The 1,143,542-nt window shown below is 46.5% G+C and overlaps 26 protein-coding genes, 1 long non-coding RNA gene and 2 pseudogenes across 56 annotated transcripts in view; 16 read left to right on the top strand and 13 right to left on the bottom strand.

The window, feature by feature from the left end:
* Positions 1 to 36,070: 36,070 nt before the first annotated feature.
* On the bottom strand, positions 36,071 to 37,101 carry LOC116502593 (annotated as a pseudogene).
* Positions 37,102 to 56,775: 19,674 nt separating this feature from the next.
* LOC116503339 (zinc finger protein 665-like) lies at positions 56,776 to 68,089 on the top strand. 2 transcript variants are annotated; one of them, XM_032209698.1, is made up of 6 exons: positions 56,776 to 56,990; positions 58,724 to 59,030; positions 60,133 to 60,238; positions 61,260 to 61,342; positions 62,115 to 62,241; positions 65,158 to 68,089. In XM_032209698.1, the coding sequence occupies exons 2-6, from the start codon at positions 58,737 to 58,739 to the stop codon at positions 67,341 to 67,343; spliced, it is 2,796 nt and encodes a 931-aa protein (XP_032065589.1). In that variant the 5' UTR covers positions 56,776 to 56,990; positions 58,724 to 58,736; the 3' UTR covers positions 67,344 to 68,089. The 2 variants fall into 2 exon arrangements, with proteins under 2 accessions (XP_032065589.1, XP_032065588.1); XM_032209697.1 differs by having other exon boundaries at positions 56,776 to 57,011.
* A 4,146-nt stretch (positions 68,090 to 72,235) lies between these two features.
* Positions 72,236 to 84,871, bottom strand: LOC116503365 (zinc finger protein 436-like). Of its 2 annotated transcripts, XM_032209735.1 has the most exons (7): positions 84,799 to 84,848; positions 82,351 to 82,411; positions 81,603 to 82,204; positions 78,495 to 78,618; positions 78,131 to 78,213; positions 77,094 to 77,220; positions 72,236 to 74,751 (listed from the first exon to the last, which is right to left on the bottom strand). In XM_032209735.1, exons 3-7 carry the CDS (start codon positions 81,987 to 81,989, stop codon positions 73,388 to 73,390), a joined length of 2,085 nt encoding a protein of 694 aa, XP_032065626.1. In that variant the 5' UTR covers positions 81,990 to 82,204; positions 82,351 to 82,411; positions 84,799 to 84,848; the 3' UTR covers positions 72,236 to 73,387. The 2 variants fall into 2 exon arrangements, with proteins under 2 accessions (XP_032065626.1, XP_032065625.1); XM_032209734.1 differs by lacking the exon at positions 82,351 to 82,411 and having other exon boundaries at positions 84,799 to 84,871.
* Positions 84,872 to 94,378: 9,507 nt separating this feature from the next.
* On the top strand, positions 94,379 to 96,892 carry LOC116503371 (gastrula zinc finger protein XlCGF57.1-like). Its single transcript, XM_032209745.1, has one exon. The coding sequence runs from the start codon at positions 94,480 to 94,482 to the stop codon at positions 96,226 to 96,228; it is 1,749 nt and encodes a 582-aa protein (XP_032065636.1). The 5' UTR covers positions 94,379 to 94,479; the 3' UTR covers positions 96,229 to 96,892.
* Positions 96,893 to 112,387: 15,495 nt separating this feature from the next.
* LOC116503426 (zinc finger protein 572-like) lies at positions 112,388 to 114,731 on the top strand. The gene has a single exon (XM_032209832.1). The coding sequence runs from the start codon at positions 113,617 to 113,619 to the stop codon at positions 114,289 to 114,291; it is 675 nt and encodes a 224-aa protein (XP_032065723.1). The 5' UTR covers positions 112,388 to 113,616; the 3' UTR covers positions 114,292 to 114,731.
* Positions 114,732 to 116,443: 1,712 nt separating this feature from the next.
* On the top strand, positions 116,444 to 123,922 carry LOC116503364 (zinc finger protein 883-like). The gene is made up of 4 exons (XM_032209733.1): positions 116,444 to 116,555; positions 118,407 to 118,550; positions 119,829 to 119,955; positions 121,687 to 123,922. The coding sequence occupies exons 2-4, from the start codon at positions 118,407 to 118,409 to the stop codon at positions 123,528 to 123,530; spliced, it is 2,115 nt and encodes a 704-aa protein (XP_032065624.1). The 5' UTR covers positions 116,444 to 116,555; the 3' UTR covers positions 123,531 to 123,922.
* Positions 123,923 to 126,743: 2,821 nt separating this feature from the next.
* Positions 126,744 to 133,900, top strand: LOC116503354 (zinc finger protein 345-like). The gene is made up of 4 exons (XM_032209721.1): positions 126,744 to 127,144; positions 127,910 to 128,053; positions 129,483 to 129,609; positions 131,683 to 133,900. The coding sequence occupies exons 1-4, from the start codon at positions 127,058 to 127,060 to the stop codon at positions 133,596 to 133,598; spliced, it is 2,274 nt and encodes a 757-aa protein (XP_032065612.1). The 5' UTR covers positions 126,744 to 127,057; the 3' UTR covers positions 133,599 to 133,900.
* Positions 133,901 to 137,558: 3,658 nt separating this feature from the next.
* On the top strand, positions 137,559 to 152,659 carry LOC116503357 (zinc finger protein 345-like). 2 transcript variants are annotated; one of them, XR_004254691.1, is made up of 6 exons: positions 137,559 to 137,628; positions 138,848 to 138,971; positions 139,369 to 139,433; positions 141,665 to 141,791; positions 147,540 to 150,074; positions 152,171 to 152,659. XR_004254691.1 is itself a non-coding variant. In XM_032209724.1 (5 exons), the coding sequence occupies exons 2-5, from the start codon at positions 138,863 to 138,865 to the stop codon at positions 149,483 to 149,485; spliced, it is 2,247 nt and encodes a 748-aa protein (XP_032065615.1). In that variant the 5' UTR covers positions 137,559 to 137,628; positions 138,848 to 138,862; the 3' UTR covers positions 149,486 to 150,251. The 2 variants fall into 2 exon arrangements, 1 of the variants encoding a protein (XP_032065615.1); XM_032209724.1 differs by lacking the exon at positions 152,171 to 152,659 and having other exon boundaries at positions 147,540 to 150,251.
* Positions 152,660 to 155,331: 2,672 nt separating this feature from the next.
* Positions 155,332 to 204,303, top strand: LOC116502592. The gene is made up of 21 exons (XM_032208469.1): positions 155,332 to 155,908; positions 156,371 to 156,488; positions 158,009 to 158,076; positions 159,770 to 159,896; positions 160,531 to 161,970; positions 166,996 to 168,713; positions 170,330 to 170,407; positions 170,789 to 170,915; positions 173,132 to 173,871; positions 175,111 to 175,326; positions 175,480 to 175,744; positions 175,894 to 176,109; positions 184,390 to 184,577; positions 185,296 to 185,410; positions 185,572 to 185,639; positions 186,965 to 187,091; positions 187,932 to 189,612; positions 195,772 to 195,898; positions 198,277 to 198,403; positions 199,962 to 200,572; positions 200,808 to 204,303. Exons 2-21 carry the CDS (start codon positions 156,380 to 156,382, stop codon positions 202,212 to 202,214), a joined length of 9,555 nt encoding a protein of 3,184 aa, XP_032064360.1. The 5' UTR covers positions 155,332 to 155,908; positions 156,371 to 156,379; the 3' UTR covers positions 202,215 to 204,303.
* Positions 164,210 to 178,180, top strand: LOC116503335 (general transcription factor II-I repeat domain-containing protein 2A-like). 2 transcript variants are annotated; one of them, XR_004254689.1, is made up of 6 exons: positions 164,210 to 164,701; positions 166,710 to 168,713; positions 170,330 to 170,407; positions 170,789 to 170,915; positions 173,132 to 176,472; positions 176,512 to 178,180. XR_004254689.1 is itself a non-coding variant. In XM_032209689.1 (5 exons), the coding sequence occupies exons 2-5, from the start codon at positions 166,914 to 166,916 to the stop codon at positions 174,067 to 174,069; spliced, it is 2,943 nt and encodes a 980-aa protein (XP_032065580.1). In that variant the 5' UTR covers positions 164,210 to 164,701; positions 166,710 to 166,913; the 3' UTR covers positions 174,070 to 178,180. The 2 variants fall into 2 exon arrangements, 1 of the variants encoding a protein (XP_032065580.1); XM_032209689.1 differs by having other exon boundaries at positions 173,132 to 178,180.
* Positions 204,304 to 253,930: 49,627 nt separating the features above from the next.
* On the bottom strand, positions 253,931 to 265,903 carry LOC116503368 (zinc finger protein 436-like). Of its 2 annotated transcripts, none has more exons than XM_032209737.1 (6): positions 265,797 to 265,903; positions 263,555 to 264,141; positions 260,738 to 260,864; positions 260,466 to 260,548; positions 258,156 to 258,282; positions 253,931 to 256,438 (listed from the first exon to the last, which is right to left on the bottom strand). In XM_032209737.1, the coding sequence occupies exons 2-6, from the start codon at positions 263,966 to 263,968 to the stop codon at positions 255,258 to 255,260; spliced, it is 1,932 nt and encodes a 643-aa protein (XP_032065628.1). In that variant the 5' UTR covers positions 263,969 to 264,141; positions 265,797 to 265,903; the 3' UTR covers positions 253,931 to 255,257. The 2 variants fall into 2 exon arrangements, with proteins under 2 accessions (XP_032065628.1, XP_032065630.1); XM_032209739.1 differs by lacking the exon at positions 265,797 to 265,903 and adding an exon at positions 264,240 to 264,303.
* Positions 265,904 to 267,806: 1,903 nt separating this feature from the next.
* On the bottom strand, positions 267,807 to 275,114 carry LOC116503422 (gastrula zinc finger protein XlCGF7.1-like). Of its 3 annotated transcripts, none has more exons than XM_032209828.1 (4): positions 274,878 to 275,114; positions 272,400 to 272,452; positions 270,336 to 270,443; positions 267,807 to 269,087 (listed from the first exon to the last, which is right to left on the bottom strand). In XM_032209828.1, exons 3-4 carry the CDS (start codon positions 270,367 to 270,369, stop codon positions 268,336 to 268,338), a joined length of 786 nt encoding a protein of 261 aa, XP_032065719.1. In that variant the 5' UTR covers positions 270,370 to 270,443; positions 272,400 to 272,452; positions 274,878 to 275,114; the 3' UTR covers positions 267,807 to 268,335. The 3 variants fall into 3 exon arrangements, with proteins under 3 accessions (XP_032065719.1, XP_032065718.1, XP_032065720.1); XM_032209827.1 differs by lacking the exon at positions 274,878 to 275,114 and adding an exon at positions 272,938 to 273,024; XM_032209829.1 differs by lacking the exon at positions 274,878 to 275,114 and adding an exon at positions 272,865 to 272,910.
* LOC116503378 (zinc finger and SCAN domain-containing protein 32-like) lies at positions 273,124 to 296,518 on the top strand. Of its 2 annotated transcripts, none has more exons than XM_032209758.1 (6): positions 273,124 to 273,189; positions 289,570 to 290,167; positions 290,554 to 290,671; positions 293,661 to 293,743; positions 293,876 to 294,002; positions 294,864 to 296,518. In XM_032209758.1, the coding sequence occupies exons 2-6, from the start codon at positions 289,727 to 289,729 to the stop codon at positions 295,442 to 295,444; spliced, it is 1,350 nt and encodes a 449-aa protein (XP_032065649.1). In that variant the 5' UTR covers positions 273,124 to 273,189; positions 289,570 to 289,726; the 3' UTR covers positions 295,445 to 296,518. The 2 variants fall into 2 exon arrangements, with proteins under 2 accessions (XP_032065649.1, XP_032065648.1); XM_032209757.1 differs by lacking the exon at positions 273,124 to 273,189 and adding an exon at positions 275,189 to 275,290.
* A 2,819-nt stretch (positions 296,519 to 299,337) lies between these two features.
* Positions 299,338 to 316,711, bottom strand: LOC116503407 (annotated as a pseudogene).
* Positions 316,712 to 322,354: 5,643 nt separating this feature from the next.
* LOC116503420 (major histocompatibility complex class I-related gene protein-like) lies at positions 322,355 to 787,981 on the top strand. The gene is made up of 11 exons (XM_032209823.1): positions 322,355 to 322,568; positions 327,574 to 327,846; positions 329,059 to 329,327; positions 331,347 to 331,628; positions 691,640 to 691,921; positions 743,071 to 743,169; positions 743,781 to 743,813; positions 785,429 to 785,461; positions 786,457 to 786,490; positions 786,748 to 786,787; positions 787,221 to 787,981. Exons 3-9 carry the CDS (start codon positions 329,264 to 329,266, stop codon positions 786,474 to 786,476), a joined length of 813 nt encoding a protein of 270 aa, XP_032065714.1. The 5' UTR covers positions 322,355 to 322,568; positions 327,574 to 327,846; positions 329,059 to 329,263; the 3' UTR covers positions 786,477 to 786,490; positions 786,748 to 786,787; positions 787,221 to 787,981.
* On the top strand, positions 354,657 to 858,732 carry LOC116503386 (H-2 class I histocompatibility antigen, Q9 alpha chain-like). Of its 8 annotated transcripts, none has more exons than XM_032209771.1 (9): positions 354,659 to 354,796; positions 369,948 to 370,223; positions 371,236 to 371,511; positions 373,225 to 373,506; positions 384,571 to 384,669; positions 385,390 to 385,422; positions 392,642 to 392,673; positions 394,212 to 394,251; positions 394,955 to 395,150. In XM_032209771.1, the coding sequence occupies exons 1-9, from the start codon at positions 354,736 to 354,738 to the stop codon at positions 394,975 to 394,977; spliced, it is 1,122 nt and encodes a 373-aa protein (XP_032065662.1). In that variant the 5' UTR covers positions 354,659 to 354,735; the 3' UTR covers positions 394,978 to 395,150. The 8 variants fall into 8 exon arrangements, with proteins under 8 accessions (XP_032065663.1, XP_032065664.1, XP_032065665.1 ...); XM_032209780.1 differs by lacking the exons at positions 354,659 to 354,796; positions 369,948 to 370,223; positions 371,236 to 371,511; ... (4 more) ...; positions 394,212 to 394,251; positions 394,955 to 395,150 and adding exons at positions 682,543 to 682,694; positions 778,580 to 778,858; positions 781,793 to 782,068; ... (4 more) ...; positions 857,118 to 857,151; positions 857,813 to 858,732; XM_032209772.1 differs by lacking the exons at positions 384,571 to 384,669; positions 385,390 to 385,422; positions 392,642 to 392,673; positions 394,212 to 394,251; positions 394,955 to 395,150 and adding exons at positions 692,586 to 692,684; positions 693,215 to 693,247; positions 744,520 to 744,552; positions 857,118 to 857,151 and having other exon boundaries at positions 354,657 to 354,796.
* LOC116503414 (major histocompatibility complex class I-related gene protein-like) lies at positions 413,884 to 426,319 on the bottom strand. Its single transcript, XM_032209817.1, has 6 exons — positions 426,209 to 426,319; positions 424,228 to 424,503; positions 417,194 to 417,388; positions 416,397 to 416,684; positions 415,810 to 415,899; positions 413,884 to 414,325 (listed from the first exon to the last, which is right to left on the bottom strand). Exons 1-6 carry the CDS (start codon positions 426,276 to 426,278, stop codon positions 414,276 to 414,278), a joined length of 969 nt encoding a protein of 322 aa, XP_032065708.1. The 5' UTR covers positions 426,279 to 426,319; the 3' UTR covers positions 413,884 to 414,275.
* LOC116503409 (H-2 class I histocompatibility antigen, Q9 alpha chain-like) lies at positions 433,744 to 539,609 on the top strand. 3 transcript variants are annotated; one of them, XM_032209810.1, is made up of 8 exons: positions 433,744 to 433,868; positions 529,257 to 529,532; positions 529,883 to 530,158; positions 532,902 to 533,183; positions 533,443 to 533,532; positions 534,419 to 534,451; positions 538,031 to 538,064; positions 539,291 to 539,609. In XM_032209810.1, the coding sequence occupies exons 1-7, from the start codon at positions 433,799 to 433,801 to the stop codon at positions 538,048 to 538,050; spliced, it is 1,047 nt and encodes a 348-aa protein (XP_032065701.1). In that variant the 5' UTR covers positions 433,744 to 433,798; the 3' UTR covers positions 538,051 to 538,064; positions 539,291 to 539,609. The 3 variants fall into 3 exon arrangements, with proteins under 3 accessions (XP_032065701.1, XP_032065702.1, XP_032065700.1); XM_032209809.1 differs by lacking the exon at positions 433,744 to 433,868 and adding an exon at positions 524,537 to 524,680; XM_032209811.1 differs by lacking the exons at positions 529,257 to 529,532; positions 529,883 to 530,158; positions 532,902 to 533,183; ... (2 more) ...; positions 538,031 to 538,064; positions 539,291 to 539,609 and adding exons at positions 435,507 to 435,782; positions 440,937 to 441,131; positions 441,642 to 441,923; positions 442,421 to 443,145.
* LOC116503411 (H-2 class I histocompatibility antigen, Q9 alpha chain-like) lies at positions 554,304 to 619,430 on the bottom strand. The gene is made up of 6 exons (XM_032209812.1): positions 619,276 to 619,430; positions 561,331 to 561,609; positions 559,287 to 559,562; positions 557,798 to 558,079; positions 554,862 to 554,960; positions 554,304 to 554,359 (listed from the first exon to the last, which is right to left on the bottom strand). Exons 1-6 carry the CDS (start codon positions 619,343 to 619,345, stop codon positions 554,319 to 554,321), a joined length of 1,047 nt encoding a protein of 348 aa, XP_032065703.1. The 5' UTR covers positions 619,346 to 619,430; the 3' UTR covers positions 554,304 to 554,318.
* Positions 568,835 to 1,125,551, bottom strand: LOC116503374 (major histocompatibility complex class I-related gene protein-like). Of its 4 annotated transcripts, XM_032209748.1 has the most exons (11): positions 1,125,418 to 1,125,550; positions 1,124,507 to 1,124,785; positions 1,123,646 to 1,123,921; positions 643,698 to 643,979; positions 608,058 to 608,339; positions 575,585 to 575,866; positions 573,200 to 573,289; positions 572,355 to 572,390; positions 571,619 to 571,651; positions 569,755 to 569,788; positions 568,835 to 569,127 (listed from the first exon to the last, which is right to left on the bottom strand). In XM_032209748.1, the coding sequence occupies exons 1-10, from the start codon at positions 1,125,488 to 1,125,490 to the stop codon at positions 569,769 to 569,771; spliced, it is 1,653 nt and encodes a 550-aa protein (XP_032065639.1). In that variant the 5' UTR covers positions 1,125,491 to 1,125,550; the 3' UTR covers positions 568,835 to 569,127; positions 569,755 to 569,768. The 4 variants fall into 4 exon arrangements, with proteins under 4 accessions (XP_032065639.1, XP_032065640.1, XP_032065642.1 ...); XM_032209749.1 differs by lacking the exons at positions 568,835 to 569,127; positions 569,755 to 569,788; positions 571,619 to 571,651; ... (1 more) ...; positions 573,200 to 573,289; positions 575,585 to 575,866 and adding exons at positions 602,854 to 603,227; positions 604,138 to 604,171; positions 605,033 to 605,065; positions 605,755 to 605,787; positions 606,292 to 606,390 and having other exon boundaries at positions 1,125,418 to 1,125,551; XM_032209751.1 differs by lacking the exons at positions 568,835 to 569,127; positions 569,755 to 569,788; positions 571,619 to 571,651; ... (3 more) ...; positions 608,058 to 608,339; positions 643,698 to 643,979 and adding exons at positions 1,114,187 to 1,114,561; positions 1,115,671 to 1,115,704; positions 1,118,257 to 1,118,280; ... (2 more) ...; positions 1,122,133 to 1,122,243; positions 1,123,001 to 1,123,282 and having other exon boundaries at positions 1,125,418 to 1,125,541.
* On the bottom strand, positions 668,907 to 678,264 carry LOC116503416 (H-2 class I histocompatibility antigen, Q9 alpha chain-like). Its single transcript, XM_032209818.1, has 4 exons — positions 678,024 to 678,264; positions 674,882 to 675,154; positions 672,186 to 672,461; positions 668,907 to 669,899 (listed from the first exon to the last, which is right to left on the bottom strand). Exons 1-4 carry the CDS (start codon positions 678,091 to 678,093, stop codon positions 669,556 to 669,558), a joined length of 963 nt encoding a protein of 320 aa, XP_032065709.1. The 5' UTR covers positions 678,094 to 678,264; the 3' UTR covers positions 668,907 to 669,555.
* LOC116503447 (antigen peptide transporter 2-like) lies at positions 747,149 to 766,235 on the bottom strand. Its single transcript, XM_032209857.1, has 12 exons — positions 766,158 to 766,235; positions 764,604 to 765,101; positions 763,604 to 763,718; positions 761,047 to 761,177; positions 760,314 to 760,519; positions 758,815 to 759,012; positions 756,205 to 756,333; positions 755,200 to 755,388; positions 754,219 to 754,392; positions 750,423 to 750,582; positions 749,127 to 749,263; positions 747,149 to 747,752 (listed from the first exon to the last, which is right to left on the bottom strand). The coding sequence occupies exons 1-12, from the start codon at positions 766,186 to 766,188 to the stop codon at positions 747,531 to 747,533; spliced, it is 2,190 nt and encodes a 729-aa protein (XP_032065748.1). The 5' UTR covers positions 766,189 to 766,235; the 3' UTR covers positions 747,149 to 747,530.
* Positions 793,960 to 804,765, bottom strand: LOC116503817 (antigen peptide transporter 2-like; the record flags this gene model as incomplete). Its single annotated transcript, XM_032210458.1, has 9 exons — positions 793,960 to 793,971; positions 794,217 to 794,353; positions 795,514 to 795,673; positions 797,757 to 797,930; positions 798,779 to 798,967; positions 799,785 to 799,913; positions 802,392 to 802,589; positions 803,892 to 804,097; positions 804,624 to 804,765. Coding segments are annotated over 9 exons (1,347 nt in total), but the record flags the coding sequence as incomplete, so codon positions are not given.
* On the top strand, positions 810,625 to 886,897 carry LOC116503392 (H-2 class I histocompatibility antigen, Q9 alpha chain-like). Of its 5 annotated transcripts, none has more exons than XM_032209787.1 (9): positions 810,625 to 810,754; positions 845,903 to 846,181; positions 852,625 to 852,900; positions 882,242 to 882,523; positions 883,202 to 883,300; positions 883,825 to 883,857; positions 884,558 to 884,590; positions 885,780 to 885,813; positions 886,072 to 886,897. In XM_032209787.1, exons 1-8 carry the CDS (start codon positions 810,685 to 810,687, stop codon positions 885,797 to 885,799), a joined length of 1,092 nt encoding a protein of 363 aa, XP_032065678.1. In that variant the 5' UTR covers positions 810,625 to 810,684; the 3' UTR covers positions 885,800 to 885,813; positions 886,072 to 886,897. The 5 variants fall into 5 exon arrangements, with proteins under 5 accessions (XP_032065678.1, XP_032065681.1, XP_032065680.1 ...); XM_032209788.1 differs by lacking the exon at positions 810,625 to 810,754 and adding an exon at positions 842,318 to 842,458; XM_032209786.1 differs by lacking the exons at positions 810,625 to 810,754; positions 845,903 to 846,181; positions 852,625 to 852,900 and adding exons at positions 872,298 to 872,394; positions 876,590 to 876,868; positions 881,116 to 881,391.
* On the bottom strand, positions 864,444 to 867,383 carry LOC116503463. The gene is made up of 3 exons (XR_004254706.1): positions 867,300 to 867,383; positions 865,770 to 866,266; positions 864,444 to 864,500 (listed from the first exon to the last, which is right to left on the bottom strand). It is a non-coding gene; the product is annotated as an uncharacterized LOC116503463 (long non-coding RNA).
* LOC116503395 (H-2 class I histocompatibility antigen, Q9 alpha chain-like) lies at positions 919,144 to 1,051,575 on the top strand. 3 transcript variants are annotated; one of them, XM_032209795.1, is made up of 9 exons: positions 919,144 to 919,313; positions 924,354 to 924,632; positions 927,563 to 927,838; positions 928,693 to 928,974; positions 929,663 to 929,755; positions 930,268 to 930,300; positions 938,134 to 938,166; positions 1,051,245 to 1,051,278; positions 1,051,537 to 1,051,575. In XM_032209795.1, exons 1-8 carry the CDS (start codon positions 919,244 to 919,246, stop codon positions 1,051,262 to 1,051,264), a joined length of 1,086 nt encoding a protein of 361 aa, XP_032065686.1. In that variant the 5' UTR covers positions 919,144 to 919,243; the 3' UTR covers positions 1,051,265 to 1,051,278; positions 1,051,537 to 1,051,575. The 3 variants fall into 3 exon arrangements, with proteins under 3 accessions (XP_032065686.1, XP_032065687.1, XP_032065685.1); XM_032209794.1 differs by lacking the exons at positions 938,134 to 938,166; positions 1,051,245 to 1,051,278; positions 1,051,537 to 1,051,575 and adding exons at positions 931,022 to 931,054; positions 932,036 to 932,069; positions 932,327 to 932,717 and having other exon boundaries at positions 919,151 to 919,313; XM_032209796.1 differs by lacking the exons at positions 938,134 to 938,166; positions 1,051,245 to 1,051,278; positions 1,051,537 to 1,051,575 and having other exon boundaries at positions 919,146 to 919,313; positions 930,205 to 930,273.
* On the top strand, positions 944,814 to 960,787 carry LOC116503394 (H-2 class I histocompatibility antigen, Q9 alpha chain-like). Of its 2 annotated transcripts, none has more exons than XM_032209793.1 (9): positions 944,814 to 944,910; positions 951,450 to 951,728; positions 954,625 to 954,900; positions 955,758 to 956,039; positions 956,732 to 956,830; positions 957,359 to 957,391; positions 958,110 to 958,142; positions 959,708 to 959,741; positions 960,749 to 960,787. In XM_032209793.1, exons 1-8 carry the CDS (start codon positions 944,841 to 944,843, stop codon positions 959,725 to 959,727), a joined length of 1,092 nt encoding a protein of 363 aa, XP_032065684.1. In that variant the 5' UTR covers positions 944,814 to 944,840; the 3' UTR covers positions 959,728 to 959,741; positions 960,749 to 960,787. The 2 variants fall into 2 exon arrangements, with proteins under 2 accessions (XP_032065684.1, XP_032065683.1); XM_032209792.1 differs by lacking the exon at positions 944,814 to 944,910 and adding an exon at positions 948,886 to 949,053.
* Positions 973,471 to 1,091,918, top strand: LOC116503377 (BOLA class I histocompatibility antigen, alpha chain BL3-7-like). Of its 3 annotated transcripts, XM_032209754.1 has the most exons (10): positions 973,490 to 973,615; positions 977,992 to 978,267; positions 981,182 to 981,457; positions 982,313 to 982,594; positions 1,047,376 to 1,047,657; positions 1,048,322 to 1,048,420; positions 1,085,491 to 1,085,523; positions 1,086,227 to 1,086,259; positions 1,090,818 to 1,090,851; positions 1,091,110 to 1,091,918. In XM_032209754.1, the coding sequence occupies exons 1-9, from the start codon at positions 973,546 to 973,548 to the stop codon at positions 1,090,835 to 1,090,837; spliced, it is 1,371 nt and encodes a 456-aa protein (XP_032065645.1). In that variant the 5' UTR covers positions 973,490 to 973,545; the 3' UTR covers positions 1,090,838 to 1,090,851; positions 1,091,110 to 1,091,918. The 3 variants fall into 3 exon arrangements, with proteins under 3 accessions (XP_032065647.1, XP_032065645.1, XP_032065646.1); XM_032209756.1 differs by lacking the exons at positions 1,047,376 to 1,047,657; positions 1,048,322 to 1,048,420; positions 1,085,491 to 1,085,523; ... (1 more) ...; positions 1,090,818 to 1,090,851; positions 1,091,110 to 1,091,918 and adding exons at positions 983,271 to 983,366; positions 983,891 to 983,923; positions 984,622 to 984,654; positions 985,844 to 985,877; positions 986,137 to 987,028 and having other exon boundaries at positions 973,471 to 973,615; XM_032209755.1 differs by lacking the exons at positions 973,490 to 973,615; positions 977,992 to 978,267; positions 981,182 to 981,457; ... (1 more) ...; positions 1,047,376 to 1,047,657; positions 1,048,322 to 1,048,420 and adding exons at positions 1,075,079 to 1,075,216; positions 1,079,586 to 1,079,864; positions 1,082,773 to 1,083,048; positions 1,083,901 to 1,084,182; positions 1,084,874 to 1,084,966.
* A 14,013-nt stretch (positions 1,125,552 to 1,139,564) lies between the features above and the next one.
* Positions 1,139,565 to 1,143,542, bottom strand: part of LOC116502591 (proteasome subunit beta type-9-like) — a 15,915-nt gene continuing 11,937 nt past the window's right edge. The window contains exon 5 of the mRNA XM_032208468.1: positions 1,139,565 to 1,139,759. Coding sequence (XP_032064359.1) covers positions 1,139,632 to 1,139,759 — 128 coding nt within the window. The 3' untranslated portion in view covers positions 1,139,565 to 1,139,631. The remainder of the gene's footprint in view (positions 1,139,760 to 1,143,542) is intronic.

Here is a 1,143,542-nt window from a genome sequence, read left to right as displayed (position 1 = left end):
GAACAGGACAACTAGAAAAGTGGTGTTCGGCAGCCTGGAAAAACAGAGAACCCTGGATTTCAAGCTTATGGTCAATCCAAAGGGTGTGGCACAGATCAATAAATTGAACAAGGTGCAGAAAATCTTGATTTTGGTCATTCTGAATCTCTTACCAACAAGATTGCTTTCCTGGGAGAGAGAGGGGTTTTGAATGTCAACATTAGACTGTGTAAAGAAGTGTAAAGTGTAAAGAAAAGAAGAATTAGGGGTGACATGATAGCAGTATACCAGTATTTAAGGGGCTGCCACAAAGAAGAGGGGGTCAAATTATTGTCCAAAGCACCAGAGGGCAGGACAAGAAGTAATGGTTGGAAACTGATCAAAGAAAGAAGCAACCTGGAATTAAGGAGAAACTTCCTAACAGCAAGGACAATTAACCATTGGGACAGCTTGCCTTCAAAAATCATGGGTGCTACATCACTGGAGGTTTTTAAGAAGAGACAGGAGAGTCCCTTGTCTGAGATGGTATAGATTCTCCTGATTGAGCAGGGGGCTGGACTAGAAGTCCTCCAAGCAGGGGTAGGATTGAAAAGTTTTAGTAATTGGTTTTCTGCCCGGTTGCTGATTGGGCGTGGCCATGGGGGCATGGCCTACTCGGCCTCCTGCACCACAGCAGGGGGGTGTTTTCACCCTCCCCAGGCTCCAGAGGCTTCCCTCAAGCATCCAGGATGGTAAAAACAGCCTCCCCCAGGTTCTGGAGGCCCACTAGCGGCCACAAACTGGCCCATTTCCAGACTTCCAGGATTTCCAGGAGGCCCATTTTTTGCCCACCCCAGGCTCCAGAGGCTTTCCTTGAGCCTCTGGAAGGGCAAAACTGCCTCTCCTGGGCTCCGGAGGCCCTCCAGAGGTCTTCCAGAGGCTGGAAACAGGGCTGTTTCTGGACCCCCCCCCCCCCCCAGAACTTCAGGAAGGCCCATTTTTGCCCTCCCAGAGCTTCCGCACAGGCCTTGCACTTACCTGGCATGATGAATTGGCTGTGTGGAGACTCCTGGGAGGGGAGGGGTGGGCAGGGCCAGCCTTCCAACTACCAGTTCGGCAAACCAGATGCAAAATCAGCATCTGGTTTGCCCAAACCAGTCCGAACCGGCTGAATCCCACCCTTGCCTCCAAGGTCCCTTTCCAGCTCTGTTCTGTTCTGTTCTATTCCTCTAAGAAAGCCAACAAATTATTTGGTTAGATATGAAGCTGTCCATGAGAAATAAATCCTTAACTATCTAAGGAAATTATTCACTAAATCTTCTATGAAGTACATTTGAGCCAGATTAGGTTTGAGTCCATTTCTTCAAAGGAAAAGCGAATGCATTAAGCTTTACCTTGAGCTATTTAAAATGTTAATGTAGAACCTCAACTACAAGTGGAAGTGTACAAAAAAAATTAGAAAAAAAAAGAAAGCAAGATTGTTGAATTCTTTATGCAGATTTCAAATTTAGCAAAGCTAAGCTTTGAACTGGAGATCACAAAGCTCTTTCTCTTTTCCCTGTTTCTGGAAATTAAAACATAAACCATTTTCTGGATTGGTCTTCCTCCCTCTGTCCAGCCTCTGCCTCCTTCCAGGTGTGTGGAAAACTGCTCTCCTGGATTCATGAAGGTGGCTCAGGAAGGGAGGCCCATCTGCTGCTATGACTGTCTTCCCTGTGCAGAAGGAACCATCTCCACCATGGAAGGTGGGTGGCAGAAAAGAGGCAAACTTCTGGGAAGACCACATACCTCAACAGTTTGCATAAGAGTATTTTGATGGTCTTTTTAGCAACTCGTATCTTGCTAGCATATAGCATTCCTCCCCCCTCCCCTCCGGACATCATAAGAAATTCCTTAGTCAAACGCGTGTCATCGGGGCAGCATCATGTGACGTATCGGAACTTTTTTTCTCTTTGCTAAATTGGGCATGGCCAATGCGGGATACATCTGGCCGGTGGCCCATGAATTTGACAGCCCTTCCTTAGAGGATAAACTGGGAGCAGAATATTAAAAGATACCAGAGCAACGACAGCTTAGCATTACCAGAGAGATGTCCTTTCTTATCTTTCATCTTCACCGCAGCCCATAATAACATGGATTATTGCCTGAAAGTGAGGGAGGAGGTATGATGAACTAGGGCTGTTGAAATAAGCTGTGCTAAGTGGTCCTTCACTTGAAAGTCATTCCATTCTAAGCAATGTCTACGGAGATTCTCAGTCATCCAGGTCATGGATGTCACAAAGGTGCTTTTTCAAGGGGCAACTGGACTTTCTGGTAAGTCCAGAAAGTCCGGCTGCCTCTTGGAAAAAGTACCTTTGGGGACATTCTAAGCAATGTTTCCCCTCTGATTAATTTACCTCAGTATGACAGAAATCCCATCCTTTTCCCAAGTCCTGAGGAGATGCCTGGCATGAATCTGTCCTGTTTCAAGGTTCAAACCAGTGGGGGGATTCAGCCAGTTGGCACCCATTCGGGAGAACTGGTTCTTAACTTTCTAAGCAGTTCGGAGAACCGGTTGTTGGAAGAAATCTCATTTTGTCTGTCCGTTCCCCCCCACTTTACAGAGCTAATCCTATAAAGAAGGCAGGAAGGAAACATTCTGGTGTTGTTTCTAGCCTAATCTTTATTGCCCTGCTTACAGAAACTGCCTCTCCGGTTAACCCTTAGTACATTGTAACAGCTAAGGTGAAGCGCCCATCGACCTGAGTGATGTTGAGTTGGCCACGCCCACCCAGTCACATGACCACTGATCCCCACCTACCCAGCTGGTCATCAGGGCAGAGAACCGGTTGTTAAATTATTTGAATCCCACCACTGGTTCAAACCCACACACTTGCTAGGTGAGAATGGCAACATACTTAAGGCTAAGTAGATAAAGAAGCAGACAATGAAGAGTCTCCTAAAAAGATATCTTGCCTGGGGAGTTTCAGTGCAGAAGAATAGTCAAAAATCAAGTCTGAGACTCAGAAGGCTGGGCCAGGTTTATCAGCCAATTCCCAAGGTCAGAGTTGTAGCAATACCACTTAGACTTATATAGAGGTGGGCTGCACTCATCTTAACAACCGGTTTGCTGGTTGCAAGCACATGCGCATGTTTTGCTCACATGCACCTCTTCAGGGCTGAAACGGAGCGTCAAACATGCAGCTAATCAACTCAGGCAGCTCCAGTGAGTAAAGCAGGTGCAGCGCAGAACTCAGCTGGGCAGCTTGGAATGAGCCAGAAAGTTAGTTATAAATGGGAAGGATAGTTCAGGAACAGGTGAACGGACCCAGCCAGTGATCTATCAGTTCACCTGAACCGGTCTGACCAGGCAGCAGCCCACCACTGGACTTATATACTGCTTCATAGTGCCTTATAGCCCTCTCTAAGCAGTTTACAGCAAAGGATGTCTAACTCACAGCATCACGGCAGCATCACATGACGTATTGGGAGTTATTTTCCCCTTCACCAAAATGGGTGTGGGCATGGCCAGCTTGTCATGCATACAGCCCACAGGCCAGGACTTTGACAGCCCTGCTTTACAAAGTCAGCATATTGCCACCAGAAATCTATGTCCGGGATGGCGAACCTCTGGCATGTGTGCCACAGGCGGCACGCGGAGCCGTATTTGCTGGCACGTGAGCCATCAACTCCAGCATGCATGTGCATACCAGCCATCTGATTTTTGGCTTTCCGGAGGGCCGGGGGTGGCCGTGTTCTCCTTTCCCAGGTTTTAGGAAAGCCTCCGGTGTCTGGGGAGGGAGAAATCTCCCACTACCACATGGGGGGGCTGCACATGCGCAGTTGGGCAGGGCACATTGAATTGTGGGTGTGAGTACGCACATGTGTAATAGCCCACAGACCCACAATTTTGGCATGCCTTTGCAAAAAGGTTTGCCATCACTGATCTAGGTCCTCATTGCACTTGGTAAGATGGAAGGCTGAGTCCGCCTTAAGCCCATCAGAATCAAACTCCAGACTGTGAGTTTGCAATACTGCATTCTAAGCAATGTGACACCAGGGCTCAGTTATTGGGTCTTTTTTATCCAAACATCATTCACAGGAATGGTGCAGCAGAGCAGGAGATCAAAGAGTTATTTCCAAATGAGAAAAGTGAGTTAAGCCTGACTCTTAAATCAGGCTACAGCCACTTTCTTCCATTAAGATAGCTACTCCTCTATTTGACAAGGAGCCATACCAAGCATCTTTGCTCTGTTCTCCACTCTACTCTTCCAATTGAGGGCTTGACAGCTGTACCTCATCATCTGTCTACTCCCCCTCTTGCGATGCTGCCTGTGTTGGATGAGCCTCAGGTGATTGTCTGCTGAGGCTTACATGCCACTAGTTCAGCTTCTTCAGAATCAGAATGAGAGTCTATACACTGGGACATAACGGAGCCATTCTTTCTGAACTGCTCACTATCTTCCAGGTGTAGCAATGAACACCTGTAATTCTTGGGAGGGATCTCCAATAATATGAGTAACATCTGGCTCTTCTATTTTTTTCTCTTGGGTCACTTGCTCTACCCATGTGTGGTGAAAGGCTGAAAATTGTTTTGACTGGGTTCATTAGTGGTACAGTGCAATTTTGATTCATTCTTGCTGTTCACTTACGGATGGGGTGAGTGGGAAAAGCATTAACCTCTGGAGCATTTTTTTCATCCATCTTCAAAAGGTATGTCCTGGGCCATGGGCCATTTGGAAATGGGCTGCGGAGGCAGCAGGCAAATGAGCACACATGAAGTTCCATTTGTGCAAAGAGGCAAGCATGCTCATCCATTGCTTACCTGGAACCATCCTCTCTCTCCCCATCCTCACAATCAGCAAAGCCAGGAAGTTTGCAAACCATTGCCCTAAGGCAAGGATTGGCAACTTGCAGCTCTGGAGCCGCATGTGGTTCTTTCATCCCTCTGCTACAGCTCCCTGTTGCTGGCCGATGCCACAATTTTGAGAGGAGCTTCTTGTTGGCAGGGAGGAGCACAGCGCATCAGGAGGAGTCTCTATGGCAAGGGCAAGTTTTCCCTTGGCTTCCCAATTGATAGGGCTTCCGGTTAGGACAGGAAGAGGAAAAAGGATGCCATGCTAGGAGGAGACTCTATGGTGGGAGAACCAGAATTCTGGTCGGTTCCAGAATTGAACAGGGTTTGGACCTTTGTGGCTCTTTGAGTGTTTAAGGTTGCCCATCCCTGTTTCTTGATGTCCAAGCATGGATGAAAGGGGCAAAAAAGCAAAGGAAGCTAACAAAAATGATAATCAGAGACGAGACAAAAAAAAATGTATCTCCAGAACTAAATCTGGAAATGCATTTTTTTAAAATGGCTTCCGCAGCATCTTGTCTATGCATGAGAAACAAGTAGCAGGTTTCATCAGAAAAATAGATGCCCTTTCAGAACAAATAAACCTGGAAGGGACCACAGAAGCCATGAATCCTATTCATTTGCTCATTTCAGAAAGCCAAATTAAGCTCCATCAACAGCTGGCAGCTCAGAAAACACTTGAAGAAAATTATGTTATCTCCAGACAAAAGAATAAATTTAAGGGTAAATATTACTCTTACTCTTTTTCAGATGCAGAAAAATGCAGCAAATGTCCAGCAGACGAATATCCAAACAACAACCAAGATCACTGTATCCCCAAGACTAAAACCTTTCTATCCTATCACGAAAAATTGGGGATCATATTAACTTCCTTTGCTTTGCTCCTCTCTTTAGTCACATGCCTTGTCTTGAGAATCTTCATTAAATTCCAAGAAACTCCCATAGTCAAAGCCAACAATCGGGATCTGTCTTATATCCTTCTTGTTTGTCTCCTGCTTTCCTTATTCACCTCCTTCTTGTTCATTGGCCAGCCAAGCAGAGTCACCTGCCTTCTTCGACAAACAGCATTCAGCATCATTTTCTCTGCTGCCATTTCTTCAGTCTTGGCCAAAACCATCACAGTGGTGTTGGCCTTCTGGGCCACAAAACCAGGGAATAATGTGCAGAGATGGCTGGGAAGGAGCTTTGCCAACTCCATCATCCTTTCTTGCTCTGGTCTCCAAATTATTCTTTGCTGCATCTGGTTGGGAGCTTTCACTCCCTTCCCTGAGTCTGACATGCACTCACTATCTGGGGAAATTATTCTACAGTGCAATGAAGGCTCCGTTGCCATGTTCTACAGTGCCCTTGGCTACATGGGCTTCCTGGCTGCCATCTGCTTCACAGTGGCTTTCCTGGCCAGGAATCTGCCTGGAGCCTTCAATGAAGCCAAGTTGATCACTTTCAGCATGCTGGTCTTCTGCAGTGTCTGGGTGTCCTTTGTGCCCACCTACCTGAGCACCAAAGGGAAGTACATGGTGGCTGTGCAGGTCTTTTCCATCTTGGCCTCCAGTGCAGGACTTCTGGGCTGCATCTTCATGCCCAAGTGTTTCATTATTTTCCTAAGACCAGATCTGAATACAAAGGAACATGTGATGTCAAAATAAACAGATTTTCAAAATTATGTTAATATAACTTTATAATAAAGTAAAATTAGGTTTTATATGTTGTGTTTTTTCCATCTGGTCTACTTATTAAAGCTGAGAGTATCATAGTCAACAGATAAGGGAACTCTCATGATTAAAGATACCCATATCCAGTTTCAGACAAGGTTATATTATTGCCTTTGCCTAACAAGGTTTCAGATGCAGATCTGGCATTAAGCATTGGCATCTTAAGATCTCCAGCAATTCAGTCACCTGGATCACGGAATAGAAGGCTGGGTCACCATTAGATTTAGAGGGATGGCTTGCCCTATAATATTCCACCAGATGCTCACACTTTACATTCTTTGGGCAAATACCAAAGTAATGAAACTTCCCTTGATCAATCCCCTCTGGTTTTCTGCCAACATACAGCTTTCATATCTCCAACTAATCCTATCATCCAAGTCCACTATTGGAACACAGCCAAAGGACTCTTAGGTAGTAGGTTGTTGGGAAAATAAGAGAAGAGAGGAGTATTAGGTAGGTTTGCCTCATAAAGGTGGGATAGGTAAAGATAATGGTGTCCTTGCAGATTTTACTCCACTTGAAGTTGCCGGCTATAATGAGTAGCGTTCACCTCATGGCCATTGAGCCAGCATTGTCCAAAGACATTTCCTTAGCCATGTGGCCAGCATAATGTCATGGAGCACTATTACCTTCCCAACAAAGTGGTACTTATTTATCTACTCACATGTGTATGCTTTCAAGCTGCTAGGTTGGCAGGGCTGAGGCAAGGACAGGAGTTCACCCCATCATGTGGTGCTCATGTCTCAAACCTGGGTTGCCAGGTTTTCCAGCCAACAAGTTCAGCATCTTAAGCACTGAGCCACCGCCAAAAGATGGGATAAAAACTTAATAAATAGATAGATACATATATTGATAGCGTTTTCCAAGACTGTCCTTCTGTTTGGGAAATGAAAACTCTGGGTGGGATGTTTACAATTGTAATTATTAGAACTGGCTCATCCTTTAATCTTCCAGATTTGCTTTCCCATTCCATTTTCTCTTGAAAGGAAAAATGGGTCTTTTTCATGGGTCTATGACAATTTGCCATGAAGAACTTGCCATGGCCAATTTGCTGTGGCCATCTCGCCATGGAACAACTCGCTGCAGGACCAGAGTTACACTAATATCAAAGAAATGGTGGAATCGAATCATTAAAGAAAGGACGCCAAAGGAGGACCAGAATGAAATGTGAATGACAAAAATTAAAATATTTTTTAATTTATTTTAAATAATTAAATTGAATTGTTAAATTGTCCTGTAGCAAGTTGTCCTACAGCGAATTGTCCCGCAGCGAGTTGGCCATGGTGAGTTGGCTGTGGCCAGTTGTCCCATTTTGCTTTTTCAATGCTTTTTTTTTGGAATTAAAGAACTTCAGGAAAAAAATACGGAATGGAATGCTGAACTTTTGAAAATATTTCTTGGCAGGCTATAGAAGCTTTCAATCGCATCATACCCATGTGAGAAGCACAGAGGCAAGTCCTGGTTGAAAGGATTAGCCAGTGACATCACCGTTGCCATGGGAACTACCAGTTCTGGATTCCTTTCATGTCCCAGGAGGACTGGAGAGAAGAATGGTTGTTCGATCCTGCCCCACGGCAGCACGTGGGTCTTGAACATGGGCTTCTTAACTTCCAACTCAGCATCCTAACCAGGCAAGCCAGCATGCTCGCTTGAATGCCTTCAATTATTACATTCCTTATCCTGATTATCAAGTTGGAGGGATCACCCTTGCTGAGCAAAATGTCAGCAAAAGGAGAAATTTCTCTCAAACTTTATTTCCCTGCTGGAATATCCCATGATTTCAATCCTCAGAAGAGATTCTCTCAGTTTCATTTTCTGGGACCCAATGTGGTTGAGCACAAAAGGGAGGTCCACAGAACCAAGGTGGCGCAGTGGTTAAATGCAGCACTGCAGGCTGACTGCTAGATCAGCAGTTCAGCGGTTCAAATCTCACCGGCTCAGGGTTGACTCAGCCTTCCATCCTTCCGAGGTGGGTAAAATGAGGACCCGGATTGTTGTTGGGGGCAATATGCTGACTCTGTAAACCGCTTAGAGAGGGCTGAAAGCCCTATGAAGCGGTATATAAGTCTACTGTTATTGCTATTGCCATGGTTGACACGCAGGTCTTCTCCATCTTGCTCTTTATTGATGGTCTTTTAGGCTACATACCAAAGTGCTACACATAAAACTTGATCTGATTGCTCAGGGTATTCAGTTGTATATCTCCAACCTGGACTGTACCAGTGTGCTTAGTGGTACCTACTCAATGCATGCAGACTATGAGGGACTGGGTGGTGATGGTAGGTTGCATCTCAGCCCTAAGTGGAACTGAATGTCTCTGGGTTTTGGTAACCTGGTTCCAAAGCTGTTCCATCAATAACTCTAGATAGAGTAGTACTTCCCCAGACCAAAATGATATACAAACTGGGGGTCCTTCTGGACTCAGGATTCCTACTTCTAGGAGAACTTTTGCACAAATCCAACTGGTGGTGACCTGGAGCCCAGGTTTCTTATGTGTTAGTTACCTCCCTGTCTGGATTATTGGAATGAACTCTACTAACTAACTCTTCTAACTCCATTAACTTCGATATCTTTGTTAGGTAAGCTCCCCGTTGGGAGAGTGAGTGCGTTCAGAGAAGCGTTGTGAGAGTGGTGTTGGAGAACACACAAACCAGCATACAGAGACACTGCAGTTTAAATAGGCTTTTACTTTCATGGAAATAGAGGTATCAGAGTCCATCAAACAATCCAAGTCATACACAGTTAAGACAGTCAGTCATCAACATCTTTCAGTTAAGGGATAATCCAAATAACATAGTCCATAATCATACAAACAGTCCGGTACTCAAAGTTTGCTAGCGGTTGCAAAACGTACAATAGCTCACACTGATCACTATACGACACTTCTAACAGCAGCTTCCAAACACTCAGATCAGATCAGCATCTAATGATGATTCTGGCTCCCTCTTATGGCAAATTGAGGAAACAGCAACCAATCACATTTACAGCATGATTTAAAGATACAGGTATAGCATTGCTACATGATTTATATATTGCCAACCCAACCGTTAGATTATATCCCTAACAATCTTCTTTGCCTACTTATTGGTATTTAATTTCTGCTTTAACCATTTTTCTTTATTCTTTTTTTTCCTATTACTTAATAGCCAAAGTCCAACACAAATACAAACTAAATATATCCGGATCCATGTTGCACACATTCTAGAGCCGAGGTGGCGCAGTGGTTAGGGTGCAGTACTGCAGGCCACTTCAGCTGACTGTTATCTGCAGTTCAGCGGTTCAAATCTCACCGACTCAAGGTTGACTCAGCCTTCCATCTTTCCGAGGTGGGTGAAATGAGGACCCAGACTGTGTGGGCAATATGCTGACTCTGTAGACCGCTTAGAGAGGGCTGAAAGCCCTATGAAGCAGTATATAAGTCTAACTGCTATTGCTATTGCTATTCTAACACTCTCTCTTAACACTGGTTTGTAAAAAAAAAGCATTTTTGTAGATAGGTTTGGAGGCGAGCTTTCCTGTCCAGTTCAGTGGCTCACCTCCACAATTGGAACACATCTGCAACTTCTCTCCTTATTGTCATTATTCAAATTACAGTGATTTAATTGTTGACGTGTTGCTTATTGTCTTGAGACTCTTCTGTAAGCTTTCAGAAGGTTTGACGGAAAACATAGCATGCTTTCACCTTGCTTTCACACAAAAGCCTTGTTGGCTGCTGCCATGGCATTGGAAACCCATGCATAAATGAGTCTGGGGAGAGGAGGTTTTTAGGGCAGGCAGGGAGCTTTTGTCCCCTCTCCACTTCAGAAATGAAGCCTTGGTTGGATTCAATCTGAAATAAGAAAGCTTTCTTTGACCTCGTCTTCTCACTTTTTACTCAACCCACACACCCGTTTGGAGCACAAGTCATGTCGCTGCTTCTGCTGCTTCTATTGGCCCAGGGAGTTTGGGGGCTGCTTAAAGCCAAGTGCCCCCTGACGCTGCAGAAGGATGAGGTGGACCCAAAGAATCATTACAGGCCAGGAGACCTTTCCATTGATGGCATCCTCTCTGCAACTCAGGCTACGTTTGAAAGGTTAACTTTCAAAAACTCTCCAGTGACTCCAGTATCCAGGTAAGTTAACCTCCCTTCCTACGTTCCTTCAAACGTAGCCTGCATTACAGCTCCTCTTTCTCTGACATATTTCAACAATACCAGCTGGCATTATGCCGTTTCACCTTTGGGGCTTTAACTCAGACCCTGCAGCCTGATAAGCATCTTTTGAAATTCTCAAGTGTTATCATCAAACAAGGATCTTCGGCTTTTCTTGATTTTTAAGAACAAACAGTCATTTTCCTTGACAACCACAGAGCAGAGCTGGACTATGGAGAGAGAGGAGAGGCTGCTCCCTCCCTTTCCCCATAAACAGGTCAACATGGACACAGAAATACAGGAATGCTGTATTTTTTCCCCCTACATGAAAATGCGATAGCTTTCCCCTTCTGTTTCTGATTCTTACATTCATTGATAATCCCAGGTCAGCATTTATTATTTTATTGAGTTTCCATGTCTGTGATTTCCATGTTCAACGGATGCCAAATATCCCAATCTTGTAATGATTGAAATGTAAATTAAGTATCTAATCAAAGACTTTTCACAGTGGGCATATCAACGTGTGTAGGAATCAATAATTTATGGGCTTTGTTAAGAGTTGTGGCTCTCTGTTCTCTATGTTGGTTTTTGTCTGAGTGTGTACTTAACAATGCTGTATCTAATATGTAAAAATAGGTCAATCAACAATATTAAATACTGAGGAACATAACTATAGAGAAAAAGAGAACATTTAACGTCGATCTGGAATCTTAGACCAACTGCAAGAATACTAACGATCTCAAAAAGAAGCCAAAACTAATAATAAATAGATTCCTTCAGACTTAAGTAGCACTGAATATCTTAAAAAGAAATATAAATTGAAAAAATCCTTGAATTTCATTAAAATATGTGAGATATCTGGGTAGATCTCTTAGCCTTCTTGGGATAGGTAAAATAGTCCATGCAAATATGTCACCAAATGCTCAAAACCTGCTCAGCTGTCAGGCACATAGTGATTTGAAATATACACACACACACACACACACACACACACACACACACACACACACACACACACACACACATATATATATATATATATATATATATATATATATATATATATATATATATATATATATATATATATGATTTTTACAACCCCTGGTAAGCCCCAATTATGGGAGGAAGCTAACTGCTTCCATCATCTGTCAATCGGCTCGTCACAAGAGTCCATCATGACAGAAACCCAACATTTTTACTGTTGCCTTTGTTATATTTGTGTTTTTTTTATTTGTGCTGATAAATAAATAAAGGGAGACTAGATGGAAGCAGTTAGCTTCCTCCCATAATTGGAGCTTACCAGGGGTTGTAAAAATCTAATAGATACCTTTCACCCTGGCTTCATTGATAACGGATAAGAGCCTGTGGCCTAATGGCTAAGAAGTCTGTCTAGTATGTAATATAGCCCAGGTTCAAATCCCAGTAAGGGTATGGCTAGCTGATGAGAGCTAAATAGCTTGAAATAGATCTATACTAGTCTCCCTTTATTTATTTATCAGCACAAATAAAAAACAATATATATATATATATATATATATATATATATATATATATATATATATGTGTGTGTGTGTGTGTGTGTGTGTGTGTGTGTGTGTGTGTGTGTGTATGTGTGTGTGTGTGTGTGTATATATATATATATATATATATATATATATATATATATATATATATATATATTATAAAACATTTTTTCAGGATTGCTCTAACCCATTCAGAAGAATTCTTGAAATTCTTGTATTTTTGTAAAAAGAGATTCAGTAAAGTATTTTTATTGTATATTTAATACATTATTATTCCAGGGTACTATTGACACAATATTGGAAAATGCTATCCTTCCTTTTTGCTATCCAGGACATCAACCAGAATCCCCACTTCTTGCCCAACATCACTCTGGGTTACAATGTCTATGAAAATTATTTCAGTGCAGGGAAGACTTCAGATGCTTTGCTGGACCTGCTTTCAGAGGGGGAGGCCAACGTTCCCAACTACAGTTGTGGGAGGCAGAGAAACACAGTGGCTGTTTTGGAAGGGGCTGAAACCGGCTTCTCCATCCAGATATCATCCATGTTGAGGCCCTACAAAATCCCACAAGTGAGTCTTTGCTGGGATGAGACATTTTAATTGTGCAGCTTTCAATCAGAGGTCCTTCTGGGACAGAATTGGTATCCTTCATTTTGGCTTTCATGGGTCTCAGGTAAAATACCACTTGTCAATCATCCCAACTTGGTCAGTTGGGAAAGAAACACTCTCAGATCCATTGTTAGTGAAAATACACTTTACTAATCCAAGCGGTTACAGGAGAAGCAAAGCTGGATCTGGGATTTTCACGCGCAAAGCATATGGTTAACTTTTCCCTTACTCCAACCTTCCCCGCTCCTGGTTATCAATGAGTGTCAGATTAGGTGCTAACAAATTGTTCATGTAACAGTTTTCACAGGCTGGATGGTTTTGTATTCCACAGTGTGACCTTGGAACTCATAGGATGGCATGATGCATAGTTTTCTTTCCTCTCATGCTAACTCTGCTGTTCTGACTCAACTCCCCAAACATGACCAACCCTCTGAAGTTAACTCAAAGATTCTTTTAATAGGAGCACCAGCAGCCCTGGCAAAAAGGTTTCTCTCTCACAGCAGGATGACAAGTCCAGCCAGCCAGATGATGAATAGTTGTCTGCCACATCTATTCATCTCTGCCCCCTGCCTTTGATCCCCAGAGCTAGGGTGCAGCTTCACTAGCAAGGGTGGCTCTTCCATCCCAAGGGCTGCCCCACAGATTTCCACTGCTCTCCTCTCCTCTGCCTTCTGTGCATCCACACATCAGGCACTGGACCCAGCGGTTCTTGCTCTTCCTCATCAGCCACCATTTCTCCTCCTCCTCCCCATTGAGTATGGCAGTCTGATAGCAGGCAGTGCATGAGGTAGCAGGATGGCAGACCTGACACCACTTTTCCTTCTTTTTCAGATTAGTTACAATTTTGTTTCGCAGATTCTGAAAGTCAAAGCTAAGTTTCCTTTCTTCTACCCAATGCTTCCCGCTGAAGGGTTCCAGTATTCAGGAATGGTCAAACTCCTCCTCCATTTCAGGTGGACTTTGGTTGGTCTGATTGCTCCAGACAGTGACCAGGGGCAGAAATTCATGACAACGTTGACCCCCCCTGCTTATACAGAATGGCATTTGTCCAGTTATATCACAACGATTCTTAACCACCACTCGTAAGATCATCATAGAATTGCCTCCATATCGCAATTGGAGGCAAGTGAACGTCTTTCTTTATGCTGCAGAACTTGATTCAATCAATGCAGTCTGGCTGTGAGAAAACATACCCCTGATTCTTTAAGGAAACAATTCAATGGTCTTCTATGAAGGGAGGTATATTTGAGCCAAGTTAGGTTTGAGTTCATTTAGCCAAAGGGAAAAAAAATCATAAAAGTTTACCTTGAGCAATTGAATATATAAATGTAGAACCAAAACAAAAATGGAAGAAAAATGATAGGATAGGATAGGATAGGATAGGATAGAATAGAATAGGACAGGACAGGACAGAATAGAATAACAGAGTTGGAAGGGACCTTGGAGATCTTCTAGTCCAACCCCCTGCCTAGGCAGGAAACCCTACACCACTTCAGACAAATGGTTATCCAACCTCTTCTTTAAAAACTTTCAGTGTTGGAGCATCCACATCTTCTGGAGGCAAGCTGTTCCACTTATTAATTGTTTTAACTGTCAGGAAATTTCTCCTTAGTTCTAAGTTGCTTCTCTCCTTGATTAGTTTCCACCCATTGCTTCTTGTTCTGCCCTCAGGTGCCTTGGAGAATAGTTTGACTCCCTCTTCTTTGTGGCAACCCCTGAGATATGGGAACACTGCTATCATCAGGAAGGGAGGGAGGGGGAGGGAATATACAACCAAATGGATTGTTGAGCTCTTTATAGAGGCTTCCATTTTAACAAAGTTAAGCGAACTGAGGACAACCAAACCCTCTAGAAATTAAATCATAAATCACTTACTGAATGGTCTTCCTCCTTTTGCTCAGTCCCTGCCTCCATCCAGGTGTGTGGAAAGCTGCCATCCCGGATTCATGAAGGTGGCTCAGGAAGAAAAGCCCATCTGCTGCTATGACTGTCTTTTCTGTGCAGAAGGAACCATCTCCAGCATTGAAGGTGGGTGGCACCAAAGGAAAGGGGCAAACTTTCTTTTCTGGGAAGACCACCTACCCCCACACACACACACTTTTTCCATGAGGGCATGTTGACAGTCTTTTTAGCCATTCGTATCTTTCATTTTCATCACACTTTTCTATTTTCAAATTGTTATTCGCCGCATTTCCCTTAAAAGTGGGAAGCTCCCGGTCATAATGTCATGGGGGAAGGAGGTGAGTGAAAAGCAGAAAATCAGGAGTTTGTGCTGGAGCTTCCTGTCTTAGTGGAAAGAAGTGTTAGAAAAAGGAAAGCTTGAAAGCCGAACTCTTCAACCCACTCCAAACTCAACTTAAGGTCCGCCTCCGTCTTATTTTTCTCGGGCCATGCCAAAAGAAGTGTTTTCTGCCATTTCTGCTCAAACGTGTTGTCCTAAGCGGCCCTTCAAAGGCACATGGTGGCTCTGTGGTTAAGACGCTGAGCTTGCCGATCAGTTCAGCAGTTCGAATCCCTAGTGCCACGTAAAGGAGTGAGTGTAAGACAGAGCATTTGTTGGCTGAGATTTGGAATTGCCAATTGTTTGGCCATTCTGACACATAGTCAAGGTCTTTCTGAAGAGTAGTGGCATTGTTGGTGGTGTTGAATAGTTTTACATCCTCAGCGAAGAAAATGCAGTTGCTTGTAATATGATCGCAAAGGTCATTTATATAAAGTAAAATTCATGTAAAATTTCTGATCAGTCTTTAAAATCAAAGGGATGATCAAAGGGAAGTGATTCTTCCTTTGATGTCTATGTATGAGCAAGAGAGGGAAAGAACCAGGGGAAACTACATATAAGGACAATGGCAGATCAATCAGTAAATGTACATCACCAGAACTAAAAGTGGAAATGCCCTTTCAAAAGAATCAGACTTGGAAGAGACCATTGAGCACATGAGTCCACTCCTTTGCGTGTCAGGAAGTCAAATTAAGCTTCATCAACAGCTGGCAGCCAGCCAATTTGAACAGAGGGTGTTAGCATTTAACAAAATAAGGAGCTTTAAGGGAAATGTTACTCTTGCTCTTTTCAGATGCAGAACAATGCAGCTATTGTCCAGCAGATCAACATCCAAACAAGAATCAAGATCACTGTATCCCGAAGATTAAGACTTTCCTATCCTATCAAGAAAAATTAGGGGTCACCTTGACTTCCATTGCCTTGCTCCTCTCTTTGATCACATGTTTTGTCTTGGGAACCTTCATTAAATTCCAAAAAACTCCCATAGTCAAAGCCAACAATCGTGACCTCTCTTACATCCTTCTTCTTTGTCTCCTGTTTTCCTTCTTCACCTCCTTCTTGTTCATTGGCCAGCCAAGGAAAGTCACCTGCCTTCTTCGACAAACAGCACTCAGCATCATCTTCTCAGCTGCCATTTCTTCAGTATTGGCCAAAACAGTCACAGTGGTGCTGGCCTTCTGGGCCACAAAACCAGGGAATAATGTCCAGAGATTGCTGGGAAAGAGTTTGGCCAACTCCATTGTCCTTTCATGCTCTGGTTTCCAAGTTGTTTTCTGTAGCATCTGGTTGAGCATTTTCCCCCCCTTTCCTGACTCTGATATGTACTCGCAATCTGGAGAGATCATTCTACAGTGCAATGAAGGCTCTGTCACCATGTTTTATGGGGCTCTTGGTTACATGGGATTCCTGGCCACCATCTGCTTCACAGTGGCTTTTCTGGCCAGGAAGCTTCCTGGATCCTTCAACGAAGCCAAGTTGATCACCTTCAGCATGCTGGTCTTCTGCAGTGTCTGGGTGTCTTTTGTGCCCACCTATCTGAGCACCAAAGGGAAGTATATGGTGGCTGTGCAGGTCTTCTCTATCTTGTCCTCCAATGCAGGACTTCTGGGCTGCATCTTCATTCCCAAATGTTTCATTATTTTCCTAAGACCAGATCTGAATACAAAAGAACATGTGATGTCAAAATAACATAGAAATATGAATTTTGGTAAATACCTTCCAAAATTTCAGTTAATAATTTTGACAAGCAAGCTTTGATATTTTAATCTCCCATTTATTTTTTTTAAAAACCCTCCAGTAAATTGTTTTTTTTTAGTCATGGTAGAAAAGAACAATTTTTTTAAAAAATAATTTCACATTTTCTCATTCCAGTCAAGTCCATAGAAAATTATGTAACTGTGTATGAATGCTTGTTATGGCCTCGGAGACAGATTCCAAGACATACGGTAATATTGCATATTACCTAGAACTTTTCCTGTAGATTCAGCAGATAATATATCAAGCGCTGATGCCCTTTAAGATCCTTCCCAGGTGAGCATTAATTCCACTTTACCCAACATGAAAGCCTAGAAAGAGGGATGAATCCCCCAGCTTCAGAGTCCTTTGCCCCATCAAAGTATCTCATAAGTGAGTGGCAAGATTCCAGTCCAGAGTACTCTCTACCTGCAACTGAATCAGGATGCGATCGCATTTTGGCTCCATGGTGGTAGAAATCCTTTCCAACTTCAGATTGTAACAATAGCACTTAGATTTATATACCGCTTCACAGTGCTTTAAAGCCCTCTCTAAGCGGTTTATAGAGTCAACATATTGGCCCCAACAATCTGGGTCCTCATTTTACCAACCTTGGAAGGACAGAAGGCTGATTCAACCTTGAGTTGGTGAGAATCGAACTGTCGAACTGTCAGCAGAGTTAGCCTGCAATACTGCATTCTAACCACTGTGCTATCTTGGTTCTTGGTGACATCTCCTCTAAGATAAAGAGGAGATCTAATATATGATTACCTTGCCAAAGAAGACACAGATTCCTGCTCCTTATCAGATGTCATGGAGGTTTAAAATCCCCAGAACAAACAAGTTACAGCAGTCTGAGAATGGGTCCAACTGGGTAGCTGGGACTCTGTTTGTCCCCACAAGCCCACACTAACATGTTACAGAATTACAGAACCACAGAGTTGAAAGGGACCTGGGAAGTCTTCTAGCCAACACCCTGCTCAAGACTCTATACAAGTGTCCCCAATCTCTGGCCTGCAACCCACTACCAGGCTACAGGCTGATCACCACCAGGTCGTATGAGTGGCCAGCCGATGCACACGCCTCCACTTGCATCCACAGCTCCACTCACTGCGAGTCGTCACACGCACACAGCCCCACTCGCACGTCACCACAAACATCACAGGCACTTGCATACACACATGCGATGCACACTTGCCCCTCCCACAAAATCATCCCCTCTTTCCCCCTTCCCCCTGCTCTGGGCCACCAACCTGGAAAGATTGGGAAACTCTGCTCTATACCAAACCAGACAAATGGTTGTCGAATCTCTTTTTAAAATATCCTCCAGTGATGGACCACCCACAACTTCTGGAGGCAAGTCATCCCGATGATTAATTGTTCTCACTATCAGAAAATTCCTCCTCAATTCTATGTTGGTTCTCTCTTTAATAATCTTCCATCAGTTTCTTCTTATTCTACGCTCAGATATTTTAAATTGGTTTCCCCACTCTTTCTCTCTATGGAGGCCCCTCAAATATTGGAAGACTTGCAACATGTCACCCTAGTCCTTCTCTTTGTTCGAGCAGACATACCTAGTTCCGCAACTCTCTGTTTTAGCTTCCTGGTCTGTCCAAGATCTTTCTGGATCTTAAGCCTGTATTCTAAAGTGTTGGTGTCAGTGTTCCAAGTATCATGAAGAATTAAATCAGAGTCCAAGACAAAACGATCCTTAAAGTTCCAATTAAATAAATCAGACATCTTAGCACATCTGTGGAATCCCAATTCTAAAGAACTTCCTGGGATTCCACCCAGTTAAAAATTCATGATCTTGTCCCCACACCCACAAATCCATCACATGGTCCAATTGTCTTCTTCCACACTGGCATCTCCACCCAACTGCTTCCGGTCAGGTGCAAAGGTGCAGAGACAAAAGATGACCTTGGTCTTCTAGAAAAGAATGACAACAACACATTCCACAATCCTACTCCTTTCTATTCCCCCCTCCCAACTACTACACTAATGAAACAGCATAATGAAATAAGAGAGAGTGTGGCAGGCCAAAGATCCTAAAAGGAATATAATTGCAGGCCTGACAGTCTGCATGCACGGACATGCAAATGTGCCCATGCGCAGAAATGCACGCATGTGAAGCAGAGACCTGAAGACCAACTGGTGGGCAGGAGGCAGGGCACCCTAACACCAGCAGCGTGGCAAGAGGTGAGATCTTTTTCTTTCGTGAGCTTCTGTTTTGTCGTTTACAGGGAACAGAAGCTCACGAAAGATACACCACGGAGATCCGAGCTGGGGCGACTGCTTGCGTGCCAGCATGCGTGCCATGGGTTCGCCCTCGCAGCCCTATACAGTTTCAAACAAATGGTTGTACAGTCCGTTCTTCAAAACTTCCAGTTACGACTTCTGGAGGCAACTTCTGTTCCACTGGTTAATTGTTTCCCCTGTTAGGAAGCTTCTCCTTAACTCCGGATTGCTTCTCTCCTTGATTAGTTTCCTTCCATCCATCCATTGCCTTGCCTTCTGGGGTTTTGAGAAATTGACCCCCCCCCTTTTTTTTTGTGGCAGCCCCTCAAATATTGAAACGCTGCCAGATTCATTAACTGTCCACTAGCTGCTTTGGTACAAACATTAATCCCATCCTTCTTGGGTGACCCTTCAGCCAGTTTCATCCGTTCAGAACTAAACAGCCTCCAAGGATAGTTTCTTGCACAGCATCTCTGACTTGTTTCAGGTTGGAAATATAGATACTGATGGTTTTTCACTCCAGAGTGATCAACATATTAAATATCAAGTTTGGGACAATTGACTTCCTTACCAACAATCTTCACATCCTTCCCATAAAGCCCAGTGCTTCAGTGGGCCGGGGGGAGGGGAGCTATATACACCAGCCTTGAAGGAAGTGATGGTTTACTGTCCCAAACAACTATCCCAAGGCAATTGACTAATTGCTGGACCCAACATGCCACACATCCCAGCCCCATGAAAAAGCCAAGGCGGGCATGGATTAAATCCAGTGGTGGAATTCAAAATATACGTATTACCGGTTCTATGGGCGTGGCATGCTTGGGCATGGCTTGGTGGGTGTGGCAGGGGAAGGTTCCTACAAAATCCCCATTCCCTCACAATCAGCTGGGACTCGGGAGGCAGAGAATAGATGGGGGTGGGGCCAGCCAGAGGTGGTATTTACCGGTTCTCCGAACTATTCAAAATTTCCGCTACCGGTTCTCCAGAACTGGTCAGAACCTGCTGAATACCACCTCTGATTACATCCTCAAGGGTGGTAGTCATATTGTAGAGCACTCTGAATGGCACTGCGAGAGCTTGCTAGAATTTCCCAGAAAGAAAGAAAAATGACCTAGTCACTGGGTGCCCAATGGGGAGCTGGGAAAATCTGTTCAAAGGCAGAGAAAAAAGTTCTCCCAACGAACTTTAAGGCATGTGATGTGGTAAATGTATTCAACCAATCAAAACTTTATACATCTGGATAGTAATTAAAGTTCTTAATATGTTGCCGCCCACTTTTGTGTGATTATGGGCTAACTCTGTTCAATGCCCTGGCTGCTTCATCAGAGTCCTATCAGCTGAAAAGAATAACACAATAACAGAGTTGGAATAACAAGAGTTCCCAACATCCAAACCTACTCTCTTCTCTGTTTCATTTAGTTTAAAAAGGAGTAGAAATAAATGTCCATCCTCTTTTCAGAGACTACACTTTTATATGATATCGTCTATGAGGGTTCTTTGATTTAGAGTAAAAATAGTAAAATCATTAGTTTTATTTCCACGTTCTATAGGCCAGAGGCCCCCAAAATTTTGGGTACTAGGGACCGGATCAGTGGTGGGATTCAAATAATTTAACAACCGGTTCTCTGTCCTAATGACCATCTGGGTAGGTGGGGCTCGGTGATCATGTGACTGGGTGGGCATGGCCAACTCAGCGTCACTCAGGTCGATGGGCGCTTCGTCTTAGCTGTGACAATGTACTAAGGGTTAACCAGAGAGGCAGTTTCTGTAAGCAAGGCAATAAAGATTAGGCTGGAAAAAACACCAGAATGTTTCCTTCCTGCCTTCCTTATAGGATTAGCCCTGTAAAGTGGGAAAAAAACCAAAATGAGATTTCTTCCAACAACCGGTTCTCCGAACTGCTTAGAAAGTTAACAACCGGTTCTCCTGACTAGGTGCAAACTGGCTGAATCCCATCACTGGACTGGTTCCATGGACAGAGTTCTTTCCGCAGACCGGGAAGGGAGGGGAGTGTGGTTTTGTGCACTGCCTGCATCCCACGCCTGGGCAGTCAGTAAACTGGTGCTGGTCCATGGCCCAGGGATTGAGAGGGTTTCTCCTTATGTGGATGTATATTTGAAGTAAGATTGCTTTCAGCAAATGCCTAAACCACATGAATTTTTATAGTTTTTCTCCTCTGCAGAAGGTGTTATGGGAAATAGGACATGTTCTTTTTGGCAAAACTATATTCCTCGTGGGGATTCTTTTATTAGACATAAAGAAACCAGAAGCAAGGAAGCATTTTGCACATTCCTTGCATTTGTAGATTACTCATGATTAATCAAAAAGGGACTCAGTGGCTAAGACACTGACCTTGTGTCAGCTTCTGCTTGGCTGTCGCTTCAGCTGCCATGAAACGGGGAGGGAGGGCCTGGTATTTGGGAGAGGTTACTCATTGTGCTGGAGGAAGGTTCTGGAGTTCACCGACTGATCGGACTACGCATGCGTGGGTGTTTCCCGCCAGGACTAACGGCACCAACATTCCATCTTCATGATGCCTTTTGAAGTTATCTCACACCTGACACTTGGAAGACTTATGATTGGACTGGGACTATGATGCCAACGGGTGGGGAATGGGCTATTCTATATATCAATCGCTTTCGCTCCTAATTATTCAGACTTCGCTACGCTTTGCCTTTAATCATTCTTAATTAGTAAAAGTACACTTGATTTCCACACATGGAGTCTCGTGGTCTTTCTTTCCTAATTAATTAATGGAGAGGAGCTGACAGTTAGCTGTCTCATCAACACCCTACCAGGAGAATACAACCTTCCGTGGGGGGTGAAAACTACAAGAAGACGAAACAGAGAAAATGTCTTCGCAAGCCAGCGATGGAGAAATGGAAAAAGAACCCACTGATTTATTATTACCCGAGGAGTTGGCTCAGCTGGAAATAACGAGCCCTGCGAGGGCCTCCCCCCCTGTTGGTCCTTGTCGGTGGGACAAAGAAGATAGTGCGAACTGGGATGCGGCCGTTACCAGAAGGAAACATCAGGAAAGGCCGTTTGAAGCGGGGGGCGAATGAAGACCCCAGGAAAGAGGTCAACCTGATTACTTGGAACAGAGGTACTCTGGGCAAAGATTCGGGGAGGGAGAAGAGGCCGAGAGGGGGTGGGAGCAAGAAAACCCACGGGCAGCTTCACCCCCCCCCCCAGCCAGGGGTGCTGCCAGGCCAGGGGCCCCACCCCCCAGAAGATGCAGAATGGCTAAGGTCCCCCCCTTAACTGTAAAGTATGATGGAAATCCTAAGAAGCTGGGGTTTTTCATCATGCAAGTGTATAACTACATGGAAATTTATGGGCCCGATTTTGAATCAGATGCCATGAGAGTGCGCATGATTTTGCTTGCTTTGGAGGACGAGGCCGCTGACTGGTGGTTAGGATTACATCAGACCAATTCCCCCCTCCTGAGGAATTTTAATGCGTTTATGGAAGTGTTCAAGAGACGATTTGAGGACCCTCTGACTGAGAAACGGGGCAAACTGAAATTTATGACCCTCATGCAGGGAGACAGGCCAGTGACCCAGTACATTCAGGAGTTTCAACACCTTTGTAATTATATGAGAGGATGGAGTGAAGAAGCCTTTTTGGATAAATTTGCTTTGGGCTTGGATGAAGATATTTATCAACAATGTGTTAATCGCCACCTTCCCAAACGCCTCACAATTTGGTTTGAAAATGCAGCTGACATTGAACTGGATTTAATTAGACTCCGATGTGCAAAGGAGGAGAGGGAGAAGCAAAGGGAGAAAGCAGCGAGATCTTCCCCCCCACACCACAAAACACCTTTCGAAGTGAGAAGCGAAGGGAGGGGAGGCCCCTCTGGAAAAGCCAAACCGTTTACCTGCTTTCGTTGTGGGAAGGGAGGCCATCGTGCGCCAGAATGCCGCGCTAAGCTACCCACGACCGCCCCAACCCCTGGCAAGCAGGAGGGGAGATCCAGCAAGGCCCAGGACAAGAAGAAAAAGCTGCGTTCGCTGTGGATTCCACCCCCCACCCCCCCCCGCAATTCAGCCAGGCCCTGGAGGGAGAAGCTGACGTCTCCACCAGCTCCTCTGATGACTCCAATGACGACACCTCGCCTCGCTGGGTGAGTTCAAACAAAGGCCCTATGCTAATCCCAATAGAGTTGAGAGTTCCGCCCGATGGGGGGTCAGAAAGCCTTCCCGCCCTCCTTGACTCAGGCTGTTCCCGCTCAATGATCAATCCTGCTATGGTGGAGAAACTGGGCCTCAAATTGAGGACTTTGAAAACCCCTATTGTTTTTTGCCAGATAGATGGGTCCATAGCAGGGGGGGGGTGTCCCGCCCATTTCTTTACTGAACCCCTGGAGATGAAAATGGGCTCCCACACCGAACTAATCTCTTTTATTGTGGCTCCTGGAATGGACAGGCCACTCATTTTGGGCCTCCCTTGGCTTCGAAAATGGAACCCTCACATAAATTGGAGGGAAGGTTGGTTACGCATTCACACGAAAACACCTCCGGAAGGGGAGGGCGTTTCTTCAGAGCCTGTTAGCTGCAGTTCTGATTTGGCCGCCAGAGGGCAGGAGAGGATTGAAGGAGAGGAAAAAATTCCGAAAGTGTATTGGGACCTGAGAGGAGTTTTTAGTGAGAAATCTTCAGATAAACTTCCGCCCCACAGGCCCACTGATTGCTCAATCGACATTTTACCCAGGGTGAAGCTCCCTAAGCCCCAAATATATTCCATGTCACCTAGGGAGATGGAAGAGATGAGAAAATTCATCGATAAAAATTTGGAACGGGGGTTCATTGAGCCTGCACGCCCTAAAGTCGCTGCTCCTGTGTTGTTCCGTGAAAAGAAAGATGGCTCCCTGAGACTGTGTGTTAATTTTAAAAATCTTAATGGCATCTCAGCCCAAAATCTCTACCTGCTGCCATTGATGAAGGACATGTTGGCCCAATTGGGAAAGGGCCGCATTTTCACTAAACTGGACCTCAGGGAAGCATACTATAGGGTCCGTATAAAGGAAGGAGATGAATGGAAAACTGCATTCAACTGCCCTCTTGGTTGTTTCCAGTTCCAGGTGATGCCTTTTGGCCTGCAGGGGGCGCCTGTAGTTTTCATGCAATTAATTAATGAGATCTTGCATGACCATCTTTACAAAGGCGTTATTGTATATTTAGACGATATCCTTATCTATACTCATACATATGACGAACACGTCGCTCTTGTGCGCACTGTTTTGAAAAAACTCAGGGCTGCTGAACTTTATGCCAAATTGTCCAAGTGTGAATTTCACCAGGCTAAGATTGACTACCTAGGGTATCGCATCTCTCCCGCCGACATTGAGATGGACCCTGGAAAGGTGAAGGCGGTCACTGAGTGGGAAGCGCCCCGAACTCGCAGACAGTTGCAAAAATTTTTGGGTTTTGCTAACTTCTACCGTCAGTTCATTCCTTCTTTTGCCAAAATTGCGCTTCCTATCACAAATTTGCTGAAGTCCGAAGGTGGGCCTAAACCTAAGCCTAGTAAGCCACTGGATTGGACCATGGAATGCCAAGCTGCTTTCGAAAAACTGAAACGCCTTTTTGCTGCGGAACCGGTCCTGAAGCATCCTGACATGGACAAGCCTTTCGTCGTCCAAGCTGATGCCAGTGACGTCGCCGTTGGGGCCGGCTTACTGCAAGCCAATGACCAAGGTAACTTACAACCTTGCACTTACACCTCCCGCAAGCTCACAGACACTGAGAGACGTCGGGCCGTTTGGGAGAAGGAGGCGTTTGCAGTGTGATGGGCCCTAACCACATGGCGCCATTTTCTGGAAGGCGCTAAACACCCTTTTGAGGTGTGGACTGACCACAAGAATTTGGAGGCTTTGAGGACACCGCGCCGTCTATCCCCTAAACAGATGCGGTGGGCCCAACATTTCAACTGTTTCAATTTCACACTCAAGTACATCCCTGGGGGGGGGGGGGGAATTTCATGGCGGACGCTTTGTCCAGACTCCCTCAATACAACTGCTCTAAACTGAGCATTGTTCAGCCTGTTGTTCCCACTTCCAGCCTGGCAGCTCCGGTGGTCACTCGCCAGCAAGCACGCTCGAAAATGGAGGTGCCTCAAGATTTTCTCTCTGACCTCAAACGCGCCCTTCCCCAGGATGACTGGTTCCAGAAACATCTGGATGAGCGCACGATGAGGGACGATTTACCGTGGATCGGAGCCAAGCTTTATGTCCCCGCCTCTCTTCGTCTCGTCGTCCTCCAACGAGCTCACGATTCCAAATTGGCGGGTCACTTTGGTTTCGTCAAGACTTTACATCTAGTGAAGAGGCAATTCTGGTGGCCCTCTTTGAAAAAAGACATTGAACTGTATGTTGCCAGTTGCCCGGTTTGTGCTGTCGCTAAAAGGCCACCTGGAAAACCACAAGGGCTGCTCCAGTCTGTGGCACGACCTGTTGCCCCTTGGAAGGAAATTTCGGTGGATTTCCTTGTCGAGCTTCCCGAGAGCCAAGGGCACACTGTCATTTGGGTCGTTACGGACTTATTTTCCAAACAAGTTCATTTTATACTTTGCCACAAAATTCCTTCTGCTAAGGCTCTCGCTAAACTCTTCATTTCCCACGTTTACCGTTTGCATGGAATGCCTGATCGCATTATTTCTGATAGAGGTGTCCAATTCACCTCAACTTTCTGGAAGGAGTTTCTTAAGTGCATTGGCTCCGCCCAGGGCCTTAGCTCCACCCACCATCCTCAGACTAATGGGGCCTGTGAAAGACCAATTCTGTTTTGGAACAATATTTACGTTGTTTCATCAATTATCAGCAGGATGATTGGGTTGACTTGCTACCGCACGCTGAGGTGGCCTACAACAATTCTGTTCATACCAGCACTGGTTTTACCCCTTTCCAGGTTGTTTTTGGTCAGGACTTTGTTCCTATTCCTGAGTTGCCTCGTGACCCTCTGCAAGTTTCTTCCGTCGCTGACTGGAGTGAATGTCTGAGCCGTGTTTGGCCTTTAACTCTTGCTACTTTGGATGCTGCACATCGCGCTCATAAGAAACAGGCGGATAAGAAGCGTGCGAAACCTTATCATACAGAGAGGGTGACTTGGTCTATTTGTCCACAAAGTTCCTTCAGACCACACAAAAAATCCAAAAAATTGGGACCTAAGTATGTTGGTCCTTTCCCCATCATCAAGATCATCAATCCTGGGACTTCCTGGGAGGAGCTTACTGGTGGAAGCAGCAAAAAATCAGCTGCCTCCGAATTCCTGGCTACGTACCTGATTAGAGGATCTTCCATCTGACGTCTTATCAGGTTTTCTTATCCTTCAGGCAAGAGGGAAAGAAGAAACTGTTTTGCTGGCAAATGCTCTTTGAATTTTGCAGCTTTTGTGCTTGCAAGGAAAGGGGGGCTAGCCCAAGGCAGAACGAGTGTCCGTGCTGGGAACTTCAAACTGCCTTGTGCAGGACAAAGTAGGGTCCCTCCCACTCTGCTCTAAGTTTTGTTTGATTTAATCTTATCACGAGCTGAATCCGTTTACTGCGAGGACAATAATTGCTTATCAACATTTAGCTTCTTCTCTTTTTCTCCTCCGAAAAATTATTTACTCAGAGGCTTTTAAAATGGCGCCGAGCAGGCTGGTTTCTTCTCCGGTAATAAACGAACACTTTTTGCTAATTCTCACAAGACTTCAAAGAATTCAAAACAAAAGAGATAGCTTATCATATGTTTTGGTTTCACAATAGAAGAATTTTACTCCTTCATTAACTTTGCTTATTTGGAAGTTAAATGGTGATGAATCTGTTGAACAGTCTTGTTACAATGTTTACTCACTGAAACTTTTGCCAAGCCTTAAACTTCAAAATAAAAGCCTCTTTACTTAAAGCTGCATATTTAGGCAATAGAGTTTTATTAACTGCAGGCAGACAAATTTTGAAATGGCCTCAAAACCAAATATTAACTTGAAGTCGTCACCCTCTACTTCCAGGGGCACATCCTCAGTGCCTGGTACAAAGCTGCAGCCTCCGCATTCCTACGCCCCTGCTGGGGATGTGTTAACGAAAGAATTTTTTCTGAGTAATCTAAGCGAGGCTCTTAATGCACAGACATTAAAATGGAAGATAAATTTAGAGATAATAGAGAGGAGAGAAAAGAGGAAATAAAAGAATGAAAGAAGAAAATTAAAAGTGAAATTAAAAGTGAAATAAAAGGACTTAAACAGGAGTTGTATGAGAAATTTGAGGCTAAGGTTGATAAAATTAGAGACGACATGCTGAGTCTTGTAACTGTATTAACAGAACATATTTCTGGAGTGGAAGATACTCTAGAGGTTCTTATGATGCCAATGCGAACTTGACATTGAAAACAGAGGTGGTGGAACAAAAAGTGGAAAATGCTGAAAAAGAAATTATTATGATACAGTACCGACAAATGGAGTTCGCATTAAGAGTAAGGGGGCTGCGTGAGGAGAAACAGGAGAACCTGAAACAGATCCTATCGGAAGCTTTTGACCGCCTGATGGGAAGACCAGGGACCAACCAAGGCTGGCAAATTGACAAAGCTTACCCGCGTTAACTCCTGGCTGGCAAAGCAGAAGCAGCTTCCTCGAGACATCGTTATATATTTACTACAAGAGAGTTCAGAAATATGGTACTGCAAGCGTCTTATAACACTAAGCTTCAAATTGGCGGTCAAGACCTGGCTGTTTTGAAAGAGATACCACCTCAAATGTTAAGAGCCAGAAGAGACTACCTTTTTTGGTCGAAGAACTCAGAAATCGTCAGATACAGTATAGATGGGATGCACCATTGGCATCATATTTACATTTGATAAGCAAAGGTACCCGCCTCAACTCTGTATGGAAAGCCCGAGATTTTATTATAATATATTGAAGGCCGGACACCCTGCACCATCTGGACCTAGAGAAAGACCACAAGAAGGACAGGATAGACAGCAAACTACACAACCACCAGACAAGATGGAGCATCTCTCTTCTCTAGAAGTGCAAGGTGCTATGGAACCAAGACCTAGCCGCATGACTACTAGACGTATGGAGAAACAAGCTAAGAGGCAACAGCATCACAATCATCGGCCATCGATCAAGGAACTACAACAACAAATCTGGAAGCAGTGGGAGGAGCTAGACCTAAGGTTAAACAGGCCGTGCAGGAAGCTCTAAAAATGCTTCAACCAACCAAAGATGACAACTAAGATTTTAACATGGAATGTCAACGGACTGAACTCTCCACAGAAGAGGAAGAAAATATTTCATTATCTTAAACAGTTTAAGAACGATGTAATTTGTTTGCAAGAAACTCATATCAAGTCAACTGATCAAAAATATTTGATCAACTCAAAACTTGGTCAACATTTTGCAGCTTCTGCTATGGAAAAGAAGAATGGTATAGTTGTATACTTAAGAAAAGATATGAAAGCTGAATTAATAGAAGCAGATCCCTTCGGAAGATATATTGCTTTAGACTAATCTTAGAAGGGAAAAAGACATTACTTTTGGGAATTTATGCTCCCAATCAACAGCAAGATAGATTCTATAGAAATCTTCATGCTAAATTAGTACAGTGGGACTATAGTTCCTGTATACTATTGGGTGACTGGAATGGAGTGATAGACACTAAGAGAGATAAGAAGATTTCCCGCCTAAATACCAAGATGCGAGCAAAGTTACCCAAATCTTTCTTTGACATTATGGATGATTTTGAATTGAGAGATATCTGGCGAGAAAGAAATGCAGAGGAATATGACTTCACTTTCTTCTCGGACAGGCATCAATCCCTTTCAAGATTGATTTTATTCTAACCACTAATGATTTGCTTTCTAGGGTCAAGAAAACAAAGATTGCAGCTAGAGTCCCTTTCGGACCATAACCCAGTTTGGATGGAGTTGGGAAGGGTAGTGCAGGCAAGAAGGTTTTGGAGACTGAATGAAAATTTATTTAGATATGAAAACTATATTAATGATTGTAAAAAATTACTATCTGAATATTTTGTTTTGAATATGAATAAGGGTACATCTATGGAATTTGTATGGGATGCAAGCAAAGCGTATATTAGAGGAGTTTGATGATATAAATAAACACATAGAAATAAGCAAGGGTTAAAACGAACAGAACTGGAAGAGGAATTAAGAGAAAAGAGCTGGAGTTAACAAGGAAACCAGACGATACAAAGGTTAAGGAAGCTATTAACATATTAAATCTCAATTTGACATGTTGATCTCTGACCAGGTAGCTACTAATTTATTATATGCAAAACACAATACTTTTTGTAATGCAAACAAACCTGGCAGATGGTTAGCTTATCAGATTAGGAAAAAAAGGAAAACTCGAAATATATCTAAACTGATTTACAGAGGGAAGGAGGTGTTCCAACAGGAAGAGATTCAAAAGGCTTTCTGGAATTTTTACAGAACTGTATAAAGGGGATAAAATTAATGGTTTAGACATAGACAAATATTTAGACAAGGAGAAAATACCTTCAGTTAGAGAAGAACACAGGCAAAAATTGAATCAACCAATAACCTCGGGGGAAATCCTGCAGGTAATTAAGCAATTAAAGCCAGGGAAAGCACCAGGTACAGATGGCTTGACAGCGGTTTACTACAAAAACTTACAGTTAGAAATGGTAGAACCTCTTAGAGAATTATTTAATATGATTCAAACGGAAGGTAAAGTCCCTCCATCTTGGAAGACAGCGTTTATATCTTTGATACCCAAAGAAGATCAAGATACTACTCAACCCAAAAATTATAGACCCATTTCATTACTGAATGTAGATTATAAATTTTTACTAAAATATTAGCAAATAGGTTAATGTTGGTCATTCAACAATTGATACATACGACCAAACAGGTTTTTACAAGGGAGACAGATGAAAAGTAATGTCAGATTAATTATTAATGCATTAGAATATTTGGGAAAGAACAACCAGATCCCTGCTGCGTTTATATTTTTGGATGCTGAGAAGGGCCTTTGATCGAGTTAACTGGCAATTTCTGCTGAAGATATTGCAAAAAATGCAGATAGGAGATAATTTTTACAGTCAATTAAAGCATATATACCAAAGCAAACAGCACAAATCATAGTCAATGGAAGTTTAACAGACTCTTTCAAATTGGAAAAGGTACAAGACAGGGTTGTCCTTTGTCCCCATTATTGTTATTATAACTTTGGAAGTATTGTTGAATAAAATACGGGGCTGGATGGTTTAAAAGGGATCAAGATTAGGCAGCAAGAATATAGAGTCCGCGCTTTTGCGGATGATTTGGTCATAATATTGGAACAACCGCAGGAATCCAGTATGGTTTAATGAATACGATTAATCATATGGTCAAGTGTCTGGCTTTAAAAATAAACTTAGGAAAAACCAAAATATTAGCTATAAATATGAATATTAAACAAAAGGAAGAATTAGGAGTGATGCTAGGATGTGAGGTAGTTAAAAAAGTCAAATATCTTGGAGTTAACATTTTAACTTCAAATGGGAAATTATATAAGCATAATTATGAACCACTTTGGCATAGCATACAGACAGGAGATGAAAAAATGGGAGAAATTGCACTTATCGTTGCTGGGCAGGATAGCGGCAGTGAAAATGAACATTTTACCAAAATTTTTATTTCTTTTCCAAATGTTACCTATACTTAAAAAAGATGCGAACCTTTTAGAATGGCAGAAGGGTATCAACAATTTGTGTGGGCAGGAAAGAAGCCAAGGGTAAAGATGAAAATAATGCAAGATGTACGCGAGAGAGGAGGATTGAAACTACCTAATTTAAAACTATATTATGATGCAGTGGCATTATCTGTAATTAGTGATTGGATTCATTTAACCAATGATAGAATATTGAACATGGAGGGACACGATCTGGTATTTGGTTGGCATGCTTACACTGTTATTCAACAAAAAATTGGATAGAACTTTAAAAGTCATATTTTGAGAAATGCTTTATTGCGGGTTTGGAAGAAATACCAATATAAATTAAATGACAAGATACCCATGTGGGCAATTCCTAGACATGCAATTGAAATAGAATACAGCACAAAAACAGGACAGATTACTTACAGACAGCTTCTTACCTCGGAAAGGGGGGTATTACAATTAAAATCTTTAGAGGTATTAAAAGAGGAGAAGGTAGTTTCAAACATGGTTCCAGTATGGGCAATTACAGGCTAGGTGGAAAATAGATCAAAAAATGGCTTTATTCAAGTTGAGGATAATCTGTTTAAACAAATAAGAGATCAAAGCTTAATGCATATAAAGAGGATATATAATGTATTATACAGATGGATTCGGAAACAGAATTAGTTAAAGATTGTATGATAAAATGGGCTCAAAATATTGAGGAACCAATAATGTTGGATACATGGGAAAGAATTTGGGTAAGAAATGTGAAATTTACACAAGCTCAAAATCTGAGAGAAAATTTTTACAAGATGTTTTATAGATGGCATTTAGATCCTAAAAAGTTGGCTTCTATGTATCCGAATGTACAGCCTAAATGTTGGAGGTGTGGTTCTCTCGATGCTACATATTATCATATATGGTGGACCTGCCAAAAGGTTAAGGCATTTTGGATAAAAATATGGTGGGTCATGCAAAATGTTTTTAAAAAAAGGATAAAGTTTATTCCTCAGTTATTTTTATTAGGTATATGTACTTGATTTTACAGTGGTAGAGACCAATTTGATTCTGCACCTGATAACTGCAGCAAGACTGTTGGTGGCGCAATATTGGAAGAAGGAAGACTTGCCTACAATCCAAGAATGGACATTGAAAGTAACAAACTTAGCTGAAATGGCTAAAATATCGGCATATCTCAAAGATCATTCAAATGAGAGATATAAACGAGACTGGAAAAAAATGGATTGACTATATACAAAATAAATACGGGACTAAGAAATTCCAGTTAGCCTATGCTTAAGATCAGAAATGATTTAAACTGTTAAAAGTTAGTTCAATAAGAAGAAGCTACGTTCAATCTAGAATGTCATTAATTTCTTTATTTCTTTTTTCTCAATAGATTTTAGACTGTGTTAGTTAAAAATCCATACCGTGTACGGGTTCTGGGAAGTCGGGGGGGGGAAGGAGGAGGGGGGATGGGGGGGGTGGAGGGAGGGAGGGGTATACACAAAAAAAAAAATTGTATTTCAATGTCTTAATGATTGACAAATGATGACATATTTGTGTTTGTTTTTTTTTTAAAGAAAAATAAAAAAGTTCTCTTATATGAATAACAAAAAAAAAAAAAAACAAAAAAAAAAGATCATCAATCCTGTTTCCGTTCGTTTGCAGCTGCCTAAGCATCTCACCTGTGTTCATCCCGTGTTCCACGTTAACCTCATTAAGCCTGTTCGTGTTTCAACTTTACGTCCGCCTGATGATCCTCCACCTGCTCCCTTGTTAATTGATGGTGAACGACACTTTGAAGTTCGTGAAATACTGGACTCCCGCAGGCGGCGTAATCACGTTCAATACTTAGTGGCTTGGAAACATTTTCCCCCCTCTCATACGGAATGGGTTGACAAGTCTCATACGGAATGGGTTGACAAGTTCGTGCCCCCCGACTACTTCGGAAGTTTTATGCTGCTTATCCTGACAAACTTTAATTTTCTCCTCCCCCCGTCTCTTTTCTGTTTTTGTTGTTTGTCTGTTGTTTGTGCTTTCTCGTTTCCAGGCCTGATCGCCTTTTTCTGGGGGACGGCCAGATGTCAGCTTCTGCTTGGCTGTCGCTTCAGCTGCCATGAAACGGGGAGGGAGGGCCTGGTATTTGGGAGGGGTTACTCATTGTGCTGGAGGAAGGTTCTGGAGTTCACCGACTGATCGGACTACGCATGCGTGGGTGTTTCCCGCCAGGACTAACGGCACCAACATTCCATCTTCGTGATGCCTTTTGAAGTTATCTCACACCTGACACTTGGAGACTTATGATTGGACTGGGACTATGATGCCAAGGGGTGGGGAATGGGCTATTCTATATCAATCGCTTTCGCGTCTAATTATTCAGACTTCGCTACGCTTTGCCTTTAATCATTCTTAATTAGTAAAAGTACACTTGATTTCCACACATGGAGTCTCGTGGTCTTTCTTTCCTAATTAATTAATGGAGAGGAGCTGACACCTTGTCAATCAGAAAGACCAGCAGTTGGCAGTTCGAATCCCCTATTGCCGCATAATGGAATGAGCTCCCGTTACTTGTCCTAGCTTCTGCAACCTAGCAGTTTGAAAGCACTTGAAAAATGCAAGTAGAAAAATAGAAACCACCTTTGGTGGGAACCATGCACCTTCGACATTTAGCCATGCTGGCCACATGACCACGGAGACGTCTTTGGGCAGCGTGGCTCTTTGGCTTTAAAGTGGAGATGAGCACTGCCCACTGGAGTCAGGAATGACTAGCATGCATGTGTGAGGGGAACCTTTACCTTTACCATGGTCAATCCTTTTATAGGGATTAAGTCGTGTCTGGAAGTCATAAAAATCCGCATCCTGTAGATGATGATGATGATGATGATGATGATGATGATGATGATGATTATTATTATTATTATATTATTATTATTATACAATTGTATCACAGCGGCCAGTTGTTTCGCCAGATTTGGCATGGTTACTAGTCGGGCCCCACCCAGGGGCCTAGGACGTCGTAACGTATTATGCATGCAGATCCAAGCAGTGCGGCTTTTTGCATTTGACTGATGGTAATTTTGTCAATTTTTAACTGTTTTAAATGTAATTCCAGTGCTTTTGGAATAGCACCAGTGTGCCGATTACCACTGGAATTACCACTGCTGGTTTGTGCCATAGTCATTGAATTTCAATTTTCAAGTCCTGGTATTTTGCGATTTTTTCATGTTCTTCTCGGCGACCCTGCTATCACCTGGTATTGCGATGTCTATGATTGTGACCTTATGTTTCTCAACCAGTGTGATGTCTGGTGTATTATGGGCCAGTATTTTGTCTGTTTGTATACGAAAATCCCACAAGATCTTGATCATCTGATTTTCGGTGACTTTTTCAGGCCTATGTTCCCACCAGTTTGTTGCTGTTTAATATTATAATTTTTGCACAAATTCCAATGGATCATTTGTTCTACTGAATTGTGCCGCAATTTATAATCAGTCTGCGTGATTATTATTATTATTATTATACAATTGTATCACAGCGGCCAGTTGTTTCGCCGGATTTGGCATTGGTTACTAGTCGGGCCCCACCCAGGGGCCTAGGACGTCGTAACGTATTATGCATGCAGATCCAAGCAGTGCGGCTTTTTGCATTTGACTGATGGTAATTTTGTCAATTTTTAACTGTTTTAAATGTAATTCCAGTGCTTTTGGAATAGCACCAGTGTGCCGATTACCACTGGAATTACCACTGCTGGTTTGTGCCATAGTCATTGAATTTCAATTTTCAAGTCCTGGTATTTTGCGATTTTTTCATGTTCCTTCTCGGCGACCCTGCTATCACCTGGTATTGCGATGTCTATGATTGTGACCTTATTTTTCTCAACCAGTGTGATGTCTGGTGTATTATGGGCCAGTATTTTGTCTGTTTGTATACGAAAATCCCACAAGATCTTGATCATCTGATTTTCGGTGACTTTTTCAGGCCTATGTTCCCACCAGTTTGTTGCTGTTTTAATATATAATTTTGCACAAATTCCAATGGATCATTTGTTCTACTGAATTGTGCCGCAATTTATAATCAGTCTGCGTGATTATTATTATTATTATTATACAATTGTATCACAGCGGCCAGTTGTTTCGCCGGATTTGGCATTGGTTACTAGTCGGGCCCCACCCAGGGGCCTAGGACGTCGTAACGTATTTTCTTAATATCCGTGCAGATCCAAGCAGTGTGGCTTTTGCATTTGACTGATGGTGATTTTGTCAATTTTTAACTGTTTTAAATGTAATTCCAGTGCTTTTGGAATAGCACCCAGTGTGCCAATTACCACTGGAATTATCACTGCTGGTTTGTGCCATAGTCGTTGAATTTGATTTTTAAGTCCTATTATTATTATTATTATTATTATTATTATTATTATTATTATTATGTTAATCTTTGGTGAGATTCACAGAGATATAAGCTGTTCCAAGTAGGGTGGTTTTTTGTAGAATCAGAATGTTCAAGTCCGATAAATTTAGAAATTATTATTATTTCAATTATTTATAGAACCACATTTTACAAAAACAAATGGAAACATTAACAAAAGTTGAAAACATAAGAGAGCAGAGCACACCACAATACAGGCTGCCCTCAACTTAGTCATTTGCTTAGGTCACCATTCGAAGTTCTACAAGGGCACTGAAAAAAGTGATTTATGACCATTGCAGCATCTCCATGGTCTCCCGATCAAAATCCAGACACTTAGCAACTGTCTCATATTTATGACAGTTGCAGTGTTTCAGGGTCAGGTGATCTCATTTTGTGGCCTGACAAGCAAATCAATGGGGAAGCCAGATTCACTTAACAACTGTGTTACTAACTTAACAACTGTGGTGATTCACTTCACAACTGCAGCCAAAAAAAGAGTGCAAATGATGCAAAAGTCACTTAACAAATGTCTCGTTGAGCAACTGATATCTGGGGCTCAACTGTGATCTTAAGTCGACGACTATTGTTGTTTTTTAAAATGATTTATAAAGCCACCCAATTTGCAAACAGCGATTCCAAGTGGCTCAAAACCAACAATAAAATGCACAATACAGCAGACCTGAGGCCAACAATATATCGCAGTTCTAAATCCCAGAGCCAAGGTGGCGCAGTGGTTAGTGTGCAGTACTGCAGGCTACTTCTGCCGTCTGCTGGCTGACTGCAATTTGGCAGTTCAAATCTCACGGGCTCAGCATTGATTCAGCCTTCCATCCTTCCAAGGTGGGTAAAATGAGGATCCAGATTGACTCTGTAAAACACTTAGAGACAGCTGTAAAAGTCTGTGAAGCGGTATATAAGTCTAAGTGCTCTTCTATTGCTATATTCAATATATTTATATATTTTTCCCCCTGGTATGGGTCCTTTTATGAGATGTAAGTTGGCTGCTCTGTTGAAACTCTTCCCGCATTCCCAGCATTTATAGGGTTTCTCCCCTGTGTGGATCCTTTTGTGGGACGTAAGCTCACTACTCAACCTGAAGATCTTCCCACACTCTGCACATCGATAGGGTTTCTCTCCCGTGTGGAGCCTTTTGTGGGAAGTGAGGTGACTGCTCTGGCTGAAGATCTTCCCACACTCCGTGCATCGATAAGGTTTCTCCCCCGTATGGCCCCTTTATGCGAAGTCAGGGAACTGCTGTTGCTGAAGCTCTTTTCGCACACGTACATTTGTAGGGTTTCTCTCCCGTGTGCAGCCTTTTGTGGGAAGTAAGATGGCTGTTCTGGCTGAAGCTCTTCCCCGCAGTCCGTGCATTGATAGGGTTTCTCTCCCGTGTGGAGCCTTTTGTGGGAAGTCAGGTGGCTGCTCTGGCTGAAGCTTTTCCCGCAGTCTGGGCATTGATAGGGTTTCTCCCCAGTGTGGAGCCTTTTATGTGATATGAGAAAGCTGTTCTTGCCAAAGCTCTTCCCGCAGTCAGTGCACTGATAGGGTTTCTCTGAGGAATGGCTCCTTTTATGAGAACACAGAGCACTGCAGTCGCTGAAACGCTTCCCACACTCCGGGCATGTGTAGGGCTTTTCCCCTGTGTGGATCCTTTTGTGGTAGATAAGGGAACTGCTCCTGCTGAAGCTCTTTCCGCACTCCGGGCATTTGTAGGGTTTCTCCCCCGTGTGGATCCTAATATGAGACGTAAGATCGCTGGTCCACCTGAAACTCTTTCCACATTCCATGCATTTATACGGTTTCTCCCCTGAGTGAATCCTGCCGTGGAAAGTAAGCAAACTCCTCATTCTGAAGCTCATTCCACACAGCTTACAGGTGTACGTGTTTTTCCTGGCGTGGGTCCTTTTGTGAGAAGCAAGTTGGCTGTTGGTGTGGAAACTGTTGTCGCACTCCAAGCATTTGTGCTGTTTCTCTTCAGGGTGGCTCTTTTGATGATCAGTCAAGAATCGCTTTTCACTGAAGCTCTTTCCACACTCCACACCGGGTATGTTTTTCCTGCAGGGTGGAACCTTTCGAGGGAAGGAAGATCTCCCAAGTCCTTTCTGGGTTGCCTGTGTTTACATGGTTTTTCTCCAGTGTGGAATTTGCTGACCTAAAAGAAGGAAAGATTGGTTAAAATAGGTTCCATGTTTTCTGCATTCATACCAGCTACCCCTGGCTGCAATGCCTTAGGGAAAGGGTCTCCAAATCTGGTGACTTTTAAAACTTGTGGACTTTTAACTTCCAGAATTCCTCAGCCAACACAGCTAAGGAATTCTGGGAGTTGAAGTCCACACAGTCTTAAAAGTTGCAACGTTTGGAGACCCCTGCCACGGAGGTAGTACTTCCACTTACAATCACTTGTTTAGTGACCATTCATAGTTGCAGAGGTACTAAAAAAAGTTGCTTATGATCGGTCTTCGTATTTATGACTGTTGCATCATTCCCACAGTCATGTGATCAAAATTCAGCACTAGGCAGCTAGCATGTATTTAAGATGGTTGTAGCATCCCAGTGTTGTAGTCCTGTCAGCCACCGGTCCCTCCAGCAGCCGAATCAGATGAGGAGAAGAGGCGTGGGAGTCAGGGGTCAGCATCAACGCAACCTGAGGGCTCCGAGGGGGAAGAAGGAATGTGGCTGCTAGAAAGAGAAACAGAGGTGGGACCTGAGCCAGCCATCAGCCTTCAGATGGTGAGTCAACAGCCCCATGGTCTGGAGGTGGATGATGAGGAAGAGAAGGAACAGCTGGGTCCAGTACCAGACACGCTGTTGTGGCCTAGCAGGAGCCGTTGGAGCTACCACCAGACTCCAACAGCGAGGGGCCCTATGAGTCCGCTCTGGAGGATGTGGAGGACCCTGGACAGGGTTCCAACTCCGAGCAGGGCGCAGAGAGGCTGGTTGGCCACCAGGAGGTGCCCTGAGCCTTGGACCAGTGGGGAGGAGACAAGGGAGTGTGATCCTGACATCATGCATTGGAGCAGTGGGGAGGAGCCAAGGGAATTGTTCCTGGATGCCCAGCAACGGAGAGTTAATAGGCGTAAGGAACAGTTACGCAGTTACAGGAGATAATTGCACTCAGCTGGTGGTAATTTGGCTCCTCTCAAGACTATAAAAGGAATGATTGTGCACACGCCCTTTGCAGGAGTCAATGTATTCACTAGAGCTGGAGAACTCTTGTGGCTAGCTTGGCAGACTGGATTGCTGCCAAGGTTAGTATGTGCTGGATTGCTTATAAAGTCTGGGCTGTGCTGGATTGCTGCCACGGTCCTGTCTCTGTGTTAATAAATCCTTGAAGTATCTTTGGCTTGGCGTGCCTTGGTGTAGGACGAGGGGGGGGGTCAGAACACACGCGGATGCACAGAAGCAGAGGAGAGGAGAGCAGAGGAAAGCTACGGGCCAGGGCTTGGGACAGAAGAGCCACTGCCATTAGCAAAGTCCCACCCTCGCCCTGGGGATAAAAGGCAGGGGGCAGAGATGAATAGATGTGGCAGACAACTATTCATCTCCCCGCTGGACAGATTTGTTAGCCTGCACTGAAAGAAACTTTTTTTGCCAGGACTGCTGGCACTCCTTATAAAGGAATGCTTGATTTAAATACTGAGGATTGACATGTTTGGGGAGCTGGGTCAGAACAGCTGGGACGATGTGATTGCCAATTGCAACCTTCCAGCTGGCTTCCAACAAGCAGAATCAATGGAGAAACTGGGTTATGCTCAACAACCGCATGGTTCACTTAACAACTGATTCACTTAGGAATGGAAATCCAGCTCCAAGTGTGTTCTTTAGTCAAGGATTACCTGTTCAGGGGGAGCAAATCCAATTTACCTTTCAGTACTTTTTACATATGTAGCAGTTGTCCTTTTTCATCCTTTCCCAGTCCCCTTTGGTCAGGAAAAGTTCCTGGACTCCAGCACATCCAGAACTCAAGTATTTCTCCTCGCCAGGCTTCGAGTGGCTTTCCTGGTGTGTTTGAGACCTCCGCTGAACCCCAAATATCTCTTTTCTCAATTGACAATGGATTGCTGGTGATGTCACCATATCGGATTCTTGGCGGTTCTCATTTTCCTTCACATCTCCTGCTTTAGATAGAAAGAATAAAAACTGAACCTGAGCTGGTGTACAGTTATGTGCTACTACAGGTTGTAAGTCACGTTCCCCAGGGCCTTATAACTGTGAGCCATTGTTAGATGAATGGTCCTAAAATGAGGGTGACCTGCACAGCTTTACATCATACCTTCCATGATCTGCCAGAAGGCTACAGAACAAATCTGTACATTTCTACCCCCAAATAGGGACCCATTTCATGCCCCCAGGGGCCTATGGTGGCCCCAGTTAAGAATAAAAAAGGGGGTGATTGTGTTGATGCTACATATTACCATATATGGTGGTAAAAGCATTTTGGATAAAAAATGGTGGATTATGCAAAATGTTCTTTAAAAAAGGATAAAGTTTATCCCTCAGTTATTCTTGTTAGATATAATTACTGATTGTACTGTTATAGAGACTAACTTGATTTTGTATTTAATAACGGCAGCAAGACTGTTGGTGGCGCAATACTGGAAGAAGGAAGATTTGCCTACTATTCAAGAATGGACATTAAAAGTAACAAACCTAGCAGAGATGGCTAAAATATCAGCATATCTCAAGGATCACTCAGATGAGAGATATAAACTGGAGTGGAGAAGATGGATTGACTATATTCAAAATAAATATGGGACTGAGAAATTCCACATAGTTTATGACTGAAGAAACAATGATATAATCTGTTTAGAGTTAGCCTAGCAAAGAGGAGTTAAAGCTCAAATGAAAGATGATACTAACTTTCTTTAAGTTTATTTTAGAATATCTTTGTTAAAGATTTATACCCTGTATTGGTTCTGGGAAGTCGGGGGGGGGGGGGAGAAGGTTGGGAGGGGGATTCAGGGGGGAGGGCAGGGTGGGAGGTAAACATTTGTAAAAGTTTTTTTCTAAAATTTTCAATAAAAAAGAAAAAGAAAAAAAAGGAAACACTCAAGGAAGAGGAACAAAAATATTTTTTCTCTGGCCAAAGGTTTGACAAAAAAAGACTTTAAATCTCAGTGAAGTATACAAAATGAAGAGTTAAACGTAACTAAACCAGATGGATTTTAATAAAGTCCAGACTCAATCTGGGATATAATTCCTTTTAAAAAAATGATCAAATCTCAGAGGTGTGATCAAAAGAAAAAAATCATTATTTCTAAAAAAAGGAAATTATTTATTTAAAGGACATATTTATAACATTTCATGGAACAGAAGGATATTGTCAGGGAATTGTGCAGCAGCTGTCCAGATGAAGTGAGAGACGCTGACACGAATTTGTAGTTTATATAAATAAATATATCGTACATCTATATTTTACAGCAAACAAGATAGGAAACAGTAGCACCCTGAGGTAAATCACAGAGCAAACAGGGGGGGAGGGAAACTCCCCCTCCACATCCATAGCAACCAACCATAGTGCAGATTGTCTCACCAGCTGAATTTTATTTATTGAATTGAATTTATTGAATTTATTTATTGAATTGGAAGCTTCGGCATGAAAAGCTTCTGCCAGGTATCCCAAATGCATTTTTCAAAAGGTAGCTGGATTTTCTTGCTGTTTTTGTTTCTCTTGAAAACACTTCTCTTCTCATCCCAGAAGCTTCTTCAGTTCAGAACTGAAGAAGCTTCTTGGATAAGAAGCGAAATATTTTCATGAAAAAACACCAAGAAAGTTCAGTTGTCTTTTGAAAAGCACCTTTGGGATAACCATGACTGTTGTGGCCCAGCAGGAGCCATTGGAGCTGCCACCAGACTCCGACAGCGAGGGGCCCTATGAGTCGGCCCTGGAGGATGTGGAGGACCCTGGACAGGGTTTTCTACTCCGAGCAGGGCGCAGAGAGGCTGGTTGGCCACCAGGAGGCGCCTGAGCCTTAGACCAGTGGGGAGGAGACAAGGGAGGATGCTCCAGACCAGCAGTGAGTTGTTCCTAGATGCACACCATCGAAGAGCTACTTGGCGGTCAAGAAACAATTATGCAATTACAGGAGGTAATTGTGCTCAGCTGGTGGTCATTAGGCTCCTCTCCACACTATAAAAAAGACTTCTTGTGACACAGCCCCTCTGCAACGCATTGACTAAAGAGAAAGTAACTTGACAGGCTGAATTGCTGCCAAGGTTTGTCGGACTTGCTGCCAAGGTCCTTATCTGTTTGTTTGCTTGGCTTTCAACCACCGAGATTCTGGTCTTGCTATTAAAGGACATTCTAAGTAAGCTTGTCTCGGCTTTCGTTACGGGACGGAGGAGGGGGTCAGAACACATGACCATCATCCAGATTGAGAATCTCCATAGACAACTGGCAGCTACCGTATTTCCCCGGAAATAAGGCAGGGTCTTATTTTATTTTGACCCCCTAAATAAGCACTTGGCCTTATTTTCGGGGAGACCTTATTATTTTTGAGGTGCAGGAGACAGCGAGCGTGGTCACCTCATAGCTGCTATTTTCAGGGAGGTCTTATTTTTGGGGAAACATGGTATTTGAATCCATAGTTAAGAAGGGCCCTTACCCAGAGTGTTCACATTTCTGGAATTCTCCATCATAACTTCACGGTGCAAGTCTTTTTGGGTGGAGTCCAGCAGCGCCCATTCCTCCTCGGTGAAATCGATAGCCACCTCCTTCAAGGACATGGGACTGAAGGCGGGACCCTGGAATCAACATACATTAGCAGACAGACTCCAAACCACATTTAGAGGGTGCAGTGGAATAAACGAGAAATCATGACAAAAGGAGATGAGGTGGGCTATACAATGTGCTAATATGATAAAGGTAAAGATCTCCCCTGTCCAATCATGTTCAACTCTAGAGAGCAGTTTTAATCTCTGTTTCTTAGCGGAGGGAGTCAGCATTGTCCAAAGACATTTTCCATGGTCATTGGTCAGCATGACTCTATATGCCAAGCCACCCAGAACGCTGTTACCTTCCCACCAACATGGGTACCTATTGATCTCCTCGCATTTGCATGTTTCGAACTGCTAGGCGGGTAGGACCTGAGCAAGTAACAGGAGCTCATCATCACATGTCGCCTTGAACCGGGCGGTCAGCTTTTCATCTGACAAGCTCAGCATCTATAACTACTGAGCCATCATACCCCCCCCACACACACTAATAGAATATGGAACCAGTAATAGTAACGCACGTCATACAAGATGTATACAACTTTTCTTTGTTCAAATTTCTTTCTCTACAATTTGCAGAAAAAGAAATGTTACAAAAAGGCTAGGTGTTTGGCCCCCCTCCATCTGGTAATGAACGCAGACACAGGCTTAGCCGTTTGCCACTCTTTATCACCGCAATTAATAATCCTATTGGCTGAAAGCCAGACATGACTCACTGGAAGAAGTTGGTAGCAACCCAGACTCCAAAAGACACGGGACACAAGGCAGACCAGACGAGTTCTCCAGATTAGTACAAACCGGTTGTGTCCTGCAAAAGGACTCCTCCCAAAGTCTCTTCTTATATACTCTCTTGGGAGGGGCCAAGCCAGAGCCACCTGGACTTGTTTATCTCTTATGAGTCTTGTCTCCGTAACTGCTGCCTCCGTTTCTCCACCCTCCGTTGCCTGGAGTCAGGGACAAACTCCCTTTGATCTTCCCCACTGCTCCATGCCTCAGGCGCCTCCTGGTGGCCAACCAGCCTCTCTAGTCCCTGCTCTGAGTCAGAACCCTGCCCAGGGTCTCCACATCTTCATAGCAGACTCATAGGGGTACTCGCTATCGGAGTCCATCGGCAGCTCCAACGGCTCCTGCTGGGCCACAACAGCTATGGGTTTATTCTTTTCCTAAATCAGCAACTGTTTGTTCCTAATAAAGCATAGAAGAAACTGATGCAGTCTTGTGTGTAAGGCAGCTTCCATAGTTGAAGTCCACACAACTTGAAGTTCCCAAGATTGAGAAATACTGCTTTATACAGTAGCAAAGAAAATGGCAAAGACAGATTCATGGTTAGCAGCTTGACCTGAAAGAGGCTTTATTTATCTTAAAATGTATGTTGGCGTTCTGGGGCCAACGTGAGGGTGAGCTCTCCTGAACCCCATTTTTCATCATGGTGTAAAGGAGTACAATAGCAGTAGACTTATATACCGCTTCATAGGCCTTTCAGGCCTCTCTAAGCGGTTTACAGAGAGTCAGCATATTGCCCCCAACAATCTGGGTCCTCATTTTACACCCCTCGGAAGGATGGAAGGCTGAGTCAACCCTGAGCCGGTGGATATTTGAACCGCTGACCTGCTGATCTAGCAGTAGCCTGCAGTGCTGCATTTAACCACTGCGCCACCTTGGCTCAAGGTGGCTTGCATGGTTAGGACACTGGGTGGAGGTGTTGTGGTCGAGTCAGATGAGTCAGAGGAGATTGGGGAAGGGGTGCCTAGGTTAGGGTTAGGTTAGTGTTGTGGCCCAGGCAGGAGCCATTGGAGCTGCCACCAGACTCCGACAGCGAGGGCCCTATGAGTCCACTCTGGAGGATGTGGAGGACCCTGGACAGAGTTCCGACTCCGAGTAGGGCACAGAAAGGCTGGTTGGCCACCAGGAGGCACCTGAGCCTTGACCAGTGGGGAGGAGACAAGGGAGTGTGATCGTGACGTCATGCATTGGAGCAGTGGGGAGAGCCAAGGGAGTTGTTCTGGATGCCTGGCAATGAAGAGCTAATAGGCATAAATAACAGTTACAGGGATAATTGAACTCAGCTGGTGGTAATTAGGCTCCTCTCAAGACTATAAAAGAAATGACTTTCCACAAGCTCGTCACAGGAATCAACGTATTCAATAGAGCTGGAGAACTCTCATGGCTAACTCGGCAGGCTGTATTGCTGCCAAGGGTCCTGTCTGTTGTTAATAAATCCTTGCAGTATCTTTGTCTCAGCGTGCTTTGGTGTAGGCGAGGGCGGGTTAGAACAGGTTAGTAAACATCAGTGCCTGTGGAAGGCTCTGTGGACAGGAGGTCTCAGAGCCAGATGCAGAGTAGGGCCCAACTACTCACAATCAGGTGGAAGACAGCTGTTTTCTGGGCCTGAGCTGAATGGGGGGGCATCTGGGGTCTGTCCCAAATGCGCATTGAGCTAAGAAGTGCAGAGAGGAGAGCCATCTATCCAGAAAAAAGAAGGGCAACAACAAGAAGCCCCTCCCTGTCTGGATACTAAGGAGGAGGGGTATGAGAGGCATGGTTGTCAGAGACAGAAGAGTTCCCTCCGGCGGATTCCTTGCCAGGATTCCTTGCCACTACCAAGGTTGGCCAGGACTGTTTGTTGTCGGGATTGAAATGCTAATTGAGGCTCCCTGCGAGGAACCGGAGGCAGCTTGTGAATCACCTAAGGATGTATGGCCCTGGAGGTTTCTCTGTGAATGTATCCCTGCCTTTCTAAATAAAAAGGGTTTCTCCTCATGAGTAGGTTGTTGAGTGGTGCTTGTGAAGGCTGGATCCAGAGGTTAGTAAGCCTGCGTTTGAAACCCAAGGCTGCCTAGGGACAGGGTTGATCTCCTGTCGTTTGACCCAGCTCCAGCCAGGGACCTGAAAGGAGCCCCCAACTGGGCATCCTCAGGCAATGGTGATGTCATGGTCCCACTGAGTCATACTTAAAAACAATTCCTGAAATGGGATTATGTCAGAATATTCATGAACTGGCAGTGGCATGGTAACAAAGTCAGCCAATGAGGCTTATTGGAAACAGAAACTTAAGTAAGAAGTCTGAGCAGGGCTTAGCTGTATTAAGCTCTGAACTCTGAAGTGAAGCCAATCTCTCTTCTGGCTGTGTTTTGCCCTGTAACTACTATCACGTTGGAGAATCCACTCTTGGTATTGTATATATGACTTCATGTGTTGCTATGTATGTAAAGAGAAGTTAATGAATCCTGCTGAATCAGTTATCTGTGTGTGCTTTCTGGATTTTAATTTTCTGCAACAAACGGACAGATTATTATACCCTGTTTTTATAAACCCTATCCCCCACAAATCATCTCGGCACATATCATTTCTTGATATTTCCCTACCTCAACTGCAGAACAGCTGCTGTCTCTGCTCCACCGTCAAAAGAAGATGTTTCAAGAGGTACAAATGAGGACATATTTTCTCCTGTGAGGGAGGCAAAGGAGGTACAGGGAGACTTCAAACATATTGCTGGGGATACAGCAACTTGTCCAGAGTCAGATTCGTACTGCAAACGCAGCTCCTGAAGATGAGAGCTGAGATTTGCCTGGGGAAAAGGATATCATGTCTTACCTAATAAGATATCTGGAGGTGGAGCTCCCAGGAAACCCTCCTTGGCTTTGGATGCTCTCCATCTACCTCAATAGATGTTTCCTGCATGGAAAATATCAAAGAGAAGGATTAGCCTATAGCACATAGGAACAAATTTGGACCGTGATGGCGCTAGGCATGAGCGCGCACACCTCCCACTAGCCAATTGGTCATTGGTTCTCTGTCGCGCATGTGCGGGGTGGGGGGGGCTGCGTGTGCGTTGCATTTTGCGGGTTGAGGGGGGCACATGTCCTTTCGGCACTTAGTCCAGAAAAGGTTAGCCATCACTGAATTAGGATGATAGCACATAGGAACAAACCCATTCTTGTCTTCTACTACAAAAATCCATCCTGTAATCTAGAAAATCCCATAATCTAGAAAGAGCGCAGAGTGCAACAGATTAGGGCCCACACGAAGAACGGTTCCAGGAAATGGGTCTGGCTAGTCTAGAGAGAGAAAGGATCAGGGGTGACATGATAGTAGCGTTCCAGTATTTGAGGGGCTGACACAAAGAAGATTCTATTCTCCAAAGCACCTGAAGGCAGAAGAAGCAGCAACGGACGGAAATTAATCACATTTCCTGACAGAACAATTAATCAGTGGAACGACTTGCCTCCAGAAGGTGTCAGTGCTCCATCATTTTTAAGTCGCTTTTTTTTTTTAAAGCTGTTTAAGAAGAGCCTGGCCTGTAGGGGAATTAAAGTATAAGTGAAGGTACAATGCTAAAGTTAGTTAGTTTATTTTAGTGTATGATTGTTAAATGTTTATACCCTGTATTTTGCTCTGGGAGGTTGGGGGGGGAGGGGATTTGGGGTTGGGGGGGAGGGAGGGAAGGGAAAGGGTATACAATTGTAAAATCTATAAAACTCTTTAATAAAAAGAAGAAGAAGAAGAAGAGGAGGAAGAGGAGGAGGAGGAGGAGGAGGAGGAGGAGGAGGAGGAGGAGGAGCCTGGGCTGCCACTTGTCAGAAATAAGTATAGGGTTTTCTGTCTAAGCAGGGGGTTGGACTAGAAGATCTCCAAGGTCCCTTTCAACTCCGTTATTCTGTTGAATGGAGGTAGAATAAGTTTTTCAATTCCCGTCTCTTCTGGGAAAAGATAGTAAGGTCTGGTCATGTGAGAAACAAAAAAAAAAAGAATTAGGTTCTGACATAGAAACAGTTAAGAAATCCATATAGGTAATTCTCAACTTAAAACCATAAAGCAGGGCTGGGCTGCTGGGGCTCTGCAGAGGTTTGGGAGAACCTCTCACTAAGATTCTGTGCAGTTCGGAGTACCCCCAAATCCCACTCCTGGCTGGCCCCACCCGCCCCACCCCTCCCAGGAGTCCCCACACGGCCCATTTTGAATGCAGGTAAGTGCAGGGTGTGTGCAGAGGCTCAGGGAGAGTGAAAAATGGGCCTACTGAAGGTTCAGAGGTCCTCCAGAGCCTGGGGAGGCTGTTTTCGCCCTCCCGGAGACTCGAGGAAAGCCACCAGAGCCCGGGAAGGGCAAAAACACCCCCCTCCCCTCACCATGGTGCAGGAGGTTGGCTAGGCCACGCCCACCATGGCCACGCCCACCCAGCAACCTGGCAGAGAACCCCTTGCTAAAGTTTTTGAAGCCCACCCCTGCAATTAAGCGCAGAATTTCCATTGCAAAGCCAGAGAGTTGTTATCTAAGTTTTGCCCCTTTTTATGACCTTACTTATCAGTTATTAAGTGAATCCCTGCAGTTGTTCAATTAGCAACACAGCTGTTAATTGAATCTAGCTTCCCCATTGACTTTGCTTGACTGGAGGTCACAAAGGCGATCGACTTGACCCCGGCACACTGCAACTGTCATAAATACATGGCGGTTGCCAAGCATCCGAATTTTGATTATGCAATTATGGTAGGTGACCAGACGTCCCGCTTTTGGCGGGACACCCCGCTTTTTAATGCATTTTCCTGCGTCCTGCACGCTTTTTTAAAAAGCACGCTTTTTTGGCGCTCGCAGCTCCCGCCCATCAGCTGCTAGCTTGCTGGGCTGGCTCATCGTTCTGTTCTATCTGCTACCTACAAATTTAAGCCAGCCCAGCCCTGCCGCTCACTGATTTAATTGGCCAGGACTCCAGCCAATCAGTGAGCTGGCTGGGATGGAAAATTTTCCATCCCAACCAGCTCACTGATTGGCTGGACTCCTTAGCCTGAGGACGCCTGCGCGAGTCTCCATTTTCCTTCGTCTTTTGGGGTTGCAGCTGCGCTTGTAGGAGAGGGTGGGGGCAGCGGCAGCCGCCCGCACAGAACTTCCTCTTGCTTCCGGGGCTCCCGCCGCCCGGCAGAAGCCCCTGAAGCGCGGTGGAATAGCAATAGCAATAGCAGTAGACTTATATACCGCTTCATAGGGCTTTCAGCCCTCTCTAAGCGGTTTACAGAGAGTCATCATATTGCCCCCAACAATCCGGGTCCTCATTTTACCCACCTCGGAAGGATGGAAGGCTGAGTCAACCCTGAGCCGGTGAGATTTGAACCGCTGAACTGCTGATCTAGCAGTAGCCTGCAGTGCTGCATTTAACCACTGCGCCACCTCGGCTCTTGGAAGTTCTGTGCTGGCGGCTGCCGCTGGCCCCACCTCTCCTCCTGCCTTTTCGTGAATGGGATCGCCGCCTCCGAGAGCGTGGGGGCAGCGGCAGCCGCCCGCAGAGAACTTCCTCTCGCTCCGGGGCTCCCGCCGCCCGGCAGAAGCCCCTGAAGCCCGTGGAAGTTCTGTGCGGGCGGCTGCCGCTGCCCCCACGCTCTCGTTCGTGCAGAGAATTAGCCTCGGCTGCTGAAGGGATCGGGCCGCCACTTTAACTTTCTCCTCCTCCTCCTCCCCTTCCGCCCTCAGCAAGAGAAACGGCAGCCCGCCCGGGGAACGGACACTTTGGCAGGGCTTGCACAGCGCTGTGGAAGCCCTGTCAAAACGCACGTTCCCGCCTCAGCTGCTGAAGGGATCGGGCCGCCACTTTAACTTTCTCCTCCTCCTCCTCCCCTTCTGCCCTCAGCAAGAGAAACGGCAGCCCGCCCGGGGAACGGACACTTTGGCAGGGCTTCCACAGCGCTGTGGAAGCCCTGTCAAAATGCACGTTTCCCGCCTCGGCTGCTGAAGGGATCGGGCCGCCACTTTAACTTTCTCCTCCTCCTCCTCCCCTTCCGCCCTCAGCAAGAGAAACGGCAGCCCGCCCGGGGAACGGACACTTTGGCAGGGCTTCCACAGCGCTGTGGAAGCCCTGTCAAAACGCACGTTTCCCGCCTCGGCTGCTGAAGGGATCGGGCCGCCACTTTAACTTTCTCCTCCTCCTCCTCCCCTTCCGCCCTCAGCAAGAGAAACGGCAGCCCGCCCGGGGAACGGACACTTTGGCAGGGCTTGCACAGCACTGTGGAAGCCCTGTCAAAACGCACGTTTCCCGCCTCAGCTGCTGAAGGGATCGGGCCGCCACTTTAACTTTCTCCTCCTCCTCCTCCCCTTCCGCCCTCAGCAAGAGAAACGGCAGCCCGCCCGGGGAACGGACACTTTGGCAGGGCTTCCACAGCGCTGTGGAAGCCCTGTCAAAACGCACGTTTCCCGCCTCGGCTGCTGAAGGGATCGGGCCGCCACTTTAACTTTCTCCTCCTCCTCCTCCCCTTCCGCCCTCAGCAAGAGAAACGGCAGCCGGGCTTCCGCCACGCCCCCGCGCCGCCGCTTTTTCTTCTTCCCCGGCCTTCCCAGTTAGCTTGCTTGAAGCTCCGAGGAGGCGGGAGGAGGGTCGCAGGAGTGGAAGTGGGGGGAGGTCTTCCCGGCCGGGAACAACTGAGAGGCTGCCGGCCCCTTTCGCAGGAAAGTTAACTTTTCTTGGCGAAATCCTGCCCCCCCCACCCCGTGTGGTTGAGTGGTCAGCTGTCCTCTTCCCGTAAGCCACCCGGAGTTACCTGTGTGTGAGGTGGGCTGCCCTATGCATTTGCGTGTGTGCGCTGGAGAGAGAGTGAAAAAGAGTGGGAGAAATAATTATATTAATTAGATAAATCAGTCTTTCTCCACCTTGGAGACTTGAAAGTGTGTGGACTTCAACTCCCAGAAAGGGAGTTGGGAGAAAGGGAGAAAGGAGGAGAGAATGAAAGGAAGATGGAAAGAAGAAAGAGGTAAGGAGAGGAGGATGGAAAGGAGAGAAAGAGGGGGAGAGAGGATAGAAAGGGGAAGAGGAAGAGCAGGAGTAAGAGAAAGGTAAGGGAAGAAGGAAGGGAAAGGAGAGCAGGAAGGAAGAAAGTAGAGAAGGGAGGAAGGGAGAAAAGAAAGGGAAAATAAGGTGGTGTTATAACAGGAGGAAGGGATGGTAAACAAAGCAACCCAAACTGTATATTATAACCTATTAAATGAAATAATAAATGTATAAGAATGACTAAATGTTAAAACACTTGTAACCAAATGACATGCTATATGTGATGATGGGTTTTTTTCTTTTTGTTTGTTTTGTTTTATTGTTGTGGGTATGTGTCGTCTATGTAACAAAAAAAATAAAAAAGTTGATAGGCAAGAGGAAGGAGGAAGGAAGGAAAAAAGAAAAAGAGGGAGAGAGGAAAGAAGAAAAGATGGAACTAGAAAGGAAAGAAGGGAGGGAGGGAGGAAAGGGGAAGACAGGGAAAGAGCAGAAAGACAGAGAAGGTGAAGGTAGATAGGCAGAAGGAAGGAAGAGGAAGAATAGGAAAGGAGGGAAGGAGGAAGGAACAGAAGAGCCAAGGTGGCGCAGTGGTTAAATGCAGCACTGCAGGCTACTGCTAGATCAGCAGGTCAGCGGTTCAAATCTCACCGGCTCAGGGTTGACTCAGCCTTCCATCCTTCCGAGGTGGGTAAAATGAGGACCCAGATTGTTGGGGGCAATATGCTGACTCTCTGTAAACCGCTTAGAGAGGCCTGAAAGGCCTATGAAGCGGTATATAAGTCTACTGCTACTGCTATTGAACAGAAGCGAAGAAATGGAAAGAGCAGAAAGACAGAGAAGGTAGATAGGCAAAAGAAATGAAGCTGAAAGAATGGAAGGAGGAAGGAAGAGAAAAAAGGAGGAAGGGAGTGAGTGAGGAAAGAAGAGAGGATGGAAGGAGAAAGGAAGGAAGGAAGAGAGGGAAAGAGCAGAAGACAGATAAGGTGAAGGTAGATAAGCAAGAGGAATGAAGGAAGAAGTGAGGAGTCTCGAGGAGGGGGAAAACATTTAGTGACCAAAGTTACAATGGCATTGAAAAAAGTGACTGATGACCATTTTTCACACTTAGCGACCATTGCAGCATCCTCATGGTCACGTGATCAAAATTTTGTTTGGCAACAGATTCGTATTTATGCTGGTTTCAGTGTCCTGGGGTGACCTTTTGACAAAAAAAAAATTTTTTAATCAAGCCCCCCCCCCCCCCTTCCCGGTCAAGGGCGTCCCTCTTTTCCAATCTGAAAATCTGGTCACCTTAAATTATGAGGAGGGTGCAACAGTCAGTCGTAAGTGTGAAAAGGGGTCCTAAGTCACTTCTTTCAGTGTTATTGCAACCTTGAATAGAACACCTGACCCAGGCTTCCTTAGAAAGCAAGAAGCAAAGTCTTGGTCCCTGCAAAACCCCTTTTATTTACACGACTGAAATTCAGTCACATTCACTTTCATTCACAGTCAGCGAGGCTTAGTAAACAGTCTTTCAGAGGAATGTTTCTCCACACGCACCTTATCTCGTTTGGAGAGCTGCCAGATAACTAGTTTCCAAACGCAGGGCAAGGCACATTTGGCACAGAGTCTCTTAAAGTCACACACAGAACTTTCCACTCTTGAACCGACCAAATAAACGAATTGTTTCCTGCAAAAGCCCACTCCCTGTTCTCTCCTCTTTTGTTTCCTATGGGAGAAGCCAATCACCTCCAAGGTGTGGCTTTACTCCCAAGCCGACCCTGATTTCTTATTCTTGTCTTCTGGCAGACTGGGAACAGGCTCCAGCTGTTCTTCTGCCTCACTGCTGTCTAACTCCCTCTCTGCTTCCAACGCAGAGCCCTCGTCTGAGCTTTCCTCAGCCCCCCCAGGACCAGCCCATGTTCCTCCACAACCTCCTTGCTGGCCGCTGGCGGGCCACAACAGCACCAAGGACCCCTCATTTCAACCCCAAGGTACAAATATTCTCCGTTACTGGATTTAAATATTCTCACCTGCTCGGGTTTGTCTTCCACCTGGCTCAGAAGGAAGCCTTCTGCCAAGGCCACCGCCTGGGAACAGGTCTCTGCTCCACATTCCCTGATCCACCTCTCCATCTCTGGGGGCAGGACGGCCAGGAACTGCTCCAGGACCACCAAATCCAGCATCTTAGCTTTCGTGTTCTGGTCTGGCTTCAGCCATTGCTGGCAAAGCTGGTGGAGTCGGCTGCAGCTGTCTCGGGGGCCCTTGGCCTCCTGATAGAGGAATCTCCTGAAAAGCTGGCGCCGTTCAGTTGAAGCGGATGTGTCTTCTTCCGGATCCTCCTGCCCAGTTCTTTCACCTGCTTCCGTGTGGGTCTCAACCTGAGCTGCGCGAAGGCATTTCCCTGCTCCCGTGCCTCCTTGGCCTTTTGCATCCATCTCCTCTCTGAGTTATTGCACAGTGGAAACCATTTCTAAGAGAACTCTCGGACCTCCAAAGCAGCTTTGCCTGAAAGAACCAGATCTGGAGAAAAACTGGAAGTATTACCATCACATTCCATCTCTAATAAAATGACATTTTATTTACCTCCTTCTGCCAAGACAGACCTCACCCTACCTCTATCCAGGTTTCCCAAACATAGCTGCAAGGTTTGGCCAGATAGGTGGCCAGAATACAGAATAACAGAATTGGAAGGGACCTTGGAGGTCTTCTAGTCCAGCCCCCTGCTCAGGCAGGAACAACTACACCTTTTCAGATAAACGATTGTCCAATCTCTTCTTTAAAACTTCCCATGTTGGAGCATTCACAACTTCTGGAGGTAAGTTGTTCCACTGATTAATTGTTCTAACGGTCAGGAAATTTCTCCTTAGTTCTAGGTTGCTTCTCTCCTTGATTAGTTCCCATCCATTGTTACTTGCCCTTCAGGTGCTTAGGAAAATAGGCTGATCCCCTTTTCTTTGTTCTTCTAGAAGAGGAACAAAGATGATTAGGGGGCTGGAGGCTAAAACATATGAAAAACGGTTGCAGGAACTGGGCATGTCTAGTTTAATGAAAAGAAGGAGCAGGGGAGACATGATAGCAGCGTTCCAATATCTCAGGGGTTGCCACAAAGAAGAGGGAGTCGAGCTATTCTCCAAGGCACCTGAGGGCAGAACAAGAAGCAATGGATGGAAACTAATCAAGGAGAGAAGCAACCTAGAACTAAGGAGAAATTTCAATCAGTGGAACAGCTTGCCTCCAGAAGTTGTGAATGCTGCAACACTTTTTAAGAAGAGGTTGGATAACCATTGTCTGAAATGGTATAGGGTTTCCTGCCTAGGCAGGGGGTTGGACTAGAAGACCTCCAGGGTCCCTTCCAACTCTGCTATTGTATTGTATTATTGTATTGTATTGTAGTAGCCCCTCAAATACTGTAATACTGTTATCATGTTATCCTTAATCCTTCTTTTCACTAGACTAGACCTACCCAATTCCAGCAACTGTTCTTTGTATGTTTTAGCTTCTAGTCTCCTAATCATCTTTGTTTAGGGGCTGGAGGCAAACAGGATCTAGATTCCATCACCTTAGGGTAGGATGCCACAGAAGTATTTTTCAACTCTCCAAAATCACCCAGATTCCCCCTCCTAAGGCTTTCGTGCTCACCTCTGGCAGGTTTTCCAGCGGGGAAATGTCTCTCTCTACTCTCCAGAATCCCCCAAGACAGGAAACTTTCCCAGATCAGCCCTGGTTTTCCCAGGAATGCAGGCATGAGATCTTTCTTGCAAGCAAGGGGAGAATAACGTGATGCCACTGTCTCCTACTTTAGGAGGGTCTGCATACATATATGCCCATCACTCTAACCCCGCCTTCTGGATAAGCAGCATTGCAGCGTGCTGCCTCTGTTGTTATTGTTATTGGTAGCAGCCATACTTTTGCTCTTTATGAGAAGCAATTTATCTCTAGACTCTTCTACCATCTATGTAAGGGTTAAAGAAAGAGGTTGTGTTATTTCCTAGAGTGGCAAGATTCTGGGCAAGGAGCTAAAGAGTTGCCATAACTGATCCAATGATGTTCTTTTTTGAGGCTGGAAGCCGCTAGGTGCAGAAGGCGCCACCTGGTGGCTGTTTCCTGAAGGATTTGAATATTCTGAGCAAAAATATATCTAGAATCAGAAGAGCATAGGGCTGGAAGGGACCTCAGAGGTCTTCTAGTCCAACCCCTGCCCAGAACAGGAGGCCTTATTGCATCAGGAACAAATGGCTGTCCAGTGATGGAGCATCCACAACTCCGGGAACCAAGCTGTTTCATTGATCAAGTGTTTTCACTGCCCAGGAAATTTCTCCTTACTTCCAGATTGGATCTCTCTTTAACGAGCTTCCAGCCATTGCTTCATATCCTGCCCTCCGGTGCTTTGGAGAGTAAGTTTCTAGACTTGAAACCAAGCAAACAAAAGTAAGAAGGAAAAGATCTTTAAGCAAGTCGCCTATTTCAAATGCTTTGATTGTTGGTTAGATGCCATCGAGTTGTTGTGGATTCTTAGCAGCCCACATAGATTTTCTCCATGTCATATCAAGGGAGGGAGGGAGGGAGGGAGGGGGAGGAGCACGCAAAAGGGACTCCACAGTTCAATCCTGAACTACAAATATTCTCTTCTATGGAAGGGTGGATGGCAAGATGATAGAAAGATAAGGGATAGATAGATAGATAGATAGATAGATAGATAGATAGATAGATAGATAGATAGATAGACAGACAGACAGACAGACAGACAGACAGACAGACAGACAGACAGACAGACAGACAGACATGATAGAGATGATAGAGAGATGGAGAGAGAGATGATAGATGGAGATAGATAGATAGATAGACAGACAGACAGACAGACAGACAGGATAGAGCAGACAGGATAGAATGAGAGATGACAGAGATGATAGAGAGAGAGATAATAGAGAGATGGAGAGAGAGATGATAGATGGAGATAGATAGAGAGAGAGAGAGAGAGAGAGAGAGAGAGAGAGAGAGAGAGATGATAGATGATAAATAATAGGCAGGCAGGCAGGCAGGCAGATGATAGGTAGAAGAGACAGACAGACAGACAGACACTTCAGTATATAATCAACTCAAATTTGTCCTCTCATCACGGAAAGGAAAAATATTGGGAATAGGCGAAAGTTTGCTATCTCTGCAGACAATGCTTGAGTTAAGCCAAAAGTAACAATATTTTATCTAAGAATAGTTGGCAGAACACAATGCTGACCAGGGTTCCCATTCCTTTTTCTTCACACACACACACACCCTTTTTCTTCCTCCTAGTAAAGCACATCTCTTCCTCAGAAACTTTTTCCCCTGTAAATCTGGTGCTTCCCTAATAACTGTTATCCACTCTGAAAACCATAATTAGTTTCTTAGTGGCCTCTGGCACGGCCTGCTGCTACTCCCTGGAATTCTGCTCCCTGAAATGTGTAACATCCCTGCCTTGACTGTGATAAATTAACAATTGGCATGCAGTTCACAGCCCCAAGTGCTATTCAAAGCCTCTCAATGTGAATTCCCTCCGGGCGTGTCTATTGACTTCCTTGTATTCTCTGCCTCCCCAAGGAATGTAAATACAAACTTTAATTTCCTTCCCTGTTAATCTTTCAAAGGGGATGTGGAGTTGGGGGGGGGGAGTCTATAAGATTTACCCCTTGAATTGATTTCCTTGGGAGTCCAATTCTGGAGATCATTCTCCACACTTAAGGGAGTTGCGATAGATGGGAGGAAGGACACCCACCCACCCCGGCGCCATGAGGCAATAAATGACCTTAAAAGTTTATTGCTGTCCTGGAATCTCGCTTGGAGTTCTTGTTCATTGAAATCTACTTTAAGCATCAACACGCAAATCGGCAGCAACACTTAAAGTGAATTACTGAATTACAGAATAACTGAGTTGGAAGGGACCTTGGAGGTCTTCTAGTGCAACCAGATGCTTAAGCTGGAGACCCTATACCAAGGGTGTCAAACACAGGTCATCAGATGACATTTCCCCTTCCTAAAACAGGAGGGAGGTGCATGGCCAGCCCATGACACATCCAGCCCACGGGCAGTGAGTTTCACACCCCTGCCTTATGCCATTTCAGACAAATGGCTGTCCAATCTCTTCTTTTCCATGTTTCCAAGTGATGAGGCACCTCGTGGAGACAAGTTGTTCCATTGATTAATGGTTCTAATTGTCAGGTAATTTCTGCTTAGTTCTAAGTTGCTTCCCTCCTTCATTAGTTTCCCTCCATTGTTCCTTGTCTGGCCTTTGGAAAATAGGCTGTCCCCCCTCTTCTCTGTGACAGCCCCTCAAATATTGGAACACTGCTATCACGTCACCCTAATCCTTCTCTAGAATGGAATAGAATAGGGATGGGGATAGGACAGAATAGAATAAAGAGTTGGATGGTACGTTAGAGGTCTTCTTGTCCAACCTCCTGCTCCTGCAGGCACTGCAACGTTTCTGATCAATGGTTATCCAATATCTTCTTTAAAACTTCCAGTGTTGGGGGCAACTTCTTGCCTCCAACTTCTGGAGGCAAGTTGTTCCACTGGTTAATTGTTCTGTCAGGAAATTGCTCCCTAGTTCTAGATTGCTTCTCTCCTTGATTAGTTTCCACCCATTGCTTCTTGCTCTGCCCTCAGTTGCTTTGGAGAATAGCTTGACTCCCTCTTCTTTGGGGCAGCCCCTGAGATATCAGAACCCTGCTATCATGTCTCCCCTAGTCCTTCTCTTCACTAGACTAGCCATGCTCCATTTGTTGTGACCCAGTTGTAAGAATCTCTCTCACCCATTTCTACTCCCACCCCCCATCCCAGGCATGGCTTCTCCCTCTTGCAATGGCTCTCCCGCCTCCCCTCTCCCCAAAAAAGGAAGGTCCCAGCCATGGAGGAGCATCACAGATATGTAGGGTCAAAAAAGTCTTGATGGCTCTTCCACCTCCTCCTCATCATCATCATCATGATGCAATGGCGTGACCGGCAGCCTCTGCCTTCTTCGCCATAACTCCGAGCCCTCCCTCAATCGTTAAGCGGATCCCGCTTTCTTTCTTTTGCAAGGGCGACTCCTCCCGGAGGTTTCCCTCGCGCTCTCCTCCTTCGGGCGGCCCAAGAGCAGCGGCGGGAGTGGAGGCGCCAGGAGGAACTTCCCACGGGCTCAGCATTCCGCCGAGGGGACTCCCCCCGCCCCTTCCCCACGCCGCTGCAGACCTGGAAAGAGTTAAAAGTATGGAGAAGGAATTCCTAGAGCGGAAGGAAAGAAGCTCCTCCCGCAATCAGGGTGTCTTTCGGGTCGGGGCGGCCGCTCCGGCTGCTGTCGCCGCCTTAGTGCTTCTCCGGGGACCCGGCGGGCGTCCGATCTTGGCGGAGATCGACTCAGGGATCCCCGGGAGAAGCACAGGGAGGCACCCTGGGATGATTCTCCGCCTTCGGAGCTACTCCAGCCACCGCCTCCGGGGGTTGGATTAGAAGACCTCCAAGGTCCCTTCCAGCTCTGTTTTGGTTGGTTGGTTGGTTGGTGGGTGGGTGGGTGGGTGGGTGGGTTGGTTGATGGTAGGTAGGTTGGTAGGTAGATAGTTTGGTGAGTGGGTTGATAATTTGGTGGGTGGGTGGGTTGATTGATTGATGGGTCGGTTGGAGGGTTATTGATTGATTGATTTATTGATAGGTTGGTTGGCGGGTTGATTGATTGATGGGTTGATTGATTGATTGATTGATTAATGAGTTGGTTGACTGGCTGATGGGTTGGTGGGTGGGTGGGTTGGTTGGTTGATGGTAGGTAGGTTGGTAGGTAGATAGTTTGGTGAGTGGGTTGATAATTTGGTGGGTGGGTGGGTTGATTGATTGATGGGTCGGTTGGAGGGTTATTGATTGATTGATTGATTGATTGATAGGTTGGTTGGCGGGTTGATTGATTGATGGGTTGATTGATTGATTGATTGATTGATTAATGAGTTGGTTGACTGGCTGATGGGTTGGTGGGTGGGTGGGTTGGTTGGTTGATGGGTTGGTTGGAGGGTTGGTTGGTTGATTAATGGGTTGGTTGACTGGCTGATGGGTTGGTTGGTTGATGGCTTGGTTGATTGATTGATTGATTGATTGGGGCACTCAGGTTCCCCAGCTTTTCCTCCCAGTACTTCTCCAAGTGCTGATGGAGCTCTGCAGGACTGGACTATTTTGTGCCTCTCAAGGATAAACACGTGTTAGCTTTTGTACGTAAAAAGGATGCTGAGTGCAAGCATGCAAGGCCTTCTCCAGATCACCATGGATGCACCCCCTGCAACCACGGTTTGAGTCCATTACATACAGGTAGTCCTCAACTTATGACCGCCATCGCGCCCGAAATTTCTATTGTTACATGAGATATTTGTTAAGCGAGCTTTGCCCCCTTTTTACAACCCTTTCTTGCCACTATTCTTTAGTGAATCACCGTAGTTGATAAGTGAGTAACCTGGTTGTTAAATGAATCTGATTTCCCCGTTGACTTCAGTTATCAGGAGGTCTCAGAAGGGGATCTTGGGATACAGCAACGGTCATAAGTAGGAACCAGTTGCCAACATTCTAAATTTTGATCACATGATCATGGAGATGCTACAAAGGTTGTTAACTGTGAAAATTGGCCACAAGTCTCTTTTTCCAATGCCATCATAACTTTGAACGGTCACTGAATGAATTGTTGTAAGTCGAGGACTATCTGTATGCCCTGCAAATAACAAAGGGGGCCAAAGTGGAGAGCGAGGGGAACTTTTACCTTTGCAGTATATTTCAGAGTATAAAATGCATGGGAGTATAAATTGGGAATTTGGGGGGGGGAAGGGGCATGTGTAGCCTTTAGGAGGCTTGTAGAGTGCTCCTGGGAGCTTGAGAGGAGTGAGCAAAAAATGGCCCATTTTTGTGAAAAAAGGGCATGCATAGCCTTTAGAAGGCTTATAGAATGCTCCTGGGGCGGGGGGGGCAAAAAAGAGCAAAAAACCACCATTTTTCACTCATTTTTGCCCTCCCCAGCCCCCAGAAGCACTTTGAAAGCCTCCTAAAGGCTATGCACAGCCATTTTTGCAAAGGGGGCAGGGTTTCTGGAGGCCAAAAATGCTATATTCAGTGTATAAGAGGCACCCAGATTTTCACCCTCTTTTTTGAGGGAAAAAGGTGTATACTCTGAAAAATTCTGTAGTTTGTCCAGAGTGGGAATTAATCCCTGGTGGTTTTCTCCGAAGCTTCCTTGAAGAAATGCCCATCATGGAGCAACAGAACTTAGCAGACTGTCAAGTAGGACATCTCAACACCATTCAGGTTGGAAGCAGCAGGGAATTCTCAGAAAGTGGAGTTCAGAAGTGCCCAGGTAGGCTCAGCGCAGAGCTACAGCAACACTTCCAAGAGCGCTTCCTTCAACGTTTTTGCAACCAGATCTGCGCTCTGGATCTTCAGGAACAGAACCTGGATCAATGCACCAAGAAGCCAATCCAAGACGTGGAGATCCCGGAGCCATCCCTAGTAGGCTTTCCATCACAGCTGCAGAGTTGGGTGAGTGAACGTGGCCGGGAGATCAGGGAAACATTTCAATCTAGGCATCCCACACAATAGCAATAGCAATAGCAGTTAGACTTATATACCGCTTCATAGGGCTTTCAGCCCTCTCTAAGCGGTTTACAGAGTCAGCATATTGCCCCCAACAATCCGGGTCCTCATTTCACCCACCTCGGAAGGATGGAAGGCTGAGTCAACCCTGAGCCGGTGAGATTTGAACAGCCGAACTGCAGAACTGCAGTCAGCTGAAGTAGCCTGCAGTGCTGCATTTAACCACTGCGCCACCTTGGCTCGTACAGATAGTCCTCAACGACCACAATTGAGCCCAAAACCTATGTTGCTAAGTGAGAAATTTGTTAACTGAGTTTTACCCCATTTTACAACTTTTCTTGTCACATTTGTTAATTGAACCACTGCAGTTGTTAAATCAGTAACGGTTGTTAAGTGAATCCTGTCTCCCCATGGACTTTCCTTGTCAAGTGGTCGGAAAAAGGGATCACATGACCCCGGCCATCTATCATCTATCAATCTTATCTATCTACTTATCATCTGTCTGTCTCTCTATCTATTATCTATCAATCTCTGTATCATCTATCTATCTGTCTATCTATCTATCTATATCTATCTATCTATCTATCTATCTATCTATCTATCTATCCATTTATCATTTATCAATCTTCTATCTGCTTATCATCTGTCTATATCTATCTATCATCTATCAATCTATATAATCTATCTGTATCTATCTACTTATCTGTCTATATCTATCATCTATCTATATCTACTTATCTGTCTATATCTATCTGTCTATCTATCTATCATCTATCAATCTATATCATCAATCTTTATCTATCTACTTATCTGCCTATATCTTTCTATCCATTTATCATCTATCAATTATCTATCCATTTATCATCTATTATCTATCTATCTTACCTATCTACTGGTACCTATCATCCATCTATCCTATCCATCTGCCTCTCATCTCTATAATTCATATGTCTATCTATCAAATTTAAATGGCTGCCAATCAAACAAGAAGCGTCTCCATATCATTAATTTGCTAATTTTTTATTCACAACTTTCTTTCTTTTTTAAGGAAAATGATGGATTTACTGACCCAGAGTTTTGTGGAGCATATGAAGATTCAAAGGATGATAGGCTGAAGTTCTTGCAGGAAGTAAAAGGAACCACTGTTTCATTAAGTAAGGAACTATAAGGCATATTTAAATAGGGTTTTAATGAAGCGGGAAAGACTCCAGTCTCCAGTGTTATTAACATAAACCGGGGTGCTTAACACCTCCAACATTTTATACATGAGACTCAGCCCTGTCACTCATGGCTCAATGGCAGTGGTGGGTTTCAAAAAATGTTAGAACCTCTTCTGTAGGTGTGGCCTGCTTTGTGGGAGTGGCTTGCCGGCCATGTGACTGGGTGGGAGTGGCTTGCCAGTCATATGATGGGGTGGACGTGGCCAACTTGCAAAATGTGGTGAAACTCACTTAACAACGCTCTTGCTTAGCAACCAAAATGTTGGCTCAGAAACTCTGGCATTTGAAGCACGCAAGTCTTAAATCTGTCAAGTTACAAGACTCTTGCACCCCTAATCCTTTAGAGAAAAAATACCCCAGGGGTGTTCAAACTTGACAGCTTTAAGACTTGTGGACTTCAAGTCCCAGAATTCCTCCTCTCGCTCTTCATCTTGATGATGTGCGGACGGGCGGGGGGAGGGAGCTGGAACCGGTTCTAAACGGCACTGTAGATTTGTGGAACCTCTTCTATAGAAGAGGCAGGAACTGACAGGAACCCACCCTTGCTCAATGGGGAAAGAGGAGCTTAGGAGGCAGATACAGATAGTCTTCGACTTATGGCCACAGTTGAGCCCCAATTTTTTGTTTACTAAGCAAGATATTTGTTAAGCGAGTTTTGCTACGACACTTCAAGCATCATAAATATGAACCCTTTGCCTAGTATCCAAATTGCGATCCCATGACCATGGGGATGCTTCAGCAGTCGTGAGAAAAAGTCATCGCTCACTTTTGTCAATGCCGCACTAACTTCAAACGGTCACTAAATGAATTGTTAAGAGCTACCTGTAGTTATTTCTTTTTTTAAAAAAAATTGGTATAAATGAGGAAATAAATGGGCTTTTGCTCCAGCCTGCTAGGAAACGAGCATTGTCTGAAGTGAATGTTCATGATCTTGACTCCACCCTTCCTCCCACAGGAGATGGAGTCATTTGGGAAAAACAGTTTCAGCCTCCTGAGATTAAAGATGGAGGGGAAATGACTGCTGTGCATTGGGATCAGGTAAGGCAAGGGTCCCAAACCTGTGGGCCATGGCATAATTGCTACCAGGCCGCATGAGTGTCTGGCCGGTGTGCGTGCATTTGCACACGAATTGCCCCATTTGTGCACATACAGCTGTGAGCACCTATAGTACCATTTTAGACAAAGGGTTGTGCAATCTCTTCTTAAAAACTTCCATTGTTGGAGCATTCACAACTTCTGGAGGCAAGCTGTTCCACTGATTAATTGTTCTAACCGTCAGGAAATTTCTCCTCAGTTCTAATTTGCTTCTCTCCTTGATTAGTTTCCATCAGTTGCTTCTTGTTCTACCCTCAGGTGCCTTGGAGAATAGTTTGACTCCCTCTTCTTTGTGGCAACCCCTGAGATATTGGAACACTGCTATCATGTCTCCCCTAGTCCTTCTTTTCATTAAACTAAACATACCCAGTTCCTGCAATCGTTCTTCATATGTTTTAGTCTCCAGTCCCCTAATCCTCTTTCTCTTTGCTTTTGCCAAAACGTAGTGCTACCAAACCTCTGACGGTAATATAAATGCAATAAATAAATAAAATTGGTCACTCTGGGTAAGAGTCTGCTTCGTATGCAGAGAAACCTCTTAAGTCAGTGGCCTCCAACCTTTTGGACCCCAAGGGCTGGTTCCGTGGAGAGAGATTTTTCCATATGCCCAGTTTCTGGCATGCTACGGACTGGTGCCGGTCCATGGACTGGGGGGGTCGGGGATCCCTGTTCTAAGTGATCTGTGAGCAAGGAAGATTTTTCTCTCTTTTGTTAGAGGCTGTTCACCTTGGAGGATGTGACTGTGCATTTCACCCAGGAAGAATGGGCACTGCTGGATCCTGCCCAGAAAGCTTTGCATAGAGAAATCATAGAGGAGATCAAAGGGATTTTGGCATCTCTTGGTAAGGCTCTTTCTTTCCTAGGAATCAATTCAGTGTTTCTGAGGCAGAAACAGTAGCTGAAGATGCATTCCCCAACCCCAATATCATCCTTAGGTAGTGTTCTGACCTAAACTTCCCCAGCAGCACCAAGCCGAGTCCTCGTCCTGATAAACCCCTTTTATTTAATTTGCAGTAAATTCCTCTCCAGCAAAATCCCGGCCCCACAGTCTCAAGAGAGTTTACAATTACCGACCTTTATCAGGCTTGGAGAGTAGCCAGACCGATATTTTTCAGACACTACAATACTTGGCAAGAATGCAGGAATGAACTAATTGTCTCCTGCAATTAGTTCATTCCTGTATTCCACTCCCCTTTTGCTCCTCTTTTATTCCCTATGGGAGGGGCCATTCACCATCCACCTGGGGCTTTACTCCCAAGTCAACCCTTGTTCCTTAGCTGTTCCCTTCATCTGGCAACTGTGTATGTGCACACTGGGAACAGGCTCCAGCTGTTCGTCTGCCTCACTGATGTCTGACTCTGAAGGCAGCTGATAAATGTTAGACTAGCCCCATCTCTGCCGCCGACACAGAGCCCTTGTCAGAGCCTTCCCCAGACTCCAGGACTGGCCCATGTCCCTCCCCAAACACCTCACTCTCTGAATCCACTGCCAAACAGTAGCCTTCCACTGTTTTCACCCTCACCTTTTAGCAATAGACTTATAGACCACTTCACAGTGCTCTACAGCCCTCTCTAAGCGGTTTGCAGAGTCAGCCTCTTGCCCCCAACAATCTGGGTCCTCATTTCACCACCCTTGGAAGGATGGTAGGCTGAGGCAACCTTGAGCCAGTCACAATCGTACTCCTGACAGTGAGCAGAGTTAGCCTGCAATTCCACTTCCTAGCCACTGTGCCACCATGGCTCTTTTTCATTGTGTGTACCAAAATGTTTTTAGAAATAATAACAAGAAGGAAGATTTGCCTACTATTCAAGAATGGATATTAAAAGTAACAAACTTAGCAGAGATGGATAAAATATCAGCATATCTTAAGGATCACTCAGATGAGCAATATAAAATGGACTAGAGAAGATGGATTGATTACATTCAAAATAAATACAGGACTAAGAAATTCCAGATAGTTTATGACTAGAAAAGCGAGGAATGAGATAATCTGTTTAGAGCTAGCCTAACAAAAGAGGAGTTAAAGCACAAATGAAAGATGATACTAACTTTTTTTTAGTTTATCGTAGAATATGCTTGTTAAAGATTTATACCCTGTATTTGCTCTGGGAAGCCGGGGGGGGGGAGGATGGGGGGGGGTTTGGGCGGGGCGGGCGGGGAAGGGGAAGTAAATATTTGTAAAAGCTTTTTTTTAAAAAATTTCAATAAAAAAAGAAAAGAAATAATATCACACATCCAGGTCAGTTTGGAAAAGTGATAGCTCAGGGATGTTCTCTATCAAGTCCCCAACCTGTGGGCCGTGGCCTATTCGCAACCGGGCCGCCTGAGTGGCCGGCTGAAGCATTTCAGGGGCTCATTATCCCACTCGCATGAGCGTCACAGGTGCTTAGGACTCCACTCACATGGGCCTCACATGCATCTGTCCCTCCCACCAAACGTTCCCCCATGACTCATCCCCTCCTCCAGGCCACTAATCCGGAAAGGTTCTATATTGACCAAGCGGTTGGATTAGATGTCTTCTAATGTTGCTTCCAATTCTCTTATTCTATCTGCACTCCTAAGGCATTTATATAGGTAATCCTTGAGTTATGGCCCAAATCAGCCCAGAATTCCCATCGCTAAGTGAAGTGGTCATTGAGTGATTTCCACCTGATTTTATGATCTTTTTAACCACAATTGTTAAGTGAAGCTGGCTTCTAACATTGCTTGTTGGAAGCTGGCTGGGAAGGACACGTGACCCTGGCATGCAGCAACTGTATGTCATAAAGTACATATTCGTTGCCAAACACTTGAATTTTGATCATGTGACTGCAGGGATGCTGCAATGAGCCTAAGTGACAGGACTACTGTACCTCTGTGAGCATTTCCTATTGTTCTAGTTTAGGTGTTAGACATCCAGGTGTCCCATCTCCCTCTGGCCAATACAGTGGAAGAAGGGTGAATTTTGCAGATGCTGCTTACAATCAACATTACCTTGCAGTTAAAAATGGAGCAATTTGGTGCACTTGAGTCAAACGTCAAAAGCCAGGGTGGCATAGTGGTTAGAATGTAGTATTGCAGGCTAATTCTGCCAACTGCCAGCAGTTTGATCCTGGCTGGCTCAAGGTTGACTCAGTCCCCCATCCTTCTGCGATCGGTAAAATGAGGACCCAGATTGTTGGGGGAAAGCGGCTGACTCTATAAACCGCCTAGAGAGGGCTGTAAAGTACTGTGAAGCGGTAGTTAAGTCTAAGTTCTAATGCTTCACATCGCATCTTGCCAGCCTGACATTTGCAACAGGGGGAGAAGAAAGATTGGAACATGGAGGGTTAAGGACAGAGGGGATTAGGAGTGAGGCTGTGCTGGCCCAATCCAACACAAGGTCAAAAAAAATGCACAGATGGAGAAGGTGTAAACACAGGGCCCATCTCCTAAACAACCTGAGAAGTTCTAATTGGACATTGACAGAGTAGCCAAGAAAAAGAGGAACTTAATTACATCTTTTTCACACTGCCAATAGATTTTCCCTTTGTACATCTGTAATCACGTTGTGCCTCATAAAGTATACGCTACTTTAATAATGAGCCAGGAGTCTTTTTTTTTTTTTTTTTTTTTGCTAACTAACTTAAGTGGGATGGATGACAATTGCTATTTGTGCAGAAGTGTTTTAAGTTCCTCTTATTACTGCAGTTTTTTACATAAAATAGTGATTTTTTGTGTGGGGGGGGGAGTTTACAAATTTAGACCCAATTACCCATTTTTGCTCTTCATCTCTTAAGGTGATGAATGGAGAATCAGGGATAAAAGCAAACCAAATACAAACCAAAGATTTCGCCTAGAAGGGAAGCCGTACAGATGCTCGGAATGTGGAAAGGCCTTCGCGACGAAGACGAATCTTACCACGCACAAAACAACCCACACGGCTGACCGCCTGCATAAATGCCTGGAGTGCGGAAAGTGTTTCACCCAAAGCGCACAACTGAGCAGGCATCAAAACACTCACACGGGGGGGAAACCGTACAAATGCCTGGATTGTGGGAAAAGCTTCGTTTGGAAGGCAAATTTAGAGAGGCACCAGAGGACCCACACAGGGGAAAAGCCCTTTAAATGCTTGGAATGCGGAAAAAGGTTTGTGGAGAGTTCGGCCCTGATTACGCACCAAATGATTCATATGGAGGAGAAACCGTACAAGTGTTTGGAGTGCGGGAAGTGCTTCTCGTCGAATACGCACCTAAGCGTACATCAGAGAACGCACACAGGGGAGAAACCGTACACGTGTTTAGAGTGCGGAAGGAGCTTCAGCGAGAGCAGCAATCTCGCTTCCCATCGCAGGACGCATAGTAGGGAGAAAACCTCCAAATGTTTGGAATGCGAAAAGTGTTTCAGTTCAGAAAGACACCTCAGGGTCCATCAAAGAACCCATACAGGTGATAAACCCTACAAATGTTCAAAATGTGGAAAGAGTTTCCGCATGAGCAGTAACCTCGCCTCCCACCAGAGAATTCACACCGGTGAGAAACCCTACCGATGCGCAGAGTGCAGCAAATGTTTTACTCGCAGTTCTGATCTTGTCAAACACCGACAAATTCACACAGGGGAGAAGTCGCATGAATGCCCCACGTGCGAAAAACTTTTCACTTGCCGTTCAGATCTCCTGAAACACAAAAAAATTCACACCGGTGAGAAGCCTCATAAGTGCTCCGAATGCGGGATAGGCTTCGCTCGCAGCTCGGACCTGATCAAGCATAAAAAAATCCACACGGGAGAGAAGCCCCATAAGTGTCTGGAATGCGGGAAGGGCTTCATCACGAGGACCAAACTGAGCCTGCACAAGCGAAACCACACAGGAGAGAGGCCGTTTCCATGCCCGGAGTGTGGCAAGTCTTTTATTCAAGTTGCCCAGCTGAACCGGCATCAAAAAACTCATACCGGAGAGAGGCCATATAAATGTTTGGAATGCGGCCAAAGCTTCACGCAGAGTTATTCTCTTACTACCCATCAGATCACGCACACAGGGGAGAAACCGTACAAATGCTCGGCGTGTGAAAAGTGCTTTAGTTCGAGCACGCACTTACGGAGGCACGAAAGGACACACACAGGAGAAAAGCCGCATCAGTGCTCGGACTGTGGAAAGTGCTACAGTGAGCGGGCCGAACTAAGCCGACATCAGAGATTGCACAGCGAGAAGAAGCCGTATCAATGTCTGGAATGTGGGAAAAGCTTCACGCAGAGTTCTTCTCTGATTACCCATCAGACCACGCACATGGGAGAGAAGCCGTATAAGTGTCTGGAATGCATGAAGTGTTTCAGTTCAAACACACACTTGCGCAGACACCAACGGACCCATACGGGGGAGAGGCCCTACAAATGCACAGAATGCGGAAAGTGCTTCACTTCCAACGCGCACCTCTGTCGCCACGAGCGAACCCACACCAGGGAGAGACCGTTCAAATGCCCAAAGTGTGGGAAGAGTTTCAATGTCAGCAGCAACCTCGCCTCTCACCAGAGGATTCATACCAATGAGAGACGCTACAAATGCGCAGAGTGTGGGAAAGGCTTCCTTCGCAGCTCTCACCTAATCATACACGAGAGGATTCACCGGGGAGAGAAGCCGTATAAGTGCACGGAGTGCGGGAAGTGCTTCATTACGAAGATCAACCTCAGCACCCATGAAAAAAATCACACGGGGGAGAAATCATACAAATGCCTGGAGTGCGGGAAGTGTTTCAATTGGAACGCACACCTCAGTACCCACCGGAGAACCCACACGGGGGAGAGACCTTACACGTGCTCTGTGTGCGGGAAAAGTTTCAGCGTGAGCAGCTCACTCGTGACCCATCAGAGAATTCACACCGGAGAGAAGCCGTACAAGTGCTTGGAATGTAGCAAGTGCTTCAGTTCAAACACACACCTTCGCAGGCATGAAAGAACACACCTCAAAGAGAGGCTGGCCAGTGCATGCTGATAAGTGGGATGAGAGGATAATGTTCAGGAACCACTAAATTCTTACCAGGAATATAGAAAAGGCTCAACTCTCCAATTGCTGTTTTAAAACTGCATGTGCTGGTACTGCATAAAAAAGATCAAGTCTCTTTCAAATTAAGCTCAAAACTGTGGTTTTCCCTGCAGTAAGGTATGGCTGTGAGAGCTGGAGAATTGACACTTTTGAATTGGGGTGTCGGAGAAGACACTTGGACTGCAAGGAGATCAAATGGGTCAATCTTGAAGGAAATCAACCCTGACTGTTCTTTGGAAGGACAGCTACTGAAGCTGAAGCTCAAATACTTTGGCTGCTAAATGAGAAGAGAGGACTTTCAAATGAGAAGAGTGGAAAGGTGACATTAGGAAAGACTGAAGGCCAAAGGAGAAAAGAAGAGCAGAAGATGAGATCGTTTGATAGTGTCAAAGGGAAAGAAATCAAAGAACTCAGTGCTATAACGTTTTAGCAGATTGTGGAATGATGATACAATACCTTTGTTTCATGCCTTTGACAATGAACCACACAATGTTATGATTTGCAAGCTCGTTCAGCATCGCCTGGATAACAGACTTCATAAGCTAGGTTGAAAATGATCTTGTATCATGTTCATCAACCTTCAAGATAGGCATCCTTCATAATATATTAGTAAATCATTTGATGTGACTGTAAAACAGGAAATTCTAACTGTAGACTATTGCTAGAATGGTTTATAAACTGTGAATGGCATATTAGCTCTACTGTTGTGCATTATTTCAGCCCTATTTTAAGTATATTGTCCAGTTGTTGGAAATGCATTTTAAACAGTGGATATAACAGAACAGAATAACAGAGTTGGAAAGGACCTTGGAGGTCTTCTAGTTCAACTAGCCCAAATACGAGAGGTCCTCTGGTGTTCTCTGAACTTGGTTTTTTTCTTGCAGAAGTTTCATTATCCAAACAAGGTAACATCATCAGTGCAATAATCCTCATATAATGTGGATACATAACATCACATTCAGAGGTGGAGAATAAAGTTCACCAGGAGAACTGGACATGTGGTTCCCTTAAGAAAGAAAGCAAAAGGAACTTGGTGTGCTCACTCTTCAGAAGTTGGGTAGATGTGATGGCCCTCTTTAGATACTTGAAAAGAGATTATTTAAGGATAGGATTTGTTGTCCATGGAACAGGTAGCCTTCAGTAGTTATGGGAGTTCCACAGAGGTGAAATCCAGAGGTGAAATCAGAGGTTCTGACAGGTTCTGGAGAACTGTTAGCAGAAATTTTGAGTAGTCAGAGAACTGGTAGTGGAAATTTTGAGTAGTTCAGAGAACCAGCAAATGCCACCTCTGGCTGTCCCCAGAGTGGGGTGGGAATGGAGATTTTGCAGAATCGCTCCCCCACCCGGCCCATTAAGCCATGCCTGCCAAGCCACGCCCACAGAACCGGTAGTAAAAAAAAATTGAATTCCACCACTGGAGTTCCATCACTGGAGGTTTTTAAGAAGAAATTAGGCAGCCATTTGTTTGGAATGGTAGAGGGTCTCCTGTTGAGCAAAGGGTTGAACTAGAAAATCTCCAAGGTGTCAGATTTCCAAAAGATGCCCTAATTGATTCATGAGCCTTGAGCCAAGTTTCAAAAGAAAACCAGTCTTTTATTAGGAACATCATTTTGTCAATACCAAATGCAATCAGTCTAAGCCTCATATGAATTATGATTGAAATTTACCCCCGTTCCTTCCCTTCCCTCAGTCTGTGTCATAAATCACATTCTCCAACGAGATGCCCCCTCACAAGCCTGCTGTAGTAATCTGACTCTAGCCGAAGGTATACGTGGAATGCGCTCCCCCCCCCCCCTTTCCTCACTATGGCAACTTTGAGTTGACACAAGGTCCCTTCCAACTCTTGTTAGTTTGTTATCACAAACATGAAATGATTTTTCTCAGTATTGCTTATACCTGGGATGGCGAACCTATGGTACGCATGCCCAAAGTGGCATGCAGAGCCATGTCACCTGGCACGTGCACCGTCACCCTTTCCTCTTCTGGGCTTCTGGCACTGTGTGCACAGTGATCAGCTGGCCTTCATGCATGCAGCAGTGCCGGAAACTGGAAGAGCTGGTCTTCCATTTTCCGGCGTGAATGTGCGTGCCAGCCACCTGATCGTCACATGCACATGTGCGCCAGTAACCGGAAGACTAGCTGGCCACTGCATATGCATGCCCCAGAAACTGGAAGTTCATTTTACACCCCGTGGGCTATATGTGGCCTTTTCACTATCCCTGGCTAGCTTGTGGCAGGTGTGAGTGTGAGAGAGGGGGAGGGAGGGAGGGAGGGAGGGAAGGAGAAAGAATGGCCTTCCACAACACTGCTAGTTGCTCATGTGACCCTACGGGAAGAAATATCCATCTGGTTCAGTTCCAAGCGAGGAGAAAGACACTGGAAACACGGAGGCTGATTGGAAATATGGTTTAATGACGAAGCAGAACCACCAAGTGCATGGTTCTCTGGTGCAGCTCAACACACGGAGTTGAAAGTGGGCGGCTTTTATACCTTCTCTGGGCTTTGTATTTGAGCTTCCTGTTCCTGTGCAAGAACATGTATTCTATTGGGTGTCGTAGTGGTTATGTAGGGGTTATAGCTGGCTCTATTGTCTGAGCTCCCAGGTATGGTGGAAGTTTGCTGGGGATGATACAGTGACGGCGCCTGTGTTCTGAAAGGGTATCCCTAATTCCTATTGTGGCTTAATGGCTTTTCCCTGTATTGGATCTTGGGTGATGGCTGCTTCTAATCCTACCATTTTGCTTTACAGTTTCAAAATATCCTGTCTTGAATGGATTACCAAATCTGCATTTCTAAAAAGCTGGCCTTAGCATCTCCTGAGGCTCTTAAGAAAGACTTGGAGGTTGCTCTCTGTCTCCAAGAGCATGTTTCTCCATTTCTCCTTTAGGGAAATATAATATTTTGCCTTTTTAATATTTCCCAAAATATTTCGTTCTTCCCTCAACCTCTTGGTAAAACTAATTGCACTCCCTTTTAAAATGTTACATGGACTTTAACACTTCCACTGTGGGGTATTATTATACTGTTCTGACCACGTAAGAACTTAAAAATTGGTTTATTTCAACATAATACACCTCCTCTCAGCATTTGTATATCAAATTAGCTGATAACACAGTGTTGCCCACGTATTTATTTATAGGGGGAAAATGTCCAGGCCAAACGTAATTTCTAATGTTGGATTTTCTCCCTTACCAGGGGGAGCCCCCTTGTGGAGTACTGTGAAGCCGTTACCATGGCAACTCCACTGCACTATACAGTAGAAGCCATTTTACGCAGTACAGCAGAAGCCATTTTAAGGCACAACAGGCTGTATCTTAACAGAACACACACCTCGAGGGGTGTTAGGGGTGTCTTACCCCCACAATATTTTTTTCCAGAGAGTAAGTCATCTGTGTACCAAGTTTTGTTGAAATTGCTCGAAGCGTTCCAGAGTTATGCTGGAACATATATACACACAGAGCCGTTTTTAGATGGATGGATGGATGGATGGATGGATGATAGATAGATAGATAGATAGATAGATAGATAGATAGATAGATAGATAGATAGATAGATAGAAGCAATTGACACCCCTTCTTGACTAAAAAACTCAGCATAAAGTTTAATAGAGGCCTTGAAATGATTTTTGTATTCAGTTAATTATTTTACACTAATAATGTTTTAAGGATCCATATTCGGGACTTGACCAAGCTGCTCAAGAAGGCTAGCAAAGAAAAAAGATCATTTAAAAAGGAAACATTAAAGCTCCTCTCACTGAGCATTCATGGCCCCAAAATAATGAAACCGGAAATCTCCAAGGAAGAATCACCTATTTCCAGTTTTGTTCCAGAGTGGCTCTAATTTCAACAGACAACTTTTAGGTTCCAGAGATGGCATCTCACTTTCAAGATGAATAGATATTGATTCATAGATTTTAGTCTAGTTCTGGCGGCGGGAGGGGGAGACAGTGGTACCATATTCACCTGAATGGCCGACAGCCTCCCATCAAGACTTTCCTGTCTCCGTTATGAGATTTTTCAGTACATTTCTCGCCTATTTAAAAGCTAAATTACTAGGGATAAATCTATATATATATAAAAGCCAAATATCAACCACTCATCGCAAAATATCCAGGACCGTAAAGCCTACAAACTTGAAATTTGACACATATGTTCCTCTTGGCTTCTAAGTGCTCGCTAAGAAAGGATTTTTCAAAATGACCATACTGGTCATCGGGCTACGTGCATAGCTGGCCGGTGCAAGCACATGCGCCTGCAGGTATGGCCCCACTCGTACGAGCATTGTGGCAAACACCGCGGGAGCTCGTAGCCCCACTTACATGAGCATTGTGGCAAGTGCTCCTAGCCGGCCTCGCAACCCCACTCACAAGCATCATCGCAGGTAGTCTCCCCATTTGCATAACTGTCGTTGTGGGTGCTCATGGCCCCACTCATGCACAAGCATCATTGCAGGCACTTGTGGCCCCATTCGTACAAGAGTTATTACGGGCACATGCAGTCCATTCATGTGAGCGTCACCATGAGTATGGTGGATACCAGTAGTGGGATTCAAATAATTTAACAACCGGTTCTCTGTCCTAATGACCATCTGGGTAGGTGGGGCTCGGTGATCATGTGACTGGGTGGGCGTGGCCAACTCAAGGTCACTCACATCGATGGGCGCTCCGCCTTAGCTGTTGCAATGTAATAAGGGTTAACCGGAGAGGGAGTTTCTGTAAGCAGGTCAATAAAGATTAAGCTAGAAACAACACCAGAATGTTTCCTTCCTGCCTTCCTTGCAGGATTAGCCCTGCAAAGTGGAACAAAACAAAAGGAGATTTCTTCCAACAAGCGGTTCTCTGAACTACTTAGAAAGTTACCAACCGGTTCTCCCGAATAGGTGCGAACTGGCTGAATCCCACCACTGGTGGATACTTACAGCCCCACTCATGCACTCGTCAGGGGCGCTTACAGCTCCACTCACACAAGTGTCATTGCTGGCACATGCAGCCTCACTCGCCCAGGCACTCGTAGCCCATTCACACGAGTGTTGCCACGAGCTTCATGGGTACTCATGGCCCCACTCACACAAGCATCATCGCATGCATTTGTCGCCCCATTTGCACAAGCAGCATTGCGGGCACACACAGCCCTACTCACACAGTGAAGCCCATTTGCATGGGCATCGCCACTAGCATGGCAGGTACTTGTAGTCCCACTTCTGCAAGCATCGTTGGGGACGCTCACAGCCCCACTCTCACAAGCATCATCGCTAACGCTTGTGGTGCCACTCGCATAAACATCAGCACGGGTGCCCACACCCCCCACTTGCACAAGCGTCATTGTGGGTGCTTGCAGCCCTACTCACATGGGCATTCCCAGCCCCACTCGCACAAGCTACAGGTGTTTGCCTCTCTCTCCCACAAATCATCCCACTCTGGGCTGCCAACCTGGAAAATTTGGGGAACTCCGCTGTAAACCTTGGTGAGTACTATACAGGCAGTTGCCAAGCTCCTAAATTTTGACCACGTGACAGGGGGACCCTTCAGGGTCACTAAGCCTGAGGACTGATAAATCACTGTTTTTAGTGCCATCGCAACTTTGAGTGGTCAGTAAACGAATAATTGTAAGCCGAGGACTGCCTGGATTTGAGTGTATTGTACTCTACTTTTTTTCCTTCTACTGTTAGTGTATTTTGAGGAACCTTCACTGGCCAAATGGATAAGAACAAAGAGCAATTCACATGATCCATTATCCAAAACAGAAAAGTAAGCTGATTTTGTTATTTTACATTTAAACTGGCATTCTACCATGTTTCTCCGAATATACGGCCTACCCCAAAAACAAGCCCTAGCCCGGTTTTCCCGCCTGCACCTAATATAAGCCCTACACCCCCCTAAATAAACCCATGTTAAGCCCTGCCCACCCTGTGGTTGTACCAGGTGGGCTGAGGTGCAAGCGTAAAAATTAAGCTGGGGAGGGAGGGTGGAGCTGCCCCACCCACCCTGTATCCTGTCATCTGTTCACTGAGAAATGGAGTGCAGAACACTCCAAATTTCCTTCTGGATTAGATTTGTGCTGCAAATGGCTCTGGAAAGAACCATCATCCTGTGAAATGGGAGGACAATCTGAATTTAGGGAAGGCAGCCCCCAACCGCTGCTGCGAGGATCCTCACTCCAATACGCCGAGTGGATCCTTTGATGTGAATTAAGGTTCCTTTTCTCGCTAAAGCTCTTCCCACATGCCACGCATTTGTACGGCTTCTCCCCGGTGTGCGTGAGGTGGTGGCGCAGAAGATGGGCTTTTTTACGGAAGTTCTCCCCACACTCGGAACATTTGAATGGCTTTTCCCCCGTGTGGATCCTCTGATGGGTGACAAGATTTGTACTCGTGCAGAAACTCTTCCCGCACTCAGCACACGCGTAGGGCTTCTCGCCCGTGTGAATCCGGCGGTGCGAAGTCAGGCTGGTGCTGGTGCTAAAACTTTTACCACAGTCTGTACACATGTAGGGTTTTTCCCCCGTGTGGGTTCTTTGATGGAAAATAAGGCTGGCGTTTTGGGCAAAACTCTGCCCGCAGTCCAAGCAGGTGAACGGCTTCTCTCCCGTGTGAGTTCTCTGATGGGCCATTAGAGTCGAGCTGTGGCTAAAGCTCCTCCCGCACTCCAGGCACCGGAAGGGTTTCTCCCCGGTGTGAGTTCGTTGGTGCAACGTCAGGTTTGTGTTCTGGCTGAAACTCTTCCCGCATTCTGAACATTTGTACGGTCTCTCCCCCGTGTGGACTCTCAGGTGGGACGTCAGTTGCGACCGATGGCTGAAACTTTTCCCGCACTCCCCGCACGCGTAGGGCTTCTCGCCCGTGTGGATTCGCTGGTGGCGGACCAGTGTGGTCTTCTGGCAGAAACTCTTTCCGCATTCCAGGCAAGTGTACGGCTTCTCCCCAGTGTGAATGCGCTGGTGGGTGATGAGGGCCGCACTCTGACAGAAGCTCTTCCCACATTCCAGGCAGGCGTAGGGCTTCTCCCCCGTGTGAATCCTCTCGTGCCTTATCAGGCCTTTCCTCTGGGAAAAGCATTTCCCACAGTCGGGACACTTAAAGGGTTTCTCCTCTTTGTGGGTTTTCAAATGTGCTTTGAGGCTCAACTTGCAGCTGAAGCTTTCCCCGCATGCCAGGCCCTGGCTGCTCCTTTTCCTGTTGCATTTGGTTTCTAGAACTGGGAATTTACAGGTGGCAGCATCCCGAAAAACAGGGGATGGAGTCGTCCTTTTTTTTTTCTCTTCCACCTTCCGGCTCTGCTTTCCCTCTTCCTTATCCACAGCCTTCTCTAAAAACAGTCCATTGACTTCTTCCTCTGTTTTGGCCTTCCGGTTGTCCCCGGCTGGAACAAAGAGAGAAAGGTGTTAAAAAGGGATGGAGTGTCATCATGCAACCACAAACTCCACCTTCACATTTGGATAATCCTGGCAGATGAAGTCCACACATCAAAATCAGAATCAAAATCACATGATGCATCAGTACCACTTTATAAAGTAAGACACCCCCCCACACCTGGAATACAACATCCAGTTTTGGTCACCACATTACAAAAAAGATGTTGAGACTTTGGGAAAAGTGCAAAGAAAAGCAGCAGAGATGATTAAGGGCCTGGAGACTAAAACATATGAAGAACAGTTGCAGGATTTGGGTTTGGCCAGTCTAGAGAAAAGAAAGACTAGGTGGGTGATAGCAGTATTCCAGTATTTGAGGGGCTGCCACAAAGAAGAGGGGGGTCAATTTATTTTCCAGAGCACCAGAAGGCAGGGCAAGAAACAATGAAGGGAAACTAATCAAGGAGACAGATAATCTAGAACTAAGGAAAAACTTCCCAACAATGAGGACGATTAACCAATAGAACAGCTTGCCTCCAGAAGTTTTGGGTGCTTTTATCACTGGAGGTTTTTAAGAAGAGACCGAACAGTCGCTTGTCTGAAATGATATAGGACCTCCTGCTTCAGCCAGGGGGCTGGACTAGAAGACCTCCAAGGCCCCTTTCAGTTCTATTCTGATTCATCTTAAAAGTTGACAAACAATGAGAAACAATGCTCAAGCTAGAGAGCCAAGGTGGCGCAGTGGTTAGAGTGCAGCACTGCAGGCTACTTCAGCTGACTGCAGTTCTGCAGTTCGGCTGTTCAAATCTCACCGGCTCAGGGTTGACTCAGCCTCCCATCCTTCCGAGGTGGGTAAAATGAGGACCTGGATTGTTGGGGACAATATGCTGACTCTGTAAACCGCTTAGAGAGGGCTGAAAGCCCTATGAAGTGGTATATAAGTCTAACTGCTATGCTATGAAGAATATGCAGTTTTAAAGTGTTGGGGACTGGTTTCACATGCTTCCTAGCGTAATTCCAGATATTATATCTGGGGGGGGGGGTGTCTGTGGGATCTGGCCACTTTTGTTGGAATGAGGAATGCAGCAGCCTGACGTTACACGAGCAAGTGATATCATTCATATAAAGGGATGAGTTTGCAATGATCAATGTTTTGATCAACCTGACTCTCTTACAAAACCAGCCACCCATCATCTCCCTCCATCCACAGATGCTGCTGGATGTTGGGATCTCTGGTGAAAAAAAATCCTAAGAATAGAACAAGTCCTTCGTGATCAAGGTAACTCCCCTGCCAGGTAAGTAGTGGATTGGCAAAGAATTTGGAACACAAATTATAAGCTAACACGATCAGCAGCACTTAAAAAAAATATATACAAAATGTTTTATCGTTGGCACTTATCACCAACAAGATTGGCTAAAATGTACCCAAACATGAAGCCGACCTGCTGGAAGTGTAAAAAAGTACAAGGGACCTATTATCACATATGGTGGACCTGCCCAGAAACACAAAAATATTGCACAAAAATTTGGAAATGGATGCAAGAAATTACAGGAGAACAGATAAAATACAAACCCGAAATCTTTCTACTGGGAATAATCAAAGGGAAATATACAAAGAAAATTAAGTACATATTAACGCATCTGCTAACTACAGCTAGAATAGCATTTGCCCAATGCTGGAAACAAAATAATACCCTCTCGGACGAATTAGTGATAAAAAAAACTTTGGATTGTGCAGAGATGGACAAATTAACACTGAAATTAAAAGATAAAGATAAAGAAGAGTCAGAATATTATGAAATTTGGAACAATTGGTACAAATGGCTGCAAAACAAGAATAACATTAATTAAGCCAAAAAACTATATATAAATATATATAGAACTGTGTATAAAGGTGTGTAAATATAGAAGCGAAATATTATATACATGTATAGGTATGATGACATAACAATGTTGATGTAATGACTGTAAGGTGTTGTAGAAGGGAAAAAATAATTTTTAAAATCTGCAAAAAAAAAAGAATAGAACAAGTCCTGAAAAAAGAAGTAGGCCTTGCAAGAGCTGAGGTGGCACAGTGGTTAGAGTGCTGTACTGCAGCCACTTCAGCTGACTGTTATCTGCAGTTCGGCGGTTCAAATCTCACCGTCTCAGGGTTGACTCAGCCTTCCATCCTTCCGAGGTGGGTAAAATGAGGACCCAGACTGTGGGGGCGATATGCTGACTCTGTAAACCGCTTAGAGAGGGCTGAAAGCCCTATGAAGCGGTATATAAGTCTAACTGCTATTGCTATTGCTATTGCTATTTTGGCCTCATCCATTTGCTCCATCAAGGGCCCCCAAGAAACACAACTTACCCAGGAAAGCCAAATTTCCACAGTTCTCCTCCATCACTTCCACGTGGAGGGCTCGTTGGTCTGGATCCAGCAAGGCCCACTCCTCATCCGTGAAGTAGACGGCCACATCTTCAAAAGTCACCAGATCCTGAAGGACCAAAGGGAAGGACGTGAATTCTTTTAAAACCTATTTTCAAAGCAGGAGGATAACGAGTCCATGGAGGTTCCCAATCATCCAGGCCCTCGTGGTCCCAAAGGTGCTTTTTCAAGAAGCCACTGGACTTTCTGGTTTTTCTTTGAAGACATTTCACTTCTCACCCAAGACTGAAAACTTTGACTGGATGGTGAGGAATGGAGGGATCAATACTCCTAGCAGACAGTTGGGTCATTTGCATTCTTTGAGAGAGTCATTGAGGCCACCTGGAGGTTTATCTCTGTCCTCAGGGTCACCCAAGTAGTGCAAATGGGTGTGGAGCCTTCTTGGAACTGATGAAAGGACTGTGTGGTAGACAGTGGTAGTATTCAGCCGGTTCAGACCGGTTCAGATGAACTGGTAGTGGTGACCTGCAGGTGGACCTGCCCACCCGCCCGCCCCGGCACTATGCCGTTCTATTTTCCCCACATTTTCTAAGCCGCATGCATGCGTGCAAGCCACACGGGTGAGCAAAGCACGTGCGCAGAAGGCCACATGCAAACGTGGAAGGCACACATGCACGCGCACACATTTTCGGTACGCGGCAAACCAGTGGTAAAATTATGGGAAACCCACCTCTGATTGTAGATCATCTATCTCCAGTCTACAACACAGTACAGTTCCGACAAGGCTCCACCCCCATTTGTGCTGCTAAGGCGACCCTAACGACACAGATAAACCTCCAGGTGGCCTCAACGACTCTCTCAAAGAATGCAAATGACCGACTGCCTGCAGTTTTCAAGCACCCAAACCCAGATGAGCCTCTTGTAATCCGGACTGGTCAATAGTAACTGGTCCCATTAAACTATGGAGAGGGTGGAGACTTCAAAGCCCTTTCTTATCTATTCAAGAGTCCTTCTCATACCTGAGGTGGTTCTTCATGAGCTGTTTCTATTCCATTTCCATACGGGGGCCACCACGACTGGATCGCAGGTGTCATCCCTTCACCTGTGAGGGGACACGAAAGAGATTTATCTTGGCTTTTTTTTTCCTTCAATTTTTTTTGTTTTTAATATGGATTTTGATCTATTTGTTGGATTATTGTACACTGCCTCGAAAGGTTTATAAATACAGTTAATGAAAAATAAGCCATTCAAACTTTTGCCTCTGGTGAAACAAGGCAACTGTAAAAGGCTGCAAATTATCCCCCCCCCAAAAAAAATCTTCCCAGATTTCAAACAGAGGTGAGAAAGGGATATGAAGGAGAAATCTGTCAAGGAAGGCCTTACCTTGACAAGAAGCAACCTGCTCAGGCTCCTCCTCCTCCACAATCCACCTGAAAAATGTTCTGGGTCTGATGCTCGAAGGAGTTTTCTCCATCTCATTGGCCAAGTCTGGGAAATTCTCCTGACCCTGGAAAAGAAGAGTAGAAGGTTCCCAGGTGAGAAAGGGACCATAAGGGATCACGGTGCTTTTCCAAAGATTGTGGTTGTTTGCTCCTTGCAACTACAGAGAGCCTTCAGCTTACAACCATTGAAAGTTACAACAGCACCAAAACAGCAAGAGCAATAGCACTTATGTACCGCTGCATAGTTCTTTTACAGGCCTAAGCGGTTTACAGAGTCAGCCTCTTGCCCCCAACAATCTGGGTCCTCATTTTAGCCATCTTGGAAGGATGGAAGGCTGAGTCAACTTTGAGCCGGTCAGGATTGAACTACCGGACTGCAGCTAGCAGTCAGCTGAAGTAGCCTGCAGTACTGTATTCTAACCACTGCGCCACCTCATAAAAAGTGATTTATGTATATTTTCCCACACTTACAGCCATTGCAGCATCTCCATGATCACATGATCGAAATTCAGATGCTTGGCAATTGGTTCATATTTACGGCAGTTGCAATGTCTTGCAGAAATTGCCAATTGGGAATGTTTGGTAAGCTCCCCTTTGGGAGAGAGAGTAAATTCAGAGAAGCGTTGTGAGAGTTGTGTTGGAGAACACACAAACCATCATACAGAGACACTGCAGTTTAAATAGGCTTTTACTTTTGTGGAACTAGAGGTATCAGAGTCCATCAAACAGTCCAAGTCATACATGGATAAGACAGTCAGTCATCAACGTCTTTCAGTTAAGGGATAATCTGAATAACATAGTCCAGTATCATATAATCCGTTCAGAACTCAAAGTTTGTACTTGCTTGCAAAACTTACAATAGCTCACGGCACTCAGATCAGATCAGCCCAGCATCTAACGAACAGAGAGAGAGCTAACAGTCATTCTGGCTCCCTCTTATGGCCGATTGAGGAAAACAGCAACCAATCACATTTTACAGTATGATTTAAAGAAACAGGTACAACATTGTTACATGATTTATATATTGCCAACCCAACCATTAGATTTATATTCCTAGCAGGGAAGCCAGATTCACTTAACAACGGTGTTACTAACAATTGCAGTGATTCCCTTAACATGGCAAGAGAGATCAAAGAACAAGGGATCAAGGGACAAAACTCCCTTAGCAAACGTTTCACTCACCCGAGTACATTTTGGGCTCAATTGTGATCGTAACTGGATGACTACCTGCAATGGATCACCACGTTTTTCTCAGGATTGTGGCTACTTGCTCCTTGCAACTACAGATAATCTTCGACTTACCACCGTTTGTTTAGTGACCGTACAAAGTTACAACAGCACTGAAAAAGGGATTCGTGGCCAGTTTTCACACTTATGACCATTTCAACATCTGCATTATCACATGATCAAAATTCAGCTGCTTGGCCACCCTGACTCATATTTATGACAATTGCAGTCTCCCGGGGTCATGTGATCCCTTTTTGCAACCTGCTGATAAGCAAAATCAGTGGCGAAGCCAGAGTCACTTAACAACTGTTCTGACTCCCCTCGTTCCCACACCAACAAACTCTCTGAGTCAAAGATAAGTTACGGCATTTAATTAACAGACAGACAGGTCCTTGGCAGCAAACCGACACAGATAAGCTTGGGCAGCAATCCAGCACAGATAAGCCATGGCAGCAATCCAGCCTGCCAAGCTCACGATCATGTTCTCCAACATTAGTTCCTGCATTGACTTCTGCAAAAGGGGCGTGTGCACAAGCATTCCTTTTATAGTCTGGAGAGGAGCCTCATTACCACCAGCTGAGTGCAATTACCTCCTGTAATTGTGTAATTGTTCCTTATGCCTATTAGCTCTCTGGTGCCGGGCATCTAGGAACAACTCCCTTGGCTCTTCCCCACTGCTGACGTCCGCATCACACTCCCTTGTCTCCTCCCACTGGTCCAAGGCTCAGGCGCCTCCTGGTGGCCAACCAGCCTCTCTGCGCCCTGCTCGGAGTCGGAACCCTGTCCAGGGTCCTCCACATCCTCCAGAGCCGACTCATAGGGCCCCTCGCTGTCGGAGTCTGGTGGCAGCTCCAACGGCTCCTGCTGGGCCACAACAACAACCATAGTACCAACTTCACAATTGCAGTGATGTACACTCAGAAATGGAAGGACACTTTGATCCCCACAATGGGCAAATGGCTGCAAAGGTTGATGGAGTTAGCAGAGGTGGCTAAATCGAATAATTTGATTAAAGAAAAAAAGCACACTTATTTTTGTTTCTACCTGGAAACCGTTTCTGGACTTCATGGTAGAAAAAAAAATGAAACTTTGATTTGGGGCTTTACCAATTAGATAGATATGGTGTCATGGAAATGGCTAGTGTAAAGTACTATGTAAGACTAAAAAAATGTGGTTTGATGTTATTACCCTAAGGGAGTTAGAAGGCAATGCCTTTTCTTTCTTCTTTCCCCTTCTTCTCCACACTTTTTATTTAGAATGGAATGGAATGGAATGGAATGGAATGGAATGGAATAGAATAGAATAGAATAGAATAGAATAGAATAGAATACCATTGGGAGGGACCTTGGAGATCTTCCAGTCCAACCCAGTGCTTAGGCAGGAAACCCTTCAGACAAATGATTATCCAACATCTTCTTTAAAACTTCCAGTGTTGGAACATCTACAACTTCTGGAGGCAAGTTGTTCCATTGATTAATTGATTAATTTCTCCTCAGTTCTAAGTTGCTTCTCTCCTTGATTAGTTTTCACTCATTGCTTCTTGTCCTGCTTTGGAGAATAGCTGGACTCCCTCTTCTTTGTGGCAACCCCTGAGATATCGGAATACTACTATCATGTCTCCCATATAATTTTATTAATTTACTAATTATAACAATTTTATTAATTAATTTATTATTATTAAAAACAATTGCAGTGATTCACTGTGGCTAGAGAGGTTGGAAAAAGTTGGAAAACTCACTTAACAGCTGTCTTGCTTAGCGACGGAAATCCTGAGCTCACACTGTGGTCATAAATCGAGGAATATCTGGACCAGGATACTCACCTGCTGCTCTTCCTTTTCTTCAGCCTTACTCAGCAGGAATCCTTCGGCCAGGGCCACCGCCTGAGAACTGGTTTCCGGCCCACATTCTCGAAGCCAGCTCTCCATCTCTGGAGGAAGGACAGCGAGGAACTGCTCCAGGATCACCAAATCCAGAATCTGATTCTTTGTACGATGCTCAGGTTGGAGCCACAGGAAGCAAAGATCACGGAGCTGGTTGAACACCTCTCGGGGTCCACAGATCTCTGGGTAGCGGAAGTGCCGGAAGTGAAGGCATCGGGCATCCCCCATGTGGATGGTCTCTCCTGGCATCATCTTAGCAGTCCCCAGCTCCACCTGGAGAGCATCAGAGCTCCTTCCTGCTTCTGGTCCAGCCAGATTTTGCTCCATTTTTGAATTGTTCCAGGGTAGATCCCATCAGGAGCAGGGGGGCGGGTGCAAATCTCTGAAACTTCTTCTTAAAGGAAACAGGGTCCGAAGCTATAAAAAGCCAGGGTGTAGCACATTCTCAAAGCGGTAAAGGATCTGGTAAGCAATGCCAGCTGATAACTGTGGCATCTTCTGGTGGAGAAGCGTTAGACCTCAAACGTTAGAGATGATCACACCTATAACAATAGAGAACAAAGCCATAAGCCTACTTTCCACAACTTGGGGCTTCCCAGATGTGCTGAACTGCAAATCTCAGAATACCTAGGAAGATGGAAAGGGAATGGGACAACTTACCACAGGGAACTTGTTGTAGCCTACTCACCATGGCCAACTAGATAAATCGCTGGATAAGTTGCCACGGCCAACTTGCCACAGGGTAACTCCTAGGGACAATTTAACAATTCTATTTAATTATTTAAAATAAATAAAACAATTATTTTACTGTTTGCCATTCATGGTTCATTCTGTCCCTCCTTACAGATCCTTTCTTTCATGATTCTATTCCTTTGTTATGATATGTAGTAACTCTTGTCCCACAGCGAGCTGTGGTGTGGTGAGATGGCCATGGCCAGTTGTTCTGCAACGAATTGGCCGTGGCAAGTTGGTGGTGGCAAGTTGGCCGTTGCGAATTGTCATAGACCCAATGGAAATACTTCCCATCTGGAGGGGTATCAGCCTGGAGAAGGCTGAATTAATTTGATTGAGAAGCACTCAATTCAGAGCCCTTGTCTATATATCTATATATCTATATCTATATATCTATATATCTATATATCTATATATCTATATATCTATATATCTATATATCTATATATCTATATATCTATATATCTATATATCTATATATCTATATCTATCTATATATATATACATACATACATACACACACACACACATACACACACACAGACACAAATACAATACAATATGATACAATACAATAGCAGAGTTGGAAGGGACCTTGGCGGTCTTCTAGTCCAACCCCCTGCCTAGGTAGGAAACCCTATACCGTTATCAGCTGAGCCAGGGAAATAGGTATGTATCAGCTGATAAAGGAGGAGAACCTTGTGGCTTAGTGGTTAACACATCTGCCTAATATGTAATACAGCCCAGGTTCGAATCCCAGTAAGGGTATGGCTAGCTGATGAGAGCTAAATAGCTTGAAATAGATCTATACTAGTCTCCCTTTATTTATTTATCAGCACAAATACAACACAAATGTAACAAAGGCAACAGTAAAAATATTGGGTTTCTGTCTGGATGGTCTCTTGTGACGAGCCGATAGACAGAGAAAGGAAGCAGTAGGCTTCTTCCCATATTTGGGCATACCAGGGGTTGTGACACTAAATACATACATACACACACACACACACACACACACACACATTTTTCTTTTTTTTAGGCATTCCAAGTGTTCTACAGGCAGTCCTCGATTTACAACATTTCCTTTAGTGGCCATTCAAAGTTGCAACGGCACTGAAAAAAGTGACTTTGTGATCATTTTCCCACACTTACGACCGTTGCGGCATTCCCCCGGGTCACATGATCAAAATTCAGATGCTTGGCAACTGATTTATATTTATGACGGTTGCGTCCCAAGGTGGCAGCACACTTGCTAAAGATAACATGTCAGGCCCCTCCAGCAGCCGAAACAGAGCAGGGGGAGGAGGAGGAGGTGTGGGAGTCAGGGTCAGCATCAGGGCAACCTGAGAGCTCCGAGGGGGAAGAGGGAATGAAGCTGTCACAGAGAGAGAGACAGAGGTGGAGCCTGGCCTGTCCATCAGCCCTCAGATGGAGAGTCAACAGCCCCCCTGGTCTGGAGGTCGCTGATGAGGAAGAGGAGGAACAACTGGTTCCAGTGCCTGATGCACGGATGTGCAGACAGCAGAGGAGAGGAGAGCAGTGGAAATCCATGGGCCGATCCTGGGGAAGGAAGAGCCACCGCTGCTAGCGAAGCCCCACCCGAGCTCTGGGGATGAAAGGCAGGGGGCGGAGATGAATAGATGTGGCAGACATCTAGAGAGCCGAGGTGGCGCAGTGGTTAAATGCAGCACTGCAGGCTACTTCAGCTGACTGCAGTTCTGCAGTTCGGCTGTTCAAATCTCACCGGCTCAGGGTTGACTCAGCCTTCCATCCTTCCGAGGTGGGTAAAATGAGGACCCGGATTGTTGTTGGGGGCAATATGCTGACTCTGTAAACCGCTTAGAGAGGGCTGAAAGCCCTATGAAGTGGTATATAAGTCTAACTGCTATTGCTATTGCTATTGCAGACAACTATTTAGCTTCCCGCCAGCTGGACTTGTTAGCCTGAGAGAGAAACTTTTGACCAGGGCTGCCGGCACTCCAAATAAAGGAATCTTTTGAGTTCCCTGCAGAGGGCTTGTTGTGTTTGGGAAACTGGGTCAGAGCATAACGTATGAAAAGACCAAGTCGGATTGTTCATTGTCTGCACCCCCAGATGCTTAACACCGTGGGCCACCTGCACAGGAAGGGACTCCAGCTTGAGTTAAACTTCCCTCCTCCATGGATTGCATTTCATTTTAAAAGGTGGTGGGTGGGCGGTGGGCTCGAGACCAAGAGCACCAGATGTCTGGGAGAGGGTGGTCTTTTGGACCTCTTTGAATCCTCCAACGGTTCCCTCCTCCCTCCCTCCCCCTTGGGTCTCCATCCCTCCGCAGGTGTGGGCTCTCCATAGCTGGCCCTCTCCCTACTGCCTTCACCAGGCACTGCCATCCCAGGCAGCCTCCCTCCCCTCCCAGGGAGGAACTCACCAGGCATCCCAAGACAAAGACCCCTTTGCTGGGGGGAGGTAAGAAGGAGGGGCAAGACAGGACACAGGACAGGATACAGCTGTTTTCCCTTTCTCTTTCCTTCCTCTTGGCCTTTCTAGCCATCTCGCCTCTCTTGCTTTAACCCCTAAGAGGCGAGAAGGGGCAACATAGCAGCTCAGGCTGGATCTTACGCCCACCCCTTCCTGCTGGCCCTCTGTACTTTATTTAACTAAGTAAAAACAAGTTAAGATTTTAATTTACTTCTTTGCATTCTTATCAACGGTCGGCCTCCCCAAAAGACCCTGTCCAGATACGCTCCATGTATCCCTTCCTTGGGGAGGAGACTTTCTGATTTTGTATCAGGGAACAACACTGTGGAAGTGTGTAGTGAAAGAAATGCTGGGGGAAACGGGGAGATCCCGCACCACCCAAAGCGTGCTGCTGTGTTACTGATGGGAGAACCATCTAATGTAGTGTGTCTCAGCCTCCGCCACTTTAAGACGTGTAGACTTCATCTCCCAGAATTCCCAGCTGAATTCTCAGCTGGAATTCTGGGAGATGAAGTCCACACAAAGTGGCCGAGGTTGGGAAAGACTAATCTAGTTTGCAAAGACATATTGGAGTAAGATTCATATTCTCACAGTGAATGTAAAGATAAAACCAGAAACCTTGCTTACAAATTGAGCCCATTTATGTTGCTAAGTGAGACATTTGTTAAGTGAATTTTGTTGCATTTTACAACTTTTCTCGCCACCTTTGTTAAGTGAATCACTGCAGTTCTTAAATTAGTCAAATGGCTGTTAAGTGAATCTGGTTGACTTTGCTTGTCAGAAGGTCACAAAAGGGGATCACATGACCCAGAACGCTGCAGCCGTCATAAATGTGAGTCGGTTGCCAAGCATGTGGATGTAAATCATGTAAGTGGTCATAAGTGTGAAAAAGGTCACTTTTTTCAGTGCCATCATAACTTTGGTCATTAAATGAACTGTTATAAGGACTACCTGTACTTCAGAAGCGAAGGCCCTATCAGAAGAATAATTTCGGGTCCCAACCCAAACTGACGTTATGTAGGAATAAATAAAAATTAAATCCAGACAGCTGTGAGGAAAGGAGAATGATTTATTCCCAAAAGCCAAGAAATTTGCCTTATGGGGGCAGCTGCAGAGAAAATGGGGTACATAGGTATTGTTTTATAAGGGGAGCTTGTCCTGGGTGTGGACATGTCTAGGTCCTGATTTTAGGGTGACCCTGGAGGCGTGTGGGCATTTGTATGTGTTGACCCCAGAGAAGGAGTTGATTAAATGAAGTGATATGGACTGAGACTCTTCAGTTGAATCCTGTTATGTTGACATTGCATTTTGTGTGTCTGCTTGTGTGTGTTTACCCGTTTTTACCGTTTGAAATAAGTGTTTAATTAATTCTTCTGCTTGAGTAAGTTTAAAGGATGTCAGAGGCTGTAAATCAGTAACTTTACGGAGACCTGATTTGGATCAGTTAACACATCATTCCCTTTACAATATTTCTAACACAGTTGTAATGTTTATAGCTTCTTCCCACAGGTCCCAGAAGGGCTGGTTCATCTCAAAGACACCTATTATCTCCCATTACATGAGAGAACCCCACTGAAATCAATTTGGCTTACATTTTATGATTATATTACTTAGTTGTTTATATGCACAATGAGAGCGTATGCACTGGAGGCAAATTCCTTGTGAGTGTCCGATCAGATTTGACCAATAAAGAATTCTATTGCTATTCTATTCTCAATTTATTCTATTCTATTATTCTATTCTTTATATTATTCTCTTCTCTCTTCTCTTCTCTTCTTAATCCTATCCTATCCTATCCTATCCTGTCCCATCCTATCAGAGGTGGGTTCCTACTAGTTCGCACCAGTTCGGTAGAACCGGTTCGTCAAATCTACCGAATCGGTTAGAAGAGGTTCCACCAGAAAGCAGGTCACACCTACAGAAGAGGTTCCAAAAAATTTTGAAACCCACCACTGACACACACACACACACACACACAGAAAGAGAAAGAAAGGAAGAAAGAAATGAAGAAAAAAAGAAAAAAAGAAAAAGTGAGAGAGAGATGAAAGAAAAAAGGAAAAAGGGACAGAGAGACAAAAGGAAGGAAAGAGAGAGAGAGAGAGAGAGAGAGAGAGAGAGAGAAAGAAAGAAAGAAAGAAAGAAAGAAAGAAAGAAAGAAAGAAAGAAAGAAAGAAAGAAAGAAAGAAAGAACATGGCCAGCAAGCCACTCCCACAAAAGAGGCCACACCCACAGAGTAGGTTCGAAAATTTTTTGAAACCCACCACTGCATCCTATCCATCAGATCTTGCCAATTGCTAGACTGCATTGTACAATACGTAAAATCAGTCCTTACCCTTTTTCAGGCGGGAAATGCAGCAGAGACGTCCCAAGGGTGCTTTTTCAAGAGTGGACCGGACTTTCTGGTTTTTTCTTTGAAGACGTTTCTTTTCTCATCCAAGAAGCTTCTTCAACTCTGAAGAGTTGAAAGTCCAAACGCCTCTTGAAAAAGTACTTTATTTATTTTATAAAATATGAATTAGATAACAGATATAAGTCTAGACATGATGATGAATACATGAAATGGGTATGAATAAAAGGGAAGATCGGGACAGGGGCGGAAGGCACGCTGGTGCGCTTATGCACGCCCCCTTTACGGACCTCTTGGGAATGTGGTGAGGTTGACAGTAGAGAGTCTAAGGTTAAAGTTTTGGGGGTTTAGGGAAGAAACCACTTTTGAGACAACCATGACCTGGGTGACTGAGAATCTGCAGAGACACGCGGCAGAGATGGAAAAAGAGCACAACCTAACCGGCCACCCGGTTCCCAAGCTCCCGAATTTTCAGGCTACGGAATTTTCTTCATTGTTTTGTTTGGGGTAGAAAGTTTCTGCTTGGGCTCAAGAGCCAAATCACTGCTCTTCAACCTTACATGCGCCCACCTCATCCAAACTGATCCCATTTTTTTCCTCCATTTCTCTCTCCCCCCCCTCTTCCTCCCCCTCTCTCTTTCTCTCTCCCTCTTTTTCTCTCTCCCTCTCCTCTCTTTTTCTCTCTCTCCCTTCCTCCCTCTCCTCCTCTCTTCCTCTCTCTCTTTCTCTCTCTCCCTCCCTCTTTCTCTTTCTCCCTCTCTCAATCCCTCTCTCCCTTCCTCTTTCTCTCTCCCTCACTTTCTCTCTCTCTCTCCTCTTCCTCCCTCTCTTTCTCTCTCCCTCTTTTTCTCTCTCCCTCTCCTCTCTTTTTCTCTTTTTCCCTCTTTCTCTCTCCCTTTTTCTCTCTCTCCCTTCCTCCCTCTCCCTCTCTTCCTCTCTCTCTCTCTCCCTCCCTCTTTCTCCCTCCCTCTTTCTCTCTCTCTCTTTCTCTCTCCCTCTCTTTATCACTCCCTCTTTTTCTCTTTCCCTCTCCTCTCTTTTTCTCTCTCTCCCTCTTTCTCTCTCCCTTTTTCTCTCTTCCTCCCTCTCCCTCTCTTTCTTCCTCCTCTCCCCACCCACCCACCCCCCGTGACAGAAAAGAACAGAGTTGCTAGCTTTCCTCCAAGGGTTAAAGAGAGTGAACAAAACAGTCCTAGAAAGGCATTAGGGGGGCAATGGGGGGGGGAAACAGGTGAAAACCCATTTCCGGCTGAATCCTCCTTCTTCCCTTCCCCCCCCCAATACTCCCCCCCCCACCTCTTCCTGGCTTTGCTTTTCTATGGAAGCTGAGCCTTTCTGGCGAGATTAGCATTCAGGAGCGCAGCTGTCCCCGTAGCTGGTAAGTTCGGCTTGGCTGTAGTAGGGAAGGCAGGAGGGAGCTTGCAATGCACAAAAGCCCAGCCAGCCCAGAGAAGGCTGAGAAATGAAAAGGCAGAGAGAGGCAGGGAAGAGTCCACGCCCACTCTTCTCCCCCCCCCCCCCCGCTGCACGCCTTTTGCAATAAATCCATCCCAGGCTCCTCCTCCTTTATTGCAAAAGTCACTGTGGTTTTGTTTTGAGAAGGGATTTTCCTTGTCATCAAATGCTCAAAGATGCAGGCTGCACCTTTAAAAGTGTGTGAAGCCACACAGACACACACACCAAGAATGAAATGTTTTGGGAACTATTAAAAATAAAAGGCCAAATATTATATTTCCCTAAAGGAGAAATGGAAAAGCATGTTTTTTAGAGGTGGAAAGCAGCCCCCAAGTCTTTAGCAATAGCCCACAGCAGGTGCCAGCGCTTAAGGCGATAAAGAGCTAATTGAAAGAGGAAGCCAGCTATCTAGATGGCTCCATTCATAAGCAAAGCAAATACTGCGGGCAGAAATCCATTCAAGGCGGGCTATTTTGAAAAGCCTTGCTGCCAGGTTTGACAGCTAACGAAAGCAGAATGGCAGGATTTATCACAGCAGCCCCCTCGCCCAAGATCCAGCACATGAAGAAAGCCATTAGCCACGATGGGAATTGCCCAACATCCTTTCAGAACACAAGCCCCTTCGTTGCACAACTCCTCCCACCAAGCAGCATTTCAGGACCTGTATAAAAATCCTGCCACTCATCTACTGTATCTAATTGGTCAGCTGCCCCAGAACCCCAAGCCCAGGTGGTTCTGTTCACCAATAAACAGAATCTTTCTGTTGGAAGAAATGTCCTTCTGGGTTCAGTTCCAGATGAGGAGAAAGACACTGGAAATAGGGTGGCTGTTTGGAAAGATGGTTTTTTAATGGTGGACAGGATCACATGTTTCAGGATCTTGAAGAAAAAGTGCAGAGATGCTGAAAGTCCCTGGGTTTTATGCCCTCTCTGGGCTTTTGAATTTGAGCTTGTATTCTGATTGGTTGTCAGACTCCCATGGGGCCATGGAGGGGCAACTCAGTAGACTGTCCTGAGTCCCAGGTTTGGTTGAGCCTTGCTGGGTGATGATATAATGAAAGGGCTTTGGGATTCCTATTATGTCTCTGCCTGAAGTGGGGAGAACTTTGTTATGTAGAATAGACTGGCTAAGGCCTTAATGGCTCATTGACAGAAGGGGGGGCAGGGAGCTGCTGTGTCTTTAAAACATGTTTCTCCTTTTCTCATCCAAGGAAATATAATATTCTGCCTTTTTAATATTTCCTAAAATATTTCATTTTCCTAGAGGAGAGGGCTGGGTGCTAACTTCCTACATTTCCAGTTGGCCTCCATGTTATTTCCAGTGTCTTTCTCCCAGATTGGAACTGAACCAGAGGGATATTTCTTCCAACAAAAGGAAGAAGGGATTTGCTTCTCTCAGAGTCGGCCCCAAATCTTACTTTCAAGATTTCAAGCAACTCAGCTCGTAAACTCATTTACATTAGAAGGAGTCAGGTCTGCCTAAATTTATTTGAAAGCCTCGGTCTGAAGCGGGAGGAAAGAGGCTTTTAGTGGTTGCTGACAATATGGGCATGTAGCTTCGTTCAAAAGGCCAAACAGGGTTGGCTCTGGTTAGGACTCTGAGAGGAGATCATCACCAAGAAATTTCACATCTGTAAGATGAACTAGGAAGTCCAAAAACATCTGGGAAGAAAGACAAGGGCAAAATCCTATATGTTGTTGCGAACATAACTGTGTTGGTAGAAAAAATCCAGTCCTGTCCCAATCCAGGACCGGGGGGGGGGGGGGGGAGCTGGAAATAAAATGGAGGCTGGCTACAAGGACAGAAGGTCTCTCTTTATTTGGCTTTCTGGAAACGTCAGTGACAGCAACATGTTCCTGCGGTGGCTGACAAAATGGCTGAGTGAATGGGTGGGTTTTGATAGGGGTTCTGGGGTTTGGTGATTGAGATGCTCCAGGGGGTTGTGCAATTTAGTGAGCCTTGTAACTTTTGCTATTCTAATCATGGTGGGTAAATCCTATGACGTCCTAAAGGTCATGCCCTGTCCTTAGAATTTGGGTGGGAGGAATCTAAATTCGTAACCCCGTCAGCTCCAGCCTGGGGAAGCTCTGGCTGAAGGCATTTTGGATTTCTGTAAATGAATACTGAATGGAATTCTCCAGTTTTCTCAATAGATATAAAAGTATCTCATTCATAAAACGTAACCATTGGATGGACTACCTGGAGGGTTTTGCGGGTACTGGAGAGATGTGAATGATTTGATCCTAGGAAAGCCTTCTTTCTGGGGTGTGTGTATGTGTGTGTGTGTGTGTGTGTGTGTACTTCCTACAACTGCATGTGCATTGATTCGATATCTATTCACCTTCTGGGTATATATGCATTCAAGATATACTATATTGCCAAAAGAATTCACTCACCCATCCAAATAATCAGAATCATGTGTTCCAATCACTTCCATGGCCACACGTGTATAAAATCAAGTACCTAGGCATGCAGACTGTTTTTACAAACATTTGTGAAAGAATGGGTCGCTCTCAGGAGCTCAGTGAATTCCAGCGTGGAACTGTGATAGGATGCCACCTGTGCAACAAATCCAGTTGTGAAATTTCCTCGCCCCTAAATATCCCACAGTCAACTGTCAAATGTATTATAAGAACGTGGAAGTGTTTGGGAATGACAGCAACTCAGCCACGAAGTGGTAGGCCACGTAAACTCGTCCAACATCAGTGTGTGACCTCACAAATGCGCTTCTGGAACAATGGTCAAAAATCCCCATCAACACACTCCCGAACCTTGTGGACAGCCTTCCCAGAAGAGTTGAAGCTGTTATAGCTGCAAAGGGTGGACCGAAGTCATATTGAACCCTATGGATTAGGAATGGGATGTCACTTACAGTAAGTTCATAGGCGAGTAAAGGCAGGGGAGCGAATTCTTTTGGCAATATAGTGTATATTGAAGTTAAGCTCAACTGGCTTTTAATGGAAGAGGTGTCATCACAAAAATCTTAATTCCTTAGGACTGAATGGATAAATGCTTGCCAACATGATCCATCTTGTATTAAATAACTGTAAGTTTCCTAAGGATAAGCCTGAAGATATATTGTACAAAGTTAGCACCCACCCCTCTCCTAGAAGAATGAAATATTTTGAGAAATATTAAAAAAGGCAGAATATTATATTTCCCTAAAGGAGAAACATGCTCTTGGAAAGCAGCCCCCACCTTTCTTAATAGCCCCAGTAGGACTGGGCCAGCCTATCTAGAAGACAAAAGGCCTTCAGCTCCAGGGTGATGGGAATAAGAGACATGACCCTTTAGGACATAATAGGACCATTTAACAGGAGACACAGAGCTCACTGCATTACAATCTCCTAAAAACATTGCATCACCCAGAAAAGCTTCAACCAAACCTGTCAGCTCAGACAAACATGACCCCACAGAAGTCTGACAAGAACCAATAGAGTACATGTTCTTGCACAGGAACAGGAAGTTCAAGTGCAAAGCCCAAGAGAAGCTATTAAAAAACCCTCATTCTCAACTCCATGTGTCCAGCTACACCAGGACCATATGGTTGGTGGTTCTGTTCACCATTAAACCCTCTTTCCAACCAGCTTCCATGTTTCCAGTGTCTTTCTCCTCGCTTCGAAGCTGAACCAGGTGGATATTTCTTCCAACAATATATATATTTATACTCTCTCTTGTTTCTTTTCAGACTTGGCAGATATATTGCTTAGTGAGTGATCTCTTCCTCCCAGGTGCCCAATTCATTTTCTGTCTGTTCTTTCCAAACCTTACAGGAGCATGGAAGCTTCTGCCGTGGACCCATTCCAAAAAGAAGGCCTCTTATCACAGGAAAGTCCTGTCGCTTCAGCTGGAAGGACCTACAATAGTATCCTCTTCCAGAATGTGGCGGAGGAACGTAAGCATTGCAAGCAGGAGAGAAAAGATGTGCTAGTATAAGCAGGAGAGAGAAAAAAGGCTAGAAATGCCAGAGGAACAAGAAAAAAAATACAAGAAGAACATGCTGGATCAGACCCTTAGTTTATCTAGTCTGGCAATCTATTCTCACAACCAATTGCACAAGGAAGCCTACTGGCATCCCAGCATATGGCCTTCAGAGGGCGTCACTCTGTCATCACAACTAAGAGTCATTGATCTCCATGGCTTCCGTAAATTGGCTCACCTCTTATTTGAAGCCGGCCAATCGGACAGCCGGCAACACGTTTTGTGGTAGCAAAATTGAATTGTTGAATTCAAAGTTGGATTCAAAGTCAAAGTATGTTGCAGACTTCCTGTTGTCTGTCCTGTTTTTTTCAAGATTTAAATTCATTGGGTGACCTCTGGTATTTTGGGAAGGAGAAAATGTTCGCCTTTTTTACAGGGGATACACGCTGTGTGGACACCATGAACTGAGAGATTATCTAATATATCTCTCCCCCCTTCTCTATCTATTTCATCTATCTATCCATCAATCTATCCATCTATCTGCCTCCATCCATCCATCCTTCCATCCATCCATTCAGCCATCCATATCTCTCTCATCTAATAGATAATTAGATAGGATAGATGATTAGAGAGAGATATAGATGAATGGATGGATGGATGGATGGATGGACAGATAGATGATAGCCGAAGATATAGTCATGCGCCCATTCAATCTTAGCCGAAAATCATATAATAGCGACTGGCTGCACCACCTGACAACCCTAGCCCAGGACCGAAAACAATGGCGCCAAATTTCCATGGAAGTCGCCTATACCCACGATGGGTGAAGAGGCGTCAAGTACAAGTACATCTATCCATCCATCCATCCATTCATCCATATCTCTCTAATCATCTATCCATCTATCCATCCATCCATGTATCATCTATCTGCCTCTATCCATCTATCCATCAATTCATCCATCTCTCTCTCTAATCATCTATCCATATATCCATTCTTCCATCCATCCATTCATTCATCCATCTCTCTCATCGAATCATTTATCTATCCATCTATCCATCCATCCATCTCTCTCTAATCATCTAGCCATCTATCCATCCATCCATCCATCATCCACCTATCATCTCTGTCCGTCCATCCATCCATCCATCCATCCATCCATCCATCCATCCATCCATCTATATCCATCTATCTATCTATCCATCTAATTTGTATTTACTTATTGGTATCCTGCTTTTATTATTTTTACAAATAAATCAAGGCGGCAACTACGTCCAACACAACTGCCTCCTATTTTCCCCACAACAACAACCCTGTGGGACGGAGTAGCCTGGGAGAAAGTGACTGGCCCAAAGTCACCCAGCTGGCTGTCATGGCTAAGGAGGGGCTTGAACTCAAATTCTCCTGCTTTCTAGCCTGATGCCTAAGTCACAAAACCAAACTGGCTGTCAAAACTAGCTTTATAGTCTTACATTTCCTTGTGTAGCCCCTTATACCTTTCAAATGGTTGAACCAACTTCACCTCCAGGAATCGGGGCCTTTGTCGAATACTGAGTTTTTTATAGAGAAAGTTTCCTAATTATTTGAGAGTGGACACTTTCAAAGAAGCTAGTGAGGACAGACGTTGGGATGGAGTTCTTGCCAAGCAAACGTTAACTCATGTCTAGCATTAATGAATTGGACAGCAGATTGTTCCTTTAAATATATTTTTTCCAGACGGTGTGTTATCTGGTTTAAGTAGCTGACTGTACTCATTCCTCAACTGGACTTTGACTTACATCAGATGTTTCTCTTCATTTCAGATGAGCAGGTGTGGATCAGAAGAAATGATGGAGAAGTGTCACAATCTGTGCTGGAGAACAGTTACGCATGCCAAGATGTAGAAGACACTTTTGGAAATTCAGGGGCCATGAAGGAAAACGGAAACCTGACTGGTGAAAGGAATGAAACTTTCGCTAATTTGGACATTGGTTCCCATGAAATTTCAGTCCACCCAGACCTCCCAAAAGATGGAAAAAACCACGAGGCTTCTTCCTACGTAGAAAGTTGGGATGAAACGTCAGATAGGAACATGCATTGGAAAACCCACCCAGGAGAGAAGCCGTTTCAATGTCTTGAATGTGGGAAGAGTTTTGGTAGGAACTCCGAACTGATTAGGCACAAAAGGCTTCATGCAGGAGAGAAACCCTACGAATGCCCCGAGTGCGGAAAGAGCTTCAGCCAAAGCAGAAACCTCACTTCCCATCAAAGGAGCCACACGGGAGAGAAGCCTTACAAATGCTTGGAGTGCGGGAAGTGTTTCAGTAACAGCGGCATTCTCACTTCCCACCAGAGGAGCCACACCGGAGAGAAACCCTATCAATGTTCAGAGTGCGGGAAGTGCTTCAGCCAAAGCGGCATTCTCATGGCGCACCAAGCCATGCACACAGGACAAAAGCCCTTCCCATGCCTGGAGTGCGGGAAGAGGTTCCGCCAGCTCATACACCTTACCTCCCATGAGAGAATCCACACGGGAGAAAAACCCTTCCGGTGTACGGAGTGCGGGAAGAGTTTCCGTCAACATATACACCTGACTTCTCACCAGAGAACCCACACGGGAGAGAAACCCTTCCGGTGCCAAGAGTGCGGGAAGACCTTCAGCCAGAGTTCACACCTGATTCGGCACGAAAGGACCCACACAGGAGAGAAGCCATTTAAATGCCTCTTGTGCGCAAAGAACTTCAGTCACAGCTCTGAACTGGTTCGACACGAAAGAACCCACACAGGGGAGAAACCCTTTAAATGTCCCGAGTGCGAGAAAAGCTTCAGTCGCAGCTCTGAACTCATTCGACATAAAAGAATCCACACCGGGGAGAAACCCTATAAATGCTTGGAATGCGACAAGAGCTTCGTCGACAGCACGAACCTTATTAGGCACCAGATAAGCCACACGGGGGAGAAACCGTACAAGTGTCCAGAGTGTGGGAAATGCTTCAGTCAGAGCAGAAGCCTTATGGCACATCGACGGATTCACACAGGCGAGAAGCCCTTTAAGTGCCAGGAGTGTGGGAAATGCTTTAGTCAGAGTGGGATCCTTGCCGCACACCAAGGCATGCACACGGGACAGAAACCCTTTAAATGTGTGGAGTGTGGAAAGAGGTTTCGTCAGCACATCCACCTGACCTCCCACCGAAGAATTCACACGGGTGAGAAGCCGTTTAAATGCCCGGATTGTGGAAGGAGCTTCCGTCAGCACATACACCTCACCTCTCACAAAAGGATTCACACCGGGGAGAAACCTTTCCAGTGCCAGGAGTGTGGCAAGAGCTTCAGTCACAACTCCATCCTTATTTCTCATGTGAGAACCCACACCGGAGACAAACCTTACAAATGCTTGGAGTGTGGAAAGAGCTTCACCTGGAGCAACCTCCTGATTAGACACGAACGAACTCACACGGGGGAGAAACCTTTTAAATGCCCAGAGTGTGGCAAGGGCTTTAGTGAGAGATCACTTCTTAGTAAGCACCAGCGGCGTCACACCAGGGAAAAACCCTTCAAATGTTTGGAGTGTGGAAAGAACTTTTTCTCTAGCACGCTTCTTATTCGACATCAGAGGACTCACACAGGGGGGAAACTACTGAATACTTGGAGTGTGGAAAACCCATCAGGAATTGTTTGAGACGACAAGAATTTGAAGAGGAGAAAATTATTAGTCGTGATCAGAATGGGACAAAAGTTGTCATGCCCTTTGTCCAGCAATTATTTACCAAAAATTTGCAGAGTAAGGCACCATAATTATTCTTTTTGTGGAATAAGAGTTTTTGTCTTAGCACAGTATCTCATCAGGAAATCCCAAGAGGCAAATGTGAAGCGGAAGTGCACAAAGCAAGGCAGGATAGCTATATATTTCTCAGAAACTAAACCATCATAAATCTATCATTTTTGTCTAGGTCCTCTTGACTTCCTTGAGAAGAGTGAAATTGAAGAAACTCACTAATTTAACATTTATGATTCCAGTATGTTTCTTAGTCACTTCAGCTAAGATTCTGTAGGTCAGTATTTCTCAAACTTTAAAATGCCTGGAGTCCAACTCCCAGAATTAGAATTAGGGGTGGTTGGAGTCCAGACATCCTATAGTTGTTAGAGTGAACATGTATGATTGAAAACTTTTCTGCACTACGTCTTCTTGTACGAAAGTCACTCCTTGCCATTTCTGTTTATTTTCCTGTTTTTAAATTTCATTTGGGATCATAATAGGCCAGAGGCTCCCAACCTTTTGGGCACCAGGGACTGGTTCCGTGCAGAAGGTTTTTCTGCGGACCAGAGGAGTCATGGTTTTGTGTGCTGCCTGCATCTCATGGATGGGGCTTCATTTGTTTGCGCAGACCGATTTCTGGCATGCTGCAGGGGCCATTCCATGGAGCAGGAGTTGGGGATCCCTTATATTAGGCAGTACTCAAAGGCCTAGTTGATGTTCATGTCCTAAAATGGGGAAAAAATGTTCATTTGTCAAAGCAAAAGGACCACTACATTTAATGTAAGCCAAACATAGGAGATGACTTACATTGTGTTGGAAGAAATGTCCTTCTGGGTTCGGCTCCAAGTGGGGAAAAAGACACTGGAGACATGGAGGCTGCTTGGAAAGATGGTTTTAATGGTGGACAGGACCACATGGCTGGTGGAGAAGAGAAGGGAAGGGGGGAAAAGGGAAGAAGAGAAGCTGAGTCCCTGGTTTTATGCCCTCTCTGGCCTTTGATCTTGAGCTTGTATTATGATCTTGAGTTTGTATTCTGGTTGTCAGACTCCCTTGGGCCATGCAGGGACAACTCTCTAGGCTGCGTTTTGAATCCAGGTTTGGTTGAGTTCTCAGATGTCATGTGGGGAGTTGGGTAAAGGGCCGATATTATCATGCCTTAATCCCATCACTCTGGAGCTGAAGGGGAGAACTCTTTATTATGTAAAGTGGACTAGCTCAGGCTTTAATGGCTCATTGACAAAGGGGGATGGGGAGGAAGCTGCAGGCAGCTATTCTGTCTTTTAAAACATGTTTCTTCCTTTTCACATCCAGAGAAATATTCTGCCTTTTCAATATTTCCTAGGATATTTCATTTTTCTGGGAGAGGGCTGGGTGATAACTTCCTACAGTTGCATGCTTAAGTGTTGTGAAGGCTGCTCATAAACTAAGTAAGGCTTAAATATAGGTTTGTGTGTGAGAGAGAGAGGGGTTATACCAGTGGAGAAGTCATGAGAACATCTGTCATAATGACAACAAATATATATATTAAAAAGGAGGAAACTATTGTCATGGGAGCACCAGTGAGAAACTTAGAGACAGCCATTTTTGGTCTTTTTCCCAAGAATGTGTCTCCATCCATTTGACATTACTGCCACCTTGTGGCCGCATTGCATAATAGCTCCAGGCATCCTTAATATTGCTCATCTGTCATTAACATGTGAAATTGTTTGAACTAAGGCAAGAAAATGCTGCCATGTTGACAAGTGGTCCTCGACTTACAACACTTCACTTAGCGACCGTATGAAATTGCAACAGCACTTTTAAAAAGTGACTGTTTTTTCACACTTATCACCATTGCAGCAGCCACATGGTCATATGATCTAAGCTTGACTCATATTTATGACAGTTGCAGTGTCCTGGGTTCATGTGATCCCCTTCTGCAACTTTCTGACAAGCCAAGTCAATGGGGAAGACAGATTCACTTAACAAAAGTCTTACTAACTGAACAATGGTGGTGATTCACTTAACAACGGTGGCACAAAAGGTTGTAAAACGGGACGAAACTCACCAAATGTTTCACTTAGCTTAACTGGTCATTCACTTAACAACTGTGGCAAGAAAAGGTTGTTGAAATGGGTGAGTGATTGCTGTATTTGCTGCCTTGCTTAATGACAAAAATGTTGGACTCGAGGTCGTAAGTCGTGGACAGCCTATTTTGTGCTTTTCATTGTAGCCAGATAGGAAACTTCATTTCAAAAAGCAACATTTGTGGGGGGGAGGGGGGGGTGGACAAAGCTGTAAAAATTCTCCTGGTCACCGAAACGTGCCTAGATAAGTCAGCAGCTGTATTTGAGTAGTGATATGTCTCTGAATTTTATCTTTAACAGAATACCACAGTTGGAAGGGACCTTGGAGGTCTTCTAGTCCAACCCCCTGCTCAAGCAGGAAATGCTATAACATTTCAGGCAAATGGTTATCCAATCTCTTCTCAAAAACCTCCAGGGTTGGAGCAATCACAGCCTGGAAAGGAGAGGAGAAATTGATAGTTTTTTGTACATTCAGAAAAACTCCTGCTGTCCTATATCCAGGCAGTCCTCGACATATGACCACAATGGAGCCCCAAATTTCTGTTGTTAAGAGAGACATTTGTTAAATGAGTTTTGCCCCATTTTATGACTTTTCTCCCCACAGTTAAGTGAATCACTGACAGCAGTTGATAAGTTACTAATCTGATTGTTAAGTAAATCTGGCTTCCCCCTTGACTTCACTTGTCAGAAGATCCTCAAAGGTCATGAATATGAACCAGTTGCCAAGCATTTGAATTTTGATCACGTGATCGTGGGGATGCGGTAAAGGTCGTAACTCTGAAAAACAGTCATAAGTCACTCTTTTCAGTGCCATGATAACGTTGAATCACTATTGAACGATCACAATTGAGCGATCACTAAATGAACTGTTGTAAGTTGTGGATTACCGGTACATTTGGGGCAAAACTAAATCTTGTTCAAGTTGAACTCAGTTCTTGGGGACTTCATATGATTATGTGATATCAACTTGGCGTGGATTCTTAGCAACAATATAGATTTCTTCCACAATCGTATTATTCTACACCTGATCTTTCAAGTTTTTCATGGTTGCACCTGTCTCCACTATAATAAGCTGAGTCCATCCCTCTTGGTGCTTTGTCATTCTCTTCCTTTCCACTTTTCCCAGCCTCAAAGCCTTCCTCAAAAAGGTGTCCAAAGTAGGATAATTTAACCCTGGTTGTTGTGTCTTGAGTGAGAACTTTGGCTTGATCTGTTCAACGATCCATTGTTTTCTTTTCCTGGCTGTCCATGGTGTTTTCAGAGTCTCCCTTCAGCACTACAGCAACAATACTCTTTCTCTCTCGCTTTTTCAAAGTTGAACTTTTGCTATCACAAAGGTATTACAGGGAGTACTATTAGTTACCTTATTTTGATCATTGTAGGTATGGAGACATCACAACACCTGATGACTTCATAAGATAAGTCCATATTGTTTGCTCAGTGGATTATAAATGAGGGGGTCTGACCTGATTAACCAAAGCCAGCTAGATATCATCCCTCATAAACTTCTCCAGCTGTGTCTCATTTTAGGACAATCCAAATAAACACAGGATAATATGGACATCTGCAAAGACCATCCAGGTTCCTTCCAGTCATGCCAAGATTCTCTGAGCATGATAATCATAAGTCAGAATTTTCAACTTAGATGGATTGGACATAATTCCCAGGAGTTGATTTTGATTCCCTTTCTTATCTTATCTTGGATTACACACCCATCACTTGTTTCCTGTTCTACCCTAAATCAACGATACCCCTGAACAATTTCACAATTAAAGGGGACTAAACGAATTTTGGCCTGATGGTTACCTCAGAAAAGTTCAAATTTTTCAGTGAAGGAAACCAAGCCGATTTGATTTGATTTAATGAGTATATTGAGTTGTCCTTCGGAAGGCCATGAGTTTGCCAAAAGAAGGCCAAATCTCTTCTGGCATCCCCACACTTTTGTGACACTGTCAGGCCTGCCACCGATCAATCCCTATCAAAGAAAACTCTTGACTCCATAGATTCAGAGAAAAGGTACTTTTTTTCTGGGAAAGAATTGAATGCAGCAAAATTCAGGCAAGCTCTGAAGCAAAATGTGTGTGAAGAAACACTCCTAATAGCCAGGCAACCAGAGTTCAATCATCGGCCAGGAAGATGTTTTGGAAACATGTCTGGTCCAGGTGCATCACTCCTTCACCCAAGCCGATCCCAATACAGTTGGCCTTGAAGATGTTAAACAACCCAAACTGCCCTCTCTGAATCCCGGCCTCCTCATCAATTCTCAGAAATTCCATTTCCACTTCCTGCCTTCTCCCCCTCCCAAATTCCCATTGCTCCTCCTCCATCATTCCCATAGCACCTAGCAAGCTTGAAAGAAAGCGAAGATGCAGGCTGACGGATACCCTCTGACAGATGCCAGCCCCTTGAGGTAGACCAGGGCTGGAAATCCATACCACAAACAATAAATAATAGGTAAGGTCAAAATAGGAAATTAGGTAGTCCTTTACTTGCAGTCGTCCATGTAATGATCAACCCCACTGAAAAAAAGGGACTTACAATCTGTTCTTGCATTTCAGGCCATGGCAGTGGCTCCATGGTTGTTGTGGCCCAGCAGGAGCCATTGGAGCTGCAAACAGACTCCGATAGTGAGGGACCCTATGAGTCGGCTCTGGAAGATATGGAGGACCCTGGACAGGGTTCAGACTCCGAGCAGGGACAAGAGAGGCTGGTTGGCCCCCAGGAGGCGCCTGAGGCATGGAGCAGCGGTGAAAGCCAAAGGGAGTTGTCCCTGACGTCAGGCCCTGTAGCAGTGGGGAGGAGCTAAGGGAGTTGGTCCCGGACGCCAGGCAAAGACGGGCAGATAAGCGCCGACAGCAACTACAGAGATATAGAAGATAATTGGGGCCAGGTGGTTGTGATTAAGCTCCTCCCAAGAGAGTACATAAGAAGAGACTTTGGGAGGAGGCTGTTTGCAGGACTCAACTATTATACTAAAGCTGGAGAAGCTCTGGTGTGTATTTCTTATCTATGGAAGTCTGGGTTGTGCCAAAGTCTTGTCAGTGTGTTAATTTACTGTAATAAATTGTCTAGCAGGAATCTTGTGTTGGCATAACTCACCGTACGGAGGGGGGGTCAGAACAATGGTCAGGCAGGTGTTTGGCAACTGACGTGTCTGTAGACAGTTGCAGCAATCTTAAGTCACATGACTGCCATTTGTAGCCTTCCCAGAGGACTTCCAACAGGTGATGTCAATGGGAGAAACTGGATTTGCTTATTGACCATTGCAAAAAAAGGTTGTAAAAATGAGTGAAACTTAAGGGCTGCTTCACTTAGTGCAGAGGTCCCGATCCCAATTTTGGTCCTAAATCAAGGACTACCTACAACTGCATTCAAAGTCCACACCTTGAATTGTTAGAGGTAATATTCACCATCGCTGTAGTGGCGCAGTGGTTAGAATGCAGCATTGCAGGCTAACTCAGTCCAGTGTCAGCAGTTCGATCCTGCATTCTAACCACTGCGCCACCATGTCAATGATGTTATATGACAGCCTGTTGCCCCCAATATGTATTCGAAGGACGGAAGGCTGAGTCAACCTTGAGCTGGTGATGATTGAACTCCTTTTCATTCAACAATGTCTGGCCAAATGCAGAGGAGGAAAAGTCTGTTGGGAGTTTACTCCTAGTGTTGGGTAAGCAATATATATCTATATACAACAACAAATGGTCGCTGTTGCTTTAAATGAGTGAATGTACTTAACAGTTGTAATTAACTTTACTATAAGAATGACTCAAGAGAGCTCTCTCTTCTCTCTCTGCTTGTCCTATGCTTGATGACTTGATGACTGGAATGAGAACTGTGACTGTCAGCTATTGTTTGTTCTTTGAATTGTGTTTGGACTAATATCTACTATCACTGCTTGTGAAGCAATTATCAGTAGTAAAGCTACTAGCAGTGTCTGAAACTCTATTCGTGTGTTTCTACTAGCAACATTCTTTCTCTCTAGCTGTACATTCCGCTACGCTACTGTCTGTCTCCCAACGGAGATACCCCTAACAGAGTCAATTTTGAGTTCCCTGGCTGGGATGTATTTGTGCAGGTCTTTTTGGCCGCAGTACAGAATGGTTCCCCATTGGTTTCTTTTGGGGTGGGTGGGGAGATGGACGGATGGATGGATGGATTTGCAGTCTAGTCTGAAATCCTATTCCTGTAATCTCCTATTGGGGCTTAATTTGTTTTTTCTTGTTAAATATAGGGCTAAATATAGTATATCCATGGTGGTGCAGTGGTTAGAGCGAAGTATTGCAGGCTAACTCTGCCCACTGCCAGCAGTTCAATCCTGACCGGCTCAAGGTTGACTCAGCCTTCCATCCTTCCAAGGTTGGTAAAATTGGACCCAGATTGTTGGGGGCAATAGGCTGACTCTGTAAACTGCTTAGAAAGGGCTGTAAGTGCTCTTGTGCCTCCACCATGCCAACTTTATCCCAACTTTGTTGGCCTTTAAAAAGTCCCTGAGGGCATGGCTGTGAAGAGCCTGCGTGGTGATTGCATTGCTTGTGAAGTCCGGAGGGCATTCTTCTGTGCTTTTATGTTTGCGATTTATTGCTCGAATTATTTTTATTGATATATGTTTGAAGGGCTTTTTGTTGTTGTTTTTAACCTGTAAGCTGCTCAGACTCACACTAGTGAGATGGGTGGCTATAAAAATGTAAATAAATAAAGCAAGCATGTGCCAGAACGTAACAAAGTTTGGTGCCATAGATGCCTTTCATGTTTCTGACTTCCATACTGATGTGGGCACTTGAAGCTTTACATATTCCTGCCTTAATAAAACTTAAGTCTTTGATGTAGAAAGTAAAGAAAGAATAGTCTTGTTCTACTAACATAGGAGAAAAAGATGCTAGTGATAATTAATTTAAACGTAATCATATGAGGCGAGGGTTTTTTTGGATGCAGAACTTATACTTGGACTTTCCAATGCATTTAAGACAACATGGAACAAGTTATATGTTCACCTAGAGTAGGGGTGTCAGACTCGATTTCATTGAGGGCCGCATCAGGGCCGTGGTTGACCTCGGAGTGGGTGGGGTAGGCGTGGCCAGCTTGATGTCACTCCTGTTGGAGGTGCCTGTGGCGGCCCAAATGCTCGGCTAGCAAAAACAGACTCCTCATCACTGTTTTCAACTGGGATGGCCTCCTGCAACCCTTTGCCAGTGAAAACGGAGCTTGGGAGGGCTGCATGTAGCCCTCCCAAGCTCCATTTTCGCTGGCAGAGACACCGCAGGGCGGTCCTTCGCTGTTTCAGGGGTGGCTCCGTGGGCCAGATCTAAGCACCCCACGGGCCATATCCGGCCCGCGGGCCTTGAGTTTGATACCCCTGACCTAGATAATTCTGCATATTTAACCTAAGCAAGAGGTAAAACTACCCCTGAAAAAATACAGTATGCTTGATTCGATTAAAAGGTAAAAGTAAAGGTTCCCCTCACACATATGTGCTAGTCGTTCCCAACTCTAGGGGGTGGTGCTCATCCCCATTTCAAAGCCGAAGAGCCAATTCTGTCCGAAGACATTTTGTGGCCATGTGGCCGGCATGACTAAATGCCGAAGGCGCAGAGAACGCTGTTACCTTCCCACCAAAGGTGGTTCCTATTTTCCTACTTGCATGTTTTACATGCTTTCGAACTGCTAGGTTGGCAGAAGCTGGGACAAGTAACAGGAGCTCATTCCATTATGCGGCGCTAGGGATTCGAACTGCCGACCTTTCTGATCAACAGGCTAAGTGTCTTAGCCACTGAGTCATCGCGTCGCTTATCAAGGTCAGGTCTGAGTGATCACATGATTTTCTCCATGATAATCTGTCACTAAACTGGTCCTTCGGCTCTTCTACAGGCCATAATTTCAATTTCCTTCTACCTTTTTCCAGCATTAGAGCCTTTTCCATTCTGATGGAAATGAAATCCAAGAGAGAATGGGGAGGAAAGACATGTCCAAGGGACTAAATATCTTGGTACAAAAGCCCTTCTCTCTCCTTCCTCTTTTTTGTTGAAAACCACTTTTGCCCTTATCTGATCTTCTGCTCACTAGGGAATTCTGGGAGTTGAAGTCTGCATGTTGTAAATTGTCAGGGTAGAAAATTAATTTGAATACCAAGGGCATGGTATCAGTAATATCAGTCTCCACGTAGTCTTCTCTCTGACATCAAGAATTATATATAAAACAAAATACACACACACACACACACACACAATATCTGCAGAATTTTAGTTGAGGCAGTCCTCTTATTTTTGATAAACAGGAGGAATCCTGTGAAAGTCCTCAACTTACAACCTGTTGTGGCCTGCCAGCAGAGCTGGCAGCAGATTTGGACAGTGAGGAGGTTGGGGAGGAAGATGGACCAGTCATGGAATCTGGGGAGGGCTTTGATGAGGGCTCTGTTTCGGAGGCAGAGAGGAGGCCAGAGCCATCTGACAGTTATCAGCTGCCTTCAGAGTCAGACATCAGTGAGGCAGACGAACAGCTGGAGGCTATTCACAGTGTGCTCATACGCAGAGTTGCCAGACGAAGGGAACAGCTAAAGAACAGGGGTCGACTTGGGAGTAAGGCCACAGGTGGATGATGAATGGCCCCTCCCAGAGGAAATAAAAGAGGAGCTAAAGAGGAGTGGAGTTTGCAGGAGACAATTAGTTTGCTTAATTGGTTTGTGATTCTCTGAGATGCTTTGCCAAGTTTTGCAGATATCGGCCTGGCAGCTCTCCAAGCCAGATAAGGTCTGTGACTGTAAACCCTCCCTTGAAAGACTTTGCTGGATGTGAATGAGCAGAAGTCACAGGAAATTAATAAAAGGGTTTCTTTGTTCGGGACCAGGAGTTTGCTTCATGCTCTCGGGAAGCCTAGGTCAGAACACAACCACAATTGATCCCAAAATTTCCATTGCTAACTACACAAGACAGTTGTTAACTGAGTTTTGCCCGCTTTTACGGCTTTCTGGCCACCACCGTTAAGTGGATCCCTGAGAGTTGTTAAGTTAGTAACATGGTTATTAAGTGAATCAGGCTTTCCCATGGACTTGCTTCACAGAATGTTGCAAAAGTGATCCCAGGACCCCAGGGCACTGCAACCAACATAAATACATGCTGATTGCCAGGAGCCTGAATTCTGATCATGTGATTGATGAAAGAAATGTCCTTCTGGGTTTGGCTCCAAGTGGGGAAGAAGACACTGGAGACATGGAGGCTGCTTGGAAAGATGGTTTATTGTTGGACAGGGCCACATGGCTTGAGCCCAGAACAGAAAAGGTGATCACATGCTTCAATGTTGGTGGAGAAGAAAAGAAGGGCTGAGGGAGGGGCTTGCTAGGCTTTTTATAACCTGTTCAGTCCCACCTCTCTGTTTCCTGTTCCTGTGTAAGAAATGTATTCTGATTGGTTATCAGACTCCCATAGGGCCATGCAGGGGCAACTCTCTGGGCTGTGTTTTGAATCCAGGTTTAGTTGAGTTCTCAGATGCCATGGTCAGTTGAGTAAAGAGTCAATATTATCATGCCTTTACTCCCATCCCCCCTGGGGCTGCAGTGGAGAAGTCTTTATTATGTAAAAGGGACTAGCCTGGCCTTCTCAATGGCCTATTGACAAAGTGGGGATGGGCAGGAAGCTACAGGCAACTATTCTGTCTTTTAAAACATGTTTCTTTCTTTTCACTTCCAGAGAAATATTCTGCCTTTTCAATATTTCCTAGGATATTTCATTTTTCTGGGAGAGGGCTGGGTGATAACTTCCCACATGATCATGTGGGGATGCTGCAATGGTTATAAGTGTGAAAAAACAGTCATAAGTTACTTTTTCTCAATGTTGTCACTTTGAATGGTCATAAATGAATGGGCGTAAATCCGGGACTACCTGTAATATATATACGTGATACGACCTTTGGACGAGCAAAGTCAATGGGGAAGCAGATTCACTTAACAACCAGGCAACTGACTTCTCTCCTCTTCTTCTTGACTATTCTGTTCTATTCTGTTGTGTTCTACTCAACTCTACTCAACTCCTATTCCTGGCCTATGATCCCCTTTTGCGACCACTTGACAAGCAAAGTCAATGGGGAAGCCAGATTCCCTTAACAACCTCATCACTAGTTTAACAACTGCAGGGATTCCCTTAACAACTCTGGCAAGAAAGGTTGCAAAATGGGGCAAATCTCCCTTCACATCTGTCAAGCAACAGAAACGTGGGGCTCAATTATGGTCGTAAGCCGAGGACGACCAGCAGGAGCCTCCAGCCTCAAAAGAGGTGCAAAATTAAAGGGTCCGCTTAGGGCCGGCCTCTCTAGGAAGAAGCGCAACTCCGAGGTTCGCGGAGGAGACGGCGGGGAGCGGGGCAAGGGGGAGCGAGCGGCGGTTGCGCTTTCCTAGAGCGCCTCCGCAAGGAAGAGGTATTTTCTGATTCTCTCCCGGGAAAGCTGGGAAGGTGGTGGTGAGTGGATGATTCCTCCCCCGCCCCGCAAAAAAAGGTGGGGGGAGCCCAGCGCAGGCTGCCTGGTTCAACTCCCCGCTTTCTTCGCCTGGGAATCTCGACTGGATCTCCGATGTGTCTGCCGCGATCCATGGAGCTTCGTAAGCGGGAGGTAAGAGGGAGCTTTGGCTAGCATCCCATCCTCTCTTGGCCGTTTCTATGCTGGGACCTGGGGAAAGAAGCCAAGGCTGGCCACGGGTTTGTGTAACGCTTCCGTGGGAAAGACTTGGTGGGGATAGCAGGAAAAACAGCCGTGGGAACGGTGAGATAAACTGAACAATGAAGAGTTGGAAGGGACCATCGAGGTCTTCTAGTCCAACCCCCTACTTGGAAACCTACTGCTCTGGAAACCCCACCATTCCAAGCAATTGGTTGCCCAGTCTCTTCTTAAAAGCTTCCATTGTGGTAGCATTCGCAACTGATTAATCCTCAATTTACAACGGTTCACAAGCTGTGGTGGCGCAGTGGTTAAAGTACTGCAGGGCTAACTTGCTGCTCACTGCCGGGAGTTCGATTCTGACCGGCTCAAGGTTGTCTCAGTCTTCTGAGGTCGGTGAAAAGGAGGACTCAGATTGCTTGGGGAAATAGGCTGGTTTTGTAAACCGATTAGAGAAGGCTGTAAAAGCACCGTGAAGTGGTATATAAGTCTAAGGGCTTTTGCTATTGTTGTTTAGCAACCGTTCAAAGTTACAAAGGCATTGGGGAAAAGGTGACATGACCATTTTTCACTCTTAACGGCCATTGCAGCATCTCCATGACCATGTGGTTTGCATTCAAATGCTTTGACAACTGGTTCACATCAATGACGGTTGCAGTGTCCCAGGATCAAGTGAACCATATTTTGCAAACTTCTGTCAAGCTAAGTCAACGGGGAAGCCGGATTCACTTAACAACCTGTTACTAATTTAATAACTGCGGTGATTCACTTAACAAATGTGGCAAAAAAAGTCATAATGTGGGGCAAAACTCAGCGAATGTCTCACTTAGCAACATAAATTTTGGGCTCACTTGTGGTCGTAAGTTGAGGACTACCTGTATTCCAAAGAAGAAGGGGAATCCCAGAGGAATTAATGGGCATCTTCGACGAGGGATATAGGATGGCCCAGCTTTGGGGCCAGAGAAGAATCCCCGCTTTGAAATATTCATTTTACCTTTTGTATTTTCTGTGATTCTGGCTATTATTTCAGATGCAGGAGCCCTTGGTGAAGGCAGTCTTGGTAAGTCCTGAAGTCAGAGAAAGTCTCTCCCATCCATCTATGGATCAGCTATTGGAAAATCCTGATCAAAATCCTCTTTGCAGTGGATCAGCAACTGCTCAGGTGGGATGGTTTAATCAGAAACATTTGGGAGTCTGCTTTCATCATGAGATTCAGGATTGAATGGCTGATGTTGCTTTCAAGATGGTTAGTTAAGAGCAAGGTATCAAGAAATCAAATAGAATGTAGACGAATATACCGTAGAACAACAGAGTTGGAAGGGACCTTGGAGGTCTTCTAGTCCAACCCCCTGCTCAGGTAGGAAATCCTATACCATTTCAGACAAACTGTCATCCATTCCCTTCTTTAAAACTTCCAGCGTTGGATCATTCACAACTTCCGGAGGCAAGTCGTTCCACTGATTAATGTCCACTGTTAGGAAAAATTTCCTAAGTTGCTTCTCTCTCTCATCAGTTTCCATCCATCCAATTCATAAATGGAATCAGTTGAGTATTTATGTTTCTTCTGCCTGAAATAGATTACAGTCCTGTATTTAAAATGAATGTCAGGTCCCAAAACAAAGAATGACACAGGATGATTCTTCCAAGCTGACTTCTTTATTGTGTTTTCTCACCTAATAAAGTCTTGCTAAACTAACAAACCTGGCTCAAAAACAGCCAGCAGTGTGTGGCAGCAGCCAAAGAAAGCTAATACAATCATGGGTTGTATAAACAGAGGCATAGAATGAAAATCAGGTGAAGCTACAGTATTAGTACCGCTTTATAAAGCTTTAGTAAGGCCGCACCTGGAATACTGCATCCAGTTTTGGTCATGTTGTGGCCCAGCAGGAGCCGTTGGAGCTGCCGATGGACTCCTGATAGCGAGGACCCCTATGAGTCTGCTATGGAAGATGTGGAGGACCCTGGGCAGGGTTCAGACTCAGAGCAGGGACCAGAGAGGCTGGTTTGGCAACCAGTAGGCGCCTGAGGCATGGAGCAGGGGTGAAGATCAAAGGGAGTTTGTCCTTGACACCAGACAACGGAGGGCGGAGAAATGGAGGCAGCAGTTATAGGAGCCGAGGTGGCGCAGTGGTTAGGGTGCAGTACTGCAGCCACTTCAGCTGACTGTTGGCTGCAGTTCGGCGGTTCAAATCTCACCGGCTCAAGGTTGACTCAGCCTTCCATCCTTCCGAGGTGGGTAAAATGAGGACCCAGACTGTGGGGGCAATATGCTGACTCTGTAAACCACTTAGAGAGGGCTGAAAGCCCTATGAAGCGGTATATAAGTCTAACTGCTATTGCTAGACAGACTCATAAGAGATAATCAAGCCCAGGTGGTTGTGGCTTGGCCCCTCCCAAGAGAGTATATAAGAAGAGACTTTGGGAGGAGTCCTTTTGCAGGACACAACAGTTCGTAGTAATCTGGAGAACTCCTTGTCTGGTCTGCCTTGTGTTCCCGTGTCTATTAGGGTCTGGGTTGCTGCCAACTTCTTGCCAGTGAGTAGTTATGTCTGGGCTTTCAGCCAACAGGATTATAATTGCTGTGAATAAAGAGTGGCAAACAGCTAAGCCTGTGTCTGCATTCATTACCGGACGGAGGGGGCCCAGAACAGGTCACCACATTACAAAAAAGATGTTGAGACTTTGGAAAAAGTGCAAAGAAGAACAGCTGGAGACTATATGAAGAACGGTTGGGTTTGGCTAGTCTAGAGAATAGAAAGAGTATGGGGACATGATAGCAGTCTTCCAGTATTTGAGAGGAAGGGGTCAATTTATTTTCCAAAGCACCAGAAGGCAAGGCAAGAAACAATGGATGGAAACTAATCAAGGGGAGAAGCAACCTGGAATTGAGAAACTTCCTAACAGAGAGGAAAATTAACCAGTGGAAGAGCTTGCAGTCAGAAGTTGTGGGCGTTTCATCACCAGAGCCTTTTAAGAAGAGACTGAATAGTCACTATTCTGAAATGATGTAGGATCTCCTGCTTGAGCAGGGGGCGGGACTAGAAGACCTCCAAGGTCCCTTCCAGCTCTGTTCTGATTCTAAGCACTGTTATCTGCATCTAGAAGTATTAGGGAGGGGCTGTTTTCACCCTCTTCCTCTCACATAAAATAACTGGACCGATTTGTCTCTCTCGTTCCTCTGGAATGTTCCCACTCCCTCCTGGAAATCCATCCCACCTACATTCCATCCCAATGAACACCTTGCCACCTTAGGGATGTGCAAAGAGGGGAATCACTTCTTTTGTTTATTCACTTCCATTAATATATTAGTAAGGATTCACAACCGATCAAAACAAAGAAGTGAAATCATGGCAAGAAGAATCACCTTAGATTTAAATTGTGAACGGATTTAATAATAATAATAATATATGAGATTTGAAATCTTGGCAGAGGCAACCATAAAACCTGATCATAGATCAGATTTTTTTTTTAAAGGAGTTTTTTCCTTCTTGCAAAATTTGACTTTTAGAATATTGTAAATCTGGGAGAGAACTTTCTGGGAAATCTGGGAACTTTCTGTTAAGGAATATTTCCTTTAACTTTCAGGGTTCAATAACCTTTGAGGAGGTGGCTGGGTATTTCACGGAGGAGGAGTGGGCGCTGCTGGATCCCAGCCAGAGAGCTTTATACAAAGAGATCATGCTGAAGAATTTTAGGAATGTGGCCGATCTGAGTAAGGACCAGTTTTGCTCTGGATTCAATTGTGGAAAATCTATTGCCATCAGTGCTCAAAAGCACCTTCTAGAGCTAGAAGAAGGACATTCTGCCTTTGTTCTTGTTTTGTTTTTTTCCTAACATCAAAGTAAATACAGTAAATGCAAAAGTTGGCAGATGCTTCACGGGATCTTTTCTCAATTGAGCTTTCGTTGTGATTTGATTGAAGAGCAGATAACCTGAACAATTTTAGGTGGAGACGAAACTGCCCTGAATCTCTCTGGCATCTGTGTCTGTGGAGATTTCTCAGTCATCCAGTTCATGGTTGCCCCAAAGGGGCTTTTTTCTTTATAAAGAGGCAGCTGGACATTCCTGTTTTTCTTAAGACGTTTTGCTTATCATCCAAGAAGCTTCCTCAGCTCTGACCGGATCTGCAGGGGAATGGAAGGATTCATAAATGCATGGCACAACAAAGGAGTACAAACCCAGATGTACAGTACATCTGTATTTAAAAGGCTACTCTTTTGAAGATAGCAAAGTCCACATTTTGGAGACTTATAATTGTTGCGGTATCCTTATGGTCACGTGGTTAAAATTTGGGTGCTTGGCAACTGGCCTGTATTTATGACGGTTGCAGTGTCCCGGGGTTAGGTGATCACTTTTTTTGCGACCTTCTGACAAGCGAGGGCAAAGGGGAAGTCAGATTCACTTAGCAACCATGTTATTAACTTAACTGCAATGATTGACTAAGCAACCGTGGCAAGGAAGGTTGTAAAAATGAGGCAAAAACTCACATAACAAGGGGTTTTGTTTAGCAACAGAAATTTTGGGCTCAATTGTGGGGTCAAATTCTATACCCCTCAGAGAGGGTTCGCAACTTGGGAGTCCTCCTGGATCCACAGCTATCGTTTGACCACCACTTGACGGCTGTGACCAGGGGGGCATTCGCCCAGGTTCGCCTGGTGCGCCAGTTGCGACCCTACCTGAATCGGGAGGCTCTCACAACAGTCACTCGGGCCCTTGTGACCTCTAGGCTGGAATACTGCAATGTGCTCTACATGGGGCTGCCCTTGAAGAGCATCCGGCGACTTCAGCTAGTACAGAACGCGGCCGCGCGAGTGATTGTGGGTGCACCTCGGTTCACCCACATAACACCTATCCTCCGCGAGCTGCGCTGGCTACCTGTCGATCTCCGGATGCGCTTCAAGGTGTTATTAGTCACCCATAAAGCCCTGCATGGTAGTGGATCTGGATACTTGAGAGACCGCCTTCTGCCAATCACCTCCCTGCGACCAATTAGATCTCATAGACTAGGCCTCCTCCGTATTCCATCGGCCAGCCAGTGCCAGCTGGCAACTACAAGGAGGAGGGCCTTCTCAGTAGTAGCCCCGACCCTTTGGAACGAGCTCCCCGTGGAGATTCGTACCCTCTCCACCGTCCAGGCCTTCCGCACAGCCCTTAAGAACTGGCTAGCCCGTCAGGCCTGGGGACAAGGATAACCGCCCCTCCCGAATGATGAATGTATGTTGCTTATTATTTTATTATATGTCTCTATGTCAATGTTTGTATTCCCCCTCCCTGATTTTATGTGAGCCGCCCTGAGTCCCCTCAGGGAAAAGGGCGGCCTACAAATATTAATAAAATCAAAAAATCAAATCAAAATCAAATTCAAGATCTAGCTGTAGTGGCCTTACCTGATTTTTCTACCTGAGCTGTGGCAAGGTAATCTGGTTTTTCACTTTCTTCCGTCTTTGTCGGACCATTTCCTGGTAGATTTATCACCTTTCTCCGGCATCACCTCCAGCCACCGAGATCCTAGATTTTTTTTAGATCTGTCTGCTCCAGGAAAGTGGTGGATCCCAAGGAGTTCTAGAAGATGTTTGGCCCTGCTGCTTGGCCTGTCTGAGTCCCAGTGGCTAACTGGGATGGGAGAGCAGTTGGGTTTTGCCCCTGAGTGCCCTCTTTACTGTATTGTCATTGCACCTCGTACAATGAAATTAAATGCCATCTTCAGTGTACATCATACTTAAGAAAACTATAAAAATAAAACAAAAACACACATTCCCCTCCCCACTGCTCTTGGCGTTTCAGGCAAAAAAGAAAAGAAAAGACAGAAATTCCTCTTGAAATTAAAGTGGGGAAGAGTTAAAAGAATATAAATGTCTCAGCCAGAACTGTAAATAAAGTAAATGTTTCTTTTCTTACGCACACGAACAGGAAATCAGTAAAAATTTCCATATACAGATACTAACATCTGCAGTACTTTTCATTCATGAACAATTATTGAGATTAATTTTCTTTTCTTTTTCAGGAGAACAGCGAGAACCGTAGGATAGCACTATTACAAATGATCATGTCCGAAGAAAGGATGTTTGAACATCAAGACGCACTTCAAAAGGGTATGAAAAGTTGCATAAGAAACGGAGGGAAGAGGTCTTCTTATCCTAGTGGGGTCTGTGGCCTCCAAACCCAGGAAGTTCACCAAGGAGAAGAAAAGGGAGAATATTTCAGATGTGGCAAAGGAGACAAAGAAAACTGTGATTTCATTCAATATTGTACAACCCAGACCGAAGAGAAACAATATGAATATCAAGAGGATGGGCAAAGTATTAGCTCTGCCTCCTACCTTGCCTTACATCGCCCATCATACACCAAAGAGATACCATGTGCATTTATAAATTGTGAGGGAAATTTCCGTTTCAGCAGACGCCTAATTTCCCACAAAGAAGGGAAGCCATACGATCGTGGAGTGGATTTCAATGTGAAACAGTTACTTACTTTCCCCCCAAAAAATCCCCCAAGGGAGAAGAAACCTTATAAGTGTCTGAGGTATGAAAAGACGTTCACTCAAGAGAAGTAACCTTGTCGTACATGAACCCACACAGGGGAGAAACTATATGTGTGCCCTATGTGTGGAAGAGGATTTGGTCAGAGTGGTCACCTTAAAACACACCAACGATCCCACATGGGGGAGAAACCGTATACGTGCAGGGAATGTGGGAAGAGCTTCAGTTGCAGCAATTCTTTTATTTGCCATAAAAGAATTCACACGTGGGAGAAGCTGTATAAATGCTTAGAATGCAGAAAGGACTTTAATTGTAGCAGTCGCCTTGCATCTCATAAAAGGAAACACACCGGAAAGAAGCCATATAAATGCACAGAATGTGGAAAGAAGTTTTCCTATAAGGACGGCCTGATGAGACACCAACGCACCCACACTGGGGAGAAGCCATATGCATCCCTGATGTGTGGAAAGACATTTAGTGGACGAGCTGAGCACAGAAGCCACGAAAGGATCCACACGGGGGAGAAACCCTACGGGTGTGTCGAATGTGGGAACAGCTTCCGGAAGTACAGTAATTTCACTCGGCACAAAATGGTCCACACAGGAGAAAAACCGTACAAATGCCCAGAGTGCGGAAAAAGCTTCACTCAGAACGCGAACCTTATCAAACACAAAAGAATCCATGTGGGAGAAAAACCATATAAATGTGCCAACAATGGGAAAAACCAGTCAAATCGTCTTTCACAACACAAATCCACAACCACAGAGAAACCAAAACTCGGAAGCTTTTCTCTCTAATGTTTTCTTCTAAAAATGGGACCCTTGTGTGGGAAAACTATAGAAATATGGGGTCTGTGCAGAAATATTCAATTGGAAGAATAGACTAAAGGAAATCACATTGACCAACCTTAAAAATGCCCTGAGTGAGAAAAGATTCAAATGGCCCTTTGGATTTAGGCCCTTATTTCCCATAAAAGATTTTATTTTGGGAGGAACACCTCAAGTACGTACAAACTCTTGACTATCAGGACTGGCCCTAAAGACACTTAAACATGACTTGCCCATCACCCCAGGACAGATCTCTATGGCGTTTCTTTCATGAGTTTCTGTTTCCCTGCAAACGACAAAACAGAAGTTTATGAAAGAAAAAGATCTTATCTCTTGCCGTGCTGCAGATGTTGGGATGCCCAAACATCAGCATACCTACACCTGTGAAAATCTATGAAAACAAGTTTGTGTTTGTGTGTTTTCGTAGATTTTCATGGGTGTAGGTACGCTGGTCTTGTTATATTCGGGTCTTTTCCCATGTAAGATTGAGATTGTCTTGGCAACGTTGCCAATCTTGGCAACGTTGCCAATCTTGGCAATGGGAAAATACCATGAATGAAGGTCTAACATGAAGAAGGCTAACAGAGATTATCAATGAACAGATTAACAGAGTTGGAATCAACATGCTATTTTCTGGGGCTGTTATCTTTTTTTTAAAGTGTAGATGGTTTTCCTTCTTTTTGGTATCCTGAATCTCCTAGCATAAGTGAGATGCTTCTATCTATCTATAACTCATTAAACGATAGGGTTTATTTGCCATCCCGTCCATTTGGTCAAAGCCACGCCGTAAGTTTGTGATACCGGTGGCTCTTGCCCAGTTGTGGTTTGATATGCCTTGTCTAGTTTTGGGGGCTCTTCTTCTCTTTTGCCCCTCTTGCTTAACAAATGTTTCACTTAGCCGTAGGAACGTTGGCCTCCCTTGTGGTCGTAAGTTGAGGACTAGCTGTACTGGGGATCCTGACTTTTAAAAGATCTGTAAGGAGCCCAAAGACTCAAATGCAGGTAGTCCTCGACCAACAGCAGTTCACTTAATGACCATTCACTGAATGTGACTTACGACCATTTTTCAAAGTTACAACCTCCCCCGTGATCAAAATGAAAGATGCTTGGCAACTGCTTCATACTTAAGACCGTTGCTGCATCCCAAGGTCATGTGGTCCCCTCTTACAACCTCCCGACGAGCAAAGTCAATGGGGAGCCAGATTCACTTAACAACCGTGGTACTAATTTTATCAACTGCAATGATTCGCTTAATTGTGGTGTGAAAGGTAGCAAAACGGGTCGCAAAGAAACATCTGACTTGGCCGAGGGAATGTTGGGCTCCATTATGGTCATAAGTCGAGGACTAGCCGAGGTGGCACAGTGGCTAGACCGCAGTACTACAGGCTACTTCAGCTAACTGCTAGCTGCAGTTCGGCAGTTCGAACCCCACCAGGCTCAAGGTTGACTCAGCCTTCTGTCCTTCCCAGGTGGGTAAAACGAGGACCCAGATTGTTGGGGGGCGATAGGCTGACTCTGTAAAACTGCTTAGAGAGGGCTGTGAAAGCACTGTGAAGTGGTATATACCGTAAGTCTTAAGTGCTACCGCTATTGCTGGCTGTACTGGGGGGGGGGGGGGAATAGCAGTTAGACTTATATACCGCTTCATAGGGCTTTCAGCCCTCTCTAAGCAATTTACAGAGTCAGCCTATCGCCCCCACAGTCTGGGTCCTCATTTTACCCACCTCGGAAGGATGGAAGGTTGAGTCGACCCTGAGCCGGTGAGATTTGAACCGCCGAACTGCAGATAACAGTCAGCTGAAATGGCTGCAGTACTGCACTCTAACCACTGCGCCACCTTGGCTCCCCTCCTCTTTCCAAAGACCAGAAAGGAGCCCGCAGAATCAAAAACCCAGCATGAGCAGGAGTGAGACGGAGCATGCGCAAGAGGGATCTTTGACAAGCAGGGGGCTCCTGCGGGAAAGGAGGTGGGGGGGGGAAGGGGGAGCCTTCGAGGACATGTTTAAAGGGGAGGATCAAGAGGGGGGAGAGAGAGGCCGGAGGAGCCGTGCCTCTCTAGGAAGGAGTTCTCTCTCACCCGTAGCACCAGCCTCCCGGAGGAGTGCAGGGGGGGGGAGGCGTTTCCCCGTGAGCGGATTCCCGGGAATCGGTAGCACCTGCATTTCTCCGGATCGCTGGGAAGCGCGATCTCGCTTTTCCCGGGGGAGGAGGAGGAGGAGGAGGAGGCGGGGAAGGTGAATCTGCAGCGGAGCGGCTGGGCGTCCGGAGTCTGGCCGGGCAGGGGAGGAGAGGAGCGGGCTAGAGGCGCGGCGGGGCATCCCGATGGAAGGAGGAGGAGGAGGAGAAGGAGGTCGGCAACAGCGCCGTTGAGCCCCAGGAGAAGGAGGAGCGCCGGGCCGGAGTCAGAGCCTCCCCGAGGAGCCTTCCGTTGCTTTGGGCTGCCGGGCGTCGGCGGGGCCCCGGGCGCTCTGCAGCAGCTTCGCCCCCAGCTCGCTGAAGCCCCGAGAGGAGGAGGAGGAGGAAGAGCAGCCGAGCTCCCGGGGATGAAGGAGGAGCGGGGGTGGGGGGTTCCGGAGCGGATCCTGGCCGGGCTGCCCCCGGAGATGGGTGGGTGGGTGGGTGGCTGCAGGAGGGCCGGGCGGAGAGCTGCTCCCGGGTGGCGGCGGCCCTGGCCGGGGTCTCCCCGTTCAGCTCTCCTCCGGCCCAGGAGGGGAGGCAGGTGAGGGGGATATTCCCTCCCGGGATGATCTCCTCGTGGCGTGGTTTCCTTTAACTTGTCCTCCACCTCAAATGCAGGTGGCAGGTAGCAATAGAAGAGACTTTGTTTTCCCTTCCCTTTCAGTCCCAGAGTCCTGTTTCCCCATCCAGTTTATTCCACAGGAAGAATAGAAGTAGAAGTAGAATTCTTTATTAGCCAAGTGTGATATGACACACAACGAATTTGTCTTTGATGCATAACCTCTCAGTGTGCATCAGTGGTAGTCAACCTGGTCCCTACCACCCACTAGTGGGCGTTCCAGCTTTCATGGTGGGCGGTAGGGGTTTGCTGTAACTCTGCTTTATAAATTTTATAAAGTAAAGTTACTTCCCTACTTTATAAATCACCATTATTGTGGAACCGGTGGGCGGTTAGAAAATTTTTACTGCTAACAGAGATACAAAAGTGGACGGTAGGTATAAAAAGGTTGACTATCCCTGGTGTACATAAAAGATACATTCATCAAGAATCATAAGGTACAGTACTTATAGTACTTGTCACGGGGTACAAATAAGCAATCAGGAAACAGTAACAATATCAATCGTAAGGATACCAGCAATAAAGTTATCATCCTGCAGTCATACGTGGGAGGAGATGGGTGATAGGAACGATGAGAAGACTAATAGGGAATTTCCCATCTCCAACTATAGATAAAACCCCGTCCAGCTTTGGATATCCAAATGCAAGTTGTAACTCGGGCTTCCTGCTAAGCTCTCCTCCAGTCCAGGAGGGGAAGCAGGTATCCCCTCCTGGGAGGAAGATCCAGTTCCCTTGCCCAGCTCAAAGGCAGGTCCTATCAATAGAAGACGCTCTGGTTTCCCGCCAGTTGCAGTCCCAGAATTCCCTCTTTCCCCATCCAGATTATAGGTAGCCCTCGACTTAACAACAGTTCCTTTAGTGACCATTCAAAGTGACAACGGCAGTGGGGAAAAAGTGACTTCGACTATTTTTCACACTTAATAACCATTGTGGCATCACATGATTTTCAGTCCCAGAGTGATGTTTTTCCCCCATCCAGATTATTCCACAACATGGAGAAATATCCTAAGGGAATTTGCATCTCTAACTATGAATATAAGGTGTGACTCAGCCTTCCGTCCTTCCGAGTTCAGCAAAATGAGGACTCAGATTGTGGCGGCAATATAGCGACTCTGTAAACAGCTTAGAGAGGGCTGTAAAGCACTGTGAAGCGGTATATAAGCCTTAAGTGCTATTGCTATATAACATGCTCCAGTTGGGGTGGGGGAGAGAGAGAAGAATCCCCTTCATCCTATGTTCAGTTGTTTTAATCTAATTATTTTTCTGTGATCCCGGCTGTTGATTTCAGATGCAGGAGCTTCTGAAGCAATCAGTCTTGGTAACTCCTGAAGGAAGAGAAGCTCTCTCTCATCCCTCCTCTATGAAGCAGCTCTGGGGAAGCATCTCTGAGGAGGATCAAAATCCTCGTTGTCATGGATCAGCAACAGCTCAGGTGGGGAACCTAACAGGGAAACATTTCGGGATCTGGTTCTGTCATGAAACTCAATGCAGATCATGATAAGGAGGTCAAGTGTTGAGATCAGGATTCATTGGCATGGTTTCCAAGTTCACTGTTTCCAAGTTCACTGTTGAAGCGCAACATATTAGAAGCTGAATATATTTATAGAATCACTTGCATGTTTGTGGGGGTTTTGTGCCTTAAAACAAATGCCTCGCAATGTTAGGCATGTGCAAGAAGAGGAATCACTACACAGATGACTTACTCTCTGGAAAAAAATACTCAGGGGGGAGAGTGGTAAGACACCCCTCGGGGTGTGTGTTCTGTATACGGCATGTTGTGTCTTAAAACGGCTTCTACTGTACTGCCTTAAAATGGCTTCAACTGTACAGCATGTCAGGCCTGCAGCCGGTTCCTTTTAGGATCTTTGGCCTGCCACACTCTGTCTTATTTTACGATGCTGTTTCATTAGTGGGGAATTGGGAGGAGGAATAGTAAGGAGTAGAATGTGTTGTTGTCAAAATAAAAAATTCCTTTTTAGAAACCAAGGTCATCTTTTGTCTCTGTACCTCTGAACCTGACCGGAACTGGATGGGTGGAACTGTCAACATGGCAGTGGAAGATTGGACCATGTGACGGACTTGTGGGTCCGTGGTGGGGAGGGGGGAAGATCATGAAATTTCAACTGGGTGGGAAACCCAGGAAGCTTTCAGATTCAGGTTTTCCACAGATGGGCCAACATGCCTCTCTTAATAAATTGGAACTTTGAGGAATACTTTGCCTTGGACTCTGATTTAATTTTGGAAGATATTTGGAGCGCTGTGGAGTTGCCATGGTAACGGCTTCACAGTACTCCATAAGGGAGCTCCCTGTGGTATGGGGGAAAATCCAACATTAGAAATTGTGGAGACGTTCATGGAAGGAGGCTTGGAGAAATAAATACCGGGTAGCGCCGGGTTATCAGCTAGTTATTAATATATTAGTTGGGATTACTCACAAAACAACCAAAGACATCTATTTATAGCAAGAGAACAGCATTAACGTTAAATTCCAAATTATTGGAATTTAAATTCCAATTGGAATTTGGAATATAAATTCCAAATTAAGTGGCACATATGAAATATGAAATCTTTGGAAAGGCAGCCATAAAACCTAGTATCATGTCCGAAAGAAGAGCTTTTCTCTCTTGCAAAACTCATTTTTAGGATGTTGGAAAGTCTGGGAGAGAACATTTTGGAGTCTCTATTAAAGAATGTTTCATTTGACTTTCAGGATTCAGTGTCCTTCGAGGAGGTGGCTGTGTATTTCACGGAGGATGAGTGGGCGCTGCTGGATCCCAGCCAGAGAGCCTTACATGGGGAAGTCATGCTGGAGAATTTTAGGAGTGTGGCCGCTCTGGGTAAGGCTCCACTTTGCTCTGGGTTCAAATAATGGTGGAAATTGTTGCCGTGAGATGGCACCTTTCAGCCAGAAGAAGGGCATTCTGGGCCTTTTTATTTCTAAGATGAAAATAAATGTACGTAGAAGTTGATACTAGAGATACTTTATTGCACAGTTCCCTCAACCTTACCGGATTGGCAACCTGGAATTGGGGGCGGGGGTGGGGGGGTAAGAGAGGATGGGATGATTTTGTGGGAGGGGCAAGCACATGTGTTTCTCTGTTTGCATGCATGAGCGCATACGATGTTTGCATCAACATGAGCATGAGTGGGGCATCCGCAACAAGGCTCACACAAGTGGGGCTATGAGTGTCCATGAGGACACTTGCACGAGTGGATCCAGGACAAGGTTCATACAAGTGGGTCGTCTTCTCATGCAGGCCAGTGGCGATTAGCCCGCGGTCCAGTAGTGGGCCACAGACCACAGTTTAGAGACCCCTGCTTTATGGGGCCTTTATTATTTGAGTGTTTGAGGAAGTTCTTTAGTGAAGAGTGTAGTTTCTCTCTGATCTGATTGTAGAGCAGGTAACCTACCGTATTTCCCCGAAAATAAGACAGGGTCTTGTTTTCTTTTTACCCACAAAAGAGTTGTACGCTCTATGGTTGAACGCTCTGCTGGCAGCTGGCCCACAACCATAGAGCGTATGCCCAGAGCGGCCACTGCTGGAAGACTCAGTTTGGAAGCTGCTGGAAAAGCCATGCTGGGATGGCGGTGGTGGCAGTGGCAGTGGAGGTGCCCTGGCTCTGCAGGGAGAGCTGGGTCAGGGCATTGTGAGGCTGGGAGGTGCGTGAGCGAGAGTTGAACAGCTGCTCGCGCAACCCCCCTCTCCATCCATGCAGAGCCCCATTCACTGGCATTTTGAAGGCGCCAAGCCGCGGGAGCCACGTGGCGGTGAACAGGCACTCCCGTGGCTTGGCGATACCCGTAGGTCAGTGAATGGCGCTGTGAATGGCTTGGCACCTTCGGGATACTGCTAGGCTGGTGAGCGGCACTCTGCCTGGCCGGAGGTGGGTGTGGGGGTTGTCCAGGGGACTTATTTGCAGGGGAGGGCTTATATTTTTGCCCACTAGAAAAATGTGGCATGGCCTTATTATCAGGCCATGTCGTATTTTCGGGGAAACACGGTGAACAGCTTCAGGAGAGGAAGGTACTGAGCCAAATGTCCCTGACATCTGTTCTTTACAGCCCTCCAATTTCTTAGGTTGTCTGAAAATCGATGAGAATTTTTCATATTGGCAGTTAAGTCAGAGGGCCTTTCTTTTGGTTCTGAGTAAATCATTTTTAAACTTCCCGCAAGGTTGAAAATAAGTGGGGGGGGGTTCCCCCCTTTGAGTGCTTCAGCCCAAGATAGTTGCATAGACTGCTGTTAGAGAAGCCTGATACGATTTCAAGAATGTAAGTAGCGGTGAATCCAGTTCGTACTACAAACCATTACACAGCAACTACACAAGCAATTGAAATTCATATTTCTGCAGTGATACTGCCTGCATTGGCAGTTTAGCATCTTCTCAGCATTCACATGGCTTTTAAAGGAAATCATAAATTTATAGTGTTCTAGGAATACATAGACGAGACCAGCAAAATTTTGTTTATGCGAGAAACAATGCTTGCAGCGCTTTTTGTTCATGAACAATTTATAAGACTTGTTTTTTTCTTTTTCTTTTTGTGGCTTTTGCTTTCTTCAAATCAGCTTATGGACAAGAGCACGAGAACTACAGGGAGCAAATGATCAAGTCTGAAGTAGACATGCTTGTTGGTCAAGAACCATCCCAAAGGATTAAGAAAATCTGTAAAGTGAGCGGAGGGGAGGAATCTCCGGCATCCAATGACGTCCTCTCTCTCCCAACCCAGGAAGTTCACCAAGGAGAAGAAAAGGGAATATATCTCAGATGTGGCAAAGGAGACGAAGAGAACTCTGGTTTCACTAAATATTATGCAACCCAGACTGAAGAAGAACAATATGAATATCAAGAGGATGGGCAAAGTATCAGCTCTACCTCCTACCTTGCCCTACCTCGCCCATCGTACAGCCAAGAGACACCATATGCAGTTATAAATTATGGGGAGAATTTCACTTTCAGCGGCCATATAATTTCCCATAAAGAGGAGAAACCATATGAGTGTGGAGTGGATTTCAGTAGGAAACAATTACTTATTTTACCCCCAAAAATTTCCCCGAGGGAGAAACCATATGAATGTCTGAGGTGTGAAAAGACATTTGCTCAGAGAGGAAACTTGATCATACATGAACGGACACACACAGGGGAGAAGCCATACGTATGCCTGGTATGTGGGCGAAGATTCAGTCAAAGCGGTCACCTTACGAGACACCAGCGATCCCACACGGGGGAGAAACCGTACACGTGCTTGCAGTGTGGAAGGCAGTTCAGTGGACGTTCGAATCTGGTGAAGCACATGAGCCACACAGAGGAGAAACCATACATATGTACGGAGTGTGGAAAGAGCTTCCGGGACAACAGTGTCCTGCTGTGCCACATGAGGATCCACACAGGAGAAAAGCCATTCAAATGCCTGGAGTGCGGGAAGAACTTCAGGCGAAACTGTCACCTTGTGGAACACAAGAGGATCCATACAGGAGAGAAACCCTACCGGTGCTTGGAGTGTGGGAAGAGTTTCAGTCAGAAAAGCAACCTTTTGCAACATAAACGAATTCACACTGGGGAGAAACCCTACACGTGCCCGGAATGTGGAAAGAGTTTCAATCAGAGCAGTCAATTTATTTGCCATAAAAGGATTCACACAGGAGAAAAACCGTACCGGTGCGTTATATGTGGGAAACGGTTCGGTCACAATGGTAGCCTTTTGCAGCATAAGAAAATTCACACGGGAGAAAATCCCTATAAATGTGCGGAGTGTGGGAAATGCTTCAATCAGAACTATAAACTTTTGCAACACCAACGGATTCACACAGGGGAGAAGCCATACCAGTGCAAGGAGTGTGGAAGGAGTTTCAGTTGCAGCAGTGACTTTATTTGTCATAAAAGGATTCACACAGGAGAGAAACCATATACCTGCCTGGAGTGTGGAAAGGGTTTTAATAAAAGCAGTCGGCTTACATCACATCGAAGAAAACACACAGGAGAGAAGCCATATAAATGCACAGAGTGCGGAAAGAGGTTTTCCTATAGGGATTGCCTCACAAGACACCAACGAACCCACACTGGGGAGAAACCATATATATGCTTGATATGCGGAAAGAAATTCGGTGGACATTCAGGTCTCAGAATCCACGTCAGAATCCACACGGGGGAGAAACCCTACAGGTGCACGGACTGTGGAAAGAGCTTCTGTAAATACAGTAATTTCCTTTGCCATAAAAGGATCCACACAGGAGAAAAACCGTATAAGTGCACAGAATGCGGAAAGAGCTTCACACAGAACGCGAACCTTGTCAAGCACAAAAGAATCCACACGGGAGAGAAGCCTTACAAATGCGCAGATTGCGGGAAAAGCTTCAACCAGACCAATCACCTTTCACAACACGAAAGAATCCACATACGAGAAAAACCGTAAGACCCAAGCTTTCCTTCTAAACCTTTTCCCATGAAAAAAGGACCATGGGGGGTGGGGGGGGGATAATATAAATATGTGTACCGTGGAAAAATGTTCAATCAGAGGAGTAACATGATCAGGCCTAAAAGAAACCATGTGTGAGAATAAAAATGCCCACTCTGAGAAAAGATTCAAATCTCCCTTTGAATTTAGACCCTTATTTTTCCATAAGAGATCTTATTTTGGGAGAAACACCTCGCATATGTACAAACTCCAGGACTGACCCTAAACCCACAGCAATACGAGTTTGGATGTGCTGCACGGATTAAAAATGTTGTGATAATAGTGTGAAACTGACGGATACACAAATATCTCAATGGACTCCAACCTTAATAAAGGCTAATACCAACTTCCTCATCTCCACAAGCTTATTTTAGACAATTATTCAAAAATTTGACTAGAGTTGTCTCTTAATTTAATTATTGAAGAATCTATATGGAATGAGGTTTTTTTTTCCCCCTTTCTCTTGGAACATGCGACTTTCTAGGGATGTATCTTTTGTAAAAGTATAGATAATTTTTCCTCTTTTTTTCTTATCAATCTCTAGGCGTAAATAAGATATTTCTATCCATAACTCATGAAATGACGAAGTTTGTTTGCCATCGTTTCCCATCTGGTCAAAGCCCGAGACTGAAAGAAGTGTATTTCTATTTATTAGTTTGTCAAACATGTACAAGATAGCAGGTATAAATATAAACATGGACAGGAACGAAAGAAATGAATACAAGTAAATGGGGACAGTAGGGATGCTGGTGCGCTTATGCATGCCCCTTTTACGGACCTCTTAGGAATGGGGTGATAATAAATAACTCCTTATTTGGGGAAAAAGCTTTAGTTCTTTTGGAAGTACACCCATTTGTACCTTTTTTTTTTCTTTTTTGCAGTGGTCCTTAAGTGAGTCGACACTTTGCTATGGTTTAGTTTTACTGAAAAGTAGAAGTTGCTTTCTGGCAAAAACGTAAAATGCAGTCACATGACTACAACATGCTGCAAACAGCGATAAATGTGGGTTGGCTGCCGAGCACCCAATGTGATCATGTGACTGGGGGTATATTTGTCTGTTGGAACAGGAGTATAAGTATCCCCAGGGACATCCATCATAGGTTCAAACCAGTGGTGGGTTTTCAAAAATTTTTGAACCTATTCTGTGGGTGTGGCATCCTTTGTGGGAGTGGCTTGCTGGCCATGTGACCTGGTGGGAGTGGCTTGCCGCCCATGTGTTCTCTCTCTCTCTCTCTCTCTCTCTCTCTCTCTCTCTCCCCCTCTCCTTCCTTTTGTGTCTGTCCCTTTTTCCTTTTTTTATTTCATCTCTCACTTTTTCTTTCTTTTTTCTTTTTTATTTATTTCTTCCTTTCTTTCTCTTTTTCTTTCTCTCTCTGTGTGAGTCTGTGTGTGTATTTGTGTGTGTGTGTGTGTCAGTGGTGGATTTCAAAAAATTTTGGAACCTCTTCTATAGGTGTGGCCTGTTTTCCGGGTCCACTGGTGAAACCTCTTCTAACCAGTTCGGTAGATTTGACGAACCGGTTCCACCGAATAGGTGCGAACTGGTAGGAACCCACCTCTGATTCAAACGGTTGCTATGTGATCAGTTCTAAGATGAGAACAAAATTAATAAGATTTTGTTTAGTAAGAAGGAAATCCAAAGAAATAGCCCATCTCCACTATGGATTCCTAAGATTGGGAGGTGCCTTGGAGGTTTCCTAGTGGGATCCCAGCACGGGATAGGAATCCTTTGGCAGGCCAGACAAATTCCTGTCCAATTGTGGATCCCAAACCTCCAATGAGGGAGCCCCCATCACAGCTTAAGAATACAGATAGTCCTCGACTTACGACCACAATGGAGCCCATAAGTGATGAGTTTTGCCCCATTTCATAAACTTTCTTCCCACAGCTGTTAAGTGAATCACCGCAGATGATAAGTGAGTGTCCCAGTTGTTCAGTGAATCTGGCTTCCCACTTGACTTCATACAATACAATACAATAGCAGAGTTGGAAGGGACCTTGGAGGTCTTCTAGTCCAACCCCCTGCTTAGGCAGGAAACCCTATACCATTTCAGACAAATGGCTATCCAACATCTTAAAGACTTCCAGTGTTGGGGCATTCACAACTTCTGGAGGCAAGTTGTTCTACTGATTAATTGTTCTCACTTTCAGGAAATTTCTCCTCAGTTCTAAGTTGCTTCTCTCCTTGATTAGTTTCCACCCATTGCTTCTTGTTCTACCCTCAGGTGCCTTGGAGAATAGTTTGACTCCCTCTTCTTTGTGGCAACCCCTGAGATATTGGAAGACTGCTATCATGTCTCCCCTAGTCCTTCTTTCTGTTAAACTAGACATACCCAGTTCCTGCAACCGTTCTTCATATGTTTTACTCTCCAGTCCTCCAATCCTCTTTGTTACTCTTCTCTGCACTCTTTCCAGAGTCTCCACATCTTTTCTTCATCGTGGCGACCAAAACTGAACTTTGCTTGTCAGAAAGTCGCAAAAGGGATCCTGGGACACCACAACAGCCATCAGTATGAACAGGTTGCCAAACATCCAAATTTTAATCACGGGGGGGGGTGGGGGGGGGGTGTAACTGGAAAAGGGTCATCAATCACATTTTGCAGTGCCGTTGTAACTTTGAACGGCCACTAAACAAAACTTGTAAGTCAGAGGAGGGAAATTAGACAGCATGACAACAGCTCCCTCCTTGGAGCACAACTGGAATCCAGTTTTGAAGAAGAGACTGGACAGCTACCTCTCTGAAAGGTTCCCCTGCTTGTGGTGGTGGGGGGGGGGAGGGATTGGGGTGGACTAGAACTGTGGTCTCCAATCTTGGCAACTTTAAGACTTGTGGACTTCAACTCCCAGAGTTCCTCAGCCAGCAAAGCTGGCTGAGGAACTCTGGGAGTTGAAGTCCACAGGTCTTAAAGTTGCCAAGATTGGAGACCACTGGACTAGAAGACCTCCAAGCTCTAGTCCTATGCTGATCCCCTCCCCAGAGGCTGCTTGAGCTTCTTCCAAAGCCGCAGAAATCACACACACACACACACAGCTCATTAGCTTCCTCCCTTGGGAGTGGGACGGAGCATGCGCGAGAGAGCTTTGACAGCCGTCGCCTTGTGCAGGAAAGGGGGAGGGAGGGAGGGAGGGAGGGGGCGGCCTCCGGGGACATTTCAAAGGAGGGCAGGAGAGGGAGGGTCGACGCTCTAGGAAGGACTCTCTCGCCCCTAGTCCCAGGTTTCCCTTAGGCGGAGACCCGGAGTGAATGGCAGCTGCGCTTTCCCCGAATCCAGAACGGGACGAAGCGAGATCCCGCTTTTCTCGGGTAGGAAGGCGGGGAGGGGAATCGGCAGCGAAGCCGAGGCCGAGAGCTTCCGCTGCTTTACGCTGCCGGGCGTCGGCGGGGCCCCGGGCGCTCTGCAGCCGCCTGCAGGAGCTTCGCCCCCGGCTGGCTCGAGAGGAGGAGGAGGATCCCCGAGCGGGTCCTAGCCGGGCTGCCCCCGGAGATGGCGGAGAGCTGCTCCCGGGCTGCGGCGGTCCTGGCCGGAGGCTTCCCGCTCAGCCCTCCTCGTGCCCAGGAACGGAGGCTGCAGGTAAGCTGATCCCTACCCCCCCCCTCGGAGGATCTCCTCGTGGCGTGGTTTCCTTTAACTAGTGGTCCGCTTCAAATGCAGGTGGGCAGGTAGCAATAGAAGAGACATTGGTTTCCCTCCCCTTTCAGTCCCAGAGTCCTGTTTCCCCGTCCAGTTTATCCCACAGCAAGAAGGGAATTCCCATCCCCAACTCTGGTTATAATACAGCCCAGCTTTGGAGACCCAAATGCAAGTTGTAACGATAGAAGAATCACAGAACAGAGTTGGAAGGGACCTTGGAGGTCATCTAGTCCAAACCCCTGTTCAACCATCAGACCCTTACAGAAATACCTTAAAATCAAGAAGAGAGGGAGGGGGGGGAGTTTGATTTAAAAGCAAACTTCAAAATCCAGCTTTCAAGTTTCCCTCCACTTTCAGTCCGAGAGTCCTGTTTCCCAGTCTAGATATTCCACAGGAGAAAGAAGGGAATCCCAAGGGAATTCACATCTCCAACTATGGATATAACCCCGTCCAGTTTTGAAGACACAAATGCAGGCATTAACCATGGAAGAGACTTTGGTTTCCCTCCGCTTTCAAACCCAATGTGCTATTTCCCCTTTCAGATTATTCTCCAGGTGGAATAACCCCAAAGAATCCCATGGGCAGTTTGCATCTCCACCCAGGGATATAAAGTGATCCAGCTTTGGAGGCAGAAAAGGATCCTCTTCTTCCAATGCTCAATTGTTTTAACTTTTGTTCTTCTGTGATTCCGGCTGTTAATTTCAGATGCAGGATCCCTTGAAGCAGATGGTCTTGGTACCTCCCGAAGGAAGAGAAACTCTCTCCCGTCCTTCTATGGAGCAGTTATTGGGAAGGAATAACTCTGAGGAGAATGAAAATCCTCTTTGTGGTAGATCAGTGACCACTCAGGTAGGGAAATTTCATCAGAGCTGGGAAACGTTTGGGGATCTGTTTTTTCATGAGACTGAATGCAGATTGTAATCAAGTAATGTGATCAAGATTTAGCGGCTTGGTCCTGTGTTCAAGTTGCTTGTTGACATGCAACATTTGGAGAAATCGAACTCATTTATGGGATCAATTGAGTATTTAAGGTTCTTATGAATGCAGGTTACGCAACAGGTTACAGTATTGTACCTAAGAGGAATGTTATTTTATTTTTATTATGTTTATATATCGCACTTAGACATACAAACACCCATATCAGTGAGCGACTCTATGCTATGGTTTCTCATCTTAGGGATGTGCAAGAAGAGGAATTGGGTCCTTTGTTTATTCACCTTTATAAACACATTAGTAGGTGTACTTAAACCCATCAAAATAATCGAAGAAGTAAAATTATTGCAAAAGGAGATAAAAACACACGTGCTTAGTAGACCTTTTAAGTCTTTCTTAGTAGACCTTTTAAGTCTTTCTTAGTAGACCTTTTAAGTCTTTCTTTGAGATGAATTTTGCCAGGAATTAATTCCAACCAGGCAGGTAGAACAGAACAGAACAGAATAGTTGGAAGAGACCTTGTAGGTCATCTAGTCCAACCCCCCCTGCACAAGCAGGAGACCCTACACCATTTCTGACAAGTGGATGTCCAGTCTCTTCTTCTAGTGATGAAGCTCCCATAACCTCTGTACCATTGGTTGATTTTTGTCACTGTCAGAAAATTTCTCCTTATTTCTAGGTTGAATCTCTCCTTGATCAGTTTCCATCCATTATTCCTTGTTTGGCCTACAGGTGCTTTGAAAAATGGGTTGACCGCCTCCTCTCTGTGGCAGCCCCTCAAATATTGAAAGATGCTATCATGTCTCCCCTGGTCCTTCTCTTCACTAGAATAACCGTGCTCAGATCTTGCAACCGTTCGTCATATGTTTTAGCCTCGAAACCCCTAATCATCTTTATTGCTCTTCTCTGCACTTTTTCTAGAATCTCAACATCTTTTTTATAGTGTGGTGATCAAACTGGATGTAGTATTCTAGGAGTGGTCTTACTAAGCCTTTATAGAATAGTATTAGTATCTCATGTGATCTTGACTGAATCCCTCTGTTAATTTAGGATTGCATTGGCTTTTTGGGAGTTACATTTTCCCTCAAATTTAGGGTTCCATTTTGATCTAAAGAAAATCTCTCTGGGATGGCTATGTTGTTACCTCAACATGCATATTTTAATTCCATCCTTGTGCACTTGTGAACACTTCCAAAGTGAATCTTTAGAAAAGCTACTATAATACTACCACTGGTAGTATGTCATGTCAGAAGAGGAGCATTTTCTCTCTTGCAAAACTCAAATTGGAAATCTGGAAGGAAACTTCCTGGGACTTCTGCTGAGGAACATATCCTTTGACTTTCAGAGCTCGGTAACCTTTGAGGAGGTGGCTGTGTATTTCACGGAGGAGGAGTGGGCGCTGCTGGATCCCAGCCAGAGAGCCTTGCACGAGGAAGTCATGCTGGAAAATTCTAGGAATGTAGCCGCTCTGGGTAAGGACCTGTTTTGCTCTGGATTCTGGTATTTGTGGGAAATCTTTGGTTGCCATGAATGCTCAGAAAGCAACTTCCAGTTAGGAGAAGGACATTCTGGGACTTTTCTAAGACCAAAACAAATATATAAATATATTTGATACTGTAGATACTGCATAGGATTCTTTTTCATCTAAATGTTTGAGGATATTCTTTAAGTGAAGATGTTTGGTTTGATTCAAGAGGAAACACTCTAAAACCATTCAGGAAAGGAAGATACTGCTCTGAATGTCTCTGACATTTGTTGCTTACAAACACCCACTTTTCTAGGTTGCTTAAGAACCAGTGACAGTTCTCATACTAGCATGTTTAGTCAAAAGGCCCTGATTTGACCCTGAGTAAATCATTTGTAAACCCCATGTAAAGCTGAGAACAACTGGCATTATTTTCCTTCAGTGCTTGCACTACTGCCGGTTCGCTTGTAGGCATGCCATACACGCATGCACAGTGCAATACAAATTGCTCTGTGCACGTGCAGAAGCAAAAAACAAGATGTTTGGGGGCGTGGCAGGCCTGGGTCGCTGCTGGTTCCACTACCTCTTCGGCCGAACTGATCCGAACTGGTAGGAACCCATCACTCGGGGGGGGGGGGGGGGTGTGCACATGTGTGCAAATCCACAAAATGCAATGCGAGCGCTCCCTGAACATGTGCCCTGCTCCCCATGCATGTGTGGCTGTGTCCCAGTCATGTGCCCCGTGCATGCGCAGCAGAGACCTGAAGTCCAGCTTGCCAGCAGGAGGCACACACACACGCGCAGTGGAATTAGGGCAGGGCGGCAGCTGACGTGCCCGCAGAGAGGGCTTTGCGTGCCACTTTATTGGTTCAGCAAGAACTATAACTAAATGAAAGTTTGGTTTCTTCTAGCCAGATGAAACCAGCAGAATCTTCGATATGCAATATTAAAGGTCATTCTTGCTTAACTGACTCCCTGCTTAGTCACCATTTGAAGTTACAGTGGACTTCCTCAGAGCTAATTATGACCTGTTTTTCTAGTTTCCTTTTAAACCGTTTTCTATTAGTTAATAATATAGCATACAAAGAAAATGCAAAGTAAATAGTAGGGGAAATAGGGAAAGGGAAAAGGGAGGGAAAGAAAAGGGGGAAAAGGAAAAAAAAGGCATGGACTTCCAACTCCCTTTGGTGCAGAAGAATAAGGCACTTACATCAAACCTCAACTTTTTATTTTTACAAAATAGCTTAATGTCCATTTCTATAGCAACAAATCTAACTCATCGGTAAAACCCAGAATCAAAGTTTTCATTTTTTTTCAAGCACAAAGTCCAGAAACAATTTCCAGGTAGAAATAAAAGTATATATTTATTTTTCTTTGATCAAAGCAGTCGATCCAGCCATCTCTGCTAACTCTTAATTTTTGCAGCTATGCATCCATTGTGGGGATCAAGGTGCCCTTCCATTTCTGTGCTTAGAGTAATCTTGCTGCCTTCAACATATATAACATCAGACCTCCGAATTTGTTTTCCAGATCTTTTTCCGTTAAACTAAAAAGAAAAGTCTCTGGTTTTCTCTTTATATTCACTTTAAGAATTTTCTGTATTAAGATATGTATCCTACGCCAATATTTCTTTGCTTTATCATACATCTACCGTAAAGAATAAATGAACTGTTTCTGAATTTCTGATCTATGTCCACCCACCTCCATGGCTGCCAACTCCTAACCTGCAGGTCACTTGATAGCATTTTGGGCCCTTGGCAACAAGCTTGTATTTACAGCTATCTGCAACATCCCACACAGTCACATGACTAGAACATTTGGTATTTTTTGCTGGTTTCGGGTGTTTACTTCTGATTCCTGGGCAGGAATGTCCATAGGAGCAAACCAATTTGATTAACAATTGCCACATTTGTTTAACAAATGCTGCAAAGCACATCACGTGGTAATCCGTTTAATGACCACCACAAGCTATGATATTTATTCCGGACTCAATTAGAGTCGTAAGTCAAGGAACGGGTGCACTGTTTTTCTGTCATGTATGCAATGATTAACTTTTTATTTCTCATTTTCTTTGAATCAGCTTGTGGGCTGGAGCATGAGTACTACAAGGAGCCCAGCATAATCGTATTCCGAATGATCAAATCTGAAGAAGGCACGGTTGTTGGTCAAGAACCATCACAAGGGAGTAAGAAAAGCTGTAAAGTGAATGGAGGGAAGGAATCCTCTGGATACAGTAAAGGCCTTTATCTCCCAGCCCAGGAAGTTCACCAAGGAGAAGAAAAGGGAAAATATCTCAGATGCGGCAAAGGAGACGAAGAGAACTCTGGTTTCACTAAATATTATGCAACCCAGACTGAAGAAGAACAATATGAATATCAAGAGGATGGGCAAAGTATCAGCTCTACCTCCTACCTTGCTTTACATCGCCCATCGTACATCCAAGAGACACCATACGCGTTTATAAATTCTGGGAAAAATTTTAATTTCAGCAATCATATAGTTTCCCATAAAGAGGGGAAATCATACGGACGTGGAATGGATTTCAGTAAGAAACGATTGCTGCTTTTACCTCCCCAAATTCCTCCAAAGGAGAAACCCTACAAATGTCTTCAGTGTGAAAAGACATTCACTCAGAGAGGTAACCTTACTATACATGAAAGGATCCACACGGGGGAGAAACCCTATCAGTGCCTGGATTGTGGAAAGACTTTTGCTGAGAGAACCAACCTTGTCACCCACAAAAGGATCCATACGGGGGAGAAGCCATACATATGCCTGCTGTGCGGGAAAAGTTTCAATCAGAGCGGTCACCTTACGAGACATCAACGAACCCACACAGGGGAGAAACCATACACCTGCCTGCAGTGTGGGAAGAAGTTCAGTGGACGTTCCAGCCTTCTGAAGCATGAAAGAAGACACACGGAGGAGAAACCGTATCTATGTACAGAGTGTGGGAAGAGCTTCCACGACATCGGTGTCCTTGATTACCACAAAAAGATCCACACAGGAGAAAAACCATACAAATGTATAGAGTGTGGAAAGAGCTTCAGGCAAGACTCTCACCTTGCGAAACACCGAAGAATTCACAGCGGGGAGAAACCCTACCAGTGCTTGGAGTGTGGAAAGACTTTCCATCTGAAAAGTAGCCTCTTACAACATAAAACCATTCACACGGGGGAAAGGCCCTACCAGTGCTTGGAATGTGGGAAAGGCTTCAGTCAGAATAGCACTCTTTTCCAACACAAAGCCATTCATACAGGAGAGAAACCATACGCATGCCTGGAGTGCGGAAAGAGCTTCAGTCAGAACTATAAACTCCTACAGCACAAAAGGATTCATACGGGGGAGAAGCCGTACAAGTGCGAGCAATGCGGGAAGTGTTTCAGTTGCAGCAGTGACTTTAGTTGCCATAAAAAGATTCATACGGGGGAGAAACCATATAAATGTCTGGAATGCGGAAAGGGTTTTAATAAAAGGAGTTGCCTTACATCTCATAAAAGAAAACACACGGGAGAGAAGCCGTATCAATGCACAGACTGTGGAAAGAGATTTTCTTATAAATTTGTCCTCAGATACCATCAACAAATCCATACTGGAGAGAAACCGTATAAATGCTTGAAGTGTGAAAAGGCTTTTAGTAGATGTTCAAATCTTAAAATCCATCTAAGAATCCATACAGGGGAGAAACCATATAACTGTCCGGAGTGCGGAAAGAGCTTCCGTAAGGACAGTGACTTTATTCGTCACAAAAGGATCCACACTGGAGAAAAACCGTACAAATGCTTGGAGTGCGGAAAGAGCTTCACTCAGAATGCAAATCTTATCAAACACAAAAGAATACACACGGGAGAGAAACCCTACAAATGTGTGGCATGTGAAAAAAGCTTCAGCCAGAAAAATCACCTTTCTCAACACGAACAGACCCACAAAAAAGAAAAATCACAACTTGGGAGCTTTATTCCAACTGTTTTCTCTTCCAAAAGGAAAAAAACTTAGAAATATGTGGTCTGTGGTAAAATGTTCAGTTGGAAGAGTAGCCCTATCTGGCCTAAAGGAATCCATGTGGGAGAACCATAAAAATGCAGAGAGTTTCAGGGAGAGATTGAGAAAGAATTTCGCCCTTATTTTCCAGAAAAAGCTTTCTGCTGGGAGGAATGTCTGGATGGTGGAGAAACCTTTCAGGACCATCACTGAAGTAGAATTGGCAAAGAAAAGATGTTAAATCAGAGGTCTCCAACCTCTTGTGAATTTCAACTCCCAGAATTCCTCAGTCAGCCATGCTGACGGGGGAATTCTGGGAGTTGAACTCCACAAGTCTTAAAATGGACGAGGTTGGAGATCCCTGTTTGAAAAGAAATGCTTGAAAAAGGAGAAAAGATTGAAAGAGGCCCAAATGGGAATCCTGTCTCAGGAATGTTCAGGCTGAATAATCAAAAGTTGGCAAGAGATATTCAGAAAAGGGGCTAATTAAAAAAAAGATCTATCGGAAAACCCGTTGCTCTCTAGATTTGGCCAAAAGAAGGAAAAAATCAGAAACACTTTTTAGTTTATGATTGTATTGAGCAGTTCCTGGTATGCAGAGGTCCTTGGTGCTCTCTGAGCTTGGTTGTTTCGTTGCACGTGTTTCATTACGAAATTGCACTGATGATACTTACCTAGTATGGTAATGAAATGTCTACAAGAAATAAACAAGCTGTAAATATTCTATTGCTTCATAGTATTTTATCTCTTTTGCCACTCAATTTTTGATATGTAACTCAAGACCTAAATGTTTAAATTCATTTATTTCTTCATTTTTGGTTGTACATACAAAGAAAAAAAATGTCCATATGAATAAAGGTATAAAAATATAAAACAGTGAAAAAGAGGGACAAATTTCAATATAAGTGGTGAAATACAGAAGGATAGCCGAGAAGTCTTCAATTACCAGCAGTTTCTGTATCAAATGTCCAATTTATTCTATACATTATTAATAAGTTACAGCAACACTATAGAGATCTCCAGTTTCTAGTTAAGGTGTCTCTGAAAGTATTGTGGATTATCACAATGTGCAAATCATGGGAAATGTTTACTTAAGGGACTATGACATTATAAAACTAACTGCTCTGAGAGTTTAAGGGAAGGTGGTAGGGGTGATACCCCTCTGGTAGCCCTGGGATAGAGTGGGAGGGGCAGAGGAGGTTCCAGGCATCCCCATCAGACTGAGGTTTTAAAGCCCCTTTGATCCCCACCCAAGGTGCTAAATTAAGCTTGATAGCACTGTTGCTTTGATGCAGATTGGAGCTGAACGCAAGAGAATAACCTTGTCACACAAGTATCAAACACACAAGGTGAAATGTGCAACTAACTCCTTTTTCCATTGGGTGCCAGGGTGGGTTCCTGCCAGTTCTAACCTCTTCTATAGAAGAGGTTCCAAAAATCTACAGTGCCATCTAGAACCGGTTCCAGCTCCCTCCCCACTGCCCGTCTGCACATCATCAAGATGAAGAGCAAGAGAAGGAATTCTGGGAGTTGAAGTCCACAAGTCTTAAAGCTGTCAAGTTTGAATACCCCTGGGATTTGTTTCCTAGAGGGTTAGGGGTGCTAGGGTCTTGTAACCTGACAGCTTTAAGACTTGCACACTTCACTCCCAGAGTTCCTGAGCCAACATGACTGGAGGAGGAATTCTGGGAGTTGAAGTCCACAAGTCTTAAAGTTGTCAAGTTTGAACACCCCTGGGTTTTTTTCTCTAAAGGATTAGGGGTGCAAGGGTCTTGTAACTTGACAGCTTTAAGACTTGTGTGCTTCAAATGCCAGAGTTTCTGAGCCAACATTTTGGTTGCTAAGCAAGGGTGTTGTTAAGTGAGTTTCAGCACATTTTACAAGTTGCCCACACCCACCCAGTCACATGGCCGGCAAGCCACTCCCACCCAGTCACATGGCTGGCAAGCCACTCCCACAACCCTGGCCGCACCTACAGAAGAGGTTCTAAAAAAATTTGAAACCCACCATTTATTGGGTGTAACTCAGTTTGGGGCAATGGATCAGTGGTTAGAATGCCGATACTGCAGGCTACTTCTGCTGACTGCAATTTGGCAGTTCGACTCTCATCAGGTTAAAAGTTAACTCAGCTTTCCATCCTTCCGAGATCAATAAAATGAGGACCCAGATTGTTGGGGGCAATAGGCTGACTCTGTAAAACCGCTTAGAGAGGGCTGTGAAGCAGTATATACGTCTATTGCTATAACAGCGATTGCTATTTCTTAGCAGGGGCATAATAAGATAGTCATAAGCAAGAATTTCTCCATCATGGAATCCTAAAGTTCGGAGCATCCTTGATCTTCTAGTCTAGAGGCCCCGAAACTTTTGAGCACCAGGGACCAGTTCCATGAAGAGAGGTTTTTCAGTGGATCGGAGGGGACGTGGTTTTCCATGTTGCCTGCATCCCATGGATGAGCCATTGCTTTTTTGTATGGCCCGGTTTCTCGTATGCTGCAGCCCGATGCCGGTCCATGGATCAGACTGGGTTGGTCCGATCGCAAGACAAAATCCTCAGTGAGTCTAGAAGAATCCACTTCTAACCTTAGATTCACCTTCAAGGATTCCAGTCTCCAGTGAGAGAGCCCTGCAATGACTTTAAGAACACAGGTAGCCCTACGACCCATGACGACAGTTGAGCCCAGAATTGATGTTGCTAAGTAAGACATTTGTTGTTTTGCCCCATTATGTGACCTTTCTCGCCACGTTTGTTGAGTGAAACCACTGTAGTTGTTAAAATTAGTAACCCGGTGGTTAAGCAAATCCGGCTTTCCTGTTGACCCCGGGACACTGCAACGGTCATCAATATGAACCAGTTGGCAAGCATCCAGATGTAAATCAGGTGACCAAGGGGATGCCACAACGGTCGTTACGTGTGAAAAAGGGTCAGCAGTCACTTCTTCCAGTGCTGGTATAACTTCGAACAATCTCTAAGTGAGCTGTTGTAAGTCGAGGACTACCTGTAGCGAGGAGGAGGGTTATTTGAGAGCCAGACAATAGTTCCCATTCCACTCCCAGCGATTCCTTCTCAAATCTGCGTGGCATCCATCTGCTCTTCAAACCTCCAGCACCCTGTAGCGCAGTGTTTCTTAACCTTGGCGACTTTAAGTCCTGTGGACTTCGACTCCCAGAATTCCCCAGCCAGCTTCCTCCCTTCCGAATGTAACGCATCATGCGCGATAGGGATTGCAGGCAGTCCTCGACTTACGACCACAGCTGAACCCAAAAAAATTCTGTTGCCAAGTGAGGCATTTGTCAAATAAGTTTTACTTTACCATTTTAACAACTTCCTTCGCCACCGTCGTTAAGTGAATCAGCACACTTGTTAAATTAGTAACCTGGTTGTTCAATGAGTCCGGCTTCCCCTGCGGATTTTTCATTTGCCGGAAGGTCACAAAAAGAGAACCCCATGACCTCGGGACACTGACTGCAGCAACCATCATAAATATGAGTCAGTGGCCAAGTGCCTGTGCTTCGATCATGTGCGGTTGTAAGTGTGAACAGTGGCCCTAAGTCACTTTTTTCAGGGCCATTGTGACTTTGAATGGTCCCTGAAGGAACCGTTGGAAGTCAAGGACTATCTATATTGCCAGCAGTAGCCACCCACAAGAAAAAAAAAAGGCACAGAGGGATGGAAGGTGGCTCACTGGCTAAGACACTGAGCTTGTTGATCAGAAAGGCCGGCAGTTCGGCGGTTCGAATCCCTTGTGTAGGTCTCCTGCGTGAGCAGGGGGTTGGACTAGGTGATCTCTAAGACCCCTTCCAACTTTGTTACTGTTTCCATTTAAAGGAGTTGGGAACTAAGCCGCTCTAGGAGGAGGCTCTCGTTTGCCTTCCCGGGGGAGGGAGGGGGCGTTGCGCTGCTGCGGGGAGGGGGGGGAGAGTGGGGTTTGCGTTCCGTTTTTCCAAACCTTTTGGTGTTTTTTCCCCCACGCTTTTCCCGGGAAGGAGGCGGCTGCGGGGAAGGGAAATCTGGAGCGGAGCGGCTGGGCGTCCGGAGGCTGTTCGGGTAGGAGAAAGGAGGAGCAGCGGGGCATCCCTATGGCCTTGCGGAGGAGGAGGAAGAGGAGGTCGGGAGCATCGCCGCTGAGCTAGAGGAGGAGGAGGAGGAGGAGGAGGAGGGTCGGGCCGGAGCCAGGCGGGGGAGGGTCCCCAAGGAACCGCAGCGCTCAGAGCCTGAGCTCTTCCGCCGCTTCGGGCTCCCGGGCGGTCTGCAGCCGCCCGCCCCGGCTGGCAGAAGCCCCGAGAGGAGTAGGAGGAGCGGGGGTGGAGGAGAAGCGGGGGATCCCGGAGAGGCTCCTGGCCAGGTTGCCCCCGGAGAAGGGCGGGACGGAGAGCTTCCCGCTCAGCTCTCCTCGGGCGCAGGAGGAGAGGCAGATGAGGGGGTATTCCCTCCCGGGAGGATCTCCTCGTGGTGTGGTTTCCTTTAACTAGTCGTCCACCTCAAAAGCAGGTTGGATTCCCTTCCCTTTCAGTCCCAGAGTCCCGTTTCCAGGTCCAGATTATTCCACAGGGGAAAGAAGGGAATTCCCATCTCCAACTATGGATATAACCTCGTCCAGCTTTGGAGACCCAAATGCAAGTTGTAAATCAGGCTTCCTGCTCAGCTCTCCTCGGGGCCCAGGAGTGGCAGGTGAGGGGATATCCCCTCCGGGAGGCAGAGCCAGTTCCGCAAAGGCAGGTCCTGCCAATAGAAGATGCCTTGGTTTGCCCTCCAATTTCAGTCCCAGGGTTGTCTTTGCTCGTCCAAATTAGAGGTGGTCCTCGACTTACAACAATTCATTTAGTGACCATTGGAAATTACAACAGAAAGCGAGGGTCTCTTCCCTCCTGGGAAGAAGATCCAGTTCCCTTGCCCTGCTCAAAAGGCAATAGACAATGCTCCGGTTTCCCTCCACTTTCAGCCCCAGAATCCTGGTTCCCCATCCAGATTATTCCACGGGAGGAAGAAGGAATCCCGAGAGAATTTGAATCTCCATCTATGGATATAACACGGTCCAATTTTGGAGACACAAATGCAAGTTGTAACAATAGAAGTGACTTTGGTTTCCCCTTGTTTCCAGTCTCGGAATTCTGTTTTCCCCTCCCCTTCCTCCAGGAGGAAGAAGGAATCCCAGGCAAATCTCCATCAAGGGATATTGTCCAGTTTTGGAAGCAGAGAAGAATCTCCTTGTTGCAATGTTTTAATTGTTTTAACTGCCATTCATTGATTCTGGCTTTATTTTAAGTTGCAGGGCCAGCCGATGAAGATGGCCACGATACCTCCTGAAGGCGGAGAAGATCTTTCTGGTCTCTCTCTGGAGCAGCTGTTGGGTTTCTCGGAGGAGAATCCAACTCGGGTCTCGTTGCCAGGTATGGGAAAATTGCTTCCGCAGGCAGTGAACCTGGAGTCATTTCATTCTTGTGTCTTTTCTACACATCATTCCGGCTTTAATTTATAGCGTGTTCCAATAACTGACTCAGCCAGCTTCCAAATATTCCCAAAAAGGAGCTGCGTTGGTGTGCAGTGGTTAAGATGGAGTATTGTGGGCTAACTCTGCACCACTTCCAGGAATTCGATCCTGATTGGCTCAAGGTTGACTCAGCCTTCCATCCTTCCGAGGTTAGTAAAAATGAGGACCCAGATTGTTGGGGGCAATAGGCTGACTCTCTAAACTGCTCAAACAGTGCTGTACAGCACTGTGAAGTGGTATATAAGTCTTAAGTGCTATTGCTATTCTTCATACATCTCTCTTTATCTTGATCACAGGGAACCCAAGGTTGAGGATGGAAACCAGTGAAACATCTACATGTGGTGGAGCTGCAACAGCTCAGGTGTGGAGCCTCACTAGGGCAGGAAAATCGGGAGGGAGGGGGCATTTGTGCCGTCCACACAAAGATTATTGAGGTCAGGTGGTTAAAATCAAAATTTAGCTTGATTCTTCTTTCAGGATGACTGATTAAGCACAACCTACTCAAGAGTTAGTCCTCCAAGGTAAACCAAATTTAAAACTAAAGCTATAGAAGGTAATGCTACTTTCTCTGCAGGGTTATAGTAACAGAATCTTGTAAGTCTGAGTAAACCTGCCTCCTTCCTCACTTTATCTTGGTGAGAACTTGATAGTGGGACACTTGAGAAATGTTCTCAAATTACATTTCTGTCCCAGACTCGTATTTCTGTGGTAGGATCATTGTCCTGGCAGGAATGTTTCCTCCTTACATTCATATTGAGATATTGAGTTCATTTAAAGAATCAGTTCCTTTATTTAAGGAATCAAGTTTCTTGAACCTGCAGTGGATTACATTAATTTATTTAAAATAAATCCTTTGTACCCAGAGGTATGTGTCAAAGAATGAATTAGCTAGCAAAAAATGAAAGCACCGAGTTGTTTTAAATTTGTCAACTTTATAGAAAGTTAGCACCCCACTCCTCTCCTAGAAGAGTGGAATATTTTAGGAAATATTAAAAAGGCAGAATATTGTATTTCCCCTAAAAGATAAATAGAAATATGAAGGGAGACAGAGCCTCAGATCCCTCCCGCCTCCCCCACTAACCCTAACCCAAGCAGATACTGAGCTGGGGCAGCTTTAGAAATGCAGATTTGGCAATCCATTACTGCCGGCAGCAAGATCTGGCTCTGAATAAAGGTAGGATTAGCCTTCAGCCACAATAGGAATTGCACAAAAAGTCCCTTCATTGCATCAGCCCAAGGTTCAACCAAACCTGACTCAGACAAACATGATCACACTTGGCCCCATGGGAGTCTGACAGCAACCAATAGAGTACATGCTCTTGCCACAGGAACAGGAAGCTCAAGAGCAAGGTCCAAAAGGGTATAAACAACCCTCACTCTCCACTCCATGTATTCAGCTGTACCAGGACCATGTGCTTGATGATTCTGCTCCACTAAACTATCTTTCCAATCAGCCTCCATGTTTCCAGAGTCTTTCTCCTCGCTTCGAAGCTGAACCAGGTGGATATACCGTATTTTTCAGAGTATAAGACGCACCCTTTTTCTCAAAAAAGAGGCTGAAATCTGGGTGTGTCTTATACACTGAATACAGCATTTTTGTGTCCCGAAACCCCCCCTCCTTCACCAAAATGGCCGTGTACAGCCTTATGGAGGCTTTCAGAGAGCTCCTGGGGGCTGGGGAGGGCAGGAATGAGCAAAAAATGGACTGTTCTGGGGAGGTTTTTTCCCCCTTTGGAAAGCTCTTTAACTGATTGGTGAGAATTATATTGATCAAGTGCTGTGCCAGCAGAAACAAAATCTTAGGTGCTGCAGATTGTCAGCGATTTCCTTCTACAGCACATGGATACATACACCTGGAAACATCTACTTACCCACCTACTCTCTCTCCCTACCTATCTACTGTATTTCTCTCTCTTTCTCTCTCTCTATCCCTCTACCTACTTACCTACCTACACACACTCTCTCCCTACCTACCTACTATATTTCTCTCCCTCTCTTTCTCTCTCTCTCTATATATATATCCCTTTACCTACCTATCTAACTACTCTCTCTCTCTCTCCCTCCCTACCTACTGTATTTCTCTTTCTCTCCCTCTATCTATCTATCTACCTACCTATTTGCCTCTTCAAAACCTTGGTGCGTCTTAAACTCCGGTGCACCTTATACTCAGAAAAATACGGTACTTCTTCCAACAACCTCCATTAAAACATTAATAGGCCATCTCACAACCAGTTAAACAAATCAGTTACATTGTGGCGCATATTGAAGCAGATCCAGTTAAAAGTTCTTATATATGTGAGGTGTGGAATTTTTTTACATCAAAATGGTTTCTTGTTTGAAAAAAAATGGAAAGTTTGACACAAAAGGAGATGCGACAAGCTGGATTATCTGAGATGAATTGCGGAAGGAAGAAATTCTAACCAGACAGGTAGCTAGCTGGTCAGAGAGACAGGTATTAAACCTAGCAGTTCATAGTGTCAGAAAAGGAGCATTTTCTCTCTTGTGCAGCTCATTTTTTTAGGATATTGGAAATGTTGAAGGGAGGTTTCTGGCACTTCCGCTGAGGAAACTTATATATCTTTTGAACTCCAGGGCTTGGTAACCTTTGAGGAGGTGGCTGTGTATTTCACAGAGGACGAGTGGGAGCTGCTGGATCCCAGCCAGAGAGCTTTATATGGAGAAGTCATGCTGGAGAATTCTAGGAATGTGGCTGCTCTGGGTAAGAATCCATTTTGCTCTGGACTCACTTAATTGTGGAAAGTCTTTTTATCATCCAAACTCTAACAAAGCATGTTCAAGGTTGAGGGAGAAATTCTGTCTTCATTTTGTTATTTTATTGTGATTCCAGAGTAAATACATGGAAAAATTGGTCGATACTTCCCAGAATCCTTTCTCAACTGAGCTTTTATTCCCCTCTTGTTTCAAGGTTGGAAGGGATCTTGAGGTTCTTCTAATTCACCTCTGCCCAGTTCTCAACCATTCAAGGGACACCAGACTAAGAAACAAAGGTCACACAGGCTAAAACTGGTTTTTTTTAGTATAGTAAGAGAATCCTGAAGGAACATGGTGACTCAGTGGCTAAGACGCTGAGCTTGTCGATCAGAAAGGTCGGCAGGTCGAATCCCCAGTGCTGCGTAATGGAGTGAGCTCCCGTTACTTGTCCCAGCTTCTGCCAACCTAGCAGTTCAAAGGCATGTAAAAATGCAAGTAGAAAAATAGGGACCACCTTTGGTGGGAAAGTAACAGTGTTCTGTGTGCCTTCGGCATTTAGTCATGCCAGCCACATGACCACGGAGACGTCTTTGGACAGCGCTGGCTCTTCAGCTTTGAAATGGAGATGAGCACACCGCCCCTAGAGTCGGGAACAACTAGCACATATGTGCAAGGGGAACCTTTACTTTAAGAGAATACTGCAAGTCTAAATTTACTTCCCTGTCCCCCTCCCTCCTTTCTGAGAATAGTGAAGGCCTTGTCTGAGAGGTTTTCTCATATTACAGTTCTGTTTGGACTCCCTGAATGGCTCTTTCGCTTGTCTTTCAAGGTCATTTCTTCTGCCCATTACATCACCTCCCTCATCTATCTCAGTCCTCCCTTCCATGTACCCAGAGAAATCTGAGTCTGGATCAGCGGTAGGTTTCAAAAATTTTAAGAACGTCTTCTGTAGGTGTGGCCTGCTTTGTGGGAGTGGCTTGCTAGCCATGTGACCGAGTTGGAGTGGCTTGGCAGTCATGTGACTGGGTGGGCATGGCCAACTTGTAAAATTAACACCAACGCTCTTGCTTAGCAACCAAAATGTTGGCTCAGAAACTCTGGCATTTGAAGTATGCAAGTCTTAAAGCTGTCAAGTTACAAGACCCTTGCACCCCTAACCCTTTAGGAAAAAAACCCCAGGAGTGTTCAAACTTGACTTAAGACTTGTGGACTTCAACTCCCAGAATTCCTCCTCTCGCTCTTCATCTTGATGATGTACGGACGGGCAGAGGGAGCTGGAACCGGTTCTAAACGGCACTGTAGATTTATGGAACCTCTTCTATAGAAGAGGTTAGAACTGGCAGGAACCCACCCCTGGTCTGAACCATAGGAATGAAGTGCTCCATTTTGCATGCCCTGAGTATCAGAGGCCGTCACACAGCGTGGATTTGATTTAAATCAACTCAGTTTAAATCATAATTTTTAAAGTGCAACTGTCATCTCTGTCCCGCAGCGGCTCCTCCTCTGACCTGCTATTGATTCACCGACAGTCCCATTCACTTTAATGGGACGGCTGGTGATGCGGCAGTGATACAAGGTGAGGGATGTGGCAGGCAGCAGCTGAGTGGATGCCCAGTAACAGGCACTGCCATGATGAATCTGAAATGACAGGAGGTCTTTAAATGTAAGGACTCATTCCTGCTGGTAGTTAGAATCTTTAATATTATTATTTGCAAACAAAATAAAGGATTCCTATTTAGCTTGCAGAGCTTGGATTCATTGAATGAGTTTCCCAAAAATGTAAATATTGCAGAATATACAGCCTCATGCTACATAACCAAGCTCCATTTCATGCTGAATGAACTACCGTAAATTATTAATGTATCTGAAGTAGAAAACTATCTTTAGATAGATTTTTATCCCAAAAACATTTCATTAAAATAAATTTGATAAAAATAAAAATAAACCTAATTTAAATTTAAAAATCTGATTTAAATTTTAAAAACCTGATTTATTTATTTTTTTTAAAAATCATCAATTTTTATTCAGCCTGCCATCTCTAGAAACCAAAGTGGGATCTTCTACCACTCTAGAAAGGGAATAATGGACCAGACTAGGAAATTAAAGTAATCATGCATAACAATATTACTCTTATTATAAAATTATGGTAACCAAATCTAGCAAGCCTGAATGCATTACTTCCTCCCTTCCTCTTTGTGATAACTAGTAGGAAGGTATTTTTCTGAGACAATTTTCCCTTGTGGAAAAACAGTAGAAATATGTAGTCTGTGGAACAACATTCAGTTGGAAGAGTTGCCTTATCAGGTCCAAAGGAATCCATGTGGGAGAACCACAAAAATGCACAGGGAAGAGATTCAGAAAGGATTCCGCCCTTATTTTCCAGAAAGAGCCTTCTTTTGGGAGATACGTCTGGAGGGTGGAGAAATCTTCAGGACCATCACTGGAATAAAATTGGCAAAGAAAATGTGTTAAATCAGGGGTCTCTGGCCACTTTAAAACTTGTGGGCTTCAACTCCCAGAATTCTTCAATTAGCCATGCTGGCTGGGGAATTTGGGGAGTTGAAGTCCACAAGCTTTAAAACTTGCCAAGGAGACCCCTGTTTGAAAATGAATATTTGAAAGAGGAGAAAAGGTTGAAAGAGATTCCTCAAATAGGAATCCTGTCAAAATAGCATGGAGTTACAGTGATGGTCTCAGGAATGTTCAGGCCAAATAAACTAAAGTTGGCAAGAGATATATAGAAAAGGGGCTTTCTTTCAAGATAATTTCTATTGCCCATTACATCATTCCCCCATCTGACTCAGTCCTCCCTTCCGTGTATTCCTTCCTTCCTTTCTCTTTGCGATAACAAGGAAGGTATTTTTCTGAGACAATTTTCTCAGCTTACAGTTCTGCCCTGAAGCCAGGTTTCTTTTATCTAACTGTTGTCTTGGTGATAAACCTTGTTCCTCAAGGTCATCCCTTTCACATGTTCTTATCCTTGCTGGAAATATTCCATTTCAGTTGGTAGTTCATTGTATTTTCAGAGATTTCTTGATGTTTGTGGGAAAACTTTACTGTGGAACAGGACAGGATAGGGATGTATTAGGCGTCCTTTTTCCTATTACTTGAAGTGCCCTCATGAATTTTAGTCAGCGTGTGACTAAACAGTGGAGGCTATTCTTGAAACTGCATTTGCCAGGATAAATACCAAGTTGAAGAGGTTACACCCACAGAAAGTAACGTGGGCTCAGCTCAGGAGTGAAATAATAGAAACTACTTGTAACTCAGGTTTTAGATTTTTGGCAGTTGTTTTCTCTCCAAACTTGTTTTGATCTAGTTTCTGAACGTTTCGCTACCAGTCTAGGTAACATCATCAGCAGGATTTTCTTGTCCTTTCTCCTTTGTTTATAAATGTCTTGTGTGCCAGTTTGATCAGTTGGCTGTGTGATTGGTTGTTCGTTTGGAGCTATATTTAAATTCTGACAGCTGATTGGTTCTCTTGTTGATTGGTCATTCAAATGGTCTGGTTTCTTACTATTCATATATAGGCTCAGGAGTTCATAGCCACCATGACAGCCACGGGTCCATCCAGGTCATCCGGAGCCCAAAACTTAATAGTGGTCATATGCCTGACCTGATTTAGAACTTAGAATAACTTTATTGTCACTATGAATGTACACTAATCGGCATACATTAAAATGAAATTTCATTGCATACAGCTCTCAAAGGGACACCTCCTTCAATATATACTACATAAACATAACTAAATACATACATATATGCATGCATGCATGTATATATACCTACATATATTATCTGACACAAAAGCAGTCTAGTTCGGATGTCTACCTGTTCATGGCAAGAAAAATGAATCATGTGAGTTTACTAAATGGGTGGCATAGGGAATTACAGAATCTAGTAGTCCTGCTAGAAATACTTCGACACCTCCCAGAGGGGAGCAACAGAAACTGACCGTAAAGTGGGTCTGTGGGATCTCTAATAATGCTTTGAGGTCTAAGTACATAGTACTTATAAGCAGTATCCCAAATAATGGGAAGTGAGCTTCCTATAATCTCGGTTGTCCTTACCAGTCTCTGTATGGACTTTCTATCTGAGTCACTGCTGCCACCAAACCAAATAGTGATGCAGTTTGTTAAAATGCTCACAAAGTGGCCAGAAAGATGTGCTCTCCTCATCCGACACACGAAACGCAGATGCTGATTTGTTTGATATTTTTTATGGCTGAGAAGGGGCAAAGTGATCTGATTGGAGGGGAGATTTCAGTGTAAGTGGTAAGACTACCCTTTGCCACTCTGCCTTGCTGGCCCTGAGGTTTTCCATGTAATTTGAAGGCAAGTCTGACCTTCTTGCGAGGCCACAGAAGCTTTCTGAAGCTCTGCTAGAACAGTCCACATTGTTTGGAGAACGATGTGAGTGCCCACAGGAAGAAAGCCCGCTGCGTTCAGCAGCTGCCTCGCATAAGGCCAGGCCAGATGTGCCTTGTCCTTAGCAGGAGGAAGACGGTGAAGGGCAGCAGTGCCAGCAAAACCGGAAGGATGAAGGTAGGGCAGGATGGTAAAGTGAGCAGAGTGTAGGCCAGCCAAGTGGCAGAGCAAGAGGAGTGTGAAGTGGCAATGGTGAAGTGGCAGTGTTTTGTGCTAAGTTGGCTGTCTAGCTAGTCTAGAGAAAAGAAGGCCTAGGGAAGACATGATAGCAGCATTCCAGTATTTGAGAGGCTGCTACAAAGAGGAGTGGGTCAATTTATTTTCCAAAGGACAAAAGGAGAAAGAAACAGCGGTTGGAAACTAATCAAGGAGAGAAGCAACCTGGAATTAAGGAGAAACTTCCTAACAGTGAGGATAATTCTTGCCTTCAGATGTTGTAGGGGCTTCGTCACTGGAGGTTTTTAAGAAAAAATTGGACAGTCACCTGTCTGAAATGGTATAGGGCAGGGGTGTCAAACTGGTTTTCTTCGAGGGGCAAATCAGCATTGTAACTCTCCTCCGTGGGCTGGCTTGGGGGAAAGGGAGATGGGACGGATGCCTCTTACAGCAGCCTGCTGACCAGAACGGGGCACAGGGGGTCTGCGCGCACCTTCCCCATGCCCCATTTTTTGCCTGGACATCCTCCTGCAGCATCCTGCCAGCCAAAACATGCGGGCCCCCTGAGCCCCGTTTTCACCGCCAGAGTGCTGCAGAAGGCCAAAAACGGGGCATGCTTGCTGCGTGCAGGACCTCCTACACCCCGTTTTGGCTGCCAGAGGCACTGTGGGCTGGTCCTTTGCTATTTCTAGGCTGGTCCCGCGGGCCAGATTTAAGAACCCCACAAGCCGCATGTGGCCCATGGGCCTTGAGTTTGACACCCCTGATATAGGTTCTCCTGCTTGAGCAGCAAGTTGGACTAGAAGACCTCCAAAGTCCCTTCCAGCTCTATTCTGATTGAGACGGGTGGAGATAAGCGGATGTGGACAGTTGATGCATCTTTGCAATTGTAAGTTTGGGTAGACTGCCAAATGTCCACTTTTGCTCATGTGATCAAAGATGCGTTGCAACAGCTGTAACTTTGGAAACTGGGGAGGGGGGTAACTACCATTTGTTCAATGCCATTGTGACTTTGAATAGTGGCTCGACAAATGGTCGTAACTTGAGGACTACCTGTATATAAGTGAATCATACAAAGAGCAAAATCTTAGATATGCGGAAATCACAGAGGCACCATTTTCTATGATGAAAGTAACAATTAATTTCTTTTTTCTTTTCTTTTTTCAAATTAGCTTATCAGCAGGAACATGAGAATAAGAAGCCCAGCATGGTAGTATTCCAAATGATGAAGTCTGAGGAAAGCCTGCTTGAAAATCAAGAACCATCACAAAGGAGTAAAAAAGGTTGCATAATGAATGAAGGAAAGGAATTTGCTCCTGGTCACAGTGAAATCCATGACCTCGCAATCCAGCAAGTTCCCCAACGAAAAGAAGGAAAATATCTCAGATATGTCAAAAAAGACAGAAAGAAATCTGATTTCAGTAAACATTGCCCAATGCAGAATAAAAAGGAAGAATATGAATATGAAAAGAATGGGCAAATTATCAATCCTAGTCCCTCTCTTGCTTTACATAACCCATCATATATCAAAGAGACATCATATACATTTATAAATTGTGGGGGAATTTTCAGTTTGAACAGTCGTCTTATTTCCCATAAAAATGAGGAACCACGTGAGTTTGGAAAGGAATGTAATCAGAAACGATTGCATGTTTTACCCCCCAAAAATCCCTTAAGAGAGAAACCCTATAAGTGTCCGCAGTGTGAAAAGACTTTCACCCAGAAAGGTAAACTTACCATACATGAAAGGATCCACACGGGGGAGAAAACCTACAAATGTCTGGAGTGTGAAAAGATTTTCACCGAGAGGCGTAAGCTTATCATACATGAAAGGATCCACACGGGGGAGAAACCGTATATATGCCTGGTGTGTGGAAGAAAATTCAATCAGAGCGGCCAACTTACAAGACATCAACGAACCCACACAGGGGAGAAGCCGTATATGTGCCTGCAGTGTGGAAAGAAATTCAGTGGCAGTTCAAACCTTATGATACATATAAGGAGACACACGGAGGAGAAACCATATAGATGCTTGGAGTGTGGAAAAAGCTTCCGTGACAACAGCGTCCTTGTTTGCCATAAAAGGATCCACACCGGGGAAAAACCATACAAATGCATGGAGTGTGGAAAGAGCTTCAGTCAAAACAGTAGCCTCTTCCGACATAAAAGAATTCACACAGGCGAGAAGCCGTATCAATGCCTGGAGTGCGGAAAGAGCTTCCGTCAGAAAAGCAGCCTTTTGCAACATAGAAGGATGCACACCGGGGAGAAACCCTATACGTGCCCGGAATGTGGAAAGAGTTTCAATCAGAGCAGTCATTTTATTTGCCATAAAAGGGTTCACACGGGAGAAAAACCATACAAATGCATGGAGTGTGGAAAAGATTTCAGCCAGAATGGTAGCCTTTTGCAACATAAAAGAATTCACACAGGAGACAATCCATTCAAATGCACCGAGTGTGGAAAAGGCTTCAGTAAGAACTATAAACTCTTGCAGCACAAAAGGATTCACACGGGGGAGAAACCGTACACATGCAAGGAATGTGGGAAGAGCTTCAGTTGCAGCAGTTATTTTATTTGCCATAAAAGAATTCACACGGGGGAGAAACCATATAAATGTCTGGAGTGTGGAAAAGGTTTTAATAAAAGCAGCCGTCTTACATCTCATAAAAGAAAGCACACAGGAGAGAAGCCATATCAATGCACAGAGTGCGGGAAGAGGTTTTCCTATAATTTTATCCTCCAATACCATCAACGAACGCATACCGGGGAAAAACCATATAGTTGCCTGATTTGTGGAAAGAAGTTCAGTGGACGTTCAAACCTTAGAATCCACATAAGAATCCACACAGGAGAAAAACCACATAAGTGTATGGAGTGCGGAAAGAGCTTCCGTAAGGACAGTAACTTTATTTGCCACAAAAGGATCCACACAGGAGAAAAACCGTACAAATGCATGGAGTGCGGAAAGAGCTTCACTCAGAATGCAAACCTTATCAAACACAAAAGAATTCACACAGGAGAGAAACCCTACAAATGTGTGGCATGTGAAAAAAGCTTCAGCCAGAAAAATCACCTTTCTCAACACATACAGACCCACAAAAGAGAAAAATCATAATTCGGGAGCTTTCATTCCAAATGTTTATTTTTCCTTTCATAAAGAACCTAGTGGAAAGAATAGAAATGTGCGTACCGTACAGCAATGTTCAGTTGGAGAGTAGCCTTATCAGACCTAAAGGAATCCATGTGGGAGAACTATAAAAATACCCAAAGTGTGGGGAAAGACGCAAAAGGGCCATTGTTTCCCATAAAAGGCTTTATTTTGTGAGAATTGCTGGAACTTTCAATACCAGCCCTGGCTTTTTAAGAGAAATTACAGGCGCAAACTCACATAAAGACAAATGTGCATTCAAGTAAGTTAGATGGAATTTAAATGTGCAGTGAGTTGATTCATTTAGGAGAAAACGTAAGAACGTGGCCAAGAATTTTTTTTTTACAAAGATCTACAATTGTAGATTCCAAAGTGGCTCCATTCACGAGAGAAACTAAATGAACATGGAAAGGGTAATGATGGATGAAACTTCTTCAAGGTGGCCTTGAGAAAAGGCCGCTTCCTTTCCATTACTTGAAAATGAATCGGAGTTGTTGCCAACATTTTTTCCCCCAGATGTCTTTGCGTGGCCACCTCAGGGCCCTTCAGTTGTGAGGTAAGTGCACCTGTGGGTAAACATTGGGGGAAATAGATCTGTTTCCCGCAACCACCCCTTCACTATAACCCAGTCTCTGTCTTCCAGGCCATCCCTCTGGGTAACGCTAAAGTCTTCCTCTGGTTCTCTCTAGAACTCTCTTCCATGGCCATCCCTTGTACTTCTAGGGCCGTGATGGTGAACTATGGCATGTGTGTGGTCACACACGCCCTCACCCCAGCTCAGCTCCACCGTGCATGCACGAGCACCTCTTGCTGGCCAGCTATTTTTGGGTCTCTGCCATGCAGGCAGGAGGGGGTGGCCTGTATGCATGCAAGGGGGTAGAGGGTGTAGCACCCGTAACCCCGTTTTTGCTCCCAGGAGGCTGCAGGCCTACTAGGCCCAAAATGGAGCACGGCGGCGGGGGGGATGGCAGTTCCCCCACAGTCTGTTTTTGCTCCTATGAGGCTGGAGAGAGGCCTACTAGGCCCAAAATGGGGCACGGGAGGTATGGCAAGTGTCGTCGTCCGTCCGTCCATCCCCCCGTGGCCCATTTTTGCTCCCAGGAGGCTGCAGGGAGGCCTACTAGGCACAAAATGGGGGGCAGGGGGAATTGCCAAGGTGGCGCAGTGGTTAAATGCAGCACTGCAGGCTACTGCTAGATCAGCAGGTCAGCGGTTCAAATCTCACCGGCTCAGGGTTGACTCAGCCTTCCATCCTTCCGAGGTGGGTAAAATGAGGACCCAGATTGTTGGGGGCAATATGCTGACTCTCTGTAAACCGCTTAGAGAGGCCTGAAAGGCCTATGAAGCGGTATATAAGTCTACTGCTATTGCTATATTGCTATTGCTATTGCGCACATATTCAAATGGGGATACGGGGGGGCATGCACGCATTGCATTATGGGTTTTAAACACTTTTGGCACACGACAAAAAGGTTAGCCATCACTGTTCTAGGGTTTCTCTCAACTGTTCTAGTGGCTCCTCTGTTCCTGGGATTCTGCAGTCTCCTGGGAGACCACTGGGCTTCCCTGGTTTGCCTTTCCCTCATGGCCTCCTTTCTTCCTGGAGACCAACTGCAGTGTGCTCAGTGCACATCGCTTGGCACTTTCAGGGTTACCAGACTTCTCCAAGGTCTCCTTTTCCCCTTTCTCCTGGGCAGTGGTGGGATTCAAATAATTGAACAACCAGTTCTCTGCCCTGATGACCAGATGGGTAGGCGGGGCTCAGTGGTCATGTGACTGTGTGGGCGCGGTCAACTCAGCGTCACTCACGTCGATGGGCGCTTCGCCTTAGCTGTTACAATGTAATAAGGGTTAACCGGAGAGGCAGTTTCTGTAAGCAGGGCAATAAAGATTAAGCTAGAAACAACACCAGAATGTTTCCTTCCTGCCTTCCTTACAGGATTAGCCCTTGTAAAATGGGAAAAACCAAAATGAGATTTCTTCCAACAACCGGTTCTCTGAACTACTTAGAAAGTTACCAACCGGTTCTCCCGAATAGGTGCGAACTGGCTGAATCCCACCACCGCTCCTGGGTCTCCACAGCTTCCTGGATGATATCTTGACTTGTTTTGACCCTTTTCCACCTCCCATAGTACTCCAGGGTGGGGGGAGTAAATCCGATCCTGCCACTTCTTCTGTCCTCCTGGAGCCACTTCTGACGTCTGCACTGTAGACTTCTCTCCCTATTTTTTTCTACTGACGGCTTTGTTTGGAGGGTTTTTTTTCTCTATTGGATGAATATCTTTGCCTCTCTTGTCAGCTTGGTCCTCCCCAAGGATCATAGCAAGTAGACAGTCATGCAAACCTCTCCCCCTCCCCCCTGAATGAATAGATTGACCTTCACCATGTGTGCCTGGCCCAGCTGATGCCTTATAATCAGCGAGGAGTGAATTTTATGTTTCCGATCTGTTCACCCAACAAGCAAAGCCACAACATGAGTAGCATTTGAATTTGATCCACGTAAAAAGAGGGAAGGATTGATTGCGCCCTTGTGGATCTCATTTTGACACACCCACAGACACCATTTTGACAGATACTGGAGCTGAATTTGAATCCATACCTTATGTTCTCAGCAGTATTACTTGATCTTTTTAATTATATCTTTTCTTCCAGCCTGCACCAGTGATGTTCCAGGTGATCCAGATTCTGGTGGTCCAGCTGACCTTCTGATCTCTGTCTGGGTTGGTAACCGCTGCTACTTGTTGAGGCTTAAATGTATATTCACAAAAAGTGTTCTATAAAAAAAAGCGTATTGATAAAGAAAATATGTGGAACGCAACAACCGAAAGGAGGAGAAAAGATTGAAAGAGCCTCCAAGGGGAATGCTGTCATAGAAGCAGGAAGTCAAGAGCATGAGGTTGCAATGATGGTGTTGGGGTTGTTTAGGAAATGTGTAAAGAATGAACCTGGAAAAGTTGAAACCACAAAGTGAAGAGGGAGCAGAGGCTGAACTAAATGAACTGAACCATGCCAAGAAGGGCCAGTTTAAATCTAATGCTTATGAGAAACCCTGTTCAAAGCATGAGATCATCCAAACCAATTTGGTGGCCATTCAGAGAAGACCCTGGTGACTCGGGTTCCACCACAAATCCACGAAGCCCTTATCCGCAGAGACATAAGCGCGAAGACTAATTCGCGCCGTTCTAAGCGCTAAGGAAAAACGTGACCCTACCGCGATGACATAATCGCGGAGGGCAAATTCGCGCATTCCCAAGCACTCAGTACCCTAAACTTAACCCTAAAACAAACCCCTAAACCTAATTCTAACCCTTACCTTAATTGAAGTCGGCTTTCTGCCGCGGCGCCGTTTTAAAGCGCCCTTCTGTTGCCGCGGCGGTGATGACGCGCGGTGATGACGTCGCGGCTTTAGCGCCGCGATTTTATCGCCGCGATTTTGACGAGCGCGGTTTTGTCGTGCCACGGTCGACTCTGTGCTTGTCCATATTTTATTAACAACTGCACCACCGTGGCTCAATAAAGTCAGATAGGTGACTGGGTCAGTCATTCTCGGCCTAACCCACCTCACAGGGTTGTTGGGAGGAAAATAGGAGGAGGAAGGTGTGTAGGATATGTTCACTGCCTTCAGCTGTTTCTAAAAAATAAAGGCAGGATACAGATTAAATAAATAAATCTCCCCTGCACATGATATCCTATGTAGATTTCTTTGTCACAGGGTTTTTTTTAAAAAATCCATGGCATTGTATCGATGAGCCTCCAATTTTGTTGGCATCCCGGACAAAGGTTTTTACAGCTATCCTTTGAGATCCATTGGATGCCTAAGGGCACCTTCTGTGAGGGTTTTTTTTTTGTGTGTCCCCAAGATGCTAAAATTAAAGTTTGATTTCACAATTGCTTTGAGCTGGTTTCCAGATTATTACAGAAGCAGTTTGGGGATAAGTGCAAGAAGATGATATTTTAACAACAAAAAAAGCCTAAAAAGTGAAATGTACAATTAACCCCTTTTTCGTTGATGTGGAGCACAAAACTTCATACCCCAAAGAAATATGTATCTCATCTCCAAAGGTTGGGAGGGATTTGGGGGGGGGGGTGTATTCCAGTCCGATCTCTGAACAGGACAGGAATCCCCCAGTCACCCAGACGAATTCCAGTACAATCCTGATTCAGAACCTCTAGTGAGGTAGCCCTGCCACAGCTTAAGAATATATAGGTAGTCCTTGACCTGTGACCACAACTGAGCCCAAAATTTCCACTGTTAAGGGAGACATTTCTTAAGTGAATTTTGCCCCCATTTTACGAGCTCTCCCACTGCAGTCGTTAAGTGAATCACTGCAGTTTTTAAGTGAATAATCTGGCTGTTAAGTGAATCTGGCTTCCCCACTGACTGCTTGTCAGAAAGTCGAGAAAGGATAAAATAACCTTTATTGTCATTTATTACTGTGAGTACACTGACCCCATATTAAAAATGAAATTCTTGCCCACTCTCAAAAGAAAATATATATATCTACTCATACATACATAACACACATATACACATGCAACAGATTAACTAGCTAGCTAGCTAGCTAGCTAGATGATGGATGGATGGATGGATGGATGGATGGATGGATGGATGGATGGATGGACGGACGGACGGATGATAGACCGATTGATAGATAAGACAGACAGACAGACAGATTGATAAAACAGGTAGATGGATGATAGAGTGATAGATGATAGGTAGATGGATGATAGATTGATAGGTGACAGGTAGATGGATGATAGACAGATTGATAGATGATAGGTAGATGGATGATGGATGGATGGACGGATGAGAGATTGATAGATAAGACAAACAGACAAATTGATAAGACAGGTAGATGGATGATAGATTGATAGATGATAGGTAGATGGATGATGGATTGATGGGTGGAGGGACAGGTGATAGTCAGATTGATAGATGATCGGTAGATGGATGATAGGTTGATAGCAATAGCAGTAGACTTATATACCGCTTCATAGGGCTTTCAGCCCACTCTAAGCGGTTTACAGAGAGTCAGCATATTGCCCCCAACAATCTGGGTCCTCATTTTACCCACCTCGGAAGGATGGAAGGCTGAGTCAACCCTGAGCCGATGAGATTTGAACCGCTGAACTGCTGATCTAGCAGTAGCCTGCAGTGCTGCATTTAACCACTGCGCCACCTCGGCTCTGATAGATGATAGGTGGATGATTGATTGATAGATAGATGACAGATAAGGATAGATAGATGGACAGGCACATATATACATACATATAAATAGTACATCGCTGCCCATTTTGACAGTGGTCATTAACATGAACCAGTTGCGAAGCATCCAAAATTTGGTCATGTGACCATGTGCAACAGTCATGAGTCTGGGAAAAAAAGTCATTAGGCTCCCTTTCCCAGTGCCACTGCAACTTCAATCGGCCACTAAACGAACTGCTGCAAGTCGAGGACTGCCTGTACAAAAAGCGGGGAGGGGAGGCGCGAGTTCAATACACAACATCTGCTCCCCACCCCGGTGCCTGGCGCCCCTCCCGAGGCTCTTTTCCCTCTGGGTCGGAGAACACAAGACCAGCTTCCGTCAGCAGTTTCCTCCTGTCGGAAAGGGGGCGGGGAGGGGTGGTCGTCGGGGACCTTATAAAGGAGGAAGGGGGGAGGCAGGAGGGGAGGGAGGGAGGCTGTCGGAGCCTCGTCTCTGTAGGAAGAAGCCGCCTCGCTCGCTCTCTCGCCTCGGGTCCCAGGAAGCGGAGAGGGGGCCGGGACGTTCCGGTGAGAGCGGATTCCCGGGAAATCGGTTACAGCTGCCGGATCGTTGACCGCTAGGAAGCGCGATCTCGCTTTTCCCGGGGGAGGAGAGGCGGCTGCAGGGAAGGGGAATCGGCAGCGGAGCGGCTGAGTGTCTGGAGGCTGGCCGGGCAGGAGAGGAGGGGAGCGGGCTAGAGGCGTGGCGGGGACAACCCGCTGGCCTTGCGTAGTAGGAGGTCGGGAGCAGCGCCGCTGAGCCCGGCGGGGAGGAGGAGGAGGAGGAGGCCGGGGCCGGAGCCAGGCGTGGAAGAGAGCCTCCCCGAGGAGCCGCCGGGCTCAGAGGCCGAGCGCTTCCGCCGCTTTGGGCTCCCGGGGGTCGGCGGGGCCCCGGGCGCTCTGCAGCCGCTTGCAGTAGCGAAGCCCCTGGAGAAGGAGGAAGAAGAGCAGCCGAGCTCCCGGGGATGGAGGAAGGAGGGGGGATCCCGGAGCGGTTCCTAGCCGGACTGTCTCGGGAGATGGTGGGCTGACTGCTGCGGGAGGGCCGGGCGGAGAGCTGCCCCCACTTGGCGGCTGCCCTGGTCGGAGGCTTCTCGCTCAGCCCTCCTCGGGCCCAGGAACGAACGGAGGCAGATCGGCGGCAGGTGAGGGGAATCTCTCCTCCCGGGATGATCTCCCCGTGGCGTGGTTTCCTTTAACTAGTTGCCCACCTCAACTGCAGGTGATTAGCAATAGAAGAGACTTTGGTTTCCCTGCCCTTTCAGGCCCAGAGTTCTCTTTCTCCATCCAGTTTATTCCTTGGGAAGAAAGGAAATCCCAAGGGAATTCCCATCTTCAACTATGGATATAACCATCTTTGGAGGCACAAACACAAGTCGCAACAATAGAAGAGGCTTTGGTTTCTCTCCCTTTTCAGTCCCACTTTTCTCTTTTCCCCCAGCCCAGATTATCCCAGAGGAGGAAGAGGGAATCCCAAGGGAATTCACATCTCCAACTATGGATGTAAAACATGGTCCAGCTCTGGAGGCCCAAAAGAACCCCCTTGTTCCAATGTTAAATTCTTTTTAACTTTCGTTCTTCTTTAACCCTGGCTATGTTTTTGGCAGGGCAAGCTGATGAAGATGGCCACAGTGTCTCCTGAAGGCGGAGAAGTTCTCTCTGGTCTTTCTATGGAGCAGGTGATGGGCTTCTCTGAGGAGCATCCAACTCAGGTCTTGTTGCCTGGTAAGTGGAAACTTGCTTCTGCAGGGCGTGAATCTTTTAAGTCATTTCATTCTTGTGTTTCTTTACATGTAGCTTAAAGTTTAACACATATTATGTTTCCCCCCTCCCCCCCTCCCCCTAGATCCCCACCTCCCTTCCCTCCCCCCCCCTACTTCCCAGAGCCCATACATGGTATAACTTTTTGACAATCACAGTCTAAAATATCTCTACATTGATCTCAGCTTCTTACTGTTACCCAAGTTTTAAACAGTTTTAAGTTCTTACTGATGCTAAGCATAAGCTATCTGGAGTTTCTTAATCCCATGTTTACTTTGTGTGTAATCAATCCATTTTTTCCAGTCTCGCTTATATCTCTCGTTTGAATGTTCTTTGAGATATGCTGAAATTTTTGCCATTTCGGCTAAGTTTATAACTTTCAAAGTCCATTCTTGAATTGTAGGCAAGTCTTTCTTCTTCAATATTGCGCCACCAAGAGTCTTGCTGCCGTTATTAAGTACAGAACCAAATTAATCTCATTCTTGTGTTTCTTCTATACATCATTCTGCCTTTAATTTACACTGCTTCCCACCTGTGGCTGTGGTTTCTGTTATCCCGATGTGTGCATCTTGTTCCATCTTTGATGACGGGGGGGGGGGGAAACTTTAGCCCCCTCAGAGAGGGACCGCAATCTGGGAGTCTTCCTGGATACACGGCTTAGTTTAGAAGAACACCTGACGGCCGTGACCAGGGGGGGCCTTTTACCAGGTTCGTCTGGTACGTCAGTTGCGCCTCTTTCTGGATCGGGATGCTCTGTCCACAGTCACTCATGCCCTCATACCTTCTCGCCTGGACGACTGCAACGCTCTCTACATGGGGCTGCCCTTGAAGAGCATCCGAAGGCTTCAGCTGGTCCAGAATGTGGCTGTGCGGGTTATCATGGGGGTACCTAGGTGCTCCCATGTTACACCCCTTTTAGGCGGCCTGCACTGATTGCCGGTTGTCTTCCGGGTATGATTCAAGGTACTAATTATGACCTTTAAAGCGCTCCATGGCTTAGGCCCAGGGTACCACCTATTGCCGCCAGTTGCCTCCCACCGCCCAGTGCGATCCCACAGAATTGGCCTCCTCAGGGTGCCGTCGGCCAGACAGTGTCGGCTAGCGACCCCCAGGGGGAGAGCCTTCTCTCTGGGAGTGCCTTCCCTCTTGAATGAGCTTCCCCCCGGAGCTTCGCATAATCCCCGACCTCCAGTCCTTCCGACGCGCCCTAAAAAGTTGGCTTTTCCAGCAAGCCGGCCTGGCCTGAACAGAATAAAATAAATGATTAATTTAATTGTTAATTTTAATCTAATTTTTAAAATTGTATTGTTAATATTAATTGGGTCTGTTTTTGGATACTTTATTTAATGTCCCTTTTAATTTTTGTAATATGTGTTTTCTTAGTCCTTGGGCGAAGGGTGGCATATAAATCCAATAAACCTAACCTAACCTAACCCAACTTCCAAATATTCTTTATCCGTCTTCTTTTATCTTGATTATTACAGGGAACTCAAAGTTGTGGATGGAAACGGCTGCAACATCTCCTCTGTCTGGTGGAGCCGCAACATTTCAGGTAAGGAGCCTTCATGAGAACAGGAGGTCCTTTAGGGCAGGGGTCACCAACCTTTCGGACCTCAGAGACCACTTTAAAATTCATGATTTTAAATCCTGTGGACCATTAATATGATTTTTTTTAAAAAGGTAAACAGTATTTAGTGAGGTATTAAAAAGTTTGTATCGTGAGACTCTACACAAAGCTTATTAAGGAGGCCAAATGTCAAAATTTTGCTTGATTCTGCTTTCAAGATGATGGTTTAAGCTACAGAAGACGCAGCCCTCCAAGGCAGACCAAATTTTAAACCAAAGATACAGAAGGTATAATACCACTTTCTTTGTAAGTAAAACTAATTCTTAAATTAGTTTTAACAGAGCCTTGCAAGTCTGAGTGCACCTACCCCCCCCTCTCCCTTTTTCTTGCAATCATTTGAGCTTTTAAGTTTCTTGTACCTGTAATGGTGTTGGAAGAAATATCCATCTGGTTCAGTTCCACGCCGGGAGAAAGACACTGGAAACATGGCAGCTAATTGGAATGAGGGTTTAATGGTGAAGCAGACCCACCAAGCACATGGTTCTGGACAGCTGACCACATGGAGTTGGGAGTGACAGGTTTTTATACCTTCTCTTGGGCTTTGCATTTGAACTTCCTGTGCAAGAACATGTATTCTGTTGGCTGTTGTCAGACTCCCATGGTGCCATGTTCAAATCATAGGAGTTTGTCTGAGCTAAGCTTGGTTGAAGTTTGGCTGACACAATGAAGGGGCTTGTTGGGCGATTCCTCTGGTGGCTGAGGGCTAATCCTACCTTTGTTTAGACCTTACTGCAGGGAATTTTTGCCTATGAATAGAGCTAGCTATCTCTTTATCTCTTAAGTGCTGAATTTACACTTAAGAGATCGGCTGAGGGCCATCAAGAAAGGTCGGGGCTGCATTCTGTCTCCAAGAGCATGTTTCTCTTATTTCTCATCCGGGGAAATATAACATTCTGCCTTTTTAATATTTCTCAAAATATTTCATCCTTCTAGGAGAGGGGTGGATGCTAACTTTCCACAATGGGTTACATTAATTTTTTTAAGATAAATCCTTTGCTATCCAAAGTATGTGGAAAACCCCAGCAATCGGCTTGCAAGAAATAAAGACAGTTTGGTCTAGTGGTTAAGGCACCGGCTAGAAAGCAGGAGATGGTGAGTTCTTGTCCTGCTTTAACCACGCACAGCAGCTGGGTGGCTTTGCACCAGTGACACTAAGTCCATTAACTTCATAGGGTTGTTGTGGAGATCGATAGAAAGAGGAAGGTGTGTTGTAAAACAATAAAGGCAGGTTACAAGTAAATAAAAGCCAGGAATTAGTTTTAACATTACATTTTATAGAAGTATTAGTATGACAACTCGGAAAAAAATGTTAAAAAACCACAGCAATTAAATTATGGCATATGTCCACGGAGATACCATTAAAAGCTATATATGTGCAATTTGCAGTTATTTCATCAAAATGATAGCTTGTGCAAAGAAAAAAAAAACGAATTGTGGTAGGAAGAGGTTCTAACCAGACAGGTGGATTGTGGAGAGGTAGCTTATAAAAACCTTGTAGTACATTATGTCAGAAAAGAAGCATTTTCTGCCTTATCAAACTCAATTTTAGGATATTGGAAATTTGGGAGAGCACTTCCTGGGACTTTTTCTTTTGAGGAACGTTTACTTTGATCTTCAGGGCTCGGTAACCTTTGAGGAGGTGGCTGTGTATTTCACGGAGGAGGAGTGGGCGCTGCTGGATCCCAGCCAGAGAGCCTTGCACGAGGAAGTCATGCTGGAGAATTCTAGGAACGTAGCCGCTCTGGGTAAGGACCTGTTTTGCTCTGGATTCAGGTATTTGTGGAAAGACTTGGGTTGCCATAAGTGCTCAGAAAGACATTCTGGGGCTTTTTCTCTCAAAGACTAAACGTAAATGGAGTGGTGACCTTGATGGTATCCAGGCTCCCACGTTCCTGAATAGCGATAAGGTTTGAAAGAAGTAAAGCAGTTCAGTCTTGATACCAATAATGATTGATGGCACACCAGCTGGGTAGAACTGTGGCTGGTAACCAACTTTATTCTGAATCTAACCTTTATCATAGGATTTAGAAGAACTTCTAAGCCACCTCTGCCCAGTTCTTATCCTTGGCAGGAAAATTCAATTTCTGTTTATATTTCTACCGGGAGATTCTCAAAGTTTTATTTTATGTTTAGGGGGATGTTCAGAGACAGATGTGGGTCATAATACCTGAAAAAGTTGCAACTTTGGGAGATAAATATCATTAATCAAGCACCACTGTTAAGTTTCAGTGGTGGCTGAACGAATAATTGCAACTTGGGGGACTACCTATATATAAGAAAAACACACAAAGAACGCAGTCCAGGAAATGTGCAGAAATAACAGGTGAACCATTTTTCTGTGATGAAAATAACGAACTTTGTTTTCTTTTTTCAAACAAGTTTATGGGCAGGCGCATAACCAGGAGCCAAGCCTAGGGCAAGGGATCCAGTCTGAAAACGGGATGGTTGGAAATCGGGGAGCAGCTTCGAAGAGTGTGAAGAGCTGTCTAAGAAATGGAAGGAAGAAATCTCCTTCTAGTCACAATGAAGTCCTCGGCCTCCCAACCCAGCCACTTCAGCAACGGGAAGAAGTTGGAAAACATTTCGGGTATGGCAAAATAGACAAAGCAAAATCTGTTTTCGGTAAATATTATACGAACCGAATTGAAGAGGAACAGCATGAACATCAAGAGTATGGGCAAAATATCAATCTTAGCTCCTCTCTTGTTTTACATCACCCACCATACATCTCAGAGACACCATATGCATTTATCGATTGTGCGGAAAAACTCACTTTGAACAGTCATTTTAGGCCCCATAAAGAGAAGGACCCATATGAGTGTGAAAAGAGTGCCAGCCAGAAGCAGTTGCTTATTTTACCCCCAGAAAATCCCCCCTTGGAAAAACGATATAAATGTCCGGAATGCGGAAAGACCTTCACTCACAAATGTAAACTTACTATCCATCAACGGACCCACACAGGGGAGAAACCGTATACGTGTCTGGTATGTGGAAGACAATTCAGTCAGACTGGTCACCTTACCAGACATCAACGAACCCACACAGGGGAAAAACCATATTCGTGCCTGCAATGTGGAAGGAAGTATAGTGGAAGTTCCAGCCTTATCAAGCATGTAAGGACCCACACGGGGGAGAAACCATATAAATGTACAGAGTGCGATAAGAGCTTCAATCAGAGCAGTCACTATATCCGCCATAAAATGATCCATACAGGTGAAAAACCTTATAAGTGCCTGGAGTGCGGGAAGAGCTTCGGGCGTAACTTTAGCCTTATGCAACATAAAAGGACTCACACCGGGGAGAAACCGTACCAATGCTTGGTATGTGGAAAGAGTTTCAGTGGATCCTCGGATCTCATGTACCACAAGAGGATTCATACAGGGGAGAGACCGTATAAATGCCCGGAGTGCGGAAAGCGATTCAGTAGGAGAAGTCGCCTTACAGCTCACAAAAGAAAACACACAGGGCAGAAACCGTACATATGCCTGGTGTGCGGAAGGAGATTCAGTCAGAGTGGCCACCTAACAAGTCATAAAAGAACCCACACCGGGGAGAAACCATTCGCGTGCTTGAAATGCGGAAGGAAGTTTAGTAGAAGATCAAGCCTTGTAATCCACGTGAGAATCCACACAGGGGAGAGCCCATATAAATGTACAGAATGCGGGAAGGGCTTCCGTCAGAGAACTACCTACATTTACCATCGAAGGATCCACACCGGAGAAAAACCCTTCAAATGCCTGGAGTGTGGGAAGAACTTCAGGCGAAACTGTCACCTTAAGAAGCATAAACGGATGCACACTGGGAAGAAATTGTACCAGCGCTAGGACTGCGAAAAGAACGCCCACTTTCACTCAAATGTGGCTTATCATAGAAGCACAGATAGTCCTCAACTTATTTGGTGACCTTTCAAAGATACGACAACACTGAAAAAAGAGATCCATATATGAAATACTGAAGTGGTGATGACTGGAGTGACATTCAGTGGGAAATGCCGTCTCATTGCACCTAAATAAACCCAGATGGAAGAACCATAAAAATGTGGGAATGGGTTAAAACACGGCACTGCCTTTGTTTCCCTATGAGCGTAAATGAACTTTTGGTACCAGTATTCTCCCCCCCCTCCCCCAAGAAAATACATACATATCTGAATTTGATTGATCTTCAGGAAAGCTAAACCTCCAGACTGAAGAGCTGATCCATGCGGGAGAGATAATATATCAAGACATGAAGCAAAGCCACTATTTAAGAGGACATGTCTTCTTAAATAGTAGAAAAGTTCCACTTGGGAGAGAAACTCTATAAAAAAGTGGAACATGGAAAGAGTTGGTGTTTTTAATTTCATAAGTCTTCATCAACAAATTATGAGCCACTCTCCACATTGTTAGGCCAATCTTGAATATTTTTCTTGATGTAATCTGGGGCTGTTGTATGAGAGGCTGATGAGGATTATATGGTTGGGCAGGGTTCAAATCCCATGAAAACAGACTGATGCCGATGGGAATGTTTAGCCTTGTAAAAAAAGCAAATAAGAAAGATTTGATATCTCTTGAAGCATTTAATGCGATATCCCATAGATGAAAGGTTTGTCCTGCAGTGCAGAATAAATATAGTAGAATCAGGTTTAATGTTACAAAAATATTATGATAGTGATGAAATTCTCAAACACTCAATAACTACCTCTGCTGACCCTCCTCCCTTAATAAATACAGGAAAATCCTTCCCCCTCTCAACAAATCCCCATTTGATGCAACTTTGTACAAATTTACTACGGTGCTTGTCCTTTAATTTCACAATAAAATATTGGAATTTTCTAAAGACTGTGGATAGTACTTGCTTAGCAACTCTTTGAATTTACGATTCAAAAGATAAATATGAACCAGTTGTAGACTTGGAATGGCAGCACACCCCAATCGGAAGACTTTGGAGATCTAGTCCAAACCCCTGCTCAAACAGGAGACCCTGTACCATTTTATACCATTTGAAAGCCTCCAGTGATGAAGCCCCTCAACATCTGAATTAGTTGAATTAACTCTGATTAATTGTTCTCAATGTTAGGAAGTTTCTCCTTAATTCCAGACTGCTTATGTTCTTGATTAGTTGCTATCTGTTATTTCTTGGAACAGAACTTTTCAAAGTTTCTGGCAAAAAAAACACCCATAGAACCCATAGACGTTTTTAAACGACTGCGGCATATGCTTCACAACTGCTGCAAAAAAGGTGATAAAATCAGGTCGCTCAGGTGGGTACCTCAATTTGTGACTGTTACGACATACAATTCCAGCCTCCATTATAGTTATAAATTGAGGACTATCTCTACTTTCTTGTGCTGCTGAAATTGTAAAGAAACTTTCCTCTCTTTTTATTTCACATTTTCAGATAAGAGGCCAGTTGCTTCAAATTAATATTGTTTACTCCTCAAGATACAAAGGTGGGACATGAAATTTGAAAAAAATGTCCCTTAGGAACTTGCACACACAGAGTGAAAAGGGAACACACAGAATTTAGGAAACTGAATTGGATCAGGAAAGGGAAATTCAAATCCTGGATTAGTTGAAGTGCCATTCGTAGAATGAGCACCATCCAAAAACAATACCCTGGCCGTGTTATTCAGAAAGGATCCTGCTGACTGTTCTTCCTAACTCATCAAATAGTGTTTGTTTGCCATCGTTTCCCATCTGGTCAAAGCCATGCTGTCACAGGCTTATGCACCAGAAATGAATTCCTTGTCTGTCCAATCACACTTGGCCAACAGATTAACTGAGTTGGAAGGGACCTTGTAGGTCATCTAGTCCAACCCCCTCCCCAGAGAGGAGACCCTACCTACACATTTCTGACAGATGGCAGTCCAGTCTCGAAAGCTTCCAGTGATGAAGCTCCCACAATGTCCGAAGGCAACTTGTTGATTGCTCTCACTGTCAGAAAATTCCTCCTTATTTCCAGGTTGAATCTCCTTGTTCAGTTTCCATCCATTGTTCCCTGTCTGCCCTTCGGGTGCTTTGGAATATTCCTGTTCTGTTCTTGTTCTTCCTCCTGTTCCTGTTTCTTATTTCATTCCATATTTTCTATTCTGTTCCGTTCCATTCCACCCTACTCCACTCCACTCTACTAAGAATACCAAGTGGGGGGGAGTTGCTCCCTAGGCGGATTTGGAATTCTCACCCAATCAGCTGAGGCTCCTCCCACCTTAAGGCTGCTCGGGATCTTCTCCAATCCGCGGAGCCAAATCCACCGGCGGGCTTTGCAAAACTGGGGACCCGGGCGGAGGCACGTGGCGGGAGTCTTCGCTAGCCGTTCCGTCCCGCAGGAAAGACACGGGGTGGCTGGCAGCCCGGGGAGGTCGCGAAGGGGACTCGCTCCCTTTTGAAGCAAGAAGCCGCTCTCGCCTTCCCAGAGGCTGGAGTGGCGCTGAAGTCGGAGCGGAGAGCAGGGAACGGATTGCAGCTGAGCTCCCCCCCGCCCCCCCCGCCGATCCAGACCACGAGGAAGCACGATCTCGCTTACCCGGGAAGCGAAGCGTCCGGAGGCGGTCGGGCAGGAGAGCAGCCACGGGGTAAGCACAATGGGCCTTGCGGAAGAGATCGGGAGCAGCGCCGGGCCCTCCTGCCGCTGAGCCCGAGGAGGAGGGCGGAGAGGAGGGCTGCCCTCGGGCGGCGGAGGCTTCCAGCTCAGTCCCAGGCTCCTCTTTCCCCGCCCCGATTACTCCACGGGAGGAAGAGAGAATCCCAAGGGAATTTGCATCTCCAACTGTGACTGCAACACAGCCCATCTTTGGAGACGCAAATGCAAGTGGTGAGAGGCTGATGGGAAGGAAAATGTTAATGATGAACAGAAACAACTGCAGTTGTGGGTCAGCTGAACCATTAGCTAGAGGAGTGCCAGGATTTTTATAGAGATCCTCAAAGGCTGTGGGGTGCGGGGGGAGGTTGTGCACTGTGTGAAATGCCCTTAAGAAATTGTGCAATGTAGTGAATTCTGTGTCTTCTGCTAAATAGTAGTGGGTTAATCCTACACGGTCATATCCTATTTTGAGAATTTGGGTGGAGGAGAATGTAAACGTTTGATCCCATCACTGGAGGTGAAAGGTCTTTTGTTTCTGCATCTTTCTTAATGGGTGCAAAATATCTGTTGTGGGCTGTTAAGAAATGATTTCCCTTGGTTACTTTGGTTAACCAAAGTTACTAATTACTATCAAACTTAAAGTATTCACTACAATGTAAATATAATGGTGATATGAACAATTAATATTACAAGTGTTAGTACGGCTGTTCTTACATTATTAAAACTGATAGGAAGGCAATGGAGAATGGAGAAGTACAAAGGCTAAACATGAATGTCGATACAGAAGGCTTTATAATTACTTTATATTGTTGTCTTGTTTTTCTTTACCTTTTTGTTGTGTTTTTCTGTTTTTAAAGGTAAAAATGTTTAATAAAAACTATTTATTTTTTTAAAAAGAAAAGGTTTCCCTCCATTTTCAGTCCTAGAATTCTCTTTCCCCACCCAGATGATTCCACAGGAGGAAGAGGGAATCCTTAGGGAATTTTGCATCCCCAACTATGGATATAACATGGTCCACCTTTGGAGACAGGCATTCAAATTGTAACAATAGAAGATATTTTAGTTTCCCTCCCCTTTCAGTCATATAGTTCTCTTTCCTTGCCCAGATTATTCCACATGGAAGTCTTTGCATTGCCTGCAAAGCTAAATTTTGGGTGGATATTTCAGGGATTTTGAGCTATATTTCTGGGCTTCTTGGAGGCAGGAGAATTGTTGGGGAAAAATGGCTTCCTGATTTCCTATTTGGGAAAGATGGGTGGGTCTTGATTCCCCCCCCCTTTTTTTACAATCAGAGGCCATAAGACAGCCCTGAAAATATCAGAATCTGATCAGAAATGGGGGTAGCTTAACTAGAGAGGTTGAGTAGCCCTTGTGGCTGCTAGACCAGCTTGGAAGAAAAATCCATCTGGTTCAGTTGCAAGCTGGGAGAAAGGCACTGGAAATAAAATAGCTGATTGGAAATCCATTTATTGGAATCCATTTATTGATAAAGCACAACCGCCAACCACACGTGATTCTCGTATGGCTTACAAAATGGAATTGAGAGTGGGTGGGCTTTATACCTTCTGGATTCCTAAGGGGTCTTATGGCTGGTGCTCTAGGCAAAAGGGGAAAGGCAAATCCTAGGTGTCTGTCTGAGCTAATTTTGTCAACCTTTGGTTTGTTGCCTCACTGAGTTTGTGTCTTGACCCAGTCTTTCTGAATGGATTACCAAATCTGCCTTTCTAAAAGCTGGCCTCCTCACTTCCTGCCTTGGGCAGGGAAACGGAGGCTTAAAAATCCCTTAAGATTTTTCCTATTTCTCATTCAAGAGAAATATTCTATCCTACCTTTTTAATATTTCCCAAAATATTAAATTTTTCTAAGGGAGGGGGCTTCCCACAAGAGTGATGGTAGATTGGTGATTCTCCCCTCTCCATCCATCCATGATCTCTCCTGTATAAAACATATAATTTCAATTGTATCAAAGAGAGCTGTAGTCACTTGCTTTCTCTCCATAGATGCTGCGACGTTGTTAACCCTGCTCAAAACATCTGGACTCTCAGCATCCTACTGATCCTCCAGAATGGACACCTAGAGCGCTCACAACTGCTCGCTTCACGCAGCACCTGGGGCTTTGAGCTTCCTGTACAGTCTCATACTCCACATATACAACATCTGTGTGAAGAAGACGATAACTAACCCCCCCCCACACACACACAAAAATGGCCGAACTCAGAGTGGACATTGAAAACAGCTGCTTTCAAAAGAGATGGGAGGCAGAGTATCTGTTTGTTGATATTGAAGGTACGGCCGTGTGCCTTGTTTGCAGAGATATTATGGCTGTATTTGAAGAATATAATATGAGATGGCACTATGAGACCAAACATCATGACAGGTACAAAAACATGAGCATACAGCAAAAGATAAAGACGGTGGAAGAGTTGAGAAAGAACCTGATGTCGTTCATAAAAGCAAAGACACAGCGTGAAGCTGCTGTGAAAGCTACTTTTATAGTGGCAGAAGAGATCGCTAAAGCGGCCTGGCCATTTACAGAAGGCGAGTTTTTGAAGCGCTGCATGGTTAAAGTGTGCGAAGTCTTGTGTCCCGACCAAAAGGGAGCATTTTTGAACTTAAGCCTGAGCAGAAATACTATTGCTGGTCGGATAGGTGAGCTTGCTACAGTTTTACAAGGACAATTGGTTGAAAAGGGAAAAGATTTCATTGCGTATTCCCTTGCTGTGGATGAGAGCAGTGACATCTCTGACGTGGCACAGCTGACAATCTTCATCCGTGGAGTGGACCCAAGTTTATGCGTTACAGAGGAATTTTTGGATATGAAATCAATGCATGGCACTACCACAGGAAAAGACATATTTGAAGCAGTGTCTAAATGTGTAAACGACATGAAGCTGCCCTGGGACAAACTTACGGGACTGACAACAAATGGGACACCTTCGATGCGCGGGGAAGAGAGTGGATTAGTGGGAAGGGTGCGAGAGAAGATGAAGAGCGAGAATTGCACAGGTGAGCTGACGGCATATCACTGCATCATACACCAGGAAACACTGTGCGGCAACATTCTGAAGATGGAACATATAATGGGCACTGTAACACAGACAATTAACTTTATAAGAGCCAATGGTTTAAATCATCATCAATTTAAGTCTTTCCTTGAGGAAATGCATTCTGAACTTGGTGATCTGCCCTATCACGCAGCGGCGCGGGGGATAAGTCAAGAAAAAGTGCTCAGTAGGTTTTTTGAGTTGCGCCTGGACATTTGTCAGTTTGTTGAAAGTAAAGGAAAAGACTCCACGGTACTGCGGGATGAAAAGTGGCTGTGCGAATTAGCCTTCCTGTGCGATGTTACGAAACATCTCGCGGCACTAAAGCTTCAGCTTCAGGGACGGGACTTTGCGATCACGGACATGTATGATGCAGTGAAAAGCTTTCAGGTAAAGCTGCAACTCTGGGAAGCTCAGATGCAGCACGGAAACTTGAGTGACTTTCCCTGTTGCCAAACAATCATCAGCCAAGTCTCCACCGCTGTGTTCTCACATGCTCAGTTTGCGGATCAACTGAGCACGCTTCACATGGAGTTTGCGCGCCGCTTTGTTGAGTTTGAAGCGCAGACATTCGATTTCGGACTGCTCAGTAATCCATTTTCAGTCGACGTGAAGGAGGCACCCGCAGACATCCAGATGGAGCTGATGGAACTCCAGTGTAGCGACACACTTAAGGCAAAGTATGATTCTGTAGGGTCCGCGCAATTCGCCAGGTTCATCCCTGAAACGATGCCCCAACTCCGCCTGCGAGCTGCTCGAATGCTCTGCATGTTTGGTAACACACACCTGTGTGAGAAAGTTTTCTCTGTGATCAGGGCGAACAAAAGAGCCCACAGGAGTCTTCTCACTGATGCACACCTCCGCTCTATCCTGAGAGTTTCCACAGCTCAAAACCTAACGCTGAACATGGATGAACTTGTAGCCAGGAAAAGGTGCCAAACATCCAGGTCAGAAAAAAAGGTGAGAGAGGGAGAACAACAAAGTTTGGGTTTTTTTTTTCCTTTGTTTTAAATTTGTTTTTGCAGATTTGTTTGAACTAATTATTTGTTCATATTTGAAATGTTAATATTGTTTGGCCCAGGTCTTAGACATAATGCACTCCTGAACTAACGTGATGCAATAGTCTTGCATGCCATTGGCCCCGGAGTCCTTCGGGCGTGGGCGGCATACAAGACCAATAAATTTTGAGGGCAACCATAATGCTAATGTGGCAAAGGTTTGCAGGAAGTAGTTTCCTCCAAGTCCAATTTCTGCCTTGAAAGATCTCTGGATAGGAGGAGGGGGTGGCAGGTTAAGGGAAGGCTGCTCCAACAAGCCAGCATCCTTACCACACACAATTGGAAACAGGGATTCCCTTTCGATAAGGGCCAGCCTTGCTTGTGCAGAACTGGGGCGAGTTGTTCCCCTGCCTCCTCCTCTTGCTCTCCAGAGAGCTGTCAAGGCAGAAGTTGGATTCGGAGGAAACACACACACACAATTCCAAGTTTGGAGACTTGTCCACATCTGAGCTAGCAAACTGCTAGGGTTTTGGGGAGAAGGCCCTCTCCTTCCTCTGTAGATAAAAGTCTCAAAACGTGGAATACAGTGTGTGCCTGTGCGCATGTGATGACCCGGGGCACGACATGAAAGCAACACAGCCAGAGAACAGGACTAACTCCCCTTGATTGCTCCAACTTTCCCCCAAATGTCCCCATGTTTACTACAAGTCCTGCAGCAAAGCTCTCACAAACACCTTCAGCCTCTGGCTGTGAGTAGTCCAGTAAGCCAAGTTAGCCAAGCAGTAACCAGAGCAAGACGTTCAGCAAAGCAGATAAACCTGGCAAGTCCCACAAGGCACAGCACAGTAATCTTGGCAAGTGCACACGAGGCTCCACAGATTCAACGCTTGTTCCCAACAAATGCCCCTCCCACCGGCACCGCCTTACATCTCAGTCCCCAGGTGTGCCTTGTGAAGGGGGGGCAGGGCACTCCCCTCCCTCATAGCTGTCTCAGTCTGCGTTGTTCTCGCCTTCTCTTTTCTCTTCGTGCTCTAGGATCAGGAGGGGGTGGTCCTTGCTCTTTGCCTGAGCTCTGCCTCTCCTGCTCCTCCCCGTCTGCAAGCCTTTCCAATTCAGAAAAGCTAGGCATGGACCGACTCTGCTCCTCCACAGTTTCCTCCAAGGCCAACAGAGCCGCCCTCTCCATATTTGTCAGCTCTTATTCCAGCTCATCTCCCCCCCCCCACACACACACACGCAGATTCAGACTCTGACAAGGGCAGGACAATGCAATTAGCTGCCAGCAGTTTGAGGAAGGGGGATTGTTGGGCACCAAGTTGTCCCCACATTGAATTAACCAGTGCCACTTGCTCCATCCCAACCCAAACCGTCTTGAGTCAGCCGCGCCCAGTGAGGGGTGAGTCATCATAGTCTTACATACAACTGGTCCTTTGAGGGCAATTATAATGTGGCCCTCAATTAAATTGAGTTTGACATTCCTGAACTAAGCTGTAACATAGTCCAGCTTTACAGACACCATCATTCTTTTGTTTAATTCCTTTGACATGTCTTTCATCCTGGATATATTTTGAATGGCAGGGCCAGCCGATGAAGATGGCCAGGGTACCCCCTGACCGTGGAGAAGCTCTATCTGATCTCTCTGCCACAACATCTCAGGTAAGGAGCCTTATCAGAGCAGAAAATCCTTAAAGTCTAAAACATTAGTCTGACTTGTTCAAGTGGATTCAGTGAAAAGTGATATATGTGAGGAATGGACTTATTACATCAAAATGGTAGCTTCTGCACAAAAAAAATAAACAACTTCACACAGAAAGAGATGGGCCAAAATGGCGTCCCTCTTCAAAGTCTTTCACCGAAATGAATTTTTTTTTAACCAAGCAGGTAGTTTGTCAGTGAGGCAGCCATGAAGCCGAGTCGTACATTGTGTCAGAAAAGGAGCATTTTCTGTCTTACAAAAACTTACTCTTAGGAAATTGGAAATGCAGAAGAGAACATTCTGGGGTATCTTGGCTGAGTAACATTTCCTTTGACTTTCAGGGCTCTGTATCCTTTGAGGACGTGGTTGTGTATTTCTCGGAGGAAGAGTGGGCTCTGCTGGATTCCAGCCAAAGAGCCTTACACAGAGAAGTCATGCTGGAGAACTCCAGGAATCTGGCTGCTGTGGGTAAGGACCGGTTTTGTGTCACCATTCTACAGAAAGATCTGTTGTCTTTTGTTGCCATAAGTTGCTCATAAAGCAGCTTCTACCGAGAAAGACGTTCTGGGATTTCTTTCTGTTTTTCTTAAGACCAGAGTAAGTGGAGAAGATGGCAGATATTTACAAGAGCTTTTCTCATCTGAGCTTTTCAGGATGTTCTTTAGCCAAAACAACAGTTTCTCTTTAGTCTGATTGTAACCTGGGGTTACTATTCTGTTAATCAAAGCAATCAGTAAGTAATAAATTACGTGACCATGACTTCAGTTAGGAGTTTACTTCAGCTTTCCTTTGCTTTACAGCTGGGTAAACCCAAAGGGGAAAGCTTTGTGGAAGTGTGACGTGAGGAAGTTGAGTAACAGAGTAAATCTCACCATTCGTGCTTCGGAACGCTCGCCCTAATGCTTTGATAATTTGCAAGAGAATTGTTTGTTTCCATATTCATTGGAGACAGGAATTACAAGCTGAGACACAAAGGGGAATATACACTGGAAGAATGCAGGCTGTTCACCTAGAGGAGGCAAAAAATGCCTTGACGGTGACATTAGAGTCTTATGTTAGGCAGCAGCTGCAATCCAGCCTCTAATCAACAATTCTGGTCTATTTTGTTTTCTGCTAAAGACCCAAACTCATTTAATTTCATCATCTAATATTCTATATTATTTTTTTGGTCTTGCAGAAATACCACCAAATCCCGCAGCTTATAAGCTTCCTTCTTAATATTTATATCTTATTTTCTCATCTTGCCTGTCACGTGACATTTCATGGTGTTTTTTTATAGAGCTGGGGTGGGTGTGGCCTGGGCCACACAGGCCGCCAGTTTGACACCCCTGAGTTAAAGTTATGAAACGTTTTCTTTAATTTTCTCATTTTCAGTTATTACAATATTGCCTTCATGAATTTTTTTCAAATCGTTCTCTCTTCCCTTTCCTTTCTTAGGCTACATGCCAACCAGCTTCCTGGTTTATTGGCAACAATTCCGGCCTATTTTGTTAACTTGACATTGGTAGCGATGCCCTGCTCTGTGCGGAAAAGCAGCTAAGGAAGAAATAGCTTGTTTAGGCAATCTCTCCACCCTGTGAGGAAGGGGAGAGAAACAAACATGTACTGACTGATTTCATTGGGGGACACACGACAGAGCGAAATGCTGTGACTGTCATGAATGTGGGGATTAGTCAACTTTTTCATCATATCTAAACGGTCACTGTCTGGGGCAGTTATTACTAAACAAGGAATGCCTGTAGTTCTGCTGTTAGGCAAGATGGGCAGCATAACCAAAGAGGTTCAGGAGGTGGAAGGTCGAGGCCATCAGCTGATGGAGGATGGAAGGTTGGGGCTTAAGGGCTGTACTGGGAATGGATGAGACTTTTATTTGGTTTGATGGGAGTGGGGATGGCTGTCTGGAGCAGGGAGGCCAATTCAGGTCTCATAGGGCTAGGCAAAGAGATGACAGGGTTTAACCCTGCTCATGTCTAAAAGACGGGGATACAAACAGGTACAGCCTCCATTTTGTTTGTTACGTTTATTTCCTCCTCAGGAAATAAAGGCAGGGAAGGATCGGCTGCCGAGTGCAGCGTTGATAAGAGACAACATGTCCCCTCTGACAAGGAACAGCTGCCTCCCCTGTCTGATCACCTAGGCCGCAGAGAGAGGGGCAGAGGGAAGCTTAGCCTTACCAGGGAAACTCTTTATTTTAGTTTTTACTTTCAACCAGGAGATTCCGTTATGTTTGAGGATGATGTTCACCTTAGCAAAGATAGATTCATGATTATAAGATGTCATTTCAAATGCCTTCAGGAATTGAGGCTAGGTGTGTCAGAATATATTGTAGGGCCCTCTTGAAACTACATTTGCAGTGATAAACATCACAATTGCTTCATACATTTTGTTCTTGATATCTCTTGTACTTGATTATTCACACTTCAAATGACAAAACAAGGTGTGCCCCCCCCCCCAGAGGTCTTTCACAGGAGGAAGAGAGATTCCCAGGAGGTGGGGAACTAGACATACCTCATAAAAATAAGTGGGGAACTATTCAAAACATAATGTTTGAGGCAGAACTAAAAATGATATGAAAGTCTCAGGCATTTAAAGAGGAACTCAGACAATCTTATAAATGCAAAAATGTGGCATTTTTACATGACGAATGTAATGATTTTTTTTCTCTTTGTTTTTCGTCGAACCAGGTTACGGGCAGGAGCATAAAGACTACCAGGGGCCCAGCTTAGCGCTATTCGAGTCTGTAGAAAAGATGTTTGGAATTCAGGGGATACTTCAAAAGAGAGCGAAAAGTTTCCTAAAGAATCGAAGGAAGAAATCTTCTCCCTCTGATCGCAATGAAGTCGTTGGCCTCCCAACTCCGCAACTTCAGCAACCAGTAGGAAGTGAAAAATATTTTGGTGGTGACAAGACAGAGAGCGCTAAAATTGTTTTCATTCAATATTGTACAAACCAGACTGAAGAGGAACAATATGAACGTCAAGAGTATGGGCAAAATATCAATCTTAGCTCCTCTCTTGTGTTACATCACCCGTCATATATCCAAGAGACACCATATGCACTTATAAATTGTGTAGAAAAATTCACTTTAAACAGTCATCTTATGTCCGATGGAGAGAATAACCCATATGAGTGTGGAAAGGGTTTCAGCCAGAAACAGTTGCTTATTTTACCCCCAGAAAATCCCCCCATGGAAAAACCATACAAATGTCCGGAGTGCGGAAAGACCTTTCCTCACAGATGTAGGCTTACTGTCCATGAATGGATTCACTCGGGGGAGAAGCCATATATGTGCCAGGTCTGTGGGAAAAGATTCAGGCAGACTGGTCACCTTTCGAGACATCGACGGACCCACACTGGGGAGAAACCATATACGTGCCTTCACTGCGGAAGGAAGTTCAGTGAAAGTTCAGACCTTACCAAACATGTAAGGAGCCACACAGGGGAGAGACCGTATAAATGTTTGGAGTGTGGAAAGAGTTTCAAATGCAGCAGTCATTTTATTTGCCATAAAAGGAGCCACACAGGGGAGAAACCATTTGAATGCTCAGAGTGTGGAAAGAGCTTTAGTCGACACAATCACCTTTCACTACATAAGACAATCCACAGGGGAGAACAATCATAGCTTGGGAGCTTTCATCCACAAGTGCTTTCTAAACACACCAGAAATGCGTTGACTTTCCAGTAACATTCAGTTCCAAAGGGTGTTTCATCAGATCAAAATGAATCCACATTAGAGAACCATCAAAATGCCTGAAGTGTGGAAATTGTTTAAAATGTGTCACTGTCCTTATTTCCCATAGGAAAGCCTATGACCATGAACAAACCTTTGGTGCCAATATTGGTCATTCCCTCCCACCCACCCACCCACCCCCAAGAAAATGCATATATGAGTTTGGATGAACTTCATGGATGCGGACTGAAAAAGCTGATCCATGCAGGAATGGTAGTACATCAAGAAATAGAACAAAGCAACTATTTTAAGAGGACATGTCTTCTTAAATAACATAAAAGTTCCATTCAGGGACTGTATAAAAGAGTGGAACATGAAGAGGATTGGTGGCTTTTTTGCTTAATGTCTTCGCCAACAAATTATGAGTCCCTTTCCACATTTTTAGCCAGTCTTGAATTATTTTTTTTTAATCTAATCAAGGACTTGTATTGGAGGCTGACAAGGATTTATATGGTTGCTGAGGTTTCAAGTTCCATGAAAACAGACTGAGGCTGATTGGTATGTTTAATCTTGCAAAGAAAGTAACCAAGAAGTTTATAACATCCCCGTAGAAGCATTTGACGCGGTGTCCCAGAGGAGAAAGGAAAGGTTTGTCCTACCATGCAGAATAAACACAGCAGAATTAGGTTTAATGTTACACAAATTATGATAGTGATGAAACTAAGTGTTGTGGGTAGTATTTGCTTAGCAACCCTTTGAATTTCCAATGGACTCTTCCCCCCAAATATAATTATTAACCAGTTCTGGACTTGGAATGGCGGCACACACCAATCAGAATGAAACTGGGAGAGAGCTTGGAGGTCAGTCCAGTCTCAAGCAGGAGATCCTATACAATTTCAGACAAGTGACTGTCCAGTCCCATCTTGAAAAATTCCAGTGATGGAGCACCCACAACTTCTAAAGGCAAACTGAGCAATTTGTCTGTGGGTGCAGGACATTCGCCTAAAACAAAGACTGCTGGTTCGCTCTGAGGTGACCTTGCAAGCAGCCATGGACGAAGCCAGAGCAGCAGAGATGTCTGATAGATCCACTGCTGAGATCCAGCAGAGCCAGCAGTTCTCCTCTCCAACCCCCAAAACCTTTCTAATTGATGACCTCATTCCACTTGACAAAACCTTCGCAGATGACGACCAAGTGGACCGCCTGAAGGCATAACCATCTAAGCGGCCAACTGCTCTGGCCAAAGCCTCTCCCGGCAACTGCCTGGGCTGTGGCGGAGCCCACCCCCCGCACGGCTTGCCCATTCATGTCTGCAGCCTGCCACCGCTGCAACAAAAAAGGACCCTTGGCCCATGTCTGCAGGGCCAATCTGCCCTCCGACTGGCCTTCACGCTCCGAGAGGACTGCTTCAACATCGACTGCCCAGCTGTTTCCGTGAGCAGCAACTTGTCCCACGTGGAGGATGGCCGGAAGATACATATCTCCCTACACATCAAAGGGGCCCTGTGCACCACAGAGGTGGACTCTGGTTCTTCAAAGTTCATTCTTTCATGGGACACTCTCACTCACCTGATTCTGACCATCACCAGAGCCCACCTGAAAGAACCAACCACAGTCTTGCGTGACTGTCAGGGACGCTCAATCCCTACCTTAGGCTGCCTCTCTGTATTGGTGGACTACGCCAATTTCCATAGTCACCTACCGGTGATCGTGGTAACCAAACCCCTGCCTGCTCTCCTTGGGCTGGATTGGTTCCCCTTCTCGGTCTCTCCCTAGTGGGCATCCGTGCCAACTACCCTGCCGCTGCCTCCATCGAAGATGTCATTCAGGAGTTTGCAGATGTCTTTGATGGCTCTTTGGGTAAATACAGGGGATCCCCTATTAGTTTAAATATAGACCCACAAATAGACCCCATTTGCCTGAAGGCTCACAGGGTGCCGTTTGCCTTGAGACCGAAAGTTGATGCGGAGCTGGATAAGCTCCTGGCGCAAGGTATCCTGGAGCCTGTCAACCATTCTAAATGGGAGACTCCTATAGCCATTCCCATTAAGGCTGACGGGTCCATCAGGATTTGCACTGACTATAAGTCAACCATCAATAAAGGTCTCCAGGACCCGCCAGCTAGAGCTCTCAACCCAGGTCGGGTGCCTACTCTGGGGAGACAGGGTGGTGGTTCCCCACACTTTGAGAACCCAGGTGCTAGACCGCGTTCACTTGGGCCATCCCAGCATAGATCGCATGAAGGCCCTCGCCTGCAGCTATGTCTGGTGGCCCAAGATGGATGATGTCGTCACGTCATGGGTGGCTAATTGCCACCCCTGCCAGGAGTCCTGGCCAGTGCCTCCTGCCACACCAGTCCACGAATGGGAACTGCCCAGAGGACCTTGGTCCAAGGTCCACTTGGCTTACACAGATCCATTCCATGGCTAGAACTTCCTGGTGGTAGTGGATGCTTACTCTAAATGGGTAGAACTACTACTTATGCCATCCACCAGCACCGAGGCCACTATAAGAGGGTCGTGGCGCATTTTCACCACCTACGGTTTGCCAGATACCTTGGTATCTGACAATGGGCCCCAATTTACAGCTGCAGGGTTCCAGGGGTTCCTAGCTGGCCTGGGGATTCACCATGCCCTCGTGGCTCCGTACCACCCCTCCGGGCCATCCGCTCGGCCAAGGAAGCACTGAGGCGTATGGGCCAGGGAGGGTGGCCTGACAAGGTGGCAGCCTACCTCTTTGGGCAACATTCCATTCCGTGCCCCACCACTAATAAAAGCCCCGCGGAGCTGCTGATGGGCCAGCGCCTGCAAACAATCCTGGACAAGCTGTACCCCCAATACAGTGACGTATGGCCCAAAAGCCTAGGGACTCCCACACGCCAGTTCCTGGAGGATGACCCTATCTTTGCCAAGAACTTTGCAGGGGAACCTAGGCAGGTGCCAGCCATTGTCACACACTTAATGGGGCCCTGTCCCTATAGGGTTGTCTTGCAAGACGGGCGAGAATGGTGGCGCCACATCGTCCAATTGAGGCGCCGTCTTCCAACTGAGGCCTTCCCCCAGTCAGGCCTCTCCTATAAAGACCTGCAGCCAGCCACCGCCTTCTAGCAGCTCACTGGGACTCCGCCTCAATCCGCCTCGCTACCGCTGCAGGACTTACCTGAGGAGCCGGGCCTGCCTCCGTGGTTGGAACAGCGTGACTTCACCCGGAGCTCCTCCCCGCAGATTATGCATGCGCAGCTACTGTGCATGCACCCACTTGGCGGGGGGGGGGGAGAAGTGTAAAGTCCTTGACTTGCGACCGGCTGCAATTCCTCGACTTACAACTGACAGCCCGGCAACCAAAGGCTCGTGCCTATTGGTTAAGATGTGCCTGTCTGGAAGCGAGCTTTTTACAATGTTCCTATTCGTTGCTCTGCTTGACCGCTCCAATATAAATAGGAGTCAAGCAGAGCAAGGTGCTGAAGTTGTTACTGTTAGGGGTATCTCCGTTGGGAGATAGAAAGTAGTGCAGCGGAATGTACAGCTAGAGAAAAAGAATATTGCTAGTAGAAACATGAATAGAGTTTCAGATACTGCTAATAGCTTTAGTACTGATAATTGCTTCACAAGCAGTGATAGTAGATATTAGTCCAAACACAATTCAAAGAACAAACAATAGCTGACAGTCGCAGTTCTCATTCCAGTTATCAAGTCATCTAGCATAGCACAAGCAGAGAGAGTGAGCTCTTTTGACTCCTTCTTATAGTAAAGTTAATTACACCTGATAAGTACATCCACTCCTTTAAAGCAACAACCATTTGTTGTTGTATAAAGATATATATTGCCTACCCAACACTAGGAGTATACTCCCAACAGTTACCTTGCTGTTTTCTAGTTGATCTGTTCAAATAAAGTGGTTGTCAGTACCTCAACGAGTCCGACGCCTCTTTCTCCGTCCAGAATTCAATACATCCGTTGTTTCTTGTCTTTTGGTACGTTGGAAAATAAGACATGACTGCATTTCAGGCCCTGGGTAACTGCCTCACCTTTACAGCTGGTTATGTCATTCTATGTTCACATGATATAATTTATGGCTTTTTTTTTGCTGGAAATCAGACTTTTAAAGTTTGTAAATAAATTCTCCCCCCCCCCTTTTTATTTCACATTTCTCATTAGAGGTCGATTGCTTCAAATTGGTGGTGTTTACTTCTCAGGATATTTAAAGGTAGAGCGTGGAATATGGGGAGAAAATGAATCTTAGAATAGAATAGAATATACTTTATTTGTATGCCGCCCTTTTCCCTGAGGGGACTCAGGGCGGCTCACAATTCAGGGGGAGGGAAGGACAAAACAAGTTACACACATGAAGACAATACATCGTTAAAAGCGCAACAATCATACTATTCGGGTGGGCTTGAAGTCTTTAGCCCCAGGCCTGTCAGGACAGCCAGGTTTTAAGGGCTATGCGGAAGGTCCGGAGCGTGGTGAGGGTACGAATCTCCACGGGGAGTTTGTTCCATAGGGTCGGAGCAACCACCGAGAAGGCTCTCCTCCGGATAGTTGCCAGTCGGCATTGACCGGCTGATGGAATTTGGAGGAGGCCTAATCTATGGGATCTTATTGGCCTAGTGGAGGTAATTGGCAGTAGGCGGTCTCTCAAGTACCCAGATCCAATACCATGGAGGGCTTTATAGGTGACAACTAGCACCTTAGGAACTTGCCCACACACAAAGTGACAAGGGAAAACGCTGAAGTTGAGAAACTGAATTGAATCGGGAAAGGCAAATTCAAATTCTGGATTACGTGAAGCGCCATTCATAGAATGACATCATCCAAAATAATGCCATGACTGTTAATCAGAAAGGATCCTGTTGTCTGTTACTCATCAAATGATGGGTTTGTTGGCCATAATTTCCCACCCAGTCAAAGCCATGCCGTCACAGGCTTAGATTGCTGGCTGCTGCCCAGCTGAAGTTGGACATTCCTTGGTCTGGTTTGGGGGTTTCCTATGAGCCAAGGTGGCGCAGTGGTTAAATGCAGCACTGCAGGCTACTGCTAGATCAGCAGGTCAGCGGTTCAAATCTCACCGGCTCAGGGTTGACTCAGCCTTCCATCCTTCCGAGGTGGGTAAAATGAGGACCCAGATTGTTGGGGGCAATATGCTGACTCTCTGTAAACCGCTTAGAGAGGCCTGAAAGGCCTATGAAGCAGTATATAAGTCTACTGCTATTGCTATATGTTCAACTGTATATGATCTTGAAATGTTGGGAACTGGGATGCCGTTGGCACTTACTAGATGGAGGCTGCTTCCCAGGACAAGGCAGCAGCATTTCTTTTTTATTATTATTATTAAAAGTTTTAATGAGTTTTACAATTATATACCTTTCCCCTTCCCTCCCTCCCCACATCCCTTCCCCCCCAACCTCCCAGAGCAAATACAGGGTATAAACATTTAGCAACCATATACTAAAATAAACTAACTTTAGCGTCATCCCTCGCTTGTACCTCCCCTTTTGTAAACCTAGCTTTAAACAAGTTGTATCATTCCTTACTCACTCACTCATAAACTATCTGGAGTTTCTTAGTCCCATATTTATTCTGAATATAATCAATCCATCTTCTCCATTCCAGCTTGTATTTCTCATCTGAATGATCCTTGAGATATGCTGATATTTTAGCCATCTCTGCTAAATTTGTTACTTTTAACGTCCATTCTTGAATAGTAGGCAATTCTTCCTTCTTCCAGTACTGCGCCACCAACAGTTTTGCTGTCAAGACAGCAACATTTCTTGATGCAAGCAGGATCTTCCTGACTGAGGGAGCAAAGGTTCCCTAATTTGGAGGAAAAGCTTTAGTTCTGTGGGAGTAGAAGCTACTGGGGTGCGGGGCAGGATTTGAAATCCCTGTGTCTGATTGTGTAGATTTCCCCGTTAAAGATGCTTTTTTGTCTATAACTACATTAAGCAGTGATAAAGTAGAGATGGCTGTCTACGAGGTCTTGAATAACCAGCCGACCAAGTATCACACGGCTCTCTAAATACAGGGCAACGGATAAACAAGAGAGGCCTAACAGGACATATTGAGACTGGTTTCCAGCGAGGCCTAAAAACCACAGCTGTATTCATTGACCTTACTGCAACTTACAATACCGTGAAGTGGGGTCTTGTCTCCACCCCTCAGTGTGACTGTGGTGCTCCTCGACAAAATATCCACTACATTGTGTCCGAATGTCCATCAAGAGCTTACACCGGCCCAATGTCTGATTTTTTTTCAACATAGACCACCCTTTCCTTGAACGGCTGGGTGGACTGGGCCTTCACATTTGAACTACTAGAAGTCCATGTATTTGCCATACGCTAAATAACTAAATAAATTCTATGCACTTTTATAGCAATTCAATTTTTCAGTTCAGAATAGAGCTTGAAGTGACCTTTGAGGCCTAGTCCAATCCGTTCCTCAAACAGGAGGCTCTACACTAGTGATGGCAAACCTTTTTGGGCTCCCATGCCAAAAGCGGGGTGAGCACAGGGGGGGGGTCATGCGTGAGCATGCCACACCCGTGCTACGCGCGCAAAAAAACACCCTGGTGCAAACAACCCCCCCCCCCCTGCTTTTGGCACAGTTTTTTCGCCCTCCCCAGACTCCAGAGATTTCTAGGAGGCTGGGTAGGGCCAAAACAGCCTCACTCACCACCCACCCGTACACTTTCTGGGGGCCTCAGGAGCTTCCCTGAAGGCTCCGGAGAGTGAAAAACAGACAAATTGAAATTGAAATTTAATAAATTTGTATGCCGTCCAATCCCGTAGGACTCTGAGTGGCTTACAGAGACAAGATAAAAAGTTAAAAATTAGAAATAAAAAGATACAGTTTTTAAAAATAACACACCATCCATTCTGTCTAGATGGGGCTGGACATTGTTCAACAGCCCCGGGCCTGCCGGAACAGCAAGAACACCTACGACAGGAATTTGTAGGCTTTTAACCCTTGCTTAACTCTGCTCAAGTGATCATAAAACACCTAAAGTCAGACTAGATGAGGGACGTCATTCTCCTGCCTCCTAGAGGGCACTTTTTTAGAGGCTTTTTTAAACAGTTAAGCAGAGTCATCCACTGTGACTCTGGCAGCAACTAGCTCAGCCTGACCTCAGCAGCTCTTGCCTTTTTCCTTTTACATTTTTTTTCTTTTCCTGATGACAATGGTGAGGCTCTGTCTCCCCTGACTGCACATCCCTGAATACAGATATGTAGCATTTGTAGCAATATTATACAGATGTCACATCCAATTTCTAGATTAGACAGGTGAAAATATATTGGATTAGGTCACTGGAAGACCAGGAAAAAGCTTCCATGTGGGCCAATGACATCACACAACCTTTGTCTCGGCATTTAAGGGAAAGTGGGCTGCAATGCGATACGGTGGGAGAGGCAGAAGAGGGTGAGGCTTTCTGGAGTTCCACATTGGAGGGTGGTTTTTACGCTGGCCTTCGATCCCATGGCTGCCGAAAGGCACATTCTGTGGCTTCTGCTGGTCCCCTTTCTCCAGCATATTCGAACCAAATTTTGATTTCACGGTTGCTTTCAAGGCCTTCCCACTATTGTCGATATCAGCGCATATATAATTGGTTGTTTATGGGAACGCTTTGGAGCTGAGTGCAAGAGAAAAACCTTTTCATGTGCAGCTAACTCCGTTTCTTACTGGATGCTACTCAATTTGGAACGTGCCCTTGAAGGGGCGCAGAGCAAGATACAGGCAGTCCTTAACATACGGCCACAATGGAGCCCAACATTGATGTTGTGAAGTGAAAAACTTTCCTAAGTGAACTTGTCCCATTTTATGACTTTCCTTGCCACATTTGTTACGTGGGTCACTGCAGCTGTTCAACCAGTAAAACAGTTGTTAAATGAATCCAGCGTCAAAAGGTTGCAAAACAACTCCTGAACCCTGCAACCATCACAAATGTGAGTCCATTGACAAGCATCTGAAGATAAATCACGCGACCATTGGAATGCTGCAATGGTCGTAGGAGTAAAAGACATGTCACTATTTTCAGTGCTGTTGTAACTTCGAACGGTCACTAAATGAACTGTTGTAAGCCGAGGACTATCTGTATTCAGCACGTGGGGCAGGGAACTCTCTGCATCAAAGAAGTATTTACAAACTTTTAAAAATCTGATTTCCAGCAAAAAAAAAGCCATAAATTATATCATGTGAACATAGAATGGCATAACCAGCGGTAAAGTCTTGATTATCAGGGGGAAAATGTTATGATACAGGATATAGTTAAATAAAGGAGGGATAAGGATAACAACGTATATATAGATATGGGTACAACATAAGGAAACTGGATGTAAATTGTAAACAGTGATTTGAAAAGGAGTATTAGAAAAAGTTTGTTATTAAATATTATGGATGTTTAGCTAGAGCAGGACATAAGGATTTAGTGTTATTGGAGGATTTTAGAAATATTAAATGAAATGCCAGTTTGTGGTTATGTATTAAATCTTGGTATATTTTATGATGAAGGACATTTAAACAATTATAGTCAAATGAAAATGGAGATATGATGATGGTAACATGTATAAATATATCTGAGTTAAAATACTTGAGTTAATATGAATTATGTTTGAGGACTGTGGAAGAGATGCACGAAAGTCTTTTGTAACCAACTGATACACTTTCTACAGTATGTAAAGAAGGATGTGTTGTGTTTGTTTTGAAAATAAAAAATAAAAAAAATTATTTAAAAAAAAAGAAGTAGCCCATGTCCATCATGGATGTGGAGATCTTCTAGTCCAATCCCTCTGATTCTCAGCCCAAGTAAATTCCCGACCAACTTTCGATTCAGACCCTCCAGGAAGGGATCCTTTCCATGGCTTAAGAATGCTGGTAGTCCTTAAGTTACAACCACAATTGAGCTAAAAAATTATGTTGCTAGGTGAAACATTTGTAAAGTGAATTTTGCCCTATTCTACTACCTTTTTGCAATAGTTGTCAAGCAAATCACTGCATTTGTTCTTAAGATGGATGTTACGTAAATCTGGCTTCCCCAGTGACTTTGCTTGTCAGAAGGTCGCAAAAGGCAATCACATGATCTTGGGATACCGCAGCCATCATAAATATGAACCTGTTACGTACCAAGCATCTGAATTTTAATTATGTTACCATGGGGATGCTGCAACCGTTGTAACTGTGAAAAACATAAGTGGCATAAGTCACTTTTTCCCCATGCCGTTGTAACTTTAATGGTCACGAAATAAACTGTTGTAAATTGAGAACTACCTATATATACCAAGCAGTGGTGGTGGGTTGTGGAGAGAGTTGCTCCCTGCCCTGATTGAAATTCTCTCCGAATCATTTAAGATCTACAATTGCTCTCCTAGGCTGCTTGGGATCTTTCCTCAATCAGAATGCATTTCAGAATAGAATAGAGCTGGAAGGGACCTTTGAGGTCTTCTAGTCCAGCCCTGTTGCTCAAGCAGGAGAATCCTTGGAGAGACCTAACAAAGGCAGGAATACCAGATTCTAGCAGGTTTAACAGAGTCTGTTACTGCTTTGTCCCCTGGGGCCTAGGCCATCCGTAAACTTGTATATGTATATATCCGAACTAGATTGTTTTGTTTCTCTGTGTCACATAACATAAGTGGGTGTATATACTCATTCATTCATTTCTTGTCATGTTTCTATTATAGTGCATCTTTGAAGTGGTGACCCTTTGAGAGCTGTATGCAATGAAATTTCATTGTAATGTATGCCAATGAGTGTACATATGTTTTTTTTAATTTATTTATTTATTTATTGCCACTTAGGGTACATTGGAGGTGGTGACCCTTTGAGAGCTGTATGCAAGGAAATTTCATTGCAATGTACGCCGATTAATGTACATAATTTTGTACATTAAATCAATAAAATAGATTGATGATTAATTGTCATGTTCATATGGCTTATCTTGGAGGTGGTGACCCTTGGAGAGCTGAAATGTAACGAATTTTTTTTTCAATGTGTGCCGATTAACGTGCATTCAAAGTGACAATAAAGTTATTCTATTCTATTCAAAGCCAAAGCCAACCGGGGGCTGACAACTTCAGACGTTTGGGCTGAAGTACGAGGCGGGACTCTTCGCTAGCCAGTGCCGTCCCGGAGGAAAAAGACGGAGTGGTTGGCCGCCGGGGAGGTTGCAAAGGAGCCTCGCTCCACTTCCAAAGGGAGACGCAAAGGAGCTCTCGCCTCCTCTTCCCAGAGGCCGAGGAGGCGTTGCGCTGAAGTCGGAGCGGAGGGCGGAGGTGAATTGCAGCTAGGCTTCCCCTTATCCAGACTCCGAGGAAGCGCGATCTCGCTTACGCGGGAAGGAGGCGGACAAGTGCATCCGGAGGATCGCGGAGGGCTGAGCGCAACGGAGCAGCTGAGCGGCCGGGCAAGAGAGGAGAAGAGCGGGCTAGAGGCGCAGCTGGGCAGCCCGATGGCCTGGCGGAGGAGAAGGAGGTCGGGAGCAGCGCCGCTGAGCCCGAGGAGGAGGGCGGGGAGGAGGGGAAGGCCCGGGCCGGAGCCAGGCGTAGCGGAGAGTCTCCCGCGGATTCAGCGGCCGAGCGCTTCCGCCGCTTGGGCTGCCGGGCGTTGGCGGGGCCCCGGGCGGTCTGTAGCCCCGAGGAGGAGCGGGAGATCCCGAAGCGGCTCCTGGCCGGGCTGCCCCCGCAAATAGAGGGCTGGCTGCTGCGGGAGGTGCGGGCGGAGAGCTGGCGGTCCTAGCCGAAGGCTCCCTGCTCAGCCAGGCCGAGGAGCGGAGGCGGCGGCAGGTGAAGGGGATCCCCTCCCGGGAGGAAGATCCAGTTCCCTTGCCCGGCTCAGATGCGGGTTGTTGCCCTGGAAGAGACTTTATTTTTCCCTCCACTTCCAGCCCCAGAATTCTGGTTCCCCACCCAGGATAGAATGGAATAGAATCACAAGAGTTGGAAGGGACCTTGGAGGTCTTCTAGTCCAACCCCCTGCTCAGGCAGGAATCCCTACTACACCACTACAGACAAGTGGTTATGCAACATCTTGTTAAAAACTTCCAGTGTTGGAGTATTCAGGGGGGAAAAGTAATCCCAAGGGAATGTGCATCTCCAACTATGGATCTAACATGGTCCAGCTTTGGAGACACCATCCTTAATTGTTTTAAGATTTCTTCTTTTTTTCATCCTGGCTATATTTTAAATGGCAGAGCCAGCCGATGAAGATGGCGACGGGACACCCTGATGGTGGAGAAGCTCTGTCTGGCCGCTCTGTGGAGCGACTGGGCTTTTCAGAGGAGGATCCAGCTCAGGACTTGTTGCCATGTAAGTGAAAGGTTACTTCTGCAGGCCCCTGAAACCTGGAGTCGTTTCATTCTTGTGCTTCTCCTACAAATACTTCTGCCTTTAATTCATAGCACTTCCCGATAGCTGACTCCCCCAGCTTCCAAATATTTTTGCTCCATCTCCTTTTATCTTGATCATAGGGAACCCAAGGTTGTCATTGGAAACCGCTGAAACTTCTCCTCTGTCTGGTGGAGCTGCAACAGCTCAGGTAAAGAGCTTTATCAGAGCAGAAAGTCCTATAGATGATTAGTTTGTGTCATGAGAGTCTAAAAGGTAAAGGTTCCCCTCGCACATAGGTGCTAGTCGTTCCCGACTCTAGGGGGCAGTGCTCATCTCTGTTTCAAAAGCCAGTGTTGACCAAAAACGTCTCCGTGGTCATGTGGCTGGCATGACTAAATGCCGAAGGTGCACGAAACGCTGTTACCTTCCCACCAAAGGTGGTCCCCATTTTTCTACTTGCATTTTTATATGCTTTCGAACTGCTAGGTTGGCAGAAGCTGGGACAAGTAAGAGAGTCTACACAAAGCTTATTGAGGAGATCAAGTGTCAAGATCGAAATTTAGCTGGTTCCGCTTTCAAGATGGTTGTTTAAGCACAAGCTACAGAAGCTCTCCAAGGGAGGCCAAAATTGAATCCAACAACATGGGAGGTTCTTTGTAGGATTATGGTAACAGAGTTTTGCAAATCTGAGTGCATCTGCCCCCCCCCCCCCTTGTTTGTCTTGATGAGAACTAGGGACAGTCACCCCTGAGACATTTTCTCAAATTAAATTTCTGTCCCAGATTCAGATTACTTTTGTATGACCCATTGCCTTGCTAGGTGCTTTTCCTATCTTCCTTATTGGTTTGCCCCATTATAGCCACACTGAGATACTGGATTCATTTATGGAATCAGTTGGGGTTTTAAGTTTCTTGTACCTTTCAGTGGGTTACATTAATTTATTTAAAATGCCTCCTTTGCTATCTGAAGTGTGTGCAAAACCAAGAATTGGCTAGCAGAAAATGAAAAGCGGGAGTCAATTTTAATTCATTAAGTTTCATTAAAAGATTAGTAGGCCAATTCAGGACTAGTTAAAGAAATCAGAGCAGCTAAATTATGGAAGATAACCAAGCAGAACCAGTGAAAAGCATAAAAGGAAAAACAGTTCAAGATGCTTGGGAAAACACACACACACACACATTCTTGTTGAAGTCAGTTCTCTTAAAGTCTAAAACATTAGTCTGATTTGTTCAAGTGAATTCAGTGAAAAGTGATATATGTGAGGAATGGAGTTATTACATCAAAATGGTAGCTTCTGCACACAAAAAAAAGATTCACACAGAAAGAGATGGGCCAAAATAGCGTGCTTCTTCAAAGTCTTTCACTGATTCTAATAGGTGAATTGTTGGGAGAGGCAGCCATGAAACCGAGTCGTACATTGTGTCAGAAAAGGAGCATTTTCTGTCTTACGAAAACTTACTTTTAGGAAATTGGAAATGCAGAAGAGAACATTCTTAGATGTCTGGGGTGAGTAAGATTTCCTTTGACTTTCAGGGCTCTGTATCCTTTGAGGATGTGGCTGTGTATTTCACGGAGGAGGAGTGGGCTCTGCTGGATTCTAGCCAAAGATCCTTACACAGAGAAGTCATGCTGGAGAATTCCAGGAATCTGGCTGCTGTGGGTAAGGACCCGTTTTGCTCTGATATTCAGGCATTGGCGGAAGTCTTTTGTTGCCATAAGTGCTCAGAAAGCAGCTTCTACCTAGAAAAAGGATGTTCTGGGATTCCTTTTTGTTTTTCTAAGACCAGAGTAAGTGGAGAAGATAGTAGACACTTTATAAGGATCCTTTCCCATCTGGGTTTTTGAGGAAGTTCTTTAGCCAAGTTGACGGTTTCTCTTTAGTCTGATTCCAGAGCAGATAACCAAAACAGCTTTAGGTGAGGAAGACCCTGCCTTGAATATCTGTTCCCTATAACTGTACCGTTTCTTAGGTTGCCTCAGTGGCAGTTTCTGTCAGAGTTTCTTGCAGAAAAATCAAATCCGGAAAGCACACGCAGATAACTGATTCAGCTGGATTCATTAACTTCTTTATATACATAACAACAGATGAATAAATGTACAATACCAATAGTAGATTCTTCCAACGTGGTAGAAGTTACAAGCAGAACACAAGCAGGAGAGATCAGTTTCTTTTCAGAGTTCAGAGCAGACAGAGTCTTAGGTTTTGTTTCAGTTTCAATTCTCAGCACAGACTCAGTTCTGTTTCAGCTCCCATTGGCTGACTTAGTTACTATGCTTATTCATTGGCTGACCTTGTTACCACGTCTCTCCCAGTCATGAATATTCTAACAGTTTCTCATACCATTTGTTTGGACAAAAGGGTCCTCCCTTTATCTCTGAGTTGAAGATGTGTAAGTTCCCTGTAGAGATCAGAACAAGCAAAAATAACAGTTGCTGGAATTTTTCTGTAATGAACATAATGATTAATTATTTTTCCTTTTTTTTTTTTTTGTCAAATCAGGTTATGGGCAGGAGCATAAGAACTACCAGGAGCCCAGCTTAATGCTATTCCCGTCAGAAGAAATGATGCTTGGAATTCAGGGAGTACTTCAAAGGAGTGTGAAAAGTTTTCTAAAGAATGGAAGGAAGAAATCTTCTCCCTCTGGTCACAGTGAAGTCCTCGGCCTCCCCACTCAGCAACTTCATCAACGAGCAAGTGAAAAATATTTTGGCGGTGACAAGATAGACAGAGGGAAAATTGTTTTTAGTAAATATTGTACAAACCAGATTGAAGAGGAACAATATGAACATCCAGAATATGTGCAAAGTATCAGCTCTTCTCTTGTTTTACATCACCCATCATACATCCAAGAGACACCATATGCACTTATAAATTGTGTAGAAAAATTCACTTTAAACAGTCATCTTATGTCCGATGGAGAGGATAACCCATATGAGTGTGGAAAGGGTTTCAGCCAGAAACAGTTGCTTATTTTACCCCCAGAAAATCCCCCCATGGAAAAACGATACAAATGTCTGGAGTGCGGAAAGACCTTCACTCACAGATGTAAACTTACTGTCCATGAACGGACCCACACAGGGGAGAAACCATATACATGCCAGGTCTGTGGGAAAAGATTCAGTCAAACTGGTCACCTTACCAGACATCAACGAACCCACACTGGGGAGAAACCATATACGTGTCTTCACTGTGGAAGAAAGTTCAGTGGAAGTTCAAACCTTATCAAACATGTAAGGGGCCACACAGGGGAGAGACCGTATAAATGTACAGACTGTGATAAGAGCTTCAGTCGGAAAACTACCTTTATTTATCATAAAAGGATCCATACAGGAGAAAAACCGTACACATGCCTGGAGTGCGGGAAGAGCTTCGGACGGAATAGTAGCCTTATGCAACATAAAAGGACTCACACCGGGGAGAAACCGTACCAATGCTTGGTATGTGGAAAGAGTTTCAGTGGATCCTCGGATCTCATGTACCACAAGAGGATTCATACAGGGGAGACACCGTATAAATGCCCAGAGTGCGGAAAGCGATTCAGTAGGAGAAGTCGCCTTACAGCTCACAAAAGAAAGCACACAGGGCAGAAACCGTACATATGCCTGGTGTGCGGAAGGAGATTCAGTCAGAGTGGCCACCTAACAAGACATAAAAGAACCCACACTGGGGAGAAACCATACGTGTGCATGAAATGTGGAAGAAACTTCAGTGGACGGTCCAGCCTTGTGATACATGTAAGAATCCACACAGGGGAGAAACCATATAAATGTACAGAATGTGGAAGGTGTTTCCGTCAGAGAACTACCTACATTTACCATCGAAGAATCCATACGGGAGAAAAACCCTACAAATGCCTAGAGTGTGGGAAGAACTTCAGGCGAAACTGTCACCTTACGAAACATAAACGGATGCACACCGGCGAGAAACCCTATAAGTGTTTGGAGTGTGGAAAGAACTTCAGTGTTCGCTCAGATCTGAACTGTCATAGGAGGATTCATACAGGGGAGAGGCCATATAAGTGTTTGGCATGTGGAAAGAGTTTCAAATGCAGCGGTCATTTTATTTCCCATAAAAGGGTTCACACGGGGGAAAAACCATTCAAGTGCTCAGAGTGCGGAAAGAGCTTCAGTCAAAAAAATCACCTTTTACAACATAACGGAATCCACACAAGAGAGAAACCGTAGCTTGGGAGCTTCCATCACAAGGGAAGGCCCACGTGTGAAACACACCAGAAATAAATTGACTTTGCAGTCACATTCAGTTCAAAACGTCTCATCAGATCAAAATGAATCCATATTGGAGAACTGTAAAAATGGTGTGCATATGTGGCACTGCCCTTATTTCCCATAGGAAAGTCTATGAATATAGGTAAACTTTTGGTGATAGTACTGATCATTTCCCCCCCCCAAAAGAAAATATATGTGTGAGTTTGGATGAACTTCATGGATGGGAAACCTGCAGACTGTAGGAAGAGCTGATCCATACAGGAGTGATAGTACATCAAGAAATGGAACAAAGCAACTATTTTAAAAGAACGTGTGTTCTTAAATACCATAAAAGTTTCACTCAGGAAAAAAACTATAAAAGAGTGGAATGTGGATAGGGTTGGTGTTTTTTGTGGTTTTTTTGGCTTGTCTTCACCAACATATCAGCCACATTGTTAGATCAATTTTGAATATTTTTCCTGATATGATCAAGGACTGTTATATCAGAGGCTGACAAGGATTATATTAGATCAGGTTAAGTCCCATGAAAACAGACTGAGGATGATGGGAATGTTTAGCCTTGTAAAACAACAACAGCCAAGAGAAATATAATATCCCCGTGGAAGCATTTAATGTAGTGCCCTATAGAAGAAAGGAAAGGTTTATCCCGCAATGCAGAATAAACATGGCAGAATCAGATTTAATGTTAAAAACTACTATGATAGTGGTAAAACTGTTAAACACACAATAGCTACCTCTGTTAACACCAACCTCATAATAAAAAAAAAACCAGGATTACATCTTCTCCTCTCCAAGAATCCATGCATTATGCAACTTTGCAAAAAGTTTACTACAGTGCAATGGTGGGATTCAAATTTTTTTACTACCGGTTCTCTGAGTGTGGCTTGGAGGCGTGGCATGGTATGGTGGGTGTGGCTTGGTGGGCATGGCAGGGGGAGGTTACTGCAAAATCCTCATTCCCTCCGATCAGCTGGGACTTGGGAGGCAGAGAATAGATGAAGGCGGGGGCAGTCAAAATTTCCACTACCAGTTCTCTAGAACAATGCAAGTTGTTCCCCTGCTGTACCTCTGCTACAGTGCTTCTCCTTTAATTTCAGAATAAAATATTTGAGGGATTTTTCCCCCCATTTTCCATTTGTAGCTTTAGTTAGAGATCGGTTCCTTCAAATTAGAAGCTTCTTCAGCTCTGACTGAATAGTGGGGAATGGAAGGATTTATAGTCCTTGCAGCCAGCTGGTCCTTTGCATTCTTTCAGAGAGTCATTGAGGTCACTTGGAGGCTTTATCTGTGTCCTCAGAGTCCCCTGAGTGGTGCAAATGGGTGTGAAGCCTTTTGCAGGATGTTTTCTGTCCAGTGTCCCTTCCCTGTTGAACACAGAGACAGGCTGTTGGCCATGAGTCTGTGTTGTCTGCATCTCAAACTGAAGTGCAAATATTTCAAATGAAGTGCAAATGAAGCAGTTTTTTTGGATGAGAACTGAAATGTCTTGAAAGAAAACAAGAAAGTCCAGTTGCCTCTTGAAAAAGCACCTTTGTGATGAAATGATTGAATCTTAGAAACATGAACTCCCAGTGCAGAGGGAGCACAGGTAATTTAATAAACCAAATTGCACCAGGAAGGGCCACTTAGTTCAATGCACGATGCCTGTTCTGACCGAGGCTTTCCAAGAACATGAAGCCAATTCCTGGTCCTGCAAAATCTCCTTTTATTAATTGACTCTGAATTCTGCTCATTCACATCCAGCAAAGTCTTTCAAGGGAGGATTTACAGTCATAGACCTTATCTGACTTGGAGAGCTGCCAGGCTGATGCCTGCAAAACTTGGCAAGGAGTCTCGGAGAGTCATAAGTCAATTAAGCGAACTAATTGTCTCCTGCAAACTCCACTCCCTTTTAGCTCCTCTTTTATTTCCTCTGGGAGGGGCCTGTGGCCTTACTCCCAAGTCGACCCCTGTTCTTTAACTGTTCCCTTCATCTGGCAATCCTGCGCATGCGCACACTGGGAACAGGCTCCAGCTTTTTTAAAAAAAAAGTTTGATCTGGAATAGCAGCAAAATTGCAGACCAAATTCAGCATCTGAACCTGGGGAAGTACAAGATAAGAGTCTCCATGACTAGAACACTACATGCTGCTGTGGATTTGCCTCTTTGTGTTTACCAACTGTAAAGTGATGGATACCAAAGATCGGGGTCTTGCTTTGCTTGTAATAAAAAAGAAAATGGGAAGATTTTAGATGATGACTGATGCACGAGTCTCCTTGGAATAATTAGAAATGTATAGAATACAAAATAACAGTTGAAAGGGACCTTGGAGGTCTTCTAGTCCAACCCCCTGCTCAGGCAGGAAACCCAAACACATTTTGGTTAAGCTTGTGGATTGGACAGATTTGGAGTGTGTTGTTTCATCTCCAACCATGCTCTGATTTACAATTTCTGCAGAGAAGACGACTTGTAAACCCCGCTTTTTTTTTCTTTGTAGACCTTAGAGCAACTTTGCTTTAACCCCCCAAATTCTTCTCTACTCAGAAGGCTATTATTCATTTCTCGACTTCAGGATAAATAAAGAAATAAAGAGTGAAGAAAGCTGCTACTACTTATCTCTAAACTTTATGATAAAGAAAGTGCAGAGAAGAGCAACAAAGATGATTAGGGGCCTGGATGGCTAAAGCATATGAAGAATGCTTGCAAGAACTGGGCATGGCTAGTCTAGTGAAGAGAAGGACCAGAGGTGACATCATAGCAGTCTTCCAATATTTGAGGGGTTGCCACAGAGGGGAGGGGGAGAACCTACTGCATTTTCTAAAGCACCAGAAGGCCAGGCAAGAAACAGTGGATGGAAACTGATCCAGGAGGGAAGCAACTTAGAACTATGTAGAAATTTCCTGACAGTGAGAACAATCAACCCATGGCGCGGCTTCCATCCAGAGGTTGGGGATGCTTCATCACTGGAGGCTTTCAAGAAGAGACTGGACAACCACATGTCAGAAATGGTACCAGATCTCCTACTTGAGAAGGGGGTTGGACTAGATGACCACCAAGGTCCCTTCCAACTCTGTTACTGTGTTCTTAGTGTGGTGGTGGTTGTGAAGAGAAAGTTGTGAATCAGAAGTGGGTGACGAGAAGAAGACATAATGTCTGAACGTTTTTGGGTTTTTTTGCATCTTTCTTCTAGAAGTGAAAGGAAGCCTCAACTGGTTATTGTCAGAAATGGTACAGGATCTCCTGCCTGAGCAAGGGGGGGTGGACTAGATGACCTCCAAGGTCCCTTCCACCTCTGTTAGGGACACTGGGCGAGCCCTGCGGATCCCCTCTCAAAACCGGTTGGGAAGATCCTCTCTTCCAACTCCCCCAGGAAATCTCAGCGCCAATCCAGCCAAGGAATTCTGCAACGCACCGCCCATCTTGCAGTTTCCACCCCGCCCCACCAACCTTCGGACGGAGCATGCGCCGCAGAGCTTTGCGAGCGCTCGGCTACGGCAGGAGAAAGAGGCGGGGGGGGGAGAGGGGGCGGCGACGGCCCTTTAAAAAAAGTGGGGGGAGCGAGGAGGAACGGGAGGCTGCCGGGAACGATGCCTCTCTAGGAAGAAGCGCTCTCTCGCCCCGCATTCCGAGACCTCCCCATTCCCCCCCCCCACCCTCGGAGGTGATTTATGGCTAATAGAAGAGCCGGGAGCGAGTTGCCCGGATCGGGGTCGTGGGGAAGCGCGAACCCGCGTCGTCCGAAAGGCTTCCTTTCCCGGGAAGCCTGGGAAAGAGGTGGGGTGGGGGTGTCCCCCAAAAAGGGGTGGGTGGGAAGCCCACCGCAGACAGAGAGAGCCCCCCCCCACACACACACCTGGCCGGTTCAGCCCTGCTGTGTCTCCCACGGAGATCCCCCCCGCGGGTGGCGCGATCCTGGGAGCTTTTTAAAGCGCCTTCCCCGCTGGCCAGCCGTGGGATTGATTTAAGAATACCGAGGAGCCAAAGATGAGGCAACGTATTGTCTTGGTTTGCATTTGGGTTATGGTCCTGTTGGAGGGGACGCGGGGGAGACTTAGGTGGGTGGCCCGGGAACCCGATCGTGGGAAATTGGCAAGGAGGACTTTCCGAAGTTGTAATGTAAGCAATAGCAATAGCAAAGCAATAGCAATAGCACTTAGACTTATATACCGCTTCATAGGGCTTTTACAGCCCTCTCTTAGCGGTTTACAGAGTCAGCCTATCTCCCCCAACGATCTGGGTCCTCGTGGGTCCTCGTTTTGCCGCCTCGGAAGGATGGAAGGTTGAGTCAACCATGAGCCTGGGGAGGTTCAAACTGCCAAACTGCCGGCAGTCAGCAGATTAACAGAGTTGGAAGGGACCTTGTAGGTCATCTAGTCCAACCCCCTGCCCAAGCAGGCTACTCTACCTACACCATTACAGCAGAAGTAGCCTGTATGACGTGCTCTCCATCGCTGGAGGTTTTTAAAGAAAAGATTGGATAGCCACCTGTCTGAAAGGATAGATGTTCTCCTGCTTGAACAGGGGGTTGGTCTAAATCAGGGGTCACCAACCTTTCGGACCTCAGGGACCACTAAATTCATAATTTTAAATCCCGCGCACCACTAATATGGCCACTTTTTAAAGATAAATAGTATTCAGTGCGATATAAAAATGCAAATAATTTTTCAGTAGGCCACCAAAATTTTCTCGCGGACCACAATTGGTGACCACTGGTCTAGATGATCTCCAAGGTTCCTTTTGGCTCTGTAGTCCATTGGATTGATTGGCTCCGCCTTTGCTTTAAACTGTTCTTCCAGTGTCTTAGAAGGGGAGGTGCAAAAAAAACAAAGAAATGAGAAGCTTTCTTTGCTCTTTTGAGTGTCTGGCTTGTCCACAGGAAAGCGGTTCAGAGGCTCCTGGTTTACATGCAGCTGAGAAGGAGAGGAGCGGAATAGACACCGCTGTGAGGAAGCCGTCAAGATGGACATGTAGAAGTCAGGCGGAGGGTGGAGAGGAGCTCCAGACCTTCCTGCAACTGAGGCCGAGGAGGGCAGGGAGGGCTGGAGCCAGGCGGGAGACCATCCCTGAGGAGCCCCTCGGCTCAGAGGTCGAGAGTTTCCGCTGCTTTTGCTACCTGGAGTCCGTGGGGAAGTTTGCAGTCACCTGCAGCAGCTTTGCCATTGGTTGCCAAAGCCCGAGAAGAGCAGCGGAGCTCAGGTGGTGATCCTAGAGCAGTTCCTGGCCGTGCTGCCCTGGAGATGGCGGGCTAGTTAAGGGAGTGCGGGATGGAGCGCTGTTCCCAGGCGGTGGCCCTGGCCGAAGGCTTCCTGCTCAGCCAGGTGGAGGAGCGGCGACAACAAGTGAGAGACTCGATCCTCCTGGGAGGATCCCCTTGAGATGTAGTTGTTCCCCACAAAAAAAACCCCTTTATTAATTTACTGTGAATTCTGCTCATTCACATCCAGCAAAGTCTTTCAAGGGAGGATTTACAGTCACAGACCTTATCTGGCTTGGAGAGCTGCCGCCGATATCTGTAAAACTTGGCAAGGAGTCTCGGAGAGTCACAAACCAATTAAGCGAACTAATTGTCTCCTCCTTTCGCTCCTCTTTTATTTCCTCTGGGAGGGGCCATTTATCATCCACTGTGGCCTTACCCCCAAGTCGACCCCTGTTCTTTTAACTGTTCCCTTCATCTGGCAATTCTGTGCATGCGCACACTGGGAACAGGCTCCAGCTGTTCGTCTGCCTCACTAATGTCTGACTCTGAAGGCAGCTGATAACTGGCTCTGGCCCCCTCTCTGCCTCCAACACAGAGTCCTCATCAGAACCTTCCACAGACTCCAGGACTGGCCCATGTTCCTCCCCAACCTCCTCACTGCCCGAATCTGCTCCTAGCTTCGCTCCACAACAATATTGTCCTTTCACTGACTTGTCTGCCTCAAATGCACTTTGTAGTACTAGAAGAGACTATGGTTTCCCTCCATTTCATCTCCAGTTTGACGTTTCCCCATCCAGATTATTCCACAGGAGGGAGGATTTGCATCTTTACCTATGGATATAAAATAATCCATCTTTGAAGGCATAGAAAACTTCTCTTGTTCCAATCTTCAGTTGTTTTAACTGTTGTCCTCCTGTGATTCTGGCTGTTATTTCAGATGCAGGAGCCCTTCACGAAGGCAGTTTTGGTACCACCTGAAGGAAGAGAAGGTCTTTCCGGTCCCTCGATGGAGCAGCTGTCGGGAAGGATCCTGGAGGAGGATCCAATTTGGGTCACGTTGCCACGTAAGTGAAGCTTGGTTCTTGAGGGCATGGAAGGCTTGAAGTGCTTTCATTCATGTGCTGTTTTTACACACACGTTTTGGGCTGGGGTTAGTTTATAGTGCTTCCCTTTTACCTCAATCGCAGGGAGCAGAAGGCTGTTGATGGAAGTGACTGAAACATCTCTGCATGGTGAGGCAGCCACAGCTCAGGTAGGAGAGCTTCCTTAAAGCACAGAAATCTTTGGGGGGAAATGGGGATGTCTGGTTTGATCATGGGACAATGCCGTGCCTGTTAAAGAGATTACGTGTTGAGGTCAGGAGTTGGCTCACTCTCACTTTCAAATGATTATTTAAGCACAACCCCACAAATCAATATTATTTATTCATGTAAACAGCTGAATATTTAAATTTGTTTAAATTCAAATTTCTGCATTGGTTTAAAATAAATCCCTTGCAGCCTAAGGCAGATGCAAGGAGAAGAACCAGCTAGCGTTTGTGAAAGCAAAGAGTCATTTTGATTTATTTACTTTTATTAAACCATTGGTAAGACTACTCAAAGGGGATGCGGTGGCTCAGTGTCTCTCTGAATAAATTGGAAGTTTGAGGAAAGCTTTGCCTTGGACTCGGATTTAATTTTGGATGATATTTGGAACGCTGACAGACGTGGTGGCTCAGTGGCTAAGGCGCTGTGCTTGTCAATCAGAAAGGTCTGCAGTTTGATGGTTCGAATCCCTAACACCACGTAACAGAGTGAGCTCCCGTTACTCGTCCCAGCTTCTGCCAACCTAGCAGTTCAAAAGCATGTAAAAATGCAAGTAGAAAAATAGGGACCACCTTTGATGGGAAGGTAACAGTGTTCCGTGTCCATTGGCATTTAGTCATGCTGGCTACATGATGTCTTCGGACAGTGCTGGCTCTTCGGCTTTGAAACGGGGATGAGCACCGCCCCCTAGAGTTGGGAACGACTAGCACCTATGTGCAAGGGGAACCTTTACCTTTAAGACTACTCAATGTGTTAATAAACAAAGCAAATTACAACACTGAGAATTGATTAGCATTAAATAAATTACATAAACACATCGGATTAAAAGATGTTTATATGAGGTTTGCATTTGTGCAAGAGGATTGCTCCTGAAGAAGATAATATCTTTGGGGTATAAAAAAGAAATGAAAGGTTTCCAAGTGAAGCATGTTGGACACTTAGTCCTGAAGACGATTTGCTCCAGGAAGAAATTCCAACCCTGTAAATGGGTCACGGTGCCTTTCCTTCCTCGTGCATCTCTATGATTCCACGTTCAACCAAGGAAAGGCTTTCAAAGATGGCTGCATTGTTCAACTCCAACCTAGAGATTCCAGTTCCACCTTTGTGCGCTTGTGAATATTTCAGAGTGGTAGTGAATCTTTCAAGAGGCACCTGCCAGTTAGGTTAACAGTAACCGAGTTGGAAGGGACCAACTCTAGTCCAACCCCCTATGACAGTGATGGGCAACCTTTTTGGCGTGGTGTGTCAAAAATCGGCAAAAAATCGAGCATAACTCGCGTTGTGTGTCACTTCGACAAAAACATAATTTTGCACAATTTATAGTTTAAACTACAAAAAAGTATAATTGCAATATATAATTGTATTTAATAAACCAAAAACAAATTATTTAACATACCTGCTTAGTAACTTCTTTGTTCATCAGTCGATTTCGTATGTTGCCCTTGATATTATTGAACTTGTTTGGGGTGCCGTGAACCAGGGCTGTGGAGTCGGCTGCTTCCAGCCACGTCCTCATCTACATGCCGCTCCAGCCTGCCCCTGCTATGAATATTCCTAGTGACGCGAGGGCGAAGAATATGAATATTCATAGCGGGGGCGGGCCGGAGCGGCATGTTGATGAGGACGTGGAGCTGGAAGCAGCAGACTCCACAGCCCTGCCGTGAACTGAGATAAGTGTGGTGCGGTCATAACCGACAGTCCCAGGAGTAGACTCTCTGTGCCGGCCTGACTGGAGAGAGGCGCGCACTGTTCCCGCGCTCCTCTCCTGCGGGTCCTCCCTCGCCGCGCTGATGACGTGTGTGCGCACGGCACGCACGCCTTACCAGCAGCCCCTGCGCTCAGAAAGGGGCGGCGGCGATACAGTAAGTGAGTGTGGGCGGGGGAGATCACACGTCCCGCCCCCCCGTGCAGGAGCCGAGGATGAATCGCATGAAATCCTGTGCGTGTCACCCCAAATGGCTACGCGTGTCAGCACTGACACGCGTGTCATAGGTTCGCCATCACTGCCCTATGACAACTGATTAGGTCAAAAAAAGAGCATTTTCTCTTTTGCAAAACTTTTTGCTATTTAAGATATATGAAATCTGGGACAGAACTTCCTGGGACTTCTGCTGAGGAACGTATCCTTTGAATTCCAGGATTCGGTGTCCTTTGAGGAGGTGGCTGTGTATTTCACGGAGGAGGAGTGGGCGCTGCTGGATCCCAGCCAGAGAGCCTTGCACGAGGAAGTCATGCTGGAGAATTTTAGGAATGTGGCCGCTCTGGGTAAGGCCTTGCTTTGTTTGGGCTTAGTTAATTGTCGTAAGTGCAAAGAAAAGAGCACTTAGCTAGAATAAGCACAGAAAGAAAGTGTCCTGTATCTCTCTGACTTCTGTTCTTCATAACCACCCAGTTTCCTAGGTTGCCTAATAACCAGTGGCAGTTCTCATACTAGCTGTTTGGTCAAAAGGCCCACCTTTGGCTCTGAGTAAATCATGTGTAAACTCCCTATAGGGCTGAGAACTCTCGGCAGCTTTTTAAAAACCGCTGTTTGGAAATCTGGAAAGATTTCAAGAAGCCACACAAGTTTAATTTTAGTGCTGGACTAGGCAGATGGCACACAACTTCTGCATAAGCAAAACTCGCATTTTAACATTCTTGCATTGATACCATATTTATTGGCAGTTTAGCATCTTCTGAACATTCTCACACATTTAAAGTGTCTTTTCATCAGTTTATCACTTTTCCAGTCAATCTTCCTCCTGGTCCTCTTACTCGATGGAGTGGCAAACTATGAGGAGGAGGAGATCCCCAAAAGTGCTTTTTCAAGAGGAAACTGGGTTTCTGTTTTGTTTTGTTTTTTTAAAGACATTTCTCATCAAAGAAGCTTCTTCAGCTTTGTCTGGATGGTGAGGAATGGAAGGATTTATATTTCTTGCAGACAGCTGGTCATTTGCATTGTTTTAGAGAGTCATTAAGGCCACCTGGAGGTTTATCTGTGTCCTCCTCGGAAAACAGGCCATTTCCAGCCTCCACAGGGTGTTGTGGAGCCGTTTTTGCCCTTCCTAGGCTCCTAGAAAGCCCCTGGAGCATGAGAAGGGCGAAAAACGGGTTCCACCACAAAACCGCGGACGACAAAATCGCGGTCAACGAAAGCGCGCATTTGACGTCATCACAGTGCGACGAAAACATCGCGCTGTGATCGAAAAATGTAAAAATAAAGCGAAAACCTTACCCTAACCCCCCCCAACCTAACCCTAAACCTAACCCTAAACCTAACCCTTAACCTAAGCCTAAATCTAACTCTAAACCTAACCCTTAACCTAACGCTAAACCTAACGCTAACCTTTAACGTAACGCTAAACGTAACCCTAACGCTTTAAACCTAACCCTAACCCTTAACCTAACCCTAACCCTAACCCTAAACCTAACCCTTACCTTTATGTGAATCGGCTTGCTTTAATTTTATTTTTATTTCAATTTTTAATTTTTTTCGTCGCGCTGTGATGACGTCATATGCGCGCTTTCGTCGATCGGGCTTTTGTGGACCGCGGTTTTGACGGGTCATGGAAAAACGGACTTACTGGGCCCACCGGAATTTTCTGGCCTCCGCAGGGCCTCGGGGGGAGGGGTGTTTTTGCCCTCCCCAGGTTCCAAGAAAGCTCTGCGTGCATGTGCAGGGCAGCAGGGGGGGCATTAAATTATGGGGGTGGGCGTGCATGCTTTTGGCACCCAAGGCAAAAAAGGTTCGTCATCGCTATCTTAGATAATCCAAAATAACAGATCCAGCATTTTTTTTTTCTATTGGAAACTTAGTGACTAAGTTTTTCTTTCCTTTTCAAAGGTTATGACCAGAAACAAAATAATTATAAGGAGACCAGGGTAACCCTATTACACATGATCAAGTCTGAAGAAGCCACGCTTGGAAACCAAGAGGCATCACAAAGGAGTAAGAAAACCTGCATATGGAAGGGAGGGAAGAATTCACCTTCTTCTGAATATAATGCAGTCTATGATTTCCCAACCCAGCCAGTTCAACAACGAGAAGATAAAGGAATATATAATAGATGTGGTGAGAGAGGCGACAAGAAATTTGATTTCCGTAAATACCAGACTGAAGAGGAACAAAACACATATCAAGAGGGTGGGAAGAGTATCAATCATATCTCTTCCATTAATTTACATTACCAATCACATCTCAAGGACACACCATGTGCATTTATAAATTGTGAGGAAAGTGTCAATTTAAGCAGTCATCGTATTTCTGATAATAATGAAAAACAGCGTGAGTACGAAGAGGGCTCCAATAAGAAACAGTTGCTTATTTTACCCGCAGAAACTCCACCAAAGGAAAAAACATACAAATGTTCACAGTGCGGAAAGGCCTTCACACAGAGATGTAAACTTACCATACACGAAAGAATCCACACAGGGGAAAAACCATATGTGTGCCTGGTCTGTGGCGCAGTGGTTAAATGCAGCACTGCAGGCTACTGCTAGATCAGCAGGTCAGCGGTTCAAATCTCACCGGCTCAGGGTTGACTCAGCCTTCCATCCTTCCGAGGTGGGTAAAATGAGGACCCAGATTGTTGGGGGCAATATGCTGACTCTCTGTAAACCGCTTAGAGAGGCCTGAAAGGCCTATGAAGCGGTATATAAGTCTACTGCTATTGCTAAAAAAAAAAAAAAGACCTTCACACAGAGATGTAAACTAATCATACACGAAAGGATCCATACAGGGGAGAAACCATATATATGCCAGGTGTGTGGAAGACGATTCAATCAGAGTGGCCACCTAACAAGACATAAAAGAACCCACACTGGGGAGAAACCGTATACGTGCCTGAAGTGTGGAAGGAAGTTCAGTGAAAGTTCAAGCCTTGTGATGCACGTGAGAAGCCACACGGGAGAGAAACCATATATATGTACAGAATGTGGAAAGAGCTTCCGTCAAAACAGCGTCTTTGTTTGCCATAAAAGGATCCACACTGGAGAAAAACCATACAAATGCACAGAGTGCGGAAAGAACTTCAGTCAGAACAGTAGCCTTTTGAAACATAAAAGAATTCATACAGGGGAAAAACCGTACCAATGCCTGGACTGTGGAAAGAGATTCAGTGTACGCTCAGATCTTACATATCATAGAAAAATGCACACAGAAGAGAAATCATTTAAGTGTTTGGAATGTGGAAAGAGCTTCAATTGCAACCGTTACTTTATTCGCCACAAAAAGATCCACACAGGAGAAAAACCATACAAGTGCTTGGAGTGCGGAAAGAGTTTCAGTCAGAACAGTCACCTGGTCAAACATAAAAGGATTCACACAGGGGAAAAACCCTATCAATGCCTGGAGTGTGGAAAAAGCTTCACTGCAGCCTTACATCTTACATATCACAGAAGAATGCACACAGGGGAAAAACCTTACAAGTGTTTGGAATGTGGAAAGAGTTTCAATTGCAGCAGTTATTTTATTTGCCATAAAAGGATCCACACAGGGGAGAAACCATATAAATGCCTGGAATGCGGGAAGCAATTCAATAGGAACAGTCATCTTGCTTATCATAAAAGGATGCATACAGGAGAGAAACCATATAAGTGCACAGACTGTGGAAAGAGCTTTTCATATAAAAATGGCCTTAGGTACCATCAAAGAATCCATACTGGAGAGAAACCATATGCCTGCTTGAAGTGTGGAAAGAAGTTCAGTGCAAGTGCAAACCTTATGATGCATATAAGAATCCACACTGGGGAGAAACCGTATAAATGCACTGAGTGTGGGAAGAGCTTCCGTCAGAACAGCGTCTTTATTTGCCATAAAAGGATCCACACAGGAGAAAAACCGTACAAATGCATGGAGTGCGGCAAGAACTTCCGTCAGAACAGTAATCTTATCATACATAAAATAATTCACACGGGAGAGAAACCATATGAATGTGCAGAATGTGGAAAGCACTTCAGTCACAAAAGTCACCTCATGAGACATAAAAAAATCCACACAGGAGAGAAACCCTGTAAGTGCACAGATTGTGGAAAGAGTTTTAGCCGAAATAGTCACCTCGCGAAACACAAAAGAATCCACACAAGAGAAAAACAATAACTTGGGAGCTTTCATCACACGTATTTTCTTTTTATAAAGGGAAAAATAGCAATATGTTGACTGTAAAGTTCAGTAGCCTTGTCAGACTTAAAGGAATCCACATGGCAGAACCATAAAAACGCCTGAAGTGTGGAAATAAATTTAAAAGAATGTTGCACTTATTTCTCATAAGAGGTTGTATTGTGGGAAGGATGCCTGGAGTAAATGGAATTACCAGGACCGGCCTTTTATCCCCTTAAAAAAAAATACAGGAGAAAACATGTACAGTAAATGGTACATTTAGTTGAGCTACATGGACTTAAAAGTGCAGCGATGTGTGGGAAGGCCATATCCATTTGGTATAAAAAGTATACCTAGGAATGGGTCAAAAAGACTTTTAATAAGGCCTATCATCTTACATCCTAGAAACATTCCACTCGGGAGAGAAACTCTAAATGAGCGGAATGTGGAAAGGATAGTGACAGTTGGACCTGTAAAGTGGCCCTGACAAAGAACAACTTCATATTGTTCCTCAAAAAAGAATCCTAATCATTGCCAACTAATATTTCTGATTGGTTAATCCCCCGTGAGACGCCATTTTTCTTTGAATGTGATGCACGCAAGACATGAATGGTTTGGATCATGACGTGGATATCATTTTGATCCCCTGAAGAGATATCTGATTAAAATCCTGGATCTGAGCTTCACTTCTTATAAGAAGTGAACCATTTGGTTCTTTTCATTATTATTACCAAACCAGTAATTATGACATTTTGTAATTATTATTTTTCTTCCAACTTGTGTTAATGTATTAATTAATTAACACAAGTGTTAATGTTCTAAGTGGCCCCAAGTTAGGCTTTCTAGCTTAGTTCCTGAAATAGGCCTCGGTAACTGCTGTCATTTGTTGGAACAAAATAAATCCTAAATATATATCCAAAACATTTTCTCTGATAATGTGAAAGAAGTGAAAAGATTGAAAGGACGCCAAAGAGGAATGCCTGAAGGAGGAATTATTGCTATTTATTATTATTATATATACCAGAATGTGAAATCATAGCCACCACTTCTTTTAACTAGGATTGGTCTTCATATTCTTATGGTTTGTCCACAGTCACCCAGTTTAGACTGGATTTGGCATTATCATATTTTTGTCTCACTTTTTTTTTTACATTTGGACACCTTTATCTTCATTCGTTATACCCAAATCTCTCTTGTTTTTCCCAAATCCTATGGAGTGGCATGGGCCAGGCTGAGAGTGAGTGATTGGCAAAAGTCACCCAAAATGTTTAGGTTGAAAATGAAATGAAAAGGTTCGCAAGGGATATTAAAAAAAAGACTTATAAAAGAAATAAAGCTATCAGTATACCAAATGTTCTATGGATTTGGCCAAAAAAGGGGGGGGAATGAACTGAATTTTTATTTTGCTTCATTTGTTGTGATCAAGGAAGTATGAATCCCTCTCCCCATTGTGAGAATGCATTGCGAGTATTTACCACCATTTAAGAGATTCAGACTGGAATTAAATTGGGGCAGAGTGGAGTTCATCAGAGAGTTCAAGTTAAGTGCCGGGAAAATAGACTGAAGCATGCTTAGCGTTGTTTAAAAAAAGGCCACCAACAGGGATATCATATCCCTGTCGAAGCATTTGATGAGATGCCCTTTAGAAGAAAGAAAAAGTTTGTCCTGGATTGTTCTATAGTGCTGAATAAGTAGTTGAATTTTACAAAAATGTCATGATGATGATAATGGTAAAACTGTCAAATACTCTTAAGACTTTGAATAAGAAGGTATCTCGTGGGTCATCTAGTCCAACCTCCTGCTCAAGCAAGAGGCCCTACACCCGTGACAGTAAACCTATGGCACGCATGCCACAGGTGGCACGTGGAGCCCTCTCTGCGGGCATGTGAGCGGTTGACAATTTCAGATCCACCACATATGTACGCGCCCTCCTGCCAGCCAGCTGATTTTCATGTCTCTACTGTGCACGCAGGAGATGTGTATGCATGCGGGGAGGATCATGGGGGGATTGCAGTGCGCCTCCCCCTACACTCTGTTTTTGGTGCCAGGAGGCTTCAGGGAGGACCTCTGGAACCCAGGGAGAGGCTGTTTTTGCCCTCCCGGAAGTTTCGGAAGTCCAGAAATGGGCCTGTTTCCGGACTCTGGAGGGCCTCCAGAGCCCGGGAGAAGCCGTTTTTGCCCTCCTGGAGGCTCGATTAAAGCCTCCTGAGCCTGGGGAGGGCAAAAACACACAATTTTGGCACACAAGAAAAAGCCTCACTCCCTATACCATTTCTGACAGATGGCAGTCCAATCTCTTGTGTAAAGCCTCTAGTGATGAAGCCACCACAACTTTTGAAGGCAAGCTGTTGATTGTTCTCACTGTCAGAAAATTTCTCCTAATTTCTAGATTAAATCTCTCCTTGATCAGTTTCCATCCATTGTTCCTTGTCTGGCCGCCGGGTGCTTTGGAAAATAGGTTGTCCTCCTCCTCTCTCTGACAGCTCCTAAAGTATGGGAGCAGTGCTATCATGTCACCCCTGGTTCTTCTCTTCACTAGACTAGCCATGCCCAGTTTCTGTAACCTTTTTATATGTTTTAGCTTGGGGAGTGAGGTGGAGGAGGGCAAAAACGGATTTGACATCACCCCTCAGCCTGATGTTTTCTCATGTGTAAAGTTGTCTGTTGGAGATTCTTGTTATTTCCTGTGTATTAAGCATTTTCTTGTATTTATCTTCATTGCCAATGATTTCTTGACTTGTAAGTACTTCCACTTCAAAAATAAATGTATCATTATTTGTATATTACCATGATTTCAAAGAATTTTTTGATACAAATATATATTTAAAACAATACAGGAAAATGTAGTAAAAAGGTAGGGGGGGACAATATGTTAAAAAGGGTGGATAACTAAGTTTGAATAACCATTTCTTATTTGAAACACAAAGGCCACTCTTTTGAAAACAGCAAGGTCCACATTTTAGACAGAGAGGACCACTGGTCTGAAAGAGGGGTTAAAGAAGCCGTCTATGTCAAAATTGAACATCCCTCTCTCAGCAGAGGGAGAGGGATACAACCAGTGGTGGATTTCAAAAATTGTTTGAACCTACTCTGTGGGTGTGGCCTCCTTTGTGGGAGTGGCTTGCCGCCCATGTGACCGGATTGGAGCGGCTTGCCACCCATGTGACCGGATATGAAGATGCCAAAGACACTTGTCAGAACCACCTTAAATTACCTCACACACAGCACTGGCATGCATAAGAATATGATGTAAACTTGTTTTTTAAAAGGCATCTTTGGTTTGCGTTAAAACAACTTCAACACACGCACTGTTCTGATTGCACCACAAACGCAGTAGTCATCCTTACCTTTCACAGAGGCACTGAGTTTTATAAATATGAGCATGATAGTGTAGAATAATCATATCCAAGGACCAGTGGTGGGTTTCAAAAAAAATTTGGAACCTCTTCTGTAGGTGTGGCCTGCTTTCCGGGTCCACTGGTGGAACCTCTTCTAACTGGTTTGGTAGATTTGACGAACCGGTTCTACCGAATAGGTGTGAACTGGTAGGAACCCACCTCTGGATACAATACATCTATCTTCAATCTACAACACAGTTCTTTCAACAGTTCCAAGAAGGTTCCACACTCATTTAAAGCATTCAGGTGATCCTGACTACACAGATAAACCTCCAGGTGGCCTCGACAACTCTCTAAAAGAATGCAAATGACCAGCTATCTGCAAGGAGTATCAATCATTTCACTTCCCACCACCCAGTTAGAGTGAAGAATCATCTTGGATGAGAAGCAAAACGTCTTCAAAGAAAAACAAGAAAGCCTCTTGGAAAAAAAGCAGCTTTGGGACAAGTGACAGATAGCCCTTTCCTCCCGAAAGCTCAGAAAAGATTGATTTCACATAACCTGCCAAGGCAAAGCTATTCAATTGAACCTTCTGTTTAGATTCATATGATATGGACAGTAAAAATGACTCCGTCACATAATTGGTTCCCCTGGGGTGATAGACTTCTTATTACCTGTATCATTTTATTGCAAAAAGGTAGCAGTGAAGGTGTCAGACCCATAGCTGAGAATGAGCCGAGGTGGCGCAGTGGGTAGAGTGCAGTACTGCAAGCCACTTCAGCTGACTGCTAGCTGCAGTTTGGCGGTTCAAATCTCACCGGCTCAAGGTTGACTCAGCCTTCCATCCTTCCGAGGTGGGTAAAATGAGGACCCGGATTGCTGTTGGGGGCAATATGCTGACTCTGTAAACCGCTTAGAGAGGGCTGAAAGCCCTATGAAGTGGTATATAAGTCTAACTGCTATTGCTAATACAGCCTTGTTTCTTTTGTTTCCTGCCTGCATCTTCTGTCACCTGCTTTTATTTATTCATTTGTTTCTATCCTGTTTTTATTCTTTGAGCAACAATAGTGAACTCAAAAACCATCCAAATGGATTTCCTGGGGACTGGGAAGGGGCTGGTCACTCCCGAAGGAAGGAAATGGGAAGGAAGGGGAACCCCGACCTGGTAGAGACTGACCAGTTCAGCTCCAGTTTGACTTCATTTGCAGAACGCCTTTCTTTGGTTTTTCCGGACAGAGGCTGGGCCTGGCATTGCATTTTTAGAAAGAACAATTCCTCTCTGTGGCAGAGACCAAATGAACTAGGAATGATCAGCCTTGTCCCAAGCTCTCCAGAGGAAATGGGAGCCTGCAAGCTGGTGACTTAATGGGGGAAAGAGAAAAAGAGAAGGAGGTTGGATCCTATCTGAAGAGCTAACTATTTATTTTATTTATTTATTTAGTCAGGGGTTGTGGCCCGGCAGGAGCTGTTAGAGCTGTCGCCAGACTCCGACAGCAAGGGGTCTTCTGAGTCGGTCTTGGAGGAGATGGAGGACCCTGGACAGGATGTCAACTCCAAGCAGGGCGAGGAGAGACTGGTTGGCCACCAGGTGGCGGCAGAGCATTGGATGAAAGGGAATGTTCATGAAAGCATTTGGGAGTTGTATCAGGATGCATGCAGGTCTACTCAGCGTAAAGGACAAAGGAGTTAACTACAGGAGGTGATTGCGAACAGCTGAGGCTGATCAGGATCTCCTGCTGATAAAAGAGACTGATGGTGCCACGCCCTGGTGGCAGAAGTCAACCTTCCGTTCCTGTTCTAGTGATTGTTCTTGTTCGCGTTCACACATCGAGAGAAGCTAACTTGGATAAGTGGCTTGCAGTGTTTTGTGAGTTATAGGACTTTTGCCAGAGCTATTATCTTTGTTTATTTGGGCTTGCAGCCAACAAGAGCTTGGACTGATTAAAAGAAACCTTTTGAGTTACGTGGCTTTTGGCTTTCATTCCTGGACAGAGAAGGGGGGGTCAGAACAGTCAAGCATGTACTAGATAACATATAAGTATAAGCATGATTTTGAATACATGAAATGGATATGAATAAAAGGGAACATTAGGACAGGGACGGTAGGCATGTTGATGCATTTATGCACATCCCCTTTACGGGCCTCTTAGGAATGGGGTGAGGTCTACAGTGGACAGTTGAAGGTTGAAGCTGTGGGGGTTTGTGGATGTAACAATGGAGTCAGGTAGAGCATTCCAGGCATTGACCAATCTGTTGCTGAAGTCATATTTTCTGCAATTGAGTTTGGAAGAGTTTACCTTGAGTTTGTATCTACTGTGTGCTCATGTATTGTGGTTGAAGTAGTTGTTAACAGGTAGGACATTGTAGCAGATAATTTTATGTACTATGCTCCAGGGACCAGTCACTAGAGGCAAGGGAGGCAGAGCCTCCCCAGTCTCCTGAGAGAAAGGAAAGAGTTTTAAATATATTTTTTTAATGAATTAAAGCCAGGATAGTTGCTACCAGATTTCAAGTCACAGTGGCTTGGTGTCTGCTCTCAGTGTTAACTAGGAGGAGGCCAGAGAACTTGGGGCCTCTTTTGCTTAAGGAATTTTTTGCTTTTTAAAAGTTAAGGAGGAGTTAAAAAGCAAAAAATTTAATATGCAAAAGAGGCACTGATTCTCCCGCTTCCTGATCTGGGAGCAGCGAATCATGTCTTGCACTTGAGCGACTGCGCAAGTGCAAGGTTGATTCTGGAGAGGTTTTTCTTTCACCAGCCGCCATTTCTTCTGCAGCCAGCACAGCACTGAGCGGGGAGGACGAGGAGGAGGAGAAGAGCGGTGAGCTCTTGTGGCTGGCTGGGGAGGGACTCACCGCTCTTCTCCCAGCCAGCCAGCCACTCACCCCCACCCGACATGTTCCCTGCCTGGCCGGCCGGCCGGCACAAAGACTCACTGCTCTTCTCCTCTCAGCCAGCCACCCCCACCCGACCTGCTCCCTGCCTGGCCGGCCAGCCGGCACAAAGACTCACCGCTCTTCTCCTCCCAGCCAGCCAGCCACCCGACCTGCTCCCAAGAATGTCAGCAGGGACGGAGGAGGTGGGGGGGCGAGGCGGCAGAGCGCGGCAGCAGCGAGAAGCAACACCCCCGCCGCTATGTCCAACAGGCGTCTCGCGTTTATGTCCATCATAAACGAGAGACGCCTGTCGGACACAGCGGCGGGGACGTTGCTTCTCGCCGCTGCTGCGCTCTTGCCTCACCAACGGTATCCCTCACCGCACGTCACTGCTATACTCAGGTCAGACCGAAGGCGGCATAATTCTAAGTTGTCTAAGCCTTAGTTGTCTAAGAGCCAAGGTGGCGCAGTGGTTAAATGCAGCACTGCAGGCTACTGCTAGATCAGCAGGTCAGCGGTTCAAATCTCACCGGCTCAGGGTTGACTCAGCCTTCCATCCTTCCGAGGTGGGTAAAATGAGGACCCAGATTGTTGGGGGCAATATGCTGACTCTCTGTAAACCGCTTAGAGAGGCCTGAAAGGCCTATGAAGCGGTATATAAGTCTACTGCTATTGCTATTATATTGCTATTGCCCAAAATTTCGAGCCTGGTGGTATAAGGTATTCTGTTGCGAGCAGAGAAGCGGTGGACTCTTCTCATAAAATATCTCTGGGCTCGCTCGATTGTATTAATGTCCGATATATAGTGTGGGTTCCAGACAGATGAGCTGTATTCAAGAATTGGTCTAGTAAATGTTTTGTCCGCTCTGGTTAGCAGTAGATTCAGAATTTACTTATTTACCTTATGGCAGGTAACCCCCACCTACAGAGGTCATGCAATCAAACTGATACACAACACTAATAAAACTCATGCAAATACAAATATGAATTTAAATAAAACATCACCAAATACACACACACACACACACACACATACTGTATATATACACCAATTCAATATATGAGACAAAATATTAAGATAAAACCATTATAACGTCATTATAACATGCTTCCATATAATCGCAATAGGATGGATATTATAATTCAATATCAAAGGAAGCTAACGATGTAAGTGTTTCTGGTGTGGCTGCCATGAGATTTTCCCAGGTGCCTTGAAATTTTCTAAGGGGACATTCTTGTACTATATTCTCTCTATACTATATATGTACACCGAGAGCATATGCAACAAAGACAAATTTATTGTGTGCCCAATCACACTTGGCCAATAAAGAATTCTATTCTGTTCTCTATTGTTTGTTGTGATGACCTAAAGGCTCTCTGCCCTTCCCCACTTAAAACTTTGCCTTAGTTCTGGCAAGGGAGGCCCTGATTCTATTCAGATGACTCCATATTTAGATTCAGTTAGCTTGATTTTTCTCCTATCGCATCAAAATGAATTTTATTAGACTATCCAAAAAGGAAAAAGGTCATTGAACAAGGTGATCTACTTCAGATTACAGTTGCTTGAAAATCTATTTCTTTTTTCAACAACTTAAGTCAATAGATATGGAGAATAAAATAACTTACCTAAAGACAAGTCAGACATATACAGTATCTTCATGAAATTCTCCATTTATGGATGATCACTGTATTGCAGAGAAAAATAATTTATCCTTTTTCAAAGTACAATGACATTCACTGTGAAAATGGACTGGAAAGACCAACAAGAGTAGGAGCAAGCAATGCACTTGCCGTTGTTCTGACCGTTAAGATCAGTGGCTGAAGACCGAAAGGAGCATCAAAGCTCAGCTGGTGGGCCTGGTGATCTTGCAGCTCTTCCTGACTGTCCAGATCCCAAAGTCGGTGAACTGGGTGAGGGAGCAGAGACCAGGTGGTGACCCTGGCTGAAGGCTCCTACTGAGCCAGATAGAGGAGCAAAGGGAGCAAGTGAGAGACTCAAATTCTAGAAGGATCCCCTCAGGAGGGATCTCTTTCCATAACCGCCTTGCCCAGTTTAAATGCAGGTTGCAACAATTGAAAAGAACTTTGTTTCCTCCATTTTCGGTCCCATAGTTCTATTTCCTCATCCAGATCTTTCCTCAGGAGGAAGGGGAATCCCATGTATCCCCCCAAAAAATTCCACGAGCTTTACCATTGGTAAAGATAATGGTTCTAGTAATCTTGGAGTGATTCCTGGTCACCTTGTCTGTAGAGCTGGAGAGTTGGGTCAGGCAACATGGGGCAAAAACCAGTTTCCTGGTGGTGTCAGGAGCTGCTTTTTGGTTCCATCAGGAATTTTCTTTCAATTCTAGCCTGACGCTGACCTGTTTGAAGGGGTCCCCCATTGAAGCACTAAGCAGAGCTAAAATGTCCTGTGAGGAGGAAAAAAGAGGGGGGGGTGTAAAAATAAACACAGTAGCAGAGCAAAAATGGCACATATGACCCAAAAAGCGGAATTCAACCACACAGAAAAGAAAGAGAAACGACAGATAGTTTCAAAAGGAGCAGGGAATATGAAGTAAAGCAGCCACATCTAATGCTGCCAGCGAAGGTAGCCCAATACTTGAAAGAACATGCTTGACGGATGACAACAAAATCTTTGTCTAGATAATTAAGGCCAATGGTCCTAGTGGAGTACCTGAGTTCCTCTGAGAAAACTTTACTAAGGGTAAAATATATATGTTTTTTAATTTGTGCTGATAAATAAATAAAGGGAGACTAGTATAGATCTATTTCAAGCTATTTAGCTCTCATCAGCTAGCCATACCAGAGCTAAATAGCTTGAAATAGATCTATACTAGTCTCCCTTTATTTATTTATCAGCACAAATTAAAAAACACAAATATAACAAAGGCAACAGTAAAAATATTGGGTTTCTGTCGTGATGGACTCTTGTGACGAGCCGATTGACAGATGATGGAAGCAGTTAGCTTCCTCCCATAATTGGGGCTTACCAGGGGTTGTGACTATATATATATATATATATATATATATATATATATATATATATATATATATATATATATATATATATATATATATATTAGACTATATATATATATATATATATGACTATATATATATATATATATATATATATATATATATATATGACTAGATATATATGACTAGATATATATATATATATTAGATTTTTACAACCCCTGGTAAGCCCCAATTATGGGAGGAAGCTAACTGCTTCCATCATCTGTCAATCGGCTCGTCACAAGAGTCCATCACGACAGAAACCCAATATTTTTACTGTTGCCTTTGTTATATTTGTGTTTTTTTATTTGTGCTGATAAATAAATAAAGGGAGACTAGTATAGATCTATTTCAAGCTATTTAGCTCTCATCAGCTAGCTCATCATTTAGCTCTCATCAGCTAGCTCATCATTTAGCTCTCATCAGCTAGCCTCTCATCAGTTCAAATCCCAGTAAGGGTGTGGCTAGCTGATGAGAGCTAAATAGCTTGAAATAGATCTATACTAGTCTCCTTTTATTTATTTATCAGCACAAATAAAAAAACATACATACATACATACATACATACATACATACATACATACATACATATATATATATATATATGTTATATTTATGCTGATAAATAAATAAAGGGAGACTAGTATAGATCTATTTCAAGCTATTTAGCTCTCATCAGCTAGCCATACCCAAGTTTTTGGGAATCGAACCTGTGCTCTATTGCCTCCCAGGCAGGGAGTTAACCATTTGAGCTACAGAGAACGACTCCTTTATCAGCCAGCCAGGGTGGGAGGTATATACTTAAAGTCACAACCCCTGGTATGCCCAAGTATGGGAGGAAGGTCACACTTCCACTCTCTGTCATTAGGCTCGTCACAAGAGTCCATCCAGACAGAAACCCAATATTTTTTACTGTTGCCTTTTATATATATATATATATATATAAAATATATAAATATGGGAGGACGTTCACTGCTTCCATTCTCTGTCCATCGGCTCATCATAAGAGACCATCCAGACAGAAACCCAATATTTTTACTGTTGCATTTGTTACATTTGTGTTGTATTTGTGCTGAATAAAATAAAAAAATAAAAAAATAAAATAAATTTATTTATTTATCAGCACAAATACAACGTGTGTGTGTGTGTGTGTGTGTGTGTGTGTGTGTGAGAATCAGGTTGGACAAATTGACGTTCAAAAGAGAAAGTCGCTGAGCTTGTCGAACAGAAAGGTCGGCAGTTCAGCAGTTCGAATCCCTAGTGCCGCGTAACGAGATGAGCTCCCATTACTTGTCCCAGCTTCTGCCAACCTAGCAGTTCGAAAACACATCAAAATGCAAGTAGAAAAATAGGAACCCCCTTTGGTGGGCAGGTAGCAGCGTTCTGTGCACTTTCGGCGTTTAGTTATGCCGGCCACATGACTATGGAGACGTTTTCAGACAGCGCTGGCTCTGGCTTTGAAGCAGAGATGAGCACCGCCCCCTAGAGTCGAGAACGACTAGCACATATGTGTGAGAGGAACCTTTACCTTTACATATGTCAAGTCTCAGGATAGCAATTAACAATCATCTTTAGCTATTGGATGGCAGCCCATTGACCTTCTTCCTCCCCTTTGGGTTGCTCTGAATGTCCATCTCTCCTCAAGACTTCTCTTCAGCTCTTTTAAGATCCAGGGCATTCAGACTGGTCTTTGTGCCTGGCTAATTTAGCTTCAGTTTTGTCCACTTCACATACCACCAAGAGCCTAATAATAATATGAAGCATTACCAAGAGGAATATTCCTTTTTTAATTTCTTTCTTGATTGAATTAGCTTCATTTAGTTGCTATCTCTCCTCCTTCTCCTTTTTGAAGGTGGCCAGTTCCCTGCCCTCGGAACAGACTCGCTTCTTGGCTGTTGAGCATTTTCTGAGGTAATTTGTTCCAGAATGTTCGTCCTCTCAACTGTTTTTTCTACCCACATACTTGATTCCTTTCAGTAATTGTGTTTCTTTTCCTCAGGAGCTTCATTCTGGCTTTTGGGGAGGGGGTCCCAGTGTCCCCTCAGATGGGGGTGCTTCAGGTCTCAGCTGAGGGGGTGAAGGGCACATGACATGGGCTTTGTAACTTGATAACTAACATAGTTCCTCTGCATTATATTTTGATTTATTTTCTCTCTTTTAAAATGATGTTGGAGTGTATTAGCTTTGAACATTCCTAAACTGATAAACAGGCTGGAGACTGGCTCCAGATAAGAAAAAAGTTTGTTAGTACAAATTGGGGATCTGTTTTATATCTTTCATGAACTCCAAACAACCTTTTCCTCCTACCAATTTACGCCCCTTCTGACTCAGACCTCATTTTAATGAACATGTGTCATTCGATGGGATGCAAATAGGTAACATGTTTGACTACCGTAACTGACGCTGTCAGCATTCCATCTACCCGAATGGGACAGGCTAGAGGTCTTCTGCGTATGCCTAGTTGCTTTACAATCGACATGCTGATTAAGCATCAAGTGCAGCCCGTGTCCAACCAACTTTTCTCTTGCATTTTCTTGGTTGTGTTAACTATAAAAAGGAATATAACGTGGGGCTCGGGGCTCTCCTTTTTCATAGGGAGATGAACAAAATGTGTGTGCATCTCCCTATGCATGTTTGAAGTAGTATGACTTGTTCGTTCTCTCTCTCTCCCTCCCTCCCTCCCTTCCTCCCTCTCTTCCTTTTTTTTGCACCAATGAGTTTGTGAGCATTTACACAAACATGTTTTCCTCCAACGGTGCACCTGCGCATCCAACCATATTCCCACTTCATATTGGGAAAAGAATGATTTTTCTTTCCCCTATAATTATCGCGATCAGACCACTTATTTTATTCTTGCCGAAAACCCAGGGGCTTTTGCATTCATTTGTTTAGCCTCCTTTCCAGAATGGCCTTGGGTTTCAAGCCAGTTTAAAAATACCAGAATGGAGCACAAGGGAATATCTTGAAGTTAGCTCGAAAACCTTGGCAGAAGCTTCCATTTCCTCCCAGTCCCTGGGAGTTTGTGAGAAGAGTTTAAGACAGGGACGCCTGTCTGTATGAATGTGTGTGAAGTAAGCTTGCTCTCCATTTAACATTTCCAGTTGGACTGAAACCTTGTCCTGCTTCTCAAGGTAGTGTGTTTTGGGCTGGGGGGGATTGCTTGCTCCTTGGTGTAGTGTTCAGCAGAGTTTTACATGTCACTACAAGCTTTAGCAAATAATCTTTTAATTTCCTGGGTCAGATTAAAGGCTATTTTGAGACTAGTACTACAATACCCATATTGTACTTATTATTTTGGAACCCAAATCTTTGTCTCCAGTATAATAAAGTTGTCTTTCAACCTTGGCAACTTTAACTCAACCCCCAGAATTTTCCTGCCAATACTGGAATTCCATTCTATTTAGTCTTGAAGACAAAACATAAATTTATAATGTTTTAGATTTTAATCTCTTGTGTTTTGTCTCCAAAATGTGATGCAAACGTGCCATATGATAAATAATAAACCTCAGTAGTAGGAAACCTTTTGGCTCCCTGCTTTGTCATCTTTTGCTCTTCTTCCCCTGAGCCTTCAGCTTCCACGGCCAAAAACAAAAAGAGATAAGAGCAAAATGCAAAATTATCAGGGATTGAAAATATTTTCCATGTCGGAGCCAAACAGAACAAGAGCCTCATGATAAATGTTCTCTAGAAATAACCCAGATGGGGATTGCTGGGAGCAGAGTTTTAGATCTTTTGGTTTAGTTCCATTTTTATTTCCTTTCCAAGAAACTTCAAGATTCTTTGCAGAATGAGAATAGGCTGATCATTTTATTAATTCATAATATATCAAGAATTCATATATGACAAGCTTTTTCTCACTACAGAGGAAATTAAGTAGAAATAGTCCCAGAACAGAGTAATATACCAGCAGTGCAAACTTCAACCATTTAAGTTAAAGCTGCCATGAGATTGAATTGTTACCCAATTCTGTTTTTTTTTTAATGCAACACTTCAAATTTGTCTCTGTTCTCTATCAGGGGGCAGTGTGCAGATTAAATGATGTGAAGCTCACAGTATTAAAGTTATTAGATTGAATGCTAAAGAATTGCTTTTAAAAGCACCATAAAGGTATTAATAGAATAACAGCGTAGAACAGCAGAATAATGGAGCTGGAAGGGACCTTGGAGGTCTTTTGCTCCAGCAAAAACCCCTATACCATTTCAAACATGTGGTCCTATTCAGTCCATTTCAAACATACAACTGATTCATATTAATTATTTGATTGCTGATTTCTGCCCCAACTTTTCGCTGGAGTTTAAGGTGGTGTTGATAGCAGGGCTTCCCATTATTTTCTATTTAATGGCAGCTTTGCAGAGTAGGCTGAAAAATCGTGACTGGCTCACAGTCATTGGGTGAATTTCAGTTATGATAAGAAGAGCCAACAGTGGGAGAATTTCAGTTTAGTTTGTTCCAGTACATGAAACGTTTATCCTTACATCCAGATCAGGGGTGAAATCCACTTACCTTTTCTACCAGTTCGGTAGCAATGTGAGCGTGCACCTCCACACATGCGCAGGACCTTCTGTGTGTATACAGAGCATCAAAATGACACCCGGGTAGGTGGGCAGAGCCTGCTACTGAGTGCAACCTGCAAAGGTAAGTGAACAGCAAGAAGGTGGAGGGAATCTGCTGTGCCATGCGATTTAGATTAGCTAAAAAGCTGGAGATCCTGCTTTCTAGCTAATATAAATCGTGCAGCACAGCTGATCGTTGGAAAAACTGGTTCATCTAAACCGGTAGCATATTTTTTTTTAAACTACCTATTCGGGCAAAGCAGTAGCATTTTTACTACTGGTTCGGGCGAATCGGTCTGAACCAGTAGCATTTCACCCCTGATCCAGATCAGAACAAGCACAGACACCACTCGATTCCGTGAAGTAACAACAATAACAACAATAATAATACAACTTTGCTTATTATTAATGATCAGCAAGGACAAAAAGTGGGGAAATTCAGCTGGGAAAATAGCAATAGCAATAGCAGTTAGACTTATATACCGCTTCGTAGGGCTTTCAGCCCTCTCTAAGCGGTTTACAGAGAGTCAGCATATCGCCCCCAACAATCTGGGTCCTCATTTTACCCACCTCGGAAGGATGGAAGGCTGAGTCAACCCTGAGCCGGTGAGATTTGAACCGCCGAACTGCAGTTAGCAGTCAGCTGAAGTGGCTGCAGTACTGCACTCTAACCACTGCGCCACCTCGGCTCTTAGAAAATGGGATAAAAGGTAAGCAAAAAAAAAAAAAACAGTGAGGGAGAGAGTAACATGAACAAAAAGCAAGAATTTATATTGCAGTATCTGTAAGATAACATAATGTCCCCCAGAATTTTCCAGCTGAAGGATTCTGGAAGTTGAAGTCCATACATCTTAAAATTGCCATGGTTGAGAAACACTGAAGGAATATAACAAAACTCAAAAAATAATAGTTATGAGTAAAATAAGAATGGTGAAATCCAAATGAAATACAATAGAAGGGCAATAATATAAGGTGGGTGGTATCGATTGATAATTGCTATTAGAAAGAACAGGAAGCTCCTATTTGTATTGTATTGTGTAAATGTGGTGTATGTCTAAGTTTTGTGTGTGTGTATTTTACATGTTTGTTAATAAAAAAAAATTTTTTAAAAAAAGAGAAACACTGGTCTGTATTTATGAGTGTATAAATATCTTAAAAGACACCAGACTTTTTAGAGCTGCTGGAAACTATCCATATGTGGAATTAGCATTGGAAAGAGAGCAATCTTTGATTATTCCAGTTTTCCTTTCACAGCCCACCCCTGAGGGTTTCAAGGAATTGCTGGAAGTAAATTCACCTTCCTTCCTATTTAGGGGCAGAGCTGTATTTATCTTCCCTCTCTCATCACAGCTTGGCTGTCCTGCTAAGAATGAATTTGCATGCGGGTTCTCCAGTCCTAATCCAGCCCTTTAGCCATTACATTACACCAGGTCTCTCCAGTGTATTATTAAAGATAAAGAAAACTTTTGAGTTTGGCTTGAATCCAGGTGACCATATGGACCTCTCAAGGTTTTTTTTTGTGTGTGACAATACTACAGGAGTGATTTCCATTTAAACCTTTAACAGATTAACAGAGTTGGAAGGGACCTTCTAAGTCATCTATTCCCCCCCAAGGAAAGAGACCCTACACCATTTCTGACAAATAGCAGTCCAATCTCTTCTTGAAAGCCTCCAGTGACGAAGCTCCCACAACTTCTGAAAGCAGCTTCTGTTCCATGGGTTGATTGTTCTCACTGTCGAAAAAAAATTCTCCTTATTTCCAGGTCGAATCTTTCCTTGATCAGTTTCCATCCATTCTTCCTTGTCTGGCCTTCAGGTGGCTTGGAAAATAGCTTGACCCCCTTCCTCTCTCTGATGCTCACTTTTCTTCCTGTAATTGAAGTCCACACATCTTAAAGAGGTCAAGGTTGAAACACACTCTTCTAGAATGATGTTTTTGATTTCCTAGCCAAATCTACTACCAGGGAGTTTCTGATGATTTTCCATCTATGTATTCCTACAACTCTAGCACTAAAAGGGACAAGGGAATCCCATCGTATTCATTGCCACATACAGGATTATCTTTACCAGATTTCCATTTTTTTGGAAGTCTCTCTTGGAAGACTTTGATTGAATGACAAACTACCCTATCACGTGACAGCCTGTTCCGTCGGCTAAGTCAAACATTTGGCTTCTTCAGAATCAATCAAAGTTAACGAAGCATTGCTGCCTTGCTGTGACTGTTTACTGCAAATAACCCACAACCCAAACATGTTCTTCATTCTTGAAATGTCTTCCTTCTTGTGAAGAATTGGTGGGCTCCCATCTGGGGCAGCGAAGGCAAGGCAGTGACAACGGTGGGAAAGGAGGTGACTTTATGCCACCATGGTCCCTCTCTCCTTCCTCTTCCTCCTCCTGCTTTGGCTGCTGCCCACAGCATCCTACAGAGCCCTGAGGGCAAAATGCCCATTGAATCTAGTCCAAGATGGACACAAGGCTGTGAATTACTACAGACCTGGAAGCTACATCATAAGCGGCATCGTCTCTCCAAAAATTGGTTTCTTTGAGCCATTTGTCTTCTCCAAGCCTTCTCAATTGAAGCTTTATAGGTAATGTTGCACCTGTGGAACGGTTGCACCAAGAGTAACTGCTTTTGTGTAACTGTGCATGAAAATATTTGCTGGGATGGGTGGGGGAATAGAGCTGAAGGAATAGAGAATAGAATAGAGTTTAAAGTTTAAAGTTTAATAACATTTGTATGCCGCCCAAAGAGTGGAGGGAAATTCTCAGGTTTACTTCATTCATTGAGGAAAGTGTATTCCATATTCACCCAACATCCAAATTTTAATTTTATTTATTTATAAAATTCATTGGCCACCATCTTACCTCAGATCAATGGTGAGATTCACTTGCCTTCCCTACTGGTTCGCAAAAGGGCGCGTACAAGCAAAACAAGCATGCCCCCTGTCTGCACATGCGCAGTGCTCATGCATTACGTAGGGACAGGTGGGCGAAGCCTCCTGCAGCTGCTCTTACCAGTTCTCCTGAACCAGAGAGAACGGCCACAAATGTGTGGTAACTATCACTTAACTGTGGTAAATTTGTGGTTCCTGCCTCTGATGTCTCATTATTTTAATGTCTGTATTGTTTTTTCTAATGTAGCAATTGGAGAGGCCTTGTTAATCCACATCTCAGTTGATACGTTAGCTAGAATTTTCCAGTGTTAGACAATTAGGCTAAAAATGAGTCTTCCCCTACAAAACTTCCCGTGGCCACTTCTTTTATTAAGGGAATCTGATCTTTTTCCAGATCTTTTCCTGAGGAAGCCTGAAAGCTAAATGCTGTTGCTTTAAGGAACTAATTCATTTGATTGGTGCGCTGTCAAATCGGTCTTGACTCTTAACAACCACCTAGATAGATTTTCTCCAAAGATCCTATCCTTCAAGGTTGAGAAACATTGCTCTAGATTAGAGCACAGAAAAAAGCTGTGAATTTTGCTAGGACTGGTGTGAATTTTATTAGGATTGAATTACACTCTGATCATCTACCTATACCTATATTTTTGTGCAGTGAGTCACAAATGAGATTTTGGCATGTGCTGTCCTTCTGGTTTGCCATTCAGGAGATCAGTCAGAATTCTGAGTTCTCACCAAATATCACCCTGGGCTACAATCTCTACGAGAACTACTCTGATAAAAGAATCACTTCTGATGCTGTGATAGATCTTCTCGCTGGTGAGAAAAGCAGTATCCCCAACTTCAGCTGTGGGAAACCAAATCCTCTGCTTGCTGTTTTGGAACGGGCTGACTCTGAAATCTCCAACCAAATCGCCACTCTTCTGGGCATCTACAAAGTCCCACAGGTAGAAATTGGAATACTGTCAGGCTTGCCCCAGCTTGGGCATTTAGGAAAGAAAGACCCTCGACTCCATTTATAGCTTTTACTAAAGGTATAGCTTTACTAAAGCCAAGTGGTTACAGAATAAGCAAAGCTGGATCTGAATATTCCTGCTCAAACCTGCCTTTCCCCCATTCCCTGGACCCTCACCCTTTGACCAGTTCACGAATGTCCATTAAGAGATTACAGGGTCATAAAAAGGGAGTAGAGGAATCAAATTAATAAATAAATACACTATAATAGAAGTTACAGATTGAAATAAGAACAAATGGAGAGCAATGTTAAACAATAATCTTTTTTTAAATGTACACATAAAATTTGAATCTTTTTTTGTGTTTTCTTTGGGGTTTTTGTTTAGGTTAGTTATGGACTGGCTCCTTCTCTTCATAGTGACAAATCTCAATTCCCCTTTTTTTACCGCATGGTTCCGAAAGAAGAAACCCAGTACGAAGGGATTGTCCGACTGCTCCTGCATTTCGGATGGACATGGATTGGCTTGTTTGCTCCCGATAGTGCCAATGGAGAAAGGTTCACTAGGACATTGACCTCCATGCTGATCCAGAATGATGTTTGTGTTGCTTTCTCAAGACGCTATTCCCGCATGATTTCCTACACAAGGACATTCCACAGTGTACCAACCACCCTGTGGAAGCAGGTCAACGTATTTCTATGTTATGCAGACACAGACTTTGCTTTCGGTCCAATTATCCGTTTCCATCAAATCTTCAACAGCAACTTCGATTCAAAAGTGGGAAAAGTCTGGGTCACGACAGTTGTGTGGGACATCAAGTTGATCTTGGCTTATTCACCTTTTTTATTCCAGGACATCCAAGGTTCCTTCTCCTTAGACAGGTCAAGCACAAGGGCAACGTTAGACTCTCATGAGCCCCGTTCCTTCTTCCTGGAAACATTTTGGAAAGAAGCATTCTCCTGTTCCTACTCCAAGCTGGATCTCTCGGTGAAAGGTTGGAGAAGATGTAAGGAGAATGGGAATGTGGAGACCTTACCTCCCCAGGAGCTGGAGAGAGTCCTGTCCCAAGACAGATACACCATTTACAACACTATTAAAATTGTGATACGGAGTTTACAGATTGCCCTTCTGTCCAGATCCAGGAGGAACCCAGGGTCAAGTGAAAATAGGTTGGACGCTTCCAGGTTGCAACCATGGCAGGTATTCTCCTCAAGTTGTCTCCCTCCAAAGAAGCTCACTTTACAAAGAGTTCTTCTGACTTGCTTATCCTTCCTAGAATGTGCGGGTAGTCCTCGGCTTACAACCATAATGGAACCTGCCAATTACACTTGTAATTCTGGTTGGTCGTAAAGCAGTTCACCCATGTGATTTTGCAACCAACCATTAAGTGAATGTTGCTGTCTTAAAGTGAGTTCATTGTTCACTATGGGACACTTTTGCCAAAAAATGGAAGAAAATGTTGGTTTTCCGCAAAAGCAGACATGGAAATTTAGCAGAGGGCTAAAAAAGTGGGCCAGTTGGCAAGCATCTGACATGGTCATGTGACCATAGGGAGGGGGACAGCTATGGCTCTTTGAATCCAGGACATAAGTACCCCCAGGGCAGTCCGTCATAACTTTCAATAGTTGCTGAGTGACTGATCTTAAATCGAGGGCTTCCTCTACATAATTTTTATGAAAAATGACGTCATTTCATTGTGACGATTTGACTGTGTTCACACAGCTGGCTAAATTCCAACAGCTAAAAACCAAACAACAGTAATTCCACAATATACTAAGCATGTAGCTTAGGGCAACAGCCCCCAACCAAGGGTGGGCTGTTGGGGGTTCGCACAGGTTCGGGCAAACTGCCCAGTTTGATGAACCCCCAAATGCCACTCCTAGCTGGCTCTGCCCACCCCTCCCCTCCCCTCCCAGGAGTCTTCATGTGGCCCGTTCATCCTGCTAGATAAGTGCAGGGCCTGAACGGAGGCTCAGAGAAGGGGGGAAATGGGGGAAGCCTTTTCTGGTCTCTGGGGGGCCTCCGGAGCCCGGGGGAAACATTTTTCGCCCTCCCAGAGGCCCGAGGAAAGCCTCCAGAGCCTGGGAGGTTGAAAAACATCCACCCCTGCCGTGGTGCAGGAAGCCTACTAGGCCATGCCCACCATGGCCATGCCCACCCAGCAACAGGGCAGCGAACTCTTTGCTGCAATTTTTGAAGCCCACCCCTTCCCCCAACCTTTTGGGCACCAGGGACTAGTTCCTGTGGCACGCATACCATAGGTTCACCATCCCGGGGCTAGACTAATGAAGCTTTTTTTCTACGGATTCCCAAGTCAGTCTGGTGAGATTCCTGTAAAACAGGTGATCAACAATAAGGAATCTGCTTTGGCCCATTCACAGAGTTGTTCCAGTTCCTTGCGTCTGACAGTTTCTTCTTATTGCTGTATGACGCCCAGAGTCAGTTCATGTAAATCTCTTAAATAAATTAGCAATAGACTTACAACATCATTTGACTCCAGAGGTGGGTTGCTACCGGTTCACACCGGTTCAGGTGAATCGATAGTGGTATGTTGGCCTTGGTCGCTCGAACCTGCAGCGATCCAGGCTGGCCATGCCCCTGAACCGATTCCCCGTTCGGCAATCCCGTTGCCGGCATGGGTTTAACTCATTTTTTCATGTTCTGGCGCATGTGCAAAGCACGCACAAAGCAAACCGGCAGCAACACCAGCAGCAACCCATCCCTGGTTGACTCTACTTGTCAGAAGCCGATTGTGAAGCTCGCAAATGGTGACCACATTGGTGATCATGAGACACTCTGATGGTTGTCAATGCAGCTGGTTGTGAAGCACAGTCAAAGATGCTGCAACACTCGTTAAGTGCAAGGACTACTTATAAAGGTTTTAGTTTTAATACTATTGAAACTACTAATGGTTGCTAAACAGGGCAACCATTAAGCGAGGTTTACCTCTAATTCAGCAAGCAAGTGCTGCATGAACCAGCCTTCTGGAGATCTGTGATCTCCAAAAAATCCCTCTCCCTTTGTTTTATAATAGGACATGAATCTCCTCTTGTCTTCTCCACCTTTCCAGCTTCACTATTTCTTAAGAGTGATCCAGTTTTCAAATGATTCCTCAAGCGGGCTCTACATGGACAAGGATGGCGAATTGACGGCCAATTTTGACATTATGAACTGGGTGCAGTTTCCCAATGGGACTCATGGCAGAGTGAAAATTGGGAGCATAGAGAAGGCAGCGGATGCCGGACTCAAGTTCACGATCCACCCTGAGGCTATTTTATGGCCCTTGCAGTTTAATAAGGTAGAGAGCAACAAAGAGGATTAGGGGACTGGAGGCTAAAACATAAGAAAAATGGTTGCAGGAACTGGGTATGGCTGATGAAAAGAAGGACTAGGGGAGATGTTGTGGCCAAGCAGGAGCCGTTGGAGCTGCAAACAGACTCCGATAGCGAGGGACCCTATGAGTTGGTTCTGGAAGATGTGGAGGACCCTGGACAGGGTTCAGACTCCGAGCAGGGATCAGAGAGGCTGGTTGGCCACCCGGAGGCGCCTGAGGCATGGAGCAGCAGTGAAAGCCAAAGGGGAGTTGTCCGTGCCGTCAGGCCCTGGAGCAGTGGGGAGGAGCTAAGGGTCCCGGACGACAGGCAAAGACAGGCAGATAAGCGCCGACAGCAACTACGGAGATATAGAAGATAATTGGGGCTAGGTGGTTGTGAATAGGCTCCTCCCAAGAGAGTATATAAGAAGAGACTTTGGGAGGAGGCTTTTTGCAGGACTCAACTATTATACTAAAGCTGGAGAAGCTCTTGGGTGTATTTCTTATCTGTGGAATCCTGGGTTGCTGCCAAAGTCTTGTCGGTGTGTTAATTTACTGAGAATAAATTGTCTAGGAGTAATCTTGTGTCGGAGTGACTCACTGTACGGAGGGGGGTCAGAACAGGGAGACATGGTGGCAGGCTTCCAATATCTCAGGGCTGCCACAAATAAGAGGGAGTCAAGCTATTCTCCAAAGCACCTGAGGGCAGGACAAGAAGCAATGGGTGGAAACTAATCAAGGAGAGAAACAACTTAGAACTAAGGAGAAATTTCCTAACAGTGAGAACAATTAATCAGTGAAAAGACTTGCCTTGTTCCTTAAGATGCTGCAATAGTTGTAAGCGTGAAAATGGTTGTAAGTCACTTTTTTCAATGCCATAGTTGTGGTGCAGTGGTTAGAAGGCAGTACTGCAGGCTACTTCTGCTGACTGCCAGCTGCCAGCAGTTCGGCAATTCGATTCTCACCGGCTGAAGGTTGACTCAGCCTTTCATCCTTCCGAGGTTGGTGAAATGAGGATTCAGATTGTTGGGGGTAATAGGCTGACTGTGTAAACTGCTTGTGAAGTTTCCAAGAGTTGGCCTAATTAATTTACGAGCCTCCAGACAAAGTTAAAAAAAAAACATTCATTTATTAAGACTAACATCTTGGCATGGACTTCTGTGGAGCCAAAACTAAATCCCACTTAACGTCATCTGAATTTTACCCCTGTGTCCCCTCCCCTCTGCCTGAAGTCATCAATCACATTCTCCAACAAGACGTTACGGCAGGGTTCTGGATATGCGCATTCACATCCCATTTACAGAAATATGAGATTTTTTACTCTGGCCAAAAGTATGCATGGCATTCTCTCCCCCACCTTCTCAAGTTGATAGTAGTCATGGAAACGCTTTAGACGTTGACATCACGTAGAGAAGGCTGTAAAGCGGTGTACAAGTTTAATTGCTATTGCTATTGTAACTTGGAATGGTCAGTAAATAAATGGTTGTAAGTCAAGGACTACCTATGTCATACAGGAGGCTTTGCCATTGCCTTCTTCCAGAAGTCCAGGTGGTCCCCCAAAAGAGTGCCTAACCCAGTTTAGCTTTGGAGATTATGCAAGGTTTCCATTGTTGTACCACCTATTGACGCCAATTGTGAGATAACAACCTCAGGTCCTTCCAACCCAGTTATTGGCACGCTGACTGGAAAGCTTAGGAGTCGCAGTCCTGCATCTGGAAAACACCAGTTTTGAGAAGGCTGAAAGAAGCTCAGAGCTGCCAGCTAGAATTCCATTCCGTAGACCAAGATTTCATTTAATGTTTTCTTCTGGATGTCTCTTGTCTCTTTTATTAGATCACACCTTATTCCAGGTGCACCAAAAGCTGTAGGATTGGCTACGCCAAGGCAGCTCGAAAGGGGCAGCCTATCTGCTGCTATGATTGTGCTCCCTGCCCAGGAGGGACCATTTCTACTCAGGAAGGTAGGTAGCTCTGATACACAGCTCCTTCCTTTGAGAGAAAGGACAAGAATGCCCTTAGATAGTCTCTAAATAAGTCTGTTACTCAGCCTTGGTAACAAAGGTAGTATTCAACAGGTTCTGATCAGTTCTGGAGAACTGGTAGCGGAAATTTTGAGTAGTTCAGAAAACCAGTAAATACTACCTCTGACTGGCCCCGCCCCCAGCTATTCTCTGCCTCCCAAGTCCCAGCTGATCGGGAGGAAATGGAGCTTTTACAGTATCCTTCCCCTGGAGTGGGGAGGGAATGGAGATTTTGCAGTATCCTTCCCCTGGAGTGGGGTGGGAATGGAGATTTTGCAGTATCCTTCCCCCAGGAGTGGGGAGGGAATGGAGATTTTACAGTATACTTCCCCTGGAGTGGGGAGGGAATGGAGATTTTACAGTATACTTCCCCTGGAGTGGGGTAGGAATGGAGATTTACAGTATACTTCCCCTGGAGTGGGGAGGGAATGGAGATTTTTACAGTATCCTTCCCCTGGAGTGGGGAGGGAATGGGGATTTTGCAGTATCCTTCCCCCAGGAGTGGGGAGGGAATGGAGATTTTTGCAGTATCCTTCCCCAGGAGTGGGGAGGGAATGGAGATTTGCAGTATCCTTCCCCTGGAGTAGGGAGGGAATGGGATTTTGCAGTATCCTTCCCCTGGAGTGGGGAGGGAATGGAGATTTTGCAGTATCCTTCCCCCAGGAGTGGGGAGGGAATGGAGATTTTACAGTATCCTTCTCCTGCCACGCCCACCAAGCCACGCCCACAGAATTGGTGTAAAAAAAATTGAATTCCACCACTGCTTGGTAACCTTTATGATGCATGGACTTAGCTCCCAGAATTCCTCAGCATACTGGCTGGAGAATTCTGGAAGTTGATGTCCACACATCTTCAAATTGCCAAGATTGAGAAACACTGTTGGAGAAACTTCTCATTTTTTTCCAAACGTTGAGTTTTTTCAGGATAGTATCAGATTTTTGGACTTATAGTTCTCCTTAGAGTGAAGGAAAAAAGCACATCATTTTCAGAAGTTTAATTCCACCCAGATGGTAATGACACTCTGTCATGATGTACTCCAGCTGCTACTTGGAGTGTTTTTTCCCCAAAATACAACTAAATCATTCATAGCATCAATTGACAGGTTAAAAGTGAAGATAAATAACAATGAGAGATTCCTTATCAAAGTTGGTGAGTTTAGTCTGTATACCTATAAGTATTCTGAATACAGTGGTACCTCTGTACTTGATTGCTTCAAAACTCCTCAAATTTGGTTCTAAATGCATTTTGATGCAAAAATGTTATCTTGGTACTCATTTGTTTGGTACTCATTACATTGTGATGGGAAAAGTGGGACAACCACAGAGAACAGGCAGGAAGTTGGCCATGCTGGGAAGGTCTCTGCAAAAGGGGGATGGCCACAGAAGGTGGACAGGAAGTCGGCCATGCTGGGAAGGTCACTGACATAGGAAAATGGACAGACAGATAGTCCTTCCTAGCTGAAACAAAGGGTCATGTGGTTAACTCACTTAGTTTGTTTGGTACCTGTTGTTCTGAGTACTCATCATGGCTTCCTGAACCAATTAACGATGAGTGCCAAAATATTCCTAAAATAGTTTGCACCTCCCTATTTCCAGAATGTTTCTTCAAGTTTCCATTCTGACCTGGTGATCTTCTATCAAAGGAACAATGGGGACTAATCCTGGTTAGCTTTTCTGAGCTGAACTAAAGTTAGCCAAGGTGGCGCAGTGGTTAAATGCAGCACTGCAGGCTACTGCTAGATCAGCAGTTCAGCGGTTCAAATCTCACCGGCTCAGGGTTGACTCAGCCTTCCATCCTTCCGAGGTGGGTAAAATGAGGACCCAGATTGTTGGGGGCAATATGCTGACTCTCTGTAAACCGCTTAGAGAGGGCTGAAAGCCCTATGAAGCGGTATATAAGTCTACTGCTATTGCTATTGCTATTACCCAGATGCTGTGACAATTAAAGCAAATGTTATTGCAGATCTTAGTGGGCTACCGCGCAACCCTGAAATTGATCTCTTTTTTCCTCTTTAGATGCAGATCTTTGCATCCTGTGTGGGGACTATCAGTATCCAAACAATGCTCAAGATCACTGTGTACCCAAGATTATATCTTTTCTCTCTTACGATGAAAATTTAGGGATTATCCTTGCTTCCTTTGCATTGTTCTTGTCCTTAGCCACAGGGTTAGTGTTGTTAATTTTTATTAAATTCCTAGAAACTCCCATTGTCAAAGCCAACAATCGGGACCTCTCTTATGTCCTCCTTGTCTCTCTTCTGCTTTCCTTCTTGTCCTCCTTCCTCTTCATTGGCAAACCGAGCAAAGCCACCTGTCTCCTCCGACAAACAGCCTTCAGCATCATCTTCTCAATTGCTGTCTCTTCTGTCTTGGCCAAAACAATCATGGTGGTGCTGGCTTTCCTGGCCACAAAGCCAGGGAACCAGGTAAGAAGATGGCTGGGGAAGACTTTGAGCAATACCATTGTCCTTTCTTGCTCCGTTGTCCAAGTTGTTCTCTGTGCAATTTGGCTGGGCTCTTCGCCCCCCTTTCCTGACTCTGATATGAACTCTCAACCTGGAGAAATCATCCTGCAATGTAACGAAGGCTCTCTTGTCATGTTTTATGGTGCTCTCGGCTACATGAGCTTCCTGGCTGCCATCTGCTTTTTGGTGGCTTTCCTAGCTAGGAAGCTGCCTGGGACTTTCAATGAAGCCAAGTTGATCACCTTCAGCATGCTGGTCTTCTGCAGTGTTTGGGTTTCCTTCATACCCACCTACTTAAGCACCAAAGGGAAATACATGGTGGCCGTGCAGATCTTTTCCATCTTGGCCTCCAGTGCTGGGTTGCTGGCCTGCATTTTTCTTCCTAAATGCTACATTATTGTACTGAGGCCTGGTTTAAATACAAAAGAACAACTTATGATAAAAACGAGCCACCCTGTGTAATCCTTAGTAGCAGGCATATGTCAGAATCTGGTCTAGCAATGCAATTTCTCTTTAAGTAGAAAGCACTTTAATAGAAGCAACCTAGAATGAAGGAGAAATTTCCTGACAGTTGGAACAATTAATCAGTGGAAGGCAGTGGTGGGATTCAGCCAGTTCGCACCTATTCAGGAGAACGGATTGTTAACTTTCTAAGCAGTTTGGAGAACTAGTTGTTGGAAGAAATCTCCTTTTGTTTTTTCCCACTTTACAGGGCTAATCCCTGTAGGAAGGCGGGAAGGAAACAGTCTGGTGTTGTTTCTAGCCTAATCTTTATTGCCCTGCTTATAGAAACTGCCTCTCCAGTTAACCCTTGTTACATTGTAATAGCTCGACCTGAGTGATGTTAAGTTGGCCATGCCAACCCAATCACATGACCACTGAACCCCATCTACCCAGATGGCTATTAAGGCAGAGAACCGGTTGTTAAATTATTTTAATCCCACCATTGGTGGAAGGCCTTGCCTCCAGAAGTTGTGAATGCTCCAACACTGGATGTTTTTAAGAAGAGATTGGACAACCGTTTGTCTGAAGTGGTGTAGAGATCCATGCATGAGCAGGGGGTTGGACTAGAAGCTCTCCAAGGCCCCTTCCAATTCTGCTTTTCTGTTATAAGTTCCAGCAAAGAGACTTCCTTGAGTAGTAAAGAGAGGCCATGGGGAAGTATTGATTTTGATCCTGTAGAAAGGTACCACCCACCCAGAATAATGAAATATTTTAGGAAATATTAAAAAGACAGAATATTATATTTCCCTGGTTGAGAAATTGAGAAACATGCTCTTGGAGACAGAAACTCAGAACCTCAACTCCCTGCAGCTCCCCCATCCAAGCAAATACTGAGCTGGGGCAGCTTTAGAAATGCAGATTTGGCAATCCATTACTGCCTGCAGCAAGGTCTGGCTCTGAACAAAGGCAGGGCAAAGCCACTTAGCCACAACAGGAATTGCCTTTCATTGCATCACCCAGCAAGCTTCAATCAAGCCTGGGACGCGGATAGCCTACAAAGTTAACTGTGATCCTACAGCAACCAATAGAATACTTGCTTTTGCCACAGGAACAGGAAGCTCAAGGGCAAGGCCCAAGAGAAGGTATAAATAACCCTCACTCTCCACTCCATGTGGTCAGCTGCCCAGGACCTCAAATCCATGTGGTCCTGTTCACCAATAAACCATCTTTCCAATCACCCTCCATATTTCCAGTGTCTTTCTCCCTACTTGGAACTGAACCAGATGGATATTTCTTCCTACAATCCATAGAGTGCTAAAATTATTAAGGATCATGTTAGCAGAAGCACTAAGCTTTTTAATACATGATATTTGATAATTGATAAGGTACTTGTAATTTGTCTCACATGTAATCTAAATAACTAAACTATCTTCCCCTCCCTATTTCCCCTTTCTCCCCACCTCCTCTTGTTTGTTCCAATTTAAATCCTCTTATTTGTCTGGCCAGTCTATGCATCTGATGAAGTGAGCTGCAGCTCACAAATGCCTTTGAATAAAATGTGATATTTGGAAAAAGTCTACCAGATTCCTGATTTTTAGCCAGAACTGTCTTCCAATTTCCAGCAAAATCACATCCATAGGGAACCATTGCGTCTGCTTAACAACCATGGCAATAAAAATTGTAAAATCAGGTTGGTCATGTGACTGACCTACTTTATGATCCTCGTGAGTTACGACCAGTAGCAATAGCACATAGACATATACTGCTTCACAGTGCTTACAACCCTCTCTAAGCGGTTTACAGAGTCAGCACATTACCCCCAACAATCTGGGTCCTCATTTGACTGACCTTGGAAGGATGGAAGGCTGAGTCAACCTTGAGCCCATGAGAATCGAACTGCCGAACTGCCGGCAATTGGCAGTCAGCATAATTAGCCTGCAATACTGCATTCTAACCATTGCACTCATACAGTACCTGTAAACACTGATTCCAACAAAAACCTTGCAAATCATCGTCCCATGTCTGTAGGATGCTGCAAATGGATGTAAATGTGGACTAGTTGTCAAGTGCCCTTGTGCTGCCCCAGCAGTATATAGCTAGTGTAGGAATTAAGAACTGTCTCCTTTAAGAAACTACCTCATGGGAAATGCAGGCAGAGACTGCCTTATGGGAAATGTAGTTCCATGACATGTGATAACATCTCTGTTTATGATTGGCCACTGGGGCATCTTGCCCACATGCAAAGTTTATAGCCGGGCAGTTCAATTGCTTTTGTGAACCGGAATAGTAGCATTCTACATCTCCACTCAGCATGGGGATAAAATCATCATCTTTTTACACTACGTGATGGGACAGATCATGGAAAGTCAGAAGAATCTTAACACTGAACTGTAAGTTTTGCTATTAAGGATGCCTGATAATAAACATGGTCTGAAAGAGATTCCTAAGCGTGGAGTTAACTGGCTGCCCGAGCAGAACCTCACAGCCCTAATTGCAAACATGTGGTCTTGGGGCGGGGGGGGGGCATGTTGAATCTCGGTTGCAGAGCCCTGGTGGTGCAGTGGTTTGAATGCAGTATTGCAGGCTGACTCTGTTCACAGTCTGGAGTTTGATCCTGATGGGCTCAAGGCTGACTCAGCCTTCCATCTTTCCGAGGTCAGTAACATGAGGACCCAGTTTGATGGGGGCATTAGGCTGACATTACAAATTGCTGTAAAGAAAACACTGCAGAGCGGTATATGAGACTATTGCTATTGCTATGTATACAGCCCTGGTGTTGGGCCCAAACAACCAGAATGACTCCAAGGTCCCACAGGTGTTTTCTCAGGAGGCAACCGGACTTTCTGGTTTTTTGTTTGACGATGCTTTGCTTTTCATCCAAGAAGCTTCTTCAGCTCTGACTGGATGGGAATGGAAGGGTTTATACTCCTTGCAGACAGCTGGCCATTTGCATTTTTTTAGAGAGTCATTAAGGCCATCTGGAGGTTTATCTGTGTCATCAGGGTCACCTGAGTATTGCAAATGGGTGTGGAGCCTTCTTGGAACTGTCGAAAGGATTGTGTTGTAGACTGGACATAGATGATGTGTCTCTCCACAATTTGGGTCAGGGACGGAGCTTTGGAATGTCAGACCAGACATCAATAACTTACTATCTCGTGGGAACCAAGGTCATCCTACCAGCTACTGGCCAGAGGCTGGAAGAGGTTGCCAAGGAGATTCCAGAATACCTATTTGGATAGCATGACCTGTCACAAGGAAGGAGGGAGCTGTCTATTCTTTAATTATACTGAAAGCGTGGAGAAATAGCCAGAGCTGGTTTTGCATTTCAAACGTGCTGAAATTATGTACTCAATAAAGGAATTTTTGAGAAGGCAGAAAGCCTATGAGTTGCTGGATTGGTTGCGTTCATTACTTGGAGCCTTGGCAGACTAGTTATAAAAGATGGTGCTTGAAAAATCTGAATTGATATGAGACCTGAATTGATATTGGTCTGTAATAACTCTCAGTTCTATTCTTCTTTATGCCACTTAATGAACATGACTCATTTGTTTCATACGACAACTCATTCTTTTTATTATGGAAAACTAGCATGTATAAGAAGCATTGTGTACATTTTAGAAATGTAAAATGCGCACAGACATAAACACACAAATTACATCCCAAGAACAATTACTTACATCTGATCTAAGCACAAATGGGTGGGATGAAGATGGTGAGATGCTGATTGATAATATGATCAATTATTAAATATGAATGGCAGATTTTAGATAACACTCTTGAAGTAATCTTGTGTAAGGATCACTTTTCTATTTTATTTTTATCATTAAATGCTCCTTTGTATTCAGATCAGGCCTTAGTACAATAATGTAACACTTGGGAAAGAAGATGCAACCCAGTAGCCCAGCACTGGAAGCCAAGATAGAGAAGACCTGCACGGCTACCATGTATTTCCCCTTGGTGCTCAGGTAGGTAGGCACGAAGGACACCCAAACACTGCAGAAGACCAGCATGCTGAAGGTGATCAACTTGGCTTCATTGAAGGATCCTGGCAGCTTCCTGGCCAGGAAAGCCACCACAAAGCAAATGGCAGCCAGGAAGCCCATGTAGCCGAGAGCACCATAGAACATGGCAAGAGATCCTTCATTGCACAGCAGGAGGATTTCTCCTGGCTGAGAGTTCTTATCAGAGTCCAGAAATGGGGGGTGTAGCCCTAACCAAGAGGAGCATAGAACAATTTGGACACTAGAACAGAGAAGAATGAGACTGTTGGTGAAGCTCTTTCCCAGCCATCTCCTTACCCGATTCCCTGGCTTTGTGGCCAGGAAGGCCATCACCACTGTGATTGTTTTGGCCAAGACAGAAGAGACAGCTATTGAGAAGATGATGCTGAAGGCTGTTTGTCGGAGGAGGCAGGTGGCTTTGCTTGGCTGGCCAATGAAGAGGAAGCAGGACAAGAAGGACAGCAGGAGGGAGACGAGGAGGATATAGGAGAGATCCCGGTTGTTGGCTTTGACGATGGGGGTTTCTAGGAATTTAATGAAGATTCCCAACACAAAGCCTGTCATTAAGGATAAGAGGAGGGAAAAAGAAGCTAAGATGATCCCCAAATGTCCTTGATAACTCAGAAAATTTATAACTTTAGGGATACATTGATCTCGGTCTTCATTCGGGTACTCATCTTCTGGACATTTGGTGCATTCCTCTGCATCTGAAAAGAGGAAAAACAATATCTTACAACTTATTCTTTTAAATTCACTCATGATTGAGGGTGAAGATTCATTCTCCAAGCTTGTGGGTTGGTTTCTGAACGTTTCATTACCTGGCTAGTAACATCTTCAGTGGAGTTTAAGGGAACCTAATCATTCATGAAAGGGACGCAGTGGCTCAGTGGCTAAGATGCTGAGCTTGTCGATCAGAAGATCGGCAGTTCAGCGGTTGAAATCCCTAGAACTGCATAACAGAGTGAGCTCCCAGCTTCTGCCAACCTAGCAGTTCGAAAGCATGTAAAAATGCAAGTAGAAAAATCTTTGGTGCGAAGATAACAGCGTTCCATGCACCTTCAGCATTTAGTCATGCCGGCCACATGACCATGGAAACGTCTTCGGACAGCGCTGGCTCTTCAGCTTTAAAACGGAGATGAGCACCACCTCCTAGAGCCGGGAATGACTTTACCTTTAATCACTCATGATTGTTTGAGGTGGCGCAGTGGTTAGGGTGCTGTACTGCAGGCCACTTCAGCTGACTGTGATCTGCAGTTCAGCAGTTCAAATCTCACCGGCTCAAGGTCGACTCAGCCTTCCATCCTTCCGAGGTGGGTGAAATGAGGACCCGGACTGCGGGGGCAAGTTGCTGACTCAATTTGCTAAAAAATTTGTAAACCGCTTAGAGAGGGCTGAAAGCCCTATGAAGCGGTATATAAGTCTAATAAGTTTGGGGTAAAGATTATTTTCAAGAACCAGAAAATGCATAACTGATATCCTGCATGTTTCTGGGTAAGGAGAACTGTGGGAGTCAGTAGTATGGATGAAGACTGGAAAACTTTGAATCTCACAGTTACTTTTTCTCATTGTTTGCCGTGTTTGAATTAAGGTGATTATTTTTCCTATTTATTCCAACACTGTAGACAAGTAACCTCAAACTTGCTATCCTTAGGTTTTTCCCATGCATTTTTATTTTTATGGTTGCTTTTACAATTTTTTTTTATTTTGGTCATTAAACAAATCATATTTTTAAGTGTATCCATTCTTCTGAATGGGCATTTTTTTGCTGGAAATTGGCAAAAAATGATGCAAAATGTGATCATGGGACCAGAGGATCCTTCAGCTGATTATAAATGTGAGTCTGTTGCAGAGGTGGGTTCCTACCAGTTCGCACCTATTCGGTAGAACCGGTTCGTCAAATCTACCGAACCGGTTAGAAGAGGTTCCACCAGTGGACCCGGAAAGCAGGCCACACCTACAGAAGAGGTTCCAAACCCACCACTGCCACACACACATACACACACACACAGAGAGAGAGACAGACAGACAGACTGACACAGAGAGAGAGAGAAAGAGAAAGAAAGGAAGAAAGGAAGAAAGAAAGAAAGAAAAAAGAAAGAAAAAGAGTGAGAGAGAGATGAAAGAAAAAAAGAAAAAAGGGACAGAGAGAAAAAAGGACACAGAGAGAGAGAGAGAGAGAGAGAGAGAGAGAGAGAGAGAAACACATGGCCGGCAAGCCACTCCCACCAGGTCACATGGCCAGCAAGCCACTCCCACAGAGTAGGTTCCAAAAATTTTTGAAACCCACCACTGGTCTGTTGCCAAATGCCTAAAATGCAGTCGTGTGACTGATGGGCAACACAATGTTTTATAATGGCTGAAGTGTTTTACAGGCCATAAAACACCATTTCCAAGATTGTAAGAACTTAACAGTCATTAAAGAATGTCTTCCAGTACTTTCTCACTGAAAACTGTCTGTTTTTCCCTAAAGTCTCTTTCTTACCTTCTTGAGTAGACATAGTCCCCTCTGCACAAGGAACACAATCGTAGCAACAAATAGGTTCGCTTTCACGGGCCACCTTGATGGATCCAGGCTGGCAATTTTCCACACACTGGGATGGAGGGAAAGTCTACACAGAGAAAGAGAAAAGATCAAGGAAATGGAACCAGGACTCAATTCTCTATAGGACTTAGACTTAACACTTAGAATAACTTTATTGTCACTTTAGATATACACTAATCGTCATACATTACAATGACATTTAATTGCATACAGCTCCCAAAGGGTCACCACTTCCAATGTACACTGAATAAACATCACCTTCTTTTAATGACCCCATAATCCCTTGCGGGGTGAGTCTGGGCAACTAAATGAAGCTGAGCATTTACTGGCCGGATGCCCTTCCTGTCACCAATGCAGAGTTGTTGTTTTTTTTCAGCAGATATATTCTCATTGTTCCTAGAGAGAAAAATATCTGCCTCTACCTAAGATTGAACTCACCACCTCCTGATTATGAGGCGAGGGCTCCACCTCTAGGCCACTACGCCATGACAAAATAAATAAATGAATATGCATATACCCACATATATTATATGACACAGAAAAACAACATGAGTCTAGTTTGGATGTTTACATGTACATGGCGAGAAAAATGAATCCTGCAAGTTTACCAGAAAAATGGCCTAGGGCAGGGGTCTCCAACCTTGGCAACTTTACGACTTGTGGACTTCAACTCCCAGAATTCCTCAGCCAGCGCATGCACTGGCTGAGGAATTCTGGGAGCTGAAGTCCACAAGTCGTAAAGTTGCCAAAATTGGAGACCCCTGGCCTAGGGGACAAAGCTGTTACAGAATCTGGTAGTCCTAATAGGAAAAAAAGATTCAAAAGTGGAGAGAATCAAAAAGCCTCTCTTGCACCAGGCTAAGATATATGAAAAGATGGGAAGTAAATAAAAGCAAACAAGTAAATAAATGGAAGTAAACAAACAAACAGTAAAATGTGAAACCGGATTTTGTAAGCGGTCCAGTTGCACTTTCCTTCTGTGTTTTACATCTCCCGCCCAAGCCCTTTTCTTCTACATGAGTGCTTCTCGTCATAGTTTTTGAGGTTTTTAACTCTCTCAGAGGAAAAACTGTTCTTGTCTCTGGCATGATGCTATGGAAAATGAAGAAATGGTTTTTGCTCTTTGGCCAGCAGCTTGAGAGATAGGCATAGGATAGGCTTAAGTCATCCTTATGTAGGAGATGACCAGGTTGAAGTCAACAGGAGGGGAGTCAAATGCGTCATCAGTCATGAGTCCCTTTGCACTCATAAGAGATGTAAATCCAGCCCACCTTGAATTCCTTTCTATTCTTAATTCACGCTAATTTCCCTTTATTTATTTATTTATTTATTTATTTTATTTTATTAAATATATTTATATGCCGCCCAATCCCAAAGGACTCCGGGCGGCTTACAAAAAATAAGAAGAAAAAACACATAACAATAAAAGAAACAGTTTAAAAACAGCAACACCCTCATACATTCATTCTAATCGGGGCTGGACCTCAACAGTGAGGTCAACAGCCCCAGGCCTGCCGGAACAGCCAAGTTTTTACAGCTTTCCTTAAGGCCATGAGAGTGGGTTTGGTCTGGATCTCCGGTGGTAGCTGGTTCCAGAGAGTCGGAGCAGCCACAGAGAAGGCTCTCCTCCGAGGGCCCACCAGCCAACACTGTTTGGCTGACGGCATCTGAAGGAAGCCCAATCTGTGGGATCTTACTGGCTGCTGGGAGGTACGTGGCATCAGGCGGTCTCGAAGGTACTCTGGCCCTAAGCCATGTAGGGCTTTAAAGGTGATAACCAACACCTTGAATTGAGTCCAGAGACCAATTGGTAGCCAGTGCAGCTCACGAAGGAGAGGTGTAACGTGGGTGTACCTTGGCACACCCAATATTACACGCGCGGCCGCATTCTGAACTAACTGCAGTCTCTGAACGCTTTTCAAGGGTAGCCCCATGTAGAGCGCATTGCAATAATCCAGCCTCAAGGTGACAAGGGTGTGAGTGACCATTTGAAGGGCCTCCCGATCCAAATAGGGCCGCAATTGGTGCACCAGATGAACTTGGGCAAAGGACCCTCTGGTCACAGCCGACAGATGATGTTCCAGTTTCAGCTGCAAATCCAGGAGGACTCCCAAATTGCGAGCCCTCTCTGAGGGGCGTAAACTTTCTCCCCCAAGAGTTAAGGATGGACTGTCCAAGTAGTCCTTCAGGGGCAACATCCAAAGCCACTCAGTCTTATCGGGATTGAGCACAACCCTTGCCTGTTAGTAGTTCAGATTCTTGTAGAGACCTTAAGCCTACAATGAATATAGACATTTGAACTGCCAGGATCTCTTAATTTCCCTGGAGCTTGACACTTAGCTTTATTTATTTAGCTGTTTGATCATTTGAATCAGTGGTGGGTTTCAAAAAAATTTCGAACCTACTCTGTGGGTGTGGCCTCCTTTGTGGGAGTGGCTTGCTGGCCATGTGTTTTCTTTCTTTCTTTCTTTCTTTCTTTCTTTCTTTCTTTCTTTCTTTCTTTCTTTCTCTTCCATTTGTCTCTCTGTCCCTTTTTCCTTTTTTTTCATCTCTCACTTTTTCTTTTTTTCTTTATTTCTTTCTTCCTTTCTCTTTCTCTCTCTGTGAGTCTGTGTGTGTGTGTGTGTGTGTGTGTGTGTGTGTGTGTGTTTCAAAAAATTTTGAAACCTCTTCTGTAGGTGTGGCCTGCTTTCCGGGTCCATTGGTGGAACCTCTTCTAACCGGTTAGATTTGACGAACCAGTTCTACCGAACTGGTGTGAACTGGTAGGAACCCACCTCTGATTTGAATGTACTAGCCACTCAGCTCCAATGGACTCTTACAGTATTCTGACAGTATCCAAGGGCAGCTTAAAGTGTGTATATAACCTGTTAGGCTTTGCCACTCCACCTATTTCTTTGAAAGGATGTCAGATAAATGTTTATGGGGATTCTCAGTCATCCAGGTCATAATTGTCCCAAAGGTGATTTTCAAGAGGCAACTGGACTTCTTTATTTTTCTTAGAGAACTGACATGGACCGGAAGAGAAGCAAGGAACATAGGATCACTAAATGGGGATTATGTGGACAACACTAATTCAGTAATAGGGAGGGGGAAGTATCTCATGTGGCATTATTTCCTCTTGTTGGACCTGAGAAGCAGAGCTAAGAAAAATGCCCTCTATCTTATTGAAAAGAATCCACTTATTTGACCCTGACTAATATTGACAACCCCTTCATAGATCACTGCCTTGTCGTGGCAAAGGGGCTTATGTAGCTCAATGAAGCTATGAGCTATTCCATGCAGGGCAACCCAAGACGGACAGGTCAAAGCAGAGAGCTCTGACAAAACGTGGTCCATTGGAGAAGGAAGTGGCTACCCACTCCAGTATATTTGTCATGAAAACCCTATGGATGGTACCAAAAGGCAAAAAGATATGACCCTGGAAGATGAGCCCCTCAGGTGTGAAGGTGTCCAGGATGACAGAGAATGAAGTGGCTGGATGGAGTCACTGAATGGAGTCCAGGGGATGGTAGAGGACAGGAAGGCCTGGAAGAACCTTGTCCATGGAGTCATGATTGATCAGATATGACTTCACGACTAACAACAGCAAATATTGAAAACAATTGCTTGGAAGATCTACCGATATTCTTCAAAAACCAGCAGACAGTGAAATGAAGCAATTAAATGTCCCTACCTTGTTAAGCCAATTCAAATCCTCAATACCATCCTGGTTAATAACAAATTTGAAGTTTTCAGCTCCTTGGCTTTCCAGCGTTGCAAAGTTCACCCTGGTCATTGTCTCGTTGGAGAGGACGACCCAATTTATGATGTCAAAGTCAGCTGTTACGACTCCCGTCTCATCCAAACGTACCCCTTTCATGGAAGAATTGTGGAGCCCGGAGCTCTGAAGGAGAGGGTGAAGCTAGAGTGGAAGAGAAAACTGCAGCCTGTAGAAAACACGAAGTAACATTTCTTATCTCAGCCGCCCATTTCGTAAACGCATCTTTTACAGTCCAGGGATTATTCTAGACCTCTGCTAGACATATTGATCTATTTAATGTGACCCTTCAAAGTCACAACAGCACTGGAAAAAAAGTGACTTATGACCATTTTTCACACTTACAATTCACAATTGCAGCATTCCTCATGGTCACGTGCTCAAAATCCAGATGATTGGCAACTGCTTCATATTTATGACGGTTGCAGAGTCCCATGGTCATGCAACCTTCTGACCAGCAAAGTCAATGGGGGAGCCAGATTCGCTTAGCAACCATGTTGCTAATTCAACAAATGCAATGATTTACTTAACAACGGTGGCAAGAAAAGTTGTAAACGGGGACAAACTAACTTTGCAAATTTTTCATTTAGCAACATAGATGTTGTGCTCAGTTTCATTAAACTAGGAAGGAATCGGAGAATGGATTCCCAGGCACAGGAGGGAAAATACCTGCCATGGTTCCAACGTTGGAGCACCTCTTCTCCTCCCATGCTTCGCTTCCATCCTTTTGGATCTGGACGAACAGGCAGCATCTAAAGAACGGGCAACAGCCCAGATGGTATCGTGAATGTAGAACCTGTCTAGAGATAAGATCGCTTCGATCTCCTCTTCGGGCAGAGTGTCCAGTCGCTCTTTCTCCGTGCATCTCCTCCATTCTTTCACAGACGGAGCCCGTCTTGCATCATTGCAATCAAACGACCGACTCGCAAATTGCTCAATAGCAGAATAAGGGACCTGAAAGTCAAATTTCATCCTGTCGTGCGACTGGATGAGGAAAGAGAAGAGCCCGTGGAAGTACTGGAAGGAGAGTTGGTTATTGTTCAGGGGCAATGAGACATCCCACAAGGCTGTGATGATCATGACTTTGCCTACCACAGGCTGGGTCAAGCTCTCAGCTGTCTTGTGAATCAGATACAATCCTTGGAGGAAGGAGCTCATCTCAGCACAGTAAACAAAGACATTGACTTGTCGCCATCTCTGGAACAGAGCGGCCTTGATGATCATAGAGCTGGCTTCCTCGGAAAAGCTTTGCGCTATAACAACACAAATGCCATTCTTGAGAAGCATTGGGCTCAAAGTCTTCATGGCTCTCTCACCGGTGTCGGTATCTGGGGCAAGGAGCCCCACCAAAGTCCACCCGAGGTGCAGTAGCAGTTTGACAATCCCTGGATAGTGAGCGCCTTCTTTCGGGACCATGTGGTAGAAAAAGGGGAAGAGTGTTTTATCACTGAAAACTTGTGAAACAAAAGTATAACTGATCTGAAACAGAAAGGAAGAAGTTTCAGCAAGTGGAATGCCAATAGGATAGGATAGGATAGGATAGGATAGGATAGGATGGGATGGGATGGGATGGGATGGGATGGGATGGGATGGGATGGGATGGGATGGGATGGAATGGAATGGAATGGAATGGAATGGAATGGAACAGAATGGAATACAGGAATGGAACAGAAGAGAACAGAAGAGAACAGAAGAGAACAGAAGAGAATACAGGAATGGAACAGAACGGATCGGAATAAAATATAATTCTTTATTGGCAAAGTGTGATTGAACACACAAGGAATTTATCTCTGGTGCATAAATTCTCAAAGTGCACACATCAAACAACAAAGTGCTAGGTCGTATATCATAAATGATAGTTATAATCCTTAATCATAAGATACAACTAGGGAGCCTTTCACTGAGGTGGTGCCATCCTTAATAGAAAAAGAAAATAATAATAAATGGTCAGCTCTATCAAAGAGGATCCTTTAGAGAAGCTCATGGATATTCTGTTGAATGTTCATTTTGCAAGGCGCCAACATAGGCTTCTGATCTAGACTGGGAAGTTAATGCATCAATATACATTTTGACCATGTCAAAGCCCTATCACAATGGAAAGAAAGGAGAAAGAAGTCCAAAGAGATCAGAGTCCCAGAAAGCCCTACCTGTGGGATTTTGTAGGTGCCCAGCATGGTTGAAATCTGGATGGAGATGTCAGAGTTGGCCCCTTCAAGGAGAGCCAGGAGGTTTCTTGATTTACCACATCTATAATTTGGAACATTGGTCCGACCAGTCGAAAGTTGGTCCAATAAAGCATCAGATGTTATGATCTTGTTGAAATAGTTGTCATGGATGTTGTAGCCCAGGGTGATGTTAGGTAAAACCTTGGGATCCCGGTTGATCTCCCGAATGGCAAAGTAGAAGGAGAGGATGTTCCAATGTTCTGTAGGTCCTTTCCTGCAGATGTATGTGAATCACATGACTTCAGTAACAGCTGTAATTTCCCAAAGCTCCCCTGCCTCTTCTTCTGCCAATGATATTGGATCACTGCTATCATGTCTCCCCTAGTCCTTCTTTTCATTAAACTAGACATACCCAGTTCCTGCAACCTGCCCTCATCATCTTGGTTGCTCTTCTCTGCACTCTTTCTAGAGTCTCCACATCTTTTCTACATTGTGGCGACCAAAACTGAATGCAGTATTCCAAGTGTGCCTTTCCAAGGCCTTATAAAGTGGTATTCACACTTAAGTAATGAGATTTATGTTTTGAGATCTGCTGAAAGGTCCTTTACAAGAGTGATCAGACATTTTTGCAGTAGTGCTAGAGAAATTGAGACCAAAACCGAGGAACTGATATTTCAAGCAATCAAACAGACTATCTTAAAACAAATGTTTAAGTGCGAGAGAGAGATTCCAGAACTCTTATTTTGGCACCTTACTTTAAAAATTCAAAAGCAGCTTGAGAGCTTTAGAAATCAGCTAAGTGGAATTAGCCACAGGGCGACTTACAAGAAGAATTTAACCGAGGGAGTTGTGCGGAAACTGTGCTGTAGGAACCAAGCTTTGGTTGCGGAGATCAGCCCACCGATGAGATAGTCTCCTGGCCTGTAGTGATTCGATATCTCTACTTCATCTCTCCCCAAAGTTAAGGGACATTTGGCTGGAAGCATGCCGGAGATTTTACCGGGCAGCAGCAGCAGCAGTAGAAGCAAAAGGATCATTTTTGGTCTGTCCGGTTTGGCTTTCTGCATTCTGAAAGTTTTAATCGGATGGCTAGAAGGAGGGTGAGAACGAGAACGAGACACAGGCTCTTTTGCAAGGCTTCAAGCTTCAGTGGTGTAGAAAGTCAGCACCCGCCTCTCAGAAGAATGTTGAGCAGTTGTCAGATGAGCAGGAAGATGTGGAAACTCTAGAAAGAGTGCAGAGAAGAGCAACAAAGATGATTAGGGGATTGGAGGCTAAAACATATGAAGAACGGTTGCAGGAACTGGGTATGTCTAGTTTAATGAAAAGAAGGACTAGGGGAGATATGATAGCAGTGTTCCAATATCTCAGGGGCTGCCACAAAGAAGAGGGAGACATACTATTCTCCAAAGCACCTGAGGGTAGGACAAGAAGCAATGGGTGGAAACTAATCAAGGAGAGAAGCAACCGAGGAGAAATTTCCTGGCAAGTTAGAACAATTAATCAGTGGAACAACTTGCCTCCAGAAGTTGTGAATGCTCCAACAATGGACGTTTTTAAGAAAATGTTGGATAACCATTTGCCTGAAGTGATGTAGGGTTTTCTGCCTAAGCAAGGGGTTGGACTAGAAGACCTTCAAGGTCCCTTCCAACTCTGTTCTATTCTATTCTATTCTATTCTAAAAGAATGAAATATTGGGGGAATATTAAAACAGGCAAAATATTATATTTCCCCAAAGGGAGAAATGGAAAAACATGCTCTTAAAGCCAGAAAGCAGACTCAGTCTTTCTTAATAGCCCCCAGGCAGAAACTGAAGAGGCCAGCTTTTAGAAATTTGGTCATCCTTTCAAGACAGGATATTTTGAAACTCCCTGCAGCGAAGTCTGAACAAAGATAGAATGGTAGGATTAGAAAGCAGCCCCTCACCCAAAGATCCCACACAGGAGGAAAGCAATTAGCCACAATAGGAACTGCCCAACACCCTTTCAAAACACAAGCCCCCTCATTGCGCACCCCCCCCAGAACAGTTCAAACTTCAAAGTAGCAGAAACCTATAAAGATCCATCCACTCATTCAACCCTTTGGTCAGCTGCCCCAGAATCACCAACCCTTGGGGTTCTGTTCATCATTAAACCTTCTTTCCAATCAGCCTTTTCAGCCTCTATTTCTCTCCAGCGTTTTTTCCCCAGCTTGGAACGGAACCAGATGGATTTTTCTTCCAACAATGGCTTTTCCAAATTCAGACAGAGCCCAGATGAGGCATTGCATCTAAAAGGGACGAGAATACATTGGCCAGCATAGTCCCTGGCCTCTTGTTAGCCTTATCCCAAGTCCTTTGTTGCGTTGGGGACATTTATTTACCCGGCATTTCTGATGCAAAATAGTGTTGCTCTTGAATCTGATGTTTATGTCAATGGCAATCTTTGGAATCTCTGGAGAATGAGTGAGGAAAATAACAGGCAAATGACCATGGTGTTGATAATAATAGGGAGAAGTATCTCCTCTGTGATCTCCCGAACTCTTGCTGTAGTTTCAGGCACAGAGATGTAATCGGAGAAATTTAGTATCCAAAAATTACTGGACCCTTTTCCGCCAGTTTTCCGACTGGATTATGGGACAGAAACTGCATTGATTGTGCATGTATTTAGGAAGCCCCCCTCTTAAAGAATGAAATATTTTGGGGGATATTAAAAGAGGCAGAATATTATATTCCCCCAAAGAAGAAATGGAGAAACACATTCTGAAAGGCAGAAAGCAGCCCCAGTCTTTCTTAATAGCCTCCAGCAGATGCCTGAAGTCTTTAGAGATGGATATTTTGTGCCTGGGCCAATCTATTCACAAACAAAACATCTTCAGCTCCAGCTGATGGGATTAAGAAGGACAGGACATGAATTAGGACATAATAGGATTGACTCGCCACCATTAGAATAACAAAAGACACAAGACTCACTACATTGCGCAATCCCCTAGCACAGACTTGATCTGGTCCATGATAGTCTCAAAGTTGTCCAGTGAGGCTGTCCCAGAGATGGCAAGGGACTGGCCTGTGCTGCCCCAGTTCTGGCCCACCCCGGCCATGCCCACTCAGATAGCCACAGCGACCAGGCCATGCCCATCCCGGCCCCCCAAGGGCAAACAAAATCCTTTATACAGTCCGCAATGGAATCGAGTTGGATACCCATACCCTAGCAACATCTCAAAACCCTATAAAAATCCATGTACTCATCATATAAGAGCCGAGGTGGGGCAGTGGTTAGGGTGCAGTACTGCAGGCCACTTCAGCTGACTGCTATCTGCAGTTCAGTGGTTCAAATCTCACCGGCTCAAGGTTGACTCAGCCTTCCATCCTTCCGAGGTGGGTGAAATGAGGACCCAGACTGTGGGGGCAATATGCTGCCTCTCTCTCTTAGAGAGAGCTGAAAGCCCTATGAAGCGGTATATAAGTCTAACTGCTATTGCTATTGCTAAACCAATTTATCAGCTGCCCCAGAACCACATGCTGTGGTTGGTTCTGCTCATCGATAAACAAGAGTCCTTCTGTCAGCGTTCCAAGTATCATGTAGAATTAAATCAGAGTCCAAGGCAAAACGATCCTTAAAGTTCCAATTTAATAAAGCAGACATCTTAGCACATCTCTGTTAATCCCAATTCTGGAAATGACATCAGAATTCCACCCAGTTAAAAGTTCATGATCTTGTCCCCACACCCACAATCCATCACATGGTCCAATCTTCTTCAACGCTGGCGGCTTCACCCAGCTGCTTCCGGTCAGGTGTAAAAGTGCGGAGACAAAAGATGACCTTGGCTTCTAGTAAAGAATGAAAACAATGCATTCCACAATCCTACTCCTGTCTATTCCCCCCTCCCATCAACTATACTAATGAAACAGCATAATGAGATAAGAGAAAGTGTGGCAGGCCAAAATTCTAAAAGGAATATAATTCCAGGCCTGACACCTTCTTTCCAATCAGCCTCCATTTTATTTCCAGTGACTTTCTCCCGGCTACAAACCGGACCGGATTGTTTTCTTCCAACATGTAAATGAGAGTGGCGCGAGTGTGATGGGTCATATTTGCTCTCCTTGACCTCTCTGTGGCTTTCGATACTATCGACCGTGGTATTCTTTGGAGCCACCTATGAGATTTGGGGCTAGGTGGTGTAGTATTATGCTGGTTCGGTTCCTTTTTCCAAGGCTGGTTCCAATTGGTGCTGATAGGGAGCTACTCCTTTATGTCAGAGGTCACATGGACTGGCACTGGGCTGCAACATATGAGAAACTGGGCCACACAAACAAGTGAAGCCCCATCTGTGGGATGCAGGCAGCACACTAGGGCCCCCAAATGTTACAAATCTAACAACTGCGGTGAATCACTTAACAACTATGTCCAAGAAAAGTTGTAAAATGGGGCAAAATTCACTTAACACGTGGCTCACTGAGCCACCACCAAAATTTTGGGCTCAACTGTGGACGTAAGTCGAGTAGTAACTGTACATCCCCAGACTGTGGAAAAGAGCTTCGCTCAGAGGAATACTTTTATGCAACGTCAAATAATTCCTTCCCGGAGAGAAACCACATGAATGCACACAGTGTGGGAAAAGTCTCAGTGCAAGGAGTAGTTTTATTTCCCACAAAAGGATCCACACAGGAGAGAAACCGTATAAATGTGTGGAATGTGGAAAGGGTTTCTGTCAGAGAGGAAATACATATTTAAAAGGCTCCCATGCTTCTCTTGTAGTGTAGGAAATTAGCATCCACCCCTCTCCTAGAAAAATGAAATATTTTAGGAAATATTAAAAAGGCAGAATACTTTCCCTAAAAAGGGAGGCAGAAACTCACTCTCCGCTCCTCCTCCCTTGTTAATGGGCCATTAAGGCCTGGGCCAGTCTATTCTACATAACAAAGATCTATCTCCTTCAGGCAGAGCCATTTAATTTCCCTTCATTGCATCACCCAGCAAGGGTTAACCAAGCATAGGACTCAAAACAAAACCTACAAAGTTATCCCTGCATGGCTCAATGGGAGTCTGACAACCAATCAGAATACAAGGTCAAATTCAAAAGCCCAGAGAGGGTATAAAATTCAGGCACACTTTTTTTTGTCCAGGATCTCAAGCCATGTGAACCTGTTCAACAATAAACCTTTCCAACCAACCTCCATGAATCCAGTGTTTTTTCCCCCACTTGGAACTGAACCCAGATAGATATTTCTTCCAACAGTAGTACTAGTTTTACACAACGTATCAGGCTTCACACCAGAGAGAAACCATATAAATGCCTGGAATGTGGAAAATGTTTCATTTCAAGCATTTATCTAATGCACTGTAAATGGATCCATGCAGTAGAGAAACGTCATAGATGCTTGCTGTGTGGAAAAAGCTGCTTTAGCAGCAGGAACCTTCTGAAGCATGAAATACAGTAATTCACACACTATAAAAAAAGATGCTGAGACTCTAGAAAAAGTGCAAAGCAACCAAAATGATTAGGGGGCTGGAGGCTAAAACATATGAAGAATGGTTGCTGGAATTGGGTATGTCTGGTTTAATGAAATAAAGGACCAGGGGTGACATGATAGCAGTGTTCCAATATTTGAGGAGCTGCCACAGAGAAGAAGGGGTCAAGCTATTTTCCAAAGCACCCGAAGGCCAGACAAGGAATAATGGATGGAAACTGATCAAGGAGAGATTTAACCTGGAAATAAGGAGAAATTTTCTGACAGTGAGAACAATCAACCAATAGAACAGCTTGCCATTAGAAGTTGTGGGAGCTTCATCACTGGAAGCTTTCAAGAAGAGACTGGATTGTCGTCTGTCAGAAATGGTGTAGGATCTCTTGCGTGAGTGGTGGGTTGGCGTGGGGATGTGTGCTATTCTCAGAAGCTGGCAAACCACTGCTGAAGAATGCAACATCAGCACAATGATCCTTCCTTAATAAGTGTGAAGCCTGAGGAATGCAACTCAGCACAATAATCATTAACCTAATCCTTCCTTAACAAATGTAAGACAACATCTGGCACATAGGCACATTCCATTGCTTACAACAACATCTGGTTGTCTATTAACCTTCTCAAACATAGCTGGACTTTGTCTAGCTAATCCAATCAGTACAAGGGTACTTTGATGAATGAATTAGTTTCTACCAGGTAAACTGTTTTTATGACAATAAAAGGAGAGCTCTCACAAGCTGTTGAGAGTGCCTTCACAACCTTCTTCCTGCCTGCGGGTCTTTTCTTCATCGCCACAACAGGTTGGACTAGATGACCTGCAAGATCCCTTTCAAATCTGTTAATCTGTTTAAAATGAATGTGCGGGTCGTTAGGTGGAGCATGAGGTCCTTCCTGGGTGAGAGAGGCCATTGAAGGCCTGCCTGCCCTGGCCCTCCCAATGTCAGGCCTGCAGCCATCTTTTCTTTTGGGTCTTTGGCCTGCCACACTTTCTATTATCCTGCTATGCATTTTCTATTGTGGGAAATTGGGAAGCGGAATTGTAAGGAGTCACATACTATGTAATCACAACAAAATTCTTTCTAGAAAGCTGTTGTGGTCCAGCAGGAGCCGTTGGAGCTGCTATCACACTCTGACAGCGAGGGGCCCTCTGAGTTGGCTCTGGAGGATGTGGAGGACCCTGGACAGGGTTCCGACTCTGAGCAGGGCGCAGAGAGGCTGGTTGGCCACTAGGAGGCACCTGAGCCTTGGACCAGTGGGGAGGAGACAAGGGAGAGTGAGCCAGAAGCCAGTAGTGAGTTGTTCCTGGATGCACGCCATTGAAGAGCTAATAGGTGTCAGGAACAGTTGCGTAAGTACAGGAGGTGATTGCACTCAGCTGGTGATCATTAGGCTCCTCTCCAGACTATAAAAAGCTACTTGTGCACACGCCCCTCTGTGCAGAAGTCAACACAGAATCGAATGTTGGAGAACTTTGTATGAGCTTGGCAGACTGGATTGCTGCCAAGCCTTATCTGTGTTTATTGCTACCCAAGCTTGTCTGTGCTAGGTTGCTGCCAAGGACCTGTTTGTCTGTTAATTAAATGCCATAATTTATCTCTGGCTCGGAGTGTGCTTTGGTGTGGAACGATGGGGGGTCAGAACAGAAAGCCAAGGTCATCCTTTGTCTTTGCACCTCTGCACCTGATCGGAATTGGATGGGTGAAACTGCCAGCACGGCAGTGGGAGATTGGACCATGTGATGGACTGGTGGGTGTGGGGACAAGATCTTGAACTTTCAACTGGGTGGGGAAAACCAGGAAGCTTTTAGATTCAGGTTTTCCCAGATGTGCCAACATGGCTCTCTTAATAAATTGGAACTTTGAACAATACTTTGCCTTGGACTCTGATTTACTTTTGGATGCTATTTGGAACCGTGACACCCAAGGCTTGAGATGTCCCATGCTCCACTTCCTGTGCCTGGGATCCCAACAGACTTTTTCCCCACTTCCACCAGATCTTCCCAAGCCTTAAGTCCTGATTCTCACCCTACCTGGCAAACACCCTTCTCATCATTTATCTTCTGAAGAGCTCAGAGGCCTTTCAGAGCACAGGAATGACTTCATTCTTTAATAGAGGCCTAAAACAACAGGAAACCAAATAACTTCTATTTTTAAACTGTTTATTTTTGTAGTTGTTTGTTTTGTCTCTCTCTTTTCTTTTATATGCACAAACAGTAAGTAACAATTCAATGAATATCTTAGTCACAATATAAAGACAAAAACCTTTGTTGTTTAACAAAGAGTTGGGTGTATTTTCCAGTAGTTTATTAATGCCACATTTAGCTTTGGATGTAAAATTTACACAACTTTAGGCTTATCAACACTGTCATCTCCGAAATCATAGTTAATACTTATCTTTTAAGGTTTAAGTTATCCAAAAAATTAGTGTTAATAATCTCTAGTCAATAATGTATAAATACCACTGTAGCCAAATAATATAATGTACTACTTGTATTTATAATACAATAAAACATTTTAAAGAGAATTTAGAAATCATTGACTTAATCAATTACAGCAGACTATTCTCTAGTTATTTGCAAAAGGTCTTGTAATTTATGACCCTCTTAAAAGCATTTTGTTTGTTTCAAATCGTTCTTAACTTTCTTGTCTCTGACATTTTAATCTCCATTTTTCCTGGCGATTAAAAAAAAACCCAATTAAGATCTTTTGTTTGAAATTCTGGATTTTCTTCCTGCATTTTACAATGTCTTATTATCATTTCTCAGTGATTTAAGTGTGTTCAGTTTGTACTTTATTATTTTTAGTAAGTTGGATGTATTCTGATAACCCTTCAGCTGTCATTACCCCCATTCTTGAATTCTTCAACTTTCACCTGTACACCTGATGCTTATAACTCAATCTTTTACAATTTCCATCTAAAAATATCCTGGATGAAAGGACATTTCCCCAGCTTCCGATTTCTACTATATGGTCAAATGACTTTAATGTACTCCATAAGCTGGTGTCCAGCTGTAAAGTTTGCATTTATATTGCCATGGGCCTTGCAAAGAGCAGGCTGAATAAATGGAGCCAAAGGCCAGGAGTGAATAAAGAGGGAAATTAAAAGACAAGCTTCCCTAGTGAGAAAAGTCAAAAGGAAAGCAGACAACAGCTGAGGCAGCTGAAAAAAGATTTATTTCCTTCCCTCAGAACTGTATGGAAGAAAAATTCTCCAAACCGTTTCAGTCAGTTGGAGCCAAGATTCAAAAGAAGAGAAGAATCAAGAATCCCAGCCAAGGACAAACAAGTAAAAAAAAGTTCAAAAATATATATCAAGATTTGGACAGGAGTGAAATAGAAAATAAATTTAAAAGGATATATATATATATATGGTGGACGTGGCAGAGGAAGGATACTGAAAATCTCCATTCCCTTCCTTTTCTGGGCCCCCTCCGTCCGGTAATGAACGCAGACACGGACTTAGCTGTTTGCCACTCTTTATTCACAGCAATTATAATCCTGTTGGCTGAAAGCCCAGACACGACTCAATGGCAAGAAGTTGGCAGAAACCCAGATTCCAACAGACATGGGACACAGGGCAGACCAGACAAGGAGTTCTCCAGATTATTACGAACGGTTGTGTCCTGCAAAAGGACTCCTCCCAAAGTCTCTTCTTATATACTCTCTTGGGAGGGGCCAAGCCACAACCACCTGGGCTTGATTATCTCTTATGAGTCTGTCTCCGTAACTGCTGCCTACGTTTCTCTGCCCTTCGTTGCCTGGCGTCAGGGACAAACTCCCTTTGATCTTCCCCACTGCTCCATGCCTCAGGCGTCTCCTGGTGGCCAACCAGCCTTTCTGGTCCCTGCTCTGAATCTGAACCCTGCCCAGGGTCCTCCACATTTTCCATAGCAGACTCATAGGGTTCCTCTCTATCGGAGTCCATCGCCAGCTCCAACAGTTCCTGCTGGGCCACAACACCTCCCCACGCCAGGAAAAGGTTACTGCAAAATCCTCATTTCCTCCCGATCAGCTGGGACTCGGGAGGCAGAGAATAGATGGGATCAGGACCAGCCAGAGGTTGTATTTACTGGTTCTCCGAACTACTCAAAATTTCTGCTACCGGTTCTCCAGAACTGGTCTGAACCTGCTCAGAGAAATAGAGGTGTCAGCAATAAACAAATATATCAAAGATACAGAATAGCAAGATGTAAGATTATAGTGAAACTATAAGATTGTTATGTAACAAAATAAATAAATAAATAAATAAACAAATAAATAAATAAATATGAGGACAAAGAGAAAGAACTCCGAGGAGTGATGAAAGAGTAATTGATGGGCATGCTGGAGATTGAATAGCGAGAGGTAGATGTAGAGACAGACAAAATATTTAGATTAAATAAGAGTGATATAAGGAGATGCAAGATCCCAAGGGAGGAGTATAGGAGATTGGTCAAAGAATCAATAAGAGTTGAAATACTAAAACAGGCAAAAGATGGTGGATACATATAGAATACTATTTAATATAAGATTTGCTTGATTAAGAGTTAGACAATAGAAGTAGAAATTAGAAATGGGTAAAATATTACTAGGTATATTGCTATATAATATATTATAATTAACATGTAGATGCAAATGTTAGGAGCTGAAAGACTATTATCAGATATACCTGAATAGTACTATTATTATCATTAGTATTGAGCATAAAGTAAATATTATTATTATTAAGATTGTTAGAGACCCCACACACCCCATTGATGGTGTTTCTGTCGCTCCCCTCTGGGAGGAGGTTTCAAAGTTTTTTCTAGAAGGAATACCACATTCTGCTTTGTTCCTTATGCCATCCTTCTGGTAAACTCACAAGCTTCGTTTTTCTCGCCATGTACACTCGCCAACACTACTGTGTTGTTTCTCTGTATCATATATGTGGGTATATGCATAATTCTGTCTGTATCTGTATTTATTTATTTATCTTGTCATGGTTATGTAGAATATATTAGAGGGGGAGACCCTCTGAGAGCTTTATGCAACAAAATTTCATTTTAATGTATGCCGATTAGTGTACATTCAAAGTGACAATAGTTATTCTGTCTAAAACTGGACTTTAAAGAATGTACTGTAAACAAACTTGTAGAAAATAGTTAATATAGATGAATTTCTGAAGACAATTAGAGTTTACGGTTCCTTTTTATTTGCAAACTTTCCTTTTGAAAAACAAAACTTTCCCCTAGCCATCAAAGGGAGATACAAAAACCCAACACACTGTCCAGGTTTCCATAGTTTAGTCTCTATAGAATCAGTCAATCCGATTGTTGGTGGTACAGAAAACCCGACTGGTGGAAGCCTTGGGATTGTCTCAAACTCAATGTGACCCATAAGCGGTAGGAATGTAAAAGGGGAAAAGAACTGGCCATTAGAAGGAGTCAGGTTCACATATTTTAGGTCTCCTATCCTACTCTGCAAGCACTTCCCAGCATATTGATTTCAGAAACGAGACCACGAATCAGAGTATATACTAGGCAAGTAAAGAGGGAAGTGACTCTCTTACTGCTGGGGATGCCAAGGGCACTGTTTATTTTGTGAATGCAGCTGTTCAGTCTTAACCTAATATTAAGACAGAAGGAAGGCTGGAACAGTTAGAAAATCCATTAGATCCTGATTCTTGGGCTCATACCATTACAGAAATGCAAACACAACATTAGCAAGAAAGGGTGTGGTTAAGATAAGTGGATTTGCAGGGAGGCTGGGTGGAAGGATCAGTTGGGATAAGAAATGTCAGGCCTGCAGTGCTTCCCTTAAGAATCTTTGGCCTGCCACACTCTCATTAGGGGTGGGGGGGAATAGCAAGGGGTAGAATGTGTTGTTTTCAAAATAAGAAATTCCTTTCTAAAAGCTCAAGGTTATTCTTTGTCTCTGCATCTTGGCATCTGACCGGAACCAGCTGGGTGGAGTCCTAGTGAGGAAGAAGAGGATTGGACCATGTGATGGATTTGTGGGTGTGGGGACAAGAACTTGAACTTTAAACTGGGTGGAATCCCAGGAAGTTTCAGAATTGGGATTCCATAGCTCGATGCCAACACGTCTGTTTTATTAAATTGGAACTTTAAGGATAACTCTGCCTTGGACTCTGATCTAATTCTGCTTGATATTTGGAACGCTGACAGGAAAAGCATGAGAGGATTGCTGGATCTTTCTTTGAGGAACATGGGCAGTTAAGAAATACAAAATATTTATTTATTAAATTTATTGACCGCCCATCTTATCACAAGGTAAATATCAATAAATAAGGGCCGAGAGTGTTCTCTTTCTTTTCAATGGCTATTGAACAGTTTGGAAGCGGAGCCAGACCCTAAGATACAAAAGTAGGTTACTACATCTTTTAAACACCTGAGGATGGGTGTCAGTGGTGGGATTCATTTTTTTTTAACTACCGGTTCTGTGGGTGTGGCTTTGTGGGCACGGCAGTTGAAGGATACTGCAAAATCCCCATTTCCTCCCCACTCCTGAGGGAAGGTTATTGCAAAATCCCCCATTCCCTTCCCACCCCACTAACCTGCTTTCCAGCTCTGTTCTCCTGTTCAGGGCAACAAAAGAAGATCAGCTAGGAGGCTGTGAGGTAGCAGGGGCGTGGCCAGCCTATTTGCCCGTTCTACAAACTACTCAAAATTTCTGCTACCGGTTCTCCAGAACCTGTCAGAATTGGCTGAATACCACCTCCCATGGGTGGCCTGGGTGAAGTTTTCTTACTATTGTTATTATGAGCCCTGGTGGCGCAGTGGTTAGAATGCAGTACTACAAGCTACTTCTGAGGACTGCCAACTGAATTCAGTTTGGCAGTTCGATCCTGACCAGCTCAAGATTGACTCAGCCTTCCATCTCTCCGAGGTCAGTAAAATGAGGATCCAGATTGTTGGGGGGCAATACGCTTACTTTGTAAACCACTGAGAGAGGACTGTAAAGCACTGTGAAGTGGTATATAAGTCTATGTGCTATTGCTATTACGTTAAAAATATGATACTACCATGTTTCCCCGAAAATAAAACAGGGTCTTATTTTCTTTTGACCCCCCCAAAATAAGCACTTGGCCTTATTTTTGGGGAAGTCTTATTATTTTTGAGGTGCAGGAGGCGGCGAGTGTGGTCACCTCATGGCTGTTGCTGTGTTGCAATATTTTCAGGAAAGGCTTATTTTCAAGGGAGGGCTTATTTTAGCGCATGCGCTCAAAAGCCCGATTGGACTTATTATCCGGGGAGTTCTTATTTCTGGGGAAACAGAATATACCAATGTGATATAATCTCGCATACCAACAAAGGTTTCAACGTGTTACAGTAGCTAATGTCAGCCTCTGTTTCGCTACTTGCTTTCGGCTGCCAATGAAACGGGGAGGGGCGGGGCTGGTATTTGGGAATGGAAGTTTTAAGTACAGGAGAGATTGTGAAAAGGGAGTTTTGTTCTCACCATCTACTGCGCATGCTGGAGATAGTGATTGGGGCCGCCAAGGCCAACTGTCCTGCATACCAACCTGATGATGCTTTTTGAAGATGGAACTCACGTGACACCTAAGGGATTTGCAAATTGGACTAAGGATGGGGTTACCAGGGGGAGGGGGTTGGGTTGAGGAGCCGAGGTGGTGCAGTGGTTAGGGTGCAGTACTGCAGGCCACTTCAGCTGACTGCTATCTGCAGTTCAGCGGTTCAAATCTCACCGGCTCAAGGTTGACTCAGCCTTCCAACCTTCCGAGGTGGGTGAAATGAGGACCCAGACTGTTGGGGGCGATATGCTGACTCTGTAAACCGCTTAGAGAGAGCTGAAAGCCCTATGAAGCGGTATATAAGTCTAACTGCTATTGCTACTGCTACTGATACCTATGATTACGCGCGCTGTTGCCTCAGATCTTGCTTTGCTTAACTGCTATCCCTTCATAACCAGTAAAAGTACTCTTAATTCTGCGAATTTGAGTTAAGTGGTTTCTTTCTTGGTTGCTGAGGGAGGCTGGCTTGACATCTACGGTACCAGGGAAGAGGTATGGGAATTATGAGCAAGATTGGCTGATTTGGATAGAAAATGATTATGCCCAAAAGGTAAGATTAAAATTAGGATGAAATAATAGAAGTAACACTAGGGCAATTATTAAATGTACTTCAGTTTAGGGGCAAGAACCCCCCTCCCCCGGAAACTGGTCAAAGGGCTGTGGAATTAGCAGCTACCCGGCTGCAATAAAGGGATGCCGCAACCGTCGTAAATTTTGATCACATGACTGTGGGGATGCTGCAATGGTCATAAGTGCGAGGACCAATCATAAGCCTTTTTTCCCCAATGCTATCATAACTGAACAATCTCTAAATAGTTGTAAGCTGTCATGCCCCCATCGGAGCCTGAATCTGCGGGGGAAGACAAGCTGGAACTGGACTGAAATCGAGGGGGCGGCTTTGTTGGCTTTGGAGAATGGGGAGAGCAGGCCCAGTCAGGCCAGACCCTTTCAGAATTAGGACAGCTTGAAGGCAAGGAGGAATGGGGGCAGGATGACCAAGAGACGCTAAGCAGTGAGCAATGAGAGGCAGAGCTCAGAGGATCAGAAACTTCCCCTCCTGATAGTTGAGCACGGAGAGTGGAGAGAAGGCGAGAATAGCGCAGACTAACTTGCCTACTCAGGAGGAGAGTGCCCCGCCCCTCTTCACAAAGCACACCTGGGGACTGAGGCTTAAGGAAACGCTGTGGGGAGAGGCATTTGTTGGGAACAAACGCTAAATTCATGGAGTGCTGAGTGCTGATGTTTGAACTTTCCTGAATTCCTTGCAATCTTTGTGGGTTTTTGGATCCTTGCCTTGCTCCTTTGATTCCTGGACTTGCCCTGCTGGATTTCTTGCTTTGCAGTTGTGGTGCTCACAGCATTGGGCTGGACTATTTGCAGCCAGAGGCTGCTTGGAGTGTGTGAGTGGTGTGTCATCACTTCTGCTCTGGGACTTGCCAGAAACATGGGAGCGTATGGGGTCATTTGGAGCAATAAAGTGGCCATTTGAACGGCCAGCTGCCTGTGTTATTTCTGTGCCCTGCCCATAAGTCCTTTTCCCTCACTCCAAGGCATTTATAATTACACTGATTATGTCATGTGCTCTAACATCACTCTACACATCACATATTCTCCCTTGACCTTTCATTTGATGCAAAATTCACTCCTGCACTTCAAGGATCCAGATGGCTTCTCTCTGGTTGATTTTTTTGTTTCATACATTTACTACCGGAATAAACTTGTACGCGCACACCATGCATTTGGCGTCTATCCTGTGTGGATCCTTTTGTGCATCATATATTGGCCACTCTGACAGAAGCTCTTTCCACATTCCAGACATTGATACGGCTTCTCCCCTGTGTGGATTCTTTTGTGGGCCATTAGGCTGCTGTTTTGACTGAAACTCTTTCCACAGTCTGGGCACTCAAAAGGTTTCTCCCCAGTGTGGATCCTCTCGTGGCGAGTAAGAGCACTGTTGTGACTAAAGCTTTTTCCACACTCCAGACAGCGATACGGCTTCTCCCCCGTGTGGATTCTTTTGTGTGTCATTAGGCTGCTGTTTTGACTGAAACTCTTTCCACAGTCCGGGCACTCAAAAGGTTTCTCCCCGGTGTGGGTCCTTTCATGACGAGTAAGGGCACTGTTGTGACTAAAGCTCTTTCCACATTCCAGACAATGGTATGGCTTCTCCCCCGTGTGGATTCTTTTGTGGGTCATTAGGCTGCTGTTCTGGTTGAAACTCTTGCCGCAGTCCGTGCATTTAAAGGGCTTCTCCCCTGTGTGGATCCTTTCATGATTCGCAAGGTGCCCCGTCATGCTGAAGCCCTTTCCACACTCCGTACATTTAAACGGTTTCTCCCCTGTGTGGATTCTTTCGTGGATCCGAAGTTTGCCTCCATGACAGAAGCCCTTTCCACAGTCCGTGCACTTGAAAGGCTTCTCCCCGGTGTGGGTCCTTTCGTGACGAGAAAGAGCACTGTTGTGACTGAAGCTCTTGCCGCAGTCCATGCACTTGAAGGGCTTCTCCCCCGTGTGGATTCTTTCGTGGTTGATAAGGTGACCTCTCACCGTGAAGCCCTTTCCACACTCGGCACACTTAAACGGTGTCTCCCCAGTGTGGATTCTTTCGTGGATCCTGAACTGAGCTCTCTGCCAGAAGCTCTTACCACAGTCCATGCATACGTACGGCTTCTGCCCGCTGTGGATTCCTTCATGCTTCATGAGGTCGCTGCTCTCACCGATGCCCTCTCTGCACTTTTCACTCAGGGTATCGGGTGCTTCCATGCCTCCCAATGGGCAGGAATTCTGCTTTCCATTTACATCACAGGTTTTTTCACTACTGTTTGTTTCCCCTTTATTTCCAAACGTCTCTTCCTCAGCTTCATTTTGGGCTGTTTGCAACCGTGCTGCGTTCTCCTCCTTATAATTTTCTGATTCCTGTTCACAGGCTGTTTTAGAAAGCAAAGAAAAAGAGCAGAAATAGAATTAGGTTTACCACAAAAATAGACTATATACGCACAGAGAAGAAGGAACTATCCTGAAACCGTAAAATGTTACAGTTTCAGATGCTGAGGGCCAACATTTTTTCTTCATAATGCACAGCTTAGGCAAGAGGTGGAGCCTCGCAATCAGTAGGCTGGGAGCTCAATCCTACTGTGTTTCCCCGAAAATACGACCTGTCCTGAAACTAATGCCTTGCCACATTTTTCGCATGGGCAAAAATATAAGCCCACTCCTGAAAATAAGCCCCCTGCTCACCGACCTAGCGGTATTCCTTGTTTAAAAAGGTTTTATTTCTTTTAAAAAAACACAAATATTTCATCATTCGTCAATCATTAAAACATTGAAGTACAATTTTTTTTGTATGCCCCTCCCTCCCTCCACCCCCCCAACCCCCCTCCTCCTTCCCCCCCGCCGACTTCCCAGAACCCGTACACGGTATGGATTTTTAACTAACACAGTCTAAAATCTATTGAGAAAAAAGAAATAAAGAAATTAATGACATTCTACATTGACCTTAGCTTCTTCTTACTGAACTAACTTTAAACAGTTTAAATCATTTCTGATCTTAAGCATAGGCTAACTGGAATTTCTTGGTCCCGTATTTATTTTGTATATAGTCAATCCATTTTTTCCAGTCTCGTTTATATCTCTCATTTGAGTGATCTTTAAGATATGCCGATATTTTAGCCATCTCGGCTAAGTTTGTGACTTTCAATGTCCATTCTTGGATTGTAGGCAAGTCTTCCTTCTTCCAGTATTGCGCCACCAACAGTCTTGCTGCAGTTATTAGGTGCAGAATCAAGTTAGTCTCTACCACTGTAAAGTCAGTACATATACCTAGCGGTATACCGAAGGCGCCAAGCCGCAGGAGCCGGGGTGGGGGGAAAGTTGCTCACGTTGCTTGGCACCTTCGGGATACCGCTAGGTTAGGGAGTGGCGTTCTGCCTGGCCGGAGACAGGAGTTGCCGGGCGGCTGCTCTCTTGCGAGCGGGCTCCCGAAAAGCCGGGCATAGCCTCAGGGGTGAAGCAGCCATAAGGTGACCACGCTCATGAGCAGTCGCTCAGCAAACCCCCTCTCCAGCCGGGCAGAGCGCCATTCACTGGCCTAGGGGGTATCCCTTAGATGCCAAGGCACGTGGCGCTCTGCCCACTCCCCAGCTCCCGTGGCTTGGCACATTTGGGATACCCCCTAGGTCAGTGCATAGAGCTCTATGGTTGTGGGCCAGCTGCTGGACAGAGAGTCTTCTGGAAGAGAGTCTTCCAGCAGCCGGCCCACAACCATAGAGCACACTCCTAGAGCGGCTGCTGCTGGAAGACTCGGCAGCCGAGTTTTGGAGTTTGGAAGCCGGAGAAGAAGTTATGCTCGGAGCGCGTAGGAGGGAACAGGCGCTCACGCAACCCCTCTCTCCAGCCGGGCAGAGCTCCATGCATGCACCTGCCCTCCCACAAAACCGTCCCCTCTTCACTCCCTCCCCTCATGCCAGGCCGCCAACCCGGAAGGATTGGGAAACTAGATTGAGGTGACAAATGTCACATAAAGAAGGAAAATAAACAGATAAGCAGACTGTCTTCTACTATCTGGAAGATGTCCTCCGAATACTTCTGACCACAAAGGTTATTCCGCAAATGAATCCAACCCAGAGCAAAGAAATGGTCACGTACACAGAGCGGTCACGTGTTGAGAATTTTCCAGCATGACTTCTCTGTGCAAAGCTTTTTGGTTGGAATCCAGAATCTCCCACTCCTCCTCCACAAAATACACAGCCACTTCCTCAAAGGACACCGAGGCCTGGAAGCAGAAGGAAACGTTCTTTTAAGAGAAGCCCCAGGAAGGATTTCTTGAAAGTTCTGTTCCTCGTTTTGACACATTCTAAAAAAGCAAATTTTCTTAAAGATAAGAGCAGAACCAACCTAGAACAAGGAGAAATTTCCTGACAGTGAGAACAATTAATCAGTGGAACAACTTGCTTCCAGAAGTTGTAAATGCTCCAACACTGGAAGCTTTTAAGAAGAGATTGGACAACCATTTGTCTGAAATGGTATAGGGCTTCCTGCTTGAGCAGGGGGTTGAACTAGAAGACCTCCAAGGTTTCTCCCAAATTTGTTATTCGGTTGTTCTGTTATATTACTGATTTTTTTAAAAATCTGCCTCTCAAATGTTGACATTGGTGCTCAATGTGCACAAAAACTGGAATTCTTAATCCAGGCTGAAATACCACAATGAAACAACTTTGACCAAACCCTCCCTTGGCCCAGAATGCTATAACCAAAATGCTCACAGGAATACAACTGTCCCATCACCGGTTCACCGACAAATGTGTGACAGACATATGCGCGGCGACAAAACCGTGACGGACAAATGAGCGCCGTCAAAATCGCCAATTGATTTTCGACAACAGTGCGCCGACAAATGCACGATGACAAAATCGTGTCATCAACAAACTATAGACAGCCCAGTGAGTGTGCTGGGCCTTTAACATAGTGGGACGCGTATACGTACGTTACAACGTATGTTATAATGCAGTCAGCACACACCAGTTGAATAATACGTTTTAGTTATACTGAAGCCATGGGTATTATTAAGTCACAGAAAGGAAAACAACAACTGCTGTATGAAGGATTTCGATATCGATGCATGATCTTACGGACTATCTGCGTGCCATGTCATAATATTGACATCTAAATTAATTCAAATTATTTAGTGACATAATAAATTTTTACTGCTGAGTTTTTAAATGGCGTGTGGTCACATTGAACTAATTAGCTAATCAAACAGTAACAGTAATTCGCAGATCAAATTTGCTAATCAAACAGTGACAGTATTTTTTTGGATTTTATTGTGCTTGTCATCGTGCTTTTGTCGTCGCGATTTTATCGTCGCGAATTTGTTGTTGCGATTTTGATTTTGATTTTAATCGGTGCTATTTTGTCGGCGCGCATATGTCTATTGCGCATTTGTCGGGTCACACCATCAGCACCTCTAAAGTTTATGGCTGACATTTCCTCCTGGCACAACTTGGGAGACAAATTTATGTGAATACCTAAATGGCTTGACTGATATCAATTTGCCTGACAAATATAATTTCTTGTTCAAATCCTTCCCAAATCTCTGATCACAGAAGACATTTAACATTGTTTAAAGGATTTTAACGTGGCAAATTTTCACCGTAGAATACTAACTGTTAGGCTGATCTGCTCACGTATACGATTAAAGCTATCATTCTAATTCCCTGATATAACTGGGTTTGATCTATACAACAGAAAACAAATGCATTTAGAACAATAAGCTATAAGTAATAGTAATAAGGTGGGGGATGAGGTCGGTAGTTCGGCTGTTCGAATCCCTAGCGCCGCATAACGGAGTGAGCTCCCTTAACTTGTCCTAGTTTCTGCAAACATAGCACTTCGAAAAGATGTAAAAAATGCAAGTAGAAAAATAGGAACCACCTTTGATGGGAAGGTAACAGTGTTCCGTGCGCCTTCGGCATTTAGTCATGCCGGCCACATGACCACAGAGACGTCTTCGGACAGTGCTGGCTCTTTGGCTTTGAAATGGAGATGAGCACTGCCCCCTAGAGTCGGGAATGACTAGCACATATGTGCGAGGGGAACCTTTACCTTTTTAACAGTAATAAGAACTGCTTCCTTGCTTTTTTGCTATTTTTATAGCTGACAAGAAACAAAAAAACATTTTATTATGGATTATGGAGATTCTCATGGTTGTCCCAAAGGTGATTTTTCAAAAGGCAACTGGACTTTCTTTGCTTTTAATTGAACATGTTTGGCTTCTCATCCAAGAAGCTTCTTCAGTCCAGCTGCCTTCATTTCAGTAAATAAACTGTTCATCAAGTAAATAAATTTTGATTTGCATTACCTTCCCTTGCTAAAGAACAACTGTTCTAAATTCCATGGCAAGGACTTGGGACTTCCCCCCACCCCAAATCTCTTCCGCTGTGAAAAATCATCCCCTACCTGAGATGGAGACCCAAACTCTGTTTCTGCTTCATCACAAATGGGAGGTGTTTCAGGGATTACCACCGACGCCTTTCCGTTCCCTACGAGCAAGAAAAAGGTGTTGGAAATGAATATTTGAAAGCTAAATATCTTCTGGGGAGCTTTATCATCCTAACAAATTCTTGCCTGCTGACAAAATATTTGATTGGAAAAAAAAATTCATTGAAATGTATTTCAATGAGAGGAGCCATAGCTCTGTTGCTTCTACTGGATAAAATACCTTCACTTACATCGGGAGGTGACTTGAGTTGGATCCTCCTTGGAGATCTTCTCAAACAGCTGCTCCCAAGAAGAAGTGGACAAATCTTCCCTTTCTTTGTGTTGTGCTGAGACCATCTCCGCCAATGCTTCTGGCACCTGAATCACCAGCCAGAAAAGGGGGGAAAGGGGAATGGAGGAGATGGGATGAGGACACACAAGGTGGATGGAATTATTTTCATCCACTCCTAACTTTGTAGCCTCCCCCTGTCTATCCTTGGGGTGGAATTGGGTGTGGGTATCAAGAGCCGAGGTGGCGCAGTGGTTAGGGTGCAGTACTGCAGGCCACTTCAGCTGTTATCTGCAGTTCAGTGGTTCTAATCTCACCGGCTCAAGGTTGACTCAGCCTTCCATCCTTCCGAGGTGGGTAAAATGAGGAGCCGGATTGTTGTTGGGGGCGATATGCTGACTCTGTAAACCGCTTAGAGAGGGCTGAAAGCCCTATGAAGCGGTATATAATAGCAATAGCAATAGCAGTAGACTTATATACCGCTTCATAGGGCTTTCAGCCCTCTCTAAGCGGTTTACAGAGAGTCAGCATATTGCCCCCAACAATCTGGGTCCTCATTTTACCCACCTCGGAAGGATGGAAGGCTGAGTCAACCCTGAGCCGGTGAGATTTGAACCGCTGAACTGCTGATCTAGCAGTAGCCTGCAGTGCTGCATTTAACCACTGCGCCACCTTGGCTCTTAAGTCTAACTGCTATTGCTATTGCTATTCCCCTTGTTCCTGTAGAATCAGCATGGAATCCTAGCATTGGGAGGCATCTTGGAGGTCTTTTAGTCCAATCCTCAAACATCCCAGATCAACATGAAGAACAGGAATTGCAGGAATTAGATATGGCTAATCTAGAGAAAAGGTCTAAGGGGTGTCATGATAGCAGGATTCCAGTATTTGAGAGGCTGCCAAAAAGAGGAGGAGGAGGTCAATTTATTCTACAAAGCACCAGAGGGCAGGATAAGAAACAATGGATGGAAACTAACCAAGGAGAGAAGCAACCAATGAAGTAGAAACATCCTAGCGGTGAGAACAATAAACCGGTGGAACAGCTTTGCCTTCAGAAGTTCTGGGGGCTTCATCACTGGAGATTTTTTGAGCAAAGACTGGATGGGCACCTGTATGCTTGAGCAGGGGGCTGGACTAGAAGACCTCCAAGGTCCCTTCAGCTCTGTTCTGATTGATGGATTGAAATGACTTGAAAACCTCAGTATACGAGCACGCACCACTCCAGAGGACAGGCTGCTCCACTGCTAAAAAACTCGCGCAGTGAGGAAATTCCTCCTTTATTTTGACTTTGCATCTCCCGTTGTAAAGATAGATATGAAGTATTCCTTGTCCTACAGAGAATCAATCTATACCCTCATCCCTTTGACAGCCCCTAAATGTTGGAGGACTACTGCCTTGGTTCTCCACCTCCTTCCCTTCTTTAGATGAAACGTGCCCTGTTCTCTAGCTCCTCTTTCTAGGATTTAAACTCCAGCCCCCTCAACCTTTGTTGTTCTTCTCTGCCCGTTTCCAGTTTCTCAGCATTCCTCTTGCATGGTGTCAATCAAAGCTGGACCCAGTGCAAGTATTCCAGCTGTGGTCCGACGGCTACAATTATTTCTGGTATTCTCAGCATGGAACCTTCACTGATGCAGTCTAAGACTGCATTGGCTTTTTTTTGGCGGCTGTGGCACATTGCTGGCTCCTACTTAATTGGTGAACTACCAGGACACTAATATCTTTCTCCCAACTACTCCCGCTGGGCCTGTTCCTATAACTGTGCATCTGTGTTTTTTTTCCCTTCCTAAGTGCTAAAACTAAACCATTTGCTTGACATAATGAAACAGTGAAGCATTTCCTAAAACAAGGATGTCTTGTTCTTACTCCATGACAGGGGTGTCAAACTCGATTTCATTGATGGCCACATCAGTGTTGTGTTTGACCTCGCAGGGTGGACGTGGTCCGTGTGGGCGTGGCCAGCTCGATGTCACTCATGCTGGAGATGCTTGTGGTGCCTTGACCGCTCTCCCAGTGAAAACAGAGCTCGGGAGGGCTGTGTGCAGCCTTCCTGAGCTCCGTTTTTGCTGGCAGAGACACCGCGGACCGGTCCTTCATTGTTTCCAGGGCGGCCCTGCAGGCCAGATCTAAGCACCCCATGGGACAGATCTGGCCCGCAGGCCTTGAGTTTGTCATCCCTGCTCCATGCCAGGATGAAACCTCTTGTTCTGACCCAGGCTTCCTGAGAGCATGAAGCGAACTCCTGGTCCCGACAAAAAAACTCTTTTATTAATTGACTGTGAATTCTGCTCGTTCACATCCAGCAAAGTCTTTCAAGGGAGGATTTACAGTCACAGATCTTATCTGGCTTGGAGAGCTGCCAGGCCATATCTGCAAAAGTTGTCAAGGAGTCTCGAAGAGTCATGAATCAATTAAGTGAACTAACTGTCTCCTGCAAACTCCACTCCCCTTTCGCTCCTCTTTTATTTCCTCTGGGAGGAGCCATTCATTGTCTGGCCTTACTTCCGAGTCAACCCCTGTTCTTTAGCTGTTCCCTTCATCTGGCAACTCTGCGCATGCGCACACTGGGAACAGGCTCCAGTTGTTCGTCTCCCTCACTGATGTCTGACTCTGCAACAGCTGAGAACTGCCAGATGGCCCTGGCCCTCTCTCTGCCTCCAACACAGATCCCTCATCAGAGCCTTCCCCAGACTCCAGGACTCGCCCATGTTCCTCCCCAACCTCCTCACTGTCCGAATCTGCTGCCAGCTCCACTGGCTGCTGGCAGGCCACAAAAACCTCTCACCTGCTTCTCTACTAGCCCCTCATCCGTTGCTTGACTCAGGAGGAAACCTTCGGCCAGGGCCACCGCCTGGGAACAAGTCTTCGCTCCACATTCCCTCACCCAGCTCTCCATTTCTGGGGGCAGGACAGCCAGGAACTCCTCCAGCACCACCATGTCCACCATCTGAGCTTTGGTGCTACTTTCTGGCTTCAGCCACTGGTGGCAAAGCTGGTGGAGTTGGCTGCAAACCTCTCTGGGCCCCTTGGCCTTTTGATAGCAGAAATTCCTGAAGAACAAGCGATGGACGTCGGAACTGACGGTTTCCTCATGCAGGATCTTCTGCCTGGTGTTTTTCCATGACACGTTACTAGTCCCATCCTCAAAGGCAGCGGGGCCTTTTGTGCCTCCCAGTCCTGCTGGCCTTTCGATGTCCATTTTATCTTTCTAACTCTGGTGTAGTTTCCAACAGAGTGAATTTTTTCCCCCGCTATCTCTACAAAGTCGCTTTCGCTCTTAAGATGTTGAATTGCATGAAGAGGCTGCGGATGGATCTCACAAAGACAGTCATTTATCTCCAAAAGCAAATCTGATACACGAAGGAAGATGGTCTAAGGAAAAAAGAGAAAAATAATCATAAGTACAGTGGATGACGGTCCCGTCCAGACGGTTTTAGTCCCTTTGGTCCACTTGATTATATAATAAATACCTTTGCAGAGCCAAAGTCTGTGTGCCTGCGGCTTTTTTTTCTCTCCTGGTATGGGAGACAAAAACATGAAGAACAGGAATTGGACATGGCTAGTCTAGAGAAAAGGGACACAGTGGCTCAGTGGCTAAGATGCTAAGCTTGTCAATCAAAAGGTAGGCAGTTCAGCTGTTCGAATCCCTAGCACCGCATAACGAAGTGAGCTCCCTTTACTTATCCCAGTTTCTGCCAACCTAGCAGTTCGAAAGCATGTAAAAAATGCAAGTAGAAAAATAGGAACCACCTTTGGTGGGAAGGTAACAGCATTCCATGTGCCTTCGGCATTTAGTCATGCCAGCCACATGACCACGGAGACATCTTCGGACAATGCTGGCTGTTTGGCTTTGTAAAGGAAATAAGCATCACCCTCTAGAGTCGGGAATGACCAGCACATATGTGCAAGGGGAACCTTTACCTTTGTCTAGAGAAAAGAAAGACTAGGGGTGACATGATAGCAATAGTATTTGAAGGGCTGCCACAACAAAGAAGAGGTCAACTTATTTTCCAAAGCACCCGAAGGCAAAACTGGGAATAATGGATGGAAACTGATTAAGGAGATATTTAACTTAGAAATAAGGATAATTATTCTGATGGTGAGGACAATTAGCTAGTGGAACGGCTTGCCTCCAGAAGTTGTGGGTGCTTTTATCACTGGAGGCCTTCAAGAAGAAACTAGACAGCCACTTATTAGACATGATATATAGGGTCTCCTGCTTGAGCAGGAGGTTGGACTAGATGACCTACAAGGCCCCTTCCAACTCTGTTATTCAAAGACAGTTTGACAGTTTCAACATTATCATAACATTTTTGACAAATTCAACTACTTATTTTGCAACGTGGAGACAATCCAGGACAAAACCTTTTCTCTCTTCTATGGGGGATCATCAAATGCTTCAACAGGGATATTATATCCCTCTTGATTGCCTTCCCCCTCCCCAAGACTAAACATTCTTACCTGCTCCAGTCTGTTTTCATGGCACTTAACTCGAACTCTCTGATGAACCCCAGTGGGCTCCAATCTAATTCCAGTCCGAATCTTTTAAATGGGGGGGGGGGGAATACTTGATGTTGCCTCGGGGGGTTGGACTAGATGACCTCCAAGTCCCCTTCCAACTCTGTTATTCTGCGTTCTAACCCCCATCAGACCTGTTCCCTTGAGGTGGGAGGCTGAGCCTGCGACCCTCCAGGGATTTTATGCACCAGCAGCAGCATCCGAGGTCAGGAAACGGGCTACGTGGGGAGCAGGGAGGTCCGGGGGGTGTGGGCAGCTAGCAAGAGTTAGGATCGTGGCAGGCGCTGAGCCTCGGGCGGGGCAGGGGAGGCAATCCTCCAGGCGCCCCCCACCCCTTCCCCTTTCCCACGCACCCCACTTCTATATTCTGCTGGAGAGCAGAAGGGAGACTTTCCCCCCATCATTCCTCAAGCTCCTTCTCAGTTTTCCCAGAAAATGCATTGGTTGTTTGCTTGCTTTTTTTGCTTTCCACGATGCTTTCGCGCGTGAAAGGAGCGGCTGCAACTCACACTCTCCCGTCTCCGATCCTGGGAGAAACTCCCACGCCTGCCTTGGCTCCAAGAAGCTGGGAAGAAAGGCGAACGAGCCCTCCTTCCTAGAGAGGCGAGACGCTCTAGGCGATTACCTCTTACCTAAAGAGAAAGACCCCCGGTTGCAACGAGAGGCAGGGCCCTCCGGCGCATGCGTTGCTCGTTTCAGAAGCCAGAGGCTGCCAAGATCAAACAGGGCTAGATCGCCCTGTGTTAGGGGTGCCTTATAGAGCCTTTACACCTGCTGCTTTGGAGCCACAGATACAAAAAGTTGTGGTCCCCTTTTGTGGCTCTTAACGTTGTTTTCATCTTTTTCCTTTACTGGAAGAAAGCAAACACTTGCAACAGGGAAGAGACTGGAGATTTTAAACATCCTTTTCAAAACTAGACTGTGATGTTGCTCTGTGTCACATAATATACAGGGGTGTATGCATCCTTTTGCATTTATCCATTTATCTAGTCATGTTCATATAGTGTATATTGGAGTTGTTCACCCTTTGAGAGCTGTATGCAACAAAGGAGAATCCATGTACAGAGCGCTGTGGCACCTGCTCTGGGTGTCCTTGAGGTGGGGAGCAATGTCTCACGGGGACCTAAAAAACTTGGGAGCCCATTCCTCTCCCTCCTTGCATTCCACTGCACCAACGCCCTTTTCTTTGCCAAGCCACAAGGGAAGATTATAGGTGAGCAATTGGCTGTCGGTCTTGATAGCCAGCTCTATGAAATCTCCACACCAGCCAACTCACACTCCTTGGTTCTCCAAGTCAGCAACTGCCTGGAATGGCATAGGGTTTCCTGACTGAGCAGGGGGTTGAACTAGAAGACCTCCAAGGTCTGTTCTGTTGCTCTGTTCTATTCTACTTACTCTATTCTTATTCTACTCCACTATATTTCTACTCTATTTTTATTCTACTCCACTATATTTCTACTCTATTTTTATTCTACTCCACTATATTTCTACTCTATTTTTATTCTACTCCACTATATTTCTACTCTATTTTTATTCTACTCCACTCTATTCTCTAAAACCCAGCTGATGTTAACATTTGAAATCGGACTCTGGTGTTTCTGTTCCCACAATTCAACCCGCCTTCCCTGGACGAATGCCTGGTTTGATTCTAGCAAAGAGAGCTTATCCTTTTCTCTCCAGCCCGGCTTCTTAAAAATGAGTCTGTTTCTCTACCCGTTGTCAAATCTTGTTTTTATTGCCTTGTTCCATCATCTCTGCACATCGGCTTCATTGGCCAAAGACAAAGAATCGCCTTCTTTCCCAAAGTTAGCAAGGTGGGTGATTTCACTAATGCCTCCTCTAAAAAAATAAACAAGACACACCCTGCAAACCTTCTTGAGGCCAAGGCAACAGTTCATTATAGGTATTCAACTTACAACCACAACAGAGTCCAAAGTTTCTGATGCTAATCAAGGCAGTTGCTAATAGTTTCACTTCATTTAATGACCTTTTTTTTTGGCCAGTTAGCGAACGGCTGTAGTTGTTACATGAATTGTGAGGCCATTAAGCGAAGTTGGCTTCCCTCATTGACTTTGCATATCAGAAACTGGCGGGGAAGATTTAAAAAAATGATGATAGCATGACCCGTGTGTGTGTGTGTGTGTGTGTATGTGTGTAACCATCATGAATACATGCCAGTGGCCAGGTGCTCAGATGTTGATCACATGACCATGGGGATGCAAGTGGTGTGAAAACCGGTCGTAAGTTCCTTCTTTCAGTGCCGTTGTAACTGTCAATGGACACTGAACAGATGGCTGTAAGTTGAAGACCGCGTGCACAATTGTCCTCCTCCAGCTGCCAATCTCTTTGGCAGCGGTCATTCCACTTTCAAAATAACTTGGGTCGGCTTTCGACAGTTGTTTCTAACTTTATTTTATATTTCACAGTTATTTCAAGACCGGAGGAAAAAAAACAACACTGCCTAAGCGGTTGAATTTGGATCACGTGACCTGGTCGCAATGGCCGTAAATGTGAAAAACGGTCCTGTCACTTTTTTTCCAGGACTTCGAGTGGTCACTAAATGAACTGTTGTAAGTTGAGGACTACCTGTAGGAGCCCTTCGACGGAAAGGCCATTTGCCACTCGCACCCAAAGCCTTCTCAAAGATTTCATCCAAAGATTTCAAGTCGCGCCCTGGGGGGGGGGAAGGGGGGTGTTTTGGTTTCCCGTACCAGGTTATCCCATACAAGGTTACAAGGTGTCTCTCTCTGTTCCTTCGGAGGGCTTCCCCCTTCTCAGAGCAGGTGTCACACCCCAAAACGGAGGTGGGTGGTGGGACGAACGTCCCGAAGGCCATTGGACTGGCGAGCATCGGAGGCTGCAAGCAATGCCGACAAACAGCCGATTCTGACTAACTGCAAGCCGGCTGACGATCAGCTGATCATCGTCCGGAGTGTAGTTAGTCGGAATCAGCTGTTCGGCTTAATAAACCATTGGGAATCCAGAGCGAGTCGCGTCCTGATTTTGGTTTCGATCTGGAGCTTGGACCTTTGAGAGCAGGCCTCAAAACTAGACCAAGTTGATCACTCGACTTTCACAATCAAGGCATTTATAGGGTTGGTCCCCCGTGGAGCGATTTCGGTAGGCAGGAAGGTTATCGCTGACCACGAAGCTTTTCCCGCATTCCGCGCAGATGTAGGCCTGCTCCCCTGGGTGATCCCGCTGGTGCCTATCAAGGCTGCCCTTGCGACTGTAGCTCCTCCCACAGTTCATGCACTTGAAGGGTTTCTCCCCCGTGTGGGTTCTCTGATGTGTAGTCAGGATCGACTTCAGGCTGAAATATTTGCCGCATTCCAGGCACTGATAGGGCTTCTCCCCTGTGTGGGTCCTCTTGTGCCTCTTGAGGCTCCCGCTCCGATTGAAGTGTATCCCGCACTCGGTACATTTGTACGGTTTCTCCCCCGTGTGGGTTCTTTGATGCGCGGTCAGAGTCCCGCTGTCGCTGAAGCTCTTTCCGCACTCGGTACATCGATACGGCTTCTCCCCCGTGTGGGTCACCCGGTGCCGGTTGAAGTCGGATTTATATTTGCATATCTTCCCGCACACGGGACACTGGATCCTCCACTTCCCTTGGTGACCCTCCTGCGGGACCAGGAGATCGTGGATGTCGGCATCCTGAAAGGTGGAAGGTTTCTTCTTGTTCGTTGATGATTTGGGAGGCTCTTTTGGATTTAGGAAGGTCTCCTTTCCTGCTTCAGGGCTGGTTGTTTCTGATGACTCCATAGAGCATTCTTCGTAACTTTCAGTGTCCTGCCAATCACCTGGGGAAAGGGAAGGGAAAAGAGAAGATAATAGGGAACGGAAGGGAACAGAAAAAATGAAGGGAAGGGAAAAGAGAAGAAAAGACAAGAAATGAAGGGAAGGATACAGAAGAGGAGTAGGGAAGAGAAGAGAAAAAATGAAGGAAAGGGAAGAGAAAAAATGAAGGGAAGGATAGAGAAGAAAAGAGAGAAAAAATGAAGGGAAGGCAAGTGTAGAGAGGAGGGGAAGGGAAGGGAAGAGAAGAGAAAAAATGAAGGGAAGGGAAGGGAAGGGAAGAGAAAAAAGGGAAGGGAAGGTAGAGAGAAAATGAAGGGAAGGGAATTGAGGGGAAAGGGAGGGAGGGCAGGGCAGAGGGGGAGGGGAGGGGAGAAAGAAAGGAGAGAGAGAGAGAGGGAGAGAGACAGAGAGAGAGAAAGTTAAAAGTTTATCTTTAACATTCCCTCCCACTCTCAGCGAAAATCTAGGTTATCTCCCAACTTAATTTCAACATGTTTGCAGTCTATTCCGCATTTCACTGTACAGGTAGTCCTTAACTTACCAGAGTTTATTTAGTGACTGTTCCAAGTTACAAACGGCACTGAAAAAACAGGACTTTTGACCGTTTTTCACACTTACGACTGTTGCAAGCATCCCCATGGTCCCACGATCAGAATTCAGATGCTTTGGCAACTGGCTCATATTTATGACAGTTGCATTGTCCTGGGGAGATGTGATCTGCTTTTGTGACCTTCTGACAAGACAAGTCAATGGGAGGAATCCAGATTCCCTTAACAACCATGTGACCAACTTAACAAACGTAATGATTCCCTTATTAATCATGGCAAGAAAATTTGTAAAATGGGGTAAAGCTCACTGAACAAATGTTTCACTTAGCAACACAAATTTTGGGCTCAATTGTGGTCGTTACTCAAGGGCTACTTGTATTGGAAGTTTTAAACTGGAAGCAATCAGTCCAGATTTGGGGCATTTTTATCCCTTTTTTTCATCTAATTGTCGATATCAGGGTTCCTCAATCTTGGCAACTTTTAAGATACTCGAACTTAACTTCCAGAATTGCCAGATACTGGTTGACCGCCTGCTGACTGGAAAATTCTGACAGTTCCCCATGCTGGCTGGGGAATTCTGGGAGTTGAAGTCCACACATCTTAAAGTCATCAAAGTGGAGAAAGACTGCTCTCTATGCCGCACATGGACAAGCAGGAGTTCATCACTTCAGCTTCCAACAATTGTGCAAGAAGCATCCTTACCCACAGAAGTGACAGTTTCATTGCTCTCCAACATGACTTCCTTCCATTGGGCCCTCTGGCTTTGATTTTGGAGAACAACCAACTTCTTCAGCCTCTAAGATCACCAGCCTCTAAAAAGAGAGGAAACATCAGTTATCTCCTCTATATTACCGTATTGGTCCAGGACACCCCTCTGACTCAGCCAATCTTAGAATTTTTCTAGGCAGGTGGATGCATTTCCAAGCAAGTCTCTATACTTCTTTTTTTGAATTTTATTTTATTTTAATTGAACAAAAACACAGAAAAAGAATCATCCTTCATTACATCTTGTAGAAAGCGTGTTGATTGGTTACAGATAACTTTCGTGCATTTCTTCCAGTCGTTACTTATAGTTCATATTAGATTATACACTTTAAGTCAAAAATCTTTGTATATCTTACTATCAATGTACCACACTTCTCATTTGACTACAATTATTTGAACATGCTTTTACCTCAAATCATTCATACTTAAAAGACACAACCACATAATGGCATTCATTAGCTATTTCAAAAAAATCCTCCAATAACATTACACCTTTATAGCATCTTTTAAGTAAAAGTCGATTAATAAAGTTTCTAAACCTTCCCCCCCCCCCTTTAATACTTCTCTACTTCAATCACTAGACCTACCAAACATTTTTATATAAGGGCTGATAGCTTTCCATTTAACTTCCCAGCTTTCCATTTTTTAAATTAACAGGATGTTCATAACATCAAATTGAGGTGTCTGTGCAGCTTCTAAGTCATCCAGGTTGCAGCGAAACATCTTCAATGAAAAACCAGAAAGTCCTGTTGCCTCTTGAAAAAGCATCTTTGGGACAACCACGACCTGGATGACTGAGAAGCTCCACAGACGCCTCAATTTGATGTTATGAATAAACAAATTGATTACTGGGAACAAACAAATTACTTGATTACTTGTTTACTGGGACAAACAAATTGATTACTGGGAATCAAAGGAAAAGTCTCTAATCAAGATATCTACTGACATCACGATATCCATCATCTGTGGATATCATCCATGGACAACATTTTGTATAGTTATGAATTCTGCAGCATCCCCATGTTCACAAGATTTACATTCAGATGCTTGACAACTGACTCACATTTATGATGGTTTGCAGTGCTCCGGGGTAATGTGATCACCTTTTGCGACCTTCTGACAAGCAAAGTCAATGGGGAAGCCAGATTCACTTAACAACCATGTTACTAATTGTCAGTGTATAAGAACTTATAAACTGGAATAGCCATAACAACAGGTCAGCCAATGGGAACTGTTTGGTGACTGAGACACAGGATTTGTTTTGAGCCATGTGAGATGACTTGGAACCTGGGTGTGGCTTAGCTTAACTGTTCTATGTATATAAGAGATCGTTTGTACTTGCACGATTCTGGTTCTGGTTTCCTTGCTTTTTGTCCTTGTCACATCTTCTCTCTACCATGTTGCAAGAGCTGCATGGGTATTGTATACTTGCATCATGCTTTATATTATTGTATATAAATAAGTTTCTTCTATAAAGGAATCCAGCTGAATTATGAGTGCTAGCTGGATTGCTACAAACTCCCAACAACTGCATTACTAATTTAACAACTGCAGTCATTCATTTACATGGCAAGAAAGGTGGTAAAATGGGGCAAAACTCATTTAACAAATTTCTCACATAGCAACCTAAATTTTGGGCTCAATTGTGATCGTAAGGTGATGACTACCTGTACTTGGGAGGGAAATTTTAAATGTTACTGAAGGTTAGGAAAATAACACATCCTAACAGTAAGAGCAATTCTTTGATGGACCCCATTAGCTAGTTTGTCAACTTTAGCAACTTGAAACTATGTGGATTTCAACTCTCAGAATTCCCCAGCCAGTCTAAATGTCCATTTTTAGCTTCAATTGTCTTATTTAATTTCTAAAAGGGTTGAGAGGCTCTCCTTTGCTATTCTCAAGGAAAATGGAGACACCTACATATTGGTTGAGCTTTAATCTGGATTTCTACCTTACACAGGCCCCAACTTTACCTTGCAGGGATAAAATTGTTATTGTTACCTTTGCATGGAGGCCTTTCTTCAAAACTGCAAGATCAATAAAATGTGAGGGTCCTATAGGAAGAAAAAAAAATCAGTTATTCTAAAATAAATTATTCTGAAACATGCCTATAGAGTTCTCTCGCTCCTTGTTCACTCTGAAGTGAAATAGGAAACAATACTATAAATGCTGCCACAAGCGGGCTCAACTGTGGTCGTAAATCGAGGACTGCCTATATGCATGAGTATACACGTGCATGCATATACGTGAGCATATACATTCGCACGTGCGTGCACACACACATTAAGATAATAGAATTAATCTTTTAATCTTCTGATTTAATCTTCCGATTTACTCTGCTGATCGCCCCAATTTGCAACTGCATGCGTTGCCTAATAGCAGAAGAAGCTGGGGGAGGGGGGAGAGACCCTTCTGTTTACATCCCCGACCCCCCAAAACAGATTTCGCTTCCAGCCCCAACCTGACCTCACTTGCCGAATGGATCCATTCATTGTTTTCGTCTTTCCCCAATTTTATCCCCCCCCCCCGCGCCACCTACCCTTCCGTCCCGCTAGGCCTCTTTCCCCCCCCCCCACCGGCCCTTTTTTCCAGCAACACCAAAACATGTGTGCGGGTTCTTCTCTTCCCCGCTATGCCCATTTCCTGCCTCTCTAGGAATCCGCGCGCTCCTATCTTTTAAATCGTTACGACTGTTCTCCATCGCCGCCCTCCGTTGTGTTCTCCAGCTGCAGATTCGTTCTTTCTGCGCTCTCTTTGCCATCTGGGCTGATCAGGATAGTAGCGATCAAAGGTCTGGAGGTTTTTGTTTCCCTTTTTAAATTATTTAACGGAATAACAGAGTGGGAAGGGGCCTTGGAGGTCTTCTAGTCCAACCCCCCTGCTTGCTCATGCATGAAACCCCTATGCAGGTAGTGCTCGAGTTACCACCCCAATTTTGAGCCCAAAATGTTATGTTGCTAAGTGAAATGTAGGTTTAAGTGAGGTTTGCCCCGTTTTACGACTTTTTTCACCACGGTTGTGAAAGTGAAGCATTGCATTTTGTGAAGTAACACGGTTGTTAAGTGAACCTGGCTTCCCCCATCGACTTCTGATGATCAGAAGGTCGCAAAAGGGGATTGCGGGACCCCTCCAGGACGCTGTGACCATCTTAAAACATGAGTCATTTGACAAGCATTTGAATTTGGATCTCACGGCCGCCGGGATGCTGCAACCATCATAAATATAGATTTTGATCTTGTGGCAGTGAGGATGCCGCAGCGGTTGTTCAGTATGAAAAACGATCGCAAGTCGCTTTTTCAGTGCCATCTGATGAAAGAAATGTCCTTCTGGGTTCGGCTCCAAGTGGGGAAAAAGACACTGGAGACACGGAGGCGGCTTGGAAAGATGGTTTATTGGTGGACAGGGCCACATGGCTTGAGCCCTGAACAGAAAAGGTGAGGAGAAGGGAGGCCTGAGATACTGAGTCCCTGGTTTTATGCCCTCTCTGGCCTTTGATCTTGTATTCTGATTGGTTGTCAGACTCCCATGGGGCCATGCAGGGACAACACTCTAGGCTGTGTTTTGAATCCAGGTTTGACTGAGTTCTCAGATGCCATGTGGTCAGTTGGGTAAAGGGCCAATATTATCATGCTTTAATCCCATCCCCCTGCAGCTGAAGTGGAGGTCTTTATTATGTAAAGTGGACTAGATTGGCCTTCTTAATGGGCCATTGACGAAGTGGGTGGGCAGGAAGCTACAGGCAGCTATTCTGTCTTTTAAAACATGTTTCTTTCTTTCCACATCCAGAGAAATATTCTGCCTTTTCAATATTTCCTAGGATATGTCATTTTTCTGGGAGAGGGCTGGGTGATAACTTCCTAGACATGATAACTTGGAACGGTCAGTAAAAGAACTGTTGTCAGACAAATGGTTATCCATTTCACTCTTCTGCGGTCAGAAGGGACAAAATAGAAATGGTAAAAGTTTTGCAAAGACTTCAAGTCTTCCAATGCTTGCAAAGGTAACAGAGTACCAGGTAGTCCTCAACTTATGACAGTTGGAAGAAATGTCCTTCTGGGTTCAGTTCCAAGTGGGGATAAAGACACTGGAGACATTAGTTGCTTCGGTTTCCATCCTTTGTTTTTTTTTTTGATAAAATATAAATGCATTTATAACAGCAGTAAAAAAAAAACCAAGTTGCTTCTTGATTTTTTTTGTTTATTTTTAATTCCTGTCTGTCTGTCTAATCTATCTATCTATCATCTATCTATCTATCTATCTATCTATCTATCTATCTATCTATCTATCTATCTATCATCTATCTACCTACCTACCTACCTACCTACCTACCTACCTATCTAATCTATCTAATATATTAATAAATATATTAAACATATTTCTTTTTTTACTTTAAATTTGATTTTTACTTTGCCAAAACTTTGTTTGTCGCTTGATTGACAGGGACCCCAAAAGCGAGCAGCAGATTTGCGCAAATCTCACCTTGTCGCTTTGCAAATGCCGTACGACGCCCTTAACCCTTCGCCTTCGCCACGAAAAGGACGGCGAAGCTCTTTCCTGTCCGTTGCACGGAAAGAAAAGACCAAAAAAAAAAAAAGCTCCTTGTTCCCCCCCCGCCCCCCCAAAAAAGCAGCCCGACGTGGGCTGCTTGCGGACCAGGATGATGGGAACTGCAGTCTTTTTTGCCCGCTGGCCAAAAGCCTCGCTTGCTGGAGAGCGCGGCGCCAGGGTCCAAGCGAGAGAGTTTCGCTTCCTAGAGAGGCCCTTCCCCCCCCTCCCGTTTGAGGCGGAAATGGGAATGGGGTTCAGTCATTTCCGGGCCCCGCTTTCGCTGGAGGAAAGAGACCGTTCGCGTTGGGCACGTGCGGCGTCGTTGGGGGCTCCCCCGCGGGACGGTAGGTGGACGAGGGGGGGGCGGGATGGCTCTGGAGGGAAGCCGGGCTCGCGGAGGGTGGGGGCGAAGGATCGGTGCAGGCTGGGGGGGGGGGGAGGAAGACCAACCGCCGCGAGCCCTACTTGGGGTAGTATCACCAAGTGGTTATGGAGCCAGAATCTCTCTTTCTTCTTCTTCTTCCTGGCGTTCAGCATCTCCTCCTGTGGCTGGGCTCTGCATTCCGCTGGCCCAAGAGAATAAGAGTAGGGATATAGAATAGAAAATAGAACAGAGATAGGAATAGAGATAAGGATAGGATAGAATTAAATTCAATTTAATACTTTATTGGCCGTTTGCCACCAAAGCCTGTTTTTCCTTCTCCACTATATTTACAAAGACATGCTCATTTATGTTTTAATTAATAATCTGATTAATATGTGTGTGTGTGTGTATAGATAATATCTATATATATATATATTTAAAGTCACAGCTAGCTGATGAGAGCTAAATAGCTTGAAATAGATCTATACTAGTCTCCCTTTATTTATTTATCAGCATAAATATAACAATATCTATATATGTATATACAGTGTGTACACACAAACATCATATGTATATGTATGTGCGTATATGTATGTTTGAGAGTGGACATCAAAATTTCATTTTTCAATGTGTGCCAGTGTGATTACAGGAAAAAAAAGTGACAATAAAGACTACCTTATCTTATTTGAAACATTAGACTGCAAAACACTCAAAACACTCTGATTTTGCAGCAATCCAACCAGCACACAAGTAAATAATTTTTGGGGTTCATTTATAGAAGAAACTTCTTTATATACAAGAATAGAATAGATAGAATAGATTCCTTATTGGCCAAGTATGATTGGACACAAGGAATTTGTCTTTGGTGCATATGCGCTCAGTGTACATAAAAAGACAAGATACATTCCTCACGAATCATAAGGTGCAACACTTGATGATAGTCGTAGGGTGCAAATAAGCAATCAGGAAACAATAGGAATAGGAAGAGAATATATAAAATAGAATAGCGTTAGGATAGAGATAGAATAGAATGGGATGGAATAGAATATAGAATAGAAAATAGGACAGGGATAGAATAAAATAGAGATGGGATGGAATAGAATTCTTTTATTTGCCAAGGGTGATCCGATGCACAAGGAATTTGTCTCCAGTGCACAAGCTCATAGCGTACATCTAAACAGCAAGGCATTGGTCATAAATCATAGTTACAGTCATTAATTGTAAGTTACAAACAATTACAACAATAATCTACCGGATCTAAGGCCTCTGTTTTGAATGCTGCAAAACGAAGGGAAGCGGCTGGAGGAAAAAAAGGTTTTTTGCTGCTCCTCTACTTCACCCCCATTTGAAGGGAGCTTTTCTCTTTAGCGATCCGCTTTTGCTTTGAGTTTATTTTGCAGTGTAATGTTTCAGATGAACATGTGTTTTGTAAATGTGGTGGAGATGAGAAGGAAAAACAGGTTTTGATGGCAATCGGGGTGTTTCAGAGGCCTGTACAAATACATTTAACAAATAAATACACATGTCTTTCCTTCAGCTAGGCCAGAAAACTCTCCAGCATTTCTCTTTTAGCTTTGGCTTTTGAATTTGTTTGGCAGTTTAGTGTTTCAAATCGGATAAGATAACCTATATTGTCACTTTTTCTGTGAGCAGGTTGGCACACATTGAAAAATGAAATTCTGATGCCCGTTTATACACACACACACACACATACAAACATATATCAGAAAAAACACACACACACACACACATATTTATTCGTAGATTTTCACGGATAGAGGTATGCAGGTCTTGGCGGATTTGGGTCTTTCCCCGTGTAAGATTGACAGTATCTTGGCGACGTTTCAATGAGGTCACACTCTTCATCTTCAGCTGGTGCCTTTGGCTTCGTGCTTGTGCGAGCAAAGCATGATCAGAGCTGCTGTTTTTCTATAAATGTAGGGGGGTGGGGGTGGAATGTTGGCTTTGTTGCTTTAAACGGATTGGTTGGCTGTGTTGTCACATCTTGATTGGTTGATGGAATTGATGTTTGGTGATGGTGATTGGTGATGGTGTTGTTCTGGGTCCTGTGTTGGTTTTTGTGGCTGGGACTTGTTTATTGACTATGGCTAGTTTCCAGATGTCTGGTAAGTGGGAGGTATCATCATGTTTTTGCTGGCAGAGGGTTACAGGAGGCTGTCGGAGCTGAACACGGTTGTGAGATTTGATAGCTTATTAGTAACCTTGACTATCAATAAGTGTTGTATATTATTATTCTTTTTTAAAATATTTTTTTAATTTAAAACAAATACATCGTCCTTCTTTACATGCTATAGAAAGTGTATCAGTTAATTACCAAAAACACTTTTGTGCATCTCTTCCACAGCCAACAAACATAGTTCATATTAACTTAAGCATTTTAACGCAAATATTTGTACATGTCACCATCATTATATCTCCATTTTCATTTGACTGTAATTGTTTAAATGTCTTTCATCATAAAATATACCAAAGTTAAATACATAACCACATACTGGCCTTTCAATTACTATTTCTAAAATCCTCCCCTAACACTAAATCCTTATGTCCTGCTCTAGCTAAACATCCATAATATTTAATAATATCTAATCCTCCCTTCCAAATCACTATTTAAAGTTTACATCCAATTTCCTTATGTTATACCCATATCTATATATGCATTGTTATTCTTATCCCTCCTTTATTTGACTGTATCATAACATTTTCCCACTAATAATCAAAACTTTAATTGTATCTAACTTAGTTCTATTATTGTTATTATTATTATTATTATGTGGTTAATCTTTGGTGAGAATCACAGCCTTTGGAGATGATTGGTAGCTCAACAGCTCGAATCCTAACCAAGGACCTAGGAACTGTTAAGGTAACGTCGGAGGATATTCTCTAAAACCTCTGAACCTGATGTACCCAGTGGTTTTTGCTGTATTCAAATCCAAACTTTTGGCACAATTTCCAGTGAATGATCTTAGCAACGCAGTCGTGGCGTTGTAGGTAGTCAGTTTGTGAACTTCTGCTGCCCCCACTGATCAAGTGGTCGACTGTCTCGTCTTTCTCATTACAGAGGCAACATTTGCTGTTGGTGGTAACATGTTGGATTTTTGCCTTCATGCAGTTTGTGGCTAAGGCTTGTTCTTGAGCTGCCAAAATAAAGCCTTCTGTTTCTTTTTTCAGTGCTCCTGATCTTAACCAGTTCCAAGTTAGCTTTTGGTCAGCTTTGTCTTCAATACTTTTCAAGTATTGGCTATGCATAGCTTTGTTTTTCTAATTTTCAGCTCGCTTCTCAATTACTTCTTTCTTATACTCAGCTTTTGACTTAGTTGTCTTTAAAAGGCCTCCTTTATTTACTTCCTTAATCATTGGTTCTTCACTTTTCTGGATGTAATCATTCAAGCTGTGTTTTTCTTCTTCCATAGTCTGTTTTACTTGTAGGAGTCCTCGACCACCTTCTGCTCTTGGTAGATATAATCGGTCAACATCACTTTTAGGGTGCAAAGCATGATTCATTGTCATAAGCTTCCTTGTTTTTCTGTCCAAATTGTCCAACTCCATCTGGGTCCAGTCAATTATTCCTGCAGAATATCGAATCACAAGTATAGCCAAGGTATTTATGGCTTTTATGATGTTTTCTCCACTCAATTTGGACTTTAATATCGTGCGAATTTGTCGAATGTACTTTGCTGAAGTTAATTCCTTGATTTTATTGTGCATTAAGTCAGAGGCCTCTAAAATCCCCAAGTACTTGTAGCCTTCTTCTGGTTTTACTGCCTTTATCATTTCTTCATTCTCAAGTTCTATTCCATCATCTTCTATGACCTTGCCTGCTTTGGTTGCCATTGTTGCACATTTGTCAATTCCAAACTGCATACCAATGTCTTGGCTAAATTCTTTTGTGCTTTCAATTAATAAATTCAGTTCAGCTTTTGTTTTACCAAACAGCTTCAAATCATCCATGTACACCAAGTGTGAAATTTTCAGTCCTTTCTTTGCAAGTTCATATCCATAGTTCATCATCTTCAAAATGATTGTCAGTGGTAGCATTGAGAGTATAAAAAGTAGGGGTGAAAGGGAATCGCCCTGGAAAATGCCTCGTTTAATTTCAACTTCACCCAGTACTTCTTCATTAGCTATAAGCTTCGTTTTCCAGAGGTTCATTGAAGTTTCCATGAATTTTTGTATGTTGCTGCTGATGCCAAAGATTTTCAGGCATTTCTTGACCCAGCTATGGGGAACTGAATCAAATGCTTTCTTGTAGTCTATCCAAGCCATGAAAAGCTTGGTTCGTCTTTTCTTTGAATTCTTTAGGATTAGTTTGTCAATCAGCAGTTGGTCCTTTGTTCCTCTTGAATTTTTGCAGCATCCTTTCTGTTCTACAGGAAGCAAGTTATTTCTTTCCAAGTATCCATAAATTTGGTTTGCAATGATACCAGTAAGGAGCTTGTATGTTGTTGGCAAACAGGTGATTGGCCTATAGTTTCCAGGATCCTTTCCTTTTTCTTTATCTTTTTGGATCAAAAATGTCCTTCCAATTGTCATCCATTCATCATTTTCAGGTGTTTTTAAGATCTGGTTCATTTGGGCTGCCAATCTTTTGTGTATACTTGTAAGTGCCTTTAACCAGGAGCCATGTAACTCATCTGGTCCAGGTGCACTCCAGTTCTTCACTTTTCTTGACTGTCTTTGCACCATTTCTTTTATTTTCACAGCTTCCATTTTATGCACTTTAATAGAATCCTCAATCTGTTTTTGATCCATTTTGCATTTCTGTTGTGCTTCTTGTTGGTTTCCCACAAATTCTTCCAGAATTTCAGAGCTTTCTCTTTATCAGGCTTTTAATTTGTTATTACTCCATCTCCACTTTCTAAGCTTTTATAAAACTGGTGCTGATTTGCTCTGAACTGTGAGTTTTCCTTGAATTGAATTACTCGGTTTTCATATCTTTTAATCTTTTCAGCAACAACCCTCTGCGTCAGCTCTTCAATTACTATCGCAATCTCTTTATTCTCCAAATCGTATCTTGCTTCCAGGCTGCTTTTGACCTGCTTGTTCTTTAGCTGACCTTGCCTTAGGTTCTTCAAGTTGCTCAAGTCTCCACGAAGGTTTTTGATCTTCAATTCCAACCGAATTTTCCACTTAGGCTTCCTCTTCTTGCCTCTTTGGTTCTTTTGTATTTTCAAACCGAATTCTTTGGTGGTTATGAAGGCTGCTGAATACATCAGCTGGTTTGTTTCAGCTAATGTAGTAGTTTAAATGGTTTGCACGGCCTCATTGACCTTTTTTAGTACCTTTCTCAATTCTTTCCGGTTCACTTGGTTCAGCTTTGGCAAATGTATTCTTTCAACATCTTCCATTTGATGCTTTATTTTCTCAGCTAATTGAGCAATATCTGTTGGTGTTTGTTCTTCAGTGCTTCCTTGTTCTTTATCTTCATCCATTTCAGCATCCTCTTCCTCCCTTTCTTCCTCAGTTTGCTTTTGAATCTGCAAATCATTCTTGATGTTACTCTTCTTTGTTGGTATACTCAGACCATTAGTTGCTTTCTCTTCGATTCCTATTAATTCTGCTGTAGTGAAAAAATTGTGGTTTAGAATTAAACGCCGTTGGTCCATTAGCCTTTGTTCACTGATATCACACTCCATGTGGTTCACCTTCCAAATCTGATACATTTGTTTGTTTTCTTCCCTAGTCCAGATTTTTCGCTTTTTCACTTTTTCTTCCAGTAGCTTGTCAGCTCCACGCCCTGGTTGCCTAGAAGAGGGAGCTGAGCCCTGTAGCTCATTTTGCGCAGAATGCCCAGGAGCTATATAATTCAACGGAACCCTTGTTAATCCAGGTGACGGTTCAGCCGGCATAAATTTCATTTTTTTTTCCGTATTCACCATGGTTGAATGGGTTGTGGAGCAAATTTTGTCTGGCCCTTCTCCTAAGACTGGTCTGATATGATTGTACCTGTTCAGCATACCCCTTAGGATCATTAGAGCGTGCAAGCCTCTCCAACACAACAAGGTAAAGCTCCTCGGAGGGGTTATTATTGTTGTTGTTATTATTATTATTAACCTTTATATATAATCCAAACGATTGCTAGTCTTCCTTACATGGGTACCATTCCATATTCATATCCAATTATAGTCATCATAACACTACATATTGTATACATTAGTAACATTATCATGTATTTATTTAAGCTATATCTATTATCAATAAATTTCACTAGGTTTAACTAGTTTTAAATTATATTCTTCCATCTATCAACCTGTCTTTCCAATAACAAAACAATTTCATATCTTCTGCCATTTATGGTACCAATCCTCTAATCATCTTCTTGATCAGCTTTGTATGGACTTCCCTTAGCAACTCCTTGCTTGTAAAATCTCTCATATAATCTTGATGTCCTATTTCTGTTTCCGTATTCAGCTTGTCTTTGATTGTCAGCAGTGTTATCAATACTTTTGCTAGTAGAATTTCTTTCTTTGAGTCTATAGATTCTTTAATTTTTTCTTCTGCTGCCCTCGAGTAGATTTCCTCTCCATTTACTTCCTCTTTCATTATTTCATTTTCAGGAACAAACCAATTACCATCAATATCAGGAGGTTTAATCTCTTTATATTCATTTTCCACTTCAGTTTTTTGAGTTTCAATCACCCCATCTTGCATTTCATAAACATCCTCATTTTTTAAATCATATTTTATTGTTATGTGCTCTAAGTATTCCAGTTTTTCATCTATTTTTTCATACATATATTTGATAATTTCTGTATTTCTGAAAGTATCTTTTGCAAGCTTGAGAACTCTTTTTTCTTTTGAAGTTGTGCCATTCTAACAAATACAGCTGCTCTAGGTGGGAAGGTTGATAAGATTAAAGCATAGGTTCACAAAGGATATTGTTGCGACTTCAAAGGGCCATCTGTGTGCTTTCCCCTCTCCCCTCAGTGCCAAGACATAAACAATCTGTGAAAGAGCAAAAACCTCCCAGGCTTCTGAGCAGCAGTAATGCTGTTAAAAAGTTTCCTTTTTTTTTTTTTTTTTTTTTTTTTTTTGGTTTTTCAAGTTAGAAAAAGGAGTCCAGTCTTTAAATGAATTAGAAAAATACTTACAGCAATGAAAGAGGAAAACTTTAGCTTATAGATTACAGAGAATCATAAAAAGAAGGTAGAAGAAGAAAACTTAATCCATCCGTTTCAAAAAGCTTGCATAAATTCCATCCATGAGGATAGCATTTAAAAAGTAAGATAACCACTGTCCAAAACCATTCCAAATTTAATTCCGCCCCTTGACTCTTCTATTCAATTTAAATTAATTTTAAAGGTTTTATAGGCAGTCTCTTTTTTAAAACAGTAAAAATTCCTCACCAGCTAGAAACACTTCGCTTTCCGTATCCTTCCGTTTTGGAGCCGCCCCAACTTCGTCAGCCTTGCCTGGATTTTTTGCCGCCAGCTTGAAAAACTTCTCTTGCTTCTTTCAGGGATTTTGCGATATCCCCGAGATCAGCAAGAAGTATTCTTCCTGTTCACCGTCTTTTTGGGACGGTTTAGGTCCATTTGGACCACCCAGTGATAAAAGTATTGGCTGCGGTCTCAGAGCATCGAGGCTGCCCGACCATATCGTCACGATGTTGGCTCCTCCGTCTCGTACCTTATGATTCTTGATGAATAATTTTTTCTTTATGTACACTGAAATCATATGCATCAAAGACAAATTCCTTGTATGTCCAACTATTCTGTTCTGTTCTATTCTTGTATATAAAGAAGTTTCTTCTATAAATGAATCCTGTGAATTGTTTACTTGTGTGCTGGTTGGATCGCTGCAAAATCTGACCGTTTTGAGTGTTTTGCAGTCTAGTGTTTCAAATAAGATAAGGTAGTCTTTATTGCCACTTTTTTTTCTGTGATCACATTGGCACACATTGAAAAAATGAAATTCTGATGTCTGCTCTCAAACATATATATGCGCATAAATATAAATATGATGTCTGTTTTGTGGGAAGTTCATCCAGCCCTCTTCCAGAAAAATGAAATATCCTAGGAAATATTGAAAAGGCAGAATATTTCTCTGGATGTGAAAAGAAAGAAACATGTTTCAAAAGACAGAATAACTGCCTGTAGCTTCCTGCCCACCCCCACTTTTGTCAATGGGCCATTAAGAAGGCCAAGCTGGTCCACTTTACATAATAAAGGCTTCTCCACTGCAGCTGCAGGGGGGATGGGATTAAAAGCATGATAATATTGGACCTTTATTCAACTGACCACATGGCATCTGAGAACTCAACCATACCTGGATTCAAAACGCAGCCCAGAGAGTTGCCCCTGAATGGCCCCATGGGAGTCTTACAACCAATCAGAATACATTTCTTACACAGGAACAGGAAACAGAGAGGTGGGACTGAACAGGTTATAAAAAGCCTAGCAAGCCCCTCCCTCGGCCCTTCTCTTCTTCTCCACCAATATTGAAGCATGTGATCACCTTTTCTGTTCAGGGCTCAAGCCATGTGGCCCTGTCCAACAATAAACCATCTTTCCAAGCAGCCTCCATGCCTCCAGTGTCTTTTTCCCCACTTGGAGCTGAACCCAGAAGGACATTTCTTTCATTAGTGTGTATACACACACCATATATGTATGTATATATGTATATACATATAGAGAGAGACACACATCTATATATGGACACACACAGACACATATATATTAATCACAGATGTTTAATGATTAATTAAAACAAGTGAATATGTGTTTGTAAAAATAGAGGAGATGAAAAGGAAAAACAGGTTTTGCTGGCAAACAGAATATTATATTACAGAGGCCCATACAAATAAATTTAACAAATAAATGCACATGTCTTTCCTTTGGTTAGGCCAGAAAACTTCCCAGCATTTCTCTTTAGGGATCTGCCTTGGCTTTTGCCTGTGCGTAAGAAATCAGGAGCTGGCATAGCCATAACAACAAGTCAGCCAATGGGAACTGCCTGGTGAGTAAGAAACAGGATTGTTGCCAGCCACAGGAGACAGCTCGGAGCCTGGGCGGGGCTTAGCTTAAGTGGTCTGTATGTAAGAGTTAGTTTATCCTTGGATTATAGATTCTCTTCTTCTGGATTCTGAGTTCTGGTTGTGTTGGTTCTGGGTTCTGCTGCATGGTTATTGTATACATGCATCATGCTTTATATTATTGTATATAGAGTAGTTTCTTCTATAAATGAGTGCTGTGAATTATTTACTTGTGTGCTGGTTGGATGACTGCAAAATTGGACAATTTTGAGTGTTTAGCAGTCTAGTGTTTCAAATAAGATAGGATAACCTTCATTGTCACTTTTTTTTCTGTGATCACACTGGCACACATTGAAAAATCAAATTCTGATGGCCGCTCTCAAACATATATGCACATACATATACTTATACATATGATATATACGTGTGTGTGTGTGTGTGTGTACACAACAGTATATACATATATATAGCCATATCTATAGACACACACACATATATTAATTGCAAATGATTAATTAAAACACAAATGGGCATGTGTTTGTAAATATGGCAGAGATGAGAAGGAAAAACAGGTTTTGATGGCAATCGGGGTGTTTCAGAGGCCTGTACAAATACATTTCATAAATAAATACCTTTCCTTCAGCTAGGGCAGAACACTTCCCAGCATTTCTCTTTAGGGATCTGCCTTGGTTTTGAGAATGTTTGGCAGTTTAGTGTTTCAAATAGGCTAAGATAACCTTTATTGTCACTTTTTCTGTGAGCAGGCTGGCACATATTGAAAAATGAAATTCTGATGCCCACTCTCAAAAGAAAGTGTATATGTGTGTGTGTGTACATACATACATACATACATACATACATACATGCATGCATGCATATATATATGTATTTAGTGTATATACATATATATATGTATTTAGTGTATATACATATATATATGTATTTAGTGTATATATATATATACATATATATATACATACACACATACATACACATATATGCACATACATACACACACAGACATTAATCACAGATGATTAATGATTAATTAAACCACAAATAAGCGGAGATGGAGAAGAAAAAACAGGGCCAATGAGCTGCTGCAGGAGAAGCTGCAGTGCTGGGTTCAGCATGTTAACAATGAAGCCCTCCCAGACTTAGAAGGGACATTTGCATAACTATTAGATGCAGCCTGTGAAGGGAAGAGCCTGGAGGAATCTGCCCTTTGTCCTTTCCCTGCATAGCGGAGATTCCAAGCTTCTTTGTCCCTTTGCTCCCTGGAAAAAGAGCCCCTCCTTCCTCTGGGCTGCAATCCACCACATGGAGCCTATGCGAGCAAGGGTTTGGCATGGAGGGAGGCTTGTGACTCACTGTTCATTTAGTGACCAAAGTTACAACAGCACTGGAGAAAGACTTTTCACACTTAGGAGCTTTGCTGCATCCCCCTGCTCAGATAATTTATAGTTGCAGGGTCCCTGGGTCATGTGATCCCCTTCTCTGTCCTTCTGACAAGCAAAATCAATAGGGAAACCAGATTCATTAACCGTGTTACTAAATGTACACCTGCAGTGATTCGCCTAACAAATGCAGCAAGAAAAATTGTAAAGTCTGCGTAAAACTCACTTAACAAATGTCTCACTTAGTGACATACATTTTTGGCTAAATTGTCATAAGTTGAGGACTGCCTGCATGGGATTCCTTCCCTGATTTTATCCACGTGACAGCCCAGTGAGGTGGGTCAGAGAGATGGCAATAAACCAGCTTGAAGGTGGCAAAAGAGATCCATGGTCTAATGGGGACTTCAGCTAGCAATTTCCTAATCCAACACTTAAATTATAGCAACTGATTTTCACGTGTGCTTATGATGACTAGCTAAATTTTATATGAAACTGGCAGAGCAAGATCTTACCAACAAATGTGAATAAAAAACTACCATATTTTTAGGTGAATAAGACACACCGAAGTATAAGATGCACCAAGATTTTGAAGACGTAAATAAAAAAAAAACAGTTTTTGCACTCTGCAGAATTCCCAAACCCTCTGCACACCTCATTTTTGTTGAAAAATGAGGCATGCAGAGAGTTTGAGGCATGCAAAGTGTTCCTAGGGGCTGGGGTGTGCGTGGCAAAACCGATCAAAAAATGGGCCATTTTTTTTTTGCAAAAAAACAGGGCATGCATAGACTTTGGGAGGCTTGTAGAGTGCTGGGGGGGGACGACGAGCAAAAAACAGTCCATTTTTGGCTTGTTTTTACCCTCTCCAGCCCCCAGGAGCACTTTTTGTGAAGGGGGTGGGGTTTCAGGAGGCCAGAAATGCTGTATTCAGTGTATAAGACAAACCATTTTCACCATCTTTTTATGGGGGAAAAGGTCCGTCTTATACTCTGAAAAATACAGTAGGTAAAAAAACCTATCACCAAATGTGAATTTGAAGATTGCAGAAGGTGTGGCTTGATGAGTGGCAAAATAATTGGGAACTGTCCCAAAGGTGCTTTTTCAAAAGGCAACTAGCCTTCGTTTCACTTCTCATTCAAGAAGCTTCTTCATGCATCTTGGATGAGAAGTGAAATGCCTTCAAGGATAAACAAAATCAGAATAGAGTTGGAAGAGATCTTGGAGGTCATCTAGTCCAGTTCCCTGCTTGAGCAGGAGATCCTATACGATGGCGAACCTTTTTTGGCTCCTGTGCCAAAAGCGGGGGGGAGCACAGGAGGATCATGCACGTGTGTGCCACACCCATAATGCTATGCGCATAACACACGCCCATGTGCATGAGCGCGGGACCAGCACCCACCCCCTCCTTTTGGCGTGTTTTTTTCGCCCTCTCCAAGCGCCAGAGGCTTTCTAGGAACCTGGGGAGGGCAGAAAAATAGCCTCCTCCTCCCCCTCGGATGCCCTCCAGAGGCCTCAGGAGCTTCCCTGAAGCCTCCGGAGGGCGAAAAATGGACCTATGGGGAAACTGGAAGTTTGGGAATGGTGACTTCTGGTTTGTCTGTAGGGCCGATTTTCAACCTCCAAAGCCTTCAGGAGGCGTCCCTGAAGGCTCCAGAGGGCGAAAAACGGAAGTTGGAAGTTCAGGAATGGTGACTTCTGGTTTGTCCGTAATGGTGATTTTCGCCCTCCCTGGCCTTCAAGAGGCTTCCCTGAAGGCTCCAGAGGGCGAAAAAAAGTTCCTACGAGCAAACCAGAAGTCCATTCCTGAATTTCCAGTTTGCCTGTAGGGCCTGTTTTTCGCACTCTGGAGGCTTCAAGGAAGCCTCCGGAGGGTGAAAAACGGCCTCAAAAGAAGGCCGAAGTCAGCTGGCCAGCGCACGCCTTGCGTGCCCTTAAAAATGGCTTTGCGTGCCACAGGTTCGCCATCAAGGTCCTATACTATTTTAGAGAAGTGACTATCCAGTCTTCTGTTAAAAACCTCCAGTGATGGAGCCTCCACAATGTCTGAAGGCAAAGCTGTTCCACTGGTTAATTTTCCGAACTATTAGGAAGTTTCTCCTTAATTCCAGGTTGCTTCTCTCTTCGATTAGTTTCCATCCCTTGTTTCTTGTCCTGCTCTCTGGTGCTTTGGAAAATGAATTGAGGACCTCCTCTTTGTGGCAGCCTCTCAAATATTGAAATACTGCTATGTGAGAGTGATTTAATAGCTGAGCAGCTGCTTAATGCTGTAATACTGAAATGATGCAATGATGAGGAATGAGTCAGCAGGGTTATTTGACTGTGACCACTTAAAGAGGCTGTATTATAAGAGATGTATCTCCCTCTTCATGTATTCTTCCCTGCTGTAACTGCTGATTGATTGTTTGACCTTTGCCTAGTACGTGTATGTATATTCTTTTGTAGAGATAAACCACTATTTATTATACTGTTATTGCTCCTGGATTGTCTCAAGTAGTCACACTGTGCTCACTCTGACATGCTATCATGTCCCCCTGATCCTACTTTTCTGTAGACTAGCCAAAACCAAATCCTGTAACCGTTCTTCATATGATTTTTGTCTCCAGGCCTTTGATCATCTTAGTTCCTCTTCTTTGCATTTTTTCCAAAGTCTTAACATCTTTTTTGTAATGTAACTAAAACTGAATGCAGTGTTTCAGATGTGTATAGTGTGTGTGTGTGTGTGTGTGTGTGTGTGTGTGTGTGTGTATCTGTACTTCACATGATTTTGATTCTATGCCTCTGATAAATATAACCAAGGACTGTATTCGTCCAGTTGCCTTTCAAAAAAGCACCTTTGGGACAGCCGAACAGAGGAAAAAGTAGAGATTAACAGAGTTGGAAGGGACCTTGCAGGTCATCTAATCCAACCCCCCACCCAGCAGACCCACTCTTCTTGAAAGCTTCCAGTGATGAAGCTCCCACAACTTCTGTTCCATGGGTTGATTGTTCTCACTGTCAGAAAATTTCTCCTTATTTCCAGGTTAAATCTCTCCTTGATCAGTTCCCATCCATTATTCCTTGCCTGGACTTCAGGTGCTTTGGAAAATAACTTGACCCCCTCCTCTCTGGGGCAGCCCCTCAAATATTGGAACACTGCTATCATGTCTCCCCTGGTCCTTCTCTTCATTAGGCTAGCCATGCCCAATTTCTGCAACCATTCATTGTATGTTTTAGCCTCCAGTCCCCTAATCACCTTGGTTACTTTTCTCTGCACGTTTTCTACAGATTCAACATATTTTTATAGTGTGGTGACCAAAATCGGATGAAGTACTCTAGGTGTGGTCTTACTAAGGTTTTATAGAGTGGTATTAGTACCTCCCTTCATCTTGATTGTAGCCTCCTGTTAATGCAACATAGGATTGCATTGATTTTTGGGGGTAGTGCCACACACTATTGGCTCATATTTAATTGGTTGTGCAGTAAGACTGCAAGATCCCTCTCACAGTTACTGCCATTAAGCCTGGTTTCACCCAGTATATAGGAGTACTTTTGGTTTTTCTTGCCTAAGTGTAAGAAAAGTGTTTGTTTTTCTCTACATTGAATTTCATTTTGTTAGATAGGGCCTGTGACCTGGATGACTGAGACTATCCATAGCCAGTTGGGGGCCGATTACTGCTTCTGTTGTGAAGAGTGTGGCATTGTTTGTCTCTGGTTATTTTATTGTTTTTATTTGGGGAATCTGGAACCTGTAGCTCTCATTTATTCGTTCATTCAAATGTGACTATCAGCCAAGCAAAGTACGTGAGCTGCGCTTTATACAAGAGAAATTGTTTATTACCTGTTGTATTGTCTGCCTCTGATCTCTCTCATTCTCCACTGTCTCCTTATTTTCAGAGAGATACTAACATCGGTTTATGGCTGCCTTGTAATTTAATCCTTGACTTCCTGAGTGGTGCCATCACTCCGACTTCCACCCCCCAAACAAAGAGACCAACTTACTTTCAGTTCAATTATAGTCATTCAGACATTGCCGGAAGAAAGCCATTGAGCCATGTTTCGAATCTTTTTGGAGACGGTGCTGACCCAAGGATCGAAGGAGGAAGCTGTGGATGCGGTGGGGGGCCTCGAGATCCCCGAGGCTCGCAGCCCTGGGGAACCCTGGGAAAAAAATCTCAACAAAATCCCGAGGGAAGAGAAAGGTAACTCCTACGTCCAGCGCCAACACTTCAGGCAGTTCCGCTACCGGAAGTGCGCCGGACCCCGAGGGGTTTACAGCCAGCTTCATGATCTGTGTTGCCAATGGCTGAAGCCAGGAGAGCATACGAAAGCGGAGATCCTGGATCTGGTGATCTTAGAACAGTTCTTGACTATCCTGCCTCCCGACATGAAGAGCTGGATCAGAGAATGTGGAGCTGAGACCTGTTCCCAGGCGGTGGCCCTGGCCGAAGGCTTCCTCCTGAGCCAAGTAGAGGACAGGAAGCCGAAAATGCAGGTGAGGGCAGCCTTTTGGTGATATTTTCAAGGTCCATGAAGTGATTTGAGTCACATTCCAGCTCGAGAAGGCTTCACGTTACATCTCAGGCATGTGGCTCATTGGAGGATCTTGATCAGCATTCATGTAGAGGAGATCTGGAGAACCTCTGGATGCTGTTGCCAAAGAGCTATGCTGGGGAGGAATACAGGCTATACACCCTGCCCTCCCGTCGATCACTTAAAACTTTTCTTCCTGCTTGTTCCAAGGGGATGAGAATACACGGTTCTCCCCAAACCTCTTCCAGCTGTACAGTTTTTGGGAGGGTGGGGGGGAGACCCTTAAAAGCGAGGTCTTATCTGCTCTCCTGTTCCCACCTTGTATGGATCTCTGGTACTGCTTTGCAGGGCCTGTTTGTGGATGCTTCTAACGATTTCCCCAAAATTAAGAAGGAGGCTCCCTCAGACGCAGGACAGAGGCAGTTCTTCAAGCAGATCTTAGAGAATGAAGATGCCGTATTGCAGGGTAAGAACTCAAGAGATAGATAGATAGATTGTCGTGGTCTTTCATCTCTCTGGGCCGAGAGATAGCTTCTGGATTATCAGACTGGGATAGCCCTGGTGAATTTCAGATGTTTGGTTAAAAAAAAAAAAAGTTTAAAAGATGCAGAACCTTGAGGGGGGTCCCTGGTGCTCTTTGAGCTTGGTTATTTTCTTGCAGACGTTTAAAAAAATTAGAACAACAGAGTGGGAAGGGACCTTGGAGGTCTTCAAGTCCAACCCCCTGCTTACGCAGGAAACCCTACACAACTACAGACAAATGGTTGTCCAACATCTTCTTAAAAACCTTGAGTGTTGGGGCATTTGCAACCTCTGAAGGAAGCTGTTCCAATGATTAATTGTTCTCACTGTCAGGCCATTTTTCCTTAGTTCCAGGTTGCTTCTTTCTTTGTTTAGTTTCCATCTATTGCTTCTTGTCCTGCCCCCTCAGGTGCTTTGGAGAATAGCTTGACTCCCTCTTCTTTGTGGCAGCCCCTGAGATATTAGAAGACTGCTATCATGTCACTCCTAATTCTTCTTTTCATTAAACTAGACATACCCAATTCCTGCAACTCTTCTTTATATGTTTTAGTCTCCAGCCCCCAATCATCTTTATTGCTCTTCACTAAATAAATAAATAAATAAATAACATCAGTGCTAGGACTTGGCTATTAGTGCTAGGATTAACACTGATGATGTTTCCTAATTAGGGTAATGAAATGTCTGCAAGAAAATAACCAACCTCAGAGAGCACTAAGGAGTCCTCATTTCAACCCTGAGCTTACAAATATTCTTCTTTATTAAATGGCAGAGCCTTTTAAACTCATAGGTCTGTTCTTCTCCACCTTGGCGACTTTTAAGATTATGTGGACTTAAAGTGAGACATAGCAGGCTGGGGAATCCTGGGAGTTAAAGTGCTCTTAAAGTTGCCAGAGAGGTGCCGTCATAACTAATGATCAAGGATGTCTGCAAAGGGGAAGGAGTCAAACAATTCAAGATGGTGGCCAAGATCGCACAAGGAAACCCGTAACCTCCTTTTTATGTGTGCAAAATTGAGGCAAACCAGCCTTTGGAAGGGTGGGAGTGTGTTAGCAAGATAGAAACATTGAAGGAAGGTGCGCTCCTTGAGGCAACCTTGAAGTCCTCAGTTCTCATCACAATTGCTATGGCAATACAACTGGTGCATTTCTTTCCGTGAAGACAACAATTCTTCCCTGAGTATAGCAACAGTAGAAAGAAAATAGAACATAGAGCAATAAGAGTTGGAAGAGAGGAGAGTGTAGAGTAGGCAGGACAGGACATTGGAGGTCTTCTAGGCAATCCCCTGCTGAAGCAGGAGGTCCTATATTTCTTCAGACAAATGGGTGTCCAGTCTCTTTTTGAAAGCTTCCAGTGGCCGAGCACCCACAACTTCTGGAGGCAGGTGGTTCCACCGATTACAGTATTTTTCAGAGTATAAGACCCCACCCCCAAAAGTAGATGGACATTCGGGTGTGTCTTATACACCGAATGTAGCCCCGCCCACCCTCCGGCCTCTGCCTCCCAGCAATTTGCCTCCTTACAGCAAACAGCCTGTTTCAGCTTCAGCACAGCCTAATTAGCACAAGCAGCTGATTGTAGGTTGTATTGGCCTCCTGACCATCAGCTGTTTCAGGCTGCAGGGATTGCCTATTGCCGCCTCCGCGTCCCATTTTTGGCCTCTGCGCACCCTGTTTTCCGCCCATTCCGATCCCCGCTGGAAAATGGGACACGCAGAGGCCGAAATAGGCTATGGCACCCTTGCAGCCTGAAATAGCTGATCGGGAAGCTGATCCAACTGAAAATCAGCTGTTTGTGCAAATCAGTCTGTGCTGAAACAGACGGGCTGTTTGCTGCAAGGAGGCAAATTGCCGGGAGGCAGAGGCATGTTTTTTTTTTTCTTGTTTTCCTCCCCAAAAGCTAGGTGTGTTTTATACTTTGGAGCGTCTTATACTCCGAAAAATGTGGTAATTGTGCTAACCGTCAGGAAATTTCTCCTTAGTTCTAGGTTGCTTCTCCCTTTGAAAGGCGAGGAAGTAACTTGAGGTTTGCTCATTATTCATGCTTACATCATTTATTACCTATATACATATGTATAGCTGTATCATTTTCTTCTCCTTTCCGGAAATGTATCAATACGATTGCCTCCTTTTGTCTGAAGGGACCCTTCCCGCCATTTTCTGAAGGGATTTCCTTCAGGCTGCACTGAAGATATACTCACCGCAGTGAGCCTTGATTGTGGAAACCATCTTGAGATGTTTGATATCTCCCTGTGCAGAAGCCCCTGCTAGTCACATCTCTATGATAAAAGACATTTCTCCTTAGCAAGTTTTACAGTTAATTGTAAAAAAAAAAAAATGCACACCTATTTTGTTCAGTAGAAATAAGGCACGGGTAGTGCTTGACTTAACAACGGTTCGTTTAGTGGCCGTTCAAAGTTACCACGGCACTGAAAATAGTGACGATCATTGGTCACATTTACATTTGGATGCTCAACAGCGGATTCACGTTTATGACAGTTGCAGGCTCTTCGGAGTCATGTGATCCCCTTTTGTGACCTTCTGACAAGCAGGGGGGAAACCCGATTCACTTAACAACCGGGTGACTAACTTAGCAACTGCATCGATTCACTTAGCAAACATGGGGAGAAAAGTTGTAAAACGGGGCAAAACTCACTTAACAAATTTCTCACTTAGCAACCTAAATGTTGTGGTCGTAAATTGAGAGAGATACCACCTGTATCTGGAAGCTGTAAAGGAAATACAATTTATGCGCCGATTCTGGCAGTAAAATCGGACTTTTCAGTCCAGGTATAAATTTCCCAATTGCTTAAAATGTGAATCCAACCTCTTAAGCTGTGTGACTCCAAGAAAAACGAAAGGCTTTGTAGTCCCAATTGGCCTTATTCGTGTTCAGATGAAACAACCGCTTCCCACTACATTTTTGTCCATTTACAGGCAATGAGAAATCTTTGATGAGGCCTCCGAATATGTCTACTCTTGTTTCTAGAGTGGGATCTGCTTCAGCTGAGTCAGCTATGGTAAGAATAAAGGGGTCGGGGGGACCAAAATGCGAAAGCCACTGCACATTTTCCTGGGTGGGCATTGACCCTTTCCTCCCTCCCTCCCTTTTCTTTTCCTTCTCCTCCCTCTTTTCCTTTTTTCTTCTCCAGGTTCCGCTGTCTTTTGAGGACGTGGCTGTGTATTTCACTGAAGAAGAGTGTCCTTTGTTGAATGCAAGCCAGGTGGCCCTGCAGCTGGAGGTTATGGTGGAGAACTACCAAAACCTGACCTTTATAGGTGAGTCCCCCATGTGGTGCCCCAACAGGTGAGCCCATAAGGTGCTTTTTTCAAGGCCGTTGTAACTTTGAACGGTCACTAAATGAATTGTTGAAAAGCTTGATCCCTCTTCTTTGCAGCAACCCCTGAGATATTGGAACACTGCTATCTTGTCACTTCTCGTCCTTCTCTTCATTAAACTGGACATACCCAATTCCAGCAATTGTTATTTGTTGTCGCCTCCAGTCCCCTAATCACCTTTGTTGCTCTTCTCTGCACTCTTTCTTGAGTTTTCACATCTTTTTTACATCGTGGCGACCAAAACGGAATGCCGTATTCCAAGTGTTACCAAGGCATTATAAAGTGGAATTAACACTTCACGTGAGCTTGATTCCATCCCTCTGTTTATGCAGCCTAGAACTGTTTTGGCTCTTCTGGCACTGCAGCACACAGCTGGCTCATTTTTAAATGGTTGTCCACTAGGCCTCCAAGATCCCTTTCACAGTTACTACTATCCGAAAATAAGACCCCAACTGGAAAATAAGCCCTAGCATGATTTTTCCAGGATGCTCATAATATAAGCCCTACCCAAAAAAAATCGGCCCCAGTTAAGATTGTCAGTGAGACAGATGCATTTAGTACCATATTTTCCCCCCAAAATAAGACCTAACTGGAACATATGCTTCTTTTGGAGCAAAAATTAATAAGACCAAGTCTAATTTTCAGAGAAACATGGTATTGAGTAAGGGTCCACCTATGCTATACCTGTGCATTTGGTTTTTCTTGCCTAAATGTAGTATCTTACCTATCTCTCACCAAAAGCTCTTTTTTTTTCATTTGATCCCCCCCCCCATATTTTCTCTTGGTTTTCTCTTATTCTAGGGAGGGAGGCGTGGAATGAGGCTGAGGATGAATCACAAAGAGTGTCCTTAAAAAGATCCAGATCCATCCAGGAGGGACTACAGAGCGAGGGAACGGAGGAGCGGGTCAAGGTCATGAGATGGGACGAATTCTCTCTTTCGGAACGTCATCCTATCCAAGGTGCAACGGGGGCCCCGCCAAGATATCCGGGAAACAACGCACCTTTGGCGCCCGCAAGCGGGAACTTTTGCAAAACAATCCAAGCAAAATCGAGCACGAGAAGCATCTCGGATTCTAAGACAGTGGATTCTCCTGAAACGCCCGCCCAAGGGCAGTTGGCTCAGAAACCCAGAATGAATACATGTCCCATCTGTGGGAAAAGCTTCGCTTATAGGTCTCTCCTGCACGAACACGAACGAATCCATGCCAAGGAGAAGCCCTTTAAATGCAACGAATGCGGCATCAGCTTCAGTCAAATGGCAACCCTGACCTCTCACAAACGCATCCACACGGGGGAGAAACCCTATCAATGCATGGCATGCGGAAAGAGTTTTAGCCATAGCATCACTCTCCATTCTCATCGAAGGAGCCACAAAATTTAAACGTGCCGAAGCGGCAAAGGCCGCCATATTCAAAATCCAAAGCCTTCCCAAACAGCAAAATTTTGTGCAGGGCAGAAACTGATGGTTATATTCATCGTGGAAAGTACCTCAAGCTTTAGGTACAAACTTTTACAAATCTCTATAAATAGCCTCCTTTTTTTGGCAGCTGCCTGAAATATTGATTTGGATTCTTCTTTTTCCCTGCCCCAACATTATTTTTCCGAAGTTCTATTTAGCTAGTTTTATGGAGTTGAGAAAGAGAGAGATGGGATTTATTTAATGATTAATCATAAATGCTTTTATATCTGTTTTTTTCCTTACTACTGTAAGCCACCCAGAGAAAATTCGAGGTGGTGAGATGGGCAGCATCTACATTTAGACACTAACTGAAAGAATAAATAAATAAACTAGAATCCCAGCTAGTGAATTCATTTCAATGTATGTTTATGGAAATTCTCAGTCCTCCAGATCATGGTTATCCCAAAGGTGCTTTTTCAAGAGGCAACTGGACTTTCTGGTTTTTTTTGAAAAAGCACCTCTCAGATATTCAGTATGTATAGGGCAACAGCCAGTTTGGTGTTGTAGTTTTAAGACAACAGGGAAGCCAAGTTTCTATAGATGTAGGAGAAGATTAGACATAAACAACATATGAGCATACAAGAGAGCAAACACAAATCAAGACACTAAAACAGTGGTTCCCAATGTTGGGCCCATGCCCCAGAGGGGTAATTTGAACCTTGTTTAAACCAAGTTAATAGCCGCGTGAGTAGCGTTCACTTTTTTTTAAAAAAAATTATTTTAGAATAAACAGAGAAAACAACAAACACCACAAAAATATCTTCCATTACAAATTATAAAGAGTGTGTTAATGGGTTACAAAGAGCTTCCGTGCATCCCTTCCACAGTCATCACCTACAATTCATATCGTTATATGTTTTAAATCAAATATATTTACATATATTATCATCATCATATCTCAGTGTTATATGACTATGGTTGTTTTTACGTCCCTTTATATAAAATATTCCAAAATTTAAAGCAAAACCACATGATGGCATTCTCAATATCATCTTTATGACACTTTCTAAATAAAAAAATAGTTGGTTACAAAAGGTTTTCATGCATCTCTTCCACAGTCATCAAGCATAATTCATATTAACTCAAATATTTTAACTCAAATATTTATACGTTACTCTTATACCTCCATTTATGTTTGACCATAATTATTTAAACGTCCATCATAAAATATACCAAAATTTAATACATAACTACAAACTGGCATTTCATTTAATATTTCTAAAATCCTCCAATGACACTGAATCCTTATGTCCTGTTCTAGCTAAACATCCATAAGCATCTGAGTTTTGATCATGTGACCACCGGGATGCCACAATGGTCATGTGGGAAAATGGTCATAAGCCACCATTTTCAATGCAGTTGTAACTTTTGAACGATTGAAAGTTGAGGTCTGCCAGTATATCGCCCCATAGGGCTTTACAGCCCTCTGAACGATTAACAATGTCAACACATTGCCCCCAACAATCTGGGTCCCCATTTTACCCACCTGGGAAGAATGGAGGAAGGCTGAGTCAATTTTGAGCCGGACAAGACTGAACTCCGGGGCCACGGGTGGAGTTAACCTGCAATACTGCCCTTTGACCACTGCTCCTCCAGAGAAATCCTTTGTGCGTTTGGAGGGTGGAAAGGGTTTCAGGAGACATCAAATAATTCACAGAGGGGAGAAACCACATAAATGGACCGTATGTTGGAAGAGCTTCAGCTGGAGCTGAATCCGTTTCGGGATTCCAAAAATCCAAACAGGAGGGAAACCACACTTCACGAAGCAGTTAAGAAACAGTGGCCTAAAAGTCTACGGAGATTCTCAGTCCTCCAGGTCATGGTTGTCCCAAAGGTGCTTTTTGTGGTTTTTCTTTGAAGACGTTTCACTTCTCAACCAAGAAGCTTCTTCAGCTCTGACTGGATGGTGGGGAAGGGAAGGATTCCATCCAGCCAGAGTTGAAGAAGCTTCTTGGACGAGAAGCGAAACATCTTCAAAGGAAAAACCTGACCACTCCAGTTGCCTCTTAAAAAAGCACCTTTTGGGACGGTAGCCTAAAGTATGGATGGCCCTTCAGTTCCATCCCCAAACCTTGTGTCCCCATGAGAAGCTTCACACCAGGGAGAAACCATACAAATGGTTCAATTGTACCATAAGATTTTTGGGGGGTAAAATTAAGTTATGAGACACCACATTGTGGGGGGGGGGGGAACCATATATGATTTGACTGTGGAACGAGCTTCCCTGTCAAGGCAGATTCCACCTTACATTGGAGAACCCCCATGGGTGAGGAGCCTCATAAATATCCCGAGTGTAGCAAGACAGTCCTCGACTTACGACCACAATTGAGCCCACCATTTCTGTTGTGAAGCGAGAAGTTTGTTAAGTGAGTTTAGCCCCACGTTCGGCCTTTCTTGCTCCCGTTGTTAAGTGAGTCGCTGCAATTGGTAGGTTATCAGCCTGGCTTCCCCATGGATTTTGGTTGCCAGGTGGTCAGAAAAGTTGATTTGCATGTAGGTGGTTATTGGACGTTCACTTCCTTCTATCCGGGACATGGCAATTAAACGCTGCTTGATCAGGGCCTCCAGTATTGAATGGACAATACTGGAGCACATCCTCTCTATGGCTGGTTTTGTTACCTTCTGGGCGGGGGCTTCGTGGTCTCTGGATTCTGAAAGAGCTTCGTACCGCATGGTATCAATCTTGTTCACTCTCAAAGACTTTTGTCCGCTATGTATTCAAAATGGAAGGTGATTAATATTTGTTTATATACTACAGTTGTCTCTCTCTCTCTCTGTGTATTCAAGTATTGCAGGCTCAATTGGCAAAAGAAAATTCAAGACCTTACTGGTTGGGAAAATGTGGAAAAGGCCTTCATCCTGCAGTAGATAGACAATGGCTAAGATGATGATGATATAAATATATATAAACATCATTTTAGCCAGTCTATCTACTGCAGGATGAAGGCCTCTTCTGCACACCATATGTATGTATGTATATGTACTGTAGGAAGTTATCACCCAGCCCTCTCCCAGAAAAATGAAATATCCTAGGAAATATTGAAAAAGCAGAATATTTCTCTGGATGTGAAAAGGAAGAAATATGTTTCAAAAAGACATAGTAACTCTCTCGGCAGCTTCCTGTCCCCACCCACTTTGTCCATGAGCCGTTAAAGTCTAAGCCAGTCCCTTTACATAATAAAGAGTTCTCCCCTTCAGCTCCAGGGGGATGGAATCAAGGCATGCTAGTATAAGCCTTTTACCCAACTGACCACATGGCATCTGAGAATTCAACCAAACCTGGACTCAGCCTAGAGAGTTGACCCTGCATGGCCCCATGTGAGTCTAACAACCAATCAGAATACATTTCTTACACATGAACAGGAAACAGATAGGTGAGGCCGAAGAGATTATAAAAAGCCCTGCAAGGCCCTCCTCGACCCTTTTTCTTCTTCACCCAACACTTGGAAACATGTGATCACCTTTTTCTCCAGGACCTCAAGCCATGCAGTCCTGTCCACCATTAAAACATTAAACCATCTTTCTAAGCAGCCTCCATGCCTCCAATCTCTTTTCCCCCACTTGGGAGACGAACCCAGAAGGACATTTCTTCCAACAGTATATACACACATATGCACACGTATATGTGTGTACAATTGTTAAGGAGGTAGTAGCCTGGCTGCGCAATCGATCTAATGTTCCCTTTTTCTATAGCATGAAAATCCATAAATGATCATCTAGAAAAATGTAGTGTTTGAAAGCTACACTTGGTATATTATTTGTCAAATTTTAGACGATCAAATATACGGTCAAGTTTAATTTAAAAAAAAAAGAAATCTATTAACTACTTTAATGGCATAAATCTCAGAACACACACTTCTTTTTTTTAAGAAACATTTTTTTCCCAAGATTCTATCATACATTATACCAGGGGTGTCAAACTGCATTGAATTATGGGGCGGATTATGATGTATCACAACTTTTTTTCCTTTGGGGAGCCGGGGTGGGCGTGGCCTTTGAGTGACATATCTGGCCTGTGGGCCTCCCGTTTGACAGGCCTGCATTATAGATACTATCTATTATACAACTAATAGAAAAAAATAAAGAGGTGGGAAAAAATCTGACCTTTCAATCCGAGCAGGTATAATGAAGGTTAATAACTTAATCCTTAAAATAATAGCAGCAACTTTTCATCCTCACTCCATTCTCCACGAACCCTTCTCTAAAACCTGTCAATCAGCAGGAGCCCATTAAAGGTCATCAGAAATAACAACATGGTTGCTACAAGCTCTGTAACAGAGCTACTACAAGCTATAGAAGGCAGTTTGGCCTAGTGGTGAAGGCACCAAGCTAGAAAGCGACTGTGAGTTCAAGTCCTGCCTCAGCCACGAAAGCCAGCTGGGTGACTTGGGCTAGTTGCTCCCTCTCAGCCCAGATCACCTCACAGGGTTGTTGTCGTTGTGGGGAAAATAGGAGGAGGAAGGTGTGTTAGATATCTTCCATACCTTTGGTTGATGCCAATAAATAAAAAATAAAATATCAACCAATTTGAATCCTTTTGATTCCACAATTATAAACACATAAGATTTTCTTTCTTCTTCTATTCCTCAATGAAAATAACAATGGTTCAAAGATAAAAGCAATCATTAAAGACCCAAAATATATCCTGGTTCCTGGATGCTGGAAGGCCCTGAATGGCTCCTCCTGAGAGTCCGGCCTAATTCAGAAGGGAGGCCGATCACCTCTCCTCTCTCCTGCTGGGACTGTCCACTCCTCTCTTCTCTCCTCCTGCTGGGACTGTCCACTCCTCTCTCCTCCTGCTGGGACTGTCCACTCCTCTCTCTTCATGCTGGGACCGTCCACTCCTTTCCTCTCTCCTCCTGCTGGGAGGGTCCACTGGTGCTGCCAAGAGAAGGGAGAAAGCAGGCGGGGTCAGTCTGGGAGGGAGCCAAGAGGAGGAATCCCACCGTCCAGCAAAGCTGAGCCCAGGGAAGGAGCAGGAGGAACAGCCTCAAAAGGGGGATCAGCTGGGTGGGATCTCCAGAGTCACTGGAGGGGAGGGGCAGAGATGGCAGAGGCTCCTGAGGTGGGTGAGAATCTGCCCCTAACAAGTTATATAACACCTATCAATGGCCCCCCCTCAGATACACAAACCCAACTCAAGTCCATGTTGGCCCCAGAGACAAGTGGAAATGGATCCTTATGTCCTCCAGAGTCCAGTCTTCCCTTCAGCATCCGGAGGGAGGGATTCCCAGATGGGATGAAGGAGGGGAGAGAAGCCCCCTCTCCATGCATGACTGGCAGGACCCTCAAGAAGCCCCTCCTCTGCCCCTTCCCTCCCCTCGCACTGAAGATACTCTGATCTCCTCCTTGCAGGTCTCTGAGGCTCCTGATCCAGGACAGTCAGATCCCGAGAGGGGCCTGGCCACAGTCTGGGCTTTCTGGGTAAGAGTTTGGGGGCAGGCAGACCCCTCCCCAGAACACCAATGCCTCTCCCCCCAATTCCTTCCCTTGCAATGTTTGAGAGGAGCAGGAGAGAGGAGAGGGATTTCCCAAACCATGTTCCCCATCCACTGATCATTTATTATTATTTGTATTTATTTCATCAAGCACACCTTAGATAACAGATATAAGTATAAACATGATGATGAATGCATGAAATGGACAGGAATCAAAGGGAATATTGGGACTGGGATGGTAGGGAGGTTGTTGGGCTTCTGCAGGCCCCTTACAGACCTCTGAGGAATGGGGTGAGGTTGCCGGCAGACAGTCTTAAGGTGAAAGTTTTGTGGCTTTGGGGGAGAAACCGCAGAGTCAGGGAGAGCATTCCAGGCATTGGCCCCTCTGGTGCTGGAGTCGTATTTTCTGCAACCGAGTTTGGAGAGGTTTCCCTTCAGTTTGTATCTATTGTGAGCTCCTGTATTGTTGTGCTTGAATCTGAAGGAGTCATTGACAGGTAGGACGTTGTAGCAGATGATTCTATGTACTACTCTTAGGTCGGAGATTTGACCTCAAAGGCCTCCCCTCCCTTCCTCCCTCTCCCCCCATGCAGCCCCCAGAGGGGGAAACTCACCTGGGAGGGGGCTGCTAAATGACCCTGTTGCTTCCTGCATTGGAGAGAAAGACACAGAGTGAGTCTCTGCCTTGTCTGGATCCTCTGAGGAGGACAAATCTCTCTCTTCTCCCTTCAACCTCTGCAGCTTCAGGATCTTCTCAGAGAACGTCTGTCTATCTATCTATCTATCTATCTATCTATCTATCTATCTATCTATCTATCTATCATCTATCTATCTATCATCTATCTATCTATCTATCTATCTATCTATCATCTATATATCTATCAATTATCTATCATCTATCTATCTATCTATCTATCTATCTATCTATCTATCTATCTATCTATCTATCTATCTATCTATCATCATCAATCTTCCCCAGCCTGGTTCTTAGCATGAAGAGGAAGACATACATACACACACCCCTCTCAAATAATGGAGCCTCTGGCCCTGCTCTGTTGGAAATTGCGTGTAAAGAGGGCAAATCACTCACTTGGTGCTGCATTGTAGTTGGTTTGACGTCTCTCTGGAAAGACAAAAAATAGTGAAAGTTCAAAAGAATCCACCAAAGATCATCCAAACTCTCCCTCTGTAGGAGGAAGGCCCGCAGGAGATATTTCACAGACACTTTGTCCCATCGATAAAGACAGAAAGATCTTCAAAATACAAATGCATCTCCTGATTTGCCCCAAGAGAGACCTGCTGCCTCCGAGATGGATGGAGGGGAATTGGGGGAAGCAGAAGGAGCAGCTGGGAGGGGAGGGAGGTTTCCATGGAAATCCTTCTCTGCTGCTCTCTGACCAAAGCCTTTGAAAGGGACAAAGGAACTGGGATGCCTCTTCCCAACTCAGAAGGAGACAGGACAGGCCGAATCTCAGACTCAGCTGAATAGAAACTGGAGTCCCAGCAAGAGGCAGAGATCTCAGATGCTCCCCAAGAGGGCTGGGAAAACAGGACAGAAGGAAGCCCAGAAGAAGCTCCCCAAAGGGAGAGACTGGGGGGGGGGATCTCCTCATCTTCCTTCCATCACCCCCCTCCCCCAAAAAGATACTTACTGAAGAATACCAGGATCCCAGCAATCGCACACGCCAGGACAAGGGCAGCCACAACGCAGCCGATGATGAGCCCCAGGTTGGATTTTGAATTGGTTGGCTCTGAATTGGGAGAAAGAGCAGATCATTGAAGGAGAACCCCAAACAATCTTCCCAACCAGGGAAGAGACCTAAAGAAGTGAAAGCTGGAAATACCCCAAATTAAAATCTCCATGGGCTCATTTTTGGGTCCTTCTCAAGGTAACATGAAGGCGCCTTGCTATCCGTTGTTAGAGGACATGTCCTCAGGATGCTGCCTTCTTCTCACACCAGCCCAGCATGAAGGCAACTGAATTCATCTTTGGCTTTTCCACTCAAAAACAGCCCTTTGCCACCTTCTGACTCACAGCAGCTTCCAAAATAAAAACTTCAAAAACACAATAATGTAAACAAAATTTTTTGACAAAATATTTTTGTTCTTTTTATTGGTTGCTCCAATAAGTCATGACTCTGAGTGGAATTGGGCAGCTCTGCATGCTTTTTACTTCAGTTTGAGTGTTTGCATTTTATTATTTGAAGTAAAATAGTTCATATCACCTAGCCTTTTTTTTAAAGTACAGCCTTTCATTTTCTTTGTCCAGTCCAGAAATAGCATAAAAATGGCAGAAATAGAATAAGGGAATAACAGAGTTGGAAGGGACCTTGGAGGTCTTCCAGTCCAACCCTCTGCTCAAGCAGGAGGCCCTATACCATTCCAGACAAGTGGCTCTCCAGTCTCTTCTTAAAGGCCTCCAGTGATGGAGCACCCAGAACTTCTGAAGGAAAGCCATCCCACAGATTAATTCTTCTCCCTGTCAGGAAATTTCTCCTCAGTTCTAGGTCTGGACTCCCTCTTTTTTGTGGCAACCCCTGAGAGATTGGAACGTATCATGTCACCCCCAGTCCTTCTTCTCATTAAAGTAGAAATGCCCAGTTCCTGCAACTGCTCTTCATATGTTTTAACCTCCAGGCTCCCAATCATCTTTGTTGCTTTTCTCTGCACTCTTTCCAGAGTCTCAGCATCTTTTCTATATCGTGGCCACAAAACTGGATGAAGAATTCCAAGTATGGTCTTACCAAGGCATTATAAATTGGGATTGCTTGGGGAGGGGAGGGGAGCAGTTTTGAGGAGGGAACTTTAAATTTAAATTTCTCTTGCACAAAATTCAGGATTCCCATTGAATAGCAACCTTGCCACTTGTGAATGGATGCTTGCTATGAACAACAACAAAAACCAAAGGAATATTTTGGTTGAGACAACTATTACATTTGAATATTTCTTGTATTGTGATGACAGTCATCAATCAAAGATTTTGCAACTTTGGAAGTCCAGTGTAAAAATACGTGAAGGACACTTCTGAGCATATGCAGAGTTCTTTGAGAAAAGGCTTTTTCCCTTGGGGTTTATGCTGAGCCTCAGGAATTCATGTATCATAAAATAATCTGCAACTTCTTTCTTAGAGCAGCAACCCAGAGTGACCTTTTGACTTTTAAAGCAGGAAAACAAAGTGAGTCTCTGATGGGGAAAAACTCAGACTCGGGAGCCTCTTTTCTGACTCCGGATGCCTCAGTCCAGCCTCTCTCGGCCTTTCCTGAAGGCAGCTGCACTTCATCCATTTTAGTCCGAATCTCCCTTCAGAAAAGGGGCTCCCAGACTCCTCCTGATTCTGGTTCTTTCTAGGGATTGGAAACAAAAGGAAATCTGTTTCTGGGGCTCAGCGTCATTTCTGCTCTTCTGCTGGAGAAAAGAAACAGGGAAGGCCTAAGAGAGGATCTGAGGGAATTTCATCATGATAGACCAAGTATTGGGATGGGATTCTGTCCTTTCCATCACCCAAAGTCAGTTCTACGGTCTGGTCCCTGCAGCTTCTCCAGCCTCAAACACTGGAAGGACCACTGGATGAAAGCTCAGCCATGACCACATCTGGAGACAACTGGGGTCATATTTCTCTCCCACCACCCTCCAGCCTGCCAGAGAGCCCAGCCTTCCCCTCCCTGCAGCCTCTCACCCTTCAGCTCCAAGTCCAGAGGCTTCTGCAGGCCGTCGTGCTCCACGTGGCACCGATAGCGGCTCCTCTCTTTGGGGTCGATCCGGATGCTGAGCCAGTAGTGGTAGGTCCCATCCGCAGTGGGGGCTACAGACCCATGGAAGGTCTCTTCCAGCCATACCTCCCCATCCCTCCTCCAGGAGGCATCGATCTCCCTGGGGTAGAAGCCATCCACACGGCAGATGTGCGTCTCCATCCCATCCTCCACCTCCGTCCGGCTGCTCACGGTCACCATTGGGGTCTCTGCAGAAACGGCACCCCCAGAATTAACTCTGAGCCCCTCCAGAGCCTGGAAGGTGGGTGGGAAACTTGGAGGGGCAGGAAAATCTCCCACCACTTAGTTTTAACCCAAAGATTTACATTCCACACTTGCAGCCTCTCCGAGAGTTTTAGGAAATTATCCAGATCTGGAAAAGGCTCAACCAGAAGAACTCCTGATTTTGAGTCCTTCCCAGGGACTCAGCCTGAAAAACCTCCGGAAGCAAATTGAGGCTCCAAGGAAATTCCTCTCTGGCTGCTTTGAACTCTGAGTGATCTTTGGCTGCTCCCTTCAGGGGAGGGAAAGTGGAGATGGTCTTTTAAGGTCCCTTTCAAGACAACAACAACACAGAAGATTCTCCCTACTTTTTGCCTCCTCTTCTGCTCCCCTGAATCTGAGGCTGCTCCAGGCCTCTTTCCAAGGGACACAACCCCAATTTTAAGAGGAAGAGAGATCAAAGGGAATCTCACAGGGATCTATTGGGAAAAGAGATTTTGTCTCTCAAAGAGGGGGGGGGCAAAGAGAGACTGATGCCAATGGGAGAGGGTCCTCCCCAGGCAGGGAGGGGCTGTGGGAAATCATCAGTGTGTGTGGGGGGTGGGGTGGATAGACCATTGGTTTACCTGAAGGGTCCTTTCCTGTACACCGCTTGGAGAGTCCAAGCAATGGGTTAATTCAGACTGGTTGCCCTGGGACTGAGGAAACTTTTTCCTTGGCCACGCCTCCTGGTGTTGCTAATCCCCAGAATTTTGAGATGGTCTGGAGCCATGAAGATTGGGAGCGTGAAGCGTAAGAGAATGGTAAGTTCAAGTTGACACGACGGTCATGAATCCCTGGACGGTTCAGCCAGGGTGGGTTGGACTCTCCCGCGGTGCACAGAAAAGGACCCTTCAGGTAAACCAATGGTCTTTTTCCTGTGCACCGCTTGGAGAGTCCAAGCAATGGGATATACCCAAGTTATGTGCCATCTGGGCGGGCAGGAAGACAGTCCCGGGAATTGGTCATGGGAACAACCGTCTGGAGAACCCTCCTGCCGAAAGAAGCCACAGCCGAGCCATACACGTCCAATTTATAGTTCTTGACAAAGGGCGATGGCGAAGACCAAGTGGCCGCCCCGCAGATGTCGTCAATTGAGGCCTGGGTGGCCCAGGCACAGAGGTGGCCGTGCTTCTCGTACAGTGAATGGCAATGTGTCGAGGCACCGCCCTGGACTGGTTCTCGTAGGCAGCGGCGATGCACGCTCTCAGCCATCTGCCTACTGTGGAAGATGAGAACTTTTTGCCCAAGGAGCCAGGCTGGAACGACACGAAGACTTGCAGAGTCTGCAGTGTGGCTGATGTAGACTTGCAGGGCCCATCTGACGTCCAACTTGTGCCAGGTGCACTTCCAAGGGTGAGAGGGACGCTGACAAAAGTTAGGCAGTATGATTTCCTGCGCCCTGTGGAACCAAGTATTAACTTTTGGAATGAATGCTGGATCTAGCCGCAAAACAACCCTGTCAGGGTGAATAATATACAGATCCTGTCAGATGGACAGGGCTGCCAGCTCTGAAATGCATCTCGCAGACATTATAGCAATGAGAAAGGTCATTTTCAAGGTAAGATAGCAAAGAGAGGAGGTACGAATAGGTTCAAAGGATGGTGAAGTGAGAGCCTGTAAGACCACTGACAGCTGTCAGGTGGGATAACGGTGGACCATTGGAGGACGTAAGTTGGAAGCGCCCTTGAGGAAACAGCGAACCCTGGGAATCCTGTTGAGGGGCAGATTGGGATCACCGGACCAAATGGTGGACATTTGCCACCTGATGACGGAGAGTATTCGGGGCGAGGCCCTTTTTGAGTCCTCCTTGGAGAAAGTCTAAGACACGGGACACAGGAGCAATGACAGGGTCAAGCTGCAAGTTGTCACACCACTTGGCAAAGGTAGCCCAGGAAGTCATAGATTCTGGTCGTCGAAGGGCGTCTAGAAGCCTGAATGGTACGTACCACCTCCTCCGATAGGCCCTCACTTCTCAGGAGGTCCCCTTCAAGTGCCAGACAGCCAGCTGGAGCCACTGGGGTTTTGAATGGACGATGGCCCCCGGCTGAGGAAGACCTGATCCGGAGGGATCTTCCATGGAGGGGACACCGACAGGCTGACAAGGTCGGCAAACCACAACATCTGGGGCCAATGAGGAGCCACGAGGACCACCTCTGCCCTTTCTGCGATGACATTGCTGATTACTTCTGGAAGAAGCGGGAGAGGAGGGAAGGCGTATAGCAGGCCCTGGGGCCAGCTGCACTGGAGAGCATCCGTCCCCTCCAATCCCAGTGAGTGGAAGTGGGAGAAGAACCGCTGGAGTTGCATGTTATCCCTGGTGGCAAAGAGGTTGACTACTGGGGTGCCAAACCTGAGAGACAGCTGGCGGAACAGAGCCAGGTCCAATTGCCACTCTGCAGAGTCTATGGTGGTCCTAATGTGGCCGGCGACGGAGTACCCCACCACCACGCCTACTGCCTGGCCTCCAAATGAATCAGCGACGACGAAGAAAACACCAAGAATTGCAAGGAAAATAATAAATCTCTGAAGGTAGTAGGGAAGGAAGGTAATAAATTGAACGAAAAAGTAGTTTAGAGTGGAGAGTCCAAGCCTAGGGAATAATTTAGCTGGAGCTCACACAAAACAATCCTGAACGGGCAGACTGAGGAAAAATTCTGGGGATTAGCAACACCAGGAGGCGTGGCCAAGGAAAACGTTTCCTCAGTCCCAGGGCAACCAGACTGAATTAACCCGTTGCTTGGACTCTCCAAGCGGTGCACAGGAAAATCTCCCATCTCATCCAGATGATCTTGGAGGGATGAAGGATCACAGGGGGGAAGTTCTGGTCTACATGCAAGAGGTGCTGGAAGAGGAGGAGGGGGATTCCCACCAGGGCAAACAGGCTAAAGACCAGGGACCCAAAGGGGCTGAATGTGTACAAGAGATCCAGCCATAAAGGAGGAAAGTCCAGCCTGGATCCAGATGCTCACCTGTCCTCAGCAGCGTCTCATTCCCATACGACAGGTGCTTCTCCAGCCACTCAATGCAGATTTCCTCCAGGTAGGCCTTCTTTCCCTGATTCAATCCTGGAAGAGCGTCCCATTTCCTCTGGGCGATCTGGGCCTGGGGGTCGGGAGCCACCCAGGTGAGGGTCTTTTTGTCGAAGGTGATGAAGGTCCTCCCTTCGTAACCATACTGATAAAATCCTCTTTTGCTCCCGTCTCTCTGGAGCTCACAGCCATACATCAGCTGCCATGTGTGAAGGCCTGAAAAACAGAAAGGAAGATGGTTTGGGGAGTCCTGAAGATATACAGAGACCCCATCCCTGCAGTGACCTTGACACAGGTACTGACACCCCCATTTCCTCCCAAGCATTCAAGGGAAAGAAGTCCCCATCAGTAATTGCCCTTTTCCCTTCCCTCGATCAGCATTTCCCCCCCAGGATGGAGCCCCTGAAGCTCCCCAGGAAAAGGGAATCTGGGAAAGCCAGCAGAGGATCCCGAGGGAGATGGAGAAAAGAAGGAGTCGCAAAGAAACGGAAGGACGGAGACCCTTCCATCTTTCCTTCTGCCATTTCTCTGCAGGGGGAACTCTTGGGGGGAAAGGAAGAGATCCCAGAGAGGGAAAAGTTGCCTGAACCTGCAGCTGCAAAGAGGGAATGAGAATCTTGTGCCTCAAAGAGGATCTGCTTGATCTGGAAAAAGCTTGCAGGGATCCCTGTGACCATAAATCATGCTCTGTGTTCACAAATAGCACCAAGTCACAAGGGCTGGTTCCCTCTTTGGGCTAACCAGAAACAAACCATGGTTTAGTGCAATGTGGGAATGAAGTCTTGAAGGGCCCGAAAGGAATATTTCCCTCAGCAACAGCAGCAAGTGGCCCAGTCTGATCTGGAGACCCAAAGGGTTATTGACCTTTGAAATGAAGTTTGAAGGCCCTGGAGAAGATATTTCCAGTTCAAGTGAAGAGATTCTTGGATTTAAAAGAAAACCAAAAGGAAAAACCTGAATTGTTCCTACTCCTGTGTGGGCTTGAGAGGGAGGAAGGACACCAGGAACCCTCGAATCTAAGGGAAAACCACCTGGAAGTAGAGTTGAACTAAACTGACCAGTCCTCTCCTTTCCTCTCCACACCCAGGAATGACAGGTGAGGAGATCCTTTCTCTGCATCTTCTGCTCAGCCAGAGAACTTCCCTTTGGAGGAAGAGGAAGATCCTTGGGAGATCCAGTCTAATCCTTCCCTTGAGAGGAGATTCCCTGATCTCCCCATGGAAAAAATAGTTCTGGATTTCTGTCCAAGAAGAATCTCCTGCCATTCACAGGAAAGCACTAAATATTTGGCTGCAGTTTTCAACTTCTAAGAACAAATTCTGTCATTTCAGAAGCATCAAAAGCTAAGACAGAAATTGTCTTCTTTCCCTTGAAGATGAAATGTGTTCTTATCTCAGGTTTGGCACAGAATTGAATATTTGTGCAGCAAAAAGAAAGCACAGGGATCACATTGAAAAGGCAAGTTTCGTTTTTGATGTTTAGTGTAAGAACACTATTAATGCATCTCTACAGGTCTACGCATGAAACAATTCTGGCCCATCTCTGAGCCTGGATGTTCAGGGGGTTTCCTGACATCTGAAAAATAGTTCAAGGGATCGTCCAGGGTCAAAAACTTAACAAAGGAGGCTTTAGAGAGGATAAAATATATTTATGTTTATAACTGCTGTGAAGTTATAAACTTTCCTCTCTCTCTCTTCCTTATGTTACTTTCTATTAGTTTTTATCTTTTTGTTGAAATGTTTTAGTAAAAATCAGATAGGAAATTTAAAAGGCTGACAGGACGTCAGGGATCATTAAAATGGTATTGAAAACATAGGAGAGGCAAATGTCACACAGCCTCTACATGAATCAAGGTGTCAGCGTTCCAAGTATCATGTAGAATTAAATCAGAGTCCAAGGCAAAACGATCCTTAAAGTTCCAATTTAATAAAGCAGACGTCTTGGCACATCTGTGTTAATCCCAATTCTGGAAATTACATCAGAATTCCACCCAGTTAAAAGTTCATGATCTTGTCCCCACACACACAATCCATCACATGGTCCAATCTTCTTCTTCCATGCTCGCATCCACACCCAGCTGCTTCCGGTCAGGTGTAAAAGTGCGGAGACAAAAGATGACCTTGACTTCTAATAAAGAATGAAAACAATACATTCCACAATCCTACTCCTGTCTATTCCCCCCTCCCATCAATTATACTAATGAAACAGCATAATGAAATAAGAGAAAGTGTGGCAGGCCAAAATTCTAAAAGGAATGTAATTGCAGGCCTGACACAAGGCAGAGCAACCACATCTGGAGTATTGGGAGCAGTTGTGATCCAAAGGCCTCCGAAAGGAGAGGAGGGAGCCGGGGAAGGTCCAGAGGAGGCGACCCAGGCGATGGGAGGGGGGAAGCAGCCTCCCTTGGAGGGACGGTTGGGACCTTGGGGGCTCTTTAGCCTGGAAAGGAGGCTCCCCTCCCCTCCGGCCGCTCTCCTTCCTCCTTCCTCCACCAGGGGGAGCCCTCTGGGCCCAGCTCTGATCCCCTGGGAGGCCAGCAGGGGGCCTGGAGGGATCTGGGGGGGATCCTGGGGGATCAGGGGCAGGACTGGAAGAGCTCTTGGGAGGAAAAGAGTGGAAATGGGGGATGTTTGTGGAGAAGGTTTTCCTCAGCCAAAAGGATCCTTTAGCTACAGACACATTTCCTTCCATCCCTTTTCCTAAATGAGGTTCCTTGGAGGCGAATCTTCTCCCCCCAAAGGTGGCAGAAGAAGGGGGGGCTATGCTGAAGAAAGAGCCCCCCCCATCCAGGGCAGCCCCTCCAAGAGGGCAGGGCAGGAGTTCAGCCTGAGGGACCAAGGAGGGGAAGCCAGGAAGGCTCTGAGGGACTCAGGAAGGGCCCCAAATGGAGGCTTCTTCCTCTCCTCTCTTTCCCCCTCAAGACCATCGGGAGGATCCTGGACCTCTGATCCCCCCTCCAAGAGCCCCCACCCCATTTGGGCCTCCCGGCCTCTCCTTCCAACTGGAGGATGAAGAGAAGCTCCTGGCGTTTGGGCCCCCCTCATTGCCCCCAAAAAGGGGGAGAAGGAAAGGGATCTAGTCTCCCCAGGTGGATCTGCACCAGATCCCTCATTTCTCTGGGGTGGAAACAGACAGAAGGAGGAGGATCTGCTTCCCCCAGGATCTCCTTAGGACCCACCTGCCTTCTTTTTTGGGGGGGGGAGAGGCCTGTGATTCCCTTCCTCCCCCACAGCAGGAGATCCACCCAGGACCCTCCAACTGTCATGGAGGGAGGGGAGATTTCGGTCTCTTTTAACCTCAGTTTATATCAACATCCAGAAAGAGAAATTGAGAAATTTAAACATGATTCCATTAACTGCAATTGGCAGAAATCGTCAGCAATGGAGACAGGGACAATCTTATATTGATTAAAGAAAAGAATAAACATATATAAAAAAAGACTTATTAAAAGGTGTGGAAGGAGCCTTTCCCTTTGAAGGGACCCTCCTTTCTCCCCCCTCTGGTTCCTGGGGAGGGGATTATGGGGCTGGAGGAGCCACCAGACCCATCACTCACCTTCACTCTGATTGTAGCGACTCCTCAGGTTCTCCAGGCTTACTCTGAACCACTCCTCGTTGACACGTTCTCTCTGGGTGTTTCTGTCCCAGTACTGGGGATCCTCCTTCCCCACCTTCTCCATCCAGGAGGCTCAAGGCTGCATCTTCCGGCTGTGGCTGTCGTAGTGAACAAAGACCTGATCGTCCACGTACCCCAGAGTGACAAAGTGGGGCTGCTCCCCCTGACTGGGGTCCGAGATGGAGGTGTACAAATACTTCATGGAGTGGGAGGAGGCGCCTGGAAGGGAGCCAGAAGAGAAGAGTTAGGGGGCTTCAGTCAAGGACCCGGATCCCATGGAGGCTCCCATCTGAGGCTCTGCGGAGGAAGAAGGGAGAGGAGGAAGAAGAAGAGAGCTGGGGGGAGGAGGAGGAAGGGGGGAAAGGAAGGGGGAGATGGGGGAGAGGAGGAAGGAGGGGGAATGAGCGACTGAGAGGGAAAGAAGAAGCTTCTGGGGGGCCTGAAGGGTTGGAGGGCAGGGAAGGTGGGGGGTGAGCGAGGAGGGGAAGGTCTGGTCCCCCAAACTTCACCTGCCCCAATTGTGTCCTCCCCTCTTCCAACAAGGCCTCCCTCAAACCCCCTTCTGGATTGCTCAGTCTCTGCCCCAAGGAGGCTGCAGTGGCCCCGCAGGTAAAAGAGGGGATTCCACCCCCAGAAGCTCAAAAGCAGCAGGTAACCTCACCTGGTCACCCCAACTGTCCATTGACATCACTGGGGGCCAAAGTGGCTGGTTAAAAGCTGCAGATGTTATAAAATGGGGGAGGGGGAATCCGGGTGAGACCAGAGGCCAATGTGAACCCTCACCCTAACCTCAATATGGGGAGGCAAAGAGGGCAGAGAAAGGAGCAGCAATGAAGCCACGAAGCCTCCCAAATTTTCCTCCTGTCCCTCTCCCACCGCCCTGGACAATCCCCCTCCCCTCCCAGAGTTCAGCCATCTGAGCAGGAATCGGCCTTGAACCCAGGACTCCGAGGGGCTCCCCCTCCTTCCACAGGGAATCTCACTGGGATTATCCCCAGATTTCTTCATCTCAGCCACCCAGTTAGGGCCCCGGAACCATCATCCACGGAGGCTTTTTCTCTGAATCTCCCCCTTCCCTTTCCCCAGAAGCTGCTCTGACCCTCGTCCTCCTCTGGGGCTCATCCTGCACTTTGTCAGCCCAAAGAAAGGCAGAAATGCCCCTCAGCCTCCTCGGGAGGGGATTGGGATCCTGCTCTCCAACCCTTCACAGGATCAGAGACTCTCAACGCAAAGGCCTAAATCAGAGTTTCTCAGCCATTTGGACTTCAATTCCCAGAATTCCCCTCATTCCCAGAAATCCATGGGCCTCTCCAACCTGCCCCCACCCCCCTGTCCCCACTGAGGCTGCTTGAGTTCCTGCTGAGACCAACCATGGAGGGGTGGGAGGGGGGCTCAGCTGGGAAGAGACTCTAAGGCTGCCCAGTGAACAGAAAAACAACAACTTCTAACCAGGTTACAAGAATAAAAAGAAAATAAAGTGAATAAAATGCAGCTGGGAAATCTGTTAAACTGGAAAATCCCCAAGGCCCCTTTTTGGTCTCCATTCTGAAAGCTCTTCAGATGAGAAATTCTTTCACCAAAGATTTGAAAGATCATTTTCAGGATCCATCATGGGACATATTTGGGCAGAACCTGGGTCTCCATGGAAAAGGGCAGGACCTCCAAAGGTAGTCCTAGCAGGGAGGTGACACGGGGCTGGATCCAGGCGATAGTTACTGCCTCCCTTCAGGAGGGGTTCTTTCCCCCCCGCTCTTAAAGGCGGCAGTGGTGAGATCCCTCCTGAAGAAGCCGTCTTTGGATCCAGCCATTCTAAATAACTATCATCCAGTCTCCAACCTCCCTTTTGTTGGGAAGGTTGTTGAGAAAGTGGTGGCCTCTCAGCTCCGGCGGTCCTTGGACAAAACCGATTATCTAGACTCCCTTCAGTCTGGATTCAGGTCTGGCTACAGCACGGAAACTGCTTTGGTTGCACTGACCGATGATCTCTGGAGAGCCAGCGACGGGGGTCATGCCTCCGTCCTAGTGCTCCTTGACCTCTCAGCGGCCTTCGATACCATCGACCATGGTATCCTTCTGCGACGGTTGCGAGAGGTGGGGGTGGGAGGCACCGTCCTTCGGTGGTTCTCCTCCTACCTCTCGGACAGGTCGCAGTCGGTGTTAGTTGGAGGGCAGAGGTCGACCCCTAGGCCCCTTAAGTATGGGGTGCCGCAGGGTTCAGTCCTGTCCCCTCTCCTGTTTAACATCTACATGAAGCCGCTGAGTGAGATCATTCGGCGGCACGGGATAAAATATCACCAGTACGCGGATGATACACAGCTGTATCTGTCCGCCCCGTGCCAACTCAGTGAAGCGGTTGACGTGATGTGTCAGTGCCTGGGGGCTGTTAGGTCTGGATGGGGTAAACAAAGCTTGCACTCAATCCAGACAAGACCGAGTGGCTTGTGTTTTTCCCTCCCAACAATTGGCCATGTATTCCATCTCTCAGGCTGGGGGGGTGAAATTATACGCCCCTCAGACAGGGTTCGCAATCTGGGAGTCCTCCTGGACCCACAGCTGACTTTAGAACATCATCTTTGTCGGCTGTGGACCAGGGGGGCATTGCCCAGGTTCGCCTGGTGCACCAATTGCGTTCCTACCTGAACCGGGAGGCTCTTGCAATGCGCTCTACATGGGGCAGCCCTTGAAGAGCATTTGGAGATTCCAGCTTGTCCAGAATGCAGCCGCGCGAGCGATTATGGGTGCACCTCGGTACACCCACGTTACACCTATCCTCCGGGATGCTGCACTGGTTGCCTATTGGTCTCCGGATACGCTTCAAGGTGCTAGTCGTCACTTATAAAGCCCCTTCATGGTATTGGACCTGGGTACTTGAGAGACCGCCTGCTGCCAATTACCTCCCAAAGGCCCATTAATCCCACAGACTAGGCCTCCTCCGAATTCCATCTGCTGGCCAATGCCGATTGTCGACCACCCGGAGGAGGGCCTTCTCTGTGGCTGCTCCGGCCCTCTGGAACGATCTCCCCGTGGAGATTCGGACCCTCGCCACCCTTCAGGCTTCCGCAAAGCCGTCAAAACCTGGCTGTTCCAACAGGCCTGGGGCTGATGAGTTCCCATCCCCACTCGAATTTGTGTGGCTGTTGACTGCTTTTAAATTGTTTCTGTTTTTTTGTTTCTCTGTTGTTATTTTTTTTGTCTGTGTTATTCCCTTCCCCTTCGGTTGTTAGCCGCCCTGAGTCCTCAGGGGAAATAGGGCGGCATACAAGTGCAATAAACCTTTTAAACCTTTGACTTATGACCACCATTGAGCCCACATTTTTGTGCCTAAGTGAGACATTTTAAGTGGTTTTGCTCCATTTTACAAATTTTCTTGCCACAGTTGTTAAATGAATTGTTTGCAGTTGTTAAATTAATAACCTGGTTGTTAAGTGAATCTGGCTTCTCCATTAACTTTGTTTGTCGGAACATGGCAAAAGGGGGTCACGTGATATGGGGAGACTGCAACCGTCATAAATACGAATCCTTTGCCAGCATCCAAATCTCAGATGTGAGGATGAGGACGCTAAAATGGTCATAAGTGCGAAAATTGGCATACTATCATTATTTTCAATGACATTGCAACTTTGAATAGTCACTAAGTGAACTGTTTTAAGTAGAGGACTGCCTGTTAGTCCCACTGCCCAATTCTTCCAGTATGGCCTCCCAGTCCTTCCCAGTCCAAGGCAAAGGCCTGGGCCTCCCCCTTCCTGCTTCTCCCCACAATCCCGGAGGCTTCTCGGAGCTTTTGGGGAATGGGAGCCCCAGATCCACTTCCTGCTCTGGGGAGATTTCAGGATCCAAAGGGATCGGAGCTTTTCTCCAACAGAAGGAGGGGGGAATCGGACTCTCCGTGATCCAGAACCCTTGTTTCTTTCCCTTGTGGGGCTGAGCAGTGAGGAAGCTGAAGTCTGCCTGAGAGGAGAAACGTCTGAATGGAACTCGGGTTGGACATCTTCACAGTCAAGAAACCCTTCATGTCAGTTTGGGCCTGTCTGTCTCCAAGCAAACCCTTCATTTCCATGCTCCCCATCCAGAGATTCTTCTCTTCTTCTGCCTCCACCCAGCCTCTTTAATCCTTAAATTAGCTGTTAGCTTTTCTTTCTGTCTTTTGAAAAGCGTCTGCCCTGATAGTTTCTCTGAGCAATCAACCCAGGAACACCCCAAGGCCCCTTCCTGATTACTAAGGAATAATAACATCATAATACTAGATTTCATCTATTTTAATTCTGCAAATTGTCCCACATTATGGGCTTCTGGAATGGAAGAAGGAACACCCAAGGAGACAAATGATCCCTGCTTGTCCCAGAAAATAAAATTTGGAGGATCTTGGGGTTTGGGATGCAGTGGGAGGGTGAGGATCCAGGAGAAAGTGAAAAGGAAGGAAGGAGAATCCTGAGGAAGGATATTCCAGGAGCCTTTCTCTCTCCGGACTCTTAGCCTGCTGCATTCACACAGCAGCCTTATCCCCATCGCTCCTTTTGCACCAGCCTCCGGCCTCTGCCAATGCTGGGAACCCAGAAACAAGCCGGGTCCTCCCAGCACCAGAAGCCCCAAAGAGCCAGAGATCATCGGCAGAGGCAGGGAAGAGGACCCAGGCAGAGGGGTTGGGCGAAGGCAGCCAGGAAGTTGAGAACTGACCTGATCACCTGCAAACGCCGCTTTCCGACAATCTCCACTTTGGGGGAGGGAAGGAACTGAGCTTCGGGGCGCCCAAGTAGACTTGAGTGACATCTAGAGGGTCCACCCTTGTCCTGTTCCCAGAGGGGATCTCCTGGAGGGGGGGCAACTTTGGAGCCTAATCCCAAAGTGGCCAGAGGGGGAGGGGGAGCGGACTAGAAGGAGGACCGAATCAGGAGTTTCCTTCTGGGAATAAACTTTTGGGGGGGAGGAGAGAGAGAGAGATTCCCTGCCTGATAAAATGGGAGACCCACCCCCCCAAGGCCCTCAAAGGGACCCACCGAAGCATCTCCCTCGTAGAGCGACCGCCACCAACGCCAGGAGCAGCCAGGGCGCAGAGCGGAGAGACATCCTGGCCTCGATCCTCCACCTTCGATCTGCTCTCCGGAAGTCTCAAGCAAACCAAGAGGGGCTCCGGGGGTCAACAACTCAACAATCCAGAGCCGGCTGGCGATTGGGCGAACTCAACCAGTAGGAAAAAAAGCTTACCTCTGTCGTCATTGTTGCCAGGCAGACATCCAGGCGCAACTGGCGAGAGAGGCCTGGAGGGGAAAGTGAAAGTTCCACCGGGAAATCCCCTTCCAGGAATTCCACTTCTTGGGGGGAGGGGCGGAACTGCGAGGCTGGGAAAAGCAGGAGGTTTATCTGATCCTGGGGGGAGGGGCGCAGGCGAGGAGGAGGGGAGACCCGTCTCGGTGCCCCTCCCAGCCGGGGATCAGGGGGGAGCTGCCCAAGAAGTCAAGGGAGTCTTGGGCTGCATCAACAGAGGGAGAACATCAAGATTAGAAGTCATAATGTCAGTTTATTGTGCACAAACGTGGCTCCCCTTGGAATGCTGGGTACATCTCTGGTGACCACAATACAAAAAAGACACCGAGACCTTAGAAACCGCAGAGAAGAGCAACAAAAGTTCATAAAGGATCTGGAGGCCAAATCTTATATGGTGAAGAGGGTTCCACCACAAAACCGCGTTCGACTAAAGGGCGCTCGACGAAACCGCGTAGCTGACATCATCACAGCGCGACAACTGCGCGGAGAAAAAAGCACGCTGTAAACGTTAAACCTAAAATTAACCCCCTAAACCTAAACCTAACCCCCCCTAAACCTAATCCTAAACCTAACCCTTAACCTAACCCTAAACCTAACCCTTAACCTAACGCTAAACCTAACCCTAACTCTTAACCTAACCCTAAACATAACCCTAACTCTAACCTAACCCTAAACCTAACCCTAACTCTTAACCTAACCCTAAACCTAACCCTAAACCTAACCCTTACCTTAACTTGAATTGGCTTGCTTTCAAAGCGCTATTTAAAGCGCCCTTCTTTCTCCGTGCTCGCTGTTGTCACCCTGTTGATGATGTCAGTGACGCGGTTTAATCGGGCGCGCTTTAGTCGAGCGCGGTTTTGTCGTGCCATGGGTGAAGAGACTGAAGGAGGGAGGGATTTCTAGGCTCTGGCAGAGAAGAATCCGGAGGGGATGACACACACATGAGAACTGCCTTATAGAATTTGGGGGGCTGCCACATAGAAGAGGGGATTGTCTCCTTCTTCAAAGCGAGGGGGAGGGGAGACCCCTCAGAGCGCCTCCTCGCAGCCATGGATCAGGGGGAGCCGCCAAAAAAGCCAGAGCAGTCCTGGAGCTGCATCAATGGAGGGAGAACATCAAGATCAGGGGAAACGATAAACACCGCTGTATCCTGCACTAAGCGAGGCCACATTTGAGATCCTGGGTTAATTCTGCTTCGCCTGGATACCAAAAAAGATGCAGAGGCCCTAGAAAGGGTGCAGAGAAGATCCAGGAAGGTGATAAAGGGGCTGGAGAATAAACCCTATGACAAATGGTTGAGGGACCTAAGTGTGTCCAATTTATCCAAGGGAAGGATTGGGGGGTGGGGGGACATGAGAACAGCCTCCCAGGGTTTGAAGAGCTGACATAGAGAAGAGAGGATTGGTTTATTCTTCAAGCCCCAGAGGGCAGGACAAGAAACAAAAGCTTGGAGCTGCTTAAAGAGAGATCCAATTTTAGGAGAACTTTTCTGATATTGAGAATAATTACTCGGGGAAATAGTTGGCCTCCTGGAGTTGTGGGTGGTTCACCGACAAAAGGGCGCCCGACAAAACCGCAGTGACAAAACCGCGAGTTCTAAACCGCGCCGACGAATGAGCGCTGAAGCACGCCGACAACAGCGCGCCGACAGAAGCACACTCGAAACCTAACCCTAACCCTTACCTTAACTTAAATCACGCTGTTGTCGGCGCGTTGATGACATCACGGTTTTTGCATCGCGGTTTTGTTGGCACGCTTTTGTCGTGCGCGCATTTGTCGGGTCACGGTTGTGGGTCACTGGAGGTTTTCCAAAATGGAAAAGACAGCCATTTTGACTGGGATGGAGCAAGCTCTCCTGCTCTGAGCTGAGGGCTGGACTAGAAAACCTCCGATATCCCTTCCAGCCTGATGAATCTATGTTCCAGGTGAAGAACCCCAAGTTACCTTCGCTCTGGAATCGGGATGAAAAGCTTTTGTTGCATTTTCAAAGTGAAGACCCGTTTTTCTAGGGGAGAAGGTCAGAGGTATTAAATGCAGCACATAAAATGCCTTATTTCCTTTTATTCTGATGAAAGAAATGTCCTTCTGGGTTCGGCTCCAAGTGGGGGAAAAAGACACTGGAGACATGGAGGCTGCTTGGAAAGATGGTTTAATGGAGGACACGACCACATGGCTTGAGTCCTGAACAGAAGTGACCACATGCTTCAATGTTGGTGGAGAAGAGAAGGGAAGCTGAGTCCCTGGTTTTATCCCCCTCTGGCCTTTGATCTTGAGCTTGTGTTCTTATGGGTTGTCAGACTCCCATGGGGCCATGCAGGGGCAACTCTCTAGGCTGCGTTTTGAATCCAGATTTGGTTGGGTTCTCAGATGCCATGTGGGGAGTTGGGTAAAGGGCCAATATTATCATGCCTGAATCCCATCCCCCTGGAGCTGAAGGGGAGAACTCTTTATTATGTAAAGTAGACTAGCTTGGCCTTCTTAATGGCCCATTGACAAAGTAGGAATGGGCAGGAAGCTACAGGGACCTATTCTGTCTTTTAAAACATGTGTCTTCCTTTTCACATTCAGAGAAATAGTCTGCCTTTTCAACATTTCCTAGGATATTTCATTTTTCTAGGAGAGGGCTGGGTGATAACTTCCTACAATTCTCTGGTGAAGACATGAATCTTTAGGAAGCTTCAAACTCTTCAGTTTACCTTAAAAAAACCCAAAGATGGCTGCTCTCTCCTTTGGCGGTTCTTCTGGGGAATCCTGGGAATAAAATAATCTCTCTTCCGGTTATAATCCTTGTTATTACGATGGCCAAATGTAGCCAATAATGAATTGATGCTCCTGTTTTTACACTTCCCATGATGTGCCAAGAATGAGTAAGATGCAATGATTTCTTGAAGGCTTGAACCACCTCCTGCTCTCGTCTGAAGTCAGAAGGCTTCCTCTGAGCATGTGTAGAGTAGAAATTAGCTGGTCCTGGGGTGGAGGGAAAAAGAAGGACCTCCTGCCTTCCTCCCATGGATTTGCACTTATACAGATGAAGAAGGCTGAGGCCATTAGGGGGACCTTCCAGCTGCTTTTGAGTCTCTGGAAACTGCCCATCTGCAGGATGAGCCTCACTTTCAGATCCTCTCTTTTCCCTCTGGATTCACAGCAGGCGAAATCTTTGTCTGTTTTCAAGAGTCTGGTTTGTTTAAGGACTGGCTCAGTTACATCCGCTGTGTGAATCTGGCCTTTGTGGGTCAGGAGAATCCCTGGCAAATGAGAGGCTGGTTCCTGAGCCAGGATTTTGGAAAGGAGACAAACAGGAGACGGACTGAAGCCGCTCAGGACAGCCTTTGCCTGTGGAAATCAGAGAAGGGGAGGGAGCTGCCCTGCCCAAGCATTCTGGGGCCTCTTTCTCAGGCACAGCCCCCCACACACACATGCCTCATCTGGGGAGGACCCTGGTTGACCCAGATATGCACCCCCTGCCTCTCCAGACTCCTTCCTTAGGGCTGCCCAGAGTTTATTGATATGTTAGTCAAATGTATATAACCCTCCCGGGTGGACTACTCCAATGCGCTCTACATGGGGCTGCCCTAGAAGAGCATCTGGAAGGTTTCAGCTAGGACAAAATAGGTGATGTGGGCAGTTATTATGCACCACAAGAATGACACACCTTAAATCTCTGCTCCACAAGATGCATTGATTGCCAGTTTGCTTCTGGGTCCAATTCAGGCCCCTGTTTTTGACCTTTGGATCCCTTCGTGGAATGAGACCCCCCTCTTCCAATCACATCCGTCCACCCCACCAGCTCTAGCAGAAGAGGAATGTTGTGGGTCTTGGTTGTTAAGAAGTCACATGTAGTGGGATCCGGGAGACAGGCCTTTTCTGATGTGATTGTCATCCTTGATATTCTTCAGAAGTCTTTGAAAATAATGGTTATGTGAATAGGCTTGGAGATCTCAAGGAACTGGGGAACTAGCAACAGGACTGCATTGCTGATCACATCAAATCTTTCCTTCCTGTTGATTAATAATAAAATGATTTGTTAAAAATTGCACAAAAAAATAAAATATTGGAGTGAGAAACATTCATGGTTTTATACACAAGATTCTCAAAAGGAATATAAAAATTAAGTCAGAGAGGTTTTTTTTAGAAGTAATAGGCAAAGAACTTGAAAAAATAGCTCTCTTTTAACAATGATAACTTTTTAAAAACAGAGATAACTTCATTGTTTTCCACATCAACAGCAGTGAGAATGGCCAGATTAAGTGCTTTAATCAAAGACAAGAATACATCCAGTTTTGTTTCTAGTTGGAAACCGCTTCTGGACTTCGTTCTCGAGATAGAAAAACATGATACCTTCACTTTGGATTTTGTTGATTAGAAAAAGTTGTTATAGAAATGGCTAACACTTATTAAGTTTGCAAAAGGCAAAGGTTGAGGCTGTAATGTTATTATTTTTATTCAATTTTTTTTTTTTTAAATACACATTATTCCTTGGGAGATGACAAAAAAAAAGAACTGGCATTGCTTTCCTAGCCAAGAAGGGAATATGATCTCCCACCCCACGTATATCTTTTTAGCTAAGAAGGTACCAAGTGCTTCCATTCTCCTTCCACCTTCCAAAGACCCTCTCTGAGTCACAAGGGACGTGGTTGATTTTAAGATTACGTTTTTCTTTTTTCCGAATTTTCACTTTGGAGGCAACGTAAATAAAGAACAATGGGAATGCGATGGGACTTGAGATGCTGAATTCCTTTCTCCTTCCTTGAGCCAACAAACTGCTGAAGTTGCACAAGGCTTTTACGAAACCGCTGAAAACAGGCTGCAAATGCATGTGTGACTTTGTGACACTCCCGGAGGCATTGAGGGACTGGCGCTCCGTCAACTTCAAGTGGGGGGGGAGAGAGATCTTAAAAGGGCATCTGGAAGAAGAGATTGGGCTGCCATTTGTCAGAAATAGTGTAGGGTCTCCTGCTTGAAGGGGGGTTGGAATAGATTACCTATACGATACATACGTATGTATAGCATATGTATATGGGTACATATTTATTTTGAAAGTGGGCATCAGACTTTCATTTTTTGTAATGTCTGCCAGTGTGTTCACAGAAAAAAAAGTGACGACAAAGGTTATCTTGTTTTCAAGTTGTAGCCACTGACAGCCTTCAGACAAAAGCTTCACTTGAAAGGAGGGGCTCCTGCAGCCCTGAGCTGCAAATATTCCCCCCTTTGTGATAATCTTCCCTTGGTTACTAAATTTATCCCTCTTTCCGCCCGACAAAATACAACGAGTCTCAACTCAGCCAACGCTAAACCATAAAGGAAGTTTGATGTTAAACCACATTAGTAGCTGTGCCAACCCCTCCCCCCCCCCCGCCACGCAGTTTTCCCCTTCCGGACTCCTGCATGCCACACCTCTGCAGCGTTAACACGCCTCCCCGTAGATCCGCCCCTCGTTATGGCGTCACGCTCGACACGAACTCCCAGCGTTCCAAGCGTTGACTCGTTAACAATTCACAACTCGAAGGCATTTTCCCGCGTTCCAAGCCGGCCGGGGGAATCCCGGATTCCTAACCCTGAGCGCATGCGCAGCGGGGAGCGTTTCGTTGCAAGCCGCTGCGCGGCGGGACCGTCGAGGCGATGCAGCCCCGTTGGGGACTCCTCTGGCTTCTGGGGTTCGGCGCTTCCTGTCTTCTGGCGGGCAGCCGCGGTGAGTACCGTGGCGTAGTTGGAGGGAGTCCACTAGCTGAAACTCGGGTCAGGAGAGGGTGGGTAGGTGAATCACAAGGTCGCCAGGATGCGTGGGGAGGGGGAGCGCAACCTGCGATCGGATCCCCGTTCTTGCCTTTTTTTTGCCCTCCAACCCCCCCCCCCCCCAAGAAATCCCTGAACACGAGACTGGAGTAGAGGAGTAGAGAGTAGAATGTAGAGAGTAAAGGAATAGGAGAATAGAGAGTAGAGTAGAGAGTAAGACAGTAGAGGAGTAGGAGAGTAGGAGAGTAGAATAGAGAGTAAAGAAGAGGAGTATGAGAGTAGAGGAGGAGAAAAGAGAGTAGCAGGTAGAGAGTAGAGTAAAGGAGTAGGAGAAAGCAGAGTGTAGATAATAAGAGTAAAGGAGGAGTAGGAGAATAGAGAGAAGAATAGAGTATAGAGTAGAGGAGTAGGAGAATAGAGAGAAGAAGAATAGAGTATAGAGTAGGAGAGTAGGAGAATAGGTTTCCACCACAAAACCGCGCTCGACCTAAAGCTGCGCTCGACGAAACCACGTACCTGACATCATCACAGCGCGACGAACAAAGCACGCTGTGAGCGGTAAAGCTAAAATTAACGCGTAAACCTAAACCTAACCCCCCCCCGAAACCTAACCCTAAACCTAACCCTTAACCTAACGTTAAACCTAACCCTAACCCTTAACCTAACCCTAAACGTAACCCTTACCTTAACGTGAATCGGCTTGCTTTAAAAGCGCTTTTTAAAGCACCCTTTTTTCTCTGTGGTCGTATTTGTCGCGCTGCTGCTGATGTCAGGTACGCGCTTTAATCAGGCGCGCTTTAGTGGACCGCGGTTTTGTCGTGCCACGGGAGAATAGAGTAGAGAGTAAAGAAGAGGAGTATGAGAGTAGAGGAGGAGAAGAGAGAGAGTAGCAGGTAGAGAGTAGAGTAAAGGAGTAGGAGAGAGCAGAGTGTAGATAATAAAGAGTAAAGAGAGGAGTAGGAGAAGAGAGAGTAAAGAAAAGGAGTATGAGAGTAGAGGAGGAGAAGAGAGAGAATAGCAGGTAGAGAGTAGAGTAAATGAGTAGGAGAGAGCAGAGTGTAGATAAAGAGTAAAGAGAGGAGTAGGAGAATAGAGAGTAGGAGAGTAGAGTGTAGAGTAGAGGAATAGGAAAGTAGGAGTGTGTAGAATGTAGACTAGAAGAGTACAGGACCGTGGAGGTCTTCTAGTCCAACCCCCTGCTCAAGCAGGAGACCCTCGACCATTTCAGACAAGGGCTGTCCAGTCTCTGCTCTGAAACCTCCAGTGATGAAGTGTCCACTGTTTGCTTGGATGGGATGACTGAATTCCTGAAATAATTATTGTACCAATAAAGGAGAATTACAGGTAGCTCAGGGTTGAAATGAGGGTCCTTTTCATGTGGACGTTTCATGACCCACACTACTAACATAGTCAGTGTTAGTGCTAGCACTGATATCCGAATCCTAGCACTGAGGATGTTACCTCGTCTGGCTCACGATGTTACCTCGTCTTGCTCTCAATCCTGACAAGACCGAGTGGCTTGTGTTTTTTCCTCCCCAAAATTGGCCATGTTCTCCAACTCTCAGGCTGGGGGGTGAAATTATACGCCCCTCAGACAGATTTCGCAATTTGGGAGTCCTCCTGGATCCACAGCTGACTTTAGATCACCATTTGTCAGCTGTGACCAGGGGGGCATTGCCCAGGTTCGCCTGGTGCACCAATTGCGTCCCTACCTGAACCGGGAGGCTCTCACAACAGTCCTGAGCCCTTGTGACCTCAAGACTGGACTACTGCAATGCGCTCCACATGGGGCAGCCCTTGAAGAGTGTTCAGAGACTTTAGCTGGTCCAGAATGCAGCCCCGAGAGCGATCGTGGGTGCGCCTCGTTACACCAACGTTACACCTATCCTCCGCGAGCTGCACTGGTTGCCTATTGGTCTTCGGATACGCTTCAAGGTGCTAGTCGTCACTTATAAAGCCCTACATGGTATTGGACCTGGGTCCTTGAGAGATTGCCTCCTGCCGATTACCTCCCAAAGACCCATTAGATCCCACGGATTAGGCCTCCTCCGAATTCCATCTGCCGGCCAATGCCGGCTGGCAACCACCCAGAGGAGGGCCTTCTCTGTGGCTGCTCCGGCCCTTTGGAACGATTTCCCCGTGGAGATTCGGACCCTCGCCACCCTCCAGGCTTTCCGTAAAGCCGTTAAGACCTGGCTGTTCCAGCAGGCCTGGGATTGCTGAGTTCCATCCCCTACTTGAATTGGTGTGCGTTGTTGAGACCTTTTAAATTGTTTTGTATTGTTGTTTGTTCTGTTGCCTTCCCATTTTGTATTGTTCCCGCTCCCCTTCCCTTGGTTTTGTTAGCCGCTCTGAGTCCCTCGGGAATAGGGTGGCATAGAAGTCGAATAAAACCTCTAAACCTCTAAAACCTCATGAAACGTCTGCAAGAAACGAGGAAAGCTCAGAGAGCACCAAAGACCCTCATGTCAACCCTGAGCTGCTATATAGTATGAATATAAATAGAGCAAATCTCACTCCTCACCAGCACTGATGACGTACCTTAGTTGGGTAATGAAACATCTGCAAGAAAACAAGGGAGTTCACAGTGCACAAAGGACCCCTTAATAATTAATGGTGAAATTTAAGGCCATTGAAAATGCCCTGTTGATTTTCCCAACGGTTTATTTCCAATCACGATGTCTCTTATTCTTAACTGTTGTGTAATCATTTATTCAATTCTTCAGATGTGTTTTTAAAATATTTTTTTAAAGAAAAGAGTGGACAAGAAGGGAGATTGCTATTATGGGAAGTTTGTCCATGCAAGGGGGAATGTCTTTTTGCAGCCTTTCTAAATAATGTAAAGGAACAGAGCTAAGCAAGCCATTGCTCAACCTATTGCCTAGTTTCACTCGTTAAACTCTTTTATTGCTTTTAAATCGCGATTATAAAAATCCCAAATAAAAATGCATATATGGTGAAGGGGGAAAAAGCATAAAACAAAGAGTGCTTTTAAGAACTGAAGATCGCATGCCAACATTTCCTGGTTAATTTCCTCAGCCACTTCTTCTCCACCCCTGCTTGCCCAATTCTGTTTGAGTAAATTGTTTTTTTTGAACAGTTTTGCATTTCTTCTGCCAAGGTAACGACCTTGAAGATTCTTGAGTGTCTCAAGAGGCCCATTTCCTCCCACTTCCCTTCCTCCAGTTCAAAGCTGTGCCAGCAGCTAGCACAGCTGGCAGCAGAGTCGGACAGTGAGGAGGTTGGGAGGAATATGGCCAGTCCTCGGGTGGTTGAGGAAAGCTCAGACGAGGGTTCGGCTGTAGCTTTCAGAAATCCATCACGGCAGGCTGTGTCCAAAATGTGGTTCCACCACAAAACCGCGTTCGACTAAAGGGCACTCGATGAAAACCGCGTAGCTGACGTCATCACAGCGCGACAACAGCGCGGAGAGAAGAAAGCACCCTGTAAACGCTAAACCTAAAATTAACCCCTAAACCTAACCCCCCTAACCTCATCCTAAACCTAACCCTAATCCTAAACCTAACCCTAAACCTAACCCTGAACCTAACCTAACCCTTAACCTAACCCTAACCCTAAACCCCCAAGGTGGCGCAGTGGTTATAATGCAGCACTGCAGGCTACTGCTAGATCAGCAGGTCAGCGGTTCAAATCTCACCGGCTCAGGGTTGACTCAGCCTTCCATCCTTCCGAGGTGGGGTTAAAATGAGGACCCAGATTGTTGGGGGGCAATATGCTGACTCTCTGTAAACCGCTTAGAGAGGCCTGGAAGGCCTATGAAGCGGTATATAAGTCTACTGCTATTGCTATTGCTAACCCTAACCCTAACCCTTAACCTAACCCTAAACCTAACCCTTACCTTAACTTGAATCGGCTTGCTTTCAAGCGCTATTTAAAGTGCCCTTCTTTCTCCGCGCTCGCTGTTGTCGCCCTGTTGATGACGTCAGCGACGCTGGTTTAATCGGGCGCGCTTTAGTTGAGCGCGGGTTTTGTCATGCCACGCCAAAATGTCTGTTTGCCTTACACAGAGTTTATTTGGCCTTTTAATACAGTTTCATCAAGTAGACAGAGCACAGAAGGCTCTGAATCCAGAAGGCCATCCCAGCCAAGGTTGAATCTCACATAACTCCCTGATACAGCCTGTCTACAATACAATAGCAGACTTGGAAGGGACCTTGGAGGTCTTCTAGTCCAGCCCCCTGCCTAGGCAGGAAACCCTATACCGTTTCAGAACAATGGCTATCTAACATCTTCTTAAAGACTTGCAGTGTTGGGGCATTCACATAGATCATAGTTAAGAGATAAACGGTACTGAGACCATGGCAGTTTGCTGCTCATGTCTTTGCGTAACTTTCCTTCTCATTCCTACATTCGGCGTCGGAGGCAGAGGGGGAGTTCGACAGCCGTGAGGCCAAAGAACAGCTGGAGCTTGTTCCCAATGTGCACATGTGCAGAGCTGCCAGACAACAAGAACAATTAAGAAAGGAGGGTTCGACTAAGAGTTAAGCCACAGCTTGGAGGTGATTGGCCCCTCCTGTAGGAAACAAGAGGACTGGGTGAACGGGGAGGAGGCTTTTGCAGGAAACAATTTGTTCATTCGGTCGGTTCCAAGAATGGAAAGTTCTGTTTGTGACTATAGGAGACTCTGTACCAAGTTTTGCTTTGCCCTGTGTTTGGAAACTAGTTACCATGCTCCAAATGAGATACGTTGCAAGTGGATAAACATTCCTTTGAAAGACTGTTACTAAGCCTTGCTGACTGTGAATGAAAGGAATTCACAGGCGTGTAATAAAAGAGGTTTTGTCGGGACCAAGACTTTGCTTCTTGCTTTCTAAGGAAGCCTGGGTCAGAACCAGCAGGCTGACAGCCGAAAAAATGTTCAACATCTGATGGCAGCTCTGACAGTCCATTATCTCAGTTTGCAAGTCCCCCTAATTCCGCACTGCTCTTGTTTCTCCCAGGCTCCTCCCCCCGCCGCATCCGTGTGAGCTACTCTTCTGCGACCGAGGATTATCCGGGACTGCCGCTATTCTCTGCCGAGGGTACGTGGATGATCAGCTCATCGCTCGCTACGAAAGCACACTCAGAGGTTGCATCTGGGGCAGACTGGATAAATATGCTGGAGAAGGAAGAACCCAAATACTACAACAGGTGCACCAATGTTTTGAAAAAAGACCAGGGAGACTTTCAGGAGAATGTGCAGATGCTCCAGAGACGCTACAACCAAAGTGGAGGTGACCGTGTAGCAGGGAGAGGGAAGTGGATGCTATCCTGCCAATGGAAGGCGATGGAGGGGAACGGTCCATTTTTTTTTACGGATCTTCCAGCCCTTCCTCATGAATTGGATTCGATTGATCACAATAAGCTGATTGCCGAAGCCCCTTCCTTCCTTCCTTCCTTCCTTCCTTCCTTCCTTCCTTCCTTCCTTCACTTTCCTACCCTTCCCTTTTTCCTTCCTTCCTTCCTTCCTTCTTTCCTTCCTTTCTTCTTCTTTCTTCCATTCCTTCCTTCCTTCTCTCCTTCCTTTCCCCCCTGCCCCCTTCCTGGTTGGTGTTCCTTGCCTCCTCCCTCCCCATTTCACTACCTTATGTGGCTGTAAGAAAACTGGAAAAATTGGGGAGCAGGGGGTAGGATTTGAATTATTTAAAAGTGATCTCAGGAAAGGCAACTTTGCTCCAGTCCCAGGAAATTTGGGCCTCCAGGTAATCCTATTATCAGTCCTGAAGCCATTTTTTAAGTTGGAGCCATTTAGGGGCATCTTCAGGGCGCCACAGCAAGGCCAGATGGAGCTGTGGGAACGTGAGGGGGGAGCGATAGAGATAGCTGGGGGGGGATATGTAGCCAAACAACATTCTTTCCCAGGGGAGCCAAGGACATCTGACAGGTGTTGGAGAGGCGTGGACCAAGCCAGCCAGGATGGTGGCTGCGACCTGGTTGGACCATGTGATGGGCGTGTGAACTAAGGGGAAACTCTGGTCCTTCAGAGTCGGGTTTTCCCCAGTTGTGCCACTATGCCCTGTTAAAAAATCTATGCTTCTGCCTCGGAGTTTTGATTCCATTGGCTATGTTAACTGGAACTCTGACACCTCTCTTAATTAAGGAATCTTGGACTCTAAATAATATAGAAAATATTTGTTAGCTCGGTTTTTAGAGGTTGGCAATGGTTTGTTCTCCAAGCTTGTTTTGAATCTTGGACTCTGCCCGAGGAATTTCCCAGCCTCGTTTTATTGTGCGTCCCTTCATAGTGAGGCTGAGATCTTGTCTTACAGATCCCAAAATTCTGACTTGACCTTGGCTGGTCTCCAAGATTTCTTCCTGTAATCCTGGTCTTCCGTGCTTTCTTGTCTCGGCATTCACAGAATCTGGAGCCTCCCACAGGGAGCGGCTTTCCCCGATCTCCCGAGATGAGAGCTTTTCCTCCTTAACTCTGGGGCTGCTTCTTTCAGGGTATCACATCGTCCAGATGATTATCTTCGTAAGGTAGAGGAAGACGGGAAAAGGAGCGGACACTGGCAGTACGGCTACGACGGACGGGATTTCCTTTACTACAACATGGACACCTCCACCTGGATCGCAGCCGACATGGAAGCCCAGGAAATCAAGCGGAAATGGTGAGCGCGAAACCGCATCAAGCAGCGCTTCACGGCCTACATGGAGAGCACCTGCATGGAGTGGCTGCAGAAGACTGACCGCTACGGATTGAAGTTGAGGAAAGGTACGGAGAAAAAGGCAGGGAGAAAAGTGTGTGGGAGCTGCATCTGCTACTCCACACATAGTGTTACATTAATGATGATTTAATAGCTGACCAACTGCTGTAAGGTGAGATGATGAAATGAGAATGAGTGAGCAAGATTACTGCCACTTTAAGAAGCTGTCTATATAAGGGAGGTCTATGTGAGGACGGCTCTCTCTCTCCATTGTAGTTCTCTGTGTATGCTTCCATGTTATAGTTGAAGATTGATTGATTGCCTGGTTTTGCCTAGTGTGTGTGTATGTATGCGTGTATACACACACACACACACAAAAGGGAAGCATACTGCTTCCTTTTTGCCTTTCAGTCCCACTCCAGGAGCTTTCCAGGTAGACAAACCATTTTGTATTGCATTTTTGCTGATAAATAAATGAAGGGAGACTAGTATAGATGTATTATCTAGTATGCAGTGGAGTACACAAGGTTCTGTTTTGGGCCCAGTACTCTTCCTTATCTTCATCAATGATTTGGATGAGGGAATAAATGGGAAACTCATCAAATTTGCAGATGACACCAAGATGGCAGAAATAGCCAACACTCCAGAAGACAGGCTTAAGATACAGAAAGATCTGGACAAACTTGAACATTGGGCACTATCTAATAAAATGAAATTCAATGTGAAAAGAGTCAGGTTCTACATTTAGGCAAGAAAAACGAAATGCACAGGTACAGTATAGGTGGTACCTTGCTCAATAGTAGTAACTGTGAGAGGGATCTTGGAGTCCTAGTGGACAACCATTTAAATATGAGGCAGCCGTGTGCAGCAGCTGCCAAAAAAGCCAACACAGTTCTAGGCTGCATAAACAGAGGGATAGAATCAAGATCATGTGAAGTGTTAATACCACTTGGTAAGGCCACACTTAGAATACTGCATTCAGTTATGGTCACCATGATGTAGAAAAGATGTGGAGACTCTAGAAAGAGTGCAGAGAAGAGCAACAAAGATGATTAGGGGACTGGAGTTTAAAACATATGAAGAATGGTTGCAGGAACTGGGTATGTCTAGTTTAATAGAAAGAAGGACTAGGGGAGACATGATAACAGTGTTCCAATATCTCAGGGGTTGCCACAAAGAAGAGGGAGTCAAACTATTTTCCAAGGCACCTGAGAGTAGAACAAGAAGCAATGGGTGAAAACTAATCAAGGAGAGAAGCAACTTAGAACTGAGGAGAAATTTCCTGACAGTTTGAACAATTAATCAGTGGAACAGCTTGCCTCCAGAAGTTGTGAATGCCCCAACACTGGAAGTCTTTAAAAAGATGTTGGATAGCCATTTGCCTGAAATGGTATAGGATTTCCTGCCTAGGCAGGGGTTGGACTAGAAGACCTCCAAGGTCCCTTCCAACTCTGCTATTGTATTGTATTATTTCAAGCTATTTAGCTCTCATCAGCTAGCCATACCCTTGCTGGGATTCAAACTGGGTTGTTTTTACATATTCAGCGGTTGTATTAACTTCAGCCACAAGCTCTCCTCTTTTATCAGCTGAGCCAGGGGAATGATTAAGTGTTTTTTCTTTTGTCAAAGCACCTGGTATGCCCAAATATGCTCTACCCAGAGACAAAAGTGTCGACTGCAATCTCAGAGCATTGAGATCGCATGTCATTTGCTTTTCTGGCTGAAAGAAACTCTTCAAAGCAACGGGTCTATTTGGTGACTTCTAGTTCTGGTTGCATGTGTGATAGCAACAGCGCTTAGACTTATATACCACTTTACTGTGCTTTACAGCCCCCTCTGAGCGGTTTTCAGAGTCAGCCTATTGCCCCGCACAATCTGGATCCTTACCCACCTTGGAAGGATGGAAGGCTGAGCCAACCTAGAGCCTGGCGGGATTTGAACTGTCAAATTGCAGTCAGCCGGCAGTCAGCAGACGTAGCCTGTAGTACTGCTCTCTAACCACTGCACCACTGCGGCTCATGATGCACAAGTCATGATGATTTCTGGGGAGGCTCAGTTTTGATCATAACCCCCTTCCCCCCCCCCAGAGCCTCCTGTGGTGACGATGAGCAGCAGGACGGAGGTGGAGGATGGGATGGAAACCCACATCTGTGAAGGTTATGGCTTCTACCCCAGGGAGATCGATGCCTCCTGGAGGAGGGATGGGGAGGTCTGGCTGGAAGAGACCTTCCATACGTCTGTGGCCCCCAACGCGGATGGGACCTACCACTACTGGATGAGCATCCAGATCGACCCCAAAGAGAGGAGCCGCTATCGGTGCCACGTGGAGCACGACGGCCTGCAGGAGCCTCTGGACTTGGAGCTGAAGGGTGAGAGGCTGCAGGGAGGGAAAGGCTGGGCTGTTTTGCCGACAGGAAGATTGTGGGGAAGAAATTGTGTCCAGATATTACTTATTTTACCATTGTTTCCTTTTATGGATTGTGGATGTTCATTGAAAAGTCCATGCAACTTGCATGGAATTATTATGTGTATTGTCTATATATGTATCGTGTATACTATTGTCTATTGTGTAGTGGGCTTCAGCAGATCAGCATAGCTGCAACAGCATTTATTGGCTCAAAAATGGAACTGAGGAACTGCAGGCAAATGCCTGTGATTGATATGCTAGGCCCACAGGGCCTTAACCAATCATAGAACTAGAAAAAGCCCACCCAAATATAAATCTTCTACATTTCCCTCCAAAACAGTTGAGGTCATCTAGGAGTTAGTTTCACTTTAGCACAGTTAACAGGGCCATCTAAAGGTGGAATGTGGTGGCTCAGTGGCTAAGACGCTGAGCTTGTCGATCAGAAAGGTCGGCAGTTCAAATCCCGTGTAATGGAGTGAGCTCCCCTTACTTGTCCCAGCTTCTGCCAACCTAACAATTCAAAAGCATGTAAAAATGCAAGCAGAAAAAAATAGGAACCACCTTTGATGAGAAGGTAACAGCGTTCCATGCGCCTTTGGCATGGTCACGTCAGTTGCTACGTGAAAAATTGTTAACTGAGGTTTACCCCATTCTATGACTTTCCTTGCCTCAGTTGTTAAGTGAATCACTGCGATTGTTAAACTAGTAACATAGTATTGGGTGAACCTGGCTTCCCTATTGACTTTGCTTGGCAGAAGGTTGCAAAAGGTGATCACATGAAACAACCCCCCCTCCTCCCAGGTCATAAGTATGAAACAGTTACCAAGCGTCTGAATTTTGATCACATGACCATGGGGAATGCTCTAATGGTTGTAACTGTGAGAAATGGTCATAAGTTACTTTTTTCAATGATGTAACTTTCAACAGTCACTAAATGAACTGTTGTAAAACTCTCCCTCCCCTCCCGCCCCTCCCTCTCTCTGATGCAGACAACAGCTAGTGTTAGATCTACCTGACACTTGAAGGGGGAGTTCTCCCCCTTTTTTGCACACCAAATTTTATTTCTTCATTTTTATTGTTAGTGTTGGATGTTTCTATTTTTATTTTTCTGTTTTGTATTTTATTCCTCTCAATACATGAAAATAAGTACGTTAAAACCCAGAAAGATTTTGCTTGCTGCCCTTCTGCAAACTCAATCTTTCCAATGGTAGAAAGGCTTGTTCAGCCTTCAGAAAGTTGCCATTCCTTTATCAAGCACAATCAAGATTGTGCTTGATAAGAATTATGCCGGGTATGGGACCTGGGAAGTCAAAAGGGGGTTAGGGAGGGGGGTCTACCGGGGGGAGGGTGGAGGGTGGAAATACAGTTTCAATTTTTAGAACAATAAGAATGGACTTGTATACTGTTGCTCTCTTTTCTTTTTTTTTCTTTTTCTCTTTCATTTTCTCCTTTTTTATTTTTCTTAATTTTAGTGCAAATATAAACTGAATAGATAATGAATTGTAGAGATACACCAAAGTGAGGAGTGGAGGGAAAGAAGAGGGAGAAGTAAAGAGGGAGTGAGAGAGGACTGTAAGGAGGGTGAGATGGAGGGAAGGGGAGATGTTTGAGGGGGAAGGGAAGTAGAAGAGGGGAATGTTGGAGGGGAGAAATGGAAAGTTGGAGGGGGAGAAGAAAGGGTGTATGGGGGATCGAAGTGTTATGTTGGTTTCAATGGTGGAAGATTTACTGATTCTTTTTTTTTTATGCACAGTATATAAGTGATTGTATAAATGAAAATGAAAATGAAATAAAACAGTTTTAAAGACAGAAAGTTGCCATTCGAGTGTATTGACCAGGTTGTCAAACTTAAGTAGCCCAGGGGCAGGATCCAGCTCGCAGGGTGCTTAGATCTGGCCTGTGGGGCCACCCTGGAAACAGTGAAGGATCGGCCCGCAGTGCCTCTACAGCGAAAACGGAGCATGGGAGGGTTCCGTGTGGCCCTCCCGAGCTCATTTTCACTGGAAGAGGGTTTGCAGGAGGTCGTCGCAGCTGAAAACGGCGCTCAGGAGCCTGTTTTCGCTGGCAGAGTGCTTGGGCCACCACAGCCACCCCTGAGACCACTGATGTCAAGTTGGCCACACCCACCTTGGCCACGCCCCCCCAAAAGTCAAACTCAACCTTGATGTGGCCTTCAATGAAATGAGTTTGACACCCCTGGTATAGACTGTAGAATATGTGGAATAAATTTTTGACCTCTCCTAGACGTAAAGACCTCTGACGTTTCTTGGCAAATATCTTATTTTTCTCATTGTTTGAGAACTTTTTGCCCAATAAGCAGATAATTTGTGGTTCCCGTTGAGTGATTTCCTCTTTTTCTCAATCCAGTTCCAGGATCCAAGTCCAACCTGTGGCTGATCATCGGCAGTGTTGTGGGTGGCCTCGTGGCATGTGGAGTTGCTGGGATCTTATTATATCTCAGTAAGTATCCCTTTTCCGGGTGATTGAAATAAGATGGGCGATTTCCTCCTCTGCGTCTTCTGTTGGAGAGCTAGTTAACTTGTTTGCTTACCTGCTGCTTGTATATTTGTCCCTTTATTCATTTATTTCTTTTCACAAATAAGGCAGTAAACATATCCAGCACACCTTCCTCCTATTTTTTCCCCCTATAATGGTAACCTTGTGAGGTGGGTTGGGCTAAGAGAAAGTGACTGGCCCAAAGCCACCTAGCCGACTTTCACGGCCCAAGGCAGGAGTTAAACTCATGTATAGTCTTCTGCTTTCTACTCTGGTGCCTAACCACTGGACCAAAAGGCCTCCTCCTCTTCTTCTTCCTCTTTCCTCCCTTTTTCCTTCTCCTGCTTCCTCTTCTTCCTCTCCTCTTCCTCCTTCCTCCTTCTCTTTCTCCTCTTCTCTCCTTCTCCTCTTCCCTCTCCTTCTTCTCCTTCCTCCTCCTTTGACTTCCCTCCTCCTCTCCTCTTCTCTCCTCCTCTTCTCCTCCTCCTTCCTCCTCCTTTTCTTCTTTCTTTTTCTTCTTCTCCCCCCCTTCCCTGTTTTCCCAGCCCTTCTGGGGAGCACCTGAGATCTCAGCCTCTTGCTGAACTCCAGCCTCAATCCAGTTGAGTCTGAGGTCGGACAGTCCTTTCTTCTTCTGAGTTGGGAAGAGGCATCACAGATCTGCCTCTTTCAAAGGCTTTGGTCAAAGAGAAGGGCTTCAATGAAAACGTTCCTACTCTCCCAGTTGCTGCTGCCTGCTGCTTTCCATCCAGGGGAAGGGTCCATGATCATTGATAGTCAGAGTTCCATTTGTATCAAAGCAAATATCCTGGGTTTCTTTCATGCTGAGCAATGAGTGCTTGGATGATATTGGAGTAGGCCTGTTTCCATGCGTTGAGTGAGATTGACATGCTTTAGTTCCTGGTGGGTCAGCAATGTCTTTCGGTTGGATCCAAGAAGTGTGCTATCTCTGTTGCTGCTCCTCAACACACACACACACAAGATTTCAGTTCCCAAACCTGTCTTCCCTTTGGAGGGTATCAAACCCCTATGGGATTCAGTGGCTAAGACACTGAGCTTGTCAATCAGAAGTTCGGCGGTTCGAATCCCTAGTGCCACGTAACGTAGTGAGCTCCCGTTTACGTGTCCCAGCTTCTGCCAACCCAGCAATTCAAAAGCACGTAAAAATGCAGGTAGAAAAATAGGAACCACCTTTGGTGAGAAGGTAACAGTTTCCGTTGCGCCTTCGTCATTTAGTCATGCCAGCCACGTGACCAGGGAGATTTCTTCGGACAGCACTGGTTCTGCGGCTTTGAAACGGAGATGAGCACCGCCCCTAGAGTCGGGAATGACTAGCACATATGTGCGAGGAGAACTTTTGCCCTAACACCTATATTTCCCCCAGGCCTTGGGAAGCTCTTTTCAGGCACCAGCTGTTGTGATTTTTTTTTTTATGAGATTTTATTAATATTTGTAGGCCACCCTTTTCCCTGAGGGGACTCAGGGCGGCTCACATAAAATCGGGGAAGGGGAAATACAGACATTAAGATAAGACATATAATAAAATATTAAACAACATACATTCATCATTCGGGAGGGGAACTATCCTTGTCCCCAGGCCTGAGGGAGAGCCAGTTCTTCAAGGCTGTGCGGAAGGCCTGGACGGTGGCGAGGGTGCGAATCTCTACGGGGGAGCTCGTTCCAAAGGGTCGGGGCTACTACTGAGAAGGCCTCCTCCTTGTAGTTGCCAGCCGACACTGGCTGGCCGATGGTATACGGAGGAGGCCTAATCTATGTGATCTTATTGGTCGCAGGGATGTAATTGGCAGAGAAGGCGGTCTCTCAAGTATCCAGATCCACTGCCATGTAGGGCTTTATGGGTGACTAATAGCACCTTGAAGCGCATCCGGAGATCGACAGGTAGCCAGCGCAGCTCGCGGAGGATAGGTGTTATGCGGGTGAACCGAGGTGCACCAACAATCACTCGCGCGGGCCCGCATTCTGTACTAGCTGAAGTCGCCGGGATGCTCTTCAAGGGCAGCCCATGTAGAGCACGTTGCAGTATTCAGCCTAGAGGTCACAAGGGCCCGGGTGACTGTTGTGAGAGCCTCCCGATTCAGGTAGGGTCGCAACTGGCGCACCAGGCGAACCTGGGCGAATGCCCCCTGGTCACAGCCATTAAATGGTGGTCAAACGATAAGCTGTGAGTCCAGGAGGACTCCCAAGTTGCGAACCCTCTCTGAGGGGTGTAGAATTTGACCCCCCAGCCTGATGATGGAATATGGTCGAATCTTGGGAGGGAAACACAACAGCCACTCGGTCTTTTCTGGGTTGAGCACGAGCTTGTTAACCCTCATCCAGTCCATAACAGCTTCGAGGCCGCGGTTCATCCCGTCTGCCGCTTCATTGAGTTGGCACGGGGCGGACAGATACAGTTGAGTATCGTCCGCATATTGATGGTATCTAATCCGTGCCTGCGAATGATCTCACCCAGTGGTTTCATGTAGATGTTGAATAGTAGGGGGGATAAGACCGAGCCCTGAGGCACCCATAAGTTAGGGGCCTAGGGGACGATCTCTGCCCCCCACTAACACCGACTGCGGACCTGTCCGAGAGGTAGGAGGAGAACCACCGCAACACGGCGCCTCCCACTCCCACTCCCGCAGTCGTCGCAGAAGGATACCATGGTCGATTGGTATCGAAAGCCGCTGAGAGGTCGAGGAGAACCAGGATGGAGGAATGTCCTCCATCTCTGGCCCTCCAGCGATCATCGGTCAATGCGACCAAAGCGGTTTCTGTGCTGTAACCGGGTCTGAAGCCTGATGGAAGGGGTCTAGATAGTTTGCTTCATCCAAGGACAGCTGGAGCTGGAAGGCCACCACCTTCTCAAAACCTTCCCCAGAAAGGGGAGGTTGGAGATGGACGATAATTATTAAGGATAGCTGGATCCAAGATGGCTCTTCAGGGAGGGGTCTCACCACCGCCGCTTTCAGTGCGGGCGGGGAAGTTCCCCTCCAGAAGTGAGGCGGTGACAACCGCCTGGATCCAGCCTCGTGTCACCTCACTGCAGTTAATAACTAACCCATGAGGGACACGGATCCAGTACACAGGTGGAGGTCACTACAGCCCTCATGGCCTTGTCCACATCCCGTTGTGATATGCCAACTTTTGAAATGGGGTCCAAGACAAATTGCTGTGGCCAAATTGCCATGGCCCACTTTAGAGTTTAGGACAAGATTAGAGTAAAATCGAAGAACTGGATAGGAATTAGAATCATTAAAGAAAGGGTGCCATGGGAGGGACAAAATGAAAGGCGAATGACAAAAACTAAAACAATTTTTAAATTATTGAAGTACTGTTTTTTCAGAGTATAAGACGCACCCTTTTTCCCTCAAAAAAGGAGTGAAAATCTGGGGTGTCTTATACACTTGAGGTGGCATGCTGAACCAAAGTAGGCCTCAAGCCTGAACCAACGAGGGTGTTTCATGATATTAAGCTTTTAACTGTTCATATATAGAAACGGCAAAGGTTTTGCTTTTAGGAAGTCTGCACGTGAAATCTGCTGAACCAAAGCCTCTATTTAATCAATCTGCTGGCTTGGCTGTAAATCTGTTTGGTAGACACATTGTCAGTTCCTCAAATACGAGCTACGCTGCTCAAATAAACCTGCGCAAATAAACTATTCCTTCCCTGAAGAGCTGGCTTGCGTGTCCTGTTTTTTCTACAACACACTGAATACAGTATTTTTGGCCTGCCGAAATCCCACCCCCTTCACCAAAATGGCCGTGCATAGCCTTAGGAGGCTTTAGAGTGTTCCTGGGGGGTGGGGAGGGCAGAAATCAGCGAAAACGGGGAGTTTTCTGCTCGATTTTAGCCCCCCCCAGCCCCCAGGAGCACTCTATAGCCTCCTAAAGGCTATGCATGCTCTTTTTTGGTGGGTGGGGGGAACCGACCCGTTTTCACGAAAAACGCGTCGTTTTTGGGATGTCTGCAGAGTACAATTTTTTTTTTTTTTTGCTCTTCAAAACCTTGGTGTGTCTATATCCCGGTGCGTTCTTATACTCCGAAAAATACGGTAATGAAATTGGATAGTTGAATTGTCCTGCAGCGAGTTTCCCGTGGTGAATTGACTGTGGCAAGATGATCGTAGTGAGTTGTCCCATTCCGTTCAAAGTGAGCTCATGAAGCTTTTGCCTTCTTGTCATTGATGTGGTTTTCTCCTAACAAGGGCTTCCTCCCTCTTCTTGTCTCCCTTTATTCAACCTAGAATTCAAGAAAGGACAAGGATGAGCAAGGAGGGAACCTAATCGTGAGTAGAATTATTACCAAATGTTTGATTTCTATGTTTTGCATCTGAGAATCAATCAGGCTGCTGACTTGAGAGCAAACACTAGCAAAGCTGTCAGGTAGGGTGGGGGGACAGTCCAGACTCAAAACTTTCTCAGAGCGACATAAAATGGGCTGCTTGGAGCCCCTCAGGTAGATTTGTTTGTTTATTAGATTTTTATAAGTATCTGTATAAGTAACATCTCCAACAAACCTTCCTCCTATTTTCTCCCACACAACAACCCCGTTGAGATGGATTGGACTGGCCCCAGCAAGCATTTGTGCCTAAGGCAGGACTAGAACTCACCGTCTCCTGGTTTCCAGCCTTCACTACTCGACCAAGCTGGCTATAGATTGGAGCCCCTGCAACCAGCTGCTCTGCAGTGACTATTTGGCTCCAGTTCTTCCTTTTAAACTAAGGGTGGATGAAGTTATGGATTTGAAGGGCTCCTTTTGGCAGCCTGATGAGAAGCGACAGATGAGGGTGATGTTGGCCACAGTTCCTTTTCTGGTATCCTGTGAATTGCAATCAATCAATTTTGGGGCACGGAATCACAGAATTTGGTTCCTGGTGACCTTAGAGTCAAAGTATTTAAGTATTTAATAAATTTATATGCCGCCCAATCCCGAAGGACTTCGGGTGGCTCCTCGATCTCCTTAGCTTGGTTGAAGCTCTCCAAGAGATTCCAGCCATCTCTGCCTTCTCCTCATCTTTTTTTTCTTTTATAGATGAACATGTACCTGTGACCAGTTGCTGAGCAATCGTCTGAAAGTACAGTGACCTCCTCAGAGGTACTTAACAATCGGCTTCCAAATGCGATGGCTAGATTTAAACCAGAACTTTCCTATTAGGAATAATGAAAGAAAAATACAGTAAGGAGTGACATATTTAATGCCGCATGTGTTAACCGCAACCAGATTGGCATAGGCACAAAATTGGAAAAGAGAGATGTCCCCACCGAAGAAGAGGTAATAAAGAAAATTTTGATCTGTGCAGAAATGGTAGACTGACACTAGAAATAAAAAAAATAAGAGACGAGACAGAATATTATGAACTTTGGAACAAAATGTATCAATGGCAGGAATGAGGAAAAGGAGTCGGAACAGAACATTTTGAGGACTGTAAAACTGGAAGTGGATAATAGATAGATAATATATATAAAGGAGGATAGGGGATGTGTTAATAAGATTAATGTAACTACTGTATTTTTTGGAGTATAAGACACACCTTTTTCCCCTCAAAAAAGAGGGTGAAAATCTGGGTGCGTCTTATGCACTGAATACAGCATTTTTTGCCTCCTGAAATCTCGCCCCCATGAGCAAAATGGCCATGCAGAGCCTTTAAGAGGCTTATGGAGTGTTCCTGTGGGCTGGGGAGGGCAAAAATGAGCAAAAAAACAAGCCAATTTTTGTCCCTCCCCAGCCACCAAGAGCACTCTATAAGCCTCCTAAAGGCTATGCATGCCTTTTTTTGACAAAAAATTGGGTCATTTTTTGCTTGTTTTTGGGGAGCCCCCACTCCCCAAGAGCACTCTATAAGCCTCCTAAAGGCTATTCATGCCCCCCCTTTTTTTTTGGAAAAAAAAAGGGGCCCGTTTTCGCGAGGTCTGCAGAGTGCAATTTTTTTTTAAAAAAATTGCCTCTTCAAAATCTTGGTGCATTTTATACTCCAGTCCATCTTATATTCCGAAAAATACGGTATGCATGATAAGCAGAAATTGTATTTGTTGTGTTAAAATATGTATGGAAATGACAAAGCCAGAAAGGCTGCTCTATGTTCAATGTTTTTAATGTTTATTCAATTAAAAAAACTTTTTGAAAAAATGCTGACAGCTGCCCACCTCCCTCACCTCTCATAGCATTTATGGCTGTTTGCAGCTGCCTGCAGTCACCGCGTTTTACGATGTTTTTGTGAAAACCAGCATTTCCTTGCAGTTTTCAGCCAAACCAGCACATAGTGAACAATTTGACTGCTGCAAAAAGTAAAATCAGGAGTTCAGTCAACACGGGTGACTTGTTTTTACGAGCATTATGACAATGGACAGTCTCAATTATGGCCATAAGTTGAAAACCTCCCTCTTCCTCCCTCCCCTTTATAAAGGCAAAACACCTTTTTAAAGGGTTCTCGGTGCTCTCTCAGCTACCTGTCAGCACACCACACTCCTTACTGGCACTGATGACGTTACCTAGTCAGGTAATGAAACGTCCTGCAAAAACACAAGCAAGCTCAGAGAACACCAAGGATTCCTTATTTTACCCTGAGCTGCAAATATTCTTATTGGTGCATTTTATTTTATTTCACCACCTAAATGAAACCCGTGTAAGTTTTGAGCTGGGGGACAACTGATCCCGAGAAGGAAGCCAGGTCCATCCAAGTTAGTCAGAGTCCCACTCCAGCTTAAAGTCGCAGCGGCTTGACTTTTGACTGACCAAGATGGACCTCGGCCTCCTGGGTTGTCCACCTCCAGGAACAAAACTAGATGGGGTTTTTTGTCATTGTAGCTCTGTCACTTTGATGTGCTTTGCAGCATTGAATTGACCTTCGCTTGTCCTGTGTTTTCTCCGCAGTCTGAAGCGAGATGGGAGCACAGGAAACGTTCCCACGCGGCTCTTGGTTCATGTCAAGATGATGACTTCCTGGCTGTGGAGGAGTTGTTCGGAGTCCAATCGAATTGACGAAATGTTTGCAAATGTATTCAGATGTTTCTAAGCTTTTTAACCGCTGGGATATTTAGCAAGTAGCAAAAGTTACGCCGAGTTCAAACACAGTGTGGTAAACAAAACAAGGCTAACAAATCAAGGGGGCTGTGTTCACGCAGCTGCTGCATCAAAAGAAATAAATATATAGTTTAAGATGAAGGGCTGCTTGATACAGCAAAGACTAAGATGAACAGCCAAGTTGGTTAATGCACAATTCAAGCTTAACTTAGCAATCTCTGTGAAGTGAGTCTTAAGGTTTCAGACAAGACAAAGCGGTGACAACGGAAGGAAAGTTAGCAGAAGCTTCTGGGCTGGGATATAAATCCAGTCTGGTTACCTCCAAGTCTTGCCTTTAAAACAGTGTTTTTCCGTCTTGGAATTTTAAGATGTGGGACTTCATCTCCCAGAATTCCCCTTCCCCATGGCGTTTATGGCTGCTTGCAGCTTCCTGCAGCCCCGGGACCACATTTTAAGAGGTTTGCAAGATCCCATCTGGGTCGGCCACGTTCACATCTGGCTGATCTATTCGGACTGCAATTGAATTGATGAAATGCTTGAAAATGTATTTGGATTGACTGTAAGCTTTTTAACTGCTTGGAGGTTTAGCAATAGCAAACCTAGGCTGAGTTCAGCACAGTGTGGTTGTGTTGGTTGTGAGGTTAACAAACTGGGTCGGTTGTGGTCATGTCGATGTTGACTTCTTGGCTGGCTCAGGAATTCTGGGAATTGAAGTCCACAATTCGTAGCAATAGCACTTAGACTTATATACCGTTCCACAGTGCTTTACAGCCCCCTCTAAGCGGTTTACAAAGTCAGCCTGTTGCCCCCAACAATCTCGGTCCTCATTTTACCCACCTCGGCAGGATGAAAGGCTGAGTCAACTGGTGAGATTTGAATTGCCAAATTGCAGGCAGCTGGCAGTCCGCAGATGTAGCCTGCAGTACTGCACTCTTAACCACTGCGCCACCGTGGCTCCTCATAAAAGAGCCAATGTCCCCCACCCTTGTTTTAGAGGACGAAGGGGTCATATTGACCATCGATTGCAGGGTTCCTCTGGAGCCTCTTTCTTGCCGCTTCTCCATTGTCCGTCCTCCGGGGCTTCCGATTGTGTGGGGCCAGGAGGGGCACTGCTGAAATATTGGAAAAATATTACGGGCACAGTCCCCAAAATTCAGGCACAGACCTTTCAAAGAAAGGCACTGATAACTGACAAGATTCCTAAGAATATTAATAAATACCTGCTAATGGAAATGTGATCTCTTTTGCACTGCACCCTAGCAATACGCTGGGTTCTTTCCTGTCTTTTCTCTTTAATTTACCTTCTAGTTCAGGGGTCACCAACCTTTCGGACCTCAGGGACCACTAAATTCATAATTTTAAATCCCGTGGACCACTAATATGAGTTAGTGACGGGATGGGGTCCTTCAGGCACTTAGCTTGGCCGCCTGTTAGCTGTCCATTGCAGCTAGGAATCTCAAATATGGCCAAGAATGAATGTTTGTCTTGCAGCCAGCCCGGGCGCTAGATCTGTCTCTCGAGGAGCCCGGCTGAAGTTTTGTGAACCGCTCACTGAAGCGCCTGGACTCCCAGGGAGGGAGGGAGGGACTTGAGCTATTAAACAGGCAGCCAAGCTAAGTGCCTGAAGGACCCCATCCTGTCAGCGAGCGGGAGTAACTGCTTCGGCAGGCCATATCCAGCCCAGGGGCTGTAGTTTAAGGATCCCTGATTTAGTGCAATATAAAAAATGCAGAAATGCAAAAAAAAATTCTAAAGGCCACCAATGGTCCATGGACCACCAGTTGTTGACCACTGTTCTAGTTTATCCTTACCTCCCCAAATACCAAACTATTATTGATTGCTTCTTCATTCTCCCCCCCCCCGCCCCCCACATCCCACCCCGTTGGCCCAGCCCCATTTCCTCCCAGCTGCTCTCCAACTCTCTTTGGTTGATAGTATTATTCATTATTAAATGTGAACAATGCCAAGCTACTCTAGTACAGGTACTCCTCGAGTTACGACCACAGTTGAGCCCAAAATTTCTGTTCCTAAGCGAGGCAGTTCAGTGAATGTTGCCTCATTTTAACCATCTTTCTTGCCACGATCATTAAGAGAAGCACTGCAGTTAAGTTAGTAGCATGGTTGTTAAGTGAATCGGTCTTCCCCCGTTGGCTTTACTGGTCAGAAGGTTGCAAACGGGGATCACGTGACCCCGGGACACTGCAACAGTCGTAAATATGAGCCAGTTGCCAGGCATCCAAATTTTGATCATGTGACCACGGGGATGGTGCAACGGTCGTAATTATGAAAAACGGTCAGAAGTCCCTTTTTCAGGTGTTGTAACTAGGAATAGTCACTAAACAAATGATTGTAAGTAAAGGACTACCTGATTTTGGAGCCCCAAAGACTAATAAGCTCAGGACTGTCTCAGCATTAAAATATGTTGGAAAAATAAATCTCTGGCCTTTTTCACTCAATGGAAGGAAAATTGGACTTGTTCACTATGAGCAGACTGCCTGCCCATAGATCAGAGGTCTTCAAACTTGGCAACTTTAAGACTTGTGGACTTCAACCCCCAGAATTCTCCAGCCAGCTATTGAAGTCCACAAGTTTTAAAGTTGTCGTGTTTGGGGAGCCCTGCTATAGATATATATGCAGCCTATAGTTTGTATGGATAAGTGCAATGAAATATGGGACTCACTTATACAGAATGCAAAAAATAGTTATATAAACATGTCGGGAATATATTTTGTCTTGAATAATTTTGCACTATAAAATGTAATTACGGAATTATATAACTTTGCCTTTGCAAGTATATGTAGAATAACATGTGACATAATTTTTTTGTTGCAGCTCTTCTTATTTACATTTTTTCTTTCCCTTCAGCAATGTATCTACCGCTGTTGATATTATTTTTGTCTTTTGTTTATTTTTATAAAAATACAAAGTGCGCACTGCCAACCTGCTCCGGCATATTAGTGTCACCTGGATGCAATCTCTGTTTTAAGATGTAGCTTAACTCGGAGCTGCCCCACTTTCAGAATGTCTTCCCCGATTAAGAAACCTTATGCCCAGCATGGTGGTTGTGAAAATAAAATGAAGGGAAATTTAAGAAAAAGCCATATATATATATACAGAAACCCAAGGCAACAGTAAAAAATATTGGGTTTCTGTCTGGATGGTCTCTTGTGACGAGCCGAATGACAGAGAATGGAAGTAGTGAACTTCCTCCCATATTTGGGCATACCGGGGGTTGTGACTCTAATTATATAACTTTCACCCTGGCCTCGCTCAGTGGTTAACACATCTGCCTAAGAGGCAACACAGCACAGGCTCGATTCTCAGTAAGGGTATGGCTAGCTGATGAGAGCTAAAGAGCTTGAAATAGATCTATACTAGTCTCCCTTTATTTATTTATCAGCACAAATATAACTAACATACATACATACATACATACATACATACATACATACATATATACATATATACACACACACACACACACCAAATCTTGGCTCCTTCCCAAGCCTCATGACTGTTGTGAGTTGTTTCTCAAAGGCTCTGCGGCTGCTGCTTCGTGAGCCATTAAAGATCCTGTAGCATAGAATAGAATAGAACAGAATAGAATAGAACATACCTTCTCTAAGGTGTGGCTTTTCCTTGCATGTCTCTCTCCTATGTGTTTGGAATACATGCATGCATACTTCTCATCCAAGAAGCTTCTTCAGCTCTGACTGGACGGTGAGGAATGGAATTTGAAGCGAAACGCCTTCAAAGGAAAAAAGCCCAGTTGCCTCCTAAAAATGCACCTTTGGGACAAACATCACCTGGATGACCGAGAATCTCTGTTGCCTCCAGAAGTTGTAAACACTCCAACAGTGGAAGTTTTAAGAAAACACTTGGCAAACATTTGTCTGAAATGGTACAGGGTTTCCTGCCTGAGCAAGGACTTGGACTTGAAGACCTCCAAGCCCCCTTCCAACTGTTCTGATCTAATCTCTTTTTTACGCTGTTAGAAACACAAGTTAAAATCCCCCATTCCTGCCTCCTAATTGAGGTTTGTGTATTCTTTATCTGCCTGGCAAAGGTTTTATGCCTCCCAATTAGCCTTATCTCCTCCTTGGGCGTTTCTTTGTTCTCCCACTCACCCCCCCACCCCCCCTGGTGCTGCAGGGATGGAGACATAGATCAAAGGTGTAAATTAGGTCTGCAGTGTAAATTGTAAGAACCAGGAGGCAGGAGAGAACCAGAATGGCAGGAGAGAAACAGGAAGAAATTGATTGATATGGGTTCAGATCAATGGCAGGAACATTCATTTGACAAACACCAGATACTTTATATCTGCCCTAATGCAGCATATGTTTGTTACAGGACGTTAGTTACAGGAAATGCAAATATAAAGGCATAATGTAGCACATTCTTGTTACAAACACAAAGGCATAATATATCATTTATACGTTACAGGAAACAAATGTTTATAGAATAACAAGTTTCTACTGATTCTAGTATTCCTGTATATTATATTCTGGTATTATTTATTATATCCTTCAGATACAAGGATCTCCCCACCCCCTTCCTCTCCTTTGGCACTAATACACAGGCCTTTTCTCTTTTCTCTTTTTCCTCTCCCGGAACAATTCAGACAATAAACAAATATAGGGAGGAGGTGAGATTTTGGGTTTCTCTTTCTGCAGGGGAAGAAGGCAGCCCTGATCCCTTCAACCTCATTAAAAAGCATCAATCTTCCTAGCTGTCCCTTTAATTGGGGAAAAGCCAGTTTTCATGGCGTCACCGTTATATAACAACAGTTACAGGAAACAGAAAGCTTTCTGAGAAATGGAAACCTAACGAAGAAATGCTTCTCTCTCTCTAGACACCAGAGGGCGCTTCTGCTTCTGAAGCCCAACGGGAGGTGAAGTTTGCAACTCCTAACAGATTAACAGAAGGGACCTTGCTGATCATCTAGTCCAACCTCCCCCCAATCCCGGCCACCCAAGCAGGACACGCTACACCATTTCTGACCAATGGCAGTCTAATCTCTTCCTGAAAGCCCCCGGAAAGCTCCTCCAGAATTAATTCTAATTAATGGCTTCTTGCAGTGAGACGAAAAAAGCTTCTTGGATGAGAATGAGAAGTGAAACGTTTTCAAAGACCAACCGGAAAGTCCAGTTGCCTCTTGAAAAAGCACCTTTGGGGACAACCACGACCTAGATGACTCCCCATAGACTCTGAGTTTGCTTATTCCCTTGCAGATGTCTCATTACCCAAATTAGATAACATCATCATCAGTGCTAGGAAGGAGCACGGCTGCTGTCAGTTTATACTCTGGTGGCTTGCCCTGGGAGTGATGGTGGAGATTCCTTGGTTGGGCTGTTTACTGTTGGCTTTTGGGGAGTTTCTTGATTGAGGCGTTGCTTAATTATTCAACCTGGGTCTGATGCTGGAGTTAATCTATGCTGATCTGGGTGCTGGTGGGGAGGTATTTGAGTCATTTCTCAAGCTGCCAGTCCCTTTTCTGCACAGTAATATGCTTATATTCTGACACATTCCAAAGAGAGTTTCTCTTTAGTTAAGGATTCTCAGAAAACGTAGAGCAGTGTTTCTCAACCTTGGCAACTTGAAGATGTCTGGACTTCAACTCCCAGAATTCCCCAGCTGGCTGGCTGGGGAATTCTGGGACTTGAAGTCCAGACATCTTCAAGTTGCCAAGGTTGAGAAACACTGACGTAGAGGCTTTGTCTGCCAAGGAAGTTCCTGATAGGGAATGAGGTTGTGGAAGGAATTGGATGAATGGGTAAGGGGGGGGATGGTATTTTGTAAAGGGGGTTGATTGGAATAAATTGTGTTGGGAGGTGGGGATCTTTGCTGCCCTTGCTCAGAGTGAAGAATAAAGAAATGACTGCAACTTGACTCAGAACTAGCTGGGTAAAGAATAAATTGTTCTAACATAGCTTCACTGGGAGAATTCTCTTGAGAGTGTGATGTACAGAAAAGGTGGGGTTACAACCATGCGCTTGTAGGAAGCCCTCCCCCCCCTCCTAGAAGAATGAAATATTTTGAGGAATATTAAAAGGGCAAGAGACTATATTTTCCCAAAGGGAGAAATGGAGGAACATGATTTTAGAGGCAGGAAGCATCCCCTCCCCTCAGTCTTTCTTAATAGCCCACAGCAGATGACAACACTTAAGAGATAAAGAGCTTTTTGAAAGAAGAAGTCAGCTATCTAGATGGTGTAAGAAGATAAAACCAGTCCAGGTCCAAGGCGGGAATAAAATGGAGGCTGCTTAAGAGAGAAGGTTTCTTCATGAGCAGAACCAACAACAGCGTGCAGGTCTGGGACAAAAGGGCTGAGTGAATGGATGGATCTTTATAGGGTTCTGATTGAGATGCTCCAGGGGGTTGTGCAATGCAGTGAGCCTTGTGCCTTTTGCTATCCTAATGCTGCTGGGTAAATCCTATTACCGTATTTTTCAGAGTATAAGACGCACCATTTTCCCTCAAAAAGAGGCTGAAAATCTGGGTGCGTCTTATACATTGAATACAGCAATTTTTTGCCTCCTGAAACCCCCCCCCCCTTCACCAAAATGGCCGTGCATAGGCTTTAGGAGGCGTTCAGAGTGTTCCTGGGGGTTGGGAGGGTAGAAATGAGTGAAAGATCAGCCGTTTTTTGCTCAATTTTGCTTTTCCAGCCCCCAGGAGCATTCTACAAGCCGCCTAAAGGCTATTCATGGCCTTTTTTTGGGGGGGGGGAAAACGGGCCCGTTTTTGGGAGGTCTGCAGAGTGCAAAAACTTTTTTTTAAAAATTTTCCTCTTCAAAATCTTGGTGCGTCTTATACTTTGAAAAATATGGTATGTCCTAAAGGTCATATCCTATCCAGGGGTGGGTTGCTGCCAGTTTTACTACTGGTTTGCAACCCGTGCACGCCCCAGACATGCGCTGTGCATGAGTGTGTTTGTGCTGCACGCTTGCGCTGTTCAATGTAAATTGTTCTTTGCACATGCACAACAATTTAGAGTGAATGCACGCACAATCACTAAAAACCAAAATGGTGGCAGCCCAGCAGTGGCGAGGGAACTGGTTCGGAGGGCGTGGCAGGCCTGGGTTGCTGCTGGTTCTGCAACCCAGGCCTGAATTCCACTTTGGGCCGAACCGGGAGCAACCCACCTCTGGTCCTGTCCTTAGAATGTGGGTGGGGGAATATAAATTCGTAATCCAGCCTTATAGGGGAGCTGCGGCTTGAAGGCATTTTGTTAGTGAATAGATTGGCCCAAGTTTTCTTCACAGCTACAAAATACCCATCTCTAAAGACCTGAGGCTTCTACTTGAGGCTGTTGGGTCTGCTTTCTACCTTTAAGAGCATGTTTCTCTATTTGTTCTTTGGGGAAATATTCTATCCTGCTATAGATAGGATAGATAGAGAGATAGAGACATAAGAGACTTTCATAGGGCTTTCAGCCCTCTCTAAGCGGTTTACAGAGTCAGCACATTGCCCCCAACAACAATCCGGGTCCTCATTTTACCCACCTCGGAAGGATGGAAGGCTGAGTCAACCCTGAGCCGGTGAGATTTGAACAGCTAAACTGCAGAACTGCAGTCAGCTGAAGTAGCCTGCAGTGCTGCATTTAACCACTGCACCACCTCGGCTCTAGATATAGCGATAGATAGATAGATAGGTAGGTAGGTAGGTAGGTAGGTAGGTAGGTAGGTAGGTAGGTAGGTAGGTAGATAGATAGATAGATAGATAGATAGATAGATAGATAGATATAGCGATAGATAGATAGATAGATAGATAGATAGATAGATAGATGATAGATAGATAGATAGATAGATAGATAGATAGATAGATAGATAGATAGATAGATAGATAGATTAGATAGATAGATAGATAGAATAAAAATATTTTAATCTGGCTGGGAGGATTTTCATATGTTGGGTTTTCCCCTGGGTTGCGCTCCCTCCTCTCAGAAACGGCTGCCGAGAAACGAAAGCCGAGTCAGCACAGGTGTAACAGCTGAACTCTTTCTGGGAGGCCGGACCGAAAGGCGAAACCCGAAGTGCCATCATCACACCCTCTGAAGTGACTTGCTGGTGGCCCTTCTGTCCTGCGAATTTTATTAGCTTTTATGGATTTGTTGTTTTTAATTTAAGTGGTGTATAATGCCACCCAGAGTCCCCCTTATGGGCGGCTATATAAACATGAGTAAGTTTAGGAATTATTTTCTGAAACAAGTAAATATTTATTTAGAAAAAGGAGAGATTCGGGGTCCTGGGGGCTCTTGTTTCCTTGCAGACGTTTCATTACCCAACTAGCCTGGAAACTTATAATAATATTGATTATTTATATCACCATATATTTGCATTCCCTATTTTCTATTTTGGCTTCTGTTTTCTAGCCACTTATTAGTTTTATTCCGTATTTTGTAAAAATCCGATTCTTCTTTTTCTTTTAGTTCTATTGTCATTTTGTCCATCTCTGCACATTAAAGTACTTTTCTAATTATTGTTTCCTTTGTGGGTGTATTGATTTTTTTTTTTTTACAGTTTTGTGCGAAAGCAATCCAGGCTGCAGTGAGTATGTGTATGATTATGAATTGAGATTGTTTGTCCATTTTTTTTTTGTCTAATAGTTCTAATGAGAATGCTTCTGGTTACAGTTCTATTTTTCGCTCTGTAATTTCTTCCAACCATTTCCGAATTTTGCACCAGTATTTCCTTGTGATGGGGCACGTCCACCACATATGATAGAATGTTCCACACTTGTGGCTACATCTCCAATATTTGGGGGATAAATTTGGGTATATTTTGGCCAATCTCGCTGGAGGCACCTCTTTTCTATTCTTTGCATAGTCTGTAGATGTTGTTCAAATCTTATGTGTCTAGTGATGGCTGATATGTCAGAGACTGCCAGGATTCTAGAAATTCCCTGGCATTTTTGGACTTGGCCTGGTCTAGGATGGTCACACTTTCCTAATTGAAACTATGGTTATATCTGTCTTATGTGCTGTGAAATTAAAGAATTTTCCTTGTGTCTTCTGATTGCCAGCTGGTGTTCATGGAAGAGATTGGACAGCCATTTTGGGAGGGGGGGCTTTTTCTAGGGTTTCCTGCTAGAGCAGGGGGTTGGATTAGAAGACCTCCAAAGTCCCTTCCAACTCTGACTTCCTATATTCTATGTCTTTCTGCCTGTCCGTCTGTCTGTCTTATATCTGATAATCGTAGGGAATGCACAGCAACATTTAGAGAAACAAATATGAAGGAGGAAAAGCAATCAGACTATAATTAGCCCCGCAATAGTCAAAAATCACATGTCAAAATAATTGTTCTGCAATTTTGGGAACTCACCCTTCTTAATAGCAAGCAGGTGTTCTAAGTTCTTTGGCAATATGGTTTCATCCCCTTTTTTACAAAAGGACCTGGCTACCTAGCAGCACTTAGATTCTCTTCACCCATCTCAAAAAGCTAAGCAGGATGTCAGGCAGGGTGGGAGGCCAACAGGAGAAATCGGGATGCAGTCTAAACTGAGAAATATTTAAACACTCAGAAGAAGGGAAGCCAATTCTTGAGAGACCGCGTGCTGCCAATTACCTCCAATCTCCAATAGACCGATTAGATCCCCCAGATTAGGCCTCCTCCGAATTCCATCCACTGGCCAATGCCGACTGGCGACCACCCGGAGAAGGGCCTTCTCTGTGGCTGCTCCGGCCCTCTGGAACGAGCTCCCCGTGGAGATTCGGACCCTCACCACCCTCCAGGCTTTCCGCAAAGCCCTTAAAACCTGGCTTTTCCTACAGGCCTGGGGCTGATGAGTTCCTGTCCCCGCTTGAATGGTGTGCCTGTTGAGTTGTTTTTAAAATTGTGGTATTGTTTGTCTATGTCTATTTTTCCCCTATTTGTATCCCCTATCCCCCCCCCTTGACTTGGGTTGTGAGCCGCCCTGAGTCCCTTCTGGGAAAAGGGCAGCATAGAAATATAATAAATTCAATTAAATTCAAATTCAATTCTATATGCTGAAAATGAAATTCCCTGGGTTATCAGAAATTGAGTCAGCATGATTAAGAGGAAATGATTAAGATTCCAAAACTTCTTTCTATTTCTGTTCTTATTCATCTTCTACATATTTCTCTCTCTCTTTCATCTCTCCCTCCCTGTCTCTTTCTCTCCCTCATCTATCTATCTATCTATCTATCTATCTATCTATCTATCTATCTATCTATCTATCTATCTATCTATCTATCTATCTATCTATCTATCGGTTAGATATTTACTCTTAACTACAATGGTTTCCACCAAGGTCCTCTGTTCTGGCGGGACCAGAGGTTTAATCCTATTGGTTGAAGGGTCTGACAGCGCCCTATAAAAGGGCTGCTGTCAGACTCAATCTTCCCTGGATTTTTCCTCACTTGTTGTACTTAATAAAGAGCTGTTGTTGTCTATATCTATCATCTATCTATCTATCTATCTATCTATCTATCTATCTATCTATCTATCTATCTATCTATCTATCTATATCTTATCTATCTTTCTATCTATCATCGATTTATCTATCTATCATCTATATTTATCTCTATCGATCAATCTAGCTATCTAGATATCATCCATAAAAACCATGAAACAATAATATATTTTTATGCTTTTTATAAGCTTTTCTGATATTTCATAACTCTGGGTGGAATTGGGCTTTCCCCTCCTTATGCTTGAATGTTTGCATTTTATTCTTTTATCTCAAAGGGTCGCTATCATTTATCCTGTTTTTAAAAGTAGGTCCTAGGGTTTCCTGCTTAGACCAGAAGACCTCCAAGATCCTTTCCAATCCGGCCATTCTGTATTCTCTTATCAGGCACGAAATCCTCTTAACTTCGCTACCAGTTCGGAACAACACCTGGACATAAGTCACTTTTTTCAGTGATGGTGTAACTTCAAGCAGTCACTAAGTGAAGTGTTATAAGTCGAGGACTACCTGTATTCTATTCTATTCTATAAATATCGTAATTAACACCTATTTCCTGACAGTGAGAACAATTAATCAGTGGAACAACTTGCCTCCAGAAGTTGTGAAGGCTCCAACACTGGAGGTTTTTTAGAAGAGGTTGTCTGAAATGATATAGAAGAGTGATTGCTAATCTTTTTTTCGTCATGTGTGGAAAGCGCGCACACATAATGTAATGCATGTGCAACCTACCCAGCATGTGCGCACAACCCCCCCCATGTGCACCCCACCCCCACACATGTGCATGCAACTCCTTTGCAACCCCCCTGCACATGCACCTCTCCCCCCCTTGTCCATTTTTGGCTTCTAGATTGGTGCAGGAGGCTTTCCAGGCGCAAAATGGAGTGCAGGGTGACAAAATCCAATGCGAGCGCCCCCCTGCGCATGCACCCCACCCCCCGTGCGTGCACACTTGTGCATATACAACAGAGACCCAAAGACGAGCTGGGAGGCGGATGCGCAGTGGAGCTGGGCTGGGATGACGGCTGGCATGCCTGCAGAACAAGCCCTGCATGCCACCTGTGGCATAGGTTCGCCATCAGGTGTATAGAGTTTCCTGCCTGGGCAGGAGGTTGGACTAGAAGACCTCCAAGGTCCCTTCCAACTCTGTTATTCTGCATATTATTGGTATGTGCAAAGGCGGAAGTATAATAAACCATCTGGGGAAGCAAAAGTCAAAAGTATACATGACATGAGCCAAAGCAGAAATGCAAGTAACCTCAGAGAACATCCCGGGGGGGGGGGGGAGAAGAGAAGGGTTGAGGACAATGACCCACTTCACACATCCAAAAAAGGATGGACTGTAACAAAAAGCTGTCAACACCTAGAGCAGAGGTGTCAAACTGGTGGCCCGCGGGCCGGATGCATTCCGTGCCGCACCCACCCCAGGTCTGGGAAAGGGGGAAACATTATGGCAATGTGACGCCACGAGTTTGACACCCGTGACCTAGAGCAGTGGTCTCCAACCTTGGCAATTTTAAGACCTGTGGACTTCAACTCCCAGAGTTCCTCAGCCAGCAAATTCTATTTCTATTCTATTCTACTGATTCCTATTTATGACGGTTGCAGTGTCTCGGTGTCCGCCCATCCCCCTTTGCGACCTTCTGACAAGCCAAGTCAATGGGGAAGCCGGACTTGACTTAACACCCAGGTCACCCACTCATCCCCTGCAGTGATTCACTTTCAACAACTGGGGCAAGAAAGTAAAATGAGGGCAAACTCATTTAAACAAATTGTCTCACTTAACCACAGAGATTTTGGGTTTTTCCCCTGTTGGAAGAAACGTTCATCTGGGTTCAGTTCCAAGTGGGCAGACAGACAACTGGAAACACGGAGGCTGCTTGGAAAGATGGTTTTTAATGATGGACAGGAGGACCACATGGTTTGAGGTGTGGGGGAGGGAGGGAAGGGATGCTGAGAGTGCTCTGTTTTTATGCCCTCTCTGGGCTTTTGAATTTGAGCTTGGATTCTGATTGGTTGTCAGACTCCCCTGGGGCCATTCAGGGCAGTGGCGGGATTCTTTTTTTTTTTTACTACAGTTCTGTGGGCGTGGCTTGGTGGGCATGGCAGGGAAAGGATACTGTAAAATCTCCATTCCCTCCCCATCAATTGGGAGGGGGGGAAACAGAGAATGGATGGTGACGGAGGGGGGGGGCTGTCAGAGGTATTTATTTACCAGTTCTCCCAGCTACTCAAAATTTCCACTACAGAACCGGCTGAACACCTCCTCTGATGCAGGGGCAACACTGTATGCTGTCCTGTATCCCAGGCTTGGTTGAGCCTTGCTGGGTGATGGAATCTTCCCAGTTGACCCGTGGTGAGATGGGTGGAGGGCTAATCCTCTCCTGTCCTAAGGGCCATGTCTTAATCCCATTGTTGCAGAAAATGAGACAAGACCAGCTCTTTGTCAGAGGGAGAGGTTTATTTGCGCAAAGCAAAAATCTGAACCCCGAATGGCAGGTATTTACAGTCTTTTATACTCTTAGACAACTTATTGATCGTCCCAAAGTACCTGGCCTCCCTGTGTCACGTAGACCCCTTTCCTGTGTCATGTAGACCTCGTACACAATCTCCCAAAACAGAGACATGACATTCATTACTCATTTACCTCCCCACAGGGGGTATTGGTACAAATATCCTGCTTCATTTCTTTTAGTTAGGGGAAGCAAACAGAGCAACTAATCTTAAGGGTAATCATTCCTTTTTCCCATTCCACAGGGTGAAGAAACTTTAAGACCCAAATAATCTGTCTAGTTATTAAATTCTCTTTTACCATCACCCGTGGAGCTGAAAGCCGGCGGGGCAGGGAGCTGCTTTGTCTTTAAAAACAAGCTGCTCCTTTTCTCATCCAGGGAAACAGAATATTCTGCCTTTTTAAATATTCCCCAGGATATTCCATTCTTCTCGGAGGGCGGTGGGGCGTTTTTCTCAATTTGGTTTCGTTTCTCTCACTCTCTGTTTTCATGCTCGGGGCGGAGCAACTTTTCTGCTTTAAAACGTCCGCCCTTCCTTGGCTACCAGTCTCTTCCCTCTCTGTATCAAGAGTCTTCAGAGCCGAGGAGAAATCCACGCGTGGGAACGCGATGAAGTTTGCCCGGGCGCTCCTGGAAGTCCTGACGTTCCTCCTGCTGGGGATCCCCTCCGGTAAGCCCTTTTTGGGGCGCGCCGGGTTTTTAACAGACCGTGTTTTTTTGCTGGCCGGGATTTATTCAGGCAATCTCCCCCTCCCTCCCCCGTTATTGAGCGACCGTGTGAATGCAGGCAAAGAACCCGTGGAGAAACTCTGCTTGGAGAGCTTCCTTGAAGGAGAAGCGCGCGGGATTGTCTTCCTTGGATCCGAGCTTGCTGTTCTTATATATCCCATTATCCCCAGCGCTGGATCCTGGAATATATCATTTTATTTGCCTCGTAAGATGTTGATCTTGTTCGCTTATTACAGATCCGCCTGGCTCCTAATCCGGCACCGCCTGTTTATAATAATAAATAGATCCAGGAGGAAGCTGGAACAGCTGGTCTTGTGGCATTGTGTGCTTAGCTAGGCGAGGCTCTGGGGGGGGGGGAAATGGGGGGGAGGAGAAAGAGAAATTAACCCCGTCCAGGGTAGAATCAGGGTAAAAATCCCCCTTTGCTTTCCGATGATTTCTCAGGCACTTCCCTGTGGTTTTCTACGGTTTTCTTCAGAAACGGGTGTTGTTGTTTTTTGCTTTCCTAATTTCATTTCCGAGAAAGCCACGGTGATCTAGTTCAAGGATCTCCAAATTTAGCAACTTGAAATTTAGCAACTTTTAAGACTTGTGGACTGCCTTCAACTCCCCGAATTAGTTTAAGCCAGCCTGGGAGTTGAAGTCCACAAGTCTTAAAAAGTTTTATCATGTTTGGAGACAGACGTCCGGTGGTGGGAGGAAAGCCACGTGTCCTAATTTAGCTTCGGAGGGTGTCAGTGTGATTGAGTAGCAGTTAGCAATAGCAGTTCGACTTATATACCGCTTCATAGGGCTTTCAGCCCTCTCTAAGCGGTTTACAGAGTCAGCATATCGCCCCCAACAACAATCCGGGTCCTCAGTCCTCAGTCCTCAGTCAATCCTAGTGCGGGGTGTGTGTGTTTCTGTGTCCAAATTTGGCGACTTTTTAAAGACATGTGGACTTCAACTCCCCGAATTAGTTTAAGCCAGCCTGGGAGTTGAAGTCCACAAGTCTTAAAAAGTTGATCATGTTTGGAGACAGACGTCCGGTGGTGGGAGGAAAGCCACGTGTCCTAATTTAGCTTTGGAGGGTGTCAGTGTGATTGAGTAGCAGTTAGCAATAGCAGTTCGACTTATATACCGCTTCATAGGGCTTTCAGCCCTCTCTAAGCGGTTTACAGAGTCAGCATATCGCCCCCAACAACAATCCGGGTCCTCAGTCCTCAGTCAATCCTAGTGCGGGGTGTGTGTGTGTTTCTGTGTCCAAATTTGGCGACTTTTTTAAGACATGTGGACTTCAACTCCCCAAATTAGTTTAAGCCAGCCTGGGAGTTGAAGTCCACAAGTCTTAAAAAGTTGATCATGTTTGGAGACAGACCTCCGGTGGTGGGAGGAAAGCCACGTGTCCTAATTTAGCTTTGGAGGGTGTCAGTGTGATTGAGTAGCAGTTAGCAATAGCAGTTCGACTTATATACTGCTTCATAGGGCTTTCAGCCCTCTCTAAGCAGTTTACAGAGTCAGCATATCGCCCCCAACAACAATCCGGGTCCTCAGTCCTCAGTCAATCCAAGTGCGATGTCTGTGTGTTTCTGTGTCCAAATTTGGCGACTTTTTTAAGACATGTGGACTTCAACTCCCAGAATTCCTAAGCCAGCCATGGCTGGCTTAGGAATTCTGGGAGTTGAAGTCCACAAGTCTTAAAAAGTTGCCAAATTTGGAGACTGAACCCCATAGTTAAGGCACCAGACTAGAAGTTGGGAAGCTGGCAGGAGTTTGCTTGGATGACTTTGGGGGCAAACTGCCTTTTCCCACCCTTAGGAAGGAGGAGGCAATCATGGCAACTGGGCTTCTCTTTTCCCTTTTGGCTTGGAAACGCTTTTCCAAGTAAGCTTCGTCGGTGAAAAGAAAAGGGACGCTGTTTTGAGGACCACGGTGTTCACATTTTGGGCAGGGAAGGTTTGAGAGAGGAGTGAAGGAATCCTCTGTTTACCCCCCCAAGTGGAAAGCTTTTCCCTCAATAGAAATGGGGAGGCTTCAGCAGGTTCCACCGAGAGGATTATTAAGTGCTGGAACGAGACTAATATGCCCCCCCCAAATTCAATGAGCCCCCCCCCTGCACATGGGCCCCGCCTCCTGTGTTTGCACGCATGACACCCCAGCACATGCATGCATAAACCCCGCATGCTCCTGCCCCCCCCACGCATGCACGTGTGATGCCCCCAATTGTGGCCCCCTCATGCCACGGGGGGGGGGGGCACTGCTTTGCCAAAAATCCATGAGGTCAGTGTTTTGACCCCTGTGTCAATAGCTGCAGTTATTAAGAGAATCACATGGTGGTTAAGTAAGTGAATCCTCCTTTTCCCCTTCATGGGCACCCTTTGAGCTCCATGGGCCCCGGAACAATGTACCAGCTGCACCCCCGTCTCCTCAGGCCTGAGCTTCAGACATGAGCTGCTTCCCCATTTTTTTATGGGCTGTCCCCAGGAAGATTAAGACCACTTCAAGGGGTTCACCAGGAAAGCAACCCTGGGGACACAGATAAACCTCCAAGGCCTTCAACGACCCTCTCAAACAGGGTTTCTCAACCTTGGCGACTTTTAAGTCCTGTGGACTTCAACTCCCAGAATCCCCCAGCCTGGCTGGGGAATTCTGGGAGTTGAAGTCCACAGGACGTAAAGTCGCCAAGGTTGAGAAACACTGCTCTAAAAGGATGCAAGTGTTCCAGCTGTTTGCATGAAATATCAATCCTTCCATTCCCCACCATCCTGTCGGAGCGGAAGAAGCTTCTTGGATGAGAAGCGAAACATCTTCAAAAGAAAAAAACCCAAGAAAGTCCAGTTGCCTCCTGAAAAATTTGCTCCTTTGGGACAGGAAAGCTACACTTAATAAGGGGAAGGATTTTAGGATTTGGAACATTCCCAATGTTATCTGATTCTCTGCCTACTCATCTAATGAGACTTTCCACCCTTAGTGCACATATATGGAAGCCCATTCCCCACAGAGGACATATATGGAGTCCACCCTACCAGCCTCGTCAGACGGAAAAAACTACTTGGATAAGCAGCAAACATTTGTAATCAAGGGGAAATGAAACGTTGAGTCAGTTGCCACAACTCAACTTCCTGACGACTTTGGCTGGATGACAGAGAATCTTCACCAACATATATTATGAAACGGTTGTAACTGAATAGCAGAGTTGGAAGGGACCTTGGAGGTCTTCTAGTCCAACCTTCTGCTCAGGCAGGAAACCTTATATCGCTTCAGACAATTTCTGTCCAATCTTTTCTTAAATGCCTCAAGAGTGGCGAAGCGCCCACAAGCGGTTAATTTTCCTAGCTGTCAGGAAATTTCTCCTTAGTTCTAGGTTGCTTCTCTCCTTGATTAGTTTCCATCCGTTGCTTCCTGTCCTGCCTTCGGTTGCTGCTGGATTGCTTCAAGGCTAATTGGTTGGTTGGTTGATTTTGCGTGATCAAATTTGTGGCCGACTCTTAGCAACCACAAAAATGCTGTGTTCAGTGTATAAGACGCACTCAGAATTTCAGCCACTTTTTTGAGGGAAAAAGGTGCGTCTTATACTCCGAAAATACAGTATATACTGTACTTTCAGAGTATTTTCATGGAATTATTTATTCGATTTATTGCCTTTTTCATTGCATTTTCTTTTAATAATAAGCAGTCATAGTCAATAAGCAATCATAGCCGCAGGGGCATGAATTAAAAATTTGTAGCTACGGGTAGTCCTTGACATACAACGATTTGCTTAGTGACCGTTCAAATTTACAACGGCACTGAAAAAAGTGACTTATGGCTATTTTTCACACTTAACAACCACTGTGTCATCTCCATGGTCACTTGATCAAAAGGTAGAGGCTTGGCAATTGACTCATACTTATAATGGTCCTGGGATCATGTGATCCCCTTTTGTGATCTTCTAACAAGTAAAGTCAACGGGGAAGCCAGTTTTATTTAAAAACTGCATTATTAACAACTGAAGTGATTCACTTAATGGCAGTGGCAAGAAAGGTCATAAAATGGGGCTAAACTCACTTAACAAATGCCTCATTTAGCAACAAAAATCTTGGGCGAAATAAGCCAAGGAACTACCTTTAATAGCTTTGATCATTTGAGCCTTGTCATTTGTGACTGAGATCCAAAGGTTTGGTGACATCTTAAATATCAAATAATAATATTGCATATGTTTTTGTGGCCAATTTTTCAGTTCACCGTAGCCATAGAGCAGAAAGGGATGGTTTGGGGTTGATGGTAAAAGAAAATAGCAATAGCACTTAGACTTAAATATTGCTTACAGCGCTTTCTAAGTCAGGGGTCTCAAACTCATGTTGTCATGTCATTGTCAGGTGACTGTAACACAACTTTTCCCCCCTTTGCTGAATTGTGTGTGCGCGTGTGAGACCATGACCAGCATGTGATGCATCCATCCCGTGGGCTGAGATTTTGACATCCCTGCTTTAAGTGGTTTACAGAGTCAGCCTCTTGCCCCCAACAATCTGGGCCCTCCTTTTACCCACCTCGGAAGGATGGAAGGCTGAGTCAACCTTGAGCTGGTCAGGATTGAACTCCTGGAAGTCGGCAGAATTAAACTGCATTCTAATGACAGGGCTACCACAGGGTGAGATGAGAGAATGTCTTTTGAAAGTAAATCGTTAAGACAAGTGTTGGTTTGGGATGCAGATATTTCTGGATTGATGAGCTGTTTTGAGGTGAATCAACATTTTGAATCATTAGGAAGAAAATAGTATTGTGAATTGAGTTAGCATTCATTCGTTTGTTTGTTTATTTCTCTTTCCCTCCCTCCCTCCCTCCCTCCCTCTCTCTATTTTTCACATGTCCTTTCAGATATGAGCCAGATGTTAATCACTTTTGATACTTCTCCCCTCCCCTCTGCAATTTCTTATCTGGCTTTATCTTGTGACCTTGTCCACGTGTCTTCAAGTTGTCATTTGAGAAACAAAGTTTTAGAAGATCCTGGATGTTGAAATCTCCCTGTATCTCCAGTACATGTACTGTATCTCCAGTACATTTCTCCCCTCCTGCTTTGATTTGCTTTGACGCAGCTCAGTTCAAGGAGAGAAGCAACTTAGAACTAAGGAGAAATTTCCTGACAGTTAGAACAATTAATCAGTGGAACAACTTGCCTCCAGAAGTTGTGAATGCTCCAACACTGGAAGTTTTTAAGAAGAGATTGGATTCGTCTGAAGTGGTATAGGGTTTCCTGCCTAAGCAGGGGGTTGGACTAGAAGACCTCCAAGGTCCCGTCCAACTCTGTTATTCAAGTTAGTACTGGTGTCTGCCAGTATTCGTTAACATACTACTGAAATTCTCAGTTCTCTTGAAATTGATCCTTGTCTGAAATTTGAATCTAGATTTGCAATTCTGGAGGGGAGAGAAAATCAACAATTCTACACTCTGCTTAGTGTGTAGAATTAACAGTACTCATTTTGGTGCTGCCACCTTGTGGAAGGAAAGAGGACGTCTGTAGTTTTGGTGTCACAGTTAAGAATTGTGTATTGAAAACACAAAATGGGCTGCAACTACCCTATTTTTCAGAGCATAAGAGCGCACCAGAGTATAAGACGCACCAAGGTTTTGAAGAGGCTTTTTTTTTTTAAAAAAAAGTAGGTAGGTAGATAGAGTGATAGAGAGGGACAGAAAGAAAGAGAAATACAGTAGGTAGGTAGGTAGATAAAGGGATAGAGAGAGAAATAGAGAGAGAAATACAGTAGGTAGATAGGGAGAGAGTGAGTAGGTAGGTAGGTAGGTAAATAAAGGGATATATATATAGAGAAATACATTAGGTATGGAGAGAGAGTGTGTATATGTATGTAGGTAGGTAGGTAGAGGGAGAGAGAAATAGAGAGAGAAATACAGTAGATAGGTAGGGAGAGAGAGAGAGAATAGGTAGGTAGGTAGGTAGATGTTTCCAGGTGTATTTATCCATGTGCTGGAGAAGGAAATCGCTGACAAACCTTAAGACATTGTTCCTGCAGGCACAGCACTTGATCAATGTAATTCTCATTTTTTTTTCAAATAAAAGGCATGAATAGCCTTGGGGGGGGGGGTGTTGCAGAGTGCTGGGGGGGGGACGTAAAAAAAATATGCATGCATAGCCTTAAGGAGGCTTATAGAGTGCTGCTGGGAGCTGAGGGGCAAAAAACAGTGCATTTTTTGCTCATTTCTGCCCTCCCAGCCCCCAGGAGCTCTCTGAAAGCCTCCATAAGGGTATGTGCGGCCAATTTGGTGAAGGGCGCGGGGCTTTGGGAGGCAAAAAATGCTGTATTCAATGTATAAGACGCACCCAGATTTTCAGCCTCTTTTTTGAGGAAAAAAGGTGCACGTCTTATACTCTGAAAAATACGGTACGTAGAAAATTGTCCCATACCACTTCCTCAAGGCTCAACTCATTCTTTCCCCCAAAAGGGACATTCTGGGGTTTTTTCTTAACATGGTACAGAACATTAGACACAAAGGCTGCATTTGTTTTTCCCGCATAAAGTTATTTTATTGTACAACATTAAACTTTAGGATAAATGGTTGTGTGAATTGGGTATGTCTAGTCCAGTGGTGGGTTTCAAATTTTTTTAGAACCTCTTCTATAGGTGTAGCCTGCTTTGCGGGAGTGGCTTACCGGCCATGTGACCGGGTGGGAGTGGCTTGCCAGCCACGTGACTGGGTGGGCGTGGCCAACTTGTAAAATGTGGTGAAACTCACTTAACAACGCTCTTGCTTAGCAACCAAAATGTTGGCTCAGGAACTCTGGCATTGAAGTGTGCAAGTCTTAAACCTCTCAAGTTACAAGACCCTTGCACCCCTAACCCTTTAGAAAAAAAAACCCCAGGGGTATTCAAACTTGACAGCTTTAAGACTTGTGGACTTCAACTCCCAGAATTCCTTCTCTCACTCTTCATCTTGATGATGTGCGGACGGGCGGGGGGAGGGAGCTGGAACCGGTTCAATTTGTGGAACCCCTTCTATAGAAGAGGTTAGAACTGGCAGGAACCCCCCCCCCCCGGTGCAGTCTAATGAAGAGCAGGACTAACATGATAGCAGTTTTCTGACATCTGTGGGACTGTCACCGGGGAAGAGGGGATCAACCTTGTAGAAACTCAGCACTTACTCACTGTCCTGGAGAACGAAATATTTTGAAGAATATTAAAAAAGGTAGAAGGTTGAATATTGTATTTCCCCAAAGAAGTGTAGGAAGTTAGCACCCACCTCTCTCCTAGAAAAAATGAAATATCCTGCGAAATATTGAAAAGGCAGAATATTATATTTCCCTGGATCAGAAAGGAAGAAACATATTTTTAGGCAGGAAACAGACTCACTCTTGATAGCCCGCACCTTTTTCCAGAGTGGGAGGAGGGAATGGTCACACGTGGGTTTTATCACAGCCTGATTGGTCCAAGACTGAGAGGAAATCTATAAATACCGGTGCCTGTCCATTGCTAGCCCAGATTCTCTCTCAGTCTGGTCCAAGTTCTGTAGAGTAGTTTGTTAGGATTCTACTTGTTTTCTCCTTTTGGTGAGTTCTATGCAATCTGATTCCTATTTGGCTAATTGGGCACTTTAAATCCTTTTAAATTCTAAATTGATCTGCTGTGGCCCCAAGGGACAGATCTCTGCCTCGGGCGGCTGGGGGAGGGCCCAGTGGGGCACTAGTCTCCCCCCCGCAGGCCAGGAGCCTTCGCCTGTCCCCGGGTACGGGGGTGCGGCTCCTTTAAGCTGCTTAGAAGCAGCCGTTTTTGCAGCAGAAAAGTTACAAGTGACTTCGGAGCCTCGAGGAGCGAGCGGCCCGCCTTACAGCTGATTGCTCCGTAGGGGGCCTCGCTGCAGGCTCCTTTGTTTGTGTTGCCTGGGGACAAAAGAGCAGGGGTGAGGAGAGCGTGTGTGTGTGCCGTGTGACTCTCCCTGCTAATTTTAAAGTAACGCCGGCTAGAAAAGCCTGGCTGGGCTGCTGGTGATTATTTCCAGCCCTTTTCTCCCGCGCACGGAGTTCCGGCGGCCATTTTGGAGGCTGCCACGTGCGTGAGGCCTGGCCTTTATCGACGGGCCTAGTGCGGCCTAGTGAGAGGCCTTGAGCCTAGGTCTCCCCACAGGCTTCAGGCCCCGGTCTCAAGTGGGACTTTGGAGGCCGATTCCTGCTCCTTTTCGTCAGGCACGTGAGTGGGGCATGGACGAGGGAGTGGAGATTCCCCAGGGGCAGGGGGCAGGCCCTACTGGGAGTGAGGAGGCCTTGGATCAGGAGGTGGGGAGGGGGGCTCCCCCTCAGAGATCCCTTTCTTCAAGGCGCCCCTCCAGTTCTGTCTCCAGGGATGAGGCAGCTCGCCATAGGGTGCTGGGAAGGACCTTTGCCAGGGCAGAAAGGCAGGCCCAGTCCTCCAAGCCTTTATCTAGGGACAGATCCAGGTCCCCTCTTAGGCCCATTTCAGAGAGGTCCCCCCTTAGGGGTTTTAGCCCGGCTTCTTCAGGCAGCTCCCCTGGTAGGTCGCGGGCCTTCTCCAGGAGGGGGCGTTCTCCATCCCCCATAGATGATCCTCTGGAGGGCACGTCCAGAGGCCCCTGTTCCCCCCAAAGGTTGGCCCCCCAGGGCCCGGCTTCCACTTATGGGGATGTGGAGGATCTGGATAATCTCCCTGAAGGGATTAAAAGGCTTATTTCTGCAGCCATCACTCGGGGCATTGCCCAGCGGGACAAAGGCTCCCTTTACTCTAGGCATGGGGGGCTGAACAGGGCTCAGTGTCGGGCTTCCTCCCCTTCCATGATCAGTGAGACTTCCTTCCTGGGTGGGGGGGAGTTACCCCAGGAGATGGGATTCTCAGATGATGAGAATACCACGGTTTCGGAGGAGCCTTCTTCCAAGGTCCTATTTGTGCCCGCCTTGTTTAAAGTTCTTTTGGATAAGGCGAGGCACACCACCAAGGTCGGAACTGGGGATCCCTCTGTGCCCCCCCCCCAAGGGATCCTGACATGGTCATGTTCTCTGCCACGGCCACCAACAAGGAAGAGATCCCTGCCCCTCCCTTGTTCCTTGAGGTTCTGACCGACCAGTGGGCTAAACCTTCCAATTTCTCTTCTCCAGGTAGTACCGACCGTCGGCATTATAACGTGGAGCAAACCTTTGCTCAGGCCATTCAGCTCCCGACGGTTGACACCCCTGTGGCCGCATTGGTGTCCTCCTCCCCGGTGGTGTCGGGCGATGCGGCAGATAAGATGAAGCCGGAGGATAAGCGCGCAGAGCTTACTTTGCGGAAGAACTTCAACGCCACAGCGTGGGCCATTAAGGTGGCGGCCTCAGCTTCATACTTTAATCGTGCCATGGTCATGTGGCTCAAGAAGCTGCAGGCACGCATTCCCATACAGGAGGACCGGATCCATCAGGATCTGGTCAAGATTCTGGCAGCGTGTCAGTTCTCAGCGGACGCGACCTTGGATACGGTCAAGTTTACATTACATTTTTACATTTTTTACATTTTTTACATTTTATTAAGATTTATAGGCCGCCCTTCTCCCTGAGGGGACTCAGGGCGGCTTACAATCACAGGGAAAGGGGTGCAATACCAAAAGACAAACAGTGAGTGAGCAAAATAAAATAATAAAACACAACTTGCATTCAACAGTCAACACTCGGGCGGGTAAATTAAAAACCTATCCCCAGGCCTGCTGGGAGAGCCAGGTCTTAAGGGCCGTGCGGAAGGTCTGGATGGTGGTGAGGGTACGAATCTCGACGGGGAGATCGTTCCACAGGGTCGGAGCTGCAACAGAAAAGGCTCTCCTCCGTGTAGTCGCCAGTCGACATTGACTGGCAGATGGAATCCGGAGGAGGCTCAGTCTGTGCGATCTAATCGGTCGAAGGGAGGTAATCGGCAGAAGGCGGTCTCTCAAGTTTGCTTCTAGCGCCCTGGCCACCTCGGTCACCTCCCGTAGGCTCCTGTGGTTACGCCATTGGCAAATGGACAACAAAGCGAAATGGGATTTGGTGGCTGCCCCCTTCAAGGGCCCGATCTCTTTGGGGAGGCCCTTACTCGCATCCTAGTGGAGGATAAGGACAAAAAGAAGGTCCTCCCCTCCACGGCTAAGAAGGCCGAGAACAAGTCACGTCCTTTCCGTAGGCAACGGTATAGGGCCCCTAGCTTCGGCTATAACCAGCGCTTCTCTTCTTTCTCTTCTGACAGGCAGTTCTTGGGGCAGCCCTTCCAGGACAGGAGCCGATTCCAGGGCCAGGCTCGGCGGCCCTTTCGTGGGGGAGGCGGCCGTCCCTTCCGCAGGGGGAAGTGACTCGAACCCGAGTCATCCCATCGGCGGCCGCCTCGCTCTTTATGTGGACCGGTGGGACGACATCACGTCGGATGCCTGGGTCCGAGCCACGGTTCGTTACGGGCTCAGGTTAGAATTTCTCTCCACTCCTCCAAATCTCTTTCGGTCGTTCCCTCCATCCCGGAGTCGAGAGCGCCGCCGCCCACCTCCTCGAAATCCAAGCGGTGGAGGCGGTTCCCGCAGGGGAACGGGGCCTGGGCCACTACTCAAATCTCTTCGTGGTCCCGAAGAGCACAGGGGGTTGGAGAGCAATTCTAGACCTCAAGCGCCTGAACAGGTTTCTGGTCTACAGGCGGTTCAAAATGTCATCGCTCAAGTCCATCCTTCAGGGCATCAGAAAAGGCGATTTCCTGGCCTCCGTGGATCTCACGGAGGCCTATCTTCACATTCCCATCCTGCCCGCTCATCGCTGGTTCTTGAGGTTCTCCCACGGGTCCCACCATTACTAGTACAGGGCTCTTCCCTTCGGCCTGGCCTCGGCCCCGCGGACCTTCACAAAGGTCCTGGCTGCTCTGGCGGCCCATCTGAGATCAGTCCCGGTCCGCCTCCAATGTTATTTAGACGATGTCTTGCTTCAGGCGGGCTCCCTGTCTCAGGCCGTTTCAGATCTTCGGCTTACCATTCGGAGCCTCCAGGCCCTGGGGTTCTCGGTAAACTTCGAAAAGAGCCATCTCACTCCTTCCACTCGCATTCTGCATCTGGGGACAGTCATAGATTCCAAGTTGGGGGAGGTGCGTCTGTCTCAGGAGAGGTAGGTAAGCCTTCGTCGGCTGGCGGAGAGCATTCGCACAAAGAGCTCCGTTTCCATCCTCTCTCTGTCGCAGTTATTGGGCAAGATGGTCTCTTGCATAGGGATTGTCCCATGGGCCAGGCTCCATCTTCGGCCCCTTCAATGGGAGCTTATCCCCTATCAGAGGGGACGAATGAGCAATTCCCTTCAGACTCTCCGCATCTCGGCGGGAGTCCGTGCATCCCTGGCGTGGTGGCTCTCCCCGGCCATCCGGCGGGGGTGTTTGTTCTGGGAGCCGAGCAGGGTGACCGTCACCACGGACGCGAGTCTGTTCGGGTGGGGGGCCCTGGTGGGCTCTCGGATGGCTCAGGGCAGATGGACGGCCTCGGACCTCCGTCACAACATCAATTGGCTGGAACTGAAGGCCGCACGTCTGGCACTGAGTCACTTTCGCTCCTCGGTGGAAGGGAGTCATGTTCTCCTCCTGACGGACAATGTGGCCACCAAGGCGCACATCAATCGTCAGGGCGGGACCCACTCGAGAGCCCTCTGGCTGGAGGCTCTGCGATTGGGGTCATGGGCGGAGAAACACCTGCAGTCTCTGGTGGCGGAGCACATCTCGGGACTCTCCAACGTCCAGGCGGACTGGCTCAGTCGTGCAACTCTGGACAACGGCGAGTGGCAACTCCACCCGTCGCTGTTCCGGGAGATCTGTCGTCGGTTCGGGTCCCCCCGGGTGGACCTGTTTGCGTCTCCCGAGAACACACAACTCCCGCGTTTCTTCTCCCGTTTCCAATCCAGCTCGGCGGAGGGCACAGATGCCCTCAGGAGCCGGTGGCCCCCGGGCCTTCTTTATGCCTTTCCCCCCATTCCGCTCATCCCGGGGACCGTCAGGAAGGTGGTGACGGAAAGGGCCTTGGTCATTCTGGTGGCCCCATTTTGGCCCAGGAGACCCTGGTTTGCGGACCTGGTTCAGCTGTCGGTGACTTCCCCGTGGAGGATTCCGCAAGGGGAGGTGGTCTTACGGCAGGGGGCCCTGATTCACCCAGAGCCTCAGTGGCTTCAGCTGACCGTTTGGCTCTTGAACGGTGGCTTCTAAGGGGGGCTCATCTGTCTTCCGGGGTCATTCGCACCATCGAGGCGGCCCGTCGTCCCTCAACGACCCGCATTTATAACTCCACCTGGGCAGCGTTCGTCCGCTGGTGCTCCCCCAAGGGCATCTCTCCCGACAGAGCCACCATTCCCAACGTCTTGGATTTCCTTCAGAAGGGCCTGGAGGACGGGCTCTCGCAAAACACCTTGCGACGCCAAGTGGCGGCTCTGTCCTCGGTCTTGGGGGGGGCGGGGTCTTCTTCTCTTTCCCAGTCTCCTCTGGTCAAGCTGTTCCTCAAGGGGGCGGCAAATCTCAGGCCTCCCCCCGTTCATAGATTCCCCACGTGGGATCTTCCGCTTGTCCTCAAGGTCTTGACGGGAGCTCCGTTTGAACCTCTCCGCTCTGTGCACTTGCGCTTCTTATCACTGAAGGTGGTCTTCCTGGTGGCCATCACTTCCGCCCGGCGTATATCCGAGCTGGGCGCCCTGTCTTGTAAGGACGACCTCTGTCATTTTCACCAGGACAGAGTGGTCCTTCGCCTTGACCCGGCATTCGTCCCCAAAGTAAATACCCCCTTTCACAGGGCTCAGGAGATCGTCCTGCCCGACTTCTGCCCGAGTCCGTCCACTGACAGGGAGCGTCTTTGGCATCGTCTGGATGTCCGCCGTGCCTTGCGGATCTACCTCCGGCGGACCAAGGATTTCCGCAAGTCGGAGGCCTTGTTCGTCTCCTTCCTGCCTGGAGCTCTGGGTTCGAGGGTGTCCTCGGCTACCATCGGCCGTTGGCTGCATCAGACCATCTCAGAGGCCTACGTGGCCTCAGGGCGGCCGGTTCCGTCGGGCATCATGGCGCACTCTACCAGGAGCGCGGCGACCTCGGCAGCGTGGGCCACGAGGGCCCCGTTTGAAGACATCTGCCGGGCGGCTACCTGGGCCACTCCAACCTCGTTCATCCGACATTATCGTCTGGATGCTTTTGCATCTGCGGACGCGTCTTTCGGTCGTAGGGTACTACAGGGGGTGGCAGCGGAGGCTCCCCTTGGGCCCTAGAGTTTCTGTTCTCCCTCCCTGGGACCTTAGCTTGGGTATGTCCCACGTGTGACCATTCCCTCCTCCCACTCTGGAAAAAGGACGTTGGTCTTACCTGAACGTCTATTTTCTGATGGGAGGAGGGAATGGTCACAACCCGCCCTGAGTTCTGTCTGTTGGGGCCAAGGGGAGGGCCCGGGGGGTGTTTCCCGGGGTTGTTGTGTTGTTGTTTCTTGTTTTTCAGTTGTACCGTTCATGTTCGAGAATCTGGGCTAGCAATGGACAGGCACCGGTATTTATAGATTTCCTCTCAGTCTTGGACCAATCAGGCTGTGATAAAACCCACGTGTGACCATTCCCTCCTCCCATCAGAAAATAGACGTTCAGGTAAGACCAACGTCCTTTCTCAACGGGCCTTTAGGGGCCCTGAGCTACTTTACTCTACATAACAAAGATGGGATTAACCTTCTACAGAAACTCACCACATGGCACCTGGGAACTCAACCAATCTTGCAGTCAAAACACAGCCTAGAGAGTTGTCCCTACATGGCCCCATGGGAGTCTGACAACCAATCAGAATACATTTCTTACACAGGAACAGGAAACAGAGAGATGGGGCTGAACAGAGAGTATAAAAAACCCAGCAAGCCCCTTCTTTTCTCTCTCTTCTTCTTCACCCAACATCTGGAAGCATGTGACCCCCCCCTTTTCTGTTCAGGACCTCCAGCTGTGTGGTCCTGTCCATCTCTCCAAGCAGCCTCCTTGTCTCCGGTGTCTTTGGAGTGAACCCAGAAGGACATTTCTTCCAACGGGAGAAATGGAGCTTCCTGCATAGTAAAACAGCCACCAACAAATGCAAGAAGTCTTTAGAAATGGGTATTTGTGCCCATTAAGAAACCTGGACCAATCTATTGATAAACCAAACATTTTCAGCCCCAGGGTGATGGGATTAAGAAGGACAGGACATGACGTTTTAGGACATAATAAGATTAACCCACCACCATTTAGGAAAAGAGACAAACCTCTTCATTGCACAATCCCCAGAACAGTTCAGAACAGCACTTCAAAGTCACAGAAACCTAAAAAGAGTCATCCATTCATTCAACCATTTGGTCAGCTGTCCCAGAACCACAAGTTGTTCATCCATAAACAGAATCTTTCTTTCCAACCAGCCGCATTCGAAGCACGGAGATGATGGCCCTCTGGTTTGAAGGGCACTGGGTGAAGATTGGAGGAATGGGTCAGGTCCACCATTGGATTCTGGTGTCCTGCCATTGTGCTGGGAGGGGGAGGGGGTATGCTTGGGATTTTTCCACTTCTGCTGTGTGCCTGGGAATTAGGGAAGGGGACAGTCTTTGGAGACAGAGGACTCCTTCCCAGCAGGTTTTTGTCAGGTTCCAAGGTTGTCGCCCCCCTGAGTGTGAACCCTTATCAGCCTTCTCAAAACATCTTCTCAGCAGCATATTGGCTGATGGTGGGGGGTGTTGTTGGGATTGGGAAACTGAAATAATTGCTTTTGCTTTGCGTGGGAACTTCAGATTCCGCCTGACTTTACTGCAGCCACTTTATCTCAGTAAAAGTCCGAGGTGGCGCAATGGTTAGGGTGCAGTATTGCAGGCCACTTCAGCTGACTGCTATCTGCAGTTCAGCGGTTCTAATCTCACCGGCTCAAGGTTGACTCAGCCTTCCATCCTTCCGAGGTGGGTGAAATGAGGACCCAGACTGTGGGGGTGATATGCTGACTCTGTAAACCACTTAGAGAGGGCTGAAAGCCCTATGAAGCGGTATATAAGTCTAACTGCTATTGCTATTGCTATTGATTCAACCCAAAAGTTTTGTTTTTCCTGAGAGGGCTGACGGGGGGTAGGCCTGACAGAATGCCCAGAACTGAAGATCCCCTGTTTTTTCATCTTCCCTCCTTCTCTGTTAGGCTCTTGCAAGCACACTCTGCTCTATAAGTACATGTTGGTATCCGAACCTGGTGAGGGGCTGTCCCAGTTCATCACGGTGGGCTATCTGGATGACCAGATCATCACTCACTATGACAGCCAGAATAAGAAGAAGGTGCCAAGGGTTGACTGGATGAGGCAGGTGGAGAAGGAGGATGCCAACTATTGGAAGGAGGGAAGCTTTATCTTGAATAAAACCCAGCAGGTGTTGCAAGAGGATCTGAGGCAAGTTCAAAACCGCTACAAGCAGAATGGAGGTGAGCGAAAGCAGAATTGACCCCTGTGGCCTCTGGGGTGTGGCGGTTGATAGATGGTGTATGAAGAAATAATCCATCTGTAAGACCTGTATTCATCATTCTCAAGGTTTTTCTCCTTCAACCAATTGGATTAGAACCGGGAGGGGGGGGGGGACGGACAACTGTGGCACCTTTACAACTTGTGGACTTCAACTCCCAGAAATCTGGCTGGCTCATTGAAGTCCACAGGTCATAAAGAGGGCATAGGTGCCCACCATGCATTAGAACAGGGCATGCATTTGGCACTGAGTGCTGAAAAGGGAGCATGCACACACGCCCGTCAGAACTGCAACCCGGATGAGGAGCTGCTTAGGGGGCATGCACACGTCAAGAAATGAATTCCAGTTTCTGGCATGTATGCATGCATGTGTGATGATCAGCTGGCTGGTCACATGTGCACGCTGGAAACTGGAAGTTCAGCTTTTGGGTTTCCAGCACTGTTGCATGCACAAAGGCCATGCGTGCCAGAAACCTGGAAGAGGGATGGGCAATGTGTGCCAGGCAACATGACTCTGCGTGTCACTTTGGCATCATGGCATTAGAAGAAGGAAGTGAATAGCGTTCCTCCTCTTTTTAATCTCTTGCCTATTGGAGGCATGTGGGGTATTGTGGGGGGGAAGAATGAGGGAAGCCCCCCACCCAATAAAGAAAGGGAGATGCTGGTCTGCAGTCCTGGTTGCACGAGCTTAAATGGACTCCGGAGGATGGTAGAGGATAGGAAGGCCTGGAGGAGCGTTGCCCATGGGGTCGCGATGAGTCGGACACGACTTCGCAACTAACAACAACAAATCCGATTTCAGGGGATGGAAAGTCTTGAGTATCAATAACCATTAAGCAGTGGAGTAGCTTAACTTCCTGCTGCAGTTACCTTTGGTGGGATGAAAGGGAGGTGAGCCTCTTTTGTGGGGGTTTCTGCGGAGGGGGACCCTCGGGGCTCCTCCTCACCCCTTTCTGCGATTTGTTTTTTCTTCAGGGTTTCACACATGGCAGCTGATGTATGGCTGTGCACTCCAGCGAGACGAGAGCAAAAGAGGGTTTATGCAGTATGGCTACGACGGGAGGACCTTCATCAGCTTCGACAAGGAGACCCTCACCTGGGTGGCTCCCGTCCCCCAGGCCAAGATCACCCAGAGGAGTTGGGATGCTAATGTGCAGTGGTCCCAGAGGAATAAGGAGTACCTGGAGGAGGAGTGCATTAAGTGGCTGGAAAACTACCTGTCCTACGGGCAGGAGACGCTGCTGAGGACAGGTGCGTCCCCTGAGGGGGGAGGAGAAATACAGTGCTGGATTTATATTGCATGAGATGAGGTCCTAAGCTACTGTTTCGTAACCATGGCAATCTGAAGATGTCTGGACTTCAACTCCCAGCGTTGCTGGTTGGGGAATTCTGGGAGTTGAAGTCCACATGACTCTCAACTGGCCAAGGGTAGTCCCAACATCCGGGCCACAGCCTTCTACTGAGCTGTGGCCCTGTTTGGAACTGGGTCGCGGGAGTGGTGGGCGAGCATGCAACACGCAGCTCCAGTTGTGTGAGCAGCGGACGCTCGGACTTGTGTGTGGAGCCCCAATTGCGCAGGCGGCTAGCACTTGTGCTCACGGGCGAAGCTCCATTTGCACAAACGGTGGACTTGAACATCCATTGCTCTTGCAAATGGAGCTAGGCACATGCCTGCCACTCACACAGAAGTATTCCCTCTCCCCCTCCCACTGGGCTGCCATGCCAGAAAGGTTGGGGACCTCCTCCTCCTCCTCCTCCTCCTATTATTATTATTATTATTATTATTATTATTATTATTATTATTACGCTGTATCCGCCATCAGACGTTGGCAATCATGTTGGCGATCCTATTTTTATCAACAGCTGCACGAAAAAGTCCCCTAGATTTTGTAGCCATGATGTTTTTCTTCTGCCTGGACCTCGTTTGTCTTCAGTCTTTCCCGGGTGGATTTAGTGAAGTATGCCGTATTTTTCCAGGTGTCGCACCACATGTCCAAAATATTCTAACTTTGGCTTTTTAATGGTTTTGATTATTTCCCTTGGCTTTCCCAGGCGGCTTATCACCTCCTCGTTTCTGATTTTGTCAACCCAGTAACAGCTGTCTGTTACTGGGTTGTTAGACCACTGCTCTAAGTAATATATAGCTCGTAGGTCCATTGTTGAAGGGAGGCGGTGGCTCAGTGGCTAAAACACTGAGCTTGTCAACCAGAAAGGTCGGCAGTTCGAATCCCTAGCGCCATGTAACGGAGTGAGCTCCTGTTACTTGTCCCAGCTTCTGCCAACCTAGCAGTTTGAAACCATGTAAATTTAAAAAATGCAAGTAGAAAAATAGGAACCACCTTTGGTGGGAAGGTTAACAGCGTTCCGTGCGCCTTCGGTGTTTAGTCATGCCGACCACATGACCACGGAGACGTCCTCAGACAGCGCTAGCTCTTGGAGCACAGGGAGGCAATTTTCGCCCTCCTGGAGGCTTGAGGAAAGCCTCCAGAGCCTGGGAGGGTGAAAAACGAGCCTCCCAGAAGTTCCGGAAGTCCACAAATGGTTCGGTTTCCAGCTTCCGGATCCGGTGGGGGGAGGCCATTTTTGCCCTCCCTGAGGCTTGAGGAAAGCCTTCAGAACCTGGGGAGGGTGAAAATTCCCTCTGCTGTGATGCAGGAGGCGGAGTAGGCCACACACCCCATGGCCATGCCCACCCAGCAACCGGGCAGAGAACCAGTTGCCCAAATTTTTTTCAATCCCACCTCTGGGTACCACTGTGTAATATTTCAGTTCCAAAGGTGAAGAGATGCCTTGAGTGGGGTGGGGTGGCAAATATTTCAAGCAGCTCTGGGTTTTTCTTCTTTGCTAAAATTGTGTACATTTTCTAGGCAGTCCTGGAAAAAGACACAAATCAAAGACGAGTTTACTTATTCTGTCAGCTGGTGTGGAAATTCAGTGTTAATTCTGTGGGTGCCTTTTTTGCAGAGACCCCAGTGGTGACAATGAGCAGCAGGATGGAGTCTGAGGATGGGATGGAGACGCACGTCTGCAAAATCCATGGCTTCTACCCCAGGGAGATCGATGCCTCCTGGACGAGGGATGGGGAAGTCTGGCTGGAAGAGACCTTCTGTGGGTCTGTGGCCCCCAACGCGGATGGGACCTACCACTACTGGCTCAGCATCCGGATCGACCCCAAAGAGAGGGGCCGCTATCGGTGCCACGTGGAGCACGACAGCCTGCAGGAGCCTCTGGATGTGGCTCTAAAGGGTGAGAGGCTTATTTGTGGCCACCCCGAGGCTCGATTGGATCAGCAGCAACTGGCTGGGGCCATCTTGGGAGGCGGCACCAAGTGACCAGGGTGCTCAGGATGGATGCAGGAGTGGTACGTCCAGCAGATCATCACCAGAGAAGAGACCCGCCAGAAATTAGGGGAGAAGAGCCAGCTCAGGAAATGGGGGCTATAAAGAGAGGAGGTGTGTGGCATGAAAAGGAAGAACAAAGGAAAAGAAGAAGAGTAAAGAAAGGGGGGAAGCAGCATGAAGGGGAAAAGAGACAGTGGAGACGTAGGCAAAAATACATTGGAGGAGGAGGAGGAGGTGTGGATAGCAAGTAGAGAGGAGGAAGCAGAGGTGGTATTCAGCCAGTTCTGATAGGTTCTGGAGAACCAGTAGCGGAAATTTTGAGGAGTTTGGAGAACCGGCAAATTGACTGGCCCCTCCCCTGCCGCCTCCCAGTGATCTTTTGTTGCCCTGAACAGGAGAACAGAACTGGAAAGCAGGTTAATGGGGTGGGAAGGGAATGGGGATTTTGAAGTAACCTTCCCCTGCCACACCCACAAAGCCATGCCCACAAAACCACACCACACCCACAAAGCCATGCCCACAGAACCGGTAGTAAAAAAAAATTGAATCCCACCACTGGGAGGAAGTGTTTGTCAGTTTGCCCTGTCACCACCCTGCCTCCTGATCCCTGATTGGTGGTTCTGTATGGGAGGTGATGGGGCCAGAGAGAGGGAGAACAAGAATGAAGTTGATCAGAGGGCGGGACCGAAGCCGTGACGAGACGACGTGCGATCTCAAAGCTCTGAGATCGCAGTCGACACTTTTATTGTTGGGTGGGTCCCAACGGACCTAAATCATCCCAAAGAGATGGTGAATAGGAAGATTACATCTTGCTGATCTCGGGGATATCGCAAAATCTCCGAGAGAGCAAGGAAAAGTCTTCGAGCTGGTAATAAAAATTCCAGTCTTTTGTCAAGACTGACAAAGTCAGGGCAGCCTAAGAACGGAACGATGTGGAAAGAGAAAGTGTTTCCAGCTGGTGAGAAACTTTTATTGTTTTAAGAAAAACGGACTGTAATGGTTCTGGACAGTGGTTATCTTACTTTTTAAATGTTATTTACATGAATTGAATCTAAGCAAAACTTTTTCAAATGGATGGATTAAGCTTTCTTCTTCTAACATTTCTTGGTGACTGTCTGCAAACTACAGATTGATTGTTTTGACTACGACATTGCAAGCTTTTGTTGCCTAGCTGTTTGGCTTAAGATCTGATAAGATTTTACAGCTGTCCTTTTGAAGTTTGTTTTCGCTTACAGAGAGCTTGTGAGTGTGTGTTTTAATCTTCCTGACCTTCTAAGAAAAAATATAACTGCGTATGGACATGGTGTCCGCAGGGTCTTTGAATCTCTGAGGAGTATTATTAGCACTGTAGAGATTGTTGGATACAGAGGAAAGAATTGAGAGAAAATTAGATTATTTGGTGCATTTAACAACAAAATATGATGGGCTTCGGGGGGAGGAGCCTGCCGCCGTCGGGAGCTCACCGAAGCTCCTCTCAGGGTTCTGGTCTGTATATCTTATAAGATCTATAGATATCTCCCCTTTCTGGCAGAAAGGGGCAGGGAGAAGGTCAGTCGTTAGGATCTCTTTGTAATTCATAGCTTTTTTTTTTGCTGTGAATGGAGAAGAGGTTCAACATTAGCTGAGCTTTTACTCCAGCCAGTTCTCCGCAGCTGCCTTTTTTGCAGCCCTAGGCAGATTGCCCCCCCCCCCCCAGGACAAAGCTAAGCTATTTAAAAATTAATCCGGGCGGGGACCATTCCTGAGGAATTTCTTCTATTACTATCTAAAATACCAGCTTCAACTTTGCAAAAGGCTCCCTTTTCTAGCTGCGTCACAAGATGGCGATCTTATAGCTTTTGTGTTTGATGTGACGTACTTAGTTAGCCCTACTCTCCTGAAGGCTTCTCCGTATAACTGTTAAAAGATTAACTGAGGGGAGCAGAGACTTTGATTCTTGGCTTGCTTGATTGCTTGTCTTTTATTTTTATTCTGGAATGGCTCCCAAATCTAAGCAGAAGCGCTTCCTTAATAACATATCTCAAAAAACTGCTATGAAGCCGCTACCCTTGCCTCCTACGTCCTCCACTGGAGATTTGGTAACACAAGAATTTCTTCTCAAAACGCTTAATAATTTCAGACAGGAAATTAATCAACTGATATCGGATTTATATGATCAATTTGATGCTAAAATTGCTCAAGCAAAGGAGGATATGATCGGAGTAATGACAGTCATGACAGATTATATTGCTGAAACGGAGGATAAATTGGAACTTTTGGAAGAAACTAACTTTAATTTGACATCCAAAATTCAAACGTTACAACAGGAAATTGAAAATGCTCAAAAACAACTTGTCATGATAAATTATAATAAGACTGCCTTCGCAATAAGAGTTAGAGGACTGCGTGAAAACGAACAGGAGAATTTGAAACAGATCTTCTTTGAGGCTCTTAGCCGCTCGGTGGGAAGTCCGGGACTTAACTTTGATTGGCAGATTCAAAAAATTTACCGCCAGAATTCGTGGGTAGCAAAACAGCGACAGCTTCCGAGGGACATAATTATATACTTTACCACAAGGGAATCCAGAAATGTGATAATGCAGAGGCTTTACAACAAGAGGTTGAGAATTGATGGACAGGACTTGATTGTTTTTAAAGAGATACCATCTCAAATATTAAGAGCAAGGAGAGATTACATTTTCTTAACTGAAGAACTCAGAAATTCTCAGATTCCATACAAATGGGAAGTCCCAGCTGGCATTACAGTTACATTTGGCAACCAAAAATACCGCATTAATTCTGTCTGTGAAGCCCGAGAATTTTATTACAAGACCCTGAAGGCGGGACTTCCTGACTCATCCGGACCTGGAGAGAGACAAGGAGAAGGAGAAGACAAGCAGCGAGACACGTGGCTACAAGGCGGAGGGTGTTGCTTTCCTCTTCCGGAAGGGCAGAAGAGTAAAGAATAAAGACTTAGCGATGTTCTTAAAACTTTATGATTTCTGCCTGGGATAAAATGGAAAAGTTGTATATCGATGATGAGACATGGAGACTGAAAGAAGCGTTGCTGATTGTGGACACATATTGTATATAAGATTTGTTTGAACTCTAACTCAAATTGCGCATGAATTATTTTCCTAGGCGAGGAGAGCGGAGATCGCGATCTTTTTGAGTTGTGGTCTGGGACGAACGGAGTTGGGAGGCGCGTGGGAGAGGGAAGGGTAGCGAAAGCTTAACTAGACTACTTGGGGCTAGAATGCAAGCTGATGTTTGTATGAGTTGCTATTTCAATATAAGGTTAAGAAAGATTAGTCAGAGAGTCTCCAGGAAGGTGGAGTAAATATGTGAGGAGCAATGGACGCGGATAAAATATATATGTGGATATGGATAAAGGCAGGGCGGAAGGTAAAAAAATTTACATGTGGATGTGGGTAAGGATAGAAAGGGAGGTGTTGGAAATGAAAAATGAAAGAAGTACTTGAGTTTAATGGTTTTATAGAAAGGTTTGGATATTCGGATAAAAAAGAGATAAATTAAAGGTCTGAATAGATAGATAAAGCAATGAGACTTTTAGTTGGGGAATCCTAATTGATTAACTTACCTGGCTCTAATACAGTTTGAAACCCTGCAAGTAGTAAAATAACCGAAATTTGGAATGAGCTACATTGTTTAAGATTTACAGATGATGGGAAGCTGTGTTAATGTAGTGGGTTTATTGATCTTTCTTGTTTTTCTTTTTTTTTTGTGTGTGTGTGTGTGTTTTTTTCTTTTCTATTTTTTACTATTCCCTTTTTTTTGTTTTTCTTTTATTTTTTTTAACTTTAAAGTTAGCTGGCTTTATTATACTCAAGTGCTTGTTAAAGAACTATACCGGGTATGGGACCTGGGAAGCCGTAAGGGGGTTAGGGAGGGGGGATTATAGGGGGGAGGGGGGAGGGGGGAATTACAGTTTCAATTCTTAGAACAATAAGAATTCACTTGTATACTGCGGCTCGTTTTCCTTTTTGTTTCTTTTTCTCTTTTATTTTCTAAAAAATAAACTGAATAGATTAATTGTAGGGATACACCAAAGTGAGGAGAAGAGGGAAAGAAGAGGGAGAAGTAAAGAGGGAGCGAGAGGGGAATGTAAGGAGGGTGAGATGGAGGGAGGGGGAGATGTCTGAGGGGGAAGGGAAGTAGAAGAGGGGAATGCTGGAGGGGAGAAATGAAAGTTGGAGGGGGAGAAGAAAGGGTGTATGGGGGATTGAAGTATTTTTTTCCTTTTTTTTTGTTTTTTGTTACGCACAGTATATAAGTGATTGTATAAAATGAAAATGAAAATGAAATAAATAAAATGTATAATACTAAAATATGATGAAAAAACAGGATGTTTTTCAAATACAAAATAAGAAGATTGAAATTCAAAAAACTGAAATGGAAGACGAATATAAAGAGACTGAGCCTGTTGATATTCATGGTGGTTTATTTCTGAGGGAGGAAGGACTGGAATATTGGAAGAGGAATTAAATGGAGAGAAAATTTATTTCAAAGGACAGGACATAGAAGAAGAAGAAGAAGAAGAAAACATTAAAGAATTTATGGACTATGAAATACTACTTGCAAAATATTTGATATTACTGCTGATAATTAAATATAAGCTGAACAAGGAAACAAAAAGAGGGTGTCAAGATTACATGAGAGATATTACAAGCAAGGAGCTGCTAAGAGGAGTCCATATAGATTTGATCAAGAGGATGTTTGGAGGACTGGATCCACAAATGGCAGAAGACATAAGATTGTTTTGCTATTGGAGAGATACAGGTTGATAGATGGAAGAGTATAATTTAAAACTAGCTAAACTTAGTTAAATTTAGTGACAATAGGTATAAATAAAAAATGATAATTATAGTAATATATAGTAATGTATACAATGTTGAGCTGTTATGATAAGCAATAATTGGATATGAATATTGAATATTACCCGTGAATGGAAGGTTAGAAATACTTTTGTACTATAAAGGTTATTAATAACAATAACAATAAAAGGAACAAAATTAGACACAGCTAAGTTTTAATTATTAGGGGGGAAATGTTATAATATAGGTTATAGTCAAATAAAGAAAGGATAATGATAATAAATTATATACATGCTATGAGTACAATATGAGGGAATTGGATATAAATGGTAAACAGGGATTTGGAAAGAAGGATTAGAAAATTTTGGTATTAAATATTATGGATGTTTAGCTAGAATAGGATATGAGGATTTAATGTTAATGGAGGATTTTATAACTAAGTAAATGAAATGCCAGTATGTGGTTATGTATTAAATCTTGGTATATTTTATGATGAAGGATGTTTAAATAATCATAGTCAAATAAAAGTGGAGGTATGATGATGGTAATGTAATAAATATCCGAGTTAAAAAATTAGAATTAATATGAATTATATTTGATGACAGTGGAAGAGATGCACGAAAGCCTTTTGTAACCAACTGATACACTTTCTACAGTATGTAAAGAAGGAGGATTTGTATGTTTGTTTTGAAAATAAAAATATATTTAAAAAAAGAATGAAGTTGAGAGAGAGAGAGAGACAGAGAGAGAGACAGAGAGAGAGCACAAAGCTGAACAAGAGAGAAGAAGCGAAGCCAACCCAGAGAGAAAGGGTGAGAGGAGCCAGCAACCATAATTGTCACCAGATGCACTAGGAGGCTACAGAGGAGAGCCAATCCATGCGAGAGAGTGATCCAGTGACCAGACACTCCAGGAGGCTGCAGAGGAGAGCCGATCCATGCGAGAGAGTGATCCAGTGACCAGACAACCCAGGAGGCTGCAGAGGAGAGCCGATCCATGCGAGAGAGTGATCCAGTGACCAGACACCCCAGGAGGCTGCAGAGGAGAGCCAATCCAGGCGAGAGAGTGATCCAGTGACCAGACACCCCAGGAGGCTGGAGAGCCGATCCAGGCGAGAAAACGGGCCAGTGACCAAAGGGTGCACCAGACACACCGGAAGGAAGCAGAGGCAAGTTGACATGCCGAAGGACAGTGGAGATGAACTGAGCTGGGCAAGTGGAAGTGCCTGGGTGAGCGATCAGAGCCAGAGACCCTGGGACATTCTATCAGTGACTGAGAGCATAAAAGCAATAAGTTACTTGGGAGAAAGGGACAGAAGGAGTGGGACTTTTGCGGCCTTTTGAGGGGTGGTGCTACAAAGGGGGGTGGGGTTGTCCGGAATCTCCTTCTAGCCTTTCTCCATGTGGTATGTGTGTGTGATCCCATCCAGGGACATGAGCCAAGTGAGCAAAAAGCAATGGACTCCACCGCCATCACTATGTGGTGTGAGGAACAGAATAGTGAGATAGAGACAAGTGTAGCAATCAACATCTCTGGGGATACTTGGCCAGAAGAGTGAATTCTACAGGCAGTGAGGGTCCATGTCCCAGATCCACTGGTAAGATCCTACCAGTTTAACAACTGGTTCAGTGATTGCGTGCTTTGTACGCATGTGCTCCGCCTGCGCCTAGCACGAGCTCTGCGTACATGCACAGTTTTAACAAAACTTACCTTCCACATTACTTCTGGGGAGTAACACAGCTGAGGCACAGCAATCCGCTCTGCCGCGCAAATCAATTGAGAGGATGTAGGTAAGTAAAGTGCAGGGGCGGGCAAGTGGGCTCTCCTGATTGTCGGAGCGAACCGGTTCGCTCCTGAGCTGATTGTCGGAGCTACCAGTCCGGCTGAATCCTACCCCATCCCAGATCAGAAGTAGACATGAAGACAAACTGGGGCTCTTCCCACTCTTTTATGTTATTGGAGTGGAAAAGAAGGCTCCCCGAGTGCTTTGGGGTGTGTGTGACAGCCTTCAATTGATTAAGGACATCAGGGCAAGGGTGTTACACCTGACCCCACAGGTCACACATTTAGCGAAGGCATTGTTACCCAAGAGGAGACACCTACTTTGGTTACCATAAGGGCAGCAAGGACATGGTCTGCCCAGGCTGGTAACCACTGGGCGGAGTCTGGGTACAATAAACTTCATGCTTTTTCGGGGATACAACCAATCCCAGAGGGGGAAGAAGAGTACAAAGCCTGGATGGAACAGGTGAGGAATGGGATGTATCAGACACCCAAACGAAGCAGCAAAAGAGCATGAAGGGTCCCACTTGCCGAAACCATTAGAAGCTTAACACGGCCGAAGGCAATTCACAGTGCATGATTCTACCTCTGTTTACTACAGGATGAGTTCCCAGATCCCAGAAGAGAGAATGTTGAGGTGGAGATAATCCCAGAGGTGATCTCCATGAAGGCCTTGCAGCAGTCTTAAGTCCATCTTGGTTGGAATCCAGAATGATCCTGACTTCCCTGTGAGGTTGAAGGACCAAACATTGTTGAGACAATAGCAATAGCAGTAGACTTATATACCGCTTCATAGGCCTTTCAGGCCTCTCTAAGCGGTTTACAGAGAGTCAGCATATTGCCCCCAACAATCTGGGTCCTCATTTTACCCACCTCGGAAGGATGGAAGGCTGAGTCAACCCTGAGCCGGTGAGATTTGAACCGCTGACCTGCTGATCTAGCAGTAGCCTGCAGTGCTGCATTTAACCACTGCGCCACCTTGGCTCTGGCAACCCCTGTCGTACCGCCTGATACAGGGGGAAAGACTTGAGGGTGAGGTTTCAATAGATTGGCTCTGCCTGAAGAACACACAGTTTGCCCCATAGTGGCTGGAGAGGCCTGGAGGCCAACTTTAGAGGCGGCGACACCTGTTCTCAAAGGATGAATTTGACATGGAGTGTGCTAGGAGCACTCAACATCTAATCCATCTAAGGAAGATAAGCCATTCTGAGTGAGGTCTTGGAAGATTCCATTAAGTCATTTAGATGACCTCAGAGGGCATCTAGCGGAGTTGAAGAGGACCAGGGTCCTCTGAGAATCTTGGAGCCTCTATGCCTCTCCCATAGTAGTAGTCTAGAAGAAGAATGGGTGGTCTGAGAATGTGCATAGGTTATCGTGCCCTCAATCAGAGGGCCATTCCGGATCAGTACACGAGGGGTACCCAACCTGTGTGCCATGGTCCACTACTGGGTGGTGGCTTATTCCCCAGTCAGCCATGAGGGGCTGGCTAATGTGCATGTGTGTGCACAACCCCACTGTCAGGCATTCTTGGCTTCACTCAGGGAAGCATCATGAATGCTCGGGGCCTCACTTGCCCAAGCGTCAAAGGCACTCTCGACCTCCCTCGCATGAGGAGCACAGGCACTCTTGACCCACTCGCACAAGCGTCGTGGGCACTTGAGGCCTCACTCACACAAGCATTGCAGTCACTCTCGACCCACTCATGAGAGCATTGAGGGTTCTTGGGGCCTCATTCGCCTGAGCATTGCTAGCGCTCTTGGCCCCACTTATGCAAGCAACGTGTACTCTCATGCACACATGCAGGTGTACACATACCCATCCCTCCCACAAAACCATTCCCTCTTTCCCCTCTTTCCCAACTACGGGCCCCCAGCCCAGAAAGCTTGGGGAACTCTGAAGTATACCACCCCCTGGATTGAAGACATTGCTTATCAGGGACAAAGTGGTTTAGTGTGCTGGATCTGAGAAGTGGTTACCACCAGATTCCCATGCATCCAGATGATCAAGAGAAAACTGCTTTCATCTGCCTCTTGGGGTTCTATGAATTCAATCAGATGCCTCAAGGGTTTTCAGCAGCTTTTCAGCAATTTATGGAAGGCCAGTAGAAGACATGAATCTGATAGAGGTGCTGGTGTACTTAGACGATATCGTGTTTGGTGAGACTCTTGAACAACATGAGAACACAGAGAAGGTTCTGACTACCTCCATGAAGAAGGGTTGAAACTGTCTCTAGAGAAATGCCAGTTTTACTGACCATCTGCCACATACCTCAGCCACGTCTCTGCAGAAGGGATATCAACCGACCCGACAAAGTTTGAGGCCATCACTTCCTGGCCCAGACCCCAAAATGTGACTGAACTGTGATCATTTCTAGGGTTCTGCTCAAACTATCAGAGGTTTGTTGAAGGTTTGGGAAGACAGCCCATCCTCTCCATGATCTGTTGAAGAATGAGGAAGAAGTGGATGTGTCTGACAGTTTGGGTCAACTCCACCAGGATAAGGGGCCCAGGTAGTCCTGGGAGTCAATTCAAGCAGAGTGGGCAAAGCAGTGTGAACAGGCCTTCAATAAACTTGGGAGACTGACCAATGCCCATGTCTTGACCTACACAGTCCCAAGTGTCTTGATAAGCTACATGTCAATGCTAGCTGGGACGGCCTTGAAAGGGGTAGCCACCTTGTCTGGATTCCGTTTCAGCCTAAAGCAGGGGTTCCCATTCTATGGGCCATGACCCACTACCAGGCCACGAGGTAACCGCCAGCAGGCCGCATAAGTGGCTGGCTGGTGCACGTGCCTCTGTGCGCACGCACAGCCCGACATGCATGAGTGTGGCTGTGGGTACTCATGGCCCCACTCAAGCCTCGTCTCAGGTGCTCATGGCCCCACTTGCAGTAGCTTGATTGCGGGTGCTTGTGGCCTCACTCATGCGAGCGTCGCTGTGAACATCACAGGCGCGCCTACATGCACCTGCACGTACCCCTCCCACAAAATCATTCCCTCCCTCTCCTTGCTCTGGGCCACCAAACTGGAAAGGTTGGGGAACTCTGGCTAAAGTACCGGCATTAAATAAGACATTCACGGACCCCATTGGTAAAAAATATTATAGGATTCATGTCTTGTATGTACAGATCATTGGTGAACTGTATCTCACACATCGGGGGAACCAAAGAAATTTGGGCAGGGGGGAGTGTATAGCAGGGGTAGTGAGGAGAGCAGCACCCAGTATCAATCTTTTATTGATAGTCATCACCATGATACTAAAAATGTTTATGCGGATGTTTCAGGTACCATAAAATATCCCTTTGGTGTCTTTACTAAGTATCAATTCACAAGCTCCGTGACTGCTATTCAATGGGAATCCTGAGTTTTGTGAAAAAGAAATTTGAAGTTCCCCTCCTCAACCGGGTGTTCATGAGACCAAAAATGCCCGTATTTGGTCTATAAGATGCACTTAAATTTTCACCCACTTTCAAGGGGGGGGGGGGGAAACAGTGCGTCTTGTTCTCCAAAAAATACGGTATTTATTTGCATCCTGCCTTTATTACTTTTACAAGTAATAAATGCAGGATGCAAATAAATATCCAACACACCTTCATCCTCCTATTTTCCCACATAACAACAACTCTGAGGTAGATTGGGATGAGAGAGAGAGAGACAGAGAGAGAGACAGGGAGACCAACAGAGAGACAGAGAGAGAGAGGGAGAGATTGGTCCAAGGTCACCAGCTGCCTTTTATAGCTAAAGCCGGACTACAATTCACCGCCTCCTGCTTTGTAGCCTGGTTTCATCACTTTTAGACCCAACTGGCTCCAATTTTTACAAGAGGCAAACAAAATAAAACTGTATACCTGCTTTTTTTAAAAAAAAGAATAAACGGTAAACGAGATTAAAAAATAAAATGCAAACATTCAAACGTAAGGAAAAATGCCCAATTCCACCCAGAGTTATATCGGAACAGCTTATAAAAAGCAAACATTTATTGTTCCATGGTTTTTATAGATGATATATGGATATATGGATAGACAGACGAACCATCGATAGAGATAATAACATGATTGTGTTGTTGAAGTTTTTGTTTCTATAAATGCTGAGAGTCACAAGACTGCAAATTGCTGTTTTTGAGCTAAACAACTAAAGAGGTATATCAGCTGCCTTCATGCTGAGCTGGTGTGAGAAGAAGGCAGTATCATGAGGACATGTCTTTTAAACGGTTAGCAAGGCGTCTTCATGCTACAGTTAGAAGGATATGAAGATGAGACCCCTAGACTTATTAATATTGGGGATTTCCAGTCCTTGGGCTGCCTTAAGTCTCTCCCTTATTTGGGATGGTTGTTTGGGGTTCTCCTTCAATGATCTGCTCTTTCTCCCAATTCAGAACCAACCAATTCATTATCCAACCTGGGGGTCATCATCGGCTGTGTTGTGGCTGCCCTTGTCCTGGTGTGTGTGATTGCTGGGATCCTGGTATTCTTCAGTAAGTATCTTTTTCTGGGTGATTGAAGGAAGATGGGGAGTTTCCTCTCAAATCTAGCCCTTTGGGGGGCTTTTTCCTGGCTTCCTTCTGTTTTCTTGCCTTCAGAAGTTGTGGGTGCTCCAACACTGGAGAAGCAACTGGACAACCATTTGTCTAAAATGGTATATAGGGTCTCCTGCTTGAGCAGGGTGTTGTTATCCCCAGCCGTCTTTGGGCTCCAGTCTCTGCTGAGTTTGAGGTTCTGACAGTCCTGTCTTCTTCTGAGCTATGAGGAAGCATCACACTTCTGTCTTACTCAGAAGCTTTAGTCACAGGGCAGCAGATACAGATTTCAATGAAAATTGGGTGCTTTCGCTTCCCCCATTTCTCCTCCATCTTGGAGGCAGCAGATCGCTCTCGATGTTTGTAATTGTAATCAGATGTTTATAGTCTGTAGATCAGGGGTGTCAAACTCGCGCCCCATGTGCCGGATGCGTCATGCTCTGGCCACACTCACTCCGGTTTAGCGAAGGGGAAAGACGTGATACATCACGTGACGAACAATGTGACAATGCAAATTTGACACCCCTGCTGTAGTTTTTCCTGTGTCTGCTTATCGCTAGGAGAGGTTGTGACTCAACAACTGTGAAGACCTCTCTTGGGGATTTTCCCCCTACAGAGGGAGAGACTGGATGATCTCTGACGGATTCTTTTTTTCACTGATTTTTTTTTTCCTTGCAGAGAAATGTGAAGGTGGCTACAAAGCAGCAAAAAGTGAGTGGTTTGTTTCCGCTTGACATGTTGACTCCCACTCAGAGTAGGGATCAGAGGCTCCATGAGTTGAGAAGTGTGTATGTGTTCCTGTGACTCCAAATGCCATGAGCAACTCATGACGCTGCAGAGGACCGAGAAGTAAGCTGAGGAGGATGGGCCGGGCTGTTCTTGTGAGCGGAGGAACAGCTGATATGAGAAACTCTCGAAAGAGTGAGAAGAGTGAGAAGACCTGGCTGAGTGGAAGATCCCTCCGATTGAGAAGTTGCTCTGTTTTCCAAGTAGGCAGAAATGAAGGCTTGGCCATAACATGATCAGGAAGCTCCGTAAAAGTACTGATCAAAAAGAGGCATTTTGAGAGAGCTTTGGTGGTTACCAGCTGGATCTCCTCTTGGTCTCCCACCAAAAAGGCTCTCTAAGCACGAACTGATTGGAAAAAAGTAACGTTGGATCCATCTGCATTGTCAAGGAATTGCTTAGCACCTGTCCAGGTGAAGTCACTATCACAAATTTGTATTTTTTTAATATGAATAAATATATATTTTTTATTCAAATTTACAGCCGCCTTTGCCATCACCCAGAAAGAAAAACGCAAGATAGTCAGGGACACAGGAATATCGGGAGGCAAATTAAAACAGCCTACAGAAGACGGAGAAGAAAAAAGGGAGGGAAAAAAGGGAAACGCCCCCTTTATACTTACGGGAGCCAATCCTAGCGTAGATTGCCTCATGTATGAGTCAGCACTTTCTTTTTTCAAAGAATTTTTATTTTTTTATTCTCTTACATACCATTTAAGTATACATACACATAATTAGTATTCTTCTTTACATTTATAATTCTTATACATTTATTATTTCATTTAATAAGTTATAATGTAGAATTTGGGTTGCTTTATTTACCATCCCTTCCTCCTTTTGTAACACCTCCTAACACCTTTTCTCCCTCCCTCCCTTCTCTACTTTCTTCCTTCTCCCTTCTTCCCTTCCCTTTCTCCTACTCCTGCTCTTCCTCTTCCCCTCCCTACCCTCTCTCCTTCTCTTTCTCCCCCTTCCTCTTTCTTCTTTCCCCCGTCTTCCTTTCTTTCTCTCCGCCTCTCGCCCTTTCTTTTTCTATTATTGTTGGTGTATATTTCAAAACTCAGTTTATGTTTCCTTGGGATGGTATTTCCGTCAGCCCAAATATAATTTAGTGTTCTGACCCCCCTCGTTCCACACCAAAGCACACTCCAAGCCAAAGATAAGTTACGGCATTTAATTAACAGACAGACAGGTCCTTGGCAGCAAACCGGCACAGACAAGCTTGGGCAGCAATCCAGCACAGATAAGCCGTGGCAACAATCCAGCCTGCCAAACTCACAATCATGTTCTCCAACATTAGTTCCTGCGTTGACTTCTGCAAAAGGGGCGTGTGCACAAGCAGTCCTTTTTATAGTCTGGAGAGGAGCCTAATGACCACCAGCTGAGTGCAATTACCTCCTGTACTTGCATAACTGTTCCTGACACCTATTAGCTATTCGGTGCCGGGCATCCAGGAACAACTCACTGCTGGTGTCCGGATCACTCTTCCTTGTCTCCTCCCCACTGGTCCAAGGCTCAGGCGCCTCCTGGTGGCGAACCAGCCTCTCTGCGCCCTGCTCGGAGTTGGAACCCTGTCCAGGGTCCTCCAGAGCCGACTCATAGGGCCCCTCGCTGTCGGAGTCTGGTGGCAGCTTCAACGGCTCCTGCTGGGCCACAACAATTTAGTATCATTTCTTATTCCCTTACCTTCACTAGTCTACCCTAGGTATGTTTTCCCCCCCTTTATATCTCGTTCTTGAATATATACTTATATGTTTAATATTTTCTGTTTTCCCCTTCTTCCCCCCCCCCCTTTCCATTTAATAGGAGTCAGCACTTTCTAACCACTACAACTGTGTGTTCTGGCCTATTGTACATTTTCCTCTCTCACCTACTAAATCCAATATCATAGCACCCCTCCAATTTATAGCTGGACAGCATTTAAACCAAGTTGTTTTATTAAGAATCTTGTGTTTTTGTATACTTAAATGGGTTTGTCATGAGGTCAACTAAATTATTTTCTGATGGACAATAAACCAGGTCAATTGTATTTTCTTTCACTGCTTCTCTGGCATTACAATATTTTGTGTCAACGTGCTTGCTTCTGGTTCTCTCTTGCCATTTGTATACATGTTGTGTTATCTTCAAACACCGGCACAGCTCCTTTCACTTCAATATCCAAACCCTTTAACAATTACATATACCATGCTATATCTGAACACAATTCTGATAATGTCATGGATTCTGCTTGAGCTGTGGAAATGGCAACTGAAGTCTGTTTTCTGCATTTCCAACCGGTTAGTTGGCGTTCCAACCAAACCAGAGGTGGTATTCAGCAGGTTCTGGAGAATTAGTAGCAGAAATTTTGAGTAGTTCGGAGAATCGGTAAATACTACCTCTGACTGGCCCCGCTCCCCATCTATTCCCTGCCTCCCAAGTCCCAGCTGATCAGGAGGAAATGGGGATTTTACAGTAACTTTCCCCAGGAGTGGGGAGGGAATGGAGATTGTACAGTATCCTTCCCCCGCCATTTCACCAAGTCATGCCACGCCCACCAAGCCATGCCCACAGAACCGGTAGTAAAAAAATGGAATCCCACCACTGAACCAAACATTGCAAACATTACAACAAATCCTGACGTTGACTGTCTATCTTGTACATCATTGTCTACAATACATTTCCAGTTCCAGTTCACTTGTAAATGTCATCCCAAATCCATGGTTCACTTTAAATTAGTTTTGTGGATTGGCGTGGGAGGGAGAGGATGGTTCCACACATGGAGCGGGCTGCATTTGTGTGAGCAGCAAGCACGCACAACAGTGCTCACCCATTGCTTACACGTATGGCTCGCATGCCACTTCAGCCCGGTTCCAAAAGATTGAAGTCCTGGTAGTGGGCCATGGGCCAGGGGTTGGGACTCCCACTTTTCATAACATACTATTATTTTAATTCCTAACCACTGTTGTATAGGTTTTAATCATTTAAGAGTCAGAGTGGTTAGAATGCACTACTGCAAGCTATTTCTTTTTTTTTCTTTTTTTCCCCTTCTACAACACCTTACAGTCATTACATCAACATTGTTAGGTCGAGAGAAGGCGGGGCTTAGCAGTGAGAAGACAGAGTCTCAGGCTATTCCTGAAATTCCTCTATTCCAAAGGATTTTTTGGTCGGGTTCTTTGGACCCTAGCTGTCCCGGAGACGACAGTGAAGGTGAGGAGAGACCCAGGACCTCAGAGACATTCGCAAAGTCTCTGGGGGGGGGGTATTAACTCCTCGTGCCAATTCCTTTTTGGATTAGCTGCATGCTAACTGAAACTGCAGGTTGCCCCTAAGAATGGTAGAAGCGATGTCATCTGGTAAGCTGATTTTATTATTCAAGAGAGACTGTCCGCACTAAAAGCTTAAGCTAATTGAAACCAAAAAATAGAAGAATCTAGCGGCGAATTGGTCTTTTTTTTAATGGATTTATGGCTGGTGGCTACTTTATTTCTTAAACGCTTCAAGGAACGCTTCGGCACCCCTCCTCACTGACTCTTTTTAAGTGGATCGTAAAGTCAACTTTCTACTAATTAGCCCTTCACGATCTGACATTTTTATTACCTGGCTGTGTTTACGATCAGATAAGATTGCACAGTTTCCAGCGTGTCTTTACTTGCAATTTTTAACTGCGACACATCATGGCGTCTGAAAATACTTCTAAGGTCTCATTCAAGATGCTTTTTTCCGCATGTCGAGAGCTTTTTGACTCTTTTCAGAGATTGGAAAGAAAATTGGATCATCTGATTTTAAAATATGAAGGAAAAACTGAGATCGCTGAATGTTTGAATGTTCCTGAAATACAAATGGAAAATTTGAGAAATGGCATCTGGTCTATCTCAGAGGAAGAAAGGAGGGGGGGAGCTATAAAGAAGATTCATTTAAAGAGACAGAGTGTAGGAGAAATGGAAACTCTACCCTGGAGAATTAAAGTCAATTTGAAAAGTTTTACAAGCCCGGGACAACATTATTATTTCATCACTGACATTCAGAGCCAAAAGGTGCGAAGATATCTTCGTCTGGACTTGCTTATAAAAACATTTGGTAAACTTATTCAGCGAATGGCAATTGGCTGTTGGAGAGACACAGGCTGACAGATGGAAGAATATAACTTAAAATTAGCTAAATCTGATTACTTTAATTTGTAATAGATATAGCTGAATAATAATTGATATTGATGGTAATGTATATAATGTGGAATTGGTTAATAGATTGAAGAATACAATTGAAATCTAGCTAACCTAATTGCTCCTTTTGTAACAGATATAGCTGAATAATAATTGATATTGATAGTAATGTATATAATGTGGAGTCGACATGATAAATAACAATTGGATATGAGAAAACACTTTTGGATTATCCATAAAGAGTATTAATTATAATAATTATCACTATTATAAAAACTAAATAAAATACATACAATCAAATGTTAATCAATACTGGGAAAATCTTATGATATATGATACAACTAAATATTATGGATGCTCAGCTAAAATAGGATATGAGGATTTGATGTAAATAGAGGACTTTATAAGTAAGTAAATGAAATGTCAGCATGTGTTATGGATTAATTCTTTGGCATAGCTAAGGATGAAGGATGTTTAAATAACTATAGGTAATTAAAACTGGAGATATAATGATGCTAATTTGGTAAACATTTGAGTTAAGATATTTGAATTAATATGAGTTAATGGAAGAGAAGCACCAAAGCATGTTGTAACCAGTTGATATACTTCTTGTTTATAATAGATACCTGTGTTTTGTTCTTTTTTCCTGCCTTGTCCTTTGTCGTTTTTGTCTTTTTTTTCTGTTCTATTTTTTTTTTTACCTTTTCTTTTTGATTTTTTCTTTTCCCACTGGTGTGGGCAGGTATTGTTCAAGATTATTACTTGTATTAATATTTTTAAATAATAATTACAGTCAAATGAAAATGGATATATAATAATGCTTAAGTTAATATGAGTTATGTTTGTTGACCGTGGAGGATTTGTAACCGATTGATACATTTTCTACAAATGTAAAGAAAGATGCTGTACTTGTTTCAATTAAAATTAAAAAAACATTTATTATAAAAAAAAAAACATTGTTAGGTCATCATACCTGTACATGTATATAATATTTTGCTTCTATATTTACACACCTTTATATACAGTTCTATATATATTTATATATAGTTTTTTGGCTTAATTAATTTTATTCTTGTTTTGCAGCCATTTGTACCAATTATTCCAAATTTCATAATATTCCGACTCTTCTTTATCTTTTAATTTCAGTGTTTGTCCATCTCTGCACAATCCAAAGTTTTTTTATCACTAATTCGTCCGAGAGGGTATTATTTTGTTTCCAGCATTGGGCAAATGCTATTCTAGCTGTAGTTAGCAGATGCGTTAATATGTATTTAATTTTCTTTGTATATTTCTCTTTGATTATTCCTAGTAGAAAGATTTCAGGTTTGTATTTTATCTGTTCTCCTGTAATCTCTTGCACCCATTTCCAAATTTTTGTCCAATATTTTTGTGTTTCCGGGCAGGTCCACCATATGTGATAATAGGTCCCTTGTACTTTTTAACACTTCCAGCCGGTCGGCTTCATGTTTGGGTACATTTTAGCCAATCTTGTTGGTGATAAATGCCAACGATAAAACATTTTGTATATAAGTGCTGCTGATCGTGTTAGTTTATAATTTGTGTTCAAAATTCTTTCCCAATCCACTAGATCTATGTTGTAACCAAAGTTTTTGGCCCACGCTATCATGCAACCTTTAACGTTTTCTTCTTCTAATGTTACTTCTAATAAAGTAGAAGTTATAAATGTATAAATCTTTCGCCTTTTTACTGCAAGCTATTTCTGCTGCCTGCTAGCTGCCTGCAGTTTGACAGTTCGATTCTGACTGACTCAAGGTTGACTCAGCCTTCCCTCCTTCCAAGTTGGTATAATGAGGACCCAGATTTTGGGGGGCAAGAGGCTGACTCTAACCCGCTTAGAGAGGTCTGTAAAGCACTGTGAAGTGGTATATAAGTCTAAGGGCTATCACTATTGATGTGTAGTGGCTTGAAATACTGACTGAATTGGCAATATCTGCCCTTGACCATTGTGGTAGTAAAGCAGACTTCCTAGGACCGCTTGATATAATTCCTGATTACAGGCTGTACTATTTTTGATGGTTTGAAAATCTGGTACAGCATAATAGGAGTTTGCATGCTCCATATTAAACTTTTTAAAAAAAAACAAATGTTCTGTTTTCTTTTGACTTGGAGAACATACCCTCCTTCTTGTAGTTTTTTTTATTTCTACTCCTAAATCGTTCTTTATTTCTCCTAGACACTTTAACTGAAAATCCTTTTCAAGCTATTTTGCAAAGGAGTAAATTTGTGATTGTTCTTTTGTTATGTACCCAGATAGTATTAATTAATTGAATGCATCTTTAGATGACTTGTGAAACAACTTTCTTAAAGACTTCCAGTGTTGGGGCACTCACAACTTCTGGAGGCAGGTTGTTCCACTGATTAATTGTTCTCACTGTCAGGAAATTTCTCCTTAATTCTAGGTTGCTTCTCTCCTCGATTAGTTTCCATCCGTTGCTTCTTGTCCTGCCCTCAGGTGCTTTGGAGAATAGCTTGACTCCCTCTTCTTTGTGGCAGCCCCTCAGATATTACGACACTGCTATCATGTCACCCCAGTATTTCATTTCATTAAGCTAGACATACCCAATTCCAGCAACCCTTCTTTATATGTGTTCACTTCCAATCTTCTAATCATCTTTGTTGCTCTTCTTTGCACTTTTTCTAGAGTCTCAACAGCTGTAACAAATATCATCCACAAATGTTAACAATGCAGGTCTTTTGCCTTCTCAGTTTTGGATCAGCTTAACTGCTTCTGAAACCTATTTTTTTCCCCAAGTCTGCATCTAAACATTGGTTCTAATTTCAAACTGTCACTAAATGAACTGTTACAGGTCGAGGATTACGTGTATACATATTAAGGGTTATTTCCAGTGTCTCTTAGCTAAAGCAGCTTGAGTCAATTCTTTTGAATGTATTGGTGGGTGTCTCTGTCTCTCTGTGTGTCTCTCTGTATGTGTCTCTAAATTAATTAAATTAACTCCCAGTTTTTTTTCCTTTTTTTTCTAGCAAGTGACAAAGGAGCCAACAATTGGAGCTGGGTAAGTCAGTGGGAGTTGCTCCTGAATAAACAAGAGCTATTCTGTTTCTTAGCAAGAACTTTTGGCAGGCGGGGAAGGGGGAAGATTGAAAAGAGAGGCCCTCCTCTGTTTTTAAAGAGTGTCCTAAAACATCCTCCATGTGTTCCTTCTATGAGTGGTTCTAGTGAAACCAGGATTTATTCTGGCAGGACTGGGACTAAGTGTTTATAAATCTATTGAGATTGAGTCTTAAATTAGTACGGTCACTCCTCACATTTTTCCACCCAATATAATTAAGCGATTACGTTGATTGGAAACTTGTGCCCCCCCCCTCCCCGTTTACTCGTAGGACAATTGTTCATGAAGGATTAACTTTAAACTTTATTAACATCAGGATTGGGACTTAGTGGCTAAGATGCTGCGCTTGCCAATCAGAAAGGTCGGTAGTTCGGCGGTTCGAATCCCTAGCGCTGCATAATGGAGTGAGCTCCCGTTACTTGTCCCAGCTTCTGCCAACATAGCAGTTTGAAAACACATAAAAAGTGCAAGTAGAAAAATAGAAAGCACCTTTGATGGAAAGGTAACAGTGTTCCATGCACCTTTGGCATTTAGTCATGCCGGCCATATGACCACGGAGATGTCTTCGGACAATGCTGGCTCTTCAACTTTGAAACGGAGTGTCAGCGTTTAAAATACCATGTAAAATTAAATCAGAGTCGAAGCCAAAACTATGCTTAAAGTTCCAATTTAATAAAGCAGGCATGAGCACCGCCCCCTGGAGTCGGGGACAAGTAGCACATATGTGTGAGGGAAACTTTTACCTTTACCTCCCCTGTTTACTTGGAGGATAATAAATGAAGGATTAACTTTAATTTACATCAGCATATGAATAGTAGGCGAAAAGGTTCCTCATTGAAAAGGAAATAGGGAAATTACTGTTTTTGGTTTTGTTTTGCTTATCCCTAGGGGTTACCAAAGTGGGGGGTGGAAAGTTGGTTCTCTGTGCTTGTGGGTTTCGTTACCGGGCTAGGTAACATCTTCAGCGGAGTTTAGGGTGGATGTCAGTATCTGTGTTTTTCTGTTAGCAAAGTCTCCATTTTCCCTTCCATTCTGACAATTCTGTTCTCACTTTTTTTCTTTTTCTTCCTTTTGCTCTGTATAAAAAAATCAACTTTATTCTCCCCTCCCCTCCTTTCCTTGATTTCTAAGAAAGTTACAGAGTTACTGTCATTGCACTGGTTTGTTCCTGCAGAGGAGAAAGGGAAACTCTCCCTGTTGGATTTCCAACCTCCTTCCCAACCGTCGAGGGAAGGCGGCCCTAGAGATTACATGGCATTTGCTTTGGAGCAAGGAGCCCTTTAGCTCTGGAATGGGAAATAAGGAAACCACCTTATAATGCCACGAGCCCTAACCGTTAAGAGACCTGTTTTGGTCACATGGCCTGGTCTCCTTTAAGAGATCCATGAAGCTGCAGAGGTTTAATGGTGAAGAGAAAGAGATCCTCCTCAGAGGATCCAGACAAGGCAGAGACTCACTCTGTGTCTTTTTCTCCAATGCAGGGAAGAACCAGGCCATTTAGCAGCTTCGGCCTCCTCACAGGTGAGTAGCCCCAGTGAGGGCTGTATGCGGGGGAGAGGGAGGAGGGGAGGGCTTTGAGGTCCAAGGACCAACTGATGGTGAAGATACTTTGGGGGAACCCTCTTCTCCTATTCATCTCAAACATTGCAAGGTAAGGAATTTGGGGGAGATTCAGAGGGGCTCCGGGGAGGGGTCTGCCTGCCCCCAACCTCTTATTCTGCAAGGCCCCCCAGGATCTGACTGGATAAGGAGGCTCAGAGACCTGCAAAGAGGAGATCAGAGCGTCCCCAGTGTAAGGGGGAGGGAAGGGGAAGATGAAGAACTTCTTGAGGGTCCTACAACCATGGGCTTCTCTCCCCTCCTTGATCCCATCTGGGAATCCCTCTCTCCAGATATTGAAGGAAAAGCTGGACTCTCTGGAGGCCGTGAATCCATTTGCACTTTGTCTCTGGGGGCAACAGGGAGTAGAATTGGATTTGTGTACTTCAGGGAATACATCCATATGAGTTAGACAGATTCCCACCCACCTCAGGAGCCAGTCCCAGCCCTGCCCCTCTCTCTTGTGTTTTGGAAAATCCCACCCAGCTGATCCCTCTCTTGAAGCTGCTGTTTCTATTCCTTCTCTGGGCTGATTTTTGCTGATCCCTCAGCCTGGACAGTGTGATTCCTCCTCGTGGCTCCCTCCCAGACTGACCCTGCCTGTTTTTTTTCCTCCTCTTTGCAGCACCAGTGGACCATCCAGCGTAAGGAGAAAGGAAGGGACTCTTCCCTCAAGATGGCATGTTGAATGGTCAGGAATTCTTTATCTCCTTGCCACCAAGCTGGTGATTTCGTCGCTTTCGTCCTGGTTTTTTTTTTTTAAAGAAAATTTTATTTCCCATATATACATTCACAATTATATGATCTCATAACTGTTATTAATACTATGTATTTGTAACAATTTTTCTTCCCTACAGTTGACAATATAATTGAAATTGCTTTCTTACCATCCCATAAACCCATCTTATTTTACAACAATCCTATTTCTTCTTCCTTCCTTCCCTGCTTTCTTCCCTCCTTTCTTCTCTCCTCTCCTTCCTTCCCTCCTTCCTTCCCTCCTTTCTTCTCTCCTTCTCTCCTTCCTTCCCTCCTTCCTTCCCCCCTTTCTTCCCTTTCTTCTCTCCTTCCTTCCTTCCTCCTCTCCTTTCCCTTCTCTCCTTCCCCTTCCTCTCCTCTACCCTTCCCCTCTTCTTCCCTTTCCTCCCCTCTCTCCTACTCTTACATTTCCTCAAATTCTTCCTCTGCTTTTCCCTCTCTCCTATTCCTCTCCTTTCTCCTCTCCTTCCTATCTTTCCTTCTACTCCTCCCTCCATCCTCTCTATCCGTTGTTGTGTTTACATATTTTCCTCTTCAGGGGGTGACCTGATTCTTTTTTTTTTCTAATTGAAAGTTATAAAAAAAAGGCAAGAGGCTCCTGGTTTTATGAATGAGAGGCTAGGAAAGATTAGGGTGATCAGACGTACCGATTTCAGCGTGACAAGCACGCTTTATAGCAATTTTTCCCACGTCCCTCCGCCTTTTAAAAAAGTCCCGATTTTCTGGCTTCATGTTGAAAGCCCAGTGGATTTGCTTAAGAAATCCTAACCTGGGCAAGACAAAAGACACCCTGTCTAATCCCCCTCTCTCTCTGTCTCAGTACTTTCAGAACAAAAGGGTTTTTCCTGATCAAAACTATAATTGTTTCTGCATGACACCCTTAATCACAAATAGCCAACTACACTTCATTCTAAATAGTTTTCTTTCTTTTATTGTATGTGATTACTCAAGTCCAAAAACTGAGTTAATTGGATAAACTCAGCTCCACAATTTACTAAATATACAGTTACAGGAATTTCATGTATAGTATGCTGTCTCTTAGGGTTTATTGAACATAGGAGAATAATATGAGAGGGATTTGATGTAAAATAAGCCATTTTAATGAATTCAAAATCAACGCAGCGGACAAGACATGGGAGTGAACATAATACGCACTTTAACAATATATTTTTTTCTTTTAGCCATCAAATACTGCAGCAAGTGTGTCAGTAACAATAGCAAGACAGGCATAGGATTTTCCAGCCAGGTTAATTTTACTTTTTTATGTAAAAGTATTTAATTTTATCTGTATTAGAAACTTATGAAGGCTGTGCAACATTTTGAGGTGATATAGAGTATGTAAAGGCATGAATACAGTCACAACTATAATTCGTTCCATAACTTTGGTCGCAAACTGATTTGGTCATGAATCAAACCTAATTTTGGAAATTTGGCGCTTACAAAAAAAATGGTGCAGAAGGGGAAATCAGCAGTTGGGGGGGGAGAGAATGTGAATATTTTGGTCAGAAGCGTTCGTGACCAGAGGTTCTACTGTATAACATCTTTACTTAAGACTTAAGATTCACTTAAGATATAACATCTTCACTTAAGATTCACTTAAGAACTGTGGCAAGAAAGGTGGTATAGTGACCAAAGTTACAATGGCATTGAAAAAAGTGACTGATGACCATTTTTCACAGCGACCATTTTCACACTTATCAGCTAAGCCAGGGAAATAGGTATGTATTATGTCACAATCCCTGGTATGCCCAAATATGGGAGGAATCATTGCCGCCCCACTTCTTCTGCGGCTGCTTGCCACCACTCACGCACAGTGGCCCCTCTGCAGGGGCCTCTGCAGCCGAGAAACGAGCTCTGACGGCACCTCCGATGGTGAAACAGAGATCAGGGGCGCTGTATGCATCAATCCAGAGCTCATTTCTCGGCTGTAGAGGCCTTTCCTGAAGGCCTCTGAGGGTGAAATGGAGACCAGGGGGCACTGTGTGTGTCAATCCAGAGCTCTTTTATTAGCTGCAGAGGCCTTTACTGAAGGCCTCTGGCAGCAAAGCAGAGGCCGGGGGGTGGGGAGCGCGTGCAAGCAGCTGCAGAAGAAGTGGGCCAGCAAGGCAAGGCAGGTATTGGGGTGTGCAAAGCCTGGCTGCAACTGTCCAAAGATAATCAGTTCCACCCCACCATCCCCACCCTAGCTTGATTTTTACCCATGTGCCTCGCCCCCCCCCCGGTGCAACCAGGTGCAATAGAGTGCGCGGGATCTTAACTAGGGCTTATTTTTGGGGAAATATGGTAGGTCCTTTTAGTATCATAACATTCTAAGGCATCAGTTCACAATATTAAACCCTGAATGCCCCAGCCCAGCCCCCAGCCTTCCCCTTAGACCATGTAAACAGGTTCTCTTTGTTCTGAGAACCATCTGGTCTCTTGTGCACACCTGTTGATATGACCTTGAAAAGTTTTCAGTTTCTGGATTGTGCAGAGATGGACAAATTAACACTGAAATTAAAAGATAAAGAAGAGTAAGAATATTGTGAAATTTGGAACGATTGGTACAAATGGCTGCAAAACAAGAATAAAGTTAATTAAGCCAAAAAACAATATATATATATATATATATATATATATATATATATATATATATATATATATATATATATATATATATATATATATATATATATATATATATATATATATGTTATATTTATGCTGATAAATAAATAAAGGGAGACTAGTATAGATCTATTTCAAGCTATTTAGCTCTCATCAGCTAGCCATACCCAGGTTTTTGGGAATCGAACCTTTCAATAGCTTGAAATAGATCTATACTAGTCTCCCTTTATTTATTTATCAGCATAAATATAACAAATGTAACAAAAAAGGCAACAGTAAAAAATATTGGGTTTCTGTCTGGATGGACTCTTGTGACGAGCCTAATGACAGAGAGTGGAAGTGTGACCTTCCTCCCACACTTGGGCATACCAGGGGTTGTGACTTTAAATATATATATATATATATATATATATATATATATATATATATATATATATATATATATATATATATATATATATATATATATATATATATATATATATATATCTATACTGTATATACTCGAGTATAAGCCTAGTTTTTCAGCCCACTTTTTGGGCTGAAAAAAGCCGCCTCGGCTTATACTTGAGTCAGTGAAAAATTTGCCCGAAATGGAGGAGAAAAAGGGGCAGGGCCATGCCGCTGGGTGACACTCGTGAATGGCCCAGTGCCCCTGTGAGTTTCCCCTCCCTCTGTGTCAGTTTGCCGCGCAGCGCGCACCGCACCATCCCCCCTCCTCACGTTCTAATGTAATTCAGGGCTGTCTTACGATTCCCCTTCCTCCCCCTCCTGCCGCTCTGCAACGATGTCCCACCTCCTCCTTGTTATGGCAAGCAGCCACATAGCAATGTCCCACCTCCTCTGGTACTGTGATCCAATGATAGGAATCACTGTGCTGTGTGTCATAGGAGGCGGGACATCGCTCCCGCGGCTGCACGGGACATCATCATCACAGCGGGACATCAGCATCATGAGGTGAGTGAAGTATTTCATTGAATACACCGCTAGTTTACTGTTTTTCTTTGAAATAAATATTCAAAAACATTATTGGTATCTATTTTTATTTTTGAAATTTACCGGTAGCTGCTGCATTTCCCACCCTAGGCTTATACTTGAGTCAATAACTTTTCCAGTTTTTTGTGGTAAAATTAGGTGCCTCGGCTTATATTCGGGTCGGCCTATACTCGAGTATATACGGTATATATATATATATATATATATATATATATATATATATATATATATATATATATATATATATATATATATATATATATATAGGTTCGAATCCCAGTAAGGGTATGGCTAGCCGATGAGAGCTAAATAGCTTGAAATAGATCTATACTAGTCTCCCTTTATTTATTTATCAGCACAAATAAAAAAACACACATATATAAAAATATATATAGAAATGTTTATAAAGTGTGTAAATATAGACGTGAAATATTATTGACCTGTAAAGATATGGTGACATAACAATGTTGATGTAATGACTGTAAGGTGTTGTAGAAGGGAAAAAATAATAATAAAAATCTGCTAGAAAAAGAAAAGTTTTCAGTGTCTTGCAAGTTCCCATTGAACAGCAGAGGTTTCATTTCTCCCAATTAACCCATTCATAGTCAACATCTCCCACTTCCCTTACTGTAATGACCAGTTGAAATGGAGAGGCACGGAGCTGCCTATGTTTCACTCTTGACATGCTGCCCCCTCAAAAGAAGAACGGACCTGGAAAGGTAAAAAATAAACACACACACACACACACACACACAGATCAACAATGGCAAGCAATTACAAATGGGTTTGGGTGTTTTAACAATGGTTCTGTGGCAAAAACATAGGGAGTTCTGTGCCTCTTCATTTCAACTTCTCACCCGCATTACTACTATGGTCTGTTTCCTATTTACAGTACATTTGTTACCCGATTAGCAAAAACTTCATCTATTTCTTCTGCTTGGTTGGATGGCTTGTAGTATACACCTATGGCAATGTCATTCTTTTTCCCTTTTATATTGACCCACATGGCTTCTAGGAGGCTTTCATTCTTGATTTTGTGCATTTCTATAGAGATGTATATAATGCAACTTCACCTCCTCTCCTCTAGGTCTGTTGCTTTTGAACCATTTTTATCATGGGTGTCAAACTCACAGCTCATAGGCCACATGTGTCACGTGCTGGCCATGCGCACCCTTGGTTTAACAAAGGGAGGAAATGTCTTGATACATCATGTGACGATGGTGTAAGTTTGACACCCGTGGTTTATATCTTTCTATCAGTCCATTCCAGTCATGAGTTTCATCCCACCAAGTTTTGGTAATGGCAACTACATCATACTCCTACTTTGAATTTTAACTTTGCTGTTGTTTAACTTGTTAACAATTCCTTCTTTGATATATGTAATGTACAATAGATCAATTAGGTTTGCAAACACATATACAAGCTTATAAATATCAGACCTGCTTTGCAAGGGAAGAATCTAGTATTCAACTAGGGGTTATATTAAGTTTTGCAATCGAGGCGAATATCTGTAATTCAGGTGTAAGATGAGGATGAAGGTTCGTTCTCTGAGCTTGTGGGTTGGTTTCTGAACATTCCATTACCAGACTAGGTAACATCTGCAGTGGAGTTTAGGGGGTGTCAGTGTTCTTCTGTTTGCAAGTGTCAACCAGATCTCCAGCATGGGGTTCGAATTTGCAGCATGCTTACTATTGGCTGCCATAGTAACAGGGAGGGTGGGGCATGGCATTTGGATTGGGGAAGTGGGTTGGTGAGGTGAAGTCCCATGTGAACTGAAAGAGAAGTTTGTTGTGCCACTGGGAGAAGGGGTGGAGCTTCCCAGCATTACCAGTCACGGGGAATGGAGTTCTCTGTTCCTGTGGTGGCCTCCCCCTGTTTTTGGGCTCCTAAAGGAGCCAAAGCCATCTTGTAGGGGCAGCGAAGCTAAGGAGGGGCGCTGTGAGTGGTCGCAGGAGAGATTGGAACTCACCTGCTGAGCCCTGGGGCTTTTTCTCTCTATGCCATGAAAAGGAGAAGAGGCAGCCTCACAAAGCCGGGACAGCAGATGACTATCTAAGCCCAGTGGAGGAGCGGACTTTGGTGAACAATGTGTGAACTGGGTGAGAAGACCTCTTTCTATTCAAATTTTAATCCCAAAGAAATTTGGAGGAGCTTTTGACTTAGAGCTACTTGTTAAAGTGATTAAGCGATTAAAAGAAGGTTTAAAGGGAGAGGAAACAATTTATTCTTTAAAAATACAGTAAACTGTACTCTCAAAGTGAGAAGTGATATTGAGAAGGCATTTTAAAATGCTAGAACTATGGATTCAAAAAAAATAACACTGCTTTTTCACTTGAATTATAATTTGAAATAATCATAATTAAAATCAGACATCTCAATAACAACATCGTGAAGTAGAGAGTGCCATCTGCTGAAGAGAGGAAAAATATACAAATCTGAGAATAACCATTTAAAGGACTGTGAAAATACTTATTGGATTACATTCAACTACCCTAAGATTACTGGAGATGTGAATATTTAAATAAGATCTTCAATTAAAAGACCCATGAATGTTACATGATTGAAACCACAAAAGTGATTTGAGGAAGTTTGGATAACCTTCTGATCTATTTAAATGGATTTGACTGAATATTTATGAGATATAAAGAATTGTGATTTGTATAAGCTCAGCTTTGAATAAATGGTTCCTGAACTTTTGGCTAAAAGTGGGATCTACTAAAATAAAGTATACAACTTAAGGCGGAAATGTGTGGAATTTTAAGCGAGATGGAGCTGATGTTCCGAAGCACCAAGGATTTTATGCAAAAACAACACAAGGCGATAGAACAAAAACTGGAAAATATTATATGCTAAAAAAAATTCAGGCGCTCAGGCATGAAAATGTGGCGCTCGAACACTATACTTTTCCGCACACACTGAAAAAAAATTAGAGGAAACATTGATCATGAGTGCTAACCTTTTTTTTAAAAATTATAATTGAGGAACAGAGGAGGAAATCTTATGTGTTTATAACTGTGGAATAAAAAGATTTAAATTGGGTTTATAGATACTATATTACTACTGTCTATATTATTGTGTAATGCATAAAAGTAAATCTGATAATTTTTTATACTGCATTGTGAGATTTTTGTCATTAAAGTTGTCATTAAAGTTGTCATTAAAGTCTGTTTAGGATAACCCGCTCCCTATTAAATAAAAGGGAAGCGGGGGAACCCTTGCAGGGCAGAGCTGAGGATTATGCCCAATTCTTAGCGGACAAAATTGCTCGGTTTCGGTCGGACTTGGACTCCATCCCCGCAGTTCCAGCCGAGGCACAAGAGGATCAAGTAGAACATCTCTGGGTTGAGTTTCAGGATGTTACCCCCGGGGATGTGGACAAGGCCATGAGGGCTGTAAGTGCCTCCACCTGCGTACTGGACCCGTGTCCCTCATGGCTGGTTGCTAACAGCAGTGAGGTGACACGAGGCTGGATCCAGGCGGTTGTTACCGCCTCTCTTCGGGAGGGGAACTTCCCCGCCGCACTGAAAGCGGCGGTGGTGAGACCCCTCCTAAAGAAGCCATCTCTGGATCCAGCTGTTCTTAATAACTATCGCCCAGTCTCCAACCTTCCCTTCCTTGGGAAGGTTGTTGAGAAGGTGGTGGCCTTCCAGCTCCAACGGTCCTTGGAGGAAGCAAACTATCTCGACCCCTTCCAGTCAGGCTTCAGACCCGGTTACAGCACAGAAACCGCTTTGGTCGCATTGACCGATGATCTCTGGAGAGCCAGAGATGGAGGACATTCCTCCATCCTGGTCCTCCTTGACCTCTCAGCGGCTTTCGATACCATCGACCATGGTATCCTTCTGCGACGACTGCGGGAGGTGGGAGTGGGAGGCACCGTGTTGCGGTGGTTCTCCTCCTACCTCTCGGACAGGTCGCAGTCGGTGTTGGTGGGGGGGCAGAGATCGTCCCCTAGGCCCCTAACATATGGGGTGCCTCAGGGCTCGGTCTTATCCCCCTTACTATTCAACATCTACATGAAACCGCTGGGAGAGATCATCCGTAGGCACGGGATCAGATACCATCAATATGCGGACGATACCCAGTTGTATCTGTCCGCCCCGTGCCAACTCAATGAAGCGGCAGACGTGATGAACCGAGGCCTTGAGGCCGTTATGGACTGGATGAGGGTTAACAAGCTTGTGCTCAACCCAGAAAAGACCGAGTGGCTGTTGTGTTTTCCTCCCAAAGATTCGACCAATATTCCATCACTCAGGCTGGGGGGTCAAATTTTACACCCCTCAGAGAGGGTTCGCAACTTGGGAGTCCTCCTGGATCCACAGCTATCGTTTGACCACCACCTGACGGCTGTGACCAGGGGGGCATTCGCCCAGGTTCGCCTGGTACGCCAGTTGCGACCCTACCTGAATCGGGAGGCACTCACAACAGTCACTCGGGCCCTTGTGACCTCTAGGCTGGAATACTGCAATGTGCTCTACATGGGGCTGCCCTTGAGGAGCATCCGGCGACTTCAGCTAGTACAGAACGCGGCCGCGCGAGTGATTGTGGGTGCACCTCGGTTCACCCACATAACACCTATCCTCCGCGAGCTGCGTTGGCTACCTGTCGATCTCCGGATGCGCTTCAAGGTGCTATTAGTCACCCATAAAGCCCTGCATGGTAGTGGATCTGGATACTTGAGAGACCGCCTTCTGCCAATTACCTCCCTGCGACCAATTAGATCTCACAGGTTGGGCCTCCTCCGTATTCCATCGGCCAGCCAGTGCCGGCTGGCAACCACAAGGAGGAGGGCCTTCTCAGTAGTAGCCCCGACCCTTTGGAACGAACTCCCCGTGGAGATTCGTACCCTCGCCACCGTCCAGGCCTTCCGCACAGCCCTTAAGAACTGGCTAGCCCGTCAGGCCTGGGGACAAGGATAGCCGCCCCTCCCGAATGATGAATGTATGTTGCTTATTACTTTTATTATATGTGTCTTTGTCATTGTCTTGTATTCCCCCTCCCTGATTTTATGTGAGCCGCCCTGAGTCCCCTCAGGGAAAAGGGCGGCCTACAAATATTAATAAAATCTATAAAATCTATAAATCTAAAGTAGTTAACGTATTTTAATTAAAAAAATATGAATTGCACAGTTAGTTGACTATATATTTGATCATCCAGGTTTGACCATTATACTGAGTGCAGCATTCAATTAATTCTGCCCCCACCCAAATATCTTTTATCCAGATTGCCATCAGTGGATTTTCATGATGTAGAAAAATGGAACATGAGATAGATTGCACCGCAAGGCTTCTTCTCCCATGATCATTGTATATTTAATTTTACATGTTCTAACAGCAGCCAGGATTGTATACGCACAATACTGGAAAAACCCAGAAACCCCTACAGATGATAATATAATAAAAAAAAAATATTCTGGAATGTGGTGGTCTCTCATGAAGAATAAGACACTCAGGCAAGATGTCTCGGGATGAGAGTGTTCAGAACAGACTCTGAAGCCCCCTTTTAGTCTTATTACACTCATTAGCATACAATGTTATCACTGAGGGCCAGAATTGCCTATGGCCAGTTATTTTTAGGATTCATTCATCCTGTTTTCCACATTCCCATGCGCTTTCATTGTTTCGTGTACACTATGGGACATCCTGTGGGAGCATTTCTCTGTAATTATTCCCACATCTCCTCCTTTTTAATATTATCAACGGAGACTTCCTCTAAGTTCAGATGGGCCTCGGTTTCCATGGCCAGAGCGTCCGCCCTATTAGAGGGAAGGAGGGTTTTGACACTTGTAGCAGGGATGGGAGGCATTGGATACAACAACAGAGTAACACCAGCAATACAATGATGGTTATTACCACAGGGATCAATGATCTCAACCAGGAGCCATCAGGTAGCCAGGACCACAAAGCCCCCCATAAGTCGATGGTACCAGAGCCATCACTATGCAGGGGGTTGTTACGTACCAAGGACTCCATTTTTTCCACTGTGGCAGAAATATTAGGTTGATTATCATGAATGTACATGCAACAATGTGAATGAATCAAAGCACAAACACCACCTTTTGCAGCCAAAATAATATCCAAAGCAAAACGATTCTGCAATGTTACACTACGTATTTCCCCCAGTTCTTGATTAATTAATTTTAGAGCAGTAATAGTTTCATTAAACATAACAACAGTCCAATTATTTAACAAATGCAAATCTCTATAATTCATTGCAACACCTAGTGGAGGGAGAACACCTCTAGAAAATTGAGTCCAGGATGATCCTCCCAACGTCAGGGGGGATTCGGAGAAGGTGTCTCGTTTATTTCGAATTCTTCCACTAGGTAATTCTTTCATAGCATATATAGCCGGGGCCAACAATCCCAACGTACATACGCCTTGCCAATTTCTTGGAGTCTGTCGGTAAGCCCTTCTACCACATATGAGCCACATATTAGGTATATCATAAGTTCCTTTTTTCGAGGAGTTGGCAAACTGTACCATGATCTGCATTTGACTCCAAGCCCAGTATTTATTGACTCCATCTGGCGCTGTTGTATTAATGGCATCACAACAAGTAGACAATCCATTCCACGGAATCAGAGTCTTACAATTAGTGTAGTTGCCAAGATATGTTGCATTCCTCCATTGGCCTGTGGTGGAAAAACAGTAATGAGCAGATTCCTGCACACGGGTGGCTACAGCATATGTGATGTCGAGCAAACTTTGCGTTCTAGGTCAGGTAGCTTGTTTCCATCCTGTTTCATTAAAGGGAATAGCGTGTAACACCATGCCACCTTTGCTATCAGCCGGGATATGTAAGCAAATCCAACAATTAGTTAAATTAAAAAGGTGTGAAACCTTCTTCAAGTCCTGTAAATAAGAATTGGGACCCCAAGCCCCCAAGTCATGTGTACTACACCAAGGGAACATCAGCAGGCACCATGTAAGGCCGAACACAGCGAGCAGGTGTCCAGATAATTTCACCATGGTCTTCAACTGCGGCGTAACCACGTCCCCAAGTAATGAGGGAGGTAGGACCTTTCCAGGACGGGTCCAGCAGACATTGGTAGTACACTTGTGGATGTGGAGTGTCTGCGGGAGAAGCAGAAAAATGCCTGCTGGTGGCCGTGAGACCTGGGGTGCCAGTAACATTAAGAAAGTTGAGAGTGTAAAGAGTAAGATTTAAAACATTTTGTATTCCAGGTAAGCCGGGGTTATTTTCCCCTTTATTTTTGGAGTGTGCAGCAAGAGCAGTTTTCAAAGTTTGATTAGCTCGTTCCACAATGGCTTGACCAGTGGAGTTATAAGGAATACCAAATTTATGGATAATGGACCAGCGATGGCAAAGCGCCGCAAAGGCGGAACTAGTGTAAGCCGGGCCATTATCAGTTTTCAACTCTGTTGGGTTACCCAAAATACAGAAAGTCTGAATGCAATGATTAATAACATGTTTGGTGGCCTCACCCCGTTGGGGGGTGGCCATAATAAAGCCTGAATGGGTGTCAATGGAAACATGTAAATATTTCCAAGGGGCAAATGGCAAATATTGAGTCACGTCCATTTGCCACAATTGACAACTTTGTATCCCCCGAGGGTTGACACCTTGGGGAACTGCATCTGCTTGAAGGCTACAGGTAGGATATTGTTGAATAATAGCTGATGCCTCCTGAGCTGAAAGAGAAAATTGTTTCATAAGAGCTTTTTTATTCTGATGAAAATATGCATGACTATCCCATGGAGTAATCGGGGAAAGGACTAAAATGGAGGAGGCTGCAGAAGCAGCTCCATCCGCCCGGGCATTGCCCTCTTGAAGCATGCCCGGAAAAGGCAAGTGGCTACGAATATGGGCGGGGAAGAAGGGACAAATGCGACATTGCAAAAGGAGTTGAAGAGTAAGAAAAAGACTTAAGAGAGAGTCATCCAAAGAGGGAGAAACATAGAAATTAGGCAAAGAAATAAGAACACAATACACCTAAAGGCTATCCAAAATCAAATTAAAGGGTAAATGGGGAAAAGTCTGAAAAGCCAAAATCGTAGCTGCAAGTTCAGCACGTTGAGCAGAGGATTGAGGTGGGGTGATTTTTGTGTGCCAGGATCCATCCTGTTGCCACACACAAGAACCATATGTTTTTCCCCCATCCACAAAAAGTGTCAACGTATCCGAGAGAGGGGAGGTTACCAAGGAAGTAGACAGGGAAAGAGGAACGTTGAGGAAAAGTTGAAAACGGGGATCAGAAGGTAAATGACAAGACACAAAACCCGACCAATCGGCCAAGGAAAGTTGTAAGACATCAGATGTGGCCAAGAGGGGTTCCCAAACAGTAAGAGAAATGGGGACATACAAACCAGCAAGATCAAAACCAATAAGGCATTTAGTTCGAAAGCGAGCCTTATTTATTAAAAGAGCCATTAAATGAGGCTGGGAACTGATTGACTTACGTGGGATATGTAAATTTACAACGTAAATTTTTTTGTCATGGCATTGTATAAGCGCCCCAGTGCGTAACGGAGGAGTAGCAAAGATTGCCAATGAGAGAGGGTGATCTGGTAGAGCTCAATCCACCCAACGGGTGGTCATTGCCTCATTTATTAAACTAAACACTTGCTCCTGGGATGGAGTAAGAATTACAATAGAAAAGGGGCCTAAAGGTCCCTTTCATGCCATAAATAATGGGGCTAATTGCGTGGTGGTAAGAGCCAAAAAGAGTCTTACAAAATTTATGGTGCCTAAAATTTGCTGCAAGGCAACCAAAGTCAAAGGTGAGGGTATTTTGATGGAGGGAACTACCGGAGATGAGTACGAGGCCAAAACCTTATGGCCTAAGTAGGAAAAAGGTTCATGGGTCTGAATCTTGTCTGGGGCTACTTGAAGACCAAACGTGGCCAATAATGTAACAAGCTCTGATAGCACAAGTTGTACTGTACCCTTTGGTCCAGGAGCCACAACCAAAATGTCATCCATATAATGGTAAACCAAAAAAGTAGGATGAGATTTACGGAAAGGTTGTAATGCAAAATCCACAAAAGCCTGACACATAGTAGGGCTATTAAGCATTCCCTTTTGTACTCGGACTCAAACACCACATACTGGGTTCCATTAAGCAACATCCGAGCCAAATCTTTCCAATCCTGCGGTAGCAGTTGATAGGAACCCGCTAGAGAATTAAGAAGTCCTCTGGAATAGTGACTGGTAATTCCATAATCCTTTACTGCAGTTTTTAATTCTTTAATCATTACCAGAGGCACGGGTTCCCAGTCAAAAACAATACCTGCTTGTGTATTTTGGTATGTGACTGGAAACAACTCAGTATCCTGCAAATCGGAGGGGTCTAAACCTCCTTCTTTTATTGCTTTTTGATAAGCTCCTCTAATAATTCCTGGTTGTTGGGCTTGGCCAGAGGGGCTGTCAGCAGTAGTCTGACAGCACGTGGGTTGGGAAAGACTCTCAGGAGCCGTGGTTGGCAAACCCGTAAGTCTGGAGCAGGAGTTGTTTACATAACAGACGTTGCTTGATAAGGAGGTGGATTCAACAACGGCTGAAGAGGGGATTCAGCATGTGTCTGAATCAATGTATAGGCAATTCTCCACAGACAAAGAACATCTGGGGGAGCCCTCGGAACTTGGTGGAGGACTGCGCCAATTTTCCTCCATGTCTCAGCTTTTAAGGAACCATGTTCCGGATAAGATGGACAGTTAGCCCAAATATAGGCAAGCAATTTTACAGCCTCTGATTTAGAGAGAGGCTTGGTAATTTTTTGGTCTTGGGTGCTTAAATATTTCTTCCTGACTAACTGCCTAAGCTCTTCAACATGAACATTCTGAGCTGCAGACATTCCACCCCCCATACTTACGAATTAGAGTCAGTCGCCAGCGACGTCGTTGGGTACACCGAGCCTATTCCAGGCGGTAAGCAGAGGGTTAGCAGGGACGTATCCGTCGGCACAGGATCACGTGGGGGTCACCACATGTGGTGGTCTCTCATGAGGAATAAGACACTCAGGCAAGATGTCCCGGGATGAGAGCATTCAGAACAGACTCTGAAGCCCCCTTTTATTCTTATTACACTCATTAGTATACAATGTTATCACTGAGGGCCAGAATTGCCTATGGCCAGTTATTTTTAGGATTCATTCATCCTGTTTTCCACATTCCCAGGCACTTTCATTGTTTCGTGTACACTATGGGACATCCTGTGGGAACATTTCTCTGGAATGTGCAGAAATAGATGTTAACTGTTCTGAACCCCCTCGTCCTACACCAAAGCACGCCGAGACAAAAATACTTCAAGGATTTATTAACACACAGACTAACCATGGCAGCAATCCAGCCTGCAAGCTAGCCATGAGAGTTCTCCAGCTCTAGTGAATACGTTCCTGCAACGAGTGTCTGCACAATCATTCCTTTTATAGTCTTGAGAGGAGTTTAATTACCACCAGCTGAGTGCAATTATCTGCTGTAACTGCGTAACTGTTCCTTTCGTCTATTAGCTCTCCGTTGCCGGGCATCCAGGACCAACTCCCTTGTCTCCTCCCCACTGCTCCAATGCATGATGTCAGGATCACACTCCCTTGTCTCCTCCTCACTGGTCCAAGGCTCAGGCGCCTCCTGGTGGCCAACCAGCCTCTCTGCGTCCTGCTCGGAGTCGGAACCCTGTCCAGGGTCCTCCACATCCTCCAGAGCCGACTCATAGGGCCCCTCGCTGGTGGCAGCTCCAACGGCTCCTGCTGGGCCACAACAGTTAACCTTAAAAATAAAAGAAAAAGAAGATTCAGAATATTTTGAAACATGGGAACTTTTCTACAGAGGTTAGGGAAGCCAAATAGGTTGGCCTAACCCTCCCCTCTCTCCCTCCCCACTCTCCCTCCTTTTCTCTCTCCCTCCCCCCTCCCTCCCTCTCTCTCATTCCCCCTTTCCGCCTTCTCTCTCATTATCAGAATGTCATTAGAGAAAATGAGAGAGTTTACAACCTCCGTGGGACTTTCGAGCCTGACCAAGGACTTCCTTCCTGGCTGGTGGAAGAGAGAGAGGAGGTTTAGCCAGGGCAGAGGCCGAGGGGGGACTGTCCAGCACAGGACGGAGGATTGACCCTCTGGGGCTCCCCGATGTACCACAATTGTATAAGTTGTAAATTGGGGGCTACCTGCCTGTTTTATCCATGGAAAGGCTTCAGCCAATGTGACCTAGCTGGCCTACCTTGGAGGGTGGTTGTGAGAGGAATGGAATTTAATCCAGGATTCTTAGCTTGCAGAGAGACAGACCTACTGCTTAACCGGCATCAGAGGAAAGACATGAATAAACATGACACTGAAATCTTTTAAGAAAATAAACATGCTCAGGAGCAATGGTGGGATTTATCCATTATTTTTATTTGGTTTGCTGACCCGGTAGTAACAAGGTGTGGTTGACCCCGCCCACCCCTCCCTTCCCAGGAGTCTCCACGCGGCCAGTTTTGGGTGTGAGATAACTGCAGGCCCCGCGCAGAGGCTCAGGTGTGTGTGTGGAGCGGGTACAACGATGAAAAACGAGCCTACTGGAAGTTCAGAAACATTTCCAGCCTCCTGAAGGCCTCAGGGCAGTCTGTTTTTACCCTCCTGGAGACTTGAGGAAAGCCTCCGGAGCCTGGGGAGGGCAAACACACATGCACACACACAGAAACCCCCAATGATCTTCGCTCTGGAGGAAAACGCCCAAAGGCAATTGGGGGACCTTCAAGGCGAAGACGATGCCAAACGCAGAACAATGCATTAATTCCCTCTTTCCCTTTATTCTCCAGCGAAGGCCTGAATCTTCAGGAAGCTTCAAAGCTCTTCAGTTTTCCTGCAATTAACTAAGATTGGCTCTTCTGGGGAATCCTTGGACTAAAAATAATAAATTCCTCTTCAAGTTGTGATCGTTGTTATTATTGTGCTGCTCCAGCAGTATATAGCTAGTGTAGGAATTAAGAACTCTCTCCTTCAAGAAACTACCTCATGGGAAAAGCAGGCAATAGCAATAGCAATAGCAATAGCAGTGGACTTATATACCGCTTCATAGGCCTTTCAGGCCTCTCTAAGCGGTTTACAGAGAGTCAGCATATTGCCCCCAACAATCTGGGTCCTCATTTTACCCACCTCGGAAGGATGGAAGGCTGAGTCAACCCTGAGCCGGTGAGATTTGAACCGCTGACCTGCTGATCTAGCAGTAGCCTGCAGTGCTGCATTTAACCACTGCGCCACCTTGGCTCCAGAGACTGCCTTATGGGAAATGTAGTTCCATGACATGTGATCACATCTCTGTTTCTGATTGGCCACCGGGGCATCATGCCCACTTGCAAAGTTTATAGCTGGGCAGTTTAATTGCCTTTGTGAACTGGAATAGTAGCATTCTACATCTTCCCACAGCATGGGGATAAAATCATCATCTTTTTACACTACATGATGAGACAGATCATTTAAAGTCAGTAGTATCTTAACACTGAGTTGTAAGTTTTGCTATTAAGAATGCCTGATAATAAACTTGATCTGAAAGAGATTCCAAAGCATGGAGTTAACTGCTTGCCCCAGCAAGCCTACAATGCTTGAGGCAGAACAATTATGATGGCCAAATGATAAAGAATTGGTGATGGTGCTTTTACATTTCCCGTGATTAGCAAAGTAGGAGGCAATGCCTTTTTTTTTTCAGGGCTTGAACCATCTCCTGTGGTGATCAGCCTTCCACTGAGCATGTACAGAGTGAGAATAAGGCCATGCCTGTGAGGAAGGAAGAAGAGAGACCTTCTGCCTCCTTTCATGGCTCTGTATTTCTAATTGTTAGCTTGGGTAATGGATAGGCACACACAGCTTTAACTATAACAACAGCTCTTTATTAAGTACAACAAGTGAGAACCATTCAGTGAAGGTTGAGTCTGACAGCAGCCCTTTTATAGGGAGCTGTCAGACCCTTCGACCAATAGGATTAAACCTCTGTTCCAGCGGGACCTTGGTGGAAACCACTGTAGTTAGAACAAGTATCTAACACTAGTGATGAAGTGGCCATTAGAAGGACTTTCCAATTGCTGATGATCTCTGGAACTTGTCCATATTTAGGGTGAGCTTCACCTTCAGATCCTCTCTTTTCTGTCTGGGTTTACAGCAAGCATAAAACCTTGTCTGTTTTCAGAGCCCTTAAGTTTAAGATGCAGCATCTTGCGGAAACAAGAGATTGACATGCAAAGTACTGGATGGACATGCATGGACACCGAAACACATGGACACAATCCATGTTTGGCAGGACATCTCCTGAGCAGGGGTGGGATTATAAAATTTTAGCAACCGGTTCTCTGCCTGGTTGCTGGGTGGGTGCGACCATGGGGGTGTGGTCTAGGTTTCTGCACTGTCCCTCTGTGTTTGTGTGTGTGTGTGTGTGCGTGCGTGTGTGTTTGCCCTCCCCAGGCTCTGGAGGCTTTCCTCAAGTCTCCAGGAGGGTAAAACGGACTCAGCTGAGGCCTTCAGGAGGCTGGAAATGTTTCTGAACTTCCAGTAGGCTCGTTTTTCATCGTCGTACCCGCTCCACACACACACCTGAGCCTCTGCGTGGGGCCTGCAGTTATCTCACACCCAAAACTGGCCGCGTGGAGACTTCTGGGAAGGGAGGTGTGGGCGGGGTCAACCACATCTTGTTACTACCGGGTCAGCAAACCAAATAAAAATAATGGATAAATCCCACCATTGCTCCTGAGCATGTTTATTTTCTTAAAAGATTTCAGTGTCATGTTTATTCATGTCTCTCCTCTGATGCCGGTTAAGCAGTAGGTCTGTCTCTCTGCAAGCTAAGAATCCTGGATTAAATTCCATTCCTCTCACAACCACCCTCCAAGGTAGGCCAGCTAGGTCACATTGGCTGAAGCCTTTCCATGGATAAAACAGGCAGGTAGCCCCCAATTTACAACTTATACAATTGTGGTACATCGGGGAGCCCCAGAGGGTCAATCCTCCGTCCTGTGCTGGAGAGTCTCCCCTCGGCCTCTGCCCTGGCTAAACCTCCTCTCTCTCTTCCACCAGCCAGGAAGGAAGTCCTTGGTCAGGCTCGAAAGTCCCACGGAGGTTGTAAGCTCTCTCATTTTCTCTAATGACATGCTGATAATGAGAGAGAAGGAGGAAAGGGGGAATGAGAGAGAGGGAGGGAGGGGGGGAGGGAGAGAGAGAAGGAGGGAGAGTGGGGAGGGAGAGAGGGGAGGGTTAGGCCAACCTATTTGGCTTCCCTAACCTCTGTAGAAAAGTTCCCATGTTACAAAATATTCTGAATCTTCTTTTTCTTTTATTTTTAAGGTTAACTGTTGTGGTCCAGCAGGAGCCGTTGGAGCTGCCACCAGACTCCCACAGCGAGGGGCCCTATGAGTCGGCTCTGGAGGATGTGGAGGACCCTGGACAGGGTTCCGACTCCGAGCAGGGCGCAGAGAGGCTGATTGGCCACCAGGAGGCGCCTGAGCCTTGGACCAGTGGGGAGGAGACAAGGGAGTTGGTCCTGGATGCCCGGCAACAGAGAGAGCTAATAGGCAAAAGGAACAGTTACGCAGTTACAGCAGATCTTGTGGCTAGCTTGGCAGGCTGGATTGCTGCCAAGGTTAGTCTGTGTGTTAATAAATCCTCTTTGTCTCAGCGTGCTTTGTTGTAGGACGAGGGGGGGGGTCAGGACAGTTAACCTATCCATTTCTGCACATTTCATAATTTTTTTTGGATTATATTATCATCTGTAGTATTGTGCGTATACAATCCTGGCTGCTGTTAGAATATGTGAAATTAAATATACAACGATCATGGGAGAAGAAGCCTTGTGGTGCAATCTATCTCATGTTCCATTTTTCTACATCGTGAAAATCCACTAATGGCAATTTGGATAAAAGATTATTTTTTTGTTGGGGGGGGGGGCAGAATTGTTTGAATGCTGCACTCAGTATAATGGTCAAACTTGGATGATTAAATATATAGTCAACTAGGTACAAATGGCCATAGGTTCGCCATCCCGAGGACCCGGATTGTTGGGGGTAATATGCTGACTCTTTAAACCGCTTAGAGAGGGCTGAAAGCCCTATGAAGCAGTATATAAGTCTAACTGCTATTGCTATTGCTATCCCGGATATAGATGGTACGTGGATCAATAGTAGTAACTATGAAGCTGGGAAGCTCCTGAAGCCTCTGGAGGGTCTCTGGGGGAAGCTATTTTCGCCCTCCTCAGGCTCCTAGAAAGCCTCTCGAGCCTGGGGAGGGTGAAAAAAGTGTGCCAAAAGCAGGGGGAGTACTGTTAATGCACACATGCATTGGGGGGTGTCATGGGTGCATGCCCGCTGGGGTTGCACGCATAGCGTTATGAGTGTGGGCACGCCCGTGCATGGCCCCTCAGTGCTCCCCCTGTTTTTGGCACATGATCCAAAAAACATTAGCCATCACTGACCTATATTATACCTGTGCATTTGGTTTTTCTTGCCTAAATGTAGAACCTTACATTTTTCACCATTGGATTTCATTTTGTTAGATGGCCCCTAATGTTCAAGTCTGGCAAGGTCCTCTTGTATCTTAAGTCTATCTTCTCCCCCTTTTCATTCCTCCATCTGCCAAGCATTCCTAGAAGTTGCAAAAATGGTCTTCTTCATACAGAAGCAGCTCCCTGCAGCTTTCCCCAGCAAGAACTGCGATTTCCTGGAAAAGAAAGAAAAGAAAATGGAGATGTCAGTCTCTTAGCTGGATGGAAAGAGATGAAGAAACTCTTTCTGACTCTAGATTCCTCTTTCCTTCCTTCACCTACAAACTAAAACACACAAACACACCCAAAGCGTTTGAACCAAACAATGTCCTAAGAGGCATAGAAATGAATTCTTAACATTGAGAGACCTCCACAAAGAGAAATGGTCCAACAATTCTTCAGTCAGAAGCACAGCCAGTGTGAGGATACAGATGGTTGCAAAGTCTCTTTTCCCAGTCAATTCATTTTTGGAGAGCCTTGTGGTGGGAGACCAAGAGGAGATCCAGCAAAGCTCCTTTTCTCTCAAAATGCCTCCTTTCGATAACTACCTTTACGGAGCTTCCTGACCATGTTATGTCCAAGCCTTTCCCATCCGCATTCTTTGAAAGCAGAGCAGCTTCTCAGACAGAAGGATCCTCCAGACAGCTGAGTCGCCTCCCCGTTTTGAAAATTCCTTGAATCAGACGTTTCTCCTTGGGGGGTCTCCATTCCCTAGAACAGCTTGGCTGTAATGTAAAGGGAGCCCACCTTTCTCAGCTTAGTTCTTGGGAGGAAGACAGAGATAGCACAACTCTGCAGCTTCAGGAGCTGCTTTTGTGTTTGGACGGACACACACGAATGCACCTGATGCTACCTCTGATCCCAGCTGGAGCTAACAGGTAAAGATCACAAATCATCCACCTGCTAATGAGGCAGGAGGAAGAAGATGAGTCAAAATATAAGTACGTCCCCTGGGTATAGCAGCCCCCAGACTCTATATTCTAAATCAGTAATATGTACTTAATATGCACTTTGATTAACTTTGATTTCTTACTTCCTCAAAGTTGTTACAAATCTTACTGGAACAGTGTGGCAAGATGCTGTAAAGGAAGGGCACAGGAAGCCAAGCATGGGTGTAAGACAGAACAAGGGTGAAACTCCAAAAACAGCTTAAGAAACTAGGATTAAGAACTTCACTTTTTGTATTTTTTCCTATGATCTTCTCTTTCTGTAAGATTCCAAAATGTACTTTTCTGTTTTAGTAAAATGTTTACGTCTTGTGTGGGAAGAAGAGAAACGCCTTAAAACAACTTAGTTTGAAGTATGGTATAAAAATCAATGTCGGTGGATCCCGGGGAGTTCAGATTTTGGTGTGTGAACCCGCTGAACTCGATGCATCAATAAACCTGTTTCTCTTGTACCTTCGTGGTCTCACGTCCCGTTTTTATTGAACATTGTGGCGAAAGCCTCAACCTGCTGCAACAATACTGCCTGGCAGAGTTAAAGCTGAGTCAAGACTGAGGTGCCCCAAAGAGGCCAGGTGTAAGATGCTCCCCAAAAGGGCTGTGAAAACGCAGGAGAAGGAAGCCCAGAAGAAGCTCCCTAAAGGGAGATATTTGGGAGGATTTCTCTATCTTCTTTCAATCAAACCCCCCCCCCCAACAACAAAAAGGATACTTACTCAAGAACATCAAAGTCCCAACAATCACACACACCATGACAAGACCAGCCACAACGCAGCCGATGATGAGGCCCAGGTTGGATTCTGGGACTGAATTGGGAAAAAAGAGCAGATCATTGAAGGAGAACCCCAAACAACCATCCCAATAAAAAGATTTAATTCAGCCAAAGGAACAGAAATTCCTCAAATTAAAAAGTCTAAGGAGCTCCTCTTCGTGTCCCTCTAACTGTAGCATGAAGACGCCCCACTAGCAATTCTTTCAATAGGACCCTGATCATAAAACAACATGTGCGCTTCTTTCTTAGAGCAGCAATTTGTTATTTATAGGGACAGAGGCTAAGAGAGGATCTAAGGGGATTTCATCAGGATTGGTCAGCAGTTGTGATGGGATTTGTTGCTTCCTTTACATCACCGGAATCCAATTCTATGGACTGTTGCCTGCAGGTCCACCAACCTCATACATGGGGAAAACTCAAGTTCTAAATCAATTAGAACTCAACATCTGGATACAGCTGGGGTCAGATTTCTCCCCCACCACCCTCCACCCTCCCAAAGAGCCCAGCCTTTCCCTCCCTGTAGCCTCTCACCCGCCAGGCCCAGGGCCAGGGCCAGAGGCTCCTGCAGGCCGTCATGCTCCACATAGCACTCATAGCATCCCCTCTCTTTGGGGTCGATCCGGATGCTGAGCCAGTAGTGGTAGGTTCCATCCGCATTGGGGGCCACAGACCCATGGAGGGTGTTCTTCAGCCAGATGTCCTCGTTCCTTCTCCAGGAGGCATTGATTTCCCTGGGGTAGAAGCCATATATCTGGCAGATGTGCATCTCCATCCCATCCTCCACCTCCGTCCTGCTGTTCACTGTCACCACTGGGGTCTCTGCAGAAAAGGCATCCCCGGAATTAACTTTGAGCACTTCCAGAGCCTGACGGGCAGAAAAATCTCCCACTTCTTGATTTTAACTCAGGTATTTAACACTCTATAAGTGCAGTGTCTCCAAGAGTTTTAGGAAATGCTCAAATGTTTGACAAAAATGGAAAGAATGCCCAAGAAACAGTGGCGGATTTATCAATTTATCACATTGACATATCCCATATGGAATTGTCCAGTAGCGAGTTATCCCACAGCAAATATCCCCAATTGGTCCCATTGTCTCATTGAGGGCTGTGAAGAGGACACTCCTAAATGCTTTTGCTGCCTGATACACATAGACACCCGCCAGGCAGAGGCTGCATTTCCTGGTCCATTGAATGGCTTCCTGTGTCCTGGAGACCTGCTGGAGGGGGAGGGCTAGAATTCCCTCCAGGTATCCAGGCAGCAGATCCGGGACTCAAAGGGGCAGAATCAGATCAGAAAGGAGGAAAGTCCAGCCTAGATCAGATACTCACCTGTCCTCATCAGCGTCTCATTCCTATAAAACAGGCACTTCTCTAGCAACTCAATGCAGACTTCCCTCTTGGGATGATCAGACCCGCTGAAGGTGTATTCAGTTTTCAAATTATAAGCCACCTTTAAGTAAAACTCTCTTTCGCTCCCATTTCCTCGGAGTTCACAGCTTACGATGCCCTGTGCCGTATGAAGATCTGAAAGGGGGACAGGATTACGTAGATTTGAGGACTCCTCCGAAGAGACAGACATCTCCCTTCTTGCAGGGATTTTGATTCAGGAGGGAGTCAGCAAGAAAAGGGACAAATAACAACTGTAAAATAACATTTTCCCCCATGAAGCTACTCAGTCCCTTTGGATGAGACATTGAGTTTCCCTATTCACCCTAAAAAAAAAACCATCACAATTTGAAGGTCTCCAGATATCCCCCACTCCCATTTCCTCCCTCTTCTCCCTCCCCCAGTGGCTCCTTCTGGGCCAAAGGAGAAGAACCAGCGCTGTCTTTGTCTTGGATCCACAGAGCCTCAAATCCTCTTTCTAGAGGCTCAGTGCAGAGACAAATGGCCAGTGGGTTGAGGGGAAGAGGCGACCCCCTAACCCCGTTTCGAACCCTCAAGAGAGGCTCCTTAGAAGCAAACATATTTGCTTGCAATGTTCCCCAAAATAAGGTTGTTTGAAAGTGAGTCTTTGCCCCCAGAGATGCAGAGGGGTTGGGGGGAGTCCCACCAGGAGAGCAAAGCCTGATTTGAAGTCACAGCACCTCTGGCTGTTCAAGAAGGGGTCCAATTGGTTGCCTTCTTTCTTTTATGTCCCTCCCCCACCCAGGATAGAATTGATGCATTGAGTTGACCTGTGCCCATTCAAGAGTCCCCAGCATGACCTCCCTGACCTCCCTGACCTCTTCTTCCAACACGAGATGAAGGGGCTCCTGGTCTTTGGGCCACACTTAACAGATTACTGGAGTTTGAAGGGACCTTGTGGGTCAGCTAGTCCACCCCCTGGCCAAGCAGGAGACCCTACACCATTTCTTACATATGGCAGCCCGGTCTCTTCTTCAAAGCTTCCAGTGATGAAGCTTCCACAGCTTCTGAAGGCAAACAGTTCCATGGGTTCATTGTTCTCACGGTCAGAAAATGTATCCTTATTTCCAGGTTGAATATCTTCTTATTCAGTTTCCATCCATTATTCCTTGTCTGGCCTTCAGGCGCTTTGGAAAATAGCTTGACCCCTTCCTCTTTGGGCAGCTCCTCAAATAGGTTAATATTATGGACAAAATCTCATATCTTATGAGGACATGCTCTGAAGTTAAGAGATCTTTTATAGCTGAGAAGGCAGATACTTCTTTATGACCCCAAGTCCAGTCTGCCTTTTTGTCCAGTAAACAGTGAAGCGGCTCAGCTACTGTCACCTTCCATGGCAGAAAAATACTATAAAAGTTTAACAGGCCTAAGAATGCCTGGAGTTCTGTTTTATTGGTTGGAGTGGATGCTTCCTTTATTGCCTTTATCTTACTGTTGGTGGGGTGGATGCCAGATTTGTCAATTAGGTAACCCAAGAATTCAACTTTGGGTACGGCTATTTGGCACTTCCCTTTTTTTACTTTAACTCCCGCCTCCTGGAAATGACTCAGGACTGTTCGTAATCGGCAGATTAATTGTTCTCTGTTGCTTGCTGCCACAAGGACATCATCAAAATAATGCAGTACCCCTAGGATGCCCTGATGGAGGTGCTCCATTAAGCTTTGGAAATGTCCTGGCACCACGCTCACCCCAAATTGCAGTCTCCGGCATTTAAATGCCACTTTATGCATTACAATTGTCTGTGCCTCTCCAGTGGCATTATCCACAGGCAACTGCTGATATGCTTGTGCAAGATCAAGTTAGGCGAACATTTTTCGTTTGCCAGAGAATGCAACAGGTGGGGTACCACTGGCATTGGATATGCACTCTATTGCAATGCCTTATTTATTGTACATTAGTAGTCAGCGCAGAGGCGAATTGAGCCATCTGGCTTGATTGGTGTGACAATTGATGTCTCCCACCTCGCATGATCAATTGACTCCAAAACCCTTTGGGCAATTAGTTTGTCTAAATGCTCATCCATTTTGGTCTGGAGAGCAAAAAGGAGTCTTCGCACCTTTAATCTGACAAGGGCAATTTTAGGGTCTAGGTTGAAAGACATTGGGATCCCCTTATGCTTGCCACATCAAAGATATTGCTGAATTCGGCTAGTACGATGTCATCCTCTTGGACGACGTTATTCCCAGATCTAAGGCGTCGAACCATCCTACTCTAATCAGGCTGGGAAGGTCCTTGTCTGCTATGGTCAGTTATAATGGCCCTTCAAAGTGTTTAAACTTAACCTTGAAACACCCATCTCCTAGCACTGGAATGCGATTCCCTTGGTAATATTTTTAAAGTGTCTTTTGCAGCTTAAATTGCTGTCTATTGTATCCTGGAACTGCTTTTTTGATATTTTTCCAGGATACCATTGACAGGTACGACCCACTGTCCAGTTCCATGTCAAATTGGGTGCCTTTGATGTTCATTGTGATGTGGAATTTCTTTGATCTGTATACATCAGAATGCCCTACTATTGTTTGGTGGACCTCCCTGGTTTCCAGAGATCGTTCTTCTCTCCGTTTGTATTTTGAAAATGGTGCCCTCCGGGAACCTGTCTGTAAACCATGTGACGGTGTCTAGGAAATAGGGTGTCAGCATCACTTCATTCAGTAATCAGGAAAGACCCAAGAACGCAAATTGATCCAGCAAAGCCTCTTCCGACCACCCCCTCATATAAGCTGACAACTCTTGAAATTCCTGGACATAATCTGGCACAGATTTGCTTCCCTGCTTCAGAGCCATAAATTTCAGGCGCCCGCGTTTCTCGGTCAATAGGTCATCAAACCTCCTCCTCATGGCTGCCATAAAGTCATTAAAATTCCTCAGGAGTGGGGAATTGCATTTGTGTAGGCCGACCATCCATTCGGCTGCTTTCTTCTCTAAGGACATCAACACCATCCTCACTTTCATTTCATCTGTCTCTAAATCAGATCCATAGATTTCCATATAATTCCAGACCTGAATTATAAAAAGTCCAAGAGTTTTAGGGTCTCCATCATATTTTACAGTTAAGGGAGGGACTTTTGCCATTCGGCGTCGCCTGCCCCCCCCCCCCCGCTCTTTGAGCGACTCTAGCTGGAGGGGGGAGGCTGGTTCTGGGTTTTCTTGCGCACAACCCTCTCGGCTCCTTCACCCTCCCTTAAGCTATGCATCGAGTACCTTTGCTCAATTTCCTCAGTCGGCTCCCTTTCCACTGCTCTCTCATGGCTTCTGCGTTCAGTCCATGCTTCTTCGAGAAGTCTCATGGCATGGAAGAGTTTGTAATCCTCTTCCCCAGAGTCACCCCAATCAGTTGATTTTTTCTTTGGTCTCCTTCTCGTGACTCCAGCATCCAATTCCTCAGGCTCCTCTTTTTGTCCCACACCCCAAGTCCATCTGGGATGAACGGCAGGCTCTTCCACTCTTAGTTCGGCCAGTCTTTCGGTTAAAGATGGTCCCGCCGTTGCCCCCTCCTCTTCCTCCTGGTCACTTACATGCAAAGACATTTCTTTTCTTCTTGTGAGGGCACCCCCTCGGTATGTTTTAGCTCCGGGATGGGTTAATTTGATTTGAAATCAAGTGTACTTTTACTAATTATAAATGAACAGTTGCAAAGCTAAGCTGAGTCTGGTTAATTAGGCGCAAAAGCGAATAATATAATGTATAATTCATTCCCCTCCCTTTGGCATCCCCGTGCACAGTCCAATCATATTTCCCCCAAATGTCAGGTGTGAGATAACTTCGAAAGGCATCTCCAGGATGGAATGCTGGACCATTGGCCTTGGCGGGAAACACCCCTCCTCTACATGCGCAGTAAGGTGGTCAGTTCAGCATCTAGAAACTTCCTCCAGCACATCAATAATTCCCCTCCCAAATACCATGCCCCCCCTCCCCGTTTCCATGGCAGCCGAAGCAGCAGCAAAGCAGAGGCTGACATAGGATGTCTCTGGTGGTGGTAGACTAGCTGGCTTGCTCGGCATGCTTCAGCTACATGTCCTTTTCGCTCGCAGCGATGGCAGATGGTATCTTTAAATTTACAAGCTGCTCTTGGGTGGTTCCCTTCACACCCAGGACAATGCGAAGGTTTGTGCCCCGCATCTTTCCATTCAGACTTTGTTCAGTGGACGGCCTCATCCTCTTTAGTCCTCTCATTGTTCTCGGTGCTCCCTTGATATTTGGCCAATGCTACCCTCGAGGAACGGACACTGCCTGACTTTCTGATGGTGGCAGTGGATCTATCTGAGGTTTCAGCTTCCCGGGGAAGGCACAGGAAAAAAAAAAGCAAGCAGAAACATAACTCTTACTGGGGCGAAAAAATCAGAGATCAGAGAAGGCACAGACAACAGAAAGCAGCATATTTCAAAGGCAGCAAACAATGTCCTGCTGTGAGAGCCAAGCCACGCCTCTGTGCTGTCCAACTTACCAAGGGGGAGCTTCTGCTGGGCCATCTCCCCCCACTGCAGGGCTGTTGTGCTTGTCCCTTGGCAGAAGAACTTGCCGTTCTCTCCCACCCCTCTTTTTTGGCAGCAACAGCAAATGTACCAGGCAGAATGCTTTTGCCATGGAAAAGCAAGTGCAGAGGTACTTTGCTGCTGCACAAAGGCTCTGGCCATGCCGCTACCACGACAGCATGGCAGGGAGCCACAACAGAAGGCCCAAAGAGCTGCATGTGGCTCTGGAGCTGCAGGTTGCTGACCTCTGGTATAGCGTCTCCTGCTTGAGCAGGGGGTTGCACTAGAAGATCTCAAAGGTCCAGTGACATGCGGTGACGGTTACCGTTGGTGAGGCAAGACCGCAGCAGTGGCGAGAAGCAACGTCCCCGGCACTGTGTCCGACAGGCGTCTCGCATTTATGGCGGACATAAACGCGAGACGCCTGTCGGACCCAGTGGCGGGGGTGTTGCCTCTCGCCGCCGTCGCGCTCCACTGCCTTGCGCCCCGCCTCCTCCGATGAACAATCCTGCTGCCTCGGCCTGCAGCCAGCCCACCCACCCCTTGCCCGACCTGCTCCCTGGGTGTCCCGGCTCCATCTGAGATGCTTCTCGCCACCGTCGCGCTCCACCGCCTTGCCCCCACCTCCTCCGACAAACAATCCTGATGCCCCGGCCTGCAGCCAGCCCAGCACTGAGCCTGGACTCACCGCTCTTCTCCTCCTCCTCCTCCTCCTCCTCGTCCCCGCTCGGTGCTGGCCTGGCTGCAGGCCGGGGCATCAGGATTGTTTGTCGGAGGAGGCAGGGGCAAGGCGGTGGAACGCGACGGTGGCGAGAAGCATCTCAGATGGAGTCGGGACACCCGGAAGTCAAGCCGGCACTTCGGCATGCCTTTAAGTGCCGGCTTGTCTTCCGGGTGTCCTGGCTCCATCTGAGATGCTTCTTGCCACCGTCGCGTTCCACCGGCTTGCCCCCCCCCCCACCTCCTCATACGGACAGTCACAATCCTGCAGCCAGCCCGCCCGACCTGCTCCCTGCCTGGACTCACCGCTCTCCTCCTCCCCGCTCGGTGCTGGGCTTTAAAGGGGTCTCCCCTCCCCAGCCAGCCAGCCCACCCAGCCAATTCCTCCCCCACCACCACTGTGTCCAACAGGTCAGGTGTCTCGCATTTATGGCGGACATAAATGCGAGACGCCTGGCCTGTTGAAACACAGCGGCAAGAACGTCCCTGCCGCTTCCGTGCTCCGCCGCCTTGCCCCTGTGCCTCCTCCAACCCCACCACTGTGAAGAAAGAAAAAAAACACACACACACAAACCTCACAATAAAAAATTAATTTTTTTATTAAATTACAAATTACAAATTAAATTACAATAAATTTGAACCCCCCCCCCTCCGTCTGATCCACCTTTTCCAGCTGTGGAAACTCTCTCAACTCTCCTCTTGTCTGGCCAACGTAAGCGTGCTCAACGTAAGCTCCTAAGGCATGATTCGCTGCTCCCCGATCAGGAGGCGGGAGAATCAGTGCCTCTTTTGCATATGAAAGTGTTCACTTGTTAACTCCGCCTTAACTTTTAAAAGGCGAACAATTCCTTAGGCAAAAGAGGCTCCGAGTTCTCTGCCCTCCTCCCATAGTTAACACTGAGAGCAGACACCAAGCCACTGTGACTTTGAATCTGGTAGCAACTACCCTGGCTTTAATTATTTAAAAAAAAATTATTTAAAATTCTTCCTTTCCCTCAGGAGACTGGTGAGGCCCCACCTCCCCTGCCTCTAGTGACTGCACGTCCCTGCAAAGGTCCCTTCTAGCTCTATTCTGATTGATTGATTGATTGATGGATTGATTACTTACCTCTGAAATAAGGGGGTGACAGAAATGCTTCTTCTTAGATGGGAACTCTGGTGGGGATATGGAGTCCCCAGGAGGATCAAGGTAAATTTGATCCCTCAATTCACTGGTGTGGAAACAGAAAGAAAGACCTTCCACCAGGAGCCTCTTAGGAACCACTGTGGGGAAACCTGTCATTCCTTTCCTCCCTCACAGCAGGATGTCCACCCACCAAGGACCTTTAGGCAAATTGGGCGCAGCCAATGGTGGGAGCCTAAATGTCACATTCTGTCCACCAAGGCCAAGCTCACTCTCTTTCCTCCTCTTTAGTTCATTTTATATCACTCCTGTGCTATACTGTTTAATTTTTTAATTTTAACATGTATATGTCTATCTATCTCTAGCTCTCTATCTTTATATGTATCTCTATCTCTATTTCTATATATATGTATGACATTTTGATTGCCCATTCCACCTTTAACAATGATAACATCCACATAAAACTTTGGTTATGAGGCAAGGATAAAATAATTATTTTTAAAACAATAAACATAGTTTCAAAATTATATTTTAAAAAGGTTAGGAAACAGCTTTTAATCTGGGAGAGACCCACTTTCTTACCCTCTCCTGCTATTGGCGGAGAATATGGGGCAGGAAGAGCCACCGGACCCGTCACTCACCTTCGTTCTTATTGAAGGGAGACCCTGATTTCTCCTTCTGTCTTCTGAACTCATCATCTTCGGTACGTGCTATATCAGTCAGAGCCTGCCAGCATTGGGGAATATCCTTCCCTGATTTCTCCATCCAGGAGACTCGTGGCTGAATCTTCCTGCTGTTGCTGTCATAGTGAGCAAAGAGCTCACCGTCCAAATAGCCCAGAACAACAAAGTGGGACAGCCTCTGACTGGGCTCCGAGACACCGAAGTAGACAACTTTGAGGGAATGTGAGGAGGAGCCTAAAAAAGAGGGAGAAAGTTAGGGGGATTCTGCTAGGACTCCTCTGATGATACGGGGCAGAGATGACCCCATTATTACATCTGGAAGGAAGAGGAAAAGACGATGGGGGGAGGGAGAGGAGAAAGAGAAAGAGGAGAAAGAAAAAGAGGATGGGGTGAGGGAGAGGAGAAAGGGGGAAATGAAGGAAGAGATAATGGAAGAGAAAGAGGAGGGAGAGGGTGGAAAGAAGGAGGGAGAGGCAAAAAAGCAGCTTCTGGAAGGGTTAGAAGGTTGGAGGGCAGAGATGTTTGGGATGAGAGAGGAAGGGAAGAGAAAGCAAGATCAAAGGGAGAACAGGAACCCCAGAACCTACCTGCCCCCATCCCCCAATAGTGCCCTTCCCTCTTCAAGCAAGGCCTCATACGGACTGCCCAAGCAGGCTGTAGTCACCCACGGGGAGAAGGGGTGTGTGGGGTCCACCTCCAGAAGCAGCAGGAAACCCCACCTGGAAACCCAGCTTCAAAGGGTGTGGGGATAAAACGAACTCCTTGCCTCACAGAGGGCCAACGTGGCTTGTTAATAAGGAAAGATTTGAGGAAAGATTTTATAAAACAGGGGAGGGAAAGGGATCCAGGAGGGACTGAAGGCCATGGAGCCCTTGGGGGAAACACAAACCGATTGTCTGGAAGATGTTAGGATTTAAAGGGGGAGTGAAGGGACCAATAATAAAGACACATGGGCCCCTCTGGATCTTCTTCCTCTCTCTCTCTCTCTTTCTCTCTCTCGCTCTCTCTCTCTCACACACACACAGACACACAATCTGGGTAATTCCTCCTTCAGGCATCTGAGCAGGAATTGGCTTTGAAGCCAGGATTCAGTGGGGCTCCCCCTCATTCCGCAGAGAATTTCACTGCTGATTATCCTGATTGCTTCAATTCAACCACCCACTTTGGACACCTCATGCTGTCATTCAGACATACTTGCAACGCACCAGATTCAAACTCTTCACTTTTCACAGCTGATTCTCAAAAAATTGTCCTCCGCCAGTGCTGAGCCTGCTCTCTTTTCAGTGGCACTATGGAAATCACCCTCCACACACACACAGTCACAAATCCCACGAGATGAAAAGAGCCACGAAGGTCATCTAAGCTACCCTCTACTCAGGATAGGAACTGAAATGAAAGCCTTTTTCTACCCCTCAGTATGTGTCTAGCCACTGCTTGACCCTCTCCAGCAAAGTTAGGGAGCCCCCCCAAAAAACTCTCTGGGCAAGTGGTTGCCCTATTCAGCTGCTCTTACTAAAACATTCAACCAGAATCTGGATCTCTTTCACTGAAATGCTTCACTTTATGAATGACATGTTTTGTTTTGTTTTCTAATCCAATTCAAAAGAAAGTTGGTTAAGGCCAAAGATCAACAAATAATAACAATATCACTGAGAAAAGGAGATAATAGGATGAAAAAAGGCAACATATGAAACCCATCATTGTAGAATCAAGTCTATTCCAGAAACTCTTATCTAAGTCTTTACCCTGGGAATCGATGATCACGTGCAGATTCGCCCTGATCACTGTCCTCCTGAGGAGGATGAGGGACATTAATCATGCTCACAAGGCTGGGATCCTCTCTGGGATCCTTCTCCCCTTGGCCTGAGGAGATATCGCAAACCAGATTCCCACCAGCAGGAAAAGGGCTTGAGCCCCTTACGTCTTGAAAGGGACTCACCGAGGCACATCTGGGGCAGAGCGACCACCTCCAACACCAGGAGCCACAACGCTGCAGAGCGCAGAGCCATCCTCTGTCCCAAAGCCTCCTCCTGCGCTGCGCTCTCCTGAAAAGTCCCAGGCAAAGAAAGAGCCGCTCGGGGCAATAATCGCAATAATCCAATGCGAGCAGCCGATTGCCGAGCTCAACCAATAGAGAAAAATCATTCCCATGACGTCTATAGTTGCTAGGCAGAAAACCGGGCAAAACTGAGAAAAGCTAGAAAAGGGAAGCGAAAGTTTCGTAAGAATCAACGCCTCGTTCCAGGAATTCTCCGTCGTGGGGGGAGGGGCAGATCTGCGGAGATCAAGACAGCGGGAAAGTTATGTGGGCGGAGGGGGGGGGCGTCCCTTTCAGACCCCACACAGACCCTCGTGTGATCAGGTGGAGAGGTCTACTCTGCCAAGCAGTATTGTTGCAGCAGGTTGAGGCTTTGGCCACAATGCTCAATAAAAAGGGGGCGTGAGACCACGAAGGTACAAGAGAAACAGGTTTATTGATGCATCGAGTTCAGCGTGTTCACACACCAAAATCTGAACTCCCCGGGATCCACCCAGGACATTGATTTTTTTTTGTTCACATAGAAAATTTTTTATTTTCCATTTTCATATAATCACATGTATACTATTACATAGTCAATATCATGTTGTATTATTAAGAAATTACATCAATTCATCTTGCCATCAACTACCAAAAAAAAATTCCAGTTATTGGCTCTTCTGCTCTCCATACACCATATTTATACCTTATCCGACATTTTCTTCCCCCTCTCTCCTCCCCCTCTCTACTTCCTTTCTTCCCTCCATCATCCTTTTCTACTCTACTTCGGCTTCCTTTCTCCTTCTCCTCTCTCCCCTTAACACTCCTCCTTATACACCTCATCTTCCCCCCCTCACCCTCTCTCCTGTCTCTCTCTTCCTATCTTTCTTCTCTCCTCTGCTTCCCACTCTTCCTCTAATTCACTTGGTGTATTTCAGCTTCTGAGCAAACTCCCTTTTGTGTTGATGGTATTTATAATTCCATTTCAATATACATAAAAAAGAAAAAAATAGCAGTATACATGTACAATCATTACCTTAAAATCCAACACCCCTCCTCCAACCTAGTATACTCCCCTCCCTCCCCCCTTCCCCCAACCCCCCCAACCGTCCCCCCTGACTTCCCAGAACCAATACAAGGTATAAATCTTTAACAAAAACAGTTTAAAATATACTTAAAGAGAAAGTAGAAAATTAATAACGTCTTAAAATTGAGCTTAGCTCCTCCTTGTTAGGCTAACTATAAACAATTTGTATCATTCCTGATCTTAATCATAAGCTATCTGAAATTTCCTAGACCCATATTTATTTTGAATATAGTAAATCCATTTTTTCCAGTCTCGTTTATATCTCTCGTTTGAATAGTCCTTGAGATATGCAGATATTTTAGCCATCTCTGCTAAGTTTGTGGCTTTCTTGGATGTCCATTCTTGGATAGTAGGCAAATCTTCCTTCTTCCAGTATTGCGCCACCAACAATCTAGCTGCAGTTATCAAGTGCAAAATCAAGTTAATCTCTACAGCTGTACAGTCAGTAATTATACCTAACAAAAATAGCTGGGGGGTTAACTTTATCCTTTTTTAAGAACATTTTGCATAATCCACCATATGTTTATCCAGAATGCCTTAATCTTTTTGCAAGTCCACCATATATGAAAATATGTAGCGTCGAGAGAATCACATCTCCAGCATTTAGGTTGTAAATTCAAATACATAGAAGCCATTTTTCGGGGATCTAGGTGCCATCTATAAAACATCTTATAAAAATTTTCTCTCAAGTTTTGGGCCTGTGTATCCAACATTATTGGTTCTTCAACATTTTGAGCCCATTTAATCATACAGTCTTTAACTAGCTCTGTTTCTGAGTCAATTTCTATTAATACATTATATCATCTTTTTATATGCATTGGACTTTGATCTCTAATTTGTTTAAGTAAATTATCCTTGACTTGCATAAAGCCAATTTTTTTATCTATTTTCCATCTAGCCTGTAACTGCCCATATTGAAACCATGTTTGAATTACCTTTTCCTTTTTTAATACATCCAAAGATTTCAGTTGTGGTACGCCTCTTTCTGCAGTAAGAAGCTGCCTGTAAGTAATTATATCCTGTTTTTGTACTATGTTCATATTTTCTATTGCATGTCTAGGGATAACCCACATAGGTAACTTATCATTTAGTTTATATTGATATTTTTTCCAAACCCGCAGTAAAGCATTCCTTAAAATATGACTTTTAAAATTCTTATCCACCTTTTTGTTGTATAGCAAATAAGCATGCCAACCATATACCAAATCATACCCTTCAATATTAAGTATTCTATCATCTGTTAAGTTGATCCAGTCACTAATTATAGATAGAACTACTGCATCATAATATAGTTTTAAATTGGGTAATTTCAAGCCTCCTCTTTCACACACATCCTTCATTATTTTAAGTTTTACTCTCGGCTTCTTACCTACCCATACAAATTTATTAATACCCTTCTGCCATTCTAACAAATTTGCATCATTTTTAAGTATTGGTAACGTTTGAAAAAGAAATAAAAATTTAGGTAGAATATTCATTTTCACTGCTGCTATTCTTCCCAGCAGAGATAACTATAATTTCTCCCATTTTTTCATCTCTGTCTGTATACTATACAATAGTGGTTCATAATTGTGCTTATATAACTTCCCGTTTGAGGTTGAAATATAAACTCCTAAGTACTTGACCTTTTTAACTATTTCACATCCTGTCATTCCTTCTAGTTCTTCCCTTTGTTTAGTATTCATATTTATAGCTAATATCTTTGTTTTCCCTAAGTTTATTTTAAATCCTGACACTTGACCATATTGATTAATCATATTCATTAAGACCTTACCAGATTCCTGTGGTTGGGTTAATGTTTTAACCAAGTCATCCGCAAAGGCCCGTACTCTGTATTCTTGCTGCCTAATCCTGATTCCATGTAGGTCCCCTGAACCCTGTATTTTATTCAACAATAATTCTAAAGTTATAATAAACAATAGTGGGCATAAGGGACACCCCTGTCTTGTGCCTCTCTCGATTTTAAATGAATCTGTTAAGCTTCCATTAACTATGATTTGGGCTGTTTGTTCCTGATATATTGCTTTGATTGATTGTAAGAAGTGCTCCCCATTTGTATTTTTTGCAGTGTTTTCAGCAGGAATTGTCAATTCACTCGATCAAAGGCTTTTTCAGCATCTAAAAATATAAGTGCCGCAGGGATTTGGTTGTTCTTCCCCAGGTATTCTAATGTATTAAGGATTAATCTTACGTTAGTTCTCATATGTCTCCCTTGAATAAAACCTGTTTGATAATTATGAATCAATTGTTGAATAACCAACATTAACCTATTCGCTACTATTTTAGTAAAGATTTTATAATCTATATTAAGTAATGATATGGGTCTATAATTTTTTGGATGAGTAGGATTTTGATCTTCTTTGGGTATCAAAGATATAAAGGGTGTCTTCCAAGATGGGGGTACCTTCCCTTCCACTTGGATCTTATTAAATAATTCCTGAAGCGGTTCTACCATTTCTAACTGCATCCAGGACATTGATTTTTATATGATACTTCAAACTAAGTTGATTTAAGGCGTTTCTCTCAGGGGTTCCCATACAAGATGTAAACATTTTACTAAAACCGGGAAGTACATTTTGTAATCTTATAGAAAGAGAAGTACATAGGAAAAAATACAAAAAGTGAAGTTCTTATTCCTAGATTTCTTAAGCTGTTTTTGGAGTTTCACCCTTGTTCTGTCTTACACCCATGTTTGGCTTCCTGTGCCCTTCCTTTACAGCATCTTGCCACACTGTTCCAGTAAGATTTGTAACAACTTTGAGGAAGTAAGCAATCAAAGTTAATCAAAGTGCATATTAAGTACATATTACTGATTTAGAATATAGAGTCTGGGGGCTGCTATACCCAGGGGACATACTTATATTTTGGCTCATCTTCTTCCTCCTGCCTCATTAGCAGGTGGATGATCTGTGATCTTTACATGTTAGCTCCAATTCAGAGTTGGGATCAGAGGTCAACCAGCCTCTCTGCACCCTGCTCGGAGTCGGAACCCTGTCCAGGGTCCTCCACATCAGTGGTCCCCAACCTTTTTATCGCCGCGGACCAGTCAGACGAGCCTCCCTCGGCCTTCCGGACCGGCGGGTGGGAAGGCGGCCATCCTGGGCGCCCGTTCCGCAGGGCGGGGGGGGGGCTTCCTTCACACCAAGGCCGACAGCCCACGAGGCCGCCCCGCCTCCTCCTCCTTGGCCGTCGGGGGAAGGGAGGGGGAACCGACCCCGCGATCCGCTCGCTCGGGCAGCCCTTTTTCCTCACTGCAGTTTGGCGGGGGAAAAAGATGGCCCTGTGTCCTACTTCGGGCGGGCGGGCGGCTGGCGCGGCGGAGGCCGGCTGCTTCCGAGGGGGTGGGCCTCCGCGCCGCGCTCCATGAAGGGAAGAGGGGGAGAAGGCGGGCTGCGGCCGAAGGGCCCCCGAGAGCCCCGCCGGCCTGACACACAAAAAGCGCTGCAGCGGAGGGGAGGGGCGGGAGGCAGGTGACACTCCAGGAGGGGGGGCAGAGCTGCGCCGCGAGTCTTACGTAAAGCCCCCCCTCCCCGCCTCGGCGGAGGAAAACATCTCCCACCTGGGTGGGGCTGCGTGCGAAGCGCCTCTCGGAACGGCAAAGCTCCCCAAGTTCCCCCGAAACGGCCGCGCTGCGCCCCTCCCCCCCGCAACCTTAGTTTCTCCTTGGGAGGAAAATGCAGCGCCGCCGCCCCCTCCTGCCCCCCCCTCGTCATTCCACGGGGCAGGCGGGCCGGGTGAGTCCGCGGACAAAGTTTCGCCTCCCAGGCAGCCTCCGCCAGCAGCATCCCAAGTTCGGGCCGAGGCCGAGGCCGCCGCCACCGCCCCTTCCCTCACGGGGCGAGCAGAGCAAGAGGGCGGGGGGGGGAGATCGGGCCTCCCCTCGCCCCCCCAGCCCCGCACATCTGGGGCGGCGGGGGGGGGCAGAGAAAGGGCGCGTTCATGAGGACTACAAAGTTGCAAATATGGCCCCCGGCCGCTGCAGCGATCATGGCCCCCGGCCGCTGCGCGGCCCGGTGCCAGGTACTCCACGGCCCGGCACCGGTCCGCGGACCGGGGGTTGGGGACCACTGCTCCACATCCTCCAGAGTCGACTCATAGGGCCACTCGCTGTCGGAGTCTGGCGGCAGTTCCAACGGCTCCTGCTGGGCCACAACCTTAAAAATAAAAGAAAAAGAAGATTCAGAATATTTTGTAACATGGGAACTTTTCTACAGAGGTTAGGGAAGCCAAATAGGTTAGCCTAACCCTCCCCTCTCTCCCTCCCCACTCTCCCTCCTTCTCTCTCTCCCTCCCTCTCTCTCATTCCCCCTTTCCTCCTTCTCTCTCGTTATCAGCATGTCATTAGAGAAAATGAGAGAGCTTACAACCTCCGTGGGACTTTTGAGCCTGACCAAGGACTTCCTTCCTGGCTGGTGGAAGAGAGAGAGGAGGTTTAGCCAGGGCAGAGGCCGAGGGGAGACTCTCCAGCACAGGATGGAGGATTGACCCTCTGGGGCTCCCCGATGTACCACAATTGTACAAGTTGTAAATTGGGGGCTACCAGCCTGTTTTATCCATGGAAAGGCTTCAGCCAATGAGACCTAGCTGGCCTACCTTGGAGGGTGGTTGTGAGAGGTTGTAAGAGGAATCCAGGATTCTTAGCTTGCAGAGAGACAGACCTACCGGCATCAGAGGAGAGACATGACACTGAAATCTTTTAAGAAAATAAACATGCTCAGGAGCAATGGTGGGATTCATCCAGTTAATTTTAATTTGGTTTGCTGACCCGGTAGTAACAAGGTGTGGCTGACCCCGCCCACCCCTCCTTTTCCAGGAGTCTCCACGCGGCCAGTTTTGGATGTGATGTAAGTGCAGGTCCTGCGCAAAGGTTTGGGTGTGTGTGGAGTGTGTGGAGCGGGTACAACGATGAAAAACGAGCCTACCCAGAAACATTTCCAGCCTCCTGAAGGCCTCAGCGGAGTCCGTTTTACCCTCTTGGAGACTTGAGGAAAGCCTCCGGAGCCTGGGGAGGGCAAACACACACGCACACACACATACACACACACATAGACAGTGCAGAAACCTAGACCACGCCCCCATGGTCACACCCACCCAGCAACCAGACAGAGGATTCCCCAGAAGAGCCACCAAAACCAACCTTAGTTAATTGCAGGAAGTCTGAAGAGCTTTGAAGCTTCCTAAAGATTCAGGCCTTAGCTGGAGAATAAAGGGAAAGAAGGAATTAATGCATTGTTCTGCCACCTGCTGACCAAAGGAAAATATGCAAGTCTGGGAATGCTTATATGAAGGATTGTGAAATTATTTACTGGATTATATCTAATCACCCTATGGCCAAAAGTTATTTAAAGGGACTCCTGAATGTTATGCTAGAAGGTTGAATATGTAAAGGGGACGTAAAGAGGCTTTTGATAACCTCTGGGACTATTTAAATGGAACTGATTGTTTACCTATGGGATATAAACAACTGTGATTACTGTACTCCTTGAAGGGCAAGTTTAGGACTGAATAAATCAGTGGAGAATTCTAGGAGTTGAAGTCCACAAGTCTTAAAGTTCCCAAGTTTGGTCACCTCTGGAATAAATGATTCTTGGACTACTGGACAAAAGTTGGATTTTAAAAAACAAAATAAGATGCTCTATCAGGAAGGAATGAGTGGAACTTTGAAGGAGATGGTGTTGCTTTTTCAAAACGGAAAGGACATCATGGAAAAAGGAGTTAAGGAGATTATGGAAAATACTATGTAAGGGATGATGAGCAAAGACCAAGACGCTCAGGAAAGGGAGGAGCTAACAGAAGAAATGGAGGAAAAGATGGAACTGATTCTTTTTAGTCCAAGGATTCCCCAGAAGAGCCGCCAAAACCAACCTTAGTTAATTGCAGGAAAACTGAAGAGTTTTGAAGCTTCCTGAAGATTCAGGCCTTCGCTGGAGAATAAAGGGGAAGAGGGAATTAATGCATTGTTCTGCGTTTGGCATCGTCTTCGCCTTGAAGGTCCCCCAATTGCCTTTGGGCGTTTTCCTCCAGAGCGAAGATCATTGGGGGTTTCTGACCTCTCCACCTGATCACACAGCTGCGAGGGTCTGTGTGGGGTCTGAAAGGGACTCCCCCCTTCCGCCCACATAACTTTCCCGCTGTCTTGATCCCCGCAGATCTGCTCCTCCCCCCACGACGGAGAATTCCTGGAATGAGGCGTTGGTTCTTACGAAACTTTCGCTTCCCTTTTCTAGCTTTTCTCAGAGGTTTTGCCCGGTTGTCTGCCTAGCAACCAGAGACATCATGGGAACGGGTTTTTTCTCTATTGGTTGAGCTCGGCCAATCGTATTCTCGCTTTGGATTATTGCGCTGTTGGTCGCCCGGAGCGGCTCTTTCTTTTGCCTGGGACTTTTCAGGAGAGCGCAGCGCAGGAGGAGGCTTTGGGACAGAGGATGGCTCTGCGCTCTGCAACCCTGTGGTTCCTGGTGTTGGAGGTGGTCGCTCTGCCCCAGATGTGCCTCGGTGAGTCCCTTTCAAGACGTAAGGGGCTCAAGCCCTTTTCCTGCTGGTGGGAATCTGGTTTGCGAATTGCGATATCTCCTCAGGCCAAGGGGAGAAGGATCCAGAGAGGATCCCAGCCTCGTAAGCATGATTGATGTCCCTCATCCTCCTCAGGAGGACAGTGATCAGGGCTAATCAATTCTGCACGTGATCATCGATTCCCAGGGTAAAGACTTAGATCAGAGTTTCTGGAATAGACTTGATTCTTCAATGGTGGGTTTCATATGTTGCCTTTTTTCATCCTATTATCTCCTTTTCTCAGTGATATTGTTATCATTTGTTGATCTTTGGCCTTAACCAACTTTCTTTTCAATTGGGTTAGAAAACAAAACAAAACATGTCATTCATAAAGTGAAACATTTCATTGAAAGAGATCCAGATTCTGGTTGAATGTTTTAGAAAGAGCAGCTGAATAGGGCAACCACTTGCCCAGAGAGTTTTTTGGGGGGGCTCCCTAACTTTGCTGGAGAGGGTCAAGCAGTGGCTAGACACATACTGAGGGGTAGAAAAAGGCTTTCATTTCAGTTCCTATTCTGAGTAGAGGGTAGCCTAGATGACCTTTGTGGCTCTTTTCATCTCGTGGGATTTGTGACTGTGTGTGTGGAGGGTGATTTCCATAGTCCCACTGAAAGGAGAGCAGGCTCAGCACTGGAGGAGGACAATTTTTTGAGAATCAGCTGTGAAAAGTGAAGAGTTTGAATCTGGTGCGTTGCAAGTATGTCTGAATGACAGCATGAGGTGTCCAAAGTGGGTGGTTGAATTGAAGCAATCAGGATAATCAGCAGTGAAATTCTCTGTGGAATGAGGGGGAGCCCCACTGAATCCTGGCTTCAAAGCCAATTCCTGCTCAGATGCCTGAACTCTGGGATGGGAGGGTGAATTACCCAAATTGCGTGTGTCGTGCGTGCGTGTGTGTGAGAGAGGAAGAAGATCCAGAGGGGCCCATGTGTCTTTATTGTTGCTCCCTTCACTCCCCTTTTGAATCCCCGCATCTTCCAGACAATCGGTTTGTGTTTCCCCCAAGGGCTCCATGGCCTTCAGTCCCTCCTGGATCCCCCTTTCCCTCCCCTGTTTTATAAGATCTTTCCTCAAATCTTTCCTTATTAACAAGCCACGTTGGCCCTCAGTGAGGCAAGGAGTTTGTTATATTTCCCCTCCCCTGAAGCTGGGCTACCAGGTGGGGTTTCCTGCTGCTTCTGGAGGTGGACCCCACACACCCCTTCTCCTCGTGGGTGACTACAGCCTTCTTGGGCAGTCCATATGAGGCCTTGCTTGAAGAGGGAAGGGCACAATTGGGGGATGGGGGCAGATAGGTTCTGGGGTTCCTGTTCTCCCTTTGATCTTCCCTTCCTCTCTCATCCCAAACATCTCTGCCCTCTAACCTTCTAACCCTTCCAGAAGCTGCTTTTTTGCCTCTCCCTCCTTCTTTCCACCCTCTCCCTCCTCTTTCTCTTCCATTATCACTTCCTTCATTTCCCCCTTTCTCCTCTCCCTCCCCCCATCTCCCCCGGTCTTTTCCTCTTCCTTCCAGATGTACTCTGCCCGGTATCATCAGAGGAGTCCTAGCAGAATCCCCCTAACTTTCTCCCTCTTTTTTAGGCTCCTCCTCACATTCCGTCAAGGTTGCCTTCTTCGCTGTCTGGGAGCCCAGTCAGAGGCTCTCCCACGTGGTTGTTCTGGGCTATTTGGACGATGAGCTCTTTGCTCGCTATGACAGCAACAGCAAGAAGATTCAGCCACGAGTCTCCTGGATGGAGAAATCAAGGAAGGATATTCCCCAATATTGGCAGGCTCTGACTGATGCAGCACGTAGCCAAGATGATGAGTTCAGAAGACGCATGGAGAATTCAGGACCTCCCTACAATAAGAACAGAGGTAAGTGATGGGTCTGGTGGCTCTTCCTGCCCCATATTCTCTGCCAATAGCAGGAGAGGGGAAGAAAGTGGGTCTCTCCCAGATTAAAAGCTGTTTCCTAACCTTTTTAAAATATTATTTTGAAACTATGTTTATTGTTTTTTAAAAAATATTATTTTATCCTTGCCTCATAACCAAAGTTTTATGTGGATGTTATCATTCTTAAAGGTGGAATAGGCAAGATAGATAGATAGATAGATAGATAGATAGATAGATAGATAGATAGATAGATATAGATATAGATATAGATATAGATATAGATATAGATATAGATATAGATATAGATATAGATATAGATGATATAGATATATAGATATATAGATATATAGATATATAGATATATAGATATATAGATATAGATATAGATATATAGATATAGATATAGATATAGATATAGATATAGATATAGATATAGATATAGATATAGATATAGATAGATAGATATAGATATAGATATAGATAGATAGATAGATAGATGAGATAGAGATAGAGATAGAGATAGAGATAGAGATAGAGATAGAGATAGAGATAGAGATAGAGATAGAGATAGAGATAGAGATAGATAGATAGATAGATAGATAGATAGATAGATAGATAAAGAGATGTATAGAGATAGAGAGCTAGAGATAGATAGACATATACATGTTAATGTTAAAAAATTAAACAGTATAGCACAGGAGTGATATAAAATGAACTAAAGAGGAGGAAAGAGAGTGAGCTTGGCCTTGGTGGACAGAATGTGACGTTTAGGCTCCCACCATTGGCTGCGCCCAATTTGCCTAAAGGTCCTTGGTGGGTGGACATCCTGCTGTGAGGGAGGAAAGGAATGACAGGTCCCCCCCCCCCCGGTGGTTCCTAAGAGGCTCCTGGTGGAAGGTCTTTCTTTCTGTTTCCACACCAGAGAATTGAGGGATCAAATTTACCTTGATCCTCCTGGGGACTCCAGATCCCCACCAGAGTTCCCATCTAAGAAGAAGCATTTCTGTCACCCCCTTATTTGAGAGGTAAGTAATCAATCAATCAATCAATCAGAATGGAGCTGGAAGGGACCTTTGAGATCTTCTAGTGCAACCCCCTGCTCAAGCAGGAGACGCTATACCAGAGGTCAGCAACCTGCGGCTCCAGAGCCACATGCAGCTCTTTGGGCCTTCTGCTGTGGCTCCCTGCCATGCTGTCGTGGTAGTGGCATGGCCACAGCCTTAGTGCAGCAGCAAAGTGCCTCTGCACTTGCTTTTCCATGGCAACAGCATTCTGCCTGGTACATTTGTTGCTGTTGCTGCCAGCAAAGAGGGCTGGGAGAGAACGGCAAGTTCTCCTGCCAAGGGACAAGCACAACAGCCCTGCAGGTGGGGAGATGGCATAGCAGAAGCTCCCCCTTGGTTGGGGGACAGCAGAGAGACATGGCTTGGCTCTCACAGCAGGACATTGTTCGCTGCCTTTGAAATATGCTGCTTTCTGTTGTCTGTGATCTCAGTTTTTTCGCCCCAGTAAGAGTTATGTTTCTGCTTGCTTTTGTTTCCTGTGCCTTCCCTGGGCAGCTGAAACCTCAGATAGGTCCACTGCCACCATCAGAAAGTCAGGCAGTGTCCGTTCCTCGAGGGTAGTATTGGCCAGATATCAAGGGAGCACAGAGAACAATGAGAGCACTAAAGAGGATGAGGCCGTCCACTGAACAAAGTCTGAATGGAAAGATGCGGGGCACAAACCTTCGCGTTGTGCCGGGTGTGAAGGGAACTACCCAAGAGCAGCTAGTAAATTTAAAGATACCAACTGCCGTCACTGTGAGCGAAAAGGACATATAGCTGAAGCATGCCAAGCAAGCCACCCTGTATCTTAGACACCGTCACATGGTTTACAGACAGGTTCCCGAAGGGCACCATTTTCAAAATACAAACGGAGAGAAGACCGATCTCTGGAAACCAGGGAGGTCCACCAAACAATAGTAGGGCATTCTGATGTATACAGATCAAAGAAATTCCACATCACAATGAACATCAAAAGCACCCAATTTGACATGGAACTGGACAGTGGGTCGTACCTGTCAATGGTATCCTGGAAAAATATCAAAAAAGCGGTTCCGGGACACAATAGACAGCAATTTAAGCTGCAAAAGACACTTTTAAAATATTACCAAGGGAATCGCATTCCAGTGCTAGGAGATGGGTGTTTCAAGGTTAAGTTTAAACACTTTGAAGGGCCATTATAACTGACCATAGCAGACAAGGACCTTCCCAGCCTGATTAGAGTAGGATGGTTCGACGCCTTAGATCTGGGAATAACGTCGTCCAAGAGGATGACATCGTACTAGCCGAATTCAGCAATATCTTTGATGTGGCAAGTATAAGGGGATCCCAATGTCTTTCAACCTAGACCCTAAAATTGCCCTTGTCAGATTAAAGGTGCGAAGAGTCCTTTTTGCTCTCCAGACCAAAATGGATGAGCATTTAGACAAACTAATTGCCCAAAGGGTTTTGGAGTCAATTGATCATGCGAGGTGGGAGACATCAATTGTCACACCAATCAAGCCAGATGGCTCAATTCGCCTCTGCGCTGACTACTAATGTACAATAAATAAGGCATTGCAATAGAGTGCATATCCAATGCCAGTGGTACCACACCTGTTGCATTCTCTGGCAAACGAAAAATGTTCGCCTAACTTGATCTTGCACAAAGCATATCAGCAGTTGCCTGTGGATAATGCCACTGGAGAGGCACAGACAATTGTAATGCATAAAGTGGCATTTAAATGCCGGAGACTGCAATTTGGGGTGAGCGTGGTGCCAGGACATTTCCAAAGCTTAATGGAGCACCTCCATCAGGGCATCCCAGGGGTAGTGCATTATTTTGATGATGTCCTTGTGGCAGCAAGCAACAGAGAACAATTAATCTGCCGATTACAAACAGTCCTGAGTCATTTCCAGGAGGCGGGAGTTAAAGTAAAAAAGGGAAGTGCCAAATAGCCGTACCCAAAGTTGAATTCTTGGGTTACCTAATTGACAAATCTGGCATCCACCCCACCAACAGTAAGATAAAGGCAATAAAGGAAGCATCCACTCCAACCAATAAAACAGAACTCCAGGCATTCTTAGGCCTGTTAAACTTTTATAGTATTTTTCTGCCATGGAAGGTGACAGTAGCTGAGCCGCTTCACTGTTTACTGGACAAAAAGGCAGACTGGACTTGGGGTCATAAAGAAGTATCTGCCTTCTCAGCTATAAAAGATCTCTTAACTTCAGAGCATGTCCTCATACCATATGAGATTTTGTCCATAATATTAACCTATTTGAGGAGCTGCCCAAAGAGGAAGGGGTCAAGCTATTTTCCAAAGCGCCTGAAGGCCAGACAAGGAATAATGGATGGAAACTGAATAAGAAGATATTCAACCTGGAAATAAGGATACATTTTCTGACCATGAGAACAATGAACCCATGGAACTGTTTGCCTTCAGAAGTTGTGGAAGCTTCATCACTGGAAGCTTTGAAGAAGAGACTGGGCTGCCATATGTAAGAAATGGTGTAGGGTCTCCTGCTTGGCCAGGGGGTGGACTAGCTGACCCACAAGGTCCCTTCAAACTCCGGTAATCTGTTAAGTGTGGCCCAAAGACCAGGAGCCTCTTCATCTCCTGTTGGAAGAAGAGGTCAGGGAGGTCAGGGAGGTCATGCTGGGGACTCTTGAATGGGCACAGGTCAACTCAATGCATCAATTATATCCTGGGTGGGGGAGGGACATAAAAGAAAGAAGGCAACCAATTGGAACCCTTCCTGAACAGCCAGAGGTGCTGTGGCTTCAAATCAGGCTTTGCTCTCTTGGTGGGGGTCCCTTAAGGAGGGAACCCCCTCTGCATCTCTGGGGGCAAAGTCTCACTTTCAAAGAACCTTATTTTGGGGATCATTGCAAGCAAATATCTTTGCTTCTTTTTTTTTTTTTTTACAAATATTTATTTTATTTCTTTTAAAAAACACAAATATTTCATCATTCGTCAATCATTAAAACATTGAAGTACAATTTTTTTTGTATGCCCCTCCCTCCCTCCCTCCCTCCACCCCCCCAACCCCCCTCCTCCTTCCCCCCCCCCGACTTCCCAGAACCCGTACGCGGTATGGATTTTTAACTAACACAGTCTAAAATCTATTGAGAAAAAAGAAATAAAGAAATTAATGACATTCTACATTGACCTTAGCTTCTTCTTACTGAACTAACTTTTAACAGTTTAAATCATTTCTGATCTTAAGCATAGGCTAACTGGAATTTCTTGGTCCCGTATTTATTTTGTATATAGTCAATCCATTTTTTCCAGTCTCGTTTATATCTCTCATTTGAGTGATCTTTAAGATATGCCGATATTTTAGCCATCTCGGCTAAGTTTGTGACTTTCAATGTCCATTCTTGGATTGTAGGCAAGTCTTCCTTCTTCCAGTATTGCGCCACCAACAGTCTTGCTGCCGTTATTAGGTGCAGAATCAAGTTAGTCTCTACCACTGTAAAGTCAGTACATATACCTAGTAAAAATAACTGAGGAATAAACTTTATCCTTCTTTTAAAAATATTTTGCATAACCCACCATATTTTTATCCAGAATGCCTTAACCTTTTGGCAGGTCCACCATATATGATAATATGTAGCATCGAGAGAACCACACCCCCAACATTTAGGCTGCTCCTCCCAGGAAGTCGCAAATATCTTTGCTTCTAAGGAGCCTCTCTTGAGGGTTTGAAATGGAGTTTGGGGATCGCCTCTTCCCCTCAACCCACTGGCCATTTGTCTCTGCACTGAGCCTCTAGAAAGACGATTTGAGGCTCTGTGGATCCAAGACAAAAACAGCGCTGGTTCTTCTCCTTTGGCCCAGAAGGAGCCACTGGGGGAGGGAGAAGAGGGAGGAAACGGGAGTGGGAGATATCTGGAGACCTTCAAAGTGTGATGGTTTTTTTTAGGGTGAATAGGGAAACTCAATGTCTCATCCAAAGGGACTGAGTAGCTTCATGGGGGAAAATGTTATTTTACAATTGTTATTTGTCCCTTTTCTTGCTGACTCCCTCCTGAATCAAAATCCCTGCAAGAAGGGAGATGTCTGTCTCTTCGGAGGATTCCTCAAATCTAATCCTGTCCCCCTTTCAGATCTTCATACGGAACAGCTCATCGCAGGCTGTGAACTCTGGGGAAATGGGAGCGAAAGAGAGATTTACATAAAGACGGCTCCTAATTTGAAAGGTGCATACACCTTCCGTGCGCCTGTTCATCCCAAGATGGAAGTCTGCATTGAGTTGCTAGAGAAGTGCCTGTTTTATAGGAATGAGACGCTGATGAGGACAGGTGAGTATCTGATCTAGGCTGGACTTTCCTCCTTCCTGATCTGATTCTGCCCCTTTGAGTCCTGGATCTGCTGCCTGGATACTTGGGTGGGAATTCTTCCCCTCCCCCTCCAGCAGGTTTCCCGGACACAGGAAGCAATTCAATGGACCAGGAAATGCAGCCTCTGCCTAGCGGGTGTCTGTGTGTATCAGGCAGCAAAAGCACTTAGGAGTGTCCTCTTCACAGCCCTCAATGAGGCAATGGGACCAATTGGGGATATTTGCTGTGGGAAAACTCGCTACTGGACAATTCCATATGGGATATGTCAATGTGATAAATTTATAAATCCGCCACTGTTTCTTGGGCATTCTTTCCATTTTTGTCAAACATTTGAGCATTTCCTAAAATTCTTGGAGGCACTGCACTTATAGAGGGTTAAATACTTGAGTTAAAATCAAGAAGTGGGAGATTTTTCTGCCCGTCAGGCTCTGGAGGGGCTCAAAGTTAATTCCGGGGATGCCTTTTCTGCAGAGACCCCAGTGGTGACAGTGAACAGCAGGACGGAGGTGGAGGATGGGATGGAGATGCACATCTGCCAGATATACGGCTTCTACCCCAGGGAAATCAATGCCTCCTGGAGACGGAATGAGGACATCTGGCTGAAGAACACCCTCCATGGGTCTGTGGCCCCCAATGCGGATGGGACCTACCACTACTGGCTCAGCATCCGGATCAACCCCAAAGAGAGGGGATGCTATGAGTGCTATGTGGAGCATGATGGCCTGCAGGAGCCTCTGGCCCTGGCCCTGGCGGGTGAGAGGCTACAGGGAGGGAAAGGCTGGGCTCTTTGGGAGGGTGGAGGTTGGTGGGGGAGAAATCTGACCCCAGCTGTATCCAGATGTTGAGTTCTAAATGATTTAGAACTTGAGTTTTCCCCATGTATGAGGTTGGTGGACCTTCAGGCAACAGTTCATAGAATTGGATTGTGGTGATGTAAAGGAAGCAACAAATCCCATCACAACTGCTGACCAATCCTGATGAAATCCCCTTAGATCCTCTCTTAGCCTCTGTCCCTATAAATAACAAATTGCTGCTCTAAGAAAGAAGCATACACATTGTTTTATGATCAGGGTCCTATTGAAAGAATTGCTAGTGGGGCGTCTTTATGCTACAGTTAGAGGGACACGAAGAGGAGCTCCTTAGACTTTTTAGTTTGAGGAATTTCTGTTCCTTTGGCTGAATTAAATCTTTTTATTGGGATGGTTGTTTGGGGTTCTCCTTCAATGATCTGTTCTTTTTTCCCAATTCAGTCCCAGAATCCAACCTGGGCCTCATCATCGGCTGCGTTGTGGCTGGTCTTGTCATGGTCTGTGTGATTGTTGGGACTTTGATGTTCTTGAGTAAGTATCCTTTTGGGGGGGTTGATTGAAAGAAGATAGAGAAATCCTCCCAAATCTCTCGCTTTAGGGAGCTTCTTCTGGGCTTCCTTCTCCTGCGTTTTCACAGCCCTTTTGGGGAGCATCTTACACCTGGCCTCTTTGGGGCACCTCAGTCTTGACTCAGCTTTAACTCTGCCAGGCAGTATTGTTGCAGCAGGTTGAGGCTTTGGCCACAATGCTCAATAAAAACGGGATGTGAGACCACGAAGGTGCAAGAGAAACAGGTTTATTGATGCATCGAGTTCAGCGGGTTCACACACCAAAATCTGAACTCCCCGGGATCCACCCAGGACATTGATTTTTATACCATACTTCAAACTAAGTTGTTTTAAGGCGTTTCTCTTCTTCCCACACAAGACGTAAACATTTTACTAAAACAGAAAAGTACATTTTGGAATCTTACAGAAAGAGAAGCACATAGGAAAAAATACAAAAAGTGAAGATCTTATTCCTAGATTTCTTAAGCTGTTTTTGGAGTTTCACCCTTGTTCTGTCTTACACCCATGCTTGGCTTCCTGTGCCCTTCCTTTACAGCATCTTGCCACACTGTTCCAGTAAGATTTGTAACAACTTTGAGGAAGTAAGAAATCAAAGTTAATCAAAGTGCATATTGTGTACATGTTACTGATTTAGAATATAGAGTCTGGGGGCTGCTATACCCAGGGGACGTACTTATCTTTTGACTCGTCTTCTTCCTCCTGCCTCATGATCAGGTGGATGATTTGTGATCTTTACCTGTTAGCTCCAGCTGGGATCAGAGGTAGCATCAGGTGCATTTGTGTGTGTCCGTCCAAACACAAAAGCAGCTCCTGAAGCTGCAGAGTTGTGCTATCTCTGTCTTCCTCCCAAGAACTAAGCTGAGAAAGGTGGGCTCCCTTTACATTACAGCCAAGCTGTTCTAGGGAATGGAGACCCCCCAAGGAGAAACGTCTGATTCAAGGAATTTTCAAAACGGTGAGGCGACTCAGCTGTCTGGAGGATCCTTCTGTCTGAGAAGCTGCTCTGCTTTCAAAGAATGCGGATGGGAAAGGCTTGGACATAACATGGTCAGGAAGCTCCGTAAAGGTAGTTATCAAAAGGAGGCATTTTGAGAGAAAAGGAGCTTTGCTGGATCTCATCTTGGTCTCCCACCACAAGGCTCTCCAAATATGAACTGATTGGGAAAACTTTGCAACCATCTGTATTTTCACACTGGCTGTGCTTCTGACTGAAGAATTGTTGGACTATTTCTCTTTGTGGAGGTCTCTCAATGTTAAGAATTCATTTCTATGGCTCTTGGGACATTGTTTGGTTCAAACGCTTTGGGTGTGTTTGTGTGTTTTAGTTTGTAGGTGAAGGAAGGAAAGAGGAATCTAGAGTCAGAAAGAGTTTCTTCATCTCTTTCCATCCAGTTAAGAGACTGACATCTCCATTTTCTTTTCTTTCTTTTCCAGGAAATCGCAGTTCTTGCTGGCATAAGCTGCAGGGAGCTGCTTCTGTATGAAGAAGACCATTTTTGCATCTTCTAGGAATGCTTGGCAGATGGAAGAATGAAAAAGGGGAGAAGATAGACTTAAGATACAAGAGGACCTTGCCAGACTTGAACATTAGGGGCCATCTAACAAAATGAAATTCAATGGTGAAAAATGTAAGGTTCTACATTTAGGCAAGAAAAACCAAATGCACAGGTATAATATAGGTCAGTGATGGCTAATGTTTTTTGGATCATGTGCCAAAAACAGGGGGAGCACCGAGGGGCCATGCACGGGCGTGCCCACACTCATAACGCTATGCGTGCAACCCCAGCGGGCATGCACACATGACACCCCCCCAATGCATGTGTGCATTAACAGCACTCCCCAGCTTTTGGCACACTTTTTTCACCCTCCCCAGGCTCGAGAGGCTTTCTAGGAGCCTGAGGAAGGTGAAAACAGCTTTCCCCAGAGACCCTCCAGAGGCTTCAGGAGCTTCCCAGCTTCATAGTTACTACTATTGATCCAGGTACCACCTATATCCGGGATGGCGAACCTATGGCACGTGTGCCACAGATGGCATGTGGAGCCATTTGTACCTGGAGCACAAAAAAACGGCCCTATGGGCAACCCGGAAGTTTGGGAACTGTGACTTCCAGTTTGCCTGTAGGGCCACTTTTCACCCTCTGGAGCTTTCAGGAGCCTTTCCAGAAGGCTCCGGTGGGCGAAAAACGTCCCTACGAGTAAACTGGAAGTCCGTTCCTGAACTTTCCGTTTGCCCGTAGGGCCAGTTTTTCACGCTCCGGAGGCTACAAGGCTCTGGAGGGCGAAAAATGGCCTTAATAAAGGCGAAAGTCAGCTGGCCAGGGCACGCATGCACACTGGAGCTGACAGGGAAATGCCTCGCATGCCCCAACAAATGGCTCTGTGTGCCACCAGTGGCACACATGCCATAGGTTCTCCATCCGTTGTCTAATGGTCATGATGCTTGCAACTCTCTTGTATTCATGATCAGTTGCCAATTGCACCCCCCCCCTCGTATGATCACCATATGCAAACGTATCTGCTGGCTTCCCCCTAGAATCAATGGGGAACCAGGCAGAAAATGTTGCAAGCTGCTGCGACCTGCCAAGAGGACTCCCTCTCATCTCCTGGGAACTGATTGAAAGAACTGCCTGCGGAGGAGGGTTGAAATCCTTCAGATCTGTAACTCCATTCCTGCAGCCTGCTGGGGGATTTCCCTTCCATGCATGGAGGGAAGCTGAGCTGATGTGTCAACTTTTTCACTCTACCCACTCAATGAACTGGGAGATTACTTAAGGACTGCATTTGGAAGTGCCAGGATTTTAGTCATTAAACAAAGCAGGCACATGAGCATCTCACAATGACTGCTTCACTCAATGACGGACATTCTAGTCCGAATTGTGGTCAAGGACTATCTTTAAACCCATTAAGAATATTTCAATTGATATCGTCACCCCTTTTATGATAGTTCACTACATAGATTAATATCTTAAATATGAAAGGGGTAAATATGTGGTGTTTTTTTTTTTTTTTTACTATTTACTGATAGGACAAGTTATTTTACATCAGCATCTAAATAGTAAAGGATTGGAGAAATGGGCCCACATTAAAAAGCGGCATTGGTAAAACTGCTGTTTCTTTTTTGCTTCTCTTGACTAAAGTCTCCTTTTCCTTCAAGTTTTCATACTTTTGTTCCCTTCTTATTCCTCCTTTTTGTTCCTTTGCACAAAATCAACTGTTTGTACAAACTATAAAAGGAAATGTAAGTTTTTCTATTGGGCTTCCTCTCTACTTTCATAGAGAGACGGCTGTTTATTAAAGTGTAATAAATTGCCTTTCAAATGATCTTCTGACTCAGTGGCTTATGCGAGAGAATGTACCAAGGCAGAATCTACAAGCAAATTATGGCCCTCAGTCTGTCTATGAAAAATTGTTGGAGGGAGTTAAAAGAAGACGACAAAATTCCCATGAAATTTCACATTTCCTCTCCTCTGAAAATGGGGGAGGGGGAGGGGGCTAGGTCCTCTAGTTTTGCAAGTAATAATAATGTATATTTATGTGCTGCTGTACTCAGGGACTCAGATGGCTGGGAAAATTAAGATCCTAGCAAGGTGTTTCTCAGCCTTGGCAACTTAATGATGAGAAATTCAGAACTTCAGCATAATAGAGTTGGAAGGGACCATGGAGGTCTTCTAGTCCAACCCCCTGCTCAAGCAGGAGACCTTATACCAGTGATGGGCAACCTTTTTGGCGTGGTGTGTCAAAAATCGGCAAAAAATCGAGGATAACTCGCGTTGTGTGTCACTTCGACAAAAACATAATTTTGCGCAATTTATAGTTTAAACTACAAAAATGTATAATTGCAATATATAATTGTATTTAATAAACCAAAAACAAATTATTTAACCTACCTGCTTAGTAACTTCTTTGTTCATCAGTCGATTTCGTATGTTGCCCTTGATATTATTGAACTTGTTTGGGGTGCCGTGAACCAGGGCTGTGGAGTCGGCTGCTTCCAGCTCCACGTCCTCATCAACATGCCGCTCCAGCCCACCCCTGCTATGAATATTCCTAGTGACACGAGGGCGAAGAATATGAATATTCATAGCGGGGGCGGGCCGGAGCGGCATGTTGATGAGGGCACTATTCCCGCGCTCCTCTCCTGCGGGTCCTCCCTCACACTGCACGCACGCCTTACCAGCAGCCCCTGCGCTCAGAAAGGGGCGGCGGTGATACAGTAAGTGAGTGTGGGCGGGGGAGATCACACGTCCCACACACCCCCTGTTCCTCCAGCACAGATTCTTTCATCCTCGGCGGCCGTGCAGGAGCCGAGGATGAATCGCATGAAATCCTGTGCGTGTCACCCCAAATGGCTACGCGTGTCAGCACTGACACGCGTGTCATAGGTTCGCCATCACTGCCTTATACCATTCCGGAAAAGTGACCATCCAGTCTTTTCTTTTAAAAATTTATTTTAAAATGTTAATTTTGAAAAGGCTGAAAATAACAAAAAGAGTTTTTATGCTCTCACATGAAAACATTCCACAAATTGCCCGCCAAGAGATTGTCAGGAAATTGTACAGCTGGTGTCTAAATGGAGTCAGAGATGCTGACATAAATTTGTTGATTTGTATAAATATATATATTACAACTATATACACAGCAAACAAGACAGGCAAGCAACAGCATCGTCAGGTAAATCAACACAGCAGGAACCTCATGAGGTAAATCAAAGAGACCCCTCCCCCACTACTCAAGAGGAAAAAAGGCGGGAAACGAGGCACCTCCCCCTTTACACTCACAGCAACCAATCACAGCTTAGATTGCCTCATGCAGTGCCCAGCTTGCTTCAACCAACTGCCTACAACTGTGTGTTCTTACTCATTGCCCAACCCTTCACTGCTCCAGCTATTAAATAAAATATAGTAACTGAGACATTTTTTTAACATTTTAATTATGTCTCAGCTGAACGTGAAACCCTCCAAGCGCACTGGACTTCAATTCCCATCATCCCCTGTTAGCAGGACCTCTGGCCTATCCTCCACATCTGGAGGCTGCTCCTTGCAGATAATTGGCCTCTTGGGAAAACGCTCAGACTGCAGAGAAAGCAGCTCTGAGACAGGGAGGGGAATTTGACCCTTTTGGGAGTGAGATGCTCCTTTTAGGGGATATCAGGCAGGAGAAAGAAGTGCTTTGGTCTCCACAGGCAGCAGTAGGCATTGCAGTACAATCCAGATGGGGCCCCTGGCCAGAAGCTCTTGCAAATTGCCCCCTTTTATCCAGACAAAAGAAGTTATTGCAACTGCCTTTTGATGCTTTTAGACCCTCGCTAATAAACATGTTGTCCCCCCATCCTGGACTTCTGTTTGAAGATGGGCACCTGGGAGGGTCTGGGGCAAAGGTTTCATAACCTGACCTCTCCTCCCCTCCCCTAGGAAACACCCCAGTTTGGGAGAGTATTCAGAAAATCTCTCCAGTCTCAGAAAAGATAAACAAACTTGGAAAAAGGAGGGGGCTGAATTGGGGACAACCCCCCCCCCCCCCACACACACACACAACTAGTTCCCATTTTGGAGACCAGTACAGCTTCTGGCCAGAGTCTTCTCCCCCTTGATCCTTCCCCAAGAAGCTGCTCTTCCAATCCAGAATGTTTTCAAGTCCTCCCTTTGCTTTTCGTTGGGTGGGGGATAGGAGTTGCTTTTTTCAGCTGAAAACAAACACTTTCACTTCATTTTTGGAAATCACCCGATTTAGTTCTTTTTTGTTATTTGTCAACAATAGCTGCCCATATCACAAGTTACTCTGAGCAACATGCAGCAAAGCTAAAAACTTTTAAATGTTTTTAGAAAGATGATATGTTAGGCAAAGAGATGTTGATAATAATTCCACCTTAACAATTCACCAGTCTCCCTGGGGTCCCCATGCCTGATGGCAGGAAAAGGTTTGGAGGGAAATCTTAAACTGACATGGCAGAAAGCTAACCGAGATTATAAAATCTCTAACTGGGAGGTGGGGATTAGTCAACCCACTATAAAAAAAGATGTTGAGAGACTAGAAAGAGTGCAGAGAAGAGCAACAAAGATTAATAGGGGACTGGAGGCTAAAACATATGAAGAACCGCTTTAGGAACGGGGCATAGCTACTCTAATGAAGGGAAGACATAGTATCAGTGTTCAAATATATGAGGGGCTGCCAAAGAGAGGAGGGAGACAACCTATTTTTCCAAAGCACCCAAAGGCCAGATCAAGGAGAGATTCAACCTAGAAATAAGGAGAAATTTTATGATAGTGAGAACAATCAATCCATGGACCGGCTTGCCTTTGGACGTTGTGGGTGCTTCATCAGTGGAAGCTTTCAAGAGACTGGACAACCATCTGTCAGAAATGGTCGGGTCTCCTGCTTGAGCAGGGGGGTTGGACTAGATGACCTACAAGGTCCCTTCCAACTCTGTTATTCTGTTCTGTTCGGATTAAAAATAAGGCATCCTTTTTACCTGTGTCAAAAACACCCTCCCCTATGTCCCTGGTTTTAGGAAATTAAATGTATCAATTCCCAAACAAAGGGTATGTTTGTGCAAACAGGAACTCCAGTGTTTCAAATACATTGGGAGTTTTGAAACAGTTGAAATAGCTTTTCTATCAGTGCCTGATATTCAGTTGAACGGACCTCAAAGGTGAAACCTAAGGTGAAGAATCCTTGGGAGAGACAAAGGATCTGGCTCTTGGCCTCCCCAAAGCACCACACTTGTGCAGAGGTCGTCAGTTGGGGCGTGGCTGCCTTGGAGGAACTTCCAGGCAAATTATTACTTACCTGTTTTGTCCAGCGGAAGGCTTCAGTCACTATCAACCAACTGGCCTACTTTACAGGACTGTTGTGAGAGGAATGTATTGACCCTCTGGAATTGGAACTTAACCAAAGGCTCTTAGCTTGCGGAAGGACAGCCCTGGTTCTTACCAGCAACCACCACATCTGACAAGAACACCATAATAAACATGATACTGAAGTCTTTAAAATGTAAAGATGCTCAGCAGATGCCCTGGCAAATATGGATGGTGTCCATGTGTTTTCATGTCCATACTTGTCCATCCAGTACTTCGTGTGTGAATCTCTTGTTTGCACAAGATGCTGCACTTTAACCAGGCTCTGAAAAGAGACAAAGTTACTCCTGCTGTGAACCCAGAAAGAAATTAGATAATCTGAAGTGAGGCTCACCCTACAAACAGACACTTTCCAGAGATCACCAGCAATTGGAGGGTTCCCCTAATGGCCCAAGCCCTCTTCATCAGGAGAAATACAGGGATGAAGGGCGGCGAAGGTCCCTCTTCTTCTCCACAGGCACGGCCTTATGTTCACTCTGTGCATGCTCAGTGGAAGGCTGATCACAGCAAGCGATGGTTCAAGCCCTGAAAAAAACATTGCTTCTTACTCATACTTTGCTCATCATGGGAAATGTAAAAGCTCCATTATCCCTTCTTTATTGACTAAATTTGACCATCATAATAAGAACGATCCAAAGAGGAATGTATTATTTTCAGTCCAAGGATTCCCCAGAAGAGCCACAAAGCCAACTTAGTTTATTGCAGGAAAACTGAAGAGCTTTGAAGCTTCCTGAAGATTCAGACCTTCGCTGGAGAATAAAGGGAAAGGGGGAATTAATGCATTGTCTGCGGTTGGCATCCCAGACCTTTTCCCATAGAAAAAGGCGTCTTCGCCTTGAAGGTCCCCCAAGTGCCTTTGGGCGTTTTCCTCCAGAGCGAAGATCATTGAGGGTTTCTGATCTCAACCTGATCAAAGGCTGCGAGGGACTGTATGAAGTCTGAAAGGGACGCCACCCCCACTTGCGCCCAGATAACTCTCACGCTGTTTTGCCGCCCGCAGATCTGTCCCTTCCCCCACGACCAAGAATTCTTGGAATGAGACGTTGCGTGCGTGACTCGGTTGAAATTTTCGCTTCCCCTTTTCCAGTTTTTCTCACAAGTTTTGCCCGGTTGTGTGCCTAGCAACCAGAGACGTAGTGGGAACGGTTCCCCCCGCCCTTACTGGTTGAGCTTGGCCAATCGCCGGCTCTCTCTGGTTTTTTGCGCTATTTTTCCTGCGATTTTAGGAGAGTGCGGCGCAGGTGGAGGATTGCGGACAGGATGGCTCTGCGCTCTGCGCCCTTTTTGCTCCTGGTGGTGGAGGTGGTCGCTCTGCAGCACATGTGCCTCGGTGAGTCCCTTCCAAGATGTAAGCGGTTCAACCCCTTTTTCTACTGGTGGGAATCCACCCAGGGAATCTCTGTCTGTCTGGCTGGCTGGCTCAATGTCTCTTTGTATGTATGTCTGTCGCCCTCTCTGCTCCCATTCTCTCTCACACTCCCCATGACCTCGAGCCTTTCTAGGAGCAGGACAAGATGGCCCCTCCAGATGTCAGTCAAGTTTACCTCCGCAATTCTGTCTGTCCCAAAGTGGAGGTTGTGGGATGGCAACGCTTGGACATGACCATGTCCACTCACAAACTCCGTGGCTGCTTTTGCATACCCTTTGAATCGCATTTTCCGCCTTTGTTGCTCTTTCTGGCTTCTGGTGCTGGGGGAAAAACCCCACTATTTCTTCCATCAGTTCCGTGTATTAGTAGACGTGGAGATTGGTGCACTTGTGTGATCGGATTAAGATTGTGAATGCAACAGGATAAGAGTCTTATAGGGAAGCACACCTTTAATTATCTTGATAAAGAATTGCCTCTCTTGATTGTCATTTTGTCCTCAACCCTCAGCTCCTCAGGGCTTCTGGCACAGGCAAGGATTTTTCTCCCAAGAAGCTCCTTCTTCTATCCCAGAAACCCCCAATGTAGGGCAGCTTGCAGAATTAACTTTTTTATAATTTTGCTTATTAATGTATGATTGCTTTAAGTTGTAAACAAAAGTTGTAAATGGAGATCATGTCGTATATTTAGCATGATTTCATATTCTTTTTAGTTGCTGCTTGCCAAGAGAAGGTTCTTCCAAAGGTATTTCAGTGCTCAATTAACAATTACAAGATTTTTTTTTTAAAAAAACCAACAAGTTCTGTCCATGAGTTCCACAGGAGGAAATGTTGTCTGCAATGTAAAACCAGTTGAATTTAATTTCTCAAACCTTGTGCTGTAAGAAGTAGCAGCAACATCAGCAGCCTAGAATTGCTTTCACTTCTTTGGTTTTTATCTTTTTCTGTGAAGATAGTCCTCGATTTACAACCATTCATTAAGTGACCGTTCAAAGTTACAACCGCACTGAAAAAAATGACTTAGGAACATTTTTCACACTTGCGACCATTGCAGCAGCCCCATGATCATATGATCAAAATTCAGATGTTTGACAACCGACTGATATTTATGATGGTTGCAATGTCTTGGGGTCATGTGATCCGCTTTTATAACCTTCTGACAAGCAAGTCAATGGGGAAGCCAGATTCATTTAACAACCTGGTTAGTAACTTAACAACTGCAGTGATTCACTTAACAACTGTGTCAAGAAAGGTTGTAAAATGGGGCAAACTCACTTAAGAATGGTCTCACTTAGCAATAGAAATTTTGGGCTCAATTGTGGTCATAAATCGAGGACCACATGTATCATCTCCACTTATATGTTATGTCACCAATGATCCATATCTGGAAAATATTCATATTTCTCAAACATATTTTAAGCCAATTCAAAAAAATGAAAATAATGTGTATCTAGTGAAGAGAACATTCGAACAGCCAGTAAGTGGGGCAAAGCAGGAGCAGATCACTGATAGATTTTGAGGGTTTAGTCCCTCACTGATCTCATTCCAAGGCTCAGCCCTACATATAGCTGTATATCTAGACACTGCGCAATTGCATTTGGTACATCATTTATGTAAAATAAAGTTTTTCTTCTTGTCCTGCCTGTTCTTATCACCAGGCTGTTGACTACTGCAATTTGCTCTACTTGGGGCTGTCCTTGAAGACTGGAAGTATCAGAGCTGGTTTATCAGGCATTGGCCTGGATAGTTTTGAATGAATCTAGGTTTGCTTGTGTGTAACATCATTAGGGACAGAACTTTTCTGGCTGCTTGCCAGCTTCTGGATATGATCCAAAGTGATGGTTGTCTCTTTGAATGTCCCACATGGCTCAAGGCCTGGAGATCTCCTCAGATTGAGTCTGTCCACTTTGTGACATCTAACAGAGATGGGTAGGCTCACTGTTGAAGCTTTCTCAGAGCCCCTCAGAGAACAGATGTCACACAGATATTGGAGTCAGCCCCAAGGGAGGTCTTTGGGATACCCAAAAATCTCACTGCCCAAACGGTGCTACATTATACCCATCCGGCAGTTGGGTTGGGTGTTTCCATTTTATTACAGATTCTTCATAATAAAGCAACATATAAACAATGTAATGAATAAAAAAAATACATGTTTTACCATCTTGCCAACAGCTATACTTTTTGTTCTTTTTAATTTCAGAAAAGTTAACAAAGAATCTTTTTGCACTTTAAAGAGGCGACCGGCATTTTACAAACAGTTCTGGGGGTGACGCCATGAAAATAGTCTAGATAATTTAAAAAGAAAGATATTTGGGTACCTGACAGAAAAAAAATGTTTTTTTTAAAAAAGCAAAGGTTCAATTTGCCAAAATCAAATCTTCTCTCCCCCACCTTTTTTTTCCTGGTTGATGATGAGCACACCTGGATCTCCTGGCCAACTTGCCACATTAATCCAGCTGCACATCAGCACCAGGCCAGTCCGTTCTCGATCCCAATCTGGGTCTCTTCAGTTGAACTGCAAACGCAGCACTAAAGGAGGGCCAGACTTTCCTTCTTGGAACTCTCTTCCTGTGGAACTTCCTGTGCCTGCAAAGGTTTTTTTGGTCCCGTCTTCACTGGTGTTCAGGATCCTCGGTATGCCTCTCCTTGTTCCCAGCAGCCTCAGGCCCATTTACTGAGTGAACTTAACTTATCTGTAGTGACCACAGGAACTGAGCAGGAGGCGGGGAGAACCCAGGGGTTTCTGGGGGTGAGGAGGAATTCTGGGAATTGAAGTCCAAGTGGTTGAGACTGAGAAGCTCTTATCTAGTATTTTACACTGAGAGTTGCTGATTATATGGTGAGTCCTGATCTTTGTTCCTGCAAGTTGGCTGAGGAGTATTTTGACTGTTCTTTGTTCTTACAAGGCTGGGAACCTCTTTGGGATCTGGCCCACTGGCTTGACGAGACATCACAAACCAGGATTGATACTGTATATAGATTGTCAACTGGAGATGAATTACTCAGCACAATTATGGTGTTTGCCAGATGCCATAAAAATATCCCAGGATCCAGAATAAAGTTCACCTTATACAATTTTCATGTTTTAATTCCTGGGAGATTGGTCCCCAGTAGAAGCTGCCTAATTTTGTCTCTCTGCATCCCTTCCAGACTACTACTCCTATACCCTCCAGTATTTACACATCGTTATCATAGACCCCAGCCAGGGACAGCCCCACTATGTATGTCTGGGTTATGTGAATGATCAACTGTTCAGTTACTATGACAGCAACATCAAGAAAGTGCAGCCTCGAGTCTCCTGGTTGGAGAAGTTGGGGAAGGACGATCCCCAATACTGGCAGATTCAGACCCAGATATCACGTGACAAAGAGGTGAGGTGGAGATCAGATCTGCAGCACTACAATGAGGAGCAAGGTGAGAAATGTATTGGTTACTTCCTCCTGCCCCATGTGCCACCCCCACTAGCAGAAGAGGGGAGAAATTGGGTCCCTCCCAGGGCTGTTTCCTAATTTTTTTAAAAAGGTTATTTTAAAAATATGTTTATTGCTTCAAAAACTATTATAATTTTATAATAACTATCCACATTGACACCCAACAGCACCAGTTTGATTGAGAGAAAAATCTCGTAAGGGATATGATGAGGGTTAAATAAAGGTTTCCCTGTCCAAGCATATCTGCCTCTAGGCCACAGTGCTCATCTCCGTTTTTTAGCCAAGGGAGCCAGCATTGTCCAAAGACCATTCCCATGGTCATGTGGCCAGTATAGCTATACACCAAAGCACAAAGATATTGTTACCTTCTCTCCAAAATAGTGCCTATTTATCTACTCGCATTTACATGTTTTCAAACTGCTATGTGGGCTGGAACTAAGGCAAGGAATGGGAGTTCATCCCATTGCGCAGCACTCGGGTCTCGAACCAGGAGTGTCAACTTTCCAGCTGACTTTAACTGCTGAGCCATCACACCCCTATGATCAGAGTAGGGGAAGGAGGAGTGGGACTTTTCCTGAGAAAAAAAACTTCTGAGTGGCCTCTCTTGTGGGGGGCTTTCCATGGTATTTGAGTTCTCCTCACCCACCTTCCAGCCTTTGACTCCATGTTGAGCTTCCAGATGCAAATCTGAAGCAAGGTGGCACTGCCTGTTCTTCCTTTGCTAAGAAAAAGCCTTTGTGGAGGAAGAAGATGGAGGAAAACCTGGGAGGGAAGCAGTGTGATTTTGGAATTTGGGAGAGGGATGGTTCAAGGCTTCATCCAAAGAGACCTGAGGACTTCATGGGAAAAACATAATTTTTTCATTTTTCCAGTTACTTCACCATTTTCTCGCTGGCTTCCTTCTGAATCAAAGTTCTTGCAGAGACAGAGATGTCTGTCTGTCCCGAGGACTTCCCAAACCATAATACTGTCCTTTCAGGTGTTGATATGACTCAGATCGTGGAAGACTATGCTCTCCAAGGAATTGAGAGGAAAAGAAAGAGTTGGCTTTGGGAGTATAATAGGAATTTCATAGGTCGTAGCTGTTTATGCAATGAGGAATGGCTTGGCTGGCTGGAGAAGTACCTATCCTATGGGAATGATACATTGTTAAGAACAGGTGAGCATCTGGATCCAGGCTGGACTTTCTGACCTGATTTCCTGTCTGTGATTGGTCCCTTTGGGTCCCTGGTTGGTTGCTGCCACCATTACTGCTGGTTCAGTGTGCGCAAAAAATTTGCTGAGTTAATGGAAAAAAAAAATTGCTTGATGAGTGTCTCTGAGAATACCATTTAACTACTTAAGTTGTCTATGGAGATTCTTAAGCACTTAAGAGTGTCCTATTCACAACCCACGATGAGTCAACAGGCTATTTAGGGTTCTTCAGCGAAACCAATTCCACTCCCCTTGAAGGAAAGGAGCTAAGACCAGAGTTCATAGAAGCCTAAGCAGAATTTCCTTGGATCAACAATTTGCTGTGGGGATTTTTCAGACTGGGTCCCTGAGATGGACTCAAAATCAGGAGTTCTTGAGGTTGAGTATTTTGCAGATTTGGAGCATTTCTTAAAACTCCTGGAGTTGCTGCAGGTTTGGAGTGGGAAATAGTGGGAGATTTTCCTGCCGCTCCAAGTTTCTTATCCATTTTTCAGGGTCTGGAGGGTCTCAGGATTAATTCTGGGTATGCTATTTCTGCAGAACCCCCTGTGGTGACAGTGAGCAGCAGGATGGAGGTGGAGGATGGGATGGAGATGCACGTCTGCCGCCTGGATGGCTTCTACCCCAGGAAGATCGATGTTTCCTGGAGGAGGGATGGGCAGGTCTGGGTGGAGGACACGCTCTATGGGTCTGTGGCCCCCAACGCGGATGGGACCTACCACTACTGGCTCAGCATCCGGATCGACCCCAAAGAGAGGAGCCGCTATCAGTGCCATGTGAAGCACAAGACTTGGCAGGAGCCTCTGGACGTGGCCCTGACAGGTGAGCCATTGCACCGAGGGAAAGCGTGGGCTTTTTTTTTTCAGCTGGAGTATTGTGGGAGAGAATTTTGAACCCATATGTGTCCAGATGTGAGCCTACTTGAACTTTAATCTATCAATTTTTCCATGTTTGAGATTGGGCGATCTTCAGGGAACAATCCATAGAATTAGCTTCAAGTGATGCAAAGAATCCCATCCCAAGAGTTGGTTGATCCTGATGAAACATACTTACCGGTAGACTGTCTCTTAGCCTACGTCTATGTTTACTCCAGTAAAAGAGCAGCAGTTATGCTGAGCACTCAAATTTTCTCTTGCTTAGAATTCCCAAAGTACAGAAATCAGAAAGTATCTGATTGCCACACTTTATTAAAATTTGTGAACCGCAGCTTACTTCATGAAAATGATTACCAGTCTGATATTTTTTACCAGCAGAGACTAACAGGGCTTTCCTCCTGTAAAGAACACATGCTAATGTGTATTACCGCTCTAAGAAAGAAGGCTACACATAATTTCATGATCAGGAAGTTATTGTAGTTCCCGAGGCTCAGCATAAAGCCACAGGAAAAATGCCCTGGATTGGACAACTTTGCATATGCCCGTAACTTCCCCGGACATTTTTTCCCAGTGGACTACAAAACCTGCAAAATATCAGTCTTTCATTGATGATAGCATAATAATTTCATATAACATTTTCCATTTTCATTTAGTGATATCTCAGGCATATTCCTTTGGTTTTTTTTTTAAACCAAGCATCCTTTCACAAGGATCATGGCTTTGTTCAATTAAAGTCCTGAGTTTTGTGCAAGAGAAATTTAAGGTTCCCTACCCCCACCCCACCCCGAAACACTCACATCCACAAATCCATTTCAGTCATTTGAGGGACCCTCCATGAGTTGGATATCATCCTTCTAAATACACAAAATACTATTTTTTTTCATTTCTGCACTGTCAACAATTCCCAATCCTCTTCCAGAACTAGGAGGAGGGGTTGACATAGAGAACCCCTATACACTCTCCCCAATTTCTACAGTAAAACACCTGGTTTTATATTTTTCATTTGTTATTGATCAGAAAGATCAATAACAAATTATCAAGTGATCTCTAGTAGATGACAGAATCATCTGAATGTTTCATGTGACTAATTTTTTTTATGGCAAATGAGGCATTTTGTCTAATAAAAGTTCCATCCGGAGATTTGAAAGAAAACAGTGACCAGAAAGAATCGGAATCTCAAATCAGATACTAAAGGAACAGTGACAGGCCCATCTGGCTGAATACTTTAATGGATACTCAAAGAGGTGGTTATAGACTAGGTGACGCCTTAGGTTCCTTCCTTCTGGGGTATGATTCTATATGCAAAATTCTTCATCTAGGAGACAAAGATTAAAAAGTGGGTGGAGGATTCTTGGCTTGCTAAAAACAAATTGTAATAGAGATTGATTGAAGACTGCCTACGAGGCAGAAGCATGAAGTACTTTCAAAGAAGATATGTCCAATTTTAGGCTAAATCAGGTAAAAAATGATGTGTAATTTTCTTCTGCTCTGATCAGAGCCTGCATCAAGAAGCAAATCCAGTTCTGGGCAACCCCCATTTGTAATGGCAAAATCAGGGTCTGCCTTTCTACTTACGTAAAAGTATGAGACGATACCCTTGTTCTCCAGAAACAGAAAGGTTTATTATTGAATGCATTCAAGAGATCAGTAGATTTGCACCTAACTGATCTGACTTAGGTACATTTTGACAGAGGTTTTATACCTTTGAAGTGGTTATTACAAATCATATAGACGTCATATAGGCGTGCACTAATACAGGTCATAACTTCTCACCTAAGTCAGCACAAAGTTATTTCGGGTAGAATTACAAATATTTAAGGAAAATTACAATACCGGATTCCCAAACCACAATAGGGAAGTAAAGTGAAACTAAAAGAGAAGTGAATCTTGGTTACTCATGCAGAAAAAGGAAAATGTCAGAACGCCACCCAGATATATTGCTAAAAATATGGTTAACCTATAGCTTGTTTACAAGGTGAACTTTGCCTTTCCATGAGCTGTGCCTCTTATGACTAAGATACTGTGGTTAAGTTTCCCCTACTTGCGAAAAGCTGGCTTCCTGTGTTTCAAGCAGAAAGAAGTATGTTCCTTGTTCTTGTTCTTTAGGTGAAAGAGCATAAGCAAAGTTTTGATTTTTGAGTTTTAGAATTAGACAAGTAGCCTGATTAAGTATTTTAGGGGTTCAATGGTGGACCCCATGCTGTTTCATTCCCCCCTGATGAAACTTCACCCAATCCTAAGATTATTGTGGAGTTTCATAAGTATCAGGCTCCCTATTGCTTATGAGCCCCACATACTCATGTTCCTCTCCTGTGTGTCCCATCAGCGTCAGGACCTTGGCAGTGGCCCGTTTTTCCACCATGAGAGATAAAGAACTGCTGATAGCACGAACAAAAAGAGGCATAATGCAGGGGATGATTATACATCCTGCTGCAATCAGACCAATAAAAGTAATGATAGCCTGCCATCCGGGCAATTTTGACAACCAAGAGCTAAAATATGAGGCAAGATTTAATCCTTTCCATTCTTGTCCTGGGAAATGAGTGAGCTGTCTCATTTCCGTGGTCAGCTGTTTAATAACACTCCCAGTTTCATCAATTTGAAGGCAACAATTTGATAAGTTGAACTTCCCACATACTCCCCCTTCTCTTGCGAGGAGGTAATCAAGAGCCAATCGATTTTGGTATACTGCAGTACGAAGTTTGTCCGTGGCAGTGGAGAGAATATTCAAGGATTTGTCAATTCTCTCCCCAGCCAGGTCCAACACTGCCTGTAACCTCATGATCCTGTTTATCATGTAAATCGGGGTGCGGTATCCCCAGGATCCATCTTCAGCCCATGTGGCTCTTCCATACGTGCATACAATTCTCTCTGAACTCCATGTATCTGATTTCTCATATTCAGTAAGTTCCTTGCAAGGAAAGTTAGAGAAGGCTGTGTTTACCTCTCTTTTCTGACGAATGGGATCGATTGAGTCATATACCGGAACTCCTAGCACCTGTCGTGATTGGATGGGTAATAAAAAGAAAGAAGGTTTTATCCATCCAAGAACACAGGATCCCGCCCAGTCTGCAGGAAGAATTTCATAGGCAAGTGTACCACAAATCCAATACATGTTCTCAGGGGCTTCCCATGGGTCAGATGAATACTGTGGCTCCTTTAGATAGGGTAGAGTGAGAGATCAAATTTGTGGGTTGAGAGAGATTTGATGGTGATGACCACTTGGTATAAGTATCATCCCATTCCCCTAAACAAATTAGATGACCCACAGGATATGATCCATTTCGAGAGAAACAGCTGTGGCCCACCAAATTTGTAGTTAGGGTCCAGACAATACCCGTATGCTGTGTTCGTTGAGCGAGGTTGCCTTTGAGGGTCATATTGTTATATACCTCTGGGGTTGCTTCGAGAGCTTCCCATGGCCACTTTTCTCCCATGTTTGTTCCTCCACAAACAAAGCAATTTTTAACAGTTAAGGCTTTTGCTACTTCTTCAGCCATTTCTACAAACAAATTCACAGCCTTAGGGCTAAGAGGAAGGGGTTCCTCTAACTTCCTAAGGTTATCATAGACAGACCATCCTAATGACTTTACCTCCCCTTCCTTCAAAGTTTCCACCCTTATTGTAATGTATGCCAGTGGGTCAGCCCCATCCCCATCAATGCCTATCCCATAGCTTTCTTCCTCTGGGTGATCACGGGACACTTCAAAAGCAACTGAGTTTGAATTTTGGAGGCTGCGAAAATTGGAAATATATGGACATCCCAGATGAGGAGAAGTAGGATAACCTCCTCCAGTATGTTGACAAACACAATCCCATCCTCTGCACGGGTTTCTTTCATCCATGCGATCTGCACAAGGAGAATACAAATCCCGACTTGGATTCTTACATCCTTGGCAGTAGACATGGGATCGAGGACAGAGATACTTATGATTGTGGTAATAAGTTTGTCTCCATCCCTGACTTCCACAGCTTCTGTAAGCCACCCTATCCATTGCAGCACATACACCAAATGATACGGTGATGGGCTTCTGTCCTTGTTTTAAAGCAGTAACTGTGGTGAGGTGGTAAAGCTGAGATTCCTTGGGGTTGTCAAGTAGAGCCAGGCCGGCCCATACACTGACTTTTATGCGAACTGGAGTGGTTGGTTGATAACACACAAGCTGGTTTTTCTGAATACAATAGTTATACATGGTACCGTTAGATACACATGTCTTTTTCTGAGGGGTGCAGTCCACTGGGGCCTGAGTGTGGTAGATCATTGTAACAATGGTACGAGGTCCCACCTTAGCTTTGGTAAGACATGGGCCACACTCATCCAGCCCTGGTGTTGCAGGCAGATAACATACCACCCCTTCAGATCCCTCACATTGACTATAGAGACGGGGTTGCCTCTTTCCAAAAGTACAATTCGGAAGATTGAAGTTCTGACAGGATTTAGGTTTTCCCATTTTGAACTTTAAAGTATTTCCTCTTGTTCCTACTAGGCATGCAGTGCATTCCAATGGGGCAGGGGTTATAGGTCCCTTCCCATCTAATCCATCCTTCCCACCTTTTGGAAGAACGGGAGTAGGATGGAGGTTCCTACCTGGTTGCAAGAGTGGCTCCAGAACCACCATCCCTTTTCCTTCTGCAGTCAATGAGACTCTTGCCGTTCTGCTTATAATCTTACCAAGTGTCACAGCTCGGCACTGGTATGATTCCGAGTAATTAGAATGAGTAATCCAGACCTTCAAGTAACTAGATTTCTCATCATTTCTCGGCCCATGTGCCGAGTCTCGCTCAGTACCTGAGGTTTCATACTTGACAAATTCTCTTCACCTGACCACCATTGCAGCAACCACACATGTCTCACATTCCCTATGATTTTACAATATATCCTCACCATGATCGGAAGCTGATCATTCGTTATGTCATACTTCATGTCCAAACTAAAATCAAGGGGTGTCCGCTTACCCCGAGTCCTTGTCCTCTCTGGATAGGGCTCTGGGTATGGTCTCTGAATGGGCCTCAAAGTATGGCACATTATGGTTGAATTATAGTATTCACTTGGTGCCCAAGTAACATTAGGATCCAACCTACATTGCCAATAGTTCCCGGATCCCTCGGAACAGGGGGATAACCCTTCCTCTGGATAACAATCTACTATCCAGCGTTTGACATAGGCAAAAACCGAGTCCCTGGGTACTCGGACCTTATAGAAGCAATGCCTACAAGGAGGAAAAGGTCCTGGTCCCATTTCCTCTAGCAAGGGTTCAGAAGTTACCTTTACAGGGGAGTCATTTGTCACCGTGAGGGCCCTGACACCTGGTGTTTGTTGGGTGCCCTTTTTCCCATCCCTCACATATGGTGGCTGCGAGGTACCTCCACTAATCACATTCCCCCCTGTAGGAATGGGTCCTCATAATCAGGGGAAACTTCCCATATTTGCACTGGCGGTGCCCCTCGAGCGATCTTATCTTTCATGGCGGCATAGAAATAGAGAAAGTTAAGAAGAACAGAAACAGCCAAAAGAAAAATCACGACTAAGATCGCTGGGATCAGACCATTCCTAATGCATGCAGTCTGGCGCAGACGGCGGTTGGTTTCCATGGTTGGTTCTCCTCGTTGGACGGGGACGAAGGTTCCACGGGAGACGCGATGCGTTGCCTGTGCGATGGGTGTCGGCGGCACCTGGAGCGACACCTGCAGAGGGGTCTTCACCACCTGGCCGTAGAGCGATTGCTTCCCGTGAATCAGCAGGCGAGGTGGCGTCCTTCCTTCTTCTTCTCCTTTTGGCAGAGTGTAGAGGCTGGACAGAGTCCTTGGAAACAGTCTCACACGGGGTTGCAGCCAATTTCAGGCGTGTCCAATGGATCCAAGGCTTAATTTCAGCTACCTTAACAGCAAGGGGAGAACAAATAACAACAGTATATGGTCCACACCATTTGGCTTCCAAAGGCACCTTTTTCCAGTCCTTCACCCAGACCTCCTGTCCTGGGTGGAAATTATGTACTGGAGTTACAATCACATGAGGACGACATGACAGCACATATTTTTGCAATTTATGGACAACAGTATTCAAAGCTTGCAACGGTTTGATTTTCACTGTGTCTGCCACTTGAGTAGTAGGCAACACCTGTGGACTAACCAAATTAGGAACCCTTCCATACATTAATTCATATGGTGAGACACCTAACTCCCCTGTGGGTGCGCACCTCACGGCTAGCAACGCCATGCTGAGGGCATCCGGCCATTTGAGATGAGTTTCCTGACAAATTTTAGCCAATTTATTCTTTATAGTTCTATTGGCCCTTTCAACGACGCCCGCCGATTGAGCGTGGAAAGAACAGTGTAACTTCCAGGTAATCCCTAATACCTGGGCAACCTTCTGAGTGGCTGCATGAATGAACTCCGGCCCATTATCTGAAGAGATACGTGAGGGCAACCCATATCGTGGAATAACTACATTTAACAGAGTTCGGGTTACCTCCAAAGCCCTTTTCGTTCTAGTGGGAACACATTCAGGCCACCCCGTGTATGTGCAAACAACAACTAACATAGCAGTGTATGCTCCCACTTTTGGCATGTCCGTAAAATCAATCATTAAATAATCAAAAGGATAAGCCCCCCTAGGTTGGTGCCCAGGGGGAAGACTTGGCCCCTGACGTGGGTTATTAGCAGCACACACCTGACATCGAGAACAAACAGCAGCTGCTAAACTAGACAAATTGTTAATATAGGCTTCCCTCGTTAAAGCCTTTCTCAAAGCTGTCTTTCCTAAATGTAAATGCCTATGCAGGGAAGAAACAACCTCCCATGCTAACTGCTGAGGTACAAATACCCTGTTGTCCGGCAGAGTCCACCACCCATTCACTAGTTCTGCCCCTATAGCTTCAGCTTGCTGTATTTCCGAGTGGCTATATGAGGGGGGTTCATCTTCTTGGTTCGGGATCCACAAAGTAAGACAGTTAGCTTGCAGGGAGAATGGATCCAAAGCTGCTGCTCTTGCCACCTGGTCAGCCTTGTGGTTTCCTCTTTCAGCTGTTGAAATCCCCTTCTGATGACCTCGTACATGCATAATGGCAACTTGTTTGGGGGACCACACACTGTCCAATAGACGCATAATTTGGGGTCCATATTTAATGTCCTTTCCTCCTGCTGTAATAAGACCTCTTTCTTTGTACAAAGCTCCATGCACTTGAACTGTAAGAAAGGCATATTTTGAGTCTGTGTAAATGTTGACACGTAGACCTTTTGCTAATTCTAATGCCCTAGTGAGTGCATGTAATTCTGCCAACTGAGCACTAGTTCCTGCAGGTAAGGGCTTAGCTTCCCATACATCCTCAAGAGTGACTATGGCATAAGCTGCTTTTCTTACACCTTCATGGATAAAACTGGTTCCATCAGTAAAAAGAGTTGCATCCGGGTCGGAAAAGGGTTCATCCTTCAAATCTGGACGACTTGCATAGGTTTCCTCAATAGTTTGCAGACAATCATGAGAGATCTCAGAGTCTGGTTCAGGCAATAGAGTGGCAGGATTCAAAGCATATGACTGAACAAGTTTGATGAGGGGGTTATGGGTAATAAGCCCCTGATACTTCAACATACGTAGATTGGTAAGCCACAAATGACCTTTCTGATCTAGGACAGCCCGAAGAGCATGTGGGGTGTAGATATTCAACTGCTGTCCAAAAGTAAGCTTATTTGCTTCCTGAGTAAGTAAAGCTGTGCCTGCTACAGCCTTAAGACAAGAGGGCCACCCTTTTGCTACCTGATCCAATTGTTTTGACAAATATGCAACTGGTCAATACCACGTTCCCATCTTCTGAGTTAACACCCCCACAGCCATATTCTGTTTAGTGTCCACAAATAAATGAAAAGGTTTATCTAAATTAGGCAGTCCCAGACTCGGGGCTTGAGTCAAAGCATGTTTTAAGTTCAAAAAACTTTTCTGTTCCTCTTTTTCCCATCGCAAAGGTTCCTTTTCATTCCCTTTTGTAGCTTCATAAAGTGGCTTGGCTAACAAGGCGAAGTTAGGAATCCAAATGCGGCAAAATCCTGCTGCCCCTAAAAAGCCTCTTAATTCCTTCCTATTTCTTGGGGCTGGTAATTGACAAATGGCTTCCTTTCTTTCATGTCCCAAAGTTCTTTGCCCTTGCTGGATATCATATCCCAAATACCTAACATTCAACTGGACCAATTGTGCTTTGGCCCTAGAAGCTTTATAGCCTTTTTCTTGTAACAGAAGTAAGAGGGATGCAGTATTGGCATGACAAACCTCTTCTGTTTGTCCTGTCACCAAAAGATCATCCACATATTGTAACACAACAATAACCTCCCCCTTTTGGTATAGGTAGAATCGGTGAATTCCATGGGGAGTCAGTGGGCACCAGAATCTTATAAGTCAAATACAGTTGTATGACTTCCTGAATAGCCTGCACAATTTCTCTTGGGTACCCCCTCTGGCGGATGCATACAGGACGACTCATTGGTAGTTCCTCAACAATGACAGGGGTGTGGTGAGCAGCAAAACCAGGGGGGTTATCTTCCGCCCACAGCTCAGGAACCCGGAACTCCCTCCATTTGTCTCCTGAGACTTCCTGCACCACCATGATTCTCCAAGCCTCTTCCCGAGGAATTTCTAAGTTCACATTGCCATATTTTACTCCTACGGATCCCTTTTCATCAAAAAATATCTGTGCTCTAAGTTTGCAAAGTAAATCTCTACCCATGAGTGGAAGCGGACAGCTGGGCAAATAAACAAACTGGTGAGTCAATGTTTTTCCTCCCGTTGTGCATAATAGAGGCTCTAAAAGTGGCTGGGTTTGTGGTTTTCCTGTTGCCCCTTGAATGTTGATAGATTGAGAAGAAATATGTCCCAAAGGTTGAGTTAATACAGAGCGGGTTGCTCCTGTATCTACAAGGAAAGAAACTTCTTTGCCCCCCACATTCAGACAGACCATAGGTTCGGGGAGGCTAATCGAACCTACACTGCCCCGTCAATCCCACTCCTCAGCTTCTGCCAATCCAATCAAAGGAGTGTCGGGGGAAAATCCCTTGGCTTCTCTCTTTCGCAGGCTGTTAAAGGGCTTCCTGAATGTTCCACGTCCCCTGAAGGTGTTGGGTCGGCTGAGGGAGAAATTTCTTGGCAAAGGGGTAGGATTCCTAGTTACTCTTGGCTGTTCAATCTCCCTTCTCTCAATTCCTTCTCTTCTGGGACAATCTCTTTTCCAGTGCCCATACCTGTGACATATAGCACATTGATTTTGACCCAAGGAGGGGATTATAGTCCTCTCCCTACTTGCTGTGGCAATTCTTCTGGAGCACTAGCCAAGACTGGTGGTCTCTGCCTAGGACTTTTAGGGTCTGTAACTCTGACAGCCATAAGACTACATTGTTGTTTACATTTCTTTAACCAAGCTGGGGGTTGATTAACCAATTTTTTCCAAACATCTATATATGGAGCCTGAGTTAAGCTCCCTAACTTAGGATCAAACACCAACCTATGGACTTTTAAAACTATGTGAGGATCAAAAGTACCTGTTTCAGGCCACCCAATCCCATATCTGGGCCATTCTAATTCACAAAACCTCCTAAGCTCATGTTTACTCCATTCAATTCCATAATCCTGACTCATAAATCCTTCTTTAAAATGATTTAACATAGAAGTTAGAGGAGTCTGACTACTACTACCTCCACCCATATTTTTCCCAAATACTGAATAACACAATTCTTAACACTTTAACCTTTTAAACACATACATATATTCTGGACAGTCCAATTCCCAAAACCTTTATACCTAGCAAGGTGGATCAGACCTTACTCTCCGGTTTAAAAGAAAAACCGGGCCTTAAATAGAAAACCCACAATTACTTGCCTTTTATCTGTGGTTTTCCTCCTCCGGTGCTGGCCAGACTTCTCCCTTTCTCCTCTGGTTTTCCAAGGCTCTTGAGACCGCTAACCGCCGAGGCTGGTTGCTCCTCGCTGCCGGGAAATTCCCTCGGAACAAAAGGTCCGTTTGGCGCCAGAGAGGTTCCTGACCCGATGAGCCCCCAGCCCCCCGGGTTAGGGGTCCCAGAGGGTCCCCAAAGACCCTATCGTCTCCTGGCTGGCTCGCCAAGAAATGTAATGGCAAAATCAGGGTCTGCCTTTCTACTTACGTAAAAGTATGAGACGATACCCTTGTTCTCCAGAAACAGAAAGGTTTATTATTGAATGCATTCAAGAGATCAGTAGATTTGCACCTAACTGATCTGACTTAGGTACATTTTGACAGAGGTTTTATACCTTTGAAGTGGTTATTACAAATCATATAGACGTCATATAGGCGTGCACTAATACAGGTCATAACTTCTCACCTAAGTCAGCACAAAGTTATTTCGGGTAGAATTACAAATATTTAAGGAAAATTACAATACCGGATTCCCAAACCACAATAGGGAAGTAAAGTGAAACTAAAAGAGAAGTGAATCTTGGTTACTCATGCAGAAAAAGGAAAATGTCAGAACGCCACCCAGATATATTGCTAAAAATATGGTTAACCTATAGCTTGTTTACAAGGTGAACTTTGCCTTTCCATGAGCTGTGCCTCTTATGACTAAGATACTGTGGTTAAGTTTCCCCTACTTGCGAAAAGCTGGCTTCCTGTGTTTCAAGCAGAAAGAAGTATGTTCCTTGTTCTTGTTCTTTAGGTGAAAGAGCATAAGCAAAGTTTTGATTTTTGAGTTTTAGAATTAGACAAGTAGCCTGATTAAGTATTTTAGGGGTTCAATGGTGGACCCCATGCTGTTTCACATTAACACTGTCAGCTTCTGCTTTGCTGCTGCTTCAGCTGCCATGAAACGGGAGGGGGGGGCGTGTATGTGGGAGGGTTTTAATTGGTGTGCTGGAGGTCTGCTGCAGGAATGTTCTAGGATGTTCCAGTCGTTGGGGTTTACGCATGCGTACGTGTTTCCCGCCTGCATCAACGGCTTTCACATTCCATCTTGGCCTGTCTTTTTGAAGTTATCTCACACCTGACATTTGAAGGACTTATGATTGGACTGGAGCTTTGATCCTAAGGGGGGGAACGGGCTTTGCCATATATCAATTGCTTTCGCGCCATATTATTCAGATCTTGCTTCACTACTGCTCGCTTACCATTTATAATTAGTAAAAGTACTTTGGATTTCCAACCCATGGAGTCTCTTGGTCTTCTTTCCTAATTATGGAATGGAGTGGGGCGTGACAAGAAGCAAGATCTGAATAATATCCCTTTCCAGGAGATTTACGTCTACCGAGAAGGGACATAATGTCTTCTCCGACCAGAGAAGAGGAAGGCGCCGTGGGAGGGACGGATTCCAGTGAACTGGGACCTCCCGACCTTTCTTTACACCAGCCCAGCCCGTCTGACCGACCTCTGCACGAAGATTTATTTCAACTACAAATTTCCAATCAGCCTGAGCCTTCCCCCCTACCCCGTTGGTCAACTTCAGTGGGGCAAGGAGAAATAGAGACAAGCTGGAATGCTGGACTCACCCAGAGACCACCTCAACAAACTTCGCTGGAGCCAGGGGCCGTGAGGAAACCTCAGGCGGGTGATTTCCCTGACTATTGGAGCCAAAGAGGCGATGAAGCTGAATGGAGAAATTATCAACACCAGGGCCCCGTGAGAAAACCACAGCGGAGTGAGTTACCTGATTATTGGGGTCAAACATTTTTTGGAGGACAGGAGGGGGGAGGAGGAAAGAGACTGGAGAAGTTGGCAACGTCACCCACGCCAAGATTCTCCCCCACCCCCCCCTCGGCCTGTATCACCCCCTGCGGCTAGAGGTTTTGCTGATCAAAGGGGACCTCCCCCCCAGGCCCCCCCCTCGACGACATCGGATGGCTAAAATTCCTCCCTTGCCTGTGCGTTTTAATGGTGCTTCAGCCACCCTTCCCTCCTTTCTTATGCAAGTCTTTAACTACATGGAAATATATGGGCGGGACTTTGAATCCGACACTTTAAGGGTCAGAATGGTCCTTTTATCTTTGGATGGTGAAGCGGCTTCGTGGTCAACGGCTTTGCATATGTCTGGTTCTCCCCTCTTGGGGAATTTCAACCGTTTTATGGCGGCTTTCCGCCAGCGTTTTGATGACCCGTTAACTGAGAAGCGGAACAAATTAAAGTTTTTAACCTTTGACCAAGACGATCGACCGGTCGCCCAATACATCCAGGAATTTCAATGTCTGTCTCAGTACATGAGAGGCTGGGGGGAGGACGCACTTCTGGACAGATTTGCTGAAGGCTTAGACGCTGACATTTATCAACAATGTGTCAATCGTAACCTACCGAGGCGTTTAATCACTTGGTTTGAACATGCTGCTGACGCTGAGCTTGACTTAATTCGTCTGCGTTATGCCACTGAAGAAAAAAGGAAGCGAAAAGAGAGAGCTGCCAAGTCCCTCCCCCCTCCTACTACTCAAGCGCTTCCCAAACGCCGAGGCGACGCGAGGGAGCCCCCTTCTGGCTCCTCCAGACCTTTAACATGTTTTCGCTGTGGGAAGCTTGGGCACACCGCCCCCCTCTGTCGGGCGAAATCACCCCTCTCTGGCCAACCCCCTCCCAGACGTGAGGAGAAACCTGCCAGAGGCTCTGAAAAGAAAAAGAGGGAAACGGCTTTCGCTGGGGAAACCAACCCCCCTCCTCTTCCCCAACCTTTGAAGGATGACGCGGATACTAACTCCTCTTCTTCTGATGACTCAGATGACGACACTTCACCTCACTGGGTGAGTTCAAACAAGGGGCCCCTTCTACTCCCTATTGAATTAAAAGTTCCTCCTGAGGGGACACCTGCCACCCTCCTAGCATTACTGGATTCCGGCTGTTCCCGGTCCATGATCAACCCAGCCATGGTTGAGAAATTAGGCCTCAAATTGCGCACTTTGAAAACCCCTATTGTTTTTTGCCAGATAGACGGATCGGTTGCGGGGGGGGGGGCCGCCCATTTTTTTACTGAGCCTTTGGAAATGAAAATGGGTACCCACACTGAATTAATCTCTTTTGTGGTCGCCCCTGGCATGGACAGACCACTTATTTTGGGCATCCCGTGGCTCCGGAAGTGGAACCCTCACATAAATTGGCGGACAGGCCGCTTGCGTATTCGCTCCAAAGTGCCTCCAGTGGGGGAGGCCTCTCCAAACCAACCTGACGTCACTAACGTTCCTGAAGTAGCCGCTAGGGGGCAGGAGAGGATTGCAGGAGAGGAGAAAATTCCGAAAGAATATTTGGATCTTAAGGAAGTCTTCAGCGAGCAATCTTCGGACATTCTACCCCCCCACAGGCCTACTGACTGCTCCATTGACATTTTGCCCGGGGTCAAACTCCCAAAACCCCGCATTTACTCCATGTCACCCAGGGAAATGGAGGAGATGCGTTCTTTCATTGACAAAAATTTGAAACGTGGTTTCATTGAACCGGCCCGACCCAAGGTGGCGGCCCCTGTGCTGTTTCGTGAGAAGAAAGATGGGTCTCTTCGTTTATGTTGTGATTTTAGGAACCTTAACGCCATATGTTCTCAAAACCTCTACCCACTCCCATTGATGAAGGACTTATTGGCGCAACTGGGGAAGGGCCGCATCTTCACAAAATTGGACCTGCGTGAAGCGTACTATAGGGTTCGCATTAAGGAGGGGGACGAATGGAAGACCGCCTTTAACTGCCCTCTTGGTTGTTTCCAGTTCCGGGTCATGCCTTTTGGCCTACAGGGGGCTCCTGCTGTATTCATGCAGTTTATTAATGAGATCCTGCACGATCATCTCTATAAGGGCGTTATCGTATATCTGGACGATATCCTCATTTATACCCGCTCTCACGACCACCACGTCAATCTGGTGCGCACTGTTTTGAAAAAACTCCGTGCAGCCAACTTGTATGCCAAATTGTCTAAGTGTGAGTTTCACCAAACTACTATTGACTATCTGGGCTACCGTATCTCCCCTCATGGAGTTGAAATGGACCCTGAGAAGGTAAAGGCCGTCACTGAATGGGACGCTCCCAAAACTCGTAACAACTGCAACAATTTTGGGTTTCGCTAATTTCTAACCGTCAATTTATTCCCTCTTTTGCCGACATTGCTCTCCCTATTACTAATTTGCTCAAAACTAAAGGCGACCCAAAACCTAAACCCAGTAAGCCTTTGGACTGGACCATGGAATGCCAGGCGGCGTTCGAAAAGCTTAAACGCCTTTTTGCCGCTGAACCAGTTCTTAAACATCCTGACCTCAACCAACCCTTCGTTGTCCAAGCTGATGCCAGTGATGTCGCAGTTGGAGCTGTTCTGCTACAAGCCAATGACCAGGGTACCTTACAGCCTTGCGCGTACACCTCACGTAAGCTCACCTCAACAAACTTCGCTGTCCAAGCTGATGCCAGTGATGTCGCAGTTGGAGCTGTTCTGCTACAAGCCAATGACCAGGGTACCTTACAGCCTTGCGCGTACACCTCACGTAAGCTCACTGACACGGAACGACGCTGGGCGGTCTGGGAGAAAGAGGCGTTTGCAGTTCGTTGGGCCCTCGCTACTTGGCGCCACTTCCTTGAAGGCTCTAAACACCCTTTTGAGGTGTGGACTGACCACAAAAATTTGGAGGCGTTGCGCACGCCTCGCCGTCTCTCCCCAAAGCAGATGCGTTGGGCCCAATATTTTAACCGTTTCAATTTCACTCTGAAGTATATCCCGGGTGGAAAGAATTTCATGGCCGATGCTTTGTCCCGCTTACCTCAGTATAATTGTTCCAAGCTTAGTATCGTCCAACCGCTCTTGGCGGCTCCGGTGCTCACACGTCACCAGGCCAAGGCCCAAAAGGACGTGCCTCACGACCTGCTTTCTGACCTCAAAGCAGCCCTCCCTCAAGACGACTGGTTCCTGAACCATCGGGACGAATGCACCATGAGAGACGATCTTCCGTGGATTGGAGCTAAATTATACATCCCCGCTTCCTTACGTCTTGTGGTCCTTCGTCGCGCTCATGACTCCAGGATGGCGGGTCATTTTGGATTCGTGAAAACTTTGCACCTCGTGAAGAGACAATTCTGGTGGCCCTCTTTAAAAAAGGACATTGAACTTTATGTCTCCAGTTGCCCGGTTTGCGCTACCGCCAAAAAACCTCCGGGGAAACCACACGGACTTCTACAGTCCGTCGCCCGCCCCATTGCCCCGTGGAAGGAGATTTCTATGGACTTTATTGTGGACCTTCCCGAGAGCCAGGGGCACACGGTTATCTGGGTGGTTACTGATTTGTTCTCCAAGCAAGTTCACTTCGTGCCTTGCCACAAGATTCCTTCCGCCAAGGCCTTGGCTAAGCTCTTCCTTTCCCACATATACCGCTTGCATGGCGTTCCCGACCGTATTATCTCCGATCGTGGAGTCCAATTCACCTCCAAGTTTTGGAAGGAGTTCCTCACGCGTATTGGCTCCGCCCAGGGCCTTAGCTCCGCCTACCATCCTCAGACTAATGGCGGCTGTGAACGTACTAATTCCGTCCTTGAACAATATTTACGTTGTTTCATCAATTATCAACAGGACGATTGGGTGGACTTGTTACCACACGCTGAGGTGGCCTATAACAATTCGGTTCACTCCAGCACTGGGTTCACCCCTTTCAGGGTCGTTTATGGCCATGATTTTGTTCCTATCCCCGAACTGCCTACGGCCCAGCCTCAGGTTCCTTCCGTGGCGGACTGGAGTGAACGTCTCAGTCGCCTTTGGCCCCTCACTCGTTCCACCTTGAACGCAGCCCACAAGGCTCATAAGAAGCAGGCTGATAGGAAACGCTCTCAGCCTTATGAGTACCACGTTGGTGATTTAGTGTATTTGTCTACGAAATTCTTGCATACCACACAGAAGTCTAAGAAATTGGGTCCCAAGTATGTTGGCCCTTTCCCGATTTTGAAAGTTATCAATCCTGTTTCGGTTCGTTTGCAATTGCCCAAACACCTTAATCGGATCCATCCGGTATTCCATATCAACCTCATCAAGCCAGTACGGGTGTCTGACCTGCGGCCAGCAGATGACCCTCCGCCTGCTCCGTTGCTTGTTGATGGGGAACGTCATTTTGAAGTCCGGGACATTCTGGATTCCCGCAGGCACCGCAATCGCATCCAATACCTTGTGGCTTGGAAACATTTTCCCCCCTCCCACACGGAATGGGTTGATAAGTCCCACGTTCGTGCTCCCCGCTTGCTTCGGAAATTTTATGCTGCTTATCCCGACAAGCCTTGACTTTTCTCCTTTCCCTCTCTTGTTTCTTTGTTGTTTGTCTGTTTTGTTCTGTGTTGTCTGTTTTGTTTATTTTTTCTTCCAGGCCTGACAGCCTTTTTCCGGGGGACGGCCGGATGTCAGCTTCTGCTTTGCTGCTGCTTCAGCTGCCATGAAACGGGAGGGGGGGGGGCGTGTATGTGGGAGGGTTTTAATTGGTGTGCTGGAGGTCTGCTGCAGGAATGTTCTAGGATGTTCCAGTCGTTGGGGTTTACGCATGCGTACGTGTTTCCCGCCTGCATCAACGGCTTTCACATTCCATCTTGGCCTGTCTTTTTGAAGTTATCTCACACCTGACATTTGAAGGACTTATGATTGGACTGGAGCTTTGATCCTAAGGGGGGGAACGGGCTTTGCCATATATCAATTGCTTTCGCGCCATATTATTCAGATCTTGCTTCACTACTGCTCGCTTACCATTTATAATTAGTAAAAGTACTTTGGATTTCCAACCCATGGAGTCTCTTGGTCTTCTTTCCTAATTATGGAATGGAGTGGGGCGTGACAAACACAGATTCAGAACAAGATTTCACAGTAGACTAACAAAGTTTATCGGGGATTAGAAATTGAATCCTCTACAGAAGAATAGAAGCAGCTCATATATTTAGTCTTGAGAAAATAGTGGTTGTTATGATGGTGGGGAATTTGATAGCATTTTTTTTTCAATTATTGGAAGGGTATCACAGAAAAGGACAGGATTTTTTTAAAATATATTTTTATTCTTTTTAAACAAAACAACACATACAAAAACAAAGCAAGAGAGGAAAAAAAGAACAACTTTCCTCCATTTCATCAAGAATGTCGTTTGGTTACACGTTTTTGTCCATCAATTCTTAAATTTAGGATTAACATCACTGGTTTACATTAAACATAGCTAAATGTTTCGCTGTCATTGAGCATTATACATTCAGATTACCATTAATATTATTTCATTTGTAACAATCCTTATTTCCTTACGTTCATAATTATCTCTCAAATAACAATAAGTCTTTGAACTATTATAGTATCATCTATCTCTAAAGAGAAAAAGCGAAGATTGGGACAAAGAATTCCCTGTCCCAAGGACAGGATTTTTTGTCTCTCATCCGGAATCCAGGGCACTGGATTACAAAAAAATATCAAAAAGCTTTCCAGGGGTTCTCACCCTAATATGGGTGAGATAAGACAATCCCCACATGCTGCATTCTTGGCAGTTAAAAGCTCCAAAAGCAAAGCTAAAACAATTTCTATCATGCCATTTCCAGGGTAGATGACTGATAGTATTTGAACGAAAAAAAAAATCATTCATTTCTTCTTTCTAGGGGACAGACAGATGTTATAAGGGATGAACAAAATAAAACTATATACTATATAAAGAAAAAGGATATGCGATATGAACTCTTTTACTTTAAATAATACAATGCAAATATTCATGCTTAAGAGAAAAGTTAGCATACAGAGTGCTCAGTTCTACCCAGAGTCACTGCACATTGGGGCAGCCTATAAAAAGAACAAAAATGTTGTTGTTTAACAAATTTTGTTTAAATTATGTTGGTGAAGTTTTTGTTTTGTAAGCTCTTGAGAGTCACAAGGTTGCAAACAGCGGCTTTTGAGCTGAAAAGCTAAAGATGAATTCAGTTGTGTTTGTGCTGGGCTGGTGGGAGAAAGAGGCAGCATCGTGAGGACATTTCGTCTAAACAATGGTTAGCAAGGTGTCTTCATGCTACACTTAGAGGGACACGAAAAAGAGCCCATGGAGTTAATTTTGGGAAATTCCAGCTTTCACTGCTTTAGGTCTCTCTCCTAATTGGGATGATTGTTTGGGGTTCTCCTTCAATTATTGTCTCTTTCTCCCAATTCAGTTCCAGAATCCAACCCGATGGGGCTCATCATTGGCTGTGTTGTGGCTGGTCTTGTCCTGGTGTGTGCAATTGTTGGGATTTTGATGTATCTCAGTAAGTATCCTTTTCTGGATGATTGAAGGAAGATGGGCAGATTCCTCCCAAATCTCTCCCTTTGGGCAGCTGATCTTGGGCTCTTTTTTGAGGTCTAGGACAGTGATGGGTAATCTTTTTGGTACCAAGTGCCGAAATTGGAGTGTATGTGCATGTGCGCATGCCGGAGCACCGGAACCCGGAAGAGAGCATCTAGCTGGTGTGCATTTGTGCGGCAGCCATTTGCTCTTCCAAGTTCCATTGCATGCATGCACGTTGGACAGTTACTCTCTTCTGTGTTCCAACATGTGCATTCACACCAGCCAGCTGGTCTTTATACAAAGACCAGCTGTCCGGTGTGCATGTGTGTGCCGGAAGCTGACAGAGATTAGCTGGCCAGTGCGCATGCATGCTGGACCAGCTGTCTGGCATGCATGTATGCAACAAAACCCAGAAGAGCAGATGGCAATGGCACACATGCCCACAGAGAGAGCTCTGCATGCCACACTTGGCACACGTGCTATAGGTTCGCCACCACGGGTCCAGGACAACTTGCCACAGCCAACTCACTGCAGGCAGCTCACCATGGCCAACTTCCATGCTACCTTCACCTTAGCCAGCTTGCCATGGGACAAAAATGACATAATATAAAAGAAATGATGGAATAGAATCATTTAAAAAAGGATGCAAAAGGAGAGGTAAAATAAAATCTGAATGACACAAATTGAAATTATTTAAAAAATTATTTTAAATAAATAACATTGTTGAATTGTCCTGCAGAGTTGTTCTGTGGTGAGTTGGCTGCGGTAAGTTAGCCATGACATGTTGTCTCATTCCATGTTTTTTGGACCCTGGCCTTGAGTCAGCTTTCAATCTACAAGACAATATCAAGCGGATGATTTGTGGTCTTTACACATTAGCTCCAAATCACAGCAGGGATCAGAGATATTTTGAGAAAGGGGGCTTTGGTGGATGCCAGGTGGCTCTTCTTCTTGCTCTGCCACTACAAGGCTCTCTAAGTATGAACTGATTGGAAAAAGAAACTTTGGAGCCATCTGTATCCTCATGAAATAGGACCATGGCCAACTTGCTGCAGCTATCTTGCCATGTCCATTTCACCATGGCAAACTTACTGCTGCTGTTTCTCCACAGCCAATTTGCTGCAGGGCTATTTGTTTGCAAGTTTGCAAGTTTAATAACATTTATATGCCGCCCAATCCCGTAGGACTCCGGGCGGCTTACAGTATAGAAATAAATCAAAAAATTAAAATACAGGGAAAGAAAGGATTTGCTGCAGACAATTCCATGTGGGATATCTCAATACGGTAAATGTTATCCGTCTCTGTTTCTTCAACATTGTTTTCATTTTTATCAATAGAAATAATATTAAAAAAATAATAATAGGGGAGGATAACATTTATTGTTGATGGCTACACAAGATGGCCATGGCAAATGGCCATTAGTGAGTTGTCCTACACCTCTACCCTCGCATCAATTGTGACCCATGGCTGGAGAACTGCTGAGCTACTGCTCTGTGTGGGTATTTATTAATGTTAAGAATACTTTCCTACATCTCTTAGACTTAGAACATAGTTGGTTCAAACTCTTTGGATCTGTTTCTGTGAGAGTCTGAATCAGAAAGGGCTGAGTTTCTCCGTCTCATCTCATCTAATTAAGAGACTGACATCACCACTTTCTTTTCTTTCTTTTCCAGGAAGTCACAGTTCAAGCCAGGGTAAGCTGGGTTAGGAAATGGCTTCTATATGAACAAGACCAATTTTGCATCTTACAGGAATGCTTGGGGGATGGAGGAATAAAAAGAGGAAGAGTGCCAACAATTCTGTTTTTTTAAAGGGTCTCCTAATATACCTCTTGGTGTCTGATTCTGGTGAAACCAGGATTTCTTTGAAAACCCTTGGAAAAAGGATAGATACAGGTAGCCCTCAACTGATGACTGTTTATTGAACAATGATCTGGAATTGCAACAATCTTGGGAAGGGTCACAGTCACAAAAATTGTAAAAAAAACAAAACCTGTCATAATCATGATCTGGATGCTTTGTGGCCTGCTTGTATTTATGATACAATTGCCCTATGATCATGTGATCACATTTGCAAACCAGTGGTGGGATTCAATTTTTTTTACTACCGGTTCTGTGGGCGTGGCTTGGTGGGTGTGGCTTGGTGGACATAGAAGAGGAAGGATACTGCAAAATCCCATTCCTTCCTGATCAGTTGGGATTCAGGAGGCAGAGAATGGAAGGGCCCAGTCAGAGGTAGTATTTACTGCTTCTCCAAACTACTGGGAGACTGCTTAATGACTGCAACTGGGACTGTTAGGATTTCAGTCGTTAACTGAAGCAGTCACATGTGCATTTCACTTAATGACCCCTTCATTCAATGACTGAGATTCTGGGGCCCCTTTTATGACTGTTCTCCAGATGGATGAGAGAGTTTTGTAATTTATGTGGAGAACTGTCATAAAAGGGGTGACAATATCAATTTAAATTCCATTCATAATCGGTTTAAAGGTAGCTCACAACTTATGACCACAGTTGGGATCAGAATGTGTGATTTCGAGCTGTTTTGTTTTCCTTGCTTTGCTTTATTCCTGCAGCTAAGGAAGGAGAACTCTCCCTGTTGGATTTCTAGCTTCATTCATTCAGGCAGGGAAGGCAGACCAGAGTCTGCATGGCAGAGCCTGGCCACTTTTGGAACAAAGAGCCCCTCAGCTCTGGGGTGGGAAATATGAAAACCACCAGATATGAGCTCCAGTGGTTAGAGATTGTTCTGGAGGGATACCCTGATCTCCTCTGAGAGGTTGAATGGTGAAGAGAGAGAAAGGACCAGGACAAGGCAGAGACTCACTCTGTGTCTTCCTCTCCAATGCAGGGAGCAGCCGATCCATTTAGCAGCCCCGTCACAGGTGAGTGCCCCCACTGGGGACTGTATTGTGGGAGAGGGAGGAAGGGAGAGAGGGCTTTGAGGTTGAATGATTAGGTGATGGTGAAGATACAAGTAGTCCTCAACTTACAATAGTTTCTTTAGTCACCAAAGTAATAACACTGAAAAAGGTGATTTATGACCATTTTTTTCAAACTTACAATTGTTGCAGCATTCCATGGTCACATGATTAAAGTTCAGGTGCTTGCCTGACTCATATTTATGACGGTTGCAGTGTCCTGGGGTCATGTGGTCCTCTTTTATGACCTTCTGACCAAAAAATTCAATAGGAAAGCCAGATTTAACAACCATGTTACTAAGTTAAGAACTGCACCGATTCACTTAACAAGTGTGGCAAGAAAAGTCATAAAATGGGGCAAAATTCACTTAACAACTGTCTCACTTAGCAATATAAACGTTGGGCTCAATTGTGGTCGTAATTCAAGGATTACCTGTACTTTGAAAAACCCTCTTCTTTCTCCTATTCATCTCAAACACTAATCGGTGAGGACTTTGGGGGAAGAGGCAGTGGGGTTTCTGTCCCCCAATCTCTTATTCTGTATGGCTAGACTATGGTATCTCAGGATCCAATTGACTTGTATCAAGTGGCTCAGACATTCTGCAAAGGATATCTGAGTTTCCCCAATGCAGGGGGTGGGCGGGGCGGGGGGAGAGGGTAGACAAAGGACTTTTTGAGGATCCTGCAGTCATGGGGAGAGAGGTGGCTTGTGGGGCCTGCCTCAGCTTGAGTCCCTAACTTGTCAGGGCTTCTCTCCCCACCTTGATCCCATACAGGAATCCCTCCTTCCAGATGCTGAAGGAAGACCTGGACTCTCTGGAGGACATGAAACCATTTTCACTTCATCTCTGGGGGCAAAATGGACTAGAATTGAATATATGTACTTAAGGGTGGAACATCAATGCTTGTCTGACTTTGGGATTAAATTCTCACCCACCTCAGAAGTCCCTCCCAGCCCGGCTCTTCCCTTCTTGTAACTCCAAATTCCACCTGGCTGATTGCTGTTGGTCCACGGGAGGCATTTGATTCCCTCACCCCACCATTACAGCATAAAAGCCATAGTGGATAGGGTCCCTCAATCTGCCACCTGGGGATGTACTCTGTGAGGGTTCCAGGCTCCCCCTAAGAGATTTGTTGTATTAACCTTGTATAATTATCTTCTTTAATTGTTACAGTAAATTTTACTATTTTGACTACCTGAAGGTCTATTTTCTTTGTCTATTCATTTTTCTGTTTCTTGTAAGATATTTTACTAGTATTTTCATTTTTTTCCTTTATTTATTTTCAATCCTGCCACTTCTCCATATTCCTCTATTTTTTCCATTAGCTTAGGGCCAGTTACTAGTGGTTCTTCTAGTACAAATACCATGTAATCTGCAGCGTCTCACGTGCCCTGACAAATGGCTCCACGTGCCACCTGTGGCACGTGTGCCATAGGTTCGCCATCACTGGGCTATAGCAATCCCTGCAGCCTGAAACAGCTGATGATTGGGAGGCCCATGCTGAAATTGAAAGTGAAACTTGCTGTTTGCTCCATAAAGCAAATTGCTGGGAGGTAGAGGCCAAATTTTTTTCTTGTGCTAATCAGGCTGTTTGCTGCAGGGAGGTAAGTCAATAACTATACATGCCTACAGAATGTTCAAATTATTAGGCTTACTTTTTAAAGACTGCTTTATTATTGTTCTAGAGAGTTTAACAAAATGAAGAAGCTTTTTAAAATAAATGCTTGATCTGAAGAGGCCCAGTGCTATTGTATCTTCTTTTAAAAATAGCAGAGAATATCTATACTTCCAGAAAGCCACATTAATTTTAACAGCATCTGTACAAGTATAGTCTGAAATATAACACTACAAACAGTATATATTGTCTGTTCTGTTTGTTGCAAGGAAGCAAATTGCTGGGAGGCAGAGGCAGATTTCCCCCCCTTGTTTTCCTCCCCAAAAGTGAGATGCGTCTTATACTTTGGAGCATCTTATACTCCGAAAAATACAGTAACTATAAAGCCCTACATGGCCTGAGACTAGTGCACCTGAGGGATCACCTCTTTTGCACCATTTCTACCAATCCAATCAGACCAAATAGCATGGGCATGCTGCAGGTCCTGTCAGCCAAAGAATGCTGGCTGAGGGGGGGGGGGACTAGAAGATGAGTTTTTCTGCTGCAGTGCGTGCTCTGTGGAACATCCTCGCTTTGGAGATTAGAATGGCCCCAACTCTGCCTTCCATAAAGCTTCAAAGACTCCAGAGCCTATGTGCTACATACAGTAAGGGCTCTACCTCCTGGCTACATTGATAACAGATCAGATGTCTTGCTTTGAGCAAGAGCCAAGGTGGCACAGTGGTTAAATGCAGCACTGCAGGCTACTGCTAGATCAGCAGTTCAGCGGTTCAAATCTCACCGGCTCAGGGTTGATTCAGCCTTCCATCCTTCCGAGGTAGGTAAAATGAGAACCCAGATTGTTGGGGGCAATATGCTGACTCTCTGTAAACCGCTTAGAGAGGGCTGAAAGCCCTATGAAGCGGTATATAAGTCTACTGCTATTGCTATTGCTATTTGTATGTACTTAAAATAGACATTTTCATATTTTTAGTGATTTAATTGTTTTTACATCTTTTATTGTTTTAAAATGTTTTTTAAGATTTTAATTGTTAATATATGTTTCTGAATTGTGAGCTGCCCAGTATCATTTTCTAGATAGGCAACTATAGAACACAAATAATGAATGAATGAATGAATGAATGAATGAATGAATGAATGAATGAATGAATGAATGAATGAATTTCCAGAGACTCACCAGTAATGGGAAGGTGCCTCTAATCATCTTGGCGTTCATGGGTAGAAATATAGACATGCAGAAATACAGAAAGAGAGGCCTGTACATGTTTTACCCTGTACATATTTTTCACTGGAGAAAAAATAATGTATTCCACTATGTATGGTAACACTGATCTTTTCCTATAGAAAGTGTTGTTTTCACCAATAGATGCCTCAAGAGCCTTTGGGCGTTTTCATTCAGAGCAAAGATCACTTAGAATTTCTGATGTCCCCCTGATCTTGGCCACAAGGGGCTGACAAGGGTCTGAACGCAGTCTCCCTCCCCCGCGCCCCTCTCCCCAAGCCCACATAATTTACAGACTATTTCGAGCTCCGCAGATCTGCCCCTCCCCCACGACGAGGAATTCCTGGAAAGAGATGTTCTTGAATTCTCAGATGAAACTTTCTCTTCCCCCTTTCCCTTCCCCTTTTTTAGCTTTTCCCACCAGTTTTGCACAGACCTCCGCCTAGCAATCAGAGACTACAGAGCCAAGGTGGCGCAGTGGTTAAATGCAGCACTGCAGGCTACTGCTAGATCAGCAGTTCAGCGGTTCAAATCTCACCGGCTCAGGGTTGACTCAGCCTTCCATCCTTCCGAGGTGGGTAAAATGAGGACCCAGATTGTTGGGGGCAATATGCTGACTCTCTGTAAACCGCTTAGAGAGGCCTGAAAGGCCTATGAAGCGGTATATAAGTCTACTGCTATTGCTATTGCTATTACTACATGGGAATGGTTTTTTTTCCGTATTGATTGAAGTTGGGCAATCGACGGTTTCCTCTGGGTAGTTGCGCTGTTGTTCACCGGGAGCGCCCCTTCCATTGCCTTATATTTCAGGAGAGCGGAGCTCAGGCTGAGGTTTGCGGAAAGATGCTTCTGGGCTCTACGCCTTTCTTCCTTTTGGTGTCGATAGAGGTTGCTGTACAGGAGAGGTGCCTCGGTGAGTCCCTTCGAGGATGTGAGGGTTCCATCCATCGCGTTCTCTCTCTCTCACGCTCTCTCTCTCCTCACCACAAAAGTTTGTCCCCAGAATGAAAATCCTGATTCGGTACTCCTCCTAGTCCGCTTTCCCTCTCAACAATTTTAGAACATCTCTTATAAAGCGTGGATGGGACTCTGCTGCTCCTCCTCCCCCCCCCAAGCTATTCTGGAGGCAGGTAACTGCTCCAAATGTCATTCAACTCTACCTGGGCATCCCCAAGAGCAATTATTTCCCACCCTTAAAGTGTAGGTGGTGGGATGGCAGCGTTCGCAAGTGACCAAGCCAACTCACAAACCTCCTCACCGCCTTTCCATAATTCCTCCCCTTGGATAGTCTTTCCTGACTTTGATGGGGCTTTGTGTTCTTTCTGATCTCTGGTGTTGTGAAGATCTGGCGAATTTCTTGAATCATAGCGTGTATTGACAGATTTAGAAGCTGATGCAATTGAGTGATCCACTAAGGTTGCAATGTGAATGTAATAGTATAAGAGTCCTACAGGGAAATGCGCCTTGAATTATCTTGATAAAGACCCACCCATCTTGTCCTCTATCCCAATATCCCTTTTTCCATCCCAGAAGCCTGTTTACAGAATTAGAAAATACTAAACATAGTTAAAAGGTAATTTAAATCTTGAGTTATCCAGGGCATGTGGAATGTTTTTTCCCTTAATCTGCCTGAATTTCATGGCAAACATTGTACTTTTTTGCATGAAATGGGAGAGGAAACTTAGTCTGTGTCTATGTGTGAGCAAAAAAAATCTGAGGGCATTCACTTTTCACATTTCTTTATGTGGAACTTAATGGATAGAACTTCTAAAAGAATCTCCTGGAATTGCTAACTGAGCACAAAAATACCTTTGAGAGAACTGTCTCTTGAATGCAACAGCAACAACAAAAATGATGAAATTAGGCTAAATATAAGAGAAGATCTCCATTTAAAACATTTTATCCAAGGAAAAGCAATCATGTTCCAGTCCTTCAACACTGATTTCAAAACTTTAAATTAGCAAATAATTATAAAATTCAAGGTTTTTTATTTATGGCTGGGAGACCACCAGGATTTCCTAGGGGTTGATGGTGAGGCTAGAAACTCACAAAAACATCCCAGTATATGGTAATAGAAATTCACTTTTCTATTGTAACTAAAAAGGAGTTCAATCTGAGGGAGGAATGCTGCACCCTGAAAGATATTACAGAAATTAGGAGAATGTGATTGCGCGGCCTGTTCCAAAAACAAACTTCAGGCGTCTGCCACCACTTCTGCCACTCATTTTGTCTCCCAGGGGCTGTGTAGACTCTCAAGGACTCCACCACAAGCCCCGCAGTTGGCCGCCACTTCTTCAATGTTCTTCTTCATCTTCCCTGAGTCTTCCCTCTGCCCAGGTAGATTGGGTAAGCAGCTAGAGCTCAGGACCCTGGATAGCGGCTCCGGTTGAAATAAGGAAATTAGGAGAGTTGGTTTTATGTCAGGGTTCCAAGTAATACATCCCTAGTCAACAGAACTCCGAGGCAAACATATTCCTCAAAAATAGTTGTATTTGGATATATCATATTGGCACAGGCTGGTGAAAAGTGATTCTGGGGGTTCCTGCAGTTTTCACCTAACCAAAAAACAAAAGTTTGTCACTTTCCCAAAACAACAAGTCACATGCTCCAATCAGGATACAATCCAGTTGCTAGGTGACCTCAGTCTCCTCCTTCTGAACACCTGTGAAAATGTCCTTGTTTCCCAAGAGAAAATATTTTGTTTTGGCTACAATACCCCAGCTATATTTTTCCTTCCTCCCTATCCCTTAGCTCCAGTGTGTCTGTATATATACATTGGGTCGGCAGCAGAAGTGGGATTCACTTACCTTCCCTACTGGCTTGCAAATGTGAGCACACACATGTGCCTCATCTGAGCATGTGACCTTTGCTCATGCACAATACTTGCTCATTATGTCTGGGTGCGTGGGCAGAGCCTCCCACCATCACCGCTACCAGTTTGCCCGGTCCAGAGAGAACCGGCTGAATCCCACCACTGGTCGGCAGAGAGTATCTGGCCCATGGGCCATAGTTTGAGGACCCCTTGTATAGACCCTCAACTGGAGATGAATTACTCAGCACAATTATGGTGTTTGCCAGATGCCATAAAAATATCCTAGGCTCCAGAATAAAATTCACCTTATACAATTTTCATGTCATAATTCCTGGGAGATTGGTCCCCAGCAGAAGCTGCCTAATTTTGTCTCTGTGTCCTTTCCAGAATACTCTTCCCATACCTTCAAGTATTTACACATCAACATCTTAGACACCATTCAGGGGCATTTCCACTTTTCGATCTTGGGATATGTGAATGATCAACTCATCAGTTACTACGATAGCAACAGCAGGAATGTGCAGCCTCGAATGTCCTGGGTAGAGAAAGTGGAGAAGGACGACCCTCAATACTGGGAGAATGAGACCCAGATAGCAAACAGGAAACAGGAACGCTGGACATCATTGGGACGAAGGGGGGCAATGATTGAACATTTTCTCAACAGTGAAAGCAAAGGTAAGAGATGGGTAGGGTGGCTCTTCCTTCCCCATATTTTCTGCCAGTAGCAGAGAGGAGAGAAAAAAGGGGGATCTTTCTCATGGGAAGGGTTGTTTTCTTAAGTTTTTTAAAAGGTTATTTTAAAAATATGTATTGCTTTAAAATTATTATAATTTTACCCTGACTTCCTAACTGAAGTTTTATGTACATATTATAATTATTAAATGGATATGGGTGATCAGATGACCTTGGTGAAAATCCTACTCTGAATACCAAGTCCCTCCCCCCACACACACCTCTGAAGGCAGGTGGATCCTAAGAAGATCCTGGTGGAAGATCTTTCTGTCTGTTTCCATCCCAGAGAAATCAGGGATCAAGTTCATCTTAATCAACTTGAGACTCCAGATGCCTGCCACATTCATCCCATCCATGGAGAAGCATTTCCAACACCCCTTTTTAGGAGGGGCAAGTGTGGCCCAAAGACAATGAACCTCCTCACTTCCTCCAGTTGGAAGAAGAGTCCAGGGAGATCAAGTAGGATGAGGTACTTGAAGGAGGACACATGATCCTTCACATCTTGGGAGGAGGGACAGAATAGAAAGAAACTCCCCCATTTGGGGCCATTTCTGAACAGTCAGAACTCAGCATGCTTCCTGGGCATCAGGCTGAACTCCTGTACAGCCCTCTTGGTGGAACCCCCTTAAGAGGGGAATCCCTTCCTCAGCAGCACCTCCCCCCTTCTGCTATTTCTGGGGCAAAGACTCACTTTCAAGGAATCTTATTTAGGGGAGGATTGTAAGCAAACGTGCCTGTAAAATAATTATTCACTTCTCCACAAACAAGCCATTTTCCATTTTTCATCACAAGATTGTGCCACCCCACCCCCTTCTACCATTCTTGCTTTTCTGCTCCCAGGCAGACACTAGAGGTTTGCTAGTTCTGCACCTGCTCCTAAGAGGGTCTTCCCAGATCCCTTCTAGGCCTCCTCCTGCCTCTCAGAGCTCCCCCATGGTGGACAAATGAGAAGGAACCAAACAGGATGGTGGGGAGTCAAGAAACCCAGGGCACCTTCTAGTGTCTGTCAAATTAGAAAACATGAAAACCTAACCAGTCCATCTGGATTAGACTGCCAGCTCACCTAGTCCAATAGTCTGTGGCCACCCAGTGACCCATCACACTGACCAGTGGCCTCACATCGATGACTTATAAAGTCAGACCTTTGCCATGAATGCTAATAGCCATGGATACCAGGACTTTCATCTCTAATGATCTAAGTGCCAAAGCCCATGTAACAACATTGCCAAAAAGGCATTAAGAGTTGTTAACCTAATCTTGCGAAGCTTCTTCTTCAGTAATATTGTACTGCCAACCAGAGCATACAAAACATTTGCTAGACCAATTCTCAAATACAGCTCTTCTGTGTAGAACCCGCACTGTATATTGGACATTAATGCAATTGGGCGAATCCAGAGGTATTTCACGAGAAGAGTCCTCCACTCCTTTGTTCCATTGAGGACTACACATTTAGTGTGGTTGTTCAGCCAGTTACGAATCCCTGGTGGTGATGCTGTCTAAACCACATTTTTCTATTTTATCTAGTAGTAGGTTACGGTCTACTTTATCAAATGCCTTATTGATTTCCAAATAAATTATATCAACAACATTCCTCTGCTCCACTAATTTTGTCACTTTGTCCAAGAATGTGATAAGATTAGTCTGGCATGATCTGCTTTTGACAAACCCAGGTTGGCTTTTGGTTATTACTTTGTTTGCTTCTAGGTGTTCGCTGATTCGTTGCTTGATTATCTTTTCCAAGATCTTTCCAGGTATTGATGTCAGACTGACAGGTCTGTAGTTTCCTGGATCTTTTTCCTTTTTTGAAGATGGGAACTATATCAATTCTTTTCCAGTCCTCTGGTCCAGTTCTCTGGTTGTAACCGGTGCTTCAGGATCTTTGAAAGATATAGTTCAGTGGTTCTGAGATCACATCTGCCAGTTCCTTTAGAACCTTATGGTGTAATCCATCTGGTCCTGGTAATTTGAAGGTGTCTAGGGAGGGGTCTGAGTGGGCATGACCAACTCAACATCACTCCCATCCATTCACATGACCCCCCCCCCAGCCATGTTTACCCAGGTTTTGTGGTTCCCAGTCAGATGTGGATTTCTCCCTATACAGATCGGTATGGGTGGACCAGTAGAGGAAATCAGCCATACCTTTCTGTATCATTGCTGATGATGGCATGACCATGCCCCCATACTGGTATAGTCCCCTGGCCTGTCTCCGCTCATTCCCCCCGCCTGCCCACATCCTTTGCCCACCCAGCCAGTGGGGCTGCAGCTGGCGGGCCAAAGGAGCGTCGATGGCAAGTGGTAAGTGAAGCGAGCACTGGCCAGTATCCCTGCATAAAGCAAAAGGCCTTTGGAAGCTGCAGCTGCCCCCTTCCCCTCCCTTTTGCAGAAACTTCTCTTGCTGCACAATTGGGATCACTTTGTCTTTCCTGGCTTTCAGCTTCTCTTGTCCGATTATCTTCTCCTGCCCCCCCTCCTCTCCCCTGCACAGTCTCAGTTGCTGCTTGGAAGGGAGGGGAGATTTCTGGTTTTGCAGGGCTGTGAGGAAAAGGGGAATGATGAACAGACCCCCCCCCCCCCAAGGCTGCCCACCCCTTGGCATTTTTGCAACCAAATTCCCCCCCCAAAAAACAGAGAACCCTTCCATCCGAATACTGCAGGCTGTGCCCATAACTAGGGAACGTGTGGGGGAGAGGCTACAGCAGCTCCGCTGTGAATGGAGGGAGAGAAAAAAGTTGGGATTCTCTCTGCTGCAGCACTTAGCGTTGAATGCTGTGGCAGAGAGAAGCCAAACTTTCCCCCCTCCATTCACAGTGGAACTGCTGCTCCCTTTATGCCCCCCCACCAGTCCCTGAGCTCACCTGCACTGGCTCTCTCCCTGGTGACGAGTGGGTGGTTGTGGCCACTCCACCAGCTCAGGCGCAGCTGGACCAGAGCACTTTCTCTTCTCCCACTGCTGAAAGAAAGAAAGAAGGGAAGGAACTGGGAGCCTGCTTGGAAGGGAGCTGTGGCAGCCTGCCTGTCCCTTTCAGGTACTTCGACCCCCAGGAGGGAGGGGGTCAGGGAGGGCCATAAAGGGAGCAGCAGCTCTGCTGTTTACCACTATTTTTTTTAATTTAATTTTATTTTTGTTACATAGACAACATAATCACATAACAATAGAAAAAGAAAGGCAAAGGGAAAGGGGAAAAAAAAACCCCACACACAAAAAAAGTGGGGGGAACCCATCATCCCATACAGTATGTCATTTGATTACAGGTGCATCCTTACTACGTTTCCCCCCATACACACACCCCGTATCTCTCTGTTATATCTTTAATAGACACCACAATAACCTAGGGTTTAAAAAAAAGGGGGGGAGACCCAAAAAGGGGAAAAAACACACACACAAAACCCATCATCACATGCAGCAGGTCGTTTGGTTACAAGTGTTTTAACATCTGCATCTTCAAATAATATTTAACATCTCAGATATTTCCTCTAATGTAACTAAAGGCCTCATTTTCATTCTACAATATATATTCAGTTAACATTAGCATTATTTTTCCCCAGAAAGTATACTTATATTTATTGTTAACTTTGCATTTCATACCTTCAAACAGAGATCTTATTCCTTCATTGTTCAACAAGGCATCACTGCCTATATATACCAGTTTTCATTTGTTCCCCTATTAGAATTGCTTATCAGCAGCGAAATATCATTATAAGAAGTTCTTAACCTTATACATTATATCACCAGACCTTATATTAATTCATTGTGTCATTGTTAGATTATTTCACAGCATAATTATATCATTCACTTTCTTCAATTAAAGCATAAGTATATCATTTTTCATTTCCAAAGTTTTTTTCCCCCTAGCCACCGATAAAACAAATCCCATATCTTATAAAATTGTTCATCCTCTTGCTCTCTAATTTCAAATGTCAATTTACTGCTGTTTGCCACTATTAATGGTAAAAAGAACTTTGCAATTGATATTGAAGAAAATCAGTATAGTCTATATAGAGAAATCTATCTCCATTCTAAGTTGCTGGGCTGACCATTCAGCAAAAACAAAGGAAGCTTTAGCAGAACTCAGCAGAACTTAACAAATAAATGTTGCTTCCAAATAAATCTTTGAATTCCAAGTTTTCTCCTCTCCAAATTCAGTCTTTTCCTCCGTTCACTTTTTTCCCCTGTGGGTATAATTCTGTGCATATAGGGTTGGTTTTTTTAAGGATTTTAAATAGATTATTCAGGAGAGCCCCACTTCTGCATTATGGCATGCATCCTGCAAGTCCTGCTCCTTATATTTAGCTCATATGCTCCCTCTCCTCTAAGAATTTCTTTGCTCACACTTGCCAACTGCCCTTTTCCTCTCTAGATTCAGGGGCTGTGTCCCAAGGAAGACACAGGGACCTAGGTGGACACTGAGGGAGGAGAGAAGGAGGTCAGTTTGGAAGGCTTCTTTCCCTTGAATGCTAGAGAAGAAATGGGGCTGTGTCTCTCTCCCACCCAGAGAAATTGCCCCAACTATTCAGATATGCAGGACTCCTGGGTGACCAAGAGGGACCATTTTGGGGGGTCAAGACATTCCCTATTCTTTTGGGGAACAGAGGGGGGCGATGAGGGTCCCCCAAATTGACTTCTCTCTAGGAGGAGGAGGTTGTGCATATTGAACCCTCTATAATTTTGCAGGGGAGCCAGAGCCCTCATCCTGGGCTTGTGTTAATGAAAAATCTCAATGACGAGTCTAATCAGAATACTGCAAAGGAAATAGGGGGAAGGAGGGATGGGGCTTTTCCTGAGGAAAAAACTTCTGAGGGGCCTCTCTTGGGGACCTCTCCATGGGTATTTGGGGTCTTTTCTTCACCTCACCCCCCCTTCCAGCCTTTCACTCCACATTGTCTCCAAATGGAGGGTTTGAGCTTCTGCAGATCCCAAGCAAATTTGGCCCAGCTTGTTTTCTTTTTGCCTGGAAGGAGCCTTTAGAGGAGGAAGAAGATTGAGGAAAAACTAGGAGGGCAGCTGGATCTAGAGACCTTCAAAGTGTGATTTTGAAAAAGCGTGGAGGGGAAGGGGCTCAAGGCCTTATCTAAAGGACTTGAGGAGCTTCAGGGGGAAAAATGTATTTCTTTCATTTTCCAGTCATTGTTTGTTCCTTTTCTCACTTGCTCCCTCCCATATCATAGTCCCTGCTCCTGAGGACTCCACAGACCATAATCTTATCCCTCTTTCAGATATTCGTAGTTTTCAGAGCATAGAAGGCTGTGCTCTCTGGGTAGACGGGCGTAGAAGAGAGTTTTACTATTCTAACGAGGAGGTGGAGATCGCTGACACCATGAAATGGCCCATGGAGGATGAGGAGCATGAAGAATGCATTGAGAGGCTGAAGAAATATCTGTCTTATGGGAAGGAGATGCTGCTGAGGACAGGTGAGCATCTTGATCCAGGTTGAACTTTCCTCCTTTCTAACCTGATTTCTTGCCCACATTTAACCCCTTTGGGTCCTGGTCTGTAGCCTGGTTTCCCTGGAGGGAATCCCACCCTCCACTTCCAGCACCACTTCAGAAAAGGGGAGCCCATTTTTGTTCTCATTGCCAGTAGACTAGGAAATGCAGCCTCTGTCTGACAGATGTCTGTGGATTAGGCAGTAAAAGCCCTTAGGGGTGTTCTGTTCACGGCCCATGAAGTGAAGCCCCCATTAGTAGCCAAGTGTGATTTTTGTCATGGTCAGCTCAGACTTGAAAGATGCAGAGGATTCATCAGCCTGAGGGAGAGGCAGCTATGGCTGGCCTCAGATGGCAAAGATTGTCCCGCAATCCAAGGGCAAGCAAGGAAGCTGAACAAAACAGCTCAGCAAGGCTATTGGTGAGAAAGGACTCTGCCCCACCAAGGAATAAATTCTTCTCATGCATAGTGACATGAATCAATCTAACCTTTGCTATTTGCTTCTATTAAGGATTGCTTGTGCTATTTTGCTATGGTTAGGAATTACTTGTTAGGAATTAATTCTGCAAAAGAATTGTGTACTTTGCTGTCTGGTTTTTCATTTCCGTTGTTTGCTTCAGAGCTAGGCACGTCCTTGGAGATAGAACAAAACAGTTCCCAGGAACATCTTGCTCCATAGATAAACGGGGCCAGGAAAGGAGGCTGCCTAGGAGTATGAATACAAAAGGCTACAATGGATGCTCTGTAAGATAATAAAAAGCATGGACAAAAGGCGGGTGGGTATGGGCAAGATATTGCCCATGTTGAGTAATGAACTTTTGTCTCTGATTGGCTAAATGAGTGTATAACATCCTAGATATATTTCCCTAGGTGTGGCTTTCTTCCCTTCCGTGTGTGTGTGTGTGTTTCCGTGTGTGTGTGTAAACATACATACATACATACATACATAAATACATACATAGTCCTGTTCTGAGTTTACACTCTGGTCTGCCATTCCAGCAGGAGCTGAGCTAACAGCTGATTCTCTGGCCACCTGACGGGTGAGTATATAAGGGAGCTGTCAGACAGAAGCCTCGGCTGTTGCCTGTCACTGAACCAGTTTCCTGTTAGCATTGTTAGAATAAACTTGTTAACCTTTACTTCTGCCTGCACAGTTATTTGGTACACCCCACCCCCCCACCTCATGGTTCTCAGTACAGAATACTGGCAACGAGAGTGGGATCGCCAAACTGAAGTGACAGAAAAAGCTGGTCACTTACACTAGCTGAACATCCTAATCCAGAGCTCAGTCACTCATGATGAGACGTCATAGCTGGCTCCTGACAGGAATGGCCACCCTCATGTTCACGCCTTTTAGTCAGGGCACAGAAACCTGGGAGTCTTCGTGGAGCGGTTTGAATGCTTCATGATTGCAAACAATTTCACGGAGCTGTCCAGCGACAGAAAATGTGTCTATTTTCTGACAGTTTGTGGAGCAGAGATGTTTGACATAGCAAGGGCTCTCACAGCCCCTCACTCCATCTACACTGTGCCTTGAGAAATGCTGATGGTGAAGTTAAAAAACCACTACATGCCATCGCCATCCAAGATTGCCCACTGGCATGTGTTCTATCACAGAATCAAGCCGAAGGCGAATCTGTTAACCACTACGTGGCTTCCCTCAGTTCTGCAGCGCTCCACTGTGAATTCAAAGACTTGGAAGACGCTAGATTGTTTGGTATGTAGAGTGAGGCAAGGTGGCGCAGTGGTTAAATGCAGCACTGCAGGCTACTGCTAGATCAGCAGGTCAGCGGTTCAAATCTCACCGGCTCAGGGTTGACTCAGCCTTCCATCCTTCCGAGGTGGGTAAAATGAGGACCCAGATTGTTGGGGGCAATATGCTGACTCTCTGTAAACCGCTTAGAGAGGCCTGAAAGGCCTATGAAGCGGTATATAAGTCTACTGCTATTGCTATTGCTATTATTGAGGGACCTGCGCCTTCTGCGGTGACTACTGGCCAAACCTGAGGTCACTTTCCAGACCACACTGGATGAAGCTTATGCAGCTGAGATATCCACACAGTCGCTGACTGTGATCCAGAGGATCCTGCCCCCGACAGCTGACAGCAAGCCCTGCGTCCCAGCCCAATCCACCATTGCCGAGTTGGAGCCAGAGGACAAGAAAGAGGTTAATTGTCTCAACGAGGCAAAAAAAAGAGCTGGGTCAGCGGCAGGAGCCTACCAAAAGTAATCTGTAGTGGTTGGCAACCATACCCGAGCTGTCTGCTGTTTCAAGAACGTGACCTGCCAGCATTGTGGCTGAAAGGGGCACCTAGCCAGAGTTTGTTGGGCTTCCCAACCTATGTCAACCCAAGCTGCAAAACCTCCTGTCAACAGATGGCTGCCTTCAAAGAATCCACGATTGGGAGATGACTGCCACACCATTTTCTGCCACCAACCTGAGACAATAATCCAGCAAACCTGAAACTCAATCACGAAAAAAATCCTGCTTCACTAGTTGAGAGAAGGCACTATTTTCGTGAAGTTAGACCTGCCCAAGTGTACCAGCAATTGCTGGTAGATGACACCACAGCAGAGACCCAGACCATCTTCATGCACAGGGGTGCCTTCAAATGCTGCTGCCTGCAGTTCGGGGTCAGTGTCACTCCTCGATTATTCCAGAGTTTAATGGAGCGGCTGCTACAAGGGCTCAAGGGTGTTGTGTTGTGGCCCCACAGGAGCTGTTGGAGCTGCCACCAGACTCCAACAGTGAGGGGCCTTATGAGTCGGCTCGGGAGGATGTGGAGGACCCTGGACAGGGTTCCAACTCCGAGCAGGGTGCAGAGAGGCTGGTTGGCCACCAGGAGGCGCCTGAACCTTGGACCAGTGGGAAGGAGACAAGAGAGTTGGTCTTGCATGCCCGGCAACGAAGAGCTACTAGGCATAAGGAAGAATTACGCAGTTACAGGAGATAATTGCACCCAGCTGGTGGTAATTAGGCTCCTCTCAAGACTATAAAAGGAATGATTGTGCACACGCTCCTTGCAGGAGTCAATGTATTCACTAGAAGAATGGAGAACTCTCGTGGCTAGCTTGGCAGACTGGATTGCTGCCAAGGTTAGTCTGTGCTGGATTGCTGCCAACATCTTGTCTGTGCTGGATTGCTGCCAAGGTCTTGTCTTTGTGTCAATAAATCCTTGAAGTATCTTTGTCTCGGCGTGTTTTGGTATAGGACAAGGGGGGGGGGTCAGAACAGTGTTGTATCCTATGTCAATGACATCCTCATTTCCACGACCAGCCACTCTGAACTCATGACCAGAATACGAGCCGTCCTGCTCCATTTCCAACAATGTGGCCTTAAGGTAAAACATGAGAAATGCCACATCGCAGTACCCCAGGTAGTATTCCTGGGGTATCTCATCGATGCTGCAGGGCTGCACCCCACAGCTGCAAAGACCAAGGCAATTCAAGAAGCGCCAACACCACCAACCAAAACCGAGCTCCAAATCTTCCTTAGACTTTGAAATTTTTATGCTATTTTTCTTCCCCACAAGGCTTCAGTAGCTGAGCCCCTGCATCGCCTTCTTGATCAAAAGATACCATGGGCTTGGGGGAAGAAGGAAGCTGCAGCCTTCAGAGCTGTCAAACAGCTGCTGTCATCCAACTCAGTGCTCGCTCAATACAGCTAAAATTTACCATTGCTATTGGCTTGTGATGCATCCCCCTATGGAGTGGGTGCGGTGCTCAGCCACCAGCAACCCAATGGTGCTGAAGTCCCAATCATGTTTTTTTCCAAGGACTTTAGCCTCCGCCAAACAAAATTATGGACAAATCAACCAGGAGGCATTAGCCATAGTGGCTGGCATAAAGTGGTTCCACAACTACCTCCATAGCTGCTGCCATTTCCAACTTATCACCGACCACAAGTCACTATTGGGACTGCTGGCTAGAGACAAGCAAATACCACAAGTGCTATCTCCTAGAATGACTCATTGGATGGTGTTCCTGCCAGCCTACAACTACACCTTAATGCACCGACCAGGAAAACAGCTGGGCCATGGCAACACATCGAGCCGTTGTCCCCTCCCTGCCACTGTCGAGGATCCAGCCCCGGCATTGGCAGTGCTACTCATAGACGGTCTGGATCTTCCGGTCACTGCAGCTGACATTGCCCGGCAGTCCGCAAAGGACAAGGTAATTTCCCAGGTCTTAGATTGGGTTCACAGGGGTTGGTCATCGGGAACCATGGACCCAGAATTCCAACGGTACAAAGCCCGCCAACATGAGCTCTCTGCTCAGCGATACTGTCTGTTATGGAGCCAGCGAGTAGTCGTTCCCCCCTCCCCTCAGAAACGCGGTGGTGAAAAAACTCCATTGCAGCCACCCCAGAATAGTACGCATGAAAGCGCCAGGCCCCAGTTACTTATGGTGATCCAAATTAGACCAAGCAATTGCGGACTGGGTCTCCATGTACCCCCTCTGCCAGGAGACATGCCCTTCACCATCCAAATCCCCACCGCGTGAATGGAAAACTTCCATTGCACCCTGGTCCTGCATTCACATAGATTTTGTGGGACCGTTTCAGGGACAAGTCTTCCTAGTAGTGATGGATGCCTTCTCTAAGTAGCTGAAATTAATTCTAATGTCGTCGACCACCTCGAAGACTGTAATAAAGGCTCCCCAAAAACTATTTTCCACCCATGGCCTACCTGACTTGCTTGTCTCTGACAATGGGCCTCAGCTCATCTCTGCCACCTTCGAGATATTTCTGGTGGGGCTAGGTATTCACCATGCCTTTATCTCTCCATTTCACCTGGCGAGTAATGGTCTGGCGGAACGGCTCCTCTAAGGAGGTACTTATTAAAATGGGCCCCGGAAGCTGGCAGGAGAGAATCAATTCTTTCCTGCTGGCCCACCACAAAACGCCATGTTCTCTAACTAATAAGAGCCCCACAGAATTATTAATGGGCAGGTGGTTAAAGATGTCCCTTGATAGACTGCACCTCAATTATTCTGTGAAGAAGCCCCTGGATTCCTCAGGGGCACCCGGTCCTTTAAGTCAGAGGAGGCAGTCTACACCAGAAATTTCATAGGTCATCCTCTGTGGCTGCCTGGCATAATCACTGATCAAACTGGCCCCTGCTTTTACAGGGTGAAGTTATGGCGGTGCCACTATGACCAGTTACGGGGCCACTACCTGCCACAGGCCCAGCTGGATATTCCAACCCCCAATGACCCTGATTGGGATGCAGGCGCTGTGGCACCCACTGAATTTGAGGCCTACCCTGACACGCCAGACACCAACTTACCTTTGGAGCCGGGCCAACTCCCACTTGATCCTGTTCTGACGGCGGCTGAGGCGAAGGCACCAGAAATTCCAGGAACTCCAGAGCCATGTCTTCCCGGACCGGCAGCCAAATCCAAACTGCATCTATTCAGCTATGTCAGGCGTCACCCGGCATATCTGCAGGACTACGCCTGCATGAATTTGGTGGGAAGGAGAGTCATGTTCTGAGTTCACAATCCGGTCCACCATTCTGGTGGGAGCCAAGCTAACAGCTGATTGGCTGAGTATAAAAGGGAGCTGTCAGAGGGAAGCCTCAGCTGCTGCCTCTCACTGAGCCGGTTTGCTGTTAGCCTTGTTAGCGTTGTTAGAATAAACTTGTTAGCCTTTACTTCTGCCTGCCTCTTCTTAAGTCTCACTATCTTTGATATCTCAGTGACTCAGATAAACTCTGGGACCTTACAATGTCTCCCCTATTTTAGAGGAACAGGAGCCACAGGCCTCACAGGTCTCTTAGCAAGAATTCTCTGCTTACCTCACTACTGTGATTCTTTGTTCCTTAGCCTGCCTTCTCAGGTAATGTCTCTGGGCGCTCATACCACAGTTGTTTGACCTCTAGGACATTTATGATTTTTGAGCTCTCTCTTTCCTCTAATTTAAGATGGCTGAGTTTTTGTGGAGCAGGTATTTTGTGCGTGAGGAACTGTGATTCTTTGTTTAACCCTGTTTGCCATTAGAGCTCTGTTTGAAAGCACTCACCCACCACCCCCTTTAAAAAGACAATCCTGTGATTCCCATAAGTCAGGACAGCATATATTTCCTCCCAGCAACTCTCTTCCCTTCACATCCCACAGGGGCTCCCTTTCTCCCTCCCTTGCACCTAATGGTACACCCATCACCCCCACCAGTAGGGATTAGTACTTCTAGCATTAATAGAACAATATCAGAACTCCCACTTGGGCAAAAAATAATAATAAAAATCAAGGCTGACAGATATTCTCTTCCCTTAGAGGGAGGAAATCTAAGGATTCCATGGATCTTTCTCTTAAACTTTAGACAGACTCTATAACTCCGAGGTGGCGCAGTGGTTAAATGCAGCACTGCAGGCTACTGCTAGATCAGCAGTTCAGCGGTTCAAATCTCACCGGCTCAGGGTTGACTCAGCCTTCCATCCTTCCGAGGTGGGTAAAATGAGGACCCAGATTGTTGGGGGCAATATGCTGACTCTCTGTAAACCGCTTAGAGAGGGCTGAAAGCCCTATGAAGCGGTATATAAGTCTACTGCTATTGCTATTGCTATTGCTAACTCCGACTTGGTAACTCCACCATTTTAAGGAACACTCCCTCACCCCACAGGGCTTCCTGCTCACGTTATAATAGTCTCCCCTCCTTTGTTATTTTCTTATCAAGAACTTCCCTCCCCCTCCAACTCTTCCCTTTCTCTCTCTGGACTCCTTGGATCAGCTGAGTGAAGGCGTGCTCCATAGGAGCATCTGCTCTCACATTTGCCAGCAGCTCCTCCTTGCTCTGGGAGGGCGGTGTTTCTTTTCAATGAGTCTCTCTCACTGATTTCCTTTAGAGATGGAATCATTTTCTCAAATTAACCAGGGTAGAATTTATTTACCAAACCAGTTTCTATAGCTGCCTGTCTCACCAATAAGCAACCATCCAAGGATAGAAGTGAGCCAAAAACAGATAATAAATGTGGGTGAAAGACCTATAATTCTTTGTTCAACCCTGACGTCTTCAGTGGAGTATTTTTGGATTTGACCTGGATTGCCACATTTTTCCCGACTGAAACTATGGTTAAATCTATCTACATGTTGTAAACCTAAAGAATTTTTATCATGTCTTCTGACTGCCAATTGGTGTTCATGGGTACGTTCTGCCGATCTTGCGTAGCAGTTGTTGCAGTTCTTACATTGTATGTTGTAGATGAGAGACGCGATGGCTCAGTAGCTAAGACGCTGAGCTTGTCGATCAGAAAGATCAGCAGTCGAATCCCTAGCATCGCGTAACAGAGCGAGCTCTCGTTACTTGTCCCAGCTTCTCTCAACCTAGCAGTTTGAAAACATGTAAAAATGCAAGTAGAAAAAATAGGAGCCACCTTTGGTGGGAAGGCAACAACATTCCGTGCACCTTTGGCAGTTAGTCCCCATGACCATGGAGAACCTCTTTGGACAGCGCTGGCTCTTCGGCTTTGAAATGGAGATGAGCACCACCCCCTAGAGTTGGGAACTACTACCCCATATGTGCAAGGGGAATCTTCATCTTTACCTTTTAGAACTCATTTTGAATACAACAGAACCTCCTATGGAAGCTCAACAGTGATGAGGCTAACCTCTCTTCAGGGGACAGAAGATTCCACAAAAGGGTTGCTGTGTTCAGCCTGCTAAATACAGCGTACTGGGGAAGAGAAGCTATGCCCTCTCTCTCAGATCTGATAGGATGAGTAAATGAAATTGGGAAGAGGTGGTCCCTCAAGTAACCTAGTCACCATGAACTGCGAAAGCCATGAGCTGCTTGCTTTAATTCTAGCTCTCCTCTTGAAGTTGTGGTTGTGCCTCTTGGAATAAGGCCAGGAACAGGCAAAGATTTGGGTGGGGGGAGAGGACTCAAAAGTAGGGAGAAACCACTGTGTTGCTTTTTTGAAAGGGAACTTAAGAGAGGGTTCAATATTTTTTCCCCTGAAGGGAACAGTTTAAGGTCAGTAGAGTTAAAAGCAGTCTAAGTAGAACTTCCTTGGATTCTCTATTTCCTGCAGAGATTTTTCAAACTGAGTCACTGGGAAGAATTCAAAATCAGGAGTTATTTTCCAGATTTGGAGCATTTTTTTTGAAACTCTTTGAGATGCTGCAGTTATAGTGTTAAACCCCTATATTAAACCAAAGTAGTGGGAGATTTTTAGCTTCCAGGCTCTGGAGGAGCTCAAAGTGAATTCTGGTGTTGTTGTTTCTGCAGAGATCCCAGTGGTGACCATGAGCAGCAGGAAGGAGGCTGAGGATGGGAAAAAAACATATATTTGCCGAGTCTATGGCTTCTACCCCAAAGAGATCTATGCCTTCTGGAAGAGGGATGGGGAAATCTGGCTGCAGGACACCTTCCATTGGTTTATGGCTCCCAACATGGATGGGACTTACCACTACTGGCTCAGCATCCGGATCGATCCCAAAGAGAGGGGACGCTATCAGTGCTATGTGAAGTACAATAGCTTGCAGGAGCCTGTGGTCCTGCTCCTAACAAGTGAGTAGCTAGAGGGAGGGAAAGGCTTGGCTCTTTTTCAGGCTGGAGCTTTGTGGGAGAGAAATTTGAGCCCAACTATATCCATACATGAGCCTCCTTGAGCTTTAATCCATTGGTTTATCACATGTTTGAGGTTGGTAGACTGCAGGGAACAGTCCATAGAATTGGTTTCAGGTGATATAAAGGGAGCTACAGATTCCCAGCACAAGGCTTGGCCAATCCTGAGGAAATGCACTTACCAATAAATCCTCTCTTAGCCTCTGTCCATGCCCTATTTCCTGCTTCTAGCAGAGCAGCAGTTATGCTGAGCACTCAAAAGAAATTTTCTCTTGCTTAGAATTCCCAAAGCACAGAAATCAGAAAGTATCTGATTGCCAAACTTTATTAAAATTTGTGAACCACAGCTTACTTCATGAAAATGATTACCAGTCTGATTTTTTTTTTTACCATCGGAGACTAACAGGGCTTTCCTCCTGTAAAGAACACATGCTAATGTGTATTACTGCTCTAAGAAAGAAGGCTACACATAATTTCATGATCAGGAAGTTATTGTAGTTCCCGAGGCTCAGCATAAAGCCACAGGAAAAATACTCTGCATTGGACAACTTTGCATATGCCCATAACCTCCCTGGTTCTCTTTCAACTATCTGTTCTTTCTGCCAATTCAGAACCAAAATCCAATCTGGGGCTCATCATTGGCTGTGTTGTGGCTGGTCTTGTCCTGGTGTGTGCGATTGCTGGGATCTTGGTATTTCTCAGTAAGTATCTTTGTTTGGGTGATTGAAGGAGGATCGGGAGATTCGTCCCAGATTTCTCCCTTTGGGCAGCTTCTTCTGGGCTTTGTCCCGCATTTTCCCAGAACTCTTTGGAGTATCTGAAATCTTGATCTCTTTTAGGCACTTTGAGTCCACTTTCAGTCTATAAGGAAGGATTGAGTGGATGATTTGAAGTCTACGTTTATCTCCAGTTCACAGTTCACAGCAGGGATTAGAGATAGCATCAGGTGTGTGTGTGTGTGTGTGTGTGTGTGTGTGTGTGTGTGTGTGTATGTGTAACATCAGTTGAGGTGTGTTTGTGTATCCAAACACAAAAACAGCTCCTGAAGATTCAGAATTGTTCTGTTTTTGACTTCCTCCCAAAAAATAAACTGGGAAAGATGGGCCCATGTTTGATTAGGGTCAGGCTGTTCTATAGAATGGAGACCCTAAGCAGAAACACCTGATACGAGGAAGAAAGTGTGGAGACCTGGGTGGAAGATCCATCTGACTGAGAAGCTGCTCTGTTTTCTAAGAATGCAGATGGGAAAAGCTTGGCCCTAACATGGTCAGGAAGCTCCGTAATAATAATCAAAAGGAGGCATTTTGAGAAAAATGGAGCTTTGGTGGATGCCAGCTGGATCTTCTCTTGGTCTCCCACCACAAGACTCTCAAAGTATGAAATGGTTAGGAAAAGAAACTTTGAAGCTATCTGTATCACCAAATGAACTATGGCCCCTGGCTGTCCTTTTGCTGTGTGTGTGTGTGTGTGTGTGTGTGTGTGTGTGTGTGTGTGTGAAGGAAGGAGAGATCTAGAACCAGAACAAGCTGAGTTTCTCCATCTCTTCTTATCCAGCTAAGAGACTGACCTCCCCATTTTCTTGTCTTTCTTTTCCAGGAAGTCACAGTTCAGGCCGGGGTAAGCTGCAGAGAATTATTTCTATATGAAGACAACCATTTTTTTTTCATCTTATAGGAGTGTTTGGCAGATGGGGAAATGAAAAGAGGGAGCGTGCCCACAATTCTGTTTTTAAAGGGCCTCCTAATACACCCCTCTGTGTCTGATTCTGATAAAACCAGAATTTTTGGGGAAAGATCTGGAACAAAGGATGGATACAGGTAGACTCACTGATTACTGTTTATTGAATGATGGTCTGGAATTACAATGACTTCAGAAAGGGGCATACAGTCCAGGAGTCACAAAAATTATATCACTACTCCTGTGGTATCATGATCATGATCTGGATCCTTGGGCAGCCTCTTTGTATTTATGATCAGTTGACAATTGCCCTGCAATCATTTGATCACAATTTGCAAACTTATCTGCCAGCTTCCCCCCAGAACCCATGGGGAACTCAGCAGAAAAGATTACAAGCTGCTGCAACCTGCCAAGAGGACTCCCTCTCATCTCTGGGGGCTGATTGAAAGAGATGCCTGCCAAGGAGAATTGAACTCCTTCAGATTTGAGCTTCATTCCTACAGCCTGCTGGAAGAATTCCCTTCCATGCAGGAAGGGGAGCAGGACTGGGAAGGCAGCTCTTTCACTGTGGGCAGGTCCTTTAATTTTTCCAGGCTGGCCCCATGGGCCAGATTTAAGCACCCCCGCAGGCTGGATCCTGCCCATAGGCCTTGAGTTTGACACCCCTTCCCTAGGGGATGGGACCCACAACATTCCCTGCCTCCCCACTCTGATGGGTTGGGTAGATGTGACTCCCAAGAGACAGTCCCTCAGATAACCTGATCCAAAGCCATGAAGGGCTTTAAAGGTGACAACCAGCACCTTGAATTGTACCTGGAAGCAAATTGGCAGCCAATGCAGCTCCTGCAGGAGAGGTGATACCTGTGCACACTGGCCTCTGCACAAAATCATGCGGGCCACTGCACCAACTTAAGCTTTTGGATGCTCTTCAAGGCATCATGCCTTGTAGAGCATGTTGCAATAGTCAAGACAGGAAGTGACTAGGGCATGAGTGACTGTGAGTAGAGGTTGTCAGTCCAGGAAAGGGCGCAACTGGCACACAACCCACAGTTGCACAAAGTCCCTCCTGGCCACGACTACCACCTGCTCTTCGAGTCCAGGAGAACCTCCAGATTACACAGAGGGTCTGCTTGGGGATAGTACCACCTCAGAGCCACTCTGTCTTGCCAGGGTTTAGTTTCAACCAGTTGTTCCCCATCCAGCCCCTAACAGCCTCCAGGCACTGCAAGAGGGTGGACATGGCATCACTTAACTCACCATGAGCTGAGACATACAGCTGAGTATCATCAGCATATTGATGATACCCAGTGATGTGCGGTGAGGGTTATGGCTGGTGAGGCAAGCGGGCAAAAGCCGCCCTATGTCGGACACAGCAGCAGGGTGTTCGGATGCCCCGCCGCTGTGTCTGACATAGAGGCATCCCGCATCTATGGCGGACATAGCGCTAGGGCTTTCGAATGCCCTGCCGCTGTGTCCAACATAGAGGCACAGTGGTGGGGCGTCCGAAAGCTTCGGTGCTGTGTCCGCCATAGATGCGGGACACCTCTATGTCGGACACAGCACTGGGGCTTTCGGAAGGGCTCTACCACACCAAGGGAGAACCCATCTTTCTCCCCTCTCCTACAAAAAAGCATCAGAAGGAGAAAGGGGCAGATTATTTTAATGAAGACATCCCACACTTAAAGTGGTTCCCCTTAGACAGGAAATGGAAAATGATTATAAACATGCCTGCTGAATGGTCAGCCTCCTCGTTTTAACAGGTTTGGGTTGCCAAATTCAACTCAGATACTTCCCAGCTGAGGGATTTCCTACTGCCCAATAAATGCGTTTATTTATGGAAATGAGTCCTGCAGAACCCTGCAAAGCAGTGGGTGAGGGCTGGATCTCTCCCTTCCTATCAAGACTGACACATTGACTGAGAACAGCCACAGAGGAAAGAAGTAATAGCATAGCACAGGGCTTCCCACTCCCATCCCCAGAAGCCGCTCCAGGAAAATACCATGGTCAATGGTATTAAAAGCTGCTGAGAGGTCAAGTAGAACAAGGATAGATACACTACCCCCATCCCACTCCCATCAGAGATAATCCAAAAGTGCAACCAGTGCCATTTCTGTCTCAAATCCAGGCCTGAATCCTGACTGTTAGGGGTCTAGATAATCCATTTCATCCAGAAACCTCTGGAACTGCTGCGCGTCCACCTTCTAATGAAACTTCCTCAAAAAGGGAAGATTGAAGACAAGTCAGAAATAATCCAACAAGGTGGAATCCAGCAATGGCTTCTTAAGAAGAGGGTGGACCACAGCCTCCTTAAAGTGCTGGGACACTACCCCTTCCTGTAGGGAAGCATTAATCACTGCCAGAGTCCACCCACCTGTCACCTCCTGGGAAGCTTTCACAAGCCAGGAGGGACATGGGTCTAAAACACAGGGGCTTCTGCTTGGAGAATAAGTCAATCACCATCCGCCATGTTCCCCCTGCTCTTTGGCAATTCCACAATAAAGTCCATTGCTATTTCTTCCCATGGCCTCATTGGCTCTGCCACCTGTTGCAGCAGTCCAGGGAGTTTCCCTGGTCTCTTTTTCATCATGGCACAAATGGTGCAGCTTTTTACATAACTGTCCACGTTTTTCTTCATGCCAGGCCACCAGAATTGCCTCAGTGTACTAAGTGTAATCTAAAGTGGCCCACTGATTTGACATCATGGTTTCTCTGGAGGATTGAGGTGTGGAGGGACTCGGGGATGTAGGGCAGTGGTCTCCAACCCCCGGTCCGCGGACCGGTGCCGGGCCGTGGAGTACCTGGCACCGGGCCGCGCAGCGGCCGGGGGCCATGATCGCTCTTTTAAATCCGCTCCTCTTAAATGCATTTCTCTCCCCCCACCTTTGGTCCCACCCTCGGTTCTCTCTCCCTCCCTCCCTCGCCGTCTCCTCCCTTCTCTCCCCCCCCCCCCGCACCGATCCATCGCCAGGGAAAGAGAGAGTGAGAGAGAGGGAGAGAGGGAGGGAGTCAAGAAAACTGTTCCGGCCGCCGCTGAAATGACTCAGTAACTTTTGCGCTTGGATCTGCTTTTTCAAACCTCCCCCAATCATCATCGCCTTCCTTCCCGCCCTGCCGCGCTTGGTCTGGCTCTTTTCTTTTTTGCTCTCATCCTCGGCTTTTCCTGCTTTCTCCCTGCAATTTTGTCACCCAGATGCATGCTGTGGTTCGCGAGTGCGGCTCGGTTTTATGTGTCCGCTTCTCTCCCTTTCTCTCCACACACCCCCCACCTCCATTTAATTTTTTTTTTTTAAAAGAAAGAAAACCGTAGTTCTGCCAATTGCAAAAAAAAAAAAAAAGTGTGTGCGCGTGCATATCTGCTGGCGGGTGTGTGTTTGTGTGGTGTGTGTGTGTGTGTATGCGCACGCGGAGAGAGACTGGTTGGAAAGGAAGGACAGGACTGGCGGTGTGTGTTTCTGCAGCCCCTCCGGTGGAGGCTGCACTAGCCGTCAGATCTGGTGTTTTTTTTTCCCCCTCTCCTTTTTCCGGCAGGTCGTTTTAATCCTTGCTAATTACTTTCTGTTCTTCGTTTGCCAGCTTCCTTCCCACCCTCCTTCCTCCTCCTCCCCCCCCCCCGGCCGGGTGCGCCTCCCCACTTTTACTCCCAAACAGTTATATATTTATATATTTATTTATTTTCTCTCTCTCCACGGCATTCGCGCGCGCGCGCGCTCTGTTCTTTGCCCGCCGAATGTGGTGGGGAGGGGGAGGGCGGGCAGAAAGGTTGGTCCGGGTTGAGGGTTCAGGATGGTCTTTCCGGGTTGGGGGGGGCATATTAAAGCACTTTATATTTATGTAATTGTATTTTATTTTGTAAGGCATGTTTAAATACAATAAAATAAAAGTTATTTAATCAAAACAATCTGATATATAAACAATCAATGTGTCGTCGCGAACAACACCCCCCCACCCCTGCGCACGCTCAGCGGGCCACGGTAAAATTATCAAAGGCTGACTGGTCCGCGGCGATAAAAAGGTTGGGGACCACTGATGTAGGGTTTCGCCCAGGGGTGGGTTCCAGCTGCCGCTCTTGCCGGTTCACTCAGGGATACGCCGCACGCATGCCTGCTTGATGCACATTGTGTGTGCATGTGTATGCAACAAATATTGCTCTGTGCATGCGCAGATGGCAAAAACAAAATGGTGGTGCCTATGGCGCCGCTGAGACAACTGGTTCAGGGGTGTGGCAGGCCTGGGTCACTGCCTGTTCCAGCGACCCAGGTTGCCAAGTTATTACTGGTTTGGCTGAACCAGTCCAAACCGGTAGGAACCCACCTCTGGTTTCGCCCCGTTCCACTCTACGTCCTTCTTTTTGTCAAGATATGTTGGTTGTCACAGAATCCAGGGTCTGCTTCCAGTTTGGTTTTGAGTTTCGTTGTTAAGCCACTTGCAAGCTGACCTTGCCAGTTGTGGCATTGCTGACAGGTGGTCATTTGGGCTGCAGCTTGAGGGAGGGGAATGATAGCATCTACTACCTCCTCCTGCCCACATTTGTAATGGGGCATATGAGAGAGGGCATCAGCTAGGAAATTTTTCCCCCCTGGGATGTGTTTTAGCATGAGGTTGAATGGGTTGAAGTATTGAGCCTAGCAGACCTGTTTAGGCAATAGTTTCCACAGGTCCTAAGGGCCTCCTAATTCTTATGGACAGTCCAGACTTCAAACGGTTTCTCCCCTCCCCTTCCAAAAGGTAGCGCCAGTTTAGTAGTGCCCGTCTTACTCCAAAAGCCTCTGTTCCCCACATTGCCCATCCTCTTTCCATCTCAGTAAGTTTACGGGAGATTTAGGAACAAGGCTGTAGTTTTCGCTGGCAATATTTTTGGAGTAAAACGGCTTCCACTGCTACGTCGCTGGCACCCGCTTTGGATGACGAAGGGTTGCTCAAGGTCGGGATGTTTCAGTATGGATTCTTTTGCAAAAAGCCTCTTTAGTGTCTCAAATGCTTCTTGGCAAGTTATATCCCACTGTGGGGGTTGCCTCAGGCAGGGCTTTTCCCTGGGTTCCCTCTCTTAAGGAGGTCTGTCATGGGTTTGGCAATTTAAATGTAATGTTTGTGAATCCCAAGAAACTTTGTAGTTTTCTGTGGGTGTGAGGGGGTTGCCATTCTAGGACAGCTCGTAGTTTGGCTGGATCCATTTCTATTCCCTTGTTTCACACTCAGTAGCCCAGGTAGTCTAGCCACGAGCTGTGGAATTTGCACTTTGACAGCTTGACATATAGGTTTGCCATCAAAAGCTTTTCAAGCACCTGGCAGATTAAAGGTATATGGTCCTCTATGGTCTCAGTAGAGATGAGGATGTAGTCCAGGTAGACAAGAACCTCCTTATAGAGGTGCTCATGCAGCACTTCTTTATTAACTGCATGAACACTGCCGGTGGGAGGGGGGGGACTGCAGCCTGAATTACTATGAATTGAAAACTTTCTAGGAGGCAGTTGAATGCTGTTTTCCATTCATCTCCCTCCCTGATTTGAACTCGGTAATATGCTTCTCTGAGGTCTAGTTTAGTAAAGACTTTCCTTTCCCTAGGTAGAACAGCATGTCCTTCATGAGAGGGAGAGGGTATAGATTGTGCATGCACACACAGTTAATCCCCCTAAATCTTCTCAGTGCAAGGGAAGGGATGGGACAGAGAATGGGCTTCTTGAGGGTCCTGCCAGTCATGGATGGAGAGGGGGGACTTCTCTCCCCTCCTTGTTTCCATCTGGGAATCCCTCTCTCCACATGCTGAAGAAAGACCTAAACTCTCTGGAGGACATAAGGATCCATGTACATTTATCTCTGGAGGCAAATTGGACTAGAATTGGATTTGTGCATTTAAGGGTGGATCATCAGTGTTTGTTTGACTTTCTGGAGCAAGTTCTCACCCACTTCAGCAGTCAGTCCCAGCCCTGGCCCTCCCCTCTTATAATTCAGAAAATTCCACCAGGCTGATTCCTCAGAGGAGACCAAGGTATTTGTCTCATGGGGATGCTGCCTCTCCTCTATAACTCCTTTGCTTGATGAGTTGATCGGTGTCAATCCCTCAGTCAGGATTATGGGCTTCCTCATCTTGGATCCCAGACTGACCCTGCCTGCTTTTTCCCCTCCTCTTGGCAGTGCAAGTGGACCATCCAGAACAAGAAGAGAGGAGAGAAGATGGGATGAGTTTTCCCCTGAATTAGGCCAGACTCTTATGAGAAGCCCCTCGGGCCCTTCCAGCAAGCTGGAACCAGGATGCATTGGAGTCTTTCATCATTGCTTTTATCATTGAATCTTTTTCTATTATGATTGGGGAACAGAGGAGAAAAGAAAATCTTATGTGTTTATAATCGTGGAATCAAAAGGGTTTAAATTGGGTTTAATAGATATATTTTGCAATAATTACATTTTTTATTTCTTAATGGGCTTTTGCTGATGAACATGGAGAGATTTTAGAGATGGGTTTATAGAGAATGGGGTGAGGAATGGGATAAACAGTAGCTTGGTTTTATTTTAAGAGAGTGTTAATCTTCATCGTACTTGCTGGGATTGAAAGTGTAGCTTTCTTTTTCTGTCTCTTATTTTTCTTTGTATCAGATTTATCTGTATAATATAATCTCCAATGAAATTATTCTTTTAAAAAGCCCTACATTCTGAGATTTCTGCCACTGAAGTAATTCATATATTTTTACTTAATTATTGCACAGTTAATTGACCATATATTGGATAATCCAAACTTTGACAAATAAACAATATACTTTGTGGAGCATTCAGAAACGGAATTTTTCTAATTGCCATTTATGGATGGGGCCGGGGAATTGCACAGCAGGTGTCCCAATGAAGTCAGAGAAACATGAACTTGTAGCTTTATATAAATAAATGTATTTTAAATCAATATTTATAGCAAACAATATAAGCAAACAGGGACATCATGAGGTAAATCACAGAGCACACAGAACAAACAGAAGAAAAAGGCGGGAAAAAGGGGAAACGCCCCCTGCACGCCCATAACAACCAATCACAGCACAGATTGCCTCACGCAAGAGCCAGCATTCTTCAACCAATCAGCTATAGCTATGTATTCTGGCTCACTGCACCACCTCACAGCTCTAGCTACTAAATTTAAATAACAGAAGGCAATTTATCTTTCATGATTTAGAAAAATGGAATATAGGATCCACTGCAAAGGCAGGCTGCTCCTTCCATAAGATTGTCAAAATTGTTTGCTTGGACTTGGACTTAATCTTCGTAAATGTCAACATCCATAAGGCAGTGACCGTTGCATTTTGAAGGCCAGGGGCAGGACGTCACGGATTACAGCACGCCATTGATTCCGATTTAGGGCGGCTTGTTGGGCATCGGTTATCGAAAAATGGAGTGGTTGAAGATCATGAGCCACTTGGGATATCCACGTTTTCTTTGGGGCATTTCGTGCGATTTTCCACCCATCCGGTCGCAGCGAGTTAATCGATCGGTAAGGTAATCGGCTATTGTCCATACGGCAAACGTGTCCAAACCACCTAAGTCGTTGTCTTCTTAGGTAAAGTTCGATTGTAGTTTGGTTTTTACACAGCTGCAATACCGTTTCGTTTTTCCACCGGTCCCGTAGAGTTATGTGCAGAATGTTGCGCAGGCATCTTAGCTGGAATCGCTCTAATAGGTTCAGGTCGCTTTTAAGTAAAGTCCACGATTCCGAGCCCTACAGTAAGATTGTGCGGATGGAAGCATTAAATATCCTCATCTTAGTCGCAATCGTCACGTCATTTTGGCTCCACAGGCACTTCCTTAAAGAGGCGAATGCAGCTGTAGCATTGCCAATGCGGCTTTTGATGTCATTTGTAGCCACTACACGTTGGCTGTCGATGATCGACCCCAAATATTTAAACGTGTCTACTCTTTCGATAGGGTTGCCTTCGAGGTGCAGTTGAGCTGGTTGAGTGCCCGTGAAAATGAATTTGGTTTTTTTCACCATTTATCACCAGGCCGAGCTTGTTAGCATTTGCTTGTAATGCATCCAGGGTATTTTGGGCGGTTTGGGCTGTTTCAGCAAAGAAGACGATGTCATCAGCTTACACCAAGTCTGTGAGAGACAGCTGAGCCCCGATTTGAACGCCTGGTGTGTCTTTAAAAGTTTGTCTGAGGATCCAATCCATGGTTATATTGAAGAGCATTGGTGAAATAATACAGCCTTGTTTGACACCGGTAGTTATTGAGAATGGTGGGGACACATTTCCCAGGTATTTTGTCCGGCTCATTCCACCTTCGTAAAAAGCTTTAAGCACATTGAGTGTAGCATAGGGGATTGATTCAGCTTTAAGGGCGCACCACAATGATGAATGATCTATACTATCGAAGGCGCATGAAAAATCCACAAATACTAGAAAAATTGTTTGCTGAAAATCAATAGTTTTGTTTCCATCCCCTATGCACAGAGGTGGCAGCACCTTGCAACCTTTCTTGCCGGCTTCCACACCGGAGGAAACCAGTGTGACGAAGTTTGCAAATGGCGATCACTTGATCATGCAACGCTTGGTAATTGATCTTTTAAGTGCAAACAGGTTTCCAAGGGCCTGACATTTGGGGAGGTGATGAGGCAGTCATAACTATAAAGACAGATCATGGCCATTTTTCCTTAAGTGACTGGTCATTTCTGCAGCCAGATGGGCCACTTCTGTTGCTTATAAAACAGAGGCCCCTGTGGGACAATTTTCAGTCAGCAGGTGAAAATTATATATGAGGATTCTATAAAGACACAGAGAGTGAATCAAGGCATTAGAGACCTTGCAGGGTTACTGGCCAGTAACTGAATATATTAGTGAATTTCATGTCTCAACTGTGCATTTCATATGGAATGATGCTGCTTTGGTGTGTTGAAAGAAATGTCTTTCTGGGTTCATTTCTAAGTGGGGGAAAAGACACTGGATTCATGGAAGTTGCTTGGAAAGAAGGTTTTAATGGTGGACAGGATCACATGTTTCCGGATTTTGAAGAAAAAGTGCAGAGATGCTGAGAGTCCCTGGGTTTTATGCCCTCTCTGGGCTTTTGAATTTGAGCTTGTATTCTGATTGGTTGTCAGACTCCCATGGGGCCAAGTCAGCATATTGCCCCCAATAATTTGAGTCCTCATTTTACCCACATCAGAAGGATAGAAGGCTGAGTCAACCTTGAGCCAGTGAGATTTGAACTGCCAAATTGCAGCTAGCAGTCAGCTGAGAGAGACATGAAGAAGAGCCCCTTAGACTTTTTAATTTGAGGGGTTTCCATTCCTTTGGCTGAATTAAACCTCTCTTTTTATTGGGGTGATTGTTTGGGGTTCTCCTTCAGTGATCTGCTCTTTCTCCCAATTCAGTTCCAGAATCCAACTTGGGGCTCATCATCAGCTGCGTTGTGGCTGTGGATGGGACAATTGTATCTTTTTTCTACTATTTACTCATAGGAAAAGTTGCACATGAACAGTTATTTCACATCAGCATATAAATAGCGTAGGATTGGAGAAGTGGGCATTTATTTTTTGCTTCTCTTGACTGAAGTCTCCATTTCCCTTCAAGTTTTAATACTGTACTTTTGTTCTCTTCTTGTTCCTCTTTTCCCACTGTACAAAATCAGCTGCTTGTACAAACTATAAAAGGAAATGTAAGTTTTTCTTCTAGGTTCTCTCTCTACTTTCATAGAGGGACCCCTCTTTATTAAAGTACTCTAATAAATTGTCTTTAATGTAATCTTCTGACTCAGTTGCTTATAGGAGAGAGTGTACCAAGGCAGGATCTAAGGCCATATTTTGTCCATCAGTCTGACTGTGAAAAAATTGTTGGAGGGGGGTGAAAAGAAGACGACAAAATTCCCATGAAAGGGGAATTTCCTCTCCTCTCAAAAAGTGGGGATAGGCCCTCTAGATTTGCCAATAATAATGTATATTTAAAAGATAAAAGTTCCCCTCGCACATATAGGCTACCGTAATTTTTGGACTATAAGATGCACCGTAGTGTAAGACGCACCATGATTTTGAAGAGGGATTTTTTTTAAAAAAGTTGTTGCACTCTGCAGGCCTCCCAAACCCTCTACACACATTGTTTTTTGCAAAAATAAAAAATAAAAAGGGGCATGCAGAGCTTTGGGAGGCTTGTAGAGTTCTCCTGGGGGCTGGGACAAAAACAAGCAAAAATGGCCCTGTTTTTGCTCGTTTTTGCCCTCCCCAGTCCTCAGGAGCACTTTGCAAGCCTCCCAAACCCTCTGCATGTCCATTTTTGCAAAGGGGGCAGGGTTTTGGTAGGCCAAAAATGCTGTATTCAGTATATATAATGTACCCAGATTTTCACTCTTTTTTGAGGGAAAAAGGTCCGTCTTATATTCTGAAAAATACAGTAGTTGTTCCCAACTCTAGGTGGCGGTGCTCATCTCCATTTCAAAATTGGAGTCAGCACTGTCCAAAGACATCTCTGTGATCATGTGGTCGGCATGACTAAACACCGAAGGCGCACGGAACACTGTTACCTTCCTACCAAAGGTGGTCCCTATTTTTCTACTTGCATTTTTACATTCCCATTCACTCTCTCTTTCTCTCTCCTACCCCTCTCTCCCCCTCTCTCCTCTCTGTCCTCTCTCCCTCCCTCTCTCTCTCCCCTCCTTCTCTCTATATATATCTTCCTCCCCCTCCCCCCTCTTTCTCCCCCTCCCTCCCCCTCTCTGTCCTCCTCTTCCCCCTTTATCCCTCCCCCTTTATCCACCTCCCTCTCTCCCTCTATGCCCCTCTCCCCCTCCTTCTCTCTCTATATCTCCCTCCCTCTCCACCCTTTTCCTCCCCCTCCCCTCTCCCTCTCTGCCCCCTCTCTCAAACTCTCTCACCCTCTCCGCCTCCTCTATATATATCTCCCTCCCTCTCCCCCCTTTTCCCCCCTCTCTCCCCCTACCCCTCTGCCCCCTCTGCCACTCTTTCTCCCTCCTCTTTCCCTCTCTCTCCCCCACTCCCTCCCCCTCCTCTCTCTCATCAAGGATGCAATGTAAATGCAACAGAATAAGAGTGCTACAGGGAAATGCCTCGACTGATCTTGATAAGCCCATGTTCATCTTGATCGCCAGCCTGTCCTTATCCCCAAAATCCTCAGAGCTTCTGGCCACAGGCAGGGATTTGCTTCCCAGAAGCTTCCATCCCAAAAGGTTCCCAACCTAGGGGCACTTGCTGAATTAGCCCAAGCAAAATGGATCAGCTTCCCACAAGAATGCTAAACTCTCACAGCAAATTACATTCCTTACCACTCAGATGAATTAGCTTCAGTCTTTGCAACCAGCAGCTGCAGTACTTCCACCTCCAACCTGAAAGGGCCCCGTCATTGTTTCAGAGGAATTCAATGGGACCCGGTGCAAATTTTACATAAATTTGATGATCTTTCAACACGTTGGATTTCCACAAGTAGTCTCAGTTTATGACCATTAAGGTGCCCCAAATTTTGGTCATCATTATTGTGGTGACTAACTGAGGCACACTTGTGACTGCCTCACTCAATGGCAGCTATCCTGGACACTCTCGGTTGTGGTCATAGAGCAACCGCACAGATTTTTAAGTGGACAGAATGAAAGAGCTGACTGCCGGAAGAGAGCAGGCAGCTGCCCTCTCTGAAGATCTGTGATTCATATTTTCAGCCCACCACAGGCCTTTCCCTCTCCTCTGGGTTATGGAAGAGAACCGATACTCTGGGCTGGAGAAAAGATGCTCCAATCCCCAAAACATGAGCTTCCTTTTTCTTGTCCAGCACACTGGTTCCCCACCCCTCTGCGCACTAGCCTTTCTACCCTCCCAAGATATTGTCTTTGGTCACTTTGGACCTACAATGCTAGTGAATGCAATTCTCCTGTATGGTAGTAAGACTTGAAAAAAACACCTTTCAACCATTCAGAAAGATGACGTTTGCTAGTTTTCTGGCTGAAAAACTAGGAAACAGAATGTTTTTGAAAGGTAGAAAGTCTCAAAAAAATCAAAATGATAGCAAACACAATATTCTGCCTGGTTAAATGAGACTAGGCTTCAGAGTGATTCTGAGAAGAGCAAAAGCAATGTTTGTGAATACTAGAATACTGCATCCAGTTCTGGTCACCACCATGTAAAAAAGATGTTGAGACTCTGGAGAGAGTGTAGGAAAGAGCAACAAAGATGATTAGGGACTGGAGGTTAAAACATGCAAACGGTTGCAGGAATTGGGTTTGGTTAGTATAATAAAAAGAAGGACTGGAGGGACATGATAGCAGTGTTCCAATATTTGAGGGGCTTCTGTAAAGGAGAGGGGGGTCAAACTATTCTCCAAAGCGCCTGAAGGCAGGACAAGAAGCAATGGATTGAGACTAATCAAGGAGAGAACCAACCTAGAACCAAAGAGAAATTTCGTAACTCTAAGAATAATCAACCAAAGGCCTGCCCGACATGCAACCAAGTGATCTGAGGGTGGTGTGTGTGTGTGTGTGGCAATCATAATTTGAAAGAAATTGATGTGGCGATGATAACTTCTAGGAATTAGAGGAACTGGCTTGGAATGGGTGAGTGACACAGATGCTGCCGGCTCTCCTGCATTTGTGCCTTCATACTGACAGTCACATTCGGCAACAGAATGTAAAAGCATCGTCATCAATTCTTTATCATTTGGCCATCATAATAACAACGATCACAACCTGAAGAGGAATTTATTATTTTAAGTCCAAGGATTCCCCAGAAGATCCACCAAAACCAACCTTAGTTGATTGCAGAAAGACTGAAGAGCTTTGAAGCTTCCTAAAGATTCAGGCCTTCGCCGGAGAATTAAAGAAAAAAGGGAATTAATGCATTGTTCTGCGTTTGGCATCGTCTTCGCCTTGAAGGTCCCCCAAGCGATTTTGGCCGTTTTCCTCCAGAGTGACGATCATTGGGGGTTTGTGACCTCTCCACCTGATCACACAGCTGTGGGGGTCTGTGTGGGGTCTGAATGGGACTCCCCCCCCTCCGCCCACATACCTCTCCCACTGTCTTGATGCCCGCTGATCTGCCTCTCCCCCCACGACACAGGAATTCCTGGACTAAGGAGTTGATTCTTACGAAACTTTAGCTTCCTTTTTCAACTTTTCCCATAAGTTTTGTCATGTTGTCTGCCTAGCAACCAGAGACGTCATGGAAACGTTTTCCCCCTCTGCTCTATTAGGAAGAAATGAATGGAACTTTGAAGGAAATGGCATCGCTTTTTCAAAACACGAAGAACATCATGGATAAAGGATTTCAGGAGATTATGGAAAATATTATATAAGGGATACTGAGTAAAGACCAAGACACTCATTTTTGAAATGGTTGAAAATATCCACCCATCTTTTATCAATTTGAACGTGTTGCTTTTCCCATTGTATTAATTTTTCAGAATTTAAATATACAGTCAGTCTTCTAATTTCTTCAAAAAGACAATTGTCATCTATTTTAATGTCTGGCATTTCTTTAGATAAAAACTCAGCACAAGATTCAATATCTGTCCAATATACTTGCGATGAAGTAAAAAAACACCATTAAAACTGTTATTTCCCGTGATGTTTGTTTCAGACCATTCTTTGATATATTGAAAACATGTTTGGTAAAAATTCTGCACTTCTTTGATAAACTTTTCCGTTATGCTCGGATTTGATTCCTCTAAGTCTGACAATTTTCTTTTTATAATTAAAGGAAGAAATTTATCTTCAAATCAAGATTTATATTGAAAGATAAAGCTGAAATGTGTTCTCCTTCAATCTTTTGAATTGTTTTGTGAAAAAATAGATGCTTGATTATGTACAAAATACATTAATATCAGATTTCATTATTGAAAAACAATTCCAGGATTTTAGGACATTTGTCTAAACTTAAAAAATATGAACGGAGAGGCTCAAATAATTGTAGAACACGCTCTATAGCAGGTGTTAGAGCAAGCTATCCTAAATATCCTAAATATTTGAATATCCTAAAAGTTTTTTGTATTCAACATTCGCTTCTTCACAAAATTGTTTTAAAGTAGCCACACGAACGGTAAAACGACTAAAATACAAATAAATTGTAGTTATTATTACTTCTACATCAATTGGCATGGCACATGATGCCGTGTTGATTGCATTTGACAAAATATGTGCATTACAACCTATTCCAAGTATTTTCTTTTGGAGTAAATCTTGTAATTTTATATACACATTATTCACCCCTTTGCGTCTTCCCCCACCAAAATTTGTGTTTGTATTATCAGCTGTTAGTGCAACAACTTTGGATTTCAAATTGTTTTCATTTATTACTCTGTATAGATGGTTTGACAAAATTTCGGCAGTTTCACCCTACATTTAAAATGTTTACTTGAATCCCCTTGGTAACATGAAAATATCTTACTAGTATTGGATACAATTTGGTTTCATTATGATTTGATGCATCAGATAAAACCGTTGCAAATGCTGCAATTTTCAAGTCTGCTGTAAGTATTTTATCACAGTAATTTTTAAATACTGATTTAATAATAGCCTCGTATTTTGTCCTGGCGCATGAAAATTTAGCATTGTGAAACTTTTTCAATAATTTAGTTGTACAATCCATACTATGAAAACTTTGATTGTGAATTATGGTATGAAATGCAAATGTTCCCTCCATTGCAGCTAACTGTTTTTCATCTTCAGAATAATTTGAAGTTTTAAAAAAAACCTGTTACTTTACGACTGGAAGCTGATACATCTAATGATTGCTTATGTTTGTTGGTGGACAAGTGTTTCATTATAGCTGCTCTGCCCCCAACTGCAATACAAAATTCTCCTCTGCAAATATTGCAGAAAACAATGGCAACTTTCTTTGATATGAGGAATGGGGCCCATGTGTGTCAGCATCACTCCATTATATAATTAGGAAAGAAAGGCTAAGAGATTCCATGTGTTGGAAATCAAAAGTACTTTTACTAATTACAAATGGTAAGCGAGCAGTTGCGAAGCAAAGTCTGCTTAATTAGGCGCGAAAGCGATTGATATATAGAATAGTCCATTCCCCACCCCTTGGGATCATAGCCTCAGGCCAATCATAAGTCCTTCAAATGTCAGGTGTGAGATAACTTCAAAGACATCACGAAGATGGAATGTCGAGGCCGTTGGTCCAGGCGGGAAGCACTCACGCATGTGCAATCCAACCATCTGGTACATACTAGAACATTCCTCCAGCACATCGAATTACCCCTCCCAAATACCAATCCTCCCTCCCCGTTTCATGACAGCTGAAGCAACAGCAAGGCAGAAGCTGACATCCGGCCGTCCCCCGGAAAAAGGCTGTTAGGCCTGGGAAAAAAAACAAACGAACAGACAAACAACAAAACATAAAAAGAAGGAGGGGGGGAGAGAAAATTAAGGCTTGTCAGGGTAAACAGCATAAAACTTCCAAAGCAGTCGGGAGCACGAACATGGGATTTATCAACCCACTCCGTGTGGGAGAGAGGAAAATGCTTCCAAGCCACCAGGTATTGGATGCGATTACGGTGCTTGCGGGAATCAAGAATTTCACGAACTTCGAAGTGACGTTCCCCATCAACTAGCAACGGAGCAGGCGGAGGGTCATCAGGGGGACGCAAGTGGGAAACCCCAACAGGCTTGATGAGGTTAATGTGGAACACCGGGTGGATCCGGTTGAGGTGTTTGGGTAATTGTAAACGAACAGAGACAGGATTGATGACCTTTACAATGGGGAAGGGCCCCACATATTTGGGCCCCAACTTCTTAGATTTCTGCGTTGTGTGCAGGAACTTTGTTGACAAATAAACCAAATCGCCAGGCCGGTATTCATAAGGCTGAGAGTGTTTCTTATCCGCTTGTTTCTTATGGGCCTTATGTGCAGCGTCCAAAGTGGAGAGGGTCAACGGCCAAACACGACTGAGACGCTCACTCCAGTCCGCAACTGAAGGAACCTGCGGTTGGTCCCGAGGCAATTCAGGAATAGGAACAAAATCCTGTCTGTAAACGACCCGGAAAGGGGTGAAACCCGTGCTGGAATGAACAGAATTGTTGTAGGCCACCTCAGCATGTGGTAACAAGTCTACCCAATCATCCTGTTGATAATTGATGAAACAACGTAAATATTGCTCAAGAACGGAATTAGTACGTTCACATCCGCCATTAGTCTGAGGATGGTAGGCGGAGCTAAGGCCCTGGGCGGAGCCAATGCGTTTGAGAAATTCCTTCCAGAAATTAGATGTGAATTGGACACCACGATCGGAGATAATGCGATCGGGCACTCCATGCAAACGGTAAATGTGGGAAATGAAAAGTTTAGCCAGCGCCTTAGCAGAAGAAATTTTGTGGCAAGGCACGAAATGAACTTGCTTGGAAAACAAGTCGGTGACCACCCATATGACCGTATGTCCCTGGCTCTCGGGGAGCTCAACAATGAAGTCCATAGAAATCTCCTTCCAAGGGGCAACCGGGCGAGCGACAGACTGGAGCAGCCCTTGTGGTTTCCCCGGCGGTCTTTTAGCGGTTGCACAAACTTGGCAACTGGCCACATAAAGTTCAATGTCCTTTTTTAAAGAGGGCCACCAGAATTGCCTCTTCACTAGATGCAAAGTTTTGACGAATCCAAAATGACCCGCTAATCTGGAATCATGTGCGCGATGAAGGACCACGAGCCGTAGGGATGCGGGGATGTACAATTTGGCGCCGATCCACGGCAGATCATCCCTCATAGTGCACTCGTCCCGATGGTTCAGGAACCAGTCGTCGTGAGGAAGCGCTTGTTTGAGGTCAGAAAGAAGATCCTGAGGCACATCCTTTTTTGCGCGGGTCTGCTGGCGCGTGACCACTGGAGCCACTAGGAGCGGTTGGACGATACTCAGTTTAGAGCAATTATATTGAGGCAGTCTGGACAAGGCATCTGCCATGAAATTTTTTCCGCCCGGGATATACTTAAGTGTGAAATTGAAATGGTTGAAATATTGGGCCCAACGCATTTGTTTGGGGGAGAGACGCCGTGGCGTTCTCAAAGCTTCCAAATTCTTGTGGTCAGTCCACACCTCAAACAGGTGTTTAGCGCCCTCTAGGAAATGTGGCCACGTGGCTAGGGCCCAACGGACCGCGAAAGCCTCTTTCTCCCAAACTGCCCAACGTTTCTCCGTGTCAGTGAGCTTTCGGGAGGTGTACGCGCAAGGTTGTAGGTTACCTTGGTCGTTGGCTTGCAGCAAGATGGCCCCCACGGTGACGTCGCTGGCGTCAGCCTGGACGACGAAAGGCCTGTCTAGGTCAGGATGCTTTAGCACTGGCTCAGCGGCAAACAGACGTTTAAGTTTTTCGAACGAAGCCTGGCATTCCATGTTCCAGTCCAGAGGCTTATTAGGTTTAGGTTTCGGCTCCCCCTTTGACTTGAGCAAATTAGTTATAGGAAGAGCAATTTTAGCAAAAGATGGAATGAACTGACGGTAGAAATTAGCAAAGCCCAAAATTTTTTGTAACTGTTTACGAGTTTTGGGCGCGTCCCATTCAGTGACCGCCCTCACTTTCTCAGGGTCCATCTCAATGCCGTCAGGGGAGATGCGATATCCAAGGTAGTCAATTTTAGTTTGGTGAAACTCACACTTAGACAATTTGGCATAAAGATCAGCGGCTCGGAGTTTTTTCAAAACAGTGCGCACAAGAGCGACGTGTTGGTCATAAGTGCGAGTATAGATAAGGATATCGTCTAAATATATGATAACTCCTTTGTAGAGATGGTCGTGCAAGATCAAATTGATTAATTGCATGAAGACTGCAGGAGCCCCCTGCAGGCCAAAAGGCATGACCCGGAACTGGAAGCAACCAAGAGGGCAGTTGAAAGCAGTCTTCCATTCGTCTCCCTCCTTTATGCGGACCCTACAGTAAGCTTCCCTGAGGTCCAATTTAGTAAAAATGCGGCCCTTCCCCAGCTGGGCCAACATGTCCTTCATCAACGGGAGTGGGTAGAGATTCTGAGTTGATATCGCGTTCAAGTTTTTAAAATTACAACATAATCTAAGAGAGCCATCTTTCTTTTCACGGAAAAGTACAGGGGCAGCCACTTTGGGGCGAGCCGGTTCAATGAATCCACGTTTCAAATTTTTATCAATGAAAGTCCGCATTTCCTCCATCTCCCTGGGTGACATGGAATAAATTTGGGGTTTTGGTAGTTTAACCCCGGGTAAGATGTCTATGGAGCAGTCAGTAGGCCTGTGGGGAGGCAGTTTGTCGGAAGACTTTTCGCTGAAAACCTCCTTAAGGTCCCAATACTCTTTAGGAATTTTCTCCTCTCCTTCAATCCTCTCCTGCCCTCTAGCGGCCACTTCAGGAGTGTCAGTCATAAGTTGCCCCGGGGTGCCCTCCCCCTCTGGAGGCTCCTTTGTGCGAATGCGCAAGCGGCCTGTCCGCCAATTTATGTGAGGGTTCCACTTCCGGAGCCAAGGGAGGCCTAAAATTAGTGGCCTGTCCATGCCAGGCGCAACCACAAAAGAAATTAGTTCAGTATGGGAACCCATCTTCATCTCCAAGGGCTCCGTAAAAAAATGGGCGGGTCCCCCCCCTGCAATGGATCCATCTATCTGGCAAAACACAATCGGGGTTTTCAAAGTGCGCAATTTGAGGCCCAATTTTTCCACCATGGCCGGGTTGATCATGGATCGGGAACAGCCCGAATCGAGCAAGGCGTGAAAGGTTGCTGGTTGCCCCTCAGGGGGAACTTTTAACTCTATGGGGATTAGCAGGGGCCCTTTGTTTGAACTCACCCAGTGAGGCGATGTGTCGTCATCGGAGTCCTCAGAAGAGGAGGAGTTGGCGTTCGCGTCTCCCTCCAACGCCTGGGCGAAATGGGGGGGCCTAGAGTCCACAGCGAAGGCAGCTTCCTTCTTCTTCTTGTCGGAGACTCTGCCAGACTTCTCCTCACGTTTGGGTGGGGGTTGGGCGGAGATGGGTAATTTAGCACGACAGTCGGGGGCGGTGTGCCCCAACTTTCTGCAATGGAAGCATGTTATGGGTCTGGAGAGCCCTGAAGGAGCCCCCCTCCCCTCGCCCCTTCGTTTGAATTGCGATTTGCCGCCTGGAGGGGGGGTGCTCTTAGAAGCTTTCTCCTTCCTCTTCTTTCTTTCCTCTTTGGCACAACGGAGCCTGATTAAGTCGAGTTCAGCATCAGCTGCGTGTTCAAACCAAGTGGTCAAACGTCTGGGCAGGTTGCGATTGACACATTGCTGATAAATGTCTTCATCTAAGCCTGAAGCAAATTTGTCCAAAAGGGCGTCCTCGCCCCATCCTCTCATATATTGGGACAGGCACTGAAATTCCTGGATGTATTGGGCGACAGGTCTATCGTCCTGCTCGAGGGTTATAAATTTCAATTTGCTCCGCTTCTCAGTCAAAGGGTCATCAAAGCATTGTCGGAAAGCCTCCATAAATCGATTGAAATCCCCCAAGAGGGGGGAGGCAGACATATGTAAAGCCGTGGACCAGGTAGCTGCTTCGCCGTCTAAGGATAGGAGAACCATTCTCACCCTCATGCCATCTGTCTCAAAATCACGGCCATAAATTTCCATGTAATTAAAAACTTGCATAATAAAAGAGGCCAGGCTAGCAGAATCACCATTGTATCGCACAGGCAGGGGAGGGATTTTTGCCATCCTGTGCCTTCGGGGAGGTGGGGCCCCCGGTCCAGCAAAACCTCTAGCCACAGGGGGTGAAGCAGGTCGAGGGGGGGGGTGAAACCGCGCGTGGGTACTGTCGCTCCCAGCCCCTCCAGTCTTTTTCATCTTCCCCACTCCTTTCCCCAAAATACCTTTGTCCCCAATAATCAGGTAATTCACTCCTCTGGGGTTTTCTCACGGCTCCCGTCTCCAGCGTTCGTTGTCAGGGTTGCCCTTGGGTGACCCCTGCATTCCAGCTTGTCTCTTCCTCTCTTTGTCCTACCGAAGTGGACCATCGTGGGGGGGGGTGTCAGGCTGGCTGGATATTTGTAGTTGAAACAAATCTTCATGAAGTGAGAGGTCGGGAGGTCCAGGCTCGTGAAGCGAAAGTTCGGGAGGCCCGGCTCCGCTGGTATCCACATCGCAAGTGGCCCCCTCCTCTTCCCTGATCGGTGAAGACATTCCTCCCTTCACGGTAGACGTAGATCTCCTGGAAAGGGTTTTAAAGAGACTTTGCTTCTTGTCAGCATCACTCCATTATATAATTAGGAAAGAAAGGCTAAGAGATTCCATGTGTTGGAAATCAAAAGTACTTTTACTAATTACAAATGGTAAGCGAGCAGTTGCGAAGCAAAGTCTGCTTAATTAGGCGCGAAAGTGATTGATATATAGAATAGTCCATTCCCACCCCTTGGGATCATAGCCTCAGGCCAATCATAAGTCCTTCAAATGTCAGGTGTGAGATAACTTCAAAGACATCACGAAGATGGAATGTCGAGGCCGTTGGTCCAGGCGGGAAGCACTCACGCATGCGCAATCCAACCATCTGGTACATACTAGAACATTCCTCCAGCACATCGAATTACCCCTCCCAACAGGGGTGGGTTTCGACCGGTTCGCACCGGTCCCTGCGATTCGGTTGGTCGCCGAACCCAGAAGTAAGTAACTTCCGGGAACGGCGAAGGCCCCCCCCGCGCCCGCGCACGCCCGCACACCCGTGCCCGCTCCTTACCCGGTTTTTGTTAATTTTGCGCTTTCCACGCATGCGCAGAACGCCTGCGCGATCCTCCAGGAGCAGCTGGAGCATCGCGCAGACGCTAGTACACATGCACGCGCACGCCGCGTGCGTGAGGACGCCGCGTGCGTGCACACGTGCGCCGTGTGCGTGCGTGAGGACGCCGCCGGCCTCGTTCCAACCAATCTGGTTGGAACGGGGCGAGAAACCCACCCCTGCCTCCCAAATACCAACCCTCCCTCCCCGTTTCATGACAGCTGAAGCAACAGCAAGGCAGAAGCTGACAATGTGTCTTTATTGTTGCTCCCTTCACTCCCCCTTCAAATCCACGCATCTTCCAGGCAATCGGTTTGTGTTTCCCCCAAGGGCTCCATGGCCTTCAGTCCTTCCTGGATCCCACATTCCCTCCGCTGTTTTATAAAATCTTTCCTTTTTAAAAAAAAAATTTTTTTTATTTCCATTTTCATAACATACACTCACATGTATACTATACATAGCCAGTATCATATAGTATTAAATAATAATTACATCAGTTCCTCTTGTCAACAATGCCCAGCAAAATAAAAACCCATTATAGCTCTTCTGCTCTCCGTACACCTCTTTCTTCTACCTCTCTCCAACTTTCTATCTTCCCTCCATCATCCTTTCCTACTCTACTTCCCCTTCCTTTCTCCTTCTCCTCTCTCTACATTCCACTCCTCCTTATCCTTCTCACCTTCCCCCCTTACCCTCTCTCCTATCCTTCTCTTCCCATCTTTCTTCTCCCTTCTGGTTCCCACTCCTCCTCTCATTGGTGTATTTCAGCTACATGTCAATATGCTTAACATATCCTAGTTTTAAAGAAAAAATAATAATAATAGTAGTAATGAAAATATAAGAGAAAACAGTATACATGTAGAGTCAAATTACATTAAAATCTAACACGTCGCGTCAAACCTGATATATATCCCTCTCCCCCTACCCTCCCCCCCCAACCTCCCCCCAGCCTTAACCCCCCCCCCCCCGACTTCTCAGAACCCGTACATAGTATAGATTTTTAACAAAAACAGTCTAAAATATATTGGAAAAAAGAATAAAAAAAATTGATAACATCTTTACATTGAACTTAGCTCCTCCTTGCTAAACTAGCTTTAAACAATTTAAATCATTCCTGATCTTAAGCATAAGCTATCTGGAATTTCTTAGTCCCGTATTTATTTTGTATATAATCAATCCATTTTTTCCAGTCTCGACTATAAAATCTTTCCTTATTAACAAGCCATGTTGGCCCTCTGTGAGGCAAGGAGTTCGTTTTATCCCCACCCCCTTTGAAGCTGGGTTACCAGGTGGGGTTTCCTGCTGCTTCTGGAGGTGGACCCCACACACCCCTTCTCCCTGTGGGTGACTACAGCCTGCTTGGGCAGTCCGTATGAGGCCTTGCTTGAAGAGGGAAGGGCACAATTGGGGGATGGGGGCAGGTAGGTTCTGGGGTTCCTGTTCTCCCTTTGATTTTGCTTTCTCTTCCCTTCCTCTCTCTCTCTCATTGAGATATATAAATCTTAAGAATTATTTAATGGTGAAAAATGTAAAGTTCTACATTTAGGCAAGAACAACCAAATGCACAGGTATAGTATTGATGGTACCTTGCTCAACAGTAGTAACTGTGAAAGGGATCTTGGAGTCCTAGTGGGCAACCATTTAAATATGAGCCAGCCGTGTGCAGCAGCTGCCAAAAAAGCCAACACAGTTCTAGGCTGCATAAACAGAGGGACAGAATCAAGATCACGTGAAGTGTTAATACCACTTTATAATGCCTTGGTAAAAACACGCTTGTAATGCTGCATCTGTGGTTTCATGATTGTATTTATGATCAGTTGCCAATTGCCAGCCACCCCTCCCCCCACCGATCATATGATCCCCATTTGCAAACGTATCTACTGGCTTCCCCCCCTAGAATCAATGGGGAACCCGGTAGAAAATGTTGCAAGCTGCTGGGACCTGCCAAGAGGTTTAGGTTTAGGTTTAGGTTTAATTTATTTGTATGCCGCCCTTTTCCCTGAAGGGACTCAGGGCGGCTCACAACTCAAAAAGGGAGGGGAAATACAAACAGAGTTACAAAAACATAAAAACCATACATAGTTAAAAGCACAACAATCATACCATTCGAAGTGGGGCAGCGGGTCTTTAGCCCCAAGCCTGTCCGAACAGCCAGGTTTTAAGGGCTATGCGGAAGGCCTGGAGGGTGGTGAGGACTCCCTCTCATCTTCTGGGAGCTGATTGAAAGAGCTGCCTGCCGAGGAGGGTTGAAATCCTTCAGATCTCCGCTCCATTCCTGCAGCTGCTGTAGGGATTCCCTTCCATGCATGCAGGGGAGCTGAGCTGATGTGTTTGTTTTTTTTTACTATGTACTGATAGAACAAGTTATTTTACATCAGCATCTAAATAGTAAAGGATTGGAGAAATGGGCCCACATTAAAAAGCGGCATTGGTAAAACTGCTTCAGGGACACACCCACCCAGCAACCAGGCAGAGAACCGGTTGCTAACATTTTTCAATCCCACCCTGGCTTTTGGACCATTGCTAATAAACATGTTGTCCCCCCCCCACCTTGGACTTTTTATTTGAAGATGGGCACCTGGAAGGGTCTGGGGCCAAGTTTTCATAACCTGACCCTCTCCTCCCCTCCCCTAGGAAACCCCCCAGTTTGGGAAAGTATTCAGAAAAGCTCTCCAGTCTCAGAAAATAAAAACAACCTCAGAAAAAGGAGGGAGCTGAATTAGGGACAACCCCCCCCCCCCCGTCTCACAAACTAGATCCGATTTGGGAGACCAATACAGCTTCTAGCCAGCCCCCCCCCCCCCCCCCAGATCCTTCCCAAGAAGCAGCTCTTCCAATCCAGGGTGATTTTGAAGTCCTCCCTTTGGTTTTCGTTGGGTTGGTGACAGGAGTTGCTTTTGTCAGCTGGAAACAAACTCTTTCACAATAGCCACCCAAGTTAATCTGAGCAAAGCTAAAAAGAAGTAGTTGGTAAATGCTAAAACAATTCCTATTGTAATTATGATTCAAACATCTAAATGTTTTTAGAAAGATGATATGTTAGGCAAAGAGATTAATAATAATTCCACCTTAATAATTAACCAGTCCCCTGGGGTCCCCATGCCTGATCTGAGTAGACAGTGCAATAACTACTGATACTGAAGTCTTTCAGAAAGTAAATATGTTCAGCAGATCTCGTGGAAAATATGGATTTATGTCCATGTGTTTCTGTGGCCATACATGTCTATACAGTAGTTTGTGTGTGAATCTCTTGTTTGCACAAGATGCTGCACCTTAAACTAACCAGATGAGGTTAAGCCTGTTTTGAACCCAGAGAGAAAGGGGAGGACCTGAAGGGGAGGTTCATCCTGCAGACGTTCCAGAGACTCAAAACCAATCGGAGGGTCCCCTAATGGCCTGGGCCTTCTTCAGGGGTAGAAATACAGATGGGTGAAAGGGAGGCAGAAGGTCCCTCTTCTTCTCATTCTGTCCACGCTCAGTGGAAGGCTGATCACAACAAGGGATGGTTCAAGCCCTGAAAAAAGCCATTGCCCCTTACTTATACTTTGCTCATCGTGGGAAATCTTTGAGCATCTTCATGCAGAGCAAAGATCACCTGGGGTTTCTGTGTTCCACCTGATTAAGGGTAGGACAGGACAGGACAAAATAGAAATACAAGAGCAGAGTTGGGTTTCTGACAGATGGCTGTCCAGTCCCTTCTTGAAAGCCTCCAGTGATGAAGCATCCACAACCTTAACCTTAACTTCTGTTCCGTGGGTTGATTGTTCTCAGTCGGAAAACTTCTCCTTATTTCTAGGTTGAATCTTTTCTTGATCAGTTTCCATTCACTGTTCCCTGTCTGGCCTTCAGGCGCTTTGGAGAATAGGCTGACAGCCTCCTCCCCTTCTCTCTGCGACAGCCTCTCAACGCCTTAAATTTGGAAGTTCTCTTCCCCTTAGTCCCCTTTGCCAGCTTTCCACATCTGTGTTTCCTCCTGGCTGATAACGACTATTGAAACAGATTTCAAGCCCCTTCTCATCCGTATCTATTTAGAAAACCCAATGAATGTAGCTACTGTTTGCTTTTGAGTTTTTTTTTTTTAATATCACTGGTTTTCTTCCCTAAATTTTATTCTGGGAGGTGATTCCCGACTGCGAGAAGCTGTCCGGGATCTGAAAGGGACTCCGCCCCTCCCCCTCCTGCGCCCAGTTTACTCTCCCCCTCTTCTGAGTGAGTCCCACACTGAGGAATTCCTGGCAAGAGATCTCCCCGAATGTGATCTTGTCCTGTTTTCGGAGAAAACTTCTTTTCCGCTTCCCTTTTGGCAGCTTTGCTCGCTGAATTTGCTTTTTTTGCTCGGACATCTGCCAAGCAACCACTGACGACATAAGAACGCTTTTTTTTCTATTGGCTGGTCCCGGCCAATCGCCGGCTCGCTCTGGATTGTTGTTTCCCGACTCTCGTGTTGATCACCGCGCGTGCCTCTTTCTTTGCCTTAAGACCTCAGGAGAGCGGAGCGCAGGTTGAGGATGGCCAACAGGATGGCTCTTCGCTTTGCGCCCCTCTTGCTTCTGGCGGTCGCCTCCCCGGAGAGCAGCTTCGGTGAGTCCCTTCAAGGATGGGAAGGATCCATGCAGCCCTGTTCTCTCTCCCCTCTGTCCTCTCTCCCTCCCCCTCCTTCTCTCTATGTATATCTTCCTCCCTCTTCCTCCTATTTCTCCCCCTCCCTCCCACTCTCTGTCCCCCTCTTCCCCCTTTATCCCCCTCCCTCCCCCTCTCCTTCTCTCTTTATATCTCCCTCCATCTCCCCCCTTTCTCCCCCACTCACTCCCCCTCTCCCCTTCTCTCTATATATCTCCCTCCCTCTCCCCGTTTCTCCCCTCTCTCCCCCTCCCTGTCCTCCTTTTCCCCTTCTCGCTCTCCCTCTCCCCCACTCCCTCCCCATCTCTCCCCCTCCTTCTCTATATATCTCCCTCCCCCTCCCCCTTTCTCCCCCTCTCCCCCCTTTCTCCCCCTCCCTCTCTCCCCCACTCCCTCCCCTCTCCCCCTCCTTCTCTATATATATCTCCCTCCCTCTCCCCCCTCTCCCTCTGTCCCCCTCTTCTCCCTTTCTCCCCCACTCCCACCCCCTCTCCCCCTTCTTCTCTATATATATCTCCCTCCCTCTCCCCCTTTTCTCCTCCCCCTCCCCCTCTGTCCCCCTCTGCCACTTTCTCCCCCCCTCTTTGCCTCTCTCTCCTCCTCCCTCTCTCCCCACTCCCTCCCCTTCCTCTCTCTCATCAAGGATGCGGTGTGAATGCAACAGGATAAGAGTGCTACAGGAAACGCCTCATCTTGATAAGTCCATGTCCATCGTTTTTTTTTTTAAAGGTTCCCGTCATTTTATTCAAAATGTGGTTGGACAATTGATCATTCTTTTTTTTTTTAATATAATTTTTATTAAACATTATTACCTTTAAAAAACAGGAAGAAAAATACAGCAACATAAATACAACGACATAAGCAAGACAAATAATACATAACAATATAAAGCAAAACATACAGATACAAATGCCGTTTTAAACATACAACCCCCCCTCCCCACCCCCGCGGTGACAGTCATTCACAGCCCAACTTTTTCTTTCCTTCCTCATTGTTAGGTTTCTAAGCCACATCTTCTCATTGCAAGATTCAGGGATCTATTACGGTACCTATGTTAACTTTCCCCATTTTAAGTCCCTGCTGTTCTCCTAGTCGCCCACATATACCATAGGTTCCAGCTAAGATAATGTTCTGTTTCTCCTTTGTCCCTCAGCCAACCCGTCATTCTGTCCATTTCTGCACATTCGTAGATCTTTTTAATTATAGCATCTTCCGGCGGTATAGTGGTGGATTTCCAAAATTGTGCATAGGTTATTCTTGCGGCCACAATTATATGCAGGCTCAAATGCCATATTGAACTGCTTATGTTATCTGGTTTGATGCTTAGTAACAGGTTCTCAGGTCTCCATTCAATGTTTGCCCCGGTAACCTCTTTTAACCATTTTTTATCCTTTTCCAATATTTCGTGGCCTCAGTACAGGACCACCAAATATGGTAGAATGTGCCATCCTTTCTTCCACATTTCCAACACAATGGAGATAACCCAGGAAACATCTTAGCTAACCTCGTTGGGGGGAAGTGCCACCTATAAACCATCTTGTATATGTTTTCTTTGAATGCAGTAGATGTTGTAAGTTTAATGGTCTTACAAGTCCATGTCCATCTTGATCCCCAGCCTGTCCTTATCCCCCAAATCCCCAGAGCTTCTGGCCACAGGCAGGGATTTGCTTCCCGGAAGCTTCCTTCCATCCCAAAAAGTTCCCAACCTAGGGACACTTGCTGAATTAAAATGTTCTTCCATATTTTTATTATTTGATTCAGCTTGCAGAATTAAAAATGTGAAACATTTGTTAAAAAACAATTTAAATCTTGAGATTTAAAGGATGTGGACTGTTTTATTCCTAATTTTTCTGAGTTTCAATAGGCAAAATGGCAAAGTGTGCTTTGTTTAAATTCTTTTGTGGTACGGAACAGTAAAGTTGTGTTAGGCTTATGTGTGGTTGCAAAAAATCTTGGGTAAAAAGTTTTAAACAGAGATCATCTATTTTAGCATAATTTCATACTTCTTTTTAGTTAGTGCCTGTCAAGAGAAGGTTCTCTTGTCAATGCTCAATTAGCAATTCCAGGAGAGTCTTTTAATTTTCATGATTTGAGTTTTTGGGTGTGGCCCATGGTATTTCATGCTCTACAGTGGTTTTACATTTATCTATACCACGGATGTCAAACTCATCATGTTACATGATTATCATGCTGTATCAGGATGTATTGCGACATATATATTTTTTTTGCCTTTGTGGAGCTGGGGAGGCCTGCTCTGCATTTAGCCTGCATTTGACGCGTTGGCCCAAGGGCTGCCAGTTTGACAGGGGGGATCTATACTTTATTTCCCCCCCCCCCATTAAGATTTGGTTTTCCTGTTCCATCCTTTGTGGATTTGATTCTCCTTGTTAGTTTAGTTTTTGTAGCTACTGGAGTTATCTACGGTGATTCCTTTTGTATGTTGCCCTTTTACATCATATTATTTCCTTTTTTCAATTGTAATACTATTCTTGCTGAACTTTGGCTGCAACAAATTTTCCTTTGAAGGGGATTAGAAAAATCAAATCAAAGAATTCATAAAGTGATGGATTTCAGTGAAAGAAATCCAGATTCTGGTTGAATGTTTTAGTAAGAGCAGCTGGACAGGCAACCACCTATCCAGAGATTTGGGGAGCTCCTCATTGCTGGAGAGGGTCAAGCAGAGACCAGACCCATTTTGATAGGAAGAAAAAGGCGTTCATTTCAGTCCCTACCCTGAATAAAGGGTAGACTAGATGACCCCTGTGGCAATTTTCATCTCGGGGATGCTGCTGTTGGAAGAAATATCCATCTGGTTCAGTTCCAAGTGGGGAGAAAGACACTGGAAACATGGAGGCTGATTGGAAAGATGGTTTATTGGTGAAAAGGACCACATGGGTTTGAGGCCCTGGGCAGCTGATCGCATGGAGTGGAGAGTGAAGGTTATTTATAGCTTCTCTTGGGCCTTGCCCTTGAGCTCCCTGTGGGACCATCCCAACCCCCTTGGGGCAGAGAATGAGCAGGAAGAGGTTTGAAGGAGGCCTTGCTGGAAGCGGGGAGGGCACAATTGGAGCGGGCAAATAGATTTGCTTTTCCCTTGGCCCCATTTTCCCTTCCCTCCCTCCATCACCCCCAACTTCTCTGCCCTCCAAACCCTTCACCCTCTCGCCCCAAAGCTGCTTCTTTGCCTCTCAATTGTTTCTTCATTCTACTCTCTGCCTCCTCTTTCTATTCCATCAGCTCCCCTTTCCTTTCCCCTTCTTCCTCTGTCCCCCAAGTCACTCCTTGCTCCTATAGGAAGATAGCACCCATCCCTCTCTTAGAAAAGGAAATATTTTAGGAAATATTAAAATGGCAGAATATTTCCCCCTAAAAGGGAGGCAGAAACTGGATTACTGTAACATGCTCTACATGGGGCTGCCCTTGAAGAGTGTTCAAAGACTTTAGTTAGTCCAGAATGCAGCCGCGCCAGCGATAGTGGGCGTACCTAGGTACACCCACATTACACCTATCCTCCGCGAGCTGCACTGGCTTCCCATTGGTCTCCGGAGGTGCTAGTCGTTACTTTTAAAGCCCTACATGGTACAGGACCTGGCTACCTGAGAGACCGCCTCCTGCCATTTACCTCCCAGAGACCCATAAGATCTCACAGACTAGGCCTCCTCCGGATTCCATCTGCTGGTCAATGTCAGCTGGCGACTCTCCGGTGGAGAGCCTTCTCTGTAGCTGCTCCGGACCTATGGAATGATCTTCCCGTGGAGATCTGGACCCTTACTACCCTTCCGGCCTTCCACAAAGCGACCAAGATCTGGCTGTTCTGGCAGGCTTGGGGCTGTTGATTTATCCAGCCCCATCCTAAGTTATGAATATTGTGGTATTTTAATGTTGTCTTTAATTTTTGTATCCCACTTCCCTTTTTATCTGTAACCCGCCCTGAGTCTCTTGAGAGTGGGCGGCATACAAACCCAATAAATGATGATGAATGATGATGATGATGAGAAACTCATCCCACCCACCTTTGTCAATGGACCATTAAGGCCTGAGCCAGTCTATTCTACATAACAAAGATCTACAGGCAGAGTCATGATAGGAATCCCAAAGCCCTTTCATTGCATCATCGCCCAGCAAGGCTCAAATTTGGACTCAAAGCACAGCCTACAGAGTTGCCACAGCATGGCCCCATGGGAGTCTGACAGCCAATCAGAGTGCAGAGAGCAGGAGGCCCCGGGGCGGGGCCCAACAGAGGACATAAAATCCAGGGACTCTCAACAAGCTGGTCCTTTTTTCTTCTTCAACATCTTTGAGTCATGTGATCCCCTTTTCTGCTCGGGAACTCAAGCCATGTGGTCCTGTCCACCATTAAACCATCTTCCCCAGCAGCCTCCATGTTTCCAGTGTCTTTTTCCCCACTTGGAGCTGAACCCAGAAGGGCATTTCTCCCAACACTCCTCAGACCCTCAAATTGGGGCCTGTTGTGCTCCATTGGATCTGGGTCGCTCAGCTGAAGCCCCTTAATTCTCTCCTTTTGGGTTTCTTCCAGGCTCTTCCTCGCACTCTTTGAAGCACTTCTCCACCTTCGTCTTGGAGCCCAGTCAGGGGCAACCCCACTTTCTTATTCTGGGTTACGTGGACGATCAGGTCTTCATTCACTATGACAGCAACGGCCAGAAGATGCACCCTCGAGTCTCCTGGATGGAGGAGATGAAGAAGGCGAATCCCCAGCTTTGGGACGAAGAGACCGAGAAACTACGTGGTTTTCAGGACCTGAACAGATACAAGCTGGAGTTTCTGAATAGTGCCTACAATCAGAGCGAAGGTGAGTGAGGGATTGGGTGGCTCCTCCGGCCCCATATTCCCTCTCACGAAATGCTTTTTCAGCTGAGCAGAAAAACAAGAGACTTTAGGACAGGGAACAGTGGGAGTGGGAGGGGGTGGCCAGCCAGAAGTGGTATTTGCCTGTTCTCTGAACTACTCAAAATTTCTGGCTATCTGTATGCCAGAACTGATCCGAACCGGCTGAATACCACCTCTGGAGAGGGGTGGGAATTGCTAGGGAAGAAATCAGGGTGTCAGTGCTTCACTATTGTCTCAAAGTCCCTGTGGGGTGGGGCAGGGCGTCTGTCTCTCCTGAGGACTCACAAAACCATCTGCCTATCCCTCTTTCAGGCTTTCACACACAGCAGTGGATGTATGGCTGTGAGGTCCGGAGTGACGGGAGCAAAGAAGGGTTTATAAAGTATGGCTATGATGGGAGGAACTTCCTCACCTTCAACAAGGAGACCCTCACCTGGGTGGCTCACCAGCCCCAGGCCCAGATCATCAAGGAGCATTGGAATGATCTTCTAGAAACTAATCAGGAATGGAAGTCCTACCTGGAGAAGGACTGCATTGAGTGGCTGAAGCTGCACCTGGACTTAGGGAAGGAGACGCTGCTGAGGACAGGTGAGCATCTGGATCCAGGCTGGACTTTCCTCCTTTATGAGGGGACCTTGGAGCTCTTCGAGCTTGCTCATTTTCTTGCAGACTTTTCATTGCCTTAACTAGGTAACAACATCAGTGCCAGTAAGGAGTGCTGTTTGCTGTCAGTTTATATTCTAGTCACTTGCTTCACTGTAGGGTTGAGGGTGGTCTTAGAAAGTCTTTGGTTGAGTGCTTACTGATGGCTCTTTGGCAGCTCCTGATTACTGGTGAAAAAATGCTGACATCTTTTTGTTCTCTTTTGGGCTGGTTGATTGTCTCTTTTGCATAGTCTATAGATCAATGATAGCTCCCCTGCCCTCAGGCATATATGTGTGACCCACCCCATGTGCGCCCCGCCCACCATACATGCACGCCAGTGGTGGGTTTCAAATTTTTTTAGGACCTCTTCTGTAGGTGTGGCCTGCTTTGTGGGAGTGACTTGCCAGCCATGTGACCAGGTGGAAGTGGCTTGGCAGTCATGTGACTGGGTGGGCATGGCCAACTTGTAAAATGTGGTGAAACTCACTTAACAACGCTCTTGCTTAGCAACCAAAATGTTGGCTCAGAAACACTAGCATTTGAAGCACGCAAGTCTTAAAGCTGTCAAGTTACAAGACCCTTGCACCCCTAACCCTTTAGAGAAAAAACCCCCAGGGGTGTTCAAACTTGACAGCTTTAAGGCTTGTGGACTTCAACTCCCACAATTCCTCCTCTCGCTCTTCATCTTGATGATGTGCGGACGGGCGGGGGGAGGGAGCTGGAACCGGTTCTAAACGGCCCTGTAGATTTGTGGAACCTCTTCTACAGAAGAGGTTAGAACTGGCAGGAACCCATCCCTGATGCACGCACACTCCTCCTGCGTTCACCCTGCATGCACAACCACTGCATGTTCAACCCCCACCACATGCACACACACACATGCACACACGACCCCTCCGTGTGCTCCCTGCCTCCTCGTACATAAGGCCATTATGATCTGGAGGCAGCGGGAGATCAACCACGGCCAGGTTCCTGGAGGCAGGCGCTTTGCTGCCAGCAGTTCAGGGAGGCAAGGAAGTGGCAGGACATTAAGTTGTTCCAAGCCCAGTTGACTTGTTCCATACCAACTCGGCTGTGCCCAGTCATACGCACCCATCTATCTGCTCCCATTCGCCCACTCCAACTCATCTGCACCAGTGGTGGGATCCTGCCAGTTTAATAATCGGTTTGGTGATCTTGCACTTTGTGCACGCATGTGCCTGACAGTTTCGTGTTACTGCTGGGGAGTAACACAGCTGAGGCGCAGCAATCTGCTCTGCCGCACGAATCAGCGGAGAAGATTATAGTATAGCACAGAGGTGGGCAGGCGGGTCCCCCTGATCGTTGGACCTACCGGTTTGCCCGAACCGGTTAAATCCCACCCCTGATCTGCACCTACTTAGGTGTGCCGAATCATCTGCACTGACCCACATTTTTGTGCCCATTGGGCTGCTGCCTCATTCCTCCCCCTGCCCTGGTAGAACTGTCTCTCCCTTGGCATCACCCTTCTCTGCCCCCTCCCCCTTTGAGAGAGACAATCATTTTTCCAAATTGACCCGTGTGGGATCCCAAAAGGCTCCATGCCTTTGCTTTGATTCTGGTTCTCCCTGTCTTGATATTGTGGTTGTGTCCCATGGAAAGAGCTTACAGTTTGAGGAAGTGAAAGTGTCTGTGTCTTTTTTTTTTTAAAGGAAACTTAAAACAGCAGCTTCGATATCGCTCGCCCTCATGGGGACAGCTCAAGTTCGGTTAAGAATTCAAAGCGGTCTTAGTGACATTTCCTTAGAGCCACAATCTGCTACAAATTTTAGGCTGAGTCGCTAAAAAATCAAGAATCATTGAGCTTGAATATTATCCAGATTTGGAGCATTTGTAAAACTCTTGGCAATGGTGCAGTTATGACATGTTAATAAATGCAATTGTGGCATTAAGAGTCGTTAACCTAATTTTGTGAAGCTTCTTCTTTGGTAACATTGTATTGCTAACTAGGGCACACAAAACCTTTGCCAGACCAATCCTCAAATACAGCTCATCTACATGAAATCCATTCTGTATATCGGACATTAATACAATTGAGCAGGTCCAGAGGTATTTCATGGGAAGAGTCCTCCATTCCTCTGCTCACAATAGAATTCCTTATGCCACCAGGCTCAAAATTTTGGGCTTGGGCAATCTGGACCTGCAGTATGATCTAAGCACAGTACACAAAATTGCTTGTTACAACATCTTACCTGTCAACGACTTCTTCAGCTTCAACCTGAATAATACATGGGCAAATGATACAAACTCAAAGTAAACAATTCCAAACTCAATTGCAGAAAATACGATTTCAGCAACACAGTGGTCAATGCCAGGAATGCTCTACCTGACTCTGTTATTACATCCTCAAACCCTCACAGCTTCAACCTTAAACTGTCTACCATGGACCTCACCCCATTCCTAAGAGGTCCGTAAAGAGGCTGTGCATAAGCGCACCGGCGTGCCTAACGTCCCTTTCGTACTGTTCCCATCAATTTGTACTCATTTCTTTTGTATATGTCCATGTTTATATTTATACTTGTTATCTTCAACTTGTTTGACAAACTAATAAATACAAATGTTGAATCCCTAAATTAAAACTATTGGTAAGTAACGGGAAACTTGACTTTCAAGTTTCTCATCCACCTTCCAGGCTCTGGAGGGGCTCAGAGTTCATTCTTTTCTGCAGAGCCTCCAGTGGTGACAATGAGCAGCCGGACAGAGGTGGAGGATGGGATGGAGATGTACGTCTGCCGCGTGGATGGCTTCTACCCCAGGGAGATCTATGCCTCCTGGAGGAGGGATGGGGAGGAATGGCTGAAGGATACCTTCCATGGGTCTGTGGCCCCCAACGCGGATGGGACCTACCATTACTGGCTCAGCATCTGGATCGACCCCAAAGAGAGCAGCCGCTATTGGTGCCACGTGGAGCACGACAGTCTGCAGGAGCCTCTGGATGTGGCCCTGAAAGGTGAGAGACTGCAGGGAGGGAAAGGCTGAGCTCTTTTTAAAGCTGAAGGATTGTGGGAGAGATGTTTGACCCCAGCTATGTCCAGGTGTGAGCATACTTGAACTTTAATCTATCGGTTTTCCATATCACCCTTAAAGGGACATGAGCTCTTCATCCTTTTAATTTGAGGGGTTTCCAATCCTTTGACTGTGCTATGTCCCCTAATTAGAATGATTGTTTGGGGTTCTCGTTCAATGATTTGCTCTTTCTCCCAATTCAGCTCCAAAGTCCAACATGGGATTCTACATTGGCTACCTTATAGTTGGTCTTGTCCTGGCATGTGTGATTGTTGGGACTTTGATATTCTTCAGTAAGTATCCTTATTTACAATACTGTAATTGGGGAGATTCTGTCAGAGTTTATTGCAAAAAATCAAATCCAGAAAGCACGCACAGATAACTGATTCAGCAGGATTCATTTAAATAAGTATCTTCTTTATATACATACATACATACATACATACATACATACATACATACATACACACACACACATACATATATACATATACACATACACACACACACCCACACAAATACCAACAGCAGAGAAAAGTTTCATTTCAGTTCAGATCAGACAAGTGCAGACTAGTTTTGTTTCAGAGCTCAGAGCTTTATACTGCTAAGCCACACCCAGACTTCTTACTTAAGCTTCTGTTTCCAAATAAGCCTCTTTGGCTGACCTGTTACCATGTCTCTGCCAGTTCATGAATATTGTGATAAATTCCTCCCAAATCTGTTTCCCGGGCTTCCTTCTGTCCTATTTTCCCAGCCTTCTTGGGGAATATCGGGCATCTCGGCCTGTTGCTGGGTTTTCAGTCTTGACTTGGCTGAGTGAGATTGGGACAATCCCATCTTCTTCTGAGTTGGGAAGAGGCATCCTGGTGCTGTCCTTTTCAAAGGCTTTGGTTGAAGAGCAGCAGAGAAGGATTTCCATGCAAACCTTCCTCTCCTCCCTGCTGCTGCTGCTTCCCCCAATTCCCCTCCGTCCATCTCGGAGGCAGCAGGTCTCTCCTGGGGCAAATCAGGTGCTGTGCTTGTAGTCTGTGAGTATTAATAATAGTCTCGGGGAGGTTGTGTCTAAACAACTGCTAAACTCTCTCCTGGGGTTGTTATTTTTTTCTACAGAGGGAGGGATTGGATGATTTCTGGTGGATTCTTATTCTTAGTAGCTTTCACTCATTTTTGTCCTTACAGAGAAACGTCAAGATACGTTCAGAGCAGCACCAGGTGAGTGATTGGTCCTCTTTATATGTAATTTCCAACTGAGGCAGCATCAGTTGAAGACTTTTCTTTGTGTAATTGTGTATGTCCAAACACAAAAGCAGCTCATGGAGGTGCAGAGGTGTGCTATCTTCCTCTCCCTCCGAAGAACTAGGCTGGGGAAGATGGGGCCCCTTTTCATTACAGCCAAGCTGTTTGTGGGAGTGGAAGCCCTAAGGAGAAACATCTGGGGCAAGGAATTCCTCAAGATGGTGAGAAGCCTCAACTGCGTGGAAAGATACTTCTGATTAAGAAGCTCTCTAACAATATAACAGTGTTCAAAGAGACCTTAGGGGCCTTATAGTCCAATCCCCTGCTCAAGCAGATGATCCTTTGCCATCCAAGAAAAATGGCTGTCCAGACACCCACAAGCCATTCCACTGATTAATTGCTCTCCCAGTCAGGAAATTTTTCCTTAGTTCTGGATTTGTCTTTGGTGAATTTTCACCCATTACTTCTTGTCTTGCCATCAGAACCTTTAGAGTCCCGGGCTGGGCTGCTGGGGGTTCGCAGGGGTTTGGGAGAACCTCTAGCTAAGATTCTGTGCAGTTCGGAGAACCCCCAAATCCCACTCCTGGCTGGCCCCACCCACCCCTCCCCTCCCTGGTGTCTCCACGCGGCCCGTTTTGGATGCAGGTAAGTGCAAGGCAGGTGCAGAGGATCAGCGTGGGTGAAAAACGCGCCTGCCAGAAGTTCAGGAAGGCAGGAAATGGGCCCGTTTCTGGCTTCCAGAGCATGGGGAAGCCGTTTTTGCCCTCTCGGAGGCTCAAAGGAAGCCTCTGGAGCCCAGGGAAGGCAAAAAGCACACACACACACACACACGTATAGGAGGCTGACTAAACCACGCTCACCATGGCCATGTCCACCCAGCAACCGGGCAGAGAACCCCTTGCTAAAAATTTTGAAGCACACCCCTACTTTAGACTAGATAATAGATCGACCCCCTCTTCTCTTTGACAGCCCTTCAAATATTGGAAGATTGGTATTGTGACACCCATAGTCCTTCTCTTCGTTAGACTAAACCAGTGATGGCGAACCTATGACACGCGTGTCAGTGCTGACACGCGTAGCCATTTGGGGTGACACGCACAGGATTTCATGCGATTCATCCTCGGCTCCTGCACGGCCGCCGAGGATGAAAGAATCTGTGCTGGAGGAACGGGGGGGGGGGGACGTGTGATCTCCCCCACCCACACTCACTTACTGTATCGCCGCCGCCCCTTTCTGAGCGCAGGGGCTGCTGGTAAGGCATGCGTGCCGTGCGCACACACGTCATCAGCGCGGCGAGGGAGGACCCGCAGGAGAGGAGCGCGGGAACAGTGCGCGCCTCTCTCCAGTCAGGCCGGCCCAGAGAGTCTACTCCTGGGACTGTCGGTTACGACCGCACCACAGCAGGGAACAGCGGAGTGCCAACGGGAACTGTGAGCGCCATTAGCAGCAACTATTGGGGTGCCATGGACTTGTAATTGCCCACAATAACTGAGATAAGTGAGGGGGAGGTTGTGTTAGCTTGTTAGGCTAGTTAACCCCTAATTGGATATCTATAATTCTATCTGCTGTCACTGGCCCACTGATGGAGCACCCAAAAAATAAAAAACAAAGGTTAAGTAAAGGGAGTGGTAGTGGCAGTGGCCGACCCTTTCAAGAGACATGGAGCGAGATGTATGGCATTATAGAAAAAAATGGCAGATCATTTTGCGTTCTATGTACTGAAACGGTAGTAAGCAGAACGCGGAATATAAATAGACATTTTGAAACTAATCATTCCCAGCTCTTGGAAAAAAGTGAGGATGGAAGAAGTTACTAAGCAGGTATGTTAAATAATTTGTTTTTGGTTTATTAAATACAATTATATATTGCAATTATACATTTTTGTAGTTTAAACTATAAATTGCGCAAAATTATGTTTTTGTCGAAGTGACACACAACGCGAGTTATGCTCGATTTTTGACACACCACGCCAAAAAGGTTGCCCATCACTGGACTAAACCTACCCAGTTCCTGCAAGCATCCATCATATGTTTTAGCCTCCAGTTCTCTAGTTAACTTTATTGCTCTTCTGTGCATTCTTTCCAAAGTTTCAACATCTTTTTTGTACCATGGTGACCAGAACTGGACACAGTATTCCAAAAGTGGACCTCACCAGAGCAGGATAGATATCTATCTTGATATCTTGATATCTGACGCAACCTAGGACTGCATTGGCTTTTTTGGCAGTATGAAGTGATTGGAAGAAGAAACTTTGGAGCCAACTGTATCACCACATCTGCTGTGTGCTCTAGCTGAAAAATTGCTGAACGATTGCTCTGTGTGGTGATATATAAACGTTGAGAATTACTTGCTATATCTGCAAACTAAAATGGTTTGGTTCCAAGTCTGTATATGTGTGAGAAAGAGGCGGGGTGGTGGTGGTAGAGAAAGAGAAAAAGAGAAAGAGAGAATGAAAGTGTTGGAATCAGGAATCAGTGGTGTAGGGTTTCCTGCCCAATCAGGGGGTTGGACTAGAAGACCTTCAAGGTCTCTTCCAAATCTGTTATTCTATTCTATTCTATCATAATGTCTTAAGCACTGATGGGAGAGTTGTGGTTTTTCTCTTCACTCAGAAGAGAAATTGTTCATGAACATTAACAATATTTTCCAACAGCATGTGAATAATACAAGATTGGAGAAGTGGTTTCTTTTTGAAAAGGGGCATTTGGGGAAATGATTGGGATTTTTGCTTCTCTCAAAGGGGCAAACCAGAGTTCTTTTTCCTTTCAATTTTAGTGATTTTGTTCTCTGCTTTTCCTTGTATCTCCTTTTACTTTGGACAAAAATCAAGTCTTCCTCTTTTCTCCAATCTCCTCTCTCTTCCACGATTTCTACCCAAGTTAAAAAAAAATATTTGCCTTGCACTGGTTTGTTCCTGCAGCAGAGAAAGGGAAACTCTTTCCCTGTTGGATTTCTAGCCTCATTTATTCAGGCAGAGAAGGCAGCCTAAGATCCCCCTTTGGAGCAAAGTGGCCCTCAGTCCTAGGATAGGGAGACTAACGGTTCACCGACAAAAGGGCAAACGACAAAACCGCGGTGACAAAACTGCAAGTTCTAAACCGCGCCGACGAATGAGCGCTGAATCGCGCCGACAACAGCGCGGGGACAGAAGCGCGCTGTAAACCTAAACCTAACCCTAAATGTAACGCTAACCCTAATCCTAAACGTAACGCTAATCCTAATCCTAAACCTAACCCTAAACCTCACCCTTACCTTAACTTAAATCATCCTTAAATCACCCTTCTGTCGACTTGCTGTTGTCGGTGCGCTGTTGTCAGCGTGTTGATGACGTCGCGGTTTTAGTGACACGATTTTGTTGGTGTGCTTTTATCGTGCGCGTTTTTGTCGGGTCACGAGACTAACAGCAATATCCTGAGCCCCAATGGTTAGAGACTGTTCTGGTGGCACAGCCTGGTCTTCTCTGAGAATCTCTTGAGCTTGCAGAGATTGAATGGTGGAGAGAGAGAGGACCAGGGCAAGGCAGAGGTTCACTCTGTGTCTTTCTCTCCAATGCAGGGAGCAGCCGGTTGGTTTAGCAGCCCCCTTGCAGGTAAGTAGTCTCATGCATGCTCTCTAAATCAGCCTGCTGTGGATAAAGAGTTGGGGAGGGAAGGGGGTTATACTGGGTGGGATGCAGGAATGGAAATGAGGGACCCTCCTCTCTTGTACCTTGGAAAACTCCATCAAGCTGATTCCTCTCTTTTGTGGAAAGGGACAACTCCCCATGACCAACTTGCTGCAGCCCACTCACCGCAGGACAATTTAACAATTATATTTAATTATTTAAAATATGTTAACTTTTTTTAAAATTGTGAATGAAGGCGAATGCACATGTCCCAGGATAATATTGAAGGACCCAATCTGGGTCGGTCAGTGGGACTAAAGTTTTTGTCTTCTGAGCTTCTGGACTATACTGAAGCCCATCTTCAGGGAATTACTCTCTAATAAAGTGTGTGCTGTTCTCTGTGTGGTATTTATAGTGTTTGTTGTAAATGGTGTGGGAAGCACACCCCAAAAGGACAGTGCCAGGAACCACTAAAGCAGTGCCAAAAGGCTTAAAACAGCCCTTCCCTCTTTAAGAAATTTAAACCCCAAAGCAAAAGCACCAGGTGAAAGGATTATCAGAGCACCCAAAAGCTATTAATGGCTATTACAAAAGTAACAAAGCCACACAAACACTTAAGCAGAGCAATAAAGATAAGTGAAATCAGGCTAAAAATAACTCACTGAAGTACACCAGAACTCCTCTCTCCTGCCTCCTTGACAAGATTAATCCCTAGCATGGGGGGGAGAGAGAGACTTTGGACCAGGATTAACCCAGTAAAGCACGAAAACAAAAACCCAGGGCAATCACTTCAGCTAGAGTCACATCAAAACCCATCAAACTATAGGAGCTTCAAAGGAAAATCAAGTATAAAAAGATATGGTTTACCTCCCCGATCTGCTTGCCAGCCAGGAACGCTTGAGCTGTGTCACTACTTTTCTTGCCTTCCTGAATTAAATGGTTCCCACTTTCTGGCAGCTTGCTTCCATCTCTATTCCTTCTCAGCATCAGGGACTGCTTCCCAGCTGGGGAGTGAACCAAAGAGATTTCGTCCAACAGTGGCTTTTGATGTAGATGGCTTTTAAGTCATTATTTAATTTTTGTCATTCACATTTCATTTTGTCCCTCCTTTTGCATCCTTTCTTTAATGATTCTATTCCATCATTTCTTCAATATTGGTAACTTTTGTTAGTTGGCTGGAGTTGACTGTCCCTTTTCCCTTCTCTTTGTAGCACAAATGGACTGTCCCAGCATAAGGAGAGAGGAAAGAAGATGGGATCAGCCTTCTTCTGAATTAGGCTGGACTCTCAAGAGGAGCCCTTCAGACTCTTCCACAATAGGCTTGAACCAAGATATTTTTGGATTTTCATCATTACTTTTATCATTAAATAAATACCATTTTTATTCTGAATGAGGATCAGAACAGAAAAGGAAATGTGGTGTGCTTATAATTGTGGACTGAAAAAGATTCAAACTGGGTTTAATAGGTAATTTGCAATAATTATGTGGTCTTTTGTGATGACCTTTACAGATAATAATAAATCAAATTGTGTGAAAGTCTTTTTTGACCCTTTTCTGGGGAAAAGCCGCCCACTGCAAACATAATAGCAATAGCAATAGCAGTTAGACTTATATACTGCTTCATAGGGCTTTCAGCCCTCTCTAAGCGGTTTACAGAGTCAGCATATTGCCCCCAACAATCCGGGTCCTCATTTTACCCACCTCGGAAGGATGGAAGGCTGAGTCAACCTTGAGCTGGTGAGATTTGAACAGCCGAACTGCAGAACTGCAGTCAGCTGAAGTAGCCTGCAGTGCTGCACTCTAACCACTGCGCCACCAATGCATCCATTCAATTCCAATTTATTGTGGTTTTTATTTATTTTTATTTAGTATATGGCAATGATGGTGAATCTTTTTCATATGGCATGCCAAAATTGCATGCATGCACTATCCCACACACACATGCCAACATCAATTAATTCTTCCGGCCCACCTGCGCATGCACACACAACCCCCCCTCCCCGGCACATGGACACACAACCCCTCCCCAGGCTGCGGAGGTCTTACTGAAGCATGGGGAGGGTGAAAATGGCCTCCCCCAGCCCCCCAGAAGCCAGAAACAGATCACTTCCAAACTTCTGGTTGGCCCATTGGGGGTGTTTTTCGCCCTCCCCAAACTTCAGGGAAGCCTCCAGAGGCTGGGGAGGGCGAAAAATGGCTTCCCCCAGCCCTCTGGAAGGGCAAAACAGCCAGCTGGCACATACATGCGCACCAGAGCTAACAGCTGGTGTGCCAACAAATATGGCTCCGCGTGGCACCTGTGGCACTCATGCCATAGGTTCGCCATCACAGGTATATGGCATCTACTGAGGTCTTGCAATCACTGATACAACACTAATAAATCATATATATAGAAACACAAATGTAAGTTTAAATAAAGCATCAGCAAATATATGTATATAAAGTATGTGGACAATACTGTAGATAAGATAAATATTAAATTTGGGTAAAACCATGATAAAATCTGCATAAATAGGCACCATGGAGTCACAATAGGATAGGTGTTATCATTCAGTATCTAAGGAGGCTATCCAACTGCTTCTGATATGGTTGCGATCATAGAACAGCACAGATAATAAAATAAAATAAGACCAATTTAAAGTATAAATATAACTCACATCTAGAATGGAAATCCAGGATACAGCCTACATTAAATTGAGGGGTGGGATTCTACCAGTTCGGACCGGTTCGGGTGAACCGGTTCGCTCCGACTATCAGCTGGGCCCGCCCTCCCACCCCTGAGCTATACTCACCTATATTCCCTTTTCTGATGCTCAGCTGATGGGCGCAGCAGAGTGGATTGCTGCGCCTCAGTTGTTCCCTCCCCAGCAGTAAGGGGAGGTGATTTCTCTGTAAAATGTGCACACATGCGCAGTGCACGTCAGGCACTCAGCAAACCGGTTGTTAAACTGGTAGGATCCCACCCCTGATTAAATTATAATGTGAACACTAAAATTATATTAAATATCACATCTAAAATTACAACTAAGTACAAATTATTAATATCAACAAAGTAATAATGCCTAAAATTTAATTTATAGTTACCAAGAATGCTTTGCGGGACATTGACCCTTCAGGGTTCAATGGGATTTCTGTGCTGCACAAAATTTTGCTACATGTGCTGTAACAAGGGGTACCTGATCTGCAACCAGCATCTGGGTACAGGCCGAATCTGGGGAACAGGATATCTACTAGTCAGAAGAAATATGAACCTGGTTCAGATGTCTTTTTAAAAGGTGCAACCAGACTCAGACTAGGCTAGAAGGGAACTTGGAGGTCTTCTAGTCTAACCCCCTAGACTCAGTTTTGATCACATTATAAAAAAAGATGTTGCAATTTTGGACAAAGTGCAGAGAAGAACAAGGAAGTTGATTAGGGAACTGGAGGCTAAAACATATGGAGAACAGTTGCAGGAACGGGGCATGGCTAGTCTAGTGAAGAGAAGGATCAGGGGAGACAAGATAGAGCTTTGTGTTCTCTCCCTCCCTCCCTCCCTTCTTCCCTCTCTCCTTGCTGAATAACCCTATTCTGTTATTAGAGAAAATGAGGACGCTTGCAAGCTTTTTTCCAGCCTGACTCAGAGCTTCCTTCTTGAGTGGTAGAAGAGAGAAAGGAGATACAGCCATGGCCGGGGGAGAATCTCAAGAGCAAGATGGAGGATGGGCCTTCTGGGGCTCCCCAATGGACCACACTTGTGCAAAAGTCATCAGTTGGGGGGCTGCCTTTGAGGAACTTCCAGGCAAAATATTACTTGCCTATTATGTCCATCAGAAGGCTTCAGCCACTGTCAACCAACTGGCCTTCCTTAGAGGTTGATTGTGAGAGGAATGAGAAAATATTTACTGCAGAGAGGAAACTTAATCAAAGGCTCTTAGGTTACAGAAAGACAGTCCTGGTTCTTACCAGAAACCATCGCATCTGAGAAAATCTATATAAATAAAAATGTAATGGTTGTTTGTTCAAAATCACTAATCTCCGAAAATTCTTCCACCGATTGCTTTGAAATTTTGACACAACGTTGCATTCGAATACGTGAATGTTTTTATATACGTATATTATATAGATGTCACACCTGTGACAGGTAAAACATGATTTTTTTGTAAAAACATGCTTTTTGAAAACCAGCACCATTTCAATGTTTCCGATTGCATTGTTATATTGAATTTTCATAGATTTTGATTTATTTTCATTTTGATTTAATTATTTCGTGTGACATTGTGTTAGAATTGAGCTGTGTCGTTTACCATGGTGTTCATTTAGTGAGTATAGTATATTTGGAACAGTTCGGCCTCTCTCCAGCTTCGTCCCAACGGTCCCTGCCGCACCCTTTCCCCTTTCCGCCCGTCCTCTGATGAGCTTCAGCCATTTCCGCCAAGGGGAGCCGAAGCCTTCGGCCTCCCCCTCCCCTCCTGCTGGGCCTTTGCTGTCTGCGACTGGGCGCCACTTGCGCCATCCCTCGGCCACCTCCCCCCACCCTTAAGCCGGCCTACCCCCGGCCAGCCCAGTGGAGCTCCAGAGAAGGTGAAGGTGGAGCGTCTCCTAAGCCCGTCCAGCTGCGCATGCTCCACCCCCCATCACAGCGAGCCAGCTACAGCCTCGCCAAAGTGGCTCCGATGGGGCGGTGGCTGCGGTGTCAGCCTGAGGTGCAGCAGGGCTGGGGCGGCCCCTGGGTGCCCTGTGAAGTGGCACACCAAGGACTTCTCTTCCGAGATCCTGGACGTCTCACCTCCAGGGCCACCGACTTGGGGGCGCCCGAGCACAGCTCCTCCGAGGAGATGCTCAACAACTTCCACGAGGCCGACAGCCCCAGCGCCATCTCCCCCAACCAGCCTCGCCCAGCCCAGCAGCCCCGAGTCCTGAACAACGGCAGCACCCACCTGCCACCCCACTATGCCCAGACTGGGCCACAGCAACGCGTGGCCGTGTACAGCTAGTACCATAATAAACATGATACTGAAGTCTTTAAGAAAGAAAACATGCTCAGCAGATGCCTTGGCAAATATGGAGTGTGTCCATTCAGCAGTTCATGTGTGAATCTCTTGTTTGATGCGGCACCATAAACTAACAAGTCTCTGACCACAGACAAGGTTACACCTGCTGTGCACCTAGATAGAAAATAGATAATCTGAAGGGGAGGCAGATGGCCAGTTTCCAGTGACTCACCAACAATTGGAAGGTGACTCTAATGACCTCGGCCTTCTTCAGTGGTAGAAATACAGAGCCATGAAAGGGAGGCAGAAGGTCCCTCTTCTTCCTCACAGGCATGCTCTAATTCTTACTCTGTATATTTTCAGGGGAAGCTAGAAGACTAGAGAAGACATAAGGAAGTTCAAGCCGTAAAAGAAAAAAAAACCTCTTACACTTTGGAAAAATGTAAAAGCATCCTCAATTTATTTCGACCAAATTTTGGAATGATAATAGCAATAATCATAACTAGTGTAGGAAGTTATCACCTACATCCTCCCAGAAAAATGAAATATCCTAGGAAATATTGAAAAAGCAGAATATTTCTCTGGATGTGAAAAGAAAGAAACATGTTTTAAAAGACAGAATAGCTGCCTGTAGCTTCCTTCCATCCCCACTTTGTTAATGGGCCATTAAGAAGACCAAGCTAGTCTACTTTATATAATAAAGAGTTCTCCACTACAGCTCCAGGGGGATGGGATTAAGGCATAATATTGGCCCTTTCCAACTCACTACATGGCATCTGAGAACTCAACCAAACTTGGGATTCAAAACACAGCCTAGAGAGTTGCCCCTGCATGGCCCCATGGGAGTCTGACAACCAATCAGAATATAAGCTCAAGGTCAAAGGCCAGAGAGGGCATAAAACCAGGGACTCAGCTTCCCTTCTCTTCTCCACCAACATTGAAGCATGTGATCACCTTTTCTGTTCAGGACTCAAGCCACGTGGTCCTGTCCTCCATTAAACCATCTTTCCAAGCAGCCTCCATGTCTCCAGTGTCTTTTTCCCCACTTGGAGCCGAACCCAGAAGGACATTTCTTTCATCACTAGAAAAGATAATTTATTATTTTAGTCCAAGGATTCCCCAGAAGAGCCACCAAAGGAGGAAGCAGCCAGTTTATTGCGGGGAAAACTGAAGAGACTGAAACTTCCTAAAATGTCAGATCTTCACCAGAGAATAAAAGGAAATAAGGAGTTGACCTCTGACCTTTTCCCTTAGAAAGACGCATCTTCGCTTGAAGATGCCCCAAGAGTCTTTGAGCTGTGAGAAGTACACCCCAAAAGGACAGTGCCAGAAACCTCAAAACCAGTGCCAAGAGACTCAAGCCAACCCTTCCCCCTTTAAGAAAACCAAGAAGCACCAGCTGAAATGGAAAAAAAAACTCAGAACGGCTGTTACAAAAGGAACATTTCAATAGAGCCATTAAGATAAGGGGAATCAGGTTAAAAACTAAACTCTGCGGGGAGCTGTTTAAAAAGTCCCTTTTTCCTGCCCCCTGACAAGATTAACCCCCAGCATAGGAAAGACAAAGGTCTTGGGACAGGACTAACCCATTAAAGTAGGAAGACAGGATCCAGGGCAATCCCCTCAACCAAACAAATAAACCCACCAAGCTGCAGGAGCTTCCAAGGGGAATTAAGAATAAAATGCTCAGAGTCACACTTCCGAGTCTGCTTGCAAAGCCAGGAAACCTTGAGCTGTGTCACTACTTTTCTTGCATCCCTGAAATTTCCACCCATTTGGAGGGGGGGAGAAGTGCATCATAGTCTGAAAAATATGATTATCTAGAGAACTAGACATATGACAGCATTACACATAGATGAGAGGAGGACTGGGCTCCTCCAAATTTTTCCTTGAGAAGATTGTTTCTTTAATGGAGCCTGTGAGGTATTCTCTTTTTTTTTTTTTTTTTGCATAATATTTTTATTTCCGTTTCATTCTATACAATCACTTGTTTACTGTGCATTCCCAGGGCATATAACATTGAGTAATAACCACAACCCTCACTTATATAGAAAGTGTCCCCTACAATACAAACCGAATATACCACCTTGACCCACCATACACCCTCTTTCAACCCCCTCCAACTTTCATTCTTCCTTCTCACATACCCCTCTACACCTACTTCCCCTCCCCCTCTATCTAACCCTGACCCTATCACTCCCTCTCTTAATCCATTCCCTCCTTTCCTTCTCCTCCTCCTCTCTCTCACTCTCTCCACCCTCCTTCTTCTTTCACTCAGCTCCTCCCTTCGGTGTACTTCTATTACCTTCCAATATATTCGGTTTGTTCTGTTTTAACACTAACATTAAAAAGCCACAGTATACAAGTGCAATCTGTACCTTAAAGTTTAACACATATTATGTTTCCCCCCTCCCCCTAGATCCCCCCCTCCCTTCCCTCCCCCCCCCACTTCCCAGAGACCATACATGGTATAACTTTTTGACAATCACCGTCTAGAATATCTCTACATTGATCTCAGCTTCTTACTGTTACCCAAATTTTAAACAGTTTGAGTTCTTACTGATGCTAAGCATAAGCTATCTGGAGTTTCTTAATCCCATGTTTACTTTGTATATAATCAATCCATTTTTTCCAGTCTCGTTTATATCTCTCGCTTGAATGGAGGTATTCTCAATTTTAGGGCAAGCGTCAAATACAAATACAATTTCTTTGTATGCTTACTCTGAGGCTTGCTGGCACATCAGTGTCTTTTAACTTCTAACAACATAAGGAAGTTGGGATTTAGTCGTCATCACCATCTTAAACTGGAGCTATTGCAACAGCAACTTGCAACATCTACACTGTCTTCTCGGCTGAGGCACCTTTATGGGACTCATCTGAGGGACATCTGATGAGGGCCCAGATTAGAAGAGAATGAGTTGGAAGGGACCTTGGAGGCCTTCCAGTCCAACCCCCTGCGTAGGCAGGAAACCCTACACCACTTCAGACAAACTCTTCTTAAAAACTTGCTGTTTTGGAGCATTCACAAATTCCGGAGGCAAATTGTTCTACTGATTTAATTGTTCAAAATCGTTGAGGGAAATAGGCTGCCTCTTCAAACCGGTCAGAGAGGGATGTAAAGCGCTGTGATATAAATCTAAGTGCTATTGCTATCTGTCAGGTCTAAATAAGACAAGGAGAAACCTACTTCCCCGCGCCGCCGCCTTAGCAGCTTTAGGAAGAGACTGTAGCCGCACTGAGGCAAAAGTACAGCTTCCCTCAGCTCGGAGGGAGCCGTTGCAGCCGTTACTGCGCGCAAGCGTCGTTCCGCCGGGTGACGTCACAATCAACGGTTACCCACGCGCATCCCTAGCATTCTTTTAAATTAAAAACTCCTGGAAGCTCCCAGCGGCAATGTTTCCTCGCGCATGCTCCGTTTCTTCTCTGCTGCTGATTCTGGAAGCGGTGGAGGGGGCGGTTCCGCGCGACGTAGAACGCGCTGGCTGTACGCTTCTCTAGGGAGGGCAGGGCCAGAAAGATTCGGCCCCGCCCCTTTCCTCGGCGCAGAGCCGGCGAGCGCAGCCAGGACTTCCAGACCAGGCAGCCCCGATGGATTTCAGGCGACCGCAGAGGCTGCGGGAATTGGGGCTGGGATAAGAGGGCCTTTTCTTGGTCTCCCCTCTTGGCAGAGTTGGGGCGGGGCGAGTCTCTCTGGGCGCGCAAGTCCCGAAGATGGTGCGAAGAGAGCACCGAGTGCCCCGCCCCGTGGGAAAGGAGCGGTGGATTTTCCCACGCTTAGCAGGCACACACCTGGCTACCACAGATTGTACAGTAGAGTGATAATTAGTAACCCCTCCGGCTGAGGTGTCTTAATAGTGTCCCTCTTTCACATCTGCAAGAGCTTCAATGGTTCTATCCCCAGCCAGTGCCCCTAAATGGTAAGAGGGTGAAAGTTGTTATCCAACACATCTGCAAAGCTCTGGGATTCCACCCCCCCAACCTTTCCGTAAAACCAAGAGAGGACTTGGCAGGATGGGAACCAGGAAATCAAGAGGCTGCAGCACACAAAGCACTATCCAAAAGCAAAGCTCCTATTTGGGGAAAGGAAATGGAAAGGGGCTTTTGGGGGGTGTTGGAAGAAATGTCCTTCTAGGTTCAGTTCCAAGTGGGGAAAAAGACACTGGGAACATGGAGGCTGCTTGGAAAGATGGTTTAAGGTGGACAGGATCACATGGCTGGAGCTGAACAGAAAAGGGGGATCACATGCTTCCAGATATTTGATGAAGAAGAAAAAGAGGGGGGAAAGGGCTTGTTGAGAGTTTCTGGGGTTTTTATACTCTGTTTGGCCCCACCTCTCTGTTTCCTGTTCCTGTGTAAGAAATGTATTCTGATTGGTTGTCATACTCCCAGGAGCGCGGTGGGGGTGGGGTGTCTGAGCTAACTGTAGGTTGTGTGTCTTTCGAGTCCCAAGCTTCATTGAGTTCCCAGATGCCATGTGGTGAATTTCTGTAGAAGGCTAAGCCTACCTTTGTTATATAGAGTAGACTAGCTCAGGCTTTAAGGGCTCATTGACACAGGTGGGAGCTATTAAGAGGGAGTCTGTTTCTTGCTCAAAAACATGTTTCTCCATTTCTTATCCAGGAAATATAATATTCTGCCTTTTCAATATTTCCCAGAATATTTCACTTTCCTAGGAGAGGAGTGGGTTTCAACTTCCTACAGGGGTGCTTTTGGGCTCTTTTGGGAGCTCTAACACTGGACGTTTTTCAGAAGAGATTGGACAACTATTTGTCTGAAATCGTATCCGGTTTCCTACCTGAACAGGGGGTTGGAATAGAAGATCTCCAAAGGTCCCTTCCAATTCTGTTATTCTGGGGGCGACCCTTACAGGCAGAAATACCGGTCCCTTTGCACTCAACCCTTTTCTCTCTCTGGCATAGCATATTTTGAAGTGACGGGATATGACTTGTTTTGCTCTGTGGGAACATAGGAACCAGAAGTCCAGAGTCTCAAATTATCTAGTGACACTAATTCTCCCCCCCCCCAAATATTTACATTAGGGCCTTCAGAGTTTGTGTGAGAAGTTAACCTTGTTTTGATTTCTGTGTTTCAAATTAATCATAAGACTTAATGGAGGCATTAAAGAGCTCTAACTCATAAGGGAGCTATTTTAGGCTTGTCAAGTACTTGGGCATTAATTAGCCACTGTTGCAAGCTTCTTTCATCATCGCATCTTGGAAAGTCACTACATTTGCCCCTCCCAGAGAAATTTCAGAAGAGTTTCAAATCACATAACCAGGTTTTGTTTACGGGCTCAGCTACAGCTCTGCCTCTGCAGAGGAGTTATGATGGGCTTCACTTTTCTCCCTTACAATTATGGAGACTGTAGGGATTTCTTTTCTCGCTGCTCTCCCTCTCTGGAGAGTTGACCATCTTTTGAAGCCAATGACAAACCAAATAAGCAAGAGGTGTCCCCAAATACAAAAACTTATTGTTTTAAAAAGCTTTCAATCGTGCTCTGCTCCAAAATTCTCTTGAGGAAGCCCTTGTGCCAAATAGCAGAGAGGTAACGTTAGGCTAACATCCTGCACTGAACCTGGAGGCCATCAATGTAAATAACTCTTGCCTGCTTACAGCTTGACTGAGGCTGAGGCTCAGATGCATTCAGAATCAGGGTTGGAAATGGCCATTTAGAACTTTGAGTGCAAAACCATATCCAGGAAGCCACCTGGATTGAAGCTTAAACTGAAGGAAAGTTTCCTTTTTTTAACTTTCCTCTATGAAAATGTAATGAGTTGGAGATTGCAGTGCTGGCTTAGCAATAGGTTTAAGTGAAAGAGTAGCAATGGCAAAATAGCATTTAGACCACAGATAGTAAACCTTTTCCGCACCGAGTGCCGAAAATGGAGCACTTTGCACACATGCACGCTCGTCGGGGCCGTGATCAGGAACAGGAGCTGCCCAGGGGACATGCGCATGCCAGGAAATGAACTTCTGGTTTGTGGTGCGCGCGTGCACTCCGGCCAGCAAGTCTTTCAGTTATTGCTGTGCAGAAAACAAGGAAGAAAACAAAAGTATTTATTTACAGCAAGTAAGTTTTTGGCAAATTTAGAATATATGTACAATTTTTGAGGTAGCAGCCTGGCTAAAGCAGGATAAAAATGTGAATTAAAGTATAAAAGTAGGACATGGCAGAAGGGAGAGAGAAAAGCCTGCTTGTAAGTCATGTACAAAAACAGGAAAATATCAAATGCCCAAAACCACAGAGTTCAGCTGAGGTTCGTTCAGAGACACGTAGTCAGTACCTCTGGCGCAAGACAAAAGGAGAAGTAAGACAATATCTACTTATAAGGCTTCTTTCCTCAAGGTAACCAATAAGAAATAAGTTAAGTGTTTCCATGTTGCGCTGCCTTTGAGAATGTATAAGAATGTGTGTTTCGATGATGAAGGTCGTTCAGAATTTGCAATACCAGCCTTTGACTAGTTTTTCTGAACCTGGCTGCCAATAAACTTCTCCTTGATCTCCAGGCGTCTAAGTCCGGTCATTTTCTGCAACATGGCTGTGCAACCCACCTCATGTTCCCTTTTTCTATAGCATGAAAAACCATCAATGACGATCGGGAAACATTTGAGTGTTTGAATGCTACACTTGTTATATTGACTATTTGTCAAACTTGGATGATCAAATATATGGTCAAGTTTAACTTTTTTAAAAATTGAAATACATTAACCATTTTAATCTCAGAATGCACATTTATTTTTTAAAATATTTTTTTTTGACAATCCTATTGCATATTACTGTATTTTTCAGAGTATAAGATGCAACAAGGTTTTGAAGAGGCAAATTTTTTAAAAAAAATTTGCGCTCTGCAAACCTCCCAAAAAGGGCCGTTTTTCGTGAAAACAGGCCCATTTTTTTATTTCAAAAAAGGGCAGGAATAGCCCTTAGGAGGCTTGTAGAGTGCTCCTGGGCGCTGGGGGGGGGGGGGACAAAACTGAGCAAAAACAGGATGTTTTTGCTCATTTCTGCCCTCCCCAGCCCCCAGGAGCTCTATGAAAGCCTCCTAAAGGCTATGCACAGCCATTTTGCTGAAGGAGGGGGGGTTTCGGGAGGCAAAAAATGCTGTATTCAGTGTATAAGATGCACCCAGATTTTCAGCCTCTTTTGAGGGAAAAAGGTGGGTCTTATACTCCAAAAATACGGTATATTAGGGGTGTCAAACTTGATCGTGTTGCATGCTGGATTGTGACATATCACGACATTTTTGCCTCTGCAGAGCTGGGGTGAGCGTGGCCTGCATGTGATATATCCAGCCCGTGGGCCACCCAATTGATAGGCCTTCATTATACAATTAATAGGGGAAAAAATAAAAATGTGGGGGAAAACCTCCTTTCAGCCCAAGCAAGTATGAGGGAGATTAACAGTTTATCACTCTCCCTTAAAGTAAAAGTAGCAACTCTTCATCATACTCCTCCCAACATTCTCCATGAATCCTTCTCTAAAACCTGTCAATCAGGAGTCCATTAAACGTCATTGGAAATAACAACATGGTTGCATCAAGCTATATTACAGAGCTGTTACAAAGTTATACAAGACAGTTTTGCCTAGTGGTGAAGGCACCAAGGTAGAAAGCGACTGTGAGTTCAAGTCCTGTGTCAGGCATGAAAGCCAGCTGGGTGACCTTGGGCCAGTCACTCCCTCTCAGCCCAGCCCACCCCACAAGGTTGTCGTTGTGGGGAAAATAGGAGGAGGAGGAAGGTGTGTTGGACATATTCAATACCTTCGGCAGGCTATAAATAAAATAATATCTAGTAAATCCAAGTTGAATTCTTTTGATCCTACGATTATAAACACATAATATTCTCTTTCCTCCTCTATTCCTCAATTAAATTAAAAACGGTTACTGATCCGATGATAAAAGTGATCATGAAAGACCAAAAATCCACCCTGGTTCCAGCGTGCAGGAAGGCCCTGAAGGACTCCTGAGAGTCCGGCCTAATTCAGAAGGAGGTCGATCCTGTTGTCTCTCTTCTCTCCTCCTGCTGGGACTGTCCACTCCTCTCTCCTCCTGCTGGGACTGTCCACTAGTGCTGCTAAGAGGAGGGAAAAAGCAGGCAGGGTCAGTCTGGGAGGGAGCCAAGAGGAAGGAGCAGTGACGTGCGGTGAGGTTTATGGCTGGTGAGGCAGTCCTCTCCCCTGACACCCCACTGACTAAAACTCTTTCTTTCGCCCGCCTGAGCTCGCCACGAGCTCAGGCGGGCGAAAGAAAGGGCTTTAGTCAGTGGGGTGTCGCGGGAAAGGAGAGAATGCCTGAGCATTGCATTTATTAAAGAAAAAAGAAAAAATGAAATTTGAAGGAAAAGAGGGAGGGAGGGGGGCATCAGAAATGGAGAAAGAGAGGAGGAAGAGTGAGTGTGACGCTGCAGCTTTAAACAGAATGACAGAGTTGAAGCCTCTAAAAAATGCGCCCTCTACTGCTGCCTCAACTACCTTAGGATTTTTTGGGCTTTTAACCCTCGCCTAAAAAGTCAGACTAGATAAGGCATGCTGTTCTCCTGCCTCATAGTAGAGGGCGCTTTTTAAGAGGCTTTTTTAAACAGGCAGTCATTCACGGTGTGGCAGCAGCTAGCTAGCCTAACCTCAGCACTCACCTTTTCCCCTTTACATTTTTTTTCCTTTTCATGATTGACAGTGGTGGGCTGTGCCTCCCTCCCCTGACTGCACATCACTCGGAAGGAGCACATAGTCCAGTTGCTAGAGGGGGAGGGCAAGGGCTGGAACTGGCTTCTGAGGTGGGTGAGAACCTGCCTCACAAGTTATATAACACATATCAATATCCCCCCACCCTCAGATATACAAATCCAGTTTTAGTCCAGAGACAAGTATAAATGGATCCTTACCTTCTCCAGAGATCCAGGTCTTCCCTTCAGCATCCGGAGGGAGGGATTCCCAAATGGGATCAAGGAGGGGAGAGAAGCCCCCGCTCCACCCATGACTGCAGGACCCTCCCTTGTCCGTCCCTCTTCCCCTCCTTGCAATGGAGACCCTCTGATCTCCTTCTTGCAGCTCTCTGAGGCTCCTGATCCAGGACAGTCAGATCCCGAGAAGGGCCTGGCCACAGTCTGGGCTCTCTGGGTAAGAGATTGGGGGAAGGCAGACCCCTCCCCAGAGCCCCAACACCTCTCCCCCAAATCCCTTCCTTCCCTTGTAATGTTTGAGAGGAACAGAAGAAGAATTTCCCAAAGTATCTTCATTATCGAATGGTCATTTGACTTCAAAGCTCTCCCCTCCCTCCCCCCCCCATGCAGCCCCCCACAAGGGGAAACTCACCTGGGAGGAGGCTGCTAAATGACCCGGCTGCTTCCTGCATTGGAGAGAAAGACACAGAGTGAGTCTCTGCCGTGTCTGGATCCTCTGAGGAGGACAAATCTCTCTCTTCCCCCTTCAACCTCTGTAGCTTCAGGATCTTCTCAGAGAACGTCTATCTATCTATCTATCTATCTATCTATCTATCTATCTATCTATCTATCTATCTATCTATCATCTATCTTATCTATCTATCTATCTATCTATCTATCTATATATCTCATCTATCTATCATCTATCTATCTCTATCATCTATCTATCATCTATCTATTATCTATCTATCTATCTATCTATCTATCTATCTATCTATCATCTATCTATCTATCTATCTATCAGCGTCTTCTGTGTCACATATCTCACCAAGCTGACTCTAGGCAGCTTACAGTAAAATTCAATCAAATGCCATGTAGAATATTTAAAACGATAAATAAAAACCAGATTCCCCCATCAGATTGAAATCTCCCAGAACTAGAATCCTGGGCAACTCCATGCCAACCCTGAAAGGGCCTCCAACAGCTGAGGCAGGAGAGAGGCTGGTACAGAAGCAACAAGCCCAATTGTTCCCCTGAGCCCAGATTCAGAAACAAAAATTCACAGCCAGACATGTGAGGTGGGAGCATCCTGAGTGCCAGAAGTGATTCTCAGATGACCACTGCACCCCACTTCCCCTGCCCCGGGGTATCGGTTGGCGCCAATCATTAAACTGGATGGGGACATCTCTGAGAGTGCCCCCCCCTCTACAGTCATCCAGGTCTCAGCTCTGCCGCCAGAGGAGTCTCTAACCACTGGGGATGATGACCTCACAGGTTGTTTCCCCATTTCCCCTCAAAGAATGGAGGACACTTTCCTCCAAAGGGGGCCAAGGCTCCACCATGCAGACTCTGGGCTGCCTCCCCTGCCTGAATCCAACAGGGAGAGTTTCCCTTCTCCTCTGCAGAATCAACCAGTGCAAGGAAAGTGGATTTTGTGACACCCAGCCGGCTTTCCTGCCTAAGTAGAACTCGGAGTCTTGCCTGGAGCCCTCAGCAATAAGCCAAAGTGGGTGCAGTTATTCTTATTATTCCACTAGAAGCAGACTCAGAGGGAACCCAGGGAGGATGAATTAGGGGGGCCTTTAAAAAGTGAGACCCTCTCCCTCTTTTCATCCCCTCATCCCCTCAAAGTCTTGCAAAGGGTCAGAATGTCTCATGCAGCAGCAGCTGCTCCCTCCAACTTACCCTGGTTTGATCTGCTGGATCCTCTGTCACTTGCTGGAAAAGAAGGAAAGAAAAAGAGGATGAGAAAGTCCCTCTCTCAGCATATGGGTGGAGAAGCTCAACTCTTTCTGATTCCAGCTCCCTCCCTCCCTTTCTCTCTCGCACACAAATAAAGACACACAAATACACGGAGAGAGTTTGAACCCAACTGCTTTGGCTAAAAGGCATCAGAAAGAATTCTTAAAATTTATATTTATATCACACAAGGCCAAAAGGCAGAGCTGACCTAAAAAGATACAGATGGATCCAAAGTTCCTTTTTGTAAGGAACTTTGTAAGTTCTTACTTAGAGAGCCTTTGTGAAGTGGAGACCAAGAGGAGATCCAACTGGCATCCCCCAAAGCTCCTTTTCCCTCAAAATGCCCCATTTGTCCCCTAGTTTTATGGAGCTTCTGACTCTCACTTGGCAAAGTCTTTCCTTTCTGCCTACTTGGGGGCATGTCCACCTTCCACCACCTGTGTCTTCTCCTCTTCTTGAAGGTTCCTTCTTCCAGATGTTTCTCCTTGAGGATTCCACTTCTACTAATAGCCTGGCTGTAAGGAAAAGGGGGGCCATCTTCCCCAGCCTGGTTCTTAAGATGAAGAGGAAGATAGCACACACACACCACTCAACTGATTGTGTCCCTGGTCCCTGCTCTAAGTTGGAGATTGCGTATAAAGAGGGCAAATCACTCACTTGGTGCTGAATTGTAGTTGGTTTGACATCTCTCTGGAAAGACAAAAAATCAGTGAAAGCTCAAAAGAATCCACCAGAGATCATCCAAACTCTCCCTCCGTAGGAGGAAGAACCCCAGGAGATATTTCACAGACACTTTGTCCCATCTATAAAGACAGAAAGATCTTCAAAATACAAATGTATCTCCTGATTTGCCCCAAGAGAGACCTGCTGCCTCCGAGATGGATGGAGGGGAATTGGAGGAAGCAGAAGGAGCAGCTGGGAGGGGAGGGAGGTTTCCATGGAAATCTTTCTCTGCTGCTCTCTGACCAAAGTCTTTGAAAGGGACAAAGGAACAGGGATGCCTCTTCCCAACTCAGGAGACAGGACTGCCCGAATCTCAGACTCAGCTGAATTGAAACTGGAGTCCCAGCAAGAGGCAGAGATCTCAGATGCTCCCCAAGAGGGCTGGGAAAACAGGACAGAAGGAAGCCCAGAAGAAACTCCCCAAAGGGAGAGACTTGGGAGGAATCACCTCAAAAAAAAAAATACTTACTGAGGAATATCAAAGTCCCAGCAATCGCACACGCCAGGACAAGGGCAGCCACAACGCAGCCAATGATGAGCCCCAGGTTGGATTTTGAATTGGATGGTTCTGAATTGGGAGAAAGAGCAGATCATGGAAGGAGAATCCCAAACAATCTTCCCAACCAGGGAAGAGACCTAAAGAAGTGAAAGCTGGAAATACCCCGAATTAAAAACTCCATGGGCTCATTTTTGGGTCCTTCTCAAGGTAACATGAAGGTCCCTTGCTAACCATTGTTAGAGGACGTGTCCTCAGGATGCTGCCTTCTTCTCACACCAGCCCAGCATGAAGGCAACTGAATTCATCTTTGGCTCTTTTCCACTCAAAAACAGCCCTTTGCCACCTTATGACTCATAGCAGCTTCCAAAACAAAAACTTCACCAACACAATAATGTAAACAAAATTTGTTAAAAACATTTTTATGGGCCGCCCCAATAAGCCATTACTGAGTGGAATTGGGCAGCTCTGAATGCTTTTTTCTTCAGTTTGAGTATTTGCATTTTATTATTAAAAGAAAAGAGTTCATATCACCTGGCTTTTTTTAAAGTACACAATTTCATTTCTTTGGCCAGTTCAAAAATAGCCTAACATTGTATTTTGTGCTTTCAGAACTTCAGCATGAAAATGGAATATGGTGACTTCTGGATGGTCCCACAAATGGCAGAAATAGAATAACAGAATTACAGCCTTGGAAGGCACCTTGGAGGTCTTCTAGTCCAACCCTCTGCTCAAGCAGGAGGCCCTGTACCATTCCAGACAAGTGGCTCTCCAGTCTCTTCTTAAAGGCCTCCAGTGATGGAGAACCCACAACTTCTGAAGGGTAGCCATTCCACAGATTAATTCTTCTCCCTGTCAGGAAATTTCTCCTCAGTTCTAAATTGCTTCTCTCCTTGATTAGTTTCCACTCATTACTTCCTGTCCTGCCCTCAGGTGCTTTGGAGAATAGCTTGACTCCCTCTTCTTTGTGGCAGCCCCTGAGATATTGGAACGTACCATGTCACCCCCAGTTCTTCTTTTCATGAAACTAGAAATTCCCAATTCCTGCAACTGCTCTTCATATATTTTAGCCTCCAGGCTCCTAATCATCTTTCTTGCTCTTCTCTGCACTCTTTCCAGAGTCTCAACGTCTTTTCTATATTGTGGCAAACAAAACTGGATGAAGAATTCCAAGTATGGTCTTATCAAGGCATTATAAAGTGGTATTGTTTGCAGGGGAAGGGAGCAGTTTTGAGGAGGGAACTTTAAATTTAAATTTCTCTGGCAGAAAACTCAGGATTCCCATTGAACAGCAATCCTGCCACTTGTGAATGGATGCTTGCTATAAACAACAAGAAAAATAAAAGGAATATTTTATTCTGCCTGGGATATCAGCAAAACAATTACATTTGAATATTTCTTGTATCCTGGTGACAATCATCAATAAAAAAAATGAGTTTGAAATTTGCAACTTTGAAAGTCCAGTATACGTCAAGGACAGGGGTGGGTTTCTCGCCCCGTTCCAACCGGTTCGGTTGGAACGAGGCCGGCGGCGTCCTCGCGCACGCACACGGCGTCCTCGTGCATGCACGCGGCGTGCACGCGCATGGCGCGCGCATGCGTACTAGCATCTGCGCGATGCTCCAGCTGCTCCTGGAGGATTGCGCAGGCGCTGTATGTGTTCTGCGCATGCGTGGAAGCGCAGAATTCGTAAAAACCGGGTAAGGAGCGGGCACGGGTGTGCGGGCGCGCGCGGGCGCGGGGGAGGCCTTCGCCGTTCCCGGAAGTTACTTACTTCCGGGTTCAGCGACCAACCGGATCGCAGGGACCAATGCGAACCGGTCGAAACCCACCCCTGGTCAAGGACACTTCTGAGCATATGCAGAGTTCTCTGAGAGAGGGTTTTTTTCCTTGGGTTTTATGCTGAGCCTCAGAAATTCACATATCATATCATAAAATAATGTGTCTTTCTTAGAGCAGCAACCCAGAGGGACCTTTTGAGCTTCAAAGCAGGAAAACAAAGTGAGTCTCTGATGGGGAAAAACTCAGACTCCGGATGCCTCAGTCCAGCCTCTCTCGGCCTTTCCTGAAGGCAGCTGCACTTCATCCATTTTAATCCCAATCCCCCTTCAGAAAAGGGGCTCCCAGACTCCTCCTGATTCTGGTTCTTTATGGGGATTGGAAACAAAAGGAAATCTGTTTCTGGGGCTCAGCGTCATTTCTGCTCTTCTGCTGGAGAAAAGAAACAGGGAAGACCTAAGAGAGGATATGAGGGAATTTCATCAGGATCGGCCAAGTATTGGGATGGGATTCTGTCCTTTCCATCACCCAAAGTCAGTTCTACGGTCTGGTCCCTGCAGCTTCTCCAGCCTCAAACACTGGAAGGACCAATGGATGAAAGCTCAGCTATGACCACATCTGGACACATCTGGGGTCATGTTCTGCCCTGGGCAATGAGGTTCTGCTCGGGCAGCCAGTTAACTCCACGCTTAGGAATATCTTTCAGATCACGTTTATTATCAGGCATCCTTAATAGCAAAACGTACAGTTCAGTGTTAAGATTCTTCTGACTTTCCATGATCTGTCCCATTATGTAGTGTAATAAAAAGACATTAATTTCTCTAACCCATGCCGCTGGTGCAAAGCTGCTTCTGGTAGAGCTGAAGGCAATTCAGTGAATGCCCAGTAATAAATCAATTTCCCGGGCAGAGTACCCCACCGCCCAATCAGGGAGCACAGATGTGGTCACATGTTATGGGACAACATTTCCCATAAGATAGTTACATTTCCCATGAGGTAGTTTCTTAAAGGAGACAGCTCTTAATTCCTGTATTAGCTATATACTGTTGGGACAGCACAGGTCAGATATCTCTCCCACCACCCTCCAGCCTGCCAGAGAGCCCAGCCTTCCCCTCCCTGCAGCCTCTCACCCTTCAGCTCCAAGTCCAGAGGCTCCTGCAGGCCGTCGTGCTCCACGTGGCACCGATAGCGGCTCCTCTCTTTGGGGTCGATCCGGATGCTGAGCCAGTAGTGGTAGGTCCCATCCGCATTGGGGGCCACAGACCCATGGAAGGTCTCTTCCAGCCATACCTCCCCATCCCTCCTCCAGGTGGCATCGATCTCCCTGGGGTAGAAGCCATCCACGCGGCAGATGTGCGTCTCCATCCCATCCTCCACCTCCGTCCGGCTGCTCACCGTCACCTTTGGGGTCTCTGCAGAAACAGCACCCCTAGAATTTGCTCTGAGCCCCTCCAGAGTCTGGAAGGTGGATCAGAAACTTGGAGGGAAACGGAGGGGCAGGAAAATCTCCCACCACTTAGTTTTAACCCAAAGATTTACATTCCACACTTGCAGCCTCTCCAAGAGTTTTAGGACATTATCCAGATCTGGAAAAGGCTCAACCAGAAGAACTCCTGATTTTGAGTCCTTCCCAGGGACTCAGCCTGAAAAACCTCCGGCAGCAAATTGAGGCTCCAAGGAAATTCCTCTCTGGTTGCTTTGAATTCTGAGTGATCTTGGGAAAAGAGATTGTGTCTCTCAAAAGAGGGGGGGGGGCAGAGAGAGGTTGATGCCAATGGAAGAGAGAGAGGGTCCTCCCCATGTAGGGAGGGGCTGTGGGCAATCATCAGTGGGGGCTCCTATTTGCAATTCCTCCATTGATCCTAATCTCATCCAGCTGATCCTGGAGGGATGAAGGATCCCAGGGGGGGAGGGGTAGACCTAGGGGGGGTGTCTACATGGGAATTAATAAAAAAATTCTAGGAGAAGATCATAATGTGAGCCCCCCTGGGGAAAGAGGGGTTGTTCTGAAGGTGGGGAGGGGCTTGTTTTGAGAAAGGCTCACTGAGAATTGTGGGAACCTGTTTGAAGTTTAAGAGAAAGATTGACATAAATTTCCCCCCCCCCCCACTGCACTGGAAAGAAAAGGACCCCTCATTCATGACTTTCTTTGCCAAAGTGGGGGTACTGATAACATCTCATTAATGGTAGAAGTGGAGCCCTCTAGTGGTGGCGGTGGGAGGTGCACCATCAGGTTCAAGGCAGGGAGGGAGCCCCCTATGGGATGTGGGGGGAAATTGAGGGTGCTCACCACTCTCGACTACAGTTTGGCTAATGGGGGTTTCATTGAATAGCCCCAAATGGTTTCCTCATTGTGTGTAGTGAACAGGACACCCCCAAGGGATTCTCCTGCCTGATCCACACAGAGACCTGCCAGGGAGAGGCTGCATTTCCTGCTCCATTGAATGGCTGCCTGGCAGTAAGAACCAAACAGGGGCTTCCCTTGTCTTGGAGAGAGGCTGAAAGCGGGGGAGGATTCCCACCAGGGAAAACAGGATATAGTCCAGGGACCCAAAGGGGCTGAATGTGTCCAAGAAATCCGTCCATAAAGGAAAGTCCAGCCTGGATCCAGATGCTCACCTGTCCTCAGCAGTGTCTCCTTCCCATAGGACAGGTACTTCTCCAGCCACTCAATGCAGATTCCCTCCAGGTAGGACTTGTTTCGCTCATTATGCCCTGGAATAGCGTCCCAGTTCCTCTGGGTGATCTGGGCCTGGGGGTCGGGAGCCACGTAGGTGAGGGTCTCCTTGTCGAAGGTGATGAAGGTCCTCCCTTCGTAGCCATATTGGTCAAACCCTCTTTTGCTCCCATCTCTCTGGAGCTCACAGCCATACATCAGCTGCCATGTGTGAAGGCCTGAAAGACAGACAGGAGGATGGTTTGGGGAGTCCTGACAATAGACAGAGACTCCCTCTCTGCAGGGACTTTTACACAGGAACTGACACCCCCATTTCCACCCTAGAGTTCAAGGGAAAAAAGCTCCCATCTCTAACTCCCCTTCTCCCCTTTCTCAACATGGTTCCCTGCATTCCCACCACCACCACCACCATGATGGAGCCCCTGAACCTTCCAATGGAAAAGGGAATCTGGGAAAGCCAGCAGAGGATCCCAAGGGAGACCAAGAAAAGAAAGAGTCACAGAAGAAACGGAAGGACGGAGACCCTTCCATCTTTCCTTCTGCCATTCCTCTGCAGGGGAGACTCTTTTGGGGGAAAGGAAGGGATCCCAGAGAGGGAACTGTTGCATGAACCTGCAGCTGCAAAGAGGGAATGAGAATCTTGTGCCTCAAAGTCAAAGAGGATCTGGTCGATCTGGAAAAAGCTTGCAGGGATCCCTGTGATCATAAATCATGCTCTGTGTTCACAAATAGCACCAAGTCTCAAGGGCTGGTTTGGGCTAACCAGAAACAAACCATGGTTTAGTGTAATATGGGAATGAAGCCTCGAAGGGCCCCAAAGGAATATTTCCCTCAGCAACAGCAGCAAATGGCCCAGTCTGATCTGGAGACCCAAAGGGTTATTGACCTTTGAAATGAAGTTTGAAGCTTACAGGCTCTGGAAGGCCCTGGAGAAGATATTTCGACTTCAAGTGAAGAGATTCATGGGAAATGAGGGGAGACTGCCTTATGGGAAATGTAGTTCCATAACATGTGATCACATCTGTGTTTCTGATTGGCCACTGGGACATTCTGCCCGCATGCAAAGCTTAAGTCAGTTTTGAATGCCTTTCTGAACCGGAATAGTAGTGTTTTGTATCTCCACTCAACATGGGAGTGAAAACATCTTTTTACACCATGTGATGGGACAGATTATGGAAAATCAGAAGTGTCTTAATACTGAACTGTACGTTTTGCTATTAAGAATGCCTGATAATAAACTTGATCTGAAAGAGATTCCTAAGCATGGAGTTAACTGCATGTCCAGAGCAACCTGCAATGCTCGAGGCAGCACACCCACCAAGAGGGCAGGGCAGGAGTTCAGCCTGAGGGACCAAGGATAGGAAGCCAAGGCAGCTCTGGGTGATACAGGAAGGGCCCCAAATGGGGGGGATTGGGAGGATCTTGGAAGTGGCCCTGTGACACCCCCCCTCCAAGAGCCCCCACCCCATTTCAGTCTCTGGAAGCTCCTGGCATTTGGGCCCCCGTCATTCTCCTCCAAAAAAGGAGGGGAAGGAAAGGGATCTAGTCACCGTAGGTGGATCTGCACCAGATCCCTCATTTCTCTGGGGTGGAAACAGACAGAAGGAAGAGGACCTGCTTCCCCCAAGAGTGGGGCGGTGGGAGAGACCTGTGATTCCCTTCCTCCCCCACAGCAGGAGATCCACCAAGGAGGGGAGGCTTCGGCCTCTTTTTCCCTCAGTTTATATCCACATCGAAATTCAGAAAAATAGATGGATAACTTTTAAAATGTTTCTATTAACTGCAATTGGCAGAAAATGTCAGCTATGGAGGCAAGGACAATCTTATATTGATTTTAACATTGATTTTAAAAAAAAGAATAAACATATTTTTTAAAAAGACTTTTTAAAAGGTGTGAAAGCACCCTTTCCCTTTGAAGGGACCCATTTCTCCCCCCTCTGGTTCCTGGGGAGGGGATTATGGGGCCGGAGGAGCCACCCAACTCACCTTCACTCTGATTGTAGCGAATCCTCAGAGTCTCCAGGTGGTCTCTGAACATCTCCTCTTGGCCACTTGATTTCTGGGTCTCTCTGTCCCAGTATTGGGGATCCTCCTTCCCCACCTTCTCCATCCAGGAGACTCGAGGCTTCACCCTCCGGCTGTGGCTGTCGTAGTGAACGAACACCTCATCATCCACATACCCCAGATTGACAAAGTGGGGCTGCTGCCCCTGACTGGGGTCCGAGATGGAGGTGTACAAATACTTCAGGGAGTGGGAGGAGGCGCCTGGAAGGGAGCCAGAAGAGAAGAGTTAGGGGGCTTCAGTCAAGGACCCGGATCCCATGGAGGCTCCCATCTGAGGCTCTGCGGGGGAAGAAGGAAGAAGAGAAAGAAGAAGAGAGCTGGGGGAGGAGGAGGAAATGAAGGGGGAGATGGGGAGAGAGGAGGCAGGAGGGGGAATGAGTGACTGAGAGGGAAAGAAAAGCTTCTGGGGGGCCCTAAAGGGTTGGAGGGCAGGGAAGGTGGGGGGTGAGAGAGGAGGGGAAGGTTGGGTCCCCCAAACTTCACCTGCCCCAATTGTGTCCTCCCCCCTTCCAGCAAGGCCTCCCTCCAACCCCCTTCTGGATTGCTCAGTCTCTGCCCCAAGGAGGCTGCAGTGGCCCCGCAGATAAAAAGGGGGAATTCCACCCCAGAAGCTCAAAAGCAGCAGGAAACCCCACCTGGTTACCCCAAGTTTCCATTCGAAGAAAACAAAATCTCACTTCATTGAGGGCCAACATGGATAGCTAATAGCTGCAGATTTGAGGGGAGATTTTATGAAATGGGGGAGGGAAAGAGGAAGGGGGAATCCGGTTGAGGTCAGAGGATCCTTAGGGGAAACCCAAATATGGGAAGGCAAAGGGGGGAGGGAAGGGAGCCTCAATGAAGCCACGTAGCCTCCCAAATCTTCCTCCCGTCCCTCTCCCACCGCCCTGGACAATCCCCCTCCCCTCCCAGAGTTCAGCCATCTGAGCAGGAATCGGCCTTGAACCCAGGACTCCGAGGGGCTCCCCCTCCTTCCACAGGGAATCTCACTGGGATTATCCCAAGATTTCTCCATCTCAGCAACCCAGTTAGGGCCCCGGAACCATCATTCCCGGAGGCTTTTCCTCTGAATCTCCCCCTTCACTTTCCCCAGAAGCTGTTCTGACCCTCGTCCTCTTCTGGGGCTCATCCTGCACTTTGTCAGCCCAAAGAAAAGCAGAAATGCCCCTCAGCCTCCTCGGGAGGGGATTGGGATCCTGCTCTCCAACCCTTCACAGGATCAGAGACTCTCAACGCAAAGGAAAATCAGCGTTTCTCAGCCTTTTGGACTTCAATTCCCAGAATTCCCCTCACCCACAGAAATATATGTCCCCCCCTGCCCCCACTGGGTCTGCGTGGGAGTTCCTGCTGAAAACACCCATGTTGGGGGGGCTCACCTGGGCTCCTCTCCCTAAACTCATCCTCTGTGTCTGTGGGGAGGGTCCTGTCACTTTTAAAGCCCCTCTGAGGAACCAAAGATTAAACATAGAAAATTATTTCAGTTTCCATCATGTAAATTCCTGACTGAGGAACATTAAAGATTTTCCAGGCCTTCCTTGGAGGACAGGCTCCATTCACAAGACATAAAACTTCACTAACAATGAGGGGGGAAATCACATTAAGTCACCATTTAGTTTTCATTGTCAAAATACAAACATGGAAAAGACTCTAAGGCTGCCCTTAGAGAACAGAAAAACAACAACTTCTAAGCGGTTAAAAGAATCAAAAGAAAATAAAATGAATAAAATGCAGCTGGGAAATCAGTTAAGCTGGAAGATCCCCAAGGCCCCTTTTTGGTCTCCGTTCTCAGAATTTCAGATCAGAAATTATTTCAGAGCAACAAATATTTTCAAAATCATTTTCGGGATCGTTCATGGGACTTATTTGGGCGGAACCTGGGTCTCCAGGGAAAAGGGCAGGACCTCCAAAGCTCAGAGTAATAAATACAGGTAGTCCTTGACTTATGACCATAATTGAGCCCACGTTTTTTGTTGCTAAGTGAGACATTTGTTAAGTGGGTTTCGCTCCATTTTGCAAATTTTCTTGCCACAGTTGTTAAATGAATCATTGCAGTTGTTAAATTAATAACCTGGTTGTTAAGTGAATATGGCTTCTCCATTAACGTTGCTTGTCAGAAAGTTGCAAAAGGGGGTCACGTGATATGGGGAGACTGCAACCGTCATAAATATGAATCAGTTGCCAAGCATCCAAATCTCAGTCATGTGATGATGAGGATGCTAAAATGGTCATAAGTGCGAAAAATTGTCATTCTGTCACTATTTTTAATGACATTGCAACTTTGAACAGTCACTAAATGAACTGTTTTAAGTAGAGGACTGCCTGTAGTCCCACTTCCCATTCCCTCCAGTAAGGCCTCCCAGTCCTTCCCAGTCCAAGGAAAAGGCCTGGGCCTCCTCCTTCCTGTTTTTCCCCAGAATCCCAGGGGCTTCTCAGAGCTTTTGGGGAAAAGGAGCCCCAGATCCACTTCCTGCTCTGGGGAGATTTCAGGATCCAAAGGGATCGGAGCTTTTCTCCAACAGAAGGAAGGAGGGATCGGACTCTCCGTGATCCAGAACCCTTGTTTCTTTCCCTTGTGGGGCTGAGCAGTGAGGAAGCCTGAAGTCTGCCTGAGAGGAGAAACGTCACAGGTTGGGCATCCCCACAATCATGAACCTCCCTCAAGTCAGGACTGTCTGTCTCCAAGAAAGCTGTTCATTTCATGCTCATCATCCAGAGATTCTTCTCTTCTTCTGCCTCCAGCCCAGCCTATTTAATGTTTAAGATACTGGTAGTTTTTCTTTCTGTCTTTTTAAAAGCTGCTGTTAGCTGAGCAATCAATTAGAAACACCCCAAGGCTCCTTCCTGATTACTAAGGAATAATAACTTCATAATACTACATTTCATATATTTTAATTCTGCAAATTGTTCCACATTATGGGCTTCTGGAATGGAAGAAGGAACACCCAAGGAGGCAAATGATCCCTACCTGTCCCAGAAAATAAAATTTGGGGGATCTTGGGGTTTGGGATGCAATGGGTGAGGATCCAGGAGGAAGTGAAAAGGAAGAAAGGGGAATCCTGAGGAAGGATATTCCAGGAGCCTTTCTCTCTCCAGACACTCTTATCCTGCTGCATTCACACGGCAGCCTTTTCCCCATCGCTCCTCTGCACCAGCCTCCGCCTCTGCCAATGCTGGGAACCCAGAAACAAGCCGGGTCCTCCCAGCACCAGAAGCCCCAAAGAGCCAGAGATCATCGGCAGAGGCAGGGAAGAGGACCCAGGCGGAGGGGTTGGGCGAAGGCAGCCAGGAAGTTTATGATCACCTGCAAACGACAATCTCCGCTTTGGGGAAGGGAAAGAATTGAGCTTCAGGGCGCTCAGGTAGACTTGAGTGATATCTGGAAGGTCCACCCTTGTCCTGTTCCCAGAGGGGCGCTCCTGGATGAGGAAAACTTTGGAGCCTAATCCTAAGATTAGGCTCTTGATCCACCCTTGTCCTGTTCCCAGAGGGGGAGCGGACTAGAAAGAGGATCGAATCAGGAGTCTCCTTCTGGGAATAAACTTTTTTGGGGAGAGGAGAGAAAGAGATTCCCTGGCTGATAAAAAGGGCGACACCCCCGCCCCAAGACCCCCAAAGGGACTCACCGAAGCAGCTCCCTTGTAAGGCGACTGCCACCACCACCAGGAGCAGCAAGGACGCAAAGCGGAGAGCCATCCTGGCCGCGATCCTCCACCTGCGCTCCGCTCTCCTGAAGTCTCAAGCAAACCAAGACGGACTCCGGGTGGTCAACAGCACAACAATCCATAGTCCGCTGGCCATTGGATGAACCCAACCAGTAGGGAAAAAAGTAACCCTATGTTCGTCACTGTTGCTAGGCAGACATCCAGGCGCAACTGGCGAGAGAAGCGGGGAGAGGGGAAGCGAAAGTTCCATCAGGAAATCCCCTTCCAGGGATTCCGCCTCTTGGGGGAGGGGCGGAACTGGGGAGGGGATGGGAAAAGTGGGAGGTGTCTCTGGGTCTGGGAGGGAGGGGAGACCCCGCACAGCCCCTCCCAGCCGGGGATCAGGGAGAGCTGCCAAAAAAGCCAAGGGAGTCTTGGGCTGCATCAACAGAGGGAGAACATCAAGATCAGGAGAAGCGATCCTGTCGGTTTCTGTTGCACTTGTGAAGCCCCCCTTGGAATGCTGGGTACAACTCTGATGGCCACCATACAGAAAAGACCCCGAGACCCCAGAAAGTGCAGAGAAGAGCAACAAAAGATCATAAAGGATCTGGAGGCCAAATCTTATATAGACAGAATAGACAGAGGGAGGGAGGGATTTCTAGCCTCTCGCTGAGAAGAAGGGGGGGGGCATGGTTACTGCCTTCCAGTAGTTTTTTTTTGGGGGGGGGCTGCCACAAAGAAGAGGGGATCAGCTTCTTCTCCAAAGCCCCAGAGAGCAGGAAAAAAGAAAAATGGGTGGAAGCTTGTTAAAGAGAGATCCAACCTAGAAGTAAGGAGAAAACTCCCAACAGTGAGAACTTTTACTCAGTGGAATAGTTTGCCCCCTGGAGTCGTGGTTGCTCCATCACTGGAGGTTTTCAGGAATAGACTGGAGAACCTTTTGACCAGGATGGTAAAAAACTCTCCTGCCTTAAGCCGGAGGTTGGACTAGAAGACCTCTGAGGTCCCTCCCAGCCCTACGATTCTATGTTCCAGGTCAGAAACTCCAAGTGATCTTTGCTCTGGATAAAAATGCTCAAAGGCTCTTGTGGCATTTTCAAGACACAGCTGGCCAGTCAGAGGAGTCTAATAAATAAATACATCTCTGAAACTTTTAATTCAGAAGGAGGTGCTCAAATATTGTTTGAATTCTCACTAAATGCTCTGAAGCAGCTGTCTCCAATCTTTTGGCTCCCTGGGCAGCATTGAGTGAAAAGGAATTGTTTTAGACTGTATATCTCTATATCTATCTCTATCTATCTATCTATCTATCTATCTATCTATCTATCTATCTATCTATCTATCTATCGAGTGAAATTGAAAAATTAAAATTAAAATCCAAAAGAAAAAGATAAACAGAGACAGAACAAAACTAAACAAAAACATTGGGGGTGGGGCGGAGAGAGGAACACGTATTATGCCCCCCCCACAGTTGAACACTGAGAAAACTATTGCAACAATCATAGCTTTCCCCCTTGCAAGAGAGACCCAGAATTTATAACCTTATACATCTATTGGCAACGTAACTGACCTGTCATAGATTCCATGCCAGGGTTCCAAGTAACACCCCCAACGAAAGAAGACCCCGAGACTTGAGTTTTATTAGAGATGGCATATTGGCACATCTGGGAAAACTCAGACCTGAAAGTTCCCAGGTTTTCCCCACCCAAATGAAAGTTCAAGTCTCTGCCCAGCACCCACATGTCCATCACATGATCCAATCAGGCACCATCCAAAACGGGAGATGCCTCCCAGTCACACCATCGCAGCTGCAGGACAAGGTGTCCTTGACTCTCTGGGAAAGGAATGTTATTTTGACTATATCTCACCCATACTCCATGTAACCCCCCCTCCCATTTCCCACAGTAGAAAAATTGGCAGGCCTGAAGGCCCAAATGTAAAAGTTGGCTTCCATGTCTGACAGCCCCCCCCCCAGCAGAAAAGTGTGTCTTGTAAAGAGAGTAACACAGGGGGTTAAAATCATACACCTAACCACTTTTCCCCACTCCCAGGGGGACCCTTTGGATTATCTGGATACTCATCATGGAATTGCTTAACCAGCCTGTCTGCCTTTACATCCCAGGAGGTAAATAGAAGTCAATGGAACTGAAGGAGGGTTGGACTTACTCTCTTTGTGGCTATGTGGGGATTCTAGGCTGATTTCTCTTTTAACTCCTCCCAGGGATTTTGCCACTCCTTCCCCTACAGCTCCAAAACTATCAAAAGGCTGTTGAAACTTTAAAAAAAAAAAAAACCTCACCCAACTTCCCCGAAAACAAGCTTCTTGTTCCTGGATTTTCAAATTCATTGCTTTCAGGGAGTTGCTTTATTTACAGCCAGCAGAGGCCAAATAGGTTCAGTAGCTGGGGAGGATGGGAGTTGAAGTCAAACTAAGCCAACATTTTACAGAAGATCAGCTAGTGATGCTAGAGGAACATCTGGACACAGGAGCAAAATGGCTGCCTCCTCCCCAAAGGAGCACACGGGAGCCACATCAGTTCTTCTTCCTTTTAGGTTTTGCCTCGGTTCCTCCTCTTCTTACCACTCAAAGTGAAATTCGGGTCTTTGATAAACAAGGTGGGGAAAATCCCTCCTTTCTTCAACGTCCCAAAACAGGCAGCAACTCACATGAGAAGAAATCAAAAGCATTTATTTACAGGAAACAATTTTGGCAAACTTTACAATATATGTACAATTGTTCAGCCAGCGTGGCTGCGCAATCGATCTCATATTCCATTTTTCTAAAGCATGGTGATCTGGAGAAATCCAGCGTTTATTGGTCAAACTTTGGATGATATGGTCAAACTAATGCAATATTTAATTTTTTAAAAAGATATACAAATATTTTAACTACTTTAATGGCGTAAATCTCAGCACGCTTCTTTTTTTAAAAAAAAATTTTTGTTAAGATTCTATTACACATTATACATACCAGTGGCCTGCCCACCTGGATTCTATACCAGTTTTTTTAAACTTTTTTTAAATTTTTACTAAACAAACAACACACGCACAAAATAATCATCTTACATTACATCTTGTAGAAAGTGTGTCAATTGGTTACAATTAGCTTTCGTGCATCTCTTCCAGGGTCATTACGTACATTCATATCAAATATCAAAGTTCTTGATAAGTCTTACTTTCAATATATCATAGTTCTCATTTAACTGAAATTGTTTTAATGTCCTTTTGCCTAGAATAATCCATAATTAAAAAACACAACCACCTAATGGCATTTCATTAATTATTACAGAGTTATCCAATAGCCTTTAACCTTTATAACATAAAGGTTTATGACAAAATATCTAAGCCCTTTTCTCCCCTCAAATCACTGTTTACAATTTGTGTCCACGTTCCTTTTGTTATGGTGGTACATGTATGTATCATTAACTGTATCCCTTCTCCTTATCATTCCATTGTTAGTTGTTATAATTAATATTGGTTAACAAAATATATACCAGTTTTTAAAGCACTTCACAGAGTTGTCATTGTGGGAAAAATAGAAGGAGGAAGGTATATTGGATAACTTTCATACCTTCAGCAGGATACAAATAAATGAAAAATAAAACAATATCTATCAAGTTTCCCTGAAAATAAGACTAGGTCGTATATTAATTTTTGCTCTAAAAGATGCATTAGGGCTTATTCTCTGGTTAGGTCTCATTTTCAGGGAAATACAGTACTAAATGCATCCCTCTAGCTGACAATCTTAACTGGTGCTTATTTTGGGGGTAGGGCTTATATTACAAGCATCCTGAAAAATCATACTAGGTCTTATTTTCCAGTTAGGTCTTATTTTCAGCAAAACGGTACCAATTTGAATCCTTTTGATTCCACAGTTATAAACACATACTATTTTCTTCTCTGTTCATAATAAAAAGGTTACTGATTCAAGATTAGAGCAATGATGAAAGACCTAACATATATCCTGTTCCCAGTATGTCGGAAAGGCCTGAAGGGATCCTCCTGAGGCTCCAGCCTAATCCAGAAGAAGGCCAATCTTCTCTTCTCTTTTCTTTATGCTGGGATTGTAGTAACGCTGCAAAGAGAAGGGGAAAAGCAGGCAGGGCCAGTCTGAGAGGGAGCCAAGAGGAGGGATCAGCCAAGATCAGCCCAGAGAAGGAGCAGAAGCAGCAGCCTCAAGATCAGCAGGGTGGAATTTACAAGAGGGGAGGGGAGGGGCAGGGATGGAACTGGCTCCTGAGACAAAGTGCAAATGGATCCTTATGTCCTCCAGAGAGTCCAGGTCTTCCCTTCAGCATCTGGAGGGAGGGATTCCCAAATGGGATCAAGGAGGGGAGAGAAGCCCCCTCTCCACCCACGACTGGCAGGACCCTCAAGAAGCCCCCTTGTCTGCCCCTCTTTCCTCTTTTCAGTGGGAACATTCAGATCTCCTCTTTGCAGATATCTGAGGCGCCTGATCCAAGGCAGTCAGATCCTTACAATGGCCACAATCCGGTTTCGCAGGATAAGAGTTTGGGGGTAGGCAGACACCCGCAGCCTGCCCCGCCTCTTTCCCCAAATTTCTTACCTTGCAGTGCTTATGAATAGGAGAGGAAGAGGGATTTCCCAAAGTATCTTCACCATCAGTTGCTTCTTGGACCTCATAGCCCTCCCTCCCTTCACCCCCCTACCCCCCATGCAGCCTCCATAGAGGGAAACTCACCTGGGAGGGGGCTGCTAAATGGACTCTTTGCTTCCTGTGTTGGAGAGAAAGACACAGAGTGAGTCTCAGCCTTGTCCTGGTCCTTTCTCTCTCTTCACCATTCAACCTCTCTGCTTCATGAATCTCTCAGAGGAGATCAAGGTGTCACCTCTCTCCCTCTCTCTCTCTACATACACACATACACATGTGTGTATATGCATGTATAAAATATGTACCTCACTTTCTCTCTCGCTATACACACACAAACACACACGTATGTGTGTGTGTGTGTGTGTGTGTGTGTGTGTATGTATGTATGTATGTATATATATATATATATATATATATATATATATATATATATATATATATATCCCCCTCTCTATATCTATCTATCTACCTCCCTCTATCATCTCTCTCTACCTACCTACCTATTTCTCTCTCTATCTAATGCCTGTATGTATGTATGTATGTATGTATGTATGTATGTCTGTCTGTCTGTCTGTCTGTCTGTCTGTCTGTCTCTCTCTCTCTCTCTGTCTATCTATCTATCTATCTATCTATCTATCTATCTATCTATCTATCATCTACCTACCTATCTACTTATCTTTAAGCTTCTATGTCACCAATCGTGCCAATGTGGCTTTAGGCGGCTTGCAGTAAAATTCAATAAAATGCTATGCAAAATACTTAAAATAATAAATTAAAAACCAGATTTCCCCCACCAAATCACATTGCTATTGTTCCAACAAGAAGATCATGTTAGATCGGGTAAAGGAGCCACAAAAGGCTTCAGTAAACAGCAGCTCTTTATTGCAAGTTACGTAAACATCCGGGTGAAGAATGGTGGGGCAGCATCCCCTTTTAAAGGGATCTGTGATACCTCTTGACCAATGAGATTCAACCTCTGTTCCCGCTGGAACAGAGGACCTTGGTGGAAATCTCTGTCAGTCTGTCAGCGGGGGGACTATCTAACAGATCATATCCGGTGTTTATTGACCATTGCCTTGAATTGGATCTAAGGTGATCTGGGAGGGGCCCATTGACATCATGGTGGCCCATGAACTCCTGGCCCGTTCCTGAGGCCAAATCCAGGGATGGCAGATTGAAGTCCCCGAGTACCAGAATCCTGGGGAACTCCGTGTCAACCCTGAAATGGCCCTCAGCAGCAGAGGCAGGGAGGTGGCCATTTAGCAGGGAGGCTGGTACAGTAGCGACAATCCCAACTGGTCCCGTGAGCCCAGTTTCAGAAATGGGGAGTCACAGCCAGAAACTTGGGGAGCAAAGGCCCCGGAGTGCCAAAAGAGATTCTCAGATGACCACTGCACCCCACTTCCCCTGCCCTGGGCTCCTGGCTGCTGCCAAACCCTAAACCAGGCTGGGCACATCTCAGAGAGGGACACACACCCCCTTTCCACAGTCAACCAGATCTCAGCTATGCCACTAAAGGAGTCTCTAACCACTGGGGATCATGGCATCAATGGTGGTTTCCCTATTTTCCCTCAAAGAATGGAGGACCTTTTCCTCCAAAGGGGGCCAAGGCTCCACCATGCAGACTCTGGGCTGCCTCCCCTGCCTGAATCCAACAGGGAGAGTTTCTTCTTCTCCTCTGCAGAATCAACCAGTGCAAGGAAAGAAGATTTTGTGACACCCAGCCGGCTTTCATGCCTAAGGTGGGACTAGAACTCACAGTCTCACCTGGTGTCCTCACCACTAAGCCAAATTATTCTTATTATTCCACCAGAAGCAGACTCAGAGGGAACCCGGGGAGGATGAATTAGGGGGGGGCTTTAAAAAGTGGGGGCCTTTCCCTCTTTTCATCCCCCCCCCAAAGTCTTGCAAAAGGTCAGAATGGCTCATGCAGCAGTTGCTCCCTCCAACTTACCCTGGTCTGAACTGCTCGATCCTCCGTCATTTCCTGGAAGAGAAGGAAAGAAAAAGAGGGTGAGAAAGTCCCTCTCTCAGCTTATGGGGAAAGAAGCTCAGCTCTTTCTGACTCCAGCTCCCTCCCTCCCTCCCTTTCTCTCTCGCACACAAATAAAGACACACAAATATTTGGAGAGAGTTTGAACCAAACTGCTTTGGCTAAAAGGCATCGAAAGAATTCTTAAAATTTATAGAGCAATAGTTTAGCAGTTCTTCAGCCAGAGGGCAAAGCTGATGTGGGGATGCAGTTGGCTTCCAAAATTTCTTTCTCCAACCAGTTCCCACTTAGAGAGCCTTGTGATGGGAGACCAAGAGGAGATCCAAAGCTCCTTTTCTCTCAAAATGCCTCCTTTTGATTACTACTTTTACAGAAGTTCTTGGCCATGTTATGGCCAAGTCTTTCCAGAACTTCTTCTCAACCAGATAGATCTTCCACCCAGCCGGGTCTTCTCATCTTCCTGAGGTTTTCTCACACCAAAAGTTCCTCCTTGGGGGTCTCCACTCCCAAGAATAACCTGGCTGTGATGAAAGTCTGGCCCATCTTCCTGTTTTTAGGAGGAAGAGGAAGATAGCACAACTCTGCAGCTTCATGAGATTCTTTTGTGTTTAAACATACACACACACACCTCAACTAATGGTGCCTCTGGTCCCTGCTCTAAGTTGGAGATTACATGGAAAGAGGGCAAATCACTCACTTGGTGCTGCTTTGTAGTCATCTTGACGTCGTCTCTCTGCAAGAATAAAATTCAGTGAAAGCTCAAAAGAATCCACCAGAGATCATCCAAACTCTCCCTCCGTAGGAGAAAAAAACCCAGGACGTATTTCTCAGACCCATTGTCCCATCACTAAAGCTCGAAAGATCTTCAAAATACAAATGTATCTCTCCCTTATCTTAAATAGCAGTTGTTAACAATGGGAACTAAAAGTGAACATGGGTATTGTAATAGATCCCTAAACTTTGTAACAAGAAGATGTTGGTTAGAGACTAAACAATGAGGAAGAAAAAAAAAAGTTGGGCTGTGAATGACTGTCACGGGGGGGGGGGGAGGGGGGACGGCAGGGGGTTGTATGTTTAAAGTTATATTTGTATTTGTATGTCTTATTCTTTAAAAAAATGTATAACCAATAAAGATTATTTTAAAAAAAATACAAATGCATCTCCTGATTTGCCCCAAGAGAGACCTGCTGCCTCCGAGATGGATGGAGGGGAATTGGGGGAAGCAGAAGGAGCAGCTGGGAGGGGGGAGAAGGTTTCCATGGAAATCCTTCTCCGCTGCTCTCTGACCAAAGCCTTTGAAAGGGACAAAGGAACTGGGATGCCTCTTCTCAACTCAGAAGGAGACAGGACTGCCCGAATCTCAGATTCAGCTGAATAGAAACTGGAGTCCCAGCAAAAGGCAGAGATCTCAGATGCTCCCCAAGAGGGCTGGGAAAACAGGACAGAAGGAAGCCCAGAAGAAGCTCCCCAAAGGGAGAGACTTGGGGGGAATTTCCCCATCTTCCTTCCATCATCTCCCCCCCCCCAAAAAAAGATACTTACTGAACAATACCAGGACCCCAAGAATCGCACACACCAGGACAAGAGTAACCACAATGCAACCGATGATGAGCCCCAGGTTGGATTTTGGTTCTGAATTGGAAGACAGAGCAGATAATTGAAGGGGAACCCCAAACCCCAAGAGAAACCCCAAACTCCCCCCCCCCCCATACCAATTGGGGGAGAGACCTAAAGCAGCCAAAGGACAGACTGGGAGTTTCCTAAATTAAAATGTCTTAAGGGTTCATCTTCATGTTCCTCTCTAAAGGTAGCATGAAGATGCTTTTCTCCCTCTCAAAACAGCCCAGCTCATGAATGTTCCTCTTTGGCTGCTCAGCTCAAAAGCAGAAGTTTGTAATCTTGTGACTTTCAGCAGTTTACAGAAATTAAAACTTCAACAATAAAGCAATATAATTAATCTTCATGAAACCAGAAAAAACATTTTTTTTAAGAGGCTGCCCCAAAGTGTCATGACTGGTATGGAATCAGGCAGTTCTGTGCATCATCTTATTTTTCTAAGCTCGGAATTTTTATTTGATTAGAGAGTCATAATTCAGCCAGAAAAATCTATGGGTGGTTGGCACTGAACATCCTCCAATAGCTTCCTTCTTTTGGAAATGGGTTTTCCAGTCAAGATTGATCATGTGAGTTCAAGACCCGCCTTAGCTATGAAAGCCTGCTGGGCGAGCTCAGCTCAGCCCAATCCCACATTGTTGTGGGGGGAAATAGAAGGAGGAAGGTGTGTTGGACATTTTTGCTGCCTTATTTGAATAAATAATAAAGGCAGGAATAAAATAAAGTAAAGTAAAGTAAAGTGAAGTAAAGTAAAAAGTAAAGTAAAAAGTAAAGTAAAAAGTAAAGTAAAAAGTAAAGTAAAAAGTAAAGTAAAGTAAAGTAAAATAAAGTAATAAAATAATAAAATAATAAAATAAAATGAAATAAATGAAATAAATGAAATAAATGAAATAAATGAAATAAATAAAATAAATAAAATAATGAAATATAAATAAATAAATAACAAAATATAAATATAAATAATAAAATAAAACAATAAAATAAAAAATAATAAAATAAAATAAAAAATAATAAAATAAAATAAAAAATAATAAAATAAAATAAAAAATAATAAAATAAAATAAAATAAAATAATAAAATAAAATAATAAAAGAAAAGAAAAATAATAGAATATAATAATATAATAATATAATAATATAATAATATAATAATATAATAATATAATAATATAATAATATAATAATATAATAATATAATATAATAATATAATATAATAATATAATAATATAATAGTATAATAATATAATAATATAATAATAGAATATAATAATAGAATAGAATAATAGAATAATAGAACAATAGAACAATAGAACAATAGAACAATAGAACAATAGAACAATAGAACAATAGAATAATAGAATAATAGAATAATAGAATAATAGAATAATACAATAAAATAAAATCTTTTAATGATGAGGAAGACTGGAGCATATGCTTAGTTCTCTGACAGAGGGTTATTTTCCTTTTTTTTTAATGCTAAGTCTCAGGAATTCCCATCAAATCCTGGTCATAAAATAGTGTGTAGTTTTCTTCCTTAGAGCAGCAACACAAGGTGGTGTTTCCTTCTTTGAAGGAAAGCCGATGGCAAAACCCCAAATATATTCATGAACTGGAATAGGGCTTAGTAACAAGGTCAGCCAATGGGGACTCTTTGGAAACGGAAGCAGTATTTGCTGGAGACAGCTAGGAGTCTGGGCGTAGATCTCTAGCCCATACTCTGTGCAGAAGCTCTGAAAATGCTCTGCTCCTGGAACTGAAACCAATCCTCTCTACCACGTTGGAAGAACCACTGTTAGTATCATATATATATATATATCAGTGGTGGGATTCAAAATTTTTTACTACCGGTTCTCTGGGCGTGGCTTGGTAGGTGCGGCATGGCCTGGTGGGCGTGACAGGGGAAGGTTACTGCAAAATCCCCATTCCCTCCCGATCAGCTGGGATTTGGGAGGCAGAGAATAGAAGGGGGCGGGGTGAGTCAGAGGTGGTATTTACCAGTTGCTCGAACTACTCAAAATTTCTGCTACCCGTTTTTCAGAACTGGCCAGAATCTGCTGAAAACACCTCTGGTATATATTATATATATAAAGATAAGTTAATGAACTCTCCTGCATCAGTTACCTGTGTGTGCTTTCAGGATTTGATTGCTGCAACGAACTCTGACATTAATGTATGCTGATTAGTGTACATTCAATGTGACAATAAAGTATTCTATTCTTCTTTACTGAATGTCCTAATCGGGAAGGCTGACACTCTCCCACCACCCTCCAGCCTGCCAGAGAGCCCAGCCTTCCCCTCCCTGCAGCCTCTCACCCTTCAGCTCCAAGTCCAGAGGCTCCTGCAGGCTGTCGTGCTCCACGTGGCACCGATAGCGGCTCCTCTCTTTGGGGTCGATCCGGATGCTGAGCCAGTAGTGGTAGGTCCCATCCGCGTTGGGGGCCACAGACCCATGGAAGGTCTCTTCCAGCCATACCTCCCCATCCCTCCTCCAGGAGGCATCGATCTCCCTGGGGTAGAAGCCATCCACGCGGCAGATGTGCATCTCCATCCCGTCCTCCACCTCCGTCCGGCTGCTCACCGTCACCTTTGGGGTCTCTGCAGAAACGGCACCCCCAGAATTAACTCTGAGCCCCTCCAGAGCCTGGAAGGTGGATGGGAAACTTGGAGGGGCAGGCAAATCTCCCACCACTTAGTTTTAACCCAAAGATTCACATTCCACACATGTAGCCTCTCCAAGAGTTTTAGGAAATTATCCAGATCTGGAAAAGGCTCAACCAGAAGATCTCCTGATTTTGAGTCCTTCCCAGCGACTCAGCCTGAAAAAACCCCGGAAGCAAATTGAGGCTCCAAGGAAATTCCTCTCTGGCTGCTTTGAACTCTGAGTGATCTTGGGCTGCTCCCTTCAGGGGAGGGAAAGTGGAGATGGTCTTTTAAGTTCTCTTTTGTTGGAAGAAATGTCCATCAGGGTTCAGTTCCAAGTGGGGAGAAAGACACTGGAAACATGGAGGCTTATTGGAAAGATGGATTATTGACCATATGGGTTTGAGGTCCTGGGCAGCTGAACATATGGCGTGGAGAGTGAGTGTTACGTATACCCTCTCTTAGGCCTTGCCCTTGAGCTTCCTATTCCTCTGGCAAGGGCATGCATTCTATTGGTTGCTGTCAGACTCCCCTGGGGCTATGCAGGAGTCATACTCATAGCTAACTTGGTAGGTTTTCTGAGTCAAGCTTGGCCGAAACTTGGGCTGATGTAATGCACTTTCTGTTGTGGCCGAATGGCTTTGCCCTGAAGGATAATCCCATCACCCTGGAGCTGAAGGCCTTTTGTCTTGTAGATAGGCTGGCCCAGTCCTGCTGGGCTATTAAGAAAGGTGGGGACTGCTTTCCAAGGGAAATACGTATAATATTATGCCTTTTAAAAAATATTTCCCAAAATATTTAATTCTTCTAAGAGAGGGGTGGTTGCTAACTTTCTACACTTTCAAGACAACACCACCACCACAGAGTTTTCTCCGTACTTTTTGGCTCCCCTTCTGATCCCCTAAATCTGAGGCAGGTCCAGGCCTCTTCCCAAGGGGCACAACTATAATTTTAAGAGAAAGAGAGCCAGAATCAAAGCAAGCAGCTCAAGGGTTTTAAGAATCTGACTGAATAATTTCAAAAGAGATATTCTGACTGTAGGAAGTTAGCACTCCCCCTCCCTCTCCTAGAAAAATGAAATATCCTAGGAAATATGGAAAAGGCAGAATATTATATTTCCCTGGATCAGAAATGGAGAAACATGTTTTTAGGCAGGAAACAGACTCACTCCTAATAGCCCCCCACTTTCCTTAATGGCTCATTAAGATGCCCCAGCCAGTCTATTCTACATAATAAAGAGTTCCCCCCTTCAGCTCCAAGGTGATGGAATTAAGGCATGACAGTATTAGCCTTCTACAGAAACTCACCACATGGCATCTGGAAAGTCAAACTTCGCCCCCTGGGAGTCTGACAACCAATCAGAATATATTTCTTACACAGGAACAGGAAACAGAGAGAGGGAGCGGAACAGAGATTATAAAGCCAGGAACTTTCAGCCTTTCTTTCTCTTTCTTCTTCTCCACCCAACATGGAAGCATGCTGTTAGATGTCCCCCCACCCCCACCCCCCGCTGACAGACTGCAAGAGGTTTCCACCAAGGTCCTCTGTTCTGGTGGGAACAGAGATTGAATCCCATTGGTCAAGAGGTCTGACAGATCCCTTTAAAAGGGGATGCTGCCCGACCATTCTTCACCCGGATGTTTACTTGACTTGCAATAAAGAGCTGTTGTTTACTGAAGCCTTTTGTGCCTCCTTTACCCGATATAACACATGCAATCATCTTTTCTGTTGCGGGAAGTTATCACCCAGCCCTCTCCCAGAAAAATGAAATATCCTAGGAAATATTGAAAAGGCAGAATATTTCTCTGGTTGTGAAAAAGGAAGAAACATATTTTAAAAGACAGAATAGCTGCCTGCAGCTTCCTGCCCATCCCCCTTTGTCAATGAGCCATTAAAGCCTGAGCTAGTCCACTTTACATAATAAAGAGTTTTCCCGTTCAGCTCCAGAGTGATGGGATTAAGGCATGATAATATTGGCCTTTTACTCAACTCTCCACATGGCATCTGAGAACTCATACCTGGATTCAAAACAGCCTAGAGAGTAGCCCCCTGCATGGTACCATGGGAGTGTGACAACCAATCAGAATATATTTCTTACACAGGAACAGGAAACAGAGAGGTGGGACTAAACAGGGTATAAAAAGCCTAGCAAGCCCCTCCCTCAGCCCTTCTTCTCTTCTTCTCCACCAACATTGAAGCATGTGTTTTCTGTTCAGGGCTCAAGCCATGTGGCCCTGTCCAACAATAAACCATCTTCCCAAGCAGCCTCCATGTCTCCAGTGTCTTCTTCCCCACCTGGAGCTGAACCCAGAAGGACAGTTCTTTCATCAGGTGGACAGGACCACATGGAACAGGACAGAAAAGGCGATCACAGGCTTCAATGTTGGGTGAAGAAGAAGAAAGAGAAGAGAGAGGAAGGGGCTTGCTGGGGGTTTTATACTCTGTTCGCCCCCACCTCTCCGTTTCCTGTTCCTGAGTAAGACTCCCATGGGGCCACGTTTGAGTTTCCAGATGGCATGTGGTGAGTTTCTGTGGAAGACTAAAACTATCATGACTTAATCCCATCACCCTGGAACTCATTGTTATGTAGAATAGACTGGCATTTTAATGGGCCATTAAGGAAAGTGGGGGCTATTAAGTGAGTCTGTTTCCTGCCTAAAAACATGTTTCTCCATTTCTGATCCAGGAAATGTAATATTCTGCCCTTTCACCCCAAGTGGCCCAATTGCCTCATTGTGGACTGGGAACAGGACACCCTTAAGTGCTTTTGCTGCCTGATCCACCCAGACACCCGCCAGGAAGAGGCAGCATTTCCTAGTCCATTTAATGTCTGCCTGGCAATAGGAACCAAACAGGGCTTCCCGTGTCATGGAGAGATGCTGGAAGGAGAAGAGGTGGATTCCCCGCACCCCAAGCAGGCAATCTACAGACCAGGGACCGAAAGGGGCTGAATGTGTCCAAGAAATCCACCCATACAGGAGGAAAGCCCAGCCTGGATCCAGATGCTCACCTGTCCTCAGCAGCGTCTCCTTCCCGTAGGACAGGTGTTTCTCCAGCCACTCGATGCAGACTTTCTCCAGGTAGGACTTCTCTCTCTGGTTATATACTGGGAAAGAATCCCATTTCCTCTGGGTGATCCGGGCTTGGGGGTCGGGAGCCACCCAGGTGAGCAACACCTTGTCGAAGGTGACGAAGGTCCTCCCATTGTAGCCGTATTGGTCAAATCCATCCCTGCTCCCGTCTGCTCGGAGCTCACAGCCATACATCCTCTGCCATGTGTGAAGGCCTGAAATAGAGACAGGAGGATGGTTTGTGGAATACTCAAGAGACACAGACAGGCAGACACACATACACACACACACACACAAACCCTGTAGTGGCTTTGAGGGAGGGAGGGAGGCACTGACACCTGGATTTCCTCCACAGGAAATCCCCCCCTCCTCCTCATCTCCCCCCCTCCTGGTACCTGAAACTTCATAGGGGTCAAGGGTTCCACCACAAAACCGCGGACGACAAAAGCGCGGTCGACAAAAGCGTGTATGTGACGTCATCACAGCGCGACAAAAAAGATCGAAAAATGTAAAAATAAAGCAAAAACCTTACCCTAACCCCCCCAAACCTAACCCTAAACCTAACCCTAAACCTAACCCTTAACCTAACCCTAAACCTAACCTAAACGTAACCCTTAACATAACGAAAAACCTAACGCTAACCCTTAACCTAACGCTAAACGTAACCCTAACGCTCTAAAGCTAACCCTAACCCTTAACCTAACCCTAACCCTAAACCTAACCCTTACCTTTATGTGAATCGGCTTGCTGTAATTTAATTTTTATTAATTTTTATTTCAATTTTTCGATCTTTTTCGTCGCGCTGTGATGACGTCAAATGCGCGATTTTGTCGATCGCGCTTTTGTGGTCCGCGGTTTTGACGGGTCACGGGGGTCAAGAGCCAGGAAATGGGCCACTGGCAAATCCCCTTTTCAGCAAGGAGGACCAAGGCAAGATGGAGACCCAGATGAAACGGAGGGATGGAGCCACCTTCACCTTTCTTTCTTCTGCTCCTCTGCTGGGGGAAAGCCTTGGGGGGGGGGGGGGAGACCCCACCAACTTTCATGGGGGAGTGGAGATTTTGGTCTGGTTGTTTTTTTTTCCAAAAGGCAACTGGACATTGTTTTTTTCTTCAAAGAGGTTTCACTTTTCATGCAAGAAGCTTCTTCAGTTCTGACTGTTTGGTCTGTCCTTTACCTCATTTTACATCAATAGCAATTTTCATCTCTCTTGCCCCCACCTCTCTCTCTCACTCTCACTCTCTCTCTGAGAGAGAGAGAGGGGGGGGGGAGGGAGGGAGAGGGAGAGAGAGAGATGAAAATTGCCCTTGATAGATGGATGGATGGATGGATGGATGGATGGATGGATAGATAGATAGATAGATAGATAGATAGATAGATAGATAGATAGATAGATACGGAGAGAGATGAAAATTGTTTAGATAGGTAGGTAGGTAGGTAGGTAGGTAGGTAGGTAGGTAGGTAGGTAGATAGATAGATAGATAGATAGATAGATAGATAGATAGATAGATAGATAGATAAAAATTGCTCTATCTATATATATAAATACAGAGAGGGAGAGAGAGAAAAAGAGAGAGAGAGATGTAGATGTGTATGTGTATGTATGTATGTATACACACACAGACACAGACACACATACGCACACGTGAACATCTACATCTCTCTATCTCTCTACCTATCTACCTACCTACCTACCTACCTATCCCCTGTTTCTCTGAAAATAAGACTTCCCGGGATAATAAGCCCAATTGGGCTTTTGAGTGCATGCGCTAAAATAAGCCCTCCCTTGAAAATAAGCCTTCCCTGAAAATATTGCAACACAGCAGCAGCCATGAGGTGACCACACTCGCCGCCTCCTTCACCTCAAAAATAATAAGACCTCCCTGAAAATAAGGCCAAGCGCTTATTTCGAGGGTCAAAAGAAAATAAGACCCTGTCTTATTTTCAGGTAAACATGATAGATATATAGATATATAGATAGACAGATAGATGATATAGATATAGAGATAGATATCAGATAGATAGAGAGATAGATAGATAGATAGATAGATAGATAGATAGATAGATAAATAGACAGACAGACAGACAGATATATAGACAGACAAATGGACAGATAGGATAACTTTAAAAATGATTTTAGTAACTGCAATCTGCAGAAAATTTCAGCTGGAGAGGCGAGGACAATGTTAAATTGAATGTGAAAAGATTAAACATATTTTTTTTCAAAAGACTCTTCCCTGGGAGGGATTCCTGATTTTAGGGTTGGGGGGAGGGGAATATGGGGCCAGAGGAGCCACCCAACCCATCACTCACGTTGACTGCTTTGATTGTAGCGAAGCCTCAGAGTCTCCAGGTCTCCTCTGGATGCCTCCTCAGTGTCACGTGCCATCTGGGTGTTTCTCTCCCAATAGTTGGGGTCCTCCTTCCCCACCTTCCACATCCAGGAGGCTCGAGGCTGCATCTTCCTGCTGTGGCTGTCGTAGTGAATGAAGACCTGACCGTCCACAGCCCCCACGGCCACATGCTGGGGCTGCCCCTGATTTGGGTCCGAGATGGAAGTGAAGAAATACTTTACGGAATGCGAGGAGGCACCTGGAAGGGACCCAGAGGGGCAGGGATTCACTTAATAAGAGAGGCACAAAAGGTGGTAAAAAGGGGAAAAACTCACTTAACAAATATCTCACTTAACAACAGAAATTTTGGGCTCAATCGTGGTCGTATGTCGAGGATTACCCTGTTTTCCCGAAAATAAGACCCAACTGGAAATTAAACCCTAGCATGATTTTTCCAGGATGTTTGTAATATACGTCTTACCCCCAAAAATAAGCCACAGTTAAGATCATCAGCCCCACAGAGGCCTTTAGTACCGTATTTCCCTGAAAACAAGACCTAACCAGAAAATAAGCCCAAATTTCCATGTCTTTTGGAGCAAAAATTAATATAAGGCCCAGTCTTATTTTTGGGGACACACGGTAGTATTCTCTCCTAAGCTCTGTGTGTAGAAGCTCCTGGAGACAAACATGGAAAGTTATTCTAACAAAGAAGAACATTTGTAGCTCAGGGTTGAAATGAAGGTTCCTTGGTGCTCTCTGGCCTGTTTTCTTGCAGGCGTTTCATGAGCCAGACAAGATAACATCCTCAGTGCTAGTGCTAAACTAGCATTGACATTGCTACCCAATTTGGGTAATGAAATGCCTGCCAGGGTCAGAAAGCACCAAGAGCCCCTCCAAGTTATTTCTTTTTTAAAAAAAAGATTTTTATTAACAAACATGTAAAATACACACAAACAAAAATTAGACGTACACCACATTTATACAATACAGTACGAACAGGAACTTCCTGTTTTTTATAATAGCAATCATCAATCGATACTGCTCACCTTATATTATTTCCCCTTCTATTGCATTTCATTTGCATTTCACCATTCTTGACCCTCTTATTTTACTCACAACTATTATTTTTGAGTTTTGTTATATTCTTTCATTGATTTTTGTTTCTTTCCTCCATCCACCTATACCATTTATCCCATATCTGGTAGAATTCTGATTCTTCCTTTCCTTGGATTTCTTTAGTTAGTTTATCCATTTCGGCACAGTCCATAATCTTTCTTATTATTTCATCTTCGCCTGGGATTAATTTGTTTTTCCATTTCTGGGCAAAGGCAATCCTTGCCGCCGTAATTATATGTAGTATTAAATATTGGACTTCTTTTTTTGTATTTCACAGACATAATTCCTAATAAAAAAACTTCAGGTTTCCATTCTATTTTAACCCTTGTTATTGCCATTATTTCTATTTCTATCGTGCAAACTCTGATCTGGGAGCATCAAAGCGCTTTCAGTCCTTCCTCAGAGGATATGATAAATTTATAAGACATAAAAAATCTTTTAATACAGCTTAATAGTTTAATAGCACTATTAGTGGTAACTTAATAGCAGTAACTGTGAAAGGGATCTTGGAGTCTTAGTGGATAACCAAATAAATATGAGCCAGTAGTATGCGGCAGCAGCCCAAAAACCAATACAATCCTAATTCCTTTAACTGAGGGATAGAATCCAGATCAAGTGAGGTACTAATACCACTCTATAAAGTCCTAGTAAAACCACACCTAGAATCCTGCATCCAGTTTTGGTCACCACACCATAGAAAAGATGTTGAGACTCTAGAAAAAGTGCAGAGAAGAGCAACCAAGATTATTAGGGGACTGGGTGCTAAAACATACGATGAACGGTTGCAGGAAATGCACATGGCTATTCTAATGAAGAGAAGGACCAGGGGGTGACATGATCACAGTCTTGCAATATTTGAGGGGCTGCCACAGAGAGGAAGGGGGTCTGTTAGGGGTATCTCCGTTGGGAGACAGAAAGTAGCACAGCGGAATGTATAGCTAGAAAGAAAGAATGTTGCTAGTAGAAACACACGAATAGAGTTTCAAACACGGCTAGTAAAAACAAGTAGCTTTACTACTGATAATTGCTTCACAAGCAGTGATAGTAGATAGTAGATATTAGTCCAAACACAATTCAAAGAACAAACAATAGCTTACAGTCGCAGTTCACATTCCAGTCCTCAAGTCATCAAGCATAGCACAAGCAGAGAGAGACAGTGAGCTCTCTTGACTTCTTCTTGTAGTAAAGTTAATTACACCTGATAAGTACATCCATTCATTTAAAGCAACAATGACCATTTGTTTGTTTATTTATTTATTAGACTTATATACTGCTTCATAGGGCTTTCAGCCCTCTCTACGCGGTTCACAATTTTTTTTAGCAAATTGAGTCAGCAACTTGCCCCCACAGTCCGGGTCCTCATTTCACCCACCTCGGAAGGATGGAAGGCTGAGTCGATCTTGAGCCGGTGAGATTTGAACCGCTGAGCTGCAGATCACAGTCAGCTAAAGTGGCCTGCAGTACTGCACCCTAACCACTGCGCCACCTCGGCTCTTATATTTGTTGTTGTATATAGATATATATTGCCTACCCAACCCTAGGAGTATACTCCCAACAGGGTCAAGCTATTTTCCAAGGCATCCGAAGGCCAGACAAGAAACAATGAATGGAAACTGATCAAGGAGAGATTCAGCCTAGAAACAAGGAGGAACTTTCTGACAGTGAGAGCAATCAACCCAGGGGACAGAAGTTGCCTTCGGAAATTGTGGGAGCTTCATCACTGGAGGCTTTCAAGAAGAGACTGGACTGCCATCTGTCAGAAATGGTGGAGGGTCTCCTGCTTGGGTGTGGGGTTGAACTACATGAGCTACAAGAAGGTCCCTTCCAATTCTGTTAATCTGCATCAATGTCACCTTCTACTAAAAGCTAAGCCCCCTCCCCAAAAAACCCCACTTAAAACCTCTATTTAGATCTAAATATCAAAATGCGAACACAGGGTGCCCAATGAACAGGGAAACTGTCTATTAATTAAACGAATCAAAGGAAAATATGGGAAATCTGACAAACTTTTCAAAGCCACTCAATCTTGGAGTCCACTGCAATTGAAAAAAAAAAAAGAGCCTATTCTGAAAGCTCTACAGATCAGAAATTCTTCCAGGGCACGAAAAGACTTTCAAGATTATTCACAGGACTTATTTGGACATTAACCGGAGTCTGCAGAGAAACAAGAAGCACCTGCCCAGCCCAGAAAAGTAAAGGCCGAAGTCCGACTGCCCTTCCCTCTGGGAGTGTCCCCCAGTCCTTCCCAGTCCAAGGCAAAGGCCTGGGCCTCCCCCTTCCTTCTCCTCCCCACAATCCCGGAGGCTTCTCAGAGCTTTTGGGGAGAGGGAGCCCCAGATCCACTTCCTGCTCTGGGGAGATTTCAGGATCCAAAGGGATCGGAGCTTTTTTCCAACAGAAGGAGAGGGGATCGGACTCTCCGTGATCCAGAACCTTTGTTTCTTTCGGGACCTTCTATGTCTAAGCAAACAATACATTTCATGGCATTGTTTGGCAGCAGCCGAAGAAGCAAATATAATCCTGGGTTGTCTAAACAGAGGCATAGAATCAAAATTATGTGATTAGTACCCCTTTGTAAAGCCTTAGTAAAGCCACACCTGGAAGATGGCATCTAGTTTTGGTCACCACATTACAAAAAAGATGTTGGGACTTTGGAAAAAGTGCAAAGGAGAACAACTAAGGTGATTAAAAGCCTGGAGACTAAAACATACGAAGAACGGTTGCAGGATTTGGGTTTGGCCAGTAGAGAAAAGAAGGACTACATGATAGCAGCATTCCGGTATTTGGGGGGCTGCCACAAAGAAGAGGGGGTCAAATTATTCTTCAAAGCACCAGAAGGCAGGACAAGAAATAATGGATGGAAACTAATCAAGGAGAGAAGCAACTTGGAATGAAGGAGAAACTTCCTAGCAGTGAGGATGATTAAGCAGTGGAACAGTTTTCCCTTCGGATGTCATGGGGGGCTTCCTCACTGGAGGTCTTTAAGAAGAGATTGGAGAGCCACTTGTCTGAAATAGTATAGGATCTCCTGCTTGAACAGGAGGGTGGATTAGGGCCCTTCCAGCTCTAGTCTATTCTGGTCATTACCCAGAGATATTTCCCTTCTTTTATCTTCAACTCAGCCTATTTAATCAATAAGATCCTGCCAACTTTTAAAATGTGTCTTTGACTTACTATAACATATGGTGGACCTGCCCGGAAACACAAAAATATTGGACAAAAATTTGGAAATGGGTGCAAGAAATTACAGGAGAACAGATAAAATACAAACCCGAAATCTTTCTACTGGGAATAATCAAAGGGAAATATACAAAGAAAATTAAGTACATATTAACACATCTGCTAACTACAGCTAGAATAGCATTTGCCCAATGCTGGAAACAAAATAATACCCTCTCGCACGAATTAGTGATTAAAAAAATCTTTGGATTGTGTAGAGATGGACAAATTAACACTGAAATTAAAAGATAAAGAAGAGTCGGAATATTATGAAATTTGGAACAATTGGTACAAATGGCTGCAAAACAGGAATAAAATTAAGCCAAAAAACAATATATATATAAATATATATAGAACTGTGTATAAAGTGTGTAAATATAGAAGTGAAATATTACATACATGTACAGGTATGATGACACAACAATGTTGATGTAATGACTGTAAGGTGTTGTAGAAGGGAAAAAATAATTAAAAAATCTGCTATAAAATATGTCTTTGAAAAGCTGCCGCATTTATATTTTCCCTGGGCCAAAAACTAGGAACTCCCCAAGAGCCCTTCCTGATTTCTAAGGAATAACAATGTATTTTAAACACAGGCAGTCCTCCTCTTACAACAGTTCGTTTAGTGACTATTCAAAGTTACAATGGCTCTGAAAAACAGTGACGTGACCATTTTTTTACAATTACATCCTTTCTGGCATCCCCACGAAGGCAGCCAGGAAGTGAGTGAACTGACCTGATCCCCTGCAAAGGCTGCTTTCCAGCAACCTCCACTTCGAAAGAGGGAAAGAACTGCGCTTGGGGTCGCCCAGGTAGACTGGACTGTCCTCTGGAGGGGCGACCCTTGTCCTGTTCCCAGAGGGGCTGTGCTGGGGGTGGGGGTAGCAGAGTCCCATCAGCCTTGAAGGCCTGCTCTGAAAGCATCCAGAGGGGGGGGGGCGGACTAGAAAGAGGACCGAATCAAGATTCCCTTTTTCAGAATAATCTTTTTTTTGTGGGGGGGGAGAAGAGAGAAAGTTTCCTTGGCAGTTAAAAGGGGCGGAATCTCGCAGACCCCCCCAAAGGGACTCACCGAAGCAGCTCTCCAGGAGGGCCACCGCCACCAACACCAAAAGCAAGAGGGGCGCAGAGCGCAGAGCCATCCTGGCCGCGATCCTCAACCTGCGCCCCGCTTCCCGGAAATCGCAGACAAAAAAACAACCACCTGCCCCTTTGATCTACAGATCAACAATCCAGAGCAGGCTGGCGATTGGCCAAGGTCAACCACTAAGGAGGGGAAGCGTATTTAGTTGTCATAATTGTTTGGCAGACGTCCAGGCTGAACCGGTGAGAGGGGCGGGGGTGGGGGTGGAAGGAAAGCGAAAGTTCATTCTGAAAAACCTCTCAGGGATTCCGTCTCTTAGGGCGGGGGGAGGGGAAGAACTGCGGGGCTGGGGAAAACGAGAGGATTATTTGGGGCTGGGAAAAGGAGGGGTGCGGTAAAGGGACCGTGAGAACAATTAATCCATGGAAAAGCTTCCTTCCTGGAGTTGTAAGTGCTCCATCACTGGAGATGTTCAGAAACGGACCGGACAACCATTTGATTTGGATAGTACATAAAGATCTCTCCTTCCTTGTGCAGAGAGTTAGACTAGAAGACCTCAGAGGCCCCTTCCAGCCCAATGATTCTAGGTTCCAGATCAGAGACTCCCAAATGGATGAAAACGCTCAAAGGTTCTTGTGGCATCTTCAAGATGGAGACCTATCTTTTTTTTTGGGGGGGGGGGAGGGTAGAAATGTCAGTTTACCAAATACAAGACATTAATTCCCGAATTTCTGTTATTCTCCTGCGAAGGCAGAATTATTTATTTATTTATTCCTATATCTATACAGCCACCCGTCTCTAAAACGTGACTCTCTGTGGCATGAAATAAAATTTAAAAACCAGGACATAAACTAAACAACATGGAAAACATTATGCAATTTTTGACGAACTGTTTCTTTATTAAAAGACTAGAAGGAAAGCTTTGATGTGATCAGGAATGCAGCCTCATTGCTAGCTCCTTGAGATCCCTAAGCCTTTCCACTGTGGGAAGTTATCATCCAGCCCTCTCCCAGAAAAATGAAATATCCTAGGAAATATTGAAAAGGCAGAATGTTTCTCTGGATGTGAAAAGAAGCATGTTTTAACAGACAGAATAGTTGCCTGTAGTTTCCTGCCCATCCCCACTTTGTTAATGGGCCATTGACATGGCCAGGCTAGTCCACTTTACATAATAAAGACTTCACCAGCAGCTACAGCAGGAAAGCATGATAATATTGGCCCTTTACTCAACTGATCACATGGCATCTGAGAACTCATCCATACCTGGATTCAAAACACAGCCTAGAGAGTAGCCCCTGCATGGCCCCATGGGAGTCTGACAACCAATCAGAATACATTTCTTACACAGGAACAGGAAACAGAGAGGTGGGACTGAACCGGTTATAAAAAGCCTAGCAAGCCCCTCCCTCAGCCCTTCTCTTCTTCTCCACCAACATTGAAGCATGTGATCCCCTTTTCTGTTCAGGGCTCAAGCCATGTGGCCCTGTCCACCAATAAACCATCTTCCCAAGCAGCCTCCATGTCTCCAGTGTCTTTTTCCCCACTTGGAGCTGAACCCAGAAGGACATTTCTTCCATCACCACACAAGCCTATTTTAAGAGACCTCTGGAAGAGATCAAGAATGGCTACCACAGCAGAAAAGTCCCATCTCCTGGATCCCACTACTTGTGACTCCTCAACAGTCAAGACCCTCAACATGCCTCTTCGGCAAGAGTGGTGGGCAGATATCAAATAGAAGATAGAATTATAGAGTTGGAAGGGACTTTGGAGGTCTTCCAGTCCAACCCCCTGCTCAAACAGGAGATCCTATACCATCCCAGACAAGTGGCCATCCAGTCTCTTTTGGAAAGCCTCCAATGATGGAGTACCTCTGAAGGCAACTTCTGTTCCATTGGTTGATTGCTTTCATAGGCAATTTCTCCTTAGTTCTAGGTTGCTTCTCTCCTTGGTTAGTTTCCATCCATTGTTTCTTCTCTTGCCTTTTGGTGCTTTGAAAAATAGTTTGATTCCCTCGTCTTTGTAGGAGCCCCTCAAATATTGGCATACAGATATCATATCTGCCCCCAGGTCCTTTCCATTAAATTAAACATACCCAATTCCTATAATCTTCATATGTTTTATCCTCCAGCCCCCTAATCAACCTTGTTGCTCTTTTCTACACTCTTTCCAACGTCTCAACATGTTTTTTATATTGGGGTGACCCAGTGATGGGTTTCAAAAATTGTTGGAACCTACTCTGTGGGTGTGGCCTCCTTTGTGGGAGTGGCTTGCCACCCATGTGACCGAATGGGAGTGGCTTGCCGTCCATGTGACCAGATATGAAATTATGAATTAGTACTTAGATCGGTCCAAGTAGCTATTCAGAAACTCTGGCATTGAAGCATGCAAGTCTTAAAGCTGTCAAATTACAAGATCCTTGCCAGTGGCGGTGTCAGGCCCCACTCCATTCCATAATTAGGAAAGAAGACCAAGAGACTCCATGGGTTGGAAATCCAAAGTACTTTTACTAATTATAAATGGTAAGCGAGCAGTAGTGAAGCAAGATCTGAATAATATGGCGCGAAAGCAATTGATATATAGCATAGCCCGTTCCCCCCCCACAGGATCAAAGCTCCAGTCCAATCATAAGTCCCTCAAATGTCAGGTGTGAGATAACTTCAAAAAGACAGGCCAAGATGGAATGTGAAGGCCGTTGATGTAGGCGGGAAACACGTACGCATGCGTACACCCCGACGACTGGAACACCCTGGAACATTCCGTCAGCAGACCTCCAGCACATCAATTAAAACCCTCCCACAACAAGCCCCCCCCTTCCCGTTTCATGGCAGCTGAAGCAGCAGCAAAGCAGAAGCTGACATCCGGCCGTCCCCCGGAAAAAAGGCTGTCAGGCCTGGAAAAAAAAAAACAAACAAAACACACAAAACAGACAAACAACAAACAAACAAGAGAGGGAAAGGAGAAAAGTCAAGGCTTGTCGGGATAAGCAGCATAAAACTTCCGGAGCAAACGGGGAGCACGCACGTGGGACTTATCAACCCATTCCGTGTGGGAGGGGGGAAAATGTTTCCAAGCTACAAGGTATTGCACGCGATTGCGGTGCTTGCGGGAATCCAAAATGTCCCGGACCTCAAAATGATGTTCCCCATCAACAAGCAACGGAGCAGGTGGAGGGTCAGCTGCAGGCCGCAGGTCAGACGTCCGAACGGGCTTGATAAGGTTGATATGGAACACAGGATGGATCCGGCTAAGATGTTTGGGCAATTGCAAACGAACAGAAACAGGATTAATGACTTTCAAAATGGGAAAAGGGCCAACATACTTGGGACCCAATTTCTTCGACTTTTGCGTGGTATGCAAGAATTTAGTGGACAAATACACCAAATCACCAACGTGGTACTCATAAGGCTGAGAGCGTTTCCTATCAGCCTGTTTCTTGTGAGCCTTGTGGGCCGCGTCCAAGGTGGAACGAGTGAGGGGCCAAAGGCGACTGAGACGTTCACTCCAGTCCGCCACGGAGGGAACCTGAGGCTGGGCCGCAGGCAGTTCGGGGATAGGAACAAAATCCTGGCCGTAAACTACCCGGAAAGGGGTGAAACCAGTGCTGGAATGAACCGAATTGTTATAGGCCACTTCAGCGTGTGGTAACAAGTCCACCCAATCGTCCTGTTGATAATTGATGAAACAACGTAAATATTGTTCAAGGACGGAATTAGTACGTTCACAGCCGCCATTAGTCTGAGGATGGTAGGCGGAGCTAAGGCCTTGGGCGGAGCCAATACGAGTGAGGAACTCTTTCCAAAACTTGGACGTGAATTGGACCCCACGATCGGAGACAATACGGTCGGGAACGCCATGCAAACGGTATATATGGGAAAGGAAGAGCTTAGCCAAGGCCTTGGCAGAAGGAATCTTGTGGCACGGCACGAAATGAACTTGTTTGGAGAACAAATCAGTAACCACCCAGATGACTGTGTGCCCCTGGCTCTCGGGAAGGTCCACGATAAAGTCCATAGAAATTTCCTTCCACGGGGCAACGGGGCGGGCGACGGACTGCAGAAATCCGTGTGGTTTCCCCGGAGGTTTCTTGGCGGTGGCGCAAACCGGGCAACTGGAAACATAAAGTTCAATGTCCTTTTTTAAAGAGGGCCACCAGAATTGTCTCTTAACGAGGTGCAAAGTTTTCACGAATCCAAAATGACCCGCCATCCTGGAGTCATGAGCGCGACGAAGGACCACCAGACGTAGGGCAGCGGGGATGTACAGTTTAGCTCCAATCCATGGCAGATCGTCCCTCATAGTGCAGTCGTCCCGATGGTTGAGGAACCAGTCGTCCTGCGGAAGAGCTGCTTTGAGGTCAGAAAGCAGGTCGTGAGGTACGTCCTGTTGGGCTTTGGCCTGGCGACGCGTGAGCACCGGAGCCGCCAAGAGCGGTTGGACGATACTTAGCTTGGAACAATTATACTGAGGTAACCGGGATAAAGCATCGGCCATAAAATTCTTCCCGCCCGGGATATACTTCAGCGTGAAATTGAAACGGTTGAAATATTGGGCCCAACGCATCTGCTTTGGGGAGAGACGGCGAGGTGTGCGCAATGCTTCCAAATTTTTGTGGTCAGTCCACACTTCAAAAGGGTGTTTAGAGCCTTCAAGGAAGTGGCGCCAAGTAGCGAGAGCCCAACGAACTGCAAACGCCTCCTTCTCCCAGACCGCCCAGCGTCGTTCCGTGTCAGTGAGTTTACGTGAGGTGTACGCGCAAGGCTGTAAGGTACCTTGATCATTTGCTTGTAGCAGAACTGCTCCAACCGCGACATCACTGGCATCAGCTTGCACAACGAAGGGGTGGTTGAGGTCAGGATGTTTAAGAACGGGTTCAGCGGCAAAAAGGCGTTTAAGCTTTTCAAACGCCGCCTGGCATTCCATGGTCCAGTCCAACGGCTTACTGGGTTTAGGTTTCGGGTCGCCCCTAGTCTTGAGCAAATTCGTAATAGGGAGAGCAATGTCGGCAAAAGAGGGAATAAATTGACGGTAGAAATTAGCGAAACCCAAAAATTGTTGCAGTTGCTTACGAGTTTTGGGAGCGTCCCATTCAGTGACCGCCTTCACCTTCTCAGGATCCATCTCAATGCCATGAGGGGAGATACGGTAGCCCAGATAATCAATAGTAGATTGGTGAAATTCACACTTAGACAATTTGGCATACAAGTTGGCAGCCCGGAGTTTTTTCAAAACAGTGCGTACCAGATTGACGTGGTGGTCGTAATTGCGGGTATAAATGAGGATATCATCCAGATATACGATAACGCCCTTATAGAGATGATCGTGTAGGATCTCATTAATAAATTGCATGAATACAGCAGGGGCCCCCTGTAGGCCAAAAGGCATAACTCGGAACTGGAAACAACCAAGAGGGCAGTTAAAGGCGGTCTTCCATTCGTCCCCCTCCTTAATGCGCACCCTATAGTAAGCTTCACGCAGGTCCAATTTAGTGAAGATGCGGCCCTTCCCCAGTTGCGCCAATAAGTCCTTCATCAAGGGGAGTGGGTAGAGGTTCTGAGAACAGATGGCGTTAAGATTTCTGAAGTCGCAACACAAACGAAGAGACCCATCTTTCTTTTCACGAAATAGCACAGGGGCCGCCACCTTGGGCCGGGCCGGTTCAATGAAACCACGTTTCAAATTTTTGTCAATGAAAGAACGCATCTCCTCCATTTCCCTGGGTGACATGGAGTAAATGCGGGGTTTAGGGAGTTTGACTCCGGGCAAAATGTCAATGGAGCAGTCAGTAGGCCTGTGGGGGGGTAGAATGTCCGAAGATTGCTCGCTAAAGACTTCTTTAAGATCCAAATATTCTTTCGGAATTCTCTCCTCTCCTGCAATCCTCTCCTGCCCCCTAGCGGCCACCTCAGGAACGTCAGTGACTGCAGGTTGGCTTGGAGAGCCCTCCCCCACTGGAGGTACCTTGGAGCGAATCCGCAAGCGGCCTGTCCGCCAGTTAATGTGAGGGTTCCATTTCCGGAGCCATGGGATGCCCAAAATAAGTGGTCTGTCCATGCCAGGCGCGACCACAAAAGAGATCAATTCAGTGTGGGTCCCCAATTTCATTTCCAAAGGCTCAGTAAAAAAATGGGCAGGCCCCCCCCCCGCAACAGATCCGTCTATCTGGCAAAACACAAGAGGGGTTTTTAAAGTTCGCAATTTGAGGCCTAATTTTTCAACCATGGCTGGGTTGATCATGGACCGGGAACAGCCGGAGTCCAGTAATGCCAGGAGGGTGGCAGTAGTTCCCTCAGAAGGAACCTTTAATTCAATAGGGAGTAGAAGGGGCCCCTTGTTTGAACTCACCCAGTTAGGTGAAGCGTCGTCATCTGAGTCATCAGAAGAAGAGGAGTTAGCATCCGCGTCATCCTTCAATGGTTGGGCAAGAGGAGGGGGGTTGGTTTCTCCTGCGAAAGCTGTTTCCCTCTTTTTCTTTCCAGGGCCTCTTGCAGGCTTCTCCTCCCGTCCGGGAGGGGGTTGGGTGGAGAGGGGTGATCTCGCCCGACAGAGGGGGGCGGTATGCCCAAGCTTGCCACAGCGAAAACATGTTAAAGGTCTGGAGGAGCCAGAAGGGGGCTCCCTCGCGTCGCCCCGGCGTTTGGGAAGCGCTTGAGTAGCAGGAGGGGGGAGGGACTTGGCAGCTCTTTCTTTTCGCTTCCTTCTTTCTTCAGTGGCATAGCGCAGACGAATTAAATCAAGCTCAGCGTCAGCAGCATGTTCGAACCAAGTGATTAAACGCCTCGGCAGGTTACGATTGACACATTGTTGATAAATGTCAGCGTTTAAGCCTTCAGCAAATCTGTCCAGAAGCGCATCCTCCCCCCAGCCTCTCATATACTGAGACAGACATTGAAACTCCTGGATGTATTGGGCCACAGGTCTATCGTCTTGGTCAAAGGTTAAAAACTTTAATTTGTTCCGCTTCTCGGTCAACGGGTCATCAAAACGTTGGCGGAAAGCCGCCATAAAACGGTTGAAATTCCCCAAGAGGGGAGAACCAGACATATGCAGAGCAGTCGACCACGTGGCCGCTTCACCATCCAAAGATAAAAGAACCATTCTGACCCTTAAAGTATCAGATTCAAAGTCCCGCCCATAAATTTCCATGTAGTTAAAAACTTGCATAAGAAAAGAGGGAAGGTTGGTGGAAGAACCATCAAAACGCACCGGCAAGGGAGGAATTTTAGCCATTCGATGTCTTCGAGGTGGGGCTTGGGGGGGAGGTCCCCTTTGATCAGCAAAACCTCTAGCCGCAGGGGGTGATGCAGGCCGAGGGGGGGGTGGGGGAGAATCCTGGCGTGGGTGACGTTGCCAACTTCTCCAGTCTCTTTCCTCCTCCCCCCTCCTGTCCTCCAAAAATGTTTGACCCCAATAATCAGGTAACTCACTCCGCTGTGGTTTTCTCACGGGGCCCTGGTGCTGATAATTTCTCCATTCCGCTTCATCGCCTCTTTGGCTCCAATAGTCAGGAAATTCGCCCCCCTGAGGTTTTCTCACGGCCCCTGGCTCCAGCGAAGTTTGTTGAGGTGGTCTCTGGGTGAGACCAGCATTCCAACTTGTCTCTATTTCTCTTTGCCCCACTGAAGTTGACCACCGGGGCAGGGGGGAAGGCTCAGGCTGACTGGAAATTTGCAGTTGACATAAATCTTCGTGCAGAGGTCGGTCAGACGGGCTGGGCTGGTGTAAAGAAAGGTCGGGAGGTCCCAGTTCACTGGAGTCCATCCCTCCAACGGCGCCTTCCTCCTCTCTGGTCGGAGAAGACATTATGTCCCTTCTCGGTAGACGTAAATCTCCTGGAAAGGGATATTACTGAGATCTTGCTTCTTGTCAGGCCCCACTCCATTCCATAATTAGGAAAGAAGACCAAGAGACTCCATGGGTTGGAAATCCAAAGTACTTTTACTAATTATAAATGGTAAGCGAGCAGTAGTGAAGCAAGATCTGAATAATATGGCGCGAAAGCAATTGATATATAGCATAGCCCGTTCCCCCCCCACAGGATCAAAGCTCCAGTCCAATCATAAGTCCCTCAAATGTCAGGTGTGAGATAACTTCAAAAAGACAGGCCAAGATGGAATGTGAAGGCCGTTGATGTAGGCGGGAAACACGTACGCATGCGTACACCCCGACGACTGGAACACCCTGGAACATTCCGTCAGCAGACCTCCAGCACATCAATTAAAACCCTCCCACAACAAGCCCCCCCCTTCCCGTTTCATGGCAGCTGAAGCAGCAGCAAAGCAGAAGCTGACAGGCGGGTTTCCAAAAATTTTGAAACCTCTTCTGTAGGTGTGGCCTGCTTTCCGGGTCCACTGGTGGAACCTCTTCTAACCGGTTCGGTAGATTTGACGAACCGGTTCTACCGAATAGGTGCGAACTGGTAGGAACCCACCTCTGGTCTTACTAAGGCTTTGTAAAGTTGTACTAGAAGTTCACACAATCTTGATTCTACTCTTCTATTAATGCAGCCTAGGATTTCATTGGCTTTTTTTGGCTGCTGCTGTGCACTGATGGCTCCTGTTTAAGTGAGTGTCCACTCCAAGATCCATCTCACAATTACTGGCATTAAACCAAGTTTCACCTAGTCTGTACCTAAGCAGTTGGTTTTTCTTGCCAAGTATAAAACCTTACTTTTATATGCGTTGACTTTCATTTTCTTAGATAGGGCCAGTGTTCACATCTGTCAAGATCTTTTTGGATCCTGGGCTTCTCTCCTGGGGTGTTGGCTATTCCTACCAGCTGGGTGTCATCTGCAACTTTGGAATTCCCCTTCTAGTCCTTTATCTAAGTCATTTATGAAGATATTGAAAAGTACTGGGCCTAAAACCTGGGCTATCCCACTGCTTACTCCCCTCACCCCCACATGTCAATGTAGTTCCATAGAGACTACACATATGGGTATGATGTATCAGCCAGTTACAAACCGATCTGTTGATGGTGCTACCTATCCCAAATTTTTTTGTATTTTATAGATAAATATATATATATCAGTTTTATTTTCAGGTAATAGAAATGTCTCCAGGAATGTCAGCCAAAGCAAAGCCTTGCCTGCAAAACACGTTTTTCAAAGAGAAGCTTCCAAGCATCCAAGACCTGAGAGCCAGCTTAAGGTTGTCAGCAGATCCAAGGGTCTAAGGTTCAAGAGTGAAATTCATGCACACCTGAGCCCCCCATCTCTAATGGATGGAGCTTGGGGAGATACCTGACTCTCTTGCCCACAATCCGACAGAGTCCTTGGTCGCCACCTGGAATGCAGCGGCGACTGAGGCTCTGGATCGGATTGCGTCTTTGCGGCCTCTCCGTGGCAGTGGATCTAGGACGGCACCTTGATTCACCGAGGAACTCCGGGAGATGAAGCGCCAAAAGAGACGCCTAGAGCGACGTTGGAAGGCTAGCAACTCCGAATCCGACCGAACACTATTAAGAGCCTTCACTAGGACTTATTTAGTGGCGATATGGGCGGCAAAATGTGCACATTTTCCAGCTCTTATTGCGTCCGCAGAATCTCGCCCAGCCGCCCTGTTTAGGTTAGGTTAGGTTAAGTTTATTTATAGGCCGCCCTTATATTGCCACCTTGGTTGCGTCCGCTGAGTCCCGTCCAGCTGCCCTGTTTAGGATAACCCGGTCCCTCCTAAATGGGAGGGATACGGGGGACCCTTTGCAGGGTAGGGCTGAAGACTATGTCCAGTTCTTAGTGGACAAAGTTGCTCGGTTTCGGTCGGATTTGGACTCCACTTCTGCAGATCCAGCCGAGGCACAGGTGGATAATTCGGTAGACCATCGCTGGGTTGAGTTTCAGGATGTTGCCCCAGGGGACGTGGACAAGGCCATGAGAGCTGTGAGTGCCTCCACTTGTGTACTGGACCCGTGCCCCTCCTGGCTGGTTGCCAACAGCGGAGAGGTGGCACGGGGCTGGATCCAGGCGGTTATTACCGCCTCTCTTCGGGAGGGGCACTTCCCCGCCGCACTTAAAGCGGCGGTGGTGAGACCCCTCCTGCTCTCCTTTTGACAGGTAAACTGATTGATTGAATTGTCTTTCTAATGTATAGTGCTATTCCCTTTTTATTTTGGTCAGCCAGAATTGTGTATAAATTACCTAGCTTTACTTGTTCCAAACATTTCTTGTGTTTCTTTCTAATATGTACTTCCTATAAGCATATAATATCCAGTTTCAATTACTCTAATTTGTTCAATATTTTTTCTTTTCAGTTTAGTCCGTTTATATTTATTGAGATTACTTTAATTTCTTCCTCCATATCATTGGTTTATAAGTTTAGTTGATCTAGTCATTCTTAGCTGCTCCTTTATCTCTTTGGCCCTCTTAACGATCTCTCTTCCTATTCTTTCTCCATTTTCCTTGATCTTTCCCCTTAGCTTCCTGGCATTTGGCTCCTCCCTCTTCTCTCACCAGCATTGCTTCCTGTGCTGCTATATGTTGTTCATAAAACAATTCTGCTTTTTCTAGTGTATCTAATCTGTGTCTTTGTTCTTGCCAGTTTACCAAAATCCCTTCTGGAACCAGCCATCTAAAACTCACCACTTTCTTAATCAGACTCTTAGTCAGAAAGTGGTATTCTTTTCTTATTTCTCCAGCCTTCCTTGGAATTTGCTTCAATACCACTATCTCTCTAAACTTGTATTTAATTGTGCTAGTTCTTGTTGCTTGCAATACTTCATTTTTTAAAGCTTTTTTAAAATAAATCTTACATGTATCTCTTTGGGCAGTTTGTTTCTCACTGCATATCTTGTAGGTACTCTAAATGTTTCATCCATTCAGAGGTGGGTTCCTACCAGTTCGCACCTATTCATAGAACCGGTTCGTCAAATCTACCGAACCGGTTAGAAGAGGTTCCACCAGTGGACCCAGAAAGCAGGCCACACCTACAGAAGAGGGTCCAAACTTTTTTGAAACCCACCACTGGTCCTTGGATATGATTATTCTACGCTATCATGCTCATATTTATAAAACTCAGTGCCTCTGCGTTTGTGGTGCAATCAGAACATTGCATGTGTTGAAGTTGTTTTAACGCAAACCAAAGATGCCTTTTAAAAAACAAGTATACATCATATTCTTATGAATGCCAGTGCTGTGCGTGAGGTAATATAAGGTGGTTCTGACAAGTGTCGTTGGCATCTTCATATCCGGTCACATGGGCAGCAAGCCACTCCCATCCGGTCACATGGGCGGCAAGCCACTCCCACAAAGGAGGCCACACCCACAGAGTAGGTTCAAACAATTTTTGAAACCCACCACTGCATCCATTCCACCTAAACTATATTCCTTACTCATTTCTGTGGCCCCCGAAAGAATTTCTGCAATCTTCTCTGCTAAGAGGGAGGAGCCAAATGCCAGGAAGCTAAGGGGAAAGATAAAGGGAAAACGGAGAAAGAACAGGAAGAGAAATTGTCATGGGACCTCAGGAGGTTGCAACTGCTATAAGTGTGTGACAGTTGCCAAGCACCTGAGTCATAATGATGTAACAGCGGGGACATTGTGATGGTTATAAGTGGGGGATCACTCATATTTTCATAATCTGAAAGAGTTGCAAACCAGTTAAATTGAGCACTTCTTAGAGTTTAGAGTTTTATTTCATTTGTATGCCGCCCTTTTCCCTAAGGGGACTCAGGGCGGCTCACAACTCAAAAAGGGAAGGGGGGATACAAACAGTTTAACAAGAACACAAAACTATACATAGTTTAAAAAGCACAACAATCATACCATTCGAGATAGGGGCAGCGAATCTTTAGCCCCAGGCCTGTCGGAACAGCCAGGTTTTAAGGGCTATGCGGAAGGCCTGGAGGGTGGTGAGGGTACGAATTTCCATGGGGAGTTCGTTCCAGAGGGTCAGAGCAGCCACAGAGAAGGCTCTCCTCCGGGTAGTCGCCAGTCGACACTGGCCGGCGGATGGAATTCGGAGGAGGCCTAGTCTGTGGGATCTAATTGGTCTAGTGGAGGTAATTGGCAGTAGGCGGTCTCTCAAGTACCCAGGTCCAATACCATGAAGGGCTTTATAAGTGACGACTAGCGCCTTGAAGCGTATCCGGAGACCAATAGGCAGCCAGTGCAGCTCGCGGAGGATAGGTGTTACGTGGGTGAACCGAGGTGCACCCACAATCGCTCGCGCGGCTGCATTCTGGACAAGCTGAAGTCGCCGAATACTCTTCAAGGGCTGCCCCATGTAGAGCACGTTGCAGTAGTCCAGTCTGGAGGTCACAAGGGCGCGAGTGACTGTTGTGAGAGCCTCCCGGTTCAGGTAGGGACGCAACTGGTGCACCAGGCGAACCTGGGCAAATGCCCCCCTGGTCACAGCTGACAAGTGGTGTTCAAAAGTCAGCTGTGGGTCCAGGAGGACTCCCAAGTTGCGGACCCTGTCTGAGGGGGCGTACTGTTTGACCCCCCAGCCTGAGAGATGGAACACTTGGCCAATTAGTAGGAGGGAAGCACAGCAGCCACTCGGTCTTATCTGGATTGAGTACAAGCTTCTTAACCCCCATCCAGTCCCTAACAGCCTCGAGGCCCTGGCACATCACGTCAATCGCTTCATTGAGTTGGCACGGGGCGGACAGATACAGCTGCGTATCGTCCGCATAGTGGTGGTATTTTATCCCATGCCGTCGAATGATCTCACCCAGCGGTTTCATGTAGATATTAAATAGGAGGGGGGACAGGACCGAACCCTGCAGCACCCCACACGTTAGGGGCCTAGGGGTCGATCTCTGCCCTCCGACCAACACCGACTGCGACCTGTCTGAGAGGTAAGAGGAGAACCACCATAGAACAGTGCCTCCCACCCCCACTTCCCGCAGTCGTCGCAGAAGGATACCATGGTCGATGGTATCGAAAGCCGCAGAGAGGTCAAGGAGCACTAGGATGGAGGCATGACCTCCATCCCTGGCTCTCCAGAGATCATTGATCAATGCGACCAAAGCGGTTTCCGTGCTGTTGCCAGGCCTAAAACCCGACTGGAAGGGATCTAGATAATCGGTTTCCTCCAAGGACCGCTGGAGCTGAAAGGCTACCACCTTCTCAACAACCTTCCTCACAAAGGGGAGGTTGGAGACTGGACGATAGTTGTTTAGGACGGCTGGATCCAAAGATGGCTTCTTCAGGAGGGGTCTCACCACCGCCGCCTTTAGTGCGGGGGGAAAGACCCCCTCCCGAAGGGAGGCGGCAACGACCGCCTGAATCCAGCCCTGTGTCACCTCCCTGCTGTTAGCAACCAGCCAGGAGGGGCACGGGTCCAGTACACATGTGGAGGCACTTACAGCTCCCATGGCCTTGTCCACGTCCTCAGGGGTAACAGCTTGAAAATCAATCCAGTGATGTCCTACCAGATTATCCCTTGGTGCCTCAGCTGGTTCTGCGGAATTGGAGTCCAGGTCCGCCCTCCCTCTAGAAAGTGTGCAGAGAAGAACAACAGAGATGATAAAGAGCCTGGAGGCTAAACCATAGGATGAACCTAGCAGAAAACTCTTCAAGGGACCAGAAGTGTGGAACGTCTTTGCGAGAGCATAAAAGTACAATTGCTGCCTTATTTTCAACCTATTGGTCTCTTTGAATTTTTTTCTTGTGTTTTCTTTTCCAGTTCTGCATTATAGTGTATAAAATATCCTCCAGGGCAGGAGATCAGGCTGTTTGCGGTACCCTCTCTCCCTGAGGGTATCTGCCATTAGACTGGATAGGGTGGACCCCCTCCCCTCCTTGGAAGAAGCCCATCTCTTGCGGCCTCAGAGGTCTCCCTTTCCCATGGCTCCCTGGAACCCCCTCCAGCACTTCCCCCTCCTCTCAGCCTCCTGGAAGGAGGGTTTTGCACTAAGTTCCTTCTCACATGAATTTCTGGCTGACCTGGTGTTTATTTTTCTTTTGTGTTTATTGTCTCCTGTTCTTCTACTGATATTTTTATTGTGTTGGCCCAGACTGCTTGTGTGAGCTGGCCAGTCATAGGGGTCTAATCAATGGACGTATTTCTAAAACCTTAGAATCAGTAGAAGATGCTTGTTTCGAATACTCACAAAATGTTTTAAAGCAGGTGTGTCAATCTTTTCTTTTGCTGGGCAGCATTGAATGAAGAGGAATTGTCTTGGGTGCCTTATAAAATATATAATACGATATTTAATATAGTTAATGTATATAAATAAAAAACTTCCATATATATGTGTGTGTGTGTGTTTGTATAATTATATATGTAATTATATAATTTTATCAAAACTTTTGCAGGGCCACATTACTAGCTGTCCAGGGCTGAATGTGGTCTATGAGCTCTGAATTGGGCACACCTGAAGTCCACTTTCTAGGCTCTCAAAGATGGCCACCTCTTGAAGGCATCTGGGAAGCCAAAAAGGAATTGGGGGGAAAGTCCCAACACTTTTCACTCGCCCTGAAAGAACCGCTGTAAGAATGGGGACTTCTTTCCCATCAATCAAGGGTCTCCCCACTCTTATTGGGCACCTGAAGATCCCAGAGAGGATCTCTCAGAAGCAGAAGAAACTGCCCTTTTGCCAGGGGACCAGGACGGTTCTGGTCGGTCACTGAACTTCTGTCTCCTGAAGGGCCCCTGGATGAGACCCAAAGATCAACCACTTGGCCAACAGCCTGAGGCAAAGTAGGATTGGAGGGGAAAGCAGCCTCTGTTGCTGCCACCACCAAGCCAAGTAGCCATTTTACAGATGATCAACTGGTGATGCTAGAGAAACATCTGGACAGGAACAAAATGGCTGCCTCCTCCCCAAAGGAGCACATAGGAGCCACTTCAGTTCTTGCTCCTTCCAGGTTTTGCCTTGGTTCCTCCTCTTCTTACCACTCAAAGTGAAATTGGGGTTTCTGATCAACAAGGAGAGTAAAATCCCTCCTTTCTTCGATCTCCCAAAACAGGCAGCAACTCACATGAGAAGAAAACGAAAGCATTTATTTTATCTTAGGCAAACTTACAATATATGTACAATTGTTATATATATAATTTTTAAAAAATTTTTGCAAAACAGACACAACACAAATAATCCTCCTTCTTTACATACTGTAGAAAGTGTATCAGTTGGTTACAAAAGATTTTCGTGCATCTCTTCCACAGTCATCAACCATAATTCATATTAACTCAAGTATTAACTAATATATATTTATACATATTACCGTCTTCATATCTCCATTTTCATTTGACTATAATTGTTTAAACGTCCTTCATCATAAAAGTATATCAAGATTTAAAACATAACCACATACTGGCATTTCATTTGCTATTTCTAATATCCTCCAATAACACTGAATCCTTATGGTCTATTCTGGCTAAACATCCATAATATTTAGTAACAAAAATTTCTAATCCTCCTTTCCAAATCACTGTTTACAATGTACATTCACTTTACTTATGTTGTACCCATGCATATATATATATATATGTTGTTATCATTATCCCTCCTTTATTTGACTGTGTCCTTTATCATAACGTTTTCCCCCTAATAAACAAAACAACTAAATTTAACAGTTCTTTTTTATTAACCTTTATATATAACCAAAAAAAATTCTAATCTTCCTTTCATAGGTACCATTCAATATTCATGTCCAATTATTACTTATCATAGCAATATATATGTATACATTATTATCATTATCAATTATTTATTTAACTATATCTATTGTCACTAAATTTCACTAAGTTTAACTAGTTTTAGATTATACACTTTCATCTATCAACCTGTATCTTTCCAGTAGCAAAACAATCTCATGTCTTCTGCCATTAGTGGTATCAGTCCTCTAATCATCTCCTTAATCAAATTTGTATGGGCTCCTCTTTGCAACTCATTGCTTATTAAGTCTCTCCTGTAATTTTGAAGCCCTTCTTCTGTTTCCTTAATCAGCTTATCTTTAATTGTCAATGGTGTTTTCAATGATGTTGCTAACAAAATTTCTCTCTTTAAATCCATAAATTCTTTTATTTTTTTCTTCTTCTGTATCTTGTGACCCTGAGTTCAAGTCATGAAAGCTAGCTGGGTGACCTTGGGCCAGTCACTCCCTCTCAGCCCAGATCACCTCACAGGGTTATTGTCATTGTGGGAAAATAGGAGGAGGAAGGCGTGTTAGATATCTTCCATACTTCTGGTTGATGCAAATAAATAAAAAATAAAATATCTACCAATTTGAATCCTTTTGATTCCACAATTATAAACACATAAGATGTTCTTTATTCTTCTATTCCTCATTGAAAATAACAATGGTTCAAAGTTAAAAGCAATCATTAAAGACCCAAAATATATCCTGGTTCCTGTATGCTGGAAGGCCCTGAATGGCTCCTCCTGAGAGTCCGGCCTAATTCAGAAGGGAGGCCGATCGCCTCTCCTCTCTCCTCCTGCTGGGACTGTCCACTCCTCTCCTCTCTCCTCCTGCTGGGACTGTCCACTCCTCTTTCTTCATGCTGGGACCCTCCACTCCTCTCTCCTCCTGCTGGGACTGTCCACTGGGGCTGCTAAGAGGAGGGAGAAAGCAGGCAGGGTCGGTCTGGGAGGCAGCCAAGAGGAAGGATCACATTGTCCAGGCTGAGGGATCAGCAAAGATCAGCCCAGGGAAAGAGCAGAAGCAGCAGCCTCAAGAGAGGGATCAGCCGGGTGGAAGAGGGGAGGGGCAGGGCTGTGACTGGCTCCTGAGGTGGGTGAGAACCTGCCCCACATGTATGGATGCCTCCCCGCAAATACACAAGTCCAATTCAAGTCTATGTTGCCCCCACAGATGAGTGCAAATGGATTCATGGCGTCCAAAGAGACCCCCCTTCCTCCCCTCTGTCCATGACTGCAGGTACAGGACCCTCAGGAAGTCCCTCGTCTGCCCCCCTCCCTTCCCCTTACACTGGGGACACTGTTCTTCTCTTTGCAGATCTCTGAATCTCCTGATCCAAAACAATCAGATCCTTACAGAGGCCACAATCCCACCTCTCGGGATAAATATCTGGGGACAGGCAGGCAGACACAAACACACACACGCCTGGAAGGAGGGATTCCCAGATGGGAGCAAGGTGGGGAGAGAAGCCCACTCTCCATGACTGGCAGGACCCTCCCTTGTCCGTCCCTCTTTCCTTCCTTGCAGTGGGAACCCTCTGGTCTCGTCCTTGCAGCTCTCTGAGGCTCCTGATCCAGGACAGTCAGATCCCAAGAGGGGCCTGGCCACAGTCTGGGCTTTCTGGGTAAGAGTTTGGGGGCAGGCAGACCCCTCCCCAGAGCCCCAACGCCTCTGCCCCAAATCGCTTCCTTCCCTTGCAATGTTTGAGAGGAACAGGAGAGAGGAGAGGGATCCCCCAAAGTATCTTCACCATCGACTGGTCATTTGATCTCAAAGCCCTCCCCTCCCTCCTCCCCCATACAGCATCCAAAGGGGAAACTCACCTACAAAGGGGCTGCTTAATGACCCAGCTGCTTCCTGCATTGGAGAAAAAGACACAGAGTGAGTCTCTGCCTTGTCTGGATCCTCTAAAGAGGACGAATCTCTCTCTTCACTATTCATCCTCTGCAGCTTCATGAGTTGGGTGCAAGATGACCTGGGAGAGGCCCATGTCAGCCATGGTAGCCGTGGAAAGCATCCCAGGCTAAACCCAGGGATGGCAGATTGAAGTCTCCCAGGATCAGAATCCTGGGGAATTACATGCCAACTGCAAAAAGCTACTCAGGCCGGGAGGCTGATACAGCAGCAACAAGCCCAACTGATTATCCTATGAGCCCAGTTTCAGAAACTGGGAGCCACAACCAGAAACTTGGGGACCAAAGCCCCTGAAAGACAAAAGAGATTCCAAACCCTAAACCCTTTCCAGAGTAGATCCCCCCTTCCAGAGTCAGCCAGGTCTCAGCTATGCTGCCAGAGGAGTCTCTAACCACTGGGGATGATGGCCTCACTGGTGGTTTCCCTATTTCCTCTCTGTGAATTGAGGCCCTTTTCCTCCAAAGGGGGCCAAGGCTCCACCATGCAGACTCTGGGCTGCCTCCCCTGCCTGAATCCAACAGGGAGAGTTTCTTCTTCTCCTCTGCAGAATCAACCAGTGCAAGGAAAGTGGATTTTGTGACACCCAGACGGCTTTCAGGTCTAAGGCAGGACTAGAACTCACCATCCCCCAGTTAGTCTCACTTGGTGGCCTCACCACTAAACCAAACTGTCTCTAAACTCTCTAATTATTTCACCAGAACCAGGCATGGATGGAACATAGAGAGCATGAATTAGGGGAGCTTTAAAAATCCTCTCCCCTGTCCACCCAGAGTTTTGCAAAGGGACAGTTCCCCTCCGACTTACCCCAGCCTGAACTGCTGTATCCTTTGTCACTTGCTGGAAAAGAAAGGAAAGAGGGTGAGAAAGTTGCCCTCTTGGCTTATAGATGGAGCAGCTCAGCTCTTTCTGACTCCAGTTCCCTCCCTCCTTTTCTCTCTCACACACAATTTATGACTCTCAAACACATGGAGAGAGTTTGAACCCAACTGTTTTGGCTAAAAGGCATTGGGAAGAATTCTTAAAATTTATACTCTGTACACACACAGAGTAATAGCTCAGCTACTTTTCAGCCAGAGGGCAGAGCTGACTTGAGGATACAGATGGATCCAACACTTCATTTTCTAACCAGTTTGTTCTTAGATTCGTGATGAGAGACCAAGCGGAGATCCAGCTGGCATCCCCCAAATTTCCTTTTCTCTCATACTGTCTCCTTTTGAGCCCTAATTTTATGGAGCTTCTGACTCTCACTTGGCCAAGCCTTTCCTTTTTGCCTTCTTGGGAAACAGAGCATGTTCTCAGCCAGAGGGACCTTCCACCAGCTGGATCTTCTCATCTTCTTCCAAGTTCCCTGTCCAGGATGTTTCTCCTTGAGGATTCAGCCTGGCTGTCATAAAAAAGGGAGCCCATCTTCCCCAACCTGGTTCTTGGGAGGAAGAGGAAGATCGCACACACGAACACAGAAACTACAAGCGATGGTGCCTCTGTTCAAAGTTAGAGATTAAACACAAAGAGGACAAATCACTCACTTGATGCTGCTTTGTAGTCATCTTGATGTCTCTCTGCAAAGACAAAATCAGTGAACGTGCAAAAGAATCCACCAGAGATCCCTCCATAGGAGGAAGAACCCCAGGAGATACTTTGTCCCATTTATAAAGACGGAAAGATCTTCAAAATACAAATGTATCTCCTGATTTGCCCCAAGAGAGACCTGCTGCCTCCGAGATGGATGGAGGGGAATTGGGGGAAGCAGAAGGAGCAGCTGGGAGGGGAGGAAGGTTTCCATGGAAATCCTTCTCTGCTGCTCTTTGACCAAAGCCTTTGAAAGGGACAAAGGAACTGGGATGCCTCTTCCCAACTCAGGAGGAGACAGGACTGCCCGAATCTCAGACTCAGCTGAATAGAAACTGGAGTCCCAGCGAGAGGCTGAGATCTCAGATAATCCCCAAGAGGGCTGGGAAAACAGGACAGAAGGAAGCCCAGGAGAAGCTCCCCAAAGGGAGAGACTTGGGGGGAATCTCCCCATCTTCCTTCCATCACCCCCCCTCCCCCAAAAAGACACTTACTGAAGAATACCAGGATCCCAGCAATCGCATACGCCAGGACAAGGGCAGCCATAACGCAGCCAATGATGAGCCCCAGGTTGGATTTTGAATTGGATGGTTCTGAATTGGGAGAAAGAGCAGATCATTGAAGGAGAACCCAAAAAAATCATCCCGATTAGAGGAGGGACCTAAAGTTTAAGGGCTTCCTCCTCATGTCCCTCTAACTATAACATGAAGATACCTTGCTAACCATTGTTTAGAGAGATGTCCACATGACACTGCCTCATTGTCACACCAGCCCAGCATGAAGACAACTGAATTCATCTTTAGTTTTTCTACTAAAAAACAGCCTTTTGCCACCTTCTGACTCATAGCAGCTTCCAAAACAAAAACTTCACCAACACAATAATATAAAAATACCGTAATTGTTAAACAACAAAAATGTTTTTGTTCTTTTGCCTCAGTATAGGTTGCCTCAATATGTTATGTCATGACCCTGAGTGAAAATGGACAGCTCAATATGCTATCTTTTTTCTTCAGTTTGAGTGTTAGCATTTTATTATTTAAAGTAAAAGAGATAATATACAATACAATACAATAGCAGAGTTGGAAGGTACCCTGCAGGTCTCCTAATCCAACTCCCTGCCTGGGCAGGAAACCTTATACCATTTCAGACAAATGACTATCCAACATCTTCTTAAAGACTTTTTTTATTTAGATTTAGATTTTATTTGTGATTTATAGGCCGCCCTTTCCCCTGAGGGGACTCAGGGCGGCTTACAATTCATGGGAGGGGGAGTGCAAGACAAAACATAAGACAATATGTGAATGAGAAAAAAAATAAAGCAATAAAACACAACTTTCATTCAACATTCGGGTGGGGCGAATTAGAATCTTATCCCCAGGCCTGACGGGATAGCCAGATCTTAAGGGCTGTGCGGAAGGTCTGGACGGTGGTGAGGGTGCGAATCTCCACGGGGAGATCGTTCCAAAGGGACTTCCAGTGTTGGGGCATTGACAACTTCTGGAGGTAAGTTGTTCCACTGATTAATTGTTCTCACTGTCAGGAAATTTCTCCTCAGTTCTCAGTTGCTTCTCTCCTTGATTAGTTTCCACCCATTGCTTCTTGTTCTACCTTCAGGTGCCTTGGAGAATAGTTTGACTCCCTCTTCTTTGTGGCAACCCCTGAGATATTGGAACACTGCTGTCATGTCTCCACTAGTCCTTCTTTTCATTAAACTAGACATACCCAGTTCCTGCAACCGTTCTTCATATGTTTTAGTCTCCAGTCCCCTAATCCTCTTTGTTGCTCTTCTCTGAACTCTTTCCAGAGTCTCCATATCTTTTCTACATTGTGGTGACCAAATCTGAATGCAGTATTCCAAGTGTGGCCTTACCAAGGCCTTATAAAGTGGTATTAACACTTCACGTGATCTTGATTCTATCCCTCTCTTTATGTAGCCTAGAACTGTGTTGGCTTTTTTGGCAGCTGCTGGCTCATATTTAAATTTTCTCCTGGAGCAAGAACCAGGTGGAGAAGAAAAACGAAGGTAGGATCTAAGAGCATTTAATCAGGATTGGCCAACCCTTGTGATGGAATTCTGTAGTTTCCTTTACATCACATGAAACCAATTCTATGGGCTGGTCCCTGCAGCTTCACCAACCTCAAATACTGGGGAAAAAATGGCTTAAAAGGTCACATCTGGACACAGCTGGGGTCAGATATCTCTCCCACCACCCTCCAGCCTGCCAGAGAGCCCAGCCTTCCCCTCCCTGCAGCCTCTCACCCTTCAGCTCCAAGTCCAGAGGCTCCTGCAGGCCGTCGTGCTCCACGTGGCACCGATAGCGGCTCCTCTCTTTGGGGTCGATCCGGATGCTGAGCCAGTAGTGGTAGGTCCCATCCGCATTGGGGGCTACAGACCCATGGAAGGTCTCTTCCAGCCATTCCTCCCCATCCCTCCTCCAGGAGGCATCGATGTCCCTGGGGTAGAAGCCATCCACGCGGCAGACGTGCGTCTCCATCCCATCCTCCACCTCCGTCCGGCTGCTCACCGTCACCTTTGGGGTCTCTGCAGAAACGGCACCCCCAGAATTAACTCTGAGCCCCTCCAGAGCCTGGAAGGTGGATGGGAAACTTGGAGGGGCAGGAAAATCTCCCGCTATTTCTCACTTCACACCAGGGGAGGGACAGTGGAAATGGTCTTTTAAGTCCCTTTCAAAACAACAACACAGATGATTTCCCTTACATTTTGGTTCCTCTTCTACTCCCCTGAATATTTGACTGCTCCAGGCCTCTTTACAAGGGACACAACCACAATTTTAGGGGGAGGAGGGCCAGAATCAAAGCAAGGGACCCAGAACTTTTGAAATCTCACACTGATCAATTTGGAAAAGAGATTTTTGTCTCTCAAAAGGGGGTGGGGAGAGCAGAGAGAAGTGATGCCAATGGAAGAGAGCGAGGGTCCTCCCCGGGCAGGGAGGGGCTGTTGGCAATAGTCAGGGGGGTGTCCCCCATTGATCCTAATCTCATCCAACTGATACTGAAGGGATCAAGGACCCCAGAGGGAAATGGGCAGGCCTGGGGAGGGGGGGAGGGAAAGAGTTGATCTAGATCTGTGATGGTGAACCTATGGCCCATGGGCCAGAGGTGCATATAGAGTCCTCTCGGTGGGCATGCACACTGTCATCCCAGCTCAGCCAGCTGGTCGTCGGTTTTTGAGGTACAAAAACATGCCAGCCAGCTAGTCGTTATGTTTCCAGTGCTCTGGTGTACATGTCCGCCTTGCGGTCTTGACACTATGTGCCTAAAAGGTTCACCATCACTGATCTAGATGATAAATTAATAACAAATCACAAGAAAACATTATAATATGAACAGTGGTGAAATTCAAATTATTTTACTACTGGTTCTGTGGCTTAGTGGATGTGGCAGAGGAAGGATACTGCAATCCCTCCCCCCCGCTGGGATATTGTAAAATCTCCATTCTCACCCCACTCTGGGGCCAGCCAGAGGTGGCATTTGCCGGTTCTCCAAACTACTCAAAATTTCCACTACCGGTTCTCCAGAACCTGTCCGAATCTGCTAGATTTCACCCCTGAATATGAGCTCCCCTGTGCGGTGAGAGGGTGGGGAGGGGATTGTTCTGAGGAAAGGCTCCCTAAGTCAGAATTGAGGGAACCTGTTTGAAGTTTAGGAGAAAGATCCATAGGCATTCTCCTGGGGAAGGAAAGAATCCCTCAACCTTGGTCTTTTTTGCCTAGTGGTGCACGGATAATGTCCTATTAATGATAGATGTGGCACCACCACCACCACCACCCCCAGTAGTGGTGTGAGAGATGCATCAGGTGCAGGGCAGAGAGCGAGACCCCTGTGGGATGTGGGGAGTAGAGTTAATGGGATAAAATTAAGGGGGGCCCTCACTCTTGACTACAGTTTAGCAATAGCAATGGCAGTTAGACTTATATACCGCTTCATAGGGCTTTCAGCCATCTCTAAGCAGTTTACAGAGTTAGCATATTGCCCCCAACAATCTGGGTCCTCATTTTACCCACCTTGGAAGGATGGAAGGCTGAGTCAACCTTGAGCCGGTGGGATTTGAACAGCCGAACTGCAGAACTGCAGTCAGCTGAAGTAGCCTGAAGTAGCCTGCAGTGCTGCACTCTAATCACTGCGCCACCTCAGCTCTCTTTGGCTAATGGAGGTGTCACTGAAGAACCCCAAAAGGTTGCCTCATTTTGGGCCGTGAAAAGCACACCCCCAAGTGATTTTCCTGCCTGATCCACCCAGACCCCCGCCAGGAAGAGGCTGAATTTCCTGGTCCACTGAATGGTGGCCTGGCAGTGGGAACCAAAGAGGGCTCCCTGCTTCCTGGAGAGATGCTGGAAGAGGAGGAGGAGGATTCCCTCGTGGGTAGTCAGACTTTAGACAAGAGGCCAAATGCATCCCAAAATTCCAACTACAAATGAGGAAAGTCCAGCTTGGATCCAGAGGCTCACCTGTCCTCAGCAGTGCCTCCTTCCCGTACGAGAGGAACGTTTTCAGAAAATCAGGGCAGGATTTATCCAGGCACAACTTAAGCCCCAGATTGCATCCTCGGCCAGCATCACATTTCCTCTGGGTGAACTGGGCCTGGGGGTCGGAAGCCACCCAGTTGAGGGTCTTCTTGTCAAAGGTGAGGTAGGTGCTTCCGTCGTAACCATGCTGCATAAACCCTCCTTTGCTCCTGTCTCCCCAGAGCTCACAGCCGTACATCTTCTGCACTGTGTGAAGGCCTGGAAGAGGGACAGGAGGATGGTTTGCGGAGTCCTCTCGAGAGACAGAGAATCCCCTCCACAGAGGGACTTTGAGATGGGAGGGAGGGAATGACAACCCAAATTCCACCATAGCAATTCCCTCCAATTTTCCCTCTTCCTGACTCCCTACAGGTCTGCCTAGGTCCCTGCGTCTCTCCTGGGATGGAGCCGATGAACCTCACCAGAGAATGGGCAGCTGGCAAATCACCCTTTCAATTTCACAGGATCAGAAAAGAAGGCAGTGGAGGATCACAAAAAGATGGAGGGACAGAAGAAATGGAGGGACGGAGTCTCTTTCCTTTATCTTTCCTTCTACTGCTCTCTTGGGGGGAACCCCAGAGCAGGAACAGGGGCCTGAATCTGGCTGAAAAGAGGAACTAAGAATCTCATGGACCTCAAAGAGGATCCAGCTGATCTAAAAAGAAGCTTTGCAGGGATTCCTGTGACTGCAAATCATGGTCTGCATTCACAAATAGCACCAAGTAATAAAGGGCTGGTTCCCACTTTGGGCTAACCAGAAGCAAACCATGGCTTAGTGCAATGTGGGAATGAAGCTTTGAAAGGCCAGAAAAGAATATTTCCCTCAGCAGCAAGTGGCCCAGTCTGATCTGGAGACCCAAAGGGTTATTGACCCTTGAAAGGAGCTTATAGGATCTGCAAGGCTCTGGAGAAGATATTTTGATTTCAAGTGACCAGATTCTTGGATTTAAAGGAAAACTGAAAGCTTGGAAAACCAAAACAAAATCCTGAAATGTTGCTACTTCTGCTTAGGTTTGAGAGTGAGGAAGGATGCCAGAAAATCTCAAATCTAAGGGAAAACCACCTCGAAGTAGAGTTGAACTAAACTGACCAGTCCTCTCCTTTCCTCTCCACACCCAGGAATGACAGGTGAGGGGATCCTTTCTCTGCCTCTTCTGCTCAGCCAGAGAACTTCCCTTTGGAGGAAGAGGAAGATCCTCGGAAGATCCAATCTGATCCTTCCCTCGAGAGGAGATTCCCCGATCTCCCCATGGGAAAAATAGTTATGGATTTCTGTCTCCTGCCATTCACAGGAAGGCTCAAAATATTTGGCTGCAGTTTTCACCTTTTGAGAACAAGCTCTCTCTTATTTCAGAAGCAATAGTTTTCTTTCAGTTGAAGGTGAAATCTGTGGGTGCTCATAATTTTTTTCAACTTATTTTCTATTCTTGTACTTTTAGATTTTTCTTTGATTTCTTTCTTTTATCTCCTTTACTTTATATTACTTTGTTAGTTTTGGAATAATTTCAATAGAAATTATATAAAAAATTTAAAAGGACAACACGATGCCAGATGATAAAGATGGTATTGAAAACAGAGAGGCTAATGTTACATAAACCCTTTACATGAATCAAGGCAGAGCAACCACATCTGGAGTATTGGGAGCAGTTGTGGTCCAAAGGCCTCCGGAAGGAGAGGAGGGAGCCGGGGAAGGTCCAGAGGAGGCGACCCAGGCGATGGGAGGGGGGAAGCAGCCTCCCTTGGAGGGAAGGTTGGGACCTTGGGGGCTCTTTAGCCTGGAAAGGAGGCTCCCCTCCCCTCCGGCCGCTCTCCTTCCCCCTTCCTCCACCAGGGGGAGCCCTCTGGGCCCAGCTCTGATCCCCTGGGAGGCCAGCAGGGGGCCCGGAGGGATCTGGGAGGGCAGAACTAAGAAAGCTCTGAAATGAGCAGGGGGGGGAGCCAAAGAAGTGGGGCAGCAGTACCTTTTTATAATGAAATAAGGGGAAATGGCTCATGTTTGAGGAGAATGTTTACCTCAGGCAAAAGCAGCCTTTAACTACACACACATTTGCTTTCACACACACCAAAAATATGGTCCCTTTAAAGGAAGCCCCCCCCCCCCCCCAACATGGCAGAAGGGGGAGCTGTTGAGGAAGGAGCCCCCTCTTGTGGGAAGCAGGTGGCAGTGCAGGAGTTAAGCCTGAGGGAGCAAGAGACCTCTTCTTCCCTTTTCCCCCACAGCAGGATGGCCTCCAGGGAAAAGTGAAAATATTTTTAGTAACTGTAACCTGCAGAAAATGTCAGTTAAGGGGATGATATATTAATTTAAAAGAACAATATGTATCTCTGTTAAACCACTAATTCCCACAACACTGTCAAACTACTTACTGAGACTGTATTGCTATTCTTCCCCTCCTTCCTATTACCTGTCTCCTCCCACTTATAACTATACCTTGCTGCTTGTATCTTTACGATATATATTGCTTTATTTAGGATGATTTGATTGCTTATTTAGGACACTAAGACTAAGTGCTGTATCTTATGATTCCTGATGGATGTATTTTTCATGTACACTGAGAGCATATGCACCGAACACAAATTCCATCTGTCTTCAATCACACTTGGCCAATAAAGAATTCTATTCTATTCTATTCTAATTCCATTTATTCTTTCTAATTCTATTCTATTCTTTCTAATTCTATTCTATTTATTCTTTCTAATTGTTCTTTCTAATTCTATTCTATTCTTTTCTAATTCTGTTCTATTTATTCTTCCTAATTCTATTCTATTCTTTCTAATTCTATTCCATTCCATTTATTCTTTCTTTTTATTCTTTCTAATTCTATTCTATTCTTTTCTTTTCTATTCTAATTCTATTCTATTCTTTCTAATTCTAATTCTAATTCTATTCTATTCTATTTATTCTTTCTAATTCTGTTCTTTCTAATTCTATTCTATTCCATTTATTCTTTCTAATTTTATTATTTCTAATTCTCTTCTATTCTTTTCTATTCTATTCTAATTCTATTCTATTCTATTCTTTCTAATTCTATTCTATTCTCTTCTTTTTAATTCTATTCTATATATTCTTTCTAATTCTATTCTTTTCTATTCTATTCTAATTTTATTCTATTTATTCTTTCTTATTCTATTCTATTCTTTCTAATTCTATTCTATTCTATTTATTCTTTCTAATTCTGTTCTTTCTTATTCTATTCTATTTTATTTATTCTTTCTAATTCTGTTCTTTCTAATTCTATTCTATTCTTTTCTTTTCTATTCTTTCTATTTAATTCTTTGTTTCCTAATACTATTCTATTTATTCTTTCTAATTCTATTCTTTCTAATTCTATTCTTTCTAATTCTATTCTATTCTATTCTATTTATTCTTTCTAATTCTATTCTTTCTAATTCTATTCTTTCTAATTCTATTCTTTCTAATTCTATTCTTTCTAATTCTATTCTTTCTAATTCTATTGCATTCTATTCTATTTATTCTTTCTAATTCTGTTCTTTCTAATTCTATTCTATTCTATTCTTTTCTATTCTAATTCTATTTAATCCTTTCTTTTCTAATACTATTCTATTTATTCTTTCTAATTCTATTCTTTCTAATTCTATTCTATTCTATCCTATTTATTCTTTCTAATTCTATTCTTTCTAATTCTATTCTTTCTAATTCTATTCTTTCTAATTCTATTGTATTCTATTCTATTTATTCTTTCTAATTCTGTTCTTTCTAATTCTATTCTATTCTATTCTTTTCTATTCTAATTCTATTTAATCCTTTCTTTTCTAATACTATTCTATTTATTCTTTCTAATTCTATTCTTTCTAATTATATTCTATTCTTTCTAATTCTGTTCTAATTTGTTCCATCCCGTTCCATTCCATTCCATTCTTTAAAAAAACATTGTAAAAAGTGTAGAAGCAATCTTTCGCTTGGGAGGACCCCCATTTCTCCCCCCTCTGGTTCCTGGGGAGGGGAATATGGGGTTGGAGGAGCCACCCGACCCATCACTTACCTTTGCTGTGATTGTAGCGCCTCCTCAGGTTCTCCAGGTCTACTCTGGACATATCCTCATTATTACGTTCTCTCTGGGTGCTTCTGTTCCAGTATGTGGGGTCGTCTTTCCCCACCTTCTCCATCCAGGAGACTCGAGGCTTCGCCCTCCTGCTCTGGCTATCGTAGGAAGTGAAGAGTTGGCCATCCACGTACCCCAGAGAGACAAAATGGAACAGGCCCTGACTGGGGTCTGAGATGGCAGTGTGGAAATATTTGAGGGAGTGTGAAGAGGAACCTGGAAGAAACCCAGAGGGGCAGAGTTAGGGGGCTTCAGTCAAGGACCCTGATCCTATGGGGGACAGAGAGAGCCCAATTTCAGGGTGTGGGGAGGAAGAAGGAGAAAGAGGAAGAGAACTGGGGGGGAGCAGAGGAAGAAGGGGGAAATGATGGAAGATGGGATAGAAAGAGGAAACAAGTGAGAGACAAAAAAGCAGCTTTTGGAGGAGAAGGAAATTGGGATGACGGAGGGAAGGGAAAGCAAGGCTAGAGGGCCAGCAGGAACCCCAAACCCTCTGCCACCGAAATTGTGCCCACCCACTTCCAGCAAGGCCTCATCGCAGACTCTTTTCTGGGCTGCTCAAACTCTGCCCCAAGGAGGCTGCAGTCGCCCCATGGGGAGAAAGGGGGGGATTGCAGACCAGAAGCCCCAAAGCAGCAGGAAACCCCAACTTCCCAGTCACAGGAAAAAATATTTTCACCTCATGGAGGACCAGCATGGATTGTTAGTATGTGCAGATTTTAATGGAAATTTTATAAAATGGCGGCAGGACCTAGAGGAGGAGGAATCCAGAGAAACCCAAACCGATGGCCAGGGAGATGTGAGAAGGCAATGGGGAGAGTGAAGGGAGCAACAGTGAAGACATGAAGCCTCCCTAGATCTTCCTGCTCATCCCCCACTGCGAAATTCCTCCTCCCCTCCCAGAGCCCAGCCATCTGAGAAGGAATGGGATTTGAACCCAGGACTCCGTGGGGCTCAACCCTCACTCTGCAGAAAATCCCATGTGATTATCCCCACCTTTCTTCATCTCAGCAGCCCAGTTAAGCCTCTGAAAACCTTCCTTCCCAGGCAGTTACAAGGCACCAGATTTACTCTGAATCTCAAATATTCCCTGCCCTTCATCAGCACAAAGAAAGGCAGGAAAACCCCTCAGCCATCTTGGGAGGATGGTTGAAGTCACCTATCCTACTCTTCACTCCCTTAGCAACTCTCAATGTAAAGGCCCTGAATGAAAGTTTCTCAAATTCAGCCACCTGGATTTTAGGTGGACTTCAATACCCGGAATTCCTCCTGACCACCACCCCGGAAACCCATGGGGTCTCCCAACCCTGCCCCCAACCTCTGCCTATACTACACTCCTCGAATACGGCAACTAGTTTTGGTCACCACAGGAGAACAACTAAGATGATTAACGGCCTGGAGACTAAAACATACGAAGAACGGTTGCAGGATTTGGGTTTGGCCAGTCTAGAGAAAAGAAGGACTACATGATAGCAGGATTCCGGCATTTGACAGGCTGCCACAAAGAGGAGGGGGTTAAATTATTTTCCAAAGCACCAGAAGGCAGGAGAAGAAACATCGGATGGAAACTGATCAAGGGGAGAAGCAACCTGGAATGAAGGAGAAACTTCCTAGCAGTGAGGACCATTAACCAGTGGAACAGTTGGACAGTCACTTGTCTGAAATGGTACAGGAGAGCGGTGTCAAACCTGTGACCCATGGCCTGGATGCGACAGCGTTAGCCACGCCCACTTCCCGCTTTAGCAAAGGGGAGAAAAGTTGCTCCATCACTGGAGCTATTCAAAAATAGACCGGAGAGCCGTTTGATTGGGATGATATAAGGCAGGGATGGTTCTAAGCTTTTTGGCGCCGAGTGCCAAAAGTGTATGCATGCGCACCCATAATGTAATGCATGGGCAACACCCCTGCACAAGGCACCCCTGTGTGTTCTGACCCCCCTCGTCCTACACCAAAGCACGCCGAGAAAAAGATACTGCAAGGATTTATTGACACACAAACAGGACCTTGGCAGCAAGCCAGCACAGAGAAGACGTTGGCAGCAATCCAGCACAGACTAACCTTGGCAGCAATCCAGCCTGCCAAACTAGCCTCAAAAGTTCTCCAACTTTAGTGAATATGTTGACTCCTGCAAGGGTGTGTGCACAATCATTCCTTTTATAGTCTTGAGAGGAGCCTAATTACCACCAGCTGAGTGCAATTACCTCCTGTAACTGCGCAACTGTTCCTTACGCCTATTAGTTCTTTGGTGCCGGGCATCCAGGAACAACTCCCTTGGCTCCTCCCCACTGCTCCAATGCATGACTTCCGGATCACACTCCCTTGTCTCCTCCCCACTGGTCCAAGGCTCAGGCGCCTCCTGGTGGCTAACCAGCATCTCTGCGCCCTGCTCAGAGTCGGAACCCTGTCCGGGGTCCTCCACATCCTCCAGAGCTGACTCATAGGGCCCCTCGCTGTCGGAGTCTGGTGGCAGCTCCAACGGCTCCTGCTGGGCCACACACCTGTGCATGCACACACATCTCCTGCCCGTGCACCCTGTCCCACCCGCATGCATGTTTGTCCTCCGTATGTGCCCCCCCCCGCATGCACGGCAGAACCCAAAAAAAAGCTGGCCGGTGGGGGGTGCACACACATGCGCAGCAGAGCTGAGCTAGGGCAACAGTTCACGTGCACGCACAGAGGGTTCTACTTCGCCATCATGGGTATAAGGTCTCTCCTTCCTCGAGTCAAGAGTTTGACTAGAAGACCTCCAAGGTCCCTTTGAATGATTCTAGGTTCCAGATCAGAGACCCCAAATGACCTTCACTCTGGATGAAAACCCTCCAAGGCTCTTGTGGCAGCTTCAATCTGGAGACCTATCTTATTGGGGGGGGGGGAATGTCAGCTTACCAAATATATGACATTAATTCCTTACTTCCTGTTATTCTCCTTTGATGACAGCATTATTTATATATTCCTCATATTTTTACAGCCGCCCATCTATAAAAAGGTTGGTCCAAGGGCCAGCTGGTTGTCAGTAGGTCCCAGGTTCAGGAATGAAAGTCATAACACACCTGAGCTAAATGTTGTTTCCAACAAAGAGAATAAAGCCAGCCCAACTCATTGGAATGTGTACTCTGTTGCTAGGCAGTGGCCAATAGGATCTCATTCCTGCTGTCCTTTTTCACAGGTAAATTTTAGTTCCTTTTCTTTTTCTTTGCCCAACTTATTTGTCAACCATTTTCCCAGCACAGTTGGAAAGCTAAAATTTCTTTTTTTCTTTTATTCATAATTCATCTTTATTTCCATTTCACTTACTGATAATACACAAGCTATTTATCAGTCAACTAATTATCTATTATCATAAATAATTGCCTCTGTGGAAGTTTAATTTGGTGGGTAATAGTTGTTCTGTTTGGGAATTTTTAAACCCTTCCTTTTTAAAAAAAAATCTCATCCAAAACCACTTGTGTTTTCTTCTTGCCTTTTCTCTTTAAATTTACCTTTACCTTAAACTATCCTCTTATAAAACTTTGGATGCATCCCAAACTCTTCTTACACTTAATCCTGGAAAGGATTAGATGGCTAACTGTTATATCGTCACGTACCAAACGCATGTTCCTGCCCACACCTGTAATGCAATGCACATGCAAAATCCCATGTGTATTCCACCCCCTGCGCATAACTTCCCATTCTCCCCCTGTCCCCTGCACATCCATGCGTGGCCACCCACCACCCCCGCAGTCTGCTTTTGGCCTAGCAGGATTTCCTAAAGCCTCCTGGGACCAAAAACGGGTATGCGTGGCAGAGATTTGAAAACCAGCTGGCCGGCAGGAGGCAGGCGCAATGGAGCTGAGCAGGGCAACGGCTCCTCTGCCCACATGCCATTTTATGACCATTTTTCACAGCATCCTCACGATCACTTGATCAAAATTCAGATGTTCGGCAACTGGTTCATATTTACGACGGTTGGTGTGTCCCAGGGACACGTGATCCTCTTTTGTGACCTTCTGGCAAGCAAAGTCCATGGGGAAGCCAGATTCACTTAACAATGGAGGCAAGAAAGGTCGTAAAATGGGGCAAAGCTTACATAAGACAAATGTCTCACCTAACAACCAAATTTTTGGGTTCAGGCATGGACGTAAGTTGAGGACCACCTGTATTTCTAATTTTGCAAACTGTCTCTAACTGGGGGCTTCTGAAATGGAAGAAGGAATATCTGAGGAGGCAAATCTCTGCCTGTCCCAGAAAAAACAGCTTTGTGGTTGTTGGGCTTTAGGATGGGATACAGGGGAGAAAATGAAAATCAAAGAAAAAGGGATCTTTAGGAAGATTATTTATTCCAAGGAGTTTTTCTCCCTAGACTCCGACCCTGCAGCATTCACACCGCAACCTGAACCCAATTTCTCCATTGCAACAACCTCTCAGTTGGCCTATAACACACAAGCCTTCTGAGAAATGGGCTGGGTCCTCCCAGCACCCAGAAAAAAACTACGAACCCCCCCCCCCCCCCAAATAAGACGCAGCAGGAGGAGGGGGTTGAGCAAAGGCAGCCAGGAAGTGAGTGAACTGACCTGATCCTCTGCAAACGCTGCTTTCCAGCAACCTCCACTTTGGGGGAGGGAAAGAACTGCGCTTGGGGTCACCCAGGTAGACCTGACTGGCATCTGGAGGGGCGACCCTTGTCCTGTTCCCAGAGGGGCTGGGGGGGGGAGGGGAGTGGCAGCAGCCGAGTCCCTGCAATCTTTAAGGACTGTTCAGAAAGCATCCAGAGCGGACTAGAAAGACAACCGAACCAAGAATCCTTTTTTCAGAATAATCTGTTTGGGGAGTTGGGGGGGGGGGAGAAAGAGAGAGATTTCCTACTAGCAGAAAAAGGGGGAGAAACCCCCATGCCCCCAAAAGGACTCACCGAAGCAGCTCTCCCGGAGGGCCACCAACACTAACACCAAGAGCAAGAGGGGCGCAGAACGAAGAGCCATCCTGGCCGCGATCTTCAACCTGCGCCCCGCTTCCCGGAAATCGCAGACAAAAAAACAACCACCTGCCCCGTTGATCTACAGATCAATAATCCAGAGCAGGCTGGCGATTGGCCAAGGTCAACCATTAAGTGTGGGGGAAGTGTATTGAGTTGTCGTCATAATTGTTCGGCAGACGTCCAGGCTGAACGGGTGGGAGGGGCGGGGGAGGGGAGGAAAGCGAAAGTTCATTCAGGAAACCCTCCCAGGGATTCCGTCTCTTGGAGGGGGAGGGGAAGAACTGCGGGGCTGGGGAAAACGAGAGGATTATTTGGGGCTGGGGAAAGGAGGGGTGCGGTAAAGGGACCGTGAGAACAATTAATCCATGGAATCGCTTCTTTCCTGGAGTTGTAAGTGCTCCATCACTGGAGATGTTCAGAAACGGACCGGACAATCATTTGATCTGGATAGTACATAAAGATCCCTCCTTCCTTGAACCGAGAGTTAGACTAGAAGACCTCCAAGGTCCCTTTGAATGATTCTATCTTCTAGGACAGAAGCTCCAAATGATCTTCACTCTGGATGAAAACGCTCAAAGGCTCTTGTGGCAGCTTCAAGATGAAGGCGTGTCTTTTTTTTTGGGGGGGGGGGGACATCAACTTACCAAATGCAAGACATTAATTCTCTAATTCCTATTATTCTCCTGCAAAGACAGAACTATTGATTGATTGATTGGTTGATTGATACCTCATATCTACACAGCCACCTGTCTCTAAAACGTGACTCTGTGTCATAAAATAAAAAACCAGTATGTAAAATAAATAAAAAAAACATGAAAAACATTATGCAAGAAGGAAGGAAGGCTATGATCAGCAATGCAGCCCCATTGCTTGAGATCCCAAAGCCTATCCACACAAGCCTATTTTAAGAGGCTTTAAGAGAAGGGTATCCAGGATGGCTACCGCAGCAGAAAAAGCCCATACTTCGTCTTTAAGAGCTGATGGGGTGGACAGATATCAAATAGGACTTTGGAGGTCTTCTAGTCCAACCCCTGCTCAAGCAGGAGGCCCTTTGCCATTTCAGACAAGTGATAGTCCAATCTCTTTTTTAAAGAGTTTTTTTATTTTTAAACAAACATAAACAGACAAAACAAAACAGAAACATAAAATCATCTTCAATTACGAACAGTGTGTCCAATTGGTTACAAGTTTTTGTGCATTCTTTCCATCACTTATCATTTATATAAAATCACATATTAACAAGTCAAATATGTTTAAATATCTAATTGTCAGTCATTTTATAATGGAAACCTTCCATTTTAAGATCTTTATCATGTCTACAATGTATTTGCGCATATGAAAACCAGTTCATCTTTATACCTTGTTGTTCCAGTTCTTGCATAGATTTAAGTTCACCCTTTGCATTCAACATTTGACCATATCTGTTTGTTCCTTTTTGTATGTTATTGGATATGAAAATGCTTCAATAGTTGATAACCAGACTGGAATTTTAAAATAATGTTGCCTTTTAATCTTTTAATCCCAATTTAACAACAAGGCTTCATGAATATAATGTCTTCTAAAATACCCCTGTGTTTTACATCCAGTCTCTTTTTGGAGTGATGGAGCACCCACAACCTCTGAAGGCAACTTCTGTTCCATTTGTTGTTGGCTTTCACAGTTCTCCTTAGGTTTAGATTGCTTCTCTCCTTGGATAGTTTCCATCCATTGTTTGTCTTACCTTTTGGTGCTTTGAAAAATAGTTTGATCCCCTCATCTCTGTAGGAGCCCCTCCAATATTGGAACATTGCTATCATGTCCCCCCTAGTCCTTCTTTTTAGGATTTAGGATTTAGGATTTTATTGTCATTTATAGGCCGCCCTTTTCCCTGAGGGGACTCAGGGCGGCTTACAATTCGTGGGAAGGGAGTGCAAGACAGAACATGAAATAATATGTGAATAAAAATAAAACAATAAAACACAACATTCATTCAGCATTCGGGTGGGGCGGATGAAAATCTTATCCCCAGGCCTGCCGGGATAGCCAGATCTTAAGGGCTGTGCGGAAGGTCTGGACGGTGGTGAGGGTGCGAATCTCTACGGGGAGATCATTCCAAAGGGTCGGAGCTGCTACTGAGAAGGCTCTCCTCCGCGTAGTCGCCAGTCGGCACTGACTGGCGGATGGAACTCGGAGGAGGCCCACTCTGTGCGATCTGATGGGGCGAAGGGAGGTAATCGGCAGAAGGTGGTCTCTCAAGTACTCAGATCCACTACCATGGAGGGCTTTATGGATGGTAAGTAGCACCTTGAAGCGCACCCGGAGATCAACAGGTAGCCAGCGCAGCTCGCAGAGGATAGGTGTTATGTGGGCGAACCGAGGTGCGCCCACTATCACTCGCGCAGCCGCATTCTGGACTAGCTGAAGTCGCCGGATGCTCTTCAAGGGCAGCCCCATGTAGAGCACATTGCAGTATTCCAGCCTAGAGATCACAAGGGCTCGAGTGACTGTTGTGAGGGCCTCCCGGTTCAGGTAGGGTTGCAACTGGCGTACCAGGCGAACCTGGGCAAATGCCCCCCTGGTCACGGCCGACAAATGATGGTCAAAAGTCAGCTGTGGGTCCAGGAGGACTCCCAAGTTGCGAACCCTATCTGAGGGGTGTAAAATTTGACCCCCCAGCCTGAGCGATGGAACACTGGCCAAATTATTGGGAGGGAAACACAACAGCCACTCCGTCTTGTCCGGGTTGAGTACCAGTTTGTTAGCTGTCATCCAGTTCTTAACGGGCTTCATTTTCATTAGACTAGGCATGCCCAATTTCTACAGCATTCATATGTTTTAGCCTCCAGACTCCAGTCCCCTAATCATTCTAGTTGCTCTTCTCTGCACTCTTTCCAGAGTCTCAACATCTTTGTTATATTGGGGCGACCACTGGATCCATTGTTCTCCCTAGTGGCGGAGGCAGCATCCAGACTGGGTTAACCTTCATCCACTCATCTCGAGGACTGGGTCTGATAACGTTGTTTAACCACGCCCCTCCTAGGTAGACCAGCTTTAGCCCTCGATGGGGGCGGCTGCCTCATCGCTTTCTCCGGTCTTCAAACAACGTTGGATGTGGATTGAAAAGAGTTGGAGGCTCAATTAAGGCGTTTGTGAGATAATCGGGAGTGCCAGAAAGTGAGCCCAGCATCAAAGCCCCTCGTGGGACAGGGGATTTGGAGGGGTCTGAGCCTCAAAACCCTGTCAGGGTAGATAGACTGTCGCTCGGGCAGAAGCGACTCAAACGGCGTTAATCAGCTTCCCGCACTTTGTAACAGCCCGCCGGCTGTCAGCTTCGCTTTCCCTGTTTAAAACGCTTATCTTCAGAAAAGAAACCATTCGGCTCCCTGCTGCTTATCTTCAAACAAAGAAACTATTTTGAGTCCCTGCTGGGAACACGCTCCGCAACTCCTGTCAAGCAGTTCAGAGGCAGCCTGTGGCTATATAAGTACAAAACGGTGCCGTGGAGCGAACCAGAGGGAGTTTTTGTGAGTAAGAATAAAAGTGTAAAAAGGGCTTTGGGGCGCCGCTAGTGTGACGGAGCCTCAGGGCGAATTTTACCTTACTGTTTAGCGCGCGCTTCGTGACAGTTTAGAAAAGGCGCGAATCGCCATTTTGAACGCCTGTCAGTTGGTAACAAGGAGGCTGCGCTTAGTGCAGAAATCTCCATAGCGGCTCCTGAATTTCCTGCAGAGGCTCAAGTATCCAACATACCTGAAGCAGCCACAGTGCCTCATTCCTCCCCGCAGCCCTCTACTTCTGATGGCAGGGAAGCAGCCAGGGCCAGCAAAAAGACAGCACAAGCCTCAGTTAAAGAGAAAAAAAATCAAAGAAATCTTCCAAGCCCAGTTCACGCTATGAGAGACAGAAGGACAAAGCCTTAGAGAGAATTCATAAGAAGGCAGCCAGTAAAAAGGCTTCTTCTTCTGATCTGACACCTCCAGCTCAGAGCCACCTTTCACTGATGCTCTCCCCAGGAGGCAGGCAAAACAGAGAGCCTTCTGCTAATCCAATATACCCCATTGATGTCTCAAATATCTGGGTCTACCTCAGGGGCTCCAAGCCCCTCTACCTGTTAGAGATGACATACTTCCACCAGCTGTCCAAAGGATGGATGCAGCTATTATGGGGCAATCCTATGTATTTGCCTAACCTTCAAGATGTTATTGCCAGTGCCATCTCACAGGGCATCACAGCAGGGTTGCAGCAAAGGGATGCCCTGACACAAAGGCAGCCCCCCCCCCCCCCCCCCCCGTCCCTGCAACAATACCACCAGTTCAGGCTCCAATGGCGCCCTCTGCAGGGCAGGTGACATCTGATCAGGAAGAGCAGGGTGACTCCTCTGAATCAGAAGAGGGTGAACTTAAGGAGGATGAGCTTTCAGAGGATGTGGACAGGGAGACGGAGCAAAAAACCTTCTCAGGCCTCTTCCCTCCGACTCTTTTCCAATCCCTGCTCTACAAGGCCAAAGTAGCCTCAAAGATTGAGTCTCAGCCAGCGGCTTCAACTCCCAGGCCAACAACTGTCTGCGCTGAATCTTTGTCTTTGGAGCAATCTCTTCCAGCAGAAACAGTACCTATGCCAAAAATATTCGTAGACTTAATTCAACATCAATGGGCAAATCCCACATCTGGGCCAAGCCCTTCAGCTTCAGATAAAAAAAATTTCAATGTAGCTAATGAATTGGTTCAGTTCATGTCCATCCCTTCGATTGACGCTCCTGTAATTGCACTATACACTCCAGCTCAGATGCCAGGAGCCCCAGAGGATGTCCTGAAGCCAGAAGAGAAGAAAGCAGACCTCACACTGCAGAGAGGACATCAGGCCACTGCTTGGGCGGCAAGGGCTTCTACCACGTTTTTCTACCTCCTTTTTCATCCGACCTTGTCTTCTTTGGCTTCAGGATCTTCAGCAGCGTATCCCAATCGCGGATATACACGCGCACCAGGACATTACTAAGCTAGTGGCAGTGGTGCAATTCGCCTCGGATGCCACCCTGTCATCTGCAAGATTTGCAGCTAGGGCCATGGCCTCATCAGTGGCATCACTCAGACTGCTGTGGCTCCGGCAGTGGCAGGCCGATGTGTGCCATAAGTGGAGACTGGCTTCTGCTTTGTTTAAAGGCAGTTTCCTCTTTGGGGATGCATTGGATCCCTACCTGGTGGAGAATAAGGAGAAGAGGAAGGTCCTCCGTACCGCACCTAAAAAAGGCTTCAATCGTCCAGCTCCTTATCCCAGGCGTCTGTCCTTTCGAGGGCAAGACCTTGGTTCGTCTTTTCGTAATCAGGACTATGGTTCTTCCTTTCGGGGGAACTATGGAAACCAGGGATATAGGCAGCAGGGAGGATACTCTGCCAGACAGAGAGCCCAGCCTGACCAATATCAGCGGGGAAAGTCCTCCAGACGTCCCTTTCAGGGAGTGGGGGACCTTATTACCGCAGAACATAGTTCCACGGGGAACAGTTATCCCATAGGGGGTAGGTTAGCCATGTTTGCTGATGTGTGGGAAACAACTACCTCCAACATTTGGGTCAGGTCAACTGTTAGAGAAGGGCTAACCCTTGAGTTTACCTCCAGCCTCCCTAGGATCTTCAGGACCTGCCCGGTCTCCTCCAACCCAGCTCGCAGACGCCTTATGCAAGAGGCGATTCAACATCTCATTGACATTCGGGCAATACAACGAATGCAGGTTGGGTTTTTATTCAATCCTCTTTGTAATTCCTAAGGCCTCGGGGGGCTGGAGAGCCATTCTAGATCTTAAGAAATTAAACAGGTTCATTTGTTACAAGCTGTTTAAGATGCATTCTTTGCATACCATTTTGGGTTCCATCAGAGAGAGGGTGATTTTTTAACTTCAATCGACTTAACGGAGGCGTACCTCCATATTCCTATTTTTTCACGCCACAGGCAGTTTCTACATTTTTCATATCTAGGGCAGCATTTCCAATACACTGCCCTCCCCTTTGGACTGTCATCAGCATCCCGGGTATTTACAAAAGTGTTAGCGTCATTGGTCGCAGCACTACGGGAGGTGCCTATTAGAATTCAGGCTTACCTTGATGATATCCTTATTCAATCTTCGTCACCTAAACAGGCACGTAGGGATCTGGCATCTACCATTCAGGTCCTCCAGAACCATGGGTTTTCGATCAACGTCCCAAAGAGTCACTTCCATCCTACCACCAGGTTGGTGTATTTGGGAGCGTTGATCGATACAGTTGAATGCAGGGTTTACTTGTCTCGTGAGAGACAAGAAAATCTCAGGGCCTTGGCAGGTCAGGTGGCCGGGACATACAGGTGCTCACTGGCTTCCCTATCTAAGTTACTGGGGACCATGGTGTCGGCCATTGGGATTGTTCCGTGGGCGCGTTTGCATTCCAGATGCCTACAATGGTTCCTCTTGCCTTTTCAGAGAAGACTCTTAAGCTGTTCCCTGGCCAAGGTGCGCATACCGGTGGAGGTCACCCGTTCCATCAGGTGGTGGACGTCTCAGGCCATCACGAAAGGCTGCCTTTTCAAGGACCAGGACTTATTGACAGTCACGACAGATGCCAGCCTTTTCGGCTGGGGGGGCACCCTTCAGGCGCAGGTAGCACAGGGCCAGTGGGACCAGGTAGACAGCTCCCACAATATAAACTGGCTGGAGTTGAGGGCGGCTCATCTGGCCCTACACCATTTCCTTCCACTGGTGGTGGGCAGACATGTGGTTGTGTTAAAGGACAATGTCTCTGCAAAGGCACATATCAACCAACAGGGGAGTACCAAATCACGGTCCCTCATGGACGAAGCCATGAACTTGGTGCTTTGGGCCGAGAAGAACTTGCTTTCTCTCACAGCGGAGCATATCTCAGGGGTAGCAAATGTGCAGGCAGATTGGCTCAGCCGCAAGGTTCTGGACAATGCCGAGTGGCAAGTGAACCCCTCTATCTTCCAGGACATTGTGGACAGATTTGGCATGCCGGTGATAGATCTATTCACCACCCCCAACAACAGCCACCTCCCACGGTTCTTCACTCGGTTCCCAGCACATCGATCGGAGGGGGTGCATTGTGATGCAGATGGCCACCAGGCCTCCTATACGCCTTTCCACCATTGCCTCTTCTTCCCAGAGTAATTCAGAAGATACTTGTGGAGAAGGCCGAGGTCGTGTTAGTCTCCCCCCACTGGCCATGCAGGACTTGGTTCACCGACCTGCGAACACTTTCGGTGGACAGACCCTGGAGGATCTCTCAGGAAAGGATCTCCCTCCATCAGGGGTCACTGGAGCACCTGGACCCTCAGTGGTTCCAGTTGACCGCCTGGCGTTTGAGCGGAGCGTCCTGGGGGGTACAATTTCTCCTCCAGGGTCATCAAGACGATTCAGGCCGATAGATGGCCTTCCACCGACAGAATTTATGACGCCACCTGGAAATCTTTCTGTTCCTTACCTGTTCCGGTAAGACAGTGGATCCTACCAAGGTCACGATACCACAGCTTCTTGAGTTTCTGCAGGATGGTTTGGACAAAGGGTTAGCACCCAATACCATCAGGAGGCAGGTTGCAGCCATATCATCGGTTTTGACATGCGGGGGTTCCCTTTCTCTCTCTCAACTGCCTACGGTGCGCCGCTTTCTTAAAGGGGCCTCCAATCTAAAATCTCCTGCAGTCCACAGGTACCTATCCTGGGATTTAACTAAGGTACTTAATGCTTTAACTAGGGCTCCATTTCAACCTTTGAGGGAGGTTTTTCTCAGATTGACACTAAATGTCTCATTTCTGGTGGCCATTACTTCCGCTCGGATTTCAGAGTTGAGAGACCGCCTACTGCCAATTACCTCCACTAGACCGATCCGATCGCATAGATTAGGCCTCCTCCGAATTCCATCAACGAGCCAATGTCATCTGGCAACTACCCGGAGGAGAGCCTTCTCGGTGGCTGCTCCGACCCTCTGGAACGAACTCCCCGTGGAGATTCGTACCCTCACCACCCTCCAGACCTTCCACACTGCCCTTAAAATCTGGCTGTCCCAGCAAGCCTGGAGCTAAAGACCTTAACCCCACCCGAATGGTATGATTGTTGTGTTCTCTTTTAACAATGTATTGTTATGTTCATAACTGTTTTGTCTTCCCCTTCCCTTAACTTGTGAGCCGCCCTGAGTCCCCTCAGGGAAAAGGGCGGCATACAAATAAATAAACTATAAACTATAAACTATAGAGTTGCAGGCACTTTCAGCCAGGAAAGACTTATGCATTTTCCATCAAGATCGGGTGGTCTTACGTTTGGACCCTTCCTTCATCCCCAAAGTGTGTTCCTGCTTCCACCGAACGCAGGAGGTTATCCTACCAAATTTCTGTCCCCAACCTGTTCACCCATTGGAACACAGGTGGCACACTTTGGACGTACAGAAGGCTCTTAAAATTTATTTTGATCACACTTCAGCCATTAGAAAATCTGATACTCTCTTTGTATCCTTTGAGCCAGCATCCTTAGGTAACAGAGTTACATCACCTACCATAGGCAGGTGGTTGAAGGCCTGTATTTCAATGGAGTATAAATCCGAATCTGCTCAGGTGCCGGGTAGGATTACAGCACATTCAACAAGAAGTGTGTCCACTTCAACGGCTTGGGCGGCTCAGGCCTCCCTGATATCATATTATAAAAATAATGGCTTTCTGTCTGGATGGTCTCCTGGGATGAGCCGATAGACAGAGAAAGGAAGCAGTATGCTTCCTCCCATATTTGGGCATACCAGGGGTTGTGACACAATAAATACCTATTTCCCTGGCCTAGCTGATAAAGGAGGAGAGCCTGTGGCTTAGTGGCTAACACAACTGCCTAATATGTAATACAGCCCAGGTTCAAATCCCAGTAAGGGTATGGCAAGCTGATGAGAGCTAAATAGCTTGAAATAGATCTATACTAGTCTCCATTTATTTATTTATTAGCACAAATGCAACATAAATATATATATATATTTATATTTATATAAATTAAAAAATTAAATAAAAAATAAAAATACAAAGTTGTCTTTAGATGGTATGAGTTGTTCCAGGAGCTTGAATGGTGTGACTGACCAATACATTAGAATTCAGCAGGAGCTACACCTTGAGTTCTGGAGAAAATGAATATTCCAACTGAGACTGATGACGCATTGGGTCTGGAGTTTCTTCGTCTAAAGCTGGTCTACCTAGCAAGGGTTAAACAATGTTATCAGACCCAGTCCTTGAGATGACTGGGTGAAGGTTAACCCAGTCTGGATGCTGCCTCCACCCTAGGAGAAGAGGCGTCTCAGGTAAGGACCAACGCCCTTTCCAATTGTGGTCTTACTAAAGCTTTGTAAAGTGCTACTAGAAGTTGACATAATTGTGATACTATCCCTCTATTAAATGCAGCCTAGAATTGCATTGGCTTTTTGGGGGGCTGCTGCACATGGCTGGCTCATATTCAAGTGATTGTCCACTCCAAGATTCATTTCACAGTTTCGCCAAGTCTGTACCTCTGCAGTTGGTTTTCTTGCCTAATTATGTCCCAAAGGAGCTTTTTCAAGAGGCAACTGAACTTCCTGGTTTTTCTCTGAAGACGTTTCACTTCTCATCCAAGAAGCTTCTTCAGTGCACCTTTGGGACAACCATGACCTGGATGACTGAGATCTCCATAGACCTGCCTAAGTATAAAACCTTACTTTTATCTATGTTGAATTTCATTTTCTTAGATAGGGCCCAATGTCCTTTTGGATGCTGAGCTTGTCTTCTGGGATGTTGGGCATTCCTCCCAGCTGGGTGTCATCTGCAAATCTGATGAATTCCCCTTCGATCCCTGGAACTAAGTCATTTATGAAGATATTGAAGAGTCCTGGACCTGAAATTTGGCATATCCCACTGCTTTCTTCCCTCCATGTCAATGTAGTTCCATAGAGGACTACACATTGGTATGATTTGTCAGCCAGTTACAAACTCATATGTTGGTGCGGGAAAACATGTTTTTCGAAGAGAAGCTTACAAGAATCATCCAAAGTTGGTCCAAGAGCCAGCTGTTGCCACCTGGTTGCCAACAGGTTCAAGAGTGAAATTCAGACACACCCAAGCTAAATGTTGTTCCCAGCAGAAAGTAAACATACCGATGAAGGACAGTTGGCTGCAGCCCAATATCTTATTATAGGCTGCAGCCAACTTTCCCTCATTGGAATGTTTCCTCTTGCTAGGCAATGACCAATAGGATCTCGTTCATGCTCTCCTTTTAATAGGTAAACTTTCTTTTCTTTTTCTTTGCCCAACTTATATGTCAACCATTTTCCCAGCACAGTTGGAAAGGCAAAATTCCTTTTTTCTTTTTTTCATAGTTTATCTTTATTTACACCTAGGACCACAATAGAGACTGGAAAATATGTCATTAAGCAGTGTGGTAATTAAGTGAAACTCCCTGGTTGTTAAGCAAGACACCACATGACCATGACTTTCCCTGCCAGCTTCCCCATTGACTTTGCTTGTTGGAAGCTGGAAGGGAAAGTCACAAATGGAAGTCATGTGACCTCAGGACGATCATTGTAAGTCAGTGACAATTGCCAAGCACCTGAATCACAATGATGTGACAGTGGGGACTTTGTGATGGTCACAAGTGTGAGGACCACTTAGTGTTTTCAGTGCTGCCATAATCGGGAACAGTCACCAAACGAGTGAAGGTAAATTGAGCCACGCCTGGACCTCCCTGTCCTTACAAGTAGTCCTTGAGTTAATGGCCATTCATTTAGTGACCATTTAAAGTGACAACATTGCTGAAAAAAGTGACTTATGACCGGTCCTTGCACTTGTGACTCTAGAGCATCCCTGTGGTCATGTGATCATTATTTATGACCTTCTTAGGGGCCTCCAATAAAGAAAATCAATGGGGAAACCGGATTACACCGGATATAAAAAGTCTACTCACCCCTGTTAAAATGCCAGTTTTTTAAAATGTAGGGGAAGATCTGAAAATTAGGTTTGTCAGATGTTACATCTTTTCTATCCTGCTCCATGGAGTAGAGAGTTGCTCTCTGACGGAAAACCACTTGAAGAAACTAGAAGCATTTGAAATGTGGATTTACAGGCGGCTGATACGTATAAACTGGGTTGACAAAATCACAAATGAGGAGGTGCTAAGCTGCCTGGGAAAGCCAAGGGAAATTATCAAAGCCATTAAAAAGCGGAAGTTAGAATATTTTGGACCTGTGATGTGACACCCAGAAAAATACGGCATCAAAAATACTTCATCCTCCTGGGAAAGATCGAAGGCAAGCGAGGATTGCCAACATGATCGCCAATGTCCGATGACGGATACGGCACAACAAGAAGAAGGGAAATCCGACCAAGATAAAGCACTTCACAATTTTCCCCCCACCTTTAATATAATTAAAGCTATATAAGCTATATAATTCAGTTGAAAAACAAACTTAAATATTTCAGGGAGAAAAATTACAATAAAAAGCACACAATAACATGATTATGATTATGTGGACATCCAACATAACTCTGCCCTGCAAGAAATGCCCATTTAGTATTTTGCAGAGCCCCGTTTCCTGTTTTGCACAATGAGATGACTTACAATTCTGTCACAAGGTTGTCTACTAAGGAAGATTTTCCCTCTTTTTCTAGAGCTCTGCTCCTTTTTTTTTTTTTGCAAGAAATTTTTATTTTTATTAAACAAACAACACACACACACACACAAAACATCATCTTACATTACATCTTGTAGAAAGTGTGTCCATTGGTTACAATTAGCTTTTGTGCCTCTCTTCCACAGTTTTTTCTTATATTCATATCAAATGTCAAAGATTCTTAATGAGTCTATCAACATAGCATAGTTCTCATTTGACTGAAATTGTTTTAGTGTCCTTTTGCCTAAAATAATCCATAGTTAAAAAACACAACCACCTGATGGCATTTCATTAATTATTACAAAATCATCCAATAGTCTTAAATCTTTATAACATATTCTAAACAAAGATTAGTTGACAAAGTTTCTAAACTCTTCCCCCCCCCCCCAAGTCACTGTTTACAATTTGTGTCCAGGAAAAATCCTTTACTGTTTATATCCATTTTCTTCTCATCAAACCAACATATATGTGTACCTTATTGCCCTTATCAATTATTTATTTAACCTAACAATCTATAAGTTACTAAATTACTACTTACTAATTATAAGACTTAGTTAAATTTTCTGCTCCTTTTGAAGAGGTGGATGTGGATTTCACAAAAGACGAATGGCATTGTTGGATCCCAGGTGGAGGGCCTTGTGCAGGGAAGCCATGCTGGAGCTTTCTAGGAATATGGCCGTTCTGGGAAAGGCCCTTCTTTGCTCTGCCTTCCATTCATTGGGAAAGGTGTTTTCAATGGGAGGCAAATACGAAAGATCCCCAAACTCATTTGCTTCAGGTGATGAGGATTCCTACCTGCCACCCCCTGAATTAGCGAACTCCCTTCAAGCCTTTTTTAATCAGAAAATACAAACTGAGTCAGGCCACTTAGTATTTGGCTGATAGGTGAGGCAAAAACCCATCCTGACAGAAGGTGCGATGGGCCCAGGGGTGGATTCCTGCCAGTTCTAACCTCTTCTTTTCTATGAGAGGAGGAATTCTGGGAGTTGAAGTCCACAAGTCTTAAAGCTGTCAAGTTTGAACACCCCTGGGGTATTTTTTCTAAAGGGTTAGGGGTGAAAGGGTCTTGTAACTTGACAGCTTTAAGACTTGCGTGCTTCAGTGCCAGAGTTCCTGAGCCAACATTTTGGTTGCTAAGAAAGAGCATTGTTAAGTGAGTTCCACCACATTTTACAAGTTGGCCATGCCCACCAGTCACATGGCTGGCAAGCCACTCCCACCCAATCACATGGCTGGCAAGCCACTCCCACCCAATCACATGGTCAGCAAGCCACTCCCACAAAGCAGGCCACAACTACAGAAGAGTTTCTAAAAAAATTTGAAAGCTACCACTGGATGGGCCATTCCTGACTTGATGCCAAGGAAGCTTCCTGGTTGTGTCCTTGGTGCAAAGAGAGACCTTCCTCTGACCTGGAAGAAAATGGGTTGGGGAAACTGTAGTCAGATCCATCAGGCATTTCTACAAGGAGGGGAAGGAAGAGAGAAGGGCAGGAAGGGCCGAGGACACCTGGCAGAGCCTCTGCTGCAAAGGGCCCCATCCAGAGGTGGGCTCCGACCGGTTCAGACCAGTTCTATCCTGGGCGCCGCCATCTTTATTTTCTCTTCTGCACATGCGCAGAACAATCTTCATTGAAAAAAATGTATTTTCTCCCTTTTTTAATGTGTCAGAGAGGTCCCAGAGATGGGCTGTTTTTTGCAAAAACTGAGGCGTTTTTGCCTTCTCTCAGCCCCCAGAAGCACTCTACAGGCTTCAGCAGGGCTGGGGAAAGGCAAATATGCCTCCGTTTTTGTGAAAAACGGCCCGTTTTCTGCCCATTTTTCACAAAAACAGGGACATTTTTGCCTTCCCTCAGCCCTACTGAAGCCTGCAGAGTGTTCTTGAGGGCGGAGGGAAGGCAAAAACTTTTTTTTCTTACTGGGTAGTTTTCAGACACTCCCTTAGCTCCGGCGAGGCTGGAGGCCTCCCCCCCGCCCCCCATCAAAACTTTTCACCACCGTTTCGGTGGGCATGACTTGGTGAGGAGGTCATGTGACTGAGTGTGAGTGAGTGACGTCAAGTTGGCCATGCCCACTCAGTCACATGCCCCCCATCTAGCCACACCCACCAAACCGATAGTAAAAAAAATTGAAACCCACCCCTGGGCGCATCCACTTACTCAGGAGGCCCAAGACCAAATTCATCCCACATCTCCTGGGAAGACAAAATTTGGCATCCCGGACTTCCTGGGAGGAGCTTACTGGTGGAAGCAGCAAAAAATCAGCTGCCTCCGAATTCCTGGCTACGTACCTGATTAGAGGATCTTCCATCTGACGTCTTATCAGGTTTTCTTATCCTTCAGGCAAGAGGGAAAGAAGAAACTGTTTTGCTGGCAAATGCTCTTCGATTTTTGCAGCTTTTGTGCTTGCAAGGAAAGGGGGGCTAGCCCAAGGCAGAACGGCTGTCCGTGCTGGGAACTTCAAACTGCCTTGTGCAGGACAAAGTAGGTCTCTCCCACTCTGCTCTAAGTTTTGTTTGATTTAATCTTATCACGAGCTGAATCCGTTTACTGCGAGGACAATAATTGCTTATCAACATTTTAGCTTCTTCTCTTTTTCTCCTCCGAAAAATTATTTACTCAGAGGCTTTTAAAATGGCGCCGAGCAGGCTGGTTTCTCCGGTAATAACGAACACTTTTTGCTAATTCTCACAAGACTTCAAAAGAATTCAAAACAAAAGAGATAGCTTATCACATGTTTTGGTTTCACAATAGAAGAATTTTACTCCTTCATTAACTTTGCTTATTTGGAAGTTAAATGGTGATGAATCTGTTGAACGGTCTTGTTACAATGTTTACTCACTGAAACTTTTGCCAAGCCTTAAACTTCAAAATAAAAGCCTCTTTACTTAAAGCTGCATATTTAGGCAATAGAGTTTTATTAACTGCAGGCAGACAAATTTTGAAATGGCCTCAAAACCAAATATTAACTTGAAGTCGTCACCCTCTACTTCCAGGGGCACATCCTCAGTGCCTGGTACAAAGCTGCAGCCTCCGCTTCCTACGCCCCCTGCTGGGGATGTGTTAACGAAAGAATTTTTTCTGAGTAATCTAAGCGAGGCTCTTAATGCACAGACAATTAAAATGGAAGATAAATTTAGAGATAATAGAGAGGAGAGAAAAGAGGAAATAAAAGAAATGAAAGAAGAAATTAAAAGTGAAATTAAAAGTGAAATAAAAGGACTTAAACAGGAGTTGTATGAGAAATTTGAGGCTAAGGTTGATAAAATTAGAGACGACATGCTGAGTCTTGTAACTGTATTAACAGAACATATTTCTGGAGTGGAAGATACTCTAGAGGTTCTTAATGATGCCAATGCTAACTTGACATTGAAAACAGAGGTGGTGGAACAAAAAGTGGAAAATGCTGAAAAAGAAATTATTATGATACAGTACCGACAAATGGAGTTCGCATTAAGAGTAAGGGGGCTGCGTGAGGAGAAACAGGAGAACCTGAAACAGATCCTATCGGAAGCTTTTGACCGCCTGATGGGAAGACCAGGGACCAACCAAGGCTGGCAAATTGACAAAGCTTACCGCGTTAACTCCTGGCTGGCAAAGCAGAAGCAGCTTCCTCGAGACATCGTTATATATTTTACTACAAGAGAGTTCAGAAATATGGTACTGCAAGCGTCTTATAACACTAAGCTTCAAATTGGCGGTCAAGACCTGGCTGTTTTGAAAGAGATACCACCTCAAATGTTAAGAGCCAGAAGAGACTACGCTTTTTTGGTCGAAGAACTCAGAAATCGTCAGATACAGTATAGATGGGATGCACCATTTGGCATCATATTTACATTTGATAAGCAAAGGTACCGCCTCAACTCTGTATGGAAAGCCCGAGATTTTTATTATAATATATTGAAGGCCGGACACCCTGCACCATCTGGACCTAGAGAAAGACCACAAGAAGGACAGGATAGACAGCAAACTACACAACCACCAGACAAGATGGAGCATCTCTCTTCTCTAGAAGTGCAAGGTGCTATGGAACCAAGACCTAGCCGCATGACTACTAGACGTATGGAGAAACAAGCTAAGAGGCAACAGCATCAACAATCATCGGCCATCGATCAAGGAACTACAACAACAAATCTGGAAGCAGTGGGAGGAGCTAGACCTAAGGTTAAACAGGCCGTGCAGGAAGCTCTAAAAATGCTTCAACCAACCAAAGATGACAACTAAGATTTTAACATGGAATGTCAACGGACTGAACTCTCCACAGAAGAGGAAGAAAATATTTCATTATCTTAAACAGTTTAAGAACGATGTAATTTGTTTGCAAGAAACTCATATCAAGTCAACTGATCAAAAATATTTGATCAACTCAAAACTTGGTCAACATTTTGCAGCTTCTGCTATGGAAAAGAAGAATGGTATAGTTGTATACTTAAGAAAAGATATGAAAGCTGAATTAATAGAAGCAGATCCCTTCGGAAGATATATTGCTTTAGACTTAATCTTAGAAGGGAAAAAGACATTACTTTTGGGAATTTATGCTCCCAATCAACAGCAAGATAGATTCTATAGAAATCTTCATGCTAAATTAGTACAGTGGGACTATAGTTCCTGTATACTATTGGGTGACTGGAATGGAGTGATAGACACTAAGAGAGATAAGAAGATTTCCCGCCTAAATACCAAGATGCGAGCAAAGTTACCCAAATCTTTCTTTGACATTATGGATGATTTTGAATTGAGAGATATCTGGCGAGAAAGAAATGCAGAGGAATATGACTTCACTTTCTTCTCGGACAGGCATCAATCCCTTTCAAGGATCGATTTTATTCTAACCACTAATGATTTGCTTTCTAGGGTCAAGAAAACAAAGATTGCAGCTAGAGTCCTTTCGGACCATAACCCAGTTTGGATGGAGTTGGGAAGGGTAGTGCAGGCAAGAAGGTTTTGGAGACTGAATGAAAATTTATTTAGATATGAAAACTATATTAATGATTGTAAAAAATTACTATCTGAATATTTTGTTTTGAATATGAATAAGGGTACATCTATGGAATTTGTATGGGATGCAAGCAAAGCGTATATGAGAGGAGTTTTGATGAATATAAATAAAACACATAGAAATAAGCAAGGGCTAAAACGAACAGAACTGGAAGAGGAAATTAAGAGAAAAGAGCTGGAGTTAACAAGGAAACCAGACGATACAAAGGTTAAGGAAGCTATTAACATATTAAAATCTCAATTTGACATGTTGATCTCTGACCAGGTAGCTACTAATTTATTATATGCAAAACACAATACTTTTTGTAATGCAAACAAACCTGGCAGATGGTTAGCTTATCAGATTAGGAAAAAAAGGAAAACTCGAAATATATCTAAACTGATTTACAGAGGGAAGGAGGTGTTCCAACAGGAAGAGATTCAAAAGGCTTTCTGGGAATTTTTTACAGAACTGTATAAAGGGGATAAAATTAATGGTTTAGACATAGACAAATATTTAGACAAGGAGAAAATACCTTCAGTTAGAGAAGAACACAGGCAAAAATTGAATCAACCAATAACCTCGGGGGAAATCCTGCAGGTAATTAAGCAATTAAAGCCAGGGAAAGCACCAGGTACAGATGGCTTGACAGCGGTTTACTACAAAAACTTACAGTTAGAAATGGTAGAACCTCTTAGAGAATTATTTAATATGATTCAAACGGAAGGTAAAGTCCCTCCATCTTGGAAGACAGCGTTTATATCTTTGATACCCAAAGAAGATCAAGATACTACTCAACCCAAAAATTATAGACCCATTTCATTACTGAATGTAGATTATAAAATTTTTACTAAAATATTAGCAAATAGGTTAATGTTGGTCATTCAACAATTGATACATACGGACCAAACAGGTTTTATACAAGGGAGACAGATGAAAAGTAATGTCAGATTAATTATTAATGCATTAGAATATTTGGGAAAGAACAACCAGATCCCTGCTGCGTTTATATTTTTGGATGCTGAGAAGGCCTTTGATCGAGTTAACTGGCAATTTCTGCTGAAGATATTGCAAAAAATGCAGATAGGAGATAATTTTTTACAGTCAATTAAAGCAATATACCAACAGCAAACAGCACAAATCATAGTCAATGGAAGTTTAACAGACTCTTTTCAAATTGGAAAAGGTACAAGACAGGGTTGTCCTTTGTCCCCATTATTGTTTATTATAACTTTGGAAGTATTGTTGAATAAAATACGGGGCTTGGATGGTTTAAAAGGGATCAAGATTAGGCAGCAAGAATATAGAGTCCGCGCTTTTGCGGATGATTTGGTCATAATATTGGAACAACCGCAGGAATCCAGTATGGTTTTAATGAATACGATTAATCAATATGGTCAAGTGTCTGGCTTTAAAATAAACTTAGGAAAAACCAAAATATTAGCTATAAATATGAATATTAAACAAAAGGAAGAATTAGGAGTGATGCTAGGATGTGAGGTAGTTAAAAAAGTCAAATATCTTGGAGTTAACATTTTAACTTCAAATGGGAAATTATATAAGCATAATTATGAACCACTTTGGCATAGCATACAGACAGAGATGAAAAAATGGGAGAAATTGCACTTATCTTTGCTGGGCAGGATAGCGGCAGTGAAAATGAACATTTTACCAAAATTTTTATTTCTTTTCCAAATGTTACCTATACTTAAAAAAGATGCGAACCTTTTAGAATGGCAGAAGGGTATCAACAAATTTGTGTGGGCAGGAAAGAAGCCGAGGGTAAAGATGAAAATAATGCAAGATGTACGCGAGAGAGGAGGATTGAAACTACCTAATTTAAAACTATATTATGATGCAGTGGCATTATCTGTAATTAGTGATTGGATTCATTTAACCAATGATAGAATATTGAACATTGAGGGACACGATCTGGTATTTGGTTGGCATGCTTACCTGTTATTCAACAAAAAATTGGATAAGAACTTTAAAAGTCATATTTTGAGAAATGCTTTATTGCGGGTTTGGAAGAAATACCAATATAAATTAAATGACAAGATACCCATGTGGGCAATTCCTAGACATGCAATTGAAAATATGAATACAGCACAAAAACAGGATAGATTTACTTACAGACAGCTTCTTACCTCGGAAAGGGGGGTATTACAATTAAAATCTTTAGAGGTATTAAAAGAGGAGAAGGTAGTTCAAACATGGTTCCAGTATGGGCAATTACAGGCTAGGTGGAAAATAGATCAAAAAATTGGCTTTATTCAAGTTGAGGATAATCTGTTTAAACAAATAAGAGATCAAAGCTTAATGCATATAAAGAGGATATATAATGTATTAATACAGATGGATTCGGAAACAGAATTAGTTAAAGATTGTATGATAAAATGGGCTCAAAATATTGAGGAACCAATAATGTTGGATACATGGGAAAGAATTTGGGTAAGAAATGTGAAATTTACACAAGCTCAAAATCTGAGAGAAAATTTTTACAAGATGTTTTATAGATGGCATTTAGATCCTAAAAAGTTGGCTTCTATGTATCCGAATGTACAGCCTAAATGTTGGAGGTGTGGTTCTCTCGATGCTACATATTATCATATATGGTGGACCTGCCAAAAGGTTAAGGCATTTTGGATAAAAATATGGTGGGTCATGCAAAATGTTTTTAAAAAAAGGATAAAGTTTATTCCTCAGTTATTTTTACTAGGTATATGTACTGATTTTACAGTGGTAGAGACCAATTTGATTCTGCACCTGATAACTGCTGCAAGACTGTTGGTGGCGCAATATTGGAAGAAGGAAGACTTGCCTACAATCCAAGAATGGACATTGAAAGTAACAAACTTAGCTGAAATGGCTAAAATATCGGCATATCTCAAAGATCATTCAAATGAGAGATATAAACGAGACTGGAAAAAATGGATTGACTATATACAAAATAAATACGGGACTAAGAAATTCCAGTTAGCCTATGCTTAAGATCAGAAATGATTTAAACTGTTAAAAGTTAGTTCAGTAAGAAGAAGCTAAGTTCAATCTAGAATGTCATTAATTTCTTTATTTCTTTTTTCTCAATAGATTTTAGACTGTGTTAGTTAAAAATCCATACCGTGTACGGGTTCTGGGAAGTCGGGGGGGGAAGGAGGAGGGGGGATGGGGGGGTGGAGGGAGGGAGGGGTACACACAACAAAAAAAAATTGTATTTCAATGTCTTAATGATTGACAAATGATGACATATTTGTGTTTGTTTTTTTTAAAGAAAAATAAAAAAGTTCTCTTAAAAAAAAAAAAAAAATTTGGCATCCCCTCCTGACTTCCCCAGGTCTCTTGTCTCTTTGAGCAGATCTGATTGATTTGCTTCTCAGGATCCTTACAAAATTGTTCCAATAAATAAATTCTGGTTCCAGACACAAAAGGAGCAAAACCTACAGAGGGCTCCAAAGTGTCTTTTCCCAATCAGTTCATACTTGGAGAGCCTTGTGGGGGCAGAGGAAGAGGAGATCCAGCTGGCATCTACCACAGCTTCTGTTCTCTCAAAATGCCTCCCTCTGATCACGTGATGGCCAAGCCTCTCCATCTGAGCAAGTTCTCAGTCAGAAGGATCTTCCATCCAGTCGGGTCTTCTCACCTTCTTGAGGGTTCCTTGTCCCAGATGTTTCTCCTTGGGGTCTCCACTCCCAAGAACAGCCAGGCTGTATTGAAAAGGAGCTCTCCTTCCCCAGATTAGCTCTTGAGAGGAAGAGGAAGATAGATAGAACTCCTCATGAGCTTCTTTTGTGCTTGGACACACATATACACACACATCTCAACTGATTCAGCCTCTGGTTCTCGCTCTGAATTGGAGCTAACATGGAAAGAGGGCAAATCACACAACTGATGCTGCTCTGCGCCTATTTTGATATTTCTCTGCAAAACAACAAGAACAAATAGTCCAAGCTCAAAAAAAAAATCCATCCGAGATCATCAAATTTCCCCAAAGGAAAAGCCCCAGGAGATATTTTACATTTTTTTAGTCACAATCACTCCTGTAAAAGATACAGGAAGCTCTTCAGACTACAAACGAACAGATTTGCCCCAAGAGAGACCTGCTGCCTCCGAGAAGGACAGAGGGGAATTGGGGGAAGCAGAAGGAGCAGCTGGGAGGGGAGGGAGGTTTTCATGGAAATCCTTCTCTGCTGCTCTCTGACCAAAGCCTTTGAAAGGGACAAAGGAACTGGGATGCCTCTTCCCAACTCAGAAGAAGACAGGACTGTCCCAACCTCAGACAACCTTAGTCAAGTGAAGACTGGAGTCCCAGCAAGATGCCGAGATCTCCGATGCACCCAAAGAGGGCTCAGAAATCAGGACAGAAGGAAGCCCAGAAGAAGCTCCCCAAAGGGAGAGACTTGGGAGGAATCTCCCCATCTTCCTTCCATCACCCCCCAAAAAAGATGAAGAATACCAGGATCCCAGCAATCGCACACACCAGGACAAGACCAGGCACAACGCAGCCAATGATGAGCCCCAGATTGGATTCTGGAATGGAATGGGGAGAAAGAGTTGATCACTGAAGGAGAACCTCAAACAATCATCCCCATTGGATGGCAGACAAGCTAAAGGGCTGGGAATTCCCAACATGAAAAAATCTAAGGGGCTCCTCTTCATGTCCCTCTAACTGTAGCATGAAGACATCTTGGAAGCCATTGTTTACAGGACGTGTCCTCATGACTCTGCTTTTGTCTCAGATCAGCCAGCAAGAAAGCATCCAATTCTTTCCTTCCTTCCTTCCTTCCTTCTCTCTCTCTCTCTCTTTCTCTCATTCACTTTCCTTTACTTTCTTTTTCTTTCTGTTGTTCTCTTTCTCCCCCCCCCTCTCTTTCTTTCTATTCATTTTGCACATTTTTAAACTGGTCATCTCCCTCAAGGAGGGACTCTAAGCACTCTACAATAAAATGTTAAAATATAAACACAACATATAAAAATTTAGAATGTGGAAGGAGGCAAGCACACATTATTGTGTGCTAAGTCACAACAATCAAACCACAATATATTTAGGAGATAATTAAACCCAACCATTGCCTTAACTTTTAGTACATCTAGTTCAGGCAACTCTCCACCAGCTTTTTTTTTTTTTTGGGGGGGGGGGGAATCATGATTTAAATCCTTGGCCGAAGAGCTCATGATATACTGAGGATCAACTCCCAACAGATCCTAATACATTTCTTTGAATAGTTATTTTATGTACATTTGACTTCAAGCATCTCATGGCCCAAACAAGAAAAATCGCCACCTGGTCATTTTAATGATGCAGTTGGTGAAGCATGAATCATTGTACATGTTCTGGATGTCTCTTGTGGTTGGACAGTCCACAAACAACCTGGGTCCAACCCAGAGGGCTGAGGGAACTGCAGGGAGAAATCTAGGGACCTTGTATATCAACCCTAGAGAAACTGGGGACGTCCTGATCGATATGGGTTGGCTAGGACTGGATGATTTGCTCTTTATGTCCTTCAGGAAATCCAGTATCTTTTTTTCCCCTTTTGCTTGAATATTAGCATGTTCCTATTTAAAACAAGAGGCTTCATATCATCCATGCCCTTTTTTTAAAGTATAGCTTCATTTTCTTTCTCTCTTGTAAGATGGGTCTGTCCCCTTGGAGGAGGAGAAAGGAATGAACACTCACTTTATGTACTCGGTCATCTAGCCAGGAAGTGGCATGATAGAAATTGTTTCAGTCTTTGCCCTTGGAGCTTCCAACTGAGGTGGGAACCCAGGACAGGCCTGTTACATACCCCACCAGCACCACCATCGCTCTTTCCTCAAGACTAAATAGGCTGAGCTCTGTCTATTCATCTACAGAGTTTTCAGTTTCCAGTCCCAGATCAGCCTTGTTGCTCTACTGTTGTGGCCCATCGGCGGCCAGCAGAGCTGGCAGCAGAGTTGGACAGTGAGGAGGTTGGGGAGGAACATGGGCCAGTCCTGAGGGCTGAGGAAAGCTCAGACAAGGGCTCTGCGTCAGAGGCAGAGAAGGAGCTAGACAGCAGCAAGGCAGAAGAACCGCTGGAGCCTGTTCCCAGTGTGCAGAGCTGCCAGAAGACAAGAACAACTAAGAAAGTAGGGTCAACATAGGAGTAAAGCCACCCCTTGGAGGTGATTGGCCCCTCCTGTAGGAAACAAGAGGAGCGAACAGGGAGGGGGCTTTTGCAGGAAACAATGAAGGGATGAAACAATGCAGGAAGCCAGAAGGGGCCTTTGACTGGATGGAGCTTTTATGAAACAAAATGCCTGATTTACCATAAAACTTTAATCCCATGGAGCATCCAGATGACCTGGTCATCTTTTCGAGATCCCTTGTTCTCTATTTCATTCTGCTCAGCCACAAATAAAAAAATACAAAATTCTGCTGATCTGGAACCTGCATTGTAGCATTTGAGGAGGAAGTACACAGGGGGGAGGGATTTATAATTTATCATGTCTCGTTTATCATGCCACTACCTCCCCTGATTTCTGGATGATGGTGGGGACAATGACCAGTCCAGAAACAGAATAGAATCGAATAGAAAAAAATAGAATAGAATAGAATAACAAAGTTGGAAGGGACCTTGGAGGTCTTCTAGTCGAACCCCCTCCCTAGGCAGGAAACCCTATACCATTTCAGACAAATGGCTATCCAACATCTTAAAGACTTACAGTGTTGGGGCATTCACAACTTCTGGAGGCAAGTTGTTCCACTGATTAATTGTTCTAACTGTCAGGAAATTTCTCCTCAATTCTAAGTTGCTTCTCTCCTTGATTAGTTTCCACCCATTGCTTCTTGTTCTGCTCTCAGGTGCCTTGGAGAAAAGTTTGACTCCCTCTTCTTTGTGGCAACCCTTGAGATATTGGAAGACTGCTATCATGTCTCCCCTAGTCCTTTTTTCTCTTAAACTAGACATACCCAGTTCCTGCAACCGTTCCTCATATGTTTTAGTCTCCAATCCCCTAATCAACTTAGCCTGACTCCCTCTTCTTTGTGGCAACCCCTGAGATATTGGAACACAGCTATCATGTCTCCCCTAGAAAAATCCTTTCAGAATGTCAGGATGAAAAATGGAATATGGTAATATCCAATTTTTAGAGGGTCCCACAAATGACATAAACAGATCTGGTGGGGGCTCCAGTGGGACAGGATTAAGGAAGGGAACTTTCCATTTTTCCTGCACAAAACTCAGGACTGTCATTGAAGAGTAGCCACGGCACGGATTGATTGATGCTTGATTTTAAAAAACCCAAAGGAATTTTGATTTTAGTTTACTCAGACTGACAGTCCCTTTTCTGACTATGGAGGCATCAGTCCAGCCACTCTGTGCATTTCCTGAAGTCACCTGCAGTTCAACCATTTTAATGCAATTTGGCCTTAAGAAAAGGGACTACGAGACTCTTCCTGACTTTTGTCCTTTGGGAAGGCTAAAGAAAATCTTTTCTGGGTGCTCAGTATACCTGCTGCTCCATGGCTGGAGATAGGAAATAGGGCAGTGGCAAAGGCTAAGAGGGTCTAAGGGCATTTAATGAGGACCGGCCAACTCTTGTCATGGGCTTCTGTTGCTTCCCTTAAATCCCCTGAAGCCAATTCTATGGACCGGTCCCTGCAGAACCATCAACCTCAAACATAGCAAAAACCAACAGCTTAAACGCCAGCTATGCTGGACACAGCTGGGGTCAGATTTCTCTCCCATCACCCTCCAGCCTGCCAGAGAGCCCAGCCTTCCCCTCCCTGCAGCCTCTCACCCTTCAGCTCCAACTCCAGAGGCTCCTGCAGGCCGTCGTGCTCCACGTGGCAACGATAGCAGCTCCTCTCTTTGGGGTCGATCCGGACGCTGAGCCAGTAGTGGTAGGTCCCATCTGCGTTGGGGGCCACAGACCCATGGAAGGACTCTTCCAGCCATTCCTCCCCATCCTTCCTCCAGGAGGCATCGATGTCCCTGGGGTAGAAGCCATCCAGGCGGCAGATGTGCGTCTCCATCCCATCCTCCACCTCCGTCCGGCTGCTCACCGTCACCACTGGAGGCTCTGCAGAAACGGCACCCCCAGAATTAACTCCGAGACCCTCCAGAGCCTGGAAGGTGGATGAGAAACTTGGGAGGGGCAGGAAAGTCTCCCACTACTCCAAAACCAAACAGGGCTTCCCGTGTGCTAGAGAGGTGCTGGAAGGAGATTCCCTCCTGGGCATCCAGGCATCCAAGACAATGGAGCCAAAGGGACCAAATGCATCCAAGAAATCCAGCCCTAAAGGAGGAAAGTCCAGCCTGGATCCAGATGCTCACCTGTCCTCAGGAGTGTCTCATTCCCGTAGGACAGGTACTTCTCCAGCCACTGAATGCATTCCTCCTCCAGGTAAAACTTATGTCCCTGATTCTTTCCTGGAATAGCATCCCATTTCCTCCGGGCGATCTGGGCCTGGGGGTCGGGAGCCATCCAGGTGAGGGTCTCCTTGTCGAAAGTGATGAAGGTCCTCCCTTCGTAGCCATACTGGAGAAACCCTCTTTTGCTCCCGTCTGCAAGGAGCTCACAGCCATACATCCTCTGGAACGTGTGAAGGCCTGAAACAGGGACAAGATAATGGTTAGGAGAGTCCTCAAGATAGACAGAGACCCTTCCTCTCTGCAGGAACTTTGACAGAGGCACTGACACCCCCATTTCCTCTCTAGCCTTCAAGGGAAAGAAAGCCCTCATCACTAACCGCCTTCTCCCCTCTCTCGACCTGCATCCCGGCATCCCCCCACCCCACCCCAGGACAGAGTCCCTGAACCTCCCCAGGAAAAGGGAACCCGGAAAGGCCAGCAGAGGATCCCAAGGGAGACCCAGAAAAGAAGGAATTGCAGAAAAATTGGAGGGATGGATATCCTCCCAGATTTCTTTCTGCCTTCCTCTGCAGGGGAGACTCTTGGGGGGAAATGAAGGGATCCCAGAGAGTTGCTGAATCCGTGGCTGCAAAGAGGAACTGAGAATCCCATGGCCTCGAAGCGGATCTGGTAGATCTGCAAAGAAGCCTGCAGGGATCCCTGTGACTATAAATCTTGATTCTATATTCAGAAATAGTCACAAGGGCTGGTTCCCACTTTGGGCTAACCAGAAACAAACCATGGTTTAGTGCAATGTGGGAATGAAGCAAGTGGGGGGCGGTGTTCTGGCTGCCAGTACTGATGGTTCACTCGTTTGCATGCTTCGCGCATGCGCAGTCCAATTAAAAGTAAAATCCTGGCTGGCCCCACCCACCCCACCTCGCCCCAGGAGTCTCCACATGGCCTGTTTTGGATGCTGGTAAGTGCATGGCACGGGCAGAGGCTCGGGGAAGTTGAAAAATAGGCCTATTGGAAGTTCGGGAAGCCCAGACACTGGTTCATTTCCAGCCTCCAGAGGGCCTCCAGAGCCTGGAGAGGCCATTTTCGCCCTCCCAGAGGTTCAACAGCACCCACATACACACACTGTAGTGCAGGAGGCTGACTAGGCCACACCCACCATGGCCATGCCCACCCCCAGCAACTGGGCAGAGAACCCCTTGCTAAAAATTTTGAAGCCCACCCCTGCTCCCCTCCACTCTGGCCGGTCTCCTTCCTCCTTTCTCCACAAGGGCCATCCTATCAATATTCAGACAGCTAGATGGATAACTTTAAAAATGTTTTTATTAACTGCAATTGACAGAAAATGTCAGCTATGGAGGCATGGACAATATATTGATTTTAAAAAAAGGAACATTCTTTTTAAAAGGTGTAGAAGCAGCCTTTCCCTTTGAAGGAACATTCCCCAACCCCTGAAGGACATTTAACCACTGCGCCGAGGTGGCACAGTGGTTAAATGCAGCACTGCAGGCTACTTCAGCTGACTGCAGTTCTGCAGTTCAGCTGTTCAAATCTCACCGGCTCAGGGTTGACTCAGTCTTCCATCCTTCCGAGGTGGGTAAAATGAGGACCCGGATTGTTTTTGGGGGACAATATGCTGACTCTGTAAACCGCTTAGAGAGGGCTGAAAGCCCTATGAAGTGGTATATAAGTCTAACTGCTATTGCTATTGCTATTCTTCCAACAAAGGGACCCCCCCTTCCTCCCCTCTCAGTTCCTGTGGAGGGGAATATGGAGCCGGAGGAGCCACCCGACCCATCACTCACCTTCGCTCTGATTGTAGCGATTCCTCAGGTTCTCCAGGCTTCCTCTGAACGCCTCCTCTTCGCCATGTGATATCTGGGTCTGACTGTCCCAGTACTTGGGATCTGCCTTCCCCGCTGTCTCTATCCAGGAGACTCGAGGCTCCAGCTTCCAGCTGTGGGTGTCGTAGTGAACAAACACCTGACCATCCACAAGCCCCAGAAGAACAAAGAGAGGCAGCCCCTGATTGGGGTCCGAGATGGAGGTGTAGGAATACTTCAGGGAATGAGAGGAGCCACCTGGAAAGGAGCCAGAGGAGCAGAGTTAGGAGGCGTCTGCTGAAGGACCCTGATCCTGTGGGGCACAACTGGCCCCATTTCCAGGTCTGAAAGGAAGGAGAGACTTGGGGTGGTGGAGAAGGAAGGGGAAAATGAAGGGGGAGAGGATGGGAGAGAAACTGCATCTTCATGGAGGGAAGTATGCAGTGGAGTACCCCAAGGCTCTGTTTTAGGCTCAGTACTCTTCAACATCTTCATCAATGATTTGGATGAGGGTATAAAAGGGGAACTCATCAAATTTGCAGATGACACCAAGCTGGCAGGAATAGCCAACACTCCAGAAGGCAGGCTAAAGATACAGAAGGATCTGGACAAACTTGAACATTGGGCACTATCTAATAAAATGAAATTTAATGGTGAAAAGAGTAAGGTTCTACATTTAGGCAAGAAAAACGAAATGCACAGGTACAGTATAGGTGGTACCTTGCTCAACAGTAGTAACTGTGAAAGGGATCTTGGAGTCCTAGTGGGCAACCATTTAAATATGAGCCAGCCGTGTGCAGCAATTGCCAAAAAAGCCAACACAGTTCTAGGCTGCATAAACAGAGGGATAGACTCAAGATCACGTGAAGTGTTAATACCACTTTATAATGCCTTGGAAAGGCACACTTGGAATACGGCATCCAGTTTTCATCACCACGATGTAGAAAAGATGTGGAGACTCTGGAAAGAGTGCAGAGAAGAGAAACAAAAATAATTAGGGGACTGGAGATTAAAACATATGAAGAACGGTTGCAGGAACTGGGTATGTCTAGTTTAATGAAAAGAAGGACTAGGGGAGATATGATAGCAGTCTTCCAATATCTCAGGGGTTGCCACAAAGAAGAGGGAGTCAAACTATTCTCCAAGGCACCTGAATGTAGAACAAGAAGCAATGGGTGGAAACTAATCAAGAAGAGAAACAACTTAGAACTGAGGAGAAACTTCCTGACAGAACAATTAATCACTGGAACAACTTGCCTCCAGAAATTGTCAATGCCCCAATACTGGAAGTCTTTAAGAAGATGTTGGATAGCCATTTGTCTGAAACGGTATAGGGTTTCCTGCCTAGGCAGGGGGTTGGACTAAAAGACCTCCAAGGTCCCTTCCAACTCTGTTATTCTATTCTATTCTTTCTATTCAATTCTATTCTGTTTCTGGACTGGTAACAGTCCCACCATCATCCAGAAATCAGGGGAGATATAGTGGCATGATATAAACGAGACATGATAAATTATAAATCCCTCCCCCCTTTGTACTTTCTCCTCAAATGCTACAATGCAGGTTCCAGATCAGCAGAATTTTGTATTTTTTATTTGTGGCTGAGCAGAATGAAATAGAGAACAAGGGATCTCGAAAAGATGACCAGGTCATCTGGATGCTCCATGGGATTAAAGCTTTATGGAGCCGAGGTGGCGCAGTGGTTAAATGCAGCACTGCAGGCTACTGCTAGATCAGCAGTTCAGCGGTTCAAATCCCACCGGCTCAGGGTTGACTCAGCCTTCCATCCTTCCGAGGTGGGTAAAATGAGGACCCAGATTGTTGGGGGCAATATGCTGACTCTCTGTAAACCACTTAGAGAGGGCTGAAAGCCCTATGAAGCGGTATATAAGTCTACTGCTATTGCTATTGCTATTGCTATTATGGTAAATCAGGCATTCCAACTCTGCTATTGTATTATTATCGTATAAACCCCTGACGAGGAGCATCAAAGTTTTTTCAGTCCTTCCTTGGAGGAGAAGCTAAATTCACTAGACATGAACTTTGCCAATTTACTAACGAGGACAAAAAAAAATCACATTAAGTCACTTTTTAGTTTCCATTATCAAAATACAAACACGGAAGAGACTCCAAGGCTGCCCAATGAACAGAAAAACAACCACTTGTAAGGGGGTTAAAAGAACCAAAGGAAAATAAAAAACTCCTGAGAAATCAGTTAACTTTGGGACTTATTTGGGCAGCCCAGAGAAATAAACAGTCCCACTGCCCATTCCCTCCAGTATGCAGTATGGCCCCCCAGTCCTTCCCAGTCCAAGGCAAAGGCCTGGGACTCCCCCTTCCTGCTCCTCCCCACAATCCCGGAGGCTTCTCAGAGCTTTTGGGGAAAGGGAGCCCCAGATCCACTTCCTGCTCTGGGGAGATTTCAGGATCCAAAGGGATCGGAGCTTTTCTCCAACAGAAGGAGGGGGGATCGGATTCTCTGTGATCCAGAACCCTTGTTTCTTTCCCTTGTGGGGCTGAGCAGTGAGGAAGCCTGAAGTCTGCCTGAGAGGAGAAATGTCTGAATGGAACTCGGGTTGGACATCCTCACAATCAAGAAACCCCTTCATGTCAGTTTGGGCCTGTCTGTCTCCAAGCAAGCCCTTCATTTCATGCTCCCCATCCAGAGGTTCTTCTCTTCTTCTGCCTCCAACCAGCCTCTTTCATCCTTAAGATCCTGACAGATTTTCTTTCTGTCTTTTGAAAAGCTGCTCCATTCATAGGGTAGATTCTCAGAGCAAACAGCCAGGAACCCCCCAAGGCCCCTTCCTGATTCCTAAGGAATAATAAGTACATTTTAAATATTTTGGATTCTGCAAACTGACCCATGCTGAGAGCTCCTGAAATGGAAGGAGGAGGATTTGGGGTGGAAACATCCCTGCCTGTCCTAGAGAAAAGCTCTGGGGATTTTGGGGTTTAGGACGGAGGAGAAAGTGAACATAATAAAGGCAGATCTTTAGAAACCTTATTCAAAGGAGCCTTTCTCTCTCTCCTCCGGCTGCATCCACAGGGCAGCCTTATCTCAAAGGTTCAGTGTCGGCGTTGGCCAAAACACCAAACCGATTCCAGAAACAAGCGGGGTCCCCCCAGCACCAGAAGCCGCCAAGAGCCACCAAGACCCCCTCAAAACCTCGGGAGATCTCGGAAGGCGAAGGGGGGAGCGAAGGGAGCAGCAATGATGCCATGTAGCCCACCTGGATCTTCCTCCTGCCCCCCACCCCGCTGGGAAATCCCCCCTCCCGTCCCAGAGCTCAGTCATCCGAACAGGAATTGGCTTTGAACCCAGGGCTCAGTGGGGCTCCCCCTCATACCTTGAGCCAAGGTGGCCCAGTGGTTAGAATGCAGTATTGCAGGCTGATTCCGCCCACAGAGTTCGATCCTGACTGGCTCAAAATCGATTCAGGCTTCTGTCCTTCCAAGGTCAGTAAAATGAGGACCCAGATTGTTGGGGACAAGATGCTGACTCTGTGAACTGCTTAGAGAGAGCTGTAAAAGCACTGTGAAGCGGTATACAGGTGGTCCTCTTTTTACAACAGTTCATTTAGTGACCATTTGAAGTTACAAGGGCCCTGGAAAAAGTAATTTGTGACCATTTTTCACACTTACAACCATTGTAGCATTCCCCCATTGTCCCATGATCAGAATTCAGACACTTGACAAATGGTTCATATTTATGACGGTTGCAGTCATGTGTGGCCATGTTTTGCAACCTTCTGATGAGCAAAACCAATAGGGAAGCCAGATTCACTTACAAACCTTGTTACTAATTTAATGACTGCCGTGATTCACTGTGGCAAGAATGGTCATAAAATGGGTCAAAATTCACGTAATAAATGTCTCCCTTAGAAACATAAATTCTGGGTCAATTGTGACTTCAACTCCCAGAATTCCCCTCATCCCAGAAGCCCCTGGGGCCTCCCCTCCCTGGCCCCACCCCCTGCCCCCACTCAGGCTTCTTGGGGGTTCCTGCTGAGACCAATCATGTTGGGGGGGCTCAGCTGGGATCCTCTCCCTAAATTCAGCCTCTGTGAGGAGGGTCCTGTCACCTTCAAATCCTCTGGGGAATCCAAGATAAACATACAAAAGGATTTCAGTTTCTGACATGCAAAGTCCTGATCGAGGAACATCAAAGGTTTTTAGGGGGGGGGGGGGGAAGGAAAACCAGGAAGGAGGAATCTTTAGGAAGATGATTTAAGAAGCGCTTCTCTCCAGACTCTTATCCTGCTGCATTCACAGGACCATCTGTGCCCGGATGGCTCCACTGCAGCAGCCTCTGCCAAGACACGGAACCGATTCCAGAAACCAGCCGGGTCCTCCCAGCACCAGAAGCCCCCAAGAGCCACGAATCCCAGCTAAAGGCAGGAAGAGGACCCAGGCGGAGGGGTTGGGCGAAGGCAGCCAGGAAGTTCGTGAACTGACCTGATCACCTGCAAACGCCGCTTTCCCACAATCTCCGCTTTGGAGGAGGGAAAGGACTGAGCTTGGGGCGCCCAGATAGACTTGACTGAGATCTGGAGGGGCCACCCTTGTCCTGCTCCCAGAGGGGCCCTCCTGGGGAAGTGGGGGGGGGGGAGGCAGCAGAGTCCCATCCAGGCTTTGGGACCTAATCTCAAAATGGCCAAAGTGGGGAGGGGGAGCGGACTAGAAAGAGGACCGAAGCAGGATTCTATTTCTGGGAATAAACTTTTGGGGGGAGGAGAGAGAAAAAGCCCCTGGAAGAAAAAGGGGCTGAAAAAGGTCCCAAAGAGACTCACCAACGGAACTCTCCCACTGCCTGAGAGGAGAAACCAGGGGATCTAGGAGAAAGTGAGAGTCAAGAAGGAGGGATCTTTAGGAAGATTCTTCAAAGGAGACTTTCTCTCTAACACTCTTCTCCTGCTGCGTTCACAGGGCAGCCTTTATTCTGATTGCTCTTTCGCACCAGCCTCAGCCAAACCAATTTTAGAAACAAGCAGCACCAGAAGCCAGAAATAGCCACAAATCACAGCTAAAGGCAGGGAAGAGGATCCAGGCGGAGGGGGTTGGGTGAAGGTAGCCAGGAGGTTTGTGAACTGACCTGATCACCTGCAAACGCCACTGACAATCTCCGCTTTGGGGGAGGGAAAGAACTGCGCTTGGGGACACCCAGGTAAACTTGACTGACACCTGGAGGGGCCACCCTTGTCCTGCTCCCAGAGGGGCTCTCCTGGGGGGAGGGGGAGGCGGCAGAGTCCCATCCACCCTTTGAGGTCCCTTCTGAGAGTGGCCAGAGGGGGAGCGGACTAGAAAGAGGATCAAATCAGGAACCTTTTGGGGGGAGACAGAGAGATTCCCTGGATGGATTCCCACCAGAAGAAAAAGGGGCCAGAACACCCAATGCCCCCCCCCCCCCGAAGGGACTCACCGAGGCAGCTCTCCCGCAGAGCGACCACCATCGACACCAGAAGGGACTGCGAGTGCCGAGGCATCCTGGCCACGATCCTCGGGCTGCTCTCCTCTCTCCTGAAGTCGCAGGCAGAGAAAGACGTGCTCCCAGAGCGAGCTGCTGATTGGCTGATCTTAACCAGAAGGGTGACTTTCTCCTCTCAATTAGCAAAGGGGGGAAGGAGAAAACATCCCATCAGAAGAAAGGTGTCAAATTCTGTTGAAGCACCAGCCAGAAGAAGAAGAAAATTGCAGGAACTGGATATGTCTAGTTTAAGAGAAAGAAGGACTAGGGGAGACATGACAGCAGTCTTCCAATATCTCAGGGGTTGCCACAAAGAAGAGGGAGCCAAGCTATTCTCCAAAGCACCTGAGGGCAGGACAAGAAGCAATGGGTGGAAACTATTCAAGGAGAGAAGCAACTTAGAACCGAGGAGAAACTTCCTGACAGTTAGAACAATTAATCAGTGGAACAGCTTGCCTTCAGAAGTTGTGAATGCCCCAACACTGGAAGTCTTTAAGTCGAAGATGTTGGATAGCCATCTGTCTGAAATGGTATAGGGTTTCCTGCCTAGGCAGGGGGTTGGACTAGAAGACCTCCAAGGTCCCTTCCAACCCTGGTATGGTATGGTATGGTATGGTATGGTATGGTATGGTACTAATCCTGTGAAGGAATTCACATAGATTGCTTGTAAATCACAAACTCTCTGTGTGAATATCTGAGCCGTGTTTTACACAGCATGCTAGATTTGGACCTCTGTCCCAAAGGGGAGAATCTCTATTTCTGCAGAAATAAACAGCTGAAAGTTTCCTCCCTCCTTCCAGCCTGACCTCTTGGCTGCCCTTGCAGGGAAAGCAGAACCCAACGGAGGCTCTGGCTGACCGAGGGACCTTCTGCCTCCCTTCACCCGCCTGTCTTTCTACCCCTGAAGAAGACCGAGGCCATTAGGGGGACCTTCCGATTCCTGGTGAGTCCCTGGAAACTGGCCGTCTGCAGGATGAGCCTCCCCTTCAGGTCCTCCCTTTTATCTTTTGGGTTCACAGCAGGCATAACCTTCGTCTGTTTTAATTCACTGGCCAGTTTATGCATCTTGTGCAAATGGATTTCAGACACAATACACACAAGTCCCTGAAGGTAAAATTCACCAAGGTCAAAAGAAACCCAGTGTGAGAAGGTTGTGTGAAGGTACCTCCCAGATGCATTGACTGACCCAAATAAATCCACTGTGTGTATGGAGCCTTTTGTGGGCCTGGAGAATCCCTGGTTGCTTCCTGAGCCAGGATTTTGGAAAGAAGCCAAATGAACATCTGTGTGTTTGTTTGTGTGTGTGTTTTGCTTTCGTTGCCAAAAAGAGAATATTATCTCCCACTCCACTTGGATCTTTTCAGCTAAGAAGGCACGAATTGCTGTTACCTTTCCTTCTACCTTCCCAAGATCCCCCATCGATTAAGGTGGTGGCCTACCAGCTCCAGCGGTCCTTGGAGGAAGCTAGCTATCTCGACCCCTTCCAGTCCGGCTTCAGGCCTGGCTACAGCACAGAAACCGCTTTGGTCGCATTGACCGATGATCTCTGGAGAGCCAGAGATGGAGGCCACGCCTCCATCCTGGTCCTCCTTGACCTCTCAGCGGCTTTCGATACCATCGACCATGGTATCCTTCTGCGACGACTGCGGGAGGTGGGGGTGGGAGACACTGTTTTGCAGTGGTTCTCCTCCTACCTCTCGGACAGGTCGCAGTCGGTGTTAGTTGGAGGGCAGAGATCGACCCCTAGGCCCCTAACATATGGGGTGCCGCAGGGTTCGGTCTTATCCCCCCTACTTTTCAACATCTACATGAAACGGCTGGGCGAGATCATTCGGCGGCACGGGATAAGATACCATCAATATGTGGACGATACCCAGCTGTATCTGTCCGCCCCGTGCCAACTCAATGAAGCGGTGGACGTGATGAGCCGGGGCCTCGAAGCTGTTAGGGACTGGATGAGGGCTAACAAGCTTGTGCTCAACCCGGATAAGACCGAGTGGCTGTTGTGTTTCCCTCCCACTAATTTGGCTAGTGTTCCATCTCTCAGGCTGGGGGGTCAAACATTATACCCCTCAGACAGGGTTCGCAACCTGGGAGTCCTCCTGGACCCACAGCTGACCTTCGACCACCATTTATCAGCTGTGACCAGGGGGGCATTTGCACAGATTCGCCTGGTGCACCAGTTGCGACCCTACCTGAACCGGGAGGCCCTCACAACAGTCACTCGTGCCCTTGTGACCTCTAGTCTGGAATACTGCAACGTGCTCTACATGGGGCTGCCCTTGAGGAGCATCCGGCGACTTCAGCTAGTCCAGAATGCGGCCGCGCGAGCGATTATGGGTGCACCTCGGTACACCCACATAACACCTATCCTCCGCGAGCTGCGCTGGCTACCTGTCGATCTCCGGGTGCGCTTCAAGGTGCTACTTACCACCCATAAAGCCCTTCATGGTAGTGGATCTGGATACTTGAGAGACCGCCTCCTGCCAATTACCTCCTTGCGACCTATTAGATCACATAGATTGGGCCTCCTCCGAGTTCCATCTGCCAGTCAGTGTCGGCTGGCAACTACGCGGAGGAGAGCCTTCTCGGTAGTAGCTCCGACCCTTTGGAACGATCTCCCCGTGGAGATTCGTACCCTCACCACCCTCCAGACCTTCTGCATAGCCCTTAAAACCTGGCTATCCCGTCAGGCCTGGGGTTAAAGAATGTAACTCACCCCCACCCGAATGGTATGAATGTTGTGCTCTATTTTTAATTATGTATGCTCTTATGTGTTATTGTTTGTTATTGTTTGTATCCCCCCTTCCCATGAGTTGTGAGCCGCCCTGAGTCCCCCCAGGGAAAAGGGCGGCCTATAAATAAATTTCAATCAATCTTAAATCAATCAATCAATGGGGGACCTGGTTGATTTTTAAGATGACCCTTTTTCTGAGTTTTCACTTAAATAGAGAACAATGGCAACAGGACTCGACATGCTGGGCGGCCTTCTCCTTCTTCCAGCCAAAGAGCTGCTGAAGCTGTACAAGGCTTTCCCAAACAGCTGCAAACAGCTGCAAATGCAGGCATGACTTTGTGACATTCCTGAAGGAATTGAGGGGCTGCCGCTCTGTCCACTTCAAGTGATGGGGAGGAAAGAACCATCTGCCACCTTGAGTCGGGTCCCCTTGGCAGTCAGCCACCTGCCATTTTAAGAACACTGCAGGGAGCCTCCCTCCATTTTAGGGACTGCAGGCAGCCCAACTGTCACTCTGCACCGTCCTTTAGAGAGAGATTCCTCAGGGAGGCCCCGCTGTGGCCTCCAAACTCAGGCACCCCGACTTTGGCCTGGAGCGGATAAGAATTTGAGCCCTGAATTTGAGAGAGAAGCCTTTTCTTTTGCAAAGGGGCTTCTTTGCCCTCCTGAATATAGAAAACACTAAGAAATTCAGGCAAAGCAAAAAGTCTTCATTATGGGATCTGTGAGAGAGAAAGCAGCCTGCCCAAAAAGTTGCCAAGATTGGTCCCTGGTCTATTTTACTCCCTTTCCCAGATAAATTTCTGTCTTGCTTAATACTTGCGAGTGTATCTAAGGATTTCCAGAAGACGCTTCTCCGCTGTGCAGTTCCTGAGAAAGCGAGTTCTCCCGTATCAAAAGAAACAGCCTTGGCTAAGGAGGGAAAAACAGAGATCCAGCCTGTCATGTTCTGTAGGAAGTTATCGCCCAGCCCTCTCCCAGAAAAATGAAATATCCTAGGAAATATTGAAAAGGCAGAATATTTATCTGGATGTGAAAAGAAAGAAACATGTTTTAAAAGACAGAATAGCTGCCTGTAGCTTCCTGCCCATCCCCACTTTTGTCAATGGGCCATTAAGAAGGCCAAGCTAGTCCCTTTACATAATAAAGACTTCTCCCCTTCAGCTCCAGGGAGATGGGATTAAAGCATGATAATATTGGCCCTTTACTCAACTGACCACATGGCATCTGAGAACTCAACCAAACCTGGATTCAAAACGCAGCCTAGAGAGTAGCCCCTGCATGGCCCCATGGGAGTCTAACAACCAATCAGAATACATTTCTTACACAGGAACAGGAAACAGAGAGGTGGGACTGAACAGGTTATAAAAAGCCTAGCAAGCCCCTCCTTCAGCCCTTCTCTTCTTCACCACCAACATTGAAGCATGTGATCACCTTTTCTGTTCAGGGCTCAAGCCACGTGGCCCTGTCCAACAATAAACCATCTTCCCAAGCAGCCTCCTTGTCTCCAGTGTCTTTTTCCCCACTTGGAGCCAGAAGGACATTTCTTTCATCAGTTCAAAGTGCTAATGTCTCCTTTTAAAATGCTAATAAGGCAGCCTAAAATCCCACAGGAGAAAATCAGGTTTCCTTATCAAGTAACACAAATGTCCCCAGGAATGTCAACCAAAGCAAAACCTTGCTTGCAAAATATGTCCAGAGAAGCTACCAAGATTCATCTAAACTTAGTCCAAGGTCCAGTTCAAGGTTGTCAGAAGGTCCAAAGGGCTGAGATTTAAGAGCGAAATTCACATCCATCTGAGCTAAATGTGGTTTCCAACAAAGAGACACAACCTCTTATATAGGCAGCAGCCAACTGTCACTCATCAGAATATTTACTCTGTTGCTAGGCAATGACCAATAGAACCTCTTCTGTTCTCCTTTTGATTGCTAAGTTTTTTTCTTTTTCTTTGCCCAACTTATATAACATTTTCCCAGTGTTTGCAAACTCCAGATTTCTCTTTTTTTGCTTAATTCGTCTCGATTTCCATTTCTCTTACTGATAACATTTTGTTAGTGGACTATTTCATTATCTATTAATTTTCATAGATAATTGCCTCCGTGGCAGCTTCATTTGGAGGGCGATAGTTGTCCTCTTTGGAAACTTTTTAAAACTCTTCCTTTTTCTTACCTCATCCAAAGTCACTTGTGTTTTCTCTTGCCTTTTCTCCATTATCTTAAACTATCCTGTGTTAAAAGCTTTGCTTGCACCCCGAGCACATAATCCTTTTTTTTAATAAAGATTTTTATTAACAAACATGTAAAATACACAAACATAAAAGTTAGACGTACACCACATTTATACAATACAGTACGAACAGGAACTTCCTGTTCTTTATAATAGCAATCATCAATCGATACCGCTCACCTTATATTATTTCCCCTTCTATTGGATTTCATTTGGATTTCACCATTCTTGACCCTCTTATTTTACTCATAACTATTATTTTTGAGTTTTGTTTTGTTTTTTTTGTTTTTTTATAAATTATTTTTATTTTTTGTTACATAGACAACAATGGGAAAGGGAGAGGATGGAGAGAAAAAAAGGGGGGGGGAGGGAAAACCCATCTTCACATACAATATGTCGTTTAATCACAGGTGCATCCCTACTAAGTTTATACATCCCGTATCTCTCTATTGTATATTTAATAAGCACCACAATAAGCTAGGGTTTAAAAAACAAAAAACAACGAAATAAAACAAGGGAGAGAGGAAGAGAAAAAAAAAGGTGGGGGGAGGGGGGGAAGGCCAAAAAGGACAAAAAAAAAAAAAAAAGGTCCAAGAAGGAAAGGGAAAAAAAAAAACCCAAAACAAAAACAAAAACAAAAAAGAAAAAAACCATCATCACATGCAGCATGTCGTTTGATTACGGTTGTTTTAACATCTACATCTTCAAATAGTGTTTACCATCTCAGATATTTCCTCTAATGTAACTAAAGTCTCATTTTCCTTCTACCATATATATTCAGTTAACATTAGCATTGTTTTCCCCCAGAGAATATACTTCTATTCATTGTTAATCTTGCATTTCATACCTTCAAACAGAGATCTTATTCCTTCATTGTTCAACAAGGCATCGCTGCCTATATATACCAGTTTTCATTTGTTCCCCTACTAGAATTGCCTTATCAGCAGCGAAATATCATTATAATAAGTTCTTAACCTTATACATTATATCACCAGACCTTATATTAGTACTTCCTTATATCATTGTTGAATTATTTTACAGCATAATTATATCATCATTTACTTTTTCCAATTAGGGCATGAGTGTATCATTTTTCATTTCCAAAATTTTGTTTTTTTTCCCTTAGCCATTGATAAAACAAGTCCCATATCTTATAAAATTGTTCATCCTCTTGCTCTCTAATTTCAAATGTCAATTTACTCATTTCGGCACAGTCCATTATTTTTCGAATGATTTCTTCCTCTTTTGGTATTGTTTCATTTTTCCAGTTTTTTGCAAATACAATTCTGGCTGCTGTTACAACATTTACAATCAAATATTTTAAGTCTTTGTTGTAGGTTTCTGGTAAAATTCCCAATAAAAAGACCTCTGGTTTAAAGTCTATTTGTTTGTGTATCATTTTCTCCAACCACATGTGGATTTTAGTCCAGTATCTTTTGGCTTCAGTGCAAGTCCACCACATGTGGTAGTATGAGCCAGGTATCTGGTGACATTTCCAACACTTTTCTGATTTATTCTTAAACATTCTTGCGATTCTGGTCGGGGGTAGATGCCACCTGTAAAACATCTTATACAAGTTTTCTCTATATGCAGTAGACATTGTCATTTTGTAATTTTGAGACCACAATTTCTGCCAATTCTCTAAATCAATCCCATACTTAAAATTTTTCCCCCAAGCAATCATAGTTTCTTTAACTTGTTCTTCATGCAATGTAAACTCCAATAAATATCCATATAGTTTTTTAATTACTTTTTCATCGGTACCTGTTAGAATTTTGTCTAGCTCAGTCATTTTATTATAGAGACCTTTAGTTTTTCTATCTTCATTATATCTAGATTGTATCTGTACATATGAATACCAGTTCATTTCCATCCCTTCTTGCTTCAACTCTTGACTAGATTTGAGCTCACCCTCTGCATTCAATAATTCTATATATCTAACCGTTTGTTCCTTTTTATGTATTATCGGATACGAGAATGCTTCAATTGTTGATGTCCAGACTGGAATTTTTAAATAATGTAATTTTTTAATCTTTTCCCAATTTAACAACAACGCCTCCCTTATATAATGTCTTCTAAAGTAACCATGTGGTTTAGTTCCCTTATACCATAAGAAAGCATGCCATCCCAACAGCAAATCGTGACCTTCTACGTTCAATAATCTAGAGTTTTTTAATGATATCCACTCCTTAATCCACATCAGGTTTGCTGCCTGATAGTATAGCTCCCAATCGGGTAAACCAAAACCTCCTCTTGATCTAACATCTTGTAGTAATTTAAGTTTTATTCTAGCTTTTTTCCCTTGCCAAATAAATTTCAAAACTATTTTATTTAAGTCTAGAAAAAAATCCTTACCCAGTCTAATTGGAATTGTCTGAAACAGATATAGAATTCTAGGTAGAATGTTCATTTTAATTGTGGAAATTCTTCCCATCATTGATAAATGCAAATTTCCCCATTTCTCCAAGTCGATTGCTATTTGTCGTTTTAATCTGGTATAATTATCCTCTTTAAGAGTGCTACATCTAGGTGATAAATGTATCCCCAAATATTTAATCTTACTTGTGTTTTGGATCTGCAACATTTCTGACAACTGTTCCTTTTGTGTAGCTGGGATATTCTTTGTCATGATCTTTGTTTTATCTTTGTTTATTTTCAAGCCTGCTACTTCTCCATATTCCTCTATTCTTTCTAACAATTTGGGTGCGGTTTCTAATGGATCTTCAAGAATGAAAATTAAGTCGTCTGCGAACGCTTGCAGTTTATACTCTTCTCTCTTAATTTTCATTCCTCTTATTTCTTCTTCTTCTCTGATCTTTCTATTTAAGACCTCTAGTGTTAGGACAAAGAGTAGCGGTGATAGTGGGCGGCCTTGTCTTGTACCTCTCTTTATTTCAATCGGTTCTGTTAGTTCTCCATTTACCATTATCTTTGCTGCTTGTTTCTGGTATATCGTTCGTATACTTTGAGTGAATTTCTTGCCAAAGTTCATCTGCTCCAGTTGCAAAAACATAAACTGCCAATTCACATTATCAAAGGCCTTCTGCGCATCGAGGAACATCAGTGCCAATTGTTTTTCTGGGTGGGCCTCATAGTATTCCAAGGTATTCAAAATTATTCTCATATTGTCTTTGATTTGTCTTTTAGGTAAAAAGCCATTTTGATCTGAATGGATGAAGCCATTTAAGTATTTTTTAAGTCTCTCAGCTAGTATAGATGCAAATAGCTTGTAGTCTGAGTTTAATAAAGAAATTGGTCTATAATTCTTGATTTGTGTTGAATCAGTCTCTTCCTTGGGTAGTAATGTGATATACGCTTCTGACCATGACTTCGGTATTTGGTTCTCAGTCATCACTTCATTCATGACTTGTAAGAGTGGGAGGGTCAATATTTCTTCAAATGTTCTGTAGAATTCCACGGGTAGACCATCTGGTCCTGGGGCTTTCCCATTATTTTGTTTTTTAAGTGCCTCTGTTAGTTCCATCATTGTTATTTTTCTTTCTAGCATTGTTCTAGTTTCATCTGGTACCTGGGGGAGATTGGCATCTTGTAGATACTTTTTGACTCGTCCCTCCTCCACCTTCTCTTGTTCATAGAGTTTAACGTAGTAATCATGTATAATATTTTTTTTTTCGGTATTTCCATATTGAATTTCTCCTTGTTTGTCTCTTAGTTGTAGTATTTTCTTTGTTTCTCTCTCTTTTTTCATCTTATATGCTAACCACCTGCCTGGTTTGTTGGCATTTTCAAAATAATTCTGTTTGGCACCTCTAATTTTTTGTGCCAGTTCTTCCTTTTCTAATAGGTCCATTTTGTGTTTAATTATGTCCATCTTTATTTTAACATCTTTTTTTTGTGGTGCTCTCTGTAGGTCTCTTTCAAGTATTTTATAGTCATTGTCTAAGGCTTTATGCATTTGTCTTTTTTTTTGAGTTTCTCTTCCTTGTGTAGTCTATTGTCAAACCTCTAATAACAGCCTTCATTGTGTCCCAGAGATTCTGCAACGGCGTATCTTCTTTCCTATTTTCTTTAAAAAAAAGGACTAGCTCTTTTTCCATTTTTTGTACAAACTCTTTTTCTTTCAATATAGTGTTATTTAGTGTCCATCTAGATCTTGCCCTTTGTCCTTTCCATTTAATTAAAATTGGATTGTGGTCCGCCCAGGTGCTAGCTTCGATCTCAATTTCTTTTATGTTGGAGCTCAGCTCCGCTGAGACCCATATCATATCTATTCTAGAGAGTGAAGAATGTCTATTTGAGTAGAAGGTATATTGTTCTTTTTTAACGTTTCTTTCTCTCCATATATCTTTTAAATTTAGTTCATCTGTCATCCTAAAAAAAGATTTCGGCAGAGGCTTCCTATTTAATTTTTTTGTTTTATGTGTTTTATAGTCCATATTTGGATTCACAATGCCATTAAAGTCTCCCATCATACAAATATCAGCATAGTCTAGTTCCAAAACTTTTTTGTGTAGTTTTTTGTAGAATTCATCTTGTTTTTCATTAGGGGCGTAGATTCCAATTAGGAGTGTCTTTTTGGTATCCATAATTTCCACCATCAAAATTCTTCCCTCTTCCTCTGCGTATACTACTTTTGTTGGGATGTTGCCTTTAATATAGAAGACCACTCCTCTTTTCTTACAATTTGCCAATGATGAAAACATTTTCCCAAGCTTTGGTTGAGTTAGTAAATGTTCATATTTCTTTTGAATATGTACTTCTTGCAGACAGATTATGTCAAGTTGTAACTTCTCTAATTTATGGAATACTTTCTTCCTTTTAGTTACCGAATTGAGTCCATTAATGTTAATTGTAATCATTTTTCTTTCTTCCATGCTTATACTTTATATACAGGGTTTATCGCTCTAGTGGATCTAGGTTCTCGTTTTTCTTTGCGGCTCCCATTCCCTATCTCCCCTTCTTTCTCACTTCCACCTACTGCTCCTTCTATTTTTTCGGTCGCGGTTACAGGTGGTTCCAGTATTTGTATCACTGCATCGTCTTTCCCAGCTTTCTCCGCCATTTCTCTAAAGTATTCTTCGTAGAAAGCTTCTGCCTTCTCAGTTGTATCTATCCTGTGTCTTTGTCCTTGCCAAGTACATAATAAACCTTCCGGTATGAGCCATCTGTAGTTAACACCTTTTTTTATCAATACTTTGGTCAGAAATTGATATTCTCTTCTCCTCTCTCTCACCTCTCTTGGGATTTGTTTGAGTACTACAATCTCCTTTCCTTTATATTCTAATTTTCTATCTCTCATTTTCTGTAGGATTTGTGATTTAATTGTTTTCTTAGTAAATCTTACATGCACTTCCCTTGGAAGAGCATTTCTCATTGCATACCTTGTGTATACTCTAAAAGTCTCATCGATTGTTTCTTTTATTTGGTCCTGGGACATCCCCAGAACATCTATCAAAATATTTGAAATTATCTGAACTAAGTCCTCTCCTTTTTCTTCTTCTATGTTTTGGAATCTTAAAAAAAATTCAGACCTGTCCATCTCCCATCTTAATATTCCACTGCTCTCTCTTTCTACATCACTTAGTCTAATCTCTAGCTTTTCAGTTTTCTTCTCTCCTTCTTGAATCTTATTTTCAATTTTTTGAATCCTATTTTCATATTTCAGCATCCAGTTGTGTATACTTTCTACTTTTCCTTCCATATTATCAACTTTTTGTACTATGCTTTGATTTTGTTGTTCCATTGCCTCCATTTTTTTTACAAGGGTATCGTTTCCTGCTTGCATTTTCTGCATCATTTGTATAAGTGTTTCAAAGTTGGCTTCCTTCTCTTTTTCCTGATGGGAGATCATCTGTGTTGTCCTCTGGCCTCCCGCAGGTGAGGGGGTAGGGGTTGATGTAAAGCCAGAGGCAACTGCTTTTCTACTCATAGCCAATTAGTATTAGAGGGTGGAGGGTTATAAGTATAGTGGATTAAGTACGTAAAGTACACAGAGGAGAGTGGGGGGAGATAAGAAAGGGGGGGAAAGAGAAAGGGAAGGAAAAGAGAGAAGGGAGAGAAAAGGAAGGAAAGAAGAGGAAGCTCTTTTTTTTGTTTCAAGGATGAAATGCAGTAGAGTGCAATAAAATATATATATATATAAGTAAGAGAGTATGAAATAGTAATTAAAAAAAAGGAAGATACCCCCCCTCCAAAAAGGGGAGAAGGGGTGCTTCAGTTACAAGTGAGAAAAGAAAGAGGCAGAAAGAATGTAAATAGTCAAGAGGTGATCCAAAAGTTAAAAAAATAATAATCAAGACAGAGAAGGAAAAAAAATGTAAAAGATCAAAAGGTCGATGGTGATGATCAAAAAAGAAAAACTCGGTGTCGATATCTCCACAGCCGGTAATATGAGAATAGTGTTGGGAGATGAAAGGATGCCAACAAGCTAAAACAAATGATTTTTTCCGGACTCTTTTTTCCCCCCCCTAAGATAAGAGTCTCTTCAAGGTCACGGTCAGCTTTGCTGCTTTATCTCACAGTTTCCCAGCTGCGTAAACACGTAAATCAAGTGCATTACAGGGGGGATTTTAATAACAAAGTTTGAGTCCACAAGATGGCAGTGTTGGCTTGTAGTTTGTAATTTACAGCTTGTTTTAGTCCGTTCCGTTTGTTAATTACTAATTGTTAAAAAAAAAAAAGACAAACATCAAAAGGGCTAAAAGGCAACGAAGAAAAACAAACCAAAAAAAAAAAAAAAACCAGATCTTCAAAGCACTTTAAGTTTAAGATTTAGTGCCCCAATAGATTCAAAGTTAAAGGTGTCGACAACAAAGAGAAGGAACGTAAAAAGCCGATTCAAATTACAGGAGAGTCCAGCCCGGCTTCCAGGAATTAAAAAAAAGGAACAGAAAAATAAACTTCCAAATGGCAAACATTTATCACCGCCACTTTTCTCACTTATCAGCCTTATTTTAAACTAAGTTTCCAAATTTAGGGTGTTCTCTTTCCAACAAAAAAAAGGATTTAAAACTCACATTGAACGACATGCTCATATTCAGCTCTCTCTCTGGGTCTTTGCAGTTGTAGTCGGCATTGTTTAGCCGATCCGGAAGTCACTGGATTAGGGAGGCTTTCCTTAGGTTCCCAGAGATTTTGCGGACACCTCTGGGACCATGGAGTTCCTCCCACGTCACTGTCTCTTCGGGACAGCTTAGATTCAGAAGAATCCTCCAAAAAAGACTCCGGTATAGATGGTCATTCAGGAAATGCCTGAAAGTCCGTCTTCTCACTGCTCTATTTTTTTTTTTTTTTTTGAGTTTTGTTATATTCTTTCATTGATTTTTGTTTCTTTCCTCCATCCACCTATACCATTTATCCCATATCTGGTAGAATTCTGATTCTTCCTTTCCTTGGATTTCTTTAGTTAGTTTACCCATTTCGGCACAGTCCATAATCTTTCTTATTATTTCATCTTCGCTTGGGATTAATTTGTTTTTCCATTTCTGGGCAAAGGCAATCCTTGCCGCCGTAATTATATGTAGTATTAAATATTGGATTTCTTTTTTGTATTTCGCAGACATAATTCCTAATAAAAAAACTTCAGGTTTTCATTCTATTTTAAGCCCTGTTATTGCTTCCAGCCAATTTTTAATCCTTTTCCAAAAAAATTTAGCCTCCTCACAGGTCCACCATAAATGGTAATATGTTCCATGTATTGATTCGCATTTCCAGCATTTTGCACATAATCCTTGATGTAAGACGCAATAGAGACTGGAACATTTGTCAGCAATGTGGGATTCGTTGTCCAGTTTGGAAATAAACCAACACCAGCCAAAACTCCCAAGGGAAAACAATAGTAATTTTATTGGCTACTTTGCAAGGAGGGTGCTCCCACGCACACACAGGTACAGTGAACACCTCCTAAACCAGTGATGGAGAACCTTTTCGTCACCGAGGGCTGAAAAGGTCAGACAGGAACATCGCACGAATGTGTGCTCATCAGGGCCACACTCCAGAGAAGCCGAACCTCTGGGTTCTAACACCCATGCACACCCAAAGATCAGCTGGCCGGCATTCATGCACAGGACGTTTTTCAGCACTGCCGTGTGGGTGAAGGAATCCTGCTCCGTCAAAGCTGAACTTCCGGATTCTGGCGCACAGGCAGACTTAACAATCAGCTGGCCAGCCTGCATGCACATACCGGTTTCCAGCACTGCCATGCACACAAGACAGCTGATCATCGCTTGCTTATGGGTGCCAGAAAGCAGGAAGACAAACGGGCAAGGCAGCATGTGCCGGGCAACATGGCTTCATGTGCCATTATGGGCACGCATGCCATAGGTTCGCCATCCCAGCCCTAAATATGTTTGCCTTATATTCTTTATTGATGTTTTAAATTTACTTCCCACCTTTTCCTCAGAGGCTTAGTTAGTAGTCACGTCGTCACAACCTATCCAGTGTGTCTAAAACAGGGGTGTCAAACCTGATTTCATTGAGGGAAGCATCAGGGTTGTTTGATATTCTGGGGTGGGGGTGGGAGCTTGACATTACTCATGTCAGGGCCCGAGCTCCCTGCCAGTGAAAACAGTGCAATGGCCTCCTCCAACCCTCTGCCAGTGAAAACAGAGCTCCGGGCAGCGGTGTGCAGCCATCCCAAGCTCTGTTTTCACTGGCAGAGGCACTGAAGGCGGTCCTTTGCTCTTTCCAGGGTGATTCCATGGACCAGTTCTAAGCACCCCACGGGCTGGATCCAGCCCCCAGACCTTGAGTTTGACACCCCTGGTCTAAAGTGAATACATTCTCTCTGCCCCTGATAATATCGCCCACTACGCTAGTTCTATTGCCCCCTGCCCTTATTTACAAATTACATTTGATGGTCCTAGTAGTTACTAGGGGGTTCCGAATCAAGAACGCGCACACAAAAGTTTTTGGGTGCCGAACAGGTAGTAATGGCGGCAGGAACCCACCCCTGCCTGGAGTGGGGTGGGAATGGAGATTTTGCAGTATCCTTCCCCTGCCACGCCCACCAAGCCACGCCCACAGAACTGGTAGTAAAAAAAATAGAATTTCACCACTGGGCCAAATGCATCCAAAAAATCCAACCATAAAGGAGGAAAGTCCAGCCTGGAACCAGGTGCTCATCTCTACCCAGCAGTGTGTCAGCGTTCCAAATCTCATCCAAAATTAAATCAGAGTCCAAGGCAAAATATTCCTCAAAGTTCCAATTTATTAAGAGAGACATGTTGGCCCATCTGTGGAAACCTGAATCTGAAAACCTCCCAGGCTTTCCCACCCAGTTTAAAGTTCATAATCTTGCCCCCACCACCACCACCACACACCCACAAGTCCATCCCATGGTCCAATCTTCCACTGCCACCCTGGCAGTTCCACCCATCCAGTTCCGGTCAGGCTCAGAGGTATAGAGAACAAAAGATGACCTTGGTTTCTAGAAAGAGATTTTTTATTTTGACAACACATTCTACTCCTTACTATTCCCCCTCCCAATTCCCCACTAATGAAACAGCATCGTAAAATAAGAAAGAGTGTGGCAGGCCAAAGATCCAGGAAGGAATATGGCTGCAGGCCTGACACAGTGACTTCTTCCCGTAGGAGAGGCACTTCTATAGCCACTCAATGCATACCTCCTCCAGGTAGGACTTCCTTCCATTATCCAATCCAGGATTAGCATTCCATTAGCTCTGAGTGATCTGGGCCAGGGGGTCGGAAGCCACCCAGGTGAGGGTCTCCTTGTCAAAGGTGATGACGGTCCCCCCGTCATATCCATACTACGCAAGTATGGAGGGGATTGCACTTCTCCCCCATTAGTAATACTGTATGTGCATTTTTTTAAAAAGTATGCAATAACTGGGCAATTTTTAATTGTCTTTAATTAAAATATATGAATGGCAGAAATCTCAGAATGCATCGTTTAAAATGAGGTTGAAGATTCTATTACACATGATACACACCATCTGTCAGCCTCTGTTTTGCTGCTTGCTTTTCGGCTGCCATTGAAATGGGGAGGGGGGGGCATGGTATTTGATTTGATTGATTTGATTTTATTATATTTATATGCCGCCCTTTTCCCCCGAAGGGGACTCAGGGCGGCTCACAATTCAAATCGAGGAAGGGGGGTACAGACAAAAAATAAAAGACGAAACATAACAATACATAATTTAAAAACACACAACAGTCATACCATTCAAGAACAGCTCTTTAGCCCCAGGCCTGTCGGAACAGCCAGGTTTTAAGGGCTTTGCGGAAGGCCTGGAGGGTGGTGAGGGTACGAATCTCCACGGGGAGTTCGTTCCAGAGGGTCGGAGCAGCCACAGAGAAGGCTCTCCTCCGGGTAGTCGCCAGTCGGCACTGGCCGGCGGATGGAATTCGGAGGAGGCCTAATCTGTGGGATCTAATCGGTTTAGTGGAGGGTGAGGGAAATATTCTGTGCAGGAGAGACTGTAAAAAGGGAGTTGTTCTCACCATCTACTGCACATGCGGCAAAGAGAGGGGTTACCGCCAAGGCCAACTGTCCGGCATGCCAACCTGATGATGATTTTTGAAGATGTCTCCCACATGACACCTGTGGGATGTACTGATTGGACTATGGGATGGGGTTACCGAGGGGAGGAGATTGGGTCACATATTGATATCTATGATTACGTGCGCTTTTGCCTCAGATCTTGCTTTGCCTGGCTACTATCTACTCATGACCAGTAAAAGTACTCTTAATTCTGCATAATGGAGTTGAGTGGTTTCTTTCTTGGTTACTGAGCGAAGCAGCCCTGACACCATCCATTATACAACTTATGCAAAGAAAAATAGAGACAGAAAAAAACCTTTTCAGTGCAAGCGAGTGTGATAATTGCTTATCAATCTCACTTAAAGTAAAACCAACAACTCTTCATCCCATTCCTCGCCCCATTCTCCACGAGCCCTTCTCTAAAAACTGTCAATCAGCACATGCCCATTAAGGGTCATCAGAAATAACAAAGGAGCTACTACAAGTTATATTGCAGAGCTGTTACAAGCTATTCAAGCAACTTTAGTTTAGTGGTTAAAGCATCAAGCTAGAAAGCGATTCTCTAAGCGGTTTAAAGGAATCAGCCTGTTGCCCCAAACCATCTAGGTCTTCATTTTACTAACTTTGGAAGGATGGAAGCCTGGGTCAACCCTGAGCCAGTCAGAATCGAGGTCCTGGAGTGAGCAGTCAGTTTGCAATATTGCATTCTTAGTGGTATCCTTGGCGATCACGTAAGCTTGAATATTTGCATCTTATTATTTAAAATTTAAAATATTTTTTTAAAATTTAAAAATAATTTTAAAATGAAAAAAAATCGATATCACCTATGTGTGTGTTTTTTATGTATACCGTTTCATTTTCTTTAACTCTTGTAGGATTGGCCTGTCCCCTTAGAGGAGAAGAAAGGAATTAATCCTTCCTTCAAGCACTCTCAGTCATCTGGCCAGGAAGTGGCATGATAGAAAACGTTTCAGCCTTCGCATGTGGAGCTTTTAACTTGCCAGGAAAGCAACCCAAGATGTGGAGATCCACTTGTTGCACGCACACCGGGATTAGGAGCAAGACTCCAGGGAAGACCTATCAATATCCCACCGCCCATCTCTATCACTCTTTCCTCAAGAATAAACAGCTAATCCTTCTTCTGGGCAGAAAATTCAGTTTCCATTTCCACATCAACCTGAATTAGAGCTGACTCCGAATCTGCATTAATGGGGTTTGTCCAGAATTGGATGTTTTCCTTGAGGTTCACGGCAGAACACAGGGAGAAAAATACCTTCAACATTTGATATACATACACAAGTACGTCCATACATACCATCCATACATAAATGACAAGTTAATAACATGATTGTTAAGTGAATCTGGCTTCCCCATTGACTTTGTTTGTCAAAAGATTGCAAAAAGGGATCATATGACCTTGGGACACAATAACAGTCATAAGCATGAATCAGTTGCCAAGCGTCTGAATTCTGATCACATGATCATGATTCAAAGGGATGCTACAAACAGTGTAAGTTTGAAAAATGGTCATGCCACTTTTTTCAATGCTCTTGTAACTTTGAACAGTCACTAAAGAAATGCTTTTCAGTTGAGGCCTGTGTTGCGCCTGGTATGCCCAAATATGGGAGGGAGCATCCTGCTTCCCTTTTGCCCTCCCATATTTGGGCATACCAGGTGCTTTGAAAAAAGAAAAAAAAACACTTAATCATTTCCTTGGCTCAGCTGATAAGGGAGGAGAGCTTGTGGCTTAGAGGTAATATAACTGACTAATATGTAAAAACACTCTAGGTTCGAATCCCAGCAAGGGTATAGCTAGCTGATGAGAGTTAAATAGATCTATACTAGTCTCCCTTTATTTAACAAAAATGCAACACACACACGAAAGAATGCAATACAATACAATGCTTTAATGTGATTGGACACACAAGGAATTTATCTTTGGTGCATATGCTCTCAGTTTATATATGTAAATATGTATGTATGTATACATATGCTGGTATATGTTTGTGTAGCAAGTGTGTATGTCTGCGTGAAAATGGATGTGTGGATGTAATGCATATATGTGTGGATATAATGTATATGTATATAGATATCTTCTATCAACCGCTATTACAAAATGTTTTTAGCAACCTCAAGTATCCTCCGCCCAAGACTTTCATCTTTCATTTTTGTTTCCCAAGTGAAGAACGTCACACTCTAAAGGGAGCGAGCTGTGCTAGTTGCTGATGGGGGAAAAATGAGACCAGGAGCCCCTTGTCTAACTATTGATGCATCAATCCAGCCAATTTATCCATTTCATGAAGCTGCAGTTCACAAATCTTAGTAAAATTTGGTATTCAAAATAGGGCCTACCAGATACCTCCTGATTTCTGTAATAAATCTAAAATTAAACCAGAGTATATCTGTGCTCAGCATAACTCCTCTGTTGAAGGCAGGAAACAGGGGAAGAAGAAAGTCTAAGGGAGGATCTAAGGGCATTTCTTCAGGATCGGCAACACTTGTGATGGGAGTCTGTTGCTTCCTTTACATCATTTAAAGCCAATTCTATGGACTGGTCCCTGCAGGTCCACCAACTACTCCCACCACCCTCCAGCCAGCCAAAAAGCCCAGCCTTTCCATCCCTGCAGCCTCTCACTCTTCAGCTCCAAGTCCAGAGGCTCCTGCAGGCCGTCGTGCTCCACGTGGCACCGATAGCGGCTCCTCTCTTCGGGATTGATCCGGATGCTGAGCCAGTAGTGGTAGGTCCCATCTGCGTTGGGGGCCACAGACCCATGGAAGGTCTCTTCCAGCCATTCCTCCCCATCCCTCCTCCAGGAGGCATCGATTTCCCTGGGGTAGAAGCCATGGACGCGGCAGATGTGCGTCTCCATCCCATCCTCCACCTCCGTCCGGCTGCTCACCATCACCATTGGGGTCTCTGCAGAAACAGGAACCCCCAGAATTAACTCTGAGCCCCTCCAGAGCCTGGAAGGTGGATGGGAAACTTGGAGGGGCAGGAAAATGTCCCACCACTTCTGACTGCACACCTGCAACCTCTCCAGGAGTTTCAGGAAATATTCCAAAGCTGGAAAATGTTCAATCACAAGGACTCCTGATTTTGAGTCCTTCCCGGTAGTTCAGCCTGAAAAACTTCCAGCAGCAAATTGAGGCTCCAAGGAAATTCCTCTCTGGCTGCTTTGAACTCTGACTGATCTTGGGCTGCTCCCTTCAGGGGAGGGAAAGTGGAGATGGTCTTTTAAATTCTCTTTCAAAATAACAACAACACCACAGACGTTTTTCCTTTGGGCCCCCTTTTGTTCCCCTGAATCTAAGGCTGCTGCAGGGCTATTCCCAAGGGACACAACCACAATTTCAAGAGGAGGAGAAAAGAAAAAAAAATGGGTTCAGGGCCTCTGGAATTTGTCGCTGGTTAATTTGGAAAAGAGATTCTGTTAAAATATTCATGACTGGGAGAGACATGGGAACAAGGTCAGCCAATGAATAGGCATGGCAACTAAGTCAGCCAATGGGAGCTTAAACAGATCTGAGTCTGTGCAGAGAATTGAAAGAGTAAACTTAAGCAATCTTTCTGGGCTTCTCTGCTGATATGGAACTAACTGCTTGGGTTTGCCTGTAACTCTCCTGCCTCGTGTTTACTTGGAAGAGCCACCTGTTGGTATTGTACATTTATTGATCTATGTTTATGTATATAAAGAAGTTGATGAATCCAGCTGAATGAGTTATCTGGGTGTGCTTTCTGGATTTGAATTTATGCAACAAACTCTGACAGATTCTGCCTTTCAAAAGGGGGCAGAGAGATGTGATGCCAATGGAAGAGAAAAGCAGGGCAATTGTGGGGAGGGGGAATTCATCCATTGGGCATAATCTCAGCCAGCTGATCCTGAAGGTATCAAGGAGCCCAGAGGGGAAGAATTAGACCTGGGGCGGGGGGGGGAGGGTGGTCTAGATGGGAACATAAAAACAAATCACCAGAAAAGGTTATAATGTGGACACTCCTATGGGGTGAAGGAGTCTTCCTGAAGCTGGGGAGGGGGGTTTGAGGAAAGGCTCACAAAATCAGAATTGTGGAGATCAGCTTGAGGTTTAAGAGAAAGATCCACGGAAACTTTGGGAAGGAAAGAACCCCTCAACCTTGGCCTTTTTTTGCCCACGTGGGGCCACCGATAATGTATTATTAACCCCTAACCACAGAGGTACTATTTCGCCCAGGCTATTACAGAGATGAGGCCATAATGACCGCTCATACAACTTCCTTAATCTATGAAAATAATAGGTGGAATATGTTGTTAAATTTACTTCGTACAGTTACAATTTTCATTTATGGATCGAATTAACACATTTTATAAATTTTATTTGCAACCGGAACGGTCCATTTCTAAAAAGAGTCGTGTTCTGGACATTTTGGAAACCTGTGGCAGTCACTATGACCTCGGATCTGTGGTTAAGGGTTAATGGTAGACATGGAGCCCCCCAGTATTGGGGGTGAGAGGTGCACTATCAGGTGCAAGGGGGGCTGGGAGCCCCCTGTGGGATGTGGGGAGAAGAGTTAATGGGGAGAAATTAAGGGAGCCCCTCACACTGTGACCCGTCAAATACGCGCTCGACAAAAGCGCCCCGAGAAAACCGCGGCGAGAAAACAGCAAATCGAAATCGCGCCCACAGAAGCGCACCGATAAATGCGCACCGACAAAAGCGTGATTAGGGTTAAGGTAAGGGTTAGGGTTAGGGTTAGGTTTAGGATTAGGGTAAGGGTTAGGGTTATTACGTTGTATTATGTTGTTTGTTGATGGCGCGCTTTCGCCGGCGCGCTTCTGTGGGCGTGATTTCATCTTTGCCATGCTTTTGTCGGTGCGCTTTTGTCGGTGACCCCCCACACACACACACTTGACTACAGTTTGGTTAATGGGGGTTCCATTGAAGAAGCCCAAGAGGTTGCCTCTCCATGAGCTATGAACAGAACCACCTCAAGTGCTTTTGCTGCCTGATCCTCACAGAGATTCACTAGACAGAGGCTGCATTTCCTGGCCCATTTAATGGCTGTTGAGCAATGGGAACCAAATGGGGCTTCCCGTGTCCTGCAAGAGGTGCTGGAAGTGAAGGAGGAGGATTCCCACCAGGGCAAACAGGCTCGGGACCCAAAGGGGCTGAATGTGTCCAACAAAATCCAGCCATAAAGGAGGAAAGACTGGATCCAGATGCTCACCTGTCCTCAGCAGAGTCTCAATCCCGTAGGACAGGTACTTCTTCAGCCACTCAATGCATTCGTCTTCCAGGTAAAACTTATGCCCCAGATTCTTTCTTGGAAGAGCATCCCATTTCCTCTGTGTAAACTGAGCCTGGGGGTCAGGAGCCACCCAGGTGAGGGTCTCCTTGTCGAAAGTGATGAAGGTCCTCCCTTCGTAGCCATACTGGAGAAACCCTTCCTTGGTCCCGTCTGCACGGAGCTCACAGCCATACATCTTCTGCAATGTGTGCAGGCCTAAGAGATGGACAGGAGGATGGTTTGGGGAGACGTCAAGAAAGACAGAGCTGCCTCCCTCCATGCAGGGGCTTTGACACAGGCACTGACACCCCCATTTCCTCTCTAGACTTGAAGGGAAAGAAAACCCGCATCAATAACTGCCCGTCTCCCCTCCCTTGACTGCGTCCCTGCATCTCCCCGCCCCTCAGGATGGAGCCCTTGAACCTCCCCAGAAAAGGGAAGCTGGAAAAGCCAGCAGAGGATCCCAAGGGAGAGCGAGAAAAGGAGGAGTCGCAGAAGAAACGGACTGAAATCCTTCCATCTTTCTTTCTGCCATTCCTCTCCAGGGGAGGCTGGGGGGCGGAGGGGAAGGGATCTCAGAGAGGGAACATGCAGCTGCCGAGAGGAACTGAGAATCTCATGGCCGCAAAGAGGATCTTATCAATCTGCAAAAAATCTGGCAGTGATCCCTGTGACCATCAATCTTGGTCTACGTTCCCCAATATCACCAAATGACAAGGGCTGGCTCCTTCTTTGGGCTAACCAGAAACAAACCATGATTTAATGCAATGTGGAGGTGATGCCTCAAAGGCATATTTTCCTTAGCAACAGCAGCGTGGCCCAGTCTGATTCTGGACACCCAAAGTGTTTCCCTCCCTCTCCACACCCAGGAATGACAGGGTGAGGGGATCCTTTCTCTGCATCTTCCGCTCAGCCAGAGAACTTCCCTTTGGAGGAAGAGGAAGATCCTTTAGGCGATCCAGTCTGATCTTGTCCTTGAGAGGAGATTCCCTGACCTCCCCATGCAAAAAAACAATCCTAGATTTCTGCCCAAGAAGAATCTCCTGCCATTCATAGGATGTCACGAAATATTTACCACCTCAGAACTTTTTCTTGTTTTACAAGCGTCAAAAGCTAAGACAGAAATCATCTTATTGATATTAAAGATGATATCTGCGTGTTCCTTCTCCACATTTGGCCACAGAATTGAATATTTGTGCAGAGACTTTCATTTTTTATTATTAGTTATATTATTGTTAATGCATCTCTGCAGGTCTACACTTGGAACAATTCTGGTCCATCTTTAACCCAGTGGCCTGAAAAATCATGGCAGGTTTTCTGCAGGGTCCAAAGGTTAAGAAAGGCTGCTTTGGAGGGGCTAAAATATATTTATATTTAGAACTGCTGTGAAGAATACCAAAAGCCACTTCTTCGTGTCTTTTTTTCTTTGCTAATTTTCTTCAACTTCTTTCTTTTCTTTCATTTTTTTAAAAAAAATTCTTTGATTTCTATCTCTTGTCTCCTTGACTTTCTATTACTTTCTGTTACTTTTTATCTTCTTGTTGAAAAGATTTAATATAAATTATATTACAATTTTAAAGGCCAAAAGGACTCTGGAAGGGCCCCAAATGGGGTTTTTGTTTGTCCTTTCCCTCAAGATTGGAAGAATCCTGGAAGTGGCCCTGTTGCCCCCCCCCCTCCAAGAGCCCCCCATCCCATTTGGCCCTCCTGGCCTCATATTCCCACTGGAGGATGAGAAGAAACTCCTGGCATTTGGGCCCCACTCATCCCCCCCCCAAAAAAGGGGGGAGAGAAAGGGATCTAGTCACCTCAGGTGGATCTGCACTTGATCCCTCATTACTCTGGGCTGGAAACAGAGGGATGAGGAGCTGCTTCCACTAGGATCTTCTTAGGATCCATCTGCTTTTTTTTGGGGGGGGGAGCTTTAATTTCATTATATTTAAGTACAATGACAATAAAGATTATACTTATATTTATACTTATACTTAATTCCCTTCCTCCCCAGCAGCAGGAAGTCCACCAAGACCCTCCAATTTTCATGGGGGAGGGGAGATTTCGGTCTCTTTTTACCCTCAGTTTATCTCCCTATCTAGATCCGTATCCACAGGAGTGGGTTGCTGCTGGCATTACTGTTGGTTCAGCGCGCAAAAAAATATATGCATTATTTGCTTGTGCACATTTGTGCCTGAAAAGGTCTCTGCCTGAGCATGTTAGAAAAGGGAAAAAAATAGGTTTGTGCAATGAAGATTGCTCTGCACATGCGCAGAACAGAAAATCAAGATTTATCGCCGATGGTCGAACGGGTTTGGAGACGTGTCAGGCCGAGTTACTACCTACTTGGCCGAACCGGTCCGCACCGGTAGGAACCCACCTCTGCATATCCACATCCATATCCATACAGATAGATGGATAATTTTAAAAATGTTTTTATTAACTGCAATTGGCAGAAAGCTTCTTCTATGGAGGCCAGGACAATTATATTTATTTTTTAAAAGGGACAAACATTTTTAAAAAAGACTTTTTAAAAGGCGTGGAAGTAGCCTTTCCCTTCGAAGCCCCCCCACCTCTTTTCTCTCCCCTCTGGTTCCTAGGGAAGGGATTATGGGGCCGGAGGAGCCACCTGACCCATCGCTCACCTTCACTTTGATTGTAGAGAATCCTCAGCGTCTCCAGGTGGTCTCTGAACTCCTCCTCATTGCCACGTTCTCTCTGGGTCTCTCTGTCCCAGTACTGGGGGTCGTCCTTCCCCACCTTCTCCATCCAGGAGACTCGAGGCTGCACCCTCCGGCTGTGGCTGTCGTAGTGAACGAAGACCTGATCGTTCACGTACCCCAGAGAGACATACTGGGGCAGCCCCTGACTGGGCTCCGAGATGGCGGTGGAGAAATACTTCAGGGAGTGGGAGGAGCCTGGAAAGGACCCAGAGGAGCAGAGTTAGGGGGCTTCTGCTGGGGGACCCTAATGCTGTATGGGGCAGAGCTGGCCCCATTTTCAGGTCTGGGTGGAAGATGGCAGAAGACACCGGGGGAGGAGGGGCAGAGGAGGAAGGGGAAAATGAAAGGGAAGATGATGGGAGAGGGTGGGAAAGCAGAAGGTGAAAAGAAGGAGCGACCGACAGACAAAGGAGCATCTTCGGGAGAGCCTGAAGGGTTGGAGAAAGGTTGTGGGAGAGAGAGGAAGGGAAGGGAAAGGAGGGCCAAAGAGAGATCAGCGCCCCCAAACTTTATGTGCTCCCCTCCAATTGTTCCCCCTTTCCAGAAAGCCCCCCCTTCTTCTTCTGCAATGCTCAGTCTCTGCCCCAAGGAGGCTGCAGTTGCTCCAGGGAGAAAGGGGGGGGGGCGTCCCCAGAAGTTCAAAAGCAGCAGGAAAAACCCATCGGGTTCCCCCCGCCAACTTTCCATTCACAGAAAAAAAAGGGGGAGGGGGAAACATTCTCACTTCACTGAGAGTCAACGTGGATTGCGAATAGGCGTAGATATTAGGTGAAAGTTTATAAAATAGAGGAGGCCAAGAGGGATTTAAGAGGGATCCAAGGCCATGGGATCCTTGGGGGAAATCCAAACTGCTTGCCAGGGAGATGTGGGCACTCAAAGGGGGAGCGAAGGGAACAAAAATGAAATCATGCAGCCCCCCCCCCATTTTCCTGCTCCCCCCAGTGGGAAATCCCCCCTCCCGTCCCAGAGTTCAGCCATCTGAACAGGAATCGGCTTCGAACCCAGGACTCAGTGATTCACCCACATTCCACAGAAAATCTCAGTCTGATTATCCCAGGATTTTTTCATTTCAGCAACCCAATTAGGACACTCAATTCAAGGACATTTGCAATGCACCAGATTTCCTCCGAATCTGCCCCTTTCCTTTCCCCAGAAGCTGCTCTGACGCTTGTCCTCCTCTGGGGCTCATCCTGCACTTTGTCAGCCCGAAGAAAGGCAGAAGTGACCCCCAGCAAGCTTGGGGATGGGGTTGATCTTGGCTATCCAACTTTTTTCGACGTAAAGGCTTAGATGGGAGTTTCTCAGACTTAGCCACTTGGACTTCAACTCCCAGGATTCCCCTCACTCACCCCCTTTCCCCCCAGAAACCCATGTAAGCCTGTCCTAGAAAAAAAATCTCATGGGATACAGGTAGTCCTCAACTTACAACAGTTCATGTAGTGACTGTTCAAAGTTACAACAGCACTGAAAAAAGCGATTTTGGACTGTTTTTCACACTTACGACCGTGGCAGCATTCCCCACAGTCACAGAATTCAGATGCTTGGCAAATGTTTTAGATTTATGACAGTTGTCGTGTCCCGGGATCACGTGATCCGCTTTTGCGACCTTCTGACAAGCAAACTCAAGGGAGACTCCGGATTCACTTCACAACCCTGTCACTGACTTCACAAATGTCACGATTCACTTAAGAAAGGGTGGCAAGAAAAGTCGCAAAATGGGGCAAACTCACTCAACAAATGTTTCACATAGCAACATCAATTTTGGGCTCAATTGGGATCGTAACTCGAGGACTACCTGTATTGTGGCCCAGGAGGGTGTGTGTGTGTGTGTGAGTGGAGGAGGATCGAGGGGAAATAGTAGAGTAGCACAGCCTTTATTGTCATTGTACATCATGTATACAATGAAATTGGTTTTAGCCTCACTGTTGCAATCTATGACCACAAATACGAACAACATAAATAGCATAAAGAATAATCCCAATGCAAGTAATTAGGAAAAAAGAAGGAAAAAGAAAAACTATCATACATTTCCACGTGTGCATGGAGTGATTGTGGTTGTGTTTAAGAGCCCAAGGATAGAAACTATTTTTAAACCTATTTGTTCGGCTAGCTCACTCGGTATATTATGAGACCACTGGAAGTTGCTGGTAATATCCAGTCGACTGGAAGCTCCAATCTTTAGTAACTCCCTGTGGGTATAGAGTAGTTTTTGCCTACAGACTCCACTGCGACATCAGGAGCTCAAAGCCACAGTATCTATGCCCACCACCATCTTTAGGATCGTTGGGAAGTTTAATTCAGGGAGTGTTTCTCTCCAGAACTTCTCTCCTGCAGCATTCATCGGGCAACCTTATCCAGAGGTCGCAGTAGCCTCCACACGGCTGCCAATCCATGGGATCCAGAGCTGAAGAAGCTTCTTGGATGAGAAGGGGAAAATGTCTTCAAAGGAAAACCTAGAAAGTCCAATTGCCTCGTGAAAAAGCATCTTTGACTGCGAACCTCCAAAGACCATTTACACGGAATTGATTCCGGAAACAAGCCGAGTCCTCCCCACACCAGAAGCCAGAAAGATCCACAAAACACCACGAAAAGCAGAACATGGGGGGGGGGGGAGTGCGCATACACACGTGTGTGTGTGTGTGTGTGTATGAATGAATGTGTGTGTGTGTGTGTGTGCAAGTAGCCAGGAGGTTGTAAATTCACCTGGACACTTGCAAACTCCGCCTTCTGACAACCTCCACTTTCAGGGAGGGAAAAATTGTCCTTGGGGGCTTCCCAGGTAGACTTGACTGACCTCTGGAGGGACCACCCTTGTCCTGTTCCCAGAATAGCAGAGGTGGGGTGGGTGTTGGGGGTGGGGTGGCAGCAGAGTCCCAGCAAACCTTTGGGGCCTCTTCTGAATGCGGCCAGAGGGAAACGAGGAGAGGACCAGAAAGAAGACCGAATCAGGGTGTTATTTCTGGGGATATTAGAGGATGGGGGAGAGGGGAGAGAGAGTCATTGGATGGATTCCCACCAGCAGAAAAAGGGGGCCGGGATCTCCGACGCCCCCAAAGGGACTCACCGAAGCAGCTCTCCCATAGAATGACCACCACCGACACCAAAAGCAAAGGGGGCGCAGAGCGCAGAGCCATCCTGTGTCCACAAACCTCAACCTGCGCTACTCAATCTCGGGAAAGAGGGCTGCCCTTCCTGGTGGTCGAGAGCCCAGGGGATCCTCCCGCTTTTCCCAGCCCCGCAATTCTGCCCCTCCCTCCCCAAGAGGCGGAATCCCTGGAAGAGGATTTCCTCGATGGGACTTTCGCTTTCCTTTCCCCGCCCACTGCCTCTCTCTCCCCGGTTGCGCCCGGACGTCTGCCTAGCAACTGTGACGACACCGGAATGCCTTTCTTTTTTCCTATTGGTTGAGGTCGCCCAATCGCCAGGTTTGCTCTGGGTTGTTCCGCTTGTTTTGATCGATGGGAGCCGCCTCTTCGTTTCCCCCATGACTTCCCGGAAAGTGGAGCGCAGGTCAGGATGGCTCTGCGCTCTTCGCCGCTCTTGCTCCTGATGTTGGTGGCGGTCGCACTACGGGAGAGCTGCTTCGGTGAGTCCCTTTAGGGGCCTTAGGGGAGTTCCTCCCCCCCCTTTTATCTGCCAGGGAAATTTACTTTCTCTCTCGTCCCTCCCCCCCCCAAATATATTCCCGGAAAGAGAATCCTGATTCAGTTCTCTTTCTAGTCCGTTCCCCCCTCCCTTCTGGCCACTTTGAGATCAGATCTCAAAGCTGCCGTTCCCCTCCCCTCCCCCCAACTCTGGGAACAGGACAAGGGTGGCCCCTCCAGATGTCAGTCCAGTCTACCTGGACGCCCCCAAGTCCTGTTATTTCCCTCCCCCAAAGAAGAGGTTGTCAGAAAGCGGCTTTTGCAGGGGATCAGGTGGGTTCACGAACTCTGCCCTAGGAGAACAAACCCATCAGGAGGAGATCCAGCAGTCCACCTGCATCTGAAAGATAAAGAAGATTAGATTAGATTGGAATTCTTTCTTGGCCAAGTGCGATTGGACACACAAGGGATTTATTTGTCTTTGGTGCATAAGGTCTCTGTGTACATAAAAAGAAAAAAAAAGCATTCATCAAGACTCATAAGATACAACCCTTAGTGATAGTCAGAGGTCTGTCAGAAAGGTCAGCAGTTCGGTGGTTTGAATCCGTTAGCTCCGCATAACAGAGTGAGCTCCCATTTCTTGTCCCAGTTTATGCCAACCTAGCAGTTCGAAAGTACATAAAAAATGCCAATAGAAAAATAGGAACCATCTTTGGTGGGAAGATAACACCGCTTCGTGGCCCTTTGGCGTCGAGTCATGCCGGCCACATGACCACGGAGACGTCTTCGGACAGCGCTGGCTCTTTGGCTTTGAAACAGAGATGAGCGCTGCCCCCTAGAGTCGGGAATTACTAGCACATATGTGCGAGGGGATCTTTTACTTTACTAATAAGTAATCAAGCATTCTTTTAAAGACAGCAAAATCCACCGAGGACCCCTGGTTTGAATCGGGTGTGTTGTCAAAGAGGTCATCTATACAGGTAGTCCTCAACTAGTGACCATTCAAAGTTAACAACGGCATCAAAAAAGGGATTTGCGACTGTTTTTCACCTTTACAACCTTCGCAGCCTCCACTGTGATCAGGGGGTCAAAACTCAGACGCTTGGCAACCAGTTCATACTTATGACCGTTGCCGTGTCCCGGGGTCAAGTGATCCCCTTTTGCAACCTTCTGATGAACAACGCCAGTGGGGAAGCCAGGTTCCCTTAGTTGCCTAACTTATCAACCGCACAATTCACTTAATGACTATGGCAAAAAAAGGTAGTAACTTTAGTGCTTGTATCCTTACAATTGATATTGATTGTTTCCTGACGGTTTATTTGTACCCTGTGACTATCATTAAGTGTTGCACCTTATAACTCGTGATGAATGTATCTTGTCTTTTTAGGTACACTGAGAGCATCTGCGCCAAAGACAAATTCCTTGTGTCCAATCACACTTGGCCAATAAAGAAGTCTATATCCCCTATATCTATATTCTATATCTATAAAATAAGGCAAAACTCACTTAACCAATGTCTCATTTAACAGCTGAAATTTTGGGCTCAATTGTGGTCGTAAGTCGAGAACTACCTGTAATTGAAGGTTCAACACCCATTTCCACTACTCAGATGCTCCGGAGGGCCCACCCGCCCCCCTTATCTATATTTGACCCAACCGGGCCATTTGCGCATGCGTACGGAGCGTATGTCACCTGTGCAACGCTCCGCTGAGCAGCTGGAGCAGCGGCGGTGGTGGGTGAGCATGCGTGCAGAGCACACACGCACGTGGTGGACGCCCGGCCCTGTTGTAGTGTACTGGTTGCAACAGGATCCGGAACCCACCACTGGGGTGAGCTTCACTGAGTCCTGCGTTCAAAGCCAATTCCTACTCAGAACTGTGAGACAGGAGGGGGAGTTTCCCAGCTGGCAGGTGAGAAGGAAGATTGGGGGAGGGGCTGTGTGGCTTCATTGCTGCTCCCTTCGCTCCCCCTTTGACTGCCCACATCTCCTAGGCTAGTGGTTTGGGTCTGATGACCTCTGGTCCCTCCTGGATCTCCCCCCCCTTTTAAATCTCCCCTCAAATCTTTACTGATTAACCATCCACGTTGGTCCTCAGTGGGGTGAGAATTTTTTGAAAGTTAGGGTGACTAAGTGGGGTTTCCTACTGCTTTTTTTTTTTTTTTGACCATGAAAAAGGTTTTTATTTTCCATTTTTTCATTTTCATACACTCACATATATACTGTGCATAGCCGGAGCCATACAACATTAAACAATAATCACAGCGATTCCTCTTGTCAACAGTACCCCCCAAAATAGAAACCCAATATACCTCTTCCACTCTCCGTACACCTCTTTCTTCCACCCCCCTCCAACTTTCTATCTTCCCTCCATCATCCCCCTCTACCCTACTTCCCCTCCCCCTCTACCACTCCTCTCTCCCGATCCACTCCCTCCCTTCCTTCTCACCCTCCCTCCCATCCTCTCTCCCGCCCTCTCTACCCCCAACTTCCCAGAGCCCGTACACGGTATAGATTTTTAACAAACACAGTCTAAAATATATTGAGAAAACAGAAATAAAAAAAGGGTTAATAACATCTCTACATTGATCTTAGCTTCTTCTTGCTACACTAACTTTGAACAGTTTAAATCATTCCTTATCTTAAGCATAGGCTATCTGGAATTTCTTAGTCCCATATTTGTTTTGTATATAGTCAATCCATTTTTTCCAGTCTCGTTTATATCTCTCATTTGAATGATCTTTAAGATATGCCGATATATTAGCCATCTCGGCTAAGTTTGTAACTTTCAATGTCCATTCTTGAGTTGTAGGCAAGTCTTCCTTCTTCCAGTATTGCGTCACCGTTATTAGATGCAGAATCAAGTTAGTCTCTACCACTGTAAAGTCAGTACTTATACCTAGTAAAAATAACTGAGGAGTAAACTTTATCCTTCTTTTAGAGATATTTTGCATAATCCACCATATTTTTGTCCAAAATGCCTTAACCTTTTGCCAGGTCCACCATATATGAAAATATGTAGCATCGAGAGAACCACATCTCCAACATTTAGGCTGTAAGTTCGGATACATAGAAGCCAGCTTTTTAGGATCTAAATGCCATCTATAGAACATCTTATAAAAATTTTCTCTCAGATTTTGAGCTCGTGTAAATTTCACATTTCTTACCCAGATTCTTTCCCATGTATCCAGCATTATTAATTCTTCAATGTTTTGAGCCCACTTTATCATACAATCTTTAACTAATTCTGTTTCCGAATCCATCTGTATTAATACATTATATATCCTCTTTATATGCATTAAGCTTTGATCTCTTATTTGTTTAAACAGATTATCCTCAACTTGAATAAAACCAATTTTTTGATCTATTTTCCACCTAGCCTGTAATTGCCCATACTGGAACCATGTTTGAACTACCTTCTCCTCTTTTAATACCTCTAAAGATTTTAATTGTAGTACCCCCCTTTCCGAGGTAAGAAGCTGTCTGTAAGTAATTCTATCCTGTTTTGTGCTATATTCATATTTTCAATTGCGTGTCTAGGAATTGCCCACATGGGTATCTTGTCATTTAATTTATATTGGTATTTTTTCCAGACCCGCAGTAAAGCATTTCTTAAAATATGACTTTTAAACTTCTTATCCAGTTTTTTGTTGAATAACGGGTAAGCATGCCAACCATATACCAGCTCGTGTCCCTCAATATTCAATATTCTATCATTAGTTAAATGAGTCCAATCACTAATTACAGATAGTGCCACTGCATCATAATATAGTTTTAAGTTAGGTAGTTTCAAGCCTCCTCTCTTCCAGCCCCCCAGTCCCCCCCCCTCCCCCCAAGAGGCGGAATGCCTGGAAGGGGATTTCCTGATGGAACTTTCGCTTTTCCTTTCCCTCCTATCTCACCGGTTGCGCCTGGACGTCTGCCTAGCAACAATGACGACAAGAGGGTACTTTTTTTTTCAATTGGTTGAGCTTGGCCAATCGCCGGCTTCCTCTGGATTGTTGCGTTGTTGATCGGCTGGGGTGAGTCTCCATTTGCCTGCAACTTCGAGATGGGGGAGGCTGGTTGAGGATCGCGGCTAAGATGGCCGTGAGCTCTGCGCCCCTCTGGCTCCTGGTGCTGCTGGCGATCGCCCAGTGGGAGAGTTCCGTTGGTGAGTCTCATCTGGGGCCTTTTTCAGACTCTTTTTCTTTCAGGGACTTTTTCTCTCTCTTCCCCCCAAAAGTTTATTCCCAGAAATAGAATCCTGCTTCGGTCCTCTTTCTAGTCCGCTCCCCCTCCCCACTTTGGCCATTTTGAGATTAGGTCCCAAAGCCTGGATGGGACTCTGCTGCCTCCCCCCCCCCCACTTCCCCAGGAGGGCCCCTCTGGGAGCAGGACAAGGGCGGCCCCTCCAGACCTCCGTCAAGTCTATCTGGGCGCCCCCAAGCTCAGTCCTTTCCCTCCCCCAAAGCGGAGATTGTGGGAAAGGGGCGTTTGCAGGTGATCAGGTCAGTTCACAAACTTCCTGGCTGCCTCCGCCCAACCCCTCCGCCTGGGTCCTCTTCCCTGCCTTTAGCTGGGATTCGTGGCTCTTGGGGGCTTCTGGTGCTGGGAGGACCCGGCTGGTTTCTGGAATCGGTTCCGTGTCTTGGCAGAGGCTGCTGCAGTGGAGCGATCCGGGCTCAGATTGTCCTGTGAATGCAGCCGGATGAGAGTCTGGAGAGAAGCGCTTCTTAAATCATCTTCCTAAAGATTCCTCCTTCCTGGTTTTCACTTGTTTTTCCGCCAAAAAAAACTTTGATGTTCCTCGATCAGGACTTTGCATGTCAGAAACTGAAATCCTTTTGTATGTTTATCTTGGATTCCCCAGAGGGTTTAAAGGTGACAGGACCCTCCTCACAGAGACTGAATGTAGGGAGAGGATCCCAGCTGAGCCCCCCCCCCCCCAAACATGACTGGTCTCAGCAGGAACCCCCAAGAAACCTCAGTGGGGGCAGGGGGTGGGTCCAGGGAGGGGAGGCCCCAGGGGCTTCTGGGAAGAGCGGAATTCTGGGAGTTGAAGTCACAATTGACCCAGAATTTATGTTTCTAAGGGAGACATTTATTACGTGAATTTTGACCCATTTTATGACCATTCTTGCCACAGTGAATCACTGCAGTCATTAAATTAGTAACAAGGTTTGTAAGTGAATCTGGCTTCCCCGTTGTTTTTGCTCATCAGAAGGTTGCAAAACATGGCCACACATGACTGCAACCGTCGTAAATATGAACCATTTGTCTCAAGTGTCTGAATTTTGATCATGGGACAATGGGGGAATGCTACAATGGTTGTAAGTGTGAAAAACGGTCACAAATTACTTTTTCCAGGGCCCTTGTAACTTCAAATGGTCACTAAATGAACTGTTGTAAAAAGAGGACCACCTGTATACCACTTCACAGTGCTTTTACAGCCCTCTCTAAGTGGTTGACAGAGTTATCATCTTGTCCCCAACAATCTGGGTCCTCATTTTACTGACCTTGGAAGGACGGAAGCCTGAATCGATTTTGAGCCAGTCAGGATCGAACTCTGTGGGCAGAATTAGCCTGCAATGCTGCTTTGTAACCACTGGGCCACCTTGGCTCAAGGTATGAGGGGGAGCCCCACTGAGCCCTGGGTTCAAAGCCAATTCCTGTTCGGGTGACTGAGCTCTGGGACGGGAGGGGGGATTTCCCAGAGGGGTGGGGGGCAGGAGGAAGATCCAGGTGGACCACATGGCATCATTGCTTCTCCCTTCGCTCCCCCCTTCGCCTTCCGAGATCTCCCGAGCTTTTGAGGGGGGCTTGGTGGCTCTTGGCGGCTTCTGGTGCTGGGGAGACGCCGCTTGTTTCTGGAATCGGTTCGGTGTTTTGGCCAACGCCGAGACTGAACCTTTGAGATAAGGCTGCCCTGTGGATGCAGCAGGAGAAGAGAGAGAAAGGCTCCTTTGAATAAGGTTTCTAAAGATCTGCCTTTATTATGTTCACTTTCTCCTCCGTCCTGAACCCCAAAATCCCCAGAGCTTTTCTCTAGGACAGGCAGGGATGTTTCCACCCCAAATCCTCCTCCTTCCATTTCAGGAGCTCTCAGCATGGGTCAGTTTGCAGAATCCAAAATATTTAAAATGTCCTTATTATTCCTTAGGAATCAGGAAGGGGCCTTGGGGGGGTTTCTGGCTGTTTGCTCTGAGAAACGACCCTATGAATGGAGCAGCTTTTCAAAAGACAGAAAGAAAATCTGTCAGGATCTTAAGGGTTAAAGAGGCTGGTTGGAGGCAGAAGAAGAGAAGAACCTCTGGATGGGGAGCATGAAATGAAGGGCTTGCTTGGAGACAGACAGGCCCAAACTGACATGAAGGGGTTTCTTGACTGTGAGGACGTCCAACCCGAGTTCCATTCAGACGTTTCTCCTCTCAGGCAGACTTCAGGCTTCCTCACTGCTCAGCCCCACAAGGGAAAGAAACAAGGGTTCTGGATCACAGAGAGTCCGATCCCCCCTCCTTCTGTTGGAGAAAAACTCCGATCCCTTTGGATCCTGAAATCTCCCCAGAGCAGGAAGTGGATCTGGGGCTCCCTCTCCCCAAAAGCTCTGAGAAGCCTCCGGGATTGTGGGGAGGAGCAGGAAGGGGAAAGCCCAGGCCTTTGCCTTGGACTGGGAAGGACTGGGAGGCCATACTGGAGGGAATGGGGAGTGGGACTACAGGCAGTCCTCTACTTAAAACAGTTCATTTAGTGACTGTTCAAAGTTGCAATGTCATTGAAAATAGTGACAGAATGACAGTTTTTCACACTTATGACCATTTTAGCTTGCTCATAATCACGTGACTGAGATTTGGATGCTTGGCAACTGATTCATATTTATGACGGTTGCAGTCTCCCCATATCACGTGATCCCCTTTTGCAACGTTCTGACAAACAAAGTTAATGGAGAAACCAGATTCACTTAACAACCAGGATATTAATTTAACAAGTGCAAGGATTCATTTAACAACTGTGGCAAGAAAATTTATAAAATGGAGCAAAACTCACTTAAAAATTGTCTCACTTAGCAACAAAAGATGTGGGCTCGAAGATGGTCATAAGCTGAGGACTCCCTGTGTTTATTTCTCTGGGCTTTGGAGGTCCTGCCCTTTTCCATGGAGACCCAGGTTCTGCCCAAATAAATCCCATGAAGGATCCTGAAAATGATCTTTCAAATCTTTGGTGAAAGAATTTCTCATCTGAAGAGCTTTCAGAATGGAGACCAAAAAGGGGCCTTGGGGATTTTCCAGTTTAACAGATTTCCCAGCTGCATTTTATTCATTTTATTTTCTTTTTATTCCTGTCACCTGGTTAGAAGTTGTTGTTTTTCTGTTCAGTGGGCAGCCTTAGAGTCTCTTCCCAGCTGAGCCCCCCTCCCACCCCCCATGGTTGGTCTCAGCAGGAACTCCAGCAGCCCCAGTGGGGACAGGGGGGGGGTGGGGGCAGGGGGTGGAGAGGCCCATGGATTTCTGGGAATGAGGGGAATTCTGGGAATTGAAGTCCAAATGGCTGAGAAACTCTGATTGAGGCCTTTACGTTGAGAGTCTCTGATCCTGTGAAGGGTTGGAGAGCAGGATCCCAATCCCCTCCCGAGGAGGCTGAGGGGCATTTCTGCCTTTCTTTGGGCTGACAAAGTGCAGGATGAGCCCCAGAGGAGGACGAGGGTCAGAGCAGCTTCTGGGGAAAGTGAAGGGGGAGATTCAGAGGAAAAGCCTCCGGGAATGATGGTTCCAGGGCCCTAACTGGGTGGCTGAGATGGAGAAATCTTGGGATAATCCCAGTGAGATTCCCTGTGGAAGGAGGGGGAGCCCCTCCGAGTCCTGGGTTCAAGGCCGATTCCTGCTCAGATGGCTGAACTCTGGGAGGGGAGGGGGATTGACCAGGGCGGTGGGAGAGGGACAGGAGGAAGATTTGGGAGGCTACGTGGCTTCATTGCTGCTCCCTTCTCTGCCCTCTTTGCCTCCCCATATTGAGGTTAGGGTGAGGGTTCACATTGGCCTCTGGTCTCACCCAAATTCCCCCTCTCCCATTTTATAACATCTGCAGCTTTTAACCAGCCACTTTGGCCCCCAGTGATGTAAATGGAAAGTTGGGGTGACCAGGTGGGGTTTCCTGATGCTTTTGAGCTTTTGGGGCTGGAATCCCCTCTTTTACCTGTGGGGCCACTGCAGCCTCCTTGGGGCAGAGACTGAGCAACCCTGGGGGGGGGTTTGGAGGGAGGCCTTGATGGAAGGGGGGAGGACACAATTGGGGCAGGTGAAGTTTGGGGGACCCGACCTTCCCCTCCTCTCTCACCCCCACCTTCCCTGCCCTCCAACCCTTCAGGCCTCCCAGAAGCTTCTTCTTTCCCTCTCAGTCACTCATTCCCCCTCCTGCCTCCTCTCCCCCCATCTCCCCCTTCCTTTCCCCCCTTCCTCCTCCTCCCTTTCTCTCTTCTTGCTCTTCTCCCTTCTTCCTCCGCAGAGCCTCAGATGGGAGCCTCCATGGGATCCGGGCCCTTGACTGAAGCCCCCTAACTCTTCTCTTCTGGCTCCCTTCCAGGCGCCTCCTCCCACTCCATGAAGTATTTCTCCACCTCCATCTCGGACCCCAGTCAGGGGCAGAAGCCCCACTTTGTCACTGTGGGGTATGTGGACGATCAGCTCTTCGTTCACTACGACAGCCACAGCCGGACGATGAAGCCTCGAGTCTCCTGGATAGAGAAGGTGGGGAAGGACAATCCCCAGTACTGGGACAGAATCAACGTGGCGCTGAGGAGTCGTTCAGAGTAAACCTGGAGACTCTGAGGAGTCGCTACAATCAGAGCGAAGGTGAGTGATGGGTCTGGTGGCTCCTCCGGCCCCATAATCCCCTCCCCAGGAACCAGAGGGGGGAGAAAGGGGTCCCTTCAAAGGGAAAAACTCCTTCCACACCTTTTGAAAAGCCTTTTTTTATATATGTTTATTCATTTCTTTAATCAATATAAGATTGTCCTTGTCTCCATTGCTGACGATTTCTGCCAATTGCAGTTAATGGAAACGTGTTTAAATTTCTCAATTTCTCTTTCTGGATGTTGATATAAACTGAGGTAAAAAGAGACCAAAATCTCCCCTCCCCCCATGACAGTTGGAGGGTCCTGGGTGGATCTCCTGCTGTGGGGGAGGATGGGGATCACAGGCCTCTCCCCTCCCTGAAAAAAGGGCAGGTGGATCCTAAGGAGATCCTGGGGGAAGCAGATTCTCCTCCTCCTCTCTGTTTCCACCCCAGAGAAATGAGGGATCTGGTGCAGATCCACCTGGGGAGACTAGATCCCTATCCTTCTCCCCCTTTTTGGGGGGCAATGAGGGGGGCCCAAACGCCAGGAGCTTCTCATCCTCCAGTTGGAAGGAGAGGCCGGGGGGCCCAAATGGGGTGGGGGATCTGGGGGGGGGGGGATCAGAGGTCCAGGATCCTCCCGATGGTCATGAGGGGGAAAGAGAGGAGAGGAAGAAGCCTCCATTTGGGGCCCTTCCTGAGTCCCTCAGAGCCTTCCTGGCTTCCCCTCCTTGGTCCCTCAGGCTGAACTCCTGCCCTGCCCTCTTGGAGGGGCTGCCCTGGATGGGGGGGCTCTTTCTTCAGCATAGCCCCCCTTCTTCTGCCACCTTTGGGGGGAGAAGATTCGCCTCCAAGGAGACTCATTTAGGAAAAGGGATGGAAGGAAATGTGTGTGTAGCTAAAGGCTCCTTTTGGCTGAGGAAAACCTTCTCCACAAACATCCCCCATTTCCCCTCCTTTCCTCCCAAGAGCTCTGCCAGTCCTGCCCCTGATCCCCCAGGATCCCCCCAGATCCCTCCAGGCCCCCTGCTGGCCTCCCAGGGGATCAGGGCTGGGCCCAGAGGGCTCCCCCTGGTGGAGGAAGGAGGAAGGAGAGCGGCCGGAGGGGAGCGGAGCCTCCTTTCCAGGCTAAAGAGCCCCCAAGGTCCCAGCCTTCCCTCCAAGGGAGGCTGCTTCCCCCCTCCCATCGCCTGGGTCGCCTCCTCTGGACCTTCCCCGGCTCCCTCCTCTCCTTTCGGAGGCCTTTGGACCACAACTGCTCCCAATACTCCAGATGTGGTTGCTCTGCCTTGATTCATGTAGAGGCTGTGTGACATTTGCCTCTCCTGTGTTTTCAATACTGTTTTAATGATCCCTGACGTCCTGTCAGCCTTTTCAATTTTCTACCTGGTTTTTACTTAAACCTTTCAACAAAAAGATAAAAACTATTGGAAAGTAACATAAGGAAAGAAGAGAGAGGAAAGTTTATAACTTCACAGCAGTTATAAACATAAATATATTTTAGCCTCTCTAAAGCCTCCTTTCTTAAGCTTTTGACCCTGGAGGATCCCTTTTCAGATGTCAGGAAACCCCCTGAACATCCAGGCTCAGAGATGGGCCAGAATTGTTTCATGCGGAGACCTGTAGAGATGCATTAATGGTGTTCTTACACTAAACATCAACAACGAAACTTGCCTTTTCAATGTGATCCCTGTGCTTTCTTTTTGCTGTACAAATATTCAATTCTGTGCCAAACCTGAGATAAGAACACATTTCATCTTCAAGGGAAAGAAGACAATTTCTGTCTTAGCTTTGGATGCTTCTGAAATGACAGAATTTGTTCTCAGAAATTAAAAACTGCAGCCAAATATTTAGTGCTTTCCTGTGAATGGCAGGAGATTCTTCTTGGACAGAAATCCAGAACTATTTTTTCCATGGGGAGATCAGGGAATCTCCTCTCGAGGGAAGGATCAGACTGGATCTCCTGAGGATCTTCCTCTTCCTCCAAAGGGAAGTTCTCTGGCTGAGCAGAAGATGCAGAGAAAGGATCCCCCCACTTGTCATTCCTGGGTGTGGAGAGGGAGGGAGAGGACTGGTCAGTTTAGTTCAACTCTACTTCCAGGTGGTTTTCCCTTAGATTCAAGGGTTCCTGGCATCCTTCCTCCCTCTCAAGCCCACACAGGAGTAGAAACAATTCAGGATTTCCTTTTGGTTTTCTTTTAAATCAAAGAATCTGTTCACGTGAAGTTGAAATATCTTCTCCAGGGCCTTCCAGAGCCTGTAAGCTTCAAACTTCATTTCCAAGGTCAATAACCCTTTGGGTCTCCAGATCAGACTGGGCCACTTGCTGCTGTTGCTGAGGGAAATATTCCTTTGGGCCCCTTCAAGACTTCATTCCCACATTGCACTAAACCATGGTTTGTTTCTGGTTAGCCCAAAGTGGGAACCAGCCCTTGTGACTTGGTGCTATTTGTGAACACAGAGCATGATTTATGGTCACAGGGATCCCTGCAAGCTTTTTCCAGATCCAGCAGATCCTCTTTGAGGCACAAGATTCTCATTCCCTCTTTGCAGCTGCAGGTTCAGGCAACTGTTCCCTCTCTGGGATACCTTCCTCTCCCTCCCCAAGAGTCTCCCCTGCGGAGGAATGGCAGAAGGAAAGATGGAAGGGTCTCCGTCCTTCCGTTTCTTTGCGACTCCTTCTTCTGAGCCAAGGTGGCTCCTCCTTCTGAGCCAAGGTGGCGCAGTGGTTAAATGCAGCACTGCAGGCTACTGCTAGATCAGCAGGTCAGCGGTTCAAATCTCACCGGCTCAGGGTTGACTCAGCCTTCCATCCTTCCGAGGTGGGTAAAATGAGGACCCAGATTGTTGGGGGCAATATGCTGACTCTCTGTAAACCGCTTAGAGAGGCCTGAAAGGCCTATGAAGCGGTATATAAGTCTACTGCTATTATTCTTTTCTCAATCTCCCTTGGGATCCTCTACTGGATTTTCCAGATTCCCTTTTCCTGGGGAGATTCAGTGGCTCCATCATGGGGGGGGGGGAGGAATGCAGGGATGCTGGTCGAGGGAAGGGAGAAGGGCAATTACTGATGGGGACTTTTTCCCCTTGAATGCTTGGGAGGAAATGGGGGTGTCAGTGCCTGTGTCAAGGTCACTGCAGGGAGGGGGTCTCTGTCTATCTTCAGGACTCCCCAAACCATCCTCCTGTCTGTCTTTTAGGCCTTCACACATTGCAGGAGATGTATGGCTGTGAGCTCCGAGGAGACGGGAGCAAAGGAGGGTTCCAACAATTTGGCTACGAAGGGAGGACCTTCCTCACCTTCGACAAGGAGACCCTCACCTGGGTGGCTCCTGACCCCCTGGCCCAGATCACCCAGAGGAACTGGGACGCTATTCCAGGATAAATCAGAGATATAAGTCCTACCTGGAGGAAATCCGCATTGAGTGGCTGGAGAAGCACCTGTCCTATGGGAAGGAGACGCTGCAGAGGACAGGTGAGCATCTGGATCCAGACTTTCCTCCTTTTTGGCTGGATCTCCTGTACACATTCAGCCCCTTTGGGTCCCTGGTCTTTAGCCTGTTTGCCATGGTGGGAATCCCCCTCCTACTCTTCTAGCTTCTCTTGCATGTAGACCCCCCCACTCCCCTAGGTCTACCCCTCCCCCCTGGATCAGCTGGATGAGATTAGGATCAATGGGGGAATTGCAAACAGGAGCCCCCACCAATGATTGCCCACAGCCCCTCCCTGCCTGGGGAGGACCCTCTCTCTCTTCCATTGGCATCAACCTCTCTCTGAGCCCCCCCCCCCCTTTCAGAGACAAAATCCCTTTTCCCAATTGATCCCTGTGAGATTCCCTTTGATCTCTCTTCCTCTTAAAATTGGCGTTGTGTCTCTTGGAAAGAGGCCTGGAGCAGCCTCAGATTCAGGGGAGCAGAAGAAGAGGCAAAAAGTAGGGTGAATCTTCTGTATTATTGTCTTGAAAGGGACCTTAAAAGACCATCTCCACTTTCCCTCCCCTGAAGGGAGCAGCCCAAGATCACTCAGAGTTCAAAGCAGCCAGAGAGGAATTTCCTTGGAGCCTCAATTGGCTTCCCTGGGAAGGACTCAAAATCAGGAGTTCTTCTGGTTGAGCCTTTTCCAGATCTGGATAATTTCCTAAAACTCTTGTAGAGGCTACAAGTGTGGAATGTAAATCTTTGGGTTAAAACTAAGTGGTGGGAGATTTTCCTGCCCCTCCAAGTTTCCCACCCACCTTCCAGGCTCTGGAGGGGCTCAGAGTTAATTCTGGGGGTGCCCTTTCTGCAGAGACCCCAAAGGTGACGGTGAGCAGCCGGACGGAGGTGGAGGATGGGATGGAAACGCACATCTGCCGCGTGGATGGCTTCTACACCAGGGAGATCGATGCCTCCTGGAGGAGGGATGGGGAGGTATGGCTGGAAGAGACCTTCCATGGGTCTGTGGCCCCCAACGCGGATGGGACCTACCACTACTGGCTCAGCATCCGGATCGACCCCAAAGAGAGGAGCCGCTATCGGTGCCACGTGGAGCACGACGGCCTGCAGGAGCCTCTGGACTTGGAGCTGAAGGGTGAGAGGCTGCAGGGAGGGGAAGGCTGGGCTCTCTGGCAGGCTGGAGGGTGATGGGAAAGAAATCTGAGCCCAGCTGTGTCCAGATGTGAGCATAGCTGAGCTTTCATCCATTGATCCTTCCAGTGTTTGAGGCAGATGGAAAGGGTGATGGAAAGGACAGAATCCCATCCCAATACTTGGCCGATCCTGATGAAATTCCTTATTTTACTTCAAATAATAAAATACAAACACGGAAACTGAAGTAAAAAGCATGCAGAGCTGCCCAATTCCACTCAGAGTCATGACTTATTGGAGTAGCCTATAAAAAGAACAAAAATGTTTTTGTTTAACAAATGTTTGTTTTATTGTGTTGGATAAGTTTTTGTTTTGGAAGCTGCTATGAGTCAGAAGGTGGCAAAGGGCTGTTTTTGAGTGGAAAAGCCAAAGATGAATTCAGTTGCCTTCATGCTGGGCTGGTGTGAGAAGAAGGCAGCATCCTGAGGACACGTCCTCTAACAACAGATAGCAAGGCGCCTTCATGTTACTTTGAGAAGGACCCAAAAATGAGCCCATGGAGTTTTTAATTTGGGGTATTTCCAGCTTTCACTTCTTTAGGTCTCTTCCCTGGTTGGGAAGATTGTTTGGGGTTCTCCTTCAATGATCTGCTCTTTCTCCCAATTCAGAACCAACCAATTCAAAATCCAACCTGGGGCTCATCATTGGCTGCGTTGTGGCTGCCCTTGTCCTGGCGTGTGCGATTGCTGGGATCCTGGTATTCTTCAGTAAGTATATTTCTTGGGGAGGGGGGGTGATGGAAGGAAGTTGGGGAGATTCCTCCCCCCACCCCAAGTCTCTCCCTTTGGGGAGCTTCTTCTGGGCTTCCTTCTGTCCTGTTTTCCCAGCCCTCTTGGGGAGCATCTGAGATTTCTGCCTCTTGCTGGGACTCCAGTTTCTATTCAGCTGAGTCTGAGATTTGGGCTGTCCTGTCTTCTGAGTTGGGAAGAGGCATCCCAGTTCCTTTGTCCCTTTCAAAGGCTTTGGTCAGAGAGCAGCAGAGAAGGATTTCCATGGAAACCTCCCTCCCCACCCAGCTGCTCCTTCTGCTTCCCCCAATTCCCCTCCATCCATCTCGGAGGCAGCAGGTCTCTCTTGGGGCAAATCAGGAGATACATTTGTATTTTGTAGATCTTTCTGTCTTGGTTGATGGGACTAAGTGACAGTGAAGCATCTGGAGTTCTTCCTCCTACAGAGGGAGAGTTTGGATGATCTCTGGTGGATTCTTTTGAGCTTTAACTGGTTTTTATTCTTGCAGAAAAACGTCAAGATGACTACAGAGCAGCACCAAGTGAGTGAATTGTCCTCTTTCCATCTAATCTCTAACTTAGAGCAGGGACCAGGGACACCATTACTTGAGAGGGGTGTGTGTATGTATGTGTCTTCCTCTTCATGCTAAGAACCAGGCTCAGGAAGTTGGGGCCCCTTTTCATTACAGCCAGGCTATTAGTGGAAGTGGAGACCTCTAGGAGAAACATCTGGGAGAAGGAACCTTTAAGAAGAGGAGAAGATACAGGTGGTGGAAGGTCCCTCTGACTGAGGACATGCTCTGTTCCCCAAGTAGGCAGAGAGGAAAGGCTTGGCCAAATGAGAGTCAGAAGCTCCATAATACTAGGGGACAAAAGGGGCATTTTGAGGGAAAAGGAGCTTTGGGGGATACCAGCTGGATCTCCTCTTGGTCTCCCATCACAAAGGATCTCTGAGTAAGAACTGGTTACAAAAAGAAACTTTTAGGTCAGCTCTGCCTTCTGCCTTTGGGTGATATAAATATAAATTTTAAGAATTCTTTCTGATGCCTTTTAGCCAAAGCAGTTGGGTTCAAACTCTCTCCGTGTATTTGTGTGTCTTTATTTGTGTGCGAGAGAGAAAGGGAGGGAGCTGGAATCAGAAAGAGCTGAGCTTCTCCACCTATAAGCCAAGAGACACAGAAAGACAGACAGACATCCTCCCTCATCCTCTTTTTCTTTCCTTCTTTTCCAGCAAGTGACAGAGGACCCAGCAGTTGAAACCAGGGTAAGTCGGAGGGAGCAGTTGCTGAATGAGCCATTCTGACCCTTTGGAAGACTTTGGGGGGGGGGATGAGGGGATGAATAGAGGGAGAGGCCCCCACTTTTTAAAGGCCCCCCTAATTCATCTTCCCTGGGTTCCCTCTGTGACCAGTTCTGGTGAAATAATTAAAGTAGAGTTGGTTTAGTTTAGTGGTGAGTCCACCAAGTGAGACTAACTGGGGGATGGTGAGTTCTAGTCCCGCCTTAGGCATGAAAGCCGGCTGGGTGTCACAAAATCCACTTTCCTTGCACTGGTTGATTCTGCAGAGGAGAAGGGAAACTCTCCCTGTTGGATTCAGGCAGGTGAGGCAGCCCAGAGTCTGCATGGTGGAGCCTTGGCCCCTTTGGAGGAAAGAGACCTCCATTCTTTGAGGGGAAATAAGGAAACCATCAGTGAGGCCATCATCCCCAGTGGTTAGAAACTCCTCTGGTGGCATAGCTGAGACCTGGCTTACTCTGGAAGGGGGGGTGTTCCCTCTCTCAGAGATGGGCCCAGATGGGTTCAGGGTTTGGGATCCCAGCTGAGACCCCTGGCAGGATCGGTGGGGTTACAGGGGTCATCGGAGAATCTCTTCTGCACTCAGGAGGCTCCCACCCTACAATTCTGGTGGTGATTTCCTGTTTGTGACTCTGGGCTCACCAGTTGGGATTGTTGCTACCGTGACCCGTCAAAACCGCGTTCCACAAAAGCGCGGTCGACGAAAGCGCGTATGTGACGTCATCACAGCGCGACGAAAAAGATCAAAAAATTGAAATAAAAATAAAATTAGAGCAAGCCGATTCACATAAAGGTTAGGGTTAGGTTTAGGGTTAGGTTAAGGGTTAGGGTTAGGTTTAGAGCGTTAGCGTTACGTTTAGCGTTAGGTTAAGGGTTAGCGTTAGGTTTTTCATTAGGTTAAGGGTTAGGGTTAGGGTTAGGTTAAGGGTTAGGGTTAGGGTTAGGTTTAGGGTTAGGTTTGGGGGGGTTAGGGTAAGGTTTTCGCTTTATTTTTACATTTTTTGATCTTTTTCGTCGCGCTGTGATGACGTCACATATACGATTTCGTCGACCGCGCTTTTGTCTACCACGGTTTTGTAGTGGAACCGTTGCTACTGTACCAACCTCCCTGATGCATGGCCAGGTCCCTGCCTCAGCTGCTGGGGGCATCTCAGGGTTGGCATGAGGTTGCCCAGGATTATGGTCCTGGGAGACCTCAATCTGCCATCCCTGGGTTTGGCCTCCAAAGCAGCCCAGGAGTTCATGGCTGTCATCCGGGGTCCGACTGGAGACAGAGGTCACACACTGGACATTCTACATTCTACGTGGCATTTCATTGAATTTTACTGTGAGCTGCCTACAGTCACCTTAATGAGATAGGTGGAGATGGGAGTTTAATTAATAAATCAATAAAAAGCTTTATGTCCTCTGAGAAGTTTGGGAAGCTGAAGAGGTTGAATGGTGAAGGGAGAGATTTCTCCTCCTCAGAGGATCCAGACATTCTGTGTCTTTCTCTCCAATCCAGGGAGCAACCGGACTGTTTAGCAGCCCCCTTGCAGGTGAGTGGTCTCAGTGGGGGCCGTATGGGGTGAGAGGGAGGGGGCCTTTGGGGTCCAAGGACCAAGTGAGGGTGAAGATGCTTTGGGAATCCCTCTTCTCTCTCCTATTCACCTCAGACACTGGAAGGTAAGGAATTTGGGGGAGGGGGCTTGGGGGAGGGGTCTTCCTGCCCCCAAACTCTGATCCTCTGGCACCTCTCAGGCTCTGACTGTCTTGATCCAACCAACCCTTGGATACTTTCTCCCTCCTCTTTGCAGGGGAGACGCCCAGCATGAGGAGAGAGGAGAGAAGATGGGGTCGGCATGTCAGCCTCTGCTTTGCTCCTGCTTCAGCTGCCATAGAAACGGGGAGGGAGGGACATGGTATTTGGGAGGGGAATCATTGTTGTGCTGGAGGAAGCTTCTAGACACTGAACTGACCACCTTACTGCGCATGTGGAGGAGGAGTGTTTCCTGCCAACGGTCCAGCATTCCATCCTGGTGATGCCTTTCAAAGTTATCTCACACCTGACATTTGGGAGAAATATGATTGGACTGTGCACGGGGAGGGGAATGAATTATACAATATCTTATTAGCTTTCGCGCCTAATTAAGCAGACTCAGCTTAGCTTCGCAACTGTTCATTTATGATTAGTAAAAGTACACTTGATTTCAATACAAATGGAGTCCAGTGGTTTTGTTTCCTGATTACTGAATGAAGTGATGCTGACAGGGCCTCCTTCTGAATTAGGCCGGACTCTCAGGAGGAGCCCTTCAGGCCATTCCGGCATGCTGGAGCCCGGAGGGATTTTTGCGTCTTTCATCACTGCTTTTATCACTGAATCAGTAAACTTTTTTTATTATGATTGAGAAGCAGAGGAGAAAAGAATATATTATGTGTTACTAATTGTGGAATCAAAAGATTTCAAATTGGGTTTTGTAGATAATAGTTTATCATAGATAAATAGGTTGCATAACCCCCTTAATGGGCTTTTGCTGATTAGTCTTAGTGGATAGAGGTTGGAGGCTAAAGATGAGGTTTTAGAGATGGGTTTATAGAGAATGGGGTGAGCAATCGGATGAAGAATTTATTGGTTTTACTTTAAGAAAGATTGATAAGTTGTTAATTTTCATTATATTTGTTGGGGATGAAGGTGGAGGTTACTTTTTGTTTTTTCCTTGTGTTAGTTTTATCTGTTTAATGTGATCTTCGATGAAACTATTACTAAGAGAAGTATGCGTTTTGAGATTTTTACAGCTAAATTAGTTGATACATTTTTAATTGATTATTGCACGGTTATTTGACCATATATTTCATAACACAAAGTTTGACAATCAATATACTGAGTGTAACTTTAGACACTGATTTTTTTATAGATTCCCATTTATGGCTTTTCATGATTTAGAAAAACGGATGATGGAATCAATTGTCAGGCTGCTCTCTCCTTCACAATTGCACAACTTTTGTAAGTTTGCCAAAATTTCTTTGATGGAAATAAAGCATTTCTTTTCCTCTTACTTGATTGCTGTATCTTTGGGGAGGTTGGAATTAAGAGGGATTCTACCCTCCTTGTTGATCAGAGACCCCGATTCCAATTTCCCTTTGAGTGATGGGAAGGGGGAGGAAGCAAAGCAAAATCCAGAAGGAGGAAGAACTGGGGGGGCTCCTGTGGGCTCCTTTGGGGAGGAGGCAGCCATTTTGCTCCTGTGTCCAGAGGTTCCTCCAGCATCACCAGTTGATCTCCCAGCAGGCCTGGGGATAGGTTTCTAATTACCCGCCCGAGTGTTGACTGTTGAGTGTATGTTGTGGTTTACCATTTTATTTTGTTCACTATTGTTTGTCTCTTGGTACTGCACCCCCTCCCCTTGTGATTGTAAGCCGCCCTGAGTCCCCTCAGGGAGAAGGGCGGCCTATAAATCTCAATAAAATGATAAAAATGAAATGATCTTGTGTAAAAGGGCTACCTGGTCTTGGCTTGGGGGTGGCAGCAACAGAGGCTGCCTCTCCCTCAGACCCTCCTTTGCCTCAGGCTGTTGGCCAAGTGGCTGCTCTCTGAGCCTCACCCAGGGGCCCTTCGGGAGGCAGGAGCTGAATGCCCAGCCAGAGCCCTCCTGGTCCCCTTGCAGAAGGGCAGCTTCTCCTGCTTCTGGAAGATCCTCTCTGGGCTCCTCAGCTGCCCAAGATGATGCAGTGGCCCAAGAGTGGGGAGACCCCTGATTGATGGGAAAGGTGTCCCCCCATATTACAATGGTTGCTTTGGGAGCACGGAGGAGTGAAAAGGATGGGGGTCTCTCCAGGGTGAAATCTACTTACCTTCACTACTGGTTGGCAAATGTGAGTGTGCGCACGCCCCCTCCATGCATGCGCAGGGCCTTCCGCACATGCACAGTGTCCAAAACAGGCATTATGGCGTCTGGGTGGGTGGGCGGAGCCTGCTTCCGAGTGCGCCTGCAAAGGGTTCGCTAGTTGGACTGTTGACAGCTTTGTTTAAAAACCGAGTTGCTAATTCCAATTTTGGTTGTTAAGTGAGATTACCTATACCTAGGGATGGGATCCTACCCGTTTAACGAGAGAAAGAAAAGACAGAAAGAGATAGAGAGGGAAAGAGAGAGAGGGAGGGAAAGAGGGAGCGGGAAGGAAAGAGAGAGAAACAGAGAAGAAGAGAGGGGAAGAGAGAGACAAAAAGGAGGGAAAGAGAAAGGGAAAGGAGGGAAGAGGGAAGGAAAGAGAGGGGGGAAGACAGAAAGAGGGAGGGGAAGAGGGGGGAAAGACAGAAAGGGACAGAGGGAAAGAGAAAGAAAGAAAGAAAGAGAGGAGGAAAGAGAGAGAGAGAAAAAGTTGATATTACAAAAGTTTTATTGTTGTTAAACATATTTCAAAAGCAGGGAAAAAATGAAGGGCATAAAAGTGCATTTATCATGTTTTTCGTAGAACAATTAGCTGAACTCTGCCTTGTTTTATCATTATTTTAGGAAGTAAAACCTCAGTATTCGGATCAAATTGCTGTGTTGGCACTTTGCGATCAATAAGTGGATTTTGGGTTGCAGTTTGGGCCCTCGGTCTCTAAAAAGTTCCCTATCACTGCTATAGGGGCCTCCTGCTTGAGCAGGGGGTGGACTAGAAGACCTCTAGGTTCCCTTCCAACTCTGTTCTTCTGTTAATTCTGAAGAATTGCCACTGGAGCTATAGAAAGTGTGCAAAATGGAGGAAGGGAAAAGTTCCCTTCAAGAGAAGCTCAAAACAAGAAGAGGCTCATTTTGAAGAAGTGCAGCAAAGAACAGGAGAGAGAGACAAATATATTCCTTCCATCTTTTACTGTTGCACTTTATTAATAAAAATATAGAAACACACAATTAATTTTTTTTACTGCCTTTTTCTATTGAACTTAAAGCCATTTCCCTGTTTTCCACAGAAATATCACTTGAGTAGGAGAAATTTGAAGGGTGCAACCATTTCGTGGCCATTCTCTAACTGTGCTAAAGGAGACCCATCCATGGGACTTCCATCCAAATCCAGATTTACAACCACTAGAAGGGATCACAGAGATATTTTAGTTAACAAAACAAAGAGGAAGTCTGAAAAGCCGCAGCAGGAGAGCGAGGCTGCTGCCAGCCGTTTCACCTCGCGCAGCGAATTTCCACTGGGTCCCGGGGCTTCTGCCGGGCGGCACAAGCCCGGGAAGCGAATGGAAGTTTTCTGCGCGACTGAAACAGAAGCCGCGGCAGGAGAGCGAGGCTGCTGCCGGCCGTTTCACCTCGCGCAGCGAATTTCCACTGGGTCCCGGGGCTTCTGCCGGGCGGCACAAGCCCGGGAAGCGAGTAGAAGTTATCTTGACGACTGAAACGGACTCCAAACGGACTCCACGGCAGGAGAGCGAGTGAGCAGCCGCCCGAGAACTTCCACGCGCTTCCGGGGCTTCTGCCAGGCGGCGGGAGCCCCGGAAGCGAGTGGAAGTTATCTTGACGACTGAAACGGACTCCAAACGGACTCCACAGCAGGAGAGCGAGGGAGCAGCCGCCCGAGAACTTCCACTCAGTTCCAGAGCTTTGCCGCCCATGCCAGCGCAGCACAGGGGCTGGCTGTGAACTCCGCAAAGGGGGAGAAGGAGGAGAGGAGGGCTGTCTCCTCCCCCCAGCGCCTCCCGATTCCCACCGGTACCAAATCATAACATGAACATGATTTACTCACCAGTAAGTAAGCGCAGCTGCAACCCCAAAACAAAGACGAAATGAAATGGGAGACTCGCGCAGGCGTGCTCAGCTAAGGAGTCCAGCCAATCAGTGAGCTGGTTGGGATGGAAAATTTTCAGCACGTGGCATGCTGAAAATTTTCCATCCCAGCCAGCTCACTGATTGGCTGGAGTCCAGGCCAATCCAATCAGTGAGTGGCAGGCTGGGCTGGCTTAAATTTGTAGGAGGTAAAAGGCTAAAAGCACGCTTTTTTTGGCGCTCGCCGCTCCCGCCCATCAGCTGCTAGCTTGCTGGGCTGGCTCATCTGGTAGGATAGAGAACAGAACGATGAGCCAGCCCAGCAAGCTAGCAGCTGATGGGCGGGAGCTGCGAGCGCCAAAAAAAGTGTGCTTTTTAAAAAAGCGTGCGGGACGCGGGAAAATGCATTGGAAAGCGGGGGTGTCCCGCCAAAAGCGGGACATCTGGTCACCTTATACTTAAGACCACATGATTTGTGCCCAGATGAGAAAGACAACCTCCTCTTCCAAATAGCTGAAATTCAGCAACCCTTGACTGGCCAAAAGCTGCTAGAGAGGCCAATTTCTGGGTCCCTCTCTTTCCCTAAGAGAAGGCTGTTCTCCATCTCCCCAGCCGATCCTTCATTTGGCCTCTACAAAAGCAGTGGATCCTATGGGCCAAGGTGGCGCAGTGGTTAAATGCAGCACTGCAGGCTACTGCTAGATCAGCAGGTCAGCGGTTCACATCTCACCGGCTCAGGGTTGACTCAGCCTTCCATCCTTCCGAGGTGGGTAAAATGAGGACCCAGATTGTTGGGGGCAATATGCTGACTCTCTGTAAACCGCTTAGAGAGGCCTGAAAGGCCTATGAAGCGGTATATAAGTCTACTGCTAAGTCTACTGCTATGGCTGAGCTCCCCCTCGCAACTCCAGAGGTCCCTCCGCCTGGGTCCTTTCCACCAGTCTGTAGTAGGGGCCTCTCCGGCCCATCAGCTCCGTGTGAGTCCCCTTCTCCACAACCTCCCCTCCTTCCAGCACCACAATCTTGTCTGCGTTCTCCACCGTCTGCATCCGGTGAGCAATCACCAGCCCCGTCCGGCCTCCACTCTTCACAAACTGCTGGATCTGGAAAAGGAAGCAGTGATCCAGAGAAAATCCTGGGTTCCTTCGATGCTCTAGATAGAAGCTCCCTCACATTCCCATTGAAAAGTGTTTCTCCAGCTCTGCAATACAGTTTGGCCCCAAAGGTTTTGCAGTCTGGAAACCAATAAAAGCCACCCAAATGAAGGCAAGTCTGTGTGTCTCAGGAGAATGTGGCATCATCCACTTTGGGTCGGTCACCGGGACTAAAAGTTTAGTCTCAGCATCTTTCAGATTCAACCTGGAGCCTCTCCTCAGGGAACTCCCCTCTCACCAGAATGTAAGGAGCACAGAGGAGAAGCTGCCCCCCCCCCCCATTTTCCCTTCCCTTCCCAGCATCACAATCTTTGAGAATTCACTGGCACAAAATATTCCAATATTTGATTTCATTCTGTAATTCTCTTTGCTGTTTGGCTCTATTTTCTGATTTAATTTGATGTATGGTTGGTGTGAGAAGCTCAGAGTCGGTTTACGACCAGAGTGGTTTGTCAGGTTGGTAAAATCAATAAATACATTTACTGCACATCTGTTCTAAATAAGCATTTAGATCCATATTATCTGCTCACATAGTGCTATTGTTCAATAGTTTTCACTGTACAGAAGCCAGTCGCTCTCGGAGGACTTGAGATTCAAATCATAATAACTCTTAGAAGACAAGCTGATAAAAGAAAAGATAATTCAATAGAAGAACTCTAAATCAGGAGAGGGCACCCTGACTTTAAAGTCTATTTATCACCAAGATAAACCTGGAAGAAATTACGATACATGCGGTTGAATAAACCCAGTTTTCCTATGCTGTCACCTCTCAAACATTCAGATTAAGCCCTTCAGCGACCCTAAACTACTCCAGCCAAGGTCCACTCCCAGCCCCTCATGGACTCCCCCCCACACACACACTCACTGCATCATCACTCTTGAAGTCCAAGGCACTCGTGGCTTCATCCAGCACCAAGACCTTCGGGTGACGGATCAGGGCCCGGGCGATGGCCAGCCGTTGCTTCTGCCCAATGGAGAGCTGGTCCCCCTTTCCCCCCACCTCTAAAAGAAGGCAAGCAAGAGAGACGGAGGAGATCGAGAGCAAAGTCCAGACCGACCAAATCTTGTTGCCCTAAAGGGATGGCAGAACCATCAGTGGGAGAACAAGGCCAAACTTGAAGCTCTTTGAAGTGGGAGGGAGACATGCAGTTTGGACAGCTGGCTCTCTTATTTCCAGGGCAAAAAGTCCAGAGGAGGGGAAAAGACTCCTGCAGTTTTTAAGAACTGTAGAAGAGATTTTAGAACTCGTGATTTTTGACGGTGCAATCAGCTCCTTGAATTCTCTTTTCTGCATTAGTGGTTTAATGATATGACTACAATTAAAATAATCAGTGTAATTTGGAGCTTCACAGATGGTCCTAAAGTTACAAGAGCTTTTGTGCCAGGAATTTTCATTGCTAAGCGATGTGGTTGCAAGGTTGATGTTTTATGACCGCTCTGCTTAGTGAAGACAATCCACGCCTTCCCAACGGCCATTGTTAAGATAATCTCACTGGTCATTAGGCAAGGATCTCCTGGCCATCACCTGCCGGCTCCTCACAAGCAAAGCCAGGAGGTTGGCTACAGGTATTTGCAGGTCCCGGGAGGCTCACAAGGAGGCTGGCAGGCAATAGGTGGCTGACGTCAGGGGTTGAAGGGGGGGGGGGGGTTTGTAGCAATGCAAGTGAGGCTGTTTGGATGTGGGTTGGTGAGGGAAGAGACACAGGCAGCCACAGCCCCATACGACACCTTTTAGCCCCCGGAAGGTCTGCTGCCAAGCCAGGTCGAGTGGGTGTATGGCCGAAGCACACATGCCTCCCTTTGTGGGTACTGGAGTCGTTCCTGCCGGGTGGGGGGGAGTTTCCCCCCAGCAACATGTGACCTCCCCCCCGCCGGCTTCCCCATTGACTTTGCTTGTGGGAAGCTGGCAAGGAAGATGGCAAAGGGGGATGCAGTGCTTGTGGGGCCCTGCAACTGGGGTTAAGTGCAGTGGTGGCCAAGCACCCAGATTGCGATCCAGTGACTGCGGGGGAGGGGCAAAGTCAGAACTTCAAGGATTAGTTGCAACCTCCGTTTGTTCGGCACCGCTGTAATTTGGAACAATAGCCGAAGGAATGGTCGTAACACGAGGACTACTGTATATATTGCAACAAAGGAGTCAGGATTTCCCTTCAGAAGAATAAAGAATTAGGACTGGTGGGTTTACCGGGAGGGAACTGGGGGTTTTATGGGATGAATCAAGGGGGGGATTTTGCCCACCTGCATCAAAGCCTCCTTCCAGTTCACAGATGAATCCCAAGGCATCGGCTTCTTTGGCTGCTCTGATCACGTCTTCCTGGCTGCAGCCTTGTAGGCCGTAAGTGATATTCTCCCTGATGGACCCAGAGAACAGGAGGGGCTCCTGGCCCCCCAGGGCCACCTGCAATTGGACAGGGAGGCCGATCAGGACAGGGCTGGGCTGAGGGAGAAACTTCACTGATTTGATTGATTTTGATTTTATTGCACTTATATGCCGCCCTATTCCCGGAGGGACTCAGGGCGGCTTACAAACCAAAAGGAGGGAATACAGACAAGAGGAAAAACAACTAACTAACAACTACAGGAAGAATTTAAAAACAATCAACAGCCACACAATTCGAGCAGAGACGGGAACTCGTCAGCCCCAGGCCTGTCGGAACAGCCAGGTTTTAAGGGCTTTGCGGAAAGCCTGAAGGGTAGTGAGGGTCCGAATCTCCACGGGGAGCTCGTTCCAGAGGGCCGGAGCTGCCACAGAGAAGGCCCTCCTCCGGGTGGTAGACAATCGGCATTGGCCGGTAGATGGAATTCGGAGGAGGCCTAGTCTGTGGGATCTAATAGGTCTGTTGGAGGTAATTGGCAGCAGTTTTAGAGGTTTTATTCGACTTATATGCCGCCCTATTCCCGAGGGACTCAGGGCGGCTAACAAAACCAAGGGAAGGGGAGGGGGAACAATACAAAAGGGAAGCAGGCGGTCTCTCAAGTACCCAGGTCCGATACAATGAAGGCCTTTATAAGTGACGACTAGCACCTTGAAGCGTATCCGGAGACTAGGGCAGCCAGTGCAGCTCGCGGAGGATAGGTGTAATGTGGGTGTACCGGGGTGCACCCACAATCGCTCGAGCGGCTGCATTCTGCACAAGCTGAAGTCTCCGCATGCTCTTCAGGGGCTGCCCCATGTAGAGCGCATTGCAGTAGTCCAGTCTTGAGGTCACAAGGGCATGAGTGACTGTTGCGAGGGCCTCCCGGTTCAGGTAGGGACGCAATTGGTGCACCAGGCAAACCTGGGCAAATGCCCCCCTGGTCACAGCTGACAAATGGTGTGCTAAAGTCAGCTGTGGGTCCAGGAGGACTCCCAAATTGCGAACCCTGTCTGAGCGGTGTACAATTTCACCCCCCAGCCTGAGAGATGGAATACTTGGCCAATTGTTGGGAGGAAAACACACAAGCCACTTGGTCTTGTCTGGATTGAGTGCAATCTTGTTTACCCCCATCCAGACCCTAACAGCCTCCAGGCACTGACACATCACGTCAACCGCTTCACTGACTTGGCACGGGGCGGACAGATACAGCTGTGTATTGTCCGCATACTGGTGATATTTTATCCCATGCCGCTGAATGATCTCATCCAGCGGCTTCATGTAGATGTTAAACAGGAGGGGGGACAGGACCGAACCCTGCGGCACCCCATACTTAAGGGGTCTAGGGGTCGATCTCTGCCCTCCAACCAACACCGACTGCGACCTGTCCAAGAGGTAGGAGGAGAACCACCGAAGAACGGTGCCTCCCACCCCCACCCTACATAACCTTCGCAGAAGGATACCATGGTCGATGGTATCGAAGGCTGCTGAGAGGTCAAGGAGCACTAGGACGGAGGCATGACCCCCGTCCCTGGCTCTCCAGAGATCATAGGTCAGTGCGACCAAAGCTGTTTCCGTGCTGTAGCCAGGCCTGAATCCAGACTGAAAGGAGTCTAGATAATCGGTTTCATCCAAGGACCGCCGGAGCTGAGAGGCTCAGCCTCATCAAGCACTTCCCAAAGTGGGGCTGGTTGATGCTCAAAGTTGACACTTATGGTGAAGAACACAGAATAACAGAGTTGGAAGGGACCTTGGAGGTCTTCTAGTCCAACCTCCTGCTCAGGCAGGAGACCCTACACCACTTCAGACAAATGGCTATCCAACATCTTCTTAAAAACTTCCAGTGTTGGAGCAATCACAACCTCTGGAGGCAACTTCTGTTCCACTGATTAAGTGTCCTCACTGTCAGGAAATTTATCCCCAGTTCTAAGTTTATTCTCTCCTTGGTTAATATCCATCTGTTGCTTTTTGTCCTGCCTTCAAGCGCTTTGGAAAATAGGTTGATTCCCTGTAGAGATTCTCAGTCATCCTGGTCTCGGTTGTCCTAAAGGGGCTTTTTCAGGAGGGAAATGGACTTTCTTGTTTCTTCTTTGGAAGATGCTTTGCTTTTCATTCAAGAAGCTTCCTCAGCTCTGACAGTACAGAGGGGAATGGAAAAAAGAAGGAAGGCCAGTTGTCTCCTGAAAGAGCCCCTTTGGGACAGGTTTCCTCTCTCTTCTTTCTGGCAGCCCCTCAAATATCGGAAGACTGTTATAATGTCCCCCCCAGTCCTTCTTGTAGTGGATCTGACATGCAGACATCAGTTTCCCCACATCTCCCAACTGAAGACCTTGAGCTGTTCTCCGCTCTTTTTCATTTGGAAGCAAAGGGGCAACACCCAGCCAGCCTCACCCGATTCTGAAAAGCTACGTCAGACCTTGTTGGCATCTGGATTAATTGCCGGTCTGTGGCGGGACTAGGAAGGTCACCAAAACAAATCACACCCGGGTAACCTTGACACTGTTGCCAGAGAAACGGTACGGCCCCATTTATAGATCACAGGAGATTCTGAACTTTTATCTCAGGATATAAACCACGGATGCAGAATTTCCTGAATGCCGGACCTTTTGACTTATCAAGGAACATAAGAAATCAGAAGCCTTTCATTCCATGCATCTTTTACTACCTTCTGCACTAGAGAACAGCTGGGCATCTTTGGAGATTTCAAGCACCTGTTTTGTGGCTCCCAAAGTTGCCTTAATGGCATTGCCTTCCCCATTCTCTGGGGCGTTTTTGCATGTCAGCCACACAATTCTCAAAATCAGAGGCTCTCACCCCGTTTTAGAGACAGGAAATGCAGAGAAAGCCCCGTGTAGGCCAGGGGTGTCGAACTCGATTTCATTGAGGGCCACATCAGGGTTGCGTTTGACCTCAGGGGGCCGGGTGGACGTAGCCAGGGTGGGCGTGGCCAGCTCAATGTCACTCATCGAGGCTCCATTTTCAGCATGACGGCCCTTCCGGGCTCTGTTTTTGGCTACGACAACCTCCTGCAGCCCTCTGCCAGCCCAACATGGATAATTGATGCGCAAAATATAGCCTCTCATTATCAAGACAACCCCTGCCTTCTCGAGGTGCCCACTGTTTTCCAACAGAAGGGGCTCTGTCGACCCTTGGGCCCGGCGAGCTCAAGTAGTACTCAGCCTAGAATCATGGATCCCGTTGATTCGGGATGCATGCGACTCTACAGTGAAGGGATTGGCGATACCGTACCAACGCTAAAGACTTAAGTCAAGTCAAGTCTGCCAGCCCAAAGGGAGTTCGGGAGTGCCGTGCGCAGCTCTCCCAGGCTCTGTTTCGGACTGCGATGGCCTCCTACAACCCTCTGCCACACGGCCTCCCTGAGCTCCATTTTCACTGGCAGAGGATTGCAGGAGGCTTTCGCAGCCCAAAACAGAGCCAGGAAGGCTGTGTGTGGCCCTCCCAACCTCCCTTTTGGCTGCCAGAGGCACCCCGGGCAGGTCCTTCACTGTTTTCAGGGTGCGCCCGCGGACCAGATCAAAGCACCCCATGGGCTGGATCCGGCCCCCAGGCCTTGAGTTTGACACCCTGGTGTAGGCCATAAAAATTAGAATTTTAAAACACAAGCAGACAAAAACTGCAATGCTCTTAAAGCCCAATCAGTCCCAGCCACGTCCTGCTAATATCACATGGTCCTGCCTCCTCTGCATCAACCCCCCTTCCAAAACATCACCAGGTGTTGCCCTTCCACCACCCAAGGGGACCAAGGCCTCACCCTGCAGGTGATGAGACTCACAAGGGACACTGGGTTGGTCTCATTCAAACTGCATGGCCTAACATTTCTTCCCTCTCCATTTCCCAACCACTTTCTCTTCCTTGTTGAATCAACCCCCATTCTGGTGCCCAGAAACCCAAACATTTCAGTCCAGAAGAGGGTGAACCTCAAAGGCTTCCCCTCACCCTCTGCTGCTCCCAACCAGGCTGCTCCCTCCTCTCTCACCTGCCTATGGAGATACTTGTGCTCGTATTTCCCAACTGGGACTCCGTCCAGCAGGACCTCCCCGGATTGGGGTTCGTAGAAGTGCTCCAGGAGGGCGACGCAGCTGCTCTTTCCACTGCCGTTTGGGCCCACCAAGGCCGTCACTTTCCCAGGGCAGAGCTCAAAGGAGACATTCTACGCCAAAGAGATGCAAATGCATGCAAAAGGAAGCAGGAAGATGTGATGTTAATGAACGCACGTAAAGGCCAGCCATCTACAACTCCATCAACTTCTAAAAAAGCCACATTCAACAGGCACCCTATGAATATCACATACAGAACAGCCCAAAGCACACACTCTGCTGTGAGAAAGCTCCCTGAGGAGGGGCTCCCGTCCGAGTCCAAAAGTTCGGAAGATGAAAACTCTGGTGCCAGTGACTGACCCAGATTGGATCCTACATATCTAGATCAGAGGTGAAATTCAGCAGGTTCGGACAGGTTCTGGAGAACCGGTAGCGGAAATTTTGAGTAGTTCGGAGAACCGGCAAATACCACCTCTGGCTGGGGAGGGAATGGGGATTTTGCAGTATCCTTCCCCCAGGAGTGGGGAGGGAATGGAGATTTTGCCGTATCCTTTAACGTCTCAACATTCTTCCTTCCAATTTTCTTTATGAAAGTGAAAGGATTCGGCTGAGTTTTGTAGAACCCACAGCCCACTTGACTACGTTACTTAGCACCTTTAACAACTTCATTTGAGTGATGTACTGGTGGCGAGGTAGCGCAGTGTTCAGAATGTAGTATTGCAGGCAAACTCTGCCCACAGCCAGAAGTTCGATCCTAACCGGCTCAAGGTTGACTCAGCCTTCCATCCATCTGAGGTGGGTAAAATGAGGATCCAGATTATTGGGGACAATAGACTGACTCTGTAAACCATTTAGAGAGGGCTGCAAAGCCTTGTGAAGTGGTATATCAGTCTAAGTGCTGTTGCTAGTGCTTCCTACTGTTAGGGGGTCACGCAAAGCCTTCCAGCTTCCTATAAGGTACCTTCAGGACCTGGATCTCAGGGCGGGAGGGATAGCAAAAGGAAACATTTTGGAAGGAGATGCGTCCCTCGAGGGTTTCTGGAGACAGCGTCCCTTCTGTGCGGACCGATGGCTCCCGGTCAAGATATTCAAAGACTTTCTCCGCAGCGCCCACATTGCTCAGGGCATCCCCGTAGGTGTAAATCAGGGCCTGTGGGAGGAAAAGGAAGGAGCAGCAACATTAAGACATGAGAGCATCTGCAAAGGGAGGAATACAGTCTGCAAAGGGAGAGCCTGGAAACTGTTCAAGGACATCCCAATAGGTGTGGAGTTGAAGTAGATGTTTCCCATAACTATGAGAACTTGTTTACGGGGACTACATGAGAGGCTGGGGGCTTGGAAAAATATTGTTTTATTCTACGGACTGGGTTTGAGAACCTCAGAGTTAGTTTTGCTTCGACATTACCATGCTGTGTATTCAACAAACAGTAAGGTTTTTGGAAACAGAATGATCCTGAACTTTTATTTGGATTCTCGAGCTGGATGTTGACACTCCCACAAAGTGAAATTGATATAACTCCCATAAACAGACCCAGAAACCTGGATCTATAAGTAACGTTAAACATCGTTCAACACTAAAATTTGACCACCACCGTGTAGTGAATGGAATTGCTGGATGGAAATGCATTTTAGTTCTTGAAAAGGAAAGTAAAAGGAAAAAACGAAGTCAGAATCCAACTGCAGGTTGTGATGGAGGCAGGAGGGTCAAATGAACAGAGGGATGAGGAATGTGGCAGCTACCGAAAAAATCGGCACGCCAATAACGGAGAATATTTGTAGCTCAGGGTTGAAATAAAGGGTCCTTGGTGCCTTCTGAGCTTGCTTGTTTTCTTGCAGATGTTTCATTAGCCAAAGTAGGTAGCATCACCGGTGCTGTTGTCTACAAATGTTCTACAAAAAAATGAGCAGGCTCAGAGAGCACCCAGACCCTCAACCTGAAGTGCTACGGAAAAGAACATGTTCAAATGTTCACCCACCTGTACACACCGTCCCACATTTGTCTGGTAGAGGATGAAGGAGACCAAATTTCCTCCAGTCATGAGGCCGGTGTGGATCTGCTGGTAGCCACAGAAGAGCAGGATGAGCTTCATGCTCAACCGGAGGACCTGGAGTGGGAGGAAAACGGAAGGCAGAGGCTGAGAACCCCGCTTCTCTCCCATGCCATGGGGTCTTCTGTTTCTCCTGGGTGGGCTGAGTGGGCTACGCCCATCAATGCAGAAGCCCTTTCGTTTCTATATGAAATAACACTGTACTGCTAACACACAAAACCTTTGCCAGAGCAATTCTCGAATACAGCTCGTCTGCCTGGAATCCACTCCGTATATTGGACATTAGTGCAATCGAGCAGGTCCAGAGGTATTTCACGAGAAGAGTCCTCCACTCCTCTGCTCACAACAGAATCCCTTACCCCACCAGGATAGAAATTTTGGGTTTGGACAACCTGGAACTATGCTGCCAATGGTCTGACCTAAGCATAGTACATAAAATTGTCTGCTACAACATCCTACCTATCAACAACTGCTTCAGCTTCAACCTCAATAATACTCAGGCAAACAATAGTTACAAACTCAAGGTAAACTCTTCCAAACTCAATTGCAGAAAATACGACTTCAGCAACAGAGAGGTCAATGCCTGGAATGCTCTACCTGACTCCGTTGTTACATCCACAAATCCCCACAGCTTCAACCTTCAACTGCCTACTATAGACCTCGCCTAAGAGGTCAGTAAAGGGGGCGTGCCTAAGCGCTCCAGTGTGCCTTCCGTCCTTGCCCTACTCTCCCCATTTATTTGTACTCATTTCCATTGTTCATGCCCATGTTTATACTTATACCTGTCATCTCATAATGTTTGACAAACTAAATAAATGAAGAAAAAAAAAGAAAAACCAGTTATTAGAGGATCTAGGTCAGGGGTCACCAACCTTGGCAATTTTAAGACTTGTGGACTGCAACTCCCAGAATTCTTCAGCCAGCCATGCAGTCTCCAAGTCTCAAAGTTGCCAAGGTTGGAGAGCCCTGAGTCCCCGAGAACTTACCCATACAACAAATAGGTAAAGGATCCTTTCCAAGTCCCTTTGGTTCTTCAGCCGGCAAGTGTCCCCCAAGGATGCCTCGTAATGCTCTGACTCCTCCTCCTCGGTGGCAAAGCTGCGTACGGTCTCCATGGACGAGATGACCTCATGCACCACCTCCTCTGAACAGGCCACGGAGTCCTGGATGGCCTTCAGCAAAGCCTTGATGGACCATGAAGGAAGCGGCAAAGTCAGCCTCCTGAAAACCGCCTTGGACCAGGCCTCCTGCCAGTGGTGGCCTACCCAAACCAAAGTCCAGTGGCCTCGTTCTTAGCGGGAGGCCCCCCAAAATGCTTCCTTCCACTCCACCCCATTTGATTTCGTTTCTTTCTCGCATGTGACCAACCGGATGCCAGAGAAGAAGCTAAAGAGGGAGATGTATTCTCCCACTGTTATGCTTCCTTCCCACAGCCCACTGGAGAATTTCCCCTCCATGCACAGAGGGGAGCTGAAATCCTCCAGGAGGCTACAGGAACATTGGAAAGCAAAAGCGGTGCCTGCTAAGAGGATTTCACCAGATTTCAGCTACCAGACTTCAGGCAGCTCTTTTGCTCCATCCGATAATGGCCTGGGAGATGGTGATCGGGAGTCCCTGGAGGGCAGCCATTGGCCAAAACAATTATGAAAGCGTCTTCTTAACAATCGTTTCGCTCAGTGACCAATTCTGGTCTCAATTGTGATCATAACTAGATGCCCATCTGCTTTTTCCCTATATTTCTATTTCACAGGTGGTATTCAGGAGGTTCTGACCAGTTCTGGAGAACCAGTAGTGGAAATTTTGACGAGTTCGGAGAACCGGTAAATAACACCTCTGACTGCCCCCACCCCCATCTATTCTTTGCCTCCCGAGTTTCAGTAGATCAGGAGGAAATGGGGATTTTGCAGTATCCTTTCCCTGCCACTCCCACCAAGTCACACCCACCAAACCATGCCACACCCACCAAACCATGCCACACCTACTAAGCAACGCCCACAGAACTGGTAGTAAAAAATTTGAAGCCCACCACTGTTCTATTTTCCTTTAAATTGGCTTCCTCATCCTCTTTTTCAGCTACTTCTCTGTCTCTCCTTGTAGCTACTGGCATGAAGTAACCTCCTCCTCTTTTTCCTGTCTTCCCTTGAGGACAGGGATAGGGGTGCACACGCACAATCCCTTTTCGTTCATCCAAGGAAAAGGGGAAGCCAGGCTACACAACCAACAACTCCTCCTTTTGTGCAAGCCACACAGACAAAAGGAGTGGGGTTTGATCCCATGGCCGCCATCTTGCCTTTTCTGGCCCCCTGGAGATGCCACCGTCTTCTGGTGCTGCTCAGCTCCCTTGAAGTCTCTTTTGTCTTCCGCCCTCTGGCTTCTTTTTCCTTTCCCTGAACTGGCCCATTCCCTCCCTCACCCAAGTTGGGGCTCCTTCCCTGCCTGCAATTGGCCCCAGAAACCCGGAAGTGTCCGCCATTCCCTCTAGGCCACCCTCTGCCTCCATGATCCCTACCTGACGACGGCCATCATAGACCTTCTGGGCGGCCATCATGAGTGGGGTCTCGATCAGCATCAGCAGCGTCAGGCGCCAGGACAGGCCGATCATGAACATGTAGAGCCCAATGGCCTTGATCAGGGTGCTCAGGAAGACGTTGGTGTTGAGCGGCACTGAGCGGCTCATCATAGTTGTCTCTTTGGAAAGGCGGGAGGCCAGCGCCCCTGTGGACAAAGAGATGTTGTTCCACAAATGCCACACACAGGAAGGGCGATTCTGGAGAACAGTCCCCCCAGGAAGGAGAGGGCCAAGTTCTTAACACGGTATCCAATGACAGCAAAGAGGATGCTCTTTGCTCAGTGGCTAAGACGCTGAGCATGTCGATCAGAAAGGTCGGCAGTTCGGTGGTTCAAATCCCTAGTGCCGCGTAACGGAGGGAGCTCCCATTACCTGTCCCAGCTTCTGCCAACCTAGCAGTTCAAAAGCATGTTCAAAAAATGCAAGTAGAAAAATAGGAACCACCTTTGATGGGAAGGTAACAGTGTTCTGTGCACCTCCTGCATTTAGTCATGCCAGCCACATGACCACGGAGACGTCTTTGGACAGTGCTGGCTCTTCGACTTTGAAAGGGAGATGGGCACCGCCCCCTAGAGTTGGGAATGTCTAGCACACATGCTACCTCAGTAGAAGTAGCCTGCAGTACTGCACTCTAACCACTGCGCCACCATGGCAGCTTCCTGTTTAGGACCTCACCTGTTTTCACCTCCTGGAAGAAGGCCAGGTCTTGCCACAGCAGAGAAGAGAAGAGTACGTTGCGAGTCCGGATGACCATCCGGGAGATGGTGAACGTGAAGAGCCCCCCACGGCAGCTGGCAAAGGCGGAGCTAGAAGGGAAACAGCAGTGGGGATTGGTTCCTGCTCCACCAATGGAAACTGAGTCACAGCTCCATGTGTGAGCACCTACTGGATTTGACCCGGGTGCAAAAGGAAAGACATTTTCCCACGGACAGATCTATCCCAATGTTTGAGGTTAAATTACAGGCAGTCCTCGAGCTACAACAGTTCACTGAGTGACTGTTCAAAGTTACAACGACACTGAAAAAAAGGACATGACCATTTTTCACGGTTACAACCGTTGCAGAAGCTTCGGAAGGGACTCCTATTTATTTTGATTTCTTTTTGCTATAAGTAGAAAGAGCAACAATTTCTGTTATTTAACCATAGATAAAATGAATCCCATATTTCAAAATCTTTAGTGTCTTCCTTCTCTTTCATTTCAAGCATTAGTTTATCCATTTCTGCACATTCTAGTGTTTTATTTATTCTCTTCTCTTCTGTGGGGATCTCCACACCCTTCCAATGTTGTGCAAATATAATTCTAGCCACCGTTAACACATGTAGTTTCCCCGAAAATAAGACTTCCCCAGATAATAAGCCCAATCGGGCTTTTGAGCGCATGCACTTAAATAAGCCCTCCCCTGAAAAGAAGCCTTCCCCAAAATATTTAAATGCATGCACAGCCGGTTCCCGCCCTTTCCTCCTCTGGTTGGTTGCCCCGCAAACAAAAGAAGGTGAGGCGAAGCTGGAGGGGGGAAAGGAGGAGGGAAACATGTCCCATGCACCCCACACGCCCTTACCTAATGGCCATTCCTACAACCCCAGCCACCGCGCTCCCCCTCTCACGCTAACAGCCGCTGCAAAAAGAGCAGCAGGCCCAGCGACGTGCAACACAGCAGCGGCCATGAGGTGACCATGCTCTCCTCCTCCTGTACCTCAAAAACAAGAAGACCTCCCTGAAAATAAGGCCAGGTGTTTATGTCGGGGGTCAACAATAAAGAAGACCCTTTCTTATTTTCGGGGAAACACGGTATATTTTTTTTGGTATGATATCAAACAGAAATATTGGGACATGTGATCAAAACTCAGATGCTTGGCAACTGACTCCTATTTATGACGGTTGCAGTGTCCCGGGGTCATGGGATCCCCTTTTGCGACCTTCTGACCAGCAAAGTCGATGAGGAAACCAGATTCCCTTAACGTCTGTGTTACTAATTTAACAACTGCAGTGATTCACTTAACAACAGCGGCAAGAAAGGACGTTAAAATGATGCAAATTTCACTTTAACAACTGTCTCGCTCAGCCCCATAAATTTTGGGCTCAGTGGTAGTCGTAAGTCGAGGACTACCTCTACTTCTGACGGATGCTCTTCCCCCATTTCGAAACTCTTTTCCTTTTGAGTTTAAATCAGCAACAGGATCCCTGACAGAAGCCAAGAACAAACGTTCCCTTAGAAAACTTTTTTCCCTCTTTTTGGAGATTCGTCTTCAAGTGAAAGGCAGGGACAGATCACAAGTTGTAACTGGTTATAGGCTTCTGCCAGATTGCGAAACAAGCAGCTAAGGGGAAACCAAGGGCTCCTGTTTCCTTCAGGAGGACTCCAGAGAAGACCCTGATTGTTCAGACTTTTCTTGAAATCCTAACATTGGGCGGGTGCAGCTTTTTTTCAGGCTTCTCCTGGCTTTTACTGGCAAGTCAGAAGGGAAAAGGCAACTCCCCTGGGATTAAGTCAGTGGTAGTGGGATTCACATTTTTTAAAATTACTGTTTCTGTGGGCGTGGCTTGGTGGGTGTGGTGGGGCGGGGTGTGGTGGATGTGGCTTGGTGGGAGTGGCTTGGTGGGAGTGGCAGGGAAAGGAGACTGCAAAATCCCCATTCCCTCCCGATCAGCTGGGACTTGGGAGGCAGAGAATAGATGGGGGTGGGGCCAGTCAGAGGGGGTATTTACTGGTTCTCTGAACTACTCAAAATTTCCGCTACCGGTGGTCCAGAAATGGTCAGAACCTGCTGAATGCCACCTCTGGAGTAAGTGGTACTGGGATAAAAAAAGAATTGGCTGAGGGATTCAATGAAGATCAGGTGAGGTGCCAATACCATTCTACGCAGCCTTAGTAAGACCACACCTAGAGGACTGCATCCAGTTTTGGTCCCCACAATGTAAAAAAGATGTTGAGACTCTCAAAAGAGTGCAGAGGAGAACAAGAAAGTTAATTAGGGGACTGGAGGCTAAAACATACCATGAACAGTTGCAGGAACTGGGCACGGCTAATCTAGTGAAGAGAAAGACCAGGGGAGACATGATAGCAGCCTTCCAACATTTGAGGGGCTGCCACAGAGAGGAGGGGGGGTCAAGCTATTTTCCAAAGCACCCGAAGGCCAGATAAGGAAAAATGGGTGGAAACTTAAAATGGAGAAATTCAATCTGGAAATAAGGAGAAAAGTTTTGACAGTGAGAACAATCAACCCTTGGAACTGAAGTTGCCTTCGGAAGTTGTGGGAGCTTCATCACTGGGAAAATCCAAGAAAGGGATTGGACTGACATCTGTCAGGAATGGTGGAGGGTCTCCTGCTTGTGGGGGGGGGGGGGTTGGACTAGATGACCTACAAGGTCCCTTCCAACTCGGTTCATCTAATCTAATCTAATTGGTGAAGCCGAGATCAGAACCACATTTGCAGCAGGGATCTGGCTGAGCTTGGTTGGTCTCAAAAAAAGTTAAGCCGCATCAAAGCGGGTAATATCTGGATGGGAGGCCACTAGGAGACCCCACAGCATAGATTACATTGGGAAGTCAAAAAACCATCTCCAAAGAAGGCAACAGGGAACAGCTTCCTTGGAGCTGGCAAAAGGAGAAAAATGCCCCATGAAGGCAACTCCATTTAACGTGGTCACCCCATATATGCCTTTTGTGGAGAAGATGCCGGGCGACCACAGCTGGGAATGTCTATAAGGCAGTGGTGAAATTCAATTTATTTTACTGCCAGTTCTGCCAGGCTTGGTGGGCGTGACAGGGGAAGGATACTGCAAAATCCCCATTTCCTCCCAATCAAATGGGACTTGGGAGGCAGAGAATGGATGGGGACAGGGCCAGGCAGAGATAGTATTTATCGGTTCTACAAACTATTCAAAATTTCCGCTATCAGTTCTCCAGAACCTGCTGAATTTCACCCCTGCAGCAAAGATGTTGATGGGGCCTGGAATAAGCTCACCTTCCAAATGAAACCAGGCAGAGAAGAAAGATGGCCGTGGAAAAGGCTTCTGCATCACATTTGGTGCCCAGGATGTCAATCAAGCGCCCGGTGTAATAGGGTAGGAATGTTTCTCCTGCAGGAGAGAGGAGGTGATGTAGGGCCTCAATCAGGAAAGGCAACTTACACACACACACACACACACACACACACACACACACACACACACACACTGTATTTTTCGGAGTATAAGATGCACTTTTTTCCCTCAAAAAAGAAGGTCTTATACATTGAATACAGCATTTTTGGCCTACCGAAACCCCACCCCCTTTGCAAAAATGGCCATGCATAGCCTTTAGGAGGCTTCCAGAGTGCTCCTAGGGGCCAGGGAGGGCAAAAATGAGTGAAAATGTGCCATTTTTTGCTTGCCCCCCCCCCGCCCCATGAGCACTCTATAAGCTTCCTAAAGGCTATGCATGCCCACTTTTTGGACAAAAACGGGCCTCTTTTGGTGAAAATCAGGCCTTTTGGGAGGTCTGCAGAGTGCAAAAATTTATTTTTAAAATTTACCTCTTCAAAATCTTGGTGCGTCTTATACTCCAAAAATACGGCACTTCAAGTTGTACCTCTGTTTTGTGAAATGCAAGGGAACCTTGAACTCCTGCCCTGACTATAGAAAGAATGGGGCAGCCCCTCAGGATGGGAGAAAAGCTGCTGGAATTGGACACTGAAAGGGTTGAATGGGGAGTTTGGAAGATCCAGGGCCTCTCTGTATCTCTTTTCATCCGGAGACACAGGACCCATCCTGGTTAAAACCCACCGGCAGGTACAAAGAGGGCAGGATCTCAGAGCAAATTTTTTTTTTTTAGACATTTTATTAAGATTTATAGGCCGCCCTTCTCCCTGAGGGGACTCAGGGCAGCTTACAATCATGAGGGAAGGGGGTGCAATAACAAGAGACAAACAATAAGTGAACAAAATAAAATGGTAAAACACAACATGCATTCAACAGTCAACACTCGGGCGGGTAAATTGGAAACCTATCCCCAGGCCTGCTGGGAGAGCCAGGTCTTAAGGGCTGTGCGGAAGGTCTGGATGGTGGTGAGGGTACGAATCTCAACGGGGAGGTCGTTCCACAGGGTCGGAGCTGCAACAGAAAAGGCTCTCCTCCGTGTAGTCGCCAGTCGACATTGACTGGCAGATGGAATCCGGAGGAGGCCCAGCCTGTGCGATCTAATCGGTCGGAGGGAGGTAATCGGCAGAAGGCGGTCTCTCAAGTATCCAGATCCACTACCATGGAGTGCTTTAAAGGTGGTCATCAGTACCCTGAAACGCACCCGGAGACCGACAGGTAGCCAGTGCAGCTCGCGGAGGATGGGTGTAACGTGGGCGAACCGCGGTGCGCCCACTATCACTCGCGCGGCTGCATTCTGGACTAACTGCAGTCGCCGCATACTCTTCAAGGGCAACCCCATGTAGAGCCCATTGCAGTATTCCAGCCTAGAGATCACAAGGGCTCGAGTGACTGTTGCGAGAGCCTCCCGGTTCAGGTAGGGCCGTAACTGACGGACCAGGCGAACCTGGGCAAATGCCCCCCTGGTCACAGCCGACAACTGGTGGTCGAAAGTCAGCTGTGAATCCAGGAGGACTCCTAAGTTACGGACCCTGTCTGAGGGGTATAAAATTTGACCCCCCAGCCTGAGTGTTGGAATATCGGCCAAATTATTGGGAGGGAAGCACAACAGCCACTCGGTCTTGTCCGGGTTGAGTACCAGTTTGTTAGCGCTCATCCAGTTCTTAACGGCCTCAAGACCCTGGTTCATCACGTCCACCGCTTCATTGAGTTGGCACGGGGTGGACAGATACAATTGTGTATCGTCCGCGTATTGATGGTATTTTATCCCGTGCCTCCGAATGATCTCGCCCAGCGGTTTCATGTATATGTTAAATAGTAGGGGGGATAAGACCGAACCCTGTGGCACCCCATATGTTAGGGGCCTCAGGGACGATCTCTGCCCCCCGACCAACACCGACTGCGACCTGTCCGAGAGGTAAGAGGAGAACCACTGCAAAACAGTGCCTCCCACCCCCACCTCCCGCAGTCGTTGCAGAAGGATACCATGGTCGATGGTATCGAAAGCCGCTGAGAGGTCAAGGAGAACCAGGATGGACGCATGGCCTCCATCTCTGGCCCTCCAGAGATCATCGGTCAATGCGACCAAAGCGGTTTCTGTGCTGTAACCAGGTCTGAAGCCGGACTGGAAGGGGTCAAGATAACTAGCTTCCTCCAAGGCCCGTTGAAGCTGGAAGGCCACCACCTTCTCAACAACCTTCCCAATAAAGGGGAGGTTGGAGACAGGACGATAGTTGTTTAAAATGGCTGGATCCAAGGATGGTTTCTTCAGGAGGGGTGTCACCACCGCCGTTTTAAGTGCGGCGGGGAAGTGCCCCTCCCGAAGGGAGGCAGTCACGACCGCCTGGATCCAGCCATGTGTCACCTCACTGCTGTTGGCAACCAGCCAGGAGGGACACGGGTCCAGAATACAGGTGGAGGCACTTACAGCTCGAATGGCCTTGTCCACATCCCTGGAGGCAACATCCTGGAACTCAACCCAGAGATGGTTTGCCAAGTAATCCCCCTGTGTCTCGGCTGGATCTACTGCGGTGGAGTCCAAGTCCGACCGAAACCGAGCAACTTTGTCCGCCAAGAACTGGGCATAGTCCTCAGCCCTACCCTGCAAGGGATCTCCCACATCCCTCCTATTAAGGAGGGAGCGGGTGATCTTAAACAGGGCGGCTGGGCGTGACTCGGCGGACGCTACCAAGGCGGAGATATGCGATCTTTTGGCAGCTCTTAGTGCCCGGATGTAATCCTTGGTGCAGGTAGTCAAAAGTGCTCGGTTCGCCTCGGACTTATCGGACCTCCACAGGTGCTCTAGGCGTCTCCTCCGGCGCTTCTTCTCCCGGAGTTCCTCGGTGAACCAAGGAGGTCTCCGGGATCCGCTGACCCGGAGGGGCCGTAGTGGCGCAATCCGGTCAAGAGACTCCGATGCCGCCGAATACCAGGCGGCAACCAGAGCCTCCGCCGAACTGTGGGCGAGAGCGTCAGGAATTACCCCAAGCTCCGTCTGGAACCTCAAAGGGTCCATAAGTCGCCTGGAGCGGAACCACCTGGTCGGTTCCTCCTCCTTACGGTGGGGGTTTGGCCTCCGGAAGTCAAGCCTCAGTAGGCAGTGGTCTGACCACGACAGGGGTATGATCTCATTACCCCTCAGACCAAGATCACACATCCACTGCTCCGAGAGGAATACGAGGTCGAGCATGTGACCCGCTGTATGGGTTGGGCCCCGAATTACCTGGGTCAAGCCCATGGCTGTCATGGAAGCCATTAACTCCTGCGCCCCGTCAGAGCGTTCACCGAGCGATGGCAAGTTAAAGTCCCCCAGAACTATAAGCCTGGGGAGCTCAACTGCCAGCTCGGCTACTGACTCGAGGAGCGAGGGGAGGGATGCTGCAACGCAGTTGGGAGGCAGGTACGTTAGCAGCAAACCCACTTGACCCTTGAGGTCCAACTTTATCAGCAGGGACTCACACCCGACAAGCTCCGGAGCAGGGACCCTACGAGGTAACAGAGACTCCCGGATAACAATAGCCACAGCGCCACCCCTTCCCTGGGCTCTCGGCTGATGAAGCACCTGAAATCCCTGTGGGCACATCTCTACAAGGGGGACTCCTCCTTCTGTGCCCAGCCAGGTTTCAGTAATACATGCCAGGTCTGCCCTCTCGTCAACAATTAACTCCCGGACGAGAGGAGCCTTGTGAATAACAGACCTGGCATTTAGCAACAGCAGCCTGAGACCAGGGTCCTGGCTACTTGCGCCATCTGGTCTTGGAGTGGGACTCATAGGGCCGGAAGGAGGGATCTCTGTAATGTAGTGAACCCTCCTTCCCCGGTAATGGCTAGCCCTAAAGTCCCCGCCATATCTGCCCCTCCCTGTCACGACCGCAATGCTCCGACCCACTCCCGTGGCCATGGTCCCCCCAACCACCCCGGTACCCCCCGCCTTCCCCGGCAGGTCCTCCGAATCAAGCATACTCAAACACTCACACAACCAGTCCCCACATGATAATTAAAATACACAAATACAACAGTAATAGCAATAAAAGTGGGTCACTCACACACTCACATACAATCCCATATACTCAGCATATCTGTTTAAAAATTAAGATTTAGAGGTAGGAAAAGGAGAGGAGAAAGGGAAGAGAAGGGGATTTGTTAAGAAAGGAGAAAGAAAGGAAAAAATTATAAAATGCGCAGAAGTTCTATTAAAATTGCGAGTTCCGGGGGGGGGGGGTCAAATGGTTCTCCACAGATGGCTTCACAGTCAGCAATAATGATATTAGAACCGAGACAATAGTGATGTTAAGAACGGAGGCTAAGCCACGGGGAAAGGCAGGGAGAAGGGGAGGGCGTCTGTGAGAGTTGTGATGATGGCAGTCACAGTCAGTCCCATAAATTGGGCAGTCTCTACAGGCACCCAACCCCAATCCACGTCCTCTAAAGTAATGTCGGTTTGATTGTCGGTTTGAGGAGGAAACCGGAAGTTCAGCCAGAAGTTCAGCAAATGGCTGAAGTCTCCAGAATGCCACATTCCATGCAGGCAGGAGCTGCTCCGTGGCAGGAGGGAACCCAGAGGGGCATCAGACGGATTGAGGGAGAATGTCAAAAGGACCAGCAGAATTTTAAAGACTGAGGTCAGGTCTGTTAAAGACCCTCTGGGGACTGTTATTTTCTTTTCTTTAGTGTGTGGTGTGAATCTGGCCCTGGTGACTATTTGGAGCAGGGCCATCTTATCAGCATTATGGGCCCCGGGAAAAGCAGTGTACTGGGGGCCCTACGACAACTACTCAAAGGAATAAAAATGTAAACGGTCGATAAAATTAAACATATATTTTCATGTTAGTATTAATTTTAAAAATGCATTAAATGTAATATGTTGCTGTATTTATATGATACAAGGTGCATTGAAGGGTTAACATAAACAGATTCATATGGAGCCCTTGTGCTCGTGGGGCCTATGGGAAAGGGAAGAACAGGCTGTTACCACAGTTCTCATTCGGGCTTCATTTATCCTGCAGCACAGAGAAGGATTGAACTCAGCACCAACTCACCAATCACCGCCAGGAGGAGGAAGAAGAAAGCGCCAGTGAGATACAGCTTGTCTGGACCGAAAAGTCTGAGCATCTTCCAAAAAGTGGCCTTGTCTTCTTTCCGGGACTCCTCTGTGCTTCGCCCTCCTGCCAGGATCCCCCAGAGGAGCTGGGAGAAGCCCACCGCCCCATAGATTGCCAGCCACCAGGACCAAGCGGCCGAAGAGACCAGGAGGGGAGGGTCCCCAAGCCAGTGTTCCACCAACAGGTACAAAGGGGGCAGGATGCTGACAGCAGCCACCGTGGAAGAGGACATCGGGGAGGCCCCACCCACGGAGAGCAGGGCCCTGACCCCCCAGAGAACCAGCAGGTGTAGAGCGGCCTCCAGCCAAGCCGCTGGGACCCCCAGGGGGACCATGGAGGGGCCCCATCCATCCAGCAGGGAGAGCAGGATTCGGTTGCAGAGAAGCAGGGGAACGGCCTGAAATACGACAGGGACCAGCATCTTGCTGACGGGCTCTGGGGAGAGAGGGAAGGATTACTGGTTATCTGAATGGGAAGATTATGGATTGAAGAGGAGGAGGAGGAGGAGGAGGAGGAGGAGGAGGAGGAGGAGGAGGAGGAGGAGGAGGAGGATTATTTAAGAGGAGTGTCACTGCATAAGACCTTTGGCCCCTCCATTCAGCCAGACTGCCTCCCAATGTTTTACCACCCAAGATCCGGCATCTAATCAGCTGACTTCCCAGCAGAGGATTCCATGGCTGCAGCTGAAGCCGAACTATCCATATTCTGAGTGCAGGAAATCTCAGGACAATTTTGGAAAAGGTCACATTGACACTAATTTTGGCTTCTTGGGTTACAGGGCCGCTTTCTGATTATTTTAATTTAGATGCCTTCTGCCGTCCCAAAGCAGCCCGGCACTGCTGGTGAAGGCTGAAATCAGAATAACGGAGTGGGAAGGGACCCTGGAGGTCATCTAGTCCAACCCCCTGCTCAAGCAGGAGCCCCTCTGCCATTCTAGACCAATGGCTGTGTAGTCCTTCCTTACAAACCTCCAGGGACGGAGCACCCACCACTTCTGGAGGCAAGTCGTTCCACCGGTTAATGGTTGGGAGACTGTCAGGAAATTCCTCCTTAGCTCTAGGTTGCTTCTCTCTCTTTTCAACTTCCCTGCGAAGAAGCCCCAGAGCTCCGGCAGAAGCCTCGGAATAGCCAGATGGCTCCTTTGGGCTAGTAAAGGATTTCAATCCCGCTCCCATCCTCCTAAAAAGGATCCCCAAAGCTTCGATCCCGCGCAAAGCAGGACGAAACGCCTCCGGGTTAGTTCTTGGCAGGGCAGGAAATCGGGGATCGCTACTCAGCTGCTTAAAAGAGGAGGTGGACTGCGCTCCCCCTAATCCGCGCCCAACAGGAGCAGCCCTGCTGGATGGGAATGATGGGGAGTGGAGTCCCCCGCACACCCGGAACCGCTCGATCGCCCCGATCAATGCAACCCTCCGCCCTTTTTCCAGCCTCTCACCTTTCGGCCGCGGCCGGGAAAGTCCTTCCATGGCGGCCCTTTGGTCCTTCTTGACCCGAAGGCTCGTTTTAGAGCCGGGCCGGGCTTCCCTCTCACCCCAAAGCTCCCCGCACCCACCGCCTCCTCCTCCTCCTCCGCAGAGCCCCAAATCCCCCAATGTGGCGCTTTTGCTTTTGGTTTGCGCCTCCTGGTGAAAGTCCCTGTGCCGTCGGCTTTTTTCTCTGTGTTGCCTTGGTTGCTCCTGGGCCAATTCAAAGCGCTGCTCATCACCTACCAGGCCTTTCGTGGGGGAAGGCCTGGATCCTTGAAGGACTCCCATCTCCGGTCGTCTCTCCCATCGGGAAGAGCTAATGCACCCTAGATCCCCTGCAGCCACCCCAGCCTCCTGCCCTCTCAGTTGTGTCCTCTGGAACAGGGGTCTCCAAGCTTGGCCACTTGAAGCCTAGAGGACTTCAACTCCCAGAATTCCCCAGGCAGCAAAACTGGGAATTGAAGCAAAGTTGACTGGGGAATTCTGGGAGTTGAAGTCCTCCAGGCTTCAAGTGGCCCAAGTTGGAGACCCCAGTAACATCACCTGCTGGGAGACATTTTAACAGATTAGCAGATGGAAGGGATCTTATAGGTCATCTAGTCCAACCCCCCCTCAAGCAGGAGACCCTACACCATTTCTGACAAATGGCAGTCCAATCTCTTCTTGAAAGTCTCAAGTGCTGAAGCTCCCATAACTTCCGAAGGCAACTTCTGTTCCATGGGTTGATTGTTCTCACTGGCAGAAAGTTCCTTCTGATTTCTAGGCTGAATCTCTCCTTGATCAGTTTCCATCCCTTTTTCCTTTTCCAGCCTTCAGGTGCTTTGGAAAATAGCTTGACCCCCTCCTCTCTGTGGCAGCCCCTCAAATATTGTAACTCTGCTATCATGTTTGCCCTGGTCCTTCTCTTCACTAGACCAGCCATGCCCAGTTCCCGTAACCGTTCATCCTATGTTTTAGTCTCCAGTCCCCTAATCATCCTGGTTGCTCTTCTCTGAACTCTTTCTAGAGTCTAAACTTCTTTTTTTTATAGTGTGGTGAGGAAAACTGGTTGTCATATTTTAGGTGTGGTCTTACTAGGGCTTTATAGAGGGTTATTAGTAGCTCACTTCATCTTGATTGTATCCCTCTGTTAATGCAATTTAGAATTGCATTTGTGGGACCCACCATCCATAAACCTCACAGTCCAACCCTCTGCTCAAGCAGGAGCTGGCTGGGGAATTCTGGGAGTTGAAGTCCTCCAGGCCTAAAGTGGCCAAGGTTGGAGACCCCTGCTCTGGAACATCACCTGCCCAGGGGAGACCCTTGTGGGACCCACCCTCCAAACGCTCTTTTCAGACCTCACAGTCTTCCCCAGAGTAGGATTGGGGCGTCTTTGGAGCCCCCGTGGATTCCCCCCTCCCCCCACCGAATGTTCCTCTTTTAACACCGAATGTTGTCCCTTTTAAGTTTGCTTCCAACGACAGGTAGTCCTTGACTTACAATGGTTCATTTAGTGACCGTTCAAAGTTACAACGGGACTGAAAAAAGTGACATGACCGCTTTTCACAGGTTTGTTTGTTTGTTTGTTTATTGGATTTATATGCCGCCCTTCTCCCAAAGGACTCAAAGATGGAACAAGATGGCCTTTGTAGATCATCCCCGGGATCACTTGATCAAAGTTCAGTCTCATGGCAAGTGGTTCATATTTATGACCGTCGCTGTGTCCCAAACTCACCTGATCCCCTTTTGTGACCTTCTGACTAGCAAAGTCAGTGGGGAAGCCGGATTTACCCATTAACCAAGTTACTGGCTTATCAACTGCAATGATTCACTTAACGACTGGGGCAAGAGAGGTCGTAAAATGAGGCAAAACTCACTTAACAAATGAGGACCCCGAGGAACAGAAATGTTGGGCTCAATTGTGGTCGTAAGTCAAGGACTACCTGTATTCTAAGCTGCCCAGAGTTTTTGTTCAATTTTGTGTCGTTTGGGAAATTGTGCTCACCTTCCCCCACTCAGAAACTCTCCTGTTATTCCAGATTTGCTTCCATGTGTTGTCACTTTTGGGTTACGTTTTTTGCCCTCCAGAGGCTCCAGGGAAGCCTGGAGGGCCTCCGGGGGGGAAGAAAGGCCATTTTCGCCCTCCCCAGGATCCTAGAAGGCCTCTGGAGCCTGGGGAGGGCGAAGAACGGGTCCATCGCGGGCCAAAAGCAGGGGGGATGGCGGGGTCGCGTGAACATGTGCACGGGGTGGTGGTGGTCACCCATGCATGCATGCAGAGGGTCATGCCCATAGAATTATGGGTGTGGACACACCCATGCATGACCCTCCCCTGCGCTCCCCCATTTTTGCCACACAATGGGTAAAAGATTAGCCATCACTGGCCTACATCATTTCTGACAAATGGCAGCCCAATCTCTTCTTCCAAATGCCCTTTTAAGATCTTGCCCCCACCCCCCACTTGAAGTTGACAGAGCGCCAGTCCCTCAAGGTCTCCAGGAGTGTCACAAAGTCACACATGCATTTGTAGCCTGTTTTCAGCGGTTTCGTAAAAGCCTTGTGCAACTTCAGCAGCTTGTTGGCTCAAGGAAGGAGAAAGAAATTCAGCATCTCAAGTCCCATCGCATTCCCATTGTTCTTTATTTACGTTGCCTCCAAAGTGAAAATTCAGAAAAAAGAAAAACGTAATCTTAAAATCAACCACGTCCTTTATGACTCAGAGAGGATCTTTGGAAGGTGGAAGAAAAACGGAAGCACTTGGTACCTTCTTAGCTGAAAAGATACACGTTGGGTGGGAGATCATATTCCCTTCTTGGCTAGGAAAGCAATGCCAGTTCTTTTTTTTTTTAATCACCTCCCAAGGAATAATGTGTATTCTTTTCAACAAAATTGAATAAAAATAATAACATTACAGCATCAACCTTTGCCTTTTGCAAACTTAATAAGTGTTAGCCATTTCTATAACAACTTTTTCTAATCAACAAAATCCAAAGTGAAGGTATCATGTTTTTCTATCTCGAGAACAAAGTCCAGAAGCGGTTTCCAACTAGAAACAAAACAGGATGTATTCTTGTCTTTGATTAAAGCACTTAATCTGGCCATTCTCACTGCTGTTGATGTGGAAAACAATGATGTTTGATGTTGATGTTTGATGTTTATTGGTCTTGTATGCTGCCCACTCCCGAAGGACTCTGGGCGGCTTACAATAAACAAGGGAAGGGGATAAATACACAAAACAACATTTTAAAATACACAACAGTCACAGTTTCCGTGTGGCTGGATATTTCGAGAGTCCCGCCCGGCCTGCTGGAGCAGCCAGGACTTAATGGCTTTGCGGAAGGCCGGGAGGGTAGTAAGGGTCTGGATCTCCAAGGGGGGGTCGTTCCAAAGGGCTGGAGCTGCGACAGAGAAGGCTCTCCCCCGGGGAGTCACCAGCCGACATTGGCTGGCAGATGGAATCCGGAGAAGACCTAACCTGTGAGATCTAATCGGTCTATGGGAGGTGATTGGCAGGAGGCGGTCTCTCAGGTACCCAGGTCCGATGCCATGTAGGGCTTTATAGGTAACGACCAGCACCTTGAAGCGGGTCCGGAGACTAATGGGTAGCCAGTGCAGCTCGCGGAGGATAGGTGTGATGTGGGTGTACCTGGGTGCACCCACAATCGCTCGCGCGGCTGCGTTCTGGACCAGCTGAAGTCTTCGAACACTCTTCAAGGGCAGCCCCATGTAGAGAATGTTACAGTAATCCAGTCTTGAGGTCACAAGGGCGTGAGTGACTGTCTGAAGGGCCTCCCGATCCAGGTAGGGTTGCAATTGGTGCACCATGCGAACCTGGGCAAAGGTCCCCCTGGTCACAGCCGACAAATGGTGTTCTAAAGTCAGCTGGGGATCCAGGAGGACTCCCAAATTGTGAACCCTCTCTGGGGGGCATATAATTTCACCCCCCAGCCTGAGAGATGGAATACTTGGCCAATCTTTGGGAGGGAACATCAGTAGCCACTCGGTCTTGTCTGAATTGAGTTCCAACTTGTTTACTCCCATCCAGATCCTAACAGCCTCCAGGCACTGGCACATCACTTCTACTGCTTCACTGAGTTGGCACGGGGTGGACAGGTACAACTGCGTATCGTCCACATATTGATGGTACTTAATCCCGTGCCGGCATATGATCTCACCCAACGGCTTCATATAGATGTTAAATAGGAGGGGGGACAGGACCGAACCCTGCGGCACTCCCTAATTGAGGGGCCTTGGGGTCGACCTCTGCCCTCCAACAACACCGACTGTGATCTGTCCGAGAGGTAGGAGGAGAACCACCGAAGGACGGTGCCTCCCACTCCCACCTCTCGCAACCGTCGCAGAAGGATACCATGGTTGATGGTATCGAAGGCCGCTGAGAGGTCAAGGAGCACAAGGATAGAGGGGTGACCCCTATCCCTGGCTCGCCAGAGATCATCGATCAGCGCGACCAAAGCAGTTTCTGTGCTGTAACCAGGCCTGAAACCCGACTGAAAGGAATCCAGATAATCGGTTTCATCCAAGGACCGTCGGAGTTGAGAGGCCACCACTTTCTCAACAACCTTCCCAACAAAGGGCAGGTTGGAGACTGGACGATAGTTGCTCAAAATGGCTGGGTCCAGAGATGGTTTCTTCAGGAGGGGTCTCACCACCGCATCCTTTAGGAGGAGTGGGAAAATTCCCTCCCTGAGAGAGGTGTTAACTATCATCCGGATCCAGCCGCGTGTCACCTCCCTGCTGGTCGAGACCAGCCAGGAGGGGCACGGGTCCAGTATACAAGTGGAGGCACTCACCGCTCCCATGGCCTTGTCCACTTCCTCAGGAGAAGCAAGTTGAAACTCAATCCATAAAGTATGCTCAAGACCTTCCCCCGGTACCTCGGCTGGTACCGTGCAATTGGAGTCCAGCTCTGTCCGAATCCGAGCGACTTTATCCATTAAATACTGAACAAATTCCTCAGCTCTACCTTGTAAAGGGTCATCCGCATCCCTCCCTTTCAAGAGGGAGCGGGTTATTCTAAACAAGGGGGCTGGGCGCGATTCAGCGGATGCAATAAGGGCGGCAAAATGCGAACATTTCGCCGCCTGTATTGCCACAAGATAGGCTCTGATAAAGGCTTTCATCAGTGCTCGGTCTGACTCAGATTTACTGGCCCTCCAGTGGCGCTCTAGGCATCTCTTTTGGCGCTTCATCTCCCGGGGTTCCTCGGTGAACCAAGGGGCCCTCCTGGATCCACTGCTTCAGAGAGGTCGCAAAGGTGCAATCCAGTTTAGAGCCCCCGCCGCCGCTGTATTCCAGGCAGCGACTAAGGACTCCACCAGATTGTGGACGAGAGTGTCAGGTATTTCTCCAAGCGCCGTCTGAAATCCCATAGGGTCCATCAGGCGCCTGCGGCGGAACCACCTAATCGGTTTCCCCTCCCTACAGTGGGGGATTGGTTTCCGAAAGTCAAGCCTCAGTAGGAAGTGATCAGACCATGACAAGGGCAAGGTCTTAATGCCCTTCAACTCTAGATCACGTCTCCACTGCTCCAAGAGGAATACGAGGTCAAGCGTGTGACCCGCTGAATGAGTCGAACCCCGAATTACTTGGGTCAAGTCCATGGCTGTCATGGAAGCCATGAACTCCTGCGCCCCATCAGAGCGTTCACCAAGTGTAGGCAGGTTGAAATCCCCCAGAACCATAAGCCTGGGGAACTCTACCGCCAACTCGGCTACTGACTCGAGGAGTGAGGGAAGGGCTGTTGCAACGCTGTTGGGAGGTAGGTACATTAGCAACAAACCCACTTGACCACCAAGGTCCAACTTCATCAGCAGGGACTCACACCCGACAAGCTCTGGAGCAGGGATCCTACGATCCTTCCCTCTGTTTTTAAAAAGTTATCATCGTTAAAAGAAAGCTATTTTTTCAAGCTGACTTTATGTAGTATACAAAACATGTAGTAGATTAAAGTAGTATTAGCAAAAAGAATAGGGAAATATAAAGACCACTATAAGCACTCTTGCCATTACGAAATGATCTATGCATGTCATTAAGACCCTTACACAATTCATATCACAATCTTCTATAAGAAAATTCATTTTGTGTCCTGCTCAATTCAGTGGGGAGGAACTCCCAGATAATTTCATCTTCAATGTTAAAAGATTATTGGGATGTGTTTGATAGCCATGGCAATCGTACTTTGGAAGTAAAATACCAGGAGTTATGGGGAAAGTGTCAAAGTAAGATTGGCCAAACTTTAATGAGTTGGTTGAAGTATTAAAATATATGGGAACTGTAGAGCTTGGGAGCCATCTGAAACAACTAGTGTTTTATGTCAGCGGTCCCCAATATTTGTGGCTTGGCCATGCAGCTGGGGTGAAGTTGCATGTGCATGTGTGTGTGCTGGCCCACCACTCCGGTGTGTTGAGCTGTGCTTGCACATGAATGGACACCAGGCTGCATCTTGCATGATCCAGTTCCAAACTGGCCACAGCTCGGTAGTGGGCCACAGCCTAGGGGTTGGAGATCCCTGTTCTATGTGGGTAACTTCTAGAACTTAAATCTAGTAAAACACTGATTTGGAAAATTATGCAAAAATATAGGTGGAGCTTTTAGCTTGCAACCAGACAGGAGACCTCACCGTTGCAAAACCCCTGACTGTTACTTTATGGTCAGAAGAAAATATGCTGCTGCCACAATATGGCTGGTAAAAATGAAATAAAAAATGAAAAGAAATAACAAATGATAAATACCTTGGATGCCAGCTGTCGTAAGTATCCTACATGAGAACCAAATGCTTAGAACAGAACAGCCCATGATTTCTACTCAGAAAAATGGACCATGAGGAAATTTCTGTAGAAAGGGCAAGAACTGTCCCTTGATTTATTATTATAAACAGTATTATACACAGGGTTTCTAGAGGTCAGGTGCTGAGCAGTTTATAACTTATACATACGCCTGTTTGATCAGAAAAGCACAGGTAACCTCTCACTGGCCTTGTAGGCAGTATTACTTGCCCAGCTGGAAAACGCAGTAGGAAAGATTGTTTCAGTGGTGGGACAACTGCAAGATGTGCAAACTGTGAACTACCAAATGTGATCTGCTCTGCAAGAATTTCTCCTTTCCTTTCCCTTTCCTTTCCCTTTCCTTCACCTTGTTCCAAGAGGGCAAAATAACATTTCAGGAAAACAGAATTGCTAAGAGAAAGATCTTCATGGGACAAGACTACCAAAAGTAAACATGTACACTTTTTGTATATAATACTATAATAAGAAACGTTGAGGAAGTACATGGTCAAAAAACCTAGAATATTTCTCCAAGCACAGATATGCACACTTTTCCTTCAAGAAAAGCTAATAGCAGTAGTAGTAGCAGCAGGAGAGTTATTTCATGTATTAATGAAAAAAATGCTACTACTAGGGAATAGTGTTGTGCTTTTTTAGATTCTAGGACTGAAATGACTATTTTGTGCAGCACAAAAGCATGTGGCCTGTTTACAGCCGACGTGGCGCAGTGGTTAAATGCAGAACTGCAGGCTACTTCAGCTGACTGCAGTTCTGCAGTTCGGCTGTTCAAATCTCACCGGCTCAGGGTTGACTCAGCCTTCCATCCTTCCGAGGTGGGTAAAGTGAGAACCCAGATTGTTGTTGGGGGCAATATGCTGACTCTGTAAACCGCTTAGAGAGGGCTGAAAGCCCTATGAAGCGGTATATAAGTCTAACTGCTATTGCTATTGCTATTGCTACATATGTGTACATGGATGCTATGAAGTTGTATGTATGTATGTATGTATGTATGTGTGTGTGTGTGTGTATGTATGTGTATATATATATATATATATATATATATATATATATATATATATATATATATATATATATATATATATATATATATATATATATACTTAAAGTCACAACCCCTGGTATGCCCAAGTATGGGAGGAAGGTCACACTTCCACTCTCTGTCACCCTTCAGGCCTTGCTCGATTCAGGCTGGTCCCGATCCATGATCAACCCAGCCATGGTGGAAAAATTGGGCCTCAAATTGCGCACTTTGAAAACCCCAATTGTGTTTTGCCAAATAGATGGATCCATTGCGGGGGGGGGGGGGGCCCCCCCATTTTTTTACTGAGCCTTTGGAAATGAGGATGGGTACCCACACTGAACTAATTTCCTTTGTGGTCGCACCTGGCATGGACAAACCACTCATTTTGGGCATCCCGTGGCTCCGGAAGTGGAACCCTCACATTAATTGGCGGACAGGCCGCTTACGCGTTCGCTCGAAGGTGCCTCCAGTGGGGGAGGGCTCTCCGGCCCAACCTATCACTGACATTCCTGAAGTGGCCGCTAGAGGGCAGGAGAGGATTGCAGGAGAGGAGAAAATTCCAAAAGAATATTGGGATCTTAAGGAAGTCTTCAGCGAAAAATCTTCGGACAATCTGCCCCCCCACAGGCCTACTGATTGCTCCATAGACATTTTACCCGGGGTTAAGCTCCCTAAACCCCAGATTTACTCCATGTCGCCCAGGGAAATGGAGGAAATGCGTTCTTTCATTGACAAAAATTTGAAATGTGGTTTCATTGAACCGGCTCGACCCAAAGTGGCTGCCCCTGTACTTTTTCGTGAAAAAAAAGATGGCTCTCTTCGTTTATGCTGTAACTTTAAAAATCTTAACGCTGTATCAACTCAGAACCTCTACCCACTCCCGTTGATGAAAGACTTGTTGGCACAGCTAGGGAAGGGCCACATTTTTACTAAATTGGACCTCCGGGAGGCTTACTATAGAGTACGCATTAAGGAAGGGGACGAATGGAAGATTGCTTTCAACTGCCCTCTTGGTTGCTTCCAGTTCCGGGTTATGCCTTTCGGCCTACAGGGGGCTCCTGCTGTTTTCATGCAACTTATTAATGAGATCTTGCACGATCATCTGTACAAAGGCGTTATCATATATTTGGACGATATCCTTATCTATACTCGCACCTATGACCACCACGTCGCTCTGGTGCGCACTGTTTTGAAAAAACTCCGTGCCGCTGACCTCTATGCCAAATTGTCTAAGTGTGAGTTTCACCAAACTAAAATTGACTATCTTGGCTATCGCATCTCACCTGATGGCATTGAAATGGACCCTGAGAAGGTAAGGGCGGTCACTGAATGGGACGCGCCCAAAACTCGTAAACAATTGCAAAATTTTTTGGGTTTCGCTAACTTCTACCGTCAATTCATTCCCTCTTTTGCTAAGATTGCTCTCCCTATTACTAATTTGCTCAAGATGAAAGGCGACCCCAAACCTAAACCTAATAAGCCTTTGGACTGGAACATGGAATGCCAGGCGGCATTCGGGAAACTTAAACGCCTCTTTGCCGCTGAACCAGTTCTTAAGCATCCTGACCTAGACAGGCCTTTCGTCGTCCAGGCTGATGCCAGTGATGTCGCCGTAGGGGCCATTCTGATGCAAGCCAACGACCAAGGTAACCTGCAGCCTTGCGCGTACACCTCCCGAAAGCTCACTGACACAGAGAGGCGTTGGGCGGTGTGGGAAAAGGAGGCTTTCGCGGTCTGTTGGGCCCTGGCTACGTGGCGCCATTTCCTAGAGGGCGCTAAACACCCATTTGAGGTGTGGACTGACCACAAGAACCTGGAAGCGTTGCGGACGCCTCGTCGTCTCTCCCCCAAACAAATGCGATGGGCCCAATATTTCAACCGTTTCAATTTCACTCTAAAGTATATCCCAGGAGGGAAGAACTTCATGGCGGATGCTTTGTCCAGATTACCTCAATATAATTGCTCTAAACTGAGTATCGTCCAACCGCTCCTGGCAGCGCCGGTACTCACGCGTCAACAGACCCAAGCACAGAGAGAGGTGCCTCAAGATCTACTTTCTGACCTTAAAAAAGCTCTTCCTCACGACAACTGGTTTCTGAACCACCGGGACGAGTGCACCATGAGGGACGATCTACCGTGGATTGGTGCTAAATTATACATCCCCGCGTCCCTACGGCTCGTGGTCCTTCGTCGCGCTCATGACTCCAGATTGGCGGGTCATTTTGGATTTGTAAAAACTTTGCATCTCGTGAAGAGACAATTCTGGTGGCCCTCTTTAAAAAAGGACATTGAACTTTATGTGGCCAGTTGCCCAGTTTGCGCTGCCGCCAAAAAACCGCCAGGAAAACCGCAAGGACTGCTCCAGTCCGTCGCTCGCCCGGTTGCCCCTTGGAAGGAGATTTCTATGGACTTTATTGTTGAGCTTCCCGAAAGCCAGGGGCATACCGTTATATGGGTGGTCACTGATTTGTTTTCCAAGCAAGTTCATTTCGTGCCTTGTCACAAAATTCCTTCCGCCAAGGCATTAGCTAAACTGTTCATCTCCCACATCTACCGTTTGCATGGAGTGCCCGACCGTATTATCTCCGATCGTGGGGTCCAATTTACATCTAATTTCTGGAAGGAATTTCTCAAACGCATTGGCTCCGCCCAGGGCCTTAGCTCCGCCTACCATCCTCAGACTAATGGCGGCTGTGAACGTACAAATTCCGTCCTTGAGCAATATTTACGTTGTTTCATCAATTATCAACAAGACGATTGGGTCGATTTGTTACCACATGCTGAGGTGGCCTACAACAACTCGGTTCACTCCAGCACGGGGTTCACCCCTTTTCGGGTCGTTTACGGTCAGGACTTTGTTCCTATTCCCGAATTGCCTAGTGACCAACCGCAAATCCCTTCAATTGCGGACTGGAGTGAGCGTCTCAGTCGCATTTGGCCACTGACCCTTTCCACTTTGGACGCTGCCCATAAAGCTCATAAGAAGCAAGCGGATAAGAAACGCACTCAGCCCTATGAATACCGGCCTGGAGATTTGGTATATTTGTCCACGAAATTCCTGCACACTACGCAGAAGTCAAAGAAATTAGGACCCAAATATGTTGGCCCTTTCCCTATCGTGAAGGTCATCAATCCTGTTTCTGTTCGTTTACAATTGCCAAAACACCTCAACCGAATCCACCCGGTGTTCCACATCAACCTCATCAAACCTGTTCGGGTTTCCCACTTGCGCCCCCCGGATGACCCTCCGCCTGCTCTGTTACTAGTTGATGGGGAACGTCATTTTGAAGTTCGTGAAATTCTTGATTCCCGCAAGCACCGTAATCGCGTCCAATACCTGGTGGCTTGGAAGCACTTTCCTCCCTCCCACACAGAATGGGTTGATAAATCCCATGTTCGTGCTCCCCGCCTGCTTCAGAAATTTTATGCTGCTTATCCCGACAAGCCTTGACTTTCTTTTTCCCCCTCCCTCTTCTTTTTGTGTTTTGTCGTTTGTCTGTTTCGTGTTTTTTTTTTCCAGGCCTAACAGCCTTTTTCCGGGGGACGGCCGGATGTCAGCTTCTGCCTTGCTGTTGCTTCAGCTGCCATGAAACGGGAAGGGGGGGCTGGTATTTGGGAGGGGTTATTTGATGTGCTGGAGGAATGTTCTAGGATGTACCAGACGTTGGGATTGCGCATGCGTGTGTGTTTCCCGCCTGCATCAACGGCCTCGACATTCCATCTTCGGCCTGTCTTTTTGAAGTTATCTCACACCTGACACTTGAAGGACTTATGATTGGACTGGAGCTATGATCCTAAGGGGGGGGGGAACGGGCTATTCTATATATCAATTGCTTTCGCGCCTAATTAAGCAGACTTTGCTTCGCAACTGCTTGCTAACCATTTATAATTAGTAAAAGTACTTTGGATTTCCTTCCCTTGGAGTCTCTTAGTCTTTCTTTCCTGATTATGTAATGGAGTAATGCTGACAGCTTGTCACAAGAGTCCATCCAGACAGAAACCCAATATTTTTTACTGTTGCCTTTTTTGTTACATTTGTTATATTTATGCTGATAAATAAATAAAGGGAGACTAGTATAGATCTATTTCAAGCTATTTAGCTCTCATCAGCTAGCCATACCCAAGTTTTTGGGAATCGAACCTGTGCTCTATTGCCTCCCAGGCAGGGAGTTAACCATTTGAGCTACAGAGAACGACTCCTTTATCAGCCAGCCAGGGTGGGAGGTATATACTTAAAGTCACAACCCCTGGTATGCCCAAGTATGGGAGGAAGGTCACACTTCCACTCACTGTCATTAGGCTCGTCACAAGAGTCCATCCAGACAGAAACCCAATATTTTTTACTGTTGCTTTTTTTGTTACATTTGTTATATGTAGCTCAAATGGTTAACTCCCTGCCTGGGAGGCAATAGAGCACAGGTTCGATTCCCAAAAACTTGGGTATGGCTAGCTGATGAGAGCTAAATAGCTTGAAATAGATCTATACTAGTCTCCCTTTATTTATTTATCAGCATAAATATAACAAATGTAACAAAAAAGGCAACAGTAAAAAATATTGGGTTTCTGTCTGGATGGACTCTTGTGACGAGCCTAATGACAGAGAGTGGAAGTGTGACCTTCCTCCCATACTTGGGCATACCAGGGGTTGTGACTTTAAGTATATACCTCCCACCCTGGCTGGCTGATAAAGGAGTCGTTCTCTGTAGCTCAAATGGTTAACTCCCTGCCTGGGAGGCAATAGAGCACAGGTTCGATTCCCAAAACTTGGGTATGGCTAGCTGATGAGAGCTAAATAGCTTGAAATAGATCTATACTAGTCTCCCTTTATTTATTTATCAGCATAAATATAACAAATGTAACAAAAAAGGCAACAGTAAAAAATATTGGGTTTCTGTCTGGATGGACTCTTGTGACGAGCCTAATGACAGAGAGTGGAAGTGTGACCTTCCTCCCATACTTGGGCATACCAGGGGTTGTGACTTTAAGTATATACCTCCCACCCTGGCTGGCTGATAAAGGAGTCGTTCTCTGTAGCTCAAATGGTTAACTCCCTGCCTGGGAGGCAATAGAGCACAGGTTCGATTCCCAAAAACTTGGGTATGGCTAGCTGATGAGAGCTAAATAGCTTGAAATAGATCTATACTAGTCTCCCTTTATTTATTTATCAGCATAAATATAACAAATGTAACAAAAAAGGCAACAGTAAAAAATATTGGGTTTCTGTCTGGATGGACTCTTGTGACGAGCCTAATGACAGAGAGTGGAAGTGTGACCTTCCTCCCATACTTGGGCATACCAGGGGTTGTGACTTTAAGTATATACCTCCCACCCTGGCTGGCTGATAAAGGAGTCGTTCTCTGTAGCTCAAATGGTTAACTCCCTGCCTGGGAGGCAATAGAGCACAGGTTCGATTCCCAAAAACCTGGGTATGGCTAGCTGATGAGAGCTAAATAGCTTGAAATAGATCTATACTAGTCTCCCTTTATTTATTTATCAGCATAAATATAACATATATATATATATATATATATATATATATATATATATATATATATATATATATATATATATATATATATATATATATATATATACTTATGATTTTAAACTTTGTCCCAGTTGATGGCATGAAAGCAAAAACTATGGAAGGGGATATTGAATTTGGAATAAAAGTAGGGAGGATGAAAAAGACAACGGTAGATGAAGATAACTCTTTGTTTTCTTAGATAAAAACTTTAATAATGATACATGGAAATTTAACTTCTTATCAACTTTATTGCAAAGCCACCTGTCAGCCTCTGCTTTGCTGCTGCTTCGGCTGCCATGAAACGGGGAGGGAGGGCATGGTATTTGGGAGGGGTTACTCATTGTGCTGGAGGAAGGTTCTGGAGTTCATCGGTTGATCGGACTACGCATGCGTGGGAGTTTCCCGCCAGGACTAACGGCACCGACGTTCCATCTTCGTGATGCCTTTCGAAGTTATCTCGCACCTGACACTTGGGAGAATTATGATTGGACTGTAACTGTGATGCCAAGGGGAGGGGAATGGGCTATTCTATATATCAATAGCTTTCGCGCCTAAATATTCAGATTTCGCTTTGCTATGCCTTTAATAATTAATAATTAGTAAAAGTACACTTGATTTCTACACATGGAGTCTCGTGGTCATTCTTTCCTAATTATCTGATGGGGAGTTGCTGATACCACCAAAAAATTCCCTTGGAGAATCTTACTTTTAACCATTAAGAGCACTAAGATGTGATGGACATTCATCAGTCATGAAGTCTAGCATAAGTGTTAACTACCTTCATAGACAAATATCACCACAGATAAAGATGAATATACATGTCCCAGGATAAAGTTGAAGTATCCAATCTAAAACAGAACTACAGCTAGGTGATGAATTGCTAAAAAACAAATACCCAAGGACTCTATGTACTTCCCATTGTGCTTAAAAATATCTGTCTCATTTTGAATGCAATGCTTGATTACATTTCCCTTGATTACATGTGTATTGAAAACTTAACTTGAAATAAATACTTTTTTCATAACAAACAGTGATAAAGCAGCTTATATGACTGTATTAGAAGCAAATTAGTGGCATATAGATTTAACAAATAGACAAAAATAAAACTGTAATGACTGCTTTTATAAACACAGTGTGTAGCATGATACTAAAATATCTCAGGTTGAGATGCCATAGTATCAGATTGTCCCACAATTTAAATTGGTATAGCTTTTTCATTTAAGAACAGTCTAAAAGTTAGGTGTCCAACAATATAGGAGTGAATATACAAAAGTGCAATGTTCTTTCTGGGTACTTTACTTTTACTTATCTATAGTAATCTTAGATTTCTTTGTTATCACTATTATTGGTATCTGTTTATCACAAAGGAAGTATGCGAATATAATAGTATTTGCCCGCCTCATTTTCTATATGGGCTCATATTTATATTACACTAAGTAAATTGCATAGAAAATATTAGCAATGTTAACTGCAAACCTCCTCATTCAAGTAAACCAAGCACATCATTCAAGTAAATGCTAGAGTTAAGGATATGTAATCAGTGTTTGTCACTGACCTTTTGTTATCACGTTCATTTTATCACCTTGCACTTTCAGATCTTGCACATGCAAACAAGAGAGTTTTTCTACCACTATCTTCCAATCTAGATGAGACTCTTTAAAATGGATCCTTTCAGTGGAAGACATCCATATATTTTTTTATGGAATATTTATAGTAGCAAGGGTACTTGCTATTGACTGGTGTGTTTTTAAAAGAATCACAAGATGTTAATTATTACTTTTCAATGCCTTAATGCTTTGGAACAAGGCAAGTTACTTGTAAGTCAAATGTAAGCCTACCAACTTTTAAGGTTAATTATTGTGACATTCCTGGCCATATCTTTGTTTTCTGGAGAATCTTTGGTGGCATCAGACTTTAAGACTTATTTTTAGAACTTTGAAGCCCAAAAAATTCTCTCTCCATTGTATTCTACCTATGCTTCAAATCTTTACCTTTTCTACAAATTTTATTTTAACATTCTTCAGATTGTGTATTAAATTCTTGTTCTCTTTTTAATGCACTATTTTATATCAGTATAAAATAAAATGTCAATATATATATATAATTACTGTTATTTTACATGTTTTGTTGGATATGGGGAGGTGCATGTTACAGATATTAAAACAAATTTCCTGTATTTAAAACCTAAAGCGTACTTTAAATCTTTTATCAAACTACTTCCTCTATGTAATCCCTTTCATTGAATATGGATTGTTTTTCTAAAATGCTATAACAGCATCATTTATTCACATATAAAAACATGGAAAAATTAGGTTAATATTTCCTTTATGAAGGTCTTATGAATATTACAAGGATGCATTCAGGTCATAAGAAACCAATAAATGAATATTGGTTCCAAGGTGGCACAGTGGTTAAATGCAGCACTGCAGGCTACTGCTAGATCAGCAGTTCAGCGGTTCAAATCTCACCGGCTCAGGGTTGACTCAGCCTTCCATCCTTCCGAGGTGGGTAAAATGAGGACCCAGATTGTTGGGGGCAATATGCTGACTCTCTGTAAACCGCTTAGAGAGGCCTGAAAGGCCTATGAAGCGGTATATAAGTCTACTGCTATTGCTATTGCTATATTAACCTTGGAAAGTAATAACTAAGCTATATGTGGCCTAGAACTAGACACCTTGCTTTATATATTTAAGCTAACATCATCCATACTAGCAGCATATCATGGTTATTTGGTAACATGCATCAGACAAATTAAACATACTAAACAATATCTAAAGGTTACCACTTCTCAAAAGAAAAAATATTTTTCATGTTCAGAGGCCTACTGGGAAAAATATTTTTTATATTATAAGTAGTTTAGGGCAAGGGTTTTAAATTGGGGTGTTTCAACTAATCAAAATACTGTTTTCTTAATTTTTATATTGACTTACCATTTGATATTTTGCAGAATCTGCAATAACAAAGCTTTATATTCTCTTCAATGAAGCCAGGTCTTTTTCTTATTCTACGCCCATGCTTGGGAGGTTTGGGGGTCAAATTTATATCAAACAAATCCCCTTCTGAGGTTGCCATACAGGGTTTGTTGCATTCTGGTGGCAGGGGTCTTGTGTCAGAGCATTCGATGCTGGCTTTTAGCAATAGCAGTAGACTTATATACCACTTCATAGGGCTTTCAGCCCTCTCTAAGCGGTTTACAGAGAGTCAGCATATTGCCCCCAACAATCTGGGTCCTCATTTTACCCACCTCGGAAGGATGGAAGGCTGAGTCAACCCTGAGCCGGTGAGATTTGAACCGCTGAACTGCTGATCTAGCAGTAGCCTGCAGTGCTGCATTTAACCACTGCGCCACCTTGGCTCTTTTGCTGTTGTTTTAAAAACATCTTTGGAATCAGAGGTTGCCATCTTCAAGAGACTGCTGAAATTAAGGCAAACTAACCAGCTCTTGTAATGACAAGTGCACCTTGCGCATGCGCAGAATCACAGGAGAGGGGTGGGGTGGGGCGGGTAAGACATGTCCGGGCATGTCCCACACATGTCTCCAACAAAAATTAAAACCAACATTGCCTAGAAATAAATTCCTTCTAGGGAAAAAAGTGGGTTTAAATGCAGCCCTTGGGAGATTGATTACAAATAAAAAACATTTTTTTATTTCACAACCCCCCCTCCCACCACCCTTGAATGTCCATAGAATTAATCTAGGGTTAAACTAATCATGTACACAGAGTCTTGGCATCTTTCTTGATGGGGTAAGTTTCAACACGTCTTATCTGAAAAATAGGGTTAGGATATTGCACAACAACTTATCTGTTAGGGCTACTCATCATGATGGGCTTAGGCCATTACACATATCCGGCTAGGGTTATGATCTTGTGAAATCTTGTACCACGTGGGTCAATTATGCACATCCCAGCCGGGGAGGAGGGGTATCCACGTCACATCCGGAGGGTGGGGGCTGTGCACGTCACTTCCGCTTAGGGGGCATGATCTGGTGACGTAATCAGCACGTGGGTTTGTTTACTTTGATGACGTCACTGATCAAAAGTACTGATAGTTTTCATTAAAAAAAGGTATGAACTATATCTACTCAGATCAGAGAATCTCCTCTCGAGGGAAGGATCAGACTGGATCTCCCAAGGATCTTCCTCTTCCTCCAAAGGGAAGTTCTCTGGCTGAGCAGAAGATGCAGAGAAAGGATCTCCTCACCTGTCATTCCTGGGTGTGGAGAGGAAAGGAGAGGACTGGTCAGTTTAGTTCAACTCTACTTCCAGGTGGTTTTCCCTTAGATTTGAGGGTTCCTGGCGTCCTTCCTCCCTCTCAAGCCCACACAGGAGTAGAAACAATTCAGGATTTCCTTTTGGTTTTCTTTTAAATCCAAGAATCTCTTCACTTGAAGTCGAAATATCTTCTCCAGGGCCTTCCAGAGCCTGTAAGCTTCAAACTTCATTTCAAAGGTCAATAACCCTTTGGGTCTCCAGATCAGACTGGGCCACTTGCTGCTGTTGCTGAGGGAAATATTCCTTTGGGGCCCTTCGAGACTTCATTCCCACATTGCACTAAACCATGGTTTGTTTCTGGTTAGCCCAAAGTGGGAACCAGCCCTTGTGACTTGGTGCTATTTGTGAACACAGAGCATGATTTATGGTCACAGGGATCCCTGCAAGCTTTTCCCACATCGAGCAGATCCTTTTTGAGGCGCAAGATTTTCATTCCCTCTTTGCCGCTGCAGATTCAGGCAACTGTTCCCTCTTTGGGATCTCTTTTTTTCACCCAAGAGTCTCCCCTGCGGAGGAATGGCAGAAGGAAAGATGGAAGGGTCTCCGTCCTTCCGTTCCTTTGCAACTCCTTCTTCTTTTCTCAATCTCCCTTGGGATCCTCTACTGGCTTTTCCAGATTCCCTTTTCTGGGGAGATTCAGGGGCTCCATACTGGGGGGGAAATGCAGGGATACTGGTCGAGGGAAGGGAAAAAGGCAGTTAGTGATGAGGGCTTCTTTCCCTTGGATGCTTGGGAGGAAATGGGGGTGTCAGTGCCTGTGTCAAAGTCCCTGCAGGGAGGGGGTCTCTGTCTATCTTCAGGACTCCCCAAACCATCCTCCTGTCTGTCTTTCAGGCCTGCACACAACGCAGCGGATGTATGGCTGTGAGCTCCGAGGAGACGGGAGCAAAGGAGGATTTTGGCAGTTTGGCTACGAAGGGAGGACCTTCATCACCTTCGACAAGGAGACCCTCACTTGGGTGGCTCCTGTCCCACAGGCCCAGATCACCCAGAGGAAATGGGACGCTATTCCAGGATGGAACCAGTACTGCAAGTCCTACCTGGAGAAAATGTGCATTGAGTGGCTGGAGAAGTACCTGTCCTATGGGAATGAGACACTGCAGAGGACAGGTGAGCATCTGGATCCAGGCTGGACTTTCCTCCTTTATGGCTGGATCTCTTGTACACATTCAGCCTCTTTGGGTCCCTGGTCTTTAGCCTGTTTGCTCTGGTGGGAATCCCCCTCCTCCTCTTCCACCACCTCTTGCATGTAGACCCCCCCTCCCCTGGTCTACCCCTCCCCCCCAGGGTCCTTCATCCCTCCAGGATCAGCTGGATGAGATTAGGATCAATGGAAGAATTCCCCCCCACTGATGATTGCCCACAGCCCCTCCCTGCCTGGGAAGGACCCTCTCTCTCTTCCATTGGCATCAACAACCTCTCTCTGCCCGCCCCCCCTTCAGAGACAAAATCTCTTTTCCCAACTGATTCTCTTTGATCTCTCTTCCTCTTAAAATTGGGGTTGTGTCCCTTGGAAAGAGGCCTGGAGCAGCCTCAGATTCAGGGGAGCAGAAGAGGAGGCAAAAAGTAGGGGGAATCTTCTGTGTGGTTGTTGTCTTGAAAGGGAACTTAAAAGACCATCTCCACTTTCCCTCCCCTGAAGGGAGCAGCCCAAGATCACTCAGAGTTCAAAGCAGCCAGAGAGGAATTTCCTTGGAGCCTCAATTTGCTTCCGGAGGTTTTTCAGGCTGAGTCCCTGGGAAAGACTCAAAATCAGAAATTCTTCTGGTTGAGCCTTTTCCAGATCTGGATAATTTCCTAAAACTCTTGGAGAGGCTGCAAGTGTGGAATGTGAATCTTTGGGTTAAAACTGGTGGGAGATTTTCCTGTCCTCCAAGTTTCCCACCCACCTTCCAGGCTCTGGAGGGGCTCAGAGTTAATTCTGGGAGTGCCGTTTCTGCAGAGACCCCAAAGGTGACGGTGAGCAGCCGGATGGAGGTGGCAGATGGGATGGAGACGCACATCTGCCGCGTGGATGGCTTCTACCCCAGGGAGATCGATGCCTCCTGGAGGAGGGATGGGGAGGTATGGCTGGAAGAGACCTTCCATGGGTCTGTGGCCCCCAACGCGGATGGGACCTACCACTACTGGCTCAGCATCCAGATCGACCCCAAAGAGAGGAGCCGTTATCAGTGCCACGTAGAGCACGATGGCCTGCAGGAGCCTCTGGACTTGGAGCTGAAGGGTGAGAGGCTGCAGGGAGGGGAAGGCTGGGCTCTCTGGCAGGTGGGAGGGTGGTGGGAGAGAAATCTGACCCCAGCTGTGTCCAGATGTGAGCATAGCTCAGCTTTCATTCATTGGTCTTTCCAGCGTTTGAGGCTGGAGAAGCTGCAGGGACCAGACCGTAGAACTGACTTCAGGTGACGGAAAGGACAGAATCCCATCCCAAAACTTGGCTGATCCTGATGAAATTCCTTATTTTACTTCCAATAATAAAATGCAAACACTGAAACTGAAGTAAAAAGCATGCAGAGCTGCCCAATTCCACTCAGAGTCATGACTTATTGGGGCAGCCTATAAAAAGAACAAAAATGTTTTTGTTTGTTTTATTGTGTTGGAGAAGTTTTTGTTTTGGAAGCTGCTATGAGTCAGAAGGTGGCAAAGGGCTGTTTTTGAGTGGAAAAGCCAAAGATGAATTCAGTTGCCTTCATGCTGGGCTGGTGTGAGAAGGCGGCAGCATCCTGAGGACACGTCCTCTAACAACGGATAGCAAGGCGCCTTCATGTTACTTTGATAAGGACCCAAAAATGAGCCCATGGAGATTTTAATTTGGGATATTTCCAGCTTTCACTTCTTTAGGTCTCTTCCCTGATTGGGAAGGTTGTTTGGGGTTCTCCTTCAATGATCTGCTCTTTCTCCCAATTCAGAACCAACCAATTCAAAATCCAACCTGGGGCTCATCATCGGCTGCATTGTGGCTGCCCTTGTCCTGGCGTGTGCGATTGCTGGGATCCTGGTATTCCTCAGTAAGTATCTTTTTTGGGGAGGGGGGAATGGAAGGAAGATGGGGAGATTTCCCCCCAAGTCTCCCCCTTTGGGGATCTCCTCCTGTTTTCCCAGCCCTCTTGGGGAGCATCTGAGATCTCTGCCTTTTGCTGGGACTCCAGTTTCTATTCAGCTGAGTCTGAGATTCGGGCAGTCCTATCTCCTCCTGAGTTGGGAAGAGGCATCCCAGTTCCTTTGTCCCTTTCAAAGGCTTTGGTCAGAGAGCATCAGAGAAGGATTTCCATGGAAACCTTCCTCCCCTCCCAGCTGCTCCTTCTGCTTCCCCCAATTCCCCTCCATCCATCTCGGAGGCAGCAGGTCTCTCTTGGGGCAAATCAGGAGATGCATTTCTATTTTGAAGATCTTTCTGTCTTGGTTGATGGGACTAAGTGAAGTGAAGCATCTGGAGTTCTTCCTCCTACAGAGGGAGAGTTTGGATGATCTCTGGTGGATTCTTTTAGCAATAGCAGTTAGACTTATATACCGCTTCATAGGGCTTTCAGCCCTCTCTAAGCGGTTTACAGAGTCAGCATATTGCCCCCAACAACAATCTGGGTCCTCATTGAGTTTTCACTGATTTTTATTCTTGCAGAAAAACGTCAAGATGACTACAAAGCAGCACCAAGTGAGTGATTTGTCCTCTTTCCATCTAATCTCCAACTTAGAGCAGGGACCAGGGACACCATTATTTGAGAGGAATGTGTGTATGTATGTGTCTTCCTCTTCATGCTAAGAACCAGGCTGGGGAAGATGGGGGCACCTTTTCATTACAGCCAGGCTATTAGTAGAAGTGGAGTCCTCTAGGAGAAACATCTGGAAGAAGAAACCTTTAAGAAGAGGAGAAGACACAGGTGGCGGAAGGTCCCTCTGACTGAGGACATGCTCTGTTCCCCAAGTAGGCCGAGAGGAAAGGCTTGGCCAAATGAGAGTCAGAAGCTCCATAAAAGTAGGGATGAAAAGGGAGCATTTTAAGGCAAAAGGAGCTTTGGGGGATGCCGGCTGGATCTCTTCTTGGTCTCCTGTCCCAAAGGCTCACAACTGGTTACAAGAATAAACTTTGAATCCATCTGTATCTTTTTAGGCCAGCTCTGCCTTCTGGCTTTGTATGATGTAAATAATAAATTTTAAGAATTCTTTCCAATGCCTTTTAACCAAAGCAGTTTGATCCAAACTCTCTCCATGTTATTTGTGCATTTTTATTGTGTGGGAGAGAGAAAGTGAGGGAGGCAGCTGGAGTCAGAAAGAGCTGAGCTTCCTATAAGGAGGGAGAGACAGACAGACAGACAGACAGACAGACATCCTCCCTCATCCTCTTTTTCTTTCTTTTCCAGCAAGTGACAGAGGATCCAGCAGTTCAGACCAGGGTAAGTTGGAGGGAGCAGCTGCTGCATGAGACATTCTGACCCTTTGCAAGACTTTGGGGAGATGAGGGGATGAAAAGAGGGAGAGGCCCCCACTTTTTAAAGCCCCTCCCCCCTAATTCATCCTCCCTAGGTTCCCTCTGAGTCTGCTTCTGGTGGAATAATAATTGGCTTACTATTTAAATATTATTTAAATTATTAAGTATTATTTAAACTTTGGCTTAGTGGTGAGGGCAACAGGTGAAACTTTGAGTTCTAGTCCTGCCTTAGGCATGAATGTCACAAAATTTTCTCATACAACTCCTGTTTAAGTCCTTTTATTTCACCTTTAATTTCCTATTTTATTTCTTTTATTTCCTCTTTTCTCTCCTCTTTTCTCTCCTGTTTTATCTCCTCTTTAAGATCTCTAAGTTTATCTTCCATTTTAATTGTCTGTGCGTTAAGAGCCACACTTAGTTCACTCAAGATTTGTTAACAAATCCCCAGCAGGGGGCGTAGGGAGCGGAGGCTGCAACCTTGTGCCAGGCACTGGGGATGTGCCCCTGGGAATAGAGGGCGACGATTTCAAATTAGGATTTGGTTTTGAGGCCATTCCAAAATTTATCTTCCAGCAATTAATAAAACTCTGCTGCCTGACTATGCAGCTATAAGTAAAGACGCTGAATTTCTCCCTTTACTTTGAAATTTGAGGCTTGGCAAATCTTTCAGTGAGTAAGCATTGTAACAAGACAGTTCAGCAGATTCATCACCATTTAAATTCCAGATAAGCAAGATTAATGAGAGAATGGAAGTCTTGTAAAAATGAAACTAATTAGAAGGCTTCTGCTGGCCAATTGTAAAACAAGTGATAAGGATGCTCCTTTGAAATTTTAGAGTTCTGTAGCATTTAACAAAAAGTAATCATTATTACCGGAGAATCCAGCCTGCTCGGCATCATTTTAAAAGCCTCTAAGTAAATAGATTTTCAGAGGGAAAAAAAGAAGCTAAAATCTTGATAAACAATTAATGTCCACGCAAATGGATTCAGCTCGCGATAAGATCAAATCAATCAAAGCTTTGAACTGAGTGGGGGAGACCTACTTTGTACCGCACAAGGCAGTTTGAAGTTCCCAGCACGGACGCCATTCTGCTTTGGGCTGGCCCCCCTCTCTCTGCAGGCACAAAAGCTGCAAAAATCGAAGGGCATTTGCCAGCAAAACTATTCTTCTTCCCTTCTTGCCTGAAGGATAAGAAAACCTGTTAAGACGTCAGATGGGTGATCATCTAAACAGGTACGTAACCAGGAATTCGGAGGCAGCTAATTTTAAGCTGCCACCATCAGCAGGCTCCTCCCAGGAAGTCCCCCCTCTCGCCTTTCATTGTGTTGCCAAGATGCCTCCTCGGAGGGTGAGAACTTGCAAAACGCCAAGGTCACTACTGCAGGTGTTTGCTGGGGAAGTGGACTTTTCCCATAACAAAAGCTTTACAATGGGACAAAGCGAACACCTGAGGGCTGGGAGAAGGGAATCTATTGTTTAATTGAGCAAGGGAAAACCAGAGCTGGTTTTGCTTCTTCAGTTTCCAGATGGTGAATTCAATAAAGTTTTACTTTTGGGAATTCAAGGACCCCGAGAGTTCCTTTTTGGGGGGTTTGCTGGTTGGACTGTTGACAGACTGCTTTGTTTAAAAACCGAGTTGCCAGTTCCAATTTTGGTTGTTAAGTGAGATTGCCTATACCCAGGGATGGGATCCTACCGGTTCAACGAGAGAGAAAAAAGACAGAAAGAGATAGAGAGGGAAAGAGAGGGAGGGAGGGAAAGAGGGAGGGGGAAGGAAAGGGAGAGAAATAGACAGAGAGGAAGGGAGGGGAAGAGAGAGACAAAAAGGAAGAGAAAGGGAAAGGTGGGGAGAGAGGGAGGGAAAGAGGGTGGAAAGACAGAAAGAGGGAGGGGAAGAGGGGGAAGAGAGAGGGGGAGAGAAAGACAGAAAGGGAGGGGAAGAGAGGGGAAAGACAGAGAGGGACAGAGGGAAAGAGAGGGAAAGAGAGAGAGAGAAAGAAAGAAAGAGAGGTAGGAAAGAGAGAGGGAGAGAAAGGGGGAAAAGAGGGAGGGAAGGAAATAGGGGGGAAGAGAGAGAGAAAGAGAAAAGTTGATATTACAAAAGTTTTATTGTTGTTAAACATATTTCAAAAGCAGAAAAAAAATGAAGGGGCCTAAAAGTGCATTTATCATGTTTTCCTTAGAACAATTAGCTGAACTCTGCCTTGTTTATCATTATTTTAGGTAGTAAAACCTCAGTATTCAGGTCAAATTGCTGTGTTGGCACTTTGGGATAAATAAGTGGGTTTTGGGTTGCAGTTTGGGCCCTCGGTCTTTAAAAAGTTCCCCATCACTGCTATAGGGCCTCCTGCTTGAACAAGGGGTGGACTAGAAGACCTCCAGGTTCCCTTCCAACCCTGTTCTTCTGTTAATTCTGAAGAATTGCCACTGGAGCTATAGAAAGCGTGCAAAATGGAGGAACGGAAATGTTCAAGAGAAGCTCAAAACAAGAAGAGGCTCATTTTGAAGGACAGCAAAGAACAGGAGAGAGACAAATACATTCCTTCCATCTTTTACTGCTGCACTTTATTAATAAAAATATGTTTTCCACAGAAATATCACTTGAGTAGGAGAAATTTGAAGGGTGCAACCATTTTGTGGCCATTCTCTAACTCTGCTAAAGGAGACCTATCCGTGGGACTTCCATCCAAATACAGATTTACAAGCACTAGAAGGAATAGCGGAAGTACTTTAGTTAACAAAACAAAGAGGAAGTCAAGCTGTGCCGGAGATCAATATTAAAGCCTGCAGTAAAAGGGGAGGGTTCTGTAAAAGGTTCTCACAGGCCAAATTTGAACAAAGGAAAAATTGGTGCATTCATTGGTGCCTTTACTAAAGAAGACAGTGGCTTGGAAACATCTCCCCAGCCGATCGTTCATTTGGCCTCTACAAAAGCAGTGGATCCTATGGCTGACCTCCCCCTTGCAACTCCAGAAGTCCCTCCGCCTGGGTCCTTTCCACCAGTCTGTAGTAGGGGCCTCTCCGGCCCATCAGCTCCGTGTGAGTCCCCTTCTCCACAACCTCCCCTCCTTCCAGCACCACAACCTTGTCTGCATTCTCCACCGTCTGCATCCGGTGAGCAATCACCAGCACCGTCCGGCCTCCACTCTTCACAGACTGCTGGATCTGGAAAAGGAAGCAGTGATCCAGAGAAAATATTGGGTTCCTTCGATGCTCTAGTCTAGATAGAAGCTCCCTCACATTCCCACTGAAAAGTGTTTCTTCAGGTCTGCAAAACAGTTTGGCCCCAAAGGTTTCGCAGTCTGGAAACCAATTAAAGCCACCCAAATGAAGGCAAGTCTGGGTGTCTCAGGAGAATGGGGCATGATCCACTTTGGGTCAGTCACCGGGACCAGAAGTTTCAGATTCAACCTGGAGCCTCTCCTCAGGGAACTTCCCTCTCAGCAGAATGTAAGGAGCACAGAGGAGAAGCTGCCCCCCCCCATTTTCCCTTCCCTTCCCAGCATCACAATCTTGTGACAATTCACTGGCGCAAAATATTCCAATATTTGATTTTATTCTGTAATACTCTTTGCTGTTTGGCTATATTTTCTGATTTAATTTGATTTTGGTTGGTGTGAGCAGCTCAGAGTCAGTTTACGACCAGAGTGGCTTGTCAGGCTGGTAAAATCAATAAATATATTTACTGTACATCTGTTCAAATAAGCATTTAGATGCATATTATCTGCTCACATAGTGCTATTGTTCAATAGTTTTCACTGTACAGAAGCCAGTAGCTCTCGGAGGACTTGAGATTCAAATCATAATAACCCTTAGAAAACAAGCTGATAAAAGAAAAGATAATTCAATAGAATGACTCTAAATCAGGAGAGGGCACCCTGATTTTAAAGTCTATTTATCACCAAGATAAACTTGGAAGAAATTAGGACACGGCTGGTCAAATAAACCCGGTTTTACTATGCTGTCTCCTCTCAAACATTCAGATCAAGCCCTTCAGCGACCCTGCACTGGCTCCCCTTTGGTCTCCGGACGCGCTTCAAGGTGCTAGTCGTTACTTTTAAAGCCCTACATGGTATAGGACCTGGCTACCCTCCTGCCACTCACCTCCCAACGACCAATAAGATCACACAGGTTGGGCTTCCTCCGGGTGCCGCCGACTGGACAATGCCAGTTGGCGGCCCCCCGAGGGAGGGCCTTCTCTGTAGCTGCGCCAGCCCTGTGGAACGATCTACCCGTAGAGATCCGGACCCTTACCACTGTCCCAGCCTTCCGTAAAGCCACCAAGACCTGGCTGTTCCGGCAGGCCTGGGGCTGTTGATTAATATCCAGCCCCACTTAGACTGAATGGATGGTGTATTAATTTTAATAATTGTATTTCTTATCTTAAATTTTTTAAATGCTTTTTATCTTGCTTGTGAGCCGCCCAGAGTCCCAATCGGAGTGGGCGGCATACAAATTTTATTAAACTGAAACTGAAACTAAACTACTTTAGCCAAGGTCCACTCCCAGCCCCTCATGGACCCACACACAAACACTCACTGCATCGTCACTCTTGAAGTCCAAGGCACTCGTGGCTTCATCCAGCACCAAGACCTTCGGGTGACGCATCAGGGCCCGGGCGATGGCCAGCCGTTGCTTCTGCCCAATGGAGAGCTGGTCCCCCTTTTCCCCCACCTCTAAAAGAAGGCAAGCAAGAGAGATGAAGGAGATCGAGAGCAAAGTCCAGACCAACCAAATCTTGCTGCCCTAAAGGGATGGCAAAGCCATCAGTGGGAGAACAAGGCCAAACTTGAAGCTCTTTGAAGTGGGAGGGAGACATGCAGTTAGGACAGCTGGCTCTCTTATTTCCAGGGCAAAAAGTCCAGAGGAGGGGAAAAGACCCCTGTACTTTTTAACAACGGTAGAAGAGATTTTAGGACTCGTGATTTTTGACGGTGCAATCAGCTCTTTGAATTCTCTTTTCTGCATTAGTGGTTTAATGATATGACTACAATTAAAATAATCGGTGTAACTTGGAGCTTCACAGATGGTCCTAAAGTTACAAGAGCTTTTGTGTCAGGAATTTTCATTGCTAAGCGATGTGGTTGCAAGGTTGATGTTTTATGACCGCACTGCTTGGTGAAGACAATCCATGCCTTCCCAACGGCCATTGTTAAGATAATCTCACTGGTCATTAGGCAAGGATCTCCTGGCCATCACCTGCCGGCTCCTCACAAGCAAAGCCAGGAGGTTGGCTACAGGTATTTGCAGGTCCCGGGAGGCTCACAAGGAGGCTGGCAGGCAATAGGTGGCTGACGTCAGGGGTTTGGGGGGGGGGTTGCAGCAATACGACACCTTTTAGCCCCCGGAATGTCTGCTGCCAAGCAAGGTCGAGTGGGTGTATGGCCGAAGCAGCACATGCCTCCCTTTGTGGGTACTGGAGTCGTTCCTGCCAGGTGGGGGGAGATTTCCCCCAGCAACATGTGACCTCCCCCCCTGCCCGGCTTCCCCATTGACTTTGCTTGTGGGAAGCTGGCAAGGAAGATGGCAAAGGGGGGATGCAGTGCTTGTGGGGCACTGCAACTGTGGTTAAGTGCAGTGGTGGCCAAGCATCCAGACTGCGGGGGAGGGGCAAAGTCAGAACTTCAAGGACTAGTTGCAACCTCCGTTTGTTCGGCACCGCTGTAATTTGGAACGATAGCCAAAGGAATGGTCATAACATGAGGACTACTGTATATATTGCAACAAAGGAGTCAGGATTTCGCTTCAGAAGAATAAAGAATTAGGACTGGTGGGTTTACCGGGAGGAAAGTGGAGGTTTTATGTGAAGAATCAAAGGGGGGGGATTTTGCCCACCTGCATCAAAGCCTCCTTCCAGTTCACGGATGAATCCCAAGGCATCGGCTTCTTTGGCTGCTCTGATCACATCTTCCTGGCTGCAGCCTTGTAGGCCGTAAGTGATATTCTCCCTGATGGACCCAGAGAACAGGAGGGGCTCCTGGCCCACCAGGGCCACCTGCAATTGGACAGGGAGGCCTATCAGGACAGGGCTGGGCTCAGGGAGAAACTTCACTGATTTGATTGATTCCCGGAGGGACTCAGGGCGGCTTACAAACCAAAGGGAGGAAAAACAACTAACTAGCAACTACAGGAAGAATTTAAAAACAATCAACAGCCACACAATTCGAGTGGGGACGGGAACTCGTCAGCCCCAGGCCTGTCAGAACAGCCAGGTTTTAAGGGCTTTGCGGAAAGCCTGAAGGGTGGTGAGGGTCCGAATCTACACGGGGAGCTCGTTCCAGAGGGCCGGAGCAGCCACAGAGAAGGCCCTCCTCCGGGTAGACAATCGGCATTGGCCGGTAGATGGGATTCGGAGGAGGCCTAGTCTGTGGGATCTAATAGGTCTGTTGGAGGTAATTGGCAGCAGTTTTAGAGGTTTTATTCGACTTATATGCCGCCCTATTCCCGAGGGACTCAGGGTGGCTAACAAAACCAAGGGAAGGGGAGAGGGAACAATACAAAAGGGAAGCAGGCAGTCTCTCAAGTACCCAGGTCCGATGCAATGAAGGGCTTTATAAGTGACGACTAGCACCTTGAAGCGTATCCGGAGACCAGGGCAGCCAGTGCAGCTCGCGGAGGATAGGTGTAACGTGGGTGTACCGGGGTGCACTCACAATCGCTCGCGCGGCTGCATTCTGGACAAGCTGAAGTCTCCGAATGCTCTTCAGGGGCTGCCCCATGTAGAGCGCATTGCAGTAGTCCAGTCTTGAGGTCACAAGGGCATGAGTGACTGTTGCGAGGGCCTCCCGGTTCAGGTAGGGACGCAATTGGTGTACCAGGCGAACCTGGGCAAATGCCCCCCTGGTCACAGCTGACAAATGGTGTTCTAAAGTCAGCTGTGGGTCCAGGAGGACTCCCAATTTGCAAACCCTGTCTGAGCGGTGTACAATTTCACCCCCCAGCCTGAGAGATGGAATACTTGGCCAATTGTTGGGAGGAAAACACACAAGCCACTCGGTCTTGTCAGGATTGAGTGCAAGCTTGTTTACTCCCATCCAGACCCTAACAGCCTCCAGGCACTGACACATCACGTCAACCGCTTCACTGACTTGGCACGGGGCGGACAGATATAGCTGTGTATCGTCCGCATACTGGTGATATTTTATCCCGTGCCGCCGAATGATCTCACCCAGCGGCTTCATGTAGATGTTAAACAGGAGGGGGGACAGGACCGAACCCTGCGGCACCCCATACTTAAGGGGTCTACGGGTCGATCTCTGTCCTCCGACCAACACCGACTGCGACCTGTCCGAGAGGTAGGAGGAGAACCACTGTAGAACGTGCCTCCCACCCCCACCTTACATAACCGTCGCAGAAGGATACCATGGTCGATGGTATCGAAGGCTGCTGAGAGGTCAAGGAGCACTAGGACGGAGGCATGACCCCTGTCCCTGGCTCTCCAGAGATCATAAGTCAGTGCGACCAAAGCTGTTTCCGTGCTGTAGCCAGGCCTGAATCCAGACTGAAAGGAGTCTAGATAATCGGTTTCATCCAAGGACCGCCGGAGCTGAGAGGCTCAGCCTCATCAAGCACTTTCCAAAGTGGGGCTTGTTGATGCTCAAAGTTGACACTTATGGTGAAGAACACAGAATAACAGAGTTGGAAGGGACCTTGGAGGTCTTCTAGTCCAACCTCCTGCTCAGGCAGGAGACCTACACCACTTCAGACAAATGGTTATCCAACATCTTCTTAAAAACTTCCAGTGTTGGAGCAATCACAACTTCTGGAGGCAAGTTGTTCCACTGATTAATTGTCCTCACTGTCAGGAAATTTCTCCTCAGTTCTAAGTTCCTTCTCTCCTTGGTTAATATCCATCTGTTGCTTTTTGTCCTGCCTTCAAGCGCTTTGGAAAAGAGGTTGATTCCCTGTAGAGATTCTCAGTCATCCTGGTCTCGGTTGTCCTAAAGGGGCTTTTTCAGGAGGGAAATGGACTTTCTTGTTTTTTCTTTGGAAGATGCTTTGCTTTTCATCCAAGGAGCTTCCTCAGCTCTGACAGTACAGAGGGGAATGGAAAAAAGAAGGAAGCCCAGTTGTCTCCCGAAAGAGCCCCTTTGGGACAGGTTTCCTCTCTCTTCTTTCTGGCAGCCCCTCAAATATCGGAAGACTGTTATAATGTCCCTCCCAGTCCTTCTTGTAGTGGATCTGATATGCAGACATCAGTTTCCCCACATCTCCCAACTGAAAAGACCTTGAGCTCTTCTCCGCTCTTTTTAATTTGGAAGCAAAGGGGCAACACCCAGCCAGCCTCACCCGATTCTGAAAAGCTACGTCAGACCTTGTTGGCATCTGGATTAATTCCCGATCTGTGGCTGGACTAGAAAGGTCACCAAAACAAATCACATCCGGGTAACCTTTAGACTGTTGCCAGAGAAACGGTACGGCCCCATTTATAGATCACAGGAGATTCTAAGCTTTTATCTCAGGATATAAACCACGGATGCAGAATTTCCTGAATGCCCCACCTTTTGACTTATCAAGGAACATAAGAAATCAGAAGCCTTTCATTCCATGCATCTTTTACTACCATCTGCACTAGAGAACAGCTGGGCATCTTTGGAGATTTCAAGCACCTGTTTTGTGGCTCCCAAAGTTGCCTTAATGGCATCGCCTTCCCCATTCTCTGGGGCTTTTTTGCATGTCAGCCACACAATTCTCAAAATCAGAGGCTCTTACCCCGTTTTAGAGACAGGAAATGCAGAGAAAGCACTGAGTAGGCCAGGGGTGTCAAACACATCAGGGTTGTGTTTGACCTCAGGGGGCCGGGTGGAGGTAGCCAGGGTGGGCGTGGCCAGCTCAATGTCACTCATCGAGGCTCCATTTTCAGCCACAACGGCCCTTCCGGGCTCTGTTTTTGGCTACGACAGCCTCCTGCAGCCCTCTGCCAGTCCAAAGGGAGTTTGGGAGGGCCATGCGCAGCTCTTCCAGGCTCTGTTTCGGACTGCGATGGCCTCCTACAAGCCTCTGCCACACGGCCTCCCTGAGCTCCATTTTCCCTGGCAGAGGATTGCAGGAGGTTTTCGCAGCCCAAAACAGAGCCTGGGAGGCTGTGTGTGGCCCTCCCAACCTCCCTTTTGGCTGGCAGAGGCACCACAGGCAGGTCCTTCACTGTTTTCAGGGTGCGCCCGCGGGCCACATCTAAGCACCACATGGGCTGGATCCGGCCCCCAGGCCTTGAGTTTGACACCCTGGTGTAGGCCACAAAAATTAGAATTTTAAAACACAAGCAGACAAAAACTGCAATGCTCTTAAAGCCCAATCAGTCCCAGCCACGTCCTGCTAATATCACATGGCCCTGCCTCCTCTGCATCAACCCCCCCTTGCAAAACATCACCAAATGTTGCTTTTCCACCACCCAAGGGGACCCAGGCCTGCAGGTGAAGAGACTCATAAGGGACACTGGGTTGGTCTCATTCAAACTGCGTGGCCTAACATTTCTTCCTTCTCCATCTCCCAACCACTTTCTCTGCCTTGTTGAATCAACCCCCATTCTAGTGCCCAGAAACCCAAACATTTCAGTCCAGAAGAGGATGAACCTCAAAGGCTTCCCCTCACCCTCTGCTGCTCCCAACCAGGCTGCTCCCTCCTCTCTCACCTGCCTATGGAGATATTTGTGCTCGTATTTCCCAACTGAGACTCTGTCCAGCAGGACCTCCCCGGATTGGGGTTCGTAGAAGTGCTCCAGGAGGGCGACGCAGCTGCTCTTTCCACTGCCGTTTGGGCCCACCAAGGCCGTCACTTCCCCAGGGCGGAGCTCAAAGGAGACATTCTACGCCAAAGAGATACAAATGCATGCAAAAGGAAGCAGGAAGATGTGATGCTAATGAACGCACGTAAAGGCCAGCCATCTACAACTCAATCAACTTCTAAAAAAAGCCACATTCAACAGGCACCCTATGAACATCACACACAGAACAGCCCAAAGCACAAACTCTGCTGTGAGAAAGCTCCCTGAGGATGGGCTCCCGTCCGAGTCCAAAAGTTTGGAAGATGAAAACTCTGGTGCCAGTGACTGACCCAGATTGGATCCTACATATCTAGATCAGAGGTGAAATTCAGCAGGTTCGGACAGGTTCTGGAGAACTGGTAGCGGACATTTTGAGTAGTTTGGAGAACCGGCAAATACCACTTCTGGCTGGGGAGGGAATGGAGATTTTGCAGTATCCTTTAAAGTCTCAACATTCTTCCTTCCAATTTTCTTTATGAAAGTGAAAGGATTCGGCTGAGATTTGTAGAACACACAGCCCACTTGACTACGTTACTTAGCACCTTTAACAACTTCATTTGAGTGATGTACTGGTGGCGAGGTAGCACAGTGGTCAGAATGTAGTATTGCAGACAAACTCTGCCCACAGCCAGAAGTTCAATCCTAACCGGCTCAAGGTTGACTCAGCCTTCCATCCGTCCGAGGTGGGTAAAATGAGGATCCAGATTATTGGGGACAATAGACTGACTCTGTAAACCATTTAGAGAGGGCTGCAAAGCATTGTGAAGTGATATATCAGTCTAAGTGCTGTTGCTAGTGCTTCCTACTATTAGGGGCTCACACAAAGCCTTCCAGCTTCCCATAAGGTACCTTCAGGACCTGGATCTCAGGGCGGGAGGGATAGCAGAAGGAAACATTTTGGAAGGAGACGCGTCCCTCGAGGGTTTCTGGAGACAGCGTCCCTTCTGTGCGGACAGATGGCTCCCGGTCAAGATATTCAAAGACTTTCTCTGCAGCGCCCACATTGCTCAGGGCATCCCCGTAGGTGTAAATCAGGGCCTGTGGGAGGAAAAGGAAGGCGCAGCAACATTAAGACACGAGAGCATCTGCAAAGGGAGGAATACAGTCTGCAAAGGGAGAGTCTGGAAACTGTTCAAGGACATCCCAATAGGTGTGGAGTTGAAGTAGATGTTTCCCATAACTATGAAGACTTGTTTACGGGGACTACATGAGAGGCTGGGGGCTTGGCTTGGAAAAATATTGTTTTATTCTATGGACTGGGTTTGAGGACCTCAGAGTTAGTTTTGCTTCGACATTACCATGCTGTGTATTCAACAAACAGTAAGGTTTTTGGAAACAGAATGATCCTGAACTTTTATTTGGATTCTCGAGCTGGATGTTGACACTCCCACAGTGAAATTGATATCACTCCCATAAACAGACCCAGAAACCTGGATCTATAAGTAACGTTAAACATCGTTCAACACTAAAATTTTACCACCACCGTGTAGTGAATGGAATTGCTGGACGGAAATGCATTTTAGTTCTTGAAAAGGAAAGTAAAAGGAAAAAACGAAGTCAGAATCCAACTGCAGGTTGTCATGGAGGCAGGAGGGTCAAATGAAGAGAGGGATGAGGAATGTGGCAGCTACCGAAAAAATCGGCACGCCAATAACGGAGAATATTTGTAGCTCAGGGTTGAAATAAAGGGCTGAGCTTGCTTGTTTTCTTGCAGATGTTTCATTAGCCAAAGTAGGTAGCATCACCGGTGCTGTTGTCTACAAATGTTCTACAAAAAAATGAGCCGGCTCAGAGAGCACCCAGACCCTCAACCTGAAGTGCTCCAGAAAAGAACATGTTCAAATGTTCACCGACCTGTACACACCATCCCACATTTGTCTGGTAGAGGATGAAGGAGACCAAATTTCCTCCAGTCATGAGGCCGGTGTGGATCTGCTGGTAGCCACAGAAGAGCAGGATGAGCTTCATGCTCAACTGGAGGACCTGGAGTGGGAGGAAAACGGAAGGCAGTGGCTGAGAACCCCGCTTCTCTCCCATGCCATGGGGTCTTCTGTTTCTCCTGGGTGGGCTGAGTGGGCTACATCCGTCAATGCAGAAGCCCTTTCGTTTCTATATGAAATAACACTGTACTGCTAATACACAAAACCTTTGCCAGAGCAATCCTCGAATACAGCTCGTCTGCCTGGAATCCACTCCGTATATCGGACATTAGTGCAATCGAGCAGGTCCAGAGGTATTTCACGAGAAGAGTCCTCCACTCCTCTGCTCACAATAGAATCCTTTATGCCACCAGGCTCAAAATTTTGGGTTTGGACAATCTGGAACTATGCTGCCAATGGTCTGACCTAAGCATAGTACATAAAATTATCTGCTACAACATCCTACCTATCAACAACTACTTCAGCTTCAACCTCAATAATACTCAGGCAAACAGTAGATACAAACTCAAGGTAAACTCTTCCAAACTCGATTGCAGAAAATACGACTTCAACAACAGTGGTCAATGCCTGGAATGCTCTACCTGACTCCGTTGTTACATCCACAACCCCCCACAGCTTCAACCTTCAACTGCCTACTATAGACCTCCCCTAAGAGGTCTGTAAAGGGGGCGTGCCTAAGCGCACCAGTGTGCCTTCCGTCCCTGCCCTACTGTCCCCTTTCCTTTGTACTCATTTCCATTGTTCATGTCCATGTTTATACTTATACCTGTCATCTCATAATGTTGGACAAACTAAATAAATGAATAAAAAATAAATAAAAATCTCTCTCCAAAACGTGAATGTGCCCTACCAACTGGCCTTCCCTAGGCAGGGACCCTCAACTCTTGGGCTGCAGCCCACTACTAGGCCACGGCAGGGTTGAAATTGGGCCGGGGGAGAAATGGGAAAATGTGAAGCTCCACTTGTGTGAGCAGCAGGCATGCAACTACACCTTGTAGTAGCCCAGAGAAGGAGATCGTAACAGCATGAGTGCAAAGGTAGAGTAGAGAGTTTCTTAAAAATCCTTAATATAGAAAACAGATCTCTGGTTAAGATTCATTTCTGCCCTAATTGAATTGATTGCACGAGTTGAAGGCATTTCTAATCCTTAATTTCTATACAAAAATACTATTAACTGTCAAGTGTCCATTGCTTTGAGTCTGGATCAATTTGGTAAAATTGGAGGAAGAAACATCAGTAACTTGTGCTATGCTAAGGATATTAATCTAAGAACCAAAAATGCACAGGATCTGTAAGCCCTAGTAAAATAAAGTGAAAAAGAATAAGGAAAAACTGGCACTAAAATCAAATATAAAGAAGACCAAACTAAGGGCCACAGGTAGAATAATAGGACAATGGAGATGTTGAAGAGGTGGACGGCTTCTGCCTTTTAGGATCATCTAACCAGATTAAAGGAATAAACAGCAAATTAAAAAATAAAATATAGGTAGTTCTCGACTTACGACCACATTTGACACCAATATTTTTGTTGCTAAATGAAACACTTAAGTGAATTTTACCCCATTTTATGTATGACCTTTTGTTCCACAGTTGCTAAGTGAATCACTGCAATTAAGTTAATTATCCAGGCATTAATGGGGAATCTGGCTTCCCAATTGACTTTGCTTGTAAAAAAAGTCATAAAAGTTTATCTCGGATTTCCCTGGATGGCATATCCACTTCCTCTTTGACCTTTGGCAGTTAAGAGGAATTTAATTGAAAAACATTCTTGATTGGCAAGTCAATGCTAAGAATTGTTATGAAACAGAGTACATAAAATCTTGTGAGATTGGAGACAAAAACAAACATTTTCCAAACTTTTCAAGCAAAGTAAGAAAAACTCGCAACACTTGGCAATCTCCTAAAATCTGAGCCATATTTTGATCTTGAGTTTTTTTGACACCTACAACAGGAAACCCCCACAGGTTGGGAATCACTCAGGGATGGGCTGCTGGGGGTTCGCAGGGACTGTAGCTAAGATTCTGTGCAGTTGGGAGAACCCCCAAATCCCACTGCTGGCTGGCCCCGCCCACCCCTCCCCTCTCCTCCCAGGAGTCCCCATGCGACCCGTTTTGGAGGAAGTACAAGACACACACGGAGGCTTGAGAAGGGTGGAAAACGGGCCTAATGGAAGTTCGGGAAGGCCTCCGGAGCCTGAGGAGGCCGTTGTCACCTCCTGGAGGCTCGAAAAAAGCCTCCAGAGCCCAGAGAGGGCAAAAACGCCCCCACCCTACTGTGATGCAGAAGGGTGACTAGGCCACTCCCACCATGGCCACGCCACGCAGCAACTGGGCAGAGAACCCCTTGCTAAAATTTTTGAAGCCCACCCCTGGAATCAGTCATTAGAGGATCTAGGTCAGGGGTCTCCAACCTTGGCAATTTTAAGACGTGTGGGCTGCAACTCCCAGAATTCTTCAGCCAGCCATGCAGTCTTCAAGTCTTCAAGTTGCCAAGGTTGTAGAGCCCTGAGTCCCCAAGAACTTACCCGTACAACAAATAGGTAAACGATCCTATCCAAGTCCCTTTGGTTCTTCAGCCGGCAAGTGTCCCCCAAGGATGCCTCGTAACGCTGCGACTCCTCCTCCTCGGTGGCAAAGCTGCGCACGGTCTCCATGGACGAGATGACCTCACGCACCACCTCCTCTGAACAGGCCACGGAGTCCTGGATGGCCTTCAGCAAAGCCTTGATGGACCATGAAGGAAGCGGCAAAGTCAGCCTCCTGAAAGCCGCCTTGGACCAGGCATCCTGCCAGTGGTGGCCTACCCAAACCAAAGTCCAGTGGCCTCGTTCTTAGCGGAAAGCCCCCAAAAATGCTTCCTTCCACTCCACCCCATTGGATTTTGTTTCTTTCTCGCATGTGACCAACTGGATGCCAGAGGAGAAGCTAAAGAGGGAGATGTATTCTCCCACTGTGATGCTTCCTTCCCACAGCCCATGGGAGAATCTCCCCTCCATGCACAGAGGGGAGCTGAAATCCTCCAGGAGGCTCTAGGAACATTGGAAAGCAAAAGCGGTGCCTGCTAAGATGATTTCACCGGATTTCAGCTACCAGACTTCAGGCAGCTCTTTTGCTCCATCCTATAATGGCCTGGGAGATGGTGATTGGGAGTTCCTGGAGGGCAGCCATTGGCCAAAACAATTATGAAAGCGTCTTGCTTAACAACCGTTTCGCTCAATGACCAATTCTGGTCTCATTTGGGATCATAACTAGACACCCATTTGCTTTTTCCCTATATTTCTATTTCACAGGTGGTATTCAGGAGGTTCTGATCAGTTCTGGAGAACCAGTAGTGGAAATGTTGAGTAGTTCGGAGAACTGGTAAATACCACCTCTGACTGGCCCCACCCCCATCTATTCTCTGCCTCCGGAGTTTCAGCAGATCGGGGGAAATGGGGATTTTGCAGTATCCTTTCCTTGCCACTCCCACCAAGTCACACTCACCAAACCATGCCACACCTACTAGCCACGCCCACAGAACTGGTAGTAAAAATTTTGAAACCCACGACTGTTCTATTTTCCTTTAAATTGGCTTCCTCATCCTCTTTTTCAGCTACTTCTCTGTCTCTCCTTGTAGCTACTGGCATGAAGTAATCTCATCCTCCTTTTCCTGTCTTCCCTTGAGGACAGGGATAGGGGTGCACACGCACAATCCCTTTCCTTTCAGCCCAGGAAAAGGGGAAACCAGGCTACACAACCAACGACTCCTTTTGTGCAAGCCACACAGACAAAGGAGTGGGGTTGGATCACATGGCCACCATCTTGCCTTTTCTGGCCCTCTGGAGATGCCACCGTCTTCTGGTGCTACTCAGCTCCCTTAAAGTCTCTTTTTTCTTCTGTCCTCTGGCTTCTTTCTCCTTTCTCTGAACTGGCCCATTCCCTCCCTCACCCAAGTTGGGGCTCCTTCCCCGCCTGCAATTGGCCGCAGAAACCCGGAAGTGTCCGCCATTCCCTCTAGGCCACCCTCTGCCTCCATGATCCCTACCTGACGACGGACATCATAGACCTTCTGGACGGCCATCATGAGTGGGGTCTCGATCAGCATCAGCAGCGTCAGGCGCCAGGACAGGCCGATCATGAATACGTAGAGCCCAACGGCCTTGATCAGGGTGCGCAGGAAGACGTTGGTGCTGAGCGGCACCGAGCAGCTCATCATAGTTGTGTCTTTGGAAAGGCGGAAGGCCAGCACCCCTATGGACAAAGAGACATTGTTCAACAAATGCCACACACAGGAAGGGCGATTCTGGAGAAAGTCCCCCCAGGAAGGAGAGGGCCAAGTCCTTGACACGGTATCCAATGACAGCAAAGAGTATGCTCTTTTCTCAGTTGCTAAGACGCTGAGCATGTCGATCAGAAAGGTCGGCAGTTCGGTGGTTCGAATCCCTAGTGCCGCGTAACGGAGTGAGCTCCCATTACCTGTCCCAGCTTCTGTCAACCTAGCAGTTCAAAAGCATGTAAAAAAATGCAAGTAGAAAAATAGGAACCACCTTTGATGGGAAGGGAACAGCGTTCTGTGCACCCCCTGCATTTAGTCATTCCAGCCACATGACCATGGAGACGTCTTTCGACAGTGCTGGCTCTTCGACTTTGAAAGGGAGATGAGCACCACTCCCTAGAGTCGGGAATGTCTAGCACACATGCTACCTCAGTAGAAGTAGCCTGCAGTACTGCACTCTAACCACTGTGCCACCATGGCAGCTTCCTGTTTAGGACCTCACCTGTTTTCACCTCCTGGAAGAATGCCAGGTCTTGCCGCACCAGAGAAGAGAAGAGTAAGTTGCGAGTCCGGATGACCATCCGGGAGATGATGAACGTGAAGAGCCCCCCACGGCAGCTGGCAAAGGCGGAGCTAGAAGGGAAACAGCAGTGGGGATTGGTTCCTGCTCCACCAATGGAAACTGAGTCACAGCTCCATGCATGAACCCCTACTGGATTTGACCCGGGTGCAAAAGGAAAGACATTTTCCCACGGACAGATCTATCCCAATGTTTGAGGTTAAATTACAGGCAGTCCTCGAGCTACAACAGTTCACTGAGTGACTGTTCAAAGTTACAAACCCCTGAAAAAAAGGACTTGACCGTTTTTCACGGTTACAACTGTTGCAGAAGCTTCGGAAGTGACTCCTATTTATTTTGATTTCTTTTTGCTATAAGTAGTAAGAGCAACAATTTCTGTTATTTAACCATAGATAAAACAAATCCCATATTTCAAAATCTTTAGTGTTTTCTTTCTCTTTCATTTCAAGCGTTAGTTTATCCGTTTCTGCACATTCTAGTATTTTATTCTCTTCTGTAGGGATCTCCACACCCTTCCAATGTTGCGCAAATATAATTGTAAGCATCATTAACGCATGTAGTTTCCCTGAAAATAAGACTTCCCCAGATAATAAACCCAATCGGGCTTTTGAGCGCATGCGCTAAAATAAACCCTCCTGTTGGGATCCGTGTATAGGGCAGTTATGGCTGCCTGAAAACACAGGCCCAGAGATGGATGCTACCATGAGATGAACAAAAACATTCTTATTAGCAATATGTAAAAGCTTTCCTATTAATTAACGTGCACAGCTGTACCAGCCTCTGGCATGTAGCAGTTAGCCAGCACTTCAAAGGGATGCAGGAATGCGAGATGCTCGCGTCTTCCCCCACTCCCCCCACCTCTTCCTTCACTTCCCTCCATCTTTTATTTATCCCTCCTTTTCTGCCCAGAGACGAAGCCTTTTGCCATGCTACAATGTTATTATTGGACTTACTTAATTATGTGCCTTTTGATGTAATTTGTATACACCTTCTCTTTGTTTGGAACTAATAAAAGAAGCCCCCCGGGCATCGCTCGGGGCCAAGCTTCATCTCAAGAAGGATTTGTCCGGTGTCTTTCTTCTCATTCGGCTACAAACATCAGTGGCCCATCAGAAGCATGAAAAAGCTGCACCCTCCCCTGAAAAGACGCCCTCCCCAAAATATTTAAACGCATGTGCAGCCGGTTCCCGCCATTTCCTCTGGTTGGTTGCCCCACAAACAACAGGAGGTGAGGCGAGGCTGGAGGGGGGGAAAGGAGGACGGAAATATGTCCCATGCACCCCACACGCCCTTACCTAACGGCCGCTCCTGGAACCCCAGCCACCGTGCTCCTTCTCTCATGCTAATGGCCGCTGCAATAAGAGCGGCAGGCCCAGCGACGTGCAACACAGCAGCGGCCATGAGGTGACCATGCTCACCTCCTCCTGCACCTCAAAAACAAGAAGACCTCCTTGGAAATAAGGCCAGGCGTTTATTTTGGGGGTCAAAAGTAAATAAGACCCTGTCTTATTTTCAGGGAAACACGGTATATTTTTTGGGTATGATACCCAACAGAAATATTGGGACACGTGATCAAAATTCAGATGCTTGGCAACTGACTCCTATTTATGACGGTTGCTGTGTCCCGGGGTCATGGGATCCCCTTTTGCGACCTTCTGACCAGCAAAGTTTATGGGGAAACCAGATTCCCTTAACATCTGTGTTACTAATTTAACAACTGCAGTGATTCACTTAACAACAGCGGCAAGAAAGGACGTTAAAATGATGCAAACATCACTTTAACAACTGTCTCGCTTAGCCCCATAAATTTTCGGCTCAGTGGTAGTCGTAAGTCGAGGACTACCTCTACTTCTGACGGATGCTCTTCCCCCATTTCAAAACTCTTTTCCTTTTGAGTTTAAATCAGCAACAAGATCCCTGACAGAAGCCAAGAACAGACCTTCCCTTAGAAAACTTTTTCCCCTCTTTTTGGAGATTCGTCTTCAAGCGAAAGGCAGGGACAGAGCACAAGTTGTAACTGGTTATAGGCTTCTGCCAGATTGCGAAACAAGCAGCTAAGGAGAAACCAAGGGCTCCTGTTTCCTTCAGGAGGACTCTAGAGGATACCCTGATTGTTCAGACTTTTCTTGAAATCCTAACATTGGGCGGGTGCAGCTTTTTTTTTAGGCTTCTCCTGGCTTTTACTGGCAAGCCGGAAGGGAAAAGGCAACTCCCCTGGGATTAAGTCAGTATAGTGGGATTCACATTTTTTTTATTACTGGTTCTGTGAGCGTGGATTGGTGGGAGTGGCAGGGAAAGGATACTGCAAAATCCCCATTTCCTCCCGATCAGCTGGGACTTGGGACACAGAGAATAAATGGGGGCAGAGGTAGTATTATCGGTTCTACAAACTATTCAAAATGTCCGCAAACAGTTCTCCAGAACCTGCTGAATTTCACCCCTGCAGCAAAGATGTTGATGGGGCCTGGAATAAGCTCACCTTCCAAATGAGACCAGGCAGAGAAGAAAGATGGCCGTGGAAAAGGCTTCTGCATCATATTTGGTGCCCAGGATGTCAATCAAATGCCCGGTGTAATAGGGTAGGAATGTTTCTCCTGCAGGAGAGAGGAGGTGATGTAGGACCTCAATCAGGAAAGGCAACTTACACACACATAAAAACACACACATACACAGACACATCACATTTTCCCTCCAAAAAGAGGGTCTTATACATTGAATACAGCATTTTTGGCCTACCGAAACCCCACCTCCTTTGCAAAAATGTCCATGCATAGCCTTTAGGAGGCTTCCAGAGTGCTCCTAGGGGCTAGGGAGGGCAAAAATGAGCAAAAATGTGCTGTTTTTTGCTTGTTTCCCCCCCCCCAGCCCCAGGCACACTCTATAAGCCTCCTAAAGGCTATGGATGCCCTTTTGGGGGGGGGGGGAAACGAGCCTGTTTTCGTGAAAATCAGGCCTTTTTGGGAGGTCTGCAGAGTGCAAAAACTTATTTTTAAAATTTGCCTCTTCAAAATCTTGGTGCGTCTTATACTCCAAAAAATACGGTACTTCAAGTTGTACCTCTGTTTTGTGAAATGCAAGGGAACCTTGAACTCCTGCCCTGACTATAGAAAGAATGGGGCAGCCCCTCAGGATGGGAGGAAAGCTGCTGGAATTGGACACTGAAAGGGTTGAATGGGGAGTTTGGAAGATCCAGGGCCTCTCTGTATCTCTTTTCATCCTGGCACATAGGACAAACCCTGGCTGAAACCAAGCAGCAGGTTTTCATGCTAGAATTAATTTTAAAAAATGCATTAAATGTAATATGTTGCTGCATTTATATGATACAAGGTGCATCGAAGGGTTAACATAAACAGATTCATATGGAGCCCTTGTGCTCGTGGGGCCCATGGGGAAGGGCACAACAGGCTGCTAAGAAAGCTCTCATTCGGGCTTCATTTATCCTGCAGCACAGAGAAGGATTGAACTCAGCACCAACTCACCAATCACCGCCAGGATGAGGAAGAAAAAAGCGCCAGTGAGATACAGCTTGTCTGGACCGAAAAGTCTGAGCATCTTCCAAAAAGTGGCCTTGTCTTCTTTCCGGGACTCCTCTGTGCTTCGCCCTCCTGCCAGGATCCCCCAGAGGAGCTGGGAGAAGCCCACCGCCCCATAGATTGCCAGCCACCAGGACCAAGCGGCCGAAGAGACCAGGAGGGGAGGGTCCCCAAGCCAGTGTCCCACCAACAGGTACAAAGGGGGCAGGATGCTGACAGCAGCCACCGTGGAAGAGGACATCGGGGAGGCCCCACCCACGGAGAGCAGGGCCCTGACCCCCCAGAGAACCAGCAGGCGCAGAGCGGCCTCCAGCCAAGCCGCTGGGACCCCCAGGGGGACCATGGAGGGGCCCCATCCAGCCAGCAGGGAGAGCAGGATTCGGTCGCAGAGAAGCAGGGGAACGGCCTGAAACATGACAGGGACCAGCATCTTGCTGACGGGCTCTGGGGAGAGAGGGAAAGATTACTGGTTATCTGAATCGGAGGATTGTGGATTTAAGAGGAGGAGGAGGGGGGGAGAGGAGGAGGAGGAGGAGGAGGAGGAGGAGGAGGAGGAGGAGGAGGAGGAGGAGGAGAAGAAGAAGAAGAAGAAGAAGAAGAAGAAGAAGAAGAAGAAGAAGAAGAAGAAGAAGAAGAAGAAGAAGAAGAAGAAGAAGAAGAAGAAGACCACGACGACTTCCTCCCAATGTTTTACCACCCAAGATCCGGCATCTAATCAGCTGACTTCCCAGCAAAGGATTCCATGGCTGCAGCCGAACTATCCATATTCTGAGTGCAGGAATTCTCGGGACAATTTCGGAAAAGGTCACATTGACACTAATTTTGGCTTCTTGGGTTACAGGGCCGCTTTCTGGTTATTTTAATTTGAGATGCCTTCTGCCGTCCCAGGAGCAGCCCGGCACTGCTGGTGAAGGCTGAAATCAGAAGAACGGAGTGGGAAGGGACCTTGGAGGTCATCTAGTCCACCCCCCTGCTCAAGCAGGAGCCCCTCTACCATTCTAGACCAATGGCCGTCTAGTCCTTCCTTACAAACCTCCAGGGACGGAGCACCCACCACTTCTGGAGGCAAGTCGTTCCGCCGGTTAATGGTTGGGAGACTGTCAGGAAATTCCTCCTTAGCTCTAGGTTGCTTCTCTCTCTTTTCAACTTCCTTGCGAAGAAGCCCCAGAGCTCCGGCAGAAGCCTCGGAATCTCCAGATGGCTCCTTTGGGCTAGTAAAGGATTTCAATCCCGCTCCCATCCTCCTAAAAAGGATCCCCAAAGCTTCGATCCCGCGCAAAGCAGGACGAAACGCCTCCGGGTTAGTTCTTGGCAGGGCAGGAAATCGGGGATCGCTGCTCAGCTGCTTAAAGGAGGAGGTGGACTGCGCTCCCCCTAATCCGCGCCCAACAGGAGCAGCCCTGCTGGATGGGAGTGATGGGGAGTGGAGTCCCCCGCACACCCGGAACCGCTCGATTGCCCCGATGAATGCAACCCTCCGCCCTTTTTCCAGCCTCTCACCTTTCGGCCGCGGCCGGGAAAGTCCTTCCATGGCCGCCCTTTGGTCCTTCTTGATCTGAAGGCTCGTTTTAGAGCCGGGCCAGGCTTCCCTCTGACCCCAAAGCTCCCCGCACCCACCGCCGCCTCCTCCTCCTCCTCTGCAGAGCGGAAAATCCCCCAATGTGGCTCTTTTGCTTTCGGTTTGCGCCTCCTGGTGAAAGTCCCGGTGCCGTCGGCTTTTTTCTCTGTGTTGCCTTGGTTGCTCCTGGGCCAATTCAAAGCGCTGCTCATCACCCATCAGGCCTTTCGTGGTGGAAGGCCTGGATCCTCGAAGGACCCCATCTCCCGTCGTCTCTCTCATCGGGAAGAGCAAATGCACCCTAGATCTCCTGGAGCCACCCCAGCCTCCTGCCCTCTCAGTTGTGTCCTCTGGAACAGGGGTCTGCAACCTTGGCCCCTTGAAGCCTGGAGGACTTCAACTCCCAGAATTCCCCAGGCAGCAAAGCTGGGAATTGAAGCAAAGCTGGCTGGGGGATTCTGGGAGTTGAAGTCCTCCAGGCTTCAAGTGACCAAAATTGGAGACCCCAGTAACATCACCTGCTGGGAGACATTTTAACAGATTAACAGATGGAAGGGATCTTATAGGTCATCTAGTCCAACCCCCCCTCAAGCAGGAGACCCTACACTATTTCTGACCAATGGCAGTCCAGTCTCTTCTTGAAAGTCTCAAGGGATGAAGCTCCCATAACTTCCAAAGGCAACTTCTGTTCCATGGGTTGATTGTTCTCACTGTCAGAAAGTTCCTTCTGATTTCTAGGTTGAATCTCTCCTTGATGAGTTTCCATCCGTTTTTCCTTGTCCAGCCTTCAGGTGCTTTGGAAAATAGCTTGACTCCCTCCTCTCTGTGGCAGCCCCTCAAATATTGTAACTCTGCTATCATGTCTCCCCTGGTCCTTCTCTTCACTAGACCAGCCATGCCCAGTTCTCTTAACCATTCATCGTTCATCGTATGTTTTAGTCTCCAGTCCCCTAACCATCCTGGTTGCTCTTCTCTGAACTCTTTCTAGAGTCTCAACTTTTTTTTTTATAGTGTGGTGAGGGAAACTGGTTGCCATATTCTAGGTGTGGTCTTACTAGGGCTTTATAGAGGGGTATTAGCAGCTCACTTCATCTTGATTGTATCCCTCTGTTAATGCAATTTGGGATGGCATTTGTGGGACCCACCATCCAAAGACCTCACAGTCCAACCCTCTGCTCAAGCAGGAGCCCCCATAGCAGCAAAGCTGGCTGGGGAATTCTGGGAGTTGAAGTCCTCCAGGCCTAAAGTGGCCAAGGTTAGAGACCCCTGCTCTGGAACATCACCTGCCCAGGGGAGACCCTTGTGGGACCCACCCTCCAAATGCCCTTTTCAGACCTCCCAGTCTTCCCCAGAGTAGGATTGGGGCGTCTTTGGAGCCCCCGTGGATTCCCCCCTCCCCCCACCGAATGTTAGTCGATTTCCTTTTGCCTCAGCAGTTTTGTTCCTTTTCACTTGGCTTTTAATTACAGGTAGTCCTCGACTTACAAATGGTTCATTTAGTGACCATTCAAAGTTTCAACGGGACTGAAAAAAGTGGTTTATGACCGCTTTTCACAGGTTTGTTTGTTTGTTTATTGGATTCATATGCCGCCCTTCTCCCAAAGGACTCAAAGATGGAACAAGACGGCCTTTGTAGATCATCCCCGGGATCACTTGATCAAAGTTCAGACTCATGGCAAGTGGTCCATATTTATGACCATCGCTGTGTCCCAAACTCACCTGATCCCCTTTTGTGACCTTCTGACTAGCAAAATCAGTGGGGAAACCGGATTCACCCAACAACCAAGTTACTGGCTTATCAACTGCAGTGATTCGCTTAACGACTGGGGCAAGAGGGGTCGTAAAATGGGGCAAAACTCACTTAACAAATGAGGACACTTAGGAACAGAAATATGGGGCTCAATTGTGGTTGTAAGTCGAGGACTACCTGTATTCTAAGCTGCCCAGAATTTTTGTTCAGTTTTGTGTCGCTTGGGAAATTGTGCTCACCTTCCCCCACTCAGAAACTCTCCTGTTATTCCAGATTTGCTTCCGTGTGTTGTCACTTCCGGGTTACTTGGGCCGTTTTTTGCCCTCCAGAGGCTCCAGGGAAGCCTCCTGAAGCCCCTGCAGGGCCTCTGGGGGAAGAAAGGCCATTTTCGCCCTCCCCAGGATCCTAGAAAGCCTCTGGAGCCTGGGGAGGGCGAAGAACGGGTCCATCGCGGGCCAAAAGCAGGGGGGGATGGCGGGGTCCCGTGCACATGTATGCGGAGTGGTGGTGGTCACCCATGCATGCATGCAGAGGGTCGTGCCCATTGAATTATGGGTGTGGACATGCCCACGCATGACCCTCTCCTGCGCTCCCCCACTTTTGGCCCACAATGGGAAAAAGGTTAGCCATCACTGGTCTACATCATTTCTGACAAATGGCAGCCCAATCTCTTCTTCCAGATGCCCTTTTAAGATCTTGGCCCCCCACTTGGAGTTGACAGAGTGCCAGTCCCTCAAGGTCTCCAGGAGTGTCACAAAGTCACAGATGCATTTGCAGCCTGTTTTCAGCGGTTTCGTAAAAGCTTTGTGCAACTTCAGCAGCTTGTTGGCTCAAGGAAGGAGAAAGTAATTCAGCATCTCAAGTCCCATCACATTTCCATTGTTCTTTATTTACATTGCCTCCAAAGTGAAAATTCAGAAAAAAGAAAACCGTAATCTTAAAATCAACCACGTCCTTTATGACTCAGAGAGGGTCTTTGGAAGGTGGAAGGAAAAGGGAAGCACTTGGTACCTTCTTAGCTGAAAAGATACACGTGGGGTGGGAGATCATCTTCCCTTCTTGGCTAGGAAAGCAATGCCAGTTCTTTTTTTTAATCACCTCCCAAGGAATAATGTGAATTCTTTAAAAAAAATGAATAAAAATAATATTACAGCCTTAACCTTTGCCTTTTGCAAACTTAATAAGTTTATATAACAACTTTTTCTAAACCACAAAATCCAAAGTGAAGGTATCATGTTTTTCTATCTCGAGAACAAAGTCCAGAAGCGATTTCCAACTAGAAACAAAACTGGATGTATTCTTGTCTTTCATTAAAACACTTAATCTGGCCATTCTCACTGCTGTTGATGTGGAAAACAATGAAGTTCTCTCTGTTTTTAAAAAGTTTTCATCTTTTCATCGTTAAAAGAAAGCTATTTTTCAAGTTCTTGACCTATTACTTCTAAAAAGCCCTATCTGATTTAATTTTTATATTCCTTTTGAGAATCTTGTGTATTAAACCATGAATCTTTCTCACTCCAATATTTTAAATTTCTGTGCAATTTTTAACAAATCATTTTATTATTAATCAACAGGAAGGAAAGATTTGATGTGATCAGCAATGCAGCCCCATTGCTAGTTCCCCAGTTCCTTGAGATCTCCAAGCCTATTCACATAACCATTCTTTTAAAGGACTTCTGGAAAGAGATCAAGGATGACAATCACAGCAGAAAAGGCCCTTCTCTGGATCCCACTACATGTGACTCCTTAACAATCAAGACCCACAACTTGCCTCTTCTGCTAGAGCTGGTGGGGTGGACGGATGTGATTGGAAGAGGGGGTCTCATTCCACGAAGGGCTTCAAAGCTCCAAAACAGGGGCCTGAATTGGACCCAGAAGCAAACTGGCAATCAATGCATCTTGTGGAGCAGAGATTTAAGGGGTGTCATTCCTGGGGCTGCATAATAACTGCCCACATCACCAATTTTGCCCTAGCTGAAACCCTCCAGATGCTCTTCTAGGGCAGCCCCATGTAGAGTGCACTTGAGTAGTCCACCCGGGATGGTTATATACATTTGACTAATATATCAATAAACTCTGGGCCTCCCTAAGGAAGGAGTCTGGGGGTGCATATCTGTGAGGGAGGGCTGTGCCTGGAGAAAGAGGCCCCAGAATGCTTGGGCAGGGCAGCTCCCTCCCCTTCCTCTGATTTTCATAGGCAAAGGCAGTCCTGAGCGGCTTCAGTCTGTCTCCTGTTTGGCTCCTTTCCAAAATCCTGGCTCAGGAACCAGCCTCTCATTTGCCAGGGATTCTCCTGACCCACAAAGGCCAGATTCACACAGTGGACGTAACTGAGTCAGTCACGAACCTAAGGGATACCTTTCTATAACCTCCTCACATTGGGTTACCTGCAACCTTGGTGAATTTTACCTTCTGGGACTTGTGTATATTGTGTGTGGATCCCATTTGCATGAGATGCTGCACCATAAACCGACCAGTTGATTAAAACAGACGAAGGTTTTACGTCTGCTGTGAACCCAGAGAGAAAAGGGAGGACCTGAAGGGGAGGCTCATCCTGCAGACGGCCAGTTTCCAGGGACTCACCAGGAATCGGAAGGTCCCCCTAATGGCCTCGGCCTTCTTCAGGGGTAGAAATACAGACGGGTGAAAGGGAGGCAGAAGGTCCCTCGGTCAGCCAGAGCCTCCGTTGGGTTCTGCTTTCCCTGCAAGGGCAGCCAAGAAGTCAGGCTGGAAGGAGGGAGGAAACTTTCAGCTGGTTATTTCTGCAGAAATAGAGAGTCTCCCCTTTGGGACAGAGGACCAAATCTAGCATGTTGTGCAAAACACGGCTCAGATATTCACACAGAAAGTTTGTTATTTACAAGAAATCTATGTGAATTCTTTCATAGGATTAGTGTTCACATCTGATAATTTACATTTGTCCTTTGGGGCACAAAATTACATTTGTTGTACTTAAGAGAGTGAAACCTTCCTATCCTTTCATTGTCAGGACTCGCCCGTCGCAGGTCTGTAGTTTGTCTGTCTCACAAAGAGAAAGGGAGCTTACACAATCCAGCAGCTAATTGGATCAGTTCCATCTTTCGCTGGCTTCTTTCTACATGATTAGGTTAATTTCTGGCTGGCTTGGTGCTTAAAACAGTATTTGAGACCTTTTCTTCTGATGGGATGTTTTTTCCTTCCCTCCTTTGCTAATTGAGAGGAGAAACGGCAAAGCTGAAGGCCAGCAGGGGGCGCCAATCTCCAGCTCATTCGTGTTTCTGGAAATTCTTAGGGCTGCCTTGCTGAGACTTTCTGGATCTGACACATTTTGAAAGATTTATATTCTTTATATATATAGAACATATATTATGTTCTATATTTTACATTTTTGAGCTATCAAGCTATCCCCTCCTCATTCCCACAGAAAGGGCCTAATTTCCACTCTGTACATGCTCTGTGGAAAGGTGACTGCAGAAGAAAGATGATTCAAGCCCTGAAAAGACCATTGGATGTTTCTCATACTTTGTTCATCATATGAAATGTAAAATCTACTGAATTTGGGAATCATAATAACTGTAATTGGAAGAGAGATTTATTATTTTAGTCCAAGGGGCCTCCAGAAGAGCCCCCAAAGGAGAGAGCAGCCATCTTAGTTTATTGTGGGAAAAGAGAAGAGTTTGGAGCTTCCTAAAGATTCATGGCTTCCCCAGAGAAGAAAAGGAAACAGGGAATTCATATATTATATTTGATACCTCTGGCATTTTCCCCTAGAAAGAAATATCTTCGCCTTGAAGATGCCACAAAAAAGCCTTTGTGCATTTTTATTCAGAGCGAAGATCATTTAGGGCGTCTGAAGTAAAACACAGAATCATAGGACTGGAAAGGACCTCAGAGGTCTCCTAGTCCACCCCTCAGATCAAGGCAGGAGACCTAATACAATCCCACTCTGACAGTTCTCCAGCCTGTTTTTGGAAACTTCCAGTGAAGGAGCACTCAGAATTCCAGGATGTCAGTTATTCCACTGAGTAAATTGTTCTAACAGTTAGAAAATTTCTCCTTACTTCTAGGTTGGATCTCTCTTTAACAAGCTTCCACCAGTGGCTTCCATGTCCTGCTGCCTGGGGCTTTGGAGAAGAGCCGAATCCCTTCTTCTCCGGGACAAACCCTCAAGTGCTGGAAGTCAGTTATCCTGACACACACAAACCCCCTCCCCGCATTTCTTCTCTTCTGTAGGCCTGGCATACCGAGCTCTCTCCATGGTCCTCCATACCCTTCAACCTTCCTTTAGCGTCTTTGTTGCTCCTCTCTGCTCTCTTTCCAGGGTCTCAGCATCTCTTTTGAATCCTGGAGACCAGAAGTGGAGCCAACACTCCAAGGGTGGCCTCACCTCTGCAGGATAAACCGGAATGATCATTTCTCGGCTTCTCTTGATCTTCTCCCTCTGTTGATGCAGCCCAAGACGTCGCTGGCTTTTTTGGCATCTCCACCTGATCTCCCACTGCGAGGGGCTGTGCGGGGTCTCCCCTCCCCCCAGGCCCAGAAAAGGCTCCCGCTTTTCCCCTCCCCCAGTTCCGCCCCTCCCCCCAAGAGGCGGAATGCCTGGAAGGGGATTTCCTGATGGAACTTTCGCTTTCCCTTTCCCTCCTCTTTGGCCGGTTGCGCCTGGACGTCTGCCTAGCAACAATGACGATTTGAGGGTACTTTTTTTTCAATTGGTTGAGCTTGGCCAATCGCCGGCTTCCTCTGGATTGTGGCGTTGTTGATCGACCGGGGTGAGTCTCCATTTCCCTGCAACTTCGAGAGAGAGCAGTGCTGGTTGAGGATCGCTGCTTAAGATGGCCAGGAGCTCTGCGCCCCTCTGGCTCTTGGTGCTGCTGGCGATCGCCCAGTGGGAAAGTTCCGTTGGTGAGTCTCTTTGGGGCCTTTTTCAGCCCCTTTTTCTTCCAGGGACTTTTTCTCTCTCCTCCCCCCAAAAGTTTATTCCCAGAAATAAAATCCTGCTTCAGTCCTCTTTCTAGTCCGCTCCTCCTCCCCACTTTGGCCACCTTGAGATTAGGTCCCAAAGCCTGGATGGGACTCTGCTGCCTCCCCCCCCCCCCACTTCCCCAGGAGAGCCCCTCTGGGAGCAGGACAAGGGCGGCCCCTCCAGACCTCCGTCAAGTCTATCTGGGCGCCCCCAAGCTCAGTCCTTTCCCTCCCCCAAAGCGGAGATTGTGGGAAAGGGGCGTTTGCAGGTGATCAGGTCAGTTCACAAACTTCCTGGCTGCCTCCGCCCAACCCCTCCGCCTGGGTCCTCTTCCCTGCCTTTAGCTGGGATTCGTGGCTCTTGGGGGCTTCTGGTGCTGGGAGGACCCGGCTTGTTTCTGGAATCGGTTCCGTGTCTTGGCAGAGGTTGCTGCAGTGGAGCGATCCGGGCTCAGATTGTCCTGTGAATGCAGCAGGATGAGAGTCTGGATAATAATCTTCCTAAAGATTCCTCCTTCCTGGTTTTCACTTCTTTTTTCCGCTAAAAAACCTTTGATGTTCCTCGATCAGGACTTTGCATGTCAGAAACTGAAATCCTTTTGTATGTTTATCTTGGATTCCCCAGAAGGTTTAAAGGTGACAGGACCCTCCTCACAGAGACTGAATTTAGGGAGAGGATCCCAGCTGAGCCCCCCCCCCAACATGATTGGTCTCAGCAGGGACCCCCAAGAAGCCTCAGCGGGGGCAGAGGGTGGGGGCAGGGAGGGGAGGCCCCAGGGGCTTCTGGGATGAGGGGAATTCTGGGAGTTGAAGTCACAATTGACCCAGGATTTATGCTGCTAAGGGAGACATTTATTACGTGAATTTTGACCCATTTTATGACCATTCTTGCCACAGTGAATCCCTGCAGTCATTAAATTAATAACAAGGTTTGTAAGTGAATCTGGCTTCCCCATTGTTTTTGCTCATCAGAAGGTTGCAAAACATGGCCACACATGACTGCAACTGTCATAAATATGAACCATTTGTCTAAAGTGTCTGAATTCTGATCATGTGAAAATGGGGGAATGCTACAATGGTTGTAAGTGTGAAAAATGGTCATAAATTACTTTTTCCAGTGCCCTTGTAACTTCAAATGATCACTAAACGAACTGTTGTAAAAAGAGGACCACCTGTATACCGCTTCACAGTGCTTTTACAGCCCTCTCTAAGCGGTTGACAGAGTCAGCATCTTGTCCCCAACAATCTGGGTCCTCATTTTACTGACCTTGGAAGGACGGAAGCCTGAATCGATTTTGAGCCAGTCAGGATTGAACTCTGTGGGTGGAATTAGCCTGCAATGCTGCATTCTAACCACTGGGCCACCTTGGCTCAAGGGATGAGGGGGAGCCCCACTGAGCCCTGGGTCCAAAGCAATGTTCCCTCTAATTTTTTTTCAGTGTGAGCGGAAAAGTATAGTGTTTGAGCGGTACATTTTCATGCCTGAGCACCTGAATTTTTTTAACAGATGTCACCTAAGACAACAACAAAATCAGTATTATTTGAAACTCAAAGTTATGTTTATTCAAGGTACCCACTTAATTAAAAGTGTTATATAATATCAGTATCACTTAACAACGGTGCTGCTTAGCAACCAAAATGTTGGCTCAGAAAGTCTAGCTTTTGAAGCACGCAAATCTTAAAGCTATTGTTACAACACCCTTGCACCCCTAACCCTTTAGAAAAAAAACCTCTGGGGTCTTCAAACCTGACAGCTTTAAGACTTGTGGACTTCAACTCCCAGAATTCCTCCTCCAGTCACGTTGGCTCAGAAACTCTGGCAGTGAAGCATGCAAGTCTTAAAGCTGTCAAGTTACAAGATCCTTGCACCCATAACCCTTTAGGGAAAAAAAACACAGGGATCTTCAAACCTGACAGCTTAAGACTGTGGACTTCAACTCCCAGAATTCCTCCTCCAGTCATGTGGCGGCGACGTCATCTGCGTGGATCTGCTCCATCTTTGGGTTTTTTCACAGGGGGCAGGGCTGCCGCTGAAGATGCCGACGAGCCTCCCCCACACCAGAATAACTCCTGCCGCCTCCCCCTCCTCCTCCAAGAGGACCACCACATTTGCTGCCCAGCGCTGCAGCCGAGGTGAAGCCGCCAAAGCTCCCGCAGGCGCCCCCGCCCATGGCAGCGGCGGCGGTGCCTGCCTCCCCCTCCGCTCGGAACACCTCACCTAAGCAGGGGTGCTGGCGGGAGCTTTGGCGGCTTCACCTCAGCCGCAGCGTTGGGCGGCAAATCTGGCAGTGCTCTTGGGGTAGGAGGAGGCAGCAGCAGATATTCCGTTTGAGCAGAAAGCAGGGCAAGGGATGGGAGGAAAGGAAAGCGCCTGAAGCGCCCGAAGCGATGGGCTTCCGGAAGGCGGAAAGCGGGAGGGGAGAGATACTGGCAGGTCAGGTGTCCAGGAGAGCCATCTCGGTGCCGCCGAGGCGGGGGGGGGACGCCAGGTGCTGGGCTGCCTCTGACTCGCCCTCTCCATGGCTCCCCAGGGCAAACCAAGCAACAAAGCGAGCTAGAAGGACCGCCGTTTTTTTTAAATATCTCTCCCAGTCTGGGGAAGTCCTTTGCGGGCGGCCAGTTCTAGCTGCCTGCAAAGGACTTCCCCACGTTTGCTTTGATAGAAATCTCTGCGCGGCAGTTAGAAACCTCTGCGCGGGGGTTTCTTGCCACGTGCGCGGCCGCGCAGCCGCGCACCTTAGAGGGAACAGTGGTCCAAAGCCAAGTCCTGTTCGGATGACTGAGCTCTGGGACGGGAGGGGGGATTTCCCAGCGGGGTGGGGGGCAGGAGGAAGATCCAGGTGGACTACATGGCCTCATTGCTGCTCCCTTCGCTCCCCACTTCGCCTTCCGAGATCTCCCGAGCTTTTGAGGGGGGGTTGGTGGCTCTTGGCGGCTTCTGGTGCTGTGGGGACCCGGATTGTTTCTGGAATCGGTTCGGTGTTTTGGCCAACGCCGAGACTGAACCTTTGAGATAAGGCTGCCCTGTGGATGCAGCAGGAGAAGAGAGAGAAAGGCTCCTTTTGAATAAGGTTTCTAAAGATCCGCCTTTATTATGTTCACTTTCTCCTCCATCCTAAACCCCAAAATCCCCAGAGCTTTTCTCTAGGACAGGCAGGGATCTTTCCACACAAAATCCTCCTCCTTCCATTTCAGGAGCTCTCAGCATGGGTCAGTTTGCAGAATCCAAAATATTTAAAATGTACTTACTATTCCTTAGGAATCAGGAAGGGGCACAAGCTTTTTGCTCTGAGAAACGACCCTATGAATGGAGCAGCTTTTCAAAAGACAGAAAGAAAATCTGTCAGGATCTTAAGGATTAAAGAGGCTGGTTGGAGGCAGAAGAAGAGAAGAACCTCTGGATGGGGAGCATGAAATGAAGGGCTTGCTTGGAGACAGACAGGCCCAAACTGACCTGAAGGGGTTTCTTGACTGTGAGGACGTCCAACCCGAGTTCCATTCAGACGTTTCTCCTCTCAGGCAGACTTCAGGCTTCCTCACTGCTCAGCCCCACAAGGGAAAGAAACAAGGGTTCTGGATCACGGGGAGTCCGATCCCCCCTCCTTCTGTTGGAGGAAAGCTCCGATCCCTTTGGATCCTGAAATCTCCCCAGAGCAGGAAGTGGATCTGGGGCTCCCTTTCCCCAAAAGCTCTGAGAAGCCTCCGGGATTGTGGGGAGGAGCAGGAAGGGGGAGGCCCAGGCCTTTGCCTTGGACTGGGACGGACTGGGAGGCCATACTGGAGGGAATGGGTAGGGGGACTACAGGCAGTCCTCTACTTAAAACAGTTCATTTAGTGACTGTTTAAAGTTGCAATGTCATTGAAAATAGTGACAAAATGACAATTTTTAACACTTATGACCGTTTTAGCGTCCTTATCGTCACATGACTGAGATTTGGATGCTTGGCAACTGATTCATATTTATGACGGTTGCAGTCTCCCCATATCACGTGACTCCCTTTTGCAACGTTCTGACAAACAAAGTTAATGGAGAAACCAGATTCACTTAACAACCAGGATATTAATTTAACAACTGCAAGATTTCATTTAACAACTGTGGCAAGAAAATTTTTTAGATGGAGCAAAACTCACTTAAAAATTGTCTCACTTAGCAACAAAAATGTGGGCTCAATGGTGGTCATAAGCCGAGGACTCCCTGTGTTTATTTCTCTGGGCTTTGGAGGTCCCGCCCTTTTCCATGGAGACCCAGGTTCTGCCCAAATAAGTCCCATGAAGGATCCTGAAAATGATCTTTCAAATCTTTGGTGAAAGAATTTCTCATCTGAAGAGCTTTCAGAATGGAGACCAAAAAGGGGCCTTGGGGATTTTCCAGTTTAACAGATTTCCCAGCTGCATTTTGTTCATTTTATTTTCTTTTTATTCCTGTCACCTGGTTAGAAGTTGTTGTTTTTCTGTTCAGTGGGCAGCCTTAGAGCCTCTTCCCAGCTGAGCCCCCCTCCCACCCCCCATGGTTGGTCTCAGCAGGAACTCAAGCAGCCTCAGTGGGGACAGGGGGGGGGGGGCAGGGTGGAGAGGTCCATGGATTTCTGGGAATGAGGGGAATTCTGGGAATTGAAGTCCAAATGGCTGAGTCTGAGAAACTCTGATTGAGGCCTTTACGTTGAGAGTCACTGATCATGTGAAGGATTGGAGAGCAGGATCCCAATCCCCTCCCGAGGAGGCTGAGGGGCATTTCTGCCTTTCTTTGGGCTGACAAAGTGCAGGATGAGCCCCAGAGGAGGACGAGGGTCAGAGCAGCTTCTGGGGAAAGGGAAGGGGGAGATTCAGAGGAAAAGCCTCCGGGAATGATGGTTCCGGGGCCCTAACTGGGTTGCTGAGATGGAGAAATCTTGGGATAATCCCAGTGAGATTCCCTGTGGAAGGAGGGGGAGCCCCTCGGAGTCCTGGGTTCAAGGCCGATTCCTGCTCAGATGGCTGAACTCTGGGAGGGGAGGGGGATTGACCAGGGCGGTGGGAGAGGGACAGGAGGAAGATTTGGGAGGCTCCGTGGCTTCATTGCTGCTCCCTTCTCTGCCCTCTTTGCCTCCCCATATTGAGGTTAGGGGGAGGGTTCACATTGGCCTCTGTTCTCACCCAGATTCCCCCTCCCCATTTTATAACGTCTGCAGCTTTTAACCAGCCACTTGGGCCCCCAGTGATGTCAATGGAAAGTTGGGGTGACCAGGTGGGGTTTCCTGATGCTTTTCAGCTTTTGGGGCTGGAATCCCCTCTTTTACCTGTGGGGCCACTGCAGCCTCCTTGGGGCAGAGACTGAGCAACCCTGAGGGGGGTTTGAGGGAGGCCTTGCTGGAAGGGGGGAGGACACAATTGGGGCAGGTGAAGTTTGGGGGACCCGACCTTCCCCTCCTCTCTCACCCCCCACCTTCCCTGCCCTCCAACCCTTCAGGCCCCCCAGAAGCTTCTTCTTTCCCTCTCAGTCGCTCCCTCATTCCCCCTCCTGCCTCCTCTCCCCCCATCTCCCCCTACCTTTCCCCCCTTCCTCCTCCTCCCCCAGCTCTCTTCTTCCTCCTCCTCTTCCTTCTTCCTCCGCAGAGCCTCAGATGGGAGCCTCCATGAGATCCGGGTCCTTGACTGAAGCCCCCTAACTCTTCTCTTCTGGCTCCCTTCCAGGCGCCTCCTCCCACTCCCTGAAGTATTTCTACACCTCCATCTCGGACCCCAGTCAGGGGCAGCAGCCCCACTTTGTCGCTGTGGGGTACGTGGATGGTCAGATCTTCAATTACTACGACAGCCACAGCCAGAGGGTGCAGCCTCGAGCCTCCTGGATGGAGAAGTTGGGGAAGGAGGATCCCCAGTACTGGGACAGAAACACCCAGATAATACGTGGCCATGAGGAGTCGTTCAGAGTAAACCTGGAGACTCTGAGGAGTCGCTACAATCAGAGCGAAGGTGAGTGATGGGTCTGGTGGCTCCTCCGGCCCCATAATCCCCTCCCCAGGAACCAGAGGGGGGAGAAAGGGGTCCCTTCAAAGGGAAAGGCTCCTTCCACACCTTTTGAAAAGCCTTTTTTTATATATGTTTATTCTTTTCTTTAATCAATATAAGATTGTCCTTGTCTCCATTGCTGACGATTTCTGCCAATTGCAGTTAATGGAAACGTCTTTCAATTTCTCCTTCTCTCTTTCTGGATGTTGATATAAACTGAGGTAAAAAGAGACCGAAATCTCTCCTCCCCCCATGACAGTTGGAGGGTCCTGGGTGGATCTCCTGCTGTGGGGGAGGAAGGGGATCAAAGGCCCCTCCCCTCCCTGAAAAAAGGGCAGGTGGATCCTAAGGAGATCCTGGGGGAAGCAGATCCTCCTCCTCCTCTCTGTTTCCACCCCAGAGAAATGAGGGATCTGGTGCAGATCCACCTGGGGAGACTAGATCCCTTTCCTTCTCCCCCTTTTTGGGGGCAATGAGGGGGGCCCAAACGCCAGGAGCTTCTCCTCATCCTCCAGTTGGAAGGAGAGGCCGGGAGGCCCAAATGGGGTGGGGGCTCTTGGAGGGGGGATCAGAGGTCCAGGATCCTCCCGATAGTCTTGACGGGGAAAGAGAGGAGAGGAAGAAGCCTCCATTTGGGGCCCTTCCTGAGTCCCTCAGAGCCTTCCTGGCTTCCCCTCCTTGGTCCCTCAGGCTGAACTCCTGCCCTGCCCTCTTGGAGGGGCTGCCCTGGATGGGGGGGGCTCTTTCTTCAGCATAGCCCCCCTTCTTCTGCCACCTTTGGGGGGAGAAGATTCGCCTCCAAGGAACCTCATTTAGGAAAAGGGATGGAAGGAAATGTGTGTATAGCTAAAGGCTCCGAAAACCTTCTCCACAAAGATCCCCCATTTCCCCTCCTTTCCTCCCAAGAGCTCTGCCAGTCCTGCCCCTGATCCCCCAGGATCCCCCCAGATCCCTCCAGGCCCCCTGCTGGCCTCCCAGGGGATCAGGGCTGGGCCCTGAGGGCTCCCCCTGGTGGAGGAAGGAGGAAGGAGAGCGGCCGGAGGGGAGGGGAGCCTCCTTTCCAGGCTAAAGAGCCCCCAAGGTCCCAACCTTCCCTCCAAGGGAGGCTGCTTCCCCCCCCCCCCCCCCATTGCCTGGGTCGCCTCCTCTGGACCTTCCCTGGCTCCCTCCTCTCCTTTCGGAGGCCTTTGGACCACAACTGCTCCCAATACTCCAGATGTGGTTGCTCTGCCTTGATTCATGTAGAGGCTGTGTGACATTTGCCTCTCCTGTGTTTTCAATACTGTTTTAATGATCCCTGACGTCCTGTCAGCCTTTTAAATTTCCTATCTGATTTTTACTAAAACCTTTCAAGAAAAAGATAAAAACTAATAGAAAGTAACATAAGGAAAGGAGAGAGAGGAAAGTTTATAACTTCTCAGCAGTTATAAACATAAATATATTTTAGCCTCTCTAAAGCCTCCTTTCTTAAGCTTTTGACCCTGGAGGATCCCTTGAACTGTTTTTCAGATGTCAGGAAACCCCCTGAACATCCAGGCTCAGAGATGGGCCAGAATTGTTTCATGCGGAGACCTGTAGAGATGCATTAATAGTGTTCTTACACTAAACATCAACAACGAAACTTGCCTTTTCAATGTGATCCCTGTGCTTTCTTTTTGCTGCACAGATATTCAATTCTGTGCCAAATCTGAGATAAGAACATATTTCATCTTCAAGGGAAAGAAGACAATTTCTGTCTTAGCTTTTGATGCTTCTGAAATGACAGAATTTGTTCTCGGAGGTTGAAAACTGCAGCCAAATATTTAGTGCTTTCCTGTGAATGGCAGCAGATTCTTCTTGGACAGAAACCCAGGACTATTTTTCCCATGGGGAGATCAGGGAATCTCCTCTCGAGGGAAGGATCAGACTGGATCTCCCAAGGATCTTCCTCTTCCTCCAAAGGGAAGTTCTCTGGCTGAGCAGAAGATGCAGAGAAAGGATCCCCTCACCTGTCATTCCTGGGTGTGGAGAGGAAAGGAGAGGACTGGTCAGTTTAGTTCAACTCTACTTCCAGGTGGTTTTCCCTTAGATTCGAGGGTTCCTGGCGTCCTTCCTCCCTCTCAAGCCCACACAGGAGTAGAAACAATTCAGGATTTCCTTTTGGTTTTCTTTTGAATCCAAGAATCTCTTCACTTGAAGTTGAAATATCTTCTCCAGGGCCTTCCAGAGCCTGTAAGCTTCAAACTTCATTTCAAAGGTCAGGTCAATAACCCTTTGGGTCTCCAGATCAGACTGGGCCACTTGCTGCTGTTGCAGAGGGAAATATTCCTTTGGGGCCCTTCAAGACTTCATTCCCACATTACACTAAACCATGGTTTGTTTCTGGTTAGCCCAAAGTGGGAACCAGCCCTTGTGACTTGGTGCTATTTGTGAACACAGAGCATGATTTATGGTCACAGGGATCCCTGCAAGCATTTTCCAGATCGACCAGATCCTCTTTGAGGCACAAGATCCTCATTCCCTCTTTGCAGCTGCAGGTTCAGGCAACTGTTCCCTCTCTGGGATCCCTTCCTCCCCCCCCCAAGAGTCTCCCCTGCGGAGGAATGGCAGAAGGAAAGATGGAAGGGTCTCCCTCCTTCCGTTTCTTTGCGACTCCTTCTTTTCTCACTCTCCCTTGGGATCCTCTGCTGGCTTTTCCAGACTCGCTTTTCCTGGGGAGATTCAGGGGCTCCATCCTGGGGGGAAAATGCAGGGATGCTGGTCGAGGGAAGGGAAAAGGGCAATTACTGATGGGGATTTCTTTCCCTTGAATGCTTGGGAGGAAATGGGGGTGTCAGTGCCTATGTCAAGGTCACTTCAGGGCGGGGGTCTCTGTCTATCTTCAAGACTCCCCAAACCATCCTCTTGTCTGTCTTTCAGGCCTTCACACATTGCAGTGGATGTATGGCTGTGAGCTCCAGAGAGATGGAAGCAAAGGTTGGTTTTTCCAGTATCGCTACGAAGGGAGGAACTTCATCACCTTTGACAAGGAGACCCTCACCTGGGTGGCTTCCGATCAACAGGCCCAGATCACCAAAAGGAAATGGGACGCTATTCCAGGATATAATCAGAGATGGAAAGACTACCTGGAGGAAATCTGCATTGAGTGGCTGGAGAAGTACCTGTCCTATGGGAATGACACACTGCTGAGGACAGGTGAGCATCTGGATCCAGGCTGGACTTTCCTCCTTTATGGCTGGATCTCCTGTACACATTCAGCCCCTTTGGGTCCCTGGTCTTTAGCCTGTTTGCCCTGGTGGGAGTCCCCCCCCCTTTCAGCCCCTCTTGCATGTAGACCCCCCTCCCCTAGGTCTACCCCTCCCCCCTGGGGTCCTTCATCCCTCCAGGATCAGCTGGATGAGATTAGGATCAATGGGGGAATTGCAAACAGGAGCTTGATTGCCCACAGCCCCTCCCTCTCTGGGGGGGGACCCTCTCTCTCTTCCATTGGCTTCAACCTCTCTCTGCCCCCCCCCTTTTGAGAGGCAAAATCTCTTTTCCCAATTGATCCCTGTGAGATTCTCTTTGATCTCTCTTCCTCTTAAAATTGGGGTTGTCTCCCTTTGAAAGAGGCCGGGAGCAGCCTCAGTTTCAGGGGAGCAGAAGAAAAGGCAAAAAGTAGGGAGAATCTTCTGTGTGGTTGTTGTCTTGAAAGGGACCTTAAAAGACCATCTCCACTTTCCCTCCCCTGAAGGCAGCAGCCCAAGATCACTCAGAGTTCAAAGCAGCCAGAGAGGAATTTCCTTGGAGCCTCAATTTGCTTCCGGGGTTTTTTCAGGCTGAGTTCCTGGGAAGGACTCAAAATCAGGAGTCCTTCTGGTTGAGCCTTTTCCAGATCTGGATAATTTCCTAAAACTCTTGGAGAGGCTGCAAGTGTGGAATGTGAATCTTTGGGTTAAAACTAAGTGGTGGGAGATTTTCCTGCCCCTCCAAGTTTCCCATCCACCTTCCAGGCTCTGGAGGGGCTCAGAGTTAATTCTGGGGGTGCCATTTCTGCAGAGACCCCAAAGGTGATGGTGAGCAGCAGGAAGGAGGTGGAGGATGGGATGGAGACGCACATCTGCCGGGTCCATGGCTTCTACCCCAGGGAGATCGATGCCTCCTGGAGGAGGGATGGGGAGGTATCGCTGGAAGAGACCTTCCATGGGTCTGTGGCCCCCAACGCGGATGGGACCTACCACTACTGGATCAGCATCCAGATCGACCCCAAAGAGAGGAGCCGCTATCGGTGCCACGTGGAGCACGACGGCCTGCAGGAGCCTCTGGACTTGGAGCTGAAGGGTGAGAGGCTGCAGGGAGGGGAAGGCTGGGCTCTCTGGCAGGCTGGAGGGTGGTGGGAGAGAAATCTGACCCCAGCTGTGTCCAGATGTGAGCATAGCTGAGCTTTCATCCATTGGTCCTTCCAGTGTTTGAGGCTGGAGAAGCTGCAGGGACCAGACCGTAGAACTGACTTCGGGTGATGGAAAGGACAGAATCCCATCCCAATACTTGGCCGATCCTGATGAAATTCCCTATTTTACTTCAAATAATAAAATGCAAACACTGAAACTGAAGAAAAAAAGCATGCAGAGCTGCCCAATTCCACTCAGAATCATGACTTATTGGGGCAGCCTATAAAAAGAACAAAAATGTTTTTGTTTAAAAAATGTAGTTTACATTGTTGTGTTGGAGAAGTTTTTGTTTTGGAAGTTGCTATGAGTCAGAAGGTGGCAAAGGGCTGTTTTTGAGTGGAGAAGCCAAAGATGAATTCAGTTGCATTCATGCTGGGCTGGTGTGAGAAGAAGGCAGCATCCTGAGGACACGTCCTCTAACAACGGATAGCAAGGCGCCTTCATGTTACTTTGAGAAGGACCCAAAAATGAGCCCATGGAGTTTTTAATTTGGGGTATTTCCAGATTTCACTTCTTTAGGTCTCTTCCCTGGTCGGGAGGATTGTTTGGGGTTCTCCTTCAATGATCTGCTCTTTCTCCCAATTCAGAACCAACCAATTCAAAATCCAACCTGGGGCTCATCATCGGCTGCGTTGTGGCTGCCCTTGTCCTGGTGTGTGTGATTGCTGGGACTTTGATATTCCGCAGTAAGTATCTTTTTTGTATTTTGAAGATCTTTCTGTCTTTATTGATGGGACAAAGGGTCTGTGAAGCATCTCCTGGGGTTCTTCCTCCTATGGAGGGAGAGTTTGGATGAACTCTGGTGGATTTTCTCTTGTCCTGGCGTGTGCAATTATTGGGACTTTGATATTCCTCAGTAAGTAAGTAAGTACTGGGGGGGAGGGGGGTGATGGAAGGAAGATGGGGAGATTCCCCCCCAAGTCTCTCCCTTTGGGGAGCTTCTCCTGGGCTTCCTTCTGTCCTGTTTTCCCAGCCCTCTTGGAGAGCATCTGAGATCTCTGCCTCTTGCTGGGACTCCAGTTTCTATTCAGCTGAGTCTGAGATTCGGGCAGTCCTGTCTTCTTCTGAGTTGGGAAGAGGCATCCCAGTTCCTTTGTCCCTTTCAAAGGCTTTGGTCAGAGAGCAGCAGAGAAGGATTTCCATGGAAACCTTCCTCCCCTCCCAGCTGATCCTTCTGCTTCCCCCAATTCCCCTCCATCCATCTCGGAGGCAGCAGGTCTCTCTTGGGGCAGATCAGGAGATACATTTGTATTTTAAAGATCTTTCTGTCTTGGTTGATGGGACAAAGTTTCTGTGAAATATCTCCTGGGGTTCTTCCTCCTACAGAGGGAGAGTTTGGATGATCTCTGGTGGATTCTTTTGAGCTTTCACTGATTTTTATTCTTGCAGAGAGACGACGTCAAGATGACTACAAAGCAGCACCAAGTGAGTGATTTGTCCTCTTTCCATGTAATCTCCAACTTAGAGCAGGGACCAGGGACACAATTATTTGAGAGGGGTGTGTGTATGTATGTCTTCCTCTTCATGCTAAGAACCAGGCTGGGGAAGATGAGCCCCCTTTTCATTACAGCCAGGCTATTAGTAGAAGTGGAGACCTCTAGGAGAAACATCTGGAAGAAGGAACCTTTAAGAAGAGGAGAAGACACAGGTGGCGGAAGGTCCCTCTGACTGAGGACATGCTCTGTTCCCCAAGAAGGCTGAGAGGAAAGGCTTGGCCAAGTGAGAGTCAGAAGCTCCATAAAAGTAGGGATGAAAAGGGGGCATTTTGAGGGAAAAGGAGCTTTGGGGGATGCCAGCTGGATCTCCTCTTGGTCTCCTGTCCCAAAGACTCACAACTGGTTACAAAAATAAACTTTGAATCCATCTGTATCTTTTTAGGCCAGCTCTGCCTTCTGGCTTTGTATGATGTAAATAATAAATTTTAAGAATTCTTTCTGATGCCTTTTAACCAAAGCAGTTTGATCCAAACTCTCTCCATGTTATTTCTGCATTTTTTATTGTGTGGGAGAGAGAAAGGGAGGGAGGCAGCTGGAGTCAGAAAGAGCTGAGCTTCCTATAAGGAGGGAGAGACAGACAGACAGAAAGACAGACATCCTCCCTCATCCCCTTTTTCTTTCTCTTCCAGCAAGTGACAAAGGATCCAGCAGTTCAGACCAGGGTGAGTTGGAGGGAGCAGCTGCTGCATGAGACATTCTGACCTTTTGCAAGACTTTGGGGGGGGGGGATGAAAAGAGGGAGAGGCCCCCACTTTTAAAAGCCCCCCCCAATTCATTCTGCAGAGGAGAAGAAGAAACTCTCCTTGTTGGATTCAAGCAGGGGAGGCAGCCCAGAGTCTGCATGGTGGAGCCTTGGCCCCCTTTGGAGGAAAGAGACCTCCATTCTTTGAGGGGAAATAGGGAAACCATCAGTGAGGCCATCATCCCCAGTGGTTAGAGACTCCTCTGGTGGCATAGCTGAGACCTGGCTGACTCTGGAAGGGGGGTTGTTCCATTCTCAGAGATGTGCCCAGATGGGTTCAGGGTTCGGGATCCCAGCTGAGACCCCAGGCAGGATTGGTGGGGCTACAGGGGTCATCGGAGAATCTCTTCTGGCACTCAGGAGGCTCCCACCCTACAATTCTGGTGGTGATTTCCTGTTTCTGACTGGGCTCACCAGTTGGGATTGTTGCTACTGTACCAGCCTCCCTGATGCATGGCCAGCTCCCTGCCTCAGCTGCTGGGGGCATCCGAGGGTTGGCATGAGGTTGCCCAGGATTATGGTCCTGGGAGACCTCAATCTGCCATCCCTGTGTTTGGTCTCAGAAGCAGCCCAGGAGTTCATGGCTGTCATCCGGGGTCCAACTGGAGACAGAGGTCACACACTGGACACGATCTTTCTTTCAGACCAAATGCAACAGGATCTGATGGGAGATTTTGGGTTTCATTTTAGTGTTTTAAATATTCTACGTGGCATTTCATTGAATTTTACTGTGAGCTGCCTACAGTCACCTTAATGAGATAGGTGGAGATGGGAGTTTAATTAATAAATCAATAAAAAGCTTTATGTCCTCTGAGAAGTTTGGGAAGCTGAAGAGGTTGAATGGTGAAGAGAGAGATTTCTCCTCCTCAGAGGATCCAGACATTCATTCATTCTGTGCCTTTCTCTCCAATCCAGGGAGCAACCGGACTGTTTAGCAGCCCCCTTGCAGGTGAGTGGTCTCAGTGGGGGCCGTATGGGGTGAGAGGGAGGGGGCCTTTGGGGTCCAAGGACCAAGTGAGGGTAAAGATCCTTGGGAATCCCTCTTCTCTCTCCTATTCACCTCAAACATTGGAAGGTAAGGAATTTGGGGGAGAGGGCTCGGTGGAGGGATCTTCCTGCCCCCAAACTCTGATCCTCTGGCACCTCTCAGGCTCTGACTGTCTTGATCCAACTAACCCTTGGATACTTTCTCCCTCCTCTTTGCAGGGGAGACGCCCAGCATGAGGAGAGAGGAGAGAAGATGGGATCGGCATGTCAGCCTCTGCTTTGCTCCTGCTTCAGCTGCCATTAAAACGGGGAGGGAGGGGCATGGTATTTGGGAGGGGAATCATTGTTGTGCTGGAGGAAGCTTCTAGACACTGAACTGACCACCTTACTGCGCATGTGGAGGAGGAGTGTTTCCTGCCAACGGTCCAGCATTCCATCCTGGTGATGCCTTTCAAAGTTATCTCACACCTGACATTTGGGAGAAATATGATTGGACTGTGCACGGGGATGCCAAGGGGAGGGGAATGAATGATACAATATCTTATTAGCTTTCGCGCCTAATTAACCAGACTTAGCTTAGCTTCGCAACTGTTCATTTATGATTAGTAAAAGTACACTTGATTTCAATACAAATGGAGTCCAGTGGTTTTCTTTCCTGATTACTGAATGAAGTGCTACTGACACGGCCTCCTTCTGAATTAGGCCGGACTCTCAGGAGGAGCCCTTTAGGCCCTTCCGGCATGCTGGAACCAGGAGAGATTTTGGGGTCTTTCATCACTGCTTTTATCACTGAATCAGTAAACTTTTTCTATTATGATTGAGGAGCAGAGGAGAAAAGAATATATTGTGTGTTACTAATTGTGGAATCAAAAGATTTCAAATTGGGTTTCGTAGATAATAGTTTAAATAGGTTGCATAACCCCCTTAATGGGCTTTTGCTGATTAGTCTTAGTGGAGAGAGGTTGGAGGCTAAAGATGAGGTTTTAGAGATGGGTTTATAGAGAATGGGGTGAGGAATCGGATGAAGACTTCATTGGCTTTACTTTACGAAAGATTGATAGGTTGTTAATTTTCATTATATTTGTTGGGGATGAAGGTGGAGGTTACTTTTTGCTTTTTCCTTGTGTTAGTTTAATCTGTTTAATGTGATCTTCGATGAAACTATTACTAAGAGAAGTTTGCATTTTCAGATTTTTGTGGCTAAATTAGTTGATGTATTTTTAATTGATTATTGCAAGGTTATTTGACCATATATTTCATAACACAAAGTTTGACAATCCATATACTGAGGGTAACATTAGACAGTGATTTTTTTTATAGATTGCCATTTATGGCTTTTCATGATTTAGAAAAACAGATGATGAAATCAATTGTCAGGCTGCTCTCTCCTTCACAATTGCACATCTTTAAATGATTAAATCTTTAAATCAATAAAGGATTTATTTTCCTCGTACTTGATTGCTGTATCTTTGGGGAGGTTGGAATTAAGAGGGATTCTACCCTCCTTGTTGATCAGAGACCCCGATTCCAATTTCACTTTGAGTGATGGGAAGGGGAAGGAAGCAAAGCAGAATCCAGAAGGGGGAAGAACTGGGGGGGCTCCTGTGGGCTCCTTTGGGGAGAAGGCAGCCATTTTGCTCCTGTGTCCGGAGGTTCCTCCAGCATCACCAGTTGATCTTGTGTAAAAGGGCGACCTGGTCTTGGCTTGGGGGTGGCAGCAACAGAGGCTGCCTCTCCCTCAGAGCCTCCTTTGCCTCCGGCTGTTGGCCAAGTGGCTGCTCTCTGAGCCTCACCCAGGGGCCCTTCGGGAGACAGGAGCTGAATGCCCAGCCAGAGCCCTCCTGGTCCCCTTGCAGAAGGGCAGCTTCTCCTGCTTCTGGGAGATCCTCTCTGGGCTCCTCAGCTGCCCAATATGGTGCAGTGGCCCAAGAGTGGGGAGACCCCTGATTGATGGGAAAGGTGTCCCCCATATTACAATGGTTGCTTTGGGGGCACGGAGGAGTGAAAAGGATGGGGGTCTCTTCAGGGTGAAATCTACTTACCTTCTCTACTGGTTGGCAAATGTGAGCGTGCGCACGCCCCCTCCACGCATGCGCAGGACCTTCTGCGCATGCACAGTGTCCAAAACAGATATGATGGCGTCTGGGTGGGCGGAGCCTGTTACCGAGTGCGCCTGCAAAGGTAAGTAGAAGAGCGAGTGGGGGGGGGGAAATCCGCTGTGCCACACGATTTAGATTAGCTGCTTTCTAGCCAATAGAAACCGTCTGTCACAGCTGATCCTGGGAAATACCAGTTCGCCCAACCCGAGAGCCTTTTTTTACTCCCAGTTCAGGCGAACCGGTCTGAACCGGTAGCATTTCCCCCCTGAGCCTGTCCTCCCCCTTCCTCAGGACTAGCTACCTTTGGAAGCTTAAAAGGAAAACTTGGAAACATTTTGCAAGAATTCAGTGCATTTTTCAGCCTCTTCTACGGATTCAAAACGTTGAGAAATGTATTTATTAATTAGAATATATGAACGTTCAGCTCACATAAGCGGCTCTGGTCAGCCAACACAATAAAAATATCAATACAAGAACAAAAGACAATAAATAAAATGCAGGAAAGAAAATTGAGCACCAAGGATAAACGAGGCCGACACAAATTCATTCAGTTTCGTCTACAGGGAGTCCTCGACTTATAACAGTTCATTAGTGACCATTTGAAGTTACAACAGGATTCAAAAAAAGTGACTGATGACCATTTTCCACACTTGTGACCGTTGCAGCATTCCTGTGGTTGTGTGACCAACCTTTGGCCGCTTGGCAACTGGTTCATATTTATGGTTCCACCACAAAACTGCGTTCCACTAAACCGCGCTCGATGAAACTGTGTAGCTGATGTCATCAACAGGGCGACAACAGCGCGGAGACAGAAGCACGCTGTAAACGCTAAACCTAAAATTAACCCCTAAACCTAATCCTAAACCTAACCCTAAACCTAACCCTAACCCTTAACCTAACCCTAACCCTTAACCTAACCCTAAACCTAACCCTAACCCTTAACCTAACCCTAAAGCTAACCCTAACCCTAACCCTTAACCTAACCCTAACCCTTAACCTAACCCTAAACCTAACCCTAACCCTTACCTTAAGTTGAATCGGCTTGCTTTCAAAGCGCTATTTAAAGCGCCCTTCTTTCTCCGCGCTGGCTGTTGTCGCCCTGTTGATGACGTCAGCGACACGGTTTAATCGGGCGCGGCTTAGTCGAGCGCGGTTTTGACGGGTCACGCATATTTATGACTGTTTCAGTGTCCTGGAGTCCCATGATCCCCTCCTGTGTCCTTTGGCAAGCAAAGTCAATGGGAAAGCCAGTTTCACTTAACAACCGTGTTACTAACAATTTGAGTAACTCATTTAACAACCGTGGCAAGAAAGTTGTGAGCAAATGTTAAGTGAAATGTTCGGCTTAATTCTGGTCGTAAGTAGAGGACTCCCTGTACCAGGCTAGACACCAGGAGGCAGTGAGTTCAGCTGTGTGATTTTGGACCAGTCTTCGTGTCTCCACAGGGTTGTTGTGAGGAAAACAGGAGAAGGAAAGAGCATTATTTATGTCCTCAGCCCTGAGTTCTTCATGAAAAAGATAAAGGTGGGATGTGAACAAACTCAGGGGCTTCACTCTCTCCTGATCTCAAGGACACCTGAAAGAAACACAAAAGGCCATCGTGGTTCAGCTTAATGTAACGTCCAAAGGAAATAATGTCCCAGTGGGTTGGTGGTAGAGCCTTCGTCATGTCCTTCCTTGATGACTTTAAGGATTGAGGTTCAGGAATCGGAAAATTATAAGCAGAGAACTAAAGAAAAAATAATAATTGTGTGAAAGTCTTCATTGCCTCTTTCCTGGGAACAATCCCCCCCACACACACATTTAATGACTTTGTCAAGATTGAATCGCTTTATTGCCTTCCAGCTTCTATCTCTATTCAACTGGCCAATTGTAGGAAGTTAAATCCCACCCCTCCTAGAAAAATGAAATATCCTGGGAAATATTAAAAAGGCAGACTATTATATTTCCCTGGATCAGAAATGGAGAAACATTTCTTTAGGTAGGAAACAGACTCACTTTTAATAGCCCCCACCTTTCTCAATGGGCCATTAAAATGCCCAAGCCAGTCTATTCTACATAACAAAGGACTCCCCCTTCAGTCCAGGGTGATGGGGTTAAGGGATGATAGTATTAGCCCTTTACCCATTTCACCACAAGTCACCTGGGAAGAAGCAATGCTCAACCAAACATGGACTCAAAGCACAACCTAGAGAGTTGCCCCTGCATGGCCCCCATGGGAGTCTGGCAACCAATCAGAATACAAGATCAAGATCAATGGCCACAGAGAATATAAAACCAGGGACTTTCAGCATCTCGCTTTCTTTTATCTTCTTCACCCAACATCTGGAAGCATGTGATCACCTTTCCCCCCTAGGACCTCAAGCCATGTGGTCCTGTCCACCATTAAACCATCTTTCCAAGCAGCCTCCATGTTTCCAGTGTCTTTTCCCCCACTTGGAACTGAATCCAGGAGGACATTTCTTCCCACACAATGGAAAGGCGAGAGGGGTGGAATGTGTAGGGAGGAAACGGGATGCCAAGATGCCGTCCTGGGAGGGTGAGAACTTGCAAAAGGCCAAGGTCACAACTGCAGGTGTTTGCTGGGGAAGTGGACTTTTCCCATAACAAAAGCTTTACAATTGGACAACGCGAACACCTGAGGGCTGGGAGAAGGGAATCTATGGTTTAACTGACCAAGGTTTCATGTGGGAAAACCAGAGCTGGTTTTGCTTCTTCAGTTCCGAGATGGTGAATTCAATAAAGTTTTACTTGTGGGGAGTCAACGACCCTGAGAGTTTCTTTTTTGGGGAGTTCGCTAGTTGGACCGTTGACAGCTTTGTTTAACAACCGAGTTGCCAGTTCCAATTTTGGTTGTTAAGTGAGATTACCTACACCCAGGGATGGGATCCTACTGGTTTAACAAAAGAGGGGAAATGACCGAAAGAGATAAGAAAATAGAAAGAGGTGTAGGAAGTTATCACCCAGCCCTCTCCCAGAAAAATGAAATATCCTAGGAAATATTGAAAAGGCAGAATATTTCTCTAGATGTGAAAAGAAAGAAACATGTTTTAAAAGACAGAATAGCTGCCAGTAGCTTCCTGCCCATCCCCACTTTGTCAATGGGCCATTAAGAAAGCCAAACTAGTCCCTTTACATAATAAAGACTTCTCCACTTCAGCTCCAGGGGGATGGGATTAAGGCATGATAATATTGGCCCTTTACTCAACTGACCATATGGGATCTGAGAACTCAACCAAACCTGGATTCAAAACGCAGCCTAGAGAGCTGCCCCTGCATGGCCCCATGGGTGTCAGACAACCAATCAGAATATACTTCTTATACAGGAACAGGAAACAGAGAGGTGGGACTGAACAGGTTATAAAAAGCCTAGCAAGCCCCTCCTTCGGCCCTTCTCTTCTTCTCCACCAACATTGAAGCATGTGATCACCTTTTCTGTTCAGGGCTCAAGCCATGTGGCCCTGTCCACCAATAAACCATCTTCCCAAGCAGCCTCCATGTCTCCAGTGTCTCCTTCCCCACTTGGAGCCGAACCCAGGAGGACGTTTCTTTCATCAGAGGGAAAGAGGGGGAGGGAAAAAGAGAGGGGACAGAAAGAAAAACAGACAGAGAGAGGAAGGGAGGAAAAGAGATGGAGAGGAAGAGAGACAGAAAGAGAGAGGGAGGGAAAGGGAAAGGGGAGAAGAAAGAAAGGGAGTGAAAGAGAGGGGGAGAGAGAGGGAAAGACAGAGGGTCAGAGAGAAAGAGAGGGGGGAAAGAGAGAGGGAGGAAAGGGAGGGAGAGAAGGAGAAAGAGGGAGAGAAAGAGAAATAGAGAGGGGGGAAAGAGGGGGAGAAAGATAATTGATATTACCAAAGTATTTCTTTTTATTGTTGTTAAATGTAATATTTCAAAAGCAGGGGGGGAAAAGAAGGGGCATAAAAGTGCATTTATGTTTTTCTTAAAACAGCTGAACTCTGCCTTGTTTATCATTATTTTAGGTAATAAAACCTCAGTATTCAGGTCAAATTGCCGTGTTGGCACTTTGCGATGAATAAGTGGATTTTGGGTTGCAGTTTGGGCCCTCGGTCTCTAAAAAGTTCCCCATCACTGCTATAGGGGCCTCCTGCTTGAACAAGGGGTGGACTAGAAGACCTCCAGGTTCCCTTCCAACTCTGTTCTTCTGTTAATTCTGAAGAATTGACACTGGAGCTATAGAAAGCGTGCAAAATGGAGGAAGGGAAAAGTTCCCTTCAAGAGAAGCTCAAAACAAGAAGAGGCTCATTTTGAAGAAGTGCAGCAAAGAACAGGAGAGAGAGACAAATATATTCCTTCCATCTTTTACTGTTGCAATTTATTAATAAAAATATAGAAAAACACAATTAATTTTTTTCACTGCCTTTTTCCATTGAGCTAGAAGCCATTTCCCTGTTTTCCACAGAAATATCACTTGAGTAGGAGAAATTTGAAGGGTGCAACCATTTCGTGGTCATTCTCTAACTCTGCTAAAGGAGACCCATCCGTGGGGCTTCCATCCAAATACAGATTTACAAGCACTAGAAGGGATCACAGAGGTACTTTAGTTAACAAAACAAAGACGAAGTCAAGCTGTGCTGGAGACCAATATTAAAGCCTGTAGTAAAAGGGGAGGGTTCTGTAAAAGGTTCTCACAGGCCAAATTTGAACAAAGGAAAAACTGGTGCATTCATTGGTGCCTTTACTAAAGAAGACAGTGGCTTGGAAACAGGATTTTGCCCTTTCCACAGTGGAGTTTCCAGGGCCCAAGTTGCTACTCTGCAAAACAGTTTGGCCCCAAAGGTTTCTCAGTCTGGAAACCAATAAAAGCCACCCAAATGAAGGCAAGTCTGTGTGTCTCAGGAGAATGTGGCATCATCCACTTTGGGTCAGTCACTGGGACCAGACGTTTAGTCTCCTCATCTTTCAGATTCAACCTGGAGCCTCTCCTCAGGGAACTCCCCTCTCACCAGAATGTAAGGAGCACAGAGGAGAAGCTGCCCCCCCATTTTCCCTTCCCTTCCCAGCATCACAATCTTGTGAGAATCCACTGGCGCAAAATATTCCAATATTTGATTTCATTCTGTAATTCTCTTTGCTGTTTGGCTCTATTTTCTCATTTAATTTGATGTATGGTTGGTGTGAGAAGCTCAGAGTCGGTTTACGACCAGAGTGGTTTGTCAGGCTGGTAAAATCAATAAATACATTTACTGTACATCTGTTCAAATAAGCATTTAGATCCATATTATCTGCTCACATAGTGCTATTGTTCAATAGTTTTCACTGTACAGAAGCCAGTAGCTCTCGGAGAACTTGAGATTCAAATCATAATAACCCTCAGAAGATAAGCTGGTAAAAGAAAACATAATTCAATAGAAGAACTCTAAATCAGGAGACGGCACCCTGATTTTAAAGTCTATTTATCACCAAGATAAACTTGGAAGAAATTAGGACACGTCCGGTCAAATAAACCTGGTTTTCCTATATTGTCACCTCTCAAACATTCAGATTAAGCCCTTCAGCGACCCTAAACTACTCCAGCCAAGGTCCACTCCCAGCCCCTCATGGACACCACCACCCCCACACACACTCACTGCATCGTCACTCTTGAAGTCCAAGGCACTCGTGGCTTCATCCAGCACCAAGACCTTCGGGTGACAGATCAGGGCCCGGGCGATGGCCAGCCGTTGCTTCTGCCCAATGGAGAGCTGGTCCCCCTTTTCCCCCACCTCTAAAAGAAGGCAAGCAAGAGAGACGGAGGAGATCGAGAGCAAAGTCCAGACCCACCAAATCTTGTTGCCCTAAAGGGATGGCAAAGCCATCAGTGGGAGAACAAGGCCAAACTTGAAGCTCTTTGAAGTGGGAGGGACATGCAGTTTGGACAGCTGGCTCTCTTATTTCCAGGGCAAAAAGTCCAGAGGAGGGGAAAAGACCCCTGCACTTTTTAACAACGGTAGAAGAGATTTTAGAACTCGTGATTTTTGACGGTGCAATCAGCTCCTTGAATTCTCTTTTCTGCATTAGTGGTTTAATGATATGACTACAATTAAAATAATTGGTGTAACTTGGAGCTTCACAGATGGTCCTAAAGTTACAAGAGTTTTTGTGTCAGGAATTTTCATTGCTAAGCGATGTGGTTGCAAGGTTGATGTTTTATGACCGCTCTGCTTAGTGAAGACAATCCACGCCTTCCCAACGGCCATTGTTAAGATAATCTCACTGGTCATTAGGCAAGGATCTCCTGGCCATCACCTGCCGGCTCCTCATAGGTGGCTGACGTCAGGGGTTTGGGGGGGGGGGGTTGAAGCAATGCAGGTGAGGCTGTTTGGATGTGGGTTGGTGAGGGAAGAGACACAGGCAGCCACAGCCCCATACAACACCTTTTAGCCCCCGGAAGGTCTCCTGCCAAGCAAGGTCGAGGGGGTGTATGGCCGAAGCAGCACATGCCTCCCTTTGTGGGTACTGGAGTCGTTCCTGCCAGGTGGGGGGAGTTTTCCCCCAGCGACATGTGACCTCTCCCCCCCCCCGGCTTCCCCATTGACTTTGCTTGTGGGAAGCTGGCAAGGGAGATGACAAAGGGGGATGCAGTGCTTGTGGGGCACTGCAACTGGGGTTAAGTGCAGTGGTGGCCAAGCACCCAGATTGCGATCGGGTGACTGCGGGGGAGGGGCAAAGTCAGAACTTCAAGGACTAGTTGCAACCTCCGTTTGTTCAGCACCGCTGTAATTTGGAACGATAGCCGAAGGAATGGTCGTAACACGAGGACTACTGTATATATTGCAACAAAGGAGTCAGGATTTCGCTTCAGAAGAATAAAGAATTAGGACTGGTGGGTTTACCGGGAGGGAAGTGGGGGTTTTATGGGATGAATCAAGGGGGGATTTTGCCCACCTGCATCAAAGCCTCCTTCCAGTTCACGGATGAATCCCAAGGCATCGGCTTCTTTGGCTGCTCTGATCACGTCTTCCTGGCTGCAGCCTTGTAGGCCGTAAGTGATATTCTCCCTGATGAACCCAGAGAACAGGAGGGGCTCCTGGCCCACCAGGGCCACCTGCAATTGGACAGGGAGGCCGATCAGGACAGGGCTGGGCTGGGGGGAGAAACTTCACTCATCCTCCTCATCAAGCACTTCCCAAAATGGGGCTGGTTGATGCTCAAAGTTGACACTTATGGTGCAGAACACAGAATCACAGAGTTGGAAGGGACCTTGGAGGTCTTCTAGTCCAACCCCCTGCTCAGGCAGGAAACCCTACACCACTTCAGACAAATGGTTATCCAACATCTTCTTAAAAACTTCCAGTGTTGGAGCAATCACAACTTCTGGAGGCAACTTCTGTTCCACTGATTAATTGTCCTCACTGTCAGGAAATTTATCCCCAGTTCTAAGTTTCTTCTCTCCTTGGTTAATATCCATCTGTTGCTTTTTGTCCTGCCTTCAAGCGCTTTGAAAAAGAGGCTGATTCCCTGTAGAGATTCTCAGTCATCCTGGTCTCGGTTGTCCTAAAGGGGCTTTTTCAGGAGGGAAATGGACTTTCTTGCTTTTTCTTTGGAAGATGTTTTGCTTTTCATCCAAGGAGCTTCCTCAGCTCTGACAGTACAGAGGGGAATAGAAAAAAAGAAGGAAGCCCAGTTGTCTCCTGAAAGAGCCCCTTTGGGACAGGTTTCCTCTCTCTTCTTTCTGGCAGCCCCTCAAATATCGGAAGACTGTTATAATGTCCCCCCCAGTCCTTCTTGTAGTGGATCTGACATGCAGACATATGTTTCCCCACATCTCCCAACTGAAGACCCTGAGCTCTTCTCCCCTCTTTTTAATTTGGAAGCAAAGGGGCAACACCCAGCCAGCCTCACCCGATTCTGAAAAGCTACGTCAGACCTTGTTGGCATCTGGATTAATTCCCGGTCTGTGGCTGGACTAGGAAGGTCACCAAAACAAATCACATCCGGGTAACCTTTACACTGTTGCCAGAGAAACGGTGCGGCCCCATTTATAGATCACAGGAGATTCTGAACTTTTATCTCAGGATATAAACCACGGATGCAGAATTTCCTGAATGCCTCACCTTTTGACTTATCAAGTTAACATAAGAAATCAGAAGCCTTTCATTCCATGCATCTTTTACTCCCTTCTGCACTAGAGAACAGCTGGGCATCTTTGGAGATTTCAAGCACCTGTTTTGTGGCTCCCAAAGTTGCCTTAATGGCATTGCCTTCCCCATTCTCGGGGGCGTTTTTGCATGGCAGCCACACAATTCTCAAAATCAGAGGCTCTCACACCCCGTTTTAGAAACAGGAAATGCAGAGAAAGCCCCGTGTAGGCCAGGGGTGTCAAACTCGATTTCATTGAGGGCCACCTCAGGGTTGTGTTTGACCTCAGGGGGCCGGGTGGACGTAGCCAGGGTGGGCGTGGCCAGCTCAATGTCACTCATCGAGGCTCCATTTTTAGCCACAACGGCCCTTCCGGGCTCTGTTTTTGGCTGCGACAGCCTCCTGCAGCCCTCTGCCAGCCAAAAGGGAGTTCGGGAGGGCCATGCGCAGCTCTCCCAGGCTCTGTTTTGGACTGTGATGGCCTCCTACAACCCTCTGCCACACGGCCTCCCTGAGCTCCATTTTCACTGGCAGAGGATTGCAGGAGGCTTTCGCAGCCCAAAACAGAGCCTGGGAGGCTGTGTGTGGCCCTCCCAACCTCCCTTTTGGCTGGCAGAGGCACCACGGACGGGTCCTTCACTGTTTTCAGGGTGGGCCCGCGGGGCAGATCTAAGCACCCCATGGGCTGGATCCGGCCCGCAGGCCTTGAGTTTGACACCCTGGTGTAGGCCACAAAAATTAGAATTTTAAAACACAAGCAGACAAAAACTGCAATGCTCTTAAAGCCCAATCAGTTCCAGCCACGTCCTGCTAATATCACATGGTCTGCAGGTGAAGAGGCTCACAAGGGACACTGGGTTGGTCTCATTCAAACTGCGTGGCCTAACATTTCTTCCCTCTCCATTTCCCAACCAATTTCTCTTCCTTGTTGAATCAACCCCCATTCTAGTGCCCAGAAACCCAAACATTTCAGTCCTGAAGAGGATGAACCTCAAAGGCTTCCCCTCACCCTCTGCTGCTCCCAACCAGGCTGCTCCCTCCTCTCTCACCTGCCTATGGAGATACTTGTGCTCGTATTTCCCAACTGGGACTCCGTCCAGCAGGACCTCCCCGGATTGGGGTTCGTAGAAGTGCTTCAGGAGGGTAACGCAGCTGCTCTTTCCGCTGCCGTTTGGGCCCACCAAGGCCGTCACTTCCCCAGGGCAGAGCTCAAAGGAGACATTCTACGCCAAAGAGATGCAAATGCATGCAAAATGAGGCAGGAAGATGTGATGTTAATGAACGCACATAAAGGCCAGCCATCTACAACTCAATCAACGTCTAAAAATGCCACACTCAACAGGCACCCTATGAATGTCACACACAGAACAGCCCAAAGCACACACTCTGCTGTGAGAAAGCTCCCTGAGGAGCGGCTCCCGTCCGAGTCCAAAAGTTCGGAAGATGAAAACTCTGGTGCCAGTGACTGACCCAGATTGGATCCTACATATCTAGATCAGAGGTGAAATTCAGCAGGTTCGGACAGGTTCTGGAGAACCGGTAGTGGAAATTTTGAGTAGTTTGGAGAACCGGCAAATACCACCTCTGGCTGGGGAGGGAATGGAGATTTTCCAGTATCCTTCCCCCAGGAGTGGGGAGGGAATGGGGATTTTGCCGTATCCTTTAACGTCTCAACATTCTTCCTTCCAATTTTCTTTATGAAAGTGAAAGTATTCTGCTGAGACTTGTAGAACCCACAGTCCACTTGACTACGTTACTTAGCACCTTTAACAACTTCATTTGAGTGATGTACTGGTGGCGAGGTAGCGCAGTGGTCAGAATGTAGTATTGCATGCAAACTCTGCCCACAGCCAGAAGTTCGATCCTAACCGGCTCAAGGTTGACTCAGCCTTCCATCCATCAGAAGTGGGTAAAATGAGGATCCAGATTATTGGGGACAATAGACTGACTCCGTAAACCATTTAGAGAGGGCTGCAAAGCCTTGTGAAGTGGTATATCAGTCTAAGTGCTGTTGCTACTGCTTGCTACTGTTAGGGGGTCACACAAAGCCTTCCAGCTTCCCATAAGGTACCTTCAGGACCTGGATCTCAGGGCGGGAGGGATAGCAGAAGGAAACATTTTGGAAGGAGACGCGTCCCTCGAGGGTTTCTGGAGACAGCGTCCCTTCTGTGTGGACAGATGGCTCCCGGTCAAGATATTCAAAGACTTTCTCCGCAGCGCCTACATTGCTCAGGGCATCCCTGTAGGTGTAAATCAGGGCCTGTGGGAGGAAAAGGAAGGAGCAGCAACATTAAGACACGAGAGCATCTGCAAAGGGAGGAATACAGTCTGCAAAGGGAGAGCCTGGAAACTGTTCAAGGACACCACAATAGGTGTGGAGTTGAAGTAGATGTTTCCCATAACTCTGAGGACTTGTTTACGTGGACTACATGAGAGGCTGGGGGCTTGGAAAAATATTGTTTTATTCTATGGACTGGGTTTGAGGACCTTAGAGTTAGTTTTGCTTCGACATTATTACCATACTGTGTATTCAACAAACAGTGAGGTTTTTGGAAACAGAATGATCCTGAACTTTTATTTGGATTCTCGAGCTGGACGTTGACACTCCCACAAAGTGAAATTGATATCACTCCCATAAACAGACCCAGAAACCTGGATCTATAAGTAACGTTAAACATCGTTCAACACTAAAATTTGACCACCACCGTGTAGTGAATGGAATTGCTGGATGGAAATGCATTTTAGTTCTTGAAAAGGAAAGTAAAAGGAAAAAACGAAGTCAGAATCCAACTGCAGGTTGTGATGGAGGCAGGAGGGTCAAATGAAGAGAGGGATGAGGAATGTGGCAGCTACCGAAAAAATCAGCACGCCAATAACGGAGAATATTTGTAGCTCAGGGTTGAAATAAAGGGTCTGAGCTTGCTTGTTTTCTTGCAGATGTTTCATTAGCCAAAGTAGGTAGCATCACCGGTGCTGTTGTCTACAAATGTTCTACAATAAAATGAGCCGGCTCAGAGAGCACCCAGACCCTCAACCTGAAGTGCTCCAGAAAAGAACATGTTCAAATGTTCACCGACCTCTACACACCATCCCACATTTGTCTGGTAGAGGATGAAGGAGACCAAATTCCCTCCAGTCATGAGGCCGGTGTGGATCTGCTGGTAGCCACAGAAGAGCAGGATGAGCTTCATGCTCAACCGGAGGACCTGGAGTGGGAGGAAAACGGAAGGCAGTGGCTGAGAACCCTGCTTCTCTCCCATGCCATGGGGTCTTCTGTTTCTCCTGGGCGGGCTGAGTGGGCTACATCCGTCAATGCAGAAGCCCTTTCGTTTCGATATGAAATAACACTGTACTGCTAATACACAAAACCTTTGCCAGACCAATCCTCGAATACAGCTCGTCTGCCTGGAATCCACTCCGTATATCGGACATTAATGCAATCGAGCAGGTCCAGAGGTATTTCATGAGAAGAGTCCTCCACTCCTCTGCTCACAACAGAATCCCTTATGCCACCAGGCTCAAAATTTTGGGTTTGGACAACCTGGAACTATGCTGCCAATGGTCTGACCTAAGCATAGTACATAAAATTATCTGCTACAACATCCTACCTATCAACAACTACTTCAGCTTCAACCTCAATAATACTCAGGCAAACAGTAGATACAAACTCAAGGTAAACTCTTCCAAACTCGATTGCAGAAAATACGACTTGAACAACCGAGTGGTCAATGCCTGGAATGCTCTACCTGACTCCGTTGTTACATCCACAACCCCCCACAGCTTCAACCTTCAACTGTCTACTATAGACCACGCCTAAGAGGTCTGTAAAGGGGGCGTGCCTAAGCGCACCAGTGTGCCTTCCGTCCCTGCCCTACTGTCCCCTTTCCTTTGTACTCATTTCCATTGTCCATGTCCATGTTTATACTTATACCTGTCATCTCATAATGTTGGACAAACTAAATAAATGAATAAAAAATAAATAAAAATCTCTCTCCAAAACGTGAATGTGCCCTCCAACTGGCCTTCCCTAGGGAGGGACCCTCAACTCTTGGGCTGCAGCCCACTACTAGGCCACGGCAGGGTTGAAATTGGGCCGGGGGAGAAATGTGCAAACGTGAAGCTCCACTTGTGTGAGCAGCAGGCACGCAACTACACCTTGTAGTAGCCCAGAGAAGGAGATCGTAACAGCATGAGTGCAAAGGTAGAGTAGAGAGTTTCTTAAAAATCCTTAATATAGAAAACAGATCTCTGGTTAAGATTCATTTCTGCCCTAATTGAATTGATTGCACGAGTTGAAGGCATTTCTAATCCTTAATTTCTATACAAAAATACTATTAACTGTCAAGTGTCCATTGTTTTGAGTCTGGATCAATTTGGTAAAATTGGAGGAAGAAACATCAGTAACTTGTGCTATGCTAAGGATATTAATCTAAGAACCAAAAATGCACAGGATCTGTAAGCCCTAGTAAAATAAAGTGAAAAAGAATAAGGAAAAACTGGCACTAAAATTAAATATAAAGAAGACCCAACTAATGGCCACAGGTAGAATAATAGGACAATGGAGATGTTGAAGAGGAGGACAGTTTCTGCCTTTTAGGATCATCCAACCATATTAAAGGAATAAACAGCAAATTAAAAAATAAAATATAGGTAGTTCTCGACTTATGACCACATTTGACACCAATATTTTTGTTGCTAAGTGAAACACTTAAGTGAATTTTACCCCATTTTATGACCTTTTGTTCCACAGTTGCTAAGTGAATCACTGCAATTAAGTTAATTATCCAGGCGTTAATGGGGAATCTGGCTTCCCAATTGACTTTGCTTGTAAAAAAAGTCATCAAAGTTTATCTCGGATTTCCCTGGATTGCGTATCCACTTCCTCTTTGGCCTTTGGCAGTTAAGAGGAATTTAATTGAAAAACGTTCTTGATTGGCATGTCAATGCTAAGAATTGTTATGAAACAGAGTACATAAAATCTTGTGAGATTGGAGACAAAAATAAACATTTTCAAAACTTTTCAAGCAAAGTAAGAAAAACTCGCAACAATTGGCAATCTCCTAAAATCTGAGCCATATTTTGATCTTGAGTTTTTTTGACACCTACAACAGGAAACCCCCACAGGTTGGGAATCCCTCAGGGATGGGCTGCTGGGGGTTCGCAGGGACTGTAGCTAAGATTTTGTGCAGTTGGGAGAACCCCCAAATCCCACTGCTGGCTGGCCCCGCCCACCCCTCCCCTCTCCTCTCAGGAGTCCCCATGCGACCCGTTTTGGAGGAAGTACAAGATACACACGGAGGCTTGAGAAGGGTGGAAAACGGGCCTAGCAGAAGTCCGGAAAGGCCTCCGGAGCCTGAGGAGGCCATTGTCGCCTCCTGGAGGCTCGAAAAAAGCCTCCAGAGCCCAGAGAGGGCAAAAACGCCCCCACCCTACTGTGGTGCAGAAGGGTGACTAGGCCACTCCCACCATGGCCACGCCACGCAGCAACCGGGCAGAGAACCCCTTGCTAAAATTTTTGAAGCCCACCCCTGGAATCAGTCATTAGAGGATCTAGGTCAGGGGTCTCCAACCTTGGCAATTCTAAGACTTGTGGACTGCAACTCCCAGAATTCTTCAGCCAGCCATGCAGTCTTCAAGTCTTCAAGTTGCCAAGGTTGTAGAGCCCTGAGTCCCCAAGAACTTACCCGTACAACAAATAGGTAAACAATCCTTTCCAAGTCCCTTTGGTTCTTCAGCCGGCAAGTGTCCCCCAAGGATGCCTCGTAACGCTGTGACTCCTTCTCCTCGGTGGCAAAGCTGCGCACGGTCTCCATGGACGAGATGACCTCACGCACCACCTCCTCTGAACAGGCCACGGAGTCCTGGATGGCCTTCAGCAAAGCCTTGATGGACCATGAAGGAAGCGGCAAAGTCAGCCTCCTGAAAGCCGCCTTGGACCAGGCATCCTGCCAGTGGTGGCCTACCCAAACCAAAGTCCAGTGGCCTCGTTCTTAGCGGAAAGCCCCCAAAAATGCTTCCTTCCACTCCACCCCATTGGATTTCGTTTCTTTCTCGCATGTGACCAACCGGATGCCAGAGGAGAAGCTGAAGAGGGAGATGTATTCTCCCACTGTTATGCTTCCTTCCCACAGCCCACGGGAGAATCTCCCCTCCATGCACAGAGGGGAGCTGAAATCCTCCAGGAGGCTCTAAGAACATTGGAAAGCAAAAGCGGTGCCTGCTAAGAGGATTTCACCAGATTTCAGCTACCAGACTTCAGGCAGCTCTTTTGCTCCGTCCTATAATGGCCTGGGAGATGGTGATCGGGAGTCCCTGGAGGGCAGCCATTGGCCAAAACAATTAGGAAAGAGTGTTCCTTAACAACCGTTTCGCCCAGTGACCAATTCTGGTCTGATTTGGGATCATAACTAGACACCCATCTGCTTTTTCCCTATATTTCTATTTCAGAGGTGGTATTCAGGAGGTTCTGACCAGTTCTGGAGAACCAGTAGTGGAAATGTTGAGTAGTTCAGAGAACTGGTAAATACCACCTCTGACTGGCCCCACCCCCATCTATTCTCTGCCTCCGGAGTTTCAGCAGATTGGGAGGAAATGGGGATTTTGCAGCATCCTTTCCTTGCCACTCCCACCAAGTCACACTCACCAAACCATGCCACACCTACTAGCCATGCCCACAGAACTGGTAGTAAAATTTTTGAAACCCACCACTGTTCTATTTTCCTTTAAATTGGCTTCCTCATCCTCTTTTTCAGCTACTTCTCTGTCTCTCCTTGTAGCTACTGGCATGAAGTAATCTCATCCTCCTTTTCCTGTCTTCCCTTGAGGACAGGGATAGGGGTGCACACGCACAATCCCTTTCCTTTCAGCCCAGGAAAAGGGGAAACCAGGCTACACAACCAACAACTCCTTTTGTGCAAGCCACACAGACAAAGGAGTGGGGTTGGATCACATGGCCACCATCTTGCCTTTTCTGGCCCTCTGGAGATGCCACCGTCTTCTGGTGCTACTCAGCTCCCTTAAAGTCTCTTTTTTCTTCTGCCCTCTGGCTTCTTTCTCCTTTCTCTGAACTGGCCCATTCCCTCCCTCACCCAAGTTGGGGCTCCTTCCCCGCCTGCAGTTGGCCGCAGAAACCCAGAAGCGTCCGCCATTCCGTCTAGGCCGCCCTCTGCCTCCATGATCCCTACCTGATGACGGACATCATAGACCTTCTGGACGGCCATCATGAGTGGGGTCTCGATCAGCAGCAGCAGGATCAGGCGCCAGGACAGGCCGATCATGAATACGTAGAGCCCAACGGCCTTGATCAGGGTGCACAGGAAGACGTTGGTGTTGAGCGGCACCGAGCGGCTCATCATAGTTGTGTCTTTGGAAAGGCGGGAGGCCAGCGCCCCTGTGGACAAAGAGACATTGTTCAACAAATGCCACACACAGGAAGGGCGATTCTGGAGAACAGTCCCCCCAGGAAGGAGAGGGCCGAGTCCTTGACATAGTATCCAATGACAGCAGAGTATGCTCTTTTCTCAGTTGCTAAGACGCTGAGCATGTGGATCAGAAAGGTCGGCAGTTCGGTGGTTCGAATCCCTAGTGCCGCGTAATGGAGTGAGCTCCCATTACCTGTCCCAGCTTCTGCCAACCTAGCAGTTCAAAAGCATGTAAAAAAATGCAAGTAGAAAAATAGGAACCACCTTTGATGGGAAGGTAACAGCGTTCTGTGCACCCCCTGCATTTAGTCATGCCAGCCACATGACCACGGAGACGTCTTTCGACAGTGCTGGCTCTTCGACTTTGAAAGGGAGATGAGCACCGCCCCCTAGAGTCGGGAATGTCTAGCACACATGCTACCTCAGTAGAAGTAGCCTGCAGTACTGCACTCTAACCACTGCGCCACCATGGCAGCTTCCTGTTTAGGACCTCACCTGTTTTCACCTCCTGGAAGAAGGCCAGGTCTTGCTGCACCAGAGAAGAGAAGAGTAAGTTGCGAGTCCGGATGACCATCCGGGAGATGGTGAACGTGAAGAGCCCCCCACGGCAGCTGGCAAAGGCGGAGCAAACGTCATTTTAACAACCGTCTCGCTTGCCATGATGCAAACGTCATTTTAACAACTGTCTTGCTTAGCCCCATAAATTTGGGGCTCAGTGGTAGTCGTAAGTCGAGGACTACCTCTACTTCTGACGGATGCTCTTCCCCCATTTCGAAACTCTTTTCCTTTTGAATTTAAATCAGCAACAGGATCCCTGACAGAAGCCAAGAATAGACGTTCCCTTAGAAAACTTTTTTCCCTCTCTTTTTGGAGATTCGTCTTCAAGCGAAAGGCAGGGACAGAGCACAAGTTGTAACTGGTTATAGGCTTCTGCCAGATTGCGAAACAAGCAGCTAAGGAGAAACCAAGGGCTCCTGTTTCCTTCAGGAGGACTCCAGAGAAGACCCGGATTGTTCAGACTTTTCTTGAAATCCTAACATTGGGCGGGTGCAGCTTTTTTTCAGGCTTCTCCTGGCTTTTACTGGCAAGCCGGAAGGGAAAAGGCAACTCCCCTGGGATTCAGTCAGTGGTGGTGGGATTCAATTGTTTTTATTACTGGTTCTGTGGGCGTGGCTTGGTGGGTGTGGTGAGGTGGCACGTGGTAGATGTGGCTTGGTGGGTGTGGCAGGGAAAGGATACTGCAAAATCCCCATTCCCTCACGATCAACTGGGACTTGGGAGGCAGAGAATAGATGGGGTGGGGCCAGTCAAAGGTGGTATTTACTGGTTCTCTGAACTACTCAAAATTTCCGCCACCGGTTGTCCAGAACTGGTCAGAACCTGCTGAATGCCACCTCTGGAGTAAGTGGTACTAGGATCAAAAAAGAATTGGCTGAGGGATTCAATCAAGATCAGGTGAGGTGCCAATGCCATTCTATGCAGCCTTAGTAAGACCACACCTAGAGTACTGCACCCAGTTTTGGTCCCCACAATGTAAAAAAGATGTTGAGACTCTCAAAAGAGTACAGAGGAGAACGAGAAAGTTAATTAGGGGACTGGAGGCTAAAACATACCATGAACAGTTGCAGGAACTGGGCATGGCTAGTCTAGTGAAGAGAAGGACCAGGGGAGACACGATAGCAGCCTTCCAACATTTGAGAGGCTACCATAGAGAGGAGGGGGGGGTCAAGCTGTTTTCCAAAGCATCCGAAGGCCAGATAAGGAAAAACGGATGGAAACTTAAAATGGAGAAATTCAATCTGGCAATAAGGAGAAATGTTTTGACAGGGAGAACAATCAACCCATGGAAGAGAAGTTGCCTTCGGAAGTTGTGGGAGCTTCATCACTGGAAAAATCCAAGAAAGAGATTGGACTGACATCTGTCAGAAATGGTGGAGGGTCTCCTGCTTGTGCGGGGAGGTTGGACTAGATGACCTACAAGGTCCCTTCCAACTCGGTTCATCTAATCTAATCTAATTGATGAAGCCAAGATCAGAACCACATTTGCAGCAGGGATCTGGCTGAGCTTGGTTGGTCTCAAAAAAAGTTAAGCCGCATCAAAGCTGGCTAATATCTGGATGGGAGGCCACTAGGAGACCCCACAGCATAGATTACATTGGGAAGTCAAAAAATCATCTCCAAAGAAGGCAACAGGGAACAGCTTCCTTACAGCTGGCAAGAGGAGAAAAATGCCCCAGTATCTCCATGAAGGCAACTCCATCCAAGGTGGTTCAAAGGTGGTACCTTCTAGGGCAGCCCCATGTAGAGGACACTTGAGTAGTCCACCCGGGATGGTTATATACATTTGACTAATATATCAATTTAACTCTGGGCATCCCTAAGGAAGGAGTCTGGAGAGGCAGGGGGTGCATATCTGGGTCAACCAGGGTCCTCCCCAGATGAGGCATGTGGGGGAGGGCTGTGCCTGAGAAAGAGGCCCAGAATGCTTGGACAGGGCAGCTCCCTCCCCTTCCTCTGATTGTCATAGGCAAAGGCTGTCCTGAGCGGCTTCAGTCCGTCTCCTGTTTGGCTCCTTTCCAAAATCCTGGCTCAGGAACCAGCCTCTCATTTGCCAGGGATTCTCCTGACCCACAAAGTCCAGATCTATCTAGATCCCTTCCAGTCCGGCTTCAGGCCCGGTTACAGCACAGAAACCGCTTTGGTCGCATTGACCGATGATCTCTGGAGAGCTAGGGATGGAGGCCGCGCTTCCATCCTAGTTCTCCTTGACCTCTCAGCGGCTTTCGATACCATCGACCATGGTATCCTTCTGCGACGACTGCGGGAGATAGGGGTGGGCAACACTGTTTTGGAGTGGTTCTCCTCCTACCTCTCGGACAGGTCGCAGTCGGTGTCGGTGGGGGGGCAGAGATCGTCCCTGAGGCCCCTAACTTATGGGGTGATGCAGGGTTCGGTCTTATCCCCCCTACTATTTAACATATACATGAAACCGCTGGGTGAGATCATTCGGAGGCACGGGATAAAATACCACCAATATGCGGACGATACACAGTTGTATCTGTCCGCCCCGTGCCAACTCAATGAAGCGGTGGACGTGATGAACCGGGGTCTTGAGGCCGTTAAAGACTGGATGAGAGCAAACAAGCTGATACTCAACCCAGACAAGACCGAGTGGCTGTTGTGTTTTCCTCCCAAAAATTTGACCAACGTACCATCACTCAGGCTGGGGGGACAAAATTTATACCCCTCAGACAGGGCCCGCAATTTGGGAGTCCTCCTGGACCCACAGCTGAGTTTCGACCACCATCTTTCAGCTGTGACCAGGGGGGCATTTGCCCAGGTTCGCCTGGTGCGCCAGTTGCGGCCCTACCTGAATCGGGAGGCCCTCACAACAGTCACTCGAGCCCTTGTGATCTCTAGGCTGGAATACTGCAACGTGCTCTACATGGGGCTGCCCTTGAAGAGCACCCAGAGACTTCAGCTAGTCCAGAATGCGGCCGCGCGAGTGATCGTGGGCGCACCACGGTTCGCCCACGTAACACTGATCCTCCGTGAGCTGCGCTGGCTACCTGTCGATCTCCGGGTGCACTTCAAGGTCCTACTCACCAACCATAAAGCGCTCCATGGTAGTGGATCTGGCTATCTGAGAGACCGCCTTCTGCCAATTACCTCCCTGCGTCCCATCAGATCGCATAGAGCTGGCCTCCTCCGTATTCCATCCGCCAGTCAGTGCCGACTGGCGACTACTCGGAGGAGAGCCTTCTCTGTTGCGGCTCCGACGCTATGGAACAATCTCCCCGTGGAGATCCGCACCCTCACCACCGTCCAGGCCTTCCGCACAGCCCTCAAGATCTGGCTATCCCGTCAGGCCTGGGGATAAGTTTTTTACTTTCGCCCCTCCCGAATGTCGAGTGAATGTTGTGTTTTTATTGTTTAATTTACTCTCGCTCACATTTCTTTTTGTATTTGTCCTACACTCCCTTTTCCCTTTTATTGTAAGCCGCCCTGAGTCCCCTCAGGGAAAAGGGCGGCCTATAAATGCATAATAAAACGAAACAAAAACGAAACGAAAGATTCACACAGCGGACGTAACAGAGTCAGTCATGAACCTAAGAGATACCTTTCTATAACCTCCGCACATTGGGTTACCTGCAACCTTGGTGAATTTTGCCTTCTGGGACTTGTGTGTATTGTCTGTGGATCCCATTTGCATGAGATGCTGCACCATAAACCAACCAGCCGATTAAAACAGACGAAAGTTACGTCTGCTGTGAACCCAGAGAGAAAAGGGAGGACCTGAAGGGGAGGCTCATCCTGCAGACAGCCAGTTTCCAGGGACTCACCAGGAATCGGAAGGTCCCCCCAATGACCTCGGCCTTCTTCAGGGGTAGAAAGACAGACGGGTGAAAGGGAGGCAGAAGGTCCCTCGGTCAGCCAGAGCCTCCGTTGGGTTCTGCTTTCCCTGCAAGGGCAGCCAAGAAGTCAGGCTGGAAGGAGGGAGGGAAGCTGTTTATTTCTGCAGAAATAGAGAGTCTCCCCTTTGGGACAGAGGTCCAAATCTAGCATGTGGTGTAAAATACGTCTCAGATATTCACACAGAAAGTTTGTTATTTACAAGAAATCTACGTGAATTCTTTCACAGGATTAGTGTTCACATGTGCTCAACTACATTTGTCCTTTTGGGCACAAAATTACATTTGTTGTACTTAAGAGAGAGAAACCTTCCTAGCCTATCATTGTCAGGACTCGCCTGTCGCAGGTCTGTAGTTTGTCTTTGTCTGTCTCACAAAGAGAAAGGGAGCTTACACAATCCAGCAGCTAATTGGATCAGTTCCATTTTCGCTGGCTTGTTTCTACATGATTTGGTTAATTTCTAGTTGGATTGGTGCTTAAAACAGTATTTGAGACCTTTTCTTCCGATCGGATCGTTTTTCCTCCCTCCCCTCTTTGCTAATTGAGAGGAGAAACAGCATAGCTGAAGGCCAGCAGGGGGCGCCAATCTCCAGCTCATTCGTGTTTCTGGAAATTCTTAGGGCTGCCTTGCTGAGACTTTCTGGATCTGACACATTTTAAAGATTTATATTCTTTATATATATAGAACAAATATTATGTTCTATATTTTACATTTTTGAGCTATCAAGCTATCCCCTCCTCATTCCCACAGACAGGACCTAATTTCCACTCTGTACATGCTCTGTGGAAAGGTGACTACAGAAGAAAGATGATTCAAGCCCTGAAAAAACCATTGGATGTTTCTCATACTTTGTTCATGATAGGAAATGTAAAATCAGCTGAATTTGGGAATCATAATAACTGTAATCGGAAGAGAGATTTATTATTTTAGTCCAAGGAGCCTCCAGAAGAGCCGCCAAAGGAGAGAGCAGCCACCTTAGTTTATTGTGGGAAAAGAGAAGAGTTTGGAGCTTCCTAAAGATTTATGGCTTCCCCAGAGAAGAAAAGGAAACAGGGAATTCATATATTATATTTGATACCTCTGGCATTTTCCCCTAGAGAGAAATATCTTCGCCTTGAAGATGCCACAAAAAAGCCTTTGTGCATTTTTATCCAGAGCGAAGATCTGAGGTAAAAGACAGAATCATAGGACTGGAAAGGACCTCAGAGGTCTCCTAGTCCACCCCTCAGATCCAGGCAGGAGACCTAATACAATCCCACTCTGACAGTTCTCCAGTCTGTTTTTGGAAACTTCCAGTGAAGGAGCACTCAGAATTCCAGGATGTCAGTTATTCCACTGAGTAATTATTCTCACGGTTAGAAAATTTCTCCTCCTAGGTTGGATCTCTCTTGAACAAGCTTCCACCAGTGGCTTCCATGTCCTGCTGCCTGGGGCTTTGGGGAAGAGCTGAATCCCTTCTTCTCCGGGACAAACCCTCAAGTGCTGGAAGTCAGTTATCCTGACACACACAAACCCCCTCCCCGCATTTCTTCTCTTCTGTAGGCCTGGCATACCGAGCTCTCTCCATGGTCCTCCATACCCTTCAACCTTCCTTTAACGTCTTGGTTGCTCCTCTCTGCTCTCTTTCCAGGGTCTCAGCATCTCTTTTGAATCCTGGAGACCAGAAGTGGAGCCAACACTCCAAGGGTGGCCTCACTTCTGCAGGATAAACCGGAATGATCATTTCTCGGCTTCTCTTGATCTTCTCCCTCTGTTGATGCAGCCGAAGACTTCGCTGTCTTTTTTGGCATCTCCACCTGATCTCCCACTGCGAGGGGCTGTGCGGGGTCTCCCCTCCCCCCAGGCCCAGAAAAGGCTCCCGCTTTTCCCATCCCCCCAGTTCCACCCCTCCCCCCAAGAGGCGGAATGCCTGGAAGGGGATTTCCTGGTGGAACTTTCGCTTTCCCTTTCCCTCCTCTCTGGCCGGTTGCGCCTGGGCGTCTGCCTAGCAACAATGACGACATGAGAGTACTTTTTTTCCAATTGGTTGAGGTTGGCCAATCGCCGGCTTCCTCTGGATTGTTGCATTGTTGATTGCCCGGAGTGAGTCTCCATTTGCCTGCAACTTGAGAGCGGGGAGGCTGCTTGAGGATCGCGGCTAAGATGGCCGTGAGCTCTGCGCCCCTCTGGCTCCTGGTGCTGCTGGCGATCGCCCAGTGGGAGAGTTCCGTTGGTGAGTCTCTTTGGGGCCTTTTTCAGCCCCTTTTTCTTCCAGGGACTTTTTCTCTCTCCTCCCCCCAAAAGTTTATTCCCAGAAATAGAATCCTGCTTCGGTCCTCTTTCTAGTCCGCTCCCCCTCCCCACTTTGGCCATTTTGAGATTAGGTCCCAAAGCCTGGATGGGACTCTGCTGCCTCCCCCCCCCCCCCCACTTCCCCAGGAGAGCCCCTCTGGGAGCAGGACAAGGGTGGCCCCTCCAGAGCTCAGTCAAGTCTATCTGGGCGCCCCCAAGCTCAGTCCTTTCCCTCCCCCAAAGCGGAGATTGTGGGAAAGCGGCGTTTGCAGGTGATCAGGTCAGTTCAAAAACTTCCTGGCTGCCTTCGCCCAACCCCTCCGCCTGGGTCCTCTTCCCTGCCTTTAGCTGGGATTCGTGGCTCTTGGGGGCTTCTGGTGCTGGGAGGAATCGGTTCCGTGTCTTGGCAGAGGCTGCTGCAGTGGAGCGATCCGGGCTCAGATTGTCCTGTGAATGCAGCAGGATGAGAGTCTGGAGAGAAGCGCTTCTTAAATCATCTTCCTAAAGATTCCTCCTTCCGGGTTTTCCCTCCCCCCCCCTAAAAACCTTTGATGTTCCTCGATCAGGACTTTGCATGTCAGAAACTGAAATCCTTTTGTATGTTTATCTTGGATTCCCCAGAGGGTTTAAAGGTGACAGGACCCTCCTCACAGAGGCTGAATTTAGGGAGAGGATCCCAGCTGAGCCCCCCCAACAGGATTGGTCTCAGCAGGGACCCCCAAGAAGCCTCAGGGGGGGCAGGGGGTGGGGCCAGGGAGGGGAGGCCCCAGGGGCTTCTGGGATGAGGGGAATTCTGGGAGTTGAAGTCACAATTGACCCAGAATTTATGTTGCTAAGGGAGACATTTATTACATGAATGTTGACCCATTTTATGACCATTCTTGCCACAGTGAATCTCGGCAGTCATTAAATTAGTAACAAGGTTTGTAAGTGAATCTGGCTTCCCCATTGTTTTTGCTCATCAGAAGGTTGCAAAACATGGCCGATTCCTGCTCTGATGGCTGAACTCTGGGAGGGGAGGGGGATTGTCCAGGGCGGTGGGAGAGGGACAGGAGGAAGATTTGGGAGGCTACATGGCTTCATTGCTGCTCCCTTCTCTGCCCTCTTTGCCTCCCCATATTGAGGTTAGGGTGAGGGTTCACATTGGCCTCTGGTCTCACCCAGATTCCCCCCTCCCCCATTTTATAACATCTGCAGCTTTTAACTTTGGCCCCCAGTGATGTCAATGGAAAGTTGGGGTGACCAGGTGGGGTTTCCTGCTGCTTTTGAGCTTCTGGGGGTGGAATCCCCTTTTTTACCTGCTGGGCCACTCCAGCCTCCTTGGGGCAGAGACTGAGCAATCCAGAAGGGGGTTTGAGGGAGGCCTTGCTGGAAGCGGGGAGGACACAATTGGGGCAGGTGAAGTTTGGGGCACCCGACCTTCCCCTCCTCTCTCACCCCCCCTCCCTGCCCTCCAACCCTTCAGGCCCTCCAGAAGCTTCTTCTTTCCCTCTCAGTCGCTCATTCCCCCTCCTGCCTCCTCTCCCCCCATCTCCCCCTTCATTTCCCCCCTTCCTCCTCCTTCCCCAGCTCTCTTCTTCTTCCTCTTCCTCCTCCTTCCTCCGCAGAGCCTCAGATGGGAGCCTCCATGAGATCCGGGTCCTTGACTGAAGCCCCCTAACTCTTCTCTTCTGGCTCCCTTCCAGGTGCCTCCTCCCACTCCCTGAAGTATTTCTCCACTTCCATCTCAGACCCCAGTCAGGGGCAGCAGCCCCACTTTGTCTCTCTGGGGTACGTGGACGATCAGCTCTTCAATTACTACGACAGCCACAGCCAGAGGGTGAAGCCTCGAGTCTCCTGGATAGAGAAGGTGGGGAAGGACACCCCCCAGTACTGGGACATTCAGACCCAGAATGAACGTGGCACTGAGGAGTCGTTCAGAGGAAACCTGGAGACTCTGAGGAGTCGCTACAATCAGAGCGAAGGTGAGTGATGGGTCTGGTGGCTCCTCGGGCCCCATAATCCCCTCCCCAGGAACCAGAGGGGGGAGAAAGGGGGTCCCTTCAAAGGGAAAGGCTCCTTCCACACTTTTTGAAAAGCCTTTTTTATATGTTTATTCTTTTCCTTAATCAATATAAGATTGTCCTTGTCTCCATTGCTGACGATTTCTGCCCATTGCAGTTAATGGAAACGTGTTTAAATTTCTCCATCTCTCTTTCTGGATGTTGATATAAACTGAGGTCAAAAGAGACCGAAATCTCCCCTCCCCCCATGACAGTTGGAGGGTCCTGGGTGGATCTCCTGCTGTGGGGGAGGAAGGGAATCACAGGCCTCTCCCCTCCCTGAAAAAAGGGCAGGTGGATCCTAAGGAGATCCTGGGGGAAGCAGATCATCCTCCTCCTCTCTGTTTACACTCCAGAGAAATCAGGGATCTCCTCATCCTCCAATTGGAAGGAGAGGCCGGGAGGCCCAAATGGGGTGGGGGCTCTTGGAGGGGGAATCAGAGGTCCAGGATCCTCCTGATGGTCTTGAGGGGGAAAGAGAGGAGAGGAAGAAGCCTCCATTTGGGGCCCTTCCTGAGTCCCTCAGAGCCTTCCTGGCTTCCCCTCAAAGAAGCAATTTCCATATTAAAATCTCAATTTGATATGCTGATCTCTGACCAGGTAGCCACCAGTTTATTATATGCCAAACATAATACTTTCTGCAATGCAAATAAACCCGGTAGGTGGTTGGATTATCAGATTAGGAAAAAAAGGAAAATTCGAAATGTATCCAAATTGTGTTACAGAGGGAAGGGAATGTTTCAACAGGAAGAGATCCAAAAGGGATTTCGAGAATTTTTTACAGAGTTGTATAAAGGGGACAAAATTAGGGACTTAGACATAAATAAATACTTAGATAAAGAGAAAATCCCCCTAGTTAGCGAAGAACATAGGTATAGGTTGAACCAACCAATAACCTCTGGGGAAATCCTGCAGGTAATCAAACAATTAAAGCTAGGGAAAGCACCAGGTACAGATGGCTTAACAGCTGTTTACTATAAAAACTTACAGTTAGAAATGGTAGAACCTCTTAGAGAATTATTTAATAAAATTCAATCGGAAGGAAAAGTGCCCCCTTCATGGAAGACAGCGTTCATATCGTTGATACCCAAAGAAGACCAAGATCTTACTCAGCCGAAAAATTATAGACCTATTTCATTACTTAATGTAGATTATAAAATTTTTACTAAAATATTAGCAAATAGGTTAATGGTGGTTATCCAACAACTGATACATACTGACCAAACAGGTTTTATACAGGGCAGACAGATGAAGAGCAATGTCAGGTTAATTATTAATGCTTTAGAATACTTGGGAAAGAATAATCAAATCCCTGCCGCATTCATATTTTTGGATGCTGAGAAAGCCTTTGATCGAGTCAATTGGCAATTCTTGTTGAAGATACTGCAAAAAATGCAGATAGGAGATGGCTTTTTAAGATCAATTGGTGCAATATATCAGCAGCAAAAAGCCCAAATTATAGTCAATGGAAGTTTAACAGATTCCTTTCAAATAGAAAAAGGTACAAGACAGGGTTGTCCTTTGTCCCCATTATTGTTTATTATAACTTTGGAAGTACTGTTGAATAAGATACGGGGCTTGGATGCTTTAAAAGGGATCAAGATCAGACAGCAAGAATACAGAGTCCGCACCTTTGCGGACGACTTGGTTATAATATTGAAACAACCGCAGGAATCTAGTAAGGTTTTAATGAATACGATTAATCAATATGGTCAAGTCTCTGGATTTAAAATTAATTTAGGAAAAACCAAAATATTAGCAATGAATATGAATACCAAACAGAAGGAAGAATTGGGAGTGATGTTAGGATGTGAGGTTGTTAAAAAAGTCAAATATCTTGGAGTTAAAATTTTAACTTCAAATGGGAAATTATACAAGCATAATTATGAACCACTCTGGCATAGTATACAGACGGAGATGAAAAGGTGGGAGAAACTGCATTTATCTTTGATGGGTAGGATAGCGGCAGTGAAAATGAATATTTTACCAAAATTTTTATTTTTGTTTCAAATGTTACCAATACTCAAAAGAGATGTGAATCTTTTAAACAGAACTTTTTTATTTTTCTTTAAAAAAAAAACACAAATATGTCATCATTTGTCAATCATTAAGACATTGAAGTACAATTTTTTTTGTTGTGTATGCCCCTCCCTCCCTCCACCCCCCCACCCCCTCCTCCTTCCCCCCCCCCCGACTTCCCAGAACCCGTACACGGTATGGATTTTTAACTAACACAGTCTAAAATCTATTGAGAAAAAAGAAATAAAGAAATTAATGACATTCTAGATTGACCTTAGCTTCTTCTTACTGAACTGACTTTTAACAGTTTAAATCATTTCTGATCTTAAGCATAGGCTAACTGGAATTTCTTAGTCCCGTATTTATTTTGTATATAGTCAATCCATTTTTTCCAGTCTCGTTTATATATCTCATTTGAATGATCTTTGAGATATGCCGATATTTTAGCCATCTCGGCTAAGTTTGTTACTTTCAATGTCCATTCTTGGATTGTAGGCAAGTCTTCCTTCTTCCAATATTGCGCCACCAACAGTCTTGCTGCAGTTATCAGGTGCAGAATCAAATTGGTCTCTACCACTGTAAAGTCAGTACATATACCTAGTAAAAATAACTGAGGAATAAACTTTATCCTTCTTTTAAAAACATTTTGCATGACCCACCATATTTTTATCCAAAATGCCTTAACCTTTTGGCAGGTCCACCATATATGATAATATGTAGCATCGAGAGAACCACACCTCCAACATTTAGGCTGTACATTCGGATACATAGAAGCCAACTTTTTAGGATCTAAATGCCATCTATAGAACATCTTGTAAAAATTTTCTCTCAGATTTTGAGCTTGTGTAAATTTCACATTTCTTACCCAGATTCTTTCCCATGTATCCAACATTATTGGTTCCTCAATATTTTGAGCCCATTTTATCATACAATCTTTAACTAATTCTGTTTCCGAATCCATCTGTATTAATACATTATATATCCTCTTTATATGCATTAAGCTCTTATTTGTTTAAACAGATTATCCTCAACTTGGATAAAACCAATTTTTTGATCTATTTTCCACCTAGCCTGTAATTGCCCATACTGGAACCATGTTTGAACTACCTTCTCCTCTTTTAATACCTCTAAAGATTTTAATTGTAATACCCCCCTTTCCGAGGTAAGAAGCTGTCTGTAAGTAATTTTGTCCTGTTTTTGTGCTGTATTCATATTTTCAATTGCGTGTCTAGGAATTGCCCACATGGGTATCTTGTCATTTAATTTATATTGGTATTTCTTCCAAACCCGCAATAAAGCATTTCTTAAAATATGACTTTTAAAATTCTTATCCAATTTTTTGTTGAATAACAGGTAAGCATGCCAACCAAATACCAGATCGTGTCCCTCAATATTCAATATTCTATCATTGGTTAAATGAGTCCAATCACTAATTACAGATAATGCCACTGCATCATAATATAGTTTTAAATTAGGTAGTTTCAATCCTCCTCTCTCACGTACATCTTGCATTATTTTCATCTTTACCCTCGGCTTCTTTCCTACCCACACAAATTTGTTGATACCCTTCTGCCATTCTAAAAGGTTCGCATCTTTTTTAAGTATAGGTAACATTTGGAAAAGAAATAAAATTTTTGGTAAAATGTTCATTTTCACTGCCGCTATCCTACCCAGCAAAGATAAGTGCAATTTCTCCCATTTTTTCATCTCTGTCTGTATGCTATGCCAAAGTGGTTCATAATTATGCTTATATAATTTCCCATTTGAAGTTAAAATGTTAACTCCAAGATATTTGACTTTTTTAACTACCTCACATCCTAGCATCACTCCTAATTCTTCCTTTTGTTTAATATTCATATTTATAGCTAATATTTTGGTTTTTCCTAAGTTTATTTTAAAACCCGACACTTGACCATATTGATTAATCGTATTCATTAAAACCATACTAGATTCCTGCGGTTGTTCCAATATTATGACCAAATCATCCGCAAAAGCACGGACTCTGTATTCTTGCTGTCTAATCTTGATCCCTTTTAAACCATCCAAGCCCCGTATTTTATTCAACAATACTTCCAAAGTTATAATAAACAATAATGGGGACAAAGGACAGCCCTGTCTTGTACCTTTTCCAATTTGAAAAGAGTCTGTTAAACTTCCATTGACTATGATTTGTGCTGTTTGCTGTTGGTATATTGCTTTAATTGACTGTAAAAAATTATCTCCTATCTGCATTTTTTGCAGTATCTTCAGCAGAAATTGCCAGTTAACTCTATCAAAGGCCTTCTCAGCATCCAAAAATATAAACGCAGCAGGGATCTGGTTGTTCTTTCCCAAATATTCTAATGCATTAATAATTAATCTAACATTACTTTTCATCTGTCTCCCTTGTATAAAACCTGTTTGGTCCGTATGTATCAATTGTTGAATGACCAACATTAACCTATTTGCTAATATTTTAGTAAAAATTTTATAATCTACATTCAGTAATGAAATAGGTCTATAATTTTTGGGTTGAGTAGTATCTTGATCTTCTTTGGGTATCAAAGATATAAACGCTGTCTTCCAAGATGGAGGGACTTTACCTTCCGTTTGAATCATATTAAATAATTCTCTAAGAGGTTCTACCATTTCTAACTGTAAGTTTTTATAGTAAACCGCTGTCAAGCCATCTGTACCTGGTGCTTTCCCTGACTTTAATTGCTTAATTACCTGCAGGATTTCCCCCGAGGTTATTGGTTGATTCAAGTTTTGCCTGTGTTCTTCTCTAACTGAAGGTATTTTCTCTTTGTCTAAATATTTGTCTATGTCTAAACCATTAATTTTATCAACATTTTATCAAATGTTTGAGTTGATCAAATATTTTTGATCAGTTGACTTGATATGAGTTTCTTGCAAACAAATTACATCGTTCTTAAACTGTTTGAGATAATGAAATATTTTCTTCCTCTTCTGTGGAGAATTCAGTCCGTTGACATTCCATGTTAAAATCTTAGTTGTCATCTTTGGTTGGTTGAAGCATTTTTAGAGCTTCCTGCACGGCCTGTTTAACCTTAGGTCTAGCTCCTCCCACTGCTTCCAGATTTGTTATTGTAGTTCCTTGATCGATGGCCGATGATTGTTGATGCTGTTGCTTTTTAGCTTGTTTCTCCATACGTCTAGTAGTCATGCGGCTAGGTCTTGGTTCCATAGCACCTTGCACTTCTAGAGAAGAGAGATGCTCCATCTTGTCTGGTGGTTGTGTAGTTTGCTGTCTATCCTGTCCTTCTTGTGGTCTTTCTCTAGGTCCAGATGGTGCAGGGTGTCCGGCCTTCAATATATTATAATAAAAATCTCGGGCTTTCCATACAGAGTTGAGGCGGTACCTTTGCTTATCAAATGTAAATATGATGCCAAATGGCGCATCCCGTCTATACTGTATCTGACGATTTCTGAGTTCTTCGACCAAAAAAGCGTAGTCTCTCCTGGCTCTTAACATTTGAGGTGGTATCTCTTTCAAAACAGCCAGGTCTTGACCGCCAATTTGAAGCTTAGTGTTATAAGACGCTTGCAGTACCATATTTCTAAGCTCTCTTGTAGTAAAATATATAACGATGTCTCGAGGAAGCTGCTTCTGCTTTGCCAGCCAGGAGTTAACGCGGTAAGCTTTGTCAATTTGCCAGTCTTGGTTGGTCCCTGGTCTTCCCATCAGGCGATCAAAAGCTTCCGATAGGATCTGTTTCAGGTTCTCCTGTTTCTCCTCACGCAGCCCCCTTACTCTTAATGCGAACTCCATTTGTCGGTACTGTATCATAATAATTTCTTTTTCAGCATTTTCCACTTTTTGTTCCACCACCTCTGTTTTCAATGTCAAATTAGCATTGGCATCATTAAGAACCTCTAGAGTATCTTCCACTCCAGAAATATGTTCTGTTAATACAGTTACAAGACTCAGCATGTCGTCTCTAATTTTATCAACCTTAGCCTCAAATTTCTCATACAGCTCCTGTTTAAGTCCTTTTATTTCACTTTTAATTTCTTCTTTCATTTCTTTTATTTCCTCTTTTCTCTCCTCTCTATTATCTCTAAACTTATCTTCCATTTTAATTGTCTGTGCATTAAGAGCCTCGCTTAGATTACTCAGGAAAAATTCTTTCGTTAACACATCCCCAGCAGGGGGCGTAGGAAGCGGAGGCTGCAGCTTTGTGCCAGGCACTGAAGATGTGCCCCTGGAAGTAGAGGGTGACGACTTCAAGTTAATATTTGGTTTTGAGGCCATTTCAAAATTTCTCTGCCTGCAGTTAGTAGAACTCTATTGCCTGAATATGCAGCTTTAAGTAAAGAGGCTTTTATTTCGAAGTTTAAGGCTTGGCAAAACTTTCAGTGAGTAAACATTGTAACAAGACCGTTCAGCAGATTCATCACCATTTAACTTCCAAATAAGCAAGGTTAATGAAGGAGTAAAATTCTTCTATTGTGAAACCAAAACATATGATAAGCAATCTCTTTTGTTTTGAATTCTTGTGAGGATTAGCAAAAAGTGTTCGTTATTACCGGAGAAACCAGCCTGCTCGGCGCCATTTTAAAAGCCTCTAAGTAAATAATTTTTCGGAGGAGAAAAAGAAAAGAAGCTAAAATGTTGATAAACAATTATTGTCCACGCAGTAAACGGATTCAGCTCGTGATAAGATTAAATCAAACAAAACTTTGAGCAGAGTGGGGGAGACTTACTTTGTCCTGCACAAGGCAGTTTGAAGTTCCCAGCACGGACAGCCGTTCTGCCTTGGGCTAGCCCCCCTTTCCTTGCAAGTTCCTCCCAGGAAGTCCAAGAGATGTGAATCTTTTAGAATGGCAGAAGGGTATCAACAAATTTGTATGGGCAGGAAAGAAGCCGAGGGTAAAGATGAAAATAATGCAAGATGTACGTGAAAGAGGAGGATTGAAATTACCAAATTTAAAATTATATTATGATGCAGTGGTCTTATCTGCAATTAGTGATTGGATCCATTTAACCAATGATAGAATATTGAATATTGAGGGACATGATTTGGTATATGGTTGGCATGCTTACTTGTTATTTAACAAAAAAACTGGATAAGAATTTCAAAAATCATATTTTAAGAAATGCCTTATTGCGGGTTTGGAAAAAATATCAACATAAACTAAATGACAAATTGCCCATGTGGGCAATTCCTAGACATGCAATTGAAAATATGAATATAGAACAAAAATATGATAGAACCACTTATAGACAACTTCTTATTATAGAAAGAGGGGTGTTGCAATTAAAATCCTTAGAGGTACTTAAAAAAGAGAAGGTAGTTCAAACATGGTTTCAGTATGGCCAATTACAGGCCAGGTGGAAAATAGACCAAAAAACAGGCTTTGTAATAGCTGAGGATAACTTGTTTAAACAAATAAGAGATCAAAGTTTAATGCACATAAAGAGGATATATAATGTATTAATACAGATGGATTCAGAAACCGAAATGGTTAAAGACTGTATGATAAAATGGGCTCAGAATATTGAAGAACCTATAATGCTGGACACATGGGAAAAAATATGGGTAAGAAATGTAAAATTTACACAAGCACAAAATTTGAGAGAAAATTTTTATAAGATGTTTTATAGATGGCACTTAGATCCCAAAAAGCTTGCTTCTATGTATTCAAATGTTCAGCCTAAATGTTGGAGATGCGGTTCTTTTGATGCTACGTATTTTCATATATGGTGGACATGTCATAATGTTAAGGCATTTTGGATAAAAATTTGTTGGATCCTGCAAAATATCTTCAAAAAAAGGATAAAATTCACTCCCCAGTTGTTTTTACTAGGTATATGTATTGACTTTGTAGCAGTAGAGATAAATTTGGTTTTGTACTTAATAACGGCAGCAAGACTCTTGGTGGCGCAATACTGGAAGAAGAAAGACCTGCCTACAATTCAAGAATGGACTTTGAAGGTTATAAATTTAGCCGAAATGGCAAAAATTTCAGCATATCTCAAAGAACATTCAAACGAGAGATATAAGCGAGACTGGAAAAAATGGATTGATTATATACAAAGCAAATACGGGACTAAGAAACTCCAGATAGCTTATGCTTAAAATCAGTAATAACTTAAACTGTTAAAAATTTGGGTAACAGCAAGAAGCTGAGTTCAATGTAGAGATATTTTAGACTGTGATTGTCAAAAAGTTATACCATGTATGGGCTCTGGGAAGTCGGGGGGAGGGAAGGGAGGTGGGGATCTAGGGGGAGGGGGGGAGGGGGGAAATATAATATGTGTTAAATTCTAAAGCACATGATTGCACTTGTATACTGTGGCTTTTTAATGTTAGTGTTAAAACAGAACAAACCGAATATATTGGAGGGTAATAGAAGTATACCGAAGGGAGGAGCTGAGTGAAAGAAGAAGGAGGGTGGAGAGGGTGAGTGAGAGGAGGAGGAGAAGGAAGGGAGGGAATGGATTAAGAGAGGGAGTGATAGGGTCAGGGTTAGATAGAGGGGGAGGGGAAGTAGGTGTAGAGGGGTATGTGAGAAGGAAGAATGAAAGTTGGAGGGGGATGAAAGAGGGTGTATGGTGGGCTAAGGCGGTATATTGGGTTTGTACAGTAGGGGGCATTTTCTATAAAAGTGAGGGCTGTGTTTACCCAATGTTATATGCCTCGGTTGCACAGTAAACATGTGATGGTATAGAATGAAATGGAAATAAAAAAGACTTGAAAAAAAAAAGATAAAAACTAATGGAAAGTAACATAAGGAAAGGAGGGAGAGGAAAGTTTATAACTTCACAGCAGTTATAAACATAAATATATTTTAGCCTCTCTAAAGCCTCCTTTCTTAAGCTTTTGACCCTGGAGGATCCCTTGAACTATTTTTCAGATGTCAGGAAACCCCCTGAAGATCCAGGCTCAGAGATGGGCCAGAATTGTTTCATGCGGAGACCTGTAGAGATGCATTAATAGTGTTCTTACACTAAACATCAAAAACGAAACTTGCCTTTTCAATGTGATCCCTGTGCTTTCTTTTTGCTGCACAAATATTCAATTCTGTGCCAAACCTGAGATAAGAACACATTTCATCTTCAAGGGAAAGAAGACAATTTCTGTCTTAGCTTTTGATGCTTCTTAAATGACAGAATTTGTTCTCAGAAGTTGAAAACTGCAGCCAAATGTTTAGTGCTTTCCTATGAATGGCAGGAGATTCTTCTTGGACAGAAATCCAGAACTATTTTTCCTATGGGGAGATCAGGGAATCTCTTCTCAAGGGAAGGATCAGACTGGATCTCCCAAGGATCTTCCTCTTCCTCCAAAGGGAAGATCTCTGGCTGAGCAGAAGATGCAGAGAAAGGATCCCCCCACCTGTCATTCCTGGGTGTGGAGAGGAAAGGAGAGGACTGGTCAGTTTAGTTCAACTCTACTTCCAGGTGGTTTTCCCTTAGATTCGAGGGTTCCTGGCGTCCTTCCTCCCTCTCAAGCCCACACAGGAGTAGAAACAATTCAGGTTTTTCCTTTTGGTTTTCTTTTAAATCCAAGAATCTCTTCACTTGAAGTCGAAATATCTTCTCCAGGGCCTTCCAGAGCCTGTAAGCTTCAAACTTCATTTCAAAGGTCAATAACCCTTTGGGTCTCCAGATCAGACTGGGCCACTTGCTGCTGTTGCTGAGGGAAATATTCCTTTGGGGCCCTTCAAGGCTTCATTCCCACATTACACTAAACCATGGTTTGCTTCTGGTTAGCCCAAAGTGGGAACCAGCCCTTGTGACTTGGTGCTATTTGTGAACACAGAGCATGATTTATGGTCACAGGGATCCCTGCAAGCTTTTTCCAGATCCAGCAGATCCTCTTTGAGGCCACAAGATCCTCATTCCCTCTTTGCAGCTGCAGATTCCGGCAACTGTTCCCTCTCTGGGATCCCTTCCTCTCCCCCCCCCCCCACAAGAGTCTCCCCTGCGGAGGAATGGCAGAAGGAAAGATGGAAAGGTCTCCGTCCTTCCGTTTCTTTGCGACTCCTTCTTTTCTCACTCTCCCTTGGGATCCTCTGCTGGCTTTTCCAGATTCCCTTTTCCTGGGGAGATTCAGGGGCTCCATCCTGGGGGGGGAAATGCAGGGATGCTGGTCGAGGGAAGGGAAAAGGGCAATTACTGATGGGGACTTCTTTCCCTTGGATGCTTGGGAGGAAATGGGGGTGTCAGTCCCTGTGTCAAGGTCACTGCAGGGAGGGGGGTCTCTGTCTATCTTCAGGACTCCCCAAACCATCCTCCTGTCTGTCTTTTAGGCCTTCACACATGGCAGGTGATGTATGGCTGTGAGCTCCAGAGAGACGGGAGCAAAAGAGGGTTTTTCCAGTATGGCTACGAAGGGAGGACCTTCCTCACCTTCGACAAGGAGATCCTCACCTGGGTGGCTCCCGTCCCCCAGGCCCAGATCACCCAGAGGAAACGGGATTCTATTCCAGGATATAATCAGAGATATAAGACCTACCTGGAGAAGGAATACATTGAGTGGCTGGAGAAGTACCTGTCCTATGGGAATGAGACACTGCAGAGGACAGGTGAGCATCTGGATCCAGGCTGGACTTTCCTCTTTTATGGGTGGGTCTCTTGTACACAATCAGCCCCTTTGGGTCCCTGGTCTTTAGCATGTTTGCTCTGGTGGGAATCCTCCTCCTCCTCTTCCAGCCCCTCTTGCATGTTGACCCCCCCCCCCTCTCCCCTAGGTCTACCCCTTCATCCCTCCAGAATCAGCTGGATGAGATTTGGATAAATGGGAGAATCCCCCCCCCCCCACTGATGATGATAGGATCAATGGGGGAATTGCAAACAGGAGCCCCCACTGATGATTGCCCACAGCCCCTCCCTGCCTGGGGAGGACCCTCTCTCTCTTCCATTGGTATCAGTCTCACTCTGCCCCCCCCCCACTTTCAGAGACAAAATCTCTTTTCCCAATTGATCCATGTGAGATTCCCTTTGATCTCTCTTCCTCTTAAAATTGGGGTTGTGTCCCTTGGAAAGAGGCCTGGAGGAGCCTCAGATTCAGGGGAGCAGAAGAGGAGGCAAAAAGTAGGGAGAATCTTCTGTGTGGTTATTGTCTTGAAAGGGACCTTAAAAGATCATCTCCACTTTCCCTCCCCTGAAGGGAGCAGCCCAAGATCACTCAGAGTTGAAAGCAGCAAGAGAGGAATTTCCTTGGAGCCTCAATTTGCTTCCTGAGGTTTTTCAGGCTGAGTCCCTGGGAAGGACTCAAAATCAGGAGTTCTTCTGGTTGAGCCTTTTCCAGATCTGGATAATTTCCTCAAACTCTTGGAGACGCTGCAAGTGTGGAATTGTTTTTTTTTTTAATTGTTTTATTATGCATTTATAGGCCGCCCTTTTCCCTGAGGGGACTCAGGGCGGCTTACAATAAAAGGGGAAAGGGAGTGTAGGACAAATACAAAAAGAAATGTGAGCGAGAATAAATTAAACAATAAAAACACAACATTCACTCGACATTCGGGAGGGGCGAAAGTAAAAAACTTATCCCCAGGCCTGACGGGATAGCCAGATCTTGAGGGCTGTGCGGAAGGCCTGGACGGTGGTGAGGGTGCGGATCTCCACGGGGAGATTGTTCCATAGCGTCGGAGCCGCAACAGAGAAGGCTCTCCTCCGAGTAGTCGCCAGTTGGCACTGACTGGCAGATGGAATACGGAGGAGGCCAGCTCTATGCGATCTGATGGGACGCAGGGAGGTAATTGGCAGAAGGCGGTCTCTCAGATAGCCAGATCCACTACCATGGAGCGCTTTATGGGTGGTGAGTAGGACCTTGAAGTGCACCCGGAGATCGACAGGTAGCCAGCGCAGCTCACGGAGGATCGGTGTTACGTGGGCGAACCGTGGTGCGCCCACGATCACTCGCGCGGCCGCATTCTGGACTAGCTGAAGTCTCCGGGTGCTCTTCAAGGGCAGCCCCATGTAGAGCACGTTGCACGTTGAATGTGAATCTTTGGGTTAAAACTAAGTGGTGAGAGATTTTCCTGCCCCTCCAAGTCTCCCATCCACCTTCCAGGCTCTGGAGGGGCTCAGAGTTAATTCTGGGGGTGCCATTTCTGCAGAGACCCCAAAGGTGACGCTGAGCAGCCGGACGGAGGATGGGATGGAGACGCACGTCTGCCGCGTGGATGGCTTCTACCCCAGGGACATCGATGCCACTTGGAGGAGGGATGGGGAGGTATGGCTGGAAGAGACCTTCCATGCGTCTGTGGCCCCCAACGCGGATGGGACCTACCACTACTGGCTCAGCATCCGGATCGATCCGAAAGAGAGGAGCCGTTATCGGTGCCACGTGGAGCACGACGGCCTGCAGGAGCCTCTGGACTTGGAGCTGAAGGGTGAGAGGCTGCAGGGAGGGGAAGGCTGGGCTCTCTGGTCCAGAAGGCTGGAGGTTGGTGGGAGAGAAATCTGACCCCAGCCATGTCCAGATGTGAGCATAGCTGAGCTTTCATCCATTGGTCTTTCCAGTGTTTGAGGCTGGAGAAGCTGCAGGGAGCAGACCATAGAAATGACTTCGGGTGATGGAAAGGACAGAATCCCATCCCAATACTTGGCCGATCCTGATGAAATTCCCTCAGATCCTCCCTTAGGCCTTCCCTGTTTCTTTTCTCCTGCAGAAGAGCAGAAATGACGCTGAGCCCCAGAAACAGATTTCCTTTTGTTTCCAATCCCAATAAAGAACCAGAATCAGGAGGAGTCTGGGAGCCCCTTTTCTGAAGGGAGATTTGGACTAAAATGGATGAAGTGCAGCTGCCTTCAGGAACGGCCGAGAGAGGCTGGACTGAGGCATCCGGAGTCAGAAAAGAGGCTCCCGAGTCTGAGTTTTTCCCCATCAGAGACTCACTTTGTTTTCTTGCTTTGAAGCCCAAAAGGTCCCTCTGAGTTGCTGCTCTAAGAAAGAAGTTGCACATTATTTTATGATGTATGAATTCCTGAGGCTCAGCATAAACCCCAAGGGAAAAAGCCTTTTCTCAAAGAACTCTGCATATGCTCAGAAGTGTCCTTGACGTATTTTTACACTAGACTTCCAAAGTTCAAAATCTTTTATTGATGACTGTCATCACAATACAAGAAATATTCAAATGTAATAGTTGTCTCAACCAAAATACTCCTTTGATTTTTGTTGTTGTTTATAGCAAGCATCCATTCACTAGTGGCACGGTTGCTATTCAATGGGAATCCTGAATTTTGTGCAAGAGAAATTAAAATTTAAAGTTCCCTCCTCAAAACTGCTCCCCTCCCCTGCAAGCAATCCCAATTTATAATGCCTTGGTAAGACCATACTTGGAATTCTTCATCCAGTTTTGGTTGCCACGATATAGAAAAGACATTGAGACTCTGGAAAGAGTGCAGAAAAGAGCAAGAAAAATGATTAGGAGCCTGGAGGCTAAAACATATGAAGAGCAGTTGCAGGAATTGGGCATTTCTACTTTAAGGAGAAGAAGGACGGGGGGTGACATGATACCTTCCGATCTCTCAGGGGTTTCCACAAAAAAGAGGGAGTCCAGACCTAGAACTGAGGAGAAATTTTCTGACAGGGAGAAGAATTAATCTGTGGGATGGCTTTCCTTCAGAGGTTGTGGGTGCTCCATCACTGGAAGCATTTAAGAAGAGGCTGGAGAGCCACTTGTCTGGAATGGTATAGGGCCTCCTGCTTGAGCAGAGGGTTGGACTGGAAGACCTCCAAGGTCCCTTCCAACTCTCTTATTCCGTTATTCTATTTCTGCCATTTTTACGCTATTTCTGGACAGGACAAAGAAAATGAAAGTGTGTACTTTAAAAAAAAGGCTGGGTGACGTGAACTATTTTACTTCAAATAATAAAATGCAAAAACACTCAAACTGAAGGAGGAAAAAGATGGCATACAGAGCTGCCCAATTCCACTCAGAGTCATGACTTATTGGAGCAACCAATAAAAAGAACAAAAATGTTTTGTCAACAAATTTTGTTTACATTATTGCGTTTTTGAAGTTTTTGTTTTGGAAGCTGCTATGAGTCAGAAGGGGGCAAAGGGCTCTTTTTGAGTGGAAAGGCCAAAGATGAATTCAGTTGCCTTCATGCTGGGCTGGTGTGAGAAGAAGGCAGCATCCTGAGGACACGTCCTCTAACAACGGATAGCAAGGCCCCTTCATGTTACCTTGAGAAGGACCCAAAAATGAGCCCATGGAGTTTTGAATTTGGGGTATTTCCAGCCTTCACTTCTTTAGGTTTCTTCCCTGGTTGGGAAGATGGTTTGGGGTTCTCCTTCAATGATCTGCTCTTTCTCCCCATTCAGAACCATCCAATTCAAAATCCAACCTGGGGCTCATCATTGGCTGTGTTGTGGCTGCCCTTGTCCTGGCGTCTGCGATTGCTGGGATCCTGGTATTCTTCAGTAAGTAACTTTTTTGGGGAGGGGGGGTGATGGAAGGAAGATGGGGAGATTCCCCCCCCCAAGTCTCTCCCTTTGGGGAGCTTCTTCTGGGCTTCCTTCTGTCCTGTTTTCCCAGCTCTCTTGGGGAGCATCTGAGATCTCTGCCTCTTGCTGGGACTCCAGTTTCTATTCAGCTGAGTCTGAGATTCAGGCAGTCCTGTCTCCTTCTGAGTTGGGAAGAGGCATCCCAGTTCCTTTGTCCCTTTCAAAGGCTTTGGTCAGAGAGCAGCAGAGAAGGATTTCCATGGAAACCTTCCTCCCCTCCCAGCTGCTCCTTCTGCTTCCCCCAATTCCCCTCCATCCATCTCGGAGGCAGCAGGTCTCTCTTGGGGCAAATCAGGAGATACATTTGTATTCTGAAGATCTTTCTGTCTTGGTTGATGGGACTAAGTGACAGTGAAGCATCTGGAATTCTTCCTCCTACAGAGGGAGAGTTTGGATGATCTCTGGTGGATCCTTTTGAACTTTCACTATTTTTTGTCTTCCCAGAGGGACATCAAACCAACTACAATGCAACACCAAGTGAGTGATTTGCCCTCTTTACACGCAATCTCCAACTTAGAGCAGGGCCAGAGGCTCCATTATTTGAGAGGGGTGTGTGTGTGTGTATGTCTTCCTCTTCATGCTAAGAACCAGGCTGGGGAAAGATGGGCCTCCATTTCATTACAGCCAGGCTATTAGTAGAAGTGGAGTCCTCTAGGAGAAACATCTGGGAGAAGGAACCTTTAAGAAGAGGAGAAGACACAGGTGGCGGAAGGTCCCTCTGACTGAGGACGTTCTCTGTTCCCCAAGAAGGCTGAGAGGAAAAGCTTGGCCAAGTGAGAGTCAGAAGCTCCGTAAAATTGGGGATGAAAAGGGGGCATTTTGAGGGAAAAGATGCTTTGGGGAATACCAGGTGGATCTCCTCTTGGTCTCCACTTCACAAAGGTTCTCTAAGTAAGAACTTACAAAGTTCCTTACAAAAAGGAACTTTGGATCCATCTGTATCTCTTTAGGTCAGCTCTGCCTTCTGGCCTTGTGTGATATAAATACACATTTTAAGAATTCTTTCTGATGCCTTTTAGCCAAAGCAGTTTGGTTCAAACGCTCTCCGTGTATTTGTGTGTCTTTATTTGTGTGCGAGAGAGAAGAGGGAGGGAGGGAGGGAGCTGGAGTCAGAAAGAGCTGAGCTTCTCCGTCAATAAGCCAAGAGACACAGAAAGATAGACAGACAGACAGACATCCTCCCTCATCCTCTTTTTCTTTCCTTCTTTTCCAGCAAGTGACAGAGGACCCAGCAGTTCAGAACAGGGTAAGTTGGAGGGAGCAGCTGCTGAATGAGACATTCTCTCCCTTTGCAAGACTTTGGGGGGGGGTGAGGGGATGAAAAGAGGGAGAAGGTCCCATTTTTAAAGGCCCCTCTAATTCATCCTCCCTGGGTTCCCTCTGAATCTGCTTCTGGTGGAATAATAAGAATAACTGCACCCACTTTGGCTTAGTGCTGAGGGCACCAGGCGAGGCTCCAAGTTCTACTTAGGCAGGAAAGCCGGCTGGGTGTCACAAAATCCGCTTTCCTTGTACTGGTTGATTCTGCAGAGGAGAAGGGAAACTCTCCCTGTTGGATTCAGGCAGGGGAGGCAGCCCAGAGTCTGCATGGTGGAGCCTTGGCCCCCTTTGGAGGAAAGTGTCCTCCATTCTTTGAGGGGAAATGGGGAAAGCACCAGTGAGGCCATCATCCCCAGTGGTTAGAGATTCCTCTGGTGGCAGAGCTGAGATCTGGCTGACTGTGGAAAGGGGGGGGGGGTGTCTCAGAGATGAGCCCAGCCAGGTTTAGGGTTTGGCAGCAGCCAGGAGCCCAGGGCAGGGGAAGTGGGGTGCAGTGGTCATCTGAGAATCTCTTCTGGCACTCAGGATGCTCCCACCTCACATGTCTGGCTGTGAATTTTTGTTTCTGAATCTGGGCTCAGGGGAACAATTGGGCTTGTTGCTCCTGTACCATCCTCTCTCCTGCCTCAGCTGTTGGAGGCCCTTTCAGGGCTGGCATGGAGTTGCCCAGGATTCTAGTTCTGGGAGATTTCAATCTGATGGGGGAATCTGGTTTTTATTTATCGTTTTAAATATTCTACATGCCATTTTATTGAATTTTACTGTAAGCTGCCGAGAGTCACCTTGGTGAGATGTGTGACACAGAAGACGTTTAGTGATTGATTGATAAATAAATAAATAATAAGTAAATAATAAGTAAATAAATAAGTAATAATAATAAATATAAATAATAAATATAAAGAAATATAAATAGATAAATATTAAATAAATATTAAATAAATATTAAATAAATATTAAATAAATATTAAATAAATAATAAATAGATAAATAATAAATAGATAAATAATAAATAGATAAATAGATAAATAGATAAATAATAAATAGATAAATAATAAATAGATAAATAATAAATAGATAAATAATAAATAGATAAATAATAAATAGATAAATAGATAGATAGAGAGAGAGAGAGATAGTTAGAGAGATAAATAGATAGATAAATAGATAAATAGATAAATAAATAGTCTGACATCCTCTGAGAAGTTCATGAAGCTGCAGAGGTGGAATGGTGAAGAGAGAGATTCGTCCTCTTTAGAGGATCCAGACAAGGCAGAGACTCACTCTGTGTCTTTCTCTCCAATGCAGGAAGCAGCCAGGTAATTTAGTAGCCTCCTTCCAGGTGAATTTCCCCCTGTGTGTCAGCCTTCCAAATCTCATCCAAAATTAAATCAGAGTCCAAGGCAAAGTATTCCTCAAAGTTCCAATTTATTAAGAGAGGCATGTTGGTCCATCTGTGGAAACCCGAATCTGAAAGCTTCCCGGGGTTTCCCACCCAGTTGAAAGTTCATGATCTTGCCCCACCACCACCACCACACACCCACAAGTCCATCCCATGGTCCCATCTTCCACTGCCACCCTGGCAGTTCCACCCATCCAGTTCCAGTCAGGCTCAGAGTTGCAGAGAACAAAAGATGACCTTGGTTTCTAGAAAGGGATTTTTTATTTTGACAACAACACATTCTGCTCCTTACTATTCCCCCTCCCAATTCCCCACCAATGACATAGCATTGTAAAATAAGAGAGAGTGTGGACCCGGCTGCAGGCCTGACACTGTGCATGGGGGGAGAGGGAGGAAGGGAGGGGAGGGCTTTGAGGTCAAATCTCCGACCTAAGAGTAGTACATAGAATTATCTGCTACAACCTCCTACCTGTCAATGACTCCTTCAGCTTCAAGCACAACAATACAGGAGCTCACAATAGATACAAACTGAAGGGAAACCTCTCCAAACTCAGTTGCAGAAAATACGACTTCAGCCCCAGAGCGGCCAATGCCTGGAATGCTCTCCCTGACTCTGCGGTTTCTCCCCCAAACCCCCCAAACTTTCACCTTAGACTCTCTGCCGGCAACCTCACCCCATTCCTCAGAGGTCCGTAAGGGGCCTGCAGAAGCCCAACAACGTCCCTACCATCCCAGTCCTAATATTCCCTTTTATTCCTATCCATTTCATGTAGTCATCATCATGTTTATCTCTTATCTAACACATGCTTGATGAAATAAATAAAAATAATAATAAATGACCAGTGGATGGGGAATATGGTTTTGGAAATCCCTCTTCTCTCTCCTGTTCCTCTCAAACATTGCAAGGGAAGGAAGGAATTGGGGGGAAGAGGCATTGGGGCTCTGGGGAGGGGTCTGCCTGCCCAAACTCTTACCCAGAAAGCCCAGACTGTGGCCAGGCCCCTCTCGGGATCTGACTGTCCTGGATCAGGAGCCTCAGAGAGCTGCAAGGAGGAGTTCAGAGTATCTTCAGTGCGAGGGGAGGGAAGGGGCAGAGGAGGGGCTTCTTGAGGGTCCTGCCAGTCACTGATGGAGAGGGGGCTTCTCTCCCCTCCTTCATCCCATCTGGGAATCCCTCCCTCCGGATGGTGAAGGGAAGACCTGGACTCTCTGGAGGACATAAGGATCAATTTCCACTTGTCTCTGGGGGCAACATGGACTTGAGTTGGGTTTGTATATCTGGGGGGGGGGTATTGATAGGTGTTATATAAATTGTGGGGGCAGCTTCTCACCCACCTCAGGAGCCTCTGCCATCCCTGCCTCTCCCCTCCAGTGACTCTGGAGATCCCACCCGGCTGATCCCTCTCTTGAGGCTGCTCCTCCTGCTCCTTCCCTGGGCTCATCTTTGCTGGACGGTGGGATTCCTCCTCTTGGCTCCCTCCCAGACTGACCCCGACTGCTTTCTCCCTCCTCTTGGCAGCACCAGTGGACAGTCCCAGCAGGAGGAGAGAGGAAAGGAGTGGACAGTCCCAGCAGGAGGAGAGAGGAAAGGAGTGGACAGTCCCAGCAGGAGGAGAGAGGAGAGGAGTGGACAGTCCCAGAAGGAGGAGAGAGGAGAGGAGTGGACAGTCCCAGCAGGAGGAGAGAGGAGAGGAGTGGACAGTCCCAGCAGGAGGAGAGAGGAGAGGAGTGGACAGTCCCAGCAGGAGGAGAGAGGAGAGGAGTGGACAGTCCCAGCAGGAGGAGAGAGGAGAGGAGTGGACAGTCCCAGCAGGAGGAGAGAGGAACGGAGTGGACAGTCCCAGCAGGAGGAGAGAGGAGAGGAGTGGACAGTCCCAGCAGGAGGAGAGAGGAGAGGAGTGGACAGTCCCAGCAGGAGGAGAGAGGAGAGGAGTGGACAGTCCCAGCAGGAGGAGAGAGGAGAGGAGTGGACAGTCCCAGCAGGAGGAGAGAAGAGAGGAGTGGACAGTCCCAGCAGGAGGAGAGAGGAGAGGAGTGGACCGTCCCAGCAGGAGGAGAGAGGAGAGGAGTGGACAGCCCCAGCAGGAGGAGAGAGGAGAGGAGTGGACAGCCCCAGCAGGAGGAGAGAGGAGAGGAGTGGACAGTCGCAGCAGGAAGAGAGAGGAGAGGAGTGGACAGTCGCAGCAGGAGGAGAGAGGAGAGGAGTGGACAGTCCCAGCAGGAGGAGAGAGGAGAGGAGTGGACAGTCCTAGCAGGAGGAGAGAGGAAAGGAGTGGACAGTCCCAGCAGGAGGAGAGAGGAAAGGAGTGGACAGTCCCAGCAGGAGGAGAGAGGAGAGGAGTGGACAGTCCCAGCAGGAGGAGAGAGGAGAGGAGTGGACAGTCCCAGCAGGAGGAGAGAGGAGAGGAGTGGACAGTCCCAGCAGGAGGAGAGAGGAGAGGAGTGGACAGTCCCAGCAGGAGGAGAGAGGAGAGGAGTGGACCCTCCCAGCAGGAGGAGAGAGGAGAGGAGTGGACAGTCCCAGCAGGAGGAGAGAGGAGAGGAGTGGACAGTCCCAGCAGGAGGAGAGAGGAACGGAGTGGACAGTCCCAGCAGGAGGAGAGAGGAGAGGAGTGGACAGTCCCAGAAGGAGGAGAGAGGAGAGGAGTGGACAGTCCCAGCAGGAGGAGAGAGGAGAGGAGTGGACAGTCCCAGCAGGAGGAGAGAGGAGAGGAGTGGACAGTCCCAGCAGGAGGAGAGAAGAGAGGAGTGGACAGTCCCAGCAGGAGGAGAGAGGAAAGGAGTGGACCGTCCCAGCAGGAGGAGAGAGGAGAGGAGTGGACAGCCCCAGCAGGAGGAGAGAGGAGAGGAGTGGACAGCCCCAGCAGGAGGAGAGAGGAGAGGAGTGGACAGTCGCAGCAGGAGGAGAGAGGAGAGGAGTGGACAGTCGCAGCAGGAGGAGAGAGGAGAGGAGTGGACAGTCCCAGCAGGAGGAGAGAGGAGAGGAGTGGACAGTCCCAGCAGGAGGAGAGAGGAGAGGAGTGGACAGTCCCAGCAGGAGGAGAGAGGAGAGGAGTGGACCCTCCCAGCAGGAGGAGAGAGGAGAGGAGTGGACAGTCCCAGCAGGAGGAGAGAGGAGAGGAGTGGACAGTCCCAGCAGGAGGAGAGAGGAGAGGAGTGGACAGTCCCAGCAGGAGGAGAGAGGAGAGGAGTGGACAGTCCCAGCAGGAGGAGAGAGGAGAGGAGTGGACAGTCCCAGCAGGAGAGAGGCGAGGCGATCGGCCTCCCTTCTGAATTAGGCCGGACTCTCAGGAGGAGCCATTCAGGGTCTTCCAGCATACAGGAACCAAGATATATTTTGGGTCTTTCATGATTGCTTTTATCTTTGAACCATTGTTATTTTCATTGAGGAATAGAAGAAGAAAGAAAATCTTATGTGTTTATAATTGTGGAATCAAAAGAATTCAAATTGGTAGATATTCTATTTTTTCTTTATTTGTGTCAACCAGAAGTATGGAAGATATCTAACACACCTTCCTCCTCCTATTTTCCCCACAGCGACAACAACCCTGTGAGGTGATCTGGGCTGAGAGGGAGTGACTGGCCCAATGTCACCCAACTGGCTTTCGTGGCTGAGGCAGGACTTGAACTCACAGTCGCTTTCTAGCGTGGTGCCTTCACCACTAGACCAAACTGCCTTCTATAGCTTGTAATAGCTCTGTAATGGAGCAATAGCAATAGCAATAGCAGTAGACTTATATACCGCTTCATAGGGCTTTCAGCCCTCTCTAAGCGGTTTACAGAGAGTCAGCATATTGCCCCCAACAATCTGGGTCCTCATTTTACCCACCTCGGAAGGATGGAAGGCTGAGTCAACCCTGAGCCGGTGGGATTTGAACCGCTGAACTGCTGATCTAGCAGTAGCCTGCAGTGCTGCATTTAACCACTGCGCCACCTTGGCACCTTGGAGCTTGTAGCAACCATGTTGTTATTTCTGATGACCTTTAATGGGCTCCGGCTGATTGGCAGGTTTTAGAGAAGGGTTCCTGGAGAATGGAGTGAGGATGAAAAGTTGCTGCTATTATTTGAAGGGTTCAGTTATTAACCTTCATTATACTTGCTCGGATTGAAAGGTCAGGTTTTTCTCCACCTCTTTATTTTTTTCTATTAGTTGTACAATAGATAGTATGTATAATGCAGGCCTGTCAAACGGGAGGCCCACAGGCCAAATATGTCACTCAAAGGCCAGGCCCACCCCGGCTCCCCAAAGGCAAAAAAGTTGTGATACATCACGATCCGCCCCACAATTCGATGCAGTTTGACACCCCTGGTATAATGTATGAGAGAATCTTGGGAAAAAATGTTTCTTTTTAAAAAGAAGTGTGCATTCTGAGATTTATGCCATTAAAGTAATTCATAGATTTCAGGTTTTTTAAAATTAAACTTGACTGTATATTTGATTGTCCAAAGTTTGATAAATAATATACCAAGTGTAGCTTTCAAACACTACATTTTTCCAGATGGTCATTGATGGATTTTCATGCTATAGAAAATTCGAACATGAGATGTATTGCACAGTCAGATTGTATTGCTATCTCCTTAACAATTGTACATATATTGTAAGTTTGCCTAAAATAAACTAAATGCTTTTGTTTTCTTCCGGCTTGAGTTGCTGCCTGTTTTGGGAGGTCAAAGAAAGGAGGGATTTTACCTTCCTTGTTGATCAGAGACCCCAATTTCACTTTGAGTGGCAGGAAGAGGAGGAACCAAGGGAAAACCTGGAAGGAGCAAGAACTGGGGTGGCTCCTGTGTGTTCTTTTGGGAAGGAGGCAGCCATTTTGTTCCTGTGTCCAGATGTTTCTCCAGCATCATCAGCTGATCTTCTGTAAAATGGCCATTTGGTCTTGGCTTGGTGGGGGCAGCAACAGAGGCTGCTTTCCCTCAAATCCACGTGTGCTTCAGGCTGTTTGCCGTGTGTTGAGCCTCATCCACGTGTGCTTCAGGCTGTCAGCCGAGTGGCTGAGCCTCACCCAGTGGCAGGTTGGGAGACAGGAGTTCAGTGCCATCCTGGTCCCCTTGCAGAAGGGCAGCTTCTCCTCCTTCCGAGAGATCGTCTCTGGGCTCTTCAGCCGCCCAATATGGCATAAGAGTGAGGAGACCCTTGACTGATGGGAAAGATGTCCCCATATTACAGTGGTTCTTTCTGGGCAAAGAGGAGTGAAAAGTGTTGGGACTTTCACCCCAATTCCTCCTGGGCTTCCCAGATGCCTTCAAGAGGTGGCCCTCTTTGAGAGCCTAGAAAGTGGACTTCAGGTGTGCCCAATTCAGAGCTCATAGACCACATTCAGCCCTGGACAGCTATTAGTGGTCTATGAGCTCTGGAAAGCAGAGCAAAACTTTTGATACTGTAATAAATATATATATAAAGAGGAAGTTCTTGATATACGTTGACTATATTATATATTTTATATGTGGCCCAAGACGATTCCTTTCCAATCTCTGCTGCCCAGGGAAGCCAAAAGGTTGGACACGGCTGCTTTAAAGCCTTTTGTGAGTATTCAAAATGAGCGTCTTCTACGGATTCAAAAGTTTCAGAAATGTCTTTTAATTCTGACTTTCCAGCTCACACAAGCGCTCTGGGCCAACACAATAAAAGTATCAGAAGGACAGGAGACCATGAATACAACACACAAAAGGCAAATGACCTCCAAGGATAAATCAGTCAGCCAGAAATCCAGGTGACCTGGAACTCAGTGCCTGGCAGAGAGCCCAGTTTTGCTGGCCTTCCGGGAGGGCTGAGAGGAGGGGGATCTGCTGGAGGGAGACTTCCCAGGCCGGAGAAGGGTTTTATTTCAAGGAGGGGAGGGGGGTCCCCCTTTCCAGTCTCATGGCAGAGACCCCCCCCAGGCAGCCGGGTCTCCAGGGAAACTATAAAGTTACCAGTCAAAAGGAGAGCGGAACAGAGGTCCTATTGGTCATTGCCTAGCAACAGAGTAAACATTCCGATGAGTGACAGTTGGCCGCAGCCTATAGAAGAGGTTGGGCTGGCTTCCTTCTCTCTGCTGGAAACAGAGTTGAGCTCAGGTGTGTCTGAATTTCACTCTTGAACCTGAGACCTTTGGACCTGCTGACGATCTTGAGCTGGACCTTGGGCCAACTGAGCAACCCTTTTCTAGGCTCCTCTTTGAAAACACACACACACACTTTGAAGGCAAGGCTTTATTTTGGTCGACGTTCCTGGGGACATTGCTGACTCAGTGACTGGAAAATAAAACGGAGGTTATAGGACTCAAAGTGCAGCCGGGGCTGCCTGGGATTTTAGGCTTCACTATTAGCCTTTTGAAAGGGGATAGTTGCGCTTTTGACATGGCCGGCAGCATCTCTCTTTTTTAACTTTAAGGAAGCGAGCTTTTCTGTCCTTAGCCAAGGCCGTTTCTTTTGGTATGTGAGAACTTTCTTTCTCAGCAACTACACAACAGAAAGTGTCTTCTGGAAGACCTTGGATACACCTGCAAGTATTAAGGAAGATAGAAATTTATGTGGAAAAGGGAATATATAGACTATAAGTTTTGCCACTTGTTAGGAATATAAGCTAACAGTTGGGATGGCAATATATAAACCATATAACAATGTTGTACCTGTTTCTTTAAATCATGCTGTAATGTGATTGGCTGCTGTTTCCTCAATCGGCCATAAGATGGAGCCAGAATCACTGTTAGATGCTGATCTGATCTGAGTGTTTGGAAGCTGGCTGTTAGAAGTGCCGTATTGTGATCAGCGTGAGTTATTGTAAGTTTTTGCAACTGCTAGCAAACTTTGAGTACCGGACTGTTTGTATGATTATGGACTATGTTATTTGGATTATCCCTTAACTGAAAGACGTTGATGACTGACTGTCTTATCCGTGTATGACTTGGACTGTTTGATGGACTCTGATACCTCTATTTCCACGAAAGTAAAAGCCTATTGAAACTGCAGTGTCTCTGTATGATGATTTGTGTGTTCTCCAACACAACTCTCACAACGCTTCTCTGAATGCACTCGCTCTCCCAACGGGGAGCTTACCTAACACCACTTGTGGAATCACATCTAGAATCATTGTTTTCTATTATTCAAGCTTCACATTTAATCTGTCTCTTTCATTGTTTCATCTCTTGCTTTCTGACATGTCACATATACCAAAAATGTGAACTGTTTCTGTAACCGATAAAAAGATTGGGGCCCCTGTCACAGGTTCTTTTAACTATATACCCAGCTTGGTGGACCTGAAACACATAAGAAAGGGTGCAGGGTTTCCTGCCTGAGCAGGGGGTTGGACTAGAAGACCTCCAAGGTCCCTTTCAACTCAGTTGTTCTGTAAGAGCGAAAACACAGGTCCCTAGACAAAACACACAAACACACTCCTCACGCTTCTCCACAGCTGCTCCCACCTGCATTCCTCCTTGTGAGTATAGTTGGAGGAAAACATCCCTTTCTAACTGCTCTACTTCCACACAAAAATACACACCTCCTTTCTGGGCAGACGGCTGTCTCTCTCACAGACCCCATAACGGAGACTTTTCCCTTTGCCTGAATGTCTTGGTGTTTCCTATTTTCATGTGGGCAAAGAAGCCCCTTTGCAAAGGGAGAAGCGTCTCTCTCAAATTCAGGGTCCAAGTTCTTATCCGCTCCAGGCCAAAGTCGGGGTGCCGGAGTTTGGGGGCCAGAGCAGGGACTGCCTGAAGAATCTCTCTCTAAAGGACGATGCAGAGTTACGGATGGGCTGCCTGCAGGGCCTAAAATGGAGGGAGGCTCCCTGCAGTGTTCTTAAAATGGCAGGTGGCAGTCAGCCAAGGGGACCTGGCTCAACGTGGCAGACGGGTCTCCCTCCCTCCACTTGAAGTGGACAGAGCGCCAGTCCCTCAAGGCCTCCAGGAGACTCTCAGTCGTAGGTGCATCTGCAGCCGGTTTTCAGCCATTGGTGAAAGCTTTGTGCAACTTCAGCAGATCTTCAGCTCAAGGAAGGAGAAAACCATTCAGCATGTTGAGTCCTCTCGTCTTCCCATTGTTCTCTTTCTGCGTTGCCTCCAAAGTGAAAACTCAGAGGAAGGAAAATTGTCCTCTTAAAACCAACCAGTGGGGGTCTTTGCTGGAAAAATAAATGTGGGGTGGGAAATAATTTTCTCTTGGCTATGAAAGCAAAGCCTCCCAAATAATGATAATAATATGTCTTCTCTTCGATACAGTTGAATAAAAATAACATTACAGTGTCAACTTTTTATTTTGTGTATTTAATATGTACTAGCCATTTCTTTGACAACAAACTTGTCTAATCCACAAAACCTAAAGTCAAAGTTTCATTTTTTTTCCTGTGTCAAGCACAGAATCCAAAAGCAATTTCCAAGTAGAAACAAAATTAGACGTATTCTTTTCTTCGAAGTATTTAATCTGTCCATTTTTGCTGCTGCCAACATAGATAACATTGAAGTTCCTTTTTCCCCACAAAGAAAAGCCTCTCATTTAAATTTCATATTCATTTTGACACTCTTTTGTATTAAAATATGAATCTTATTTTAATATTTAAAATGTGCAATTTCTAACAAGTCGTTTTATTATTAATTGATGAAAAGGATTTGATGGGATCATCAATGCAGCCCCATTACTAGTTCCCCAGTTCCTTGAGATCCCAAAGCCTATTCACACAACCATATTTTCTTTATATTTTATATTTTATATTTTATATTTTATATTTTATATTTTATATTTTATATTTTATATTTTATATTTTATATTTTATATTTTATATTTTATATTTTATATTTTATATTTTATATTTTATATTTTATATTTTATATTTTATATTTTATATTTTATATTTTATATTTTATATTTTATATTTTATATTTATATATGTGTGTGTGTGTGTGTGTGTGTGTGTTTATACTTATACCTGTTATCTTGTACATGTTCGCCAAACTAAATAAAATAAATATAAATGAAAAAAATGAAGGACTTCTGAAGAATATCAAGGATGGGGATCACATAAGAAAAGGCTTGTCTCTTGGATCCTACTACATTAACAGCCAAGACCCCCAATATGGCTTTTCTGCTAGAGCTGGTGGGGTGGACGGATGTGATTGGAAGAGGAGGGTCTCATTCCACGAAGGGCTTCAAAGGTCAAAAACAGGACCCTGAATTGGACCCAGAAGCAAACTGGCAATCAATGCATCTTGTGGAGCAGAGATTTAAGGTGTGTCGTTCTTGTGGTGCATAATAACTGCCCACATCACCAATTTTGTCCTAGCTGAAACCTTCCAGATGCTCTTCTAGGGCAGCCCCATGTAGAGGACACTTGAGTAGTCCACCCGGGATGGTTATATACATTTGACTAATAAATCAATAAACTCTGGGCCTCCCTAAGGAAGGAGTCTGGAGAGGCAGGGGGTGCATATCTGGGTCAACCTGGGTCCCCAGATGAGGCATGTGGGGGAGGGCTGTGCCTGGAGAAAGAGGCCCAGAATGCTTGGGCAGGGCAGCTCCCTCCCTGAGCCAAGGTGGCGCAGTGGTTAAATGCAGCACTGCAGGCTACTGCTAGATCAGCAGGTCAGCGGTTCAAATCTCACCGGCTCAGGGTTGACTCAGCCTTCCATCCTTCCGAGGTGGGTAAAATGAGGACCCAGATTGTTGGGGGCAATATGCTGACTCTCTGTAAACCGCTTAGAGAGGCCTGAAAGGCCTATGAAGCGGTATATAAGTCTACTGCTATTGCTATATATTGCTATTGCTCCCCTTCCTCTGATTTTCATAGGCAAAGGCTGCCCTGAGCGGCTTCAGTCTGTCTCCTGTTTGGCTCCTTTCCAAAATCCTTGCTCAGGAACCAGCATCTCATTTGCCAGGGATTCTCCTGACCCACAAAGTCCAGATTCACACAGTGGACGTAACTGAGTCAATAACGCACCTAAGAGATACCTTTCTATAACCTTCTCACATTATGTTACCTGCAACCTTGGTGAATTTTGCCTTCTGGGACTTGTGTTTATTGTCTGTGGATCCCATTTGCATGAGATGCTGCACCATAAACCGACCAGTCGATTAAAACAGACGAAGGTTACATCTGCTCATCCTGCAGATGGCCAGTTTCCAGGGACTCACCAGGAATCGGAAGGTCCCCCTAATGTCCTTGGCCTTCTTCAGGGGTAGAAATACAGACGGGTGAAAGGGAGGCAGAAGGTCCCTCGGTCAGCCAGAGCCTCCGTTGGGTTCTGCTTTCCCTGCAAGGGCAGCCAAGAAGTCAGGCTGGAAGGAGGGACGAAACTTTCAGCTGTTTATTTCTGCAGAAATAGAGAGTCTCCCCTTTGGGTCAGAGGTCCAAATCTAGCATGTTGTGTAAAACACGGCTCAGATATTCAAACAGAAAGTTTGTTATTTACAAGAAATCTACGTGAATTCTTTCACAGGATTAGTATTCGCATCTGGTCATTTACATTTGTCCTTTTGGGCACAAAATTACATTTGTTGTACTTAAGAGAGTGAAACCTTCCTATCCTATCATTGTCAGGAATTGCCTGTCGCAGGTCTGTAGTTTGTCTGTCTGCCTGTCTGACAAAGAGAAAGGGAGCTTACACAATCCAGCAGCTAATTGGATCAGTTCCATCTTTCGCTGGCTTGTTTCTACATGATTTGGTTAATTTCTGGCTGGCTTGGTGCTTAAAACAGTATTTGAGACCTTTTCTTCCGATGGGATGGTTTCTCCTTCCCCCACCTTTGCTAATTGAGAGGAGAAACGGCAAAACTGAAGGCCAGCAGGGGGCGCCAATCTCCAGCTCATTCGTGTTTCTGGAAATTCTTAAGGCTGCCTTGTTGAGACTTTCTGGATCTGACACATTTTCAAAGATTTATATTCCTTATATATATAGAACAAATATTATGTTCTATATTTTACATTTTTGAGCTATCAAGCTATCCCCTCCTCCTTCCCACAGACAGGGCCTAATTTCCACTCTGTACATGCTCTGTGGAAAGGTGACTACAGAAGAAAGATGATTCAAGCCCTGAAAAGACCATTGGATGTTTCTCATACTTTGTTCATGATAGGAAATGTAAAATCTACTGAATTTGGGGATCATAATTACTGTAATCGGAAGAGAGATTTATTATTTTAGTCCAAGGAGCCTCCAGAAGAGCCGCCAAAGGAGAGAGCAGCCATCTTAATTTATTGTGGGAAAAGAGAAGAGTTTGGAGCTTCCTAAAGATTTATGGCTTCCCCAGAGAAGAAAAGGAAACAGGGAATTCATATATTATATTTGATACCTCTGGCATTTTCCCCTAGAGAGAAATGTCTTCGCCTTGAAGATGCCACAAAAAAGCCTTTGTGCATTTTTATCCAGAGCGAAGATCTGAGGTAAAAGACAGAATCATAGGACTGGAAAGGACCTCAGAGGTCTCCTAGTCCACCCCTCAGATCCAGGCAGGAGACCTAATACAATCCCACTCTGACAGTTCTCCAGCCTGTTTTTGGAAACTTCCAGTGAAGGAGCACTCAGAATTCCAGGATGTCAGTTATTCCACTGAGTAATTATTCTCACGGTTAGAAAATTTCTCCTCCTAGGTTGGATCTCTCTTGAACAAGCTTCCACCAGTGGCTTCCATGTCCTGCTGCCTGGGGCTTTGGGGAAGAGCTGAATCCCTTCTTCTCCGGGACAAACCCTCAAGTGCTGGAAGTCAGTTATCCCGACACACACAATCCCCCTCCCCGCATTTCTTCTGTTCTGTCGGCCTGGCATACCGAGCTCTCTCCATGGTCCTCCATGCCCTTCAACCTTCCTTCAGCGTCTTTGTTGCTCCTCTCTGCTCTCTTTCCAGGGTCTCAGCATCTCTTTTGAATCCTGGAGACCAGAAGTGGAGCCAACACTCCAAGGGTGGCCTCACCTCTGCAGGATAAACCGGAAGGATCATTTCTCGGCTTCTCTTGATCTTCTCCCTCTGTTGATGCAGCCCAAGACTTCGCTGTCTTTTTTGGCGTCTCCACCTGATCTCCCACTGCGAGGGGCTGTGCGGGGTCTCCCCTCCCCCCAGGCCCAGAAAAGGCTCCCGCTTTTCCCCTCCCCCCAGTTCCGCCCCTCCCCCCAAGAGGCGGAATGCCTGGAAGGGGATTTCCTGGTGGAACTTTCGCTTTTCCTTTCCCTCCTCTCTGGCCGGTTGCGCCTGGACGTCTGCCTAGCAACAATGACGACTTGAGGGTACATTTTTTCAATTGGTTGAGCTTGGCCAATCGCCGGCTTCCTCTGGATTGTTGCGTTGTTGATCGTCGGAGTGAGTCTCCATTTCCCTGCAACTTCGAGAGCAGGGAGGCTGGTTGAGGATCGCGGGTAAGATGGCCGTGAGCTTTGCGCCCCTCTGGCTCCTGGTGCTGCTGGCGATCGCCCAATGGGAGAGTTCCGTTGGTGAGTCTCTTTGGGGCCTTTTTCAGCCCCTTTTTCTTCCAGGGACTTTTTCTCTCTCTTCCCCCGAAGAGTTTATTCCCAGAAATAGAGTCCTGCTTCGGTCCTCTTTCTAGTCCGCTCCCCCTCCCCACTTTGGCCATTTTGAGATTAGGTCCCAAAGCCTGGATGGGACTCTGCTGCCTCCCCCCCCCCCACTTCCCCAGGAGAGCCCCTCTGGGAGCAGGACAAGGGCGGCCCCTCCAGATCTCAGTCAAGTCTATCTGGGCGCCCCCAAGCTCAGTCCTTTCCCTCCCCCAAAGCGGAGATTGTGGGAAAGCGGCGTTTGCAGGTGATCAGGTCAGTTCACAAACCTCCTGGCTGCCTTCGCCCAACCCCTCCGCCTGGGTCCTCTTCCCTGCCTTTAGCTGGGATTCGTGGCTCTTGGGGGCTTCTGGTGCTGGGAGGATCCGGCTTGTTTCTGGAATCGGTTCCGTGTCTTGGCAGAGGCTGCTGCAGTGGAGCGATCCGGGCTCAGATTGTCCTGTGAATGCAGCAGGATGAGAGTCTGGATAATAATCTTCCTAAAGATTCCTCCTTCCTGGGAAATCAAATGATATATCTCAAATGAGAGATATAAACGAGACTGGAAAAAATGGATTGACTATATACAAAATAAATACGGGACTAAGAAATTCCAGTTAGCCTATGCTTAAGATCAGAAATGATTTAAATTGTTTAAAGTTAGCTCAGCAGGAAGAAGCTAAGATCAATGTAGAGATGTCATTAATTTCTTTATTTCTTTTTTCTCAATAGATTTTAGACTGTGTTTGTTAAAAATCCATACCGTATACGGGTTCTGGGAAGTGGGGGGGGGAAGGAGGAGGGGGGTTGGGGTGGAGGGTGGAGGGAGGGAGGGGTATACATTAGGATAGACAAGAATTTGGTGGTAAACTAGAACTATTTTGATACACAAAAAATTGTACTCCGATGTCTCACAGATTAAGGAATGATGAAATGTTTGTTTTGAAAGAAAATAAAACTTTGGAAACACAGGGGGGGGGGGAAAGATTCCTCCTTCCTGGTTTTCTCCCCCCCCCTCCCCCGCTAAAAACCTTTGATGTTCCTCGATCAGGACTTTGCATGTCAGAAACTGAAATCCTTTTGTATGTTTATCTTGGATTCCCCAGAGGGTTTAAAGGTGACAGGATCCTCCACACAGAGGCTGAATTTAGGGAGAGGATCCCAGCTGAGCCCCCCCAACATGATTGGTCTCAGCAGGGACCCCCAAGAAACCTCAGTGGGGGTGGGGGCAGGGAGGGGAGGCCCCATGGGCTTCTGGGAAGAGCGGAATTCTGGGAGTTGAAGTCACAATTGACCCAGAATTTAAGCTTTAAGAAGTTTACAGAGTCAGCATCTTGTCCCCAACAATCTGGGTCCTCATTTTACTGACCTTGGAAGGACGGAAGCATGAATCGATTTTGAGCCAGTCAGGATCGAATTCTGTGGGTGGAATTAGCCTGCAATGCTGCATTCTAACCACTGGGCCACCCAGGCCTTTGCCTTGGACTGGGAAGGACTGGGAGGCCATACTGGAGGGAATGGGCAGTGGGACTACAGGCAGTCCTCTACTTAAAACAGTTCATTTACTGACTGTTCAAAGTTGCAATGTCATTGAAAATAGTGAGAGAATGACAATTTTTCACACTTATGACCAGTTTAGCGTCCTCATTGTCACATGACTGAGATTTGGATGCTTGGCAACTGATTCGTATTTATGACGGTTGCAGTCTCCCCATATCACGTGACCCCCTTTTGCAACGTTCTGACAAACAAAGTTAATGGAGAAGCCAGATTCACTTAACAACCAGGTTATTAATTTAACAACTGCAAGGATTCATTTAACAACTGTGGCAAGAAAATTTGTAAAATGGAGCAAACCTCACGTAACAAATATCTCACTTAGCAACAAAAAATGTGGGCTCAATGATGGTCATAAGCCGAGGACTCCCTGTGTTTATTTCTTTGGGCTTTGGAGGTCCTGCCCTTTTCCATGGAGACCCAGGTTCTGCCCAAATAAGTCCCATGAAGGATCCCGAAAATGATCTTTAAAATCTTTGGTGAAAGAATTTCTCCTCTGAAGAGCTTTCAGAATGGAGACCAAAAAGGGGCCTTGGGGATTTTCCAGTTTAACAGATTTCCCAGCTGCATTTTATTCATTTTATTTTCTTTTTATTCCTGTAACCTGGTTAGAAGTTGTTGTTTTTCTGTTCAGTGGGCAGCCTTAGAGTCTCTTCCCAGCTGAGCCCCCACCCCCACCCCCCATGGTTGGTCTCAGCAGGAACTCAAGCAGCCCCAGTGGGGACAGGGGGGGGGCAGGGTGGAGAGGTCCATGGATTTCTGGGAATGAGGGGAATTCTGGGAATTGAAGTCCAAATGGCTGAGTCTGAGAAACTCTGATTGAGGCCTTTACGTTGAGAGTCTCTGATCCTGTGAAGGGTTGGAGAGCAGGATCCCAATCCCCTCCCGAGGAGGCTGAGGGGCATTTCTGCCTTTCTTTGGGCTGGCAAAGTGCAGGATGAGCCCCAGAGGAGGACGAGGGTCAGAGCAGCTTCTGGGGAAAGTGAAGGGGGAGATTCAGAGGAAAAGCCTCCGGGAATGATGGTTCTGGGGCCCTAACTGGGTGGCTGAGATGGAGAAATCTTGGGATAATCCCAGTGAGATTCCCTGTGGAAGGAGGGGGAGCCCCTCGGAGTCCTGGGTTCAAGGCCGATTCCTGCTCAGATGGCTGAACTCTGGGAGGGGAGGGGGATTTTCCAGGGCGGTGGGAGAGGGACAGGAGGAAGATTTGGGAGGCTCCGTGGCTTCATTGCTGCTCCCTTCTCTGCCCTCTTTGCCTCCCCATATTGAGGTTAGGGTGAGGGTTCACATTGGCCTCTGGTCTCACCCAGATTCCCCCTCCCCCATTTTATAACGTCTGCAGCTTTTCACCAGCCACTTTGGCCCCCAGTGATGTCAATGGAAAGTTGGGGTTTCCTGCTGCTTTTGAGCTTCTGGGGGTGGAATCCCCTCTTTTACCCGCGGGGTCACTGCAGCCTCCTTGGGGCAGAGACTCAGCAATCCAGAAGGGGGTTTGAGGGAGGCCTTGCTGGAAGAGGGGAGGACACAATTGGGGCAGGTGAAGTTTGGGGGACCCGATCTTCCCCTCCTCTCTCACCCCACACTTTCCCTGCCCTCCAACCCTTCAGGCCCCCCAGAAGCTTCTTCTTTCCCTCTCAGTCACTCATTCCCCCTCCTGCCTCCTCTCCCTCCATCTCCCCCTTCCTTTTCCCCTTCCTCCTCCTCCCCCCAGCTCTCTTCTTCTTCTTCTTCTCCCTTCTTCCTCCGCAGAGCCTCAGATGGGAGCCTCCATGGGATCTGGGTCCTTGACTGAAGCCCCCTAACTCTTGTCTTCTGGCTCCCTTCCAGGCGCCTCCTCCCACTCCATGAAGTATTTCTCCACCTCCATCTCGGACCCCAGTCAGGGGGAGCAGCCCCACTTTGTCACTCTGGGGTACGTGGATGATCAGGTCTTCGTTCACTACGACAGCCACAGCCAGAAGATGCAGCCTCGAGTCTCCTGGATGGAGAAGGTGGGGAAGGACAATCCCCAGTACTGGGACAGAGAGACACAGAGAGAACGTGGCGTTGAGGAGGGGTTCAGAGTAGACCTGGAGACTCTGAGGCATCGCTACAATCAGAGCGAAGGTGAGTGATGGGTCTGGTGGCTCCTCCGGCCCCATAATCCCCTCCCCAGGAACCAGAGGGGGGAGAAAGGGGGGTCCCTTCAAAGGGAAAGGCTCCTTCCACACCTTTTGAAAAGACTTTTTAATATCTGTTTATTCTTTTCTTTAATCAATATAAGATTGTCCTTGTCTCCATTGCTGACGATAATTGCAGTTAATGGAAACGTGTTTAAATTTCTCAATTTCTCTTTCTGGATGTTGATATAAACTGAGGTTAAAAGAGACCGAAATCTCCCCTCCTCCCATGACAGTTGGAGGGTCCTGGGTGGATCTCCTGCTGTGGGGGAGGAAGGGGATCACAGGCCTCTCCCCTCCCTGAAAAAAGGGCAGGTGGATCCTAAGGAGATCCTGGGGGAAGCAGATCCTCCTCCTTCTCTCTGTTTCCACCCCAGAGAAATGAGGGATCTGGTGCAGATCCACCTGGGGAGACTAGATCCCTTTCCTTCTCCCCCTTTTTGGGGGCAATGAGGGAGGCCCAAACGCCAGGAGCTTCTCCTCATCCTCCAGTTGGAAGGAGAGGCCGGGGGGCCCAAATGGGGTGGGGGCTCTTGGAGGGGGGATCAGAGGTCCAGGATCCTCCCGATGGTCTTGAGGGGGAAAGAGAGGAGAGGAAGAAGCCTCCATTTGGGGCCCTTCCTGAGTCCCTCAGAGCCTTCCTGGCTTCCCCTCCTTGGTCCCTCAGGCTGAACTCCTGCCCTGCCCTCTTGGAGGGGCTGCCCTGGATGGGGGAGGCTCTTTCTTCAGCATAGCCCCCCTTCTTCTGCCACCTTTGGGGGGAGAAGATTCACCTCCAAGGAGCCTCATTTAGGAAATGGGATGGAAGGAAATGTGTGTATAGCTAAAGGCTCCGAAAACCTTCTCCACAAACATCCCCCATTTCCCCTCCTTTCCTCCCAAGAGCTCTGCCAGTCCTGCCCCTGATCCCCCAGGATCCCCCCAGATCCCTCCAGGCCCCCTGCTGGCCTCCCAGGGGATCAGAGCTGGGCCCAGAGGGCTCCCCCTGGTGGAGGAAGGAGGAAGGAGAGCGGCCGGAGGGGAGGGGAGCCTCCTTTCCAGGCTAAAGAGCCCCCAAGGTCCCAACCTTCCCTCCAAGGGAGGCTGCTTCCCCCCTCCCATCACCTGGGTCGCCTCCTCTGGACCTTCCCCGGCTCCCTCCTCTCCTTTCGGAGGCCTTTGGACCACAACTGCTCCCAATACTCCAGATGTGGTTGCTCTGCCTTGATTCATGGAGAGGCTGTGTGACATTTGCCTCTCCTGTGTTTTCAATACTGTTTTAATGATCCCTGATGTCCTGTCAGCCTTTTCAATTTCCTATCTGATTTTTACTAAAACTTTTCAACAAAAAGATAAAAACTAATGGAAAGTAACATAAGGAAAGAAGAGAGAGGAAGGTTTATAACTTCACAGCAGTTATAAACATAAATATATTTTAGCCTCTCTAAAGCCTCCTTTCTGAAGCTTTTGACCCTGGAGGATCCCTTGAACTATTTTTCAGATGTCAGGAAACCCCCTGAACATCCAGGCTCAGAGATGGGCCAGAATTCTTTCATGCGGAGACCTGTAGAGATGCATTAATAGTGTTCTTACATCAAAAACAAAACTTGCCTTTTCAATGTGATCCCTGTGCTTTTTTTGTGCTGCACAAATATTCAATTCTGTGCCAAACCTGAGATAACACATTTCATCTTCAAGGGAAAGAAGACAATTTCTGTCTTAGCTTTTGATGCTTCTGAAATGACAGAATTTGTTCTCAGAAGTTGAAAACTGCAGCCAAATATTTAGTGCTTTCCTGTGAATGGCAGGAGATTCTTCTTGGACAGAAATCAAGGACTATTTTTCCCTTGGGGAGATCAGGGAATCTCCTCTCGAGGGAAGGATCAGACTGGATCTCCCAAGGATCTTCCTCTTCCTCCAAAGGGAAGTTCTCTGGCTGAGCAGAAGATGCAGAGAAAGGATCCCCCCACCTGTCATTCCTGGGTGTGGAGAGGAAAGGAGAGGACTGGTCAGTTTAGTTCAACTCTACTTCCAGGTGGTTTTCCCTTAGATTCCAGGGTTCCTGGCGTCCTTCCTCCCTCTCAAGCCCACACAGGAGTAGAAGCAATTCAGGATTTCCTTTTGGTTTTCTTCTAAATCCAAGAATCTCTTCACTTGAAGTCGAAATATCTTCTCCAGGGCCTTCCAGAGCCTGTAAGCTTCAAACTTCATTTCAAAGGTCAATAACCCTTTGGGTCTCCAGATCAGACTGGGCCACTTGCTGCTGTTTTTTATAGGCCGCCCTTTTCCCTGAGGGGACTCAGGGCGGCTTACAGTCAAAAAGGGAAGGGAGTGTCAGACAATACAAAAAGAAATGTGCACAAAAGTAAATTAAATAGTAAAACTCAACATTCACTCAACATTCGGGAGGGGCAAAAGTAAAACTTATCCCCAGGCCTGACGGGCTAGCCAGTTCTTGAGGGCTGTGCGGAAGGCCCGGACGGTGGTGAGGGTACGAATCTCCACGGGGAGATTGTTCCATAGTGTCGGAGCCGCAACAGAGAAGGCTCTCCTCCGAGTAGTCGCCAGTCGGCACTGACTGGCGGATGGAATACGGAGGAGGCCAACTCTATGCGATCTGATGGGACGCAGGGAGGTAATTGGCAGAAGGCGGTCTCTCAAATAGCCAGATCCACTACCATGGAGCGCTTTATAGGTGGTGAGTAGAACCTTGAAGTGCACTCGGAGATCGACAGGTAGCCAGTGCAGCTCACGGAGGATCGGTGTTATGTGGGCGAACCGTGGTGCGCCCACAATCACTCGCGCGGCCGCATTCTGGACTAGCTGAAGTCTCCGGATGCTCTTCAAGGGCAGCCCCATGTAGAGCACATTACAGTATTCCAGCCTGGAGATCACAAGGGCTCGAGTGACTGTTGTGAGGGCCTCCCGATTCAGGTAGGGCCGCAACTGGCGCACCAGGCGAACCTGGGCAAATGCCCCCCTGGTCACAGCTGAGAGATGGTGATCAAAAGTCAGCTGTGGGTCCAGGAGGACTCCCAAGTTGCGGGCCCTTTCTGAGGGGTATAAGTTTTGTCCCCCCAGCCTGAGTGATGGTATGTTGGTCAAATTTTTGGGAGGGAAACACAACAGCCACTCGGTCTTGTCTGGGTTGAGTATCAGCTTGTTTGCTCTCATCCAGTCTTTAACGGCTTCTAGACCCCGGTTCATCACGTCCACCGCTTCATTGAGTTGGCACGGGGCGGACAGATACAACTGTGTATCGTCCGCATATTGGTGGTATTTTATCCCGTGCCTTCGGATGATCTCGCCCAGCGGTTTCATGTAAATGTTAAATAGTAGGGGGGATAGGACCGACCCCTGCGGCACCCCATAAGTTAGGGGCCTCAGGGACGATCTCTGCCCCCCCACCAACACCGACTGCGACCTGTCCGAGAGATAGGAGGAGAACCACTGCAAAACAGTGCCGCCCACCCCTATCTCCCGCAGTCGTCGCAGAAGGATACCATGGTCGATGGTATCGAAAGCCGCTGAGAGGTCCAGGAGAACTAGGATGGAAGCATGGCCTCCATCCCTAGCTCTCCAGAGATCATCGGTCAATGCGACCAAAGCGGTTTCTGTGCTGTAACCGGGTCTGAAGCCAGACTGGAAGGGGTCAAGATAGTTAGCTTCCTCCAAGGTACGCTGAAGCTGGAGAGCCACCACCTTCTCAACAACCTTCCCTACAAAGGGGAGGTTGGAGACTGGACGATAGTTATTAAGAACAGCTGGATCCAAGGACGGTTTCTTCAGGAGGGGTCTTACCACCGCTGTCTTGAGCGCGGTGGGAAAGTACCCCTCCCGAAGAGAGGCGGTAACAACCGCCTGGATCCAGCCTCGTGTCACCTCACTGCTGTTGGCAACCAGCCAGGAGGGACACGGGTCCAGTATGCAGGTGGAGGCACTCACAGCTCGCATAGCCTTGTCCACATCCCCGGAGGCAACTTCCTGAAACTCAACCCAGAGATGGTTTGCCAAGTCTTCTCCTTGTGTCTCGGCTGGATCTACTGGGGTGGAGTCCAGGTCCGCTCGAAACCGGGCAACTTTGTCCGCGAAGAACTGGACATACTCCTCAGCCTTACCCTGTAGGGAGTCCCCCGTCTCCCTCCTATTTAGGAGGGAGCGGGTTATCCTAAACAGGGTGGCTGGGCGGGACTCGGCGGACGCTACCAAGGAAGCAATATATGTTCTTTTTGCTGTTCTTAAAGTCCGAATGTACTCCTTGGTGCATGCTGTTAAAAGTGCCCATTTCGACTCGGACCTATCGGACCTCCACGAGTGTTCTAGGCGTCTCCTCCGGCGCTTTACCTCCCGGAGTTCCTCAGTAAACCAAGGAGGTCTCCGGGGGCCGCTGACCCGGAGGGGCCGTAGCGGCGCAATCCGGTCTAGAGACTCCGAAGCTGCCGAGTGCCAGGCAGCGACGAGAGTCTCCGCCGAACTGTGGGCGAGGGTATCAGGAATAACCCCAAGCTCCGTCTGGAACCTAGCAGGATCCATCAGTCGCTTGGGGCGGAACCAGCTGATCGGTTCCTCCTCCCTACGGTGGGGGTTTGGCCTCCGGAAGTCTAGCCTCAGTAGGTAGTGGTCTGACCACGACAGGGGTATGATCTCATTACCCCTCAGACCAAGATCGTAACTCCACTGCTCCGAGAGGAATACGAGGTCGAGCGTGTGACCCGCTGAATGAGTTGGGCCTCGAATTACTTGAGTCAAGCCCATGGCTGTCATGGAAGCCATGAACTCCTGCGCTCCATCAGTGTTCACCGAGCGAAGGCAAGTTGAAGTCCCCCAGAACTATAAGTCTAGGGAACTCAACTGCTAGCTCGGCTACTGACTCGAGGAGCGAGGGGAGGGCTGCTGCAACGCAGTTGGGAGGCAGGTACGTAAGCAGCAGACCCACTTGACCCTTGAGGTCCAGCTTCACCAGCAGGGACTCACACCCGACAAGCTCCGGAGCAGGGATCCTACGAGGTACTAAAGACTCCCGGACTACAATAGCCACACCGCCACCCCTTCCCTGGGCTCTCGGCTGGTGTATCTCAACGCACATCTCAACGAGGGGGACTCCTCCCTCCATGCCCAGCCATGTCTCAGTAATACATGCCAGGTCTGCGCCCTCATCAGTTATCAAGTCCCGGATGAGGGGGGCCTTATGAACGACAGACCTGGCATTTAGCGACAGCAGCCTGAGACCAGGGTCCTGAGTACTCGCGCCATCTGACTTTGGAGTGGGACTCCTAGGGCCGGAAGGAGGGATCTCTATAACACAGCGAGCCCTCCTTCCCCGATGATGGCCTGCCCTAAAGTCCCCGCCATATCTGCCTCTCCCTGTTATGACCGCAATGCTCCGACCCTCTCCCGTGGATATAGTCCCCCCAACCACCCCGGTGGCCCCCGCATACCCCGCCAGGTCCTCCGAATCACTCATACCCAAGCTCTCACACAAACAGTCCTCACTAAAAAGTTAAAAACACCAATACAACTATATAGTAATAAAAAGTGAGATCATTCATATCATCCCAAACAATCCCATGCACTCAACATACCGATTAAAAGAAATATAGAAAAAAGTTGCGCAGTTCGTAATAGTCCAAAGGTGCCTTCCACCTCTCCTGAGGAGGGTAGCACCTTAATGGGAGCTCCGCTAAGGAGGCCAATATCGTCCAAAGGAGGGGAGGATGGGGGACAAGGTGGATCTGGGCAGCAGCTGTAACAGGGGGAGTCAAGGGGCTAACCATAGTGGAGAAAGTCTGATGGTTGCTGAAGGAAATATTCCTTTGGGGCCTTTCAAGACTTCATTCCCACATTGCACTAAACCATGGTTTGCTTCTGGTTAGCCCAAAGTGGGAACCAGCCCTTGTGACTTGGTGCTATTTGTGAACACAGAGCATGATTTATGGTCACAGGGATCCCTGCAAGCATTTTCCAGATCGACCAGATCCTCTTTGAGGCACAAGATTCTCATTCCCTCTTTGCAGCTGCAGGTTCAGGCAACTGTTCCCTCTCTGGGATCCCTTCCTCCCCCCCGCCCCCCACAAGAGTCTCCCCTGTGTAGGAATGGCAGAAGGAAAGATGGAAGGGTCTCCGTCCTTCCGTTTCTTTGCGACTCCTTCTTTTCTCAATCTCCCTTGGGATCCTCTCCTCCCTTTTCCAGATTCCCTTTTCCTGGGGAGATTCAGGGGCTCCATCCTGGGGGGGAAATGCAGGGATGCTGGTCGAGGGAAGGGAAAAGGGCAATTACTGATGGGGACTTTTTTCCCTTGGATGCTTGGGAGGAAATGGGGGTGTCAGTGCCTGTGTCAAAGTCCCTGCAGGGAGGGGGGGTCTCTGTCTATCTTCAGGACTCCCCAAACCATCCTCCTGTCTGTCTTTCAGGCCTTCACACATGGCAGCAGATGCTTGGCTGTGAGCTCCGAGGAGACGGGAGGAAAGGAGGATTTTGGCAGTATGGCTACGAAGGGAGGACCTTCATCACCTTTGACAAGGAGACCCTCACCTGGGTGGCTCCCGTCCCCCAGGCCCAGATCACCCAGAGGAAATGGGATGCTCTTTCACCACAAAATCAGTACTTCAAGTCCTACCTGGAGGAAATCTGCATTGAGTGGCTGGAGAAGTACCTGTCCTATGGGAATGAGACACTGCAGAGGACAGGTGAGCATCTGGATCTAGGCTGGACTTTCCTCCTTTATGGCTGGATCTCTTGTACACATTCAGCCCCTTTGGGTCCCTGGTCTTTAGCCTGTTTGCTCTGGTGGGAATCCCCCTCCTCCTCTTCCAGCCCCTCTTGCATGTAGACCCCTCCTCACCCCTAGGTCTACCTCTCCCCCTTGGGATCCTTCATCCCTCCAGGATCAGCTGGATGAGAATAGGATCAATGGGAGAAATCCCCCCCCACTAATGATTGCCCACAGCCCCTCCTGCCTGGGGAGGACCCTCTCTCTCTTCTATTGGCATCAACCTCTCTCTGCCCCCCCACACTTTCAGAGACAAAATCTCTTTTCCCTATAGATCCCTGTGAGATTCCCTTTGATCTCCCTTCCTCTTAAAATTGGGGTTGTGTCCCTTGGAAAGAGGCCTGGAGCAGCCTCAGATTCAAGGGAGCAGAAGAGGAGGCAAAAAGTAGGGGGAATCTTCTGTGTGGTTGTTGTCTTGAAAGGGAACTTAAAAGACCATCTCCACTTTCCCTCCCCTGAAGGGAGCAGTCCAAGATGACTCAGAGTTCAAAGCAGCCAGAGAGGAATTTCCTTGGAGCCTCAATTGGCTTCCCTGGGAAGGACTCAAAATCAGGAGTTCTTCTGGTTGAGCCTTTTCCAGATCTGGATAATTTCCTAAAACTCTTGGAGAGGCTGCAAGTGTGGAATGTGAATCTTTGGGTTAAAACTAAGTGGGGGGAGATTTTCCTGCCCCTCCAAGTTTCCCATCCACCTTCCAGTCTCTGGAGGGGCGCAGAGTTAATTCTGGGGGTGCCATTTCTGCAGAGACCCCAAATGTGATGGTGAGCAGCAGGAAGGAGGTGGCAGATGGGATGGAGACACACACCTGCCGCGTGGAAGGCTTCTACCCCAGGGACATCGATGCCTCCTGGAGGAGGGATGGGGAGGTATGGCTGGAAGAGACCTTCCATGGGTCTGTGGCCCCCAACGCGGATGGGACCTACCACTACTGGCTCAGCATCCGGATCGACCCCAAAGAGAGGAGCCGCTATCGGTGCCACGTGGAGCACGACGGCCTGCAGGAGCCTTTGGACGTGGCCCTGAAGAGTGAGAGGCTGCAGGGAGGGGAAGGCTGGGCTCTCTGGCAGGCTGGAGGGTGGTGGGAGAGAAATCTGACCCCAGCTGTGTCCAGATGTGAGCATAGCTGAGCTTTCATCCATTGGTCCTTCCAGTGTTTGAGGCTGGAGAAGCTGCAGGGACCAGACCGTAGAACTGACTTCAGGTGATGGATAGGACAGAATCCCATTCCAATACTTGGCCGATCCTGATGAAATTCCCTATTTTACTTCCACTAATAAAATGCAAACACTGAAACTGAAGAAAAAAGTATGCAGATCTGCCCAATTCCACTCAGAATCATGACTTATTGGGGCAGCCTATAAAAAGAATAACAAATGTTTGTTTTATTGTGTTGGAGAAGTTTTTGTTTTGGAAGCTGCTATGAGTCAGAAGGTGGCAAAGGGCTGTTTTTGAGTGGAAAAGCCAAAGATGAATTCAGTTGCCTTAATGCTGGGCTGGTGTGAGAAGGCGGCAGCATCCTGAGGACACGTCCTCTAACAACGGATAGCAAGGCGCCTTCATGTTACTTTGAGAAGGACCCAAAAATGAGCCCATGGAGTTTTGAATTTGGGGTATTTCCAGCTTTCACTTCTTTAGGTCTCTTCCCTGGTTGGGAAGATTGTTTGGGCTTCTCCTTCCATGATCTGCTCTTTCTCCCCATTCAGAACCAACCAATTCAAAATCCAACCTGGGGCTCATCATCGGCTGCGTTGTGGCTGCTCTTGTCCTGGCGTGTGCGATTGCTGGGATCCTGGTATTCTTCAGTAAGTATATTTTTTGGGGAGGGGGGTGATGGAAGGAAGATGGGGAGATTCCCCCCCCCCAAGTCTCTCCCTTTGGGGAGCTTCTTCTGGGCTTCCTTCTGTCCTGTTTTCCCAGCCCTCTTGGGGAGCATCTGAGATCTCTGCCTCTTGCTGGGACTCCAGTCTCAATTCAGCTGAGTCTGAGATTCGGGCAGTCCTGTCTTCTTCTGAGTTGGGAAGAGGCATCCCAGTTCCTTTGTCCCTTTCAAAGGCTTTGGTCAGAGAGCAGCAGAGAAGGATTTCCATGGAAACCTTCCTCCCCTCCCAGCTGCTCCTTCTGCTTCCCCCAATTCCCCTCCATCCATCTCGGAGGCAGCAGGTCTCTCTTGGGGCAAATCAGGAAATATATTTGTATTTTGAAGTTCTTTCTGTCTTGGTTGATGGGACTAAGTGACAGTGAAGCATCTGGAGTTCCTCCTCCTACAGAGGGAGAGTTTGGATGATCTCTGGTGGATTCTTTTGAGCTTTCACTGATTTTTATTCTTGCAGAAAAACGTCAAGATGACTACAAAGCAGCACCAAGTGAGTGATTTGTCCTCTTTCCATCTAATCTCTAACTTAGAGTAGGGACCAGAGGCTCCATTATTTGAGAGGGACGTGTGTATGTATGTGTCTTCCTCTTCATGCTAAGAACCAGGCTGGGGAAGTTGGGCCCCCTTTTCCTTACAGCCAGGCTATTAGTGGAAGTGGAGTCCTCTAGGAGAAACATCTGGGAGAAGGAACCTTCAAGAAGAGGAGAAGACACAGGTGGTGGAAGGTCCCTCTGACTGAGGACGTGCTCTGTTCCCCAAGTAGGCCGAGAGGAAAGGCTTGGCCAAATGAGAGTCAGAAGCTCCATAAAATTAGGGATGAAAAGGGAGCATTTTAAGGCAAAAGGAGCTTTGGGAGATGCCAGCTGGATCTCCTCTTGGTCTCCTGTCCCAAAGGCTCACAACTGGTTACAAAAATAAACTTTGAATCCATCTGTATCTTTTTAGGCCAGCTCTGCCTTCTGGCTTTGTATGATGTAAATAATAAATTTTAATAATTCTTTCCAATGCCTTTTAACCAAAGCAGTTTGATCCAAACTCTCTCCATGTTATTTGTGCATTTTTTATTGTGTGGGAGAGAGAAAGGGAAGGAGGCAGCTGGAGTCAGAAAGAGCTGAGCTTCCTAGAAGGAGGGAGAGAGACAGACAGACAGACAGACATCCTCCCTCATCCCCTTTTTCTTTCTTTTCCAGCAAGTGTCAGAGGACCCATCAGTTCAGACCAGGGTAAGTTGGAGGGAGCAGCTGCTGCATGAGCCATTCTGACCCTTTACAAGACTTTGAGGGGGGATGAGGGGATGAAAAGAGGGAGAGGGTCCCACTTTTAAAAGCTCCCCCAATTCATCCTCCCTGGGGTCCCTCTGAGTCCGGTTCTGGTGGGATAATAAGAATAACTGCACCCACTTTGGCTTAGTGCTGAGGGCTCCAGGTGAGACTCTTGACTTCTACTTAGCCATGAAAGCCGGCTGGGTGTCACAAAATCCACTTTCCTTGCACTGGTTGATTCTGCAGAGGAGAAGAAGGGAAACTCTCCCTGTTGGATTCAGGCAGGGGAGGCAGCCCAGAGTCTGCATGGTGGAGCCTTGGCCCCCTTTGGAGGAAAAGGGCCTCAATTCACAGAGGGGAAATAGGGAAACAACCCGTGAGGCCATCATCCCCAGTGGTTAGAGACTCCTCTGGCGGCATAGCTGAGACCTGGATGACTGTGGAAGGGGGAGGGGGGCACTCTCAGAGATGTCCCCATCCAGTTTAATGATTGGCGCCAACCGATAGCCCACTGCAGGGGAAGTGGGGTGCAGTGGTCATCTGAGAATCTCTTCTGGCACTCAGGATGCTCCCACCTCACATGTCTGGTTGTGAATTTTTCTTTCTGAATCTGGGCTCAGGGGAACAATTGGGCTTGTTGCTTCTGTACCAGCCTCTTTCCTGCCTCAGCTGCTGGAGGCCCTTTCAGGGCTGGCATGGAGTTGCCCAGGATTCTGGTCCTGGGAGATTTCAATCTGATGGGGGGAATCTGGTTTTTATTTATCGTTTTAAATATTCCACATGGCATTTGATTGGATTTTACCGTCAGCTGCCTAGAGTTACCTGGGCAAGATGGATGACACAGAAGTTTAGTGATAAACAAGAAAACAAATCAAAAGTCTGATGTCCTCAGAGAGGTTCATGAAGCTGCAGAGGTTGAATGGAGAAGAGAGAGATTTGTCCTCCTCAGAGGATCCAGACAAGGCAGAGACTCACTCTGTGTCTTTCTCTCCAATGCAGGAAGCAGCCGGGTCATTTAGCAGCCTCCTCCCAGGTGAGTTTCCCCTTGTGGGGGGCTGCATGGGGGGGGGGAGGAGAGGGAGGAAGAGCTTTGAAGTCAAATGACCAGTTGATGATGAAGATACTTTGGGAAATTCTTCTTCTGTTCCTCTCAAACATTGCAAGGGAAGGAAGGGATGTGGGGGAGAGGCGTTGGGGCTCTGGGGAGGGGTCTGCCTGCCCCCAAACTCTTACCCAGAAAGCCCAGACTGTGGCCAGGCCCCTCTCAGGATCTGACTGTCCTGGATCAGGAGCCTCAGAGAGCTGCAAGGAGGAGATCAGAGTATCCTCAGTGCGAGGGGAGGGAAGGGGCAGAGGAGGGGCTTCTTGAGGGTCCTGCCAGTCACTGATGGAGAGGGGGCTTCTCTCCCCTCCTTCATCCCATCTGGGAATCCCTCCCTCCGGATGCTGAAGGGAAGACCTGGATCTCTGCAGGACGTAAGGATCCATTTATACTTGTCTCTGGACTAAAACTGGATTTGTGTATCTGAGGGGGGGGGGATATTGATATGTGTTATATAACTTGTGAGGCAGGTTCTCACCCACCTTCAGAGCCAGTCCCAGCCCAGCCCCTCCCCCTCTAGTAACTGGACTATGTGCTCCTTCCTCTTGGCTCCCTCCCAGACTGACCCTGCCTGCTTTTCCCCTCCTCTTGGCAGCCCCAGTGGACAGTCCCAGCAGGAGGAGAGAGGAGTGGACAGTCCCAGCAGGAGGAGAGAAGAGAGACAACAGGATCGACCTCCTTCTGAATTAGGCCGGACTCTCAGGAGTCCTTCAGGGCCTTCCTGCACGCTGGAACCAGGGTGGATTTTTGGTCTTTCATGATCACTTTTAGCATGGGATCAGTAACCGTTTTTAATTTAATTGAGGAATAGAGGAGGAAAGAGAATCTTATGTGTTTATAATCGTAGGATCGAAAGGATTCAACTTGGATTTACTAGATATTATTTTATTTATAGCCTGCCGAAGGTATTGAACATGTCCAACACACCTTCCTCCTCCTATTTTCCCCACAACGACAACCCTGTGAGGTGGGCTGGGCTGAGAGGGATTGACTGGCCCAAGGTCACCCAGCTGGCTTTCATGCCTGATGCAGGACTTGAACTCACAGTCGCTTTCTACCTTGGTGTTTCACCACTAGGCAAAACTGCCTTGTATAACTTTGTAACAGCTCTGTAATATAGCTTGATGCAGCCATATTGTTATTTCCGATGACCTTTAATGGGCTCCTGATTGACAGGTTTTAGAGAAGGATTTGTGGAGAATGTGGGGAGGAGTATGATGAAGAGTTGCTACTTTTACTTTAAGGGAGAGTGATAAACTGTTAATCTCCATCATACTTGCTTGGGCTGAATGGAGGTTTTTCCGCACATTTTTATTTAAATCCCTATTAATTGTATAATGAAGGCCTGTCAATCGGGTGGCCCACGGGCCGGATACATCACATGCAGGCCACTCTCACCCCAGCTCTGCAAAGGCAAAAACGTCGTGATATGTCACAATCCAGCATGCAACACAATCAAATTTGACACCCCTAATATACCGTATTTTTGAAGTATAAGACCCACCTTTTTCCCTCACAAAAGAGGCTGAAAATCTGGGTGCGTCTTATACACTGAATACAACATTTTTTGCCTCCTGAAACCCCCCCCCCCTCCTTCACCAAAATGGCCCTCCATAGCCTTTAGGAGGCTTTCAGAGAGCTCCCGGGGGCTGGGGACGGCAGAAATGAGTAAAAATGGCCCATTTTTTGCTTAATTTTGCCCCCCCCCCCCAGCACCCTACAAACCCTGCACTCTACAAGCCTCCTAAGGGCTATTCATGCCCTTTTTTTGAAGAAAAAAAACGGGCCTGTTTTCACAAAAAACGGGCCGTTTTTGGGAGGTTTGCAGAGTGCAAAAACATTTTTTTTTAAATTTGCCTCTTCAAAACCTGGGTGCATCTTATACTCCGAAAAATACAGTAATGTGCAATAGGATCTTCAAAAAAAAATTTCTTTTAAAAAATAAATGTGCATTCTGAGATTAAAATGGTTAATGTATTTCAATTTTAAAAAAAATTAAACTTGACCATATATTTGATCATCCAAGTTTGAGAAATAGTCAATATAACAAGTGTAGCATTCAAACACTCAAATGTTTCCCGATCGTCATTGATGGATTTTCATGCTATAGAAAAAGGGAACATGAGGTGGATTGCACAGCCATGTTGCAGAAAATGACCTGACTTAGACGCCTGGAGATCAAGGAGAAGTTTATTGGCAGCCAGGTGCAGAAAAACTAGTCAAAGGGTGGTATTGCAAATTCTGAACGACCTTCATCATCGGAACTCACATTCTTATACGTTCTCAAAGGCAGCGCAACACGGAAACACTTAACTTATTTCTTATTGGTTACCTTGAGGAAAGAAGCCTTATAAGTAGATATTGTCTTACTTCTCCTTTTGTCTTGGGCCAGAGGTGCTGACTCCGTGTCTCTGAACGAACTTCAGCTGAACTCTGTGGTTTTGGGCATTTGACATTTTCCTGTTTTTGTACATGACTTACAAGCAGGCTTTTCTCTCCCTTCTGCCACGTCTTACTTTTATACTTTAATTCACATTTTTATCCTGCTTTAGCCAGGCTGCTACTTCCTTAACAATTGTACATATATTCTAAATTTGCCAAAAACTTACTTGCTGTAAATAAATGTTTTTGTTTTCTTCCTTGTTTTCTTCCTTTGTTTTCTGCACAGCAATAACTGAAAGACTTGCTGGCCGGAGTTCATGCGCGCACCACAAACCAGAAGTTCATTTCCTGGCAAGCGCATGTCCCCTGGGCAGCTCCTGTTCCTGATCACGGCCCTGACGAGCGTGCATGTGTGCAAAGTGCTCCCTTTTCGGCACTCGGTGCGGAAAAGGTTTACCATCAGTGGTCTAAATGCTATTTTGCCATTGCTATTCTTTCACTTAAACCTATTGCTAAGCTAGCACTGCAATCTCCAACTCATTACATTTTCATAGAGGAAAGTTAAAAAAAGGAAACTTTCCATCAGTTTAAGCTTCAATCCAGGTGGCTTCCTGGATATGGTTTTGCACTCAAAGTTCTAAATGGCCATTTCCAACACTGATTCTGAATGCATCTGAGCCTCAGCCTCAGTCAAGCTGTAAGCAGGCAAGAGTTATTTACATTTATGGCCTTCAGGTTCAGTGCAGAATGTTAGCCTAACGTTACCTCTCTGCTATTTGGCACAAGGGCTTCCTCAAGAGAATCTTGGAGCAGAGCACGATTGAAAGCTTTTTTTAAAAAATAAGTTTTTGTATCTGGGGACACCTCTTGCTTATTTGGTTTGTTATTGGCTTCAAAAGATGGTCAACTCTCCAGAGAGGGAGAGCAGCGAGAAAAGAAATCCCTACAGTCTTCATAATTGTAAGGGAGAAAAGTGAAGCCCATCATAACTCCTCTGCAGAGGCAGAGCTGTAGCTGAGCCCGTAAACAAAACCTGGTTATGTGATTTGAAACTCTTCTAAAATTTCTCTGGGAGGGGCAAATGTAGTGACTTTCCAAGATGCGATGATGAAAGAAGCTTGCAACAGTGGCTAATTAATGCCCAAGTACTTGACAAACCTAAAATAGCTCCCTTATGAGTTAGAGCTCTTTAATGTCTCCATTAAGTCTTATGATTAAATTAATATGAAACACAGAAATCAAAACAAGGCTAACTTTCCACACAAACTCTGAAGGCCCTAATGTAAATATTTCCTCACTTGGGGGGGGGGGGAATTAGTGTCACTAGATAATTTGAGACTGGACTTCTGGTTCCCATGTTCCCACAGAGCAAAACAAGTCATATCCTGTCACTTCAAAATATGGTTTGCCAGAGAGAATAAAGGGTTGAGTGCAAAGGGACCGGTATTTCTTCCTGTAAGAATAACAGAATTTGGAGATCTTCTATTCCAACCCCTGCTCAGGTAGGAAACCGGATACGATTTCAGACAAATAGTTGTCCAATCTCTTCTGAAAAACGTCCAGTGTTAGAGCACCCAAAAGAGCCCAAAAGCACCCCTGTAGGAAGTTGAAACCCACTCCTCTCCTAGGAAAGTGAAATATTCTGGGAAATATTGAAAAGGCAGAATATTATATTTCCTGGATAAGAAATGGAGAAACATGTTTTTGGGCAGGAAACAGACTCCCTCTTAATAGCTCCCACCTGTTTCAATGAGCCCTTAAAGCCTGAGCTAGTCTACTCTATATAACAAAGGTAGGATTAGCCTTCTACAGAAACTCACCACATGGCATCTGGGAACTCAATGAAGCTTGGGACTCGAAAGACACACAACCTAGTTAGCTCAGACACTCCCACCCCCACCCCGCTCCTGGGAGTCTGACAATCAATCAGAATACATTTCTTACACAGGAACAGGAAACAGGTGGGGCCGAACAGAGTATAAAAACCCCAGAAACTCTCAATAAGCCCTCCCCCTCTTTTTCTTCCTGAAATATCTGGGAGCATGTGATCCCCCTTTTCTGTTCAGGAGCTCAAGCCATGTGATCCTGTCCACCATTAAACCATCTTTCCAAGCAGCCTCCATGTTCCCAGTGTCTTTTTCCCCACTTGGAACTGAACCTAGAAGGACATTTCTTTCAACACTCCAAAGAGCCCCTTTCCATTTCCTTTCCCCAAATAGGAGCTTTGCTTTTGGGTAGTGCTTTGTGTGCTGCAGCCTCTCTTGATTTCCTTGTTCCCATCCTGCCAAGTCCTCTCTTTGTTTTACGGAAAGGTTGGGGGGGGGGAGTCCCAGAGCTTTCCAGATGTATTGGATAACAACTTTCACCCTCTTACCATTTAGGGGCACTGGCTGGGGATAGAACCATTGAAGCTCTTGCAGATGTGAAAGAGGGACACTATTAAGACACCTCAGCCGGAGGGGTTACTAATTAGAACTCTACTCTACAATCTGTGGGAGCCAGGTGTGTGCCTGCTAAGCGTGGGAAAATCCACCGCTCCTTTCCCACGGGGCGGGGCACTCGGTGCTCTCTTCGCACCATCTTCGGGACTTGCGCGCCCGGAGAGACTCGCCCCGCCCCAACTCTGCCAAGAGGGGAGACCAAGAAAAGGCCCCCTTATCCCACCCCCAGTTCCCGCAGCCTCTGCGGTCGCCTGAAATCCATCGGGGCTGCCCGGTCTGGAAGTCCTGGCTGCGCTCAGCGGCTCTGCGCCGAGGAAAGGGGCGGGGCCGAATCTTTCTGGCCCTGCCTCCCTAGAGAAGCATACAGCAGCACGTTCTACGTCGCGCGGAACCGCCCCCTCCACCGCCTCCGAACAATCATGCGCAGAAACAGCAGCAGAGAAGAAACGGAGCATGCGCGAGGAAACATTCCCGCTGGGAACTTCCAGGCGGTTTTTTTTTTCATTTAAAAGAATGCCAGGGATGCGCGCGGGTAACCGTTGATTGCGACGTCACCCGGCGGAACGACGCTTGCGCGCAGTAACGGCTGCAACGGCTCCCTCCGAGCTGAGGGAAGCTGTACTTTTACCTCAGTGGGGCTAGAGTCTCTTCGTAAAGCTGCTAAGGCTTTCTACGTTGCAGAAGCTTCGGAACTGACTCCTATTTATTTTGATTTATTTTTGCTATAAGTAGAAAGAGCAACAATTTCTGTTATTTAACCATAGATAAAATGAATCCCATATTTCAAAATCTTTAGTGTCTTCCTTCTCTTTCATTTCAAGCATTAGTTTATCCATTTCTGCACATTCTGGTATTTTATTTATTATCTTCTCTTCTGTGGGGATCTCCACACCCTTCCAATGTTGTACAAATATAATTCTAGCCACCGTTAACACATGTAGTTTCCCCGAAAATAAGACTTCCCCAGATAATAAGCCCAATCAGGCTTTTGAGCGCATGCGCTAAAATAAGCCCTCCCCTGAAAAGAAGCCCTCCCCAAAATATGTAAATGCATGTGCAGCCGGTTCCCGCCATTTCCTCTGGTTGGTTGCCCCACAAACAACAGGAGGTGAGGCGAGGCTGGAGGGTGGGAAGGGAAACATGTCCCATGTGCCCCACATGCCCTTACCTAACGGCCGCTCCTGCAACCCCAGCCACCGCGCTCCTTCTCTCACGCTAATGGCCACTGCAAAAAGAGCAGCAGGCCCAGCGACGTACAACACAGCAGCGGCCATGAGGTGACCATGCTCACCTCCTCCTGCACCTCAAAAACAAGAAGACCTCCCTGAAAATAAGGCCAGGCGTTTATTTTGGGGGTCAAAAGTAAATAAGACCCTGTCTTATTTTTGGGGAAACAGTATATTTTTGGGGTATGATACCCAACAGAAATATTGGGACACGTGATCAAAATTCAGATGCTTGGCAACTGACTCCAATTTATGACGGTTGCAGTGTCCGGGGGTCATGGGATCCCCTTTTGCGACCTTCTGACCAGCAAAGTCTATGGGGAAACCAGATTCCCTTAACATCTGAGTTACTAATTTAACAACTGCAGTGATTCACTTAACAACAGCGGCAAGAAAGGACGTTAAAATGATGCAAACTTCACTTTAACAACTGTCTCGCTCAGCCCCATAAATTTTGGGCTCAGTGGTAGTCGTAAGTCGAGGATACCTCTGCTTCTGGCGGATGCTCTTCCCCCATTTCGAAACTCTTTTCTTTTTGAGTTTAAATCAGCAACAAGATCCCTGACAGAAGCCAAGAACAGACGTTCCCTTAGAAAAACTTTTTCCCCTCTTTTGGAGATTCGGATTCAAGCGAAAGGCAGGGACAGATCACAAGTTGTAACTGGTTATAGGCTTCTGCCAGATTGCAAAACAAGCAGCTAAGGAGAAACCAAGGGCTCCTGTTTCCTTCAGGAGGACTCCAGAGAAGACCCGGATTGTTCAGACTTTTCTTGAAATCCTAACATTGGGCGGGTGCAGCTTTTTTTCAGGCTTTACCTGGCTTTTACTGGCAAGCCAGAAGGGAAAAGGCAACTCCCCTGGGATTAAGTCAGTGGTAGTGGGATTCAAAAATATTTTATTACTGGTTCTGTGGGCGTGGCTTGGTGGGTGTGGCAGGGCAGGGCGTGGTGGATGTGGCTTGGTGGGAGTGGCAGGGAAAGGATACTGCAAAATCCCCATTTCCTCCCGATCCTCTGGGACTTGGGAGGCAGAGAATAGATGGGGACAGGGCCAGGCAGAGGTAGCATTTATTGGTTCTACAAACTATTCAAAATTTCCGCTTCCAGTTCTCCAGAACCAGCTGAATTTCACCCCTGGAGCAAAGATGTTGATGGGGCCTGGAATAAGCTCACATATTTGGTGCCCAGGATGTCAATCAAATGTCCGGTGTAATAGGGTAGGAATGTTTCTCCTGCAGGAGAGAGGAGTTGATGTAGGACCTCAATCAGAAAAGGCAACTTACACACACACACACACACACACACACACACACACACACACACCGTATTTTTCAGAGTATAAGATGCACTTTTTTCCCTCAAGAAAGAGGGTCTTATACACTGAATACAGCATTTTTGGCCTACCAAAACCCCACCCCCTTTGCAAAAATGCCCATGCATAGCTTTTAGGAGGCTTCCAGAGTGCTCCTAGGGGCCAGGGAGGGCAAAAATGAGCGAAAATGTGCCGTTTTTTGCTTGTCCCCCCACCCCAGCCCCAGGAGCATTCTATAAGCTTCCTAAAGGCTATGCATGCCCCTCTTTTGGACAAAAACGGGCCTGTTTTCGTGAAAATCAGGCCTTTTGGGAGGTCGGCAGAGTGTAAAAGCCTATTTTTAAAATTTGCCTCTTCAAAATCTTGGTGCGTCTTATACTCCAAAAAATACGGTACTTCAAGTTGTACCTCTGTTTTTGTGAAATGCAAGGGAACCTTGAACTCCTGCCCTGACTATGGAAAGAATGGGGCAGCCCCTCAGGAGGGGAGAAAAAAAGCTGCTGGAATTGGACACTGAAAGGGTTGAATGGGGAGTTTGGAAGATCCAGGGCCTCTCTGTATCTCTTTTCATCCTGGGACACAGGACCCACCCTGGTTAAATCCAACCGGCAGATACAAAGAGGACAGGATCTCAGAGCAAATGGCTGAAGTCTCCAGAATGCCACATTCTATGCAGGCAGGAGCTGCTCCGTGGCAGGAGGAAACCCAGAGGGGCATCAGACGGATTGAGGGAGAATGTCAAAAGGAGCAGCAGAATTTTAAAGACTGAGGTCAGGTCTGTTAAAGACCCTCTGGGGACCGTTATTTTCTTTTCTTTAGTGTTTGTGGTGTGAATCTGGCCCTGGTGACTATTTGGAGCAGGGCCGTCTTATCAGCATTCTGGGCCCCGGGAAAAGGAGTGTACTGGGGCCCCTACGACAACTACTCACAGGAATAAAAATGTAAACGGTCGATAAAATTAAACATATATTTTCACGTTAGTATTAATTTTAGAAATGCATTAAATGTAATATGTTGCTGTACTTATATGATACAAGGTGCATTGAAGGGTTAACATAAACAGATTCATATGGAGCCCTTGTGCTCGTGGGGCCCATGAGGAAGGGCACAACAGGCTGTTAAGACAGCTCTCATTTGGGGTTCATTTATCCTGCAGCACAGAGAACGATTGAACTCCGCACCAACTCACCAATCACCGCCAGGATGAGGAAGAAGAAAGCGCCAGTGAGATACAGCTTGTCTGGACCGAAACGTTTGAGCATCTTCCAAAAAGTGGCCTTGTCTTCTTTCCGGGACTCCTCTGTGCTTCGCCCTCCTGCCAGGATCCCCCAGAGGAGCTGGGAGAAGCCCACCGCCCCATAGATTGCCAGCCACCAGGACCAAGCGGCCGAAGAGACCAGGAGGGGAGGGTCCCCAAGCCAGTGTCTCACCAACAGGTACAAAGGGGGCAGGATGCTGACAGCAGCCACCGTAGAAGAGGACATCGGGGAGGCCCCACCCACGAGAGCAGGCCCCTGACCCCCCAGAGAACCAGCAGGCGCAGAGCGGCCTCCAGCCAAGCCGCTGGGACCCCCAGGGGGACCATGGGGGGGCCCCATCCAGCCAGCAGGGAGAGCAGGATTCGGTCGCAGAGAAGCAGGGGAACGGCCTGAAACACGACAGGGACCAGCATCTTGCTGACAGGCTCTGGGGAGAGAGGGAAGGATTACCGGTTATCTGAATTGGAGGATTATAGATTGAAGAGGAGGAGGAGGAGGAGGAGGAAGAGGAGGAGGAAGAGGAGGAGGAGGAGGAGGAGAGGAAGAAGGAGAAGAAGAAGAAGAAGAAGAAGAAGAAGAAGAAGAAGAAGAAGAAGAAGAAGAAGAAGAAGAAGAAGAAGAAGAAGAAGAAGACGACTGCCTCCCAATGTTTTACCACCCAAGATCCGGCATCTAATCAGCTGACTTCCCACCAAAGGATTCCATGGCTGCAGCCTAGCTGTCAATATTCCGAGTGCAGGAAATCTCGGGACAATTTCGGAAAAGGTCACATTGACACTAATTTTGGCTTCTTGGGTTACAGGGCCACTTTCTGGTTATTTTAATTTGAGATGCCTTCTGCCGTCCCAGGAGCAGCCTGGCACTGCTGGTGAAGGCTGAAATCAGAATAACGGAGTGGGAAGGGACCTTGTAGGTCATCTAGTCCATCCCCCTGCTCAAACAGGAGCCCCTCTACCATTCTAGACCAATGGTCGTCTAGTCCTTTCTTAAAAACCTCCAGGGACGGAGCAGCACAACTTCTGGAGGCAAGTCGTTCCACCGGTTAATGGTTGGGAGACTGTCAGGAAATTCCTCCTTAGCTCTAGGTTGCTTCTCTCTCTTTTCAACTTCCTTGCGAAGAAGCCCCAGAGCTCCGGCAGAAGCCTCGGAATACCCAGATGGCTCCTTTGGGCTAGTAAAGGATTTCAATCCCGCTCCCATCCTCCTAAAAAGGATCCCAAAAGCTTCGATCCCGCGCAAAGCAGGACGAAACGCCTCCGGGTTAGTTCTTGGCAGGGCAGGAAATCGGGGATCGCTACTCAGCTGCTTAAAGGAGGAGGTGGACTGCGCTCCCCCTAATCCGCGCCCAACAGGAGCAGCCCTGCTGGATGGGAGTGATGGGGAGTGGAGTCCCCCGCACACCCGGAACCGCTCGATTGCCCCGATGAATGCAACCCTCCGCCCTTTTTCCAGCCTTTCACCTTTCGGCCGCGGCTGGGAAAGTCCTTCCATGGGGGCCCTTTGGTCCTTCTTGATCCGAAGGCTCGTTTTAGAGCCGGGCTGGGCTTCCCTCTGACCCCGAAGCTCCCCGCACCCACCGCCTCCTCCTCCTCCTCCTCCTCTGCAGAGCGGAAAATCCCCCAAGGCGGCTCTTTTGCTTTCGGTTTGCGCCTCCTGGTGAAAGTCCCGGTGCCGTCGGCTTTTTTCTCTGTGTTGCCTTGGTTGCTCCTGGGCCAATTCAAAGCGCTGCTCATCACCCATCAGGCCTTTCGTGGGGGAAGGCCTGGATCCTCGAAGGACCCCCATCTCCGGTCCTCTCTCCCATCGGGAAGAGCAAATGCACCCTAGATCCCCTGCAGCCACCCCAGCCTCCTGCCCTCTCAGTTGTGTCCTCTGGAACAGGCGTCTCCAACCTTGGCCCCTTGAAGCCTGGAGGACTTCAACTCCCAGAATTCCCCAGGCAGCAAAGCTGGGAATGGAAGCAAAGTTGACTGGGGGATTCTGGGAGTTGAAGTCCTCCAGGCTTCAAGTGGTCAAAGTTGGAGACCCCCAGTAATATCACCTGCTGGGAGACATTTTAACAGATTAACAGATGGAAGGGACCTTATAGGTCATCTAGTCCATCCCCCCCTCAAGCAGGAGACCCTACACCATTTCTGACGAATGGCAGTCCAGTCTATTCTTGAAAGTCTCAAGGGATGAAGCTCCCATAAGTTCCCAAGGCAACTTCTGTTCCATGGGTTGATTGTTCTCACTGGCAGAAAGTTCCTTCTGATTTCTAGGTTGAATCTCTCCTTGATCAGTTTCCATCCGTTTTTCCTTGTCCAGCCTTCAGGTGCTTTGGAAAACAGCTTGACCCCCTCCTCTCTGTGGCAGCCCCTCAAATAGTGTAACAATGCTCTCATGTCTGCCCTGGTCCTTCTCTTCACTAGACTAGCCATGCCCAGTTCCCGTAACCGTTCATCGTATGTTTTACTCTCCAGTCCCCTAATCATCCTGGTTGCTCTTCTCTGCACTCTTTCTAGAGTCTCATTTTTTTTTTTATAGTGTGGTGAGGGAAACTGGTTGCAATATTCTAGGTGTGGTCTTACTAGGGCTTTACAGAGCAGTATTAGTAGCTCCCTTCATCTTGATCGTATCCCTCTGTTAATGCAATTTAGGATGGCATTTGTGGGACCCACCATCCAAAAACCTCACAGTCCAACCCTCTGCTCAAGCAGGAGCCCCTATAGCAGCAAAGCTGGCTGGGGAATTCTGGGAGTTGAAGTCCTCCAGGCCTAAAGTGGCCAAGGTTAGAGACCCCTGCTCTGGAACATCACCTGCCCAGGGGAGACCCTTGTGGGACCCACCCTCCAAACGCCCTTTTAAGGCCTCACAGTCTTCCCCAGAGTAGGATTGGGGCGTCTTTGGAGCCCCCGTGGATTCCCCCCTCCCCCCACCGAATGTTGCTCTTTTAACACCAAATGTTGTCCCTTTTAAGTTTGCTTCCAACAACAGGTAGTCCTTGACTTACAATGGTTCATTTAGTGACCGTTCAAAGTTACAACAGGACTGAAAAAAGTGACTTATGATCCCTTTTCACAAGTTTGTTTGTTTGTTTATTGGATTTATATGCCGCCCTTCTCCCAAAGGACTCAAAGATGGAACAAGACGGCCTTTGTAGATCATCCCCGGGATCACGTGATCAAAGTTCAGACTCATGGCAAGTGGTTCATATTTATGACCGTCGCTGTGTCCCAAACTCACCTGATCCCCTTTTGTGACCTTCTGACTAGCAAAGTCAGTGGGGAAGCCGGATTCACCCAACAACCAAGTTACTGGCTTATCAATTGCAGTGATTCACTTAATGACTGGGGCAAGAGAGGTCGTAAAATGGGGCAAAACTCACTTAACAAATGAGGACACTTAGGAACAGAAATATGGGGCTCAATTGTGGTCGTAAGTCGAGGACTACCTGTATTCTAAGCTGCCCAGAGTTTTTGTTCAGTTTTGTGTCGCTTGGGAAATTGTGCTCACCTTCCCCCACTCAGAAACTCTCCTGTTATTCCAGATTTGCTTCCGTGTGTTGTCACTTCCGGGCTACTTGGGCCGTTTTTTGCCCTCCAGAGGCTCCAGGGAAGCCTCCTGAAGCCTCTGCAGGGCCTCCGGTGGGCGGGGGGAGGCTATTTTCGCCCTACCCAGGATCCTAGAAAGCCTCTGGAGCCTGGGGAGGGCGAAGAACGGGTCCATCGTGTGCCAAAAGCGGGGAAATGGCAGGGTCGTGTTCACATGTGTGAGGGGAGTGGGGGGTTATGGGCCCTCATGCATGCAGAGGGTTGTGCCCATAGAATTATGGGTGTGGACACGCCCACGCATGACCCTCCCCAGCGCTCCCCCACTTTTGGCACACAATGGGAAAAAGGTTAGCCATCACTGGCCCACATCATATCTGACAAATGGCAGCCCAATCTCTTCTTCCAGATGCCCTTTTAAGATCTCCCCCCCCCTTGAAGTTGACAGAGCGCCAGTCCCTCAATGCCTCCAGGAGTGTCACAAAGTCACACATGCATTTGCAGACTGTTTTCAGCGGTTTCGTAAAAGCCTTGTGCAACTTCAGCAGCTTGTTGGCTCAAGGAAGGAGAAAGGAATTCAGCATCTCAAGTCCCATCGCATTCCCATTGTTCTTTATTTATGTTGCCTCCAAAGTGAAAATTCGGAAAAAAGAAAACCGTAATCTTAAAATCAACCACGTCCCTTGTGACTCAGAGAGGATCTTTGGAAGGTGGAAGGAGAATGGAAGCACTGGGTACCTTCTTAGCTGAAAAAATACACGTGGGATGGGAGATCATATTCCCTTCTTGGCTAGAAAAGCAATGCCAGTTCTTTTTTTTTAATCACCTCCCAAGGAATAATGTGTATTCCTTTCAACAAAATTGAATAAAAATAATAACATTACAGCCTCAACCTTTGCCTTTTGCAAACTTAATAAGTGTTAGCCATTTCTATAACAACTTTTTCTAATCAACAAAATCCAAACTGAAGGTATCATGTTTTTCTATCTTGAGAACAAAGTCCAGAAACGGTTTCCAACTAGAAACAAAACTGGATATATTCTTGTCTTTGATTAAAGCACTTAATCTGGCCATTCTCACTGCTGTTGATGTGGAAAAATAATGAAGTTATTCTGTTTTTAAAAAGATCATCGTTAAAAGAAAGCTATTTTTTCAAGTTCTTTGCTTATTACTTCTAAAAAATACCTATCTGATTTAATTTTTATATTCCTTTTGAGAATCCTGTGTATTAAACCATGAATCTTTCTCACTCCAATATTTTAAATTTCTGTGCAATTTTTAACAAATCATTTTATTATTAATCAACAGGAAGGAAAGATTTGATGTGATCAGCAATGCAGCCCCATTGCTAGTTCCCCAGTTCCTTGAGATCTCCAAGCCTATTCACACAACCATTATTTTCAAGGACTTCTGGAAAGAGATCAAGGATGGTGATCACAGCAGAAAAAGCCCTTCTCCTGGATCCCACTACATGTGACTCCTTAACAACCAAGACCCACAACTTGCCTCTTCTGCTAGAACTGATGGGGTGGACGGATGTGATTGGAAGAGGGGGTCTCATTCCACAAAGGGCTTCAAAGGTCAAAAACAGGACCCTGAATTGGACCCAGAAGCAAAATGGCAATCAACGCATCTTGTGGAGCAGAGATTTAAGGTGTATCGTTCTTGTGGGGCATAATAACTGCCCACATCACCAATTTTGTACTAGCTGAAACCTTCCAGATGCTCTTCTAGGGCAGCCCCACGTAGAGCACACTTGAGTAGTGCATCCGGGATGGTTATATACATTTGACTAATATATCAATAAACTCTGGGCATCCCTAAGGAAGGAGTCTGGAGAGGCAGGGGGTGCATATCTGGGTCAACCAGGGTCCTCCCCAGATGAGGCATGTGGGGGAGGGCTGTGCCTGAGAAAGAGGCCCCAGAATGCTTGGGCAGGGCAGCTCCCTCCCCTTCCTCTGATTTTCATAGGCAAAGGCTGTCCTGAGCGGCTTCAGTCCGTCTCCTGTTTGGCTCCTTTCCAAAATCCTGGCTCAGGAACCAGCCTCTCATTTGCCAGGGATTCTCCTGACCCACAAAGGCCAGATTCACACATTAGACATAACTGAGTCAATAACGCACCTAAGAGATACCTTTCCATAACCTCCTCACATTGGGTTACCTGCAACCTTGGTGAATTTTACCTTCTGGGACTTGTGTGTATTGTCTGTGGATCCCATTTGCATGAAATGCTACATCATAAACCGACCAGTCGATTAAAGCAGACAAAGGTTTTACGTCTGCTGTGAACCCAAAGAGAAAAGGGAGGACCTGAAGGGGAGGCTCATCCTGCAGACGGCCAGTTTCCAGGGACTCCCCAGGAATCGGAAGGTCCCCCTAATGGCCTCGGCCTTCTTCAGGGGGTAGAAATACAGACGGGTGAAAGGGAGGCAGAAGGTCCCTCGGTCAGCCAGAGCCTCCGTTGGGATCTGCTTTCCCTGCAAGGGCAGCCAAGAAGTCAGGCTGGAAGGAAGGAGGAAACTTTAAGCTGTTTATTTCTGCAGAAATAGAGAGTCTCCCCTTTGGGTCAAAGGTACAAATCTAGCATGTTGTGTAAAATACGGCTCAGATATTCACACAGAAAGTTTGTTATTTAGAAGAAATCTACGTGAATTCTTTCACAGGATTAGTGTTCACAGCTGCTCAATTACGTTTGTCCTTTTGGGCACAAAATTACATTTGTTGTACTTAAGAGAGTGAAACCTTCCTATTCTATCATTGTTAGGAATCGCCTGTCGCAGGTCTGTAGTTGATCTTTGTCCGTCTCACAAAGAAGCCAGCAACTTTTTTTCCAATTGGTTTAGCTTGGCCACTCGCCAGCTTCCTCTGGATTGTTGCATTGTTGATTGCCCATGGTGAGTCTTCCTTTGCCTGCAACTTCAAGATCGGGGAGGCTGATTGAGGATTGCGGCTAAGATGGCCTGGAGCTCTGCGCCCCTCTGGCTCCTGGTGCTGCTGGCGATCGCCCAGTGGGAGAGTTCCGTTGGTGAGTCTCTTTGGGGCCTTTTTCAGCCCCTTTTTCTTCCAGGGACTTTTTCTCTCTCCTCCCCCCCAAAGTTTATTCCCAGAAATAGAATCCTGCTTCGGTCCTCTTTCTAGTCCGCTCCCCCTCCCCACTTTGGCCATTTTGAGATTAGGTCCCAAAGCCTGGATGGGACTCTGCTGCCTCCCCCCCCCCACTTCCCCAGGAGAGCCCCTCTGGGAACAGGACAAGGGTGGCCTCTCCAGACCTCCGTCAAGTCTATCTGGGCGCCCCCAAGCTCAGTCCTTTCCCTCCCCCAAAGCGGAGATTGTGGGAAAGCGGCGTTTGCAGGTGATCAGGTCAGTTCACAAACATCCTGGCTGCCTTCGCCCAACCCCTCCGCCTGGGTCCTCTTCCCTGCCTTTAGCTGGGATTCGTGGCTCTTGGGGGCTTCTGGTGCTGGGAGGACCCGGCTTGTTTCTGGAATCGGTTCCGTGTCTTGGCAGAGGCTGCTGCAGTGGAGCGATCCGGGCTCAGATTGTCCTGTGAATGCAGCAGGATGAGAGTCTGGAGAGAAGCGCTTCTTAAATCATCTTCCTAAAGATTCCTCCTTCCTGGTTTTCCGTTTTTTTTCCTGCTAAAAAACTTTGATGTTCCTTGATCAGGACTTTGCATGTCAGAAACTGAAATCCTTTTGTATGTTTATCTTGGATTCCCCAGAGGGTTTAAAGGTGACAAGATCCTCCAGACAAAGACTGAATTTAGGGAGAGGATCCCAGCTGAGCCCTCCCCAACACGATTGGTCTCAGCAGGAACCCCCAAGAAGCCTGAGTGGGGGCAGGGGGTGGGGCCAGAGAGGGGAGGCCCCAGGGGCTTCTGGGATGAGGGGAATTCTGGGAGTTGAAGTCACAATTGACCCAGAATTTATGTTGCTAAGGGAGACATTTATTACGTGAATTTTGACTCATTTTATGACCATTTCACTGTAGTCATTAAATTAGCAACAAGGTTTGTAAGTGAATCTGGCTTCCCCATAGTTTTTGCTCATCAGAAGGTTGCAAAACATGGCCACACATGACTGCAACCGTCATAAATATGAACCATTTGTCAAGTGTCTGAATTCTGATCATGTGACAATGGGGGAATGCTACAATGGTTGTAAGTGTGAAAAACGGTCACAAATTACTTTTTCCAGGGCCCATGTAACTTCAAATGGTCACTAAATGAACTGTTGTAAAAAGAGGACTACCTGTATCCCGCTTCACAGTGCTTTTACAGCCCTCTCTAAGCGGTTGACAGAGTCATCATCTTGTCCCCAACAATCTGGGTCCTCATTTTACTGACCTTGGAAGGACGGAAGCCTGAATCGATTTTGAGCCAGTCAGGATCGAACTCTGTGGGCGGAATTAGCCTGCAATGCTGCTTTGTAACCACTGGGCCACCTTGGCTCAAGGGATGAGGGGGAGCCCCACTGAGCCCTGGGTTCAAAGCCAATTCCTGTTCGGATGACTGAGCTCTGGGACGGGAGGGGGGATTTCCCAGCAGGGGGTGGGGGGCAGGAGGAAGATCCAGGTGGACCAAATGGCATCATTGCTGCTCCCTTCGCTCCACTCTTTGCCTTCCGAGATCTCCCGACCTTTTGAGGGGGGGTTGGTGGCTCTTGGCGGCTTCTGGTTCTGGGGGGACCCGGCTTGTTTCTGGAATCGGTTCGGTGTTTTGGCCAACGCCGAGACTGAACCTTTGAGATAAGGCTGCCCTGTGGATGCAGCAGGAGAAAAGAGAGAAAGGCTCCTTTGAATAAGGTTTCTAAAGATCCGCCTTTATTATGTTCACTTTCTCCTCCGTCCTAAACCCCAAAATCCCCAGAGCTTTTCTCTAGGACAGGCAGGGATGTTTCCACCCAAAATCCTCCTCCTTCCATTTCAGGAGCTCTCAGCCTGGGTCAGTTTGCAGAATCCAAAATATTTAAAATGTCCTTATTATTCCTTAGGAATCAGGAAGGGGCCTTGGGGGGAGGCGTTTCTGGCTGTTTGCTCTGAGAAACTACCCTATGAATGGAGCAGCTTTTCAAAAGACAGAAAGAAAATCTGTCAGGATCTTAAGGGTTAAAGAGGCTGGTTGGAGGCAGAAGAAGAGAAGAACCTCTGGATGGGGAGCATGAAATGAAGGGCTTGCTTGGAGACAGACAGGCCCAAACTGACATGAAGGGGTTTCTTGAGTGTGAGGATGTCCAACCCGAGTTCCATTCAGACGTTTCTCCTCTCAGGCAGACTTCAGGCTTCCTCACTGCTCAGCCCCACAAGGGAAAGAAACAAGGGTTCTGGATCACGGAGAGTCCGATCCCCCCTCCTTCTGTTGGAGAAAAGCTCCGATCCCTTTGGATCCTGAAATCTCCCCAGAGCAGGAAGTGGATCTGGGGCTCCCTCTCCCCAAAAGCTCTGAGAAGCCTCCGGGATTGTGGAGAGGAGCAGGAAGGGGAGGCCCAGGCCTTTGCCTTGGACTGGGAAGGACTGGGAGGCCATACTGGGGGAAATGGGCAGTGGGACTACCCATTTAAAACAGTTCATTTAGTGACTCTTCAAAGTTGCAATGTCATTGAAAATAGTGACAGAATGAGAATTTTTACACTTATGACCATTTTAGCTTCCTCATCGTCATATGACTGAGATTTGGATGCTTGGCAACTGATTCGTATTTATGACGGTTGCAGTCTCCCCATATCAAGTGATCCCCTTTTGCAACGTTCTGACAAAGTTAATGGAGAAGCCAGATTCACTTAACAACCAGGATATTAATTTAACAACTGCAACGATTCATTTAACAACTGTGGCAAGAAAATTTGTAACATGGAGCAAAACCCACTTAACAAATGTCTCACTTAGCAACAAAAAATGTGGGCTCAATGATGGTCATAAGCCAAGGACTCCCTGTGTTTATTTCTCTGGGCTTTGGAGGTCCTGCCCTTTTCCATGGAGACCCAGGTTCTGCCCAAATAAGTCCCATGAAGGATCCCGAAAATGATCTTTCAAATCTTTGGTGAAAGAATTTCTCACCTGAAGAGCTTTCAGAATGGAGACCAAAAAGGGGCCTTGGGGATTTTCCAGTTTAACAGATTTCCCAGCTGCATTTTATTCTTTTTATTTTCTTTTTATTCTCGTTACCTGATTAGAAGTTGTTGTTTTTCTGTTCAGTGGGCAGCCTTGGAGTCTCTTCCCAGCTGAGTCCCCACCCCCCATGGTTGGTCTCAGCAGGAACTCAAGCAGCCCCAGTGGGGAGGGGTGGGTGGGGGCAGGGGGTGGAGAGGCCCATGGATTTCTGGGAATGAGGGGAATTCTGGGAATTGAAGTCCAAATGGCTGAGAAACTCTGATTGAGGCCTTTACGTTGAGAGTCTCTGATCCTGTGAAGGGTTGGAGAGCAGGATCCCAATCCCCTCCCGAGGAGGCTGAGGGGCATTTCTGTTCCCTGTGGAAGGAGGGGGAGCCCCTTGGAGTCCTGGGTTCAAGGCCGATTCCTGCTCAGATGCCTGAACTCTGGGAGGGGAGGGGGGATTGTCCAGGGCGGTGGGAGAGGGACAGGAGGAAGATTTGGGAGGCTACGTGGCTTCATTGCTGCTCCTTTCTCTGCCCTCTTTGCCTCCCCATATTGAGGTTAGGGGGAGGGTTCACATTGGCCTCTGGTCTCACCCAGATTCCCCCCCTCCCATTTTATAACATCTGCAGCTTTTAACCAGCCACTTGGGCCCCCAGTGATGTCAATGGAAAGTTGGGGTGACCAGGTGGGGTTTCCTGCTGCTTTTGAGCTTCTGGGGGTGGAATCCCCTCTTTTACCTGCGGGGCCACTGCGGCCTCCTTGGGGCAGAGACTGAGCAACCCTGAGGGGGGTTTGAGGGAGGCCTTGCTGGAAGGGGGGAGGACACAATTGGGGCAGGTGAAGTTTGGGGGACCCGACCTTCCCCTCCTCTCTCACCCCCCAATTTCCCTGCCCTCCAACCCTTCAGCCCCCCCAGAAGCTTCTTCTTTCCCTCTCAGTCACTCATTCTCCCTCCTGCCTCCTCTCCCTCCATCTCCCCCTTCCTTTCCCCCCTTCCTCCGCTTCCCCCAGCTCTCTTCTTCTTCCTCTACTCCCTTCTTCCTCCGCAGAGCCTCAGATGGGAGCCTCCATGAGATCCGGGTCCTTGACTGAAGCCCCCTAACTCTTCTCTTCTGGCTCCCTTCCAGGCGCCTCCTCCCACTCCATGAAGTATTTCTACACCTCCATCTCAGACCCCAGTCAGGGGCAGCAGCCCCACTTTGTTGCTGTGGGGTATGTGGATGATCAGGTCTTCGTTCACTACGACAGCCACAGCCGGAGGATGAAGCCTCAAGTCTCCTGGATGGAGAAGGTGGGGAAGGAGGATCCCCAATACTGGGACAGAGAGACACACATTCATCGTGCCTCTGAGGAGACGTTCAGAGGAGGCCTGGAGACTCTGAGGAGACGCTACAATCAGAGCGAAGGTGAGTGATGGGTCTGGTGGCTCCTCCGGCCCAGGGGTGGGTTCCTGCCGGTTCGCACCGGTTCTTGCGATCCGGTTCGTCAGTGAACCCGGAAGTAATTAACTTCCGGGTTCCTAGCTCCTAGCCCCTGTCGCTGGGTGCCTGCAGGATTTTTCTTTTTAAAAAATGCCTCTCCGGATGATCTTGAAAACCTGCAAGGTTGCTTTGGAAGGGGACATATGGGCAGCATTTTCCCCTGCCCCCCTCCCCGGGAGCCTGCAGTTTTAAAGCAAGCCTTTGCACAGTAAAGAAAATCTCACGAGCGAGAGAGAAATTCTTACTTGCTTTTACTGTGAAGTTGCGGAAGCTTCCAAGCAGAGATGGGGTGGGGGTTTTCAAGATCGTCTGCAGAGAGGCATTTTTTAAAAAGAAAATCCTGAAAAGGATTTGGAGAGATTTGCAACTGGTCTTTGGTGGTGGGGGAATCCCCAAAACCAGGAGCACAGCCCATTCCCCCTCCCAAGAAGACTGTTTTCTTTTTAAAAACCCCTCTGCAGAAGCTTGAATTCCAGAACTCTTCCATGCCCTCCCTCCGTTTCATGGCAGCCGAAGCAACAGTGAAGCAGAGGCTGACACTCCTTGTTTAGGTAATTCTGAGGTGGTTGATGGTTCTGTGAGTGCCTGTCCTTTATAATTTTCCACGTTGCCTTGATGGTTTTTATTCCAGTGACTTTGTCTTCCCTGTTCTTAGGCTTAGGAAAAAAAAACTGGTTTCATTGGCAGTCTTTTTTTGGGGGGGGGGGATTTTTATTTTTTGGGTGTTTTCCTAGCACTGTCATAGTTTGTGGGTGTGGGTGGGTGTGTAATGTCCCGCAGTTATCTATGCATTAATAATGATCTAGTAATATTAATAATATCTAGTAATTAGTAATATCTAGTAACATCGTCTTGGCCACTCCCACCAGGTCACATGGGTGGCAAGCCACTCCCATCTGGTCACATGGGCAGCAAGCCACTCCCACAAAGGAGGCCACGCCCACAGAGTAGGTTCGAACAATTTTTGAAACCCACCCCTGCTCCGGCCCCATAATCCTCTCCTAGGAACCAGGGGGGGAGAAAGGGGGGTCCCTTCAAAGGGAAAAGCTCCTTCCACACCTTTTGAAAAGTCTTTTTTATATATGTTTATTCTTTTCTTTAATCAATATAAGATTGTCCTTGTCTCCATTGCTGACGATTTCTGTCAATTGCAGTTAATGGAAACGTATTTCAATTTCTCCTTCTCTCTTTCTGGATGTTGATAGAAACTGAGGTGAAAAGAGACCGAAATCTCCCCTCCCCCCATGACAGTTGGAGGGTCCTGGGTGGATCTCCTGTTGTGGGGGAGGAAGGGGATCACAGGCCTCTCCCCTCCCTGAAAAAAGGGCAGGTGGATCCTAAGGAGATCCTGGGGGAAGCAGATCCTCCTCCTTCTCTCTGTTTCCACCCCAGAGAAATGAGGGATCTGGTGCAGCTCCACCTGGGGAGACTAGATCCCTTTCCCTCTCCCCATTTTTGGGGGCAATGAGGGGGGCCCAAATGCCAGGAGCTTCTCCTCATCCTCCAGTTGGAAGGAGAGGCCGGGAGGCCCAAATGGGGTGGGGGCTCTTGGAGGGGGGATCAGAGGTCCAGGATCCTCCCGATGGTCTCGAGGGGGAAAGAGAGGAGAGGAAGAAGCCTCCATTTGGGGCCCTTCCTGAGTCCCTCAGAGCCTTCCTGGCTTCCCCTCCTTGGTCCCTCAGGCTGAACTCCTGCCCTGCCCTCTTGGAGGGGCTGCCCTGGATGGGGGGGGCTCTTTCTTCAGCATAGCCCCCCTTCTTCTGCCACCTTTGGGGGGAGAAGATTCGCCTCCAAGGAGCCTCATTTAGGAAAAGGGATGGAAGGAAAATGTGTGTGTAGCTAAAGGCTCCTTTTGGCTGAGGAAAACCTTCTCCACAAACATCCCCCATTTCCCCTCCTTTCCTCCCAAGAGCTCTGCCAGTCCTGCCCCTGATCCCCCAGGATCCCCCCAGATTCCCCCAGGCCCCCTGCTGGCCTCCCAGGGGATCAGAGCTGGGCCCAGAGGGCTCCCCCTGGTGGAGGAAGGAGGAAGGAGAGCGGCCGGAGGGGAGGGGAGCCTCCTTTCCAGGCTAAAGAGCCCCCAAGGTCCCAACCTTCCCTCCAAGGGAGGCTGCTTCCCCCCTCCCATCGCCTGGGTCGCCTCCTCTGGACCTTCCCCGGCTCCCTCCTCTCCTTTCGGAGGCCTTTGGACCACAGCTGCTCCCAATACTCCAGATGTGGTTGCTCTGCCATGATTCATGGAGAGGCTGTGTGACATTTGCCTCTCCTGTGTTTTCAATACTATTTTAATGATCCCTGATGTCCTTTAAATTTCCTATCTGATTTTTACTAAAACTTTTCAACAAAAAGATAAAAACTAATAGAAAGTAACATAAGGAAAGGAGAGAGAGGAAAGTTTATAACTTCACAGCAGTTATAAACATAAATATATTTTAGCCTCTCTAAAGCCTCCTTTCTTAAGCTTTTGACCCCGGAGGATCCCTTGAACTATTTTTCAGATGTCAGGAAACCCCCTGAACATCCAGGCTCAGAGATGGGCCAGAATTGTTTCATGCGGAGACCTGTAGAGATGCATTAATAGTGTTCTTACACTAAACACCAACAACGAAACTTGCCTTTTCAATGTGATCCCTGTGCTTTCTTTTTGCTGCACAAATATTCAATTCTGTGCCAAACCTGAGATAAGAACACATTTCACCTTCAAGGGAAAGAAGACAATTTCTGTCTTAGCTTTTGATGCTTCTGAAATGACAGAATTTGTTCTCAGAAGTTGAAAACTGCAGCCAAATATTTAGTGCTTTCCTGTGAATGGCAGGAGATTCTTCTTGGACAGAAATCCAGAACTATTTTTCCCATGGGGAGATCAGGGAATCTCCTCTCGAGGGAAGGATCAGACTGGATCTCCCAAGGATCTTCCTCTTTCTCCAAAGGGAAGTTCTCTGGCTGAGCAGAAGATGCAGAGAAAGGATCCCCTCACCTGTCATTCCTGGGTGTGGAGAGGAAAGGAGAGGATTGGTCAGTTTAGTTCAACTCTACTTCCAGGTGGTTTTCCCTTAGATTCGAGGGTTCCTGGCGTCCTTCCTCCCTCTCAAGCCCACACAGGAGTAGAAACAATTCAGGATTTCCTTTTGGTTTCCTTTTAAATCCAAGAATCTGTTCAGTTGAAGTTGAAATATCTTCTCCAGGGCCTTCCAGAGCCTGTAAGCTTCAAACTTCATTTCAAAGGTCAATAACCCTTTGGGTCTCCAGATCAGACTGGGCCACTTGCTGCTGTTGCTGAGGGAAATATTCCTTTGGGGCCCTTCGAGACTTACTTTATTTATTTATTTATTTATTTATTTATTTATTTATTTATTTATTTATTTGTCCGTCCTTTATGCCGCCCACTCCCGGAGGACTCCGGGCGGCTCACAAAAGACAAGGCAAAGGGGGGAATGAGACAAAGACAACATATTAAAAACAAAACCAACATTCACAATTTCTGTGGAGGTAGATGCTTCTCAGCTCCCCCCAGCCTGCTGGAACAGCCAGGACTTGGTGGCTTTGTGGAAGGCCGGGAGGGTAGTAAGGGTCCGGATTTCAACAGGGAGCTCGTTCATTCCCACATTACACTGAACCATGGTTTGTTTCTGGTTAGCCCAAAGTGGAAATAAGCCCTTGTGACTTGGTGCTATTTGTCAACACAGAGCATGATTTATGGTCACAGGGATCCCTGCAAGCATTTCCAGATCGACCAGATCCTCTTTGAGGCTCAAGATCCTCATTCCCTCTTTGCAGCTGCAGATTCAGGCAACTTTTCCCTCTCTGGGATCTCTTCCTCCCCCCCCCCCCCCCAAGAGTCTCCCCTGCGGAGGAATGGCAGAAGGAAAGATGGAAGGGTCTCCGTCCTTCCGTTTCTTCTGTGACTCCTTCTTTTCTTGGTCTCCCTCGGGATCCTCTGCTGGCTTTCCCAGATTCCCTTTTCCGGGGGAGATTCAGGGGCTCCATCCTGGGGGGAAATGCAGGGATGCTGGTCGAGGGAAGGAAAAAAGGGCAATTGCTGATGGGGACTTTTTTCCCTTGGATGCTTGGGAGGAAATGGGGGGGGCAGTGCCTGTGTCAAGGTCACTGCAGGGAGGGGGTCTCTGTCTATCTTCAGGACTCCCCAAACCATCCTCCTGTCTGTCTTTCAGGCCTTCACACATGGCAGAACATTTATGGCTGTGAGCTCCAAAGAGATGGGAGCAAAAGAGGATTTTATCAGTTTGGCTACGAAGGGAGGACCTTCATCACCTTCGACAAGGAGACCCCCACCTGGGTGGCTCCCGTCCCCCAGGCCCAGATCACCCAGAGGAAGTGGGACGCTGATCCAGGAAATAATCAGGGAAGGAAAACCTACTTGGAGGAAATCTGCATTGAGTGGCTGGAGAAGTACCTGTCCTATGGGAAGGAGACGCTGCTGAGGACAGGTGAGCATCTGGATCCAGACTTTCCTCCTTTAAGGCTGGATCTCTTGTACACATTCAGCCCCTTTGGGTCCCTGGTCTTTAGGCTGTTTGCCCTGGTGGGAATCCCCCTCCTCCTCTTCCAGCTCCTCTTGCATGTAGATCCCCCCTTTCCCCTAGGTCTACCCCTTCCCTCTGGGGTCCTTAATCCCTCCAGGATCAGCTGGATGAGAATAGGATCAATGGGAGAATCCCCCCCCCCCCACTGATGATTGCCCACAGCCCCTCCCTCCCTGGGCGGAACTTCTCTCTCTTCCATTGGCATCAGTCTCTCTCTGCCCCCGCCCCCTCTTTTGAGAGACAATATTTCTTTTTCTAATTGATCCCTGTGAGATTCCCTTTGATATCTCTTCCTCTTAAAATTGGGGTTGTGTCCCTTGGAAAGAGGCTTGGAGCAGCCTCAGATTCAGGGGAGCAGAAGAGGAGGCAAAAAGTAGGGAGAATCTTCTGTGTGGTTGTTGTCTTGAAAGGGAACTTAAAAGACCATCTCCACTTTCCCTCCCCTGAAGGGAGCAGCCCAAGATGACTCAGAGTTCAAAGCAGCCAGAGAGGAATTTCCTTGGAGCCTCAATTTGCTTCCGGAGGTTTTTCAGGCTGAGTCCCTGGGAAGGACTCAAAATCAGGAGTTCTTCTGGTTGAGCCTTTTCCAGATCTGGATAATTTCCTAAAACTCTTGGAGAGGCTGCAAGTGTGGAAGGTGAATCTTTGGGTTAAAACTAAGTGGTGGGAGATTTTCCTGCCCCTCCAAGTTTCCCATCAAGTTTCAATGCTCTGGAGGGGCTCAGAGTTAATTCTGGGGGTGCCGTTTCTGCAGAGACCCCAAAGGTGACGGTGAGCAGCCGGACAGAGGTGGAGGATGGGATGGAGATGCACATCTGCCGCGTGGATGGCTTCTACCCCAGGGAGATCGATGCCTCCTGGAGGAGGGATGGGGAGGTATGGCTGGAAGAGACCTTCCATGGGTCTGTGGCCCCCAATGCGGATGGGACCTACCACTACTGGCTCAGCATCCGGATCGACCCCAAAGAGAGGAGCCGCTATCGGTGCCACGTGGAGCACGATGGCCTGCAGGAGCCTCTGGACTTGGAGCTGAAGGGTGAGAGGCTGCAGGGAGGGGAAGGCTGGGCTCTCTGGCAGGCTGGAGGGTGGTGGGAGAGAAATCTGACCCCAGCTGTGTCCAGATGTGGTCATAGCTGAGCTTTCATCCATTGGTCCTTCCAGTGTTTGAGGCTGGAGAGGCTGTAGGACCAGACTGTAGAACTGACTTCGGGTGATGGAAAGGACAGAATCACATCCCAATACTTGGCCGATCCTGATGAAATTCCCTATTTTACTTCAAATAATAAAATGCAAACACTGAAACTGAAGAAAAAAGCATGCAGAGCTGCCCAATTCCACTCAGAGTCATGACTTATTGGGGCAGCCTATGAAAAGAACAAAAAATGTTTTTGTTTAACAAATGTTTGTTTTATTGTGTTGGAGAAGTTTTTGTTTTGGAAGCTGCTATGAGTCACAAGGTGGCAAAGGGCTGTTTTTGAGTGGAAAAGCCAAAGAGGAATCCAGTTGCCTTCATGCTGGGCTGGTGTGAGAAGAAGGCAGCATCCTGAGGACACGTCCTCTAACAACGGATAGCAAGGCGTCTTCATGTTACCTTGAGAAGGACCCATGGAGTTTTTAACGGGCTATTTCCAGCCTTCACTTCTTTAAGTCTCTTCCTGATTGGGAAGATTGTTTGGGGTTCTCCTTCAATGATCTGCTCTTTCTCCCCATTCAGAACCAACCAATTCAAAATCCAACCTGGGGCTCATCATTGGCTGTGTTGTGGCTGCCCTTGTCCTGGTGTGTGTGATTGCTGGAATTGTTGTATTCTTCAGTAAGTATCTTTTTTGGAGGGGGGGGTGATGGAAGGAAGATGGGGAGATTCCCCCCAAGTCTCTCCCTTTGGGGAGCTTCTTCTGGGCTTCCTTCTGTCCTGTTTTCCCAGCCCTCTTGGGGAGCATCTGAGATCTCAGCCTCTTGCTGGGACTCCAGTTTCTATTCAGCTGAGTCTGAGATTCGGGCAGTCCTGTCTCCTTCTGAGTTGGGAAGAGGCATCCCAGTTCCTTTGTCCCTTTCAAAGGCTTTGGTCAGAGAGCAGCAGAGAAGGATTTCCATGGAAACCTTCCTCCCCTCCCAGCTGCTCCTTCTGCTTCCCCCAATTCCCCTCCCTCCATCTCGGAGGCAGCAGGTCTCTCTTGGGGCAAATCAGGAGATACATTTGTATTTTGAAGATCTTTTTGTCTTGGTTGATGGGACTAAGTGACAGTGAAGCATCTGGAGTTCTTGCTCCTACAGAGGGAGAGTTTGGATGATCTCTGGTGGATTCTTTTGAGCTTTCACTGATTTTTATTCTTGCAGAAAAACGTCAAGATGACTACAAAGCAGCACCAAGTGAGTGATTTGTCCTCTTTCCATGTAATCTCCAACTTAGAGCAGGGACCAGGGACACAATTAGTTGAGAGGGGTTTGTGTATGTATGTGTCTTTCTCTTCATGCTAAGAACCAGGCTGGGGAAGTTGGGCCCCCTTTTCATTACAGCCAGGCTATTAGTAGAAATGGAGTCCTCTAGGAGAAACATCTGGGAGAAGGAACCTTCAGGAAAATGAGAAGACACAGGTGGTGGAAGGTCCCTCTGACTGAGGACATGCTCTGTTCCCCAAGTAGGCCGAGAGGAAAGGCTTGGCCAAATGAGAGTCAGAAGCTCCATAAAATTAGGGATGAAAAGGGGGCATTTTGAGGGAAAAGGAGCTTTGGGAGATGCCAGCTGGATCTCCTCTTGGTCTCCTGTCCCAAAGGCTCACAACTGGTTACAAAAATAAACTTTAAACCCATCTGTATCTTTTTAGGCCAGCTCTGCCTTCTGGCTTTGTATGATGTAAATAATAAATTTTAATAATTCTTTCCAATGCCTTTTAACCAAAGCAGTTTGATCCAAACTCTCTCCGTGTTATTTGTGCATTTTTTATTGCGTGGGAGAGAGAAAGGGAGGGAAGCAGCTGGAGTCAGAAAGAGCTGAGCTTCCTATAAGGAGGGAGAGAGACAGACAGACAGACAGACATCCTCCCTCATCCCCTTTTTCTTTCTTTTCCAGCAAGTGACAAAGGATCCAGCAGTTCAGACCAGGGTAAGTTGGAGGGAGCAGCTGCTGCATGAGCCATTCTCTCCCTTTGCAAGACTTTGGGGGGATGAGGGGATGAAAAGAGGGAGAGGCCGCCACTTTTTAAAGCACCTCCCCCCTAATCCATCCTCTCTAGGTTCCCTCTGAGTCTGCTTCTGGTGGAATAATAATTGGCTTATTATTTAAATATTATTTAAATTATTATGTATTATTTAAACTTTGGCTTAGTGGTGAGGGCAACAGGTGAAAATTTTGAGTTCTAGTCCTGCCTTAGGCATGAATGTCACAAAATCCACTTTCCTTGCACTGGTTGATTCTGCAGAGGAGAAGGAAACTCTCCCTGTTGGATTCAGGCAGGGGAGGCAGCCCAGAGTCTGCATGGTGGAGCCTTGGCCCCCTTTGGGGGAAAGAGCCCTCTATTCTTTGAGGGGAAATAGGGAAACCACCAGTGAGGCCATCATCCCCAGTGGTTAGAGACTCCTCTGGTGGCATAGCTGAGACCTGGCTGACTCTGGAAGGGGGGTTGTTCCATTCTCAGAGATGGGCCCAGATGGGTTCAGGGTTCGGGATCGCAGCTGAGACCCCAGGCAGGATTGGTGGGGCTACAGGGGTCATCGGAGAATCTCTTCTGGCACTCAGGAGGCTCCCACCCTACAATTCTGGTGGTGATTTCCTGTTTCTGACTCTGGGCTCACCTGTTGGGATTGTTGCTACTGTACCAGCCTCCCTGATGCATGGCCAGCTCCCTGCCTCAGCTGCTGGGGGCATCTCAGGGTTGGCATGAGGTTGCCCAGGATTATGGTCCTGGGAGACCTCAATCTGCCATCCCTGGGTTTGGCCTCGGAAGCAGCCCAGGAGTTCATGGCTGTCATCCGGGGTCCGACTGGAGACAGAGGTCACACACTGGACACGATCTTCTTGTCAGACCAAAGGCAACAGGATCTGATGGGGGAATCTGGTTTTCATTTATTGCTTTAAATATTCTATATGTGATTTTATTGAATTTTACTGTGAGCTGCCTACAGTCACCTTAATGAGATAGGTGGAGATGGGAGTTTAATTAATGAATTAATAAAAAGCTTTATGTCCTCTGAGAAGTTTGGGAAGCTGAAGAGGTTGAATGGTGAAGGGAGAGATTTCTCCTCCTCAGAGGATTCAGACATTCATTCATTCTGTGCCTTTCTCTCCAATCCAGGGAGCAACCAGAAGGTTTAGCAGCCCCCTTGCAGGTGAGTGGTCTCAGTGGGGGCCGTATGGGGTGAGAGGGAGGGGGCCTTTGGGGTCCAAGGACCAAGTGGGGGTGAAGATGCTTTGGGAATCCCTCTTCTCTCTCCTATTCACCTCAGACACTGGAAGGTAAGGAATTTGGGGGAGAGGGCTCGGGGGAGGGGTCTCCCTGCCCCCAAACTCTGATCCTCTGGCACCTCTCAGGCTCTGACTGTCTTGATCCAACTAACCCTTGGATACTTTCTCCCTCCTCTTTGCAGGGGAGACGCCCAGCATGAGGAGAGAGGAGAGAAGATGGGATCGGCCTCCTTCTGAATTAGGCCGGACTCTCAGGAGGAGCCCTTCAGGACCTTCCTGCATGCTGGAACCAGGAGGGATTTTTGGGTCTTTCATCACTGCTTTTATCACTGAATCAGTAAACTGTTTCTATTATGATTGAGGAGCAGAGGAGAAAAGAATATATTGATTGTTACTAATTGTGGGATCCAAAGATTTCAAATTGGGTTTCATAGATAATAGTTTATCATAGATAAATCGGTTGCATAACCCCCTTAATGGGCTTTTGCTGATTAGTCTTAGTGGATAGAGGTTAGAGGCTAAAGATGAGGTTTTAGAGACGTGTTTATAGAGAATGGGGTGAGGAATCAGATGAAGAATTTATTGGTTTTACTTTAAGAAAGATTGATAAGTTGTTAATTTTCATTATATTTGTTGGGGATGAAGGTGGAGGTTAGTTTTGTTTTTTCTTGTGTTTGTTTTATCTGCTTAATGTGATCTTCGATGAAACAATTACTAAGAAAAGTATGCGTTTTGAGATTTTTGCGGCTAAATTAGTTGATGTATTTTTAATTGATTGTTGTACAGTTATTTGACCATATATTTCATAACACAAAGTTTGACAATCCATATACTGAGGGTAACATTTGACAGTGATTTTTTTTATAGATTGGCATTTATGCCTTTTCATGATTTAGAAAAACGGATGATGGAATCAATTGTCAGGCTCCTCTCTCCTTCACAATTGCACAACTTTTGTAAGTTTGCCAAAATTTGTTTGATGGAAATAAAGGCTTTCTTTTCCTCTTACTTGATTGCTGTATCTTTGGGGAGGTTGGAATTAAGAGGGATTCTACCCTCCTTGTTGATCAGAGACCCCGATTCCAATTTCACTTTGAGTGATGGGAAGGGGGAGGAAGCAAAGCAGAATCCAGAAGGAGGAAGAACTGGGGGGGCTCCTGTGGGCTCCTTTGGGGGGGAGGCAGCCATTTTGCTCCTGTGTCCAGATGTTCCTCCAGCGTCACCAGTTGATCTTGTGTAAAAGGGCTACCTGGTCTTGGCTTGGTGGTGGCAGCAACAGAGGCTGCCTCTCCCTCAGACCCTCCTTTGCCTCAGGCTGTTGGCCAAGTGGCTGCTCTCTGAGCCTCACCCAGGGGCCCTTCGGGAGACAGGAGCTGAATGCCCAGCCAGAGCCCTCCTGGTCCCCTTGCAGAAGGGCAGCTTCTCCTGCTTCTGGGAGATCCTCTCTGGGCTCCTCAGCTGCCCAATAGGATGCAGTGGCCCAAGAGTGGGGAGACCCCCGATTGATGGGAAAGGTGTCCCCCATATTACAATGGTTGCTTTGGGGGCACGGAGGAGTGAAAAGGGTGGGGGTCTCTCCAGGGTGAAATCTACTTACCTTCGCTACCGGTTTGCAAATGTGAGCATGTGCACGCCCCCTCAATGCATGCGCAGGTCCTTCTGCGCATGCAGTGTCCAAAAGAGATATGATGGCGTCTGGGGGGGTGGAGCCTGTTACCGAGCGCGCCTGCAAAGGTAAGTAGAGTAAGCCCTACATGGTAAGCGAGGGGGGAATCCTCTGTAGACTGGCGACTACGCGGAGGAGAGCCTTCTCGGTTGCAGCTCCGACGCTTTGGAATGATCTCCCCGTGGAGATTCGCACCCTCACCACCGTCCAGACCTTCCGCACAGCCCTCAAGATCTGGCTATCCCGTCAGGCCTGGGGATAAGATCCTAATCTCGCCCCGCCCGAATGTCGAATGAATGTTGTGTTTTATTGGTTATTTTCCTTTATTCACATTTCTTTTGTGTCCTGTCTTACACTCCCCTCCTATGAAATGTAAGCCGCCCTGAGTCCCTTTAGGGAAAAGGGCGGCCTATAAATGTCAATAAAATGATAAATGATAAATGTGCCACACGATTTAGATTAGCTGCTTTCTAGCCAATAGAAATCATGTGTCACAGCTGATCCTGGGAAATACCTGTTTGCCTGACCCGAGAGGCTTTTTTTACTCCAAGTTCAAGCGAACCGGTCTGAACCGGTAGCATTTCCCCCCTGAGCCCGTCCTCCCCCTCCCTCAGGACTAGCCACCTTTGGAAGCTTAAAAGGAAAACTTGGAAACACTTTGCAAGAATTCAGTGCATATTTCAGCCTCTTCTACGGATTCAAAACGTTTAGAAATGTATTTATTAATTAGAATATATGACCGTCCAGCTCACATAAGCGGCTCTGGTCAGCCAACACAATAAAAACATCAATACAAGAAGAAAAGACAATAAATATAATGCACGAAAGAAAAATGAGCACCACGATTAAACCAGGCAGCCACAAATTCATTCAGTTTCGTCTACAGGGAGTCCTCGACTTACAACAGTTCATTTAGTGACCATTCAAAGTTTCCTCCCTACACATTCCACCCCTCTCGCCTTTCATTGTGTTGCCAAGAGGCTTCCTCGGAGGGTGAGAACTTGCAAAACGCCAAGGTCACTACTGCAGGAGTTTGCTGGGGAAGTGGACTTTTCCCATAACAAAAGCTTTACAATTGGACAAGGCGAACACCTGAGTGGTGGGAGAAGGGAATCTATTGTTTAATTGAGCAAGGGAAAACCAGAGCTGGTTTTGCTTCTTCAGTTCCCAGATGGTGAATTCAATAAAGTTTTACTTGTGGGGAGTCAATGACCCTGAGGGTTCCTTTTTGGGGGGTTCGCTAGTTGGACTGTTGACAGACTGCTTTGTTTAAAAACCGAGTTGCCAGTTCCTATTTTGGTTGTTAAGTGAGATTACCTATACCCAGGGATGGGATCCTACCGGTTCAACAAGAGAGAAAAAAGTCGGAAAGAGATAGAGAGGGAAAGAGAGGGAGGGAGGGAAAGAGGAGGGGGAAGGAAAGGGAGAGAAATAGACAGAGAGGAAGGGAGGGGAAGAGAGAGACAAAAAGGAAGAGAAAGGGAAAGGTGGGAAGAGAGGGAGGGAAAGAGAGGGTGGAAAGACAGAAAGAGGGAGGGGAAGAGGGGGAAGAGAGAGGGGGAGAGAAACACAGAAAAGGAGGGGAAGAGAGGGGAAAGACAGAGAGGGACAGAGGGAAAGAGAGGGAAAGAGAGAGAAAGAAAGAAAGAGAGGTAGGAAAGAGAGAGGGAGAGAAAGGGGGAAAAGAGGGAGGGAAGGAAATAGGGGGGAAGAGAGAGAGAAAGAGAAAAAGTTGATATTACAAAAGTTTTATTGTTGTTAAACATATTTCAAAAGCAGAAAAAAAATGAAGGGGCCTAAAAGTGCATTTATCATGTTTTCCTTAGAATAAGGTGACCAGATTTTCAGATTGGAAAAGAGGGACGCCCTTGACCGCGGGGGGGGGGGGGGGGGGGGGGCTTGATTAAAAAAATTTTTTTTGTCAAAAGGTCACCCCAGGACACTGAAACCAGCATAAATACGAATCTGTTGCCAAACAAAATTTTGATCACGTGACCATGAGGATGCTGCAACGGTCGCTAAGTGTGAAAAATGGTCGCAACGGTCGCTAAGTGTGAAAAATGGTCATCAGTCACTTTTTTCAATGCCATTGTAACTTTGGTCACTAAATGTTTTCCCCCTCCTCGAGACTCCTCACTTAGCGACCATCAGAAATACGAATCTGTTGCCAAACATCAACATTTTGATCGCGTAACCATGAGGATGCCACAATGGTCGCTAAGTGTGAAAATGGTCGCTAAGTGTGAAAAATGGTCATCAGTCACTTTTTTCAATGCCATTGTATCTTCCTGATTATTAAAAGTGCAAATTCACTCAGTGTCAATCATGACTCCTGAGTCCATTTCAAAGTATTGTGCATAGAAATTTTAAAAATGGCTTGTTTCAATTTATTTTGGATAGAATCTTTTTTAAATAGTCTAAGACAATTTAAAAAAAGAATCAACACAGAATACCACTATTTTAAAAAATCATATGCACAATAAATGGAGCCTATACTCCTTACAGTAAATGACTCATCTGGAAACAAGCCAATAGCATTTTTTGTGCTTTCAAATTTACAGATGTTCCAAAATCAGCTTAAAGTCCAAATATTTAAAGACCACCCCCCTCAAAGCTATCTTACCAGAGCTTTAAATATCTTCTGGGGAGGCCCTGCTAGTAATCCCATTCATGACAAAGGTAGGGCTTTCTCAGGAGGAAGGTCTCAGCTGGTGCCCATCCTTTGGAAACCTCCTCCAGAGCAGGGAGCCCTAACCTGCTGTCCATTCAGGAAGGCTGTACAAATTATTCTGTCTTCTAGAGCCATTGGGATTTAATATGGTTTTATCACTGGATTTTCTTTTTATTGTTTTTGTGGAATTGTTACAATGATTTTATAATAATATAATTTTATTTGGCATTTTTGTTGCTGTAAACTGCTGAAAGCCCCTGATAGAATACAAATTATTTAATAATAAATTAGGAAATGTGTAGCTGTTGTCTACACATTGCTTTGTTTGAACAGCTGAAATCAAGCCTGTTCACCCAAGGCAATTCTAGAGTAACATGTGCTTCAGGACAACCTCCCTCTTAGACTGCTTTTTAAAAATGAATTATGCCTTGCTTTTTCTATATTATCTTCACTGACACTGTTAGTTTTATTGTTTTCTTGAAGAGATATTTTATTATTCTTTTGTAAATCCTTTTGGATTTTTTCATGAAGAATTCCAGTATAAAAATAAAAAAACAACACCATAGAGTAAGCTATCTTTTTCAAATACACTTGCAGTGGCAACCTATTACATATTACCTGGCAAAAGAAATCAGTGTTTCTTAAAATCTCTCCTTGGAGTCCAGAGGGTCAGACCCAATCAAGGGTACTCAAATTCAAATTTGCCAGCCTATGTTGAAATCCCATCAAACAATTGTGAGAATCCACAGTAGCAGTGAATACTTAGATTTCAATATTTAATGCAATACATATTGATAAATATAACCCATACAAACAAACACCATTTTGGGATCCTGAGAGAAATTTTTTAAAACAAAGACAGTAATATAGAATACAATAGATTGTATTTGTTTCAGAAGTTCCTCTTTTTGGCTTGGTTCTTTAATCCAGAGATACGGAATTTGTGGGTCCTTGATATTGTGGGTCCTACATCTGTCCATCCTGGCTCTGCCTATTTTTTTGGAGAACGATCTCTGGAATCCCATTCAGTGCTCACTAGGAACCTCAAATTACTGCATGCTGCTGCTATAAACAATTGTAAACATGCATGTTATTTGATCTATATTTGACTACATGCCTACTCAAAAATAAAAAGTTATGAATATGAGTACTCTTTTTGATGGGGGGTACATCTTATAGAACAAGGAAAGTTCAAGTAAATATGTGTATAAACTGTATAAATAGATCTGTGCTGCAGGCTATTTAAAGCTGGATGCAAGATATGAAAACACTGCAAACTATTGTTCAAGATAATTTGAGAAAAGGGAATCATTCACCAAGAGTGCTAATAACTATTGCTAAGTAGGCATTCTACACGAACCTGCAATTTTATTGCTATAATATTTATTATTAATTTAAAAACTCAGCCAAGATTCAGGCGGCTAACACATACAACTGTAATGTTTTGAACGTGGACGTGATGAACCAGGGACTTGAAGCTGTTAGGGACTGGATGAGGGCTAACAAGCTTGTACTCAACCCAGAAAAGACCGAGTGGCTGTTGTGCTTCCCTCCCAAAAATTTGGTTGGTGTTCCATCGCTCAGGCTGGGGGGCCAAATTTTACACCCCTCAGACAGGGTTCGCAACTTGGGAGTCCTCCTGGATCCGCAGCTGACCTTTGATTACCACCTGTCGGCTGTGACCAGGGGGGCATTTGCCCAGGTTCGCCTGGTGCGCCAGTTGCGACCCTACCTGAACCGGGAGGCTCTCACAACAGTCACTCGCGCCCTCGTGACCTCTAGACTGGAATACTGCAATGTGCTCTACATGGGGCTGCCCTTGAAGAGCATCCGGCGGCTTCAGCTAGTCCAGAATGCGGCCGCGCGAGTGATTGTGGGTGCACCTCGGTTCGCCCACATAACACCTATCCTCCGCGAGCTGCACTGGCTACCTGTTGATCTCCGTGTGCGCTTCAAGGTGCTTCTTACTACCTACAAAGCCCTTCATGGTAGTGGATCTGCGTACTTGGGAGACCGCCTCCTGCCAATCACCTCCTCTCGACCCATAAGATCTCACAGATTAGGCCTCCTCCGAGTGCCATCTGCCAGCCAGTGCCGGCTGGCAACTACGCGGAGGAGAGCCTTTTCAGTAGCAGCTCCGACCCTCTGGAACGATCTCCCCGTGGAGATTCGTACCCTCACCACCCTTCAGACCTTCCGCACAGCCCTCAAGATCTGGCTATCCCGTCAGGCCTGGGGGTAAGACCATAGTCCGCCCCCACCCGAATGTTGTATGAATGTTGCTTGGTTTTAATTATATATTGTGTTTTTATGTTATTGTATGTCCTCCCCTCCCATACAAGTTGTTAGCCGCCCTGAGTCCCCTCAGGGAAAAGGGCGGCCTATAAATAAACTCAACAAACAAACAAACAAACATATTTTTCTCTCTACACTATACAGCCTTCTGATGCATGAAATGAAACTCTTACTCTTAACTCAGACTATAGGCACACAATCTTTCCAGTAGTTCACATACTAGTTGGTAACATCTTAATTTGAGGCTTGATTGGAACATTATACAGAAGTTATTGAAAGACAGTAAAATGGACATCAACAATCTCACACCCTGCTCAAAGTTGTGACAGCAAGTTTAAATTTTTGACCTTAACTATCAAGAAAAAAAACAATTTTAAAACTGGCATGTCAGTGACTTCTTAAAAGTCAGGATGCCTGGTCAAGATTAAATTGCAGGTAGATTTCTTATCACTTTCTAAAAAGAGAAAAATTCAGAACATAACAAATAAAAGGTTGTGAATTTCACAGATGAGACAGAAAACCACAAATGGGCAAATATGATCTAGAAAGGCATGACTCTCCCATATTATGGGAATCCCATAAGCCCTGCAGATGTTCATAATGAAATTATATTTAACTATTTGGGACAGAAAGACAACACAGACTATTTTTTTAAAAAAATTCACCAATATCACATCATAAGATTCTTTATCTTTTCTTTGCAACAATTCCTAATGACACAAGAAATCTCCATCAATATCTATCCCCAAGAAGAAAACTCTTCTTTCACAGCAAAATAATATAGAAAAATTACAAACAATAACTCTTTTCAGCTTTATGCACCACCCCAGTAAACACAAATGTTTGATCAGAAAAAATATGTCCAAGATAGGAGCAATAAGCTATACACCATGATTTAGGAGTTTGATTTTTTTCAAAAATAAATGCTAAAATACTAAACTGTATATATGCACATTTAGGTAAATAGTGTTCTGTATACCCTCTCGGAGGCGGCGATCGATCCCAATCACGAACGGACTCCGCGGAAGGGTGGGGCCAGTGGGGGCAGCAGCAGCCGCCCGCAGATAACCTCCACGCGGTTCAGGGGCTTCTGCCGGGCGGCGGGAGCCCCGGAAGCGAGAGGAAATTGTCTGCGTGCGGCTGCCAGCGCTCCAACCTCTCCTCCTGCCGCAGCGATCCATTTTGATTCACGAACGGACTCCGCGGCAGGAGGAGAGGTTGGGGCGCTGCCAGCCGCCCGCAGACAACTTCCAAGCGGTTCAGGGGCTTCTGCCGGGCAGCGGGAGCCCCGGAAGCGAGAGGAAATTGTCTGCGGGCGGCTGCCAACGCTCCAACCTCTCCTCCTGCCGCGGCGATCCATTTTGATTCACGAACGGACTCCGCGTTCCCCACCTCTCCTCCTGCCTCTTCGTGAATGGGATCACCGCCTCCGAGAGCGTGGGGGCAGCTGTAGCCGCCCACAGAGAACTTCCACGTGCTTCGCTTCAGGGGCTTCTGCTCTGCGGGCGGCTGCAGCTGCCCCCATGCTCTCGGAGGCGGCGATCCCATTCACGAAGAGGCAGGAGGAGTGCCCGCAGAGAACTTCCATGTGCTTCGCTTCAGAAGGCTTCTGCTCTGCGGGCGGCTGCAGCTGCCCCCACGCTCTCGGAGGCGGCGATCCCATTCACAAAGAGGCAGGAGGAGGAGGAGCGCCCGCAGAGAACTTCCACGTGCTTCGCTTCAGAAGGCTTCTGCTCTGCGGGCGGCTGCAGCTGCCCCCACGCTCTCGGAGGCGGCGATCCCATTCACGAAGAGGCAGGAGGAGAGGTGGAGCCCCCACCTCTCCTCCTGCCTCTTCATGAATGGGATCGCCGCCTCCGAGAGCGTGGGGGCGGCTGCAGCCGCCTGCAGAGAACTTCCACGTGCTTCGCTTCAGGGGCTTCTGCTCTGCGGGCGGCTGCAGCTGCCCCCACGCTCTCGGAGGTGGCGATCCCATTCACGAAGAGGCAGGAGGAGAGGTGGGGGCAGCTGCAGCTGCCCGCAGAGAACTTCCACGTGCTTCAGGGGCTTCTGCCGGGTGGCGGGAGCCCCGGAAGCGAGAGGAACTTCTCTGCGGGTGGCTGCAGCTGCCCCCACCCTCTCCTCCTGCCGCGGCGAGTGGAAAATTCAATTAGAATTAGATTACTCACCAGTCAGCGCAGCTGCAACCTCTTTCGTCTTTTGGCGAAAGGAAATGGAGACTCGCGCAGGCGTGCTGAAAATTTCCCATCCCAGCCAGCTCACTGATTGGCTGGACTCCAGGCCAATCCAATCAGTGAGCGGCAGGCTGGGCTGGCTTAAATTTGTAGGAGGTAAAAGGCTAAAAGCACGCTTTTTTTGGCGCTCGCCGCTCCCGCCCATCAGCTGCTAGCTTGCTGGGCTGGCTCATCTGGTAGGATAGAGAACAGAACGATGAGCCAGCCCAGCAAGCTAGCAGCTGATGGGCGGGAGCTGCGAGCGCCAAAAAAAGTGTGCTTTTTAAAAAAGCATGTGGGACGCGGGAAAATGCATTGGAAAGCGGGGGTGTCCCGCCAAAAGCGGGACGTCTAGTCACCTTACCTTAGAACAATTAGCTGAACTCTGCCTTGTTTATCATTATTTTAGGTAGTAAAACCTCCGTATTCAGGTCAAATTGCTGTGTTGGCACTTTGGGATAAATAAGTGGGTTTTGGGTTGCAGTTTGGGCCCTCAGTCTTTAAAAAGTTCCCCATCACTGCTATAGGGCCTCCTGCTTGAACAAGGGGTGGACTAGAAGACCTCCAGGTTCCCTTCCAACCCTGTTCTTCTGTTAATTCTGAAGAATTGCACTGGAGCTATAGAAAGCGTGCAAAATGGAGGAAGGGAAAAGTTCCCTTCAAGAGAAGCTCAAAAGAAGAAGAGGCTCATTTTGAAGAAGTGCAGCAAAGAACAGGAGAGAGACAAATATATTCCTTCCATCTTTTACTGTTGCACTTTATTAATAAAAATATAGAAACATACAATTAATTTTTTTCACTGCCTTTTTCCATTGAACTAAAAGCCATTTTCCTGTTTTCCACAGAAATATCACTTGCGTAGGAGAAATTTGAAGGGTGCAACCATTTCATGGCAATTCTCTAACTCTGCTAAAGGAGACCCATCCGTGGGGCTTCCATCCAAATCCAGATTTACAAGCACTAGAAGGAATCGCGGAAGTACTTTAGTTAACAAAACAAAGAGGAAGTCAAGCTGTGCCGGAGACCAATATTAAAGCCTGTAGTAAAAGGGGAGGGTTCTGTAAAAGGTTCTCACAGGCCAAATTTGAACAAAGGAAAAACTGGTGCATTCATTGGTGCCTTTACTAAAGAAGACAGTGGCTTGGAAACATCTCCCCAGCCGATCGTTCATTTGGCCTCTACAAAAGCAGTGAATCCTATGGCTGAGCTCCCCCTTGCAACTCCAGAAGTCCCTCAGCCTGGGTCCTTTCCACCAGTCTGTAGTAGGGGCCTCTCCGGCCCATCAGCTCCGTGTGAGTCCCCTTCTCCACAACCTCCCCTCCTTCCAGCACCACAACCTTGTCTGCATTCTCCACCGTCTGCATCCGGTGAGCAATCACCAGCACCGTCCGGCCTCTACTCTTCACAGACTGCTGGATCTGGAAAAGGAAGCAGTGATCCAGAGAAAATATTGGGTTCCTTCGATGCTCTAGATAGAAGCTCCCTCATATTCCCACTGAAAAGTGTTTCTTCAGGTCTGCAAAACAGTTTGGCCCCAAAGATTTCGCAGTCTGGAAACCAATAAAAGCCACCCGAATGAAGGCAAGTCTGTGTGTCTCAGGAGAATGTGGCATCATCCACTTTGGGTCGGTCACCGGGACCAGAAGTTTCAGATTCAACCTGGAGCCTCTCCTCAGGGAACTTCCCTCTCACCAGAATGTAAGGAGCACAGAGGAGAAGCTGCCCCCCCCCCCATTTTCCCTTCCCTTCCCAGCATCACAATCTTGTGACAATCCACTGGCGCAAAATATTCCAATATTTGATTTCATTCTGTAATACTCTTTGCTGTTTGGCTATATTTTCTGATTTAATTTGATTTTGGTTGGTGTGAGCAGCTCAGAGTCAGTTTACGACCAGAGTGGCTTGTCAGGCTGGTAAAATCAATAAATATATTTACTGTACATCTGTTCAAATAAGCATTTAGGTCCATATTATCTGCACACATAGTGCTATTGTTCAATAGTTTTCACTGTACAGAAGCCAGTAGCTCTCGGAGGACTTGAGATTCAAATCATAATAACCCTTAGAAAACAAGCTGATAAAAGAAAAGATAATTCAATAGAATGACTCTAAATCAGGAGAGGGCACCCAGATTTTAAAGTCTATTTATCACCAAGATAAACTTGGAAGAAATTAGGACACGGCTGGTCAAATAAACCCAGTTTTACTATGCTGTCACCTCTCAAACATTCAGATCAAGCCCTTCAGCGACCCTGCACTGGCTCCCCTTTGGTCTCCGGACGCGCTTCAAGGTGCTAGTCATTACTTTTAAAGCCCTACATGGTGTAGGACCTAGCTACCCTCCTGCCACTCACCTCCCAACGACCAATAAGATCACACAGGTTGGGCTTCCTCCGGGTGCCGTCGACTGGACAATGCCGGTTGGCGGCCCCCCGAGGGAGGGCCTTCTCTGTAGCTGCGCCAGCCCTGTGGAACGATCTACCCGTAGAGATCCGGACCCTTACCACTGTCCCGGCCTTCCGTAAAGCCACCAAGACCTGGCTGTTCCGGCAGGCCTGGGGCTGTTGATTAATATCCAGCCCCACTTAGACTGAATGGATGGTGTATTAATTTTAATAATTGTACTTCTTATCTTAAATTTTTTAAATGCTTTTTATCTTGCTTGTGAGCCGCCCAGAGTCCCAATCGGAGTGGGCGGCATACAAATTTTATTAAACTGAAACTGAAACTAAACTACTTCAGCCAAGGTCCACTCCCAGCCTCTCATGGACCCACACACAAACACTCACTGCATCGTCACTCTTGAAGTCCAAGGCACTCGTGGCTTCATCCAGCACCAAGACCTTCGGGTGACGCATCAGGGCCCGGGCGATGGCCAGCCGTTGCTTCTGCCCAATGGAGAGCTGGTCCCCCTTTTCCCCCACCTCTAAAAGAAGGCAAGCAAGAGAGACGGAGGAGATCGAGAGCAAAGTCCAGACCCACCAAATCTTGCTGCCCTAAAGGGATGGCAAAGCCATCAGTGGGAGAACAAGGCAAAACTTGAAGCTCTTTGAAGTGGGAGGGAGACATGCAGTTAGGACAGCTGGCTCTCTTATTTCCAGGGCAAAAAGTCCAGAGGAGGGGAAAAGACCCTGCACTTTTTAACAACGGTAGAAGAGATTTTAGGACTCGTGATTTTTGACGGTGCAATCAGCTCTTTGAATTATCTTTTCTGCATTAGTGGTTTAATGATATGACTACAATTAAAATAATCAGTGTAATTTGGAGCTTCACAGATGGTCCTAAAGTTACAAGAGCTTTTGTGTCAGGAATTTTCATTGCTAAGCGATGTGGTTGCAAGGTTGATGTTTTATGACCGCACTGCTTAGTGAAGACAATCCACACCTTCCCAACGGCCATTGTTAAGATAATCTCACCAGTCATTAGGCAAGGATCTCCTGGCCATCACCTGCCGGCTCCTCACAAGCAAAGCCAGGCGGTTGGCTACAGGTATTTGCAGGTCCCGGGAGGCCACAAGGAGGCTGGCAGGCAATAGGTGGCTGACGTCAGGGGTTTGGGGGGGGGGTTTGCAGCAATACGACACCTTTAGCCCCCGGAAGGTCTGCTGCCAAGCAAGGTCGAGTGGGTGGATGGCCGAAGCAGCACATGCCTCCCTTTGTGGGTACTGGAGTCGTTCCTGCCGGGTGGGGGGAATTTCCCCCCAGCAACTTGTGACCTCCCCCCCTGCCCGGCTTCCCCATTGACTTTGCTTGTGGGAAGCTGGCAAGGGAGATGGCAAAGGGGGAGGCAGTGCTTGTGGGGCACTGCAACTGTGGTTAAGTGCAGTGGTAGCCAAGCACCCGGATTGCGATCAGGTGACTGCGGGGGAGGGGCAAAGTCAGAACTTCAAGGACTAGTTGCAACCTCCGTTTGTTCGGCACCGCTGTAATTTGGAACGATAGCCAAAGGAATGGTCATAACACGAGGACTACTGCATATATTGCAACAAAGGAGTCAGGATTTCGCTTCAGAAGAATAAAGAATTAGGACTGGTGGGTTTACCGGGAGGGAAGTGGGGGTTTTATGGGATGAATCAAGGGGGGATTTTGCCCACCTGCATCAAAGCCTCCTTCCAGTTCACGGATGAATCCCAAGGCATCGGCTTCTTTGACTGCTCTGATCACGTCTTCCTGGCTGCAGCCTTGTAGGCCGTAAGTGATATTCTCCCTGATGGACCCAGAGAACAGGACGGGCTCCTGGCCCACCAGGGCCACCTGCAATTGGACAGGGAGGCCGATCAGGACAGGGCTGGGCTGAGGGAGAAACTTCACTGATTTGATTGATTTTGATTTTATTGCACTTATATGCCGCCCTATTCCCGGAGGGACTCAGGGCGGCTTACAAACCAAAGGGAGGGAATACAGACAAGAGGAAAAACAACTAACTAGCAACTACAGGAAGAATTTAAAATCAACAGCCACACAATTCAGGGTGGGGACGGGAACTTGTCAGCCCCAGGCCTGTCGGAACTGCCAGGTTTTAAGGGCTTTGCGGAAAGCCTGAAGGGTGGTGAGGGTCCGAATCTCCATGGGGAGCTCGTTCCAGAGGGCCGGAGCAGCCACAGAGAAGGCCCTCCTCCGGGTAGTAGACAATCGGCTTTGGCCGGTAGATGGGATTCGGAGGAGGCCTAGTCTGTGGGATCTAATAGGTCTGTTGGAGGTAATTGGCAGCAGTTTTAGAGGTTTTATTCGACTTATATGCCCCCCTATTCCCGAGGGACTCAGGGCGGCTAACAAAACCAAGGGAAGGGGAGAGGGAACAATACAAAAGGGAAGCAGGCGGTCTCTTAAGTACCCAGGTCCGATACAATGAAGGGCTTTATAAATGACGACTAGCACCTTGAAGCGTATCCGGAGACCAGTGCAGCCAGTGCAGCTCGCGGAGGATAGGTGTAACGTGGGTGTACCGAGGTGCACCCACAATCGCTCGCGCGGCTGCATTCTGGACAAGCTGAAGTCTCCGAATGCTCTTCAGGGGCTCCCCATGTAGAGCGCATTGCAGTAGTTCAGTCTTGAGGTCACAAGGGCATGAGTGACTGTTGCGAGGGCCTCCCGGTTCAGGTAGGGACGCAATTGGTGCACCAGGCAAACCTGGGCAAATGCCCCCCTGGTCACAGCTGACAAATGGTGTTCTAAAGTGAGCTGTGGGTCCAGGAGGACTCCCAAATTGCGAACCCTGTCTGAGCAGTGTACAATTTCACCCCCCCAGCCTGAGAGATGGAATACTTGGCCAATTGTTGGGAGGAAAACACACAAGCCACTCGGTCTTGTCAGGATTGAGTGCAAGCTTGTTTACCCCCATCCAGACCCTAACAGCCTCCAGGCACTGACACATCACGTCAACCGCTTCACTGACTTGGCACGGGGCGGACAGATACAGCTGTGTATCGTCCGCATACTGGTGATATTTTATCCCGTGCCGCCGAATGATCTCACCCAGCGGCTTCATGTAGATGTTAAACAGGAGGGGGGACAGGACCGAACCCTGCGGCACCCCATACTTAAGGGGTCTAGGGGTCGATCTCTGCCCTCCAACCAACACCAACTGCGACCTGTCCAAGAGGTAGGAGGAGAACCACCGAAGAACGGTGCCTCCCACCCCCACCCTACATAACCGTCGCAGAAGGATACCATGGTCGATGGTATCGAAGGCTGCTGAGAGGTCAAGGAGCACTAGGATGGAGGCATGACCCCCATCCCTGGCTCTCCAGAGATCATAGGTCAGTGCGACCAAAGCTGTTTCCGTGCTATAGCCAGGCCTGAATCCAGACTGAAAGGAGTCTAGATAATCGGTTTCATCCAAGGACCGCCGGAGCTGAGAGGCTCACCTCATCAAGCACTTTCCAAAGTGGGGCTGGTTGATGCTCAAAGTTGACACTTATGGTGCAGAACACAGAATAACAGAGTTGGAAGGGACCTTGGAGGTCTTCTAGTCCAACCCCCTGCTCAGGCAGGAAACCCTACACCACTTCAGACAAATGGCTGTCCAACATCTTCTTAAAAACTTCCAGTGTTGGAGCAATCACAACTTCTGGAGGCAACTTCTGTTCCACTGATTAATTGTCCTCACTGTCAGGAAATTTCTCCTTAGTTCTAAGTTTCTTCTCTCCTTGGTTAATATCCATCTGTTTCTTTTTGTCCTGCCTTCAAGCGCTTTGGAAAAGAGGCTGATTCCCTGTAGAGATTCTCAGTCATCCTGGTCTCGGTTGTCCTAAAGGGGCTTTTTCAGGAGGGAAATGGACTTTCTTGCTTTTTCTTTGGAAGATGTTTTGCTTTTCATCCAAGGAGCTTCCTCAGCTCTGACAGTACAGAGGGGAAGGGAATAAAGAAGGAAGCCCAGTTGTCTCCTGAAAGAGCCCCTTTGGGACAGGTTTCCTCTCTCTTCTTTCTGGCAGCCCCTCAAATATCGGAAGACTGTTACAATGTCCTTCCCAGTCCTTCTTGAGGTGGATCTGACATGCAGACATCAGTTTCCCCACATCTCCCAACTGAAGACCTTGAGCTCTTCTCCGCTCTTTTTAATTTGGAAGCAAAGGGGCAACACCCAGCCAGCCTCACCCGATTCTGAAAAGCTACGTCAGATCTTGTTGGCATCTGGATTAATTTCCAGTCTGTGGCTGGAATAGGAAGGTCACCAAAACAAATCACATCCGGGTAACCTTTAGACTGTTGCCAGAGAAACGGTACGGCCCCATTTATAGATCACAGGAGATTCTGAACTTTTATCTCAGGATATAAACCACGGATGCAGAATTTCCTGAATGCCGGACCTTTTGACTTATCAAGGAACATAAGAAATCGGAAGCCTTTCATTCCATGCATCTTTTACTACCTTCTGCACTAGAGAACAGCTGGGCATCTTTGGAGATTTCAAGCACCTGTTTTGTGGCTCCCAAAGTTGCCTTAATGGCATCGCCTTCCCCATTCTCTGGGGCGGCTTTGCATGTCAGCCACACAATTCTCAAAATCAGAGGCTCTTACCCCGTTTTAGAGACAGGAAATGCAGAGAAAGCACTGAGTAGGCCAGGGGTGTCAAACACATCAGGGTTGTGTTTGACCTCAGGGGGCCGGGTGGAGGTTGCCAGGGTGGGCGTGGCCAACTCAATGTCACTCATCGAGGCTCCATTTTCAGCCACAACGGCCCTTCCGGGCTCTGTTTTTGGCTACGACAGCCTCCTGCAGCCCTCTGCCAGCCCAAAGGGAGTTTGGGAGGGCCATGCGCAGCTCTTCCAGGCTCTGTTTCGGACTGCGATGGCCTCCTACAACCCTCTGCCACACGGCCTCCCTGAGCTCCATTTTCACTGGCAGAGGATTGCAGGAGGCTTTCGCAGCCCAAAACAGAGCCTGGGAGGCTGTGTGTGGCCCTCCCAACCTCCCTTTTGGCTGGCAGAGGCACCACAGGCAGGTCCTTCACTGTTTTCAGGGTGCGCCCGTGGGCCAGATCTAAGCACCACATGGGCTGGATCTGGCCCCCAGGCCTTGAGTTTGACACCCTGGTGTAGGCCATAAAAATTAGAATTTTAAAACACAAGCAGACAAAAACTGCAATGCTCTTAAAGCCCAATCAGTTCCAGCCACGTCCTGCTAATATCACACGGCCCTGCCTCCTCTGCATCAACCCCCCCCCTTGCAAAACATTACCAAATGTTGCCCTTCCACCACCCAAGGGGACCCAGGCCTCATCCTGCAGGTGAAGAGACTCACAAGGGACACTGGGTTGGTCTCATTCAAACTGCGTGGCCTAACATTTCTTCCCTCTCCATTTCCCAACCAATTTCTCTTCCTTGTTGAATCAACCCCCATTCTAGTGCCCAGAAACCCAAACATTTCAGTCCAGAAGAGGATGAACCTCAAAGGCTTCCCCTCACCCACTTCCCCTCCCAACCAGGCTGCTCCCTCCTCTCTCACCTGCCTATGGAGAGACTTGTGCTCGTATTTCCCAACTGGGACTCCGTCCAGCAGGACCTCCCCGGATTGGGGTTCATAGAAGTGCTCCAGGAGGGCGACGCAGCTGCTCTTTCCGCTGCCGTTTGGGCCCACCAAGGCCGTCACTTCCCCAGGACGGAGCTCAAAGGAGACATTCTACGCCAAAGAGATGCAAATGCATGCAAAAGGAAGCAGGAAGATGTGATGTTAATGAACGCACGTAAAGGCCAGCCAGCTACAACTCAATCAACATCTAAAAAAGCAATAGCAATAGCAATAGCAGTAGACTTATATACCGCTTCATAGGGCTTTCAGCCCTCTCTAAGCGGTTTACAGAGAGTCAGCATATTGCCCCCAACAATCCGGGTCCTCATTTTACCCACCTCGGAAGGATGGAAGGCTGAGTCAACCCTGAGCCGGTGAGATTTGAACCGCTGAACTGCTGATCTAGCAGTAGCCTGCAGTGCTGCATTTAACCACTGCGCCACACTCAACAGGCACCCTATGAACATCAGACACAGAACAGCCCAAAGCACACACTCTGCTGTGAGAAAGCTCCCTGAGGAGGGGCTCCAGTCCGAGTCCAAAAGTTCGGAAGATGAAAACTCTGGTGCCAGTGACTGACCCAGATTGGATCCTACATATCTAGATCAGAGGTGACATTCAGCAGGTTCGGACAGGTTCTGGAGAACCGGTAGCGGAAATTTTGAGTAGTTTGGAGAACCGGCAAATACCACCTCTGGCTGGGGAGGGAATGGAGATTTTGCAGTATCCTTCCCCCAGGAGTGGGGAGGGAATGGGGATTTTGCCGTATCCTTTAACGTCTCAACATTCTTCCTTCCAATTTTCTTTATGAAAGTGAAAGGATTCGGCTGAGATTTGTAGAACACACAGCCCACTTGACTACGTTACTTAGCACCTTTAACAACTTCATTTGAAAGTCCCTCCATCTTGGAAGACAGCGTTTATATCTTTGATACCCAAAGAAGATCAAGATACTACTCAACCCAAAAATTATAGACCTATTTCATTACTGAATGTAGATTATAAAATTTTTACTAAAATATTAGCAAATAGGTTAATGTTGGTTATTCAACAATTGATACATACGGACCAAACAGGTTTTATACAAGGGAGACAGATGAAAAGTAATGTCAGATTAATTATTAATGCATTAGAATATTTGGGAAAGAACAACCAGATCCCTGCTGCGTTTATATTTTTGGATGCTGAGAAGGCCTTTGATCAAGTTAACTGGCAATTTCTGCTGAAGATATTGCAAAAAATGCAGATAGGAGATAATTTTTTACAGTCAATTAAAGCAATATACCAACAGCAAACAGCACAAATCATAGTCAATGGAAGTTTAACAGACTCTTTTCAAATTGGAAAAGGTACAAGACAGGGCTGTCCTTTGTCCCCATTATTGTTTATTATAACTTTGGAAGTATTGTTGAATAAAATACGGGGCTTGGATGGTTTAAAAGGGATCAAGATTAGGCAGCAAGAATATAGAGTCCGCGCTTTTGCGGATGATTTGGTCATAATATTGGAACAACCGCAGGAATCCAGTATGGTTTTAATGAATATGATTAATCAATATGGTCAAGTGTCTGGCTTCAAAATAAATTTAGGAAAAACCAAAATATTAGCTATAAATATGAATATTAAACAAAAGGAAGAATTAGGAGTGATGCTAGGATGTGAGGTAGTTAAAAGAGTCAAATATCTTGGAGTTAACATTTTAACTTCAAATGGGAAATTATATAAGCATAATTATGAACCACTTTGGCATAGCATACAGACAGAGATGAAAAAATGGGAGAAATTGCACTTATCTTTGCTGGGTAGGATAGCGGCAGTGAAAATGAACATTTTACCAAAATTTTTATTTCTTTTCCAAATGTTACCTATACTTAAAAAAGATGCGAACCTTTTAGAATGGCAGAAGGGTATCAACAAATTTCTGTGGGCAGGAAAGAAGCCGAGGGTAAAGATGAAAATAATGCAAGATGTACGTGAGAGAGGAGGATTGAAACTACCTAATTTAAAACTATATTATGATGCAGTGGCATTATCTGTAATTAGTGATTGGACTCATTTAACCAATGATAGAATATTGAATATTGAGGGACATGATCTGGTATTTGGCTGGCATGCTTACCTGTTATTCAACAAAAAATTGGATAAGAATTTTAAAAGTCATATTTTAAGAAATGCTTTATTGCGGGTTTGGAAGAAATACCAATATAAATTAAATGACAAGATACCCATGTGGGCAATTCCTAGACACGCAATTGAAAATATGAATACAGCACAAAAACAGGACAGAATTACTTACAGACAGCTTCTTACCTCGGAAAGAGGGGTATTACAATTAAAATCTTTAGAGGTATTAAAAGAGGAGAAGGTAGTTCAAACATGGTTCCAGTATGGGCAATTACAGGCTAGGTGGAAAATAGATCAAAAAATTGGTTTTATCCAAGTTGAGGATAATCTGTTTAAACAAATAAGAGATCAAAGCTTAATGCATATAAAGAGGATATACAATGTATTAATACAGATGGATTCGGAAACAGAATTAGTTAAAGATTGTATGATAAAATGGGCTCAAAATATTGAGGAACCAATAATGTTGGATACATGGGAAAGAATCTGGGTAAGAAATGTGAAATTTACACAAGCTCAAAATCTTAGAGAAAATTTTTACAAATTTTCTAGATGTTCTAGATGGCATTTAGATCCTAAAAAGTTGGCTTCTATGTATCCAAATGTACAGCCTAAATGTTGGAGGTGTGGTTCTCTCGATGCTACATATTATCATATATGGTGGACCTGCCAAAAGGTTAAGGCATTCTGGATAAAAATATGGTGGGTCATGCAAAATATTTTTAAAAGAAGGATAAAGTTTATTCCTCAGTTATTTTTACTAAGTATATGTACTGACTTTACAGTGGTAGAGACTAATTTGATTCTGCACCTAATAACTGCAGCAAGACTGTTGGTGGCGCAATACTGGAAGAAGGAAGACTTGCCTACAATCCAAGAATGGACATTGAAAGTGACAAACTTAGCCGAGATGGCTAAAATATCGGCATATCTTAAAGATCACTCAAATGAGAGATATAAACGAGACTGGAAAAAATGGATTGACTATATACAAAATAAATACGGGACCAAGAAATTCCAGTTAGCCTATGCTTAAGATCAGAAATGATTTATATTGTTTAAAGTTAGTTCAGTAAGAAGAAGCTAAGGTCAATGTAGAATGTCATTAATTTCTTTATTTCTTTTTTCTCAATAGATTTTAGACTGTGTTAGTTAAAAATCCATACCGTGTACGGGTTCTGGGAAGTCGGGGGGGGGGGAGGAGGGGGGTTGGGGGTGGAGGGAGGGAGGGGCACACACACAAAAAATTGTATTTCAATGTCTTAATGATTGACAAATGATGAAATATTTGTGTGCGTTTTTTTTAAAGAAATAAAATAAATATTTGGCAATAAAAACAACTTCATTTGAGTGATGTACTGGTGGCGAGGTAGCGCAGTGTTCAGAATGTAGTATTGCAGGCAAACTCTGCCCACAGCCAGAAGTTCGATCCTAACCGGCTCAAAGTTGACTCAGCCTTCCATCCCTCCGAGGTGGGTAAAATGAGGATCCAGATTATTGGGGACAATAGACTGACTCCGTAAACCATTTAGAGAGGGCTGCAAAGCCTTGTGAAGTGGTATATCAGTCTAAGTGCTGTTGCTAGTGCTTCCTACTATTAGGAGGTCACGCAAAGCCTTCCAGCTTCCCATAAGGTACCTTCAGGACCTGGATCTCAGGGCGGGAGGGATAGCAAAAGGAAACATTTCGGAAGGAGACACGTCCCTCGAGGGTTTCTGGAGACAGCGTCCCTTCTGTGCGGACCGATGGCTCCCGGTCAAGATATTCAAAGACTTTCTCTGCAGCGCCCACATTGCTCAGGGCATCCCCGTAGGTGTAAATCAGGGCCTGTGGGAGGAAAAGGAAGGAGCAGCAACATTAAGACACGAGAGAATCTGCAAAGGGAGGAATACAGTCTGCAAAGGGAGAGCCTGGAAACTGTTCAAGGACATCCCAATAGGTGTGGAGTTGAAGTAGATGTTTCCCATAACTATGAGAACTTGTTTACGTGGACTACATGAGAGGCTGGGGGCTTGGAAAAATATTGTTTTATTCTATGGACTGGGTTTGAGAACCTTAGACTTAGTTTTGCTTCGACATTACCATGCTGTGTATTCAACAAACATTAAGGTTTTTGGAAACAGAATGATCCTGAACTTTTATTTGGATTCTCGAGCTGGATGTTGACACTCCCACAAAGTGAAATTGATATCACTCCCATAAACAGACTGTCACGCCCCACTCCAGACCCAGAAACTTGGATCTATAAGTAACGTTAAACATCGCTCAACACTAAAATTTGACCACCACCGTGTAGTGAATGGAATTGCTGGACGGAAATGCATTTTAGTTCTTGAAAAGGAAAGTAAAAGGAAAAAACGAAGTCAGAATCCAACTGCAGGTTGTGATGGAGGCAGGAGGGTCAAATGAACAGAGGGATGAGGAATGTGGCAGCTACCGAAAAAATCGGCACGCCAATAAAGGAGAATATTTGTAGCTCAGGGTTGAAATAAAGGGTCCTTGGTGCCCTCTGAGCTTGCTGGTTTTCTTGCAGATGTTTCATTAGCCAAAGTAGGTAGCATCACCGGTGCTGTTGTCTACAAATGTTCTACAAAAAAATGAGCAGGCTCAGAGAGCACCCAGACCCTCAACCTGAAGTGCTACGGAAAAGAACATGTTCAAATGTTCACCGACCTGTACACACCGTCCCACATTTGTCTGGTAGAGGATGAAGGAGACCAAATTCCCTTCAGTCATGAGGCCGGTGTGGATCTGCTGGTAGCCACAGAAGAGCAGGATGAGCTTCATGCTCAACCGGAGGACCTGGAGTGGGAGGAAAATGGAAGGCAGTGGCTGAGAACCCCGCTTCTCTCCCATGCCATGGGGTCTTCTGTTTCTCCTGGGTGGGCTGAGTGGGCTACATCCGTCAATGCAGAAGCCCTTTCGTTTCTATATGAAATAACACTGTACTGCTAACTAGGGCACACAAAACCTTTGCCAGACCAATCCTCGAATACAGCTCGTCTGCCTGGAATCCACTCTGTATATCGGACATTAATGCAATCGAGCAGGTCCAGAGGTATTTCACGAGAAGAGTCCTCCACTCCTCTGCTCACAACAGAATCCCTTATGCCACCAGGCTCAAAATTTTGGGTTTGGACAAACTGGAACTATGCTGCCAATGGTCTGACCTAAGCATAGTACATAAAATTATCTGCTACAACATCCTACCTATCAACAACTACTTCAGCTTCAACCTCAATAATACTCAGGCAAACAATAGATACAAACTCAAGGTAAACTCTTCCAAACTCAATTGCAGAAAATACGACTTCAGCAACAGAGTGGTCAATGCCTGGAATGCTCTACCTGACTCCGTTGTTACAGCCACAAACCCCCACAGCTTCAACCTTCAACTGACTACTATAGACCTCAACTAAGAGGTCAGTAAAGGGGGCATCCTAAGCGCACCAGTGTGCCTTCCGTCCCTGCCCTACTCTCCCCATTCATTTGTACTCATTTCCATTGTCCATGTCCATGTTTATACTTATACCTGTCATCTCATAATGTTGGACAAACTAAATAAATGAAGAAAAAATAAAGAAAAATCTCTCTCCAAAAGGTGAATGTGCCCTACCAACTGGCATTCCCTAGGCAGGGACCCTCAACTCTTGGGCTGCAGCCCACTACTAGGCCACGGCAGGGTTGAAATTGGGCCGGGGGAGAAATGGGCAAACGTGAAGCTCCACTTGTGTGAGCAGCAGGCATGCAACTACACCTTGTAGTAGCCCAGAGAAGGAGATCGTAACAGCATGAGTGCAAAGGTAGAGTAGAGAGTTTCTTAAAAAATCCTTAATATAGAAAACAGATCTCTGGTTAAGATTCATTTCTGCCCTAATTGAATTGATTGCACGAGTTGAAGGCATTTCTAATCCTTAATTTCTATACAAAAATACTATTAACTGTCAAGTGTCCATTGCTTTGAGTCTGGATCAATTTGGTAAAATTGGAGGAAGAAACATCAGTAACTTGTGCTATGCTAAGGATATTAATCTAAGAACCAAAAATGCAAAGGATCTGTAAGCCCTAGTAAAATAAAGTGAAGAAGAATAAGGAAAAACTGGCACTAAAATCAAATATAAAGAAGACCAAACTAATGGCCGCAGGTAGAATAATAGGACAATGGAGATGTTGAAGAGGTGGACGGCTTCTGCCTTTTAGGATCATCTAACCAGATTAAAGGAATAAACAGCAAATTAAAAAATAAAATATAGGTAGTTCTCGACTTACGACCACATTTGACACCAATATTTTTGTTGCTAAATGAAACACTTAAGTGAATTTTACCCCATTTTATGTATGACCTTTTGTTCCACAGTTGCTAAGTGAATCACTGCAATTAAGTTAATTATCCAGGCGTTAATGGGGAATCTGGCTTCCCAATTGACTTTGCTTGTAAAAAAAGTCATCAAAGTTTATCTCGGATTTCCCTGGATGGCGTATCCACTTCCTCTTTGGCCTTTGGCAGTTAAGAGGAATTTAATTGAAAAACATTCTTGATTGGCAAGTCAATGCTAAGAATTGTTATGAAACAGAGTACATAAAATCTTGTGAGATTGGAGACAAAAACAAACATTTTCCAAACTTTTCAAGCAAAGTAAGAAAAACTCGCAACACTTGGCAATCTCCTAAAATCTGAGCCATATTTTGATCTTGAGTTTTTTTGACACCTACAACAGGAAACCCCCACAGGTTGGGAATCACTCAGGGATGGGCTGCTGGGGGTTCGCAGGGACTGTAGCTAAGATTCTGTGCAGTTGGGAGAACCCCCAAATCCCACTGCTGGCTGGCCCCGCCCACCCCTCCCCTCTCCTCCCAGGAGTCCCCATGCGACCCGTTTTGGAGGAAGCACAAGACACACACGGAGGCTTGAGAAGGGTGGAAAACGGGCCTAATGGAAGTTCGGGAAGGCCTCCGGAGCCTGAGGAGGCCGTTGTCACCTCCTGGAGGCTCGAAAAAAGCCTCCAGAGCCCAGAGAGGGCAAAAACGCCCCCACCCTACTGTGATGCAGAAGGGTGACTAGGCCACTCCCACCATGGCCACGCCACGCAGCAACTGGGCAGAGAACCCCTTGCTAAAATTTTTGAAGCCCACCCCTGGAATCAGTCATTAGAGGATCTAGGTCAGGGGTCTCCAACCTTGGCAATTTTAAGACGTGTGGGCTGCAACTCCCAGAATTCTTCAGCCAGCCATGCAGTCTTCCAGTCTTCAAGTTGCCAAGGTTGGAGAGCCCTGAGTCCCCGAGAACTTACCCGTACAACAAATAGGTAAACGATCCTATCCAAGTCCCTTTGGTTCTTCAGCCGGCAAGTGTCCCCCAAGGATGCCTCGTAACGCTGCGACTCCTCCTCCTCGGTGGCAAAGCTGCGCACGGTCTCCATGGACGAGATGACCTCACGCACCACCTCCTCTGAACAGGCCACGGAGTCCTGGATGGCCTTCAGCAAAGCCTTGATGGACCATGAAGGAAGCGGCAAAGTCAGCCTCCTGAAAGCCGCCTTGGACCAGGCATCCTGCCAGTGGTGGCCTACCCAAACCAAAGTCCAGTGGCCTCGTTCTTAGCGGAAAGCCCCCAAAAATGCTTCCTTCCACTCCACCCCATTGGATTTTGTTTCTTTCTCGCATGTGACCAACCGGATGCCAGAGGAGAAGCTAAAGAGGGAGATGTATTCTCCCACTGTGATGCTTCCTTCCCACAGCCCATGGGAGAATCTCCCCTCCATGCACAGAGGGGAGCTGAAATCCTCCAGGAGGCTCTAGGAACATTGGAAAGCAAAAGCGGTGCCTGCTAAGAGGATTTCACCAGATTTCAGCTACCAGACTTCAGGCAGCTCTTTTGCTCCATCCTATAATGGCCTGGGAGATGGTGATCGGGAGTCCCTGGAGGGCAGCCATTGGCCAAAACAATTATGAAAGAGTGTTCCTTAACAACCGTTTCGCTCAGTGACCAATTCTGGTCTCATTTGGGATCATAACTAGACACCCATCTGCTTTTTCCCTATATTTCTATTTCAGAGGTTGTATTCAGGAGGTTCTGACCAGTTCTGGAGAACCAGTAGTGGAAATGTTGAGGAGTTCAGAGAACTGGTAAATACCACCTCTGACTGGCCTCACCCCCATCTATTCTCTGCCTCCGGAGTTTCAGCAGATCGGGAGGAAATGGGGATTTTGCAGTATCCTTTCCTTGCCACTCCCACCAAGTCACACTCACCAAACCATGCCACACCTACTAAGCCACGCCCACAGAACTGGTAGTAAAAATTTTGAAACCCACCACTGTTCTATTTTCCTTTAAATTGGCTTCCTCATCCTCTTTTTCAGCTACTTCTCTGTCTCTCCTTGTAGCTACTGGCATGAAGTAATCTCATCCTCCTTTTCCTGTCTTTCCTTGAGGACAGGGATAGGGGTGCACACGCACAATCCCTTTCCTTTCAGCCCAGGAAAAGGGGAAACCAGGCTACACAACCAACAACTCCTTTTGTGCAAGCCACACAGACAAAGGAGTGTGGTTGGATCACATGGCCACCATCTTGCCTTTTCTGGCCCCCTGGAGATGCCACCGTCTTCTGGTGCTGCTCAGCTCCCTTGAAGTCTCTTTTTTCTTCTGCCCTCTGGCTTCTTTCTCCTTTCTCTGAACTGGCCCATTCCCTCCCTCTCCCAAGTTGGGGCTCCTTCCCCGCCTGCAATTGGCCGCAGAAACCCGGAAGTGTCCACCATTCCCTCTAGGCCACCCTCTGCCTCCATGATTCCTACCTGACGACGGACATCATAGACCTTCTGGACGGCCATCATGAGTGGGGTCTCGATCAGCATCAGCAGTGTCAGGCGCCAGGACAGGCCGATCATGAATACGTAGAGCCCAACGGCCTTGATCAGGGTGCGCAGGAAGACGTTGGTGTTGAGCGGCACCGAGCAGCTCATCATAGTTGTGTCTTTGGAAAGGCGGGAGGCCAGCGCCCCTATGGACAAAGAGACATTGTTCAACAAATGCCACACACAGGAAGGGCGATTCTGGAGAAAGTCCCCCCAGGAAGGAGAGGGCCAAGTCCTTGACACGGTATCCAATGACAGCAAAGAGTATGCTCTTTTCTCAGTTGCTAAGACGCTGAGCATGTCGATCAGAAAGGTCGGCAGTTCGGTGGTTCGAATCCCTAGTGCCGCGTAACGGAGTGAGCTCCCATTACCTGTCCCAGCTTCTGCCAACCTAGCAGTTCAAAAGCATGTAAAAAAAATACAAGTAGAAAAATAGGAACCACCTTTGATGGGAAGGTAACAGCGTTCTGTGCACCCCCTGCATTTAGTCATGCCAGCCACATGACCACGGAGACGTCTTTCGACAGTGCTGGCTCTTCGACTTTGAAAGGGAGATGAGCACCACTCCCTAGAGTCGGGAATGTCTAGCACACATGCTACCTCAGTAGAAGTAGCCTGCAGTACTGCACTCTAACCACTGCGCCACCATGGCAGCTTCCTGTTTAGGACCTCACCTGTTTTCACCTCCTGGAAGAAGGCCAGGTCTTGCCGCACCAGAGAAGAGAAGAGTAAGTTGCGAGTCCGGATGACCATCCGGGAGATGATGAACGTGAAGAGCCCCCCACGGCAGCTGGCAAAGGCGGAGCTAGAAGGGAAACAGCAGGGGGGATTGGTTACTGCTCCACGAATGGAAACTGAGTCACAGCTCCATGTATGAACCCCTACCGGATTTGACCCGGGTGCAAAAGGAAAGACATTTTCCCACGGACAGATCTATCCCAATGCTTGAGATTCAATTACAGGCAGTCCTCGAGCTACAACAGTTCACTGAGTGACTGTTCAAAGTTACAACGGCACTGAAAAAAAGGACATGACCGTTTTTCACAGTTACAACCGTTGCAGAAGCTTCGGAACTGACTCCTATTTATTTTGATTTATTTTTGCTATAAGTAGAAAGAGCAACAATTTCTGTTATTTAACCATAGATAAAATGAATCCCATATTTCAAAATCTTTAGTGTCTTCCTTCTCTTTCATTTCAAGCATTAGTTTATCCATTTCTTCATATTCTAGTGTTTTATTTATTATCTTCTCTTCTATGGGGATCTCCACACCCTTCCAATGTTGTACAAATATAATTCTAGCCACCGTTAACACATGTAGTTTCCCCAAAAATAAGACTTCCCCAGATAATAAGCCCAGTCGGGCTTTTGAGCACATGTGCTAAAATAAGCCCTCCCCTGAAAAGAAGCCCTCCCCAAAATATTTAAATGCAAGAGCAGCTGGTTCCCGCCATTTCCTCTGCTTGGTTGCCCCGCAAATAACAGGAGGTGAGGCGAGGCTGGAGGGGGGGAAAGGAGGAGGGAAACATGTCCCATGCGCCCCACACACCCTTACCTAATGGCCGCTCCTGCAACGCTAGCTACCGCGCTCCTCCTGTCACGCTAATGGCCGCTACAAAAAGAGCGGCAGGCCCAGCGACGTGCAACGCAGCAGCAGCCACGAAGCGACCATGCTCACCTCCTCCTGCACCTCAAAGACAATAAGACCTCCATGAAAATAAGGCCAGGCGTTTATTTCGGGGGTCAAAAGTAAAGAAGACCCTGTCTTATTTTTGGGAAACACAGTATTTTTTGGGGGGTATGATACCCAACAGAAATATTGGGACACGTGATCAAAATTCAGATGCTTGGCAACTGACTCCTATTTATGACGGTTGCTGTGTCCCAGGGTCATGGGATCCCCTTTTGTGACCTTCTGACCAGCAAAGTCAATGGGGAAACCAGATTCCCTTAACATCTGTGTTACTAATTTAAGAACTGCAGTGATTCACTTAACAACAGCGGCAAGAAAGGACGTTAAAATGATGCAAACTTTACTTTAACAACTGTCTCGCTTAGTCCCATAAATTTTGGGCTCAGTGGTAGTCGTAAGTTGAGGACTACCTCTACTTCTGACGGATGCTCTTCCCCCATTTCGAAACTCTTTTCCTTTTGAATTTAAATCAGCAACAGGATCCCTGACAGAAGCCAAGAACAGACCTTCCCTTAGAAACCTTTTCCCCCTCTTTTTGAAGATTCGTATTCAAGCGAAAGGCAGGGACAGATCACAAGTTGTAACTGGTTATAGGCTTCTGCCAGATTGCAAAGCAAGCAGCTAAGGAGAAACCAAGGGCTCCTGTTTCCTTCAGGAGGACTCCAGAGAAGACCCTGATTGTTCAGACTTTTCTTGAAATCCTAACATTGGGCGGGTGCAGCTTTTTTTTAGGCTTCTCCTGGCTTTTACTGGCAAGCCAGAAGGGAAAAGGCAACTCCCCTGGGATTAAGTCAGTAGTAGTGGGATTCAAAAATATTTTATTACTGGTTCTGTGGGCGTGGCTTGGTGGGTGGGGCGTGGTGGGGCGTGGTGGATGTGGCTGGGTGGGAGTGGCTTGGTTAAGGTGACCAGATTTTCAGATTGTAAAGAGGGACACCTTTGACTGGGGGGGAGGGGGTTGATTAAAAATTTTATACGGAGCAACAAAAATTTTCATATAACGCAAAAATAGAATTGTAATATTTTTTTATTTCAACATAACTACAATTTACAAATATAAATTGTAACTGTTGCCAAACATCAAAATTTTGATCACATGACCATGAGGATGCTGCAATGGTCGCTAAGTGTGAAAATGATCGCTAAGTGTGAAAAATGGTCATCAGTCACTTTTTTCAATGCCATTGTAACTTTGGTCACTATACCACCTTTCTTGCCACAGTTCTTAAGTGAATAACTGCAGCTGGTATTTTGTATTTTGGATAGAATCTTTTTTAAATAGTCTAAGACAATTTAAAAAAAGAATCCACACAGAATAAAACTATTTAAAAAAATCCTATGCACAATAAATAAAATTATTTTAAAATACATTAAAAAATAAAAGAAAAAAACCCAGCTCACTTACCAGCAGGCACAAGTCAGCACTCCAAGTCAATCCAGAATGATATAGATGTTAATACAAAGAACTGAGCAAATTAAAATGGTGAAATTAGTCCCAGGGAAATATTTTTCAAAGAAACTTTGCCACCAATTTTTCCACACGAGCCGATCTCCAACCTCCGTGCCCCTCCCCTCCGGGAAATCCAGGAGGAAACAGTCCTTACTTCTCTAGCCAAGTATTTCCTGCAGCTCTATGGTACTGGGTCATCTTTTCTTATAAAATGTGGTAAAAGGGGTGCAGGGCGGGGCGGTCCGTTTTGTTGCTTTAACGTTTTATCTTCAATGAAAGTACTGAGACAGAGAGAGGGATTAGACAGGGTGTCTTTTGTCTTGCCCCGGTTAGGATTTTTTAAGCAAATCCACTGGGCTTTCAACATGAAGCCAGAAAATCGGGAGTTTTTAAAAACGCCCCAGGACACGGGACAAATTGCTAGAAATCGTGACTGTCCCGCTGAAATCGGGACGTCTGGTCACCTTAGGCTTGGTGGGAGTGGCAGGGAAAGGATACTGCAAAATCCCCATTCCCTCACGATCAGCTGGGACTTGGGAGGCAGAGAATAGATGGAGGTGGGACCAGTCAGAGGTGGTATTTACTGGTTCTCTGAACTACTCAAAATTTCTGCTACCGTTTGTCCAGAACTGGTCAGAACCTGCTGAATGCCACCTCTGGAGTAAGTGGTACTGGGATCAAAACAATTTGGCTGAGGGATTCAATCAAGATCAAGTGAGGTGCCAATGGCATTCTATGCAGCCTTAGTAAGACCACACCTAGAGTACTGCATCCAATGTAAAAAAGATGTTGAGACTCTCAAAAGAGTGCAGAGGAGAACCAGAAAGTTAATTAGGGGACTGGAGGCTAAAACATACCATGAACGGTTGCAGGAACTGGGCATGGCTAATCTAGGGAAGAGAAGGACCAGGGGAGACATGATAGCAGCCTTCCAAGATTTGAGGGGCTGCCACAGAGAGGAGGGGGGGTCAAGCTATTTTCCAAAGCACCCGAAGGCCAGATAAGGAAAAACGGATGGAAACTTAAAATGGAGAAATTCAATCTGGAAATAAGGAGAAATGTTTTGACAGGGAGAACAATCAACCCATGGAACAGAAGTTGCCTTTGGAAGTTGTGGGAGCTTCATCACTGGGAAAATCCAAGAAAGAGATTGGACTGACATCTGTCAGGAATGGTGGAGGGTCTCCTGCTTGTGCGGGGGGGGTTGGACTAGATGACCTACAAGGTCCCTTCCAACTCGGTTGATCTAATCTAATTAATCGATGAAGCCAAGATCAGAACCACATTTGCAGCAGGGATCTGGCTGAGCTTGGTTGGTCTCAAAAAAAGTTAAGCCGCATCAAAGCTGGCTAATATCTGGATGGGAGGCCACTAGGAGACCCCACAGCATAGATTACATTGGGAAGTCAAAAATCATCTCCAAAGAAGGCAACAGGGAACAGCTTCCTTAGAGCTGGCAAGAGGAGAAAAATGCCCCAGTATTTCCATGAAGGCAACTCCATCCAAGGTGGTTCAAAGGTGGTACCTTCTAGGGCAGCCCCATGTAGAGTACACTTGAGTAGTCCACCCGGGAGGGTTATATACATTTGACAAATATATCAATAAACTCTGGGCATCCCTAAGGAAGGAGTCTGGAGAGGCAGGGGGTGCATATCTGGGTCAACCAACGTCCTCCCCAGATGAGGCATGTGGGGGAGGGCTGTGCCTGGAGAAAGAGGCCCCAGAATGCTTGGGCAGGGCAGCTCCCTCCCCTTCCTCTGATTTCCATAGGCAAAGGCTGTCCTGAGCGGCTTCAGTCCGTCTCCTGTTTGGCTCCTTTCCAAAATCCTGGCTCAGGAACCAGCCTCTCATTTCCCAGGGATTCTCCTGACCCACAAAGTCCAGATTCACACAGCGGACGCAACTGAGTCAGCCATGAACCTAAGAGATACCTTTCTATAACCTCCTCACATTGGGTTACCTGCAACCTTGGTGCATTTTACCTTCTGGGACTTGTGTATATTGTGTGTGGATCCCATTTGCATGAGATGCTGCACCATAAATCGACCAGTTGATTAAAACAGACAAAGGTTTTACGTCTGCTGTGAACCCAGAGAGAAAAGGGAGGACCTGAAGGGGAGGCTCATCCTGCAGACGGCCAGTTTCCAGGGACTCACCAGGAATCGGAAGGTCCCCCTAATGGCCTCGGCCTTCTTCAGGGGTAGAAATACAGACGGGTGAAAGGGAGGCAGAAGGTCCCTCGGTCAGCCAGAGCCTCCGTTGGGTTCTGCTTTCCCTGCAAGGGCAGCCAAGAAGTCAGGCTGGAAGGAGGGAGGAAACTTTCAGCTGTTTATTCCTGCAGAAATAGAGAGCCTCCCTTTGGGACAGAGGTCCAAATCTAGCATGTTGTGTAAAATACGGCTCAGATATTCACACAGAAAGTTTGTTATTTACAAGAAATGTACGTGAATTCTTTCACAGGATTAGTGTTTACATCTGCTCAATTACATTTGTCCTTTTGAGCACAAAATTACATTTGTTGTACTTAAGAGAGTGAAACCTTCTATCATTGTCAGGAATCGCCTGTCGCAAATCTGTAGTTTGTCTTTGTCTGTCTCACAAAGAGAAAGGGAGCTTACACAATCCAGCAGCTAATTGGATCAGTTCCATCTTTCTCTGGCTTGTTTCTACATGATTTGGTTAATTTCTAGTTGGATTGGTGCTTAAAACAGTATTCCAGACCTTTTCTTCTGATGGGATGGTTTTTCCTTCCCTTCTTTGCTAATTGAGAGGAGAACCGGCAAAGGCCAGCAGGGGGCGCCAATCTCCAGCTCATTCGGGTTTCTGGAAATTCTTAGGGCTGCCTTGCTGAGACTTTCTGGATCTGACACATTTTCATAGATTTATATTCTTTATATATATATAGAACATATATTATGTTCTATATTTTACATTTTTGAGCTATCAAGCTATCCCCTCCTCTTTCCCACAGACAGGGCCTAATTTCCACTCTGTACATGCTCTGTGGAAAGGTGACTACAGAAGAAAGATGATTCAAGCCCTGAAAAGACCATTGGATGTTTCTCATACTTTGTTCATGATAGGAAATGTAAAATCTACTGAATTTGGGGATCATAATTACTGTAATCGGAAGAGAGATTTATTATTTTAGTCCAAGGAGCCTCCAGAAGAGCCGCTAAAGGAGAGAGCAGCCATCTTAGTTTATTGTGGGAAAAGAGAAGAGTTTGGAGCTTCCTAAAGATTTATGGCTTCAAAAGAGAAGAAAAGGAAACAGGGAATTTATATATTATATTTGATACCTCTGGCATTTTCCCCTAGAAAGACATATCTTCGCCTTGAAGATGCCACAAAAAAGCCTTTGTGCATTTTTATCCAGAACGAAGATCATTTGGGGCGTCTGAAGTAAAACACAGAATCATAGAACTGGAAAGGACCTCAGAGGTCTCCTAGTCCACCCCTCAGATCCAGGCAGGAGACCTAATACAATCCCACTCTGACAGTTCTCCAGTCTGTTTTTGGAAACTTCCAGTGAAGGAGCACTCAGAATTCCAGGATGTCAGTTATTCCACTGATTAATTGTTCTCATGGATAGAAAATTTCTCTTACTTCTAGGTTGGATCTCTCTTGAACAAGTTTCCACCAGTGGCTTCCATGTCCTGCTGCCTGGGGCTTTGGAGAAGAGCTGAATCCCTTCTTCTCCGGGACAAACCCTCAAGTGCTGGAAGTCAGTTATCCTGACACACACAACCCCCCTCCCCGCATTTCTTCTCTTCTGTAGGCCTGGCATACCGAGCTCTCTCCATGGTCCTCCATACCCTTCAACCTTCCTTTAGCCTCTTTCTTGCTCCTCTCTGCTCTCTTTCCAGGGTCTCAGCATCTCTTTTGAATCCTGGAGACCAGAAGTGGAGCCAAGACTCCAAGGGTGGCCTCACCTCTGCAGGATAAACCGAATAATCATTTCTCGGCTTCTCTTGATCTTCTCCCTCTGTTGATGCAGCCCAAGACTTTGATGTCTTTTTTGGCGTCTCCACCTGATCCCTCACTGAGAGGGGCTGTGCGGGGTCTCCCCTCCCCCCAGGCCCAGAAAAGGCTCCCGCTTTTCCCCTCCCCCAGTTCCCCCCCTCCCCCCCAAGAGGCGGAATGCCTGGAAGGGGATTTCCTGATGGAACTTTCGCTTTTCCTTTCCCTCCTATCTCACCGGTTGCGCCTGGACGTCTGCCTAGCAACAATGACGACTTGAGGGTACTTTTTTTTCAATTGGTTGAGCCTGGCCAATCGCCGGCTTCCTCTGGATTGTGGCGTTGTTGATCACCCGGGGTGAGTCTCCATTTCCCTACAACTTCGAGAGAGAGCAGTCCTGGTTGAGGATCGCTGCTTAAGATGGCCCGGAGCTCTGCGTCCCTCTGGCTCCTGGGGCTGCTGGCGATCGCCCTATGGGAGAGTTCCGTTGGTGAGTCTCTTTGGGGCCTTTTTCAGCCCCTTTTTCTTCCAGGGACTTTTTCTCTCTCCTCCCCCCAAAAGTTTATTCCCAGAAATAGAATCCTGCTTCGGTCCTCTTTCTAGTCCGCTCCCCCTCCCCACTTTGGCCATTTTGAGATTAGGCCCCAAAGCCTGGATGGGACTCTGCTGCCTCTCCCCCCCCCACTTCCCCAGGAGAGCCCCTCTGGGAGCAGGACAAGGGCGGCCCCTCCAGACCTCAGTCAAGTCTATCTGGGCGCCCCCAAGCTCAGTCCTTTCCCTCCCCCAAAGCGGAGATTGTGGGAAAGCGGCGTTTGCAGGTGATCAGGTCAGTTCACGAACTTCCTGGCTGCCTTCGCCCAACCCCTCCGCCTGGGTCCCCTTCCCTGCCTTTAGCGGTGATTCGTGGCTCTTGGGGGCTTCTGGTGCTGGGAGGACCCGGCTGGTTTCTGGAATCGGTTCCGTGTCTTGGCAGAGGCTGCTACAGTGGAGCGATCCGGGCTCAGATTGTCCTGTGAATGCAGCAGGATGAGAGTCTGGAGAAAAGCGCTTCTTAAATAATCTTCCTAAAGATTCCTCCTAACTGGGAAATCAAATGATATATCTCAAATGAGAGATATAAACGAGACTGGAAAAAATGGATTGACTATATACAAAATAAATACGGGACTAAGAAATTCCAGTTAGCCTCTGCTTAAGATCAGAAATGATTTAAATTGTTTAAAGTTAGCTCAGCAGGAAGAAGCTAAGATCAATGTAGAGATGTCATTAATTTCTTTATTTCTTTTTTCTCAATAGATTTTAGACTGTGTTTGTTAAAAATCCATACCGTATACGGGTTCTGGGAAGTGGGGGGGGGAGGAGGAGGGGGGTTGGGGTGGAGGGTGGAGGGAGGGAGGGGTATACATTAGGATAGACAAGAATTTGGTGGTAAACTAGAACAATTTTGATACACAAAAAATTGTACTCCGATGTCTCACTGATTAAGGAATGATGAAATGTTTGTTTTAAAAGAAAATAAAACTTTGGAAGCACCGGAAAAAAAAAAAGATTCCTCCTTCCTGGTTTTCTCTCCCCCCCCCTAAAAAACTTTGATGTTCCTCGATCAGGACTTTGCATATCAGAAACTGAAATCCTTTTGTATGTTTATCTTGGATTCCCCAGAGGGTTTAAAGGCGACAAGATCCTCCAGACAAAGACTGAATTTAGGGAGACGATCCCAGCTGAGCCCCCCCAACATGATTGGTCTCAGCAGGGACCCCCAAGGAGGCTCAGTGGGGGCAGGGGGTGGGGCCAGGGAGGGGAGGCCCCATGGGCTTCGGGGATGAGGGGAATTCTGGGAGTTGAAGTCACAATTGACCCAGAATTTAAGCTCTAAGAAGTTTACAGAGTCAGCATCTTGTCCCCAACAATCTGGGTCCTCGGGAGGAGTTCTTTCCCCCCGCTTTAAAGACGGCGGTGGTGAGACCCCTTCTGAAGAAGCCATCTTTGGATGCAGCCGTTTTAAACAACTACCGTCCAATCTCCAACCTCCCCTTTGTAGGGAAGGTTGTTGAGAAAGTGGTCGCCTTTCAGCTCCGGCGGTCCTTGGAGGAAACCGATTATCTAGATCCCTTTCAGTCGGGATTTAGGCCTGGCTACAGCATGGAAACCGCTTTGGTCGTGCTGACCGATGATCTCTGGAGAGCCAGGGATGGAGGTCATGCCTCCGTCCTAGTGCTCCTTGACCTCTCAGCGGCCTTCGATACCATCGACCATGGTATCCTTCTGCGACGACTGCGGGAGGTGGGGGTGGGAGGCACTGTCCTACGGTGGTTCTCCTCTTACCTCTCGGACAGGTCGCAGTTGGTGTTGGTCGGAGGGCAGAGATCGACCCCTAGGCCCCTGAATTATGGGGTGCCACAGGGTTCGGTCCTGTCCCCCCTCCTGTTTAATATTTACATGAAGCCGCTGGGTGAGATCATTCGACGGCACGGGATAAAATACCATCAGTATGCGGACGATACACAGTTGTATCTGTCCGCCCCATGCCAACTCAGTGTAGCGGTTGACGTGATGTGCCAGTGCCTTGAGGCTGTTAGGGTCTGGATGGGGGATAACAAGCTTGCACTCAATCCGGATAAGACTGAGTGGCTGGTGTGCTTCCCTCCCACTAATTGGCCAAGTTTTCCATTTCTCAGGCTGGGGAGTCAAACAGTACGCCCCTCAGACAGGGTTCGCAATTTGGGAGTCCTCCTGGACCCACAGCTGACTTTCGAACACCACTTGTCGGCTGTGACCAGGGGGGCATTTGCCCAGGTTCGCCTGGTGCACCAGTTGCGTCCCTATCTGAACCGGGAGGCCCTCACAACAGTCACTCGTGCCCTTGTGACCTCTAGACTGGACTACTGCAACGTGCTCTACATGGGGCAGCCCTTGAAGAGCATTCGGAGACTTCAGCTTGTCCAGAATGCAGCCGCGCGAGCGATTGTGGGTGCACCTCGGTTTACCCACGTAACACCTATCCTCCGCGAGCTGCACTGGCTGCCTGTTGGTCTCCGGATAAGCTTCAAGGTGCTAGTCGTCACTTATAAAGCCCTTCATGGTATTGGACCTGGGTACTTGAGAGACCGCCTGCTGCCAATTACCTCCAATAGACCGATCAGATCCCACAGATTAGGCCTCCTCCGAATTCCATCCGCCGGCCAGTGTCGACTGGCGACTACCCGGAGGAGAGCCTTCTCTGTGGCTGCTCCGACCCTCTGGAACGAACTCCCCGTGGAGATTCGAACCCTCACCACCCTCCAGGCCTTCCGCAAAGCCCTAAAAACCTGGCTGTTCCGACAGGCCTGGGGCTAAAGAGTTTTTGCCCCCCTTCTCGAATGGTATGGCTGTTGTGTGTTTTTAAATTTTGTATTGTTATGTCTTGTCTTTTTTATCCCCCTGTCTGTACCTCCTTCCCTGATTGAATTGTGAGCCGCCCTGAGTCCCCTTCGGGGAAAAGGGCGGCATATAAATGTAATCAATCAATCAATCAAATCAATCAATTTTACTGACCTTGGAAGGACGGAAGCATGAATCGATTTTGAGCCAGTCAGGATTGACCTCTGTGGGTGGAATTAGCCTGCAATGCTGCATTCTAACCACTGGGCCACCCAGGCCTTTGCCTTGGACTGGGGAGGACTGGGAGGCCATACTGGAGGGAATGGGCAGTGGGACCACAGGCAGTCCTCTACTTAAAACAGTTCATTTACTGACTGTTCAAAGTTGCAATGTCATTGAAAATAGTGAGAGAATGACAATTTTTCACACTTATGACCAGTTTAGCGTCCTCATCGTCACATCTGAGATTTGGATGCTTGGCAACTGATTCATATTTATAACAGTTGCAGTCTCCCCATATCACGTGACCCCCTTTTGCAAGATTCACTTAACAACCAGGATATTAATTTAACAAGTGCAAGGATTCATTTAACAACTGTGGCAAGAAAATTTGTAAAATGGAGCAAAACTCACGTAACAAATATCTCACTTAGCCACAAAAAATGTGGGCTCAATGAGGGTCATAAGCCGAGGACTCCCTGTGTTTATTTCTCTGGGCTTTGGAGGTCCTGCCCTTTTCCATGGAGACCCAGGTTCTGCCCAAATAAGTCCCATGAAGGATCCTGAAAATGATCTTTCAAATCTTTGGTGAAAGAATTTCTCACCTGAAGAGCTTTCAGAATGGAGACCAAAAAGGGGCCTTGGGGATTTTCCAGTTTAACAGATTTCCCAGCTGCATTTTATTCACTTTATTTTCTTTTTATTCTTGTAACCTGGTTAGAAGTTGTTGTTTTTCTGTTCAGTGGGCAGCCTTAGAGTCTCTTCCCAGCTGAACCCCCCTCCCACCCCCCATGGTTGGTCTCAGCAGGAACTCAAGCAGCCCCAGTGGGGACAGGGGGGGTGGGGGGAGGGTGGAGAGGCCCATGGATTTCTGGGAATGAGGGGAATTCTGGGAATTGAAGTCCAAATGGCTGAGAAACTCTGATTTAGGCCTTTGCGTTGAGAGTCTCTGATCCTGTGAAGGGTTGGAGAGCAGGATCCCAATCCCCTCCCGAGGAGGATGAGGGGCATTTCTGCCTTTCTTTGGGCTGACAAAGTGCAGGATGAGCCCCAGAGGAGGACGAGGGTCAGAGCAGCTTCTGGGGAAAGGGAAGGGGGAGATTCAGAGGAAAAGCCTCCATGGATGATGGTTCCGGGGCCCTAACTGGGTGGCTGAGATGGAGAAATCTTGGGATAATCCCAGTGAGATTCCCTGTGGAAGGAGGGGGAGCCCCTCCGAGTCCTGGGTTCAAGGCCGATTCCTGCTCAGATGGCTGAACTCTGGGAGGGGAGGGGGATTGACCAGGGCGGTGGGAGAGGGACGGGAGGAAGATTTGGGAGGCTACGTGGCTTCATTGCTGCTCCCTTTTCTGCCCTCTTTGCCTCCCCATATTGAGGTTAGGGTGAGGGTTCACATTGGCCTCTGGTCTCACCCAGATTCCCCCTCCCCCATTTTATAACATCTGCAGCTTTTAACCAGCCACTTTGGCCCCCAGTGATGTAAATGGAAAGTTGGGGTGACCAGGTGGGGTTTCCTGATGCTTTTGAGCTTTTGGGGGTGGAATCCCCACTTTTACCTGTGGGGCCACTGCAGCCTCCTTGGGGCAGAGACTGAGCAACCCTGGGGGGGGGTTTGGAGGGAGGCCTTGCTGGAAGGGCGGAGGACACAATTGGGGCAGGTGAAGTTTGGGGGACCCGACCTTCCCCTCCTCTCTCACCCCCACCTTCCCTGCCCTCCAACCCTTCGGGCCCTCCAGAAGCTTCTTCTTTACCTCTCAGTTGCTCCCTCATTCCCCCTCCTGCCTCCTCTCCCCCCATCTCCCCCTTCCTTTCCCCCCTTCCTCCTCCTCCCCCAGCTCTCTTCTTCTTCCTCTTCCTCCTTCTTCCTCCGCAGAGCCTCAGATGGGAGCCTCCATGGGATCCGGGTCCTTGACTGAAGCCCCCTAACTCTTCTCTTCTGGCTCCCTTCCAGGCGCCTCCTCCCACTCCCTGAAGTATTTCTCCACCTCCATCTTGGACCCCAGTCAGGGGCAGCAGCCCCACTTTGTCTCTGTGGGGTACGTGGACGATCAGCTTTTCATTCACTACGACAGCCACAGCCAGAGGGTGAAGCCTCAAGTCTCCTGGATGGAGAAGTTTGGGAAGGACAATCCCCAGTACTGGGACAGTCAGACCCAGATATCACGTGGCACTGAGGAGATGTCCAGAGGAGACCTGGAGACTCTGAGGATTCGCTACAATCAGAGTGAAGGTGAGTGATGGGTCTGGTGGCTCCTCCGGCCCCATAATCCCCTCCCCAGGAACCAGAGGGGGGAGAAAGGGGGGTCCCTTCAAAGGGAAAGGCTCCTTCCACACCTTTTAAAACGCCTTTTTTATATCTGTTTATTCTTTTCTTTAATCAATATAAGATTGTCCTTGTCTCCATTGCTGACGATTTCTGCCCATTGCAGTTAAAGGAAACGTGTTTAAATTTCTCCAACTCTCTTTCTGGATGTTGATATAAACTGAGGTAAAAAGAGACCGAAATCTCCCCTCCCCCCATGACAGTTGGAGGGTCCTGGGTGGATCTCCTGCTGTGGGGGAGGATGGGGATCACAGGCCCCTCCCCTCCCTGAAAAAAGGGCAGGTGGATCCTATGGAGATCCTGGGGGAAGCAGATCCTCCTCCTTCTCTCTGTTTCCACTCCAGAGAAATGAGGGATCTGGTGCAGATCCACCTGGGGAGAGTAGATCCCTTTCCCTCTCCCCCTTTTTGGGGGCAATGAGGGGGGCCCAAACGCCAGGAGCTTCTCCTCATCCTCCACTTGGAAGGAGAGGCCGGGGGGCCCAAATGGGGTGGGGGGCTCTTGGGGGGGGGATCAGAGGTCCAGGATCCTCCCGATGGTCTTGAGGGGGAAAGAGAGGAGAGGAAGAAGCCTCCATCTGGGGCCCTTCCTGAGTCCCTCAGAGCCTTCCTGGCTTCCCCTCCTTGGTCCCTCAGGCTGAACTCCTGCCCTGCCCTCTTGGAGGGGCTGCCCTGGATGGGGGGGGCTCTTTCTTCAGCACAGCCCCCCCTTCTTCTCCCACCTTTGGGGGGAGAAGATTCGCCCCCAAGGAGACTCATTTAGGAAAAGGGATGGAAGGAAAAAGGCTCCTTTTGGCTGAGGAAAACCTTCTCCACAAACATCCCCCATTTCCCCTCCTTTCCTCCCAAGAGCTCTGCCAGTCCTGCCCCTGATCCCCCAGGATCCCCCCAGATCCCTCCAGGCCCCCTGCTGGCCTCCCAGGGGATCAGAGCTGGGCCCAGAGGGCTCCCCCTGGTGGAGGAAGGAGGAAGGAGAGCGGCCGGAGGGGAGGGGAGCCTCCTTTCCAGGCTAAAGAGCCCCCAAGGTCCCAACCTTCCCTCCAAGGGAGGCTGCTTCCCCCCTCCCATCGCCTGGGTCGCCTCCTCTGGACCTTCCCCGGCTCCCTCCTCTCCTTTCGGAGGCCTTTGGACCACAACTGCTCCCAATACTCCAGATGTGGTTGCTCTGCCTTGATTCATGGAGAGGCTGTGTGACATTTGCCTCTCCTGTGTTTTCAATACTGTTTTAATGATCCCTGACGTCCTGTTGGCCTTTTAAATTTTCTATCTGATTTTTACTAAAACTTTTCCACAAAAAGATAAAAACTAATAGAAAGTAACATAAGGAAAGGAGAGAGAGGAGAGTTTATAACTTCACATCAGTTATAAACATAAATATATTTTAGCCTCTCTAAAGCCTCCTTTCTTAAGCTTTTGACCCTGGAGGATCCCTTGAACTATTTTTCAGATGTCAGGAAAGCCCCTGAACATCCAGGCTCAGAGATGGGCCAGAATTGTTTCATGCGTAGACCTGTAGAGATGCATTAATAGTGTTCTTACACTAAACATCACAAACGAAACTTGCCTTTTCAATGTGATCCCTGTGCTTTCTTTTTGCTGCACAAATATTCAACTCTGTGCCAAACCTGAGATAAGAACACATTTCATCTTCAAGGGAAAGAAGACAATTTCTGTCTTAGCTTTGGATGCTTCTGAAATGACAGAATTTGTTCTCGGAAGTTGAAAACTGCAGCCAAATATTTAGTGCTTTCCTGTGAATGGCAGGAGATTCTTCTTGGACAGAAATCCAGAACTATTTTTCCCATGGGGAGATCAGGGAATCTCTTCTCGAGGGAAGGATCAGACTGGATCTCCCAAGGATCCTCCTCTTCCTCCAAAGGGAAGTTCTTTGGCTGAGCAGAAGGTGCAGAGAAAGGATCCCCTCACCTGTCATTCCTGGGTGTGGAGAGGAAAGGAGAGGACTGGTCAGTTTAGTTCAACTCTACTTCCAGGTGGTTTTCCCTTATATTCGAGGGTTCCTGGCATCCTTCCTTCCTCTCAAGCCCACACAGGAGTAGAAACAATTCAGGATTTCCTTTTGGTTTTCTTTTAAATCCAAGAATCTCTTCACTTGAAGTTGAAATATCTTCTCCAGGGCCTTCCAGAGCCTGTAAGCTTCAAACTTCATTTCAAAGGTCAATAACCCTTTGGGTCTCCAGATCAGACTGGGCCACTTGCTGCTGTTGCTGAGGGAAATATTCCTTTGGGGCCCTTCGAGGCTTCATTCCCACATTACGCTAAACCATGGTTTGTTTCTGGTTAGCCCAAAGTGGGAACCAGCCCTTGTTACTTGGTGCTATTTGTGAACACAGAGCATGATTTTTGGTCACAGGGATCCCTGCAAGCTTTTTCCAGATCGAGCAGATCCTCTTTGAGGCCACCAGATCCTCATTCCCTGTTTGCAGCTGCAGGTTCAGGCAACTGTTCCCTCTCTGGGACCCCTTCCTCCCCCCCCCCCAAGAGTCTCCCCTGCGGAGGAATGGCAGAAGGAAAGATGGAAGGGTCTCCGTCCTTCCGTTTCTTTGCGACTCCTTCTTCTCTTCTCAGTCTCCCTTGGGATCCGCTGCTGGCTTTTCCAGATTCCCTTTTCCTGGGGAGCTTCAGGGGCTCCATCCTGGGGGGAAAATGCAGGGATGCTGGTTGAGGGAAGGGAAAAGGGAAATAACTGATGGGGACTTCTTTCCCTTGAATGCTTGGGAGGAAATGGGGGTGCCAGTGCCTGTGTCAAGGTCACTGCAGGGAGGGGGGTCTCTGTCTTTCTTCAGGACTCCCCAAACCATCCTCCTGTCTGTCTTTCAGGCCTTCACACATGGCAGCTGATGTATGGCTGTGAGCTGCAGAGAGACAAGAGCAAAAGAGGGTTTTATCAGTATGGCTACGAAGGGAGGACCTTCATCACCTTCGACAAGGAGACCCCCACCTGGGTGGCTCCCGTCCCCCAGGCCCAGATTACCCAGAGGAAATGGGACGCTCTTCCAGCACAAAATCAGTACATAAAGTCCTACCTGGAGGAGGAATGCATTGAGTGGCTGGAGAAGTACCTGTCCTATGGGAAGGAGACGCTGCAGAGGACAGGTGAGCATCTGGATCCCGGCTGGACTTTCCTCCTTTATGGCTGGATCTCTTGTACACATTCCGCCCCTTTTGGTCCCTGGTCATTATCCTGTTTGCCCTGGTGGGAATCCCCCCCCTCCTCTTCCAGCACCTCTTGCATGTAGACCCCCCCCTCTCCCCTAGGTCTACCCCTCCCCCCTGGGGTCCTTCATCCCTCCAGGATCAGCTGGATGAGATTAGGATCAATGGGGGAATTGCAAACAGGAGCCCCCACTGATGATTGCTCACAGCCCCTCCCTGCCTGGGGAGGACCCTCTCTCTTCCATTGGCATCAGTCTCTCTCTGCCCCCCCCTCTTTTGAGAGACAAAATCTCTTTTCCCAATTGATCCGTGTGAGATTCCCTTTGATCTCTCTTCCTCTTAAAATTGGGGTTGTGTCCCTTGGAAAGAGGCCTGGAGCAGCCTCAAATTCAGGGGAGCAGAAGAGGAGGGAAAAAGTAGGGAGAATCTTCTGTGCTGTTGTCTTGAAAGGGACCTTAAAAGACCATCTCCACTTTCCCTCCCCTGAAGGAAGCAGCCCAAGATCACTCAGAGTTCAAAGCAGCCAGAGAGGAATTTCCTTGGAGCCTCAATTTGCTTCCGGAGGTTTTTCAGGCTGAGTCCCTGGGAAGGACTCAAAATCAGGAGTTCTTCTGGTTGAGCCTTTTCCAGATCTGGATAATTTCCTAAAACTCTTGGAGAGGCTGCAAGTGTGGAATGTGAATCTTTGGCTTAAAACTAAGTGATGGGAGATTTTCCTGCCCCTCCAAGTTTCCCACCCGCCTTCCAGGCTCTGGAGGGGCTCAGAGTTAATTCTGGGGGTGCCCTTTCTGCAGAGACCCCAAAGGTGACGGTGAGCAGCCGGACGGAGGTGGAGGATGGGATGGAGATGCACATCTGCCAGGTCCATGGCTTCTACCCCAGGGACATCGATGCCTCCTGGAGGAGGGATGGGGAGGTATGGCTGGAAGAGACCTTCCATGGGTCTGTGGCCCCCAATGCGGATGGGACCTACCACTACTGGCTCAGCATCCGGATTGACCCCAAAGAGAGGAGCCGCTATCGGTGCCATGTGGAGCACGATGGCCTGCAGAAGCCTCTGGACTTGGAGCTGAAGGGTGAGAGGCTGCAGGGAGGGGAAGGCTGGGCTCTCTGGCAGGCTGGAGGGTGGTGGGAGAGAAATCTGACCCCAGCTGTGTCCAGATGTGAGCATAGCTGAGTTTTTATCCATTGGTCCTTCCAGTGTTTGAGGCTGGAGAAGCTGCAGGGACCAGACCGTAGAACTGACTTCGGGTGATGGAAAGGACAGAATCCCATCCCAATACTTGGCCGATCCTGATGAAATTCCCTATTTTACTTCAAATAATAAAATACAAACACTGAAACTGAAGTAAAAAGCATACAGAGCTGCCCAATTCCACTCAGAGTCATGACTTATTGGGGCAGCCTATAAAAAGAACAAAAATGTTTTTGTTTAACAAATGTTTATTTTATTGTGTTGGAGAAGTTTTTGTTTTGGAAGCTGCTATGAGTCAGAAGGTGGCAAAGGGCTGTTTTTGAGTGGAAAAAGATGAATTCAGTTGCCTTCATGCTGGGCTGGTGTGAGAAGAAGGCAGCATCCTGAGGACATGTCCTCTAACAACGGATAGCAAGGCGCCTTCATGTTACTTTGAGAAGGACCCAAAAATGAGCCCATGGAGATTTTAATTTGGGGCATTTCCAGCTTTCACTTCTTTAGGTCTCTTCCCTGGTTGGGAAGATTGTTTGGGGTTCTCCTTCAATGATCTGCTCTTTCTCCCCATTCAGAACCAACCAATTCAAAATCCAACCTGGGGCTCATCATTGGCTGCGTTGTGGCTGCCCTTGTCCTGGCGTGTATTGGGATCCTGGTATTCTTCAGTAAGTATCTTTTTTGGGGAAGGGGGGGTGATGGAAGAAAGATGGGGATGTTTCTCCCCAAATCTCTCCCTTTGGGGAGCTTCTTCTGGGCTTCCTTCTGTCCTGTTTTCCCAGCCCTCTTGGGGAGCATCTTGCTGGGACTCCAGTTTCTATTCAGCTGAGTCTGAGATTCGGGCAGTCCTGTCTTCTTCTGAGTTGGGAAGAGGCATCCCAGTTCCCTTGTCCCTTTCCAAGGCTTTGGTCAGAGAGCAGCAGAGAAGGATTTCCATGGAAATCTTCCTCCCCTCCCAGCTGCTCCTTCTGCTTCCCCCAATTCCCCTCCATCCATCTCGGAGGCAGCAGGTCTCTCTTGGGGCAAATCAGGAGATACATTTGTATTTTGAAGTTCTTTTTGTCTTGGTTGATGGGACTAAGTGACAGTGAAGCATCTGGAGTTCTTGCTCCTACAGAGGGAGAGTTTGGATGATCTCTGGTGGATTCTTTTGAGCTTTCACTGATTTTTATTCTTGCAGAAAAACGTCAAGATGACTACAAAGCAGCACCAAGTGAGTGATTTGTCCTCTTTCCATGTAATCTCCAACTTAGAGCAGGGACCAGGGACACCACATTATTTGAGAGGGACGTGTGTATGTATGTGTTTTCCTCTTCATGATAAGAACCAGGCTGGGGAAGTTGGGCCCCCTTTTCATTACAGCCAGGCTATTAGTAGAAGTGGAGTCCTCTAGGAGAAACATCTGGAAGAAGGAACCTTTAAGAAGAGGAGAAGACACAGGTGGTGGAAGGTCCCTCTGACTGAGGACATGCTCTGTTCCCCAAGTAGGCAGAAAGGAAAAGCTTGGCCAAGTGAGAGTCAGAAGCTCCGTAAAATTAGGGATGAAAAGGGGGCATTTTGAGGGAAAAGGAGCTTTGGGGGATGCCAGCTGGATCTCCTCTTGGTCTCCTGTCCCAAAGGCTCACAACTGGTTAAAAAAATAAACTTTGAATCCATCTGTATCTTTTTAGGCCAGCTCTGCCTTCTGGCTTTGTATGATGTAAATAATAAATTTTAAGAATTCTTTCCAATGCCTTTTAAGCAAAGCAGTTTGATCCAAACTCTCTCCATGTTATTTGTGCATTTTTATTGTGTGGGAGAGAGAAAGGGAGGGAGGCAGCTGGAGTCAGAAAGAGCTGAGCTTCCTATAAGGAGGGAGGGAGAGAGAGAGACAGACAGACAGACAGACAGACAGACAGACATCCTCCCTCATTCCCTTTTTCTTTCTTTTCCAGCAAGTGACAGAGGATCCAGCAGTTCAGACCAGGGTAAGTTGGAGGGAGCAGCTGCTGCTGCATGAGCCATTCTCTCCCTTTGGAAGACTTTGGGGGGATGGGGGAATGAAAAGAGGGAGAGGCCCCCACTTTTAAAAGCCCCCTCCCCATTCATTCTGCAGAGGAGAAGGGAAACTCTCCCTGTTGGATTCAGGCAGGGGAGGCAGCCCAGAGTCTGCATGGTGGAGCCTTGGCCCCCTTTGGAGGAAAGAGCCCTCCATTCTTTCAGGGGAAATGGGGAAACCACCAGTGAGGCCATCATCCCCAGTGGTTAGAGACTCCTCTGGTGGCATAGCTGAGACCTGGCTTACTCTGGAAGGGGGGTTCTTCCATTCTCAGAGATGTGCCCAGATGGGTTCAGGGTTCGGGATCCCAGCTGAGACCCCAGGCAGGATTGGTGGGGTTACAGGGGTCATCGGAGAATCTCTTCTGGCACTCAAGAGGCTCCCACCCTACAATTCTGGTGGGGATTTCCTGTTTCTGACTCTGGGCTCACCAGTTGGGATTGTTGCTACTGTACCAGCCTCCCTGATGCATGGCCAGCTCCCTGCCTCAGCTGCTGGGGGCATCTCAGGGTTGGCATGGGGTTGCCCAGGATTATGGTCCTGGGAGACCTCAATCTGCCATCCCTGGGTTTGGCCTCCAAAGCAGCCCAGGAGTTCATGGCTGTCATCCGGGGTCTGACTGGAGACAGAGGCCACACACTGGACACGATCTTCTTGTCAGAGCAAATGCAACAGGATCTGATGGGGGAATCTGGTTTTCATTTAGTGTTTTAAATATTCTGCGTGGCATTTTATTGAATTTACTGTGAGCTGCCTACAGTCACATTAATGAGATAGGTGGAGATGGGAGTTTAATTAATGAATCAATAAAAAGCTTTATGAGAAGTTTGGGAAGCTGAAGAGGTTGAATGGTGAAGGGAGAGATTTCATCCAGACATTGATTCCTTCTGTCTCTTTCTCTCCAATCCAGGGAGCAACCAGACTGTTTAGCAGCCCCCTTGCAGGTGAGTGGTCTCAGTGGGGCCGTATGGGGCGAGAGGGAGGGGGCCTTTGGGGTCCAAGGACCAAGTGAGGGTGAAGATGCTTTGGGAATCCCTCTTCTCTCTCCTATTCACCTCAAACACTGGAAGGTAAGGAATTTGGGGGAGAGGGCTCGGGGGAGGGATCTCCCTGCCCCCAAACTCTGATCCTCTGGCACCTCTCAGGCTCTGACTGTCTTGATCCAACTAACCCTTGGATACTTTCTCCCCCCTCTTTGCAGGGGAGACGCCCAGCATGAGGAGAGAGGAGAGAAGATGGGATCGGCCTCCTTCTGAATTAGGCCGGACTCTCATGCTGCATGAGAGAACCAGGAGAGATTTTGGGGTCTTTCATCACTGCTTTTATCACTGAATCAGTAAACTGTTTCTATTATGATTGAGGAGCAGAGGAGAAAATAATATATTGTGTGTTACTAATTGTGCAATCAAAAGATTTCAAATTGGGTTTCATAGATAATAGTTTATCATAGATAAATAGGTTGCATAACCCCCTTAATGGGCTTTTGCTGATTAGTCCTAGTGGATAGAGGTTGGAGGCTAAAGATGAGATTTTAGAGATGGGTTTATAGAGAATGGGGTGAGGAATCGGATGAAGAATTTCTTGGTTTTACTTTAAGAAAGATTGATAAGTTGTTAATTTTCATTATATTTGTTGGGGATGAAGGTGGGGGTTACTTTTTGTTTTTTCCTTAGTTTTATCTGCTTAATGTGATCTTCGATAAAACTATTACTAAGAGAAGTGTGCATTTTGAGATTTTTGCAGCTAAATTAGTTGATGTATTTTTAATTGATTGTTGCATGGTTATTTGACCATATATTTCATAACACAAAGTTTGACAATCAATATACTGAGGGTAACATTAGACAGTGATTTTTTTATAGATTGCCATTTATGGCTTTTCATGATTTAGAAAAACGGATGATGGAATCAATTGTCAGGCTGCTCTCTCCTTAACAATTGCACATCTTTAAATGATTAAATTTTAAACCAATAAAGGATTTCTTTTCCTCTTACTTGATTGCCGTATCTTTGGGGAGGTTGGAATTAAGAGGGATTCTACCCTCCTTGTTGATCAGAGACCCCGATTCCAATTTCCCTTTGAGTGATGGGAAGGGGGAGGAAGCAAAGCAAAATCTCGAAGGAGGAAGAACTGGGGGGGGGCTCCTGTGGGCTCCTTTGGGGAGGAGGCAGCCATTTTGCTCCTGTGTCCAGAGGTTCCTCCAGCATCACCAGTTGATCTTGAGTAAAATGGCTACCTGGTCTTGGCTTGGGGGTGGCAGCAACAGAGGCTGCCTCTCCCTCAGATCCTCCTTTGCCTCAGGCTGTTGGCCAAGTGGCTGCTCTCGGAGCCTCACCCAGGGGCCCTTCGGGAGACAGGAGCTGAATGCCCAGCCAGAGCCCTCCTGGTCCCCTTGCAGAAGGGCAGCTTCTCCTGCTTCTGGGAGATCCTCTCTGGGCTCCTCAGCTGCCCAATATGGTGCAGTGGCCCAAGAGTGGGGAGACCCCTGATTGATGGGAAAGGTGTCCCCCATATTACAATGGTTGCTTTGAGGGCACGGAGGAGTGAAAAGGATGGGGGTCTCTCCAAGGTGAAATCTACTTACCTTCGCTACTGGTTGGCAAATGTAAGCGTGCACACGCCCCCTCCACGCATGCGCAGGACTTTCCGCGGATGCACAGTGTCCAAAACAGATATGACGGCGTCTGGGTGGGTGGGCGGAGCATGTTACTGAGTGCGCCTGCAAAGGTAAGTAGAACAGCGAGGGGGGGGGGGAATCTGCTGTGCCACACGATTTGGATTAGCTGCTTTCTAGCCAATAGAAACCGTCTGTCACAGCTGATCCTGGGAAATACCAGTTCGCCCAACCCGAGAGCCTTTTTTTTTTTTTTTTAATCAAAGATTCTTTTATTACATTTTCATTTTCCTTTATACAATCACTTAAATACTGTGCAGTTAAAAAAAAGAAGAATAAACAACTCATAACACTTCTATCCTACATACACCCTTCCTTCTACCCCTCCAACTTTCATTTCTCCCTTCCAACAATCCCCTCTTCTACTTCCCCTCCCCCTCAGCCATTCCTTTCTCCCCTTCCCACCATCTCACCCTCCTTACATTCCCTTCTCACTCCCTCTTAATTCCCCCCTCTTCTTTCCCTCTACACCTCACTTCGGTGTATTTCTAGTATTCATTGGTCTATTTGTTTTGTACTAAAACAAAAGAAAAAAAAAAGGAAAAGAAAGAAGAAAAGAAAAAAAAAAGAAAAAGCAACAGTATCCAAGTGCATTCATTGTTACTTCGACCCTCCCCCCCCCCACCCCCTGAACCCCCCTCCCTGACCCCCTTCCGACTTCCCAGGTCGCATTCCCGGCATCGTTCTTTATCAAGCAAAGTCTGGAGTATATTGAAACCAAATAGATTAGAAGTTACAAAATAATAAAAAATAATAAAAAATAAAGAACAAAAAAGAAAAGAATAATAAAAAGAGAAAAAAAAGGAGGGGGGGTAACCCCCCCCCAAGAAAGAGAAGTCAATATACTCTCTAACATTAAACTCAGCTTCTCATTATTTTTAAAATTTTAAACAATGTCTTTACCGGCTTCCGCATATAAATTCTATACCTCCCATCCTACCTTTACCCGTGTCCGCATATATATTTTATCCTCATCCATTGCTCCTCTCATATTTACTCCACCCTCGTGTAGACCCTCCAGATAATCTTTCTTAACCTTGTATTCAAATAACAATTTATACAAAAATCAGCATACATTCTGAATCAAGATAATCTAATTGAACTTTCACTACCCTTCCATCTACCCCACGCACCCGACTCCATTCATCCCAAACCACAATCCAAGAAAACTATGATCTTCGCTCTCCTCGCCCCAAAGAATAGATCATGCGCAGTTTAAATTAAGATTCAAACAAGTCTTATATAAGTCCCATATAATATATGTCCAAATTCAGCACCGCTTCTTTCAGTCTCAATATCTCTTCATCGATATACAGCTTTGTCATTTTATACCAGACAGGAGTCCTGAAATTTTATTCAAATTAAAAATTTAAGAAGTATTTTAAAGGCATAGCTGGATCTTTATTCTTTACTCTTCTGCCCTTCCGGAAAGGGAAAGCAACACCCGCCGCCTTGTAGCCACGTGTCCCGCTGCTTATCTTCTCCTTCTCCTTGTCTTTCTCCAAGTCCGGATGAATCAGGAAGTCCCGCCTTCAGGGTTTTGTAGTAAAAATCTCGGGCTTCGCAAACAGAATTGAGACGATATTTTTGGTTCTCAAATGTGACTGTGATACCAGATGGCACTTCCCATTTATATTGTATCTGAGAATCTCTGAGTTTTTCAGTTAAGAAAGTGTAGTCTCTCCTTGCTCTTAATATTTGAGATGGTATTTCTTTAAAAACAATCAAGTCCTGTCCATCGATTCGCAGCCTGTTATTGTAAAACTTCTGTATTATCGCATTTCTGGATTCTCTTGTGGTGAAATATATAATTATGTCCCTCGGAAGCTGTCGTTGTTTTGCTACACATGAGTTCTGGCGATAAATTTTTTGAATCTGCCAATCAAAGTTAAATCCCGGACTTCCCACCGAACGTCTGAAAGCTTCAAAAAAGGTCTGTTTCAAATTCTCCTGTTCCTTTTCACGCAATCCTCTGACTCTTATTGCAAATGCAGTCTTATTGTAATTTATCATAACGAGTTGTTTTTGAGCATTTTCAACTTCCTGTTGTAACGTTTGAATTTTAGATGTCAAATTAGAATTAGTTTTTTTCCAAAAGTTCCAATTTGTCCTCCATTTCAGAAACATAGCCTGTCATAACAGTCATAACTCTGATCGTATCTTCCCTTGTTTGAGCAATCTTGGCGTCCAGTTTATCATATAAGTCCGATAAAAGTTGTTTAATTTCCTGTCTGAACTCTTTAAGGGTTTCAAAAAGAAATTCTTGCGTTAAGAGATCTCCAGTGGAGGGCGTGGGAGGCAAGGGCAGCGATTTTGTAACAATTTCTTGAGATGTATTATTAAGGAAACGCTTAGACTGCTTCGATTTGGGAGCCATTATAAAAAAACGCACAAACAAACAAAGTCTCTGCTCCCCTCGGTTTTAAATGGGGTACTATTTATAGATTTTTAACAGTTAATAAGGAGAAGTCTTCAGGAGAATAGAGCTGATTGAGTGTGTCATATATCAAACGCAGAAGCTATAAAATCACCATCTTGTAACGCAGCTGGATAAGAAAGCCTTTTACAAAATTGAAGCTGGTATTTTGAATAGTAATAAGAAAAAAAAATTTACAACTTCAAGTTAATATTTGGTTTTGAAGCCATTTCAAAATTTATCTGCCTGCAGTTAATAAAACTCTATTGCCTGAATATGCAGCTTTAAGTGAAGAGGCTGAATTCCCCTTTTATTTTGAAGTTAAGGCTTGGCAAAACTTTCAGTGAGTAAACATTGTAACAAGACCGTTCAGCAGATTCATCACCATTTAACTTCCAGATAAGCAAAGTTAATGAAGGAATAACATTCTTGTAGAAATAAAGCTAATTAAAAAGCTTCTGCTGGCCTATTGTGAAACCAAAACATGTGATAAGCAATCTCTTTTGTTTTGGATTCTTGTGAATTCTTGTGAGGATTAACAAAAAGTGTTCATTATTACCGGAGAAACCAGCCTACTCGGCGCCATTTTAAAAGCCTCTAAGTAAATAATTTTTCGGAGGAGAAAAAGAAAAGAAGCTAAAATGTTGATAAACAATTATTGTGCACGGAAATGGATTCAGCTCGTGATAAGATTAAATCAAACAAAACTTTGAGCAGAGTGGGGGAGTCTTACTTTGTCCTGCACAAGGCAGTTTGAAGTTCCCAGCACGGACAGCTGTTCTGCCTTGGGCTAGCCCCCCTTTCCCTGCAAGCACAAAAGCTGCAAAAATCGAAGAGCATTTGCCAGCAAAACAATTTCTTCTTTCCTTCTTGCCTGAAGGATAAGAAAACCTGATAAGACGTCAGATGGAAGATCCTCTAAACAGGTACGTAGCCAGGAATTCGGAGGCAGCTGATTTTTTGCTGCCACCACCAGCAAGCTCCTCCCAGGAAGTCCCGAGAGCCTTTTTTTACTCCCAGTTCAGGCGAACCGGTCTGAACCGGTAGCATTTCACCCCTGAGCCTTTCCTCCCCCTCCCTCAGGACTAGCCACCTTTGGAAGCTTAAAAGGAAAACTTGGAAACATTTTGCAAGAATTCAGTGCATATTTCAGCCTCTTCTACAGATTCAAAATGTTTAGAAATGTATTTATTAATTAGAATATATGACCGTCCAGCTCACATATGCGGCTCTGGTCAGCGAACACAATAAAAATATCAATACAAGAACAAAAGACAATAAATATAATGCAGGAAAGAAAAATGAGCACCAAGGATAAACCAGGCAGCCACAAATCCATTCAGTTTTGTCTACAGGGAGTCCTCGACTTACAACAGTTCATTTAGAGACCATTCGAAGTTACAACAGGATTCAAAAAAAGGGACTGATGACCATTTTCCACACTTGTGACCGTTGCAGAATTTCTGTGGTCGTGTGACCAACCTTTGGCCGCTTGGCAACTGATTCATATTTGCGACTGTTTCAGTGTCCTGGCGTCCTATGATCCCCTCCTGTGTCCTTTGGACAAGCAAATCTATGGGGAAGCCAGCTTTGGGAGGTGCCAGCTGGCTCTCCTCTTGCTCTCCTGTCTAACTGTCAACTGGTTGCAAAAATAAACTTTGAATCCATCTGTATCTTTTTAGGCCAGCTCTGCCTTCTGGCTTTGTATGATGTAAATAATAAATTTTAATAATTCTTTCCAATGCCTTTTAACCAAAGCAGTTTGATCCAAACTCTCTCCGTGTTATTTGTGCATTTTATTGTGTGTGAGAGAGAAAGGGAGGGAGGCAGCTGGAGTCAGAAAGAACTGAGCTTCCTATAAGGAGGGAGACAGACAGAAAGACATCCTCCCTCATCCCCTTTTTCTTTCTTTTCCAGCAAGTGACAGAGGACCCATCAGTTCAGACCAGGGTAAGTTGGAGGGAGCAGCTGCTGCATGAGACATTTTGACCCTTTGCAAGACTTTGGGGGGATGAGGGGATGAAAAGAGGGGGGGGTTGCCACTTTTTAAAGGCCCCCCTAATTCATCCTCCCTGGGTTCCCTCTGAGTCTTCTTCTGGTGGAATAATAATTGGCTTATTATTTAAATATTATTTAAATTATTAAGTATTATTTAAACTTTGGCTTAGTTGTGAGGGCAACAGGTGAAACTTTGAGTTCTAGTCCTGCCTTAGGCATGAATGTCACAAAATTTTCTCATACAACTCCTGTTTAAGTTCTTTTATTTCACCTTTAATTTCCTATTTTATTTCTTTTATTTCCTCTTTTCTCTCCTCTTTTCTCTCCTCTTTTCTCTCCTGTTTTATCTCCTCTTTAAGATCTCTAAGTTTATCTTCCATTTTAATTGTCTGTGCGTTAAGAGCCACACTTAATTCACTCAAGAAGAATTCTTTCGTTAACAAATCCCCAGCAGGGGGCGTAGGGAGCCAAGGCTGTAACCTTGTGCCAGGCACTGGGGATGTGCCCCTGGGAATAGAGGGCGACGATTTCAAATTAGGATTTGGTTTTGAGGCCATTCCAAAATTTATCTTCCAGCAATTAATAAAACTCTGCTGCCTGACTACGCAGCTATAAGTAAAGACGCTGAATTTCTCCCTTTACTTTGAAATTTGAGGCTTGGCAAAACTTTCAGTGAGTAAGCATTGTAACAAGACAGTTCAGCAGATTCATCACCATTTAAATTCCAGATAAGCAAGATTAATGAGAGAATGGAAGTCTTGTGAAAATGAAACTAATTAGAAGGCTTCAGCTGGCCGATTGTAAAACAAGTGATAAGGACGCTCCATTGAAATTTTAGAGTTCTGTAGCATTTAACAAAAAGTCGTCATTATTACCGGAGAATCCAGCCTGCTCGGCGCCATTTTAAAAGCCTCTAAGTAAATAGATTTTCAGAGGAAAAAAAAGAAGCTAAAATCTTGATAAACAATTAATGTCCACGCAAACGGATTCAGCTCGCGATAAGATCAAATCAATCAAAGCTTTGAACTGAGTGGGGGAGACCTACTTTGTACCGCACAAGGCAGTTTGAAGTTCCCAGCACGGACGCCATTCTGCTCTGGGCTGGCCCCCCTCTCTCTGCAGGCACAAAAGCTGCAAAAATCGAAGGGCATTTGCCAGCAAAACTATTCTTCTTCCCTTCTTGCCTGAAGGATAAGAAAATCTGTTAAGACGTCAGATGGGTGATCATCTAAACAGGTACGTAACCAGGAATTCGGAGGCAGCTAATTTTAAGCTGCCACCATCAGCAGGCTCCTCCCAGGAAGTCCCCCCTCTCGCCTTTCATTATGTTGCCAAGATGCCTCCTCGGAGGGTGAGAACTTGCAAAACGCCAAGGTCACTACTGCAGGTGTTTGCTGGGGAAGTGGACTTTTCCCATAACAAAAGCTTTACAATGGGACAACGCGAACACCTGAGGGCTGGGAGAAGGGAATCTATTGTTTAATTGAGCAAGGGAAAACCAGAGCTGGTTTTGCTTCTTCAGTTCCCAGATGGTGAATTCAATAAAGTTTTACTTTTGGGAATTCAAGGACCCCGAGAGTTCCTTTTTGGGGGGTTTGCTATTTGGACTGTTGACAGACTGCTTTGTTTAAAAACCGAGTTGCCAGTTCCAATTTTGGTTGTTAAGTGAGATTGCCTATACCCAGGGATGGGATCCTACCGGTTCAACGAGAGAGAAAAAAGACAGAAAGAGATAGACAGGGAAAGAGAGGGAGGGAGGGAAAGAGGGAGGGGGAAGGAAAGGGAGAGAAATAGACAGAGAGGAAGGGAGGGGAAGAGAGAGACAAAAAGGAAGAGAAAGGGAAAGGTGGGAAGAGAGGGAGGGAAAGAGAGGGTGGAAAGACAGAAAGAGGGAGGGGAAGCGGGGGAAGAGAAAGGGGGAGAGAAAGACAGAAAGGGAGAGGAAGAGAGGGGAAAGACAGAGAGGGACAGAGGGAAAGAGAGAGAAAGAAAGAAAGAGAGGTAGGAAAGAGAGAGGGAGAGAAAGGGGGAAAAGATGGAGGGAAGGAAATAGGGGGGAAGAGAGAGAGAAAGAAAAAAAGTTGATATTACAAAAGTTTTATTATTGTTAAACATATTTCAAAAGCAGAAAAAAAACGAAGGGGCCTAAAAGTGCATTTATCATGTTTTCCTTAGAACAATTAGCTGAACTCTGCCTTGTTTATCATTATTTTAGATAGTAAAACCTCAGTATTCAGGTCAAATTGCTGTGTTGGCACTTTGGGATAAATGAGTGGATTTTGGGTTGCAGTTTGGGCCCTCGGTCTTTAAAAAGTTCCCCATCACTGCTATAGGGGCCTCCTGCTTGAGCAGGAGGTGGACTAGATAGAAGACCTCCAGGTTCCCTTCCAACCCTGTTCTTCTGTTGATTCTGAACAATTGGCACTGGAGCTATAGAAAGCGTGCAAAATGGAGGAAGGGAAAAGTTCCCTTCAAGAGAAGCTCAAAACAAGAAGAGGCTCATTTTGAAGAAGTGCAGCAAAGAACAGGAGGGAGACAAATATATTCCTTCAACCCTTTTACTGTTGCAATTTATTAATACAAATATAGAAACATACAATTAATTTTTTTTCACTGCCTTTTTCCATTGAACTAAAAGCCATTTTCCTGTTTTCCACAGAAATATCACTTGCGTAGGAGAAATTTGAAGGGTGCAACAATTTCATGGCAATTCTCTAACTCTGCTAAAGGAGACCCATCCGTGGGACTTCCATCCAAATCCAGATTTACAAGCACTAGAAGGAATCGCGGAAGTACTTTAGTTAACAAAACAAAGAGGAAGTCAAGCTGCGCCGGAGACCAATATTAAAGCCTGTAGTAAAAGGGGAGGGTTCTGTAAAAGGTTCTCACAGGCCAAATTTGAACAAAGGAAAAACCGGTGCATTCATTGGTGCCTTTACTAAAGAAGACGGTGGCTTGGAAACATCTCCCCAGCCGATCCTTCATTTGGCCTCTACAAAAGCAGTGGATCCTATGGCTGACCTCCCCCTTGCAACTCCAGAAGTCCCTCCGCCTGGGTCCTTTCCACCAGTCTGTAGTAGGGGCCTCTCCGGCCCATCAGCTCCATGTGAGTCCCCTTCTCCACAACCTCCCCTCCTTTCAGCACCACAACCTTGTCTGCGTTCTGCATCAGGTGAGCAATCATCAGCACTGTCCGGCCTCCACTCTTCACAGACTGCTGGATCTGGAAAAGGAAGCAGTGATCCAGAGAAAATCCTGGGTTCCTTCGATGCTCTAGATAGAAGCTCCCTCACATTCCCACTGAAAAGTGTTTCTCCAGCTCTGCAAACAGTTTGGCCCCAAAGGTTTTGCAGTCTGGAAACCAATAATAGCCACCCGAATGAAGGCAAGTCTGTGTGTCTCAGGAGAATGTGGCATCATCCACTTTGGGTCGGTCACCTGGACCAGAAGTTTAGTCTCCTCATCTTTCAGATTCAACCTGGAGCCTCTCCTCAGGGAACTCCCCTCCCACCAGAATGTAAGGAGCACAGAGGAGAAGCTGCCCCCCATTTTCCCTTCCCTCCCCAGCATCACAATCTTGTGAGAATTCACTGGCACAAAATATTCCAATATTTGATTTCATTCTGTAATACTCTTTGCTGTTTGGCTCTATTTTCTGATTTAATTTGATGTATGGTTGGTGTGAGAAGCTCAGAGTCGGTTTGCGACCAGAGTGTCATATCAGATTGGTAAAATCAATAAATATATTTACTGTACATCTCTTCAAAAAAGCATTTAGATCCATATTATCTGCTCACGTTGCAATGCACCAGATTTCCTCTGAATCTTCCCCTTCACTTTCCCCAGAAGCTGCTCTGACGCTTGTCCTCCTCTGGGGCTCATCCTGCACTTTGTCAGCCCAAAGAAAGGCAGAAATGACCCCCAGCAAGTTTGGGGAGGGGGTTGATCTTGGCTATCCAACTCTTTTCGACGTAAAGGCTTAGATGGGAGTTTCTCAGACTTAGCCACTTGGACTTCAACTCCCAGGATTCCCCTCACTCACCCCCTTTCCCCCCAGAAACCCATGTAAGCCTGTCCTAGAAAAAAAATCTCATGGGATGCAGGTAGTCCTCAACTTACAACAGTTCATTGAGAGACTGTTCAAAGTTACAACAGCACTGAAAAAAGCGATTTTGGACCGTTTTTCACACTTACGACCGTGGCAGCATTCCCCACAGTCACAGAATTCAGATGCTTGGCAAATGGTTCAGATTTATGACAGTTGTCGTGTCCCAGAGTCACGTGATCCGCTTTTGCGACCTTCTGACAAGCAAACTCAAGGGAGACTCCGGATTCACTTCACAACCCTGTCACTGACTTCACAAATGTCACAATTCACTTAAGAAAGGGTGGCAAGAAAAGTCGTAAAATGGGGCAAACTCACTCAACAAATGTTTCACATAGCAACATGAATTGTGGGCTCAATTGGGAAAGTAACTCGAGGACTACCTGTATTGTGGCCCAGGAGGGTGTGTGTGTGTGTGTGTGAGTGGAGGGGGATCGAGGGGAAAGTCGTATAGTAGCACAGCCTTTATTGTCATTGTACATCATGTATACAATGAAATTGGTTTTAGCCTCACTGTTGCAATCCATGACCACAAATACGAACAACATAAATAGCATAAAGAATTTTTTTTTCTCATGATAGACACCTGTGTTTTGTTTCGTTTTCCTGCCTTGTCTCTTGTCGTTTCTGTCTTTTTTTTGTATTATTTTAATTTTTTATTTTAATTTTTATTTTTTATCTGTCCTTTTTTTTTCTTTTTTTTTTTTTTTTGATTTTTTCCTCTCCCACCGGTGTGGGCAGGGATTGTTCAAGATTATTACTTTCATCAATATTGCTAAATAATAATTACAGTTAAATGAAAATGGATATATAATAATGCCTTAGTTAATATGAGTTATGTTGGTTGACTGTGGAGGAGATGTACCAAAACTTATCTGTAATTGATTGATATATTTTTTACAGATGTAAAGAAAGATGTGTACCTGTTTTAAACTAAAATTAAAAAACATTTATTAAAAAAATAAAAATAAATAGCATAAAGAATAATCCCAATGCAAGTAATTAGGAAAAAAGAAGGAAAAACAAGAACTAGTCATACATTTCCACGTGTGCATGGAGTGATTGTAACAGCCCAAGGATAGAAACTATTTTTAAACCTATTTGTTCGGCTAGCTCACTCGGTATATTATGGGACCACTGGAAGTTGCTGGTAATATCCAGTCGACTGGAAGCTCCAATCTTTAGTAACTCCCTGTGGGTATAGAGTAGTTTTTGCCTAGACATTCCACTGCGACATCAGGAGCTCAAAGCCACAGTATCTATGCCCGCCACCATCTTTAGGATCTTTGGGAAGTTTAATTCAGGGAGTGTTTCTCTCCAGAACTTCTCGCCTGCAGCATTCATCGGGCAACCTTATCCAGAGGTTGCAGTAGCCTCCACCACACGGCTGCCAATCCATGGGATCCAGAGCTGAAGGAGCTTCTTGGATGAGAAGGGGAAAATGTCTTCAAAGGAAAACCTAGAAAGTCCAATTGCCTCGTGAAAAAGCATCTTTGGCTGCGAACCTCCAAAGACCATTTACACGGAATTGATTCCGGAAACAAGCCGAGTCCTCCCCACACCAGAAGCCAAAAAGATGCACAAAACGCCACGAAAAGCAGAAAATTGGGGGGGGGGGAGTGCGCATACATATGTGTGTGAGTGTGTATGAGTGAATGTGTGTGTGTGTGTGTGTGTGTGCAAGTAGCCAGGAGATTGTAAATTCACCTGGGCACTTGCAAACTCCGCCTTCTGACAACCTCCACTTTCAGGGAGGGAAAAATTGTCGTTGGGGGCCTCCCAGGTAGACTTGACTGACCTCTGGAGGGACCACCCTTGTCCTGTTCCCAGAATAGCAGAGGTGGGGTGGGTGTTGGGGGTGGGGTGGCAGCAGAGTCCCATCAAAACTTTGGGGCCTCTTCTGAATGCGGCCAGAGGGAAACGAGGAGAGGACCAGAAAGAAGACCGAATCAGAGCGTCATTTCTGGGGATATTAGAGGATGGGGGAGAGGGGAGAGAGATTCATTGGATGGATTCCCACCAGCAGAAAAAGGGGGCCGGGATCTCCGACGCCCCCAAAGGGACTCACCGAAGCAGCTCTCCCATAGAATGACCACCACCGACACCAAAAGCAAGGGGAGCGCAGAGCGCAGAGCCATCCTGTGTCCACAAACCTCAATCTGCGCTACTCAAACTCGGGAAAGAGGGCTGCCCTTCCTGGTGGTCGAGAGCCCAGGGGATCCTCCCGCTTTTCCCAGCCCCGCAATTCTGCCCCTCCCTCCCCAAGAGGCGGAATCCCTGGAAGAGGATTTCCTCGATGGGACTTTCGCTTTCCTTTCCCCGCCCACTGCCTCTCTCTCTCTCCGGTTGCGCCCGGACGTCTGCCTAGCAACTATGACGACACGGGAATGCCTTTCCTTTTCCCTATTGGTTGAGGTCGCCCAATCGCCAGGTTGCTCTGGGTTGTTCCGCTTGTTTTGATCGATGGGAGCCGCCTCTTCGTTTCCCCCACGACTTCCCGGAAAGTGGAGCGCAGGTCAGGATGGCTCTGCGCTCTTCGCCGCTCTTGCGTCTGATGTTGGTGGCGGTCGCACTACGGGAGAGCTGCTTCGGTGAGTCCCTTTAGGGGCCTTTGGGGGAGTTCCTCCCCCCCTTTATCTGCCAGGGAAATTTACTTTCTCCTCCCCCCCCCCAAAAAAAAATTATTCCCGGAAAGAGAATCCTGATTCAGTTCTCTTTCTAGTCCGTTTCCCCCTCCCTTCTGGCCACTTTGAGATCAGATCCCAAAGCTGCCGTTCCCCTCCCCTCCCCCCAACTCTGGGAACAGGACAAGGGTGGCCCCTCCAGATGTCAGTCCAGTCTACCTGGGCGCCCCCAAGTCCTGTTATTTCCCTCCCCCAAAGAAGAGGTTGTCAGAAAGCGGCTTTTGCAGGGAATCAGGTGAGTTCACGAACTCTGCCCTAGGAGAACAAATCCATCAGGACGAGATCCAGCAGTCCATCTGCATCTGAAAGATAAAGAAGATTAGATTAGATTAGATTAGATTGGAATTCTTTCTTGGCCAAGTGTGATTGGACACACAAGGGATTTATTTGTCTTTGGTGCATAAGGTCTCTGTGTACATAAAAAGAAAAAAAAAGCATTCATCAAGACTCATAAGATACAACCCTTAGTGATAGTCAGAGGTTGGTCGGAAAGGTCAGCAGTTCGGTGGTTGGAATCCGTTAGCTCCGCATAACAGAGTGAGCTCCCATTTCTTGTCCCAGTTTATGCCAACCTAGCAGTTCGAAAGTACATAAAAAATGCAAATAGAAAAATAGGAACCATCTTTGGTGGGAAGGTAACACCGCTTCGTGGCCCTTTGGCGTTGAGTCATGCCGGCCACATGACCACGGAGACGTCTTCGGACAGCGCTGGCTCTTTGGCTTTGAAACGGAGATGAGCGCTGGAACGACTAGCACATATGTGCGAGGGGATCTTTTACTTTACTAATAAGTAATCAAGCATTCTTTTGAAGACAGCAAAATCCACCGAGGACCCCTGGTTTGAATCGGGTGTGTTGTCAAAGAGGTCATCTATACAGGTAGTCCTCAACTAGTGACCATTCAAAGTTAACAACGGCATCAAAAAAGGGATTTGCGACTGTTTTTCACCTTTACAACCTTCGCAGCCTCCACTGTGATCAGGGGGTCAAAACTCAGACGCTTGGCAACCAGTTCATACTTATGACCGTTGCCGTGTCCCGGGGTCAAGTGATCCCCTTTTGCAACCTTCTGATGAACAACGCCAGTGGGGAAGCCAGGTTCCCTTAGTTGCCTAACTTATCAACCGCACAATTCACTTAATGACTATGGCAAAAAAAGGTAGTAACTTTAGTGCTTGTATCCTTACAATTGATATTGATTGTTTCCTGACGGTTTATTTGTACCCTGTGACTATCATTAAGTGTTGCACCTTATAACTCGTGATGAATGTATCTTGTCTTTTTAGGTACACTGAGAGCATCTGCGCCAAAGACAAATTCCTTGTGTCCAATCACACTTGGCCAATAAAGAAGTCTATATCCCCTATATCTATATTCTATATCTATAAAATAAGGCAAAACTCACTTAACCAATGTCTCATTTAACAGCTGAAATTTTGGGCTCAATTGTGGTCGTAAGTCGAGAACTACCTGTAATTGAAGGTTCAACACCCATTTCCACTACTCAGATGCTCCGGAGGGCCCACCCGCCCCCCTTATCTATATTTGACCCAACCGGGCCATTTGCGCATGCGTACGGAGCGTATGTCACCTGTGCAACGCTCCGCTGAGCAGCTGGAGCAGCGGCGGTGGTGGGTGAGCATGCGTGCAGAGCACACACGCACGTGGTGGACGCCCGGCCCTGTTGTAGTGTACTGGTTGCAACAGGATCCGGAACCCACCACTGGGGTGAGCTTCACTGAGTCCTGCGTTCAAAGCCAATTCCTACTCAGAACTGTGAGACAGGAGGGGGAGTTTCCCAGCTGGCAGGTGAGAAGGAAGATTGGGGGAGGGGCTGTGTGGCTTCATTGCTGCTCCCTTCGCTCCCCCTTTGACTGCCCACATCTCCTAGGCTAGTGGTTTGGGTCTGATGACCTCTGGTCCCTCCTGGATCTCCCCCCCCTTTTAAATCTCCCCTCAAATCTTTACTGATTAACCATCCACGTTGGTCCTCAGTGGGGTGAGAATTTTTTGAAAGTTAGGGTGACTAAGTGGGGTTTCCTACTGCTTTTTTTTTTTTTTGACCATGAAAAAGGTTTTTATTTTCCATTTTTTCATTTTCATACACTCACATATATACTGTGCATAGCCGGAGCCATACAACATTAAACAATAATCACAGCGATTCCTCTTGTCAACAGTACCCCCCAAAATAGAAACCCAATATACCTCTTCCACTCTCCGTACACCTCTTTCTTCCACCCCCCTCCAACTTTCTATCTTCCCTCCATCATCCCCCTCTACCCTACTTCCCCTCCCCCTCTACCACTCCTCTCTCCCGATCCACTCCCTCCCTTCCTTCTCACCCTCCCTCCCATCCTCTCTCCCGCCCTCTCTACCCCCAACTTCCCAGAGCCCGTACACGGTATAGATTTTTAACAAACACAGTCTAAAATATATTGAGAAAACAGAAATAAAAAAAAGGGTTAATAACATCTCTACATTGATCTTAGCTTCTTCTTGCTACACTAACTTTGAACAGTTTAAATCATTCCTGATCTTAAGCATAGGCTATCTGGAATTTCTTAGTCCCATATTTGTTTTGTATATAGTCAATCCATTTTTTCCAGTCTCGTTTATATCTCTCATTTGAATGATCTTTAAGATATGCCGATATATTAGCCATCTCGGCTAAGTTTGTAACTTTCAATGTCCATTCTTGAGTTGTAGGCAAGTCTTCCTTCTTCCAGTATTGCGCCACCGTTATTAGATGCAGAATCAAGTTAGTCTCTACCACTGTAAAGTCAGTACTTATACCTAGTAAAAATAACTGAGGAGTAAACTTTATCCTTCTTTTAGAGATATTTTGCATAATCCACCATATTTTTGTCCAAAATGCCTTAACCTTTTGCCAGGTCCACCATATATGAAAATATGTAGCATTGAGAGAACCATATCTCCAACATTTAGGCTGTAAGTTCGGATACATAGAAGCCAGCTTTTTAGGATCTAAATGCCATCTATAGACCATCTTATAAAAATTTTCTCTCAGATTTTGAGCTCGTGTAAATTTCACATTTCTTACCCAGATTCTTTCCCATGTATCCAGCATTATTAGTTCTTCAATGTTTTGAGCCCACTTTATCATACAATCTTTAACTAATTCTGTTTCCGAATCCATCTGTATTAATACATTATATATCCTCTTTATATGCATTAAGCTTTGATCTCTTATTTGTTTAAACAGATTATCCTCAACTTGAATAAAACCAATTTTTTGATCTATTTTCCACCTAGCCTGTAATTGCCCATACTGGAACCATGTTTGAACTACCTTCTCCTCTTTTAATACCTCTAAAGATTTTAATTGTAGTACCTCCCTTTCCGAGGTAAGAAGCTGTCTGTAAGTAATTCTATCCTGTTTTTGTGCTATATTCATATTTTCAATTGTGTGTCTAGGAATTGCCCACATGGGTATCTTGTCATTTAATTTATATTGGTATTTTTTCCAGACCCGCAGTAAAGCATTTCTTAAAATATGACTTTTAAACTTCTTATCCAGTTTTTTGTTGAATAACGGGTAAGCATGCCAACCATATACCAGCTCGTGTCCCTCAATATTCAATATTCTATCATTAGTTAAATGAGTCCAATCACTAATTACAGATAATGCCACTGCATCATAATATAGTTTTAAGTTAGGTAGTTTCAAGCCTCCTCTCTTCCAGCCCCCCAGTCCCCCCCCCTCCCCCCAAGAGGCGGAATGCCTGGAAGGGGATTTCCTGATGGAACTTTCGCTTTTCCTTTCCCTCCTATCTCACCGGTTGCGCCTGGACGTCTGCCTAGCAACAATGACGACAAGAGGGTACTTTTTTTTCAATTGGTTGAGCTTGGCCAATCGCCAGCTTCCTCTGGATTGTTGCGTTGTTGATCGGCTGGGGTGAGTCTCCATTTGCCTGCAACTTCGAGATGGGGGAGGCTGGTTGAGGATCGCAGCTTAAGATGGCCGTGAGCTCTGCGCCCCTCTGGCTCCTGGTGCTACTGGCGATCGCCCAGTGGGAGAGTTCCGTTGGTGAGTCTCATCTGGGGCCTTTTTCAGACTCTTTTTCTTTCAGGGACTTTTTCTCTCTCTTCCCCCCAAAAGTTTATTCCCAGAAATAGAATCCTGCTTCGGTCCTCTTTCTAGTCCGCTCCCCCTCCCCACTTTGGCCATTTTGAGATTAGGTCCCAAAGCCTGGATGGGACTCTGCTGCCTCCCCCCCCCCACTTCCCCAGGAGGGCCCCTCTGGGAGCAGGACAAGGGCGGCCCCTCCAGACCTCCGTCAAGTCTATCTGGGCGCCCCCAAGCTCAGTCCTTTCCCTCCCCCAAAGCGGAGATTGTGGGAAAGCGGCGTTTGCAGGTGATCAGGTCAGTTCACAAACTTCCTGGCTGCCTTCGCCCAACCCCTCCGCCTGGGTCCTCTTCCCTGCCTTTAGCTGGGATTCGTGGCTCTTGGGGGCTTCTGGTGTTGGGAGGACCCGGCTGGTTTCTGGAATCGGTTCCGTGTCTTGGCAGAGGCTGCTGCAGTGGAGCGATCCGGGCTCAGATTGTCCTGTGAATGCAGCCGGATGAGAGTCTGGAGAGAAGCGCTTCTTAAATCATCTTCCTAAAGATTCCTCCTTCCTGGTTTTCCCTTTTTTTTTCTGCTAAAAAATCTTTGATGTTCCTCGATCAGGACTTTGCATGTCAGAAACTGAAATGATTTTGTATGTTTATCTTGGATTCCCCAGAAGGTTTAAAGGCGACAGGACCCTCCTCACAGAGACTGAATTTAGGGAGAGGATCCCAGCTGAGCCCCCCCCCTCACCCAACATGATTGGTCTCAGCAGGGACCCTCAAGAAGCCTGAGTGGGGGCAGCGGGTGGGGCCAGGGAGGGGAGGCCCCAGGGGCTTCTGGGATGAAGGGAATTCTGGGAGTTGAAGTCACAATTGACCCAGAATTTATGTTTCTAAGGGAGACATTTATTATGTGAATTTTGACCCATTTTATGACCATTCTTGCCACAGTGAATCACTGCAGTCATTAAATTAGTAACGTTTGTAAGTGTTCTGCCCAAATAAGTCCCATGAAGGATCCTGAAAATGATCTTTCAAATCTTTGGTGAAAGAATTTCTCACCTGAAGAGCTTTCAGAATGGAGACCAAAAAGGGGCCTTGGGGATTTTCCAGTTTAACAGATTTCCCAGCTGCATTTTATTCATTTTATTTTCTTTTTATTCCTGTCACCTGGTTAGAAGTTGATGTTTTTCTGTTCACTGGGCAGCCTTAGAGTCTCTTCCCAGCTGAGCCCCCCCTCCCACCCCCCATGGTTGGTCTCAGCAGGAACTCAAGCAGCCTCAGGGGGGACAGGGGGGGTGGGGGGAGGGTGGAGAGGCCCATGGATTTCTGGGAATGAGGGGAATTCTGGGAATTGAAGTCCAAATGGCTGAGAAACTCTGATTTAGGCGTTTGCGTTGAGAGTCTCTGATCCTGTGAAGGGTTGGAGAGCAGGATCCCAATCCCCTCCCGAGGAGGCTGAGGGGCATTTCTGCCTTTCTTGGGGCTGACAAAGTGCAGGATGAGCCCCAGAGGAGGACGAGGGTCAGAGCAGCTTCTGGGGAAAGGGAAGGGGGAGATTCAGAGGAAAAGCTGAGATGGAGAAATCTTGGGATAATCCCAGTGAGATTCCCTGTGGAAGGAGGGAGAGCCCCTCGGAGTCCTGGGTTCAAGGCCGATTCCTGCTCAGATGGCTGAACTCTGGGAGGGGAGGGGGATTGTCCAGGGCGGTGGGAGAGGGACAGGAGGAAGATTTGGGAGGCTACGTGGCTTCATTGCTGCTCCCTTCTCTGCCCTCTTTGCCTCCCCATATTGAGGTTAGGGTGAGGGTTCACATTGGCCTCTGGTCTCACCCAGATTCCCCCTCCCCCATTTTATAACATCTGCAGCTTTTAACCAGCCACTTTGGCCCCCAGGGATGTCAATGGAAAGTTGGGGTGACCAGGTGGGGTTTCCTGCTGCTTTTGAGCTTCTGGGGGTGGAATCCCCTCTTTTACCTGCGGGGCCACTGCGGCCTCCTTGGGGCAGAGACTGAGCAATCCAGAAGGGGGTTTGAAGGAGGCCTTGCTGGAAGGGGGGAGGACACAATTGGGGCAGGTGAAGTTTGGGGGACCCGACCTTCCCCTCCTCTCTCACCCCCCACCTTCCCTGCCCTCCAACCCTTCAGGCCCCCCAGAAGCTTCTTCTTTCCCTCTCAGTCGCTCCCTCATTCCCCCTCCTGCCTCCTCTCCCCCCATCTCCCCCCCTTCCTTTCCCCCCTTCCTCCTCCTCCCCCAGCTCTCTTCTTCCTCCTCCTCTTCCTTCTTCCTCCGCAGAGCCTCAGATGGGAGCCTCCATGAGATCCGGGTCCTTGACTGAAGCCCCCTAACTCTTCTCTTCTGTCTCCCTTCCAGGCGCCTCCTCCCACTCCATGAAGTATTTCTACACCTCCATCTTGGACCCCAGTCAGGGGCAGCAGCCCCACTTTGTCTTTGTGGGGTACGTGGACGATCAGGTCTTTGTTCACTACGACAGCCACAGCCGGAGGGAGCAGCCTCGAGCCTCCTGGATGGAGAAGTTGGGGAAGGACAACCCCCAGTACTGGGACAGAAACACCGAGATACTTCGTGGCCAAGAGGAGATGTCCAGAGACCACCTGGAGACTCTGAGGAGTCGCTACAATCAGAGCGAAGGTGAGTGATGGGTCTGGTGCCTCCTCCAGCCCCCATAATCCCCTCCCAGGAACCAGAGGGGGGAGAAAGGGGGGTCCCTTCAAAGGGAAAGGCTCCTTCCACACCTTTTGAAAAGCCTTTTTTTATATATGTTTATTCTTTTCTTTAATCAATATAAGATTGTCCTTGTCTCCATTGCTGACGATTTCTGCCAATTGCAGTTAATGGAAACGTGTTTCAATTTCTCCTTCTCTCTTTCTGGATGTTGATATAAACTGAGGTAAAAAGAGACCGAAATCTCCCCTCCCCCCATGACAGTTGGAGGGTCCTGGGTGGATCTCCTGCTGTGGGGGAGGAAGGGAATCACAGGCCTCTCCCCCCCCTGAAAAAAGGACAGGTGGGTCCTAAGGAGATCCTGGGGGAAGCAGATCCTCCTCCTTCTCTCTGTTTCCAGCCCAGAGAAATGAGGGATCTGGTGCAGATCCACCTGGGGAGACTAGATCCCTTTCCCTCTCCCCATTTTTGGGGGCAATGAGGGGGGCCCAAATGCCAGGAGCTTCTCCTCATCCTCCAGTTGGAAGGAGAGGCCCAAATGGGGTGGGGGCTCTTGGAGGGGGGGGGATCAGAGGTCCAGGATCCTCCCGATGGTCTTGAGGGGGAAAGAGAGGAGAGGAAGAAGCCTCCATTTGGGGCCCTTCCTGAGTCCCTCAGAGCCTTCCTGGCTTCCCCTCCTTGGTCCCTCAGGCTGAACTCCTGCCCTGCCCTCTTGGAGGGGCTGCCCTGGATGGGGGGGGCTCTTTCTTCAGCATAGCCCCCCTTCTTCTCCCACCTTTGGGGGGAGAAGATTCGCCTCCAAGGAACCTCATTTAGGAAAAGGGAGGGAAGGAAAAAGGCTCCTTTTGGCTGAGGAAAACCTTCTCCACAAACATCCCCCATTTCCCCTCCTTTCCTCCCAAGAGCCCTGCCAGTCCTGCCCCTGATCCCCCAGGATCCCCCCAGATCCCTCCAGGCCCCCTGCTGGCCTCCCAGGGGATCAGAGCTGGGCCCTGAGGGCTCCCCCTGGTGTAGGAAGGAGGAAGGAGAGCGGCCGGAGGGGAGGGGAGCCTCCTTTCCAGGCTAAAGAGCCCCCAAGGTCCCAACCTTCCCTCCAAGGGAGGCTGCTTCCCCCCTCCCATCGCCTGGGTCGCCTCCTCTGGACCTTCCCCGGCTCCCTCCTCTCCTTTCGGAGGCCTTTGGACCACAACTGCTCCCAATACTCCAGATGTGGTTGCTCTGCCTTGATTCATGGAGAGGCTGTGTGACATTTGCCTCTCCTGTGTTTTCAATACTGTTTTAATGATCCCTGACGTCCTGTCGGCCTTTTAAATTTTCTATCTGATTTTTACTAAAACTGTTCAACAAAAAGATAAAAACTAATAGAAAGTAACATAAGGAAAGGAGAGGGAAGAAAGTTTATAAGTTCACAGCAGTTGTAAACATAAATATATTTTAGCCTCTCTAAAGCCTCCTTTCTTAAGCTTTTGACCCTGGAGGATCCCTTGAACTATTTTTCAGATGTCAGGAAACCCCCTGAACATCCAGGCTCAGAGATGGGCTAGAATTGTTTCATGCGGAGACCTGTAGAGATGCATTAATGGTTTTCTTACATTAAACATCACAAACGCAACTTGCCTTTTCAATGTGATCCCTGTGCTTTCTTTTTGCTGCACAAATATTCAATTCTGTGCCAAACCTGAGATAAGAACACATTTCATCTTCAAGGGAAAGAAGACAAATTCTGTCTTAGCTTTGGATGCTTCTGAAATGACAGAATTTGTTCTCAGAAGTTGAAAACTGCAGCCAAATATTTAGTGCTTTCCTGTGAATGGCAGGAGATTCTATTTGGACAGAAATCCAGAACTATTTTTCCCACGGGGAGATCAGGGAATCTCCTCTCGTGGGAAGGATCAGACTGGATCTCCCGAGGATCTTCCTCTTCCTCCAAAGGGAAGTTCTCTTGCTGAGCAGAAGATGCAGAGAAAGGATCCCCTCACCTGTCATTCCTGGGTGTGGAGAGGAAAGGAGAGGACTGATCAGTTTAGTTCAACTCTACTTCCAGGTGGTTTTCCCTTAGATTTGTGGGTTCCTGGCATCCTTCCTCCCTTTCAAGCCCACACAGGAGTAGAAACAATTCAGGATTTCCTTTCGGTTTTCTTTTAAATCCAAGAATCTCTTCACTTGAAGTCGAAATATCTTCTCCAGGGCCTTCAAACTTCATTTCAAAGGTCAATAACCCTTTGGGTCTCCAGGTCAGACTGGGCCACTTGCTGCTGTTGCTGAGGGAAATATTCCTTTGGGCCCTTTAAGACTTCATTCCCACATTGCACTAGACCATGGTTTGCTTCTGGTTAGACCAAAGTGCGAACAGCCCTTGTGACCTGGTGCTATTTGTGAACACAGAGCATGATTTATGGTCACAGGGATCCCTGCAAGCTTTTTCCAGATCCAGCAGATCCTCTTTGAGGCACAAGATCCTCATTCCCTCTTTGCAGCTGCAGGTTCAGGCAACTGTTCCCTCTCTGGGATCCCTTCCTCCCCCACAAGAGTCTCCCCTGCAGAGGAATGGAAGAAGGAAAGATGGAAGGGTCTCCGTCCTTCTGTTTCTTTGTGACTCCTTCTTTTCTCAATCTCCCTTGGGATCCTCTGCTGGCTTTCCCAGATTCCCTTTTCCTGGAGAGATTCAGGGGCTCCGTCCTGGGGGGGAAATGCAGGGATGCTGGTCGAGGGAAGGGAAAAGGGCAATTGCTGATGGGGACTTCTTTCCCTTGGATGCTTGGGAGGAAATGAGGGGGTGTCAGTGCCTGTGTCAAGGTCACTGCAGGGAGGGGGTCTCTGTATCTTCAGGACTCCCCAAACCATCCTCCTGTCTGTCTTTCAGGCCTTCACACATTGCAGTGGATGGTTGGCTGTGAGCTCCGAGGAGACGGGAGCAAAGGAGGATTTTGGCAGTATGGCTACGAAGGGAGGACCTTCCTCACCTTCGACAAGGAGCTCCTCACCTGGGTGGCTCCCGACCCCCAGGCCCAGATCACCAAGAGGAAATGGGACGCTATTCCAGGATATAATCCATACTGGAAGTCCTACCTGGAGGAAATCTGCATTGAGTGGCTGGAGAAGCAGTTTTCCAATGGGAATGAGACACTGCAGAGGACAGGTGAGCATGTGGATCCCGGCTGTACTTTCCTCCTTTATGGCTGGATCTCTTGTACACATTCAGCCCCTTTGGGTCCCTGGTCTTTAGCCTGGTTGCCCTGGTGGGAATCCCCCTCCTCCTCTTCTAGCCCCTCTTGCATCTAGACCCCCCCCTTTCCCCTAGGCCTACCCCTCCCCCCTGGGATCCTTCATCCCTCCAGGATCAGCTGGATGAGATTAGGATCAATGGGAGAATCCCCCCCACCCACACACACTGATGATTGCCCACAGCCCCTCCCTGCCTGGGGAGGACCCTCTCTCTCTTCCATTGGCCTCAACCTCTCTCTGCCCCCCCCCCTATTGAGAGACAAAATCTCTTTTCCCAATTGATCCGTGTGAGATTCCCTTTGATCTCTCTTCCTCTTCAAATTGGGGTTGTGTCCCTTGGAAAGAGGCCTGGAGCAGCCTCAGATTCAGGAGAGCAGAAGAGGAGGCAAAAAGTAGGGAGAATCTTCTGTGTTGTTGTCTTGAAAGGGACCTTAAAAGACCATCTCCACTTTCTCTCCCCTGAAGGGAGCAGCCAGAGATCACTCAGACTTCAAAGCAGCCAGAGAGGAATTTCCCTGGAGCCTCAATTGGCTTCCGGAGGTTTTTCAGGCTGAGTCCCTGGGAAGGACTCAAAATCAGGAGTTCTTCTGGTTGAGCCTTTTCCAGATCTGGATAATTTCCTAAAACTCTTGGAGAGGCTGCAAGTGTGGAATGTGAATCTTTTGGCTTAAAACTAAGTGGGGGGAGATTTTTCTACCCCTCCAAGTTTCCCATCCACCTTCCAGGCTCCGGAGGGGCTCAGAGTTAATTCTGGGGGTTCCGTTTCTGCAGAGACCCCAAAGGTGACAGTGAGCAGCCGGGCAGAGGTGGAGGATGGGATGGAGACGCACATCTGCCGCATGGATGGCTTCTACCCCAAGGAGATCGATGCCTCCTGGAGGAGGGATGGGGAGGTATGGCTGGAAGAGACCTTCCATGGGTCTGTGGCCCCCAACGCGGATGGGACCTACCACTACTGGCTCAGCATCCGGATCGACCCCAAAGAGAGGAGCCGCTATCGGTGCCACGTGGAGCACGACGGCCTGCAGGAGCCTCTGGACTTGGAGCTGAAGGGTGAGAGGCTGCAAGGAGGGGAAGGCTTGGCTCTCTGGCAGGCTGGAGGGTGGTGGGAGAGAAATCTGACCCAGATGTGTCCAGATGTGAGCATAGCTGAGCTTTCATCCATTGGTCCTTCCAGTGTTTGAGGCTGGAGAAGCTGCAGGGACCAGACCGTAGAACTGACTTCGGGTGATGGAAAGGACAGAATCCCATCCCAATACTTGGCCGATCCTGATGAAATTCCCTATTTTACTTCAAATAATTAAATACAAACAAGGAAACTGAAGTAAAAAGCATACAGAGCTGCCCAATTCCACTCAGAGTCATGACTTATTGGGGCAGCCTATAAAAAGAACAAAAATGTTTTTGTTTAACAAATGTTTGTTTTATTGTGTTGGAGAAGTTTTTGTTTTGGAAGCTGCTATGAGTCAGAAGGTGGCAAAGGGCTGTTTTTGAGTGGAAAAGCCAAAGAGGAATTCAGTTGCCTTCATACTGGGCTGGTGTGAGACGAAGGCAGCATCCTGAGGACACGTCCTCTAACAACGGATAGCAAGGCGCCTTCATGTTACTTTGAGAAGGACCCAAAAATGAGCCCATGGAGTTTTTAATTTGGGGTATTTCCAGCTTTCACTTCTTTAGGTCTTTTCCCTGGTTGGGAAGATTGTTTGGGGTTCTCCTTCAATGATCTGCTCTTTCTCCCCATTCAGAACCATCCAATTCAAAATCCAACCTGGGGCTCATCATTGGCTGCATTGTGGCTGCCCTTGTCCTGGCCTGTGCAATTGCTGGGATCCTGGTATTCTTCAGTAAGTATCTTTTTGGGGGAGGGGGTTGATGGAAGGAAGATGGGGATTTTTCTCCCCAAGTCTCTCTCTTTGGGGAGCTTCTTCTGGGCTTCCTTCTGTCCTGTTTTGCCAGCCCTCTTGGGGAACATCTGAGATCTCTGCCTCTTGCTGGGACTCCAGTCTCTATTCAGCTGAGTCTGAGATTCGGGCAGTCCTGTCTCCTTCTGAGTTGGGAAGAGGCATCCCAGTTCCTTTGTCCCTTTCAAAGGCTTTGGTCAGAGAGCATCAGAGAAGGATTTCCATGGAAACCTTCCTCCCCTCCCAGCTGCTCCTTCTGCTTCCCCCAATTCCCCTCCATCCATCTCGGAGGCAGCAGGTCTCCCTTGGGGCAAATCAGGAGATACATTTGTATTTTGAAGGTCTTTCTGTCTTTATAAATGGGACAAAGTGTCTGTGAAATATCTCCTGGGGTTCTTCCTCCTACAGAGGGAGAGTTTGGATGATCTCTGGTGGATTCTTTTGAGCTTTCACTATTTTTTGTCTTTCCAGAGAGACGTCAAACCAACTACAATGCAGCACCAAGTGAGTGATTTGCCCTCTTTACACGCAATCTCCAATTTAGAGCAGGGACCAGGGACACCATTACTTGAGAGGGTCTGTGTATCTATGTTTGTGCGTGCTATCTTCCTCTTCATGCTAAGAACCAGGCTGGGGAAGATGGGCCCCCTTTTCATTACAGCCAGGCTGTTCTTGGAAGTGGAGTTCTCAAAGAGAAACATCTGGGAGAAAGAACCTTTAAGAAGATGAGAAGACCCGGCTGGTGGAAGGTCCCTCTGACTGAGGACATGCTCTGTTCCCCAAGTAGGCCCAGAGGAAAGGCTTGGCCAAGTGAGAAATTGCATAAAATTGGGGATGAAAAGGGGACATTTTGAGGGAAAAGGAGCTTTGGGGGATGCCGGCTGGATCTCCTCTTGGTCTCCACTTCACAAAGGCTCTCTAAGTAAGAACTGGTTATGAACAGAAACTTTGGATCCATCTGTATCTTTTTAGGTCAGCTCTGCCTTCTGGCCTTGTGTGATATAAATACAAATTTTAAGAGTTTTTTCTGATGCCTTTTAGCCAAAGCAGTTTGGTTCAAACTCTCTCCGTGTATTTGTGTGTCTTTATTTGTGTGCGAGAGAGAAAGGGAGGGAGGGAGCTGGAGTCAGAAAGAGCTGAGCTTCTCCACCTATAAGCCAAGAGACACAGAAAGACAGACAGACATCCTCCCTCATCCTCTTTTTCTTTCCTTCTTTTCCAGCAAGTGACAGAGGATCCAGCAATTCAAACCAGGGTAAGTTGGAAGGAGCATCTGCTGCATGAGCCATTCTGACCCTTTGCAAGACTTTGGGGGGGGGGGGGGGGGTGAGGGGATGAAAAGAGGGAGAGGCTGCCATTTTTTAAAGGCCCCCCTAATTCATCCTCCCTGGGTTCCCTCTGAGTCTGCTTCTGGTGGGATAAAAGAATAACTGCACCCACTTTGGCTTAGTGAAGAGGGTTCCAGGAGAGACTCTGAGTTCTACTTAGGCATGAAAGCCGGCTGGGTGTCACAAAATCCACTTTCCTTGCACTGGTTGATTCTGCAGAGGAGAAGGGAAACTCTCCCTGTTGGATTCAGGCAGGGGAGGCAGCCCAGAGGCTGCATGGTGGAGCCTTGGCCCCCTTGGAGGAAAAGAGCCTCCATTCTTTGAGGGGAAATGGGGAAACAACCTGTGAGGCCATCATCCCCAGTGGTTAGAGACTCCTCTGGCAGCATAGCTGAGACCTGGATGACTGTGGAAGGGGGAGGGGGGGCACTGTCAGAGATGTCCCCATCTAGTTTAATGATTGGCGCCAAGAGATACCCCGGGGCAGGGGAAGTGGGGTGCAGTGGTCATCTGAGAATCTCTTCTGGCACTCAGGAGGCTCCCACCTCACATGTCTGGCTGTGAATTTTTCTTTCTGAATCTGGGCTCAGGGGAACAATTGGGCTTGTTGCTCCTGTACCAGGGGAAATAGGGAAACCACCATTGATGCCATGATCCCCAGTGGTTAGAGACTCCTGGTGGCATAGCTGAGACCTGGCTTACTCTGGATGGGGGGATTGTTCCATTCTCAGAGATGTGCCCAGATGGGTTCAGGGTTTGGGATCCCAGCTGAGACCCCAGGCAGGATTGGTGGGGTTACAGGGGTCATCGGAGAATCTCTTCTGGCACTCAGGATGCTCCCACTTCACATGTCTGGTTGTGAATTTTTCTTTCTGAATCTGGGCTCAGGGGAACAATTGGGCTTGTTGCTCCTGTACCAGCCTCTTTCCTGCCTCAGCTGTTGGAGGCCCTTTCAGGGCTGGCATGGAGTTGCCCAGATATTCTAGTTCTGGGAGATTTCAATGTGATGGGGGAATCTGGTTTTTATTTATCGTTTTAAATATTCTACATGGCATTTTATTGGATTTTACTGTAAGCTGCCTACAGTCAGCTTGGTGAGATATGTGACACAGAAGACGTTGATAGATAGATAGATAGATAGATAGATAGATAGATAGATAGATAGATAGATAGATAGATATGATAGATAGATATGATAGATAGATAGATATGATAGATAGATAGATAGATATGATAGATAGATGATAGATAGATAAGATAGATGATAGAGATAGATAGATGATAGATAGATGAGATAGATAGATGAGATAGATAGATAGATAGATAGATAGATAGATAGATAGATAGATAGATAGATAGATAGATAGATAATCTGACATCCTCTGAGAAGATCCTGAAGCTGCAGAGGTTGAATGGAGAAGAGAGAGATTTGTCCTCCTCAGAGGATCCAGACACGGCAGAGACTCACTCTGTGTCTTTCTCCCCAATGCAGGAAGCAGCCGGGTCATTTAGCAGCCTCCTCCCAGGTGAGTTTCCCCTTGTGGGGGGCTGCATGGGGGGGGAGGAGAGGGAGGAAGAGCTTTCAAGTCAAATGACCAGTCGATGATGAAGATACTTTGGGAAATTCTTCTTCTGTTCCTCTCAAACATTGCAAGGGAAGGAAGGGATGTGGGGCAGAGGCGTTGGGGCTCTGGGGAGGGGTCTGCCTGCCCCCAAACTCTTACCCAGAAAGCCCAGACTGTGGCCAGGCCCCTCTCGGGATCTGACTGTCCTGGATCAGGAGCCTCAGAGAGCTGCAAGGAGGAGATCAGAGTATCTTCAGTGCGAGGGGAGGGGAGGGGCAGAGGAGGGGCTTCTTGAGGGTCCTGCCAGTCACGGATGGAGAGGGGGCTTCTCTCCCCTCCTTCATCCCATCTGGGAATCCCTCCCTCCGGATGCTGAAGGGAAGACCTGGACTCTCTGGAGGACATAAGGATCCATTTATACTTGTCTCTGGACTAAAACTGGATTTGTGTATCTGAGGGGGGGATATTGATACGTGTTACATAACTTGTGAGGCAGGTTCTCACCCACCTCAGGATCCAGTCCCAGCCCTGCCCCTCCCCCTCTAGTAACTGGACTATGTGCTCCTTCCTCTTGGCTCCCTCCCAGACTGACCCTGCCTGCTTTTCCCCTCCTCTTGGCAGCCCCAGTAGACAGTCCCAGCAGGAGGAGAGAGGAGTGGACAGTCCCAGCAGGAGAGAGGAGAGGCGATCGGCCTCCCTTCTGAATTAGGCCGGACTCTCAGGAGGAGCCATTCAGGGCCTTCCAGCATACAGGAACCAGGATATATTTTGGGTCTTTCATGATTGCTTTTGTCTTTGAACCATTGTTATTTTCATTGAGGAATAGAAGAAGAAAGAAAATCTTATGTGTTTATAATTGTGGAATCAAAAGGATTCAAATTGGTTGATATTCTATTTTTTATTTATTCGCATCAACCAAAAGTATGGAAGATATCTAACACACCTTCCTCCTCCTATTTTCCCCACAGCGACAACAACCCTGTGAGGTGATCTGGGCTGAGAGGGAGCGACTGGCCCAAGGTCACCCAGCTGGCTTTCGTGGCTCAGGCAGGACTTGAACTCACAGTCGCTTTCTAGCTTGGTGCCTTCACCACTAGACCAAACTGCCTTCTATAGCTTGTAGTAGCTCTGTAATGGAGCTTGTAGCAACCATGTTGTTATTTCTGGTGACCTTTAATGGGCTCCTGCTGATTGACAGGTTTTAGAGAAGGGTTCCTGGAGAATCGAGTGGGGAATAGGATGAAAAGTTGCTGCTATTATTTGAAGGATTAAGTTATTAACCTTCATTATACTTGCTCGGATTGAAAGGTCAGGTTTTTCTCCACCTCTTTATTTTTTTCTATTAGTTGTAGAATAGATAGTATGTATAATGCAGGCCTGTCAAACGGGAGGCCCACAGGCCAGATATGTCACTCAAAGGCCACGCCCACCCCAGCTCCCCAAAGGAAAAAAAGTTGTGATACGTCACGATCCGCCCCACAATTCGATGCACTTTGACACCCCCGGTATAATGTATGATAGAATCTTGGGAAAAAAATGTTTCTTAAAAAAAAGAAGTGTGCATTCTGAGATTTATGCCATTAAAGTAATTAATAGATTTCAGTTTTTAAAAAATTAAACTTGACTGTATATTTGATTGTCCAAAGTTTGATAAATAATATACCAAGTGTAGCTTTCAAACACTAAATTTTTCCAGATGGTCATTTATGGATTTCCATGCTATAGAAAATTGGAACATGAGATGTATCGCACAGTCAGATTGTATTGCTACCTCCTTAACAATTGTACATATATTGTAAGTTTGCATAAAATAAAATAATGCCTTTGTTTCCTTCTGGCTTGAGTTGCTGCCTGTTTTGGGAGGTTGAAGAAAGAGGGATTTTATCCCCCTTGTTGATCAGAGACCCCAATTTCACTTTGAGTGGCAGGAAGAGGAGGAACAAAGGCAAAACCTGGAAGGAGGAAGAACTGGGGGGGGGGGCTCCTGTGTGTTCCTTTGGGGAGGAAGCAGCCATTTTGTTCCTGTGTCCAGATGTTTCTCCAACATCATCAGCTGATCTTCTGTAAAATGGCCATTTGGTCTTGGCTTGGTGGGGGCAGCAACAGAGGCTGCTTTCCCTCAAATCCGAGAGCCGAGGTGGCGCAGTGGTTAGAGTGCAGTACTGCAGCCACTTCAGCTGACTGTTAGCTGCAGTTCGGCGGTTCAAATCTCACCGGCTCAAAGGTTGACTCAGCCTTCCATCCTTCCGAGGTGGGTAAAATGAGGACCCAGACTGTGGGGGTGATATGCTGACTCTGTAAACTGCTTAGAGAGGGCTGAAAGCCCTATGAAGTGGTATATAAGTCTAACTGCTATTGCTATTGCAAAATCCACATGTGCTTCAGGCTGTTGGCCGAGTGGCTGAGCCTCACCCAGTGGCAGGTTGGGAGACAGGAGTTCAGTGCCATCCTGGTCCCCTTGCAGAAGAGCAGCTTCTCCTGCTTCTGAGAGCTCCTCTCTGGGCTCTTCAGCTGCCCAATATGGCACAAGAGTGAGGAGACCCGTGACTGATGGGAAAGATGTCCCCATATTACAGTGGTTCTTTCTGGGCAAAGAGGAGTGAAAAGTGTTGGGACTTTTCCCCCCAATTCCTCCTGGGCTTCCCAGATGCCTTCAAGAGGTGGCCATCTTTGAGGGCCTAGAAAGTGGACTTCAGGTGTGCCCAATTCAGAGCTCACAGACCACATTCAGCCCTGGACAGCTATTAGTGCGGTCTATGAGCTCTGGAAAGCAGAGCAAAACTTTTGATACTGTAATAAATATATATATATATATATATATATATATATATAAAGAGGAACTTCTTGATATACGTTGACTATATTATATATTTTATATGTGGCCCAAGACGATTCCTTTCCACTCTGTGCTGCCCAGGGAAGCCAAAAGGTTGGACACGGCTGCTTGAAAGCCTTTTGTGAGTATTCAAAATGAGTATCTTCTACGGATTCAAAAGTGTTATAGCAATAGCAATAGCAATAGCAGTAGACTTATATACCGCTTCATAGGCCTTTCAGGCCTCTCTAAGCGGTTTACAGAGAGTCAGCATATTGCCCCCAACAATCTGGGTCCTCATTTTACCCACCTCGGAAGGATGGAAGGCTGAGTCAACCCTGAGCCGGTGAGATTTGAACCGCTGACCTGCTGATCTAGCAGTAGCCTGCAGTGCTGCATTTAACCACTGCGCCACCTTGGCTCTTGGCTTATGTATTCTGAAACTTACAAAAGGGCCGGCAACAGCTCTGCTGCTCCCTGATTGGCTGGGACGCAGCAGAGGCTGTTGCTAGCCTTCCCCTAACAGCTAATCTCCCCTGATTGGTTAATTGATTGTTACAATTACTATAAATACTGGGCGTGTTTTGTGAAACCAAGAATCGTTGTTATCTTACTTTCTGTAACAATAAAGACCATCTTACTGGCTATCCATGGCTCCTGCGTGTCCCTCCATTCAATACATAAAAAAAAGTTTCAGAAATGTCTTTTAATTCTGACTTTCCAGCTGACGCAAGCGCTCTGGGCCAACACAATCAAAGTATCAGAAGGAGAGGAGACCATAAATACAACACACAAAAGGCAAATGATCCCCAAGGATAAATCAGTCAGCCAGAAATTCAGGTGCCCTGCAACTCAATGCCTGGCAGAGAGCCCAGTTTTGCTGGCCTTCCAGGAGGGCTGAGAGGAGGGGGATCTGCTGGAGGGAGACTTCCCAGGCCGGAGAAGGGTTTTATTTCAAGGAGGGGAGGGGGGTCCCCCTTTCCAGTCTAATGGCAGAGACCCCCCAGGCAGCCAGGTCTCCAGGGAAACTATAAGGTTACCAGTCAAAAGGAGAGCGGAACAGAGGTCCTATTGGTCATTGCCTAGCAACAGAGGAAACATTCCGATGAGTGACAGTTGGCCGCAGCCTATAGAAGAGGTTGGGCTGGCTTCCTTTTCTCTGCTGGAAACAGAGTTGAGCTCAGGTGTGTCTGAATTTCACTCTTGAACCTGAGACCTTTGGACCTGCTGACGGTCTTGAGCTGGACCTTGGGCCAACTGAGCAACCCTTTTCTAGGCTCTTCTTTGAAAACACACACACACACTTTGAAGGCAAGGATTTATTTTGGTCGACGTTCCTGGGGACGTTGCTAACTCAGTGACTGGAAAATAAAACGGAGGTTATAGGACTCAAAGTGCAGCCGGGGCTGCCTGGGATTTTAGGCTTCACTATTAGCCTTTTGAAAGGGGATAGTTGCGCTTTTGACATGGCCGGCAGCATCTCTCTCTCTCTTTTTTAACTTTAAGGAAGCGAGTTTTTCTGTCCTTAGCCAAGGCCGTTTCTTTTGGTATGTGAGGATTTTCTTTCTCAGCAACTACACAACAGAAAGTGTCTTCTGGAAGACCTTGGATACACCTGCAAGTATTAAGGAAGATAGAAAATTATCTGGAAAAGGGAATATATATAGACTATAAGTTTTGCCACTTGTTAGGAATGTAAGCTAACGGTTGGGTTGGCAATATATAAACCAGGGGTAGTCAACCTTTTTATACCTACCGCCCACTTTTGTATCTCTTAGTAATAAAATTTTCTAACCGCCCACCGGTTCCACAGTAATGGTGATTTTATGAAAATCTAATGAAAATTTTTAAATAATAATATGATTTTTTTAAAAAAAGTTAATTAAATTTTTAAAAAGGAAAGTGCTTCAATATCAGACAAAACCCCTACCGCCCACCATGAAAGCTGGAACGCCCACTAGTGGGCAGTAGGAACCAGGTTGACTGCCACTGATATAAGCCATATAACAATGCTGTACCTGTTTCTTTAAATCATGCTGTAATGTGATTGGCTGCTGTTTCCTCAATCAGCCATAAGATGGAGCCAGAATCACTGTTAAATGCTGATCTGATCTGAGTGTTTGGAAGCTGGCTGTTAGAAGTGCCGTATTGTCATCAGCATGAGGTATTGTAAGTTTTTGCAACTGTTAGCAAACTTTGAATACCGGACTGTTTGTATGATTATGGACTATGTAATTTGGATTATCCCTTAACTGAAAGACGTTGATGACTGACTGTCTTATCCGTGTATGACTTGGACTGTTTGATGGACTCTGATACCTCTATTTCCACGAAAGTAAAAGCCTATTGAAACTGCAGTGTCTCTGTATGATGATCTGTGTGTTCTCCAACACAACTCTCACAACGCTTCTCTGAACGCACTCGCTCTCCCAACGGGGAGCTTACCTAACACCACTTGTGGAATCACATCTAGAATCATTGTTTTCTATTATTCAAGCTTCACATTTAATCTGTCTCTTTCATTGTTTCATCTCTTGCTTTCTGACATGTCACATATACCAAAAATGTGAACTGTTTCTGTAACCGATAAAAAGATTGGGGCCCCTGTCACAGGTTCTTTTAACTATATACCCAGCTTGGTGGACCTGAGACACATAAGAAAGGGTGCAGGGTTTCCTGCCTGAGCAGGGGGTTGGACTAGAAGACCTCCAAGGTCCCTTTCAACTCAGTTGTTCTGTAAGAGCGAAAACACAGGTCCCTAGACAAAACACACAAACACACTCCTCACGCTTCTCCACAGTTGCTCCCACCTGCATTCCTCCTTGTGAGTATAGTTGGAGAAAAACATCCCTTTCTAACTGCTCTACTTCCACACAAAAATACACACCTCCTTTCTGGGCAGACGGCTGTCTCTCTCACAGACCCCATAACCAAGACTTTTCCCTTTGCCTGATGTCTTGGTGTCTCTTATTTTCTTTTTTTCTTTTTTTTTTTTTGAGTTTCTTATTGTCCACAGTCTAGAGGTTTTATTTTTTTTTATATATATCAAAGATTCTTTTATTACATTTTCATTTTCCTTTATACAATCACCTAAATTCTGTGCAGTTAAAAAAAAGAAAGAAACAACAAACAACTCATAACACTTCTATCCTACATACACCCTTCCTTCTACCCCTCCAACTTTCATTTCCCCCTTCCAACAATCCCCTCTTCTACTTCCCCTCCCCCTCAGCCATTCCTTTCTCCCCTTCCCACCATCTCACCCTCCTTACATTCCCTTCTCACTCCCTCTTAATTCCCCCCTCTTCTTTCCCTCTACACCTCACTTCGGTGTATTTCTAGTATTCATTGGTCTATTTGTTTTGTACTAAAACAAAAGAAAAATAAAAGGAAAAGAACGAAGAAAAGAAAAAAAAAGGAAAAAAAGCAACAGTATCCAAGTGCATTCATTGTTCTGAAAATTGAGTCTATATTTCCACCCTCCCCCCCACCCCCTGAGCCCCCCTACCTGACCCCCTTCCGACTTCCCAGGTCCCATTCCCGGCATCGTTCTTTATCAAGCAAAGTCTGGAGTATATTGAAACCAAATAGATTAGAAGTTACAAAATAAAAAAAAATAAAGAACAAAAAAGAAAAGAATAATAAAAAGAAAAAAAAGGGGGGGGAACCCCCCCCAAGAAAGAGAAGTCAATATACTCTCTAACATTAACCTCAGCTTCTCATTATTTTTAAAATCTTAAACAATATCTTTACCTGCTTCCGCATATAAATTCTATACCTCCCATCCTGCCTTTACCCGTGTCCGCATATATATTTTATCCTCATCCATTGCTCCTCACATATTTACTCCACCCTCATGTAGACTCTCCAGATAATCTTTCTTAACCTTGTATTCAAATAACAATTTATACAAAAATCAGCTTACATTCTGGATCAAGGTAATCTAATTGAACTTTCACTACCCTTCCATCTACCCCATGCCACCCGACTCCATTCATCCCAAACCACAATCCAGGAAAACTACGATCTCCGCTCTCCTCGCCCCAAAGAATAGATCATGCGCAGTTTAAATTAAGATTCAAACAAGTCTTATATAAGTCCCATACAATATATGTCCAAATTCAGCACCGCTTCTTTCAGTCTCAATATCTCTTCATCGGTATACAGCTTTGTCATTTTATACCAGACAGGAGTCCTGAAATTTTATTCAAATTAAAAATTTAAGAAGTATTTTAAAGGCATAGCTGGATCTTTATTCTTTACTCTTCTGCCCTTCCGGAAGGGGAAAGCAACACCCTCCGCCTTGTAGCCACATGTCCCGCTACTTATCTTCTCCTTCTCCTTGTCTTTCTCCAAGTCCGGGTGAGTCAGGAAGTCCCGCCTTCAGAGTTTTGTTGTAAAAATCTCGGGCTTCGCAAACAGAATTGAGACGATATTTTTGGTTCTCAAATGTGACTGTGATACCAGATGGCACTTCCCATTTATATTGTATCTGATAATCTCTGAGTTTTTCAGTTAAGAAAGTGTAGTCTCTCCTTGCTCTTAATATTTGAGATGGTATTTCTTTAAAAATAATCAAGTCCTGTCCATCGATTCGCAGCCTGTTATTGTAGAACTTCTGTATTATCGCATTTCTGGATTCTCTTGTGGTGAAATATATAATTATGTCCCTCGGAAGCTGTCGTTGTTTTGCTACACACGAGTTCTGGCGATAAATTTTTTGAATCTGCCAATCAAAGTTAAATCCCGGACTTCCCACCGAACGTCTGAAAGCCTCAAAAAAGGTCTGTTTCAAGTTCTCCTGTTCCTTTTCACGCAATCCTCTGACTCTTATTGCAAACGCAGTCTTATTGTAATTTATCATAACGAGTTGTTTTTGAGCATTTTCAACTTCCTGTTGTAATGTTTGAATTTTAGATGTCAAATTAGAATTAGTTTTTTCCAAAAGTTCCAATTTGTCCTCCATTTCAGAAACATAATCTGTCATAACAGTCATAACTCTGATCGTATCTTCCCTTGTTTGAGCAATCTTGGCGTCCAGTTTATCATATAAGTCCGATAAAAGTTGTTTAATTTCCTGTCTGAACTCTTTAAGGGTTTCAAAAAGAAATTCTTGCGTTAAGAGATCTCCAGTAGAGGGCGTGGGAGGCAAGGGCAGCGATTTTGTAACAATTTCTTGAGATGTATTATTAAGGAAACGCTTAGACTGCTTCGATTTGGGAGCCATTATAAAAAACGCACAAACAAACAAAGTCTCTGCTCCCCTCGGTTTTAAATGGGATACTATTTATAGACTTTTAACAGTTAATAAGGAGAAGTCTTCAGGAGAATAGAGCTGATTGAGTGTGTCATATATCAAACGCAGAAGCTATAAAATCGGCATCTTGTAACGCAGCTGGATAAGAAAGCCTTTTACAAAATTGAAGCTGGTATTTTGAATAGTAATAAGAAAAAAATTTACAACTTCAAGTTAATATTTGGTTTTAAAGCCATTTCAAAATTTATCTGCCTGCAGTTAATAAAACTCTATTGCCTGAATATGCAGCTTTAAGTAAAGAGGCTTTTATTTTGAAGTTTAAGGCTTGGCAGAACTTTCAGTGAGTAAACATTGTAACAAGACCGTTCAGCAGATTCATCACCATTTAACTTCCAGATAAGCAAAGTTAATGAAGGAGTAGAAATGAAACTAATTAAAAAGCTTCTGCTGGCCTATTGTGAAACCAAAACATATGATAAGCAATCTCTTTTGTTTTGAATCCTTGTGAATTCTTGTGAGGATTAACAAAAAGTGTTCATTATTACCGGAGAAACCAGCCTGCTCGGCGCCATTTTAAAAGCCTCTAAGTAAATAATTTTTCGGAGGAGAAAAAGAAAAGAAGCTAAAATGTTGATAAACAATTATTGTCCACGGAAATGGATTCAGCTCGTGATAAGATTAAATCAAACAAAACTTGGAACTGAGTGGGGGAGACCTACTTTGTCCTGCACAAGGCAGTTTGAAATTCCCAGCACGGACAGCCGTTCTGCCTTGGGCTAGCCCCCCTTTCCCTGCAAGCACAAAGCTGCAAAAATCGAAGAGCATTTGCCAGCAAAACAATTTCTTCTTTCCTTCTTGCCTGAAGGATAAGAAAACCTGATAAGACGTCAGATGGAAGATCCTCTAAACAGGTACGTAGCCAGGAATTCGGAGGCAGCTGATTTTTTTTGCTGCCACCACCAGCAGGCTCCTCCCAGGAAGTCCGTGTCTCTTATTTTCATGTGGGCAAAGAAGCCCCTTTGCAAAGGGAGAAGCGTCTCCCTCAAATTCAGGGCCCAAGTTCTTCTCCGCTCCAGGCCAAAGTCGGGGTTCCTGAGTTTGGAGGCCAGAGCAGGGCCTCCAAACGTCTCTCTAGAGGATGATGCAGAGTTACGGATGGGCTGCCTGCAGTCCCTAAAATGGAGGGAGGCTCCCTGCAGCCCACCTAAAATGGCAGGTGGCTGACTGCCAATGGGACCTGACTCAAGGTGGCAGACGGGTCTCCCTGCCCCCCCTTGAAGTGGACAGAGCGCCAGTCCCTCAAGGCCTCCAGGAGACTCTCAGTCGTAGGTGCATCTGCAGCCGGTTTTCAGCCGTTGGTGAAAGCTTTGTGCAACTTCAGCAGCTCCTCAGCTCAAGGAAGGAGAAAACCATTCAGCATGTTGAGTCCTCTCGTCTTCCCATCGTTCTCTTTCTGCGTTGCCTCCAAAGTGAAAACTCAGAGGAAGGAAAATTGTCCTCTTAAAACCAACTAGTGGGGGTCTTTGCTGGAAAAATAAATGTGGGGTGGGAAATAATTTTCTCTTGGCTATGAAAGCAAAGCCTGCCAAATAATAATAATAATAATAATAATAATAATAATAATAATAATAATAATATGTCTTCTCTTCGATACAGTTGAATAAAAATAACATTACAGAGTCAACTTTTTATTTTGAGTATTTAATATGTACTAGCCATTTCTTTGACAACAAACTTGTCTAATCAACCAAACTTAAAGTCAAAGTTTCATTTTTTTTCCTGTGTCAAGCACAAAATCCAAAAGCAATTTCCAAGTAGAAACAAAATTAGACGTATTATTTTCTTTGAAGTATTTAATCTGTCCATTTTTGCTGCTGCCAACAAGGATAACATTGAAGTTCCTTTTTTCCACAAAGAAAAGCCTCTCATTTAAATTTCATATTCATTTTGACACTCTTTTGTATTAAAATATGAATCTTATTTTAATATTTAAAATGTACAATTTCTAACAAATCCTTTTATTATTAATTGATGAAAAGGATTTGATGGGATCATCAATGTAGTCCCATTACTAGTTCCCCAGTTCCTTGAGATCCCAAAGCCTATTCACACAACCATATTTTCTTTATATTTTATACATACATACATACATACATACATACATACATACATACATACATAGTTTTTTTTATTTGTGCTGATAAATAAATAAAGGGAGACTAGTATAAATCTATTTCAAGCTATTTAGCTCTCATCAGCTAGCCATACCCTTACTGGGATTTGAACCTGGGCTATATGGCATACTAGGCACACCAGGCATATATATATATATATATATATATATATATATATATATATATATGTATGTATGTATGTATGTATGTATGTATGTATGTATGTATGTATGTATGTATGTATGTATATATATATATATATATATATATATATATATATATATATATATATATATATATATGTTTATACTTATACCTGTTATCTTGTACATGTTCGACAAACTAAATAAAATAAAAATAAATGAAAAAAATGAAGGACTTCTGAAGAATATCAAGGATGGTGATCATATTAGAAAAGGCTCGTCTCTTGGATCCCACTACATGTGACTCCTTAACAGCCAAGACCCACAACTTGCCTCTTCTGCTAGAGCTGGTGGGGTGGACGGATGTGTTTGGAAGAGGGGGTCTCATTCCACGAAGGACCCTGAATTGGACCCAGAAGCAAACTGGCAATCAATGCTTCTTGTGGAGCAGAGATTTAAGGTGTGCCGTTCTTGTGGTGCATAATAACTGCCTACATCACCAATTCTGTCCTAGCTGAAAACCTCCAGATGCTCTTCTAGGGCAGCCCCATGTAGAGCGCACTGGAGTAGTCAACCCAGGATGGTTATATACATTTGACTAATACATCAATAAACTCTGGGCATCCCTAAGGAAGGAGTCTGGAGAGTCAGGGGGTGCATATCTGGGTCAACCAGGGTCGTCCCCAGATATGGCATGTAGGGGAGGGCTGTGCCTGAGAAAGAGGCCCCAGAATGCTTGGGCAGGGCAGCTCCCTCCCCTTCCTCTGATTTCCACAGGCAAAGGCTGTACTGAGCGGATTCAGTCCATCTCCTGTTTGGCTCCTTTCCAAAATCCTGGCTCAGGAACCAGCCTCTCATTTGCCAGGGATTCTCCTGACCCACAAAGGCCAGATTCACACAGCGGATGTAACTGAGTCACTCATGAACTTTAGAGATACGTTTCCATAACCTTCTCACATTGGGTTACCTGCAACCTTGGTGAATTTTCCCTTCAGGGACTTGTGTGTCTTGTGTCTGGAATCCATTTGCACAAAATGCATAAACTGGCCAGTGAATTAAAAAGGATGAAGATTACGCCTGCTGTGAACCCAGAGAGAAAAGGGAGGACTTAAAGGGGAGGCTCATCCTGCAGACGGCCAATTTCCAGGGACTCACCAGGAATCGGAAGGTCCCCCTAATGGCCTCGGCCTTCTTCAGGGATAGAAATACAGATGGGTGAAAGGGAGGCAGAAGGTCCCTCATTAGCCAGAGCCTCCGTTGGGTTCTGCTTTCCCTGCAAGGGCAGCCAAGAAGTCAGGCTGGAAGGAGGGAAGAAGCGTTCAGCTGTTTATTCCTGCAGAAATAGAGTCTCCCCTTTGGGACAGAGATCCAAATCTAGCATGTTGTGTAAAACACGGCTCAGATATTCACATAGAAAGTTTGTTATTTACAAGAAATCTACGTGAATTCTTTCACAGGATTAGTGTTCACATCTGCTCAATTACATTTGTCCTTTGGGGCACAAAATTACATTTGTTGTACTTAATAGAAGAGAGCAAAACCTTCCTATCCTATCATTGTCAGGAATCTCCTGTAATCTGTCTGTCTGTCTGTCTGTCTGTATCACAAAGAGAAAGGGAGCTTACACAATCCAGCAGCTAATTTGATCAGTTCCATTTTTCGCTGGCTTGTTTCTACATGATTTGGTTAATTTCTAGTTGGATTGGTGCTTAAAACAGTATTTGAGACCTTTTCTTCCGATGGGATGGTTTTTCCTTCCCTCCTTTGCTAATTGAGAGGAGAAACAACAAAGCTGAAGGCCAGCAGGAGGCGCCAATCTCCAGCTCTTTAGTGTTTCTGGAAATTCTTAGGGCTGGCCTTGCTGAGACTCTCCCAATGTGAAAGATTTTCAAAGATTTATATTATTTGATGTTCTATATTTTACATTTTTGAGCTATCAAGCTATCCCCTCCTCTTTCCCACAGACAGGGCCTAATTTCCACTCTGTACATGCTCTGTGGAAAGGTGACTGCAGAAGAAAGATGATTCAAGCCCTGAAAAGACCGTTGGATGTTTCTCCTACTTTGTTCATGATAGGAAATGTAAAATCTACTGAATTTGGGAATCATAATAACTGTAATCGGAAGAGAGATTTATTATTTTAGTCCAAGGAGCCTCCAGAAGAGCTGCCAAAGGAGAGAGCAGCCATCTTAGTTTATTCTGGGAAAAGAGAAGAGTTTGGAGCTTCCTAAAGATTTATGGCTTCCCCAGAGAAGAAAAGGAAACAGGGAATTCATATATTATATTTGATACCTCTGGCATTTTCCCCCTAGAGAGAAATATCTTCGCCTTGAAGATGCCACAAAAAAAGCCTTTGTGCATTTTTATTCAGAGTGAAGGTCATTTGGGGTGTCTGAGGTAAAAGACAGAATCATAGGACTGGAAAGGACCTCAGAGGTCTCCTAGTCCACCCCTCAGATCCAGGCAGGAGACCTAATACAATCCCACTCTGACAGTTCTCCAGTCTGTTTTGGGAAACTTCCAGTGAAGGAGCACTCAGAATTCCAGGATGTCAGTTATTCCACTGAGTAATTGTTCTCACGGTTAGAAAATTTCTCCTTACTTCTAGGTTGGATCTCTCTTGAACAAGCTTCCACCAGTGGCTTCCATGTCCTGCTGCCTGGGGCTTTGGAGAAGAGCTGAATCCCTTCTTCTCCGGGACAAACCCTCAAGTGCTGGAAGTCAGTTATCCTGACACACACAACCCCCCTCCCCGCCTTTCTTCTCTTCTGTAGGCCTGGCATACCGAGCTCTCTCCATGGTCCTCCATACCCTCCAACCTTCCTTTAGCCTCTTTCTTGCTCCTCTCTGCTCTCTTTCCAGGGTCTCAGCATCTGTTTTGAATCCTGGAGACCAGAAGTGGAGCCAACACTGCAAGGGTGGCCTCACTTCTGCAGGATAAACCGGAAGGATCATTTCTCGGCTTCTCTTGATCTTCTCCCTCTGTTGATGCAGCCCAAGACTTCGCTGTCTTTTTTGGCATCTCCACCTGATCTCCCACTGCGAGGGGCTGTGCGGGGTCTCCCCTCCCCCCAGGCCCAGAAAAGGCTCCCGCTTTTCCCCTCCCCCCAGTTCCCCCCTCCCCCCAAGAGGCGGAATGCCTGGAAGGGGATTTCCTGATGGAACTTTCGCTTTTCCTTTCCCTCCTATCTCACCGGTTGCGGATGGACGTCTGCCTAGCAACAATGACGACTGGAGGGTACTTTTTTTTCAATTGGTTGAGGTTGGCCAATCGCCGGCTTCCTCTGGATTGTTGCGTTGTTGATCGACCGGGGTGAGTCTCCATTTGCCTGCAACTTCGAGAGAGAGCAGTGCTGGTTGAGGATCGCTGCTTAAGATGGCCAGGAGCTCTGCGCCCCTCTGGCTCTTGGTGCTGCTGGCGATCGCCCAGTGGGAGAGTTCCGTTGGTGAGTCTCTTTGGGGCCTTTTTCAGCCCCTTTTTCTTCCAGGGACTTTTTCTCTCTCCTCCCCCCAAAAGTTTATTCCCAGAAATAAAATCCTGCTTCAGTCCTCTTTCTAGTCCGCTCCTCCTCCCCACTTTGGCCATTTGGAGATTAGGTCCCAAAGCCTGGATGGGACTCTGCTGCCTCCCCCCCCCACTTCCCCAGGAGGGCCCCTCTGGGAGCAGGACAAGGGTGGCCCCTCCAGACCTCAGTCAAGTCTATCTGGGCGCCCCCAAGCTCAGTCCTTTCCCTCCCCCAAAGCGGAGATTGTGGGAAAGCGGCGTTTGCAGGTGATCAGGTCAGTTCACAAACTTCCTGGCTGCCTTCGCCCAACCCCTCCGCCTGGGTCCTCTTCCCTGCCTTTAGCTGGGATTCGTGGCTCTTGGGGGCTTCTGGTGCTGGGAGGACCCGGCTTGTTTCTGGAATCGGTTCCGTGTCTTGGCAGAGGCTGCTGCAGTGGAGCGATCCGGGCTCAGATTGTCCTGTGAATGCAGCAGGATGAGAGTCTGGATAATAATCTTCCTAAAGATTCCTCCTTCCTGGTTTTCACTTCTTTTTTCCGCTAAAAAACCTTTGATGTTCCTCGATCAGGACTTTGCATGTCAGAAACTGAAATCCTTTTGTATGTTTATCTTGGATTCCCCAGAGGGTTTAAAGGTGACAAGATCCTCCAGACAAAGACTGAATTTAGGGAGAGGATCCCAGCTGAGCCCCCCCCCCCAACAGGATTGGTCTCAGCAGGGACCCCCAAGAAGCCTCAGCGGGGGCAGGGGGTGGGGGCAGGGAGGGGAGGCCCCAGGGGCTTCTGGGATGAGGGGAATTCTGGGAGTTGAAGTCACAATTGACCCAGGATTTATGCTGCTAAGGGAGACATTTATTACGTGAATTTTGACCCATTTTATGACCATTCTTGCCACAGTGAATCCCTGCAGTCATTAAATTAATAACAAGGTTTGTAAGTGAATCTGGCTTCCCCATTGGTTTTGCTCATCAGAAGGTTGCAAAACATGGCCACACATGACTGCAACCGTCATAAATATGAACCATTTGTCTAAAGTGTCTGAATTCTGATCATGTGAAAATGGGGGAATGCTACAATGGTTGTAAGTGTGAAAAATGGTCATAAATTACTTTTTCCAGTGCCCTTGTAACTTCAAATGATCACTAAACGAACTGTTGTAAAAAGAGGACCACCTGTATACCGCTTCACAGTGCTTTTACAGCCCTCTCTAAGCGGTTGACAGAGTCAGCATCTTGTCCCCAACAATCTGGGTCCTCATTTTACTGACCTTGGAAGGACGGAAGCCTGAATCAATTTTGAGCCAGTCAGGATTGAACTCTGTGGGTGGAATTAGCCTGCAATGCTGCATTCTAACCACTGGGCCACCTTGGCTCAAGGGATGAGGGGGAGCCCCACTGAGCCCTGGGTCCAAAGCCAAGTCCTGTTCGGATGACTGAGCGCTGGGACGGGAGGGGGGATTTCCCAGCGGGGTGGGGGGCAGGAGGAAGATCCAGGTGGACCACATGGCCTCATTGCTGCTCCCTTCGCTCCCCCCTTCGCCTTCCGAGATCTCCCGAGCTTTTGAGGGGGGGTTGGTGGCTCTTGGCGGCTTCTGGTGCTGTGGGGACCCGGATTGTTTCTGGAATCGGTTCGGTGTTTTGGCCAACGCCGAGACTGAACCTTTGAGATAAGGCTGCCCTGTGGATGCAGCAGGAGAAGAGAGAGAAAGGCTCCTTTTGAATAAGGTTTCTAAAGATCCGCCTTTATTATGTTCACTTTCTCCTCCGTCCTAAACCCCAAAATCCCCAGAGCTTTTCTCTAGGACAGGCAGGGATGTTTCCACCCCAAATCCTCCTCCTTCTATTTCAGGAGCTCTCAGCATGGGTCAGTTTGCAGAATCCAAAATATTTAAAATGTACTTATTATTCCTTAGGAATCAGGGAGGGGCCTTAGGGAGGTTCCTGGCTGTTTGCTCTGAGAAACTACCCTATGAATGGGGCAGCTTTTCAAAAGACAGAAAGAAAATCTGTCAGGATCTTAAGGGTTAAAGAGGCTGGTTGGAGGCAGAAGAAGAGAAGAACCTCTGGGTGGGGAGCATGAAATGAAGGGCTTGCTTGGAGACAGACAGGCCCAAACTGACCTGAAGGGGTTTCTTGACTGTGAGGACGTCCAACCCGAGTTCCATTCAGACGTTTCTCCTCTCAGGCAGACTTCAGGCTTCCTCACTGCTCAGCCCCACAAGGGAAAGAAACAAGGGTTCTGGATCACGGAGAGTCCGATCCCCCCTCCTTCTGTTGGAGGAAAGCTCCGATCCCTTTGGATCCTGAAATCTCCCCAGAGCAGGAAGTGGATCTGGGGCTCCCTCTCCCCAAAAGCTCTGAGAAGCCTCCGGGATTGTGGGGAGGAGCAGGAAGGGGAAAGCCCAGGCCTTTGCCTTGGACTGGGAAGGACTGGGAGGCCATACTGGAGGGAATGGGTAGGGGGACTACAGGCAGTCCTCTACTTAAAACAGTTCATTTAGTGACTGTTTAAAGTTGCAACGTCATTGAAAATAGTGACAAAATGACAATTTTTAACACTTAATGACCATTTTAGCGTCCTTATTGTCACATGACTGAGATTTGGATGCTTGGCAACTGATTCATATTTATGACGGTTGCAGTCTCCCCATATCACGTGACTCCCTTTTGCAACGTTCTAACAAAGTTAATGGAGAAGCCAGATTCACTTAACAACCAGGTTATTAATTTAACAACTGCAAGGATTCATTTAACAACTGTGGCAAGAAAATGTGTAAAATGGAGCAAAACTCACTTAACAAATGTCTCACTTAGCAACAAAAGATGTGGGCTCAATGATGGTCATAAGCCGAGGACTCCCTGTGTTTATTTCTCTGGGCTTTGGAGGTCCTGCCCTTTTCCATGGAGACCCAGGTTCTGCCCAAATAAGTCCCATGAAGGATCCTGAAAATGATCTTTCAAATCTTTGGTGAAAGAATTTCTCATCTGAAGAGCTTTCAGAATGGAGACCAAAAAGGGGCCTTGGGGATTTTCCAGTTTAACAGATTTCCCAGCTGCATTTTATTCATTTTATTTTCTTTTTATTCTTGTAACCTGGTTAGAAGTTGTTGTTTTTCTGTTCAGTGGGCAGCCTTAGAGTCTCTTCCCAGCTGAGCCCCCCTCCCACCCCCCATGGTTGGTCTCAGCAGGAACTCAAGCAGCCCCAGTGGGGACAGGGGGGGTGGGGGCAGGGTGGAGAGGCCCATGGATTTCTGGGAATGAGGGGAATTCTGGGAATTGAAGTCCAAATGGCTGAGAAACTCTGATTTAGGCGTTTGCGTTGAGAGTCTCTGATCCTGTGAAGGGTTGGAGAGCAGGATCCCAATCCCCTCCCGAGGAGGCTGAGGGGCATTTCTGCCTTTCTTGGGGCTGACAAAGTGCAGGATGAGCCCCAGAGGAGGACGAGGGTCAGAGCAGCTTCTGGGGAAAGTGAAGGGGGAGATCCAGAGGAAAAGACTCCGGGAATGATGGTTCCTATGGGGCCCTAACTGGGTGGCTGAGATGGAGAAATCTTGGGATAATCCCAGTGAGATTCCCTGTGGAAGGAGGGGGAGCCCCTCGGAGTCCTGGGTTCAAGGCCGATTCCTGCTCAGACGGCTGAACTCTGGGAGGGGAGGGGGATTGTCCAGGGCGGTGGGAGAGGGACAGGAGGAAGATTTGGCTTCATTGCTGCTCCCTTCTCTGCCCTCTTTGCCTCCCCATATTGAGGTTAGGGTGAGGGTTCACATTGGCCTCTGGTCTCACCCAGATTCCCCCCCTCCCATTTTATAACATCTGCAGCTTTTAACCAGCCACTTTGGCTCCCAGAGATGTCAATGGAAAGTTGGGGTGAGCAGGTGGGGTTTCCTGCTGCTTTTGAGCTTCTGGGGGTGGAATCCCCTCTTTTACCTGCGGGGCCACTGCAGCCTCCTTGGGGCAGAGACTGAGCAATCCAGAAGGGGGTTTGAGGGAGGCCTTGATGGAAGGGGGGAGGACACAATTGGGGCAGGTGAAGTTTGGGGGACCAGACCTTCCCCTCCTCTCTCACCCCCCACCTTCCCTGCCCTCCAGCCCTTCAGGCCCCCCAGAAGCTTCTTCTTTCCCTCTCAGTCACTCATTCCCCCTCCTGCCTCCTCTCCCCCCATCTCCCCCCCTTCCTTTCCCCCCTTCCTCCTCCTCCCCCAGCTCTCTTCTTCCTCCTCCTCTTCCTTCTTCCTCCGCAGAGCCTCAGATGGGAGCCTCCATGAGATCCGGGTCCTTGACTGAAGCCCCCTAACTCTTCTCTTCTGGCTCCCTTCCAGGCGCCTCCTCCCACTCTCTGAAGTATTTCTACAGCTCCATCTCAGACCCCAGTCAGGGGAAGCCGAAGTATGTCGCTATGGGGTATGTGGACGATCAGCTCTTCGTTCACTACGACAGCCACAGCCAGAGGGTGAAGCCTCGAGTCTCCTGGATGGAGAAGGTGGGGAAGGAGGATCCCCAATACTGGGACAGAAACACCCAGATATCACGTGGCACTGAGGAGACGTTCAGAGTAGACCTGGAGACTCTGAGGATTCGCTACAATCAGAGCGAAGGTGAGTGATGGGTCTGGTGGCTCCTCCGGCCCCATAATCCCCTCCCCAGGAACCAGAGGGGGGAGAAAGGGGGGTCCCTTCAAAGGGAAAGGCTCCTTCCACACCTTTTGAAAAGCCTTTTTTATATGTTTATTCTTTTCCTTAATCAATATAAGATCGTCCTTGTCTCCATTGCTGACGATTTCTGCCAATTGCAGTTAATGGAAACGTGTTTCAATTTCTCCTTCTCTCTTTCTGGATGTTGATATAAACTGAGGTTAAAAGAGACCGAAATCTCCCCTCCCCCCATGACAGTTGGAGGGTCCTGGGTGGATCTCCTGCTGTGGGGGAGGAAGGGGATCACAGGCCTCTCCCCTCCCTGAAAAAAGGGCAGGTGGATCCTAAGGAGATCCTGGGGGAAGCAGATCCTCCTCCTCCTGTCTGTTTCCAGCCCAGAGAAATGAGGGATCTGGTGCAGATCCACCTGGGGAGACTAGATCCCTTTCCTTCTCCCCCTTTTTGGGGGCAATGAGGGGGCCCCAAACGCCAGGAGCTTCTCCTCATCCTCCAGTTGGAAGGAGAGGCCCAAATGGGGTGGGGGCTCTTGGAGGGGGGATCAGAGGTCCAGGATCCTCCCGATGGTCTTGAGGGGGAAAGAGAGGAGAGGAAGAAGCCTCCATTTGGGGCCCTTCCTGAGTCCCTCAGAGCCTTCCTGGCTTCCCCTCCTTGGTCCCTCAGGCTGAACTCCTGCCCTGCCCTCTTGGAGGGGCTGCCCTGGATGGGGGGGGCTCTTTCTTCAGCATAGCCCCCCTTCTTCTGCCACCTTTGGGGGGAGAAGATTCGCCTCCAAGGAACCTCATTTAGGAAAAGGGAGGGAAGGAAAAAGGCTCCTTTTGGCTGAGGAAAACCTTCTCCACAAAGATCCCCCATTTCCCCTCCTTTCCTCCCAAGAGCTCTGCCAGTCCTGCCCCTGATCCCCCAGGATCCCCCCAGATCCCTCCAGGCCCCCTGCTGGCCTCCCAGGGGATCAGAGCTGGGCCCTGAGGGCTCCCCCTGGTGGAGGAAGGAGGAAGGAGAGCGGCCGGAGGGGAGGGGAGCCTCCTTTCCAGGCTAAAGAGCCCCCAAGGTCCCAACCTTCCCTCCAAGGGAGGCTGCTTCCCCCCTCCCATCGCCTGGGTCGCCTCCTCTGGACCTTCCCCGGCTCCCTCCTCTCCTTTCGGAGGCCTTTGGATCACAACTGCTCACAATACTCCAGATGTGGTTGCTCTGCCTTGATTCATGTAGAGGCTGTGTGACATTTGCCTCTCCTGTGTTTTCAATACTATTTTAATGATCCCTGAAGTCCTGTCAGCCTTTTAAATTTCCTATCTGATTTTTACTAAAACCTTTCAAGAAAAAGATAAAAACTAATAGAAAGTAACATAAGGAAAGGAGAGAGAGGAAAGTTTATAACTTCTCAGCAGTTATAAACATAAATATATTTTAGCCTCTCTAAAGCCTCCTTTCTTAAGCTTTTGACCCTGGAGGATCCCTTGAACTATTTTTCAGATGTCAGGAAAGCCCCTGAACATCCAGGCTCAGAGATGGGCCAGAATTGTTTCATGCGGAGACCTGTAGAGATGCATTAATAGTGTTCTTACACTAAACATCACAAACGAAACTTGCCTTTTCAATGTGATCCCTGTGCTTTCTTTTTGCTGCACAAATATTCAATTCTGTGCCAAATCTGAGAGAAGAACACATTTCATCTTCAAGGGAAAGAAGACAATTTCTGTCTTAGCTTTTGATGCTTCTGAAATGACAGAATTTGTTCTCAGAAGTTGAAAACTGCAGCCAAATATTTAGTGCTTTCCTATGAATGGCAGGAGATTCTTCTTGGACAGAAATCCAGAACTATTTTTCCCATGGGGAGATCAGGGAATCTCTTCTCAAGGGAAGGATCAGACTGGATCTCCCACCGATCTTCCTCTTCCTCCAAAGGGAAGTTCTCTGGCTGAGCAGAAGATGCAGAGAAAGGATCCTCTCACCTGTCATTCCTGGGTGTGGAGAGGAAAGGAGAGGACTGGTCAGTTTAGTTCAACTCTACTTCCAGGTGGTTTTCCCTTAGATTCGAGGGTTCCTGGCGTCCTTCCTCCCTCTCAAGCCCACACAGGAGTAGAAACCATTCAGGATTTCCTTTTGGTTTTCTTTTAAATCCAAGAATCTCTTCACTTGAAGTTGAAATATCTTCTCCAGGGCCTTCCAGAGCCTGTAAGCTTCAAACTTCATTTCAAAGGTCAATAACCCTTTGGGTCTCCAGATCGGACTGGGCCACTTGCTGCTGTTGCTGAGGGAAATATTCCTTTGGGGCCCTTCGAGGCTTCATTCCCACATTGCACTAAACCATGGTTTGCTTCTGGTTAGCCCAAAGTGGGAACCAGCCCTTGTGACTTGGTGCTATTTGTGAACACAGAGCATGATTTATGGTCACAGGGATCCCTGCAAGCTTTTTCCAGATCCAGCAGATTCTCTTTGAGGCACAAGATCCTCATTCCCTCTTTGTAGCTGCAGGTTCAGGCAACTGTTCCCTCTCTGGGATCCCTTCCCCCCCCCCCAAGAGTCTCCCCTGCGGAGGAATGGCAGAAGGAAAGATGGAAGGGTCTCCCTCCTTCCATTTCTTTGCGACTCCTCCTTCTTTTCTCCATCTCCCTTGGGATCCTCTGCTGGCTTTTCCAGATTCCCTTTTCCTGGGGAGATTCAGGGGCTCCATCCTGGGGGGGAAATGCAGGGATGCTGGTCGAGGGAAGAGAAAAGGGCAATTACTGATGGGGACTTCTTTCCCTTGAATGCTTGGGAGGAAATGGGGTTGTCAGTGCCTGTGTCAAGGTCATTGCAGGGAGGGGGGTCTCTGTCCATCTTCAGGACTCCCCAAACCATCCTCCTGTCTGTCTTTTAGGCCTTCACACATGGCAAAGGATGTATGGCTGTGAGCTCCGAGGAGACGGGAGCAAAAGAGGGTTTGACCAATTTGGCTACGAAGGGAGGACCTTCATCACCTTCGACAAGGAGACCCGCACTTGGGTTGCTCCCATCCCCCAGGCCCAGATCACCCAGAGGAAATGGGACTCTATTCCAGGATTGAATGAGAGAAATAAGGCCTACCTGGAGGAAATCTGCATTGACTGGATAGAGAAGTACCTGTCCTATGGGAAGGAGACACTGCAGAGGACAGGTGAGCATCTGGATCCAGACTTTCCTCCTTTCTGGCTGGATCTCCTGTACACATTCAGCCCCTTTGGGTCCCTGGTCTTTAGGCTGTTTGCCATGCTGGGAATCCCCCTCCTCCTCTTCCAGCCCCTCTTGCATGTAGACCCCCCTTCTCCCCTAGGTCTACCCCTCCCCCCTGGGGTCCTTCATCCCTCCAGGATCAGCTGGATGAGATTAGCATCAATGGGGGAAGTGCAAACAGGAGCCCCCACTGATGATTGCCCACAGCCCCTCCCTTCCTGGGGAAGACCCTCTCTCTCTTCCATTGGCATCAACCTCTCTCTGCGCCCCCCCCTTTCAGAGGCAAAATCTCTTTTCCCAATTGATCCCTGTGAGATTCCCTTTGATCTCTCTTCCTCTCAAAATTGGGGTTGCGTCCCTTGGAAAGAGGCCTGGAGCAGCCTCAGATTCAGGGGAGCAGAAGAGGATGCAAAAAGTAGGGAGAATCTTCTGTGCTGTTGTTGTTGTCTTGAAAGGGACCTTAAAAGACCATCTCCACTTTCCCTCCCCTGAAGGGAGCAGCCCAAGATCACTCAGAGTTGAAAGCAGCCACAGAGGAATTTCCTTGGAGCCTCGATTTGCTTCCGGAGGTTTTTCAGGCTGGGTCCCTGGGAAGGATTCAAAATCAGGAGTTCTTCTGGTTGAGCCTTTTCCAGATCTGGATAATTTCCTCAAACTCTTGGAGAGGCTGCAAGTGTGGAATGTGAATCTTTGGGTTAAAACTAAGTGGTGGGAGATTTTCCTGCCCCTCTAAGTTTCCCACCCACCTTCCAGACTCTGGAGGGGCTCAGAGTTAATTCTGGGGGTGCCGTTTCTGCAGAGACCCCAAAGGTGACAGTGAGCAGCCGGACGGAGGTGGGGGATGGGATGGAGATGCACATCTGCCGCGTGGATGGCTTCTACCCCAGGGAGATCGATGCCTCCTGGAGGAGGGATGGGGAGGTATGGCTGGAAGAGACCTTCCGTGGGTTTCTGGCCCCCAACGCAGATGGGACCTACCACTACTGGCTCAGCATCCGGATCGACCCCAAAGAGAGGAGCCGCTATCGGTGCCACGTGGAGCACGACGGCCTGCAGGAGCCTCTGGACTTGGAGCTGAAGGGTGAGAGGCTGCAGGGAGGGGAAGGCTGGGCTCTCTGGCAGGCGGGAGTTGGTGGGAGAGAAATCTGAACCCAGTTGTGTCCAGATGTGAGCATAGCTGAGCTTTCATCCATTGGTCCTTCCAGTGTTTGAGGCTGGAGAAGCTGCAGGGACCAGACCGTAGAACTGACTTTGGGTGATGGAAAAGACAGAATCCCATCCCAATACTTGGCCGATCCTGATGAAATTCCCTATTTTACTTCAAATAATAAAATGCAAACACTGAAACTGAAGTAAAAAGTATACAGATCTGCCCAATTCCACTCAGAATCATGACTTTTTGGGGCAGCCTATAAAAAGAATAACAAATGTTTGTTTTATTGTGTTGGAGAAGTTTTTGTTTTGGAAGCTGCTATGAGTCAGAAGGTGGCAAATGGCTGTTTTTGAGTGGAAAAGCCAAAGAGGAATTCAGTTGCCTTCATGCTGGGCTGGTGTGAGAAGAAGGCAGCATCCTGAGGACACGTCCTCTAACAACGCATAGCAAGGCGCCTTCATGTTACCTTGAGAAGGACAGAAAAATGAGCCCATGGAGTTTTTAATTTGGGGTATTTCCAGCTTTCACTTCTTTAGGTCTCTTCCCTGGTTGGGAAGATTGTTTGGGCTTCTCCTTCAATGATCTCCTCTTTCTCCCCATTCAGAACCATCCAATTCAAAATCCAACCTGTGGCTCATCATCGGCTGCGTTGTGGCTGTCGTCCTGGCGTGTGCGATTGCTGGAATTGTTGTATTCTTCAGTAAGTATCTTTTTGTGAGGGGAAGATGATGGAAGGAAAATGGGGAGATTCCCTCCAAGTCTCTCCCTTTGGGGAGCTTCTTCTGGGCTTCCTTCTGTCCTGTTTTCCCAGCCCTCTTGGGGAGCATCTGAGATCTCTGCCTCTTGCTGGGACTCCAGTTTCTATTCAGCTGAGTCTGAGATTCGGGCAGTCCTGTCTCCTTCTGAGTTGGGAAGAGGCATCCCAGTTCCTTTGTCCCTTTCAAAGGCTTTGGTCAGAGAGCAGCAGAGAAGGATTTCCATGGAAACCTTCCTCCCCTCCCAGCTGCTCCTTCTGCTTCCCCCAATTCCCCTCCATCCATCTCGGAGGCAGCCGGTCTCTCTTGGGGCAAATCAGGAGATACATTTGTATTTTGAAGATCTTTCTGTCTTGGTAGATGGGACTAAGTGACAGTGAAGCATCTAGAGTTCTTCCTCCTACAGAGGGAGGGTTTGGATGATCTCTGGTGGATTCTTTTGAGCTTTCACTGATTTTTATTATTGCAGAAAAACGTCAAGATGACTACAAAGCAGCACCAAGTGAGTGATTTGTCTTCTTTCCATCTAATCTCCAACTTAGAGCAGGGAGCAGGGACACCACATTATTTGAGAGGGGTGTGTGTATGTATGTGTCTTCCTCTTCAGGCTAAGAACCAGGCTGGGGAAGTTGGGCCCCCTTTTCATTACAGCCAGGCTATTAGTGGAAGTGGAGTCCTCCAGGAGAAACATCTGGAAGAAGGAACCTTTAAGAAGAGGAGAAGACACAGGTGGTGGAAGGTCCCTCTGACTGAGGACATGCTCTGTTCCCCAAGTAGGCCGAGAGGAAAGGCTTGGCCAAATGAGAGTCAGAAGCTCTATAAAATTAGGGATGAAAAGGGGGCATTTTGAGGGAAAAGGAGCTTTGGGGGATGCCAGCTGGATCTCCTCTTGGTCTCCTGTCCCAAAGGCTCACAACTGGTTACAAGAATAAACTTTGAATCCATCTGTATCTTTTTAGGCCAGCTCTGCCTTCTGGCTTTGTATGATAGAAATAATAAATTTTAATAATTCTTTCCGATGCCTTTTAACCAAAGCAGTTTGATCCAAACTCTCTCCATGTTATTTGTGCATTTTTTATTGTGTGGGAGAGAGAAAGGGAGGGAGGCAGATGGAGTCAGAAAGAGCTGAGCTTCCTATAAGGAGGGAGAGAGACAGACAGACAGACATCCTCCCTCATCCCCTTTTTCTTTCTCTTCCAGCAAGTGACAAAGGATCCAGCAGTTCAGACCAGGGTAAGTTGGAGGGAGCAGCTGCTGCATGAGCCATTCTGACCCTTTGGAAGACTTTGGGGGGATGAGGGGATGAAAAGAGGGAGAGGCCCCCACTTTTTAAAGCACCTCCCCCCTAATCCATCCTCTCTAGGTTCCCTCTGAGTCTGCTTCTGGTGGAATAATAATTGGCTTATTATTTAAATATTATTTAAATTATTATGTATTATTTAAACTTTGGCTTAGTGGTGAGGGCAACAGGTGAAAATTTTGAGTTCTAGTCCTGCCTTAGGCATGAATGTCACAAAATCCACTTTCCTTGCACTGGTTGATTCTGCAGAGGAGAAGGAAACTCTCCCTGTTGGATTCAGGCAGGGGAGGCAGCCCAGAGTCTGCATGGTGGAGCCTTGGTGCCCTTTGGGGGAAAGAGCCCTCCATTCTTTGAGGGGAAATAGGGAAACCACCAGTGAGGCCATCATCCCCAGTGGTTAGAGACTCCTCTGGTGGCATAGCTGAGACCTGGCTGACTCTGGAAGGGGGGTTGTTCCATTCTCAGAGATGGGCCCAGATGGGTTCAGGGTTCGGGATCCCAGCTGAGACCCCAGGCAGGATTGGTGGGGTTACAGGGGTCATCGGAGAATCTCTTCTGGCACTCAGGAGGCTCCCACCCTACAATTCTGGTGGTGATTTCCTGTTTCTGACTCTGGGCTCACCAGTTGGGATTGTTGCTACTGTACCAGCCTCCCTGATGCATGGCCAGCTCCCTGCCTCAGCTGCTGGGGGCATCTCAGGGTTGGCATGAGGTTGCCCAGGATTATGGTCCTGGGAGACCTCAATCTGCCATCCCTGGGTTTGGCCTCCAAAGCAGCCCAGGAGTTCATGGCTGTCATCCAGGGTCCGACTGGAGACAGAGGTCACACACTGGACACGATCTTCTTGTCAGACCAAAGGCAACAGGATCTGATGGGGGAATCTGGTTTTCATTTATTGCTTTAAATATTCTATATGTGATTTTATTGAATTTTACTGTGAGCTGCCTACAGTCACCTTAATGAGATAGGTGGAGATGGGAGTTTAATTAATGAATCAATAAAAAGCTTTATGTCCTCTGAGAAGTTTGGGAAGCTGAAGAGGTTGAATGGTGAAGAGAGAGATTTCTCCTCCTCAGAGGATCCAGACATTCATTCCTTCTGTGTCTTTCTCTCCAATCCAGGGAGCATCCAGACCGTTTAGCAGCCCCCTTGCAGGTGAGTGGTCTCAGTGGGGGCCGTATGGGGTGAGAGGGAGGGGGCCTTTGGGGTCCAAAGACCAAGTGAGGGTGAAGATGCTTTGGGAATCTCTCTTCTCTCTCCTATTCACCTCAAACACTGGAAGGTAAGGAATTTGGGGGGAGAGGGCTCAGGGGAGGGGTCTCCCTGCCCCCAAACTCTGATCCTCCGGCACCTCTCAGGCTCTGACTGTCTTGATCCAACTAACCCTTGGATATTTTCTCCCTCCTCTTTGCAGGGGAGACGCCCAGCATGAGGGGAGAGGAGAGAAGATGGGATCGGCCTCCTTCTGAATTAGGCCGGACTCTCAGGAGGAGCCCTTCAGGACCTTCCTGCATGCTGGAATCCGGAGAGATTCTGGGGTCTTTCATCACTGCTTTTATCACTGAATCAGTAAATTCTTTCTATTATGATTGAGGAGCAGAGGAGAAAAGAATATATTATGGGTTACTAATTGTGGAATCAAAAGATTTCAAATTGGGTTTCGTAGATAATAGTTTAAATAGGTTGCATAACCCCCTTAATGGGCTTTTGCTGATTAGTCTTAGTGGATAGAGGTTGGAGGCTAAAGATGAGGTTTTAGAGATGGGTTTATAGAGAATGGGGTGAGGAATCGGATGAAGAATTTATTGGTTTTTACTTTAAGAAAGATTGATAAGTTATTAATTTTCATTATATTTGTTGGGGATGAAGGTGGAGGTTACTTTTTGTTTTTTCCGTGTGTTAGTTTTATCTGTTTAATGTGATCTTCCATGAAACTATTACTAAGAGAAGTGTGCGTTTTGAGATTTTTGCGGCTAAATTAGTTGATGCATTTTTAATTGATTGTTGCACGGTTATTTGACCATATATTTCATAACACAAAGTTTGACAATCCATATACTGAGGGTAACATTTGACAGTGATTTTTTTTATAGATTGCCATTTATGGCTTTTCATGATTTAGAAAAACGGATGATGAAATCAATTGCTCTCTCCTTCACAATTGTACATCTTTAAATGATTAAATCTTTAAATCAATAAAGGATTTCTTTTTCTCTTACTTGATTGCTGTATCTTTGGGGAGGTTGGAATTAAGAGGGATTCTACCCTCCTTGTTGATCAGAGACCCCGATTCCAATTTCCCTTTGAGTGATGGGAAGGGGGAGGAAGCAAAGCAGAATCCAGAAGGAGGAAGAACTGGGGGGCTCCTGTGGGCTCCTTTGGGGGGGAGGCAGCCATTTTGCTCCTGTGTCCAGAGGTTCCTCCAGCATCACCAGTTGATCTTGTGTAAAAGGGCTACCTGGTCTTGGCTTGGGGGTGGCAGCAACAGAGGCTGCCTCTCCCTCAGAGCCTCCTTTGCCTCCGGCTGTTGGCCAAGTGGCTGCTCTCTGAGCCTCACCCAGGGGCCCTTCGGGAGACAGGAGCTGAATGCCCAGCCAGAGCCCTCCTGGTCCCCTTGCAGAAGGGCAGCTTCTCCTGCTTCTGGGAGATCCTCTCTGGGCTCCTCAGCTGCCCAATATGGTGCAGTGGCCCAAGAGTGGGGAGACCCCTGATTGATGGGAAAGGTGTCCCCCATATTACAATGGTTGCTTTGGGGGCACGGAGGAGTGAAAAGGATGGGGGTCTCTTCAGGGTGAAATCTACTTACCTTCTCTACTGGTTGGCAAATGTGAGCATGCGCACCCCACCTCCACGCATGCGCAGGGCCTTCCGCGGATGCACAGTGTCCAAAACAGATATGATGGCGTCTGGGTGGGCGGAGCCTGTTACCGAGTGCGCCTGCAAAGGTAAGTAGAAGAGCGAGTGGGGGGGGGGGAAATCCGCTGTGCCACACGATTTAGATTAGCTGCTTTCTAGCCAATAGAAACCGTCTGTCACAGCTGATCCTGGGAAATACCAGTTCGCCCAACCCGAGAGCCTTTTTTTACTCCCAGTTCAGGCGAACCGGTCTGAACCGGTAGCATTTCCCCCCTGAGCCTGTCCTCCCCCTTCCTCAGGACTAGCTACCTTTGGAAGCTTAAAAGGAAAACTTGGAAACATTTTGCAAGAATTCAGTGCATTTTTCAGCCTCTTCTACGGATTCAAAACGTTGAGAAATGTATTTATTAATTAGAATATATGAACGTTCAGCTCACATAAGCGGCTCTGGTCAGCCAACACAATAAAAATATCAATACAAGAACAAAAGACAATAAATAAAATGCAGGAAAGAAAATTGAGCACCAAGGATAAACGAGGCCGACACAAATTCATTCAGTTTCGTCTACAGGGAGTCCTCGACTTATAACAGTTCATTAGTGACCATTTGAAGTTACAACAGGATTCAAAAAAAGTGACTGATGACCATTTTCCACACTTGTGACCGTTGCAGCATTCCTGTGGTTGTGTGACCAACCTTTGGCCGCTTGGCAACTGGTTCATATTTATGGTTCCACCACAAAACTGCGTTCCACTAAACCGCGCTCGATGAAACTGTGTAGCTGATGTCATCAACAGGGCAACAACAGCGCGGAGACAGAAGCACGCTGTAAACGCTAAACCTAAAATTAACCCCTAAACCTAATCCTAAACCTAACCCTAAACCTAACCCTAAACCTAGCCCTTAACCTAACCCTAACCCTTAACCTAACCCTAAACCTAACCCTAACCCTAACCCTAACCCTTAACCTAACCCTAAACCTAACCCTAACCCTAACCCTTAACCTAACCCTAACCCTTAACCTAACCCTTAACCTAACCCTAACCCTTAACCTAACCCTAAACCTAACCCTAACCCTTACCTTAAGTTGAATCGGCTTGCTTTCAAAGCGCTATTTAAAGCGCCCTTCTTTCTCCGCACTGGCTGTTGTCGCCCTGTTGATGACGTCAGCGACACGGTTTAATCGGGCGCGGCTTAGTCGAGCGCGGTTTTGACGGGTCATGCATATTTATGACTGTTTCAGTGTCCTGGAGTCCCATGATCCCCTCCTGTGTCCTTTGGCAAGCAAAGTCAATGGGAAAGCCAGTTTCACTTAACAACCGTGTTACTAACAATTTGAGTAACTCATTTAACAACCGTGGCAAGAAAGTTGTGAGCAAATGTTAAGTGAAATGTTCGGCTTAATTCTGGTCGTAAGTAGAGGACTCCCTGTACCAGGCTAGACACCAGGAGGCAGTGAGTTCAGCTGTGTGATTTTGGACCAGTCTTCGTGTGTCCACAGGGTTGTTGTGAGGAAAATAGGACAAGGAAAGAGCCTTATTTATGTCCTCCGCCCTGAGTTCTTCATGAAAAAGATAAAGGTGGGATATGAACAAACTCAGGGGCTTCACTCTCTCCCGATCTCAAGGACGCCTGAAAGAAACACAAACGGCCATCGTGATTCAGTCTGATCTAACGCCCAAAGGAAATGATGTCCCAGTGGGTTGGTGGTAGAGCCTTCGTCATGTCCTTCCTTGAGGACTTTAAGGATTGAGGTTCAGGAATCGGAAAATTATAAGCAGACAACTAAAGAAAAAATAATAATTGTGTGAAAGTTTTCATTGCCTCTTTCCTGGGAACAATCCCCCTCACACACACACATTTAATGACTTTGTCAAGATTGAATTGCTTTATTGCCTTCCAGCTTCTATCGCTATTCAACTGGCCAATTGTAGGAAGTTAAATCCCACCCCTCCTAGAAAAATGAAATATCCTGGGAAATATTAAAAAGGCAGACTATTATATTTCCCTGGATCAGAAATGGAGAAACATTTCTTTAGGTAGGAAACAGACTCATTTTTGATAGCCTCCACCTTTCTCAATGGGCCATTAAAATGCCCAAGCCAGTCTATTCTACATAACAAAGGTCTCCCCCTTCAGCTCCAGGGTGATGGGGTTAAGGGATGATAGTATTAGCCCTTTACCCATTTCACCACAGGGCACCTGGGAAGAAGCGAAGCTCAACCAAACATGGACTCAAAGCACGGCCTAGAGTGTTGCCCCTGCATGGCCCCATGGGAGTCTGGCAACCAATCAGAATACAAGATCAAGATCAATGGCCACAGAGAACATAAAACCAGGGACTTTCAGCATCTCACTTTATTTTATCTTCTTCACCCAACATCTGGAAGCATGTGATCACCTTTCCCACTAGGACCTCAAGCCATGTGGTCCTGTCCACCATTAAACCATCTTTCCAAGCAGCCTCCATGTTTCCAGTGTCTTTTCCCCCAGTTGGAACTGAACCCAGGAGGACATTTGTTCCAACACAATGAAAAGGCGAGAGGGGTGGAATGTGTAGGGAGGAAACGGGATGCCAAGATGCCTCCTCGGAGGGTGAGAACTTGCAAAAGGCTAAGGTCACTACTGCAGGTGTTTGCTGGGGAAGTCGACTTTTCCCATAACAAAAGCTTTACAATTGGACAACGCGAACACCTGAGGGCTGGGAGAAGGGAATCTATTGTTTAATTGACCAAGGTTTCATGTGGGAAAACCAGAGCTGGTTTTGCTTCTTCGGTTCCCAGATGGTGAACTCAATAAAGTTTCACTTTTGGGGATTCAACGACCCTGAGAGTTCCTTTTTTGGGGAGTTCGCTAGTTGGACTGTTGACAGCTTTGTTTAATAACCGAGTTGCCAGTTCCAATTTTGTTTGTTAAGTGAGATTACCTATACCCAGGGATGGGATCCTACCGGTTTAACAAAAGAGGGGGAAATGACCGAAAGAGATAGGAAAATAGAAAGAGGTGTAGGAAGTTATCACCCAGCCCTCTCCCAGAAAAATGAAATATCCTAGGAAATATTAAAAAGGCAGAATATTTATCTGGATGTGAAAAGAAAGAAACATGTTTTAAAAGACAGAATAGCTGCCAGTAGCTTTCTGCCCATCCCCACTTTGTCAATGGGCCATTAAGAAAGCCAAGCTAGTCCCTTTACATAATAAAGACTTCTCCACTTCAGCTCCAGGAGGATGGGATTAAGGCATGATAATATTGGCCCTTTACTCAACTGACCATATGGCATCTGAGAACTCAACCAAACCTGGATTCAAAACGCAGCCTAGAGAGCTGCCTCTGCATGGCCCCATGGGTGATAGACAAACAATCAGAATATACTTCTTATACAGGAACAGGAAACAGAGAGGTGGGACTGAACAGGTTATAAAAAGCCTAGCAAGCCCCTCCTTCGGCCCTTCTCTTCTTCTCCATCAACATTGAAACATATGATCACCTTTTCTGTTCAGGGCTCAAGCGATGTGGCCCTGTCCACCAATAAACCATCTTTCCAAGCAGCCTCCATGTCTCCAGTGTCTCCTTCCCCACTTGGAGCCGAACCCAGATGGACGTTTCTTTCATCAGAGGGAAAGAGGGGGAGGGAAAAAGAGAGGGGACAGAAAGAAAAACAGACAGAGAGAGGAAGGGGGGGAAGAGATGGAGAAGAAGAGAGACAGAAAGAGAGAGGGAGGGAAAGACAAAGGGAGAAGAAAGAAAGGGAGTGAAAGAGAGGGGGAGAGAGAAAGGGAGGGGGAGAGAGAGGGGAAAGACAGAGGGACAGAGAGAAAGAGAGGGGGGGAAGAGAGAGGGAGGAAAGGAAGGGAGAGAAGGAGAAAGAGGGAGAGAAAGATAAATAGAGAGGGGGGGAAGAGGGAGAGAAAGATAATTGATATTACCAAAGTTTTTCTTTTTATTGTTGTTAAATGTAATATTTCAAAAGCAGGGGGGGAAAATGAAGGGGCATAAAAGTGCATTTATGTTTTTCTTAAAACAGCTGAACTCTGTCTTGTTTATCATTATTTTAGGTAGTAAAACCTCCGTATTCAGGTCAAATTGCCGTGTTGGCACTTTGGGATAAATAAGTGGATTTTGGGTTGCAGTTTGGGCCCTCGGTCTTTAAAAAGTTCCCCATCACTGCTATAGGGCCTCCTGCTTGAACAAGGGGTGGACTAGAAGACCTCCAGGTTCCCTTCCAACCCTGTTCTTCTGCTGATTCTGAAGAATTGCCATGGGAGCTATAGAAAGCGTGCAAAATGGAGGAAGGGAAAAGTTCCCTTCAAGAGAAGCTCAAAACAAGAAGAGGCTCATTTTGAAGAAGTGCAGCAAAGAACAGGAGAGAGAGACGAATATATTCCTTCAATTTTTTACTGTTGCACTTTATTAATACAAATGTAGAAACATACAATTAATTTTTTTCACTGCCTTTTTCCATTGAACTAAAAGCCATTTTCCTGTTTTCCACAGAAATATCACTTGAGTAGGAGAAATTTGAAGGCTGCAACCATTTCGTGGCCATTCTCTAACTCTGCTAAAGGAGACCCATCCGTGGGGCTTCCATCCAAATCCAGATTTACAAGCACTAGAAGGGATCGCGGAAGTACTTTAGTTAACAAAACAAAGAGGAAGTCAAGCTGCGCCGGAGACCAATATTAAAGCCTGTAGTAAAAGGGGAGGGTTCTGTCAAAAGTTCTCACAGGCCAAATTGGAACAAAGGAAAAATTGGTGCATTCATTGGTGCCTTTACTAAAGAAGACGGTGGCTTGGAAACAGGATTTTGCCCTTTCCACGGTGGAGTTTCCAGGGCCCAAGTTGCTACTTAACACCCACACGATTAGTGCCCAGATGAGAAAGAAAACCTCCTCTTCCAAATGGCTGAAATTCAGCAACCCTCAACTGGCCAAAAGCTGCTAGAGAGGCCAACTTCTGGGTCCCTCTCTTTCCCTAAGAGAAGGATGTTCTCCATCTCCCCAGCCGATCCTTCATTTGGCCTCTACAAAAGCAGTGGATCCTATGGCTGAGCTCCCCCTTGCAACTCCAGAAGTCCCTCCGCCTGGGTCCTTTCCACCAGTCTGTAGTAGGGGCCTCTCCGGCCCATCAGCTCCGTGTGAGTCCCTTTCTCCACAACCTCCCCTCCTTCCAGCACCACAATCTTTTCTGCGTTCTCCACCGTCTGCATCCGGTGAGCAATCACCAGCACCGTCCGGCCTCCACTCTTCACAGACTGCTGGATCTGGAAAAGGAAGCAGTGATCCAGAGAAAATATTGGGTTCCTTCGATGCTCTAGATAGAAGCTCCCTCACATTCCCACTGAAAAGTGTTTCTCCAGCTCTGCAAAACAGTTTGGCCCCAAAGGTTTTGCAGTCTTGGAAACCAATAAAAGCCACCCAAATGAAGGCAAGTCTGTGTGTCTCAGGAGAATGTGGCATCATCCACTTTGGGTCGGTCACCGGGACTAAAAGTTTAGTCTCCTCATCTTTCAGATCCAACCTGGAGCCTCTCCTCAGGGAACTCCCCTCTCACCAGAATGTAAGAAGCACAGAGGAGAAGCTGCCCCCCCATTTTCCTTTCCTTTCCCAGCATCACAATCTTGTGAGAATTCACTGGCGCAAAATATTCCAATATTTGATTTCATTCTGTAATTCTCTTTGCTGTTTGGCTATATTTTCTCATTTAATTTGATGTATGGTTGGTGTGAGAAGCTCAGAGTCGGTTTGCGACCAGAGTAGCACATCAGGCTGGTAAAACCAATAAATATATTTACTGTACATCTGTTCAAATAAGCATTTAGATCCATATTATCTGCTCACATAGTGCTATTGTTCAATAGTTTTCACTGAACAGAAGCCAGCAGCTCTCGGAGGACTTGAGATTCAAATCATAATAACTCTTAGAACACAAGCTGATAAAAGAAAAGATAATTCAATAGAAGAACTCTAAATTAGGAGAGGGCAGCCAGATTTTAAAGTCTATTTATCACCAAGATAAACCTGGAAGAAATTACGACATGTCCGGTCAAATAAACCCGGTTTCCCTATGCTGTCACCTCTCAAACATTCAGATTAAGCCCTTCAGAGACCCTAAACTACTCCAGCCAAGGTCCACTCCCAGCCCCTCATGGACCCCCCACACACACACTCACTGCATCGTCATTTTCATTGCTAAGCGATGTGGTTGCAAAGTTGATGTTTTATGACTGCACTGCTTAGTGAAGACAATCCATGCCTTCCCAACGGCCATTGTTAAGATAACCTCACTGGTCATTAGGCAAGGATCTCCTGGCCATCACCTGCAGGCTCCTCACAAGCAAAGCCAGGCGGTTGGCTACAGGTATTTGCAGGTCCCGGGAGGCTCACAAGGAGGCTGGCAGGCAATAGGTGGCTGATGTCAGGGGTTGAGGGGGGGGGGGGTTGCAGCAATGCATGTGAGGCTGTTTGGATGTGGGTTGGTGAGGGAAGAGATACAGGCAGCTACAGCCCCATACGACACCTTTTAGCCCCCGGAAGGTCTCCTGCCAAGCAAGGTCGAGTGGGTGGATGGCCAAAGCAGCACATGCCTCCCTTTGTGGGTACTGGAGTCATTCCTGCCAGGTGGGGGGAGTTTTCCCCCAGCAACCTGTGACCCCCCCATTCCCCCCCCGGCTTCCCCATTGACTTTGCTTGTGGGAAGCTGGCAAGGGAGATGGCAAAGGGGGAGGCAGTGCTTGTGGGGCACTGCAACTGGGGTTAAGTGCAGTGGTGGCCAAGCACCCAGATTGCGATCGGGTGACTGCGGGGGAGGGGCAAAGTCAGAACTTCAAGGACTAGTTGCAACCTCCATTTGTTTGGCACCGCTGTAATTTGGAACGATAGCCGAAGGAATGGTCGTAACACGAGGACTACTGTATATATTGCAACAAAGGAGTCAGGATTTGGCTTCAGAAGAATAAAGAATTAGGACTGGTGGGTTTACCGGGAGGGAAGTGGGGTTTTTAATGAGATGAATCAAAGGGGGGGGGGGTGGATTTTGCCCACCTGCATCAAAGCCTCCTTCCAGTTCACGGATGAATCCCAAGGCATTGGCTTCTTTGGCTGCTCTGATCACGTCTTCCTGGCTGCAGCCTTGTAGGCAGTAAGTGATATTCTCCCTGATGGACCCAGAGAACAGGACGTGCTCCTGGCCCACCAGGGCCACCTGCAATTGGACAGGGAGGCCGATCAGGACAGGGCTGGGCTGAGGGAGAAACTTCACTGATTTGATTGATTTTGATTTTATTGCACTTATATGCCGCCCTATTGCCAGAGGGACTCAGGGCGGCTTACAAACCAAAGGGAGGGAATACAGACAAGAGGAAAAACAACTAACTAGCAACTACAGGAAGAATTTAAAAACAATCAACAGCCACACAATTCGAGTGGAGACGGGAACTCGTCAGCCCCAGGCCTGTCGGAACAGGCAGGTTTTAAGGGCTTTGCGGAAAGCCTGAAGGGTGGTGAGGGTCCGAATCTCCACAGGGAGCTCGTTCCAGAGGGCCGGAGCAGCCACAGAGAAGGCCCTCCTCCGGGTGGTAGACAATCGGCATTGGCCGGTAGATGGGATTCGGAGGAGGCCCAGTCTGTGGGATCTAATAGGTCTGTTGGAGGTAATTGGCAGCAGTTTAGAGGTTTTATTCGACTTATATGCCCCCCTATTCCCGAGGGACTCAGGGCGGCTAACAAAACCAAGGGAAGGGGAGGGGGAACAATACAAAAGGGAAGCAGGCAGTCTCTCAAGTACCCAGGTCCGATACAATGAAGGGCTTTATAAGTGACGACTAGCACCTTGAAGCGTATCCGGAGACCAGGGCAGCCAGTGCAGCTCGCGGAGGATAGGTGTAACGTGGATGTAGCGAGGTGCACCCACAATCGCTCGCGCGGCTGCATTCTGGACAAGCTGAAGTCTCCGAATGCTCTTCAGGGGCTGCCCCATGTAGAGCGCATTGCAGTAGTCCAGTCTTGAGGTCACAAGGGCGTGAGTGACTGTTGCGAGAGCCTCCCGGTTCAGGTAGGGACGCAATTGGTGCACCAGGCGAACCTGGGCAAATGCCCCCCTGGTCACAGCTGACAAATGGTGTTCTAAAGTCAGCTGTGGGTCCAGGAGGACTCCCAAATTGCAAACCCTGTCTGAGCGGTGTACAATTTCACACCCCAGCCTGAGAGATGGAATACTTGGCCAATTGTTGGGAGGAAAACACACAAGCCACTCGGTCTTGTCAGGATTGAGTGCAAGCTTGTTTACCCCCATCCAGACCCTAACAGCCTCCAGGCACTGACACATCACGTCAACTGCTTCACTAACTTGGCATGGGGCGGACAGATACAGCTGTGTATCGTCCGCATACTGGTGATATTTTATCCCGTGCCGCCGAATGATCTCACCCAGCGGCTTCATGTAGATGTTAAACAGGAGGGGGGACAGGACCAAACCCTGCGGCACCCCATACTGAGGGGTCTAGGGGTCGATCTCTGCCCTCCAACCAACACCGACTGCGACCTGTCCAAGAGGTAGGAGGAGAACCACCGAAGAACGGTGCCTCCCACCCCCACCCTACATAACCGTCGCAGAAGGATACCATGGTCGATGGTATCGAAGGCCGCTGAGAGGTCAAGGAGCACTAGGACGGAGGCATGACCCCCGTCCCTGGCTCTCCAGAGATCATAGGTCAGTGCGACCAAAGCTGTTTCCGTGCTGTAGCCAGGCCTGAATCCAGACTGAAAGGAGTCTAGATAATCGGTTTCATCCAAGGACCGCCGGAGCTGAGAGGCTCAGCCTCATCAAGCACTTTCCAAAGTGGGGCTGGTTGATGCTCAAAGTTGACACTTATGGTGCAGAACACAGAATAACAGAGTTGGAAGGGACCTTGGAGGTCTTCTAGTCCAACCTCCTGCTCAGGCAGGAGACCTACACCACTTCAGACAAATGGTTATCCAACATCTTCTTAAAAACTTCCAGTGTTGGAGCAATCACAACCTCTGGAGGCAACTTCTATTCCACTGATTAATTGTCCTCACTGTCAGGAAATTTCTCCTCAGTTCTAAGTTTCTTCTCTCCTTGGTTAATATCCATCTGTTGCTTTTTGTCCTGCCTTCAAGCGCTTTGGAAAATAGGCTGATTCCCTGTAGAGATTCTCAGTCATCCTGGTCTCGGTTGTCCTAAAGGGGCTTTTTCAGGAGGGAAATGGACTTTCTTGTTTTATCTTTGGAAGATGCTTTGCTTTTCATCCAAGGAGCTTCCTCAGCTCTGACAGTACAGAGGGGAATGGAAAAAAGAAGGAAGGCCAGTTGTCTCCCGAAAGAGCCCCTTTGGGACAGGTTTCCTCTCTCTTCTTTCTGGCAGCCCCTCAAATATCGGAAGACTGTTATAATGTCCTTCCCAGTTCTTCTTGTAGTGGATCTTCCATGCAGACATCAGTTTCCCCACATCTCCCAACTGAAGACCTTGAGCTGTTCTCCGCTCTTTTTAATTTGGAAGCAAAGGGGCAACACCCAGCCAGCCTCACCCGATTCTGAAAAGCTACATCAGATCTTGTTGGCATCTGGATTAATTCCCGGTCTGTGGCTGGACTAGGAAGGTCACCAAAACAAATCACATCCGGGTAACCTTTACACTGTTGCCAGAGAAACGGTACGGCCCCATTTATAGATCACAGGAGATTCTAAGCTTTTATCTCAGGATATAAACCACGGATGCAGAATTTCCTGAATGCCGGACCTTTTGACTTATCAAGGAACATAAGAAATCAGAAGCCTTTCATTCCATGCATCTTTTACTACCTTCTGCACTAGAGAACAGCTGGGCATCTTTGGAGATTTCAAGCACCTGTTTTGTGGCTCCCAAAGTTGCCTTAATGGCATCGCCTTCCCCATTCTCTGGGGCGGCTTTGCATGTCAGCCACACAATTCTCAAAATCAGAGGCTCTTACCCCGTTTTAGAGACAGGAAATGCAGAGAAAGCACTGAGTAGGCCAGGGGTGTCAAACACATCAGGGTTGTGTTTGACCTCAGGGGGCCGGGTGGAGGTTGCCAGGGTGGGCGTGGCCAGCTCAATGTCACTCATCGAGGCTCCATTTTCAGCCACAACGGCCCTTCCGGGCTCTGTTTTTGGCTACGACAGCCTCCTGCAGCCCTCTGCCAGCCCAAAGGGAGTTTGGGAGGGCCATGCGCAGCTCTTCCAGGCTCTGTTTCGGACTGCGATGGCCTCCTACAACCCTCTGCCACACGGCCTCCCTGAGCTCCATTTTCACTGGCAGAGGATTGCAGGAGGCTTTCGCAGCCCAAAACAGAGCCTGGGAGGCTGTGTGTGGCCCTCCCAACCTCCCTTTTGGCTGGCAGAGGCACCACAGGCAGGTCCTTCACTGTTTTCAGGGTGCGCCCGTGGGCCAGATCTAAGCACCACATGGGCTGGATCTGGCCCCCAGGCCTTGAGTTTGACACCCTGGTGTAGGCCATAAAAATTAGAATTTTAAAACACAAGCAGACAAAAACTGCAATGCTCTTAAAGCCCAATCAGTTCCAGCCACGTCCTGCTAATATCACACGGCCCTGCCTCCTCTGCATCAACCCCCCCCTTGCAAAACATTACCAAATGTTGCCCTTCCACCACCCAAGGGGACCCAGGCCTCATCCTGCAGGTGAAGAGACTCACAAGGGACACTGGGTTGGTCTCATTCAAACTGCGTGGCCTAACATTTCTTCCCTCTCCATTTCCCAACCAATTTCTCTTCCTTGTTGAATCAACCCCCATTCTAGTGCCCAGAAACCCAAACATTTCAGTCCAGAAGAGGATGAACCTCAAAGGCTTCCCCTCACCCACTTCCCCTCCCAACCAGGCTGCTCCCTCCTCTCTCACCTGCCTATGGAGAGACTTGTGCTCGTATTTCCCAACTGGGACTCCGTCCAGCAGGACCTCCCCGGATTGGGGTTCATAGAAGTGCTCCAGGAGGGCGACGCAGCTGCTCTTTCCGCTGCCGTTTGGGCCCACCAAGGCCGTCACTTCCCCAGGGCAGAGCTCAAAGGAGACATTCTACGCCAAAGAGATGCAAATGCATGCAAAAGGAAGCAGGAAGGTGTGATGTTAATGAACGCACGTAAAGGCCAGCCAGCTACAACTCAATCAACATCTAAAAAAGCAATAGCAATAGCAATAGCAATAGCAGTAGACTTATATACCGCTTCATAGGGCTTTCAGCCCTCTCTAAGCGGTTTACAGAGAGTCAGCATATTGCCCCCAACAATCCGGGTCCTCATTTTACCCACCTCGGAAGGATGGAAGGCTGAGTCAACCCTGAGCCGGTGAGATTTGAACCGCTGAACTGCTGATCTAGCAGTAGCCTGCAGTGCTGCATTTAACCACTGCGCCACACTCAACAGGCACCCTATGAACATCAGACACAGAACAGCCCAAAGCACACACTCTGCTGTGAGAAAGCTCCCTGAGGAGGGGCTCCAGTCCGAGTCCAAAAGTTCGGAAGATGAAAACTCTGGTGCCAGTGACTGACCCAGATTGGATCCTACATATCTAGATCAGAGGTGACATTCAGCAGGTTCGGACAGGTTCTGGAGAACCGGTAGCGGAAATTTTGAGTAGTTTGGAGAACCGGCAAATACCACCTCTGGCTGGGGAGGGAATGGAGATTTTGCAGTATCCTTCCCCCAGGAGTGGGGAGGGAATGGGGATTTTGCCGTATCCTTTAACGTCTCAACATTCTTCCTTCCAATTTTCTTTATGAAAGTGAAAGGATTCGGCTGAGATTTGTAGAACACACAGCCCACTTGACTACGTTACTTAGCACCTTTAACAACTTCATTTGAAAGTCCCTCCATCTTGGAAGACAGCGTTTATATCTTTGATACCCAAAGAAGATCAAGATACTACTCAACCCAAAAATTATAGACCTATTTCATTACTGAATGTAGATTATAAAATTTTTACTAAAATATTAGCAAATAGGTTAATGTTGGTTATTCAACAATTGATACATACGGACCAAACAGGTTTTATACAAGGGAGACAGATGAAAAGTAATGTCAGATTAATTATTAATTAATTATTAATGCATTAGAATATTTGGGAAAGAACAACCAGATCCCTGCTGCGTTTATATTTTTGGATGCTGAGAAGGCCTTTGATCAAGTTAACTGGCAATTTCTGCTGAAGATATTGCAAAAAATGCAGATAGGAGATAATTTTTTACAGTCAATTAAAGCAATATACCAACAGCAAACAGCACAAATCATAGTCAATGGAAGTTTAACAGACTCTTTTCAAATTGGAAAAGGTACAAGACAGGGCTGTCCTTTGTCCCCATTATTGTTTATTATAACTTTGGAAGTATTGTTGAATAAAATACGGGGCTTGGATGGTTTAAAAGGGATCAAGATTAGGCAATAGCAATAGCAATAGCAGTAGACTTATATACCGCTTCATAGGCCTTTCAGGCCTCTCTAAGCGGTTTACAGAGAGTCAGCATATTGCCCCCAACAATCTGGGTCCTCATTTTACCCACCTCGGAAGGATGGAAGGCTGAGTCAACCCTGAGCCGGTGAGATTTGAACCGCTGACCTGCTGATCTAGCAGTAGCCTGCAGTGCTGCATTTAACCACTGCGCCACCTTGGCTCTTGCTCCTTGGCAGCAAGAATATAGAGTCCGCGCTTTTGCGGATGATTTGGTCATAATATTGGAACAACCGCAGGAATCCAGTATGGTTTTAATGAATATGATTAATCAATATGGTCAAGTGTCTGGCTTCAAAATAAATTTAGGAAAAACCAAAATATTAGCTATAAATATGAATATTAAACAAAAGGAAGAATTAGGAGTGATGCTAGGATGTGAGGTAGTTAAAAGAGTCAAATATCTTGGAGTTAACATTTTAACTTCAAATGGGAAATTATATAAGCATAATTATGAACCACTTTGGCATAGCATACAGACAGAGATGAAAAAATGGGAGAAATTGCACTTATCTTTGCTGGGTAGGATAGCGGCAGTGAAAATGAACATTTTACCAAAATTTTTATTTCTTTTCCAAATGTTACCTATACTTAAAAAAGATGCGAACCTTTTAGAATGGCAGAAGGGTATCAACAAATTTGTGTGGGCAGGAAAGAAGCCGAGGGTAAAGATGAAAATAATGCAAGATGTACGTGAGAGAGGAGGATTGAAACTACCTAATTTAAAACTATATTATGATGCAGTGGCATTATCTGTAATTAGTGATTGGACTCATTTAACCAATGATAGAATATTGAATATTGAGGGACATGATCTGGTATTTGGCTGGCATGCTTACCTGTTATTCAACAAAAAATTGGATAAGAATTTTAAAAGTCATATTTTAAGAAATGCTTTATTGCGGGTTTGGAAGAAATACCAATATAAATTAAATGACAAGATACCCATGTGGGCAATTCCTAGACACGCAATTGAAAATATGAATACAGCACAAAAACAGGACAGAATTACTTACAGACAGCTTCTTACCTCGGAAAGGGGGGTATTACAATTAAAATCTTTAGAGGTATTAAAAGAGGAGAAGGTAGTTCAAACATGGTTCCAGTATGGGCAATTACAGGCTAGGTGGAAAATAGATCAAAAAATTGGTTTTATCCAAGTTGAGGATAATCTGTTTAAACAAATAAGAGATCAAAGCTTAATGCATATAAAGAGGATATACAATGTATTAATACAGATGGATTCGGAAACAGAATTAGTTAAAGATTGTATGATAAAATGGGCTCAAAATATTGAGGAACCAATAATGTTGGATACATGGGAAAGAATCTGGGTAAGAAATGTGAAATTTACACAAGCTCAAAATCTGAGAGAAAATTTTTACAAATTTTCTAGATGTTCTAGATGGCATTTAGATCCTAAAAAGTTGGCTTCTATGTATCCAAATGTACAGCCTAAATGTTGGAGGTGTGGTTCTCTCGATGCTACATATTATCATATATGGTGGACCTGCCAAAAGGTTAAGGCATTCTGGATAAAAATATGGTGGGTCATGCAAAATATTTTTAAAAGAAGGATAAAGTTTATTCCTCAGTTATTTTTACTAAGTATATGTACTGACTTTACAGTGGTAGAGACTAATTTGATTCTGCACCTAATAACTGCAACAAGACTGTTGGTGGCGCAATACTGGAAGAAGGAAGACTTGCCTACAATCCAAGAATGGACATTGAAAGTGACAAACTTAGCCGAGATGGCTAAAATATCGGCATATCTTAAAGATCACTCAAATGAGAGATATAAACGAGACTGGAAAAAATGGATTGACTATATACAAAATAAATACGGGACTAAGAAATTCCAGTTAGCCTATGCTTAAGATCAGAAATGATTTATATTGTTTAAAGTTAGTTCAGTAAGAAGAAGCTAAGGTCAATGTAGAATGTCATTAATTTCTTTATTTCTTTTTTCTCAATAGATTTTAGACTGTGTTAGTTAAAAATCCATACCGTGTACGGGTTCTGGGAAGTCGGGGGGGGGGAGGAGGGGGGTTGGGGGGTGGAGGGAGGGAGGGGCACACACACAAAAAATTGTATTTCAATGTCTTAATGATTGACAAATGATGAAATATTTGTGTGCGTTTTTTTTAAAGAAATAAAATAAATATTTGGCAATAAAAACAACTTCATTTGAGTGATGTACTGGTGGCGAGGTAGCGCAGTGTTCAGAATGTAGTATTGCAGGCAAACTCTGCCCACAGCCAGAAGTTCGATCCTAACCGGCTCAAGGTTGACTCAGCCTTCCATCCCTCCGAGGTGGGTAAAATGAGGATCCAGATTATTGGGGACAATAGACTGACTCCGTAAACCATTTAGAGAGGGCTGCAAAGCCTTGTGAAGTGGTATATCAGTCTAAGTGCTGTTGCTAGTGCTTCCTACTATTAGGAGGTCACGCAAAGCCTTCCAGCTTCCCATAAGGTACCTTCAGGACCTGGATCTCAGGGCGGGAGGGATAGCAAAAGGAAACATTTCGGAAGGAGACACGTCCCTCGAGGGTTTCTGGAGACAGCGTCCCTTCTGTGCGGACCGATGGCTCCCGGTCAAGATATTCAAAGACTTTCTCTGCAGCGCCCACATTGCTCAGGGCATCCCCGTAGGTGTAAATCAGGGCCTGTGGGAGGAAAAGGAAGGAGCAGCAACATTAAGACACGAGAGAATCTGCAAAGGGAGGAATACAGTCTGCAAAGGGAGAGCCTGGAAACTGTTCAAGGACATCTCAATAGGTGTGGAGTTGAAGTAGATGTTTCCCATAACTATGAGAACTTGTTTACGTGGACTACATGAGAGGCTGGGGGCTTGGAAAAATATTGTTTTATTCTATGGACTGGGTTTGAGAACCTTAGACTTAGTTTTGCTTCGACATTACCATGCTGTGTATTCAACAAACATTAAGGTTTTTGGAAACAGAATGATCCTGAACTTTTATTTGGATTCTCGAGCTGGATGTTGACACTCCCACAAAGTGAAATTGATATCACTCCCATAAACAGACCCAGAAACTTGGATCTATAAGTAACGTTAAACATCGTTCAACACTAAAATTTGACCACCACCGTGTAGTGAATGGAATTGCTGGACGGAAATGCATTTTAGTTCTTGAAAAGGAAAGTAAAAGGAAAAAACGAAGTCAGAATCCAACTGCAGGTTGTGATGGAGGCAGGAGGGTCAAATGAACAGAGGGATGAGGAATGTGGCAGCTACCGAAAAAATCGGCACGCCAATAAAGGAGAATATTTGTAGCTCAGGGTTGAAATAAAGGGTCCTTGGTGCCCTCTGAGCTTGCTGGTTTTCTTGCAGATGTTTCATTAGCCAAAGTAGGTAGCATCACCGGTGCTGTTGTCTACAAATGTTCTACAAAAAAATGAGCAGGCTCAGAGAGCACCCAGACCCTCAACCTGAAGTGCTACGGAAAAGAACATGTTCAAATGTTCACCGACCTGTACACACCGTCCCACATTTGTCTGGTAGAGGATGAAGGAGACCAAATTCCCTTCAGTCATGAGGCCGGTGTGGATCTGCTGGTAGCCACAGAAGAGCAGGATGAGCTTCATGCTCAACCGGAGGACCTGGAGTGGGAGGAAAATGGAAGGCAGTGGCTGAGAACCCCGCTTCTCTCCCATGCCATGGGGTCTTCTGTTTCTCCTGGGTGGGCTGAGTGGGCTACATCCGTCAATGCAGAAGCCCTTTCGTTTCTATATGAAATAACACTGTACTGCTAACTAGGGCACACAAAACCTTTGCCAGACCAATCCTCGAATACAGCTCGTCTGCCTGGAATCCACTCTGTATATCGGACATTAATGCAATTGAGCAGGTCCAGAGGTATTTCACGAGAAGAGTCCTCCATTCCTCTGCTCACAACAGAATCCCTTATGCCACCAGGCTCAAAATTTTGGGTTTGGACAAACTGGAACTATGCTGCCAATGGTCTGACCTAAGCATAGTACATAAAATTATCTGCTACAACATCCTACCTATCAACAACTACTTCAGCTTCAACCTCAATAATACTCAGGCAAACAATAGATACAAACTCAAGGTAAACTCTTCCAAACTCAATTGCAGAAAATACGACTTCAGCAACAGAGTGGTCAATGCCTGGAATGCTCTACCTGACTCGGTTGTTACAGCCACAAACCCCCACAGCTTCAACCTTCAACTGACTACTATAGACCTCAACTAAGAGGTCTGTAAAGGGGGCATCCTAAGCGCACCAGTGTGCCTTCCGTCCCTGCCCTACTCTCCCCATTCATTTGTACTCATTTCCATTGTCCATGTCCATGTTTATACTTATACCTGTCATCTCATAATGTTGGACAAACTAAATAAATGAAGAAAAAATAAAGAAAAATCTCTCTCCAAAAGGTGAATGTGCCCTACCAACTGGCATTCCCTAGGCAGGGACCCTCAACTCTTGGGCTGCAGCCCACTACTAGGCCACGGCAGGGTTGAAATTGGGCCGGGGGAGAAATGGGCAAACGTGAAGCTCCACTTGTGTGAGCAGCAGGCACGCAACTACACCTTGTAGTAGCCCAGAGAAGGAGATCGTAACAGCATGAGTGCAAAGGTAGAGTAGAGAGTTTCTTAAAAAATCCTTAATATAGAAAACAGATCTCTGGTTAAGATTCATTTCTGCCCTAATTGAATTGATTGCACGAGTTGAAGGCATTTCTAATCCTTATTTTCTATACAAAAATACTATTAACTGTCAAGTGTCCATTGCTTTGAGTCTGGATCAATTTGGTAAAATTGGAGGAAGAAACATCAGTAACTTGTGCTATGCTAAGGATATTAATCTAAGAACCAAAAATGCAAAGGATCTGTAATCCCTAGTGAAAAAAGTGAAAAAGAATAAGGAAAAACTGGCACTAAAATCAAATATAAAGAAGACCAAACTAATGGCCGCAGGTAGAATAATAGGACAATGGAGATGTTGAAGAGGTGGACAGTTTCTGCCTTTTAGGATCATTTAACCATATTAAAGGAATAAACAGCAAATTAAAAAATAAAATATAGGTAGTTCTCGACTTACGACCACAGTTGACACCAATATTTTTGTTGCTAAATGAAACACTTAAGTGAATTTTAGCCCATTTTATGTATGACCTTTTGTTCCACAGTTGCTAAGTGAATCACTGCAATTAAGTTAATTATCCAGGCGTTAATGGGGAATCTGGCTTCCCAATTGACTTTGCTTGTAAAAAAAGTCATAAAAGTTTATCTCGGATTTCCCTGGATGGCATATCCACTTCCTCTTTGACCTTTGGCAGTTAAGAGGATTTTAATTGAAAAACGTTCTTGATTGGCAAGTCAATGCTAAGAATTGTTATGAAAGAGAGTACATAAAATCTTGTGAGATTGGAGACAAAAACAAACATTTTCCAAACTTTTCAAGCAAAGTAAGAAAAACTCGCAACACTTGGCAATCTCCTAAAATCTGAGCCATATTTTGATCTTGAGTTTTTTTGACACCTACAACAGGAAACCCCCACAGGTTGGGAATCACTCAGGGATGGGCTGCTGGGGGTTCGCAGGGACTGTAGCTAAGATTCTGTGCAGTTGGGAGAACCCCCAAATCCCACTGCTGGCTGGCCCCGCCCACCCCTCCCCTCTCCTCCCAGGAGTCCCCATGCGACCCGTTTTGGAGGAAGTACAAGACACACACGGAGACTTGAGAAGGGTGGAAAACGGGCCTAATGGAAGTTCGGGAAGGCCTCCGGAGCCTGAGGAGGCCGTTGTCACCTCCTGGAGGCTCGAAAAAAGCCTCCAGAGCCCAGAGAGGGCAAAAACGCCCCCACCCTACTGTGATGCAGAAGGGTGACTAGGCCACTCCCACCATGGCCACGCCACGCAGCAACTGGGCAGAGAACCCCTTGCTAAAATTTTTGAAGCCCACCCCTGGAATCAGTCATTAGAGGATCTAGGTCAGGGGTCTCCAACCTTGGCAATTTTAAGACGTGTGGGCTGCAACTCCCAGAATTCTTCAGCCAGCCATGCAGTCTTCCAGTCTTCAAGTTGCCAAGGTTGGAGAGCCCTGAGTCCCCGAGAACTTACCCGTACAACAAATAGGTAAACGATCCTATCCAAGTCCCTTTGGTTCTTCAGCCGGCAAGTGTCCCCCAAGGATGCCTCGTAACGCTGCGACTCCTCCTCCTCGGTGGCAAAGCTGCGCACGGTCTCCATGGACGAGATGACCTCATGCACCACCTCCTCTGAACAGGCCACGGAGTCCTGGATGGCCTTCAGCAAAGCCTTGATGGACCATGAAGGAAGCGGCAAAGTCAGCCTCCTGAAAGCCGCCTTGGACCAGGCATCCTGCCAGTGGTGGCCTACCCAAACCAAAGTCCAGTGGCCTCGTTCTTAGCGGAAAGCCCCCAAAAATGCTTCCTTCCACTCCACCCCATTGGATTTTGTTTCTTTCTCGCATGTGACCAACCGGATGCCAGAGGAGAAGCTAAAGAGGGAGATGTATTCTCCCACTGTGATGCTTCCTTCCCACAGCCCATGGGAGAATCTCCCCTCCATGCACAGAGGGGAGCTGAAATCCTCCAGGAGGCTCTAGGAACATTGGAAAGCAAAAGCGGTGCCTGCTAAGAGGATTTCACCAGATTTCAGCTACCAGACTTCAGGCAGCTCTTTTGCTCCATCCTATAATGGCCTGGGAGATGGTGATCGGGAGCCCCTGGAGGGCAGCCATTGGCCAAAACAATTATGAAAGAGTGTTCCTTAACAACCGTTTCGCTCAGTGACCAATTCTGGTCTCATTTGGGATCATAACTAGACACCCATCTGCTTTTTCCCTATATTTCTATTTCAGAGGTTGTATTCAGGAGGTTCTGACCAGTTCTGGAGAACCAGTAGTGGAAATGTTGAGTAGTTCAGAGAACTGGTAAATACCACCTCTGACTGGCCTCACCCCCATCTATTCTCTGCCTCCGGAGTTTCAGCAGATCGGGAGGAAATGGGGATTTTGCAGTATCCTTTCCTTGCCACTCCCACCAAGTCACACTCACCAAACCATGCCACACCTACTAAGCCACGCCCACAGAACTGGTAGTAAAAATTTTGAAACCCACCACTGTTCTATTTTCCTTTAAATTGGCTTCCTCATCCTCTTTTTCAGCTACTTCTCTGTCTCTCCTTGTAGCTACTGGCATGAAGTAATCTCATCCTCCTTTTCCTGTCTTTCCTTGAGGACAGGGATAGGGGTGCACACGCACAATCCCTTTCCTTTCAGCCCAGGAAAAGGGGAAACCAGGCTACACAACCAACAACTCCTTTTGTGCAAGCCACACAGACAAAGGAGTGTGGTTGGATCACATGGCCACCATCTTGCCTTTTCTGGCCCCCTGGAGATGCCACCGTCTTCTGGTGCTGCTCAGCTCCCTTGAAGTCTCTTTTTTCTTCTGCCCTCTGGCTTCTTTCTCCTTTCTCTGAACTGGCCCATTCCCTCCCTCTCCCAAGTTGGGGCTCCTTCCCCGCCTGCAATTGGCCGCAGAAACCCGGAAGTGTCCACCATTCCCTCTAGGCCACCCTCTGCCTCCATGATTCCTACCTGACGACGGACATCATAGACCTTCTGGACGGCCATCATGAGTGGGGTCTCGATCAGCATCAGCAGCGTCAGGCGCCAGGACAGGCCGATCATGAATACGTAGAGCCCAACGGCCTTGATCAGGGTGCGCAGGAAGACGTTGGTGTTGAGCGGCACCGAGCAGCTCATCATAGTTGTGTCTTTGGAAAGGCGGGAGGCCAGCGCCCCTATGGACAAAGAGACATTGTTCAACAAATGCCACACACAGGAAGGGCGATTCTGGAGAAAGTCCCCCCAGGAAGGAGAGGGCCAAGTCCTTGACACGGTATCCAATGACAGCAAAGAGTATGCTCTTTTCTCAGTTGCTAAGACGCTGAGCATGTCGATCAGAAAGGTCGGCAGTTCGGTGGTTCGAATCCCTAGTGCCGCGTAACGGAGTGAGCTCCCATTACCTGTCCCAGCTTCTGCCAACCTAGCAGTTCAAAAGCATGTAAAAAAAATACAAGTAGAAAAATAGGAACCACCTTTGATGGGAAGGTAACAGCGTTCTGTGCACCCCCTGCATTTAGTCATGCCAGCCACATGACCACGGAGACGTCTTTCGACAGTGCTGGCTCTTCGACTTTGAAAGGGAGATGAGCACCACTCCCTAGAGTCGGGAATGTCTAGCACACATGCTACCTCAGTAGAAGTAGCCTGCAATACTGCACTCTAACCACTGCGCCACCATGGCAGCTTCCTGTTTAGGACCTCACCTGTTTTCACCTCCTGGAAGAAGGCCAGGTCTTGCCGCACCAGAGAAGAGAAGAGTAAGTTGCGAGTCCGGATGACCATCCGGGAGATGATGAAGGTGAAGAGCCCCCCACGGCAGCTGGCAAAGGCGGAGCTAGAAGGGAAACAGCAGTGGGGATTGGTTCCTGCTCCACCAATGGAAACTGAGTCACAGCTCCATGTGTGAGCACCTACTGGATTTGACCCGGGTGCAAAAGGAAAGACATTTTCCCACGGACAGATCTATCCCAATGTTTGAGATTAAATTACAGGCAGTCCTCGAGCTACAACAGTTCACTGAGAGATTTTCAAAGTTACAAACCACTAAAAAAAAGGACATGACCGTTTTTCACGGTTACAACCGTTGCAGAAGCTTCGGAACTGACTCCTATTTATTTTGATTTCTTTTTGCTATAAGTAGAAAGAGCAACAATTTCTGTTATTTAACCATAGATAAAACAAATCCCATATTTCAAAATCTTTAGTGTTTTCCTTCTCTTTCATTTCAAGCATTAATTTATCCATTTCTGCACTTTCTAGTATTTTATTCTCTTCTGTAGGGATCTCCACACCCTTCCAATGTTGCGCAAATATAATTGTAAGCATCATTAACACATGTAGTTTCCCTGAAAATAAGACTTCCCCAGATAATAAACCCAATCGGGCTTTTGAGCGCATGCGCTAAAATAAACCCTCCTGTTGGGATCCGTGTATAGGGCAGTTATGGCTGCCTGAAAACACAGGCCCAGAGATGGATGCTACCATGAGATGAACAAAAACATTCTTCTTAGCAATATGTAAAAGCTTTCCTATTAATTAACGTGCACAGCTGTACCAGCCTCTGGCATGTAGCAGTTAGCCAGCACTTCAAAGGGATGCAGGAATGCGAGCTGCTCGCGTCTTCCCCCACCTCTTCCTTCACTTTCCTCCATCTTTCATTTATCCCTCCTTTTCTGCCCAGAGACGAAGCCTTTTGCCACGCTACGTTATTATTGGACTTACTTAATCATGTGCCTTTTGATGTAATTTGTATACACCTTCTCTTTGTTTGGAACTAATAAAAGAAGCCCCCCCCTCCCCCCCTGGCATCGCTCGGGGCCAAGCTTCATCCCAAGAAGGATTTGTCCGGTGTCTTTCTTCTCATTCGGCTACAAACATCAAGCGGCCCATCAGAAGCGTGAAAAAGCCGCACCCTCCCCTGAAAAGAAGCCCTCCCCAAAATATTGAAATGCATGTGCAGCCGGTTCCCGCCATTTCCTCTGGTTGGTTGCCCCACAAACAACAGGAAGTGAGGCGAGGCAGGAGGGGGGGAAAGGAGGAGGGAAACATGTCCCATGCACCCCACACGCCCTTACCTAACGGCCGCTCCTGCAACCCCAGCCACCGTGCTCCTTCTCTCACGCTAACAGCCGCTGCAAAAAGAGCGGCAGGCCCAGCGACGTGCAACACAGCAGCGGCCATGAGGTGACCATGCTCACCTCCTCCTGCACCTCAAAAACAATAAGACCTCCCTGAAAATAAGGCCAGGCGTTTATTTCAGGGGTCAAAAGTAAAGAAGACCCTGTCTTATTTTTTGGGAAACGGTATTTTTTTTGGTATGATACCCAACAGAAATATTGGAACACATGATCAAAATTCAGATGCTTGGCAACTGACTCCTATTTATGACGGTTGCAGTGTCCCGGGGTCATGGGATCCCCTTTTGCGACTTTCTGACCAGCAAAGTCGATGGGGAAACCAGATTCCCTTAACATCTGTGTTATTAATTTAACACTGCAGTGATTCACTTAACAACAGCGGCAAGAAAGGACGTTAAAATGATGCAAACGTCACTTTAACAACTGTCTCGCTTAGCCCCATAAATTTGGGGCTCAGTGGTAGTCGTAAGTCGAGGACTACCTCTACTTCTGACGGATGCCCTTCCCCCATTTCGAAACTCTTTTCCTTTTGAATTTAAATCAGCAACAAGATCCCTGACAGAAGCCAAGAACAGACGTTCCCTTAGAAAACTTTTTTCCCTCTTTTTGGAGATTCGTCTTCAAGCAAAAGGCAGGGACAGAGCACAAGTTGTAACTGGTTATAGGCTTCTGCCAGGTTGCAAAACAAGCAGCTAAGGAGAAACCAAGGGCTCCTGTTTCCTTCAGGACTCCAGAGAAGACCTGGATTGTTCAGGCTTTTCTTGAAATCCTAACATTGGGTGGGTGCAGCTTTTTTTTAGGCTTCACCTGGCTTTTACTGGCAAGCCGGAAGGGAAAAGGCAACTCCCCTGGGATTAAGTCAGTAGTAGTGGGATTCACATTTTTTTATTACTGGTTCTGTGGGCGTGGCTTAGTGGGTGTGGCGGGTTGGGTTGGGGTGGATGTGGCTTGGTGGGCGTGGCTTGGTGGGAGTGGCAGGGAAAGGATACTGCAAAATCCCCATTTCCTCCCAATCAGCTGGGACTTGGGAGGCAGAGAATAGATGGGGCGGGGCCAGGCAGAGGTAGTATTATCGGTTCTACAAACTATTCAAAATGTCCGCTACCAGTTCTCCAGAACCTGCTGAATTTCACCCCTGCAGCAAAGATGTTGATAGGGCCTGGAATAAGCTCACCTTCCAAATGAGACCAGGCAGAGAAGGAAGATGGCTGTGGAAAAGGCTTCTGCATCATATTTGGTGCCCAGGATGTCAATCAAACGCCCGGTGTAATAGGGTAGGAATGTTTCTCCTGCAGGAGAGAGGAGGTGATGTAGGACCTCAATCAGGAAAGGCAACTTACACACACACACAAACATTGTATTTTTTGGAGTATAAGATGCACTTTTTCCCTCAAAAAAGAGGGTCTTATACATTGAATACAGCATTTTTGGCCTACAGAAACCTACCGCAAAAATGGCCGTGCTTAGCCTTTAGGAGGCTTCCAGAGTGCTCCTAGGGGCAAGATGAGGGCAAAAATGAGCAAAAATGTGCCGTTTTTTGCTTGTTTCCCCCCACCCCAGCCCCAGGAGCACTCTATAAGCCTCCTAAAGGCTATGGATGCCCTTTTTGGGGGGGAAAAAACGACCCTGTTTTCGTGAAAATCAGGCCTTTTTGGGAGGTCTGCAGAGTGCAAAAACTTATTTTTAAAATTTGCCTCTTCAAAATCTTGGTGCGTCTTATACTCCACAAAATACGGTACTTCAAGTTGTACCTCTGTTTTGTGAAATGCAAGGGAACCTTGAACTCCTGCCCTGACTATAGAAAGAATGGGGCAGCCCCTCAGGATGGGAGAAAAGCTGCTGGAATTGGACACTGAAAGGGTTGAATGGGGAGTTTGGGAGATCCAGGGCCTCTCTGTATCTCTTTTCATCCGGGGACACAGGACACACCCTGGTTAAAACCCACCGGCAGGTACAAAGAGGGCAGGATCTCAGAGCAAATGGCTGAAGTCTCCAGAATGCCACATTCCATGCAGGCAGGAGCTGCTCCCTGGCAGGAGGGAACCCAGAGGGGCATCAGACGGATTGAGGGAGAATGTCAAATGGAGCAGCAGAATTTTAAAGACTGAGGTCAGGGCTGTTAAAGACCCTCTGGGGACAGTTATTTTCTTTTCTTTAGTGTTTGTGGTGTGAATCTGGCCCTGGTGACTATTTGGAGCAGGGCCATCTTATCAGCATTATGGGCCCCGGGAAAAGCAGTGTACTGGGGCCCCTACGACAACTACTCACAGGAATAAAAATGTAAATGTAAACATATATTTTCATGTTAGTATTAATTTAAAAATGCATTAAATGTAATATATTGCTGCATTTATATGATACAAGGTGCATTGAAGGGTTAACATAAACAGATTCATATGGAGCCCTTGTGCTCGTGGGGCCCATGGGGAAGGGCACAACAGGCTGCTAAGAAAGCTCTCATTCGGGCTTCATTTATCCTGCAGCACAGAGAAGGATTGAACTCAGCACCAACTCACCAATCACCGCCAGGAGGAGGAAGAAGAAAGCGCCAGTGAGATACAGCTTGTCTGGACCGAAAAGTCTGAGCATCTTCCAAAAAGTGGCCTTGTCTTCTTTCCGGGACTCCTCTGTGCTTCGCCCTCCTGCCAGGATCCCCCAGAGGAGCTGGGAGAAGCCCACCGCCCCATAGATTGCCAGCCACCAGGACCAAGCGGCCGAAGAGACCAGGAGGGGAGGGTCCCCAAGCCAGTGTCCCACCAACAGGTACAAAGGGGGCAGGATGCTGACAGCAGCCACTGTAGAAGAGGACATCGGGGAGGCCCCACCCACGGAGAGCAGGGCCCTGACCCCCCAGAGAACCAGCAGGCGCAGAGCGGCCTCCAGCCAAGCCGCTGGGACCCCCAGGGGGACCATGGAGGGGCCCCATCCAGCCAGCAGGGAGAGCAGGATTCGGTCGCAGAGAAGCAGGGGAACGGCCTGAAACAAGACAGGGACCAGCATCTTGCTGATGGGCTCTGGGGAGAGAGGGAAGGATTACTGGTTATCTGAATCGGAGGATTATGGATTGAAGAGGAGGGGGAGGAGGATTTAAGAGGAGGGTCACTGCATAAGACCTTTGGCCCCTCCATTCAACTAAACTGCCTCCCAATGTTTTACCACCCAAGATCCGGCATCTAATCAGCTGACTTCCCAGCAAAGGATTCCATGGCTGCAGCCTAACTGTCCATATTCTGAGTGCAGGAAATCTCGGGACAATTTCGGGAAAGGTCACATTGACACTAATTTTGGCTTCTTGGGTTACAGGGCCGCTTTCTGATTATTTTAATTTGCGATGCCTTCTGCCGTCCCAGGAGCAGCCTGGCACTGCTGGTGAAGGCTGAAATCAAAATAACAGAGTGGGAAGGGACGCTGGAGGTCATCTAGTCCAACCCCCTGCTCAAGCAGGAGCCCCTCTACCAATGTTGCCTCTATTTTTTTTTCAGTGTAAGCGGAAAAGTATAGTGTTTGTGCTGCAGTTTCATGCCTGAGCACCTAAGAGAGCAACAGTTTGAACTGCTGTCACGTCTGCTGGACATTTGCACAACATTCCAAGCGTCAAGCACCGATTGCGAGTGAGGTTTCAGCCTGATGAATGCCAGGTATGAAAATGTGCCGCTCAAACACTATACTTTTCCGCTCACACTGGGGGGAAAAAAGGCTCTCTGCTCAGCTTTTAGATTGTTAGACTGGCTAGAGGGAGACATGGCACCAACAGCCGGGGTCCTGGCATTTTGCAGGCAACCCGTCCTCTCACATTCCTTTGGAATGCAACCCATCACATTTGAATTAGATCTTGCCAATTATCCTATTAAAAGATAATCCTATTATTCTAAAATATGACTAACTCAATATTAAAAACTGTAAATATTTAATGCTGATAAATAATAGCAGTAATTGTTATTTAGTATGAGTAAAATCAGTATTGATATATCAATATAATATCTATCAAAATTGACAATAAACACTAAAATAACAATACAAATATATAATGTGGAATATAAATGTACTAAATATAATATATAAATGCAACATAAATGTAATAAAATAATTTATCATGAAACTCTCCCCCTTTAAAGTAGTAAGATCAATTAAATAGTCTAGCAAGTTTGGACAATATGCTATATGTTATGTTACTTAAGAATATATATACCTCAGAATCAGATACAACATCCACACATTTCCAACTGAGTCGATAAAATCATATGCCATGCCAAAACTATTTTAAATAAAGATATTAAATTAATCAAGTATTGCATTTATTTTTCAAAATGATTGTACTATTTTTTTGTTATTTAAGTTTTGTACCCCATCTTTTCATCTCCAAGGTATTCAAAGCAGCTAAAAGATTTTTAAAAAAAATTGAAATCTACTTAAAAACTGGTGTTAACATCACCATAATCTAATTCAAAAAGCCTGGCTATAAAGGGAATTATCCTTTTCTAAAACCAAAAAAGAAAGAAGAACTGCCTTAGGATTGTATTCCATAGTATTTAATCAATGCGTAGCTTTCAAATGTAATCCAAATTATATATCTAAACAACATTATAAATCATTTAAATATCAGAAGATTCGAGCATTGTTTTTTCTGATCTCTTGGCAGAAAGGATATGTACAGGCATTTTATGGAATTTTAAATGATTAAGTCCATGACACAAATTGCACAATAGTAAATCCAAGTCAAAATGCATTTAACTCATTGTATCACCAGGGACCAGAATTTAGCAGGCCCAGGGAAAAAAAGTAGGTAAGGCCCCTTTATAGCTATAGCTAAATTTGATACCATTCAAAATTAAATAGGATTAAAATCTGTGGTTTATAATTTACCCAGTTGTGCAATGTCGCCCGCCCCACTCCTTTCGCCGGCAATAGCCCGCTGCACCAAGGGGGCATGTAAGAGGGAGGGGAAAAACAGGAGGAGATACGACCGCAGCTAAGCACGCAGCAACCACGACGTCTAAGCGGGCGAGTCCTCAGCATGCGCACCGGCACGTCCGAGACAGGGCATAAAAAGGGAAGAAAAGGCAGGGAGGAGCCGACCGGACTCAGCTCCATTTGGGGCGCCGGCTTGCATGCAAGCGAGTCCCCCAGGGCAGGGTGGGGAAAGGCTTTGTTGAAAGGTCCGAAGCTCAGAGAATCTCAGAGAATCGGGAAGCGCCACCCAGGTGCGGCTGCATAATAAATCGCACCAATTCCACCCAAACTTTTTTTAAAAAATGTTGTCAAGACTCCTGCTTAGCTGGAGGGGGTTTCGTTCACGATTCCATTCTGCAGAGTACAGAGACTGCAGTCCGTGCCCAGCAAACGACACTGCGCGGCAGTGGGAAAGTGTAGCGCAATGTTTACTTGCCATGTGCGCGGCCGCACACCTTAGAGGGAAACATGGCCCTCTACCATTCTAGACCAATGGCCGTCTAGTCCTTCCTTACAAACCTCCAGGGACGGAGCAGCACAACTTCAGGAGGCAAGTCGTTCCACCGGTTAATGGTTGGGACTGGGAGACTGTCAGGAAATTCCTCCTTAGCTCTAGGTTGCTTCTCTCTCTTTTCAACTTCCTTGCGAAGAAGCCCCAGAGCTCCGGCAGAAGCCTCGGAATACCCAGATGGCTCCTTTGGGCTAGTAAAGGATTTCAATCCCGCTCCCGTCCTCCTAAAAAGGATCCCAAAAGCTTCGATCCCGCGCAAAGCAGGACGAAACGCCTCCGGGTTAGTTCTTGGCAGGGCAGGAAATCGGGGATGGCTACTCAGCTGCTTAAAGGAGGAGGTGGACTGCGCTCCCCCTAATCCGCACCCAACAGGAGCAGCCCTGCTGGATGGGAGTGATGGGGAGTGGAGTCCCCCGCACACCCGGAACCGCTCGATCGCCCCGATCAATGCAACCCTCCGCCCTTTTTCCAGCCTCTCACCTTTCGGCCGCGGCCGGGAAAGTCCTTCCATGGCGGCCCTTTGGTCCTTCTTGATCCGAAGGCTCGTTTTAGAGCCGGGCCGGGCTTCCCTCTCACCCCAAAGCTCTCCGCACCCACCGCCTCCTCCTCCTCCTCCTCCTCTGCAGAGCCCCAAATCCCCCAAGGCGGCGCTTTTGCTTTCAGTTTGCGCCTCCTGGTGAAAGTCTCTGTGCCGTCGGCTTTTTTCTCTGTGTTGCCTTGGTTGCTCCTGGGCCAATTCAAAGCGCTGCTCATCACCCATCAGGCCTTTCGTGGGGGAAGGCCTGGATCCTCGAAGGACCCCCATCTCCGGTCCTCTCTCCCATCGGGAAGAGCTAATGCACCCTAGATCCCCTGGAGCCACCCCAGCCTCCTGCCCTCTCAGTTGTGTCCTCTGGAACAGGCGTCTCCAACCTTGGCCCCTTGAAGCCTGGAGGACTTCAACTCCCAGAATTCCCCAGGCAGCAAAGCTGGGAATGGAAGCAAAGCTGGCTGGGGAATTCTGGGAGTTGAAGTCCTCCAGGCTTCAAGTGGCCAAAGTTGGAGACCCCAGTAACATCACCTGCTGGGAGACATTTTAACAGATTAACAGATGGAAGGGACCTTATAGGTCATCTAGTGCAACCCCCCCTCAAGCAGGAGACCATACACCATTTCTGACAAATGGCAGTCCAATCTCTTCTTGAAAGTCTCAAGGGATGAAGCTCCCATAACTTCCGAAGGCAACTTCTGTTCCATGGGTTGATTGTTCTCACTGTCAGAAAGTTCCTTCTGATTTCTAGGTTGAATCTCTCCTTGATCAGTTTCCATCCGTTTTTCCTTGTCCAGCCTTCAGGTGCTTTGGAAAATAGCTTGACCCCCTCCTCTCTGTGGCAGCCCCTCAAATATTGGAAGGCTGCTATCATGTCTCCCCTGGTCCTTCTCTTCACTAGACCAGCCATGCCCCGTTCCCGTATGTTTTAGTCTCCAGTCCCCTAATCATCCTGGTTGATCTTCTCTGCACTCTTTCTAGAGTCTCAACTTTTTTTTTATAGTGTGGTGAGGAAAACTGGTTGCAATATTCTAGGTGTGGTCTTACTAGGGCTTTCTAGAGTAGCATTAGTAGCTCCCTTCATCTTCATCGTATCCCTCTGTTAATGCAATTTAGGATGGCATTTGTGGGACCCACCATCCAAAAACCTCACAGTCCAACCCTCTGCTCAAGCAGGAGCTGGCTGGGGAATTCTGGGAGTTGAAGTCCTCCAGGCCTGAAGTGGCCAAGGTTAGAGACCCCAGCTCTGGAACATCACCTGCCCAGGGGAGACCCTTGTGGGACCCACCCTCCAAACGCCCTTTTCAGGCCTCACAGTCTTCCCCAGAGTAGGATTGGGGCGTCTTTGGAGCCCCCGTGGATTCCCCCCTCCCCCCACCGAATGTTACTCGATTTCCTTTTGCCTCGGCAGTTTTGTTCCTTTTCAGTTGGCTTTTAATTACAGGTAGTCCTCGACTTACAAATGGTTCATTTAGTGACCGTTCAAAGTTACAACGGGACTGAAAAAAGTGATTTATGACCGCTTTTCACAGGTTTGTTTGTTTATTGGATTTATATGCCGCCTTTCTCCCAAAGGACTCAAGATGGAACAAGACGGCCTTTGTACATCATCCCCGGGGTCACTTGATCAAAGTTCAGACTCATGGCAAGTGGTTCATATTTATGACCGTCGCTGTGTCCCAAACTCACCTGATCCCCTTTTGTGACCTTCTGACTAGCAAAGTCAGTGGGGAAGCCGGATTCGCCCAACAACCAAATTACTGGCTTATCAACTGCAGTGATTCACTTAACGACTGGGGCAAGAGAGGTCGTAAAATGGAGCAAATCTCACTTAACAAATGAGGACCCTGAGGAACAGAAATGTGGGGCTCAATTGTGGTCGTAAGTCGAGGACTACCTGTATTCTAAGCTGCCCAGAGTTTTTGTTCAGTTTTGTGTCGCTTGGGAAATTGTGCTCACCTTCCCCCACTCAGAAACTCTCCTGTTATTCCAGATTTGCTTCCATGTGTTGTCACTTTCGGGTTACGTTTTTTGCCCTCCAGAGGCTCCAGGGAAGCCTCCTGAAGCCCCTGCAGGGCCTCTGGGGGAAGAAAGGCCATTTTCACCCTCCCCAGGATCCTAGAAAGCCTCTGGAGCCTGGGAGGGCAAAGAACGGGTCCATCGCGGTCCAAAAGCAGGGGGGGATGGCGGGGTCCCGTGCACATGTATGCGGAGTGGTGGTGGTCACCCAAGCATGCATGCAGAGGGTTGTGCCCATAGAATTATGGCTGTGGACATACCCACGCATGACCCTCCCCTGCGCTCCCCCACTTTTGGCACACAATGGGAAAAAGGTTAGCCATCACTGGCCTACAACATTTCTGACAAATGGCAACCCAATCTCTTCTTCCAAATGCCTTTTAAGATCTTGCCCCCCCCACTTGAAGTTGACAGAGCGCCAGTCCCCCCTCAATGCCTCCAGGAGTGTCACAAAGTCACACATGCATTTGCAGCCTGTTTTCAGCGGTTTCATAAAAGCCTTGTGCAACTTCAACAACTTGTTGGCTCAAGGAAGGAGAAAGAAATTCAGCATCTCAAGTCCCATCACATTCCCATTGTTCTTTATTTACGTTGCCTCCAAAGTGAAAATTCAGAAAAAAAGAAATCAACCACGTCCCTTATGACTCAGAGAGGGTCTTTGGAAGGTGGAAGGAGAACGGAAGCACTTTGTACCTTCTTAGCTGAAAAGATACACGTGGGGTGGGAGATCATCTTCCCTTCTTGGCTAGGAAAGCAATGCCAGTTCTTTTTTTATCACCAAGGAATAATGTGTATTCTGTTAAAAAAAATGATTAAAAATAACATTACAGCCTCAACCTTTGCCTTTTGCAAACTTAATAATTGTTAGCCATTTATATAACAACTTTTTCTAATCAACAAAATCCAAAGTGAAGGTATCATGTTTTTCTATCTCGAGAACAAAGTCCAGAAGCGATTTCCAACTAGAAACAAAACTGGATGTATTCTTGTCTTTGATTAAAGCACTTAATCTGGCCATTCTCACTGCTGTTGATGTGGAAAAATAATGAAGTTCTCTCTGTTTTTAAAAAGCTTTCATCGTCAAAAGAAAGCTATTTTTTCAAGTTCTTTGCCCATTATTTCTAAAAAAAACTATCTGATTTAATTTTTATATTCCTTTGGAGAATCTTGTGTATTAAACCATGAATCTTTCTCACTCCAATATTTTAAATTTCTGTGCAATTTTTAACAAATCATTTTATTATTAATCAACAGGAAGGAAAGATTTGATGTGATCAGTAATGTAGCCCCATTGCTAGTTCCCCAGGTCCTTGAGATCTCCAAGCCTATTCACATAACCATTATTTTCAAGGACTTCTGAAGAATTTCAAGGATGACAATCACATCAGAAAAGGCCTGTCTCCCGGATCCCACTACATGTGACTCTTTAACAACCAAGACCCACAACTTGCCTCTTCTGCTAGAACTGATGGGGTGGACGGATGTAATCAGAAGAGGGGGTCTCATTCCACAAAGGGCTTCAAAGGTCAAAATCAGGGGCCTGAATTTGACCCAGAAGCAAACTGGCAATCAATGCATCTTGTGGAGCAGAGATTTAAGGTGTGTCATTCTTGGAGTGCATAAAAACTGCCCACATCACCAATTTTGTATTAGCTGAAACCTTCCAGATGCTCTTCTAGGGCAGCCCCATGTAGAGTACACTTGAGTAGTCCACCCGGGATGGTTATATACATTTGACTAACATATCAATAAACTCTGGGCATCCCTAAGGAAGGAGTCTGGAGAGGCAGCGGGTGCATATCTGGGTCAACCAGGGTCCTCCCCAGATGAGGCATGTGGGGGAGGGCTGTGCCTGAGAAAGAGGCCCCAGAATGCTTGGGCAGGGCAGCTCCCTCCCCTTCCTCTGATTGTCATAGGCAAAGGCTGTCCTGAGCGGCTTCAGTCCGTCTCCTGTTTGGCTCCTTTCCAAAATCCTGGCTCAGGAACCAGCCTCTCATTTGCCAAGGATTCTCCTGACCCACAAAGTCCAGATTCACACGGTGGATGTAACTGAGTCAGTCATGAACCTAAGAGATACCTTTCCATAACCTTCTCACACTGGGTTTCTTGCAACCTGGGTGAATTTTACCTTTAGGGATTTGTGTCTATTGTGTCTAGAATCCATTTGCATGAGATGCTGCACCATAAACCGACCAGTCGATTAAAACAGACGAAAGTTACGCCTGCTGTGAACCCAGAGAGAAAAGGGAGGACCTGAAGGGGAGGCTCATCCTGCAGACGGCCAGTTTCCAGGGACTCACCAGGAATTGGAAGGTCCCCCTAATGGCCTCGGCCTTCTTCAGGGGTAGAAAGACAGACGGGTGAAAGGGAGGCAGAAGGTCCCTCGGTTAGCCAGAGCCTCCGTTGGGTTCTTCTTTCCCTCCAAGGGCAGCCAAGAAGTCAGGCTGGAAGGAGGGAAGAAGCTTTCAGCTGTTCATTTCTGCAGAAATAGAGAGTCTCCCCTTTGGGACAGAGGTCCAAATCTAGCATGTTGTGTAAAATACGGCTCAGATATTCACACAGAAAGTTTGTTATTTACAAGAGATCTACGTGAATTCTTTCAGGATTAGTGTTCACATCTGCTCAATTACATTTGTCCTTTTGGGCACAAAATTACATTTGTTGTACTTAAGAGAGTGAAACCTTCCTATCCTATCATTGTCAGGACTCGCCTGTCGCAGGTCTGTAGTTTGTCTGTCTGTCTGTCTCGCAAAGAGTATGGGAGCTTACACAATCCAGCAGCTAATTGGATCAGTTCCATCTTTCGCTGGCTTCTTTCTACATGATTTGGTTAATTTCTGGCTGGCTTGGTGCTTAAAACAGTATTTGAGACCTTTTCTTCTGATGGGATGGTTTTTCCTCCCTCCCCTCTTTGCTAATTGAGAGGAGAAACAGCAAAGCTGAAGGCCAGCAGGGGGCGCCAATCTCCAGCTCATTCGTGTTTCTGGAAATTCTTAGGGCTGCCTTGCTGAGACTTTCTGGATCTGACACATATTCAAAGATTTATATTCTTTATATATATAGAACATATATTATGTTCTATATTTTACATTTTTGAGCTATCACGTTACCCCCTCCTCTTTCCCACAGACAGGGCTAATTTCCACTCTGTACATGCTCTGTGGAAAGGTGACTGCAGAAGAAAGATGATTCAAGCCCTGAAGAGACCATTGGATGTTTCTCATACTTTGTTCATGATAGGAAATGTAAAATCTACTGAATTTGGGAATCATAATAACTGTAATGGGAAGAGAGATTTATTATTTTAGTCCAAGGAGCCTCCAGAAGAGCCGCCAAAGGAGAGAGCAGCCATCTTAGTTTATTGTGGGAAAAGAGAAGAGTTTGGAGCTTCCTAAAGATTTATGGCTTCCCCAGAGAAAAAAAGGAAACAGGGAATTCATATATTCTATTTGATACCTCTGGCATTTTCCCCTAGAGAGAAATATCTTCGCCCTGAAGATGCCACAAAAAAGCCTTTGAGCATTTTTATCCAGAGCGAAGATCATTTGGGGCGTCTGAGGTAAAACACAGAATCATAGGACAGGAAAGGACCTCAGAGGTCTCCTAGTCCACCCCTCCGATCCAGGCAGGAGACCTAATACCATCCCACTCTGACAGTTCTCCAGTCTGTTTTTGGAAACTTCCAGTGAAGGAGCACTCAGAATTCCAGGATGTCAGTTATTCCACTGAGTAAATTGTTCTCACGGTTAGAAAATTTCTCCTTACTTCTAGGTTGGATCTCTCTTTAACAAGCTTCCACCAGTGGCTTCCATGTCCTGCTGCCTGGGGCTTTGGAGAAGAGCTGAATCCCTTCTTCTCCGGGACAAACCCTCAAGTGCTGGAAGTCAGTTATCCTGACACACAAAAACCCCCTCCCAGCATTTCTTCTCTTCTGTAGGCCTGGCATACCGAGCTCTCTCCGTGGTCCTCCATGCCCTTCAACCTTCCTTTAGCGTCTTTGTTGCTCCTCTCTGCTCTCTTTCCAGGGTCTCAGCATCTCTTTTGAATCCTGGAGACCAGAAGTGGAGCCAACACTCCAAGGGTGGCCTCACTTCTGCAGGATAAACCGGAAGGATCATTTCTCTGCTTCTCTTAATGTTCTCCCTCTGTTGATGCAGCCCAAGACTTCGCTGTCTTTTTTGGCATCTCCACCTGATCTCCCACTGCGAGGGGCTGTGCGGGGTCTCCCCTCCCCCCAGGCCCAGAAAAGGCTCCCGCTTTTCCCCTCCCCCCAGTTCCCCCCCTCCCCCAAGAGGCGGAATGCCTGGAAGGGGATTTCCTGGTGGAACTTTCGCTTTCCCTTTCCCTCCTCTCTCACCGGTTGCGCCTGGACGTCTGCCTAGCAACAATGACGACTTGATGGTACATTTTTTCAATTGGTTGAGCTTGGCCAATCGCCGGCTTCATCTGGATTGTTGGGTTGTTCATCGCCCGGGGTGAGTCTCCATTTCCCTGCAACTTCGAGAGAGAGCAGTGCTGGTCGAGGATCGCGGCTAAGATGGCCGTGAGCTCTGCGCCCCTCTGGCTCCTGGTGGTGCTGGCGATCGCCCAGTGGGAGAGTTCCGTTGGTGAGTCTGTTTGGGGCCTTTTTCAGCCCCTTTTTCTTCCAGGGACTTTTTCTCTCTCCTCCCCCCAAAAGTTTATTCCCAGAAATAGAATCCTGCTTCGGTCCTCTTTCTAGTCCGCTCCCCCTCCCCACTTTGGCCATTTTGAGATTAGGCCCCAAAGCCTGGATGGGACTCTGCTGCCTTCCCCCCCCACTTCCCCAGGAGAGCCCCTCTGGGAGCAGGACAAGGGCGGCCCCTCCAGACCTCAGTCAAGTCTATCTGGGCGCCTCCAAGCTCAGTCCTTTCCCTCCCCCAAAGCGGAGATTGTGGGAAAGCGGAGTTTGCAGGTGATCAGGTCAGTTCACTAACTTCCTGGCTGCCTTGGCCCAACCCCTCCGCCTGGGTCCTCTTCCCTGCCTTTAGCTGGGATTCGTGGCTCTTGGCGGCTTCTGGTGCTGGGAGGACCCGGCTGGTTTCTGGAATCGGTTCCGTGTCTTGGCAGAGGCTGCTGCAATGGAGCGATCCGGGCTCAGATTGTCCTGTGAATGCAGCAGGATGAGAGTCTGGAGAGAAGCGCTTCTTAAATCATCTTCCTAAAGATTCCTCCTTCCTGGTTTTCCCTTTTTTTCCCTGCTAAAAAACCTTTGATGTTCCTCGATCAGGACTTTGCATGACAGAAACTGAAATCCTTTTGTATGTTTATCTTGGATTCCCCAGAGGGTTTAAAGGTGACAGGACCCTCCTCACAGAGACTGAATTTAGGGAGACGATCCCAGCTGAGCCCCCCCAACATGATTGGTCTCAGCAGGGACCCCCAAGAAGCCTCAGTGGGGGCAGGGGGTGGGGCCAGGGAGGGGAGGCCCCAGGGGCTTCTGGGATGAGGGGAATTCTGGGAGTTGAAGTCACAATTGACCCAGAATTTATGTTTCTAAGGGAGACATTTATTACGTGAATTTTGACCCATTTTATGACCATTCTTGCCACAGTGAATCACTGCAGCCATTAAATTAGTAACAAGGTTTGTAAGTGAATCTGGCTTCCCCATTGTTTTTGCTCATCAGAAGGTTGCAAAACATGGCCACACATGACTGCAACCGTCGTAAATATGAACCATTTGTCTCAAGTGTCTGAATTCTGATGGTGTGAAAATGGGGGAATGCTACAATGGTTGTAAGTGTGAAAAATGGTCATCAATTACTTTTTCCAGTGCCCTTATAACTTCAAATGGTCACTAAATGTAGTGTTGTAAGAAGAGGACTATCTGTATACCACTTCACGGTGCTTTTACAGCCCTCTCTAAGCGGTTGACAGAGTCATCATCTTGTCCCCAACAATCTGGGTCCTCATTTTACTGACCTTGGAAGGACGGTAGCCTGAATCGATTTTGAGCCAGTCAGGATCGAATTCTGTGGGCGGAATTAGCCTGCAATGCTGCATTCTAACCACTGGGCCACCTTGGCTCAAGGGATGAGGGGGAGCCCCACTGAGCCCTGGGTTCAAAGCCAATTCCCGTTCGGGTGACTGAGCTCTGGGACGGGAGGGGGGATTTCCCAGCGGGGTGGGGGGCAGGAGGAAGATCCAGGTGGACTACATGGCATCATTGCTGCTCCCTTCGCTCCACTCTTTGCCTTCCGAGATCTCCCGAGGTTTTGAGGGGGGGGGGGTGGCTCTTGGCGGCTTCTGGTGCTGTGGGGAACCGGATTGTTTCTGGAATCGGTTTGGTGTTTTGGCCAACGCCGACACTGAACCTTTGAGATAAGGCTGCCCTGTGGATGCAGCCGGAGAAGAGAGAGAAAGGCTCCTTTGAATAAGGTTTCTAAAGATCGGCCTTTATTATGTTCACTTTCTCCTCCGTCCTAAACCCCAAAATCCCCAGAGCTTTTCTCTAGGACAGGCAGGGATGTTTCCACCCCAAATCCTCCTTTTTCCATTTCAGGAGCTCTCAGCCTGGGTCAGTTTGCAGAATCCAAAATATTTAAAATGTACTTATTATTCCTTAGGAATCAGGAAGGGGCCTTGGGGGGTTCCTGGCTGTTTGCTCTGAGAAACTACCCTATGAATGGAGCAGCTTTTCAAGAGACAGAAAGAAAATCTGTCAGGATCTTAAGGATTAAAGAGGCTGGTTGGAGGCAGAAGAAGAGAAGAACCTCTGGATGGGGAGCATGAAATGAAGGGCTTGCTTGGAGACAGACAGGCCCAAACTGACATGAAGGGGTTTCTTGACTGTGAGGATGTCCAACCCGAGTTCCATTCAGACGTTTCTCCTCTCAGGCAGACTTCAGGCTTCCTCACTGCTCAGCCCCACAAGGGAAAGAAACAAGGGTTCTGGATCACGGAGAGTCCGATCCCCCCTCCTTCCGTTGGAGAAAAGCTTCGATCCCTTTGGATCCTGAAATCTCCCCAGAGCAGGAAGTGGATCTGGGGCTCCCTCTCCCCAAAAGCTCTGAGAAGCCTCCGGGATTGTGGGGAGGAGCAGGAAGGGGGAGGCCCAGCCCTTTGCCTTGAACTGGGAAGGACTGGGAGGCCATACTGGAGAAAATGGGGAGTGGGACTACAAGCAGTCCTCTACTTAAAACAGTTCATTTAGTGACTGTTCAAAGTTGTAATGTCATTGAAAATAGTGACAGAATGACAATTTTTCACACTTATGACCATTTTAGTGTCCTCATCATCACATGACTGAGATTTGGATGCTTGGCAACTGATTCATATTCATGACGGTTGCAGTCTCCCCATATCACGTGACCCCCTTTTGCAACATTCTGACAAAGTTAATGGAGAAGACAGATTCACTTAACAACCAGGTTATTAATTTAACAACTGCAAGGATTCATTTAACAACTGTGGCAAGAAAATGTGTAAAATGGAGCAAAACTCACTTAACAAATGTCTCACTTAGCAACAAAAGATGTGGGCTCAATGATGGTCATAAGCCGAGGACTCCCTGTGTTTATTTCTCTGGGCTTTGGAGGTCCTGCCCTTTTCCATGGAGACCCAGGTTCTGCCCAAATAAGTCCCATGAAGGATCCTGGAAATGATCTTTAAAATCTTTGGTGAAAGAATTTCTCCTCTGAAGAGCTTTCAGAATGGAGACCAAAAAGGGGCCTTGGGGATTTTCCAGTTTAACAGATTTCCCAGCTGCATTTTATTCATTTTATTTTCTTTTTATTCTTGTAACCTGGTTAGAAGTTGTTGTTTTTCTGTTCAGTGGGCAGCCTTAGAGTCTCTTCCCAGCTGAGCCCCCCACCCCCACCCTATAGTTGGTCTCAGCAGGAACTCAAGCAGTCTCAGTGGGGACAGGGGGGGTGGGGGGAGGGTGGAGAGGCCCATGGATTTCTGGGAATGAGGGGAATTCTGGGAATTGAAGTCCCAATGGCTGAGAAACTCTGATTGAGGCCTTTACGTTGAGAGTCTCTGATCCTGTGAAGGGTTGGAGAGCAGGATCCCAATCCCCTCCCGAGGAGGCTGAGGGGCATTTCTGCCTTTCTTTGGGCTGACAAAGTGCAGGATGAGCCCCAGAGGAGGACGAGGGTCAGAGCAGCTTCTGGGGAAAGTGAAGGGGGAGATTCAGAGGAAAAGCCTCCGGGAATGATGGTTCCAGGGCCCTAACTGGGTGGCTGAGATGGAGAAATCTTGGGATAATCCCAGTGAGATTCCCTGTGGAAGGAGGGGGAGCCCCTCGGAGTTCTGGGTTCAAGGCCGATTCCTGCTCAGATGGCTGAACTCTGGGAGGGGAGGGGGATTGACCAGGGCGGTGGGAGAGGGACAGGAGGAAGATTTGGGGGGCTCCGTGGCTTCATTGCTGCTCCCTTCTCTGCCCTCTTTGCCTCCCCATATTGAGGTTAGGGTGAGGGTTCACATTGGCCTCTGGTCTCACCCAAATTCCCCCTCTCCCATTTTATAACATCTGCAGCTTTTAACCAGCCACTTTGGCCCCCAGTGATGTAAATGGAAAGTTGGGGTGACCAGGTGGGGTTTCCTGATGCTTTTGAGCTTTTGGGGCTGGAATCCCCTCTTTTACCTGTGGGGCCACTGCAGCCTCCTTGGGGCAGAGACTGAGCAACCCTGGGGGGGGGGGTTTGGAGGGAGGCCTTGATGGAAGGGGGGAGGACACAATTGGGGCAGGTGAAGTTTGGGGGACCCGACCTTCCCCTCCTCTCTCACCCCCACCTTCCCTGCCCTCCAACCCTTCAGGCCTCCCAGAAGCTTCTTCTTTCCCTCTCAGTCACTCATTCCCCCTCCTGCCTCCTCTCCCCCCATCTCCCCCTTCCTTTCCCCCCTTCCTCCTCCTCCCTTTCTCTCTTCTTGCTCTTCTCCCTTCTTCCTCCGCAGAGCCTCAGATGGGAGCCTCCATGGGATCCGGGCCCTTGACTGAAGCCCCCTAACTCTTCTCTTCTGGCTCCCTTCCAGGCGCCTCCTCCCACTCCATGAAGTATTTCTCCACCTCCATCTCGGACCCCAGTCAGGGGCAGAAGCCCCACTTTGTCACTGTGGGGTATGTGGACGATCAGCTCTTCGTTCACTACGACAGCCACAGCCGGACGATGAAGCCTCGAGTCTCCTGGATAGAGAAGGTGGGGAAGGACAATCCCCAGTACTGGGACAGAGAGACACAGAATCAACGTGGCGCTGAGGAGTCGTTCAGAGTAGACCTGGAGACTCTGAGGAGTCGCTACAATCAGAGCAAAGGTGAGTGATGGGTCTGGTGGCTCCTCCGGCCCCATAATCCCCTCCCCAGGAACCAGAGGGGGGAGAAAGGGGTCCCTTCAAAGGGAAAGGCTCCTTCCACACCTTTTGAAAAGCCTTTTTTTATATATGTTTATTCATTTCTTTAATCAATATAAGATTGTCCTTGTCTCCATTGCTGACGATTTCTGCCAATTGCAGTTAATGGAAACGTGTTTCAATTTCTCCTTCTCTCTTTCTGGATGTTGATATAAACTGAGGTAAAAAGAGACCAAAATCTCCCCTCCCCCCATGACAGTTGGAGGGTCCTGGGTGGATCTCCTGCTGTGGGGGAGGATGGGGATCACAGGCCTCTCCCCTCCCTGAAAAAAGGGCAGGTGGATCCTAAGGAGATCCTGGGGGAAGCAGATTCTCCTCCTCCTCTCTGTTTCCACCCCAGAGAAATGAGGGATCTGGTGCAGATCCACCTGGGGAGACTAGATCCCTATCCTTCTCCCCCTTTTTGGGGGGCAATGAGGGGGGGCCTAAATGCCAGGAGCTTCTCCTCATCCTCCAGTTGGAAGGAGAGGCCCAAATGGGGTGGGGGCTCTTGGAGGGGGGATCAGAGGTCCAGGATCCTCCCGATGGTCTTGAGGGGGAAAGAGAGGAGAGGAAGAAGCCTCCATTTGGGGCCCTTCCTGAGTCCCTCAGAGCCTTCCTGGCTTCCCCTCCTTGGTCCCTCAGGCTGAACTCCTGCCCTGCCCTCTTGGAGGGGCTGCCCTGGATGGGGGGAGGCTCTTTCTTCAGCATAGCCCCCCTTCTTCTGCCACCTTTGGGGGGAGAAGATTCGCCTCCAAGGAACCTCATTTAGGAAAAGGGATGGAAGGAAATGTGTGTATAGCTAAAGGCTCCGAAAACCTTCTCCACAAACATCCCCCATTTCCCCTCCTTTCCTCCCAAGAGCTCTGCCAGTCCTGCCCCTGATCCCCCAGGATCCCCCCAGATCCCTCCAGGCCCCCTGCTGGCCTCCCAGGGGATCAGAGCTGGGCCCAGAGGGCTCCCCCTGGTGTAGGAAGGAGGAAGGAGAGCGGCCGGAGGGGAGGGGAGCCTCCTTTCCAGGCTAAAGAGCCCCCAAGGTCCCAACCTTCCCTCCAAGGGAGGCTGCTTCCCCCCCCCCCCCATCGCCTGGGTCGCCTCCTCTGGACCTTCCCCGGCTCCCTCCTCTCCTTTCGGAGGCCTTTGGACCACAACTGCTCCCAATACTCCAGATGTGGTTGCTCTGCCTTGATTCATGTAGAGGCTGTGTGACATTTGCCTCTCCTGTGTTTTCAATACTGTTTTAATGATCCCTGATGTCCTGTCAGCCTTTTAAATTTCCTGTCTGATTTTTACTAAAACTTTTCAACAAAAAGATAAAAACTAATAGAAAGTAACATAAGGAAAGGAGAGAGAGAAAAGTTTATAACTTCACAGCAGTTATAAACATAAATATATTTTAGCCTCTCTAAAGCCTCCTTTCTTAAGCTTTTGACCCTGGAGGATCCCTTGAACTATTTTTCAGATGTCAGGAAACCCCCTGAACATCCAGGCTCAGAGATGGGCCAGAATTGTTTCATGCGGAGACCTGTAGAGATGCATTAATAGTGTTCTTACACTAAACACCAAAAACGAAAGTTGCCTTTTCAATGTGATCCCTGTGCTTTCTTTTTGCTGCACAAATATTCAATTCTGTGCCAAACCTGAGATAAGAACACATTTCATCTTCAAGGGAAAGAAGACAATTTCTGTCTTAGCTTTTGATGCTTCTGAAATGACAGAATTTGTTCTCGGAAGTTGAAAACTGCAGCCAAATATTTAGTGCTTTCCTGTGAATGGCAGGAGATTCTTCTTGGACAGAAATCCAGACCTATTTTTTCCATGGGGAGATCAGGGAATCTCCTCTCGAGGGAAGGATCAGACTGGATCTCCCAAGGATCTTCCTCTTCCTCCAAAGGGAAGTTCTCTGGCTGAGCAGAAGATGCAGAGAAAGGGTCCCCTCACCTGTCATTCCTGGGTGTGGAGAGGAAAGGAGAGGACTGGTCAGTTTAGTTCAACTCTACTTCCAGGTGGTTTTCCCTTAGATTCGAGGGTTCCTGGCGTCCTTCCTCCCTCTCAAGCCCACACAGGAGTAGAAACAATTCAGGATTTCCTTTTGGTTTTCTTTTAAATCCAAGAATCTCTTCACTTGAAGTTGAAATATCTTCTCCAGGGCCTTGCAGAGCCTGTAAGCTTCAAACGTCATTTCCAAGGTCAATAACCCTTTGGGTCTCCAGATCAGACTGGGCCACTTGCTGCTGTTGCTGAGGGAAATATTCCTTTGGGCCCCTTCAAGACTTCATTCCCACATTGCACTAAACCATGGTTTGTTTCTGGTTAGCCCAAAGTGGGAACCAGCCCTTGTGACTTGGTGCTATTTGTCAACATAGAGCATGATTTATGGTCACAGGGATCCCTGCAAGCTTTTTCCAGATCGAGCAGATCCTCTTTGAGGCACAAGATTCTCATTCCCTCTTTGCAGCTGCAGGTTCAGGCAACTCTTCCCTCTCTGGGATCCCTTCCTGCCCCCAACAAGAGTCTCCCCTGCGGAGGAATGGCAGAAGGAAAGATGGAAGGGTCTCCGTCCTTCCGTTCCTTTGCAACTCCTTCTTCTTTTCTCAATCTCTCTTGGGATCCTCTGCTGGCTTTCCCAGATTCCCTTTTCCTGGGGAGATTCAGGGGCTCCATCCTGGGGGGAAAATGCAGGGATGCTGGTCGAGGGAAGGGAAAAGGGCAATTACTGATGGGGACTTTTTTCCCTTGGATGCTTGGGAGGAAATGGGGTTGTCAGTGCCTGTGTCAAAGTCCCTGCAGGGAGGGGGTCTCTGTCTATCTTCAAGACTCCCCAAACCATCCTCCTGTCTGTCTTTCAGGCCTTCACACATGGCAGGAGATGTATGGCTGTGAGCTCCAAAGAGATGGAAGCAAAAGAGGGTTTGTCCAATATGGCTACGAAGGGAGGACCTTCATCACCTTCGACAAGGAAACCCTCACCTGGGTGGCTCCCGACCCCCAGGCCCAGATGACCCAGAGGAAATGGGACGCTATTCCAGGATTGAATAAGAGATATAAGTCCTACCTGGAGGAAATCTGCATTGAGTGGCTGGAGAAGTACCTGTCCTATGGGAAGGAGAGACTGCTGAGGACAAGTGAGCATCTGGATCCAGGCTGGACTTTCCTCCTTTATGGCTGGATCTCTTGTATACACATTCAGCCCCTTTGGGTCCCTGGTCTTTAGCCTGTTTACTCTGGTGGGAATCCCCCCCCTTTCAGCCCCTCTTGCATGTAGACCCCCCCTTTCCCCTAGGTCTACACCTCCCCCCTGGGATCCTTCATCCATCCAGTATCAGCTGGATGAGATTAGGATCAATGGGAGAATCCCCCCCCCCACTGATGATTGTCCACAGCCCCTACCTGCCTGGGGAGGACCCTCTCTCTCTTCCATTGGCATCAACCTCTCTCTGCCCTTCCCACTTTCAGAGACAAAATCTCTTTTCCCAATTGATCAGTGTAAGATTCCCTTTGATCTATCTTTTTCTTAAAATTGCGGTTGTGTCCCTTGGAAAGAGGCCTGGAGCAACCAGATTCAGGGGAGCAGAAGAGGAGGCAAAAAGTAGGGAGAATCTTCTGTGTTGTTGTTGTTGTCTTGAAAGGGAACCTAAAAGACCATCTCCACTTTCCCTCCCCTGAAGGGAGCAGCCCAAGATCACTCAGAGTTCAAAGCAGCCAGAGAGGAATTTCCTTGGAGCCTCAATTTGCTTCCGGAGGTTTTTCAGGCTGAGTCCCTGGGAAGGACTCAAAATCAGGAGTTCTTCTGGTTGAGCCTTTTCCAGATCTGGATAATTTCCTAAAACTCTTGGAGAGGCTGCAAGTGTGGAATGTGAATCTTTGGGTTAAAACTAAGTGCTGGGAGATTTTCCTGCCCCTCCAAGTTTCTCATCCACCTTCCAGGCTCTGGAGGGGCTCAGAGTTAATTCTGGGGTTGCTGTTTCTGCAGAGACCCCAAAGGTGATGGTGAGCAGACGGACGGAAGCGGAGGATGGGATGGAGACGCACATCTGCCGTGTGGATGGCTTCTACCCTAGGGAGATCGATGCCACCTGGAGGAGGGATGGGGAGGAATGGCTGGAAGAGACCTTCCATGGGACTGTGGCCCCCAACACGGATGGGACCTACCACTACTGGCTCAGCATCCGGATCAACCCCAAAGAGAGGAGCCGCTATTGGTGCCACGTGGCGCACGATGGCCTGCAGGAGCCTCTGGACTTGAAGCTGAAGGGTGAGAGGCTGCAGGGAGGGGAAGGCTGGGCTCTCTGGCAGGCTGGAGGGTGGTGGGAGAGAAATCTGACCCCAGATGTGGTCATAGCTGAGCTTTCATCCATGGGTCCTTCCAGTGTTTGAGGCTGGAGAAGCTGCAGGGACCAGACCGTAGAACTGACTTGGGTGATGGAAAGGACAGAATCCCATCCCAATACTTGGCCGATCCTGATGAAATTCTTTATTTTACTTCAAATAATAAAATACAAACACGGAAACTGATGGGATGGTTTTTCCTTCCCTCATTTACTAATTGAGAGGAGAAACAGCAAAGCTGAAGGCCAGCAGGAGGCGCCAATCTCCAGCTCTTTAGTGTTTCTGGAAATTCTTAGGGCTGCCTTGCTGAGACTCTCCCGATTTGAAAGATTTTCAAAGATTTATATTATTTTATGTTCTATATTTTACATTTTTGAGCTATTGAGCTATCCCCTCCTCTTCCACACAGACAGGGCCTAATTTCCACTCTGTACATGCTCAGTGGAAAGGTGACTGCAGAAGAAAGCAGGAGATGATTCAAGCCCTGAAAAGACCATTGGATGTTTCTCCTACTTTGTTCATCATAGGAAATGTAAAATCTATTGAATTTGGGAATCATAATAACTGTAATCGGAAGAGAAATTTATTATTTTAGTCCAAGGAGCCTCCAGAAGAGCCGCCAAAGGAGAGAGCAGCCATCTTAGTTTATTGTGGGAAAAGGGAAGAGTTTGGAGCTTCCTAAAGATTCATGGCTTCCCCAGAGAAGAAAAGGAAACAGGGAATTTATATATTCTCCTGTGTGCTGCTCCGGGAATCCAATCATGGGTTAACTTAGCCTTCTAGCCTTGAGACTGAGTATGCAAATTTCAAAGTCACGCCTCCTCTGACTGGACTTCCGTTTCCTTCCAGTTCTATTACTCAGTCCAAAGCCTACGAGACTTATTTTCAACTCTCTCTTGATTAATTGCTAATTTTTCAAGGTTAATGCTGGATTTACTTGGTTTCCACTGTGGATTTCTTGCTGGATTGGAGGTAAGGCGGCAGATTTCTGCCAGCCGATTCCTCCCTCGCTATTCCCCTTGAAGGGATATCGGATTGCTACAGCTGGAGTGGGGCGTTCTCCGCCTGCCCTCCCTTAACTTCAGCGCGCAAGGAAGCTGAGTCTCCCAGCGCTGCCCTCCACGCCGGATAGCACCCGCCTGCGAGCGCGGTCAGATCCGAGCCTGTGGCTTGTCGGAGCGGGTCTTCCCCTCCTCCCCGCCCCCCCCCCCCCTTTGTGCCCTCGCTGGAGCGGCTGCCGGAGGATTACATGGATCGGCTGTTTGGGAATTTCCCCTGCGGTTTCTTTGAATTTCGCGCCTTTGATGCCGGTTGCCTTATTTGGAAGCGTTTTTCACGCATGCGCAGTAATGCCTGGGATGAGAAGGCAGAATTTCTCCGCGCGCTTGAGTTTGCGCACTGCTTTCCGCCCCTCCCTTTTCCCTCACTCGAGTTTGCTGACTCAGGAAGGAGGTCGCTTCTCTTGGTCTCTGCTTCCACGTGGCGTCTTGGCGAGTGCTTTCAATTGCATTCCTTTGTTTCGCTGATTGAGCTCTTTCAGATTCATATCATGGCTGATCAATCGGTAGTGCAAGGTACTGTCGGGCCAGTTTCTGAGCCCCGCTCCCCTGGCGAGGGGGGGGCCAGCCCTGGGCCTAGTAGGGCCGCGACCAGGGCCTCTACTAGCAGGCCTCGAGCCTCATCTACTGTTCGGGATAAGTCGCACAAGCGCAAAGACAAAGCCAAGGTTCCCCCCAAGGCATCTGGGGCTCCCATTTGTTCCCCTCCGGTTCTGGTTCAGCAACCTGTGTCTCCGGTGAGGGTCGTTGAGCAGGGTTGGTCCCCTGATATTCAGCTTCCCCAGGGCCCTATTCCTGAGGTAGGGGTTTTCGGGCCTCGATCCCCCCCAATTATTTCGGAGGCTAGTGGGGCTTCTCTTCGTTCACCTCCACGCGCTGGGCCTTCTGCCACGTTCACCCCCACAGCTGCAGGCCTCAGGCCTCTGGAGGGCCAGGATTTGGGCCTTCCTGCTGATTTTTACAGCATGATCTCAGAGGCTATTTCCAGAGGGGTGGATGCGGAATTAGCGCGTAGATCTCAGGTCTCCAGGCCTACTCTGGCCTACTCAGGCCTGGCTCCCCAAGCAGTACAAGGGGATTCTTCCATTCTGCAAACTGATCCTCCTTCCCCTTTACACTCTGTGTTTAGCGCACAATCTCCCTTAGTGGAGGAAGGTGAAATCCAGGATAGGGAACTCTCTGGTGACGAGGGCCTTCCTGTGGACCAGCCTCCGGCCCCTGGGCTCTTCAGGCACACTCTTTTCAAATCCCTGCTGTACAAGGCCAAGACTACCGCCCACATGGGGGAGGCAATTTCTGCAGAAAGTGCTGCTGTGGGCCTGGATGCCACCGAGCGGCTCTTTGCTGAGCAGGTGGCTCTGCAAGATTTTATTCCATCCCCTAAGCTTTTTCTTGATTTAATCCAAAAGCAGTGGGATGAGCCGACCGCAGTTAAGCCCCCTGGGTCTGGTGATAGGAAGCTTTTCACATCTTCTCCAGAGTTGGAGACTCTCCTCCAGTTTCCCACAGTGGATGCTCCCATCGCTGCTCTTGCTTCACCGGCGTTAATTCCTTCTGAAATTTCGGAAGGATTGAAGGCCGAGGACCGCAAGGCCGAATCGGTCATTCGCAAAACTCATCAGGCAGCAGCGTGGGCCTTGCGCTCAGCTACTGCAGCTTCTTTCTTTAATAGGACTTCCTTAGTTTGGCTGAGACAACTACAGGAAAGGCTGGACCCGGAGGAACTGCGCCTCCATCAGGATGTCACCAAGCTGATAGCGGCCCTAGAGTTTTCTGCTGATGCCACCCTTAGCGCAGCAAAATTTGCATCCCGAGCTGTGGTTTCCAATGTGGCTTCTCGCCGTTTGCTCTGGCTCCGCCACTGGCAAGCTGATATCAAATCTAAGTGGCATCTAGCATCCACGCCCTTTAAGGGCGGGGCCTTGTTTGGTTCAGTGCTGGATCCCATTCTCATTGAGACTCGGGACAAACGTAAGGTGCTTCCCTCCACAAGTGCCCGTGTGACCAGAAGACCACAGCCTTATAGTAGACGGCAGCCCTTTCGGTCTGGGGACTCGGGGTTTACTTCCGCCCCCTATGTCCCCAGCTATACCAGGGGGTTCTCCCAGGCACAGGATCGTGGCCAGGACCGAGCTGGGGCCAGAGACAGGGGGCGCCAGCAGAGTCAGGCGCAGAGTAGACGGTCATTCCGAGGAGCGGGCAACCGATCCTTTCGCAGATACCGCTGACTCGCAGGAGGTAGGGCCCATAGGAGGACGTCTCTTGGCCTTCGCCCACCAATGGGCGGAGCTCACATCAGACGCCTGGGCCCTTCAAGTAGTGAGTTTGGGTCTCACGCTAGAATTTCTATCCATCCCCCCGAGAAGGTTCATCAGGTGCCCTGTGCCCAGGTGCCCGTCAAAGCGGCGCCTTATGGACACCGAGATATTTCATCTTCTCACCATCAGGGCCATAGAACAAGTTCCCAAAGGGCAGAGAGGCCTAGGGTTTTATTCCATCTTGTTCCTAGTACCAAAGAACTCCGGGGGATGGAGGGCAATCCTAGATTTGAAACAGCTCAATCAGTATATCAAATACCAAAAATTCAAAATGCACTCTCTAAAGAGCATATTGGCTTCCATCCGCCAAGGCGACATGATGACTTCCATAGACATCAAAGAAGCGTACCTCCATGTGCCCATTCATCCAGCACATCGGAAGTTCCTGCGGTTTCACTTCAACGGCCGTCATTATCAATACCGGGCCTTGCCATTCGGCCTCTCCTCGGCCCCGCGCACGTTCACCAAACTTCTGGCAGTATTGGCAGCCTCTCTTCGTTCAATTCCAATACGCATCAATTGTTATTTGGACGACGTGTTGGTGCTGTCGTCCTCTCGAGATCAGGCCCTCCGAGACCTACAGGTCACGATGGACGCATTGCGAAACCATGGATTTGTCCTCAATCTGCCCAAGAGCCATCTGCGCCCAACCACGTCCCTCCTTCATCTGGGAACCACCATCAACTCGATGTCGTGCGAGGTTTTCCTGTCCCCGGAAAGGAGGCAGAGCATATACCACCTGGCGCATCATGTGCTATCTCATCGCCGAGTACCGCTTCTGTCGCTGTCCAAACTGCTAGGGAAGATGATCTCCTGCATCGGCGCGGTGCCCTGGGCCAGGTTCCATGCGCGTCCTCTCCAGTGGTTCCTGCTGCCCTTCCAAAGAGCGCATACCAGTCACTCCCACATCAAGGTGCAGCTCCCGGGCAAGGCCAGGCGGTCCCTGCATTGGTGGATGTCGTCCAGGCTCCTCCGGGGATGTCCATTCAAGGAGCCGGACCGCGTTCAAGTTACAACGGACGCCAGCTTATTCGGATGGGGGGCCCATGCCCTGGACAGGGTGGCCCAAGGTCGATGGTCGGATCAGGAGCTGGCGAACAGCATAAACTGGCTGGAGTTGCGGGCCATCCGTCTGGCTCTCCTGGAGTTTCGGGACATTGTATCTCATCGCCATGTGTTAATCTTGACCGACAATGTGGCCTCCAAGGCTCACATCAACCGCCAAGGGGGAACGCAGTCCAGAGCTCTGATGCTGGAAGCGGAAAGGTTGTTCCATTGGGCGGAGCCCAGACTCTCATCGATTCGGGCGGAGCACATCTCGGGCGAAGCCAACATTCAGGCGGACTGGCTGAGCAGAGCGACTGTGGATCAGGGGGAGTGGCAGCTCCACCCCATTCTCTTCCAGGAACTCTCTCGCCGCTTCGGCCTGCCCGAGGTGGATCTGTTCGCTCATCCGCACAACACACAACTTCCCCGGTTTTACTCCCGATACCAGACTCCGGGGGCGGAGGGAGTAGACGCTCTACGCAGCCGTTGGCCGGCCGGCCTTCTTTATGCCTTTCCTCCTCTCCCGATCCTTCCGTCGGTCATTCAGAAGATCTTGGCAGAACAGGCGGAAGTGCTGCTGGTCGCTCCAATGTGGCCCAGACGTCCCTGGTACGCAGACCTCGTCCATCTGTCCGTTTCGCGTCCTTGGAGGATTCCGGACGACAAGATTCAGCTCCACCAAGGGGCTCTCCGGCACCCGGGCCCTCAGCTGTTGCAGTTAGCCGTGTGGCACGTGAGCGGGAGATGCTAGCGGCCCTCCACTATTCGGACGAAGTCATTTCTACAATTCAAGCGGCCCGTCGCCCGTCGACTACCCGTATTTACGAGGCTACCTGGCAGGCCTTCTGCCGGTGGTGCCGGCGCACCGAGGTCGATCCCATCAAGGCCTCGGTGCCCCAAGTTCTGGATTTCTTGCAGTCCGGCCTCAACAAGGGGTTGGCACCAAACACGCTTCGCCGTCAGGTCACAGCCTTGTCGACGGTGGTCGGGGGTGGCCAAGGCCGCTCCTTATCTCAGCACTCGCGAGTTCGAACTTTCCTTAAGGGTGCTTCCAACTTACGACCGCCGACGGTACATCGTTATCCCACGTGGGATTTGACCTTGGTTCTCAGGGCCCTAACAGCTGCCCCCTTTGAGCCTCTACATTCCATCAGCCTCCGCTTGTTGACATTCAAGACGGCCTTCCTGGTGGCCATAACATCGGCCAGGAGGGTGTCGGAGCTAGCAGCCCTTTCTGTTCGTGCGGATCTTTGCATCTTCCACCCGAACAAGGTAGTGCTTCGTTTGGATCCGACCTTTCTTCCAAAGATAAACTCATTGTTTCACAGAACTCAGGAACTTGTCCTGCCGGACTTTTGTCCTCACCCGTCTCATCCGCAGGAACGTCAGTGGCACCATCTGGATGTTCGCAGAGCTCTTCGTCGCTATGTGAAACGCACGGCGTCGTTCCGAAGATCGGAGGCTCTGTTCGTCTCCTTCCAGCCATCTTCAATGGGACAGAGGGTGTCCTCCCACACCATCGGCCGATGGTTGAAAGCTTGCATTGCGTTGGCGTATGACACCCACTCCAGGCCGGTTCCAAGGCGAATCACTCCTCATTCCACCAGGAGTGCGGCCACCACAGCGGCCTGGGCGACGCAAGCGTCTGTAGAAGAGATTTGCAGGGCGGCCACTTGGGCATCCCCCTCGCCTTTTATTCGCCACTACAAGATTGATGTCTTCGCCTCGGCTGAGGCGTCCTTTGGGCGGAGAGTGTTGCAAAGGGTCCTTCCGTCTGCGGAGGAGCCTGACCAGCCTAGCTCCCGCCCTGGGAGTTCATTGCTTTGATATATCCCATGATTGGATTCCCGGAGCAGCACACAGGAGAATGACCGTTGTCTTACCTGAACGGTCCTTCTATGGGTGCTGCGAAGGGAATCCAAACCCGCCCGCAGCTTCGGCTGGTCAGGGCTCCGTTTTGATTGTGACTCTGTGACTTGTTACTGACTGGACTTGACTCTGTAGTGCCGGATGACTTGCGGCTTGTTTGAGGATTGACATAATGCTCCTTCGGTGGACTTCGTAAAGAACTGAAAGGAAACGGAAGTCCAGTCAGAGGAGGCGTGACTTTGAAATTTGCATACTCAGTCTCAAGGCTAGAAGGCTAAGTTAACCCATGATTGGATTCCCTTCGCAGCACCCATAGAAGGACCGTTCAGGTAAGACAACGGTCATTATATTTGATACTTCTGGCATTTTCCCCTAGAAAGAAATATCTTCGCCCTGAAGATGCCACAAAAAAGCCTTTGAGCATTTTTATCCAGAGTGAAGGTCATTTAGGGTGTCTGAGGTAAAACACAGAATCATCGAACTAGAAAGGACCTCAGAGGTCTCCTAGTCCACCCCTCAGATCCAGGCAGGAGACCTAATACAGTCCCACTCTGACAGTTCTCCAGTCTTCTTTTGGAAACTTCCAGTGAAGGAGCACTCAGAATTCCAGGATGTCAGTTATTCCACTGAGTAATTGTTCTCACGGTTAGAAAATTTCTCCTGTCTTCTAGGTTGGATCTCTCTTTAAGAAGCTTCCACCAGTTGCTTCCATGTCCTGCTGCCTGGGGCTTTGGGGAAGAGCTGAATCCCTTCTTCTCCGGGACAAACCCTCAAGTGCTGGAAGTCAGTTATCCTGACACACACAAACCCCCTCCCCGCATTTCTTCTCTTCTGTAGGCCTGGCATACCGAGCTCTCTCCATGGTCCTCCATACCCTTCAACCTTCCTTTAGCGTCTTTCTTGCTCCTCTCTGCTCTCTTTCCAGGGTCTCAGCATCTCTTTTGAATCACGGAGACCAGAAGTGGAGCCAACACTCCAAGGGTGGCCTCACTTCTGCAGGATAAACCGGAATGATCATTTCTCGCTTCTCTTGATCTTCTCCCTCTGTTGATGCAGCCCAAGACTTCACTGTCTTTTTTGGCGTCTCCACCTGATCCCCCACTGCGAGGGGCTGTGCGAGATCCCCCCTCCCCCTCGGGTGCGACCCTCCCCCCCAGATTCAGGGAATCCTCCCGCTTTTCCCAACGCCCCCCCGTTCCGCCCCCCCCCCCCCAAAGGCGGAATGCCTGGAAGGGGATTTCCTAAAGAAACGTTCGCTTTCCTTTCCCCTCCTCTCTGGCCGGTTGCACCTGGAGGTCTGCCTAGCAACAATGACGACTTTGGGATATCTTTTTTCTACTGGTTGAGCTTGTCCAATCGCCGGCTTGCTCGGGGTTGTTGCCTTGTTGGTGACCCGGGGCTCGCCTTTCTCTGCCTGCGACTTCGGAAGCCCTGAGCGCAGGCTGAGGATCGCAGCTAAGATGGCTCTGCGCTCTCTGTCCCTACTGGTGGTGGTGGTGGTCACCCTGCGGGAGAGCTGCTTCAGTGAGTCCCTTTGGAGGGGGGGCTTCGGGGCTTCCGGCCTCTTTTTCTACTGCTGGTTATTCCCAGACAGAGAATCCTGATTCGATCCTCTTTCTAGTCCGCTCCCCTTCTCCCTCTGGCCACTCTCAGAAGGGACCCCAAGGCGTGGATGGAACTATTGCCTACTTCCCCCGCCCCCACTTCCCCAGGAGAGCCCCTCTGGGAGCAGGACAAGGGTGGCCCCTCCAGAGCTCAGTCCAGTCTACCTGGGTGCCCCCAAGCTCAGTTCTTTCCCTCCCCCAAAGTGGGGGTTGTGGGAAAGCCGCGTTTGCAGGTGATCAGGACAATTCACGGACCTCCTGGCTGCCTTCCCCTAACCCCTCCGCCTGGGTCGCCTCTCCTGCCTTTTGGGGGGCTTGGTGGCTATTGGCGGCACCTGGTGCTGGGGGGACCCGGCTTGTTTCTGGAATCGGTTCGGTGTTTTGGCCAATGCCCACACTGAACCTTTGAGATAAGGCTGCCCTGTGGATGCAGCAGGAGAAGAGAAAGAAAGGCTCCTTTGAATAAGGTTTCTAAAGATCTGCCTTTATTATGTTCACTTTCTCCTCCGTCCTAAACCCCAAAATCCCCAGAGCTTTTCTCTAGGACAGGCAGGGATGTTTCCACCCCAAATCCTCCTCCTTCCATTTCAGGAGCTCTCAGCATGGGTCAGTTTGCAGAATCCAAAATATTTAAAATGTACTTACTATTCCTTAGGAATCAGGAAGGGGCCTTGGGGGGTTCCTGGCTGTTTGCTCTGAGAAACGACCCTATGAATGGAGCAGCTTTTCAAAAGACAGAAAGAAAATCTGTCGGGATCTTAAGGGTTAAAGAGGCTGGTTGGAGGCAGAAGAAGAGAAGAACCTCTGGATGGGGAGCATGAAATGAAGGGCTTGTTTGGAGACAGACAGGCCCAAACTGACATGAAGGGGTTTCTTGACTGTGAGGACGTCCAACCCGAGTTCCATTCAGACGTTTCTCCTCTCAGGCAGACTTCAGGCTTCCTCACTGCTCAGCCCCACAAGGGAAAGAAACAAGGGTTCTGGATCACGGAGAGTCCGATCCGCCCTCCTTCTGTTGGAGAAAAGCTCCGATCCCTTTGGATCCTGAAATCTCCCCAGAGCAGGAAGTGGATCTGGGGCTCCCTCTCCCCAAAAGCTCTGAGGAGCCTCCGGGATTGTGGGGAGGAGCAGGAAGGAGGAGGCCCAGGCCTTGGACTTGGACTTGGAAGGACTGGGAGGCCATACTGGAGGGAATGGGCAGTGGGACTACAGGCAGTCCTCTACTTAAAACAGTTCATTTAGTGACTGTTCAAAGTTGCAATGTCATTGAAAATAGTGACAGAATGACATTTTTTCACACTTATGACCATGTTAGCGTCCTCATCATCACATGACTGAGATTTGGATGCTTGGCAACTGATTCGTATTTATGACGGTTGCAGTCTCCCCATATCACGTGACCCCCTTTTGCAACGTTCTAACAAAGTTAATGGAGAAGCCAGATTCACTTAACAGCCAGGTTATTAATTTAACAACTGCAAGGATTCATTTAACAACTGTGGCAAGAAAATTTGTAAAATGGAGCAAAACTCACTTAACAAATGTCTCACTGAGCAACAAAAGAGGTGGGCTCAATGATGGTCATAAACCGAGGACTCCCTGTGTTTATTTCTCTGGGCTTTGGAGGTCCTGCCCTTTTCCATGGAGACCCAGGTTCTGCTCAAATAAGTCCCATGAAGGATCCTGAAAATGAGAGTCTCTGATCCTGTGAAGGGTTGGAGAGCAGGATCCCAATCCCCTCCCGAGGAGGCTGAGGGGCATTTCTGCCTTTCTTTGGGCTGACAAAGTGCAGGATGAGCCCCAGAGGAGGACGAGGGTCAGAGCAGCTTCTGGGGAAAGTGAAGGGGGAGATTCAGAGGAAAAGCCTCCGGGAATGATGGTTCCGGGGCCCTAACTGGGTGGCTGAGATGAAGAAATCTTGGGATAATCCCAGTGAGATTCCCTGTGGAAGGAGGGGGAGCCCCTGGGTTCAAGGCCGATTCCTGCTCAGATGGCTGAACTCTGGGAGGGGAGGGGGATTTTCCAGGGCGGTGGGATTGATTGATTGATTGTTTATTTATTTGTATGCCGCCCTTTTCCCTGGGGGGACTCAGGGCGGCTCACAATCCAAAGGAAGGGGGGGGAAACAGACTTTTACATATAAGACACTACATGATTAAAACACAACATTCATACCATTCGGGCGGGTTACAATCTTTAGCCCCAGGCCTGACGGGATAGCCAGATTCTAAGGGCTGTGCGGAAGGTCTGGAGGGTGGTGAGGGTACGAAGCTCCATGGGGAGATCGTTCCATTGGGTCGGAGCTACGACCGAGAAGGCTCTCCTCCGCGTGATGGCCAGTCGGCATTGGCCAGCGGATGGAACTCGGAGGAGGCCTAAACGATGAGATCTGATGGGTCATGTGGAGGTAATTGGCAGAAGGCAGTCTCTCAAGTACCCAGATCCACTACCATGAAGGGCTTTATAGGTGGCAAGTAGCACCTTGAAGCGTATCCGGAGATCGACAGGTAGCCAGCGCAGCTCGCGGAGGATAGGTGTTACGTGGGTGAAGCGAGGTGCACCCACAATCGCTCGCGCGGCTGCATTCTGGACTAGCTGAAGTCGCCGAATACTCTTCAAGGGCAGCCCCATGTAGAGCACATTGCAGTACTCCAGCCTAGAGGTCACAAGGGCACGAGTGACTGTTGTGAGAGCCTCCCGGTTCAGGTAGGGGCGCAACTGGTGCACCAGTTGGAGAGGGACAGGAGGAAGATTTGGGAGGCTACATGGCTTCATTGCTGCTCCCTTCTCTGCCCTCTTTGCCTCCCCGTATTGAGGTTTCCTTCATGGGTAAAAAGTCCCTGTGGTCTCACCCAGATTCCCCCTTTCTCTTCCCCTCCCCCATTTTATAAAATCCCTCCACAAATCTGCAGCTTTTAACCAGCCACTTGGGCCCCCAGTGATGTTAATGGAAAGTTGGGGTGCTGCTTTTGAGCTTTTGGGGGTGGAATCCCCTCTTTTACCTGTGGGGCCACTGCAGCCTCCTTGGGGCAGAGACTGAGCAATCCAGAAGGGGGTTTGAGGGAGGCCTTGCTGGAAGGGGGGAGGACACAATTGGGGCAGGTGAAGTTTGGGGGACCCGACATTCCTCTCCTCTCACAACCCCCCTTCCCTGCCCTCCAACCCTTCAGGCCCCCCAGAAGCTTCTTCTTTCCCTCTCAGTCACTCATTCCCCCTCCTGCCTCCTCTTCCCCCATCTCCCCCTTCCTTTCCCCCCTTCCTCCTCCTCCCCCAGCTCTCTTCTTGTTCCTCCTCTCCCTTCTTCCTCCGCAGAGCCTCAGATGGGAGCCTCCATGGGATCCGGGTCCTTGACTGAAGCCCCCTAACTCTCCTCTTCTGGCTCCCTTCCAGGCACCTCCTCCCACTCAATGAAGTATTTCTCCACTTCCATCTCGGACCCTAGTCAGGGGCAGAAGCCCTACTTTGTTTCTCTGGGGTATGTGGATGATCAGGTCTTCAGTTACTATGACAACGACAGCCGGACGATGAAGCCTCGAGTCTCCTGGATGGAGAAGTTGGGGAAGGAGGATCCCCAATACTGGGACAGAGAGACAAAGATATTTCGTGACCATGAGAGGTTGTTCGGAGTAAGCCTGGAGAACCTGAGGATTCTCTACAATCAGAGCGAAGGTGAGTGATGGGTCTGGTGGCTCCTCCGGCCCCATAATCCCCTCCCCAGGAACCAGAGGGGGGAGAAAGGGGTCCCTTCAAAGGGAAAGGCTCCTTCTACACCTTTTGAAAAGCCTTTTTTATATATTTTTATTCTTTTCCTTAATCAATATAAGATTGTCCTTATCTCCATTGCTCACGATTTCTGCCAATTGCAGTTAAAGGAAACGTTTAAATTTCTCCTTCTCTCTTTCTGGATGTTGATATAAACTGAGGTAAAAAGAGGCCGAAATCTCCCCTCCCCCCATGACAGTTGGAGGGTCCTGGGTGGATCTCCTGCTGTGGGGGAGGATGGGGATCACAGGCCTCTCCCCTCCCTGAAAAAAGGGCAGGTGGATCCTAAGGAGATCCTGGGGGAAGCAGATTCTCCTCCTCCTCTCTGTTTCCACCCCAGAGAAATGAGGGATCTGGTGCAGTTCCACCTGGGGAGAGTAGATCCCTTTCCTTTTTGGGGGCAATGAGGGGGGCCCAAACGCCAGGAGCTTCTCCTCATCCTCCAGTTGGAAGGAGAGGCCGGGGGGCCCAAATGGGGTGGGGGATCTGGGGGGGGGGATCAGAGGTCCAGGATCCTCCCGATGGTCATGAGGGGGAAAGAGAGGAGAGGAAGAAGCCTCCATTTGGGGCCCTTCCTGAGTCCCTCAGAGCCTTCCTGGCTTCCCCTCCTTGGTCCCTCAGGCTGAACTCCTGCCCTGCCCTCTTGGAGGGGCTGCCCTGGATGGGGGGGCTCTTTCTTCAGCATAGCCCCCCCCCTTCTTCTGCCACCTTTGGGGGGAGAAGATTCGCCTCCAAGGAGACTCATTTAGGAAAAGGGATGGAAGGAAATGTGTGTGTAGCTAAAGGCTCCTTTTGGCTGAGGAAAACCTTCTCCACAAACATCCCCCATTTCCCCTCCTTTCCTCCCAAGAGCTCTGCCAGTCCTGGCCCTGATCCCCCAGGATCCCCCCAGATCCCTCCAGGCCCCCTGCTGGCCTCCCAGGGGATCAGGGCTGGGCCCAGAGGGCTCCCCCTGGTGGAGGAAGGAGGAAGGAGAGCGGCCGGAGGGGAGGGGAGCCTCCTTTCCAGGCTAAAGAGCCCCCAAGGTCCCAACCTTCCCTCCAAGGGAGGCTGCTTCCCCCCCCCCCCCATCGCCTGGGTCGCCTCCTCTGGACCTTCCCCGGCTCCCTCCTCTCCTTTCGGAGGCCTTTGGACCACAACTGCTCCCAATACTCCAGATGTGGTTGCTCTGCCTTGATTCATGTAGAGGCTGTGTGACATTTGCCTCTCCTGTGTTTTCAATACTGTTTTAATGATCCCTGACGTCCTGTCAGCCTTTTCAATTTTCTACCTGGTTTTTACTTAAACCTTTCAACAAAAAGATAAAAACTATTGGAAAGTAACATAAGGAAAGAAGAGAGAGGAAAGTTTATAACTTCACAGCAGTTATAAACATAAATATATTTTAGCCTCTCTAAAGCCTCCTTTCTTAAGCTTTTGACCCTGGAGGATCCCTTTTCAGATGTCAGGAAACCCCCTGAACATCCAGGCTCAGAGATGGGCCAGAATTGTTTCATGCGGAGACCTGTAGAGATGCATTAATGGTGTTCTTACACTAAACATCAACAACGAAACTTGCCTTTTCAATGTGATCCCTGTGCTTTCTTTTTGCTGTACAAATATTCAATTCTGTGCCAAACCTGAGATAAGAACACATTTCATCTTCAAGGGAAAGAAGACAATTTCTGTCTTAGCTTTGGATGCTTCTGAAATGACAGAATTTGTTCTCAGAAATTAAAAACTGCAGCCAAATATTTAGTGCTTTCCTGTGAATGGCAGGAGATTCTTCTTGGACAGAAATCCAGAACTATTTTTTCCATGGGGAGATCAGGGAATCTCCTCTCGAGGGAAGGATCAGACTGGATCTCCTGAGGATCTTCCTCTTCCTCCAAAGGGAAGTTCTCTGGCTGAGCAGAAGATGCAGAGAAAGGATCCCCCCACTTGTCATTCCTGGGTGTGGAGAGGGAGGGAGAGGACTGGTCAGTTTAGTTCAACTCTACTTCCAGGTGGTTTTCCCTTAGATTCAAGGGTTCCTGGCATCCTTCCTCCCTCTCAAGCCCACACAGGAGTAGAAACAATTCAGGATTTCCTTTTGGTTTTCTTTTAAATCCAAGAATCTGTTCACGTGAAGTTGAAATATCTTCTCCAGGGCCTTGCAGAGCCTGTAAGCTTCAAACTTCATTTCCAAGGTCAATAACCCTTTGGGTCTCCAGATCAGACTGGGCCACTGGCTGCTGTTGCTGAGGGAAATATTCCTTTGGGCCCCTTCAAGACTTCATTCCCACATTGCACTAAACCATGGTTTGTTTCTGGTTAGCCCAAAGTGGGAACCAGCCCTTGTGACTTGGTGCTGTTTGTGAACACAGAGCATGATTTATGGTCACAGGGATCCCTGCAAGCTTTTTCCAGATCGAGCAGATCCTCTTTGAGGCACAAGATTCTCATTCCCTCTTTGCAGCTGCAGGTTCAGGCAACTGTTCCCTCTCTGGGATACCTTCCTCTCCCTCCCCAAGAGTCTCCCCTGCGGAGGAATGGCAGAAGGAAAGATGGAAGGGTCTCCGTCCTTCCGTTTCTTTGCGACTCCTTCTTCTGAGCCAAGGTGGCTCCTCCTTCTGAGCCAAGGTGGCGCAGTGGTTAAATGCAGCACTGCAGGCTACTGCTAGATCAGCAGGTCAGCGGTTCAAATCTCACCGGCTCAGGGTTGACTCAGCCTTCCATCCTTCCGAGGTGGGTAAAATGAGGACCCAGATTGTTGGGGGCAATATGCTGACTCTCTGTAAACCGCTTAGAGAGGCCTGAAAGGCCTATGAAGCGGTATATAAGTCTACTGCTATTATTCTTTTCTCAATCTCCCTTGGGATCCTCTACTGGATTTTCCAGATTCCCTTTTCCTGGGGAGATTCAGTGGCTCCATCATGGGGGGGGGGAGGAATGCAGGGATGCTGGTCGAGGGAAGGGAGAAGGGCAATTACTGATGGGGACTTTTTCCCCTTGAATGCTTGGGAGGAAATGGGGGTGTCAGTGCCTGTGTCAAGGTCACTGCAGGGAGGGGGTCTCTGTCTATCTTCAGGACTCCCCAAACCATCCTCCTGTCTGTCTTTTAGGCCTTCACACATTGCAGGAGATGTATGGCTGTGAGCTCCGAGGAGACGGGAGCAAAGGAGGGTTCCAACAATTTGGCTACGAAGGGAGGACCTTCCTCACCTTCGACAAGGAGACCCTCACCTGGGTGGCTCCTGACCCCCTGGCCCAGATCACCCAGAGGAACTGGGACGCTATTCCAGGATAAATCAGAGATATAAGTCCTACCTGGAGGAAATCCGCATTGAGTGGCTGGAGAAGCACCTGTCCTATGGGAAGGAGACGCTGCAGAGGACAGGTGAGCATCTGGATCCAGACTTTCCTCCTTTTTGGCTGGATCTCCTGTACACATTCAGCCCCTTTGGGTCCCTGGTCTTTAGCCTGTTTGCCATGGTGGGAATCCCCCTCCTACTCTTCTAGCTTCTCTTGCATGTAGACCCCCCCACTCCCCTAGGTCTACCCCTCCCCCCTGGATCAGCTGGATGAGATTAGGATCAATGGGGGAATTGCAAACAGGAGCCCCCACCAATGATTGCCCACAGCCCCTCCCTGCCTGGGGAGGACCCTCTCTCTCTTCCATTGGCATCAACCTCTCTCTGAGCCCCCCCCCCCTTTCAGAGACAAAATCCCTTTTCCCAATTGATCCCTGTGAGATTCCCTTTGATCTCTCTTCCTCTTAAAATTGGCGTTGTGTCTCTTGGAAAGAGGCCTGGAGCAGCCTCAGATTCAGGGGAGCAGAAGAAGAGGCAAAAAGTAGGGTGAATCTTCTGTATTATTGTCTTGAAAGGGACCTTAAAAGACCATCTCCACTTTCCCTCCCCTGAAGGGAGCAGCCCAAGATCACTCAGAGTTCAAAGCAGCCAGAGAGGAATTTCCTTGGAGCCTCAATTGGCTTCCCTGGGAAGGACTCAAAATCAGGAGTTCTTCTGGTTGAGCCTTTTCCAGATCTGGATAATTTCCTAAAACTCTTGTAGAGGCTACAAGTGTGGAATGTAAATCTTTGGGTTAAAACTAAGTGGTGGGAGATTTTCCTGCCCCTCCAAGTTTCCCACCCACCTTCCAGGCTCTGGAGGGGCTCAGAGTTAATTCTGGGGGTGCCCTTTCTGCAGAGACCCCAAAGGTGACGGTGAGCAGCCGGACGGAGGTGGAGGATGGGATGGAAACGCACATCTGCCGCGTGGATGGCTTCTACCCCAGGGAGATCGATGCCTCCTGGAGGAGGGATGGGGAGGTATGGCTGGAAGAGACCTTCCATGGGTCTGTGGCCCCCAACGCGGATGGGACCTACCACTACTGGCTCAGCATCCGGATCGACCCCAAAGAGAGGAGCCGCTATCGGTGCCACGTGGAGCACGACGGCCTGCAGGAGCCTCTGGACTTGGAGCTGAAGGGTGAGAGGCTGCAGGGAGGGGAAGGCTGGGCTCTCTGGCAGGCTGGAGGGTGATGGGAAAGAAATCTGAGCCCAGCTGTGTCCAGATGTGAGCATAGCTGAGCTTTCATCCATTGATCCTTCCAGTGTTTGAGGCAGATGGAAAGGGTGATGGAAAGGACAGAATCCCATCCCAATACTTGGCCGATCCTGATGAAATTCCTTATTTTACTTCAAATAATAAAATACAAACACGGAAACTGAAGTAAAAAGCATGCAGAGCTGCCCAATTCCACTCAGAGTCATGACTTATTGGAGTAGCCTATAAAAAGAACAAAAATGTTTTTGTTTAACAAATGTTTGTTTTATTGTGTTGGATAAGTTTTTGTTTTGGAAGCTGCTATGAGTCAGAAGGTGGCAAAGGGCTGTTTTTGAGTGGAAAAGCCAAAGATGAATTCAGTTGCCTTCATGCTGGGCTGGTGTGAGAAGAAGGCAGCATCCTGAGGACACGTCCTCTAACAACAGATAGCAAGGCGCCTTCATGTTACTTTGAGAAGGACCCAAAAATGAGCCCATGGAGTTTTTAATTTGGGGTATTTCCAGCTTTCACTTCTTTAGGTCTCTTCCCTGGTTGGGAAGATTGTTTGGGGTTCTCCTTCAATGATCTGCTCTTTCTCCCAATTCAGAACCAACCAATTCAAAATCCAACCTGGGGCTCATCATTGGCTGCGTTGTGGCTGCCCTTGTCCTGGCGTGTGCGATTGCTGGGATCCTGGTATTCTTCAGTAAGTATATTTCTTGGGGAGGGGGGGTGATGGAAGGAAGTTGGGGAGATTCCTCCCCCCACCCCAAGTCTCTCCCTTTGGGGAGCTTCTTCTGGGCTTCCTTCTGTCCTGTTTTCCCAGCCCTCTTGGGGAGCATCTGAGATTTCTGCCTCTTGCTGGGACTCCAGTTTCTATTCAGCTGAGTCTGAGATTTGGGCTGTCCTGTCTTCTGAGTTGGGAAGAGGCATCCCAGTTCCTTTGTCCCTTTCAAAGGCTTTGGTCAGAGAGCAGCAGAGAAGGATTTCCATGGAAACCTCCCTCCCCACCCAGCTGCTCCTTCTGCTTCCCCCAATTCCCCTCCATCCATCTCGGAGGCAGCAGGTCTCTCTTGGGGCAAATCAGGAGATACATTTGTATTTTGTAGATCTTTCTGTCTTGGTTGATGGGACTAAGTGACAGTGAAGCATCTGGAGTTCTTCCTCCTACAGAGGGAGAGTTTGGATGATCTCTGGTGGATTCTTTTGAGCTTTAACTGGTTTTTATTCTTGCAGAAAAACGTCAAGATGACTACAGAGCAGCACCAAGTGAGTGAATTGTCCTCTTTCCATCTAATCTCTAACTTAGAGCAGGGACCAGGGACACCATTACTTGAGAGGGGTGTGTGTATGTATGTGTCTTCCTCTTCATGCTAAGAACCAGGCTCAGGAAGTTGGGGCCCCTTTTCATTACAGCCAGGCTATTAGTGGAAGTGGAGACCTCTAGGAGAAACATCTGGGAGAAGGAACCTTTAAGAAGAGGAGAAGATACAGGTGGTGGAAGGTCCCTCTGACTGAGGACATGCTCTGTTCCCCAAGTAGGCAGAGAGGAAAGGCTTGGCCAAATGAGAGTCAGAAGCTCCATAATACTAGGGGACAAAAGGGGCATTTTGAGGGAAAAGGAGCTTTGGGGGATACCAGCTGGATCTCCTCTTGGTCTCCCATCACAAAGGATCTCTGAGTAAGAACTGGTTACAAAAAGAAACTTTTAGGTCAGCTCTGCCTTCTGCCTTTGGGTGATATAAATATAAATTTTAAGAATTCTTTCTGATGCCTTTTAGCCAAAGCAGTTGGGTTCAAACTCTCTCCGTGTATTTGTGTGTCTTTATTTGTGTGCGAGAGAGAAAGGGAGGGAGCTGGAATCAGAAAGAGCTGAGCTTCTCCACCTATAAGCCAAGAGACACAGAAAGACAGACAGACATCCTCCCTCATCCTCTTTTTCTTTCCTTCTTTTCCAGCAAGTGACAGAGGACCCAGCAGTTGAAACCAGGGTAAGTCGGAGGGAGCAGTTGCTGAATGAGCCATTCTGACCCTTTGGAAGACTTTGGGGGGGGGGGGATGAGGGGATGAATAGAGGGAGAGGCCCCCACTTTTTAAAGGCCCCCCTAATTCATCTTCCCTGGGTTCCCTCTGTGACCAGTTCTGGTGAAATAATTAAAGTAGAGTTGGTTTAGTTTAGTGGTGAGTCCACCAAGTGAGACTAACTGGGGGATGGTGAGTTCTAGTCCCGCCTTAGGCATGAAAGCCGGCTGGGTGTCACAAAATCCACTTTCCTTGCACTGGTTGATTCTGCAGAGGAGAAGGGAAACTCTCCCTGTTGGATTCAGGCAGGTGAGGCAGCCCAGAGTCTGCATGGTGGAGCCTTGGCCCCTTTGGAGGAAAGAGACCTCCATTCTTTGAGGGGAAATAAGGAAACCATCAGTGAGGCCATCATCCCCAGTGGTTAGAAACTCCTCTGGTGGCATAGCTGAGACCTGGCTTACTCTGGAAGGGGGGGTGTTCCCTCTCTCAGAGATGGGCCCAGATGGGTTCAGGGTTTGGGATCCCAGCTGAGACCCCTGGCAGGATCGGTGGGGTTACAGGGGTCATCGGAGAATCTCTTCTGCACTCAGGAGGCTCCCACCCTACAATTCTGGTGGTGATTTCCTGTTTGTGACTCTGGGCTCACCAGTTGGGATTGTTGCTACCGTGACCCGTCAAAACCGCGTTCCACAAAAGCGCGGTCGACGAAAGCGCGTATGTGACGTCATCACAGCGCGACGAAAAAGATCAAAAAATTGAAATAAAAATAAAATTAGAGCAAGCCGATTCACATAAAGGTTAGGGTTAGGTTTAGGGTTAGGTTAAGGGTTAGGGTTAGGTTTAGAGCGTTAGCGTTACGTTTAGCGTTAGGTTAAGGGTTAGCGTTAGGTTTTTCATTAGGTTAAGGGTTAGGGTTAGGGTTAGGTTAAGGGTTAGGGTTAGGGTTAGGTTTAGGGTTAGGTTTGGGGGGGTTAGGGTAAGGTTTTCGCTTTATTTTTACATTTTTTGATCTTTTTCGTCGCGCTGTGATGACGTCACATACACGATTTCGTCGACCGCGCTTTTGTCTACCACGGTTTTGTAGTGGAACCGTTGCTACTGTACCAACCTCCCTGATGCATGGCCAGGTCCCTGCCTCAGCTGCTGGGGGCATCTCAGGGTTGGCATGAGGTTGCCCAGGATTATGGTCCTGGGAGACCTCAATCTGCCATCCCTGGGTTTGGCCTCCAAAGCAGCCCAGGAGTTCATGGCTGTCATCCGGGGTCCGACTGGAGACAGAGGTCACACACTGGACATTCTACATTCTACGTGGCATTTCATTGAATTTTACTGTGAGCTGCCTACAGTCACCTTAATGAGATAGGTGGAGATGGGAGTTTAATTAATAAATCAATAAAAAGCTTTATGTCCTCTGAGAAGTTTGGGAAGCTGAAGAGGTTGAATGGTGAAGGGAGAGATTTCTCCTCCTCAGAGGATCCAGACATTCTGTGTCTTTCTCTCCAATCCAGGGAGCAACCGGACTGTTTAGCAGCCCCCTTGCAGGTGAGTGGTCTCAGTGGGGGCCGTATGGGGTGAGAGGGAGGGGGCCTTTGGGGTCCAAGGACCAAGTGAGGGTGAAGATGCTTTGGGAATCCCTCTTCTCTCTCCTATTCACCTCAGACACTGGAAGGTAAGGAATTTGGGGGAGGGGGCTTGGGGGAGGGGTCTTCCTGCCCCCAAACTCTGATCCTCTGGCACCTCTCAGGCTCTGACTGTCTTGATCCAACCAACCCTTGGATACTTTCTCCCTCCTCTTTGCAGGGGAGACGCCCAGCATGAGGAGAGAGGAGAGAAGATGGGGTCGGCATGTCAGCCTCTGCTTTGCTCCTGCTTCAGCTGCCATAGAAACGGGGAGGGAGGGACATGGTATTTGGGAGGGGAATCATTGTTGTGCTGGAGGAAGCTTCTAGACACTGAACTGACCACCTTACTGCGCATGTGGAGGAGGAGTGTTTCCTGCCAACGGTCCAGCATTCCATCCTGGTGATGCCTTTCAAAGTTATCTCACACCTGACATTTGGGAGAAATATGATTGGACTGTGCACGGGGAGGGGAATGAATTATACAATATCTTATTAGCTTTCGCGCCTAATTAAGCAGACTCAGCTTAGCTTCGCAACTGTTCATTTATGATTAGTAAAAGTACACTTGATTTCAATACAAATGGAGTCCAGTGGTTTTGTTTCCTGATTACTGAATGAAGTGATGCTGACAGGGCCTCCTTCTGAATTAGGCCGGACTCTCAGGAGGAGCCCTTCAGGCCATTCCGGCATGCTGGAGCCCGGAGGGATTTTTGCGTCTTTCATCACTGCTTTTATCACTGAATCAGTAAACTTTTTTTATTATGATTGAGAAGCAGAGGAGAAAAGAATATATTATGTGTTACTAATTGTGGAATCAAAAGATTTCAAATTGGGTTTTGTAGATAATAGTTTATCATAGATAAATAGGTTGCATAACCCCCTTAATGGGCTTTTGCTGATTAGTCTTAGTGGATAGAGGTTGGAGGCTAAAGATGAGGTTTTAGAGATGGGTTTATAGAGAATGGGGTGAGCAATCGGATGAAGAATTTATTGGTTTTACTTTAAGAAAGATTGATAAGTTGTTAATTTTCATTATATTTGTTGGGGATGAAGGTGGAGGTTACTTTTTGTTTTTTCCTTGTGTTAGTTTTATCTGTTTAATGTGATCTTCGATGAAACTATTACTAAGAGAAGTATGCGTTTTGAGATTTTTACAGCTAAATTAGTTGATACATTTTTAATTGATTATTGCACGGTTATTTGACCATATATTTCATAACACAAAGTTTGACAATCAATATACTGAGTGTAACTTTAGACACTGATTTTTTTATAGATTCCCATTTATGGCTTTTCATGATTTAGAAAAACGGATGATGGAATCAATTGTCAGGCTGCTCTCTCCTTCACAATTGCACAACTTTTGTAAGTTTGCCAAAATTTCTTTGATGGAAATAAAGCATTTCTTTTCCTCTTACTTGATTGCTGTATCTTTGGGGAGGTTGGAATTAAGAGGGATTCTACCCTCCTTGTTGATCAGAGACCCCGATTCCAATTTCCCTTTGAGTGATGGGAAGGGGGAGGAAGCAAAGCAAAATCCAGAAGGAGGAAGAACTGGGGGGGCTCCTGTGGGCTCCTTTGGGGAGGAGGCAGCCATTTTGCTCCTGTGTCCAGAGGTTCCTCCAGCATCACCAGTTGATCTCCCAGCAGGCCTGGGGATAGGTTTCTAATTACCCGCCCGAGTGTTGACTGTTGAGTGTATGTTGTGGTTTACCATTTTATTTTGTTCACTATTGTTTGTCTCTTGGTACTGCACCCCCTCCCCTTGTGATTGTAAGCCGCCCTGAGTCCCCTCAGGGAGAAGGGCGGCCTATAAATCTCAATAAAATGATAAAAATGAAATGATCTTGTGTAAAAGGGCTACCTGGTCTTGGCTTGGGGGTGGCAGCAACAGAGGCTGCCTCTCCCTCAGACCCTCCTTTGCCTCAGGCTGTTGGCCAAGTGGCTGCTCTCTGAGCCTCACCCAGGGGCCCTTCGGGAGGCAGGAGCTGAATGCCCAGCCAGAGCCCTCCTGGTCCCCTTGCAGAAGGGCAGCTTCTCCTGCTTCTGGAAGATCCTCTCTGGGCTCCTCAGCTGCCCAAGATGATGCAGTGGCCCAAGAGTGGGGAGACCCCTGATTGATGGGAAAGGTGTCCCCCCATATTACAATGGTTGCTTTGGGAGCACGGAGGAGTGAAAAGGATGGGGGTCTCTCCAGGGTGAAATCTACTTACCTTCACTACTGGTTGGCAAATGTGAGTGTGCGCACGCCCCCTCCATGCATGCGCAGGGCCTTCCGCACATGCACAGTGTCCAAAACAGGCATTATGGCGTCTGGGTGGGTGGGCGGAGCCTGCTTCCGAGTGCGCCTGCAAAGGGTTCGCTAGTTGGACTGTTGACAGCTTTGTTTAAAAACCGAGTTGCTAATTCCAATTTTGGTTGTTAAGTGAGATTACCTATACCTAGGGATGGGATCCTACCCGTTTAACGAGAGAAAGAAAAGACAGAAAGAGAGAGAGGGAGGGAAAGAGGGAGCGGGAAGGAAAGAGAGAGAAACAGAGAAGAAGAGAGGGGAAGAGAGAGACAAAAAGGAGGGAAAGAGAAAGGGAAAGGAGGGAAGAGGGAAGGAAAGAGAGGGGGGAAGACAGAAAGAGGGAGGGGAAGAGGGGGGAAAGACAGAAAGGGACAGAGGGAAAGAGAAAGAAAGAAAGAAAGAGAGGAGGAAAGAGAGAGAGAGAAAAAGTTGATATTACAAAAGTTTTATTGTTGTTAAACATATTTCAAAAGCAGGGAAAAAATGAAGGGCATAAAAGTGCATTTATCATGTTTTTCGTAGAACAATTAGCTGAACTCTGCCTTGTTTTATCATTATTTTAGGAAGTAAAACCTCAGTATTCGGATCAAATTGCTGTGTTGGCACTTTGCGATCAATAAGTGGATTTTGGGTTGCAGTTTGGGCCCTCGGTCTCTAAAAAGTTCCCTATCACTGCTATAGGGGCCTCCTGCTTGAGCAGGGGGTGGACTAGAAGACCTCTAGGTTCCCTTCCAACTCTGTTCTTCTGTTAATTCTGAAGAATTGCCACTGGAGCTATAGAAAGTGTGCAAAATGGAGGAAGGGAAAAGTTCCCTTCAAGAGAAGCTCAAAACAAGAAGAGGCTCATTTTGAAGAAGTGCAGCAAAGAACAGGAGAGAGAGACAAATATATTCCTTCCATCTTTTACTGTTGCACTTTATTAATAAAAATATAGAAACACACAATTAATTTTTTTTACTGCCTTTTTCTATTGAACTTAAAGCCATTTCCCTGTTTTCCACAGAAATATCACTTGAGTAGGAGAAATTTGAAGGGTGCAACCATTTCGTGGCCATTCTCTAACTGTGCTAAAGGAGACCCATCCATGGGACTTCCATCCAAATCCAGATTTACAACCACTAGAAGGGATCACAGAGATATTTTAGTTAACAAAACAAAGAGGAAGTCTGAAAAGCCGCAGCAGGAGAGCGAGGCTGCTGCCAGCCGTTTCACCTCGCGCAGCGAATTTCCACTGGGTCCCGGGGCTTCTGCCGGGCGGCACAAGCCCGGGAAGCGAATGGAAGTTTTCTGCGCGACTGAAACAGAAGCCGCGGCAGGAGAGCGAGGCTGCTGCCGGCCGTTTCACCTCGCGCAGCGAATTTCCACTGGGTCCCGGGGCTTCTGCCGGGCGGCACAAGCCCGGGAAGCGAGTAGAAGTTATCTTGACGACTGAAACGGACTCCAAACGGACTCCACGGCAGGAGAGCGAGTGAGCAGCCGCCCGAGAACTTCCACGCGCTTCCGGGGCTTCTGCCAGGCGGCGGGAGCCCCGGAAGCGAGTGGAAGTTATCTTGACGACTGAAACGGACTCCAAACGGACTCCACAGCAGGAGAGCGAGGGAGCAGCCGCCCGAGAACTTCCACTCAGTTCCAGAGCTTTGCCGCCCATGCCAGCGCAGCACAGGGGCTGGCTGTGAACTCCGCAAAGGGGGAGAAGGAGGAGAGGAGGGCTGTCTCCTCCCCCCAGCGCCTCCCGATTCCCACCGGTACCAAATCATAACATGAACATGATTTACTCACCAGTAAGTAAGCGCAGCTGCAACCCCAAAACAAAGACGAAATGAAATGGGAGACTCGCGCAGGCGTGCTCAGCTAAGGAGTCCAGCCAATCAGTGAGCTGGTTGGGATGGAAAATTTTCAGCACGTGGCGTGCTGAAAATTTTCCATCCCAGCCAGCTCACTGATTGGCTGGAGTCCAGGCCAATCCAATCAGTGAGTGGCAGGCTGGGCTGGCTTAAATTTGTAGGAGGTAAAAGGCTAAAAGCACGCTTTTTTTGGCGCTCGCCGCTCCCCGCCCATCAGCTGCTAGCTTGCTGGGCTGGCTCATCTGGTAGGATAGAGAACAGAACGATGAGCCAGCCCAGCAAGCTAGCAGCTGATGGGCGGGAGCTGCGAGCGCCAAAAAAAGTGTGCTTTTTAAAAAAGCGTGCGGGACGCGGGAAAATGCATTGGAAAGCGGGGGTGTCCCGCCAAAAGCGGGACATCTGGTCACCTTATACTTAAGACCACATGATTTGTGCCCAGATGAGAAAGACAACCTCCTCTTCCAAATAGCTGAAATTCAGCAACCCTTGACTGGCCAAAAGCTGCTAGAGAGGCCAATTTCTGGGTCCCTCTCTTTCCCTAAGAGAAGGCTGTTCTCCATCTCCCCAGCCGATCCTTCATTTGGCCTCTACAAAAGCAGTGGATCCTATGGGCCAAGGTGGCGCAGTGGTTAAATGCAGCACTGCAGGCTACTGCTAGATCAGCAGGTCAGCGGTTCACATCTCACCGGCTCAGGGTTGACTCAGCCTTCCATCCTTCCGAGGTGGGTAAAATGAGGACCCAGATTGTTGGGGGCAATATGCTGACTCTCTGTAAACCGCTTAGAGAGGCCTGAAAGGCCTATGAAGCGGTATATAAGTCTACTGCTAAGTCTACTGCTATGGCTGAGCTCCCCCTCGCAACTCCAGAGGTCCCTCCGCCTGGGTCCTTTCCACCAGTCTGTAGTAGGGGCCTCTCCGGCCCATCAGCTCCGTGTGAGTCCCCTTCTCCACAACCTCCCCTCCTTCCAGCACCACAATCTTGTCTGCGTTCTCCACCGTCTGCATCCGGTGAGCAATCACCAGCCCCGTCCGGCCTCCACTCTTCACAAACTGCTGGATCTGGAAAAGGAAGCAGTGATCCAGAGAAAATCCTGGGTTCCTTCGATGCTCTAGATAGAAGCTCCCTCACATTCCCATTGAAAAGTGTTTCTCCAGCTCTGCAATACAGTTTGGCCCCAAAGGTTTTGCAGTCTGGAAACCAATAAAAGCCACCCAAATGAAGGCAAGTCTGTGTGTCTCAGGAGAATGTGGCATCATCCACTTTGGGTCGGTCACCGGGACTAAAAGTTTAGTCTCAGCATCTTTCAGATTCAACCTGGAGCCTCTCCTCAGGGAACTCCCCTCTCACCAGAATGTAAGGAGCACAGAGGAGAAGCTGCCCCCCCCCCATTTTCCCTTCCCTTCCCAGCATCACAATCTTGTGAGAATTCACTGGCACAAAATATTCCAATATTTGATTTCATTCTGTAATTCTCTTTGCTGTTTGGCTCTATTTTCTGATTTAATTTGATGTATGGTTGGTGTGAGAAGCTCAGAGTCGGTTTACGACCAGAGTGGTTTGTCAGGTTGGTAAAATCAATAAATACATTTACTGCACATCTGTTCTAAATAAGCATTTAGATCCATATTATCTGCTCACATAGTGCTATTGTTCAATAGTTTTCACTGTACAGAAGCCAGTCGCTCTCGGAGGACTTGAGATTCAAATCATAATAACTCTTAGAAGACAAGCTGATAAAAGAAAAGATAATTCAATAGAAGAACTCTAAATCAGGAGAGGGCACCCTGACTTTAAAGTCTATTTATCACCAAGATAAACCTGGAAGAAATTACGATACATGCGGTTGAATAAACCCAGTTTTCCTATGCTGTCACCTCTCAAACATTCAGATTAAGCCCTTCAGCGACCCTAAACTACTCCAGCCAAGGTCCACTCCCAGCCCCTCATGGACTCCCCCCCACACACACACTCACTGCATCATCACTCTTGAAGTCCAAGGCACTCGTGGCTTCATCCAGCACCAAGACCTTCGGGTGACGGATCAGGGCCCGGGCGATGGCCAGCCGTTGCTTCTGCCCAATGGAGAGCTGGTCCCCCTTTCCCCCCACCTCTAAAAGAAGGCAAGCAAGAGAGACGGAGGAGATCGAGAGCAAAGTCCAGACCGACCAAATCTTGTTGCCCTAAAGGGATGGCAGAACCATCAGTGGGAGAACAAGGCCAAACTTGAAGCTCTTTGAAGTGGGAGGGAGACATGCAGTTTGGACAGCTGGCTCTCTTATTTCCAGGGCAAAAAGTCCAGAGGAGGGGAAAAGACTCCTGCAGTTTTTAAGAACTGTAGAAGAGATTTTAGAACTCGTGATTTTTGACGGTGCAATCAGCTCCTTGAATTCTCTTTTCTGCATTAGTGGTTTAATGATATGACTACAATTAAAATAATCAGTGTAATTTGGAGCTTCACAGATGGTCCTAAAGTTACAAGAGCTTTTGTGCCAGGAATTTTCATTGCTAAGCGATGTGGTTGCAAGGTTGATGTTTTATGACCGCTCTGCTTAGTGAAGACAATCCACGCCTTCCCAACGGCCATTGTTAAGATAATCTCACTGGTCATTAGGCAAGGATCTCCTGGCCATCACCTGCCGGCTCCTCACAAGCAAAGCCAGGAGGTTGGCTACAGGTATTTGCAGGTCCCAGGAGGCTCACAAGGAGGCTGGCAGGGAATAGGTGGCTGACGTCAGGGGTTGAAGGGGGGGGGGGTTTGTAGCAATGCAAGTGAGGCTGTTTGGATGTGGGTTGGTGAGGGAAGAGACACAGGCAGCCACAGCCCCATACGACACCTTTTAGCCCCCGGAAGGTCTGCTGCCAAGCCAGGTCGAGTGGGTGTATGGCCGAAGCACACATGCCTCCCTTTGTGGGTACTGGAGTCGTTCCTGCCGGGTGGGGGGGAGTTTCCCCCCAGCAACATGTGACCTCCCCCCCGCCGGCTTCCCCATTGACTTTGCTTGTGGGAAGCTGGCAAGGAAGATGGCAAAGGGGGATGCAGTGCTTGTGGGGCCCTGCAACTGGGGTTAAGTGCAGTGGTGGCCAAGCACCCAGATTGCGATCCAGTGACTGCGGGGGAGGGGCAAAGTCAGAACTTCAAGGATTAGTTGCAACCTCCGTTTGTTCGGCACCGCTGTAATTTGGAACAATAGCCGAAGGAATGGTCGTAACACGAGGACTACTGTATATATTGCAACAAAGGAGTCAGGATTTCCCTTCAGAAGAATAAAGAATTAGGACTGGTGGGTTTACCGGGAGGGAACTGGGGGTTTTATGGGATGAATCAAGGGGGGGATTTTGCCCACCTGCATCAAAGCCTCCTTCCAGTTCACAGATGAATCCCAAGGCATCGGCTTCTTTGGCTGCTCTGATCACGTCTTCCTGGCTGCAGCCTTGTAGGCCGTAAGTGATATTCTCCCTGATGGACCCAGAGAACAGGAGGGGCTCCTGGCCCCCCAGGGCCACCTGCAATTGGACAGGGAGGCCGATCAGGACAGGGCTGGGCTGAGGGAGAAACTTCACTGATTTGATTGATTTTGATTTTATTGCACTTATATGCCGCCCTATTCCCGGAGGGACTCAGGGCGGCTTACAAACCAAAAGGAGGGAATACAGACAAGAGGAAAAACAACTAACTAGCAACTACAGGAAGAATTTAAAAACAATCAACAGCCACACAATTCGAGCAGAGACGGGAACTCGTCAGCCCCAGGCCTGTCGGAACAGCCAGGTTTTAAGGGCTTTGCGGAAAGCCTGAAGGGTAGTGAGGGTCCGAATCTCCACGGGGAGCTCGTTCCAGAGGGCCGGAGCTGCCACAGAGAAGGCCCTCCTCCGGGTGGTAGACAATCGGCATTGGCCGGTAGATGGAATTCGGAGGAGGCCTAGTCTGTGGGATCTAATAGGTCTGTTGGAGGTAATTGGCAGCAGTTTTAGAGGTTTTATTCGACTTATATGCCGCCCTATTCCCGAGGGACTCAGGGCGGCTAACAAAACCAAGGGAAGGGGAGGGGGAACAATACAAAAGGGAAGCAGGCGGTCTCTCAAGTACCCAGGTCCGATACAATGAAGGCCTTTATAAGTGACGACTAGCACCTTGAAGCGTATCCGGAGACTAGGGCAGCCAGTGCAGCTCGCGGAGGATAGGTGTAATGTGGGTGTACCGGGGTGCACCCACAATCGCTCGAGCGGCTGCATTCTGCACAAGCTGAAGTCTCCGAATGCTCTTCAGGGGCTGCCCCATGTAGAGCGCATTGCAGTAGTCCAGTCTTGAGGTCACAAGGGCATGAGTGACTGTTGCGAGGGCCTCCCGGTTCAGGTAGGGACGCAATTGGTGCACCAGGCAAACCTGGGCAAATGCCCCCCTGGTCACAGCTGACAAATGGTGTGCTAAAGTCAGCTGTGGGTCCAGGAGGACTCCCAAATTGCGAACCCTGTCTGAGCGGTGTACAATTTCACCCCCCAGCCTGAGAGATGGAATACTTGGCCAATTGTTGGGAGGAAAACACACAAGCCACTTGGTCTTGTCTGGATTGAGTGCAATCTTGTTTACCCCCATCCAGACCCTAACAGCCTCCAGGCACTGACACATCACGTCAACCGCTTCACTGACTTGGCACGGGGCGGACAGATACAGCTGTGTATTGTCCGCATACTGGTGATATTTTATCCCATGCCGCTGAATGATCTCATCCAGCGGCTTCATGTAGATGTTAAACAGGAGGGGGGACAGGACCGAACCCTGCGGCACCCCATACTTAAGGGGTCTAGGGGTCGATCTCTGCCCTCCAACCAACACCGACTGCGACCTGTCCAAGAGGTAGGAGGAGAACCACCGAAGAACGGTGCCTCCCACCCCCACCCTACATAACCTTCGCAGAAGGATACCATGGTCGATGGTATCGAAGGCTGCTGAGAGGTCAAGGAGCACTAGGACGGAGGCATGACCCCCGTCCCTGGCTCTCCAGAGATCATAGGTCAGTGCGACCAAAGCTGTTTCCGTGCTGTAGCCAGGCCTGAATCCAGACTGAAAGGAGTCTAGATAATCGGTTTCATCCAAGGACCGCCGGAGCTGAGAGGCTCAGCCTCATCAAGCACTTCCCAAAGTGGGGCTGGTTGATGCTCAAAGTTGACACTTATGGTGAAGAACACAGAATAACAGAGTTGGAAGGGACCTTGGAGGTCTTCTAGTCCAACCTCCTGCTCAGGCAGGAGACCCTACACCACTTCAGACAAATGGCTATCCAACATCTTCTTAAAAACTTCCAGTGTTGGAGCAATCACAACCTCTGGAGGCAACTTCTGTTCCACTGATTAAGTGTCCTCACTGTCAGGAAATTTATCCCCAGTTCTAAGTTTATTCTCTCCTTGGTTAATATCCATCTGTTGCTTTTTGTCCTGCCTTCAAGCGCTTTGGAAAATAGGTTGATTCCCTGTAGAGATTCTCAGTCATCCTGGTCTCGGTTGTCCTAAAGGGGCTTTTTCAGGAGGGAAATGGACTTTCTTGTTTCTTCTTTGGAAGATGCTTTGCTTTTCATCCAAGAAGCTTCCTCAGCTCTGACAGTACAGAGGGGAATGGAAAAAAGAAGGAAGGCCAGTTGTCTCCTGAAAGAGCCCCTTTGGGACAGGTTTCCTCTCTCTTCTTTCTGGCAGCCCCTCAAATATCGGAAGACTGTTATAATGTCCCCCCCAGTCCTTCTTGTAGTGGATCTGACATGCAGACATCAGTTTCCCCACATCTCCCAACTGAAGACCTTGAGCTGTTCTCCGCTCTTTTTCATTTGGAAGCAAAGGGGCAACACCCAGCCAGCCTCACCCGATTCTGAAAAGCTACGTCAGACCGTGTTGGCATCTGGATTAATTGCCGGTCTGTGGCGGGACTAGGAAGGTCACCAAAACAAATCACATCCGGGTAACCTTGACACTGTTGCCAGAGAAACGGTACGGCCCCATTTATAGATCACAGGAGATTCTGAACTTTTATCTCAGGATATAAACCACGGATGCAGAATTTCCTGAATGCCGGACCTTTTGACTTATCAAGGAACATAAGAAATCAGAAGCCTTTCATTCCATGCATCTTTTACTACCTTCTGCACTAGAGAACAGCTGGGCATCTTTGGAGATTTCAAGCACCTGTTTTGTGGCTCCCAAAGTTGCCTTAATGGCATTGCCTTCCCCATTCTCTGGGGCGTTTTTGCATGTCAGCCACACAATTCTCAAAATCAGAGGCTCTCACCCCGTTTTAGAGACAGGAAATGCAGAGAAAGCCCCGTGTAGGCCAGGGGTGTCGAACTCGATTTCATTGAGGGCCACATCAGGGTTGCGTTTGACCTCAGGGGGCCGGGTGGACGTAGCCAGGGTGGGCGTGGCCAGCTCAATGTCACTCATCGAGGCTCCATTTTCAGCATGACGGCCCTTCCGGGCTCTGTTTTTGGCTACGACAACCTCCTGCAGCCCTCTGCCAGCCCAACATGGATAATTGATGCGCAAAATATAGCCTCTCATTATCAAGACAACCCCTGCCTTCTCGAGGTGCCCACTGTTTTCCAACAGAAGGGGCTCTGTCGACTCTTGGGCCCGGCGAGCTCAAGTAGTACTCAGCCTAGAATCATGGATCCCGTTGATTCGGGATGCATGCGACTCTACAGTGAAGGGATTGGCGATACCGTACCAACGCTAAAGACTTAAGTCAAGTCAAGTCTGCCAGCCCAAAGGGAGTTCGGGAGTGCCGTGCGCAGCTCTCCCAGGCTCTGTTTCGGACTGCGATGGCCTCCTACAACCCTCTGCCACACGGCCTCCCTGAGCTCCATTTTCACTGGCAGAGGATTGCAGGAGGCTTTCGCAGCCCAAAACAGAGCCAGGAAGGCTGTGTGTGGCCCTCCCAACCTCCCTTTTGGCTGCCAGAGGCACCCCGGGCAGGTCCTTCACTGTTTTCAGGGTGCGCCCGCGGACCAGATCAAAGCACCCCATGGGCTGGATCCGGCCCCCAGGCCTTGAGTTTGACACCCTGGTGTAGGCCATAAAAATTAGAATTTTAAAACACAAGCAGACAAAAACTGCAATGCTCTTAAAGCCCAATCAGTCCCAGCCACGTCCTGCTAATATCACATGGTCCTGCCTCCTCTGCATCAACCCCCCTTCCAAAACATCACCAGGTGTTGCCCTTCCACCACCCAAGGGGACCAAGGCCTCACCCTGCAGGTGATGAGACTCACAAGGGACACTGGGTTGGTCTCATTCAAACTGCATGGCCTAACATTTCTTCCCTCTCCATTTCCCAACCACTTTCTCTTCCTTGTTGAATCAACCCCCATTCTGGTGCCCAGAAACCCAAACATTTCAGTCCAGAAGAGGGTGAACCTCAAAGGCTTCCCCTCACCCTCTGCTGCTCCCAACCAGGCTGCTCCCTCCTCTCTCACCTGCCTATGGAGATACTTGTGCTCGTATTTCCCAACTGGGACTCCGTCCAGCAGGACCTCCCCGGATTGGGGTTCGTAGAAGTGCTCCAGGAGGGCGACGCAGCTGCTCTTTCCACTGCCGTTTGGGCCCACCAAGGCCGTCACTTTCCCAGGGCAGAGCTCAAAGGAGACATTCTACGCCAAAGAGATGCAAATGCATGCAAAAGGAAGCAGGAAGATGTGATGTTAATGAACGCACGTAAAGGCCAGCCATCTACAACTCCATCAACTTCTAAAAAAGCCACATTCAACAGGCACCCTATGAATATCACATACAGAACAGCCCAAAGCACACACTCTGCTGTGAGAAAGCTCCCTGAGGAGGGGCTCCCGTCCGAGTCCAAAAGTTCGGAAGATGAAAACTCTGGTGCCAGTGACTGACCCAGATTGGATCCTACATATCTAGATCAGAGGTGAAATTCAGCAGGTTCGGACAGGTTCTGGAGAACCGGTAGCGGAAATTTTGAGTAGTTCGGAGAACCGGCAAATACCACCTCTGGCTGGGGAGGGAATGGGGATTTTGCAGTATCCTTCCCCCAGGAGTGGGGAGGGAATGGAGATTTTGCCGTATCCTTTAACGTCTCAACATTCTTCCTTCCAATTTTCTTTATGAAAGTGAAAGGATTCGGCTGAGTTTTGTAGAACCCACAGCCCACTTGACTACGTTACTTAGCACCTTTAACAACTTCATTTGAGTGATGTACTGGTGGCGAGGTAGCGCAGTGTTCAGAATGTAGTATTGCAGGCAAACTCTGCCCACAGCCAGAAGTTCGATCCTAACCGGCTCAAGGTTGACTCAGCCTTCCATCCATCTGAGGTGGGTAAAATGAGGATCCAGATTATTGGGGACAATAGACTGACTCTGTAAACCATTTAGAGAGGGCTGCAAAGCCTTGTGAAGTGGTATATCAGTCTAAGTGCTGTTGCTAGTGCTTCCTACTGTTAGGGGGTCACGCAAAGCCTTCCAGCTTCCTATAAGGTACCTTCAGGACCTGGATCTCAGGGCGGGAGGGATAGCAAAAGGAAACATTTTGGAAGGAGATGCGTCCCTCGAGGGTTTCTGGAGACAGCGTCCCTTCTGTGCGGACCGATGGCTCCCGGTCAAGATATTCAAAGACTTTCTCCGCAGCGCCCACATTGCTCAGGGCATCCCCGTAGGTGTAAATCAGGGCCTGTGGGAGGAAAAGGAAGGAGCAGCAACATTAAGACATGAGAGCATCTGCAAAGGGAGGAATACAGTCTGCAAAGGGAGAGCCTGGAAACTGTTCAAGGACATCCCAATAGGTGTGGAGTTGAAGTAGATGTTTCCCATAACTATGAGAACTTGTTTACGGGGACTACATGAGAGGCTGGGGGCTTGGAAAAATATTGTTTTATTCTACGGACTGGGTTTGAGAACCTCAGAGTTAGTTTTGCTTCGACATTACCATGCTGTGTATTCAACAAACAGTAAGGTTTTTGGAAACAGAATGATCCTGAACTTTTATTTGGATTCTCGAGCTGGATGTTGACACTCCCACAAAGTGAAATTGATATAACTCCCATAAACAGACCCAGAAACCTGGATCTATAAGTAACGTTAAACATCGTTCAACACTAAAATTTGACCACCACCGTGTAGTGAATGGAATTGCTGGATGGAAATGCATTTTAGTTCTTGAAAAGGAAAGTAAAAGGAAAAAACGCAGTCAGAATCCAACTGCAGGTTGTGATGGAGGCAGGAGGGTCAAATGAACAGAGGGATGAGGAATGTGGCAGCTACCGAAAAAATCGGCACGCCAATAACGGAGAATATTTGTAGCTCAGGGTTGAAATAAAGGGTCCTTGGTGCCTTCTGAGCTTGCTTGTTTTCTTGCAGATGTTTCATTAGCCAAAGTAGGTAGCATCACCGGTGCTGTTGTCTACAAATGTTCTACAAAAAAATGAGCAGGCTCAGAGAGCACCCAGACCCTCAACCTGAAGTGCTACGGAAAAGAACATGTTCAAATGTTCACCCACCTGTACACACCGTCCCACATTTGTCTGGTAGAGGATGAAGGAGACCAAATTTCCTCCAGTCATGAGGCCGGTGTGGATCTGCTGGTAGCCACAGAAGAGCAGGATGAGCTTCATGCTCAACCGGAGGACCTGGAGTGGGAGGAAAACGGAAGGCAGAGGCTGAGAACCCCGCTTCTCTCCCATGCCATGGGGTCTTCTGTTTCTCCTGGGTGGGCTGAGTGGGCTACGCCCATCAATGCAGAAGCCCTTTCGTTTCTATATGAAATAACACTGTACTGCTAACACACAAAACCTTTGCCAGAGCAATTCTCGAATACAGCTCGTCTGCCTGGAATCCACTCCGTATATCGGACATTAGTGCAATCGAGCAGGTCCAGAGGTATTTCACGAGAAGAGTCCTCCACTCCTCTGCTCACAACAGAATCCCTTACCCCACCAGGATAGAAATTTTGGGTTTGGACAACCTGGAACTATGCTGCCAATGGTCTGACCTAAGCATAGTACATAAAATTGTCTGCTACAACATCCTACCTATCAACAACTACTTCAGCTTCAACCTCAATAATACTCAGGCAAACAATAGTTACAAACTCAAGGTAAACTCTTCCAAACTCAATTGCAGAAAATACGACTTCAGCAACAGAGAGGTCAATGCCTGGAATGCTCTACCTGACTCCGTTGTTACATCCACAAATCCCCACAGCTTCAACCTTCAACTGCCTACTATAGACCTCGCCTAAGAGGTCAGTAAAGGGGGCGTGCCTAAGCGCTCCAGTGTGCCTTCCGTCCTTGCCCTACTCTCCCCATTTATTTGTACTCATTTCCATTGTTCATGCCCATGTTTATACTTATACCTGTCATCTCATAATGTTTGACAAACTAAATAAATGAAGAAAAAAAAAGAAAAACCAGTTATTAGAGGATCTAGGTCAGGGGTCACCAACCTTGGCAATTTTAAGACTTGTGGACTGCAACTCCCAGAATTCTTCAGCCAGCCATGCAGTCTCCAAGTCTCAAAGTTGCCAAGGTTGGAGAGCCCTGAGTCCCCGAGAACTTACCCATACAACAAATAGGTAAAGGATCCTTTCCAAGTCCCTTTGGTTCTTCAGCCGGCAAGTGTCCCCCAAGGATGCCTCGTAATGCTCTGACTCCTCCTCCTCGGTGGCAAAGCTGCGTACGGTCTCCATGGACGAGATGACCTCATGCACCACCTCCTCTGAACAGGCCACGGAGTCCTGGATGGCCTTCAGCAAAGCCTTGATGGACCATGAAGGAAGCGGCAAAGTCAGCCTCCTGAAAACCGCCTTGGACCAGGCCTCCTGCCAGTGGTGGCCTACCCAAACCAAAGTCCAGTGGCCTCGTTCTTAGCGGGAGGCCCCCCAAAATGCTTCCTTCCACTCCACCCCATTTGATTTCGTTTCTTTCTCGCATGTGACCAACCGGATGCCAGAGAAGAAGCTAAAGAGGGAGATGTATTCTCCCACTGTTATGCTTCCTTCCCACAGCCCACTGGAGAATTTCCCCTCCATGCACAGAGGGGAGCTGAAATCCTCCAGGAGGCTACAGGAACATTGGAAAGCAAAAGCGGTGCCTGCTAAGAGGATTTCACCAGATTTCAGCTACCAGACTTCAGGCAGCTCTTTTGCTCCATCCGATAATGGCCTGGGAGATGGTGATCGGGAGTCCCTGGAGGGCAGCCATTGGCCAAAACAATTATGAAAGCGTCTTCTTAACAATCGTTTCGCTCAGTGACCAATTCTGGTCTCAATTGTGATCATAACTAGATGCCCATCTGCTTTTTCCCTATATTTCTATTTCACAGGTGGTATTCAGGAGGTTCTGACCAGTTCTGGAGAACCAGTAGTGGAAATTTTGACGAGTTCGGAGAACCGGTAAATAACACCTCTGACTGCCCCCACCCCCATCTATTCTTTGCCTCCCGAGTTTCAGTAGATCAGGAGGAAATGGGGATTTTGCAGTATCCTTTCCCTGCCACTCCCACCAAGTCACACCCACCAAACCATGCCACACCCACCAAACCATGCCACACCTACTAAGCAACGCCCACAGAACTGGTAGTAAAAAATTTGAAGCCCACCACTGTTCTATTTTCCTTTAAATTGGCTTCCTCATCCTCTTTTTCAGCTACTTCTCTGTCTCTCCTTGTAGCTACTGGCATGAAGTAACCTCCTCCTCTTTTTCCTGTCTTCCCTTGAGGACAGGGATAGGGGTGCACACGCACAATCCCTTTTCGTTCATCCAAGGAAAAGGGGAAGCCAGGCTACACAACCAACAACTCCTCCTTTTGTGCAAGCCACACAGACAAAAGGAGTGGGGTTTGATCCCATGGCCGCCATCTTGCCTTTTCTGGCCCCCTGGAGATGCCACCGTCTTCTGGTGCTGCTCAGCTCCCTTGAAGTCTCTTTTGTCTTCCGCCCTCTGGCTTCTTTTTCCTTTCCCTGAACTGGCCCATTCCCTCCCTCACCCAAGTTGGGGCTCCTTCCCTGCCTGCAATTGGCCCCAGAAACCCGGAAGTGTCCGCCATTCCCTCTAGGCCACCCTCTGCCTCCATGATCCCTACCTGACGACGGCCATCATAGACCTTCTGGGCGGCCATCATGAGTGGGGTCTCGATCAGCATCAGCAGCGTCAGGCGCCAGGACAGGCCGATCATGAACATGTAGAGCCCAATGGCCTTGATCAGGGTGCTCAGGAAGCGGCACTGAGCGGCTCATCATAGTTGTCTCTTTGGAAAGGCGGGAGGCCAGCGCCCCTGTGGACAAAGAGATGTTGTTCCACAAATGCCACACACAGGAAGGGCGATTCTGGAGAACAGTCCCCCCAGGAAGGAGAGGGCCAAGTTCTTAACACGGTATCCAATGACAGCAAAGAGGATGCTCTTTGCTCAGTGGCTAAGACGCTGAGCATGTCGATCAGAAAGGTCGGCAGTTCGGTGGTTCAAATCCCTAGTGCCGCGTAACGGAGGGAGCTCCCATTACCTGTCCCAGCTTCTGCCAACCTAGCAGTTCAAAAGCATGTTCAAAAAATGCAAGTAGAAAAATAGGAACCACCTTTGATGGGAAGGTAACAGTGTTCTGTGCACCTCCTGCATTTAGTCATGCCAGCCACATGACCACGGAGACGTCTTTGGACAGTGCTGGCTCTTCGACTTTGAAAGGGAGATGGGCACCGCCCCCTAGAGTTGGGAATGTCTAGCACACATGCTACCTCAGTAGAAGTAGCCTGCAGTACTGCACTCTAACCACTGCGCCACCATGGCAGCTTCCTGTTTAGGACCTCACCTGTTTTCACCTCCTGGAAGAAGGCCAGGTCTTGCCACAGCAGAGAAGAGAAGAGTACGTTGCGAGTCCGGATGACCATCCGGGAGATGGTGAACGTGAAGAGCCCCCCACGGCAGCTGGCAAAGGCGGAGCTAGAAGGGAAACAGCAGTGGGGATTGGTTCCTGCTCCACCAATGGAAACTGAGTCACAGCTCCATGTGTGAGCACCTACTGGATTTGACCCGGGTGCAAAAGGAAAGACATTTTCCCACGGACAGATCTATCCCAATGTTTGAGGTTAAATTACAGGCAGTCCTCGAGCTACAACAGTTCACTGAGTGACTGTTCAAAGTTACAACGACACTGAAAAAAAGGACATGACCATTTTTCACGGTTACAACCGTTGCAGAAGCTTCGGAAGGGACTCCTATTTATTTTGATTTCTTTTTGCTATAAGTAGAAAGAGCAACAATTTCTGTTATTTAACCATAGATAAAATGAATCCCATATTTCAAAATCTTTAGTGTCTTCCTTCTCTTTCATTTCAAGCATTAGTTTATCCATTTCTGCACATTCTAGTGTTTTATTTATTCTCTTCTCTTCTGTGGGGATCTCCACACCCTTCCAATGTTGTGCAAATATAATTCTAGCCACCGTTAACACATGTAGTTTCCCCGAAAATAAGACTTCCCCAGATAATAAGCCCAATCGGGCTTTTGAGCGCATGCACTTAAATAAGCCCTCCCCTGAAAAGAAGCCTTCCCCAAAATATTTAAATGCATGCACAGCCGGTTCCCGCCCTTTCCTCCTCTGGTTGGTTGCCCCGCAAACAAAAGAAGGTGAGGCGAAGCTGGAGGGGGGAAAGGAGGAGGGAAACATGTCCCATGCACCCCACACGCCCTTACCTAATGGCCATTCCTACAACCCCAGCCACCGCGCTCCCCCTCTCACGCTAACAGCCGCTGCAAAAAGAGCAGCAGGCCCAGCGACGTGCAACACAGCAGCGGCCATGAGGTGACCATGCTCTCCTCCTCCTGTACCTCAAAAACAAGAAGACCTCCCTGAAAATAAGGCCAGGTGTTTATGTCGGGGGTCAACAATAAAGAAGACCCTTTCTTATTTTCGGGGAAACACGGTATATTTTTTTTGGTATGATATCAAACAGAAATATTGGGACATGTGATCAAAACTCAGATGCTTGGCAACTGACTCCTATTTATGACGGTTGCAGTGTCCCGGGGTCATGGGATCCCCTTTTGCGACCTTCTGACCAGCAAAGTCGATGAGGAAACCAGATTCCCTTAACGTCTGTGTTACTAATTTAACAACTGCAGTGATTCACTTAACAACAGCGGCAAGAAAGGACGTTAAAATGATGCAAATTTCACTTTAACAACTGTCTCGCTCAGCCCCATAAATTTTGGGCTCAGTGGTAGTCGTAAGTCGAGGACTACCTCTACTTCTGACGGATGCTCTTCCCCCATTTCGAAACTCTTTTCCTTTTGAGTTTAAATCAGCAACAGGATCCCTGACAGAAGCCAAGAACAGACCTTCCCTTAGAAACCTTTTCCCCCTCTTTTTGAAGATTCGTATTCAAGCGAAAGGCAGGGACAGATCACAAGTTGTAACTGGTTATAGGCTTCTGCCAGATTGCAAAGCAAGCAGCTAAGGAGAAACCAAGGGCTCCTGTTTCCTTCAGGAGGACTCCAGAGAAGACCCTGATTGTTCAGACTTTTCTTGAAATCCTAACATTGGGCGGGTGCAGCTTTTTTTTAGGCTTCTCCTGGCTTTTACTGGCAAGCCAGAAGGGAAAAGGCAACTCCCCTGGGATTAAGTCAGTAGTAGTGGGATTCAAAAATATTTTATTACTGGTTCTGTGGGCGTGGCTTGGTGGGTGGGGCGTGGTGGGGCGTGGTGGATGTGGCTGGGTGGGAGTGGCTTGGTTAAGGTGACCAGATTTTCAGATTGTAAAGAGGGACACCTTTGACTGGGGGGGAGGGGGTTGATTAAAAATTTTATACGGAGCAACAAAAATTTTCATATAACGCAAAAATAGAATTGTAATATTTTTTTATTTCAACATAACTACAATTTACAAATATAAATTGTAACTGTTGCCAAACATCAAAATTTTGATCACATGACCATGAGGATGCTGCAATGGTCGCTAAGTGTGAAAATGATCGCTAAGTGTGAAAAATGGTCATCAGTCACTTTTTTCAATGCCATTGTAACTTTGGTCACTATACCACCTTTCTTGCCACAGTTCTTAAGTGAATAACTGCAGCTGGTATTTTGTATTTTGGATAGAATCTTTTTTAAATAGTCTAAGACAATTTAAAAAAAGAATCCACACAGAATAAAACTATTTAAAAAAATCCTATGCACAATAAATAAAATTATTTTAAAATACATTAAAAAATAAAAGAAAAAAACCCAGCTCACTTACCAGCAGGCACAAGTCAGCACTCCAAGTCAATCCAGAATGATATAGATGTTAATACAAAGAACTGAGCAAATTAAAATGGTGAAATTAGTCCCAGGGAAATATTTTTCAAAGAAACTTTGCCACCAATTTTTCCACACGAGCCGATCTCCAACCTCCGTGCCCCTCCCCTCCGGGAAATCCAGGAGGAAACAGTCCTTACTTCTCTAGCCAAGTATTTCCTGCAGCTCTATGGTACTGGGTCATCTTTTCTTATAAAATGTGGTAAAAGGGGTGCAGGGCAGGGCGGTCCGTTTTGTTGCTTTAACGTTTTATCTTCAATGAAAGTACTGAGACAGAGAGAGGGATTAGACAGGGTGTCTTTTGTCTTGCCCCGGTTAGGATTTTTTAAGCAAATCCACTGGGCTTTCAACATGAAGCCAGAAAATCGGGAGTTTTTAAAAACGCCCCAGGACACGGGACAAATTGCTAGAAATCGTGACTGTCCCGCTGAAATCGGGACGTCTGGTCACCTTAGGCTTGGTGGGAGTGGCAGGGAAAGGATACTGCAAAATCCCCATTCCCTCACGATCAGCTGGGACTTGGGAGGCAGAGAATAGATGGAGGTGGGGCCAGTCAGAGGTGGTATTTACTGGTTCTCTGAACTACTCAAAATTTCCGCTACCGTTTGTCCAGAACTGGTCAGAACCTGCTGAATGCCACCTCTGGAGTAAGTGGTACTGGGATCAAAACAATTTGGCTGAGGGATTCAATCAAGATCAAGTGAGGTGCCAATGGCATTCTATGCAGCCTTAGTAAGACCACACCTAGAGTACTGCATCCAATGTAAAAAAGATGTTGAGACTCTCAAAAGAGTGCAGAGGAGAACCAGAAAGTTAATTAGGGGACTGGAGGCTAAAACATACCATGAACGGTTGCAGGAACTGGGCATGGCTAATCTAGGGAAGAGAAGGACCAGGGGAGACATGATAGCAGCCTTCCAACATTTGAGGGGCTGCCACAGAGAGGAGGGGGGGTCAAGCTATTTTCCAAAGCACCCGAAGGCCAGATAAGGAAAAACGGATGGAAACTTAAAATGGAGAAATTCAATCTGGAAATAAGGAGAAATGTTTTGACAGGGAGAATAATCAACCCATGGAACAGAAGTTGCCTTTGGAAGTTGTGGGAGCTTCATCACTGGGAAAATCCAAGAAAGAGATTGGACTGACATCTGTCAGGAATGGTGGAGGGTCTCCTGCTTGTGCGGGGGGGGTTGGACTAGATGACCTACAAGGTCCCTTCCAACTCGGTTGATCTAATCTAATTAATCGATGAAGCCAAGATCAGAACCACATTTGCAGCAGGGATCTGGCTGAGCTTGGTTGGTCTCAAAAAAAGTTAAGCCGCATCAAAGCTGGCTAATATCTGGATGGGAGGCCACTAGGAGACCCCACAGCATAGATTACATTGGGAAGTCAAAAATCATCTCCAAAGAAGGCAACAGGGAACAGCTTCCTTAGAGCTGGCAAGAGGAGAAAAATGCCCCAGTATTTCCATGAAGGCAACTCCATCCAAGGTGGTTCAAAGGTGGTACCTTCTAGGGCAGCCCCATGTAGAGTACACTTGAGTAGTCCACCCGGGAGGGTTATATACATTTGACAAATATATCAATAAACTCTGGGCATCCCTAAGGAAGGAGTCTGGAGAGGCAGGGGGTGCATATCTGGGTCAACCAACGTCCTCCCCAGATGAGGCATGTGGGGGAGGGCTGTGCCTGGAGAAAGAGGCCCCAGAATGCTTGGGCAGGGCAGCTCCCTCCCCTTCCTCTGATTTCCATAGGCAAAGGCTGTCCTGAGCGGCTTCAGTCCGTCTCCTGTTTGGCTCCTTTCCAAAATCCTGGCTCAGGAACCAGCCTCTCATTTCCCAGGGATTCTCCTGACCCACAAAGTCCAGATTCACACAGCGGACGCAACTGAGTCAGCCATGAACCTAAGAGATACCTTTCTATAACCTCCTCACATTGGGTTACCTGCAACCTTGGTGCATTTTACCTTCTGGGACTTGTGTATATTGTGTGTGGATCCCATTTGCATGAGATGCTGCACCATAAATCGACCAGTTGATTAAAACAGACAAAGGTTTTACGTCTGCTGTGAACCCAGAGAGAAAAGGGAGGACCTGAAGGGGAGGCTCATCCTGCAGACGGCCAGTTTCCAGGGACTCACCAGGAATCGGAAGGTCCCCCTAATGGCCTCGGCCTTCTTCAGGGGTAGAAATACAGACGGGTGAAAGGGAGGCAGAAGGTCCCTCGGTCAGCCAGAGCCTCCGTTGGGTTCTGCTTTCCCTGCAAGGGCAGCCAAGAAGTCAGGCTGGAAGGAGGGAGGAAACTTTCAGCTGTTTATTCCTGCAGAAATAGAGAGCCTCCCCTTTGGGACAGAGGTCGAAATCTAGCATGTTGTGTAAAATACGGCTCAGATATTCACACAGAAAGTTTGTTATTTACAAGAAATGTACGTGAATTCTTTCACAGGATTAGTGTTTACATCTGCTCAATTACATTTGTCCTTTTGAGCACAAAATTACATTTGTTGTACTTAAGAGAGTGAAACCTTCCTATCCTATCATTGTCAGGACTCGCCTGTCGCAAATCTGTAGTTTGTCTTTGTCTGTCTCACAAAGAAGCCAGCAAAGAGAAAGGGAGCTTACACAATCCAGCAGCTAATTGGATCAGTTCCATCTTTCGCTGGCTTGTTTCTACATGATTTGGTTAATTTCTGGCTGGCTTGGTGCTTAAAACAGTATTTGAGACCTTTTCTTCTGATGGGATGTTTTTTCCTCCCTCCCCTCTTTGCTAATTGAGAGGAGAAACAGCAAAGCTGAAGGCCAGCAGGGGGCGCCAATCTCCAGCTCATTCGTGTTTCTGGCAATTCTTAGGGCTGCCTTGCTGAGACTTTCTGGATCTGACACATTTTAAAGATTTATATTCATTATATATATAGAACAAATATTATGTTCTATATTTTACATTTTGAGCTATCAAGCTATCCCCTCCTCATTCCCACAGACAGGACCTAATTTCCACTCTGTACATGCTCTGTGGAAAGGTGACTACAGAAGAAAGATGATTCAAGCCCTGAAAAGACCATTGGATGTTTCTCATACTTTGTTCATGATAGGAAATGTAAAATCAGCTGAATTTGGGAATCATAATAACTGTAATCGGAAGAGAGATTTATTATTTTAGTCCAAGGAGCCTCCAGAAGAGCCGCCAAAGGAGAGAGCAGCCATCTTAGTTTATTGTGGGAAAAGAGAAGAGTTTGGAGCTTCCTAAAGATTCATGGCTTCCCCAGAGAAGAAAAGGAAACAGGGAATTCATATATTATATTTGATACCTCTGGCATTTTCCCCTAGAGAGAAATATCTTCGCCCTGAAGATGCCACAAAAAAGCCTTTGTGCATTTTTATCCAGAGCGAAGATCATTTGGGGCATCTGAGGTAAAACACAGAATCATAGGACTGGAAAGGACCTCAGAGGTCTCCTAGTCCACCCCTCCGATCCAGGCAGGAGACCTAATACAATCCCACTCTGACAGTTCTCCAGTCTGTTTTTGGAAACTTCCAGTGAAGGAAGTTATTCCACTGAGTAAATTGTTCTCATGGTTAGAAAATTTCTCCTTACTTCTAGGTTGGATCTCTCTTTAACAAGCTTCCACCAGTGGCTTCCATGTCCTGCTGCCTGGGGCTTTGGGGAAGAGCTGAATCCCTTCTTCTCCGGGACAAACCCTCAAGTGCTGGAAGTCAGTTATCCTGACACACACAACCCCCCTCCCCGCATTTCTTCTCTTCTGTCGGCCTGGCATACCGAGCTCTCTCCATGGTCCTCCATGCCCTTCAACCTTCCTTCAGCGTCTTTGTTGCTCCTCTCTGCTCTCTTTCCAGGGTCTCAGCATCTCTTTTGAATCCTGGAGACCAGAAGTGGAGCCAACACTCCAAGGGTGGCCTCACTTCTGCAGGATAAACCGGAAGGATCATTTCTCGGCTTCTCTTGATCTTCTCCCTCTGTTGATGCAGCCCAAGACTTCGCTGTCTTTTTTGGCGTCTCCACCTGATCTCCCACTGCGAGGGGCTGTGCGGGGTCTCCCCTCCCCCCAGGCCCAGAAAAGGCTCCCGCTTTTCCCCTCCCCCCAGTTCCGCCCCTCCCCCCAAGAGGCGGAATGCCTGGAAGGGGATTTCCTGGTGGAACTTTCGCTTTTCCTTTCCCTCCTCTCTGGCCGGTTGCGCCTGGACGTCTGCCTAGCAACAATGACGACTTGAGGGTACATTTTTTCAATTGGTTGAGCTTGGCCAATCGCCGGCTTCCTCTGGATTGTTGCGTTGTTGATCGTCGGAGTGAGTCTCCATTTCCCTGCAACTTCGAGAGCAGGGAGGCTGGTTGAGGATCGCGGGTAAGATGGCCGTGAGCTTTGCGCCCCTCTGGCTCCTGGTGCTGCTGGCGATCGCCCAATGGGAGAGTTCCGTTGGTGAGTCTCTTTGGGGCCTTTTTCAGCCCCTTTTTCTTCCAGGGACTTTTTCTCTCTCTTCCCCCGAAGAGTTTATTCCCAGAAATAGAGTCCTGCTTCGGTCCTCTTTCTAGTCCGCTCCCCCTCCCCACTTTGGCCATTTGGAGATTAGGTCCCAAAGCCTGGATGGGACTCTGCTGCCTCCCCCCCCCCCCCACTTCCCCAGGAGAGCCCCTCTGGGAGCAGGACAAGGGCGGCCCCTCCAGATCTCAGTCAAGTCTATCTGGGCGCCCCCAAGCTCAGTCCTTTCCCTCCCCCAAAGCGGAGATTGTGGGAAAGCGGCGTTTGCAGGTGATCAGGTCAGTTCACAAACCTCCTGGCTGCCTTCGCCCAACCCCTCCGCCTGGGTCCTCTTCCCTGCCTTTAGCTGGGATTCGTGGCTCTTGGGGGCTTCTGGTGCTGGGAGGACCCGGCTGGTTTCTGGAATCGGTTCCGTGTCTTGGCAGAGGCTGCTGCAGTGGAGCGATCCGGGCTCAGATGGTCCTGTGAATGCAGCAGGATGAGAGTCTGGAGAGAAGCGCTTCTTAAATCATCTTCCTAAAGATTCCTCCTTCGTGGTTTTCCCTTTTTTTCCTGCTAAAAAACCTTTGATGTTCCTCGATCAGGACTTTGCATGTCAGAAACTGAAATCCTTCTGTATGTTTATCTTGGATTCCCCAGAGGGTTTAATGGTGACAGGACCCTCCTCACAGAGGCTGAATTTAGGGAGAGGATCCCAGCTGAGCCCCCCCAACATGATTGGTCTCAGCAGGAACCCCCAAGAAGCCTCAGTGGGGGCAGGGGGTGGGGCCAGGGAGGGGAGGCCCCAGGGGCTTCTGGGATGAGGGGAATTCTGGGAGTTGAAGTCACAATTGACCCAGAATTTATGTTGCTAAAGGAGACATTTATTACGTGAATTTGACCCATCTTATGACCATTCTTGCCACAGTGAATCACTGCAGTCATTAAATTAGTAACAAGGTTTGGAAGTGAATCTGGCTTCCCCATTGTTTTTGCTCATCAGAAGGTTGCAAAACATGGCCACACATGACTGCAACCGTCATAAATATGAACCATTTGTCTCAAGTGTCTGAATTCTGATCATGTGACAATGGAGGAATGCTACAATGGTTGTAAGTGTGAAAAATGGTCATAAATTACTTTTTCCAGGGCCCTTGTAACTTCAAATGGTCACTAAATGAACTGTTGTAAAAAGAGGACCACCTGTATACCGCTTCACGGTGCTTTTACAGCCCTCTCTAAGCGGTTGACAGAGTCAGCATCTTGTCCCCAACAATCTGGGTCCTCATTTTACTGACCTTGGAAGGACGGAAGCCTGAATCGATTTTGAGCCAGTCAGGATCGAACTCTGTGGGCGGAATTAGCCTGCAATGCTGCATTCTAACCACTGGGCCACCTTGGCTCAAGGGATGAGGGGGAGCCCCACTGAGCCCTGGGTTCAAAGCCAATTCCTGTTCGGATGACTGAGCTCTGGGACGGGAGGGGGGATTTCCCAGCGGGGTGAGGGGGGCAGGAGGAAGATCCAGGTGGACCAAATGGCATCATTGCTGCTCCCTTCGCTCCCCCCTTCGTCTTCCGAGATCTCCCGAGCTTTTGAGGGGGGGTTGGTGGCTCTTGGCGGCTTCTGGTGCTGGGGGGACCCGGCTTGTTTCTGGAATCTGTTTGGTGTTTTGGCCAACGTCGACACTGAACCTTTGAGATAAGGCTGCCCTGTGGATGCAGCAGGAGAAGAGAGAGAAAGACTCCTTTGAATAAGGTTTCTAAAGATCCGCCTTTATTATGTTCACTTTCTCCTCCGTCCTAAACCCCAAAATCCCCAGAGCTTTTCTCTAGGACAGGCAGGGATGTTTCCACCCAAAATCCTCCTCCTTCCATTTCAGGAGCTCTCAGCATGGGTCAGTTTGCAGAATCCAAAATATTTAAAATGTCCTTATTATTCCTGAGGAATCAGGAAGGGGCCTTGGGGGGAGGCGTTTCTGGCTGTTTGCTCTGAGAAACTACCCTATGAATGGAGGAGCTTTTCAAAAGACAGAAAGAAAATCTGTCAGGATCTCAAGGATTAAAGAGGCTGGTTGGAGGCAGAAGAAGAGAAGAACCTCTGGATGGGGAGCATGAAATGAAGGGCTTGCTTGGAGACAGACAGGCCCAAACTGACATGAAGGGATTTCTTGACTGTGAGGATGTCCAACCCATTCAGTTCCATTCAGACGTTTCTCCTCTCAGGCAGACTTCAGGCTTCCTCACTGCTCAGCCCCACAAGGGAAAGAAACAAGGGTTCTGGATCACGGAGAGCCCGATCCCCCCTCCTTCTGCTGGAGAAAAGCTCCGATCCCTTTGGATCCTGAAATCTCCCCAGAGCAGGAAGTGGATCTGGGGCTCCTTTTCCCCAAAAGCTCTGAGAAGCCTCCGGGATTGTGGGGAGGAGCAGGAAGGGGGAGGCCCAGGCCTTTGCCTTGGACTGGGAAGGACTGGGAGGCCATACTGGAGGGAATGGGCAGTGGGACTACAGGGAGTCCTCTACTTAAAACAGTTCATTTAGTGACTGTTCAAAGTTGCAATGTCATTGAAAATAGTGACAGAATGACAATTTTTCACACTTATGACCATTTTAGCGTCCTCATCGTCACATGACTGAGATTTGGATGCTTGGCAACTGATTCATATTTATGATGGTTGCAGTCTCCCCATATCACGTGACTCCCTTTTGCAACGTTCTGACAAAGTTAATGGAGAAGCCAGATTCACTTAACAACCAGGTTATTAATTTAACAACTGCAATGATTCATTTAACAACTGTGGCAAGAAAATTTGTAAAATGGAGCAAAACTCACTTTAAAATTGTCTCACTTAGCAACAAAAGATGTGGGCTCAATGATGGTCATAAGCCGAGGACTCTGTGTGTTTATTTCTCTGGGCTTTGGAGGTCCTGCCCTTTTCCATGGAGACCCAGGTTCTGCCCAAATGAGTCCCATGAAGGATCCTGAAAATGATCTTTCAAATCTTTGGTGAAAGAATTTCTCCTCTCAAGAGCTTTCAGAATGGAGACCAAAAAGGGGCCTTGGGGATTTTCCAGTTTAACAGATTTCCCAGCTGCAGTTTATTCATTTTATTTTCTTTTTATTCCTGTAACATGGTTAGAAGTTGATGTTTTTCTCTTCTCTGGGCAGCCTTAGAGTCTCTTCCCAGCTGAGCCCCCCACCCCCCATGGTTCAGTGGGGACAGGGGGGGTGGGGGCAGGGGGGAGAGGCCCATGGATTTCTGGGAATGAGGGGAATTCTGGGAATTGAAGTCCAAATGGCTGAGAAACTCTGATTGAGGCCTTTACGTTGAGAGTCTCTGATCCTGTGAAGGGTTGGAGAGCAGGATCCCCATCCCCTCCCGAGGAGGCTGAGGGGCATTTCTGCCTTTCTTTGGGCTGGCAAAGTGCAGGATGAGCCCCAGAGGAGGACGAGGGTCAGAGCAGCTTCTGGGGAAAGTGAAGGGGGAGATCCAGAGGAAAAGCCTCCGGGAATGATGGTTCTGGGGCCCTAACTGGGTTGCTGAGATGGAGAAATCTTGGGATAATCCCAGTGGGATTCCCTGTGGAAGGAGGGGGAGCCCCTTGGAGTCCTGGGTTCAAGGCCGATTCCTGCTCAGACGGCTGAACTCTGGGAGGGGAGGGGGGATTGTCCAGGGCGGTGGGAGAAGGACAAGAGGAAGATTTGGGAGGCTCCGTGGCTTCATTGCTGCTCCCTTCTCTGCCCTCTTTGCCTCCCCATATTGAGGTTAGGGTGAGGGTTCACATTGGCCTCTGGTCTCACCCAGATTCCCCCTCCCCCATTTTATAACATCTGCAGCTTTTAACCAGCCACTTTGGCCCCCAGTGATGTCAATGGAAAGTTGGGGTGACCAGGTGGGGTTTCCTGCTGCCTTTGAGCTTCTGGGGGTGGAATCCCCTCTTTTACCTGCGGGGCCACTGCAGCCTCCTTGGGGCAGAGACTGAGCAATCCAGAAGGGGGTTTGAGGGAGGCCTTGCTGGAAGGGCGGAGGACACAATTGGGGCAGGTGAAGTTTGGAGGATCCGACCTTCCCCTCCTCTCTCACCCCCACCTTCTCTGCCCTCCAACCCTTCAGGCCCCCCAGAAGCTTCTTCTTTCCCTCTCAGTCGCTCCCTCATTCCCCCTCCTGCCTCCTCTCCCTCCATCTCCCCTTCCTTTCCCCCCTTCCTCCTCCTCCCCCAGCTCTCTTCCTCTTCTCCCTTCTTCCTCCGCAGAGCCTCAGATGGGAGCCTCCATGGGATCCGGGTCCTTGACTGAAGCCCCCTAACTCTTCTTTTCTGGCTCCCTTCCAGGCGCCTCCTCCCACTCCCTGAAGTATTTCTACAGCTCCATCTCGGACCCCAGTCAGGGGCAGCAGCCCCACTTTGTCTCTGTGGGGTACGTGGACGATCAGCTCTTCGTTCACTACGACAGCCACAGCCGGAGGGCGCAGCCTCGAGTCTCCTGGATGGAGAACTTGGGGAAGGACAACCCCCAGTACTGGGACAGAGGGACACAGAATCAACGTGGCGTTGAGGAGGCGTTCAGAGGAAACCTGGAGACTCTGAGGAGTCGCTACAATCAGAGCGAAGGTGAGTGATGGGTCTGGCGGCTCCTCCGGCCCCATAATCCCCTCCCAGGAACCAGGGGGGGGAGAGAAAGGGGGGTCCCTTCAAAGGAAAAGGCTCCTTCCACACCTTTTGAAAAGCCTTTTTTAATATATATTTATTCTTTTCCTTAATCAATATAAGATTGTCCTTGTCTCCATTCCTGACGATTTCTGCCAATTGCAGTTAATGGAATCGTGTTTAAATTTCTCCAACTCTCTTTCTGGATGTTGATATAAACTGAGGTAAAAAGAGGCCGAAATCTCCCCTCCCCCCATGACAGTTGGAGGGTCCTGGGTGGATCTCCTGCTGTGGGGGAGGAAGGGGATCACAGGCCCCTCCCCTCCCTGAAAAAAGGGCAGGTGGATCCTAAGGAGATCCTGGGGGAAGCAGATCCTCCTCCTTCTCTCTGTTTCCACCCCAGAGAAATGAGGGATCTGGTGCAGATCCACCTGGGGAGACTAGATCCCTTTCCTTCTCCCCCTTTTTGGGGGCAATGAGGGGGGCCAAACGCCAGGAGCTTCTCCTCATCCTCCAGTTGGAAGGAGAGGCCGGGAGGCCCAAATGGGGTGGGGGCTCTTGGAGGGGGGATCAGAGGTCCAGGATCCTCCCGATGGTCTTGAGGGGGAAAGAGAGGAGAGGAAGAAGCCTCCATTTGGGGCCCTTCCTGAGTCCCTCAGAGCCTTCCTGGCTTCCCCTCCTTGGTCCCTCAGGCCGAACTCCTGCCCTGCCCTCTTGGAGGGGCTGCCCTGGATGGGGGGGGCCTCTTTCTTCAGCACAGCCCCCCCTTCTTCTCCCACCTTTGGGGGGAGAAGATTCGCCTCCAAGGAGACTCATTTAGGAAAAGGGAGGGAAGGAAAAAGGCTCCTTTTGGCTGAGGAAAACCTTCTCCACAAACATCCCCCATTTCCCCTCCTTTCCTCCCAAGAGCTCTGCCAGTCCTGCCCCTGATCCCCCAGGATCCCCCCAGATCCCTCCAGGCCCCCTGCTGGCCTCCCAGGGGATCAGAGCTGGGCCCAGAGGGCTCCCCCTGGTGGAGGAAGAGGGAAGGAGAGCGGCCGGAGGGGAGGGGAGCCTCCTTTCCAGGCTAAAGAGCCCCCAAGGTCCCAACCTTCCCTCCAAGGGAGGCTGCTCCCCCCCCCATTGCCTGGGTCGCCTCCTCTGGACCTTCCCCGGCTCCCTCCTCTCCTTTCGGAGGCCTTTGGACCACAACTGCTCCCAATACTCCAGATGTGGTTGCTCTGCCTTGATTCATGGAGAGGCTGTGTGACATTTGCCTCTCCTGTGTTTTCAATACTGTTTTAATGATCCCTGACGTCCTGTCGGCCTTTTAAATTTCCTATCTGATTTTTACTAAAACTTTTCAACAAAAAGATAAAAACTAATAGAAAGTAACATAAGGAAAGGAGAGAGAGGAAAGTTTATAACTTCACAGCAGTTATAAACATAAATATATTTTAGCCTCTCTAAAGCCTCCTTTCTTAAGCTTTTGACCCTGGAGGATCCCTTGAACTATTTTTCAGATGTCAGGAAACCCCCTGAACATCCAGGCTCAGAGATGGGCCAGAATTGTTTCATGCGTAGACCTGTAGAGATGCATTAATAGTGTTCTTACACTAAACACCAACAACGAAACTTGCCTTTTCAATGTGATCCCTGTGCTTTCTTTTTGCTGCACAAATATTCAATTCTGTGCCAAACCTGAGAGAAGAACACATTTCATCTTCAAGGGAAAGAAGACAATTTCTGTCTTAGCTTTGGATGCTTCTGAAATGACAGAATTTGTTCTCAGAAGTTGAAAACTGCAGCCAAATATTTAGTGCTTTCCTGTGAATGGCAGGAGATTCTTCTTGGACAGAAATCCAGAACTATTTTTTCCATGGGGAGATCAGGGAATCTCCTCTCGAGGGAAGGATCAGACTGGATCTCCCAAGGATCTTCCTCTTCCTCCAAAGGGAAGTTCTCTGGCTGAGCAGAAGATGCAGAGAAAGGATCCCCTCACCTGTCATTCCTGGGTGTGGAGAGGAAAGGAGAGGACTGGTCAGTTTAGTTCAACTCTACTTCCAGGTGGTTTTCCCTTAGATTCGAGGGTTCCTGGCGTCCTTCCTCCCTCTCAAGCCCACACAGGAGTAGAAACAATTCAGGATTTCCTTTTGGTTTCCTTTTAAATCCAAGAATCTCTTCACTTGAAGTTGAAATAACTTCTCCAGGGCCTTCCAGAGCCTGTAAGCTTCAAACTTCATTTCAAAGGTCAATAACCCTTTGGGTCTCCAGATCAGACTGGGCCACTTGCTGCTGTTGCTGAGGGAAATATTCCTTTGGGGCCCTTCGAGGCTTCATTCCCAAATTACGTTAAACCATGGTTTGTTTCTGGTTAGCACAAAGTGGGAACCAGCCCTTGTGACTTGGTGCTATTTGTTAACACAGAGCATGGTTTTTGTTCACAGGGATCCCTGCAAGCTTTTTCCAGATCGACCAGATCCTCTTTGAGGCTCAAGATTCTCATTCCCTTTTTGCAGCTGCAGGTTCAGGCAACTGTTCCCTCTCTGGGATCCCTTCCTCTCCCTCCCCAAGAGTCTCCCCTGCGGAGGAATGGCAGAAGGAAAGATGGAAGGGTCTCCGTCCTTCCGTTTCTTTGCGACATCTCCCTTGGGATCCTCTGATGGCTTTTCCAGATTTCCTTTTCCTGGGAAGATTCAGGGGCTCCATCCTGGGGGGAAATGCAGGGATGCTGGTCGAGGGAAGGGAAAAGGGCAATTACTGATGGGGACTTTTTTCCCTTGGATGCTTGGGAGGAAATGGGGGTGTCAGTGCCTGTGTCAAGGTCACTGCAGGGAGGGGGTCTCTGTATATCTTCAGGACTCCCCAAACCATCCTCCTGTCTGTCTTTCAGACCTTCACACATTGCAGCTGATGTATGGCTGTGAGCACCGAGGAGACGGGAGCAAAGGAGGATTTTATCAGTATGGCTACGAAGGGAAGGACTTCATTGCCTTCGACAAGGAGACCCCCACCTGGGTGGCTCCCGACCCCCAGGCCCAGATCAGCAAGAGGAAATTGGACGCAATTCCAGGATTGAATCAGGGACATAAGGCCTACCTGGAGGAAATCTGCATTGAGTGGCTGGAGAAGTACCTGTCCTATGGGAAGGAGACGCTGCAGAGGACAGGTGAGCATCTGGATCCAGGCTGAACTTTCCTCCTTTATGACTGGATCTCTTGTACAAATTCAGCCCCTTTGGGTCCCTGGTCTTTAGCCTGTTTGCTCTGGTGGGAATCCCCCTCCTCCTCTTCCAGTCCCTCTTGCATGTAGACCCCCCCTCTCCCCTAGGTCTACCCCTCCAACCTGGGATCCTTCATCCATCCAGGATCAGCTGGATGAGATTAGGATCAATGGGAGAATCCCCCCCCACTGATGATTGCCCACAGCCCCTCCTGCCTGGGGAGGACCCTCTCTCTCTTCCATTGGCATCAACCTCTCACTGCTGCCCCCCCCCCACTTTCAGAGACAAAATCTCTTTTCCCAATTGATCCCTGTGAGATTCCCTTTGATCTCTCTTCCTCTTAAAATTGGGGCTGTGTCCCTTGGAAAGAGGCCTGGAGCAGCCTCAGATTCAGGGGAGCAGAAGAGGAGGCAAAAAGTAGGGAGAATCTTCTGTGTAGTTGTTGTCTTGAAAGGAACCTTAAAAGACCATCTCCACTTTCCCTCCCCTGAAGGGAGCAGCCCAAGATCACTCAGAGTTCAAAGCAGCCAGAGAGGAATTTCCTTGGAGCCTCAATTTGCTTCCGGAGGTTTTTCAGGCTGAGTCCCTGGGAAGGACTCAAAATCAGGAGTTCTTCTGGTTGAGCCTTTTCCAGATCTGGATACTGTCCTAAAACTCTTGGAGAGGCTGCAAGTGTGGAATGTGAATCTTTGGCTTAAAACTAAGTGGGGGGAGATTTTCCTGCCCCTCCAAGTTTCCCACCCACCTTCCAGGCTCTGGAGGGGCTCAGATTTAATTCTGGGGGTGCCGTTTCTGCAGAGACCCCAAAGGTGACGGTGAGCAGCCGGACGGAGGTGGAGGATGGGATGGAGACGCACATCTGCCGCATGGATGGCTTCTACCCCAAGGAGATCGATGCCTCCTGGAGGAGGGATGGGGAGGTATGGCTGGAAGAGACCTTCCATGGGTTTCTGGCCCCCAACGCGGATGGGACCTACCACTACTGGCTCAGCATCCGGATCGACCCCAAAGAGAGGAGCCGCTATCGGTGCCACGTGGAGCACGACGGCCTGCAGGAGCCTCTGGACTTGGAGCTGAAGGGTGAGAGGCTGCAAGGAGGGGAAGGCTTGGCTCTCTGGCAGGCTGGAGGGTGGTGGGAGAGAAATCTGACCCAGATGTGTCCAGATGTGAGCATAGCTGAGCTTTCATCCATTGATCCTTCCAGTGTTTGAGGCTGGAGAAGCTGCAGGGACCAGACCGTAGAACTGACTTTGGGTGATGGAAAGGACAGAATCCCATCCCAATACTTGGCTGATCCTGATGAAATTCCCTATTTTACTTCAAATAATAAAATGCAAACACTGAAACTGAAGTAAAAAGCATGCAGAGCTGCCAATTCCGCTCAGAGTCATGACTTATTGGGGCAGCCTATAAAAAGAACAAAAATGTTTTTGTTTAACAAATGTTTGTTTTATTGTGTTGGAGAAGTTTTTGTTTTGGAAGCTGCTATGAGTCAGAAGGTGGCAAAGGGCTGTTTTTGAGTGGAAAGGCCAAAGAGGAATTCAGTTGCCTTCATGCTGGGCTGGTGTGAGAAGAAGGCAGCATCCTGAGGACACGTCCTCTAACAACGGATAGCAAGGCGCCTTCATGTTACTTTGAGAAGGACCCAAAAATGAGCCCATGGAGTTTTGAATTTGGGGCATTTCCAGCTTTCACTTCTTTAGGTCTCTTCCCTGGTTGGGAAGATTGTTTGGGCTTCTCCTTCCATGATCTCCTCTTTCTCCCCATTCAGAACCAACCAGTTCAAAATCCAACCTGGGGCTCATCATCGGCTGCGTTGTGGCTGCCCTTGTCCTGGCGTGTATTGGGATCCTGGTATTCTTCAGTAAGTATCTTTTTTGGGGAGGGGGGTGATGGAAGGAAGATGGAGAGATTCCCCCCAAGTCTCTCCCTTTGGGGAGCTTCTTCTGGGCTTCTTTCTGTCCTGTTTTCCCAGCCCTCTTGGGGAGCATCTGAGATCTCAGCCTCTCACTTGGACTCCAGTTTCTATTCAGCTGAGTCTGAGATTCGGGCAGTCCTGTCTCCTTCTGAGTTGGGAAGAGGCATCTCAGTTCCTTTGTCCCTTTCAAAGGCTTTGGTCAGAGAGCAGCAGAGAAGGATTTCCATGGAAACCTTCCTCCCCTCCCAGCTGCTCCTTCTGCTTCCCCCAATTCCCCTCCATCCATCTCGGAGGCAGCAGGTCTCTCTTGGGGCAAATCAGGAGATACATTTGTATTCTGAAGATCTTTCTGTCTTGGTTGATGGGACCAAGTGCCAGTGAAGCATCTGGAGTTCTTGCTCCTACAGAGGGAGAGTTTGGATGATCTCTGGTGGATCCTTTTGAACTTTCACTGATTTTTATCCTTGCAGAAAAACGTCAAGATGACTACAAAGCAGCACCAAGTGAGTAAATTGTCCTCTTTCCATCTAATCTCCAACTTAGAGCAGGGACCAGGGACACCACATTATTTGAGAGGGACGTGTGTATGTATGTGTTTTCCTCTTCATGCTAAGAACCAGGCTGGGGAAGATGGGCCCCCTTTTCATTACAGCCAGGCTATTAGTAGAAGTGGAGACCTCTAGGAGAAACATCTGGGAGAAGGAACCTTTAAGAAGATGAGAAGACTCAGGTGGTGGAAGGTCCCTCTGACTGAGGACATGCTCTGTTCCCCAAGTAGGCAGAAAGGAAAGGCTTGGCCAAGTGAGAGTCAGAAGCTCCATAAAATTAGGGATGAAAAGGGGGCATTTTGAGGGAAAAGGAGCTTTGGGGGATGCCAGCTGGATCTCCTCTTGGTCTCCTGTCCCAAAGGCTCACAACTGGTTAAAAAAATAAACTTTAAACCCATCTGTATCTTTTTAGGCCAGCTCTGCCTTCTGGCTTTGTATGATAGAAATAATAAATTTTAATAATTCTTTCCTATGCCTTTTAAGCAAAGCAGTTTGATCCAAACTCTCTCCATGTTATTTCTGCATTTTTTATTGTGTGGGAGAGAGAAAGGGAGGAGCCAGCTGGAGTCAGAAAGAGCTGAGCTTCCTATAAGGAGGAAGGGAGAGAGAGAGAGACAGACAGACATCCTCCCTCATCCCCTTTTTCTTTCTTTTCCAGCAAGTGACAGAGGATCCAGCAGTTCAGACCAGGGTAAGTTGGAGGGAGCAGCTGCTGCATGAGCCATTCTCTCCCTTTGCAAGACTTTGGGGGGATGAGGGGATGAAAAGAGGGAGAGGCCCCCACTTTTAAAAGCCCCCTCCCCATTCATTCTGCAGAGGAGAAGGGAAACTCTCCCTGTTGGATTCAGGCAGGGGAGGCAGCCCAGAGTCTGCATGGTGGAGCCTTGGCCCCCTTTGGAGGAAAGAGTCCTCCATTCTTTGAGAGGAAATGGGGAAAGCACCAGTGAGGCCATCATCCCCAGTGGTTAGAGACTCCTCTGGTGGCATAGCTGAGACCTGGCTGACTCTGGATGGGGGGGGGGGTTGTTCCATTCTCAGAGATGTGCCCAGATGGGTTCAGGGTTCGGGATCCCAGCTGAGACCCCAGGCAGGATTGGTGGGGCTACAGGGGTCATCGGAGAATCTCTTCTGGCACTCAGGGGGCTCCCACCCTACAATTCTGGTGGTGATTTCCTGTTTCTGACTCTGGGCTCACCAGTTGGGATTGTTGCTACTGTACCAGCCTCCCTGATGCATGGCCAGCTCCCTGCCTCAGCTGCTGGGGGCATCTCAGGGTTGACTCTGCCTTCCCCAACATCGTTGGCAAACCGGACTAAACATCAATTGCGGTCTTTTTAACCGCCTAGACTCTTGGGACCCTTGGGACCTTTCCAATTGTATAGGAAGGGAAGCAATGCCATCTCCCCCTTCTGTATATCTTTTATTTGACTTTTTGTAAGATCTTCGCATGCTGCACAAAATTTTTTAAACGGTATGGTGAGTGCATGGGACTTGTATGTATGAATTGAATGAGCCCACTTTTACTGTTATTATTGCTGTATTTGTTTTTGTTTTTAACCATTACGTGGGGACTGCTTGTGTGAGTGAACGAATATGTGTGACTCGGAGGGCCCGCTGGGGAAGGCGGGGGTCACCAGGGTGGTTGGGGGGACTACTGCCGCGGGAGTGGGTCGGAGCATTGCGGTCATAACAGGGAGAGGCAGATACGGCGGGGACTTTAGGGCAAGCCATTACCGGGGAAGGAGGGTTCGCTACATCACAGAGATCCCTCCTTCCGGCCCTATGAGTCCCACTCCAAGACCAGATGGCGCGAGTAGTCAGGACCCTGGTCTCAGGCTGCTGTTGCTAAATGCCAGGTCTGTTGTTCACAAAGCTCCCCTCGTCCGGGACTTAATTGTTGACGAGAGGGCAGACCTGGCATGTATTACTGAAACCTGGCTGGGCACAGAAGGAGGAGTCCCCCTTGTAGAGATGTGCCCAGAGGGATTTCAGGTGCTTCATCAGCCGAGAGCCCAGGGAAGGGGTGGCGGTGTGGCTATTATTATCCGGGAGTCTCTGTTACCTCGTAGGGTCCCTGCTCCGGAGCTTGCCGGGTGTGAGTCCCTGCTGATAAAGTTGGACCTCAAGGGTCAAGTGGGTCTGCTGCTAACGTACCTGCCTCCCAACTGCGTTGCAGCATCCCTCCCCTCGCTCCTCGAGTCAGTAGCCGAGCTGGCAGTTGAGCTTCCCAGGCTTATAGTTCTGGGGGAATTTAACTTGCCATCGCTCGGTGAACGCTCTGACGGGGCGCAGGAGTTCATGGCTTCCATGACAGCCATGGGCTTGACCCAGGTAATCCGAGGCCCAACTCATACAGCGGGTCACATGCTCGACCTCGTATTCCTCTCGGAGCAGTGGATGTGTGATCTTGGTCTGAGGGGTAATGAGATCATACCCCTGTCGTGGTCAGACCACTGCCTACTGAGGCTTGACTTCCGGAGGCCAAACCCCCACCGTAGGGAGGAGGAACCGACCAGGTGGTTCCGCCCCAGGCGACTTATGGACCCTTTGAGGTTCCAGACGGAGCTTGGGGTAATTCCCGACACTCTCGCCCACAGTTCGGCGGAGACTCTGGTAGCCGCCTGGCATTCGGCGGCATTGGAGTCTCTTGACCGGATTGCGCCACTACGGCCCCTCCGGGCCAGTGGATCCCGGAGACCTCCTTGGTTCACCGAGGAACTCCGGGAGAAGAAGCGCCGGAGGAGACGCCTAGAGCACCTGTGGAGGTCCGATAGGTCCGAGGCGAACCGTGCACTTCTGACCACCTGCACCAAGGATTACATCCGGGCACTAAGAGATGCCAAAAGAACGCATATCTCCGCCTTGGTTGCATCCGCCGAGTCACGCCCAGCCGCCCTGTTTAGGATCACACGCTCCCTCCTTAATAAGAGGGATGTGGGAGATCCCTTGCAGAGTAGGGCTGAGGACTATGCCCAGTTCTTGGCGGACAAAGTTGCTCGGTTTCGGTCGGACTTGGACTCCACCGCAGTAGATCCAGCCGGGACACAGGGGGTTTACTTGGCAAACCATCTCTGGGCTGAGTTCCAGGATGTTGCCTCTGGGGATGTGGACAAGGCCATTCGAGCTGTAAGCGCCTCCACCTGCATTCTGGACCCGTGTCCCTCCTGGCTGGTTGCCAACAGCAGGGAGGTGACACATGGCTGGATCCAGGCGGTCGTGACCGCCTCCCTTCGGGAGGGGCACTTCCCCGCCGCACTTAAAACGGCGGTGGTGAGACCCCTCCTGAAGAAACCATCCTTGGATCCAGCCATTTTAAACAACTATCGTCCTGTCTCCAACCTCCCCTTTATTGGGAAGGTTGTTGAGAAGGTGGTGGCCTTCCAGCTTCAATGGGCCTTGGAGGAAGCTAGTTACCTTGACCCCTTCCAGTCCGGCTTCAGACCTGGTTACAGCACAGAAACCGCTTTGGTCGCATTGACCGATGATCTCTGGAGGGCCAGAAATGGAGGCCATGCGTCCATCCTGGTTCTCCTTGACCTCTCAGCGGCGTTCGATACCATCGACCATGGTATCCTTCTGCGACGACTGCGGGAGGTGGGGGTGGGAGGCACTGTTTTGCAGTGGTTCTCCTCTTACCTCTCGGACAGGTCGCAGTCGGTGTTGGTCGGGGGGCAGAGATCGTCCCTGAGGCCCCTAACATATGGGGTGCCGCAGGGTTCGGTCTTATCCCCCCTACTATTTAACATATACATGAAACCGCTGGGCGAGATCATTCGGAGGCACGGGATAAAATACCACCAATACGCGGACGATACACAATTGTATCTGTCCGCCCCGTGCCAACTCAATGAAGCGGTGGACGTGATGAACCAGGGCCTTGAAGCCGTTAAGAGCTGGATGAGCGCTAACAAACTGGTACTCAACCCGGACAAGACCGAGTGGCTGTTGTGCTTCCCTCCCAATAATTTGGCTGACATTCCAACACTCAGGCTGGGGGGGCAAATTTTATACCCCTCAGACAGGGTCCGTAACTTAGGAGTCCTCCTGGATTCACAGCTGACCTTCGACCATCATCTGTCGGCTGTGACCAGGGGGGCATTTGCCCAGGTTCGCCTGGTCCGACAGTTGCGGCCCTACCTGAACCGGGAGGCTCTCACAACAGTCACTCGAGCCCTTGTGATCTCTAGGCTGGAATACTGCAATGGGCTCTACATGGGGTTGCCCTTGAAGAGCATCCGGAGACTGCAGTTAGTCCAGAATGCAGCCGCGCGAGTGATAGTGGGCGCACCGCGGTTCGCCCACATTACACCCATCCTCCGCGAGCTGCACTGGCTACCTGTCGGTCTCCGGGTGCGCTTCAGGGTACTGATGACCACCTTTAAAGCACTCCATGGTAGTGGATCTGGATATTTGAGAGACCGCCTTCTGCCGATTACCTCCCTCCGACCGATTAGATCACACAGGCTGGGCCTCCTCCGGATTCCATCCGCCAGTCAATGTCGACTGGCGACTACACGGAGGAGAGCCTTTTCTGTTGCAGCTCCGACCCTGTGGAACGATCTCCCCGTTGAGATTCGTACCCTCACCACCACCCAGACCTTCCGCACAGCCCTCAAGACCTGGCTCTCCCAGCAGGCCTGGGGATAGGTTCCAATTTACCCGCCCGAGTGCTGACTGTTGAATGCATGTTGTGGTTTTACTATTTTATTTTTGGTCACTTATTGTTTGTCCCTTGTTGCTGCACACCCTTCCCTTATGATTGTAAGCCACCCTGAGTCCCCTCAGGGAGAAGGGCGGCCTATAAGTCTTAATAAATGAAAAATGAAAAAAATGACATGGAGTTGCCCAGGATTATGGTCCTGGGAGACCTCAATCTGCCATCCCTGGGTTTGGCCTCCAAAGCAGCCCAGAAGTTCATGGCTGTCATCCGGGGTCCGACTGGAGACAAAGGTCACACACTGGACACGATCTCCTTGTCAGACCAAAGGCAACAGGATCTGATGGGAGATTTTGGTTTTCATTTATTGCTTTAAATATTCTATATGTGATTTTATTGAATTTTACTGTGAGCTGCCTACAGTCACCTTAATGAGAAAGGCGGGATGGAAGTTTAATTAATGAATCAATAAGAAGCTTTATGTCCTCTGAGAAGTTTGGGAAGCTGAAGAGGTTGAATGGTGAAGAGAGAGATTTCTCCTCCTCAGAGGATCCAGACATTCATTCATTCTGTGTCTTTCTCTCCAATCCAGGGAGCAACCAGAAGGTTTAGCAGCCCCCTTGCAGGTGAGTGGTCTCAGTGGGGGCCGTATGGGGTGAGAGGGAGGGGGCCTTTGGGGTCTAAGGACCAAGTGAGGGTGAAGATGCTTTGGGAATCCCTCTTCTCTCCCCTATTCACCTGAAACACTGGAAGGTAAGGAATTTGGGGGAGGGGGCTTGAGGGAAGGGTCTCCCTGTCCCCAAACTCTGATCCTCTGGCACCTCTCAGGCTCTGACTGTCTTGATCCAACTAACCCTTGGATACTTTCTCCCCCCTCTTTGCAGGGGAGACGCCCAGCATGAGGAGAGAAGAGAGAAGATGGGATCGGCCTCCTTCTGAATTAGGCCGGACTCTCATGCTGCATGAGAGAACCAGGAGAGATTTTTGGGTCTTTCATCACTGCTTTTATCACTGAATCAGTAAACTGTTTCTATTATGATTGAGGAGCAGAGGAGAAAATAATATATTGTGTGTTACTAATTGTCCAATCAAAAGATTTCAAATTGGGTTTCATAGATAATAGTTTATCATAGATAAATAGGTTGCATAACCCCCTTAATGGGCTTTTGCTGATTAGTCTTAGTGGATAGAGGTTGGAGGCTAAAGATGAGATTTTAGAGAAGGGTTTATAGAGAATGGGGTGAGCAATCGGATGAAGAATTTATTGGTTTTGCTTTAAGAAAGATTGAGAAGTTGTTAATTTTCATTATATTTGTTGGGGATGAAGGTGGAGGTTACTTTTTCTTTTTTCCTTGTGTTAGTTTTATCTTTTTTAATGTGATCTTCGATGAAACTATTACTAAGAGAAGTGTGCGTTTTGAGATTTTTGCAGCTAAATTAGTTGATGTATTTTTAATTGATTATTGCACGGTTATTTGATCATATATTTCATAACACAAAGTTTGACAATCCATATACTGAGGGTAACATTTGACAGTGATTTTTTTTATAGATTGGCATTTATGGCTTTTCATGATTTAGAAAAACGGATGATGAAATCAATTGTCAGGCTGCTCTCTCCTTAACAATTGCACAACTTTTGTAAGTTTGCCGAAATTTGTTTGATTAAAATAAAGGATTTCTTTTCCTCTTACTTGATTGCTGTATCTTTGGGGAGGTTGGAATTAAGAGGGATTCTAGCCTCCTTGTTGATCAGAGACCCCGATTCCAATTTCCCTTTGAGTGATGGGAAGGGGGAGGAAGCAAAGCAGAATCTCGAAGGAGGAAGAACTGGGGGCTCCTTTGGGGAGGCAGGCAGCCATTTTGCTCCTGTGTCCAGAGGTTCCTCCAGCATCACCAGTTGATCTTGTGTAAAATGGCTACCTGGTCTTGGCTTGGGGGTGGCAGCAACAGAGGCTGCCTCTCCCTCAGATCCTCCTTTGCCTCCGGCTGTTGGCCAAGTGGCTGCTCTCTGAGCCTCACCCAGGGGCCCTTCGGGAGACAGGAGCTGAATGCCCAGCCAGAGCCCTCCTGGTCCCCTTGCAGAAGGGCAGCTTCTCCTGCTTCTGGGAGATCCTCTCTGGGCTCCTCAGCTGCCCAAGATGATGCAGTGGCCCAAGAGTGGGGAGACCCCTGATTGATGGGAAAGGTGTCCCCCGTATTACAATGGTTGCTTTGGGGGCACGGAGGAGTGAAAAGGATGGGGGTCTCTCCAGGGTGAAATCTACTTACCTTCCCTACTGGTTGGCAAATGTGAGTGTGAGCAGAACCTTCCGCGGATGCACAGTGTCCAAAACAGATATGATGGCGTCTGGGTGGGTGGGCGGAGCCTGTTACCGAGTGCGCCTGCAAAGGTAAGTAGAACAGCGAGTGGGGGGGGGGGAAATCCGTTGTGCCACACGATTTAGATTAGCTGCTTTCTAGCCAATAGAAATCGTGTGTCACAGCTGATCCTGGGAAATACCAGTTTGCCCGACCCGAGAGCCTTTTTTTACTCCCAGTTCAAGCGAACCGGTCTGAACCGGTAGCATTTTCCCCCTGAGCCTGTCCTCCCCCTCCCTCAGGACTAGCCACCTTTGGAAGCTTAAAAGGAAAACTTGGAAACATTTTGCAAGAATTCAGCGCATATTTCAGCCTCTTCTACGGATTCAAATTGTTTAGAAATGTATTTATTTATTAGAATATATGACCGTCCAGCTCACATAAGCTGCTCTGGTCAGCCAACACAATAAAAATATCAATACAAGAACAAAAGACAATAAATATAATGCGCGAAAGAAAAATGAGCACAAGGATAAACCAGGCAGCCACAAATTCATTCAGTTTCATCTACAGGAAGTCCTCGACTTACAACAGTTCATTTAGAGACCATTCGAAGTTACAACAGGATTAAAAAAAAGTGACTGATGACCATTTTCCACACTTGTGACCGTTGCAGAATTCCTGTGTTCGTGTGACTAACCTTTGGCCGCTTGGCAACTGGTTCATACTTACGACTGTTTCAGTGTCCTGGAGTCCCATGATCCCCTCTTGTGTCTTTTGGACAAGCAAAGTCAATGGGGAAGCCAGTTTCACTTAGCAACCGTGTTACTAACAATTTGAGTGATTCATTTAACAACATGGCAAGAAAGTCGTGAACAAATGTTTCACTTAACAGCAGAAATGTTGGGCTTAATTCTGGTCATAAGTAGAGGACTCCCTGTACCAGGCTAGACACCAGGAGGCAGTGAGTTCAGCTGTGTGATTTTGGGCCAGTCTTCGTGTGTCCACAAGGTTGTTGTGAGGAAAACAGAAGGAAATAGCGTTATGTATGTCTTCAGCCCTGAATTCTTCATGAAAAAGATAAAGGTGGGATCTGAACAAACAAACTCAGGGGCTTCACTCTCCCGATCTCAAGGACGCCTGAAAGAAACACAAACGGCCATCGTGGTTCAGCCTAATGTAACGTCCAAAGGAAATAATGTCCCAGTGGGTTGGTGGTAGAGCCTTCATCATGTCCTTCCTTGATGACTTTAAGGATTGCGGTTCAGGAATCGGAAAATTATAAGCAGAGAACTAAAGAAAAAATAATAATTGTGTGAAAGTCTTCATTGCCTCTTTCCTGGGAACAATCCCCACACACACACATTTAATGATTTGTCAAGATTGAATCGCTTTATTGCCTTCCAGCTTCTATCGCTATTCAACTGGCCAATTGTAGGAAGTTAAAACCCACCCCTCCTAGAAAAATGAAATATCCTGGGAAATATTTAAAAGGCAGACTATTATATTCCCCTGGATCAGAAATGGAGAAACATTTCTTTAGGTAGGAAACAGACTCACTTTTAATAGCCCCCACCTTTCTCAATGGGCCATTAAAATTCCCAAGCCAGTCTATTCTACATAACAAAGGTCTCCCCCTTTAGCTCCAGGGTGATGCGGTTAAGGGATGATAGTATTAGCCCTTTACCCATCTCACCACAAGAGACCTGGGAAGAAGCAATGCTCAACCAAACATGGACTCAAAGCACAACCTAGAGAGTTGCCCCTCTTCATTCATTCAGCCATCGTTCTACATTACAGTGGCGTCAAACAAATAGAAGTTGCAATTAGTTTTAGAAGTTCTGACTTTGCCTGCTGCCCTGCAGTCACGCGATCTGGGTGCTTGGCAACCATCGCATTTACAACACATCTACTTTTCAAAGCAGGGGTACAAGGAGAATAAGAGCTTGAAAAGGAAACTAGTATTAGGCCACAAGAAATATGTAGGGCACAGTGACGTGCGGTGAGGTTTATACCTGGTGAGGCTCAGCTGGGCATCCTTTTGCGAAACAGCTCAGCAGGGCAGCGGTCAGCCTCGGCGGGGGGGCGGGCGGGGAATTTGCATCGCGGGAGCAACGAAGCGCCCGGGTCTGCAGCAAAGGCACTTGGTCGCTCCCGCGATGCAAAGTGCCCCGCTGTCCCAGCCTGCGTCCGCTGCTTCTCCAGGCTCCGCCGCTGGAAGTCCTGGATCTCCTCTGGGGGAAGGCTGGGTGAGAAGCGGAGTGAAGCTTCTCTGTGGCCTCCCGGCGCTGCGCAGAGGCTCTTGCAGGAGCATGTGTCAGCGGCCGGTGGCCCGGAGCGGCCCCGGCTGTGAGACAAGGGAGCGCTTAAAGCAGCTGCTGCTGCTGCCGCCGCCACCGCCCCTCCTTTGCCTGGCTGGCCACCTCCCGGGCCCTGATCCGTGACCCCAAAGTTTTGGTGCTGGATGAAGCTGGATGAAGCCACGAGTGCCCTGGACCCCGAGAGCAAAGACTGGGGGGGGGGGGGGACAGAGGGGTCCCGGACTGGATTATATCAGGAGCTCTGGAGAGATTAATCTGGATATTTCTGAGGTGACAGAGCAGGAAAACTGGGTTCATTCAACTGGAAGTGGCATAATTTCTTCCAAGTGTATGTTGTTGATAAATAGACTTTAAAATCTGGTGCCATCCCCTGATGTGATAAACTTAAGACTTCTTAAATTATAAACTTTTTTTATCAGTCTGTTTATTATCAGGGTTTATTATGATCTGCCTCTCAGTTCCTCAGAGGGTTTCTGGCTTATAAACAATGAAAATTACATTTAATATCACCACTCTAAGGCCAAATAATATGAGTCTAAGAGAACATTGTGCCTATTTACGTATTTTTTTTAATTACATATTTTTCTTTCTTACATTATTTTCATTGCGATCTCTGGAACTTAAAATATATTACCCACTTACTTTCTTTAGCCTCTGCTAACATCGTCAGAGTGTAAAAACTACCATTGAAGAGATATTTGCCTTTATACATCATTGATAAGTGGAAAGAGATTGGTACTAGGAAGGAAAAGAATAATAATAATAATACAGTCTTAGTAGATAATTTGACAGTGTTGTGGGGATTCTTTGTTTAGCAGAGTGATAGCATTCGGGGGGGGGGGGGGAAACTGTCCTTGTGTCTAGTTGTTCTGGTGCCATATAGCATCGTTTTGAGGGTAGAAGTTGAAACAATTTATGTCCTGAGTGTGAGGGATGTGTAGATATTTTCACAGCCCTCTTTTTGACTCTTGCAGTGTACAAGTCCTCAATGGAAAGCAGGTTGGTAGCAAATGTTTTTTCTACAGTTTTAAATATCTGTTGAATCCTTACCCTAACTCTTCCCTTCTCGTTTCTTTCTCCTGCCTCGTTCCTTTTCAAGAAAGTGTGAGGTTTCAGGATCAGTCACTAATCACTTTTTTCAGTGTTGTCTTAACTTCAATTGCTAAACAAATGTTTGCAATTGAGGGCTACCATATTTGGTCTATTTTACTGCCATGAATGTAGGGACAGCTTTTATTGTTTGCAAGACCGCAAAACACTTGAGGCCAAATTTGTCTGCAGAACTATTGGTTCTACTGCAGAACTGGAGGAACATCTTTTGGTGGAAACTGGCGGAAGCTTCTCTCTGGTCTTCTAAGGAATCCACCCAGAATCTCTGGATCACTGCTTCCTTTTCCTGATCCAGCAGTCTGTGAAGAGTAGAGGCTGGACGGTGCTGGTGATTGCTCACCGGATGCAGACGGTGGAGAATGCAGACAAGATTGTGGTGCTGGAAGGAGGGGAGGTTGTGGAGAAGGAGACCCACATGGAGCTGATGGGCCGGAGAGGCCCCTACTACAGACTGGTGGAAAGGACCCAGGCGGAGGGACTTATGGAGTTGCAAGGGAGAGGTCAGCCATAGGATCCACTGCTTTTGTAGAGGCCAAATGAAGGATCGGCTGGGGAGATGGAGAACAGCCTTCTCTTAGGGAAAGAGAGGGACCCAGAAGTTGGCCTCTCTCTAGCAGCTTTTGGCCAGTCGAGGGTTGCTGAATTTCAGCCATTTGGAAGAGGAGGTTGTCTTTCTCATCTGGGCACAAATCATGTGGGTGTTAAATAGCAACTTGGGCCCTGGAAACTCCACTGTGGAAAGGGCAAAATCCTGTTTCCAAGCCACTGTCTTCTTTAGTAAAGGCACCAATGAATGCACCAGTTTTTCCTTTGTTCAAATTTGGCCTGTGAGAACTTTTGACAGAACCCTCCCCTTTTACTACAGGCTTTAATATTGGTCTCCAGCACAGCTTCACTTCCTCTTTGTTTTCTTAACTAAAGTATCTCTGTGATCCCTTCTAGTGCTTGTAAATCTGTATTTGGATGGAAGTCCCACGGATGGATCTCCTTTAGCAGAGTTAGAGAATGGCCACGAAATGGTTGCACCCTTCAAATTTCTCCTACTCAAGTGATATTTCTGTGGAAAACAGGGAAATGGCTTTTAGCTCAATGGAAAAAGGCAGTGAAAAAAAATTAATTGTATGTTTCTATATTTTTATTAATAAAGTGCAACAGTAAAAGATTGAAGGAATATATTTGTCTCCCTCCTGTTCTTTCCTGTACTTCTTCAAAATGAGCCTCTTCTTGTTTTGAGCTTCTCTTGAAGGGAACTTTTCCCTTCCTCCACTTTGCACGCTTTCTATAGCTCCAGTGGCAATTCTTCAGAATTAACAGAAGAACAGAGTTGGAAGGGAACCTGGAGGTTTTCTAGTCCACCCCCTGCTCAAGCAGGAGGCCCTATAGCAATGATGGGGAACTTTTTAAAGACCGAGGGCCCAAACTGCAACCCAAAATCCACTTATTCATCACAAAGTGCCAACACGACAATTTGACCTGAATACTGAGGTTTTACTTCCTAAAATAATGATAAACAAGGCAGAGTTCAGCTGTTTTAAGAAAAACATAAATGCACTTTTATGCCCCTTCATTTTTCCCCCTGCTTTTGAAATATTACATTTAACAACAATAAAAACAAAAACTTTGGTAATATCAATTATCTTTCCCTCTTTCCCCCCTCTCTATTTCTCTTTCTCTCCCTCTTTCTCCTTTTCTCCCTCCCTTTCCTCCCTCTCTCTTTCTCTCTGTCCCTCTGTCTTCCCCCCTCTCCCCCTCCCTTTCTCTCTCCCTCTCTCTTTCACTCCCTTTCTTTCTTCACTCCTTTCCCTTTGTCTTTCCCTCCCTCTCTCTTTTTGTCTCTCTTCCTCTCCATCTCTTTTCCTCCCTTCCTCTCTCTCTGTTTTTCTTTCTTTCCCCTCTCTTTTTCCCTCCCCCTCTTTCCCTCTGATGAAAGTAACGTCCTTCTGGGTTCGGCTCCAAGTGGGGAAAAAGACACTGGAAACATGGAGGCTGCTTGGAAAGATGGTTTAATGGAGGACAGGACCACATGGCTGAACAGTCCTGAACAGAAAAGGTGATCACATGCTTCAATGTTGATGGAGAAGAAGAGAAGGGGCGAAGGAGGGGCTTGCTAGGCTTTTTATAACCTGTTCAGTCCCACCTCTCTGTTTCCTGTTCCTGTATAAGAAGTATATTCTGATTGGTTGTCAGACACCCATGGGGCCATGCAGGGGCAGCTCTCTAGGCTGCATTTTGAATCCAGGTTTGGTTGAGTTCTCAGATGCCATATGGTCAGTTGAGTAAAGGGCCATTATTATCATGCCTTAATCCCATCCCCCTGGAGCTGAAGTGGAGAAGTCTTTATTATGTAAAGGGACTAGTTTGGCTTTCTTAATGGCCCATTGACAAAGTGGGGATGGGCAGGAAGCTACTGGCAGCTATTCTGTCTTTTGAAACATGTTTCTTTCTTTTCACATCCAGGGAAATATAATATTCTGCCTTTTCAATATTTCCTAGGATATTTCATTTTTCTGGGAGAGGGCTGGATGATAACTTCCTACACTTGAAATAAAGACTTTAACTGCTTTCATTATTCTCTGCTTCTCTGCAATAGTTCGAAGGGAGGAATGAGGTGGGGCTGCACAGTCATAGCTAGACGAGAAACAAGCAACTTGCCTGGCAGACAACTAAGCCAGAGAAGAATAGCTGGATTATAAGAAAAACGCCAAAACCACATAGCTGGCACATGAAACGAGGACACTTTGCAAGATACCCATGACCTGGGGTGAGTGACAAGTGACGTAACATTTAGCTACTTTGCATAGCAAGCGAAACACGGGGCAACAATAAACCGCGTTTCAGCTCATTTTTCTTTCAGCTCTGATTTGTAATTTAAAAGTTTTCTGGGTGTCTGAAGGAAAATATATCACTTTGATGATAGAAAAGAAGACTGGTATTATTCAAGATTCCTGTTTTGCTTCTTCAAGGGAGAGTTTTGGAGGAATTTTCTGAGAAAATTCTGGCAAAGGCTAAAAATCTTTCTTCATTTATAAGCTACCGTATTTTTCGGACCATAAGACACAACGGTGTATAAGACGCACCAAGATTCAAGGTGTTAATTATGATCTTTTAAGCGCTCCCTGGCTTAGGCCCAGGGTACTTGCGAGACCGCCTACTGCCACTTGTAGCCTCCCACCGTCCAGTACGATCCCACAGAGTTGGTCTCTTCAGAGTGCCGTCGGCCAGGCAGTGTCGGCTGGCAACCCCCAGGGGAAGAGCCTTCTCTGTGGGAGCGCCTTCCCTTTGGAATGAGCTTCCCACAGAGCTTCGTATAATCCCCGACCTCCGATCCTTCCGCCACGCCCTAAAAAGTTGGCTTTTTCAGCAAGCCGGCCTGGCCTGAATAGAATAAAATAAATTATTAATTTTAAATTCTCAATTTTAATTTAATCCTAACTTTGATGTAAATTGTCAATTGAAGTTTACTGGATTTCCTATTTAATCTTTTTTTAATTTTTATCATATGTGTTTTTATGTTGTACGCCGCCCAGAGTCCTTTGGGAGAAGGGCGGCATATAAGTCCAGTTTTTGCCTTCCCTCAGCCCCCAGCAGCATTCTGCAGGCTTCAGCAGACCCATTTCTGCGTTGCCCCAGCCCTGTTGAAGCCTGCAGAGGGCTGCTGGGGGCTGAGGGAAGGCAAAAAAGCTTCAGTTTTTGCAAAAAAAAAATGGCCCATTTTTTGCAAAAATGGGATGTGGGGCCGGGGCTTCAGAAGGCTAAAAATGACTATTTGGTGTATAGGACGCACCAACATTTCCACGTTCTTTTAGGAGGGAAGGTGCATCTTATACTCTGAAAAATATGGTAAATCTTGTGTCAATTTCCGCACTATCTGGAAATATATTCAACATAGATCTTTATTCTTACCAACTCCATGTCTCCTAATTCCCATCTTCACTAAACAGGGAATTTTCTCCACAGTTTTTAATGGGTGAGGGAATTCCCCACCCTAGAAGAATGAAATATTTTTGGGGATATTAAACAGCCAGGATAGAATATTTCCCCTAAATCAAAAATGGGAAAAATCTTAAGGGAGGCAGAAACCAGCCCCAGTCTCCCTGCCCCAAGCAGAAACTGAGGAGGCCAGCTTTTAGAAATGCAGATTTGGTAATTTGAATAGAATAGAATAGAATAGAATAGAATAGAATAGAATACTTTATTGACCAAGTGTAGTTGGACACACTTGTCTTTAGTGCATATGCTCTCAGTGTACATAAGGAGAATAAAAATACATTAATCAAGAATAAAAAGATACAATGGTGATAGTCAAGGTTATTAATAAGCTATCAAATCATACTTGGAATCAATAAAAACAATATAAATTGAAAGATACAAGCAACATGGTTATAGTTCATAAGTGGGGGGAGCTACATACAAGGAAGGAAGAGAAGAATAATAGTAATACAGTACGTTCTTGGTAAATTATTGACAGTGTTGTGGGAATTAGTTGCTAAGCAGAGTGATGGCATTCAGGAAAAAACTGTCCTTGTGTCTAGTTGTTCTGGTGTGCAGTGCCCTATAGCATCGTTTTGAGGGTAGAAGTTGAAATAATTTATGTCCAGTATATGAGGGAGTCTGTAGATATATGCAAAACTAATTCTAAGGTTCTTAAACCCCAGTCCATAGAATAAAATAATACTTTTTGAAGCCAAACCCTCAGCCTCTCACATAGTCCACGTAAACAAGTTCTCATAGTTATGGGAACTGTCTGCTTCAACTCCACACCTGTTGTGATGTCCTTGAACAGTTTCCAGGCTTCCACGGCCTTCAGTAGAATCATAGAAGCTTCTGGTGTTTGTGTAGGATTGTGCGGCATATGTTGGACTGTGTGTAATGATTGTTTTGAAATGTCAGGTCCACTATCTTCGGCATGGCGCTGCACTGACATCCTGCAATGAAATGCATTGAGGGTGGGGGGACAAATGGGCAATAAACCTGTATGCACTTTGTGTGGGAATTCAGGAGCGGCTTGACAGCTGAAGAAAAGCAGATCACTGGTTCGTGCCAAGGTGCTTTCAAGGCCGTTTGTCCTGAGTGTAGAAAGTCACCAGCCCAAATTCTCAAAACATCCCAGTGATGTCATGTTGGTTGGGTTTCTACTGGTCATAGGGGGAGGGCGACTGAAGGAAATAGTGTTGTCCCCAAAACTGGGCTTTAGCTTGGTGTCAAAGCCAATGAGTCATCAAACACAAGGCGTGATACAAAATTACCATATTTTTTGGATTATAAGACTGACGTTTTTCCCCAAAAAAGAGCTGGATGCGTCTTATACACTGAATACAGCATTTTTGGCCTCCCGAATCCCTTCTCCCTTCACAAAAATGGACTTGCAGAGACTTTGAGAGGCCTGTAAAGTGCTCCTGGGGGCTGGAGAGGGCAAAAACAAAAATGGGCCATTTTTTTTGCAAAAACTGAAGCTTTTTTGCCTTCCCTCAGCCCCCAGCAGCCCTCTGCAGGCTTCAACAGGGCTGGGGCAACGCAGAAATGGGTCTGCTGAAGCCTGCAGAATGCTGCTGGGGGCTGAGGGAAGGCAAAAACTGGACTTATATGCCGCCCTTCTCCCAAAGGACTCTGGGCGGCGTACAACATAAAAACACATATGATAAAAATTAAAAAAAGATTAAATAGGAAATCCAGTAAACTTCAATTGACAATTTACATCAAAGTTAGGATTAAATTAAAATTGAGAATTTAAAATTAATAATTTATTTTATTCTATTCAGGCCAGGCCGGCTTGCTGAAAAAGCCAACTTTTTAGGGCGTGGCGGAAGGACCGGAGGTCGGGGATTATACGAAGCTCTGTGGGAAGCTCATTCCAAAGGGAAGGCGCTCCCACAGAGAAGGCTCTTCCCCTGGGGGTTGCCAGCCGACACTGCCTGGCCGACGGCACTCTGAAGAGACCAACTCTGTGGGATCGTACTGGACGGTGGGAGGCTACAAGTGGCAGTAGGCGGTCTCGCAAGTACCCTGGGCCTAAGCCAGGGAGCGCTTAAAAGATCATAATTAACACCTTGAATCTTGGTGCGTCTTATACACCGTTGTGTCTTATGGTCCGAAAAATACGGTAGCTTATAAATGAAGAAAGATTTTTAGCCTTTGCCAGAATTTTCTCAGAAAATTCCTCCAAAACTCTCCCTTGAAGAAGCAAAACAGGAATCTTGAATAATACCAGTCTTCTTTTCTATCATCAAAGTGATATATTTTCCTTCAGACACCCAGAAAACTTTTAAATTACAAATCAGAGCTGAAAGAAAAATGAGCTGAAACGCGGTTTATTGTTGCCCCGTGAAATAACAGTGGGGACAGTGCCCAATCCCTTTCCTCTCTGCCAGCCCTGAGTAATAGCAATAGCAATAGCAGTAGACTTATATACCGCTTCATAGGGCTTTCAGCCCTCTCTAAGCGGTTTACAGAGAGTCAGCATATTGCCCCCAACAATCCGGGTCCTCATTTTACCCACCTCGGAAGGATGGAAGGCTGAGTCAACCCTGAGCCGGTGAGATTTGAACCGCTGAACTGCTGATCTAGCAGTAGCCTGCAGTGCTGCTTTTAACCACTGCGCCACCTCAGCTGAGTGTCAGAAGATCTCCTTGTGCTTGTGGTCATCTGCCCATCCCGGAGTCCTTCGGGATTGGGCGGCCTATAAATTCAATATATATAAATAAATAAATGAATGAATGAATGAATGAATGAATGAATGAATGAATAAATAAATAATAAATAAATAAATCTCACTTCTTCTCCTCCGAATACTGGTGGAGCAGGTCACTCACATCCGTCCACCCGACCTGGATTCAGCCATCTTCCTTCATGTGATACACTGAGGGACACAGAAATCGGCAGAAGGCCAGTAAGGGACACTGCAAAATTAGCTTCTAACCCCACCCCAATGCTAGGGGTCACAGGGTACCTAAAAGCCCAATGGCTGCTTGGGAAACATACTGTTTATTACTATGTAGGAATCACGATGGGTGGCATAGCAGATGGCCCTTCAGCCAAAGTCGTAGGCCTCCTCCACGCTGAGGTCGGACCGATGGCCGCTGTCCAGGACTCCGTAGGCGTATGTGTTTTTGCTTCCTGTGGAAAAAAGGGGGCCTTTCAGCCGGGCTCCTGCATCATCAATGTAGTACAGACCAGGGCCCTGGAAAAGGGAGGGAATTGTGACTCTCTGCAGCTCTGCCTTCGGTTGCTTTCCCTGAGGGACTCTGCAGCCCAGCCCTGGCTACAGAGCATCCCCTTCACTCCTTGGGAGAAGGGCGGCATATAAATCTAATAAACCTAAACCTTCGAACGGCTCCGAAGGGCCCTCAAGCGACGCTGTTTCCTGCATGCGGCATTTCAGCCAACGGCAACTCCAGTGCCGAGCTCAAACTGCCACGGCCTTGGTATATAAATACAGGGCGCCGCTGAGCTGCATTGGGACGCGGATTTCAGCTACTGGATTCCACAACCTCGGGGGGGTTGGGACGGGGCGGCTGGCTCCTTTACCACCGCCGTTGATGTCCCCCCCTCTTTTCTCCATGGTGGCCCTTCTGCCTTTTTACCATCACCGCTGCGGACTTTCGCTTCCTTTGTCCATACTCCGGCTGCTGTGACACCGGCCTCTTTAAACACCAAAGCCGGCTTCCCGCTGCTGTCTGCTGCTGCCACCCGCTATCATCTTGGGCTTGCCATTTTGGACGACATGGGCTTGCCTTTTGGGCGGCATGCTCTCCGGTCGCCCTTGCCCTCTGGCCGCCCCTGCCTTCGTCCTCAGGGATTTTTCTGCTTGTCATTCTAACTGTTGCGGCGGCCATGGAGACCTCTGGCCACACCAATAGTTCTACGTTTCATCCCGTGTTATACAACCTTTGTAGGAGGAGAGGACGGGGGACGAGGAGAACGTGGACAGGAAGCCTGCCCCCCCCAACTGGCGTCAACCCCCTCAGCCATTATAGACTCTCAGACTTCATGTACTTTTCTGGACTCCGCAGGGGAGGAGATTAATAGCGTGGAGCCCCCCTCTCTCAAACTCTTACCAACTTCACCTATTTTAAATTTACGCCAACCGCTTTTGCGGGTCAAGAACTGCGCTTATCTTGCTTGTTGAGGGAATGTTTGTATGAATGGGTGAGAGCGTGTCCCCACGTTTAACTTTTAAATTTGATTAATTTTTATATGATTACTCTGTATTTTAACTATTGTTGTGGGGGTGTATGAGGAGAGTGGCTGTGCGTTGTGTATGATAGGATCGGGTGGGCGACCTGAGGCCCCCTCCACTGAGTGCAGATGCAGAAGTGGATGGGGGCCCAGATTTGCCCCCCGTCCTGGTGCGAATGATGAGCGCGTCCTGTCGGGAAGAATGGGGGCCATGGGAGGTGGGTGGGGCTCTACGGCGACGGGGGAGGGTCGGAGCATTTCGGTTACGACTGGGAGGGGCAGATATGACGGGAGATGTAGGGCTGGCCATTACCGGGGACTCGCTACCTTACAGCGATTCCTTGTTCCGGCCCTACTGGCTCAACTCAAGGGCCTGGTGGCAGAGGAGATCAGGGCCCTGGTCTCAGGTTGCTGTTGCTAAATGCCAGGTCTGTAGTAAATAAAGCTCTCCTCGTCCGGGACTTAATTTTAGACGGGGAGGCAGACTTGGCATGTATAACTGAAACCTGGCTGGGCCAAGAGGGAGGAGTCCCCCTCACGGAAATGTGCCCAGATGGGTTCAAGGTGCTACACCAACCGCGACACCAGATAAGCGGTGGGGGAGTGGCAGTTATTATCTGAAGGTCATTAGCTCCTCGCAGGATCCCTGCCCCAGAGATTGTCGGGTGTGAGTCTCTTCTCCTGAAGTTGGACCTAGGGGTTCAATTGGGCTTGCTTTTGACGTACCTACCTCCCAGCTGTGTCACAACGGCCCTGCCTGCGCTCCTAGAGGCGGTAGCCGAGTTGGTGGTGGAGTTCCCCAGACTGATGGTACTGGGGGACTTTAACCTGCCATCCCTGGGCGAACACTCTGATGGAGTGCAGGAGTCCATGGCTTCCATGACAACCATGGACTTGACCCAAGTAGTCCAGGGTCCAACTCATAGAGCGGGACACACACTCAACCTTACATTTCTCTCGGGGCAGTGGAGACGTGATCTTGAATTAAGGGGAATGGAGATCTCACCCTTGTCATGGTCAGATCACTTCCTGCTGAGGCTTGACTTTGGGATGCTACTCCCCCATTGCAGGGAGGTGGAGCCGATTAAGTGGTTCCGCCCTAGGCGCCTGATGGATCCGGAAGGATTTCAGAAGGAGCTTGGAGGGATACCTGATTCCCTTGCCCACAACCCGACAGAGGCCTTAGTCGCAGCCTGGAATGTTGCAGCGGCTGAGGCTCTGGATCGGATTGCGCCTTTGCGGCGTCTCTGCAGCAGTGGATCCAGGAGGGCACCTTGGTTCACCGAGGAACTCCAGGAGATGCAGCGCCAAAAGAGCGACGCTGGAGGGCTAGTAACTCCGAATCTGACCGAACACTATTAAGAGCCTTTATTAGGACTTATTTAGTGGCGATACGGGCGGCAAAATGTACATCCCGCCCAGCTGCCCTGTTTAGGGTGACCCGCTCCCTCCTAAAGGGTGAGGAAGCGGGGGAACCCCTGCAGGGAAGAGCTGAGGAGTTTGTTCAGTTTCTGTTGGATAAAATCACTCAGATTCGGGCGGACCTGGACTCTACTTGGGCAGCACCAGCTGAGATGCCGAGGGAGGGTCTTAGTCAGATTTGTTGGGATGAGTTTGAGTTTGTCACCCCTGAGGAAGTGGACAAGGCCATGGGAGCGATGAGTGCCTCCACCTGTTTATTGGACCCGTGCCCCTCCTGGCTGGTCTCGACCAGCAGGGAGGTAACACGAGACTGGCTCCAGATGATTACGAACACATCTTTACAGGAGGGGTCTTTCCCGCAGCCACTTGAGGAAGCAGTGGTAAGGCCCCTCCTTAAGAAGCCTTCTCTGGACCCAGCTATTCTTAAGAACTATTGTCCTGTCTACAACCTTCCTTATCTGGGAAAGGTTGTTGAGAAGGTGGTGGCACTTCAACTCCGACGGACCTTGAATGAAGCAGATTATCTAGACTCCTTTCAGTCTGGCTTCAGGCCTGGATACAGCACAGAAACCACTTTGGTCGCACTGACCGATGATCTCTGGCGGGCCAGGGATAGAGGACATTCCTCTATCCTTGTGCTTCTTGACCTCTCAGTAGCTTTCGATACCATCGACCATGGTATCCTTCTGCGACGGTTAGAGGAGGTGGGAGTGGGAGCCACTGTTCTACGGTGGTTCTCCTCTTACCTCTCTGACAGGTCGCAGTCAGTGTTGTTCGGGCGACAGGTCGACCCCCAGGCCCCTTAAATGTGGGGTGCCGCAGGGTTCGGTCTTTTCCCCCCTCCTTTTTAACATCTACATGAAGCCACTGGGTGAGATCATTTGACAGCACGGGGTTAAGTATCATCAGTATGCTGATGATACACAATTATATCTCTCTGCCCCATGCCAGCTCAGTGTAGTGGAGGATGTGATGTGCCAGTGCCTGGAGGCTGTTAGGATCTGGATAGGGGTAAACAAACTCGTGTTCAATCCTGACAAGACTGAGTGGCTATGGATGTTCCCCCCAAAGGACAGCCCAGATAGTCCATCCATGATCCTGGGGGGCGAAAACTTACACCCCTCAGAGAGGGCACGCAATTTGGGGGTCCTCCTGGATTCACAGCTGACACTGGAACACCATCGGTCAGCTGTGACCAGGGGAGGCTTTGCCCAGGTTCGCCTGGTGCATCAATTGCGGCCCTACTTGGATCGGGAGGCACTCCAGACTGTCACTCACGCCCTCTTCACCTCAAGGCTGGATTACTGCAATGCGCTCTACATGGAGCTACCCTTGAAAAGCATTTGGAGACTGCAACTAGTCCAGAATGCAGCTGCCCGAGCGATATTGGGTGTACCTAGGTACACCCATGTTATACCTATCCTCCGCGAGCTGCACTGGCTACCTATTGGTCTCCGGACGCAATTCAAGGTGTTGGTTATTACCTTTAAAGCCCTGCATGGCTTAGGACCAGCATACCTGCAAGACCGCCTACTGCCACACTCCTCCCAACAGCCAGTAAGATCCCATAGGGTGGGCCTCCTTCAGATGCCGTCAGCCAGACAATGTCGGCTGGCGACTCCCCGGAGGAGAGCCTTCTCTGTGGCTGCTCCGACCCTTTGGAATGAGCTACTCCCAGAAATCCGGACCTCACCCACTCTCATGGCCTTCAGAAAAGTTGTCAAGACCTGGCTATTCCGGCAGGCCTGGGGCTGTTGACCGCATTGTTGAGGTCCAGCCCCGACTGAAATGAATGTATCTGTGTTGTTTTTAACTTGTCTATTTTATTTTTACTTTTTTAAATTTTATTTTCTTTCCCCTCTCTGTAAGCCGCCCGGAGTCCTCCGGGATTGGGCGGCCTATAAATAAAATTAAACTTGAAACTTAAAACTAAACCTTGTTCCAGGATGTGGTTGAGAGTTACATGTTGTGGCCTGCCAGCCACAGCAGAGCTGGCAGCAGATTCAGACAGTGAGGAGGTTGGGGAGGAACATGGGCCAGTCTTGGAGTCTGAGGAAGGCTCTGATGAGGGCTCTGTGTCGGAGGCAAAGAGGAGGCCAGAGCCATGTGCCAGTTATCAATTGCCTTCAGAGTCAGACATCAATGAGGCAGATGAACAGCTGGAGCCTGTTCCCAGGATGTGCATGCACAGAGTTGCCAGACGAAGGGAACAGCTAAAGAACACGGATCGACTTGGGAATAGGATCACAGGTGGACGATGAATGGCTCCTCCCAGAGGAAATAAAAGAGGAGCGAAAGGGGAGTGGAGTTTGCAGGAGACAATTAGTTTGCTTAATTGGTTCGTGACTCTCCGAGACTCCTTGTCAAGTTTTGCAGATATTGGCCTGTCAGCTCTCCATGCCAGATAAGGACTGTGACTGTAAATCCTTCCTCGAAAGACTTTGCTGGATGTGAATGAGCAGAATTCACAGTCAATTAATTAAAAAGTTTTTTGTCAGGACAAGGAGTTGGCTTCATGCTCTTGGGAAGCCTCGGTCAGAACATTACACTCCAAACATGGGCGTGACACAGTCAGGTTTAACAGTAACCAACAGCAGTGCCTGGACAATCTAGGTTGATCCTTGGTTGGACTTGATTACATTAGTTCTGGGAAACCACCAGAAATTCCCAGGTTACACCAAGAAATAAAAGTGAGGCAGTTTGATCTACTGGGAAAGGCACCAGGCTGGAAACCAGGAGGCTGGGAGTTCTCACCCGCCTGAGCCATGAAAACCAGCTGGGTAACCTTGGGCCAGTCATGCTCTCTCAGCCCAACCCCCCTCACAAAGTTGTTGTTGTGGGGAAAATTGGAGGAGGAGGATGTGTTGGATATATTCACCTCCTTTAAAAAAATAATAAAGGCAGAAGAAGACATTAAAAAAAACCCAGTCCAGAAAAAAAAAACCATGGCAAACCCATTTATTTACTGCTGCCAACCTGGAGAAGCCATCCTAACCTTTTAAAAAATCCTGTAACTCTCCCCCCTCCTAAAACTGAAAAGGCTCACCCTTTGACTCTGGGGCTCATAAGGGGGGATCCCTTAGGCTGTGTGTGGGCCCCACTTTTGGCAACTCTGGGGTATCAGAAAGCCCCCAACCCTCTCTTCCGAACTGATGCCTAAAAACCCACCCGACTTTTGCTAGAATAGCTATGTTTTCCTCTTCCCTCTTCCCCCTCTCCACTCCTCTTCCTTCTCTCCACTCTTCACTTCTCCTCCTCCTTATCTCTCCTCCCACACTCCTCCCCTCCCCCTTTCTCCTCTCTAGTCCTCCTCCCCTCTCCATTCCTCTTCCTCCTCTCCCCTCCTTTCCTCTTCCTCCCCCTTCCTTCTCCTTTCTTTCTCTCCTCCTCCTGCTCTCCTCTCCACTTCTCCTCCTCTCATCCTTTTCTCTCCACTTCTCCCCTCTTCTCCACTCCTCCTCTCCTTTCCTCTTTCTCTTCCTCCTCCCCACCCTTCCACCTCCCTTCTTCCTCTCCGCCTCCTGCTTTACTCTCCACTTCTCCTCCTCCTCTCATCCTTTTCTCTCCCCTCTTCTCCCCTCCTCTCCTTTCCTCTTCCTCCTCCTCCTCCCCACCCTTCCACCTCCATCCTTCCTCTCCTCCTGCTTTCCTCTCCACTTCTCCTCTTCTCTCTCCCATCCTTCCTTCTTTCCTCCCCTCTTCCCCTCCTACCCCTCCTTTCCTTCTTGAGTCCTCCCCTTCTCTTGTTTCCATTCCTCCCCCCTCCTCTCTCTTGCCCTGCCCTGCCCGTTCTCTGGCCCATCTGTTCTCGCCCCCCCTTGTTTCCTGCTAGCGTTACTTTCTTGCCCCAGCCGAGAGTATATTGGCCAAAAACGCGAAGGCTGCCAAAGAGGCGGACCGCTTCCTTGTTCCGAAGCAAGAGCAGAGTGCATGGGAAGGGGGGAAGGAGGGCAGTGTCAGAGGAAGAGAGATGTTGCTATTTCTCCCAGGGTCTTTTTCAGTTGCCTCTACTCCTGCTTTAAGCATGGGGAAAAAAACCCCAGAAGGGTGACTTTGGTCCGCTTCCTTTGTCTCTCAGCCCAACCTGCCAGCACAGCCGCTGGCTGGGGAATTCTGAGGCTTCCAGCTGCCAAAGCTCTTTGTCTCTAAACAAGGCAAATAAATCTGCCTCAAGCAACCATTCATCATTCAACCTTCGCTCCGCGTCGCTGCGAGAGTCAAACCTCCCACCCCACCCTGTCGGTGGGAAGCTTTACTGGTGCGGCAGCGCCCCCCGTGGCCGCTGCGAGAACGGTGTTTCTTTTTTACCACTTGATTTCTCCGAAAAGGCAGCGGCCCGTCGGCGGATCCCGTTGGCTCCAATCAGGGGATCATGCGCTTTCCGTGGGAGGAGTCGGAAAGTCCCCGCGCTCAAAGCCAAGAGTCCTGTAGCCGTCATGGGTGTTTGCTGCGGCTCCTTCCGTTCCGAAACGCTGCTGTTACTTTTTCTAATTATCGTTTGCAAAGCAATGCTATACACGCCTCATCTAGAACAAGCCTCAGTAGGATTTACTGCCAAATTAATGGGTTTAATCGCAAAATAATTAAATTAATTAATTGCAAAATAATTAAATTAATTGCAAAATAATTAAATTAATTGCAAAATAATTAAATTAATTGCAAAATAATTAAATTAATTAATTGCAAAATAATTGAATAATTAATTGCAAATTAAATAAAGTAATTAATTGTAAATTAAATTAATTGAAAAATAATTACATTAAATAATTGCAAATTAATCGCAAAATAGTTAAATTAATTGCAAATTAAATTATTTAATTGCAAATTAAGTAATTGCAAATTAATCACAAATTAAATTAAGTAATTGCAAATTAATTACCTTAATTGCAAATTAAGTAATTGCAAATTAAGTCATTGCAGCCTGAACAATTCTGATTGCTTTGTCTTTTTAGCCCGAAGCATAAATATTACACTAGTAAATATCACTTAGAATGAGGTCATGCTTTCCCCATCTGTAAAATGGGTACAATCATCACTATAACTTAATAGTGATGATTATGCCCATTTTACAGATGGGGGAAGTCGGAGAACCTAACCTCACCCTTTACACTTTCCTCCTCATCCCTAGCCGACAGTTTCTAAAACTCCTTAAAATGTAATTAAAAATCCATTCCCCACCATTCAGTTTTTCATCAGTCCGGAAGAGCCAATGAACGTTGAAATAATCCTCATGCGCCCCTGTTTCATCTGTGCCATCCAAAAGCGGACTCTCTAACTTCAGGTAATTACTTTCGACTAATTTCAAGCCTTTTGTCTGAAATGGTACAGGGTTTTCTGCTCGAGCCACGGGGTTGGACTAGAAGACCTCTAAGGTCCCTTTCAACTCTGCGATTCCGTTAGTTTGAGTCATCAGGAAACCAAGGGGAAAACACCAGAAATCAGTGTATTGGTGCAGATGGGACGGGACGGAAGCCACCCTTGGGCATCCTGGGCGTCGGGCACTGGGCCCTACAGATGGGGGACGGGCTGCCCCAGCCCCCGGCTCTCCCCCTTGAGAGCTGGGGTGGGTGGCAGAACCAGCTGCAGGGGACTTTGATCTGCAGTGAGAGCAGCCAGTCCAGCGGCTAGGAGGATCCAGCAGCAGATGGGCAAATGGGCCCTGCAGAGGATCGAGGACAAACTCCGGCATAACCGCACCAGGGTGATGCCTCGGCCCGTCCTGACCCCTGTGCTGCCAGACGGGACTCAGGTCCCAGGTGACGTGAAATGCCCACTCGGGATCCTGTCTCTGCGCAGGCGCTTCTTTGACAAGCAGCCAATGGGAGAAGCCAGATTTTGACATGATTCACTTAACAATTGTCGTGATCTGCTTAACAAACATGGCAAAAAAGGATGTAAATTAAGCACAACTTATTTATTTAACAAGCTCCTTGCTTAGCAATAGAAATTCTGGACACAATTGTGGTTGTGTGTTCTTTTAGTCTTTTGTTGTATTTTCTTGGGAGGTCCCTGGCGGGAAGAGAGGAAAGATGACACGGGGGTTTGCCTTCCTTTCTAGGGCAACAAAATGGATGCCTGCTACCCAAAGGAACAGACAGGAGTCACTCCAGTTCTTGCCCGTCTGAGTTCATTTCGCTCCCTCACCTTTTACCACTCAAAGTGAAATCAATCTCCTATTTCTAACCTCCTCCCCAAACAGGCAGCAGTCAGGTGAGAGGAAAACAAAACTATTTATTTTCGGTAATCAACTGTGGCTAACTACAATATGCGACCTACAATATATATGTTAAAAAGGAAGTGGCCTGGCTGTGCAGTTGTTCTTGTGTCCCATTTTTCATACCTTTTTTTAATTCATAAACATTTTGAATACAGTGTATTGTCAGGGTAAATCATTTACAAAAAAAAAACAAAGAACAAAATGAAATATTAACACATATACTGGTAAAAATAGTAATAACATAACAGAATAGTTTAGGCTCAATTTCTCTTTAGATTAGCTTATTCATAATTTTGTTAATTCTATTGGCATATTTATAATTATAAACCAGCTTTATATTTAATTCATACATAGCAATAATCTTTCTTCATCTAATTTCTACCTCTTATCTCTAACCACTTATAAAATCTATTCCATGCCAAGTAGTATTCTGTATATCTTTGTCTTTTATTTTTAAAGTGTTCCGTTTTTCTAAATTAGGAAAAAAAATGGGTACATTAATTATGTGTGAAACTTTGGATGGTCCAATATATGTGAATTAACTGTGCAATAATTAATTAAAACACAGCAAGTATTTTAGTAGCAGATATCTGAGAATGCACATTAATTCTGATTGCATGCTAGCTGGGGAATTCTGGGAGCTGAAGTCCACAGATCTTAAATGTCTATGAGATTCTCAGTCATCCAGGTCATGGTTGTCCCAACAGACTTGTCAAAAGAGAGGGGAGAAGTGGGGGAGAGAAAGAGAGAGAGAGAGTGGGGGAGAATGGGAGAGGGTAGATATACAAGTCTGATCAAGATCAAAACTTATCACTGTCTCTTAAACTTAAAAGTAAATTCAAGCAACTTTTCATTCCTTTCCTCCCTCCATTCTCTATGAACTGGTCTATAAAACTTCATTTCTTCATATTAGTCAGCAAAAGACTAACAACAGAAATAGCATAACTACTGGTATTACAAACTATATCTACTAAACCCAATCTGAATTTGGGTTTGAGGGAAAAACAGCCTCTATTGCTGCCACCACCAAACCAAACCCAAACAGCCATTTTGCAGAAGGTCAGCTGGTGATGCTAGAGAAACATTGCTAGGAGCAAAATGGTGGCCTCCTCCCAAAATGAACACACGGGAGCCACCCCGGTTCTAGCGCCTTCCAAATTAGCTTTGATACTTCCTCTACCTACCACTCAAAGTGAAATTGGAGTCCTACTTCCAACCTCCCAAACAAGAAGCAACTCAGGTAAGGAGAAAACAAGATCCTTTATTATCAGCAAACAATTTTGGCAAGCTTGTTTATTAAGGAGGTAGCAGCCTGACTCTGCAATTGATCTCAAGTTCCTTTTTTAAAAACCACGAAAACCCATAAATGGCAATCTAGAAATAATCAGTGTCGAATGTTACTCTTGTATATTTATTAGTTAGTAATCAAATATATGGTCAATTAACTGTGCAATAATCAATTAAAAGTACAATGCATTAACCTTTTAATGAAAAATATATCAGAATACACACTTCTTCTAGTAATAGTTTCATCGAAGAGTCCTGTTAAACAATTAAAACTAACATAAGAAAAAGAAAAAGAAACTGCCACCTTTGTCCCCAGTACAATAAAGATTAAAAACTTATAAATCTCTGTTAAAGTAAAAACAAGAAACTTCATTCTATTCCTCATTATCTATAAATTCATCTCTAAAACGTCATCTTTAACTTCTAATCTCTATCCACTAAGATTAATCAGCAAAAGCCCATTAAGGGTGCAGAGAAGAGGAACAAAGTTGATTAGGGGACTGGAGACTAAAACATATGAGGAATGGTTGCAGGAACTGGGTATGTCTAGTTTAATGGAAAGAAGGACTAGGGGAGACATGATAGCAGTCTTCTTATATCTTAGGGTTGCCACAAAGAAGAGGGAGTCAAACTATTCTCCAAAGCACCTGAGGGCAGAACAAGAAGCAATGGGTGGAAACTAATCAAGGAGAGAAGCAACTTAGAACTGAGGAAAATTTTCCTGACAGTTAGAACAATTAATCAGTGGAACAGAAATTGCCTCCAGAAGTTGTGAATGTCCCAACACTTTTTAAGATGTTGGATAGCCATTTGTCTGAAGTGGTGTAGGGTTTCCTGCCTAAACAAGGGGTTGGACTAGAAGACCTCCAAGGTCCCTTCCAACTCTGCTATTTTTATTATTGTATTGTATTGTATTGTCGAGCAGAAGGTCAGCAGTTCAGTGATTCGAATCCGTAGGGCCGCGTAATGGAGTGAGCTCCCATTACTTGTCCCAGCTTCTGCCAACCTAGCAGTTCGAAAGCACATAAAAATGCAAGTAGAAAAATAGGGAAGACCTTGGTGGGAAGGTAACTGTGCTCTGTGCACTTTCAGCATTGAGTCATGTTGGCCACATGACCCCGAAGGCATCTTCAGACAGCGCTGGCTCTTCGGCTTTGAAACAGAGATGAGCACCGCCCCCTAGAGCCAGAAACGACTAGCACACTCAGTTATTATATTATAAGGGTGTTATGCAACGTTAGCAATAGACTTAGCAGAGGTGGGTTCCGACCAGTTCAGACCGGTTCAGCAGAGCAGGTAGTAACTCAGCCGGGCATGCCGAGTTTAAAAAAGGTTGCTGATGCAACGATAAAAGCAGGGATGAAAGACCCCCAAATCTATCCTGGTTCCAGCATGCTGGAAGAGGCTGAAGGGCTCCTAAGACTCCGGGCTAATTCAGAGGCAGGTCGATCCCTTCTTCTTTCTGCTCTCCTTATGCTGCGAATGTGGCACCCCAAAGTTGCGCTGTAAGGAAAGTGGAAAATGCCAGGATGATTAATTTGAGAGGAAGGTAAGGCATGGAAGCCCAGAGTCCAGGCTGAATCAGCCAAGTAAAGAAGGAGAAACAGCAGCCTCAAGAGAGGAATCCGCTGGGTGGGAGCGGATGGGCAGAGCAAGGAGTGGCTGCTGAGGTGGGTAAGAACCTGCTCCCCAAATTATAACAAGTATCGATGCCTCCCTTCAAATACATAAATCTAATTCTATTCCATTTTGCCTTCAGAAGTTTCCTGGGATCTCTAGAGCAGTATTTATCAACACTGTGCTGGCTGGGGGATTCTGGGAGTTGAAGTCCTCAGGACTTAAAGTTTCCCGTGGCACGACAAAACCGCGGTCCACTAAAGCGCGCCCGATTAAAGCGTGTACCTGACGTCATCAGCAGTGCGACAAATACGACCGCAGAGAAAAAAGGGCGCTTTAAAAAGCGCTTTTAAAGCAAGCCGATTCACGTAAAGGTAAGGGTTAGGTTTAGGGTTAGGGTTAGGTTAAGGGTTAGCGTTAGGTTTAGCGTTAGGTTAAGGGTTAGGTTTAGGGTTAGGTTTAGGGTTAGGTTAAGGGTTAGGTTTGGGGGGGCTAGGGTAAGGTTTTCGCGTTAATTTTAACTTTACCGCTCACAGCGTGATGTTTTCGTCGCGCTGCGATGACTTCAGGTACGCGCTTTCGTCGAGCGCGCTTTAGTCTACCGCGGTTTTGTGGTGGAACCAAAGTTGCCAAGGTTGAGAAACACTGCTCTAGAGGGTGGGATTTGCCAGATGGATTCAAGGACTCTCAAGATGTCACTCATCTTCCCCCTCCCTCCCCCTTGCACTGGGGATGCTCTGAGCTCCTCTCTGCAGGTCTCCAGATCCTGAAAGAACTCTGGCCTTGCAAGATGAGAGTTTGGGGACAGGCAGATGCCCCCTCCCCAGAGCCTCCCTGTCTCTCCCCCAATTTCTTTCCCTTGCAGTGTTTGAGATGGATAGGAGAGAGAAGAGGGTTTTCTCAAAGTGTCCAGCATCACTTGGTCCTTGGACTTCAAAGGTCCTCCTCTCCCTTCCTCCCTCTCACCCCGTACGGCCCCCACTGAGTCCACTCACCTGGGAGGAGGCTGCTAATAGGTCAGGATTTTCACTGCATTGGAGATAAAGACACAGAGTGAGTCTCTGCCTTGTCCTGATCCTCCCTCCCTCTCTCTCTCTCCCTCCCTCTCTCTCTTCACCATGCAATCTCTCTGTTTCATGAATCTCTCCGTGGAGACCAGAGTATGCTACCAGAACAGTCTCTAATCTGTCAGGGGCTGCATCCGTTCAAAACTCAAGAAAGAAACCACCCTCCCCCCCACAACTCCATTGATTTAGAGAAGAGGTACTTTTACTAAGTTTGAAGTGATAGCAGCTAAAGCAAGGCAAGATCTGATTCAAAACGACTGAAAGTTACAGATTAAAAGTAACCCCAAATTCTTACTCCCCACAAGGTCCAGCACTGAGAATCCAATTGTCAGGGTTCCAAGAAACCCCGCCAACGAAAGAAGACTCCAAGGCTAGCGCCAAAAGAAAAATAGCTTCCTAGACTGACACCAATCAACATCCAGTATGATGTTATGGGAAAGCTCATCTTCAGGTATTTCTCCCATCTGGAGTCTCAGGACAGTTGGCCTTGACAGAGTGTAAACACCTCCCTTCAGCAGCGCCATATTTCATGAGCAAACCTCCCTTTCAGTTCTCATGGGACTACACCAGCTCACTATCCCATCCCAAATACCGCTTCCCCCCCCCCCCCCCCCTTACTGTGGCGGCCGATAGCAAGTACGGTGAAGAAACCCATGCTGGAGATCTGACTGGAATTCATGGAATTTCTGATGGACTCCATATTCCCTCCCTCTCTCTCCCCCCTCCCCCTTGCTTCAAAGGCCCACCAAGCAGGCTCTGGACTTTTCTTCCCAACCTGAAGGAATGAGCCTGAACAATCCAACAGGGAGAGCGCTTTCTTTTCTCTTCTGGGGGATCAATGCAAAGTGAGGAAATTGCATTTCTTAACTGTTAGAAAGCAAAGAGAAGAGGTGCAAAAAAGAGGAACACTTGTTTTGCTCAGCATAAAAGGAGAAGCAAGTAAAAAGGGAACAAAACTATTAAAAAGGAAGGAAAATGGGGACTTTGGTAACCCCGTGACAAGTAGAAAACAGCAATACAGATAGTCCTTGACTTACAACAGTTCACTTAGTGACCAGTCAAAGTTGCAACATCACTGAAAAACGTGACTTATACGACTCTTTTTCACAGTTACGACCTTTGCAGAATCTTCATGATCAAAATGCAGACGATGGGCAACTGGTTCATATTTATGACAGTTGCAGTGTTCTGGGGTCACATAATCCCCTCTTGTGACCTTCGGATCGGCATAGCCAATGGGGAAACCAGATTCACATCACAACTGTGTTACTAAGTTAACAACTCTCAACAGCGTCATTTAACTGTGGCCAGAAAGTTGGTAAAATGAGGCAAAACTCGCTTAACAAAGGTCTTGCTTAACGACAGAAATCTGGGGCTCCATTGTGGTTGTAATTCAAGGACTACCTATACTTTCACCAATGCCTTTTCAGTCAGAAGCTACTTTTCCAATCCTTTACCGGTAGTCGTCGACTTACAATCACAACGGAGCCGAAAATTTATGTTGCTAAGCGAGACATTTAAGTGAGTTTTGCCTCGTTTTACAAACATTCTGGCCACAGTTAAATGAATTTGTTGACAGTTGTTGATTTAGTAACACGGTTGTGAAGTGAATCTGGTTCTGTTCCATTTTACGAGTGTTCTTGTTAAGTGAATCATTGCAGTTCTTCAATTGGTGACACAGTTGTTAAGTGAAACTTGTTCCCCCATTGACTTTGCTTATCAGAAAGTCGCAAAAGGGGATCACGTGACTCCGGGGACAATCATAAATGGAGTCATTTTTCAAGCATCCGAATATAAATCGCACAATTGAGGAGATGCTGCAACGGTCATCAGTGTGAAAAATGGCTACTGTATTTTTCGGACTATAAGATGCACAGGAGTATGAAACGCACCATGATTGTGAAGAGGTAAATTTTTAAAAAAGGTTTTGCACTCTGCAGGTCTCCCAAGCCCTCTGCATGCCTTGTTTTTAGCGAAGAAGAAGAAGAAGAAGAAGAAGAAGAAGAAGAAGAAGAAGAAGAAGAAGAAGAAGAAGAATGCAGAGCTTTGGGAAGCTTGTAGAGTGCTCCTGGGGGCTGGGGGCACGAGGGGGGGGGGAAATGAGCAAAAACAGCCTTTTTTGGCTCATTTTTGCCCTCCCCAACCCGCAGGAGCCCTCTGGAAGCCTCCTAAAGGCTATGCATGTCCATTTTTGCAAAGGGGGTGGGGTTTCGGGAGGCCAAAACTGCTGTATTCAGTGTATAAGATGCATCCAGATTTTCACCCTTTGGGGGGGGGGAAAGGGCACGTCTTATACTCCGGAAAATACAGTATGTCACTTTTTTCAGGGCCGTTGTGACTTTGAACAGTCACTAAATGAACTGTTGTAAGTCAAGGACTACCAGTATTATCATAGGCTGATGTAAAACAATGCTAATTGTTTGTGAATGGTATGTTGTCTGAATAAAAACAAAAGACACACAATTGTCCCACCCACTGCTCTTATTCACTCAGGGGTGTCTCCCTCCGGCTTACCTGAACTGTCAGATCCTGAATCATCTAGAAAGAAAGAAAAAGGTATGCGTGTCAATCCCTTGGCTGATAGGAGGAGATGGAGGAACTCAGATCTTTCTGATCTCAGCTCCCTCCCTCTCTCCCACCCACCCATACATACGCACACACACAAAGACACACAAATTCACCTAAAGGGTTCAACCAATTTAGCTTTAGCTAAGGAACATAGAAAAGACTCTTCTGTGTATTTCCACACAGAACAACATCTCACCAAGTCTTGAGCCAGAGAGCAGCGCTGACATGAGGATATATACAGGTGAAACTCAAAAAATTACAATATCGTGGAAAAGTTCATTTATTTCAGCAATGCAACTTAAAAGGTGAAATTAATATATGAGATTGATTCATTACATGCAAAGCAAGATAGTTCAAGCCGTGATTGAATGATTTAAAGTAAGAGAGTTCATATCACCTAGTACTTTTTTTTAAAGTACATACTTTTAAGTACATACTTTCATTTCAATATAAAAATGGCAGAAATAGAATGGAATTACAGAGTTGGAAGGGACATTGGAGGTCTTCTAGTCCAACCCCCTGCTCAAGCCGGAGGCCCTATACCCGGGATGGCGAACCTATGGCACATGTGCCACAGGTGTCCCACGGATCCATTTGTCAGGGCATGCGAGGTGTTGCCCTGTCACCTCGCGTGTGCTGGCCAGCAGAGTTAGCCTTTTATTGAGGCCATATTTCACCCTCCCCAGGCTCCAGAGGCTTTAGAGGAGCCTGGGGAAGGTGAAAACAGCCTCTCCCACCCCCCGGAGGCCCTCCGGAGGTTTCAGGACCTTCCCTGAATCTTCCAGAGCGCAAAACACCAGCCCTACGGGCAAACCAGAAATTCGGGAAGAGACTTCCTGTTTGCTCGTAGGGCCGTTTTTTATCCTCTGGAGCCTTCAGGGACCTTCAGGAGGCTTCCCTGAAGGCTCCAGAGGACTACAAACAGCCCAACAGAGGCCGTGTGGCAGAGGCTTGCAGAATGATGCTGCCGCCGAAAACAGAGCCCAAGAGGGCCATCGTGGCTGAAAACGGAGCCTTGATAAGTGACAGAGAGCTGGCCACGCCCATCCTGGCTACGTCCACCCAGCCACTGAGGTCAAACACAATCCTGATGTGGCCCTCAATGAAATTGAGTTCGACACCCCTGGCCTACACGGGGCTTTCCCTGCATTTCCTGTCTCTAAAACGGGGTGAGAGCCTCTGATTTTGAGAATTGTGTGGCTGACATGCAAAAACGCCCCCGAGAATGGGGAAGGCAATGCCATTAAGGCAACTTTGGGAGCCACAAAACAGGTGCTTGAAATCTCCACAGATGCCCAGCTGTTCTCTAGTGCAGATGGTAGTAAAAGATGCACGGAATGAAAGGCTTTTGAGTTCTTATGTTCCTTGATAAGTCAAAAGGTCCGGCATTCAGGATATTCTGCATCCGTGGTTTATATCCTGAGATAAAAGTTCAGAATCTCCTGTGATCTATAAATGGGGCCGTACCGTTTCTCGGGCAACAGTGTAAAGGTTACCCGGATGTGATTTGTTTTGGTGACCTTCCTAGTCCAGCCACAGACCGGGAATTAATCCAGAGGCCAACAAGATCTGATGTAGCTTTTCAGAATCGGGTGAGGCTGGCTGGGTGTTGCCCCTTTGCTTCCAAATTAAAAAGAGCAGAGAACAGCTCAAGGTCTTTTCAGTTGGGAGATGTGGGGAAACTTATGTCTGCACCAGAGGTGTGTTTCTGCCGGTTTGGCCTGGAGCAGTCTAACCGGTAGTGGCAGCAGCGGGAGCCTCCACCCACCCACCCGGACGCTTTTGCACATGCGCAGAAGCGTTGCATGAGCAAGCGCATGCACAAGCGAACTGGTAATAAAATAAATGGAAACCCACTACTGGTCTGCACGTACGATTCACAACAAGAAGGACCAGGGGGTGACATGACAGCAGTGTTCCAATATCTCAGGGGCTGCCACAAAGAAGAGGGTGTCAAACTATTCTCCAAAGCATCTGAGGACAGACCAAGAAGCAATGGGTGGAAACTAATGAAGGAGAGAAGCAACTTAGAAGTGAGGAGAAATTTCCTGACAGTTAGAACTATTACCGTATTTTTCAGAGTATTTGGTCCCCCAAAAGCACTCCACAAGCTTCACTCGCACTGCTGATGCCCCACACGCATACACCCCGTCCAACTTTCTCTCTTTTCATCCCCTCACCCCTCCAATATCTTCCAAAGGGTCAGAATGGCTCATGAAGTAGCTGCTCCCTCCGACTTACCCTGTTCTGAACTAATGGATCCTCTGTCACTTGCTGGAAAAGAAGGAAAGAAAAAGAGGATGAGGGAGGATGTCTGTCTGTCTTTCTGTGTCTCTTGGCTTATAGATGGAGAAGCTCAGCTCTTTCTGACTCCAGCTCCCTCCCTCCCCCCTCCCTTTCTCTCTCACACAAATAAAGACACACAAATACACGGAGAGAGTTTGAACCAAACTGCTTTGGCTAAAAGGCATCAGAAAGAATTCATAAAATTGATATTTATATCACACAAGGCCAGAAGGCAGAGCTGACCTAAAAAGATACAGATGGATCCAAAGTTTCTTTTTCTAACCAGTTCTTACTTAGCCTTGTGATGGGAGACAAGAGGAGATCCACCTGGTATTCCCCAAAGGATTTTCCCCTCAAAATTCCCTTTTCATCCCTAATTTTACGGAGCTTCTGACTCTCACTTGGCCAAGCTTTTCCTTTCTGCCTTCTTGGGAAACAGAACATGTCCTCAGTCAGAGGGACCTTCCACCACTTGTGTCTTCTCATCATAAAATTTATATTTATATCACCCAAAGGCAGAAGGCAGAGCTGACCTAAAAGTTTCTTTTTGTAACCAGTTCTTACTTAGAGAGCCTTTGTGATTGGAGACCAAGAGGATCTCCAGCTGACATTCCCTCAAAGCTCCTTTTCCCTCAAAATTCCCCTTTTGTCCCCTAGTTTTATGGAGCTTCTGAGTCTCTCAGTCAGAGGGACCTTCCACCACCTGTGTCTTCTCCTCTTCTTGAAGGTTCCTTCTCCCAGATGTTTCTCTTTGAGGACTCCACTTCCAAGAACAGCCTGGCTGTAATGAAAAGGGGGCCCATCTTCCCCAGCCTGGTTCTTAGGAGGAAGAGGAAGATAGCACACACAAACATAGATACACACACCCCTCTCAACTAATGGTGTCCCTGGTCCCTGCTCTAAGTTAGAGATTGTGTGTAAAGAACACAAATCACTCACTTGGTGCTGAATTGTAATTGATTTGACGTCTCTCTGGAAAGACAAAAAATCAGTGAAAGCTTAAAAGAATCCACCAGAGATCATCCAAACTCTCCCTCTGTAGGAGCAAGAACTCCAGATGCTTCACTGTCACTTAGTCCCATCAACCAAGACAGAAAGATCTTCAAAATACAAATGTATCTCCTGATTTGCCCCAAGAGAGACCTGCTGCCTCCGAGATGGATGGAGGGGAATTGGGGGAAGCAGAAGGAGCAGCTGGGAGGGGAGGGAGGTTTCCATGGAAATCCTTCTCTGCTGCTCTCTGACCAAAGCCTTTGAAAGGGACAGAACTGGGATGCCTCTTCCCAACTCAGAAGAAGACAGGACTGCCCGAATCTCAGACTCAGCTACATAGAAACTGGAGTCCCAGCAAGAGGCTGAGATCTCAGATAATCCTCAAGAGCGCTGGGAAAATCACAATAATTGTCAGAATCACAATAAAATTAGTACATGCCACAGATATTTAAATAAAACAGAAGGAAACCCAGAAGAAGCTCCCCAAAGGGAGAGACCTGGGAGAAATCTCCCATCTTCCCTCACTGAGAAAAAGATACTTACTTAATAAGTAGTAAGTAAATACCAGGATCCCAGCAATCGCACACACCAGGACAAGGGCAGCCACAACGCAGCCAATGATGAGCCCCAGGTTGGATTTTGAATTGGTTGGTTCTGAATTGGAGGAAAGAGCAGATCATTGAAGGAGAACCCCAAACAATCATCCCAAGTCAGGAGTCCGATGCAAGAAGAATTTAAAATCTTCCTCTCCTATCCAAGACTCCCCTTGCCCTGAGATATTTTGTTTCGGATGCTTGAGGGACCTCCAAATGTTTGAAGATATATAGAAGGGGAATCAAGAGTCAATTTGCCAGATTAAGGCATCAGGCTACAAACTCTGAGATTGTGACCCAAAGGTACTTTTCAAGAGGCAAGAGGACTTTCTGGTTTTTCTTTGAAGACGTTTCGCTTCTCACCCAAGCAGCTTCTTCAGCTCTGATGGTGGGGAATGGAAGGATTAATATTCAAGGCGGAGGCTTGTCCACCCAGAGGATAAAACACCCAAAGACAAACCGGGCAACATGGTATATGCAGTGAGACATGTGCAGATCTGCACATTGGGGGAAACAAAACAACCACTTCATAAACACTGGAGGCAGAAAACTGGGAAGGAGAGAGGCTAAGAGAGGATCTGAGGGAATTTCATCAGGATCGGCCAACTCTTGTGATGGGATTCTGTTGCTTCCTTTACATCCCCTGAAGCCAATCTATGGTTTAGTCCCTGCAGCTTCACCAACATCAAACACAGGAGAAATCAGTGGATTAATAGCTCAGGTATGCTCACATCTGGACACATCTGTGGTCAGATTTCTCTCCCACCCACCCCCAGCCTGCCAGAGAGCCCAGCCTTCCCCTCCCTGCAGCCTCTCACCCTTCAGCTCCAAGTCCAGAGGCTCCTGCAGGCCGTCGTGCTCCACGTGGCACCGATAGTGGCTCCTCTCTTTGGGGTCGATCTGGATGCTGAGCCAGTAGTGGTAGGTCCCATCTGCATTGGGGACCACAGACCCATGGAAGGTCTCTTCCAGCCATTCCTCCCCATCCCTCTTCCAGGAGGCATCGATCTCCCTGGGGTAGAAGCCATCCACGCGGCAGATGTGCGTCTCCATCCCATCCTCCACCTCCGTCCGGCTGCTCACCGTCACCATTGGGGTCTCTGCAGAAATGGCACCCCCAGAATTAACTCTGAGCCCCTCCAGAGCCTGGAAGGTGGATCAAAAAATTGAAGGGACAGGAAAGTCTCTGACTATTTAGTTTTAACCCAAAGATTTACTGCTGATCCACACAGAGACTTGATCCTGGCCAGCCACAACTACAGCTTGCAAGGGCAGAGAGTGTATTTCATGTTAATGGCTGCCCGGCAAAGAGAACTTTCTGCATCCAGGAGAGGTGCTGGGAGGGGAGTAGGGGGATTCCCACCAGGGCAACCAGGCTAAAGACCAGGGACCCAAAGGGGCTGAATGTATGCAAGAAATCTGGTCATAAAGGAGGAAAGTCCAGCCTGGATCCAGATGCTCACCTGTCCTCTGCAGTGTCTCCTTCCCATAGGACAGGTATTTCTTCAGCCACTCAATGCAGATTTCCTCCAGGTAGGACTTATCTCTCTCATTCTTTCCTGGAATAGCGTCCCATTTCCTCTTGGTGATCTGGGCCTGGGGATCGGGAGCCACCCAGATGAGGGTCTCCTTGTCGAAGGTGATGAAGGTCTTCCCTTCGTAGCCATACTGGAAAAACCCGTCCTTGGCCCCGTCTTTGCAGAGTTCACAGCCATACATCCCCTGCAGTGTATGAAGGCCTGAAAAGAAGGACAGGAAGATGGTTTGTGAAGTCCCCAGGAGAGACAGAGTCCTTCTACCCTACTGGGGCACTAAGATAGGAGGAACAGAGCAGGAAAAGTGTTGGAAAATGGAAGAAATACATTTTCCCTATAAAGCTATTCAGGTCCCTCGGGATGAGATCTTCCATCCTGCCTCCAAACTGGACCTTGTAGGTCTCCAGACCCAGCTGCCATCCGATGTTCCCCTCTATCTTCTCCTTCCCCCAAAGGCTGCTTCTGGGCAAAAGGAGAACAAGCAGCACCACTCGCTTTGGATCCCAGTGCCCCATCTGGACTCTCCGTCTGGACTCCCAACGCAGAGCCTTTTGGCTTCCTGGGATCAGAAAAGGCACTGGAGTTTTACAATGTTTTAATACCTGTAACCTGCACAGAGAACTTTAGTTCTGGGTCAAAGATAAACTTACATTAATTATTTTTTTAAAATGAACAAACATTTTTAAATGTCTTTTTTAAAAGTAGGGCAGCAGCCTTTCCTTTGGGAGGGGCCCCCCTTCCTGAGAAGGGGATTATGGGGCCGGAGGAGCCACCTGACCCATCACTCACCTTCGCTCTGATTGTAGCGAATCCTCAGGTTCCCCAGGCTTACTCTGAACCACTCCTCATCGTCATGTACATTCTGGGTGTTTCTGTCCCAGTATTTGGGATCCTCCTTCCCCACCTTCTCCATCCAGGAGACTCGAGGCTTCATCCTCTGGCTGTGGCTGTCGTAGTGAACGAAGATCTGATCATCCACGTACCCCACAGCAACAAAGTGGGGCTGCTCCCCCTGACTGGGGTCCGAGATGGAGGTGGAGAAATACTTCAGGGAGTGGGAGGAGGCGCCTGGAAAAGACCCAGAGGGACAGAGTTAGGGGGCTTCAAGTGAGGCTACACATCCTCCATGTCGGAACCGAGTCGAGAAACGAGCCACCAAAGCTTGCCCAAAGTAGGAAGGAAGACCCAGGAGTCCTCCTAGGCATAGGAGTTGTGCTGAAGGCAAGCCGGAAGTTTGTGAATAGATGTGATCAAGTGCAAATGCTGCTTTCTTACAACTGCCACTTTGGGGGGAGGAACTGCACTTGGGAGCACCCAGGTAGCCTTGACTTGTCCTCTGGAGGGTCCACCCCTTGTCCTGCTGGGGGGGGGGGAGGAAGTAAGTTTGTGTGTGTGTGTGTGTGTGTGTGTATGAGAGAGGGAGGGAGGGAGAGAGAGAGAGGGAGGGAGGGAGAGGGAGGGAGGGAGGGAGAGAGAGAGGGAGGGAGGGAGGGAGGGAGAGAGAGAGAGAGAGAGAGAGAGAGAGGGAGAGAGGGAGAGAGTGAGTGAAGGGCAGCAGAATCCCACCCGCGCTTTGAGGTCCCTTCTGAAAGAGGCCAGAAGGGGAGGAGCAGAAAGAGGTAAGTTTTAGGGGACGGAGCAAGAGTGAGATTCCTTGGATAGTTTCATCCAGGCAGAAAAACGGCCCCGGAGAGACTCACCGAAGCAGCTCTGCGGCAGGGCGACCGTCACCAACAGCAGAAGCCACGGGGGCGCGGGGCGCGCAGCCATCATGGCTCGATCCTTACCGTCGCTTCCTTAGTCGGAGAGGTCATCAACAACGCAACAACTCAGAGCAAGCCGGCGATTGGCCAAGCTCAACCAGTAGAAAAAAAGGACCCCCTATGTCGTCACTGTTGCTAGGCAGACCTCTAGGCGCAATAGGCCAGAGAGGGAAGTGGGCGCGGGAGGAAAGGAAAGCGAAAGTTACATCGTGAGATTGCGCGTCTTTGGGGGAACGGGGGCAGAAGCAGAACGGCGGGGCTGGGAAAAGGGGGCCCTGGGTGGAGAGGGGCAGGCGAGGGGGAGCAGAGACCTCGTCCCTTTCACACCCTGCACAACCGCTGGCATCTGGAGGCGTCAGAAAGGAGCAACAAACTTAGGTGGCTGCTCCTTCCTTGGTGGTTCTATTTGATACTTAAAATAATACAGGCAGACCTCATCTTACAGCAGTTCGTTTAGTGACCGTTCGAAATTTCAACGGCAGTGAAAAAAGTGACGTGACCATTTTCCACATTCATGACCCTTAAAACATCCCCATGGTCATTGGGATGTTTGACATCCGACTCACATTTATGACGGTTGCCGGGTGGGGGGCGCCCTTTTGCAGCCTTCTGACGAGCAAAGTGACACAGGGAAGCTGGGTTCACGTTAACAGCCGTGTTACTAATTTAAGAACGGCCGTGATTCACTTAACAAATGTGGTGAGAAAAGTCGTAAAATAAGGCAAGACTCGCTTAACAAATTTCTCACTTAACAACATAAACATTGGGCTGAATTTTGGTTGTAAGTCAAAAACTACCTGTAAATAACTATTCCAGCTACGATCCTTGTCATTATAATTGCCCAATTTAGTTGATTTTACATTACCTTTGATAAACAAAGTCTGAGAAACATATATTTTTTATTTTTAGGGATTCAACCATTTCCTGTGGACTTCTGCATCAGCCTTCCATCTAGCATGTGCGGAGTAGAAATTTAAGGACATAAGGGAGATCTGTACAATAGTCCTCGACTTACGACCACAATGGAGCCCAAATTTTCTGTTGCTCAGTGAAACATTTGCAAAGTGAGCTTTGCCCCATTTTACAACCTTTCTTGCCTCCTTTGTTAAGTGAATCGCTGCAGTCAGTAAGTTAGGAACCCAGTTGTTAAGTGAATCTGGCTTTTCCATTGACTTTGCTTCTCAGAAAGTCGCAAAAGGGGATCATGTGACCTTGGGATACGGCAACGGTCATAAGTATGAACTGGTTGCCAAGCGTTTGAATTTTGATCACCTGATCATAACAAAGTTGCAAAGGTCGTAACTGTGAAAAATGGTCGTAAGTCTCTTTTTTCAGCGCCTGGCTGAATCTCCTCCTTCCCTCTGTGTTCTAACCTGGCTTCCCAAAAGGATGAAGCCGACTCCGCATCCCGATAAAACCCCTTTTATTTAGGTTAAAGTGAATCCTCTCCACCCAACAGTCTTTCAAGAGATTTCACAACTACAGGCTTGGAGAACTGCCAGGGTGATATCTTCTCCCCCCCACCAAAAAAGTTTTTCTTTTTAAACAAACATAGACAAACAAAACATGTAACATAAAACCATCTTCCATTACATACAGTGTGTCGATTGGTTACAAGGGTTTTGTGCATTCTTTCCATAGTCATTACTTACGCTTTATATAAAGTCACATATTATCAATCGAATTTATTTATATACATTATTATTATTGTACCTCATTTGTTGGATTATCATTGTTATTTCTTCATTTTAAATGAGATATGTAAATATGGGTTCATTTATATTATGACAATTCATTACATCATCTTAAGTATATCCAATAACAAAGTATTTTTATAATATATTCTATATCTTTCTATTCTAGTATTGATAACATTCTCTAATATTCATTTCCATGTTTTTTTCTAACCACTTATGAAATAAATCCCATATCATATAAAATTGTATATCTTCTTGTTGTCTAATTTCAAATGTCAATTTACTCATTTCAGCACATTCCATTATTTTGTGAATAATTTCCTCCTGCGTTGGTATTTTCTCATTTTTCCAATTTTAGCAAATAAAATTCTAGCTGCTGTTAACACGTTTACAATCAAATATTTCAGAACTGCCAGGGCGATATCTTCCAAATGCCATGCTGTAGTAGCAATTACTTGGCAAGAAATGTGGAACAGATCTTCACCCTAATGAATTGAACTAATTGTCTCCTGCAAACTCCCCTCCCCTTTTGCTCCTCTTTATTCTCCATGGGAGTGGCCATTCACCATTCACCTGTGTCTTTACTCCCTTATCCAGTGATGGCAAAACTTTTTGGGTGCCAAAAATGTGAGGGCACCCATAATGCAAAGTGCACCCCCATGCACACACACATGCACGCACAACCTTTCCCCCCCCCTGCTCCCCCCCATGCACGCTGCACTGCTCGCCTTCAAGCTGAGTTTGGTATTTCCTCCGGGGGGGCCTGGGGGAGGCCATTTTCGCTCTGCACAGGCTCCATGGAAAGCCTCCAAAGCCTGGGGAGGGTGAAAAACGGGCTGAACGGGCCAACCAGAGGTTTGGAAAGGAACTTCCAGTTGGCCTGTTGGGCCTGTTTTTCGCCCTCCAGAGGCTCCAGAGGTTTTCCTGAAGCCTGGGGAGGGCGAAAACAGCCTATCCCGGCCCTCCAGAAGGCCAAAAACCAGCTGTCTGGCACACACATGCGTGCTGGAGCTGATGGCTGGCATGTCAGCAGATATGGCTCTGCGTGACACCTGTGGCATGTGTAACTAGATTTTCAGATTGGTAAAGAGGGACACCTTTGACCGGGGTGGGGGGGGGGGGTTGATTAAAAATTTTATACGGAGCAACAAAAATTTTCATACAACACAAAAATAGTATTGTAATGGTTTTTTTATTTCAATATAACTACAATTTACAAATATAAATTGTAACTGTTGCCAAACATCCGAATTTTGATCTTGTGACCATGAGGATGCTGCAACGGTCGCTAAGTGTGAAAATGGTCGCTAAGTGTGAAAAATGATCATCAGTCACTTTTTTCAATGCCATTGTAACTTTGGTCACTATACCACCTTTCTTGCCACAGTTCTTAAGTGAATCTTAAGTGAAGATGTTATATCTTAAGTGAATCTTAAGTCTTAAGTGAAGATGTTATACAGTAGAATCTCTGGTCACAAACGCTTCTGACCAAAATATTCACATTCTCCCCCCTCCCCCCCGCTGCTGATTTCCCCTTCTGCACCATTTTTTTTGTAAGCGCCAAATTTCCAAAATTAGGCTTGATTCATGACCAAATCAGTTTGCGACCAAAGTTATGGAACGAATTATGGTTGTGACCAGAGGTTCTACTGTATTCATGCCTTTACATACTCTATATCACCTCAAAATGTTGCACAGCCTTCATAAGTTTCTAATACAGATAAAATTAAATACAACATCAAAACCATAAAAAAGTAAAATTAATCTGGCTGGAAAAATCCTATGCCTGTCTTGCTATTATTACTGACACACTTGCTGCAGTATTTGATGGCTAAAAGAAAAAAAATATTGTTAAAGTGTGTATTATGTTCACTCCCATGTCTTGTCTGCTGCGTTGATTTTGAATTCATTAAAAGAGCTTATTTTACATCAAATCCCTCTCATATTATTCTCCTATGTTCAATAAACCCTAAGAGACAGCATACTATACATGAAATTCCTGTAACTGTATATTTAGTAAATTGTGGAGCTGAGTTTATCCAATTAACTCAGTTTTTGGACTTGAGTAATCACATACAATAAAAGAAAGAAAACTATTTAGAATGAAGTGTAGTTGGCTATTTGTGATTAAGGGTGTCATGCAGAAACAATTATAGTTTTGATCAGGAAAATACCCTAAAAAAACCCTTTTGTTCTTTCAGGGTTTTTTTTTTTAATGATTTTTCCATGGCACATCATAGTGTTACACATATTGTTTTGAATAAAAAAACAGCAGCTGCACATTTTTAAAAACCTACATTATTTTAAAATGCATTAAAAAATAAAAGAAAAAAACCCAGCACACTTACCAGCAGGCAGAAACTCCAAGTCAATCCAAAATGATATAGATGTTAATACAAAGAACTGAGCAAATTGAAACTTTCCCACCATTTTGGAGTCCTCCAACCTCCGTGCCCCTCCCCTCCAGAAAATCCAGGAAGTAACACTGGTGACCTCTCTAGCCATTTCCTGCAGCTCTATGTTACTAGATCATTTTTTTCTTATAAAATGAAGTAAACACGACCTGCGTGGGGGGGGGGAGGTCCGTTTTGTTGCTTTAACGTTTTAATATCTTCAATGAAAGTACTGAGACAGAGAGAGAGAGGGATTAGACAGGGTGTCTTTTGTCTTACCCCGGTTAGGATTTCTTAAGCAAATCCACTGGGCTTTCAACATGAAGCCAGAAAATCGGGACTTTTTTAAAAGGCGGAGGGACGCGGGAAAAATTGTTATAAAGCATGCTTGTCACGCTGAAATCAGTACGTCTGGTCACCCTAAGCATGTGTGCCGGTTCCACCACAAAACCGCGGACGACAAAATCGCGCTTGACGAAAGCCCGTACGTGACGTCATCACAGCGCGACAAAAACATCGCGCTGTGATCGATAAATGTAAAAATAAAGCGAAAACCTTACCCTAACCCCCCCAAACCTAACCCTAACCCTAACCCTAACCCTTAACCTAACCCGTAACCTAACGCTAAACCTAACGCTAACCCTTAACCTAACGCTAAACGTAACCCTAACGCTCTAAACCTAACCCTAACCCTTAACCTAACCCTAACCCTAACCCTAACCCTTACCTTTATGTGAATCGGCTTGCTTTAATTTAATTTTTATTTCAATTTTTAATTTTTTTCGTCGTGCTGTGATGACGTCAAATGCGCGCTTTCGTCAAGCACGCTTTTGTGGACCGCGGTTTTGACGGGTCACGATGTGTGCCATAGGTTTGCTATCATGGCCCTAATCAATCCTTGTTCCTTAGCTGTTCCCTTCTTCTGGCAGCTCTGCACATGCGCAAACTGGGAACAGGCTCCAGCTGTTCTTCTGCTCCACTGATGTCTGACTCGGAAGGCAGCTGATAACTGGCAGAAGGCTCTGGCCCCTTCTCTGCCTCCGACACAGAGCCCTCATCAGAGCCTTCCCCAGACTCCAGGACTGGCCCATCTTCCTCCCCAACCTCCTCACTGTCCGAATTTGCTGGCAGGCCACAACACTCTCTTCCACCATCTAAGATGGAAGCTCCTCATGGTCCCTTGATCAAAATTCAGAAGCTTGGCAATTGACTCATATTGATGATGATTGCAGTGTCCTGAGGTCATGTGATCAACTTCGGTGCCCTTCTGATATTTAGTTGGGCTGGGAAATCCCAGAGGAATGTTCTGCCAGCCGCATTGGTTGCCAGAGAAGACATCTACTAGGGAAGAATCAGTGGGGAGGAGGCCGGCCACAAGATTTTCTGGTCTCTCACATGGGATTTAGCAGTGTGTGTGTGTTTGTGTGTGTGTGTGTCCCCGTGTCCCTAATTTACCCACCTCCTCTTTCGATGCTGCTTTTTTTTCCCCCTGAGGCTGGAGAACTTTTTTTGGCTGACTCTTCAATCTGGGTAGCTTTTGAGGGAAGCAAGGTCAGGTTAGAACTTTGTCCCAGATGTTTCGATGTGCACATCTTCAAAGGGAGGTACGAGGAGAGGGGGACAATGTGTTTATAGAAAAAGGAGGCTCTTTTGAGGACAAGAACGTTCACATTTTGGACAGGGAAGAAAGATGGTTTGAGAGAGAGGGGTTCTTCTGGAGACCAGAAAAGCTTGTGGCCCACCTTCTCTTCCCTGATGCTTCCCTAGTAGCTATGTCTTCTCTGGCAACCAATGCAGCTGGTGGTAGACCATTCCTCTGAGATTTCCCAGCCCCATTAAATGTCAGAAGGGCACCAAAGTTGATCACATGACCTCAGGACCCTGCAATCATCATACACATGAGTCAATTGCCAAACTTCTGAATTTTGATCAAGGGACCATGACGAGCTTCCTTCTTAGGTGATGGAAGAGAGTGTTATGGCCCGCCAGCCACCAGCAGAGCTGGCAGCAGATTTGGACAGTGAGGAGGTTGGGGAGGAACAAGGGTCAGTCCTGGAGTCCGGAGAAGGCTCTGGTGAGGGCTCTGCATCAGAGGCAGAGAGGGGCCCAGGGCTCGTGGCATGACAAAACCACGGTCCACTAAAGCGCGCCCGATTAAAGCGCGTCGCTGACATCATCAGCAGCGCGACAACAGCGACCGCGGAGAAAAAAGGGCACTTTAAAAAGCGCTTTGAAAGCAAGACGATTCAAGTTAAGGTAAGGGTTAGGGTTAGGGTTAGGGTTAGGGTTAGGGTTAGGGTTAGGGTTAGGGTTAGGGTTAGGGTTAGGGTTAGGGTTAGGGTTAGGTTAAGGGTTAGGTTTAGGGTTAGATTTCGGGGGGTTAGGTTTAGGGGTTAATTTTAGCTTTAGCGCTCACAGCGTGCTTTTTTCATCGCGCTGTGATGACGTCAGGTACGCGGTTTCGTTGAGCGTGCTTTAGTCGAACGCGGTTTTGTGGTGGAACCCCCAGGGCTGTCTAAAAGTTATCAGGTGCCTTCTGAGTCAGACATCAGTGAGGCAGATGAACAGCTGGAGCCTGTTCCCAGTTTGCGCATTTACAGAGCTGCCAGAAGAAGGGAACAGCTAAGGAAAAAGGATTGATTAGGGCCATGATAGCAAACCTATGGTACGCATGCCACAGGTGCCACAAAGCGTGACCCGTCAAAACCGCGCTCGTCTAAGCCGTGCCCGATTAAACCGCGTCTCTGATGTCATCAACAGGGCAACAACAGCCAGCGTGGAGAAAGAAGGGCGCTTTAAATAGCGCTTTGAAAGCAAGCCGATTCAACTTAAGGTAAGGGTTAGGTTTAGGATTAGGTTTAGGGTTAGGTTAAGGGTTAGGGTTAGGGTTAGGTTAAGGGTTAGGATTAGGTTTAGGGTTAGCTTTAGGGTTAGGTTAAGGGTTAGGGTTAGGTTTAGGGTTAGGGTTAGGGTTAGGGTTAGGGTTAGCTTTAGGATTAGGTTTAGGGGGGTTAGATTTAGGTTTAGGGGTTAATTTTAGGTTTAGGGTTTACAGCGTGCTTCTGTCTCCGCGCTGTTGTCGCCCTGTTGATGATGTCAGCTATGCGGTTAGTCGGACACGGTGTCAAATCCTCTTCATTAATTAATTAGGAAAGAAAGACCACGAGACTCCATGCATGGAAAATCAAGTGTACTTTTACTAATTAAGAATGATTAAAGGCGAAGCGTAGCGAAATCTGATTATTTAGGCGCGAAAGCAATTGATATATAGAATAGCCCATTCCCCACCCCTTGGCATCATAGTCTCAGTCCAATCATGTCTTCCAAGTGTCAGGTGTGAGATAACTTCAAAAGGCATCACGAAGATGGAATGTCGACGCCGTTAGTCCTGGCGGGAAACACCCACGCATGTGTAGTCCAATCAGTCGGTGAACTCCAGAACCTTCCTCCAGCACAATGAGTAACCCCTCCCAAATACCATGCCCTCCCTCCCCGTTTCATGGCAGCTGAAGCGATAGCAAAGCAGAAGCTGACATCCGGCCGTCCCCCGGAAAAAGGCGATCAGGCCTGGAAAACGAAAAAAAAACACAACCAAACAGACGAACAACAAAACACAGAAGAGAGATGGGGGGGGGGGGGAGAAGAAAAAAATGTTCAAGGCTTGTCAGGGTAAGCAGCATAAAACTTGCGAAGGAGGCGGGGGGCACGAACATGGGACTTGTCAACCCATTCCGTATGGGAGGGGGGGAAATGTTTCCAAGCCACCAAGTATTGAATGCGATTATGCCGCTTGCGGGAGTCCAGTATCTCACGAACTTCAAAGTGTTGTTCACCATCAACTAATAAGGGAGCAGGCGGAGAAGCAGCAGGCGGACGCAAAGTGGAAACACGAACAGGCTTAATGAGGTTAACATGGAATACTGGATGAACACGGTTGAGATGCTTAGGCAGCTGCAAACGAAGGGAAACAGGGTTGATGATCTTGACGATGGGGAAAGGACCAACATACTTAGGCCCCAATTTTTTGGATTTCTGTGTGGTCTGAAGGAATTTTGTGGACAAATACACCAGGTCACCCTCCCTGTACTGATAAGGTTGCGTACGCTTTTTATCCGCCTGTTTTTTATGAGCGCGATGTGCAGCATCCAAAGTAGCAAGAGTCAAAGGCCAAACATGGCTGAGACGCTCACTCCAATCAGCGACGGAAGAAACCTGCGGTTGTTCACGAGGCAACTCAGGGATAGGAACAAAATCCTGACCAAACACAACCCGGAAAGGGGTAAAACCAGTGCTGGTATGAACAGAATTGTTGTAGGCCACCTCAGCATGCGGTAGCAAATCAACCCAATCGTCCTGCTGATAATTGATGAAACAACGTAAATATTGTTCCAAAACAGAATTAGTCCTTTCACAGGCCCCATTAGTCTGAGGATGGTGGGCGGAGCTAAGGCCCTGGGCAGAGCCGATGCGCTTAAGAAACTCCTTCCAGAACATCGAGGTGAATTGAACACCTCTATCAGAAATAATGCGATCAGGCACTCCATGTAAACGGTAAACGTGGGAAATGAAAAGCTTAGCGAGAGCCTTAGCAGAAGGAATCTTGTGGCAAGGTATAAAATGGGCTTGTTTTGAAAATAAGTCTGTAATGACCCAAATGACGGTGTGCCCTTGGCTTTCGGGAAGCTCGACGATGAAATCCATCGAAATTTCCTTCCAAGGGGCAACAGGTCATGCCACAGACTGGAGCAGTCCTTGTGGTTTCCCAGGTGGCCTCTTAGCGGCAGCACAAACCGGGCAACTGGCAACATAAAGTTCAATGTCTTTTTTCAAAGAGGGCCACCAGAATTGCCTCTTAGCTAGATGTAAAGTCTTGACAAAGCCAAAGTGACCTGCCAACTTGGAATCGTGAGCTTGCTGGAGAACGACGAGACGAAGAGAGGCGGGGATATAAAGCTTGGCACTGATCCACGGTAGATCATCCCTCATCGTGCACTCATCCTGATGCTTCTGGAACCAGTCGTCCTGGGGAAGGGTGCGTTTGAGGTCAGAGAGAAAATCTTGAGGCACCTCCACTTTCGAGCGTGCCTGCTGGCAAGTGACCACCGGAGCCGCTAGGCTGGAAGTGGGAACAACAGGTTGAACAATGCTCAGTTTAGAGCAGTTGTATTGAGGGAGTCTGGACAAAGCATCCGCCATGAAATTCTTCCCACCAGGGATGTACTTGAGCGTAAAATTGAAATGGTTGAAATGTTGGGCCCACCGCATCTGTTTAGGGGAAAGACGGCGCGGGGTCCTCAACGCCTCCAGATTCTTGTGGTCAGTCCACACCTCAAAAGGGTGCTTGGTGCCTTCCAGAAAATGGTGCCATGTGGTTAGGGCCCATAGCACCGCAAACGCCTCCTTCTCCCAAACGGCCCAACGTCTCTCAGTGTCCGTGAGCTTGCGTGAGGTGTAAGCGCATGGTTGTAAGTTACCTTGGTCGTTGGCTTGTAGCAAAGCAGCAGCTGACACACGGTTTAGTCGAGCGCGGTTTGTGGTGGAACGCCACAAAGAGCCATATCTGCTGACACGCCAGCCATCAGCTCCAGCGCGCATGTGTGTGCCGGACAGCTGGTTTTCGGCCTTCCGGAGGGCCAGGATCACTGCAGTGGACCATTGACAAAGGTTGGGGGGAGGGATGTGTTTCCGCCTCCCTTTTAGGGGGAAATATTCTGCCTTTTTAATATTTCCTAAAATAATTCATTTTCTAGGAGAGGGGTGGGTTTTAACTTCCTACAGAACTAAGAAGAAATTTTCTGACAGTGAGACCAATGAATCAGTGGAACAACTCGCTTCCAGATGTTGGGAAGGCTCCAACACTGGAAGTTTTAAAGAAGAGATTGGACAACTATTGGTCTTACAGTGAGCATATGGCAGGTGTGCCACAGGTGGCAGGCAGAGCCCTCTCTGCGGGCACACCAGCCGTTGCCCCAGCACCATGCAGGTGTCTCCCACAGGCCAGCTGGTCTTTGGGTCTCTGCCACACATGCCACACATTCACTGATCTCCAGTTTTCCCCCATCGCAGCCTACCTTTCTTCCCCCAGTACACCCTAGCTTTCTCCTGCATTTCTGCCACCATGCCTCCCCTGATCTCTGCAGGTGTCTCTGTGGCAGGAATGGAGGAGAAAGCCTGGGCGCGGTGGGGAGGGAAAGTGCTGAGGTCGGGGAAGGGATGGGAGGCAGGAACAGGCAGGAACGGAGGAAAAGGGAAAGTGCTGAGATGGGGGAAGGGACGGGAGGCGGGAACGGAGGAGAAAGCCTGGGCGAGCTGGGGAAGGAAAGTGCTGAGATCGGGAAGGGATGGGTCGGAGGAATGGAGAAGGGAAAATGCTGAGGTCGGGGAAGGGACGGGAGGCAGGAACAGGCAGGAACGGAGGAGAAGGGAAAGTGCTGAGATCGGGGAAGGGACAGGAGGTGGGAACGGAGGAGAAAGCCTGGGCGAGCAGGGGAGGGAAAGTGCTGAGATTGGGAAGGGACGGGTTGGAGGAACGGAGGAGAAGGGAAAGTGCTGAGGTCGGGGAAGGGACAGGAGGCAGGAACAGGCAGGAACAGAGGAGAAGGGAAAGTGCTGAGATCGGGGAAGGGACGGGAGGCGGGAACGGAGGAGAAAGCCTGGGCGAGCTGGGGAAGGAAAGTGCTGAGATCGGGAAGGGATGGGTTCGAGGAACGGAGAAGGGAAAGTGCTGAGGTCGGGGAAGGGACGGGAGGCAGGAACAGGCAGGAACGGAGGAGAAGGGAAAGTGCTGAGATCGGGGAAGGGACAGGAGGTGGGAACGGAGGAGAAAGCCTGGGCGAGCTGGGGAGGGAAAGTGCTGAGATCAGGAAGGGACGGGTTGGAGGAACGGAGGAGAAGGGAAAGTGCTGAGGTCGGGGAAGGGACAGGAGGCAGGAACAGGCAGGAACGGAGGAGAAGGGAAAGTGCTGAGATTGGGGAAGGGACGGGAGGCGGGAACGGAGGAGAAAGCCTGGGCGCTGGGGAGGGAAAGTGCTGAGATCGGGAAGGGACGGGAGGCAGGAACAGAGGAGAAGGGAAAGTGCTGAGATCGGGGAAGGGACGGGAGGCGGGAATGGAGGAGAAAGCCTGGGCGCTGGGGAGGGAAAGTGATGAGATGGGGAAGGGACGGGAGGCAGGAACAGAGGAGAAGGGAAAGTGCTGAGATCGGGGAAGGGACGGGAGGCGGGAACGGAGGAGAAAGCCTGGGCGCTGGGGAGGGAAAGTGCTGAGATCGGGAAGGGACGGGAGGGAGGAACGGAGGAGAAAACCTGGGGGAGCTGGGAAGGGAAACTGCTGCGATCTCCCCCTCTCGGCATCCAGTTTTGGGCGTGAAAAGCCTCCTGCGCCAACCAGGAAGCCAAAACGGGCAGGGTGCATGCACGGGGAGCGCTCGCATTGCATTTTGGGAATTGGAGCGCGCATTCTGCATTCGCATCCATGCACGCACGATTTGGTTCCAGCACCAAAAAGGTTATCCATCATTAGTATAGAGTATCCTGCCTGAGCAGAGCTCAGAAGACCTCGAAAGTCCCTTGCAACTGTGTTATGCTGTTATGCAGTGTGCATGTGTTGGAAGAAATGTCCTTCTGGCTTCAGTTCTAAGTGCGGAGAAAGACACCAGAAACATGGAGGCTGCTTGGGCAGATGCCTTTAACGGTGTACAGGATGGTTTGAGGTCCTGGGGAAAAAGAGGATCAGATGCCTTGAAGATCTTGAAGAAAAAGGGGCAGAGATGCTGAGAATCCCTGGGTTTTATGCCCTCTCTGGGCTTTTGAATTTGAGCTTGTATTCTGATTGGTTGTCAGACTCCCATGGGGCCATGCAGGGGCAACCCTGTAGGTTGTCTTTTAAATCCCAAGCTCGGTTGAGCCCTGCTGGATGACGTAATCTTCCCAGGTGCCCTGTGGTGAATGGGTCCTATTATCAGTGACATGTGGTGAGGCAAGAGCACAGCAGCGGTGAGAAGCAATGTCCCCGCCGCTGTGTCCGACAGGCGTCCCGCGTTTATGTACGCCATAGACGTGAGACGCCTCTGTCGGACACAGCAGTGGGGACGGAGGAGGCGGGGAGGCAAGGCGGCAGAGCGTGGCGGCGGCGAGAAGCAGCGAGAAGGAAGCAGGTAGGAGGCGTGGTCGGCAGCCGCCGATGCCAGAAATGCTGCTGTGACTCTGCGAGACGTGGCCGCCGCTGTCACCGCCATACAATGGGACCTGCTATATGGCCGGAAGCCGGCGTGTCCCGCTCTATGGTGAGGTGCAGTGGCATGGCTTTAAAAAATAAATATGTGCCAGCCCACACGCCAGCAGAGACGGGTAAAACACACACACACACACACACACACACACAAAAACTACTTATAATAAAACAAATTACAATTACTTACAAATAATTTTGAATTCCTCCCCCCTGCCTCCTCCCTTCGACCCACATACCTTTTCCAGCTGTGTCAGAGAATTTCAACTCTCCTCTTGTCTGCCACGATGAAAATGTAAAAAGAAAAAGGCAAGAGCTGCTCTAGCCAGGCTAGGACAGTTGCTGCTAGAGTCACCACGTGGATGACTCTGCTTAACGGTTTTTTAAAAAGCCTCTAGATTTAGATTTAGATTTAAATTTATTTTATTTGTATGCCGCCCTTCTCCGGGAGGGACTCAGGGCAGTGAACAACTCAAAGGGGGGGAAAAGGGGAACATAGAACACAATACAAGTAGTTAAAATAGCCAAGAATCACACAACCACTCAAGTCGAGAGGGGAGGGGAACTCATCAACCCCAGGCTTGCCGGCAAAGCCAGGTTTTGACGGCTTTTCGGAAGGCCTGGAGAGAGGTGAGGGTCCGAATCTCTGCGGGGAGTTCGTTCCAGAGGGACAGAGCTGCCACAGAGAAGGCCCTCCCCCGGGTAGTAGCCAGATGGCATTGGCTAGTAGATGGAATCCGGAGGAGGCCAACCCTGTGTGATCTAGTGGGTCTTTGGGAGGTAATTGGCAGCAGGCAGTCTCTCAAGTACCCAGATCCAATACCATGAAGGGATTTATAAGTTACGACTAGCACTTTGAAGCGTATCCGGAGACTGATTGGTAGCCAGTGCAGCTCGCGGAGGATAGGTGTAACGGTGTACCGAGGTGCACCCACAATCGCTCGCGCGGCTGCGTTCTGGACGAGTTGAAGTCTCCGAATACTCTTCAAGGGCTGCCCCATGTAGAGCGCATTGCAGTAGTCCAGTCTTGAGGTCACGAGGGCATGAGTGACTGTTGCGAGTGCCTCCCGGTTCAGGAAGGGACACAACTGGTGCACCAGGCGAACCTGGGCAAATGCCCCCCTGGTCACAGCCGACAAATGATGTTCTAAGGTCAGCTGTGGGTCCAGGAGGACTCCCAAGTTGCGAGCCCTGTCTGAGGGGCGTAAATTTTCACCCCCCTGCCTGAGTGATGGAATAACTTCTTGTTCTAAAGAAAGTGCCCTCTGCAGGAGGAGGCAAGAGAACCACGTGCCTCCTTTGCATAAGGAATTTTTCGCCTTTTAACCCTTGCTTAACTCTGCTCAAGTAATCATAAAGCTAGAGTAAAAGAGGCCCGTGATTCTCTCGCCTCCCCCTGCAGTTAAGCACTAACCAGAGTCATCCACTGTGACTCTGGCAGCAACTACCTCTGCCTTTGTCCTTCTAATTTTGTTTTTGTTTTCATCATGACAGTGGTGAGGCCCTGCCTCCCCTGCCACCCCTGACCGCAGGTCCCTGCCTATTATGTCCTGGAGGCCATGTCTTATATGTTGCAGATGAGCTGGCTCAGGCCTTAATGGCCCATTAACAAAGGTGGGACTAGAGCTGAATTTCTGCCTCTCTTTTAGGGGAAATATTCTGCCCTTTTTAATATTTCCTACAATATTTCATTTTCCTAGGAGAGGGGTGGGTGCTAACTTCCTACACATGTCAACCCGTGAAAACCCAATAATTGAACACATGGTTCTCACTTAAACTTTAATACAGTACTTTAAAAAATGGAGAGAGGGGCAGAAGGTTGAGAAGTAAATTCATTCATCGTAAAATTTGGGGATATCCTCTCCTAAAACCACTTCTTCCTTGGCGCCGTCCTTGGTGATGGTGACAAGGTAGATGATGCCCCCACTGGAACCATCCCGGACCATCGCCAAGGCAATAGCTGGAGGAGGGAACAAAAGGGTTAAAATCAGCTATGGGGGCAGTCGATTGGACCAAAATAAAGAGATGAGTCAGAGCTACACCAATCACATCCAAGAGAAGGTAGCTTGGCATTTCCCAGCACTGAACTTTCCCCAAACAGCTAAGTGCCCTCCCACCTCATGGTCTGACTTCACCTGAAAAACAAACCAATTCTTGTTCTTCTCAAAAGAAGACGCTGGAATCCTGCCACAATCTCAGTTTCTATCAGTTTCATTTCTCAGAAGGTTCTTAGGCCTTGCATAAGGATGGGATGGAATGGAATAGAATAGTTGGAAGGGACTTTTGAGGTCTTCTAGTCCAACCCCCTGCTTAGGCAGGAAACCCTACACCACTTCAGACAAATGGTTATCCAATCTCTTCTTAAAGACTTCCAGGGTTGGGGCATTCACAACTTCTGGAGACAAGCTGTTCCACTGATAATTGTTTTAACTGTCAGGAAATTTCTCCTCAGTTCTAAGTTGCTTCTCTGCTTGATTAGTTTCCACCCATTGCTTCTTGTTCTACTCTCAGGTGCCTTGGAGAATAGTTTGACTCCCTCTTGTTTGGGGCAGCCCGAGATATTGGAAGACTGCTATCATGTCTCTCCTAGTCCTTCTTTCTATTAAACTAGACATATCCAGTTCAGCAACAATTCTTTATATGTTTTAGCCTCCAGTCCCTTAATCATCTTTGTTCCTCTTCTCTGCATTTTTAATGGGCTTTTGCTGATTAATCTTACTGGATAGAGATTAGAAGTTAAAGATGAAGTTTAAGAGATGAATTTATAGAGAATGAGGAGGAATAGGATGAAGTTTCTTGGTTTTACATTAACAGAGATTTATAAGTTGTTAATCTTCATTATACTTGGGGACAAAGGTGGCAGTTTCTTTTTATTTTTCTTTGCTTATGTTAGTCTTAACTGTTTATCAGTAATCTTCAATGAAAATATTACTAAAAGAAGTGTGTATTCTGATTTTTTTCATTAAAATAGTTTATGCACTTTTAATTGGTTATTGCACAGTTAACTGACAATATATTTGATAACTAACTATCATATTGGTGGGTATGGTGTGGCTTGGTGGGTGTGGCAGGGGAAGGATACTGCAAAATCTCCATTCCCACCCCACTCTGGGGCCAGTCAGAGGTGGCATTTGCCGGTTCTCTGAACTCCTCAAAATTTCTGCTACCGGTTCTCCGAACTACTCAAAATTCCCACTACCGGTTCTCAGAACCTTCTGGATTTCACCCGAGTGGCATTAACACTTCCCGTGATTTTGATTCTGCACCTCTGTTTATGCAGAGTTCTAGGTTGCCTTTTTCCTTGATTAGTTTCCATCCATTGCTTCTTGTTTTGCCTTCAGGTGCTTTGGAGAATAGCTTGACTCCCTCTTCTTTGTGGAAAACCATTAGATATTGGAACACTGCCTCCAGATTAGATTATGGAAGGACTTGCCTGCAGAAGTTGTGAATGCTCCAACGGTGGAGTTTTTAACAAGAGATTGGACAACCCTTTGTCTGAAATGTTTATGAGAGTTTCCTGCCTGAGCAGGGGGTTGGACTAGAAGACCTCCAAGGTCCTTCCGACTCTGTTATTTTGTTATTCATGAAGGCCACCTTAGAGCTCCTAATGGCTTTCTGTCCTGTGAGGCCACTTTGGATCCTGTTTTCCTGGTTGGACTGCTACCGTGCATAGATGTGCATGGATCTTGGACTAAATTTACTTGAACTGTTAAACATGACTGGGATGTTTACTATTTGAAATGGTATAGGATCTCCTGCTTGAGCAGGGGGTTGGATTAGAAGACCCCGAAGGTCCCTTCCAGCTCTATTCTAATTCTGAGTTCTTCCTCCAAGTTTGAACGGACACTTCTTCCACTGTGAGCTTTGGCACCGAAGGGGGCGGGGGGGGGGGGAAGGACAGCAAAGGCCAAGTATTGGATCACCCAGCCAATGATTGAAGAGAATGTCCTCGCGTCATCTGTTGCTATGTAGATTCAGTTACGGAGGCTGACAGCAGGCAGGAAATTTCCCTGCCAACTATGGAAACGATTAGTAGCGCACCCTGGAGGTGGAGAGACGCAACAAGCGGCAGTAGCTGGAATTCAGCTTTGTCTAGGAAAGAGGGTGGCCTCATGCAAGGAGGATGGACTGATGGCAATGGGGTGTGTGTGTCATGGGAAGGGTTGAAGCATAAGGCTAGGGACGGATTGTCTTGAACAAACTGCGGTTGATGACTTGATGGCACACAATCAATCAGATTAACAGATTTGGAAGGGTTCTTTTTTAAACAGAACTTTTTTATTTTTCTTTAAAAAAAAACCCAAATATGTCATCATTTGTCAATCATTAAGACATTGAAGTACAATTTTTTTTGTTGTGTGTACCCCTCCCTCCCTCCACCCCCCCACCCCCCCTCCTCCTTCCCCCCCCCGACTTCCCAGAACCCGTACACGGTATAGATTTTTAACTAACACAGTCTAAAATCTATTGAGAAAAAAGAAATAAAGAAATTAATGACATTCTAGATTGACCTTAGCTTCTTCTTACTGAACTGACTTTTAACAGTTTAAATCATTTCTGATCTTAAGCATAGGCTAACTGGAATTTCTTAGTCCCGTATTTATTTTGTATATAGTCAATCCATTTTTTCCAGTCTCGTTTATATCTCTCATTTGAATGATCTTTGAGATATGCCGATATTTTAGCCATTTCAGCTAAGTTTGTTACTTTCAATGTCCATTCTTGGATTGTAGGCAAGTCTCCTTCTTCCAATATTGCGCCACCAACAGTCTTGCTGCAGTTATCAGGTGCAGAATCAAATTGGTCTCTACCACTGTAAAGTCAGTACATATACCTAGTAAAAATAACTGAGGACTAAACTTTATCCTTCTTTTAAAAACATTTTGCATGACCCACCATATTTTTATCCAAAATGCCTTAACCTTTTGGCAGGTCCACCATATATGATAGTATGTAGCATCGAGAGAACCACACCTCCAACATTTAGGCTGTACATTCGGATACATAGAAGCCAACTTTTTAGGATCTAAATGCCATCTATAGAGCATCTTGTAAAAATTTTCTCTCAGATTTTGAGCTTGTGTAAATTTCACATTTCTTACCCAGATTCTTTCCCATGTATCCAACATTATTGGTTCCTCAATATTTTGAGCCCATTTTATCATACAATCTTTAACTAATTCTGTTTCCGAATCCATCTGTATTAATACATTATATATCCTCTTTATATGCATTAAGCTTTGATCTCTTATTTGTTTAAACAGATTATCCTCAACTTGAATAAAACCAATTTTTTGATCTATTTTCCACCTAGCCTGTAATTGCCCATACTGGAACCATGTTTGAACTACCTTCTCCTCTTTTAATACCTCTAAAGATTTTAATTGTAATACCCCCCTTTCCGAGGTAAGAAGCTGTCTGTAGGTAGTTCTGTCATGTTTTTGTGCTGTATTCATATTTTCAATTGCGTGTCTAGGAATTGCCCACATGGGTATCTTGTCATTTAATTTATATTGATATTTCTTCCAGACCCGCAATAAAGCATTTCTTAAAATATGACTTTTAAAGTTCTTATCCAATTTTTTGTTGAATAACAGGTAAGCATGCCAACCAAATACCAGATCGTGTCCCTCAATGTTCAATATTCTATCATTGGTTAAGTGAATCCAATCACTAATTACAGATAATGCCACTGCATCATAATATAGTTTTAAATTAGGTAGTTTCAATCCTCCTCTCTCAC

This window comes from Thamnophis elegans, chromosome 2 (genome assembly GCF_009769535.1).
Source record: "Thamnophis elegans isolate rThaEle1 chromosome 2, rThaEle1.pri, whole genome shotgun sequence".
Taxonomy (NCBI): domain Eukaryota; kingdom Metazoa; phylum Chordata; class Lepidosauria; order Squamata; family Colubridae; genus Thamnophis; species Thamnophis elegans.
The sequence above is the reverse complement of the archived record's forward strand: the minus strand, read 5'-3'. Positions and strand labels throughout refer to the sequence as shown.

Bases quoted from the DNA above. Each gene is read 5' to 3' on its own strand.
- LOC116503378 (XM_032209758.1), top strand. From the start codon at position 289,727: ATGTTTCGAATCTTTTTGGAGACGGTGCTGACCCAAGGATCGAAGGAG. The intron at 293,744-293,875 runs GTAAGAATAAAG...TTTCTTCTCCAG, and splicing joins CTTCAGCTGAGTCAGCTATG to GTTCCGCTGTCTTTTGAGGA. The intron at 294,003-294,863 runs GTGAGTCCCCCA...CTCTTATTCTAG, and splicing joins CCAAAACCTGACCTTTATAG to GGAGGGAGGCGTGGAATGAG.
- LOC116503447 (XM_032209857.1), bottom strand. From the start codon at position 766,188: ATGGAAGGACTTTCCCGGCCGCGGCCGAAAG. The intron at 756,334-758,814 runs GTAAGTTCTTGG...CTCCCACTCCAG, and splicing joins TTTACCTATTTGTTGTACGG to GTCCTCCAGTTGAGCATGAA. The intron at 749,264-750,422 runs GTGGGCAAAATC...GCCTTCTTTTAG, and splicing joins GGAAGGAGGCTTTGATGCAG to AGGTGGGGGAAAAGGGGGAC.
- LOC116503377 (XM_032209754.1), top strand. From the start codon at position 973,546: ATGGCCAGGAGCTCTGCGCCCCTCTGGCTCTTGGTGCTGCTGGCGATC. The intron at 1,047,658-1,048,321 runs GTGAGAGGCTGC...CTCCCAATTCAG, and splicing joins TCTGGACTTGGAGCTGAAGG to AACCAACCAATTCAAAATCC. The intron at 1,048,421-1,085,490 runs GTAAGTATATTT...TTATCCTTGCAG, and splicing joins TGGGATCCTGGTATTCTTCA to AAAAACGTCAAGATGACTAC.
- LOC116503371 (XM_032209745.1), top strand. From the start codon at position 94,480: ATGAAGGAAAACGGAAACCTGACTGGTGAAAGGAATGAAACTTTCGCT.
- LOC116503368 (XM_032209737.1), bottom strand. From the start codon at position 263,968: ATGGACATCGAAAGGCCAGCAGGACTGGGAGGCACAAAAGGCCCCGCT. The intron at 258,283-260,465 runs GTAGGGGATGAT...TTCTGCTTCCAG, and splicing joins AGTTTGGGTCTCCATCTCAG to GCCTCGGTGTCCTTTGAGGA. The intron at 256,439-258,155 runs GTACGTGACCAT...TTTCTAAAACAG, and splicing joins TCAACACGTGACCGCTCTGT to CCTGTGAACAGGAATCAGAA.
- LOC116503335 (XM_032209689.1), top strand. From the start codon at position 166,914: ATGGCCGAACTCAGAGTGGACATTGAAAACAGCTGCTTTCAAAAGAGA. The intron at 168,714-170,329 runs GTGAGAGAGGGA...TTTGAATGGCAG, and splicing joins CATCCAGGTCAGAAAAAAAG to GGCCAGCCGATGAAGATGGC. The intron at 170,408-170,788 runs GTAAGGAGCCTT...TTTGACTTTCAG, and splicing joins TCTCTGCCACAACATCTCAG to GGCTCTGTATCCTTTGAGGA.
- LOC116503394 (XM_032209793.1), top strand. From the start codon at position 944,841: ATGGCTCTGCGCTCTTCGCCGCTCTTGCGTCTGATGTTGGTGGCGGTC. The intron at 944,911-951,449 runs GTGAGTCCCTTT...TCTCCCTTCCAG, and splicing joins ACTACGGGAGAGCTGCTTCG to GCGCCTCCTCCCACTCCATG. The intron at 954,901-955,757 runs GTGAGCATGTGG...CCGTTTCTGCAG, and splicing joins TGAGACACTGCAGAGGACAG to AGACCCCAAAGGTGACAGTG.
- LOC116503414 (XM_032209817.1), bottom strand. From the start codon at position 426,278: ATGGCTCTGCGCTCTGCAGCGTTGTGGCTCCTGGTGTTGGAGGTGGTC. The intron at 415,900-416,396 runs GTGAGAGGCTAC...TTCCCAATTCAG, and splicing joins CCTGGCCCTGGGCCTGGCGG to TCCCAGAATCCAACCTGGGC. The intron at 414,326-415,809 runs GTAAGTATCCTT...TTTCTTTTCCAG, and splicing joins TGGGACTTTGATGTTCTTGA to GAAATCGCAGTTCTTGCTGG.
- LOC116503374 (XM_032209748.1), bottom strand. From the start codon at position 1,125,490: ATGATGGCTGCGCGCCCCGCGCCCCCGTGGCTTCTGCTGTTGGTGACG. The intron at 572,391-573,199 runs GTAAGTATCTTT...TTATTCTTGCAG, and splicing joins TGGGGTCCTGGTATTGTTCA to AGAGACGACGTCAAGATGAC. The intron at 569,789-571,618 runs GTAAGTTGGAGG...TCTCCAACACAG, and splicing joins ATCGAGCAGTTCAGACCAGG to GAAGCAAAGAGTCCATTTAG.
- LOC116503420 (XM_032209823.1), top strand. From the start codon at position 329,264: ATGGAGAGCACCTGCATGGAGTGGCTGCAGAAGACTGACCGCTACGGA. The intron at 329,328-331,346 runs GTACGGAGAAAA...CCCCCCCCCCAG, and splicing joins CGGATTGAAGTTGAGGAAAG to AGCCTCCTGTGGTGACGATG. The intron at 743,814-785,428 runs GTGAGTGATTTG...TTTCTCTTCCAG, and splicing joins TGACTACAAAGCAGCACCAA to CAAGTGACAAAGGATCCAGC.
- LOC116503365 (XM_032209734.1), bottom strand. From the start codon at position 81,989: ATGGAGCAAAATCTGGCTGGACCAGAAGCAGGAAGGAGCTCTGATGCT. The intron at 78,619-81,602 runs GTGAGTATCCTG...CTTCTTTTCCAG, and splicing joins AAGAAAAGGAAGAGCAGCAG to GGTCAGGAGAATTTCCCAGA. The intron at 78,214-78,494 runs GTAAGGCCTTCC...GTCCCCTCACAG, and splicing joins GCAGGTTGCTTCTTGTCAAG to GTGAAGGGATGACACCTGCG.
- LOC116503422 (XM_032209828.1), bottom strand. From the start codon at position 270,369: ATGTTGGAGAGCAATGAAACTGTCACTTCTGTGG. The intron at 269,088-270,335 runs GTAAGGATGCTT...CCCTTTCCCCAG, and splicing joins TGAAACTGTCACTTCTGTGG to GTGATTGGCAGGACACTGAA.
- LOC116503426 (XM_032209832.1), top strand. From the start codon at position 113,617: ATGTGTGGAAGAGGATTTGGTCAGAGTGGTCACCTTAAAACACACCAA.
- LOC116503357 (XM_032209724.1), top strand. From the start codon at position 138,863: ATGAAGATGGCCACGATACCTCCTGAAGGCGGAGAAGATCTTTCTGGT. The intron at 138,972-139,368 runs GTATGGGAAAAT...TCTTGATCACAG, and splicing joins AACTCGGGTCTCGTTGCCAG to GGAACCCAAGGTTGAGGATG. The intron at 141,792-147,539 runs GTAAGAATCCAT...TTTTCAAATTAG, and splicing joins TAGGAATGTGGCTGCTCTGG to CTTATCAGCAGGAACATGAG.
- LOC116503409 (XM_032209809.1), top strand. From the start codon at position 524,608: ATGGCCAACAGGATGGCTCTTCGCTTTGCGCCCCTCTTGCTTCTGGCG. The intron at 533,184-533,442 runs GTGAGAGACTGC...CTCCCAATTCAG, and splicing joins TCTGGATGTGGCCCTGAAAG to CTCCAAAGTCCAACATGGGA. The intron at 533,533-534,418 runs GTAAGTATCCTT...TTGTCCTTACAG, and splicing joins TGGGACTTTGATATTCTTCA to AGAAACGTCAAGATACGTTC.
- LOC116503411 (XM_032209812.1), bottom strand. From the start codon at position 619,345: ATGGCTCTTCGTTCTGCGCCCCTCTTGCTCTTGGTGTTAGTGTTGGTG. The intron at 554,961-557,797 runs GTGAGAGGCTGC...CTCCCAATTCAG, and splicing joins TCTGGACTTGGAGCTGAAGG to AACCATCCAATTCAAAATCC. The intron at 554,360-554,861 runs GTAAGTATTTTT...TTGTCTTTCCAG, and splicing joins TGGGACTTTGATATTCCTCA to AGAGATGTCAAACCAACTAC.
- LOC116503386 (XM_032209771.1), top strand. From the start codon at position 354,736: ATGAAGTTTGCCCGGGCGCTCCTGGAAGTCCTGACGTTCCTCCTGCTG. The intron at 373,507-384,570 runs GTGAGAGGCTTA...CTCCCAATTCAG, and splicing joins TCTGGATGTGGCTCTAAAGG to AACCAACCAATTCATTATCC. The intron at 392,674-394,211 runs GTAAGTCAGTGG...TCTCCAATGCAG, and splicing joins GAGCCAACAATTGGAGCTGG to GGAAGAACCAGGCCATTTAG.
- LOC116503395 (XM_032209795.1), top strand. From the start codon at position 919,244: ATGGCCCGGAGCTCTGCGTCCCTCTGGCTCCTGGGGCTGCTGGCGATC. The intron at 927,839-928,692 runs GTGAGCATCTGG...CCCTTTCTGCAG, and splicing joins GGAGACGCTGCAGAGGACAG to AGACCCCAAAGGTGACGGTG. The intron at 938,167-1,051,244 runs GTAAGTTGGAGG...TCTCCAATCCAG, and splicing joins ACCCATCAGTTCAGACCAGG to GGAGCAACCGGACTGTTTAG.
- LOC116502592 (XM_032208469.1), top strand. From the start codon at position 156,380: ATGAAGATGGCCACAGTGTCTCCTGAAGGCGGAGAAGTTCTCTCTGGT. The intron at 170,916-173,131 runs GTAAGGACCGGT...TCGTCGAACCAG, and splicing joins CAGGAATCTGGCTGCTGTGG to GTTACGGGCAGGAGCATAAA. The intron at 187,092-187,931 runs GTAAGGACCCGT...TTGTCAAATCAG, and splicing joins CAGGAATCTGGCTGCTGTGG to GTTATGGGCAGGAGCATAAG.
- LOC116503416 (XM_032209818.1), bottom strand. From the start codon at position 678,093: ATGGCTCTGCGCTCTGCGCCCCCTTTGCTTTTGGTGTCGGTGGTGGTC. The intron at 675,155-678,023 runs GTGAGTCCCTTT...GGTCCTTTCCAG, and splicing joins TCTATGGGAGAGCTGCTTCG to GCTCCTCCCACTCCCTGAAG. The intron at 669,900-672,185 runs GTGAGCATCTGG...CTGTTTCTGCAG, and splicing joins TGAGACTCTGCTGAGGACAG to AGACCCCAATGGTGATGGTG.
- LOC116503339 (XM_032209698.1), top strand. From the start codon at position 58,737: ATGCCCATCATGGAGCAACAGAACTTAGCAGACTGTCAAGTAGGACAT. The intron at 59,031-60,132 runs GTGAGTGAACGT...TTCTTTTTTAAG, and splicing joins CATCACAGCTGCAGAGTTGG to GAAAATGATGGATTTACTGA. The intron at 61,343-62,114 runs GTAAGGCAAGGG...CTCTTTTGTTAG, and splicing joins CTGCTGTGCATTGGGATCAG to AGGCTGTTCACCTTGGAGGA.
- LOC116503364 (XM_032209733.1), top strand. From the start codon at position 118,407: ATGCAGGAGCTTCTGAAGCAATCAGTCTTGGTAACTCCTGAAGGAAGA. The intron at 118,551-119,828 runs GTGGGGAACCTA...TTTGACTTTCAG, and splicing joins ATGGATCAGCAACAGCTCAG to GATTCAGTGTCCTTCGAGGA. The intron at 119,956-121,686 runs GTAAGGCTCCAC...TCTTCAAATCAG, and splicing joins TAGGAGTGTGGCCGCTCTGG to CTTATGGACAAGAGCACGAG.
- LOC116503354 (XM_032209721.1), top strand. From the start codon at position 127,058: ATGGCGGAGAGCTGCTCCCGGGCTGCGGCGGTCCTGGCCGGAGGCTTC. The intron at 127,145-127,909 runs GTAAGCTGATCC...TGTTAATTTCAG, and splicing joins CCCAGGAACGGAGGCTGCAG to ATGCAGGATCCCTTGAAGCA. The intron at 129,610-131,682 runs GTAAGGACCTGT...TCTTTGAATCAG, and splicing joins TAGGAATGTAGCCGCTCTGG to CTTGTGGGCTGGAGCATGAG.
- LOC116503392 (XM_032209787.1), top strand. From the start codon at position 810,685: ATGGCCGTGAGCTCTGCGCCCCTCTGGCTCCTGGTGCTGCTGGCGATC. The intron at 882,524-883,201 runs GTGAGAGGCTGC...CTCCCCATTCAG, and splicing joins TCTGGACTTGGAGCTGAAGG to AACCAACCAATTCAAAATCC. The intron at 883,301-883,824 runs GTAAGTATCTTT...TTATTCTTGCAG, and splicing joins TGGAATTGTTGTATTCTTCA to AAAAACGTCAAGATGACTAC.